Raw genomic sequence first — 1,153,433 nt, 5'->3', positions numbered from 1 at the left:
GCCACCACTTCATGTCCTGGTCTGAGAGGGATGGAGAGAAGTTAAAGTTAAGCTTTCTCCTTTACTGTTGATCGATACTTTGCTTTTTTATCTTTCTGACTTGTTACATTTTTAATGGTGAATAAACTTTCTGAATTCACCATTTAAAGTGTTCTTTCTTGCCATATGGTTGAGTCACTGGAACCTGGGTGAGTTATGATTAGGGAGGTTGTTGTAAACAAGTGAACCCCATAAATCTTAGTTCAAACAAATCAAAATTCTTACATATGGAATGCAATCCTTTATTACGAGAGAAATTAAACAGAGAAGTAAAGATGTTATGCTTCAGTTATATAGGGCTTTGCTGGAACTGCATCTTGAATAGGGGCTGCAGTTTTTGTCTCCTATTAAACAAAGGATTGTAGAATCCCTACAGTACAGACAGAGGCCGTTCTGTCCATCGAGTCTGTACCAAACACCATCCCATCCAGGCCCTATTCCCATAACCACATGCATTTACTCCAGCCAGTCCGCCTGACACTAAGGGTCAATTTAACACGGCCAAATCAACCTAACCCACACATCTTTGGACTGTGGGAGGAAACCGGAGCACCCGGAGGAAACCCACACAGACACGGGGAGAATGTCCAAACTCCACACAGACAGTGACCCGGGCTGGAATTGAACCTGGGTCCCTGGCGTTGTGAGGCAGCAGTGCTAACCACTGTGCTGCCGTGCTGTCCCATTTTATAAATACCATGGAAGCAGTTCAGAGGAGATTTACTAGATTGATTCCCAATCCAGTAGTGTGAAATATTAACACTGTTTCTCTCTCCATAAATGTTGCCAGACCTAATGCATTTTTGCAGTTCTTTCTGTATTTATTTCAGATCTACCTGTAGTGGTAGGAAAAACACTATTTACTATCCAGGATAAATAAATGTCCTTCATCAGCTTTTGTGGATCATTTCAGTGGAAATGTGCTCTCCCAGGCTCAAAGAGCATCAGCCCACTGGAAACAAAATTGTGAGACCGGCCAGTCCAGCAGAAAGAAACCCTCCGACCCTCCCACTTCACCAACTGTCAGAATGAACATGGTTCAGTCCTGGATGTGATTAATAGCAGCATCCAACCCCTGTCATCATTCGTGAACTCGTTGGTGTCTCCGCAGGCTGGATGACTGAGTGAATCCCTTCCCACACACACAGCAGGTGAATGGTCTCTCCCCAGTGTGAACTCGCTGGTGCTCCCGCAGGCTGGATGACGTTCTAAATTTCTTTGTGCAGTGAGAGCAGCTGAACGGTCTCTCCTCAGTGTGAATGCGCTGGTGGATAACCAGATCCCGAGAACTTTTGAAACCACTGCCACAGTCAGAGCATTTAAAGGGTCTCTCCTGGGTGTGAGTGAGATTGTGACTCAGCAGGGTGGATGAATGAGTGAATCCCTTCCCACACACAGAGCAGGTGAACGGTCTCTCCCTGGTGTGAATTCGCTGGTGCTCCCGCAGGTGAGATAACGTTCTAAATGTCTTTGTGCAGTGAGAGCAGCTGAACGGTCTCTCCCCAGTGTGAATCCGCTGGTGGATCGTCAGTTCCCGAGAGCTTTTGAAACCACTTCCACAGTCAGAGCATTTAAAGGGTTTCTCATTGCTGTGAGTGACTTTGTGTTTTGACAGATTGGATAACTGCATAAATCCTTTCCCACACAACAAGCAGATGAATGGTCTCTCTCCAGTGTGAACGCGCTGGTGTCTCTGCAGATCGGGTAAATGAGCGAATCCGTTCCCACACTCAAAGCAGATGAATGCTCTTTCTCCAGTGTGAACTAGTCGATGTCGCTGCAGATGATATAACCGAGTGAATCCCTTCCCACACACACAACAGGTGTACGGCTTCTCTCCAGTGTGAATACGTCGATGAGTTTGCAGCTCAGAGGAGGTTTTGCAACCCTTCCCACAGTCCCCACATTTCCACGGTATCTCCATGTTGCAGGTGTCCTTGTGTTGCTCCAGGTTTGACCATCAGTTGAAGTCTCACACGGAACAATATTATGGTGCCCTGCTGCGATGGTGCAATATTTTTTCAGGCTGTGTAACTGGGAAGCTCTTTCCACAGTCACTGCATGGGAAAATCTCAGTTGATTTTGTGTGTGTGTGTGTGTGTGTGTATGTGTGTGTGTGTGTGTGTCAGTCCTGTTCCAGTCACACTGATGTTTAAAGACTGCTAAAGCCAACAGAACAGAGAAACATTTCTCCTTCTGGATTCAAAGACCGAAGATATTCAGGTCCCGATGAATTGAGTGACTCTGTCAGATGTTGATGTGATGTTTGGTTTGAGATTTCTGTCTGTAAAATCCTCAACTTCTGATGTCCTGTAAAAGGAGTTTACAAAGGTTATCACTGTCAGTACAGGATAGAAATTCAGAACAGACAATTCTAGTTTCCATGGAACATTCTTTCCTCTCTCATTCCCGAAGAGCTGTGAATCTCCATCCCACACACTGTCCCTCCATTCTCACTCTGATGTATCTAATATTCACCCTCCCAATTCTCCTGCAGGTGCTGATTGAGGCTGATTGATAGATCCGGCTCACTGCTTCCTGTCCTGGACAGAGAGAGCTGGAAATCTCCATGCAGGCTGCCAGACAGATATATGTCTATCTGACTGGACTAACAATATGTGGAACATACCAACTGGTTCACTTCCTTTCCCTTCAGTTGCTGCAAGTCCCCAATTTCCCCCAGAATGAGAAAAGAAATGGAAAGGGGGAGAAAAGAAAAAGTGTTTTAATCACAGATGTTGGCCTTTTGTAAGGTCAAACCAAATAAACAAACTCAAGTTAAATCAGGACAAAGTAAAAGGGGCAGCTCCCCAAAAGGAGGGGGAGCAGCCCAAACAAAAATCAAAGTACAAAGGAAACTTTAAAACATCAAATCATAATGTGATTATTAGGATCGATAACACATCCCAACCCCTGCAGTGCCCAACGGGGGCGGAAGGCGTCAACCGCACCCATGGACATCGCATGTTCCCTCTCCAGGGACACCTGGCCGCGAACGTAGCCACAGTAGAGGGGCAGACAGTCAGGATGGACGGCCCCCTCGATCGCCCGCTGCCTGGACCTATAAATGGCGCGCTTTGCCAGGCCCAGGACCAGGTTCACGAGGAGGTCGCCATCCTGACCCACCCCTCTCTGCGAGGGTTTCCTCCGGGTGCTCCGGTTTCCTCCCACAGTCCAAAGATGTGCAGGTTAGGTCGATTGGCCATGCTAAAAAAATTGTCCCTTAGTGTCCTGGGATGCCTAGGTGGGATTGTGGTCGGTGCAGACTCGATGGGCCGAATGGCCTCTTTCTGTGCTGTAGGGTTTCTATGATTCTATTGTCCCTCTGAAGACAGAGGTTCTGAACCAACCCCTGAAACCACGCCCATTGTGACCCGCCACCGACAGCAGCGCATGCGCTCCGTCTCCGCTGAAACAAGATGGCGGCCGATAACCGGGGCCTGTTCCCGGGATAAAAGCCTGGGAGCTGTAAACGCGGGACCTGCAGGGTCTTATTCGGGCCGTGCGGCCCACAGCGGATGTTTGTGAAGCCAGAGCTCCCTCCCTAACCCGACTCCCGGCTCCATTTCTCCCGCAGCCCCACCGACTCACCTGCTGAAAAAAGCATCTCCCGCATTCATAGGGCTCTGGGCAAAGTGACACTGCGCACGCTCCAGATATAGCACCGCGCCTGCGCAATAGGCTCCTGTGGAATGAATAGGACACGTTCACACCCGCAGGGGCACCTGGGAATTAACGGCGTCATTGTCAATCAAAGACAATAATAGAAAATTATCTTGTGCAATTAAGATCAATTAATTTTTAAAAATGCATTCCTCGGAATTTGTGCGCTGCGATTCTCTATTCCTAAAATTGATTTAAACCAGTGCTCTCCTGTGGGAATACCCCGAGTTTTTAAAACTTTTCCCACTGGTTTCCTCTCGTCTCTCTGCTCTCCTGAAGGTGCTCACACTGGCTGGGTAAATCCCACAGAGACAGGTTTCTTTCACTTTCTTTCTCCTGATGCTGAATATTCTGTTTTATGGAACGATACATCACAGATGGAAACCATTTGGATCATCCTGCCCAGTCGGGCTGTCTTTAAGATCTGTCCAGTTAATCCCACAGCCCTGCTGGCAGAGTGAGAACAATGTATATATACTGCAGCAATGCGGGAGGTGAATGGAAAATGTTTTCCAGTTGCATACCTCTCAGACACACTCATCCCTCGAAAGATAAATTGGCCTGTGTACTAAGAACAAAGAAAACTACAGCACAGGAACAGGCCCTTCGGCCCTCCAAGCCTGCACCGACCATACTGCCCGACTTAACTAAAACCCACGACCCTTCCAGAGACCATATCCCTCTATTCCCATCTCATTCATGTACATGTAGGGCGGCACGGTAGCACAGTGGTTAGCACTTCTGCTTCACAGCTCCAGGGTCCCGGGTTTGATTCCCGGCTCGGGTCACTGTCTGTGTGGAGTTTGCACATTCTCCTCGTGTCTGCGTGGGTTTCCTCCGGGTGCTCCGGTTTCCTCCCACAGTCCAAAGATGTGCGGGTTAGGTTGATTGGCCAGGTTAAAAAATTGCCCCTTAGAGTCCTGGGATGTGTAGGTTAGAGGGATTAGCGGGTAAAATATGTGGGGGTAGGGCCTGGGTGGGATTGTGGTCGGTGCAGACTCGATGGGCCGAATGGCCTCCTTCTGCACTGTAGGGTTTCTATGATTTCTATGACTTGTCAAGACGCCGCTTAAAAGTCAATACCGTATCTGCTTCCACTCCCTCCCCCGGCAATGAATTCCAGGCACCCACCACTCTCTGTGTAAAATATCTGCCTCGTACATCTCTTTTAAACTTTACCCCTCGCACCTTAAACCTATTCCCCCTAGTAATTGACTCTTCCACCTTGGGAAAAAGCTTCTGACTATCCACTCTGTCCATGCCTCTCATAATCTTGTAGACTTCTATCAGGTCTCCCCTCAACCTCCATCACTCAAGTGAGAACAAACCAAGTTTCTCCAACCTCTCCTCATAGCTAATGCCCTCCATACCAGGCAACGTCCTGGTAAATCTTTTCTGGACCCTCTCCAAAGCCTCCACATCCTTCTGGTAGTGTGGCGACCAGAATTGAACACTATATTCCAAGTGCAGCCTAACTGAGGTTCTATAAAGCTGCAACATGACTTGCCAATATTTAAACTCAATGCCCCAGCCTATGAAGGCAAGCATGCCGTATGCCTTCTTGACGACCTTCTCCACCTGCATTGCCACTTTCAGTAATCTGTGTACCTGTACACCCAGATCCCTTTGCCGATCAATATTGTTAAAGGTTCTGCCATTTACTGTATATTTCCTATCTGTATTAGACCTTCCAAAATGCATTACCTCACATGTGTCCGGATTGAACTCCATCTGCCATCTCTCCACCCAAGTCTCCAACTGGTCTATATCCTGCTGTATCCTCTGATGGTCCTCATCGCTATCCGCAAATCCACCAACCTTTGTGTCGTCTGCAAACTTACTAATCAATCCAGTTACATTTTCCTCCAAATCATTGAGATATATATATCCTGTGTGAATTCGCTGGTGTGACCAAAGACTGGATGGCCCAGCAAAATCCTTCCCACACAAGGAGCAGGTGAACGATCTCTCCCCAGTGAACTCGCTGATGTGCACTGAGGTTGGATGAACATGAGAACCCCTTTCCACAGGTGGAGCAGCTGAACGGCCTCTCCTCAGTGTGAATTCGCTGGTGTAACAGCAGGTGGGATGAGATGGTGAATCCTTTCCCACACACAGAACAGATGGATGGCCTCTCTCCAGTGTGACTGTGTCTATGGTTTTCCAGCAAGTACGGATAATTGAATCCTTTATCACAATCATCACATTTCCATGGTTTCTCCATTTTCCCAGCCCCAATGTGACCGTGTCGATGGGTTTCCAACCGGGATGGATAATTGAATCCTTTACCACAATCCTCACATTTCCATGGTTTGTCCATGGTGCTGGTGTCCTTCTGTCTCTCCAGGTTGGATGATTAGTTGAAGCCTCATCCACATACAGACCATGGTGTGATGTTTTTCAGGCTATGTAACTGGTTAAAGCTCTATCCACAGTCAGTTCACTGGAGCACTCTCACTTGGGTGTGTGTGTGTGTGTGTCTCAGTTCTTTTTCTATCACATTGAATTTTGAAATTTTCTTCCACTGACAAAACAGGGAACGATTTATCCCTCGACTGTCAAAAGCAATCATATTTAGGTCATGATGAATCGAATGACTCTGTTAGACTTTGATGTGAAGTTTAGTTTGAGTTTCCTGTCTGTGAATCTTCCTCTTCTAGTTCCCTGCACAAAGAGTTTTAAAAAACTGCTTCAGAACTGACAATTTCAGTTTCCACGAAACATTTCTCTGTCTCATTTATCTTGAGCTGTAATCCCCATCCCACACACTCTCTCTTATCCCTGAGCTAAAATCAAACTCATTCCCCATCTCCACTCTGAGCTCAGCTCCCTCTCCCTTCAGCTGGATTCAGTCCTCCAGACCATGTGCAGATTGAGAGGATAATCAAGAAGTCAATTATTTTCCTTCCAAGTCAGGGGACGTGCAGCCCCACTGACTCTGTTGTTACCACAATGGGCACATGTGCTCTGCTCCCCAATGAAACACCACGGTGACCATTAACATGGGCCTGTTCCTTGGAAAAGCTCCATTTTATTTGTGCCACAACAGCAGCGGAATTACCTCCTGCACAGGCACAAAGGTATCATCAGTCACAGAAAATAATTGCAGCTGGTGTCACAAATCTCATTTTACCATTTGCTCCCAGACATTCTCAATTCAATTTTGAAATGCAAACTGAAATCTGGCATTGTGGGGTAAATTAAACACATGTTAATGGTCATTTTCAGAATGACTATTCTCAAGAATTAATTCCCAAGTCAGGAAATTAAAATTCTCATCAGCAATGTAGGCGGCACAGTGGTTAGCACTGCTGTCTCACAGCTCCAGGGACCTGGGTTCGATTCCCAACTTGGGTCACTGTCCATGTGGAGTCTGCCCATTCTCCCCATGTCTGCGTGGGTTTTCTCCTGATGCTCTGGTTACCTCCCATCGTCCAAAGATATGCCAGTTAGGTGCATTGGCTATGCTAAATTGCCCCTTAGTGTCCTGGGATGAGTAAATTAGAGGTATTAGCAGGTTACATATGTGGGGTAATGGGAATAGGGCATCGGTGGATTGTTGTCGGTGCAGACTCGATGGGCTGAATAACCTCCTTCAGCACTGTAGGGATTCTATGAAATACTTTGGGAGAATTGCTATTTTAATGGGTATTTTCACAAATGCTATAAAATGATTTTTCAAAACAAATTAATATTTTAATGATTAATAAATAAAAAGCATTTAATAAAACAACCACCCAGTGTGGGGTTCGAGATTCTAACTCAGGGTTTCTGAGCTCCAGGAACCACGAACTGAACCAGCCGGGAATTGTCTCCACAAAACTTCCCCAACTCCCTCCCGGGAAAAAGCTGCAAACCCGGGAGCTGCAGCTTTTTACTGGGGGTGTTGGGGCCTCCAGCGGGTGTTTGTGAATCCTCCCCGCCCACCTCCCAGGGTTTCCTTCCTTCCCAGAGATCAGAGTCCTCATTGATTTGAAGCCAAAGTGTAACCTCTTATTTATTGCCCCCCTCCCCCATCCTCTGATGTGAACCATCCTCCAGTGTCTGAGCCAGGATGGGGCCGTTAACCTGGGCCTGTTCCCGGGAGGGAGGGAGAAGCCCCGCAGCTGCAAACCAGGGAGCTGACAATGATTCTGAAGGGTTTGCGGATCCACAAAGTGTTTCCAAATCCTCCCAGCCACCGCCTAACGCTGACTCCGCTTCTCCGGGACAAACAAGCGCCAAGGACAGCAATGACACTGCGCATGCTCCACATCACAATGCCCGGGGGCTGATTGACGGCGGCTCCGAACCAATAGGAAGAGGGGGCGGGACTGGAGGACCGAGCGGGAGTGGCTGGTCCTCCAACCAATCGGAGTGAATGAGGGGCGGGACCTGAAGCATGCGCAGTGAGGGTAATGGCGACGGACGGCCGGTTTTATCTTGGAAGCGAGATCAATACCAGGTAGCGGGCGGCGTGCGGGGAATGATAAATGTGGCGGGTGGGTGGAGAGGCTTTGTAAACATGTTGTTCAAACCCAAACCCCGGAAATGAACTTCCCGGTCCCCCGCTTTGTACCAAATGGAGCGGCAGCTTGTAGTGTTAGACCCGGGCTGACTGCCGCCATTGAGGCTGCATGTGGGAGGCCGGCAGGGATTGTGATTGGAGAGTGAAGCCCTGACGTCACAATGGAATGGGTGAGAGTGTGACGTCACAATGGAATGGGTGAGAGTGTGACGTCACAATGGAATGGGTGAGAGTGTGACATCACAATGGAATGGGTGAGAGTGTGACAACACAATGGAATGGGTGTGGCTGTGACGTCACAATTGGAATGGGTGTGGGTGTGACGTCACAATGGAATGGGTGAGAGTGTGACGAGAGTTGTATAGAACGTTGGTTCGGCCGCATTTGGAGTACTGCGCCCAGTTCTGGTCGCCACACTACCAGAAGGACGTGGAGTCTTTGGAGAGAGTACAGAGGAGGTTTACCAGGATGTTGCCTGGTACAGAGGGGCTTAGTTATGAGGAGAGATTGGGTAAACTGGGGTTATTCTCCCTGGAAAGACGGAGAATGAGGGGAGATCTAATAGAGGTGTACAAGATTATGAAGGGGATAGATAGGGTGAACAGTGGGAAGCTTTTTCCCAGGTCGGAGGTGACGATCACGAGGGGTCACGGGCTCAAGGTGAGAGGGGCAAAGTATAACTCAGATATCAGAGGGACGTTTTTTACACAGTGGGCGGTGGGGGCCTGGAATGCGCTGCCAAGTAGGGTGGTGGAGGCAGGCACGCTGACATCATTTAAGACTTACCTGGATAGTCACATGAGCAGCCTGGGAATGGAGGGATACAAACGATTGGTCTAGTTGGACCATGGAGCGACACAGGCTTGGAGGGCCGAAGGGCCTGTTTCCTGTGCTGTATTGTTCTTTGTCACAATGGAATGGGTGAGGATTCCAGATGAGCTGAGACTGGGCTGGAGTCGGGCGATGGCACTGACATGCGGCCCGGTGGCACAGTGGTTAGTGTAGCTGCCCAACAGCGCCAGGGACCCGGGTTCAATTCCAGCCTCGGGTCGCTGTCTGTGCAGAGTTTCTACATTCTCCCCGTGTCTGTGTGGGTTTCCTTCCACAGTCCAAAGATGTGCCGGTTAGATGGATTGGCCATGATAAATTGTCACTTGGTATCAGGGGGATTAACAGGTAAATATGTGGATAGGGCCTGGATGGGATTGTTGTTGGCGCAGGCTCGATGGGCTGAATGGCCTCCTCCTACACTGTATTTTATTATTCATTATTATTAATTAATTACTATTCTGATTTCCAGCTGTTTCTGAGTTTTAACTGTATCCTCTATTGTGAACACCGAGGCAAAATACTTGTTCAATTCATCTCCCAGCTTCTTATTTTTCATTATCAATTCCTGGACTCACTTTCTATTCGACAGTTAAGAAATGAGGTGGAGCAAGTGACTGAAATGTCAGTCAGGGAGCACTATTGGGAACACCAATAATTTCAAATAGTTTTGGAAAAAGATAGGACAGATCCACAGGTCAAGGCCCTAAACTGGAGCAGGGCCACTTTTGTGGGCATTAGGCAGGATCTAGCAGATGTCGATTAGGTGAGTTTGTTTGAAGGGAAAGGAATGACTGGCAAATGGGAGGTTTTAAAAGTGTGATATCAAGAATCCAGGGGCAGTATATTCCTGTTCAGATGCAGGGAAAGAATGGTAAATTTAAGGATCTCTGACAGACAAGGGACATTGAGGCTCTGGTCAGGTAAAAGAAGGAAGCATACATTGGGTTTAGGCAATCGGGGACAAGTGAATCACTCTGACTATAAAAAGTGTAAGAAAATACTGAAGAGGGAAATCAGGAGGACAAAAAGAGGGTCTGATATGGATCTGGCACGTAAGATTAAAGAAAATTCCAAGAGGTTCTATAGCTATATTACGAGTAAAAGGGTGGCTAGAGAGAGAATAGATCCCCTTAAAAATCAGTATGGCCATCTGTGTGTGGAGCCACAGGAGATGGGTGAGATTTTTAATGAATACTTCTCCTCTGTGTTTACTGCGGAGAGCACCATGGGTGCTAAAGAAATAAGGGAAACAAGTGGTGATGTCTTGGGCACACGCATGTTACTTGGGAGGAGGTATCTGCAGCCTTATAAAAGCAAATTACTGCGGATGCTGGAATCTGAAACCAAGAGAGAAAATGCTGGAAAATCTCAGCAGGTCTGGCAGCATCTGTAAGGAGAGAAAAGAGCTGATGTTTCTTGTCTCGATGACCCTTTGTCAAAGCTCTGAAACATCAGTTCTTTTCTCCGTACAGATGCTGCCAGACCTGCTGAGAATGGGGAGAGAGTGTGTGGGATGGAGATTTACAGCTTTTGGGAAATGAGAGAGGAAAGAATGTTCCATAGAAATTGTCTGTTCTGAATTTCTATCCTGTACTGACACTGATGACTTTTGTAAACTCATTTTACAGGATATTGAAAGAGGAATCACAGGCTGAAATCTCAAACATCACGTCTCGACGTGACAGAATCATATTCCTTGGGACTTCAATATCATCGGACTTTGAATCCAGAAGGAGAAATGATTGTCCAGTCTGTTGATTTGAAAAGATTTGAAATGTCAGTGTGAGTGAAAAAGCATCAACACACTGCCACACTTGAGTGAGAGTGTTCCAATGCACTGACTGAAGAGCTTTAACCAGTTACACAGTCTGAATAAATATCACACCATTCACAGCGGGTGGAGACTGTAATCTTGTTCTGTGTGTGGACGAAGTTTCAACTAATTGTCCACCCAAGAGAGAGGTAAGGACACCTGCACCATGGAGAAACCATGGAAATGTGTGGACTGTGGGAAGGGATACAGAGCCCCATCAGAGCTGGAAGCTCATCGGCGCATCCACACTGGAGAGAGACCATTCACCTGCTCTCAATGTGGGAAGGGATTCATTCAGTTATCCGACCTGCAGTCACACCAGCGAGTTCACACTGGGGAGAGACCATTCACCTGCTCTCAATGTGGGAAGGGATTCATTCAGTTATCCGACCTGCAGAGACACCAGCGAGTTCACACTGGGGAGAAACCATTCACCTGCTCTCAGTGTGGGAAGGGATTCACTCAGTTATCCAACCTGCAGAGACACCAGCGAGTTCACACTGGAGAGAGGTCATTCACCTGCTCTCAGTGTGGGGAGGGATTCACTCGGTTATCCCTTCTGCAGACACACCAGCAAGTTCACACTGGGGAGAGTCCATTCACCTGCTCTCAGTGTGGGAAGGGATTCCCTCGGTTATCCCACCTACAGACACACCATCAAGTTCACACTGGGGAGAGACCATTCACCTGCTCTCAGTGTGGGAAGGGATTCACTCAGGTATCCAACCTGCGGGCACACCAGCGAGTTCACACTGGGGAGAGGCCATTCACCTGCTCCCAGTGTGGGAAGGGATTCACTCAGTTATCCAGCCTGCTGACACACCAGCGAGTTCACACTGGGGAGTGGCCATTCACCTGCTCTCAGTGTGGGAAGGGATTCCCTCAGTTATCCAGCCTGCTGACACACCAGCGAGTTCACACTGGGGAGAGGCCGTTCACCTGCTCTCAGTGTGAGAAGGGATTCACTCAGTTATCCAACTTGCAGACACACCAGCGAATTCACACTGTAGAGAAACCATTCACCTGCTCTCAGTGTGGAAAGGGATTCACTCGGTCATCCGACCTGTGGAGACACCAGCAAGTTCACACTGGGGAGAGGCCATTCACCTGCTCTGTGTGTGGGAAGGGTTTCAGCGTTTCATCCCGGCTGCTGAGACATCAACAAGTTCACGAGTGATTCCAGGGGTTGGATTCTGCTGTGATTGTTTCTGCTCTCAGTTACATCCAGGGCTGCATTTTGTTCATTCTCACAGTTGGTCAATGGGGAGGGTCAGAGGGTTTCTTTGTGCTGGACTGGCCGGTCTCAGCCTCCAGTGGGCTGATGCTATTTGTGTCTTTTTGCGAATACCTGATTTCAAATGTCACGAGGATCACAGAGTGACAGGGTGTTAGGAAGTTTAGAGATATTTAGTCAGAAGAAAACAGAGGTTGGCAGTGCAAAGGTACATTTCTGAATGGACGGCTGTGACAAGTGACATTCCTCAGGGATCAGTGCTGGGACTTTTGCTGTTTGTAATATATATATAAATGATTTGGAGGAAAATGTAACTGGTTTTATTGGTAAGTTTGTGGACGACACAAAGGTTGGTGGAATTGCGGATAGCGATGGGGACCGGCAGAGGATACAGCAGGATATAGATCAGTTGGAGACTTGGGCGGAGAGATGGCAGATGAAGTTGAATCCGGACAAATGTGAGATGATGATGGGAAATATACAGTAAATGGCAGAACCCTTAAGAGTATTCATAGGCAGAGGGATCTGGGTGTACAGGTACACAGGTCATTGAAAGTGGCAATGCAGGTGGAGAAGATAATCAAGAAGGCATACGGCATGCTTGCCTTCATCGGCCGGGACATTGAGTTTAAAAATTAGCAAGTCATGTTGCAGCTTTACAGAACCTTAGTTCAACCCCACTTGGAATCTCGTGTTCAATTCTGGTCACCACAGTACCAGAAGGATGTAGAGGCTTCGGAGAGGGTACAGAAAATATTCATCAGGATGTTGCCTGGTATGGAGGGCATTAGCTATGAGGAGAGGTTGGAGAAACTTGGTTGGTTCTCAGTGGAACGAAGGAGGTTGAGGGGGGCGACCTGATAGAAGTCTACAAGATTATGAGGGGCATGGACAGAGTGGATAGTCAGACGCTTTTTCCCAGGGTGGAAGAGTCAATTACTAGGGGGCATAGGTTTAAAGTGCGAGGGGCAAGGTTTAAAGGAGATGTACAAGGCAGGTTTTTTACACAGAGGGTGGTGGGTGCCTGGAACTCGTTGCCGGGGAAGGTAGTGGGTGTCTTGACAAATATATGAATAGCATAGCAATAGAGGGATATGGTCCCCGGAAAGGTAGGGGGTTTTAGTTCAGACGGACAGCATGGTTGCTACAGGCTTGGAGGACCAAAGAGCTTGTTTCTGTGCTGTAATTTTCTTTGTTCTTCATTGTTTGGAACATCCCCAAATGCCCATCCAATTTCCTTTTTAATTATTTCTTGTCTCCACTTCCTCCACCCTCGTAGGCAGCGAGTTTCAGGTCATTACCATTCGCTGCATCAGAATATTCTTCCTCGCATCTTCCCCCCCCGCCCCCACTCCCCCCCCCGCCCCCACTCCTCCCCTTGCATCTCTGACCCAAAACAAGAAATCTGTGTCCCCCTCGTCCTTGTCCCTTCAGCTAATGGGAACAGCTTTTCTTTGTCCACCTTATCTAAGCCTGTCAGAATCTTGTCCACCTCTATCAAATCTCCCCTCAACCTTCTTTGCTCCAAGGAGAAGAACCCCAGCCTGACATTGACAATAAAGAACAAACTAACAGAATATGTTCCTGTCTGAAATCAAATGGGAATGTTTAATTTCTGTTTTAAAGATATTGTGAATATATTGTCCTGGACAATAAAGGAATTGGAATAACTCACCGTGGGTGTGGTTGAATGGAAAATATCAATCTGGTATCCATCTACAGTCCAGTGAAAGTCTGGAATATGTACAAAGAACAATACAGCACAGGAACAGGCCTTTCGGCCCTCCAAGCCTGCACCGATCATGTGTTCCTAACGAGACCATCCGTTTGTATCCCTCTATTCCCAGTCTGTTCATGTGGTTGTCTCGATAAGTCTTAAATGATCCACGCGTGTCTGCCTCAACCACCTTGCTTGGTAGTGCATTCCAGGCCCCCACCACCCTCTGTGTAAAATACGTCCCCGCATATCTGTATTGAACCTTGCCCCCCTTACCTTGAACTTGTGACCCCTTGTGTTTGTCATTTCTGACCTGGGAAAAAGCTTCCAACTGTTCACCCTATCTATGCCCTTCATAATGTTATAAACTTCTATTAGGTCGCCCCTCAAACTCCGTCTTTCCAGGGAGAACAACCCTAGTTTACTCAATCTCTCCTCATAGCTAATACCCTCCATACCAGGCAACATCCTGGTAAACCTTTTCTGCACTCTCTCCAAAGCTTCCACGTCCTTCTGGTAGTGTGGCGACCAGAACTGGACGCAGTATTCCAAATGTGGCCTAACCAACGTTCCATATAACTGCAACATCATATGCCAACTTTTATACTCTATGCCCCAATAAAGACAAGCATGCCATATGCCTTCTTCACCACCTTTTCCACCTGTGCTGCCACCTTTAAGGATCTGTGGACTTGCACACCCAGATCCCTCTGTGTGTCTGTACTCCTGATGGTTCTGCCATTTATTGTATAGCTCCCCCCTGCATTAGATCTACAAAATGCATCACTTCTCATTTATCTGGATTAAATTCCATCTGCCATTTCTCTGCCCAATTTTCCAGCCTATCTACATCCTGCTGTATTCTCTGACAATGTTCATCACTATCCGCAACTCCAGCAATCTTTGTGTCATCCGCAAACTTACGAATCAGACTATCTACATCTTCCAAATTATTTATATATATCACAAACAGCAGAGGTCCCAGTACAGAGCCCTGCGGAACACCACTAGTCACAGACCTCCAATCAGAAAAAGACCCCTCCACTGCTACTCTCTGTCTTCTATGGCCAAGTAAGAAGTCTCACAACACCAGGTTAAAGTCCAACAGGTATATTTGGTAGCAAATGGTATTTGCTACCAAATAAACCTGTTGGACTTTAACCTGGTGTTGTGAGACTTCCTACTGTGCTTACCCCAGTCCAACGCCGGCATCTCCACTTCTATGGCCAAGCCAGTTCTGTATCCATGTAGCTAGTTCACCTTTGATCCCGTGAGATTTAACCTTTTGCACCAGCCTGCCATGAGGGACCTTGTCAAATGCTTGACTAAAATCCATGGAGACGACATCCACGGCCCTTCCCTCGTCAGTCCTTTTTGTCACCACCTCAAAAAACTCAACCAAATTTGTGAGGCATGACCTCCCTCGTACAAAACCATGTTGTCTATCGCTAATGAGATTATTCAGTTCTAAATGTGTCTCGATCATATCTCTAAGAATCTTCTCCACCAATTTCCCTACCACGGACATCAAGCTCACTGGCCTATAATTATCCGGGTTATCCTTGCTACCCTTCTTAAATAACGGGACCACATTTGCTATCGTCCAATCCTCTGGGACCTCACCTGTGTCTAATGAAGAAACAAAGATTTTTGTGAGAGGCCCAGCAATTTCATCTCTTGTCTCTCTCAGTAACTGGAAGTCCCTTCCTAACAGCACTGTGGGTGTACGTACACCTCAGGCATTGCAGCAGTTCAAGAAGGCACCCTTGGGGTTAGGGTTGACCATGGCCAAGGCAGCTACATACAGCCACATATTCTGCTAGAATTGAAGGACTGCAGATTGAATGTGAGGCATTGTGGGACTGGACTATCTTGACCATATTCCTGTGACTGCCCGGAAACTCATGTGTCTATTTTAGTTTATAATTGAGGATTTCTGGGAATAAGTTAAATGCGGAAATATTAAGCATAGCCTGGAGGAATTTGGAATAACTGAGAATTTTATCCCCAGATAAAGAACAAAGATTTTGCTGGTGTTTGGGTGTAATGTGTTGGGAATTTAAATCAACAAAGATGTTGCCTCTAAAATCAGTCCTTGTAAGTTGGCTTAAAAAAGGTTAAGTTATAATGAAGAATCTTGTATCTTATTTTAATCAAGGAGTTGTGAGCTTGTCGTGCTCTGTCGCTTTAAGAAGCTATCGCTGCGAGAGAGAATGCTGACGATTCATTGTTTGAAATTTACGAGCTGTGAGAATCTGTGTGCTTTGTTTGTTTTATGTGGATGTTTGTCGATGTGTTTTATCATTGTTTTGGGCTACATTTGTTAAGATTTATTTTCCTGGGGAATTCACCTTATCTTGAGTCTTTAATTAAAGGCATTTTTGGAAGTTTAAAAACAGGATCACAAGAACACTTAAGGAATTAATTTTGGTTATTGTTGTTGTAAAGCACATGTTAAGTTTCTCAGTTTGTGTGTGGATGATATTTGTGGGTTGAACGCTTCAAACTTTGAGGTTTTCTGTCTGTGATTTAAATCAAACAAATTTTTAAAAAAGGAAGTGTGATCAATAAAAATTTTTTTGTTCAGAAGTTATGAACCTGGAGCCATATTTACTGGCCAGAGACAGGATTCCAGGATATTTTACTAAACATGTGGGAATTTTAATCCGGATACAATTCACCCATGTGAGAATGAGAGTTTTAATTTGTAATGGTTATTTAAAATTTGACACATGTGAAATGATTCTGACCAATCCTGGGTTAAACTTCCTGTCAGGTCCAAAGATTTATTCCTGACGCAAGTAACACATAGAAAAGGAAAATTCTGGAATTGGATACTGAAGAAAAGAGTTTAAAAAGAGAGAGTATTAAATAGAAATGTTCCCAGACTGTGTGGTCATTCGATTAAAACAAAGGAAGGGTGCTGACGTCCATTTGAGAACTTTTAATCCACCCCATTTCTAACTAAGGGAGTCTATGTACAAAGAAAGACCCCCCCCCGCCCCAAGGGGGGTCTGGAAAGCATCATGATGGGGGCATCTGTCCATGAGATGATCACAAAGCCCCATAATGCCCTGATACTAATTTTATTGAACCTATAATGTATGTAATCTATCACCATTCTGATTGGATTGTGTCCAGCCGGGATGGGCTGAGTAACTGGATAAGAATTGATGATATTCTTTGTTGGGTGGAGTTGCACATGGTCAGCCCCTGTGGCTTCTCCCCGCTGGCGTAACTCAATAAACTGTTTGTCGATTGAATCAGGCACAACACACTGGGAAGAGATACAAAGTGCCCTCTCCACTGGAAGCTCATCGGCACAGCCACACTGGGGAGAGGCCGTTCACCTGCTGGGTGTGTGGGAAGGGATTCACTGATTCATCCACTCTGCAGAGACACCAGCAAGTTCACACTGGTGAGAGTGCATTCACCTGCTGTCAGTGTGGGAAGGGATTTACTCGGATATGAAGCCTGCAGACACACCAGCGAGTTCACACAGGGGAGAGACCATACAGCTGCTTTCAATGTGGGAAGGGATTCAGTAAGTCATCCAACCTACAAAAACACCAGCGAGTTCACACAGGAGTGAGGCCATTCAACTGCTCTGCATGTGGGAAAAGATTCACTCAGTTATCTCACCTGCTGAGATACCAGCGAGTTCACGCCGGGGAGAGGCCATTCACCTGTTCTCAGTGTGGGAAGGGACTTTGTAATTCATCCATCCTGCTGAGACACCAGCGAGTTCACAAGTGAATATGGGAATGAGAGTCTGCTGTTATTGTTTCTGCTCTCAATTACATCCGGGACTGCATTTTGTTCATTCTCACAGTTGGTCATTGGGGAGGGTCGGAGGGTTTCTTTCTGTTGGACTGGCCGGTCTCACAACTTTGCCTCCAGTGGGCTGATGCTCTTTGAGTCTTGTTGCAAATACCTGATTTCAAATTTCACAAGGATCACAGAGTGACCGGGTGTGAGGAAGTTCAGAGATATTTAGTCAGCATTTATTTTTGAAATGCCCCAAACGCCCATCCAATTTCCTTTGTAATTGTTTATTGTCTCCACTTCCTCCACCCTCGTAGGCAGCGAGTTCCAGGTCATTACCATTCGCTGCATCAAAATAATCGCATCATAATTACACCTCCCCCAATTATAAACCTTGCCCTGCCGTATGGCCTATCCCTCTCCATTGCAATAACGAAAGACACCGAATTGTGGTCACTATCTCCAAAGTGCTCTCCCACAAACAAACCAAACACTTGGTACTGGGTAATGAAATGGGCCAAGTCCAATGTGGCCCCACCTCTTGTCGGCCTATCCACATATTGTGTCAGGAAACCCTCCTGCACACACTGTACAAAAACTGCCCCATCCGAACTATTTGACCTATAAAGGTTCCAATCAATATTTGGAAAGTTAAAGTCACCCATGACAACTACCTTGTGACCTCCACACCTATCCATAATCTACTTTGCAATTTCTTCCTCCACATCTCTATTACTATTTGGGGGCCTATAGTAAACTCCTCACAACGTGACCGCTCCTTTCCTATTTCTAACTTCAGCCCATATTACCTCAGTGGGCAGATCCCCCTCGAACTACCTTTCTGCAGCCATTAAAGTATCCTTGATTAACAATGCTACTCCTCCACCTCTTTTACCACCTTCCCTACTCTTACTGAAACATCTATACCCCAGAACTTCCAACAACCATTCCTGTCCCTGTTCTAACCATGTCTCCATAATGGCCACAACAGCGTAGTCCCAAGTACCAATCCACACTTCAAGTTCACCTGCCTTATTCCAGATGCTCCTTGCATTGAAGTAGACACACTTCAACCCACCTTCCTGTCTGCCGGTACACTCCTGCGACCTTGATACCCTCCTCAGTACCTCACAACACTCAACACTGGCTTCTGGACTACAGCCCGTTTTCCCATTCCCATTTGAAAGTTTATTTTTAGAATGGTAAAATTATGAATAACACTGATGACTTTCACTAACTCCATTGGGTGACCACCCCAAGTAGAAATGTGAATCTTCCTCAGGGTCCTGAACCAAAGGGGATTTCCCAAAATCCTGCCCCAGGGGCACTCAGTACCTCCACAACTAGAGTCCAACCTGCAAAGCCCAAGATCACTCACAAATCCCACTGAGCATTCTGACACAGCTCTCAGCTACAATACAGGTATAAATGTTATCCTGTTAGTCAGAACACAGAACATTGTTCAAAAATTCCTATCTTGCCTATGTAGGTTTATTATTAAAACTTCACCCAAAGACTTGTCTGTAATCGAGAAACTGTTTGTTCCTCAAACAAGTAAACAACCTTGCTGATATTAGAACCTTGATGTGGAGCATTTGATTAACATGTGATTTTACTCTAATGCAGGGGTGTTACATCTATCACCCCTTTTACTAAATCTATTCATTCACTCTGGCATTTTCCCCCTTTTCCTCATTGGCTTAGCACAAGGTAGTTAACTTCCATCCCCTTTACAATCCCCTTCTCACAACTAGATTTTAGATATAATTGAAGCAGTATAATTGGATATAAAAGCAGTGATAACATGTAATTGCTGTATAAATTGCATAGATTCAAAAAATTCTCAAGCTGCCCCTTAATGGAGAAATCAAAGAGAAATGTAGTAGTAATTGGGGATAGTATAGTTAAGGGCATAGACATTGTTCTCTGTGACCAGGATAAGAAATACCATAGGTTGCGTTGCCTGCCTGGTGCTCGGGTCCAGGATGTATCATCTGGGCTGCAGAGGAATTTGGAGTGGGAGGGTGAAAATCCACTTGTCGTGGTCCATGTAGGTGCCAATGACATAGACAAAACAGGAACTAAGGATCTGCAGAGGGAGTACGAAGAGCTAGGGGACAAATTAAAAAGCAGAACCAACAAGGTAGTCATCTCTGGATTACTACCTGAGCCACGTGCGAATTGGCACAGGGTTAATAGGATTAAGGAGACGAATGCGTGGCTCAAGGATTGGTGTGGGAGGAATGGATTCGAATTCATGGGGCATTGGCACCCGTATTTGGGCAGATGGGACCTGTATAGATGGGATGGTCTCCGTTTGAACCTTGCTGGGACCAGAGTCCTGGAGAATCATATCACTCGGGCTGTAGATCGGGCTTTAAACTAATTTATGGGGGGGGAGGGTGCAGAGGTAAGAGGAATTACGAAATCAATGGTAGAGGAGAGGGAGCGAGTGCAAGTGAATGAGGGCATTCAAGTAGTTAAAGGAGTAGAGGGCGAGGGAGAGGTTGATAGTGTTTCATCAAATCGGGTCCAGATAAAAGCTGGAATAAAGACAGTTTGCCTGAATGCACGAAACAGTCGGAACAAAGTTAATGAGTTGATGGTGCAAATCAGCACAAATGGGTATGATCTAGTGGCCATTACAGAAACGTGGCTGCAGGGAGACCAGGACTGGGAGATGGATATCCAGGGGTATCAGGCATTTAGGAAGAATAGACAGGAAGGAAAAGGTGGTGGGGTGGCTTAATATCAGGGTAGTAGTGAGGGATGACATAGGCTCTAAGGAACAAAATGTGGAATCATTATGGGTAGAGATAAGGAATAGTAGGGGGAGAAAGACACTAGTAGGCGTGGTCTATAGGCCCCCAAATAATAATGTTGAGGTAGGGAGGGCTATAAACAAGCAAATAATGGATGCGTGCAAAAACGGAACGGCAATAATCATGGGGGACTTCAACCTGCATATTGATTGGCTGACTCAAGTTGGAAGGGGTGGGATGGAGGAAGAGTTCTTAGAATGCTGTCGGGATAGTTACCTTGAACAGTATGTTACAGAACCGATGAGGGAACGAGTTATCTTAGATCTGGTAATGTGTAACGAGGTAGGTAGAATTAAGGATGTTCTTGTGAAGGACTCTCTTGGGATCACAATGTGGTTGAATTTCTGATACAAATGGAAGAGGAGAAAGTAGGGTCCCATAACACTGTCCTCTGTTTGAACAGAGAGAAGTACAATAGGATGAGGGCTGAATTGGCTAAGGTGGACTGGGAGAGCAGACTGGTAGGCAGGACAGCTGGGGAACAGTGGAGCATTTTTAAGGAGATCCTTTTCAGTACTCAGCAACAATATATTCCGGTGATAAAGAAGGACTGTAAGAAAAGGGATAACCAGCCGTGGATAACGAAGGAAATTAAGGAGAGTATTAAATTAAAGACCGATGCGTACAGAGTGGCCAAAAATAGTGGAGAATCGGAAGATTGGGAAAACTTTAAGAAACAACAAAGAACGACTAAGAAAGCGATAAAGAAAGGAAAGATAGGTTATGAAGTTAGGCTAGCCCTAAAAATAAAAAATGATAGTAAAAGCTTTTACAAATATAGAAAAAGGAATAGAGTGGCAAGAGTGAATGTTGGACCCTTGGAGGACAAGAGGGGGGGATTTAATAGTGGGAAATGAGGAAATGGCTGAAACTTTAAAAAAGTTTTTTGTGTCGGTCTTCACGGTGGAAGACACAAATAGTTTACCGAATATTAACGATAGAGGGTTGGTAGGAGGAGAGGTACTCAATACAATTAATGTTACCAGGGAGGCAGTGCTTGGTAGACTAACGGGACTGAAGGTGGACAAGTCCCCGGGCCCGGATGGAATGCATCCCAGGGTACTGAAAGAAATGTCAGAGGTAATAGCGGATGCGTTAGTGATTATTTATCAAAATTTGTTAGATTCTGGGGTAGTGCCGGCGGATTGGAAAACGGCTAATGTTATGCCGCTGTTTAAAAAAGGAAATAGACAAAAGGCGGGTAACTACAGGCCGGTTAGCTTAACGTCTGTAGTTGGGAAAATGCTGGAATCCATCATTAAAGAAGAAATAGCAGGCCATCTGGATAAGAATGGTTCAATTAAGCAGACGCAGCATGGATTCATGAGGGGAAAGTCGTGCTTGACAAACTTGTTGGATTTTTATGAAGATGTGACTAGTGCGGTTGACGGAGGGGAACCAGTGGAGGCGGTGTTTTTGGATTTCCAAAAGGCGTTTGATAAGGTGCCTCACAAAAGGTTGCTGAAGAAGATTGGGTCACACGAGTTGGGGGTAGGGTGTTAGCGTGGATTGGGGATTGGCTATCTGACAGGAAGCAGAGAGTCGGAATAAATGGGTGCTTTTCTGGTTGGCGGATGGTAACTTGTGGCGTGCCGCAGGGATCGGTACTGGGGCCTCAACTATTTACCATTTATATAGACGATCTGGAGGAGGGGACTGAGTGTAGGGGAACAAAGTTTGCAGACGACACAAAGATAAGTGGAAAAGTGAATCATGTGGAGGGCGTAGAAGGTCTGCAGAGTGATTTGGACAGGCTGAGTGAGTGGGCGAGGATCTGGCAGATGGAGTATAACGTTAACAAATGCGAGGTTATTCACTTTGGAGGAAATAAGAGCAAATTGGATTCTTATCTAAATGGAAAAAAATTACAACATGCTACTGTGCAAAGGGACCTGGGGGTCCTTGTGCATGAGAAGCAAAAACCCAGTCTGCAGGTGCAACAGGTGATCAAGAAGGCAAATGGGATGTTGGCCTATATCGCAAGGGGGATAGAATATAAAAGCAGAGATGTCTTGCTGCATCTGTACAGGGCATTGGTGAGGCCGCAGCTGGAATACTGTGTTCAGTATTGGTCCCCTTATTTGCGGAAGGATATATTGGCCTTGGAGGGAGTGCAGAGAAGGTTCACCAGGTTGATACCAGAGATGAGGGGTGTTGATTATGAGGAGAGACAGAGCAGATTGGGTTTGTACTTGTTGGAATTTAGAAGGCTGAGGGGGGATCTTATAGAGACCTATAAGATAATGAAGGGGCTGGATAGGGTAGAGATGGAGAGATTCTTTCCATTTAGAAAGGAAACTAGAACTAGAGGGCACAGCCTCAAAATAAAGGGGGGTCAGTTTAGGACAGAGTTGAGGAGGAACTTCTTCTCTCAGAGGGTGGTGAATCTCTGGAATTCTCTGCCCACTGAAGTGGTGGAGGCTACCTCGTTGAATATGTTTAAATCACGGATAGATGGATTCCTGATCGGTAAGGGAATTAGGGGTTATAGGGATCAGGCGGGTAAGTGGAACTGATCCACTTCAGATCAGCCATGATCTTATTGAATGGCGGGGCAGGCTCGAGGGGCTAGATGGCCTACTCCTGCTCCTATTTCTTATGTTCTTATGTTAACCTGCTTCATCTTGTAATAATTCTTATTCAGTATTATTTCTCCCTCGCCTTTATTTGTCCCAATCCAATATTCCATTGACTTTAATTTGTTCTTCCAGTCAGTTTCTCTGGAGTCTGGGTCCGTGCCTTGATCATTTCAAAATGATTTCTTACTCTTCAGGTCATATTAACCATTTCATGTCACGCTGTTAGTCAAGCAGCTGAGAAAGTCCCATTTGAATCATAGAATCATTACAGTGCAGAAGGAGGCCATTTGGCCCATCGTGTCTGCACCGACCACAATCCCACCCAGGCCCTCTCCCCAAAACCCCATTTATTTACCCTGCTAGTCTGCCTGACACTAAGAAGCAATTTACTCTGGCCAATCAACCTAACCTGCATATCTTTGGAGTGTGGGAGGAAATCGGAGCACCTGGAGGAAACCCACACAGATACGGAGAGATTGTGCAAACTCCACACAGACAGTCACCCAAGGCCAGAATTGAACCCGGGTCCTTGGTGCTGTGACGAAGCACTGCTAACCATTGTGCCACCGTCCCACACTTCACTCTTCAGTACAGCTGCACTGTGCACTCTCGGATGTTCGTTCATTCGCAACTTACAAACCAATTCTGCAATCTCACATCAGTGTTCCAATTCCTTCTTTAATTCTCTGTTGGAGTCTCACATTCATAAGCCATCTTCACACATTTCCCTCCATGTTAAATGTTGTCTCTCATGTTGTTGTTATTAACCAGACATGTACTTTGTCTTGCTTGTTGTTATCTCTCTGTCCTCTCCCACAAATCCTTGTTGTGTATTTGTGAAAGGTTTATCAGGTCTATAGCGATGGTGCTGGGTATTTTACCAATCATCATCCTGAATTCCACTCTCTTTCAAAGGATGCACCATCCAATAATTCTGCTGGAAACTTCAAAAGAAAGTCAAAAGCCGGGGTCAAAGGGGTTTTCCATCTCGACGTATTTGCTTATTTCCCCCTGTACAATCCCAACGTCTCAGATGGCGGCCAGATTATAAAATTCAGTTCTCTCAAATAGTTCATGGACAAAGAAACAAACAAGGGGTGGCACGGTGGCTCGCACTGCTGCCTCACAGCACCAGGGATCTGGGTTTGATTCCCGGCTTGGGTCACTGTCTGTGTGGAGTTTGCACATTCTCCCCGTGTCTGCGTGGGTTTCCTCCGGGTACTCCGGTTTCCTCCCACAGACTGAAAGACGTGCTGGTTAGGAGCATTGTCCCAAACAGGTGCCGGAATGTGGTGACTGGGGGAATTTCACAGTAACGTCATTGCAGTAAGTCTTACTTGTGACACTAATAAATAAACTTTAAATATCTCCAAGAGAAAACTGTCACCTCATTTACCTCGTCTATACTTCCCCTTTACCAGAATGTTCCATACCCGAATGTATGCATTCCTTTAAACTGCACTTTCCGGAGTTCTGGAGAATCTTTTAAAACATGAAATATATTCATAATATCTTTAAAAAGAAACCAAACATTTCACAGTAACTTCATTGCAGTGTTAATGTAAGTCTCGTAGTGACACTAACTTTAAAAACTTTAAGAATATTTGAAGTCAAAGTTTATTCATTCGTCACAAGTCGGCTTACATTCACACTGCAATGAAGTTACTGTGAAAATCCCTTAGTCGCCACACTCCAGCGCCTGCTCTGGCACACTGCGGGAGAATTTAGCATGGCCAATGCACCGAACTAGCACGTCTTTTCGACTGGGAGGAAACTGGAGCACCCGGAGGAAATCCACGCAGACACAGGGAGAACGTGCAGACTCCGCCCAGACAGTGACCCAAGTCAGGAATTGAACCGGGTCCCTGGCACTGTGAGGCAACAGTGCGAAACATTGTGCCACCGTGCCACCCCAAATTTGTGTTTGATTCCAGGCATTTTCAACTTTGTTCTTTCCCTTAAACAACAGGTGATTTCCATTTTCAATGCTTGAAATCGCAACTCACGTCAGATGTTTATCAATTCCAATATCCTAAGCAGGCTTGGTGGTTTTCTGAAAAGTAAAGTCTTTTATTCTCTGCTTTAATTCTCAAAACTGTTGACTTCACTCAGAGCTGGAAAACATCATCACCTGTTTAAAAAACACAAACAATCCATCTGGCTCTGGCCAAGATCCCAGTGAGTTAATATGTCCAATCATAGGTTACATTAAAAAACAAAGGCTGTGTGGAGATTTATAAAAATCAACTGTCTGCTGAAAGGGTTAACTTCTCTGTGGAACCGAGAGAGGCGGGGAGTGGGCAGAGGAAACTTGGCAATTGTGTCAATTTATATAATTTAAAAAACTTCTCTCATGTTATTTTCTTCAATTTTGTTCAAATTTCATCTCTTTTATCTCTCCTTTTTTGAACACCAATTTCAATTTTCAATATTTGCTACTTAATCAAAGTTGAAAGAAATACTTTGTGAAATGTGTTGTTAACCGAATCTCAACAATTTTAACTCAGATGTTTTGGAAAGTTGGAACTGGTTTGCTGCCAAACTGCAGCCTTATCTTTGTGTTTTGGGAGCAAATTGTCCTTCACAATTCTAACCTTGAACAACTTAATTTCAAACCCAAATACATTCCTTTCACATTTTAGTACAGTCTGAATTTATTTCAAACAGAAACACACGGCAGTTCAAATTAAATTAATTTTTATTCCCTTTCCAAACTAATTCTTCGAATCTATGATGCTTTCAAACAACGCCCTGCTTCAACAATTATGACTCAAATGTACAGTATTCCTTCAACGGGGCAAACCAACTTGGAGTAAGCGTTGTGGATCATGACGGTGCAGAAGTCATGGCTAACCTCACACACCTGCATTCCCTTATCACACAGGAGAGGCAGAGGAGAGGGAGGAGTGCTTTCAGTGATTCTTTTTTTTGGAGAAAACAACAACATCTGCTCACTGGTGACTGATTTGTGTCTCAGGTTGTTTGATGTTAGCTAAACACAGGGAGTGGTCTGCTTCAGGGGAGGTGTCACTTTGTGGCTGAATTAACTTCCTCAAAGTCCCCATGGCATTTTCTAACCCTTCACGTGATTTGATATTTTCTGACTGTAAATTGATATCTTGTTCCAGAGTTTGGCCGAACAGCAGTAGATTTTTCTGAGCTCCACTCACCCTATCATCTGCCCCCTGTTCCCAATGTAACTGATTGTCCAGGTCAGACTGCTCTCCTGCCAGCAATCAGCTCCATTCTGCAGCTTATCCACCAGTTCCCTCAACTCTTTATATTTTGTACTCAGCTGTGAGGCAACAGGTTTCCAATGTAACTGTAAATTAATTTATTCTGGACTTTTTCCAACTCGCTGTTTCCTTTCTGAATCTCTTTAGAAAACCTATCAAGGACCCGCTCGTAATCTCCGTCACATTCTTCTCCACCTCCCAGGGTATCTTTTGCTCCTGATGCCCTTGACTCCGTTGTCAAACTGTCAGTCACATTGTAGCAGATGCCAAAGCCATTGTTGTATTTGCTTTTTTGAGGATCCCCTAAATGGGGAAATGCTTCGGAAATCAGAAGCACAAAGAGACTTGGGAGTCATTGTTCAAGATTCTCTTAAGGTTAACGTGCAGGTTTAGTTGGCAGTTCGGGAGGCAGATGCAATGTTAGCATTCATGTCAAGAGGGCTAGAATAAAGAGCAGCGATGTACTTCTGAGACTGTATAAGGCTCTGGTCAGACCCCGTTTGGAGTATTGTGAGCAGTTTTGAGCCCCACATCTAAGGAAGGATGTGCTGGTCTTGGAAAGGGTCTGGAGGAGCTTCACAAGAATGATCTCTGGAATGAAGAGCTTGTCGTATGAAGAATGGTTGAGGACTCTGGGTCTGTACTCATTGGAGTTTAGAAGGATGAGGAGGGATCTTATTGAAACTTAGTAGGAAAAAACTAGAACTAGAGGGCACAACCTCAGGCTAAAGGGATGATCCTTTAAAACGGAGATGAGGAGGAATTTCTTCAGCCAGAGAATGGTGAATCTGTGGAACTCTTTGCCGCAGAAGGCTGTGAAGGTCAGTTCATTGAGTGTCTGTAAGACAGAGATAGATAGGTTCTTGATTAATAAGGGGATCAGGGGTTATGGGGAAAAGGCAGGAGAATGGGGATGAGAAAAATATCAGCCATGATTGAATAGCGGAGAAGATTCGATGGGCCGAGTGGCCTAATTTTGCTCCTATGTCTTATGGTCTAAGTTCACAACTCCTTGATTAAAATAAGATACAAGAGCCTTCATTCCCCTTCATTATAACTTAAACTTTTTTTAGCCAACTTCCAAAGCCTGATTTTATCGGAAACATCAAGTCTTTGTTGATTTAAAATCCCAAACATGTTGCCAGCTGCAAAATCTTTGTTCTTTGTCTGGGGTTGAGGTGACAACACGATAAAATCCTCACAGTTCTTCCAAATTCCTCCAGGCTCCGCTTAAAATTTACACATTTAACTGGTTCCCATAAATCCTCAATCAAAAACTAAAATAGACACATGAGTTTCCAGGTGATTTACAAAGAAATGAACTGTCTGCTGAAAGGATTAACTTTTCTACAGAACCTAAAGGGGTCGGGAGTGAGCAGAAAAAACTTGGCCCACAATTACTTCACTTTACATATGGTGGGGGTTTTTCTCAGAGGCTAAGTATTGAGCTGAACCCAGTTAATACAAAGATTTGCAAAAGACAGTATACTGGTTAAAGACATTCTTTATTGACCAACACGCACTGGGAGAAAGGCAGCTGGGAGTCCAACTCCTTTCTAAAGTTACAATACATTGGCCGCGTAGTTATACTATTTTGAAAGTTCATTTCACCCGCCCACTCTGTCATCCTAACTGGATGCTCCAATCATGTTCGTGCACAATATTTACCTTGGCCAATAACATCCGATCTTCTGGAAGAATGGGAATTCATTGGTCTGTAGAATCTGAAAGTTCCTGCCCACTGTTACTTTGCAACTTTCACTTACGTAGGTCCATAGGGTTCAAAGGTTGCTTTCTAACTGACTGTCAGCAACTTCTATTACATAGGTTATAGGGTTCAAAAGTTCCTTTCCACTGTCTGCTGAGCCATCCCTTATAACTCATACTGATAAAAACTGTGCTCTGTGGCTTCACTATTCTGAAAGAATGTGGCCCGTCTCACTCAGCTTTTATCCCATTATGCTTTAGGGCAGTCTGCAGTTTGGCCAAGGTGTACATTTCAGTACAAAAAGTACATATTTAAATCTGAAATACATGTTTAAATTCGATACCAGTGGTTATATGTGTCTCTATGCAGACAGTACCTTTGTATAATATAAATAAGGCACGTTGTGGTCCTTATTCTATGTTAGTCTAAGTCAGTCCACCCTGTTTCAATAACCTTTATTAGTTTTTAATCTCAAGGTATTCTGAACCCCTCTGACAAAATAACTTTAAAAAACTTAAAGTTTATAATTAGTCTCAAGTAAGCTTACATTAACACTGCAATGAAGTTACTGTGAAAAATCCCCTCTCTAACAACAAAAGAAACTTGATTTTAAACTTCATCTATTAATTTTTTTGTTATATTCCTCAACCTATTTTAATTTGATCAGTTTTTGTTAGGGATGGGTAATTTCTATTCTTTATAAACTGGTTCACTCATTTTGTTAATTCGACATGGGCTCGGAGAATCAGAACCCAGACTCTATCATCCATATCCTTATTCTCCTTTTGTCACCACTTTCTCTCTGTCTTGCGGGAGGATCGTGGGGATTCCAATCAGACCAAATCATTTATTATAAAAGTAAAACAAAAACAGAAAATGCTGGAAAATCCCAGCAGATCGGACAGCATCTGTAGGGAGAGAATAAAGCCAATGTTTCAAGTCTGGATGACCCTTCATGAGAGCTCCTATGAAGTGTCATCCAGTCTCAAAATGTTGGCTCTATTCTCAAATCATTTTATCAATAAGTTTCTTGCTCTTAGTTTCCAAAAGACAGGTAAGAAATCTGTCCAGTCCCTACTCGAGCTCTGAATTTTTCACTGGCCATGCTTGGGTTGGATTATAACCATTAGAATCCACTCTTAGAGGTCCACTTTTCAGTCCAGTGCTACTTGGAGTGTACCGTCACTTCACCGACTACCGGTCACAAGTCCCTCACAGTACTTATCACAAATCTATGATAAAATAATTTCAGCAATGCCTGAGAATGCTTCTTAATCGACTACCTACCACCGTTTGTTGATTGATCAGACCCCCTTTTTACAGATTTGGATATCTCAGCCGCTGAATATCAGCTGGTTATTCATAGATTCATAGAATCCTACAGTGCAGAAGGAGGCCATTTGGCCCATCGAGTCTGCACTGACCACAGTCACACCCAGGCCCTATCCCCCATGCATTTACCCTCGCTAGTCCCCCTGACACTAAGGAGCAATTTCGCATGGCCAATCCACCTAACCCACACATCTTTGGACTTTGGGAGGAAATCGGGGCACCCGGAGGAAACAGGGACACGGGGAGAATGTGCAGACTCCACACAGACAGTAACTCAAGCCAGGAATTGAACCCTGGTCCCTGGCGCTGTGAGGCAGCAGTGCTAACCACTGTCCCATCATGGCACCCAAACTTATGGAATAAGTTTAATTCTAACTCATTCTGTGTAAATATTCTCACAAGGTCCTCTGTTGGGGCCCTGCTAAGCAGCTTTAATGGTCCGTGATTGCAGAAACTGAGCAGTCACAGGAATGTGGTCAAGATAGTCCAGTCCCATAATGCCTCACATTCATCTGCGGTCCTTCAATTATAACAGAATATGTGGCTGTATGTAGCTGCCTTGGCCATGGTCAACCCCAACACTGCCTTCTTGAACTGCTACAATGCCTGAGGTGTAAGTACACCCACAGTGCTGTTAGGGAGGGATTTCCAGCTACACATTCCTGACAAGATTCTGATAGGTTTAGATAAGGTGGACAAAGAAAAGCTGTTCCCATTAGCTGATGGGACAAGGATGAGGGGGGTCACAGATTTATGGTTTTGGGTCAGAGATGCAGGGGGGGAACGTGAGGAAGAATATTCTGATACAGCGAATGGTAATGACCTGGAACTCGCTGCCTACGAGGGTGGAGGAAGTGGAGACAATAAACAATTACAAAGGAAATTGGATGGACATTTGGGGGGGGTTTCAAACAGAAATGCTGACTAAATATCACCCTAACACCCTGTCACTCTGTGATCCTTGTGAAATTTGAAACCAGGGATTTGCAACAAGACTCAAAGAGCATCAGCCCACTGGAGGCAAAGTCATGAGACCAGCCAGTGCAGCAGAAAGAAACCCTCCGACCCTCCCCATTGACCAACTGTGAGAATGAACAAAATGCAGTTCTGGATGTAATTGAGAGCAGAAACAATAACAGAAACAACCCTGGAATCACTCGTGAACTTGTTGGTGTCTCAACAGCTGGGCTGAAACTCTGAAACCCTTTCCACACTGATAGCAGGTGAATGGCCTCTCCCCAGTGTGAACTCGCTGGTGTGTGCACAGGTTGGATAGGTCAGTGAATCCCTTCCCACACTGAGGGCAGACGAACGGTTTCTCCCCAGTGTGAATTCGCTCATGTGTCCGCAGACTGGATAACTGAGTGAATCCCTTCCCACACTGAGAGCAGGTGAACGGCCTCTCCCCAGTGTGAACTCGCTGGTGTCTTCGCAGGCTGGATGAATCACTGAATCCCTTCCCACACTGAGAGCAGGTGAATGGTCTCTCCCCAGTGTGAACTCGCAGGTGTGTCCGCAGACTCGATAACTGAGTGACTCCTTTCCCACACTGAGAGCAGGTGAATGGTTTCTCCCCAGTATGAACTCGCTGGTGCTTCCGCAGGTTGGATGATTGAGTGAATCCTTCCCCACACTGAAGGCAGGTGAACGGCCTCTCCCCAGTGTGAACTCTCTGGTGTGTCTGCAGGCTGGTTGAATGAGTGAATCCCTTCCCACACTGAGAGCAGCTGAATGGCCTCTCCCCAGTATGAACTCGCTGGTGTGTCTGCAGGCTGGATAAATGAGTGAATTCCTTCTCACACTGAGAGCAGGTGAATGGCCTTTCCCCAGTGTGAACTCGCTGGTGTGTCTGCAGGTTGGATAACTGACTGAAACCCTTCCCACACTGAGAACAGGTGAACGGCCTCTCCCCAGTGTGAACTCGCTGGTGTGTCTGCAAGTTGGATAATTGACTGAATCCCTTCCCACACTGAGAGCAGGTGAACGGTCTCTCCCCAGTGTGAACTCGCTGGTGTGTCTGTAGGCTGGATAACTGACTGAATCCCTTCGCACATTGAGAGCAGGTGAATGGCCACTCCCCAGTGTGAACCCACTGGTGTGACTGTAGATGGGATGATTGTGTGAATCCCTCCGCACATTGAGAGCAGGTGAACGGCCTCTCCCCAGTGTGAACTCGCTGGTGTGTCCGCAGGTGGGATATTTCACTGAATCCCTTCCCACACTGAGAACAGGTGAATGGCCTCTCTCCAGTGTGACTGCGCCGATGAACTTCCAGTTCTGATGGGGATCTGTATCTCTTCCCACAGTCCCCACATTTCCATGGTTTCTCCATGGTGCAGGTGTCCTTGCCTCTGTCTTTGGTGGACAATCAGTTGAAGCCTCGTTAACACACACACAACACGAGTGCAGTCTCTCCCTGCTGTTAATGGTGTGATCTTTATTCAGGCTGTGTAACTGGTTAAAGCTCTTTCGCCAGTGCACTGGAACACTCTCACCCGAGTGTGGCAGTGTGTTGGTCCTTTTCCAGTCACACTGACATTTGAAATCCTTTCAAATCAACAGACCGGACAATCATTTCTCCTTCTAGATTCAATGGCTGATGATATTCAGGTCCCAAGGAATATGACTCTGTCAGATCTAGACGTGACGATTGAGATTTCTGCATGTGATTCCTCTTTCAATATCCTGTAAAACAGGTTTGCAAATGTCATCAGTGTCAGTACAGGATAGAAATTCAGAACAGACAATTCTAGTTTCTATGGAACATTCTTTCCTCTCTCATTCCCCAAAATCTGTAAATCTCCATCCCACACACTCTCCCTCCATTCTCACTCTGCTGTATCTAATATTCACCCTCCCAATTCTCCTGAAGGTGCTGATTGAGGCTGATTGACAGATCCATGCTCACTGCTTCCTGTCCAGCACAGAAATGATAACAAATAGGAATGGCGGTTGGCCACTTGGCCTATCATGCCTTTTAAACCATTCCGGGAGATCATTGGCTCATCTACCTCAGCATCATTCTCCCCACACTAAACCCATCTCCCTTGATTTCTTCAATATCTACAAACCAATCTCTCTCTCCTGAAAATTCTTGATGACTGAGGCTCCACAGGCCTCCAAGGTAGAGAATTCCAACGCTTCACCACATCCTTGAATCAGGAAATCCCTCGTCATCTTAGCTTTCTCTCCATTTCCCCATATGTTCCCCATAAGCCTTGACAGTCTTCTCAGTCAAGAATCAGTCTAACTCATCCTGGAAGATATTTAAATGATTCTCAACCTGCAATGATCCCTGTGGAAAGGAAATTCAAGAATAACAATTGCCTGAGGAAAGAGATGACTGAAAATACATAATGTAGCTACATTTCTATATTACAAGACTATAAATAATAATAAATATATTTTATTACAGAGTCATAAATAATATATCTAATCTGTATCATATAACAACGCTAGACATGTCTCTGTCCTATATTAATTTACTGTCCCCTTAAATGTCAGTCATCTCCTGGGGAAACCAACCCTTTAATTGTGAACATTAGGAAAGTGACCATCCTTTTAGCCAGACAAATAAATGTGTCAAGCTGAGGGAGCAAAGGATGTCAATGTCTTTAAGAGAGGGGGAGACCTGGGCCAACCTTTCCAGAGTCTGCAGCCTCCCTGGATTCACTTCCTTTCCCTTCACTTGCTGCAAGTCCCCAATTTCCCCCAGAATGAGAAAAGAACTGGAAAGGGGGAGAAAAGAAAGTGTTTTACTCACAGATGTTGGCCTCTTTTAAGGAGGAAGTTTAAGTCGGTCTGAAGCTCAATCTTCATTCACACAAGGACCAAGAGTCCTTCCGGTGTTCCAACACTCCCCATTGGCCAGCTACGGTGAGAGGCAGTGAGTCGGAAGTGCACATTGGCGGAATTTGGGGAATGCGCATGTGTGGATTTCGGAGGATGCGCGTTATGTGGAATGTGCGGGGCGGGGCCCGGGACAGAGCCGGCGCACTGACCATTGTCTGTCCGGGTCTTCCAGCCTGTCCCATTGGACAACAGCTCAGCGCGGCTGGAGGGCAAAGTCCCGCCCACCCCCACGTGGGGCTCCGCCCCTCATTGTCTGTCTGCGGGGCATTGACCAATGGGAACTCTGGGGGACCGGACGTACTCTGCTCCTCCAGCCAATCACAGCTCCTCATTGTCTGAATGCGGAAGTGGACAATGAGCTTGTTCAGCTGCCCATTCCTGCCCAGCAAAGCTGCTGCTGCTTCTCTCTCTCTGAATGAACATTGAGCTTCAGACAGACTCAAACTTCCTCTTGAGGCCAACATCTGTGAGCAAAACACTTTATTTTCTCCCCCTTTCTATTTCTTTTCTCATTCTGGAGTTGAATTTTTAACTTCCAGGTCACCACTCGCTGCCTAAATAAAGATCCTCTCTCTCTGAATGAAGATTGAGCTTCAGACAGACTCAAACTTCCTCTTGAGGCCAACATCTGTGAGTAAAACACTTTATTTTCTCCCCCTTTCTATTTCTTTTCTCATTCTGGGGGAAATTGGGGACTTGCAGCAAGTGAAGGGAAAGGAAGTGAATCCAGGGAGGCTGCAGACTCTGGAAAGGTTGGCCCAGGTCTCCCTCGCTCTCTCTTAAAGACATTGACATCCTTTGCTCCCTCAGCTTGACACATTTATTTGTCTGGCTAAAAAGATTATCTCTTTCCCAATGTTCACAATTAAATGGCTGGTTTCCCCAGGAGATGGCTGACATTTCAGGGGACAGTAAATTAAAATCAGAAAGAGATATGTCCAGTGTTTTTATATGGTCCATATCAGATACATTATCTATTGTCTTGTAATAAAATATATTTAATATCTTTTCTTGCTGTGTAATCTTAGCTAGCTTATATATTTCCAGTCATCTCTTCCCTCAGAGTGTTGTACTATCTGGGTTTCTCTTCCTTAAAGACCAGTGAAGGCTGAAGATCATTGAATATATCATTGAGGGGACAAGGGAGTCAAGAGTTATGGGGAAAACAGAGAGAAATTTAAGATGAGGGATTTTTTCACTTAAGGATGTGGTGAAGTTTTGGCATTCTCTACACCAGAACCTTCGTCATAAAGTATGCTCAAGCAGGTGATTGATATATTTCTAGACATTGAAGATATCAAGAGATATGGGGGATAATCTGGCAGAGGTAAATCGGTCAGTGAGCTCATTGAATGGTTCAGCAGGCTCGATGGGCCGAATAGTCAACAGCAGCAACTATTTCTTCGGATCTGTGTCCAGGGCAGGAAGCAGTGAGCATGGGTCTGTCAATCAGCCTGAATTTACAGCTCTTGGGGAATGAGAAAGGAAAGCACATTCCAGAGAAACTTGAATTGTCTGTTTTGAATTTCTATCCTGTACTGACAGTGAGATATTTTCTAAATTGTTTTTACAGGATATTGGAAGAGGAGAAATCACTGACAGAAATCTCAGACGTGATGTGCATTTTGGACAAAATCACTCGATCCCTTGGGATGTGAATATCAGAGAAATGTTTGACCGGTCTGTCAACTTCAAAAGATTTTAAACATTAGTGTGGATGGAAAAGTACCAAGACACACATACGCCTGAGTGAGAGTGTTCCAGTGCACTGACTGCGGAAAGAGCTTTCAGCAGTTACACAGCCTGTAAAAAAAACATCCATTCATAGTGGGGAGAAACCGCACACGTGTTCTGTGTGTGTTTCCACGGCTTCAAAGGGTTGTCTGAACTGCAGGGATACAAGGAGACCCAAAACATGGAAAAACCGTGGATATGTGTGGACTGCGGGAAGGGATACAGAGCCCCATCAGAGCTGCAAGCTCATCAACGCATTCATACAGGAGATAGGCCATTCACCTGCTCTTGGTGTGGGAAAGGATTCACTCGCTTATCCACCCTCCAGTCACACCAGCGAGTTCACACTGGGGAGAGGCCATTCACCTGCTCTCAGTGTGGGAAGGGATTTACTCAGTTATCCAGCCTGCAAAAGCACCAGCTAATTCACACCGGGGTGAAACCATTCACCTGCTCTCAGTGTGGGAAGGGATTTACTCAGTTATCCACCTTGCTGACACACCAGCGAGTTCACTCTGGGGAGAGACCCTTCATCTGCTCTGAGTGCGGGAAGGGATTCAGTCATTCATCCAGCCTGCAAACACACCAGCGAGGTCACACTGGGGAGAGACCATTCACCTGCTCTCACTGTGGGAAGGGATTCAGTGATTTATCCAACCTGCAGACACACCAGCGAGTTCACACTGGGGAGAGGCCATTCACCTGTTCTCAGTGTGGGAAGGGATTCACTCAGTTATCCACACTGCAGTCACACCAGCGAGTTCACACTGGGGAGAGGCCGTTCACCTGCTCTCAGTGTGGGAAGGGATTCACTCAGTTATCTAACCTGGAGACACACCAGCGAGTTCACAAGTGATCACACGGGTTGGATTCTGCTGTTGTTGTTTCTGCTCTCAATTACATCCAGGACTGCATTTTGTTCATTCTCACAGTTGGTCAATGGGGAGGGTCGGAGGGTTTCTTTCTGCTGAACTGGCCGGTCTCATGACTTTGCCTCCAGTGGGCTGATGCTCTTTGAGTCTTGTTGCGAATACCTGGTTTCAGATTTCACACGGATCACAGAGTGACAGGGTGTGAGGAAGTTCAGAGATATTTAGTCAGCATTTCTGTTTGAAACCCCCCCCAATGCCCATCCAATTTCCCTTGAAATTGTTTATTGTCTCCACTTCCTCCACCCTCATAGGCAGCGAGTTCCAGGTCATTACCATTCACTGCATCAAAATATTCTTCCTCATATCCCCTCACTGCATCTCTGATCCAAAACTTTAAATCTGTGTCCCCCTCGTCCTTGTCCCATCAGCTAATGGGAACAGCTTTTCTTTGTCCACCTTATTTAACCTGTCAGAATCTTGTCCACCTCTATCAAATCTTCCCTCAACCTCCTTTGCTCCAATGGGAACAACCCCAACCTGACATTGACAATAAAGAACAAACAGAATATGTTAATACCTGAAATCAAATGGGAATGTTTAATTTCTGTTTTAAAGATATTATGAATATATTGTCCTGGACAATAAAGGAATTGGAATAACTCACCTTGGGTGCGGTTGAATGGAATATATCAATCTGGTATCCACCTGCATTCTTGAGAAAGTCTGGAATGTGTAGATGGGATGAATAAGTTGATCACTTTCTCTTGGAAATACTTACATCCTTGTCCATGAACTTTGTTTTAAAGAAATCCACATTTGAAAGTCCGGCCACTACATGAAATATCAGCACCAGAACAGCAGGAGATAAGAAAGACAGACACTCACTTTGATCTTTTCATCAGCACATCTGAGAGTCAAGAATGTGTGACATGATTTTGGGATACGGGTGTGAGTGTGCAGATATGAATAGTTACATGTGAAAAATAGCAAGCCTAAATTCATGGTGCATTGGAGCAAAGAGCGGGTCCCAGTGGTCCCCAACATCTCAGATCCCAGTCTCCAGCCAAGTCGATCCATTCCACATAATATCAAGAAACAGTTGGAGGCACTGGATACTGCTAAGGCAATGGGCCCTGATAACATTCCAGACTTGTGCTCCAGAACTTGCCGGTTCCATAGCCAAGCTCTTCCAGTACAATTGCAACACTGGCATCTACCCGGCAATGTGGAAAATTGTCCTGAACACAAAAAGCAGGACAAACCCAACCCGGCCAAATACCGCCCAATCAGCCTACTCTTGATCATCAGTGAAGTGATCATCGCTGTTCCTTCGCTGTCGCTGGGTCAAATCCTGGTATTCCCTCCCTAACGGCATTGTGGGTCAACCCACAGCACATGGACTGCAGTGATTCAAGAGGCAGCTCACCACCACCTTCTCAAGGGCAACTAGGGATGGGCAATAAATGCTGGCCTCACCAGCAATGCCCATGTCTCACAAATGAATTAAAAAAAGATGAGTAGTTAGTCCTGGGAATGGTTCAGCGAAGGGTTCCCTGCTATTCGAAACCCCAGGAAGGTGCCGTCCGTGCTTCTCAGAGGCAGTGACTGTTTCTCTGTCAGCCCCAGGATTTCACATTGTCGTCCACTTCTCTTGGATCGATCACTGACTTGAAAGTGTGGAGTTGGTAGAGTTTCATTGATGAGTAAACTTGACCCGATCAGTTTCTAAAAGTTGCTTATAATCAATAAACTTTGACACAATTGACTGATTTGGTGTCTGAGTCTTTGCTTGATGGTTATATCTCTGCCAAATTCAAACCCTTTAAAAGGACAATTTGGGTTCTATAATTGGGCAGCGTACAGCCAAATTGGAACAATGTAACAGATCAAAAATAAACCTTTTTTAAACTGATAATGTCTTTGTAACAATCAGCAGCCCCAGCCTCTCCTGAGGGTTAAATGCTCTCAGTTCTGGGATTATTCTTGTGACTTTTTTTGCCCCTTCTCCAGTGCCTTTATTTCTACAGTGGTTAGCACTGCTGCCTCACAAATCCAGGGAGACGTGTTTGATTCTGGCCTTGGGTGACTGTTTGTGTGAAGTTTGCACATTTTCCCTGCAGGTGCTCCGGTTTCCACCCACAGTCCAACGATGTGCAGGTTAGGTAGATTAGCTATGGCAAATATGCGGGGTTCGAGGCTCGGGTGGAATAGACCTGGCTGGGATGAACTTTTGGAGAGTCAGTACAGACTCAATTGGGCTGAATGGCCTCCTTCCGCACTGGAGGGATTCTATGATTCTAAATGGAGATCACAACTGTTGACAGTATTCCCAGTGTAGTATAATCGCGCTTCTAATCAAGTCGAACATAACCTCCCTGCTGTTCGATTCTATCCCTCGAGAATGGAACTCTATATGTGGGCCTCAAACTTTAGGGAAGATGTGAAGTTCTTAGAGAGGATGCAGAGGAGATTTGCGAGAATGGCACCTCGCATCCTTAAAAAGTACCTGGATCAGCACTGGGCAAGTCAGAACAGTTAAGACTATGGGCCAGGTGCGGGTAAATGGGATTAGGCGGGAAGTCAGGCGTTTCTTGCGTGTCGGTGCAGTCTCGATGGGCTGAAGGGCCTTTTCTGCATTGTACGATTCTATGATGAGGCAGTTCAGTTGGTTGGAGAGACTGGAGCTGCTGAAATTTCTCTCTTTAGATCAGTCAGACATCAGGGCTTGGAATGGGGCCATTCGGGCCACTGATTCAATGCTGGCTCTCTGCAGAGCAAACCTTTACCCTGTTCTATAGACATATCCATGCTCATGCTTCCTGTCCTGGATGAGCAGAAACTGATAGCCAAGTTCCGCACACATGAGGACGGCCTCAACCGGGATCTTGGGTTCATGTCACACTATCTGTAACCCCCACAGCTTGTCTGGACTTGCAGAATCTCACTGGCTGTCCTGTCTTTAACCTGTGCTTAATGCTCCCTCCATTCACATTGTACTTTTAAGACTTGATTATCTGTAAAGACTGCATTCCAATCATTATTCTGTAAATTGAGTTTGTGTCTCTGTGCCCTGTTTGTGAGCATTTCTCCACTCCACCTGACGAAGTGGCAGCACTCCGAAAGCTAGTGGCATTTGCTACCAAATAAACTTGTTGGACTGAGTGAAAAATTGCCCCTCTGGACCCTTTTGTAACTCTCCCCTCTCACCTTAAACCTAAAACTAAGAACAAGAAATGTATCGATAAAATGATTAGAGAATAGAGCCAACATTTTGAGTCTGAATGACACTTCATAAGAGTTGTTATGAAGGGTCATCCAGTATTGAAACTTTGGCTCCATTCTTCACAGGTGCTGTCAGACCCGCTGAGATTTTCCAGCATTTTGTGTTTTTGTTTCAGATTCCGGTATCTGCAGTATTTTACTCTTCTGATGAAATGATTAGTTCTGATTGGAATCCCCATGACCCTCCTTCAAAACAGAGGGAGTGGTGGCAGAAGGAGAAAAATGATAAGGATGATAAAGTCTGGGTTCTGATTCTCCGAGCCCATGAAGAATTAACAAAATGAGTGAACCAGTTTATAAAGAACAGAAGTTACCCATCCCTAACAAAAACTGATCAAATTAAAACAATTAGGTTGAGGAAGAGAACAAAAGAATTCATAGATAAAGTTTAAAATCAACTTTGTTTTGTTGTTAGAGAAGTTTTTAAAAATTATGTAAAGTGATGTAACTGTGTGCCAAGTTTCTTCTCTCACTCCCCACCCCTTTAGGTTCTGTAGAAAAGTTAACCCTTTCAGCAGACAGTTGATTTAGTCATGGAGTTATAGAGGTTTCCAGCTTGGAAACGGGCCCTTCAGCCCAACTTGTCCATGCCGCCCCTTTTTTAACCCCTGTGCTCATCCCAATTGTCCACGTTTGGTCCATATCCCTCGACACCCATCTTACCCATGTAACTCTAAACGCTTTTTAAAAGACAAAATTGTACCTGCCTCTACTACTACCTCTGGCACCTTTTTCCAGACACTCACCACCCTCTGTGTGAAACAAGTGCCCCTCTGGACCCTTCTGTGTCTCTCCCCTCTCACCTTAAACCTATGCCCTCTAGTTTTAGACTCCCCTACCCTTGGGAAAAGATATTGACTATCTAGCTGATCTATGCCCCTCATTATTTTATAGACCTCTATAAGTTCACCCCTAAGCCTCTTACATTCCAGGGAAAAAAGTCCCAGTCTATCCAGCCTCTCTTTATAACTCAAACCATCAAGTCCCGGTAGCATCCTAATAAATCTTTTCTGCAGTCTTTCTAGTTTAATAATATCCTTTCTATAATAGGGTGACCAGAACTGTACACAGTATTCCAAGTGTGGCCTTACCAATGTCTTGTAAAACTTCAACAAGACATTCCAACTCCTGTATTCAATGTTCTGACCAACATGCAGAATGCCTTCTTCACCACTCTGTCCACCTGCAACTCCATTTTCAAGGAGCTATGTACCTGTACCCCTAGATTTCTGTTCTGTAACTCTCCCCAACACCCTACCATTAACTGAGTAAGTCCTGTCCTGGTTCGATCGCCCAAAATGTATTACCTCGCATTTATCTAAATTAAACTCCATCTGCCATTCGTCAGCCCACTGGCCCAATTGATCAAGATCGCGCTACAATCCTAGATAGCCTTCTCCACTGTCCACGATGCCACCAACTTTGGTGTCATCTGAAAACTTACTACCCATGCCTCCTACATTCTCATCCAAATCATTAATATAAATGACAAATAACAGTGGACCCAGCACCGATCCTTGAGGCACACCGCTGGTCACAGGCTCCAGTTTGAAAAACAACCTTCGACAACCACCCTGTCTTCTGTCATCAAGCCAATTTTGTATCCATTTGGCTAACTCACCCTGGATTTCATTAGATTTAACCTTAAGCAACAACCTACCTTGCGGTACCTTGTCAAAGGCCTTGCTAAAGTCCACGTAGACAGCATCACCTGTACTGCCCTGATCTACCTTCTTGGTTACCCCTTCAAAAAACTCAATCAAATTTGTGAGACATGATTTTCCACTCACAAAGCCATGCTGACCGTCCCTAATCAGTCCTTGTGTCTCCAAATGCCTGTAGATCCTGTCTCTCAAATACCTTCTTACAACTTACAGATGTGAATCACACCGCCCTTTAGTTCCCAGGCTTTTCCCTGCAGCCCTTTTTAAACAAAGGCTCCACATTTGCCACCCTCCAATCTTTAGGTACCTCACCCGTGACTATTGATGATTCAAATATCTCTGCTCGGAGACCCGCAATTTCCTCCCTAGCCTCCCACAGTGTTCTGGGATACACTTCATCAGGTCCCGGGGATTTATCTACCTTGATGCGCTTTATGACTTCCAGCACCTCCTTCTCTGTTATAAGTACACTTCTCAAGACATCACTTTATTTCCCCAAGTTCCCTAACATCCATGCTTTTCTCAACAATAAATAATGATGAAAAATATTCATTTATGATCTCACCCATCTCTTGTGGATCCGCACATAGATGACCTTGTTGATCCTTCAGAGGCCCTACTCTCTACCTAGTTACTCTTTGGCACTTTATGTATTTATAGAACCTCTTTGGATTATCCTTTGCCTTATCTGCCAAAACAATCTCGTGTCCCCTTTTTGCCCTCCTGATTTCTCTCTTAATTCTACTCCTACACCCTCTATACTCTTCAAGGGATCCACTTGATCCCAGCTGCCTATGCATGTCATGTGCCTCCTTCTTCTTGACGAGGGCCTCAATATCTCGAGTCATCCAGGGTTCCCGACTTCTACCAGCCTTGCCCATCACTCTAAGAGCAATGTGCTTACCCTGAACCCTGGTTAAAACACTTTTGAAAGCCTCCCACTTACCAGACGTCCCTTTGCCTTCCCACAGACTCCCCCAGTTAACTGTCGAAAGTTCCTGCCTGATACCATCAACATTGGCCTTTCCCTAATTTAGAATTTTTACTTTTGGACCTGACCAATCATTTTCCATAGGTATCTTAAAACTAATGGAATTATGGTCACTGGTCCCAAAGTGATCCCTCACTCACACTTCTATCACCTGCCCTTCCTTATTTCCCAAGAGGAGGTCAGGTTTTGCCCCTCTCTAGTCGGGCCATCCACATACTGAATGAGAAATTCCTCCTGAATACACTCAACAAATTTCTCTCCATCCAAGCCTCTAATACTGTGGCTGTCCCAGTCAATGTTGGGAAAGTTAAAATCTCCGACTATTCCCACCCTATTTTTCTTGGAACTATCTGTAATCTCCTTACATATTTGCTCCTCAATTTCCCACTGACTATTTGGGGGCCTATAGTACAACCCTATCAAAGTGATTTCCCCCTTCTTATTTCTCAGTTCACCCCTTTTGACTCAGTAGGCGAACCCTCGGATATATCCCCTCTCAGTACTGCCGTGATGTTTTCCTGAATCAAAAGTGCAACTCCCCCTCCTTTCTTTCCTCCTGTTCTATCTTTCCTATGGCATCTTCTTTTTAACTTGTTTTTAAATCACCCAGAAACTCGTGTCTATTTTAGTTTATAATTGTGGATTTATTGGAGCCAGTTAAATGTGGAAATTTTAAGCGTAGCCTGGAGGAATTTGGAACAACTGAGAATTTTATATTGTTGTCACCTCAACCCCAGATAAAGAACAAGGAGATTGCAGGTGGTAACGTGTTTGGGATTTTAAATTAACAAAGATTAGATGTTGCTGATAAAATCAGGCCTTGGAAGTTGGCTTAAAAAGGGTTAAGTTACAATGAAGGATCTTGCATCTTATTTTAATCAAGGAGTTGTGAGCTTGTAGTGCTCTGTCACTTTAAGAAGCTACAGCTGCGAGAGAGAATGCTGAGGATTCATCGTTTGAAATTTACGAGCTGTGAGAATCTGTGTGTTTTGTTTGTTTTATGTGGATGTTTGTAGATATGTTTTATCATTGTTTTGGGCTACATTTGTTAAGGTTTATCTTTCTGGGGAATTAACCTTACCTTGAGTCTTTAATTAAAGGCATTTTTGGGAGTTTAAAAACAGAATCAGAAGAATGCTTAAGTAATTAATTTTGGTTATTATTGTAAAGCACATGCTAAGTTTCTCTGTTTGTGTGTGGATGGTTTTTGTGGGTTGAACGCTTTAAGCTTTGAGGTTTTTTGTCTGTGATTTAAATCAAACAGATTTTTTAAATGGAAGTGTCATGAATAAAGCTTTTTTTTTCAAAAGTTATGAACCTGGAGCCATATTTACTGACCAGAGACAGGATTCCAGGATATTTTACTAAACATGTGGGAATTTTAATCCAGATAAAACTCACTCATGAAAATAAGACTTTTAACTTGTAATGGTTATTGTAAGGGGAAGTTTTCTCACTTCCTACCAGCATGAAAGACAAGCAGACATGAGTACAGTACAAAAAGGCAACACAAATTTTATTCTCTGTTTAAAATAACAAAACTGCAGGCCTGGGGAGAGACAGCTGCTCGTCAACTGCTCTGCCTGGCCATTATGCGCTTTACAGTTTATAGGGTTTTGAACTTCATGCCAAACATATGGTAATAGGCTCATCATTTACTACAAGTTACATGATCAGTATCTGCTCATAACACAAAGCAGTGGCACAATAGCGAGATATTAAAACAGCCATTATAGATAGGTGGAGCTGATCCCATTTCCCCTGGGCTGATCTGTTTCTGGAGGGCTCCCTTTGTGATTTGAGCTTCTTGCATAATCTAATCAGTTGAGCTATTGTCTGTGTTTCCCTGCTTGGAGTCGAAAGTGATTAAGGCTGTCTGAAGTGATTAGGGGATGCAAGGAGCCTCTCCATGAGTCATCGCATTGCTGTGAACTGTTGACAATATTTTAAAATAAATTTGATATACACACGTAAAAATATCCATGATATTAAGCATAAAAGTCGTCTTAAGCATAAAGGTCGCCCCCTTCAGTTATTTAAAATTTGGTACATATGAAACGATTCTGACCAATTCTGTGTTGGATTGATCTTGGGTTAAACTTCCTGTCAGGTCCAAAGATTTATTCCTGACACAATTAACACAATGAAAAGGAAAATTCTGGAGTTGGATACTGAAGAACAGAGTTTAAAAGGAGAGATTATTAAATAGAAATGTTCCCAGACCGTGTGGTCATTAGATTGAAACAAAGGAAGGGTGCTGACATCCATTTGAGAACTTTTAATCCACCCCTTTTCAAACTGAGTCTATGTACAAAGAAAACGCCAAGGATGGTCGATAAGGGGGTCTGGAAAACATCATGATGGTGGCACCTATCTGTTCATGAGATGCTCACAAAGCCCCATGATGCCCAGATACTAATTTAATTGCACCTATATGTAATGTATGTAATCTATCACCATTCTGATTGGATTGTGTCCAGCCGGGATGGACTGAGTAACTGCATAAGAATTGATGATTTTTTTTGTTGGGTGGAGTTACACATGGTCAGCCCCTGTGGCTTCTCCCTGCTGGCCTAGCTCAATAAACTGTTTGTCGATTGAATCAGGTTTGAGTGTTGAATGATTCTTCTGAGTTCATTCCCCCCAACACACTGGGTACATTACCACTTCATCCTTGGGAGTGGCCTGATAGGCCGTGGTCCAGACTACATGTGGCCCTTGGGGGGCCTTTCATGAATCACATGTGTTTGCTTGTTGTAGATGCACATTCAAAATGCTTGGAAGCACAGATCATGAGTAATATTACAGGACAATTAGGACTAGCTTAGTGGTAAAAACTGTGCGGCATGGACAAGTTGGGCCGAAGGGCCTGTTTCCATGCTGTAAACCTCTATGACTCTAACTACCTTTTTTGTAGCCTGAAGTTCCCACAATTGGAAAGCAGCCAGATTAGTTAAATAGACAGCATTAATTGTGAGACAATTAAATAATAAATGATTCATGAATACAGATGTTATAAAGGCTGGAAATGTAAATTTGAACACAAGTTTATAACTTTTAGAATTATAAACACATTAAGAATGGTTAAAATGCTGTGGGAATTATCAGATGTTCCCTTCCCATGGTGACAGAATAAAGAAAGATGAAAGGACTTGTTAACCTTGACTGGAGGGAATGAATCGGCTCCTGTTCAAGATGTCTCAACATTGAATGACTGATGTTAACCAATTATCGGTCGACCCAATTATCAGGCTACCCCAAGCTAAGAGATATTGTTTGAGAGAAAGATATGTCTTAAAATTAAGACAATGTGTGCAATTAGCTAAAAACCAAATCAATTTCATTATTGACAAGTTATAGACCAATTCACTAATTCCTAACAATTAGCTGAGCTGGGCTTTCTACATTTTTAAAGTATAAAAAAGGGGATTCGAGAAACCAATTTGGTAAAAGTTTTTAAAAGTTAACTTTTTTTATAGTTTGTTTATTAGTGTCACACATAGACTTACATTAACATTGCAATGAAGTTACTCTGAAAATCCCCCAGTTGCCACACTCTGGCACCTGTTTGGGTAAACTGAGGGAGAATTTAGCATAGCCAATGTACCCAACCAGCACGTCTTTCGGACTGTGGGAGGAAACCGGAGCACCCGGAGGAAACCTGCACAGACACGGGGAGAATGGGCGAACTCCGCACAGCCAGTGACCCAAGCCGGGACTCGAACCCTCTGCTGTGAGGCAGCAGTGCCTCACAATGTGCCCTGCAGAGAGACGTTGGGAGCTGTTAGTTTTACAAGTTATCCACGTTTTCAGAGCCATCACTTCATGTCCTGGTTTGAGAAGGATGGAGAAGTTAAAGTTCAGCTTTCCTCCTTTTGCTGTAGATCCATACTTTGCTTTTTTATCTTTCTGACTTGTTACATTTTTAATGGTTCATAAACTTTCTGAATTCACCGTTTAAAATATCCTTTCTTGCCATATGGTTAAGTCACTGGAACCTGGTGTGATTTACGATTAGGGATGTTATTGTAAACAAGAGAACCCCCATAAATCTTAGTTCAAACAAATCAAAGTTCTTATAAATGGAATGTTATCCTTTATTCTGAGAGAAATTGAACATAGAAGTAAAGATGTTATGCTTCAGTTGTGCAGGGCGTTGCTGAGATTGCACCTTGAACACAGGGTACAATTTTGTCTCCTATTAAACAAAGGACATAAATGCATTGGAAGCAGTTCAGAGGAGGTTCACAAGATTGATTCCCAATCCAGTAGTGTGAAACATTAACACTGTTTCTCTCTCCACAGGTGCTGCAAGACGTGTTGTGTTTTTCCAGTTCTTTCTGTATTTATTTTAGATCTACCTGTAGTGGGAGGAAAAACACTATTTACTGTCCAGGATAAAATAAATGTCCTTTCAGTGGAAATGTGCTCTCCCAGGCTCAAAGAGCATCAACCCACTGGAAGCAAAGTCGTGTGACCGGCCAGTCCAACAGAAAGAAACCCTCCGACCCTCCCACTTCACCAACTGTCAGAATGAACATGGTTCAGTCCTGGATGTGATTAACAGCAGCAATAACAGCAGAATCCAACTCCTATCATCATTCGTGAACTCGCTGGTGTTCCCGCAGGCTGGATGATTGAGTGAATCCTTTCCCACACACGCAGCAGGTGAACGGTCTCTCCCCAGTGTGAACTCGCTGGTGTCTCCGCAGGCTGGATGACTGAGTGAATCCTTTCCCACACGGAGCAGGTGAACGGTCTCCCCCCAGTGTGAACTCGCTGGTGTTCCCGCAGGTGTTCACGCAGAGAGTGATGGGAGTGTGGAATGAGCTGCCGGATAAAGTGGTAAATGCGGGGTCACTTTTAACATTTAAGAAAAACTTGGACGGGTTCATGGATGAGAGGGGTGTGGAGGGACATGGTCCAAGTGCAGGTCAGTGGGACGAGGCAAAAAATGGTTCGGCACAGACAAGAAGGGCCAAAAGGCCCGTTTCTGAGCTGTGATTTTCTACGGTTCTAAGGTGCGATGACGTTCTAAATCTCTCTGTGCAGTGCTAGCAGCTGAACGGTCTCTCCTCAGTGTGAATGTGCTGGTGGATCATCACATCCCGAGAACTTTTGAAACCACTTCCACAATCCGAGCATTTAAAGGGGATCTCATTGGTGTGAGTGAGATTGTGGCTCAGCAGGCGAGATGAATGAGTGAATTCCTTCCCACACACAGAGCAGGTGAACTGTCTCTCCCTGGTGTGAACTCACGGTGTGATCACACGGGTTGGATTCTGCTGTTATTGTTTCTGCTCTCAATTACATCCAGGACTGCATTTTGTTCATTCTCACAGTTGGTCAATGGGGAGGGTCGGAGGGTTTCTTTCTGCTGGACTGGCTGGTCTCACAAAGTTTGCCTCCAGTGGGCTGATGCTCTTTGAGACTTGTTGCGAATACCTGGTTTCAGATTTCACAAGGATCACAGAGTGACAGGATGTTAGGAAGTTCAGAGATATTTAGTCAGCATTTCTGTCTAAAACCCCTCAAACGCCCATCCAATTTCCTTTGTAATTGTTTATTGTCTCCACTTCCTCCACCCTCGTAGGCAGCGAGTTCCAGGTCATTACCATTCGCTGCATCAAAATATTCTTCCTCACATCCCCCCCCCGCCCCCCCCTGCATCTCTGACCTGAAACTTGAAATCTGTGTCCCCCCTCGTCCTTGTCCAATCAGCTAATGGGAACAGCTTTTCTTTGTCCACCTTATCTAAATCTGTCAGAATCTTGTCCACCTCGATCAAATCTCCCCTCAACCTCCTTTACTCCAAGGAGAACAACCCCAGCCTGACATTGACAATAAAGAACAAACTAACAGAATATGTTAATACCTGAAATCAAATGGGAATGTTTAATTTCTGTTTGAAAGATATTGTAAATATATTGTCCTGGACAATAAAGAAATTGGAATAATTCACCTTGGGTGTGGTTGAATGAAATATATCAATCTGGTATCCATCTACAGTCTAGTGAAAGGCTGGAATGTGTAGCTGGGATGAATAAGTTGATCACTTTCTCTGGGAGATATTTGCATCTTTGTCCATGAACTTTGTTTTTTAAAAATCCACATTTGAAAGCCCGGCCACTACATGAAATATCAGCACCATAACAGGGGGAGATAAGAAAGACAGACACTCACTTAGATCTTTTCATCCGTGCATCTGAGAGTTAAGAATGTGTGACATGATTTTGGGATACCGGAGTGAGTGTGCAGATGTGATTTGTTACATGTGAAAAATAGCAAGCCTAAATTCATGGTGAGATGGAGTGAAGAGCGGGTCCCAAACACACACAGCTACTTGAGACACAGCAGGAGATGAAATGGTTCATGTGGCCAGGGCATTGAGACAACATTGTGACATCATCAAGGCATTGACACTCCAGAGAGAAACTGAGTTCAAAACAATCAGGATCCAATTAAACACACTGCACATGGACACAAAGTGAGGAAAATTACAGTAAAATGGATAATCTATTCATTGAGAAGGAAAGAAGCTGGTGCAGAATGTAGTGTTACAGTCATAGCAAGGGTGCAGAAAAAGATCAACTGAATGTGAGGTCGGTCCATTCAAAAGTCTGATGGCAGCAGGGAGGAAGCTGCTCTTGAGTCAGTTGGTACATGTCCTGACTTTTGTGTCTTTTTCCTGACAGAAGAAGGTGGAAGAGAGAATGTCTGGGGTGGGTGGTGTCCTTAATTATGCTGGCTGCTTTGTGGAGGCAGCAGGAAGTGTAGACATAGTCAATGGATGGGAGGCTGGTTTGCATGATGGATTGGGTTTTGTTCACGACCTTTGTAGTTTATTGCGGTCTTGGACAGAGCAGGAGCCATACCAAGCTGTGATACAATCAGAGAGAATGCTTTCTATGGTGAATCTGTAGAAGTTGGTGAGAGTCATAGCTGATGTGCTAAATTTCCTTAGTCTTCTGAGAAAGTAGAGGCATTGGTGGGCTTAACTATAGTGTTGCCATGGGGGGGAACCAGGACAGGTTGTTGGTGATTGGGACACCGAAAAACATGAAGCTCTCGACCATTTCTGTATCGTCCCTATTGAAGTAGACAGTGGCATGTTCTCCTTTACGCTTCCTGAAACCGATGTCCGTCTCCTTCATTTAGTTGGTATTGAGGGAGAGATTATTGCCGCCGCACCAGTTCACCAGATTCTCTATCTCATTCCTGTCTCCGTCTCATCAGTTCCCAAGAGCTTTTGAAGCCGCACCCACATTCGGAGAATTTAAAGGATCTCTGCAGAGTGTGAGTGATGTTCTGTCTGTGCAGTCTGGATAACCGAGTAAATCCTTTCACACTCACCGAGCAGGTAAATGGTCTCTCCCCGGTGTGAACTCACTGGTGTTCCTGCAGGTTGGATGACCATTTAAATCTCTTTGTGCAGTGACAGTGTGCTGGTGGGACACCAATTAGCCAGAACTTTTGAAGCCACGCCCACACACAGAGCAGCTGAACTGTCTCTCCCCTGTGTAAATGCACTGGTTGATCATCAGTTCCTGAGAGGTTTTGAGTCCGGCCTCTCAGTCAGAGCATTTAAAGGGTCTCTCCTTGGTGTGAGTAACATTATGTCTCAGCAAGCTGGATGACTGAGTGAATCCCTTTCCACACACAGAGCAGGGGAATGGTTTCTCCCCAGTGTGAACTCGCTGGTGTATCCACAGTGTGGATGACCTTTTAAATCTCTTTGTGCAGTGAGAGCAGCTGAACGGTCTCTCCTCAGTGTGAACTCGCTGGTGAATCAACAGTTCATGAGAGCTTTCAAAACCAGTCCCACAGTCAGTGCATTGAAAGGGTCTCTCCTGGGTGTGAGAGCTTTTGTGCTTCAGCAGGCTGGACAACTGAGTGAATCCTTTCCCACACACACAGCAGGGGAATGGTCTCTCCCCAGTGTGAACTCGCTGGTGTTTCCGCAGATTGGATGAACTTTTAAATCTCTTTGTGCAGTGAGAGCAGCTGAACGGTCTCTCCTCAGTGTGAATGCGCTGGTGAATCATCAGATCCGCAGCACTTTTGAAGCCACGCCCACAGTCAGAGCATTTAAAAGGTCTCTCATTGCTGTGAGTGACTTTGTGTGTTGTCAGACCAGATGACTGAGTGAATCCCTTCCCACACACAGAGCAAGTGAATGGCCTCTTCCCAGTGTGAACTCGCTGGTGTACCCGCAGATTGGATGAGGTTTTGAACCTCTTTGTGCAGTGAGAGCAGCTGAACGGTCTCTCCTCGGTGTGAATGCGCTGGTGGATATTCAGATCCGCAGCACTTTTGAAGCCACTCCCACAGTCAGAGCATTTAAAGGGTCTCTCATTGCTGTGAGTGACTTTGTGATTCTGTAAGTGGGATGACTGAGTGAATCCCTTCCCACACACAGAGCAGGTGAATGGCCTCTCCCCAGTATGAACTCGCTGGTGTGTCTGCAGGTGGGATGACCGATTGAATCCCTTCCCACACACAGAGCAGGTGAACAGTCCCTCTGCAGTGTGAAAGCGTTTGTGGGACATCAGTTCACCAGAGCTTTTGAAGCCTCTCCCACAGTCAGAGCATTTAAAGGGTCTCTCCTGGGTGTGGGTGACTTTGTGTTTCAGCAGGCTGGATAATTGAGTGAATCCCTTCCCACACACACAGCAGGTGAACGGTCTCTCCCCGGTGTGAACTCGCTGGTGTTGCCGCAGGTTGGATGATGTTCTAAATGTCTTTGTGCAGTGAGAGCAGCTGAACGGTCTCTCCTCAGTGTGAATGCGCTCGTGCTCTCTCAGATCCGCAGCACGTTTGAAGCCGCTTCCACAGTCAGAGCATTTAAAGGGTCTCTCATTGCTGTGAGTGACTTTGTGTCTGAGCAGGTGGGATAACTGAATGTATCCCTTCCCACACTCAGAGCAGGTGAATGGCCTCTCTCCGGTGTGACTGCGTCGATGGATTTCCAGGTCACAGGGGGCTCTGTATCTCTTCCCACAGTCCCCACATTTCCACGGTTTCTCCATGGTGCAGGTATCCTTGTGACTCTCCAGGTTAAACAATCAGTTAAATCTCACACAGAACTTGGGTACAGTCTCTCCCCGCTGTGAATGCTGCGATGTATTTTCAGGCTGTGTAACTGGTTAAAGCTCTTTCCACACTCAGTGCACTGGAACACTGTCCCTCGGGAGTATCTGTATCTTGCTGCTTTTCCAGTCACATTGATATTAAAGACCTGTTTTCGCAGACAGAACAGAGAAACATTTCTCCTTCCAGATTCAAAGTCTGATAATATTCAGGTCCGATGAATTGAGTGAGGGTGTCAGATGCTGGTGTGATGTTTGTTTCAAGATTTTGGTCTGTTAATCCTCACCTTCTCATATCCTGTAAATGAGTTTGAAAAATTCATCAATGTCAGCACAGGATAGAAATTCAGAACAGACAATTCTAGTTTCTATGGAACATTCTTTCCTCTCTCATTCCCCAAAAGCTGTAAATCTCCATCCCACACACTCTCCCTCCATTCTCACTCTGCTGTATCTAATATTCATCCTCCCAGTTCTCCTGAAGGTGCTGATTGAGGCTGATTGACAGATCCATGCTCACTGCTTCCTGTCCTGGATAGTCATGATAGACAATACACATCTTTTTAGCCTGTCTTGATGCTCTCTCCACTCACATTGTTTCGTTTCTTAAAGACTTGATTAGTTGTAAGTATTCACATTCCTACCATTATTCATGTAAATTGAGTCTGTGTCTTTATAAGCTCTGTTTGTGAACAGAATTCCCACTCACCTGAAGAAGAGGCTTAGAGCTCCGAAAGCTTGTGTGGCTTTTGCTACCAAATAAACCTGTTGGACTTTAACCTGGTGTTGTTAAACTTATCCTGCCCTGGACACAGAGAGCTGGAAATCTCCATGCAGGCTGCCAGACAGATATATGTCTATCTGACTGGACTAACAATGTGTGGAATGTACAGACTGGATTCACTTCCTTTCCCTTCAGTTGCTGCAAGTCCCCAATATCCCCCAGAATGAGAAAAGAAATGGAAAGGGGGATGAAAAGAAAGTGTTTTACTCACAGAGGTTGGCGACAGGAGGAAGTTTCCACTCCCCCAAGGTCAGGGGGTGGGATCTCCGCCGCGCGGACCCGGGAGCCCCGCCCCCACCCATTGTTCCCCTCCCCCTGCACCTCCTCGAGCCAAGGTTTCCAGGCAACCGGCTGGCGGCTCCGGACAGAGCGAGAAGCCGCTCGGTGATCTCCCCTTCCCCCCGGCCCCTGACTGCGCATGTCCAAGGGAGAGGGGAAGCTGCGCATGTGCGGTGGAGTGCCCACCCCCTGACCTGTCTGCTGAGGTGTTGACCAATGGGGGAGTTGGAGGACCTGAAGGAAATGATGAATTTTGTTAACTCCTTTTACAGGATATCAGAAGGTGAGGATTTTATAGACAGAAATCTCGAATCAAACATCACGTCAACATCTGACAAACTCACTCAATTCATCAGGACCTGAATGCTATCGGCCTTTGAACCCAGAAGAAGAAATGTTTCTCTGTTCTGCCTGGTGTAGCAGTCTTTAAACATCAGTGTGACTGGAACAGGACTGACACACACACAATCAACTAAGATTTTCCCGTGCATTGACTGTGGAAAGAGCTTCACAGTTACACAGCTGTAAACAATATTGTACCATCACAGCAGGGCACCATAATATCGTTCCGTGTGAGACTTCAACTGATGGTCAAACCTGGAGCAACACAAGGATACCTGCACCATGGAGAAACCGTGGAAATGTGGGGACTGTGGGAAGGGTTGCAAAACCCCCTCTGAGCTGCAAACCCATCGACGTATTCACACTGGAGAGAAGCCGTACACCTGTTCTGTGTGTGGGAAGGGATTCACTCGGTTATATCATCTGCAGCGACATCGACTGGTTCACACTGGAGAAAGAGCGTTCATCTGCTTTGAGTGTGGGAACGGATTCGCTCATTTACCCGATCTGCAGAGACACCAGCGCGTTCACACTGGAGAGAGACCATTCATCTGCTTGGTATGTGGGAAAGGATTTATGCAGTTATCCAACCTGTCGAAACACAAAGTCACTCACAGCAATGAGAGACCCTTTAAATGCTCTGACTGTGGAAGTGGTTTCAAAAGCTCTCGGGAACTGATGATCCACCAGCGCATTCACACTGGGGAGAGACCGTTCAGCTGCTCTCACTGCACAAAGACATTTAGAACGTTATCTCATCTGCGGGAGCACCAGCGAATTCACACCAGGGAGAGACCGTTCACCTGCTCTGTGTGTGGGAAGGGATTCACTCATTCATCCAGCCTGCTGAGTCACAATCTCACTCATACCCAGGAGAGACCCTTTAAATGCTCTGACTGTGGAAGTAGTTTCAAACGTTCTGGGGACCTGATGATCCACCAGCGCATTCACACTGAGGAGAGACCGTTCAGCTGCTCTCACTGCACAAAGAAATTTAGAACAGCATCCAACCTGCAGGAACACCAGCGAGTTCACACTGAGGAAAGACCATTCACCTGCTGTGTGTGTGGGAAGGGATTCACTCAGTCATCCAGCCTGCGGAGACACCAGCGAGTTCACAAGTGATGACAGGAGTTGGATTCTGCTGGTATTGCTGCTGTTGATCACATCCAGGACTGAACCATGTTCATTCTGACAGTTGGTGAAGTGGGAGGGTCGGAGGGGTTCTTTTTGCTGGATTGGCCGGTCTCACAACTTTTCTTCCAGTGGGCTGATGCTCTTTGAGCCTGGGAGAGCACATTTCCACTGAAATGATCCACTAAAGCTGATGAAGGACATTTATTTTATCCTGGATAGTAAATAGTGTTTTTCCCCCCACTACAGTGAGATCTGAAATAAAGACAGAAAGAACTGGAAAAATGCAGCAGCTCTGGCAGCATCTGTGGAGAGAGAAACAGAGTTAACATTTCACACTACTGGATGGGAGTCAATCTAGTAAACCTCCTCTGAACTGCTTCCATAGTATTTATAAAATGGGGCAGCACGGTGGCACAGTGGTTAGCACTGCTGCCTCACAGCGCCACGGACCCAGGTTCAATTCCTGGGTCCCTGGTCCGATTCACTATCTGTGTGGAGTTTGGACATTCTCCCCGTGTCTGCGTGGGTTTCCTGCGGGTGCTCCGGTTTCCTCCCACGGTCCAAAGATGTGCGGGTTAGGTTGACTGGCTATGCTAAAATTGACCCTTGTGTGAGGGGGATTAGCAGGGTAAATGTGTGTGGTTATGGGAATAGGGCCTGGGTGGGATGCTGTTTGGTACAGACTCAATGGGCAGAACGGCCTCTGTCTGTACTGCAGGGATTCTACGATCCTTTGTTTAATTGGAGACAAAAACTGCACCCAGTGTTCAAGATGCAGTTTCAGCAATGCCCTGTATAACTGAAGCAGAACATCTTTACTTCTCTGTTCAATTTCTCTCAGAATAAAGGACAGCATTCCATTTGTGAGAACTTTGATTTATTTGAACTAAGATTTATGAGGTTCTCTTGTTTACAATAACTCCATAACTGTCAATCACACCAGGTTCCAGTGACTTAACCATGTGGCTGGAAAGAATACTTTAAACGGTGAATTCAGGAAGTTTATTAACCATTAAAAATGTCACAAGTCAGAAAGATAAAAAAGCAAAGTATCGATTAACAGTAAAAGGAGAAAATTTAGCTTTAACAATTGAACATATGAACTTCTGAAAGGTTATGGGGAGAAGCAGGAACATGGGGATGAGAAGCATATCAGCCATGAACGAATGACGGAGCAGACTCGATAGGCCGAATGGCCTCATTCTGCTCCTATATCTTATGAACAGACTTCTCTCCATCCTTGTCAGACCAGGACATGAAGTGATGGCTCTGAAAACATGGATAACTTGTAAAATCAACAGCTCCCAACACCTCTCTGTAGGGCACAGTGGTTTGCGCTGCTGCCTCACAGAGCCAGGGCCTGGGTTTGACTCCCAGCTTGGGTCACAGTCTGTAGAGTTTGCACATTCTCCCCGTGTCTGTGTGGGTTTCCTCCGGGTGCTCTGGTTTCCTCCCACAGCCCGAAAGACCTGCTGGTTAGGTGCACTGGCCGTGCTAAATTCTCCCTCAGTGTACCCGAACAGGCACCTGAGTGTGGCGACTCGGGGATTTTCAGAGTAACTTCATTGCAATGTTAATGTAAGCCGACTTGTGACACTAATAAATGAAGTTCCTGGGAAAATCCCCGAGTCACCGAACTCTGGCATCTGTTCGGGTACACTGAGGGAGAATTTAGCATGGTCAATGCACCTAACCAACACATCTTTCGGACTGTGGGAGGAAACCAGAGCTCCCGGAAGAAAACCCGGCAGACACGGGAACAACGTGCAAAGTCCACAGAGTCACCCAAGCCGGGAATCAAACCCACTGTGAGGCAGCAGTGCTAACCAGTGTGCCACCGGGCCACCCTAACAAGTCTTGTTATGTTTTTTCTATTCTGTTGGCATCAGAAGGCAATATCTTATAATTCCCACACATTTTAACCATTCTTATTATGTTTATAATTCTAAACGTTATAAACTTTTGTATTCAAATTTACATTTCCAGCCGAACATCTGTATTAATGAATCATGTATTCTTTAATTGTCTCTCAATTCAGGCTATCCATTTAACTAATCTCCTGATTTACAATTGTGGAAACTTCAGTCCACAAATAAGGTAGTCAAATGTGTTGTTAAAAGCAGGATGTTCTTTATATAAATAAATAACAAAGGTTAAAAATCATTGGCAAACTAAAGGAAACAGGAGCATTGGAACCAGCCAGGACTTGCAGACTGAAACCCCACCCAAAGCCCGCACGTGCTCAGAAGGGAGAGAGGTTGAGAAGAACACTCTGTAACACTTCTCCTCCCCTTAAATTTCAATCCCCCATCAGGACAGAAATACAACAAAGTAATGTCTTTAACAATACGGAAGTCTGTCAGGAGCTTTGTGGTTGCATTGCGACCTGTACAATACCACTGGTAAATCTTGTAATGGTGTTTCTGGAATGGGAGGTGAAGAGGTAGTTTGAGAATCTGTACATGAACATTCCTCTTCCACTCCCACAGCAGAGTCAACTGGCAAAGCTGGAACCATTTCCTGGTGAACATCCACAGCAGCATGACCCTCTGCCATGTTCTCAGTAATGGTTGCTGACTCTGAAACTGTTCCTGACTCGGGGTCACACCGCAAGCGAATATGGTCTTGGTGTCTGCGAACAACTCTTCCGTTTTACAGTCTCACCACCCAAGATACTGGACCACTTTGGTTTAAAATTATTCCCGGTAACCGCCTTTGGTTACTCCCAAAGTTTCTGATATAAACCTGATCACCCGGTTTGAACTGCCTCTCTTTGGCGCGGTAGTCGTGTCCCTCCTTCTGCTTCTCTTGTCTCCTGCTCACTTTTGCTCTGAGATCTGGGTGAAGCAGATCCAGATGAGACTTCGACCTTCTACCTAAAAATTCCACAGGAGAGAGTCTGGTTGTGGATTGTGGTGTGATGCGAAACTGGAACAAAAATCTTGAGAGCTTGTTCTTAAAGTATCGCTTGCCATTCTCTTCAATCCCTCCTTCAGAGTTTGAACAGCTCTTTCTGAGAGACCATTTGTAGCCAGATGAAACGGTGCAGTACGCACATGGCGTAGACCATTCCTTTACAGGAATTCCTGAAACACCTCACTTGTAAACAGAGTGTCGTTATCTGAAACAAGCCAATCTGGTAACCCAGGGCTTGTGAAAATTTGACAGAGCTTCTCTATTGTCACAGGAGCTGGAATATTACTCATGATCTGTGCTTCCAACCATTTTGAATGCACATTTACAACGAGCAAACACATGTGATTCATGAAAGGCCCCTCAAAGGCCACATTTAGTCTGGACCACGGCCTATCAGGCCACTCCCAAGGATGAAGTGGTAATGTACCCAGTGTGTTGTGCCTGATTCAATCGACAAACAGTTTATTGAGTTACGCCAGCGGGGAGAAGCCACAGGGGCTGACCATGTGCAACTCCACCCAACAAAGAATATCATCAATTCGTATCCAGTTACTCAGTCCATCCCGGCTGGACACAATCCAATCAGAATGGTGATAGATTACATACATTATAGGTTCATTAAAATTAGTATCTGGGCATTATGGGGCTATGTGATCATCTCATGGACAGGTGCCCCCATCATGATGCTTTCCCGACCCCCCTTGGGGGGGTCTTTCTTGGGCTTTCTTTGTACATAGACTCCCTTAGTTAGAAATGGGATGGATTAAAAGTTCTCATGGACGTCAGCACCCTTCCTTTGTTTTAATCTGGGAACATTTCTATTTAATAATCTCTCTTTTTAAACTCTTTTCTTCAGTATCCAATTCCAGAATTTTCCTTTTCTTTGTGTTCCTTGCGTCAGGAATAAATCTTTGGACCTGACAGGAAGTTTAACCCAAGATCAATCCAACACAGGATTGGTCAGAATCATTTCACATGTGTCAAATTTTAAATAACCATTACAAATTAAAACTCTCATTCTCACATGGGTGAATTGTATTCGGATTAAAATTCCCACATGTTTAGTAAAATATCCTGGAATCCTGTCTCTGGCCAGTAAATATGGCTCCAGGTTCATAACTTCTGAACAAAAAAAGTTTTATTGATCACACTTCCTTTTTTAAAAATCTGTTTGATTTAAATCACAGACAGAAAACCTGAAAGCTTGAAGCGTTCAACCCACAAATATCATCCACACACAAACAGAGAAACATAGCATGTGCTTTACAACAACAATAACCAAAATTAATTCCTGAAGCGTTCTTGTGATCCTGTTTTTAAACTTCCAAAAATGCCTTTAATTAAAGACTCATGGTAAGGTTAATTCTCCAGAAAGATAAACCTTAACAAATGTAGCCCAAAACAATGATAAAACACATCTACAAACATCCACATAAAACAAACAAAACGCACAGATTCTTGTGAGAGGCCCAGAAATTTCATCTCTTGGGATGGAGTGGGAGTGGGGGGGGAGATGTGAGGAAGAATATTCTGATGCAGCGAATGGTAATGACCTGAAACTCGCTGGCTATGAGGGTGGAGGAAGTGGAGACAATAAACAATTAAAAAGGAAATTGGATGGGCATTTGGGATGTTCCAAACAATTGGAGAAGATTCTTAGAGATAGGATCTATACACATTTAGAACTGAATAATCTCATTAGCGATAGACAACATGGTTTTGTACAAGGGAGGTCATGCCTCACAAATTTGGTTGCGTTTTTTGAGGAGGTGACAAAAATGATTGTCGAGGGAACTTAATCCAGATAAATGCGAAGTGATGCATTTTGGTAGATCTAATGCAGGGGGGAGCTATACAATAAATGGCAGAACCATCAGGAGTATAGACACACAAGAGGGATTTGGGTGCGCAAGTCCACGATCCTTAAGGGTGGCAGCACAGGTGGAAAGGGGGGTGAAGAAGGCATATGGCATGCTTGCCTTTATTGGGGCATAGAGTATAAAAGTTGGCATATGATGTTGCAGTTATATAGAACGTTGGTTAGGCCACATTTGGAATACTGCGTCCAGTTCTGGTCGTCACACTACCAGAAGGACGACGTGGAGGCTTTGGAGAGAGTACAGAAAAGATTTACCAGGATGTTGCCTGGTATGGAGGGTATTCGCTATGAGGAGAGATTGAGTAAACTAGGGTTGTTCTCCCTGGAAAGACGGAGGTTGAGGGCGACCTAATAGAAGTTTACAAAATTATGAAGGGCATAGATAGGGTGAACAGTTGGAAGCTTATTCCCAGGTCAGAAATGACAAACACAAGGGGTCACAAGTTCAAGGTAAGGGGGGCAAGGTTCAATACAGATATGCAGGGGACGTATTTTACACAGAGGGTGGTGGGGGCCTGGAATGCACTGCCAAGCAAGGTGGTTGAGGCAGACACGCTAGGATCATTTAAGACTTATCTAGATAACCACATGAACAGACTGGGAATAGAGGGATACAAACGGATGGTCTAGTTAGGAAGACATGATCAGCGCAGGCTTGGAGGGCCGAAGTGCCTGTTCCTGTGCTGTATTGTTCTTTGTTCTTTAAAATAGACACATGAGTTTCCGGGCAGTCACAGGAATGTGGTCAAGATAGTCCAGTCCCACAATGCCTCACATTCAATCTGCAGTCCTTCAATTATAACAGAATATGTGGCTGTATGTAGCTGCCTTGGCCATGGTCAACCCCAACCCCAAGGGTGCCCTTCTTGAACTGCTGCAATGCCTGAGGTGTAAGTACACCCACAGTGCTGTTAGGAAGGGACTTCCAGCTACACATTCCAGACTTTCACTAGACTGCAGGTGGATATCAGATTGATATATTCCATTCAACCACTCCCAAGGTGAGTTATTCCAATTCCTTTATTGTCCAGGACAATATATTCACAATATCTTTAAAACAGAAATTAAACATTCCCATTTGATTTCAGGTATGAACATATTCTGTTAGTTTGTTCTTTATTGTCGATATCAGGCTGGGGTTGTTCCTCTTGGAGAAAAGGAGGTTGAGGGGAGATTTGATCGAGGTGGACAAGAATCTGACATGTTTAGATAAGGTGGACAAAGAAAAGCTGTTCCCATTAGCTGAAGGGACAAGGATGAGGGGGGTGCAGATTTATGGTTTTGGGTCAGAGATGCAAGGGGAGGAGTGGGGGAGGAGTGGGGGGGGGGGTAGTGGCGGGGAGGGGGAGGGGGGAGGGGGGGTGGGGGGGAGATGTGAGGAAGAATATTCTGATGCAGCGAATGGTAATGACCTGAAACTCGCTGGCTATGAGGGTGGAGGAAGTGGAGACAATAAACAATTAAAAAGGAAATTGGATGGGCATTTGGGATGTTCCAAACAGAACGAAGAACAAAGAAAATTACAGCACAGAAACAAGCCCTTTGGCCCTCCAAGCCTGTAGCAACCATGCTGCCCGTCTGAACTAAAACCCCCGACCTTTACAGGGACCATATCCCTCTATTCCTATGCGTTTCATATATTTGTCAAGACACATCTTAAAAGTCACTATCATATCTGCTTCCACTACCTTCCCCGGCAACGAGTTCCAGGCACCCACCACCCTCTGTGTAAAAAACCTGCCTTGTACATCTCCTTTAAACCTTGCCCCTCACACCTTAAACCTATGCCCCCAGTAATTGACTCTTCCACCCTGGGAAAAAGTTTCTGACTATCCACTCTGTCCATGCACCTCATAATCTTGTAGACTTCTATCAGGTCGCCCCCCTCAACCTCCGTCGTTCCAGTGAGAACAAACCAAGTTTTTCCAACCTCTCCTCATAGCTAATGCCCTCCACACCAGGCAACATCCTGATAAATATTTTCCGTACCCTCTCCAAAGCCTCCACATCCTTCGGGTAGTGTGGTGACCAGAATTGAACATTAGATTCCAAGTGCTGTCTAACTAAGGTTCTATAAAGCTGCAACATGACTTGCCAATTTTTAAACTCAATGCCCCGGCTGATGAAGGCAAGCATGCCGTATGCCTTCTTGATTATCTTCTCCACCTGCATTGCCACTTTCAATGACCTGTGTACCTGTACACCCAGATCCCTCTGCCTATGAATACTCTAAAGGGTTCTGCCATTTACTGTATATTTCCCACCTGTATTAGACCTTCCAAAATGCATTACCTCACATTTGTCCGGATTAAACTTCATCTGCCATCTCTCCGCCCAAGTCTCCAACTGATCTATATCCTGCTGTATCCTCTGCCGGTTCCCATCGCTGTCTGCAATTCCACCAAACTTTGTGTCGTCCACAAACTTACCAATCAAACCAGTTACATTTTCCTCCAAATCATTTATATATATATTACAAACATCAAAAGTCCCAGCACTGAACCCTGAGGAATGTCAGTTGTCACAGCCCTCCATTCAGAAATGTACCTTTGCACTGCCAACCTCTGTTTTCTTCTGACTAAATATCTCTAAACTTCCTAACACCCTGTCACTCTGTGACATTTGAAACCAGGTATTCGCAAAAAGACTCAAAGAGCATCAACCCACTGGAGGCTGAGACCAGCCAGTCCAGCACAAAGAAACCCTCTGACCCTTCCCATTGACCAACTGTGAGAATGAACAAAATGCAATCCTGGATGCAGCTGAGAGCAGAAATCATAACAGCAGAATCCAACCCCTGTCATCACTCATGAACTTGCTGGTGTCTCAGCAGCTGGGATGAAACTCTGAAACCCTTCTCACACTGAGAGCAAGTGAATGGCCTCTCCCCAGTGTGAACTCGCTGGTGTGTCCACAGGTTGGATAACTGAGTGAATCCCGTCCCACACTGAGAGCAGGTGAATGGCCTCTCCCCAGTGTGAACTCGCTGGTGCATCTGCAGACTCGATAACCGAGTGAATCCCCCCCCACACTGAGAGCAGGTGAATGGTTTCTCCCCAGTGTGAACTCGCTGGTGTGTCCGCAGGATGGATAACCAAGTGAATCCCTTCCCACACTGAGAGCAGGTGAATGGTTTCTCCCCAGTGTGAACTCGCTGGTGTGTCTGCAGATTGGATAAATCAGTGAATCCCTTCCCACACTGAGAGCAGGTGAACGGCCTCTCTCCAGTGTGAACTCGTTTGTGTGTCCGCAGGTTGGATGACTGAGTGAATCCCTTCCCACACTGAGAACAGGTGAATGGCCTCTCCCCAGTGTGAATGCGTTGGTGTCTCTGCAGGTGGGATGACCGAGTGAATCCCTTCCCACACTGAGCGCAGGTGAATGGCCTCTCCCCAGTGTGAACTCGCTGGTGTGTCTGCAGGTGGGATAAATCAGTGAATCCCTTCTCACACTGAGAGCAGGTGAACGGTCTCACCCCAGTGTGAACTCGTTCATGTGTCCGCAGGTGGGATGACTGAGTGAATCCCTTCCCACACTGAGAGCAGGTGAACGGCTTCTCCCCTGTGTGACATAGCTGGTGTGATTGCAGGTGGGATGACTGAGTGAATCCCTTCCCACACTGAGAGCAGATGAACGGCCTCTCCCCAGTGTGGCTGCGCCGATGAGCTTCCAGCTGAGATGGGGTTCTGCATCCCTTCCCACAGTCCGCACATTTCCACGGTTTCTCCATGGTGCAGGTGTCCTTACCTCTCTCTTGGGTGGACAATCTGTTGAAATTTCGTCCACACACACAACAAGATTACAGTCTCTACCCGCTGTGTATGTTGCGATATTTATTCAGACTGTGTAACTGGTTAAAGCTCTTTAGTCAGTGCATTGGAACACTCTCACTCGAGTGTGGCAGTGTGTTGATGCTTTTTCACTCACACTGACATTTCAAATATTTTCAAATCGACAGACTGGACAATCATTTCTCCTTCTGGATTCAAAGTCCGATGATATTGAGATCCCAAGGAATATGACTCTATCAGATCGAGACGTGACGTTTCAGATTTCAGCCTGTGATTCCTCTTTCAATATCCTGTAAAATGAGTTTACAAAAGTCATCAGTGTCAGTACAGGATAGAAATTCAGAACAGACAATTTCTATGGAACATTCTTTCCTCTCTCATTCCCCAAAAGCTGTAAATCTCCATCCCACACACTCTCTCCCCATTCTCAGCAGGTCTTGCAGCATCTGTATGGAGAGAAAAGAACTGATGTTTCAGAGCTTTGACAAAGGGTCATCCAGACAAGAAACATCAGCTCTTTTCTCTCCTTACAGATGCTGCCAGACCTGCTGAGATTTTCCAGCATTTTCTCTCTTGGTTTCCGATTCCAGCATCCGCAGTAATTTGCTTTTATAAGGCTGCAGATACCTCCTCCCAAGTAACATGCGTGTGCCCAACACATCACTACTTGTTTCCCTTATTTCTTTAGCACCCATGGTGCTCTCCGCAGTAAACACAGAGGAGAAGTATTCATTAAAAATCTCACCCATCTCCTGTGGCTCCACACACAGATGGCCATACTGATTTTTAAGGGGATCTCTTCTATCTCTAGCCACCTTTTTACTCTTAATATAGCTATAGAACCTCTTGGAATTTTCTTTAATCTTACCTACCAGATCCATATCATACCCTCTTTTTGTCCTCCTGATTTCCCTCTTCAGTATTTTCTTACACTTTTTATAGTCAGAGTGATTCACTTGTCCCCGATTGCCGAAACCCAATGTCTGCTTCCTTCTTTTACCTGACCAGAGCCTCAATGTCCCTTTTCTGACAGAGATCCCTAAATTTACCATTCTTTCCCTTCATCTTAACAGGAATATACTGCCCCTGGACTCTTGATATCACACTTTCAAAACCTCCCAATTGCCAGTCATTCCTTTCCCTTCAAACAAACTCACCTAATCGACATCTGCTAGATCCTGCCTAATGCCCACAAAAGTGGCCCTGCTCCAGTTTAGGGCCATGACCTGTGGACCTGTCCTATTTTTTTCCAGAACTATTTTGAAACTATTGGTGCTCCCAATAGTGTTCCCTGACTGACACTTTAGTCACTTGCTCCAGCTCATTTCTTAACTGTCTAATAGAAAGTAAGTCCAGAAATTGCTAATGAAAAATAAGGAGCTGGGAGATGAATTGAACAAGTATTTTGCCTTGGTGTTCACAATAGAGGATACAGTTAAAACTCAGAAACAGCTGTAAATCAGAATAGTAATTAATTAATAATAATGAATAATAAAATACAGTGTAGAAGGAGGCCATTCAGCCCATCGAGCCTGCACCGACAACAATCCCATCCAGGCCCTATCCACATATTTACCTGTTAATCCCCCTGATACCAAGTGGCAATTTATCATGGCCAATCCGTCTAACCGGCACATCTTTGGACTGTGGAAGGAAACCGGAACACCCGGAGGAAACCCACACAGACACGGGGAGAATGTAGAAACTCTGCACAGACAGCGACCCGAGGCTGGAATTGAACCCGGGTCCCTGGCGCTGTTAGGCAGCTGCACTAACCACTGTGCCACCGGGCCACATGTCAGTGACATCGCCCAACTCCAGCCCAGTCTCAGCTCATCTGGAACCCTCACCCATTCCATTGTGACATCACACACTCACCCATTCCATTGTGACGTCACACTCCCACCCATTCCATTGTGACGTCACACTGTCACCCATTCCATTGTGACCTCAGGGCTTCACTCTCCGATCACAATCCCTGCCGGCCTCCCACATGCAGCCTCAATGGCGGCAGTCAGCCCGGGTCTAACACTACAAGCTGCCGCTCCATTTGGTACAAAGGGGGGGACCGGGAAATTCATTTCCGGGGTTTGGGTTTGGGTTTGAACAACATGTTTACAAAGTCTCTCCACCCGCCACATTTATCATTTCCCCGCGCGCCGCCCCCTACCTCGTATTGATCTCGCTTCCAAGTTAAAACCATCCGTCTGTCCGTCGCCATTACCCGCACTGCGCATGCTTCAGGTCCCGCCCCTCTTTCACTCTGATTGGTCGGAGGACCAGCCGCTCCCGCTCAGTCCTCCAGCCCCGCCCCCTCTTCCTATTGGTCCGGAGCTGCCGTCAATCAGTGCCCGGGCATTGTGATCTGGAGCATGCGCAGTGTCATTGCTGTCCTTGGCGCTTGTTTGTCCCGGAGAAGCGGAGTCAGCGTTAGGCGGTGGCTGGGAGGATTTGGAAACACTTTGTGGATCCGCAAACCCTTCAGAATCATTGTCAGCTCCCTGGTTTGCAGCTGCGGGGCTTCTCCCTCCCTCCCTCCCGGGAACAGGCCCAGGTTAACGGCCCCATCCTGGCTCAGCCACTGGAGGATGGTTCACATCAGAGGATGGGGGAGGGGGACAATAAATAAGAGGTTACACTTTGGCCTCAAATCAATGAGGACTCTGATCTCTGGGAAGGAAGGAAACCCTGGGAGGTGGGCGGGGAGGATTCACAATCACCCGCTGGAGGCCCCAACACCCCCAGTAAAAAGCTGCAGCTCCCGGGTTTGCAGCTTTTTCCCGGGAGGGAGTTGGGGAAGTTTTGTGGAGACAATTCTCGGCTGGTTCAGTTAGTGGTTCCTGGAGCTCAGAAACCCTGAGTTAGAATCCTGAACCCCACACTGGATGGTTGTTTTATTAAATACTTTTTATTTATTAATCATCTGTTGAAGAAAATATTAATTTGTTTTGAAAAATCATTTTATAGCATTTGTGAAAATACCCATTAAAATAGCAATTCTCCCAATGTATTTCATAGAATCCCTACAGTGCTGAAGGAGGTTATTCGGCCCATCGAGTCTGCACTGGCAACAATACCACCCAGGCCCTATTCCGGTAACCCCACATTTGTAACCTGCTAATCCCTCTAACCTACTCATCCCAGGACACTAAGGGGCAATTTAGCATGGCCAATGCACCTAACTAGTATCTCTTTGGACAATGGGAAGAAACCGGAGCATCTGGAGAAAACCCATGCAGACATGGGGAGAACGGGCAGACTCCACACGGACAGTGACCCAAGTTGGGAATCGAACCCAGGTCCCTGGAGCTGTGAGGCAGCAGTGCTAACCACTGTGCCACCTGCATTGCTGATGAGAATTTTAATTTACTGACTTGGGAATTAATTCTCGGGAATAGTCATTCTGAAAATGACCATTAAAATGTGTTTTAATTTACCCCATGATGCCAGATTTCAGTTTGCATTTCAAAATGGAATTGAGAATGTCTGGGAGCAAATGGTAAAATGAGGTTTGAGACACCAGCTGCAATTATTTTCTGTGACTGATGATACCTTTGTGTCTGTGCAGGAGGTAATTCCCCTGCTGTTGTGGCACAAATAAAATGGAGCCTTTCCTCGGAACAGGCCCATGTTAATGGTCACCGTGGTGTTTCATTGGTGAGCAGAGCACATGTGACTATTGTGTTAACAACAGTCAGTGGGGCTGCACGTCCCCTGACTTGGTAGGAAAATAATTGACTCCTTGATTGTACTCTCAATCTGTACATGGTCTGGAGGACTGAATCCAGCTGGAGGGAGAGGGAGCTGGGCTCAGAGTGGAGATGGGGCAATGAGTTTGATTTCAGCTCAGGGACAAGAGAGAGTGTGTGGGATGGGGATTACAGCTCAAGATAAATGAGATAGAGAAATGTTTCGTGGAAACTGAAATTGTCTGTTCTTAAGTAATTTTTAAAAACTCTTTGTAGGGAACTAGAAGAGGAGGATTCACAGACAGGAAACTCAAACTAAACTTCAGATCAAAGTCTGACAGAGCCATTCGATTCATCATGACCTGAATATGATTGCTTTTGACAGTGGAGGGAGAAATCATTCCCTGTTTTGTCAGTGGGAGAAAATTTCAAAATTCAATGTGACAGAAAAAGAACTGAGACACACACACACACACACACACTCCAGTGAACTGACTGTGAATCGAGCTTTAACCAGTTACACAGCCTGAAAAACATCACACCATTCACAGTGGGGAGAAACCATACACATGGTCTGTATGTGGATGAGGCTTCAACTAATCATCCATCCTGGAGAGACAGAAGGACAACAGCACCGTGGACAAACCGTGGAAATGTGAGGATTGTGGTAAAGGATTCAATTCTCCATCCCGGTTGGAAACCCATCGACACGGTCACATTGGGGCTGAGAAAATGGAGAAACCATGGAAATGTGATGATTGTGGTAAAGGATTCAATTATCCGTACTTGCTGGAAAATCATAGACACAGTCACACTGGAGAGAGGCCATTCACCTGTTCTGTGTGTGGGAAAGGATTCACTACCTCATCCCACCTGCTGTTACACCAGCAAACTCACACTGAGGAGAGGCCGTTCAGCTGCTCCACCTGTGGAAAGGTGTTCTCATGTTCATCCAACCTCAGTGCACATCAGCGAGTTCACACTGGGGAGAGATTGTTCACCTGCTCCTTGTGTGGGAAGGAGTTTGCTGGGCCATCCGGTCTTTGGTCACACCAGCGAATTCACACAGGAGAGAAGCCATTCACCTGTTCTGTGTGTGGTAAGAGATTCACTCTGTCATCTAACCTGCTGTCACACCAGCGAGTTCACACAGAGGAGAGACTGTTCAGCTGCACTTCCTGTGGAAAGAGGTTCAGGTCTTCATCCAACCTCAGTGCACACAAGCGAGTTCACACTGGGGAAAGGCCGTTCACCTGTTCCACGTGTGGGAGGGAATTCACCAATTCATCCGGCCTCCTGTCACATCAGCAAATTCACACTGAGGAGAAGCCATTTATTTGCACATACTGTGGAAAGAGTTTCAGGCAGTTATCAATCCTCACTGCACATCAACGCACTCACACTGGGGAGAGTCCATTCACTTGCTCCATGTGTGGGAAGGGATTCACTCAGTCTGGCAGCCTGCATTTACATGAGCTCACCCACACTGGGGAGAGGCCATTCACCTGCTCTGTGTGTGGGAAGGGATACACTCGGTCATCCCACTTGCTGACACATCTGCAAGTTCACAATTGTCAGCAGGAGTTGGATTTTGCAGTTACTGCAGCTTTAATCACATCCAGGATTGATAGTCTGACAATATTTGGTTTGTTTCTGCTGACATTAACAATCGCTACAACTGGCTGAAGTTTAATATTCTGAAATGTCACTGATTTTCAGGGCTGTTGTGTCCCTTTTTAAAAGCACCATCTGTGATTTTTTTTAAATTCAGGAACTCTCAACAGGAACTTCTTTATAATAAGTTTATGAACTTTTCCTGCAATCTGAAATTGATGTTTGGTGCAAACTGTACAATTCAGTGTCTGAAAGGTTCCACTGCTTAAGATTTCCAATGAGAAAATGCTGACAATTCTTACTGACTTGCACATTATTCACAGTGACACTTCCACGATCATATTTAATTATCAAGGAACATAAAACAATGCACAGATACTTGTTAGAACTGAACTTGAATATTGCTGAAAAGAGAGACCTGTTGCTGAATCTCTTCATCATGCACTCATCAGGACAAACAGAAGAATGCCAAATTTCAAATGATCACAATTGGTGGACTCTCATTGACTTGAAGCATCACCATGGAGAAATCAATAGAAGACTAGGTTTCTCAAGCTTCTGGGAAATTCAAAAAAGGTGCTAGGCTTGAAAATTCCCCTTTTGTTTGCAGGGAAAGGATCGCTGCGTATAAATGTAAGTTGCTTCTTGCAACTATAACTGAGCCGTATTATGAACTCGACTGATTAGCTTCAATTGATTATGAGTGTAGCTATTGGCACACTCAGGATTGTTCAGCAAGTGCTGCCCAATCTGTAATCACAGTAAACATTGTATTTTTGCTTTTGTGAGTGTTTCCTGCTGAAAAAAATCACCACCTATTCTGACAAATCAAGGAACATGCTGTTTTATTCTATCAGCCACTCACTGGGATGTACAGCCTGGTACCCGGCACTGCACTGGCAAAGATATTCATAGTAAGAAGTCTTACAACACCAGGTTAAAGTCCAACAGGTTTATTTGGTAGCAAAAGCCACTTGCTTTCGGAACGCTGTTCCTTCGTCAGGCTCCCACCCACCTGACGAAATCTAGTGGCTTTTGCTTCCAAATAAACCTGTTGGACTTTAACAAAGAACAAAGAACAGTACAGCACAGGAAATAGGCCCTTCGGCCCTCCAAGCCTGTGCCGCTCCTTGGTCCAACTCGACCAATCGTTTGTATCCCTCCATTCCCAGGCTGCTCATGTGGCTATCCAGGTAAGTCTTAAATGATGTCAGCGTGCCTGCCTCCACCACCCTACTTGGCAGCGCATTCCAGGCCCCCACCACCCTCAGTGTAAAAAAACGTCCCTCTGATATCTGAGTTATACTTCGCCCCTCTCAGCTTGAGCCCGTGACCCCTCGTGATCGTCACCTCCGACCTGGGAAAAAGCTTCCCACTGTTCACCCTATCTATACCCTTCATAATCTTGTATACCTCTATTAGATCTCCCCTCATTCTCCGTCTTTCCAGAGAGAACAACCCCAGTCTACCCAATCTCTCCTCATAGCTAAGACCCTCCATACCAGGCAACATCCTGGTAAACCTTCTCTGCACTCTCTCCAATGCCTCCACGTCCTTCTGGTAGTGCGGCGACCAGAACTGGACGCAGTACTCCAAATGTGGCCTAAGCAGCGTTCTATACAGCTGCATCATCAGACTCCAGCTTTTATACTCTATACCCCGTCCTATAAAGGCAAGCATACCATATGCCTTCTTCACCACCTTCTCCACCTGTGTTGCCACCTTCAAGGATTTGTGGACTTGCACACCTAGGTCCCTCTGTGTTTCTATACTCCTGATGACTCTGCCATTTATTGTATAACTCCTCCCGACATTATTTCTTCCAAAATGCATCACTTCGCATTTATCCGGATTAAACTCCATCTGCCACCTCTCCGCCCAATTTTCCAGCCTATCTATATCCTGCTGTATTGCCCGACAATGCTCTTCGCTATCCGCAATTCCAGCCATCTTCGTGTCATCCGCAAACTTGCTGATTACACCAGTTACACCTTCTTCCAAATCATTTATATATATCACAAATAGCAGAGGTCCCAGTACAGAGCCCTGCGGAACACCACTGGTCACAGACCTCCAGCCGGAAAAAGACCCTTCGACCACTACCCTCTGTCTCCTATGGCCAAGCCAGTTCTCCACCCATCTAGCCACTTCTCCTTGTATCCCATGAGCCTTAACCTTCTTAACCAACCTGCCATGTGGGACTTTGTCAAATGCCTTACTGAAATCCATATAGACGACATCCACGGCCCTTCCTTCATCGACCGTGTTTGTCACTTCCTCGAAAAACTCCACCAAATTTGTAAGGCACGACCTCCCTCTTACAAAACCATGCTGTCTGTCACTAATGAGATTGTTTCGTTCTAAATGCACATACATCCTGTCTCTAAGAATCCTCTCCAACAACTTCCCTACCACGGACGTCAAGCTCACTAAACTGGTGTTGTTAGACTTCTTACTGTGTTTACCCCAGTCCAACGCCGGCATCTCCACATCAAAGATATTCATACCCAGCCTTGCTCATTTGTGTGGGAGGCTGAATGCCTTTTTGGTGCTGGCAGCTAATTAGTGGACAGTATCACTCGTGTAACCACGACATAGTTGCAGAATGAAACAGATTAGTGTTCCCTCTGTATTGTGCAGCCTTGTGGTTGTGCTAAAGGCCATCACTTTCAGATCTGAAAAGTGCCTGGGTCAAGGTCAAATTACCCCAGAAAGGGAAAATTTCTCTCAAATCTGAAGCAACAGGTTAAACAAATCATTTCACACTGAAACACATCTTCAACGTTGCGGTAGTTTGTTCAGTTACTTGGTGGTCACGTGACTCTGGTTGTAGCATTCCTGAGCCTCATTGGAGGGATTCCTCACATGAGCCGAGTTTGAGGAGAGGATCTCTGGCCTCCAGTGATGCAGACGCTGAATCTATTCCTGGAAAAAACACATTTGGAATATTGTGATAATGCTGTCTGAATCCATCAGGACAATTTTGTGTTCAAGTGTGGGGGGATAATGTTCACTGTTTTATATTCGGGTCTGGGGGGGATAATGTTCACTGTTTTATATTTGGGTCTGGGAGGGATAATGTTCACTGCTTTATATTCGGGTCTGGGGGATAATGTTCACTGTTTTATATTCGGGTCTGAGGGATAATGTTCACTGCTTTATATTCGGGTCTGGAGGATAATGTTCACTGTTTTATATTCGGGTCTGGGAGATAATGTTCACTGTTTTATATTTGGGTCTGGGGGATAATGTTCACTGTTTTATATTCGGGTCTGGGGGATAATGTTCACTGTTTTATATTCGGGTCTGAGGGATAATGTTCACTGTTTTATATTCGGGTCTGGGGGATAATGTTCACTGTTTTATATTCGGGTCTGGGGGATAATGTTCACTGTTTTATATTCAGGTCTGGGGGGATAATGTTCACTGTTTTATATTCGGGTCTGGGGGGGATAATATTCACTGCTTTATATTCGGGTCTGGGGGGGATAATGTTCACTGTTTTATATTCGGGTCTGGGGGGGATAATGTTCACTGTTTTATATTCGGGTCTGGGGGGGATAATGTTCACTGTTTTATATTCGGGTCTGGGGGGGATAATGTTCCCTGTTTTATATTCGGGTCTGGGGGGATAATGTTCACTGTTTTATATTCAGGTCTGGGGGATAATGTTCACTCTATTATATTTGGGTCTGGGGGATAATGTTCACTTTTTATATTCGGGTCTGGGGGGGATATTGTTCACTGTTTTATATTTGGGTCTGGGGGGGATAATGTTCACTGTTTTATATTCGGGTCTGGGGGGAAAATGTTCACTGTTTTATATTCGGGTCTGGGGGGGATAATGTTCACAGTTTTATATTCAGGTCTGGGGGATAATGTTCACTGTTTTATATTCGGGTCTGGGGGGAGAATGTTCACTGTTCTTTATTCGGGTCTGGACGGTATAATGTTCGCTGCTTCATATTCGGGTTTGAGGGGGGATAATGTTCACTGTTTTATATTCGGGTCTGGGGGATAATGTTCACTGTTTTATATTCGGGTCTGGGAGATAATGTTCACTGTGTTATACTTGGGTCTGGGGAGGGCATGTTCACTGCTTTATATTTGTGTCTGGGAGATAATGTTCACTGTTTTATATTTGGGTCTGGGAGGGATAATGTTCACTGTTTTATATTTGGGTCTGGGGGGGATAATGTTCACTGTTTTATATTTGGGTCTGGGGGGGATAATGTTCACTGTTTTATATTCGGATCTGGAGGGGATAATGTTCACTGTTTTATATTCGGGTCTGGGGGGGATAATGTTCACTGTTTTATATTCGGGTCTGGGGGGGATAATGTTCACTGTTTTATATTCGGCTCTGGTGGATAATGTTCACTGTTTTATATTCGGGTCTGGGGGGGAAAATGTTCACTGTTTTATATTTGGGTCTGGGGGGGATAATGTTCACTGTTTTATATTCGGATCTGGAGGGGATAATGTTCACTGTTTTATATTCGGGTCTGGGGGGGATAATGTTCACTGTTTTATATTTGGGTCTGGGGGGGATAATGTTCCCTGTTTTATATTCGGGTCTGGGGGGATAATGTTCACTGTTTTATACTCAGGTCTGGGGGATAATGTTCACTCTATTATATTTGGGTCTGGGGGATAATGTTCACTGTTTTATATTCGGGTCTGGGGGGGATAATGTTCACTGTTTTATATTTGGGTCTGGGGGGGATAATGTTCACTGTTTTATATTCGGGTCTGGGGGGATAATGTTCACTGTTCTTTATTCGGGTCTGGGCGGTATAATGTTCGCTGCTTTATATTCGGGTTTGGGGGGGGGATAATGTTCACTGTTTTATATTCGCGTCTGGGGGATAATGTTCACTGTTTTATATTCGGGTCTGGGGGGGATAATGTTCACTGTTTTATATTCGGGTCTGGGGAGGGCATGTTCACTGCTTTATATTTGTGTCTGGGAGATAATGTTCACTGTTTTATATTCGGGTCTGAGGGATAATGTTCACTGTTTTAAATTCAGGTCTGGGGGGGATAATGTTCACTGTTTTATATTCGGGTTTTGGGGAGGATAATGTTCACTGTTTTATATTCGGGTCTGGGGGGATAATGTTCACTGTTTTATATTCGGGTCTGGGGGATAATGTTCACTGTTTTATATTCGGGTCTGAGGGATAATGTTCACTGCTTTATATTCAGGTCTGGGGGGATAATGTTCACTGCTTTATATTCGGGTTTTGGGGGGGATAATGTTCGCTGTTTTATATTCGGGTCTGGGGGGGATACTGTTCACTGTTTTATATTCGGGTCTGGGGGGGATAATGTTCACTGTTTTATATTCAGGTCTGGGGGATAATGTTCACTCTATTATATTTGGGTCTGGGGGATAATGTTCACTGTTTTATATTCGGGTCTGGGGGGGATAATGTTCACTGTTTTATATTTGGGTCTGGGGGGGATAATGTTCACTGTTTTATATTCGGGTCTGGGGGGAAAATGTTCACTGTTTTATATTCGTGTCTGGGGGGGATAATGTTCACACTTTTATATTCATGTCTGGGGGATAATGTTCACTGTTTTATATTCGGGTCTGGGGGGATAATGTTCACTGTTCTTTATTCGGGTCTGGGCGGTATAATGTTCGCTGCTTTATATTCGGGTTTGGGGGGGGGATAATGTTCACTGTTTTATATTCGCGTCTGGGGGATAATTTTCACTGTTTTATATTCGGGTCTGGGGGGGATAATGTTCACTGTTTTATATTCGGGTCTGGGGAGGGCATGTTCACTGCTTTATATTTGTGTCTGGGAGATAATGTTCACTGTTTTATATTTGGGTCTGGGAGGGATAATGTTCACTGTTTTATATTTGGGTCTGGGGAGGGCATGTTCACTGCTTTATATTTGTGTCTGGGAGATTCTGTTCACTGTTTAATTTTGGGTCTGGGAGGGATAATGTTCACTGTTTTATATTTGGGTCTGGGGGGGATAATGTTCACTGTTTTATATTTGGGTCTGGGGGGGATAATGTTCACTGTTTTATATTCGGATCTGGAGGGGATAATGTTCACTGTTTTATATTCGGGTCTGGGGGGGATAATGTTCACTGTTTTATATTCGGGTCTGGGGGGGATAATGTTCACTGTTTTATATTCGGGTCTGGGGGGATAATGTTCACTGTTCTTTATTCAGGTCCGGGGGGGATAATGTTCACTGTTTTATATTCGGGTCTGGGGGGGATAATGTTCACTGTTTTATATTTGGGTCTGGGGGATAATGTTCACTGTTTTATATTTGGGTCTGGGGGATAATGTTCACTGTTTTATATTCGGGTCTGGGGGGGATAATGTTCACTGTTTTATATTTGGGTCTGGGGGATAATGTTCACTGTTTTATATTTGGGTCTGGGGGATAATGTTCACTGTTTTATATTTGGGTCTGGGGGATAATGTTCACTGTTTTATATTCGGGTCTGGGGGGGATAATGTTCACTGTTTTATATTCGGGTCTGGGGGGGATAATGTTCACTGTTTTATATTCGGGTCTGGGGGATAATGTTCACTGTTTTATATTCGGGTCTGGGGGGGGGATAAGGTTCACTGTTTTATATTCGGGTCTGGGAGATAATGTTCACTGTTTTATATTCGGGTCTGGGGGATAATGTTCACTGTTTTATATTTGGGTCTGGGGGATAATGTTCACTGTTTTATATTTGGATCTGGGGAGGGATAATGTTCACTGTTTTATATTTGGGTCTGGGGGATAATGTTCACTGTTTTATATTCGGGTCTGGGGCGGATAATGTTCACTGTTTTATATTCGGGTCTGGGGGGGATAATGTTCACTGTTTTATATTCGGGTCTGGGGGATAATGTTCACTGTTTTATGTTCGGGTCTGAGGGGGGGATAAGGTTCACTGTTTTATATTCGGGTCTGGGAGATAATGTTCACTGTTTTATATTCGGGTCTGGGGGATAATGTTCACTGTTTTATATTCGGGTCTGGGGGGGATAATGTTCACTGTTTTATATTCGGGTCTGGGGGGGATAATGTTCACTGTTTTATATTCGGGTCTGGGGGATAATGTTCACTGTTTTATATTTGGATCTGGGGAGGGCATGTGCACCGCTTTATATTTGGGTCTGGGAGATAATGTTCACTGTTTTATATGTGGGTCTGGGGGGGGATAATGTTCACTGTTTTATATTCGGGTCTGGGGGGGATCATGTTCACTGTTTTATATTCGGGTCTGGGGGATAATGTTCACTGTTTTATATTCGAGTCTGGGGGGGATAATGTTCACTGTTTTATATTCGGGTCTGGGGGATAATGTTCACTGTTTTATATTCGGGTCTGGGGGGGATAATGTTCACTGTTTTATATTAGGGTCTGGGGGATAATGTTCACTGTCTTATATTCGGGTCTGGGGGGGATAATGTTCACTGATTTATATTCGGGTCTGGGGGGATAATGTTCACTGTTTTATATTCGGGTCTGGGGGATAATGTTCACTGTTTTATATTTGGGTCTGGGGGATAATGTTCACTGTTTTATATTCGGGTCTGGGGGGGATAATGTTCACAGTTTTATATTCGGGTCTGGGGGATAATGTTCACTGTTTTATATTTGGGTCTGGGGGGAAAATGTTCACTGTTTTATATTCGGGTCTGGGGGGGATAATGTTCACTGTTTTATATTAGGGTCTGGGGGATAATGTTCACTGTCTTATATTCGGGTCTGGGGGGGATAATGTTCACTGATTTATATTCAGGTCTGGGGGATAATGTTCAATGTTTTATATTCGGGTCTGGGGATAATGTTCAGTGTTTTATATTCGGGTCTGGGGGGAGAATGTACACTGTTTTTTATTCAGGTCTGGGGGGGATCATGTTGATTGTTTTATATTCGGGTCTGGGGGATAATGTTCACTGTTTTATATTCGGGTCTGGGGGGGATAATGTTCACTGTTTTATATTTGGGTCTGGGGGGGATAATGTTCACTGTTTTATATTTGGGTCTCGGGCGGGATAATGTTCACTGTTTTATATTCGGCTCTGGGGGGGATAATCTTCACTGTTTTATATTCGGGTCTGGGGGGGATAATGTTCACTGTTTTATATTCGGGTCTGAGGGATAATGTTCACTGCTTTATATTCGGGTCTGAGGGATAATGTTCACTGTTTTATATTCAGGTCTGGGGGGGATAATGTTCACTGTTTTATATTCGGGTTTTGGGGGGGATAATGTTCACTGTTTTATATTCGGGTCTGGGGGGGATAATGTTCACTGTTTTATATTCGGGTCTGGGGGATAATGTTCACTGTTTTATATTCAGGTCTGGGGGGGGATAATGTTCACTGTTTTATATTCGGGTCTGGGGGGGATAATGTTCACTGTTTTATATTCGGGTCTGGGGGATAATGTTCACTGTTTTATATTCAGGGCTGGGGGGGATAATGTTCACTGTTTTATATTCGGGTTTTGGGGGGGATAATGTTCACTGTTTTATATTCGGGTCTGGGGGGGATAATGTTCACTGTTTTATATTCGGGTCTGGGGGGGATAATGTTCACTGTTTTATATTCGGGTCTGAGGGATAATGTTCACTGTTTTATATTTGGGTCTGGGCGGTATAATGTTCACTGTTTTATATTCGAGTCTGGGGGGGATCATGTTGATTGTTTTATATTCGGGTCTGGGGGATAATGTTCACTGTTTTATATTCGGGTCTGGGGGGGATAATGTTCACTGTTTTATATTTGGGTCTGGGGGGGATAATGTTCACTGTTTTATATTTGGGTCTCGGGGGGGATAATGTTCACTGTTTTATATTCGGCTCTGGGGGGGGGATAATGTTCACTGTTTTATATTCGGGTCTGGGGGGGATAATGTTCACTGTTTTATATTCGGGTCTGAGGGATAATGTTCACTGCTTTATATTCGGGTCTGAGGGATAATGTTCACTGTTTTATATTCAGGTCTGGGGGGGATAATGTTCACTGTTTCATATTCGGGTTTTGGGGGGGATAATGTTCACTGTTTTATATTCGGGTCTGGGGGGGATAATGTTCACTGTTTTATATTCGGGTCTCGGGGATAATGTTCACTGTTTTATATTCAGGTCTGGGGGGGGGATAATGTTCACTGTTTTATATTCGGGTCTGGGGGGGATAATGTTCACTGTTTTATATTCGGGTCTGGGGGATAATGTTCACTGTTTTATATTCAGGTCTGGGGGGGATAATGTTCACTGTTTTATATTCGGGTTTTGGGGGGGATAATGTTCACTGTTTTATATTCGGGTCTGGGGGGGATAATGTTCACTGTTTTTTATTCGGGTCTGGGGGGGATAATGTTCACTGTTTTATATTCGGGTCTGGGGGATAATGTTCACTGTTTTATATTTGGGTCTGGGCGGTATAATGTTCACTGTTTTATATTCGAGTCTGGGGGGGATAATGTTCACTGTTTTATATTCGGGTCTGAGGGATAATATTCACTGTTTTATATTCGGGTCTGGGGGATAATGTTCACTGTTTTATATTCGGGTCTGGGGGATAATGTTCACTGTTTTATATTCGGGTCTGGGGGGGATAATGTTCACTGTTTTATATTCAGGTCTGGGGGGGATAATGTTCACCGCTTTATATTTGGGTCTGGGAGATAATGTTCACTGTTTTATATTTGGGTCTGGGGATAATGTTCACTGTTTTATATTCGGGTCTGGGGGATAATGTTCACTGTTTTATATTCGGGTCTGAGGGATAATGTTCACTGTTTTATATTCGGGTCTGGGGGATAATGTTCACTGTTTTATATTCGGGTCTGGGGGATAATGTTCACTGTTTTATATTCGGGTCTGGGGGATAATGTTCACTGTTTTATATTCAGGTCTGGGGGGATAATTTTCACTGTTTTATATTCGGGTCTGGGGGGGATAATATTCACTGCTTTATATTCGGGTCTGGGGGGGATAATGTTCACTGTTTTATATTCGGGTCTGGGGGGGATAATGTTCACTGTTTTATATTCGGGTCTGGGGGATAATGTTCACTGTTTTATATTCAGGTCTGGGGGGATAATGTTCACTGTTTTATATTCGGGTCTGGGGGGGATAATATTCACTGCTTTATATTCGGGTCTGGGGGGGATAATGTTCACTGTTTTATATTCGGGTCTGGGGGGGATAATGTTCACTGTTTTATATTCGGGTCTGGGGGGGATAATGTTCCCTGTTTTATATTCGGGTCTGGGGGGATAATGTTCACTGTTTTATATTCAGGTCTGGGGGATAATGTTCACTCTATTATATTTGGGTCTGGGGGATAATGTTCACTGTTTTATATTCGGGTCTGGGGGGGATATTGTTCACTGTTTTATATTTGGGTCTGGGGGGGATAATGTTCACTGTTTTATATTCGGGTCTGGGGGGAAAATGTTCACTGTTTTATATTCGGGTCGGGGGGGGATAATGTTCACAGTTTTATATTCAGGTCTGGGGGATAATGTTTACTGTTTTATATTCGGGTCTGGGGGGATAATGTTCACTGTTCTTTATTCGGGTCTGGGCGGTATAATGTTCGCTGCTTTATATTCGGGTTTGAGGGGGGGATAATGTTCACTGTTTTATATTCGGGTCTGAGAGGGATAATGTTCACTGTTTTATATTCGGGTCTGGGGGGGGATAACGTTCACTGTTTTATATTCGGGTCTGGGAGATAATGTTCACTGTTTTATATTTGGGTCTGGGGAGGGCATGTTCACTGCTTTATATTTGTGTCTGGGAGATAATGTTCACTGTTTTATATTTGGGTCTGGGAGGGATAATGTTCACTGTTTTATATTTGGGTCTGGGGGGGATAATGTTCACTGTTTTATATTTGGGTCTGGGGGGGATAATGTTCACTGTTTTATATTCGGATCTGGAGGGGATAATGTTCACTGTTTTATATTCGGGTCTGGGGGGGATAATGTTCACTGTTTTATATTCGGGTCTGGGGGGGATAATGTTCACCGCTTTATATTCGGGTCTGGGGGGGATAATGTTCACTGTTTTATTTTCGGGTCTGGGAGATAATGTTCACTGTTTTATATTCGGGTCTGTGGGGGGGATAATGTTCACTGTTTTATATTCGGGTCTGGGGGATAATGTTCACTGTTTTATATTCGGGTCTCGGGGGGATAACGTTCACTGTTTTATTTTCGGGTCTGGGGGGATAACGTTCACTATTTTATATTCGGGTCTGGGGGGGATAATGTTCACTGTTTTATATTCGGGTCTGGGGGATAATGTTCACTGTTTTATATTCGGGTCTGGGGGGAATAATGTTCACTGTTTTATATTCAGGTCTGGGGGATAATGTTCACTGTTTTATATTCGGGTCTGAGGGATAATGTTCACTGTTTTATATTCGGGTCTGGGGGAGAATGTTCACTGTTTTATATTCGGGTCTGGGGGATAATGTTCACTGTTTTATATTCGGGTCTGGGGGATAATGTTCACTGTTTTATATTCAGGTCTAGGGGAATAATGTTCACTGTTTTATATTCGGGTCTGGGGGGGATAATGTTCACTGCTTTATATTCGGGTCTGGGGGGGATAATGTTCACTGTTTTATATTTGGGTCTGGGGGGGATAATGTTCACTGTTTTATATTCGGGTCTGGGGGGAAAATGTTCACTGTTTTATATTCGGGTCTGGGGGGGATAATGTTCACAGTTTTATATTCAGGTCTGGGGGATAATGTTCACTGTTTTATATTCGGGTCTGGGGGGATAATGTTCACTGTTCTTTATTCGGGTCTGGGCGGTATAATGTTCGCTGCTTTATATTCGGGTTTGAGGGGGGATAATGTTCACTGTTTTATATTCGGGTCTGGGGGATAATGTTCACTGTTTTATATTCGGGTCTGGGGGGGGATAATGTTCACTGTTTTATATTCGGGTCTGGGAGATAATGTTCACTGTTTTATATTTGGGTCTGGGGAGGGCATGTTCACTGCTTTATATTTGTGTCTGGGAGATAATGTTCACTGTTTTATATTTGGGTCTGGGAGGGATAATGTTCACTGTTTTATATTTGGGTCTGGGGGGGATAATGTTCACTGTTTTATATTTGGGTCTGGGGGGGATAATGTTCACTGTTTTATATTCGGATCTGGAGGGGATAATGTTCACTGTTTTATATTCGGGTCTGGGGGGGATAATGTTCACTGTTTTATATTCGGGTCTGGGGGGGATAATGTTCACTGTTTTATATTCGGGTCTGGGGGGGATAATGTTCACTGTTTTATTTTCGGGTCTGGGAGATAATGTTCACTGTTTTATATTCGGGTCTGCGGGGGGATAATGTTCACTGTTTTATATTCGGGTCTGGGGGATAATGTTCACTGTTTTATATTCGGGTCTGGGGGGAATAATGTTCACTGTTTTATATTCAGGTCTGGGGGATAATGTTCACTGTTTTATATTTGGGTCAGGGGGGATAATGTTCACTGTTTTATATTCGGGTCTGGGGGGGATAATGTTCACTGTTTGATATTCGGGTCTGGGGGGGATAATGTTCACTGTTTTATATTCGGGTCTGGGGGGGATAACGTTCACTGTTTTATTTTCGGGTCTGAGGGGATAACGTTCACTGTCTTATATTCGGGTCTGGGGGGGATAATGTTCACTGTTTTATATTCGGGTCTGGGGGATAATGTTCACTGTTTTATATTCGGGTCTGGGGGGAATAATGTTCACTGTTTTATATTCGGGTCTGGGGGATAATGTTCACTGTTTTATATTTGGGTCTGGGGGGATAATGTTCACTGTTTTATATTCGGGTCTGGGCGGTATAATGTTCGCTGCTTTATATTCGGGTTTGAGGGGGGGATAATGTTCACTGTTTTATATTAGGGTCTGGGGGATAATGTTCACTGTTTTATATTCGGGTCTGGGGGGGGATAATGTTCACTGTTTTATATTCGGGTCTGGGAGATAATGTTCTCTGTTGTATATTTGGGACTGGGGGGGGCATGTTCACTGCTTTATATTTGTGTCTGGGAGATAATGTTCACTGTTTTATATTTGGGTCTGGGAGGGATAATGTTCACTGTTTTATATTTGGGTCTGGGGGGGATAATGTTCACTGTTTTATATTTGGGTCTGGGGGGGATAATGTTCACTGTTTTATATTCGGATCTGGAGGGGATAATGTTCACTGTTTTATATTCGGGTCTGGGGGGGATAATGTTCACTGTTTTATATTCGGGTCTGGGGGGGATAATGTTCACTGTTTTATATTCGGGTCTGGTGGATAATGTTCACTGTTTTATATTCGGGTCTGGGGGGGATAATGTTCACTGTTTTATATTTGGGTCTGGGGGGGATAATGTTCACTGTTTTATATTCAGGTCTGGGGGATAATGTTTACTGTTTTATATTCGGGTCTGGGGGGATAATGTTCACTGTTCTTTATTCGGGTCTGGGCGGTATAATGTTCGCTGCTTTATATTCGGGTTTGAGGGGGGGATAATGTTCACTGTTTTATATTCGGGTCTGAGAGGGATAATGTTCACTGTTTTATATTCGGGTCTGGGGGGGGATAACGTTCACTGTTTTATATTCGGGTCTGGGAGATAATGTTCACTGTTTTATATTTGGGTCTGGGGAGGGCATGTTCACTGCTTTATATTTGTGTCTGGGAGATAATGTTCACTGTTTTATATTTGGGTCTGGGAGGGATAATGTTCACTGTTTTATATTTGGGTCTGGGGGGGATAATGTTCACTGTTTTATATTTGGGTCTGGGGGGGATAATGTTCACTGTTTTATATTCGGATCTGGAGGGGATAATGTTCACTGTTTTATATTCGGGTCTGGGGGGGGATAATGTTCACTGTTTTATATTCGGGTCTGGGGGGGATAATGTTCACCGCTTTATATTCGGGTCTGGGGGGGATAATGTTCACTGTTTTATTTTCGGGTCTGGGAGATAATGTTCACTGTTTTATATTCGGGTCTGTGGGGGGGATAATGTTCACTGTTTTATATTCGGGTCTGGGGGATAATGTTCACTGTTTTATATTCGGGTCTCGGGGGGATAACGTTCACTGTTTTATTTTCGGGTCTGGGGGGATAACGTTCACTATTTTATATTCGGGTCTGGGGGGGATAATGTTCACTGTTTTATATTCGGGTCTGGGGGATAATGTTCACTGTTTTATATTCGGGTCTGGGGGGAATAATGTTCACTGTTTTATATTCAGGTCTGGGGGATAATGTTCACTGTTTTATATTCGGGTCTGAGGGATAATGTTCACTGTTTTATATTCGGGTCTGGGGGAGAATGTTCACTGTTTTATATTCGGGTCTGGGGGATAATGTTCACTGTTTTATATTCGGGTCTGAGGGATAATGTTCACTGTTTTAAATTCAGGTCTGGGGGGGATAATGTTCACTGTTTTATATTCGGGTTTTGGGGAGGATAATGTTCACTGTTTTATATTCGGGTCTGGGGGGATAATGTTCACTGTTTTATATTCGGGTCTGGGGGATAATGTTCACTGTTTTATATTCGGGTCTGAGGGATAATGTTCACTGCTTTATATTCAGGTCTGGGGGGATAATGTTCACTGCTTTATATTCGGGTTTTGGGGGGGATAATGTTCGCTGTTTTATATTCGGGTCTGGGGGGGATACTGTTCACTGTTTTATATTCGGGTCTGGGGGGGATAATGTTCACTGTTTTATATTCAGGTCTGGGGGATAATGTTCACTCTATTATATTTGGGTCTGGGGGATAATGTTCACTGTTTTATATTCGGGTCTGGGGGGGATAATGTTCACTGTTTTATATTTGGGTCTGGGGGGGATAATGTTCACTGTTTTATATTCGGGTTTGGGGGGAAAATGTTCACTGTTTTATATTCGTGTCTGGGGGGGATAATGTTCACACTTTTATATTCATGTCTGGGGGATAATGTTCACTGTTTTATATTCGGGTCTGGGGGGATAATGTTCACTGTTCTTTATTCGGGTCTGGGCGGTATAATGTTCGCTGCTTTATATTCGGGTTTGGGGGGGGGATAATGTTCACTGTTTTATATTCGCGTCTGGGGGATAATTTTCACTGTTTTATATTCGGGTCTGGGGGGGATAATGTTCACTGTTTTATATTCGGGTCTGGGGAGGGCATGTTCACTGCTTTATATTTGTGTCTGGGAGATAATGTTCACTGTTTTATATTTGGGTCTGGGAGGGATAATGTTCACTGTTTTATATTTGGGTCTGGGGAGGGCATGTTCACTGCTTTATATTTGTGTCTGGGAGATTCTGTTCACTGTTTAATTTTGGGTCTGGGAGGGATAATGTTCACTGTTTTATATTTGGGTCTGGGGGGGATAATGTTCACTGTTTTATATTTGGGTCTGGGGGGGATAATGTTCACTGTTTTATATTCGGATCTGGAGGGGATAATGTTCACTGTTTTATATTCGGGTCTGGGGGGGATAATGTTCACTGTTTTATATTCGGGTCTGGGGGGGATAATGTTCACTGTTTTATATTCGGGTCTGGGGCGATAATGTTCACTGTTCTTTATTCAGGTCCGGGGGGGATAATGTTCACTGTTTTATATTCAGGTCTGGGGGGGATAATGTTCACTGTTTTATATTTGGGTCTGGGGGATAATGTTCACTGTTTTATATTTGGGTCTGGGGGATAATGTTCACTCTTTTATATTCGGGTCTGGGGGGGATAATGTTCACTGTTTTATATTTGGGTCTGGGGGATAATGTTCACTGTTTTATATTTGGGTCTGGGGGATAATGTTCACTGTTTTATATTTGGGTCTGGGGGATAATGTTCACTGTTTTATATTCGGGTCTGGGGGGGATAATGTTCACTGTTTTATATTCGGGTCTGGGGGGGATAATGCTCACTGTTTTATATTCGGGTCTGGGGGATAATGTTCACTGTTTTATATTCGGGTCTGGGGGGGGGATAAGGTTCACTGTTTTATATTCGGGTCTGGCAGATAATGTTCACTGTTTTATATTCGGGTCTGGGGGATAATGTTCACTGTTTTATATTTGGGTCTGGGGGATAATGTTCACTGTTTTATATTTGGATCTGGGGAGGGATAATGTTCACTGTTTTATATTTGGGTCTGGGGGATAATGTTCACTGTTTTATATTCGGGTCTGGGGCGGATAATGTTCACTGTTTTATTTTCGGGTCTGGGGGGGATAATGTTCACTGTTTTATATTCGGGTCTGGGGGATAATGTTCACTGTTTTATGTTCGGGTCTGAGGGGGGGATAAGGTTCACTGTTTTATATTCGGGTCTGGGAGATAATGTTCACTGTTTTATATTCGGGTCTGGGGGGGATAATGTTCACTGTTTTATATTCGGGTCTGGGGGATAATGTTCACTGTTTTATATTCGGGTCTGGGGGGGATAATGTTCACTGTTTTATATTCGGGTCTGGGGGGGATAATGTTCACTGTTTTATATTCGGGTCTGGGGGATAATGTTCACTGTTTTATATTTGGATCTGGGGAGGGCATGTGCACCGCTTTATATTTGGGTCTGGGAGATAATGTTCACTGTTTTATATGTGGGTCTGGGGGGGGATAATGTTCACTGTTTTATATTCGGGTCTGGGGGGGATCATGTTCACTGTTTTATATTCGGGTCTGGGGGATAATGTTCACTGTTTTATATTCGAGTCTGGGGGGGATAATGTTCACTGTTTTATATTCGGGTCTGGGGGATAATGTTCACTGTTTTATATTCGGGTCTGGGGGGGATAATGTTCACTGTTTTATATTAGGGTCTGGGGGATAATGTTCACTGTCTTATATTCGGGTCTGGGGGGGATAATGTTCACTGATTTATATTCGGGTCTGGGGGGATAATGTTCACTGTTTTATATTCGGGTCTGGGGGATAATGTTCACTGTTTTATATTTGGGTCTGGGGGATAATGTTCACTGTTTTATATTCGGGTCTGGGGGGGATAATGTTCACAGTTTTATATTCGGGTCTGGGGGATAATGTTCACTGTTTTATACTTGGGTCTGGGGGGAAAATGTTCACTGTTTTATATTCGGGTCTGGGGGGGATAATGTTCACTGTTTTATATTAGGGTCTGGGGGATAATGTTCACTGTCTTATATTCGGGTCTGGGGGGGATAATGTTCACTGATTTATATTCAGGTCTGGGGGATAATGTTCAATGTTTTATATTCGGGTCTGGGGATAATGTTCAGTGTTTTATATTCGGGTCTGGGGGGAGAATGTACACTGTTTTCTATTCAGGTCTGGGGGGGATCATGTTGATTGTTTTATATTCGGGTCTGGGGGATAATGTTCACTGTTTTATATTCGGGTCTGGGGGGGATAATGTTCACTGTTTTATATTTGGGTCTGGGGGGGATAATGTTCACTGTTTTATATTTGGGTCTCGGGCGGGATAATGTTCACTGTTTTATATTCGGCTCTGGGGGGGATAATCTTCACTGTTTTATATTCGGGTCTGGGGGGGATAATGTTCACTGTTTTATATTCGGGTCTGAGGGATAATGTTCACTGCTTTATATTCAGGTCTGAGGGATAATGTTCACTGTTTTATATTCAGGTCTGGGGGGGATAATGTTCACTGTTTTATATTCGGGTTTTGGGGGGGATAATGTTCACTGTTTTATATTCGGGTCTGGGGGGGATAATGTTCACTGTTTTATATTCGGGTCTGGGGGATAATGTTCACTGTTTTATATTCAGGTCTGGGGGGGGATAATGTTCACTGTTTTATATTCGGGTCTGGGGGGGATAATGTTCACTGTTTTATATTCGGGTCTGGGGGATAATGTTCACTGTTTTATATTCAGGGCTGGGGGGGATAATGTTCACTGTTTTATATTCGGGTTTTGGGGGGGATAATGTTCACTGTTTTATATTCGGGTCTGGGGGGGATAATGTTCACTGTTTTATATTCGGGTCTGGGGGGGATAATGTTCACTGTTTTATATTCGGGTCTGAGGGATAATGTTCACTGTTTTATATTTGGGTCTGGGCGGTATAATGTTCACTGTTTTATATTCGAGTCTGGGGGGGATCATGTTGATTGTTTTATATTCGGGTCTGGGGGATAATGTTCACTGTTTTATATTCGGGTCTGGGGGGGATAATGTTCACTGTTTTATATTTGGGTCTGGGGGGGATAATGTTCACTGTTTTATATTTGGGTCTCGGGGGGGATAATGTTCACTGTTTTATATTCGGCTCTGGGGGGGATAATGTTCACTGTTTTATATTCGGGTCTGGGGGGGATAATGTTCACTGTTTTATATTCGGGTCTGAGGGATAATGTTCACTGCTTTATATTCGGGTCTGAGGGATAATGTTCACTGTTTTATATTCAGGTCTGGGGGGGATAATGTTCACTGTTTCATATTCGGGTTTTGGGGGGGATAATGTTCACTGTTTTATATTCGGGTCTGGGGGGGATAATGTTCACTGTTTTATATTCGGGTCTCGGGGATAATGTTCACTGTTTTATATTCAGGTCTGGGGGGGGGATAATGTTCACTGTTTTATATTCGGGTCTGGGGGGGATAATGTTCACTGTTTTATATTCGGGTCTGGGGGATAATGTTCACTGTTTTATATTCAGGTCTGGGGGGGATAATGTTCACTGTTTTATATTCGGGTTTTGGGGGGGATGATGTTCACTGTTTTATATTCGGGTCTGGGGGGGATAATGTTCACTGTTTTTTATTCGGGTCTGGGGGGGATAATGTTCACTGTTTTATATTCGGGTCTGAGGGATAATATTCACTGTTTTATATTCGGGTCTGGGGGATAATGTTCACTGTTTTATATTCGGGTCTGGGGGATAATGTTCACTGTTTTATATTCGGGTCTGGGGGGGATAATGTTCACTGTTTTATATTCAGGTCTGGGGGGGATAATGTTCACCGCTTTATATTTGGGTCTGGGAGATAATGTTCACTGTTTTATATTTGGGTCTGGGGCTAATGTTCACTGTTTTATATTCGGGTCTGGGGGATAATGTTCACTGTTTTATATTCGGGTCTGAGGGATAATGTTCACTGTTTTATATTCGGGTCTGGGGGATAATGTTCACTGTTTTATATTCGGGTCTGGGGGATAATGTTCACTGTTTTATATTCGGGTCTGGGGGATAATGTTCACTGTTTTATATTCAGGTCTGGGGGGATAATTTTCACTGTTTTATATTCGGGTCTGGGGGGGATAATATTCACTGCTTTATATTCGGGTCTGGGGGGGATAATGTTCACTGTTTTATATTCGGGTCTGGGGGGGATAATGTTCACTGTTTTATATTCGGGTCTGGGGGATAATGTTCACTGTTTTATATTCAGGTCTGGGGGGATAATGTTCACTGTTTTATATTCGGGTCTGGGGGGGATAATATTCACTGCTTTATATTCGGGTCTGGGGGGGATAATGTTCACTGTTTTATATTCGGGTCTGGGGGGGATAATGTTCACTGTTTTATATTCGGGTCTGGGGGGGATAATGTTCCCTGTTTTATATTCGGGTCTGGGGGGATAATGTTCACTGTTTTATATTCTGGTCTGGGGGATAATGTTCACTCTATTATATTTGGGTCTGGGGGATAATGTTCACTGTTTTATATTCGGGTCTGGGGGGGATATTGTTCACTGTTTTATATTTGGGTCTGGGGGGGATAATGTTCACTGTTTTATATTCGGGTCTGGGGGGAAAATGTTCACTGTTTTATATTCGGGTCGGGGGGGGATAATGTTCACAGTTTTATATTCAGGTCTGGGGGATAATGTTTACTGTTTTATATTCGGGTCTGGGGGGATAATGTTCACTGTTCTTTATTCGGGTCTGGGCGGTATAATGTTCGCTGCTTTATATTCGGGTTTGAGGGGGGGATAATGTTCACTGTTTTATATTCGGGTCTGAGAGGGATAATGTTCACTGTTTTATATTCGGGTCTGGGGGGGGATAACGTTCACTGTTTTATATTCGGGTCTGGGAGATAATGTTCACTGTTTTATATTTGGGTCTGGGGAGGGCATGTTCACTGCTTTATATTTGTGTCTGGGAGATAATGTTCACTGTTTTATATTTGGGTCTGGGAGGGATAATGTTCACTGTTTTATATTTGGGTCTGGGGGGGATAATGTTCACTGTTTTATATTTGGGTCTGGGGGGGATAATGTTCACTGTTTTATATTCGGATCTGGAGGGGATAATGTTCACTGTTTTATATTCGGGTCTGGGGGGGGATAATGTTCACTGTTTTATATTCGGGTCTGGGGGGGATAATGTTCACCGCTTTATATTCGGGTCTGGGGGGGATAATGTTCACTGTTTTATTTTCGGGTCTGGGAGATAATGTTCACTGTTTTATATTCGGGTCTGTGGGGGGGATAATGTTCACTGTTTTATATTCGGGTCTGGGGGATAATGTTCACTGTTTTATATTCGGGTCTCGGGGGGATAACGTTCACTGTTTTATTTTCGGGTCTGGGGGGATAACGTTCACTATTTTATATTCGGGTCTGGGGGGGATAATGTTCACTGTTTTATATTCGGGTCTGGGGGATAATGTTCACTGTTTTATATTCGGGTCTGGGGGGAATAATGTTCACTGTTTTATATTCAGGTCTGGGGGATAATGTTCACTGTTTTATATTCGGGTCTGAGGGATAATGTTCACTGTTTTATATTCGGGTCTGGGGGAGAATGTTCACTGTTTTATATTCGGGTCTGGGGGATAATGTTCACTGTTTTATATTCGGGTCTGGGGGATAATGTTCACTGTTTTATATTCAGGTCTAGGGGAATAATGTTCACTGTTTTATATTCGGGTCTGGGGGGGATAATGTTCACTGCTTTATATTCGGGTCTGGGGGGGATAATGTTCACTGTTTTATATTTGGGTCTGGGGGGGATAATGTTCACTGTTTTATATTCGGGTCTGGGGGGAAAATGTTCACTGTTTTATATTCGGGTCTGGGGGGGATAATGTTCACAGTTTTATATTCAGGTCTGGGGGATAATGTTCACTGTTTTATATTCGGGTCTGGGGGGATAATGTTCACTGTTCTTTATTCGGGTCTGGGCGGTATAATGTTCGCTGCTTTATATTCGGGTTTGAGGGGGGATAATGTTCACTGTTTTATATTCGGGTCTGGGGGATAATGTTCACTGTTTTATATTCGGGTCTGGGGGGGGATAATGTTCACTGTTTTATATTCGGGTCTGGGAGATAATGTTCACTGTTTTATATTTGGGTCTGGGGAGGGCATGTTCACTGCTTTATATTTGTGTCTGGGAGATAATGTTCACTGTTTTATATTTGGGTCTGGGAGGGATAATGTTCACTGTTTTATATTTGGGTCTGGGGGGGATAATGTTCACTGTTTTATATTTGGGTCTGGGGGGGATAATGTTCACTGTTTTATATTCGGATCTGGAGGGGATAATGTTCACTGTTTTATATTCGGGTCTGGGGGGGATAATGTTCACTGTTTTATATTCGGGTCTGGGGGGGATAATGTTCACTGTTTTATATTCGGGTCTGGGGGGGATAATGTTCACTGTTTTATTTTCGGGTCTGGGAGATAATGTTCACTGTTTTATATTCGGGTCTGCGGGGGGATAATGTTCACTGTTTTATATTCGGGTCTGGGGGATAATGTTCACTGTTTTATATTCGGGTCTGGGGGGAATAATGTTCACTGTTTTATATTCAGGTCTGGGGGATAATGTTCACTGTTTTATATTTGGGTCAGGGGGGATAATGTTCACTGTTTTATATTCGGGTCTGGGGGGGATAATGTTCACTGTTTGATATTCGGGTCTGGGGGGGATAATGTTCACTGTTTTATATTCGGGTCTGGGGGGGATAACGTTCACTGTTTTATTTTCGGGTCTGAGGGGATAACGTTCACTGTCTTATATTCGGGTCTGGGGGGGATAATGTTCACTGTTTTATATTCGGGTCTGGGGGATAATGTTCACTGTTTTATATTCGGGTCTGGGGGGAATAATGTTCACTGCTTTATATTCGGGTCTGGGGGGGATAATGTTCACTGTTTTATATTCGGGTCTGGGGGGGATAATGTTCACTGTTTTATATTCGGGTCTGGGGGGGATAATGTTCCCTGTTTTATATTCGGGTCTGGGGGGATAATGTTCACTGTTTTATATTCAGGTCTGGGGGATAATGTTCACTCTATTATATTTGGGTCTGGGGGATAATGTTCACTGTTTTATATTCGGGTCTGGGGGGGATATTGTTCACTGTTTTATATTTGGGTCTGGGGGGGATAATGTTCACTGTTTTATATTCGGGTCTGGGGGGAAAATGTTCACTGTTTTATATTCGGGTCGGGGGGGGATAATGTTCACAGTTTTATATTCAGGTCTGGGGGATAATGTTTACTGTTTTATATTCGGGTCTGGGGGGATAATGTTCACTGTTCTTTATTCGGGTCTGGGCGGTATAATGTTCGCTGCTTTATATTCGGGTTTGAGGGGGGGATAATGTTCACTGTTTTATATTCGGGTCTGAGAGGGATAATGTTCACTGTTTTATATTCGGGTCTGGGGGGGGATAACGTTCACTGTTTTATATTCGGGTCTGGGAGATAATGTTCACTGTTTTATATTTGGGTCTGGGGAGGGCATGTTCACTGCTTTATATTTGTGTCTGGGAGATAATGTTCACTGTTTTATATTTGGGTCTGGGAGGGATAATGTTCACTGTTTTATATTTGGGTCTGGGGGGGATAATGTTCACTGTTTTATATTTGGGTCTGGGGGGGATAATGTTCACTGTTTTATATTCGGATCTGGAGGGGATAATGTTCACTGTTTTATATTCGGGTCTGGGGGGGGATAATGTTCACTGTTTTATATTCGGGTCTGGGGGGGATAATGTTCACCGCTTTATATTCGGGTCTGGGGGGGATAATGTTCACTGTTTTATTTTCGGGTCTGGGAGATAATGTTCACTGTTTTATATTCGGGTCTGTGGGGGGGATAATGTTCACTGTTTTATATTCGGGTCTGGGGGATAATGTTCACTGTTTTATATTCGGGTCTCGGGGGGATAACGTTCACTGTTTTATTTTCGGGTCTGGGGGGATAACGTTCACTATTTTATATTCGGGTCTGGGGGGGATAATGTTCACTGTTTTATATTCGGGTCTGGGGGATAATGTTCACTGTTTTATATTCGGGTCTGGGGGGAATAATGTTCACTGTTTTATATTCAGGTCTGGGGGATAATGTTCACTGTTTTATATTCGGGTCTGAGGGATAATGTTCACTGTTCTATATTCGGGTCTGGGGGAGAATGTTCACTGTTTTATATTCGGGTCTGGGGGATAATGTTCACTGTTTTATATTCGGGTCTGGGGGATAATGTTCACTGTTTTATATTCAGGTCTAGGGGAATAATGTTCACTGTTTTATATTCGGGTCTGGGGGGGATAATGTTCACTGCTTTATATTCGGGTCTGGGGGGGATAATGTTCACTGTTTTATATTTGGGTCTGGGGGGGATAATGTTCACTGTTTTATATTCGGGTCTGGGGGGAAAATGTTCACTGTTTTATATTCGGGTCTGGGGGGGATAATGTTCACAGTTTTATATTCAGGTCTGGGGGATAATGTTCACTGTTTTATATTCGGGTCTGGGGGGATAATGTTCACTGTTCTTTATTCGGGTCTGGGCGGTATAATGTTCGCTGCTTTATATTCGGGTTTGAGGGGGGATAATGTTCACTGTTTTATATTCGGGTCTGGGGGATAATGTTCACTGTTTTATATTCGGGTCTGGGGGGGGATAATGTTCACTGTTTTATATTCGGGTCTGGGAGATAATGTTCACTGTTTTATATTTGGGTCTGGGGAGGGCATGTTCACTGCTTTATATTTGTGTCTGGGAGATAATGTTCACTGTTTTATATTTGGGTCTGGGAGGGATAATGTTCACTGTTTTATATTTGGGTCTGGGGGGGATAATGTTCACTGTTTTATATTTGGGTCTGGGGGGGATAATGTTCACTGTTTTATATTCGGATCTGGAGGGGATAATGTTCACTGTTTTATATTCGGGTCTGGGGGGGATAATGTTCACTGTTTTATATTCGGGTCTGGGGGGGATAATGTTCACTGTTTTATTTTCGGGTCTGGGAGATAATGTTCACTGTTTTATATTCGGGTCTGCGGGGGGATAATGTTCACTCTTTTATATTCGGGTCTGGGGGATAATGTTCACTGTTTTATATTCGGGTCTGGGGGGAATAATGTTCACTGTTTTATATTCAGGTCTGGGGGATAATGTTCACTGTTTTATATTTGGGTCAGGGGGGATAATGTTCACTGTTTTATATTCGGGTCTGGGGGGGATAATGTTCACTGTTTGATATTCGGGTCTGGGGGGGATAATGTTCACTGTTTTATATTCGGGTCTGGGGGGGATAACGTTCACTGTTTTATTTTCGGGTCTGAGGGGATAACGTTCACTGTCTTATATTCGGGTCTGGGGGGGATAATGTTCACTGTTTTATATTCGGGTCTGGGGGATAATGTTCACTGTTTTATATTCGGGTCTGGGGGGAATAATGTTCACTGTTTTATATTCGGGTCTGGGGGATAATGTTCACTGTTTTATATTTGGGTCTGGGGGGATAATGTTCACTGTTTTATATTCGGGTCTGGGCGGTATAATGTTCGCTGCTTTATATTCGGGTTTGAGGGGGGGATAATGTTCACTGTTTTATATTAGGGTCTGGGGGATAATGTTCACTGTTTTATATTCGGGTCTGGGGGGGGATAATGTTCACTGTTTTATATTCGGGTCTGGGAGATAATGTTCTCTGTTGTATATTTGGGACTGGGGGGGGGCATGTTCACTGCTTTATATTTGTGTCTGGGAGATAATGTTCACTGTTTTATATTTGGGTCTGGGAGGGATAATGTTCACTGTTTTATATTTGGGTCTGGGGGGGATAATGTTCACTGTTTTATATTTGGGTCTGGGGGGGATAATGTTCACTGTTTTATATTCGGATCTGGAGGGGATAATGTTCACTGTTTTATATTCGGGTCTGGGGGGGATAATGTTCACTGTTTTATATTCGGGTCTGGGGGGGATAATGTTCACTGTTTTATATTCGGGTCTGGTGGATAATGTTCACTGTTTTATATTCGGGTCTGGGGGGGATAATGTTCACTGTTTTATATTTGGGTCTGGGGGGGATAATGTTCACTGTTTTATATTCAGGTCTGGGGGATAATGTTTACTGTTTTATATTCGGGTCTGGGGGGATAATGTTCACTGTTCTTTATTCGGGTCTGGGCGGTATAATGTTCGCTGCTTTATATTCGGGTTTGAGGGGGGGATAATGTTCACTGTTTTATATTCGGGTCTGAGAGGGATAATGTTCACTGTTTTATATTCGGGTCTGGGGGGGGATAACGTTCACTGTTTTATATTTGGGTCTGGGGGGGATAATGTTCACTGTTTTATATTTGGGTCTGGGGGGGATAATGTTCACTGTTTTATATTCGGATCTGGAGGGGATAATGTTCACTGTTTTATATTCGGGTCTGGGGGGGGATAATGTTCACTGTTTTATATTCGGGTCTGGGGGGGATAATGTTCACCGCTTTATATTCGGGTCTGGGGGGGATAATGTTCACTGTTTTATTTTCGGGTCTGGGAGATAATGTTCACTGTTTTATATTCGGGTCTGTGGGGGGGATAATGTTCACTGTTTTATATTCGGGTCTGGGGGATAATGTTCACTGTTTTATATTCGGGTCTCGGGGGGATAACGTTCACTGTTTTATTTTCGGGTCTGGGGGGATAACGTTCACTATTTTATATTCGGGTCTGGGGGGGATAATGTTCACTGTTTTATATTCGGGTCTGGGGGATAATGTTCACTGTTTTATATTCGGGTCTGGGGGGAATAATGTTCACTGTTTTATATTCAGGTCTGGGGGATAATGTTCACTGTTTTATATTCGGGTCTGAGGGATAATGTTCACTGTTTTATATTCGGGTCTGGGGGAGAATGTTCACTGTTTTATATTCGGGTCTGGGGGATAATGTTCACTGTTTTATATTCGGGTCTGGGGGATAATGTTCACTGTTTTATATTCAGGTCTAGGGGAATAATGTTCACTGTTTTATATTCGGGTCTGGGGGGGATAATGTTCACTGCTTTATATTCGGGTCTGGGGGGGATAATGTTCACTGTTTTATATTTGGGTCTGGGTGGGATAATGTTCACTGTTTTATATTCGGGTCTGGGGGGAAAATGTTCACTGTTTTATATTCGGGTCTGGGGGGGATAATGTTCACAGTTTTATATTCAGGTCTGGGGGATAATGTTCACTGTTTTATATTCGGGTCTGGGGGGATAATGTTCACTGTTCTTTATTCGGGTCTGGGCGGTATAATGTTCGCTGCTTTATATTCGGGTTTGAGGGGGGATAATGTTCACTGTTTTATATTCGGGTCTGGGGGATAATGTTCACTGTTTTATATTCGGGTCTGGGGGGGGATAATGTTCACTGTTTTATATTCGGGTCTGGGAGATAATGTTCACTGTTTTATATTTGGGTCTGGGGAGGGCATGTTCACTGCTTTATATTTGTGTCTGGGAGATAATGTTCACTGTTTTATATTTGGGTCTGGGAGGGATAATGTTCACTGTTTTATATTTGGGTCTGGGGGGGATAATGTTCACTGTTTTATATTTGGGTCTGGGGGGGATAATGTTCACTGTTTTATATTCGGATCTGGAGGGGATAATGTTCACTGTTTTATATTCGGGTCTGGGGGGGATAATGTTCACTGTTTTATATTCGGGTCTGGGGGGGATAATGTTCACTGTTTTATATTCGGGTCTGGGGGGGATAATGTTCACTGTTTTATTTTCGGGTCTGGGAGATAATGTTCACTGTTTTATATTCGGGTCTGCGGGGGGATAATGTTCACTGTTTTATATTCGGGTCTGGGGGATAATGTTCACTGTTTTATATTCAGGGTCTGGGGGGAATAATGTTCACTGTTTTATATTCAGGTCTGGGGGATAATGTTCACTGTTTTATATTTGGGTCAGGGGGGATAATGTTCACTGTTTTATATTCGGGTCTGGGGGGGATAATGTTCACTGTTTGATATTCGGGTCTGGGGGGATAATGTTCACTGTTTTATATTCGGGTCTGGGGGGGATAACGTTCACTGTTTTATTTTCGGGTCTGAGGGGATAACGTTCACTGTCTTATATTCGGGTCTGGGGGGGATAATGTTCACTGTTTTATATTCGGGTCTGGGGGATAATGTTCACTGTTTTATATTCGGGTCTGGGGGGAATAATGTTCACTGTTTTATATTCGGGTCTGGGGGATAATGTTCACTGTTTTATATTTGGGTCTGGGGGGATAATGTTCACTGTTTTATATTCGGGTCTGGGCGGTATAATGTTCGCTGCTTTATATTCGGGTTTGAGGGGGGGATAATGTTCACTGTTTTATATTAGGGTCTGGGGGATAATGTTCACTGTTTTATATTCGGGTCTGGGGGGGGATAATGTTCACTGTTTTATATTCGGGTCTGGGAGATAATGTTCTCTGTTGTATATTTGGGACTGGGGGGGGCATGTTCACTGCTTTATATTTGTGTCTGGGAGATAATGTTCACTGTTTTATATTTGGGTCTGGGAGGGATAATGTTCACTGTTTTATATTTGGGTCTGGGGGTGATAATGTTCACTGTTTTATATTTGGGTCTGGGGGGGATAATGTTCACTGTTTTATATTCGGATCTGGAGGGGATAATGTTCACTGTTTTATATTCGGGTCTGGGGGGGATAATGTTCACTGTTTTATATTCGGGTCTGGGGGGGATAATGTTCACTGTTTTATATTCGGGTCTGGTGGATAATGTTCACTGTTTTATATTCGGGTCTGGGGGGGATAATGTTCACTGTTTTATATTTGGGTCTGGGGGGGATAATGTTCACTGTTTTATATTCGGGTCTGGAGGGGATAATGTTCACTGTTTTATATTCGGGTCTGGGGGGGATAATGTTCACTGTTTTATATTCGGGTCTGGGGGGGATAATGTTCACTGTTTTATATTCGGGTCTGGGGGATAATGTTCACTGTTTTATATTCGGGTCTGGGGGGATAATGTTCACTGTTTTATTTTCGGGTCTGGGGGGATAATGTTCACTGTTTTATATTTGGGTCTGGGGGGGATAATGTTCACTGTTTTATATTCGGGTCTGGGGGGGATAACGTTCACTGTTTTATTTTCGGGTCTGGGGGGATAACGTTCACTATTTTATATTCGGGACTTGGGGGGTTAATGTTCACTGTTTTATATTCGGGTCTGGGAGATAATGTTCTCTGTTGTATATTTGGGACTGGGGGGGGCATGTTCACTGCTTTATATTTGTGTCTGGGAGATAATGTTCACTGTTTTATATTTGGGTCTGGGAGGGATAATGTTCACTGTTTTATATTTGGGTCTGGGGGGGATAATGTTCACTGTTTTATATTTGGGTCTGGGGGGGATAATGTTCACTGTTTTATATTCGGATCTGGAGGGGATAATGTTCACTGTTTTACATTCGGGTCTGGGGGGGATAATGTTCACTGTTTTATATTCGGGTCTGGGGGGGATAATGTTCACTGTTTTATATTCGGGTCTGGTGGATAATGTTCACTGTTTTATATTCGGGTCTGGGGGGGATAATGTTCACTGTTTTATATTTGGGTCTGGGGGGGATAATGTTCACTGTTTTATATTCGGGTCTGGAGGGGATAATGTTCACTGTTTTATATTCGGGTCTGGGGGGGATAATGTTCACTGTTTTATATTCGGGTCTGGGGGGGATAATGTTCACTGTTTTATATTCGGGTCTGGGGGATAATGTTCACTGTTTTATATTCGGGTCTGGGGGGATAATGTTCACTGTTTTATTTTCGGGTCTGGGGGGATAATGTTCACTGTTTTATATTCGGGTCTGGGGGGGATAATGTTCACTGTTTTATATTCGGGTCTGGGGAGGATAATGTTCACTGTTTTATATTCGGCTCTGGGGGGGATAATGTTCACTGTTTTATATTCGGGTCTGAGGGATAATGTTCACTGTTTTATATTCGGGTCTGAGGGATAATGTTCACTGTTTTATATTCGGGTCTGGGGGGGATAATGTTCACTGCTTTATCTTCGGGCCTGGGGGATAATGTTCACTGTTTTATATTCGGGTCTGGGGGATAATGTTCACTGTTTTATATTCAGGTCTGGGGGATAATGTTCACTGTTTTATATTCGGGTCTGGGGGATCATGTTCATTGTTTTATATTCGGGTCTGGGGGGATAATGTTCACTGTTTTATATTCGGGTCTGAGGGATAATGTTCACTGCTTTATATTCGGGTCTGGGGGATAATGTTCACTGTTTTATATTCGGGTTTGGGGGATCATGTTCACTGTTTTATATTCTGGTCTGAGGGATAATGTTCACTGCTTTATATTCAGGTCTGGGGGGGATAATGTTCACTGTTTTATATTCGGGTTTTGGGGGGGATAATGTTCACAGTTTTATATTCAGGTCTGGGGGGGATAATGTTCACTGTTTTATATTGAGGTCTGGGGGGGATAATGTTCAATGTTTTATATTCGGGTCTGGGGGGGATAATGTTCACTGTTTTATATTCGGGTCTGGGGGATCATGTTCATTGTTTTATATTCGGGTCTGGGGGGGATAATGTTCACTGTTTTATATTCGGGTCTGAGGGATAATGTTCACTGCTTTATATTCGGGTCTGGAGGATAATGTTCACTGTTTTATATTCGGGTCTGGGGGATAATGTTCACTGTTTTATATTCTGGTCTGAGGGATAATGTTCACTGCTTTATATTCAGGTCTGGGGGGAATAATGTTCACTGTTTTATATTCGGGTTTTGGGGGGGGATAATGTTCACAGTTTTATATTCAGGTCTGGGGGGGATAATGTTCACTGTTTTATATTTGGGTCTGGGAGGGATAATGTTCACTGCTTTATATTCGGGTCTGGGGGATAATGTTCACTGTTTTATATTCGGGTCTGGGGGGGGATAATGTTCACTGATTTATATTCAGGTCTGGGGGGGATAATGTTCACTGTTTTATATTCAGGTCTGGGGGGGATAATGTTCAATGTTTTATATTCGGGTCTGGGGGGGATAATGTTCACTGTTTTATATTCGGGTCTGGGGGATAATGTTCACTGTTTTATATTCGGGTCTGAGGGATAATGTTCACTGCTTTATATTCGGGTTTTGGGGGGGATAATGTTCACTGTTTTATATTCGGGTCTGGGGGGGATAATGTTCACTGTTTTATATTTGGGTCTGGGGGATAATGTTCACTGTTTTATATTCGGGTCTGGCGGGGGGGATAATGTTCACTGTTTTATATTCGGGTCTGGCGGGGGGGATAATGTTCACTGCTTTATGTTCGGGCCTGGGGGATAATGTTCACTGCTTTATATTCGGGTCTGGGGGATCATGTTCACTGTTTTATATTCTGGTCTGAGCGATAATGTTCACTGTTTTATATTCGGGTCTGGGGGATCATGTTCACTGTTTTATATTCTGGTCTGAGGGATAATGTTCACTGCTTTATATTCAGGTCTGGGGGGGATAATGTTCACTGTTTTATATTCGGGTTTTGGGGGGGATAATGTTCACAGTTTTATATTCGGGTCTGGGGGGGATAATGTTCACTGTTTTATATTCAGGTCTGGGGGGATAATGTTCAATGTTTTATATTCAGGTCTGGGGGGGATAATGTTCAATGTTTTATATTCGGGTCTGGGGGGGATAATGTTCACTGTTTTATATTCGGGTCTGGGGGATCATGTTCATTGTTTTATATTCGGGTCTGGGGGGGATAATGTTCACTGTTTTATATTCGGGTCTGAGGGATAATGTTCACTGCTTTATATTCGGGTCTGGGGGATAATGTTCACTGTTTTATATTCGGGTCTGGGGGATAATGTTCACTGTTTTATATTCTGGTCTGAGGGATAATGTTCACTGCTTTATATTCAGGTCTGGGGGGGATAATGTTCACAGTTTTATATTCGGGTCTCGGGGGGATAATGTTCACTGTTTTATATTTGGGTCTGGGAGGGATAATGTTCACTGCTTTATATTCGGGTCTGGGGGATAATGTTCACTGTTTTATATTCGGGTCTGGGGGGGATAATGTTCACTGATTTATATTCAGGTCTGGGGGGGATAATGTTCAATGTTTTATATTCAGGTCTGGGGGGGATAATGTTCAATGTTTTATATTCGGGTCTGCGGGGGATAATGTTCACTGTTTTATATTCGGGTCTGGGGGATAATGTTCACTGTTTTATATTCGGGTCTGAGGGATAATGTTCACTGCTTTATATTCGGGTTTTGGGGGGGATAATGTTCACTGTTTTATATTCGGGTCTGGGGGGATAATGTTCATTGTTTTATATTTGGGTCTGGGGGATAATGCTCACTGTTTTATATTCGGGTCTGGCGGGGGGGATAATGTTCACTGTTTTATATTCGGGTCTGGCGGGGGGGATAATGTTCACTGTTTTATATTCGGGTCTGGGGTGGATAATGTTCACTGTTTTATATTTGGGTCTGGGGGGTATAATGTTCACTGTTTTATATTCGGGTCTGGGGGATAATGTTCACTTTTTTATATTCGGGTCTGGGGGGGGCATAATGTTCACTGTTTTATATTCGGGTCTGGGGGGGGGATAATGTTCACTGTTTTATATTCGGGTCTAGGGGGGATAATGTTCACTGTTTTATATTTGGGTCTGGGGGGTATAATGTTCACTGTTTTATATTCGGGTCTGGGGGATAATGTTCACTGTTTTATATTCGGGTCTGGGGGGGGCATAATGTTCACTGTTTTATATTCGGGTCTGGGGGGGGGATAATGTTCACTGTTTTATATTCGGGTCTGGGGGGGATAATGTTCACTGTTTTATATTTGGGTCTGGGGGGTATAATGTTCACTGTTTTATATTCGGGTCTCGGGGGGATAATGTTCACTGTTTTATATTCGGGACTGGGGGATAATATTCACTGTTTTATATTTAGGTCTGCGGGGGATAATGTTCACTGTTTTATATTCGGGTCTGGGGGGGATAATGTTCACTGTTTTATATTCGGGTCTGGGGGATAACGTTCACTGTTTTATATTCGGGTCTGGGGGGGATAATGTTCACTGTTTTATATTTGGGTCTGGGGGATAATGTTCACTGTTTTATATTCGGGTCTGGGGAGGGGATAATGTTCACTGTTTTCTATTTGGGTTTGGATGATAACGTTCACTGTTTTATATTCGGGTCTCGGGGGATAATGTTCACTGTTTTATATTCGGGTCTGGGGGATAATGTTCACTGTTTTATATTCGGGCCTGGGGGGGATAATGTTCACTGATTTATATTCAGGTCTGGGGGATAATGTTCAATGTTTTATATTCGGGTCTGGGGATAATGTTCACTGTTTTATATTCGGGTCTGGGGGATAATGTTCACTGTTTTATATTCGGGTCTGGGGGATAATGTTCACTGTTTTATATTCGGGTCGAGGGGATAATGTTCACTGTTTTATATTCGGGTCTGCGGGGGGATAATGTTCACTGTTTTATATTCGGGTCTGGGGGGGATAATGTTCACTGTTTTGTATTCGTGTCTGGGGAGGATAATGTTCACTGTTTTATATTTGGGTCTGGGAGGGATAATGTTCACTGTTTTATATTTGGGTCTGGGGGGGATAATGTTCACTGTTTTATATTCGGATCTGGAGGGGATAATGTTCACTATTTTATATTCGGGTCTGGGGGGGATAATGTTCACTGTTTTATATTCGGGTCTGGGGGGGATAATGTTCACTGTTTTATATTCGGGTCTGGGGGGGATAATGTTCACTGTTTTATTTTCGGGTCTGGGAGATAATGTTCACTGTTTTATATTCGGGTCTGCGAGGGGATCATGTTCACTGTTTTATATTCGGGTCTGGGGGATAATGTTCACTGTTTTATATTCGGGTCTGGGGGGAATAATGTTCACTGTTTTATATTCAGGTCTGGGGGATAATGTTCACTGTTTTATATTTGGGTCTGGGGGGATAATGTTCACTGTTTTATATTCGGGTCTGGGGGGGATAATGTTCACTGTTTTATATTCGGGTCTGGGGGGGGATAATGTTCACTGTTTTATATTCGGGTCTGGGGGATAATGTTCACTGTTTTATATTCGGGTCTGGGGGGGATAACGTTCACTGTTTTATTTTCGGGTCTGAGGGGATAACGTTCACTATTTTATATTCGGGTCTGGGGGGGATAATGTTCACTGTTTTATATTCGGGTCTGGGGGATAATGTTCACTGTTTTATATTCGGGTCTGGGGGGAATAATGTTCACTGTTTTATATTCGGGTCTGGGGGATAATGTTCACTGTTTTATATTTGGGTCTGGGGGGATAATGTTCACTGTTTTATATTCGGGTCTGGGCGGTATAATGTTCGCTGCTTTATATTCGGGTTTGAGGGGGGGATAATGTTCACTGTTTTATATTAGGGTCTGGGGGATAATGTTCACTGTTTTATATTCGGGTCTGGGGGGGATAATGTTCACTGTTTTATATTCGGGTCTGGGAGATAATGTTCTCTGTTGTATATTTGGGACTGGGGGGGGCATGTTCACTGCTTTATATTTGTGTCTGGGAGATAATGTTCACTGTTTTATATTTGGGTCTGGGAGGGATAATGTTCACTGTTTTATATTTGGGTCTGGGGGGGATAATGTTCACTGTTTTATATTTGGGTCTGGGGGGGATAATGTTCACTGTTTTATATTCGGATCTGGAGGGGATAATGTTCACTGTTTTATATTCGGGTCTGGGGGGGATAATGTTCACTGTTTTATATTCGGGTCTGGGGGGGATAATGTTCACTGTTTTATATTCGGGTCTGGTGGATAATGTTCACTGTTTTATATTTGGGTCTGGGGGGGATAATGTTCACTGTTTTATATTCGGATCTGGAGGGGATAATGTTCACTGTTTTATATTCGGGTCTGGGGGGGATAATGTTCACTGTTTTATATTCGGGTCTGGGGGGGATAATGTTCACTGTTTTATATTCGGGTCTGGGGGATAATGTTCACTGTTTTATATTCGGGTCTGGGGGGATAATGTTCACTGTTTTATTTTCGGGTCTGGGGGGATAATGTTCACTGTTTTATATTCGGGTCTGGGGGATAATGTTCACTGTTTTATATTCGGGTCTGGGGGGGATAACGTTCACTGTTTTATTTTCGGGTCTGGGGGGATAACGTTCACTATTTTATATTCGGGACTTGGGGGGATAATGTTCACTGTTTTATATTCGGGTCTGGGGGGAATAATGTTCACTGTTTTATATTCAGGTCTGGGGGATAATGTTCACTGTTTTATATTCGGGACTGGGGGGGATAATGTTCACTGTTTTATATTCGGGTCTGGGGGGGATAATGTTCACTGTTTTATATTCGGGTCTTGGGGATAATGTTCACTGTTTTATATTCGGGTCTGGGGGGAATAATGTTCACTGTTTTATATTCGGGTCTGGGGGATAATGTTCACTGTTTTATATTTGGGTCTGGGGGGATAATGTTCACTGTTTTATATTCGGGTCTGGGCGGTATAATGTTCGCTGCTTTATATTCGGGTTTGAGGGGAGGATAATGTTCACTGTTTTATATTAGGGTCTGGGCGGTATAATGTTCGCTGCTTTATATTCGGGTTTGAGGGGGGGATAATGTTCACTGTTTTATATTAGGGTCTGGGGGATAATGTTCACCAAAGAGGTAGGGGAGATCCTAAATGAATACTTTGCGTCGGTATTCACTAAGGAGAGGGATGTGTTGACTGGGAGTGTCTCGGAGGGGAGTGTTGAACCGTTGGAGAAAATCTCCATTACAAAGGAGGAAGTGTTAGGTTTGTTAGAGAATATAAAGACTGACAAATCCCCAGGGCCTGATGGAATCTATCCAAGGCTGCTCAGGGAGACGAGAGGTGAAATCGTTGGGCCTCTGACGCAAATCTTTGTCTCGTCACTGGACACAGGTGAGGTCCCAGAGGATTGGAGGATAGCTAATGTGGTCCCGTTATTTAAGAAGGGTAGGAAGGATAACCCGGGTAATTATAGGCCGGTGAGCTTGACGTCCGTGGTGGGGAAGTTGTTGGAGAAGATTCTTAAAGATAGGATGTATGCGCATTTAGAAAGGAATAAACTCATTAACGATAGTCAACATGGTTTTGTGAGAGGGAGGTCATGCCTCACGAACCTGGTGGTGTTTTTTGAAGAAGTGACCAAAATGGTTGACGAAGGAAGGGCCGTGGATGTTGTCTATATGGACTTTAGTAAAGCGTTTGACAAAGTCCCTCATGGTAGGCTAGTGAAAAAGGTTGGATCCCATGGGATAAAGGGGGAGGTGGCTAGATGGGTGGAGAACTGGCTTGGTCATAGAAGACAGAGGGTGGTAGTGGAAGGGTCTTTTTCCGGCTGGAGGCCTGTGACTAGTGGTGTACCGCAGGGCTCTGTATTGGGACCTCTGCTGTTTGTGATTTATATAAATGATCTGGAAGAAGGAGTAACTGGGGTGATCAGTAAGTTTGCGGACGACACAAAACTGGCAGGACTTGCAGATAGTGAGGAACATTGTCAGAGGCTACAGAAGGATATAGATAGGCTGGAAATTTGGGCAAGGAAATGGCAGATGGAGTTCAATCCTGATAAATGCGAAGTGATGCATTTTGGTGGGAATAATGTAGGGAGGAGCTACACGATAAATGGAAGAACCATAAAGGGTGTAGAGACGCAGAGGGACCTGGGTGTGCAAGTCCACAGATCTTTGAAGGTGACGTCACAGGTGGAGAAGGTGGTGAAGAAGGCATATGGCATGCTTGCCTTTATAGGACGGGGCATAGAGTATAAAAGTTGGGGTCTGATGTTGCAGATGTATAGAACGTTGGTTCGGCCGCATTTGGAATACTGCGTCCAGTTCTGGTCGCCACACTACCAGAAGGACGTGGAGGCTTTGGAGAGAGTACAGAGGAGGTTTACCAGGATGTTGCCTGGTATGGAGGGCCGAAGGGCCTGTTCCTGTGCTGTATTGTTCTTTGTTCTTTGTTCTTTGTTTTATATTCGGGTCTGGGGGGGATAATGTTCACTGTTTTATATTCGGATCTGGGGGGGGGGGAAATGTTCACTGTTTTATATTCGGGTCTGGGGGGGATCATGTTCATTGTTTTCTTTTCGGCTCTGGGGGGATAGTGTTCACTGTTTTATATTCGGGTCTGGGGGGGATAATGTTCACTGTTTTATATTCGGATCTGGGGGGGGGGGATAATGTTCACTGTTTTATATTCGGGTCTGGGGGGGATAATGTTCACTGTTTTATATTCGGGTCTGGGGGGGATAATGTTCACTGTTTTATATTCGGGTCTGGGGGGGATAATGTTCACTGTTTTATATTCGGGTCTGAGGGATAATGTTCACTGTTTTATATTCGGGTCTGAGGGATAATGTTCACTGTTTTATATTCGGGTCTGGGGGGGATAATGTTCACTGCTTTATCTTCGGGCCTGGGGGATAATGTTCACTGTTTTATATTCGGGTCTGGGGGATAATGTTCACTGTTTTATATTCAGGTCTGGGGGATAATGTTCACTGTTTTATATTCGGGTCTGGGGGATCATGTTCATTGTTTTATATTCGGGTCTGGGGGGATAATGTTCACTGTTTTATATTCGGGTCTGAGGGATAATGTTCACTGCTTTATATTCGGGTCTGGGGGATAATGTTCACTGTTTTATATTCGGGTTTGGGGGATCATGTTCACTGTTTTATATTCTGGTCTGAGGGATAATGTTCACTGCTTTATATTCAGGTCTGGGGGGGATAATGTTCACTGTTTTATATTCGGGTTTTGGGGGGGATAATGTTCACAGTTTTATATTCGGGTCTGGGGGGGATAATGTTCACTGTTTTATATTCAGGTCTGGGGGGGATAATGTTCAATGTTTTATATTGAGGTCTGGGGGGGATAATGTTCAATGTTTTATATTCGGGTCTGGGGGGGATAATGTTCACTGTTTTATATTCGGGTCTGGGGGATCATGTTCATTGTTTTATATTCGGGTCTGGGGGGGATAATGTTCACTGTTTTATATTCGGGTCTGAGGGATAATGTTCACTGCTTTATATTCGGGTCTGGAGGATAATGTTCACTGTTTTATATTCGGGTCTGGGGGATAATGTTCACTGCTTTATATTCAGGTCTGGGGGGATAATGTTCACTGTTTTATATTCGGGTTTTGGGGGGGATAATGTTCACAGTTTTTTATTCAGGTCTGGGGGGGATAATGTTCACTGTTTTATATTTGGGTCTGGGAGGGATAATGTTCACTGCTTTATATTCGGGTCTGGGGGATAATGTTCACTGTTTTATATTCGGGTCTGGGGGGGATAATGTTCACTGATTTATATTCAGGTCTGGGGGGGATAATGTTCAATGTTTTATATTCAGGTCTGGGGGGGATAATGTTCAATGTTTTATATTCGGGTCTGGGGGGGATAATGTTCACTGTTTTATATTCGGGTCTGGGGGGGATAATGTTCACTGTTTTATTTTCGGGTCTGGGGGGATAATGTTCACAGTTTTATATTCGGGTCTGGGGGGATAATGTTCACTGTTCTTTATTCAGGTCCGGGGGGGATAATGTTCACTGTTTTATATTCAGGTCTGGGGGGGATAATGTTCACTGTTTTATATTTGGGTCTGGGGGATAATGTTCACTGTTTTATATTCGGGTCTGGGGGATAATGTTCACTGTTTTATATTCAGGTCTGGGGGATAATGTTCACTGCTTTATATTCGGGTCTGGGGGATCATGTTCACTGTTTTATATTCTGGTCTGAGCGATAATGTTCACTGTTTTATATTCGGGTCTGGGGGATCATGTTCTCTGTTTTATATTCTGGTCTGAGGGATAATGTTCACTGCTTTATATTCAGGTCTGGGGGGGATAATGTTCACTGTTTTATATTCGGGTTTTGGGGGGGATAATGTTCACAGTTTTATATTCGGGTCTGGGGGGGATAATGTTCACTGTTTTATATTCAGGTCTGGGGGGGATAATGTTCAATGTTTTATATTCAGGTCTGGGGGGGATAATGTTCAATGTTTTATATTCGGGTCTGGGGGGGATAATGTTCACTGTTTTATATTCGGGTCTGGGGGATCATGTTCATTGTTTTATATTCGGGTCTGGGGGGGATAATGTTCACTGTTTTATATTCGGGTCTGAGGGATAATGTTCACTGCTTTATATTCGGGTCTGGGGGATAATGTTCACTGTTTTATATTCGGGTCTGGGGGATAATGTTCACTGTTTTATATTCTGGTCTGAGGGATAATGTTCACTGCTTTATATTCAGGTCTGGGGGGGATAATGTTCACAGTTTTATATTCGGGTCTCGGGGGGATAATGTTCACTGTTTTATATTTGGGTCTGGGAGGGATAATGTTCACTGCTTTATATTCGGGTCTGGGGGATAATGTTCACTGTTTTATATTCGGGTCTGGGGGGGATAATGTTCACTGATTTATATTCAGGTCTGGGGGGGATAATGTTCAATGTTTTATATTCAGGTCTGGGGGGGATAATGTTCAATGTTTTATATTCGGGTCTGCGGGGGATAATGTTCACTGTTTTATATTCGGGTCTGGGGGATAATGTTCACTGTTTTATATTCGGGTCTGAGGGATAATGTTCACTGCTTTATATTCGGGTTTTGGGGGGGATAATGTTCACTGTTTTATATTCGGGTTGGGGGGGGATAATGTTCATTGTTTTATATTTGGGTCTGGGGGATAATGCTCACTGTTTTATATTCGGGTCTGGCGGGGGGGATAATGTTCACTGTTTTATATTCGGGTCTGGCGGGGGGGATAATGTTCACTGTTTTATATTCGGGTCTGGGGTGGATAATGTTCACTGTTTTATATTTGGGTCTGGGGGGTATAATGTTCACTGTTTTATATTCGGGTCTGGGGGATAATGTTCACTGTTTTATATTCGGGTCTGGGGGGGGCATAATGTTCACTGTTTTATATTCGGGTCTGGGGGGGGGATAATGTTCACTGTTTTATATTCGGGTCTAGGGGGGATAATGTTCACTGTTTTATATTTGGGTCTGGGGGGTATAATGTTCACTGTTTTATATTCGGGTCTGGGGGATAATGTTCACTGTTTTATATTCGGGTCTGGGGGGGGCATAATGTTCACTGTTTTATATTCGGGTCTGGGGGGGGGATAATGTTCACTGTTTTATATTCGGGTCTGGGGGGGATAATGTTCACTGTTTTATATTTGGGTCTGGGGGGTATAATGTTCACTGTTTTATATTCGGTTCTCGGGGGGATAATGTTCACTGTTTTATATTCGGGACTGGGGGATAATATTCACTGTTTTATATTTAGGTCTGCGGGGGACAATGTTCACTGTTTTATATTCGGGTCTGGGGGGGATAATGTTCACTGTTTTATATTCGGGTCTGGGGGATAACGTTCACTGTTTTATATTCGGGTCTGGGGGGGATAATGTTCACTGTTTTATATTTGGGTCTGGGGGATAATGTTCACTGTTTTATATTCGGGTCTGGGGGGGGGATAATGTTCACTGTTTTCTATTTGGGTTTGGATGATAACGTTCACTGTTTTATATTCGGGTCTCGGGGGATAATGTTCACTGTTTTATATTCGGGTCTGGGGGATAATGTTCACTGTTTTATATTCGGGCCTGGGGGGGATAATGTTCACTGATTTATATTCAGGTCTGGGGGATAATGTTCAATGTTTTATATTCGGGTCTGGGGATAATGTTCACTGTTTTATATTCGGGTCTGGGGGATAATGTTCACTGTTTTATATTCGGGTCTGGGGGATAATGTTCACTGTTTTATATTCGGGTCGAGGGGATAATGTTCACTGTTTTATATTCGGGTCTGCGGGGGGATAATGTTCACTGTTTTATATTCGGGTCTGGGGGGGATAATGTTCACTGTTTTGTATTCGTGTCTGGGGAGGATAATGTTCACTGTTTTATATTCGGGTCTGGGGTGGATAATGTTCACTGTTTTATATTCGGGTCTGCGGGGGGATAATGTTCACTGTTTTATTTTCGGGTCTGGGGGATAATGTTCACTGTCTGGGGTTTGTTCGCTCAGGTTGATTCTGCCGACGGTGCATTCTCGGTTGTCAGAGCTCTCATTAAAAGCCCTAATTTCCAGTCAGTGACTGAGTTGTCTCTGATGGGATTGGGAATCAGAGTGGGGGTAATGTGCTTCATGGACAGCGATGGGTTGGAATGAGTATAAAATAAACCTGGACTACACCAGGTAATTGTGAGGACATTAAAACCATCACAAAAAATCATAGCATCATGTTGGAAAACAGAATACTTTGGCTCAATCTTGTTTGATTCAATATTTTGAGTTGCTTGTTGAATTGCTGGTTATTTTCTAACGGCAGCTCAGCACCATCATTTTGACCATAAACTCAGCCCCGGTGACTGCTGCATTTTTCCAGCACCTTCTGTTTTAATTTTAAGTGGAACCTTAATATCTGCTTCGTACACAGGCCAGTTTATCTTTCTAGGGGTGAGTGTGTCTGAGAGGTATGCAACTGGAAAACATTTTCCATTCATCTCCTATATTGCTGCAGTATATACATTGTTCTCACTCTGCCAGCATGGTTGTGGATTAATTGGACAGATCTTAAAGACAGCCCGACTGGGCAGGATGTGCCAAGTGGTTTCCATCTGTGATGTATCATTCCATAAAACAGAATATTCAGCATCAGGAGAAAGAAAGTGAAAGAAACCAGTCTCTGTGGGATTTACCCAACCAGTATGAGCACCTTCAGGAGAGCAGAGAGAGGGGAGGAAACCAGTGGGAAAAGTTTTAAAAATTCAGGGTCTTCCCATAGGAGAGCACTGGTTTAAATCAATTTTAGAAAGAGGGAATGGCAGCGCACAAATTCCGAGGAATGCATTTTTAAAAATTAATTGATCTTAATTGCACAAGATAATTTTCTATTATTGTCTTTGATTGACAATGACGACATTAATTCCCAGGTGCCCCTGCGGGTGTGAAAGTGTCCTATTCATTCCACAGGAGCCTATTGCGCAGGCGCGGTGCTATATCTGGAGCGTGCGCAGTGTCACTTTGCCCAGAGCCCTATGAATGCGGGAGATGCTTTTTTCAACGGGTGAGTCGGTGGGGCTGCGGGAGAAATGTCGCCGGGAGTCGGGGTAGGGAGGTAGCTATGGCTTCACAAACATCCGCTGTCGGCCGGACGGCCCGAATAAGACCCTGCAGGTCCCGGGTTGACAGCTCCCAGGCTTTTATCTCGGGAACAGGCCCGGTTATCGGCCGCCATCTTGTTTCAGCGGGGAAGGAGAGCGCATGCGCTGCTGTCGGTGGCGGGTCACAATGGGCGTGGTTTCAGGGGCTGGTTCAGAACCTCTGTCTTCAGAGGGACAATAGAATCATAGAAACCCTACAGCACAGAAAGAGGCCATTCGGCCCATCGAGTCTGCACCGACTACAATCCCACCCAGGCCCTACCCCCATATCCCTACATATTTTACCCGCTAATCCCTCTAATCTATGCATCCCAAGGACACTATGGGGCAATTTTTTCAGCATAGCCAATCAACCTAACCCACACATCATTGGACTGTGGGAGGAAACCGGAGGAAACCCACGCAGAGAGGGGCGGGTCGGGATGGTGACCTCCTCGTGAACCTGCTCCTGGGCCTGGCAAAGCGTGCCATTTATAGGTCCAGGCAGCGGGCGATCGAGGGGGCCGTCCACCCTGACTGTCTGCCCCTCCACTGTGGCTATGTTCGCAGCCAGGTGTCCCTGGAAAGGGAACATGCAGTGTCTACCGGTGCGGTTGACGCCTTCCGCGCCCGTTGGGCATCGCAGGGGTTGGGGTGCGTTATCGACCCTAATAATCACATTATGATTTGATGTTTTTAAGTTTCCTTTGTACTTTGATTTCTGGTCGGGCTGTTCCCCCTCCTTTTGGGTAGCTGCCCCTTTTACTTTGTCCTGATTTAACTTGAGTTTGTTTATTTGGTTTGACCTTAAAAAAGGCCAACATCTGTGAGTAAAACACTTTCTTTTCTACCCGTTTCCATTTCTTTTCTCATTCTGGGGGAAATTGGGGACTTGCAGCAACTGAAGGGAAAGGAAGTGAATCCAGTCTGTACATTCCACACATTGTTAGTCCAGTCAGATAGACATATATCTGTCTGGCAGCCTGCATGGAGATTTCCAGCTCTCTCTGTCCAGGACAGGAAGCAGTGAGCATGGATCTATCAATCAGCCTCAATCAGCACCTGCAGGAGAATTGGGAGGGTGAATATTAGATACATCAGAGTGAGAATGGAGGGAGAGTGTGTGGGATGGAGATTCACAGCTCTTCGGGAATGAGAGAGGGAAGAATGTTCCATGGAAACTAGAATTGTCTGTTCTGAATTTCTATCCTGTACTGACAGTGATAACCTTTGTAAACTCCTTTTACAGGATATCAGAAGTTGAGGATTTTACAGACAGAAATCTCAAACCAAACATCACATCAACATCTGACAGAGTCACTCAATTCATCGGGACCTGAATATCTTGGGTCTTTGAATGCAGAAGGAGAAATGTTTCTCTGTTCTGTTGGCTTTAGCAGTCTTTAAACATCAGTGTGACTGGAACAGAACTGACACACACACACACACACACACACACACACACACACACAATCAACTGAGATTTTCCCATGCAGTGACTGTGGAAAGAGCCTCCCAGTTACACAGCCTGGAAAAATATTGCACCATCACAGCAGGGCACTATAATCTTGTTCTGTGTGAGACTTCAACTGATGGTCAAACCTGGAGCAACACAAGGACACCTGCAACATGGAGAAACCGTGGAAATGTGGGGACTGTGGGAAGGGTTGCAAAACCCCCTCTGAGCTGCAAATTCATCGACGTATTCACACTGGAGAGAAGCTGTACACCTGTTCTGTGTGTGGGAAGGGATTCACTCGGTTATATCATCTGCAGCGACATCGACTGGTTCACACTGGAGAAAGAGCATTCATCTGCTTTGAGTGTGGGAACGGATTCGCTCATTTACCCGATCTGCAGAGAACCAGCGCGTTCACACTGGGGAGAGACCGTTCAGCTGCTCTCACTGCACAAAGACATTTAGAACATCATCCCACCTGCGGGAGCACCAGCGAATTCACACCAGGGAGAGACCGTTCACCTGCTCTGTGTGTGGGAAGGGATTCACTCATTCATCCAGCCTGCTGAGTCACAATCTCACTCACACCCAGGAGAGACCCTTTAAATGCTCTGACTGTGGCAGTGGTTTCAAAAGTTCTCGGGATCTGGTTATCCACCAGCGCATTCACACTGAGGAGAGACCATTCAGCTGCTCTCACTGCACAAAGAGATTTAGAACATCATCCAGCCTGCGGGAGCACCAGCGAGTTCACACTGGGGAGAGACCGTTCACCTGCTGTTTGTGTGGGAAGGGATTCACTCAGTCATCCAGCCTGCGGAGACACCAGCGAGTTCACAAATGATGACAGGGGTTGGATGCTGCTATTAATCACATCCAGGACTGAACCATGTTCATTCTGACAGTTGGTCAATGGGGAGGGTCGGAGGGTTTCTTTCTGCTGGACTGGCCGGTCTCACGACTTTGCTTCTTTGAGCCTGGGAGAGCACATTTCCACTGAAATGATCCACAAAAGCTGATGAAGGACATTTATTTATCCTGGATAATAAATATTTTTCCTACCGCTACAGGTAGATCTGAAATAAATACAGAAAGAACTGCAAAAATGCATTAGGTCTGGCAACATTTATGGAGAGAGAAACAGTGTTAATATTTCACACTACTGGATTGGGAATCAATCTAGTAAACCTCCTCTGAACTGCTTCCATGGTATTTATAAAATGGGACAGCACGGCAGCACAGTGGTTAGCACTGCTGCATCATAACACCAGGGACCCAGGTTCAATTCCAGCCCGGGTCACTGTCTGTGTGGAGTTTGCACATTCTCTGCGTGGGTTTCCTCCGGGTGCTCCGGTTTCCTCCCACAGTCCAAAGATGTGTGGGTTAGGTTGATTGGCCATGATAAATTGACCTTTAGTGTCAGGCGGACTGGCTGGAGTAAATGCATGTGGTTATGGGAATAGGGCCTGGATGGGATGGTGTTTGGTACAGACTCGATGGACAGAACGGCCTCTGTCTGTACTGTAGGGATTCTACGATCCTTTGATTAATAGGAGACAAAAACTGCAGCCACTAGTCAAGATGCAGTTTCAGCAACGCCCTGTATAACTGAAGCAGAACATCTTTACTTCAATGTTCAATTTCTCTCAGAATAAAGGATTGCATTCCATATGTAAGAATTTTGAATTGTTTGAACTCAGATTTATGGGGTTCACTTGTTTACAACAACCTCCCTAATCATAACTCACCCAGGTTCCAGTGACTTAACCATATGGCAAGAAAGAACACTTTAAATGGTGAATTCAGAAAGTTTATTCACCATTAAAAATGTAACAAGTCAGAAAGATAAAAAAGCAAAGTATCGATCAACAGTAAAGGAGAAAGCTTAACTTTAACTTCCCTCCATCCCTCTCAGACCAGGACATGAAGTGGTGGCTCTGAAAACACGGATAACTTGTAAAATCAACAGCTCCCAACACATTTCTGTAGGACACAGTGGTTCCCACTGCTGCCTCACAGCGCCAGAGACCCGGGTTTGAGTTCCACCTTGGGTCACTGTCTGTACAGAGTCTGCACATTCCCCCTCTGTGGGTTTTCTCCCACAGACCGAAGGACTTGCTGGTTATACATTGAGCATGCTAAATTCTCCCTCAGTTTACCCGAACAGGCGCCAGAGTGTGGCGACTGGGGGATTTTCAGAGTAACTTCATTGCAGTGTGAATGTGTGACACTAATAAATAAACTTTAAAAAACCTTGAACTTTTAAAAACTTTTGCCAAATTGGTTTCTCGAATCCCCTTTTTTATACTTTCAAAATGTAGAAAGCCCAGCTCAGCCAATTGTTGGGAATTAGCCAATTGGTCTATGACTTGTCAATAATGAAACTGGTTTGGTTTTTAGCTAGTTGCACACATTGTCTGAATTTTAAGACAATTCTTTCTCTCAAACGATATCTCTTAGTGGGGTTGCCTGAGTGTTGACCAATAATTGGTTAACATCAGTCATTCAATGTTGAGACATCTTGATCAGGAGCTGATTCATTCCCTCCAGTCAAGGTTAACAAAGTATTAAAGTTTATTTATTACTGTCACAAGTAGGCTGACATTAACACTGCAATGAAGTTACTGTGAAAATCCCTTAGTTGCCACACTCTGGCGTCTGATCGGATACACTGATTGAGAATTTAACATGGCCAATCCACCTAACCCACACGTCTTTTGGAGTGTGGGAACAAACTGGAGCACCCGGAGGAAACCCACGCAGACACGGGGAGAACGTGCAGACTCCGCATAGTCAGCCAAGCCAGGAATCGAACCCAGGTCCCTGGCACTGTGAGGCAGCAGTGCGAACCTGTGGCACAGCGCCACGCTAACAAGTCTTGTTGTCTGTTTTTTTTTAGTCTGTTATCCTCAGAAGGGAACATCGTATAATCCCCACAACATTTTTACCGTTCTTAATGTTTATAATTCTGAAAGTTATAAACTTTTGTGTTCAAATTTACATTTCCAGCCTTTCTAACAGCTGTATTAATTAATCATTTATTCTTTAATTGTCTCTCAATTCAGGCTGTCCATTTAACTAATCTCCTGCTTTACAATTGTGGGAACTTCAGTCACAGATAAGGTAGTCAAACGTGTTGTTAAAAGCACGATGTTCTTCATATAAATAAATAACAAAGTTTAAAAATCATTGGCAAACAAAAGGAAACAGGAGCATTGGAACCAGCCTGGACTTGCAGACTGAAACCCCACCCAAAGCCCACACGTGCTCAGAAGGGAGAGAGGTTGAGAAGAACACTCTGTAACACTTCTCCCCTTAAATTTCAATCCCCCATTAGGACAGAAACACAACAAAGTAATGTCTTTAACAATACGGAAGTCTGTCAGGAGCTTTGTGGTTTCATTGCGACCTGTACAATACCACTGGCAAATCTTGTAATGGTGTTTCTGGAATGGGAGGTGAAGAGGTAGTTTGAGAATCTGTAAATGAACATTCCTCTTCCACTCCCACAGCAGAGTCAACTGGCAAAGCTGGAACCATTTCCTGGTGAACATCCACAGCAGCATGACCCTCTGCCATGTTCTCAGTAATGGTTGCTGACTCTGAAACTGTTCCTGACTCGGGGTCACACCACAAGTGAATATGGTCTTGGTGGCTATGCTTAAAATTTCCACATTTAACTGGTTCCCATTATTCCTCAATTATAAAGCAAAATAGACAAGTTTCTGGGCGATTTAAAAACAAATGAACTGTCTGCCGAAAGGGTTAACTTTTCTACAGAACCTAAAGGGGTGGGGAGTGAGCAGAAAAAACTTGGCACACAATTACATCACTTTACATAATTTTAAAAATCTTCTCTAACAACAAAACAATCTTAATTTTAAACTTCACCTATTATTCTTTTTGTTTTCTTCCTCAACCGAATAATTTTAATTTGATCAGTTTTTGTTAGGGATGGGTAACTTCTGTTCTTTATAAACTGATTCACTCATTTTGTTAGTTCTACATGAGAATCAGAACACAGACTTTATCATCCTTATCCTTTTTCTCCCTTTGCCACCACTCCCTCTGTTTTGCGGGAGGGTCGTGGGGATTCCAGTCAGAACTAATCATTTTATCATAAAAGTGAAATACTGCGGATTCTGGAATCTGAAACAAAAACAGAAAATGCTGGAAAATCTCAGCAGGTTTGACAGCATCTGTGGAGAGAGAATAGAGTCAATGTTTCGAGTCTAGATGACCCTCCATAAGAGCTCTTCTGAAGTGTAATCCAGACTCAAAACATTGGCTCTATTCTCTAATCATTGTATTGATAAGTTTCTTACTGTTAGTTTCCAAATGTCAGGTAAGAGACCTGTCCGGTCCCCACTCGAGCTCTGGTTTTTCACGGGCCATGCTTGGGTAGGATTATAACCATTAGAATCTACTCTCAGACGTCCGCTTTTCAATCCAGTGCTACTTGGAGTATACCGTCACTTCACCAACTATCAGGTCATAAATAAATGATAAAATAATTCAAATAATGCCTGGGAACGCTTTGAACCAACTACCTATCATCGTGTGTTGATTGGTCAGACCCCCTTTTTACAGATTCGGGAATCTCAGCCGCTGAACACCAGCCGGTCCTGGAATAAGTTTAATTCTAACTCATTCTGAGTAACTATTCTCACCAGGTCCTCTGTTGGGGCTCTGCTAAGCAGCTTTAATGGTTCATGATTGCAGAAACTGAGCAGTCACAGGAATGTGGTCAAGATAGTCCAGTCCCATAATGCCTCACATTCAATCTGCAGTCCTTCAATTATAACAGAATATGTGGCTGTATGTAGCTGCTTCGGCCACGATCAGCGCCAACACTGCCTTCCTGAACTGCTACAATGCCTGAGGTGTCGGTACACCCACAGTGCTGTTAGGGAGGGATTTCCAGCTACACATTCCAGACTTTCACTCACTGTTGGTGGATATCAGATTGATATATTCCATTCAACCACACCCAAGGTGAGTTATTGCAATTTCTTTATTGTCCAGGAAAGTATAATCACAATATCTTTAAAACAGAAATTAAACATTCCTATTTAATTTCAGGTATTAACACATTCTGTTAGTTTGTTCTTTATTGTCAATGTCAGGCGGGGGTTGTTCCCCTTGGAGCAAAGGAGGTTGAGGGGAGATTTGATAGAGGTGGACAAGATTCTGACAGGTTTAGATAAGGTGGACAAAGAAAAGCTGTTCCCATTAGCTGATGGGACAAGGACGAAGGGGGTGCAGATTTTGGTTCAGATATGTGGGATGGGGGGTGGAGGGGCGGGGAGGGGGGGGCGATGTGAGGAAGAATATTTTGATGCAGCGAATGGTAATGACCTGGAACTCGCTGCCTACGAGGGTGGAGGAAGTGGAGACAATAAACAATTACAAAGGAAATTGGATGAGCATTTGGGGGGCTTTCAAACAGAAATACTGACTAAATATCTCTTAACTACCGAGCACCAGCCACTGGAGGCAAAATCATGAGACCGACCAGTCCAGCAGAAAGAAACCCTCCGACCCTCCCCATTGACCAACTGTGAGAATGAACAAAATGCAGTCCTGGATGTAATTGAGAGCAGAAACAATAACAGCAGAATCCAACCTCTGGAATCACTCGTGAATTTGCTGGTGTCTCAGCAGCTGGGACGAAACTCTGAATCCCTTCCCACACTGAGAGCAGGTGAATGGTCTCTCCCCAGTGTGAACTCGCTGGTGTGTCCGCAGGCTGGATGAGTTAGTGAATCCCTTCTCACAGTTCGGGCAGGTGAATGGCCTCTCTCCGGTATGAACTCGCTGGTGTGTCCGCAGGCTGGATGAGTTAGTGAATCCCTTCTCACACACAGAGCAGGTGAATGGTCTCTCCCCAGTGTGAACTCGCTGGTGTGTCTGCAGGCTGGAAGAGTTGGTGAATCCTTTCTCACACTGAGAGCAGGTGAACGGCCTCTCTCCGGTATGAACTCGCTGGTGTTACTGCAGGGTGGATAATTGAGTGAATCCCTTCCCACACACAGTGCAGGTGAATGGCCTCTCCCCAGTGTGAACTCGCTGGTGTGTCCGCAGGGTGGATAACTGACGGAATCCCTTCCCACACACAGGGCAGGTGAATGGTCTCTCCCCAGTGTGAACTCGCTGGTGTCTCTGCTGGTTGGATAACTGACTGAATTTCTTCCCACACACGCAGCAGGTGAATGGCTTCTTCCCAGTGTGAACTCGCTGGTGTTTCTGCAGGCTGGATGACTGAGTGAATCCCTTCCCACACACGCAGCAGGTGAATGGCCTCTCCCCAGTGTGAACGAGTTGGTGTGTCCGCAGTTCAGATGACTGAGTGAATCCCTTTCCACACACACAGCAGCTGAAGGGCCTCTCCCCAGTGTGACTGCGTCGATGAATCTCCAGCCGAGATGGGCACATGTATCCCTTCCCACAGTCCCCACATTTCCACGGTTTCCCCATGGTTTGGGTCCTTGTGACTCTGTAGTTTAAACAATCAGTTAAATCTCACACTGACCATGGGTACAATCTCTCCCCGCTGTGAATGCTGCGATGTATTTTCAGGCTGTGTAACTGGTTAAAGCTCTTTCCACACTCAGTGCACTGGAACACTCTCACTCAGGTGTGTGTGTGTGTCTTGGTGCTTTTCCAGTCACACACATGCTTAAAATCTTCAGAAGCTGACAGAACAGAGAAACATTTCCCCTTCTAGATTCAAAGGTCAGTGATATTGAGGTCCCGATGAATTGAGTGATTCTGTCAGATGTTGATGTGACGTTTGGTTTGAGATTTCTGTCTGTAAATTCTCACCTTCTGATATGCTGTAAAAGGAATTTACAAAAGTCATCAGTGTCAGTACAGGATAGAAATTCCGAACAGACAAATCAAGTTTCTAAGGAACATTCTTTTCTCTCTCATTCCCCAAAAGCTGTGAATCTCCATCCCACACACTCTCCCTCCATTCTCACTCTGCTGTATCTAATATTCACCCTCCCAATTCTCCTGAAGGCGCTGATTGGCAGATCCATGCTCACTGCTTCCTGTCCTGGACACATAGAGCTGGAAATCTCCATGCAGGCTGCCAGACAGATATATGTATATATGACTGGACCAAAAATGTATGGATTATATAGACTGGACTCACTCCCTTTCCCTTCAGTGACTAAGGGCGGACAAGTCACCAGGACCCAATGAACTGCACACTAGCTTTTTAATGGAGGTTGCTGAAGAGATAGTGGAGAATTTTGTTGAAATTTTTTGTAACTTGCTAGATTCCGGGAGAGTATCAGAAGATTGGCAATCGGTCAATGTGACTACCTTGGTCAAAAAGGGAGAAAGGCAGAAGGCAGAGAACTATAGGCCAGTTAATTTAACATCTATTATTGGCAAGATGCTGGAGTCAATAATCAAAGAGCAAATAGCTAATCATTGAGGAAAGCTGAATATAATCAAACCTCGTCAACATGGTTCTAAGAAAGATAAATTATGTTTGACAAATTTGCTTGAATTGTTTGAGGATATAAGAAGGAGGGTAGATCGCGAGAAATCTGTAGTTTATTTAGATATGGTGCCATGGCAGCACAGTGGTTAGCACTGCTGCTTCACAGTGCCAGGGACCCAGGTTCAATCCCGGCCTTGGGTGACAGTCTGTGTGGAGTATGTGCATTCTCGCCATGTCTGTGTGGATTTTTGAGTGCTCCAGGTTCTTCCCACAGTCCAAAGATGTGCGGGTTAGATTGATTGGCCGTACTAAATTGCCCCTTTGTGTCCCAATAGATGTAGATTAGGTAGATTAGTGGGGTAAAAATGTAGGGCTACAGGGATAGGGCCGGGAAAGATAAGTCGAGAGTTGGGGAAGATGCAATAAAGTCACCCCTCTGTCTTCTAAACCTGGCAAATGGAGTTTAAAGTGGGGAAGTGTGAGGTCATGTATTTCAGTAGGAGGAATCAACAGGGAGATTATCGAAATGGAGAGAGGCTGCCGGTGAGTGAAGTACAGAGGGATCTTGGTATTCTTGTGCATGAATCACAAAAAGCAAGCAGGCAGGTCCCACACGAGTTAAGGAGGAAAATGGCATTTTGGCTTTTATTGCAAAGGGGTTGGAGTTTAAAAACAGGGAGGTTTTGTTGCAACTGTACAGTGTGTTGGTGATGCCTCACCGGGGATAATGCATACAGTTTTGATCCCCTTACCTAAACAAGGATATAGTAATATTGGACATAGTCCAAGGGAAATTCACCAGGCTAATTCCTGGGATAGGAGGGTTGTCCTATCAAGAGGGAGGAAATTGTCACGGTCTGGTTTCCTTGAGGTTTTCAAGACAAAGGAGTTATTGAAACATATAAGATCCTGAGGGGGCTTGACAGGGTAGCTGGTGACATATTGTCACGAGTGGGAGAGTCTCAAACAAAATAAAGGGTCAGTCATTTAAAACTGAGGTGTGCAGAAATTTCTTCTCACAGAGGATGATGAAGCTCTGGAATTCCCCGCCCCAAAGGGTGGTGGAGGCTGGATCGTTAGAAGTATTTAAAGTGGAGGTGGATACATATTTCATAGATCGGGGAATCGAGGGCTGTGGGGAAATGGCACAGTAAAGGAGTTGAAACCAGCATCAGTCAGCTATGATCGGATTGAATGGCGGGACAGGCTTCAAGGGCCTGGTGGCCGCTCCTGCTTCTATTTCTCATGATCAGTTGCTGCAAGTCAACAATTTCCCCCAGAATGAGAAAATAAATGGAAAGGGGGAGAAAAGAAAGTGTTTTACTCACAGATGTTGAAGACAGAAGGAAGTTTGAGCCTGTCTGAAGCTCAATCTTCATTCAGAGAGAGCAGCAGCTTTGCTGGGTAGGAATGAGCAGCTGAACAAGCTCATTGTGCAACTTCCGCATTCAGACAATAGGGGAGCTCTGATTGGCTGGAGGACCCGAGTACTGCCGGTCCTCCAGAGTTCCCATTGGTCACTCCCACGCAGACAGACAATGAGGGGCGGAGCCCCACGTGGGGGTGGGCGGGACTTTGCCCTCCAGCCGCGCTGAGCTGTTGTCCAATGGGAAAGGCTGGAAGACCCGGACAGACAATGGTCAGAGCGCCAGCTGTGTCCCGGGCCCCGCCCCACACCCGCACATGCGCATTCCCCCAAAATCCGCACATGCGCACGTCTGATTCACTTCGGCTCACCAGCTCTGGCCAATGGGAAGACTTGGAGGACCGGAAAGACCGTGGTCCTCCAGCCAATCAGAGCGCGGGCTTTGTGTGAATGAAGATTGAGCTTCAGACAGACTCAAACTTCCTTCAGTCTCAACCTAAAAGAGGCCAACATCTGTGAGTAAAACACTTTCTTTTCTCATTCTGGGGGTAATTGGAGAATTGCAACAACTGAAGGGAAAGGAAGTGAATCCAGGGAGAGTGCAGACTCAGGAAAGGTTGGCCCAGGTCTCTCTCTCTCTCTTAAAGAAATTTAAGAGAAACATAGAAGATAGGAGCAGGAGGAAGCCATTTGGCCCTTCGAGCCTGCTCTGCCATTCATTAAGATCATGGATGATCAAGCAACTCAATAGTCTAATCCTGCTTTCTCCCCATAACCTTTGATCCCATTCGCCCCAAGTGCTATATCTAGCCGCTTTTGAATACATTCAATGTTTTGGCATCAATTACTTCCTGTGGTCATGAATTCCACAGGCTCACCACTCTTTGGGTGAAGAAATGTCTCCTCACCTCTGTCCTAAATGGTCTACCCTGAATCCTCAGACTGTGACCCTTGGTTCTGGACTCCTCCACCATCAGAAACATCCTCCCTGCATCTATCCTGTCTAGATCTGTAAGAATTTTATAAGTCTCTTTGAGATTCCCCCCTCATTCATCTGAACTCCAACGAAAACCATCCTAACCGAGTCAGTCTCTCCTCATACATCAGACCTGCCATTCCCTGAATCAGCCTGGTAAACATCCTTTGATCCCTCAGCTTGACACATTTATTTGTCTGTCTAAAAGGATGGTCTTTTTTCTAATGTTCACAATTAAAGGGCAGCTTTCCCCAGGAGATGGCTGACATTTACGTTAATATAGGACAGAGATATGTCTAGTGTTGTTATATGGTACCCAGATTAGATATATTATTTATGTTTCTGTAATAAAATACTTTTATTATTATTTCTTGCATTGTAATATAATGCTGTAGCGATGTTATACATTTCCAGTCATCAAGCCATTATTGCACAGAAGGAATCCATTCGGAAACTCGAGTCCATGCTGACTCTCTGTATAACATTCCAGTCCCATTCCCACTCTCTATCCCCATTCTCCTGAAAGTTTATTTCCTTCAAGTGCCCATCCACTTTCATTTTTAAATAGAATCCACAGATATGGATGGAGATTTACAACTTTTTGGAATGAAGTAGGAAAGAATGTTCCATAGAAACTAGAATTGTCTGCTCTGAATTTCTATCCTATACTGACTGTGATGACTTTTGCAAACTCATTTCACAGGACTTTGAACGAGGAATCACAGGCAAAAATCTCAAACGTCACGTCTCGATCTGACAGAGTCATATTCCATGGGAGCTGAATATCATCGGCCTTTGAATCTGGAAGGGGAAATGATTGTCCGGTCTGTTGATTTGAAAAGATTTCAAACATCAGTGTGACTGGAAAAGCACAACACACTGCCACACTCGAGTGAGAGTCTTCCAGTGCACTGACTAAAGAGCTTTAACCAGTTACACAGCCTGAATAAATATCACACCATTCACAGCAGGGAGAGACGGTACCCGTGTTCTGTGTGTGGACAAGGCTTCAACTGATTGTCCACCCAAGAGAGAGGCAAGGACACCTGCACCATGGAGAAAACATGGAAATGTGGGGACTGTGGGAAGGGATACAGAGCCCCATCTCTGCTGGAAGCTCATCGGCGCAACCACACTGGGGAGAGACCATTCACCTGCTCTCAGTGTGGGGAGGGATTCACTCAGTCATTCAGCCTGCAGTCACACCAGCGAGTTCACACTGGGGAGAGACCGTTCACCTGCTCTCAGTGTGGGAAGGGATTCACTCGGTCATCCAGCCTGCAGAGACACCAGCGAGTTCACACTGGAGAGAGGCCGTTCACCTGCTCTCAATGTGGGGAGGGATTCACTCAGTCATCCCACCTTCAGAGACACCAGCGAGTTCACACTGGAGAGAGACCATTCACCTGCTCTCAGTGTGGGAAGGGATTCACTCAGTCATCCCACCTGTGGATACACCAGCGAGTTCACACTGGGGAGAAGCCATTCACCTGCTCTCAGTGTGGGAAGGGTTTCACTCACTCATCCCACCTGCGGAGACACCAGCGAGTTCACACTGGGGAGAAGCCATTCACCTGCTCTCAGTGTGGGAAGGGATTCACTCGGTCATTCAACCTGCTGACACACCAGCGAGTTCACACTGGGGAGAGACCATTCACCTGCTCTCACTGTGGGAAGGGTTTCACTCACTCATCCCACCTGCGGAGACACCAGCGAGTTCACACTGGGGAGAAGCCATTCACCTGCTCTCACTGTGGGAAGGGATTCACTCAGTCATCCCAACTGCAGATACATCAGCGAGTTCACACTGGGGAGAGGCCATTCACCTGCTCTCAATGTGGGGATGGATTCACTCAGTCATCCCAGCTGCAGATGCACCAGCGGGTTCACACTGGGGAGAGGCCATTCACCTGCTCTCAATGTGGGAAGGGATTCACTCAGTCATCCAGCCTGCTGACTCACCAGCGAGTTCACACTGGGGAGAGACCGTTCACTTGCTCTCGATGTGGGAAGGGATTCACTCGATTATCCCAGCTGCGGACACACCAGCGAGTCCATACTGGGGAGAGGCCATTCACCTGCCTTCAGTGTGGGAAGGGATTCACTCAGTCATCCAGCCTGTTGAGACACCAGCGAGTTCACACTGGGGAGAGACCGTTCACCTGCTCTCAATGTTGGAAGGGATTTACTCGATTATCCAGCCTGCAGATACACCAGCGAGTTCACACTGGGGAGAGACCATTCACCTGCTCTCAGTGTGGGAAGGGATTCAGAGTTTCATCCCAGCTGCTGAGACACCAACGAGTTCACGAGTGATTCCAGGGGTTGGATTCTGCTGTTATTGTTTCTGCTCTCAATTACATCCAGGACTGCATTTTGTTCATTCTCACAGTTGGTCAATGGGGAGGGTCGGAGGGTTTCTTTCTGCTGGACTGGCCGGTCTCACGACTTTGCCTCCAGTGGGCTGATGCTCTTTGTGTCTTGTTGCGAATACCTGGTTTCAAATTTCACAAGGATCACAGAGTGACAGGGTGTTAGGAAGTTAAGAGTCACTATATTTGTTTGAAACCCCCTCAAATGCCCATCCAAATTCCTTTGTAATTGTTTATTGTCTCCACTTCCTCCACCCTCGTAGGCAGCGAGTTTCAGGTCATTACCATTCGCTGCACCAAAATATTCTTCCTCACATCCCCCCCTGCATCTCTGACTCAAAACCATAAATCTGTGTCCCCCCTCGTCCTTGTCCCATCAGCTAATGGGAACAGCTTTTCTTTGTCCACCTTATCTAAACCTGTCAGAATCTTGTCACCTCTATCAAATCTCCCCTCAACCTCCTTTGCTCCAAGGGGAACAACCCCAGCCTGACATCCCACAATAAAGAACAAACTAACAGAATATGTTAACACCTGAAATCAAATGGGAATGTTTAATTTCTGTTTTAAAGATATTGTAAATATCTTGTCCTGGACAATAAAGGAATTGGAATAACTCACCTTGGGAGTGGTTGAATGGAATATATCAATCTGATATCCACCAACAGTTAGTGAAAGTCTGGAATGTGTAGCTGGAAATCCCTCCCTAACAGCACTGTGGCTGTACTTACACCTCAGGCATTGCAGCAGTTCAGGAAGGCAGTGTTGGGGTTGACCACGGCCGAGGCAGCTACATACAGCCACATATTCTGTTATAATTGAAGGACTGCTGATTGAATGAGAGGCATTATGGGACTGGACTATCTTGACCACATTCCTGTGACTGCTCAGTTTCTGCAATCATGGACCATTAAAGCTGCTTAGCAGAGCCCCAACAGAGGACCTGGTGAGAATATTTACTCAGAATGAGTTGGAATTAAACTAGGGCGGCACGGTGGCACAGTGGTTCGCACTGCTGCCTCACAGGTCCAGGAACCCGGGTTTGATTCCCAGCTCGGGTCACTGTCTGTGTGGAGTTTGCACATTCTCCCCGTGTCTGTGTAGGTTTCCTCCGGGTGCTCCGGTTTCCTCCCACAGTACAAAGAAGTGCGGGTTAGGTGGATTGGCCATGATAAATTGCCCCTTAGTGTCAGGGGGACTAGCCAGGGTAAATGCTGGGGATAGGGTCGGTGGGATTGTGGTTGGTGCAGACTTGATGGGCCGAATGGCCTCCTTCTGCACTGTCGAGTGGCTCTATTCTGTCCCCACAGATGCTGCCAGACCTGCTGAGATTTTCCAGCATTTTCTGTTGTTGTTTCAGATTCCAGCATCCGCAGTATTTTACTTTTATGATAAAATGATTAGTTCTGATTGGAATCCCCACGACCCTCCCACAAAACAGAGGGAGTGGTGACAAAGGGAGAAAAAGGATAAGGATGATAAAGTCTGGGTTCTGATTCTCCAAGCCTATGTAGAATAAACAAAATGAGTGAACCAGTTTATAAAGAACAGAAGTTACCCATCCCTAACAAAAACTGATCAAATTAAAGTAAATAGATTGAGGAATATAACAAAAAAATTAATAGATGAAGTTTAAAATCATTTGTTTTGTTTTAAACTTGTGTAAAGTGATGTAATTGTGTGCCAAGTTTTTTCTGCTCACTCCCCACCCCTTTAGGTTCTGTAGAAAAGTTAACCCTTTCAGCAGACAGTTCATTTCTTTTTAAATCGCCTGAAAACTCGTGTCTATTTTCGTTCATAATTGAAGATTTATGGGAATTGGCTAAGATGGGCTTTTTAACATTTTTAAAGTATAAAAAAGTGATCTTGAGAAGGTAATTTGGTAGAGAGAGGTGGAGAGAGATATGTTTACAGAGAGGTGTGGAGAGCTGTTGGTTTTACAAGTTATCAATGTTTTTGGAGCGGTCACTTCATGTCCTGGTCTGAGAGGGATGGAGAGAAGTCTGTTCAATTGTTAAAGTTAAACTTTCTCTATTAATTGTTAATCGACACTCTGTTTTTTATCTTTCTGACTTGTTACATTTTTAATGATTAATAAACTTTCTGAATTCACCATTTAAAGTACTCTTTCTTGTGACATGGTCAAGACACTGGAACCTGGTGTGATTTACGATTAGGGAGGTTATTGTAAACAAGAGAACCCCATAAATCTTAGTTCAAATAAATCAAAGTTCTGACAAATGGAATGTTATCCTTTATTATTCCGGACAAATGTGAGGTAATGTATTTTGGAAGGTCTAATACAGAGAGGAAATATACAGTAAATGGCAGAACCCTGCAGAGTATTGATAGGCAAAGGGATCTGGGTGTACAGGTACACAGGTCACTGAAAGTGGCAATGCAGGTGGAGAAGGTAGTCAAGAAGGCATACGGCATGCTTGCCTTCATCGGCCAGGGCATTGAGTGTAAAAATTGGCAAGTCATGTTGCAGCTTTATAGAACCTTAGTTCGGCCGCACTTGGAATATAGTGTTCAATTCTGGTCGCCACACTACCAGAAGGATGTGGAGGCTTTGGAGAGGGTACAGAAAGGATTTACCAGGATGTTGTCTGGTATGGAGCGCATTAGCTCTGAGGGGTTGGAGAAACTTGGTTTGTTCTCACTGGAGTGACGGAGGTTGAGGGGAGACCTGATAGAAGTCTACAAGATTATGAAGGGCATGGACAGAGTGGATAGTCAGAAGCTTTTTCCCAGGGTGGAAGAGTCACTTACTCGGGGGCATAGGTTTATGGTGCGAGGTGCAAGGTTTAAAGGAGATGTACAAGGCAGATTTTTTTACAGAGAGTAGTGGGTGCCTGGAACTTGTTGGCGGGGGAGGTAGTGGAAGTGGATACGGTCGTGACTTTTAAGGAGCGTCTTGACAAGTACATGAATAGGATGGGAATAGAGGGATATGGTCCCTGGAAGGGTCGGGGGTTTTAGTTAAGTCGGGCAGCATGGTCGGTGCAGGCTTGGAGGGCCGAAGGGTCTGTTCCTGTGCTGTAATTTTCTTTGTTCTTTGTTCGATTACGAGAGAAATTGAACAGAGAAGTAAAGATGTTCTGCTTCAGTTATACAGGGCGTTGCTGAGACTGCATCTTGAACACTGGGTGCAGCTTTGTCTCCTATTTAAGAAATGATACAAATGCATTGAGAGTGCTTCAGAGGAGGTTTAATAGATTGCTTCCCAATTCTTGACCCTCACAGGATAAATTTTGTCAGATTTTCCTTGTCTTCACCTCTGACAAAGAGTAATCCTGACTCAAAATGTTGTCTCTATTCTCTCTCTACAGATGCTGTCAGACTTGCTGAGATTGTCCAGCATTTTCTGTTTTTGTTTTGCGATTCCAACAACAGCAGAATTTTGCCTTTATACCAGTTCTTGTTGGATAAGGGAATCTAAAGTATCGGGTATAGCACGAGAACGCAACACAAAAAGATCAGCCATGATGTAAATAAACGGTGGAGCAGACTCAAAGGGCCAAATGGCCGACTTCTGCTCCGATGTCGAATGTTGGTCACAAATTTCTGAGAATTGTGAACCAAGGCTGGAAGATTCGCCTTGCTTGTGTTAGTGGGAAAATGTCCAGGAGAACCATCACTGTGAAGGACAGTTCTGGGATTAAAGGTTGCCCGACTGGAAAAGGAAAACAATGGAAATAAACCCTTGGGGAGTAAAGAATCACTTTGGGCTGGTTTTTGGAGAAAGAGTGTCACATTCCAAGGCAGGGTAAAATATATCCATTGAGTGGATATTTAATGGTGTTAAGAGTAAAAGGGCAAAGTTTAATTTTATAGTTTAAGGGCTATGTTCCCTATAAAAAAGTGTTTAATCATTGTTGTTTCCAGTTTGTTGGAGTAAACATCAGAAAACTTGAAGTTTTGTCATGTGATTCTTTAATTTGTTTCCTGGGTTTAGAATTCATTTTTTAAAAATTGTTGATCATCAGAGATGTTAACAGTTCATTAAAAGCCACACGTTTCGATTTCCCATTTGAGCCTGGGACACCTTTCTGTCTCTCTATTGCTTGTGTTAATGACAGCCAGGTGACGGAGCTGAGGGCTGAATTTAGCTGAGAATAATGGGGCCTGTGCCCCAGTTGGGAAACTGCCATGGGCATCGCACTAATAGAGAGACAGGAAGGTGCCGGAGGACTGAGTGGGAAATGGGCCTCCAACCAATTGTTATATCAGTCACTCAGAGCTAAAGAGAAACCTGTCTCTTTAAATACAGATACAGGGAAGAGGCTGCACTGAATTCTGTCCCTTTTAACCTGCAGAAAAGCAGGAGGCTGAGATTGACAGGATGCAGGAGTCCATTCAGCCCATCGTGCCCCTGCTATCTCTTTGAAAGGACTGTCTGATTCATCCTACCACACTGATCTGTCCCCACAGTCCTGCAAATTCTTCCCTTTCAAGTCTTTGCCCTTTGGAAAGATTCTATTGAATCTGCTTTCAGGCAGTTCAGAACAACTCGCTTTGTCAAAAAAATAAAATCTCATCTCCCCCTCTGGCTCCTTTGCCAATTACCTTAGAGGGACTCACTTTCTGTTAAAGAGCCTGCCAACCCCTCTCACCCACTTTCCCTAAAGTGCATCAATCTCACCAGGAAAAGTCCAGAACAATCAAATATTTTTACTGATAAAAGTTTATCAATGAAACAGAACATGGTTAAAATAAACAGAAAATGACTTGAGGATCAAAGACAACCAGAGTAAAAGGATGTTCACAATGTTCTGTACACAAATGGTTTCTCTTTAATTCACCTGCAGCCTGTTCCCTGCCCTCTTTGTGGAACACCTCCGCTCAGTCCACAAGCATGACCCTGACTTTCCGCTTGCTTGCCATTAGAATTCACCACCTTGTTCTCACGCTCACATTTCTGTCCTCGACCTGCTGCAATGTTCCGGAGAAGCCCAACACAAGCTGGACAAACAGCCCCTCATCTTCCGATGAGGCACTTTACAGCCTTCTGGACTCAACATTGAGTTCAACAACTTCACACCCTGAACTTGTTTTCATGGTTTTTTTGTTTCAGACAGAGATGTTCATTATTCTGTCCTGAACACTCACTTCTTTACAACAACCATTACCTCGCCTTTTGCTTCTGTTCTACAAAATTCTTCTCCACAGATGCTGCCAGACCGGCTGCATTTTTCCAGTTCTTTCTGCGTTTATTGTAGAACTGCATGTAGTCGGGGGAAAACACTATTTACTCTCCTGGAGTAAATAAATGTCCTTCATCAGTTTTTGTGGATCATTCAGTGGAAATGTGCCCTCCCAGGCTCAAAGAAACCCTCCGACCCTCCCACGTCACCAACTGTCAGAATGAACATGGTTCAGTCCTGGATGTGATTAACAGAAGAATCCACCTCATGTAAGCAATTGTGAACTCGCTGGTGTGTCTGCAGGGTGGATAACTGAGTGAATCCCTTCCCACAGTCAGAGCAGGTGAGCGGCCTCTCCCCGTATAAAATTGATGGTGTCTCACCTGGGTGGAGGAATCTTGGAATTGCTTCCCAGAATCAAAGCAAGTGAATGGTCTTTCCCCAGTGTGAACTCTCTGGTGTTTCTGCAGAGTGGATGAATCTCTGAATCCCTTTTCACACTCAGTGCAGGTGAATGGCCTCTCTCCAGTGTGAACTCGCTGGTGTCCGAGCAGGTTAGATGACTGAGTGAATCCCTTCCCACATTCAGTGCAGATAAAAGGCCTCTCCCCAGTGTGAACTCGCTGGTGTCCGAGCAGGTTAGATGACTGAGTGAATCCCTTCCCACATTCAGTGCAGATAAAAGGCCTCTCCCCAGTGTGAACTCGCTGGTGTCCGAGCAGGTTAGATGACTGAGTGAATCCCTTCCCACATTCAGTGCAGATAAAAGGCCTCTCCCCAGTGTGAATTCACTGGTGTGTCCACAGGTGGGATAACTGAGTGACTCCCTTCCCACAATCAGGGCAAGTAAATGGCCTTTCCCCAGTGTGAACGCGTCGGTGACTTTCCAGTCTTGATGGGGTAACGAATCCCTTCCCACATTCCCAAGGTTTCTCCATGGTGCAGGTGTCCTTGTGACTCTCCACGTTCAAGAACCAACTGAGGTGTCCACAAACACAGACCACGGAGAGTGTCTTTCCCGACTCCAAAGGGTAATGTTTTGAAAAACTGTGTAACTAGTTAAAGCTGAAACATTCTCACTCGGATCTCTGTGCGTCCAGGTGCTTTTCCAGTTTAAAATTTTCTGTTGCAGACAAAAAAGACAAACATTTCTCCTACATTCAAAGGCTGATGATATTCAGGTCCCGGTGAATTGAGTGACTCTGTCAGATGTTGATGGGATGTGTGGAGTCTGCACATTCTCCCCGTGACTGCATGGGTTTCCTTCAGGTGCTCCAGTTTCCTCCCACAATCCACGGGTTAGGTGGATTGGCCATGCTAAATTCTCCCTTGGTGTACCCAAACAGTGTGGCGACTTGGGGATTTTCGCAGTAACTTCATTGCAGTGTTAATGTTAGCCGACTTGTGACACTAATACATTTTTAAAAATCCCAAAAGCTGTAAATCTCCGTCCCACACACTGTCCCTCCATTCTCACTCTGATGTGTCTAATATTCACCCTCCCAATTCTCCTGAATCAGTGAGTCATGTTGATCTATCGATACAAGGTTCTGGAGTCAGACACCCAAACATTTTAATTCAGTAAATGTACATATATCTCTTCAGATGCACAATTAACTGTCCAGAAAATGTTTGATCGAGAGTACTGTATCTTTTAATTTGAGATAGAGTAGGGGGTGTGTGAGGAAGAACATTATTTAGACAGCGAGTGGGTATAATCAGAAAATCACACCAGTGGTGGAAGTGGAGAAAAATAATTTAAAATAAATTGGGTTGGGCATCTGAAGGAAATAAACTTGCAGGGGAACAGGGCTATAGAGGGGTAGTGGGACTGACTGTATTGTCCGACAGAAAGTCGGCATGGACTCGAGTTACTGAATGGACACCTGTGCTGTGAATGTATAATGGAAATATATAATGTCGCTGAAGTACTATATTACAAAACTAGAAATAATAAATGTATTTTGTTACAGAACCAATTATGCACCATGTAACAACATTAGACAGATGTCTGTCCTATATTTACTGTCCCCTTAAATGTCAGCCATCTCTCGATGTTCCTGACGGTGGGGGAGTTGAGGATAAGGGGTCAACCTTTCAGGACTGAAGTGAGAAATTTCCTCACCCAGAGAATGGTGAATGTGTGGAATTCACTCCCACAGAAAGTAGCTGAAGCCAAGACATTGTGTGATTTCAAGAAGAAATTAGATAGAGTTCTCGGCGCTGAAGGGATATTGGGAGGGATGATCGGCCATGATCATAATGGATGGTCGAGCAGGTTTCTATCTCCTGGGGAAACCAGTCCGTGAACATTAGAAAAGAGACCATCCTTTTAGCCTGACAAATACATGTGTCAAGCTGAGAGAGGAAATTATGTCAATGTCTTTAAGAGAGAGAGAGAGAGACCTGGGCCAACCTTTCCAGAGTCTGCAGCCTCCCTGGATTCACTTCCTTTCCCTTCAGTTGCTGCAAGTCCCCAATTCCCCCCAGAATGAGAAAAGAAATGGAAAGGGGGAAACATTGATTTCTTCCAGATGTTGCCCGAGGAGGGAGTTTTAGTCTGAAGCTCATTGGGGGGTCGGTGGGAATGTGAAGTTGAGGTTACAATCAGATCAGCTGTGTATGTATTGAATGGTGGAGCAGGCTTGAGGGACGTACCCCTGTTCTGAATGTGCATATTCATCTGTTATCACATCCTGTACAATAGATTGTAGCATTTTCCCTCCGGCTGATGTCAGGCTGATGGGTCTGTGGTTCCCCGTTTTCTCTCTCCCTCCTTAAACAGTGGGGTTACATTTACCACCTTCCAATCTGCAGCAACCATTCCACAATCTATAGAATTTGGAAAGGTGACCACCAATGTATCCACTATCTCCACAGCCACCTCTTCCAACTCTGGGATGTAGATCAGCAGCTTTTGGGGATTTATTCACTTCCAACCCCATTAATTTCTCCAGTGCTACTTTTTCACGAATACTAATCTCTTTCAGTTCCTCATGCTCACTACTCCCTCTGCGTGCTTTGCGAGGCTTCCAAACATAATTGTGAACAAAATATCTTTTAACTTCCTAACGCTCTTTCACTCTGTGATCCTTGAGAAATCCAAAGCCAGATATTCGCAACAAGGTTAAAAGATTATCAGCCCACTGGAGGCAAAGTGGTGAGACCGGCCAGTCCAGCAGAAAGAAACCCTCCGACCCTCCCCATTGACCAACTGTGAGAATGAACAAAATGCAGTCCTGGATGTAATTGAGAGCAGAAACAATAACAGCAGAATCCAACCCCTGGAATCACTCGTGAATTCGCTGGTGTCTCCGCAGATTGGATAACTGAGTGAATCCTTTCCCACACTGAGAGCAGGTGAACGGTCTCTCCTTGGTGTGAACTCGCTGGTGTGTCTGAAGAGTGGATAACTGAGCAAATCCCTTCTCGCACTGAGGGCAGGTGAACGGCCTCTCCCCAGTGTGAAACCGTTGGTGTGTCTTCAGATGGGATAACTGAGTGAACCCATTCCCACACTGTGAGCAGGTAAACGGCCTCTCCCGAGTGTGAACTCGCTGGTGTGTCCGCAGGCTGGATGACTGACTGAATCCCTTCCCACACTGAGAGCAGATGAATGGTCTCTCCTCATTGTGAACTCGCTGGTGTGTCTGCAGGGCGGATGACTGAGTGAATCTCTTCCCACAATGAAAGCAGATGAATGGCTTTTCCTCATTGTGAACTCGCTGGTATGTCTGCAGGGTGGATAATCGACTGAATCCATTCCCACACTGAGAACAGGTGAACGGTCTCTCCCCAGTGTGGCTGCGTCGATGAGTTTCCAGGTGAGAAGGGTATCTAAATCCCTTCCCACAGTCCCCACATTTCCACCGTTTCTCCATGGTGCAGGTGTCCTTGTGACTCTCCAGGTCGGACAATCAGTTGAAACCTCATCCACACACAGAACACGGGTACAGTCTCTCCCCGCTGTGAATGCTGCGATGTTTTTTCAGGCTGTGCAACTGAAGCGTTTTCCACACGCATTGCACTAGAGCACTCTCTCCCTGGTGTGTGTATGTCTCGGTGCTTTCCAGTCACACTGATGTTTAAAATCTCCTGAAGCAGACAGAACAGAAAAACATTTCTCCTTCTAGATTCAAAGGCCGATGATATTCAGGTCCCGTTGAATTGAGTGACTCTGTCAGATGTTGATGTGACGTTTGGTTTAAGAATTCTGTCTGTAAATCTTCACCTTCTAATATCCTGTAAAAGGAGTTTACAAAAGTCATCACAGTCAGTACAGGATCAAAATTCAGAACAGGCAATTCTAGTTTCTGTGGAACATTCTTTCCTCTCTCATTCCCCAAAAGCTGTAAATCTCCATCCCACACACTCTCCCTCCATTCTCACTCTGCTGTATCTAATATTCACCCTCCATATTCTCTTGAAAGTGCTGATTGAGGCTGATTGACAGATCCATGCTCGCTGCTTCCTGTCCTGGACACAGAGAGCTGAAAATCTCCATGCAGGCTGCCAGACAGTCTCGAGAGTCACAGAGGTTTACAGCATGGAAACAGGCCCTTCGCCCCAATTTGTCCATGCCGCCTTTTTTTTTAACCCCTAAGCTAGTCCCAATTGCCTGCATTTGGCCCATATCCCTCTGTACCCATCTTACCCATGTAACTGTCTAAATGCTTTTTAAAAATCAAAATTGTACCCGCCTCTACTACTACCTCTGGCAGCTTGTTCAAGACACTCACCATTCTCTGTATGAAAAAATTGCCCCTCTCACCTTAAACCTATGCCCTCTAGTTTTAGACTCCCCTACTTTGGGAAAAGATATTTACTATCTAGCTGATCTGTGCCCCTCATTATTTTATAGACCTCTATAAGATCACCCCTAAGCCTCCGACACTCCAGACAAAAAAGTTCCAGTCTATCCAGCCTCTCCTTATAACTCAAACCATCAAGTCCCAGTAGCATCCTAATAATTATTTTCTGCACTCTTTCTGGTTTAATAATATCCTTTCTATAATAGGGTGACCAGAACTGTACACAGCATTCCAAGTGTGGCCTTACCAATGTTTTGTACAACTTCAACAAGACATCCCAACTCCTGTATTCAATGTTCTGACCAATGAAACCAAGCACGCTGAATGCCTTCTTCACCACTCACAAAGCCATGCTGACTGTCCCTAATCAGTCATTGCATCTCTAAATGCCTGTAGATCCTGTCTCTCAAAATACCTTCCAACAACTTACCCATGTGAGGCTCACTGGCCTGCAGTTCCCAGGCTTTTCCCTGCAGCCCTTTTCAAACAAAGGCACAACATTTGCCACCCTCCAGTCTTCAGGCACCTCACCTGTGACTATCGATGATACAAATATCTCTGCTCTGACTGAACTAAAAATATATTTAATGGATCGGATGGCTCCAGTTGGTGAAGATACAGGGGGTTGTGATTAATTATGATCTTGAACTTGCTGCCTGTGGGGGTAGTCAAGCAGAGATGATCAATAATTTCTAAATGAGATTGGATGGGTGCTGCAGGGTTACAGAATGGGACCCACTCCAGACGGACAGAATTGCACGACAGAGGATTTATAGTTTACTTTTGATAATTTATTAATTCGCGTCACAAGCATGCTGACATTAACACTGCAATGAAGTCACTGTGAAAATCACAAAAAAACTGTGAAAAACTATGAAGTTACAGTGAGAGTCGGTATGGACTCGAGTTATCCAATGGACTCCTTCTGTGCTGGAATGACTCTATGACTGGAAAATCTGATTTCCACTCTATCTGACGAAGGAGCAGCGCTCCGAAAGCTAATGGTATTTGCTACCAAATAAACCTGTTGGACTTTAACCTGGTGTTGTTAAAACTGTTACTGTGTTTACCCCAGTCCAACGCTGGCATCTCCACATCATGACCACATAATAACACCAGAGACATTCTCTGCTCAAGTTTAGCTTCTGCTCGACTTTAAAAGAGTAAGAGGCAACTTAATTTAAACCTTCGAGATTCTGAAAGGTCTTGGATGTGGAGAGGATGTTTACTCTTATGGGAGAATCTGGGGGTCACTGTTTAAAAAACAGTGCTGCCCATTGAAGACAGAGCTGAGAAGGTTTTATTTCATTCAGAGTCTTGAATCTTCGGAAGTCCCTTCCTCAAAAGTAGTAGAGTCTGATTTCAATAAGGAATTAGATACATTTCTTGGGGATCAAGGGATACGGGGGGGTGGGGTGGGGGGGGGGGGGGAGGCGGGATTACGATATTGAATTTGACGATCAGCCGTGACCAGAATGAACAGCGGAGCAAGCTCGAAGGGCCGAATAGCCTCCTCCCGACTTATATTTTCTAGTATGTTTCTATGTAAACATGAGGAGCCTGGGGCTGAAGTGTAACCAAATTCTTTGCCACCGCTTCAGGCAACTTCTCTCACTGAAACATAGAATCTAGAAGTGGGGGTAGGTCATTCAGCCTTCGAACTTGCTCCGCCATTCATTATGGTCATGGTTGATCATCAAATTCAATATCCTAATCCCCCCCCCACCCCACTCCTGTTCCTCCATATCCCTTGATCTATATTCTGTGGCAGTGAATTCCACACATTCATCACCCTCTGGATGAAGAAATTTCTCCTCACCTCAGTTCTAAAAGGTTTACCCCTTATCCTCAAACTATGACCCCGAGTTCTGGACTCCCCCCACCATTGGGAACATTCTTCCTGTATCTACCCTGTCTAACCCTGTTAGAATTTTTAAGTTTCTATGAGATCCCACTCTTCCAAACTCCAGTGAATATAATCCTAACCGATTTAGTTTCTCCTCATATGACTGACTTGCCATCCCAGGAATCAGCCTGGTAAACCTTCGCTGTACTCCCTCTATAACAAGGACATCCTTCCTCAGATAAGGACACCAAAACTGTACACAATACTCCAGGTGTGGCCTCACCAACGCCCCATAGAACTGCAGCAAAACATCCCTATCCCTATACTCAAATCCTCTTGCTATGAAGGCCTACAGATCATTTGCCTTCTTTACTGCCTGCTGTACCTGCATGCTTACTTTCAGCGACTGATGCACGAGGAATCCAACATCTTGTTGAGTATACCCCTCCCTCAATTTACACCTATTCAAGTAATAATCTGTCTTCCTATTATTGCTACCAAAGTGGATAATCTCACATTTATCCACATTATACTGCATCTGCCATGCAGATGCCCACACACTCAGCCTGTCCAAATCACGCTAAAGCATCTCTGCAGCCTCCTCACAGCTCACCCTCCCACCCAACTTTGTATTATCTGCAAATTTGGAAATAATACATTCCGTTCCCTCTTCCAAATCATTAATATATAATGTGAAGAGTTGGGGTCCAAGCACATATCCCTGCCAAACCCCACTAGTCACTGACTGCCAATCAGAAAAAGACTCATTTATGCCAACTCTTCGCTTCTTATCTGCTAACCAGCTTTCTATCCATCTCAAGACATTACCTGCAATCCCATGTCCTTTAACTTTACATAGCAGTCTGTTATGTGAGACCTTGTCGAAAGCCTTCTGAAAGTCTAAATAAACCACATCCACTGGTTCTCCTCGGTCAACTCTATTACTTACATCCTTACAAAATTCCAATAGATTCGTCAAGCATGATTTCCCTTTTGTAAATCCATGCTGTCTTTGTCTGATTATACCACTGCCTTCCAAATGCCGAGTTGTGAAATCCTTGATAATAGACACCAGCAACTTCCCCAGTACCAATGTTAGGCTCACTTGTCTATAGTTCCCTGTTTTCTCTCTCCCTCCCTTTTTGAATAGTGGGTTTACATTAGCTACCCTCCAATCTGCAGGAACTATTACCGATTCCAAAGAATTTGGGAAAATAACCACCAATGTATCTACTATTTCCAGGACCACTTCCTTAAGTACTCTGGGATGAAGCTTATCTGGACCTGGAGATTTATCCACCTTCAATCCCATCAATTTCCCCAAAAACTTCTCAACTGATGCTGATTTCCTTCAGCCCCTGACTAAAATATGTTTCTCTCAGCCCATCTGGTATATTATTCATGTCTTCCTTTGTGAAGACTGAAGCAAAGTACCAATTTAATTCCTCAGCCATTTCTTTATTCCCCATTATGAATTCTCCCATTTCTAACATTTGTTTTTGTCAATCTTTTACATATCTATAGAAACTTTTACAGTCAGTTTTTCTATTCCCTGCTACCTTACTTTCATACTCCATTTTTCCCTTAATCAATCCCTTGGTCCTCCTTTGCTGAATTTTAAACTGTTCCCAATCCTCGGATCTATTGCTTTTTCTTGCCGATTTGTATGCTTCTTCCTTGAATCTGATACTACCTCTAATTTCCCTTGTAAGCCATGGCTTGGCCACAATTCCCGTACCACTCTTGCGCCAAACAGGAAAAAACAACTTCTGGACTATGTACATTGCCCACAGACTTCTCTCGGCTGCAAACATCAACTGCAGCCTGGGAGTGGGTGAAGCTGTTTAAAACCTGTTGCTCAGTTTGCTGTGCTATCCGGTCACTAGGACCCAGTTGGGAGCAGAAAACGCCGAAGCCCCTCCCACTCACTGTTGCGTCACTAAGATCCCAGCGCATGCGCTCCGCTCCCTGCTGAATCAAGATGGTGGCTCTTAACCTGAGCCTCGTCCCGGGAAAAAGGCCTGAAGCTGCAAACACGGGACCTGCGGATTACTATTAGAGGTTTGAGATCTTCACCAGATATTTAGAAACCCTCTCCGTCCATCTGCCGGTTCCAATCATCCCTCCATGTATCCGCATCCTTACCGGTTGCTGATGAGACAGACGAATGTCTCTCCCCATTGCCATCATCCACGCTGCGCATGCGTCAAACACTGTTTCACTGCGCATGCACAACTCTCCTGTGCTGGGGATAGGGGACATTCCCCACCGCGAGGAATGGTGGGTAAAGCGCACGCCATCGAAACTGCTCATTTGTGAACAGTGAGCTTTTTTTGCTGCGATGTAAAAATTAGGGATAGGGGTGCAGTCAATAACATTAGGAATCAAATTATACTGTAATCTAAGTACTCAAGGCATCCATTATCCACCAGAAAGTAGGGGAATGGAAATTCTCGACCAAAGTATCTGAAATTGATACATAATGAGGAGGAAGTCGATCCGTATCTTTAATGAACATCAACACGCAAAAATGGAACTTAATGACTTTTAAACAGCTTGCCCTCTTGACATAGAAGTGTCATAATGGGAAATGTGTGTGATGGATAGAGCTGTTTCTGGGGCACAGGGGATTGTGGGATCCACGGCCCCGTTAAACAGCAGCTATTGGTATGTGTTTCATTAGAGGAGCATCAGTGACTGCAAACTTTGTTTCTGTCTCCATAGATGCTGTCTAACCTGATGAGTATTTCCAACGTTTTCTCTTTTCATTTCAGATTTCCAGCAGCTGCAGTGTTTTCATTTTGTTTAGTTGAAGGCGTTGCTCATGGAACTGAATCTGGAAACAAACGGACCATTTAAAGCTGTGTTTCAAGTAAGGAAAAAGTAGTTCTGTCGGGGATTTTCATTAAATTTACATTTGGAAAATTTTCAAATTAATAACTGGAACATGGACATTACTAGAATTATCAGCAATTGGCTAAACCTCCTTTGACAGCAGCTTCCAAAACTACACACCTCTTCCCCAACATGGATAAGGGCAGTTTGTGCACAGAAACCCCACTACCTGCATTTACTCTTCAGAATCACACACTATTCTGACTTGGTAGTTTACTGCTCTGCCTTCACTATCACTCGGCCAAAATCCTAAAACGTATTTCCGAGCAACACAGTACAGTGGCACAGGGTGGCACAGTGGTCAACACTGCTGTCTCACAGCACCAGGGATCCAGGTTCGATTCCAGCTTTGGGTGACTGTGTGGAGTTTGCACATTCTCTCTGTGACTGCATGAGTTTCCTTCAGGTGCTCCGGTTTCCTCCCACACCCCCAAGGTGTACAGGTTAGGTGGATTGGCTACGCTAAATTGCCCCTTAAATGCAGGAGGATGCAGGTTACTTCAGGATTACAAGTTGTTTTAAGATTTTAGATTGAAAACGACATTTGGAGGTGATAGTTTTCCTGCATCCTTTGAGTTGGTGAAGGTTGTGGTTTGGCAGGTTCTGTCAGTTCTTGTCCAGTTGTAGATGTATAAAGTCCTTACCATTCATTCCCTCCCTGTTTCATCTCTATCTTTCTCCTCCCATTGAGGCTGAATTCTTGTGTAGATCTGGATGGGTGACAGGTTTCCTGCATTGAAGGACATTAACAAACCATTTGGGTTTTTAATCACAATCCAGCAGCTTCCGGAGTCACGTCTTCCTTGTGCCGGCTCCACAAATTACCAGATTCATTCAGCTCAATTTCACAACCTGCCTTTGTGTTTATCACTGTTTTTTCTCCTCTTTAAATTAATTTGCAGCCTTGAGAAATCCATGAGCCATGTACATATTCAGTGTGAGAGATTGCAACCCCTGAAGGAACTGCTTCTCCACTTTTAGTTACACTTCTGTTCTGCCCCATGCTCCAGTGAAGGAGACTGGGGAGGGCAGAGGATCTTTTCCTGGACCTGTTCTTGGGGCTGGTTAAAACAGTAATTTGTAGTTCAGCAGAGGGTAACTTGGCTGTGGGCTCCTCTTCTGTGGTTTCACAGTAACTTCATTACAGTGTTACTGTCAGCTTTACTTGTGACTAATAAAAATAAACTTTAACTTTCTTGTCCGTGCTCGTGTGGTCCTGGAGAGGGAGCAGACAGTGTCGACTGGAACACTCGATATCTTCCACAACTCAGGGGACAGAGTGTCTCACAAACACTGGAAACAAAGTTCTGGTTCAGTTCAGATGGAAGTTCGATTGGACCACAAGATTTGGGGAAACAAGATTTGAAATAATATTCCATGGAAACTAGATTGTTTGTTGTGAATTTCTGTCCTGTGCTGACAGTGATACCGACTCTGTCAATGTCTTTTACAAGGTCCACAAGGGTGATGAATTGCAGATGGGAAATGGAAACCAAACATCACATCATCTGACAGAGTCACTCAATTCATCAGAACCTGAATACCATCGACCTTTAAATGTGGAAGGAGAAATGTTTGTCTGTTCTGGCGGTGGGGAACAATTTCAAACATCAGTGTGACTGGAAAAGCACCGAGACACAGACCTGAGTGAGAGTGAACTGACTGGAAAGAGCTTTAACCAGTTACACAGCCTGAAAGAAACATCACACCATTCACAGCAGAGAACCATAACACCATAAGAATTAGGATCAGAATTAGGCCATTGGACTCATCGAGTCTGCTCCTCCATTCAATGAGATCACGGCTGATCTGATATGACAATCCAATTTTCTGCCTTGTCCCATAACCCTTAATAGCCTTACTTAGAAGCAATACACATGTTGTGTGTGGACAAGGCTTGAACAGACAAGAACACCTGCACCATGGAGAAACCATGGAAATGTGGGGACTGTGGGAAGGGATTCAGTTACCCATCGCTGCTGGAAACGCATCGGCGCAGTCACACTGGGGAGAGACCATTCACCTGCTCCATGTGCAGGAAAGGATTCATTCAGTCATCCCACCTGCTGACCCACCAGCAAGTTCACATTGAAGAGAGGCTTTTTAACCAGGCTGACGGTGATCACAACTCTGAAAGCCCTGAGGACCTGGTCACGCACCAATCTATTCACACCGAGAAACAGTTCTGCTGCTCTTACTGTGGGAAGTTATTTAAGCGATCACAGAATCTAATTGAACACAAACGCACTCATACTGGGGAAAGGCCGTTCACCTGCTCTGTGTGTGGGAAGGGATTTACACGATCATCCCACCTCACTACACACCGACTGGTTCACACTGATAACAGACCTTTCAAATGTTCCGAATGTGAGAAGAGTTATAAAACCATAAGTGATCTGCTGATACACCAGCGAGTTCACAATGAGGAGAGGCCATTCAGATGTACAGTGTGTGGGAAGGGATTCACTCTGTTATCCAGCCTCCAGAAACACCAGAGAGTTCACACTGGGGAGAGGTCGTTCACCTGCTCCTTGTGTGGAAAAGGATTCATTTATTTAACCAGCCTCAGATCACACCAACTTGTTCACTCGGATAAGAAACCTTTCAAATGTTCTGAATGTGAGAAGAGCTTTAAGACCTCAAGTATTCTGCTGAGGCACCAACAAGTTCACTCTGGGGAGAGACCGTTCACCTGCTCTGACTGTGGACAGGGATTCACTCGCTCATCCAACCTGCAAACACACCAGCACATTCACACCGGGGAGAAACCGTTCACTTGCTCTGAGTGTGGGAAGGGATTTTCTCACTCATCCCACCTGCTGAGACACCAACATACTCACAATGGAGAGAGACCGTTCACCTTCTCTGAGTGCGAGATGGGATTCACTCAGTCAACCCATCTTCTAACACACCAACAAATTGACAAGTGTCTGGAGGAATTGGATTCTGCTGTTAATCACATCCAGGACTGAACAATGTTCATTCTGAGAGTTGGGGTGTGTTTTTGCTGATGTTAGTGATCGCTATAACTGGGCTGGGGTTTATTACCCTGGATAAATGTCAAATTAACTAATATTGTTTAAGACACAAAGCTGGGACCTTCATTTCTCCAGGATAAGAAAAGATTAATCAATGTCTTGTTACCAATTGCTGCATTTTTGTGGCCCTTTTCTCCTTCCTAGTTCTAGATTATTTCAGTTTTCATACCTTGTTACTCTCCTGGACAAGTCCCAGCTCCCCACACCTTCCAGAGTGTCTTTCCTGGCCTTGGAATCCATGGAAGGCATCAGTAACACATCCGTGATCACCAAACACAAATCACAGTTGTTTGCACTGATCCACTTCTTTCCCCAGTCATTCAGGATGGTGATGTTTGTGGAGCTTTCTCTTGTCCACCACCATTCACGACTGGATGTGGGGGGACTGCAGTTCTGATCTGATCCGTTGTTTGTGGGATCGCTTGGCCCTGCCTGGAACATGCTGCTTCTGCTGTTTAGCATGCTTATAGTCTCATGTTCCAGAGTAATCAGGTTGGAATCTCAGTTTTAGGGTGCCCAGTGCTGCTCCTGACTTGTTCTCCAACACTCCATGTTGATCTAGGGGAGGTGATGACTGGTGGTACTCTTGCTGAACTATTAATCCAGAAACTCACCTAATGATTTGGGGACCGGGTTTCAAATCCTGCCACATCAGTTGGTGGAATTTGAATTCAATGAAAAAAATCTGGAATTAAGAATTTATTGATGACCATGAAACCATTGTTGATTATCGTAAAAACCCATCTGGTTCACTAATGTCCTTTAGGGAAGGAAATCTGCTGTCCTTACCCGGTCTGGCCTACATGTAACTCCCTCTGAAATGGCCTCGCAAGTCACTCAGTTCAAGGGCAACAAGGACTGGGCCATAAATGCTGGCCATCCAGCAATGCCCATTTCCCATGAAGCAATGAAAAAGAATTTCAAGTTGAGGATTCCCAGGATGACTCACTTGCACTGTCCACCTCTGTGCTGCTCCCTCTACTCAGGTCTGAACTGCTGGTAGGACAGCACATTCTGGCAGGAAGAATAAAAGGGAAGCAGATTATCTAAATGGTGAGAGATTGTAGAGCTCTGAGATGCAGAGGGATCTGAGTGTTCTAGAGATTGAATAAACTGGGATTGTTCTCCCTGGAAAGACAGAGGCTGAGGCTCGACCTGATAGACGTTAATAAAATTATGAGGGGTTTGGATAGGGTGAACAGTTGGGAGCTTTTTCCCAGGGCAGAAATGACAATTACAAGGGGACAGATTTCAAGACAAGGGAGAAAGGTTCAGTGGAGATGTTGGGGGAAGGTTTTTTACACAGAGGGTGGTGGGGGCCTGGAATGCACTGCCAAGTGAGGTGGTTGAGGCAGATACCTTAGCGACATTTAAGATTTATCTTGATAAACACATGAACAGACGGGGAATAGAGAGATATAAGCGGTTGGTCTGGAGAGGACAATGTGATCAGCGTTGGCCGAAGGGCCTGTTCCTGTGCTGTTCTTTGTTCTTTGCATGAATCACAAAAAGCGAGTAAGCAGGTAAAGCAAGTAATTAGGAAAGCTATCATTTGTGAGGGGAATTGATTACATAAATATGGAGGTTATGCTTCAGTTATCCAGAGCACCAGTGAGACCACATCTGGAGTACGGTGTACAGTATTGGTCATCTTGTTTAAGCAAGGATGTAAATACATTGGAAGCAGTCGATTGACCAGACTAATGTCAAAAATGTGTGGATTATGGGTAAAGCTTGGACAGGCTAGGTTTGTGTCTGCTGGAGTTTAGAAGAGTAAGATAAATTTGATCGAAACATGGAAGATCCTGAAGGGTCTTGACAGGTTGATGTGGAGAGGATGTTTCCTCTTGTGTGAGAATCTAGAGCTCGGGGTCCCTGTTTAAAAATAAGGGTTTGCACATTTAAAACGGAGATGAGGTGAAATATTTTCTTTCAGAGGGTCGTGAACCTCTGGAACACTTCTGAAAAGGCAGTAGAAGCAGAATCTTTGAATATTTTTAAGGCAGATGTAGATAGATTCTTGGCAAGCAAGTGGGTGATAGATTATTGGGGGTTGGCAGGATGCAGATTTAAGGTTACTATCAGATCAGCCCTGATCTGATTAAATAGTGGAGCAGACTCAAGGGGCCAAATAGCCGAATCCTGCTCCTTGTTCCTGTGAGACATTGGCAGTAAGATACGATTCAAAGTATGACTGTGTCAGCCTGTTGCTTGACTGGACTGTTTGACTGTAGGAATGGTCATGTTTAATAGTTTGTAGCTTAGTTATGGGTAATGATCAAGTAATTGAAGCTTATTAATCAATTAACCTGATGTGATATTCTGCTGAATTGTAATACATTTTTCGTATCATGTAACTGGCTTTGTCTGTAACTGCATCCTTATTTGACAAGTGAAATACATCACATGACCCGAGGCCGGTGTAAAGCTTCACTTTTATACTTTAATTACAGAGTCCTGTGGATCCCATCAACTCTGGATGAGCTGAGGTCTGGAATTGTTAATTCCTCTGCCATTGACAATAACAGTTATACTTGAGTTAGCGACCATATTGTGTGAAGAAATCAGCTGTGAAGTTTCAAACCTTCAGCACTGTGTCGTAAATTAATGTATCCTTTTAACTTGTAATATCTTAAAAGAAGCAGTCACTTTCCTTCAGACTTTATAACTATCTTTGATTTGAAAAATTAAAGATTTTAGTTCTCCAATCAGTTTTCATAGCGTAGTGGTTATTCTGACTAATTACTTAACATTTATCAATTGAATGTATCATACTGTATTTGTGTTTCCTGCTATCTCACCAGCTACAGTCTGGAACTGTTAATTCCTCAGCCATTGACAACAACAATTATACTTGAATTAGAGGCCATATTGTGTGAAGAAACCAGCTGTGAAGTTTCAAACCTTCAGCACCGTGTCATAAATTAGTTTAACCTTTTAATATCTTAAAAGAAGCAGTCACTTTCCTTCACACGCTATAACCATCTTTGGTTTGAAAAATTAAAGGTTTCAGTTTAGTTTTCATCACACAGTAGTTATTCTGACTCATTCGTTTTGAACATTTATCAATTGAATGTATCATACTGTATTTGTGTTTCCTGCTATCTCACCTTTTACACACTGATTTGATGCCACTTTGGATTTCAGATCTGAAGTAACTTTGTAATTTCTGTATTAGTTTAAGGCTGTGTGTCACTTTGTGTCCTTTTAATTAACTGTGTTCCAAGCTCTGGCAACCACTACAAAAACCAGCAAGCACTTTCTTTAACCAAAATATACTGATAGTCACCTGCCCCAATGAGAACTCTACAGGATTTCTACACATCAATTAGACATTAGAGACAATGAACCCAAATGTTAACCATTGGGAGTTGACACCATAAACTTGCTTATCTCAAATAAGTGACAAAGAAGATATCTTTAGGCCTCCCATTGGCTCAGTACGAAGCCATAAAATTTAATAAAATGACAGGAAAGGTTATAGAGTGGGGCAGACTCCGAAAGTAACTGATACATTAGAGGGCCAGCCAGGAGGTTGCAGGAAATGATCGGTAGATGACCATCACCATGAAGAAACCAATCAGAAACTGATTACACACCACCGACATCAATCAGGAACATCTTTTTTGTGTCCAACCAAAGAAACAAAATCAGCTTAACTTCGGGACAACTCAAAAGGGGCAGCTCCCTAAAAGGAGGGGAACCGCCCGAAACAAAAAACAAAGCGGAAAGGAAACTTAAAGCATCAAATTAAAATGTGATTAAAGGGGTCAATAATACACCCCAGTCCCTACAGTGCCCAGCGGGCATGGAAGGCTTCAGTGGTGCCCTTGGACACTGCATGCTCCCTTTCCAGGGACACCTGGCCACGAATATAGCTGCACTAGAGGGGGCAGAGAGTCAGGTTGAAGACCCCTTCGATCGCCCTCTGCCTGGACCTGTAGATGGAATTAAATCAATCAGAGACTGATCATGTGAACCAGAGTTCAGGAACACCATTGATCATGTACAAAGGGCTGTGTCCAGAAAAAGTTAATAAGTATCAGCTTTCAGCTGCCTGGTTCACAGCTCAGAGAAGCTGAGAAGGAAGAAGATAGACAACAGTCTATCTGTATTATGTCACCCAGTGGCGGCATGTAGATGAGAAACAGGAGGGGCAAAGGATAAACACTTGGGGGACACCTAGTGCAGGGGCTTTGGAGAGGAAAGAGAGGTTGGAGATGGGGTAGCAGTTGGCAAAGACTGTGGGATTGAGTGTTTTTTTAGGATTGGTGATGACAGTGGATTTGAAAGTGAGAGGGACAGTGTGAGAGAAAAGAGAGAACCGTCAACAATATCACCTAATGTGGGGAAGTTGGATGATCAGCAGTTTAGTGAGAATAGGGTTGATGGAGCACAAGGTGGGTCTCATGGACAAGATGCAGAGGGCATGAAGGGAGATAGGAGAGAAACTGGAGAAAGCTGTAAGTTCTGGGCTTGGGCAAGATGGAACTTTAGACACGGTTTGTCCCGGTGGGCCAGTGGAAGGGAGGGAAGCAGCAGAGGCAGCTGATCAGATTGTCCCAGTCTCACAAAGAAGCTCCATGAGCTCCTCACACTTGGAGGTGAGGATGGAAGAGACAGGGGAGCATGAGAACCCTTCAAAAGGAAATAACATATGTTAAAGGAGTTAAAAGATTAAACACTGTTAACACAAAGCTAATTTATTGAAATTATTTGTGAATTCGCTGGTGTCTCAGCAGGTTGGATGACTGAGTGAATCTCTTCCCACACTTGGGGCAGGTGAACGGCCTTTCCCTGGTGTGAACTCGCTGGTGTGTCAGCAGGGGGGATGACTGAGTGAATCCCTTCCCACACTGGGAGCAGGTGAATGGTTTCTCCCCAGTGTGAACTCGCTGATGTACAGTGAGGTCAGATGATGTCTTGAACCCAGTGTCACAGTGAGAGCACCTGAATGGTTTCTCGTCAGTGTGAACACGTTGATGGCGCATCAGTTCCCCAGAACTTTTAAAACACTTCTCACAGTCTGGGCATTTAAAAGGTCTCTCCTCAGTGTGAACTCGTTGATGGTGGAGCAGTTGCCGGGAACTTTTGTAGCACTTCCTGCAGTCTGGGCATTGAAATGGTCTCTTCTCATTGTGAACACTCTGGTGATTCAGCAGAGTGGATAATTGAGTGAATCCCTTCCCACACTCAGAACAGGTGAAAGGTCTCTCCCCAGTGTGAATTCGCTGGTGTGTCCGCAGGTTAGATGACCGACTGAACCCATTCCCACACACAGAGCAGGTGAATGGCCTCTCCCCGGTGTGAGTACGCTGGTGCTCAGTGAGTTGAGATGATTGTTTGAACCCAGTCCCACATTGAGAGCATCTGAATGGCCTCTCATCACTGTGAGCACGTTGATGGAGTATCAGGTCCCGGGAACTTTTATAGCACTTCCCACAGACTGGACATTTAAATGGTCTCTCGTCAGTGTGAACTCGCTGGTGCGCCATCAAGTCAGAGGACCGAGCGAATCCTTTCCCACACTCTGAGCAAGTGAATGGTCTCTTCCCAGTGTGAACTCGCTGGTGTCTCAGCAGGTTGCCTGACTGAGCGAATCCCTTCCCACAGTCGGAACAATTGAAAGGTCTCTCTCCAGTGTGAACTCGCTGGTGTTGCAGCAGGCTGGATGAGCGAGAGAATCCCTTCCCACACTTGGAGCAAGTGAATGACCTCTCCCCAGTGTGTCTGGGCCGATGAGTTTCCAGTTCCGATGGAGATCTGAATCCCTCCCCACATTCCCACTGTTTCTCCCCACTGTGAACAGTGCTTTTTCCTTCCATGTTCAAAACTCACAAATATTCAGCTGACAATAAATTGGGTGACTCCATCTGATCCTGATGGGATGTTTGGTTTGAGTTTTCTGATTGGAAATCCTCCGCTTCAGATAATCTGAAATTGATTTTAAACAGAAAAAAGGGGATGAGAAAGAACTCACAAAAGGCAGGTTGTGAAATTGAGCTGAATTAATCTGGTCATTTATGGGGCTGGCACAAGGAAAAAGTGACTATGAAACCTATTTGATCCTTTGTCAGAAGTGAAATGGTCACTAATGTCCTTCAGGGAAAAAAGCCTGCCTCTGGTCTGAGTCTACACAAGGTTCTGACCTCTGCAAGAACACAAGAAATAGGAGCAGGAGGAGGCCATTCAGCCTGTCGAAGCTGCTCTGCCTTTCAACCACATGTCATCATCATATTGAATGATGTAGCACCCTGGGCCAGAGAAATCTATGTTACAAGAGAGACAGAGAGAAAAACAGAGGGAAAGTAGCAAGAGACAGGGGCAAATGGAAGGCATTTTCTCGACCTAGAACTGAACCACAATCTCCTAAGCCCTCAACCTCCACCACCTGGATGGACCAGGGCAGCAAGAGTATGTGGACACCATCACCTGCAAGTTCCCCTCCAAGCTACATAGCATCCGAACTTGTCTGAAATCCTAGGTTCGATAAGCAGAAATGTCCCCCATTTAAATACTAAAGTTAAAGCTAAAGTTTATTTATTCGTCACAAGTAGGCTTTCATCAACACTACAATGGAGTTACTGTGAAATTCCCCTAGTCGCCACACTCCGGCACCTGTTCGGATCAATGCAGCTAACCAGCATGTCTTTCAGACTGTGGGAGGAAACCGGAGCACTCGGAGGAAACCCACGCAGGCACGGGGAGAACATGCAAGCTCCACGCAGACAGTGACCCAAGCCGGGAATCGAACCCGGGTGCCTGACGCTGTGAGGTGGCAGTGCTAACCACTGTGCCGCCCATGGCACATATATTGATGAATGCTGATCTACAAACAAATGCTCACTGAAATACAATGCTTCATTTTAAGATGCACCAAGATTGTAAATGTCTTATCCTTGTTTTCCTCCATGGTTGCAATCATCCCAATCTCTGTAATCTCCTCCAGGCCCACACCCTCTGAGATCTCAGCACTCATCTAATTTTGACCACTTGAGCATTCCTGATTTTAATCGTTCCATCATTACTGATTTTGCCTATTTCAGAAGCTCTGGAATTTCCTCCTTAAACCTCTCTGATTCGCCACCTTATTTTTCTCAGTTAAAATTCTCCTTAAAAGCTAATATCTCGTCATGTGGCTCAATGTCAATTGTTATTTCATAACCTTTCTCTGAAATGTCTTTAAAAGTTTAATTCTATTCATGCACAATATAAATCCAAATAATGGTGACTGCCCTGGATATATATCATTGTTCTGCCTCATCAGTAAGAAACTGGAAGTGACAGAGTGAAGCAGGTTGATGGAGATTCTCACTTGGAGATAATCAAAATTGTTGCCCCCAACAAAGGTGGCGGCGATGGACACATTCTGCTGCTACTGCCCCGAACAAAGATGAGGCCGCGCATGCGCGCTGCTGCTAATGCCTGGATAAAGATAGCGGCCGCTGAACCCAGCTCTGTGAGAAAGCTGCGGCCCCTGCTGCAGGGAGGGGGCAACGGTTCACGGGAAACGATGGGATATTTTTCCGCATTTGCGGTTTGTGTAACGTGTTTACGGAACGTATCCAGTCACTCACCTGATCCGTGGTTCCCTTCGTCTCGCCATTCTCTCCGTTACGGATGGCAGGTCCAAAGAAAAAAATCTTGTCTCCGTCGCCATTAACTGGACTGCGCATGCTTCACTCACAGCCAAGCCCCGCCCCCTCATTCACTCTAATTGCTTGGAGGACCAGCCGCTCCCGATCGGTCCTCCAACCCCGCCCTCTCTCCCTATTGGCCCCAAGCTGCTGTCAATCACTCGCCAGGCAGTGTGAGGTATCCAGGAGAGATCAATGTCGGGGGGCGTGGGCGTGTTCAGTGCAATCTGGATTCTCAGCACAGCAGCAGGAAACCTTTCCTCTTGTTTGGCTGCTCTAAGAAAATCTCCACGCAGTCAGTTCTGGATACAAGGTCTGTTCCTCTAGAATCATAAAATCCCGACAGTGCAGAAGGAGGCCATTTGGCCCATCAAGTCTGCACCAGGCCCCATCCCCACAACCCCATGCATTCACCTTGCTAGCCACCACCCCTCCCCCCCCCCCTCTCCAAACACCAAAGGGCAATTTAGCATGGCCAATCCACCTTACCTGCACATAGAACATAACAGCGCAGTACAGGCCCTTCATCCTCGATGTTGTGCCGACCAGTGAAACCAATCTAAAGCCCCTCTAACCTACACTATTCCAATATCATCCATATGTTTATCCAATGACCATTTAAATGTCCTTAATGTTGGCGAGTCCACTACTGCTGCAGGCAGGGCATTCCACGCCCTTACTACTCTCTGAGTGAAGAACCTACCTCTGATATCTGTCCTATATCTATCACCCCTCAATTTAAAGCTATGTCCCCTCGTGCTAGCTATCACCATCTGAGGAAAAAGTCTCTCACTATCCACCCTATCTAATCCTCTGATCATCTTGTAAGCCTCTATTAAGTCACCTCTTAACCTTCTCTCTAACGAAAACAACCTCAAGTCCCTCAGCCTTTCCTCATAAGACCTTCCCACCATACCAGGCAACATCCTAGTAAATCTCCTCTGCACCCTTTCCAATGCTTCCACATCCTTCCTATAATGCGGTGACCAGAACTGTACGCAATACTCCAAGTGCGGCTGGACCAGAGTTTTGTACAGCTGCAACATGACCTCCTGGCTTCGAAACTCAATCCCTCTACCAATAAAAGCTAACACTCCGTACGCCTTCTTAACAACCCTATCAACCTGGGTGCCAACTTTCAGGGATCTATGCACATGGACACCGAGATCTCTCTGTTCATCCACACTACCAAGTATCTTACCATTAGCCCAGTACTCTGTATTCCTGTTACTCCTTCAAAAGCGAATCACCTCACACTTTTCCGCATTGAACTCCATTTGCCTCCTCTCAGCCCAGCTCAGCAGCTTATCTATGTCCCTCTGTAACCTGCAACAACCTTCTGCACTCCACAGCTCCACCAACTTTAGTGTCATCCACAAATTTACTAACCCATCCTTCTGCGCCCTCATCCAGGTCATTTATAAAAATGACAAACAGCAGTGGCCCCAAAACAGATCCTTGTGGTACACCACTAGTAACTGAACTCCAGGATGAACATTTCCCATCAACCACCACCCTCTACCTTCTTACAGCTAGCCAATTCCTGATCCAAACCGCTAAATCACCCTCAATCTCATGCCTCCGTATCTTCTGCAATAGCCTACCGTGGGGAACCTTATCAAACGCATTACTGAAATCCATATACACCACATCAACTGCTTTACCCTCATCCACCTCTTTGGTCACCTTCTCAAAAAACTCAATAAGGTTTGTGAGGCACGACCTACCCTTCATAAAACCGTGTTGACTATCCCTAATCAAATTATTCCATTCCAGATGATTATAAATCCTATCTCTTATAATCCTTTCCAAAACTTCGCCCACAACAGAAGTAAGGCTCACTGGTCTATAATTGCCAGGGTTGTCTCTACTCCCCTTCTTGAACAAGGGGACAACATTTGCTATCCTCCAGTCTTCTGGCACTATTCCTGTAGGCAATGACGACATAAAGGTCAAAGGCAAAGGCTCTGCAATCTCCTCCCTAGCCTCCCAGAGAATCCTGGGATGAATCCCATCCGGCCCAGGGGACTTATCTATTTTCACACTATCCAGAATTGCTAACACCTCCTCCTTATTAACCTCAATCCCATCTAGTCCAATAGCCTGTATCTCAGTATTCTCCTCGACAACATTGTCTTTTTCCTGCGTGAATACTGACGAAAAATATTCATTTAGCGCCTCTCCTATCTCTTCATGCTCCACGCACAACTTCCCACTACCGTCCTTGACTGGCCCTAATCTTACCCTAGTCATTCTTTTATTCCTGACATACCTATAGAAAGCTTTAGGGTTTTCCTTGATCCTACCTGCCAAAGACCTCTCATGTTCCCTCCTGGCTCTTCTTAACTCTCTCTTTAGGTCCTTCCTGGCTAACTTGTAACTCTCAAGCGTCCTAACTGAGCCTTCACGTCTCATCTTTATATAAGTCTCCTTCTTCCTCTTCACAAGAGATTCAACTTCTTTAGTAAACCACGGTTCCCTCACTCGACCACTTCCTCCCTGCCTGACAGGTACATACTTATCAGGGAAACCCAGTAGCTGTTCCTTGAACAAGCTCCACATTTCAATTGTGCCCATCCCCTGCAGTTTCCTTCCCCAACCTACGCATCCTAAATCTCACCTAATCGCATCATAATTTCCTTTCCCCCAACTATAATATTTGCCCTTCAGTATATACCTATTCCTTTCCATCTCTAAAGTAAACATAACCAAATTGTGGTCACTATCACCAAAGTGCTCCCCTACCTCCAAATCTAACACCTGGTCTGGTTCATTACCCAGTACCAAATCCAATGCGGCCTTGCCTCTTGTTGGCCTATCCACATACTGTGTCAGGAAACCCTCCTGCACACATTGGACAAAAACTGACCCATCTAAAGTACTCGAACTATAGCTTTTCCAGTCAATATTTGCAAAGTTAAAGTCCCTTTAGCACTGCCCAGTATGTGTGCCCCTATTACACTGTACAGCACTGCCCAGTATGTGTGCCCCTATTACACTGTACAGCACTGCCCAGTGTGTATGTCCCAATTATATTCCGCAGCCAGCAGCCAACACAATGCAAGGATTGATTTGTTCCTGCCGTTGACAGCTTGTATGTTGTAAATCTTTCCTTGTACTTGTTACTTTCAATTCATCACCTTTCTCAGAAGATATCCCACAATGGCAAAAACATTGTAAAACTCCAATAGTGCAATGAAAGTACAGTACACATTCCATTTGATACACACCAGCAGTTCACATAGGTAAATGGTAAAAAATAATGGAGATACAGGCAACACTCGTGACAATTAATAAGTTGATATATAACACTTGAGAACACAAGATCATGGGAAATAGGAAATAGGAGCCAGAGTAGGCCATTCGGCCATCAAGCTCTATTATTAAATGAGCTTATGCTGATCCATCTCTTTGGACATCATTCTATACCAAATTTGTTAAAAGCATACAGAAATAATTATCCATAACTTTATTTTAATTTCAGCCCAGGGAGGAGGGAGTGTGTGTGGGATGGGTATTTACAGATTTGGGGGAACAACAGACAGAAACATGTTCCAGAGAAGCTAGAATTGTCTGTTCTGCATCTTAATGCTGGACTGACACTGGTTACATTTTAAAATTCCTTTTACGGAATTTATTAAAAGAACATTTGCATACAGGAAATTCAAATCAAACATCACATCAGATCCTGATATTATTCATCAGGATCTGAATATCATCAGCCTTAGGATGGAGAAAAACTTCATTTTCCAGATTCAATCTGTGGAAAAACCTTCCAAACATCAATGTGATTAGAAAAAGCACCGAGATATACACCTGGGTGTTGCACTGAAGTGAGTTTTGATTAGTTTCACAACCTGAAAAAAAACATTGTTCCAGTGACAGCGGGGGACTCGATAGTAAACCTATTCTGTATGTGAACGGCGCTGACTGTCCAACCTGGAGAGACACAAGAGCTCTGGCTGTATGAAGACACCATGGAAATGTGAGGATTTTGGTAAAGGATTCAATTATCCATCCCATCTGGAAAACCACTGACACAGCCACATTGGAGAAATCGTGGAAATGTGAGGACTGTGGTAAAGGATTCTATTACCCATCCCTGAAAATCAGATGAGACCTTCAACCATGGCCCCATCTGCCCTCTTAGTTGGGTGTAAAACTTCCCAGGATGTTATTCCAAAGAGCGGAGAAGTTTATTGCTTAATATTTATCCCTCAACAATCATCACTGAACAGATTCTCTGCTCACAATCACATGTGTGTGGGATCTTGCTGTGCACAATTTGGGGACTGCATTTCCTGCACTAAGGCATTGATTACACTTCAAAGAACTTCATTGGCTGTAAAAGCACTTTGGGACACCCTGAAGTTGTGAAAGGCGCTATTATAAATATAAATCTTCCATTAAAAAAGGAGAAAAGACCCAACAATGGAACAGTCAGTAACAGGACATCAATCAGTCTCCTCTTAGTGAAATCAAGGACTCCAACACTGAGTTTGTCACAAAGCTGATTTAATTATATACAGATTAATAAACTCTAGCCCAGTTCCAGGGATTATTAACGTCAACTGAAAAAAAAACTCCAAATGTCAGAATGAACACAGTTGAGTCCTGGATGTGATTAAAGCAGAATCCAACCCCTGGAATCACCTGTTATCTCACTGGTGTGTCTGCAGGGTGAATGAGAATAAATTGCTTCTCTCACACACTGCAGGTGAAAGGCCTCTCCAGTATCTGTGGGTTGGTGTCTCAGCAGATTACTTTTTTCATATTAATTTACAGGATGTGGGCATCTCTGTCCACATCCCATTCCGAGGAGATTATCACCTCCAGCGATCAGCGGAGATCAGTATTTCCTTCATCCGGGATCTTACCTATTACAGGTTGTATGTCTTTTATGTATCATATCTAAACTATTGCTTCTGAATAACTGAGTGAAAAATCACCGATGACTTCTATCCATTTTTCAAATGCTCAGGCCAGCATTTATTGCCCCTTCCTCATTACTCTGTGAAGGTGGTGGTGAGCTGCCTTCTTCAATCACTGCAATCCCTATGGTACAGGTACACGGTGCTGTTAGGGAGGGAGCTTTTAAACCTCTTCTCACAGTCCAAGCATTTAAACAGTCTCTTCTCAATGTGAACAAGTTGATGTTCACTGAGATACAATGACTGAGTGAATCCCTTCCCACACATGGAGCAGGTAATCAGCCTCTGCTCAGTGTTGTGCTTGTGTTGCAGCAGATCCATTGCACTTTTAAATCTCGTCACAATCAGAACATCAAAACCATGTATTTTTCGGTCTGAACAAGTTGATGTGAAATAAAGCTGCTTAACTGATTGAATCCCTTGTCACACACGGAGCAGGTGAACATGCTCCCTCAGTGGGAGTGCACTGGTGTTTTAGCAGGCTGGATGACACTGAATCCCTTCCCACACTCAAATCAGAGGAATGGCCTCCCACCCAGTGTGAACCCGCAGGTGTTCAGTGATTTGGGATGAAGTAGTGAATCAGTTCCCAGATGAAGAGCAGCTGAACAGCCTCTCTCAGTGGGAGTGGTTTGGTGTCTCTGCAGATTCCCTGCACTTTTAAAGCTCTTTCCACAGTCAGAGCATTTAAACGGTCTCTTATCAGTGTGAACAAGCTGATGGTTGCTGAGCTGTGATGACTGAGTGAATCCCTTCCCACACACAGAGCAAGCAAACGGCCTCTCCCCTGTGTGAAGAGGCTGGTGTTTCATCAGTTCATTTCTGCTTTTAAACCTCTTCCCACAGTCAGAACATTTACAGGGTCTCTCATCGGAGTGAACAATTTTGTGTCTTCTGAGGTAGGATAAACATGTGAATCCCTTGCCACATAAGCAGCAGGTGAAAGGTTTCTCCCCAGTGTGAAGACTCTGGTGTTCACTGAGGTGAGATGTTGTAGTGAATCCCTTCCCACACTCAGCGCAGGTGAATGGTCTCTCTCCAGTGTGGATGTGCTGGTGTCGAAGAAGATGGGATGATTTAACAAATCCTTTCCCACAAAAGGAGCAAACAAACGGTCTCTCCCCAGTGTGAACACGCTTGTGTTCAGTGAGGGTGGAATACTGCCTGAAATGTTTCCCACACTGAGAGCAGCTGAATGGTCTCTCCCCAGTGTGAACACGCTTGTGTTCAGTGAGGTGGGAAGCACAAGTGAATCCCTTCCCACACATGGAGCAGGTGAAGGGTTTCTCCCCAGTGTGAACACGTAGGTGTTCAGTGAGGTGAGATACTTGCCTGAAGTTCTTCCCACATTGAGAGCAATTGAATGGTCTCTCGCCAGTGTGAACCCGTTGATGGTGAATTAAACCCTCAGAACTCTTAAAACTGTTCCCACAGTCAGAGCATTTAAACGGTCTGTCCTCAGTGTGAACTCGCTGGTGTGACACCAGGCTAAATGACTGAGCGAATCCTTTACCACACATACAGCAGATGAATGGTCTCTCCCCAGTGTGATAGCGTCAATGAATTTCCAGCTGAGATGGGGTTGTACATACTTTTCCACAGTCTTCACATTTCCACTGTTTCTCCATGGTGCTGGTGTCTTTGTGTCTCTCCAGGTTGGATGATCTGTTAAATCCTCGTCCACACAGAACACGTGTGTGGTTTCACCTGACAGTGAATGGTGTGATGTTTTTCAGGCTGCGTAACTGGGTAAAGCTCTTTCCACAGTCAGTTCACTGGAACAGTCTCACTCCAGTGTGTGCATGTGTCTCGATGCTTCTCCAGTCACACTGATGTTTGAAATCTTTTCCCACAGGCAGAACAAACATTTTTCCTTCCACATTCAAAGGCTAATTGAGTTTAGGTGCTGATAAATCAAATGATTGTAAAATATTCATATGAAATTTGATTTGAGTTTCCAGTCTGTAAATCTTCCCCTTCAAATATCCTGCAAAAGAAGATAACAAAACTACTGTCAGTCCAGGATAGAAATTCTGAACAGACAATTCTAGTTTCTCTGGAACATTTTTTCCGCTTGTTCCCCCAAATCTGTAAATCCCCGTCCCACACACACTCCCTCCTCCCTGGGCTGAAATCCAAACCCATCTCACCATCTCCAACATTCTTTTCCTCCATTCCCAGTTTTCTCCCTCCCTCCCTCTCCTCTGTCTGGATTCAGTTCTGATCAATGACATGTCATTGATGAAGACGAACATCTCGTCAAGACCATCCCCACACCCCCACTTCTCGCCTTCAAACAACCGCACAACCTCCAACAGACCATTGTCCGCAGCAAACTAACCAGCCTTCAGGAGAACAGTGACCACGACACCACACAACCCTGCCACAGCAACCTCTGCAAGACGTGCCGGATCATCGACACGGATGCCATCATCTCACGTGAGAACACCATCTACCTGGTACACGGTACCTACTCTTGCAACTCGGCCAACGTTGTCTACCTGATACGCTGCAGGAAAGGATGCCACGGTTGAGGAGGAACTTATTGAAACTTACAGGGTACAGCGAGGCCTGGACAGAGTGGACGTGGAGAGGATGTTTCCACTCGTAGGAAAAACTAGAACCAGAGGCACAACCTCAGACTAAAGGGACGATCCTTTAAAACAGAGATGAGGAAGAATTTCTTCAGCCAGAGTCATAGAGGTTTACAGCTTGGAAACAGGCCCTTCGGCCCAACTTGTCCATGCCGCCCTTTTCTTTAAAACCCCTAAAGCTAATCCCAATTGCCTGCATTTGGCCCATATCCCTCTATTCTCATCATACCCATGTAACTATCTAAATGCTTTTTAAAAGATAAAATTGTACTCACCTCGACTACTACCTCTGGCAGCTTGTTCCAGACGCTCACCACCTTCTGTGTGAAAATATTGCCCCTCTGGTCACTTTTGTATCTCTCCCCTCTCACCTTAAACCTATGCCCTCTAGTTTTAGACTCCCCTACCTTTGGGAAAAGATATTGACGATCTACCTTGTCTATGCCCCTCATTATTTTATAGACTTCTATAAGGTCAGCCCTCAGCCTCCTACGCTCCAGAGAAAAAAGTCCCAGTCTATTCAGCCTCTCCTTATAACTCAATCCATCAAGTCCCGGTAGCATCCTAGTAAATATTTTCTGCACTCTTTCTAGTTTAATAATATCCTTTGTATAATAGGGTGACCAGAATTACACACAGTATTCTAAGTCTGGCCTTACCAATGTCTTCTACAACTTCAACAAGACGTCCCAACTCCTGTATTCAATGTTCTGACCGATGAAACCAAGCATGCCAGATGCCTTCTTCACCACTCTGTCCACCTGTGACTCCACTTTCAAGGAGCTATGAACATGTACCCCTAGATCTCTTAGTTCTGTAACTGTCCCCAACGCCCTGCCATTAACTGAGTAAGTCCTGCCCTGGTTCAATCTACCAAAATGCATCACCTCGCATTTGTCTGAATTAAACTCCATCTGCCATTCGTCAGCCCACTGGCCCACCAGAGAGTGGTGAATCTGTGGAACTCTTTGCTGCGGAAGGCTATGGAGGCCAGGTCATTGAGTGACCTCAATAGATAAGTTCTTGATTAATAAGTGGATCAGGGGTTATGGGGAAAAGGGAGGAGAATGGGGATGAGAAAAATATCAGCCCATGACTGAATGGTGAAGCAGACTCGATGGGCCGAGTGGCCTAATTCTGCTCCTATGTCTTATGGCCTTTACACTTGGTTACACTTCAGCCCCAGGCTCCTCATGTTTGCATAGAAAATAGAAGCGGAAGGAGACCATTCAGCCCTTTCAACATTCCCTGCCATTCATTATGGTCATGGTTGATCCTCAAATTCAATACCCTTGTCCCACCCATCCCCCCATAATATCCCTTTGGCCCCAAGAGATATATATCTACTCTACTCCCACTTTTGAGGAATGGAGATCCAAAGATTCACGACCCACTGAGAGAAAAATATCTAATCTCTGTCTCTATGGCAACACTTGTTTAAACAGTGACCCCAAGATTCTCCCATAAGAGTAAACAACAGTTCCAACAAGTTGTTGGAAGGTATTTTGAGAGACAGGATCTACAGGCATGCAGAGAGGCAAGGACTGATTAGAAACAGTCAGCATGGCTTTGCAGTGGAAAATCATGTCTCACAAATTTGATTGAGATTGAGTTTTTTGAATGGGTAACCAAGAAGGTAGATGAGGGCAGTGCAGTTGATGTTCTTTACATGGACTTTAGCAAGGCCTTTGACAAGGTATCAAATGGTAAGTTGTTGCATAAGGGTAATCTCACGGGATCCAGGATGAGGTAGCCAACTAGGTACAAAATTGGCTTGATGACAGAAGACAGAGGGTGGTTGTAGATGGTTGTTTTTCAAACTGGTGGCCTGTGACCAGCAGTGTACCTCAGGGATCGGTGTTGGGTCCACTGTTATTTGTCATTTATATTAATGATGTGGATGAGAATTTAGTAGGCATGGTTAGTAAGTTTGCAGATGACGCCAGGATTGGTGGCATAGTGGACAGTGAAGAAGGTTACCTAGGATTGCATCGGGATCTTGATCAATTGGGCCAGTGGGCTGGTGAATGGCAGATGGAGTTTAATTTTGATAAATGCGAGGTGATGCATTTTGGTAGATCGAACCAGGACAGGACTTACTCAGTTAATTGTAGGGCATTGGGGAGAGTTATAGAACAAAGAGATCGAGGGGTACAGGTTCATAGGTAGAGTGGCGAAGAAGGCATTCGGCAGAACATTGAATACAGGAGTTGGGACGTCTTGTTGAAGTTGTACAAGTCATTGGTAAGGCCACACTTGGAATACTGTGTGCAATTCTGGTCACCCTATTATAGAAAGGATGTTATTAAACGAGAAAGAGTGCAGAAAAGATTTACTGGGATGCTACTGGGATTTGATTGTTATAAGGAGAGACTGGATAGACTGGGACTTTTTTTTCTGGAGCGCAGGAGGCATAGGGGTGATCTTATAGAGGTCTATAAAATAATGAGGGACGTAGATCAGCTAGATAGTCAATATCTTTTCCCAAAGGTATGGGAGTCTAAAACTAGAGGGCATAGATTTCAGGTGAGAGGGGAGAGATACAAAGTGCCCAGAGGGGCAATATTTTCATACAGAGGGTGGCGAGTGTCTTGAACAAACAGCCAGAGGTAGTAGTAGAGGCGGGTACAATTTTGTCTTTTAAAAAGCATTTAGACAGTTACACGGGTATGATGGGTATAGAGGGATATGGGCCAAATGCGGGCAATTGGGACTAGCTTCGGGATTAAAAAAAGGGGCAGCATGGACAAGTTGGGCTGAAGGGCCTGTTTCCGTGCTATAAACCTCGATGACTGTGTGACTCCTCTCCACATCCAAGACCTTTTAGGATCTGAAAGGTTTAAATTAAGTTGCCTCTTACTCTTTTAAACTCGAGCAGAGACTGTCTCACTGCTCCTCATCAGACTATCCACCTATTCCAGGTGTTAGTCGACTAAACCTTCTATGAACTTCTAATGCATTTATATTTTTCCTTAAATAAGGAAACCGATAATGTAGACATTGCTCCAGATACAGACTCACCGTGTGCAACTGAAACATAACTTCACTGCTTTTACTCCATTCCCCTCATAACAAATAATAGCTTTCTGAATTACTTGTACCTGGATTTTCTATCGTGATGAATTTTGGATATTTTTTGTTACAGGGGGTTAGAAAGGGAGGATTTACACACAACAAGCTCAAACCAAGAGAAAATGTTGTCTCTTCTGATATGGGCTTTCTGAATGGGATAAGTCGGGAGATGTGAATGGAATGTTTTCACTTGTTGGTTTTTCCATTACTGGGAACCATGAACAGACAACAAATAAATCAAACAGGAAAATAGGAGATGTTTCTTTCTTCAGACAGTTGTTAGAATTTGGAACTCACTGCGACTGGAAGTGGTTGACACAAATACTTTAGATGCTTTCAAAAGGAAAATATATGAGTCTATGAGCGAAAAGGGATTGGAAAAATCAAGTGAAAAGCTGAGATGTGGTGATCAGAATGAGAGGAGACTCATGTGGAGTATAAACTCCAGTACAGACTCGATAAACCGAATGGCCTGTTTGTGTATTGTCACAGACAGAACAAACAATTCTCCTTCCCTGTTCAAAGACAATAACAATCAGCTCCTAATGATCCGAGTGACTGTCAGATCTCAACGTGATGTTTGGTTTGTGTTTTCTTGCTGTAAATCCTCCTTTCCATTATCCTGTAAAGGGAATTTACAAAAGTCATCACTGTCAGTCCAGGATAGATATATTCATAGAATTCCACAGTTCGGAAGGAGGCTATTTGGCCCATCAAGTCAACTCTCCGACAGAGCATCCCACCAAGGCCCCAACAACATAACCCAACTTATTTACCCCACTAATCTCCCTAACCTACACATCCTGGGGTAAGAATGGATAATTTAGCATGGCCAATCCATCTAACCTTTGGACTGAAAGCTAGTGGCGTTTGCTACCAAATAAACCTGTTGGACGTTAACCTGGTGTTGTTGGACTCCTGACTGTGTAAACTCCACACAGACAGGTAACCAAGGCCGGAATCGAACCCAGGTCCCTGGCGCTGTGAGGCAGGAGGACTAACCACTGTGCCACCGTGCCAGCCACGTAATTCTTTGTAAACTTATTTTGCAGGAAATAGAAGAGGAGGATTTGCAGTCTGGACAAACAAATCTCACGTCAGACAGAGTCAATCAATTCATTGGGATTTGAAGATTTGTACATCTGAAGGGATTTAATTGACCATCTCAGTTGGAAACTGGTGAGAATCTGTTTCCTTGCTCCTCCTGTGGGGAGGGATTGATCAGCCGGAAAACATGCTGACACGACAGCGAACTCGCAATAGTGAGAGTTCATTCACCTGCTCCGTGTGTGGGAAGAAATTCATGTGTTCGTCCAACCTGCTGGCTCACCAACTCGATCATATTATTCAGAAGCCTCTTCAAAGCTCTGACTCTGGGGAAAGCATTGAAACCTCTGAGGGACAGGCCCAACACCAGCTCCTTCACACTGACGAGAGACCGTTCAGCTGCTCCCACTGCGGGAAGAGGTTCAGCCAGTCCTCCCACCTTGGAGAGCACCAGCTCCTTCACACACACGAGAGACCGTTCAGCTGCTCCCACTGTGGGGAGTCGTTCAGCGACTCAGTGCATCTCACTGAGCACCAACAAGTTCACACCAAGGACAGGCCATTCAGCTGCTCCCAGTGTGGGAAGAGATTCATTCAGTCCTCCCACTGCACCGTTCACCAACAGATTCATTTTCAGAAGAGACATTTCAAATGCTTTAAATGTGAGAAGACCTTCAAAAGAAGGATTAGTCTGCTGAGACACCAGGGCACTCACACTGGGGAGAGGCCATACGTTTGCCCTGTGTGTGGGAAAGCATTTACTTGTTTGCAGCATCTCCTAAGCCACCGGCCTATTCACACCGGGGAGAGGGCATTCATCTGCTCCGTGTGTGGGAAGGCTTTCACGGAGTCATCCAGCCTCCGGAGACACCGCCGCATTCACACAGGGGAGAAGCCGTTCTCCTGCTCCATTTGTGGCAAAAGATTTGCTCAGTTTTCCTCCTGCAATCAACACCAACACATTCACTCTGATCAGAGACCTTTTCAATGCTCAGAATGCAATAAGACCTTTAAAAGAAGTGATGATCTGCTGAAACACAATCGCATTCACACCGGGGAGAGGCTGTTCCTGTGCTCTGTGTGTGGAAAGGGATTCGCTCAGTCGTCTGGCCTGCTGAGACACCAACGCATTCACACCGGGGAGAAGCCGTTCACCTGCTCTGTGTGTGGGAAGGGATTCACTGATTCATCCTATATGCTGAAACACCAGCGAGCTCACACTGCGACAGAACCATTCACCTGCTCCCTGTGTGGGAAGGGATTCACTGATTCATCCTATATGCTGAAACACCAGCGAGCTCACACTGCGACAGAACCATTCACCTGCTCCCTGTGTGGGAAGGGATTCACTGATCCATCCCGTCTGCAGAGACACCAGCGAGTTCACACTGGGGCAAAACCTTTCAACTGCTCCATGTGTGGGAAGGGATTTAATCAGTATTACAGCCTGCTGAAACATAGACGACTTCATGTGTGACCGGCAAAGTTGGATTCTGTTGTTTCTGCGCCCTGAGATAAACAATAACAATTGGATGAATAGGGGAGGCAGTGGCACAGTGGAATTATCACTGGACTCAGGGTAAGGCTCTGGGGACCCAGGTTCGAATCCCACCACAGGCAATGGTGAAATTTGTATTCAATTAAAATCTTGAATTAAAAGTCTAATGGCAAACCTTAACCATTGTCAATTGTCGTAAAAACCCATTTGGGTCAGTAACCTCCTTTAGAAAAGGAAACCTGCCGTCCATACTTGGTCTGGCCTACGTGTGACTCCAGACCAGCAATGTGGTTGACTCTCAAATGCCCTCTGAAATGGAGGGCAGTTAGGGATGGGAAAGAAATGCTGGCCCAGCAAGTGACGCCTACATTCCGTAAAAATGAATTTTAAAAAGTTCCTCAGTATCTCAGTAACCTCCTCCAGCCCCACAACACTCTGTGTAAATACAAGTTGTTGATGATTATGCCCTGAGATAGAAAATGTGAACCCGATTCCCCTCGTCCGCCAACTCGGCAACTTCTTCACAAAAAGTAAAGCACATGGGATTGGGGCTGTTGTACTGAGATGGGTAGAAAACTGATTGGCAGACACGAGACAAAGAGTAGGATTAAACGGGTCTTTTTCCAACTGGCAGGCAGTGACTATTTGGGTAACGCAGGATCAGTGCTGGGGCCTCAGTTACTCACCTGCCATGGGTCTTGTTTTTTTTCCGTGTTTATTATGCATCATTTTTAAATTGTTGCTTCCTAATAATCTAATTTAAAACCATGGATTAACTCAAACCACTTTTGGAAAATCTGTGACTCTCTGATCAAGAATCTTACTGACCACTGCATACCATTCTGGTCACCGTATTATTTAAAAAAATATCCAGGCACTGGAGAGGGTGCAGAGAAGATTTTAATGATGAGATTTTAATGTAGAAGGCAGCTCACCACCACCTTCTCAAGGGCAATCAGGGATTAGCCATAAATGCTGGCCAAGCCAGCAATGTCCACATCCCATAAATGATTTTCAAAACGTGTGTGGTTTTTTTATCAGGAAAGGATTGACAGGCTAGTTCTTCTTTCTTGAGAAATGAAGGCTGAGGGGTAACTTGAGCAGAGGTCTTCAAAATTATAAAATTTTTAGATACAGAAATAGTGTTTCCTCTTGTGGGGAAGAGCAAAAAGTAAAGTTTATTTATTAGTCACAAGTAGGCTTAGATTAACACTGCAGTGAAGTTACTGGGAAACTGGAGACAATCAATATTAAACAGTCACTGAGAAATCCAATAGGAAATCCAGGATAAATTTCTCTACACAAAGAGTGGCGAGAACATGGAAATCACAACTACAGGGAGTGAAATGAACAGTATCGATGTCTTTCAGGGGAATCTCAACAAGTACTTATGTATGATTTTATAGTTCATTCAGGATTTATTTCAAAACGACTAAAAACAATAAAGTGACAGGAGATAATTTGCAGGGTGTGAGACTCTGTGTGTGAGGGTGTCTGTGAGTGTGTCTGTTGCTTTTCATTGGTGTCACAGAAACCTTCCTCTTTCTGAGCAGACAATCTGGCCCCTGAATGATGTGAATTGTACAACTCAGAGATTCTCCATTCAGAATGACCATGTGCTGTGTAAAACCTGACATCTCCACAACCAGACGCCACTTCTCCTGGAACAACGTGAAGTGACTACAATTTTCGAGATTGATTTCTTTGCTCTCACATATTTTCTCAGTTCATAAATTCCATCACGACCTTTAAACACACCGATGGTCTCCAGTTTAAATACTTCCCTCAGTCTTACCAACATATCACAATTGGATTGCTGCTATTACAGGAATCCATTCTGAAATTCTGTAAATCTGATTCCCACCAAACACCAACCCATATCCCCATCTGAGTTCCAGATTTTAATGAGATTTCTTAAAACACAGGCAGCCTGGCAGCACAGTGGTCAGCATTGCTGCCTCACAGCGCCAGGAACCCGGGTTCAATTCGTGCCTCAGCTGACTGTGTGGAGTCTGCACATTCTCCCTGTATCTGTGTGGGTTTCCTCCGGGTGCTCTTGTTTCCTCCCACTCTCCAAAAATGTGCAGATTAGATTGATTGGCCATGCTAAATTGGCCCTTAGTGTCGGGGATTAGCAGGATAACTACATGGGTTACAGGGATAGGGCTGGGGGGGAGATCATTGTCGGTATAGGCTCAATGACCTCCTTCTGCACTGTAGGGATTCTATACCGTCTGTACTATCATTACATTGGATCCAATACTGTGTTCACTGACACACTGCAGCCTGACTCTTATTATTGGAATAAACACTGTGTTTGTTACATTCAGAGTAAGTAAATCAAGCCAATCCATGACGAAGGGTCATCCAGACTCGAAATGTTGGCTGGAATCTCTCTCTAAGTCTCACAAACTCCCCAGCCTTCAGGAGAACAGTGACCATGACACCACACAACCCTGCCACAGCAACCTCTGCAAGACGTGCCGGATCATCAACACAGATGCCACCATCTCACGTGAGAACACCATCCACCAGGTACACGGTACATACACTTGCAACTCAGCCAACGTTGTCTACCTGTTACGCTGCAGGAAAGGATGTCCTGAGGCATGGTACATTGGGGAAGCCATGCAGACGCGACGACAACGGATGAATGAACACCGCTTGACAATCACCAGGCAAGAGTGTTCTCTTCCTGTTGGGAACACTTCAACGGTCACAGGCATTCGGCCTCTGATCTTCGGGTAAGCGTTCTCCAAGGCGGCCTTCACGACACACAACGCAGAGTCGCTGAGCAGAGACTGATAGCCAAGTTCCGCACACATGAGGATGGCCTCAACTGGGATCTTGGGTTCATGTCACACTATCTGTAACCCCCACAACTTGCCTGGACTTGCAAAATCTCACTTACTGTCCTGGCTGGAGATAATACACATCTCTTTAACCTGTGCTTAATGCTCCCTCCACTCACGTTGTCTGTACCTTTAAGACTTGATTACCTGTAAAGACTTGCATTCCAACCATTATTCTGTAAATTGAGTTTGTGTCTTTGTGCCCTGTTTGTGAACAGAACTCCCACTCATCTGACGAAGGGGCAGCGCTCCGAAAGCTTGTGGCTTGTGCTACCAAATAAACCTGTTGTGAGACTTCTTACTGGGCTTACCCCAGTTGAACACCGGCATCTCCACATCATGGAATCTCTCTCCACAGTTCCTGTCAGACCTGCTGAGGTTTTGCAGCATTTTCTGTTTTGAAGTCAGTGCTTTGCTGTGTTGTCTCTGCTCCATCCCCACTCTGATTGTATTGGAGCCTGTGTGTGTCATTGTTACACTGAGAGTAAGTCAGTGCTTTGCTGTGTTGTCTCTGTGCTCCATCCCCACTCTGATTGTATTGGAGCCTGTGTGTGTCATTGTGACACTGAGACTCTCTCACTGTTATTATTGGACAAACAGCAAGCCACCGTCACAATGCCCGGCTGATTGACGGGCAGCACGCACCAATGGGAAGACAAGGGGCGGGGTTGGAGGTCCGAGCGGGAGAGGCTGGTCCTCCAACCAATCACAGTGAATGAGGGGCGGGGCCCGCTCTGACTGGGGCATGCGCAGTGTGGGTAATGGCGACGGAGACGGGGCTGTTTTTTCGGCTCGGAGATAGGTTAGCGGTGATTGACGGTACGGAGGGGGCGAGGGATCTCGCGGGTGGACGGAAACGCTGCGTCAGCAGGTTGTGTCAGCCACGAACCTCGGTAAAGAGCTTCACGGACCCAGTTTGGACCGAGCGATACCGCAGCTCCTCATGTTCGGGCCGCGTTCACGGCCGCCATCTTTATTGGGGGCAATATGCAACAAGGCGCATGCGCAGGCCGGCATCGATTTCGGGGGTAATATTGTCAATGACTGGGAGGAGCTTGTTCCCCATTGTTCAGAATGGAGACAACTTGTCCATCAAACTGCATCAACCCTCTGAGTCCCAATGTCTTATTGATGAGGCAGAGCAGTGGCAGAAAAGGAAAGAAAGGGAAAGAGCTTTGACAAAGGGTCATCTGGCCTCAACGTCAGCTCTTTTCTCTCCTCACAGATGCTGCCAGACCTGCTGAGATTTTCCAGCATTTTCTCTTTTGGAAAGGGAAATAAATTCTGCTTTCCAGATCCCACTATATCATGGGATGTCTTTCCCATTCATCTTCTGTTCCACCATCCTTATGGGCAGCGAGTTCCAGATCATGTGCTCTCCCTACCCAAGTATAAATCTTCCTCAAATACCTGCTCTGTCACTATTCAAATAATGTCCTGTATATTACACTTGTATCCAGTACAGTATTATAGACATCTGTCTGGCAGCCTGCATGGAGATTTTCAACTCCCTGTGTCCGGGACAGGAAGCAGTGAGCATGGATCTGTCAATCAGCCTCAATCAGCACCTTCAGGAGAATTGGGAGGGTGAATATTAGGTACAGCAGAGTGAGAATGGAGGGAGAGTGTGTGGAATGGAGATTCACAGCTTTTGGGGAATGAGAGAGGAAAGAATGTTCCATAGAAACTTGAACTGTCTGTTCTGAACTTCTATCTTGTACTGACATTGATGACTTTTGTAAATTCCTTTTACAGGATATTAGAAGGTGAGGATTTACAGACAGAAATCTCAAACCAAACATCACATCAACATCTGACAGAGGCCTCAATTCGTCGGGACCTGAATATTATCGACCTTTGAATCCAGAATGGAAATGTTTCTCTGTTCTGTCTGCTTCAGGAGATTTTAAATTTCAGTGTGGCTGGAAAAGCACCGAGACACACACACACACCCGAGTAAGAGTGCTCCAGTGCACTGAGTGTGGAAAGAGCTTTAACCAGTTACACAGCCTGAAAATACATCGCAGCATTCACAGCGGGAGAGACTGTACCCGTGTTCTGTGTGAGATTTAACTGATTGTTTAACCTGGAGAGTCACAAGGACACCCGCACCATGGAGAAACCGTGGAAATGTGGGGACTGTGGGAAAGGATTCAGTTTTCCATCTCAGCTGGAAATTCATCGACGCGGTCACACTGGGGAGAGGCCGTTCACCTGCTCTGTGTGTGGGAAGGGATACACTCAGATAATTGATTTACAGAGACACCAGCGAGTTCACACTGGGGAGAGGCCATTTACTTGCTCTGAGTGTGGGAAAGGATTCACTCGGTTATCCAGTCTGCAGAGACACCATCGATTTCACACTGGGGAGAGACCTTTCATCTGCTCTGTGTGTGGGAAGGGATTCACTCAGTTAATTGATTTGCAGAGCCATCAGCGAGTTCACACTGGGGAGAGGCCGTTCACTTGCTCTGTGTGTGGGAAAGGATTCAGTGTGGCATCAGGCCTGCGGAGACACCAGTTAGTTCACACTGGGGAGAGGCCGTTCACATGCTCTGTGTGTGGGAAAGGATTCAGTCAGTTGCCCTACTTGTTGAGGCACAATGTCACTCACACCCAAGAGAGACCCTTTAAATGCTCTGACTGTGGGAGGGATTTCAAAAGCTCTCAGCTAATGATGTCCCACCAGCGCATTCACACTGAGGAGAGACCTTTCAGCTGCTCTCACTGCACAAAGAGATTCAGATCGTCATCTGCCCTGCGGACACACCAGCGAGTTCACACTGGGGAGAGGCCATTCCCCTGCACCGTGTGTGGGAAGGGATTCACTCAGTCATCCCGACTGCAGAAACACCAGCGAGTTCACAAGTCATAGAGTCATACAGTACAGAAGAGGCCTTTCAGCCCATCGAGTCTGCACTGACAAAACTATAGGAAATTTACACTAGTCCATTTTCCAGCACTTGGCTGATGGTGTTTGAACTGTCAAAACATTCAAGTGCTCATCCATGTGCTTTTTAAAGGTTGTGAGGTTTCCCGCCTCCACTACCCTCCCAGACAGTGAATTCCAGACTCCCACCACCCTCTGGGTGAAAGCATTTTTCCTCAAATCCCCCAAAACCTCCTGCCCCTCACCTTAAAATGATGCCCCCTCGTTATTGACCCATCAATTAAGGGGAACAGCTGCTTCCTATCCACCCTGTCCATACCCCTCACAATCTTATACACCTCAATCATGTCCCCCCTCAGCCTTTTCTGCTCGAAAGAAGACAATCCAAGCCTATCGAGTCTCTCCTTATAGCTCAGCTGCTCCATCCCAGGGAACATCCTGGTGAACCTCCTCTGCACCCCCTCCAGTGCAATCACATCCTTCCTATGGTGAGGCGATCAGAATGAGTACAAACTGGGGTCAAGCAGGGCTGTGTCATCGCACCAACGTTCATCCCCACCTTCCCCGCAGCAACACTCCACCCCAGCACCATGAAGCTCCCCACTGCAGTCGAGCTAACTGACTGGACCAATGGGAAACTTTCAATCTCCGACCCCTCCAGGCCAGAACCAAGACCAGCCCAGCCTCAGTCATCGGGCTGCAGTACGCTGACTCTAAGGGGGGTGGGGGGGAGGTGATGGCCCAGTGGGTATTATTGCTGGACTATTAATCCAGAAATTCAGCGAATGTTCTGGGGGTCCGGGTTCGAATCCCGCCACGGCAGATGGTGGAATTTGAATTCAATTTTTAAAAAGTTAAGAACCTACTGATTATCATGAAACCATTGTCGATTGTCGGAAAAACCCATCTGGTTCACCAGTGCCCTTTTGGGAAGGAAATCTGCTGCCCTTACCTGACCTGGCCTACATGTGACTCCAGAGCCACAGCAATGTGGTTGTCTCTCGAATGCCCTCCAAGGGCAACTAGGATGGCAATAAATGTCCCATAAATGAATGAAGAAAATGCGTATTTGATTTGATTTATTATTGACACGTATTAGTACACAGTGAACAGTATTATTTTTTGCACGCGATACAGAAAAACCATAACGTACATAATGTAGGGAGGAGTTATACAATAAATGGCAGAGTCATCAGGAGTATAGAAACACAGAGGGACCTAGGTGTGCAAGTCCACAAATCCTTGAAGGTGGCAACACAGGTGGAGAAGGTGGTGAAGAAGGCATATGGTATGCTTGCCTTTATAGGACGGGGTATAGAGTATAAAAGCTGGAGTCTGATGATGCAGCTGTATAGAACGCTGGTTAGGCCACATTTGGAGTACTGCGTCCAGTTCTGGTCGCCGCACTACCAGAAGGACGTGGAGGCATTGGAGAGAGTGCAGAGAAGGTTTACCAGGATGTTGCCTGGTATGGAGGGTCTTAGCTATGAGGAGAGATTGGGTAGACTGGGGTTGTTCTCCTTGGAAAGACGGAGAATGAGGGGAGATCTAATAGAGGTGTACAAGATTATGAAGGGTATAGATAGGGTGAACAGTGGGAAGCTTTTTCCCAGGTCGGAGGTGACGATCACGAGGGGTCACGGGCTTAAGCTGAGAGGGGCGAGGTATAACTCAGATATCAGAGGGACGTTTTTTACACAGAGGGTGGTGGGGGCCTGGAATGCGCTGCCAAGTAGGGTGGTGGAGGCAGGCACGCTGACATCGTTTAAGACTTACCTGGATAGTCACATGAGCAGCCTGGGAATGGAGGGATACAAACGATTGGTCTAGTTGGACCATGGAGCGACACAGGTTTGGAGGGCCGAAGGGCCTGTTTCCTGTGCTGTACTGTTCTTTGTTCTTTGAGAGAGTGCAGAATGTTACAGTCATAGCTGGGGTGCAGAGAAACATCAACTTAATGCGAGGTAGGTCCATTCAAAAGTTTGATGGCAGCAGGGAAGAAGCTGTTCTTGAGTCGGTTGGTTCGTGTCCTCAGACTTTTGTTTCTTTTTCCCAATGGAAGAAAGCGGAAGAGAGTATGTCCGGGGTCCTTAATTATGCTGGCTGCTTTTCCGAAGTAGTGGGAAGTGTAGACATTGTCAATGGATGGGAGGCTGGTTTGAACGATGGACTGGGCTTCATTCACAACCTGAGTGTGTCTGTGCGCACACTCAGAGGTTGAGCTAGGGCTTTTTTACAGTAACTTCATTGCAGTGTTAATGTCAGCCCACTTGTGACACTGAACTAAAAGCTTAAACTTATCTGAATTTTCTGATTTTAAAATGTATGTGAGCTGTATTTTTAAAAGCAATTGTAAACTTTAGCCAAAGGCAGGCTGCTGCAAGGCATGATGGTACAGGGACACTGACAGACAGGCTACATTCTTCAGAACAATGAAGCCGCAGAATGCGCCAACCTTTATTAAGGACGTTTTTAACAAAGTTTCTAAAGGTAGCTTCGAGAATATGATTGATTCACACTGGCCAGTTAAGACAGTGTCTTCTCAGACATGAGACTATGCATTTGTCTGGTTTGGCCAGTGACGGAGTAAGAGCCAATGGGAACATTAACTTTAACTATTGTAGCTAAGCTTCTGGGGTTGCTCAGCAACAAGGGGAAGCAGAGTCAGCAATAGGGGGAGGAAGTGTCCGGATTCTACGGACCAATGAAATCCCATTATGTCAGAGGGTAAAATGCAATTGGCTGAAGTATATGACGTGTTGAAAATGATTGGTTCACACCTGATGAAAGGCAGGAGAATTGATATGAAGAATGTATTATTGATCCATCCTAAGCATTGTATGTCTGTTATTGGAGAGATCAGGATGCTTCTCTTCTAGAGAGGGATTAGCACCGTCCAATAATTTCTCCCTTCAATCGTTGGTCAAATAAAAGATAAGTCTTTAAACTGGGACACTGGCTTTCATGAGTCTTTGTATTGTCTGAAGGTTTTGGCAATACCTGGTCTCCAGTGGTAATGTACCCAGTGTGTTGGGGGGAATGAACTCAGAAGAATCATTCAATACTCAAGCCTGATTCAATCAACAAGCAGTTTATTGAGTTACGCCAGGGGGAAGAAGCCACAGGGGCTGACCATGTGCAACTCCACCCAACAAAGAATATCATCAATTCTTATACAGTTACTCCACCCATCCCGGCTGGACGCAATCCAATCAGAATGGTGATAGATTACATATATGATATATGTGTCCAATGAAATTAGTATCTGGGCATTCGGGGCTTTGTGATCATGCAAAACAGATTATGGCTAGGTGTGGAGGTCACAGGGTAGTTGTCATGGGTGACTTTAACTTTCCAAATATTGATTGGAACCTTTTTAGGTTGAATAGTTCAGATGGGGCAGTTTTTGTACAGTGTGTGCAAGAGGGTTTCCTGACACAATATGTGGATAGGCCGACAAGAGGTGGGGCCACATTGGATTTGGGAATGGGAAATGAACCGGGCCAAGTGTTTAGACTTGGTGTGGGAGAGCACTTTGGAGATAGCGACCACAATTTGGTGTCTTTCGTTATTGCAATGGAGAGGGATAGGGCCATATGGCAGGGCAAGGTTTATAATTGGGGGAGGGGTAATTATGATGCGATTAGGGAGCATAAGATGGGAACAGAAACTGTCAGGGAAAGGCACAAATGAAAAGTGGAACTTGTTCAAGGAACAAATACTGCGTGTCCTTGATAGGTATGTCCCTGTCAGGCAGGGAAGAAATGGCTGAGTGAGGGAACCATGGTTCGCAAAAGAGGTTGAATGCCTTGTCAAGAGGAAGAAGGAAGCATATGTTCGGATGAGAAAACAAGGTTCAGTTCGGTCCATTGAGGGTTACAAGTTAGCAAGGAATGAGCTGAAAAAAGGGCTTAGGAGAGCTAGGAGGGTGCATGAGAAGTCCTTGGCGGGTTGGATCAAGGAAAACTCCAAGGCTTTTTACTCTTATGTGAGGAATAAAAGGGTGAGGTTAGGGCCGGTCAAGGACAGTGGTAGGAACTTGTGCATGGAGTCAGAACAGATAGGAGAGGCGATGAATGAATACTTTTCTTCAGTGTTCACCAAGGAGAGGGGCCTTTTTGAGGATGAGAGTGTGATACAGGCTGATACCCCAGTCTACCCAATCTCTCCTCATAGCTAAGACCCTCCATACCAGGCAACATCCTGGTAAACCTTCTCTGCACTCTCTCCAATGCCTCCACGTCCTTCTGGTAGTGCGGCGACCAGAACTGGACGCAGTACTCCAAATGTGGCCTAACCAGCGTTCTATACAGCTGCATCATCAGACTCCAGCTTTTATACTCTATACCCCGTCCTATAAAGGCAGATGTTCTGAGGGAATATGTATTAGCAATTTTGAAAAAACCTGAAGGTTGATAAGTCCCCTGGGCTAGATGAGATATATCCTAGGATTCTTTGGGAGGCAAGGGATGAGATTGCAGAGCCTTTGGCTTTGATCTTTGGGTCCTCGCTGTCCACGGGGATAGTGCCAGAGGACTAGAGAGTGGCGAATGTTGTTCCTCTGTTCAAGAAAGGAAATAGGAATGATCTTGGTAATTATAGGCCGGTTAGTCTTACTTCGGTGGTTGGTAAATTAATGGAAAAGGTCCTGAGGGATAGGATTTACGACCATTTAGAAAGGTGCAGCTCAATCCGAGATAGTCAACCCGGATTTGTGAAGGGCAAGTCTTGCCTCACAAATTTGATTGAATTTTTTGAGGAGGAACTAAGTGTGTCGATGAAGGTAGGGCAGTTGATGTCATATACATGGATTTTAGTAAGGCATTTGATAAGGTCCCCCATGGTCGGCTCATGAAGAAAGTAAGGAGATGTGGGATAGAGGGAAATTTGGCCGATTGGATAAGTAACTGGCTATCTCATAGAAGACAGAGGGTGGTGGTGGATGGAAAATTTTCAGACTGGAGACCAGTTACCAGCGGTGTACCACAAGGATCAGTGCTGGGTCTTCTACTATTTGTGATTTTTATAAATGACTTGGAGGAGGGGGCTGAAGGGTGGATCAGTAAATTTGCGGATGACACCAAGATTGGTGGAGTAGTGGATGAGTAGGAGGGCTGTTGTGGGCTGCAAAGAGACATTGATAGGATGCAGAGGTGGGCCGAAAAATGGCAGATGGAGTTTAACCCTGATACGTGCGAGGTGATTCATTTTGGTAGGACAAATTTGAATGCGGATTACAGGGTCAAAGGTCGGGTTCTGAGGAATGTCGAGGAACAGAGAGATCTTGAGGTTCATATCCACAGATCTCTGAAGGTTGCCACTCAAGTGGATAGAGCCGTGAAGAAGTCCTATAGTGTGTTAGCGTTTATTAACAGGGGGTTTGAGTTTAAGAGCCGTGGGGTTATGCTGTAACTGTATAGGACCTTGGTGAGACCACATTTGGAATATTGTGTGCCGTTCTGGTCACCTCACTATAAGAAGGATGTGGAAGCACTGGAAAGAGTGCAAAGGAGATTTACCAGGATGCTGCCTGGTTTGGAGGGTAGGTCTTATGAGGAAAGGTTGAGGGAGCTAGGGCTTTTCTCTTTAGAGCGGAGGAGGTTGAGAGGTGACTTAATAGGGGTTTATAAGATGATGAGGGGGATAGATAGAGTGGACGTTCAGAGACTATTTCCTTGGGTGGATGTAGCTGTTACTCGGGGACATAACTATAAGGTTCGTGGTGGAAGATATCAGAGGGATGAACGAGGTAGGTTCTTTACTCAGAGAGTGGTTGGGGTGTGGAATGGACTGCCTGCTGTGATAGTGGAGTCAGACACTTTAGGAACTTTCAAGCGGTTATTGGATAGGCACATGGAGCACACGAGAATGATAGGGAGTGGGATAGCTTGATCTTGGTTTTGGAAAAGGTTCGGCACAACATCGTGGGCTGAAGGGCCTGTTCTGTGCTGTACTGTTCTATGTTCTATCTCATGAACAGATAGTTGCCCCCATCACGGTGCTTTTCAAAACTCCTTACCTACCATCCTTGGGCTTTGTTTGTACTGAGATTCCCTTCGTTTGAAAAGGGGTGGATTAAAAGTTCTCAAAATTAGTTTTTTTAAAAAGTTTATTTATTTGTCACAAGTAAGGCTTGCAATGAAGTTACTGTGAAATTCCCCCAGTCGCCACACTCCGATGCCTGTTCAGGTCAATGCACCCTAACCAGCACGTCTTTCAGACAGAGAGGAAAGCAGAGCACCCGAAGGAAACCCAAGCAGACACGGGGAGAATATGCAAACTCCACACAGACAGAGACCCAAGCCGGGAATCGAACCCGGGTCACTGGCGCTGTGAGGCAGCAGTGCTAAAAACTGTGCCACCGTGCTGTCACTGTCACTGTGCCACCATGGATGTCAGCGCCCTTTCTTTGTTTTAATCAAATGACCACATGGTCTGGGAATCATTTCAATTTCATAATCTCTCCTTTTAAACTCTTTCCTTCAGTATCCAATTCCAGAATTTTCCTTTTCATTGTGTTAATTGCATCAGGGATAAATCTTTGGATCCGACAGGAAGTTTAACTCAAGATCAATCCAACACAGGATTGATCAGAATCATTTCACATGTGTCAAATTTTAAATAACCATTACAAATTAAAACTCTCATTCTCACATGTGAATTGTATCTGGATTGAAATTCCTGCATGTTTAGTAAAATATCCTGGAATCATATCTCTGGCCAGTAAATATGGTTCCAGGTTCATAACTTATGACAAAAAGCTTTATTAATTACACTTACTTATTTAAAATCTGTTTGATTTAAATCACAGACAGAAAACCTGAAAGCTTGAAACATTCAACCCACAAATATCATCCATGCACAAGCAGAGAAACTTAGCATGTGCTTTACAACAACAATAACCAAACTTAATTCCTTAAGCGTTCTTGTGGTTCTGCTTTTAAACTTCCAAAAATGCCTTTAATTAAAGACTCAAGATAAGGTTAATTCCCCAGAAAGATAAACCTTAACAAATGTAGCCCAAAACAATGATAAAACGCATCTACAAACATCCACATAAAACAAATGAAACACACAGGTTCTCCCAGCTCATAAATTTCAAACAATGAATCGTCAGCGTTCTCTCTCTCTCAGCTATAGCTTCTTAAAGTGACAGAGCACTACAAGCTCACAACTCCTTGAATAAGATACAAGATCCTCCATTCTAACTTAACCTTTTCAAGCCAACTTCCAAGATCTGATTTATAGGCAAAATCGCAAACAAGTTACCAGCGGAAAAATCTTTGTTCTTTACCTGAGGTTGAGGTGACAACACGATAAAATTCTCAGTTATTCCAAAGTCCTCCAGGCTATGCGTAAATTTCCACATTTAACTGGATCCTATAAATCCTCAATTATAAACTAAAATAGACAGATGCGTTTCTGGGTGATTTAAAAACAAATCAAATGTCTGCTGAAAGGATTAACTTTTCTACAGAACCTAAAGGGGTGGGGAGTGAGCGGGAAAAACTTGGCACACAATTACGTCACAATATACAAGTTTAAAAAACTTCTCGATCAACCAAACAAACTTGATTTTAAACTTCATCTATTAATTTTTTATTATTTTCCTCAACCTAATTATTTTCATTTGATCAGTTTTTGTTAGGGATGGGTAACTTCTGTTCTTTATAAACTGGTTCACTCATTTTGTTAACTCTACATGGGCTCGGAGAATCAGAACCCAGACTTTATCATCCTTATTTTTTCTCCCTTTGCCACGACTCCCTCTGTTTTGCGGGAGGGTCGTGGGGATTCCAATCAGACCGAATCAAATTATCATAAAAGTAAAATAGTGCGGATGCTGGAATCTGAAATGAAAACAGAAAATGCTGGAAGATCTCAACAGGTCTGACAGCATCTTTGGAGAGAGAATAGAGTCAATGTTTTGAGTCTGGATGAGGTTCTTACAAAGTGTCATCCAGAATCGAAACGTTGTTTCTATTCTCTAATCATTTTATCGATAAGCTTCTTGTTCTTAGTTTCCAAATGGCAGGTAAGAGACCTGTCCAGTCCCCACTCGAGCTCTGGTTTTTCACTGGCCATGCGTGGATAGGATTATAACTGTTAGAATCCACTCTCAGAGATCTGCTTTTCAGACCAGTGCTACTTGGAGAATACCATCACTTCACCAAATATCGGGTCACAAGTCCCTCACAGTTCTTATGACAAATTGACGATAGGTTAAGCAATGCCTCAGAACGCTTTTTAACTTCTTAACCAACTACCGACCACTGTTTGTTGATTGGTCGGACCCCTTTTTTACAGATTCAGGAATCTCAGCCGCTGAACACCAGCCGGTCCTGGAATAAGTTTAATTTGAACTCATTCTGAGTCAATATTCTCACCAGGTCCTCTGTTGGGACCCTGCTAAGCAGCTTTAATGGTTCATGATTGCAGAAACTGAGAAGTTACAGGAATGTGGTCAAGATAGTCCAGTCCCATAATGCCTCACATTCAATCTGCAGTCCTTCGATTATAACAGAATATGTGGCTGTATGTAGCTGCCTCGGCCATGGTCAACCCAACTCTGCCTTCTTGAACTGCTACAATGCCTCAGGTGTCAGTACACCCACAATGCTGTTAGAGAGGGAGAATGTAGGTGGATACCAGATTGATATATTCCATTCAACCACACCCAAGATGCGTTATTCCAATTTCTTTATTGTCCAGGACAATATATTCACAATATCTTTAAAACAGAAATTAAACATTCCCATTTGATTTCAGGTAGTAACATATTCTGTTAGTTTGTTCTTTATTGTCAATGTCAGGCTGGGGTTGTTCCCCTTGGAGCAAAGGAGGTTGAGGGGAGATTTGATAGAGGTGACAAGATTCTGACAGGTTTAGATAAGGTGGACAAAGAAAAGCTGTTCCCATTAGCTGATGGGACAAGGACGAGGGGGAGACAGATTTAAGGTTTTGGATCAGAGATGCAGTTGAGGGGGGGGGGGTGATGTGAGGAAGAATATTTTGATGCAGCGAATGGTAATGACCTGGAACTCGCTGCCTACGAGGGTGGAGGAAGTGGAGACAATAAACAATTACAAAGGAAATTGGATGGGCGTTTGGGGGGTTTCAAACAGAAATGCTGACTAAATATCTCTGAACTTCCTCACACCCGGTCGCTCTGTGATCCGTGTGAAATTTGAAACCAGGTATTCGCAACAAGGCTCAAAGAGCATCAGCCAACTGGAGGCAAAGTCATGAGACCGGCCTCCGACCCTCCCCATTGACCAAGAAACCCTCCGACCCTCCCCATTGACCAAAATGCAGTCCTGGATGTAATTGAGAGCAGAAACAATAACAGCAGAATCCAACCCCTGGAATCACTCGTGAACTTGTTGGTGTCTCAGCAGGTGGGATGAAACTCTGAATCTCTTCCCACACACAGAGCAGGTGAATGGCCTCTCCCCAGTGTGAACTCGCTGGTGTGTGCAGAGGTTTGAGAGGTCAGTGAATCCCTTCCCACACTGAGAGCACATAAATGGTTTCTCCCCAGTGTGAACTCGCTCGTGTGTCCACAGACTGGATAACTGAGTGAATCCATTCCCACACTGAGAGCAGGTAAATGGTCTCTCCCCAGTGTGAACTCGCTGGTGTCTTTGCAGGCCTGATGAATTACTGAATCCCTTCCCACACTGAGAACAAGTGAATGGTCTGTCCCCAGTGTGAACTCGCTGGTGAGTCCGCAGGTTGGATGACTGAGTGAATCCCTGCCCACACTGAGAGCAGGTGAACGGTCTCTCCCCAGTGTGAACTCGCTGGTGTCTTTGCTGGCCGGATGAATCACTGAATCCCTCCCCACACTGAGAGCAGGTGAATGGTCTCTCCCCCGTATGGCTGCGCCAATGCGCTTCGAGCTCAGATGGGTATCCGTATCTCTTCCCACAGTCCGCACATTTCCATGGTTTCTCCATGGCGCAGGTGTCCTTGCCGCTCTCTTGAGTGGACAATTAGTTGAAACTTCGTCCACACACACAACACGGGTACAGTCTCTCCCCGCTGTGAATGGTGTGATATTTATTCAGGCTGTGTAACTGGTTAAAGCTCTTTAGTCAGTGCACTGGAACACTCTCACTCGAGTGTGGCCGTGTGTTGGCGCTTTTCCAGTCACACTGATGTTTGAAATCTTTTCAAATCAACAGACCGGACAATCATTTCTTCTTCTAGATTCAAAAGCCGATGATATTCAGCTCCCAAGGAATATGACTCTGTCAGATCTAGACGTGACGTTTGAGATTTCAGCCTGTGATTCCTCTTTCAATATCCTGTAAAATGAGTTTCCAAAAGTCATCAGTGTCAGTACAGGATAGAAATTCAGAACAGACAATTTCTATGGAACATTCTTTCCTCTCTCATTCCCCAGAAGCTGTAAATCTCCATCCCACACACTCTCTCCCCATTCTCAGCAGGTCTGGCAGCATCTGTATGGAGAGAAAAGAACTGATGTTTCAGAGCTTTGACAAAGGGTCATCTGGACAAGAAACATCAGCTCTTTTCTCTCCTTACAGATGCTGCCACACCTGCTGAGATTTTCCAGCATTTTCTCTCTTGGTTTCAGATTCTAGCATCCGCAGTAATTTGCTTTTATAAGGCTGCAGATACCTCCTCCCAAGTAACATGCGTGTGCCCAAGACATCACCACTTGTTTCCCTTATTTCGTTAGCATCCATGGTGCTCTCCGCAGTAAACACAGAGGAGAAGTGTTCATTAAAAATCTCACCCATCTCCTGTGGCTCCACACACAGATGGCCATACTGATTTTTAAGGGGATCTATTCTCTCTCTCGCCACCCTTTTACTCTTAATATAGCTATAGAACCTCTTGGAATTTTCTTTAATCTTTAAACCCAATGTATGCTTCCTTCTTTTACCCGACCAGAGCCTCAATGTCCCTTGTCTGCCAGAGATCCCTAAATTTACCATTCTTTCCCTGCATCTTAACAGGAATATACTGCCCCTGGATTCTTGATATCACACTTTTAAAACTTTCCATTTGCCAGTCATTCCTTTCCCTTCAAACAAACTCACCTAATCAACATCTGCTCGATCCTGCCTAATGCCCACAAAAGTGGCCCTGCTCATCCATCCTCTGGATTACCTCTTCGGAAAACAATAAAAGATTTGTCCGACATGACTCCCCGTGCACAAAGCGGTGCTGACTATCCCTAATCACACCGTCAGAATCCAAATGTTGGTAGATTCTGTCCTTCACAATCCCCTCCAGTAACTTACCCACCACTGATGTCAGACTACCGGCCTATAATTCCCAGGCTTCTCTTTGCTACGCTTCTTAAACAACAGAACAACATTAGCGTGTTCTATTCTTCCAGAACTTCACCAGGAGAAAGAGATGAAACAAATATCTCTGCAAGGGGCTCTGTAATTCCTTCCTGAGCCTCCCACAAGATCTGAAGATATACTTGATCAGACCCAGGGGATTTATCCACCTTAATGCACTTTAAGGCTGCAGATACCTCCTCCCTAGTAATATGCATGTGGTCCAAGACATCACAGCTTCTTTCTCTTATTTCTTCAGCATCCATCATGTTCTCCTCAGGAAACACCAAGGAGAAATATTCATTAAAAATCGCACCCATTTCCTGTGACTCCATGCTCAGATAGCCATGCTGATTTTTAAGGGGACCTATTCTCTCTCTCTCGCCACCATTTTACTCTTAATATCGCGATAGAACCTCTTGGGATTTTCATAGAATCCCTACAGTGCAGAAAGAGGCCATTTGGCCCATTGAATCTGCACCGACCACAATCCCACCCAGGCCCTACCCCCATATCCCGACATATTTACCCGCTAATCCCTCTAACCTACTCATCTCAGGACACTAAGGGGCAATTTTAGCATGGCCAATCAACCTAACCCGCACATCTTTGGACTGTGTTAAAGTTAAATTTTCTTTAACTTTACCTGCCAGATCCATATCATACCCTCTTAAGTGTTCTCTTACACTTTTAAGAGTCATCGAGTGATTCACTTGTCCCCGATTGTCTAAACCCAATGTCTACTTCCTTCTTTTACCTGACCAGAGCCTTAATGTCCCTTGTCAGCCAGGGATCCCTAAATTTACCATTCTTTCCCTTCATCTTAACAGGAATATACTGCCCCTGGACTCTTGATATCACACTTTTAAAACCTCCCATTTGCCAGTCATTCCTTTCCCTTCAAACAAACTCACCTAATCGACATCTCCTCGATCCTGCCTAATGCCCACAAAAGTGGCCCTGCTCCAGTTTAGGGCCTTGACCTGTGGACCTGTCCTATCTTTTTCCAGAACTATTTTGAAACTATTGGTGCTCCCAATAGTGCTCCCTGACTGACACTTCAGTCACTTGCTCCACCTCATTTCTTAACTGTCTAATAGAAAGTGAGTCCAGGAATTGAGAATGAAAAATAAGGAGTTGGGAGATGAATTGAACAAGTATTTTGCCTCGGTGTTCACAATAGAGGATACAGTTAAAACTCAGAAACAGCTGGAAATCAGAAAACAGAAGTGTGGGATGAACTCTGAAAAAGCACAATTCCCAGGGAAGTGGTCCTCAGCAAACTGTTGGAGCTGTGGGCTGATGAGTCCTCGGGTTCTGCTGGGCTTCATTCTCGGGTCTTAACAGAGTGAGATAGTTGGTGTGTTGTTCAATTTTCTATAATTCCTCATCGGGAACTGGATAAAGGGAAACCGGTGGATGCGCTGTACTTAGATTTCCAGAAGACATTTGATGAGGTGCCGCATCAAAGGTTATTGCAGCAAATAAAAATTCATGCTGCGGGGATGACATATTGGCGTGGATAGAAGATTGGCTAACAGCAAACAGTGGGCAGAAATGGATCATTTTCTGGTTGAAGAGAGAGAGAAACCTGGGCCAACCTTTCCAGAGTCTGCACCCTCCCTGGATTCACTTCCTTTCCCTTCAGTTGCTGCAAGTCCCCAATTTCCCCCAGAATGAGAAAAGAAATGGAAAGGGGGAGAAAAGAAAGTGTTTTACTCACAGATATGAGCGACAGGAGGAAGTTTCAGTCTGTCTGAAGATCAATCTTCATTCACACAAAGCCCGCGCTCTGATTGGCTGGAAGACCAGAGTCCTCCCGGTCCTCCAACTCTTCCCATTGGTCAACACCTCAGCATGAAGATCAGAGGGTGGGTTCTCCCCCACACATGCGCAGCTTCCCCTCTCCCTCGCACATTTGCAGTCCCGGGCCGGGGGGGGGAGGGGGGGGGCGGGGGGTGCGATCACCGAGCGGCTTCTCGCTCTGGCCGGAGCCGTCAGCCGGTTGCCTGGAAACCTTGGCTCGATGTGGTGCAGGGGGAGGGGAACAATGGGTGGGGGCGGGGCTCCCGGGTCCGCGCGCCCGGGCCTGCTCACTGGAACCCGGAGACGTCACCGCGGAGCAGAGAGATTCCTATTGGCTGATTCAGGCAGGGCTCTATCGTGACGTCACAATGCGGAAGTTGTCCAATGAGCTTCAGAGTGAAACTTCCTCCTCTGGACAACATCTGGGAGGAAATCAATGTTTCCCCCTTTCCATTTCTTTTCTCATTCTGGGGGAAATTGGGGACTTGCAGCAACTGAAGGGAATGAAGTGAGTTCGGTCTGTATATTCCACACATTTTTACTCCACTAATGTAGACATTTATCTGTCTGGCAGCCTGCATGGAAATTTTCAGCTCTCTGCGTCCAGGGCAGGAAGCAGTGAGCATGGATCTGTCAATCACACATGAGGACGGCCTCAACCGGGATCTTGGGTTCATGTCACACTATCTGTAACCCCCGCGACTTGCCTGGGCTTGCAAAATCTCACTAACTGTCCTGGCTGGAGACAATACACATCTATTTAACCTGTGCTTAATCCTCTCTCCACTCACATTGTCTGTACCTTGAAGATTTGATTACCTGTAAAGACTCGCATTCCAACCATTATTCTGTAAATTGAGTTTGTGTCTTTGTGCCCTGTTTGTGAACAGAACTCCCACTCACCTGATGAAGGAGCAGCACTCCGAAAGGCTTGTGCTACCAAATAAACCTGTTGGACTTTAACCTGGTGTTGTGAGACTTCTTTCCGTGCTTAACCCAGTTCAACGCCGGCATCTCCACACTCTGAGTGGAAACAGAGGGAAGTAGGAGGCCGGATGTGAAGAGAGAGATTTTATACATCAACAACTCAACAGGAACTTTGACAGAATTTCCAAACCCTGTGAACACCATCAGCTCCAAGTTCCTCTCCAACCCACACACCATCCTGACTTGTCTGACATCCAGTACTGAAAGAACAGAAATTTATTTCATATAAATACTGGGAAGACTGAACCCATTGTGTTCAGTCCCCACTACAAACTCCACTCCCTCGCCAACAACTTTATCTCTCCTCCTGGCAACTGTCTGAGGCTGAACCAGGCTGTTCACAACCAGCGTGAAATAGTTCATCCCAAGATGAGCTTCCAGCCACGTCCACATCACCATCAAGACCACCTTCATTCAAAAAAGTAATTAATTTATAATAATGAATAATAAAGTAGTGTAGAAGGAGGCCATTCAGCCCATCGAGCCTGCACCGACAACAATCCCATTCAGGCCTTATCCACATATTTACCTGTTAATCCCCCTGATACCAAGTGGCAATTTATCATGGCCAATCCGTCTAACCGGCATATCTTTGGACTGTGGAAGGAAACCGGAACACCCGGAGGAAACCCACACAGACACGGGGAGAATGTAGAAACTCTGCAGACAGCGACCCGAGGCTGGAATTGAACCCGGGTCCCTGGCGCTGTTAGGCAGCTGCACTAACCACTGTGCCACCGGGCCGCATGTCAGTGCCATCGCCCGACTCCAGCCCAGTCTCAGCTCATCTGGAACCCTCATCCATTCCATTGTGACGTCACACTCTCACCCATTCCATTGTGACGTCACACCCTCACCCATTCCATTGTGACGTCACACTCTCACCCATTCCATTGTGACGTCACACCCTCACCCATTCCATGATAAATGTCAGGTGATTCATTTCAGTAGGACTAATTTAAATGTGGATTACAGGGTCAAAGGTAGGGTTCTGAAGACTGTGGAGGAACAGAGAGATCTTGGGGTTCATATCCACAGATCTCTAAAGGTTGCCACTCAAGTGGATAGAGCTGTGAAGAAGGCCTATAGTGTGTTAGCTTTTATTAACAGGGGGTTGGAGTTTAAGAGCCGTGGGGTTATGCTGCAACTGTACAGGACCTTGGTGAGACCACATTTGGAATATTGTGTGCAGTTCTGGTCACCTCACTATAAGAAGGATGTGGAAGCGCTGGAAAGAGTGCAGAGGAGATTTACCAGGATGCTGCCTGGTTTGGAGGGTAGGTCTTATGAGGAAAGGTTGAGGGAGGTGGGGCTGTTCTCTCTGGAGTGGAGGAGGCTGAGGGGAGACTTAATAGAGGTTTATAAAATGATGAAGGGGATAGATAGAGTGAACGTTCAAAGACTATTTCCTCGGGTGGATGGAGCTATTACAAGGGGGCATAACTATAGGGTTCATGGTGGGAGATATAGGAAGGATATCAGAGGTAGGTTCTTTACGCAGAGAGTGGTTGGGGTGTGGAATGGACTGCCTGCAGTGATAGTGGAGTCAGACACTTTAGGAACATTTAAGCGGTTATTGGATAGACACATGGAGCACACCAGGATGATAGGGAGTGGGATAGCTTGATCTTGGTTTCAGATAAAGCTCGGCACAACCTCGTGGGCCGAAGGGCCTGTTCTGTGCTGTACTGTTCTATGTCTATGTATTCCATATGTTCTAAAATCAAGTTACAGAATGCAATCCTGCTGATGCCAAGGGTTAGTTTATCATGGCCAATCCGTCTAACCTGCACATCTTTGGACTGTGGGGGGAAACCGGAGCACCTGGAGAAAACCCACACAGACACAGGGAGAATGTGCAAACTCCTCACAGCGACCCGAGGCTGGAATTGAACCCGGGTCCCTGGCGCTGTTAGGCAGCTGCACTAACCACTGTGCCACTGGGCCACATGTCAGTGCCATTTCCTGACTCCAGCCCAGTCTCAGCTCATCTGGAACCCTCACCCATTCCATTGTGACGTCACACCCTCACCCATTCCATTGTGACGTCACACTCCCACCCATTCCATTGTGATGTCACACCCTCACCCATTCCATTGTGACGTCAGGGCTTCACTCTCCGATCACAATCCCTGCCGGCCTCCCACATGCAGCCTCAATGGCGGCAGTCAGCCCGGGTCCAACACTACAAGCTGCCGCTCCATTTGGTACAAAGGGGGGTACCGGGAAGTTCATTTCCGGGGTTTGGGTTTGAACAACATGTTTACAAAGCCTCTCCACCCGCTGGATTCATCGCTCCCCGCGCACCGCCCTCTACCTCGTATTGATCTCGCTTCCGAGTTAAAACCGTCTGTCCGTCGCCATTACCCGCACTGCGCATGCTTCAGGTCCCGCCCCTCATTCACTCCGATTGGTTGGAGGACCAGCCGCTCCAGCTCGGTCCTCCAGCACCGCCCCCTCTTCCTATTGGTCCGGAGCTGCCGTCAATCAGTCCCCGGGCATTGTGATGTGGAGCATGCGCAGAGTCATTGCTGTCCTTGGCGCTTGTTTGTCCCGGAGAAGCGGAGTCAGCGTTAGGCGGTGGCTGGGAGGATTTGGAAACACTTTGTGGATCCGCAAACCCTTCAGAATCATTGTCAGCTCCCTGGTTTGCAGCTGCGGGGCTTCTCCCTCCCTCCCTCCCTCCCGGGAACAGGCCCAGGTTAACGGCCCCATCCTGGCTCAGCCACTGGAGGATGGTTCACATCAGAGGATGGGGGAGGGGGACAATAAATAAGAGGTTACACTTTGGCCTCAAATCAATGAGGACTCTGATCTCTGGGAAGGAAGGAAACCCTGGGAGGTGGGCGGGGAGGATTCACAAACACCCGCTGGAGGCCCCAACACCCCCAATAAGACCCATTGGTTTTATTGTCAGTCTGCAGACAGGAGCTGGAGAACTGAACCCAATAAGAAGACTCACAACACCAGGTTAAAGTCCAACAGGTTTATTTGGTAGCAAAAGCCACTCGCTTTCGGAGCGCTGCTCCTTCGTCAGGTGAGTAGGACTTGTGTTCATAAACGGGGCATATATATTGACACAAACTCAATTTACAAGATAATGGTTGGAATGCGAGTCTTTACAGGTAATCAAGTCTTAAAGGTACAGACAATGTGAGTGGAGAGAGGGTTAAGCACAGGTTAAAGAGGTGTGTATTATCTCCAGCCAGGACAGTTAGTGAGATTTCCACATCAAGAACTGAACCCAGACAGAGGAGAGGGAGGGGGAAAACTGGGAGTGGAGGGAAGAAATGGTGGAGATGTTGAGATGGGTTTGGATTTCAGTCCAGGGGAGGAGGTAGAGTGTGTGGGACGGGGATTTATAGATTTGGGGGAACAAGAGAGGAAAATATGTTCCAGAGAAACTATGAATTGTCTGTTCAGAATTTCTATCCTGCACTGACAGTGATGGTATTTGTAAACTGTTTTTGCAAGGTATTATGAAGCAGGATTTCCAGATGTGAAACTCAAACCAAACTTCACATCAAGATCTGTTTCAGTAATTTGATTCATCAGAAACTGAATATCGTCAGCCTTTGTCTCCAGAAGGAGAAATGTTTATTCTGTCTGCGGGCAAAGATTTCAAACATCAGTGTGACTGAAAAAGCACCTACACACACACACCTGTGAGTTTCCAATGTGCTGAATGTGGAAAATGGTTTAAAAAGTCTGAAAAATAATCACATCATTCTCAGTGAGTAGTGACCCGACACATATTCTGTGTAAACAAGGCATCAACTCATCATCCAACCTGGAGTCACACGAGGACACCCACACCACAGAGAAACCATTGAAATGTGTGGACTGTGGGAGGAGATTCAATTACCCGTCCGAATTGGATATTCATCGTCGCATTCACACTGGAGAGAGGCCGTTCACCTGCTCTGAGTGTGGGAAAGGATTTGCTTACTCATCCAGCCTCTATACACACCGACGTGTTCACACTGGTGAGAGGCCGTTCACCTGCCTCGAATGTGGGAGGGGGTGTCATGCTTTATCAAGCCTCCTGATTCACCGGCAAGTTCACTCCGATCAGAGACTGTTTCAGTGTTCTGATTGTGAGAAAAGCTTTAAAAGCACAAAGGACCTCCTGAGACACCAGCGCACTCACATGGCGGTGAGACCGTTCACCTGCTCAGAGTGTGGGAAGGGATTCATTCAGTCATCCCACCTTCTGACACACCAACTTGTTCACACTGAGCAGAGACCATTTCAATGTTCTGACTGTGAGAAGAGATTTAAAAGTAAAAATGATTTACAAGTCCATCAGCGCACTCACACTGGGGAGAAGCCATTCACCTGCTCCGTGTGTGAGAGGAGATTCGGATGTTTATCCCAGCTGCAAACACACCAGCGAGTTCACTCTGATAAGAGACCATTTCAGTATTCTGACTGTGAGAAGAGCTTTAAAAGTAAACAATCCCACCCAGGCCCTATCCCACATGGGCGGCACGGTAGCACAGTGGTTAGCACTGCTGCTTCACAGCTCCAGGGTCCTGGGTTCGATTCCCAGCTCGGGTCACTGTCTGTGGGGAGTTTGCACATTCTCCTCGTGTCTGCGTGGGTTTTCTCCAGGTGCTCCGGTTTCCTCCCACAGTCCAAAGATGTGCGGGTTAGGTTGATTGGCCAGGTTAAAAATTGCCCCATTGAGTCCTGAGATGTGTAGGTTAGAGGGATTAGTGGGTAAATATGTGGGGGTAGGGCCTGGGTGGGATTGTGATTGGTGCAGACTCGATGGGCCGAATGGCCTCCTTCTGCACTGTAGGGATTCTATGAAACAGAGAGGAGGGAGAAACAAGTCATTTTTGGGATGGCAAAGTGTAGCCTGTGGAGTGCCACAGGGACCAGTGCTGGGCCCTCAACTATTGACAAACTATTTTCATGACATGGATGACAGGATCAAAATTTGTTGATAACACAAAGGGTAGGTAGGAAAGTGAAATGTGAATGACCATAACAAGCCTGCAAAGCGACATAGATAGGGTCAGTGAGTGGGTAAAAAGTTGGCAGCTGGAACAAGATTTTTGGATAATGTGAACTTGTCCACTTTGGCAGGATGGGTGCAAAAGCAGCTGATTATTTAAAGAGAGCGAGAGATTGCAGAACTTTGAGGTACAGAGGGATCTGGGTGTCCTAGTACTGTAATGAGGAAAAGTTAGTGTGTGGACACAGCAAATGATTAGAAAGGTAAATGAATTGTTGTTTATTGCGGGGATGTTTTGCTGCATTTGTTCAGGGTATTGGTGAGACCACATCTCGAGGTGTACAGTTTTGGTCTTCTTACTTAAGAGAGGACTTGTGTGAGAAGTAGTTCAGAGAAGGTTTACTTGACTGATTCGTTGGATGAGGGGGTTATCATACGAGGAAAAGTTGGACATGTTCGGCCTGTATTTATTGGGGTTTAGAAGAATGAGGGAGGATCTGATTGAAACATATAAAATTCAGAGGGGACTTGACAGAGTGGATGTTGATTGTAGAGAGAGGAGAACTAGAGGCACAGTTTAAAAATGAGGTGTCTCCCATTTAAGACTGGGATGAGGAGAAACCTTTTCTCTCAGAGGGTTGTTACAGTGTGGAATTCTCTCCCACAGAGAGTGGTGGAGGCTGGCTCACTGAATATTCTGAAGTCTGAATTTAATAGATTCTTGATTGACAAGAGAGTCAAAGGGTGTGAGGGGTAAGAAGGAAAGTGGAGTTGAAGCTACAATCACATCAGCCGGGATCCTATTGAATAGTGGAGCAGGCTCGAGGGGCCGAGTGGCCTTCTCCTGCTCCTAATTCACATGTTCCCATTGTGATAGTTGGAGTTTGTTTCTGCTGATGTTAATTTCCCATAAAACTGAGCTGCAGCTTAATCTACAGAATAGAATCAAATAAATCTTGATGATAAACTAATTGATCAGCCAGAGTCTAACTGAATGACAGAGCAGACTGGAAGGGCTGAATGACCTGCTCCAGTTCCTGTGTAGTTTCTCCCAGGATTCTCCCACTCTCTAACTCTGCTCCAGTGCAGGTTTCTGATGAAGTCTCTTCTCCCCAGGTCTCCCATCACTTTCCATTCATCAGCTGGTGTCTGAGTCCAAGTTTACCAGGAACAGGAGGAGGTCATTTATCCCCTCAAGCCTGTTCTCTCATTCACTGAGGTCATGGCTGATCTGTGACCTAACTCCATTTACCCAGATATTGTTTTAATCCTGACTTCCTCAGTCTGTTACAATGAGATTTAAAAAATAACTTTTGTTTACATCAGACCTTCAATGTAGGAGAGTGTCCCAAGGTGAATCTCAGAAACATCAATTGATAAATCAGACAACTGGCACTGAGGGGATGTTAGGAGGCTGACTGAAGACTTGGTGCAGTGTAAAGGGTTAATGTTAAATTTGTAAATATTCTACCCAGTGATGTAAGATCAGATGATAAGAGTTTGCTGAGAGATGGTTGTCTGCTGAGCCTTGTGCTGTACATACTTAGAAGAAGGTGCAATAAAAAGTTATATTAACCAATAGCCTTGCCTCCAGCAGTCCCTGTCAATCCTGACCAATTTCTGTATCCACTTGATCTAAACCTGTCATAATAGTGCTCACCTCTATCAGATCTTCCCTTAGCCTCCTTCATTCCAGGGAGAATAACTCCAACTTCTCGAACCTGACCTTGGAGTTAAAATCCTTCATTGCTGGAACCATTCTGGTAACCTCCGCACCTTCTCAAGGACCATCCCATCCTTCCTAAAGCGTGCTGTCTGGATATAAACACAATATTTCCATTGTGGTTTAAACAGTGCTTTATAAAGCTTCAGCATAACTTAACTGGCTTTTAATACAATGGCTCTATTGGAAACCAATGTATTATGGACCTTTTTAATGTGCAGTCAGTTTGTAACTTTATTTATTTTATATTAATCAGTGTAGACGGGTTGTGGTGTAACGCTGTGTGTGGAGTCTCTCGTGGTGGTAACATGGAATATCGAGGGTGATAGAAGAACCCAGACCGAGGATATCTGAAGAACTGCATTGTGGGTTCAATGTGCAAAGCATGCTGGTCAATGTCGTCAAGTCGCAGCCTTGCTGGAATTAGCAATGTCTGCAAAATGAATTAAATTGTGCAGGAAACTGGCCTCACACTGTGAGAAAGATGTGTTTGTTTGAGCTAATGAACTTGTCTGTAGCAGCTTGGGGAATGATAACAGTGTCAGAGATAACACAATGGAGTCAGGCTGGCTCTATTCCTTCAAGTATAACCGTGTAATAGGCCCCGGACATAAGAACAAGGGAGAAGGCAATGCTGTCATTGAAAACCAATTCAATGGGCTAAAAACAGGCATTACCTTATTTTTTATTCGTTTACAGAGGTCAAAACCCACAGTCTGCCCTGAATAATAAAAGGTGGGCCTCACTGGCTAGGTCAGCATTTATTGCCCATTTCTAAATGGCCTTGAGAAGGTGGTGTTGAGCTGCCTTCTAGAACCACAGCAATCCCTGTGGTGTAGGGACACCCACACTTGTTTGGGAGGAAGCTCCAGGATTTTGACCTAGTGACAGCGAAGGAACAGCGATATATTTTGAAGTCAAGATGGTGAGTGTTACGATCCCAGTTGATGTTATAATTGGACAGGATGATTCCAGGATGGAACACTGGCTCAAAAGACCGCAACTTTTACTTTTTGTAGAAAACATAAAGGAACAGAGTCACAGGACTGCCAATTAGCTTTTAACAAAATATTTATTAAACACGAAGAGTTTGACGTTAACAAAATACTCCTTGACTCACACTTACCTTCACAAATGTATACAGATTTCAAGGATAACATAGATTTAAAATTCCTTATGCTATAATGTTCTCAGTAAACACACGGTTCCTTTAAACCCACAGGTTGGCTGTGATCAGACAACCCCCTCTCTGAAACCAAGTGGCAGATGCAACTCAATCGATCCTCTGTGGATTTCTCCTCAAATTTCCCCCCAGATGATTGTCACGAGTGTTTCCAAACTCCACTCTCAGAAAGACACGTGTTAATATCTCCTTCCAAACCAAGTTTCTCTCCATTGCTTTCAACAAAGATCCACTTCCAGGTCTTCCAATTATCCTTTCAAACAAGGCTTTCTCTCCACTCTTTTAGCAAGAAGCTGCCTCCAGGTTTTTAACTCTCAGAATTCCTTTGCCTTGAATTGCAACATCCTTCCAAAATTCTGCATAAACTCAGATCATCAGTCCGTAACAGAATACAATTGCTTCAAAATCTGGATTTAAGGACCTCAAACCTTCCCACTGTTCAGATATGCGGCTTGTCTGTCGCCAACCTCATCAGTTCTTTTCTTCCCAGGTCTGAGTTTAACTTCCATGAATAGTATCCTGTTCCAAAGACACTGCTGTTCTTTTTCTCTTCAATATTCCTGGAGCTTCTTTTCCATTCCCGGGTTTCTCAAACTAACTGTCCTTTGGTTCCTCTGGAGCTTGCTTTCGCACACATTACTCCATTGTATGGCTTTCCTGCTTCTAGTAGAGCTGGGAGCTGCTCACCCTCTCGTTTTCTCACCCAAACTCCTATAGAACAAAGAACAAAGAAAATTACAGCACAGGAACAGGCCCTTCAGCCCTCCAAACCTGCACCGGCCATGCTGCCTGACTGAACTAAAACCCCCTCCCCTTCCGGGGACCATATCCCTCTATTCCCATCCTCTTCATGCATTTGTCAAGACGCCCCTTAAAAGTCACTGCCAAAGACTATAAATTCAACTAATACTACAATCAAAAAACCTTCTCACCCTAAAGGTGTCCCTGGTTGCTGTGCAACAATGCATGATTTCTCCAACTTCATGTTTATTTTTCACGCCATAAACTCTCTCAGCACAACAGGAATACAGTTTCAATTGAAACCCATCCCCTACACATGCAAACACCTTTGTTCAACATGAATCCAACCAAAGTTCTACTCTTCCTACACAGAAACACTAAATCAAACTTACTTAAATCTATACTCTATTTTTAATATTTAACAACACAAACATTGATCACTTAAAACTATCTCTGTTTTCCTGACATGAGTGACTTAGAGAGGAACTTCCAGGTGGTGACACTCTCATGGATCTGCTGCTCTTGTCCTTCTAGATGGTAATGGTCCTGCGTCTGTAAGATGCTGCCTAAGGAGTCTTGGTGAACATAGAACATAGAACAGTACAGCACAGAACAGGCCCTTCGGCCCACGATGTTGTGCCGAGCTTTATCTGAAACCAAGATCAAGCTATCCCACTCCCTATCATCCTGGTGTGCTCCATGTGCCTATCCAATAACCGCTTAAATGTTTCTAAAGTGTCTGACTCCACTATCACTGCAGGCAGTCCATTCCACACCCCAACCACTCTCTGCGTAAAGAACCTACCTCTGATATCCGTCCTGTATCTCCCACCACGAACCCTATAGTTATGCCCCCTTGTAATAGCTCCATCCACCCGAGGAAATAGTCTTTGAACGTTCACTCTATCTATCCCCTTCATCATTTTATACACCTCTATTAAGTCTCCCCTCAGCCTCCTCCGCTCCAGAGAGAACAGCCCTAGCTCCCTCAACCTTTCCTCATATGACCTACCCTCCAAACCAGGCAGCATCCTGGTAAATCTCCTCTGCACTCTTTCCAGCGCTTCCACATCCTTCTTATAGTGAGGTGACCAGAACTGCACACAATATTCCAAATGTGGTCTCACCAAGGTCCTGTACAGTTGCAGCATAACCCCACGGCTCTTAAACTCCAACCCCCTCTTAATAAAAGCTAATACACTATAGGCCTTCTTCACAGCTCTATCCACTTGACTGGCAACCTTTAGAGATCTGTGGATATGGACCCCAAGATCTCTCTGTTCCTCCACAGTCTTCAGAACCCTACCTTTGACCCTGTAATCCACATTTAAATTTGTCCTACCAAAATGAATCACCTCACATTTATCAGGGTTAAACTCCGTTTGCCATTTTTCAGCCCAGCTTTGCATCCTATCTATGTCTCTTTGCAGCCTACAACAGCCCTCCACCTCATCCACTACTCCACCAATCTTGGTGTCATCAGCAAATTTACTGATCCACCCTTCAGCCCCCTCCTCTAAGTCATTAATAAAAATCACAAAGAGCAGAGGACCAAGCACTGATCCCTGCGGCACACCGCTAGCAACCTGCCTCCAATCTGAAAATTTTCCATCGACCACCACCCTCTGTCTTCGGTCAGACAGCCAGTTACCTATCCAATCGGCCAACTTTCCCTCTATCCCACACCTCCTCACTTTCATCATAAGCCGACCATGGGGGACCTTATCAAACGCCTTACTAAAATCCATGTATATGACATCAACTGCCCTACCTTCATCAACACACTTAGTTACCTCCTCAAAAAATTCTATCAAATTTGTGAGGCACGACTTGCCCTTCACGAATCCGTGCTGACTATCTCGGATTAATCCGCATCTTTCTAAATGGTCGTAAATCCCATCCCTAAGGACCCTTTCCATCAATTTACCAACCACCGAAGTAAGACTAACCGGTCTATAATTACCAGGGTCATTTCTATTCCCTTTCTTAAACAGAGGAACAACATTCGCCATTCTCCAGTCCTCTGGCACCATCCCCGTGGACAGCGAGGACCCAAAGATCAACGCCAAAGGCTCTGCAATCTCATCCCTTGCCTCCCACAGAATCCTAGGATACATTTCATCAGGCCCAGGGGACTTATCGACCTTCAGTTTATTCAAAACTGCCAGGACATCCTCCCTCCGAACATCTGTTTCCTCCAGCCTATTAGCCTGTAACACCTTCTCTTCCTCAAAAACATGGCCCCTCTCCTTGGTGAACACTGAAGAAAAGTATTCATTCATCACCTCGCCTATCTCTACTGACTCCATACACAAGTTCCCACTACTGTCCTTGACCGGCCCTAACCTCACCCTGGTCATTCTTTTATTCCTCACATAAGAGTAAAAAGCCTTGGGGTTTTCCTTGATCCGACCCGCCAAGGACTTCTCATGTCCCCTCCTAGCTCTCCTAAGCCCCTTTTTCAGCTCATTCCTTGCTAACTTGTAACCCTCAATCGAGCCATCTGAACCTTGTTTCCTCATCCCTACATAAGCTTCCCTCTTCCTTTTCACAAGACATTCCACCTCTTTTGTGAACCATGATTCCCTCACTCGGCCATTTCCTCCCTGCCTGACAGGAACATACCTATCAAGGACATCCAGTATTTGTTCCTTGAAAAAGTTCCACTTTTCATTAGTTCCTTTCTCTGACAGTTTCTGTTCCCAACTTATGCCCCCTAATTCTTGCCTAATCGCATCATAATTACCCCTCCCCCAATTGTAAACCTTGCCCTGCCGTACGGCCCTATCCCTCTCCATTGCAATAACAAAAGACACCGAATTGTGGTCACTATCTCCAAATTGCTCTCCCACAACCAAATCTAACACTTGGCCCGGTTCATTTCCCAGTACCAAATCCAATGTGGCCTCACCTCTAGTCGGCCCATCCACATATTGTGTCAGGAAACCCTCCCGCACACACTGTACAAAAACTGCCCCATCCAAACTATTTGACCTACAAAGGTTCCAATCAATATTTGGAAAGTTAAAGTCCCCCATGACAACTACCCTGTGACCCCCACACATATCCATAATCTGCTTAGCAATTTCTTCCTCCACATCTCTATTACTATTTGGGGGCCTATAGTAAACTCCTAGCAACGTGACCGCTCCTTTCCTATTTCTAACTTCAGCCCATATTACCTCAGTGTGCAGATCCCCCACGAAGTGCCTTTCCGCAGCCGTTAAACTATCCTTGATTAACAATGCCACTCCTCCACCTCTTTTACCAGCTTCCCTACACTTAGTGAAACATCTATACCCCGGAACGTCCAACAACCATTCCTGTCCTTGTTCTACCCACGTCTCCGTAATGGCCACAACATCGTAGTCCCAAGTACCAATCCACGCCCCAAGTTCATCGACCTTGTTCTGGATGCTCCTTGCATTGAAGTAGACACACTTCAACCCACCTTCCTGTCTACCAGTACCCACCCTTGACCCTGATACCTTCCCCAATACCTCACCACCCTCACTGACTTCTGGACTACAACTCCCTTTCCCACTCCCCTGACAAATTAGTTTAAACCCCCCTGAAGAGCCGTAACAAATTTCCCTCCGAGGATATTGGTGCCCCTCTGGTTCAGGTGCACCCCGTCCTGTTTGTACAGGTCCCACCTTCCCCAGAACGTGTTCCAATTATCCACGTATCTGAAACCCTCCCTCCTACACCATCCCTGCAACCACATATTTAACTGCACTCTCTCCCTGTTCCTCAACTCGCTATCACGTGGTACCGGCAACGTACCAGAGATGACCCCATGTTTCGTCTTGGCTCTCAGCTTCCAGCCCAGCTCCAGAAATTCCTGCTTTAAATCCCCGTCCCTTCTCTTACCTATGTCATTGGTACCAATGTGCACCACGACTTGTGACTGTTTCCCCTCCCCCTTCAGAATCTGGAAAACACGGTCTGAGACATCACGGACCTTGGCATCCGGTAGGCAACATACCATCCGTGAGTCTCTTTTGCTGCCACAGAACCTCCTATCTATCCCTCTAACTAACGAGTCCCCAATAACTATCGCCCTCCCGCTCTCCCCCTTTCCCTCCCGAGCCACAGAGACGGACACAGTGCTGGAGATCCTCTCACTGCGGCTCCCCACTGGTATGTCATCCCCCTCAACCGTATCCAAAGCGGAATACTTGTTGCTAAGGGGAACGACCACCGGGGATCCCTGCACAGACTGCTTCCTCCCAGCCCCTCTCACCGTCACCCATCTGTTTTCAATCCTCGGAGTAACTGTATTCCTAAAGCTTGTGTCTATGGTGAGTTCCTGCAGTGCATTTTGTAGATGGTACACACTGTTGCTATTGTCCGTCGGTGGTAGAGGGAGTGAATGTTTGTGGTTAGTGTGTTGATCAAGTGGGGCTGCTTTGTCCTGGATGGTTTTGAGCTTCTTGAGTGTTGTTGGGAGCTGCACTCATTCAGGCAAGTGGAGAGTATTCCATCTCATTCCTGACTTGTGTCATGTAGATGGTGGACGGGCTTTGGCTGGGGGAGTCAGAAAGTGAGTTACTCTCCTCAGGGCTGCCAGTCTCTGACCTGCTCTGGTAGCCACAGTATCTATGGGTTTCTGGTCAATGGTAACCCCCCAGGATGTTGATAATGGAAGGGGGATTCAGTGATGGTAATGCCCTTGAATGTCAAGGGGTGATGGTTAGATCTTCTCCTGTTGGAGATGGTCATTGCCTCGGACTTATGTGGCATGAATGTTACTTGCCACTTGTCAGCCCAAGCCTGGATATTGTTGTATTTGGACATGGACTGCTTCAGTATCTGAGGAATCACAAATGGTGCTGAACATTGTGTATTCATTGGCGGACATCCCCACTTCTGATATTATGACAGAGGGAAGGTTATTGATGAAGCAGCTGAAGATGGTTGGGCCTCGGACACGACCCTGAGAGATCCCTGCATTGATGTCCTGGAGCTGAGATGACTGACCCTCCACAACCACAACCATCTTCCTCATTGCCAGTATAAGTCCAACCAGCAGAGAGTTTACCCCTTGATATCCATTGATTCCAGTTTTGCTAGGGGTCCATGATATGGGTGGTGCAGTGGTTAGACCAGTTGGCTCACAGCCCCAGGGACCGGGTTCGATTCCGGCCTTGGGTGGCTGTGTCGAGTTGGCACATTCATCAGCTTTTTTTTTTGCGAATCATTTCAGTGGAAGTGTGCTCTCCCAAACTCAAAGAGCATCAGTCCACTGAAAATAAAGTTGTGAGACCGGCCAGTCCAGCAGAAAGAAACCCTCCAACATTCCACTTCACCAACTGTCAGAATGAACATAGTTCAGTCCTGGATGTGATTAACAGCAGCAATAACAGCAGAATCCAACCCCTGTCATCACTTGTGAACTTACTGGTGTCTCAGCAGGTGGGATGACCGAGTGAATCCCTTTGTGAATCCTTGTGAACTCGCTGGTGTGTCTGCAGGTGGGATGACTGAATGAATCCCTTTCCACACTCAGAGCAGATAAACGGCCTCTCTCCAGTGTGAACTTGCTGGTGACTCTGCAGATAAGATGAAAGAGCGAATCCTTTCCCACACTCAGAGCAGGTGAATGGTCTCTCCCTGGTGTGAACACGTCGGTGTGCCTGCAGGTTAGCTGAACGAGTGAATCCCTTCCCACACTCAGAGCAGGTGAACGGCCTCTCCCCGGTGTGAACTTGCTGGTGATTCTGCAGGTCGGATAACTGAATGAATCCCCTGCCACACTCGGAACAGGGAAATGGCCTCTCCCTGGTGTGAACCTCCTGATGTGACACTAGGTGGGATGATTGAATAAAACGCCTCCCACACTCGGAGCAGACGAATGGCCTCTCCCTGCTGTGAACTCCCTGGTGTGACATTAGGTGTGACGATTGGATAAAACGTTTCCCACATTCGGGGCAGCTGAATGGCCTCTCCCTTGTGTGGGTTCCTTTGTGTGTCACTAGGTGTGATAACTGAATAAAACGCTTCCCACACTCGGAGCAGGGGAACGGCCTCTCCCTCCTGTGGACTCCCTGGTGAGTCACTAGGTGTGATAATTGAATAAAACACTTCCCGCACTCAGAGCAGTTGAAAGGCCTCTCCTTAGTGTGGGCTCGCTGGTGTATCTGCAGGTGAGATGACTGAGTGAAACCCTTTCCACAGTCGGAGCAGGTGAATGGTCGCTCTCCGGTGTGGATTTGTTGGTGATTCAAAAGTTCAGATGAATGATTGAATTGCTTCCCACACTCAGAGCAGTTGAACGGTTTTTCCCCAGTGTGAATTTGCTGGTGTGTCAGCAGGTGGGATAACTGAGTGAATCCCTTCCCACACTCAGAGCAGGTGTACAGCCTCTCCCTACTGTGAACTGCTTGGTGATTCCACAGGTCGGCTGCCTGGAGAAAACCCTTCCCACACTCAGAGCAGATGAAGGGCCTCTCCCCAGTGTGGCTGCATTGATGAATCTTCAGGGCAGATGGGGAGCAGTCTCCTTCCCCACGCTTGATGCAGGGGAACAGTCTGTCCCCAGTGTGAATATGTTGATGAGTTTGCAGTGCAGACGGGATATGGAATTCCTTACCACAATCCTCATCTTTCCCCGGTTTCTCCATGGTGTGGATGTCCTTGTGTCTTTCCAGGTTTAACAATCAGTTAAATCCTCATCCACACATAGAGCATGTGCACTGTCTGTCCCCGCTGTAAATGATGTGATATTTTTGCAGTCTGTGTCACTGGTCTTTTGACAGTCAGTGTACTGGACACTCTCACTCAGCTCTGTGTTCCTTGGTGCCTTTCCAGTCACACTGATGTGACAGAAAAAACAGATAAATATTTCTTCTTCTAGATTCAAGGTCTGATGATATTCAGGTTCTGATCATTTGAGTGACTCTATTAAGCATTAACATGTTTTGAGATTGCTGGCAGCAAATCTTCCCCTTATAACTTCCTGTAAAATGAGTTTACAAAAGTCATCACTGTCAGTATCAAACAGAAATTCAGAATAGACAATTCTAGTTTCTGTGGAACATTTCTTCCTTTCTCGTTCCTCTGGATCTGTACATCTCCATCCCACACCCTATCCCTGTATCCTCACTCTGCTGTCTGTATAATACACCCTTCCAATTCTCCTGAAGGTGTTGATTCATGCTGATCAACAAATCCATGCTCACTGCTTCTTCTCCAGCACTGAGATATCTTCATGCAGGCTGCGAGTCTAAATACCTAAATATACTTAGCGAAGTAAAATGTATGTAACATCGGGGACCAGTTTAATAAATAGAAGTACAGCAAGGCTATGAGATAGAACATTATTTCGACAGTGAACATTCTTGAATATCAATTTTTTGGCTATGAGGGCGGTGCATTTTGATACATTCAATATTTCAAAATGAAATTAGATGGGCAGTCAAAATAGACTGGCAGGGGAACAGGGATACAGACGGGATGAGGAACATATCAGCCATGATTGAATGGCGGAGTGGACTCGATGGGCCAAATAGCCTAATTATGCTCCTATATCTTATGAACTTAAGGGGGAATGGGACTGACTGGATTGCTCTACAGAGAGTTAGCATGGACTTGAGTTGCTGAATGGACTCCTTGTGTGATATAATAACCCGATTACTGAAAATAAACTATTTAGTTACAGTATTAACAATACTGATGATCAGTGGCAAATGCTCACGGGGACAATTAATTCCTCCCAACTAAAATACATTCCCATGAGGAATACAGACTGTAAGAGGGGGAGAAATATCCATGGCTAAGCAAGGAAGCTAAAGATAGCATGAAAAGAAAAGCTAATGCATATCATATTGCAAAGGCCTGTGGCAGACGGGAGGATTGGGAAACTTGTAATGATCAACAATGGGTTACTGAAAAGTAACAAAAACATCAAAGGTAAATTATGAAAGAAAACACGCACAACATTTAAAGAAGTACTGCAAAAGCATCTTAAATACCTAAAAGTGAAGAGTGGAGTGAATGTGATAATTGGACCCTTGGAGGATTCGACTAGGGAATTAATCGTGGGGGAAATAGAAATGGTGGAAACTCTCAATCATTAGCTTGCCTCAGTTATCACGCTGGGCAAATCGAGCACCATCACAATAGCAACAGGAAATGCAGAGGTAATAGAAAGGAAGGAACTGAGAAAAATCATGATCAATAGTGAAAAAGTGTTAAGCAAACAGTTGGGATTGAAGACAGTCAAGTCCCCAGGGCCGAATCGCCTCCAGCTTATGGTCTTAAAGAAAGTGATAGTCAGCACATTGGTTATAATCTTCCAAAATTTCCTGGATGTGGGAACGGTTCCAGTGGGTTGGAAAAAAGATAATTTCATGCCCATATTCAAAGCGGGAAGGAGACAGAAGGTATAAAACCAGACACCAGCTAGTTTGACACCTGTCGTTCTAAAGTTATTAGAATCCATTTTTAAGATTGTAGTAACGGGGCAATTAGAATGCCAAAATGCAATCCATTAGGGTCAGCATGGTTTTACGAAGGGCAAATCGTTTTGATTAATTTGCTAGAGTTCTTCGAAGATGTAACAAGCAAAGTGGACACTGGGGATCCTGTAGATATGGTATATCTATATTTTCAGAGGGCATTTGTTAAGGTACCATACCTTGAAATGCAAGATAGTGTGTGTGAGTATATATGTGAAATAAGAAGAGAGTCCAACAGAGGGAGATTGCTGGAAGTGAGAGACTCTGTGTGTTTCTGTGTCTGTGTGCTTGTGTTTGGGTATGACTGCCTTCTTGCGAGTCTTGCCTTTTCGCTGCAATTAATCTTTTACACCGTGCCGCTATTTAATGATCACAGCCGTGTTTCTGCAACGCCCTTCTGAAAAGATTTCAGAAGTAACTACTGTGTTCCAAAGCAAAGCAGGAGATTGCTGATGGAGAAATTCTTATTTCTTCCAGCAGGTGGCAGGAAAGCCAACAAAATGTTCACCCCCCCCCCCCCCCCCCCCCCTCTCTTGGTGTCTCTGTTTCACTGTCCTCTATCACGCTCTTATCTGTCAATGTGCTCGGTCTCACTTCCATTACAGTGGACATAGTGACAACCCAGTCTCACACGCTGTTCCTAATTCAAGCTTCTCAATTGGTTCATTCAGTAACTTTTTCGATGACCGTCGCATTCTCCATTGACTCCACTCTTATTATCAAGATTTTGGTAACACATCATTTACAAACAAGCTGGCTTTATAGTTCCTATTTCAGTGGAAGTCGAAAAACTGCACTTCCTCTTCAGGCCTGTTCCTCACTATGAAGAAGCGAGTCAAGATATATTGCACTATTCTAAGCATTGCAAATACAACTTGCAGATGGATCACCCACGAGGGTTAAGCAGCAATCATCTCAGTTGCGTAACACTTCAGATTCTCCTTGATTACCTCTCAAGAAAGTATTTTATTCTTCCACACTGAATGTTGTTTTTTGGAGAAAAAGTAGAGCAATATACGCAGTGGTTGATTTAATTAATTATTAGGGGCGGCATTTTGGCACATTGTTTAGCACTGCTGCCTCACAGCGCCAGGGACCCGGATTTGATTACCGGCTTGGGTCACTGTGCAGAGTCTGCATGTTTCTCTCATGTCTGCGTGAGTTTGCTCTGGGTGCTCTGGTTTCCTCCTGCAGTCCGAAAGATGTACTGATTAGGTACACTGGCCGTGCTAATCTCTCCCTCAGTGTAACCGAACAGGCGCTGGAGTGTGGCGACTGGCAGATTTTCACAGTAACTTTATTGCAATGTTAATGTAAGCCTACTTGTGACACTGATAAATCAAGTTAATTTAGTGATTCTCATTGATTTCGTTTCAATAAATTATTTTATACTCTTATATTTAATGTTGACCTTTCGAGACAAGTACACAGCAATATTACTAGTGACTGAGTTTACTTAATGATTGGAATTTTACAAATAGTTATTTAAAAACTTCAGTAGTGAGAAAAGGCAAACCTATCATAGATATGAACAGTTCACCAAACACTCCTTCGACACTGCCTTCCGAACCCAAAACATCCAGCACTTGGAAATAAATTTGATGCATATGGACACGAAAAGCATCGCCTGCAGTATTCCCTCCAATCCACACACATCCATGAAGCTAAAATCACCTTTCTGCGACTGTCGCTGGGTCAAAACCATGGGGGACATCACTTTCCCCCTAAAAGTACTGTTGAGTGTACCTTGTGCACCTGGACACACAGCACTCCAGGAAGGCAGCTCCTCACTCTCTTCTCAAGGGGGGCAATTAAGCAGGGGCAGTAAATACTGGCTCAGTCTCGCGACTCATATCCCAGGACAGAACAAATCACAGAGCCATTAGTGTGGGATTTAGGCGAAGCATGTTTTAATTCCTTAAGTGAATGGTGAGAACGTGGAACTGTAGAACATGGACTATGTGACATGAACAGTGTTTATATATCACAGGGAGGCTTTCAGGTGGAGAGAAAGAGTAATAGGCATCAAATCTGATAGTTTGAGAAGAAGTGGAGTTGGGGTGAATAAACGCCAGCAAAAGCCCATGGGCCGAATGGCCTGTTTCTGCGTTAACAAATTTGAAATGCTGCCATCGAATTAAAAACATGGTCGGGTATCAACTCAAATTCCATCCCACACCTCATTTGGTTTTGGATACATGTTGTAGATATTGATCTAGCCAGACCTTAATCCTTCAAGTCTCTGGCCAGGCGGCACACCAAGGAGCACCACCCTCCTGCTCAGCTTCGTGCAATGGTACTGATGCACTCACAGGGCATAACCGCGACTGCTGGCTACCTCCAAGGGCAGCACGATGCCTACAGTGGAAGCTGGGGCCACCCTCCATTGGGCCGACCCTATCCTCCCCCTCCCTCGCACCTCCCCAGCTTCAAATCGATAGAGTGGCTGGAACCTCCACTTAATTCTAATTTTCTCTATCCTTCAGGTAGCCTGGCTGCATCCGCAGTCATCCACCAGCCAGAGGCAGAGGTGAGGGTCCAGCAGGGAGCCACCATGACCATCGCCTGCTCCTCCACAGAGGTGGAGAGGGCTTGTTTGGTCTGGTGCCGGGAACCTCTCCACCCAGCCATGGGGGTGGGAGTCCCGAGTATATTCTCATCCGCTGCACTGACGGTTTCAGCGACAGCGCCACATTTTCCAGGCGTCGCTTTTCCTCCTCCCTGAGCAAAACTTACAGAATCATCAGTCTGACAGTTGCACCGGTGACAGCTGAGGACTCCAGGAAATACTTCTACATAAGAACATAAGAAATAGGAGCAGGAGTAGGCCATCTAGCCCCTCGAGCCTGCCCCGCCATTCAATAAGATCATGGCTGATCTGAAGTGAATCAGTTCCACTTACCCGCCTGCTCCCATAACCCTTAATTCCCCTACTTTTGCGTCTTAAACACACACACTGGCGCATCCCGGGCAACAGTCTCTACTTAAACTGCACGTTCCTCTCCCAGGCAATGGAAACTCTCGGCATGATTGGAAGGGATTATAAGAGATCGGATTTATAATCACCTAGAAAGGAATAATTTGATTAGGGATAATCAGCACGGTTTTGTGAAGGGTAGGTCGTGCCTCACAAACCTTATTGAGTTCTTTGAGAAGGTGATCAAAGAGGTGGATGAGGGTAAAGCGGTTGGTGTGGTGTATATGGATTTCAGCAAAGCGTTTGATAAGGTTCCCTAGGTAAGCTTTTGCAGAAAATACGGACACATGGGATTGAGGGTGATACAGTGGTTTGGATCAGGAATTGGCTAGCTGTAAGAAGACAGAGGGTGGTGGTTGATGGGAAATATTCATCCTGGAGTTCAGTTACTAGTGGTGTACCGCAAGGATGTGTTTTGGGGCCACTGCTGTTTGTCATTTTTATTAATGACCTGGATGAGGGCGTAGAAGGATGGATTAGTAAATTTGTGGATGACATTAAAGTCGGTGGAGTTGTAGACAGTGCGACGGGAAGTGGCAGGTTACCGAGGGACATAGATAAGCTGCAGAGCTGGGCTGAGAGGTGGCAAATGGAGTTTAATGCGGAAAAGTGTGAGGTGATTCACTTTGGAAGGAGTAACAGGAATACAGAGTACTGGGCTAATGGTAAGATACTTGGTAGTGTGGATGAAAAGAGGGATCTGGGTGTCCATGTGCATAGATCCCTGAAAGTTGGCACCCAGGTTGATAGGGTTGTTAAGAAGGCGTACGGTGTGTTAGTTTTTAATGGTAGAGGGATTGAGTTTCAGAGCCAGGAGGTCATGCTGCAACTGTACAAAACTCTGGTGCGGCCGCACTTGGAGTATTGCGTACAGTTCTGGTCGCCACATTATAGGAAAGATGTGGAAGTGTTGGAAAGGGTGCAGAGGAGATTTATCAGGATGTTGCCTGGTATGGTGGGAAAATCGTATGAGGAAAGGCTGAGGTACTTGAGGTTGTTTTCGTTAGAGAGAAGAAGTTTTAGAGGTGACTTAATAGAGGCATACAAGATGATCAGAGGATGAGAGAGGGTGGATAGTGAGAGCCTTTTTCCTCCGATGGTGATCGCTAGCACGAGGGGGCATAGCTTTAAATTGAGGGGTGAGAGATATAGGACAGATGTTAGAGGTAGGTTCTTTACTCAGAGAGTAGTAAGGGCGTGGAATGCCCTGCCTGCAGCAGTAGTGGACTCGTCAACAGTAAGAGCATCCAAATGGTTATTGGATAAACATATGGATGATATTGGAATAGTGTCGATTAGATGGGCTTTAGATTAGTTTCACTGGTCGGCGCAACATCGAGGGCCGAAGGGCCTGTACTGCACTGTAATGTTCTATGTGCTATGTCGTCGCATTGTCCAATGTCGGTGTTGTAGAATTCCAGCATGAACACAGGGATGGACAGGCAGACAGATGTGAAGTAGATTCTTAGACACATTCAGTAACACACAAAACAGATATATGGTCACTAGACAGCTAGATAGATAGATTTCTAGACACAGGAACTGATGAATAAACAGGAAACAAATATATGATCACTCGACAGTTAAATGGGTAGCTTCATAAACAGAGTTTGACTAACACACAAATAAGATATATGGACATTAGAAAGTTAGATAGACTGATAGCCACATCAACTATTGGACTAGCATGCAGAATGGATACATGGTCAATGGACAGAAATTAACTTACAGATGATGAACAGACAGATCAGTAGGAAGGCATAGTGTGATCAGCTCTGACAGACTTTTAGACATTAAGAGAGACTATGAAGAATGTAATTACACTAGATAAAGTGCAGAGGAGGTTCACCAGGATGTTGCCTAGTCTAAAGCGTTCCAGCTATGAAGAGAACCGGGTAAGGCTGGGGTTGCTTTCCTTGAAGCAGATAAGGAGAGGGGTGACCTGATTGAGGTGTACAGAATTATGAGGGATATAGATATTGTGAATAGGAAGGGACATTTCCCCTTAAGTAGAGAAGTTAATAACAAGGTGACATGAATTGAAGATACGGGGCAGCAGATTTAGAGGGGATTTGGGATCAAAACACTTCCACCCAGTGGGTGGTGGCAATCTGGAACGGGCCGCGTGAAAGGGTGGTACAGCCGGCAACCCCTCACATTGCATTCAGATGAGCACTTGAAACGCCGTAGCATGCAAGGCTATGGACCAAGTGCTGGGAAATGGGACTAGAATAGGTACGTGTTTGATTATCCTCAAACACAATTATTGCCTGCAGTCTGGAATGTCCCCTTTCAGTATCCAGTGGATCGCGGCAGGCGGCAGTGTCGGCCAAGGATTTGAGTCGCCTCCACTTTCCTAATGACAATGCCCATGGATTGAAAACAGGAATTTGTGTGTGTGTGTGTGTATGTGCGTGCGTGTGTGTGTGTTTGTGTGCATGTGTGCGTTTGTGTGCGTGTGTGTGCGTGTGTTTGTGTGCATGTGTGTGTGAGTGTTTGTGTGTGATGTGTGTGTGTTTGTGTGCGTGTGTGTGTTTGTGTGCGTGAGTGTTTGTGTGTGCGTGAGTGTTTGTGTGTGTGTGAGTGTTTGTGTGTGTGCATGTGTGTTTGTGTGTGTTTGTGTGTCTGTGTGTGTTTGTGTGTGTCTGTTTGTGTATGTTTCTGTGTGTGTCGCAGTCAGTTCTGTCAATTACTTGTTACTATTATCATGATAATTGATGTCACTACCCGCGACAACCGCACAGTTGAATATGAAGGGGCTTTCAGCCCTTTTTTCAATGTGGACGGTAAACAGGGGATTTAACAGACTTGGATAGGATTGGAATTACTCAATGCTGTGACAGTTTGAAGCAGACAGTCACTGTGTGTTCACCAGAAAGTGGAGCGTGTGCATTTCCAAAAGAACAAAGAACAATACAGCACAGGAACAGGCCCTTCGGCCCTCCAAGCCCGCGCCGCTCCCCGGTCCAGGATTGAATCCTGAATCCAGGATCCCCGCCCAATTTTCCAGCCTATCTACATCCTAATATCCTATCCACCGAGCTGTCCCTCACAGCTACGATGCTTTGTTCATCACAACCTATTAACTCACCCCCACCCCCCCAGTCCAGACCATGTGATCTCCAGGGAGAGGCGAAAACCCAGAGTGAAAACCCCAGGGCCAATATGGGGAAAAGAAAATCTGGGAAATTCCTCTCCGACCCCCTGTGGCGATCGAAACGAGTCCAGGAGATCACACTGGCCCTGATCAGAAAATGCTTCCCAACCCTATTCATTTCCACTTCTGTTTTACGAACACCATCTGAATTCCCTGCCCCCGAGACAGGTTCCCAACTATCCGCAGTCTCGCTCTGTACTGGCACCAGCAAGATGATCATAGAATGAAGCCTTGAAACGAGAAACAAAGAACAATTAGCCCGCGCCGCTCCCTGGTCCAAACTAGACCACTCTTTTGTATCCCTCCATTCCCACTCCGTTCATATAGCTGTCTCGATAAGTCTTAAACGTTCCCAGTGTGTCCGCCTCCACCACCTTGCCCGGCAACACATTCCAGGCCCCCACGACCCTCTGTGTAAAATATGTCCTTCTGATATCTGTGTTAAACCTCCCCCCCTTCACCTTGAACCTATGACCCCTCGTGAACGTCACCACCGACCCGGGGAAAAGCTTCCCACCGTTCACCCTATCTTTGCCATTCATAATTTTATACACCTCTATTAAGTCTCCCCTCATCCTCCGTCTTTCCAAGGAGAACAACCCCAGTTTCCCCAATCTCTCCTCATAACCAAGCTCCTCCATACCAGGCAACATCCTGGTAAACCTCCTCTGTACTCTCTCCAAAGCCTCCACGTCCTTCTGGTAGTGTGGCGACCAGAACTGGACGCAGTATTCCAAATGCGGCCGAACCAACGTTCTATACATCTGCAACATCAGACCCCAACTTTTATAGTCTATGCCCCGTCCTATAAAGGCAAGCATGCCATATGCCTTCTTCACCACCTTCTCCACCTGTGACGTCACCTTCAAAGATCTGTGGACTTGCACACCCAGGTCCCTTTATGGTTCTTCCATTTATCGTGTAGCTCCTCCCTACATTATTCCCACCAAAATGCATCACTTCGCATTTATCAGGACATGGGGACAACATATCTATCTGTGTCACTAAGAGAAAATGCGAAGCTGGAGTGTCGGTATCAGAACAAGCCGTATTCTCTGGGATCACTTCCCATAATTTCTGCATATTTGTTGTTTCAGATTGATCTCGGAATCTGGGAATTTCTGCGTGTTTTCCCCGAGTATATCTCATAGGCCCCAAACGCTGGCAATCGTTTGGAAATGTGTACTCGATTACATGTCTTTGCGGTAAACATCCCAGTCTCTCATGGTTAATACGCCACTGTTCTCCCCGAGTTTTATCATCTAGCCGGTGGCGTCCCTGCCTTTGAAGTAATTAATTGGACAATCGGGAGAGAGTTTTACTCTGCTTCCCAACATTGCAGCGATCTTTGCAGTGTTAGGTGGGACAGTGTAAAGGAAGATTTATTCTTCCATATACTGCGCTGTATCGGCCTCTGATGAAGCAGAGCCTTTGCTGTTGAGAATTGCTTGACACTCGAAGGTGACCGACCAGTTCATGTGTCAAATCACCGAGGTTCTCCTCGCTGTTCAATCGTTCTGTCTCTGGAGTTTATCATCAAAAAGGCAGACGTGAAGTGTCCTTACACAGATGATTCACTGGGTGGCGCAGTGACTCGTTCACTGAACAGCCTTGAGTTCAGCCACGTCCCAGACAGGACTGGGGAAAAATACCTTTCTGGGAAAAGGGGGTAACCGTGTAATCGGAAAATGGAGCTGTGTCGATGGGCTTTGGCGAAAGGAGTTAAGAAAAGTCAGAATTGGTTGATTTTTCATTCAAGATTTATTTTAAATTTTCAGAGAACGTTGAATAGAAGAGTTTATTTTTAAAGTTGACAAAAGTGCACATAAAGATTTAGCTTCATATTTCGAATAGAACACATCTGCTCCGAGCTGTCCAATATATGTACAGCTGTTACAGACACAAGAATGATTAAAGGGAGCTAAACATATCTGGAAATGAACAATTGTGAATAAGAAACGAGAAAAATGTGTACATGAAATTTAAACTACAGGGAAACTATCAACTATAGTTTGCATTACAACAAAAAGAAATCCCTCGTACATTTCATATTGAAAACTGAAATACCGAACACGCTTGTCTTAGTTACAGGTGCAGAATGATAAGCTGAGATAATATACTGTTTGAGTCACCGAGGGAAATCTACAGCGTCCAAAATTCAACCCGTCACTTGATCTGTAAAAGAGAGGTACAACAATGAAGCAGATGTTTATGATGCGGGACATTAATGTTAGAGTTTTTAATCTCTGAAACATTTAGAGATTTTTCCAATCCCTTCTACCAGTTTGAAATGTGGGTGAATTGAATCATCTCACGTTCACCAGAAAATGCTGTAGAAAATGCTCAGGAAGAACAGGACGATGAATGTGGAAGCGGTTGTCCAGATGTTGCTGTTGTCATCCTCATTGCCTTCAATCCAGATGTGGTCTGTGGAATCCATGGGGGTCACAGCCGAGGAAAGATAATTAGATTGTTTTATTTATCCAGCATATCTAAATGTTACTTTGCATATTCTCCTTTCTCCTTCCTAAGCTATTAATTCATTCTCTCATTGAATTTTCATATATATCTACTATTGAGTTCGTGACACTCAGTAACCGATCTCTGCAACTATTTTCATACATGTTCTTTCTTACATTCGTCGTACAGACTGTATGGGAAAATATGGCAATCTTTCTTCAGTATCAGTTCATTTTCGAACAATTTCATGCTACCTATTATTGGAGAATATCATGATGTGTTTCGAGGGAGGTTTCTGTTCTGTTTATTTGTAAACTGTGAATGTTTCTATTTAATAGGGACTTCGGAATCAGAGGAACAAAGATCAAAGAAAATTACAGCACAGGAACAGGCCCTTCGGCCCTCCAAGCCTGCACCAACCATGCTGCCCGACTGAACTTAAACCCCCGACCCTTCCGGGATTCCCATCCTATTCATAAAAAAGTTTTTTAGGCTCGGCCAGGATACGAACCCAAGTTCTATCGCATCTAAATGCAATTGTCCCAAGCGAGAATCATACCCCAGACCAACGAGCCACAAACATGGTAAGCTGTATGTCTGCTGTCTGTGTGACAATTGACGGCGAGGTTTGACTAATATTTGGTGTTAGCAATCTATTTCTCGGCTTGATTTTAAAATCCAGATTTGATTATAGAGGAATACAGAACTGATTAGTAGCAGAAGGGACGATTTAATTGACGCATTGACTATGTGATGGACCTGTCGGCCTAATTGATTCTGCAGTTTGTTTTCTCAGCCTCTCCTGGAAACAGTTGGCTGACAGTTGATCCGAGGTTAACATGGTTTCCTGTCAGCGCATGTTTGAGCGGCTGACAGCGCCGCTGCTCATTGTGGCTGCATCTGCCAGAGGTTCTATACAGTAGAGAGGAGCTCTCACTTGCCTTGCTGAGACAGTTTTTGTACAGGAGTCAGACTGCTTTCCATCACTGTGATGCTGAAAGCGCAGTAATACGCGGCTGCGTCAGACAACTGCAGATCCGAGATAGTCAAACTGATGGATTTCTTCGAGGTCTGGAGATCAGTCGAGAAACGGATTTTAGCAAAATCTGCTTTATCTTCATAACCCCCCGAATACTTCCTCAGAATGTACTCGGGCTGGGAGTCTGGATGCTGTCGGTACCAGTATAAATAATAGTAGGTTTCTGCAGTATCATAGTTGCAGTTTAATGTCACCGCGTCTCCTTCTGTCTTAACATCTGAGGACAGCGACTGAGTGACAGAATCTCCATGGGTCAGACCTGGAAAATATGTTCAAATAGATAAAGAATAGAGTCACGTGCACTCAACAGTAAGATTCAACCCAAGTTTTGGAAATGAGAAAACATACGTGATGTCCAGAAATACCTGTTAGAAATGCCCCCCACACAATCCAGATGCCGAGTACCCGCATTGTCTCTGTCCGCTCTGTAAAGGAGGAATCGGATATTTGAAGACACCCATTCTAATCCCCACCCTTATTAATCTGATGACGTGTCTCAGAATGCTCACGCGTCAATTCCGTGTCTCACCAGTGCCACCGTGAGATTGGTAGTTGATAAGATGACAGTCAGTGAATGGAAGCTCTCCAACTTGTCCTCCATTCGGTGTCCCTGTTGGGCGATTTGTTCCGCTTTGGAAACGGGATATCAAGAAAAATACCTTCATTTTGTTATTGGAACGGAAGGGCAAGGAGTGTTGATGGATTTGGTGGATTTCCAATCAATGTTCTGTGCACATTCTCTTAGCTTTAGCATCCGAGCATTCGTGCCTGTGACTCCAGTGAGAGTCCAGAGAACGGTGGAGGCTGAGGGCCACAGAAAAATTTTAAAGCTGAGTAAAACAAACATTTTAACTAAAATTTATGTCACGGTTCATGAGGATCAATGCAGTAAAGTGGATTTAAAAGGAAGATCAGATGAACTGTAATCTGACTGAAGGGTCGAGCGGATTCGCAGGCAGCCTAAGTTTTATGTTCCAATGTTCAGATATCGGTGGATGGGCTTTGCAATCGTCGTTGTTTTACTAAAGGAACAGGGAAATCGATCAGTGAACTCTAGTTGCCTGTTTATTGTTCCTGAGCTAATGTAAAACGCGTACTGTGGATGCTGTACTGAAACCTGACCATGCCTGAAATCAGTAGGGTTAGGATATCAAATTGTCATGGTGCAGCTAATTATGACACTGCCTTTTCAAAGGTCAACTCAGGGACAACAAGATGCACTTTGTAGTTGTGGCCCCATTTTCATATAATATCGTGGGAAGAGTCAACTTCAAGAACTTCCGCTTTTTCTTCTTAATCATTATCAACATGGGGTCACTGGACAAGCAGTTCAGGGACCCAGAATTATGCTTTGGGAAAAGTAGTTCAATCCCATCATATCAACTGGTTACACTTAAATTCGATTTTGGATAAAAGCAGTCAAAATTCTACCCCAGCAGCTGGTTCAATGTAAATGTGATTAATTGATATTGAAAGCTACTCGCATTGATGGTTGCGAACGCAGTCACTGCAAATCCACTTGGTTCACTAATGCACTTTGTGGAAGGAAATCTGCCTTCCTAGCCTGGCCTGGTCTGTGTGTGACTACAGATCAACAACCATATAACTAACTCTCAAATTGCCCAGGCCGTTTCGAGGACAATTAGTGATCGACAAAGTCTTGGTCTTGTGACTGACGCCCAATTAATAATTTTTAAAAGAAGAGTAGTCATCATTTGACGAATAGCAATACCTAAATTACAACAGTCAGGATAACAGCATGTTCTTTACTTTTCATTGGGAAGGAAACGCGAATTGAAAAAGTGAAAAATATTGACTGCTGTGCCTCTGCTTCCTTCTCCCGAATCAGCAACGCTGCAGTTCAGGAAATATTCTCCTGGAGTGGAATTGCAGACTCACGCCCGCACAACGCCCATAGCTCCGCCCGCATTTCTGATACAACCAGTACCAAACAAGTAAATCGACAGAAGTTCTCTTCATAGAATCACTACCGTGCTGACGGAGGCCATTCGGCCCATTAAGCCTGCACCGACAACAGTCACACCAAGACCCTATCCCCGTATAAGCCCACGTATTTACTCACCTTATCCCCCTAACACTAAGGGATAATTTAGCATGACTAATCCAACTAACTTGCACATTTTTGGACTGTGGGAGGAAACGTACGCAGACACGGGAAGAACGTGAAAACTTCACACAGTTGCCCAAGGACGGAATTGAAACTGGGCCCCCTTTGCAATGAGGCAGGAGTGCTAACCACTGTGCCACCGTGCCGGCCATTTAGTAATGGAGGGCACGTGAGGTGGACCAGAGAGAGAGGGAGCAGAAAAATGGGACTGCGAATGTTACTGCCAATAGCAACGGTATGCGAATGGTACTATAGGTTTTGTCGCCATCATTTAAAGTCGGGAGAAACATGTGACGACAACGCCCTCTGACGGTGACTCAGGGTACGTGACACTGTCCGCAAGTGCAAGGTTGTCGATGGACCGTCGTTGGCGGTCTTTTATTGAGAGACGTGTTTTCAAGTAATTCAACTACATAAATAGACGCTAGGGAAATATGAGTAATTTGAAAGAACAATGCATTCTGGGTCGTTTCTGAATCTCTTCCTTTCTGTCCTTCTCGCATCATTTGGTTGTGTATTTCGCACCCGTAATGTCTCACTTTCTTTCAATTCTCCTTCCATACTTTTTTAATTTGTTGTCCTCTGCCCGTACTCATACACAGAAAATGAATTCCAGAATTTTGACGCAAGGGAGCGGCGATATGGTTCAAAATGAGGATGGTGTGCGGCTTGAAGGGGTGCCCACAAAATATGGTGTTCTAAGAACATAAGAAATAGGAGCAGGAGTAGGCCATCTAGCCCCTCGAGCCTGCCCCGCCATTCAATAAGATCATGGCTGATGTGAAGTGGATCAGTTCCACTTACCCGCCTGAGCCCTATAACCCCTAATTCCCTTACCGATCAGGAATCCATCTATCCGTGATTTAAACATATTCAGCGAGGTAGCCTCCACCACTTCAGTGGGCAGAGAATTCCAGAGATTCACCACCCTCTGAGAGAAGAAGTTCCTCCTCAACTCTGTACTAAACTGACCCCCCCTTTATTTTGAGGCTGTGCCCTCTAGTTCTAGTTTCCTTTCTAAGTTCTCATGCAGTTGTTCCTCTTATCCTTCTAGATGGAAGAGAGTCCGGGTTCGCAAGGTGCTGTTGAAACAGACTTGACGGATTAATATATTCAGTTTCAAGTGCATACATTAACTTCTGATGGAAGATTGTTGTTTTGTTGGTTAACAAATACGGAATTGCGACTGCCATTATTTTTAATAAGATTTTTTTATTGATGAAAACCGTTGTGCAAACATTGTTATCCAGACTGCCCAGTGACATTGGAATACACTAGAACAAAGAACAAAGAAACTTACAGCACAGGAACAGGCCCTTCGCCCTCCAAGCCTGCACCGACCATGCTGCCCGACTTAACTAAAACCCCCTACCCTTCTGGAGACCATATCCCTCTATGCCCGTCTCATTCATGTACTTGTCAAGACGCCCCTTAAAAGTCACTATCGTATCCGCTTCCACTACCACCCCTGGCAACGAGCTCCAGGCACCCACCACTCTCTGTGTAACAAATCTGCCTCGTACATCTCTTTTAAACCTTGCCCCTCACACCATAAACCTATGCCCCCGAGTAATTGACTCTTCCACCCTGGGAAAAAGCTTCTGACTATCCACTCTGTCCATGCCTCTCATAATCTTGTAGACTTCTATCCAGGTCTCTCCTCAACCTCCGTCGCTCCACATCCTTCTGGTAGTGTGGCGACCAGAATTGAACACTATATTCCAAGTGCGGCCTAACTAAGCTTCTATAAAGCTGCAGCATGATTTGCCAATTTTTAGTGTCCACTTTCTGAGCCTCTTGTGACATCCACCTCCTCCTCTTCCAGTTACCATGCCCTAAGAGGGAATTGGTGAACATGGACGTCCATTAGATCATTCTGTGATTGTTCATTTCAAAGTACTCCAGCGGTTTGCCATTGACTTCTGCAGTTTTGTTGACCAGGAATCTGCTCCGTCCCTATCACCAGTCTTCAGCAATACTGAAAGGATTTACAGGCTGATAATCAACATGTTCAACCACGTTAAGAACGTGACCATAAAGTTTGGAAGTTTGTGTTCTGTGGAACAAAGGAACCTTGGCGGCTTTGGCCACAGATCTCTGAAATCGGAAGGGCATGTTAGTAGGATGATGAAAAAGGCATAAGGTCTTTATCAATCGACGTAAGACGCCTCACAACACCAGGTTAAAGTCCAACATATTTATTTGGTAGCACAAGCCACAAGCTTTCGGAGCACTGCCTCTTCATCAGGTGAGTGGGTGTTGTGTTCACAAACAGGGCATATATAGACACAAACTCAATTTACAAAATGCTGAGAGGATGTTTCCCCTCGTGGAAGCGTCTGGGGACAGGGGACATCGTCTCAGAGTAAGCGAGCGCTAATTGAAAACTGAGAAGAGGAGCAATATCTTTTTTCAGAGAGTTGTGAGTGTTTGGAGCTCACGTCTACAGCGAGCTGCGCGGGTAGAGTCATTGTGTATATGTAAGACAGATGTAGATAGATTTTTGATCAGTAAGCGAATCGAAGGTTACGGGGAAAGGGCAGTAAAGTGTACGTGAGGAATGTTGGGACAGCCATGATTCCATTGAATGACAGGGCAGGCTCAAGAGGTCGAGAGGCCTAACCCTGGCCTTTGTCATTTGGTCTTATGGTTAAAGCCTGGTTATTTTAAGCTCAAAACACTGGGCTGCCAATTCTGTCAGAAAACATTCAATCGAAAGGAAAATAAACATTGATTTAACTAAAGAGTGTAATCGGTACATTGTGAAACGCATTAATTTTCTATAAACTGTCTAAACCAACAGCACGGTCTAATCATATAGACACTATGCACCGGCTCTGATAAATGGGATACAGAGAGTAGAGATTGAGAATGTTTTGCTCATTAAATCAGATAGACAGGAAAAGATCATGAAAATACAAAACGTGAGTGAGGGCATAATAAATTGATTTGCAAAATAATTTTGCAGTATAAATGTTAGTTACAACGCACCTAATACAATCCCTCTGTTGCTGCTCATCTGTTCATGTTGAATGTTGTGTTGTGTTATTTTAGTTACGACCTTGAACTCTCACAGGCTAAATAATTGCTTCTGTTTATCAGTGCGGGCGCGCCCTCTGCTGACCACTAACTGGAATTTCCAGTCTGGGGTTCGCTATATCTCTGCACCAGTGTGGGCTCCATGGCACAGAAATACAGTGCGCTGTCAGAGAGAAGCGTTCCGGCGATACTTAAAAGGACCGCTTTGTTTCTTTTGTACAAACAGCAGAAAATCTATTCGGAGAATCTTCAGCGATGTCTCCTGTGTTAAAAATCGTCAATAAATAAATCGGAGCTTCCCCATGAGACTGGATGTACCAGAGCAGTAACTGCAGTGCAGTGTTATGGTCTGTCCTTCCTGAACCGTTAATTTAGGGGGATCTTGGGACACTTCATCTTTGCCTGCAACAAATTACAGAATCTCTTAAATATCTGGTGGAGAACGCTGGAAACAGGCAGGGACTATTTAAACACAGACTCACCGGGCAGGAAAACCAACCAATATTAGGAAAGAAAATTGGGAGAACATGCTTCCTGCTTAAGAATTCCACAAAATCAGCAGAATTGTAAAATTATGTCAACTCTTGTACTCTGATGTAAAAAAGTAATTTTATATCATGGGCAGTCTTCACTCATTGGGAAACTAAGGGGCGTTGCCCAATGAAAGGATTGGCTTGTTGCTCAGTGTTGTCAAGAATTGGCCATCGAACAACATTGATTGTAGCTCAATGACTTTATCTGACTGTTTCTATGTCTACTCCTGCCTGTCTATCTCTGTGCCTCGTTCTCTGTTCACCTCGGTGTCCATGCTGCACTCTCAATATTTTGGCCGCTAGTATCTGTCTCGTCTCTGTGTCTCAAAGCCCCTCTCTCCCTCAACCGTTTTCCAGGAGCGTGCAGAATTTAGAACATACAATTTCTCCCAGTCTCCCATTTCAATAAATTCCCCAAGCCCCATTAGAGGACAGCTGATGTGTTAGCCAAAACATCATAATGACAACTCTGAGGAAAGTTTAAAATTGAAGCAGGTGCCTGAAATCCGACAATCTGTCAGATAAATGTGAGGTTGGAGTCAAATTTATATCCTTTCAATGTGTGGAGAGAACTTTATTAAGAGTTCGAATCTTATCAGTATTGCGTGGTTTCAAATTTTGTAACAGGAATATAGTTTAACAGAAATGCCTGGAACATTCAAAACAGCTAAAGCAATGAATTGATGCGGATTCAGACTGAAGTTTGTGTTAGTTCCGTACATGGTTACACCTGAATGTAAGTATATTATAATAAGAACCATGAGAACAAGAAAAAAATACAGCAGCATAATCCTGTTACAAGATCGTTCAGTAATCTGAGAATTCACTGATCTCCCCAGAAGAGGCCATTTATCTCACATCGCCGCCAGAGGGCGATCCCTCGCCGTGTTTTTGTGTACACTGTTTCAGGAGCGGGTTGCAAAACAAATTGATATGTTAGGGAGCCATAATCCAAGAGAACAGGATGAATTATTCAATTACACAGTGATAGAGAGCAATAATGTAGGAGAACTGCTTTACTTGTTGGAATACACACTGATATGTTACAGAGCAGAAATCTAGGAGAACTGGATTAAACATGATGTGTCACAGAGCAGTTGTCCAGGAGAATTGGATTAATTGTTAGATTACAGACCGATATGTTACAGAGCAGTAATCAAGGAGAACTGGATTAATTGTAAGAATACACTGTAATATTTACTGAGCAGATATGGATGATAAATTTGCAGACCACACAAAGATAGAAACATAGAAAAACTACAGCACAAACAGGCCCTTCGGCCCACAAGTTGTGCCGAACACATCCCTACCTTCTAGACCTACCTATAACCCTCCATCCTATTACGCTCCATGTACTCATCCAGGAGTCTCTTAAAAGACCCTATTGAGTTCGCCTCCACCACCACTGACGGCAGCCGATTCCACTCGCCCACCACCCTCTGTGTGAAAAACTTACCCCTAACATCTCCCCTGTACCTACACCCCAGCACCTTAAACCTGTGTGCCCTCGTAGCAGACATTTCCACCCTGGGAAAAAGCCTCTGAGAGTCCACCCGATCTATGCCTCTCAACATCTTCTACACCTCTATTAGGTCTCCTCTCATCCTTCGTCTCTCCAAGGAGAAAAGACCGAGCTCCCTCAGCCTATCCTCATAAGGCATGCCACTCAATCCAGGCAACATCCTTGTAAATCTCCTCTGCACCCTTTCAATCTTTTCCACATCCTTCCTATAGTGAGGCCACCAGAACTGAGCACAGTACTCCAAGTGGGGTCTGACGAGGGTCTTATATAGCTGCGTCATTATCCCCGGACACCTAAACTCAATCCCTCGATTGATAAAGGCCAGCACACCATACGTCTTCTTAACCACCTCCTCCACCTGCGGGGCCGATTTCAGAGTCCTATGGACCCGGACCCCAAGGTCCTTCTGATCCTCTACCGTACTAAGAGTCTTTTCCTTTATATTGTACTCCTTCATCCCATTTGACCTGCCAAAATGGACCACTACGCATTTATCCGGGTTGAAGTCCATCTGCCACTTGTCCGCCCAGTCTTGCATCCTATCTATGTCCCTCTGTAACTTCTGACATCCCTCCAGACTATCCACAACCCCACCAACCTCCGTGTCGTCGGCAAACTTACCAACCCATCCCTCCGCTTCCTCATCCAGGTCATTTATGAAAATGACAAACAGCAAGGGCCCCAGAACAGATCCCTGGGGCACACCACTGGTGACCGACCTCCATTTAGAAAAAGAAAAAGATAGAAAACGAAAAAGATATGTCTTAAATAAATGGTGAAGTGCGTGTAAGAAGAAGATAAAGGGACATAAATCGAGTAAATTAATTGGCAAAGCCCCGCCAAGTTGAGTATAATGTGGTCAATTGTGAAAACGTCCAATTTGGCAGGATGAATATAAAATACGTTTAATATTTAAACGGTGAAAGATTACAAATTCTGAGGTACAGAGAGAAGGCCAGCTTCTGAAAACTGTATGCATCCGTGTAATACTGCACACAGGTCCGAAACTCTAGACACACTGAGCTAAATGTCAGAATGTCAAAATGCTAACTGTGATCAGCTAAAAGTCTTCTTTTTAGTGGAATCAACATCGCTTCTCATCCAAATGGTAATGTGTTCAACTCCCATAACAGATGCCTGAATTTATGATTCAACCTTTAGTCCTGTGCTCAAGGAGAGTGGTATTTTCAGTTGTTCCATTTTAGATGTGATGATATTCCTCGAGGTAGTATAGCATATAGTATCGTATATAATTACTAATTCGTAATCCACAATCCTGAAACAATGCTCTCGAGACAGGAGTTCAAATTCCACCCGGGTTGCTGGGGAATTTCAATTCAATTCATTGAAGAAGCTGAAACAAAAATCCTTATGCAATTAATATGAATGACAAAGGTGCCAACATTTCGTCAAATCTTTTCACTAATGTCCTTCAGGAGCGGGAACTTTCCATTTTACATAGAAAATATATAAAATTGCAAAATAATTAGCAAGTCTGAGGATTGGAAGCCTTTTAGAATTCAACAAAAGAGGATGGGAAATATGACTGCGAGAAGGACGAGCAAACTGTCAGCAGTACCAGGGTGCAGGGAGCTGCTGCAATGGAGAAATCAAAGAGAAACGTAGTAGTAATTGGGGATAGTGTAGTTAAGGGCATAGACACTGTTCTCTGTGACCAGGATAAGGAATACCGTAGGTTGTGTTGCCTGCCTGGTGCTCGGGTCCAGGATGTATCATCTGGGCTGCAGAGGAATCTGGAGTGGGAGGGTCAAAAACCAGTTGTCGTGGTCCATGTAGGTGCCAATGACATAGACAAAACAGAAACTAAGGATCTGCAGAGGGAGTACGAAGAGCTAGGGAATAAATTAAAAAGCAGAACCAACGAGGTGGTAATCTCTGGATTACTACCTGAGCCACGCGCGAATTGGTGCAGGGTTAATAGGATTAAGAAGACGAATGCGTTGTTCAAGGATTGGAGTGGAAGGAATGGTTTCGAATTCATGTGGCATTGGCACCAGTATTTGGGCAGGTGGGACCTGTATAGATGGGATGGTCTCCGTTTGAACCGTGCTGAGACACCAACAAGTTCACGAGTGATTCCAGAGGTTGGATTCTGCTGTTATTGTTTCTGCTCTCAATTACATCCAGGACTGCATTTTGTTCATTCTCACAGTTGGTCAATGGGGAGGGTCGGAGGGTTTCTTTCTGCTGGACTGGCCGGTCTCACGACTTTGCCTCCAGTGGGCTGATTCTCTTTGAGTCTTGTTGCGAATACCTGGTTTCAGATTTCACAAGGATCACAGAGTGACAGGATGTTAGGAAGTTATAGAGGTTTAGAACATGGAAACAGGCCCTTCGGCCCAACTTGTCCATGCAGCTCAGTTTTTACCACTAAGCTAGCCCCAAAAGGGGCGGCACGGTGGCACAGTTGTTAGCACTGCTGCTTCACAGCTCCAGGGACCTGGGTTCAATTCCCGGCTTGGGTCACTGTCTGTGTGGAGTTTGCACATTCTCCTCGTGTCTGCGTGGGTTTCCTTCGGGTGCTCCGGTTTCCTCCCACAGTCCAAAGATGTGCGGGTTAGGTTGATTGGCCAGGTTAAAAATTGCCCTTAGTGTCCTGAGATGCGTAGGTTAGAGGGATTAGTGGGTAAATATGTAGGGATATAGGGGTAGGGCCTGGGTGGGATTGTGGTCGGTGCAGACTCGATGGGCCGAATGGCCTCTTTCTGTACTGTAGGGCTTCTATGTTTCTAGGTTAATTGCCCGTATTTTGCCCATATCCCTCTATACCCATCTTACCCATGTAACTGTCTAAATGCTTTTGAAAAGACAGTATTGTACCCGCCTCTACTACTGCCTCTGGCAACTCGTTCCAGACACTCACCACGACCTGAGTGAAAAACTGCCCCTCTGGACCCTTTTGTATCTCTCCCCTCTCACTTTAAACCTAAAACTAAGAACAAGAAACATATCGATAAAATGATTAGAGAACAGAGCCAACGTTTCGAGTCTGGATGACACTTCATATGAGCTGTTATGAAGGGTCATCCAGTATCAAAACATTAGCTATATTCTCTCTCCACAGATGCTGTCAGACCCACTGAGATTTTCCAGCATTTTCTGTTTTTGTTTCAGATTCCAGCATTCGCAGTATTTTACTTTTATGATAAAATGATTAGTTCTGATTGGAATCCCCACGACCCTCCCGCAAGACAGGGGGAGTGGTGGCAGAAGGAGAAAAAGGATAAGGATGATAAAGACTGCGTTCTGATTCTCCGAGCCCATGTAGTTTTAACAAAACGAGTGAACCAGTTTATAAACAACAGAAGTTACCCATCGCTAACAAAAACTGATCAAATTAAAATAATTAGGTTGAGGAAGAGAATAAAAGAATTAATAGATGAAGTTTAAAATCAACTTTGTTTTGCTGTTAGAGAAGTTTTTTAAAATTATGTAAAGTGATGTAACTGTGTACCAAGTGTTTTCTGTTCACTCCCCGCTTTAGGTCCTGTAGAAAAGTTAACCCTTTCAGCAGACAGTTGATTTCGTCATAGAGTCATAGAGGTTTACAGCATGGAAACAGGCCCTTTGGTCCAACTTGTCCATGCCGCCCCTTTTTTAACCCCTAAGTTAGTCCCAATTGCCCGCGTTTGGCCCATATCCCTCTATACCCATCTTACCCATGTAATGGTCCAAACACTTTTTAAGATTGAACCCACCTCTACTATTATTGCTAGCACAAGGGGACATAGCTTTAAATTGAGGGGTGAGAGTTCTTTACTCGAGAGTAGTAAGGGCGTAGACTGCCTGCAGCAGTCGTGGACTCGTCAACATTAAAAGCATTCAAATGGTTATTGGATAAACATATGGATGATATTGGAATAGTATAGATTAGAGGGGCTTTAGATTGGTTCCACTGGTCGGCGCAACATCGAGGGCCGAAGGGCCTGTACTGCGCTGTAATGTTTTATGTTCTATTACCTCTGGCAGCTTTTTCCAGACACTCATCACCCTCTGTTAGAAAGAAATGCCCCTCTGGACCCTTTTGTATCTCTCCCCTCTCTTAAACCTATGCTCTCTAGTTTTAGACTCCCCTACCTTTGGGAAAAGATGTTGACTATGTAGCTGATCTATGCTCCTCATTATTTTATAAACCTCTATAAGGTCATCCCTAAGCCTCCGACACTCCAGGGAAAAACGTCTCAGTCTATCCAGCCTCTCCTTATAACTCAAACCATCAAGTCCTGGTAGCATCCTTGTAAATCATTTCTGCACTCTTTCTAGTTTAATAATATCCTTTCTATAATAGGGTGACCAGAACTGTACACAGTATTCCACATGTGGTCTTCCCAATGTCTTGTACAACTTCAACAAGACGTTCCAACTCCTGTATTCAATGTTCTGACCGATGAAACCAAGCATGCCGAATGCCTTCTTCACCACTCTGTCCACCTGTGACACCACTTTCAAGGAGTTATGAACCTGTACCCCTCGATCTCTTTGTTCTTTAACTCTCCCCAACGCCCAACCATTAACCTGCCCAGGTTCGATCGACCAAAATGCATCACCTCGCATTTATCTAAATTAAACTCCATCTGCCATTCGTCAGCCCATTGGCCCAATTGATCAAGATCCTGTTGCAATCCTAGATAACCTTCTTCACTGTCCACTATGCCACCAATCTTGGTGCCATCTGAAAACTTACGATCCATGCCTCCTACATTGTCATCCAAATCATTCTTATAAATGTCAAATAACAGTGGACCCAGCAGCGATCCCTGAGGCTATCCGCTGGTCACAGGCCTCCAGTTTGAAAAAACCTTCGACAACCACCCTCTGTCTTCTGTCATCAAGCCAATTTTGTATGCATTTGGCTACCTCACCTGGATCCCGTGAGATTTAATCTTATGCAACAACCGACCATGTGGTACCTTGTCAAAGGTCTTGCTAAAGTCCATGTAGACAACATCAACTGCACTGCCCTCATCTACCTTCTTGGTTACCCCTTCAAAAAACTCAACCAAATTTGTGAGACATGATTTTCCACTCACAAAGCCATGCTGACTGTCCCTAATCAGTCCTTGTGTCTCTAAATGCCTGTAGATCCTGTCTCTCAAAGTACCTTCTGACAACTTACCCAGTATAGATGTGAGGCTCACCGGCCTGTAGTTCCCAGGCTTTTCCCTGCAGCCCTTTTTAAACAAAGGCACAACATTTGCCACCATCCAATCTTCAGGCACCTCACCTGTGACTATCGATGATTCAAATATCTCTGCTAGGGGACTCGCAATTTCCCCCCTAGCCTCCCACAGTGTCCTGGGATACACTTCATCAGGTCCCAGGGATTTATCTACCTTGATGTGCTTTAAGACTTCCAGCACCTCCTTCTCTGTGACAAGTACATTCCTCAAGACATCACTATTTTTTTCCCCAAGTTCCTTAACATCCATCCCTTTCTGAACAGTGAATACTGATGAGAAATATTCATTTAGGATCTCACCCATCTCTTGTGGATCCGCACATAGATGACCTTGTTGATCCTTAAGAGGTCCTACTCTCTCCCTAGTTACTCTTTTGCCCTTTATGTATTTGTAGAACCTCTTTGGATTCTCCTTTGCCTTATCTGCCAAAACAATCTCGTGTCTTCTTTTTCCTCTCCTGATTTCTCTCTTAACTCTACTCCTACACCCCCTATACTCTTCAAGGGATACACTTGATCCCAGCTGCCTATGCATGTCATGTGCCTCCTTCTTCTTCTTGACCAGGGCCTCAATATCCCAAGTCATTCAAGGTTCCCTACTTCTCTCAGCCTTGCCCTTCACTCTAAGAGGAATGTGCTTACCCTGAACCCTGGTTAAAACACTTTTGAAAGCCTCCCACTTACCAGACGTCCCTTTGCCTTCCCACAGACTCCCCCAGTTAACTGTCGAAAGTTCCTGCCTGATACCATCAACATTGGCCTTGCCCTAATTTAGAATTTTAACTTTTGGACCAGACCAATCATTTTCCGTAGCTATCTTAAAACTAATGGAATTATGGTCACTGGTCCCAAAGTGATCCCTCACTCACACTTCTGTCACCTGCCCTTTCTTATTTCCCAAGAGGAGGTCAAGTTTTGCCCCCTCTCTCGTCGAGCCATCCACATACTGAATGAGAAATTCCTCCTGAATACACTCAACAAATTTCTCCCCATCCAAGCCTCTAATACTATGGCTGTCCCAGTCAATGTTGGAAAGTTAAAATCTCCGACTATTACCGCCCTATTTTTCTTGGAGCTATCTGTAATCTCCTTACATATTTGCTCCTCAATTTCCCACTGACTATTTGGGGGCCTATAGTCCAAGTCTATCAAAGTGATTTCCCCCTTCTTATATCGACTCAGTGGGCGAACCCTCGGATATATCCCCTTTCAGTACTGCCGTGATGTTTTCCTGAATCAAAAGTGCAACTTCCCCTCCTGTCTTTCCTCCTGTTCTATCTTTCCTCTGGCATCTTGTTTTTAAATTGTTTTTAAATCGCCCGGAAACTCGTGTCTATTTTAGTTTATAATTGTGGATTTATTGGAGCCAATTAAATGTGGAAATTTTAAGCATAGCCTGGAGGAATTTGGAATAACTCTGAGAATTTTATTGTGTTGTCACCTCAACCCAAGATAAAGAACAAAGATTTTGCAAATGGTAACGTTTGGGATTTTAAATCAACAAAGACTTTGGAAGTTGGCTTAAAAAAGGTTAAGTTACAATGAAGGAGAATGAAGGATCTTGTATCTTATTTTAATCAAGTAGTTGTGAGCTTGTAGTGCTCTGTCGCTTTAATAAGCTATAGCTGCGAGAGAGAATGCTGAGGATTCATTGTTTGAAATTTATGAGCTGTGAGAACCTGTGTGTTTCATTTGTTTTCTGTGGATGTTTGTAGATGTGTTTTATCATTGTTTTGGGCTACATTTGTTAAGTTTTATCTTTCTGGAGAATTTACCTTACCTTGAGTCTTTGATTAAAGGCATTTTTGGAAGTTTAAAAACAGGATCCCAAGAACACTTAAGTAATTAATTTTGGTTATTGTTGTTGTAAAGCACATGCTAAGTTTCTCTGTTTGTGTATGGATGATATTTGTGGGTTGAATGCTTCAGGCTTTGAGTTTTTCTGTCTGTGATTTAAATCAAACATTTAAAAAAGGAAGTGTAATTAATAAAATGTTTTTTTCAAAAGTTATGAACTTGGAGCCATATTTACTGGACAGAGACATGTTTCCAGGATATTTTACTAAACATGCAGGAATTTTAATCCGGATAAAACTCACATGTGAGAATGAGAGTTTTAATTTGTAATGGTTATTTAAAATTTGGTACATATGAAACGACTCTGACCAATCCTGTGTTGGATTGATCTTGGGTTAAACTTCCTGTCAGGTCCAAAGATTTATTCCTGACACAATTAACACAATGAAAAGGAAAATTCTGGAATTGGATACTGAAGAACAGAGTTTAAAAGGAGAGATTAGACCTCCCCTTCGCAAAACCATGTTGCCTCTCACTAATACGTCCACTTATTTCCAAGTGGGAATAAATCCTGTCTCGAAGAATCTTCTCCAATAATTTCCCTACCACTGATGTAAGGTTCACCGTCCTGTAATTACCTGGATTATTCTTGCTACCCTTCTTAAACAAAGGAACAACATTGGCTATTCTCCAATCCTCTGGGACCTCCCCATCACCAGTGAGGATACAAAGATTTCTCTCAAGACCCCAGCAATTTCCTCCCTTGCCTCTCTCAGTATTCTGGGGTATATCCCATCAGGCCCTGGGGATTTGTCTCCCTTAATGTTTCTCAAGAACCCCAATAACTCTTCCTTTTTGATCTCAACATGACTCAAACTATCTACACATCCTTTCCCAGACTCATTATCCACCAAGTCCTTCTCTTTGGTGAATACTGACGCAAAGTACTCATTTAATACCTCGCCCATTTCCTCTGGCTCCACACATAGATTCCCTCCCCTGCCCTTGAGTGGGCCAACCCTCTCCCTGGCTACCCTCTTGCTCTTTATATATGTATAAAAAGCCTTGGGATTTTCCTTAATCCTGCTGGCCAATGCTTTTTCGTGACCCCTTTTCGCCCTCCTGACTCCTTGCTTAAGTTTCTTTCTACTTTCCTTGTATTCCACACTTGCTTCGTGTGTTCCCAGCCTCCTAGCTTTGACAAATGCTTCCTTTTTCTCTTTGACTAGGCTCACAATATCTCTCGTTATCCAAGGTTCCCAAAACTTGCCATACTTATCCTTCATCCTTACAGGAATATGCCGGTCCTGAATCCCTATCAACTTACACTTGAAAGCCTCCCACATGCCAGATGTTGATTTGCCCTCAAACATCTGCCCCATCTCGTAGCTATTTATTAGCTACCAGTCATTAACAGATGAGAAAGTCATGAGCCTTAATTGAGTTATAGTTAATCAATGAATCAGTCGTCATAGTAAAAGATTGAGTTTTATTTGCTGTAAGAGTTTAATTGCTGTGTATGTAAAGAATGTGCAATGAGGATAAATGTACTGGCGAGAGAGACCTTCAAGCTCTGATTAGCCTCAACATTTGAAACTGTGAGAATAAGGGATTGTACAGAATCAGCTAAAGGGACAGCATGAACCAGTTCTATTGTATTCCTGTCTAAGATAATAAGAGGTGGTGGTGTCAGTAATTGAGGATCCAGTTAAATTAATCTAGTGGTCAAATTGACCAATTGTCATGATACAACAGGCCCAACTCTGACGTGAAGTAATCGTCACTTTGTGGATAAAAGTAGAGCTTCTGAAGGTCTTCCTTGGGAGCCAAATACTGAAAACTCCCGAGGCTGAGTTCCAAGGAAATTACTGTCAGAGAAGGAGCCAGACTCCCAAGGCTGAATTCCACAAGAATTCCTGTGAAAGAAGGAGCCAGAGAGGGTTATGCTTCTACGGACCGATCACCTGCATGAAGTTGTAAAAGTCAATGTCTTAAAGTTGTTCAGTAAAACTTTTTCATTCAGTAAACTTCTTTTTAAATTTCCTATCCAGAGAATTCTGCCTTTACCACAAAGAGGGCAGGGAACAGGCTACAGATGAATTAAAGAGAAACCATTTGTGTCCAGAACGTTGTGAACATCCTTTTACTCTGGTTGTCTTTGATGCTCAAGTCCTTTTCTGATTGTTTTAACCATGTTCTGTTTCATTAATAAACTTTTATCAGTAAAGTATTTGACTTTTCTGGACTTTTCCTGATGAGATTGATGCACTTTAGGGAAAGTGGGTGAGAGGGGTTGGCAGGCTCTTTAACAGAAAGTGAGTCCCTCTAAGGTAATTGGCAAAGGAGCCAGAGGGGGAGATGAGATTTTATTTTATATTTTTGAAACAGCGAGTTGTTCTGATCTGCCTGAAAGCAGAGACAATAGAATCTTTCCAAAGGGCAAAAACTTGAAAGGGAAGAATTTGCAGGACTGTGGGGACAGATCAGTGTGGTAGGATGAATCAGAGAGTCCTTTCAAAGAGATAGCAGGGGCATGGTGGGCCGAATGGACTCCTGCATCCTGTCAATCTCAGCCTCCTGCTTTTGTGCAGGTTAGAAGGGCAGATTTCAGTACAGCCTCTTCCCTGTATCTGTATTTAAAGAGACGGGTTCCTCTTTAGTTCTCAGTGACTGATATAACAATTGGTTGGAGGCCCATTTCCCACTCAGTCCTCCAGCATCTCCCTGTCTCTCTATTAGTGCGACGCCCAGGGCAGTTTCCCAACTGAGGCGTAGGCCCCATTATTCTCAGCTAAATTCAGCCCTCAGCTCTGTCGCCTGGCTGTCATTGACATGAGCAACAGAGAGACAGAAAGGTGCCCCAGGCTCAAATGGGAAGTCGAAACGTGTGGCTGTAAATGAACTGTTAACATCTCTGACGATCAACAATTTTTAAAAAATGAATTCTAAACCCAGTAAACAAATTAAAGATTCACACGACAAAACTTCAAGTTTTCTGATGTTTATTCCAACAAACTGGAAGCAACAATGATTAAACACTTTTTTATAGGGAACATAGCCCTTAAACTGTAAAATTAAACTTTGCCCTTTTACTCTTAACACCATTAAATATCCACTCAATGGTCATATTTTACCCTAACTTGGAATGTTGACACTCTTTCTCCAAAAACCAGCCCAAAGTGATTCTTCACTCCCCAAGGGTTTATTTCCATTGTTTTCCTTTTCCAGTCTGGCAACCTTTAATGCCAGAGCTGTCCTTCACAGTGATGGTTCTCCTGGACATTTTCCCACTAACACAAGCAAGGCGAATCTTCCAGCCTTGTTTCACAATTCTCAGAAATCTGTGACCAACATTCGACATCGGAGCAGAAGTCGGCCATTTGGCCCTTTGAGTCTGCTCCACCATTTATTTAGATCATGGCTGATCTACTTGTGTGAAGTTCCACATTCTCGTTCTCCACCCGATATTTTTGATGTCCTTATCCAACAAGAACTGGTATAAAGGCAAAATTCTGCTGTTGTTGGAATCTGAAACAAAAACAGAAAATGCTGGACAATCTCAGCAAGTCTGACAGCATCTGTAGAGAGAGAATAGAGACAACATTTTGAGTCAGGATTACTCTTTGTCAGAGCTGAAGACAAGGAAAATCTGACAAAATTTATCCTGTGAGGGTCCAGAATTGAGAAGCAATCTATTAAATCTCCTCTGAACGACTTTCAATGCATTTGTATCATTTCTTAAATCGGAGACAAAGCTGTACCCAGTGTTCAAGATGCAGTCTCAGCAACGCCCTGTATCAACTGAAGTACAACATCTTTACTTCTATGTTCAATTTCTCTCGTAATAAAGGATAACATTCCATTTGTCAGAACTTTGATTTATTTGAACTAAGATTTATGGGGGTTCTCTTATTTACAAAAACCTCCCTCATCGTAAATCACACGAGGTTCCAGTGACTTAACCATATGGCAAGAAAGAACACTTTAAATGGTGAATTCAGAAAGTTTATTAATCATTAAAAATGTAACAAGTCAGAAAGATAAAAAACAGAGTGTTGATTAACAGTTAATAGAGAAAGTTTAACTTTAACAATTGAACAGACTTCTCTCCATCCCTCTCAGACCAGGACATGAAGTGACGGCTCCGAAAACATGGATAACTTGTAAAACCAACAGGTCTCAACATTTCTCTGTAAACATATCTCCCTCCACCTTTCTCTACCAAATTGCCTTCTCAAGACCACTTTTTTATACTTTAAAAATGTCAAAAGCCCATCTTAGCCAATTCCCATAAATCTTCAATTATGAACTAAAATAGACACGAGTTTTCAGGCGATTTAAAAACAAATGAACTGTCTGCTGAAAGGGTTAACTTTTCTACAGAACCTAAAGGGGTGGGGAGTGAGCAGCAAAAACTTGGCACACAATTACATCACTTTACACAAGTTTAAAACAAAACAAACGATTTTGAACTTCATCTATTAATTTTTTTGTTATATTCCTCAACCTATTTAATTTGATCAGTTTTTGTTAGGGATGGTATCTTCTGTTCTTTATAAACTGATTCACTCGTTTTGTTAATTCTACATGGGCTCAGAGAATCAGAACCAAGACTTTATCATCCTTATCCTTTTTCTCCCTTTGCCACCACGCCCACTGTTTTGCGGGAGGGTCGTGGGGATTCCAATCAGAACTAATCATTTTATCATAAAAGTAAAATACTGCGGATACTGGAATCTGAAAGAAAAACAGAAAATGCTGCAAGATCTCAGCAGGTCTGACAGTATCTGTGGAGAGAGAATAGAGCCAATGTTTCAAGTCTGGATGACCCTTTATAAGAGCTCTTAAGAAGTGTCATCCAGACTCGAAAGATTGGCTCTATTCTCTAATCATTTTAATCGATATGTTTCTTGTTCTTAGTTTCCAAATGGCAGGTAAGAAACCTGTCCAGTCCCCACTTGAGCTCTGATTTTTCACTGGCCATGCTTGGGTAGGATTATAACCATTAGAATCTACTCTCAGAGATCTACTTTTCAGTCCAGTGCTACTTGGAGTATACCGTCACTTCACCGACTATCAGGTCACAAGTCCCTCACAGTTCTTATCACAAATTTATGATACAATAATTTAAACATGCCTGAGAACGCTTCTTAACTTCTTAGTCAGCGACCTACCCCCGTTTGTTGATTAGTCAGACCCCTTTTTCACAGAATCCAGGTTTCTCAGCTGCTGAACACCAGCCGGTCCTGCAATAATCTCATAGAATCTCGACAGTGCAGAAGGAGGCCATTTAGCCCATCAAGTCTGCACCAATCACAATCCCACCGACCCTATCCCCATAACCCCACGCATTTACCCTGGCTAGTCCCCCTGACATGAAGGGGCAATTTAGCATGGCCAATCCACCTAACCCACGCATCTTTGGACTGTGGGAGGAAACCGGAGCACCCGGAGGAAACCTACACAGACACGGGGAGAATGTGCAAACTCCACACAGACAGTGACCCAAGCTGGGAATCGAACCCGGATCCCTGGATCTGTGAGGCAGCAGTGCTAACCACCGTGCCGCCCCAGTTTACTTCTAACTCATTCTGAGTAAATATTTTCACCAGGTCCTCTGTCAGGGCCCTGCTAAGTAGCTTTAATGGTCCGTGATTGCAGAAACTGAGCAGCCACAGGAATGTGGTCAAGATAGTCCAGTCCCATAATGCCTCACATTCAATCTGCTGTCCTTCAGTTATAACATAATATGTGGCTGTATGTAGCTGCCTCGGCCGTGGTCAACCCCAACACTGCCTTCCTGAACTGCTACAATGCCTGAGGTGTAAGTACACCCACAGTGCTGTTAGGGAGCGATTTCCAGCTACGCATTCCAAACTTTCACAAGACTGTAGGTGGATATCAGATTGATATATTCCATTCAACCACACCCAAGGTGAGTTATTCAAATTCCTTTATTGTCCAGGACAATATATTCACAATATCTTTAAAACAGAAATTAAACATTCCAATTTGATTTCAGGTATTAACATATTCGGTTAGTTTGTTCTTTATTGTCAATGTCAGGCTGGGGTCGTTCCTCTTGGAGCAAAGGAGGTTGAGGGGAGATTTGATAGAGGTGGGCAAGATTCTGACAGGTTTAGATAAGGTGGACAAAAAAAAGCTGTTCCCATTCGCTGATGGGACAAGGATGAGGGGGGTCACAGATTTAAGGTTTCGGATCAGAGATGCAGGGGGGATGTGAGGAAGAATATTTTGATGCAGCGAATGGTAATGACCTGGAACCCGCTGCCTACGAGGGTGGAGGAAGTGGAGACAATAAACAATTACAAAGGAAATTGGATGGGCTTTTGGGGGAGTTTCAAACAGAAATAGTGACTCTTAACTTCCTCACACCCTGTCACTCTGTGATCCTTGTGAAATTTGAAACCATGTATTCGCAACAAGACTCAAAGAGCATCAGCCCACTGGAGGCAAAGTCATGAGACCGGCCAGTCCAGCAGAAAGAAACCCCCCTACCCTCCCCATTGACCAACTGTGAGAATGAACAAAATGCAGTCCTGGATGTAATTGAGAGCAGAAACAATAACAGCAGAATCCAACCCCTGGAATCACTCATGAAGTCGCTGGTGTCTCAGCAGGTGGGATTAAACACTGAATGTCTTCTCACACACAGAGCAGAAGAACGGTCTCTCCCGGTCAGCAGGCTGGATGAATCACAGAATCCCTTCCCACACTGAGAGCAGATGAGCTAGTGTGAACTCGCTGATGTATCTGCAGGTTGGATGACTGAGTGAATCCCTCCCCACATTGAGAGCAGGTGAAGGGCCTCTCCCCAGTGTGAACTCGCTGGTGTGCCCGCAGGTTGGATAACTGAGTGAATCCCTTCCCACACTGAGGGCAGGTGAATGGCCTCTCCCCAGTGTGAATGCGCTTATGTGTCCGCAGGTTGGATAAATGAGTGAATCCCTTCCCACACTGAGAGCAGGTGAACGGTCTCTCCCCAGTGTGAATTCGCTTGTGTGCCAACAGGTCGGATGACTGAGTGAATCCCTTCCCACACTGAGGGCAGGTGAACGGCCTCTCCCCAGTGTGAACTCGCTGGTGTGACTGCAGGCTGGATGACTGAGTGAATCCCTTCCCACACTGAGAGCAGGTGAATGGCCTCTCCCCAGTGTGAACTCGCTGGTGTGTCTGCAGGCTGGATGACAGAGTGAATCCCTTCCCACACTGAAAGCAGATGAACGGCCTCTCCCCAGTGTGGCTGCGCCGATGAGCATCCAGCAGAGATGGGACTCTGTATCTCTTCCCACAGTCCACACATTTCCATGGTTTCTCCATGATGCAGGTGTCCTTGCCTCTGTCTTGGGTGGACAATCAGTTGAAGCCTCGTCCACACACAGAACACGAGTATAGTCTGTCCCTGCTGTGAATGGTGTGATATTTATTCAGGCTGTGTAACTGGTTAAAGCTCTTTAGTCCGAGCACTAGAACACTCTCACTCGAGTGTGGCAGTGTGTTGGTGCTTTTCCAGTCACACTGATGTTTGAAATCTTTTCAAATCGACAGACCGGACAATCATTTCTCCTTCTAGATTCAAAGTCCGATGATATTCAGCTCCCAAGGAATATGATTCTGTCAGATCTAGACGTGACATTTGAGATTTCGGCCTGTGATTCCTCTTTCAATATCCTGTAAAACGAGTTTACAAAAGTCATCAGTGTCAGTACAGGATAGAAATTCAGAACAGACAATTCTAGTTTCTATGGAACATTCTTTCCTATTTCAGTCCCAAGAGGCTGTAAATCTCCATCCCACACACTCTCCCTCCATTCTCACTCTGCTGTATCTAATATTCACCCTCCCAATTCTCCTGAAGGTGCTGATTGAGGCTGATTGACAGATCCATGCTCACTGCTTCCTGTCCTGGACACAGAGACCATAACAAATCGGAGCTGCAGTCGACCATTTGGCTCATCGAGCCTTTTAAACTATTCAATGAGATAATTCGTTCATCTACCTCAGCATCATTCTCCCCACACTAAACCCATATCCCTTGATATCTTCAATATCTAGAAACCAATCAATCAAACTCTTGAAAATAGTTGATGACTGAGGCTTCACTGTCCTCAGGGGTTGAGATTCCAAAACTTTACCATCTTCTTGTCTGTTCCCTATAACCCATGACACCCTTGTCAGTCAAAAATCTGCCGAACTGGAATATATTCAATGATCCTCAGCCTCCACTGGTCCCTGGGGAAGAGAAATCCAAAAGACGAACAACCCTCTGAGGGAAGAGATGTCTGGAAATATATAACGTAGCTACAGTTCCATATTACAAGATATTCAGATCCCAAGGAATATGACTCTGTCTAGACGTGACAGTTGAGATTTTTGCCTGTGATTCCTCGTTCAAAATCCTGTGAAATGAGTTCGCAAAAGTCATCACAGTTAGTATAGGATAGAAATTCAGAGCAGACAATTCTAGTTTCTATGGAACATTCTTTACTATTTCATTCCCAAAAAGTTGTAAATCTCCAACCGTATCTATGGATTCTATTTAAAAATGAAAGTGGATGGGTACTTGAAGGACATAAACTTTCAGGAGAATGGGGATTGATGCACCATCAATCAAGCAAAGACTAGTTTGTATGCAAGAACAAATCGGCTTTTATTCGCAAAAGACTTGGAGCATACCCATGCTGATTAACTGGTCCGGCGACTGAGGCAGGTGGGCCTCCAGAATGGCGGCCCGCATGGCTCACACGCGGCTGAAGACATCCAAGATGGCGGCCCGCACGGCTCACACGCGGCTACCGGCACCCAAGATGGCGGCCCCCACGGCGCTACTGGGCTTGGAGGTCGATTTCACCCTGCATACCTTCGCGTAATGGCCCTTCTTTCCACACCCGGAGCAGATTGCATCCTTCGCCGGGCAACGTTGTCGGGGGTACTTCCCCAGGCCGCAGAAGTAGCACTTCGGGCCTCCAGAGACTGCCGCAGCGGTCGGGTCATTGGTGGGACATGGCGTGGCGTAGGTCTGCGGCCCTCCCGAGTATAGAGGAGGCGGCGACTGCGGCGTCCACGATGCGCCCCCGTGGTCGGGGGTGTAGGCCTTGAGATTACGGAAGGCCACCTCTAACGAGTCGGCAAGCGCGACAATCTTTTGTAGATCCAGCCCAACCTGTTCCAGCAGTCATTGTCGGATATAGTTTGACCTGATACCCGTGACTTAGACATCTCTGATTAAGTCCTCAGTGTTTTGGGTGGCTGTTACAGCCTTGCAGTTGTAGGCCCTGAGGAGTCTCAGGCAGGGCCGGCAGGGGCATGCCCAGGCATGTCACACACACACACACACACGCAATAAGCTTAACAGTGGTTTACCACAGGGATATAGAGTGGGAATGGGACTGGAATGTTATACAGAGAGTCAGCATGGACTCGAGTTACCGAATGGATTCCTTCTGTGCTGTAATGACTTTATGACTGGAAATGTATAACATCGCTACAGCATTATATTACAATGCAAGAAATAATAATAAATGTATTTTATTACAGAAACGTAAATAATATATCTAATCTGGGTACCATATAATAACACTAGACATATCTCTGTCCTATATTAATTTACTGTCCGCTTAAATGTCAGCCATCTCCTGGGGAAAGCTGCCCTTTAATGTGAACATTAGGAAAAAGACCATCCTTTTAGACAGACAAATAAATGTGTCAAGCTGAGGGAGCAAAGGATGTTCACCAGGCTGATTCAGGGAATCGCGGGACTGATGTAGGAGGAGAGACTGACTAGGTTAGAATTGTTTTTGTTGGAGTTCAGATGAATGAGGGGAGATCTCATAGAGACTTATAAAATTCTAACAGGTTGAGACAGGATAGATGCAGGGAGGATGTTCCTGATGGAGTCCAGAACCGGGGGTTACAGTCTGAGGATTCAGGGTAGACCATTTAGGACGGAGGTGAGGAGACATTTCTTCACCCAAAGAGTGGTGAGCCTGTGGAATTTATTACCACAGGAAGTAGTTGGTGCTAAAACATTGAATGTGTTCAAGAGGCGGCTGGATAAAGCACTCGGGGCGAATGGGATCACAGGTTATGGGGAAAAAGCAGGTTTAGGCTATTGAGTTGGATGATCAGCCATGATCGTAATGAATGGCGGAGCAGGCTCGAAGGGCCAAAGGGCCTCCTCCTGCTCCTATCATCTCTGTTTCTATATCAATGTCTTTAAGAGAGAGACAGAGACCTGGGCCAATCTTTCCTGAGACTGTACCCTCCCTAAATTCACTTCCTTTCCCTTCAGTTTCTGCAAGTCCCCAATTTCCCGCAGAATGAGAAAAGAAATGGAAAAGGGGAGAAAAGAAAGTGTTTTACTCACAGATGTTGGCCTCTTTTATGTCAAAACAAATAAACAAACTCAAGTTAAATCAGGACAAAGTAAAAGGGGCAGCTCCCCAAAAGGAGGGGGAACAGCCCGAACAAAAATCAAAGTACAAAGGAAACTTAAAGACATCAAATTAAAATGTGATTATTAGGGTCGATAACGCACCCCAACCCTTGCGGTGCCCAACGGGCGCAGAAGGCATCAACCGCGCCCGTGGACACCGCATGCTCCCTCTCCAGGGACACCTGGCCGCGAACGTAGCCGCGGTAGAGGGGCAGACAGTCAGGATGGACGGCCCCCTCGATCGCCCGCAGCCTGGACCGGTAAATGGCGCGTTTCGCCAGGCCCAGGAGCAGGTTCACGAGGAAGTCGCCATCCCGACCCTGCCCCTCTCCGCACCGGGTGTCCGTAGATCAGGAGCGTGGGACTGAAGTGCAAACAAAACATCAACAAAAGGTTCTTTAGGAAAACATAAAGGGAGTGCAGCCTAAGACACACAACATAGACATGGTCCACGGACTCCACAAGGCCACAGAAAGGGCAGTCTTCGGAGCCCGTGAACTAGTGAATCCTACGGTTGTGCGGAACTGCTGCATGCATCACCCTCCACCCCAGGTCCCCGATGTAATTGGGGGAGATCCCTCCGTGGAGGGACCTCCACCGGGGACCTCCGCCGCCCGGCGGCAACAAGGCCCGCCAAGGTGTATCCGGGCGACAGGCGAGGAGGCGGTAGTGGAGGGTGTGCAGCAGCAGCCCGCACAGGAAACGCCTCAGCGCAGTAGAAAAGGGCATGGAGGACATTTCCGCGAGGCGGCTCAGGCTGTGGGGCACCTCACCCAGGGAGGGGGGTTGAGGTTTTGGGCCAATGTGGAATTCCGCCCGAACAGGGGAACGCTCAGGCGGGATCCCACCGCATGCCTGCGCCGCCTCGAGTTTGCGTGCAGTTTCGGGCCGAGCACGACCGTCCTAAGGTCTAGGTTGGCTTTGGCCGCGTGCCGGACAGTCGTCCCCGCGCGCTCAGCCAGCACGCGGGGACTCATCCAGCCCGCCCCTCCGCCATCGAGCACGTCCCCGATTCTGGTCACCCCGGCGTCCACAGCCCTCCTCTCCGCCAGCCATCTGAAGTTATACAGCTGGAGGAGCGGATTCCTGAGCAGCGGCTCTCGCACGAGAGCCGCTACTCCTGACGGGGGGGAGCTGCGTCGCGAGGCGACCGTGTTCCAGATGGTGAGGAGGTCCTGGTAAAAGACGGGCAACTCCTGCAGGGCGGTCGAAGCACGCCCCAGTTCGATATGCAGGAGCTGCACGTCATAATTGAGGCCGTGCCACTGGCGGAAGAAATACGTCACCATGGCACACCATTGTGGAGGGGGCTCAACGTAAAGCTACCTCTGCAGGGCCTGGAGGCGGAAGGTCGCTATCTGAGTGCGGAGGCACACCAGACCTTGTCCGCCCTCCTCAAGCGGGAGATACAGGACCGCAGCAGGGACCCAGTGCAGTCGATTGTCCCAGAAGAACCGCAGGAGGGTCTTTGCTTGTCATCGTCAACAGTCCCTCAATTTGAGGATGACATCTATCATCACAGAATCCCTACAGTTCAGAAGGAGGCCATTCGACCCATCGGGTCTACACCAACTCACTGACAGAGTACTTTACCCAGGCCCTCTTGCCCAGCCTATCCCCATAGCCTCAAACATTTATCTTAACTAAGCCCCCTTATCTCCACATCTTGGGACATTAAGGAGAAACTTATCATGGTCAATCCACCTAACCTGCACATTTTTGGACTGTGGGGGGGAATTCGGAGCACCCGGAGGAAACCCACGCAGACACGAGTGTAAATGTCACAGATTTTCACAGCAACTTCATTGCAGTGTTAATGTAAGCCTATTGTGGCACTCATAAATAATTTAACTTAAGTCACCCAAGACTGGAATCACAGCACCAGGGACCTGGGTTTGATTCCAGTCTTGGGTGACTTAAGTTAAATTATTTATGAGTGCCACAATAGGCTTACATTAACACTGCAATACTAACCATTCTGCCACCGTGTCACCCGTGTCTTCTTAGGGTTGTGAGTTTCTGCCATGGGTCTTCATGTGACTGCTGATCTATAAACACACAGCCCAAAGATGTGCGGTTCGGTGGATTCGCCATTCTAAATTGCCACTTAGTGTCCAAAGATGTGCAGGTTAGGGGGATTGGTGAGGTATATGTGTGGGGTTACGGGGTTAGAGCTGGAGTAAGATGCTCTGTCGGAGAGTCGTTGCAGACTCGATAGGCCAAATGGCCTCCTTCTGCTCTGTAGGAATTCTATGAGACTCGGATGTCTCATGAGGGAGTAGGAACCGGAGAGCAGGATTTGCTTCCTTTTCTTTCCTTCTCTGCCATCGCTCTGTCTGATCAATAAGACATTGGGACTCAGAGGGTTGATGCAGTTTGATGGACAAGTTGTCTCCATTCTGAACAATGGGGAACAAGCTCTAACCACTGACGCTCAGGAGCAGCAGTGTGTACTAGCTACAAGATGCACTGCAGAAATTCACCTCAGCATCTTCCAAACCCACAACCACTTCCATCTAAAAGCACAAGGGCAGCAGAGGTATGGGAACACCACCAGCTGCAAGCTCCTCTCCAAGCCAATCACTATCCTGAATTGGAAATATATCGCCGTTCCTTCACAGTCGCTGGGACAAAATGCTGGAATTCCCTCCCTACCAGCAGGGTGGATGTACCTGCACCACATGGACTGCAGTGGGTTCAGGTCACAAAGGTCGCCGCTCCTGCGCCCCACTGCCCCCTATAAATATGGCGTCTGCGCCTGCCCGCTGCTCCAGTTCGCCCCTTACAAAGATGCCGGCCGCACATGCGCACTGATAGACATTGCCACCGACAGATTGGCGGCCGTCAGCCCAGGCCCAACACGACAAGTTGCGCCTCCAATGTGGTACCAACAGGGCGCCCGGGAAGTTATTTTCCGAAATTTGGTTTGAACAACATGTTTACGAAGCCTCTCCACCCACCCGCCACATTCATCGCTCTCTGCGCGCCGCCCTTTACCTTGAACTGATCTCGGATCCGAGTGAGAACCGTCCGTCCGCCGCCATTACCCGCACTGCGCATGCTTCAGATCCTTCCCCTGTTCATGCTGGTTGGAGGACCAGCCGCTCCCGCTCGGTCCTCCAGCCCCGCTCCCTTTTCCTATTGGTCCAGAGCTGCCGTCAATCAGCCCTCGGGCATTGTGACGTTGGGCATGCGCAGTGCGGCTCATGTCCAGGGACAGGCGCTTGTTTGTCTGATCTTCAGGCGGGAAGGAGGCGGATAAGCGGAGGCAGCGTTAGGGGCAGTGGGTGGGAGGGGAGGCTCCACACACCCAGTGGAGGCTTCAACACCCCCAATAAGGAACTAGCGGCACCGCCTCAACACCCAACACAACGGCAGCTGCAGCGCTTTCTCCCGGGGTCAGGCCCCAGTGGACAAATGTGGCTTCAGGAAGGAAATGCAGCAATGGGTTTGATTTGATTTATTGTCACATGTATTGGGATACAGTGAAAAGCATTGTTTCTTGCGCGGTATACAGATAAATCATACTGTTCATAGAGTACATAGGGGAGTAGGAAAGGAGAGAGTGCAGAATATAGTGTTGCAATGACAGAAAGGGTGAAGAGAAAGATCAGCTTAATATGAGGTCGGTCCATTCAAAAGGAGGAGGCTTTGGAGAGGGTACAGAAAAGATTTACCAGGATGTTGCCTGGTATGGAGGGCATTAGTTATGAGGAGAGGTTGGAGAAACTTGGTTTGTTCTCACTGGAACGACGGAGGTTGACGGGAGACCTGACAGAAGTTTACAAGATTATTGAGGGGCATGGACAGAGTGGATAGTCAGAAGCTTTTTCCCAGGATGGAAGAGTCAATTACTGGGGGGCACAGGTTTAAGGTGTGAGGAGCAAGGTTTAAAGGAGAGGCAAGTTTTTTACACAGAGGGTGGTGGGTGCCTGGAACTTGCTGCCGGGGGAGATAGTGGAAGCAGATATGACAGTGACTTTTAAGGGGCATCTTGACAAATACATGAATAGGATGGGAATAGAGGGATATGGTCCCCGGAAGGGTAGGGGGTTTTAGTTCAGTCGGGCAGCATGGTCGGTGCAGGCTTGAAAGGTCGAAGGGCCTGTTTCTGTGCTGTAATTTTCTTTGATCTTTGTTTGTAAAAGTCCGATGGCAGCAGCAGGGAAGAAGCTGTTCTTGAGTCGGTTGGTGTGTGACCTCAGACTTTTGTATCTTTTTCCCGACGGAAGAAGAGAGAAAAGAGAATGTCCAGGATAAGTGGGGTCCTTGATTATGCTGGCTGCTTTTCTGAGGCAATAGGAAATGTAGACAGTCTCAATGGATAAGAGGCTGATTTGCGTGATGGACTGGGCCACATTCATACCCCTTGTAGTTTCTTACGCTCTTGGTCAGAGCAGCAGCAATACCAAGCTGTGATACAATTGGATGGGATGCTTTCTGTGGTGTCCCTGTAAAAATTGGTGAGAGTCGTAGCTGACATGTCGACATGTCGAATTTCCTTAGCCTCCTGAGAAAGTCGAGGTGTTGGTGGGCTTTCTTAACTAAAGCAGCGGTATGGAGGGACCAGGACAGGTTGTTGTGATCTGAACACCTAGAAACTTGAAGCTCTCAACCATTTCCACTTTGTCACCGTTGATGTAGACAGGGCATGTTTTCCACTACATTGCCTGAAATTTTGTATATATTCCAGTGGTAGTTGGAAGAAGTCCATGCTGACTCTCTGTACATCAATCCACTCAGTCCCATTTCCTCTCCATAACTCTGTTCCCTTTTTAATTCCTTCACACCTATCTGATTTATTTTTCAAATCATTGATCATTTCTGATTCCACCATGCACAGAAGCAGTGAGGTCAGGTTGTGACCACTCGTGAATAAAATTGTTCCTCACATCTCCTTTCTATTGCTGATCAAATAATATGTTTAGTAATGTGGACATTGGCTAGTAGCCTGTATGAAGATTTTCAGGTCTCTTTGTACTGGACAGGAGCATGGGTCTGTCAATCAGCCTGAATCAGCACCTTCAGGAGAATTGGGAGGGTGTGTATTAGGTACAGCAGTGTGACAATGGGGGGAGAGTGTGTGGGATGGAGATTTACAACCTTAGGGAATGAGAAAGCAAAGAATATTCCATGGAAACTAGAATGGTCTGTTTTGAATTTCAGTCCTATACTTACACTGATAACTTCTATAAACAGGACATTAGAAGGAGAGAATGTACAGACTGAAATCTCACACCAAATGTCACAACAAGATGTTACAAAGTCACTGGAGTCATCAGGACCTGAATATAATTGCCGTTTGAATGTATGAGAAGAAATGTTTCTTTGTTCTCTCTGTGGGAAAAGATTTCAAACATCAGTGTGACTGGACAAGAATGGAGACCCCACACACCTGAGTGAGAGTGTTCCAGTGAACTGACTGTGGAAAGAGCTTCAACCAGTAACACAGCCTGAAAAACATCACACCATTCACAGCGAGGAGAAACTGTACATGTGTTCTGTACTTGGATGTGGAATCAACTCATTATCAAAAGGACACTGGCACCATGGAGAGACCATGGAAGTGTGGGGACTGTGGGAAGGGATTCCAGTGCCCATCTGCACTGGACACACATCGACGAGTTCATGCTGGGGAGAGGCCGTTCACCTGCTCCGTGTGTGAGAAGGGATTCAGTATATCAACCACCCTGCTGAGACACCAGCGAGTTCATTCTGGGGAGAGGCCGTTCACCTGCTCCGTGTGTGGGAAAGGATTCACTCAGTTATCCAGCCTGCTGACCCACCAGCGAGTTCACACCGGGGAGAGGCCTTTCGCCTGCTCAGACTGTGGGAAAGGATTCAGCGATCGTTCCACCCTGTGGAGGCACCAGCAAGTTCACTCTGGGGAGAGGCCGTTCACCTGCTGTGTGTGTGGGAAGGGATTCAGTCATTCATCCACCCTGCAGACACACCGTGTCACTCACACGAATGAGAGACCTTAAATGCTCAGACTGTGGGCGTAGCTTCAAAAGCTCTCAGACTCTGATGGGCCACCAGCGCATTCACACTGAGGACAGACCGTTCAGCTGCTCTTACTGCGTGAAGAGATTTAGAACATCATCCCAACTGCTGATACACCAGCGAGTTCACACTGGGGAGACACCCTTCACCTGCCCTGTGTGCGGGAAGGGTTTCAGTCATTCATCCACCCTGTTGGCACACCAGCGAGTTCATACTGGGGAGAGGCCGTTCACTTGCTCTGACTGTGGGAAGGGATTCACTCAGATCTCCAATCTGCTCACACACCAGCGAGTTCACACTGGGGAGAGGCCGTTCAGCTGCTCTGAGTGTGGGAATAGATTTAAACGGTCGTCTCACCTGCTAAGACACCAGCGAATTCACAAGTGATGACAGGAGTTGGATTCTGCTGTTATTGCTGCTGTTGATCACACCCAGGACTGAACCATGTTCATTCTGACAGTTGCTGAAGTGAGAGGGTCAGAGGGTTTCTTTCTGCTGGACTGACCAATCTCATGGCTTTGCTGCCAGTGGGTCGATGCTGTTTGAATTTGGGAGTGCACATTTTACTGAGATGATCCACAAACACTAAGTAAATCTAAAATAAATACATTTGTCTCTGTTCCATTGAGTCTACAGCACAGGGCCGGGCCAGTCGGCTCAATTGGTCTGTGTCAGTATTTATGCTCCACATGAGCCTCCACCCACCCCTCTTCATCTCCCCCATCAGCATATCCTTCTATTCCTCTCTCCCTCATGTATGTATCCAGCTTCCCCTTCAATGTATTCATGCTGTTCACCTCAACCACTGGCTGTAGTGGTGAGTTCCACATTTGCGTCATCTTCCTCATCTCTGGAACCATTGTGGTAAATCTCCTCTGGACTCTCTCAAGGACCCTCACATCCTTCCTAAAGTATGGTGACCAGAACTGGGCTCGGTATTCTGTTGTGGCCTCACCAGAGCTTTAAAAACTATCAGAATAAATTCCCTGCTTCTGTTCTCAATTCCCCGATTTCTTAAGTCCAAGATCCAAAATGCTCCAAACAAGAATATCAGACCTTTTTGCTTAACATTAAAAGCATTTTAACAACATTCTTAAAGTGGCTAAAGAAGATTTTGACCAATGAAGGAAGGAGTTGTTGGCACAGAAAGAAGCCATTTTGAAGTTGCTCTCTTCAAAAGAGAATCCAGAATGTTTGATTCTGGGAAGTGGAGTTAAAAATGAAGCTGCAGCTACAACAGAGCAAGAAGAAGACATTTCAATGTGGAATTAACTGGAATATTCTCTCTGGATTTAAACAATGGAGGAACTACAAACATGGAAGAAAGTAAAGTTCAAAATGTGAACTCTGAACAGACTGTTTTCAGAATTGGAAATCCACAACTGAACAGCAATGAGGACTGTCCTCTTGCAGAAGAAACTATAATTAGTAAAAATTACGATAATTATTGAAAGAAAACTTTCAGAAAACACTGAAACCAATAATATTTTCCATCTTCAGTGGACTGAGATTCCTGGACATGGAACCCAGCAGTGTGCTGTTACCAAGCTGGACTTGTGAATGTGAAGTGGACAATGGGGGGATTATTATGTCTGTTGCAGGTTATAAGATAGTTAAACATAGGAAAACAGTGGACTTAGGAAAAGGAGTTGGCCATTTGGCCTTTCGAGCCTGCTCCACCATTCGATTAGATCATGGCTGCTGTTAAGATATCCAGTATGTTTTACATTGTAATATTCTAATTGGGATATTATTGTGATACATTTTCATTTCTTCCAGGGAATATGTTGTGAAGATTTAGTTTAATAATTCATGTGTTTCAGAAATATTAATTTTGGATTTTTAAAAAAATGTAACAACTGGAAAACCTGGTTTGAGAATCTGATAAAAACACCCTGAGGGAATCCGCAGTCACAAGGTGTGGCCCATGTTGGTTTGAGAAGTCAAAACTAGAAGGGTAAGAACAAGTGTAACACGGCAGCTGGGCTCTTTTAGCTGGAGACATCGGGTCTGACAATTTTTTTCCTGTCTTTGTTCGAGAGGGGAAATCTTCACGCAGACCTCAAGAAAAAAGGTTTGGTTCTGAAACTAAAAGTTAATTAATTTAAACATCTTTTGGACATCCCTACTGGTCTGTTACCATGAGGAGAAGTGATTCAGGGTGGTCTTGGTTGGAATTCTGGGTGTTTCTCACAGAAAGCAGGCAGTCTGCAGTTAGCTTGGGAGCTGTGGGACCGGGAGCTGTGGACCAGCTGTGGGACCGGGAGCTGTGAACCAGCTGTGGGACCGGGAGCTGTGAACCAGCTGTGGGACCGGGAGCTGTGAACCAGCTATGGGACCGGGAGCTGTGAACCAGCTGTGGGACCGGGAGCTGTGAACCAGCTGTGGGACCGAGAGCTGTGAACCAGCTGTGGGAGCAGGAGCTGTGAACCAGCTGTGGGACCGGGAGCTGTGAACCAGCTGTGGGAGTGGGAGCTGTGAACCAGCTGTGGGACCGGGAGCTGTGAACCAACTGTGGGACCGGGAGCTGTGAACCAGCTGTGAGACCAGAAGCCGAGGAGGTCATTAGGAATCATGGGTGTTCCCAATGTTTAAATCCCTCAGCAAGAAGGCAGTGAAGTCCATGCTTGGATTGAGGAGTCCATGTTTTGAGTCAATTTTGAAATCTCAAAGGAAAGTTGGAGAGTTGTTTAGCCGAAAGCTAATAGAAGGATCCTCATGAAATCTTGGAGTCTGGAGAATAGCTGGGATACTGAGGAGAATTAAAGTGAATTCTGGGAGCTTTGACATACCTTTGGGATTTGTCCCAGGAACAGAAGTGAATGTACATTCAAGATATTAAGTATAAGGGCATTCTTGTCGAGGAGTAAAGTACAAAAAAGGAAAAATGCTGCAAAACCTCAGCAGGTCTGGCAGCATCTGTAGAGAGTGAAAACAGAGTTCATGTTTTGAGTCAGAACTGAGTTTAGAGCATAAATCTTTACAAAATATAATTAATCGAGCTGGTTTTTAATATTCTGTTTATATTCAGTGAAGTTTGATTTTGTTTAAAAACCTGGAATCTTGTGATGGGTGTTTGGATTTCTCACTGAACGTTAATGTTCTCGACCCGAATTATAACAACACACAATATTTCAAAACTATTTGAAAAATAAAACCATGATGGTCTTTATTTTGTACAAAGTATTACACTATAAGACACCCCTCATCGAGGATCTACAATAATTTCTTAGCTCGAGCAGCAGTGAAACAATCAGGTAAATGAATAAAAATTGTACTAATTGTCATCCCTTCTGAATCAGGAGGGTTATCCCCAGCAGAGGGTCATTTGGAATTTTTCCCACTGACCAATTAACAGGGATTATACTCTCCAACCGTCTGAAGTGAATTCTTTCCCTGAATCGTCCAGGCCGGTGCAGCTATCAACTTGCAGTTTGGCTGATCAGCTGAGATTTTCTGCAGCATTTCATCGATCACCGTGTGATTCCTTTCACAGAGTCCATCACTGAAAGGACTTTCAGCTGCCGTGTTCCTGACCAGAATGTTCATGTTTTCACACGTCTCAAAACTCATCATTCAGAAACTGAGCTGGTGCCACAGCTCCAGCCCCAAGGGCCAAGGGAAGGTTTACTATTGGGATGTGATGGCATCCTCCAATAATTTTTATACATTGTACACTTTGCACTGGTCTCTTGTATGAGTCTCAGATACTCTTCATCAACTGCTCCTGCATCTTGAAGCAGGATTTTTAATCTTTGGCAAGTAGTGTGAACAAATTGTCTGTGTAGTTTTAAGATAATTTGCATCTTTCCCTTCTGATTTTTATCAAAGCTTTCATTATTCCTTCTCAAACATTCAGATTGGAAACGTCAGGTACTTTTAAGCATTCTCTGTTACCACGTTATAATCCTGACCGCCTTCTGGTGAAGGAGGAAACTGGTTCCAATCTTTACTTGATATAAATTTATTCACAGAGTGAAACATTACAGGTATATAACTCCTAATACCATTCCATGCTCTGTCAGTAAGTGTCTATATGTGCTCATGTAAACATCTAATCAATGTCCACTGCTTGTATATATTTAACCCCAAATTATACAATTAACACCCACAGTCAGAGTATTTAAAAGGTCTCTAATCGGTGTGACTGCCATAATGTCTCAGCAGGTTGGATGACTCAGTGAATCCTTTCCTACACTCAGAGCAGGTGAACAGCCTCTCTCCTCCGTGTGAACTTGCTTGTGTTTCCGCAGGCTGGAAGGATCAGCAAATCCCTTCCCACATTCAGAGCAGGTGAAAGGCTTCTCCCCGGTGTGAACTCGACGGTGTGCGCGCAGACTGGACGACTCAGAGAATCCCTTCCCACACACACAGCAGATGAATGGCCTCTCCCCGGTGTGAACTCGCCGGTGTTTCCAGAGGCAGGAGGAATCAGTGAATCCCTTCCCACACTCAGTGCAACTGAACGGTCTCTCTCCAGAGTGAATTCGCTGGTGTGTCAGCAGACTAGTGGACCTAGTAAATCCCTTCCCACACACAGAGCAGGGGAATGGCCTCTCTCCAGTGTGAACTGCCTGGTGTCGCAGCAAGGTTGATAACTGAGTGAATCCCTTCCCACACACGGAGCAGGTGAATGACCTCTCCCCAGTGTGAACTGCCTGGTGGTTCTGCAGGGTAGATGATGCACTGAATCCCTTCCCACACACGGTGCAGGTGAACGGCCTCTGCCCGGTGTGAACTCTCTGGTGCTTCTGCAGAGCAGAGGAATCACTGAATCCCTTCCCACACTCTGAGCAGCTGAACAGCTTCTCCCTGGCGTGTATTCGCTGGTGTCTCCGCAGGTTGGATGAAAGAGTGAATCCCTTCCCACACACTGAGCAAGCAAATGACCTCTCCCCAGTGTGAACTCGCTTGTGTCTCCGGAGGCTGGATGAATCTCCGAACCCTTTCCCACACTCAATGCAGGTGAAAGGCCTCTCCCCCGTGTGAATGCGTCCATGTATCAGAAGACGGGATGAATCAGTGAAACCCTTCCCACATTCAGAGCAGGTGAATGGCCTCTCCCCAGTGTGAATTTTCTGATGTGTCAGCAGGTTGGATAACTGAGAGAATCCCTTCCCACAATCAGGGCAGATGAATGGCTTCTCCCCAGTGTGACTGCGTCGATGAATCTCCAGCTCACATGGTGCTTTGAATCTTTTCCCACAGTCCCCACATTTCCACTGTTTCTCCCTGATGCGGGAGGCCGCCTGTCCCTCCAGGTTTGACAATCAGATGAAGCCTCGTCCTCACTGAGAACAGATGTACACTCCCTCTCAATGTAAATGGGGCAATGCTTTTCAGGCTGTGTAACCTGAACACTCTCACTCACGTTTGTACTTCTTGGTGCTTTTCCAGTCACACTGATGTTCAATCATTGCCCACGGACAGAAAAAAAACAAGCAATTCTTCTTCTAGATTCTAATGCCAATGATATTCACGTTATGGTTATTTGAATGACTCTCAGATCTGAATGTGATGTTTTGTTTTGATATTTCTGTCTGCAAATCCGCCCCTTGTAATATCCTGTGAAAAAGTTTGCAAAAGTCAATACCATCCGCAGTGTTGTAGAAAAGAAATTCAGAACAGATAATTCTCAAATCAACAAAACTATTTTTTCTTCTTTAATTCCTGAAAAGTTGTAAATCTGGCCCACATGGTGGCACAGTGGTTAGCACTGCTGCCTCACAGGGCCAGGGTCCCAGGTTCAATTCCGGCCTCAGGTCACTGTCTGTGTAGAGTTTGCCCTTTCTCTCTGTATCTGCATGGGTTTTCCTCTGGGTGCTCCACTTTCCTCCCACAGTCCAACGATGTGCGGATTAGGTTAATTGGCCATTCTAAATTGACCCTGGTGTCGGGGGATTAGTGGGGTGAATGTATGGGGTTACGGGATAAGGCCTGGGTGAGATTGTGGTCGATGCAGACTCGGCGGCGCAAATGGCCTCCTTCTGCACTGTAGGGATTCTAAACATTCTGCTACTATTCTCATTCTGTTGTACCTAACATACATCCTCCCAATTCTGAAGGTGATGATTCAGACTGATCAAAAGATCCATGCTCACTGCTTGCGGTCCAGTGAACAGGCCCGAAAATCTTCAGGCAACCTGTTTGTCTATATCCGAAATAAATAATATATGTTGATCCCAAAGTGTTTTTCCACAGGCAGCCCCAGGAGTCACATTCTCTGGATCTCTCACAATTAGATTCTCCCAATCAGCCTTTTTGTTCTGTTTTTTTTCCAGCTGCTCAGATTTCCTTCCTCTCCATCTCCCACTCACAGCTTCACTATTCAGTTACTGAATTCTTCCCCTTCCATCCTGAAAACCTCTCAGACCCTGCCTGTTCCTCTTCTCTTTCTGTTCAACACAAACAAACTGTTTTACTCACAGATGTGAGACACAGGAAGAAGGTTCAGTCTGTGTGAAGCTCAACCTGTGGAGATGCCGGCGTTGGACTGGGGTAAACACAGTAAGAAGTTTAACAACACCAGGTTAAAGTCCAACAGGTTTATTTGGTAGCAAAAGCCACACCATGTGCTTTTGCTACCAAATAAACCTGTTGGACTTTAACCTGGTGTTGTTAAACTTCTTACTGTGAAGCTCAACCCCCATTGTTACAAAGTCCACCCTCTGATTGGCTGGAGGACAAGAGTCCTTCCGGTCTGCCAGGGCTCCCGATTGGCCGGAGCCGTCAGCCTGGAAACCTTGGCTCCAGGATGGGCATGTGGAGGGGGAGGAAAGGGGGGAGGCGGGGCTTCCGTGTCCGCTCGCCCGGGCCTGCGCACTGGAACCCCAGGATGTCACCTTGGAGCAGACTGATTCCTATTGGCTGATTCAGGGAGGACTCCTTTGTGGATGTCACAAAGCTTTCAGAGGGGCGTTCCCAGGACTCAGTCACCCATTGGAGCACAAACACAACACTGCGGATTGGACAACAGCTCCCACGTTCGGAGGTCAAAGTGTCTCCTACCCCCACGTGGGCTCCTACCCCCGTATTGTCGTCATGGCAGAGATTGACCAATGGGAACGCCTGGAGGACCTTAAATCCTCCAGCCAATCAGGGCGCGCGCTTTGTGCCAATGGCTGCACGGATCATCCCCCCCATTGTGTGAATGAGGAGCTTGTTCAGCTGCTCATCACGGCCCAGCAAAGCTGCTGCTCCTCTCCCTCTGAATGAAGATTGAGCTTCACACATAGTACAACCTCCTCCCCTGTCAAACATCTGTGAGTAAAACACTTTATTTTCTATCCTTTTATATTTCTTTTCTCATTCTGGGGGAAATTGGGGACTTGCAGCAACTGAAGGGAAAGGAAGTGAATCCAGGGAGGCTGCAGACTCTGGAAAGGTTAGCCCAGGTCTCTCTCTCTCTTTTAAAGTTTATTTATTTGTCACAAGTAAGGCTTACATTAACACTGCAATGAAGTTACTGTGAAATTCCTCTAGTCGCCACACTCCAAAGCCTGTTCTTGTCAATGCATCTACCCAGCATGTCTTTTAGACTGTGGGAGGAAACCGGAGCACCCGGAGGAAACCCACGCTGACACGGGGAAAACGTGTAAACTCCACACAGACAGTGACCCAAGCCGGGAATCGAACCCAGGTCCCTGGCGCTGTGAGGCAGTAGTGCTAACCACTGAGTCACCGTGCGGCTCTCTCTCTCTCTCTCTCTCTCTTAAAGAGATTGACATCCTTTGCTCCCTCAGCTTGATACATTCATTTGTCTCACGGAAATGATGGCCTCTTTCCTAATGTTCACAATTAAAAGGGTGGTTTCCCCAGAAGATGCTAAGATTTAAGGACGTAAATTAATATAGGACAGAGAGTAATATGGTATGTTTTAGATACATTATTTATCGATCTGCAATAAACTTCATTTATTATTTAGTCTTGTAATATAATACTCGAGTTACGTTATATGTTTCCAGTTGTAGTTACAGCACAGAAAAAGTCAATTCAGCAACTTGAGTCCATGCTGACAATCGTTGGAGCAATCCAGTCAGTCCCATTCCCCTTCTATATCTCTGCTCCCCTGCAAGGTTATTTCTTCAAGTGCCTATCCAATTTCATTTTGGAATCATCGATTATGTCCAATTCCACCATTCTCATAAGTAGCAGGTTCCTGCTCATGCACATTCACTCAGAAATAAAGCTTGTCCTTGCGTTAGTTCTGTATCCTTAATCAGGTGATGTTGTGTATATTAAATATATACATACACAAAGCCAGCAGCCTATGTGGTGGTTTTCAGGCCGTTGTGCCCTGGACAAGAAGCAGTAAACATGTATCTGTCAATCAGGAGAATTAGGAGGGAGTATATTAGGTACAGCAGAGTGAGAATGGAGGGAGGGTGTGTGGTGTGGACACTTACAGCTTTTGGGGAAGAGGCAAGACTATTCCATTGAAACTACAATTGTCTGTTCTGAATTTCTATCCTGTCCTGACGGTGATAACTTTTGTAAACTCTTTTCACAGGACACTCGAAGAGGATTTGCATTTGAAAAACTCAAACCAAATATCACATCAAGATCTGACAGTCACTCAATTAATCAGGATCTGAATATCATCGTCCTTCGATTGTGGAAGGAGAAATGTTTGCCTGTTCTATCTGTGAGAAATGATTTCAACATCAGTGTAGCTGGAAAAGCACCGAGACACACACACACACCCGAGTGAGAGTGTTCCAGTGAACTGACTGTGGAAAGAGCTTCACACAGCCGGAAAAAACATCACACCATTCACAGCGGGGAGAAACCGTACTCAAGTTCCATGTGTGGATGAGGCTTCAATTGATCATCCAACCTGGAGGGACATAAGGATACCGGCACCATGGAGAAACCGTGGGAATGTGGGGACTGTGGGAAGGGATTCTGCACCCCATCTGCACTGGAAACTCATCATCGTGTTCACACAGGTGAGAGGCCATTCACCTGCTCTCAGTGTGGGAAGGGATTCACTCAGTCATCCACCCTGCTGAAACACCAACAAATTCACACTGGAGAGAAACCGTTCACCTGCTCACAGTGTGGGAAGGGATTCAGTAATTCATCTCACCTGCTCACACACAAGCGTGTTCACACTGGGGAGAGGCCATTCACCTGCTCTGAATGTGGGAAAGGATTCACTCAGTCATCCAACCTTCTGATGCACCAACGGGCTCACACTGGGGAGAGGCCATTTACCTGCTCAGAATGTGGGAAGGGATTCAGTGATTCATCTGCCCTCCTGACACACAAGCGAGTTCACACTGGAGAGAGGCCATTCATCTGCTCCGAGTGTGGGAAGAGATTCCCTCAGTCATCCAACCTGCTGATGCACCAGCGGATTCACACTGGAGAGAGACCATTCATCTGCTCTGAATGTGGGAAGGGATTCATTCAGTTATCTCACTTGCAGACACACCAGCGAGTTCACAATGGGAAAAGGCCATTCACCTGCTCTAAATGTGGGAAAGGATTCATTCAGTCATGCAACCTAGTGATGCACCAGCAAGTCCACACTGGGGAGAGGCCATCCATCTGCTCTGAGTGTGGGAAGGGATTCAGAGATTCATCCACCCTTCTGAGACACCAGCGCATTCACACTGGGGAGAGGCCATTCACCTGCTCTGTGTGTGGGAAAGGATTTGGTCAGTTATGCAGCCTACAGAGGCATCGACAAGTTCACACTGGGGAGAGTTTGTTAGCCTGCTCTGTGTGTGGGAAGGGATTCACTCAGTCATCCTGTCTGGTGACACACCAGCAAGTTCACAAGTGAAAGCAATGATTAGATTCTGTTGTTAATCAGATCCAGGACTGAACCATGTTCATCTTGACAGTCGGTAAAGTGGGAGAGTTGGAGTATTTCTTTCTGCTGGACTGGCCGGTCTCTCAGTTTGGCTTCCAGTGGGCTGGTGTTCTTTCACCGATGTTGGCAGTGCTCCCAGTGCAGTCTAATCCTGGTTCAAAACAAGTTGAATATAAGCTCCCCTGCTTTCCAATCCGAACCTACTCCAATAGGAGCTGTTTATATGGGCCCAACACTGGGGGAAAGATGTGAATTTTTCGAGTGTGTGCAAAGGAGATGTGCTGGAATGTGTCACGCATGAAAGAATTTGGAGGCAGATTGTCATAGTTTTCAATAGAGAATTGGATCATTTTTTTGAAGAGGAAAAATTGACAGGTGTGGGGGAAATGGGCACTGTGTGAATTTTTATTGCAGAGAGCTAGCACAGACAAAATGGGCTGAATGGCCTCCTGTCTTGCCATTCCACAATTCTGGATTACCAGCTAGCTGATTCTGTACAGCACGACATGACAGTTGGTATCTCTCTTGCCTCTGAGTCAGGAGCTGGGGGGAAGGGGTTTGAATTCCCAAACCAGAGCTGGCATTCCCGGTACCAGTACCGAGGGAGAGCCGGACTGGCAGAGCGACCATGTTTCGAGTGAGACACTAACCCGAGAGCCCTGTCTCCCTCTCAGGCGGACATAAAAGATCAAACAGCAACAGCTGGAAGAGGACAGATGTAACTCCGTGCTGTCCTGGGGCCTGATATTTATCCCACAATTAATATCCCACAAGTAAGACCAGGTGATCTGGTCATCATCACATTGCCTTCTGTGGGAGCTTGCTGTGCGCAAATTGGCTGCCACATGCCGATCTTCAGAAAGCGTTGACTGTGAAATGCATTGTGGTTCCCCAAAAGGCGGAAGGCGCTATATAAATGCAAGCTTCCTTATGAATTAACAGGCTCCTATCCTTGTGGACAGATCGTCCAGAGGACCAGGAGTCAGCACAAGCCGGCTGAGTGCGGGAGGACAGGAACTTCCAGTGTGAACCCAGGCTGCTTCCCTTCAGAGGCCACTGAATACATTGTGGGACCTGACCATTTAAAGAGGATACTTTGACTTGCTGAGCTGTGAATCCCACCCCTTTTCCCTCTGTAATGCTGGCTGAGAATGAACATCGGGACTGGTCAATGTGCTGAAAGTCCCTCTGCCCCTGAAGATCGAGATAATGTTTCCCTCTATAATTCTGCTGTAAATAATTTATCTCACAAACTAATGGATAGATTTCACCAAACCTTGGGACACTGACCGAGTATGGCCGTTGGAAGAAATGATTCATTTTTGGTTAAGATCGGGATCTAGGAATTATATAAAGGAGCCGTTCACAACGGGGGATCAGGCAAATTCACTTTCTCTATTAGATTGTTATGGTTTGTTTTATTTTGACTGTTGATTGTTTCAGGATTTTGTGGAGTATCTCGGCTGCTGGGGTGGAATTTGTCACAGCTGTCAAATGTGAGCTGAGTTTTCAGAGCAGGTTGTTGGATCAGGATTTGCCTAAAATCTCCTCTTGAGACAGTGCTCTTAATGAATAAATGTACTATTTTTAGCTTTATTGTCACAAAGCATGTTTTCATCCCTGTCTGTAACAATATACCTCAAAAGCTCATGGACGAGTTTAAACAAAACGTGGTACATGAAATAACGCCTCAGAGACCAGTGTCCCTTCAACAGATTCCCTTTATTTACAAACTCAGTTCCACTCCTAAGATTGCTTCAGTTACAAAGTCAGAATCAGGAGTGTCAGTGCATTGCCATATTATATATATATACACACAGATGGTACTCCCTGATTAGGTAGGTGATCATTACCGACCTAATAGGTTGGAAGAACAATAGGTCAATAAGCATAGAGGCTGGGGATGAGGTTGGGGCCAAGACAAGGCTATCTAAGAGGAAGACCATTCTGGGGGAGGATGACCTCAGTGGGCCTGGAGGTCTGGAGTGCATCTGCTTCAATGCAAGGAGCGTCACGGGCAAGACAGACGAGTTTAGAGCCTTAATGCTTGCGCGGAACTTGGATGCGGTTGCAGTGACAGAGACCTGGTTAAAAGAAGGACAGGACTGGCAGCTGAATATTCCGGGGCATAAGTGTTTTAGGCGAGACAGAGGAGGGGCTAAGAGAGGTGGGGGAGTAGCAACGCTGGTTAGGGAGCATATTACAGCAGTACAGAGGGTGGACAATATGGAAGGGTCAGGTAACGAGTCACTGTGGGTGGAGCTCAGAAACAGGAAGGGCGCAGTCACTATGCTGGGGGTATACTACAGGCCTCCCAACAGCCCACGGGAAGTTGAGGAACGGATATGTAAGGAGATTCTGGACAGGTGCTGAAAAAATAGGGTTGTTGTAGTGGGAGACTTTAATTTCCCTCACATAGACTAGAAATCGCTTAGGGCTGGGGGCCTGGACGAGGAAGAACTTATAAAATGCGTACAGGAAGGTTCTTTGGAACAATATGTTGACAGTCCAATGAGAGAGGGGGCAATACTGGGTCTAGTACTGGGGAATGAGCCCGGTCAGGTCATCAAAGTTGCAGTAGGGGAACATGTGGCAAATAGTGACCACAATTCTGTAAACTTTAGGATAGTAATGGAAAAACTTGAGTGTTGTCCTATGGGTAAGGTGCTGAATTGGGGGAAGGCGAACTACAACCGGATTAGGCAGGATTTGCTGGCTGTTGATTGGGAGAGGCTGTTCGAGGGTAAATCCACATCTGGCATGTAAGGAGCAGTTGATAGGACTGCAGGACAGGCATGTGCCTGTAAAGAGGAAGGATAGGAAAGGTAGGATTCGGGAGCCGTGGATAACCAGTGAAATTGTGGGTCTAATCAAAAAGAAAAAAGAGGCATACATGAGGTCCAGGCAGCTAAAAACAGATGGCGCACTGGAGGAATACAGAGAAAGTAGAAAAGAACTGAACAGGGAGTTAAAAGGGGTCACGAAATGTCTTTGGCAGACAGGATTAAGGAGAATCCTAAGGCATTTTATACATAGGTTAGGAACAAGAGGGTTGTTAGGGAAAGAATCAGACCTCTCAGGGAAAAGGAGGGGAATTATGCTTAGAACCAAAGGAAGTAGGTGAGATCCTAAACGAATACTTTGCATCAGTATTCACAAAGGAGAGGGACATGTTGACTGGTAGTGTCTCAGAGAGATGTGTTGACCCGTTAGAAAAAAATCTCAATTACAAGGGAGGAAGTGTTAGGTTTTTTAGGAAACATTAAGACAGACAAATCCCCAGGGCCAGATGGCATCTATCCTAGACTCCTCAGGGAGGCGAGAGATGCAATTGCTGGGCCTCTAACAGAAATCTTTGTCTCTTCACTGGGCACAGGTGAGGTCCCAGAGGATTGGAGGATCGCAAATGTGGTCCCGTTATTTAAGAAGGGTAGCAAGGATAACCCAGATAATTATAGGCTGGTGAGCATGATGTCCATGGTGGGGAAGTTGTTGGAGAAGATTCTTAGAGATAAGATATATGCGCATTTAGAACTGAATAATCTCATTAGCGATAGACAGAATGGTTTTGTACGAGGGAGGTCATGCCTCAAAAATTTGGTTGAGATTTTTGAGGGGGTGACAAAAACGATTGACAAGGGAAGGGCCGTGGATGTCGTCTATATGGATTTTAGTAAAGCGTTTGACAAGGTCCCTCATGGCAGGCTGGTGCAAAAGGTTAAATCTCACAGGATAAAAGGTGAGCTAGCTAGATGGGTGGAGAACTGGCTTAGCCATAGAAGACAGAGGGTAGCAGTGGAGGGGTCTTTTTCTGGCTGGAGGTCTGTGACTAGTGGTGTTCCACAGGGCTCTGTACTGGGACCTCTGCTGTTTGTGATATATATAAATGATTTGGAGGAAGATGTAGCTGGTGTGATCAGTAAGTTTGCGGACGACACAAAGATTGCTGGAGTTGCGGATAGTGATGAACATTGTCAGAGAATGCAGCAGGATATAGATAGGCTGGAACATTGGGCGGAGAAATGGCAGATGGAATTTAATCCAGATAAATGCAAAGTGATGCATTTCGGTAGATCTAATGTAAGGGGGAGCTGTACAATAAATGACAGAGCCATCAGGAGTATAGACACACAAAGGTGTACAAGTCCACAGATCCTTAAAGGTGGCAGCACAGGGGAAGAGGGTGGTGAAGAAGGCATATGGCATACTTGCCTTTGTTGGACGGGGCATAGAATATAAAAGTTGGCATATGATGTTGCAGCTGTATAGAACGATGGTTCGGCCACATTTGGAATACTGCATCCAGTTCTGGTCGCCACACTACCAGAAGGACGTGGAGGCTTTGGAGAGAGTACAGAGGAGGTTTACCAGGATGTTGCCTGGTATAGAGGGTCTTAGCTATCGGGAGAGATTGGGTAAACTGGGGTTGTTCTCCCTGGAAAGATGGAGGATGAGGGGCAACCTAATAGAGGTGTATAAAATTATGAAGGGCATAGATAGAGTGAACTGTGGGAAGTTTTTTCCCAGGTCAGAGGTGACGAACACAAGGGGTCATGGGTTCAAGGTGAGGGGGGGCAAGGTTCAACACAGATGTCAGGGGGACGTATTTTACACAGAGGGTGGTGGGAGCCTGGAATGCACTGCCAAGCAAGGTGATTAAGGTGGACACGCTGGGATTGTTTAAGACTTATCTGGATAACCACATGAACAGTGTGGGAATAGAGGGATACAAAAGAATGGTCTCGTGGGCACATGAGCAGCACAGGCTTGGAGGGCCGAAGGGTCTGTTCCTGTGCTGTATTGTTCTTTGTTCTTCGTTTGTTCTTTGACTCTGGGAGGAAAGTGGAGCACCCAGAGGAAACCCATGCAGTTACGGGGAGAATGAGTGACTTCCATACAGACTCCACACATTCTCCCTGTGATCTGTTTCCTAATTTCATAGTTGGCCATTCAGTCCCAGCCTGTACCCGATAAAAGCAAAAGAATGATCATAAGCTATTTGTGAATCTGAAACCAAAAGAGAAAATGCTGGAAAATCTTCTCAGCTCTGGCAGCATCTGTAAGGAGAGAAAAGAGCTGATGTTTCATAGAATCATAGAATACCTATAGTGCAGAGAGAGGCTATTAGGCCCATCGAGTCTGCACTGACAACAATCCCACCCAAGCCCTATCCCCACAACCCCACATATTTACCCCCCTTATCCCTCTAACCTGCACATCCCGGAACACAAACGGGAAATTCAGCATGGCCAATGCACCTAACCTGCACATCTTTTGGACTGTGGGAGGAAACCAGAGCACCCGGAGGAAACCCATGCAGACATGGAGAGAACGTGCAAATTCCACACAGACAATGACCCAAGCCAGGAATTGGACCTGGTCCCTGGTGCTGTGAGGCAACAGTGCTAACTGCTATGTCACCATGCCGTTTCGAGTCCAGATAACCCTTTGTCAAAGCTAAAAGGCAGAGAAAGTGGGAGATATTTATACTGCAGGGTGAGGGAATGAAAGATGAATCATAGCCACAGAAAATAGGGGAAAATGTTTATTTGGAATCACGAGGTTTTGGTGCGCTGCTCCTTCATCTGGTGAGTCGCTCACCTGATGAAGGAGCAGCGCTCCAAAAGCTGATGATTCCAAATAAACCTGTTGGACTTTAACCTGGTGTTGTGAGACTTCTTACTGTGCCCACCCCAGTCCAACGCCGGCATCTCCACCTCATCCCTTCACAGGCAACAGAGGAACTCCGCGCAGGCGCAGTACAGACCATGTTCTGAGCTTGCGCAGTGGGAGTGCTGGCGATCGGGAGTTCCTTGTTTCTTGTCCTTGCGGCGGGTAAGGAAGTGACGTGTCCGAGGGAGAGATTGGCGCAAAGGGAGGGCGGAAAGCATTCATAAACACCCAGTGAAGGCTGCAAACCTCGATTAAGAAGGTTCCAGGCCAGTTCCGAGTTTGTCCTAAGCCGCTCCTCTTCCCGCGGAGACAAACCCGGAAGAACGGCCGCCATCTTTACCGAGGCAAGGTGTAGCAATGCGCATGTGCAATGCTCCCTGCCAGCAGGAGAGATTGTGAATGTCTGTCCTGGAATGACAGTGATGGATTTTGAAACTCCTTTTACAGCGTTTAGAGTTTGTTTATTAGTGTCACAAGTATGCTTACAATGACACTGCATTGAAGTTATTGTGAAAATCCCCTAGTCGCCACACTCTAGCGCCTGTTCGGGTGCACTGAGGGAGTTAGAGGGGGAGGATTTGTCAACGGGAATTTCAAGCCAAGCGTCACATCAACATTGATAGAATCTCCGGATTCATTCGGATCTGGATAGTTCACAAAGGAAATTTCTGTTCATCCAGTACTGGATGCCATAAGCATTAAAGAACAAAGAAAATGCAGCACAGGAATAGACCCTTCGGCCTCCAAGCACGTGCTGATCATGGTGCCCTAAATTATCCAAAAAGTATCTTCTGCCCTTACTTGGTCCGTATCCCTATAATCCCTCCTTATTCATGTACCCATCCAGATGCCTCTTAAATGTTGCTAATGTGCCTGCTTCCACCACCTCCTCTGCAGCATGTTCCAGGCACCCCACTCTCTGCGTGAAAAACTTCCCCCCCGCACATCTCACTTAAACTTCCCCCCTCTTACCTTGAACCTGTGCCCCCTTGTAATTGATGCTTCCACCCTAGGAAAAAGTGTCTGACTATCCACCTTGTCTATGCCTTTCAGAATTTTGTAGACCTCTATCAGATCTCCCCTCTGCCTCCGTCTTTGCAGTGAAAACAATCCTAGTTCATTCAACCACTCCTCATAGCTGACCCCCTCGAGACCAGGCAACATCCTGGTCAACCTTCAGTCAGGACAGTGTGCGAGTGCCAGTGATGATGTTCACAGACTCCTGTTACCCTGGTCTCTCTAAGTGATAGAGGTTGAGGGTTTGGGAGATTTTAAAGAAGTCCTGGTTGATTGTAGCTATGACTCTCCCTGTCTCTTCCATCTTCTCCTTCTCACCCCTTTCCCTGAAGGAAATTAGTGAACCAGTTGCGTTTTTACAACAATCCGGCAGCTTTCATGGTCACGTTTTCCTCGTGCCGGCCCCACAAATTACCAGATTCATTCAGCTCAATTTCACAACCTGTTTTTGTGGGTTCTCTCTCACTCCCTTTTTTCTGTTTTAAATCAATTTCACAGGGTTTCGGGAGGGCTTGGAGTCAGGAGATTCAAACCAAACATCACATCTGGATCTGACAGTCGCACAACTTATTATCACAACGTAAATATCATCAGATTTTGAATATGGCAGAAAAAAGCACAGTTCACACTGGGGAGAAACCGTACACGTGTTCTGTGTGTGGAAGAGGCTTCAGCCGATTATCTTACCTGTCGATACACAATCGCAGTCACACCAGGAAGAAACCGTGGAAATGTGAGGACTGTGGGAAGAGATTCCAATCCCCATCTCACCTGGAAATGCATTGCCGCAGTCACACTGGGGAGAAACCATTCACCTGCTCTGACTGTGGGAAGGGATTCACTCAGTTAACCAACTTGCTGAGACACCAGCAAGTTCACAGTGGGAAGAGGCCAATGACCTCCTCTGAGTGTGGGATGAAACGCCAGCGAGTTCAGACCGGGGAGAAGCCATTCATTTGCTCCGAGTGTGGGAAGAGATTCTCAAGGTCACCTAACCTGCTCGCACACCAGCGAGTTCACACTGAGGACAGACCTTTTAAATGCCCAGACTGTGGGAAGTGCTTTAAAAGTGCTGGGGAACTCATGTCCCATCAACGTGTTCACACTGACGAGAGACCGTTCAGATGCTCTCATTGCGGGAGTGGGTTCAAGACATCCTATGCCCTAACTAAACACCAGCGCATTCACACTGATGAGAGACGTTTCAGATGCTCTCAGTGTGGCACTGCATTCAGGCAATCGAGTAACCTGTCTGTACACCAGCGCATTCACACTGGGGAGAGGCCATTCTCCTGCTCTCAATGTGGGAAGAGATTCACTCACTCATCTAGTCTGCAGAGACACCAGCGAGTTCACACTCATGAGAAACCTTACATCTGCTCCAAATGTGGGAAAGGATTCAGTCAGTCCACCAACTTGCTGACACACCAGCAAGTTCACACGACTGAGAGACCATTTAAATGCCCAGAATGTGGGAAGTGCTATAAAAGTTCTGCAAAGCTGCTGTGCCATCAACGTACTCACACTGATGAGACACCGTTCAGGTGCTCTCACTGTGGGACTGGATTCAAGACATCGCCTGCCCTCACATCACATCAGCGCACTCATACTGAGGAGAGACCTTTTAAATGCCCAGAATGTGGGAAATGCTTTAAAAGTTCAGGGGAACTGGTACGCCATCAACGAGTTCACACTGAGGAGAGACCTTTTAAATGTCCAGACTGCGGGAAGGGCTTTAAAATTTCCAGCAATCTGGTGTCCCATCAACGCGTTCACACTGGGGAGAGACCGTTCAGGTGCTCTGATTGTGGGACTGCATTCAGAGAATTATGTCACCTCACTGTGCACCAGCGCACTCACACTGGGGAGAGGCCGTTCACCTGCTCAGAATGTGGAAAGGGATTCTCTCATTCATTCAACTTGCTGATACACCAGCGTGTCCACACTGGGGAGAGGCCGTACACCTGCTCTGTTTGTGGGAAGGGATTCGCTCATTCATCCAATCTGCTGACACACCAGCGAGTTCACAAGTGAGTGGATTTTGCCATCAATTACATTCAGAAATGAACCCTATTCATTGGGCTCTGTTTCTGCTGATGTTAATAAACTCCATCTCAGGGCGGCACGGTAACAGTTGTTGGCACTGCTGCTTCACGGCGCTAGGGACCCGAGTTCAATTCCAGCCCTGGAATGCCGGATGACTGCGTGGATTTCCTCCGGCAGTCCAAAGGTTTGTGGGTCAGGTTGATTGGCCATGCTAAGTGGCTCCTCATTGTCAGGGGGATTAGCAGGGCAAATACATGGAGTTACGAGGATAGGGCCTGGGTGGGATTGTTATCAGTGTATGCTCAATGGGCCAAATGGCCTCCTCCTGCACCTAGGTATTCTAGATTTGTGTTAAACATCAAAGAACAAAGAAAATTACAGCACAGGAACAGGCCCTTCGGCCCTCCAAGCCTGCACTGACCATGCTGCCTGACTTAACTAAAACCCCCTACCCTTCCGGGGACCATATCTGCCTATTCCCATCCTATTCAGGGACTTGTCAAGATGCCCCTTAAAAGTCACTACCGTATCCGCTTCCACTATACCCCTGGCAACGTGTTCCAGGCACCCACTACTCTCTGCGTAACAAATTTGCCTCGAACATCTCCTTTAAACCTTGCCCCTCGCACCTTAAACCTATGCCCCCTAGTAATTGACTCTTCCACCCTGGGAAAAAGCTTCTGACTATCCACTCTGTCCATGCCTCTCATAATCTTGTAGACTTCTATCAGGTCTCCCCTCAACCTCCGTCGCTCCAGTGAGAACAAACCAAGTTTCTCCAACCTCTCCGCATAGCTAATGCCCTCCATACCAGGCAACATCCTGGTAAATCTTTTCTATACCTTCTCCAAAGCCTCCACATCCTTCTGGTAGTGTGGCGACCAGAATTGAACACTATATTCCAAGTGCGGCCTAACTAAGGTTCTATAAAGCTGCAACATGACTTGCCAATTTTTAAACTCAATACCCCGGCCGATGAAGGCAAGCATGCTGTATGCCTTCTTGACTACCTTCTCCACCTGCATTGCCACTTTCAGTGGCCTGTGTAGCTGTACACCCAGATCCCTCTGCCTATCAATACTCTTAAGGGTTCTGCCATTTACTGTATATTTCCTATCTGTATTAGACCTTCCAAAATGCATTACCTCACATTTGTCCGGGTTAAACTTCATCTGCCATTTCTCCGCCCAAGTCTCCAACTGATCTATATCCTGCTGTATCCTCTGATGGTCCTCATCGCTTTCCGCAAATCCACCAACCTTTGTGTCGTCCGCAAACTTACTAATCAATCCAGTTACATTTTCCTCCAAATCATTTATATATATTACAAACAGCAAAGGTCCCAGCACTGATCCCTGAAGAACACCACTTGCCACAGCCCTCCATTCAGAAACACTTCCACTGCTACCCTCTGTCTTCTTTGACCGAGCCAGTTTTGTATCCACCTCGCTAGCTCACCTCTGATCCCATGCGACTTCACTTTCTGCACCAGTCTGCCGTAAGGGACCTTGTCAAAGGCCTTACTGAAGTCCATGTAGACACCATCCACTGCCCTACCCTCATCAATCATCTTCATCACTTCCTCGAAAAACTCGATCAAGTTCGAAAGATATTCACATCGTGAATATTTTTAATAACTCTAATACAAGTCAGTTCCTTTTGAAGGGCTCTCCCTCTCCCGTTTCCTCCATCCTCACATCCAACAACAAGTGTGAGGAGCTCATGGAAATACTTTGTCACTAAGATTGAGATAATCCAATCAGCTGTCTCTGTTGCTTTGCTCCATTCCATTAGCCCAATGGGCCAAACTGTCTCTAAACATCCCTCTTGTCTGAGCCCCGAACTTCCACTTTTCTCCATCCAGTCTCCACACACACCAGTGGGTTCATACTGCAGAGAGAGGATTTAAATGCTGAGACTGTGACAGGAGCTTTAAAAACCCACATTCACTGATGGTTCACCAGTGCATTCAGTCCGTTCCACTCCATTCATCTGCTCTCAGTGCAGGGAGAGGTTCAAGCGATTGTCCATCCTGCAGCAACAGCAGAGAGTTCACACCAGGGAGAGGTCATTCACCTGCTCCATGTGTGGGAAGCAATTCACTGATTCATTCGTTTTGTTAACACACCAGTGAGTTCACACTGATGGAATGTGTTTCAAATGTCTGGAGTGTGGGAAATGTTTTAAAATTTCTATGAATCTGATGTGCTATCAGCAGGTTCACACTGACAGCAGACCATCCAGAGTCTCTCACTATGGGACTGGGTTCAGCTGGTCATGTGAACTCAGTGTCCACCAGTGCACTCACTCTGGGAGAGGCTGTTCACCTGCTCCATGTTTAGCAAGAGATTTACTCAGTCATCCCACTTCACTGCACATCAACTTGTTCACACTGATAAGGAACTTTTTCAAACTTCTGACTGTGAGCAGAGATTTAAATGCAAAATGTATCTGCTGATACACAAACACATTCACAGGCTGTTCACCTATTCCATGTGAGAAGAGATTCATTTGGTTACCTCACCTTCTGACACACCAGCAAGTTCATAAGTTACTACAGGGGCTGGATTCTGCTGTTACTGCTGCTGCTGTGAATCACATTCAGGACTGGACTATGTTCATTCTGATATTTGGAGTTTGTTTCTGATTATGTTAATAATCCCTGTAACTGGACTGGAGTTTAATATTCTAAATAAATGTGAAATAAAACAGTGATATTTGAATACATAGTTGCAGATGTTCGTCTTTCCCAGCTGAATGTTTAACATTGCCTGGCTGGAGCTCAGAAGGGCAATCTGGGGGAGGTTCACACAGCAGGAACAGAACTGCAGTCTGTTCCTGCCATAGGGTCACACTGAGAGGGACAAACAGCACTTTGGACTTTCTCATCTCTCTTCACTGACAGCAAAGTGGGTTAATCCTGAGGTGTGTAAGAAATGTGTCCCAACTGCTCTTTTCTATAGTCCAGAGCTCCTAGACATGGAACAGAAGGCTCTTTTATAACTATGTTTCGAGTTAGGTGAACAATTGTGAAAGAAAATCAAAATATTACAGATGCTGGAAATCGGAAATAAAAACAAAGCTAGAAAAACTCAGCAGGTTTGGTAGCATCTCTGCAGAAACAGAGCTAATGTTTTGGAACTGAAGAGTCATATTGGACTGGAAACATTGACTCTGTTTCTGTCTTTACAAATTCCGTCACAGCTGCCAAGAGTTTGCAAAAATTTTGAACAACGGTGAAGGCTGGAAATGTGCTATCAAATCAAAGATTAGTGTGAAACTGGGACGTGCTCCTGACTGAAAGTGAAACAGCAGGTTTAAATTCCCAGACTGACAAATGATTGTGGTAATTACAGTGTGCACACTATTTCAAGAAAGGTGTTAAGTAATTTAAAATAAGCCTTTTTTAAATATATTTTCATAGAAAATAGGAACAGGAGTAAGCCATTCTCGGCCAGGCCAGTCATTCTGATCATGGACCACAAAAGATATATTTGTATTTGACAATATCAAGTGGCAATGGCGGTGCCATTACCCAGCATGCACCGAGAGGGTGACGATACCCTATCTTCAATACAGGAGATCATTGCGCAGGCTCAGTGCCTCTCTGACTGGAGCATGCGCAGTGCGGTGTAGGCAGTGGTCGGATGGGGTGGTGTCAGAGCAGCAGGGAGACCAGAAACTGATTGGAGATAGCGGGTGAGTGAGATGAAATGGAGCCTGAGAGTCAAAAGGGAGGACTCAAACACCCGGTATAGGAAGCGGAGCTTTCATAAACATCGGATATTAGCTTCAAACCACAAATAAGACGCCCGAGGCCCTGCCTGACCGATTTTGCAGCCTCCATCTTTCGAGAACAATGGCCGCCATATTTATTGGGGGCAATGGACAGCAGGACGGTGGCCATCTTTATAGGGGGCAATGTGCAGCCGCCACCTCGATTGGAGGCAGTGGGCATTGATTCCAGAAGTTAGTTCCTGGCCTCCAGAATTGGTCTCTTTTTCATTAAGCCACAGAAACATTGAATTATTACACTACAGAAAATGACTAACCCATCATGCATTTGCTGGTTCTCTACAAGGGAATCAGCTCATCCCACTACCCTGTCTTTTCACTAACAAGACCAACAGAAAATATTTCCCATCCCCAAAACGGGCGGCACGGTAGCACAGTGGTTAGCACTGCTGCTTCACAGCTCCAGGGACCTGGGTTCGATTCCTGGCTTGGGTTACTGTCTGTGTGGAGTTTGCACATTCTCCTCGTATCTGCGTGGGTTTCCTCTGGGTGCTCCGGTTTCCTCCCACAGTCCAAAGATGTGTGGGTTAGGTTAATTGGCTATGCTAAAAAAAAAAATTGCCCCTTAGTGTCCTGGGATGTGTAGATTAGAGGGATTAGCAGGTAAAATATGTAGGGATATGGGGGTAGGGCCTGGGTGGGATTGTGGTTGGTGCAGACTCGATGGGCCGAATGGCTTCTTTCTGTACTGTAGGGTTTTATCTTCTTGATCAGCTGCAGTCCATGTGGTGAAGGTGCTCCCCTTTAGGTCAAGAGTTACAGGCTATTCACCCAGTGATGATGAAGGGACAGTGATACATCTCCAAATCAACAATTACAATGTGTATTTATACAGCATCTTTCATGTACTGGAGCATTCTGAGGCGTTTCTCAGGTGTGTTATAAAGCAACATTTGACATAGAGTCATGTGAGCAGACATGAGGGTGGATGGGTGAAGGCTTGGTTAAAGAGGTAGTTTTAATGAGTATCTTAAAGGGGGGAAGGAAGATACAGAGGGGGAGCAGTTTAGGGGGAAATTCCAAAGAGTATGGCCTTGGTAACTGGGAGTGCGGACACGTATGATGGAGTGATTAAAACTGTGAATGCTGAGGAAGCCGGAATGAAAGGAATGCTGAGATATTGGAGGGTTGTGAGGTGAGAGGAGATTACAGAGATAGGGAGGGGTGAAACCATGGAGGGACTTGAGAACAAGGATGAGAAATTTAAAATGTTGATTCATAAACAGGAGCCTTTGTAGCACAGGGGTGATGGGTGAACAAGATTTGGAATGAGTAAACACGTGGGCAGCAGAATTGTGATGACCTCAAGTTAATAGACAGGTTGAGCGAGGGAGACCGGCCAGGGGTGTGTTAGAATTATTAAGTCTAATGGTAACAAGCACTCAGATCCTGCACGGACCAGCTGACGGGGGTATTCGCAGACATCATCAACCTCTCTTTACAACAATCTGAGGTCCTATCTGCTTCAAGAAGATGGCCATCATCCCGGTACCAAAGAAAAGCCAAGCAGCATTCCTTAATGACTATCATCCGGTGGGTCTAACATCCATCATTATGAAGTGCTTTGAAAGGTTAGTCATGGCACTAATCAATTCCAGCCTCTCGGACTGCCTGGATCCACTACAGTTCGCCTACCACCCAACACGTCCACAGCAGACGCCATTTCCCTGGCCCTGCACTCAACCCTGGAACATCGAGATTACAAAGACAGCGATGTCAGACTCCTATTTATTGACTACAGTTCAGCCTTCAACATCATTATCCCCACGAAACTCATCTCCAAACTCAGTGGCCTGGGCTCGGCTCCTCCCTCTGCGACTGAATGCTGAACTTCCTAACCCACAGACCACAATCAGTAAGGAAAGGCAAGGAATGCAGATATTGGAGGGTTGTGAAGCGAGAGGAGATTACAGAGATAGGGAGGGGTGAAACCATGGAGGGATTTGAGAACAAGGGTGAGAAATCAACACCGATGCCCAACAAGGCTGTGTTCTCAGCCCTGACTATACTCCTTATACACCTGTGACTGTGCGGCCAAATTCCCCTCCAACTTGATTTTCAGGTTTGCTGGTGACACCTGTAGTGGGTCGGATCTCCAACAATGACGAGACAGAGTTCAGGAATGAGATAGAGAATCTGGGGAACTGGTGCGGCAACAATAATCTCCCCCTCATTGTAATCAGAAATGAAGGAGATTGCCATCGACTTAAGGAAACATAATGGAGAACGTGCCCTGTCTACACCAACAGGGATGAAGTAGAAATGGTCGAAAGCTTCAAGTTTTTAGGTGCCCAGATCATTAACAACCTGTCCTGGTCCCCCCAAGCCAACACTATAGTTAAGAAAGCCCACCAACACCTCTACCTTCTCAGAAAACTAAGGAAAATCTCACGGGATCCAGGGTGAGGGAGCTAAATGGATACAAAATTGGCTTGATGACAGAAGCCAGAGGGTGGTTGTAGAGGGTTGTTTTTCAAACTGGAGACCTGTGACCAGCGGAGTGCCTCAGGGATCAGTGCTGGGCCCACTGTTATTTGTCATTTTATATTAATGATTTGGATGAGAATATAGGAGGCATGGTTAGTAAGTTTGCAGATGACACCAAGATTGGTGGCATAGTCGACAGTGAAGAAGGTTATCTCGGATTGCAACGGGATCTTGATCAATTAGGTCAGTGAGCTGACAAATGGCAGATGGAGTTTAATTTACATAAATGCGAGATATTGCATTTTGGTCGATTGAACCAGGGCAGGACTTACTCAGTTAATGGTAGGCCATTGGGGAGAGTTACAGAACAAAGAGACCTAGGGGTACAGGTTCATAGCTCCTTGAAAGTGGAGTCACCGGTGGACAGAGTGGTGAAGAAGGCATTCAGCATGCTTGGTTTCATTGGTCAGAACATTGAATACAGGAGTTGTTGAAGTTGTACAAGACATTGGTAAGGCCACACTTGGAATACTGTGTCAGTTCTGGTCACCCTATTATAGAAAGGATATTATTAAACTAGAAGAGTGCAGAAGAGATTTACTAGGATGCTACTGGGACTTGATGGTTTGAGTTGTAAGGAGAGGCTGGATAGACTGGGACTTTTTTTCTCTGGAGCATAGAAGGCTGAGGGGTGATCTTATAGAGGTCTATAAAATAATGAGAGGCATAGATCAGCGAGATAGTCAATATCTTTTCCCAAAGGTAGGGGAGTCTAAAACTAGAGGGCATAGGTTTAAGGTGAGAGAGGAGAGATACAAAAGGATCCAGGGGGGCAAAGTGTCTGGAACAAGCTGCCAGAGGTAGTAGTAGAGGTGGGTACAATTTTGTCTTTTAAAAAACATTTAGATAGTTACATGGGTAAGATGGGTATAGAGGGATATGGGCCAAATGCGGGCAATTGGGACGAGCTTAGGGGTTTAAAAAAAAGGGCAGCATGGCAAGTTGGGCTGAAGGGCCCGTTTCCATGCTGTAAACCTGTATGACTCTATGAAATTTGCCACGTTAGCTATGACTCTCACCAACTTTTACAGATGCACCATAGAAAGCATTAGCTTGGTATGGCTCCTGCTCTGCCCAAGACCGCAAGGAACTACAGAATGTCGTGAATGTAGCCCAATCCATCACTCAAACCAGCCTCCCATCCATTGACTCTGTCTACACTTCCTGCTGCCTTGCTAAAGCAGCCAGCATAATTAAGGACTCCACGCACCACGGACATTCTCTCTTCCACCTTCTTCCGTCGGGCAAAAGATACAAATGTTTGAGGTCACGTACCAACCGACTCGAGGACAGCTTCTTCCCTGCTGCCATCAGACTTTTGAATGGACCTACGTTGCATTAAGTTGATCTTTCTCTACACCCTAGCTATAACTGTAGCACTACAGTCTTGTTTCCTTCTCTATGAACGGTATGCTTTGTCTGTATAGCACACAGGAAACAATACTTTTCACTGTATACTAATACATGTGACAATAATAAATCAAAACAAAACAAAGGAATGGGTGACGGTTTCAGCAGCAGATGAACTGAGAGGAGACTGGAGTTGGGTGATGTTACTGAGGTGGAACTGGTCTTGGTAATGATGTGGATTTGTGGTCAGATTCTCAGGTTGGGTGAAATATTTTGCTATGTGAACAGACTGGCTCAGTCTCAGACAGTTTCCGAGGAGAGGGATGGAGTCAGTGGGTGGAATTTGTAGCAGAGAGCGGTGACAATAACTGCAGTTTTCCCAGGATTAAAATGGAGGAAAATTCTAGCCCAGAGCTGGAGAGATCTTTCAGGGAATCAAAGGATTCAGGGAGGGGGTGGGAAATTGGCACTAAAACCAGCTCAATTTCACAACCTGCCTTTCTGTTTTTGAGAGTTCTCTCTCACTCCCTTTTTTCTGTTTTAAATCAGTTTCACAGGGCATTAGAAGGGGAAGATTTGCAGTCAGGGAAACTGAAACCAAACATCACATCAGGATCTGAATATCATCGGGTTTTTAACATGCAAGAAAACAGCAACGTTCACAGTGTAGATAAACCGTGGAAATCTGGGGACTGTGAGCAGGAATTCAGATCCCCGTCTGAGCTGGAAACTCATCAGCCCTGTCACACTGGGGAGAGGCCATTCACCTGCCCTGAGTGTGCGAAGGGATTCACTTGGTCATCCAACCTGTTGAGGCACCAGCGTGTTCATAATGCGCAGAAGCCATTCACCTGTCCTGAGTGTGGGAAGGGATTCACTCGATCATCTGGGCTGCAACAACACCACCGAGTTCACACTGGGGAGAGGCCATTCACCTGCTCCAAGTGTGGGAAGGGATTTACTGATTCATCCACTCTGCTGAAACATCAGCAAGTTCACACTGATGAGAGACCATTTAAATGCCTGGACTGTGGGAAGTGCTATAAAAGTTCTCAGAACCTAATGCGACATCAGCTTGTTCACACTGACGAGAGACCCTTCAGATGCTCTCACTGTGAGACTGGGTTCAGACAATCATCTGAACTCACTGCACATCAGCGAATTCACACTGGGGAGAAGCCGTTCATCTGTTTCAAATGTGGGAAGAGATTCACTCGATCATCAGGGCTTCTACAACACCATCGAGTTCACACAGGGGAGAGAACATTCACCTGCTCCAAATGTGGGAAGGGATTCAGCGATTCGTCCACTCTGCTGAAACACCAGCGAGTTCACACTGACGAGAGACCTTTTAAATGTGCTGACTGTGAGAAATGCTATAAAGGTTCTGTGGACCTGATGCGCCATCAGCTTGTTCACACTGACGAGAGACCGTTCAGGTGCTCTCACTGCGGGACTGGGTTTAGACAATTATGTCAACTGACTGCACACCAGCGGGTTCACACTGGGGAGAAGCCATTCATCTGTTTGCAGTGTGAGAAAAGATTCACTCAATCAGCCACCCTGCAGAGACACCAGCGAATTCACACTGGGGAGAGACCATTCACCTGCTTCGTGTGTGGGAAGAGATTCACTCGCTCATCCACCCTGATGAGTCACCAGCGAGTTCACAAATAATCAGTGACTGGATTTTACTGTAAATCACATCCAGGAATGAATTCTGTTCATTGACGTCCATTTTTTTAAACTGGTGAAGTGAGTGGTAATTACAAAAGGAGACAGAATGGCTGTGTGAATTTAAACTGAGAGGATTTTTTATGCATTTGTGGGACATGGGCGTCACTGCATGGCCGGCATTTATTGCCCATCCCTAGTTACCATCGAACTGAGTGGCTCACTGGGCCATTTCAGAGGGCAGTTGACAGTCAGTCACATTGCTATGGCTCTGGAGTCACATGTAGGCCAGACCAGGTAAGGACAGCAGATTTCCTTCCCCAAACGGACATTCATGGGGTGGCACAGTGGTTCACACTGTTGCCTCACAGCGCCAGGGACCCGGGTTCGATTCCTGGCTTGGGTCACTGTCTCTGTGTGGAGTTTGCATGTTCTCTGCGTGGGTTTCCTCCGGGTGCTCCGGTTTCCTCCCACAGTCTGAAAGACATGCTGGTTCGGTGCATTGACTCGAACAAATGCCGGAGTGTGGCAACCAGGGGAATTTCACAGTAACTTCACTGCACTGTTAATGTAAGCCTACTTGTGACTAATAAATAAACTTTACTTTTTGCTTTACTGAACCAAATGGTTTTTTTCTGACAATTGACAATGGTTTCATGGTCAGCAGTAGATTCTTAATTCTGATTTTTTAAAATTGAATTCAATTATTTTTATTGAATTAAATGTACGAGGCAAGTTTTTTTTTTACAAAGAGTGGCAGGTGCCTGGAACTCGCTGCTGGGGGAGGTAGTGGAAGCAGATATGATAGTGACTTTTAAGGGACACTGGACAAATGCATGAATAAGATGGGAATAGAGGGATATGGTCCCCAGAGGCCTTTTTAGTTCAGACGGGCAGCATAATCAGTGCAGGCTTGGAGGGCCAAAGAGCCTGTTCCTGTGCTATAATTTTCTTTTTTCTTGTTCTTTGTTCAAATTACACCACTTGCTGTGGTGGGATTTGAACCCAGTCCCCAGAACATTAGCTGAGCTTATGGATTAAGTCCAGGGATAATACCATTGGGCCATCACCTCCCACCTGGAACAAAACTGTTTTCACTACTCAGGCTCCGCTGTGATGTAATAGTCTCTATGACATCATCAGAGTCCATTGTTTCTGAATGATCCACATCAATAACAACAGGAAATATTCGTCAAGCTGAGCACATTATCTAGGCTGACACTGCAGTCTGACACGGAGGGACTGCTGCACTCTGACACACACCATCCTTCACATGGAGCTTGTGGCGCTCTGGCCACAACCTTCCAATCCTTATCGAGTCGTAGTGACAAAGGACAGAGAGTGTAAATGTTACATCCCTGTTCAAAAACACAGCAATTACAGAACAATCAGCTTAACATCAGCGGTGGGGAAAAGCCAATAATCTGGGACACAATCAACTGACACTTGGAAAAGTATGGATTATAATTTCCAGTATTTTGTGTTTTTAAATCTTGAAAACTTCCCTGGATCTCAAGGCTGGGAGAGACACTCTGAAAGGTATAGGGAGCTGGGACTTGTCCATGATGAGAAACAATACTTTTCACTTTATGCTAATACTTGTGACAATAATAAATCAAATTTTAAAAAATGAGTGTAACTGAAGGTCTGAGACTGAAATAATCTAGAGTTAGAAAGGAGAAAAGATCCAAAAAACAGAACAGTCAGTAACAGGACATCAATTAATCTCTTATCCTGGAGAAATCAAGGATTTAACACACCGTGTGTTTGAAACAAAGCTGATTTATTTAACAGATTTCAGAATATTAAATTCCAGGTCAGTTAGAGATTAACATCAGAAGAAATAAATGTTAATTGTCTGATTGAAGATGGTCGAGAGGAGATTGATACAGGTATTCAAGATCCTGAGGAATTGGGCAGGTGAAAGTGAGAAAATGTTCCCACCAAGAGAACATCAAGAACTAGAGGGCACAGACCTACGTTAATGGGGAAAACAGAGTCAAACTGATGTGAGGAAAATTATTTTCACCTCGTGAGTGGTTGGAGTCTGAGACTGTGAGAGCAGTGGAGGCAGGTTTGATCAAGGTACTCAAGAGAATTGGATTGTTATCTGAAAAGAAAGAGTGTGCAAGGTTACAGGAGTATGGCAGGGGAATGGGATAAGGCTCTTTCAGTGAGCCAGTGCAGACTTGATGGGCTGAACGGCCTCTTTCTGTACTGTGAAGAATCTGTGACGAGAGTTCCTGACTGATGGGGAAAGATCACAGACAGTGGTTCTTAAAGGGAAATGGCAACCCTGAAAACACAATCAGCTCTAGATCCAGAATATTAAACTCCAGCCCAGTTACAGGGATTATTATCAGCAGAAACAAACCTCAAATGTCAGAATGAATGTGGCTCACTCCTGGATGTGATTACAGCAGCAGGTACAGCAGAATCCACTCCCTGCACTCACTCGTGAAGTTGCTGGTGTGTCACCAGGTGGGAGGAGGTAGTGAATCCCTTCCCACACTCTGAGCAGGTGAATGGTCTCTCCCCAGTGTGAAGTCGCTGATGTGCTTTGAGGCTGGATGAATGTCTGAAGCTCTTTCCACAGTCAGTGCAGCTGAATGGCCTCTCCTCAGTGTGAACTCGTTGGTGTGTCACAAGGTTGGATGAATTAATGAATCGCTTCCCACACACGGAGCAGGTGAACGGCCTCTCTCCAGTGTGAACTCTCCTGTGTAATTGTAGGTTATACATCTGGACGAATCCCTTCCCACACACAGAGCAAGTGTATGGTCTCTCTCCAGTGTGAACTCGCTGGTGTAATGTTAGGCAGGATGATTGAGTAAATTCCTTCCAACACATGGGACAGTTGAAGGGTCTCTCCCCGGTGTGGGTGCGTCGATGAGTTTCCAGTTTGGATGGGCAAGTGAATGCTTTCCCACAGTCCCCACATATCCACGGTTTCTCTATGGTGTCAGTATCATCATGTCTCTCCATATTGAGTGATTAGTTGAAGCCTCGTCCACACAAAGAACACATGCACAGATTCACATTGCTATGAATGGTGTGATGTTTTCTCAGGCTGTGTAACTGGTTAAAGCTCTTTCCACAGTCAGTTCACTGGAAAACTCTCACTCGGGTGTGTGTCTGTCTCAGTGCTTTTCCAGTCACACTGATGTTTGAAATCTTTTCCCGCACTCCACATTCAAAGGCTGATCGTGTTCAGGTGCTGGTGAATTGAGCGACTGTTAAATCTTGATTCAATTTTTCTGACTCTAAATCTTCCCCATCAAATATCCTGCAAAAGAAGAAGTTTACAAAACTACTGTCAGTCCAGGATAGAAATTCTGATCAGACAAGTCTAATTTCTAAGGAACAACTTTTCTGCTCTTGTTCCCCAAAACAGTAAATCTGTCCCATACACTCTCCCTCTTCCCTGAGCAGAGGGCGGCATGGTGGCGCAGTGGTTAGCCCTGTGCCTCACAGCCCCAGTGACCCGATTTGATTCCCAGCTTGGGTGGAGTTTGCATGTTCTCCCGTGTCTGCATGGGTTTCCTGCAGGTGCTCTGGTTTCCTCCCACAGTCCAAACATGTGCGGGTTAGATAGATTGGCTATGCTAAATTACCCCTGAGTATCAGGGGGGCTAGCTAGGATAAATGCATGTGGTAATGGGGATAGGGCCTGGGTGGGATTGTGGTCAGTGCAGACTCAATAGGCCAAATGGCCTCCCTCTGCACTGTAGAATTCTATGAGATCCAAATGAAATGCGTATTTTTCATGCATCCTTACAACTAATTTGTACAAATCACTCCAAGGCCTGTCCCTATCTCTGGAATCACCTCTAACACTGTGCTGATTCTGGTTTCCTGCACATTCCCTATTTTAATCACTCCACCATTAGTGACTAGACCTTCAGTGCACAAGGATGACTTCTCAAAGAATTCCTACAGTGCAGAAGGAAACCATTTAGCCCATCAAGTCTACACTGACTCTGAATATTTTACCCCTGATCTGTACCCCACTAATCCCCCTTACCCGCACATCTTTGGACACGAAGGGGCAATATAGCATGGCCAATTCCCCTAAACGTCACATCTTTGGGCGGTGGGAGGAAACCGGAGCACCCAGAGGAAACCCACAGACACAGGGATAACGTGCAAACTCCGCACAGACAGTGACCCAAGGCTGGGATCGAACCTGGGTCCCTGGAGCTGTGAGGCAGCAGTGCTAACCACCCTGATATTAATGGTGTTATATAAATAGAAGTTGTTGTTGGCTGTAACCCTAACTTCCGGTTTTACAACAACACATCGATTTTGTTATGAAATCAAACTCTGATTTTTTTTGTCCCCTGTGGGTTATTCATTTGGTTTCACCCTCAACAAATACGGTGGCTGCGCATGCGTTGTTCCAATTTACCTCAATAAAGATGGCGGATGCGCATGCGCTTTGCAGTACACGGACCTTTATAAAGATGGCGGATTTGAACTCCGGCCTGAAACCATCAGAAGGTCTGAGGAATTTGCTTTGCAAATTGAGGGACTGTGGCCGACACCGGGTGTTTATAAAGCCTCACCATCCACCCGCAAACTCCATTTATGTTTCCGGTTTTATTTCGGGCTCTGGATCTGCACTCGGTCTTTGTAAAAATCTCCATTTAAAACCCGCTCGCTCGAGCTCCTTACCGTCTGCCGCAGGCACTGCGCATGCTCCAGCTCCAACCAGGATGGGGCCGTTAACCGGGGCCTGTTCCCGGGAGGGAGGGAGGGAGGGAGGGAGGGAGAAGCCCCGCAGCTGCAAACCAGGGAGCTGACAATGATTCTGAAGGGTTTGCGGATCCTCCCCAATCTCCAACCGCCGGCTCCAGCGCTTCACCCGGTGCTGAAATATTTGCTCCAGCCCCGCCCCTCATTCACTCCGATTGGTTGGAGGACCAGCCGCTCCCGCTCGGTCCTCCAGCACCGCCCCCTCTTCCTATTGGTCCGGAGCTGCCGTCAATCAGTGCCCGGGCATTGTGATGTGGAGCATGCGCAGTGTCATTGCTGTCCTTGGCGCTTGTTTGTCCCGGAGAAGCGGAGTCAGCGTTAGGCGGTGGCTGGGAGGATTTGGAAACACTTTGTGGATCCGCAAACCCTTCAGAATCATTGTCAGCTCCCTGGTTTGCAGCTGCGGGGCTTCTCCCTCCCTCCCTCCCGGGAACAGGCCCAGGTTAACGGCCCCATCCTGGCTCAGCCACTGGAGGATGGTTCACATCAGAGGATGGGGGAGGGGGACAATAAATAAGAGGTTACACTTTGGCCTCAAATCAATGAGGACTCTGATCTCTGGGAAGGAAGGAAACCCTGGGAGGTGGGCGGGGAGGATTCACAAACACCCGCTGGAGGCCCCAACACCCCCAATAAGACCCATTGGTTTTATTGTCAGTCTGCAGACAGGAGCTGGAGAACTGAACCCAGACAGAGGAGAGGGAGGGAGAAAACTGGGAGTGGAGAAAAGAAATGGTGAGATGGGTTTGGATTTAAGCCGAGGGAGAATTTGTGGGACAGGAATTTATTGATTTGGGGAACAAGAGAGGAAGAAATGTTCCAGAGAATTAGAATTGTCTGTTCAAAATTTCTATCCTGGACTGACAGTGATTAATTTTGTAAACTCCTTTTACAGGTGAGGTGAAGAAACATCACATCAAAATCAGACAGAGTCTCGATTCACTTGGACTTAAATATCCTCAGACTTTGAACGTGGAAGGAGAAATGTTTGTCTTCTGTCTGGAGGAGAAGATTTCAAACATCAGTGTGACTGAAAAAGCACCAAGATACGCGCACACCCGAGTGAGAGTGTTTCAGTGAGTTGACTGTGGAAAGAGCTTTATCCTGTTACGCAGCCTTAAAAAACATCACACCATTCACAGCAAGGAAAAACTGTACACGTGTTCTGTGTGTGGATGAGGCTTCAACTGATCGTTTAACCTGGAGAAACATAAGGACACCAGCACCATGGAGAAACCGTGGAAATGTGGGGACTGTGGGAAAGGATTCAGTTACCCTTCCCTGCTGGAAAACCATCGGCGCAGTCACACTGGTGAGAGACCGTTCACCTGTTCTGTCTGTGGGGAGGGATTCATTCAGTCATCTGGCCTTTGGTCTCACCAGAGAATTCACACTGAGGAAAAGCCATTCACCTGCACCTCCTGTGGGAAGAGGTTCAGGCATTCTTCAGCACTCACTGTGCACCAACGCACTCACACCGGGGAGAGACCATTCATCTGCTCCGTGTGTGGGAAGGGATTCACTCAGTCATTCCACCTGCTGTCACACCAGCGAGTTCATACTGGGGAGAGGCCGTTCACCTGCTCTGACTGTGGGAAGGGATTCACTGGGTCATCCCACTTACTGTCACACCAGCGAGTTCACATTGAGGAGAAGCCATTCAGCTGCACTGACTGTGGACGGAGTTTCAGACAGGCATCCTCCCTCATTGCACACCAGCGAATTCACACTGGGGAGAGACCGTTTACTTGCTTTTTGTGTGGAAAGGGATTCACAGTTTTACCCACCCTGCTGAGACACCAGAAAATTCACACTGAAGAGAAGCCATTCAGCTGCACTGACTGTGGAAAGAATTTCAGGCAGTCATCCAACCTCACTGCTCACCGACGCACTCACACTGCAGAAAGACCATTCACATGCTCCGTGTGCGGGAAGGGATTCAATCGGCCATCCAACCTCTCTGCTCACCAGCGAGTTCACACAGGGGAGAGGCCATTCACTTGCTCCGTGTGTGGGAAGGGATTCGCAAAGTCTTTCAACCTGCTGGCTCACCAACGCACTCACACTAAGAGGCCATTCAACTGCTCTGTGTGTGGGAAGGGATTCACTCAGTCACAATGGCTCCTGAGACATCAACAAGTTCACAAGTGACTGCAGGGGTTGGATTTTGCTGTTTTTGCTGCTGTTCAGTATTGACAGTCTGACAATATTTTATTTCTGCTGATGTGAACAAACCCTATAACTAGTTGGAATTTAATATTCTGGAAATGTCACTGATTTTCGGGGCTGCAATGTCACTTTTTAAAAGCAACACCTGTGATCTTCCCTCTTAACTGAAGAACTCTCACAGGAACCTGTTGAGAATAAAATTAAAAACTTTTGCTTCAATTCTAATTTGATCTTTGGGGCAAAATCTACAATTCATTCTCTGAAAGATCCATCTGCAGGGCACAAAGTATTTATTTTCAATGCTTGTATTGAGATTTTCTGGAAAGCTGCTCTTTGATTTTTAAGGGCTATTTTTTGGTTTCCAGGGCATCGTTTTCCATTCTCAGTAACTCCTTTATTAGTGATGTAGTCACGTAGTAACATTACCTTTTGTGTTTCTGTTAGTTTACTTCTTTGAATAAGATAGCACAAATACTGAAGACTGTGTATATATTAAATCTTTTAAATTGGAATCTATGAATGATATTTTTTGTTAACTTGTTTTAAAAATACTCCCATACTCTCTTTCCAAAATGAGAATTCTAACTATTTGACACAAGGTAACTGAATCAGATGTTCACTGGTTCAGACGGTGGAGCAGGAAAAATCTCTCCCGATTCTGATCTTCATTGTGTGTGGATTTACATTGATAACCCATCAATAACCTCACTACACCAGCTGAGATCAGCTCTGACCGGGGATTCTGGATGTTGTCTGTGAACGTTAAACTGCAAATAAAAGCAGTTAAGAATATGAACCTGGATGAATGGATCTCAATTTCTAATGTGACGACCCAAGTGATTGTAAGTACGTTCACAATATCTGTTTACTCAAATTCCTGTGCTGTAAACCCCACCTCCTGAGATATATAAAAATAATCAAGACTTGTTCAGCAGAATGGGGAAAGCTCTGCCGATGGTCGGATCATTCCTTTTGAGGCTCACACTGCTATGAAACTAGTTCTGTAGCAGGAAGACACAACTCCTCCACACATCACCGATAGGCTGCTGAGTCAGTGAACTTCTTTTCTCAAAATAGGTGGCAAAGCTGTTCCTCCAGTTTGAGACTGTCTCTGCAGATGTAGCAACATCAGGAGAGACAGAATCTGTGATTGGAGGAGATGGTCCTCACAGTTTCTGTCTCTCCCATGTACAGGATGATTTATTTTTTCCAGTAGTTCCTCCCAAGACAGAATTTCTGCGGGCCTTTTGGCAAGTCATGTTGCAGCTTTATAGAACCTCAGTTAGGCCGCACTTGGAATATAGTGTTCAATTCTGGTCGCCACACTACCAGAAAGATGTGGAGGCTTTGGAGAGGGTACAGAAAAGATCTACCAGGATGTTGCCTGGCATGGAGGGCATTAGCTATGAGGAGAGGTTGGAGAAACCTGGTTTGTTCTCACTGGAACGACGCAGGTTGAGGGCGATCTGACAAAGTCTACAAGATTGTGAGGGGCTTGGGCAGAGTGGATAGTCAGAAGCTTTTTCCCAGGGTAGAAGAGTCAGTTACTCGGGGGCATAGGTTTAAGGTGCGAGGGGCAAGGTTGAAAGGAGATGTACGAGGCAGATTTTTTACCCAGAGGGTGGTGGGTGCCTGGAACTCGCTGCCGGGGGAGGTAGTGGAAGCAGATACAATTGTGACTTTTAAGGAGCGTCTTGACAAATACATGAATAGGATGGGAATGGAGGGATATGGTCCCCAGAAGGGTAGGGGGTTTCAGTTCAGTCGGGCAGCGTGGTTGGTGCAGGCTTGGAGGGTCGAAGGAATGTTCCTGTGCTGTAATTTTCTTTGTTTTCTTTTGAGAGTGAATTCACCATCCACAGCCATTTATTTTGAACCCTGGTTTGAAATATTCTCACTCTGGGTTTAAGGCTTCACGGCGTAATACACAGATTTAGATCTTACCACCAAACACCAATTCATATCCTCATCCGAGTCCCAGATTTAAATGTGGTTGTCCAAACTAGAAAACATATATAATTTGACTCTTTTTAAACCTGATTCACCACACCCTGCCACACTAACTACAAGAGATTGTTTTTGGGACCAGTTGTTCCGTTAAAGTCTGTGTTGTTCTCAATGATGACAGTTTTAACCTCTCCGTAACCTGTCCTAACCCTTCTGCCCTCCAGGGGGCTCTGTTTTTCTGATGGTGACATTCCCTGTTTACCCAGTCAGCCCTTGAATTGTTTGTGAATCCAGTCACATGTCGGTTAGACTGGATCAGGGCGGCAGATTTCCTTCCTTGAAGGGAATTAGAGAACCAGATGTGTTTTTACAACAATTAATTCATGCTCATCAATATTTTTGTTGAAACGTGGTGGGATTCAAACCCAGGTCCCAAAATCATTATAATAAATAGAGAAAATGCTGGATAAACTCAGCAAGTCTGTTTTATTCAGAATTCCAGCATCTGCTGGATTTTCCTTTATCTCCAAATCATTCCCCTGGATTACTCCTGCTCTGGCTCTAATTCCAGTCAGCTCAGACAACAAAAACAGGTTTCACAAAATCGCAAACATTTAAAAAAGGAGGTAGTCAAAAGGCAGGTAACTATAGGCTGGTTAGCTTAACTTCTGTAGGAGGGAAAATGCTTGGATCTATCATCAGGGAAGAAATAGCGAGACATCTGGATATAAATTGTCCCATTGGTAAGACACAGCATAGGTTCATGAAGGGCAGGTCATGTTTGACTAATTTGGTGGAATTATTTGAGAACATTACATGTGCAGTGGACAATGGGGAACCTGTGGATGTGGTGTATCTGGATTTCCAGAAGGCATTTGACAAGGTGCCGCACCAAAGACTGCTACATAAGATAAAGGTGCACAGTGTTACGGGTAATGTATTAGCATGGATAGAGGATTGGTTAACTAACAGAAAGCAAAGAGTGGGGGTAAATGGGTGTTTTTCTGGTTGGAGATCAGTGACTAGTGGTGTGCCTCAGGGATCAGTGTTGGGACCGCAATTGTTTACGATTTACATAGATGATTTGGAGTTGGGGACCAAGTGTAGTGTGTCAAAATTCGCAGATGACACTAAGAGCAAAGTGTGCAGAGGATGCTGAAAGTCTGCAAAGGGATATAGATAATCTAAGTGAGTGGGCGAGGGTCTGGCAGATGGAGTACAATGTTGGTAAATGTGAGGTCATCCATTTTGGTAGGAATAACAGCAAAATTGACTATTATTTAAATGGGAAAAAATTGCAGCGTGCTACTGTGCAGAGGCCAAGCTGATTGGAGGAGGGAAAGCACTTCCTCCTCTATGACTTGATCTCATTTGCATCTTAGCCAAAAGGCCGAGATACTGCTTTTAAAAATTGCTTCATATGAAGCTTCAATGTAACCTAATGACCTCAAACAAACCTCTGCAAGACATGCCGGATCATTGACACGGATGCCATCATCTCACGTGAGAACACCATCTACCAGGTACACGGTACCTACTCTTGCAACTCGGCCAACATTGTGTACCTGATACGCTGCAAGAAAGGATGTCCCGAGGCATGGTACATTGGGGAAACAATGCAGACACTACGACAACGGATGAATGAACACCGCTCGACAATCACCAGGCAAGACTGTTCTCTTCCTGTGGGGGAGCACTTCAGCAGTCACGGGCATTCAGCCTTGGATCTTCAGGTAAGCGTTCTCCAAGGCGGCCTTCACGTCACACGACAGCGCAGAGTCGCTGAGCAGAAACTGATAGCCAAGTTCCGCACACATGAGGATGGCCTAAACCGGGATGTTGGATTTATGTCACATTATCAGTAACACCCACAGCTTGCCTCCTGGGCTTGTAGAATCTTAATAGCTGTTCTGTCTGGAGACAATACACATTTCTTTAACCCGTGTTTACTGTTCCCCCCACCCACATTGTCTGTACCTTTAAGACCTGGCTGGCTGGAGGATTCGCATTCTAATCAGTATTCTGCAATTTGATTTTGTCTGTTTGCACTGTTTGAGAGCACATTTCCACTCCATCTGACGAAGGAGCAGTGCTCCGAAAGCTTATGGTATTTGCTACCAAATAAACCTGTTGGACTTTAACCTGGTGTTGTGAGACTTCTTACGCTGTGCAGAGGGACAGGGGTGTCCTTGTGCAGGAATCTCAAAGAGTTGGTTTGCAGGTGCAACAGGTAATTAAGAAGGCAAATGGAATTTTGTCCTTCATTGCTCGAGGGATGGAGTTTAAAAACAGCGAGATTATGTTGCAGCTGTATAAGGTGCTGGTGAGGCCACACCTGGAATACTGTGTACAGTTTTGGTCTCCTTACTTGAGAAAGGATATACTGGCACTGGAGGGGGTGCAGAGGAGATTCACGAGGTTGATTCCGGAGTTGAGAGGGTTGGCTTATGAGCAGAAACTGAATAGACTGGGGCTATACTCATTGGATTTCAGAAGAATGAGGGGAGATCTTATAGAAACATGTAAGATTATGAAGGGAATAGATAAGATAGAAGCAGGGAAGTTGTTTCCACTGGCGGGTGAAACTAGAACTTGGGGGCATAGCCTCAAAATAAGGGGAAGCAGATTTAGGACTGAGTTGAGGAGGAACTTCTTCACACAAAGGGTTGTGAATCTGTGGAATTCCCTGCCCAGTGAAGCAGTTGGGGCTACCTCATTGAATGTTTTTAAGGCAAGGATAGATAAATTATTGAACAGTAAAGGAATTAAGGGCTATGGTGAGCGGGCGGGTAAGTGGAGCTGAGTCCACAAAAAGATCAGCCATGAGGCTCGAGGGGCCAGATGGCCTACTCCTGCTCCTAGTTCTTATGTTCTTCCCACAATCCCCACATTTCCATGGCATCTCCCTGTGACTGCAATTATGTTCCAAAAGGCCAGATGATTGGTTGAAGCTTTCACCACACCTGACTAAACCTCTGACTAACCTGACTAAAACTGAGGATAAAGTATTGGTGTCTGTAAGGGCTAATACAATACCCTTGGTTTCCTTGTAGATCTGTGGCACCAAGTTCAAGACTCCTTCATGAATCATCCTCTTGGCCTCTCGCCTGTCAACTGTCCATGAGAATCTTATATGTTTCAGAATGTTCACTGCTCATTCTTCCAAACCTAATGGGTATAGGTGCAACCCTTCCCCAAAAGACAACGAGTTGGATTCTGCGGCCTCACTTGCCCCAAAACTGGAAAATCCCCCCCCCCTGAGGTCAAAGGACCTTTGTGTGGTCCAACCCCCAGCCTTCTACGATTCCTGTGGTGGGCGGGATGGGAGAATTCTCCCCTACACCTTCACAACCTTTCCTCAAAAGACAACACCTTCATCTTAGGAATGGACCTGGTGAACTTTCTCTGAACTCATTCCAATGAAAGCATGTCATTCCATCAGTAGGGAGACCAGAACCGTACACAGTATTCCAGCTGCTATCTCAGCAATGTCCTGTGTAGGTGCAGCAAGTTCCCTTTTTCAAACTCCACCCCCTTGCAGTAAAGTCCAACACTCCATTTGCCTTCTTCTTTACTTGCTGTACCTTCATCCTATTTTTTCACGATTCATGTACAAGGTCACCCAGATTCCTCTCTACGGCAGTATTCTTCAGTTTCTCTATATTTAAACAATTTTTTGCTTCTCTATTCTTCCTGCCAAAGTGGAAAAGCTCCCACTTTCCCGCACTATACTCCATCTGCCATTTTTCTGTCCATTCAGGTAACTTATCTGTGCCCCTTACAGATTTTTTGTCACAACCTCACAACTTGCTTTTCTACCTATCTTTGTATCATCAATTCTGGCTTCATCCAAGTCATTGATCAAGGTGGCTGTTTTTCTCTCTCTCAGTTGTGGGTGATATTTGTCTCTATTCTCCTGGAAACTGAATGAATCTTGTTCCAAACTGGGTTCAATATCAGACATTTCAGGGAGTCAGGAATCATTCGCCCCTGAACCTACACTGGTAAAACCCCAGAGAGTTCCTCAGTAAGGATTTTTCTGGTTCCTCACCATATATTAGTCAGGATACTGAAACCCAGCTTTTTTACAGTCCACTCCTGGAGGCCCCACTCCCTGAGCCTACAACATTCAGCAGTGTCAGTGCTGAAGTTTCACAGTGGGAGTGATTCCCAGAGTAACTGTCAATCAGATCACCATTGATGTCCAGGTTTGTGCAGTTTTAGTTATCCTGATGTCTAACACACACACATCAATAAAACAGGGAATTCCTGCAAACAAACTGCAGCTTCTTCTCTATCTGGAAATCCAATGTTTGTTGAATAATTGTCCCAGCGGTTAACAGGCTCCTGTGAACTCATCCAACTCATATTTTAATACTGACTTTAACAAATATATTTTAAATAGGTTTATTTTAAATGAGTTAAAACCAGCCTTAAAATGGTATATATAGTATAACAACCATGGTACTTTTCAGACTGGAAACTTTAACCTGCTGTTTCACTTTCATTTAGGAGCAGATCCCAGTTTTACACCAATCTCTGATTCATGTATCCAGCATTCACCGTCATTCTAAAAGCAGAAGTTGCTGCAAAATCTCAGTAAGTCTGACAGAATCTGTAAAGACAGGAACAGTTAATGTTTCCAGTTGAATGTGACTCTTCTTCAGTGTCAAAACATTAGCTCTGTTTCTCTCTCCAGAGATGCTGTCAGACCTGCTGAGTTTTTACAGCACTTCTTGTTTTTATTTACGAGTTCAGGACTCAGACAAGACAATCCACAATACAAATCTTACAACTGGGCCAGGGTTTATTAACATCAGCAGAAACAGACACCAATGAAAATGGTTGGGACCTCAATGAGATTAACAGCAAAATTCAGTCCTTGCAGTCACTCGTGAACATGATGGTGTTTCAGCAGGTGAGGTGATTGAGTGAATCCCTTCCCACACACGGAGCAGGTGAATGGCCTGTCCCCAGTGTGAATTCGCTGGTGCTTTACCAGGTTGGATGATTGACTGAATCCCTTGCCACAATCAGAGGAGGTGAATGGTCTCTCCCTGGTGTGAACTCGCTGGTGCCTCCGCAGACTGGATGAATCAATAAATCCCTTCCCACAACTGGAGCAAGTGAATGGCCTCTCTCCAGTGTGACTTGGCTGGTGTTTTAGCAGGTTGAATGACTGAGTAAATCCCTTCCCACACTCGGAGCAGATAAATGGCCTCTCCCTATTATGAATTCTCTGGTGTTTCAACAGGTCGGATGAATCAGTGAATCCCTTCCCACAATCAGAGCATCCTCCCCATTGACCAACTGTGAGAATGAACAAAATGCAGTCCTGGATGTAACTGAGAGCAGAAACAATAACAGCAGAATCCAACCCCTGGAATCACTCGTGAACTCGTTGGTGTCTCAGCAGCTGGGATGAAAGACTGAATCCCTTCCCACACTGAGAGCAGGTGAATGGCCTCTCCCCAGTGTGAACTCGCTGGTGTATCCGCAGGCTGGATAATCGAGTGAATCCCTTCTCACACTGAGAGCAGGTGAACGGCCTCTCCCCAGTGTGAATTCGCTGGTGTCTCAGCAGGTGGGATGACTGAGTGAATCCCTCCCCACACTGAGAGCAGGTGAATGGCCTCTCCCCAGTGTGAACTTCATGGTGTCTCTGCAGCTGGGATGACCGAGTGAATTCCTTCCCACACTGAGAGCAGGTGAATGGCCTCTCCCCAGTGTGAACTCGCTGGTGTCTCTGCAGCTGGTTTGACCAAGTGAATCCCTTCCCACACTGAGAGCAGGTGAATGGCCTCTCCCCAGTGTGAACCCGCTGGTGTATCCGCAGGCTGGATGAATCATAGAATCCCTTCCCACACTGAGAGCAGGTGAACGGCCTCTCCCCAGTGTGAACTCGCTGGTGTCTCAGCAGGCTGGATGGATTACAGAATCCCTTCTCACACTGAGAGCAGGTGAATGGCCTCTCCCCAGTGTGAACCCGCTGGTGTATCCGCAGGCTGGATGGATCACAGAATCCCTTCCCACACTGAGAGCAGGTGAACGGCCTCTCCCCAGTGTGAACTCGCTGGTGTGACTGCAGGATGGATAACCGAGTGAATCCCTTCCCACACTGAGAGCAGGTGAATGGCCTCTCCCCAGTGTGAACTCGCTGGTGTTTCTGCAGGGTGGATAACTGAGTGAATCCCTTCCCACACTGAGAGCAGGTGAACGGTCTCTCCCCAGTGTGAACTCGCTGGTGTGACTGCAGGATGGATAACCGAGTGAATCCCTTCCCACACTGAGAGCAGGTGAATGGCCTCTCCCCAATGTGGTTGCGCCAATGAGCTTCCAGCTCATTTGGGTATCTGTATCTCTTCGCACAGTCCGCACATTTCCATGGTTTCTCCATGGTGCAGGTGTCCTTGCCTCTCCCTTGGGTGGACAATCAGTTGAAGCCTTGTTCACACACAGAACACGGGTACAGTCTCTCCCCGCTGTGAATGGTGTGATAGTTATTCAGGCTGTGTAACTGGTTAAAGCTCTTTAGTCAGTGCACTGGAAGACTCTCACTCCAGTGTGGCCGTGTGTTGGTGCTTTTCCAGTCACACTGATGTTTGAAATCTTTTCAAATCAACAGACTGGACAACCATTTCTCCTTCTAGATTCAAAGGCCGATGATATTCAGCTCCCATGGAATATGACTCTGTCAGATCTAGACGTGACGTTTGAGATTTCGGCCTGTGATTCCTCTTTCAATATCCTGTAAAACAAGTTTACAAAAGTCATCAGTATCAGTACAGGATAGAAATTCAGAACAGACAATTCTAGTTTCTATCGAACATTCTTTCCTATTTCAGTCCCAAGAAGCTGTAAATCGCCATCCCACACACTCTCCCTCCATTCTCACTCTGCTGTATCTAATATTCACCCTCCCAATTCTCCTGAAGGTGCTGATTGACAGATCCATGCTCACTGCTTCTTGTCCTGGACACAGAGACCATAACAAATAGGAGCTGCAGTCGGCCATTTGGCCCATCGAGCCTTTTAAACTATTCAATGAGATAATTCGTTCATCTACCTCAGCATCATTCTCCCCACACTAAACCCATATCCCTTGATATCCTCAATATCTAAAAACCAATCAATCGCTCTCTTGCAAGTAGTTGATGACTGAGGTTTCACTGTCCTCAGGGATTGAGAATTCCAAAGCTTTACCACATCCTTGAGTGAAGAAATCCCCCCACATCTTAGCTTTTGCTCCATCTTCTTGTCTGTTCCCCATAACCCTTGACACCCTTGTCAGTCAAAGATCTGTCTAACTGGAATATATTCAATGATCCTCAGCCTCCACTGGTCCCTGTAGAAGAGAAATCCAAAAGACTAACAGCCCTCTGAGGGAAGAGACGTCTGGAAATATATATATATACAGGGGGATCTTCATCAGTTGATCGGTTAAGGAAGTGAGCCGATGATTGGCAAATGGATTTCAGTACAAATAATACAGAGCACAGAGGCACAACCTCAGGCTAAAGGGACGATCCTTTAAAACAGAGATAAGGAGGAATTTCTTCAGCCAGAGAGTGGGGAATTTGTGGAACTCTTTGCCGCAGAAGGCTGTGGAGGCCGGGTCATTGACTGTCTTTAAGACAGAGATAGATAGGTTCTTGATTAATAAGGGGATCAGGGGTGATCGCAAAAAGGCAGGAGAATGGGGATGAGAAAAATATCTGCCATGATTGAATGGCGGAGCAGACTCAATGGGCCAAGTGGCCTAATTCTGCTCCTATGTCTTATGGTCTTAAGTGTGAGTGTTGCATTTTGGAAAGTCAAACCAGGGTAGGACTTATACAGTGAATGGTAAGGCCCTGGGGAGTGTTGAGGAACAGAGGAACCCAGGAGTACAAGTATATCGTTCGTTGAAAGTGATGTCACAGGTAGACAGAGTGGTGAAGAAGGCATTTAGCACACTGGCCTTCATCAGTCAGGGCACTGAGTATAGGAGTTGGGACATTATGTTATAGTTGTATGAGTCGTTGGTGAGGCTGCACTTGGAGTATTGTGGACAGTTTTTGTAACCCTGTTATAGGAAAAACATTGATAAACTGTAAAGAGTGCAAAGAAGATTTATGAGGATGTTGCCGGGACTAATGGGTCTGAATGATCATGAGAGGTTGGACAGGCTCGGGTTTATTCCTTCGAATGTTGGAGAATGTGGGGTGACTATATTGAGGTGTATTAAATAATGAGGGGCATAGATAGGATGAACCCACATTGTCTTTTTGCCAGGGTCGGGGAATTGAAAACTAGAGGACATAGATTTAATATGAGAGGGGAAAGATTAAAAGGGACCTGAGGGGCAACTTCTTCATGCAGAGGGTGATGTGTACATGGATTGAGCTGCCAGAGAAAGTGGTTGAATGTTCAAACAGCAGGTTTAAACATTTAAAAAGCATTTGGATAAGTACATATCTCTCTAATCCTTTCCAATTCATGAGCCAAACACGGGCATTTGGGACTAGCTGGGAGGGCACCATGGTTGGCATGGATCAGTTGGGCCTAAGGGCCTGTTTCCGTGCTGTATTGCTCTATGACTCTATGTGCTGGCTGCATCAGCATCTACTGCCCATAACTCATTGCCCTTGAACTGAGTGGCTTGCATTGCTGGGGGATGTGGTAGATTTCCTTCTTTAAAGGACATTATTAAATCAGATGGATTTTTACAACAATTGTCATCAATGGACTTCCAATTCTAGATTTTTACTGAATTCAAATTTCAACATCTGCCACTGTGGGATTCGAACCCAGGGTTCACAGTGCATTGCCCTGGATCCCTGTATTACTAATCCAATAACACTATCACTGCACCATTGCCTGCCCATCCATGGTAAAGGAGTCACAGTAGCCCGAGATCCATGGAATCAGAGCATGCTCTAAATTTAACTTAATGCTCAGTAGCACTCACCCCAAAACCATTTCACTGTTTTCAACATTTTAAATCCGCTGGAGTCTACATCTGCAAAGATCTCAGAGAGATTGGTGTCCGGGAAAAATGTTGCAATCTTCAAATCTTGTCCCTGTAAATGAGGAAAGTTATAGGTGTAATTCAAGGTTAGAAATTCAAGACAGACAAACATTTCTTTTGGTCTGAGTTTGCTGTGTGTAAATCTTTCCCTTCTAATCCCCTGTAAAAGGAGTTTCCAAAATCCATCAGCATCTGTCCAGAACAGAAATTCCAAACATTCACTCCTCCTTTAACCTGGCACAGAATTACTTCAGCTGGGACAAAATTGCAGTGGAGGCAGTTCAGGGAAGATCCAGTTGGTTGATTCCTGAAATGAGGGGTTTTATCTTTCAGGTTGAGCAGCTTGGGCCTGTACTCTTTGGAGTTTAGAAGACTGAGAAGTAATCCTATTGAAATATCTGGGAATTTAAGGGCGGCATGGTGGCTAGCACTGCTGCCTCACAGCGCCAGGGTCCCAGGTTCAATTCCGGCCTTGGGTCACTGTCTGTGTGGAGTTTGCACATTTTCTGTGCACTGTCTGTGTGGGTTTCCTCCAGGTGCTCTGGTTTCCTTCCACAGTCCAAAGACTGTGGTTCGGTGGATTGGCTATGCTAAATTGACCCTCGTGTCAAATGCATGGGGTTGTGGGGATGGGGCTTGGGTGGGATTGTGGTCGGCACAGACTCGATGGGCCAAATGGCCTGCTTCTGCACTGTAGGGATTCTGTGATTCATATGATATAAGGTGCTTGACAAGGTAGATGCTGAGAGGATGTTTCCTCAGGTGTGGGAATCAAGTAAAAATAAAGGATCTCAAATTTAAGATGAAGATGAAGAGAGATCTTTTCTCTCAGCGGGTTGTTGATCTTTGGAACTCTGTCTTCACCAGTGAGGATTGGAGGCAGGTCATTGAATATATTCAAAGCTGAGGTTTTGATCCACAAGAGAGTTAAGGGTATGGACGGGCTGGGGGTAGCAAAGTAGACATGATCTTATTGAATGATGCAGCAGGCTCGATGGGCCGAATGACGGGCTCCTGTTTCGAATTCTTATTCCGATGTTCTTGGATAGCTGCGCATGCGCCCTGCTACCTATTGTCCCTCTGAAGATAGAGGTTCTGAACCAGCCCCCGAAACCACGCCCATTGTGACCCGTCACAGACAGCAGCGCATGTGCCCTCCTTCCCCGCTGAAACAAGATGGCGGCCGATAACCGGGGCCTGTTCCCGAGATAAAAGCCTGGGAGCTGTAAACCCGGGACCTGCAGGGTCTGATTCGGGCCGTGCAGCCTACAGCGGATGTTTGTGAAGCCTCCGCTCGCTCCCTCCCTACCCCAACTCCCGGCTCCACTTCTCCCGCAGCCCAACCGACTCACCCGCTGAAAAAAGCGTCTCCCGCATTCAGGACTCTGAGCAGTGACACTGCGCATGCCCCAGATACAGCACTGCGCCTGCGCAATAGGCTCCTGTGGAATGACTATAGAACATAGAACATTACAGCGCAGTACAGGCCCTTCGGCCCTCAATGTTGCACCGACCTGTGAAACGAATCTAAACCCATCCAACCTACACTATTCCAATCTCATCCATATGTTTATCCAATGACCCTTTAAATGCCCTTCATGTTGACGAGTCCACTACTGTTGCAGGCAGGGCATTCCACACCCTTACTACTCTCTGAGTAAAGAACCTACCTCTGACATCTGATCTATATCTATCACCCCTCAATTTAAAGCTATGCCCCCTCGTGCTAGCCATCATCATCCGAGGAAAAAGGCTTACACTGTCCAACTTATCTAATCCTCTGATCATCTTGAATGCCTCTATTAAGTCACCTCTTAAACTTCTTCTCTCCAACGAAAAAAGCCTCAAGTCACTCAGCCTTTCCTCATAAGACCTTCCCACCATACCAGGCAACATCCTGGTAAATCTCCTCTGCACCCTTTCCAATGCTTCCACATCCTTCCTATAATGCGGCGACCAGAACTGTACGCAATAGTCCAAGTGCGGCCGCACCAGAGTTTTGTACAGCTGCAACATGACAGCATGGCTCCGAAACTCAATCCCTCTTCTAATAAAAGCTAACACACTGTACGCCTTCTTAGCAACCCTATCAATCTGGGTGCCAACTTTCAGGGATCTATGCACATGGACATCGAGATCTCTCTGCTCATCCACACTACCAAGTATCTTACCATTAGCCCAGTACTCTGTATTCCTGTTACTCCTTCCAAAGTGAATCACCTCACACTTTTCCACATCAAACTCCATTTGCCACCTCTCAGCCCAGCACTGCAGCTTATCTATGTCCCTCTGTAACCTGCAACATCCTTCCACACTGTCCTCAACTCCACCGACTTTAGTGTCATCCGCAAATTTACTAACCCATCCTTCTACGCCCTCATCCAGACCATTTATAAAAATGACAAACAAAAGTGGCCCCAAAACAGATCCTTGCGGTACACTAGTAACTGAACTCCAGGATGAACATTTCCCATCAACCACCACCCTCTGTCTTCTTACAGCTAGCCAATTTCTGATCCAAATCTCAAAATCACCCTCAATCCCATGCCTCTGTATTTTCTGCAATAGCCTACCGTGGGGAACTTTATCAAATGCTTTACTTAAATCCATAAACACCACATCAACTGCTTTACCCTCATCCACCTCTTTGGTCACCTTCTCAAAGAACTCAATAAGGTTTGTGAAGCACGACCTTCCCTTCACAAAACCGTGCTGACTATCCCTAATCAAATTATTAATTTCGAGATGATTATAAATCCTATCTCTTCTAATCCTTTCCAAAACTTTGCCCACAACAGAAGTAAGGCTCACTGGTCTATAATTACCAGGGTTGTCTCTACTCCCCTTCTTGAACAAGGGGACAACATTTGCTATTCTCCAGTCTTCTGGCACTATTCCTGTAGACAATGACATAAAAATCAAAGCCAAAGGCTCTGCAATCTCCTCCCTAGCTTCCCAGCGAATGCTAGGATAAATCCCATCCGGCCCAGGGGACTTATCTATTTTCACACTTTCCAGAATTGCTAACACCTCCTCCTTATGAACCTCAATCCCGTCTAGTCCAATAGCCTGTATCTCAGTATTCTCTTCGACAACATTGTCTTTTTCCTGTGTGAATACTGACGAAAAATATTCATTTAGCGCCTCTCCTATCTCTTCAGACTCCACGCACAACTTCCCACTACTGTCCTTGACTGGCCCTAATCTTACCCTAGTCATTCTTTTATTCCTGACATACCTGTAGAAAGCGTTAGGATTTTCCTTGATCCTACCTGCCAAAGACTTCTCATGTCCCCTCCTGGCTCTTCTTAGCTCTCTCTTCAGCTCCTTCCTGGCGAACTTGTAACTCTCAAGCGCCCTTACTGAGCCTTCACGTCTCATCTTTACATAAGTCTCCTTCTTCCTCTTCACAAGAGATTCAACTTCTTTAGTAAACCACGGTTCCCCCGCTCGACCACTACCTCCTTGCCTGACAGGTACATACTTATCAAGGACACGCAGTAGCTGTTCATTGAACAAGCTCCACATTTCAATTGTGCCCATCCCCTACAGATTTCTTCCCCATCCTGTGCATCCTAAATCTCGCCTAATCGCATCATAATTTCCTTTCCCCCAGCTATAATACTTGCCCTGCGGTGTATACCTATCCCTTTCCATTGCTAAAGTAAACGTAACCGAATTGTGGTCACTATCACCAAAGTGTTCACCTACCTCCAAATCTAACACCTGGCCTGGTTCATTACCCAGTACCAAATCCAATGTGGCCTCGCCTCTTGTTGGTCTATCTACATACTGTGTCAGCAAACCCTCCTGCACACATTGGACAAAAACTGACCCATCTAAAGTACTCGAACTATAGCATTTCCAGTCAATATTTGTAAAGTTAAAGTCCCCCATAACAACTGCCCTGTTACTTTCGCTCCTATCCAGAATCATCTTTGCAATCTTTTCCTCTACATCTCTGGAACTTTTCGGAGACCTATAGAAAACTCCCATCAGGGTGACCTCTCCTTTCCTGTTTCTAACCTCAGCCCATACTACCTCAGTAGACGAGTCCTCATCAAACATCCTTTCGGCCACCGTAATACTGTCCTTGACTAACAATGCCGCACCTCCTCCTCTTTTACCACCTTCCCTGATCTTACTGAAACATCTAAACCCCGGAACCTGCAACAACCATTCCTGTCCCTGCTCTATCCATGTCCCCGAAATGGCCACAACATCGAAGTCCCAGGTACCAGCCCATGCTGCAAGTTCACCCACGTTATTCCGGATGCTCCTGGCATTGAAGTAGACACACTTCAAAGCACCTTCCTGCCTGCCGGTACACTCCTGCGACCTTGAAATCTTATTCATCACCTCACCACTCACATCCTCCTGTACACTGGAGCAGAAATCCAGGTTCCCACCCCCCTGCCGAATTAGTTTAAACCCTCCCGAAGAGCATTAGCAAATTTCCCCCCCAGGATATTAGTACCCCTCTGGTCCAGGTGAAGACCATCCCGTTTGTAGAGGTCCCACCTACCCCAGAATGAGCGCCAATTATCCAGGTATCTAAATCCTTCCCTCCTGCACCATTCCTGTAGCCACGTGTTCAACTGCTCTCTCTCCCTATTCCTCTCCTCACTAGCACGTGGCACGGGTAACAAACCAGAGATAACAACTCTATTTGTTCTCGCTCTAAGCTTCCACCCTAACTCCCTGAATTTCTGCCTTATATCCCCATCTCTTTTCCTACCTATGTCATTGGTGCCTGTGTGGACCACAACTTGGGGCTGGTCCCCTTCCCCCTTAAGGATCTTGAAAACACGATCCGAGACATCAAAGACCCTGGTACCTGGGAGGCAACACACCAGCCGCGAGTCCCTCTCGCTCTCACAGAATCTCCGATCTGTCCCCCTAACTATGCAGTTCCCAATGACTAATGCTCTACTCCTCCCCCCCTTTCCCTTCTGAGCAACAGGGACAGACTCTGTGCCAGAGATCTGTACCCCATGGCTTACCCCTGGTAAGTCGCCCTCCCCAACAGTATCCAAAACGGTATACTTGTTATACAGAGGAACGGCCACAGGGGATCGCTGCACTGTCTGCTTCTTACCCTTTCTAACAGTCACCCAAGTATCCTCATTCCTAGGAGTATGAACCTCCCTGTAGCTTTTATCTATAACTGTCTCTGCCTCCCGAATGATCCTGAGTTCATCCAGTTCCAACTCCAGATCCCTAACATGGTCTTCAAGGAGCTGGAATTGGGTGCACTTCCTGCAGGTGTACTCAGCTGGGACACTAATGGTGTCCCTCACCTCACACATCCCACAGGAGGAACATTGCACTGCCTGCACTGACATCCCTGCTAACTTCCCGAACTAATAAACGAAAGAGAAAAGAAGAAAAAGAAAAAGAAAGCTCACCTGCTCTCACACCGAGTCTTTTTTTTTAGGTTAGAGGAGGAGGGAGGGTGGGAGACTCTATACACGTGTAGAGTCTCGGGTTACCTCCCCGTTCAAATTTAGTGGGCAAAAAAAAAACGTCCCAGGTCTCCCTACGGCTGACTTCCAGTTTCCTGTTTCTCAGGAAAAAAACAACTCCGAAAAAAGTAAGTAAAAATAAATTCAGCTTATCTTATCTTCCAGTTCTGCCCTCCAAAAATCACTCCCCTCTCTGCCCGCTTCACCGGAAGAATAGGGCACGTTCACAACCGCAGGGGCACCTGGGAATTAACAGCGCCATTGTCAATCAAAGACATAATAGAAAATTATCTTGTGCAATTGAGATCAATTAATTTTTTAAAATACATTCCTCTGAATTTGTGCACTGCCATTCTCTATTTCTAAAATTGATTTAAACCAGTGCTCTCCTGTGGGAACACCCTGAGTTTTTAAAACATTTCTCACTGGTTTCCCCCCTCCCCCCGCTCTCCTGAAGGTGCTCATACTGATTGGGTAAATCCCCCAGAAACTGGTTTATTTCACTTTCTTTCTCCTGAGACTGAATATTCTGTTTTATGCAATGATACATCACAGATGGAAACCATTTGGCTCACATTTCCATGCTGTAAACCTCTGTGACTTTATCCTGCCCAGCCGGGCTCTCTTTAAGATCGATCCAATTAATTCCACAGCCCTGCTGGCAGAGTCAGAACAATGTATATTTACTGCAGCAATGCAGGAGGTAAATAGAGAATGTTTTTAGTTGTATATTTCTCAGACACACTCACCCCTGGAAAGATCAATCGGCCGGTGTACCAAGCAAATATTAAGGTTCCACTTAAAATTAAAACAGAAGGTGCAGAAAAAAAGCAGCAGTTACCAGGGCCGAGTTGATGGTCAAAATGATGGTGCTGAGCTGCCTTTAGAAAATAACCAGCAATCCAACAAGTCACTCACAATATTGAATCAAACAAAATTGATCAAAGATTCAGATAAAGTATTCTGTTTTCCAACATGATGCTGTGATATTTTGTGATGGTTTCAATGTTCTCAAAACTACTTGGTGTAGTCCTGGTTTATTTTATACTCACTCCCACCCATCGCTGTCCATGAAGCACATTACCCCCACTCTGATTCTCCATCCCATCAGAGACAACTCAGTCACTGACTGGAAATTAGGGCTTTTAATGACAGCTCTGACAGCCTGGAATGCACCATGAGGCAGAAACAACCCGAGCTAACAAACCCCAGACAGTGAACATTATCCCCCCCAGACCCAAATATAAAACAGTGAACATTATCCCCCCCAGACCCAAATATAAAACAGTGAACATTATCCCCCCCAGACCCAAATATAAAACAGTGAACATTATCCCCCCCAGACCTGAATATAAAACAGTGAACATTATCCCCCCAGACCCGAATATAAAACAGTGAACATTATCCCCCAGACCCGAATATAAAACAGTGAACATTATCCCCCCCAGACCCGAATATAAAACAGTGAACATTATCCCCCAGACCCGAATATAAAACAGTGAACATTATCCCCCCCAGACCCGAATATAAAACAGTGAACATTATCCCCCAGACCCGAATATAAAACAGTGAACATTATCCCCCCCAGACCCGAATATAAAACAGTGAACATTATCCCCCAGACCCGAATATAAAACAGTGAACATTATCCCCCCCCAGACCCGAATATAAAACAGTGAACATTATCCCCCCGAGACCTGAATATAAAACAGTGAACATTATCCCCCCCCAGACCCGAATATAAAACAGTGAACATTATTCCCCCCCCAGACCCGAATATAAAACAGTGAACATTATCCCCCCAGACCCGAATATAAAACAGTGAACATTCTCCCCCCCAGACCCGAATATAAAACAGTGAACATTATCCCCCAGACCCGAATATAAAACAGTGAACATTCTCCCCCCCAGACCCGAATATAAAACAGTGAAGATTATTGACCCAGACCTGAAGAGAAAAGAGTGAATATTATAGCCCAGACTCGAGTATAAAACAGAGAACATTATCCCCCAGACCCGAATATAAAACAGTGAACATTATCCCCCAGACCCGAATATAAAACAGTGAACATTATCTCCCAGACCCGAATATAAAACAGTGAACATTATCCCCCCCCAGACCTGAATATAAAACAGTGAACATTATCTCCCAGACCCGAATATAAAACAGTGAACATTCTCCCCCAGACCTGAATATAAAACAGTGAACATTCTCCCCCAGACCTGAATATAAAACAGTGAACATTATCCCCCCCAGACCCAAATATAAAACAGTGAACATTATCCCCCCCAGACCCGAATATAAAACAGTGAACATTATCCCCCCCAGACCCAAATATAAAAGTGAACATTATCCCCCCCAGACCCGAATATAAAACAGTGAACATTATCCCCCCCAGACCCGAATATAAAACAGTGAACATTATCCCCCCCAGACCCGAATATAAAACAGTGAACATTATCCCCCAGACCCAAATATAAAACAGTGAACATTATCCCCCCCAGACCCGAATATAAAACAGTGAACATTATCCCCCCCCATACCCGAATATAAAACAGTGAACATTATCCCCCCCCAGACCCGAATATAAAACAGTGAACATTATCCCCCAGACCCAAATATAAAACAGTGAACATTATCCCCCCCAGACCCGAATATAAAACAGTGAACATTCTCCCCCCCAGACCCGAATATAAAACAGTGAAGATTATTGACCCAGACCTGAAGAGAAAAGAGTGAATATTATAGCCCAGACTCGAGTATAAAACAGAGAACATTATCCCCCAGACCCGAATATAAAACAGTGAACATTATCCCCCAGACCCGAATATAAAACAGTGAACATTATCTCCCAGACCCGAATATAAAACAGTGAACATTATCCCCCCCCAGACCTGAATATAAAACAGTGAACATTATCTCCCAGACCCGAATATAAAACAGTGAACATTCTCCCCCAGACCTGAATATAAAACAGTGAACATTCTCCCCCAGACCTGAATATAAAACAGTGAACATTATCCCCCCCAGACCCAAATATAAAAGTGAACATTATCCCCCCCAGACCCGAATATAAAACAGTGAACATTATCCCCCCCAGACCCAAATATAAAAGTGAACATTATCCCCCCCAGACCCGAATATAAAACAGTGAACATTATCCCCCCCAGACCCGAATATAAAACAGTGAACATTATCCCCCCCAGACCCGAATATAAAACAGTGAACATTATCCCCCAGACCCAAATATAAAACAGTGAACATTATCCCCCCCAGACCCGAATATAAAACAGTGAACATTATCCCCCCCCATACCCGAATATAAAACAGTGAACATTATCCCCCCCCAGACCCGAATATAAAACAGTGAACATTATCCCCCAGACCCAAATATAAAACAGTGAACATTATCCCCCCCAGACCCGAATATAAAAGTGAACATTATCCCCCAGACCCGAATATAAAACAGTGAACATTATCCCCCCCAGACCTGAATATAAAACAGTGAACATTATCCCCCCCAGACCCGAATATAAAACAGTGAACATTATCCCCCCCAGACCCGAATATAAAACAGTGAACATTATCCCCCCCCAGACCCGAATATAAAACAGTGAACATTATCCCCCCCAGACCCGAATATAAAACAGTGAACATTATCCCCCCAGACCCGAATATAAAACAGTGAACATTATCCCCCAGACCCGAATATAAAACAGTGAACATTATCCACCCCAGACCCGAATATAAAACAGTGAACATTATCCCCCCCCAGACCCGAATATAAAACAGTGAACATTATCCCCCCCAGACCCGAATATAAAACAGTGAACATTATCCCCCCAGACCCGAATATAAAACAGTGAACATTATCCCCCAGACCCGAATATAAAACAGTGAACATTATCCCCCCCCAGACCCGAATATAAAACAGTGAACATGATCCCCCCCCATACCCGAATATAAAACAGTGAACATTATCCCCGCCCAGACCCGAATATAAAACAGTGAACATTATCCCCCAGACCCAAATATAAAACAGTGAACATTATCCCCCCCAGACCTGAATATAAAACAGTGAACATTATCCCCCCCAGACCTGAATATAAAACAGTGAACATTATCCCCCCCCATACCCGAATATAAAACAGTGAACATTATCCCCCCCCAGACCTGAATATAAAACAGTGAACATTATCCCCCCCAGACCTGAATATAAAACAGTGAACATTATCCCCCCCAGACCCGAATATAAAACAGTGAACATTATCCCCCCCCCAGACCCGAATATAAAACAGTGAACATTATCCCCCCCAGACCCGAATATAAAACAGTGAACATTATCCCCCAGACCCGAATATAAAACAGTGAACATTATCCCCCAGAACCGAATATAAAACAGTGAACATTATCCCTCAGACCCGAATATAAAACAGTGAACATTATCCCCCCCAGATTTGAATATAAAACAGTGAACATTATCCCCCCCAGACCCGAATATAAAACAGTGAACATTATCCCCCCCAGACCCGAATATAAAACAGTGAACATTATCCCCCAGACCCGAATATAAAACAGTGAACATTATCCCCCCCAGACCCGAATATAAAACAGTGAACATTATCCCCCAGACCCGAATATAAAACAGTGAACATTATCCCCCCCAGACCCGAATATAAAACAGTGAACATTCTCCCCCCCAGACCCGAATATAAAACAGTGAACATTATCCCCCAGACCCGAATATAAAACTGTGAACATTCTCCCCCCCAGACCCGAATATAAAACAGTGAAGATTATTGACCCAGACCTGAAGAGAAAAGAGTGAATATTATAGCCCAGACTCGAGTATAAAACAGAGAACATTATCACACCCAGACCCGAAAATAAAACAATGAACATTATCCCCCCCAGATTTGAATGTAAAATGGTGAACATTACAGTGCCGGCTCGCCCAGTAAATGGCTGACAGAATAAAACAGCATGTTCCTTGATTTGTTCATAATAGGTAGTGATTTTCTTTTCAGCAGCCCACACTCACAAAACCAAAAATACAATATTTACTGTGATTACAGATTGGGCAGCACTTGCTGAACAATCCTGAGTGTGCCAATAGCTACACTCAATCAATTGAAGATAATCAGTCGAGTTCATAATATGGCTCAGTTATATTTGCGAGAAGTGACATACATATATATATGCAGCGATCCTTTCCCTGCAAACAAAAGCCTTGTACCTTTTTTGAATTTCCCAGAAGCTTGAGAAACCTACAGTCTCCTATTGGTTTCTCCATGGCAAAGCTTCAAGTCAATGAGAGTCCACCAATTAGCACCCTTTTCTCCTGTAGTATAAATTGCAATCATTTAAAATTTGGCATTCTTCCGTTTGTCCTGATGAGTGCATGCTGAAAAGATTCAGCAACATGTCTCTCTTGTCAGCAATATTCAAGTTCAGTACCAACAAGTATCTGTGCATTGTTTTATGTTCCTTAACAATTTAATGTGATCGTGGAAGTGTCACTGTGAAGAATGTGTAAGTCAGTAAGAATTGTCAGCATTTTCTCATTGGAAATCTTAATCAGTGGAATCTTTCAGACACTGAATTGTAGTTTGTACCAAACGTCAATTTCAGATTGAAGGAAAATGTATTATAAACAAGTTCCTGTTGAGAGTTCCTGAATAAAACAAACAAAAAAATCACAGATAGTACGTTTAAAAGGGGACACAACAGCCCTGAAAATCAGTGACATCTCAGAATATTAAAGCAGAATTCCAATTGTAGGGATTGTTAATGTCAGCAGAAACAAACCAATATTGTCAGAATATCAATCCTGAATGTGATTAACAGCAGCAGTAACTGCAAAACCTAACTCCTGCTGACAATTGTGAACTTGCAGATGTGTCAGCAAGTGGGATGACCGAGTGTATCCCTTCCCACACAGAGCAAGTGAATGGCCTCTCCTCAGTGTGGGTGAGATCATGTAAATGCAGGCTGCCAGACTGAGTGAATCACTTCCCACACATGGAGCAAGTGAATGGTCTCTCCCCAGTGTGAGTGCGTTGATGAGCAGTGAGAATTGATAACTGCCTGAAACTCTTTCCACAGTATGTGCAAATAAATGGCTTCTCCTCAGTGTGAATTCGCTGATGTGACAGGAGGCCGGATGAATTGGTGAATTCCCTCCCACACGTGGACAGGTGAACGGCCTTTCCCCAGTGTGTACTCGCTTGTGTGCACTGAGGTTGGATGAAGACCTGAACCTCTTTCCACAGGAAGTGGAACTGAACGGTCGCTCCTCTGTGTGAACTCGCTGGTGTGACAGCAGGTTAGATGACAGAGTGAATCTCTTACCACACACGGAACAGGTGAATAGCTTCTCTCCTGTGTGAATTCGCTGGTGTGACCAAAGACCGGATGGTCAAGCAATTCCTTCCCACACAAGGAGCAGGTGAACAACCTCTCCCCAGTGTGAACTCGCTGATGTGCACCGAGGTTGGATGAATATGAGAACCCCTTTCCACAGGTGGAGCAGCTGAACGGCCTCTCCTCAGTGTGAATTTGCTGGTGTAACAGCAGGTGGGATGAGGTAGTGAATCTTTTCCCACACACGGAGCAGGTGAATGGCCTCTCTCCAGTGTGACTGCGTCTATGGTTTTCCAGCAAGTATGGATAATTGAATCCTTTATCACAATCCTCACATTTCCACGGTGCAGGTGACTTTGTGTCTCTCAAGGTTGGATGATCAATTGAAGCCTTATCCACACACGGACCACGTTTATGGTTTCTTCTCACTGTGAATGGTGTGATTTTTTTCAGGCTGTGTAACCGGTTAAAGCTCTTTTCAGTCAGTTCACTGGAACACTCTCACTCGGGGGGGGTGTGTCTCGGGTCTTTTTCTGCCACATTGAATTTTTAAAATTTTCTTCCACTGACAAAACAGGCAATGATTTCTCCCTCCACTGTAAAAAGCAATCATACTGAGGTCATGATGAATCAAATGGTTCTGCAGACCTTGACCTAAAGTTTAGTTTGAGTTTCCTGTCTGTGAATCCTCCTCTTCTAGTTCCCTGCAAAAAGAGCTTAAAAAACGAATTCATAACAGACAATTCGAGTTTCCATGGAACACTTCTTCATCTCATTTATCTTGAGCTGTAATCTCCATCCCACACACTCTCTCTTGTCCCTGGTCTAAATCAAACTCCTTGCCCCATCTCCACCATTTCATGTCTCCACTCTGAGACCAGCTCCCTCTGCCTTGTCACTCTGGCTGGATTCAGTTCTCCAGATCATGTGCAGATTGACTGTACAACCAAGGAGTCAATTATTTTCTTTTAAGGTCAGGGGACATGAAGTCCCACCGACTCTGTTGTTACCACAATGGCCACACGTCCCCTGCTCACCACTGAAACAACACGGTGACCGTTAACACGGACCTGTTCCGAGGAAAGGCTCCATTTTATTTGTGCCACAGCACCAGGGGAATTACCTCCTGCACAGGCACAAAGGTATCATCAGTCACAGGAAGTAATGGCAGCTGGTGTCTCAAACCTCATTTTAACATTTGCTCCCAGACATTCTAAATTACATTTGAAATACAAACTGACTTCTGGCATTATGGAGTAAATTAAAACATAATCATTTTCAGAATGACCATTCCCGAGAATCAATTCCCAAATCAGTAATATTAAAATTCTTATCAGAAATACATTGGAAAAACGGCTATTTTAATGGACATTTTCACAAACGCTATAAAAATGATTTTTCAAAAAAAATTAATATTTTCTTCAACAGATGAATAATAATTTAATAAAACAACCACCCAATGAGGATCCTGACTCAGGGTTTCTGAGCTTCATTGACCGCTAACTGAACCAGCCGGGAATTGTCTCCACAAAACTTCCCCAACTCTCTCCCGGGAAAAAGCTGCAAACCCGGGAGCTGCAGCTTTTTACTGGGGGTGTTGGGGCCTCCAGCGGGTGTTTGTGAATCCTCCCCGCCCACCTCCCAGGGTTTCCTTCCTTCCCAGAGATCAGAGTCCTCATTGATTTGAGGCCAAAGTGTAACCTCTTATTTATTGTCCCCCTCCCCCATCCTCTGATGTGAACCATCCTCCAGTGGCTGAGCCAGGATGGGGCCGTTAACCTGGGCCTGTTCCCGGGAGGGAGGGAGGGAGGGAGAAGCCCCGCAGCTGCAAACCAGGGAGCTGACAATGATTCTGAAGGGTTTGCGGATCCACAAAGTGTTTCCAAATCCTCCCAGCCACCGCCTAACGCTGACTCCCCTTCTCCGGGACAAACAAGCGCCAAGGACAGCAATGACACTGCGCATGCTCCACGTCACAATGCCCGGGAACTGATTGACAGCAGCTCCGGACCAATAGGAGGAGGGGGCGGGGCTGGAGGACCGAGCAGAAGCGGCTGGTCCTCCAACCAATCAGACTGAATGGGGGGGGAGGGGGCTGAGCCTGGAGCTCCCATCTGTCTGCGCGTGCGCTCGGCCGCACACTGTCAAGATTGCGATCGTTCACCCGGGCCTGAATCGGGGGAAAAGCCCGAACAACCTTTCAACGGTTCAAATATCGAATCCGAGCTTCCTATTGGGGGCTTGCGGCCTCCACGGGACTTTTATGAAGCCTCGAAGTCCGCCCACCCACCGGCTCCATCACTCATTCCTGATTTACCCGGTGTTATCGCCCGGACTGAATATTTCCTCAACCGCCTCAATCCTCAGTGATCGGCACTGCGCATGCTCCAGATCCCCACAGTGCAACTCGCCCTCAGCCCCGCCCCTCATTCACTCCGATTGGTTGGAGGACCAGCCGCTCTCGCTCGGTCCTCCAGCCCCGCCCCCTCATTCATTCTGAATGTTTTGTCTTCTCCCAAAACCCAAGGCCATCTTTCCCAGAACTCCACATTTGAATTCTTCAATCAGGTTTCTGCCTTGCCACATTACTGAAACAGCTCTTATCAAAGTCCGCACTGACATCCTATGTGACTGCAACAAAAATGAACTTTCCCTTTTTATCCTCGACCTATTTGCAGCCTTTGGCAAGGTCGCCCACATCATTCTGCTCCATCCCTCTCCACTGTCGTCCAGCTGGGTGGGGCTACTCTCTTCTGGTTCTACATGGGCGGCACGGTGGCACAGTGGTTAGCACTGCTGTCTCAAGCACCAGGGACTCGGGTTCGATTCTGGGTCACTGTCTGTGTGGGTTTCCTCCGGATGTTCTGGTTTCCTCCACAGTTCAAAAGATGTACTGGTTCGCATTGACCATGCCAAATTCTCCCTCAGTGTACCCAAACAGGCGCAGGAATGTGGCGACTAGGGGATTTTCATAGTAACTTCATCGCAATGTTAATGTAAGCCTACTTGTGAAACTAATAAATAAACATTAAACGTTAAACCTATTCTTCTCTCTTCAATCAGAGTCAGAGAATCACTTATAATATCTTCCCTTCCCATTCCCACACTTACCTCTGGTGTCTCCAGAGGCTTGGCCTCTTATTTCTTATCAACATATTCCCATCAGTGACAACATCTGAAAACAGTGTCAGTTTTCACATTTACTCTGTTAAAGAGACAATATAAATGTAGAGTGTTGTTATTGTCTGACAATGATAGATCAGGAATATCACAAACATTTTAAATGTTCATTCCACATTTCTATTTCTTCTCAAAGTCTCAGTCTGGAACAGATCCCAATTTAACACCAATCTCTGACTTGACATCACATTTCCAATATTCACCGTTGTTCTTCCTGACTCTAAACCCAGTTGTAAAGGAGTTTCTGTTCTCCCTCCAGGACCACTGAATCATGGAAGAGTGTGGCTGGGACACATTCCTTACACACCTCAGCTTACACAGCCACATGTTCAGTCCGGGATGTCACTAAAAGCAGCAATGACAAACTCCAAATTCTACAATCATTTGTGAACTCGCTGGTGTCTCAGAAGGTCGGATAACTGAATGAATCCCTTCTCACACTCAGAGCAGGTGAATGGCCTCTCTCCAGTATGAACTCGTTGGTGTCTCTGAAGAGTAGATGACTGAGCAAAGCTGTTCCGACATACAGAACAGGTGAATGGCCTCTCCCCAGTGTGAACTCGCTGATGTCTCAGAAGTTGGGATGACTGAATGAATCCTTACCACACACAGAGCAGAGGAATGGTCTCTCCCCAGTGTGAACTTGCTGATGTGTCAGAAGGTGGGATGACCGATTGAATCTCTTCCCACACACAGAGCAGAGGAACGGCCTCTCCCCAGTGTGGACAAGCTGATGTGCTACCAGATGCTTCTTGCTTTTAAACCTCTTCTCACAATCAGAGCATTTAAAAGGTCTCTGATCACTGTGTACAAGTTGATGGTCAGTGAGATGGGATGACTGAGTGAATCGCTTCCCACATACAGAGCAGGTGAATGGTGTCTCCCCAGTGTGACAATGATAACGTTTTCTCAGCTTTGGGTAATTGAAGCTCTTCCCACAGTCCCCACATTTCCACAGTTTCTCCATGATGCCAGTGTCCTTGTGACTCTCCAGATTGGACAATCAGTTGAAACCTTGTCCAAACTGTATGGTTTCTCCTTGCTGTGAATGATGTGATGTTTTATCAGGCTGTATAACTGGTTAAGGCTCTTTCCACAGTCAGTTCACTGGAACACTCTCACTCGGTGCTTTTCCAGTCAATTGTTTCAAAACTTTCAGTTTGAAATCCTCAGACAGAAACAGAGAAACATTTCTCATTCCACATTCAAAGGTTCACAATATTCAAGCGCTGATGAATCAAGTGAGTAGATGTTGGATGTCATGTTTGGTTTGATGTTCTTGTTTGGAATTCCTCCCTTTCTCATAGCCTGTAAAAGGAGTTTATAAAATGAATCCTCGTAAGTACAGGACAGAAATTCTAAATAGACAATTCTGATGCTGTGGAACATCTTTTCCTTGCTTGTTCACTTATGGGCTGAAGGACCTCTTTCTGTGCTGTGTGACTCTATGACAGCAAGTCCAGTTAGCCCCAAGACCTCAGTGCCTGCTCACCCACATTGATTCCCAGTCACAACAAAAGCAGAAACTGCTGGAAACTCTCAGCAGGTCTGACAGCATCTGTGGACAGAGAATAGAGCCAACGTTTCGAGTCAGGATGACCCTTCATCAGATTTCAGCATCTGCAGTACTTTGTCATGATTTCCAGTCAAGCAGAGTCCTGGTTTTGAAATTATCAGTCTTATATCCAAATACCAGACACATTGATAGCTGAAATCATTTCCCACAGACAGAACAGCTTCTTTACACATTCAAAGGTCAACGATCTTGATGAATCGACTGAATCTAGATACAATGTTTTGAATTGTGAATTCTCTCCTCCGAGTATCCTGTAAATACATTATTGTCAGTCCAGGTTAGCAATCCACCATTTTCGGTTTTTATTTCAGATTTCTAGAACTCACAGAATTTTGCTTTTAACATAGAAATGCATAAAGCTCTGTCCTGCTGCTGGTATTGCCCCCTATAAAGATGGCAGCGTCCTTGCCGGAACATTGCCCCTTATAAAGATGGCAGCGTCCTTGCCGGAACATTGCCCCTTATAAAGATGGCGGCCGGCGAGCCCGGCCCGACACCGAGAGAACAACCGTCTCGGTCCAAATGGGGGACCGTTAGATTTTTACTCGAACTTTGCGAGCCGAGTCTGGTGGTAATGAAATCTCTCCACCCACCGGCTCTGTTCCCCATCCACACTCGGTGTTTTATTTCACCCGTTGCGAAAGCCACACGACCGCCTCGCTCTTCCGTCAAGCGGCAGCACCCGCACCGCGCATGCTCCAATCACAACCTGACAGTGCGCCTGCGCAGCAGCTCCCGCAGTGAATGCTGGGCAATGGCTCTGCCATTGGATTGTACCTTTGTGGACACAGATTGGAACAACAGGGACAAGACCATTCATCAGCAATTCACACACTGGTCATGTCTGCCATGTCCTTGGTTATTGGTCACATGTGGTCAGCACTGCTGCCTCACAGCGCCAGGGACCTGGGTTCAATTCCAGCCTCAGGTTACTGTGTGGAGTTTGCACATTCTCCCCGTGTCTGCGTGGGTTTCCTCCCACAGTCCAAAGATGTGCAGGTTAGGTGGATTAGCCATGATAAATTGCCCCTTTCATGTTGGGGCATGAGATTACAGGAATAGGGCCTGGATGGGATCGTTGTCGGTGCAGGCTTGATGGGCCGAATGGCCTCCTTCTGCACTATAGGGATTCTATGATTCTGTGTGTCAAATTTAGTGCTCTGAACATTGTATAATTAAAAAGTAAGCATGCAACCTATTTTGCCAACAGAAATCGAGTACAATGTTGGTAAATGTGAGGTCATCCATTTTGGTAGGAATAACAGCAAAATGGACTATTTTTTTTTATTGTCACATGTTTTAGCATACAATGAAAAGTATTGTTTCTTCTGCGCTATAAAGACAAAACATACCGTTCATAGAGAAGGAAATGAGAGAGCGCAGAATGCAGTGCCACAGCCACAGCTCGGGTGCAGAGAAAGACCAACCCAATGCAAGATAGGCCCACCCAAAAGTCCGACAGCAGCACGGGAAGAAGCTGCTCTCGAGTCGGTCGGCACGCGACCCCAAGACCTCTGCATCCCCCTCCCGATGGAAGAAGGTGGAAGAGAGAATGTCGGGGGTGCGCGGGGTCCCCAACCATGCATTTAAATGGTAATAAATTGCAGCATGCTGCTGCGCAAAGGGACCTGGGTGTCCTTGTGCATGAATCACAAAAAGATGGTTTGTCAGAGCCACCGGATGATAGTCATTAAGGCACGCTGCCCTGGCTTTTCTTTGGTATCGGGATGATGGTCCTCTTCTTGAAGCAGGTAGGGACCTTAGATTGTTGTAATGAGAGGTTGAAGATGTCTGTGAATACCCTTGCCAGCTGATCCACGCAGGACCTCAGTGCTCATTGGGGTACCCCGTCTGGGCCAGTTGCTTTCCATGGGTTGACTTTTGAGAAGGCTACTCTGATGTCTGCACTGGTGACCTAACATACAGAATCATTCGAGGCTTCTGGGATGGAGGGTGTGCTCTCGCTGACCTCTTGCTCACAACGGGCATAGAATGTGTTGAGCTCAGTGGGGAGGGGTGCATTGGAGCCGGTGATTTTACCTGCCTTAATCTCGTAGCCTTTTATGTCTTGCAGACCTTGCCATAGTCGACGGGAATCCATGTGGATAGCCTGGGATTCTAGCTTGATCCGGTACTGTCTTTTGGCATCTTTGATGGATCTTCATAGATCATATCTGGCTGTCTTGTATAGGTCAGTGTCGCCTGACATGAACGTCTCAGATCTAAACTTCAGCAGACAGTGGATATCCCTGTTCATCCATGGTTTCTGGTTGGGAAACACATGGATTTGCTTCTTTGGCACGCAGTCTTCTACACGCTTACTAATGAGTCAGTTACTGTAGTGGAGTACTCGTTCAGGCTGGTCGCAGAGTTTTTAAATACTGACTAATCTACTGACTCTAAGCAGTCTAGTAGGAGATCATCCGATTCCTCAGACCAATATTGCACGACTTTCTCTGGCAGATTCTCCCATTTCAGTTTTTGCTTTTAAGCTGGGAGCAGGAGCACAGACATGATTTTCCAAGGTGTGGGCATTTTTGATATTTGTATAGCAGTGGTCTAGGATGTTTGGGCCTCTGATGGAACAGGAGATGTGTTGCAGGTACCTTGGTAGAACACCCTTGAGCTTGGCCTGATTGAAGTTTCGGCTACGATGAGCAAGGCCTCAGGACAAGGCCTCGTCTCAAGGCTATTTGTGGTGGTGTATATTTCATCCAATGCCGTCTTCACGCCTGCGTGGGGTGGGATGTAAACTGCTGTCAGGCTAACAGAGGTGAACTCCCATGGAAGGTAGTCAGGGTGGCATTTTAGCGTCGGGTATTCTAGGCCCGGGGATCCAATGTAATGATAATGCAGTCAATATCTCGTGCACCATAACCAAAGTTTGGGTCTCATTTGATAGCGAGTGAGTCATGGTCTATTGATATAATATATTCCAATTCTGTTATTTGTCACTCTGCCACTTACTATTTGACAATAACATGCCTGATATTAAAATGTTACTGCATTTTACAACTGCAGGTCCTGGGGCTGATTGGAATCTGGTGTAACAATGATAATCACAAAGATCGGTTCCAGTGTCTCTGAGGTCATTTTAACTGCAGGTAACCTGACATTAAGGGAGACAAGAGGCCCAACAAATATTTGCTTGTAAGAGGAGGACAAGATGTAAGGGGGCAATGATAGTTTGAGGTTTGTGTGTTATGCTGAGTGTCACTGGGAGGTGAGTGGTAAAATAGGAATGCAAACATCATGGCAGAGACATGTGTTACTGACTCTACTTGACTGAGAGCTGTTATGCTCAAGGGGAGAATAATGAGGACATGGGGAACTCCAGAGATTTCTGATATTGAGGTGTACCTGTTCGAGGAACTGAAAATAATCAGTTCCTTCTCATGCTTATCTGCAATTCTTGAGTTACAGTCACATGGGAAACAGATCTGACAGCTCATCAAACCCAATGTTTTGATCTTCTGTTTGAGACACATTGTGAAAAGATCAAATGTTAAAACCTCAGGAGAGAAACATTCAGAATGTCACAAAGACGAGTGAACTGTCAATTAATCCCATTTACCATCGTTCTGCCAAATTCCCTCTGCAAGTATTTATCCAATTCTCTTTGAAATTTACTATTAAATTGGGCAGCACGGTGGCTGGGCAGCACGGCGGCAGAGTGGTTAGCACTGCTGCTTCACAGCGCCGGGTTCAATTCCCGGCTTGAGTCACTGTGTGGAGTTTGCACGTTCTCCCCGTGTCTGCGTGTGTTTCTTCCGGGTGCTCCGGTTTCCTCCCACATTCTGAAAGACGTGCTAGTTAGATGCATTGACCCAAACAGGTGCCGGACTGTGGTGACACGGGGAATTTCACAGAACTTCATTGCAGTGTTAATGTAAGCCTTACTTGTGACCAATAAACTTTACTTGAAATCTGCTTCTCGCACCTGTCAGTTTGTACATTCCAGATTGCATCAAATTATTGTGTAAAAAATCATCCTCATCACCCTCTCCAGTTAAGTTGTCAATTATGTTAAATCTCTGTATCCCCTCTGTGAACAGACTCTCCTGCACCTGGGAAACAGTTTCTTCCTATCGACAGACCCTCCAATACCTGGGAAATAGATTCTCTCCATCGAAAGACCCTTCTGCACCTGGGAAAGTTTCTCCCCATCGACAGACCCTTCTGCACCTGGGAAAGTTTCTCCCCATCGACAGACCCTCCTGCTTCTGGGAAACAGTTCCTCTCCATTGACACTATCATAAATCGTTTGTCATTTTAAACATCTCTATTAAACCTCCCCATCACGTACCCTGATCTAAGACAGAAAAGCCCATGTTTTTCCTGCCCTGAAGAATCATATGGACTCAAAATGTTAACTGTTTCTCTCTGACTTGCTGAGTTTTTCTGCTTTTTTCCCTGTTTTTCCTTCTATAATCAATCAGAAACCCTTCATGATGCTGAACATCTCGGTTAAATAGGAACACACAGAGACTGAGAGAGATACAGAGGAGAGACAGAAAGACAGAAACATTGAGAGAGATTTTAAAAAACAGAAAGATGAGGTGGTCAGAGATAAAAGCTGAGAAACAGAGGAAACAAGCAATACAGAGAGAATGATATACAATATAAGGGAGCAGGCTATCAGTTCCCAGCTATGGGGAGCAGAGGGAACTCAGTGACTGATCCACAAATACAGCTCGTTATATCCGGGAATGGAGACTCTGAACAGAAATAACAGACTCATTTGTAAATGTCACTGCAATGTGATCCTGTGTGACTCTGCCCTGTCTCTGTGGATGGATATAGGCCGCACTGATACATGTTCTCACCAGATTGTGGCCCCTGGATTTATTTTTTGCCCAGAAGTGAGATGCGCGGTTTGCAACCGGCAGCAGAGAAACAGGAAGTTGTATTTCCTGAGAGTGAAACAGGCGACATCAGTTTGAGATGTTATCACCGTGAATATTCTTCCTGTCTGTGAGGGTGAACTCACTCTGACAGCATCAAGAACAACCACACAGATTGCTGCCGCTCTCAGCATTACATTCATCTCCATTCCCATGTTAAACAATAAACAAAGATTATTTGGGTTTTTAACAGTCAATGAATTGGGAGATGGACTGAGGGTCATCACTGGGAGAGATGAGGGGAAATTATAGAAAGGAATGAGTTTCCCCCAAAGAGGGTGATCAGAAAATGAGAGTGAGTCAGGGCCTGTCAGAGGAAGTGGGAGAGAGAAGTGGGGAGACAATGGCCTCGTGGTATTATCGCTAGATGTTAATGCAGAAACTCAGCAAATTTTCTGGGGACCCAGATTCGAATACTGCCATGGCAGATGGTGGAATTTGAATTCAATTCAAAACATCTGGAATTAAGAATCGAGTGATGACCATGAAACCATTGTCAGAAAAACCCATCTGGTTCGCTAATGTCCTTTAGGGAAGGAAATCTGCTGTCTTTACCCGGTCTGGTCTACATGTGACTCCAGGGCCACAGCAATGTGGTTGACTCTCAGCTGCCCTCTGAACAAGGGCAACTAGGGATGGGTAATAAATGCTGGCCAGTCAGCGGCACCTGTGTCCCACATATGAATAAAAAAAACAGAGAGAGAAGATTGAGTCTCTGTAAATTCGATGTTGTCTCAGACAGAGAAGAGAGATTGAAGGTGTTTGGTGCTTTTTTAGAGAGAGATAACCAGAGAATAAAAAAATTAAGTGAGTTTCAGCACTATCTGACATAAAAAAGTTAAATGAATGAGTGTCTGAGAGAAAGATAGAGGTTAAGTGACTGAGACAGTATTTGAGAGAGAGGTAAGGGAGTGAAAGGAGCGTGTTTAATTGAGTGTAGAGGTGGAAGGTAAGTGAAATGAGTGTCTGAGAGGAGAGCGATGTTAAGTGAGTCAGTATCTGACAGAGAGGAGAGATATTAACTGAGTACCTGACAGAGAGGAGAGATATTGAGTATCTGACAGAGAGGAGAGATATTAAGTGAGTACCTGACAGAGAGGAGAGATATTAAGTGAGTATCTGACAGAGAGGAGAGATATTGAGTATCTGACAGAGAGGAGAGATATTGAGTATCTGACAGAGAGGAGAGATATTGAGTATCTGACAGAGAGGAGAGATATTGAGTATCTGACAGAGAGGAGAGATATTAAGTGAGTACCTGACAGAGAGGAGAGATATTGAGTATCTGACAGAGAGGAGAGATATTAAGTGAGTACCTGACAGAGGGGAGAGATATTAAGTGAGTATCTGACAGAGAGGAGAGATATTAAGTGAGTGAGAAGAGGTTCACACAACTGAGGATCACTGAGAATAATCCAAAATAAGGAGATCACCCAGAAAACTACCAATAGGAATCTTCAGCTGAACACATCATTCATTCTTAAAGGGACAGTTGGGGCTTGATGCTGTTCAGTTTCCAGTTAAAGGGACAGGCACAGCTTCACTCTTCTCTCTATTCTGTTTATAATGATTAAAGGTTGATAGGAGTGAGGTTTATTTAAAAGGACAGTGTGTGGGAAGCCTCATCAATAAAACTGGGAATTCTTGGACACGCTGTAGCTCCTTTTTATCTGGGAATCAAATTGTTGTCTAATTGTCCCAGCAGATAACAGGTTCCTTTGAACTCTCCAGCTGCTACTTTAATGCAGACTTTAACCAATTTATTTTAAACTGGTTTCTGTTCAATAAACTGGCACTGACACAAACACATTAAAATATTTTAGACTTTTCTGCATTTTCAGTCTGGAAATCTAATCCTGCCGTTTCACTCTCAGTCAGGAACAGATCCGAGTTTTGCACCAATCTCTGATTTAGCAGCATCCTACCAGCATTCACTGTTGTTCTTCCTGACTCTAAACACAGTTGTAAAGGAACTTCTGTTCCTGGTCTAGGAGCGCTGAAACATAGAAGGGAGCGACTGAGGTTCTTGCACATCTCAGGATTAAACCACACGGGTACTTTGCTGTCGTGAAGAGAGATGAGGAAGAGCAAAGTGCTGTTTGTCCCTCTCTGTGACCCTGAAGGACTGCGTCCTGTTTGCCATATGATCCTCCCCCGATTGTCCTTTCTGAGCTCCAGCCTGGTGATGTGGGGTCAGGTGGGAAAGACAAAAATCGACAACAATTTTAAAAAACAAAGCTGGTCTATTTCATATTTATTCAGAATATTAAACCTCAACGGATGAAGACTGTCAGAGTGAACACGATTCAGTCCTGGATATGATTAACAGCATCATTAAGAGTAGAATCCAAACCTTGCAGTCGTTTGTGAACTCGCTGGTGTGTTAGCAGGTGGGATGACTGAATAAATCCCTTTCCACAGACATTACAGGTGAACGGCCTCTCCCCAGTGTGAACTCGCTGGTGTTTCAGAAGATAAGATAAATGAGAAAATCCCTTCCCACAGACAGAGCAGGTAAATGGCCTCTCCGCACTGTGAACTTTCTGGTGTGTCAGCAGGTTGGATGACTGACTGAATCCCTTCCCACACACAGAGCAGGTGAACGGCCTCTCCCCAGTGTGAACTCGCTGGTGATTCAATAAGTTGGATGAACGAGTGAATCCCTTCCCACAGTCTGAGCAGGTGAAGGGCCTCTCCCCAGTGTGAATTCTCTGGTGGTTCAATAGGGCAGATGGACGGCTGAATCCCTTCCCACACACACAGCAGGTGAATGGCCTCTCCCCAGTGTGAGCATATTGGTGCGTTAGCAGATCCTTTTTATTTTTAAAGCTCTTCTCACAGTGGGAACAATTAAAAAGTTTGTTATCAGAGTGAACAAGTTGATGTGTCTGCAAGTGGGATGACTGAATGAATCCTTTCCCACACACAGAGCAGGTGAACGGTCTCTCCCCAGTGTGAATTCGTTGGTGTGTCAGCAGATCCTTTTTGCATTTAAAACTCTTCTCACAGTCAGAACATGTAAACATTCTCTCATCAGTGTGAACAAGTTGGTGTGTCACAATGTGGGATGAGCGAGTGAATCCCTTCCCACACACAGGGCAGGTGAACGGCCTCTCCCCAGTGTGAACCCGTTGGTGAGTCAGAAGGTTGTATGAATGGGTGAATCCCTTCCCACAGACGGAGCAGGTGAACGGTCTCTCCCCAGTGTGACTGCGCCGATGAACTTCCAGTTGTGATGGGAAACCGAATCCCTTCCCACAATCCACACATTTCCACGGTTTCTCCATGGTGCGGGTGTCTTTGTGTTTCTCCAGGTTGGATGATCAGTTCAAGCCTCATCCACACACACAACATACACGTAGTTTCACCCTGCTGTGAACTGTGATGTTTTTTCAGGCTGTGTAACTGGTTAAAGCTCTTTCCACATTCAGTTCACTGGAACACTCTCACTCGGGTGTGTGTTTGTCTCGATGCTTTTCCGGTCACACTGATGTTTAATTTCTTTGCCCACAGGCAGAACAGACAAATATTTCTCTTTCTATATTCAAAGACCAATGATATTCAGCTCCGAAGGAACTGAATGACTTTGTCAGATGTGATGTCCGGTTTGAATTTTCTGTCTGCCAATCTTTCACTTCCAATATCCTGTAAAAACAGTTTAGAAAAGTCATCACTGTCAGAACACGATAGAAACTCTGAACAGACAATTCTAGTTCGTCTGGAACATTTTTTCCTCTCTTGTTCCCCCAAATCTGTAAATCTCCGTCCCACACACTCTCCCTCCTCCCTGGGCTGAAATCCAAACCCATCTCACCATTTCTTTCCTCCACTCCCAGTTTTCTCCCTCCCTCTCCTCTGTCTGGGTTCAGTTCTCCAGCTCCTGTCTGCAGACTGACAATAAAACCAATGGGTCTTATTGGGGATGTTGGGGCCTCCAGCGGGTGTTTGTGAATCCTTCCCGCCCGCCTCCCAGGGTTTCCTTCCTTCCCAGAGATCAGAACCCTCATTGATTTGAGGCCAAAGTGTAACCTCTTATTTATTGTCCCCCTCCCCCATCCTCTGATGTGAACCATCCTCCAGTGGCTGAGCCAGGATGGGGCCGTTAACCTGGGCCTGTTCCCGGGAGGGAGGGAGGGAGGGAGAAGCCCCGCAGCTGCAAACCAGGGAGCTGACAATGATTCTGAAGGGTTTGCGGATCCACAAAGTGTTTCCAAATCCTCCCAGCCACCGCCTAACGCTGACTCCGCTTCTCCGGGACAAACAAGCGCCAAGGACAGCAATGACACTGCGCATGCTCCACATCACAATGCCCGGGAGCTGATTGACGCCAGCTCCGGACCAATAGGAAGAGGAGGCGGGGCTGGAGGACCGAGCGGGAGCGGCTGGTCCTCCAACCAATCGGAGTGAATGAGGGGCGGGACCTGAAGCATGCGCAGTGCGGGTAATGGCGGCGGCGGACGGACGGTTTCAACTTGGAAGCGAGATCAATACAAGGTAGAGGGCGGCGCGCGGGGAATGATAAATGTGGCGGGTGGGTGGCCTTCAAAAAGAATACGGCCCGGCCGTACATCTTAGAGGCCGCGACAATGGCTGAGGGGCCGACAACCCCAGCCATTGCCTTGACACAGGCCTCGATGGACATGTCGGGGTGGGCGTAGCACTTCACCCCGAGCTGCCGCGTGAGCAACGAAAAAGGTGGCAGGGCCTTGGGAGCGGCGGGGGCTCTGGTAGCTGCCACGCCCGCATAGGTGGGCCGAGAAGGCTCTGCCACGGCAGGGCGTATAAGAGGAGGGAAAAATAAGGGAGGGTAGGGTAGGTGGATGGGGATCTAGGTGCTCTCTCCCCGGAGCGAGAGAGGAGGTCGGAGGAGCAGGAGGGAGGACGAGGGACAAGGCACGGAGGGGGGCCGGTGCCCCAGTCAGGGGGAAAGAGGGGAGGGGGTGCCGGTGTTGGGGGCGCCGGTGTTGGGGGCAGCAGCAGTGGGTGGGGGACTTTACTCCTCCAGCCCTTTTGGGCGCAAACAGTTCAAGTCCGGGGTGTCTTCACCGCCCCCCCCCAGATGGAAAAAACAGTCTGAATTTACTTCACCCCCCCATCCCTTTCAGGCACCGACCTTCTGATGATGAGGGCACCAGCCCAACCACTCAGTCCCTCGATGTTGAAACGTGCAGTCCTCCCTCCCATAGATGGAAAGAAAAAAGAAAGAAAGTCACTCCGTGTCCTCTCTCCCTCCAGGGAGAGAGCACCCTCCAGTGGGCGGACGGACGGAAGACAGGCAGGCCAGACGGCAGGCAGGCCAGACGACAGGCAGGCAGGCCAGACGACAGGCAGGCAGGCCGGACAGCAGGCAGGCAGGCAACAGCTCACCTTCCTCCCCCTTCCCACTTTGATGCTGGAATTAACAAATTAACATTCCTGCCCGGTTCTGACCCGGGGACCTTTCGCGTGTCAGGCAAACGTGACAACCACTTCACTACAGAAACAACCTCTCTGATGTTGGAGACAGGAGGAAGTTTCAGTCTGTCTGAAGCTCAATCTTCATTCACGCAAAGCCCACACTCTGATCAGCTGGAGGACCAGAGTCCTTCCGGTCCTTCAACTCTTCCTATTAATCAACACCTCAGAAGGTCAGGGGGCAGGATCTGCCCTGCAATTCGCAGCTTCCCCCTCCCTTGGACATGCGCAGTCCCGGGCCGGGGGGAGGGGGAGATCACCGAGCAGCTTCTCGCTCTGGCCGGAGCCGCCAGCCGGTTGCCTGGAAACCTTGGCTCGATGTGGTGTAGGGGGAGGGGAACAATGGGTGGGGGCGGAGCTCCCGGGTCCGCGCGCCCGGGCCTGAGCACTGGAACCCGGAGACGTCACCGCGGAGCAGAGTGATTCCTATTGGCTGATTCAGGCAGGACTCCATTGTGACATCACAAAGGGGAAGTTGGCCAATGATGATGTAATTTAAACAATGCCTGAGATCACTTCACTTCTTGGTCAGACCCCCTTTTCAGTCCAGTGCTACTTGGAGTTTACCGTCAATTCAACAACTATTGGGTTACAAGTCCCTCACAGTTCTGATCACAACTTCATGATAAAATAATTTAAATAATGCATGAGAACGCTTCTTACCGGACTACCTACCACTGGTCAGACCCCCTTTTTACAGATTCGGGAATCTCAGCCACTGAACACCAGCCGGTCCTGGAATAAGTTTCATTCTCACTCATTCTGAGTAAATATTCTCACCAGGTCCTCTGTCAGGACCCTGCTAAGCAGCTTTAATGGTTCATGATTGCAGAAACTGAGCAGTCACAGGAATGTGGTCAAGATAGTCCAGTCCCATAATGCCGCACATTTAATCTGCAGTCCTTCAGTTATAACAGAATATGTGGCTGTATGTAGCTGCCTCGGCCACGATCAGCGCCAACACTGCCTTCCTGAACTGCTATAATGCCGAAGGTGTAAGTACACCCACAGTGCTGTTAGGGAGGGATTTCCAGCTACACATTCCACACTTCCTCTCGACTGTGGGTGGATACGCGATTGAGACATTTCATTCAACTGCACTCAAGCTGAGTTATTCAAATCCCTTTATTGTACGGGACAATATATTCATGATTTCTTTAAAACAGAAATTAAACATTCCCATTTGATTTCAGGTATTAACATATTCTGTTAGTTTGTTCTTTATTGTCAATGTCAGGCTAGGGTTGTTCCCCTTGGAGCAAGGAGGTTGAGGGTAGATTTGATAGAGGTGGACAAGATTCTGACAGGTTTAGATAAGATGGACAAAGAAAAGCTGTTCCCATTAGCTGACGAGAGAAGGACGAGGGGGACACAGATTTATGGTTTTGGGTCAGAGAGGAAGGGGGGATGTGAGGAAGAATATTCTGATGCAGCGAATGGTAATGACCTGGAACTCGCTGCCTACGAGGGTGGAGGAAGTGGAGACAATAAACAATTACAAAGGAAATTGGATGAGCATTTGGGAAGTTTCAAACAGAAATAGTAACTCTTAACTTCCTCACACCCTGTCACTCTGTGATCCGTGTGAAATCTGAAACCAGGTATTCGCAACAAGACTCAAAGAGCATCAGCCCACTGGAGGCAAAGTCATGAGACCGGCCAGTCCAGCAGAAAGAAACCCTCCGACCCTCCCCATTGACCAACTGTGAGAATGAACAAAATGCAGTCCTGGATGTAATTGAGAGCAGAAACAATAACAGCAGAATCCAACCCCTGGAATCACTCATGAGCATTTTGGTGTCTCAGCAGGGCGGATGAAACTCTGAAACCCTTCCCACACTGAGAGCAGGTGAATGGTCTCTCCCCAGTGTGAACTCGCTGGTGTGTCCGCAGGGTGGATAATTGACTGAACCCCTTCCCACACTGAGAGCAGGTGAACGGTCTCTCCCCAGTATGAAGGCGCTGGTGCGTCTGCAGGTTAGATAATTGACTGAACCCCTTCCCGCACTGAGAGCAGGTGAACGGTCTCTCCCCAGTGTGAACTCGCTGGTGCTTCTGCAGGTTGGATAATTGACTGAACCCCTTCTCACACTGAGAGCAGGTGAACGGCCTCTCCCCAGTGTGAACTCGCTGGTGAGTCCGCAGGGTGAATAAATCAGTGAATCCCTTCCCACACTGAGAGCAGGTGAACGGTCTCTCCCCAGTGTGAATTCGCTGGTGGGTCTCCAGCTTAGCTAATTGACTGAACCCCTTCCCACACATAGAGCAGGTGAAAGGCCACTCCCCAGTGTGAACTCGCTGGTGTCTCCGCAGAGTGGATAAATCTGTGAATCCCTTCCCACAATGAGAGCAGGTGAACGATCTCTCCCCAGTGTGAATTCGCTGGTGCTTCTGCAGGTTAGATAATTGACTGAACCCCTTCTCACACTCAGAGCAGGTGAACGGCCACTCCCCAGTGTGAACTCGCTGGTGTCTCCGCAGGGTGGATAAATCAGTGAATCCCTTCCCACACTGAAAGCAGGTGAAAGGTCTCTCCCCTGTGTGAACTCGCTGGTGTCTCTGCAGGTTAGCTAAATGACTGAACCCTTTCTCACACTGAGAGCAGGTGAACGGCCTCTCCCCAGTGTGAACTCGCTGGTGTCTCTGCAGGTTAGCCAATTGACTGAACCCCTTCTCACACTGAGAGCAGGTGAACGGTCTCTCCCCAGTGTGAACTCGCTGGTGTGCCTGCAGGCTGGATGACCGAGTGAATCCCTTCCCACACTGAGAGCAGGTGAAGGGCCTCTCCCCAGTGTGAGCTCGCTGGTGTCTCTGCAGCTGGGATACCCGAGTGAATCCCTCCCCACACTGAGAGCAAGTAAATGGTCTCTCCCCAGTGTGGCTGTGCCGATGATCTTCCAGCTCTGATGGGGCTCTGTATCTCTTCCCACAGTCCCCACATTTCCATGGTTTCTCCATGGTGCAGGTGTTCTTTCCTTTCTCTTCAGTTGAACACTCGTCCACACACAGAACAGTCCCCCCACCCCCGCTGTGAATGGTGTGATATTTATTGCTGTGTAACTGGTTAAAGCTCTTGAGTCAATGCACTAGAACACACTCACTCCAGTGTTGCAGCGTGTTGGCACTTTTCCAGTCACACTGATGTTTGAAATCTTTTCAAGTCACCAGACCGGACAACCATTTCTCCTTGATTTAAAGGCCGATGATATTCAGGTCCCGAGGAATATGACTCTGTCAGATCTAGACACAACGTCTGAGATTTCGGTCTGTGATTCCTCTTTCAATTTCCTGTAAAACAAGTTTGCAGAGGTCATCAGTGTCAGTGCAGGATAGAAATTCAGAACAGACAATTCTAATTTCTATGGAACATTCTTTCCTCCCTCCAGACTCGAAACATTGGCTCTATTCTCTCTCTATCTGGGGGATAGCGTGGGAAATGATGCTGCGGTAGATCAGCCAATTCTCAATGAATGGTTGAGGCAGTTCGATGGGCTGAATGGCCAACCGCAGCTCCTGTTTCTTATGATTTGTGTGTGGTGGACAGGAAGCAGTGAGCATGGATCTGTCAATCAGCCTCAATCAGTACCTTCAGGAGAATTGGGAGGGTGAATATTAGATACAGCAGAGTGAGAATGGAGGGAGAGTGTGTGGGATGGAGATTCACAGCTTTGGGGATGAGAGAGGAAAGAATGTTCATTGGAAATTAGAATTGTCTGTTCTGAATTTCTATCCTGTGCTGACACTGATGATGTTTGTAAATTCCTTTTGCAGGATATCAGAAGGTGAAGATTTAAAGACGAATATCAAACCAAACCTCACATCAAAATCTAACATCGTCACTCAGTTCATTGGGACCTGAATATCATCAACCTTTGAATCTAGAATGGAAATGTTTCTCTGCTCTGTCTGCTTCAGGAGATTTTAAACATCAGTGTGACTGGAAAAGCACCGAGACACACACACGCTGAAACATGAACACACCTGAGTGACTGTGGAAAGAACTTTAACCAGTTAAACAGCCTGAAAATACATTGCAGCAGAGAGACTGCACCCATGTTTTGTTGTAACTGAACTGATTGTCAAGCCTGGACAGTCACAAGGACACCCGCACCATGGAGAAATTGTGTAAATGTGGGGACTGTGGGAAAGGATTCAGGTTCCCATCTGCACTGGAAACTCATCGGCGCAGTCACACTGGAGAGAGACCATTCACCTGCTGTGCGTGTGGGAAGGGATTCACTCAGTTATCCCATTTACAAACACACCAGGGAGTTCACACTGGGGACAGACCATTCACCTGCTCTGTGTGTGGGAAGGGATTCACTCGGTTAAACAATCTGCTGACCCACCAGCGCATTCACACTGGGGAGAGACCGTTCACCTGCTCTGTGTGTGGGAAGGGATTCACTCAGTTGCCCAACCTGTTGAGCCACAAGGTCACTCACACCCAAGACAGACCCTTTAAATGCTCTGACTGTGGGAGTGGCTTCAAAAGCTCTCGAGAACTGATGGTCCACCAACCCATTCACACTGACGAGAGACTGGTTAGCTGCTCTCACTGCACAAAGAGGTTTAGGAGGTCATCCACGTGGCAGAGACACCAGCGAGTTCACACCGGGGACAGACCGTTCACCTGCTCTGTGTGTGGGAAATGGATTCAATCGGTCATCCAACCTGCAGAGACACCAACAAGTTCACAAGTGATTGCAGGGGTTGGATTCTTTCTCTCTCAATCTTTCTCTCTCTCTCTCTCTCAGCAGATTCGATGAATGATTGAATCCCTTCCCACAAGTGGAGCATATGAACGGTCTCTCCCCGGTGTGACTGCGTCGATGAGATTCCACCCCAGATGGGGCTCTGAATCCCTTCCCACAGTCTCCACATTTCCATGGTTTCTCCATGGTGTCTGAGTCCTTGTGTCTTTCCACAATCAGTGCACTGGAACACTCTGATACGGGTGTGAGAATCTCAGTGCTTTTCCAGTCAAAACCTCTCCTTCCAATATCCACTGAAAGCAGTTTACAAAAATCATCACTGTCAGCACATGGTAGAAATTCAAAACAGACAATTGTAGTTTCTATGGAACATTCTTTAAATCTCCACCCACGCCCCTCACACATACACTCTCTCTCTCATTCCATTTAGCATTCTGCAGCACGGTGGCACAGTGGTTAGCACCATCAGCTCCAAGTTCCCCTCCAACCCACACACCATCCTGACTTGTCTGACATCCAGGACGAAGAGAACAGAAGTTTCACCCATATAAATACTGGGAAGTCTGAACCCATTGTCTTCAGTCCCCACCACAAACTCCACTCCCTGTCGGAGCCGGAACCAGGCTGTTCACAACCATGGTGAAATATTTCACTCCAGGATGAGCTTCCAGCCACATCATCATCAAGACTGCCTATTTCCACCTCAGTGACATCGTCCGACGCCACCCCAGTCTCAACTCATTAGACCATAAGACACAGTAACAGAATTAGGCCACTCGGCCCATCGAGTCTGCTCCGCCATTCAATCTTGGCTGATATTTTTCTCATCCCCATTCTCCTGCCTTTTCCCCATAATCCCTGATCCCCTCATTAATCAGGAACCTATCTATCTCTGTCTTAAAGACACTCAATGACCTGGCCTCCACAGCCTTCTGCAGCAAAGAGTTCCACAGATTCACCACTCTGGCTGAAGAAATTCCTCCTCCTCTCTGTTTTAAAGGATCGGCCCTTTAGTCTGAGGTTGTGCCCTCTATTTCTAGCTGTTCCTACTAGTGGAAACATTCTCTCCACGTCCACTCTATCCAGGCCTCGCAGTATCCTGTAAGTTTCAATAAGATCCCCCCTCATCCTTATAAACTCCAATGAGTACAGACCCAGAGTCCTGAACTGTTCCTCATAGGACAAGCTCTTCATTCCAGGGATCATTCTTGTGAACCTCCTCTGGACCTTTTCCAAAGCCAGCACATCCTTCCTTAGATATGGGGACCAAAACTGCTCACAATAGTCCAAATGGGGACTGACCAGAGCCTTACGCAGCCTCAGAAATATATCCCTGCTCTTGTATACTAGGCCTATCGACATGAATGCTAACATTGCATTTTCCTTCCTAACTGCCAACTGAACCTGCACGTTAACTTGAAGAGAATCTTGAACAATGACTTCCAAGTCCCTTTGTGTTTCTGATTTCCTAAGCATTTCCCCATTTAGAAAATAGTTGATGTCTCCATTCCTCCTTCCAAAGTGCAAAACCTCACACATTTCCACATTGTATTCCATCTGCCACTTCTTTGCCCACTCTCCTAACCTGTCCAAGTCCTTCTGCAGCCCCCCTGCTTCCTCAATACTACCTGTCCCTCGACATATCTTTGTATCATCTGCAAACTTAGCAACAGTACCTTCAGTTCCTTCCTCCAAATCGTTAATGTATATTGTGAAAAGTTGTGGTCCCAACACTGACCCCTGAGGCACACCACTGGTCACCGGCTGCCATCCTGAGAAAGACCCCTTTATCCCCACTCTCTGCCTTCTGCCAGCCAATCCTCTATCCATGCCAGGATCTTACCCTTAACACCATGGGCACTTAACTTATTTAACAGTTTCCTCTGCAGCACCTTGTCAAAGGCCTTCTGGAAATCTAAATAAATCAGGTCCACTAGTTCTCCTTTATCTAACTTCTTTGTTACCAGATATGATCTAAGGAGATCCATCAAAGATGCCAAAAGACAATACCGGACCAAGCTAGAGTCCCAGGCGAGCCACACCAACCCCCGCTGACTGTGGCAAGGTCTGCAAGACATAACAGGCGACAAGATGAAGGCATGTAAAATCGCCGGCTCCAACGCACATCTCCCTGATGAGCTCAATGCATTCGTTTTGAGCAAGAGGAAAGCGAGAGCATGCCCTCCACCCTGGAAGCCCTGGATGAACCTGTATCTGGGGTCTCCATTGCAGATGTCAGAGCAGCTTTCTTCAAGGTCGACCCACAGAAAGCAACTGGCCCGGATGGGATACCCGGATGTGCATTCAGATCCTGTGCGGATTAGCTGGCAGAGGTATTCACAGACATCTTCAACCTCTCTTTACAACAATCTGAGGTCCCTATCTGCTTCAAGAAAGATGACCATCATCCTGGTACCTAAGAAAAACCAAGCAGCGTGTCTTAATGACTATCGGCCGGTGGCTCTGACATCCATCATGATGAAGTCCTTCGAAAGGTTTGTCACGGTACGAATCAATTCCAGCCTCCCGGACTATCTGGATCCACTACAGTTTGCCTGCCGCCGCAACAGGTCCACAGCAGACGCCATTTCCCTGGCCCTGTACTCAACCTTGGAACAGCTAGATAACAAGGACACCTATGTCAGACTCCTATTTGTTGACTACAGCTCAGCCTTCAACACTATTAGTCCCACGAAACTCATCTCCAAACTCCGTGGCCTGGGTCTCGGCACCTTCCTCTGCAACTGGATCCTGAACTTCCTAACTCACAGACCACAATCAGTAAGGATAGGCAACAACACCTCCTCCACGATCATCCTCAACACCAGTGCCCCACGAGGCTGTGTTCTCAGCCCCCTAACATACTCCTTCTACACCTATGACTGTGCGGCTAAATTTCCCTCCAATTCGATTTTCAAGTTTGCTGACGACACCACAGCACTGGGTCGGATTTCAAACAATGATGAGACAGAGTACAGGAATGAGATAGAGAACCTGGTGAACTGGTGCGGCAACAATAATCCCTCCCTCAATGTCAACAAAACAAAGGAGATTGTCATCGACTTGAGGAAGCATAAAGAAGAACATGCCCATGTCGACATCAATGGGGACGAAGTAGAAAGGGTCGAGAGTTTCAGGTTTTTAGGTATCCAGATCACCAAAAACATGTCCTGGTCTCCCCATGTCGACACTCTTGTTAAGAAAGCTCACCAACGCCTCTACTTTCTCAGAAGACTATGGAAATTTGGCATGTCAGCTACGACTCTCACCAACCTTTACAAATGCACCATAGAAAGCATTCTTTCTGGTTGTAGCACAGCTTGGTATGGCTCCTGCTCTGCCCAAGACTGCAAGGATCTACAAAAGGTTGTGAATGTAGCCCAATCCATCATGCGAACCAGCCTCCCATCCATTGACTCTGTCTACACTTCCCGCTGCCTCGGCAAAGCAGCCAGCATAGTTAAGGACCCCAAGCACCCCGACATTCTCTCTTCCACCTTCTTCCCTCGGGATAAAGATACAAAAGTCTGAGGTTACGTACCACCGACTCAAGAATAGCTTCTTCTCTGCTGCTGTCAGTCTTTTGAATGGACTTACCTTGCATTCAGTTGATCTTTCTCTACACTCTCACTCTGACTGTAACACTACATTCTGCACTCTCTCATTTCCTTCTCTATGAATGGTATGTTTTCTCTGTATACCGTGCAAGAAACAACACTTTTCACTGTATGTTAATACATGTGACAATAATAAATCAAATCAAAAGCTCCTCAAAGAACTCTAACAGATTTGTCAGACATGACCTCCCCTTGACAAAGCCGTGCTGACTCAGTCCTACTTTATCCTGCACTTCCAAGTACTCTGTGATCTCAGCTTTAATAATGGACTCGGAAATCTTGGCAATGACCGAAGTCGGGCGAATTTGGAACCCTCACCCATTCCATTGTGACCTCACACTCCGACCCATTCCATTGTGACGTCACACCCTCACCCATTCCATTGTGACGTCACACTCCGACCCATTCCATTGTGACGTCACACTCTCACCCATTCCATTGTGACGTCACACCCTCACACATTCCATTGTGACGTCACACCCTCACCCATTCCATTGTGACATCACTCCCCGATCACAATCCCTGCCGGCCTCCCACATGCAGCCTCAATGGCGGTGATGCACTATCAATCAAGCAAAGACTAGTTTGTATGCAAGAACAAATAGGCTTTTATTCGCAAAAGACTTGGAGCACACACCCATGCTGATGAACTGGTCCAGCAACTGAGGCAGGAGGGTGGGGAGCAGTCACCTTCATACCTGGAGGCGGGGGGGGGGGGGGGGGAGGAGTCTCATGCAGGGCTGGCAGGGGCATGCCCAGACATGCCACACACACACAGGCAATAAGCTTAACAGTGGTTTACCACAGGCGGCAGTCAGCCCGGGTCTAACACTACAAGCTGCCGCTCCATTTGGTACAAAGCGGGGGACCGGGAAGTTCATTTCCGGGGTTTGGGTTTGAACAACATGTTTACAAAGTCTCTCCACCCACCCGCCACATTTATCATTCCCCGCGCGCCGCCCTCTACCTGGTATTGATCTCGCTTCCGAGTTAAAACCGTCCCTCTGTCCGTCGCCATTACCCGCACTGCGCATGCTTCAGGTCCTCCAGCCCCGCCCCTCATTCACTCCGATTGGTTGGAGGACCAGCCGCTCCCGCTCGGTCCTCCAGCACCGCCCCCTCTTCCTATTGGTCCGGAGCTGCCGTCAATCAGTCCCCGGGCATTGTGATGTGGAGCATGCGCAGTGTCATTGCTGTCCTTGGCGCTTGTTTGTCCCGGAGAAGCGGAGTCAGCGTTAGGCGGTGGCTGGGAGGATTTGGAAACACTTTGTGGATCCGCAAACCCTTCAGAATCATTGTCAGCTCCCTGGTTTGCAGCTGCAGGGCTTCTCCCTCCCGGGAACAGGCCCAGGTTAACGGCCCCATCCTGGCTCAGCCACTGGAGGAAGGTTCACATCAGAGGATGGGGGAGGGGGACAATAAATAAGAGGTTACACTTTGGCCTCAAATCAATGAGGACTCTGATCTCTGGGAAGGAAGGAAACCCTGGGAGGTGGGCGGGGAGGATTCACAAACACCCGCTGGAGGCCCCAACACCCCCAGGAAGACCCATTGGTTTTATTGTCAGTCTGCAGACAGCAGCTGGAGAACTGAACACAGACAGAGGAGAGGGAGGGAGAAAACTGGGAGTGGAGGAAAGAAATGATGCAGATGGTGAGATGGGTTTAAGCCCAGGGAGGAGGGAGAGTGTGTGGGACGGGGATTTCCAGATTTTGGGGAACAAGAGAGGAAAAAATGTTCCGGAGAAACTAGAATTGTCTGTTCAGAGTTTCTATTCCGGACTGACAGTGATGACTTTTCCAAATTTTTTTTGCAGGATATTGGAAGTGGAGGATTGGTAGACAGAAAACTCAAACCGAACATCATGACTCGCAAAGTCATTTTGTTCATTTGGAGCTGAAGATCATTGGTCTTTGAATGCGGGAGGAGAAATGTTTGACTCTTCTGTCTGTCAGCAAAAATTTTAAACATCAGTGTGACCGGAAAAGCATTGGAACAAACACACACCCGATTGGGAGTGTTCCAGTGAACTGACTGTGGAAAGAGCTTTAACCAGTCCACAGTCTGAAAGAACATCACACAGTTCACAGCAGAGTGAAACTACATGTATGTTGTGTGTGTGGACGAGGTTTCAACTGATCATCCAACCTGGAGAAACACAAGGGCACAAGCACCATGGAGAAACCGTGGAAATGTGTGGAGTGCGGGAAAGGATTCGGTTTCCCATCACAACTGGAAGTTCATTGGTGCAGTCACACTGGGGAGAGACCGTTCACCTGCTCCGAGTGTCGGAAGGGATTCACCCATTCACAGAACCTTCTGACTCACCAACGGGTTCATACTGGGAAGAGGCCGTTCACCTGCCCTGTGTGTGGGAAGGGATTCACTCGCTCATCCCACATTGTGACACACCAACTTGTTCACACTGATGAGAGACTGTTTCCATCTTCTGACTGTGAGAAGAGTTTTAAATGCAAAAAAGATCTGCTGACACACCAACGCATTCACACTGGGGAGAGACCATTCACCTGCTCTGTGTGTGGGAAAGGATTCATTCAGTCATCCCACCTGCAGACACATCAACTTGTTCACTCTGACAACAAACTTTTAAATTGTTCTGACTGTGAGAAGGGCTTTAAAAACAAAAAGGATCTGCTGACGCACCAATATACTCACACTGGGGAGAGGCCATTCACCTGCTGTGTGTGTGGGAAGGGATTCAGCTGCCCATCTGCCCCATTGAACCACCAGAGAATTCACACTGGGGAGAGGCCCTTCACCTGCTCCGACTGTGGGAAGGGATTCATTAATTCATCCAACCTTCTGATACACCAGCAGCTCCATACCGGGGATCGACCGTTCACCTGCTCTGAATGTGGGAAGGGATTCACCCGTTCATACAACCTTCTGACACACCAGCACGTTCACAGTGAGGAGAGGCCATTCACTTGCTCCATGTGTGGGAAGCGATTCACTCGTTCATCCAACCTATTGAATCACCAGCGAGTTCACACTGGGGAGAGGCCGTTCACCTGCTCCATGTGTGGGAAGGGATTCAGTCAGTCATCCAACCTGCTGACACATCAGAAAATTCACATTTACCTGCTCTGTCTGTGGGAAGGGATTTTCTCATTTCTCTTATCTTCTGAAACACCAGCGAGTTCACACTGGGGAGAGGCCGTTCACCTGTAATGTCTGTGGAAAGGGATTTATTCAGTCATCCCACCTGCTAACACACCAGCGAGTTCACAAACGACTGCAAGGTTTGGATTCTACACTTATTGATGCTGTTAATCATATCCAGGTCTGAATCATCTTCACTCTGACTTTTTTCTTCTGTTGAGGTTTGATATTCTGAATAAATGTGAAATCGACATTTGATTGAATCATTGTTGTAGATTTTTGTCTTTTCCATTTGAGTGTTTAACGTCACCAGGCTGGAGCTCAGAAAGGGCAATCTGAGGGAGGATCATACAGTAGGAACAGAACTTCATTCTTGACACAGTCCTTCAGGGTCACGCTGAGAGGGACAAACAGCACTTTGGTCTTTTTCGTCACTTTTCACTGACAGCAAAGTCCCCGCGTGGGTGAATCCTGAGGTGTGTAAAAAATGTGTCCCAGTCGTTCTTTTCCATGGTTCCGAGCTCCTAGACACGGAAAAGAAGCTCCTTTACAACTGTGTTTAGAGTCAGGAAGAACAATGGTGAATGCTGGAAACGTGCTGTCAAAGATTGGTGTAAAACTGGGATCTATTCCTGACTGAGAGTGAAACGGCAGGTTTAGGTTTCCAGACTAAAAATGCAAAAAAGTCTAAAACATTTTAATGTGTGTGTGTCAGTCCTGGTTTATTGAACAGAAACTGGCTTAAAATAAATTGGTTGAAGTCTGCATCAAAGTAGCAGCTGGAGACGTTCAAAGGAGCCTGTTAACTGCTGGGACAATTAGACAACAATTTGATTCCCAGATAGAGAAGGAGCTGCAGTGTGTGTCCAAGAATTCTCAGTTTTGTTGTGTGCTTCCCATCCACTATCCTTCTAAATAAACCTCACTCCTATCAGCCTTTAACCATTATAAACAGAACAGAGAGAAGCTGAGCAGCATCAGAGCCCTGACTGATCATTTAAGAATGAGTGATGTGTTCAGCTGAAGTTTCCTGTTGGTAGTTTTCTGGGTGATCTCCTTATTTTGATCATTCTCAGTGACCCCTGGGTGTGAACCTGCTCTCCTCTCTTTCCGACATTCAGTCACTTAACATCTCCTCTCTCTCAGAAACTCAATCGCTCAGCATCTCTCATCTCTCTCACACTCACTGAATTGTCTCTCTCCCTCTCCAGGCATTCACTCACACTTACCTCACCTTCCACCTCTCTTACACTCTAACCTCGCTCCTCTCTCATTTTCACTTAACCTCTCTCCTCTCAGAAACTGTCTTCGTCACTTAATGTCTCTCTATCGTTCTTTCAAACACTCACTCATTTAACCTTCCTATTTCAGATCTGCTTAAACTTATTCATTGTTTTCTCTCTCTCGTTATCTCTCTCTGAAAAAGCACAAACACGCTTCATCTCTCTTCGCTGTCTGAGAAAACATCTAATTGATGGAGATTCAATCCTCTCTGTTTCTCTCTCCCACTTCCTCTGACAGGCCCTGACTCACTTTAAATCTCCTCTTTTCTAATAACCCTCTTTGGGAAAACTCATTTGTTCTCTAATTCCTCCTCATTTCTCCCAGTGATGACCCTCAGTCCATCTCCCAATTCAGTGAATGTGTTAAAAGTCCAAATAATCTCCTTTATTGTTTAAAATAGGAATGGAGGTGACTGTAATGCTGAGACTGGCAGCAATCTGTGTGGTTGTTCTTGATGCTGTCAGAGTGAGTTCACCCTCACAGACAGGAAGACTGTTCATGGTGATAACATCAAACTGACGCCGGCTGTTTCACTCTCAGGTAACACAACTTCCTGTTTCCCTGCTGCCGGTTCCAAATCTCACATCTCACTTCTGAGCAGAAAATAAATCCAGGGACCACAACCTGGTGAGAACATCTGTCAATGCGGCCTGTATCTGTCCAGAGAGTCAGGGCAGAGTCACACAGGTCACATTGTGGTGACATTTACAAATGAGTCAGTTATTTCTGTTCAGAGTTTCCATTTGCAGATAAAACCAGCTGTGTCTGTGGATCAGTTTCTAAATCATAGAAACCCTACAGTGCAGGAGGAGGCCATTCGGCCCATCGAGTCTGCACCGACCACAATCCCACCCAGGCCCGACCCCCATATCCCTACATATATTTACCCGCTAATCCCTCTAACCTACACATCTCAGAACACTAAGGGGCAAATTTAGCATGGCCAATCAGCCTAACCCACACATCTTTGGAGGAAGGAAGGAGCACCCGGAGGAAACCTACGCAGACACGAGGAGAGTGTGCAAACTCCACACAGACAGCGACCCGAGCCGGGAATCGAGCTCAGGTTCCTGGAGCTGTGAAGCAGCAGTGCTAACCGCTGTGCTTCCGTGCCGCCCACTGAGTTCCCTCTGCTCTGATGTGGAGATGCCGACTCTGCTCCCCATAGCTGGGAACTGATAGCCTGCTCCCTTAAATTCTATATCATTCTCTCTGTATTGCTTGTTTCCTCTGTTTCTCAGCTTTTATCTTCGATTGCTTCCTTTCTACTTTTTAAAATCTTTCTAAATTTTTCTCTCAGTCTTTCTGTCTCTCCCTCTGTACCTCTCTCAGGCTCTGTGTGTTCCTATTTGATCAAGATGTTCAAAATCATGAAGAGTTTCTGATTGATTATAGAAGGAAAAACAGGGAGAAAAGCAGAAAAACCCGGCAGGTCCGGCGGCATCTGTTCAGAGAGAAACAGTTAACATTTTGAGTCCATATAATTCTTCAGGGCAGGAAAAACATGGGTTATCCATCTTAGATTAGGGAATGTGATGGAGCGATTTAATAGAGATGTTTAAAATGACAAATGATTTATTATAGTGTCAATGGAGAGTAATTATCTCCCAGGAGCAGGAAGTCTGTCGATGGAGAGAATCTATTTCCCAGGTGCAGGAGGGTCTGTAAGCAGATGATACAGAGATTTAACATAACTGACAACAGAACTGGAGGGGGTGATAAGGAGAATTTTTTACACAATAACTTCATATGATCTGGAATGCGCAAACTGACAGGTGCTAGAAGCAGGTTTAATAGTAACTTTCAAAGGGAATTGGATAAATACGTGCAGAACGTAAATTGGCAGAGTTCTGGTGAATGGGATTAATTGGACAGTTCATTCATCTTTGTGACATTCTGAATGTTTCTCTCCTAAGGTTTTAATGTTTGATCTTTTCGGTCATAATGTGTCTCAAACAGAAGATTAAAATATTGGGTTTGATGATCTGTCAGATCTCTTTCCTGTGTGTCTGTGTAACTTGAGAACTGGAGATAACCATGAGGAGGAACTGATTATTTTCAGTTCCTCTAACAGATACACCTCAGATATCAGAAATCCCTGGAGTTCGCCATGTCCTCATTATTCTCGCCTCGACTATAACAGCTCTCAGTCAGGCCGAGTCAGTCACATGTATCTGTCGTGATGTTTCCACTTCTATTTTATCACTCACCTCCCAGTGACACTCACCACAACACAGACACCCTAAAATATCATTGCTCCCTTACACCTTGTCCTCCTATTGTAATCGAATGTTTGTTGGGCCTCTTGTCTCCCTTGTCAGATTACCTGCAGTTAAAATGACCTCAGAGACACTGAAACCAACCTTTGTGATGATTATACCAGACTCCAATCAGCCCCAGGAGCTGCAGTTGTAAAATACAGTAAGAGTTTTAACAATACCAGGTTAAAGTACAGCAGAAATATAGCAGAATGTAAAATACAGCAGAATTGGAATAACAGACAGGTTATTGTCTGATAATGACAGTGGCAGAGTAACACACACCGGAATCTAAATACATTATATCAATAGACCATGACTGACTCACACTATCAAATGAAACCTAAACTTTGGTTATGGTACACTAGATACTGACTGTATTACCATTACATTGGATCTAATGCTGTGTTCACTAACATACTACAACGTGACTCTTATTATTTGAACAAACATTGTATTTGTTACACTCAGAGTAAGTCAGTGCTTTGCTGTGTTGTCTCTGTGCTCCATCCCCACTCTGATTGTATTGGAGCCTGTGTGTGTCACTGTTACACTCAGAGTAAGTCAGTGCTTTGCTGTGTTGTCTCTGTGCTCCATCCCCACTCTGATTGTATTGGAGCCTGTGTGTGTCATTGTTACACTCAGAGTAATGATGTGGAGATGCCGGCGTTGGACTGGGGTAAACACAGTAAGAAGTTTAACAACACCAGGTTAAAGTCCACACAAGCTTTCGAGGCTCTAAGCCCCTTCTTCAGGTGAGTGGGAATTCTGTTCACAAACAGAACTTATAAAGACACAGACTCAATTTACATGAACAATGGTTGGAATGCGAATACTTACAACTAATCAAGTCTGTTGGAATGCGAATACTTACAACTAATCCAGACTGGATTAGTTGTAAGTATTCGCATTCCAACCATTATTCATGTAAATTGAGTCTGTGTCTTTATAAGTTCTGTTTGTGAACAGAATTCCCACTCACCTGAAGAAGGGGCTTAGAGCCTCGAAAGCTTGTGTGGCTTTTGCAACCAAATAAACCTGTTGGACTTTAACCTGGTGTTGTTAAACTTCTTACACTCAGAGTAAGTCAGTGCTTTGCTGTGTTGTCTCTGTGCTCCATCCCCACTCTGATTGTATTGGAGTCTGTGTGTGTCATTGTTACACTGAGACTCTGTCACTGTGATTATTGGACAAACAGCAAGTCACCGTCACAATGCCCGGTTGATTGACGGCAGCGCGGACCAATGGGAAGAGGGGGCAGTGCTGGAGGACCAATCTGGAGCGGCCGGTCCTCCAACCAATTGGAGCGAATGAGGGGCGGGGCCAGCTTTGACTGGAGCATGCGCAGTGTGAGTAATGGCGATGGACAGCGGCTTTTGTTTTGCGCTCGGAAATCTGTTCGAGGTGATTGGCGACACGGAGAGAGCAATGGATCGTCCAGGTGGGTGGAAACGCTGCGTAAGCATGTTGTGTAAGGCGCAAACCGCGGAAGAGAGCTTCCCGGACCCAGTTTGTACCGAGCAGGGCTGCGGCTCCTCATGTTCGTCCCGGGTTAACGTTCGCCATCTTTATTGGGGGCAATATGCAGCAGTGCGCACGTGCGGCCGCCATGTTTGTAGAGGGCAATGTTGTCAATGAGTGGGAGGAGCTTGTTCCCCAGTGTTCAGAATGGAGACAACTTGTCCATCAAATTGCAACAATCCTCTGAGTCCCAATGTCTTATTGATGAGGCAGAGCGGTGACAGAGAAGGAAAAAGAAAGGGAAATAAAAACAGTAGGTTTTAGGAAATAAAAACAGTGAGAGTAGGTTTCTTTCCCAGAAAGTTTATTCTTGTTTACCCCAGATTTAAAAAAATGCCAGGCAAGATGTTGGAATGCTCCTCTTGCAGAATGTGGGAGATCAGCGAGACCTCCAGTATCCCTGACGACAACGCCTGCAAAAGATGCATCCAGCTGCAGCTGCTAGCAAAGCGTGTTAGGGAACTGGAGCAGGAGCTTGATGACCTCCATCTAATTCGGGAGAATGAGGAGTTTATAGACAGTAGCTTTAGGGAGGTAGTTACACCTAAGCAGAGCACAGGAAATTGGGTTACTGTAAGGAATGGAAATGTGAAAGGACAGGCAGAGCAGGGTTCCCCTGTGGCCATACCCCTCCACAACAGGTATACTAAATTGGATACTGTTGTGGGAGATGCTTTACCTGGGACAAGCTGTGACAGCCGGAACTCTGATACTGAGTCTGGTTCTACAGCGCAAAAGGGTGGGAGGAAGAAGAGGGGAGCAGTAGTGTTAGGGGACTCAATGGTCAGAGGTACGGACAGGAGGTTCTGTGGTCGGGACAGAGACTCCCACATGGTTTGTTGCCTCCCTGGTGCCAAGGTCAGGGATGTCTCTGACATTATAGCCATTAGTGAAACTTGGCTACAGGAGGGGCAGGACTGGCAGCTCAATGTTCCAGGGTTCCAATGTTTCAGGTGGGATAGAGGCAGAGGGATAAAAGGTGGGGGGGTGGCATTGTTGGTCAGGGAAAATGTTACAGCGGTACTCAGGCAGGATAGATTAGGGAGCTTGTCTACAGAAGCCCTATGGGTGGAGCTGAGAAACAGGAAAGGTATGACCACATTAATGGGGTTGTATTATAGACCACCCAATAGTCAGCGAGAATTGGAGGAGCAAATCAGCGGAGAGATAGCTGACAACTGCAAGAAACACAAAGTTGTGATAGTAGGGGATTTTAACTTTCCAGATATAGATTGGGACTCGCATACTGTTAACGGTTTAGACGGGGTAGAGTTTGTAAAATGTGTTCGGGAGAATTTTCTACATCAGTATATAGAGGTGCCAACTAGAGAGGATGCGATATTGGATCTCCTATTGGGAAATGTGTTAGGGCAGGTGATGGATGTGAGTGTGAGGGAACACTTTGGATCCAGTGATCATAATGCCATTAGTTTCAACCTGATCATGGATAAGGATAGATCTGGTCCTCGGGTTGAAGTTCTGAACTGGAAAAAGGTCAAATTTGATGAAATGAGAAGGGATCTGGGAAGTGTGGATTGGCACAGGCTGTTCTCTGGTAAGGATGTAAATGGAAAGTGGGAGGCCTTCAAAGGAGAAATTTTGAGAGTGCAGAGTTTGTATGTTCCTGTCAGGATTAAAGGCAAAGTAAATAGGAATAAGGAACCTTGGTTCTCGAGGGAGATTGTAACACTGATTAAGAGGAAGAGAGAGTTGTATGAAATGTACAGGCAGCAAGGAACACATCAGATGCTCGAGGAGTATAAAAAGTGCAAGAAGCTACTTAAGAGGGAAATCAGGAGGGCTAAAAGAAAACATGAGGTTGCTTTGGCAGACAGAGTGAAGGAAAATCCAAAGAGCTTCTATAGGTATGTTAGGAGCAAAAGGATAGTGAGGGATAAAATTGGTCCTCTTGAAGATCAGAGTGGTAGACTGTGTATGGAATCAAAAGATATGGGGGAGATACTAAATGGTTTTTTTGCATCCGTATTTACTGAGGAAAGGGGCATGGAGTCTACGGAAATAGGGCAAACAGGTAGGGAGGTCATGGAACCGTTACAGATTAAAGGGAGGAGGTGCTTGCTGTCTTGAGGCAAATCAGAGTGGATAAATCCCCAGGACCGGACAGGGTATTCCCACGGACCTTGAGGGAAGCGAGTGTTGAACTTGCAGGGGCCCTGGCAGACATATTTAAAATGTCAGCATTCATGGAGAAGGTGCCGGATGATTGGAGGGTGGCTCATGTTGTTCCGTTGTTTAAAAAAGGCTCCAAAAGAAATCTTGGAAAATATAGGCCAGTAAGTTCGACGTTGGTGGTGGACAAGTTATTGGAAGGTGTGATAAGGGATAGGATCTACAAATATTTGGATAGACAGGGACTTATTAGGGAGAGTCAACATGGCTTTGTGCGTGGTAGGTCATGTTTGACCAATCTATTCGAGTTTTTCGAGGAGGTTACCAGGAAAGTGGATGAGGGGAAGGCGGTGGATGTTGTCTACCTGGATTTCAGCAAGCCTTTGACAAGGTCCCTCATGGGAGGTTAGTTAGGAAGGTTCAGTCGCTGGGTATACATGGGGAGGTAGTAAACTGGATTAGACACTGGCTCAATGGAAGAAGCCAGAGAGTGCTTGTGGAGGATTGCTTCTCTGAGTGGAGGCCTGTGACGAGTGGTGTGCCGCAGGGATCGGTGTTGGGTCCATTGTTGTTTGTCATCTATATCAATGATCTGGATGATAATGTGGTAAATTGGATCAGCAAATTTGCTGATGATACAAAGATTGGAGGTGTAGTGGACAGTGAGGAAGGTTTTCAAAGTTTGCAGAGGGATTTGGACCAACGAGAAAAATGGCAAATGGAATTTAACGCAGACAAGTGTGAGATATTGCACTTTGGAAGGGCAAACCAAAGTAGAACGTACAGGGTAAACGATAGGACTCTGAAGAGTGCAGTTGAACAGCGGTATCTGGGAATACAGGTACAGAATTCCCTAAAAGTGACGTCACAGGTGGATAGGGTCATAAAGAGTGCCTTTGGTACATTGGCCTTTATAAATCGGAGTATCGAGTCTAAAAGTTGGAGTGTTATGGTAAGGTTATATAAGGCATTGGTGAGGCCGAATTTAGAGTATTGTGTACAGTTTTGGTCATCTAGTTACAGGAAGGATGTAAATAAGGTTGAAAGAGTGCAGAGAAGGTTCACAAGGATGTTACTGGGACTTGAGAAGCTGAGTTCCAGAGAGAGATTGAATAGGTTGGGACTTTATTCCCTGGAGCGTAGAAGATTGAGGGGAGATTTGATAGAGGTGTATAAGATTTTGATGGGTATAGATAGAGTGAATGCAAGCAGGCTTTTTCCGCTGAGGCTAGGGGAGAAAAAAAACAGAGGGCATGGGTTAAGGGTGAAAGGAGAAGAGTTTAAAGGGAATATTAGGGGGGGGCTTCTTCACGCAGAGAGTGGTGGGAGTGTGGAATGAGCTGCCGGATAAAGTGGTAAATGCGGGGTCACTTTTAACATTTAAGAAAAACTTGGACGGGTTCATGGATGAGAGGGGTGTGGAGGGATATGGTCCAAGTGCAGGCAAGTGGGACTAGGCAAAAAATGGTTTGGCACAGACAAGAAGGGCCAAAAGGCCTGTTTCTGAGCTGTAATTTTCTATGGTTCTAAGATCTGCCCTCATTCTTCTGAATTCCAATGAGTATAGTCCCAGTCTACTCAGTCTCTCCTCATAAGCCAACGCTCTGAACTCTGGAATCAACCGAGTGAATCTCCTCTGCACCCCCTTCAGTGCCAGTATGTCCTTTCTCAAGTAAGGAGATCAAAATTGTACACAGTGCCACAGATGTGGCCTCACCAGCACCTTATACAGCTTCAACATAATCTCCCTGTTGTTAAACTCCATCCCTCTCACAATGAAGGACAACATTCAATTTGCCGCCTTAATTGCCTGCTGCACCTGCAAACCAACTTTTTGTGATTCCTGCACAAGGACACCCAGGTCCCTCTGCACAGCAGCATGCTGCAATTTTTTGGAAGCGCGGGGGGAGCTGGTGTGGCTTTCACACCGAGTGTGGATGGGGAACAGAGCCGGTGGGTGGAGAGATTTCATTAACACCAGACTCGGGTCGCAAAGTTCAATAAAAATCGAACGGTCCCCCATTTGGACCGAGAGGACCGATAGATTCGGTTGTTCTCTCGGTATCGGGCCGGGCTCGCCAGCCGCCATCTTTATAAGGGGCAATGTTACGGCAAGGACGCTGCCATCTTTATAGGGGCAATGTTACGGCAAGGACGCTGCCATCTTTATAAGGGGCAATGTTACGGCAAGGACGCTGCCATCTTTATAGGGGGCAATGTTCCGGCAAGGATGCTGCCATCTTTATAGGGGCAATGTTACGGCAAGGACGCTGCCATCTTTATCGGGGCAATGTTACGGCAAGGGCGCTGCCATCTTTATAGGGGCAATACCAGCAGCAGGAGAGAACTTTATGCATCTCTATGTTAAAAGCAAAATACTGCAGGTGCTAGAAATCTGAAATAAAAACCGAAAATGGTGGATTGTTATCCTGGACTGACAGTAATGTATTTACAGGATACTCGAAGGAGAGAATTCACAATTCAAAACATTGTATCTAGATTCTGTCAATTCATCAAGACCTTTGAATGTGCAAAGAAGCTGTTCTGTCTGTGGGAAATGATTTCAGCTATAAATGTGTCTGGTATTTGGATATAAGACTGATAATTTCAAAACCAAGACTCCGCTTGACTGGAAATCATGGCAAAGTACTGCAGATGCTGAAATCTGATGAAGGGTCATCCTGACTCGAAAAGTTGGTTCTATTCTCTGTCCACAGATGCTGTCAGACCTGCTGAGAGTTTCCAGCATTTTTTGCTTTTGTTGTGACTGGGAATCAATGTGGGTGAGCAGGCACTGAGGTCTTGGGGCTAACTGGACTTGCTGTCATAGAGTCACACAGCACAGAAAGAGGTCCTTCAGCCCATAAGGGAACAAGCGAGGAAAAGATGTTCCACAGCATCAGAATTGTCTATTCAGAATTTCTGTCCTGGACTTACGAGGATTAATTTTATAAACTCCTTTTACAGGCTATGAGAAAGGGAGGAATTCCAAACAACAACATCAAACCAAACATGACATCCAACATCTACTCACTTGATTCATCAGTGCTTGAATATTGTGGACCTTTGAATGTGGAATGAGAAATGTTTCTTTGTTCTGTCTGAGGATTTCAAACTGGAAGTTTTGAAACAATTGACTGGAAAAGCACTGAGTGAGAGTGTTCCAGTGAACTGACTGTGGAAAGAGCTTTAACCAGTTATACAGCCTGATAAAACATCACATCATTCAAAGCGAGGAGAAACCATACAGGTTTCAACTGATTGTCCAACCTGGAGAGTCACAAGGACACTGGCACCATGGAGAAACTGTGGAAATCTGGAGACTGTGGGAAGAGCTTCAATTACCCAATGCTGAAAACACATTACCATTGTCACACTGGGGAGACACCATTCACCTGCTCTGTCTGTGGGAAGCGATTCACTCAGTCATCACATCTCACTGACCATCAACTTGTCCACAGTGATCAGAGACCTTTTAAATGTTCTGATTGTGAGAAGAGGTTTAAAAGCAAGAAGCATCTGGTAGCACATCAGCTTGTTCACACTGGGGAGAGGCCGTTCCTCTGCTCTGTGTGTGGGAAGAGATTCAATCGGTCATCCCACCTTCTGACACATCAGCAAGTTCACACTGGGGAGAGACCATTCCTCTGCTCTGTGTGTGGTAAAGGATTCATTCAGTCATCCCAACTTCTGAGACATCAGCGAGTTCACACTGGGGAGAGGCCATTTACCTGCTCTGAGTGTGGGAAAGGATTCAGTCAGTTGTCTGACCTTCTGGTACACCAACGAGTTCACACTGGGAAGAGGCCTTTCACCTGTTCTGTGTGTCGGAACAGCTTTGCTCAGTCATCTACTCTTCAGAGACACCAACGAGTTCATACTGGAGAGAGGCCATTCACCTGCTCTGAGTGTAGGAAGGGATTCATTCAGTTATCCGATCTTCTGAGACACCAGCGAGTTCACAAATGATTGTAGGATTTGGAGTTTGTCATTGCTGCTTTTAGAGATATCCAGGACTGAACATGTGGCTGTGTAACCTGAGGTGTGTAAGAAATGTGTCCCAGCCACGCTCTTCCATGATTCAGTGGTCCTGGAGGGAGAACAGAAACTCCTTTACAACTGGGTTTAGAGTCAGGAAGAACAACGGTGAATATTGGAAATGTGATGTCAAGTCAGAGATTGGTGTTAAATTGGGATCTGTTCCAGACTGAGACTCTGAGAATAAATAGAAATGTGGAATGAACATTTAAAATGTTTGTGTGATATTCTTGATCAGACAATAACAGCACTCTACATTTTTATTGTCTCTTTAACACAGTAAATGTGAGAACTGACACTGTTTTCAGATGATGTCATTGATGGGAATATGTTGATGAGAAATAAGAGGCCAAGCCTCTGGAGACACCAGAGGTAAGTGTGGGAATGGGAAGGGAAGATATTAGAAGTGATTCTCTGACTCTGATTGAAGAGAGAAGAATAGTTTTAAAGTTTACTTATTTATTAGTGTCACAAGTAGGCTTACATTAACACTGCAATGAAGTTACTGTGAAAATCCCCTGGTCGCCACATTCCTGCACCTGTTCGGGTACACTGAGAGAGAATTTAACATGGTCAATGCACCCTAACCAGCACATCTTTTGGACTGTGGGAGGCAACCAGAACATCTGGAAGAAACTCACACAGACAAGGGGAGAATGTGCAGACTCTGCACAGACAGTGACTCAAGCCGAGAATCATAGCCGGGTCTCTGGTGCTTGTGGCAGCAGTGCTAACCACCATACCACCCATATAGATCCAGGAGAGAGCAGCCCCACCCAGCTGCACAACAGTGGAGAGGGATGGAGCAGGATGATGTGGGCGACCTTGTCAAAGGCTGCAAATCGGTCGAGGATGAGAAGGGAGAGTTTATCTTTGTCGCAGTCACATAGGATGTCAGTGGAGACTTTGACAAGAGCTGTAATGTGGCAAGGCAGAAACTTGATTGAAGAATTCAAATATGGAGTTCTGGGAAAGATGGCCTTGGGTTTTGGGAGATGACAAAACATTCAGTGTGAATGAGGGGCGGGGCTGGAGGACCGAGCGAGAGCAGCGAGTCCTCCAACCAATCGGAGTGAATGAGGGGGCGGGGCTGAGGGTGGGTTGCACTGTGGTGATCTGGAGCATGCGCAGTGCCGATCACTGAGGATTGAGGCGGTTGTGGAAATATTGCCGCTCGGTCCTCCAGCCCGGCCCCTCTTCCTATTGGTCCGGAGCCGCCGTCAATCAGTCCCCGGGCATTGTGAGTGAAACAAACCCTTCAGAATCATTGTCAGCTCCCTGGTTTGCCCTCTTTTTTTTAGGTCAAACCAAACCAAGTAAACAAACTCAGATTAAATCAGGACAAAGTAAAAGGGGCAGCTCCCCAAAAAGGAGGGAGAACAGCCCGAACAGAAATCAAAGTACGGGGCTTCTCCCTCCCTCCCTCCCGGGAACAGGCCCAGGTTAACGGCCCCATCCTGGCTCAGCCACTGGAGGATGGTTCACATCAGAGGATGGGGGAGGGGGACAATAAATTATACAATCCCGACAGTGCAGAAGGAGGCCATTCGGCCCAGTGAGTCTGCACCGACCACAACCCCATCCCTCACTGTTTGTATGTTCCCACAATTCTGGGAGACGCCAGCCTCACACAGCCTGACCTCAGTTCTGGCAAGACCCAGAGTTGCTGAGCAGAAACTGATAGCCAAGTTTCGCACACATGAGGACGGCCTCAACCGGGATCTTGGGTTCATGTCACACTATCTGTAACCCCCACGACTTGCCTGGACTTGCAAAATCTCACAAACTGTCCTGTCTGGAGACAATACACATCTCTCTAACCTGTGCTTAACGCTCCCTCCACTCGCATTGTCTGTACCTTTAAGACTTGATTACCTGTAAAGACTCGCATTCCAACCATTATTCTGTAAATTGAGTTTGTGTCTTTTTATGCCCTGTTTGTAATCAGAACTCCCACTCACCTGACGAAGGGGCAGCGCTCCGAAAGCTAGTGGCGTTTGCTACCAAATAAACCTGTTCGACCTTAACCTGGTGTTGTGAGACTTCTTACTGTTTTTACACCAGTCCAACGCAGTATCTCCACATCATGACATTTAAGGGAACAGTAAATTAATATAGGACAGATGTAGGACACTGCGGGCGTGCGGTGGACTGAAAGGATTGAGTATGTGGACTTTAAGAAAGAGGTTGTGCTGGAATCTTTGAATGGCATCAAGATAGATAAGTCGCCGGGTCCGGATGGGATGTACCCCAGGTTACTGTGGGAGGCGAGCGAAGAGATTGCAGAGCCTCTGGCGATGATCTTTGCGTCGTCGATGGAGACGGGAGAGGTGCCGGAGGATTGGAGGATTGCAGATGTGGTTCCTATTTTCAAGAAGGGGAATAGGGATAGCCCAGGTAATTACCGACCGGTGAGTCTAACCTCAGTCGTTGGTAAACTGATGGAGAAGATCCTGAGGGACAGGATATATGAGCATTTAGAGAGGTTTAGTATGCTCAAGAGTACTCAGCATGGCTTTGTCAAGGGCAGGTCGTGCCTTATGAGCCTGGTGGAGTTCTTCGAAAATGTGACTAAACACATTGACGAAGGGAAGGCGGTAGATGTGGTTTATATGTATTTTAGCAAGGCGTTCGATAAGGTCCCCTATGCAAGGCTTCCAGAAAAAGTAAGAGGGCATGGGATCCAAGTGGCTTCTGCCCGGTGGATCCAGAACTGGCTTGCCCAAAGGAGGCAGAGAGTGGGTATAGATGGGTATTTTTCTCAATGGAGGTCGGTCACCAGTGGTGTGCCCCAGGGAGCTGTTCTGGGATTCTTGCTGTTTGTCATTTTCATAAATGACCTGGATGAGGAAGCGGAGGGATGGGTTGGTAAGTTTGCCGATGACACGAAGGTTGGTGGGGTTGTGGATAGTCTGGAGGGATGTCAGAAGTTACAGAGGGACATTGATAGGATGCAAGACTGGGCGGACAAGTGGCAGATGGACTTCAACCCAGATAAATGCGTCGTGGTCCATTTTGGTAGGTCAAATGGGATGAAGGAGTACAATATAAAGGGAAAGACTCTTAGTACTGTAGAGGATCACAAGGACCTTGGGGTCCGGGTCCATAGGACTCTAAAATCGGCCCCGCAGGTGGAGGAGGTGGTTAAGAAGGCATATGGTGTGCTGGCATTTATCAATCAAGGGTTTGAGTTTAGGAGTCTGGGGATAATGATGCAGCTATATAAGACCCTCGTCAGACCCCACTTGGAGTACTGTGCTCAGTTCTGGTCGCCTCACTATAGGAAGGATGTGGAAAAGATTGAAAGGGTGCAGAGGAGATTTACAAGGATGTTGCCTGGATTGAGTGGCATGCCTTATGAGGATAGGCTGAGGGAGCTCGGTCTTTTCTCCTTGGAGAGACGAAGGATGAGAGGAAACCTAATAGAGGTGTATAAGATGTTGAGAGGCATAGATCGGGTGGACTCTCAGAGGCTTTTTCCCAGGGTGGAAATGTCTGCTACGAGAGGACACAGGTTTAGGGTCTGGGGGGTAGGTACAGGGGAGATGTTAGGGGTAGGTTTTTCACACAGAGGGGGGTGGGCGAGTGAAATCGGCTGCCGTCAGTGGTTGTGGAGGCGAACTCAATAGGGTCTTTTAAGAGACTCCTGGATGAGTACATGGGTCCTAATAGGATGGAGGGTTGTTGGTCGGTCGAGAAGGTAGGAATGTGTTCGGCACAACTTGTGGGCCGAAGGGCCTGTTTGTGCTGTAGTTTTTCTATGTTTCTATATGTCTAGTGTATATGGTACCCAGATTAGATATTTATGTTGCTGTAATAAAATACATTTATTATTATTTCTTGCATTGTAATATAAGGCTGCAGCGATGTTATACATTTCCAGTCATAAAGTCATTACAGCACAGAAGGAATCCATTTGGTAACTCGAGTCCAGTCTGACTCTCTGTATAACATTCCAGTCCCATTCTCACTCTATATCCCATTCTCCTGAAAGTTTATTTCCTTCAAGTGCCCATCCACTTTCATTTTTAAATAGAATCCATAGATATGGATGGAGAGTTACAACTTTTTGGGAATGAAATAGGAAAGAATGTTCCATATAAACTGGAATTGTCTGCTCTGAATTTCTATCCTATACTGACTGTGATGACTTTTACAAACTCATTTCATCGGATTTTGAAGGAGGAATCACAGGCAAAAATCTCAATCGTCACGTCTGGACAGAGTCATATTCCTTGGGATCTGAATATCTTGTAATATGGAACTGTAGCTACGTTATATATTTCCAGACATCTCTTCCCTCAGAGGGTTGTGAGTCTTTTGGATTTCTCTTCCACAGGGACCAGTGGAGGCTGAGGATCATTGAATATATTCCAGTTAGACAGATTTTTGACTGACAAGGGTGTTGAGGGTTATGGGGAACAGACAAGAAGATGGAGCAAAAGCTAAGATGTGGGGGGATTTCTTCACTCAAGGATGTGGTAAAGCTTTGGAATCTCAACCCCTGAGGACAGTGAAGCCTCAGTCATCAACTATTTTCAAGAGAGAGATTGATTGGTTTCCAGATATTGAGGATATCAAGGGATATGGGTTTAGTGTGGGAGAATGATGCTGAGGTAGATGAACGAATTATCTCATTGAATAATTTAAAAGGCTCGATGGGCCAAATGGCCGACTGCAGCTCCTATTTGTTATGGTCTCTGTGTCCAGGACAGGAAGCAGTGAGCATGGATCTGTCAATCAGCCTCAATCAGCACCTTCAGGAGAATTGGGAGGGTGAATATTAGATACAGCAGAGAGAGAATGGAGGGAGAGTGTGTGGGATGGAGATTCACAGCTTTTTGGGACTGAAATAGGAAAGAATGTTCCATAGAAACTAGAATTGTCTGTTCTGAATTTCTATCCTGTACTGACACTGATGACTTTTATAAACTTGTTTTACAGGATATTGAAAGAGGAATCGCAGACCGAAATCTCAAACGTCACGTCTAGATCTGACAGAGTCATATTCCTTGGGAGCTGAATATCATTGGCCTTTGAATCTGGAACGAGAAATGATTGTCCGGTCTGTTGATTTGAAAAGATTTCAAATGTCAGTGTGACTGGAAAAGCACCAACACACTGCCACACTCGAGTGAGAGTGTTCCAGTGCACTGACTAAACCAGTTACACAGCCTGAATAAATATCACACCATTCACAGCGGGGAGAGACTGTAATCTTGTTGTGAGTGAGGACGAGGCTTCAACTGATTGTCCACCCAAGAGAGCGGCAAGGACACCTGCACCATGGAGAAACCATGGAAATGTGGGGACTGTGGGAAGAGATCCAGAGCCCCATCAGAGCTGGAAGCTCATCGGCGCAGCCACACTGGGGAGAGACCGTTCACGTGTTCTCAGTGTGGGGAGGGATTCACTCAGTCATCCAGCCTGCAGACACACCAGCGAGTTCATACTGGGGAGAGACCGTTCACGTGTTCTCAGTGTGGGGAGGGATTCAGTTATTTATCCAGCCTGCGCACACATCAGCGAGTTCACACTGGGGAGAGACCATTCACCTGCCCTCAGTGTGGGAAGGGATTCGCTTGTTCATCCAACCTGCGGGCACACAAGTGGGTTCACACTGGGGAGAGGCCGTTCACCTGCTCTCAGTGTGGGAAGGGATTCACTCGGCTTTCCGACCTGCGGACACATGAGCACATTCATTCTGGGGAGAGGCCATTCACCTGCTCTCAGTGTGGGAAGGGGTTCACTCGGTCACATGACCTGCAGAAACACCAGCGAGTTCACACTGGGGAGAGGCCATTCACCTGCTCTCAGTGTGGGAAGGGATTCACTCAGTCATCCCACCTGCACAAACACCATCGTGTTCACACTGGGGAGAGGCCGTTCACCTGCCCTCAGTGTGGGAAGGGATTCTGTGATTCATCCAGTCTGCGGATACACCAGCGAGTTCACACTGGGGAGAGGCCGTTCACCTGCTCTGTGTGTGAGAAGAGATTCAGTCTTTCATCCCACCTGCGGAGACACCAGCGAGTTCACAAGTGATTCGAGGGGTTGGATTCTGCTGTTATTGTTTCTGCTCTCAATTACACCCAGGACTGCATTTTGTTCATTCTCACAGTTGGTCAATGGGGAGACTCGGAGGGTTTCTTTCTGCTGGACTGGCCGGTCTCACGCCTTTGCCTCCAGTGGGCTGATGCTCTTTGAGTCTTGTTGCGAATACCTGGTTTCAAATTTCACACGGATCACAGAGTGACAGGGTGTTAGGAAGTTAAGAGTCACTATTTCTGTTTGAAACCCCCTCAAATGCCTATCCAATTTCCTTTGTAATTGTTCATTGTCTCCACTTCCTCCACCCTCGTAGGCAGCGAGTTCCAGGTCATTACCATTTGCTGCATCAAAATTTTCTTCCTCACATCTCCCCCGCCTTGCATCTCTGACCCAAAACCATAAATCTGTGTCCCCCTCGTCCTTGTCCCACCAGCGAATGGGAACAGCTTTTCTTTGTCCACCTTATCTAAACCTGTCAGAATCTTGTCCACCTCTATCAAATCTTCCCTCAACCTCCTTTGCTCCAAGGGGAACAACCCCAGTCTGACATTGACAATAAAGAACAAACTAACAGAATGTGTTAATACCTGAAATCAAATGAGAATGTTTAATTTCTGTTTTAAAGATATTATGAATATATTGTCCTGGACAATAAAGGAATTGGAATAACTCACCTTGGGGGGGGTGTGGTTGAATGGAATATATCAATCTTGTATCCACCTACAGTGAGTGAAAATCTGGAATGTGTAGCTGGAAATCCCTCCCTGTGGGCTTCCTTACACCTCAGGCATTGTAGCAGTTTAAGAAGGCAGTGTTGGGGTTGACCATGGCCGAGGCAGCTGCATACAGCCACATATTCTGTTATAATTGAAGGACAGTGAGAGTTTTAACAACACCAGGTTAAAGTCCAACAGGTTTATTTGGTAGCAAATGCCATTAGCTTTCAGAGCGCTGCCCCTTCATCAGTTGGAGTGGAAATCTGCTCCCAAACAGGGCACAGAGACACAAAATCAATTTACAGAATACTGATTAGAATGTGAATCTCTACAGCCAACCAGGTCTTAAAGATACAGACAATGTGAGTGGAGGGAGCATTAAGCACAGGTTAAAGAGATGTGTATTATCTCCAGACAGGACAACCAGTGAGATTCTGCAAGTCCAGGAGGCAAGCTGTGGGGGTTACTGATAGTGTGACATAAAGCCAATTTATCTTTCAAGGGGTGAGTGTCTCAGAGGTATGCAACTGGAAAACATTTTCCATTCACCTCCTGCGTTGCTGCAGTATATAGATATTGTTCTCACTCTGCCAGCAGGGCTGTGGGATTAATTATTCAGATCTTAAAGACAGCCCAACTGGGCAGGATGTGCCAAATGGTTTCCATCTGTGATGTATCGTTCCACAAAACAGAATATTCAGCATAGAACATAGAACAGTACAGCACAGAACAGGCCCTTCGGCCCACGATGTTGTGCCGAGCTTTATCTGAAACCAAGATCAAGCTATCCCACTCCCTATCATCCTGGTGTGCTCCATGTGCCTATCCAATAATCGCTTAAATGTTCCTAAAGTGTCTGACTCCACTATCACTGCAGGCAGTCCATTCCACACCCCAACCACTCTCTGCATAAAGAACCTACCCCTGATATCCTTCCTATATCTCCCACCTCGAACCCTATAGTTATGCCCCCTTGTAATAGCTCCATTCACCCGAGGAAATAGTCTTTGAACATTCACTCCATCTATCCCCTTCATCATTTTATAAACCTCTATTAAGTCTCCCCTCAGCCTCCTCCGCTCCAGAGAGAACAGCCCGAGCTCCCTCAACCTTTCCTCATAAGACCTACCCTCCAAACCAGGCAGCATCCTGGTAAATCTCCTCTGCACTCTTTCCAGCGCTTCCACATTCTTCTTATAGTGAGGTGACCAGAACTGCACACAATATTCCAAATGTGGTCTCACCAAGGTCCTGTACAGTTGCAGCATAACCCCACGGCTCTTAAACTCCAACCCCCTGTTAATAAAAGCTAACACACTATAGGCCTTCTTCACAGCTCTATCCACTTGAGTGGCAACCTTTAGAGATCTGTGGATATGGACCCCAAGATCTCTCTGTTCCTCCACAGTCTTCAGAACCCTACCTTTGACCCTGTAATCCACATTTAAATTAGTCCTACCAAAATGAATCACCTCACATTTATCAGGGTTAAACTCCATTTGCCATTTTTCAGCCCAGCTTTGCATCCTATCTATGTCTCTTTGCAGCCTACAACAGCCCTCCACCTCATCCACTACTCCACCAATCTTGGTGTCATCAGCAAATTTACTGATCCACCCTTCAGCCCCCTCCTCTAAGTCATTAATAAAAATCACAAAGAGCAGAGGACCAAGCACTGATCCCTGTGGCACTCCGCTAGCAACCTGCCTCCAATCCGAAAATTTTCCATCCACCACCACCCTCTGTCTTCGATTAGACAGCCAGTTACCTATCCAATCGGCCAACTTTCCCTCTTTCTCACACCTCCTCACTTTCATCATAAGCCGACCGTGGGGGATCTTATCAAACGCCTTACTAAAATCCATGTATATGACATCAACTGCTCGACCTTCATCAACACACTTAGTTACCTCCTCAAAAAATTCTATCAAATGTGTGAGGCACGACTTGCCCTTCACAAATCCGTGCTGACTATCCCGGATTAATCCGCATCTTTCTAAATGGTCTAAATAAAGGGTCTGAAGGCAGAGCTGGTTAAGCCACACAAAATAAGGGACATTTGATTTTTTGATCTTTGATTTGTTTTGAATTATTGTTATTGCGTATTGTTATGATCCTGATTGGGACTGTTGACAGAGAAATTTGAACCCAGTGAGTAACAAAGAATTACGCCACAAAATTCTATGCATGTAAACAAAAACAAACTTTATTGGATATGAAAAACAAAAGAAAATTAAAAACCAATACGACAAACAGAACACTGTAGTTTAGAAAGACTTACATTATAAACTCAGTTCTACTTTTTAACTTCTACCCCCAAGATTTCCCTTCTAAACGATATCTTGAAGGTTCATTCAGTTCTGTTCCTGTGAACATATGGAAGGTACATCAAAGCTCCCCAGAATTCACTTTAATTCTCCTCAGTATTCCAGCTATTTTCCAAGTTTTCATGGGGGTCTTTTCATTAACTTTTGACTGAACAACCCTCCAACTTTCCTTCAGGGCCTCAAAACTGTGGAACTCCTCAGTCCAAGCCTGAGCTTCACTGCCTTCTTGCTGAGGGATTTAAACATGAGAAACAGCCCTGGTCCCTCATGATCCTCGAGGCTTCTACTCCCACAGCTGGTTCACAGCTCCCGCTCCCACAGCTGGTTCACAGTTCCTGCTCCCACAGCTGATTCATAGCTCCCGCTCCCACAGCTGGTTCACAGTGGGAGTGTCATTGGCCGAGTAATGCAGAAACCCAGCAAAGGATCCGGGGACAGGCAGCTGGTGGGATTTGAATTCAGTGAATCAATCTGGAATTATATAAAGTTAGTCTCAGTAACGGTGACCATGAAACTATCATCGATTGTTGTAAAAACCTGCCCGGTTCACCCTATTAATGCTCCCTATTAGGGAAGGAAATCTGCCATCCTTACCCGGTCTGGCCTACATGTGAATCCAGACCCACACAGCGATGTGGGTGACTCTTAACTGCCCCTCTGAAATGGCCGAGCAAGTCACTCCGTTCAGGGGCAATTAGGAGCTGAGCAACGTGTGCTGGGGCTTTGCCAGCAGTGTCCACATCCCAGGAAAGAATAAAGAATATTCCACGGAAAGTGATGGGTGATTTGAAATGAATTGAAAGTAGGTCAGGAGGTGCTCGTATCGTCCAGAGCTGCTTTTCAATGGATCCTCCTGTTTAAAATAAAAACACATCAGTGTGCCCCTTTCCCAGACACACTGACCTTGGAATATCACAATGCTGTTTTTAAACATTCCTTTGATAAAGAATCAGTCATTTAGAATTGTGAAACAGACAGAAATTAAATGTTCTGTTTTTCCTGGGATCCTCCTGTGCCTGGCACCGGTGTCCTGAACAAGGTTATTAACATTCTCTGGGTTAAAGGTTCCTCCTGTTTCTTGCTGTCTGTTGTGTCCTTTGTCACGGTCGGTACCAGGACATTTCTATTGAAAGGTTGTTAAGAAATTCCAGTGAATTCCAGCCCCTTGTGTAACGTTCCATTTGGTGTGCGTCAGATTCAGAGATGTCCACGTGTGTGTGAAAAGGGTTCTGGGTCAGGGTTTTAACCCTTCTTTCCCCGTTAGTAACAATGAGCCCTGTATTCAATTCTAAAGTATAAAGTCCTCATTAGATATCAATTCTACCTGTTATCTACATTTCACCAACCAGTCTATATTTTCATCACAGGACTGCAGTGGGAGCACCGTCAACATCTTACTGACGTGATCGATTTTATCGAGGGGGTGACGAAGGTGATCAATGAGGGTAGAGCAGTGGATGTTGTGAACATGGATTTTAGTAAGGCTTTCGACAAGGTCCCTCATGGTCGGCTCATCCAGAAGATTAAGATGCATGGGATTCACGATCACTTGGCCGCTTGGATTCAGAACTGACTTGCCCATAGAAGTCAGAGAGTAGTGGTGGAGGGTGTTTTTCTGACTGGAGGTCCATGACTAGTGGTGTTCTGCAGGGATCCGTACTGGGACCTGCGCTATTTGTGATATATATAAATGACTTGGATGAAAATGTGGATGGGTGGGTTAGTGAGCTTGCAGACGTCACAAAGCTAGATGGAGTTGTAGATAATGTAGAAGGTTGTCAAAGGATACAGTAGGATGTAGATCAGCTGCAGATATGAGCGGAGAAACGGCAGATGGATTTTAATCCGGACAAGTGTGAGGTGCTGCACTTTGGGAGCTCAAATATTAAGGATAAGTAGACAGTTAATGTACAGAGGGATCTTGGGGTTCAAGTCCATAGCTCCCTGAAATTAGCCACACAAATATTTATCGGTAAAGAAGGCATATGACATGTTTGCCTTTATTGAGTACAAGAGTCAGCGTGCCATGTTGCAGCTTTATAAAACTTTGTTTGGGCCACACTTAGAATATTGCGTTCAATTCTGGTCACCACATTACAGAAAGGATGCAGAGGCTTTGATGAGGGTGCAGAAGAGGTTTCCCAGGATGCTGCCTGGAATGGAGGGTGTGAGCGACTGACAAACGGGGGTTGTTTTCTCGATAGCGGCGGAGGGTGAGGGGAGACCTGATAGCAGTCTATAAAATGAGAGACATAGAACCTTATCCTCAGAGTTGATATGTCTAATACCACGGAGCATGCACTTAAGGTGAGACGGGGAAAGTTCAAAGGAGATGTGAGAGGTAAGGTTTTTTACACAGAGAGTGGTAGGTGTCTGGAATGCGCTGCTCGGAGTGGTGGTGGAGGCAGATACGATAGGGGCATTTAAGGGGGTTTTAAATAAGCACATGAATATGCAAGGAATAGAGGAATATGGACCAAGGGCAGGCAGAAAGGAATAGTTTAATTTGGCATCATGTTCGACACAACCTGGTGGGCTGAAGGGTCTGTTCCTGTGCTGTACAGTTCTACGTTCTATTTGTGATCTCCATTTAGAAAAAGGAAATAGAGGCACTGGAGAAGGGGCAAGAAAGATTCTCAAGAGTAATCCCAGAACTGTAATCACTTGTGAACTCACTGGTGTTTCACCAAGTTTACTGACTGAGTGAATCCCTTCCCAGTCAGAGCAGGTGACCAGCCTCTGCCTGGTGTGAACTCACTGGTGGGACATTAGTTCCCGACAGCTTTTGAAGCCACGCCCACATTTAAAGGGTCTCTCCTGGGTGTGATGATGTTGTGTCTGGGCAGGCTGGATAACTGAGTAAATCCTTTCGCACACACCGAGCAGGTGAATGGTTTCTCCCCGGTGTGAACTCACTGGTGTTTCAGCAGTGTTGATGATATTCTAAACCTCCTTGAACAGTGAGAGAGCAGCTGAACGGCCTCTCCCCGGTGTGAATGTGCTCGGGGATCATCAGTTCCTGAGAGCTTCTGAAGCCGGCCTCTCAGGCAGAGCAATAAAGGGGCTCTCCTTGGAGTGAGTGGCTTTGTGTTTCAGCAAGCTGGATGAAGTAGTGAATCCCTTCCCACACACACAGCAGGGGAATGGTCTTTCCCCAGTGTGAACTCGCTGATGTTCCCGCAGGTTGGATGACCTTTTAAATCTCTTTGTGCAGTGAGAGCAGGTGAACGGTCTCTCCTCAGTGTGAACTCGCTGGTGCTCCCGCAGGTTGGATGATGTTCTAAACCTCTTTGTGCAGTGAGAGCAGCTGAATGGTCTCTCCTCACTGTGAGTGCGCTGGTGGGACACCAGTTCCCGAGAGCTTTTGAAACCACTCCCACAGTCAGAGCATATAAAGGGTCTCTCATTAGTGTGAGTGAGATCGTGTCTGCGCAGGTGGGATAACTGACTGAATCCTTTCCCACACACAGAGCAGGTGAATGGTCTCTCCCCAGTGTGAATTTGCTGATGTCCCCACAGGCTGGATGGCTTTCTAAACCTCTTTGAGCAGTGAGAGCAGCTGAACGGTCTCTCCTCAGTGTGAATGCGCTGGTGGGACACCAGATCTCCAGAGCTTTTGAAACCACTCCCACAGTCAGAGCATTTAAATGGCCTCTCATTGGTGTGAGTGAGATTGTGTTTCAGCAGGCTGGATAACTGAGTGAATCCCTTCTCACACACAGAGCAGGTGAATGGTCTCTCCCCGGTGTGAACTCGCTGGTGTCTCCGCAGTGTGGATGAAGTTCTAAATTTCTTTGAGCAGTGAGAGCAGCTGAATGGTCTCTCCTCAGTGTGAATGCGCTGGTGGGACATCAGTTCTCCAGAGCTTTTGAATCCGCTCCCGCAGTCAGAGCATTTAAACGGTCTCTCATTGCTGTGAGTGAGATTGTGTCTGCGTAGGTGGAATGAAAGAGTGAATCCCTTCCCACACACCGAGCAGGTGAATGGATTCTCCCCAGTGTGAACTCGCTGGTGTACCCGCAGGGTGGATGACCATTTAAACCTCTTTGAGCAGTGAGAGCAGCTGAACGGTCTCTCCTCAGTGTGAGTGCGCTGGTGGGACACCAGATCCTGAGAGCTTCTGAATCCGCTCCCACAGTCAGTGCATTTAATGGGTTTCTCATTGGTGTGAGTGAGATTGTGTCTGCGCAGGTGGGATGAATGAGTGAATCCCTTCCCACACACAGAGCAGCTGAATGGTCTCTCCCCAGTGTGACTGCGTTGATGAATTTCCAGTGCAGATGGGTATCTGAATCCCTTTCCACAGTCCCCACATTTGCACAGTTTCTCCATGGTGCGGGTGTCCTTGTGACTCTCCAGGTTAAACAATCAGTTAAATCTCACACAGAACACGGGTACAATCTCTCCCCGCTGTGAATGCTGCGATGTATTTTCAGGCTGTGTAACTGGTTAAAGCTCTTTCCACACTCAGTGCACTGGAACACTCTCACTCGGGTGTGTGTATCTCAGTGCATTTCTAGTCACACCGATGTTTACAATCTTTTGAAGCCAAGAGGCCAAACAAACATTTCTCCTGTTAGATTCAAAGGCCGATGATATTCAGGTCCCAAGAAATCGAGTCACTCTGTCAGATCTCGATGTGATGTTGGAGATTTCTGTCTGATTTCTCCTTGTCTAATATCCTGTAAGTCAAATTGGAAAAAAAAAAAATTGCAATTCAGAATATGATCGAAATTCAAATCGACATTTCTAGTTTCTATGGAGCATTCATTAAAGACACAGTCATGGAGCATTAAACTTGCCGGGCAGGGCCTCCCGTATCAGCACACAGGCAGCTGCTTTGTGAGACTGCCGGCAGTACGGACAAGTCAGAGATAAGGGTGTCCTCAGAAGTGGGATTCATTGTGAAAGCTCAGGGACGGTTGATAAGATGTAGGAATTCTATGATTCTAATGAACATTCTTTCCTCTCTCATTCCCCAAAAGCTGTAAATCTCCATCCCACTCACTCCCCCTCCATTCTCACTCTGCTGTATCTAATATTCACCCTCCCAATTCTCCTGAAGGTGCTGATTGAGGCTGATTGACAGATCCATGCTCACTGCTTCCTGTCCAGCACAGAAATCAGAACAAAGAGGAGCTGCAGTCAGCATTCGGCCCATCGAGTCTGCTCAACCATTCATTCAGATTATTGGTTGATCTACCTCTGCATTATTTTCCCCACACTGTCCCCCATATCCATTGATATCTTCAATACCTAGAAACCTATCAATCCCTCTCTTGAAAATTCTTGATGACTGAGGCTCTATAGTCCTCTGGGGTAGAGAATCCAAAACATCACCACATCCTTGAGTGAAGAAATCCTTCCTCATCTGAGCTTTCTCTCCATTTTCCAGCCTGTTCCCAATAATTATTGACTCCCTTGTCATTCAAAAACTGTCTAACTCATCCTTGAATATATTCAATCCCTCCACTGGTCCCTATGGAAGAGAAATCTAACAATTCTCTGAGGGAAGAGATTGTTGGAAATATATAATATAGCTGCAGTCCAAAATTACACAGCCAGGTATAATAAGTGTATTTTATTACAGAGCTATAAATAATATATCTAATCTGTACCATATAACAACAGGGGAGCTGATAGCCTCGTGGTATTATCGCTAGACTATTAATCCAGAAACTCAGCTGATGTTCTGGGGACCCGGGTTCGAATCCTGCCACGGCAGATGGTGGAATTTGAATTTAAAAACAAAATCTAGAATTAAGAATCTACTGATGACCATGAAACCATTGTCGATTGACCAAAAAACCCATCTGGTTCATTAATGTGCTTTAGGGAAGGAAATCTGCCGTCCTTACCCAGTCTGGCCTACATGTGACTCCAGAGCCACAGCAATGTGGTTGACTCTCAGCCAGCTTCTGAAATGGCCTAGCGAGCCACTCAGTTCAAGGGGCAATTAGGGATGGGCAATAAATGCTGGCCCAGCCTGCAATGCCCGTGTCCCAAGGATGAATTAAAAACAACATCAGACACGTCTCTGTCCGATATTAGTTTACTGTCCCCTTTAATATATTTCAGAAATTAGATGGGCACATGAAGGAAATAAAGTTGCAGGGGAAAGGGAATATAGAAAGGGAATGGGACTGACTGGATTGTTCTACAGAGAGTCGGCACGGATTCGAGTTACTGAATGGACTCCTTCTGCGCCGTAATGACTCAATGAGTGGAAATATATAACATAGCTTCAGTGCTACATTACAAAACGAGAAATAATAATAAATGTACTTTGTTACAGAACCATAAATAATATATCAAATCTACAATATAACAACACTAGGCATATCTCTGTCCTATATTAATTTATTGTTCTTTTAAATGTCAGCCATCTCCTGGGGAAACCAGCCCTTTAATTGTGAACATTAGGAAAGGGACTTTTTAGCCAGACAAATCAATGTGTCAAGCTGAGGGAGCAAAGGATGTCAATGTCTTTAAGAGAAATTGCAGTGTTAATATAAGCCTTACTTGTGACTAATAAATAAACTTTAAACTTTAATATAAACTACCCAATTCTCCTGAAGGTGCTAATTAATGCTGATCGACACTCACCATTTCATGTTCCTGACAGATCATAAGAAATAGTTAGAAATTCAGCCCACCAAGCTGTTCAATTGAATTTTTTTTATTCATTCATGGGACATGGATGTTGCTGGCTGGCCAGCATTTATTACCCATCCCTAGTTGCTCTTGAAGGGCAGTTGAGAGTCAACCACATTGTTGTGGCTTTGGAGTCACATGTCGGCCAGACCAGTTAAGGATGGCAGATTTCATTCCCTGAAGGACATTAGTGAACCAGATAGGTTTTTCCGACAATCGAAAGGGTTTCATGGTCATCAGTAATTTCTTAATTCCAGATATTTTTAATTGAATTCAAATTCCGCCAGCTGCTATGGGGTGGGATTGTTGTCGGTGCAGACTCGATGGGCTGAATGGCCTCCTTCTGTACTGTAGGATTTCTATGATTCTATGACAGGATTCAAACCCGGGTCCCCAGAACATTAGCTGAGTTTCTGAATTAATAGTCTAGCAATAATACCACAAGACCATCACCTCCCCATCAAGATCATGGCTGATCTGATTGTGATCTGAACTCCACTTTTCTTCCTGTCACCCTTGACTCCCTTTTCGATCAAAAATCTCTGTGTTTTGAGTATATTTAATGATGCAGCCTCCACTGCTCTCTGGGGAAGAGAATTGCAAAGACTAACGGCCCTCTGAGGGAAGACATTTCTCCTCCTCACCATCAGAATTGGGGGACACTTTATTTTGACAATCTGCCGACTAATTCTGGAATCCCCAACATTGGAAACATCCACTCTTCATCTATACTAATCACTACCTCACAATCTGATGTCAATACTATGATCACCTCTAAACTCCAGTCAATACAGGCCCAAACTTTCCTCACAAAACAATGCCTTCATCCCAGGTATCAGCCTGCAGATCCTTCTCTGAACTGACAATGACAGAGAGGTGATCAGGGAGGGCAGAGGTGAAACAAAGCAATGGATGGACATGGATTCAGATCCACAGTAACGGAGTCACACCAGCCCCAGAGACGTGGAACCAAACAAAGAACAAAGAACAGTACAGCACAGGAAACAGGCGCTTCGCCCTCCAAGCCTGTGCCGCTCCTTGGTCCAACTAGACCAATCGTTTGTATCCCTCCATTCCCAGGCTGCTCATGTGACTATCCAGGTAAGTCTTAAACGATGTCAGCGTGCCTGCCTCCACCACCCTACTTGGCAGCGCATTCCAGGCCCCCACCACCCTCTGTGTAAAAAACGTCCCTCTGATGTCTGAGTTATACTTCGCCCCTCTCAGCTTGAGCCCGTGACCCCTCGTGATCGTCACCTCCGACCTGGGAAAAAGCTTCCCACTGTTCACCCTATCTATCCCCTTCATAATCTTGTACACCTCTATCAGATCTCCCCTCATTCTCCGTCTTTCCAAGGAGAACAACCCCAGTCTACCCAATCTCTCCTCATAGCTAAGACCCTCCATACCAGGCAACATCCTGGTAAACCTTCTCTGCACTCTCTCTAACGCCTCCACGTCCTTCTGGTAGTGCGGCGACCAGAACTGGACGCAGTACTCCAAATGTGGCCTAACCAGCGTTCTATACAGCTGCATCATCAGACTCCAGCTTTTATACTCTATACCCCGTCCTATAAAGGCAAGCATACCATATGCCTTCTTCACCACCTTCTCCACCTGTGTTGCCACCTTCAAGGATTTGTGGACTTGCACACCTAGGTCCCTCTGTGTTTCTATACTCCTGATGACTCTGCCATTTATTGCATAACTCCTCCCTACATTATTTCTTCCAAAATGCATCACTTCGCATTTATCCGGATTAAATTCCATCTGCCACCTCTCCGCCCAATTTTCCAGCCTATCTATATCCTGCTGTATTGCCTGACAATGCTCTTCGCTATCCGCAATTCCAGCCATCTTTGTGTCATCCGCAAACTTGCTGATTACACCAGTTACACCTTCTTCCAAATCATTTATATATATCACAAACAGCAGAGGTCCCAGTACAGAGCCCTGCGGAACACCACTGGTCACAGACCTCCAGCCGGAAAAAGACCCTTCGACCACTACCCTCTGTCTCCTATGGCCACGCCAGTTCTCCACCCATCGAGCCACTTCTCCTTGTATCCCATGAGCCTTAACCTTCTTAACCAACCTGCCATGTGGGACTTTGTCAAATGCCTTACTGAAATCCATATAGACGACATCCACGGCCCTTCCTTCATCAACCGTTTTTGTCACTTCCTCAAAAAACTCCACCAAATTTGTAAGGCACGACCTCCCTCTTACAAAACCATGCTGTCTGTCACTAATGAGATTGTTCTGTTCTAAATGCACATACATCCTGTCTCTAAGAATCCTCTCCAACAACTTCCCTACCACGGACGTCAAGCTCACCGGCCTATAATTTCCTGGGTTATCCCTGCTACCCTTCTTAAACAACGGGACCACATTCGCTATCCTCCAATCCTCAGGGACCTCACCCGTGTCCAAAGAAGCGACAAAGATTTCCGTCAGAGGCCCAGCAATTTCCTCTCTCGTCTCCCTGAGCAGTCGAGGATAGATGCCATCAGGCCCTGGGGCTTTGTCAGTTTTAATGTTCCCTAAAAAACCTAACACTTCCTCTCTCGTAATGGAGATTTTCTCTAACGGGTCAACACCTCCCTCCGAGACACTCCCGGTTAACACGCCCCTCTCCTTCGTGAATACCGATGCAAAGTATTCATTTAGGATCTCCCCTATTCCCTTGGGTTCTAAGCATAATTCCCCTCCTTTGTCCCTGAGAGGTCCGATTTTCTCCCTGACAACTCTTTTGTTCCTAACGTATGAATAGAATGCCTTAGGATTCTCCTTAATCCTGCCTGCCAAGAACATCTCGTGCCCTCTTTTTGCCCTTCTAACTCCCCGTTTGAGATCTTTCCTACTCTCTCTGTATTCCTCCAGAGCTCCATCTGTTTTCAGTTGCCTGGACTTAACGTACGCCTCCCTTTTCATTTTAATCAGATCCTCAATTTCCCTGGTTATCCACGGCTCTCGAATCCTACCTTTCCTATCTTTCCTTTTTACAGGCACATGCCTATCCTGCAGCCTTATCAATAGTTCCTTAAAAGACTCCCACATGCCAGACGCGGACTTACCCTCGAACATCCTCTCCCAATCAACATCCACCAATTCCTGCCTAATCCGGCTATAGTCAGCCTTCCCCCAATTTAGCACCCTGCCCGTAGGACAGCACTCATCCTTGTCCATTACTATCCTAAAGTTAACAGAGTTGTGGTCACTATTTGCCACATGTTCCCCTACCGAAACTTTGACGACCTGACCGGGCTCATTTCCCAGAACTAGGTCCAGTATAGCCCCCTCTCTAGTCGGGCTATCTACATACTGTTCCAAAGAACCTTCCAGTACGCATTTTTCAAATTCCTCCCCGTCCGGTCCCCCAGCTCTAAGCACTTTCCAGTCTGTGCCAGGGAAATTAAAGTCCCCCACTACAACAACCCTATTTTTTCTGCACCTATCCAGAATCTCCTGACATATCCTTTCCTCCACTTCCCGTGGGCTGTTGGGTGGTCTGTAGTACACCCCCAGCATAGTGACTGCACCCTTCCTGTTTCTGAGTTCCACCCACAGCGACTCAGTACATGACCCCTCTAAGTTGTCTACCCTCTGCACCGCGGTAATATGCTCCTTAACTAATATCGCTACTCCCCCACCTTTTTTAGCCCCTCCTCTGTCTCGCCTAAAACACTGATACCCCGGAATATTCAGCTGCCAGTCCTGTCCTTCTTTTAACCAAGTTTCCGTCACCGCAACCACATCCAAATTCCGCACAAGCATTAAGGCCCTAAGTTCGTCTGTTTGACCCGTTACACTCCTCGCATTGAAGCAGATGCACTCCAGACCTCCAGGCCCAGTCAGGTCCTCCTCCTCCAGAGTGCTCCTCTTCTTAGCTAGCCTTGCCCTGGCCCCCAGCTCGACCCCAGCCTCAGTATTTACTGACCTCCTGTTTTGTTCCCCACCCCCCTGCCACACTAGTTTAAATCCTGCCGAAACACTCTAGCAAAACTCCCAGCCAGGATATTTGCTCCCTTCCAGTTAAGGTGTAACCCATCCTTTCTGTACAGTTGCCATCCTGACTTGAAGATTTCCCAGTTATCTATGAATTTAAAACCCGCCCTCTTGCACCAGTCCTTTAGCCACGCGTTCAACTGTAGAATCTCCCTGTTCCGAGCCTCACTTGCACTAGACACCGGGAGCAGTCCAGAGATTGCTACCCTGGAGGCCTTACTTTTTAGCCTAGCACCCAACTCCCTGAATTTCTCTCGTATGACCCCCCTGCTCTTCCTACCTACATCATTTCCCCCAATGTGTACAATCACATCCGTTTGACTACCTTCCTTTTTAAATATGCTTCCTACCCTCTCGGAGACATCCAGTACCCCGGCACCAGGGAGGCAGACTACCATCCTGGATTCTCGTTCAGTCCCACAGAAGCGCCTGTCCGTGCCTCTAACCATTGCGTCCCCCACAACTATCGCTCTCCTAAACCCCTTCTTTCCCTTCCGGACCCCTGAGCCTGTCTCCGTGGAGGCGATCTGGTCCTCGTGGCTTACCCCTGGAGGGTCATCCCCCTCCACAGAATCCAAAACAATATACCTATTGTGGAGGGGGACAACCACAGAGGATCCCTCCACAGACTGCTCACTCCCTTCCCTTCTCCCATCTGTTGCCCATCCCTTTCTCTTATGGGAGACTGCCACTGGGGTGCTTTCTGGCACATCACCCTTCTGACTATTACCCCTCCTAACCGTGACCCACGTGTCTTCCTTCCGAGACCCTGGTGTCACTACCTGACTATAACTTTTATCTATGACTCTCTCATTTTCCCTAACTAAACTGAGTTCATCGAGCCTCAGCTCCAGCTCCCTTACACGATCCTTCAGGAGATGCAGTTCCACACATCTGGCACAGATATGGACTTCCGGGAGGCAAGTTGTCTCCAGGAACTCCCACATCCCACACCGAATGCAGTATACTGGCCTCCCACTCATACCAGCCATGTCCTTTTTAGTTTTGGGGATAAAACAAAAAGGGGCTGTAACCAAAGAAAAACAAACAAACAACCTTCCTCGCCGAAGCCCTGTGAGCCAAAGCCCTTTTAGCTCTCACTCTGTCCCCTGCTCACTCCACTGCCCGCTAACGACGCTGCCCGCTCAAAGGTGCGGCCTACTTTTAAACCCTCCAAAATCTTCCCAGGCTGCTGCTGGGCCTATTTCCTGTTTAGAAAAAAAACCTCTGATTTTTTTCACTAATTTAACTGAAAAATAATTAAATAAATTAGTGCACAAACAAGCTCCCTTACCCTCAGCCTGCTCCTGTGGAACAATGAGGCTGAAACCTCCAAGTTAAGCACTTTTAACCAGAGTACAGATAACAGAGCACAGCACGAAAATTCAAAATTATAGGTAAATGTTCAACAATACTCACCTCTGAAACAATTTCACTGTTTTCTAATTTGAAACCTGCGGCTGGAAAGATGTCAGAAGCACTGGAATCAGAGAAAAATTGCAATCTTCAAATATTCTAACTCCCTGCAAAAGATTACAAGAGTCATGTGTTAATTGTGGCTTGAAATTAAGAGATACACATTTTTTGGGGGTTTGAGATTGCTTGAAAATGCTCTTCTTCTAACCAAGGAGATTCCAAAATCACAGAATTTCTGTAGTGCAGAAGGAGGCCTTTTAGGCCATTGAGTCTGCACCAAGTTTCTAACAGAGCACCTTTACTCAGGCCCTATCCCTGTAACCTGATATACGTACATCACTAATCCTCCCCTTTCCTTCCCCCTCATCTTGGGACACAAAGGGACAATTTAGCACTGTCGATCAACCTAACCTGCACATCTTTGGAGTGTGGGAGGAAACCAGAGCACCCAGAGGAAACCCACATGGACAGAGGGAGAATGTGCAAAGTCCAGACAGACAATCAGCCGAGGCTGGAATTGAACCGGGTCTCTGGCACTATGAGACAGAAGTGCTAACCACTGTGTCACCCCCAACAGTCATTTGTAGTCCTGAATATAAATCCATAACATTCTCCCCTCCTGTTTTCTAGCATAAGATTACTTAAAATGGAATATACTTACATTGGAAGCAATTCAGACAAGGTTCACTCGCTGATTTCGGGCATGAAGGGGTCTGTTTTATAAGGAAAGGATAGGCAGGGTGCATCTATGCTCATTGGATTTTAGATAAATGAGATGTGATCTTTCTGAAACATATGAGATTCTGAGGGTGCTTGACAGAGCGAATGCTGAAAGGGTTTACCCCTCAACAGGGAATCTGGAACTGCGAGAACAATTTAAAAATAATGATCTAAGACAGAGATGAGGAGAAATTGCTTCTCTCAGAAGTTCAGTAAGCTGTGAAATTCTCTCCCTCATTGAACAGTAGAGGCCGGCTCATTGAGTATATTCAAAACTGTGTTATATACCATTTTACCTACCAGGAGGTGATGACTTAGAGAGGTTGGGGCTGGAGGAAAATTGAGTTAAGCCATGTGTTTACTGAATGGCAGAGCAGCCTCGATGGGTCTAGATGCCCCCTCCTGCTCCTAATTTTGATCATGTTTTTATTCTGTTATTCGAATGGCCGCACATTCCCCCTGCAGCACCTTCCCCCGGGAAAGGCAGCATCCATTAACCCGGCCTGTCAGTCAATGACTCAAACATTGTCTCTCCTGGTCACCCAAATCCTGAAGCTCCACCCACTGGTCGCGCATGCGCTCTGCTCCCCGCTAAACAAAAATGGCGGCCGCGGCACTGGGCCTGATCCCGGATAAAATCCCCGGAGCTGCAAACCCGGAACCGGAAGGCTCTTATTCAGGCCTTGCGGCCTACAGCAGATGTTTGTGAAGCCTGTGTTCCCTCCTCACCCCGACTCCCGGCTCCATTCCTCCCGCCGCCCTACCGATTCTCACCCCTTGAAACAAGTGTCTCCCGCACTCGTAGGCCTCCGAGCAAAGTGGCACTGCGCATGCCCCAGATACAGCGCTGCGCCTGCGCACTGGGCTCCTGTGGAGTGAATAGGGCACTTTCACACCCGCAGCGAATGCTGGGTAATAACCGCCATTGAAACCTCATACAGTTAATTCAAAATAACATTGTTAGCATTTGAGGTAAATTAATGAAATATTGAGAATTGGTACATTGCTGTGCTCCATTTCTCAATGTTCTGCTGCAGGACCATGCAATGGGCAGCACGGTGGTTAGCACTGCTGCTTCACAGCTCCAGGGTCCTGGGTTCGATTCCCAGCTTGGGTCACTGTCTGTGTGGAGTTTGCACATTCTCCTCGTGTCTGCGTGGGTTTCCTCCGGGTGCTCCGGTTTCCTCCCACAGTCCAAAGATGTGCGGGTTAGGTTGATTGGCTATGCTAAAATTGCCCTTAGTGTCCTGGGATGCGTAGGTTAGAGGAATTAGTGGGTAAATATGTAGGGATATGGGGGTAGGGCCTGGGTGGGATTGTGGTCGGTACAGACTCGATGGGCTGAATGGCCTCTTTCTGTGCTGTAGGGTTTCTAAGATTTCCTAAGATTTCAATGGTTTCAAAGCTTTTACACCGTTTCCCTCTCACTCCTCCCTTTATGGTGCTGATTCTGGCTGGGTTCAATCGCACAGTCACTGGTTCTTCTGTCTGTCCCTGATACTGAATATTCACTCTTTTAGAGAATGATACAGCATAAATAGAAATCATTTGGCCCATTATGTCTCTGCTGGCTCTCTGGAAGATCTATCCAATTAATTCCACACCCGGCTGGTAGAGTCAGAACAATGCGGGAGGGTCGTGGGGATTCCAATCAGACTGAATCATTTTATCATAAAAGTGAAATACTGTGGATGCTGGAATCTGAAAACCCCCCCAGAAAATGCTGGAAAATCTCAGCGGGTCTGATAGCATCTGTGGAGAGGGAATAGAGCCAATATTTCGAGTCTAGATGTCCCTTCATGAGAGCTCTTATGAAGTGTCATTCAGACTTGAAACGTTGGCTCTATTCTCTAATTATTTTATCAATATGTTTCTTGTTCTTAGTTTCCAAATGGCAGGTAAGAGACCTGTCCGGTCCCCACTTAAGCTCTGATTTTTCACTGACCATGCTTGGGTAGGATTATAACCATTAGAATCGACTCTCAGAGGTCTGCTTTTCAGTCCAGTGCTACTTGGAGGATACCGTCACCTCAGCGACTAACGGGTCACAAGTCCCTCACAGTTCTTATCACAAATTTATGATAAAATAATTTAAACAATGCCTGAGAACGCTTCTTCACTTCTTAACCGACTACCTACCATGGTTTGTTGATTGGTCAGACCCTCTTTTTACAAATTCGGGTATATCAGCTGCTGAACATCAGCCAGTGTTCTGGAATAAGTTTAATTCTAACTCATTCTGAGTAAATATTCTCACCACGTCCTCTATCGGGGCCCTGCTAAGCAGCTTTAATGGTCCATGATTGCAGAAACTGAGCAGTCACAGGAATGTGGTCAAGATAGTCCAGTCCCATAATGCCTCACAGTCCTTCAATTACAACAATATGTGGCTGTATGTAGCTGCCTCGGCCATGGTCAACCCCAACACTGTCTTCCTGAACTGCTACAATGCCTGAGGTGTAAGTACACCCACAGTGCTGTTAGGGAGGGATTTCCAGCTACACATTCCAGACTTTCACTGGACTGTAGATGGATACCAGATTGATATATTCCATTCAACCACACCCAAGGTGAGTTGTTCAAATTCCTTGATTGTCCAGGACAATATATTCACAATATCTTTAAATTAGAAATTAAACATTCCCATTTGATTTCAGGTATGAACATATTCTATTAGTTTGTTCTTTATTGTCAATGTCAGGCTGGGGTTCTCCTTGGAGCAAAGGAGGTTGAGGGAGATTTGATAGAGGTGGACAAAATTCTGGCAGGTTGAGATAAGGTGGACAAAGAAAAGCTGTTCCCATTAGCTGATGGGACAAGGATGAGGGGGACACAGATTTATGGTTTTGGGTCAGAGATGCAGGGGGGGATGTGAGGAAGAATATTTTGATGCAGCGAATGGTAATGTTCTGGAACTCGCTGCCTACGAGCGTGGAGGAAGTGGAGACAATAAACAATTACAAAGGAAATTCGATTGGCATCTGGGGGAGTTTCAAATAGAAATGCTGACTGAACATGTCTTAACTTCCAATCGCCCTGTCACTCTGTGATCCGTGTGAAATTTGAAACCAGGTATTCGCAACAAGACTCAGCCCACTGGAGGCAAAGTCATGAGACCAGCCAGTCCAGCAGAAAGAAACCCTCCGACCCTCCCCAATGACCAACTGTGAGAATGAACAAAATGCAGTCCTGGGTGTAACTGAGAGCAGAAACAATAACAGCAGAATCCAACCCCTGGAATCACTCGTGAATTGGTTGGTGTCTCAGCAGGGTGGATGAAGCTCTGAAACTCTTCCCACACTGAGAGCAGGTGAATGGTTTCTCCCCAGTGTGAACTCGCTGATGTGTCTGCAGGGCGGATGACTGAGTGAATCCCTCCCCACACTGAGAGCAGGTGAATGGTCTCTCCCTGGTGTGAACTCGCTGGTGTCCTCGCAGGCTGGATAAGTCAGTGAATCCCTTCCCACACACAGAGCAGGTGAACGGTCTCTCCCCAGTGTGAATTCGCTGGTGTCCTCGCAGGCTGGATAAGTCAGTGAATCCCTTCCCACACACAGTGCAGGTGAACGGTCTCTCCCCAGTGTGAACTCGCTGGTGTGTTCGCAAGTGGGATGTCTGAGTGAATCTCTTCCCACACTGAGAGCAGGTGAACGGTCTCTCGCCAGAATGAACTTGCTGATGTGTCTGCAGGCTGGATAACCAAGTGAAACCCTCCCCACAGTGAGAGTAGGTGAAAGGCCTCTCCCCAGTGTGAACTCGCTGGTGTGTCCGCAGATTCGATAACTGACTGAATCCCTTGCCACAGACACAGCAAGTGAATGGTCTCTCCCCAGTGTGACTGCGCCGATGAGCTTCCTGCTGAGATGGGGATATGAATCCCTTCCCACAGTCCCCACATTTCCACGGTTTCTCCATGATGCGGGCATCCTTGTGACTCTCCAGGTTAAACAATCAGTTAAATCTCACACAGAACACGGGTACAGTCTCTCCCCGCTGTGAATGCTGCGATGTATTTTCAGGTAGTGTAACTGGTTAAAGCTCTTACCACTCTCAGTGCACTGGAACACTGTCACTCGGGTGTATCTGTGCCTTGGTGCTTTTCCAGTCACACAAATGATTAAAGTTTTTGAAGCAGACAGAACAGGAAAACATTTCTCCTTCGAGAATCAAAGATCGATATATTCAGATCCCGATGAATTGAGTGAGGATGTCAGATGTTGATGTGACATTAGATTTGAGATTTCTGTCTGTAAATCCTACCCTTCCAATATCCTGTAAAAGGAGTTTACAGAAGTGATCAGTGTCAGTACAGGATAGAAATTCAGAACAATTCTAGTTTCTCTGGAACATTCTTTCCTCTCTCATTCTCCAAAAGCTGTGAATCTCCATCCCACACACTCTCCCTCCATTCTCACTCTGCTGTATCTAATATTCACCCTCCCAATTCTCCTGAAGGTGCTGATTGAGGCTGATTGACAGATCCATGCTCACTGCTTCCTGTTCTGGACACACACAGCTGGAAATCTCCATGCAGGCTGCAGCCTAACAGAAATATGGCTACATTCCTCGACTCAAAATGTTTAAAATGGATTGTTTCAGTTAGTGAAGATACAGGGGGTTGTGACTGATGATGATATTGAACTTGCTGCCAATGTGGGTGATCATAGAGTTTTACAGCATGGAAAGAGGCCCTTCGGCCCATCGTGTTTGTGCTGGCCATCAAGGACCGTTCTATTCCAATCCCATTTTCCACTCTGTGTGCGTAACCTTGTATGCCATGGCATTTCAAAAGCTTAACTAAATTCTTCTTAAATGTTGTGAAGGTTCCCACCCCTACTACTCTTTCAGGCACTGAGTTCCAGATTCCCTCCACCCTCTGGGTCAAAAGATTTCTCCTCACTTCTCCTATAAACCTCCTGCTCCTGAAATTAAATCCATGCCCCTGGTTATTGACCCCTCAACTAAAGAGAAAAGTTCCTTCCTGTCCCCCCTATCTGTGCCCCTCAAAATTTTATACACCTCAATCAGGTCCCCCTCACCCTTCCCTGCTCCAAGAAAAACAACGCCAGCCTATCCAGCCTCTCTTCATAGCTGAAACACTCCAGCCCAGCCAACACCCTGGGGAATTTCCTCTGCACCTTCCCCAGTGCAATTACATCCTTCCTATAGTGTGGCGACCAGAACTGCACACAGTACTCCAGCTGTGGCCTATCCAGTGTTTTATACAGCTCCATCATAACCTCCCTGCCCTTATATTCAATGATGTGGAGATGCCGGCGTTGGACTGGGGTAAACACAGTAAAAGTTTTAACAACACCAGGTTAAAGTCCAACAGGTTTATTTGGTAGCAAATGCCATTAGCTTTCAGAGTGCGGCTCCTTCGTCAGATGGAGTGGATATCTGCTCTCAAACAGGGCATACAGAGGCACAAAATCAAGTTACAGAATACTGATTAGAATGTGAATCTCTACAACCATATATCCAATGCCTTGGTTAATAAAGGCAAGTATTCCATGTGACTTCTGAACCACCTTATGTAACTGTCTTAATGTCTTCAGAGATCTATGGACATGCACACCAAGGTCCCTCTGATCCTCTGTACTTCCTAGGATCTGACCATTCATTGTGCATTCTGTTAACTTGCTCGTCCTCCAAAAATTACCTAAACTTTTCAGGGTTGAATTCCACTTGCCACTGTTCTGCCCATCTAACTAAAGTTTTACGGTTTATTTACTAGTGTCACAAGTAGGCTTACATTAACACTGCAGTGAAGTTACTGTGAAAATCCCTGAGTCGCCACACTCCAGCACCTGTTTGGGTACACTGAGGGAGAATTTAGCATGACCAATGCACCTAATCAACACGTCTTTCGGACTGTGGGAGGAAACCGGAGCACCCGGAGGAAACCCACGCAGACATGGGGAGAATGTGCAGACTCCACACAGAGGGTGACCCAAGCCGGGAATCAAACTCGGGTCCCTGGCACTGTGAGGCAGCAGTGCCTCCGTGCCACCCTGTCGATATCGTCCTGTAATCTAAGGCTTTGCTCCTCGGTTTTTAGCACATGACCAATTTTTGTGTCATCTGCAAACTTACTAATCATACCTCCTATATTCACATCCAGATCATTAACGTACACTACAAGCAACAAGCAACCCAGCACCAATCCCTGCGGAACATCACTAAACACAGGCATCCAGTCACAAACACAATTTTGGATCCGGTTTGGCAAATTGCCCCTGGATCCCATGGGCTTTTACCTTCTCCATCAGCCTCCCATGTGGGACCTTGTCAAAAGCCTGAATGAAGTCCATGTTGACTTCATCAACTGAACTACCCTCATCTACACACCAAGTCACCTCCTCAAAAATTCAACCAGATTTGTAAGGCATGATCTCTCTTTGCCAAAACCGTGCTGCCCATCCTTGATTAATCCTCACCTCCCCAAGTGGAAATTAATTCTGTCCCCAGAATTGTTTCCAATAGTTTCCCTATTGCTGAAGTTACACTCACTGGCCAGTAATTTGTTGTTTTTTTCCCTACTTCCCTTCTTGACTAGTGGTACCATATCAGCTGTCCTCCAGTCCTCTGGCACCGCTCCTGTCCCGAGGCAGGTACATTAGGGAGACCATGCAGATGCTACGACAACGAATGAATGAACACCGCTCGACAATCACCAGGCAGGAGTGTTCCCTTCCAGTCGAGGAACATTTCAGCAGGCACGGGTATTCAGCCTCTGATCTTTGGGTAAGCGTTCTCCAAGGCAGCCTTCACAACACACAACGCAGAATCGCTGAGCAGAAACTGATAGCCAAGTTCCACACACATGAGGATGGCCTCAACCGGGATCTTGGGTTCATGTCACACAATCTGTAACTCCCACGACTTGCCTGGGCTTGCAAAATCTCACTAACTCTCCTGGCTGGAGACAATACACACCTCTTTAACCTGTGCTTGGCCCTCTCTCCACTCACATTGTCTGTACCTTCAAGACTTGATTACTTGTAAAGACTCGTATTCCAACCATTATTTTGGAAATTGAGTTTGTGTCTTTATATGCCCTGTTTGTGAACAGAACTCCCACTCACCTGATGAAGGGGCAGCGCTCTGAAATTAAGTGGCTTTTGCTACCAAATAAATCTGTTGGACTTTAACCTGGTGTTGTGAGACTTCTTACTGTGTTTACCCAGTCCAACGTCAGCATCTCCACATCATAACTGAAGCATAACATCCTCTTTCCTATGTTCAATTTCCCTCGTAATAAAGGATAGCATTCCATTTGTAAAAACGTTGATTTATTTAAACAAAGATTTATAGTGTTCACTTGCTAACAATAACCTCACTAATCGTAAATCACACCAGGTTCCAGTGACTTAACCAAATGGCAAGAAAGAACGCTTTAAATGGTGAATTCAGAAAGTTTATTAACGATTAAATATGTAAGAGAGAAGGATAAAAAAAGCAAAGAATCTATTAACAGTAAAAGGAGAAAGCTTAACTTGAACAATTGAACAGACTTCTCTCCATCCTTCTCAGACCAGGACAAAAAGTGACCGCTCCGAAAACATGGATAACTTGTAAAATCAACAGCTTTCAACACCTCTCTGTAGGGCACAGTGGTTAGCACTGCTGCCTCACAGCGCCTGGGACCCAGCTTGGGTCACTGTCTGTGCAGAGTTTGGATATTCTCCCCCTGTCTGTGTGGGTTTTCTCCCACAGACCAAAGGACTTGCTGGTTAGGTACATTGAGCATGCTAAATTCTCCTCAGTTTACCCGAACAGGCGCCAGAGTGTGGTGACTGGGGGATTTTCAGAGTAACTTCATTGCAGTGTGAATGTGTGACACTAATAAATAAATTTTAAAAAACCTTGAACTTTTAAAAACTTCTACCAAATTGGTTTCTTGAATCCCCTTTTTTATACTTCCAAAATGTAGAAAGCCCAGCTCAGCCAGTTGTTGGGAATTAGCCAATTGGTCTTTAACTTGTCAATAATGAAACTGGTTTGGTTTTTAGCTAGTTGCACACATTGTCTGAAATTTAAGACAATTCTTTCTCTCAAACGACATCTCTTAGCTTGGGGTAGCCTGAGTGTTGACCAATAATTGGTTAACATCAGTCATTCACTGTTGAGACATCTTGAACAGGAGCTGATTCATTCCCTCCAGTCAAGGTTAACAAAATATTAAAGTTTATTTATTAGTGTCACCAGTAGGCTTACGTTAACACTGCAATGAAGTTACTGTGAAAATCCCTAAGTTGCCACAGTTTGGCGTCTGATCGGTTACACTGATTGAGAATTTAACATGGCTAATGTACCTAACCAGCACGTCTTTTGGACTGTGGGAGGAAACTGGAGCACCCAGAGGAAACCCACGCAGGGGGGAGAACGTGCAGACTCCGCATAGTCACCCAAGCTGGGAATCGAACCCAGGTCCCTGGCACTGTGAGGCAGCAGTGCTAACCACTGTGGTACCGCGCCACGCGAACAAGTCTTGGTATCTGTTTTTTTTTATTCTGTTGGCCTCAGAAGGGAACATTTTATAATTCCCACAACATTTTAAACATTCTTTATATCTTTATATTTCTAAACGTGAAACTTTTGTGTTCAAATTTACATTTCCAGCCTAACATCTGTATTAATGAATCATTTATTCTTTAATTGTCTCTCAATTCAGGCTGTCCATTTAACTAATCTCCTGCTTTCCAAATGTGGGAACTTCACTCCACAAATAAGGTCGTCAAATGCATTGTTAAAAGCAGGATGTTCTTTATATAAATAAATAACAAAGTTTAAAAATCATTGGCAAACTAAAGGAAACAGGAGCATTGGAACCAGCCTGGACTTGCAGACTGAAACCCCGCCCAAAGCCCACACGTGCTCAGAAGGGAGAGAGGTTGAGAAGAACACTCTGTAACACTTCTCCTCCCCTTAAATTTCAATCCCCCATCAGGACAGAAATACAACAAAGTAATGTCTTTAAAAATACGGAAGTTTGTCAGGAGCTTTGTGGTTGCATTGCGACCTGTACAATACCACTGGTAAATCTTGTAATGGTGTTTCTGGAATGGGAGGTGAAGAGGTAGTTTGAGAATCTGTACATAAACATTCCTCTTCCACTCCCACAGCAGAGTCAACTGGCAAAGCTGGAACCACTTCCTGGTGAACATCCACAGCAGCATGACCCTCTGCCATGTTCTCAGTAATGGTTGCTGACTCTGAAACTGTTCCTGACTCGGGGTCACACCGCAAGCAAATATGGTCTTGGTGTCTGCGAACAACTCTTCCGTTTTACAGTCTCACCACCCAAGATACTGGACCACTTTGGTTTAAAATTATTCCCGGTAACCACCTTTGGTTACTCCCAAAATTTCTGATGTAAACCTGATCACCAAACCTGATCACCCGGTTTGAACTGCCTCTCTTTGGCGCGGTAGTCGTGTCCCTCCTTCTGCTTCTCTTGTCTCCTGCTCACTTTTGCTTGAGATCTGGATGAAGCAGATCCAGATGAGACTTCAGCCTTTTACCTAAAAATTCCACAGGAGAGAGTCCGGTTGTGGATTGTGGTGTGATGCGAAACTGGAACAAAAATCTTGAGAGCTTGTTCTTAAAGTATCGCCTGCCATTCTCTTCAATCCCTCCTTCAGAGTTTGAACCGCTCTTTCTGAGAGACCATTTGTAGCCAGATGAAACGGTGCAGTACGCACATGGCGTAGACCATTCCTTTACAGGAATTCCTGAAACACCTCACTTGTAAACAGAGTGTCGTTATCCGAAACAAGCCAATCTGGTAACCCAGGGCTTGTGAAAATTTGACAGAGCTTCTCTATTGTCACAGGAGCTGGAATATTACTCATGATCTGTGCTTCCAACCATTTTGAATGCACATTTACAATGACCAAACACATGTGATTCATGAAAGGCCCCCCCAAAGGCCACATTTAGTCTGGACCACGGCCTATCAGGCCACTCCCAAGGATGAAGTGGTAATGTACCCAGTGTGTTGTGAATGATTCAATCGACGAACAGTTTATTGAGTTACGCCAGCGGGGAGAAGCCACAGGGACTGACCATGTGCAACTCCACCCAACAAAGAATATAATCAATTCTTATCCAGTTACTCAGACCATCCTGGCGGGACACAATCCAATCAGAATGGTGATAGATTACATACATTATAGGTTCAATCAAAGTAGTAACTGGGCATTATGGGGCTTTGTGATCATCTCATGGACAGGTGCCCCCATCATGATGCTTTCCAGACCCCCCTTGGGGGGGGGGGGTCTTTCTTCGGCTTTCTTTGTCCATAGACTCCCTTAGTTAGAAATGGGGTGGATTAAAAGTTCTCAAATGGCTGTCAGCACCCTTCCTTTGTTTTAATCTAATGACCACATGGTCTGGGAACATTTCTATTTAATACTCTCTCTTTTTAAACTCTTTTCTTCAGTATCCAATTCCAGAATTTTCCTTTTCTTTGTGTTACTTGCGTTAGGAATAAATCTTTGGACCTGACAGGAAGTTTAACCCAAGATCAATCCAACACAGGATTGATCAGAATCATTTCACATGTGTCAAATTTTAAATAACCATTACAAATTAATACTCTCATTCTCACATGGGTGAATTGTATCCGGATTAAAATTCCCACATGTTTAATAAAATATCCTGGAATCCTGTCTCTGGCTCCAGGTTCATAACTTCTGAACAAAAAAGTTTTATTAATCACACTTCCTTTTTTAAAAATCTGTTTGATTTAAATCACAGACAGAAAACCTCAAAACTTGAAGTGTTCAACCCACAAATATCATCACACACAAACAGAGAAACTTCGCATGTGCTTTACAACAATAAGCAGGATGAATTACTTAAGCGTTCTTGTGATCCTGTTTTTAAACTTCCAAAAATGCCTTTAATTAAAGACTCAAGGTAAGGTTAATTCTCCAGAAAGATAAACCTTAACAAATGTAGCCCAAAACAATGATAAAACACATCTACAAACATACACATAAAGCAAACAAAACACACAGATTCTCACAGCTCGTAAATTTCAAACAATGAATCCTCAGCATTCTCTCTCGCAGCGATAGCTTCTTAAAGCGACAGAGCACTACAAGCTCACAACTCCTTGATTAAAATAAGATACAAGATCCTTCATTATAACTTAACCTTTTTTAAGCCAACTTACAAGGATTGATTTGGAGGCAACATCTTTGTTGATTTAAAGTCCCAAACACGCTACCACCGGCAAAATCTTTGTTCTTTATCTGGGGATAAAATTCTCAGTTATTCCAAATTCCTCCAGGCGATGCTTAATATTTCCGCATTTAACTTATTCCCAGAAATCTTCAATTATAAACTAAAATAGACACATGAGTTTCCGGGCAGTCACAGGAATATGGTCAAGATAGTCCAGTCCCACAATGCCTCACATTCAGTCTGCAGTCCTTCAATTATAACAGAATATGTGGCTGTATGTAGCTGCCTCGGCCATGGTCAACCCCAAGGGTGCCTTCTTGAACTGCTGCAATGCCTGAGGTGTACGTACACCCACAGTGCTGTTAGGAAGGGACTTCCAGTTACTGAGAAAGACAAGAGATGAAATTGCTGGGCCTCTAACAGAAATCTTTGTTTCTTCATTGGACACAGGTGAGGTCCCAGAGGATTGGAGGATAGCAAATGTGGTCCCGTTATTTAAGAAGGGTAGCAAGGATAACCTGGACAATTATAGGTCAGTGAGCTTGACGTCCGTGGTAGGGAAATTGTTGGAGAAGATTCTTAGAGATCGGATCTATACACATTTAGAACTGAATAATCTCATTAGCGATAGACAACATGGTTTTGTACGAGGGAAATTTGGTTGAGTTTTTTGAGGAGGTGACAAAAATGATTGACAAGTGAAGGGCCGTGGATGTCGTCTATGTGGATTTTTGTAAAGCATTTGACAAGGTCCCTCATGGCAGGCTGGTGCAAAAGGTTAAACCTCACGCGATCAAAGGTGAACTAGCGAGATGGGTACAGAACTGGCTTAGCCATAGAAGACAGAGGGTAGCAGTGGAGGGGTCTTTTTCTGATTGGAGGGCTGTGACTAGGGTGTTCACAGTAAGAGTTTTAACAACACCAGGTTAAAGTCCAACAGGTTGATTTGGTAGCAAATGCCATTAGCTTTCGGAGCGCAGATAGTGAGGAACATTGTCAGAGGCGACAGAAGGATATCGATAGGCTGGAAATTTGGGCAAAGAAATGGCAGATGGAGTTCAATCCAGATAAATGCGAAGTGATGCATTTTGGTAGAACTAACATAGGGGGGAACTATACGATAAATGGCAGAACCATAAAAGGTGTAGATACGCAGAGGGACCTGGGTGTGCAAGTCCACAGATCCTTGAAGGTGACGTCACAGGTGGAGAAGGTAGTGAATAAGACATATGGCATGCTTGCCTTTATAGGACGGGGCATAGAGTATAAAAGTTGGGGTCTGATGTTGCAGTTGTATAGAACGTTGGTTTGGCCGCATTTGGAATACTGCACCCAGTTCTGGTCGCCACACTACCGGAAGGACGTGGAGGCTTTAGAGAGAGCGCAGAGGAGGTTTACCAGGATGTTGCCTGGTATGGAAGGGCCTAGTTATGAGGAGAGATTGGGTAAACTGGGGTTGTTCTCACTGGAAAGACGGAGGATGAGGGGTGACCTAATAGAGGTGTATAAAATTATGAAAGGCATAGATAGGGTGAACGTGGGAAGCTTTTTCCCAGATCGGTGGTGACCTTCAAGAGGGGTCATAGGTTCAAGGTGAGGGGGGGGGCGGGGAGGTTTAACACGGATATCAGAGGGACGTATTTTACACAGAGGGTGGTGGGGGCCTGGAATGCGCTGCCGGGCAATGTGGTGCGCTGCCGGACACACTGGGAACATTTAAGACTTATCTAGATAGCCACAGGAACGGAGTGGGAATGGAGAGATACAAAAGAATGGTCTAGTTTGGACCAGGGAGCGGCGCGGGCTTGGAGAGCTGAAGGGCCTGTTCCTGTGCTGTATTGTTCTTTGTTCTTTGTTTGTTCGCTGCTCCTTCGTCAGATGGAGCAGGTGGTCGAAAGGAGCAGCGCTCCGAAAGCTAATGGCATTTGCTACCAAATAAACCTGTTGGACTTTAACCTGGTGTTGTTAAAACTCTTACTGTGTTTACCCCAGTCCAACGCCAGCATCTCCACATCATGACTCAGGTGTTCCGCAGGGCTCTGTACTGGGACCTCTGCTGTTTGTGATATATATAAATGATTTGGAAGAAGATGTTGCTGGGCTGATTAGTAAGCTTGCGGATGACACAAAGATTGCTGGAGTTGCGGATAGTGATGAACATTGTCAGAGAATACAGCAGGATATAGATAGGCCGGAACATTGGGCGGAGAAATGGCAGATGGAATTTAAGATGTGGAGATGCCGGCGTTGGACTGGGGGAAACACAGTAAGAAGTCTAACAACACCAGGTTAAAGTCCAACAGGTTTATTTGGTAGCAAAAGCCACTCGCTTTCAGAACAGGCTGTCCCTTCATCAGGTAGGTGGGAGTTCCAGATAAATGCGAAGTGATGCATTTTGGTAGATCTAATGCAGGGGGAGCTATACAATAAATGGCAGAACCATCAGGAGTATAGACACGCAGAGAGAATCCCTACAGCCAGTCAGGTCTTAAAGATACAGACAGATACTAGTGGTGTTCAGCAGGGCTCTGTACTGGGACCTCTGCTGTTTGTGATATATATAAATGATTTGGAAGATGTAGCTAGTCTGATTAGTAAGTTTGTGGACGACACAAAGATTGCTGGAGTTGCGGATAGTGATGAACATTGTCAGAGAATACAGCAGGATATAGATAGGCTGGAAAATTCGGCAGAGAAATGGCAGATGGAATTTAATCCAGATAAATGCGAAGTGATGCATTTTGCAGATCTAATGCAGGGGGGAGCTATACAATAAATGGCAGAACCATCAGGAGCAGAGACACGCAGAGGGATCTGGGTGTGCAAGTCCACAGATCCTTAAAGGTGGCAGCACAGGTGGAAAAGGTGGTGAAGAAGACATATGGCATGCTTGCCTTTATTGGACGGGCTTGGAGGGCCGAAGGGCCTGTTTCTGTGCTGTATTGTTCTTTGTACATATTCCAGACTTTCACTAGACTGTAGGTGGATACCAGATTGATATATTCCATTCAACCACACCCAAGGTGAGTTATTCCAATTCCTTTATTGTCCAGGACAATATATTCACAATATCTTTAAAACAGAAATTAAACATTCCCATTTGATTTCAGACAGTAACTTATTCTGTTAGTTTGTTCTTTATTGTCAATGTCAGGCTGGGGTTGTTCTCCTTGGAGCAAAGGAGGTTGAGGGGAGATTTGATAGAGGTGGACAAGATTCTGACAGGTTTAGATAAGGTGGACAAAGAAAAGCTGTTCCCATTCGCTGAAGGGACAAGGACGAGGAGGACACAGATTTCTTGTTTTCGGTCAGAGATGCAAGGAGGGGGGAGTGGGGGGGGCGGCAGATGTGAGGAAGAATATTTTGATGCAGCGAATGTTAATGACCTGGAACTCGCTGCCTACGAGGGTGGAGGAAGTGGAGACAATAAACAATTAAAAAGGAAATTGGATGGGCATTTGGGATGTTCCAAACAGAATGAAGAACAAAGAAAATTACAACACAGAAACAAGCCCTTTGGCCCTCCAAGCCTGCAGCAACCATGCTGCCCGTCTGAACTAAAACCCCCTACCTTTCCAGGGACCATATCCCTCTATTCCTATGCTATTCATATATTTGTCAAGACACATCTTAAAAGTCACTATCGTATCTGCTTCCACTACCTTCCCCGGCAACGAGTTCCAGGCACCCACCACCTTCTGTGTAAAAAACCTGCCTTGTACATCTCCTTTAAACCTTGCCCCTCGCACCTTAAACCTATGCCCCTAGTAATTGACTTTTCCACCCTGGGAAAAAGCTTCTGATTATCCACTCTGTCCATGCCCCTCATAATCTTGTAGACTTCTATCAGGTCGCCCCCCGCTCAACCTCCGTTGTTCCAGTGAGAACAAACCAAGTTTCTCCAACCTCTCCTCATAGCTAATGCCCTCCACACCAGGCAACATCCTGATAAATATTTTCCGTACCCTCTCCAAAGCCTCCACATCCTTCTGGTAGTGTGGTGACCAGAATTGAACACTAAATTCCAAGTGCGGTCCAACTAAGGTTCTATAAAGCTGCAACATGTTTACCAATTTTTAAACTCAATGCCCTGGCCGATGAAGGCAAGCATGCCGTATGCCTTCTTGATTATCTTCTCCACCTGCATTGCCACTTTCAATGACCTGTGTACCTGTACACCCAGATCCCTCTGCCTATGAATACTCTTAAGGGTTCTGCCATTTACTGTATATTTCCCATCTGTAATAGACCTTCCAAAATGCATTACCTCACATTTGTCCGGATTAAACTTCATCTGCCATCTCTCCGCCCAAGTCTCCAACTGATCTAAATCCTGCTGTATCCTCTGCCGGTCCCCATCGCTATCCGCAATTCCACCAACCTTTGTGTCGTTCACAAACTTACCAATCAAACCAGTTACATTTTCCTCCAAATCATTTATATATATTACAACAGCAAAGGTCCCAGCACTGATCCCTGAGGAATGTCACTTGTCACAGCCCTCCATTCAGAAAGGTACCTTTGCATTGCCAACCTGTTTTCTTCTGACTAAATATCTCTGAACTTCCTGTCACTCTGTGATCCTTGTGACATTTGAAACCAGGTATTCGCAAAAAGACTCAAAGAGCATCAGCCCACTGGAGGCAGAGACCAGCCAGTCCATCACAAAGAAACCCTCTGACCCTTCCCATTGACCAACTGTGAGAATGAACAAAATGCAGTCCTGGATGCAACTGAGAGCAGAAACAATAGCAGCAGAATCCAACCTCTGTCATCACTCGTGAACTTGCTGGTGTCTCAGCAGCCGGGATGAAACGCTGAAACCCTTCCCACACTGAGAGCAAGTGAACGGTCTCTCCCCAGTGTGAACTCGCTGGTGTGCCCACAGCTCGGATGACTGAGCGAATCCCTTCCCACACTGAGAGCAGGTGAACGGCCTCTCCCCAGTGTGAACTCGCTGGTGCTTCTGAAGGTTGGATAACTGAGTGAATCCCTTCCCACACTGAGAGCAGGTGAACGGCCTCTCCCCAGTGTGAATTCGCTGGTGTGCCCGCAGCTCGGATGACCGAGTGAATCCCTTCCCACACTGAGAGCAGGTGAATGGCCTCTCCCCAGTGTGAACTCGCTGGTGTGTCTGCAGGCTGGATAACTGAGTGAATCCCTTCCCACACAGAGAGCAGATGAACGGCCTCTCCCCAGTGTGAACTCGCTGGTGTTTCTGCAGGCTGGATGACCGAGTGAATCCCTTCCCACACTGAGAGCAGGTGAACGGCCTCTCCCCAGTGTGAACTTGCTGGTGTGACTGCAGATTGGATGACTGAGTGAATCGCTTCCCACATTGAGAGCAGCTGAATGGTCTCTCCCCAGTGTGAACTCGCTGGTGTATCCGTAAGCTGGAGAACTGATTAAATCCCTTCTCACACTGAGAGCAGATGAACAGCTTCTCCCCAGTGTGACTGCGCCGATGAGCTTCCAGCTCTGATGGGGCTCTGTATCCCTTCCCACAGTCCACACATTTCCATGGTTTCTCCATGGTGCAGGTGTCCTTATCTCTTTCTAGGGTGGACAATTAGTTGAAACTTCGTCCACACACAGAACAAGATTACAGTCTCTCCCCGCTGTGAATGGTGTGATATTTATTCAGACTGTGTAACTGGTTAAAGCTCTTTAGTCAGTGCATTGGAACACTCTCACTCAAGTGTGACAGTGTGTTGATGCTTTTTCACTCACACTGACATTTCAATTCTTTTCAAATCGACAGACTGGACAATTATTTCTCCTTCTGGATTCAAAGTCCGATGATATTGAGGTCCCAAGGAATATGACTCTGTCTGATCTAGACGTGACGTTTGAGATTTCGGCCTGTGATTCCTCTTTCAATATCCTGTAAAATGAGTTTCCAAAAGTCATCAGTGTCAGCACAGGATAGAAATTCAGAACAGACAATTTCTATGGAACATTCTTTCCTCTCTCATTCCCCAAAAGCTGTAAATCTCCATCCCACACACTCTCTCCCCATTCTCAGCAGGTCTGGCAGCATCTGTATGGAGAGAAAAGAACTGATGTTCCAGAGCTTTGACAAAGGGTCATTTAGACAAGAAACACCATTTTCTCTCTTGGTTTCAGATTCCAGCATCCGCAGTAATTTGCTTTTATAAGGCTGCAGATACCTCCTTCCCAAGGAACATGCGTGTGCCCAAGACATCACCACTTGGTTCCCTTATTTCTTTCGCACCCATGGTGCTCTCCGCAGTAAACACAGAGGAGAAGTATTCATTAAAAATCTCACCCATCTCCTGTGGCTCCACACACAGATGGCCAGACTGATTTTTAAGGGGATCTATTCTCTCTCTAGCCACCCTTTTACTCTTAATACAGCAAAAGAACCTCTTGGAATTTTCTTTAATCTTACCAGCCAGATACATATCATACCCTCTTTTTGTCCTCCTGATTTCCCTCTTCAGTATTTTCTTACACTTTTTATAGTCAGAGTGATTCACTTGTCCCCGATTGCCTAAACCCAATGTATGCTTCCTTCTTTTACCTCACCAGAGCCTCAATGTCCCTCGTCTGCCAGAGATCCCTAAATTTACCATTCTTTCCCTTCATCTTAACAGGAATATACTGCCCCTGGATTCTTGATATCACACTTTTAAAACCTCCCATTTGCCAGTCATTCCTTTCCCTTCAAACAAATTCACCTAATCGACATCTGCTAGATCCTGCCTAATGCCCACAAAAGTGGCCCTGCTCCAGTTCAGGGCCTTGACCTGTGGATCTGTCCTATTTTTTTTCCAGAACTATTTGGAAACTATTGGTGCTCCCAATAGTGCTCCCTGACTGACACTTCAGTCACTTGCTCCACCTCATTTCTTAACTGTCTAATAGAAAGTGAGTCCAGGAATTGATAATGAAAAATAAGGAGCTGGGAGATGAATTGAACAAGTATTTTGCCTCGGTGTTCACAATAGAGGATACAGTTCAAACTCAGAAACAGCTGGAAATCAGAAAACAGAAGTGTGGGATGAACTCTGAAAAAGCACAATTCCCAGGGAATTCCCTGACTTGTCCTCGGGTCCTGCTGGGCTTCATTCTCGGGTCTTAACAGAGTGAGATAGTTGATGTGTTGTTCAATTTTCTAAAATTCCCCATCGGGAATTGGATAAAGGGAAACCGGTGGGTGTGCTGTACTTAGATTTCCAGAAGACATTTGATGAGGTGCCACATGAAAGGTTATTGCAGCAAATAAAAATTCATGCTGCGGGGATAACATATTGGCGTGGATAGAAGATTGGCTCACAGCAAACAGTGGGCAGAAATGGATCATTTTCTGGTTTAAGAGAGAGAGAAACCTGGGCCAACCTTTCCAGAGTCTGCACCCTCCCTGGATTCACTTCCTTTCCCTTCAGTTGCTGCAAGTCCCCAATTTCCCCCAGAATGAGAAAAGAAATGGAAAGGGGGTTGAAAAGAAAGTGTTTTACTCACAGATGTTTGAGACAGGAGGAAGTTTGAGTCTGTCTGAAGATCAATCTTCATTCACACAAAGCCTGCGCTCTGATTGGCTGGAAGACCAGAGTCCTTCCAGTCCTCCAACTCTTCCCATTGGTCAACACCTGATCATGAAGATCAGAGGGTGGGTTCTCCCCTGCACATGCGCAGTCCCGGGGCCAGGGGGAGGGGGAGCTCACTGAGCAGCTTCTCGCTCTGGCCGGAGCCGTCAGCCGGTTGCCTGGAAACCTTGGCTCGATGTGGTGTAGGGGGAGGGGAACAATGGGTGGGGGCGGGGCACCCGGGTCCGCGCGCCCGGGCCTGCGCACTGGAACCCGGAGACGTCACCGCGGAGCGGAGTGATTCCTGTTGGCTGATTCAGGCAGGGCTCTATCGTGACGTCACAATGCGGAAGTTGTCCAATGAGCTTCAGAGTGAAACTTCCTCCTCTGGGCAACATCTGTGAGGAAATCAATGTTTCCCCCTTTCCATTTCTTTTCTCATTCTGGGGGAAATTGGGGACTTGCAGCAACTGAAGGGAATGAAGTGAATTCGGTCTGTATATTCCACACATTTTTACTCCAGTAATGTCGACAAAGCTCGGCACAACATCGTGGGCCGAAGGGCCTGTTCTGTGGTGTACTGTTCTTTGTTCGATGTTCTGTGTTCTATTTATCTGCCTGGCAGCCTGCATGGAAATTTTCAGCTCTCTGCGTCCAGGGCAGGAAGCAGTGAGCATGGATCTGTCAATCACACATGAGGACGGCCTTAACCGGGATCTTGGGTTCATGTCACACTCCCTGTAATCCCCACGACTTGCCTGGGCTTGCAAAATCTCACTAACTGTCCTGGCTGGAGACAATACACATCTCTTTAACCTGTGCTTAACCGTCTCTCCACTCACCTTGTCTGTACCTTTAAGACTTGATTACCTGTAAAGACTCGCATTCCAACCATTATCTTGTAAATTGAGTTTGTGTCTTTATATGCCCTGTTTGTGAACAGAACTCCCACTCACCTGATGAAGGAGCAGCACTCCAAAAACTAGTGGCTTATGCAACTAAATAAACCTGTTGGATTTTAACCTGGTGTTGTGAGACTTCTTACTGTGCTTACCCCAGTCCAACGCCGGCATCTCCACACTCTGAATGGAAACAGAGAGAAGTAGGAGAGGCGGAGGGGAGGAGAGAGATTTTATACATCTACAACTCAACAGGAACTTTGACAGAATTTCCAAACTCTGTGAACACCATCAGCTCCAAGTTCCTCTCCAACTCACACACCATCCTGACTTGTCTGACATCCAGTACTGAAAGAACAGAAATTTATTTCATATAAATACTGGGAAGACTGAACCCATTGTGTTCAGTCCCCACTACAAACTCCACTCCCTCGCCAACAACTTTATCTCTCCTCCTGGCAACTGTCTGAGGCTGAAGCAGGCTGTTCACAACCAGGGTGAAATAGTTCATCCCAACATGAGCTTCCAGCCACATGTCCACATCATCATCAAGACCACCTTCATTCATAGAAGCATTAATAGTAATTAATAATAATGAATAATAAAATACAGTGTAGAAGGAGGCCATTCAGCCCATCGGGCCTGCACCGACAACAATCCCATCCAGGCCCTATCCACATATTTACCTGTTAATCCCCCTGATACCAAGTGGCAATTTATCATGGCCAATCCGTCTAACCAGCACATCTTTGGACTGTGGAAGGAAACCGGAACACCCGGAGGAAAACCACACAGACACGGGGAGAATGAGGGCGGCACGGTAGCTCAGTGGTTAGCACTGCTGCTTCACAGCTCCAGGGTCCCGGGTTCGATTCCCGGCTCGGGTCACTGTCTGTGCGGAGTTTGCACGTTCTCCTCGTGTCTGCGTGGGTTTCCTCCGGGTGCTCCGGTTTCCTCCCACAGTCCAAAGATGTGCGGGTTAGGTTGATTGGCCAGGTTAAAAATTGCCCCGTGGAATCCTAAAATGCATATGTTAGAGGGATTAGCGGGTAAATAGTGGGGGTAGGGCCTGGGTGGGATTGTGGTCGGTGCAGACTCGATGGGCCAAATGGCTTCCTTCTGCACTGGAGGGATTCTATGATTCTATGAATGTAGAAACTCTGCACAGACAGTGACCCGAGGCTGGAATTGAACCCGAGTCCCTGGCGCTGTTAGGCAGCTGCACTAACCACTGTGCCACCGGGCCACATGTCAGTGCCATCGCCCAACTCCAGCCCAGTCTCAGCTCATCTGGAACCCTCATCCATTCCATTGTGACGTCACACTCTCACCCATTCCATTGTGATGTCACACCCTCACCAATTCCGTTGTGACGTCACACTCTCACCCATTCCGTTGTGACGTCACGCCCTCACCCATTCCATTGTGACGTCACACCCTCACCCATTCCGTTGTGACGTCACGCCCTCACCCATTCCATTGTGACGTCACACCCTCACCCATTCCATTGTGACGTCACACTCACCCATTCCATTGTGACCTCACACTCTCACCCATTCCATTGTGACATCAGGGCTTCACTCTCCAATCATAATCCCTGCCGGCCTCCCACATGCAGCCTCAATGGCGGCAGTCAGCCCGGGTCTAACACTACAAGCTGCCGCTCCATTTGGTACAAAGGGGGGGACCGGGAAGTTCATTTCCGGGGTTTGGGTTTGAACAACATGTTTACAAAGTCTCTCCACCCACCCGCCACATTTATCATTCCCCGCGCGCCGCCCTCTACCTGGTATTGATCTCGCTTCCAAACTAAAACCGTCTGTCCGTTGCCATTACCTGCACTGCGCATGCTTCAGTCGCAGCCCGGCCCCGCCTCTCATTCACTCCGATTGGTTGGAGGACCAGCCGCTCTCGCTCGGTCCTCCAGCCCCGCCCCCTCTTCCTATTGGTTCAGAGTTGCTGTCAATCAGCCCCGGGCATTGTGATGTGGAGCATGCGCAGTCTCATTGCTGTCCTTGGCGCTTGTTTGTCCCCGAGAAGCGGAGTCAGCGTTAGGCGGTGGCTGGGAGGATTTGGAAACACTTTGTGGATCCGCAAACCCTTCAGAATCATTGTCAGCTCCCTGGTTTGCAGCTGCGGGGCTTCTCCCTCCCTCCCGGGAACAGGCCCAGGTTAACGGCCCCATCCTGGCTCAGCCACTGGAGGATGGTTCACATCAGAGGATGGGGGAGGGGGCAATAAATAAGAGGTTACACTTTGGCCTCAAATCAATGAGGACTCTGATCTCTGGGAAGGAAGGAAACCCTGGGAGGTGGGCGGGGAGGATTCACAATCACCCGCTGGAGGCCCCAACACCCCCAGTAAAAAGCTGCAGCTCCCTGCAAGGGACCAGGAGAGAAAATAATTGATTTTATTTTCACTCTGTACAAAAGAGAACTGAACCCAGCCAGAATAGAGGGTGGGAGAAAAGATTTGTGTAGATATTTCACACTGGGTTTGCCAGGCTGACCAACTCTCTCAGAGAAAATGAAAGGACATCCTTCATGAGTCTGTCGGAGCAGGTGAGCAGTATTGTGTGCGGTGCTGCTGGAACTGCGAGGGTGGACAGGGGCTGGTTGGCAGCCAGAACAGTTGGAAGAGGGTGCTGCACAGATCCATCTTATGGGTGAAACAGCGCCCATACGCCATGCAGCCTGGCACACTGGACTCAAACACGGGACAATCCATTGAAATATGAGCTGGTTGGTCAGTGTGGGAGTTGGTTGCAGGACAGGGAGGAGGGAAAGTGTTCAGGATGAGGATTTACTGCTGCACAGGAACAAGTGAGGAAACGATGTTCCACAGAACATAGTTCCAAATTCCAGTATCCGCAGTGATTTGCTTTGATTCCAAATAAACTTATTGGACTTTAACCTGGTGTTCTGAGACTTCTTACTGTGCAAACTCCACATAGACAGTCACCCACCGCTGGAATCGAACCCAGACTCAATGAGGCAGCAGTGCTAACCGCTGTGTCACAGTGAAGGGAGTTTGCCGCAAATTTCGGGTGATAACAATGGGCTGGATGTTGCTCAGAATGTGGAGCACTGCAGCAAAGTACAGACAGACAGAGACAGAGCAGCAAACTGGACTGAGAAATGGAGTCTGCAGACTGGAACTGGCAGCATGAGGAGAGGTTATTTAGTCTAACACTCACAGCAATCTACAACCCACCCGCATTATCGAGACAGTGAGACAGAGATTACAAACACTCACCAACACAGCTCCACTGAAACGTCCCAGGAAAAAGGGGGAACCTGTGGCAGTTCCTGTCCTGAAATAGCCCCAGGACTGTCACTCAAACCCCCAACCCGGCCCAGTTCACAGCTCAGCCTCTCAGTTTGCAGCTTCCTGCACCTTGAGCCAACCCTGCCCAGGTGTGGGAGGGATGTGGAACCACAGAGTGGGGGAAGGGGTGACCACCTGCGGTGCCCCAAATAGTTTCTCCTTCCCCTCCCCCTTGGCTCTCTAAGGTCTGAATGTGGATGTGTTGATGGACATTGCAGAGCCTCACTGAGCTTATCCTGGGTCACCCCCTCCCCCTGGGTTCAGTGTGTTCAGTTCGCTGCTTCTTTCCCTGCTGAACCTTCAGTTAATCAAAAACAGAAAGTGCTGGAAAACCTCAGCAGGTCTGATCGCATCTGTGATCATCCAGACTGGAAGCATTAACTCCATTCTCTCTCCACAGATGCTGTCAGACCTGCTGAGATTTTCCAGCATTTTCTGTTTCTGTTTCAGATTCCAGCATCCGCAGTATTTTGCTTTTATCTTCATTTAAACAAGCATTCTTTGATGGCCTTTACCCTCCGTGCTCCTTTCCAGAGCTTCCCACCTTCTGCTATTGTCCCTGACTCCCACATTAACTGTCATTCCTTCCCTTTATCCTGCTCACATCCCGCTCGAAACTCAGGCTCAGAGTTTTACCGCCATCTCCCCCTCCCCCAGCTCCCACATCCCAACACCCGGAATCTCTAACCCAGCGGTTCCAGTTTGTCTGGTTTGAGTTCAGATTTGCCGCAGCACCGACAGGATTTCACTTCAAACCAGCCGGAACTGACTGCTCACAAATCCCAAAATGTTTCTCCAGCAGCCCGGGCTTGTTAATGTTGTTTAAAGTCAGCGCCCAAATGCAGTTACTCTCCTCAGTTTAAAAAACTTCTCCGTTTAATCCAAAGTATTATTCGCAGCAGACATAAACACAAAATTGTGAACGTTACCCACCGCTCCGCGCCCCCCCCCCCCCCCGCCCGCCCCCAACTCCCCCCGCCCCCCCAACCAGACCCGAGCTGGGGTGTCCTGAGTAAGTGACATCTGTTTCGGGTGTGACAATTCTTACACATTCTCTGGTTGACATCAAACGGAAAACGCTGGAAATTGCCCCCATTACCGAGATAGTGAGACAGAGATTACAAACACTCACCAACACAGCTCCAGTGAAACGTCCCAGGGAAAAGGGGGAATCTGTGGCTGTTCCTGTCCTGATATCGCCCCAGGATTGTCACTCAAACCCCCAACCCGGCCCAGTTCACAGCAAATTGCTGCTTTTGTCAAAAAGGTCATTTGGACTCGAAACCTCAGCTCTTTTTGTCTCCTTACAGATGCTGCCAGACCTGCTGAGATTTTCCAGCGTTTTCTCTTTTGGCTGGAAATACTCAACAAGTCAGGCAGCCTCTGTGGAGAGAGAAACAGACTGAATGTGACCTGTCATCGGAACTGGGAAATATAATATTATTTCTCGCAACTGAAAGAGACACTTTACAGCCTTCAGAACAAAACTGAGCTCAACAATTTTACACCACAATCTCTGCCCCCATTGTGATCTGTGTTTCGTTGCTGCTTTTTTCACCTCATTTCCCTCTTGTTTACTTTACATTCAGACTATCGCTCACCAGCTATTCACACCTCATCCAGAACATCTTTTGTGTCTTTACTTGTTCAATTACCACTCGTTTTGGTCTTGGGCCGTGAAACATTTTGTCAGTTTGCAGATCTTTCATTTTGTTCTTCTCCACCTCCCTCTCTCAATTCATCAGAGGTCAGTCTTTGACAAAGGGTCATCTGGACTCGAAACGTCAGCACTTTTCTCTCCTGACAAATGCCCGTGACCGCTGAAGTGCGTCATGGGCATTCAGCCTCTGATCTTTGGGTAAACATTCTCCAAGGCGGCCTTCACGACACACGACAGCGCAGAGTCGCTGAGCAGAAACTGATAGCCAAGTTCCGCACACATGAGGACGGCCTAAACCGGGATGTTGGCTTTATGTCACACTATCAGTAAACCCCACAGCTTGCCTCCTGGACTTGCTGGCTGTCCTGTCTGGAGACAATACACATCTCTTTAACCTGTGCTTAATGCTCCCTCCACTCACATTGTCTGTATCTTTAAGAACTGGTTGGCTGGAGAGATTTGCATTCTAATCAGTATTCTGTAACTTGATTTTGTGTCTCTTTGCCCTGTTTGAGAGCAGATTTCCACTCCATCTGACGAAGGAGCAGCGCTCCAAAAGCTAATGGTATTTGCTATCAAATAAACCTGTTGGACTTTAACCTGGTGTTGTTAAAACTGTTACTCTGAATATATCCCCATCGCTCCGGGTGGGAGTGGAATTGATGATTTCTTGACTGTCTGTCTGCACTGCTGCCTCACAGTGCCAGGGACCCGGGTTCAATTCCCAGCTTGGGTCACTGTCTGTGTGGAGTCTGCACGTTCTCCCCGTGTCTGTGTGGGTTCCCTCCGGGTGCTCCAGTTTCCTCCCACCGTCTGAAAGATGCGCTGTTTAGGTGCATTGACCCAAACAGGTGCTGGAGTGTGGCGACTCGGGGAATTTCACAGCAACTTCATTGCAGTGTTAATGTAAGCCTTACTTGTGACTAATAAATAAATTTAACTTTTAACTTTAATTTTGTGAACTCATAGAATCGTAGAATCTTACAGTGCAGAAGGAGGCCATTCAGCCCATCGAGTCTGCACCAACCACAATCCCACCCAGGCCCTATCCCCGTAACACCACATATTTAACCTGCTAATCCTCCTAACACTGGGGTCAATTTTGCATGGCCAGTCAACCTAAGCAGCACATCTTTGGACTGTGGGAGGAAACCGGAGCACCCAGAGGAAACCCACGCAGACACAGGGAGAATGTGCAGACTCTGCACAGACAGTGACCCAAGCCAGGAATTGAACTCAGGTACGTGGCGCTGTGAGGCAGTAGTGCTAACCGCTGTGCCACCATGCCGCCCTCATCTCCTTGCACAAATAGTAAATTGTAGAGATTATAACGTTTGAATTGTAATATCGAATGGTGTAAAGTATCTGGGAGCAGAGTGGATGTGATAAAGGCTGGAATACAGACTGTGGGAATGAGGCTGAAACTGCTGTGCTCAGTGAATGGTTCTTATTGGAGGGAGGGATGTAGCGGGATCTTCCTTGTTACTCCACTTACAGGCCGATGTTTGAGGGTCTGCCGATAGCTGCGAGTGTCTCTCCCTTACAGGCCTTGAAATTTCAAAGGCTGGGGAATGCTGCACTGGGGCAACTCCGCAGGAGAGAGCGCTGAACCAGGCTCACCGTTTATACCTGACCGGTAACCTCATACTTATATCACACAGCCATCCCAAAACCACCACCAAGGCCTGAGTGATTCTCTCCCTTGTCAGTGGGACAATGGCCACCCTGCACCCACTCCACTCGAGTAGGTCTCCAAGAGAGAGAACAGAGAGACTCTGTTCTTTATCTCCTGACCAGCAGTCTCCCTTGAGTGAGCGGGTTCGAATCACTCAGATCACCCTCGGTTCTAGACTCCGGATTTATGGTAAGGGATATTGAAACTGTGACCTCGTCAGAGTGCACTGATGAGAGAACAAGAGGCAAGACAAACTCCAAATGAGTTTCAAAACTTACAGTGATTTATTTAACAATAAAATCAACCTCTTCAATACCCCACCACACATGAATAAAACTTATACTTTATACTACACTATGGGAGAAATGCTAATGGGTACAACGTATTACTGAACTTTAAAATTACAATACACCACCCCATCCCTTGCCTCAACCTCTATCCTATCCTCGGGAGCTTCGCAAGGTTGGCTGGGATACTCACAATTCTAAAAGGGGTTCTTTTGTGGTCGGCTCAAATGTCTTAGTGCAGGGTCGAAACTGAAGAGAGCTTGGTTCTGCTTGTCTGTGTCACTGCTTGCGATTCTGGAAGAGAGCTTGGTCCTGCTTGTCTGTGTCACTGCTTGTGATTCTGGAAGAGAGCTTGGTCCTGCTTGTCTGTGTCCCTGCTTGCGATTCTGGAAGAGAGCTTGGTCCTGCTTGTCTGTGTCACTGCTTGCGATTCTGGAAGAGAGCTTGGTCCTGCTTGTCTGTGTCCCTGCTTGCGATTCTGGAAGAGAGCTTGGTCCTGCTTGTCTGTGTCCCTGCTTGCGATTCTGGAAGAGAGCTTGGTTCTGCTTGTCTGTGTCCCTGCTTGCGATTCTGGAAGAGAGCTTGGTCCTGCTTGTCTGTGTCCCTGCTTGCGATTCTGGAAGAGAGCTTGGTCCTGCTTGTCTGTGTCACTGCTTGCGATTCTGGAAGGGAGCTTGGTCCTGCTTGTCTGTGTCACTGCTTGCGATTCTGGAAGAGAGCTTGGTTCTGCTTGTTTGACTCTCAGCTCAATTTAACAAAAACACCTTCCCTGCCCCCGTAGGTGATTTTCAAGGACAATGGGGCTTTCGATCACCGGCAGTTTCAGTTTAATTTAGTCAAGTCCACACACAAAAGGCTGGAACTGCCTTGACCCCCCGTGGGTCGTTATTTCAATGTCTTCTGTGGATGGGCCGATTTCTGTGGCCATAGACTCCCTGCTGGTCTGTTTACTGTCCTTTGTCCTTCTGATGATTCGATCACTGGTGTGTCTGCCTTTTTGGCCACTTGCATATTCAGGGGGCTCACACCTTTTTTTCTCTTCGCACAGCCCACCGACAGGTTATGTTTGTCCTGCCGAGCCTTCTGGGAGGTTTTTATCAGCCAGCAGCCAGAGTTGGCCACTTTTAAACTGCTACGACAACGGATGAATGAACACCGCTCGACAATCACTAGGCAAGACTGTTCTCTTCCTGTTGGGGAGCACTTCAGCAGTCACGGGCATTCAGCCTTGGATCTTCAGGTAAGCGTTCTCGGCCTTCACGACACACGACAGCGCAGAGTCGCTGAGCAGAAACTGATAGCCAAGTTCCGCACACATGAGGACGGCCTAAACCGGGATGTTGGATTTATGTCACATTATCAGTAACCCCCACAGCTTGCCCCCTGGACTTGCAGAATCTCATTAGGTGTTCTGTCTGGAGACAATACACATCTCTTTAACCTGTGTTTAATGCTCCCTCCACCCACATTGTCTGTACCTTTAAGACCTGGCTGGTTGTAGGGATTTGCATTCTAATCAGTATTCTGTAACTTGATTTTTGTGTCTCTGTGCACTGTTTGAGAGCACATTTCCATTCCATCTGACGAAGGAGCAGCGCTCCGAAAGCTTATGGTATTTGCTACCAAATAAACCTGTTGGACTTGAACCTGATGTTGTGAGACTTCTTACTGTGTTCACCCCAGTCCAATGCTGGCATCTCCACATCACTTTTAAACTGTCAGGTTTCTCCTGAGTCCTTTTAAAATATGGAGGATTGCCCTGAAACTTACAGGGATGGGAGGAGATAGAAAGGGATGGATGGTGAGAGGGAGGGATGGAGAAGGGAGGGAGAGTGAGATGGATGGAGGGAGAGAGGGATGAATGGGGGTGAATGTGAGAAGCTGAAGTTTACATTTGAAGAGGTTCCCAGTCTCTCTGATCAGCTGAACTGGGGAAGCTTTTGCGCAGACTGCACTGCTGCTGTTTCCCCTCTTGTAAGAAGTCTCACAACACCAGGTTAAAGTCCAACAGGTTTATTTGGTACCAAATAAACCTGTTGGACTTTAACCTGGTGTTGTGAGACTTCTTACTGTGTTCACCCCAGTCCAACGCCGGCATCTCCACATCACTTTTAAACTGTCAGGTTTCTCCTGAGTCGGGTACACCTGTTCGGGTACACTGAGGGAGAATTCAGCATGGCCAATGCACCTAACCATAATGGTATTTGCTACCAAATAAACCTGTTGGACTTTAACCTGGTGTTGTAAGACCTCTTACCGTGTTCACCCCAGTCCAACGCTGGCATCTCCACATCATCCCCTCCTGTCCACCAGAGGTCGCTGTAGGCCTCCCAGCTGCTGCTCCTCCCCCTCCCGGTGTCACCTCTTGCCCACTGCGGCGCCTCCAGTACACCTCACTGGAGCCCCAGGCCATTCTTGCCATCCTGCCAGGTCTCGGGTACTGAGGCCAGTAGTAACGTTTATTTATGAGTCACAATAAGGTTTACATTCACACTGTAATGAAGTTACTGTGAAAATCCCCGAGTCGCCACACTCCGGCACCTGTTCGGGTACACTGAGGGAGAATTCAGCTTGGCCAATGCACCCTAACCAGCACATCTTTTGGACTGTGGGAGGAAACCGGAGCACCCGGAGGAAGTCCACACAGACATGTCCAAAGATGTGTGGGTTAGGTTGATTGGCCAGGTTAAAAATTGCCCCTTAGAATCCTAAAATGTGTAGGTTAGAGGGATTAGTGGGTAAAATATGTGGGGGTAGGGCCTGGGTGGGATTGTGGTCGGTGCAGACTCGATGGGCCGAATGGCCTCCTTCTGCACTGTAGGGTTTCTATGATTTCTATGGGGAAAATGTGCAAACTCCACACAGTGACCCAAGCTGGGAATCAAATCCAAATCCCTGGCACTGTGAGGCAGCAGTGCTAACCACTGTGTCACTGTACCACCCAGTGCTCTAAGGTTAAGTTTCTTCTTCAAACCGAAGAAGATTCAGTGTCACATCAGGACGGGGAAAAAGGAGTCCATTGGCTTCAGATGGATAATGGTAAAAGTTAATATCCCAATTTATTCACTTTATTCCTTCAAGCTGAGGTTTACAAAGTGAAAATTCCGCTGTTTATAGCAGTGACTAAATAAGCAATGACACTCATCCTATATTTAAATTAGGCTGTAATACACATCAATTTCACACAGGTTAACAGTTTTCAAGCATTTGGAACCCCAAATGTCTGCTGATGTGTCATCCAGAGCTGTTTTCCTAGCAGTTTGTGTCAGTAGCAGGCTGCCGTTACCATCCACTCTTGGGCAGGGTGAGGAGACAGCTCCGACACCGACCTCAGCTGGAATGGGAATTGAACCATACATTAGTCCGCAGGCCAGCAATGCTGCAGGAATTGCAGAGGGGCTGCACAGAGGTCCAGAATTAGAAGAGGGGGTTGTGGAGGTGGAGGAAGCGTCTGCAAGACATGGGGACATTTTGGATTATCTCAAAATTACAGAATGTGGGAGACCAGTCAGGAATGTGTTGAAATTGTCAAGTCTGGCGGTAATGTGTGGATGTGGGATTCAGCAGCAGATGAAGGGCTGCATGGTGGAACAGTGGTTAGCACTGCTGCCTGACAGCAGTGGGTTTCTGTGTACGTTCTCCCTGTGTCTGAGTTTCCTCTGGGTGCTTCCGTTTCCTCCTACATTCCAAAGATGTGCAGGTTAGGTGGATTGGCCATGTTAAATTATCCGTTAGCATCCAAAGATGTGTAGGTTAGGGGGGGTTAGCAGGGTAAATGCACAAGGGTACAGGGCCCATCAAATCTGCACCGACTCTCCAACAGAGCATCTTACCCAGGCCCTATCCCCGTAGCCCCACATATTTATCCCGCTATTCCACTGTGTTACTTGTTCATTACAATAGGGACCAGAGTCTGAGGTTATAAATGGGTGAGTTTACTCCAATAGTAATTCTTTCGACATCTGACAAGTTTACAGCTATTAACATCCTGCCTATCAAATAGCTCCAGCCGACATATGAGAGGACCAACATTCAGAGCTTTCACATCCTTATCCTGAAGTTACAAAACAGACTTTAGTCATCGGCCTGCTGATACATCAGCACATTCACACAGGGGTGGATTGGACTGTGATCTGTTTATTGTTCATCTTTAGTTCAATACAGTTTCTGAGTGATTTAAATTTAAAACAAGGTCTGCAGGCGTGAAGATTTATTGACACATGAATGAGAGATGCTGTGGGGCATTCTAAAAGTCCAACAGGGCCGATTTACATCAGAAAAACTCCAACTATCAGTATAAACGTAATTTAGTTGGGATGCAATTAACAGCAGCAATAACAGCAGAATCACACCCCTGTGATCACTGGTGAAGTCGCTGGTGTCTCACCAGGTTGTATGACTGGGTGAATCCCTTTCCACACATTGAACAAGTGAACGGCTTCTCCTCACTGTGAACTTGTTGGTGTCTCACCAGGTTGTGTGACTGGGTGAATCCCTTTCCACACATTGAACAAGTGAACGGCTTCTCCTCACTGTGAACTTGTTGGTGTCTCAGCAGAGTGGATGACCGGGTGAATCCTTTCCCACACTCAGTGCAGGTGAACGGTTTGTCCTCAGAGTGATTTCGCTGGTGTGCGAGCAGAAGTTTTCTGCTTTTAAAGCTCTTCTCACAGTCAGAACATTTGAACGGTCTCTCATTTGTGTGAACAAGTTGGTGTGAAGTGAGAGAGGATAAACAAGTGAATCCCTTCCCACACACAGGGCAGGTGAACGGCCTCTCCCCAGTGTGAATTCGCTGGTGTACAGTGAGGTCGCCTGATCGCCTGAAGCCAGTCCCGCAGTGAGAGCATGTGAATGGTCTCTCGTCAGAGTGAACACGTTGATGGTGACGTAGTTCCTCAGAACTTTTATAGTCCTTCCCGCACTCTGGACATTTAAACGGTCTCTCTTCACTGTGAACTCGTTGGTGTTTCTGCAGGTTGGATGATCGGTTAAATCCCTTCCCACATTCAGAGCAGGTGAATGGCCTCTCTCCAGTGTGAATGCGCTCATGTGCCACAAGGTGGAATGATGTCCTGAACCCCTTCTGGCAGTGGGAGCAGCTGAACGGTGTGGAACCGGTGTGAATGTACTGGTGCTCCTGCAGTGTGCGTGGAGTTTTAAAACTCTTTCCACACTCAGTGCATTAAAACTCTCTCCTGACGGTGTGAACTCGCTGGTGTCTCTGCAGGGCAGAGAAATCTGTGAATCCCTTCCCACACTCAGAGCAGGTGAAAGGCCTCTCCCCTGTGTGAATGTGCCGATGTATCAGCAGGGCCGATGACTGAGTAAATCCTTTTCCACATTCGGAGCAGGTGAACTGCCTCTCCCTGCTGTGAATGCGCTGGTGAATCAACAGGCCAGCTGTCTGAGTGAATCCCTTCCCACACACAGGGCAGCTAAAAGGTCTCTCTCCAGTGTGAGTGCGTTGGTGATTTTGCAGGTCAACTGGATAATTGAATCCTTTCCCACAGTCTCCACATTTATACGGTCTCTCCCTGGTGTGACTGCGCTTGTGTCTCGACAGGCCAGATGATCGATTGAAGCCTTGTCCACATACAGAACACATGTACAGTGTCTCCTCTCTGTGAACGGTGCATTTTTCTTCCATGTTCAAAGGCCGATGATGTTCAGATCCTGATGAATCAAAGCTCCCTGTCTGATCTTGATGTGATCCTTGATTTACAATTTTCTGTAATTCCTCACCTTCTAATCCCCTGAAAAATGAATTGAAAACAGAAAGTGGGAAACATGAGAGACAAGCCATAAATATACAAAGACAAAATGTGAAACTGAGTTGATCTAATCTGGTAAATTGTGGGATTGGGACTAGGAAATAGTGGATATGAAAGCTGCTGGATTGTGACAAAGCCTCAAACTGTTTACCAATGCACTGAGGGAAAGGAACCCTCCACCTCTTCAGAGCCAACAACAAGAATCCAGCCTTTATGCGTGAAGAGGGAGAGGTCGGGAGGAGGGTGACGGAGAGAGATTTTATACATCAGCAACTCAACCAGGATTTTGGCAGAATCTCCTAAACCCACAATCTTCCCCACCTGGAAGCACCAGAGCAGCTGGGACATGGGAAAACCTCACAACTCCCTGACTTGGACAAATATCACTGTCCCTTCAACGTGACTGGGTTAAAATTCTAATACTCTTGCATTGTGGGAGCACCTACGGACTGCAGAGGTTCAAGAAGAAGGCCAACTATCACCATCACAAAGGACAATTGGTGATTGGTAACATATGATAGTCATAGTCTGTGATAGTAATTCATGATGTGGAGATGCCGACGTTGGACTGGGGTAAACACAGTAAGAAGTTTAACAACACCAGGTTAAAGTCCAACAGGTTTATTTGGTAGCAAAAGCCACACAAGCTTTCGGAGCTCTTAGCCCCTTCTTCAGGTGAGTGGGAATTCTGTTCACAAACAGAGCTTATAAAGACACAGACTCAATTTACATGAATAATGGTTGGAATGCAAATACTTACAACTAATCAAGTCTTTAAGAGACGAAACAATGTGAGTGGAGAGAGCATCAAGACAGGCTAAAAAGATGTGTATTGTCTCCAGACAAGACAGCCAGTGAAACTCTGCAGGTCCACGCAACTGTGGGAGTTACAAATAGTGTGACATTTTATAGTAATAAAATTCATTACAGTAATTATAGTAATTCATTACAGATACCTGGGTCTTGTCAGTAATGTCCACTTTCAAAGAATTTTTTGTTTATTTGCAAATCTGTATGAAACCTGCAAGTTCATACGTTCACAAGATATAGGAGCAGAATTAGGCCATTCGGCCCCTTGAGTCCGCTCCGCCATTCAATCATGGCTGATATGCTTCTCATCCCCATTTTCCTGCCTTCTCCCATAACCTTTCAACCCATAACCAATTAAAAATCTGTCCAACTCCTCCTTAAATTACTCACTGCCCAGCATCCACCGCACTTTGGGGTAGCAAATTCCACAGATGAAAGGAAAACAAGGAAACAAAACCAATGACCGCTGCAATCCAGGAGGACAAGGACAGTGGACAGATGGGAAAGCCATCACCTGGAAGTCCCCTTCCAAACCACTCAGCATCTTGATTTGGAAATATGTCACTGTTCCTTCACTGTCATTGGATCAAAATCCTGGAATTCCCTCCCTAATAACACTGTGGATGTACCTACGCCACATAGACTGCAGCGATTCAAGAAGGCAGCTCACCACCACCTTTTCAAGGGCAATTAAGGATGGGCAATAAATGCTAGTCTAGCCAACGACTAGAATCAATTGAACAATTTTGAAAATGACTTGGAATATCCATGAGAAAACAATCCTGACAGTTACTCAAATAAATACTTCACTCAGTCACACCAGCTTCTGAGTTTATATTTGACTGAAGTGGTTGGATTTTGCTGTTGTTTGTGGAAAACTTTGGGGAATTTGCCCAGTCCATTACACAAACTAGCCTCCCATCCATTGTCTCCATCTACACTTCCCGCTGCCTCGGAAAAGCAGCCAACGTAATCGAGAATGTCACACACCCCGGACGTACTCTCTTCAACCTTCTTCTGGCAAGAAAAAGGTACAAAAGTCTGAGATCATGTACCAACCGATTCAAGAACACCTTCTTCCCTGCTGCCATCAGACTTTTGAATAGACCTACTTCTTATTAATTTGATCTTCCTCTACAGCCCAACTGTGACTGTAATACTACATTCTGCACTCTCTCCTTTCCTTCCCTATGTACAGTATGCTTTGTCTGTATAGTGCACAAGGAATAATGTTTTTCACTGTCCACTAATATATGTGACAATAATAAATCAAATCAAATAAGAACCCCACACACTCCAAATGTGCGGGTTAGGTTGATTGGCCAGGTTAAAAATTGTCCCTTCGAGTCCTGGGATGCGTAGGTTAGAGGGATTAGCGGGTAAAATATGTGGGGGTAGGGCCTGGGTGGGATTGTGGTCGGTGCAGACTCGATGGGCCGAATGGCCTCCTTCTGCACTGTAGGGTTTCTATGTTTCCAGACATACTCTCTTCCACCTTCTTCCATTGGGAAAAAGGATACAAAAGTCTGAGATCAGGTACCAACTGACTCAAAAACAGCTTAATCCCTACTGCCATCAGAATTTTGAATGGAGCTGCCTTATATTAAGTTGATCTTTTGCTACACCCTAGATATGACTGTAACACTACATTCTGCACCCTTTTCTTTCCTTCTCTCCTATCTGCTCTATGAATGGAATGCTTTGTCTGTACAGTGCACAAGAAATAATAATTTTCACTGTAAACCATAACATGTGACAATAATAAATCAAAATTATCCACCAGTTCCCACTTCTGTTCTTTCTGATGAATGAAGGATCTGTGCACAGCTTTTCCGACCCTCCTCCCAATCTCCACATCACAGCAAAAAGATCACCAGTCAACAATAACGACTTTCAATGACGGAGGGTTTACCCAGCATTCGCCGCGGTGGTGAATGTCCCCTATTGACACCTGAGGAAGGCACCGCGCAGGCGCAGAATTACCAGATTTGGCGCATGCGCACCGTCAGTTATGGCGATGGGGTGAGTCTCTCTTTTTGTCTCTTTGCCACGGGGAAGGCAGCGGAAACTCTGAGGGAGCGATGGAGCCGGCTCTGGATAGGGAGAGTTTCTAAACACCTGGTGGACGCCTCAAACCCCGATTGAGACTCTGCGCTTCCGTGTTTGCAGCTCCGGATCTTTTTCCGCCCGGAGGCCCAAGTCCAGGTTAACGGCCGCTATCTTGGATCAGCGAGTGGCGCATGCGCCAGGGTCTTCGTTGCGCAATAGTGAGGGCGGGGCTGAGATTTTACAGTTCCCACTGGGTCCTAGTTTCCAGCACATTAGAGTTAACATTGATCTTTCGTGTCAGAAGTAGGTTTACATTGACAGGATAATGAATCTGTAGAGAAAGATCAATTCGTGTCAGAAGTAGGTTTATATTGACACGACAATGAAGTTACTGTGAAAATCCCCTCGTCGCCACACTCCGGCGCCTGTTCGGGTCCACTGAGAGAGAATTTAGCATGGCCAGTGCACCTAACCAGCACATCTTTCGGACTGTGGGAGGAAACCTGAGCACCTGAAGGAAAGCCACACAGACACAGGGATAATCTGCAAACTCTACACAGACAGTGACCCAATCCGGGAACTGAAGCCAGGTCTAACCACTGTGTCACTGTGCCTCCCAGCAAACTGGGCAACAGGTGTCTAAACAGTTTCACCCGCTCCCAGCCTGCAGCTGATGTTTGCAGGAGTCCATGAACCATGTACATATTCAGTGTGAGAGGTTGCAGTCCCTGAAGGAGCTGCTTCTCCACTTTTAGTTACACTTCTATTCTGCCCCATGCTCCTAATCATTGGCTTCCCATGTGGAGGAGGCTTGGGAGGTCAGAGGACCTTTTCCTGGACCTGCTCTCTTGGGGCTGGTTAAAACAGTGATTTGTAGATCAGCATGGGGTAACTAGGCTGTTGGCCTCTCTTCCGTGGTCTTGTCCATGCTCGTGTGGTCCTGGAGAAGAACCGTGCAGTGTCGACTGGAACACTCGATACCTCCCACAACTCAGGGTACAGAGTGTCTCATAGACACTGGAAACAAAGTTCTGGTTTAGTTGAGATGGAAGTTTGATTGGACCACAAGATTGGGGAAACAAAAGAGAAAAGAATATTCCATGGAAACGAGAATTGTCTGTTCTGACTTTCTATCCTGTGCTGACAATGATACTGACTCTGTCAATGTCTTTTACAAGGTCCACAAGGGAGATGAATTGCAGATGGGAAACTGAAACCAAACATCACATCAAGAGCTGATAGAGTCACTCAATTCATCAGAACCTGAATATCATCGACCTTTAAATGTGGAAGGAGAAATGTTTTTCTGTTTTGGCGGTGAGGAAAGATTTCAAACATCAGTGTGACTGGAAAAGCACCGAGGCACACACACACCCGAGTCAGAGTGTTCCAGTGAACTGACTGTGGAAAGAGCTTTAACCGGTTACACAGCCTGATTTTTAAAAAGTGTCATTATTCACAGCAGAGAGCCAAAGGATGAGAAGATCTTGGAGCAGAATTAGGCCATTGGGCCCATTGAGTCTGCTCCACTATTCACTGATCTGATATAATCCTGAACTCCACTTTCCAGCCTTATCCCCATGACCCTTGATTCCCTTACTGAGAAATAATACACAAGTTCTTTATGTGGACAAGGCTTGAACAGATTGTTTAACCTAGAGAGACGCAAGGACACCCACACCATGGAGAAACCATGGAAATGTGGGGACTGTGGGAAGGGATTCAGTTACCCATCGCTGCTGGAAATACATCGCCGCAGTCACACTGGGGAGAGACCATTCACCTGCTCCGTGTGCGGGAAGGGATTCATTCAGTCATCCCACCTGCTGACCCACCAGCAAGCTCACATTGAAGAGAGGCTTTTTAACCACTCTGACAGCGATAACAACTCTAAAAGCTCTGAGGACCTGGTCAAGCACCAGATTGTTCACATTGCAAGACAGTTCAGTTGCTCTCATTGTGGGAAGCTGTTTAAACGATCACAGAACCTCATTGAACACGAACGCACTCACACTGGGGAGAGGCCATTCATCTGCTGTGTGTGTGGGAAGGAATTCACACGATCATCCCACCTCGCTACACACCGACTGGTTCACACTGATAACAGACCTTTCAAATGTACTGAATGTGAGAAGAGTTATAAAACCACAAGTGATCTGCTGATACACCAGCGAGTTCACAATGGGGAGAGGCCATTCAGATGTACAGTGTGTGGGAAGGGATTCACTCTTTTATCCAGCCTCCAGAAACACCAGCGAGTTCACACTGGGGAGAGGTAATTCGCCTGCTCCTTGTGTGGAAAAGGATTCATTTATTTAACCAGCCTCAGATCACACCAACTTGTTCACTCAGATAAGAAACCTTTCAAATGTTCTGAATGTGAGAAGAGCTTTAAGACCTCAAGTGTTCTGCTGAGGCACCAACAAGTTCACTCCGGGGAGAGACCATTCACCTGCTCTGACTGTGGAAAGGGATTCACTCGTTCATCCAACCTGCAAACACACCAGCACATTCACACCGGGGAGAAACCGTTCACTTGCTCTGAGTGTGGGAAGGGATTTTCTCACTCACCCCACCTGCTGAGACACCAACAAACTCACAATGGAGAGAGACCGTTCACCTTCTCTGAGTGTGAGATGGGATTCACTCAGTCAACCCATCTTCTAACACACCAGCAAATTGACAAGTGTCTGGAGGAATTGGATTCTGCTGTTATTCACATCCAGGACTGAACAGTCTTCATTCTGACAGTTGGGGTGTGTTTTTGCTGATGTTAGTGATTACTATAACTGGGCTGGGGTTTATTACTCTGGATAAATGTCAAATTAACTAATATTGTTTAAGACACAAAGCTGAGACCTTCATTTCTCCAGGATAAGAAAATATTAATCAATGTCTTGTTACCAATTGCTGCATTTTTGTGGCCTTTTCTCCTTCCTAGTTCTAGATTATTTCAGTTTTCATACCTTGTTACTCTCCTGGACAAGTCCCAGCTCCCCATACCTTCCAGAGTGTCTTTCCTGGCCTTGGAATCCATGGAAGGCATCAGTAACACATCCACGATCACCAAACACAAATCACAGTTGTTTGCACTGATCCACTTCTTTCCCCAGTCATTCAGGATGGTGATATTTGTGGAGCTTTCTCTCTCTGTGATTTGTTTAATTGTCCCCCACCATTCACGACTGGATGTGGGGGGACTGCAGCTTTGATCTGATCCGTTGTTTGTGGGATCGCTTGGCCCTGCCTGGAACATGCTGCCTCCACTGTTCAGCGTGCTTATAGTCCCATGTTACAGAGTAACCAGGTTGGAATCTCAGTTTTAGGGTGCCTAGTGCTGCTCCTGACTTGTTCTCCTACACTCCATGTTGAACTAGGGGAGGTGATGACTTGGTGGTATTATTGCTGAACTATTAATCCAGAAACTTCTCTCATGATTTGGGGACCGGGTTTCGAATCCTGCCACATCAGTTGGTGGAATTTGAATTCAATGAAAAAAATCTGGAATTAAGAATTTACTGATGACCATGAAACCATTGTTGATTATTGTAAAAAACCCATCTGGTTCACTAATGCCCTCAGGGAAGGAAATCTGCTCTCCTTACCCAGTCTGGCCTACATGTGACTCCCTCTGAAATGGCCCCGCAAGTCACTCAGTTCAAGGGCAACAAGGCTGGGCCATAAATGCTGGCCATCCAGCAATGCCCATTTCCCACAAATGAATAAAAAAGAATTTCAAGTTGAGGACTCCCAGGATGACTCACTTGCACTGTACACCTCTGTACTGCTCCCTCTACTCAGGTCTGAACTGCTGGGAGGACAGGATATTCTGGCAGGAAGGATAAAAGGGAAGCAGATTATCTAAATGGTGAGAGATTGTAGAGCTCTGAGATGCAGAGGGATCTGAGTGTTCTGGAGATTGAATAAACTGGGATTGTTCTCCCTGGAAAGATGGAGGCTGAGACGCGACCTGATAGACGTTTATAAAATTATGAGGGGTGTGGATAGGGTGAAGAGTTGGGAGCTTTTTCCCAGGGCAGAAATGACAATTACAAGGCGGCACAAGTTCAAGATAAGGGGGAAAGGTTCAGTGGAGATGTGCGGGGGAAGGTTTTTTACACAGAGGGTGGTGGGGGCCTGGAATGCACTGCCAAGTGAGGTGGTTGAGGCAGATACATTAGCGACATTTAAGACTTATCTTGATAGACACATGAACAGACGGGAATAGAGGGATATAAGTGGTTGGTCTCGAGAGGACAATGTGATCAGCGTAGACCGAAGGGCCTGTTCCTGTGCTGTTCTTTGCATGAATCACAAAAAGCTCGTAAGCAGGAAAAGCAAGTAATTAGGAAAGCTATCATTTGTGAGGGGAATTGATTACATAAATATGGAGGTTATGCTTCAGTTATCCAGAGCACCAGTGAGACCACATCTGGAGTACAGTGTACAGTATTGGTCATCTTGTTTAAGCAAGGATGTAAATACATTGGAAGCAGTCGATTGACCAGACTAATGCCAGAAATGTGTGGATTATGGGTAAAGCTTGGACAGGCTAGGTTTGTGTCTGCTGGAGTTTAGAAGAGTAAGATAAATTTGATCGAAACATAGAAGATCCTGAAGGGTCTTGACAGGTTGATGTGGAAAGGATGTTTCCTCTTCTGTGAGAATCTCGAGCGAGAGGTCCCTGTTTAAAAATAAGGGTTCGCACATTTAAAACGGAGATGAGGTGAAATATTTTCTTTCAGAGGGTCGTGAACCTCTGGAACACTTCTGAAAAGGCGGTGGAAGCAAAATCTTTGAATATTTTTAAGGCAGATGTAGATAGATTCTTGGCAAGCAAGTGGATGATAGATTGGGGGCAGGCAGGATGCAGATTTAAGGTTACTATCAGATCAACCCTGATCTGATTAAATGGTGGAGCAGACTCAAGGGGCCAAATAGCCGAATCCTGCTCCTTGTTCCTGTGAGACATTGGCAGTAAGATATGATTCAAAGTATGACTGTGTCAGCCTGTTGCTTGACTGGACTGTTCGACTGTAGGAATAGTCATATTTAATAGTTTGTAGCTTAGTTATGTGTAATGATCAAGTAATTGAAGCTTATTAATCAATTAACCTGATGTGCTATTCTGCTGAATTATAATATATTAGTATCATGTAACTGGCTTTGTCTGTAACTGCATTCTCATTTGACAAGTGAAATACATCACATGACCCTAGGCCGGTGTAAAGCTTCACTTTTATACTTTAATTACAGAGTCCTGTGGATCCCATCAACTCTGGATGAGCTGAGGTCTGGAACTGTTAACTCCTCAGCCATTGATAATAACAGTTATACTTGAGTTAGAGGCCATATTGTGTGAAGAAACCAGCTGTGAAGTTTCAAACCTTCAGCACTGTATCGTAAATTAATGTATCCTTTTAACTTGTAATATCTTAAAAGAAGCAGTCACTTTCCTTCAGACTTTATAACTATCTTTGATTTGAAAAATTAAAGATTTTAGTTCTCCAATCAGTTTTCATAGCGTAGTGGTTATTCTGACTAATTAGTTTTGAACATTTATCAATTGAATGTATTATGCTGTATTTATATGTGTTTCCTGCTATCTCACCTTTTACACACTGATTTGATGCCACTTTCTTTGGATTTCAGATCTGAAGTAACTTTGTAATTTCTGTATTAGTTTAAGGCTGTGTGTCATTTTGTGTCCTTTGAATTAACTGTGTTCCAAGATCTGGCAACCACTACAAAAACCAGCAAGCACTTTCTTTAACCAAAATATACTGAGAGTCACTGCCCCAATGAGAACTCTACAGGATTTCTACACATCAATTAGACATTTGAGACAATGAGCCCAAATGTTAACCATTGGGATTTGACACCATAAACTTGTTTTTCTCAATTAAGTGACAAAGAAGATATCTTTAGGCCTCCATTATCTCAGTACGAAGCCATAAAATTTAATAAAATGACAGGAAAGGTTATAGCGTGAGGCAGACTCTGAAAGTAACTGATACATTAGAGGGCCAGTCGGGAGGTTGCAGGAAATGATCGGTAGATGACCATCACCATGAAGAAACCAATCAGAAACTGATTACACACCACCGACATCAATCAGGAACATCTTTCTTGTGTCCAACCAAATAAACAAAATCAGCTTAACTTCGGGACAACTCAAAAGGGGCAGCTCCCTAAAAGGAGGGGAACCGCCCGAAACAAAAACAAAGCGGAAAGGAAACTTAAAACATCAAATTAAAATGTGATTAAAGGGGTCAATAATACACCCCAGTCCCTGCAGTGCCCAGCGGGCATGGAAGGCTTCAGTGGTGCCTTCGGACACTGCATGCTCCCTTTCCAGGGACACCTGGCCACGAATATAGCTGCGGTAGAGGGGGCAGACAGTCAGGTTGAAGACCCCTTCGATCGCCCTCTGCCTGGACCTGTAGATGGAATTAAATCAATCAGAGACTGATCATGTGAACCAGAGTTCAGGAACGCCATTGATCATGTACAAGGGGCTGTGTCCAGAAAAAGTTAATAAGTATCAGCTTTCAGCTGCCCGGTTCACAGCTCAGAGAAGCTGAGAAGGAAGAAGATAGACAACAATCTATCTGTATTATGTCACCCAGTGGCGGCATGTAGATGAGAAACAGGAGGGGCAAAGGATAAACACTTGGGGGACACCTAGTTCAGGGGCTTTGGAGAGGAAAGAGAGGTTGGAGATGGGGTAGCAGTTGGCAAAGACTGTAGGATTGAGTGTTTTTTTAGGATTGGTGATGACAGTGGATTTGAAAGTGAGAGGGACAGTGTGAGAGAAAAGAGAACCGTCAACAATATCACCCAATGTGGGGAAGTTGGAATCATGCAGTTTAGTGAGAGTAGGATTGATGGAGCACAAGGTAGGTCTCATGGACAAGATGCAGAGGGCATGAAGGGAGATAGGAGAGAAACTGGAGAAAGCTGTAGGTTCTGGGCTTGGGCAAGACGGAACTTTAGACATAGTTTGTCCCGGTGAGCTTGTGGAAGGGAGGGAAGCAGAAGAGGCAGCTGATCAGATTGTCCCAATCTTACAAAGAAGCTCCATGAGCTCCTCACACTTGTTGGGAGGTGAGGATGGAAGAGACAGGGGAGCGGGGGAACCCTTCAAAAGGAAATAACATATGTTCAAGATGTTAAAAGATTAAACACTGTTAACACAAAGCTAATTTATTTAAATTACTTGTGAATTTGCTGGTGTCTCAGAAGATTGGATGACTGAGTGAATCTCTTCCCACACTTGGGGCAGGTGAACGGCCTCTCCCTGGTGTGAACTCGCTGGTGTGTCAGCAGGGAGGATGACTGAGTGAATCCCTTCCCACACTGGGAGCAGGTGAATGGTTTCTCCCCAGTGTGAACTCGCTGATGTACAGTGAGATCAGATGATGTCTTGAACCCAGCGTCACAGTGAGAGCACCTGAATGGTTTCTCGTCAGTGTGAACACGTTGATGGCGCATCAGTTCCCCAGAACTTTTAAAGCACTTCTCACAGTCTGGGCATTTAAAAGGTCTCTCCTCAGTGTGAACTCGTTGATGGTGGAGCAGTTGCCGGGAACTTTTGTAGCACTTCCTGCAGTCTGGACATTGAAATGGTCTCTTGTCATTGTGAACACTCTGGTGATTCAGCAGAGTGGATAATTGAGTGAATCCCTTTCCACACTCAGAACAGGTGAAAGGTCTCTCCCCAGTGTGAATTCGCTGGTGGGTCCGCAGGTTAGATGACCGACTGAACCCATTCCCACACACTGAGCAGGTGAATGGCCTCTCCCCGGTGTGAATTCGCTGGTGCTCAGTGAGTTGAGATGATTGTTTGAACCCAGTCCCACAATGAGAGCATCTGAATGGCCTCTCGTCACTGTGAGCACGTTGATGGAGTATCAGGTCCCGGGAACTTTTATAGCACTTCCCACAGTCTGGACATTTGAATGGTCTCTCGTCAGTGTGAACTCGCTGGTGCGCCATCAAGTCAGAGGACCGAGCAAATCCTTTCCCACACTCTGAGCAAGTGAAAGGTCTCTTTCCAGTGTGAACTCGCTGGTGTCTCAACAGGTTGCCTGACTGAGCGAATCCCTTCCCACAGTCGGAGCAATTGAAAGGTCTCTCTCCAGTGTGAACTCGCTGGTGTTGCAGCAGGCTGGATGAGCGAGAGAATCCCTTCCCACACTTGGAGCAAGTGAATGACCTCTCCCCAGTGTGTCTGGGCTGATGAGTTTCCAGTTCACATGGAGATCTGAATCCCTCCCCACATTCCCACTGTTTTTCCCCACTGTGAACAGTGCCTTTTCCTTCCATGTTCAAAATTCACAAATATTCAGCTTACAGTAAATTGGGTGACTCCATCTGATCCTGATGGGATGTTTGGTTTGAGTTTTCTGATTGGAAATCCTCCACTTCAGATAATCTAAAATTGATTTTAAACAGAAAAAAGGGGATGAGAAAGAACTCACAAAGGCAGGTTGTGAAATTGAGCTGAATTAACCTGATAAATTGTGGGGCTGGCACAAGGGAAAAGTGACCATGAAACCTGTTTGATCCTTTGTCAGAAGTGAAATGGTCAGTACTGTCCTTCAGGGAAGAAAGCCAGCCTCTGGTCTGAGTCTACACAAGGTTCTGGCCTCTGCAAGAACACAAGAAATAGGAGCAGGAATAGGCCATTCAGCCTGTCGAGGCTGCTCTGCCTTTCAACCACATGTCATCATCATATTGAATGATGTAGCACCCTGGGCCAGAGAAATCTACGTTACAAGAGAGACAGAGAGAAAAACAGAGAGAAAGTAGCAAGAGACAGGGGCAAATGGGAGGCATTCTATAGACCTAGAACTGAACCACAATCTCCTAAGCCCTCAACCTCCACCACCTGGATGGACCTGGAGTATAAATGTTGGGGTCTGATGTTGCAGATGTATAGAACGTTGGTTCGGCCGCATTTGGAATACTGCACCCAGTTCTGGTCGCCACACTACCAGAAGGATGTGGAGGCTTTAGAGAGAGTGCAGAGGAGGTTTACCAGGATGTTACCTGGTATGGAAGGGCTTAGTTATGAGGAGAGATTGGGTAAACTGGGGTTGTTCTCACTGGAAAGACAGAGGATGAGGGGTGACCTAATAGAGGTGTATAAAATTATGAAAGGCATAGATAGGGTGAACGGTGGGAAGCTTTTTCCCAGGTCGGTGGTGACGTTCACGAGGGGTCATAGATTCAAGGTGAGGGGGGCGAGGTTTAACACGGATATCAGAAGGACGTATTTTACACAGAGAGTGGTGGGGGCCTGGAATGCGCTGCCGGGCAAGGTGGTGGAGGCGGACACACTGGGAACGTTTAAGACTTATCTAGATAGCCACATGAACAGAGTGGGAATGGAGGGATACAAAAGAATGGTTGAGTTTGGACCAGGGAGCGGCGTGGGTTTGGAGGGCCGAAGGGCCTGTTCCTATGCTGTATTGTTCTTTGTTCTTTGACCAGGGCAGCAAGAGTATGTGGACACCATCACCTGCAAGTTCCCCTCCAAGCTACATAGCATCCGAACTTGTCTGACATCCAAGGCTGGATGAGCAGAAATGTCCCCCATTTAAATACTAAAGTTAAAGCTAAAGTTTATTTATTAGTCACAAGTAAGGCTTTCATTAACACTACAATGAAGTTACTGTGAAAGTCCCCTAGTCGCCACACTCCGGCACCTGTTCGGATCAATGCAGCTAACCAGCATGTCTTTCAGACTGTGGGAGGAAACCGGAGCACTCGGAGGAAACCCACACGGCCATGGGGAGAACATGCAAGCTCCACGCAGACAGTGACCCAAGCTGGGAATCGAACCCGGGTCCCTGACGCTGTGAGGTGGCAGTGCTAACCACTGTGGCACCCATGGCACATATATTGACAAATGCTGATCTACAAACAAATGCTCACTGATCTCCAATGCTTCATTTTAAGATGCACCAAGATTGTAAATTTCTTATCCTTGTTTTCCTCCATGGTTGCAATCATCCCAATCTCTGTAATCTCCTCCAGGCCCACACCCTCCGAGATCTCAGCACTCATCTAATTTTGAGCATTCCCGATTTTAATCGTTCCAACATTACTGATTTTGCCTATTTCAGAAGCTCTGGAATTCCCTCCTTAAACCTCTCTGATTCAGCACCTCACTTTTCTCAGTTAAGATTCTCCTTAAAACCTAATATCTCGTCATGTGACTCAAAGTCAATTGTTATTTCATAACATTTCTCTGAAATGTCTTCAAAAGTTTAATTCTATTCATGCACAATATAAATACAAATAATGGTGACTGCCCTGGATATATATCATTGTTCTGCCTCATCAGTAAGAAACTGGAGTGACAGAGTGAAACAGGCTGATAGAGATTCTCACTTGGAGATAATCAAAATTGTTGCCCCCAACAAAGGTGGCGGCGATGCGCACATTCTGCTGCTCCTGCCCCGAACAAAGATGGGGCCGCGCATGCGCTCTGCTGCTAATGCCTGGATAAAGATAGCGGCCGCTGAACCCAGCTCTGTGAGAAAGCTGCGGCCCCTGCTGCAGGGAGGGGGCAACGGTTCACGGGAAACGGTGGGATATTTTTCCGCGTTTGTGTAACGTGTTTACGGAACGTATCCAGTCACTCACCTGATCCGTGGTTCCCTTCGTCTCGCCATTCTCTCCGTTACGGATGGCAGATCCAAGGAACAAAATCTTGTCGCCGTCGCCATTAACTGGACTGCGCATGCTTCACTCACAGCCAAGCCCCGCCCCCTCATTCACTGATTGGTTGGAGGATCAGCTGCTCCCAATCGGTCCTCCAACCCCGCCCTCTCTCCCTATTGGTCCCAAGCTGCTGTCAATCACTCCCCGGGCATTGTGAGGTACCCGGGAGAGGTCAATGTCGGGGGGCGTGGGCGTGTTTAGTGCAATCTGGATTCTCAGCATTGGGTTGGGGGTGGGGACCTGACTGAAGTTTACCAATTCTGAGGGACATTTTTTGCAGGAAACCTTTCCTCTTGTTAGAGGGGTCAATAACCAGGCGGTTTGGCTCCTCTAAGGAAATCTCCACGCAGTCAGTTCTGGACACAAGGTCTGTTACTCCAGAATCTTAAAATCCCTACAGTGCAGAAGGAGGCCATTTGGCCCATCGAGTCTGCACCCAGGCTCCATCCCCACAACCCCATGCATTCACCTTGCTAGCCCCCCGTCCCTCCCGCCCCGCCCAACACCAAAGGGCAATTTAGCATGGCCAATCCATCTCTGTGGACATCATTCTATACCAAATTTGTTAAAAGCATACAGAAATAATTATCCATAACTTTATTTGGATTTCAGCCCAGGGAGGAGGGAGTGTGTGTGGGATGGGCATTTACAGGTTTGGGGGAACAACAGACAGAAACATGTTCCAGAGAAGCTAAAAAGAAAAAAGAGGCATACATGAGGTCCAGGCAGCTAAAAACAGATGGAGCACTGGAGGAATACAGAGAAAGTAGAAAAGAACTCAAACAGGGAGTTAGAAGGGCAAAAAGGGGTCATGAAATGTCCTTGGCAGACAGGATTAAGGAGAATCCTAAGGCATTTTATACATACGTTAGGAACAAGAGGGTTGTTAGGGAAAGAATCAGACCTCTCAGGGACAAAGGAGGGGAATTATGCTTCGAACCAAAGGAAGTAGGTGAGATCCTAAATGAATACTTTGCATCAGTATTCACAAAGGAGAGGGACATGTTGACTGGTATGTCTCAGAGAGATGTGTTGACCCGTTAGAAAAAATCTCAATTACAAGGGAGGAAGTGTTAGGTTTTTTAGGAAACATTAAGACAGACAAATCCCCAGGGCCAGATGGCATCTGTCCTAGACTCGTCAGGGAGGCAAGAGATGAAATTGCTGGGCCTCTAACAGAAATCTTTGTCTCTTCACTGGACACAGGTGAGGTCCCAGAGGATTGGAGGATAGCAAATGTGGTCCTGTTATTTAAGAAGGGTAGCAAGAATAACCCGGGTAATTATAGGCCGGTGAGCTTGACGTCCGTGGTAGGGAAATTGTTGGAGAAGATTCTTAGAGATAGGATATATGCACATTTAGAACTGAATAATCTCATTAGTGATAGACAGCATGGTTTTGTATGAGGGAGGTCATGCCTCACAAATTTGGTTGAGTTTTTTGAGGAGGTGACAAAAATGATTGACAAGGGAAGGGCCTTGGATGTCATCTATATGGATTTTAGTACAGCGTTTGACAAGGTCCCTCATGGCAGGCTGATGCAAAAGGTTAAATCTCACAGGATAAAAGGTGAGCTAGCTAGATGGGTGGAGAACTGGCTTAGCCATAGAAGACAGAGGGTAGCAGTGGAGGGGTCTTTTTCCGGTTGGAGGTCTGTGACTAGTGGTGTTCCACAGGGCTCTGTACTGGGACCTCTGCTGTTTGTGATATATATAAATGATTTGGAGGAAGATGTAGCTGGTGTGATCAGTAAGTTTGCGGACGACACGAAGATTGCTGGAGTTGTGAATAGTGATGAACATTGTCAGAGAATACAGCAGGATATAGATAGGCTGGAACATTGGGCGGAGAAATGGCAGATGGAATTTAATCCAGGTAAATGCGAAGTGATGCATTTCAGTAGATCTAATGTAAGGGGGAGCTATACAATAAATGGCAGAACCATCAGGAGTATAGACACACAGAGGGACCTGGGTGTACAAGTCCACAGATCCATATAGGTGGCAGCACAGGTGGAGAGCGTGGTGAAGAAGGCATATGGCATGCTTGCCTTTATTGGATGGGGCATAGAATATAAAAGTTGGCATATGATGTTGCGGCTGTATAGAACGTTGGTTAGGCCACATTTGGAATACTGCGTCCAGTTCTGGTCGCCACACTACCAGAAGGACGTGGAGGCTTTGGAGAGAGTACAGAGAAGGTTTACCAGGATGTTGCCTGGTATGGAGGGTCTTAGCTATGAGAAGAGATTGGGTAAATTGGGGATGTTCCCCCTGGAAGGACGGAGGATGAGGGGTGACCTAATAGAGGTGTAAAAAATTATGAAGGGCATAGATAGGGTGAACAGTGGGAAGCTTTTTCCCAGGTTGGAGGTGACGAACACAAGGGGTCACGGGTTCAAGGTGAGGGGGGCAAGGTTCAACACAGATGTCGGGGGATGTATTTTACACAGAGGATGGTGGGGGCCTGGAATGCACTGCCAAGCAAGGTGATTGAGGCGGACACGCTGGGATCGTTTAAGACTTATCTAGATAGCCACATGAACAGACTGGGAATAGAGGGATACAAACGAATGGTCTAGTTGGGCACTTGAGCGACACAGGCTTGGAGGGCCGAAGGGCCTGTTCCTGTGCTGTATTGTTCTTTGTCTGTTCTGCATCTTAATACTGGACTGACACTGGTTACATTTTTAAATTCCTTTTACAGGATATTAAAAGGAGAACATTTGCAGACAGGAAATTCAAATCAAACATCACATCAAGATCTGATACCCTCATATTATTCATCAGGATCTGAATATCATCAGCCTTAGGATGGAGAAAAACTTCATTTTCCAGATTCAATCTGTGGAAAAACCTTCCAAACATCAGTGTGATTAGAAAAAGCACTGAGATATACACCTGGGTGTTGCAGTGAAGTGAGTTTTGACTAGTTTCACAACCTGAAAAAAAACATTGTTCCAGTGACAGCGGGGGACTCGATTGTAAACCTATTCTGTATGTGAACAGCGCTTCAACTGACTGTCCAACCTGGAGAGACACAAGAGCTCTGGCTGTATGGAGAAACCATGGAAATGTGAGGATTGTGGTAAAGGATTCAATTATCCATTCCATCTGGAAATCCACTGACACAGCCACATTGGAGAAATCGTGGAAATATGAAGACTGTGGTAAAGGGTTCTATTACCCATCCCTGCTGAGAAATCACCAACACATTCACACTGGGGAGAAGCCGTTCACCTGCTCTGTATGTGGGAAGGGATTCACTCAATTAGTACACCAGCAAGTTCACTCAGGAGAGACCATTCATCTGCTCCAAGTGTGGGAAAGGATTCACCAATTCATCCCACCTGCTGACACACCAACTTATTCACACTGAGGAGAAGACATTTATCTGCATTCACTGTGGAAAGAGGTTCAGGTCCTCAGCCAACCTCACTGTGCACCAGTGAATTCACACTAGGGAGAAGCTGTACACCTGCTCTGTGTGTGGGGAGGAATTTGCCCAGTTATCCAGCCTCCAGTACCACCAGGACGTTCACACTCAGGAGAGGCCATTCAACTGCAGTTCCTGTGGGAAGAATTTCAGATCTTCATCCAACCTCATTGAACACCAGCGAGGTCACACTGGGGAGAGGCCAGTTATCTGCTCTATATGTGGGAAGGGATTTGCAAAGTCTCCAACTTGATGATACACCAGTGAATTCATACCGGGGCTAGGCCATTTAGCTGCTGTGTGTGGGGGGAAGGGATTCACTGAGGCAGCTAAAGAGTGGAGACATCAGCGAGTTCACAAGTGAGTGAAGGGATTGGATTCTGCTGTTGTTATTGCTGCTGTTTATCACATTCAGGATTGATAATCTGACAATATCTGGTTTGATTTTGCTGATGTTAACAAACCCTATGGCTGGAGTTTAATATTCTGGAGATGTCACTGATTTTCGGGGCTGCAATGTCCCATTTTAAACGCACATTCTGTGACCTTTCTCCTAAATTCAGAAGTCAGGAACTGGTTTACAATAAAATTATAAACTTTTACTTCAATCCTAAATTGATACAAAATCCAGAGTCAATGTTTAAAAGGGTCCATTAATTAACATCTCCAATTAGAAAGTGTTGATTAATCCTTGCTGACAATTACTGATTTACACGTTCTTCACAGTGACACTCACATTCTGAAATGAAATTATCAAGGAAAATTGAACAAAATAGTGAAATATTTTACAGACACATCAATTAAAACTTTAACAATCAACATTGATATTGATGCAACTGGAAAGTCGCTGAGTTCAATAATTTCTGACACAGCAGCAGCAACATTTGGTAAAGGTGGAACACACAACAAACCAAAAGAGAAAATGCTGGAAAATGTCAGCAGGTCTGGCAGCATCTGTAAGGAGAGAAAAGAGCTGACATTTCAAGTCCAGATGACCCCACACACAACAAAGACTGGTTTGAGACCCATTCAGCAGAGATGACGTGTCATTGAAGCAAAAAGCAAAGCCTACTTGATGGTCCAACATAAACCCAACAGCTGGAACACTGTGTCACTTGAAAGTAGCCAGGAAAAATGTGTAAAAACAGTGCGATACTGTGCCAATAATCACTGGATCAGCTGATATCAAGAAATTCAAAAATTGACAATGCTGAAAAATCTCGGCAGGTCTGATAGCTTCTGTGGAGAGAGAATAGAGCCAACGTTTCCAGCCTGGATGACCCAGCGAGAAGAGAAATGAACAATTGGTATTGAATCTAAAATGCTGCCAGCTGCTGTGCTGAGAAAAGTGAAATATTCTAATTACTGAGTGAAAAATGTACTTGTACCATATTTTACATTTAGTCTTGCTGGAAGCTCAAGGGTTTGTATTGCTGATTCTGATCATTCGAGTAGCGACGATATGTAATCAAGAAATTAAAACAAGCTCATAGTTTAGGAATTACTGGGTTAATCAGAAATCATTTGTGAGAAGTGAATAAGGATGGGGAAATCAGGAAACAATTGCCACTTAATAAGTGTTAAATGTGTTGAATTTCTCAGACAGTGTAGACCGTTTATCCCAGCCAAAAACGTGTCTCTAGCACAGATCTGAAACAAGACAAACTTGATAGGGTGGGGTGATCATGGCCAAGACAAGCTTGATAGGGTGGGGTGATCATGGCCGATGTGTAAACTCACTACATAAAGGGTAAACAGGATGTTGCAGCAAGCAATGAACCACAAAGTGACTTAAGAGACTTCCAATGGGCTGACGAATGGCAGATGGAGTTTAATTTAGACAAATGTGAAGTGATGCATTTTGATAGGTCGAACCAGGGCAGGACTTACTCAGTTAATGGTAAGGCATTGGGGAGAGTTATAGAACAAAGAGATCTAGGCATACAGGTTCATAGCTCCTTGAATGTGGAGTCACAGGTGGACAGGATGGTGAAGAAGGCATTCGGCATGCTTGGTTTCATTGGTCAGAACATTGAATACAGGAGTTGAGACATCTTATTGAAGTTGTACAAGACATTGATAAAGCCATACTTGGAATACCGTGTACAGTTCTGGTCACCCTATTATAGAAAGGATATTATTAAACTAGGAAGAGTGCAGAAAAGATTTACTAGGATGCTCCTGGGACTTGATGGTTTGAGATATAAGGAGAGGCTGGATAGACTGGGACATTTTTCTCTGGAGCGTAGGAGGCTTTGGAGTGATCTTATAGAGGTCTATAAATAATGAGGGGCATAGATCAGCCAGATAGTCGATATTTTTTCCCAAAGGTAGGGGAGTCTAAAACTAGAATGCATAGGTTTAAGGTGAGAGAGGAGAGATACAAGAGGGTCCAGAGGGGCAATGTTTTCACACAGAGGGTGGTGAGCATCCGAAACAGGCTGCCAGAGTTAGTAGTAGAGGCGGGTTCAATTTTGTCTTTTAAAAAGCGGTTACATGGGTAAGATGGGTATAGAGGGATGTGGGCCAAATGTGGACAACTGGGACTGGCCTTGTGGTTAAAAAAAGGGGCGACATGAACAAGTTGGGCCAAAGGGCCTGTTTCCATGCTTCAACCTCTATGACTCGAATGGAAATAGCAGGGAATTCACTGAACATCTGTCCCTTGCAAATGATAATTAAATAAATGATTGACATAAACACCAACATTAGCCACCGCACCAGCACCCCCCCCCCCCCCCCCCGCCGCCACAGAAATAAGCTACATAAATGGAATTTTGTGTGGGGAAATCACTTCAAACAACAAAGAGCTTCTCAAAGTGGTTAAAGGTGACTGGGACAGGAGATCGGCATCCTTCTAATCCGGGATCAGTAAACCATTCCGAGGAGAATATCACCTCCAGACACGGAGATCAGTACTTTCTTCATTTGGGATCTTACCTATTACAGGTTGTATGTCTTTTATGTATCATATCTAAACTGTTGCTTCTTAATAACTGAGTGAAAAATCACCGGTGACTTCTATCCATTTTTTGGGTATTTCTGGTCATCTATAATCCCCAGACTGAAACCTTACACTTGTCCATGAGAGTAACTGAAATAATCCAGAGTAATGATGAGTTAGTTGTGGCTCAGTGGTTACATTCTTATCTCTGAGTCAGGAGGTTGAGGGTTCAAATCCACATCCAGAAACATCAGCATCAAATCCAGGCTGATATTCTGATGCAGTTCTGAGGGGGCACTGCACTGTCACAGGTCCCATCTTCCAGATGAGACCTTCAACCATGGCCCCATCTGCCCTGTTAGTTGGGTGTAAAACTTCCCAGGATGTTATTCTAAAGAGCAGAGAAGCTTATTGCTTAATATTTATCCCTCAACAATCATCACTGAACAGATTCTCTGCTCACAATCACATTTGTGTGTGGGATCTTGCTGTGCACAATTTGGGGACAGCATTTCCTACACTCAGGCATTGATTACACTTCAAAGAACTGCATTGGCTGTGAAGCACTTTGGGACATCCTGAAGTTGTGAAAGGTGCTATTATAAATATAAATCTTCCATTAAAAAATGAGAAAAGACCCAACAATGGAACAGTCAGTAACAGGACATCAATCAGTCTCCTCTTAGTGAAATCAAGGACTCCAACACTGAGCTTGTCACAAAGCTGATTTAATTATATACAGATTATTAAACTCCAGCCCAGTTCCAGGGATTATTAACGTCAACTGAGAAAAAAAACTCCAAATGTCAGAATGAACACAGTTGAGTCCCGGATGTGATTAAAGCAGAATCCAACCCCTGGAATCACTTGTTATCTCACTAGTGTGTCTGCAGGGTGAATGAGAATAAATTGCTTCTCTCTCACACTGCAGGTGAAAGGCCTCTCCAGTATCTGTGGGTTGGTGTCTCAGCAGATTACTATTTTCATATTAATTTACAGGATGTGGACATCTCTGTCCACATCCCATTCCGAGGAGATTATCACCTCCAGCGATCAGCGGAGATCAGTATTTCCTTCATCCGGGATCTTATCTATTACAGGTTGTATGTCTTTTATGTATCATATCTAAACTGTTGCTTCTTAATAACTGAGTGAAAAATCACCGATGACTTCTATCCATTTTTCAAACGCTCAGGCCAGCATTTATTGCCCCTTCCTCATTACTCTTGTGAAGGTGGTGGTGAGCTGCCTTCTTCAATCACTGCAATCCCTATGGTGCAGGTACACGGTGCTGTTAGGGAGGGAGCTTTTAAACCTCTTCTCACAGTCCAAGCATTTAAACAGTCTTTTCTCATTGTGAACAAGTTGATGTTCACTGAGATACAATGACTGAGTGAATCCCTTCCCACACATGGAGCAGGTAAACTGCCTCTGCTCAGTGTTGTGCTTGTGTTGCAGCAGATCCATTGCACTTTTAAATCTCGTCACAATCAGAACATCAAAACCATTTATTTTTCGGTCTGAACAAGTTGATGTGAAATAAAGCTGCTTAACTGATTGAATCCCTTGTCACACACGGAGCAGGTGAACATGCTCCCTCAGTGGGAGTGCACGGGTGCTTTAGCAGGCTGGATGACACTGAATCCCTTCCCACACTCAAATCAGAGGAATGGCCTCCCACCAGTGTGAACCCGCAGGTGTTCAGTGATTTGGGATGAAGTAGTGAATCAGTTCCCAGATGAAGAGCAGCTGAACAGCCCCTCTCAGTGTGAGTGGTTTGGTGTCTCTGCAGATTCCCTGCACTTTTAAAGCTCTTTCCACAGTCAGAGCATTTAAACGGTCTCTTATCAGTGTGAACAAGCTGATGGTTGCTGAGCTGTGATGACTGAGTGAATCCCTTCCCACACACAGAGCAAGCAAACGGCCTCTCCCCTGTGTGAAGAGGCTGGTGTTTCATCAGTTCATTTCTGCTTTTAAACCTCTTCCCACAGTCAGAACATTTACAGGGTCTCTCATCGGAGTGAACAATTTTGTGTCTTCTGAGGTAGGATAAACATGTGAATCCCTTGCCACAGAGGGAGCAGGTGAAAGGTTTCTCCCCAGTGTGAAGACTCTGGTGTTCACTGAGGTGAGATGTTGTAGTGAATCCCTTCCCACACTCAGCGCAGGTGAATGGTCTCTCTCCAGTGTGGATGCGCTGGTGTCTGAGAAGATGGGATGATTTAACAAATCCTTTCCCACAAAAGGAGCAAACAAACGGTCTCTCCCCAGTGTGAACACGCTTGTGTTCAGTGAGGGTGGAATACTGCCTGAAATGTTTCCCACACTGAGAGCAGCTGAATGGTCTCTCCCCAGTGTGAACACGCTTGTGTTCAGTGAGGTGGGAAGCACAAGTGAATCCCTTCCCACACATGGAGCAGGTGAAGGGTTTCTCCCCAGTGTGAACACGTAGGTGTTCAGTGAGGTGAGATACTTGCCTGAAGTTCTTCCCACATTGAGAGCAATTGAATGGTCTCTCGCCAGTGTGAACCCGTTGATGGTGAATTAAACCCTCAGAACTCTTAAAACTGTTCCCACAGTCAGAGCATTTAAACGGTCTGTCCTCAGTGTGAACTCGCTGGTGTGACACCAGGCTAAATGACTGAGCGAATCCTTTACCACACATACAGCAGATGAATGGTCTCTCCCCAGTGTGACTGCGTCGATGAATTTCCAGCTGAGATGGGGTTTTACAAACTTTTCCACAGTCTTCACATTTCCACTGTTTCTCCATGGTGCTGGTGTCTTTGTGTCTCTCCAGGCAGGATGATCTGTTAAATCCTCGTCCACACAGAACGCGTGTACGGTTTCACCTGACAGTAAATGGTGTGATGCTTTTCAGGCTGCGTAACTGGGTAAAGCTCTTTCCACAGTCAGTTCACTGGAACAGTCTCACTCCAGTGTGTGCATGTGTCTCGATGCTTCTCCAGTCACACTGATGTTTGAAATCTTTTCCCACAGGCAGAACAAACATTTTTCCTTCCACATTCAAAGGCTAATTGAGTTTAGGTGCTGATAAATCAAATGATTGTAAAATATTCGTATGAAATTTGATTTGAGTTTCCAGTCTGTAAATCTTCCCCTTCAAATATCCTGCAAAAGAAGAGAACAAAACTACTGTCAGTCCAGGATAGAAATTCTGAACAGACAATTCTAGTTTCTCTGGAACATTTTTTCCGCTTGTTCCCCCAAACCTGTAAATCCCCGTTCCACACACTCTCCCTCCTCCCTGGGCTGAAATCCAAACCCATCTCATCATCTCCAACATTCTTTTCCTCCATTCCCAGTTTTCTCCCTCCCTCTCTCTCCTCTGTCTGGATTCAGTTCTGATCAATGACATGTCATTGATGAAGACGAACATCTCGTCAAGACCATCCCCACACCCCCACTTCTTGCCTTCAAACAACCGCACAACCTCAAACAGACCATTGTCCGCAGCAAACTAACCAGCCTTCAGGAGAACAGTGACCACGACACCAGACAACCCTGCCACAGCAACCTCTGCAAGACGTGCCGGATCATCGACACGGATGCCATCGTCTCACGTGAGAACACCATCTACCTGATACACGGTACCTACTCTTGCAACTCGGCCAACATTGTCTACCTGATACGCTGCAGGAAAGGATGCCCCGAGGCATGGTACATTGGGGAAACCATGCAGACGCTACAACAACGGCTGAATGAACACCGCTCGACAATCACCAGGCAAGACCATACATTTCCTGTTGGGGAACACTTCAGCGGTCATGGGCATTCAGCCTCTGATCTTCGGGTAACCAAGGCGGCCTTCACGACACACGACAGCGCAGAGTCGCTGAGCAGAACTGAGAGCCAAGTTCCGCACACATGAGGGCGGCCTAAACCGGGATCTTGGGTTCATGTCACACTATCGGTAACCCCCACAGCTTGCCTCCTGGACTTGCAGAATCTCACTGGCTGTCCTGTCTGGAGACAATACTCATTTCATTAACCTGTGCCTAATGCTCCCTCCACTCACACTGTCTGTATCTTTAAGACCTGATTAGCTGTAAAGATTCGCATTCTAATCAGTATTCTGTAACTTGATTTTCTGTCTCTGTATGCCCTGTTTGAACATAGAACATAGAACATAGAACATTACAGCGCAGAACAGGCCCTTCGGCCCACGATGTTGCACCGACCAGTTAAAAAAAAAACTGTGACCCTCCAACCTAAACCAATTTCTTTTCGTCCATGAACCTATCTACGGATCTCTTAAACGCCCCCAAACTAGGCGCATTTACTACTGATGCTGGCAGGGCATTCCAATCCCTCACCACCCTCTGGGTAAAGAACCTACCCCTGACATCGGTTCTATAACTACCCCCCCTCAATTTAAAGCCATGCCCCCTCGTGCTGGATTTCTCCATCAGAGGAAAAAGGCTATCACTATCCACCCTATCTAAACCTCTAATCATCTTATATGTTTCAATAAGATCCCCTCTTAGCCGCCGCCTTTCCAGCGAAAACAATCCCAAATCCCTCAGCCTCTCCTCATAGGATCTCCCCTCCATACCAGGCAACATCCTGGTAAACCTCCTCTGCACCCTCTCCAAAGCCTCCACATCCTTCCTGTAATGTGGGGACCAGAACTGCACACAGTACTCCAAGTGCGGCCGCACCAGAGTTGTGTACAGTTGCAACATAACGCTACGACTCCTAAATTCAATCCCCCTACCAATAAACGCCAAGACACCATATGCCTTCTTAACAACCTTATCTACTTGATTCCCAACTTTCAGGGATCTATGCACACATACACCTAGATCCCTCTGCTCCTCCACACTATTCAAAGTCCTCCCGTTAGCCCTATACTCAACACATCTGTTATTCCTACCAAAGTGAATTACCTCACACTTCTCCGCATTAAACTCCATCCGCCACCTCTCGGCCCAACTTTGCAACCTGTCTAAGTCTTCCTGCAAACTACGACACCCTTCCTCACTGTCTACCACACCACCGACTTTGGTGTCATCAGCAAATTTGCTAATCCACCCAACTATACCCTCATCCAGATCATTAATAAATATTACAAACAGCAGTGGCCCCAAAACAGATCCCTGAGGTACACCACTTGTAACCGCACTCCATGATGAATATTTACTATCAACCACCACCCTCTGTTTCCTATCCGCTAGCCAATTCCTGATCCAATTTCCTAGATCACCCCCAATCCCATACATCTGCATTTTCTGCAGAAGCCTACCATGGTGAACCTTATCAAACGCCTTACTAAAATCCATATATACCACGTCCACTGCCTTGCCCCCATCCACCTCCTTGGTCACTTTCTCAAAAAACTCAATAAGGTTAGTAAGGCACGACCTACCTGCCACAAAACCATGCTGACTATCACCTATCAATTCATTACTCTCCAAATAACTATAAATCCTATCCCTTATAATTTTTTCCAACATCTTGCCGACAACAGAAGTGAGACTCACCGGTCTATAATTCCCGGGGAAGTCTCTGTTCCCCTTCTTAAACAATGGGACAACATTCGCTAACCTCCAATCTTCTGGTACTATACCAGAGGCCAACGACGACCTGAAGATCAGAGCCAGAGGCTCTGCAATCACTTCTCTTGCCTCCCAGAGAATCCTTGGATAAATCCCATCCGGACCAGGGGATTTATCTATTTTCAGACCCTCCAGAATATCCTGCACATCCTCCTTATCAACTGTAATACTGTCTATTCTACTCCCTTGCAACCCAGTGTCCTCCTCAGCTATATTCATGTCCCCTTGCGTGAACACCGAAGAGAAATATTGGTTCAATGCTTCACCAATCTCCTCCGGTTCCACACATAACTTCCCTCTGCCATCTATAACTGGCCCTAAACTTGCCCTAACCAACCTTCTGTTCTTGACATACCTATAGAACGCCTTAGGATTCTCTTTAACCCTATCCGCCAAAGTCTTCTCATGTCCCCTTTTAGCCCTTCTAAGCTCGCTCTTCAACTCCCTCTTAGCCAATCTAAAGCTTTCTAGTGCACTACCCGAGTGCTCACGTCTCATCCGAACATAAGCCTCCTTTTTCTTTTTAACCAACAAAGAAACTTTTTTGGTGCACCACGGTTCCCTAGCCCTACCAATTCCTCCTTGCCTGACAGGGACATACCTATCACAGACTCGCAGTAGCTGCTCCTTGAAAAAACTCCACATGTCGGACGTTCCCAGTCCCTGTAATCTCCTAGTCCAACCTATGTTTCCTAATTCTCTCCTAATAGCCTCATAATTACCCTTCCCCCAGCTAAAACCACTGGCCCGAGGTTCATGCCTATCCCTTTCCATCACTAAGGTGAACGTAACCGAATTGTGGTCACTATCACCAAAATGCACACCAACTTCCAAGTCTAGCACCTGGTCTGGCTCATTTCCCAGCACCAGATCCAATATAGCCTCACCTCTAGTTGGCCTGTCTACATACTGAGTCAAAAAACCTTCCTGCACGCTTTGAACAAAAACTGACCCCTCTAACGAGCTAGAGCTATAACAATTCCAGTCAATATTAGTCAAGTTAAAATCCCCCATAACAATTGCCCTTTTACTTTCACTCCTAAGCAGGATTGACTCCGCAATCCTTTCCTCAACCTCTCTAGAACTTTTAGGAGGTCTATAAAAGACTCCCAACAGGGTGACCTCTCCTCTCCTATTTCTAATCTCCGCCCATACTACCTCAACAGATAAGTCCTCATCAAACCTCCTCTCTGACACTGGAGCAAGCTGAGAGGGGTGATTGAAAAGCAGCAGTGCTGGTAAGAGATTAATTGGATTAATTGAATTGTTTATTTATTTAATTAGTCAGCTAGTGTGTGTATTTTTTTGGCCTTTACTTTAACAGCAGTTTTTCAAGTTTAAAGTGAAAACTAGAAGTGGGCAGCAAAGGAGTCTGGGAAGGGTTTTTATTTTAACTTTAAAAGTCAGTTACCTGGGAGGTTCCCCCTCATTGATCCACTGGAGCAAGCTGAGAGGGGTGATTGAAAAGCAGCAGTGCTGGTAAGAGATTAATTGGATTAATTGAATTGTTTATTTATTTAATTAGTCAGCTAGTGTGTGTATTTTTTTGGCCTTTACTTTAACAGCAGTTTTTCAAGTTTAAAGTGAAAACTAGAAGTGGGCAGCAAAGGAGTCTGGGAAGGGTTTTTATTTTAACTTTAAAAGTCAGTTACCTGGGAGGTTCCCCCTCATTGATCCACTGGAGCAAGCTGAGAGGGGTGATTGAAAAGCAGCAGTGCTGGTAAGAGATTAATTGGATTAATTGAATTGTTTATTTATTTAATTAGTCAGCTAGTGTGTGTATTTTTTTGGCCTTTACTTTAACAGCAGTTTTTCAAGTTTAAAGTGAAAACTAGAAGTGGGCAGCAAAGGAGTCTGGGAAGGGTTTTTATTTTAACTTTAAAAGTCAGTTACCTGGGAGGTTCCCCCTCATTGATCCACTGGAGCAAGCTGAGAGGGGTGATTGAAAAGCAGCAGTGCTGGTAAGAGATTAATTGGATTAATTGAATTGTTTATTTATTTAATTAGTCAGCTAGTGTGTGTATTTTTTTGGCCTTTACTTTAACAGCAGTTTTTCAAGTTTAAAGTGAAAACTAGAAGTGGGCAGCAAAGGAGTCTGGGAAGGGTTTTTATTTTAACTTTAAAAGTCAGTTACCTGGGAGGTTCCCCCTCATTGATCCACTGGAGCAAGCTGAGAGGGGTGATTGAAAAGCAGCAGTGCTGGTAAGAGATTAATTGGATTAATTGAATTGTTTATTTATTTAATTAGTCAGCTAGTGTGTGTATTTTTTTGGCCTTTACTTTAACAGCAGTTTTTCAAGTTTAAAGTGAAAACTAGAAGTGGGCAGCAAAGGAGTCTGGGAAGGGTTTTTATTTTAACTTTAAAAGTCAGTTACCTGGGAGGTTCCCCCTCATTGATCCACTGGAGCAAGCTGAGAGGGGTGATTGAAAAGCAGCAGTGCTGGTAAGAGATTAATTGGATTAATTGAATTGTTTATTTATTTAATTAGTCAGCTAGTGTGTGTATTTTTTTGGCCTTTACTTTAACAGCAGTTTTTCAAGTTTAAAGTGAAAACTAGAAGTGGGCAGCAAAGGAGTCTGGGAAGGGTTTTTATTTTAACTTTAAAAGTCAGTTACCTGGGAGGTTCCCCCTCATTGATCCACTGGAGCAAGCTGAGAGGGGTGATTGAAAAGCAGCAGTGCTGGTAAGAGATTAATTGGATTAATTGAATTGTTTATTTATTTAATTAGTCAGCTAGTGTGTGTATTTTTTTGGCCTTTACTTTAACAGCAGTTTTTCAAGTTTAAAGTGAAAACTAGAAGTGGGCAGCAAAGGAGTCTGGGAAGGGTTTTTATTTTAACTTTAAAAGTCAGTTACCTGGGAGGTTCCCCCTCATTGATCCACTGGAGCAAGCTGAGAGGGGTGATTGAAAAGCAGCAGTGCTGGTAAGAGATTAATTGGATTAATTGAATTGTTTATTTATTTAATTAGTCAGCTAGTGTGTGTATTTTTTTGGCCTTTACTTTAACAGCAGTTTTTCAAGTTTAAAGTGAAAACTAGAAGTGGGCAGCAAAGGAGTCTGGGAAGGGTTTTTATTTTAACTTTAAAAGTCAGTTACCTGGGAGGTTCCCCCTCATTGATCCACTGGAGCAAGCTGAGAGGGGTGATTGAAAAGCAGCAGTGCTGGTAAGAGATTAATTGGATTAATTGAATTGTTTATTTATTTAATTAGTCAGCTAGTGTGTGTATTTTTTTGGCCTTTACTTTAACAGCAGTTTTTCAAGTTTAAAGTGAAAACTAGAAGTGGGCAGCAAAGGAGTCTGGGAAGGGTTTTTATTTTAACTTTAAAAGTCAGTTACCTGGGAGGTTCCCCCTCATTGATCCACTGGAGCAAGCTGAGAGGGGTGATTGAAAAGCAGCAGTGCTGGTAAGAGATTAATTGGATTAATTGAATTGTTTATTTATTTAATTAGTCAGCTAGTGTGTGTATTTTTTTGGCCTTTACTTTAACAGCAGTTTTTCAAGTTTAAAGTGAAAACTAGAAGTGGGCAGCAAAGGAGTCTGGGAAGGGTTTTTATTTTAACTTTAAAAGTCAGTTACCTGGGAGGTTCCCCCTCATTGATCCACTGGAGCAAGCTGAGAGGGGTGATTGAAAAGCAGCAGTGCTGGTAAGAGATTAATTGGATTAATTGAATTGTTTATTTATTTAATTAGTCAGCTAGTGTGTGTATTTTTTTGGCCTTTACTTTAACAGCAGTTTTTCAAGTTTAAAGTGAAAACTAGAAGTGGGCAGCAAAGGAGTCTGGGAAGGGTTTTTATTTTAACTTTAAAAGTCAGTTACCTGGGAGGTTCCCCCTCATTGATCCACTGGAGCAAGCTGAGAGGGGTGATTGAAAAGCAGCAGTGCTGGTAAGAGATTAATTGGATTAATTGAATTGTTTATTTATTTAATTAGTCAGCTAGTGTGTGTATTTTTTTGGCCTTTACTTTAACAGCAGTTTTTCAAGTTTAAAGTGAAAACTAGAAGTGGGCAGCAAAGGAGTCTGGGAAGGGTTTTTATTTTAACTTTAAAAGTCAGTTACCTGGGAGGTTCCCCCTCATTGATCCACTGGAGCAAGCTGAGAGGGGTGATTGAAAAGCAGCAGTGCTGGTAAGAGATTAATTGGATTAATTGAATTGTTTATTTATTTAATTAGTCAGCTAGTGTGTGTATTTTTTTGGCCTTTACTTTAACAGCAGTTTTTCAAGTTTAAAGTGAAAACTAGAAGTGGGCAGCAAAGGAGTCTGGGAAGGGTTTTTATTTTAACTTTAAAAGTCAGTTACCTGGGAGGTTCCCCCTCATTGATCCACTGGAGCAAGCTGAGAGGGGTGATTGAAAAGCAGCAGTGCTGGTAAGAGATTAATTGGATTAATTGAATTGTTTATTTATTTAATTAGTCAGCTAGTGTGTGTATTTTTTTGGCCTTTACTTTAACAGCAGTTTTTCAAGTTTAAAGTGAAAACTAGAAGTGGGCAGCAAAGGAGTCTGGGAAGGGTTTTTATTTTAACTTTAAAAGTCAGTTACCTGGGAGGTTCCCCCTCATTGATCCACTGGAGCAAGCTGAGAGGGGTGATTGAAAAGCAGCAGTGCTGGTAAGAGATTAATTGGATTAATTGAATTGTTTATTTATTTAATTAGTCAGCTAGTGTGTGTATTTTTTTGGCCTTTACTTTAACAGCAGTTTTTCAAGTTTAAAGTGAAAACTAGAAGTGGGCAGCAAAGGAGTCTGGGAAGGGTTTTTATTTTAACTTTAAAAGTCAGTTACCTGGGAGGTTCCCCCTCATTGATCCACTGGAGCAAGCTGAGAGGGGTGATTGAAAAGCAGCAGTGCTGGTAAGAGATTAATTGGATTAATTGAATTGTTTATTTATTTAATTAGTCAGCTAGTGTGTGTATTTTTTTGGCCTTTACTTTAACAGCAGTTTTTCAAGTTTAAAGTGAAAACTAGAAGTGGGCAGCAAAGGAGTCTGGGAAGGGTTTTTATTTTAACTTTAAAAGTCAGTTACCTGGGAGGTTCCCCCTCATTGATCCACTGGAGCAAGCTGAGAGGGGTGATTGAAAAGCAGCAGTGCTGGTAAGAGATTAATTGGATTAATTGAATTGTTTATTTATTTAATTAGTCAGCTAGTGTGTGTATTTTTTTGGCCTTTACTTTAACAGCAGTTTTTCAAGTTTAAAGTGAAAACTAGAAGTGGGCAGCAAAGGAGTCTGGGAAGGGTTTTTATTTTAACTTTAAAAGTCAGTTACCTGGGAGGTTCCCCCTCATTGATCCACTGGAGCAAGCTGAGAGGGGTGATTGAAAAGCAGCAGTGCTGGTAAGAGATTAATTGGATTAATTGAATTGTTTATTTATTTAATTAGTCAGCTAGTGTGTGTATTTTTTTGGCCTTTACTTTAACAGCAGTTTTTCAAGTTTAAAGTGAAAACTAGAAGTGGGCAGCAAAGGAGTCTGGGAAGGGTTTTTATTTTAACTTTAAAAGTCAGTTACCTGGGAGGTTCCCCCTCATTGATCCACTGGAGCAAGCTGAGAGGGGTGATTGAAAAGCAGCAGTGCTGGTAAGAGATTAATTGGATTAATTGAATTGTTTATTTATTTAATTAGTCAGCTAGTGTGTGTATTTTTTTGGCCTTTACTTTAACAGCAGTTTTTCAAGTTTAAAGTGAAAACTAGAAGTGGGCAGCAAAGGAGTCTGGGAAGGGTTTTTATTTTAACTTTAAAAGTCAGTTACCTGGGAGGTTCCCCCTCATTGATCCACTGGAGCAAGCTGAGAGGGGTGATTGAAAAGCAGCAGTGCTGGTAAGAGATTAATTGGATTAATTGAATTGTTTATTTATTTAATTAGTCAGCTAGTGTGTGTATTTTTTTGGCCTTTACTTTAACAGCAGTTTTTCAAGTTTAAAGTGAAAACTAGAAGTGGGCAGCAAAGGAGTCTGGGAAGGGTTTTTATTTTAACTTTAAAAGTCAGTTACCTGGGAGGTTCCCCCTCATTGATCCACTGGAGCAAGCTGAGAGGGGTGATTGAAAAGCAGCAGTGCTGGTAAGAGATTAATTGGATTAATTGAATTGTTTATTTATTTAATTAGTCAGCTAGTGTGTGTATTTTTTTGGCCTTTACTTTAACAGCAGTTTTTCAAGTTTAAAGTGAAAACTAGAAGTGGGCAGCAAAGGAGTCTGGGAAGGGTTTTTATTTTAACTTTAAAAGTCAGTTACCTGGGAGGTTCCCCCTCATTGATCCACTGGAGCAAGCTGAGAGGGGTGATTGAAAAGCAGCAGTGCTGGTAAGAGATTAATTGGATTAATTGAATTGTTTATTTATTTAATTAGTCAGCTAGTGTGTGTATTTTTTTGGCCTTTACTTTAACAGCAGTTTTTCAAGTTTAAAGTGAAAACTAGAAGTGGGCAGCAAAGGAGTCTGGGAAGGGTTTTTATTTTAACTTTAAAAGTCAGTTACCTGGGAGGTTCCCCCTCATTGATCCACTGGAGCAAGCTGAGAGGGGTGATTGAAAAGCAGCAGTGCTGGTAAGAGATTAATTGGATTAATTGAATTGTTTATTTATTTAATTAGTCAGCTAGTGTGTGTATTTTTTTGGCCTTTACTTTAACAGCAGTTTTTCAAGTTTAAAGTGAAAACTAGAAGTGGGCAGCAAAGGAGTCTGGGAAGGGTTTTTATTTTAACTTTAAAAGTCAGTTACCTGGGAGGTTCCCCCTCATTGATCCACTGGAGCAAGCTGAGAGGGGTGATTGAAAAGCAGCAGTGCTGGTAAGAGATTAATTGGATTAATTGAATTGTTTATTTATTTAATTAGTCAGCTAGTGTGTGTATTTTTTTGGCCTTTACTTTAACAGCAGTTTTTCAAGTTTAAAGTGAAAACTAGAAGTGGGCAGCAAAGGAGTCTGGGAAGGGTTTTTATTTTAACTTTAAAAGTCAGTTACCTGGGAGGTTCCCCCTCATTGATCCACTGGAGCAAGCTGAGAGGGGTGATTGAAAAGCAGCAGTGCTGGTAAGAGATTAATTGGATTAATTGAATTGTTTATTTATTTAATTAGTCAGCTAGTGTGTGTATTTTTTTGGCCTTTACTTTAACAGCAGTTTTTCAAGTTTAAAGTGAAAACTAGAAGTGGGCAGCAAAGGAGTCTGGGAAGGGTTTTTATTTTAACTTTAAAAGTCAGTTACCTGGGAGGTTCCCCCTCATTGATCCACTGGAGCAAGCTGAGAGGGGTGATTGAAAAGCAGCAGTGCTGGTAAGAGATTAATTGGATTAATTGAATTGTTTATTTATTTAATTAGTCAGCTAGTGTGTGTATTTTTTTGGCCTTTACTTTAACAGCAGTTTTTCAAGTTTAAAGTGAAAACTAGAAGTGGGCAGCAAAGGAGTCTGGGAAGGGTTTTTATTTTAACTTTAAAAGTCAGTTACCTGGGAGGTTCCCCCTCATTGATCCACTGGAGCAAGCTGAGAGGGGTGATTGAAAAGCAGCAGTGCTGGTAAGAGATTAATTGGATTAATTGAATTGTTTATTTATTTAATTAGTCAGCTAGTGTGTGTATTTTTTTGGCCTTTACTTTAACAGCAGTTTTTCAAGTTTAAAGTGAAAACTAGAAGTGGGCAGCAAAGGAGTCTGGGAAGGGTTTTTATTTTAACTTTAAAAGTCAGTTACCTGGGAGGTTCCCCCTCATTGATCCACTGGAGCAAGCTGAGAGGGGTGATTGAAAAGCAGCAGTGCTGGTAAGAGATTAATTGGATTAATTGAATTGTTTATTTATTTAATTAGTCAGCTAGTGTGTGTATTTTTTTGGCCTTTACTTTAACAGCAGTTTTTCAAGTTTAAAGTGAAAACTAGAAGTGGGCAGCAAAGGAGTCTGGGAAGGGTTTTTATTTTAACTTTAAAAGTCAGTTACCTGGGAGGTTCCCCCTCATTGATCCACTGGAGCAAGCTGAGAGGGGTGATTGAAAAGCAGCAGTGCTGGTAAGAGATTAATTGGATTAATTGAATTGTTTATTTATTTAATTAGTCAGCTAGTGTGTGTATTTTTTTGGCCTTTACTTTAACAGCAGTTTTTCAAGTTTAAAGTGAAAACTAGAAGTGGGCAGCAAAGGAGTCTGGGAAGGGTTTTTATTTTAACTTTAAAAGTCAGTTACCTGGGAGGTTCCCCCTCATTGATCCACTGGAGCAAGCTGAGAGGGGTGATTGAAAAGCAGCAGTGCTGGTAAGAGATTAATTGGATTAATTGAATTGTTTATTTATTTAATTAGTCAGCTAGTGTGTGTATTTTTTTGGCCTTTACTTTAACAGCAGTTTTTCAAGTTTAAAGTGAAAACTAGAAGTGGGCAGCAAAGGAGTCTGGGAAGGGTTTTTATTTTAACTTTAAAAGTCAGTTACCTGGGAGGTTCCCCCTCATTGATCCACTGGAGCAAGCTGAGAGGGGTGATTGAAAAGCAGCAGTGCTGGTAAGAGATTAATTGGATTAATTGAATTGTTTATTTATTTAATTAGTCAGCTAGTGTGTGTATTTTTTTGGCCTTTACTTTAACAGCAGTTTTTCAAGTTTAAAGTGAAAACTAGAAGTGGGCAGCAAAGGAGTCTGGGAAGGGTTTTTATTTTAACTTTAAAAGTCAGTTACCTGGGAGGTTCCCCCTCATTGATCCACTGGAGCAAGCTGAGAGGGGTGATTGAAAAGCAGCAGTGCTGGTAAGAGATTAATTGGATTAATTGAATTGTTTATTTATTTAATTAGTCAGCTAGTGTGTGTATTTTTTTGGCCTTTACTTTAACAGCAGTTTTTCAAGTTTAAAGTGAAAACTAGAAGTGGGCAGCAAAGGAGTCTGGGAAGGGTTTTTATTTTAACTTTAAAAGTCAGTTACCTGGGAGGTTCCCCCTCATTGATCCACTGGAGCAAGCTGAGAGGGGTGATTGAAAAGCAGCAGTGCTGGTAAGAGATTAATTGGATTAATTGAATTGTTTATTTATTTAATTAGTCAGCTAGTGTGTGTATTTTTTTGGCCTTTACTTTAACAGCAGTTTTTCAAGTTTAAAGTGAAAACTAGAAGTGGGCAGCAAAGGAGTCTGGGAAGGGTTTTTATTTTAACTTTAAAAGTCAGTTACCTGGGAGGTTCCCCCTCATTGATCCACTGGAGCAAGCTGAGAGGGGTGATTGAAAAGCAGCAGTGCTGGTAAGAGATTAATTGGATTAATTGAATTGTTTATTTATTTAATTAGTCAGCTAGTGTGTGTATTTTTTTGGCCTTTACTTTAACAGCAGTTTTTCAAGTTTAAAGTGAAAACTAGAAGTGGGCAGCAAAGGAGTCTGGGAAGGGTTTTTATTTTAACTTTAAAAGTCAGTTACCTGGGAGGTTCCCCCTCATTGATCCACTGGAGCAAGCTGAGAGGGGTGATTGAAAAGCAGCAGTGCTGGTAAGAGATTAATTGGATTAATTGAATTGTTTATTTATTTAATTAGTCAGCTAGTGTGTGTATTTTTTTGGCCTTTACTTTAACAGCAGTTTTTCAAGTTTAAAGTGAAAACTAGAAGTGGGCAGCAAAGGAGTCTGGGAAGGGTTTTTATTTTAACTTTAAAAGTCAGTTACCTGGGAGGTTCCCCCTCATTGATCCACTGGAGCAAGCTGAGAGGGGTGATTGAAAAGCAGCAGTGCTGGTAAGAGATTAATTGGATTAATTGAATTGTTTATTTATTTAATTAGTCAGCTAGTGTGTGTATTTTTTTGGCCTTTACTTTAACAGCAGTTTTTCAAGTTTAAAGTGAAAACTAGAAGTGGGCAGCAAAGGAGTCTGGGAAGGGTTTTTATTTTAACTTTAAAAGTCAGTTACCTGGGAGGTTCCCCCTCATTGATCCACTGGAGCAAGCTGAGAGGGGTGATTGAAAAGCAGCAGTGCTGGTAAGAGATTAATTGGATTAATTGAATTGTTTATTTATTTAATTAGTCAGCTAGTGTGTGTATTTTTTTGGCCTTTACTTTAACAGCAGTTTTTCAAGTTTAAAGTGAAAACTAGAAGTGGGCAGCAAAGGAGTCTGGGAAGGGTTTTTATTTTAACTTTAAAAGTCAGTTACCTGGGAGGTTCCCCCTCATTGATCCACTGGAGCAAGCTGAGAGGGGTGATTGAAAAGCAGCAGTGCTGGTAAGAGATTAATTGGATTAATTGAATTGTTTATTTATTTAATTAGTCAGCTAGTGTGTGTATTTTTTTGGCCTTTACTTTAACAGCAGTTTTTCAAGTTTAAAGTGAAAACTAGAAGTGGGCAGCAAAGGAGTCTGGGAAGGGTTTTTATTTTAACTTTAAAAGTCAGTTACCTGGGAGGTTCCCCCTCATTGATCCACTGGAGCAAGCTGAGAGGGGTGATTGAAAAGCAGCAGTGCTGGTAAGAGATTAATTGGATTAATTGAATTGTTTATTTATTTAATTAGTCAGCTAGTGTGTGTATTTTTTTGGCCTTTACTTTAACAGCAGTTTTTCAAGTTTAAAGTGAAAACTAGAAGTGGGCAGCAAAGGAGTCTGGGAAGGGTTTTTATTTTAACTTTAAAAGTCAGTTACCTGGGAGGTTCCCCCTCATTGATCCACTGGAGCAAGCTGAGAGGGGTGATTGAAAAGCAGCAGTGCTGGTAAGAGATTAATTGGATTAATTGAATTGTTTATTTATTTAATTAGTCAGCTAGTGTGTGTATTTTTTTGGCCTTTACTTTAACAGCAGTTTTTCAAGTTTAAAGTGAAAACTAGAAGTGGGCAGCAAAGGAGTCTGGGAAGGGTTTTTATTTTAACTTTAAAAGTCAGTTACCTGGGAGGTTCCCCCTCATTGATCCACTGGAGCAAGCTGAGAGGGGTGATTGAAAAGCAGCAGTGCTGGTAAGAGATTAATTGGATTAATTGAATTGTTTATTTATTTAATTAGTCAGCTAGTGTGTGTATTTTTTTGGCCTTTACTTTAACAGCAGTTTTTCAAGTTTAAAGTGAAAACTAGAAGTGGGCAGCAAAGGAGTCTGGGAAGGGTTTTTATTTTAACTTTAAAAGTCAGTTACCTGGGAGGTTCCCCCTCATTGATCCACTGGAGCAAGCTGAGAGGGGTGATTGAAAAGCAGCAGTGCTGGTAAGAGATTAATTGGATTAATTGAATTGTTTATTTATTTAATTAGTCAGCTAGTGTGTGTATTTTTTTGGCCTTTACTTTAACAGCAGTTTTTCAAGTTTAAAGTGAAAACTAGAAGTGGGCAGCAAAGGAGTCTGGGAAGGGTTTTTATTTTAACTTTAAAAGTCAGTTACCTGGGAGGTTCCCCCTCATTGATCCACTGGAGCAAGCTGAGAGGGGTGATTGAAAAGCAGCAGTGCTGGTAAGAGATTAATTGGATTAATTGAATTGTTTATTTATTTAATTAGTCAGCTAGTGTGTGTATTTTTTTGGCCTTTACTTTAACAGCAGTTTTTCAAGTTTAAAGTGAAAACTAGAAGTGGGCAGCAAAGGAGTCTGGGAAGGGTTTTTATTTTAACTTTAAAAGTCAGTTACCTGGGAGGTTCCCCCTCATTGATCCACTGGAGCAAGCTGAGAGGGGTGATTGAAAAGCAGCAGTGCTGGTAAGAGATTAATTGGATTAATTGAATTGTGTATTTATTTAATTAGTCAGCTAGTGTGTGTATTTTTTTGGCCTTTACTTTAACAGCAGTTTTTCAAGTTTAAAGTGAAAACTAGAAGTGGGCAGCAAAGGAGTCTGGGAAGGGTTTTTATTTTAACTTTAAAAGTCAGTTACCTGGGTGGTTCCCCCTCAGTAGTAGTTTTTTTTTTCTCTCGGGCCCCTAGCCCTATAAATTGGTGCAGAGGAGATACCCGATCCTCTACACTGGTAGAGGATCCCACCCTTCCATCCTCCTCTAACCTAATTATAAGTGTGGGGAAGTTTTTTGTTTTCTTTTTTTCTTGCTGGTAATGGCTTCAGGGATGGCAGTTCAGGCAGTATGCTGCATCTCCTGTGGGATGTATGTGGTGAGGAAATCCAGTAGTGTTTCAGGAGATTTTAGTTGTAAGAAGTGCATTAGATTGCAGCTTCTGGAGGAGCGTGTAAAGGAGCTGGAGGGGGAGGTAGAGGAACTCCGCATAATTCGGGAGGCGGAGGTGGAAGTTGATAGGAGTTATAGAGAAATAGTAACTCCTAGAAATGAGGCTTGGGTCAATGCCAGGAGGAGGGGTAAGAAGCAATCGGGAAGACAATCCCCTGGGGCGGTTCCCCTCCATAATAGGTTTTCGGTGCTGGAGGCTACAGTTGAGGAGGAATCAACTGAGCATAGAGAGCAGATCTCTGGGGGTGAGCCGAGTGAGAAAGCTCAGGTGGTTAGGGGCTGTAAAAGACTGGGCCTTGTGATTGGGGACTCCACAATTAAGGGGACAGATAGGAGGGTCGGAACTAAAGGTAGGGACTCAGGGTTGGTGTGTTGCCTACCAGGGGCTGGGGTCCGGGATGTGTCTGACAGGGTATTCAGGACTCTTAGGGGGGAGGGAGATAAACCACAAGTTATTGTACATGTGGGGACACACGACATAGGGAGGATAGGGGAAGGGGATATTAGGCAGGGATTTATGGAGTTGGGGTGGAAACTAAAGGCCAAGACTGACAGAGTGGTTATCTCTGGACTCTTGCCTGTACCACGGGATAGTTTAGAGAGGAATAGGGAGAGGGAAGGTTTGAATTCATGGCTGAGGGGATGGTGCAGGAGGGAGGGGTTCAGGTACTTAAGCAATTGGGGCTCGTACTGGGGAAGGTGTGACCTCTATGAGAAGGATGGTCTACACCTTAATCAGAAGGGGACCAATATCCTGGGGGGTAAATTTGCTAAGGCCATGCAGGGAGGTTTAAACTGATTCGGGGGGGGGGAGGGATCCTGAGTAGTGGGGCTGAAAGTGAGGGATGCATGGATGGGGACTGCAATGCACGGCATTGCAGAGGTGGGGTGGAGCAGGGTTTGAAATGTGTATACTTCAATGCCAGGAGTATTCGCAATAAAGTGGGTGAACTTGCAGCGTGGATCAGTACCTGGGACTTCGATGTTGTGGCTATTTCAGAGACATGGATAGAGCAGGGGCAGGAATGGATGCTGCAGGTCCCGGGGTTCAAATGTTTTAGTCGAAGTAGGGAAGGAGGTAGAAGAGGGGGAGGGGTAGCATTATTGGTCAGAGATTGTATCACAGTGTCAGAGAGGAGGTTATGGGGAAAAGGTAGGAGAATGGGGATGAGAAAAATATCAGCCCATGACTGAATGGTGAAGCAGCCTCGATGGGCCGAGTGGCCTAATTCTGCTCCTATGTCGTATGGCCTTTTGGTTACACTTCAGCCCCAAGCTCCTCATGTTTACATAGAAACATGCATAGAAAATAGAAGCGGAAGTAGACCATTCAGCCCTTTGAACGTTCCCTGCCATTCATTATGGTCATGGCTGATCCTCAAATTCAATACCCTTGTCCCACCCATCCCCCCATAATATCCCTTTTGCCCCAAGAGATATATATCTACTTTTGAGGAATGGAGATCCAAAGATTCACGACCCACTGTGTGAAAAATATCTAATCTCTGTCTCTATGCGCAACACTTGTTTAAACAGTGACCCCGAGATTCTCCCATAAGAGTAAACAACACTTCCAACAAGTTGTTGGAAGGTATTTTGAGAGACAGGATCTACAGGCATGCAGAGAGGCAAGGACTGATTAGAAACAGTCAGCATGGCTTTGCAGTGGAAAATCATGTCTCACAAATTTGATTGAGTTTTTTGAATGGGTAACCAAGAAGTTAGAAGAGGGCAGTGCAGTTAATGTTCTTTACATGGACTTTAGCAAGGCCTTTGACAAGGTATCAAATGGTAAGTTGTTGCATAAGGGTAATCTCACGGGATCCAGGATGAGGTAGCCAAATAGGTACAAAACTGGCTTGATGACAGAAGACAGAGGGTGGTTGTAGATGGTTGTTTTTCAAACTGGAGGCCTGTGACCAGCCGTGTGCCTCAGGGATCGGTGTTGGGTCCACTGTTATTTGTCATTTATATTCATGATGTGGATGAGAATTTAGTAGGCATGGTTAGTAAGTTTGCAGTATGGTTAGTAAGTTTGCAGATGACACCAGGATTGGTGGCATAGTGGACAGTGAAGAAGGTTACCTAGGATTGCATCGGGATCTTGATCAATTGGGCCAGTGGGCTGGTGAATGGCAGATGGAGTTTAATTTTGATAAACGCGAGGTGATGCATTTTGGTAGATTGAACCAGGACAGGACTTACTCAGTTAATGGTAGGGCATTGGGGAGAGTTACAGAACAAGGAGATCTCGGGGTACAGGTTCATAGGTAGAGTGGTGAAGAAGGCATTCGGCATGCTTGGTTTCATTGGTCAGAACATTAAATACAGGAGTTGGGACGTCTTGTTGAAGTTGTACAAGACTTGTGTAAGGCCACACTTGGAATACTGTGTGCAGTTCTGGTCACCCTATTATAGAAAGGTTGTTATTAAACGAGAAAGAGTGCAGAAAAGATTTACGAGGATGCTACTGAGATTTGATGGTTATAAGGAGAGACTGGATAGAGTGGGAATTTTTTTTCTGGAGCGCAGGAGGCATAGGGGTGATCTTATAGCGGTCTATAAAATAATGAGGGCCATAGATCAGCTAGATAGTCAATATCTTTTTGCAAAGGTAGGGGAGTCTAAAACTAGAGGGCATAGATTTCAGGTGAGAAGGGAGAGATACAAAGGGTCCAGAGGGGCAATATTTTCATACAGAGGGTGGAGAATGTCTTGAGCAAACTGCCAGAGGTAGTAGTAGTGGCAGGTACAATTTTGTCTTTTGAAAAGCATTTAGATAGTTACACGGGTACGATGGGTATAGAGGGATATGGGCCAAATGCGGGCAATTGGGACTAGTTTCGGGGTTAAAAAAAGGGGCAGCATGGACAAGTTGGGCTGAAGGCCTGTTTCCATGCTATAAACCTCTATGACTCCTCTCCACATCCAAGACCTTTCAGGATCTGAAAGGTTTAAATTAAGTTGCCTCTTACTCTTTTAAACTCGAGCAGAGACTGTCTCACTGCTCCTCATCAGACTATCCACCTATTCCAGGTGTTAGTCGACTAAACCTTCTATGAACTTCTAATGCATTTATATTTTTCCTTAAATAAGGAAATCGATAATGTAGACATTGCTCCAGATACAGACTCACCGTGTGCAACTGAAACATAACTTCCCTGCTTTTGCTCCATTCCCCTCATAACAAATAATAGCTTTCTGAATTACTTGTACCTAGATTTTCGATCGTGATGGATTTTGGATATTTTTTGTTACAGGGGGTTAGAAATTGAGGATTTACACACAACAAGCTCAAACCAAGAGAAAAATGTTGTCTCTTCTGATACGGGCTTTCTGAATGGGACAAGTAGGTAGATGTGAATGGAATGTTTCCACTTGTTGGTTTTTCCATTACTGGGAACCATGAACAGACAACAAATAAATCAAACAGGAAAATAGGAGATGTTTCTTTCTTCGGACAGTTGTTAGAATATGGAACTCACTGCGACTGGAAGTGGTTGACACAAATACTTTAGATGCTTTCAAAAGGAAAATATATGAGCTTATGAGAGAAAAGGGATTGGAAAAATCAACTGAAAAGCTGAGATGTGGTGATCAGAATGAGAGGAGACTCATGTGGAGTATAAACTCCAGTACAGACTCGATAAACCGAATGGCCTGTTTGTGTATTGTCACAGACAGAACAAACAATTCTCCTTCCCTGTTCAAAGATAATAACAATCAGCTCCTACTGATCCGAGTGACTGTCAGACCTCAACGTGATGTTTGGTTTGTGTTTTCTTGCTGTAAATCCTCCTTTCCAATATTCTGTAAAGGGAGTTTACAAAAGTCACAACTGTCAGTCCAGGACAGATATATTCATAGAATTCCACAGTTCGGAAGGAGGCTATTTGGCCCATCAAGTCAACTCTCTGACAGAGCATCCCACCAAGGCCCCAACAACATAACCCAACTTATTTACCCCACTAATCTCCCCAACCTACACATCCTGGGGGAAAAATGGATAATTTAGCATGAAATCCACCTAACCTGAATATCTTTGGACTGTGGGAGAAAACGGGAGCACCCGGAGGAAACCCACGTAGACAAGTAGAGAATGTGCAAACTCCACACAGCACCGCTCTGAAAGCTAGTGGCTTTTGCTACCAAATAAACCTGTTGGACTTTAACCTGGTGTTGTTAGACTCCTTACTGTGTAAACTCCACACAGACAGGTAACCAAGGCCGGAATCGAACCCAGGTCCCTGGCGCTGTGAGGCAGGAGTACTAACCACCGTGCCAGCGACGTAATTCTTTGTAAACTTATTTTACAGGAAATAGAAGAGGAGGATTTGCAGTCTGGACAATCAAATCTCACGTCAGACAGAGTCAATCAATTCATTGGGATCTGAAAATTTGTGCATCTGAAGGGATTTAATTGACCATCTCAGTTGGAAACTGGTGAGAATCTGTTTCCTTGCTCCTCCTGTGGGAAGGGATTGATCAGCTGGAAAACATGCTGACACGACAGCGAGCTCGCAATAGTGAGAGTTCATTCACCTGCTCCGTGTGTGGGAAGAAATTCATGTGTTCGTCCAACCTACTGGCTCACCAACTCGATCACATTATTCAGAAGCCTCTTCAAAGCCCTGACTCTGGGCAAAGCATTGAAGCCTCTGAGGAACAGGCCCAACACCAGCTCCTTCACACTGACGAGAGACCGTTCAGCTGCTCCCACTGCGGGAAGAGGTTCAGCCAGTCCTCCCGCCTTGCAGAGCACCAGCTCCTTCACACACACGAGAGACCGTTCAGCTGCTCTCACTGTGGGGAGTCGTTTAGCAACTCAGTGCATCTCACTGAGCACCAACAAGTTCACACCAAGGACAGGCCATTCAGCTGCTCCCAGTGTGGGAAGAGATTCACTCAGTCCTCCCACTGCACCGTTCACCAACAGATTCATTTTCAGAAGAGACATTTTAAATGCTTTAAATGTGAGAAGACCTTCAAAAGAAGGATTAGTCTGCTGAGACACCAGGGCACTCACACTGGGGAGAGGCCATATGTTTGCCCTGTGTGCGGGAAAGCATTTACTTGTTTGCAGCATCTGCTGAGTCACCAGCCTATTCACACGGGGGAGAGGGCATTCATCTGCTCCGTGTGTGGGAAGGCTTTCACGGAGTCATCCAGCCTCCGGAGACACCGCCGCATTCACACAGGGGAGAGGCCGTTCTCCTGCTCCATTTGCGGCAAAAGATTTGCTCAGATTTCCTCCTGCAATCAACACCAACACATTCACTCTGATAAGAGACCTTTTCAATGCTCAGAATGCAATAAGACCTTTAAAAGAAGTGATGAGCTGCTGAAACACAAACGCATTCACACCGGGGAGAGGCCGTTCCTGTGCTCTGTGTGTGGAAAGGGATTCGCTCAGTCGTCTGGCCTGCTGAGACACCAACGCATTCACACCGGGGAGAAGCCGTTCACCTGCTCTGTGTGTGGGAAGGGATTCACTGATTCATCCTATATGCTGAAACACCAGCGAGCTCACACTGCGACAGAACCGTTCACCTGCTCCCTGTGTGGGAAGGGATTCACTGATCCATCCCGCCTGCAGAGACACCAGCGAGTTCACACTGGGGCAAAACCTTTCAACTGCTCCATGTGTGGGAAGGGATTTAATCAGTATTACAGCCTGCTGAAACATAGACGACTTCATGTGTGACCGGCAAAGTTGGATTCTGTTGTTTCTGCGCCCTGAGATAAACAATAACAATTGGATGAATAGGGGAGGCAGCGGCACAGTGGAATTATCACTGGACTCGGGGTAAGGCTCTGGGGACCCAGGTTCGAATCCCACCACAGTCGATGGTGAAATTTGTATTCAATTAAAATCTTGGATTAAAAGTCTAATGACAAACCTTAACATAGAACATAGAACATAGAACATTACAGCGCAGAACAGGCCCTTCGGCCCACGATGTTGCACCGACCAGTTAAAAAAAAACTGTGACCCTCCAACCTAAACCAATTTCTTTTCGTCCATGAACCTATCTACGGATCTCTTAAACGCCCCCAAACTAGGCGCATTTACTACTGATGCTGGCAGGGCATTCCAATCCCTCACCACCCTCTGGGTAAAGAACCTACCCCTGACATCGGTTCTATAACTACCCCCCCTCAATTTAAAGCCATGCCCCCTCGTGCTGGATTTCTCCATCAGAGGAAAAAGGCTATCACTATCCACCCTATCTAAACCTCTAATCATCTTATATGTTTCAATAAGATCCCCTCTTAGCCGCCGCCTTTCCAGCGAAAACAATCCCAAATCCCTCAGCCTCTCCTCATAGGATCTCCCCTCCATACCAGGCAACATCCTGGTAAACCTCCTCTGCACCCTCTCCAAAGCCTCCACATCCTTCCTGTAATGTGGGGACCAGAACTGCACACAGTACTCCAAGTGCGGCCGCACCAGAGTTGTGTACAGTTGCAACATAACGCTACGACTCCTAAATTCAATCCCCCTACCAATAAACGCCAAGACACCATATGCCTTCTTAACAACCTTATCTACTTGATTCCCAACTTTCAGGGATCTATGCACACATACACCTAGATCCCTCTGCTCCTCCACACTATTCAAAGTCCTCCCGTTAGCCCTATACTCAACACATCTGTTATTCCTACCAAAGTGAATTACCTCACACTTCTCCGCATTAAACTCCATCCGCCACCTCTCGGCCCAACTTTGCAACCTGTCTAAGTCTTCCTGCAAACTACGACACCCTTCCTCACTGTCTACCACACCACCGACTTTGGTGTCATCAGCAAATTTGCTAATCCACCCAACTATACCCTCATCCAGATCATTAATAAATATTACAAACAGCAGTGGCCCCAAAACAGATCCCTGAGGTACACCACTTGTAACCGCACTCCATGATGAATATTTACTATCAACCACCACCCTCTGTTTCCTATCCGCTAGCCAATTCCTGATCCAATTTCCTAGATCACCCCCAATCCCATACATCTGCATTTTCTGCAGAAGCCTACCATGGTGAACCTTATCAAACGCCTTACTAAAATCCATATATACCACGTCCACTGCCTTGCCCCCATCCACCTCCTTGGTCACTTTCTCAAAAAACTCAATAAGGTTAGTAAGGCACGACCTACCTGCCACAAAACCATGCTGACTATCACCTATCAATTCATTACTCTCCAAATAACTATAAATCCTATCCCTTATAATTTTTTCCAACATCTTGCCGACAACAGAAGTGAGACTCACCGGTCTATAATTCCCGGGGAAGTCTCTGTTCCCCTTCTTAAACAATGGGACAACATTCGCTAACCTCCAATCTTCTGGTACTATACCAGAGGCCAACGACGACCTGAAGATCAGAGCCAGAGGCTCTGCAATCACTTCTCTTGCCTCCCAGAGAATCCTTGGATAAATCCCATCCGGACCAGGGGATTTATCTATTTTCAGACCCTCCAGAATATCCTGCACATCCTCCTTATCAACTGTAATACTGTCTATTCTACTCCCTTGCAACCCAGTGTCCTCCTCAGCTATATTCATGTCCCCTTGCGTGAACACCGAAGAGAAATATTGGTTCAATGCTTCACCAATCTCCTCCGGTTCCACACATAACTTCCCTCTGCCATCTATAACTGGCCCTAAACTTGCCCTAACCAACCTTCTGTTCTTGACCATGAATCAATTGTCGTAAAAACCCATTTGGTTCAGTAACGTCCTTTAGAAAAGGAAACCTGCCGTCCTTACCTGGTCTGGCCTACATGTGACTCCAGCCCAGCAATGTGGTTGACTCAAATGCCCTCTGAAATGGAGGGCAGTTAGGGATGGGAAAGAAATGCTGGCCCAGCCAGTGACGTCTACATCCCGTAAAAATGAATTTAAAAAAGTTCCTCAGTATCTCAGTAACCTCCTCCAGCCCCACAACACACTGTGTAAATACAAGTTGTTGATGATTATACCCTGAGATAGATAACGTGAGCCCGATTCCCCTCGTCCACCAACACAGCAACTTCTTCACAAAAAGTAAAGCACATGGGATTGGGGCTGTTGTACTGAGATGGGTAGAAAACTGACTGGCAGACAGGAGACAAAGAATAGGATTAAAACGGGTCTTTTTCCAACTGGCAGGCAGTGACTATTTGGGTAACGCAGGATCAGTGCTGGGGCCTCGGTTACTCACCTGCCATGGGTCTTGTTTTTTTCCCCGTTTATTATGCATAATTTTTAAATTGTTGCTTCCTAAGAATCTAATTTAAAACCATGGATAAACTCAAACCACTTTTGGAAAATCTGTGACTCTCTGATCAAGAATCTTACTGACCACTGCATACCATTCTGGTCACCGTATTATTAATAAAAATATCCAAGCACTGGAAAGGAGAGGATTTATATGATGAGATTTTAATGTAGAAGGCAGCTCACCACCACCTTCTCGCGGGCAATCAGGGATTAGCCATAAATGCTGGCCAAGCCAGCAATGCCCACGTCCCATAAATGATTTTCAAAACGTGTGTGGGTTTTTTATCAGGAAAGGATTGACAGGCTAATTCTTCTTTCTTGAGAAATGAAGGCTGAGGGGTAACCTGAGCAGAGGTCCTCAAATTTATAAAAGGTTTAGATACAGAAATAGTGTTTCCTCTTGTGGGGAAAAGCAAAAAGTAAAGTTTATTTATTAGTCACAAGTAGGCTTAGATTAACACTGCAGTGAAGTTACTGGGAAACTGGAGACAATCAATATAAAACAGTCACTAAGAAATCCAATAGGAAATCCAGGATAAATTTCTCTACAAAGAGTGGCGAGAATATGGAAATCACAACTACAGAGAGTGAAATGAACAGTATAGATGTCTTTCAGGGGAATCTCAACAAGTACTTATGAATGATTTTATAGTTCATTCAGGAATTATTTCAAAACGACTAAAAACAATAAAGTGACAGGAGATAATTTGCAGGGTGTGAGACTCTGTGTGTGAGGGTGTCTGTGAGTGTGTGTGTTGCTTTTCATTGGTGTCACAGAAACCTTCCTCTTTCTGAGCAGACAATCTGGCCCCTGAATGATGTGAATTGTACAACTCAGAGATTCTCCATTCAGAATGACCATGTGCTGTGTAAAACCTGACATCTCCACAACCAGACGCCACTTCTCCTGGAACAACGTGAAGTGACTACAATTTTCGAGATTGATTTCTTTGCTCTCACACATTTTCTCAGTTCATAAATTCCATCACGACCTTTAAACACACTGATGGTCTCCACTTTAAATACTTCCCTCAGTCTTACCAACATATAGTAATTGGACTGCTGATATTACAGGAATCCATTCTGAAATTCTGTAAATCTGATTCCCACCCAACACCAACCCATATCCCCATCTGAGTTCCAGATTTTAATGAGATTTCTTAAAACACAGGCAGCCTGGCAGCACAGTGGTCAGCATTGCTGCCTCACAGCGCCAGGAACCCGGGTTCAATTCATGCCTCAGCTGACTGTGTGGAGTCTGCACATTCTCCCTGTGTCTGTGTGGGTTTCCTCCGGGTGCTCTTGCTTCCTCCCACACTCCAAAAATGTGCAGATTAGATTGATTGGCCATGCTAAATTGGCCCTTAGTGTCGGGGATTAGCAGGATAACTACATGGGTTACGGGGACAGGACTGGGTGGGATCATTGTCGGTATAGGCTCAATGACCTCCTTCTGCACTGTAGGGATTCTATACTGTCTGTACTATCATTACATTGGATCCAATACTGTGTTCACTAACACACTGCAGCCTGACTTATTATTGGAATAAACACTGTGTTTGTTACACTCAGAGTAAGTAATCTAAAGTAAATCAAGGCAATCCATGACGAAGGGTCATCCAGACTCGAAACGTTGGCTGGAATCTCTCTCCACAGTTGCTGTCAGACCTGCTGAGGTTTTGCAGCATTTTCTGTTTTGAAGTCAGTGCTTTGCTGTGTTGTCTCTGTGCTCCATCCCCACTCTGATTGTATTGGAGTCTGTGTGTGTCATTGTTACACTCAGAGTAAGTCAGTGCTTTGCTGTGTTGTCTCTGTGCTCCATCTCCACTCTGATTGTATTGGAGATGGAGCGTGTCATTGTTACACTGAGACTCTCTCATTGTGATTATTGGACAAGCAGCAAGTCACCGTCACAATGCCCGGCTGATTGACTGCAGCGCGGACCAATGGGATGAGGAGGGGCGGAGTTGGAGGTCCGAGCGTGGGAGGCTGGTCCTCCAACCAATAGGAGCGAATGAGGGGCGGGGCCTGCTCTGACTGGAGCATGCGCAGTGTGGGTAATGGCGACGGAGAAGGGCTGTTTTTCCGGCTCGGAAATAAGTCAGAGGTGATTGACGGTACGCAGGGGGCGAGGGATCTCGCGGGTGGACGGAAACGCTGCGTAAGCAGGTTGTGTAAGCCGTGAACCTCGGTAAAGAGCTTCACGGACCCAGTTTGCACCGAGCGGTCCTGCAGCTCCTCATGTTCGGGCCGCTTTCACGGCCGCCATCTTTATTGGGGGCACTATGCAACAAGGCGCATGCGCAGCCGCCATCGTTTTAGGGGGTAATGTTGTCAATGAGTGGGAGGGGCTTGTTCCCCATTGTTCAGAATGGAGACAACTTGTCCATCAAACGGCATCAACCCTCTGAGTCCCAATGTCTTATTGATGAGGCAGAGCGGTGGCAGAGAAGGAAAGAAAGGGAAATAGCTTTGACAAAGGGTCATCTGGCCTCAACGTCAGCTCTTTTCTGTCCTCACAGATGCTGCCAGACCTGCTGAGATTTTCCAGCATTTCCTCTTTTGGAAAGGGAAATACATTCTGCTTTCCAGATCCCACTATATCATGGGATGTCTTTCCCATTGGCCCAAAGATCTGTGGGCTCAGTTCAGTCACATGAAAACCCATGGCAGAAACTCATAACCCTGAGGAGAATCGAGGGACTGCTGACAATGACAAAGGGAAAAGTGCAGCAGGGAGCCTGAGTCGTTGTCCTGGACAACTTCTTATTGAATTTCATTTTTCGACTGACAGTGATGCCTTTTGTACATTTCATTTTCAGGTATTAGAAGAGGATTTGCAGACACAAATCTCAAATGAAACCTCACATCAAAAACTGACATTGTTACTTGATTCATCAGGACCTGGATATCATCATCATTTGAACGTAAGCATTGAGTTCCAAGTCATTACCCCCATGGTGTAAAATTTCTTCCTCATATTGCCCTGTAGATTTTGCTCAAAATCTTAAATCTGTGCCCCTTAATTCTTTTGCAATCACAGAAATCCTCCAGTGTAGAAGGAGTACATTCTGCCCATTGAGTCTGCGCTGACAACAATTCCACCCAGGCCCCATCCTTGCAACCCCACCTATTTACCCTGCTAATCCCTCTAACCTACGCATCCGGGGACACCAAGGGGCAATTTAGCACGGCTAATCAACTTAACCCACACATCTTTGGACTGTGGGAGGAAACCGAAGCACCCGGAGGAAACCCATGCAGACACGAGGAGAATGTGCAAACTCCACACAGACAGTGACCCAAACCGGGAATCGATCCCCGGTCCCTGGAGCTGTGAGACATCAGTGCTAACCACTGTTAGTGGCACAGTGGTTCGCACTACTGCCTCACAGCGCCAGAGACCCGGGTGCTCCGGTTTCCTCCCACAGTCTGAAAGACGTGCTGGTTAGGTGCATTGACCTGAACAGGTGTCGGAGTGTGATGACGAGAGGAATTTAACTGTAACTTCACTGCATTGTTAATGTAAGCCTTACTTGTGACTAATAAATAAACTTCACTTTACTTGTACCACCGTGCCACCCAAATCAGCTGATAGGAACAGCTTTTCTTTAGCTACCTTATCTTAGACCAATCATAAACTTGTACAGCTTTATCAATCTCTTTTGCTCCGAGGACAATAACCCCAGTTTCTCCAGCCTAACATTGTAACTATAATCCCTTATCCCTGGAACTATTCTGGTAAATCTCCTCTGCACCCTGTCGAGGAGCCTCACATCCTCCATAATGTGTGGTGATCACTGCTTTACACAGATCCAGATGTTCTGTGTTCCTGTCTGTGCAGTAGGAGGCCATTTGGCCCATCAAGTCTGCACTGACTCTCTGACAGAGCATCTTCCCCAGGCGCAACCCTCCTAACTGCACATATTTACCCTGTTAACCTGCCTAACCTGCAGATCTTGGGACATGGGGACAATTTTACCATGGCCACTCCACCTAACCTACACATCTTTGGAAACTAAGGGGCAGTTTAGCATGGCCAATCTCCCTAACCTGCACATCTTTGGACTGTGGGATGAAACCAGAGCACCTGGAGGAAACCCAGGCAGACTTGGTGACAATGTGCAAATTCCGCACAGACTGCCACCCAAGGCCAGAATCGAACCCGGGTCCCTGGCACTGTAAGATAGCAATGCTAACCACAGTACCACGCTCACATTGTGTGGTGACATCATCCCCGCTCCCTGGGGATTTCCTCAATGAGGAGATTTTTCTCTGTTGGGAGATTCTGTTAAAGTTGTGGTTTAGTTGCGGGACTGAATTTGCAGCCCTTCCACGAGTGGGATCTTCCATTCCAGCTGATGGTGACCGCCCGAGGCAGTTTCCCAGCAGCACGGCCAGCGATCAATGCAAAATGCCAATGGGGGAGGGGTGAAAACCCCAGCTGTGCATGTATTCAATCCCTTTCTATCGCCGCCTATCTATTGTCTGTCTCTCACACACACCCACACTCTCTCTCTCACACTCTCTCTCCCTCACACAAACATTATCTCACACTCTCACACATACCTTCCCTCTCTCACACACCTTCCCTCTCTCACACACCTTCCCTCTCTCACACACCTTCCCTCTCTCACACACCTTCCCTCTCTCACACACCTTCCCTCTCTCACACACCTTCCCTCTCACATACACCTTCCCTCTCTCACACACATTCCCTCTCTCTCACACCTTCCCTCTCACACACACCTTCCCTCACACACACACCTTCCCTCTCGTTCACACACTCTCCCCCTCTCACATACACACTCTCTCTCACACACACACACTCTCTCTCTCACACGCACTCTCCCCCTCTCTCACACGCACTCTCCCCCTCTCTCACACGCACTCTCCCCCTCTCTCACACGCACTCTCCCCCTCTCTCACACGCACTCTCCCCCTCTCTCACACGCACTCTCCCCCTCTCTCACATGCACTCTCCCCCTCTCTCACACGCACTCTCCCCCTCTCTCACACGCACTCTCCCCCTCTCTCACATGCACTCTCCCCCTCTCTCACACGCACTCTCCCCCTCTCTCACACGCACTCTCCCCCTCTCTCACACGCACTCCCCCCTCTCTCACACTCACTTTCCCCCTCTCTCATACGCACTCTCTCCCTTTCTCACACGCACTCTCCCCCTCTCTCACACGCACTCTCCCCCTCTCTCACACGCACTCTCCCCCTCTCTCACACGCACTTTCCCGCTCTCTCACACGCACTTTCCCGCTCTCTCACACGCACTTTCCCGCTCTCTCACACGCACTCTCTCCCTCTCTCACACGCACTCCCCCCTCTCTCACACGCACTCTCCCCCTCTCTCACACGCACTCTCCCCCTCTCTCACACGCACTCTCCCCCTCTCTCACATGCACTTTCCCGCTCTCTCACACGCACTCTCCCGCTCTCTCACATGCATTCTCCCCCTCGCATGCGCACTCTCCCTCTCACACACGCGCTCTCCCTCAAACACAAACTCTCTCCCTCCCTCTTTGCTCCTCCCATAAAGGTGAACCAGTTGGGTTTTTATGACAATCCAGCAGTTTTCCATGGTCACCTTTTCCTCGTTCCGGCCCCACAAATGGCCAATCAACCTCAGATTAATTCATTCCGCTCAATTTCACAATCTGCCTTTGTGTTTTTGTGGGTTCTCTCTCACTCCCATTTTGCTGTTTTAAATCTATTTCACAGGATGTTAGAAGGAGAGGATTTGGAGTTGGGAAATTGTAACCAAACATCGCATCAGGATCTAAGACAGACAGATTTTATCGTAAATGGAATATCATCAGATTTTGAAGATGGAAGGAAAAAACACTGTTCACACTGGGGAGAAACCGTACACAGGTTCTGTGTGTGGACGAGGCTTCAGTCGATCATCTGGCCTGTCAGAACATAAATGCCGTCGCAATGGGGAGAAACCATGGAAATGTGGGGACTGTGGGAAAGGGTTCGATTACCCATCCAAGTTGGAAATTCATCAACGAACTCACACTGGGGAGAGACCGTTCACCTGCTCCCAGTGTGGGAAGGGATTCACACACTCATACCACTTGCAGACACACCAACACATTCACACAGGTGAGAGGCCGTTCACTTGCTCCCAGTGTGGGAAGGGATTTGCTCACTCCTCCAATCTGCTGAGACACCAGCGAGTTCACACTGGGGAGAGACCATTCCAATGTTCAGACTGCAAGAAGTGTTATAAAAGTTCTGGGGAACTGATATCCCATCAACGCATTCACACTGATGAGAGACCCTTTAGGTGTTCTCACTGTGGGACTGGATTCAGACGATCATCTGACCTCACTGTACACCTACGAGTTCACACTGGTGAGAGACCTTTTAACTGCCCAGACTGTGGGAAGTGCTATAAAAGTTCTGGGGAACTACTGTCCCATCAACGTGTTCACACTGACGTGAGACCGTTCAGGTGCTCTCAGTGTGGGACTGGGTTCAGACGATCATTTGACCTTAGTGTACACCTGCGAATTCACACTGGGGAGAAGCCATTCCCCTGCTCCGTGTGTGGAAAGGGATTCACTCAGTTATCCAACCTGCTAATGCACCAGCAAATTCACAAGAAATCTCAGTGATTGGATTTTGCTGTTCGTCACATCCTGGACTGAACCAGCTTCATTGAGGTCTGTTGCTACTGATGTTCATAAACTCCAACCCAGTTATAAGGTGTGAGGAGCTCATGGAGTTTCTTTGTCACTAAGATTGAGACAATCTAATCAGCTGCTGCTTCTCTCCCTTCCTCGAGCTCACCGGATAAAACTGTCTCCAAATTTATTCATTCCTGGGACATGGGCGTCGCTGGCTGGCCGGCATGTATTGCCCATCCCCCGTTGCCCTTGAGAAGGTGGTGGTGAGCTGCCTCTTGAATCGCTGCAGTTCATGTTCTATAGGTTGACCCACAATGCCGTTAGGGAGGGAATTCCAGGATTTTGACCCAGTGACTGTGAAGGAACGGCGATAAATCTCCAAGTCAGGATGGTGAGTGGCTTGGAGGGGAACTTGCATGTGTTTGTGTTCCCATTTATCTGCTGCCCTTCTAGATGGAAGTGGTCGTGTGTTTGGAAGGTGCTGTCTAAGGATCTTTGGTGAATTGCTGCAGTGCATCTTGTAGATAGTACACACTGCTGCTACTGAGCGTCGGTGGTGGACGGAGTGAATGTTTGTGGATGTGATGCCAACCAAGTGGCTGCTTTGCCCTGGATGGTGTCAAGCTTCTTGAGTGTTGTTGGAGCTGCGCCATCCAGGCAAGTGGGGAGTATTCCATCACACTCCTGACTTGTTCCTTGTAGATGGTGGGTAGGTTCTGGGGAGTCAGGAGGTGAGTTACTTGCCGCAGTATTCCAAGCTTCTGACCTGCTCTTGTAGCCACTGTGTTTATGTGGTGAGTCCAGTTGAGGTTTTGGTCAATGGTAACCCCAAGGATGTTGACAGTGGGGGATTCAGTGATGGTAACACCACTGAATGTCAAGGGGCGGTGGTTAGAGTGTCTCTTATTGGTGATGGTCATTACCTGGAATTTGCTCATTTTTAAAAAACTGATGGAGTGTGAGAGTGGTAATTACAGCAGGAAACAGAGTGGCTGTGTGAATTTAAACTGAGAGTTTGATGTGTTAATGAGCCCAGCAAGACCTCAAACAGGTGCTTATCCAAAACAGTTTAGTAGGGGTGGGTACAGAACAGAAATAGATCTGAATGGGCTGTTAGTGATCAAAAAATAATAGATGCATGCTGTGCCACAAAGTTGTCACGAGTAAAGTATGATTAAAGTGAATTTACTTTCCTTTTAAATTATCGATGTTAAAGTAAAGAGATGATGTTTGTCAATTCTGGGAGAGATTAGTTGTGAGGAAATTGGGTGCGAATAGAGAGATGAAAGGAAAGAACAGAGTTAATGGGAAACTGAAACCTATGAAGGGAGTTGTTTCAGGTCTCGGTCAACAGCAGTAATAGTTGGTTAACTCCCAGAAAGCAGTGTGAAGGAGGCCGGATTGGAAAAGACAACTGCTGGTTAACCTCAGAAGCAACACCAACAGGAGTAAAGGCACTGAGAGGTTAAAATAAAAAGTTACTGGATTTTTATAGATCTTAAAATCTAACGGCGTTGCTGGACAGATTGGTGAAGGTAGTTAAATTGAGATTGTTTGGAACTGTTTAAAGTATTGATGCTGTGTGAAGCCATTGTATTATTTTAAGTGTAATTCTATTTCATTTTGTGGTTTTTTTCCCCCCATTTCTTAATTAATATTTAGATTGCTATAAAACCATCATAAGAAGTCAGGACATAATTTCCGGATTTCACAACCTCTCCTCATACAATACACATTGTAAACTCAGATTTGTTGTTGTGTATTTGGGATATTGTTGTGTGTGGCATGGTCACGTGATCACTCTGTGACATCATCGGGTCTCTGCAGGCTGCCAGTAGTTGGGGAATTGAAACCTGTCGAATGCACACCTAAAAATAAACCAGTCTCAATGCTGTTTTTATCCAATCTTGTGTGGACCTCTTGAATTGTCCTGATCTCTACATCCCCTCCAACCATAGACAGCACAATATTGATCATAAACCGTGCCCTTAACATTAAATAAACTCCAGCTCCGTTATAGGAGTTAATATTCTTGATAAAAGTCAAATAAATCAGCTTTTTATTCAACAAAGTGTATCAAGTCTTTTTAAATATCTCTATCACAAATTATTTCCTTTTAAAGGGACCTCCATCCTCACCTCCAACAAGTGTGAGGAACGCATGGCATATAAGGCGGCACAGTATTTAGCACTGCTCCCTCAGTGCCAGGGACCCAGATTTGATTCTGGTCTTGTGTGACCATGTGGAGGTTGCACGTTCTCCCCGTGTCTGTGTGGGTTTCCTCCGGGTTCTCTAGTTTCCTCCCACACCCTGAAGATGTGCAGGTTAGGTGAATTAGCCATGCTAAATTGCACCCAAGTGTCCAAAGATGTGTAGTTTGGGTGGATTAGCCATGGTAAATATGTGGGGTTACAGGGATGGAGTGGAGGGGAAGGCTTGGGTGGGATACCTTTTCAGAGTCAGTGCAGACTCGATGGGCCAAAAGGCCTCTTTCTGCACTGTGCAGATTCTATGGTTCCTTGTGACTAAGATTGAGCCAATCCAATCAGCTGTCTTTGCTGCTTCCTTCCCTTCCACAGACCACCGGACCAAAGTGTCTGTGAAGTTCCTCCTTGTCTGAGCTCTATCTTTCTCCAGTTTCTCTCCTATCTTCTATCTCCCTCTGAGCTCATCTTGTCCGTGAGACCTGCCTTCAACTCCCTGGACTCCATTCTCACAAAACTGCTGTCCATCCGACTTCCCCACGTTAGCTGACACTGTTCACAATTCTCTCCCATTTCTCACTGTTTCTCTCACTTTAAATGTACCGTCATCACCCATCCTAAAAAAAACACTAAACCCCACTATCTTTGCAAATTACTGCCCCATCTCCAACTTCCTTTTCTCTCCAAAACCCCTGAACTCAGTGTCCCCCGAGGATCTGTCCTTTGCCCCTGCTATTTCTCATCCACATGCTGCCACTGGGTGACAACATCCGAAAGCACCGTGTTAGTTTTCACCTGTACACTGACAACACCCAGCTCTACTTCACCCCCATCCCCCTCCATTCCTCCACTGTTACTAAATTATCAAACTGCTCATCCCACATTCAGTTCTGGATGAGCAGAAATTTCCTCCAGTTAAAAATTGGAAAGACCAAAGCCATTGTCTTCAGTCACCACTAAAAATTCCATTCCCTCACTACTCAGAGTAACGGGTCATCCAATTAAGACAGCGATGAGGAGGAATTTCTTCTCAGAACATAGAACAGTACAGCACAGAACAGGCCCATCGGCCCACAATGTTGTGCCGAGCTTTGTCTGAAACCTAGATCAAGCTATTTCCTCCCTATCATCCCGAAGTACTCCATTGCCTATCCAATAGCTTCTTTAATGTTCCTAAAGTTTCTGACTCCACTATCCCTGCAGGCAGTCCATTCCACACCCCAACCACTCTGAGTAAAAAACCTACCTCGGACATCCTTCCTATATCTCCCACCATGAACCCTATAGTTATGCCCCCTAGTTACTGCTCCATTCACCCGAGGAAATAGTCTTTGAACGTTCACTCTATCTATCCCCCTCATCATCTTATAAACCTCTATCAAGTCTCCTCTCAACCTCCTCCGCTCCAAAGAGAAAAGCCCAAGTTCCCTCAACCTTTCCTCATAAGACCGACCCTCCAAACCAGGCAGCATCCTGGTAAATCTCCTTTGCACTCTTTCCAGTGTCTTCACATCCTTCTTGTAGTGAGGTGACCAGAACTGCACACAATATTCCAAATGTGGTCTCACCAAGGTCCTGTACAGTTGCAGCATAACCCCACGGCTCTTAAACTCAAACCCCCTGTTAATGAACGCCAACACACTATAGGCCTTCTTCACGGCTCTATCCACTTGTGTGGCAACCTTCAGAGATCTATGGATATGAACCCCAAGATCTCTCTGTTCCTCCACATTTTTCAGAAGGTAGTGAATCTGTGGAATTCTTTAGCGCAGAGGGCTGTACAGGCTGGGTCATTAAGTATGCTCAAGGCTGAGATCGATTTTTTTTCTTAATCAGTAAGGGAATCAAGGGCTATGGAGATAAGGCAAGAAAGTGGACTTGCGGATAATCACATGCGATCAGTCATGATTTCATTGAATGGCAGAGCAAACTTGATGGGCCAAATGGCCTCCTTCTGCTCCTATGTCTTACAGTCCATCTCTCTGCCTGGGAACTGTCTGAGGCTGAACCACACTCTTCACAGTCTCGGTGTCAGATTTGACCCCAAGATGAGTTTCTGACCACATATCCACCCCATCACCAATACCAGATATTTCAATCTCCATAATGTCACCCTGTCTTCACCCACCCCAGCTCATCTGCTGCTGAAACCCTCATTCATGCCCGTGTTATCTTTACACTTGACAATTCCAATACATTTCTGACCAGCCCGTCACATTCATCCCACCCCCACACGGAAATGTGAGATTCACCCATTCCCCCTGAGCTCACTGACCTACCTCACCTTCAAGTCAAGTAGGGCATCAACTTTAAAATTCACATCCTTGATTTCAAATTCCTCCATGACCTTATACCTCCCTATCTCAGTAATCTCCAGTTTCACTATTCTCTGAGATATCTGCACTCTTCTCATTCTGGCCTCTTGAGCATCCTTGATTTTAATACTCCATCATTAGTGGCAGGGCCTGGGTGTGAAACTGTGAAATTCTCTCACTAAATTGTCCATCTCTCCTGATTCAAGATCTGCCTCTCCAATCAGGCTTTTCCCATCTATCCTAATATTATGCTCTGTCACTCAGAATCCCTACAGTGCAGAAGAGGCCATTTGTCCTAAAGAGTCTGTACCGACATTCTGACAGAGAATCTTACCCAGGCCCTCTCCCCCACTTATACCTGTAACACATTTACCATTTCTAATCCATCTAACTTGCACAACTTGGGACACTAAGGGTCAATTTAGCGTGGCCAATCCACCTAACCTGCACATCGTCAGACTGTGGGAGTAGATCAGAGCACCCAGAGGAAACCTATGCAGACATGGGGATAACGTGCAAACTCCAGACAGATAGTCACCCGAGGCACTAAGGCTCCACTGTGATGTAATAGTCTCTATGACATCATCGCAGCAGGACTGGATGACATCATCAGAGTCCATTGTTTCTGAATGATCCACATCAATAACAACAGGAAATATTCATCAAGCTGAGCACATTATCTAGGCTGACACTGCAGTCTGACATTGAGGGACTGCTGCACTCTGACAGATACTGTCCTTCACATGGATTCACTCAGTTATCTCATTTACTGATAGAACAGCACAGTTAGACTAGGGGGACAACACTCAGACACTTCACATGTGCAAAGGGATTTCCTTAGTTTTCCTCAGTGGCTAACACTCTGATTTTAAGAGCTCAAAGCATTTGATCCAATGCCAGCATTCTTATTGACAAGGGGCAGTTTAACTGTTGTGTCTATGGGGAAAACATGCTGAGACCCCGATGCATTCACTTCTAACTGTAGATGTTTGTCCTGTTGTCAGTCAGACCCAGGACCGAACTGTGGTGGAGACCCGATGTTCATAGATTCAGAGAATTCCTACAGGAGGCCATTCAGCCCATTAAGTCTCTGCTGACATCAATCCTACCCATGCACTATCCCCATAACCCCAACTATTCACCCTGCTAATCCCCCTGACACTAAGGGGCACTTTAGCATAGCCAATTAACCTAACCTGCACATCTTTGGACTGTGGGAGGAAACCCGCACAGACACAGGGAGAACATGCAAAGTCCACAGAGACAATGACCCGAGGCCAGAATTGAATTTGGTTCCCTGGCACTGTGAGATGGTAAGAAGTCTCACAACACCAGGTTAAAGTCCAACAGGTTTATTTGGTAGCAAATACCATTAGCTTTCGGAGCACTGCTCCTGTGAGACAGCAGTGCTTGCAACTGTGCCATCCCAGTGCTTAGTTACTATATCACTCCTTAGTTCCACATCAATCATAGAAATGATGAATCATAGAAACCCTACAGTACAGAAAGAGGCCATTTGGCCCATCGAGTCTGCACCGACCACAATCCCACCCAGGCCCTACCCCCATATCCCTACATATTTACCCACTAATCCCTCTAACCTACACATCTCCGGACACTAAGGGGCAATTTTAGCATGGCCAATCAACCTATCCCGCACATCTTTGGACTGTGGGAGGAAACCGGAGCACCTGGAGGAAACCCACGCAGACACGAGGAGAACGTGCAAACTCCGCACAGACAGTGACCCAAGCCAGGAATCGAACCCAGGTCCCTGGAGCTGTGAAGCAGCAGTGCTAACCACTGTGCTACCGTGCCGCCCAATCGATTTAATACATTTGTTATTGTGGCCCAATGGTACCAATCATATTCAGATCGCAAACCATATTTTCTATTAAACAAAACCAGTGTGAATGGCGGGGTGATTACCCAACATTCTCTGCGGGTGAGAATGTGCCCTATCCACATTACAGCACCGCCTTGCGCAAGCGCGGTACCTGGCTCTGACTGGAGCATGCGCAGTCCGGGCCGTATCTGGAGCTGCGAGGAGCCGGAAAGAAACAATGGAGTGAGGTTCAGTAATGGAGCCGCTGGGTGACCGGGGAGGGATAGAAGCAGCGGAGTGGGCTGGGAGGCTTCATAAATATCCCCTAGAGTCTTCAATCCAGAATAAAATGTTCCCGGTATCGCTTCAATTGGTACAGAATAGAGTCGGAGCTGAGCGGCTCCAGGCCCGGGTCAGCGGCCGCCATCTTTACAGGAACAATGTACAGAAGGGCGCATGCGCTGTGAGCCTGGCCCGGTTACCAACTCTCCCGGATTGGACTGGAGTCTCCAGGAATTTTTTCATTCATTCAGGGAATGTGGGAGTCGCTGGCTAGACCAGCATTTATTGCCCATCCCTATTTGTCCTTCAACTGAGTGGCTTGCTAGACCATGTCACAGGGCATTTGAAGAGTATGTAGTTTGGAGTCATATTTAGGCCAGACCAGATAAGGATGGGAGATTTGTTTCCCAATGCATCCAGGGAATGTGGCTGCCACTGGCTGGGACAGCATCTATTGCCCATCTTTATTTGCCCTTGAACTGAGTGCACTTCAGAGGGCATTTTAAGAGTCAACCAACCACACTGCTGTGGATCTGGAATCACATATAGACCTGACCAGGTCAGGCAGCAGATTTCCTTGGCTCAAGGACATTAGTGAATCAGTTGCTTTTTACAACAATCGACAATGGTTTCATGGTCATTATTCGACTTTCAATTCTGTTTTTTTCTTGAATTCAAATTTCACCACCTGCTGTAGTGGGATTCAAACCTCAGTCTCTAAAACATTCAGGACATTAAAAAATATATCTTTTGTTGTCATTTTCCTTTGAACATTTCTCTTCACCGGATATAAAAATATTGAAAATGGATAAAAAATGTTTGCCTAACTGTCAATCATTATGCTGTAAGGTAAGGAGTCTTTTTTGCTTTCCAATTGGCCCAGGAAGGCAGTGGGGATGGATGTGTTGACTGATTAGTGATTGGAGGATGAGCACAATAGAAAAGACGTGATAAAACTTCCAGGAAACATTTAATCACATTTGGCAACTCGGAGGAGAGAATGTTGTGAATTTCTATCCTGGACTAACTGTGATGGTTTCTGTAAATTTGCAGAGTGCTGGAAGTGGAGAATTGACATATGGGAAACTCAAATCAAACATCACATTGTGATCTGATGGAGTCACTCAATACATCAGAACCTGAATATTAGCAGCCTCTGAATGTTGATTGTGTCTGTGAGAGAAGATTTCGGATTTCAGTGTGACTGGAAAGGCCCCGAGATTCACAAACCCTGGTTAGACCACATCTGGAGAACTGTGCTCAGTTCCGGGCAACAGGGTATAATAGCCCTGGAGAGAGTGTAGAACAGATGGACCTGAGTGATATCTGAACTCCCAGGTTAAATTAGAAGATGAGATTACAAGAAAGTGTCATTCTGGTGCAGGGCCATTCAGCCCATTGGATCCATGCAAGGTGTCTACAGCCATCCAGTCAGTCCCATTCCTCTGCTCTATCCTCATATCTTTGCAGCTTTATTTCCCTGATAATATAGATAACTGATAGATAAGTAACTGGCTATCTCATAGAAGTGGAGATGCCGGCGTTGGACTGGGGTAAACAAGTAAGAAGTTTAACAACACCAGGTTAAAGTCCAACAGGTTTATTTGGTAGCAAAAGCCACACAAGCTTTCAGAGCCTTCAGCCCCTTCTTCTGGTGAGTGGGAATTCTGTTCACAAACAGGGCATATAAAGACACAAACTCAATTTACAGAATAATGGTTGGAATGCGAATACTTACAGCTAATCAAGTCTTTAAGATACAAACAATGTGAGTGGAGAGAACATCAAGACAGGCTAAAGAGATGTGTATTGTCTCCAGACAAGACAGCCACTTCAGCGGTCACGGGCATTCGGCCTCTGATATTCAGGTAGGCATTCTCCAAGGTGGCCTTCACGACACATGACAGCGCAGAGTCGCTGAGCAGAAACTGATAGCCAAGTTCCACACACATGAGGACGGCCTCAACCAGGATATTGAGTTCATGTCACACTATCTGTAATCCCCACAGCTTGTCTGGACCTGCAGAGTGGCTGGCTGGCCTGTCTGGAGACAATACACATCTCTTTAGCCTGTCTTGATGCTCTCTCCACTCACATTGTTTGTATCTTAAAGACTTGATTAGCTGGAAGTATTCGCATTCCAACCATTATTCTGTAAATTGAGTTTGTGTCTTTATATGCCCTGTTTGTGAACAGAATTCTCACTCACTTGAAGAAGGGGCTTAAGGCTCCGAAAGCTTGTGTGGCTTTTGCTACCAAAGAAACCTGTTGGACTTTAACCTGGTGTTGTTAAACTTCTTACTATCTCATAGAAGACAGAGGGTGGTGGTGGATGGAAAATTTTCAGACTGGAGACCAGTTACCAGCGGTGTACCACAGGGATCAGTGCTGGGTCCTCTGCTATTTGTGATTTTTATCAATGACTTGGAGGAGGGGGCTGAAGCGTGGGTCAGTAAATTTGCTGATGACACCAAAATTGGTGGAGTAGTGGATGAGGTGGAGGGCTGTTGTAGGCCGCAAAGAGACATTGATAGGATGCAGAGCTGGGCTGAAAAATGGCAAATGGAGTTTAACCCTGATAAGTGCGAGATGATTCATTTTGGTAGGACAAGTTTGAATGTGGATTACAGTGTCAACGGCAGGGTTCTGAGGAATGTGGAGGAACAGAGAGATCTTGGGGTTCATATCCACAGACCTCTGAAGGTTGCCACTCAAGTGGATAGAGCTGTGAAGAAGGCCTTTAGTGTGTTAGCGTTTCTTAACAGGGGGTTTGAGTTTGAAGAGCTGTGGGCTTATACTGCAACTGTCCAGGACCTTGGTGAGACCACATTTGGAATATTGTGTGCAGTTCTGGTTACCTCACTATAAGAAGGATGTGGAAGCACTGGAAAGAGTGCAAAGGAGATTTACCAGGATGCTGCCTGGTTTGGAGGGTAGGTCTTATGAGGAAAGCTTGAGGGAGCTGGGGCTTTTCTCTTTAGAGCGGAGGGGGATGAGAGGCGACTTAATAGAGGTTTATAAGATGATGAGGGGGATAGATAGAGTGGACATTCAGAGACTATTTCCTCGGGTGGATGTAGCCGTTACTAGGAGGCATAACTATAAGGTTCATGATGGGAGATATAGGAGGGATGTCCGAGGTAGGTTCTTTACTCAGAGAGTGGTTGGGGTGTGGAATGGACTGCCTGCAGTGATAGTGGAGTCGGAGACTTTAGGAACTTTCAAGCGGTTATTGGATAAGCACATGGAGCACACCAGGATGATAGGGAGTGGGAGGGCTTGATCTTGGTTTCGGACAAAGCTTGGCACAACATCGAGGGCCGAAGGGCCTGTACTGTGCTGTACTGTTCTATGTTCTATGTTTATCTTTCAAGCTTCAAGGAATACAGACCTCGACAATTTATTCTCTCTTGATCGGACAACCCTCTCATCCCAGGAATTAACCTGGTGAACCTCCGATCTTACTATATCCTTGTTTAAATGAGGGGATCAAAACTGTGTGCATTATTCCAGGTGAGACCTCACCAACACCCTGTGCAGTTGCCACAAAACCTCCCTGTTTTTAAACTCCAACCCCTTTGCGATAAAGGTCAAAATTCCATTTTCCTTCTTACCTATTGTGGGACCTGCCTGCTAGCTTTTTGTGATTCATGTGCAAAACACCTCGATCCCTCTGTACTTCACTCACCTGCAGTGCCTCTCCATTTAGATAATCTCCCTTTTGATTCTTCCTACTGAAATACATGACCTCACATTTCCCCACAGTAAACTCCATTTGCCAGGTTTTTGTCACCCAATCTATCTATATCCCACTGCAGAATCAAAATATCCTCATCACAACATGTCCTTTCACTTATCTTCATATCATTTGGAAACCTTACATTCTGTTCCTTCTCCAATGAATCATGAATTGCTTGCCAAGAACTGATCCCTGTGGTACTCCACTAGTTACATCTTTCCACTCTGAAAATGACCCATTTATTCCAACTCTCTGTTTTCTATGTGACGGCCAGTTTTCAATCCATGCTAACGCACTTCCATCAATTCCATGGACCTTTACTTTATGCGCCAGCCTCTTATGTGGCACCTTGACAAATGCCTTTTGGAAATCATAGAATCCCTAGAGTGCAGAAGGGGGTCATTTGGCCCATCGAGCAGCTTGAACATCTTTCCCAGGCCCCATCCCCATAAGCCCACATTTTTTCCCCACTAGTCCCCCTAATCTAAATCTATTGGGACACAAAGGGATAATTCAGCATGGCCAATCAACCTAACCTGCACATCTTTGGACTATGGGAAGAAACTGGAGCACTTGGAGGAAACCCACACAGACACGGGGAGAATGTGCAGACTCCACACAGACGGTCACCCAAGGCTGGAATTGAACCCTTGTCCCTGGCGCTGTGCGGCAGCAGTGCTAACCACTGTGCCACCCTATCTAAATACACTACATCTACAGATTACTCTCGATCTACACGACCCCTTGCATCCTCAAAGAATTTGAACAAATTTGTCAAACATGATTTATCTTTCATAAAACCATGTTGACGAGGTGTTAAATTCACTGGGGCAGCACGGGGCGGCTTGGTGGCACAGTGGTTGGCACTGCTGCCCCACAGTGCCAAGGACCTGTGGAGTTTGCACGTTCTCCTCGTGCTTGCGTGGGTTTCCTCTGTGTGCTCCGATTTCCTACCTCATTCCAAAGAAGTGAGGGTTAGGTTGATTGGCCGTGATGAATCGCCCCTTAGTTCGGCAGATTAGGAGGGTAAATACATGGGGTTACGGGGATAGGACCTGGCTGGGATTGTTGTTGGTGCAGGCTCGATGGGCCAAATGGCGGCCTCCTGTAGATTCTATGATTCTATAAACAGGTCTATAGTTCACTGCCTTCTGCCTTTCTCCCTTTTTGAACAAAGGAGTCACATTGGCTGTTTTCCAATCTTCTAATATCCTCCTGGAATTTAGCGAGTTACAAAATATTTTAACCAAAGTGTCCACTATCTCTTCAGCCTCGTGTGCAGTTCATTGGGTCCTGGCGACTTGGCCGCCCTTAGCCGCTGAAGGGAAGGACGTGAGTCCAGTCTGTCTATTCCACACATTGTTAGTCCAGTCAGATAGACATATATCTGTCTGGCCGCCTGCAAGGAGATTTCCAGCTCTCTGTGTCCAGGGCAGGAAGCAGTGAGCATGGATCTGTCAATCAGCCTCAATCAGCACCTTCAGGAGAATTGAGAGGGTGAATATTAGATACAGCAGAGCGAGAATGGAGGGAGAGTGTGTGGGATGGAGATTTACAGCTTTTGGGGAATGAGAGAGAAAGAATGTTTCATAGAAACTAGAACTGTCTGTTCTGAATTTCTATCCTGTACTGACTGATGACTTTTGTAAATTCTTTTTACAGGATATCAGATGGTGAGGATTTACAGACAGAAATCGCAAACCAAACGTCCCATCAACGTCTGACAGAGTCACTCAATTCATTGGGACCTGAATATCATCGGCCTTTAAATCCAGAGGGAGAAATGTTTCTCTCAGCTGTCTGTTTCAAGAGATTTTAAGCATCAGTGCAACTGAAAAAGCACCAAGGCACACACACACCAGAGTGAGAGTGTTCCAGTGCACTGAGTGTGGAAAGAGCTTGAACCAGTTACACAGCCTGAAAATACATCGCAGCATTCCCAGCGGGGAGAGACTATACCCGTGTTCTGTGAGAGATTTAACTGATTGTTTAACCTGGAGAGTCACAAGGACACCTGCACCATGGAGAAACCGTGGAAATGTGGGGACTGTGGGAAGGGATTCACGGTCCCATCTCGGTTGGAAGTTCATCAACGCAGTCACACTGGAGAGAGACCGTTCACCTGCTCTGTGTGTGGGAAGGGATTCACTGACTTACCTAATCTGCAGAGACACCAGCGAGTTCACACGGGGGAGAGACTATTTACCTGTTCTGACTGTGGGAAAGGATTCACTCAGTTATCCCACCTGCTGAGTCACAATTTCACTCACACCAATGAGAGACCCTTTAAATGCTCTGACTGTGGGAGTAGTTTCAAAAGCTCTGGAGAACTGGTGTCCCACCAGCACATTCACACTGAGGAGAGACCGTTCAGCTGCTCTCACTGCACAAAGAGATTTAGAACGTCATCCAACCTGCGGACACACCAGCGGGTTCACACCGGAGAGAAGCCATTTACCTGCTGTGTGTGTGGGATGGTGTTCACTCAGTTATCACACTTGCTAAGTCACAAAGTCACTCACACAAATGAGAGACACTTTAAATGCTCTGAGTGTGGGAGTGCCTTCAAACATGCTTCAGATCTGAGGGTCCACAAGCGCATTCACACCGGGGAGAGACCGTTCAGCTGCTCTCACTGCACAAAAAGGTTTAGAACATCATCACACTTGCAGGTACACCAGCGAGTTCACACTGGGAAGAAACCATTTACCTGCTTTGTGTGCGGGAAGGGATTCACTCAGTCATCTGCCCTGTCGACGCACACAGTCACTCACACCCATGAGAGACCCTTTAAATGCTCTGAGTGTGGGAGCGACTTCAAAAGCTCTCAGGAACTGATGATCCACCAGCGCATTCACACTGAGGAGAGACCGTTCAGCTGCTCTCACTGCACAAAGAGATTTAGAACAGCATCCAACCTGCAAAGACATCAGCGAGTTCACACTGGGGAGAGACCATTCATCTGCTCTGTCTGTGGAAAGAGATTCACTGTTTCATCCTCCCTGCAGAGACACCAGCGAGTTCACAAGTGATTCCAGGAGTTGGATTCTGCTGTTATTGTTTCTGCTCTCAATTATATCTCGGGCTGCAATTTATTCATTCTCAAAGTTGGTCACTGGGGAGGTTTAGAGGGTTTCTTTCTGCTGGACTGGCCGCTCTCATGACTTTGCTTCCAGTGGGCTGATGCTCTTTGAGCCTGTGAGAGCACATTTCCATTGAAATGATCCACAAAAACTGATGAAGGCCATTTATTTTATCCTGGATAGTAAATAGTCTATTCCCTCCACTACAGGTAGATCAAAAATAAATACAGAAAGAACTGGAAAAACACAGCAGCTCTGGCAGCATCTGTGGAGAGAGAAACAGAGATAATGTTTCACATCCAATGTAACTCTACTTCAGAACGAAAGAGAGGGAGAAATGTGATGGGTTTGATGCTGCTGAGAAAGGGGGGAGGGGCAGGTAGAACAAAAGGGAAAGTCAGGAATTGGTTAGAGGGTGGGTGAGATTAAATGACAAAAATGTCCTGGAACAAAAGGCAAAGGGAGAGGTAATGGTTGTTGGAAAGAAACAAAGCATTGGTCCAGAGTAAGTGTCAATGGCAGAATAAAGGACAGCTCTGTCTGGAAGCAAAAAAACATTAAAACAAGACACAGACTGGCACTCAGCAAATAAAAACAAATTAAAATGTAGGAGAGAGTTCAGGGTGTGAAGTTGTTGAACTCAATGTTGAGGTCAGAAGGCTGTAACGTGCCTCATCGGAAGATGAGGGGCTGTTTGTCCAGCTTGTGTTGGGCTTCTCCGGAACATTGCAGCAGGCCGAGGACAGAAATGTGAGCGTGAGAGCAAGGTGCTGAATTCTAATGGCAAGCGGAAGGTCAGGGTCATGCTTGTGGGCTGAGCGGAGGTGTTCCACAAAGAGGGCAGGGAACAGGCTACAGATGAATTAAAGATAAACCATTTGGGTCCAAAACATTGTGAACATCCTTTTACTCTGGTTGTCTTTGATCCTCAAGTCACTTTCTGTTTGTTTTAACCATGTTCTGTTTCATTAATAAACTTTCATCAGTAAAAATATTTGATTGTTGTGGACTTTTCCTGATGAGATTGATGCACTTTAGGGAAAGTGGGTGAGAGGGGTTGGCAGGCTCTTTAACAGAAAGTGAGTCCCTCTAAGGTAATTGGCAAAGGAGCCAGAGGGGGAGATGAGATTTTATTTTTGACACAGCGATGTTAGAAAATGGGGTTCAGGGAATCAATTAACCCTTTCTCCCCTTTTCCCAAACTCTGAAATGATTCACGGTGATAACCCTTATTGGTGACAGTGGTTAGATTTTATTCAGTATCAATAAGAGCTGACACAGTCTAATGTCTGAGCAGTCGTATCAAAGTGCAGCAGCATTACCATTACACTCTGGGTAGAAGCAGCATCTCCACGGAAATGCTCCCTGCTCTGCCCCAGATGCCATGGCACCAGTCAATGCAATATGTAAAACCTCGACAAATCTCTGTTCTCGGGGAATCCCTTCTTATACTTTTTTACATCACAAAGTCTATGGAGACTGATTTAACCCAATCATTGCAAAGCTAACATTTGAACGGACCAATTACAAAACCCGTCATTGAACCATCTGTACTTGCACAAGCCATGTCAAACTCTCAAACTCTCAAACAATTGTCTTCCCACTGGTACAGGGAGTCAGCATTCCCATGCCAAGCAGTGAAAACATGGTGGCCTTCACACCCAGGTGTCATCTAGGACTCAAGGCCCTCCTGTTTTCTCTGTCCTCTGGGAGCTGTTTATCTCCCTGTTCCCACACAGCAAGTTGTCTGTTCTCAGCTCTGCTGGATTTCTGCTGAAGTTTGGCCCCTTTTACACCTTTCGGATCAGTAAACATTTGGTCAATGACCCAAACCACAATTTCCCATCCTGTCACCTGTCAACCATCCTTACCCCGAGCGTAATCACAACAGGAATAAAAACAGGAGAAGTGTAACAATCAAATTCAAACTGAATGCACAGCCAGTCATAGAATTTAATTTAATGTTCACTAATTCGCAAGAAAACCCAAAGTTGGGGGTCCCCCAGGATTCTTACAGTCCATACCTTGAGGGGGGAGGAGAACTCTCTCTCTGATCCTCACTCAATTTCACTGTTATTTTCCAGTTCTCTTCTGGTCCCACCTGGGGTAACATCGACTCGATCTTGTCCTCTCCTGAAGGAGCACCGTGAGTTTTAGGTTACTCGTACATAAGGACAGATGCTTCAAGCAACAGATCAAGCATGGATGTAAAAGATTCTCTAGCTCTCTCTTTACCCGTATCCAAATTGTGGACAGTTCTTATTCAGTATTATTTCTCCCAAGCGGTTAATTGTCCCAATCTATAATATTCATTTTACTTTAATTTCACTCACTTTCTGTCCATGTGTATTGTGTTTAATTGGACCCTGATTGTTTTGAACTCAGTTTCTCTCTGGAGTGTGTGTCAGTGCCTTGATGATGTCCCAATGTTGTCTCAATCCCCTGGCCACATTAACCATTTCATCTCCTGCAGTGTCTCAAGTAGCTGTGTGTGTTTGGGACCCGCTCTTCACTCCATCTCACCATGAATTTAGGCTTGCTATTTTTCACATGTAACAAATCACATCTGTCCACTCACTCCGGTATCCCAAAATCATGTCACACATTCTTAACTCTCAGATGCGCGGATGAAAAGATCAAAGTGAGTGTCTGTCTTTCTTATCTCCCCCTGTTATGGTGCTGATGTTTCATGCAGTGACCAGGCTTTCAAATGTAGATTTCTTTAAAACAAAGTTCATGAACAAAGATGTAAATATCTCCCAGAGAAAGTGATCAATTTATTCATCCCAGCTACACATTCCAGCCTTTCACGAGACTGTAGGTGGATACCAGATTGATATATTTTATTCAACCACACCCAAGGTGAGTTATTCCAATTTCTTTATTGTCCAGGACAATATATTCACAATATTTTTAAAACAGGAATTAAACATTCCCATTTGATTTCAGGTATTAACATATTCTGTTAGTTTGTTCTTTATTGTCGATGTCAGGCTGGGGTTGTTCCCCTTGGAGCAAAGGAGGTTGAGGGGAGATTTGATAGAGGTGGACAAGATTCTGACAGGTTTAGATAAGGTGGACAAAGAAAAGCTGTTCCCATTAGCTGATTGGACAAGGATGAGGGGGGTCACAGATTTAAGGTTTTGGGTCAGGGATGCGGGGCGGGGGGGGGGGAATGTGAGGAAGAATATTTTGATGCAGTGAATGGTAATGACCTGGAACTCGCTGCCTCCGAGGGTGGAGGAAGTGGAGACAAAAAACAATTACAAAGGAAATTGGATGGGCATTTGGGGGGTTTTGGACAAAAATGCTGACTAAAGATCTCTGAACTTCCTCACACCGTCACTCTGTGATCCTTGTGAAATCTGAAACCAGGTATTCGCAACAAGACTCAAAGAGCATCAGCCCACTGGAGGCAAAGTCATGAGACCGGCCAGTCCAGCAGAAAGAAACCCTCCGACCCTCCTCATTGACTAACTGTGAGAATGAACAAAATGTAATCCTGGATGTAATTGAGAGCAGAAACAATAACAGCAGAATCCAACCCGTGTGATCACACCGTGAGTTCACACCAGGGAGAAACCGTTCACCTGCTCTGTGTGTGGGAAGGAATTCACTCATTCATCTCGCCTGCTGAGCCACAATCTCACTCACACCAATGAGAGACCCTTTAAATGCTCGGATTGTGGAAGTGGTTTCAAAAGTTCTCGGGATATGATGATCCACCAGTGCATTCACACTGAGGAGAGACCGTTCAGCTGCTCTCACTGCACAAAGAGATTTAGAACGTCATCCCACCTGCGGCAACACCAGTGAGTTCACACTGGGGAGAGACCGTTCACCTGCTGTGTGTGTGGGAAAGGATTCACTCAGTCATCCAGCCTGCGGAGACACCAGCGAGTTCACGAATGATGACAGGGGATGGATTCTGCTGTTCTTGCTGCTGTTAATCACATCCAGGACTAAACCATGTTCATTCTGACGGTGGATGAAGTGGGAGGGTCAGAGGGTTTCTTTCTGCTGGACTGGCCGGTCTCACAACTTTGCTTCTAGTTCTCTGATGCTCTTTGAGCCTGGGAGAGCACATTTCCACTGAAAGGACATTTATTTTATCCTGGATAGTAAATAGTGTTTTTCCTACCACTACAGGTAGATCTAAAATAAATACAGAAAGAGCTGGAAAAACACAACACGTCTTGCAGCATCTGTGGAGAGAGAAACAGTGTTAATGTTTCACACTACTGGATTGGGAATCAATCTTGTGAACCTCCTCTGAACTGCTTCCAATGCATTTATGTCCTTTGTTTAATAGGAGACAAAATTGTACCCTGTGTTCAAGGTGCAATCTCAGCAACACCCTGCACAACTGGAGCATAACATCTTTACTTCTATGTTCAATTTCTCTCAGAATAAAGGATAACATTCCATTTATAAGAACTTTGATTTGTTTGAACTAAGATTTATGGGGGTTCTCTTGTTTACAATAACTTCCCTCATCGTAAATCACACCAGGTTCCAGTGTCTTAACCATATGGCAAGAAAGGATATTTTAAACGGTGAATTCAGAAAGTTTATGAACCATTAAAAATGTAACAAGTCAGAAAGATAAAAAAGCAAAGTATGGATCAACAGTAAAAGGAGGAAAGCTGAACTTTAACTTCTCCATCCTTCTCAAACCAGGACATGAAGTGATGGCTCTGAAAACGTGGATAACTTGTAAAACTAACAGCTCCCAACGTCTCTCTGTAGGGCACAGTGTGAGGCACTGCTGCCTCACAGCAGAGGGTTCGAGTCCCGGCTTGGGTCACTGGCTGTGCGGAGTTTGCCCATTCTCCCCGTGTCTGTGTAGGTTTCCTCCGGGTGCTCCGGTTTCCTCCCACAGTCCGAAAGACGTGCTGGTTGGGTACATTGGCCATGCTAAATTCTCCCTCAGTTTACCCAAACAGGCGCCAGAGTGTGGCGACTGGGGGATTTTCAGAGTAACTTCATTGCAATGTTAATGTAAGTCTATGTGTGACACTAATAAACAAACTATAAAAAAAGTTAACTTTAAAAAACTTTTACCAAATTGGTTTCTCGAATCCCTTTTTTATACTTTAAAAATGTAGAAAGCCCAGCTCAGCCAATTGTTAGGAATTAGCCATAACTTGTCAATAATGAAATTGATTTGGTTTTTAGCTAATTGCACACATTGTCTTAATTTTAAGACATATCTTTCTCTCAAACGATATCTCTTAGCTTGGGGTAGCCTGATAATTGGGTCGACCGATAATTGGTTCACATCAGTCATTCGATGTTGAGACATCTTGAACAGGAGCCGATTCATTCCCTCCAGTCAAGGTTAACAAGTCCTTTCATCTTTTTTTATTCTGTCAGCATGGGAAGGGAACATCTGATAATTCCCACAGCATTTTAACCATTCTTAATGTGTTTATAATTCTAAAAGTTATAAACTTGTGTTCAAATTTACATTTCCAGCCTTTATAACATATGTATCAATGAATCATTTATTATTTAATTGTCTCACAATTAAGGCTGTCTATTTAACTAATCTGGCTGCTTTCCAATTGTGGGAACTTCAGGCCACAAAAAAGGTAGTTAGAGTCGTAGAGGTTTACAGCATGGAAACAGGCCCTTCGGCCCAACTTGTCCATGTCGCACAGTTTTTACCACTAAGCTAGTCCTAATTGCCCTGTAATATTACTCATGATCTGTGCTTCCAAGCATTTTGAATGTGCATCTACAACAAGCAAACACATGTGATTCATGAAAGGCCCCCCAAGGGCCACATGTAGTCTGGACCACGGCCTATCAGGCCACTCCCGAGGATGAAGTGGTAATGTACCCAGTGTGTTGGGGGGGAATGAACTCAGAAGAATCATTCAACACTCAAACCTGATTCAATCGACAAACAGTTTATTGAGTTAGGCCAGCGGGGAGAAGCCACAGAGGCTGACCATGTGCAACTCCACCCAACAAAAAAAATCATCAATTCTTATCCAGTTACTCAGCCCATCCCGGCTGGACACAATCCAATCAGAATGGTTATAGATTACATACATTACATATAGGTGCAATTAAATTAGTATCTGGGCATCATGGGGCTTTGTGATCATCTCATGGACAGATAGGTGCCCCCATCATGATGTTTTCCAGACCCCCTTATCTACCATCCTTGGCGTTTTCTTTGTACATAGACTCAGTTTGAAAAGGGGTGGATTAAAAGTTCTCAAATGGATGTCAGCAACCTTCCTTTGTTTTAATCTAATGACCACACGGTCTGGGAATCATTTCTATTTAATAATCTCTCCTTTTAAACTCTGTTCTTCGGTATCCAATTCCAGAATTTTCCTTTTCATTGTGTTAATTGTGTCAGGAATAAATCTTTGGACCTGACAGGAAGTTTAACCCAAGATCAATCCAACACAGGATTGGTCAGAGTCGTTTCATATGTACCAAATTTTAAATAACCATTATAAATTAAAACTCTCATTCTCACATGTGAGTTTTATCCGGATTAAAATTCCTGCATGTTTAGAGAAATATCCTGGAAAGATGTCTCTGTCCAGTAAATATGGCTCCAAGTTCATAACTTTTGAAAAAAAACATTTTATGAATTACACTTCCTTTTTTAAATGTTTGATTTAAATCACAGACAGAAAAACTCAAAGCCTGAAGCGTTCAATCCACAAATATCATCCACACACAAACAGAGAAACTTAGCATGTGCTTTACAACAACAATAACCAAAATTAATTACTTAAGCATTCTTGTAATTCTGTTTTTAAACTTCCAAAAATGCCTTTAATTAAAGACTCATGGTAAGGTTAATTCCCCAGAAAGATAAACCTTAACAAATGTAGCCCAAAACAATGATAAAACACATCGACAAACATCCACATAAAACAAACAAAACACAGATTCTCACAGCTCGTAAATTTCAAACAATGAATCCTCAGCATTCTCTCTCGCAGCTATAGCTTCTTAAAGTGACAGAGCACTACAAGCTCACAACTCCTTGATTAAAATAAGATACAAGATCCTTCATTATAACTTAACCTTTTTTAAGCCAACTTCCAAAGCCTGACTTTACAGGCAACATCTAGTCTTTGTTGATTTAAAATCCCAAACGTTACCATTTGCAAACTCTTTGTTCTTTATCTTGGGTTGAGGTGACAACACAATAAAATTCTCAGTTATTCCAAATTCTTCCAGGCTACGCTTAAAATTTCCACATTTAATTGGCTCCAATAAATCCACAATTAGAAACTAAAATAGACACGAGTTTCCGGGCGATTTAAAAACAATTTAAAAACAAGATGCCAGAGGAAAGACAGAACAGGAGAAAAGAAAAGAGGGGGAGTTGCACTTTTGATTCAGGAAAACATCACGGCAGTACTGAGAGGGGATATATCCAAGGGTTCGCCCACTGAGTCGATATAAGAAGGGGGAAATCACTTTGATAGGGTTGTACTATAGGCCCCCAAATAGTCGGCGGGAAATTGAGGAGCAAATATGTAAGGAGAATACAGATAGTTCCAAGAAAAATTGGGTGGTAATAGTCGGAGATTTTAACTTTCCAACATTGACTGGGACAGCCATAGTATGAGAGGGTTGGATGGAGAGAAATTTGTTGAGTGTATTCAGTAGGAATTTCTCATTCAGTATGTGGATGGCCCAACTAGAGAGGGGCAAAACTTGATCTCCTCTTGGGAAATAAGGAAGGGCAGGTGATAGAAGTGTTAGTGAGGGATCACTTTGGGACCAGTGACCATAATTCCATTAGTTTTAAGATAGCTATGGAAAATGATTGGTCTGGCCCAAAAGTAAAAATTCTAAATTAGGGCAAGGCCAATGTTGATGGTATCAGGCAGGAACTTTCGACAGTTAACTGTGGGAAGGCAAAGGGACGTCTGGTAAGTGGGAGGCTTTCAAAAGTGTTTTAACCAGGGTTCAGGGTAAGCACATTCCTCTTAGAGTGAAGGGCAAGGCTGGGAGAAGTAGGGAACCTTGAATGACTTGGGATATTGAGGCTCTGGTCAAGAAGAAGAAGGAGGCACATGACATGCATAGGCAGCTGGGATCAAGTGTATCCCTTGAAGAGTTTAGGGGGTGTAGGAGTAGAGTTAAGAGAGAAATCAGGAGGGCAAAAAGAAGACACGAGATTGTTTTGGCAGATAAGGCAAAGGAGAATCCAAAGAGGTTCTACAAATACATAAAGGGCAAAAGAGTAACTAGGGAGAGAGTAGGACCTCTTAAGGATCAACAAGGTCATCTATGTGCGCATCCACAAGAGATGGGTGAGATCCTAAATGAATATTTCTCATCAGTATTCACTGGTCAGAAAGGGATGGATGTTAAGGAACTTGGGGAAAAAAATAGTGATGTCTTGAGGAATGTACTTATCACAGAGAAGGAGGTGCTGGAAGTCTTAAAGCACATCAAGGTAGATAAATCCCTGGGACCTGATGAAGTGTATCCCAGGACACTGTGGGAGGCTAGGGGGGGAAATTGCGAGTCCCCTAGCAGAGATATTTGAATCATCGATAGTCACAGGTGAGGTGCCTGAAGATTGGATGGTGGCAAATGTTGTGCCTTTGTTTAAAAAGGGCTGCAGGGAAAAGCCTGGGAACTACAGGCCGGTGAGCCTCACATCTGTAGTGGGTAAGTTGTCAGAAGGTACTTTGAGAGACAGGATCTACAGGCATTTAGAGACACAAGGACTGATTAGGGACGGTCAGCATGGCTTTGTGAGTGGAAAATCATGTCTCACAAATTTGGTTGAGTTTTTTGAAGGGGTAACCAAGAAGGTAGATGAGGGCAGTGCAGTTGATGTTGTCTACATGGACTTTAGCAAGACCTTTGACAAGGTACCACATGGTAGGTTGTTGCATAAGGTTAAATCTCATGGGATCCAGGTGAGGTAGCCAAATGGATACAAAATTGTCTTGATGACAGAAGACAGAGGGTGGTTGTCGAAGGTTTTTTTCAAACTGGAGGCCTGTGACCAGCGGGGTGCCTCAGGGATCGCTGCTGGGTCCACTGTTATTTGACATTTATAAGAATGATTTGGATGACAATGTAGGAGGCATGGATCGTAACTTTTCAGATGGCACCAAGATTGGTGGCATAGTGGACAGTGAAGAAGGTTATCTAGGATTGCAACAGGATCTTGATCAATTGGGCCAATGGGCTGACGAATGGCAGATGGAGTTTAATTTAGATAAATGCGAGGTGATGCATTTTGGTCGATCGAACCTGGGCAGGTTAATGGTTGGGCGTTGGGGAGAGTTAAAGAACAAAGAGATCGAGGGGTACAGGTTCATAACTCCTTGAAAGTGGAGTCACAGGTGGACAGAGTGGTGAAGAAGGCATTCGGCATGCTTGGTTTCATCGGTCAGAACATTGAATACAGGAGTTGGAATGTCTTGTTGAAGTTGTACAAGACATTGGGAAGACCACATGTGGAATACTGTGTACAGTTCTGGTCACCCTATTATAGAAAGGATATTATTAAACTAGAAAGAGTGCAGAAATGATTTACAAGGATGCTACCAGGACTTGATGGTTTGAGTTATAAGGAGAGGCTGGATAGACTGAGACATTTTTCCCTGGAGTGTAGGAGGCTTAGGGATGACCTTATAGAGGTTTATAAAATAATGAGAAGCATAGATCAGCTACATAGTCAACATCTTTTCCCAAAGGTAGGGGAGTCTAAAACTAGAGAGCATAGGTTTAAGAGAGGGGAGAGATACAAAAGGGTCCAGAGGGGCATTTCTTTCTAACAGAGGGTGATGAGTGTCTGGAAAAAGCTGCCAGAGGTAATAGAACATAAAACATTACAGCGCAGTACAGGCCCTTTGGCCCTCGATGTTGTGCCGACCAGTGGAACCAATCTAAAGCCCCTCTAATCTACACTATTCCAATATCATCCATATGTTTATCCAATAACCATTTGAATGCTCTTAATGTTGACGAGTCCACGACTGCTGCAGGCAGGGCATTCCACGCCCTTACTACTCTCTAGTAAAGAACTCTCACCCCTCAATTTAAAGCTATGTCCCCTTGTGCTAGCAATAATAGTAGAGGTGGGTTCAATCTTAAAAAGTGTTTGGACCATTACATGGGTAAGATGGGTATAGAGGGATATGGGCCAAACGCGGGCAATTGGGACTAACTTAGGGGTTAAAAAAGGGGCGGCATGGACAAGTTGGGCCAAAGGGCCTGTTTCCATGCTGTAAACCTCTATGACTCTATGACGAAATCAACTGTCTGCTGAAAGGGTTAACTTTTCTACAGGACCTAAAGCGGGGAGTGAACAGAAAACACTTGGTACACAGTTACATCACTTTACATAATTTTAAAAAACTTCTCTAACAGCAAAACAAAGTTGATTTTAAACTTCATCTATTAATTCTTTTGTTCTCTTCCTCAACCTAATTATTTTAATTTGATCAGTTTTTGTTAGCGATGGGTAACTTCTGTTCTTTATAAACTGGTTCACTCGTTTTGTTAAAACTACATGGGCACCGAGAATCAGAACCCAGACTTTATCATCCTTATCCTTTTTCTCCCTTTGCCATCACTCCCCCTGTTTTGCGGGAGGGTCGTGGGGATTCCAATCAGAACTAATCATTTTATCAGAAGAGTAAAATACTGCGGATGCTGGAATCTGAAACAAAAACAGAAAATGCTGGAAAATCTCAGCGGGTCTGGCAGCATCTGTGGAGAGAGAATATAGCTCATGTTTTGATACTGGATGACCCTTCATAACAGCTCATATGAAGTGTCATCCAGACTCGAAACGTTGGCTCTGTTCTCTAATCATTTTATCGATACATTCCTTGTTCTTAGTTTTAGGTTTAAAGTGAGAGGGGAGAGATACAAAAGGGTCCAGAGGGGCAGTTTTTCACTCAGGTCGTGGTGAGTTTCTGGAACGAGTTGCCAGAGGCAGTAGTAGAGGCGGGTACAATACTGTCTTTTCAAAAACATTTAGACAGTTACATGGGTAAGATGGGTACAGAGGGATATGGGCAAAATACGGGCAATTAACCTAGAAACATAGAAACCCGACAGTACAGAAAGAGGCCATTCGGCCCATCGAGTCTGCACCGACCACAATCCCACCCAGGCCCTACCCCCATATCCCTACATATTTACCCACTAATCCTTCTAACCTACGCATCTCAGGACACTAAGGGCAATTTTTAGCATGGCCAATCAACCGAACCCGCACACCTTTGGACTGTGGGAGGAAACCGGAGCACCCGGAGGAAACCCACGCAGACACGAGGAGAATGTGCAAACTCCACACAGACAGTGACCCAAGCCGGGAATTGAACCCAGGTCCCTGGAGCTGTGAAGGAACAGTGCTAACAACTGTGCCACCCCTTTTGGGACTAGCTTAGTGGTAAAACCTGAGCAGCATGGACAAGTTGGGCCGAAGGGCCTGTTTCCATGTTCTAAACCTCTATAACCTCCTAACATCCTGTCACTCTGTGATCCTTGTGAAATCTGAAACCAGGTATTCGCAACAAGACTCAAAGAGAATCAGCCCACTGGAGGCAAAGTCGTGAGACCGGCCAGTCCAGCAGAAAGAAACCCCCCGACCCTCCCCATTGACCAACTGTGAGAATGAACAAAATGCAGTCCTGGATGTAATTGAGAGCAGAAACAATAACAGCAGAATCCAACCTCTGGAATCACTCGTGAAATTGTTGGTGTCTCAGCAGCTGGGATGAAACTCTGAATCCCTTCCCACACTGAGAGCAGGTGAATGGCCTCTCCCCAGTGTGAACTCGCTGGTGTATCCGCAGGCTGGATGAGTCAGTGAATCCCTTCCCACACTGAGAGCAGGTGAATGGTTTCTCCCCAGTGTGAACTCGCTGGTGCCTCCGCAGGCTGGATAAACAAATGAATCCCTTCTCACACTGAGAGCAGGTGAATGGCCTCTCCCCAGTGTGAACTCGCTGGTGCACCTGCAGGTTAGATGAACAAGTGAATCCCTCCCCACACTGAGAGCAGGTGAATGGCTTCTCCCCAGTGTGAACTCGCTGGTGTGTCTGCAGGCTGGATAACTGAGTGAATCCCTTCCCACACTGAGAGCAGGTGAACGGTCTCTCCCCAGTGTGAACTCGCTGGTGTGTCTGCAGGTGGGATGACCGAGTGAATCCCTTTCCACACTGAGAGCAGATGAACAGTCTCTCTCCAGTGTGAATTTGCTGGTGTCTCTGCAGGCTGGATGACTGAATGAATCCCTTCTCACACTGCGAGCAGGTGAATGGCCTCTCCCCAGTGTGGCTGCGCCGATGAGCTTCCAGCTCTGATGGGTAACTGTATCTCTTCCCACAGTCCCCACATTTCCATGGTTTCTCCATGGTGCAGGTGTCCTTGCCTCTTTCTTGGGTGGACAATCAGTTGAAGCCTCGTCCACGCTCACAACACAAGTACAGTCTCTCCCTGCTGTGAATGATGTGATATTTATTCAGGCTGTGGAACTGGTTGAAACTCTTTAGTCCGTGCACTGGTAGACTCTCACTCGAGTGTGGCAGAGTGTTGGTACTTTTCCAGTCATACTGATGTTTGAAATCTTTTCAAATCATTTCTGCTTCTGGATTCAAAGTCCGATGATATTCAGCTCCCAAGGAATATGACTCTGTCAGATCTAGACGTGACGTTTGAGATTTCGGCCTGTGATTCCTCTTTCAATATCCTGTAAAATGGGTTTACAAAAGTCATCAGTGTCAGTACAGGATAGAAATTCAGAACAGACAGTTCTAGGATTGCTTCTCTGAGTGGAGGCCTGTGACTAGTGGTGTGCCGCAGGGATCGGTGTTGGGTCCATTGTTGTTTGTCATCTATATCAATGATCTGGATGATAATGTGGTCAATTGGATCAGCAAGTTTGCTGATGATACAAAGATTGGAGGTGTAGTGGACAGTGAGGAAGGTTTTCAAAGCTTGCAGAGGGATTTGGACCAACTTGAAAAATGGGCTGAAAAATGGCAAATGGAATTTAATGCAGACAAGTGTGAGATATTGCACTTTGGAAGGACAAACCAAAGAAGAACGTACAGGGTAAATGGTAGGACTCTGAAGAGTGCAGTTGAACAGAGGGATCTGGGAATACAGGTACAGAATTCCCTAAAAGTGATGTCACAGGTGGATAGGGTCGTAAAGAGTGTCTTTGGTACATTGGCCTTCATAAATCGGAGTATCGAGTATAAAAGTTGGAGCGTTATGGTAAGGTTATATAAGGCATTGGTGAGGCCGAATCTGGAGTATTGTGTACAGTTTTGCTCACCTAGTTACAGGAAGGATGTTAATAAGGTTGAAAGAGTGCAGAGAAGGTTCACAAGGATGTTGCTGGGACTTGAGAAGCTGAGTTACAGAGAGAGATTGAATAGGTTGCGACTTTATTCCCTGGAGCGTAGAAGATTGAGGGGAGATTTGATAGAGGTGTATAAGATTTTGATGGGTATAGATAGAGTGAATGCAAGCAGGCTTTTTCCGCTGAGGCTCGGGGAGAAAAAAACCAGAGGGCATGGGTTAAGGGTGAAAGGAGAAAAGTTTAAAGGGAATATTAGGGGGGGCTTCTTCACGCAGAGAGTGGTGGGAGTGTGGAATGAGCTGCCAAATAAAATAGTTAAATGCTTTTAACATTTAAGAAAAACTTGGACGGGTTCATGGATGAGAGGGGTGTGGAGGGATATGGTCCAAGTGCAGATCAGTGGGACTAGGCATAAAATGGTTCGGCACAGACAAGAAGGGCTAAAAGGCCTGTTTCTGAGCTGTAATTTTCTATGGTTCTATGGTTCTAGTTTCTATGGAACATTCTTTCCTATTTCAGTCCCCAAAAGCTGTAAATCTCCATCCCACACACTCTCCCTCCATTCTCACTCTGTTGTATCTAATATTCACCCTCCCAATTCTCCTGAAGGTGCTGATTGAGGCTGATTGACAGATCCATGCTCACTGCTTCCTGTCCTGGACACAGGGACCATAACAAATAGGAGCTGCAGTCGGCCATTTGGCCCATCGAGTCTTTTAAACTATTCAATTAGATAATTCGTTCATCTACCTCAGCATCATTCTCCCCACACTAAACCCATATCCCTTGATATCTTCAATATCTAGAAACCAATCAATCTCTCTCTTGAAAATAGTTGATGACTGAGGCTTCACTGTCCTCAGGGATTGAGAATTCCAAAGCTTTACCACATCCTTGAGTGAAGAAATCCCCCCACATCTTAGCTTTTGCTCCATCTTCTTGTCTGTTCCCCATAATCCTTGACACCCTTGTCAGTCAAAGATCTGTTGAACTGGAATATATTCAATGATCCTCAGCTTCCACTGGTCCCTGTGGAAGAGAAATCCTCTGAGAGAAGAGATGTCTGGACCTGCAGGGTCTATTCGGGCCGTGCGGCCGACAGCGGGTGTTTGTGAAGCCAGAGCTCCCTCCCTACCCCGACTCCCGGCTACATTTCTCCCGCAGCCCCACCAACTCACCCGCTGAAAAAAGCGTCTCCCCCATTCACAGGACTCCGAGCAAAGTGACACTGCGGATGCTCCAGATACAGCACTGCGCCTGCGCAATAGGCTCCTGTAGAATGACTAGGGCACGTTCACAACCGGGTATCTGTATCTCTTCCTACAGTCCACACATTTCCATGGTTTCTCCATGGTGCAGGTGTCCTTACCTCTCTCTTGGGTGGACAATTAGTTGAAACTTCGTCCACACACAGAACAAGATTACAGTCTCTACCCGCTGTGAATGGTGTGATATTTATTCAGACTGTGTAACTGGTTAAAGTTCTTTAGTCAGTGCATTGGAACACACTCACTCGAGTGTGGCAGTGTGTCGATGCTTTTTCACTCACACTGACATTTCAAATCTTTTCAAATTGACAGACTGGACAATCACTTCTCCTTCTGGATTCAAAGTCCAATGATATTGAGGTCCCAAGGAATATGACTCTGTCAGATCTAGACGTGAAGTTTGAGATTTCAGCCTGTGATTCCTCTTTCAATATCCTGTAAAATGAGTTTACAAAAGTCATCAGTGTCAGTACAGGATAGAAATTCAGAACAGACAATTTCTATGGAACATTCTTTCCTCTCTCATTCCCCAAAAGCTGGAAATCTCCATCCCACACACTCTCTCCCCATTCTCAGCAGGTCTGGCAGCATCTGTATGGAGAGAAAAGAACTGATGTTTCAGAGCTTTGACAAAGGGTCATCTAGACAAGAAACATCAGCTCTTTTCTCTCCTTACAGATGCTGCCAGACCTGCTGAGATTTTCCAGCATTTTCTCTCTTGGTTTCAGATTCCAGCATCCGCAGTAATTTGCTTTTATAAGGCTGCAGATACCTCCTCCCAAGTAACATGCGTGTGCCCAAGACATCACCACTTGTTTCCCTTATTTCTTTAGCACCCATGGTGCTCTCCGCAGTAAACACAGAGGAGAAGTATTCATTAAAAATCTCACCCATCTCCTGTGGCTCCACACACAGATGGCCAGACTGATTTTTAAGGGGATCTATTCTCTCTCTAGCCACGCTTTTACTCTTAATATAGCTATAGAACCTCTTGGAATTTTCTTTAATCTTACCTGCCAGATCCATATCAGACCCTCTTTTTGTCCTCCTGATTTCCCTCTTCAGTATTTTCTTACACTTTTTATAGTCAGAGTGATTCACTTGTCCCCGATTGCCTAAACCCAATGTATGCTTCCTTCTTTTACCTGACCAGAGCCTCAATGTCCCTTGTCTGCCAGAGATCCCTAAATTTACCATTCTTTCCCTGCATCTTAACAGGAATATACTGCCCCTGGACTCTTGATATCACACTTTTAAAACCTCCCATTTGCCAGTCATTCCTTTCCCTTCAAACAAATTCACCTAATCGACATCTGCTAGATCCTGCCTAATGTCCACAAAAGTGGCCCTGCTCCAGTTTAGGGCCCTGACCTGTGGACCTGTCCTATCTTTTTCCAGAACTATTTTGAAACTATTGGTGCTCCCAATAGTGCTCCCTGACTGACACTTCAGTCACTTGCTCCACCTCATTTCTTAACTGTCTAATAGAAAGTGAGTCCAGGAATTGATAATGAAAAATAAGGAGCTGGGAGATGAATTGAACAAGTATTTTGCCTCGGTGTTCACAATAGAGGATACAGTTAAAACTCAGAAACAGCTGTAAATCAGAATAGTAATTAATTAATAATAATGAATAATAAAATACAGTGTAGAAGGAGGCCATTCAGCCCATCGAGCCTGCACCGACAACAATCCCATCCAGGCCCTATCCACATATTTACCTGTTAATTCCCCCTGATACCAAGTGGCAATTTATAATGGCCAATCCGTCTAACCGGCACATCTTTGGACTGTGGAAGGAAACCGGAACACCCGGAGAAAACCCACACAGACACGGGGAGAATGTGGAAACTCTGCACAGACAGCGACCCGAGGCTGGAATTGAACCCGGGTTCCTGGCGCTGTTAGGCAGCTGCACTAACCACTGTGCCACCGGGCCACATGTCAGTGCCATCGCCCGACTCCAGCCCAGTCTCAGCTCATCTGGAACTCTCACCCATTCCATTGTGACCTCACCCATTCCATTGTGACGTCACACTCTCACCCATTCCATTGTGACGTCACACCCTCACCCATTCCATTGTGACATCACACCCTCACCCATTCCATTGTTATGTCACACTCTCACCCATTCCATTGTGAAGTCACACTCTCACCCATTCCATTGTGATGTCACACTCTCACCCATTCCATTGTGACATCAGGGCTTCACTCTCCGATCACAATCCCTGCCGGCCTCCCACATGCAGCCTCAATGGCGGCAGTCAGCCCGGGTCTAACACTACAAGCTGCCGCTCCATTGGGTACAAAGGGGGGGACCGGGAAGTTCATTTCAACAGTTTGGGTTTGAACAACATGTTTACAAAGTCTCTCCACCCACCCGCCACATTTATCATTCCCCGCACGCCGCCCTCTACCTCGTATTGATCTCGCTTCCAAACTAAAACCGGCCGTCCGTCGCCATTACCCTCACTGCGCATGCTTCAGGTCCCGCCGCTCATTCACTCCGATTGGTTGGAGGACCAGCCGCTCCCGCTCGGTCCTCCAGCCCCGCCCCCTCTTCCTATTGGTCCGGAGCTGCCGTCAATCAGTCCCCGGGCATTGTGATGTGGAGCATGCGCAGTGTCATTGCTGGCCTTGGCGCTTGTTTGTCCCGGAGAAGCGGAGTCAGCGTTAGGCGGTGGCTGGGAGGATTTGGAAACACTTTGTGGATCCGCAAACCCTTCAGAATCATTGTCAGCTCCCTGGTTTGCAGCTGCGGGGCTTCTCCCTCCCTCCCTCCCGGGAACAGGCCCAGGTTAACGGCCCCATCCTGGCTCAGCCACTGGAGGATGGTTCACATCAGAGGATGGGGGAGGGGGACAATAAATAAGAGGTTACACTTTGGCCTCAAATCAATGAGGACTCTGATCCCTGGGAAGGAAGGAAACCCTGGGAGGTGGGCGGGGAGGATTCACAAACACCCGCTGGAGGCCCCAACACCCCCAGTAAAAAGCTGCAGCTCCCGGGTTTGCAGCTTTTTCCCGGGAGGGAGTTGGGGAAGTTTTGTGGAGACAATTCCCGGCTGGTTCAGTTCGTGATTCCTGGAGCTCAGAAACCCTGAGTTAGAATCCTGAACCCCACACTGGGTGGTTGTTTTATTAAATACTTTTTATTTATTAATGATCTGTTGAAGAAAATATTAATTTGTTTTGAAAAATCATTTTATAGCACTTGTGAAAATACCCATTAAAACAGCAATTCTCCCAATGTATTTCATAGGATCCCTACAGTGCTGAAGGAGGTTATACGGCCCGTCGCGTCTGCACTGACAACAATCCCACCTCGGCCGTATTCCCAGAACCCCACATATGTAACCCGCTAATCCCTCTAACCTACTCATCCCAGGACACTAAGGGGCAATTTAGCATAGCCAATGCACCTAACTGGCATATCTTTGGACGATGGGAGGAAACCGGAGCATCTGGAGAAAACCCACGCAGACATGGGGAGAATGGGCAGACTCCACACGGACAGCGACCCAGGTTGGGAATCGAACCCAGGTCCCTGGAGCTGTGAGGCAGCAGTGCTAACCACTGTGCCGCCTACATTGCTGATGAGAATTTTAATTTACTGACTTGGGAATTAATACTCGGGAATAGTCATTCTGAAAATGACCATTAAAATGTGTTTTAATTTACCCCATAATTGCAGATTTCAGTTTGCATTTCAAAATTGAATTGAGAATGTCTGGGAGCAAATGGTAAAATGAGGTTTGAGACACCAGCTGCAATTATTTTCTGTGACTGATGATACCTTTGTGCCTGTGCAGGAGGTAATTCCCCTGCTGTTGTGGCACAAATGAAATGGAGCCTTTCCTCGGAACAGGCCCATGTTAATGGTCACCGTGGTGTTTCATTAGTGAGCAGAGCACATGTGCCCATTGTGGTAACAACAGAGTCAGTGGGGCTGCACGTCCCCTGACTTGGAAGGAAAATAATTGACTCCTTGATTGTACTCTCAATCTGTACATGGTCTGGAGGACTGAATCCAGCTGGAGGGAGAGGGAGCTGGGCTCAGAGTGGAGATGGGGCAATGAGTTTGATTTCAGCTCAGGGACAAGAGAGAGTGTGTGGGATGGGGATTACAGCTCAAGATAAATGAGATAGAGAAATGTTTTGTGGAAACTGAAATTGTCAGCTCTGAAGTAGTTTTTAAAAACTCTTTTTGCAGGGAACTACAAGAGGAGGATTCACAGACAGGAAACTCAAACAAAACTTCAGATCAAAGTCTGACAGAGCCATTCGATTCATCAAGACCTAAATATGATTGCTTTTGACAGTGGAGGGAGAAATCATTCCCTGTTTTGTCAGTGGAAGAAAATTTCAAAATTCAATGTGACAGAAAAAGAACTGAGACACACACACACAGCCAAGTGAGAGTGCTCCAGTGAACTGACTGTGGATAGAGCTTTAACCAGTTACACTGCCTGAAAAACATCACACCATTCACAGTGGGGAGAAACCATACACGTGGTCTGTATGTGGATGAGGCTTCAACTAATCATCCAACCTGGAGAGACAGAAGGATACCAGCACCATGGACAAACCGTGGAAATGTGAGGATTGTGGTAAAGGATTCAATTCTCCATCCCGGTTGGAAACCCATCGACACGGTCACATTGGGGCTGGGAAAATGGAGAAACCATGGAAATGTGATGATTGTGATAAAGGATTCAATTATCCATACTTGCTGGAAAACCATAGACACAGTCACACTGGAGAGAGGCCATTCATCTGTTCTGTGTGTGGGAAAGGATTCACTACCTCATCCCACCTGCTGTTACACCAGCGAACTCACACTGAGGAGAGGCCGTTCAGCTGCTCCACCTGTGGAAAGGGGTTCTCGTGTTCATCCAACCTCAGTGCACATCAGCGAGTTCACACTGGGGAGAGATCGTTCACCTGTTCCACATGTGGGAGGGAATTCACCAATTCATCCGGCCTCCTGTCACATCAGCGAATTCACACCGAGGAGAAGTCATTTATTTGCACATACTGTGGAAAGAGTTTCAGGCAGTTATCAATCCTCACTGCACATCAACGCACTCACACTGGGGAGAGACCATTCACTTCCTCCATGTGTGGGAAGGGATTCACTCAGTCTGGCAGCCTGCATTTACATGAGCTCACCCACTCTGGGGAGAGGCCATTCACCTGCTCTGTGTGTGGGAAGGGATACACTCGGTCATCCCACTTGCTGACACATCTGCAAGTTCACAATTGCCTGCAGGAGTTGGATTTTGCTATTACTGCAGCTGTTAATCACATCCAGGATTGATAGTCTGACAATATTTGGTTGGTTTCTGCTGACATTAACAATCGCTGCAACTGGCTGAAGTTTAATATTCTGAAATGTCACTGATTTTCAGGGCTGCTGTGTCCCTTTTTAAAAGCACCATCTGTGATTTTTTTTTAAATACAGGAACTCTCAACAGGCTTGTTTATAATAAGTTTATGAACTTTTCCTGCAATCTTAAATTGCTGTTTGGTGCAACCTGTACAATTCAATGTCTGAAAGGTTCCACTGCTTAATATTTTCAATTAGAAATACTGACAATTCTTACTGACTTGCTCATTATTCACAGTGACACTTCCACGATCACATTTAATTATGAAGGAACATAAAACAATGCACAGATACTTGTTAGTACTGAACTTGAATATTGCAGAAAAGAGAGACCTGTTGCTGAATCTCTTCATCATGCACTCATCAGGACAAACAGAAGAATGCCAAATGTCAAATGATCACAATTGGTGGACTCTCATTGACTTGAAGCATTACTGTAGGTTTTTCAAGCTTCTGGGAAATTCAAAACAGGTACAAGGCTTGAAAATTCTCCTTTTGTTTGCAGGAAAGGATCGCTGTGTATAAATGTAAGTTGCTTCTCGCAACTACAACTGAGCCATATTATGAACTCGACTGATTATCTTCAATTGATTCTGAATGTAGCTATTGGCACACTCAGGATTGTTCAGCAAGTGCTGCCCAATCTGTAATCACAGTAAACATTGTATTTTTGGTTTTGTGAGTGTGGGCTGCTGAAACAAATCACTACCTATTCTGACAAATCAAAGAACATGTTGTTTTATTCTATCAGCCACTCACTGGGATGTACAGCCCAGTACCCGGCACTGCACTGGCAAAGATATTCATAATGTGGAGATGCCGGCGTTGGACTGGGGTGAACACAGTAAGAGTTTTAACAACACCAGGTTAAAGTCCAACAGGTTTATTTGGTAGCAAATACCATTAGCTTTCGGAGTGCTGCTCCTTCGTCAGATGGAGTGGAAATGTGCTCTCAAACAGGGCACAGACACAAAATCAAGTTACACAATCCTGATTAGAATGCGAATCCCTACAACCAACCCTCTGGTTGACAGCAATGGGTAGGAGTGAGTATAAAATAAACCCGGACTACACCAGGTAATTGTTTTAATGTTCTCACAATCATAAAAAATCATAGCACCATGTTGGAAAACAGAATACTTTGGCTCAATCTTTGATCAATTTTGTTTGATTCAATATTTTGAGTGGCTTGTTGGATTGCTGGTTATTTTCTAACGGCAGCTCAGCATCATCATTTTGACCATAAACTCGGCCCCGGTGACTGCTGCATTTTTCCAGCACCTTCTGTTTTAATTTTAAGTGGAACCTTAATATCTGCTTAGTACACAGGCCAATTTATCTTTCTAGGGGTGAGTGTGTCTGAGAGGTATGCAACTAGAAAACATTTTCCATTCACCTCCTGCATTGCTGCAGTATATATACATTGTTCTCACTCTGCCAGCAGGGCTGTGGGATTAATTGGATAGATCTTAAAGACAGCCCGACTGGGCAGGATGAGCCAAATGGTTTCCATCTGTGATGTATCATTCCATAAAACAGAATATTTAGCATCAGGAGAAAGAAAGTGAAAGAAACCAATCTCTGTGGGATTTACCCAACCAGTATGAGCACCTTCAGGAGAGAAGAGAGAGAGAGGGAAACCAGTGGGAAAAGTTTTAAAAACTCGGGGTATTCCCACAGGAGAGCACTGGTTTAAATCAATTTTAGAAGTAGAGAATGGCAGCGCACAAATTCCGAGGAATGCATTTTTAAAAATTAATTGATCTTCATTGAACAAGATAATTTCCTATTATTGTCTTTGACAATGACGGCATTAGTTCCCAGGTGCCCTTGCGGGTGTGAAAGTGTCCTATTCATTCCACAGGAGCCTATTGCGCAGGTGCAGTCCTATGTCACGCGCGTGCGCAGTGTCACTTTGACCGCATCCGTGCGAGTGCGGGAGATGCTTTTATCCCCAGGTGAGTCTGTGGGGCTGCGGGAGAAATGGAGCCGGGAGTCGGGGGAGGGAGGGAGCTATGGTTTCACAAACATCCGCTGTAGGCCGCACGGCCCTAATAAGACCCTGCCGGTCCCGGGCTTCCAGCTCCCAAGCGTTTATCCCGGGAACAGGTCCCGGTTATCTGCCGCCATCTTGTTTCAGCGAGGAAGGAGAGCGCATGCGCTGCTGTCGGTGGCGGGTCACAATGGGCGTGGTTTCAGGGGCTGGTTCAGAACCTCGATCTTCAGGGGGACAATAGGTAGCAGGGCGCATGCGCAGCTATCCAACAACATCAGAATAAGAATTCGGAACAGGAGCCCGTCATTCGGCCCATCGAGATTGCTGCATCATTCAATAAGATCATGTCTACTTTGCTCCCCCACCCCGTCCATATCCTTGACTTTCTTGTGGATCAGAACCTCAGCTTTGAATATATTCAATGACCTGCCTCCAATCCTCTCTGGTGAAGTCAGAGTTCCAAAGATCAACAACCCGCTGAGAGAAAAGTTCTCTCTTCATCTTAAATTTGAGATCCTTTATTTTTACTTGATTTCCACACCTGAGGAAACATCCTCTCAGCATCTACCTTGTCAAGCACCTTATATCATATGAATCATAGAATCCCTGCAGTGCAGAAGGAGTCCATTTGGCCCATTGAGCATACTGACCACAATCCCACCCAGGCCCCATCCCCACGCATTTGACACTAGGGTCAATTTATCATGGCCAATCCACCTGACCCACACATCTTTGGACTGTGGGAGGAAACGGGAGCACCTGGACGAAACCCACACAGACATGGAGAGAAAATGTGCAAACTCCACACAGACAGTGACCCAAGGCTGGAATTGAACCTGGGACCCTGGTACTGTGAGGCAGCAGTGCTAACCACCGTGCCGCCCTTAAATTCCCAGATGTAGCAATAACTTCTCAGTCCAAAGATGTGCGGGTTAGGTTGATTGGCCAGGTTAAAAATTGCCCCTTAGAATTCTGAGATGCGTAGGTTAGAGGGATTAGCGGGTAAATATGTGGGGGTAGGGGCTGGGTGGGATTGTGGTCGGTGCAGACTCGATGGGCCGAATGGCCTGCTTCTGCACTGTAGGGTTTCTATGTTTCTATGTTTCTTCTAAACTCCAAAGAGTACAGGCCCAAGCTGCTCATCCTCAAAGACAAAACTCCTCATTTCAGGAATCAACCAACTGGATCTTCCTCGAAATGCCTCCACTGCAGTTTTGTCCCAGCTAAAGTAATTCTGTGCCAGATAAGAGGAGAGAATGTTTTGAATTTCTGTCCTGGACAGATGCTGATGGATTTTGGAAACTCCTTTTACAGGGGGTTAGAAGGGAAAGATTTACACACAGCAAACTCAGACCAAAATAAATTCTGTCCTGAATTTCTAACCTTGAATTACACCTATAACTTTTGTCATTTAGAACATAGAACAGTACAGCACAGAACAGGCCCTTCGGCCCACGATGTTGTGCCGAGCTTTATCTGAAACCAAGATCAAGCTATCCCACTCCCTATCATCCTGGTGTGCTCCATGTGCCTTTCCAATAACCGCTTAAATGTTCCTAAAGTGTCTGACTCCACTATCACTGCAGGCAGTCCATTCCACACCCCAACCACTCGCTGCGTAAAGAACCTACCTCTGATATCCTTCCTATATCTCCCACCACGAACCCTATAGTTATGCCCCCTTGTAATAGCTCCATCCACCCGAGGAAATAGTCTTTGAACGTTCACTCTATCTATCCCCTTCATCATTTTATAAACCTCTATTAAGTCTCCGCTCAGCCTCCTCCGCTCCAGAGAGAACAGCCCTAGCTCCCTCAACCTTTCCTCATAAGACCTACCCTCCAAACCAGGCAGCATCCTGGTAAATCTCCTATGCACACTTTCCAGCGCTTCCACATCCTTCTTATAGTGAGGTGACCAGAACTGCACACAATATTCCAAATGTGGTCTCACCAAGGTCCTGTACAGTTGCAGCATAACCCCATGGCTCTTAAACTCCAACCCCCTGTAAATAAAAGCTAACACACTATAGGCCTTCTTCTTTACAGGGAGAAGATTTGAAGACTGCAACATTTTTCCTGGACATCAATCTCTCAGATCTTTGCAGCTGCAGACTCCAGCAGGAGATTTAAAATTAGAAAACAATGAAATTACTTTGGGGTGAGTGTTACTGGGCATTAATTTAAATTTAGTGCATTCTCTGATTCCATGGATCTCAGGCTGACTCCTTTGCCATGGATGGGGAGGCAATGGTGCAGTGATAATGTCATTGGATTAGTAATACAGGGATCCAGGGCAATGCACTGAGAACCCTGGGATCGAATCCCACAACTGCAGATGTTGAAATTTGTATTCAGTAAAAATCTAGAATTAGAAGTCCATTGATGACAATTGTCATGAAAATCCATCTGATTTAATAATGTCCTTTAAAGAAGGAAATTACCACATCCCCCAGCAATGCAAGCCACTCAGTTCAAGGGCAATGAGTTCTGGGCGACAGATGCTGACGCAGCCAGCACATAGAGTCATAGAGCACTACAGCACGGAAACAGGCCCTTGGGCCCAACTGATCCATGCCAACCATGGTGCCCTCCCAGCTAGTCCCAATTGCCCATGTTTGGCTCATATCCCTCTAATCTTTTCCAATCCATGGACTTATCCAAATGCTTTTTAAATGTTGCTATTGAACCTGCCTCAACCACTTTCTCTGGCAGCTCATTCCATGTACACACCAGCCTCTGCATGAAGAAGTTGCCCCTCAGGTCCCTTTTAATCTTTTCCCTCTCACCTTAAACCTATGCCCTCCAGTTTTCAATTCCCCAACCCTGGGAAAAAGACTATGGGCCGGATTTTACCAAACCTTCGTGCCTGTTTTCAAGTGCGAAATCGCGGTAAAGTTGGGCATCGGGCCTATACCACGATCTGCGCCCGATTCCGAGCACATCGCGGCTTTACCAACACCAGGGCCCACGCCTGAATCGGGCAGCCCGCCGATTTAAATGCATTTGCATGCATTTAAATCGACTTAATGAACCGCGCGCCCAACTCTACCGTCAAATCCCACTTTACCTTCTTCTGGCCCGACCCGCGTCCACGCTTTTACCTACCTGCAAAATAAAAGTCTGCATTCGCCGCAGCAGCCTCCAAAGAGCAGGGGTCAGAGACTGCAATGGCTCTCTGACCCAGGTCATCCTCTGGTCGGGGCGGGAGGGGGGTGGGAGGAGGAGTGGGAGTGTGACGTCTCATCCCCTGGGGGGAGGGGAGGAGAGGGGGTGTGACGTCTCATCCCCTGGGGGGAGGGGAGGAGAGGGGGTGTGACGTCTCATCCCCTGGGGGGAGGGGAGGAGAGGGAGTGTGACGTCTCATCCCCTGGGGGGAGGGGAGGAGAGGGGGTGTGACGTCTCATCCCCTGGGGGGGGGGGGGGGGGGGGGCGGGGAGAGGGGGTGTGACGTCTCATCCCCTGGGGAGGGGAGGAGAGGGGGTGTGACCGATCATCTGCTGGGGGGGTCCCCGCTGAACTTTAAAATATACAACTTTCTGAGGCACACAGCCAGCATTCAGACACACCTGTCAGGCTTTGTTTTCCAAGAGGGTGGCATTACAATTGCACAGTAAAAGAAGCAATGAAGTATAAAATGTTGGACTCTGAAACTTATGCTACTCTGTCTAAATGTGCAGCATCCTTATCTCTGTTTTAAAGGATTGTCCCTTTAGCCTGAGGTTGTGCCTCTGTACTCTGTATTATCTGTACTGAAATCCATTTGCCAATCATCGACCCACTTCCCTAACTGATCAAGATCCCCCTGTAATTTTTCATAACCCTCTTTGTTATCAGCGATACCTCCTAATTTAGTATCGTCTGCAAACTTGCTAACCATGTTTTTTATGAATTTTTAAACGGCCATCCATTTCTCTGTTTCACCTCTGCCCTCCCTGATCAGCTCTCTGCCATTGTCTACCTTCCTCTACCTCTAATAATGGGTGTATTTTAACTATTATTTCTGCAAGTTCTGTCTTCATGAGGTTTTTACCACTTCACAACTCTATTCACTGCTGAGTTACCAGTTTAGTCTTACAATGTTCAGGAATTGTTCCTCTTCCACTGGAGATCATTTCCCTTCCACTTCTGAGCTTATATTGACCAACAAAATCTGATACATTTTTATTCCCTGTAATTCATTCTGCCCACCCTGAAACATTAATCTTCTTTCTGTCTAAAAGGATGGTCTCTTTCCTAATGTTCACAATTAAAGGGCAGGCGATGGCTGACATTTAAGGGGACAGTAAATTAATATAGGACAGAGATATGTCTCGTGTTATTATATGGAACCCAGATTAGATATATTATTTATGTTTCTGTAATAAAATATATTTATTATTTCTTGCATTGTAATATAATACTGTAGCAATGTTATACATTTCCAGTCATAAAGTCATTACAGCACAGAAGGAATCCATTTGGTAACTCGAGTCCATGCTGACTCTCTGTATAACATTCTAGTCCCATTCCCACTCTATATCCCCATTCTCCTGAAAGTATTTCCTTCAAGTGCCCATCCACTTTCATTTTTAAATAGAATCCATAGATATGGATGGAGATTTACAACTTTTTGGGAATGAAATAGGAAACAATGTTCCATAGAAACTAGAATTGTCTGCTCTGAATTTCTATCCTATACTGACTGTGATGACTTTTGCAAACTCATTTCACAGGATTTTGAACGAGGAATCACAGGCAAAAATCTCAACCATCACGTCTGGACAGAGTCATATTCCTTGGGATCTGAATATCTTGTAATATGGAACTGTAGCTCCGTTATATATTTCCAGAAATCTCTTCCCTCAGGGGGTTGTTAGTCTTTTGGATTTCTCTTCCACAGGGACCAGTGGAGGCTGAGGATCATTGAATATATTCCAGTTAGACAGATCTTTGATGACAAGGGTGTCAAGGGTTATGGGGAACAGACAAGAAGATGGAGCAAAAGCTAAGATGTGGGGGGATTTCTTCACTCAAGGATGTGGTAAAGCTTTGGAATTCTCAACCCCTGAGGACAGTGAAACCTCAGTCATCAACTATTTTCAAGAGAGAGATTGATTGGTTTCTAGATATTGAAGATATCAAGAGATATGGGTTTAGTGTGGGGAGAATGATGCTGAGGTAGATGAACAAATTATCTAATTGAATAGTTTAAAAGACTCGATGGGCCAAATGGCCGACTGCAGCTCCTATTTGTTATGGTCCCTGTGTCCAGGACAGGAAGCAGTGAGCCTGGATCTGTCAATCAGCCTCAATCAGCACCTTCAGGAGAATTGGGAGGGTGAATATTAGATACAGCAGAGTGAGAATGGAGGGAGAGTGTGTGGGATGGAGATTCACAGCTTTTTGGGACTGAAATAGGAAAGAATGTTCCATAGAAACTAGAATTGTCTGTTCTGAATTTCTATCCTGTACTGATACTGATGACTTTTGTAAACTTGTTTTACAGGATATTGAAAGAGGAATCACAGGCCGAAATCTCAAACGTCACGTCAGATCTGACAGAGTCATATTCCTTGGGACCTGAATATCATCGGCCTTTGAATCTAGAAGGAGAAAAGGTTGTCCAGTCTGTTGATTTGAAAAGATTTCAAACATCAGTGTGACTGGAAAAGCACCAACACACTGCCACACTCGAGTGAGAGTGTTCCAGCGCACTGACTAAAGAGCTTTAACCAGTTACACAGCCTGAATAAATATCACATCATTCACAGCGGGGAGAGACTGTACCCGTGTTCTGTGTGTGGACGAGGCTTCAACTGATTGTCCACCCAAGAGAGAGGCAAGGACACCTGCACCATGGAGAAACCATGGAAATGTGGGGACTGTGGGAAGAGATACAGAGCCCCATCACAGCTGGAAGCTCATCGGCGCAGCCACACTGGGGAGAGGCCGTTCACCTGCTCTCAGTGTGGAGAGGGATTCACTCAGTTATCCCACCTGCGGTCACACCAGGGAGTTCACACTGGAGAGAGACCGTTCACGTGTTCTCAGTGTGGGAAGGGATTCACTCGGTCATCCCATCTGCAGTCACACCACCGAGTTCACACTGGGGAGAGGCTGTTCATGTGCTCTCAGTGTGGGAAGGGATTCTGTGATTCATCCAGCCTGCTGAGCCACCAGCGAGTTCACACTGGGGAGAGGCTGTTCACCTGCTCTCAATGTGAGAAGAGATTCACTCGATTATCCAGCCTGCGGATACACCAGCGAGTTCACACTGGGGAGAGGCCATTCACCTGCTCTCAGTGTGGGAAGAGATTCACTCGGTCATCCCACCTGCTGAGACACCAACGAGTTCACGAGTGATTCCAGGGGTTGGATTCTGCTGTTATTATTTCTGCTCTCAGTTACATCCAGGACTGCATTTTGTTCATTCTCACAGTTGGCCAATGGGGAGGATGCTCTGATTGTGGGAAGGGATTCACTGATTCATCCGACGTGCTGAAACACCAGAGAATTCATAATAGGGAGAGGCCATTTATCTGCTCCGAGTGTGGGAAGGGATTTACTCAGTTATTCAACCTGCTAAAACACCAGCCAAGTCACACTGGAGAGAGGCCATTCACTTGCTCCAGTTGTGGGAAGGGATTTATTGATTCATCCAGCCTGCGGAGGCACCAGCGAGTTCACACTGGGGAGAGACCATTCACCTCCTCTGATTGTGGCAAGGGATTCAGTCAAATCATCCAACCTGATAAAGCACCAGCGAATTCACACTGGGGACAGGCCATTCACCTGCTCCGTGTGTGGGAAGGGATTCACTCAGTCACCTCACCTGCTGAAACACCATCATGTTCACGAGTGACTGCAAGGACTGAATTTTGCTGTTAATCTCATCGAGGTCCCAACCATTTTCATTGGTGTCTGTTTCTGCTGATGTTAATAAACCCTGGCCCAGTTGTAAGATTTGTATTGTGGATTGTCTTGTCTGAGTCCTGAACTCGTAAATAAAAACAAGAAGTGCTGTAAAAACTCAGCAGGTCTGACAGCATCTCTGGAGAGAGAAACAGAGCTAATGTTTTGACACTGAAGAAGAGTCACATTCAACTGGAAACATTAACTGTTCCTGTCTTTACAGATTCTGTCAGACTTACTGAGATTTTGCAGCAACTTCTGCTTTTAGAATGACGGTGAATGCTGGATACATGAATCAGAGATTGGTGTAAAACTGGGATCTGCTCCTAAATCAAAGTGAAACAGCAGGTTAAAGTTTCCAGTCTGAAAAGTACTGTGGTTATTATACTATATCTACCATTTTAAGGCTGGTTTTAACTTATTTAAAATAAACCTATTTAAAATATATTTGTTAAAGTCAGTATTAAAATACGAGTTGGATGAGTTCACAGGAGCCTGTTAACCGCTGGGACAATTATTCAACAAACATTGGATCTCCAGATAGAGAAGAAGCTGCAGTTTGTTTGCAGGAATTCCCTGTTTTATTGATGTGTGTGTGTTAGACATCAGGATAACTAAAAATACACAAACCTGGACATCAATGGTGATATGATTGACAGTTACTCTGGGAATCACTCCCACTGTGAAACTTCAGCACTGACACTGCTGAATGTTGTAGGCTCAGGGAGTGGGACCTCCAGGAGTGGACTGTAAAAAAGCTGGGTTTCAGTATCCTGACTAATATATGGTGAGGAACCAGAAAAATCCTTACTGAGGAACTGTCTGGGGTTTTACCAGTGTAGGTTCAGGGGCGAATGATTCCTGACTCCCTGAAATGTCTGATATTGAACCCAGTTTGGAACAAGATTCATTCAGTTTCCAGGAGAATAGAGACAAATATCACCCACAACTGAGAGAGAGAAAAACAGCCACCTTGATCAATGACTTGGATGAAGCCAGAATTGATGATACAAAGATAGGTAGAAAAGCAAGTTGTGAGGTTATTACAAAAAATCTGTAAGGGACACAGATAAGTTACCTGAATGGACAGAAAAATGGCAGATGGAGTATAGTGCGGGAAAGTGGGAGCTTTTCCACTTTGGCAGGAAGAATAGAGAAACAAACAATTTATAAATATACAGAAACTGAAGAATACTGCCGTAGAGAGGATTCTGGGTGTCCTTGTACATGTATCGTGAAAAAATAGGATGAAGGTACAGCAAGTAAAGAAGGCGGCAAATGGAGTGTTGGACTTTACTGCAAGGGGGTAGAGTTTGAAAAAGGGAACTTGCTGCACCTACACAGGACATTGCTGAGATAGCAGCTGGAATACTGTCTACGGTTCTGGTCTCCCTACTTATGGAATGACATGCTTTCATTGGAATGAGTTCAGAGAAAGTTCACCAGGCCCATTCCTAAGATGAAGGTGTTGTCTTTTGAGGAAAGGTTGTGAAGGTGTAGGGGAGAATTCTCCCATCCCACCCACCACAGGAATCGTAGCAGGCCGGGGGGTGGACCACACAAAGGGCCTTTGACCTCGGGGCAAGTGATGCCGCAGAATCCAACTCATCTTTTGGGGAAGGGTTGCACCTATACTCATTGGGTTTGGAAGAATGAGTAGTGAACATTCTGAAACATATAAGATTCTCATGGGCAGTTGACAAGCTAGAGGCCAAGAGGATGATTCATGAAGAGTTTTGAACTTGGTGCCACAGATCTCCAAGGAAGCCAAGGGTATTGTTTTAGCCCTTACAGACACCAATACTTTATCCTCAGTTTTAGGCAGGTTAGTCAGAGGTTTAGTCAGGTGTGGTGAAAGCTTCAACCAATCATCTGGCCTTTTGGAACATAATTTGCAGTCACAGGTAGATACCATGGAAATGTGGGGATTGTGGGAAGAACATAAGAACTAGGAGCAGGAGTAGGCCATCTGGCCCCTCGAGCCCTCATGGCTGATCTTTTTGTGGACTCAGCTCCACTTACACGCCCGCTCACCATAGCCCTTAATTCCTTTACTGTTTAATAATTTATCTATCCTTGCCTTAAAAACATTCAATGAGGTAGCCCCAACTGCTTCACTGGGCGGGGAATTCCACAGATTCACAACCCTTTGTGTGAAGAAGTTCCTCCTCAACTCAGTCCTAAATCTGCTTTCCCTTATTTTGAGGCTATGCCCCCAAGTTCTAGTTTCACCCGCCAGTGGAAACAACTTCCCTGCCTCTATCTTATCTATTCCCTTCATAATCTTATATGTTTCTATAAGATCTCCCCTCATTCTTCTGAAGTCCAATGAGTATAGCCCCAGTCTATTCAGTTTCTCCTCATAAGCCAACCCTCTCAACTCCGGAATCAACCTCGTGAATCTCCTCTGCACCCCCTCCAGTGCCAGTATATCATTTCTCAAGTAAGGAGACCAAAACTGTACACAGTACTCCAGGTGTGGCCTCACCAGCACCTTATACAGCTGCAACATAATCTTGCTGTTTTTAAACTCCATCCCTCTAGCAATGAAGGACAACATTCCATTTGCCTTCTTAATTACCTGTTGCACCTGCAAACCAACTCTTTGAGATTCCTGCACAAGGACACCCAGGTCCCTCTGCACAGCAGCATGCTGCAATTTTTTACCATTTAAATAACAGTCCATTTTGCTGTTATTCCTACCAAAATGGATGACCTCACATTTACCAACATTGTACTCCATCTGCCAGACCCTCGCCCACTCACATAGATTATCTATATCCCTTTGCAGACTTTCAGCGTCCTCTGCACACTTTGCTCTTCGTGTCATCTGCGAATTTTGAAACACTACACTTGGTCCCCAACTCCAAATCATCGATGTAAATCGTAAACAATTGCGGTCCCAACACTGATCCCTGAGGCACACCACTGGTCACTGATCGCCAACCAGAAAAACACCCATTTACCCCCACTCTTTGCTTTTCGTTAGTTAACCAATCCTCTATCCATGCTAATACATTACCCGTAACACTGTGCACCTTTATCTTATGTAGCAGTCTTTGGTGCGGCACCTTGTCAAATGCCTTCTGGAAATCCAGATACACCACATCCACAAGTTCCCCATTGTCCACTGCACATGTAATGTTCTCAAAGAATTCCACCAAATTAGTCAAACATGACCTTCCCTTCATGAACCCATGCTGCGTCTTACCAATGGGACAATTTATATCCAGATGTCTCGCTATTTTTTCCCTGATGATAGATCCAAGCATTTTCCCTCCGACAGAAGTTAAGCTTACCGGCCTATAGTTACCTGCCTTTTGTCTTCCTCTTTTTTAAAATGTTTGTGATTTTGTGAAACCTGTTTTTGTTGTCTGAGCTGACTGGAATTAGAGCCAGAGCAGGAGTAATCCAGGGGAATGATTTGGAGGTGAAGCAAAATCCAGCAGATGCTGGAGTTCTGAAAAGAACAGACCTGCTGAGTTTATCCAGCATTTTCTCTATTTATTATAATGATTTTGGGACCTGGGTTTGAATCCCACCACGTTTCAATAAAAATATTGATGAGCATGAATTAATTGTTGTAAAAACACATCTGGTTCTCTAATGCCCTTTAAGGAAGGAAATCTGCCGCCCTGATCCAGTCTAACCGACATGTGACTGGATTCACAAACAATTCAAGGGCTGACTGGGTAAACAGGGAATGTCACCATCAGAAAAACAGAGCCCCCTGGAGGGCAGAAGGGTTAGGACAGGTTATGGAGAGGTTAAAACTGTCATCATTGAGAACAACACAGACTTCAATGGAACAATTGGTCCCAAACACAATCTCTTGTAGTTAGTGTGGCAGGGTGTGGTGAATCAGGTTTAAAAAGAGTCAAATTATATATGTTTTCCAGTTTGGACAACCACATTTAATTCTGGGACTGGGATGAGGATATGAATTGGTGTTTGGTGGTAAGATCTAAATCTGTGTATTACGCCAGGAAGCCTTAAACCCAGAGTGAGAATATTTCAAACCAGGGTTCAAAATGAACGGCTGTGGATGGTGAATTCACTCTCAAAAGAAAACAAAGAAAATTACAGCACAGGAACACCCCCTTTAGCCCTCCAAGCCTGCACCAACCACGCTGCCTAACTGAACTGAAACCCCCTACCCTTCTGGGGACCATATCCCTCCATTCACACCCTATTCATGTATTTGTCAAGATGCCCCTTAAAAGTCACGATTGTATCTGCTTCCACTACCTCCCCTGGCAGCGAGTTCCAGGCACCCACCACTCTCTGGGTAAAAAATCTGCCTCGTACATCTCCTTTAAACCTTGCACCTCGCACCTTAAACCTATGCCCCCGAGTAATTGATTCTTCTACACTGGGAAAAAGCTTCTATCCACTTTGCCCAAGCCCCTCACAATCTTGTAGACTTCTGTCAGATCGCCCTCAACCTGCGTCGTTCCAGTGAGAACAAGCCAAGTTTCTCCAACCTCTCCTCATAGCGAATGCCCTCCATGCCAGGCAACATTCTGGTAGATCTTTTCTGTACCCTCTCCACCCTCTCCAAAGCCTCCACATCTTTCTGGTAGTGTGGCGACCAGAATTGAACACTATATTCCAAGTGGGGCCGAACTGAGGTTCTATAAAGCTGCAACATGACTTGCCAAAAGGCCCGCAGAAATTCTGTCTTGGGAGGAACTACTGGAAGAAAATAAATCATTCTGTACATGGGAGAGACAGAAACTGTGAGGACCATCTCCTCCAACCACAGATTCTGTCTCTCCCAATGTTGCTACATCTGCAGAGACAGAGTCTCAAACTGGAGGAACAGCTTTGCCACCTATTTTGAGAAAAGACTCAGCAGCCTATCAGTGACGTGTGGAGGAGTTGTGTCTTCCTGCTACAGAACTAGTTTCATAGCAGTGTGAGCCTCAAAAGGAATGAGCCAACCATCGGCAGAGCTTTCCCCATTCTGCTGAACAAGTCTCGATTATTTTTATATATCTCAGAAGGTGAGGTTTACAGCTCAGGAATTTGAGTAAACAGATATTGTGAACGTACTTACAATCACTTGGGTCGTCACGTTAGAAATTGAGATACATTCATCCAGGTTCATATTCTAAACTGCTTTTATTTGCAGTTTAACGTTCACAGAAAACATACAGAATCCCCGGTCAGAGCTGATCTCAGCTGGTTTAGTGAGGTTATTGATGGGTTATCAATGTAAATCCACACACAATGAAGATCAGAATCGGGAGAGATTTTTCCTGCTCCACCGTCTGAACCAATAAACATCTGATTCAGTTAACTTGTGTCAAATAGTTAGAATTCTCATTTTGGAAAGAGAGTATGGGAGTATTTTTAAAATAAGTTAACAAAAAATATCATTCATAGATTCCAATTTAAAAGATTTAATATATACACAGTCTTCAGTATTTGTGCTATCTTATTCAAAGAAGTAAACTAACAGAAACACAAAAGGTAATGTTACTACGTGACTGCATCACTAATAAAGGAGTTACTGAGAATGGAAAACGATCCCCTGGAAACCAAAAAAATAGCCCTTAAAAATCAAAGAGTAGCTTTCCAGAAAATCTCAATACAAGCATTGAAAATAAATACTTTGTGCCCTGCAGATGGATCTTTCAGAGAATGAATTGTAGATTTTGCCCAAAGATCAAATTAGAATTGAAGCAAAAGTTCTTAATTTTATTCTAAACAGGTTCCTGTTGAGAGTTCTTCAATTAAGGGGGAAGATCATTGGTGGTGCTTTTAAAAAGTGGCATTGCAGCCCTGAAAATCAGTGACACTTCCAGAATATTAAATTCCAGCTAGTTATAGGATTTGTTAACATCAGCAGAAATAAAATATTGTCAGACTGTCAATACTGAACAGCAGCAAAAACAGCAAAATACAACCCCTGCAGTCACTTGTGAACTTGTTGATGTCTCAGGAGCCATTGTGACTGAGTGAATCCCTTCCCACACACAGAGCAGTTGAATGGCCTCTTAGTGTGAGTGCGTTGGTGAGCCAGCAGGTTGAAAGACTTTGCGAATCCTTTCCCACACACGGAGCAAGTGAATGGCCTCTCCCCTGTGTGAACTCGCTGGTGAGCAGAGAGGTTGGATGACCGATTGAATCCCTTCCCACACACGGAGCATGTGAATGGTCTTTCTGCAGTGTGAGTGCGTCGGTGAGCAGTGAGGTTGGATGACTGCCTGAAATTCTTTCCACAGTCAGTGCAGCTGAATGGCTTCTCTTCAGTGTGAATTTTCTGGTGTCTCAGCAGGGTGGGTAAAACTGTGAATCCCTTTCCACACACAAAGCAAGTAAACGGTCTCTCCCCAGTGTGAATTCGCTGGTGTGTAATGAGGGAGGATGCCTGTCTGAAACTCCGTCCACAGTCAGGGCAGCTGAATGGTTTGTCCTCAATGTGAACTCGCTGGTGTGACAGTAAGTGGGATGACCCAGTGAATCCCTTCCCACAGTCGGAGCAGGTGAACAGCCTCTCCCCAGTATGAACTCGCTGGTGTGATAGCAGGTGGAATGACTGAGTGAATCCCTTCCCACACACGGAGCAGATGAATGGTCTCTCCCCGGTGTGAGTGCGTTGGTGCACAGTGAGTGCTGAAGAATGCCTGAACCTCTTCCCACAGGAGGTGCAGGTGAATGGCTTTTCCTCAGTGTGAATTCTCTGGTGAGACCAAAGGCCCGATGACTGAATGAATCCCTCCCCACAGACAGAACAGGTGAACGGTCTCTCCCCAGTGTGACTGCGCCGATGGTTTTCCAGCAGAGAAGGGTAACTGAATCCTTTCCCACAGTCCCCACATTTCCACGGTTTCTCCATGGTGCTGGTGTCCTTATGTTTCTCCAGGTTAAACGATCAGTTGAAGCCTCATCCACACACAGAACACGTGTAGTTTCTCCTTGCTGTGAATGGTGTGATTTTTTTTAAGGCTGCGTAACTGGATAAAGCTCTTTCCACAGTCAACTCACTGAAACACTCTCACTCGGGTGTGCGTGTATCTTGGTGATTTTTCAGTCACACTGGTGTTTGAAATCTTCTCCTCCAGACAGAAGACAAACATTTCTCCTTCCACATTCAAAGTCTGAGGATATTTAAGTCCAAGTGAATCGAGACTCTGTCTGATTTTGATGTGATGTTTCTTCACCTCACCTGTAAAAGGAGTTTACAAAATTAATCACTGTCAGTCCAGGATAGAAATTTTGAACAGACAATTCTAATTCTCTGGAACATTTCTTCCTCTCTTGCTCCCCAAATCAATAAATTCCTGTCCCACAAATTCTCCCTCCTCCCTTGGCTTAAATCCAAACCCATCTCACCATTTATTTCCTCCACTCCCAGTTTTCTCCCTCCCTCTCCTCTGTCTGGGTTCAGTTCTCCAGCTCCTGTCTGCAGACTGACAATAAAACCAATGGGTCTTATTGGGGGTGTTGGGGCCTCCAGCGGGTGTTTGTGAATCCTCCCCGCCCACCTCCCAGGGTTTCCTTCCTTCCCAGAGATCAGAGTCCTCATTGATTTGAGGACAAAGTGTAACCTCTTATTTATTGTCCCCCTCCCCCATCCTCTGATGTGAACCATCCTCCAGTGGCTGAGCCAGGATGGGGCCGTTAACCTGGGCCTGTTCCCGGGAGGGAGGGAGGGAGAAGCCCCGCAGCTGCAAACCAGGGAGCTGACAATGATTCTGAAGGGTTTGCGGATCCACAAAGTGTTTCCAAATCCTCCCAGCCACCGCCTAACGCTGACTCCGCTTCTCCGGGACAAACAAGCGCCAAGGACAGCAATGACACTGCGCATGCTCCACATCACAATGCCCGGGGACTGATTGACGGCAGCTCCGGACCAATAGGAAGAGGGGGCGGTGCTGGAGGACCGAGCGGGAGCGGCTGGTCCTCCAACCAATCGGAGTGAATGAGGGGCGGGGCTGGAGCAAATATTTCAGCACCGGGTGAAGCGCTGGAGCCGGCGGTTGGAGATTGGGGAGGATCCGCAAACCCTTCAGAATCATTGTCAGCTCCCTGGTTTGCAGCTGCGGGGCTTCTCCCTCCCTCCCTCCCTCCCGGGAACAGGCCCAGGTTAACGGCCCCATCCTGGTTGGAGCTGGAGCATGCGCAGTGCCTGCGGCAGACGGTAAGGAGCTCGAGCGAGCGGGTTTTAAATGGAGATTTTTACAAAGACCGAGTGCAGATCCAGAGCCTGAAATAAAACCGGAAACATAAATGGAGTTTGCGGGTGGATGGTGAGGCTTTATAAACACCCGGTGTCGGCCACAGTCCCTCAATTTGCGAAGCAAATTCCTCAGACCTTCTGATGGTTTCAGGCCGGAGTTCAAATCCGCCATCTTTATAAAGGTCCGTGTACTGCAAAGCGCATGCGCATCCGCCATCTTTATTGAGGTAAATTGGAACAACGCATGCGCAGCCACCGTATTTGTTGAGGGTGAAACCAAATGAATAACCCACGGGAACAAAAAAAATCAGAGTTTGATTTCATAACAAAATCGATGTGTTGTTGTAAAACCGGAAGTTAGGGTTACAGCCAACAACAACTTCTATTTGTATAACACCATTAATATCAGGGTGGTTAGCACTGCTGCCTCACAGCTCCAGGGACCCAGGTTCGATCCCAGCCTTGGGTCACTGTCTGTGCGGAGTTTGCACGTTATCCCTGTGACTGTGGGTTTCCTCTGGGTGCTCCGGTTTCCTCCCACCGCCCAAAGATGTGACGTTTAGGGGAATTGGCCATGCTATATTGCCCCTTCGTGTCCAAAGATGTGCGGGTAAGGGGGATTAGTGGGGTACAGATCAGGGGTAAAATATTCAGAGTCAGTGTAGACTTGATGGGCTAAATGGTTTCCTTCTGCACTGTAGGAATTCTTTGAGAAGTCATCCTTGTGCACTGAAGGTCTAGTCACTAATGGTGGAGTGATTAAAATAGGGAATGTGCAGGAAACCAGAATCAGCACAGTGTTAGAGGTGATTCCAGAGATAGGAACAGGCCTTGGAGTGATTTGTACAAATTAGTTGTAAGGATGCATGAAAAATACGCATTTCATTTGGATCTCATAGAATTCTACAGTGCAGAGGGAGGCCATTTGGCCCATTGAGTCTGCACTGACCACAATCCGACCCAGGCCCTATCCCCATTACCACATGCATTTATCCTAGCTAGCCCCCCTGATACTCAGGGGTAATTTAGCATAGCCAATCTATCTAACCCGCACATGTTTGGACTGTGGGAGGAAACCAGAGCACCTGCAGGAAACCCATGCAGACACGGGAGAACATGCAAACTCCACACAGACAGTGACCCAAGCTGGGAATCAAATCGGGTCACTGGGGCTGTGAGGCACAGGGCTAACCACTGCGCCACCATGCCGCCCTCTGCTCAGGGAAGAGGGAGAGTGTATGGGACAGATTTACTGTTTTGGGGAACAAGAGCAGAAAAGTTGTTCCTTAGAAATTAGACTTGTCTGATCAGAATTTCTATCCTGGACTGACAGTAGTTTTGTAAACTTCTTCTTTTGCAGGATATTTGATGGGGAAGATTTACAGTCAGAAAAATTGAATCAAGATTTAACAGTCGCTCAATTCACCAGCACCTGAACACGATCAGCCTTTGAATGTGGAATGCGGGAAAAGATTTCAAACATCAGTGTGACTGGAAAAGCACTGAGACAGACACACACCCGAGTGAGAGTTTTCCAGTGAACTGACTGTGGAAAGAGCTTTAACCAGTTACACAGCCTGAGAAAACATCACACCATTCATAGCAATGTGAATCTGTGCATGTGTTCTGTGTGTGGACGAGGCTTCAACTAATCACTCAATATGGAGAGACATGATGATACTGACATCATAGAGAAACCGTGGATATGTGGAGACTGTGGGAAAGCATTCACTTGCCCATCCAAACTGGAAACTCATCGACGCACCCACACAGGGGAGAGACCCTTCACGTGTCCCGTGTGTTGGAAGGAATTTACTCAATCATCCTGCCTAACATTACACCAGCGAGTTCACACTGGAGAGAGACCATACACTTGCTCAGTGTGTGGGAAGGGATTCGTCCAGATGTATAACCTACAATTACACAGGAGAGTTCACACTGGAGAGAGGCCGTTCACCTGCTCCGTGTGTGGGAAGCGATTCATTAATTCATCCAACCTTGTGACACACCAGCGAGTTCACACTGAGGAGAGGCCATTCAGCTGCACTGACTGTGGAAAGAGCTTCAGACATTCATCCAGCCTCAAAGCACATCAGCGACTTCACACTGGGGAGAGACCATTCACCTGCTCAGAGTGTGGGAAGGGATTCACTACCTCCTCCCACCTGGTGACACACCAGCGACTTCACGAGTGAATGCAGGGAGTGGATTCTGCTGTACCTGCTGCTGTTAATCACATCCAGGAGTGAGCCACATTCATTCTGACATTTGAGGTTTGTTTCTGCTGATAATAATCCCTGTAGCTGGGCTGGAGTTTAATATTCTCGATCGAGAGCTGATTGTGTTTTTGGGGTTGCCATTTCCCTTTAAGAACCACTGTCTGTGATCTTTCCCCATCATTCAGGAACTCTCGTCACCGATTCTTCACAGTACAGAAAGAGGCCATTCAGCCCACCAAGTCTGCACTGGCTCACTGAAAGAGCCTTATCCCATTCCCCTGCCATACTTCTGTAACCTTGCACACTCTTTCTTTTCAGATAACAATCCAATTCTCTTTTGAGTACCTTGATCAAACCTGCCTCCACTGCTCTCACAGGAAGTTTATTCCAGACTCCAACCACTCACGAGGTGAAAATAATTTTCCTTGCATCACTTTGACTCTGTTTTCCCCATTAACGTAGGTCTGTGCCCTCTAGTTCTTGATGTTCTCTTGGTGGGAACATTTTCTCACTATTTCACCTGCCCAATTCCTCAGGATCTTGAATACCTGTATTAATCTCCTCTCGACCATCTTCAATCAGACAATTAACATTTATTTCTTCTGATGTTAATCTCTAACTGACCTGGAATTTAATATTCTGAAATCTGTTAAATAAATCAGCTTTGTTCCAAACACACGGTGTGTTAAATCCTTGATTTCTCCAGGATAAGAGATTAATTGATGTCTTGTTACTGACTTCTGTTTTTTGGTTCTTTTCTCCTTTTAACTCCAGATTATTTCAGTCTCAGACCTTCAGTTACACTCATTTTTTTTAAATTTGACTTATTATTGTATTAGCATAAAATGAAAAGTATTGTTTCTTATCATGGACAAGTCCCAGCTCCCTATACTTTCTAGAATGTCTCTCCCAGCCTTGAGATCTAGGGAAGTTTTCAGTATTTAAAAACAGAAAATACTGGAAATTATAATCCATACTTTTCCAAGTGTCAGTTGATTGTGTCCCAGATTATTGGCTTTTCCCCACCGCTGATGTTAAGCTGATTGTTCTGTAATTGCTGTGTTTTTGAACAGGGATGTAACATTTACATTCTCTGTCCTTTGTCACTACGACTCTATAAGGATTGGAAGGTTGTGGCCAGAGCTCCACAAGCTCCATGTGAAGGACAGTGTGTCAGAGTGCAGCAGTCCCTCAATGTCAGACTGCAGTGTCAGCCTAGATAATGTGCTCAGCTTGATGAGTATTTCCTGTTGTTATTGATGTGGATCATTCAGAAACAATGGTCTCTGATGATGTCATCCAGTCCTGCTGCGATGATGTCATAGAGACTATTACATCACAGCAGAGCCTTAGTAGTGAAAACAGTTTTGTTCCAGATGAGAGGTGATGGCCCAATGGTATTATCCCTAGACTTAATCCATAAACTTAGCTAATGTTCTGGGGACCGGGTTCAAATCCCACCACAGCAAGTGGTGTAATTTGAACAAAGAACAAGAAAAAAGAAAATTATAGCACAGGAACAGGCTCTTTGGCCCTCCAAGCCTGCACTGATTATGCTGCCCGTCTGAACTAAACAGGCCTCCGGGGACCATATCCCTCTATTCCCATCTTATTCATGCATTTGTCCAGTGTCCCTTAAAAGTCACTATCATATCTGCTTCCACTACCTCCCCCGGCAGCGAGTTCCAGGCACCTGCCACTCTTTGTAAAAAAAAAAACTTGCCTCGTACATTTAATTCAATAAAAATAATTGAATTCAATAAAAAAAAATCAGAATTAAGAATCTACTGCTGACCATGAAACCATTGTCAATTGTCAGAAAAAAACCATTTGGTTCAGTAAAGTAAAAAGTAAAGTTTATTTATTAGTCACAAGTAGGCTTACATTAACAGTGCAGTGAGGTTACTGTGAAATTCCCCTGGTTGCCATACTCCGGCATTTGTTCGAGTCAATGCACCGAACCAGCATGTCTTTCAGACTGTGGGAGGAAACCGGAGCACCCGGAGGAAACCCACGCAGAGAACATGCAAACTCCACACAGACAGTGACCCAAGCCGGGAATCGAACCCGGGTCCCTGGCGCTGTGAGGCAACAGTGTTAACCACTGTGCCACCCCATGAATGTCCGTTTGGGGAAGGAAATCTGCTGTCCTTACCTGGTCTGGCCTACATGTGACTCCAGAGCCATAGCAATGTGACTGACTGTCAACTGCCCTCTGAAATGGCCCAGTGAGCCACTCAGTTCGATGGTAACTAGGGATGGGCAATAAATGCTGGCCGTGCAGTGACGCCCATGTCCCACAAATGCATAAAAAATCCTCACAGTTTAAATTCACACAGCCATTCTGTCTCCTTTTGTAATTACCACTCACTTCACCAGTTTAAAAAAATGGACGTCAATGAACATAATTCATTCCTGGATGTGATTTACAGTAAAATCCAGTCACTGATTATTTGTGAACTCGCTGGTGGCTCATCAGGGTGGATGAGCGAGTGAATCTCTTCCCACACACGAAGCAGGTGAATGGTCTCTCCCCAGTGTGAATTCGCTGGTGTCTCTGCAGGGTGGCTGACTGAGTGAATCCTTTCTCACACTGCAAACAGATGAATGGCTTCTCCCCAGTGTGAACCCGCTGGTGTGCAGTCAGTTGACATAATTGTCTCAACCCAGTCCCGCAGTGAGAGCACCTGAACGGTCTCTCGTCAGTGTGAACAAGCTGATGGCGCATCAGGTCCACAGAACCTTTATAGCATTTCTCACAGTCAGCACATTTAAAAGGTCTCTCATCAGTGTGAACTCGCTGGTGTTTCAGCAGAGTGGACGAATCGCTGAATCCCTTCCCACATTTGGAGCAGGTGAATGTTCTCTCCCCTGTGTGAACTCGGTGGTGTTGTAGAAGCCCTGATGATCGAGTGAATCTCTTCCCACATTTGAAACAGATGAACGGCTTCTCCCCAGTGTGAATTCGCTGATGTGCAGCGAGTTCAGATGATTGTCTGAACCCAGTCTCACAGTGAGAGCATCTGAAGGGTCTCTCGTCAGTGTGAACATGCTGATGTCGCATTAGGTTCTGAGAACTTTTATAGCACTTCCCACAGTCCAGGCATTTAAACGGTCTCTCATCAGTGTGAACTTGCTGATGTTTCAGCAGAGTGGATGAATCAGTAAATCCCTTCCCACACTTGGAGCAGGTGAATGGCCTCTCCCCAGTGTGAATTCGGTGGTGTTGTTGCAGCCCAGATGATCGAGTGAATCCCTTCCCACACTCGGGACAGGTGAATGGCTTCTGCGCATTATGAACACGCTGGTGCCTCAACAGGTTGGATGACCAAGTGAATCCCTTCCCACACTCAGGGCAGGTGAATGGCCTCTCCCCAGTGTGACAGGGCTGATGAGTTTCCAGCTCAGACGGGGATCTGAATCCCTTCTCACAGTCCCCAGATTTCCACGGTTTATCTACACTGTGAACATTGCTGTTTTCTTGCATGTTAAAAACCCGATGATATTCAGATCCTGATGTGATGTTTGGTTTCAGTTTCCCTGACTGCAAATCTTCCCCTTCTAACGCCCTGTGAAATTGATTTAAAACAGGAAAAAGGGAGTGAGAGAGAACTCTCAAAAACAGAAAGGCAGGTTGTGAAATTGAGCTGGTTTTACCTCCAATTTCCCACCCCCTCCCCGAATCCTTTGATTCCCTGAAAAATCTCTCCAGCTCTGGGCTAGAATTTTCCTCCATTTTAATCCTGGGAAAAGTGCAGTTATTGTCACCGCTCTCTGCTACAAATTCTACCCATTGACTCCATCCCTCTCCTCGGAAACTGTCTGAGACGGAGCCAGACTGTTCACAACCAGAGCAAAATATTTCACCCAACCTGAGAATCTGACCACAAATCCACATCATTACCAAGACCAGTTCCACCTCAGTAACATCACCCAACTCCAGTCTACTCTCAGTTCATCTGCGGCTGAAACCATCACCCATTCCTTTGTTTTGTTTTGATTTGATTTATTATTGTCACATGTATTAACATACAGTGAAAAGTATTGTTTCCTGTGTGCTATACAGACAAAGCATACCGTTCATAGAGAAGGAAACGAGACTGTAGTGCTACAGTTATAGCTAGGGTGGAAAGAAAGATCAACTTAATGCAACGTAGGTCCATTCAAAAGTCTGATGGCAGCAGGGAAGAAGCTGTCCTCGAGTCGGTTGGTACGTGACCTCAGACTTTTGTATCTCTTTCCCGACGGAAGAAGGTGGAAGAGAGAATGTCCGGGGTGCATGGAGTCCTTAATTAAGCTGGCTGCTTTGCCGAGGCAGCGGGAAGTGTAGACAGAGTCAATGGATGGGAGGCTGGTTTGAGTGATGGATTGGGCTACATTCATGACCTTCTGTAGTTCCTTGCGGTCTTGGGCAGAGCAGGAGCCATACCAAGCTGATGCTAATTCTTTCTATGGTGCATCTGTAAAAGTTGGTGAAAGTCACAGCTAACATGCCAAATTTCATAGTCATACAGGTTTACCTCATGGAAACAGGCCCTTAGGCCCAAATTGCCATGCTGCGCTTTTTAAAAAACTGCTAAGCTAGTCCCAATTGCCCGCAATTGGCCCTTATCCCTCTTTCCCCATCTTACCCATGTAACTGTCTAAACGGTTTTTAAAAGACAATATTGTACCCGCCTCTACTCTGGCAGCTTGTTCCAGACACTCGCCACCCTCTGTGTGAAAAAGTTGCCCCTCTGGATCCTTTTGTATTTCTCCCCTCTCAACTTAAACCTATGCCCTCTAGTTTTAGACTCCCCTACCTTTGGGAAACGATATTGACTATCTAGCTCATCTATGCCTCTCATTATTTTATAGACCTCTATAAGATCACACCTCAGCCTTCTACGCTCCAGAGAAAAAAAGTCCCAGTCTATCCAGCTCTCCTTATAACTCAATCCATCAAGTCCCGGTAGCATCCTAGTAAATCTCTTCTGCACTCTTTCGAGTTTAATGATATCCTTTCTATAATAGGGTGACCAGAACTGAACACAGTATTCCAAGTGTGGCCTAACCAATGTCTTGTACAACTTCAACAACTCCTGTATTCAATGTTCTGACCAATGAAACCAAGCATGCCGAATGCCTTCTTCACCACTCTGTCCACCTGTGACTCCACTGTCAATGAGCTGTGAACCTGTACCCCTAGATCTCTTTGTTCTGTAACTCTCCCCAATGGCCTACCATTAACTGAGTAAGTCCTGCCCTGGTTCAATCTACCAAAATGCAATACGTCGCATTTATCTAAATTAAACTCCATCTGCCATTCGTCGGCTCACTGACCCAATTGATCAAGATCCCGTTGCAATCCGAGATAACCTTCTTCAATGTCCACTATGCCACCAATCTTGGTGTCATCTGCAAACTTACTAACCATGCCTCTTATATTCTCATCCAAATCATTCATATAAATGACAAATAACAATGGACCCAGCACCGATCCCTGAGGCACTCCGCTGGTCACAGGTCTCCAGTTTGAAAAACAACCCTCTACAACTACCCTCTGGCTTCTGTCATCAAGCCAATTTTGTATCCATTTAGCTACCTCACCCTGGATCCTGCGAGATTTTCCTTCGTCTTCTGAGAAAGTAGAGGTGTTGGTGGGCTTTCTTAACTATAGTGTTGGCTTGGAGGGACCAGGACAGGTTGTTAATGATCTGGGCACCTAAAAACATGAAGCTTTCGACCATTTCTACTTCATCCCCGTTGATGTAGACAGGACACGTTCTCCACTATGTTTCCTTATGTCGATGGCAATCTCCTTCATTTCTGTTTACAATGAGGGGGAGATTATTGTTACTGCACCAGTTCAATAGATTCTCTATCTCATTCCTGTATTCTGTCTTGTCATTGTTGGAGATCCGACCCACTACGGTGGTGTCACCAGCAAACCTGAAAATCGACTTGGAGGGAAATTTAGCCGCACAGTCATAGGTGTATAAGGAGTATAGTCGGGGCTGAGAACACAGCCTTGTGGGGCACCGGTGTTGAGGATGATCGTGGAGGAGGTGTTGTTGCCTGTCCTTACTGATTGTGGTCTGTGGGAAGTTCAGCATCCAGTCGCAGAGGGAGATACCGAGACCCAGGCCACGGAGTTTGGAGATGAGTTTCGTGGGAATAATGATGTTGAAGGCTGAACTGTAGTCAATAAATAGGAGTCTGACATCACTGTCTTTGTAATCTCGATGTTCCAGGGTTGAGTGCAGAGCCAGGGAATTGGTGTCTGCTGTGGACTTGTTGGGCGGTAGGTGAACTGTAGTGGATCCAGGCAGTCCGAGAGGCTGGAATTGATTCGTACCATGACTAACCTTTCGAAGCACTTCATAATGATGGATGTTAGACCCACCGGATGATAGTCATTAAGGCACGCTGCCTGGCTTTTCTTTGGTACTGAGATGATGGTCATCTTCTTGAAGCAGATAGGACCTCAGATTGTTGTAAAGAGAGGTTGATGATGTCGGCGAATACCCCCGCCAGCTGATCCATGCACGATCTGAGTGCTTGTTACCATTAGACTTAATAATTCTAACACACCCCTGGCCGGTCTCCCTCACTCAACCTGTCTATTAACTTGAGGTCATCACAATTCTGCTGCCCACATGTTTACTCATTCCAAATCTTGTTCACCCACCACCCCTGTGCTACAAAGGCTCCTGTTTATGAATCAACATTTTAAATTTCTCATCCTTGTCCTCAAGTACCTCCATGGTTTCACCCCTCCCTATCTCTGTAATCTCCTCTCGCCTCACAACCCTCCAATATCTCAGCATTCCTTTCATTCCGGCTTCCTCAGCATTCACAGTTTTAATCACTCCATCATACGTGTCCGCACTCCCAGTTACCAAGGCCATAATCTTTGGAATTTCCCCCTAAACTGCTCCCCCTCTGTGTCATCCTTCCCCCCTTTAAGATACTCATTAAAACTACCTCTTTAACCAAGCCTTCACCCATCCACCCTCATGTCTGCTCACATGACTGTCAAATGTTGCTTTATAACACACCTGAGAAACGCCTCAGAATGCTCCAGTACATGAAAGATGCTGTATAAATACACATTGTAATTATTGATTTGGAGATGTATCACTGTCCCTCCTTCATCACTGGGTGAATAGCCTGTAACTCTTGACCTAAAGGGGAGCACCTTCACCACATGGACTGCAGCTGTTTTTTGTTTATTGGTGTCACAAGTAGGATTACATTAATACTGCAATGAAGTTACTGTGAAAATCCCCTAGTCGCCACATTCCACCACCTGTTCGGGTGCACGAAGGGACAACTTTAGCATGGCAATGCACCTAACCAGCGCGTCTTTTGGACTGTGGGAGAAAATCAGAGCACCCAGAGGAAACCGACGCAGACACAGGAAGAACATACAAATTGCACACAGACTCAAGCCAGGAATCGAACCCGGGTCCCTGGCGCTGTGAGGCAGCTATGTGCCACTGTGCCACCCCGTGTGAGGTCCTTTTTTTTTCTTCAAGAAGATAAAACATAATCTTCTCCACAGGTAATTTCATAGAAACCGTACAGCACAAACAGAGGCCATTCGGCCCATCGAGTCTGCACCAACCACAATCCCACCAAGGCCCTACCCCCATATCCCTACATATTTTACCCGCTAATCCCTCAAATCTACGCATCCCAGGACACTAAGGGGCAATTTTTTTTAGCATTGCCAATCAACCTAACCCGCACATCTTTGGACTGTGGGAGGAAACCGGAGCTCCCGGAGGAAACCCACGCAGACACGAGGAGACAGTGACACAAGCCGGGAATCGAACCCAGGTCCCTGGAGCTGTGAAGCAGCAGTGCTAACCACTGTGCTACCGCGCCGCCCGTTTTGGGGATGGGAAATATTTTCTGTTGGTCTTGTTAGTGAAAAGACAGGGTAGTGGGATGAGCTGATTCCCTTGTAGAGAACCAGCGCATGCATGACTGGTTAGTCATTTTCTGTAGTGCAATAATTCAATGTTCCTGTGGCTTAATGGAAAAGAGACCAATTCTGGAGGCCAGGAACTAACTTCTGGAATCAATGCCCACTGCCTCCTATGGAGGTGGTGGCTGCACATGCGCGCTGTTGCCCATTGCCCCCTATAAAGATGGCCACCGCCCTGCTGTCCATTGCCCCCAATAAATATGGCGGTCACGCTGCCCATTTTTCTCTAAAGATGGAGACTGCAAAATCGGTCAGGCAGGGCCTCGGGCGTCTTATTTGTGGTTTGAAGCTAATATCCGATGTTTATGAAAGCTCCGCTTCCTATACCGGGTGTTTATGAGTCCTCCCTTTTGACTCTCAGGCTCCATTTAACCTCACTCACCCGGTGTCTCCAATCAGTTTCTACTCTCCCTGCTGCTCCGACACCACCCCATCCGACCACTGCCTATACCGCACTGCGCATGCTCCAGTCAGAGAGGCACTGAGCCTGCGCAATAATCTCCTGTATTGAAGATAGGGTATCGTCACCCTCTCGGTGCACGCTGGGTAATGGTACCGCCATTGCCACTTGATGTTGTCAAATACAAATACATCTTTTGTGGTCCATGATCAGAATGACTGGCCTGGCCGAGAATGGCTTACTCCTGTTCCTATTTTCTATGAAAATATATTTAAACAGGCTTATTTTAAATTACTTAACACCTTTCTTGAAATAGTGTGCAGTGTAATTACCACAATCATTTGTCTTCTGGAAATTAAAACCTGCTGTTTCACTTTCAGTCAGGAACACGTCCCAGTTTCACACTAATCTTTGATTTGATAGCACATTTCCAGCCTTCACCGTTGTTCAAAATTTTTGCAAACTCTTGGCAGCTGTGACGGAATTTGTAAAGACAGAAACAGAGTCAATGTTTCTAGTCCAATATGACTCTTCAGTTCCAAAACATTTGCTCTGTTTCTGCAGAGATGCTACCAAACCTGCTGAGTTTTTCTTGCTTTGTTTTTATTTCCGATTTCCAGCATCTGTAATATTTTGATTTTCTTTCAGAATTGTTCACCTGACTCGAAACATAGTTTTAAAAGAGCCTTCTGTTCCATGTCTAGGAGCTCTGGACTATAGAAAAGAGCAGTTGGGACACATTTCTTACACACCTCAGGATTAACCCACTTTGCTGTCAGTGAAGAGAGATGAGAAAGTCCAAAGTGCTGTTTGTCCCTCTCAGTGTGACCCTATGGCAGGAACAGACTGCAGTTCTGTTCCTGCTGTGTGAACCTCCCCCAGATTGCCCCTTCTGAGCTCCAGCCGGCAATGTTAAACATTCAGCTGGGAAAGATGAACATCTGCAACTATGTATTCAAATATCACTGTTTTATTTCACATTTATTTAGAATATTAAACTCCAGTCCAGTTACAGGGATTATTAACATAATTAGAAACAAATTCCAAAATATCAGAATGAACAAAGTCCAGTCCTGAATGTGATTCACAGCAGCAGCAATAACAGCAGAATCCAGCCCCTGTAGTAACTTATGAACTTGCTGGTGTGTCAGAATGTGAGGTAAACAAATGAATCCCTTCTCACATGGAGCAGGTGAACACCCTGTGAATGTGTTTGTGTATCAGCAGATACATTTTGCATTTAAATCTCTGCTCACAGTCAGAAGTTTGAAAAAGTTCCTTATCAGTGTGAACAAGTTGATGTGCAGTGAAGTGGGATGACTGAGTAAATCTCTTGCTAAACATGGAGCAAGTGAACAGCCTCTCCCAGAGTGAGTGCACTGGTGGACACTGAGTTCACATGACCAGCTGAACCCAGTCCCATAGTGAGAGACTCTGGATGGTCTGCTGTCAGTGTGAACCTGCTGATAGCACATCAGATTCATAGAAATTTTAAAACATTTCCCACAATCCAGACATTTGAAACACATACCATCAGTGTGAACTCACTGGTGTGTTAACAAAACGAATGAATCAGTGAATTGTTCCCACACATGGAGCAGGTGAATGACCTCTCCCTGGTGTGAACTCTCTGCTGTTGCTGCAGGATGGACAATCGCTTGAACCTCTCCCTGCACTGAGAGCAGATGAGTGGAGTGGAACGGACTGAATGCACTGGTAAACCATCAGTGAATGTGGGTTTTTAAAGCTCCTGTCACAGTCTCAGCATTTAAATCCTCTCTCTGCAGTATGAACCCACTGGTGTGTGTGGAGACTGGATGAAGAAAAGTGGGAATTCGGGGCTCAGACAAGAGGGATGTTTAGAGACAGTTTGGCCCATTGGGCTAATGGAATGGAGCAAAGCAACAGAGACAGCTGATTGGATTATCTCAATCTTAGTGACAAAGTACTTCCATGAGCTCCTCACACTTGTTGTTGGAGTCGAGGATGGAGGAAACGGGAGAGGGAGAGCCCTTCGAAAGGAACTGACTTGCACTAGAGCTATTAAAAATATTCACGATGTGAATATTTTTCGAACTTGATCGAGTTTTTCGAGGAAGTGATGAAGATGATTGATGAGGGTAGGGCAGTGGATGGTGTCTACATGGACTTCAGTAAGGCCTTTGACAAGGTCCCTCATGGCAGACTGGTGCAGAAAGTGAAGTTGCATGGGATCAGAGGTGAGCTAGCGAGGTGGATACAAAACTGGCTCGGTCAAAGAAGACAGAGGGTAGCAGTGGAAGTGTTTCTGAATAGAGGGCTGTGACAAGTGGTGTTCCTCAGGGATCAGTGCTGGGACCTTTGCTGTTTGTAATATATATAAATGATTTGGAGGAAAATGTAACTGGATTGATTAGTAAGTTTGCGGACGACACAAAGGTTGGTGGATTTGCGGATAGCGATGAGGACCATCAGAGGATACAGCAGGATATAGATCAGTTGGAGACTTGGGCGGAGAAATGGCAGATGAAGTTTAATCCGGACAAATGTGAGATAATGCATTTTGGAAGGTCTAATACAGATAGGAAATATACAGTAAATGGCAGAACCCTTAAGAGTATTGATAGGCAGAGGTATCTGGGTGGACAGGTACACAGGCCACTGAAAGTGGCAATGCAGGTGGAGAAGGTAGTCAAGAAGGCATACGGCATGCTTGCCTTCATCGGCTGGGATATTGAGTTTAAAAATTGGCAAGTCATGTTGCAGCTTTATAGAACCTTAGTTAAGCCGCACTTGGAATCTAGTGTTCAATTCTGGTCGCCACACTACCAGAAGGATGTGGAGGCTTTGGAGAGGGTATAGAAAAGATTTACCAGGATGTTGCCTGGTATGGAGGGCATTATATCCCCCCAGGCGAAACCGAGAAGTATTTGGGTGCTCGGATAGACCCGTGGGTTGGAGAAACTTGGTTTGTTCTCACTGGAGCGACGGAGGTTAAGGGGAGACCTGATAGAAGTCTACAAGATTATGAGAGGCATGGACAGAGTGGATAGTCAGAAGCTTTTTCCCAGGGTGGAAGAGTCAATTACTAGGGGGCATAGGTTTAAGGTGAGAGGGGTAAGGTTTAAAGGAGATGTACGAGGCAAATTTGTTACGCAGAGAGTAGTGGGTGCCTGGAACACGTTGCCAGGGGTATAGTGGAAGCGGATACGGTAGTGACTTTTAAGGGCCATCTTGACAAGTCCCTGAATAGGATGGGAATAGACAGATTATGGTCCCCGGAAGGGTAGGGGGTTTTAGTTAAGTCAGGCAGCATGGTCAGTGCAGGCTTGGAGGGCCGAAGGGCCTGTTCCTGTGCTGTAATTTTCTTTGTTCTTTGATGTTTAACACAAATCTAGAATACCTAAGTGCAGAAGGAGGCCATTTGGCCCATTGAGCATACACTGATAACAATCCCATCCAGGCCCTATCCCCGTAACTCCATGTATTTGCCCTGCTAATCCCCCTGACAATGAGGAGCCACTTAGCATGGCCAATCAACCTGACCCACAAACCTTTAGACTGTGGGAGGAAACCCACGCAGTCATCCGGCATTCCAAGGCTGGAATTGAACTCGGGTCCCTAGCGCCGTGAAGCAGCAGTGCCAACAACTGTTACCATGCCGCCCTGAGAAAGAGTTTATTAACATCAGCAGAAACAGAGCCCAATAAATATGGTTCATTTCTGGATGTAATTGATGGCAAAATCCGCTCACTTGTGAACTCGCTGGTGTGTCAGCAGATTGGATGAATGAGCGAATCCCTTCCCACACACAGAGCAGGTGTACGGCCTCTCCCCAGTGTGAACACGCTGGTGTATCAGCAAGTTGAATGAATGAGAGAATCCCTTTCCACATTCTGAGCAGGTGAACGGCCTCTCCCCAGTGTGAGTGCGCTGGTGTACAGTGAGGTGACATAATTCTCTGAATGCAGTCCCACAATCAGAGCACCTGAAAGGTCTCTCCCCAGTGTGAACGCGTTGATGGGACACCAGATTGCTGGAAATTTTAAAGCCCTTCCCACAGTCTGGACATTTAAAAGGTCTCTCCTCAGTGTGAACACGTTGATGACGTACCAGTTCCCCTGAACTTTTAAAGCATTTCCCACATTCTGCGCATTTAAAAGGTCTCTCCTCAGTATGCGTGCGCTGATGTGATGTGAGGACAGGCGATGTCTTGAATCCAGTCCCACAGTGAGAGCACCTGAACGGTGTCTCATCAGTGTGAATATGTTGATGGCGCAGCAGCTTTGCAGAACTTTTATAGCACTTCCCACATTCTGGGCATTTAAATGGTCTCTCAGTCGTGTGAACTTGCTGGTGTGTCAGCAAGTTGGTGGACTGACTGAATCCCTTCCCACATTTGGAGCAGATGTAAGGTTTCTCGTGAGTGTGAACTCGCTGGTGTCTCTGCAGACTAGATGAGTGAGTGAATCTCTTCCCACATTGAGAGCAGGAGAATGGCCTCTCCCCAGTGTGAGTGCGCTGGTGTACAGACAGGTCACTTGATTGCCTGAATGTAGTTCCACACTGAGAGCATCTGAAAGGTCTCTCATCAGTGTGAACACGTTGATGGGACATGAGTTCCCCAGCACTTTTAAAGCACTTCCCACAGTCTGGGCATTTAAAAGGTCTGTCCTCAGTGTGAACTCGCTGGTGTGCGAGCAGGTTAGGTGACCTTGAGAATCTCTTCCCACACTCGGAGCAAATGAATGGCTTCTCCCCGGTCTGAACTCGCTGGCGTTTCATCCCACACTCAGAGGAGGTCATTGGCCTCTTCCCACTGTGAACTTGCTGGTGTCTCAGCAAGTTAGTGAACTGAGTGAATCCCTTCCCACAGTCGGAGCAGGTGAATGGTTTCTCCCCAGTGTGACTGCAGCAATGCATTTCCAGGTGAGATGGGGATAGGAATCTCAATGCCCCGGCCGATGAAGGCAAGCATGCCGTATGCCTTCTTGACGACCTTCTCCACCTGCATTGCCACTTTCAATAACCTGTGTACCTGTACACCCAGATCCTTCTGCCTATCAATACTCTTAAGGGTTCTGCCATTTACTGTATATTTCCCATCTGTATTAGACCTTCCAAAATGCATTACCTCACATTTGTCCGGATTAAACTTCATCTGCCATCTCTCCGCCCAAGTCTCCAAATGATCCATATCCTGCTGTATCCTCTGCCACTCCCCATCGCTATCCGCAATTCCACCAACCTTTGTGTCGTCCACAAACTTGCCAATCAAACCAGTTCCATTTTCCTCCAAATCATTTATATATATTACAAGCAGCAAAAGTCCCAGCACTGATCCCTGAGGAACGTCACTTGTCACAGCCCTCCATTCAGAAATGTACCTTTGCACTGCCAACCTCTGTTTTCTTCTGACTAAATATCTCTAAACTTCCGAACACCCTGTCACTCTGTGATCCTTGTGACATTTGAAACCAGGTATTCGCAAAAAGACTCAAAGAACATCAGCCCACTGGAGGCTGAGACCGGCCAGTCCAGCACAAAGAAACCCTCTGACCCTTCCCATTGACCAACTGTGAGAATGAACAAAATGCAGTCCTGGATGCCACTGAGAGCAGAAACAATAACAGCAGAATCCAACCCCTGCAATCACTCGTGAACTTGCTGGTGTCTCAGCAGCCGGGATGAAACGCTGAAACCCTTCCCACACAGAGGGCAGGTAAACGGCCTCTCGCCAGTGTGAACTCGCTGGTGTCTCTGCAGGCTGGATAACTGAGTGAATCCCTTCCCACAGTCGGAGCAGGTGAACGGCCTCTCCCCAGTATGAACTCGCTGGTGTGACAGTCGGTGGAATGACTGAGTGAATCCCTTCCCACACACGGAGCAGATGAATGGTCTCTCCCCGGTGTGAGTGCGTTGGTGCACAGTGAGTACTGAAGAATGCCTGAACCTCTTCCCACAGGAGGTGCAGGTGAATGACTTTTCCTCAGTGTGAATTCTCTGGTGAGACCAAAGGCCAGATGACTGAATGAATCCCTCCCCACAGACAGAACAGGTGAACGGTCTCTCACCAGTGTGACTGCGCCGATGGTTTTCCAGCAGGGAAGGGTAACTGAATCCTTTCCCACAGTCCCCACATTTCCACGGTTTCTCCATGGTGCTGGTGTCCTTATGTTTCTCCAGGTTAAACGATCAGTTGAAGCCTCATCCACACACAGAACACGTGTACAGTTTCTCCTTGCTGTGAATGGTGTGATGTTTTTTAAGGCTGCGTAACTGGATAAAGCTCTTTCCACAGTCAATTCACTGAAACACTCTCACTCAGGTGTGCGTGTATCTTGGTGCTTTTTCAGTCACGCTGATGTTTGAAATCTTCTCCTCCAGACAGAAGACAAACATTTCTCCTTCCACGGTCAAAGTCTGAGGATATTTAAGTCCAAGTGAATCGAGACTCTGTCTGATTTTGATGTGATGTTTCTTCACCTCACCTGTAAAAGGAGTTTACAAAATTAATCACTGTCAGTCCAGGATAGAAATTTTGAACAGGCAATTCTAATTCTCTGGAATATTTCTTCCTCTCTTGTTCCCCAAATCAATAAATTCCTGTCCCACAAACTCTTCCTCCTCCCTGGGCTGAAATCCAAACCCATCTCACCATTTCTTTTCTCCACTCCCAGTTTTCTCCCTCCCTCTCCTCTGTCTGGGTTCAGTTCTGATGTGGAGATGCCGGCGTTGGACTGGGGTGAACACAGTAAGAGTTTTAACACCAGGTTAAAGTCCAACAGGTTTATTTGGTAGCAAACACCTAATGGTAGCTAATGGTGTTTGCTACCAAATAAACCTGTTGGACTTTAACCTGGTGTTGTTAAAACTCTTACTGGGTTCAGTTCTCCAGCTGCTGTCTGCAGACTGACAATAAAACCAATGGGTCTTATTGGGGGTGTTGGGGCCTCCAGCGGGTGTTTGTGAATCCTCCCCGCCCACCTCCCAGGGTTTCCTTCCTTCCCAGAGATCAGAGTCCTCATTGATTTGAGGACAAAGTGTAACCTCTTATTTATTGTCCCCCTCCCCCATCCTCTGATGTGAACCATCCTCCAGTGGCTGAGCCAGGATGGGGCCGTTAACCGGGGCCTGTTCCCGGGAGGGAGGGAGGGAGAAGCCCCGCAGCTGCAAACCAGGGAGCTGACAATGATTCTGAAGGGTTTGCGGATCCACAAAGTGTTTCCAAATCCTCCCAGCCACCGCCTAACGCTGACTCCGCTTCTCCGGGACAAACAAGCGCCAAGGACAGCAATGACACTGCGCATGCTCCACATCACAATGCCCGGGGGCTGATTGACGGCAGCTCCGGACCAATAGGAAGAGGGGGCGGGGTTGGAGGACCGAGCGGGCGTGGCTGGTCCTCCAACCAATCGGAGTGAATGAGGGGCGGGATCTGAAGCATGCGCAATGCGGGTAATGGCGACGGAAAGGCGGATGGTTTTAATTTGGAAGCGAGATCAATACGAGGTAGAGGGGGCGCGCGGGGAATGATAAATGTGGCGGGTGGGTGGAGAGGCTTTGTAAACATGTTGTTCAAACCTAAACCCAGGAAATGAACTTACCGGTCCCCCCCTTTGTACCAAATGGAGCGGCAGCTTGTAGTGTTAGACCCGGGCTGACTGCCGCCATTGAGGCTGCATGTGGGAGGCCGGCAGGGATTGTGATCGGAGAGGGAAGCCCTGACGTCACAATGGAATGGGTGAGGGTGTGACGTCACAATGGAATGGGTGAGAGTGTGACGTCACAATGGAATGAGTGAGGGTGTGACGTCACAATGGAATGGGTGAGGGTGTGAGGTCACAATGGAATGGGTGTGAGTGTGTGACATCACAATGAAATGGATGAGGGTTCCAGATGAGCTGAGACTGGGCTGGAGTCGGGCGATGGCACTGACATGTGGCCCGGTGGCACAGTGGTTAGTGCAGCTGCCTAACAGCGCCAGGGACCCGGGTTCAATTCCAGCCTCGGGTCGCTGTCTGTGCAGAGTTTCTACATTCCCCCCGTGTCTGTGTGGGTTTCCTCCGGGTGTTCCGGTTTCCTTCCACAGTCCAAAGATGTGCCGGTTAGACGGATTGGCTATGATAAATTGTCACTTGGTATCAGGGGGATTAACAGGGAAATATGTGGATAGGGCCTGGATGGGATTATTGTTGGTGCAGGCTCGATGGGCTGAATGGCCTCCTCCTACACTGTATTTTATCATAGAAACCCTACAGTGCAGAAGGAGGCCATTCGGCCCATCGAGTCTGCACCGACAACAATCCCATCCAGGCCCTATCCACATATTTCCCTGTTAATCCCCCTGATACCAAGTGACAATTTATTATTCATTATTATTAATAAATTACTATTCTGATTTCCAGGTGTTTCTGAGTTTTAACTGTATCCTCTATTGTGAACACCGAGGCAAAATACTTGTTCAATTCATCTCCCAGCTCCTTATTTTTCATTATCAATTCCTGGACTCACTTTCTATTGGATAGTTAGGAAATGAGGTCGAGCAAGTGACTGAAGTGTCAGTCAGGGAGCACGATTGGGAGCACCAATAGTTTCAAAATAGTTCTTGAAAAAGATCGGACAGGTTCACAGGTCAAGGCCCTAAACTGGAGCAGGGCCACTTTTGTGGGCATTAGGCAGGATCGAGCAGATGTCGATTAGGTGAGTTTGTTTGAAGGGAAAGGAATGACTGGCAAATGGGAGGTTTTAAAAGTGTGATATCAAGAGTCCAGGGGCAGTATATTCCTGTTAAGATGAAGGGAAAGAATGGTAAATTTAGGGATCTCTGGCAGACAAGGGACATTGAGGCTCTGGTCAGGTAAAAGAAGGAAGCATACATTGGGTTTAGGCAATCGGGGACAAGTGAATCACTCTGACTATAAAAAGTGTAAGAAAATACTGAAGAGGGAAATCAGGAGGACAAAAAGAGGGTATGATATGGATCTGGCAGGTAAGATTAAAGAAAATTCCAAGAGGTTCTATAGATATATTAAGAGTAAAAGGGTGGCTAGAGAGAGAATAGATCCCCTTAAAAATCAGTATGGCCATCTGTGTGTGGAGCCACAGGAGATGGGTGAGATTTTTAATGAATACTTCTCCTCTGTGTTTACTGCGGAGAGCACCATGGGTGCTAAAGAAATAAGGGAAACAAGTGGTGATGTCTTGGGCACACGCATGTTACTTGGGAGGAGGTATCTGCAGCCTTATAAAAGCAAATTACTGCGGATGCTGGAATCTGAAACCAAGAGAGAAAATGCTGGAAAATCTCAGCAGTTCTAGCAGCATTTGTAAGGAGAGAAAAGAGTTGATGTTTCTTGTCGAGATGACCCTTTGTCAAAGCTCTGAAACATCAGTTCTTTTCTCTCCATACAGATGCTGCCAGACCTGCTGAGAATGGGGAGAGAGTGTGTGGGATGGAGATTTCCAGGTTTTGGGAAATGAGAGAGGAAAGAATGTTCCATAGAAATTGTCTGTTCTGAATTTCTATCCTGTACTGACACTGATGACTTTTGGAAACTCATTTTACAGGATCTTGAAAGAGGAATCACAGGCTGAAATCTCAAACGTCACGTCTAGACGTGACAGAGTCATATCCCTTGGGACCTCAATATCATCGGATTTTGAATCCAGAAGGAGAAATGATTGTCCAGTCTGTCGATTTGAAAAGATTTGAAATGTCAGTGTGAGTGAAAAAGCACCAACACACTGCCACACTTGAGTGAGAGTGTTCCACTGCACTGACTAAAGAGCTTTAACCAGTTACACAGTCTGAATAAATATCACACCATTCACAGCGGGTGGAGACTGTAATCTTGTTCTGTGTGTGGACGAAGTTTCAACTAATTGTCCACCCAAGAGAGAGGCAAGGACACCTGCATCATGGAGAAACCATGGAAATGTGGGACTGTGGGAAGAGATACAGAGCCCCATCAGAGCTGGAAGTTCATCGGCGCAGCCACACTGGGGAGAGGCCATTCACCTGCTCTCAGTGTGAGAAGGGATTTAATCAGTTATCCAGCTTACGGACACACCAGCGAGTTCACACTGGGGAGAGGCCATTCACCTGCTCTCAGTGTGGGAAGGGATTCACTCGGTTATCCCACCTGCGGACACACCAGCGAGTTCACACTGGGGAGAGGCCGTTCACCTGCTCTCAGTGTGGGAAGGGATTCACTCAGTTATCCAGCCTGCAGACACACCAGCGAGTTCACACTGGGGAGAGGCCATTCACCTGCTCTCAGTGTGGGAAGGGATTCATTGAGTTATCCAGCCTGCAGACACACCAGCGAGTTCACACTGGGGAGAGGCCATTCACCTGCTCTCAGTGTGGGAAGGGATTCACTCAGTTATCCAGCCTGCAGACACACCAGCGAGTTCACACTGGAGAGAGGCCGTTCACCTGCTCTCAGTGTGGGAAGGGATTCACTCAGTTATCCAGCCTGCAGACACACCAGCGAGTTCACACTGGGGAGAGGCCATTCACCTGCTCTCAGTGTGGGAAGGGATTCATTGAGTTATCCAGCCTGCAGACACACCAGCGAGTTCACACTGGGGAGAGGCCATTCACCTGCTCTCAGTGTGGGGAGGGATTCACTTGGTCATCCAACCTGCAGTCACACCAGCGAGTTCACACTGGAGAGAGGCCATTTACCTGCTCTCAATGTGGGGAGGGATTCACTCGATCATCCCACCTGCAGAGACACCAGCGAGTTCACACTGGGGAGAGACCGTTCACCTGCTCTCAGTGTGGGAAGGGATTCATTCGGTCATCCCACCTGAGGATACACCAGCGATTCCACACTGGGGAGAGACCATTCATCTGCTCTCAGTGTGGGAAGGGATTCACAAACTCATCTGACCTACAGACACACCAGCGAGTTCACACTGGGGAGAGGCCGTTCACCTGCTCTCAGTGTGGGAAGGGATTCAGAGTTTCATCCCAGCTGCTGAGACATCAACAAGTTCACGAGTGATTCCAGGGGTAGGATTCTGCTGTTATTGTTTCTGCTCTCAGTTGCATCCAGGACTGCATTTTGTTCATTCTCACAGTTGGTCAATGGGAAGGGTCAGAGAGTTTCTTTGTGCTGGACTGGCTGGTCTCTGCCTCCAGTGGGCTGATGCTCTTTGAGTCTTTTTGTGAATAGCTGGTTTCAAATGTCACAAGGATCACAGAGTGACAGGGTGTTAGGAAGTTTCGAGATATTTAGTCAGAAGAAAACAGAGGTTGGCAGTGCAAAGGTACCTTTCTGAATGGAGGGCTGTGACAAGTGACATTCCTCAGGGATCAGTGCTGGGACTTTTGATGTTTGTAATATATATAAATGATTTGGAGGAAAATGTAACTGGTTTGATTGGTAAGTTTGTGGACGGCACAAAGGTTGGTGGAATTGCGGATAGCGATGGGGACCGGCAGAGGATACAGCAGGATATAGATCAGTTGGAGACTTGGGCGAAGAAATGGCAGATGAAGTTTAATCTGGACAAATGTGAGGTAATGCATTTTGGAAGGTCTAATACAGATGGGAAATATACAGTAAATGGCAGAACCCTTCAGAGTATTGATAGGCAGAGGGATCTGGGTGTACAGGTACACAGGTCATTGAAAGTGGCAATGCAGGTGGAGAAGATAGTCAAGAAGGCATACGGCATGCTTGCCTTCATCGGCCGGGGCATTGAGTTTAAAAATTGGCAAGTCATGTTGCAGCTTTATAGAACCTTAGTTAAACCGCACTTGGAATCTAGTGTTCAATTCTGGTCACCACACTACCAGAAGGATGTGGAGGCTTTGGAGAGGGTATGGAAAATATTCATCAGGATGTTGCCTGGTGTGGAGGGCATTAGCTATGAGGAGAAGTTGGAGAAACGTGGTTTGTTCTCACTGGAACAACGGAGGTTGAGGAGGGCAACCTGATAGAAGTCTACAAGATTATGAGGGGCATGGACAGAGTGGATAATCAGAAGCTTTTTCCCAGGGTGGAAGAGTCAATTACCAGGGGCATAGGTTTAAGGTGTGAGGGGCAAGGTTTAAAGGAGATGTACAAGGCAGGTTTTTTACACTGAGGGTGGTGGGTGCCTGGAACTCGTTGCCGGGGAAGGTAGTGGAAGCAGATACGATAGTGACTTTAAGATGTGTCTTGACATTGCTCCACCAATGACCCTCCCCCCATCATAAAGTCGAAAGCGGAGCTGTTCATTGATAACTGCAGTACTCATGGCTGAGAATGATACCAGGGATGAGGATTTTGTTTTATTCTTTCAGGGGATGTGAATGTGACTGGCAAGGCCAACATTCATTGCGCATCACTGATTGCTCTTGTAAAGAAAATGAGCCACTTTCTTGAATTGCTGCAATCCATCTGGTGTAGGTATACCCACAACGCTGTTAGGGAGTTCCAGGAATTTGATGCAGTGACAGAGAAGGAATGGTGATTGATTTTCAAGTCAGAATGGTATGTGATGTGGAGTACAATTTACAGATGGTGGCATTCCCATACGCTGGCTGCACTTGTTTTTCAAGTGGTAGAAGTTAGGGTTTGGAACATTGAAGAAGGGAAAGGGTTAATGTTTTTTGTACTCAATGTATTTTGTGCCTAAAAGGTTGAACTTTGTACCTGGAATGTATCACAAACATAGCCCTTCCTTGTGGCGAGCCTCCTTTTTGTTTATATTGCTCCTGGTAGTAATATAAGCCATTTGTTCATGTCTTTCATCTTTTACTTTTAGTATAAGCTATTTGTTCATGGTTCCCTCGCTTGTTTATATCATTCTGATAAAACAGACAGTTAAATATAGATGTTGGGGGATAAGTCTTTCTTTCTCGTAGGCTTGTGTATGATTTAAACAAAGGAAGGAAATGGTAGAGTGCGAGAATGGCCGTTTGAAGGAGGACTCCCACTGGGACAGTTGCACTCAGTCACTCAGTCACTTCAAAGGAAACGCTGCGGGAAGAGCAGGGGATCAGAGGTGACACCTTGGCTTCGACTACCAGGAGAATTGTGCTTTATGACCCAAGGATACCAGATGGTCTCTAACCATGATCCAGAGACTATCAGAAGCTGTTAAAGGAACTATAATTTATGATCAAGGACTGTTAACTGGACTTTGCTTCATGACTTGTATTGGGAACCCTGATGTATAAATATCCATGCTTCTTGTGTTCAGAGAGAACTTTGGCTTCCGCAAGTTCTCCCATAAGCTTATGAGAATAAAGCATGACTGTATTTTGACTCATACCAGCCTATAGAGGTATATTTTCCGACTTCAAACATGCTGTGAAAACAGCCTTGGTGATTTCTTGCAGTGCATCTAATATGTGGGATACACTGCCACCATTGTGGGCTAATGGTGGAGAGTGAATGTTTAAGGTGGTATTTGAGATGCTGATCAGGCGGGCTACTTTGTCCTGGATAGGATCTACAAAATTGTTGCAGATACACTCATCCAGGTAGGGAATATTCCACCTTACTCCTGATTTATACCTTGTGAATCATGGCAAGCCTTTGGGGAGTCATTAAGTGAGTAACCTGCCACAAAACTCCCAACCTCTGATCTGCTCTTGTAACCACAGTATTTAAATGACTGGTCAATGGTAACCCCAAAGTTATTGCTGGTGGGACATTCACTGATGGTAATGCCATTGAATATCAAGGGAAGATGGTTAGATTTTCTTGCTGGAAATAGATATTTCCTGATAATTATGTGGTGTCAGTATGAATTGACAATCAGCTCTAACCTGAATGTTGTCCTGGTCCTGCGCTGCATGCGGGCAGCTTCAGTATTCAGAGTTGTGAATGGTAATATGCACTGCAATCATCAGTGAACATCCCCGTTTCCGACCCTACAGTGGGGAGACGGTAATTAATGAAGCAGCTGAAAATGATGAGGCCCAGGAGACATGAGGAACAACAAAATATATTTATATCGCGCCTTGAAATAATAAAACATCCAAGGAGCATTGTAAAATAAAGTATGATATTGAGCCACAAAGAAGATATTAGGTTAGATGACCAAAAGTTTGGTCAAAGTGGTAGATTTTAAGGGGTGTGTTAAATGAGTTAAGCGAGGTGGAGAGTTGGAGACGTGTAGGGATGGTATTCCAGAGGTTGGAGCCTAAGCAACTGAAGGTAGAGCTTGCACTGGTGAAGCAAGGTCAGGGACAAACTAAAGACCAGAATTAGAGCAGTGTAATATATTGAGGGTTGTGGGGCTTATAGGAGATTATAGATATTGGGACAGGCAAGGTCATGGAGTGATTTGAAACCAAGGATGAGAATTTTAATATTAAGTTGTTGCTTTACTGGGTGGATCATCGTGCACAAGGGTGATAGTGGAACAACACTTAATGTGAGTTTAAACATGGCCAGCAGAGTTTTAGATGAACCCTGCAGTGACCCTTGCAGTGATGACTGACCTCCAACAACCACAGCCATCCTCGTCTGTACCTGGTATATCCCCAACCGGTGGAGAGTTCCCCCCCGAATCCCACCGACTCCAACCCTTAAAAGGTGAAGGGGGAAAAGTTTGTGCGGAACCGTTAGAAATGGCGGAGGTGCTTAATGAATACTTTACCTCGGTATTCACGGTGGAAAGGGATCTGGGTGGTTGTACTGCTGGTTTGCGGTGGACAGAAAGGATCGAGCATGTGGACATAAAGAAAGAGGATGTGTTGGAACTATTGAATGGCATCAAGGTTGGTAAGTCGCCGGGACCGGATGGGATGTACCCCAGGTTACTGTGGGAGGCGAGGGAGGAGATTGCGGAGCCTTTGGCGATGATCTTTGCATCGTCGATGGAGACAGGAGAGGTTCCGGAGGATTGGAGGATTGCAGATGTGGTCCCTATATTCAAGAAAGGGAACAGGGACAGCCCGGGAAATTACCGACCGGTGAGTCTAACCTCAGTGGTTGGTAAGTTGATGGAGAGGATCCTGAGAGACAGGATTTATGATCATCTAGAGAAGTTTAGTATGATCAAAAGTAGTCAGCACGGCTTTGTCAAGGGCAGGTCGTGCCTTACGAGCCTGGTTGAGTTCTTTGAAAATGTGACCAAACACATTGACGAAGGAAGAGCGGTGGATGTGGTCTATATGGACTTCAGCAAGGCGTTCGATAAAGTCCCCCATGCAAGACTTCTTGAGAAAGTGAGAGGGCATGGGATCCAAGGGGCTGTTGCCTTGTGGATCCAGAACTGGCTTGCCTGCAGAAGGCAGAGAGTGGCTGTGGAGGGGTCTTTCTCTGCATGGAGGTCAGTGACCAGTGGAGTGCCCCAGGGATCTGTTCTGGGACCCTTGCTGTTTGTCATTTTCATAAATGACCTGGATGAGGAAGTGGAGGGATGGGTTGGTAAGTTTGCTGACGACACCAAGGTAGGTGGTGTTGTGGATAGTTTGGAGGGATGTCAGAAGTTGCAGCGAGACATAGATAGAATGCAAGACTGGGCGGAGAAGTGGCAGATGGACTTCAACCCGGATAAGTGTGTGGTGATCCATTTTGGCAGAACCAATGGGATGAAGCAGCAGTATAAAATGAAGGGTACCATTCTTAGCAGTGTAGAGGATCAGAAGGACCTTGGGGTCCGGGTCCATAGGACTCTTAAATCGGCCTCACAGGTGGAGGATGCGGTCAAGAAGGCGTACGGCGTACTGGCCTTCATTAATCGAGGGATTGAGTTTAGGAGTCGGGAGATAATGCTGCAGCTTTATAGGACCCTGGTTAGACCCCACTTGGAGTACTGCGCGCAGTTCTGGTCACCTCATTACAGGAAAGATGTTGAAGCCATTGAAAGGGTGCAGAGGAGATTTACAAGGATGTTGCCTGGATTGGGGGGCATGCCTTATGAGGATAGGTTGAGGGAGCTTGGTCTCTTCTCCCTGGAGAGACGAAGGATGAGAGGTGACCTGATAGAGGTTTACAAGATGTTGAGAGGTCTGGATAGGGTAGACTCTCAGAGGCTATTTCCAAGGGCTGAAATGGTTGCTACGAGAGGACACAGGTTTAAGGTGCTGGGGGGTAGGTACAGAGGAGATGTCAGGGGTAAGTTTTTCACTCAGAGGGTGGTGGGTGAGTGGAATCGGCTGACGTCGGTGGTGGTGGAGGCAAACTCGTTGGGGTCTTTTAAGAGACTTCTGGATGAGTACATGGGATTTAATGGGATTGAGGGCTATAGATAGGCCTAGAGGTGGGGATGTGATCGGCGCAACTTGTGGGCCGAAGGGCCTGTTTGTGCTGTGGCTTTCTATGTTCTATGTTCTATGTAACCCTGCGTCGGTCCCTTTCTGCCAAACTCAGTCAAATGATGTCTTGATGGATTTTCTTTGTTCTTTTTTTTGTTTTTTTTTTGTTTTCTTTGAGAAAACAAAATTTTCTTTGTTCTTCGTTCTGTTTGGAACATCCCAAATGCTCATCCAATTTCCTTTGTAATTGTTTATTGTCTCCACTTCCTCCACCCTCGTAGGCAGCGAGTTTCAGGTCATTACCATTCGCTGCATCAGAATATTCTTCCTCACATCTCCCCTCCCCGCTTGCATCTCTGACCCGAAACAAGAAATCTGTGTCCCCCTCGTCCTTGTCCCTTCAGCTAATGGGAACAGCTTTTCTTTGTCCACCTTATCTAAACCTGTCAGAATCTTGTCCACCTCTATCAAATCTCCCCTCAACCTCCTTTGCTCCAAGGAGAACAACACCAGCCTGACATTGACAATAAAGAACAAATGAACAGAATATGTTCCTGTCTGAAATCAAATGGGAATGTTTAATTTCTGTTTTAAAGATATTGTGAATATATTGTCCTGGACAATAAAGGAATCAGCTATAACTGAGCAAGAAGAAGACAGTTTCAATGTGGAATTGACTGGAATATTCTCTCTGGATTTAAACAATGGAGGAACTGCAAACATGGAAGAAAATAAATTTCAAAATGTGAACTCTGTACAGACTGTTTTCAAAATAGAACTTGAAAATTCACAAATGAACAGCAATGAAGACTCTCCTTTTGCAGGAGGAACTTTGGACTATAATTATTGTAAGAAGAAAACTTTCAGAAAAGACTGCAAGCAGTAATTTCCATCTTCAGTGGACTGAGATTCCTGGACATGGAACCCAGCAGTGTGCTGTTACCAAGCTGGACTTGTGAATGTGAAGTAGACAATGGAGGGATTATTGTGTCTATTGCAGGTTATAAGATAGATCAACACAGGAAAACAGTGGATTTAGGAACAGGAGGAGGCCATTTGGCCCTTCGAGCCTGCTCCACCATTCAATAAGATCATGGCTGTTGTTAAGATATACAGCATGTTGTATATTGTAATATTCTAAATGGGATATTATGAAGGTGATACATTTCCATTTTTTCCTGTTTTTGGTACAGAAATCTAATTTCATAATTCCTATGTTTTAGAAATATGAATTAGTTGCAAGAATTGCTTTTAAAAAATGGAAAACCTGGATTGAGAATCTGATGAAAACACCCTCAGGGAATTCGCAGTCACAAAGCATGGCCCATGTTGGTTTAAGAAGTCAAAACTCGAGAGGTAAGAACTGTAAAAGGTCAGCTGGATCTTTTAGCTGGAGACATTGGGACTGACAATTATTGTACTGTTTTTGTTCGGTGAATTTTTCATGCAGACCTCAGGGAAAAAGGGTTTAGTTTTGAAGCTAAATATCTGACAGATATTCCACCTGGTCTCTGTTACCATGGGGATATGTGATTCAGGGTGGAGCCTTGGTTAGAATTAGACCATAAGATATAGGAGCAGAATTAGGCTATTCGGCCCATCGAATCTGCTGTGCCATTCGATCATGGCTGATAAATCTCAATCCCATTCTCCTGCCTTTTCCCCGTAACCTTTTGAGTCCTTTCCAATCAATGACCTGGTTCCACAGATAGACAGCGGACAGTCTGCAGTTAGCTTGGAAGCCACCAGTTGTGGGATCAGGAGCTGTGAACCAGCTGTGGGACTAGAAGCTGAGAGGACCATTAGAAACCAGGGGTGTTTCCAACATTTAAATCCCTCAGCAAGAATGCAGTGAAGCTCATGTTTGGACTGAGGAGTCCACAGTTTGAGAGCTTAAAGGAAAATTGGAGGCTTGTTTAATGAAAAGATAATGGATGGACTCCCATAAACTCTTGGAGCTTGGAGAATATCTGGAGTACTGGGGAGAATTAGAGTGAATTGAGAGCTTTGACATACCTTTGGGATGGTCCGAGGAACAGAAGTGAATGAAACTTCAAGATATTAAGTATAAAGAAACTCTTGGGGTGAGGTAAAAAAACAGAACTAGGTTTATATCATAAATCTTTATTGTATTCAATTTGTAGTGTTGTCTTTTTAAATTTTATTTAAACATACAGTAAAGTTTGTTTTTGTTTAACAATGTGGAATCTTGTGATGTAATTCTTTCAGTTAATCACCGGGTGTTCGAATTTCTCTGCAAACGTTAACAGTCCTGACCGGGATCGCAAAAATTCACACAAACAGTGTTTCAAAACAAATCGAAGAAAAAGATGGTTTTTCTTCTTCAGTCCAAACGTTACACATGAAGAAACCCTCTTCTGGTATCTCCAATAATTTGTTGCTTCGAACAATTCTTTTCATGGAACAATCAGATAATTGATGACTGAAAATGGAACTAATTGTATCCCTTTAAAGCAGGAGGGCGATCGCCCGGCACAGAGGGGAATTAGGGATTTCTCCCATAGACCAATTGACAGGGATTCTACCCTCCAACCACCTGAAGTGAATTCTTTACATGAATCATCCGTGCCAGTGCAGTTATCAACTTGCAGTTTGGCTGATCAGAAAATGCTTTGTTGCTGATTATCCTTGTGTTAGGAAGTGACGATGCCAAGGCCAGATTTTGTTTCCTCCTTGATCGGGATGTAACCCATGTCCACATCGTCACTTCATTCTTCCACTGGTTGTATGGTTCAGACTCCGAGAGCATCAGCAGGTAATCAGACCCTGACAATTCCCACTGCCTTTCAGTCATTTCTCACAAAAGCTGCTGGGATTGGAAGCTTCTGTCTGAAATATACTTTCTTTTAGTTTCCAACATTCACCACGAGACAAGCATTTTCTGTTACCATGTTATAATCCTGACAGCCTTGGGGCGGAGTCAATCTTTATTTGGTCTAGATTTATTCACAGAATCAAACATTACAGGTTCAACTCTGACTCCAAGTTATATTCGTGAGTCCCACTTTGTACCTGCTCATTATAACTGTCTAATCAATGCCCTCCATTTGAATAAACTTAACCTCTATTGATATAGTTAACACCCACAGGCAGAGAATCCAAAAGATCACTAATCGGTGTGCCTGCCATGGTGTTTCAGCAGCTTGGTTGAACAAGTGAATCCTTTCCCACACACTGAACAGGTGAATGGTCTCAGTTTGGAAATGAAGGGAAAATAAAATTTCAGGCAGAAGCTTCCAATTTGGTAGGTTTTATGAGAAATCGCTGAAAGTGAGTGGGAATTATCAGGGTCTCTCCCCAGTGTGAATTCCCTGATGTTTCAGTAGGTCAGATGATGTTCTAAAGCTCTTTACACAGTGAGAGCGCCTGAACGGGGTCTCCTCAGTGTGAATGCGCTGGTCGACCCTCAGGTAGGCTCAGGTTTTAAAGCAGCTCCCACAGTCAGAGCATTGAACAGGTTTCTTATTGGGGGAGGTGCCTCAGTGTTCCAGCAGACTGGATGATTGACTGAGTCACTTCCCACACACACATCAGATGAATGGCCTTTTCCCAGTGTGTAATCGTTTGTGTCTCAGCAGACTAGATAATTGAGTGAATCCCTTCCCACACTCGGAGCAGATGAATGGCCTCGGCCCAGTGTGAATGCGTTGGTTTGTCAGCGGGAGGGATGACTGAGTGAATCCCTTTCCACACACACAACAGGTGAATGGTCTCTCCCCATTGTGAACCCGCTGGTGTGTCAGCAGGGCAGACGGATCGCTGAATTTCTTCCCACACTCAGAGCAGGTGAATGGCCTCTCCCTGATGTGAAGTCGCTGGTGATTCCTCAGGGTGGATGAATCACGAAATCCCCTTCCAAACTCAGAGCAGGTGAACAGTGTCTCCACAGTGTGGCTGCATCGAAGGGTTTCCAGTTTCGAGGGACAATTGAATCCCTTCCCACAGTCCCTACATTTCCATGGTCTGCATGTCTTTGTACATTTGCAGGTTCAGATGAAGGTTTGATCCCATAGATAACACATACATGGTCTATCTCCTCACTGTGAATCCTTCAATCTTTTCCAGGCTGTGTAACTGGTTAAAGCTCTTTCCACAGTCAGTTCACTGGAATACTCTCACTCGAGTGAATGTGTCTCAGTGATTTTCCAGTCACACTGATGTTTAAACAGTTTGAAGGAACAGACAAACATTTCCCATTCTAGTTTCAAATGCCGATGGTATTCAGATCCTGAATAATTGGGTGACTCTGTCAGATCCTAACGTCATGTTTGTTGAGATTTGTGTCTGTAAATTCTCCCCTTCTAATAGCCTGTGAAAGAAATTCACAAAAATCATTGCTGTCAGTACAGGATAAAAACTCAGAACAGACAATTCTAGTTTCTGTGGAACATTCTTTCCTCTCATTCTTGAAAATTTGTAAATCTCCATCCCAAACACTCTCCCTCCATTCTCACTTTGCTGGACCTGAAATAGACATTGTCCTGAGGGTGCTGATTCATCCTAATCGACAGATCCGTGCTGACTGTTTCATGTACAGGACACATATTCCTGAAATCTTCACACAGGCTCGTGTCTAAGCATATAAAAAATTAGCATATTTAGTGGACTAAAAATGTATGCAATATTCAGAACTCTATTACATGATTAGAGATACAGATGGGTGCGGAAGAACTTGACTTAGGGAGCAAGCAATCATGTTCTGGAACTCACTGACGATGAGAGTGGTGGAAGTGGAGACGACCAGTGATTTCAAAATAAAGTTGGTCGGGCACTTGAAGGAATTAAACGTACTGGGGAACAGGGATATCGAGGACAAATGGCACTGAGTGGATTCCCCGACAGAGACTTGGCATGGACTCAAGTTGCTGAATTGATTTATCTTGTGCTCTGCTGACTCTTTGACTGGAAAATATACAGTGTAGTTACAATACTATTCTGGAATTAAACAACATCAACTGTAATACAAATCCATAAATAATATACCTAATATGCACCATATAGTAAGAAGTCTCACAACACCAGGTTAAAGTCCAACAGGTTTATTTGGAATCACAAGCTTTCAGAGCGCTGCCCCTTCATCAGGTGAGAAGGAGCAGCGCTCTGAAAGCTCGTGATTCCAAATAAACCCGTTGGATTTTAACCAGGTGTTGTGAGACTTCTTACTGTGCCCACCCCAGTCCAACACTGGCATCTCCACATCATATGCACCATATAACAACACCAGACATATCAATGTTGTTACGATCCTCATGGTCACCTTATAATAAACAAATTCCCACAAATCCCATTGGAATAAACTAAAAGACAATGTTTCATTTTTAAACATTTTTACTTTCAAAATTAATCTAAAATTAACATCACTGAATCATTCATTAAGAAACAGTATTTGAATAGACAAGATAAATTACACTTTAAAAAGCTCAGACAATAAAAACAGGTTCCACAAAATCACAAACATTTCCCCCCTCAGTATATTTGGCTCTAATTCCAGTTCCAGAGAATTTCTCTGTCTCTGTATTTCCCAGGGGGGGAAAGAAAGTGTTTTCCTCACAGATGTTGTCCTCTTTTTAGGTCAAACCAAGTAAACAAACTCAGATTAAATCAGGACAAAGTAAAAGGGGCAGCTCCCCAAAAAGGAGGGGGAACAGCCCGAACAGAAATCAAAGTACAAAGGAAACTTAAAAACATAAAATGAGAAATACGATGTTGTCCAGAGGATGAAGTTTGAGTCTGTGTGTGAAGTTTGAGTCTGTGTGTGAAGTTTGAGTCTGTGGTGAAGTTTGAGTCTGTGTGTGAAGTTTGAGTCTGTGTGTGAAGTTTGAGTCTGTGTGTGAAGTTTGAGTCTGTGGTGAAGTTTGAGTCTGTGTGTGAAGTTTGAGTCTGTGTGTGAAGTTTGAGTCTGTGGTGAAGTTTGAGTCTGTGTGTGAAGTTTGAGTCTGTGGTGAAGTTTGAGTCTGTGGTGAAGTTTGAGTCTGTGGTGAAGTTTGAGTCTGTGTGTGAAGTTTGAGTCTGTGGTGAAGCTACAAACAGAAGCTGTTCTGTTTCAAATCAAACTGCGGGACTTGGAAGAATTTGATGGGAAGTGATTTTGCAAAGTCCCCTCCCCAACTCCCTCAGCTGGCAGCCCAGCACGCAGGCGCAGAGAGTGCTGCTGAGCCGAGCTGTCCGGAGCAGGCGCAGAGAGCGCTGCTGAGCCGAGCTGTCCGGAGCAGGCGCAGAGAGCGCTGCTGAGCCCAGCTGTCCGGAGCAGGCGCAGAGAGCGCTGCTGAGCCGAGCTGTCCGGAGCAGGCGCAGTGCGGCTGCCGCCAGCGGTCCGCTCTCGATCTCTTTTTGGAGCAGCAGCCGCCGGAGAGAGAGGGGGGAGGGGGAGATCACCGAGCGGCTTCTCGCTCTGGCCGGAGCCGCCAGCCGGTTGCCTGGAAACCGTGGCTGGAGGAGGTGCAGGGGGAGGGGAACAATGGGTGGGGGCGGGGCTCCCGGGTCCGCGAGCCGGGCCTGCGCCATGGAACCCCACAACGTCACTGCGGAGCCGAGTAATTCCTATTGGCTGATTCAGGCAGCGCTCCATTGTGACGTCTCAATGCGGAAGTTGGCCATTGAGCTTCAGATTAAAGCTTCCACTTCGATTTGAAAAGACTTCGGCCATCAGTGAATGGAAAAGCAGCAACACACTGCCACACCCGAGTGAGATTGTTCCAGAGCACTGACTAAAGAGCTTTAACTAGTTACACAGCCTGAATAAATATCACACCATTCACAGCGGGTAGAGACTGTACCCGTGTTCTGTGTGTGGACAAGGCTTCAACTGATTGTCCACCCAAGGGAGAGGCAAGGACACCTGCACCATGGAGAAACCATGGAAATGTGCAGACTGTGGAAAGAGATACAGAGCCCCCTCTCTGCTGGATGCTCATCGGCGCAGCCACACTGGGGAGCGGCCATTCATCTGCTCTCAGTGTGGGGAGGGATTCGCTCTGTTGCCCAGCCTGCAGTCACACAAGCGAGTTCACACCGGAGAGAGACCGTTCACCTGCTCTCAGTGTGGAAAGGGATTCACTGTGTTATCCACTTTGCAGAGACACCAGCGAATTCACACTGGGGAGAGGCTGTTTATCTGCTCTCGGTGTGGGAAGGGGTTCAGTCAGTTTTCCAACCTGCAGATACACCAGCGAGTTCACACTGGGGAGAGGCCATTCATCTGCTCTCGTTGTGGGAAGAGATTCACTCGGTCATCCGACCTGCGGACACATCAGCACATTCACACCGGGGAGAGGCCATTCACCTGCTCTCAGTGTGGGAAGGGATTTACTCGTTCATCCGACCTGCGGACACACCAGCGAGTTCACACTGGGGAGAGGCCATTCACCTGCTCTCAGTGTGGGAAGGGATTCACTCGGTCATCCGTCCTGCGGAGACACCAGCGAGTTCACACTGGGGAGAGACCATTTACCTGCTCTCAGTGTGGGAAGGGTTTCAGTCAGTTATCCACCCAGCAGAAACACCAGCAAATTCACACTGGAGAGAGGCCGTTCACCTGCTCTCAGTGTGGGAAGAGATTCACTCAGTCATCCCACCTGCAGAGACACCAGCGAGTTCACACTGAGGAGAGGCCATTCACCTGCTCTCAGTGTGGGAAGGGTTTCAGTCAGTTATCCAACCTGCAGAGACACCAGCGAATTCACATGGGGAGAGACCATTCACCTGCTCTGAGTGTGGGAAGGAATTCACTCAGTTATCCCACCTGTTGAGACATCAGTGAGGTTCCACTGGGGAGAAACTGTCCACCTGCTCAGTGTATAAAAAGTGTTCAGAATTTCATCACAGCTGCTGAGGCACCAATAAGTTCACAGGGGTTGGATTCTGCTGTTATTGTTTCTGCTCTCAGTTACATCCAGGACTGCATTTTGTTCATTCTCACAGTTGGTCAATGGGGAGGGTCGGAGGGTTTCTTTCTGCTGGACTGGCCGGTCTCACAACTTTCCCTCCAGTGGGCTGATGCTCTTTGAGTCTTGTTGTGAATACCTGATTTCAAATTTCACAAGGATCACAGAGTGACAGGATGTTAGGAAGTTCAGAGATATTTAGTCAGCATTTCTGTTTGAAACTCCCCCAGATGCCCATCCAATTTCCTTTGTAATTGTTTATTGTCTCCACTTCCTCCACCCTCGTAGGCAGCGAGTTCCAGGTCATTACCATTCGCTGCATCAACATTTTCTTCCTCACATCCCTCCCTACATCTCTCACCTGAAACTTTAAATCTGTGTCCCCCTTGTCCTTGTCCCTTCAGCTAATGGGAACAGCTTTTCTTTGTCCACCTTATCTAAACCTGTCAGAATCTTGTCCACCTCTATCAAATCTCCCCTCAACCTCCTTTGCTCCAAGGGAAACAACCCCAGCCTGACATTGACAATAAAGAACAAACTAACAGAATGTGTTAGAACCTGAAACCAAATGGGAATGTTTAATTCCTGTTTTAATGATATTGTGAATATATTGTCCTGGACAATAAAGGAATTGGAATAACTCACCTTGGGAGTGGTTGAATGGAATATGTCAATCTGGTATCCATCTACAGTCCAGTGAAAGTCTGGAATATGTAGCTGGTAATCCCTCCCTAACAGCACTGTGGGTGTACTTACACCTCAGGCATTGTAACAGTTCAGGAAGGCAGTGTTGGGGTTGACCATGGTCGAGGCAGCTACATACAGCCACATATTCTGTTATAATTGAAGGACTGCAGATTGAATGTGAGGCATTATGGGACTGGACTATCTTGACCACATTCCTATGACTGCTCAGTTTCTGCAATCACGGACCATTAAAGCTGCTTAGTGCCCAACAGAGGACCTGGTGAGAATATTTACTCAGAATGAGTTAGAATTAAACTTATTCCAGGACCGACTGGTGTTCAGTGGCTGAGATACCCGAATCTGTGAAGAGAAGGTCTGACCAATCAACAAACAGTGGGAGATAGTTGGTTAAGAAGTTAAAAAGCATTCTCAGGCATTGTTTAAATTATTTTATCCCAAATTTGTGATAAGAACTTTGAGGGGTTTGTGACCCGTTAGTCGGTGAAGTGACGGTATACTCCAAATAGCACTGGACTGAAAAGCAGACCTCTGAGTAGATTCTAATGGTTATAAACTGACTCAAGCATGGCCAGTGAAAAAATCAGAGCTCGAGTGAGGACTGGACAGGTCTCTTACCTGCTAATTGGAAACTAAGAACAAGAAACGTATCGATAAAATTATTAGAGAATACAGCCAACGTTTCGAGTCTGGAAGACACTTCATAACCGCTCTTATGAAGGGTCATCCATACTTTAAACATTGACTCCATTCTGTCTCCACAGATACTGTCAGACCTGCTGAGATTTTCCAGCATTTTCTGTTGTTGTTTCAGATTCCAGCATCCGCAGTGTTTAACTTTTATGATAAAATGATTAGTTCTGATTGGAATCCCTACGACCTTCCTGCAAAACAGAGGGAGTGGTGGGAAAAGGGGAAAAAGGATAAGGATGGTAAAGTCTGGGTTCTGATTCTGCGAGCCCATGTAGAATCAACAAAATGAGTGAAGCAGTTTATAAAGAACAGAAGTTATCCATCCCTAAAAAAACTGATCCAATTAAAATAATTAGGTTATGGAATATAACAAAAAAATGAAGAGCTGAAGTTTACAATCGAGTTTGTTTTGATTTTTTTACTTGTGTAAAGTGGTATTATTGTGTGCCAATTTTTTTCTGCTCACTCCCCATCCCTTTAGGTTCTGAAGAAAAGTTAACCCTTTCAGCAGACAATTCATTTCTTTTCAAATCATCTGAAAACTCATGTCTATTTTAGTTTATAATTGAAGATTTATGGGAATTGGCTAAGATGGGCTTTCAACATTTTTCTATTCTTTCTCTATTCACTGTTAATCAACACTCTGTTTTATCTTTCTGACTTGTTACATTTTTAATGATTAATAAACTTTCTGAATTCACCATTCAATGTGTTCTTTCTTGCCAGATGGTTAAGTCACTGGAACCTGGTGTGATTTACGATTAGGGAGGTTATTGTAAACAAGAGAACCCCATAAATCTTAGTTCAAATAAATCAAAGTTCTTACAAATGAAATGCTATCCTTTATTACGAGAGAAATTGAACAAAGGGGTAAAGATGTTCTGCTTCAGTTATGATGTGGAGATGCCGGCGTTGGACTGGGGTAAACACAGTAAGAGGTTTAACAACACTAGGTTAAAGTCCAACAGGTTTATTTGCTACCAGATAAACCTGTTGGACTTTAACCTGGTGTTGTTTAACTTCTTACTATGCTTCAGTTATACAGGGCATTACGGAGACTGCATGTTGAACACTGGGTGCAACTTTGTCTCCTATTTAAGAAATGATACAAATGCATTGAAAGTGGTTCAGAGGAGGTTTAATAGATTGCTTCCCAATTCTTGACCCTTACAGTATAAATTATGTCCGATTTTCCTTGTCTTCAGCTCTGACAAAGGGTCATCCTGACTCAAAATGTTGTCTCTATTCTCTCTCTACAGATGCTGTCAGACTTGGTGAGATTGTCCAGCATTTTCTGTTTTTGTTTCAGATTCCAACAACAGCAGAATTTTGCCTTTATCCCAATTCTTGTTGGGTAAGAGAATCAAAAGTATTGGGTATAGAACGAGAATGTGGAACGCAACACAAACAGATCAGCCATGACCTAAATAAACGGTGGAGCAGACTCAAAGGGCCAAATGACCTACATCTGCTCCGGTGTTGAATGTTGGTCACAAATTCCTGAGAATTGTGAAACAAGGCTGGAAGATTCGCCTTGCTTGTGTGAGTGGGAAAATGCCCAGGAGAACCATCACTGTGAAGGACAGTTCTGGGATTAAAGGTTGCCAGACTGGAAAAGGAAAACAATGGAAATAAACCCTTGGGGAGTAAAGAATCACTTTGGACTGGTTTTTGGAGAAAGAGTGTCAACATTCCAAGGCAGAATAAAATATAACGGTTGAGTGGGATATTTGATGGTGTTAAGAGTAAAAGGGCAAAGTTTAATTTTAAGTTTAAGAGCAATGTTCCCTTCAAAAAAGTGTTTAATCATTGTTGCTTCCAGTTTGTTGGAATAAAGGCCAGAAACTTGAAGTTTTGTCGTGTGATTCTTTCATTTACTCACTGGGCTTAGAATTCTTTTTTTTTTTAATTGTTGATCGTTACAGAGATCCTAACAGTTCATTTAAAGCCCCGAGTTTTGATTTCCCATTTGAGCCTGGGGCACCTTTCTGTCTCTCTGTTGCGCGTGTCAATGACAGCCAGGCGACGGAGCTGGGGGCTGAATTTAGCTGAGAATAACGAGGCCTGCGCCCCAGTTGGGAAACTGCCATGGGCGTCGCACTAATAGAGAGACAGGAAGGGGCTGGAGGACTGACTGGGAAATGGGCCTCCAACCAATTGTTATATCAGTCACTCAGAGCTAAAGAGAAACCTGTCTCTTTAAATACATATACAGGGAAGAGGCTGCACTGAAATCTGTCCCTTTTAACCTGCACAAAAGCAGGAGGCTGAGATTGACAGGCTGCAGGAGGAGTCCATTCAGCCCATCGTGCCCCTGCTATCTCTTTGAAAGGACTGTCTGATTCATCCTACCACTCTGATCTGTCCCCACAGCCCTGCAAATTTTTCCCTTTCAAGTCTTTAACCTTTGGAAAGATTCTATTGAATCTGTTTTCAGGCAGATCAGAACACCTCGCTGTGTCAAAAAATAAAATAAAATCTCATCTCCCCCTCTGGCTCCTTTGCCAATTATCTTAGAGGGACTCACTTTCTGTTAAAGAGCCCTCTCACCCGCTTTCTCTAAAGTGCATCAATCTCAGCAGGAAAAGTCCAGAACAATCAAATATTTTACTGATCAAAGTTTATTAATGAAACAGAACATGGTTAAAACAATCAGAAAATGACTTGAGCATCAAAGACAACCAGAGTAAAAGGATGTTCACAATGTTCTGGACACAAATGGTTTCTCTTTAATTCATCTGTAGCCTGTTCCCTGTCCTCTTTGTGGTAAAGGCAGAATTCTCTGGATAGGAAATTTAAAAAGAAGTTTACTGAATGAAAAAGTTTTGCTGAACAACTTTAAGATATTGACTTTTACAACTTCATGCAGGTGATCAGTCCGTAGAAGCGTAACCCTCTCTGGCTCCTTCTTTCACAGGAATTCTTGTGGAATTCAGCCTCGGGAGTCTGGCTCCTTCTCTGGCAGTAATTTCCTTGGAACTCAGCCTCGGGAGTTTTCAGTATTTGGCTCCCAAGGAAGACCTTCAGAACCTCTACTTTTATCCACAAAGTGACGATTACCTCACGTCAGATTTGGGCCTGTTGTATCATGACAATTGGTCAATTTGACCACTAGATTAATTTAACTGGATCCTCAATTACTGACACCATCACCTCTTACTATCTTAGACAGGAATACAAGAGAACTGGTTCATACTATCCCTTTATCTGATTCTATACAATCCCCTTATTCTCACAGTTTCAAATATTGAGGCTAATCAGAGCTTGAAGGTCTCTCTCGCCAGTACATTTATCCTCATTGCACATTCTTTACATACACAGCAATTAAACTCTTACAGCAAATAAAACTCAATCTTTTACTATGACGACTGATTCATTGATTAACTATAACTCAATTAAGGCTCATTAATTTCTCATCTGTTAATGACTGGTAGCTAATAAATAGCTACCAGATGGGGCAGATGTTTGAGGGCAAATCAACATATGGCGTGTGGGAGGCTTTCAAGTGTAAGTTGATAGGGATTCAGGACCGGCACATTCCTGTAAGGGTGAAGGATAAGTATGGCAAGTTTTGGGAACCTTGGATAATGAGAGATATTGTGAGCCTCGTCAAAGAGAAAAACGAAACATTTGTCAAAGCTAGGAGGCTGGGAACACACGAAGCAAGTGTGGAATACAAGGAAAGTAGAAAGAAACTTAAGCAAGGAGAATGGAGGGCTAAAAGAGGTCACGAAAAAGCATTGGCCAGCAGGATTAAGGAAAATCCCAAGGCTTTTTATACATATATAAAGAACAAGAGGGTAGCCAGGGAGAGGGTTGGCCCACTCCAGGACAAGGGAGGGAATCTATGCGCGGAGCCAGAGGAAATGGAGAGATATTAAATGAGTACTTTGCGTCAGTATTCACCAAAGAGGATTTGGTGGTGGATGAGTCTGGGAAAGGATGTGTAGATAGTTTGAGTCATGTTGAGATCAAAAAGGAGGTGGTATTGGGGTTCTTGAGAAACATTAAGGTAGACAAGTCCCCAGGGCCTGATGGGATATACCCCAGAATACCGAGAGAGGCAAGGGAGGAAATTGCTGGGGTCTTGAGAGAGATCTTTGTATCCTCACTGGCTACAGGGGAGGAACACACGAAGCAAGTGTGGAATACAAGGAAAGTAGAAAGAAACTTAAGCAAGGAGATAGGAGGGCTAAGAGTGGTCACGAAAAATCATTGGCCAGCAGGATTAAGTAAAATCCCAAGGCTTTTTATACATATATAAAGAACAAGAGGGTAGCCAGGGAGAGGGTTGGCCCACTCAAGGATAGGGGAGGGAATCTATGTGTGGAGCCAGAGGAACCTGGTGTTGTTAAACTTCTTACTGTGTTTACCCCAGTCTAATGCCGGCATCTCCACATCATACAGGGGAGGTCCCAGAGGATTGGAGAATAGCCAATGTTGTTCCTTTGTTTAAGAAGGGTAGCAAGAATAATCCAGGTAATTACAGGCCGGTGAGCCTTACATCAGTGATAGGGAAATTATTGGAGAGAATTCTTCGAGACAGGATTTATTCCCACTTGGAAATAAGTGGATGTATTAGTGAGAGGCAACATGGTTTTGTGAAGGGGAGGTCGTGTCTCACGGACTTGGTCGAGTTTTTCGAGGAAGTGACGAAGATGATTGATAAGGGTAGAGCAGTGGATGTTGTCCACATGGACTTAGACAAGGTCCCTCATGGTAGACTGGTGCAGAAGGAGAAGTGGCATGGGATCAGAGGTGAGTTGGCAAGGTGGATACAGAACTGGCTCGGTCAAAGAAGACAGAGGGTAGCAGTGGAAGGGTGCATTTCTGAATGGAGGGCTGTGACAAGTGGCGTTCCTCAGGGATCAGTGCTGGGACCTTGCTGTTTGTTATATATATATATAAATGATTTGGAGGAAAATGTAACTGGTTTGATTAGGAAGTTTGCGGACGACACAAAGGTTGGTGGATTTGCAAATAGTGATGAGGACCATCAGAGGACACAGCAGGATATAGATTGGTTGGAGTCTTGGGCAGAGTGATGGCAGATGGAGTTTAATCTGGACTGGGAACGTCCGACATGTGGAGTTTTTTCAAGGAGCAGCTACTGCGAGTCTGTGATAGGTATGTCCCTGTCAGGCAAGGAGGAATTGGTAGGGCTAGGGAACCGTGGTGCACCAAAAAAGTTTCTTTGTTGGTTAAAAAGAAAAAGGAGGCTTATGTTCGGATGAGACGTGAGCACTCGGGTAGTGCACTAGAAAGCTTTAGATTGGCTAAGAGGGAGTTGAAGAGCGAGCTTAGAAGGGCTAAAAGGGGACATGAGAAGACTTTGGCGGATAGGGTTAAAGAGAATCCTAAGGCGTTCTATAGGTATGTCAAGAACAGAAGGTTGGTTAGGGCAAGTTTAGGGCCAGTTATAGATGGCAGAGGGAAGTTATGTGTGGAACCGGAGGAGATTGGTGAAGCATTGAACCAATATTTCTCTTCGGTGTTCACGCAAGGGGACATGAATATAGCTGAGGAGGACACTGGGTTGCAAGGGAGTAGAATAGACAGTATTACAGTTGATAAGGAGGATGTGCAGGATATTCTGGAGGGTCTGAAAATAGATAAATCCCCTGGTCCGGATGGGATTTATCCAAGGATTCTCTGGGAGGCAAGAGAAGTGATTGCAGAGCCTCTGGCTCTGATCTTCAGGTCGTCGTTGGCCTCTGGTATAGTACCAGAAGATTGGAGGTTAGCGAATGTTGTCCCATTGTTTAAGAAGGGGAACAGAGACTTCCCCGGGAATTATAGACCGGTGAGTCTCACTTCTGTTGTCGGCAAGATGTTGGAAAAAATTATAAGGGATAGGATTTATAGTTATTTGGAGAGTAATGAATTGATAGGTGATAGTCAGCATGGTTTTGTGGCAGGTAGGTCGTGCCTTACTAACCTTATTGAGTTTTTTGAGAAAGTGACCAAGGAGGTGGATGGGGGCAAGGCAGTGGACGTGGTATATATGGATTTTAGTAAGGCGTTTGATAAGGTTCACCATGGTAGGCTTCTGCAGAAAATGCAGATGTATGGGATTGGGGGTGATCTAGGAAATTGGATCAGGAATTAGCTAGCGGATAGGAAACAGAGGGTGGTGGTTGATAGTAAATATTCATCATGGAGTGCGGTTACAAGTGGTGTACCTCAGGGATCTGTTTTGGGGCCACTGCTGTTTGTAATATTTATTAATGATCTGGATGAGGGTATAGTTGGGTGGATTAGCAAATTTGCTGATGACACCAAAGTCGGTGGTGTGGTAGACAGTGAGGAAGGGTGTCGTAGTTTGCAGGAAGACTTAGACAGGTTGCAAAGTTGGGCCGAGAGGTGGCGGATGGAGTTTAATGCGGAGAAGTGTGAGGTAATTCACTTTGGTAGGAATAACAGATGTGTTGAGTATAGGGCTAACGGGAGGACTTTGAATAGTGTGGAGGAGCAGAGGGATCTAGGTGTATGTGTGCATAGATCCCTGAAAGTTGGGAATCAAGTAGATAAGGTTGTTAAGAAGGCATATGGTGTCTTGGCGTTTATTGGTAGGGGGATTGAATTTAGGAGTCGTAGCGTTATGTTGCAACTGTACACAACTCTGGTGCGGCCGCACTTGGAGTACTGTGTGCAGTTCTGGTCCCCACATTACAGGAAGGATGTGGAGGCTTTGGAGAGGGTGCAGAGGAGGTTTACCAGGATGTTGCCTGGTATGGAGGGGAGATCCTATGAGGAGAGGCTGAGGGATTTGGGATTGTTTTCGCTGGAAAGGCGGCGGCTAAGAGGGGATCTTATTGAAACATATAAGATGATTAGAGGTTTAGATAGGGTGGATAGTGATAGCCTTTTTCCTCTGATGGAGAAATCCAGCACGAGGGGGCATGGCTTTAAATTGAGGGGGGGTAGTTATAGAACCGATGTCAGGGGTAGGTTCTTTACCCAGAGGGTGGTGAGGGATTGGAATGCCCTGCCAGCATCAGTAGTAAATGCGCCTAGTTTGGGGGCGTTTAAGAGATCCGTAGATAGGTTCATGGACGAAAAGAAATTGGTTTAGGTTGGAGGGTCACAGTTTTTTTTTTTTAACTGGTCGGTGCAACATCGTGGGCCGAAGGGCCTGTTCTGCGCTGTAGTGTTCTATGTTCTATGTTCTATGTTCTAAATGTGAGGTAATGCATTTTGGAAGGTCTAATACAGATAGGAAATATACAGTAAACGGCAAAACCCTTAGGAGTATTGATCGGCAAAGGGATCTGGGTGTACAGGTACACAGGTCACTGAAAGTGGCAATGCAGGCGGAGAAGGTAGTCAAGAAGGCATACGGCATGCTTGCCTTCATCAGTCGGGGCATTGAGTTTAAAAATTGGCAAGTCATGTTGCAGCTTTCGAGAAGCTTAGTTAGGCTGCACTTGGAATATAGTGTTCAATTCCGGTCGCCACACTATCAGAAGGATGTGGAGGCTTTGGAGAGGGCACAGAAAATATTTACCCGGATGTTGCCTGGTATGGAGGGCATTAGCTATGCGGAGAGGTTGGAGAAACTTGGTTTGTTCTCACTGGAATGAGGGAGGTTGAGGGGGCGACCTGATAGAAGTCTACAAGATTATGAGAGGCATGGACAGAGTGGATAGTCAGAAGCTGTTTCCCAGGGTGGAAGCGTCAATTACTAGGGGGCACAGGTTTAAGGTGTGAGGGGCAAGGTTTAAAGGAGATGTACGAGGCAGATTTTTTACACAGAGAGCAGTGGGTTCCTGGAACTCGTTGCCTGGGGGGTAGTGGAAGCAGATATGACAGTGACTTTTAAGGGACATCTTGACAAATACATGAATAGGATGGGAATAGAGGGAAATGGTCCCCGGAAGGGTAGGGGGTTTTAACTTAGTCCGGCAGCAGGCTTGGAGGGCTAAAGGGCCTGTCCCTGTGCTGTAACTTTCTTTGTTCTTTGTTCTAAATACAGTAATAATTAATGAACACATTTGGTTCATACAATGTGGTTGACTCTCAACTGCCCTCTGAACAAGGGCATCTCGGGATGGGCAATAAATGTTGGCCAGCCAGCGACGCCCATGTCCCACAACTGAATAAGGTTAATACAAGATATCCTGGTTCGAAAAGACACTTGCTGCAAGCCAATAGCTTTCCTTCTTACTTGAACTGAGCAATCAACCTTATTCTTGAGCCAGATTTGACAGAATATAATGTCCTCCAACTGATCAAATTCATAGAAGAAATTCTTAGTTCAGACAATTCCTGCCAGCTATGCAGCTTCCACAAGCATGTAGGTGAATCCAACATTAATTTTTAAAATAAAACTCCAGTCACATGTTAGAATTTAACATGGTTGAAGTTCTCGGGTTGAAGTTCTGAACAGGAAAAAGGCCAAATTTGATGAAATGAGAAGGGATCTGGGAAGTGTGGCTTGGCACAGGCTGTTCTCTGGTAAGGATGTAAATGGAAAGTGGGAGGCCTTCAAAGGAGAAATTTTGAGAGTGCAGAGTTTGTATGTTCCTGTCAGGATTAAAGGCAAAGTAAATAGGAATAAGGAACCTTGGTTCTCGAGGGAGATTGTAACACTGATTAAGAGGAAGTTGTATGAAATGTACAGGCAGCAAGGAACACATCAGATGCTCGAGGAGTATAAAAAGTGCAAGAAGCTACTTAAGAGGGAAATCAGGAGGGCTAAAAGAAGACATGAGGTTGCTTTGGCAGACAGAGTGAAGGAAAATCCAAAGAGCTTCTATAGGTATGTTAGGAGCAAAAGGATAGTGAGGGATAAAATTGGTCCTCTTGAAGACCAGAGTGGTACACTGTGTATGGAACCAAAAGAGATGGGGAGATACTAAATGGTTTTTTTGCATCTGTATTTACTGAGGAAATGGGCATGGAGTCTACGGAAATAGGGCAAACTGGTAGGGAGGCCATGGAACCTTTACAGATTAAAGGGGAGGAGGTGCTCGCTGTCTTGAGGCAAATCAGAGTGGATAAATCCCCAAGACCGGACAGGGTATTCCCACGGACCTTGAGGGAAGCTAGTGTTGAACTTGCAGGGGCCCTGGCAGACATATTTAAAATGTCAGTATTCACGGGGGAGGTGCCGGATGATTGGAGGGTGGCTCATGTTGTTCCATTGTTTAAAAAAGGTTCCAAAAGAAATCCGGGAAATTATCGGTCAGTAAGTTTGACGTCGGTGGTGGGCAAGTTATTGGAAGGTGTGATAAGGGATAGGATCTACAAATATTTGGATAGACAGGGACTTATTAGGGAGAGTCAACATGGCTTTGTGCGTGGTAGGTCATGTTTGACCAATCTATTAGAGTTTTTCGAGGAGGTTACCAGGAAAGTGGATGAAGGGAAGGCAGTGGGTGTTGTCTACCTGGATTTCAGCAAGGCCTTTGACAAGGTCCCTCATGGGAGGTTAGTTAGGAAGGTTCAGTCTCTGGGTATACATGGGGAGGTAGTAAATTGGATAAGACACTGGCTCAATGGAAGAAGCCAGAGAGTGGTTGTGGAGGATTGCTTCTCTGAGTGGAGGCCTGTGACTAGTGGTGTGCCGCAGGGATCGGTGTTGGGTCCATTGTTGTTTGTCATCTATATCAATGATCTGGATGATAATGTGGTCAATTGGATCAGCAAGTTTGCTGATGATACAAAGATTGGAGGTGTAGTGGGCAGTGAGGAAGGTTTTCAAAGCTTGCAGAGGGATTTGGACCAACTAGAAAAATGGGCTGAAAAATGGCAAATGGAATTTAACGCAGACAAGTGTGAGATATTGCACTTTGGAAGGACAAACCAAAGAAGAACGTACAGGGTAAATGGTAGGACTCTGAAGAGTGCAGTTGAACAGAGGGATCTGGGAATACAGGTACAGAGTTCCCTAAAAGTGACGTCACAGGTGGATAGGGTCGTAAAGAGTGCCTTTGGTACATTGGCCTTTATAAATTGGAGTATCGAGTATAAAAGTTGGAGTGTTATGGTAAGGTTATATAAGGCATTGGTGAGGCCGAATTTGGAGTATTGTGTACAGTTTTGGTCACCTAGTTACAGGAAGGATGTAAATAAGATTGAAAGAGTGCAGAGAAGGTTCACAAGGATGTTGCCGGGACTTGAGAAGCTGAGTTACAGAGAGAGATTGAATAGGATGGGACTTTATTCCCTGGAGCGTAGAAGATTGAGGGGAGATTTGATAGAGGTGTATAAGATTTTGATGGGTATAGATAGAGTGAATGCAAGCAGGCTTTTTCCGCTGAAGCTAGGGGAGAAAAAAACCAGAGGGCATGGGTTAAGGGTGAAAGGAGAAAAGTTTAAAGGGAATATTAGGGGGGGCTTCTTCACGCAGAGAGTGGTGGGAGTGTGGAATGAGCTGCCGGATAAAGTGGTAAATGCGGGGTCACTTTTAACATTTAAGAAAAACTTGGACGGGTTCATGGATGAGAGGGGTGTGGAGGGATATGGTCCAAGTGCAGGTCAGTGGGACTAGGCATAAAATGGTTCGGCACAGACAAGAAGGGCCAAAAGGCCTGTTTCTGAGCTGTAATTTTCTATGGTTCTATGGCCTCCCTGACCTTGTTGCTGAGAATGTTTGAAGAGGCAGCAGGGGCACAATGGGTCACACGGCCTCCTTTTGTGCTCTCTGCTCCTCGTTTGCATTTGAAGTGGTAAATATCTGGAACTCACTTCCTACGAGCGGCTGAAGCAGAGATAATGGAATGTTTCCAAAAGGAAATTGGATGGGAACTTCAGGGAAATAAATCCGCAGGGACACGGAGAGAGAACAGGGCAACAGTTTGATCTACAGAGAGCCAGCATGGACTCAATGGGCTGAATGGCCCCATTCCCAATCCTAATGCCTGTCTGATCTAAAGAGAGAAATTTCAGCTGTTCAAGTCTCTCGAACTCACTGAAGTCCCTCATCCCTGGAGTCATTCTTGTAAATCTCCTCTGCACCCTCTCTAAGGACTTCACATCTTTCCTAAAGCGTGGGGCCCATATACAGGGTTCCATTCTCGAGGAATAGAATTGAACAGCAGGGAGGTTCTGTTCAACTTGTTTAGAATCAGGGTTCGGCTACACTGGGAGCACTGTCAACATTTGTGATCTCCATTTAGAAAAAGGAAATAGAGGCACTGGAGAAGCGGCAACAAAGATTCACAAGAATAATCCCAGAACTGAGAGCATTTAACCTTCAGGAAAGGCTGGCACTGCTTTTCTCTAGAAAAGAGAAGACTGAAGGGTGACCTGATGGAAGAATTTAAGGTTAACTCTTTGTTTAACTGGAGTGAGAGTGGGGGAGAGAGTCTTAGCAGGAGTGCTGAGAGTAAGCTAAGAAGTGATTTAATTATTCATTTATTCATTTAAGGGTATTCCTAGTATATTTCGCGGGCTTTTTTCAGGGTTTTGAATTGAGGAAATGAGGTCAGCTGAAGGGGATTCTGGGAGGTTGAGTCTTAGTATAAAAGGCAGTTACTTGGGGGGTTCGTCGGGAGCATAAAAAGCCGTCTGCACTATACAGCGGGCAGCGTCGGGAGCGGGCAGTGGAGTGAGTGGGTAGCAGAGTGTGCATTATAAGGGCTTTGGCTCACAGGGCTTGGGCTAAAAGGGCAAGGCAAGGCTAGTTATTTTTTACCCAACCCTATAAAGGATAAGGGCAGGTATGAGTGATCGGCCAGTTCAGTGCTTCCGATGTGGGATGTGGGAGTTCCTGCAAACACCGGGCTTTCCAGAGGTTCACATATGTGCCAGGTGCGTGGAACTGCAGCTCTTGAGGGACCGTGTTAGGGAACTGGAGCTGCAGATCGCTGACCTTAGCCTAGTCAGGGAAAATGGGAGAAAAATTGACAGCAGTTATAGGCAACTAGTTACACCGGGGCATCGGGAGGAAGACACGTGGGTCACAGTTAGGAGGAGTAAAGGGCAGAAGGGTAAAGTACAAGGGAGGTCTCCAGAGGTGTCTCAAAATAGGAAGGGCTTGGTGACAGGTGTGAGAGGGGAGGGGAGTGGACAGTTAGAAGAAGGGTCACCTGTGGTTGTCCCACTCCAAAACAGGTATATTGTTTTAGATAGTGTGGAGGAGTGTGCCTCTCCAGGGGTAAGACACAGTGACCAGGTCACTGGCACACAGTCAGGCTCTGTGGCCCGGAAAGGGAAGAGAGGGGTTAGGAGAGCGATAGTGGTGGGGGATGCGTCAGTTAGAGGGACAGACAGGCGATTCTGTGGGGGCGAACGGGACTCCAGGATGGTAGTCTGCCTACCTGGTGCTGGGGTCACGGATGTCTCCGAGCGGATAGGAGGCATTTTAAAAGGGGAAGATAAAGAAACGGATGTCATTATACACATTGGTGGAAATGACGTAGATAGGAAGAGTAGGGGGGTCCTAAGAGAGCAATTCAGGGAGTTGGGAAATAGGTTAAAAAGTAGGGTCACTAGGGTGGCCATCTCTGGGCTGCTCCCAATGCCTCGTGCCAGTGAGGATAAGAATAGGGAGTTGGTTCAAATGAATGCCTGGCTAAAGGACTGGTCCAGGAGGGAGGGCTTTATTTTCATAGACCAATGGGAGGTTTTCAGGAGAGGATGGCACCTGTACAAGAGGGAGGGGTCACAACTAAGTTGGAAGGGCACAAATATCCTGGCTGGGAGCTTTGCTAATGCAGTTCGGGGGGGTTTAAACTAGTATGGCAGGGGGGTGGGGATCAAAATATTAGGTCTATAAGTGTGGTGGCTGGGGACGAGCTTGGGGCTGGGACAAGGCTGGCAAAGAAGAAGAGCACTCTGGGGGAGGACGACCTCACTGAGCCTGGGGGTCTGGAGTGCTTATACTTCAATGCAAGGAGCGTAGCAGGTAAAACAGACGAACTTGGGGCCTTAATGCGCACGAGGAATTTGGATGTGGTTGCGGTGACAGAGACTTGGTTGAAAGAGGGACAGGACTGGCAGCTGAATATTCCAGGGTACAAGTGTTTTAGGCGAGACAGAGGAGGGGCCAAAAGAGGTGGGGGAGTAGCGGTATTGGTTGGAGAGCATATTACAGCGGTGCAGAGGGAGGACAATTCGGAGGAGTCGTGTAGCGAGTCACTCTGGGTGGAGCTTAGAAACAGGAAAGGCGCAGTCACTATGTTGGGGGTGTACTACAGGCCCCCCAACAGCCCAAGGGAAGTGGAAGAATGGATATGTCAGGAGATACTGGATAGGTGCAGGAAATATAGGGTTGTTGTAGTGGGAGACTTCAATTTCCCTGGTATAGACTGGAAATCGCTGAGGGCAGGGACTCTGGATGGTGAGGCATTTGTAATATGTGTACAGGAGGGTTCGTTGGAACAATATGTGGACAGCCCAACTAGAGAGGGGGCTATACTGGACCTGGTGCTGGGGAATGAGCCCGGTCAGGTCTTCAAAGTTTTGGTTGGGGAACATGTGGCAAATAGTGACCACAATTCTGTTAGCTTTAGGATAGTGATGGAAAAGGATGAGTGGTGTCCCAAGGGTAAGGTGTTGGATTGGGGGAAGGCTAACTTTAGTGGGATCAGGCAGAAATTGGCAGCTCTTGATTGGGAGAGGCTGTTTGAGGGTAAATCCACATCTGGTATGTGGCAGTCTTTTAAGGAACGGTTGTTAGGGCTACAGGACAAGCATGTGCCTGTAAAAAAGAAGGATAGGAAGGGTAGGATTAGAGAACCGTTGATAACCAGGGAAATTGAGGGACTGGTCAAAAGGAAAAGAGAGGCGTATGTTAGGTCCAAGCAGCTAAAAACGGAGGGAGCTCTGGAGGAGTATAATGAAAGTAGGAAAATACTCAAACGGGGAATTAGAAGAGCAAAAAGGGGTCACGAAATGTTCTTGGCAGACAGGATTAAGGAGAATGCCAAGGCATTTTATTCATACGTTAGGAACAAAAGGGTTGTTAGGGAAAAAATCGGACCTCTCAGGGACAAAAGTGGGGACTTATGCTTGGAGCCCAAAGAGGTAGGGGAGATCCTAAATGAATACTTTGCGTCGGTATTCACTAAGGAGAGGGATGTGTTGACTGGGAGTGTCTCGGAGGGGAGTGTTGAACCGTTGGAGAAAATCTCCATTACAAAGGAGGAAGTGTTAGGTTTGTTAGAGAATATAAAGACTGACAAATCCCCAGGGCCTGATGGAATCTATCCAAGGCTGCTCAGGGAGACGAGAGGTGAAATCGTTGGGCCTCTGACGCAAATCTTTGTCTCGTCACTGGACACAGGTGAGGTCCCAGAGGATTGGAGGATAGCCAATGTGGTCCCGTTATTTAAGAAGGGTAGGAAGGATAACCCGGGTAATTATAGGCCGGTGAGCTTGACGTCCGTGGTGGGGAAGTTGTTGGAGAAGATTCTTAAAGATAGGATGTATGCGCATTTAGAAAGGAATAAACTCATTAACGATAGTCAACATGGTTTTGTGAGAGGGAGGTCATGCCTCACGAACCTGGTGGTGTTTTTTGAAGAAGTGACCAAAATGGTTGACGAAGGAAGGGCCGTGGATGTTGTCTATATGGACTTTAGTAAAGCATTTGACAAAGTCCCTCATGGTAGGCTAGTGAAAAAGGTTGGATCCCATGGGATAAAGGGGGAGGTGGCTAGATGGGTGGAGAACTGGCTTGGTCACAGAAGATAGAGGGTGGTAGTGGAAGGGTCTTTTTCCGGCTGGAGGCCTGTGACTAGTGGTGTACCGCAGGGCTCTGTATTGGGACCTCTGCTGTTTGTGATTTATATAAATGATCTGGAAGAAGGAGTAACTGGGGTGATCAGTAAGTTTGCGGACGACACAAAACTGGCAGGACTTGCAGATAGTGAGGAACATTGTCAGAGGCTACAGAAGGATATAGATAGGCTGGAAATTTGGGCAAGGAAATGGCAGATGGAGTTCAATCCTGATAAATGCGAAGTGATGCATTTTGGTGGGAATAATGTAGGGAGGAGCTACACGATAAATGGAAGAACCATAAAGGGTGTAGAGACGCAGAGGGACCTGGGTGTGCAAGTCCACAGATCTTTGAAGGTGACGTCACAGGTGGAGAAGGTGGTGAAGAAGGCATATGGCATGCTTGCCTTTATAGGACGGGGCATAGAGTATAAAAGTTGGGGTCTGATGTTGCAGATGTATAGAACGTTGGTTCGGCCGCATTTGGAATACTGCGTCCAGTTCTGGTCGCCACACTACCAGAAGGACGTGGAGGCTTTGGAGAGAGTACAGAGGAGGTTTACCAGGATGTTGCCTGGTATGGAGGGGCTTGGTTATGAGGAGAGATTGGGGAAACTGGGGTTGTTCTCCTTGGAAAGACGGAGGATGAGGGGAGACTTAATAGAGGTGTATAAAATTATGAAAGGCATCGATAGGGTGAACGGTGGGAAGCTTTTCCCCGGGTCGGTGGTGACGTTCACGAGGGGTCATAGGTTCAAGGTGAAGGGGGGGAGGTTTAACACAGATATCAGAAGGACATATTTCACACAGAGGGTCGTGGGGGCCTGGAATGTGTTGCCGGGCAAGGTGGTGGAGGCGGACACACTGGGAACGTTTAAGACTTATCTAGACAGCTATATGAACGGAGTGGGAATGGAGGGATACAAAAGAGTGGTCGAGTTTGGACCAGGGAGCGGCGCGGGCTAATTGTTCCTGGTTTCTCGTTTCAAGGCTTCATTCTATGATCATCTTGCTGGTGCCAGTACAGAGTGAGACTGCGGATAGTTGGGAACCTGTCTCGGGGGCAGGGAATTCATATGGTGTTCGTGGAAGTGGAAATGACTAGGGTTGGGAAGCATTTTCCGATCGGGGCCATTGTGATCTCCTGGACTCGTTTCGATCGCCTCAGGGGGTCGGAGAGGAATTTCCCAGATTTTTTTTCCCCATATTGGCCCTGGGGTTTTTCACTCTGGGTTTTCGCCTCTCCCTGGAGATCACATGGTCTGGAATGGGGGGGTGGGGGTAAGTTAATAGGTTGTAATGAACAAAGCATCGTAGCTGTGAGGGACAGCTCGGTGGATAGGATATTGGTATGTAGATAGGCTGGAAAATTGGGCGGGGATCCTGGATTCAGGATTCAATCCTGGACCGGGGAGCGGCGCGGGCTTGGAGGGCCGAAGGGCCTGTTCCTGTGCTGTATTGTTCTTTGTTTGTTATGAAGGGGTTCAATAATCCACCAGGATTTCAGTGAGAAACCTCTTTACCAGCGAGTGGTGAGAATGTGGAACTCACTACCACAGCGAGTGGTTGAGGTGAACATCATGGATACATTGAAGGGGAAGCTGGATACATACATGAGGGAGAGAGGAATAGAAGGATATGCTGATGGGGGGAGATGAAGAGCGGTGGGTGGAGGCTCATGTGGAGCATAAATACTGACACAGACCAATTGGGCCGACTGGCCCGGCCCTGTGCTGTAGACTCAATGGAACAGAGACAAATGTACTTACTTTAGATCTACCTGTAGTGGGAGGAAAAACATTATTTACTGTCCAGGATAAAATAAATGTTCTTCATCAGTTTGTGTGGGTCATTTCAGTGGAAATGTGCTCTCCCAGGCTCAAAGAGCATCAGCCCACTGGAAGCAAAATTGTGAGACCAGCCAGTCCAGCAGAAAGAAACCCCCCGACCCTCCCGCTTCACCAACTGTCAGAATGAACATGGTTCAGTCCTGGATGTGATTAACAGCAGCAATAACAGCAGAATCCAACCCCTATCATCACTTGTGAACTCGCTGGTGTCTCAGCAGGAGGGATGAACTGGTGAATTTCTTCCCACACACAGCAGCTGTGAATGGACTGGTGGATCATCAGTTCCTGAGAGCTTTTGAAACCATTCCCACAGTCAGAGCAGTTAAAGGGCCTCTCCTGGGTGTGAGGGACATTGTGTCTCAGCAGCTGGAGTATCGAGTGAATCCTTTCGCACACACAGAGCAGGTGAATGGTCTCTCCCAGTGTGAACTCGCTGGTGTCTCCTCAGTGTGCATGCCCTTCCAAACCTCTTTGTGCAGTGAGAGCAGCTGAACGGTCTCTCCCCAGTGTGAATGCGCTGGTGATCTATCAGATGCTCAGAAATTTTGAAGCCACTCCCACAGTCGGAGCATTTAAAGGGTCTTTCCTGGGAGTGAGTGACTTTGTGTCTCTGCAGGCTGGATAACCGTGTGAATCTGTTCCCACACTCGGAGCAGGTGAACGGTCTCTCCCCGCTGTGAACTTGCTGGTGAGTCAGCAGGGTGGATGAGTGAGTGAATCCCTTCCCACACTCGGTGCAGGTAAATGGTCTCTCCTCGGTGTGAAGGCGCTGGTGTGTCAGCAGGGTGAATGACTGACTGAATCCCTTCCCACACACAGAGCAGATGTACGGTCTCTCCCTGGTGTGAACTCGCTGGTGTCTCTGCAGTGTGGATGACCTCTTAAACCTCTTTGTGCAGAGAGAGCAGCTGAACGGTCTGTCCTCAGTGTGAATGCGCTGGTGGGACACCAGTTCCCCAGAAATTTTGAATTCACTCCCACAGTCCGAGCATTTAAAGGGCCTCTCACTGGTGTGAGTGACTTTATGACTCAGCAGGTTAGGTAAATTAGTGAATCCCTTCCCACACACCGAGCAGGTGAATGGCCTCTCTCCGGTGTGAACTCGCTGGTGTGTCAGCAGGGCAGATAACTGCGTGAATCCCTTCCCACAGTCAGAGCAAGTGAACGGTCTCTCCCCGGAGTGAACTCGCTGGTGGTTCCGCAGGTTTGATGATGATCTAAATCTCATTGTGCAGAGAGAGCAGCTGAACGGTCTGTCCTCAGTGTGAATGCGCTGGTGGGACATCAGATCCCGAGAACTTTTGAAGCAACTCTCACAGTCAGAGCATTTAAAGGGTCTCTCATTGGTGTGAGTGACTTTGTGCGTCAGCAGGGCGGATGACCGAAAGAATCCCTTCCCACACAGATTGCAGGTGAACGGTCTCTCCCCAGTGTGAATTCGTTGGTGTGCCCGCAGTTCGGAGGACCGAGAGAATCCCTTCCCACACATGGAGCAGCTGAAGGGTCTCTCCCCGGTGTGAACTCGCTGATGTCTCCGCAGGGTGGATGACCATTTAAATTTCATTGTGCAGAGAGAGCAGCTGAACGGTCTCTCCTCACTGTGAATGCGCTGGTGGGACACCAGTTCTCCAGAGCTTTTGAATCCGCTCCCACAGTCAGAGCATTTAAAGGGTCTCTCATTGGTGTGAGTGAGATTGTGACTCAGCAGGTGGGAGAACTTAATGTATCCCTTCCCACAGACTGAGCAAGTGAAGGGTCTCTCCCGAGTGTGACTGCGTTGATGAATTTCCAAATCACAGGGCAACATGAATCCTTGTCCACAATCGTCACATTTCCACAGTTTCTCCATGATGCGGGTGTCCTTGTGACTCTCCAGGTTTGATGGTCAGTTGAATCCTTGTCCACACAGAACACGTGTACGATCTCTCTTCACTGTAAACGGTGCAATGTTGTTTCAGCCTGTGTAACTGGTTAAAGCTCTTTCCACTATCACTGGACTGGAACACTCTCATTCGGGTGTGTTCCAGTCACACTGATGTTTAAAATCTCCTTAAGCAAACAGATCAGACAAACATTGCTTTTCTAGATTCAAAGGTCGATGATATTCAGGTCCTAATAAATCGAATGACTGTCAAATCTTCATGTGATGTTTAGTTTGAAATTTCTGTCTATAAATCCTCATCTCCTGATATCTGTGAAAGGAATTTACAACAGACATCACTGTCAGTACAGGATAGAAATTCAGAACAGACAATTCTAGTTTCTATGGAACATTCTTTCCTCTCTCATTCCCCAAAAGCTGTCAATCTCCATCCCACACACTCTCTCCCCATTCTCACTCTGCTCTCCTGAGTATACAACCTCCAAGTCTATGGCTGATTAACGGATCCATACTGACTACTTCCTGTACTGGACACAGAGATCTGAAAATCTACGTGTAACGACCGGCCTACACGCTAGAAATTAAAATCTGTGCCATATGTGGGACCGGATAACTGGATTGGGAGAAGGAGAAGGAAGTGGGGAAGAATTTTATTTTGGTGCAGAAAGGTCATTACCTGGAAGCCGCTGCCTCAGGGGGTTGTGGAAGTGCAAATGATCCATGATTAATCTTCAAGCTGACAGCCACGTTAAAGTTTTACATTTGGCCATAAATGAGCTGACTGATGCTGTGTGTAATACACTGTATTACCTGGTTACAGATACATGAAGAATGTGAGGAGGATTTTTATTTAGGCAGCGAGTGGTGACCTGGAAGTTAAAAATTCAACAAATCCTCAATTTCCCCCAGAATGCAAAAGAAACGCAAAAGGGGAACAAAGAAAGTGTTTTACTCACAGATGTTGGCCTCTTTTCGGTCAAAAGGAGTTCACAAACTATTTTTCAAATTGACATCGAGCCAGCCAGGAGTCGAACCTGGAATCTTCTGATCCGTAGCCAGACGCGTTATCCATTGCACCACTGGCCCACACTCTCACAGATGGTGCCGACAGGAGGAGTTTGAGTCTGTCTGAGTCTCAATCTTCATTCAGAGAGAGAAGCAGCAGCAGCTTTGCTGGGCAGGAATGAGCAGCTGAACAAGTCCATTATCCACTTCCGCATTCAGACAATGTGGGAGCTCTGATTGGCTGGAGGAGCAGAGAACTTCCGGTCCTCCAGAGTTCCCATTGGTCAGCACCTTAGAATGTTCGCGGGGGGGGGGGGAGAGCTCCCCACTGCACATGCGCAGCTTCCCCTCTCCCTTGGACATGCGCAGCCCCAGGCCTTGTGGGTTAGTAACTGTTGGACTGCTTTTGTTAAACTCGTTCTGTGATTTTAAAGGGTTCAGTAGTGCAATGGACACAGTTAAACAGTCCTTAAAAGAGGCCAGCATCTGTGAGTAAAACACTTTCTTTTCTCCCCCTTTCAGGTGAGGAATTCCCACTCACCTGAAGAAGGAGCTTAAGGCTCCGAAAGCTAGGGGCTTTTGCTACCAAATAAACCTGTTGGACTTTAACCTGGTGTTGTTAAACTACCCAGGACAGGAAGCAGTGAGCATGGATCTGTCAATCAGCCTCAATCAGCACCTTCAGGAGAATTGGGAGGGTGAATATTAGATACAGCAGAGTGAGAATGGAGGGAGAGTGTGTGGGATGGAGATTCACAGCTTTTGGGGAATGAGAGAGGAAAGAATGTTCCATAGAAACTAGAATTGTCTGTTCTGAATTTCTATCCTGTGCTGACATTGTTGAATTTTTCAAACTCGTTTACAGGATATGAGAAGGTGAGGATTAACAGACCAAAATCTTGAAACAAACATCACACCAGCATCTGACACCCTCACTCAATTCATCGGACCTGAATATTATCGGCCTTTGAATCTAGAAGGAGAAATGTTTCTCTGTTCCGTCTGCGAAAACAGGTCTTTAATATCAATGTGACTGGAAAAGCACCAAGGCGCAGACACACCCGAGTGAGAATGTTCTAGTGAACTGAGTGTGGAAAGAGCTTTAACCAGTTACACAGCCTGAAAATACATCGCAGCATCCACAGCGGGGAGAGACTGTACCCGTGTTCTGTGTGAGATTTAACTGACTGTTTAACCTGGAGAGTCACAAGGACACCCGAACCATGGAGAAACGGTGGAAATGTGGGGACTGTGGGAAGAGATACAGAGCCCCCTGTGACCTGGAAATCCATCGACGCAGTCACACCGGGGAGAGGCCATTCACCTGCTCTGTGTGTGGGAAGGGATACATTCAGTTATCCCACCTGCTCAGACATAAAGTCACTCACAGCCAGGAGAGACCCTTTAAATGCTCTGACTGTGGAAGCAATTTCAAACGTGCTGCGGATCTGAGAGAGCACGAGCGCATTCACACTGAGGAGAGACCGTTCAGCTGCTCTCACTGCACAAAGACATTCAGAACATCATCCAACCTGCGGCAACACCAGCGAGTTCACACCGGGGAGAGACCGTTCACCTGCTCTGTGTGTGGGAAGGGATTCACTCAATTATCCAGCCTGCTGAAACACAAAGTCACCCACACCCAGGAGAGACCCTTTAAATGCTCTGACTGTGGGAGAGGCTTCAAAAGCTCTGGTGAACTGATGTCCCACAAACGCTTTCACACTGCAGAGGGACTGTTCACCTGCTCTGTGTGTGGGAAGGGATTCAATCGGTCATCCCACCTGCAGACACACCAGCGAGTTCACACTGGGGAGAGACCATTCACCTGCTCTGTGTGTGGAAAGGGATTCACTCAGCCATCCCACCTACAGAATCACAAAGTCACTCACAGCAATGAGAGACCCTTTAAATGCTCTGACTGTGGGAGCGGCTTCAAAAGTGCTGCGGATCTGAATATCCACCAGCGCATTCACAGTGAGGAGAGACCGTTCAGCTGCTCTCACTGCACAAAGAGGTTCAAAACCTCATCCAATCTGCGGGTACACCAGCGAGTTCACACTGGGAAGAGGCCATTCACTTGCTCTGTGTGTGGGAAGGGATTCACTCAGTCATCTGGTCTGACAACACACAAAGTCACTCACAGCAATGAGAGACCTTTTAAATGCTCTGACTGTGGGCGTGGCTTCAAAAGTGCTGCGGATCTGATGATTCACCAGCGCATTCACACCGAGGAGAGACCGTTCAGCTGCTCTCACTGCACAAAGAGATTTAAAAGTTCATCCAATCTGCGGAAACACCACCGAGTTCACACTAAGGAGAAACCATTCCCCTGCTCTGTGTGTGGGAAAGGATTCACTCAGTTGTCCAGCCTGCTGAAGCACAAAAGCACTCACACCCAGGAGAGAGCCTTTCAATGCACTGACTGTGGGACTGGTTTTGAAAGCTCTCATGAACTGTTGATTCACCAGCGAGTTCACACTGGGGAGAGACCGTTCAGCTGCTCTCACTGCACAAAGAGATTTAAAAGGTTATCCACACTGCGGATACACCAGCGAGTTCACACTGGGGAGAAACCATTCCCCTGCTCTGTGTGTGGAAAGGGATTCACTCAGTCATCCAGCTTGCTGAGACACAATGTTACTCACACCAAGGAGAGACCCTTTAAATGCTCTGACTGAGAGGCCGGACTCAAAACCTCTCAGGAACTGATGATCAACCAGTGCATTTACACAGGGGAGAGGCCGTTCAGCTGCTCTGTGTGTGGGCGTGGCTTCAAAAGCTAATTGGTGTCCCACCAGCACACTCTCACTGCACAAAGAGATTTAAATGGTCATCCAACCTGCAGGAACACCAGTGAGTTCACACCGGGGAGAGACCATTTACCTGCTCGGTGAGTGTGAAAGGATTTACTCGGTTATCCAGACTGCAGAGACAGAACATCACTCACACTCTGCAGAGATCCTTTAAATTCTCCAACTGTGGGAGCGGCTTTAAAAGCTCTCGGGAAATGATGATCCACCAGTGAGTTCACACTGGAGAGAGGCCATTCAGCTGCTCTGTACGTGGGAAGGGATTCACTCAGTCATCCAACCTGCAGGTACACAGCGAGTTCACACTGGGCAGAGGCTGTTCACCTGCTCTGACTGTGGGAAGGGATTCACTCAGTCAGCAAACTTGGTGAAACACCAGCGCTTTCACAAGTGATTACAGTTCTGGGATTATTCTTGTGAATCTTTCTTGCCCTTTCTCCAGTGCCTCTATTTCATAGAATCATAGAAGGCCATTCGGCCCATCGAGTCTACCTCGACCACAATCCCACCCAGGCCCTATTCCCACAACCCCACATATTTACCCTGTTAATCCCCACAAACATTAGTGTTAATTTAGCACGGCCAATCAACCTAACTCACACATTTTTGGAATGTGGGAGAAAACCGGAGCACCCGGAAGAAACGCACGCAGACACAGAGAGAACGTGCAGACTCCGCGCAGACAGAGAACCGAGGGCGGAATTGAACCTGGGTCCCTGGAGCTGTGAGGCAGCAGTGCTGACCACCGTGCCACAGTGCCAGTGGTTAGCACTGCTGCCTCACTCCTTTTTCTAAATGGAGATCACAAATAGAACAATACAGCACAGGAACAGACCCTTCAGCCCACCATGTTGTGTCGAACATGATGCCAAATTAAACTAATCCCTTCTGCCTGCCCTTGGTCCATATTCCTCTATTCCTTACAAATTCATGTGCTTATCTAAAAGCCCATTGAACACCCCAATCGTATCTGCCTCCACCGCCACTCCTAGCAGTGCGTTCCAGACACCTACCACTCTGTGTGTAAAAAACTTACCCCTCACATCTCCTTTGAACTTTCCCCGTCTCTCCTGAAGTGCATGCCCCCTAGTAATAGACATTTCAACTCTGTGAAAAAGATTCTGACTGTCAACCCAATCTATGTCTTTTATCATTTTATAGACTTCTATCAGGTTTCCCCTCAGCCTCCACCGCGTCAGAGTAAACAACCCTAGTTTGTCCAGCCTGTCCTCATAGCTCATACCCTCTAATCCAGGCAGCGTCCTGGTAAACCTCTTCTGCATACTCTCCAAATTCTCCACATCCTTCCTGTAATGTAGCGAACAGAACTGAATGCAATATTCTAAGTGTGGCCTAACCTAACTTTTATAAAGCTGCAATATGACATCCTGACTCTTGTACTCAATAAAGGCAACCTTTGGGAGCTATGGACTTGAACCGCAAGATCCCACTGTACATCAATGCTGTTCAGGGGTCTGCCATTAACTGGATACTTACCCTGAACATTTGATCTCCCAAAGTGCAGCACCTCACACTTGTCTGGATTAAACTCCATCTGCCATTTCTCTGCCCATATCTGCAGCTGATCTACATCCCACTGTATCCTTTGACAACCTTCTACATTATCTACAACTCCATCTAGCTTTGTGTCGTCTGCAAACTTACTAACCCACACACCCACATTTTCAGCCAAGTCATTGATATATATACCACAAATAGCAGAAGTCCCAGAACAGATCCCTGTGGAACACCACTGGTCACGGACCTCCAGCCAGAAAACATCCTTGCATCATTACTCTCTGACTTCTATGGGCAAGTCAATTCTGAATCCAAGTGGCTAAGTCACCGTGAATCCGAGTCTTCCTAACCACAGACCACAGTCAGTAAGGATAGGCAACACCTCCTACCATGATCATCCTCAACACTGGTGCCCCACAAGGCCGTGTCCTCAGCCCCTCCTATATTCCTTATACACCTATGACAGTGTGGCCAAATTCTCCTCCAACTCAATTTTCAAATTTGCTGATGGCACCACTGTAGTGGGTCGGATCTCAGACAATGACAAGATGGAGTGCAGGAAAGAGATAAAGAACCTGCTGAACTGGTGCGACAACAATAATCTCTCCCTCAATGTCAACAAAATGAAGGAGATTGTCATCGATTTCAAGAAGCATAGTGGAGAACATGCCCCTATCTACGTCAACAGGGACGATACAGAAATGGTCGAGAACTTCATGTTTTTAGGTGTCCAGATCACCAACAACCTGTCCTGGTTCCCCCATGCTGACACTATAGTTAAGAAAGCCCACCAATGCCTCTACTTTCTCAGAAGACTAAGGAAATTTGGCACATCAGCTATGACTCTCACCAACGTTTACAGATGCACCAGAGAAAGCATTCTCTCTGGTTGTATCACAGCTTGGTATGGCTTCACAGCTTGGTATGGCTTCACAGCTCCAGCGACCTGGGTTTGATTCCCGGCTTGGGTCACTGTCTGTGTGGAGTTTGCACATTCTCCTCGTGTCTGCGTGGGTTTCCTCCGGGTGCTCCGGTTTCCTCCCACAGTCCAAAAGATGTGCGGGTTAGGTTGATTGGCCATGCTAAAATTGTCCTTAGTGTCCTGAGATGCGTAGGTTAGAGGGATTAGTGGGTAAAATATGTAAGGGTATGGGGGTAGGGCCTGGGTGGGATTGTGGTCGGTGCAGACTCAATGGGCCGAATGGCCTCTTTCTGTGCTGTCGGGTTTCTATGATTCTATGATTTCTATGATTCTGCTCTGCCCAAGACCACAATAAACTACAAAGGGTCAGGACACATATTAATGGACTCAAGAGCAGCTTCTTCACTGCTGCCATCAGACCTTTGAATGGACCTACCTCACATTCAGTTGATCTTTCTTTGCACCCTTGCTATGACTGTAATACTACATTCGGCACTCCCTCCTCCCATCCACTTCCCGCTGCCTCGGCAAAGCAGCCAGCATAATTAAGGACCCTGCCCACCCCGGACATTCTCTCTTCCACCTTCTTCCGTTGGGAAAAAGACACAAAAGTCTGAGGTCACGTACCAACTGACTCAAGAGCAGCTTCCTCCCTGCTGCCATCAGACCTTTGAATGGACCTACCTCGCATTCAGTTGATCTTTTTCTGCACCCTCGCTGACTGTAACACTACATTCTGCACCAGCTTCTTTCCTTCTCGATGAATAGATTATCCATTTTACTGTAATTTTCCTCACTGTGTGTCCATGTGTATTGTGTTTAATTGGATCCTGATTGTTTTGAACTCAGTTTCTCTCTGGAGTGTGTGTCAATGCCTTGATGATGTCACAATGTTGTCTCAATGCCCTGGCCACATTAGCCATTTCATCTCCTGCTGTGTCTCAAGTAGCTGTGTGTGTTTGGGACCCGCTCTTCACTCCATCTCACCATGAATTTAGGCTTGCTATTTTTCACATGTAACAAATCACATCTGCACACTCACTCCGGTATCCCAAAATCATGTCACACATTCTTAACTCTCAGATGTGCTGATGAAAAGATCAAAGTGAGTGTCTGTCTTTCTTATCTCCCCCTGTTATGGTGCTGATATTTCATGTAGTGGCCGGGCTTTCAAATGTGGATTTTTAAAAAACAAAGTTCATGGACAAAGATGCAAATATCTCCCAGAGAAAGTGATCAACTTATTCATCCCAGCTACACATTCCAGCCTTTCACTAGACTGTAGATGGATACCAGATTGATATATTTCATTCAACCACACCCAAGGTGAATTATTCCAATTTCTTTATTGTCCAGGACAATATATTTACAATATCTTTCAAACAGAAATTAAACATTCCCATTTGATTTCAGGTATTAACATATTCTGTTAGTTTGTTCTTTATTGTCAATGTCAGGCTGGGGTTGTTCTCCTTGGAGTAAAGGAGGTTGAGGGGAGATTTGATCGAGGTGGACAAGATTCTGACAGGTTTAGATAAGGTGGACAAAGAAAAGCTGTTCCCATTAGCTGATTGGACAAGGACGAGGGGGGACACAGATTTCAAGTTTCAGGTCAGAGATGCAGGGGGGGGCGGGGGGGGGATGTGAGGAAGAATATTTTGATGCAGCGAATGGTAATGACCTGGAACTCGCTGCCTACGAGGGTGGAGGAAGTGGAGACAATAAACAATTACAAAGGAAATTGGATGGGCGTTTGAGGGGTATTAGACAGAAATGCTGACTAAATATCTCTGAACTTCCTAACACCCTGTCACTCTGTGATCCTTGTGAAATCTGAAACCAGGTATTCGCAACAAGTCTCAAAGAGCATCAGCCCACTGGAGGCAAACTTTGTGAGACCAGCCAGTCCAGCAGAAAGAAACCCTCCGACCCTCCCCATTGACCAACTGTGAGAATGAACAAAATGCAGTCCTGGATGTAATTGAGAGCAGAAACAATAACAGCAGAATCCAACCCGTGTGATCACACCGTGAGTTCACACCAGGGAGAGACAGTTCACCTGCTCTGTGTGTGGGAAGGAATTCACTCATTCATCTCGCCTGCTGAGCCACAATCTCACTCACGCCAATGAGATCCCCTTTAAATGCTCGGATTGTGGAAGTGGTTTCAAAAGTTCTCGGGGTGTGATGATCCACCAGCACATTCACACTGAGGAGAGACCGTTCAGCTGCTAGCACTGCACAGAGAGATTTAGAACGTCATCCCACCTTAGAACCATAGAAAATCACAGCTCAGAAACGGGCCTTTTGGCCCTTCTTGTCTGTGCCGAACCATTTTTTGCCTCGTCCCACTGACCTGCACTTGGACCATGTCCCTCCACACCCCTCTCATCCATAAACCCGTCCAAGTTTTTCTTAAATGTTAAAAGTGACCCCGCATTTACCACTTTATCCGGCAGCTCATTCCACACTCCCATCACTCTCTGCGTGAACACCTGCAGGAACACCAGCGAGTTCACACCAGGGAGAGACCGTTCACCTGCTCCGTGTGTGGGAAGGGATTCACTCAGCCATCCAGCCTGCGGAGACACCAGCGAGTTCACAAGTGATGACAGGGGTTGGATTCTGCTGTTATTGCTGCTGTTGATCACATCCAGGACTGAACCATGTTCATTCTGACAGTAGGTGAAGTGGGAGGGTCGGAGGGTTTCTTTCTGTTGGACTGGCCGGTCACACGACTTTGCTTCCAGTGGGTTGATGCTCTTTGAGCCTGGGAGAGCACATTTCCACTGAAAGGACATTTATTTTATCCTGGATAGTAAATAGTGTTTTTCCTCCCACTACAGGTAGATCTAAAATAAATACAGAAAGAACTGGAAAAACACAACACGTCTTGCAGCATCTGTGGAGAGAGAAACAGTGTTAATGTTTCACACTACTGGATTGGGAATCAATCTTGTGAACCTCCTCTGAACTGCTTCCAATGCATTTATATCCTTTGTTTAATAGGAGACAAAATTGTACCCTGTGTTCAAGGTGCAATCTCAGCAACGCCCTGCACAACTGAAGCAGAACATCTTTACTTCTATGTTCAATATCTCTCAGAATAAAGGATAACATTCCATTTGTAAGAACTTTGATTTGTTTGAACTAAGATTTATGGGGGTTCTCTTGTTTACAATAACTTCCCTAATCGTAAATCACACCAGGTTCCAGTGACTTAACCATATGGCAAGAAAGGGTATTTTAAACGGTGAATTCAGAAAGTTTATTAACCATTAAAAATGTAACAAGACAGAAAGATAAAAAAGCAAAGTATGGATCAACAGCAAAAGGAGGAAAGCTGAACTTTAACTTCTCCATCCTTCTCAAACCAGGACATGAAGTGATGGCTCTGAAAACGTGGATAACTTGTAAAACTAACAGCTCCCAACGTCTCTCTGTAGGGCACAGTGTGAGGCACTGCTGCCTCACAGCAGATGGTTCGAGTCCCGGCTTGGGTCACTGGCTGTGCGGAGTTTGCCCATTCTCCCCGTGTCTGTGCAGGTTTCCTCCGGGTGCTCCAGTTTCCTCCCAAAGTCCGAAAGACGTGCTGGTTGGGTACATTGGCTATGCTAAATTCTCCCTCAGTTTACCCAAACAGGCGCCAGACTGTGGCGACTGGGGGATTTTCAGAGTAACTTCATTGCAATGTTAATGTAAGTCTATGTGTGACACTAATAAACAAACTATAAAAAAAGTTAACTTTTAAACACTTTTACTGAATTGGTTTCTCGAATCCCCTTTTTTATACTTTAAGAATGTAGAAAGCCATCCTCAGCTAATTGTTAGGAATTAGTGAATTGGTCTTTAACTTGTCAATAATGAAATTGATTTGGTTTTTAGCTAATTGCACACATTGTCTTAATTTTAAGACATATCTTTCTCTCAAACGATATCTCTTAGCTTGGGGTAGCCTGATAATTGGGTCGACCGATAATTGGTTCACATCAGTCATTCAATGTTGAGACATCTTGAACAGGAGCCGATTCATTCCCTCCAGTCAAGGTTAACAAGTCCTTTCATCTTTCTTTATTCTGTCAGCATGGGAAGGGAACATCTGATAATTCCCACAGCATTTTAACCATTCTTAATGTGTTTATAATTCTAAGTTATAAACTTGTGTTCAAATTTACATTTCCAGCCTTTATAACATATGTATTAATGAATCATTTATTATTTAATTGTCTCACAATTAAGGCTGTCTATTTAACTAATCTGGCTGCTTTCCAATTGTGGGAACTTCAGGGCACAAAAAAGGTAGTTAGAGTCGTAGAGGTTTACAGCATGGAAACAGGCCCTTCGGCCCAACTTGTCCATGCCGCCCAGTTTTTACCACTAAACTAGTCCTAATTGCCCTGTAATATTACTCATGATCTGTGCTTCCAAGCATTTTGAATGTGCATCTACAACAAGCAAAAACATGTGATTCATGAAAGGCCCCCCAAGGGCCACATGTAGTCTGGACCACGGCCTATCAGGCCACTCCCGAGGATGAAGTGGTAATGTACCCAGTGTGTTGGGGGGGAATGAACTCAGAAGAATCATTCAACACTCAAACCTGATTCAATCGACAAACAGTTCATTGAGTTACGCCAGCGGGGAGAAGCCACAGGGGCTGACCATGCGCAACTCCACCCAACACAGAATATCATCAATTCTTATCCAGTTACTCAGCCCATCCCGGCTGGACACAATCCAATCAGAATGGTGATAGATTACATACATTACATATAGGTGCAATGAAATTAGTATCTGGGCATCATGGGGCTTTGTGAGCATCTCATGAACAGATAGATGCCACCATCATGATGTTTTCCAGACCCCCTTATCTACCATCCTTGGCGTTTTCTTTGTACATAGACTGAGTTTGAAAGGGGTGGATTAAAAGTTTTCAAATGGATGTCAGCACCCTTCCTTTGTTTCAATCTAATGACCACACGGTCTGGGAACATTTCTATTTAATAATCTCTCCTTTTAAACTCTTTTCTTCAGTATCCAATTCCAGAATTTTCCTTTTCATTGTGTTGTGTCAGGAATAAATCTTTGGACCTGACAGGAAGTTTAACCCAAGATCAATCCAACACAGGATTGGTCAGAGTCGTTTCATAAGTACCATATTTTAAATAACCATTACAAATTAAAACTCTCATTCTCACATGTGAGTTTTATCCGGATTAAAATTCCTGCATGTTTAGTAAAATATCCTGGAAAGGTGTCTCTGTCCAGTAAATATGGCTCCAAGTTCATAACTTTTGAAAAAAAACATTTTATTAATTACACTTCCTTTTTTAAATGTTTGATTTAAATCACAGACAGAAAAACTCAAAGCTTGAAGCGTTCAACCCACAAATATCATCCATACACAAACAGAGAAACTTAGCATGTGCTTTACAACAACAATAACCAAAATTAATTACTTAAGCGTTCTTGTGATCCTGTTTTTAAACTTCCAAAAATGCCTTTAATCAAAGACTCAAGGGAAGGTTAACTCCCCAGAAAGATGAACCTTAACAAACTGGCAGGTATGATGTGGTAGGCATCACAGAGACGTGGTTGCAGGGGGTTCAGGACTGGCAGTTAAACATCCAGGGATTCACAACCTATCGAAAAGACAGAGAGGTGGGTAGAGGGGGCGGGGTTGCCTTGTTAATTAGAAATGAAATTAAATCAATAGCACTAAACGACATAGGGTCAGACGATGTGGAGTCTGTGTGGGTAGAGTTGAGGAACCACAAAGGCAAAAAAACCATAATGGGAGTTATGTACAGGCCTCCTGACAGTGGTCAGGACCAGGGGCACAAAATGCACCACGAAATAGAAAGGGCATGTCAGAAAGGCAAGGTCACAGTGATCATGGGGGATTTCAATATGCAGGTGGACTGGGTAAATAATGTTGCCAGTGGACCCAAAGAAAGGGAATTCATTGAATGTTTACAGGATGGCTTTTTGGAACAGCTTGTGATGGAGCCCACGAGGGAACAGGCTATTCTGGACTTAGTGTTATGTAATGAGCCAGACGTGATAAAAGATCTTAAAGTAAGGGAACACTTAGGAAGCAGTGATCATAATTCAGTCTGCAATTTGAAAGAAGGAAGGCAGAATCAGATGTGAAGGTTCTACAGTTAAATAAAGGTAATTACAGGCGCATGAGGGAGGAACTGACAAAAATCGACTGGAAGCAGAGCCTAGTGGGAAAGACAGTAGAACAGCAATGGCAGGAGTTTCTGGGAGTAATTGAGGACACAGTGCAGAGGTTCATCCCAAACAAAAGAAAGGTTATCAGAGGGGGGATTAGGCAGCCATGGCTGACAAAGGAAGTCAGGGAATGCATCAAGGCAAAAGAGAGATCCTATAATGTGGCAAAGAGTAGTGGGAAGTCAGAAGATTGGGAAGGCTATAAAAACAAACAGAGGATAACAAAGAGAGAAATAAGGAAGGAGAGGATCAAATATGAAGGTAGGCTAGCCAGTAACATTAGGAATGATAGTAAAAGTTTCTTTAAATACATTAAAAACAAACGGGAGGCAAAAGTAGACATTGGGCCGCTCCAAAATGACGCTGGTAATCTAGTGATGGGAGACAAGGAAATAGCTGAGGAACTTAATAAGTACTTTGCGTCAGTCTTCACAGTAGAAGACATGAGTAATATCCCAACAATTCAGGAAAGTCGGGGCAGAGTTGAATATGGTTGCCATCACAAAGGAGAAAGTGCTAGAGAAACTAAAAGGTCTGAAAATTGATAAATCTCCGGGCCCAGATGGGCTACATCCTAGAGTTCTAAAGGAGATAGCTGAAGAAATAGTGGAGGCGTTAGTTATGATCTTTCAAAAGTCACTGGAGTCAGGGAAAGTCCCAGAGGATTGGAAAATCGCTGTTCAAGAAGGGAACAAGAAAAAAGATGGAAAATTATAGGCCAATTAGCCTAACCTCAGTTGTTGGCAAAATTCTAGAATCCATCATTAAGGATGAGATTTCTAAATTCTTGGAAGTGCAGGGTCGGATTAGGACAAGTCAGCATGGATTTAGTAAGGGGAGGTCGTGCCTGACAAACCTGTTAGAGTTCTTTGAAGAGATAATAAATAGGTTAGACCAAGGAGAGCCAATGGATGTTATCTATCTTGACTTCCAAAAGGCCTTTGACAAGGTGCCTCACGGGAGACTGCTGAGTAAAATAAGGGCCCATGGTATTCGAGGCAAGGTACTAACATGGATTGATGATTGGCTGTCAGACAGAAGGCAGAGAGTTGGGATAAAAGGTTCTTTCTCAGAATGGCAACCGGTGACAAGTGGTGTCCCGCAGGGTTCAGTGTTGGGGCCACAGCTGTTCTCTTTATATATTAACGATCTAGATGACGGGACTGGGGGCATTCTGGCCAAGTTTGCCGATGATACAAAGATAGGTGGAGGGGCAGGTAGTATTGAGGAGGTGGCGAGGCTGTAGAAAGATTTAGACAGTTTAGGAGAGTGGTCCAAGAAGTGGCTGATGAAATTCAACGTGGGCAAGTGCGAGGTCTTGCACTTTGGAAAAAAGAATAGAGGCATGGACTATTTTCTAAACGGTGACAAAATTCATAATGCTAAAGTGCAAAGGGACTTGGGAGTCCGAGTCCAGGATTCTCTAAAGGTAAACTTGCAGGTTGAGTCTGTAATTAAGAAAGCAAATGTAATGTTGTCATTTATCTCAAGAGGCTTGGAATACAAAAGCAGGGATGTACTTCTGAGGCTTTATAAAGCACTGGTTAGGCCCCATTTGGAGTACTGTGAACAATTTTGGGCCCCACACCTCAGGAAGGACATACTGGCACTGGAGCGGGTCCAGCGGAGATTCACACGGATGATCCCAGGAATGGTAGGCCTGACATACGATGAACGTCTGAGGATCGTGGGATTATATTCATTGGAGTTTAGGAGGTTGAGGGGAGATCTAATAGAAACTTACAAGATAATGAACGGCTTAGATAGGATGGACGTAGGGAAGTTGTTTCCATTAGCAGGGGAGACTAGGACGCGGGGGCACAGCCTTAGAATAAAAGGGAGTCACTTTAGAACAGAGATGAGGAGAAATTTCTTCAGCCAGAGAGTGGTAGGTCTGTGGAATTCATTGCCACAGAGGGCTGTGGAGGCTGAGACGTTGAGCGTCTTCAAGACAGAAATTGATAAATTCTTGATTTCTCGAGGAATTAAGGGCTATGGGGAGAGAGCGGGTAAATGGAGTTGAAATCAACCATGATTGAATGGTGGAGTGGACTCGATGGGCCGAATGGCCTTACTTCCGCTCCTATGTCTTATGGTCTTATGGTCTTAATATTGAATTAGATTGTTAAAATTACAGACCAATACACCATTACAGGCTCGGAGATGCATATAAATTTCATATAAAAGGCAGGCAGTGGCAGAGTGATATTGTCGCTGGACTAGTAATCAAGAGTCCCAGGTAATACTTCAGGGACCAGGGTTCGAATCCCATCACGGCAGGTGGTGAAATCTGAATTCAATAAAAATCTGGAGTTAAAAGTCTGATGACCATGAAACTGTTGTCGATTGTTGTAAAAAAAACCATCTGGTTCACGAATGTGTTTAGGGAAGGAAATCTGCCGTCCTTACCTGGTCTGGCACATCTTTGACTCCAGATCCACAGCAATGTGGTTGACTCTTAAATGCCCTCTGCAATGGCCGAGCAATCCGCTCAGTTCAAGGGTAATTAGGGTGGGTACTAAATGCTGGCCAAGCCAGTGACATCCACATCACATGAATGAATTTTTAAAAAGTACTTCACTGAGTACTGGAACCATGTGAGGAATTACTCTGTCTGTATTATTGCAGCGCTGTTAATAAAGTCAGTAAAAGACAATCTGTTGTTGGGAGCTTGATTATCAGCGGCTGAAACCACAAGGTTCAATATTTAGAGTCAATAAGATGAACAAAGGAACATATCAGGGCCCAATACTCCAGCTGGATATTCACAGGAGAAAGTCTGGTATCTAATATCTTGAGTGGAGAGAACAGAGAAAGATCCCAACTGTAAAAAACCCTCAAATTATTTATAAATAGTTTTCTAATGTTGACAGATTTCAACAGTCAGTTTCTATCACTGAAGTCAATGGAAGGTGAGAGATGGCCAAAGGTTCCAGATAGAAATGTAACTTGATGTTATCATTACCTTACATTGGTAGATGCAGGATTTTCACACAAACATTTTCAATCTTCGTACTATTTTCAGACGGTAAAGTTAAACCTGCCGTTTTACTTTGTCAGGAACAGATCCCAGTTTTACACCAATCTCTGATTTGACATCATGTTTCCAGCATTCTTCCTGACTCTAAACATAGTTGTAAAGGAGGTTCTGTTCCATATCTAGGAGCTCTAAACCATGGAAGAGAGTGGCTTTCTTACATCAGGATTAACCCACACATTCAGTCTTCAATATGATTAAAAGCAGAATCTAATTCTTGCAGTCATTTGTGAACTCGCTGGTGTGTCACAAGGTGTGATGACTGAGTGAATCCCTTCCCACACTCAGAGCAGGTGAATGGCCTCTCCCCAGTGTGAACTCGCTGGTGTTTCAGGAGTTGGGAAGACTGAGAGAATCTTTTCCCACATACAGAGCAGGTGAATAGCCTCTCCTTAGTATGAACTCGTTGGTGCACCAGACTGTCTGATGACTGAATGAATCCCTTAGCACACATGGAGCAGGTGAATGGCCTCTCTCCAATGTGAATTCGCTGGTGCAACAGAAGCTGGTATGACTGAATGAATCCCTTCACACTCTCAGAGGATGAATGGTCTGTTCCCAGTGTGAACCTGCTGGTGTGTCACAAGGTGGGATGTCTGAGTGAATCCCTTCCCACACACACAGCAAATAAATGGCCTCTCCTCAGTGTGAACTCGCTGGTGTGGTTGAGTGAATCCCTTTTCACACACACAGCAAGTGAATGGCCTCACCCCAATGTGATGTCGCTGGTGAATTAGCAAGTCAAATGACTGAACAAATCTCTTCCCACTCACACACAAGATGAACAGTTTCTCCCCAGTGTGAAGTCGCTGGTGTATTTGCAGATACTTCTTGCTTTTAAAGCTCTTCTCACAGTCAGAACATTTAAAAAGTCTCTGATCACTGTGTACATGTTGATGTTCAGTGAGCTGGGATGACTGAGTGAATTCGTTGCCACACACAGGCCTGGTGAATGCGCTCTCCTCAGTGTGAACTTGCTCATGAGCCAGGAGGTCACATGAGTCAGCAAATTCCTTCCCACATGTGGAACATCTGAACAGCCTCTCCTGGGTATGAACTGGCTGGTGTGTCGACAGACTGGATAACTGAGTAAATCCATCTCCACACATGGAGAAGGTGAAAGGTCCCTGCATTGATCATGTCCCAGTTCAAAAGGGAAAATTAATCCCATTCCACAGTCACCATATGTCCACGCTTTCTCCGCGATTCAATTATTCATTTGTCTCTGCAGGTTGGATGATCAGTTGGAGCCTCACACAGAACACCTGTACATTTCTCCACATTGAATGGTATGATGTTTTTTCAGGCTGTTTAATGGTTAAAGTTCTTTCCACAGTCAGTTCACTGGAACACTCTCACTCGGGTGTATGTGTGTCTCGGTGCTTTTTCAGTTACACTGATGTTTAAAATCTTTCCCCACAGACAGAACAGACAAACATTTCTCCTTCCACATTCAGAGGTTGATGATATTCAGGTCCTGATGAATCAAGTGACTGTCAGATTTTGATATGATGTTTGTTCTGACTTTCCCATCTGGAACTTCTCTCCCTCGAACTCCCTGCAAAAGGAGTTTACAGAAGTTATCAGTGTAAGTACAGGACAGAAATTCAGAGCAAACAATTCTGTGCCCCACACACACTTCTCCCTCTCTGCTCATTGCTCGATTCAGTTTCTAGTCTTCTCTCTAGGTTCTCTCCCCTCCTGTCCTCAAACTGGTGACACTGGCTGTGGATCAATCCCACTCCGTCACTCTCATTCTCACAAATAATGCAGCTCACAACAACAATTTAACGAAGGGTCATCTGGACTCGAAACGTTCTAAATGTTAGCGACGCCAAGATCACAGACACCGCCACCTATTTCTGTGCAGTGAAGATCAATATCGGTCGTATAAAAACCGGCAGAAGAACAGTCCTGGCATGTTTGTAGCCTGTGCTTCATCAGAGAACTGGGCATTTATATAAAGCTGTCCCTGGAAAACTTTCTCCAGTCTCCCAGTAAGTGAAATATATTCCTGATCTGCATTCCTTATTTAACTTCAGACGAGAAGGAACAACATACTGTTAGATGTGAGTTATTGCCTGTCCGAATCTACACCAGGCACAGTTGCTGTCCAAGGACCTTTCTGATGTCCTGGTTGTGCTGTTCGGTGATTTGCTTTCTAAAGGACAATTTTTCACTTCATTGGTTAAATTCAATCCCAGACTTTTATACATTTTGTTTTTGATATAGAACCCAGTGACACAGACTCACTGCCTTGGGATCCTTTTCAGTTAACTGGCAGGATGAACAGCCCATAATGAGCGGCATTACTGCACGCCTGTCGGCATTCTCCACCTCGGCCGGCACACTATGTTCCAAGTTATTTACTGAGCTGATATCACTTGGGGTACAGTTATGAATTCTGATTTCCCAGACAGGCTCCCCATTGATTTCAACAAGGGCAGGGACAGCAATCCAAACGTTTGATATAAAAACCTGACTCTGTAAAGCTAGAAAGAAACTAATGTCTCAGGTAAAGGCCCCAAAAACATTTGACTGAATGCGCTGAGGTTTATGTGCTTTTCCTGACGCTGTGCCTCACAGCATAGTAATCGGCCGTTCCATCCTCCGCGCTCATGCCGCCTATACTGAGGAACCAGACTCGTCAACAGCCATCACAAATGTTCCTGAGATTTTCCCTTTCCCAGTGCTAATTTTTTTTAGTGCTAATTACCCATCCTGGGTGCTCTGCCTATTTCTGCTGATGCAATTGCATAGTTGGTCTGATTATTCACAATCGAACTGCGCTAAACCTTCTTCTTGCACAGTTAACGGCACCAGAGACTGAGTTACTGCACATATTCCGCCTGTAAAAGTAGATAAATAAGAGTCCAAGGTTAAAGAGGAACGATATATCTGTATGTGTGCGTAAGTTTCCATTTTACAACCTGTCCATATATATATACATGGGCGGCACGGTCGCACAGTGGTTAGCACTGCTGCTTCACAGCTCCAGGGACCTGGGTTCGATTCCCGGCTTGGGTCACTGTCTGTGTGGAGTTTGCACATTCTCCTCGTGTCTGCGTGGGTTTCCTCCGGGTGCTCCGGTTTCCTCCCACTGTCCAATGATGTGCGGGTTAGGTTGATTGGCCAGGTTAAAAATTGCCCTTAGTGTCCTGAGATGTGTAGATTAGAGGGATTAGTGGGTAAAATATGTAGGGATATGGGGGTAGGGCCTGGGTGGGATTGTGGTCGGTGCAGACTCGATGGGCCGAATGGCCTCTTTCTGTACTGTAGGGTTTCTATGATTTCTATGATATATACATATATACCGTGAACTATATTAAATCAGATTACAATCTATTGTCGTCAATCTGCTAAACTGTGTTAATGAACATAATTCTTCACTTACTGTCACATAGCGCCGCCAGTCTGTCTGACTGAGTATCTCAGTGAATGGGAATGGGATGATTGAGACGCAATGCAGGGACCAGCCCCATTGTGACCTCACTCAGGAACACATCCCTTTTGGCTTCGGCGTTGGACCCACGTGACCTTCTAATGAGCATGCAGGGATTTGGTGCCCTCTGCTGGCAGATTCTGTTCACAGTAAGAAGTCTCACAACACCAGGTTAAAGTCCAATGGGTTTATTTGGTAGCAAACACCATAAGCTTTCGGAGCGCTGCTCCTTCGTCAGATGGAGTGGAAATGTGCTCTCAAACAGTGCACAGAGACACAAAATCAAGTTACAGAATACTGATTAGAATGCGAATCCCTACAGCCAACCAGATCTTAAAGATGGAGACAATGTGGGTGGAGGGACTTGTCTGCTAATTTTTTTTTACTGCTAATTACCCATCCTGGGGGCTCTGCCTATTTCTGCATCTGCATTGTCTGCATCTTTAAGACCTGGCTGGCTGTAGGGATTCGCATTCTAATTCAGTATTCTGTAACTTGATTTTGTGTCTCTGTGCACTGTTTGAGAGCACATTTCCACTCCATCTGACGAAGGAGCAGCGCTCCGAAAGCTTATGGTGTTTGCTACCAAATAAACCTGTTGGACTTTAACCTGGTGTTGTGAGACTTCTTACTGTGTTCACCCCAGTCCAACGCCGGCATCTCCACATCAGATTCTGTTCAATCAGGTTTGGAATGGGGTCATTGAGAACATTTTGGGGCTTGTTGATTTACATACCTCACCAAATATCTTCTTCCGAGAATTCTGAATTGGAATTGGTGAGACTGAATTTTATTATTTGAAGCCAATTGGATGTCATATGATGAGGTTGGCAGCAATGAACCAATCAATAGGGGCCCGGATATGACTCAACTTCTTCCCAACTCTTGACGAAAACAATTTCAGCTTCAACCCTTTCTGGTCACATCCACTGCGAGCTCTCTGCAAACATGTCTCCTGTTACCCTATATTTATTCCTCACAGCAGCAGCTCTTTTAACTGGTAAGTTCACAAGTTGCTCAACACTGTGTTTCACATGTTTCCCTCACACTATATTATATCGGGCAGTTCGTTCAGTGGAAGGGGGTGAGGGTAGGTGATCGGAGGATTGGCTTGATCCCAACTTCGAATAGTCATTCGGATCTCGCTGATTTCAACACTGAACACTGTTTGATGGCAGTCGACACATTTTCGAAGTTAGGCCGAGATTCAAACTTCTCTGATAACAAAAAATGATTTGACAATCACTAGACTTTCAAACACACAGACAGTGAGCAATTTCCCGTTCCAGTCACAGGGAATGAAGGCGAGGAACTAATCTCGTTAGAAAGCACAGAATGTTTATGTTGGAAGTTTTATTTAATCACCGCCAGCACCTTCCCGTTCCAGCCACTGAACTGTGAAAAATATGCTTCTGTTCAGCTGTCTGATTTCTCTCTGAGGTTATGTTCAGGATGACGAGCAAGTCCTGGGGGAAACAGAATGCAGACGCATTGTGTAACTTAATATTCCTTTGTGTTTTTACAGGGCATTGTCGAGGAGATTCTGTTTCACAGACACCTGCAGTCGCCGTCACTGAAGGAGTCAATGTAGGGTTGTTCTGTAATTATTCAGCTACAAGTGCGAACACTCTATACTTGTTCTGGTTACCGTCAGTATCCCAGCGGATTCATGGAGTTCCTGCTGCAGACAAATAAATACAGCGGAAACACAGGGAGATCCTCAGGGGACCGTTTTTTAGCGGAGCTCAATGATACAACCCGCACCGTCCCGCTGAAAGTGTCTAAAACAGAGCTGGCAGACTCCGGGGTTTATTACTGCGCACTGAGACCCACAGAGACACAGAGCTGGGCTGAACCTGTACAAAAACTGTCAGAGGCTCGCTCAACATAACAGAGCGTTAGGAAAACATTATGATCAGAGTGAGTCTGAAATGAAACCTGAAATCCTGGTGATTTCTCAAACTATTAATTACAAGATATGTTTTCTTACTTGAGGTGGAGCTGGTTTATCAAAGAATTCCATTTGATTGCTCCATGATTATGCCTGGCAAAGTCCTGCAGTGGTTTCCATCACCTCCTGCAGTAAGGCTGGCCAGGCAACTCTCCTGTTCTTATCATTTGTCATTCGGCTTATTGGAAGAATTTACAAACAGATCATCAACCTCTGTGACTGGATAATGTCTGTTGCCACAATGCCCTGAATTGGGGATAGATCCCAAAGTTTCTGGTTTAGAACTTCCGTAATTCACACATCGGCTCTTGCGCTGTAGTTTGTGGTGGTGTCAAAATGCTCCAGCTGTCACCTGTGACAGGGGAACTGACGGTTCTGCAAGTTTTAGCGAAAGATGAGGTCTTGGGGCGTCATCTGTGATACAGCGATTCTCAATTTTGTTTATGTTGCTGCATCATATTGCAGGATTTTTATTGTTGCAGTTTATTATGTGTTTTATTACTTTGATGTTATTGCGACATCTGCTGCCTTTGTCATTTTGATTTTGCTACATTTGCTGTTTAGTATTGATACAAATCATTTATCTCAGTTTTCAGGTGCGCCTGCGCCATTAGCACAGTGCATGTTCAGCTGTGTAGATGGATGAATTTTGCTTTAATAAACTCATAAATCCACAACTGATATGCTTGAATTGTTCATTTCGAACGAACGGAAGTTTTGAAAACTCGCTGACAATAAAACAATTATGACAACCAAATTTCAATCAGCCAATGTATCAAAGAATGATTTACATGTTTCTTTTGAGTGTTAATCTGCAAGTTCAATTATTAGAAATAATAACATGCATTTTCAATCCCATCATATTACTCGGACCAAGAACATTTTCTGTCGATTTTACTTGCATCACACTCATTTCTAAAGTCTATGGGCTGTTGTGCCCACTGTCCCCATGTCGAGTGAGTTATTGCTCCCTCCACTCACATTGTCTGTACCTTTAAGACTTGATTAGCTGTAAAGACTCACATTCCAATCATTATTCATGTAAATTGAGTTTGTGTCTTTGTGCCCTGTTTGTGATCAGAACTCCCACTCACCTGACGAAGGAACAGCCTGTTCCGAAAGCTAGTGGCTTTTGCTACCAAATAAACCTGTTGGACTTTAACTTGGTGTTGTAAGACTTCTTACCGTATTTACCCCAGTCCAACGCCGGCATCTCCACATCATGAGTGAGTTATTGTACAGGCTCCTCATCTCTCTGTTTCACCGTGCCTCACTGCACTGTAATACACCGCAGCGTCTGACAACTCAACCGTGTTAACAGTGAGAGCAGTGAAGCCTTTCACACGGTCCACAAATGCTTTAAACCTTCCCTCAACTGTTACATCTCTGAATGTGGATACGAGATACTCGGGAGCTTGATTGGTGAATTGCCGGTACCAGAATACAAAGTCATTTGTAGTGACAGTAACATTGTGGTGAAGGGAGACGGTCTGTCCCAGTTTTACCCGATTCAGCGACACCTGAAATGTTTCCGAGTGAAAAGGAACATCTGTCACAATAAGAATACAATTAACATGAAGATACATACAGGGATAAATAAAGTGCTTGCGTACATAGACAGAATTAACTGATCTATGCGTCTATCTATCCAAAGAACAAAGAACAAATCTACTTATTATAGATCTTTCTATCTTCCTTTTTTTCATGTTTAGCCATCTTTCTGTTGCATTTCTATCCGCTTCGGTGTCTGAGAAGCAGTTATTTTTCCTGTTTGTTTCTTTACTCAGTGTGTGGAACAAGGAAACAAGAGAGTTTACTTAATATGTTTCCATACACTGCACCTGTACTGACAGTTATCGGATATTGCAACTCTATCCAGATGGAAGGTTAAAAATGGAAAATTGATACTTCTAATATCACCGGCATTGCTAAAGGCACCAGTTTTGGGTAAATTTAAACATGCAGCGGAGGCAGGGCAGTGAGCAGGATATTGTTCATCCGGATCCGCTCTTTGTCTCACTGTGTCTGCTTCACGCACAGATACATTCCGGAGTCCTGGACCGAGGTGTCATCAATACAGATGGTTTTTGAATTCTTTACTCGGTCAAAGGACAGTGTGTAACGTCCTTTGGTCGCACTTCCATCGTAAATGGAGGCGATCAATGTCGGAGCCCATGTCAGTGTTTGTCTGTACCAGAGTACGGTAACGTCTGGACCAATGGAGAGCCGACAATTCAGTTCAAACTGTTCCCTTTCCCGAGACACCATCTGCTCAGGGTGGGAGCTCTGATCCTCACACTGAACGGCTGTGAACAGAAGAAAATCACTCACAAACCGCATGGGGCGGCACGGTAGCACAGTGGTTAGCACTGCTGCTTTACAGCGCCAGGGACCTGGGTTCGATTCCCGGCTCGGGTCACTGTCTGTGTGGAGTTTGCATATTCTCCTCGTGTCTGCATGGGTTTCCAACCGGGTGCTCCGGTTTCCTCCCACAGTCCAAAGATGTGCAGATTAGGTAGATTGGCCATGCTAAAATTGCCCCTTAGTGTCCTGGGATGTATAGGTTAGAGAGATTAGTGGGTAAAATATGTAGGGATATGGGGGTAGGGTCTGGGTGGGGTTGTGGTCGGTGCAGACTCGATGGGCCGAATGGCCTCTTTCTGTACTGTAGGGTTTCTATGATAATATGAAGAGAGTGTTGAAATAATGAATAATAGAAAAATAAACTCACACAATATCAATAGCATCAGAGTCCCAACTGGAAAGCGGTTTTTGCGGGTGTTCTTCTCCATGTTGATGAAGATGCCCAGGAGGATCAGTCCGGGTCTCATTTCTAGACTGGTACTTGCAGCCGAGGCCTAGCCTCTGAGTGGTGGAGAGGGGAAGGAGGGGCGAGAGCTTTACACTCTGATGAGCCACCGTGTCACCACTATCTGCTTCCTGTGTGTAACAACAGAGTAAATTGTTTCATAACGGCTGTGCTCTGGTGCCTTTCTAAATGAAAAGAGCCGTTCATAATCTTAGAATCGTAGACAGTTGTAGCACTAACAGAGACCATTCGGCTCATTGCTCAAGTACTGTCTCTGTTGATGGGTTCCCCACTTATTCTTTATCAGCAGATTGCATTCGATGTATCTTATATACTTAAAATTTCAGTTTGCTGGTCAAATATTTATCCACTTGTCTCTGCAAATTACTTATAGATTCTGTCCCCATTACAGTTTAGCATGAACCATCTAGCAGCCGACTGCACAGAACACAAAAGTCTTCTCCCTCCGTTTAATAAAGATCACCAGAAATACCGCTATCCAGTCACGCACTGAGAGACCAGTTCCTTTTCAACCTTTTCCAAACCTGCTCCGATTGGGTACAAGTCTGCCAACCACTTCTGAACAGAATTGCAGCTCCATTGAAAATGTCCCCAGTTGCTCAAGTCTCCGCTGAGCACTGTGCTCTCTCTCTCATCCCCACTTCATCTTTCCCAGTCTGTCTTACACATTGTGTCTGAGATTAACGCTAAAGGAACGAAGAGTCACTGCACAGATCCAAGTGTTTGAACTGTGTCCTCAACAATGATGTGTACAGGGTTACACGTGTCCGCTTGTGTTCTGAAATCTGCGTCGTTGTTAATAAACCTCAGGTGCTGCATCTGTTCAATACCATCGGTAGCTTGTTCTCCGTTTTTGTTGCAAAATTTATTCACCAATGTCACAAGGAAGCTTAGATTAACACTGCAATGAAGTTAATGTGAAATCTCCTAGTCGGGATAATGAGCAAAGCCCAAATTTACCGATAGGGCAATTTCCAGTGGCCGGTCTTTCGGTGACATGTTTCAGACCATTCAACTATTGAAATAGCAAGTAAATGTTGATGTTCTGGAAAAATCACACGCTGCTTTATTAAAGCTTCTCTTTGTTAATGATTTAATCTGATCTTCAATCTGTCCATCAAAATCAGTGCTTTTCAGTCTCTTCCATTTCCCTTTCGATGGTTTCCTCATTTTCTGTCCACTTCTCCTATGAAGATTAAACTTTTCTATTTCTATTTGCTGCTCGCTCATTGCGGTTTACATCTTCCTTCTTTCTTCTTCTCCATCTCTGTTTTCATCTCTCTTCATTTCTGACCGAATTTTAATAATTAGATTCTATATTTTATTTTGTGTTGCGCTCATTTCCTTTGTTAATGGACTTTTTATAATTCCATTCACTCTGCCGATACTCCGGACTCAGCAGACTTGCTCTCGCAGTCTGTGCAGGTTTTTGTATGGGCTCACCCTATGTTTGTCACACTGTGGCTCACGGCGCAGAGATAGGTGGCAGTGTCTGTAACTCCGGCGTCTCTCACAGTCAGGGCGCTGAATTTGCTGCCTCCGCCGATTGAGGCAGTGATCCTCCCGCGTTGATCGGTTTCTCTTGTGGCCATCACCAGGTACTGGGGTGGCTGATTCGGGGACTGTCTGTACCAATATATGTTGTTAAGTGTAGTGGTCGTGGTGCAGTTCATGGATACGGTTCCCCCTTCACTAACAACCTTCCGCCGAGGAAGCTGCATTACCTCATCTGCTCCAGTCACCCCAGTGCAGGTCAGAGCGAAACACAGCAAACAGAGTCTGTGAATTCGGAACATTTTTCAGATCACATGAAATTTCTGCTGAAGCAGTTGTCCAAGGAGTTCAGATTGGAACCAGGACCTGGGTTTAATATTCGGAAGAGTTTACAAGGAGTCAAACGCCTGCTTCGTGTCCAACTGAGGCGTCTCTCTGTCGAACTGATGAAAGAAGCTGAGACTCGGGTTTTATCCGCCCACATTCACTGGCATCGATTCTACTGGAATCGGAGATGAAGAATTGAAGCCGGAATAAATAAACCCCATCAGTGACCCCATGTTTCCGGTTACAAATCTCTTCCCACGTGTCTAACTAGGAAACCATTCGCCCTATCAGAACACTGAGTGAACCCAGCTCGGGGTGAATCCATTCACTGGCAGACAGCTCATCAGCTACCAACTCCACAGCACCACCGCGGATACAGGGAAATGCAGTGAGAGCATTCCGAGACACGACAGCAAAATATACAGGGTGAAGTTTGGAAAGGGTGTCTTCAAATATCCAACTCCACTTTTACAGAGCAGACAACAACGATGCTGCTACTCAGCTTCTGGATTGTGCGGGAACATTCCTGACAGGGAATTATGGACCAAACGCATTTCATATTTACTTTAATTTTACAAATTTGTTTTTGAACTGAATTTTACGGATTCAGTCGGTCTGATCTGTTTCCGTTCGAACATGTTTTTCAGATCTGGGTCATGGAGATTGTTACTCAGTCGCTGTCCTCAGAATAACAGACAGAAGGAAAAACTGTGACTTTAAACTGTACCTATGATACTACAATGAGCAACTACAATTTACACTGGTACCGGCAACACCCTGTGTTACAGTGGGGAAGAACTCGATGTTTGGTGACGATGTAGCAGATTTCGCTCAAAGCCGTTTCTCTGGAGAACTTCAGGCATGGAGTAAATTTACCAGTTTGACCATCTGGGGTCTGCAGCTGACTGACGCTGCCTTGTATTACTGCGCTCTCGCTGAAACTCACAGTGATGGAAAGCAGTGTGACCCCTGAAAAAACTGCCTTTAACTATAGGTTGAAAATCCTGTCTGCTGCGGGTTGCTCAGAATCGCGGGCAGATGCAGCCATAATGTGACTGTCAGTTATGCAAGATTGCTCATTAACCTGTGATCAGTCCAAGTGTGTCCAGTATCCTGCCACTTCAATCATTGTGTCTCTATGAATCTGTGAGATCTCTCAGTTGTGAACTGGCTGATATCGAAAGGAAATCCCTCGAGCCGAGCTGATTTCAGCACCTCGATAGGGGAACGGGTGCACTTTTCCGGATGGGGTTGCGGGGATGAAACCCTGCTCTGTTAATTAGCAGCTGCAAATTCTGGGTTGCTTATAGTAACAAAACAGCATTACGGAAACATTCTGAAGTTCACTGGTCATTGGGGGAATTCTGTGCTCAATGTCTATTTAAATGATCACAGTCACTTCATTGTGAAATTTCTTCATTGTGTCTACACTTTCTCGGAAGCAGCACATCTCTCGGATCAAATAAACCCAGTGACCAGGCCGCGGTAATAGACTTCAGAAACTGTCTGGGGAGATGGGGATCGAGTTGCTCAATATTAGAGACACGGAAACTTCATCCAAGGGCAACAACTGAACTAACAAAATGGAATAGATTTAAGAAGATCGGCGATAGCACAAATGCAAGTTAAAATAAACTAATATAACTCCTCAAATGTTGCTCACCTCTTGTTGAGGTTGTGTTTTTTTTCTGATATCTTGGGAAGGTCCCTGTGACTCACATGGAGAGTGAATTATTGGTTCTGTTTATCAGCGTAAGAGCGCCCTCTGGTGGTACCTAACTGGAACTCCCATGTGTGGGGTTGTTGTCCGGGATCCGCTCTATCTCTGCAGCAGTGTGGGCTCCGTGGCACAGTGATACACGGCGGTGTCAGAGAGAAGCATCCCGGCAACATTAAAAAGAACAGTTTTATTTCCTTTGCGCAAAACAGCAAGAAAATCTTTCCGCTAGATCTGGAAACGTATTTCCAGTGTTATAGATCTTCAATAAATATTTATTTTAAATACTAATGCACACAATAATCCCGAACTGCAACTCCAGACAATATCTCCCATGGGGAATGGGGAACAAAATTCTTATACGGTGCCTGGTGACAAATGGGCGAACGCGCCACCCAAGAACCTGTTGCAAACTTTCATTCCAATGTTAGGAATGAAAGTTTGCAACAGGGAATGAACAATGTTATTCAATTTTGGCACTTCATCAACCGGATGCCAGTTCCAACCGTCCAGTGACTGAACTTCCCCGAGACTCACAGATGCCAGCGCCTGCCGTAAGTGCACGTCGCCAGCAGATGGTGATATTCACTCTGGGTTTTCGCCTCTCCCTGGAGATCACATGGTCTGGAATGGGGGGGTGGGGGTGAGTTAATAGGTTGTAATGAACAAAGCATCGTAGCTGTGAGGGACAGCTCGGTGGATAGGATATTGGTATGTAGATAGGCTGGAAAATTGGGCGGGGATCCTGGATTCAGGATTCAATCCTGGACCGGGGAGCGGCGCGGGCTTGGAGGGCCGAAGGGCCTGTTCCTGTGCTGTATTGTTCTTTGTTCTTTGTTCTTTGTTTATTGTATTACTTTAATCGCAAGATCGTGAAACTGCTGCTGCTGTGTCAGAAATGAGTGAACTCAGAGACCTCCAAGTTTCATCAACTTCAATATTGATTGTTAAGGATTTTATGTAAGATTTAACTGTGCCTGTATAATATTTCACTATTTTGTTTATGTTCCTTCATATTTAATTTCATAATGTACGTGTCACTGTGAAGACATCAGTCAGAATTGTCAGCAAGGATTAATCAGGACTTTCTAATTGGAGATGTTAATCAGTGGAACCTCTCACACACTGATTTGCATCAAAGATTAATTTAGGATTGAAGTAAAGTTCATCATTTTATGTTGAACAGGTTCTTGTTAAGGATTCTTGAATTTAGGGGAAAGATCACAGAAGGCGTTTTTAAAAAGGGACATTGCAGCTCCGAAAATCAGTGACATCTCCAGAATATTAAACTCCAGCTACTTATAGGGATGTTAATATCAGCAAAATCGAACCAATATTGTCAGACTATCAATCCTGGCTGTGATTAAAAGCAGAATCCAATCCTTGCAGTCTATTATGAATTTGCTGGTGTCTCAGCAGGCTGGAGGACCTTGTGAATGTCTTTCCACACAAGGAGCAGGTGAAAGGCCTCTCCCCAGAGTGAGTGCGTCGGTGAGTCAGAAGGTTGGATGACTGCTTGAAACTCTTTCCACAGGTACTGCAGCTGAATGGATTCTCCTGAGTGTGAGTGCGGTGGTGGGACTGGAGGGTGAATAACCGAGCGAATCCCTTCCCACACACCGAGCAGGTGAATGGTCTCTCCCCGGTGTGAAGTCGCTGGTGTCTCACCAGATCGAATGACTGAGAGAATTTCTTCCCACATATGGAGCAGGTGAATGGTCTCTCCCCGGTGTGAGTGCGTTGGTGAGCATTCAGGGTGGATGACTGTCCAAAACTCTTTCCACAGGAAGTGCAGCTGAACGGTTTCTCCTCAGTGTGAATTCGCTGATGTGTCCAAAGGCTGGATGACCGAGTGAATCTCTCACCGCACACGGAGCAGGTGAACGGCTTCTCCCCAGTGTGAATCCGCTGGTGTGTAGCGAGGCTGGATGTGCTGTTGAACCTCTTCCCACAGTGAGTGCAGCTGAAGGGCCTCTCCTCAGTGTGAATTCTCTGGTGTAACATCAGGTAGGTTGTCTTGGTAAATCCCTTCCCACACACAGAACAGACGAATGGCTTCTCCCCGGTGTGACTGCGTTGATGGATTTCCAGCCGGAATAAAGACTTGAATCCTTTACCACACTCCCCACATTTCCAAGGTTTCTCCATGGTGCCAGTGTCCTTGTGTCTCTCCAGGTTAGATGATCAGTTGAAACCTCGTCCATGCAGATAACACATGTACAGTTTCTCCCTGCTGTGAATGGTGTGATGTTTTCTCAGGCTGTGTCACTGGTTAAAGCTCTTTCCACAGTCAGTTCACTGGAACACTCTCACTCGGGTGTGTGTGTGTGTCTCGGTGTTTTTCCAGTTGCACGATGTTTAAAATCTTCAAGAGATAAACATTTCTCCTTCCACATTCACAGATTGATGAATGGTCGAGTGACTCAAACCAAAATGTTTGTTTTGAGTTTTGCATCTACAAATCTTTCTCTTGTTAATACCTGGAAAAAGAGTTTACAAAATTAATCACGGTCAGTCCAGGATAGAAATTCTGAACAGATCATTCTAGTTTTGTTTTTGGAACATTTTTTCCTCTCGTTTCCCCCAAATCTGTAAATCCCCATCTCACACACTCTCCCCCCTCCCTGGGCTGAAATCCAAACCCATCTCACCCTCTCCACCAATTCTTTTCTCCACTCAGTTTTCTCCCTCCCTCCACTCTGTCTGGGTTCAGCTCTCAGGCCCCTCTGTGCAGAATTGTTTTCTCTCCTGGTCACTGAGACTCTGAAGGCCCACGCACCCTCTGCTTCACTGTTACTGATGGCTGAAGGGACCAATCCGTGAGGGGCAGGTTTTGCCACGAGTGAAGCGGTTCTCAGGTCTGGTTGTGGGTTGTTGTTTTCAGTGTTGGCTCTTGTTGCTGAGCTGCTGGAGTGACCTTCCTCCATCCTGTGAATGTACCTGAGCTGGAAAAGTCACCTCCACTTGATGGGAACCCATCACCTTTGGGAGACAATGAGTTGTAGATTTTGCATCAAAGATCAATTTAGGATTGAAGTAAAAAGTTCATAATTTTATTGCAACCAAGTTTCTGTTGACAGTTCTTTAATTCAGCTGAAAGATCACAGATAGTGCCTTTAAAAAGGGACATCTCCAGATTATTAAACTTCAGCCAGTTGTAGGGTTGTTAAGAAGTTTAACGACACCAGGTTAAAGTCCAACAGGTTTATTTGGTAGCAAAAGCCACACAAGCTTTCAGAGCTCCAAGCCCCTTCTTCAGGTGAGTGGGAATTCTGTTCACAAACAGGGCATATAAAGACACAAACTCAATTTACAGAATAATGGTTGGAATGCGAATACTTACAGCTAATCAAGTCTTAAAGGTACAAACAATGTGAGTGGAGAGAGCACCAAGACAGGTCAAAGAGATGTCTATTGTCTCCAGACAGGACAGCCAGTGAAATTCCGCAAGTCCAGGCAGGCTGTGGGGATTACAGATCGTGTGACATGAACGCAATATCCCGGTTGAGGCCGTCCTCATGTGTGCGGAACTTGGCTATCAGTTTCTGCTCAGCGACTCTGCGCCGTCGTGTGTCGTGAAGGCCGCCTCGGAGAACGCTTACCCGAATATCAGAGGCTGAATGCCCGTGACCGCTGAAGTGCTCCCCAACAGGAAGAGAACAGTCTTGCCTGGTGATTGTCGAGCGGTGTTCATTCATCCATTGTCGTAGCGTAGCGTCATGGTTTTCCCAATGTACCATGCCTCGGGACATCCTTTCCTGCAGCGTATCAGGTAGACAACGTTGGCCGAGTTGCAAGAGTATGTACCATGTACCTGGTGGATGGTGTTCTCACGTGAGATGATGGCATCCGTGTCAATGATCCGGCACGTCTTGCAGAGGTTGCTGTACCAGGGTTGTGTGGTGTCATGGTCACTGTTCTCCTGAAGGCTGGGTAGTTTGCTGCGGACAATGATCTGTTTGAGGTTGTGCGGTTGTTTGAAGGCAAGAAGTGGGGGTGTGGACTTGGCAAGATCTTCGTCTTCATCAATGACATGTTGAAGGCTCTGGAGGAGATGCGGAGAAGCTACGACATCTCCTCCAGAGCCTTCAACATGTCATTGATGAAGACGAACATCTCGCCAAGGCCGCCAGCCTGGCCAGGCCCCCCGGCATTCCCCCCCCCCCCCCACACACACACACACACACACAGTCACCTACACCAATCTCCTCCTGTCTGATATAAACCCCACAGTCACTGACACCAATCTCCTCCTGTCTGATATAAACCCCACACTGACACCAATCTCCTCCTGTCTGATATAAATCTCCACACTGACACCAATCTCCTGCTGACTGATGTAAACTCCACAGTCACTGACACCAATCCCCTCTCCTCAGTTAATTCGATTTAGTTTACTTGTTTACTCAATAAGATTGATACCAATCTCTCCTATCTGATGATTTTGTAGCCCCTTTTTCATGAAAGATATACACAAGTTTGTTATTTCAATTGGACCTGTCTTCATTCCCGAGCCGAGGGGATTTCTGTACCAGACGGGAGGGGTAACATTTGGGAACGCTTGATTCTCCACCAATTCCCATTCCCCTTCTTTCTGGGGGATAATGGAGGTGTCGCTGTGTGTAACGCGCAGGTCAGTAAGAATTGTCAGCAAGGATTAATCAGCACTTTCTAATTGGAGATGTTCATCAGTGGAACCTCTCAGACACTGAATTGTCGAGTTTGAATCAAAGATCAATTTAGGATTGAAGTAAAAGTTCAATATTTGTGGCAAACTGATTGCTGGTGGAATTCTCTGAATTCAGGGGAATGATCACAGACACATATTCTTAAAGGGAGGCTGCAGGCCCAGGAACACAATCAGCAAACTAACTAGAATCTTAAACTCCAGCCAGAACTATGGTTGGTAACATCAGAGAGACAAACCTGAATTGTCAGAATGAACACGGTTCAGTCCTGGGTACAGTGAACGCCAGCAACATCAGTGGAATCCAAACCCTTCAGTCACTTGTGAACTTGCTGGTGTGTCAGCAGCTGGGCTAGCTGACTGAATCCCCTCGCACACACTGAACAGGTGAATGGCCTCTCCCGGGTGTGAACTTGCTGGTGTGTCAGCAGGTGGGCTAGCTGACTGAATCCCCTTGCACACACTGGACAGGTGAATGGCCTCTCCCGGGTGTGAATTCGCTGGTGTGTCAAAAGGTTGGATGAAGTTGTGAATCCTTTCTCACACATGGAACAAACGAATGGTCTCTCGCCAGTGTGAACTCGCTGGTGTGTAAGCAGGTTTGATGAATTAGTGAATCGCTTCTCACACACAGGGCAGGTGAATGGCCTCTCCCTAGTGTGAACACGCTGGTGTGTCAGCAGCTGGGATAACTGAGTGAATCCCCTCCCACAAACAGAGCAGGTGAATGGCTTCTCTCCAGTATGAACTCTCCAGTGTATCAGAAGCTCAGATGACTGAGTGAATCCCTTCCCACACACACAACAGGGGAACGGTCTCTCCCCTGTGTGAAATCGCTGGTGTCTCAGCAGAGTGGTTGACTGAGTGAATCCCTTCCCACATACAGAGCAGGTGAATGGTTTCTCTCCAGTGTGACTGCGTCGATGAATTTCCAGCAGGGATGGATACTTGAATCCCTTTCCACAATCCCCACATTTACACGGTTTCTCTGTGGGGCTGGTATCCTTGTTTCTCTCCAGGTTGGTTGATCAGTTCAAGCCTCATACACAGTACATGTGGATTCTATCTGCTTCAAATGTTGAAATGTTTTAAAGGCTATGCAACTTGTTAAAACAATCTTCCCTCCACATTCAAAGGCCAATGATACTCACACTCTGATTCATTGAGTATCAGATGTTGATGCGATGTTTGGTTTGCATTTCCTATCTCCAAATCCTCTGCTTCTAATAACCTGATAAAGGAGTTTAAAAAGTCATCACTGTCAGTACAAGATAGAAATTCAGAACAGACAGTTCTCATTTGGTGGAATATTTTTCACTTTCATCCCCCAAATGACTTTGACCCTGAATTGATCCTTAATTAAATATTTTCTCCACAAATCCTCAGCTTCTAATATTCTGTCAATGGGGTTTACAAATGTAACCAAATGTCAGTCCAGGACAGAAACTCTGAACAGGTAATTCTAGTTTCTCTGGAACATTTTATCCTCTCTTGTTCCCCCAAATCTGTAAATTCCCGTCCCACACACTCTCTGGATATCCAAATTAAGTTTTAGATAATTTTTTCCAGATCCTTTTAAAGTAAAGTCCATTTATTAGTCACAAGTAGGCTTACATTAACACCGCAATGAAGTTACCATGAAAATCCCCGAGTCGCCACACTCCAGCGTCTGTTCGGGTACACTGAGAGAGAATTTAGCACGGCCAATGCACCTAACCAGCACATTTTTCAGATTGTGGGAGGAAACCGGAGCACCCGGAGGAAACCCAACGCAGACACGGGGAGGACATGCAAACTCCACACAGACCCAATCTGGGAAACGAACCCAGGTCCCTGACGCTGAAAAGCAGCAGTGCTAACCACTGTACCATTTGTCAAATTTTTGACAAATTTAACAAAAAAACCCAATTTTAAGGGCGGCACGGTAGCAGAGTGGTTAGCACTGCTGCTTCACAGCTCCAGGGACCTGGGTTCGATTCCCGGCTTGGGTCACTGTCTGTGTGGAGTTTGCACATTCTCCTCGTGTCTGCGTGGGTTTCCTCCGGGTGCTCCGGTTTCCTCCCACAGTCCAAAGGTGTGCGGGTTAGGTTGATTGGCCATGCTAAAAATTGCCCCTTAGTGTCCTGGGATGCATAGATTAGAGGGATTAGCGGGTAAAAATATGTAGGGATATGGGGGTAGGGCCTGGGTGGGATTGTGGTCGGTGTAGACTCGATGGGCCGAATGGCCTCTTTCTGCACTGTAGGGTTTCTATGATTTAACAAAAATAACAAACTGAACATAATTTCATTCATACCTTGTGACAAAACAGGAATCTGAATCTTGTGCCCAGAATGGAATGTGTGGAGATTTTCGCAGAGGAGCCTCAGTCACCCTCACTGAGACTAACTTTAAATTGCAGATTGTATTAATTGAATGGATTTGAAGCCCTGTCCCCAGAACATTGTGCTGTCTCTCTGGATTACTAATGCAGTGACATTGTCACTCGGTCAGTGTGTCCCCTTCTCTCTTTGTTGGAGATGGTTTGTGGGGAGAAGCCGGAAGCGGTGGACAGGGAGAGTGGAGAATGTTCATTGTAAACCCCGCCCCCCCAGCACTGACCTCTCACCCGACACCTCACAATGCCCGGGGACTGATTGACGGCAGTTCCGGGCCAATAGAGGGAGAGGAGGCTGGACGGTCGCGAGGGAGCAGCTGGTCCTCCGACCAATCGGAGTGAATGAGGGGCGGGGCTGAGTGAAGCATGCGCAGTGTGATTCATGGCGGTGGAGACATTCTTTCTCGGATCCACAATCAGTAAAGGTGGGAATGGCGGGGCGGAGGACGCGATAGACCAGGCGGGGGTTTGGAGAGGCGTCGTAAACATGTTACGTAAACTGCTATCTCTTAAAAAGAATCTAGCGATATCAGAGGATGGTCCCAGCTCTCAGCGCAGAGCAGGGCCTCGGCATTCTCCCAGTTACAGACCCGGGTTAATCAGGGCCATCGTCATCGGGGCACGAGCAACACGGCGCGTGCGCAGTCGCCGTCTTCAGTCGGCGCACTAGCAACTCGGCGCATGCGCGGTCGCCATCTTTGTTTGGGGCAATGTTTTGGAATTACCACTGACAGAATGTGAATAACTTGACCATCTAACTGCTTCACCCTTTCACTTCCAATTTCTTACTGATGAGAACAACGATATCAGGGCAGTTGCAATCATTTATATTCATATTGTGTCTTTAACATAATAAAACAGCCCCAGACATTTTCTCACAAATATTATACAGTGACATTTGATACTGAGCTATATTAGGACAGGTGACCAAAGGTTTGGTCAAAGAGGTGGGTTTTAAAGAAAGCAGAGGTGATGGACAGGCAGAGAGATTTAAAGAAGAGATTGCAGAGCTTGTGGCCTGTGCAACTGAAAGGATGATTTGTAATGGTATAATGATTAAAACTGAGAATGCTCAAGAGGAATTAGATTATCGTTGAGATCTCAGAGGAGTGTGTGGCTGGAGAAGATTACAGACACAGGAATGATTGTAACCATGGAGGAAAACAAAGATGAGAATTTTAAAATTCTGATGCTTCTTAAAAGGAAGCATTTGTAGATCAGCAAGCATAGGGGCGATGGGTGAACATGATTTGGTGTGAGTAAGCACATGGGCAGTTTAGGATAGTTTGGAGGGGGTTGCTTAATGTTGGAGGCCGGTTGGAACTGTATTGGAATTGTTCAGTCGAGAGGTAAGAAAGGAATGGATGATGGATTCTGCAGCGACATAATGGCACAGTGGTTAGCACTGCTGCCTCACAGTGCCAGGGACCCAGGTTCGATTCCCAGCTTGGGTCACTGTCTGTGTGGAGTTTTCACATTCTTCCTGTGTCTGCGTGGGTTTCCTCCGGGTGCTCCAGTTTCCTCCCATACTCCAGAGATGTGTGGATTAGGTTGATTGGCCATGCTAAGTTGCCCCTTAGTGTCAGGGTTTAGCAGGGTAAATACATGGGGCGCTGGGGATAGGGCTGAGGTGGGATTGTTGTCGGTGTGGGCTTTATGGGCCGAATGGCCTCCTTCTGCACCGTAGAGATTCTATGATTAACTGAGGCTAAGGCAGAGTTGGGGGATGTTACTGAGGTGGAAATAGATGATTTTGGTGATGATGTGGATATGTGGTCTAAAACTCTTCTCAAGTAAGACACCATGGTTGTGAACAACTTAGTTCAGCTTCAGATATTTAACATGGAGAGGGCGGAGTCAGTTGTGAGGGTGATGAAGTTTGTAGTGGGGACTGAAGACAGTGACTCCAGTCTTCCCGATATTCAAATGCTGGAAACTTCTGCTCATGCAGTAATTGATGTCAGACAAGTCAAGATGTTGTATGAGTTGGAGGGGAACTAGGAGGTGATGATCTTCACATGCACCTACTACCCTGGTCCAGCTAAATGGTGGAGGTTGAGATATTAGGAGATTCTGTCAGAGTTCTGGTCAGGATGTAGATGTAGAGAAACCCTCTCCTTCACCCTCTGCTTCTTCCACCTCTCTCTCACCCCTTCGATAGGTATTGGTTCATGTGTCAGTCCAGACCAGGTGGCAGGTTTCCTTCCCTGAAGCACATTAGTGAATCAGTTGGGTTTTTATGACGATCCAGCAGCTTTCATGGTCACTTTTTCTTAATGCCGGCCCCACAAATTCATTCAGCTCAATTTCACAACCTGTTTTTGCGTGTTCTCTCTCACTCCCTTTTTTTCTGTTTTAAATCAATTTCATCGTGTCTTAGAAGATTAGGATTTGCAGTTGGGAAACTGAAACCAAATTCCACATCAGGATCTCAGAGTCGCCTAATTTTTTGTGACCGGAATATCATCGGATTTTGAACATGGAAGGAAAAAGCACCGTTCACAGTGGGGAGAAACCATACTCGTGTTCCATTTGTGGACAAGACTTCAACCAGTCATCTGGCCTGTTCAAACATAAATGCAGTCATGATGGGGAGAAGCCGTGGAAATGTGGCATCTGTGGGAAGGGATTCAATTACCCATCCCAGCTGGAAACCCATCGGCGTGGTCACACCGGGGAGAGGCCGTTCACCTGCTCGGACTGCGGGAAAGGATTCACTAAGTTATCCACTCTGCAGAATCACCAGCGCACACACACTGGGCAGAGGCCATTCACCTGCTCTTTGTGTGGGAAGGGATTCACTCAGTCATCCACCCTGATTAAACACAAACTAATTCACACTGGGGAGAGACCATTCACCTGCTCTGTGTGTGGGATGGGATTCACTCAGTCATCCACGCTGCTGACACACCAGCGAGTTCACACCGGGGAGAAGCGATTCACCTGCTCTGAGTGTGGAAAGGGATTCACTCACAAATCCACCCTGCTGACACACCAGCAAGTTCACACGAGGCAGAGACCATTCACCTGCTCCCAGTGTGGGAAGGGATTTGTTAATTCATCCATCCTAATTACACACCAAAGAGGCCACACTGATGAGAGACCGTTTAAGTGTCTGAAGTGTGGGAAATGTTTTAAAACCTCGCAGGAACTGGTGTCCCATCAACAAGTTCACACTGACGAGAAACCATTCAGATGCTCTCGCTGTGGGACTGGGTTCAGGCGATCATCTCATCTCACTGTACATCAGCGGGTTCACACCGGGGAGAGACCATTCACCTGCGCCAAGTGTGGGAAGAGATTCACTCAGTCATCCGCATTGCTGAGACACCAGCAAGTTCATAAATAACTGGAGATTGGATGTTGTTGTCAATCACACTGTGGTCTGCACCTGCTGATGTTAATAAACTTCAGGCCAGTTATAGAGGCGAATATTCTGGACAAAATTCAAATACACCGTCTTTGTGTTAATGTATTCTCTGTTGTCTTTTTAAAAATGTGTGAATGGTTCTCCTTTTGAAGGGCCTCTCTCCCGTCTCCTCCATCCTCATCTTCAACAACAAGTGTGAGGAGCTCGTGGAGCTTCTTTGTCTCTAAGATTGAGACAATCTGATCAGCTGCCTCCCTCCCTTCCACTGGACCACCAGACAAAACTCTCTCTGAAATTTCCCTTTTTCCAAGTACTGAACTCACATCTTTCTCCAATTCTTCTGCTATCTCCCATCAAACCCTCTCACTGCTCATCTTGTCCATGAGACCTCCCTTCATCTCCCTTTACCCTCTAAACCACTGATAACCCAACTTCCCCACATTATCTAATATTGTCAATGGTTCTCTCTTTTGACACTGTCCCTCTCATCTGTAACTCACCTTCACTGGTAAATCTCCTCTGCACCCCCTCCAATGCAATCACATCCTTCTTATAATGTGGCGACCAGAACTGCACACAGTATTCCAGCAGTGACCTCACCACAGTTCTATGCAACTCCAACATGACTTCCTTGCTTTTGTAATCTATACCTCAATTGATAAAGGCAAGTGTCCTACATGCCTTTTTCACCAGCCTACTAACATACACTTCTGTCCTCAGAGATCTATAGACAATCACACCCAGGTCCCTTTGTTCCACAGAGCTTACTAGTGTCATGCCGTTCATTGAATTTTTCCTTGTCAAATTACTCCTTCCAAAAAGTGGAGCACTCTGAGCAAACCTATGCAGACACAGGGAGAACGTGCAAACTCCACACAGAGAGCTGTGGCACGGTGGTTAGCACTGCTACCTCAGAGTGCCAGGGATCCGGTTCAATTCCAGTCTTGGGTGACTGTGTGGAGTTTGCACGTTCTCTCCGTATCTGCATGGGTTTCCTCCGGGTGCTCAGGTTTCCTCCCACAGTCTGAAAGACATGCTGGTTCGGTGCATTGGCCGTGCTAAATTCTCCTTCAGTACACCCAAACAGGCGTCGAGTGTGGCGACTAGGGGATTTTCATAGTAACTTCATTGCAGTGTTAATGTAAGCTTACTCGTACTACCTGAGCCCAGGATTGAACTCAGGTCCCTGGCGCTGCTGATCACTGTGCCACCCTGCTGCCTGTGTTTTGAAAAATCATGTTAAAATCTGGAACTCAGATGGAACTATAGATTGGTGTTGAGTGGGAAGGTCTGGATCACTGCATTACTCCAGAGTGCCTTGGAATCAGATTTACAGAATGGATTCCTGTAATAGCAACAATCCCATTGCTATATGTTGGTCAGACTGAGGAAAGTATTTAAACTGGACACCACAGGTGTGTTAAAGGATAACGTACTCATGGAATTTATGAACTATCTGAAAGAATATTGAGAGCAAAGAAATGAATCTGGAAAATTGTAGTCACTTCACGTTGTTCCAGGAGAAGTGGGATTAGGTTGTGTAGATGTCAGGTTTTACACAGCACACAGTCAGCCTGTGGTTTCACCCTGGATGAAGAATCTCTGAATTGTACCATTCAAATCACTCAATGGGTTTATCAGGGGCCAGAATGTCTGCTCAGAAAGAGGAAGGTTGGTGTGAAACCAATGAGAAGTAACACACACACTCACAGACACCCTTACACACACACTCACAGACACCCTCACACACACACAGACTCTCAGATGCCTCAAAATATCTCCTGTTACTTTATTCTTAGTTTTTTTGAAATAAATCCTGAATGAATTATAAAATCACACACAAATACTTGTTGAGCTTCCCCTGAAAGACATCGATACTGTTCATTTCACTCCCTGTGGTCATGATTTCCATATTCTCACCACTCTTTGGGTGGAGAAATTTATCTTGGATTTCCTATTGGGTTTCTTGGCGACTGTCTTGTATTGATGGTCTCCAGTTTTGCCTTTCTCCAAAAGAAGAAACATTATTTCAAAACCTTTTATAATTTTGAAGCCCTCTATTAGGTTCCCCCTCAGCCTTAATTTTTCAAGAAAGCGTGAGCGTGTCAATCCTTTCCTGATAGAGAACCAAACACACAGTTTAAAAATCATTTATGGGATGTGGACATCGCTGGCTTGGCCAGCATTTATTGCTAACCTCAGATTGACCTTGAGAAGGTGGTGGTGAGCTGTTTTCTACATTTCTGGTATCATCATTAAAAATCATCTCTGTACCCTTCTCCAGTGCAGAGATATCTTTTTTATAATACGGTGACCAGAATGGCATGCAGTGGTCGGTAAGATTCTTGATCAGGGAGTCACAGGTTATCCAAAAGTGGTTTGAGCTTATCCATGGTTTTAAATCAGAATATTAAGAAGCAACAATTTAAAAATGATGCATTGTAAACAGGGAAAGAAAAACAGAAGACCCATGGCAGGTGACTAGCTGGGGTCTCAGCACTGATCCTGCATTACCCCAATAATCACTGCCTGCCAGTTGGAAAAAGACCTGTTTAATCTTACTCTATTTCCTGTCTGCCAACAAGTTTTCAATCTCAATACATTCGCCCCAATCCCATGTGCTTCAATTTTTATGAAGAAGTTGCTGTGTTGGTGGACGAGGGGAATCGGGTTCACATTTTCTATCTCAGGGCATAATCAGCAACAACTTGTATTTACACAGAGTGTTGTGGGGCTGGAGGAGGTTACTGAGATACTGAGGAACTTTTTTAAATTAATTTTTACTGGATATAGGCGTCACTGGCTGGGCCAGCATTTCTTGCCCATCTCTAACTGCCCTCCATTTCAGAGGGCATTTGAGAGTCAACCACATTGCTGTGGGTCTGGAGTCACATGTAGGCCAGACCAAGTAAGGATGGCAGGTTTCCTTCCCGAAAGGACATGACTGAACCAGAGTGGTTTTGACAACGATCAACAATGGTTAAGGTTTGTCATTAGACTTTTAATTCGAGATTTTAATTGAATACAAATTTCACCATTGCCTGTGGTGGGATTCGAACCTGGGTCCCCAGAGCCTTACCCTGAGTCCAGTGATAATTCCACTGTGCCACTGCCTCAACTATTGATCCAATTGTTATTGTTTATCTCAGGGCGCAGAAACAACAGAATCCAACTTTGCCGGTCACACATGAAGTCGTCTATGTTTCAGCAGGCTGTAATACTGATTAAATCCCTTCCCACACATGGAGCAGTTGAAAGGTTTTGCCCCAGTGTGAACTCGCTGGTGTCTCTGCAGGCGGGATGGATCAGTGAATCCCTTCCCACACAGGGAGCAGGCGAACGGTTCTGTCCCAGTGTGAACTCGCTGGTGTCTCTGCAGGCTGGATACCTGAGTGTATCCCTTCCCACACACAGAGCAGGTGAACGGTCTCTCCCCAGTGTGAACTCGCTGGTGTCTCTGCAGGCAGGATGAATCAATGAATCCCTTCCCACACACAGAGCAGGTGAACGGCCTGTCCCCTGTGTGAATGTATTGGTGTCTCAGCAGGTCAGACGACTGAGTGAATCTCTTGCCACAAATGGAGCAGGAGAACGGCTTCTCCCCTGTGTGAGTGCGGCGGTGTGTCCGGAGGCTGGATGACTCGGTGAAAGCCTTCCCACACTCGGAGCAGATGAACGCCCTCTCCCCGGTGTGAACAGGCCGATGTCTCAGCAGGTGTTGTGAAGAAGCAAATGCTTTCCCGCACACAGGGCAAGCGTAAGGCCTCTCCCCTGTGTGAACACGCTCGTGCATCACAAGCTGGGATGAACAAGGAAACATCTTCCCACACACGGAGCAGAGGAATGGCCTCTCCCCAGTGTGAACTCGCCGGTGCCTCAGAAGATAGTGAGACCGAGTGAATTCCTTCCCACACACCGAGCAGGTGAACAGCTTCTCCCCAGTGTGAACTTGCTGGTGTGTCAGCTGGTCAGTTGATTGAACTTCTTCCTTTCTACACATTGAGGAGGTGAATGGTTTCCCTCCAGTGTGAATACTCTTGTGTGTCAAAAGGCGTGAAAATCGAGTGAATCTCTTCCCACACAGGGAGCAGAGGAAAGGCCTCTCCCCAGTGTGAACTCGCTTGTGTGTCAGAAGATGAGATGAATGAGCGAATCTCTTCCCACAAACAGAACAGGGGTACGGCCTCTCCCCGGTGTGAGTGTCCTGGTGTCTCAGCAGACTAATCCTTCTTTTGAAGGTCTTCTCACATTTAAAGCATTTAAAATGTCTCTTCTGAGAATGAACCAGTTGGTGAACGGTGCAGTGGGAGGACTGAGTGAATCTCTTCCCACACTGGGAGCAGCTGAATGGCCTGTCCTTGGTGTGAACTTGTTGGTGCTCAGTGAGATGCACTGAGTCGCTGAACGACTCCCCACAGTGAGAGCAGCTGAACGGTCTCTCGTGTGTGTGAAGGAGCTGGTGCTCTGCAAGGCGGGAGGACTGGCTGAACCTCTTCCCGCAGTGGGAGCAGCTGAACGGTCTCTCGTCAGTGTGAAGGAGCTGGTGTTGGGCCTGTTCCTCAGAGGTCTCGACACTGTCCCCAGAATCAGAGCTTTGAAGAGGCTTCTCATCAATGTGATCGAGTTGGTGAGCCAGCAGGTTGGACGAACACATGAATTTCTTCCCACACACGGAGCAGGTGAATGAACTCTCACTATTGCGAGCTCGCTGTCGTGTCAGCATGTTTTCCAGCTGATCAATCCCTTCCGACACGAGGACCAGATGAATGGATTCTCACCAGCTTCCTGCTGAGATGGTCAATTAAATCCCTTCAGATGCACAAATTTTCAGATCCCGATGAACCGATTGACTCTGTCTGACGTGAGATTCGATCATCCAGACTGCAAATCCTTCCCTTCAATTTCCTGCAAAATAAGTTTACAAAGAATTACATGGATGGCACAGTGGCACAGTGGTTAGTACTCCTGCCTCACAGCACCAGGGACCTGGGTTCGATTGTGGCCTTGGTTACCTGTCTGTATGGAGTTTGCACATTCTCCTCGTGTCTGTGTGGGTTTCCTCCGGGTGCTCCGGTTCCCTCCCACTCTCCAAAGATGTTTGGGTTAGGTGGTTGCCCCTTTCTGTCCCAAGATATGTAGGTTAGGGAGATTAGCGGGGTAAATATGTGGGGTTACGGGAATAGCCTGGGTGGGGTGGTCTGAAAGGCCTCGTTCTGCACTGTAGAGATTCTATGAATACATGAGATACACAAAACACAAACAGGCCAGTCTAATTTTTAAATTCATTTTTAACGGGGTGTGGGCGTCGCCGACTGGGACAGCATTTATTGCCCATCCCCAACTGCCCTCCATTTCACAGGGCATTTGAGAGTCAACCACATTGCTGTGGGTCACATGTAGGCCAGACCAGTTAAGGACGGCAGATTTCCATCCTTAAAGGACATCAGTGAACCAGATGGGTTTTTACGACAATCAACAATGGTTTCATGGTCATCATCAGACTTTTAATTGAATTTAAATTTCACCATCTGCTGTGCTGGGATTCGAACCTCGGTCCCCAGAACATTATCCTGGGTCTCTGGGTTGCTAGTCCAGTGATAGTTCCACTGTGCCACTGCCTCCGCCGCCACCCCTCACCCCCCCACCCCTGCCCTGATCTGTACTGGAATTTCTAATCCACACAAATCTCCTCTCATTCTGCTCACCTCAACTCAGCTTTTCAGCTCAACTTTTTAATCCTTTTTCTCTCATGTTCTCATCTGGTTTCCTTTTTAAAGCATCTAAAGTATTTGTCTCAACCACTTCCAGTCACAGTGAGTTCCATATTCTAACGAGAAATAAATATCTCCTCCTGTTTGATTTATTCGTCTCTGTTGTCTGTTCATGGTTCCCAGTATTGGAAACACCAACAAGTGGAAACATTCCATTCACATCCTCCGACTTATCCCATTCAGAAAGCCCATATCAGAAGAGACAACATTTTTCTCTTGGTTTGAGCTTATTGTGTGTAAATCCTCCCTTTCTAACCCCCTGTTTAAGAAAAAGTATCCAAAATCCATCACGATAGAAAATCGCAATATTGTCTCAGGTACAAGTAATTCAGAAAACTATTATTTATTGTGAGGGGAATTGAGTAAAAGCAGGGAAGTTATGTTTCAGTTGCACAGGGCATTGGTTAGACATATCTGGAGCAGTGTGTACATTATTGGTTTCCTTATTTCAGGAAAAATATGAGTGCATATTATTCCTTAACTGCTTTACGAGAAGCAGTTCATAGAAGGTTTAGTAGACTAATACCTGGAAATGGGTGGATTGTCTGATGAGGAGCAGTGAGACAGTCTCTGCTTGAGTTCAGCTTCTGCTCGACTTCAAAAGAGTAAGAGGCAACTTAATTTAAACCTTCAAGATTCTGAAAACTCTTGACAGGGTGGATATGGAGAGAAGGGTTAAAGCAAATTACTGCGGATGCTGGAATCTGAAACCAAAAGAGAAAATGCTGGAAAATCTCAGCAGATCTGGCAGCATCTGTGAGGAGAGAAAAGAGCTGAAGCTTCGAGTCCAGATGACCTTTTGTCAAAGCATAAAAAAGGCATAGAAAGTGGGAGATGTTTACACTGTGAGGGGATGAAAGATGGGTCCAAGCCACAGGAACCAGGGGAAAGGATGCTAATGGCAGTCTATAGAGAGAATAGAAAGTGTGAATGGCCAAACAGCAGAGAAGCTGAAGAAGTTGTGATGGATGAAGATGTGGGGGAGGGGAGGGTGGATTGGAGGGAGAAAAAAGGGGAAAGGTGAAGCAAAGGGGGAGAAAAGGTGCTGCCTGACCTGCTGAGATTTTCCAGCATTTTCTGTTTTGGATCTGGAGAGGATGTTTACTCTCAGGGGAGAATCTCGGGAGTCGCTGTTTTAAAAAACAGCATTGCCCATTGAAAACAGAGATGAGATGTTTTTCTCTCAGAGGGTCATGAATCTTTGGATTCACGTTCTTCAAAAGTGGAAGTAGAGTCTGATTTCAATGAGATAAATCTCTTGGGGCGACAGGGATCAGGGTATTGAATTTGATAATCAGCCATGACAATAATGAATGGCGGCGCACACTCGAAGGGCCGAACGGCCGACTCCCAGCTTCTATTTTCTATGTATGTTTCTATGTAAGAAGTCTCACCAGGTTTACTTGGTAGCAAATACAAAATAAACCTGTTGGACTTTAACCTGGTGTTGTGAGACTTCTTACTGTGTTCACCCCAGTCCAACGCCGGCATCTCCACATCATGTTTCTATGTAAACATGAGGAGCCTGGGGCTGAAGTGTAACCAAAAGCTGTGTAACCGCTTTAGGTAACTATACAGGGTTTTCAACTCTCACACTGAATATGTACATGGCCCATGGACTCATCGAGGCTGCAAACAGCAGCTGCAGCCTGAGGGTGGGTGAAGCTGTTTAGAAACCTGTTGCTCATTGTGCTAATGGACCGGGAGCTCGGACCTGGAGGGGAAGCAGAAACATGAAGCCCCGCCCACTCGCTGTTGCATCACCAAGACACCGCACATGCGCTCTCCTCCCTGCTGAATCAAGATGGCGGCCGTTAACCTGAGCCTCGTCTCGGGAAAAAGACCGGAAGCTGCAAACACAGACCGACGGGCTCATTTTCGAGATTTGAGGCCTTGACCAGGTATTTAGAAACCCTCTACGTCCATCCGCCGGTTCCATTACTCCCTCTATGTTTCCGCATCCTTACCGGCTGCTGATGAGACAGAGGAACTTCTCTCCGATTGCTATCACCCACACTGCGTGCGGCAAACGCCGTTGCTTACTGCGCATGCTCCAGACTGTAACATAACTGCGCATGCGAACCTCTTCCCGTGCGTTTATGGGGACACCTCAGCCCCGCCCCTCATTCACTCCGATTGGTTGGAGGACCAGCTTCTCTTCCTCGGTCCTCCAGCCCCGCCCCCTCTTCCTATTGGTCCGAAGCGGCCGTCAATCAGTCCCCGGGGCATTGTGATGTGGAGCATGCGCAGTGTCATTGCTGTCCTTGGTGCTTGTTTGTCCCGGAGAAGCGGAGTCAGCGTTAGGCGGTGGCTGGGAGGATTTGGAAACACTTTGTGGATCCGCAAACCCTTCAGAATCATTGTCAGCTCCCTGGTTTGCAGCTGCGGGGCTTCTCCCTCCCTCCCTCCCGGGAACAGGCCCAGGTTAACGGCCCCATCCTGTCTCAGCCACCGTCTTTAACCAGGACCTCCTCACTGTCTGGAACAAGGTCGCCTCGCGACGCAGCTCTCCCTCGTCAGGAGTAGCGGCTCTCGTGCGAGAGCCGCTGCTCAGGAATCCACTCCTCCAGCCATATAACTTCAGGTGGCTGGCGGAGAGGGGGGCTGTGGACGCCGGGGTGACCAGAATCAGGGACGTGCTCGATGGCGGAGGGGCGGGCTGGATGAGTCCCCGCGTGCTGGCTGAGCGCGCGGGGACATCCGTCCGGCACGCGACCAAAGCCATCCTCGACCTTAGGACGGTCGTGCTCGGCCCCGAAACTGCACGCAATGTCGAGGCGGCGCAGGCGTGCGGTGGGATCCCGCCCGAGCGTTCCCCTGTTCGGGCGGAATTCCACATTGGCCCAAAACCTCAGCCCCCCTCCCTGGGTGAGGTGCCCCACAGCCTGAGCCGCCTCGCGGAAATGTCCTCCGTGCCTTTTTCTACCGCGTGGAGGCGTTTCCTGTGCGGGCTGCTGCTGCACACCTTCCACGACCACCGCCTCGCCTGTCGCCCGGATACACCTTGGCGGGCCTTGTTGCCGCCGGGCGGCGGAGGTCCCCGCTGGAGGTCTCTCTACGGAGGGATCTCCCCCAAGGACCCGCCAAGGACTTCTCATGTCCCCTCCTAGCTCTCCTCAGCCCCTTTTTCAGCTCATTCCTTGCTAACTTGTAACCCTCAATCAAGCCATCTGAACCTTGTTTCCTCATCCCTACATAAGCTTCCCTCTTCCTTTTCACATTCCACCTCTTTTGTGAACCATGGTTCCCTCACTCGGCCATTTCCTCCCTGCCCGACAGGGACATACCTATCAAGGACACCCAGTATTTGTTCCTTGAAAAAGTCCCACTTTTCATTAGTGCCTTTCCTTGACAGTTTCTGTTCCCATCTTATGTCCTCTAATTCTTGCCTAATCGCATCATAATTACCTCTCCCCCACTTGTAAATCTTGCCCTGCCGTACGGCCCTATCCCTCTCCATTGCAATAACAAAAGACACCAAATTGTGGTCACTATCTCCGAAGTGCTCTCCCACAACCAAATCTAACACTTGGCCCAGTTCATTTCCCAGTACCAAATCCAATGTGGCCCCACCTCTTGTCGGCCTATCCACATATTGTGTCAGGAAACCCTCCTGCACACACTGCACAAAAACTGCCCCATCCGAACTATTTGACCTACAAAGGTTCCAATCCAAAGGTTCCACATCAGTCCCGCGATTCCCTGAATCAGCCTGGTAAACATCCTTTGCTCCCTCAGCTTGACACATTTATTTGTCTGTCGAAAAGGATGGTCTTTTCCTCATGTTCACATTAAAGGGCAGCTTTCCCCAGGAGATGGCTGACATTTAAGGAGACAGTAAAGTAATATAGGACAGAGATATGTCTAGTGTTATTATATGGTACCCAGATTAGATATATTATTTATGTTTCTGTAATAAAATACATTTATTATTATTTCTTGCATTGTAATATAATGCTGTAGCGATGTTGTACACTTCCAGTCATAAAGTCATTACAGCACAGAAGGAATCCATTCGGTAACTCGATTCCATGCTGACTCTCTGTATAACATTCCAGTCATGATGTGGAGATGCCGGCGTTGGACTGGGGTAAACACAGTAAGAAGTTTAACAACACCAGGTTAAAGTCCAACAGGTTTATTTGGTAGCAAAAGCCACACAAGCTTTCGAGGCTCTAAGCCCCTTCTTCAGGTGAGTGGGAATTCTGTTCACAAACAGAACTTATAAAGACACAGACTCAATTTACATGAATAATGGTTGGAATGCGAATACTTACAACTAATCCAGTCTTTAAGAAACAAAACAATGGGAGTGGAGAGAGCATCAAGACAGGCTAAAAAGATGTGTATTGTCTCCAGACATGGGAGGTTTTCAGGAGAGGATGGCACCTGTACAAGAGGGAGGTGTCACAACTAAGTTGGAAGGGCACAAATATCCTGGCTGGGAGCTTTGCTAATGCAGTTCGGGGGGGTTTAAACTAGTATGGCAGGGGGGTGGGGATCAAACTATTAGGTCTATAAGTGTGGTGGCTGGGGACGAGCTTGGGGCTGGGACAAGGCTGGCAAAGAAGAGGAGCACTCTGGGGGAGGACGACCTCACTGAGCCTGGGGGTCTGGAGTGCTTATACTTCAATGCAAGGAGCGTAGCAGGTAAAACAGACGAACTTGGGGCCTTAATGCGCACGAGGAATTTGGATGTGGTTGCATTCCAGTCCCATTCCCACCCTATATCCCCATTCTCCTGAAAGTTTATTTCCTTCAAGTGCCCATCCAGTTTCATTTTTATATAGAATCCTGCCCTGAATTTCTATCCTGTACTGACACTGATGACTTTTGTAACCTCATTTTACAGGATATTGAAAGAGGAATCACAGCCCGAAATCTCAAACGTCACGTCAGATCTGACAGAGTCATATCCCTTGGGAGCTGAATATCATCGGACTTTGAATCTAGAAGGAGAAATGGTTGTCCGGTCTGTCGATTTGAAAAGATTTCAAACATCAGTGTGACTGGAAAAGCACCAACACACTGCCACACTCGAGTGAGAGTGTTCCAGTGCACTGACTAAAGAGCTTTAACCAGTTACACAGCCTGAATAAATATCACACCATTCACAGCAGGGAGAGACGGTACTCGTGTTCTGTGCGTGGACAAGGCTTCAACTGATTGGCCACCCATGAGAGAGGAAAGGACACCTGCACCATGGAGAAACCATGGAAATGTGCGGATTGTGGAAAGAGATACAGAGTCCCATCAGAGCTGGAAGCTCATCGGCGCAGCCACACTGGGGAGAGGCCGTTCACCTGCTCTCAGTGTGGGAAGTGATTCACTCAGTTATCCAACCTGCGGACACACCAGCGAGTTCACACTGGGGAGAGACCGTTCACCTGCTCTCAGTGTGGGAAGGGTTTCAGTCGATTATCCAGCCTGCAGATGCACCTGCGTGTTCACACTGGGGAGAGACCGTTCACCTGCTCTCAGTGTGGGGAGGGATTCACTCGGTTATCCACCCTGCAGACACACCAGCGAGTTCACACTGGGGAGAGACCGTTCACCTGCTCTCAGTGTGAGAAGGGGTTCAGTCAATTATCCAGCCTGCGGACACACCAGCGAGTTCACACTGGGGAGAGGCCGTTCACCTGCTCTCAGTGTGGGAAGGGATTCAGAGTTTCATCCCACCTGCTGAGACACCAACAAGTTCACGAGTGATTCCAGGGGTTGGATTCTGCTGTTATTGTTTCTGCTCTCAATTACATCCAGGACTGCATTTTATTCATTCTCACAGTTGGTCAATGGGGAGGGTCAGAGGGTTTCTTTCTGCTGGACTGGCCGGTCTCATGGCTTTGCCTACAGTGGGCTGATGCTCTGTGCGTCTTGTTGCGAATACTTGGTTTCAGATTTCACACGGATCACAGAGTGACAGGGTGTGAGGAAGTTCAGAGATATTTAGTCAGCATTTCTGTTTGAAACGCCCCAAATGCCCATCCAATTTCCTTTGTAATTGTTTATTGTCTCCACTTCCTCCACCCTCGTAGGCAGCGAGTTCCAGGTCATTACCATTCGCTGCATCAAAATATTCTTCCTCACATCCCCCCTTCCTCTCTGACCCAAAACCATAAATCTGTGACCCCCCTCATCCTTGTCCCATCAGCTAATGGGAACAGCTTTTCTTTGTCCACCTTATCTAAACCTGTCAGAATTTTGTCCACCTCTATCAAATCTCACCTCAACCTCCTTTGCTCCAAGGGGAACAACCCCAGCCTGACATTGACAATAAAGAACAAACCAACAGAATATGTTAATACCTGAAATCAAATGGGAATGTTTAATTTCTGTTTTAAAGATATTGTGAATATATTGTCCTGGACAATAAAGGAATTGGAATAACTCACCTTGGGTGTGGTTGAATGGAATATATCAATCTGGTATCCACTGACAGTCTCCCTCCCTAACAGCACTGTGGGTGTACTTACACCTCAGGCATTGTAGCAGTTCAAGAAGGCAGTGTTGGGGTTGACCATGGCCGAGGCAGCTACATACAGCCACATATTCTGTTATAATTGAAGGACTGCAGATTGAATGTAAGGCATTATGGGACTGGACTATCTTGACCACATTCCTGTGACTGCTCAGTTTCTGCAATCACGGACCAGTAAAGCTGCTTAGCAGGGCCCCAACAGAGGACCTGGTGAGAATATTTACTCAGAATGAGTTAGAATTAAACTTATTCCAGGACCGGCTGGTGTTCAGCAGCTGAGATTCCTGAATCTGTAAAAAGGGGGTCTGACCAATCAACAAACAGTACTAGGTAGTTGGTTAAGAAGTTAAAAAGCGTTCTGAACCATTGCTTAACCTATCGTCAATTTGTGAGAAGAACTGTGAGGGACTTGTGACCCGATATTTGGTGAAGTGACGGTATACTCCAAGTAGCACTGGACTCAAAACCAGATCTCTGAGAGTAGATTCTAACAGTTATAATCCTACCCAAGCATGGCCAGTGAAAAATCAAAGCTTGAGTGGGGACCAGACAGGTCTCTTACCTGTCATTTGGAAACTAAGAACAAGAAGCTTACAGATAAAATGATTAGAGAATAGAGCCAACGTTTCGATTCTGGATGACACTTTGTAAGAAGCTCATCCAGACTCAAAACATTGGCTCTATTCTCTCTCCAAAGATGCTGCCAGACCTGCTGAGATCTTCCAGCCGCTCTATTCTCTCTCCACAGATGCTGTCAGACCTGTTGAGACTTTCCATCATTTTCTGTTTTTGTTTCAGATTCCAGCATCCGCAATATTTCACTTTTATGATAAAATGATTAGTTCTGATTGGAATCCCCACGACCCTCCCGCAAAACAGAGGGAGTGGTGGTAAAGGGAGAAAAAGGATAAGGATGATAAAGTCTGGGTTCTGATTCTCCGAGCCCATGTAGAATTAACAAAATGAGTGAACCAGTTTATAAAGAACAGAAGTTACCCATCCCTAACAAAAACTGATCAAATTAAAATAATTAGGTTGAGGAGTATAACAAAAAAAGATGACGTTTAAAAAAGTTTGTTTTGTTGTTACTGAACTGTATTGTCATTTTGTTGTTACCACACTGTATTCACCTCAATGCTTGTGGAATCTGTGCAGCGAGCAGGAATTGTTTAAACTAAGAGTTTCTTCTTTCATTTTGATCAGCGAGAGGACATTATATTCTGTGAAATCTGCCTCAAGAATAAGGCTGATTGTTCAGTCTGAGTGTGAAAGAAAGATACAGGGGGCGATCTTACCGGCTCGACTCGCCGCTCGATTAGACCGGTGAGCCAGGAAGATAGCGTGCGAGACTAAAGGATTGCTATCTTTCCGGCCTGTGTTTTGCCGGCTTCATTCCCAGAAAGGGAGTGAAGGCTATTTGCATAGAGTTGCCTACATTACAATGTGATTGGTGGGTTCAGCATGGCTGCTTCCCCCCCTCGCTGGCAAGACGTCACATCGCCGAGAATCACTACTGGTCTTCACCAGCAGGGACCAGGTGCTTGGGCCACACTGGGTGTGTTGTGTGGGGGGGCTGTGTGTGTGGGATCGGAGGCCATTGAAGCCACCATGGTGGTCAGGGGCAGTGCCCATTGAGCAACGCCACATTCAGTACCCTCCTGGCAACCTGGCAGTGCCCAGTTGAGCACCATAAGTGTACCATGGGCAGTGCCAAGGGGATGGGTGGGGGTGGGGCTTAGTGGAGGGGTATTTATAATGACTGGGGGCTTATGCAAGAAGGGTGGACGCCAAGGGGGGAGCTTTGCATGGGGGAGGGTGATCGGTTGGGGGGGGGGTGAATCTCTGCCAAGGGGGATGGATGTGCACGGGGGGGGGTGTTCAGGAATTGGCCACGGAGGGGGCATCATGGTGATTGAATAAGCAGTGACACTTAATTGAGTTACAATTAATGAATCAGTCGTTATAGTAAAAGACTGAGTTTTTATTTGCTGTTAAAATGTAAAAGCTTAATTGCTGTGTATGTAACAAATGTGAAATGAAGATAAATTTTTAAAGTTTATTTATTTGTGTCACAAGTAGGCTCACATTAACACTGCAATGAAGTGACTGTGAAAATCCCCTCGTCACCACACTCCGGCGCCTGTTCGGGTTACACTGAGGGAGAATTTAGCACAGCCAATGCACCCTAACCAGCACATCTTTCAGACTGTGGGAGGAAACAGGAGCAGCTGGAGGAACACCACGCAGACACGGGAAGAACATGCAGACACCACATGGACAGTGACCCAAGCTGAGAATCAAAACCAGATCCCTGGCGCTGTGAGGCAGCAATGCTAACCACTGTGCCACTGTGCCGCAGCTGGCGTAGTGTACTGGCGAGACAGATCTTCAAGCTCTGATTAGCCTCAACATTTGAAATGTGCGAATAAGGGGATTGTATAGAATCAGATAAAGGGAGAGCATGAACCAGTTCTCTTGTATTCCTGTCTAAGATAATGAGAGAAAGTGGTGTCAGTAATTGAGGATCCAATTCAATTAATCTGGAGACCAAATTGACCAATTGTCATGTTACAACAGGCCCAACTCTGACGTGTGGTAACGGTCACTTTGGGGATAAAAGTAGAGGTTCTGAAGGTCTTCCTTGTGAACCAAATTCTGAAAACTCCAAAGGCTGAGTTCCAAGGAAATTCCTGTCAAAGAAGGAGCCAGACTCCCAAAGCTGAATTCCACAAGAATTCCTGTCAAAGAAGGAGCCAGAGAGGGTTACTCTTCTACAGACTGATCACCCGCATGAAGCTGTGAAAGTCAATGTCTTAAAGTTTATTTATCAGTCACAAAGAAGCTTACATTCACGCTGCAATGAAGTTACTGTGAAATTCCCCGAGTTGCCACACTCTGGCGCCTGTTCAGGTACACTGAATGAGAATTTAGCATAGCCAATCCACCTAACCTGCACATCATTGGGCTGTGGGAGGAAACCGGAGGACACGGAGGAAACCCATGCAGACATGGGGAGAATGTGCAGACTCCACACAGACAGGGACCCAAGCCAGGACGCTGTAAGGCAGCAGTAACCACTATGCCACTGTGTTCAGTTGTTCAGTGAACCTTTTTCATTCAATAAACTTCTTTTTAAATTTACTATCCAGAGAATTCTGCCTTTACCACAAAGAGGTCAGGGAACAGATAAAGAGAAACCATTTGTGTCCAGAACATTGTGAACATCCTTTTACTCTGGTTGTCTTTGATCCTCAAGTCATTTTCTCTTTGTTTTAACCATGTTCTGTTTCATTGATAAACTTTTATCAGTAAAAATATTTGACTGTTCTGGATTTTTCCTGATGAAATTGATGCACTTTAGGGAAAGTGGGTGAGAGGGGTTGGCAGGCTCTTTAACAGAAAGTGAATCCCTCTAAGGTAATTGCCAAAGGAGCCAGAGGGGGAGATGAGATTTTATTTTATTGTTTGACACAGCGAGTTGTTCTGATCTGCCTGAAAGCAGATTCAAGCGAATCTTTCCAAAGGGTAAAGACTTGAAAGGGAAGAATTTGCAGGGCTGTGGGGAAAGAACAGAGTAAGAAGTTTAACAACACCAGGTTAAAGTCCAACAGGTTTATTTGGTAGCAAAAGCACAGAGCAGGAAAGAACAGAGCAGTTGGATGAATCAGAGTCCTTTCAAAGAGATAGCAGAACATGATGGGCTGAATGGACTCCTCCTGCAGCCTGTCAATCTCAGCCTCCTGCTTTTGTGCAGGTTTGAAGGGCAGATTTCAGTGCAGCCTCTTCCCTGTATATGTATTTAAAGAGACAGGTTTCTCTTTAGTTCTGAGTGACTGATATAACAATTGGTTGGAGGCCCATTTCCCACTCAGTCCTCCAACACTTTCCTGTCTCTCCATTAGTGCGACGCCCAGGGCAGTTTCCCAACTGGGACGCAGGCCCCATTATTCTCAGCTAAATTCAGCCCTCAGCTCCGTCGCCTGGCTGTCATTGACACGAGCAATAGAGAGACAGAAAGGTGCCACAGGCTCAAATGGGAAGTCAAAACGTGTGGCTTTAAATGAACTGTTAGGATCTCTGATGATCAACAATTTTTAAAAATGAATTCTGAACCCAGTAAACAAATTAAAGATTCACATGACAAAACTTCAAGTTTTCTGATGTTTACTCCAACAAACTGGAGGCAACAATGATTAAACACTTTTTTGAAGGGAACATAGTCCTTAAACTGTAAAATTAAACTTTGCCCTTTTACTCTGAACACCATTAAATATCCACTCAATGGATATATTTTACTCTGCCTTGGAATGTTGACACTCTTTCTCCAAAAACCAGCCCAAAGTGATTTTTCACTCCTCAAGGGTTTATTTCCATTGTTTTCCTTTTCCAGTCTGACAACCTTTAATCCCAGAACTGTCCTTCACAGTGATGGTTCTCCTGGACATTTTCCCACTCACACAAGCAAGGCGAATCTTCCAGCCTTGTTTCACAATTCTCAGGAATTTGTGACCAACATTCGACATCGGAGCAGAAATTGGCCATTTGGCCCTTTGAGTCTGCTCCACCGTTTATTTAGATCATGGCTGATCTTTTTGTGTTGCGTTCTCGTGCTATACCTGATACTTTTGATGCCCTTATCGAACAAGAATCAGTATAAAGGCAAAATTCTGCTGTTTTTGGAATCTGAAACAAAAACAGAAAATGCTGGACAATCTCAGCAAGTCTGACAGCATCTGTAGAGAGAATAGAGGCAACATTTTGAGTCAGGATTACTCTTTGTCAGAGATGAAGACAAGAAAAATCGGACAAAATATATCCTGTGAGGGTCAAGAATTGGGAAGCAATCTATTAAACCTCCTCTGAACCACTTTCAATGCATTTGTATCATTTCTTAAATAGGAGACAAAACTGCACGTATTCAAGATGCAGTCTCAGCAACGCCCTGTATAACTGAAGCATAATATCTTTACTTCTGCGGTCAATTTCTCTCGTAATAAAAGATTGCATTCCATTTGTAAGAACTTTGATTTATTTGAACTAAGATTTATGGGGGTTCTCTTGTTTACAAAAACCTCCCTCATCGTAAATCACACCAGGTTCCAGTGTCTTGACCATGTGGCAAGAAAGAACACTTTAAATGGTGAATTCAGAAAGTTTATTAATCATTAAAAATGTATCAAGTCAGAAAGATAAAAAACAGAGTGTCGATTAACAGTTAATAGAGAAAGTTTAACTTTAACAATTGAACAGACTTCTCTCCATCCCTCTCAGACCAGGACATGAAGTGACCGCTCCAAAAACGTGGATAACTTGTAAAACCAACAGCTCTCAACACCTCTCTGTAAACATCTCTCCCTCCACCTCTCTCTACCAAATTGCCTTCTCAAGACCACTTTTTTATACTTAAAAAATGTCAAAAGCCCATCTTAGCCCCCCATAAATCTTCAATTATAAACTAAAATAGACACAAGTTTTTTGGCGATTTAAAAACAAATGAACTGTCTGCTGAAAGGGTTAACTTTTCTACAGAACCTAAAGGGATGGGGAGTGAGCAGCAAAAACTTGGCACACAATTACATCACTTTACACAAGTTTAAAACAAAACAAATCATTTTAAACTTCATCTCTTAAATTTTTTGTTATATTCCTCAACCTAATTATTTTTATTTGATCAGTTTTTGTTAGGGATGGGTAACTTCTGTTCTTTATAAACTGGTTCACTCATTTTGTTTATTTTACATGGGCTCGGAGAATCAGAACCCAGACTTTATCATCCTTATCCTTTTTCTCCTTCTGCCACCACTCCCTCTGTTTTACGGGAGGGTCCTGGGGATTCCAATCAGAACTAATCATTTTATCATAAAAGTAAAATACTGCGGATGCTGGAATCTGAAACAAAAACAGAAAATGCTGGAAAATCTCAGCGGGTCTGACAGCATCTGTGGAGAGAGAATAGAGCCAATGATTCGAGTCTGGATGACCCTTTATAAGAGCTCTTATGAAGTGTCATCCAGACTCGAAAGATTGGCTCTATTCTCTAATCATTTTAATCGATAAGTTTCTTGTTCTTAGTTCCCAAATGGCAGGTAAGAGACCTGTCCGGTCCCCACTCGAGCTCTGATTTTTCACTGGCTATGCTTGGGTAAGATTATAATCATTAGAATCTACTCAGATTTTTACTTTTCAGTCCAGTACTACTTGGAGTATACCGTCACTTCACCAACAATCAGGTCACAAGTCCCTCACAGTCCTTTATGATAAAATAATTTAAACATGGCTGAAAATGGGTCAGATTATAATCATTAGAATCAAGTTTTGATTAGTCAGACCCCATTTTTAGAATCCTGGTATCTCAGCCGCTGAACACCAGCCGGTCCTGCAATAATCTCACAGAATCTCTACAGTGCAGAAGGAGGCCATTCAGCCCATCAAGTCTGCAACAACCACAATCCCACCGACCCTATCCCCATAACCCCACGCATTTACCCTGGCTAGTCCCCCTGACATGAAGGGGCAATTTAGCATGGCCAATCCACCTAACCCACACATCTTTGGACTGTGGGAGGAAACCGGAGCACCCGGAGGAAACCTACACAGACACGGGGAGAATGTGCAAACTCCACACAGACAGTGACCCAAGCTGGGAATCGAGCCCGGATCCCTGGACCTGTGAGGCAGCAGTGCTAACCACTGTGCCACCGTGCCGCCCTAGTTTAATTCGAACTCATTCTGAGTAAATATTTTCACCAGGTCCTCTGTTGGGACCCTGCTAAGCAGCTTTAATGGTCCGTGATTGCAGAAACTGAGCAGTCACAGGAATGTGGTCAAGATAGTCCAGTCCCATAATGCCTCACATTCAATCTGCTGTCCTTCAATTATAACAGAATATGTGGCTGTATGTAGCTGCCTCGGCCATGGTCAACCCCAACACTGCCTTCTTTCACTGCTATTATGCTTGAGGTGTAGGTACATCCACAGTGCTGTGAGGGAGGGATTTCCAGCTACACATTCCAGACTTTCACTGGACTGTAGGTGGATATCAGATTGATATATTCCATTCAACCACACCCAAGGTGAGTTATTCCAATTCCTTTATTGTCCAGGACAATATATTCACAATATCTTTAAAACAAAAATTCAACAATCCCATTTGATTTCAGGTATTAACATATTCTGGTAGTTTGTTCTTTATTGTCAATGTCAGGCTGGGGTTGTTCCCCTTGGAGAAAAGGAGGTTGAGGGGAGATTTGATAGAGGTGGACAAGATTCTGGCAGTTTTAGAAAAGGTGGACAAAGAAAAGCTGTTCCCATTAGCTGATGGGACAAGGACGAGGGGGACACAGATTTATGGTTTTGGGTCAGAGATGCAGGGAGGGATGGGAGGAAGAATATTTTGATGCAGCGAATGGTAATGACCTGGAACTCGCTGCGTACGAGGGTGGAGGAAGTGGAGACAATGAACAATTACAAAGGAAATTGGATGGGCGTTTGGGGGGTTTCAAACAGAAATAGTGACTCTTAACTTCCTAACACCCTGTCACTCTGTGATCCTTGAGAAATTTGAAACCATGTATTCGCAACAGACTCAAAGAGCATCAGCCCACTGGAGGCAAAGTCATGAGACCAGCCAGTCCAGCAGAAAGAAACCCTCCGACCCTCCCCATTGACCAACTGTGAGAATGAACAAAATGCAGTCCTGGATGTAATTGAGAGCAGAAACAATAACAGCAGAATCCAACCCCTGGAATCACTCGTGAACTTGTTGGTGTCTCAGCAGGTGGGATGAAAGACTGAATCTCTTCTCACACTGAGAGCAGGTGAACGGCCTCTCCCCAGTGTGAACTCGCTGGTGTATCTGCAGGTTGGATGAATCACAGAATCCCTTCCCACACTGAGAGCAGGTGAACGGCCTCTCCCCAGTGTGAACTCGCTGGTGTATCCGCAGGTTGGAAGACTGAGTGAATCTCTTCCCACACTGAGAGCAGGTGAACGGTCTCTCCCCGGTGTGAACTCGTTGGTGTATCCGCAGGTTGGAAGACTGAGTGAATCTCTTCCCACACTGAGAGCAGGTGAACGGCCTCTCCCCAGTGTGAATGCGCTCATGGACCGGCAGGTCGGAAGATCGAGTGAATCCCTCCCCACATTGAGAACACGTGAATGGCCTCTCCCCAGTGTGAACTCGCTGGTGTCTCTGCAGGCTGGATGACTCAGTGAATCCCTTCCCACACTGAGAGCAGATGAATGGCCTCTGCCCAGTGTGGCTGCGCCGATGAATTTCCAGCTGAGATGGGGCTCTGTATCTCTTGCCACAGTCCGCACATTTCCATGGTTTCTCCATGGTGCAGGTGTCCTTACCACTCTCGAGTGGACAATTAGTTGAAACTTCGTCCACACACAGAACACGGGTACAGTCTCTCCCCGCTGTGAATGGTGTGATATTTATTCAGATTGTGTAACTGGTTAAAGCTCTTTAGTCAGTGCATTGGAACACTCTCACTCAAGTGTGGCAGTGTGTCGATGCTTTTTCACTCACACTGACATTTCAAATCTTTTCAAATCGACAGACTGGACAATCATTTCTCCTTCTGGATTCAAAGTCCGATGATATTGAGGTCCCAAGGAATATGACTCTGTCACGTCTAGACGTGACATTTGAGATTTCGGCCTGTGATTCCTCTTTCAATATCCTGTAAAATGAGTTTACAAAAGTCATCAGTGTCAGTATAGGATATAAATTCAGTGCAGACAATTCTAGTTTCTATGGAACATTCTTTCCTATTTCAGTCCCAAAAAGTTGTAAATCTCCATCCATATCTATGGATTCTATTTACAAATGAAAGTGGATGGGCACTTGAACGAAATAAACTTTCAGGAAATGGGATATAGAGTGGGAATGGGACTGGAATGTTATACAGAGAGTCAGCATGGACTCGAGTTACCGAATGGATTCCTTCTGTGCTGTAATGACTTTATGATTGGAAATGTATAACATCGCTGCAGCATATTACAATGCAAGAAATAATAAATGTATTTTATTACAGAAACATAAATAATATGTCTAATCTGGGTACCATATAATAACACTAGACATATCTCTGTCCTATATTAATGTACTGTCCCCTTAAATGTCAGCCATCTCCTGGGGAAAGCTGCCCTTTAATTATGAACATTAGGAAAGAGACCATCCTTTTAGACAGACAAATAAATGTGTTAAGCTGAGGGGGCAAAGAATGTTCACCAGGCTGATTCAGGGAATCGCGGGACTGATGTAGGAGGAGAGACTGACGAGGTTAGGATTGTTTTCGTTGGAGTTCAGATGAATGAGGGGGGAGTCTCAAAGAGACTTATAAAATTCTAACAGGTCGAGACAGGATAGATGCAGGGAGGATGTTCCCGATGGAGTCCAGAACCGGGGGGCACAGTCTGAGGATTCAGGGCAGACCATTTAGGACGGAGGTGAGGAGACATTTCTTCACCCAAAGAGTGGTGAAGCTGTCGAATTTATTACCACAGGAAGTAGTTGATGCCAAAACATTGAATGTATTGAAGAGGTGGCTGGATAAAGCACTTGGGGCGAATGGGATCACAGGTTATGGGAAAAAGCAGGATTAGTTGGATGATCAGCCATGATCGTAATGAATGGCGGAGCAGGCTCGAGGGGCCAAATGGCCTCCTCCTGCTCCTATCTTCTATGTTTCTATATCAAAGAACAAAGAACAGTACAGCACAGGAAACAGGCCCTTCGACCCTCCAAGCCTGTGCCGCTCATTGGTCCAACTAGATCAATCGTTTGTATCCCTCCATTCCCAGGCTGCTCATGTGACTATCCAGGTAAGTCTTAAACGATGTCAGCGTGTCTGCCTCCACCACCCTACTTGGCAGCGCATTCCAGGCTCCCACCACCCTCTGTGTAAAAAACATCCCTCTAATATCTGAGTTATACTTTGCCCCTCTCACCTTGAGCCCGTGACCCCTCGTGATCGTCACTTCTGATCTGGGAAAAAGCTTCCCACCGTTCACCCTATCTATCCCCTTCATAACCTTGTACACCTCTATTAGATCTCCACTCATTCTCCGTCTTTCCAGGGAGAACAACCCCAGTTTACCCAATCTCTCCTCATCGCTAAGACCCTCCATACCAGGCAACATCCTAGTAAACCTTCTCTGCACTCTCTCTAACGCCTCCATGTCCTTCTGGTAGTGCGGCGACCAGAACTGGACACAGTACTCCAAATGTGGCCTAACCAGCGTTCTATACAGCTGCATCATCAGACTCCAGCTTTTATACTCTATACCCCATCCTATAAAGGCAAGAATACCATATGCCTTCTTCACCACCTTCTCCAACTGTGTTGCCACCTTCAAGGATTTGTGGACTTGCTCACCTAGGTCCGTGTTTCTATACTCTGGATGGCTCTGCCATTTATTGTATAACTCCTCCCGACATTATTTCTTCCAAAATGCATCACTTCGCATTTATCCAGATTAAATTCCATCTGCCACCTCTCTGCCCAATTTTCCAGCCTATCTATATCCTGCTGTATTGCCCGACAATGCTCATCGCTATCCGCAAGTCCAGCCACCTTCGTGTCATCCGCAAACTTGCTGATAACACCAGTTACACCTCCTTCCAAATCATTTATATATATCACAAATAGCAGAGGTCCCAGTACAGAGCCCTGCGGAACACCACTGGTCACAGACCTCCAGCCAGAAAAAGACCCTTCGACCACTACCCTCTGTCTCCTATGGCCAAGCCAGTTCTCCACCCATCTAGCCACTTCTCCTTGCATCCCATGAGCCTTAACCTTCTTAACCAACCTGCCATGTGGGATTTTGTCAAATGCCTTACTGAAATCCATATCGACGACATCCGCGGCCTTTCCTTCGTCAACCGTTTTTGTCACTTCCTCAAAAAACTCCACCAAATTTGTAAGGCACGACCTCCCTCTTACAAAACCATGATGTCTGTCACTAATGAGATTGTTCCGTGTCTTTATCAATGTCTTTAAGAGAGAGAGAGAGAGAGAGACCTGGGCCAACCTTTCCAGAGTCTGCAGCCTCCCTGGATTCACTTCCTTTCCCTTCAGTTGCTGCAAGTCCCCAATTTCCCCCAGAATGAGAAAAGAAACTCACAGATGTTGGCCTCTTTTAGGACAAACTCACAGATGTGGCCGACAGGAGAAACTTTGACTCTGTCTGAAACTCCATCTTCACTCACACAAGGCCCGCGCTCTCAATGGCTGGAGGACCAGAGTCCTTCCGGTCCTCCAACACTTCCTATTGGCCAGAGCTAGTAAGGGGCCGTGAATCAAAGGTGCGCATGTGCGGATTCTGGGGTGAATGCGCATGTGCGGGTGTGGGGCGGGGCCCGGGTCAAAGCCGGCGCACTGACCATTGTCTGTTCGGCTCTTCCAGCCTTTTCCATTGGACAACAGCTCAGCGCGGCTGGAGGACAAAGTCCCGCCCACCCCCACGTGGGGCTCCGCCACTCATTGTCTGTCAGCGGGGATTAACCAATGGAAACTCTGGAGGACCGGACGTACTCGCGTCCTCCAGCCAATCAGAGCTTCCCCATTGTCTGAATGCGGAAGTGGACAATGAGCTTGTTCAGCTGCTCATTCCTGCCCAGCAAAGCTGCTGCTCTCTCTCTGAATGAAGATTGAGCTTCAGACAGACTCAAGGAAGTAAAAAGAATCAGCCAATACCTCCAACCATACTAGTCTGAAAACGCCTGATCCCGGAAGCTAAGCAGACTCAGGCCTGGTTAGTACTTGAATGGGAGACCACCTGGGAATACCAGGTGTAGTAGACTTTAAGGTGGCATGGTGGCACAGTGGTTAGCACTGCTGCCTCACAACGTCAGGGACTCAGGTTCGATTCCTGGTTTGGGTCACTGTCTGTGTGGAGTTTGCATGTTCTCCCCATGTCTGCGTGGGTTTCCTCCCACAGTCCAAAAGATGTGTGGGTTGATGCACTATCAATCAAGTTAAGATAGTTGTAAGCAAGACAAATAGGCTTTTATTAGCAAGAACTTGGAGCCATCCCTGTCGGAGATCTGGTCTGTACTAAAGGCTAGGGGGAGGAGCCACTGCCTTTATACCTGGACCAGGGGGTGGAGTCTTGGGTGGAACCAACAGGGATGTGCCACATATACAGGTAATAATAAATACTAACTAACAGTGGTTAACCACCACAGATAACAGTGGTTTACCACATGGGTCAGGTGGATTGGCCGTGTTAAATTGACCCTTAGTGCCAGGGGGACAAGTTAGGGTAAATTCAGAGGGGTATGGGGACAGGGCCTGGGTGGGATTGTGGTTGGTGCAGACTCGATGGGCCGAATGGCCTCCTTCTACACTATAGGATTCTATGAAGTGAATCCAGAGAGGGTGCAGACTCAGGAAAGGTTGGCCCAGCTCTCTCTCTCTCTTAAAGACATTGACATTCTTTGCTCCATCAGCTTGACACATTGGTTTGTCTGGTTAAGAGGATGTTCTCTTTCCTAATGTTCAGAATTAAAGGGCTGCTTTCCCCAGGAGTTGGCTGACATTTAAGGGGACAGTGAATTAATATAGGACAGAGATATATCTCGTGATTATTTTTGTCACAGATTAGATAAATTATTTATGGTTCTGCAATGAAGTAATTTATTCTTATTTATACTCTTTTAATATTGTACTGTACCTATGTTCTATACATCCAGTTATAGAGTCATTACAGCAAAGGGGTCCCTTCAGCCACACACGTCCATCCTGACTCTTGGTAAAAGTCTCTTAGTTCTGGAAGCAGTGAACATGGATCTGTCAATCAGCCTCAATCAGCACCTTCAGGAGAATTGGGTGGGTGAATATTAGATACAGCAGAGTGAGAATGGAGGGAGAGTGTGTGGGATGGAGATTCACAGGAATGAGAGAGGAAAGAATGTTCCATAGAAACTAGAATTGTCTGTTCTGAATTTCTATCCTGTACTGACAGTGATGAATTTTGTAAACTCCTTTTACAGGATATCAGAAGGTGAAGATTTGCAGGCAGAAATGTCAAACCAAATGTCACACTAAGATCTCACAAATTCACTCTATTTATCGGAACCTGAATATCATCAGTCTTTCAATTTAGAAGGATAAATTTTTGTCTGTTCTGTCTTTTTCAGGAGATCTTCAATATCAATGTGCCTGGAAAGCACTGAAACACACACACACCTGAGTGAGCGTGTTCCAGTGCACGGACTGTGGAAAGAGCTTTAATACAGTCTGAAAAAACATTGCATCATTCACATCAGGGAGAGAAATTAATTGTGTTGTGTGTGTGGACGAGTCTTCAGCAGATCGTGAAACCAGCAGAGTCACAAGGGCACCTGCACCATGGAGAAACGGTGGAAATGTGGGGACTGTGGGAAGGGATTCAATTACCCATCAAAGCTGGAAACTCATCGACGCAGTCACACCGGGGAGAGACCATTCACCTGCTCTCAGTGTGGGAAGGGATTTAGTCAATTCTCTCTTCTGCTTACACACCAGCGAGTTCACACCGGGGAGAGGCCGTTCACCTGTTCTGAGTGTGGGAAGGGATTCAGTGATTTACCCACACTGCGGAGACACCAGCGAATTCACAGTGGGGAGAGACCATTCACCTGCTCTGACTGTGGGAAGGGATTCATTCAATCATCCCATTTGCTGGCACACCAGCGAGTTCACACTGGGGAGAAGCCATTCACCTGCCCTGTTTGTGGAAAAGTATTCAGTAATTCATCCACACGACTGACACACCAGCGAGTTCACACCGGAGAGAGACCGTTCAATTGCTCTGACTGTGGAAAGGGATTCATTCAGTCATCCCACTTGCTGACACACCAGCGGGTCCACACAGGGGAAAAGCCATTCACCTGCTCTGAGTGTGAGAGAGGATTCAGTGATTCATCAAACCTGCTGACACACCAGCGAGTTCACACTGAGAAGAAGCCATTCAACTGCTCTGTGTGTGGAAGGGGATTCAAACATTCAGCAACCGTGATGAAACACCAGCGAGTTCACACCGGGGAGAGGCCGTTCACCTGCTCCATGTGTGGGAAGGGATTCACATTGTTCTGCAACTTGCAGAGACACCAGCGAGTTCACAAATGATGACAGGGGTTGGATTCTGCTGTTATTGCCGCTGTTAATCACATCCAGGACTGAACCATGTTCATTCTGACTGAAGGTGAAGTGGGAGGTTTGGAGGGTTTCTTTCTCGTGGACTGGCCGGTCCCACAACTTTGCTTCCAGTGGGCTGATGCTCTTTGAGCCTGGGAGAGCACATTTCCACTGAAATGATCCACATTTGATGGCAGGATTAGAGGATACATGTGAAGCTTCTTGTAGTTTAATTGTGAATGTCAGTGCTGGAGAAATGCTATGTCGTAATTGTATTCCCTTTTTAACTTAAAGAGAAATAGTCACTTTCCTTCAACACACACAGATTAGTGTGGGTTTGATTATCAGTTTCTGTTATGGTGTTGTGATGTATTTTCTGTGGCTTTTATTTCTTATGAAAATAAAAATGGTATTTTGTAATGTGTATGTTGCTTCCTGAGCTTTAGCACACCTGTCACCTTTCTGCGTAGATTTTCTATGTTCTGTAGTAATTGCTGTATTAGTTTAAGTTTGTGTAGCTCTTGTACTTTTAGTTATTTGTCTTTCAGTAACTTGCTTCAGGCGTTAGCAGTCACTAAGAAATGAAACATCACACCTCAGATGTAGCAGTGAGGTCGATAAGCCTGAGGAACATCAATCATCAGGAAGTGACACCACACGTCCTTTAATTACAAGGAAACAGACACACAAATGACCTTGTGCTGCCTTGTTATCTCAGTGGAAAAGCTTTAAACTTACTACAGCAGCAGAGAAAAGCAGTAAGGAAAAGGATGTTGCTGCAAGTGACTGAGATCCTGGATTAACTCAGTTAGGAGTTAATGGGAAGTGATATCAGGAAGGTGACCAGGACGGCACGGTGACACAGTGGTTAGCACTGCTGCCTCACAACACCAGGAGCCCGGGTTCAATTCCAACCTCAGGTGACTGTGTGTGTGGAGTTTGTACATTCTCCCCGTATCTGCGTGGGTTTCCTCCGGGTGCTCCAATTTCCTCCCACACTCCGAAGATGTGTGGGTTAGGTTGATTGACTGTGCTAAATTGCCCTTCGTGTTGGGGGGTTAGGAAGGTAAATACATGGGGTTATGGGGATAGGGTCTGGGGTGGTTGATGCAGACTCGGTGGGCCGAATGGCCTCCTTCTGCACTGTAGGGATTTGATGATTTCTATGAGTTAATGGGAAGTGACATCAGCAAGATGACCAATATCCTTCAGGGACCAATCAAACATTGATCATGCACCATTTTATCAATCAGGGATTGATCATGTGCTGCTTGGGCCAATCAGAGCCACAGCAGACGAGCGACAAAGCTGAATGAGCGAATACCGCACAGAGATAGTTGTGAGCGAGGGTTAATGAGCGACAATTTCCCAGAGCTTGGTGCGCAACACAACACAACATGAAGTAAGAAGATAGACTTTGCTCAACAGAACAGCCGACAGCCACAGTCAACCAGAAGCTGAGAGCTGGTGTTCCAGAGTGAGTGGACTGACCCACTGTGTTTAAATATTGTGATGTTGTACAATTAATAAATTCTGTGACAACATTCTTGTACCTGGAATGGTCTGTAACTAGTCAGGAGCTGCAGATTCCTTTCACATCTTATTCCAATGGGTAACTGACTTGACTGTTACAATTGAGATTGGAGCCAAACCCAGATCTTACAATAGGATAGAATTTCACATTCTGTTTGAAGGGGAGAAATGTGGGTCTAAGACCAGTGTTTTGAATCGAAATAAATGGTCTGAAAGCGGAGCTGGCGAAGCCATACAAAATAAGGGAAATTATATATTTTCATCTTTGATTTGTTTTGAAATATTTTCTGTGAATATCGTTATAATCCTGGTTGGGGCCGTTAATGTTTAAAGAAAAATTCAAATAGCCAGTGATTAACTGAAAGAATTACGCCACAAGAATCTTTAAACAAAAACATACTTTATTGGATATATAAAACAAAAGAAAATTAAAAACCAACACTACAAACGGAACACTGTAGGTTAAAAAGATTTACGTTATAAACACAGTTCTACTTTTTAACTTTTTCCCAAAATTTCCCTGATACTTAATATCTTGAAGGTTCATTCACTTCTGTTCCTGTGAACATATGGACGGTACGTCAAAGCTCACCAGAATTCACTTTAATCCTCCTCAGTGTTCCAGCTATTCTCCAAGCTTTTATGAGGTCCTTCCATTAGCTTCCCACTAAACAACTCTTCAACTTTCTTCTATGATCTCAAAACTGTGGACTCCTCAATCAAAGCCTGAGCTTCACTGTCTTCTTGCTGAGGGATTTAAACATGAGGAACAGCACTGGTTCCTCATGGCCCTCGAGGCTTCCAGTCCCACAGCTGGTTCACAGCTCCTGCTCCCACAGCTGGTTCACAGCTCCTGCTCCCACAGCTGGTTCACAGCTCCTGCTCCCACAGCTGGTTCACAGCTCCTGGAACCACAGCTGACAGCTTCCAGGCTAACTGCAGACTGCCTGATTTCTGTGAAAGGTCAAAGCCTTTCTCTTTTCTCCTTCCCGTTTAACTAAGGATCTGTGGAATATTCCATTCGGGGGAGGTGGTGGGAATGTCACTGGCCGAGTAATGCACAGAGCCAGCAAAGGATCTGGGGACAGGCAGCTGGCGGGATTTGAATTCAGTGAATCAATCTGGAATTATATAAAGTTAGTCTTGGTAACGGTGACCATGAAACTGTCATGGATTGTTGTAAAAACCCATCCGGTTCACCCTCTTAATACCCCCTATTAGGGAGGGAAATCTGCCATCCTTACCCGGTCTGGCCTACATGTGAATCCAGACCCACACAGCGATGTGGGTGACTCTTAACTGCCCCTCTGAAATGGCTGAGCAACTCACTCCGTTCAGGGGCAATTAGGAGCTGAGCAACGTGTGCTGGGGCTTTGCCAGCAGTGTCCACATCCCAGGAAAGAATAAAGAATATTCCACGGAAAGTGATGGGTGATTTGAAATGAATTGAAAGGTCAGGAGGTGCTCGTATCGTCCAGAGCTGCTTTTCAATGGATCCTCCTGTTTAAAATAAAAACACATCAGTGTGCCCCTTTCCCAGACACACTGACCTTGGAATATCACAATGCTGTTTTTAAACATTCCTTTGTTAAAGAATCAGTCATTTAGAATTGTGAAACAGACAGAAATTAAATGTTCCGTTTTTCCTGGGATCCTCCTGTGCCTGGCACCGGTGTCCTGAACAAGGTTATTAACATTCTCTGTGTTAAAGGTTCCTCCTGGTTCTTGCTATCTGTTGTGTCCTTTGTCACAGTCGGTACCAGGACATTTCTATTGAAAGGTTGTTGAGAAATTCCAGTGAATTCCAGCCCCTTGTGTAACGTTCCATTTGGTGTGTGTCAGATTCAGAGATGTCCACGTGTGTGTGAAAAGGGTTCTGGGTAAGGGTTTTAACCCTTCTTTCCCCGTTAGTAACAATGAGCCCTGTATTCAATTCTAAAGTATAAAGTCCTCATTAGATATCAATTCTACCTGTTATCTACATTTCACCAACCAGTCTATATTTTCATCACAGGACTGCAGTGGGAGCACCGTCAACATCTTACTGACTTGATCGATTTTATCGAGCAGATGACGAAGGTGATCGATGAGAGTAGAGCAGTGGATGTTGTGTACATGGAATTTAGTAAGGCTTTCGACAAGGTCCCTCATGGTCGGCTCAGCCAGAAGATTAAGATGCATGGGATTCACGGTGACTTGGCCGCTTGGATTCAGAATTGACTTGCCCAGAGAAGTCAGAGAATAGTGGTGGAGGGTGTTTTTCTGACTGGAGGTCTGTGACTTGTGGTGTCCTGCAGGGATCCGTACTGGGACCTGCGCTATTTGTGATATATATCAATGACTTGGATGAAAAAGTGGATGGGTGGGTTAGTAAGCTTGCAGACGACACAAAGCTAGATGGAGTTGTCGATAGTGTAGAAGGTTGTCAAAGGATACAGTGGGATGTAGATCAGCTGTAGATATGAGCGGAGAAATGGCAGATGGATTTTAATCCGGGCAAGTGTGAGGTGCTGCACTTGGGAGATCAAATATTAAGGATAAGTATACAGTTAATGTACAGAGGGATCTTGGGGTTCAAGTCCACAGCTTCCTGAAATTAGCCACACAAATATTTAGTCGGTAAAAAAGGCATATGGCATGCTTGCCTTTATTGAGTACAAGAGTCAGCATGTCATGTTGCAGCTTTATAAAACTTTGTTTGGGCTGCACTTAGAATATTGCGTTCAATTCTGGTCACCACATTACAGAAAGGATGCAGAGGCTTTGATGAGGGTGCAGAAGAGGTTTCCCAGGATGCTGCCTGGATTGGAGGGTGTGAGCGACTGACAAACGAGGGTTGTTTTCTCGATAGCGGTGGAGGGTGAGGGGAAACCTGATAGCAGTCTATAAAATGAGACACAGAATCTTTTCCCCCAGAGTTGTTATGTCTAATACCAGGGAGCATGCACTGAAGGTGAAACGGGGAAAGTTCAAAGGAGATGTGAGAGGTAAGGTTTTTTACAGCGAGAGTGGTAGGTGTCTGGAATGCGCTGCCAGGGATGGTGGTGGAGGCAGATACGATAGGGGCATTTAAGGGGGTTTTAAATAAGCACATGAATATGCAAGGAATAGAGGAATATGGACCAAGGGCAGGCAGAAAGGAATAGTTTAATTTGACATCATGTTCGACACAACATGGTGGGCTGAAGGGTCTGTTCCTGTGCTGTACTGTTCTACGTTCTATTTGTGATCTCCATTTAGAAAAAGGAAACAGAGGCACTGGAGAAGGAGCAAGAAAGATTCACAAGAATAATCCCAGAACTGTCATCACTTGTGAACTCAATGGTGTTTCACCAAGTTTGCTGACTGAGTGAATCCCTTCCCAGTCAGAGCAGGTGACCAGCCTCTGCCTGGTGTGAACTCACTGGTGGGACATTAGTTCCCGAGAGCTTTTGAAGCCACGCCCACATTTAAAGGGTCTCTCCTGGGTGTGATGATGTTGTGTCTCGGCAGGCTGGATAACTGAGTAAATCCTTTCGCACACACCAAGCAGGTGAATGGTTTCTCCCCGGTGTGAACTCACTGGTGTTTCAGCAGTGTTGGTGATATTCTAAACCTCCTTGAACAGTGAGAGCAGCTGAACGGCCTCTCCCCGGTGTGAATGTGCTCGGGGATCATCAGTTCCTGAGAGCTTCTGAAGCCGGCCTCTCAGGCAGAGCATTTAAAGGGGCTCTCCTTGGAGTGAGTGGCTTTGTGTCTCAGCATGCTGGATGACTGAGTGAATCCCTTCCCACACACAGAGCAGGTGAACGGTCTCTCCCCAGTGTGAACTCGCTGGTGTTCCTGCAGGTTGGATGACGTTTTAAACCTCTTTGAGCAGTGAGAGCAGCTGAACGGTCTCTCCTCAGTGTGAATGCGCTGGTGGGACACCAGTCCCTGAGAGCTTTTGAATCCGCTCCCACAGTCAGAGCATTTAAAGGGTCTCTCATTGGTGTGAGTGACTTTGTGTTTCAGCAGGCTGGATAATTGAGTGAATCTCTTCCCACACACAGAGCAGGTGAACGGCCTCTCCCCAGTGTGAACTCGCTGGTGTATCTGCAGGTTGCATGAAGTACTGGGACCTCTGCTCTTTGGGATACATATAAATGACTTGGATTAAAATGTGGATGGGTGGGTTAGCAAGCTTGCAGACAACACAAAGCTAGTTGGAGTTGTAGATAGTGTAGAAGATTGTCAAAGGATACAGTGGGATGTAGTTCAGCTGCAGATATGAGCGGAGAAATGGCAGATGGATTTTAATCCGGGCAAGTGTTTTTACATAGAGAGTGGTAGGTGTCTGGAACACGCTGCTCGGAGTGGTGGTGGAGGCAGATACAATAGGAGCATTTAAGGGGGTTTTAAATAAGCACATGAATATGCAAGGAATAGAGGAATATGGACCAAGGGCAGGCAGAAAGGAAGAGTTTAATTTGGCATCATGTTCGACACAACATGGTGGGCTGAAGGGTCTGTTCCTGTGCTGTGCTGTTCTACGTTCTATTTGTGATCTCCATTGAGAAAAAGGAAACAGAGACACTGGAGATGGGGCAAGAAAGATTCAAAGAATACTCCCAGAACTGTAATCACTTGTGAACTCACTGGTGTTTCACCAAGTTTGCTGACTGAGTGAATCCTTTCCCAGTCAGAGCAGGTGACCAGCCTCTGCCTGGTGTGAACTCACTGGTGGGACATGAGTTCCCGAGAACTTTTGAAGCCACGCCCACATTTAAAGGGTCTCTCCTGGGTGTGAGTGAGATTGTGTTTCAGCAGACTAGATAATTGAGTGAATCCCTTCCCACACTGAGAGCAGGTGAACGGTCTCTCCCCAGTGTGAACTCGCTGGTGTGTCTGCAGGTTGTATGATGTTCTAAACCTCTTTGAGCAGTGAGAGCAGCTGAACGGTCTGTCCTCAGTGTGAATGCGCTGGTGGGACACCAGTTCTCCAGAGCTTTTGAAACCACTCCCACAGTCAGAGCATTTAAAGGGTCTCTCATTGGTGTGAGTGAGATTGTGTCTGCTGAGGTGGGATGAATGAGTGAATCCCTTCCCACACACCGAGCAGGTGAACGGTCTCTCCCCAGTGTGAACTCGCTGGTGTCTCCGCAGGTTGAATGATGTTCTAAACCTCTTTGTGCAATGAGAGCAGGTGAACGGTCTGTCCTCAGTGTGAATTCGCTGGTGGGACACCAGTCCCTGAGAGCTTTTGAAACCACTCCCACAGTCAGAGCATTTAAAGGGTCTCTCCTGGGTGTGAGTGACTTTGTGCTTCAGCAGGTAGGATAACTGACTGAATCCCTTCCCACAGACAGAGCAGATGAATGGTCTCTCCCCAGTGTGACTGCGTTGATGAATTTCCAGCTCAGATGGGATTCTGTATCTCTTCCCACAGTCCCCACATTTCCACGGTTTCCCCCTGATGCGGGTGTCCTTGTGACTCTCCAGGTTAAACAATCAGTTAAATCTCACACAGAACACGGGTACAGTCTCTCCCGCTGTGAATGCTGCGATGTATTTTCAGGCTGTGTAACTGGTTAAAGCTCTTTCCACACTCAGTGCACTGGAACACTCTCACTCGGGTGTGTGTATCTCAGTGCATTTCTAGTAACAGCGATGTTTACAATCTTTTGAAGCCAAGAGGCCAGACGAACAATTCTCCTGCCAGGTTCAAAGGCCAATGATATTCAGGTCCCAAGAAATCGAGTCACTCTGTCAGATCTAGATGTGATGTTGGAGATTTCTGTCTGATTTCTCCTTGTCTAATATCCTGTGAGTCAATTTAGAAAAAAAACATCACAATTCAGAATACGATCAAAATTCAAATTGACATTTCTAGTTTCTATGGAGCATTCATTAAAGACACAGTCATGGAGCATTAAACTTGCCCAGCAGGGCCTCCCGTATCAGCACACAGGCAGCTGCTTTGTGAGACTGCCAGCAGTACAGACAAGTCAGAGATAAGGGTGTCCTCAGAAGTGGGATTCATTGTGAAAGCTCAGGGACGGTTGATAAGATGTAGGAATTCTATGATTCTAATGAACGTTCTTTCCTCTCCCATTCCCCAAAAGCTGTAAATCTCCATCCCACACACTCTCCCTCCATTCTCACTCTGCTGTATCTAATATTCACCCTCCCAATTCTCCTGAAGGTGCTGATTGAGACTGATTGACAGATCCATGCTCACTGCTTCCTGTCCAGCACAGAAATCAGAACAAATAGGAGCTGCAGTCAGCATTCGGCCCATCGAGTCTGCTCAACCATTCATTCAGATTATTGGTTGATCAACCTCTGCATTATTTTCCCCACACTGTCCCCCATATCCATCGATATCTTCAATATCCAGAAACCTATCAATCCCTCTCTTGAAAATTCTTGATGACTGAGGCTCTGTAGTCCTCTGGGGTAGAGAATCCAAAACATCACCACGTCCTTGAGTGAAGAAATCCTTCCTCATCTGAGCTTTCTCTCCATTTTTCAGCCTGCTCCCAATAATTATTGACTCCCTTGTCATTCAAAAACTGTCTAACTCATCCTTGAATATATTCAATCCCTCCACTGGTCCCTATGGAAGAGAAATCTAGACACTAACAATTCTCTGAGGGAAGAGATTGTTGGAAATATATAATATAGCTGCAGTCCAAAATTACACAGCCAGATATAATAAGTGTATTTTATTACAGAGCTATAAATAATATATCTAATCTGTACCATATAACAACAGGGGAGCTGATAGCCTTGTGGTATTAATCACCAGACTATTAATCCAGAAACATAGCTGATGTTCTGGGGACCCGGGTTTGAATCCTGCCACAGCAGATGGTGGAATTTGAATTTAAATACAAAATCTAGAATTAAGAATCTACTGATGACCATGAAACCATTGTCGATTGACCAAAAAACCCATCTGGTTCATTAATGTGCTTTAGGGAAGGAAATCTGCCATCCTTACCCAGTCTGGCCTACATGTGACTCCAGAGCCACAGCAATGTGGTTGACTCTCAAACAGCTTCTGAAATGGCCGAGCGAGCCATTCAGTTCAAGGGCAATTAGGGATGGGCAATAAATGCTGGCCCAGCCGGCAATGCCCGTGTCCCAAGGATGAATAAAAAAAACATCAGACACGTCTCTGTCCGATATTAGTTTACTGTCCCCTTTAATATATTTCAGAAATTAGATGGGCACATGAAGGAAATAAAGTTGCAGGGGAAAGGGAATATAGAAAGGGAATGGGACTGACTGGATTGTTCTACAGAGAGTCGGCATGGATTCGAGTTACTGAATGGACTCCTTCTGCGCCGTAATGACTCAATGAGTGAAAATATATAACATAGCTTCAGTGCTACATTATAAAACGAGAATTAATAATAAACGTACTTTGTTACAGAACCATAAATATTATACCAAATCTACAATATAACAACACAAGGCATATCTCTGTCCTATATTAATTTATTGTCCTTTTAAATGCCAGCCATCACCTGGGGAAACCAGCCCTTTAATTGTGAACATTAGGAAAGGGACCTTTTAGCCAGACAAATCAATGAGTCAAGCTGAGGGAGCAAAGGATGTCAATGTCTTTAAGAGAAAGAGAAACCTGGGCCAACCTTTCCAGAGTCTGCAGCCTCCCTGGATTCACTCCGTTTCCCTTCAGTTGCTGCAAGTCCCCAATTTCCCCCAGAATGAGAAAAGAACTGGAAAGGGAGAGAAAAGAAAGTGTTTTACTCACAGATGTTGAAGACAGGAGGAAGTTTGAGTCTGTCTGAAGCTCAATCTTCATTCAGAGTGAGAGCAGCAGCAGCTTTGCTGGGCAGGAATGAACAGCCGAACAAGCTCATTGTCCACTTCCGCATTCAGACAATGGGGGAGCTCTGAGTGGCTGGAGGACCAGAGAACTTCTGGTCCTCCAACTTTCCATTGGCCAACACCTCAGCATACAGGTCAAATGGTTGGCTCCCCCCGCACATGCGCATCTTCCCCTCTCCCTTGGACATGCGCAGTCCCGGGCCGAGGGAGGGGGCGATCATGACGCGGCTTCTCGCTCTGGCCGGAGCCGTCAGCCGGTTGATTGGAAACCGTGGCTGGAAGAGGTGGAGGGGGAACAATGGGTGGGGGCGGGGCTCCCGGGTCCGCGCGCCCGGGCCTGAGCACTGGAACCCGGAGACGTCATCGCGGAGCAGAATGATTCCTATTGGCTGATTTAGGCAGAGCTCTCTTATGGACGTCACAATGCGGAAGTTGTCCAAACTCCCTCTTCTGGGCAACATCTGGGAGGAAATCAATGTTTCCCCCTTTCCATTTCTTTTCTCATTCTGGGGGAAATTGGGGACTTGCAGCAACTGAAGGGAAAGGAAGTGAATCCAGGGAGGCTGCAGACTCTGGAAAGGTTACAGATGAAGACCGGATTCAGGAACAGGACTCGGCCCAGGTATATTTTTGTTTCTCTCTCAAAGACATTGACATCTTTTAGTTCCCTCAGTTTATCTGGCGAATAGGGGAGCCTCTTACCCAATGTTCACAATTCAGTTTTCCCAGAAGAGGGCTAACATTTAAATGAACTGTAAATTTGTATGGGAGAGAGATATGTTATTTATGATCCCATATTTTTTGACTTGAAATATACAGCAGTGTGGCTGCTTTATCAATTTCCAGTGATGCAGAGATTACAACATAGAAGGAAATGCATTTGGCAACTTAAATCCATGCTGACTCTCCGTGGTAGCCATGATGTGGAGATGCCGGCATTGGACTGGGTTGGGCATAGTAAGAAGTCTCACAACACCAGGTTAAAGTCCATCAGGTGAGTGACCTGAGGAAGGAGCAGTGCTCCAAAAGCTCGTGATTCCAAATAAACCTGTTGGACTTTAACCTAGTGTTGTGAGACTTACTGTACTCTCTGTGGAGCAATTTGGTCAGTTCCATTCCCTTGAGCTCCACGTCACATTGGAATGGATGAGAGTTCCAGATGAAGTGAGACTGGGGTGGAGTCGGGCGATGTCACTGAGATGGGAATAGGCGGTTTTGATGATGATGTGGATATGTGGTTGGAAGCTCATCTTGGGGTGAAATATTTCACCATGGTTGTGAACAGTTTGGTTCAGCCTCAGACAGTTACCAGGAAGATAGAGTTGCTGGTGAGGGAGTGGAGTTTGTAGTGGGGACTGAAGACAATGGGTTCAGTCTTCCCAGTGTTTGTATGAAAGAAGTTTCAGTTCTTTTAGTACTGGATTTCAGACAAGTCAGGATTGTGTGCGAGTTGTGGGGGGAGAAACTCGGAGGTGATGGCGTTCACATCTACCTGCTACCTTGGTCCTTCTAGGTGGTGGAGGTTGAGGATTTGGGAGATTCTGTCAAAGTTCTCATTGAGTTCTAGATGTATAAAATCCCTCTCCTTCACCCCGGCCCCTTCTACTTCTCTCTGTCTCCACTCGAGACCAGGTGCCAGATTTCCTTTCTTGACAGACATCAGCATAACACTTGGGTTTTTATGATAAGGACGGCAGATTTCCTTCCCTAAAGTGAACTTTAGGGGTTTTCTAACAATCGCGGTCATCAGTAAAAAAATTTTTATTCAAGATATTTTGTGTTGAATTCATATTCCAGCATCTGCCATGGCGGGATTCGAAGCCGGGTCCCCAGAACATGAGCTGAGTCTCTGGATTAATAGTCTAGCGACAATATCACTGGGTCATCGACTCGCCAGTGTGATCTCCTGGACTCGTTTCGATCGCCTCAGGGGGTCGGAGAGGAATTTCCCAGATTTGTTTTCCCCATATTGGCCCTGGGGTTTTCACTCTGGGTTTTCGCCTCTCCCTGGAGATCACATGGTCTGGAATGGGGGGGTGGGGGTGAGTTAATAGGTTGTGATGAACAAAGCATCGTAGCTGTGAGGGACAGCTCGGTGGATAGGATATTGGTATGTAGATAGGCTGGAAAATTGGGCGGGGATCCTGGATTCAGGATTCAATCCTGGACCGGGGAGCGGCGCGGGCTTGGAGGGCCGAAGGGCCTATTCCTGTGCTGTATTGTTCTTTGTTCTTTGATAATCCAGCAGCTTTCCTCTGTGTGGGTTTCCTCCAGATGCTCTGGTTTTCTCCCACAGTCCAGAGATGTGCAGATTAAGTGGGTTAGCCATTTCCCTTCGTGTCCCAAGACATGTAGGTTAGATGGATTAGCCATGGTAAATGTGTGAGGGTATGGGGATAGGGTGGGGGAGAGGCTCTGGGTAAGATACTATGTGAGAGAATTGGTGCGACCCATGGGTTGAGTGTCCTCCTTCTGCACTGTAGGGACTCTATGATAATGTTGGAAAATGTGAAACAGTTCATTTTGGAAGGGAGAGCAGGGGAGTATTATTTAAATGGGGAAAAGACTGTAAAGCTGCAACACAACAGGACTTGGGGGACTTCTGCACAAAACACAGAAACCCAGCACACAGGTGCAGTTGGTAATCAGGAAGCCTAATAGAATGTTGGCCCTTATTTCAAGTAAAGTAAAGTTTATTTATTTGTCACAAGTAGGCTTACATTAACAATGCAATGATGTTACTGTGAAAATCCACTAGTCGCCACACTCCGGCGCCTGTTCAGGTACACTGAGGGAGAATTTAGCATGACCAGTTCACCTAACCTGCACATCTTTGGACTGTGGGAGGAAACCGGAGCACCCGGAGGAAACCCACGCAGAACCGGGGAGAATGTGCAAACTCCACACAGACAGTGACCCAAGCCAGGAATTGAACCCGAGTCTCTGGCGCTGTGAAGCAGCAGTGCTAACTGCAGTGCCACTGTGGTTGGAGTATATGAGTAGGGAAGTCTTGCTGCAACTGTACAAGGTACTGGCGAGACCATATCTGGAGGACTGTGAGCAGTTTTGGTCTCCTTATTTCAGGAAAAATATTATTTCATTGGAGGCAGTTTACAGTAGATTCACTTGGATTATCCCCGTTATGGAGGGATTGTTTTATGAGGAAAGTTTAAACAGGTTGGGCCTCTCCTCATTGGAATTTAGAAGAATGAGAGGTGATCTCATTGAAGCATATTGGATTCTTAAGGGACTTGACAAGGTAAATGCTGAGCGGATGTTTCCTCTCATGGGAGAGTCTGGGACCAGAGGGCACAGTCTCAGAATAAAAGGTGCCAATTTAAGACTGAGATCAGGAGCAATTTCTTCTCCCAGAGGGTTGAGAGTCTTTGCAAGTCCTTGCCACAGAGAGCTGTGGGGGCAAAGCCCTTGTGTATATTTTTGATCAATAAGGAAATCAAGGGTTACGGGAAAAGGGCAAGAAAGTGGACATGAGGAATGTCAGATCAGCCATGATCCTATTGAATGGGTGACATTCAATCCCTTCCCTGCAGGACATCAGTGAATCACTTGGGTTTTTAATGACACTCCAGAATTTTCATGGTCACTTTTTCCTAGTGCCGGCCCCAGAAATTACCAGATTCATTCCGCTCAATTTCACAACCTGCCTTTGTGTTTTTGTGGGTTCTCTCTCACATTTTTTTTCTTTTAAATTCAGTGTCACAGAGTTTTAGAAGAGGAGGATTTGCAGTCAGGAATCTTCGAACAAACATCACATCAGGAGTTGACGGAGCTGCCCAGTTAACGGTAACTTGATTATCATTCGGATTTTAAACATTGAAGGAAAAAGCATTGTTCACAGTAGATGAAACTGTTCTCTGTGTGGACGCAGCTTCAGTTGATCATCTGGCCTCAGGAGCTACAAATATAAACATCCTGGGGAGGAACCATGGAAGAGTGAGGACAGTGATGAGGGATTCAGTTACCTGTCTGAGCTGGAAGCTCATCGTGCACCGGGGAGAGGCCGTTCACCGGCTCTGTGTATTGGACTGATTTCACTCCATCAGCCAATCTGTTGTCTCACTGACATATTCACACTGGGGGGAGATTGTTCAAACGCTGCAGAGATGGAAAGGGATTCATTCAGTCATCCCACCATATGACACACAAACGTGTTCACACTTGAGTGATTTTGTTAATTGCCCAGATTACGAGAAGAGCTGTAAAAGTTCCAGGGAAGTGATATCCTATCAACTTGTCCACACTGACGAGAGACCGTTCAGGTGCTCTCACTTTAGGACTGAGTTCAGGCGATTATCTCACCTCGCAGTACACCAGCAGATTCACACTGGGGAGAGGTTATTCCTCTGCTCTGACTCAGTTGAAAAAAATTACAAGTAAATCACTATTTGCTATAGACCAAAGAAAGATACTTTATTAGAAGAGTAAGGGTCACAAGGTAAAACAAGCCAAGTTCCAGAATATTAAACATCCAGTCCAGTTATAGAGATTATAAACATCAACAGAAACAAACCCAAACTATCAGAATGAACAGAGTTCAGGCTTGGATGTCATTAACAGCAGCAACAGCAGCAGAATCCAATCCCAATAATCACTGCTGAACTCGCCGGTGTGTCAGCCAATTAGATGATCGATTGTATCCTTCTCACACGTGGAACAGGAGTCTGGTCTCTCTCCAGTGTGAACTCGCTGGTGTGTCCGCAGGTTGGATGAATTACTGAATCCTTTCCCACACTGAGAGCAGGTGAATAGTCTCTCTCCGGTGTGAACTCGCTGATGTATCTGCAGGTGGGATGACTGAGTGAATGTTTTCCCACAATAGGAGCAGGTGAATGGTCTCTCCCCAGTGTGCAATCGTCGGTGTCTCTGCAGATTTGATGCATAAGGAAAATGCTTCCCACACTCAGAGCAGATGAACGGCCTCTCCCCAGTGTGAACTCGCTGATGTATCAGCAGATAGGATGAATCAGTGAATCCCTTCCCACACTCGGAGCAGCTGAACAGTCTCTCCCTGGTGTGAATTCGCTGGTGTCTCTGCAGGTTGGATGAATTACTGAATCCTTTCCCACACTCAGGGCAGATGAATGGCCTCTCCCCAGTGTGAACTCGCTCGTGTGTCTGCAGGTGGGATAACTGAGTGAATCCCTTCCCACACTCTGAACACGTGAACCATTTCTCCCCGGTGTGACCTCGCTGGTGCATCAGCAAGTTGGATGATTCACTGAATCCCTTCCCACAATCGGAGCAGGTGAATGGCTTCTCCCCGCTGTGAACTCGCTTGTGTGTCTGCAGGTGGGATGAACTTGTGAATCCTTTCCCGCACTCGGGGCAGGTGAATGGCCACTCCCCTGTGTGAACTCGTTTGTGTGTCTGCAGGGAGGATGAATGAGCAAATCCCTTCCCACACTCCAAACAAATGAACGGCCTCTCCCCAGTGTGATTACATCGATGAGTTTCCAGTTGGTGTGAGAAATTGAATCCTTTACCACAGTCTCCACATTTCCACGGCTTCTCCATGGTGCTGGTGTCCATGTGTCTCTCCCAGTTTGACAGTCAGCTGAAGCCTCATCCACAACAAAACACCCGAACGGTCTCACCCCAATGTGACTGGTGCTGTCTTTTCAAGATGTGTTCTTGCTTTTCCAATCACATTTATGGTTGAAATCTCTTGAAGCAGAAGAACAGACAAATATTTCTCTTTGTAGATGCCAAAGGCGGATGTTGTCCAGGTCCCGATGAATGGAGTTAATCTGTCAGATCACCATGAGTGTTTGTTTTGAGATTTCTGTCTGGAAATCCTCTTCTGATATCCTGTAACACGAATTTCCAAAATTCATCACTGTCAGTGCAACTTAGAAATTCAGAAAAGACAATTCCAGTTTTTAGAGAAAATTCTTTACTTTTCCCCACTATTCTTACCCTGCTATATCCCACTATACACCCTCCCAATTCTCCTAAAGGTGCCAATTCATGTTGGTTAATGAATCCATGCTCATCACTTCCTGTTCAAATGTGTGTAATATGCAGCACTCATTACTTGGTTGGAGATATGGTGGGTGCAGCGAGTGATCATGATCTGGAACTGGGTGCCCACGGATCTTGTGGCAGTGAAAACAATTAAAGATTTCAAACTGAAATTGGATGCGCACTTGAAGGAAATATTCTTGCAGGAGAATGGGTAGATGGAGGGGCAATGGGTCTGACTGGATTGCTCTATGAGAAGTTGATATTGTCTCCTTCTCTATCGGAATAACAATGCCTGGAAGTATATTAACATAGTTACAATATTCTATTACAAGACTAGAATCATAGAATCCCTACAGTGCAGAAGGAGGCCATTCAGCCCATCCAGTCTGCACCAACCACAATCCCACCCAGGCCCTATTCCTGTAACCCCATTTACTGGCCCTGCTATTACCACTGACACTAAGGTCAATTTTACCACGGCCAATCATTGGATGAACCTGTGTTGAAGATATTAAAAAGGCCATGTGTTTAACACAAAGTCAATTTATTTGACTATTATCCACAATATTAACACCTATAAATGGACTGTTGTTTATTAACAGCAATGGAAACAGACCCATTCGAACATAATAATTAAGAACAGAAGGAGGCCACTCGGCCCCTCAAGCCTGTTCCGCCATTCAATAGGATCGTGGCTGATCTGATTGTAACCTCAACCCAACATTCCTGCCCACTACCCTCACCAATAATCTTCCATCTCCTTGTTAATCAGGAGACCACCTTGCTCTTCTTCAAAATATTCCAAGATTCTTCTTCCTCGGCCTTTTGAGGAAGAGAGTTCCAAAGATCCATGATCCTCTGAGAGAAAACACTTCTCCCTATCTCTGTCTGAAACACATTTTTAAACAGTGTCTCCTTGTTCAAGATTCTCCCACAAGAAAAAAAAATCCTTTCCACATCAACCCAGTCAATAGCCCTCAGAAACGTAAAAGGTTTCAATCAAGGCCCCTCTTACTCTTCTAAACTCCAGTGGCTACAAGCCCAGATTCTCCAATCTTTCCTCATAAGACAACCTGCCAATTTCTGGTATTAGTCTGGTAGACATTCTCTGAACTGCTTCCAATGCATTTACATTTTCCTTAAATAAGGAGTTCAATACTTTAACAACACTCCAGATGTGGTCTCACCAGTGTCCTGTATGACTGAAACATAAACTCACTCCTTTTGTAACCAATTTCCTCACAATAAACAATGACATTCTATTAACTTTCCTGATTACTTGCTGTACCTGCATTCCAGCCTTTTGTGATTCATGTATTAGGACACCTCTGAATCTCAGAGCTCTGCAATCTCTCACCATTTAACGTTTTTTTTTAAATTTGGCAGGAATTCCTGCCAAAATTGATAATTCCACATTTGCCCACGTTATACTCCATTTGCCAAATCTTTGCCCACTAGCTGAACTTATCTACATCCCTTTGTAGCCTCCTTACATCCTCTTCACAACTTACTTTTCTACCTTTGTGTCCTCAGCAAATTTAGCGACCATGCTTGCATCCAAGTCATTTATATAAATTGTTAAAAGTAGAGGTTCCAGTTCTGATCGCTTTGGCACACCACTCGTCACATCCTGCCAACCAGATAAAGATCCATGTGTTGCCAACTCTGTTTCCCGTTAGCTCGCCAATCTTCTTTCCATGCCATATTACCCCACACTGTGAGATTCTATTTTCCACATTAAGCTTTGATGTGGCAGATTATGAAATGCATTTTGCAAATCAAAGTACAGTACATTCACCTTTGCTGCCCCATTATCCAATATATAAAGTCACCATCTCCCAGATGTCCCCTTGAGAGGGAGAGCTCACTGGTGGTCACTTAACCTGAGGATCATAAATTCATTAGATATAGGAGCAGAATTAGACCATTTGGCCAATCGAGTCTATTCCGCCATTCGATCATGGCTGATAAGCTCCTCATCCCCATTTTCCTGCCTTCTCCCCACAACCCTTCAACCCCATTACCAATTAAAAATCTGTCTAACTCCTCCTTAAATTTACTCACTGTCCCAGCATCCACCACCCTTTGGGACAGCGAATTCCACAGATTCACAACCCTTTGGGAGAAGCAGTTTCTCCTCAACTCTGTTTTAACTTTGCTGCCCCTTATCCTAAGGCTATGACCTCTCATCCTAGAATGCCCCTTGGTTGGCACGAGAATTGAAACTGTGCTGTTGGTGTCGCTGTGCATCACAAACCAGCCACCCGGCCAACTGAGCGAACCGACCCCCTTTATCCAAAGTATATGTGACTCCTTCAAAGAACTCCAATAAATAGGTTGAATATGATTTCCCTTTCTCAAACCGTGCTGACTCCTTATGTCTGAATTTTTCTCATTCTCATGATATCTTTAATAAAGCTTTAATATTTTCCCTACATCAGGTTTTAGATTAAGTGGCCTTTAGTTTCCTTTTTGCCTCCCTCCTTTTTTGAATAAAGGAGTTACATTTGCTACTTTGCAATCTACTGGAATCTTCCTCAAATCTCGCGACTTTTAGATAATTAAAACGGTGCTATTTCCTTCCATGTTCAAAATTCTCTGCTGTTCAGGTTACGATACATTGTGCAATTCCATCCAATCCTGATCTGATGTTTTGTGCAAGTTTCCTGACCCCAAATCCACCCCTTCTAAGACCAATTATATCAACACCTATAACAGAGCTGGAGTCACTTTACAATTCAGCAGAAACAGACCCAAAGGTACATGGTTCAGTCTGAACACGAAAACAACAAAATCCAATCACAACAGTTACTTGTGAACTCGCTGGTGTCTCAGCAGATTGGATGACTGACTGAATCCCTTTCCACACTTGGAACAAGTGAATGGCTTCTCCCCGGTGTGAATTCGCTGGTGTGTCAGCAGAGTGGATGAGTGAGCAAATCCATTCCCACATTGGGAGCAGGTGAACGGTCTCTCCCCAGTGTGAGTGCGCTGGTGTACAGTGAGTTGAGATGATTGCTTGAACCCAGTCCCACAGTGAGAGCACCTGAATGGTTTCTCATCAGTGTGAACACGTTGATGGTAATGCAGATTTACAGAATTTTTAAAGCATTTCCCACAGTCTGGACATTTAAAAGGTCTCATCAGTGTGAATCCACTGGTGTGTGAAGAGGGTGGCTGACTGAGCAAATCTCTTCCCACACTGGGAGCAAGTGAGTGGCCTCTCCCCAGTGTGAATTCGCTGGTGTAATGCGAGGTTGGAAGACTGAGTGAATCCCTTCCCACACTGGGACCAGGTGAACGGCCTTTCCCCAGTGTGGATTCGCTGATGTTTCAGCAGATGGGATGAGGCACTAAATCCTTTCCCACACTGGGAGCAGTTGAATGGTCTCTCTTCAGTGTGAGTTCTCTGGTGTATATGTAAGCTGTTTGACTGAGTGAATCCCCTCCCACACTGGGAGCAGGTGAATGGTCTCTCCCCACTGTGACTGCGCCAATGAATCTCCAGCTGGGAAGGGTAATCGAATCCCTTCCCACAGTCCCCACATTTCCACAGCTTCTCCCTGTTGCGACTGCAATTATGTTCCGAAAGGCTGGATGATTGGTTAAAGTCTTGTCCACACACAGAACACGTGTACAGTTTCTCTTCACTGTGAACAGTGCTATTTCCTTCCATGTTCAAAACACAATGATATTCAGGTTACAATAAATTGGCTAACTCCATCAGGTTTTGATATATTTGGTTTCAGTTTCCCAACTGCAAATCCTCCTCTTCTAAACCCTGTGAAATTGATTTAAAACAGAAAAAAGGAAGTGAGAGAGAACCCACAAAAACACAAAGGCAGTTTGTGAAATTGAGCTGAATGAATCTGGTCATTTGTGGGGCTGGCACTCGGAAAAAGTGATCATGAAAACTGCTGGATTGTCATAAAAACCCAGCGGGTTCACTGATATCCTTCAGGGCAGGAAATCTGCCACACGGTCTGGACACAAGACTCTGGACACAGAGAGAGAAGACAGAGAGAAGTAGGAGAGGTCAGGGTGAAGGAGAGGGATTTTGTACATTGACAACTCAATTAGAACTTTGACAGAAAGTTTCCCAAACCCTCAACCTCCACCCACCTAGAAGGACCAGGGTAGCAACTAGATGGGAACACCATCACCTTCAAGTTCCCCTCCAACTCACACACCACCCTGACTTGTCTGACGTCCAGTACTAAAAGAACAGAAATTTCTTTCATATAAACATTGGGAAGACTGAACCCATTGTCTTCAGTCCCCACTACAAACTCCACTCCCTCGCCAGCAACTCTCTCCCTCTTCCTGGCAACTGTCTGAGGCTGAAGCAAACTGTTCACAACCATGGTAAAATATTTCACCCCAAGTTGAGCTTCCAGCCACATTGCCACATCATCATCAAGACCGCCTATTTCCACCTCAGTGCCATTGGTCAACTCTACTCCAGTCTCAGCTCCTTTGGAACTCTCATCCATTCCATTGTGATGTGAAACACAGGGGAATGGGGATACAGAGAGGGAATGGGACTGACTGAATTGCTCCACAGAGAGTTGGCATGGATCTGAGTTGCCTATTCTATGTTGTAACGTTTCCATCACTGAAAATAGATAATGTTGATATACTGCTATATATTTTAAGACAAGAAATAGGGAATCGTAAATAACATAGTATATACCATGTAACTACATTAAACACATCTCTCTCCCATACAAATTTACTGTTCATTAAAATGTTAGCCCTCTCCTGAGAAAACTCCCCCTTGAATTATGAACATTGGGTAAGAGGCCATCCGATTAGCCAGATATATAAACATGTCAAAGTGAGGGAGCTAAAGGATGTCAATGTCTTGTGAGAGAAAGAAAAAGATACCTGGGCCTAGTCTTGCTCCTAATTCCGATGTTCGTCTATAACGTTTTCAGAGTCTGCAGTCTCCCTGGATTCACTTCCTTTCCCATCAGTTGCTGCAAGTCCCCAGTTTCCCCCAGAATGAGAAAGGAAATGGAAAGGGAGAAACATTGATTTCCTCCCAGATGTTGCCCTCTTTTTAGGTCAAACCAAATAAACAAACTCAGATTAAGTCAGGCCAAAGTAAAGGGGGCAGCTCCCCAAAAGGAGGGGGAACAGTAAGTTTCACTCTGAACCTCATTGGCCAACTTCCGCATTGTGACGTCACAATGGAACCTCGCGTGAATTAGCCAATAAGAATAAGTCTGCTCCGCGGTGACGTCCTGTGGTTTCAGTGCGCAGGCCCGGGCGCGCGGACACGGGAGCCCCGCCCCCACCCATTGTTCCCCTCCTCCTGCACCTCCTCCAGCCAAGGTTTCCAGGCAACCGGCTGGCGGCTCCGGCCAGAGCGAGAAGCCGCTCGGTGATCTCCCCCGCCCCCCTCTCTCTACGGCGGCTGCGGCTCCAAAAAGAGATCGAGAGCGACCACTGGCGGCAGCCGCACTGCGCCTGCTCCGGACAGCTCGGCTCAGCAGCGCTCTCTGCGCCTGCTCCGGACAGCTCGGCTCAGCAGCGCTCTCTGCGCCTGCTCCGGACAGCTCAATTCAGCAGCGCTCTCTGCGCCTGCGCGCTGGTCTGCCAGCTGAGGGAGTGGGGGAGGGGACTTTGCAAAATCTCTTCCCATCATTTTCTTCCAAGTCCCGCAGTTTGATTTGAAACAGAACAGCTTCTGTTTGTAGCTTCACCACAGATTCAAACTTCACCACAGACTCAAACTTCACACACAGACTCAAACTTCACCACAGACTCAAACTTCACCACAGACTCAAACTTCACACACAGACTCAAACTTCACACACAGATTCAAACTTCACCACAGACTCAAACTTCACACACAGACTCAAACTTCACCACAGACTCAAACTTCACACACAGACTCAAACTTCACCACAGACTCAAACTTCACACACAGACTCAAACTTCACACACAGACTCAAACTTCACACACAGACTCAAACTTCACCACAGACTCAAACTTCACCACAGACTCAAACTTCACACACAGACTCAAACCTCCTCCTCTGGACAACATCTGTGAGCAAAACACTTTCTTTCCCCCCCTGGGAAATACAGAGAGTTGTGGACTCTGGAACTGGAATTAGAGCCAAATATACTGAGGGGGGAATGTTTGTGATTTTGTGGAACCTGTTTTTATTGTCTGAGCGTTTTAAAGTTTAATTTATCCTGTCTATTCAAATACTGTTTCTTAATGCATGATTCAGTGATGTTAATTTTAGATTAATTTTTAAAGTAAAAATTTTTTTAAATGAAACATTGTCTTTGTTTATTCCATTGGGATTTGTGGGAATTTGTTTATTATAAGGTGACCATGAGGATCGTAACAACATTGATATGTTTGGTGTTGGTGCATATGATGTGGAGATGCCGGTGTTGGACTGGGATGGGCCCAGTAAGACGTCTCACAACACCTGGTTAAAGTCCAACAGGTTTATTTCGAATCACGAGCTTTCAGCGCGCTGCTCCTTCTCACCTGATGACCAAACAACCTACTGGAACATTAGGGAATTCACACTGGGGAAGAGACCCTGATAATTCCCACTCACTTTCAGCGATTTCTCATAAAAACTACCAGATTGGAAGCTTCTGCCTGAAATGTTATTTTCCCTTCGTTTCCAAACTGAGACCATTCACCTGCTCAGTGTGTGGGAAAGGATTCACTTGTTCACCCAAGCTGCTGACACACCATAGCAGTCACACCCATTAGTGATCTTTTGGATGCTCTGACTGTGGCTCTCCACCGGTTGGGGATATACCAGGCACAGACGAGGATGGCTGTGGTTGTTGGAGGTCAGTCATCACTGCAAGGGTCACTGCAGGGTTCATCTAAAACTCTGCTGGCCATGTTTAAACTCACATTGTGTTATTCCACTATCACCCTTGTGCACGATGATCCACCCAGTAAAGCAACAACTTAATATTAAAATTCTCATCCTTGGTTTCAAATCACTCCATGACCTTGCCTGTCCCAATATCTATAATCTCCTATAAGCCCCACAGCCCTCAATATACTACACTGCTCTAATTCTGGTCTTTAGTTTGTCCCTGACCTTGCTTCACCATTGCAAGCTCTACCTTCAGTTGCTTAGGCTCCAACCTCTGGAATACCATCCCTACACGTCTCCAACTCTCCACCTCGCTTTACTCCTTTAACACACCCCTTAAAATCGACCACTTTGACCAAACTTTTGGTCATCTAACCTAATATCTTCTTTGTGGCTCAATATCATACTTTAGAACATAGAACATAGAACAGTACAGCACAGAACAGGCCCTTCGGGCCACAATGTTGTGCCGAGCTTTATCTGAAACCAAGATCAAGCTATCCCACTCCCTATCATCCTGGTGTGCTCCATGTGCCTTTCCAATAACCGCTTAAATGTTCCTAAAGTGTCTGACTCCATGATCACTGCAGGCAGTCCATTCCACACCCCAACCACTCTCTGCGTAAAGAACCTACCTCTGATATCCTTCCTGTATCTCCCACCACGAACTTTATTTTACAATGCTCCCTGGATGTTTTATTACTTTAAGGTGCTATATAAATATATTTTGTTGTTCCTCATGTCTCCTGGGCCTAATCATTTTCAGCGGCTTCATTAATTACCATCTCCCCACCGTAGGGTGGGAAACGGGAATGTTCACTGATGATTGCAGTGTATATTACCATTCACAACTCTGAATACTGAAGCTGCCCGCATGCAGCGCAGGACCAGGACAATATTCAGGTTGTCAATTCATATTGACACCACATAATTATCAGGAAATATCTATTTCCAACAAGAAAATCTAACCATCTTCCCTTGATATTCAATGGCATTACCATCAGTGAATGCCCCACCAGCAATAACTTTGGGGTTACCATTGACCAGTCATTTAAATACTGAGGTTACAAGAGCAGATCAGAGGTTGGGAGTTTTGTGGCAGGTTCCTCACTTAATGACTCCCCAAAGGCTTGCCATGATTCACAAGGTATAAATCAGGAGTAAGGGGGAATATTCCCTACCTGGATGAGTGTATCTGCAACAATTTTGTAGATCCTATCCAGGACAAAGTAGCCCGCCTGATCAGCATCTCAAATACCACCTTAAACATTCACTCTCCACCATTAGCCCACAATGGTGGCAGTGTATCCCACATATTAGATGCACTGCAAGAAATCACCAAGGCTGTTTTCACAGCATGTTCCAAACCCTAACTTCGACCACTTGAAAAACAAGTGCAGCCAGCGTTTGGGAATGCCACCATCTGCAAATTGTACTCCACATCACACACCATTCCTTCTCTGTCACTGCATCAAATTCCTGGAACTCCCTAACAGCGTTGTGGGTATACCTACACCAGATGGATTGCAGCGATTCAAGAAAGTGGCTCACTTTCTTCACAAGGGCAATTAGTGATGCACAATGAATGGTGGCCTTGCCAGTCACATTCACATCCCCTGAAAGAATTTTTAAAAATCCTCATCCCTGGTATCATTCTCAGTCATGAATACTGCAATTATCAATGAACAGCTCCGCTTTCGACTTTATGATGGGGGGAGGGTCATTGGTGGAGCAACTGAGGATGGATGGATGGGCCTCGGACCCTACCCTGGGGCTGAGATGATTGGCCTCCAACAACCGCGATCATCCTCCTCTGTGTGGGATGTGGCTCTCGCTGGTGGAGAGTTTCCCCCCGATTCCCATTGACTTCAATGTTAATCGGGTTGCTTGATGCCACGCAGGGTCAAATGCTGCCTTGATGTCAATGGCAATCACTCCAACATCACTCTTTTGTCCATGTTTGGACAAAGGCTGTAAATGAGGCAGGAGGTGAGTGGTCCTCGGTGGAACCCAAAATGAGCATCAGTGAGCAGGTTATTGCTGTATAAATGCTGCTTGATCGCACCGTTGGCAACAACATCTTCCATCATTTTGCTGATGATCGAGACGAGAGACATTGGAGGGCAGTTGGCCAGTTTGGAGTTTTCCTTATCCATCGCCTTCAGCTGTTTATTGATATCCCTTGAAGTGAATCGAATTGGCTGAAGATGGGCATCTGTGATACTGGGGACCTCAGGATGGATAATCCATATGGAGAGATTAGAGAAGCTGGAATTGCACTCTATAGAGCAGGAAAGGTTAAGGAAAGATTTAATCGTGATATTCAAACTTTTGAGAGGTTTTGATAAAATGCATGTCTGTTTCCATTGGTTGAGAACCAAAAGACATCGGGTGGAATTTCATGAAAAAAAGTCGAAGTGCTGAATGAGTGAGAAAAGTTTCAAACTCGTTTCTTGGGCAGATTAAAAAACGCAATCTTGTGGCACTTAGTCAAAAACAGTCACAATATAATCCTCACTGCAGGAGGAAGGGGAGGAACCTAAACTTGCTGGGGAAGCCAGCTGCTGATCTGGAGGGGTGTCATTGTGCATGCGCTCCATCCTCCCAGTTTCCATCTTCAGTGGACATCCCCCCCTCCCCACAGAAATTGCCCCGCCAATCTCCTCATCTGTAGCGTTTCCCCCAAATCACCAACCCCTCCCCGCAATCAGCATCCCTGCAGAGTTCCCCCTCTCGCCCCCTCCCCGATCGCCACCCCTGCAGAGTTTCCCTGATCACCAGCTCCCTCCCCCATCAGGACTCCTGCAGAGCTCCCCCCACTAACCCTCTCCTCAATCACCACCCCTGCAGAGTTTCCCCGATCACCAGCTCTCTCCCCCATCAGGACTCCTGCAGAGCTCCCCCACCCCGAGCCCCCTCCTCAATCACCACCCCTGCAGAATTTCCCAATCACCACTCCCTCCCCCAAGTCAGCTTCACCGTCCCACGGAGTGACCCAGGGGTCCATTGGCGCCTCGAGGGAGGAGGGAGGCCTGGGGATGGTGCTGGGGCCTTCCACCCGGGGGATTCCGGCCGATGGGATGCAGCACTTTCCGACTCCCCCTTTCCTGACACCGGTGCATCTCAAGAGCAGCAGGGTGAACAGCAAGGCAAGGATACATCCATATCACCAGGAAGACGGCTGGACCCCTCTAGGTCCCAGCTCTCCAGCAGACGCCTGCCAGGGACATCACAGGCAAATGGGTGTGGAGTGCAGCTGGCTGCCTCCAGTTCTGATGTGCATCCTGGGGGGACGCGTTGATGTGGCGCTGGACCACGGGAGATGGAGATGTTGTGGGGTGGCCAGGAGGGCACGGGTGAAAGTCGATATGAGAAAGGTTTAGGGAATTGGGCTCTGTTGATGATCACATCCACCTGTTTTATAGCACTGTTAACTATCGGCCCTTCGTGTTATTGCATTGTTAGTTTCACCAATAAATGTTCAAAGATGTGCAGGTTAGGTTGATTGGCCATACTAAATTGATCCGAGTGTCAGGGGGATTAGCAAGGTAAATGTGAGTTTACGGGAGTAGGGCCTGGGTGGGATTGTGGTCGGAACAGGCTCGATGGGCTGAATGGCCTCCTTCTGTACTGGAGGGATTCTATTCTATTCTCTATAAAATTACAGCACAGAAACAAGCCCTTTGGCCCTCCAAGCCTGTAGCAACCATGCTGCCCGTCTGAACTAAAACCCCCTACCTTTCCGGGGACCATATCCCTCTATTCCTATGCTATTCATATATTTGTCAAGACACATCTTAAAGTCACTATCGTATCTGCTTCCACTACCTTCCCCGGCAACGAGTTCCAGGCACCCACCACCCTCTGTGTAAAGAACCTGCCTCGTACATCTCCTTTAAACCTTGCCCCTCACACCTTAAACCTATGCCCCTAGTAATTGACTCTTCCACCCTGGGAAAAAGCTTCTGATTATCCACTCTGTCCATGCCCCTCATAATCTTGTAGACTTCTATCAGGTTGCCCTCCTCAACCTCCGTTGTTCCAGTGAGAACAAACCAAGTTTCTCCAACTTCTCCTCATAGCTAATGCCCTCCACACCAGGCAACATCCTGATAAATATTTTCCGTACCCTCTCCAAAGCCTCCACATCCTTCTGGTAGTGTGGTGACCAGAATTGAACACTAGATTCCAAGTGCGGTTTAACTAAGGTTCTATAAAGCTGCAACATGACTTGCCAATTTTTAAACTCAATGCCCCGGCCGATGAAGGCAAGCATGCCGTATGCCTTCTTGATTATCTTCCCCACCTGCATTGCCACTTTCAATGACCTGTGTACCTGTACACCCAGGTCCCTCTGCCTATGAATACTCTGAAGGGTTCTGCCATTTACTGTATATTTCCCATTTGTATTTGACCTTCCAAAATGCATTACCTCACATTTGTCCGGATTAAACTTCATCTGCCATCTCTCTGCCCAAGTCTCCAACTGATCTATATCCTGCTGTATCCTCTGCCGGTCCCCATCGCTATCCGCAATTCCACCAACCTTTGTGCCGTCCAGAAACTTACCAATCAAACCAGTTACATTTTCCTCCAAATCATTTATATATATCACAAACAGCAAAAGTCCCAGCACTGATCCCTGAGGAACGTCACTTGTCACAGCCCTCCATTCAGAAAGGTACCTTTGCACTGCCAACCTCGGTTTTCTTCTGACTAAATATCTCGAAACTTCCTAACACCCTGTCACTCTGTCATCCTTGTGACATTTGAAACCAGGTATTCACAAAAAGACTCAAAGAGCATCAGCCCACTGGAGGCTGAGACCGGCCAGTCCAGCACAAAGAAACCCTCTGACCCTCCCCATTGACCAACTGTGAGAATGAACAAAATACAGTCCTGGATGCAACTGAGAGCAGAAACAATAACAGCAGAATCCAACCTCTGGAATCACTCGTGAACTTGTTGATGTCTCAGCAGCTGGGATGAAACTCTGAATCCCTTCCCACACTGAGAGCAGGTGAACGGCCTCTCCCCAGTGTGAACTCGCTGGTGTGTCTGTAGGTCAGATGAGTTTGTGAATCCCTTCCCACACTGAGAGCAGATGAATGGTCTCTCCCCAGTGTGGACTCGCTGGTGTATCCTCAGGTGGGATGACCGAATGAATCCCTTCCCACACTGAGAGCAGGTGAACGGTCTCTCCCCAGTGTGAACTCGCTGGTGTCTCTGCAGGTGGGATGATCGAGTGAATCCCTCCCCACATTGAGAGCAGGTAAATGGCCTCTCTCCAGTGTGAACTCGCTGGTGTGACTGCAGGTTGGATGACCAAGTGAATCCCTCCCCACACTGAGAGCAGGTGAATGGCCTCTCCCCAGTGTGAACTCGCTGGTGTGTCTGCAGGCTGGATAACTGAGTGAATCCCTTCCTACACTGAGAGCAGGTGAACGGCCTCTCTCCAGTGTGAACTCGCTGGTGTCTCTGCAGGCTGGATAACTCAATGAATCCCTTCCCACACTGAGAGCAGGTGAATGGCCTCTCCCCAGTGTGAACTCGCTGGTGTGTCTGCAGGCTGGATAACTGAGTGAATCCCTTCCCACACTGAGAGCAGGTGAACGGCCTCTCCCCAGTGTGAACTCGCTGGTGTGTCTGCAGGTGGGATAACCGAGTGAATCCCTTCCCACACTGAGAGCAGGTGAATGGCCTCTCTCCAGTGTGAACTCGCTGGTGTGTCCGCAGGTTGGATAACTGATTAAATCCCTTCTCACACTGAGAGCAGGTGAATGGTCTCTCCCCAGTGTGGTTGCGCCGATGAACTTCCAGCTCTGATGGGACTCTGTATCCCTTCCCACAGTCCACACATTTCCATGGTTTCTCCATGGTGCAGGTGTCCTTGCCTCTCTCTTGGGTGGACAATTAGTTGGAACTTCGTCCACACACAGAACAAGATTACAGTCTCTACCCGCTATGAATGGTGTGATATTTATTCAGACTGTGTAACTGGTTAAAGCTCTTCAGTCAGTGCATTGGAACACTCTCACTCAAGTGTGGCAGAGTGTTGATGCTTTTTCACTCACACTGGCATTTCAAATCTTTTCAAATCGACAGACTGGACAATCATTTCTCCTCCTGGATTCAAAGTCCGATGATATTGAGGTCCCAAGGAATATGACTCTGTCAGATCTAGACGTGATGTTTGAGATTTCGGCCTGTGATTCCTCTTTCAAGATCCTGTAAAATGAATTTCCAAAAGTCATCAGTGTCAGTGCAGGATAGAAATTCAGAACAGACAATTTCTATGGAACATTCTTGCCTCTCATTCCCCAAAAGCTGGAAATCTCCATCCCACACACTGTCTCCCCATTCTCAGCAGGTCTGGCAGCATCTGTATGGAGAGAAAAGAACTGATGTTTCAGAGCTTTGACAAAGGGTCATCTAGACAAGAAACATCAGCTCTTTTCTCTCCTTACAGATGCTGCCAGACCTGCTGAGATTTTCCAGCATTTTCTCTCTTGGTTTCAGATTCCAGCATCCGCAGTAATTTGCTTTTATAAGGCTGCAGATACCTCCTCCCGAGTAACATGCGTGTGCCCAAGACATCACCACTTGTTTCCCTTATTTCTTTAGTGCCCATGGTGCTCTCCGCAGTAAACACAGAGGAGAAGTATTCATTAAAAATCTCACCCATCTCCTGTGGCTCCACACACAGATGGCCACACTGATTTTTAAGGGGACCTATTCTCTCTCTAGCCACCCTTTTACTCTTAATATAGCTATAGAACCTCTTGGAATTTTCTTTAATCTTACCTGCCAGATCCATATCATACCCTCTTTTTGTCCTCCTGATTTCCATCTTCAGTATTTTCTTACACTTTTTATAGTCAGAGTGATTCACTTGTCCCCGATTGCCTAAACCCAATGTATGCTTCCTTCTTTTACCTGACCAGAGCCTCAATGTCCCTTGTCTGCCAGAGATCCCTAAATTTACCATTCTTTCCCTTCATCTTAACAGGAAGATACTGCCCCTGGACTCTTGCCATCACACTTTTAAAACCTCCCATTTGCCAGTCATTCCTTTCCCTTCAAACAAACTCACCTAATCGACATCTGCTCGATCCTGCCTAATGCCCACAAAAGTGGCCCTGCTCCAGTTTAGGGCCTTGACCTGTGGACCTGTCCTATCTTTTTCCAGAACTATTTTGAAACTATTGGTGCTCAATTGACGTGTTGTTCAATTTTCTAAAATTCCCCATCGGGAATTGGATAAAGGGAAACCGGTGGATGCGCTGTACTTAGATTTCCAGAAGACATTTGATGAGGTGCCACATCAAAGGTTATTGCAGCAAATAAAAATTCATGCTGCGGGGATAACATATTGGCGAACAGCAAACAGTGGGCAGAAATGGATAATTTTCTGGTTTAAGAGAGAGAGAGACCTGGGGCAACCTTTCCAGGGTCTGCACATTCTCTGGATTCACTTCCTTTCCCTTCAGTTGCTGCAAGTCCCCAATTTCCCCCAGAATGAGAAAAGAAATGGAAAGGGGGTTGAAAAGAAAGTGTTTTACTCACAGATATTGGCCTCTTTGAAGGTCAAACCAAATGAACAAACTCAAGTTAAGTCAGGACAAAGTAAAAGGGGCAGCTCCCCAAAAGGAGGAGGAACAGCCCGAACAAAAATCAAAGTACAAAGGAAACTTAAAAACATCAAATGAGAATGTGATTATTAGGGTCCTTTTTTTTGCGAAGTTTGAGTCTGTCTGAAGATTAATCTTCATTCACACAAAGCCCACGCTCTGATTGGCTGGAAGACCAGAGTCCTTCCGGTCCTCCAACTCTTCCCATTGGTCAACACCTCAGCATGAAGATCAGAGGGTGGGTTCTCCCCTGCACATGCGCAGCTTCCCCTCTCCCCCGCACATGCGCAGTCCCGGGCCGGGGGGAAGGGGAGATCACCAAGCGGCTTCTCGCTCTGGCCGAAGCCATCAGCTGGTTGCCTGGAAACCTTGGCTCGATGTGGTGCAGGGGGAGGGGAACAATGGGTGGGGGCGGGGCTCCCGGGTCCGCGCGCCCGGGCCTGCGCATTGGAACCCGGAGACGTCATCGCGGAGCGCAGTGATTCCTATTGGCTGAATCAGGCAGGACTCCATTGTGATGTCACAATGCGGAAATTATCCAATGAGCTTCAGAGTGAAACATCCTCCTCTGGGCAACATCTGGGAGGAAATCAATGTTTTCCCCTTTCCATTTCTTTTCTCATTCTGGGGGAAATTGGGGACTTGCAGCAACTGAAGGAAATGGAGTGAATTCGGTCTGTATATTCCACACATTGTTACTCCAGTAATGTCGACATATATCTGTCTGGCAGCCTGCATGGAAATTTTCAGCTCTCTGCGTCCAGGGCAGGAAGCAGTGAGCATGGATCTGTCAATCACACATGAGGACAGCCTCAACCAGGATCTTGGGTTCACGTCACACGATCTGTATCCCCCACGACTTGCCTGGGCTTGAAAAATCTCACTAACTGTCCTGGCTGGAGACAATACACATCTCTTTAACCTGTGCTTAACCGTCTCTCCACTCACATTGTCTGTACCTTTAAGACTTGAATACCTGTAAAGGCTCGCATTCCAACCATTATCTTGTAAATTGAGTTTGTGGCTTTATATGCCCTGTTTGTGAACAGAACTTCCACTCACCTGATGAAGGGGCAGTGCTCTGAAAGCCTGTGGCTTATGCTACCAAATAAACCTGTTGGATTTTAACCTGGTGTTGTGAGAGTTCTTACTGTGCTTATCCCAGTCCAACGCTGGCATCTCCACACTCTGAGTGGAAACAGAGAGAAGTAGGAGAGGCCGGAGGTGAGGAGAGAGATTTTATACATCTACAACTCAACAGGAACTTTGACAGAATTTCCAAACCCTGTGAACACCATCAGCTCCAAGTTCCTCTCCAACCCACACACCATCCTGACTTGTCTAACATCCAGTACTGAAACAACAGAAATTTATTTCATATAAATACTGGGAAGACTGAACCCATTGTGTTCAGTCCCCACTACAAACTCCACTCCCTCGCCAACAACTTTATCTCTCCTCCTGGCAACTGTCTGAGGCTGAACCAGGCTGTTCGCAACCAGGGTGAAATAGTTCATCCCAAGATGAGCTTCCAGCCACATGTCCACATCATCATCAAGACCACCTTCATTCATAGATGCATTAATAGTAATTAATAATAATGAATAATAAAATACAGTGAAGGAGGAGGCCATTCAGCCCATCGAGCCTGCACCGACAACAATCCCATCCAGGCCCTATCCACATATTTACCTGTTAATCCCCCTGATACCAAGCGGCAATTTATCATGGCCAATCTGTCTAACCGGCACATCTTTGGACTGTGGAAGGAAACCAGAACACCCGGAGGAAACCCACACAGACACGGGGAGAATGTAGAAACTCTGCACAGACAGCGACCCGAGGCTGGAATTGAACCCGGGTCCCTGGCGCTGTTAGGCAGCTGCACTAACCACTGTGCCACCGGGTCACATGTCAGTGTCATCGCCCGACTCCAGCCCAGTCTCAGCTCATCTGGAACCCTCACCCATTCCATTGTGACGTCACACTCTGACCCATTCCATTGTGACGTCACACTCTCACCCATTCCATTGTGACGTCAGGGCTTCCCTCTCCGATCACAATCCCTGCCGGCCTCCCACATGCAGCCTCAATGGCGGCAGTCAGCCCGGGTCTAACACTACAAGCTGCCGCTCCATTTGGTACAAAGGGGGGGACCGGGAAGTTCATTTCCGGGGTTTGGGTTTGAACAACATGTTTACAAAGTCTCTCCACCCACCCGCCACATTTATCATTCCCCGCGCGCCGCCCTCTACCTCGTATTGATCTCGCTTCCAAGTTAAAACCTTCCGTCCGTCGCCATTACCCGCACTGCGCATGCTTCAGGTCCGCCCCTCATTCACTCCGATTGGTTGGAGGACCAGCCGCTCCCGCTCGGTCCTCCAGCCCCGCCCCTCATTCACTCCGATTGGTTGGAGGACCAGCCGCTCCCGCTTGGTCCTCCAGCCCCGCCCCTCATTCACTCCGATTGGTTGGAGGACCAGCCGCTCCCGCTCGGTCCCCCAGTCCCGCCCCCTCTTCCTATTGGCCCGGAGCTGCCGTCAATCAGCCCCCGGGCATTGTGATGTGGAGCATGCGCAGTGTCATTGCTGTCCTTGGCGCTTGTTTGTCCCGGAGAAGCGGAGTCAGCGTTAGGCGGTGGCTGGGAGGATTTGGAAACACTTTGTGGATCCGCAAACCCTTCACTTGCTCCGTGTGTGGGAAGGGAAGTCTTTCAACCTGCTGGCTCACCAATGCACTCACACGAAGAGGCCATTCAACTGCTCTGTGTGTGGGAAGGGATTCACTCAGTCACCATGACTCCTGAGACTTCAGCAAGTTCATGCAGGGGTTGGATTCTGCTGTCCAGTGTTGATAGTCTGACAATATTTTATTTCTGCTGATGTTAACAAATCCCATAACTGGCTGGAATTTAATATTCTGGAAGTGTCACTGATTTTCAGGGCTGCAATGTCACTTTTTAAAAGCACCACCAGTGATCTTTCCCCTTAATTGAAGAACTCTCAACAGGAACCTGTTTGGAATAAAATTATGAACTTTTGCTTCAATTCTAAATTGATCCTTGGTTCAAAATCTACAATTCAGTATCTGAAAGATCCATCTGTAGGGTTCAAAGTATTTCTTTTCAATGCTTTTGTTGGGATTTTCTCGAGAGCTACTCTTTGATTTTAAGGGCTATTTTTTGGTTTCCAGGGGATCCTTTTCCATTCTCAGTAACTCCGTTATTTAGTGATGTAGTCACATAGTAACATATCCTTTTGTGTGCGTGTTGAATATCTTTTGAGTTTGTTTCTTTAGATAAGATAGCACAAATACCGAAGACTGTGTGTATATTAAATCTTTTAAGTTGTAATCTATAAATAAGATTTTTTTGTTAATTTATTTTTAAAATACTCCAATAGTCCATTTCCAAAATGAGATTTTGGAAATCAACTACAGGACTATTTGACACAAGGTAACTGAATCGGGGCAGACTGTTTATTGGATCAGACCCTGGAGCAGGAAAAAAACTCACCCGATTCTCATCTTCATTGTGTGTGGATTTACATTAATAACCCATCAATAACCTCACTACACCAGCTGAGATCAGCTCTGACCGGGGATTCTGTATGTTGTCTGTGAGCGGTAAACTGCAAATAAAAGCAGTTTACAATATGAATGTATCTCAATTTCTTTGTGATGACCCAAGTGATTGGTAGGTCAGTTCAGAATACCTGGTTACTCAAATTACTGAGCTGTACACCCCACCTCCTGAGATATATAAAAATAATGTTCAGCAGAATGGGGAAAGCTCTGCGTTGTCAGTGGTTGGTTCATTCCTTTTGAGGTTCACTCCTTTTGAGGTTCACATTGCTGTGAAACTAGTTTTATAGCGAAGACACAACTCCTCCACACATCACAGACAGGCTGCTGAGTCAGTGACCTTCCTTTCTCTAAATAGGTGGCAAAGCTGTTCCTCCAATTTGAGACTCTGACTCTGCTGATGTAGCAACACCAGGAGAGACAGAATCTGTGATTGGAGGAGATGGTCCTCATTGTTTCTGTCTCTCCCATGTACAGGGTGATTTTTCTTCCAGTAGTTCCTCCCATGACAGAATTTCCACGGCCCTTTTGAGAGTGAATTCACCCTCCACAGCCATGTATTTTGAATCCCGGTTCTGAAATATTCTCACTCTGGGCTTAAGGCTTCGTGGCATAATACACAGATTTAGATCTTACCACCGAACACCAATTCATATCCTCATCCGAGTCCCAGATTTAAATGTGGTTGTCCAGACCAGAAACCACATATAATTTGACTCTTTTTAAACCTGATTCACCACACCCTGCCACACTAACTACAAGAGATTGTTTTTGGGACCAGTTGTTCTGTTAAAGTCTGGGTTGTTCTCAATGATGACAGTTTTAACCTTCTCCATAACCTGTCCTAACCCTTCTGCCCTCCAGGGGGCTCTGTTTCTCTGATGGTGACATTCCCTGTTTACCCAGTCAGCCCTTGAATTGTTTGTGAATCCAGTCACATGTCGGTTAGACTGGATCAGGGCGGCAGATTTCCTTCCTTAAAGGGCATTAGAGAACCAGATGTGTTTTTACAATAATTGATTCATGCTCATCAATATTGTTATTGAAACGTGGTGGGATTCAAACCCAGGTCCCAAATCATTATAATAAAAACAGAAAATGCTGGATAAACTCAGCATGTCTGTTTTATTCAGAATTCCAGCATCTGCAGGATTTTGCTTTATCTCCAAATCATTCCCCTGGATTACTCCTGCTCTGGTTCTAATTCCAGTCAGCTCAGACAACAAAAACAGGTTTCACAAAATCACAAACATTTCCCCCTCAGTATATTTGGTTCTAATTCCAGTTCCAGAGTCCCACAACTCTCTGTATTTCCCAGGGGCAGAAAGGAAGTGTTTTCCTCTCAGATGCTGGCCAGAGGATGAAGTTTGAGTCTGTGTGAAGTTTGAGTCTGTGTGTGAAGTTTGAGTCTGTGTGTGAAGTTTGAGTCTGTGTGTGAAGTTTGAGTCTGTGGTGAAGTTTGAGTCTGTGTGTGAAGTTTGAGTCTGTGTGTGAAGTTTGAGTCTGTGTGTGAAGTTTGAGTCTGTGTGTGAGGTTGGAGTCTGTGTGTGAAGTTTGAGTCTGTGTGTGAAGTTTGAGTCTGTGTGTGAAGTTTGAGTCTGTGTGTGAAGTTTGAGTCTGTGTGTGAAGTTTGAGTCTGTGGTGAAGCTACAAACAGAAGCTGTTCTGTTTCAAATCAAACTGCGGGACTTGGAGGACAATATTGGAATCTATCATTAAAGAAGTGATAACAATGCAATTAGAAAATTAGAACATGATTGGACAAAGTGAACATTGGTTTATGAAAGAATTTGACAAATTGAGTAGAATTTGTTGAGGATGGAACTAACAGGTTAGATAAAGGGGAACCAGAGAATATTTGTATGATTGAATTTCTAAAAGCTATTTGATAAGGTGCCATACACAAGGTTGTTGCACAGGATAAGGGCTCATGTCACTGGGGGTGAAATATTAGCATTGGTAAAGGAGTTGTTAAAGGACAAAGAGAAGGGATTGATGTGTCATTTTCAGGTCGGCAGGTTCTTATTATGGGGACAGCACAAGAAGCAGGACAGGAGTTTATTAACAATCCATATTCATGACTTATTTCAAGAGACCAAGTCCAATGTGTTGAAGTTTCCCGATGGGAGACTGTCTCAGGGCAAACAACATCAAGGTGGTCAATACAAATATATCCTCACAAACTTCTGCACTGCGGACCACCTCTCTGGGGAATACACTGTGGCGACCGGCATGTGTGGGGGCAGCACTGAAATTTGGTTCAGTTTCAAGGACCATCATCACCAAACTCTCAACATCCGAGGTATCCAGAGGAAGATCAGAAGTGGAGCGGAGCCGCAGAGCAAGACCAGAGGTGGAGCGGAGCCACAGAGCTCCCCCCATCCCTCTTGAGCATTAACAACAACATCATGAACTGCCAGTTCTGTGGATGTCCATGTCGATCCCACATCGGACTCTTCCATCAGGAGATGATCTACAGAAAACAACATTCTCCCTGTTCTCTGGATGGGGTAACTATACTCTGTATTATTGCAGTGCTATTAATACAATTAGTAAAAGACAATCTTTTGTTGGGAGTTTGATTAGCTGGTGTCTGAAACCACAAGATTCAATATTTAGAGTCAACAAGATGAACAAGGAAACACATCAGGGCCCAAACTCCAGCTGAATATTCACAGGAGAAAGTCTTATCTCACTCATCGAGTGGACAGAACAGAGAAAGATCCCAACTGTAAGAAACCCTCCAATCGTTTATGAATATCCTTCAAATGCTGACAGGTTGCAACTCCCAGTTTCCATTATACTGAATCAATGGAAGGTGAGAGAGCGGTTATCCTGGAACTACTAAAAACACTAGCTAGATCAGAGCTAGAGTACTCAGCACCATTCTAGTTAGGGGGGTGGTTAGCCAGAGAGTGTGGCTCAGAAGGTCCTAGTTCCTTAACGGAGATGTCAAGATCTAAGGGGCAGAGAGGTAAAGCAATTGGCAGAAGGATTAGAAAAACGTGGAGATGTTTTCACCCAGAGGGTGGTGGGGAATCAAACTCACTCTCTGAAAGGGTGGTGGAGACAGAAATGTTCACATGCAAGAGGTATTCAGGTATGGACTTGACATGCTGTGTCCTATAGGGCCGTCAACCTATACCTGGAAAGTGGGACTAAACTGGACAGCTCATTTTCACCTGCTACAGACATGATGGGCTGAATGGCATCCTGTGCAGTAAATTTCTCAGATTCTGTGATGATAAGTGATCCTCATGATTTTATTCAAGCCAGTTCTCAGCCCAGTCATTTACTCCAAGTATTGATGTGATGGTTCAGTCACATTGTGCAAACGAGCTGCTGTGATACAGTAATAACTAGGGGATTTTCACAGTAACGTCACTGCATTGTTAATGTTAGCCTACTTGTGAACAATAAACTCTAACTTAACTTGTATTTATAGGAACAGAAATAGGTAAATTTCAGCCCTCAGAGCCTGCTCCACGATTCAATCAGATCATGGCTGATCTCTCCCTGGTCTCAAATCGATCCCCCCACTTGTTCCCCATATCTTCCATCCCTTTTTGTGTCAGAAATATATCTATCTCCTCCTTGAAACCATTCAACGATTCAGACTCCACCATGCTGTGGGGCAGCGAGTTCCACAAATTTACCATTCTTGGAAAACTTCCCCCTTACATCTCTTTTAAACTTTCCCCCTCTCACTTTCAACTGTGGATCTTTCATAGTGTGAGGTGAATGATAATCAGTACACTACAGAAACACTTCACGGTCAGCATCTCAAAGGGACTGCAGAGTATTTCAAACTGTGTCGTCATGCTGTAGTTCGTGACCTTGATTTGCAGAGATAGAATTCGGACTGGATATTTTGGAATGTTGTAGAGACATTGATCTAACAATAGAATCGTGAAATAACAGCTCATGAGGAGACACATCATGTCTGTGCTAGCTTATTTTCAAACAGTTATACAATTAGTCCTAATATCATTCCCCTTCATAAAAAACATGCATTATTTCTCCTTTCAAATGATTGTTCAATTCTCTTTATGAAAAATCTGAGTTAACAAAAAACAACATCGGAAGAGTTGCAGAAGCCTCTGCAGTATTCATGGACATTTTTAAAATTAACAAAGTTTTTTTGACTCAATAACATGAAGAGTCAGGTGGGAATTCTCATACAGTTTTGGAAATAAAACTATTTGCAGTTATGCAGTTGATTTTGTACCTTTTCAAGGAACATAAAATCCTACAATGCAGAAGAAGGCCATCGAGTCTGGACCGACCACAATCCCACCCATGCCCTATCCCCATAACCCCATGCATTAACCCTAGCTAGTCCCCTTGACAATTTTTAGCATAGCCAATTCACCCAACCTGCATATCTTTGGACTGTGGGAGGAAACCAGAGCACCCAGAGGAAACCCACGCAGACACAGGGAGAACGTGCAAACTCCACACAGATTGTGACCCAAGCTGGGAATAGAACCCGGGTCCCAGGCGCTGTGAGACAGCAGTGCCAACCACTATGCTGCCCCTCAATGTTGGTCTTGGAAATAGGGCAGTGCTGACCCAGTCAGTTCTGGAATGTAAGTGGTCAGCTATCCTATTTACAGCAGCACAGCCACACCAGAAAGAGACCATTCAGAAATGTTATGTGTGCAAATGGATTTATTCAATTTCCCCTTCTGTTAACATACAAGCTTTAAAAGTTCAAAGGATTTGATCAAACATTCATTCTTATTGTCAAGTCCGTGTGTGTGTGTGTGTGGAGAGGGGGTGGATGGTAAATCAATCAGTTCGTTACACCAGCTGATACTCCAAGGAGTTCATCTTCGGATGTAGACGTTTAGAAACATAGAAGAAACATAGAAAAACTACAGCATAAAACAGGCCCTTCGGCCCCACAAGTTGTGCCGAACATATCCCTACCTTTTAGGCCTACCTATAACCCTCCATCCTATCAAGTCCCATGTACTCATCCAGGAGTCTCTTAAAAGACCCTATCGAGTTTGCCTCCACCACCACTGATGGCAGCCGATTCCAGTCGCCCACCACCCTCTGTGTGAAAAACTTCCCCCTAACATTTCCCCTGTACCTACCCCCCAGCACCTTAAACCTGTGTCCTCTCGTAGCAGACATTTCCACCCTGGGAAAAAGCCTCTGAGAGTCCACCCGATCTATGCCTCTCAACATCTTTATATACCTCTATTAGGTCTCCTCTCATGCTACGTCTCTCCAAGGAGAAAAGACCGAGCTCCCTCAGCCTATCCTCATAAGGCATGCCACTCAATCCTGGCAACATCCTTGTAAATCGCCTCTGCACCCTTTCAATCTTTTCCACATCCTTCCTGGAATGAGGCGACCAGAACTGAGCACAGTACTCCAAGTGGGGTCTGACGAGGGTCTTATATAGCTGCATCATTATCCCCAGACTCCTAAACTCAGTCCCTCAATTGATAAAGGCCAGCACACCATACGCCTTCTTAACCACCTCCTCCACCTGCGGGGCCGATTTTAGAGTCCTATGGACCCGGACCCCAAGGTCCTTCTGATCCTCTACGGTACTAAGAGTCTTTCCCTTTATATTGTACTCCTTCATCCCATTTGACCTGCCAAAATGGACCACTACGCATTTATCTGGGTTGAAGTCCATCTGCCACTTCTCCGCCCAGTCTTGCATCCTATCTATGTCCCTCTGTAACTTCTGACATCACTCCAGACTATCCACAACCCCATCAAACTTCGTGTCATTGGCAAACTTACCAACCCATCCCTCCACTTCCTCATCCAGGTCATTTATGAAAATGACAAACAGCAAGGGTCCCAGAACAGATCCCTGGGGCACACCACTGGTGACCGACCTCCATTTAGAAAAAGACCCATCTATACCCACTCTCTGCCTCCTTTGGGGAAGCCAGTTCTGGATCCACAGGGCAGCAGCCCCTTGGATCCCATACCCCCTCACTTTTTCTAGAAGCCTTGCTTTGTTCGGCTATTAATTAAACTCAGATGTGGAGATGCTGGCGTTGGACTGGGGTAAGCTCCGTAAGAAGTCTCACAGCACCAGGTTAAAGTCCAACAGGTTTATTTGGTAGCAAATAAACCTGTTGGACTTCAACCTGGTGTTGTGAGACTTCTTACATTGATTAAACTCAGGACAGAGCTAGCTACTGTATTAGTTATTTTCATTTTATACCATGGCGCTTTGGCTTCAGTCGTAATTGAATCACAAAACATGATTGTTTTTTATGCAATAACATACTTCAATGGTGGCTATCTTACCCAGAATTCACAGTGAATCAGAATATGATCCAGCCGCGCAACAGATTTTGCGCATGCGTACTGTAGATCTAAAGTGCATGCGCAGTGGATGTTGCTGCGATAGTAGCAGCCAGGCGGTTATATCGGCTCTGGGTTTCCAGGGAAACGGCTTATTCTGGAGGGTAATGGAGGTGACGGGGTGGGTGGGGAGGCTTCATAAGCACCCAGTGGATACAGAAAAACCCGAATAACAACTGCTCAGTGCCGCGTTCCAACCATTCGAGGTTGCGACCGCAGATGCCTGATTTGGAAGGCCCCGAGTTGACGGAGGCCATCTTTCTCGGGGCGATGGGCAATAGTGCGCATGCGCGCTGCTCCCTGTCAGCAGGAGGAGAGAAGTTGTGAATTTCTCTCCTGGACTGACAGGGATGGACTTTGGAAACTCCTTTTACAGGGAGTTAGAAGGGGAGGATTTACACACAGAAAACTCAACCCAAGAGAAATGTTTCTCGCTTAATTTCTATTCTTGACTGACATTGATGATCTTTTTTACAGGAAATTTGACGACAAAATTTGAAGGGAAACTCAAACCAGACATCAGATCAAAACCTGCCAGAGTCACTCCATTCATCAGAACCTGATTGTAAGTGTGTCTGTGGAAAAAGATTCAAACATCTGTGTGGCTGGAAATACGGAACAATAATGTCATGGAAGGATTTGCAAAAAAAGGATGCAATTTTTTCAATTGAATTGTTTTAAAGTTTATTTATTAGTGTCACATTAGCTGAGCTCACATTAACACTGCAATGAAGTTGCTGTGAAATTCCCCCAGTTGCCACACTCCGGCGCTTCAATGCACCGAAGCAGTAAGTCTTTCTGACTGGGAGGAAACCCATGCAGACCTGGGGAGAACGTGCAGACTCCACACAGACAGTCACCCAAGCCATGAATTGAACCCAGGTCTCTGGCACTGTGAGGCAGCAGTGCTAACCACTGCAGCCCCATGGTGAGGACATGGTGATGGGTGTGTGTGTGGGACTTGATGCAGAGGACAGGGGTTTATATACACCAAAGTTTTTCATGGGTTAAATGAGGGACACTGACAGTCAAGTCTAAAGAAAATAAAGGAATGAATGAAAGTTCTAGAAACCTCAGCTGAGACAGGGATTTAGCGAAACTCAAGTTGGTAATGAATAGATGAGGCTGTCCAGTCAAGTCAGGAGGGAATGCATGAAATTTTCAGAAACAACACTAAGACAGGACCAGGGTGAGCCATGTTAGGGGGATATGTTATCCACAGGAGGGGCGGAAGGTAACTTATTCCATATTGATTTCTCATCTCACCTCTGTCTGTGACCAGAAAGATGTTTTTGATTTGATTCGTCCTTTATAAGCAGTGGCATACTACCCAATACTTCAAGGCTTACTCCTGCTCGTAATTCATACATCGGTATGTATGTTCACTAATGTCCTTTAGGGAAGGAAATGGGTAAGATGGCTATAGAGGGATATGGACCAAATGCGGGCAATTGGTACTAGCTTAGGGGTTTTAAAAAAGGGGTGGCATGGACAAGTTGGGCCGAAGGGCCTGTTTCCATGCTGTAAACCTCTATGACTCTAAGTGAGAATTAACTTTAGTTTACTCACAGACACTCCAAATGTGGTAACTCAATGTTGCACCATTTGATTTGATTTATTATTGTCTCACAAAGTTTATTTATTAGTCACAAGTAGGCTTACATTCAGACTGCGATGAAGGTACTGTGAAAATCCCCTCATCGCCATACTCTGGCACCTGTTCAGAGGGAGAATTTTAGCACGGCCAATTAACCTCACCTGCACATCTTTGGAGTGTGGGAGGAAACCAGAGCATCCGGAAGAAACCCACGCAGACACAGGGAGAACATGCAAACTCCACACAGACAGTGAGCCAAGCCGGGAATCGAATCTGGGTCCCTGGTGCTGTGAGGCAGCAGTGCTAACCACTGTGCCACCATGCATTAGTATGAAGTGAAAAGTATTGTTTCTTGCATACCATAGATAGAGGAAGATAGGAGAGAGTGCAGAATGTTGTGTTACAGTCAGAGCTAGGGTGTAGACAAAGATAAACTTAATGAAAGGAGGTCCATTCAAAAGTTTGATGGCAGCAGGGGAGAAGCTGTTCTTGAGTCGATTGGTATGGGACCTCAGACTTTTGTATCTTTTTCCCGACGGAAGAAGTTGGAAGAGAGTATGCATGGGGTGTGTGGGTTCATTGGTTGTACTGACTGCTTTTCCGAGGGCGCGGTAAGTGTAGACAGAGTCAAGGGGTGGGAGGCTGGTTTGCGTGATGGACTAGGCTTCGGTCATGACCCATTGTAGTTTCTTGCGTTCTTGGATAGAGCAGGAGCCATGCCAAGCTGTGATACAACCAGAAAGAATGCTTTCTATGGTGTATCTATAAAAGTTGGTGAAAATCGTAACGGACATGCCAAATTTCCTTAGCCTCCTGAGAAAGCAGAGGCATTGGTGGGCTTTCTTAGTTGTAGCATTGGCATGGAGGGACCAGGACAGGTTGTTGGTATCTGGTCGCCTAGAAACTCGAAGCTCTCGACCATTTCCACTTCATCCCTGTTGATGTAGACAGGGGCATGTCCCCCACTACGCTTCCTGAAGTTGATGACTATCTCCTTCATTTTGTTGACATTGAGGGAGAGATTATTGTCACCAGTTCACCAGATTCTCTGTCTCATTCCTGTTCTCTGTCTCATCATTGTTTGAGAAATGACAGACTGTGGTGGTGTCATCAGCAAACATGAAAATCAAGTTGGGGGAGAATTTGGCCGCACAGTCATAGGTGTATAAGGAATATAGTAACGGGCTGAGGACACAGCGTTGTTGGGCACCGGTGTTGAGGATGATCGTGGAGGAGGTGTTGTTGCCTATTCTTACTGATTGCAGTCTGTGTGTTAGGAAGTCTTGGATCCAGTCGTAGAGAGAGGAGCTAAGCCCCAGGCCACGGAATTTGGAGATGCATTTCATAGGAATAATGGTGTTGAAGGCTGAGCTGTAGTCAATAAATAGGAGTCTGAAATAGGTGCTTTGTTATCCAGAGCCAGGGAGATGGTGTCTGCTGTGGACCTGTTGCAGCGGTAGTGAACTGTAGTGGATCCAGGCAGTCTGGGAGGCCGGACTGATTTGTGCCATGACTAACCTTTCAAAGCACTTCATAATGATGGATGCATTAATACATAGAAGATGGACAGAGAAAGGAAAGATTTACAGTGCAGAGATCACAGAGAACAATTGTGTTTCACATGATCCAGAATCAAAATGTCGCTCTGGGAGAATGAGGTGTGAGTTTCTTTGTGTCTCCCAGATTGCTCCATTTGTTCAGGGGTCAGAGACACTCACAGATTCAGCTATTTCTCCCATTTTAAAATTTTTAGAAATAGCTATGAGGATATCAATACATGTTTTCAAAGAAGTTTGCAGTGTGAGGTCCCAGCCCCCTCACCGATGGAAACCCATTCTTGGAGATGGCACAGGTGTGTGGTTGGAAGGGCATCGAGGGGGTGAGACCCAGAGTAATGTTCTGGGAACCGAGGTTCAAATCCTGCCACGGCAGGTGGTGGAATTTACATTGAATAAAAGTTTGAATTTGAAAGGCTAATGATGAGCAAAAAACCATTATTGATTCTCATAAAAACCCATTGGGTTCACCAGTGCTGTTTAGGGAAAAACAAATCTGCCATCTTCACCTGGTCCGGCCTACATGTATCTCCAGATCTGCAACGTGGTTGAATCTTAAATTCCCTCTGATATGGCACAGCAAGCCTCTCAGTTGTACCCAACTAGTACAAAGTTACTCAAAAGGTATGGAAATGGGCAGACCAGGCATAGGCCTTGGCACGGGAAACGGCCTTGTCGACCCTGCAAAGTCAGACTTAGAAAATAAATATTTGAACCTGGTTGTAAACAGCCTGCTTCAGCACCAGAGTGGGATGGTGTCAGTGTCCACGGGGTGGAGTTTGTAGCACGGACTGAAGACAATCCTTTCATGTTTCTCACTCTTTAAATGGAGGAAACTTCTCCGAATCCAGGACAGGATCTCAGTCCAGTCGCGATGCTGTGTGACTTTGAGGTGATGATGTTCACATTCACCTGTGAACCTGGTCTTTCTAAATGGTGGAGGTTGAGGGTTTGGGAGTTTCTGTCTGGTTGTAGATGTATCCACTCCTTCACCTCTTCTCCTCCCACATCTCTTAATCCTGCCCATCCGCTGCCTCTTCACCTTGAAGCTCTGGTCTTGTATAGGTTCAGACTGGCTCAAAGGTTCCCTTCCCTGAAGGACATTAGTAAACCAGTTGGGTTTTTATGACAATCCATCAGTTTTCTTGGTCTCTTTTTCCCAGTGCCGGCCCCACAAATTCCCAGATTCATTCAGCTCCATTTCACAACCTGCCTTTGTGTTTTTGTGGGTTCTCTCTCACTCCCTTTTTTTCTTTTTTAAATCAATTTCACAGCATATTCAAAGGTGAGGATTTGCAGTCGGAAAACTGAAACCAAACATCACATCAGGATCAGACAGAGTCGCCCAATTTATTGTAATATGCGTATCATTGGATTTTGAACATGGAAGGAAAAAGCACCGCTCACAGTGGGGAGAAACTGTACACGTGTTCCGTGTGTGGACGAGGATTCAGCCGTTTATCTGGCCTGTCAAAACATAAATGCAGTCACGGTGGGGAGAAATTGTGGAAATGTGAGTATTGTGGCAAGGGATTCAGTTCCCCATCGGAGCTGGAAATTCATCGACGGAGTCACACTGGGGAGAGACCGTTCACCTGCTCCGAGTGTGGGAAAGGATTCACTCAGTTGTCCCACCTGGTGAGACACCAGCGAGTTCACACTGGGGAGAGACCATTCACCTGCTCTGTGTGCAAGGTGGGATTCACTCAGTCAGCCCACCTGGTGTCACACCAGCGAGTTCACACTGGGGAGAGACCATTCACCTGCTCCGAGTGTGGGAAGAAATTCAGCCGGTCGTTTCACCTTCTGATTCACCAGCGAATTCACTCTGGAGAGAGACCATTCACCTGCTCTGAGTGTGAGAAGGCATTCATTACATCAACAGAACTGTTGACACACCAGCGGATTCACACTGAGGATAACCCGTTCACCTGCTCCAAATGTGGGAAGGAATTCGCTAACTCTTCGAACCTGATCTGCCATCAACGGATTCACACTGACGAGAGACCTTTTAAATGCCCAGACTGTGGAAAGTGCTTTAAAAGTTTTGGGAACTTGATGACCCATCAACGGGTTCACACTCGAGTCCGTTCAGATGCTTTCACCGTGGGACTGAGTTCAGATAATCATCTCCTCTCACTGTAAACCAGCGAGTTCACACTGGGGAGAAACCATTCATCTGCTTCAAGTGTGGGAAAGGATTCAATCAGTCATTCAACGTGCTGACAAACCAGCCAGATTGGAGTTTGCTGTTAATCACATCCAGAACTGAACTATATTTATTGGGGTCTGATGTTAACAATATCCAGTGCAGATTTAGATATTAGTATTCTGGATTAAAAATAAAAAAACATCAACTTTGTTTTAATTTTTGAATGACTGCATCTTCATTTGGGAGGCTGGGATTATCCCCGTTTCGAGGGAATTAAGGAATAGACCATAAGCCGTAGGAGCAGCATTCGGCCATTCAGCCTTCATTATAACAATGATTCCATTGTGATTCCTGCTGGTTGGGAAATGTGCGATATTAATACCAGTCTGTCTTTCTTTAATTATCTTCAATCCCAGTCCTCTGGTTACTGACCCGCATCAGTGGAACAGTTTCTCCCGATCTGCTCTCTCAAACCACCCGTCCCCACCCCCATAATCTTGAACAGATCCATGAAATCTCCATTTCAGCTTCTTTGTTCTAAAGGGAACACATTTGGGGGAGGCGATGTCTAATGGTATTATCGATAGACTATTAATCCAGAAACCCAGCTACTGTTCTGGGGACCCGGATTCGAATCCACATTTTGAAAAAGATGAACAGTGTCTGTGGTACCTGCTGGATGTGGTGCAGCACATTTCCCAGGACATTGGAGCAGTAATGAATGAGGCCAGGATGACAGAGTCGAAACAACATTATATTCTTTATGCTTGAAACCTGTCTTAGAATTCTCTTCATTAACTGGACCATCAATGTGAGGGGAATTAGCATCTTCTGTAATTCCAGAACCAAGAGACACTGATTACCCAGGGATGTTGTTCTGTAATTTACACTATCTCCCCAGCAGGGCTCTTCACCCAGGCTGACAAGAGGCAGCTCAGTGTTCGTGATTTGTCACTGCTGCTGTTCAATGTAGACTCAAGTTTAGAGAAAGGAGTGGAAATGGGTAATCAGAACTGCTCACTGTCCCTGACGGGTAATGGTTACTTGAATTTCTCAAACATTGTGGTTTGTAAAGACACTGTTATTTCATCTCCAGTATTAGTCAGAATGGGCTGTATTCTCCACATGATCCGGCTGGAATTATCTGTGTGGGTGTGTGTCTATGAATGAAGATGTCTGTCTGGGTGTGGGTGTGTGTCTATGAATGAAGATGTCTGTCTGGGTGTGGGTGTGTGTCTATGAATGAAGATGTCTGTCTGGGTGTGGGTGTGTCTCTATGAATGAAGAAGTCTGTCTGGGTGTGGGTGTGTGTCTATGAATGAAGATGTCTGTCTGGGTGTGGGTGTGTGTCTATGAATGAAGATGTCTGTCTGGGTGTGGGTGTGTGTCTATGTTTGCCCATGTCTGTGTAAGAGACAGGGAGAGAGAGTGTGTTTGGATCTCTTGTTTGGATATCTTTATGTGCTGCTCCTTCTTAGGTGGTTTGTCTCAAAGGTTCCTCTCCGGGTGATTTGAATAGAATCATTCAGAGATTCTTCATCCTGGGTGAATCCACAGGCTGACCATGTGCTGTGTAAAACCTGACATCCACACCACCAGACCCCACTTTTCCTGGAACAACATCAAGTGTTTGCTGCTTTCCTGATCCTTCCTTTTCCCTCCCTTTTCAATGATATCACTTCTCATGATTCTGAATTTCAGAGAGGACAGACTCATCCCACTGAATGTCCTCCAAGGACAACCGCCTCATCTCAGGAATCAATCCAGTGAAATTTAGTTGCACAAAGACAGTGAGCAGATAGAACAAAGACCAAAAGAGGGAAATAGAGACACAGACAGAGACTGTTAGAGTGAAAGAGACTGAGCGAGATTTACAGTCATAGTCATACAGTGCAGAAAACACCCTTCGACCCATCGAGTCTGCACCAACAATAGCTACCACTAAGCCCCATGCTAATCCCATTTTCCAGCACTTGTCCCATATCCTTATCTGAATGCTATAATATTTCAAGTGCTCATCCAAATACTTTTTAACGGTTGTTAAGTTTCCAGCCTCCACTACCTTCCCAGGCAGTTTATTCCAGATTCCCACCACCCTCTGTGATTTTGTTTTCTCAACTCTCCTCTGAATCTCTTGTCAGGCACCCTAAAACTATGTCCCCTCATGATTGACCCCCTCAACCAAGGGTTCTACTCACCCGATCCATATCCTTCATAATCTTATTCACCACAGTCATGTCCCTCTCAGCCTTCTCTGCTCTAAACACTCTAAACCTATCCAGTCTCCTTATAGCTCAAATGTTCCATCCCAGGCAACATCCTGGCGAATCTCCTCTGTACCCCCTCCAGTGTAATCACATCCTTCCTATAATGAGGTGACCAGAACTGCACACGGTACTCCAGCTGTGGCCTAACCAACATTCTGTACAGCTCCAACATTATCTCCTTGTTCTTATACTGTATGCCACGACTGATAAAAGCAAGTGTCTCATATGCCTTCTTATCTATTCTATTCGCCTGCTCTGCTACCTTAAGTGAATAAGCACCCCAAGCTCCTCTGATTTTACCTCGTGTCCTTCCATTCATTAATTATTTCCTGTCTTGTTGCTTCTTCCAAAGTGCATCACTTCGCACTTATCAAGTTTAAATACCATATATTTTTTATTCATTTGTGGGACATGTGCATCGCTCGCTGGCCATCCCTAGTTGCCCTTGAGAAGGTGGTGGTGAGCTAACTTCTTGAATCGCTGCAGCTCGTGTGCTGTGGGTTTACCTACAATGCAGTAAGGGAGGGAATGCCAGGATTTTGACCCAGCGACTGTGAAGGAATGGTGATATATTTCGAAGTCTACCACTGTTCTGCCCATCTGACCAACCCAACTATATCTTGCTGCAACCTACGACAGAGTGGGGTAGACTCTAAAAGGACCCTGGGTCTCTGGAATACTCGTCCAGTAACAATCCCACCATGCACATTGGTAGATGTATCAATTGGTTTAATAATTTTATATATTAACCCTGTAGTTCTGACCGTAATTGGATGACAAAATACAATTTTCTGTTGAACTTTATCTCCTTCCCATGGCGGTGCTCTTACCCAGCATTCGCAGCGAGAGAGAATGTGCCGTATTGTCACAATAGCAGCCGCTTGCGCAGGCGCAGTACCTGATTCCGAGTAGAGCATGCGCTGTGTGGATTCGGACTGGCCCATGCGCAGTGTGGTGCTGGAGCTGCAGGGAGGCGGGGAAGTGGGTGCAGGGGCTTCAGAAACAGCCAGTGGAGGAGGCCTCAAACCCAGAATAAGAAACCCCCCGGGCCCGAGTTTGCACCGACCCGGGGGGTAATTGCAGCACCTCTACAATCGGGGAGGTGGTGGTGATATCAGTGACACAGCCTAATGTTCTGGGGACAGGTTCAAATCCCATCATGGAGCTGGGGGGGATTTAATTAGAATTCATAAAACGCTGGAAAATCTGGAATATAATTCTCCTCGTGTCTGTGTGGGTTTCCTCCGGGTGCTCCGGTTTCTTCCCACAGTCCAAAGATGTGCGGGTTAGGTTGATTGGCCAGGTTAAAAATTGCCCCTTAGAGTCCTGGGATGCGTAGGTTAGAGGGATTAGTGGGTAAATATGTGGGGATAGGGCCTGGGTGGGATTGTGGTCGGTGCAGACTCGATGGGCCGAATGGCCTCCTTCTGCACTGTAGGGTTTCTATGGCTTCTATGATAATTTCACTTGAGTAACCATTACAGCTGTGAACAATTTTAAAAACCCACCCTGTTTATTCATGAGAATCTGCTGTGTTTCCATAGACTTGTCAACATGCAATTCAGCCTCGAACTGCCCTCCTCAGGGGCAGGAAATAAATGCTGGTCTTGGCAATAAAACCCACATCACATGAAATAGTGAAGGAGAAACACTGATCGACTTGGGTTAATGGCTGTCATCTTTCTCGGGGGCAGGACACAGGCACGGTTATCACTGTCCCTGTGAGAAAATGTGAATTTCTATCCTGGACTGACATTGATGGATTTTGGAGTCTCCTTTTCCAAAGGGTGAGAAGGGGAGGATTTACACACAGTAAACTCAAACCAAGAGAAATATTTGCTTCAATTTTTAACTTTGGACTTTTTCTTACAGGAGATTAGAAGTGCAGGAGTGGAAGGGAGAAAACTCAAACCAAACATTGCATCAGGATCTGACACTATCACCTAAATTATTGTAATCTCAATATCATTGGGTTTTGAACATGGAAGGGGAAAGCACGGTTAACAGTGGAGAGAAACCGTACACCTGTTCTGTGTGTGGACGAACATTTAGCCGATCATCTGGCCTGTTGAAACATAAATGCAGTCACAACAAGGAGAAACAATGGAAATGTGGAGACTGTGGGAAGAGATTCAGATTCCCATCTGAACTGAAAACTCATCGACACAATCACACTGGAGAGAGACCATTCACCTGCTCTGAGTGTGGGAAGGGATTCACTACCTCATCCATCTTGCTGACACACCAGCGAGTTCACACTGGGGAGAGACCGTTCACCTGCTCCAAGTGTGGGATGGGATTCGTTTGTTCATCCCACCTGCTGAAACACCGGTGGGTTCACACTGGGGAGAGGCCATTCAACTGTCATGAGTGTGGGAAGGGATTCGCTACCTCATCAATCCTGCTGACACACCAGAGAGTTCACACTAGAGAGAGACCATTCAGATGCTCTGATTGTGGGAAGGGATTCCCTACCTCTTCTATCCTGCTGAAACACCAGCGAGTTCACACTGGAGAGAGGCCGTTCACCTGCTCTGATTGTGGGAGGGGCTTCAGTCAGTCATTCATCTTGTTGAAACACCAGCGAGTTCACACTGGGGAGAGGCCATTCACTTGCTCCAGTTGTGGGAAGGGATTTATTGATTCATCCACCCTGCAGAGACACCAGCGAGTTCACACCGGGGAGAGACCATTCACCTGCTCTGATTGTGGTAAGAGATTCAGTCAATCATCCAACCTGGTAAAGCACCAGCGAATTCACACTGGGGACAGGCCATTCACCTGCTCCGTGTGTGGGAAGGGATTCACTCAGTCACCTCACCTGCTGAAACACCAGCGTGTTCACGAATGACTGCAAGGACTGGAGTTTGCTCTTAATCACATCAAGGTCCTGACTATTTTCATTGGTGTCTCTTTCTGCTGATAAATCCTAGCCCAGTTGGAAGGTTTATATTTTGGGTGGACAAGCTTTATGTTCAACACAGTGTGATGAATGCTTTTAATACCTCAAACATGTTAGTTCCATTTGAAGGGCTTCCCCCTCTCCCGTCTCCTCCATCCTCACCTCCAACAAGTGTGAGGAGCTCATGGAGCTTCTTTGTCACCAAGATTGAGACAATCTGATCAGCTGCCTCTGCTCCTTCCCTCTCTTCCATTCGCCCACCGGGCCAAACTGTCTTTAAATTTCCTTCTGGCCTGACTCCTGAACTCATAAATACAAACAGGGAGTGCTGTAAAAACACAGCGGGTCTGACAGCACCTCTGGTGAGAGAAACAGATTTAATGTTTTGGGAGGCACGGTAGCACAGTGGTTAGCACTGCTGCTTCACAGCGCCAGGGACCCAGATTTGATTCCCGGCTTGGGTCACTGTCTGTGTGGAGTTTGCACGTTCTCCCCGTGTCTGCGTGGGTTTCCTCTGGGTGCTCTGGTTTCCTCCCACATTCTGAAAGACGTGCTGGTTAGGCGCATTGACCCGAACAGCTTGTCTGGACTTGCAGAATCTCACTGGCTGTCCTGTCTAGAGACAATACACATCTCTTTAACGTGTGCTTAATGCTCCCTCCATTCACACTGTTTGTACCTTTAAGACTTGATTATCTGTAAAGACTGCATTCCAATCATTATTCTGTAAATTGAGTTTGTGTCTCTGTATGCCCTGTTTGTGAGCATTTCTCCACTCCACCTGACGAAGGGGCAGCGCTCCAAAAGCTAGTGGCATTTGCGACCAAATAAACCTGTTGGACTTTAACCTGGTGTTGTTAAACTTCTTACTGTCTTTACCCCAGTCAACGCCGGCATCTCCACATCATGGATTCAGTTCTCCAGCTCCTGTCTGCAGACTGACAATAAAACCAATGGCTCTTATTGGGGGTGTTGGGGCCTCCAGCGGGTGTTTGTGAATCCTCCCCGCCCACCTCCCAAGGTTTCCTTCCTTCCCAGAGATCAGAGTCCTCATTGAGTTGAGGACAAAGTGTAACCTCTTATTTATTTTGCACATTCTCCTCGTGTCTGTGTGGGTTTCCTCCGGGTCCTCCGGTTTCCTCCCACAGTCCAAAGATGTGCGGGTTAGGTTGATTGGCCATGCTAAAAATTGCCCCTTAGTGTCCTGGGATGCGTAGGTTAGAGGGATTAGTGGGTAAATATGTAGGGATATGGGGGTTGGGCCTGGGTGGGATTGTCGTCGGTGCAGACTCGATGGGCTGAATGGCCTCTTTCTGTGCTGTAGGGTTTCTAAGATTTCTAAGATTTCTTATTGTCCCCCTCCCCCATCCTCTGATGTGAACCATCCTCCAGTGGCTGAGCCAGGATGGGGCCGTTAACCTGGGCCTGTTCCCGGGAGGGAGGGAGGGAGGGAGAAGCCCCGCAGCTGCAAACCAGGGAGCTGACAATGATTCTGAAGGGTTTGCGGATCCACAAAGTGTTTCCAAATCCTCCCAGCCACCGCCTAACGCTGACTCCGCTTCTCCGGGACAAACAAGCGCCAAGGCCAGCAATGACCTGCGCATGCTCCACATCACAATGCCCGGGGATTGATTGACGGCAGCTCCGGACCAATAGGAAGAGGGGGCGGGGCTGGTCCCCCAACCAATCGGAGTGAATGAGGGGCGGGACTGGAGGACCGAGCGGGAGCGGCTGGTCCTCCAACCAATCGCACTGAATGAGGGCCCGGACCAATAGGAAGAGTTCCCTATTCTTTGCATGGGAGAGATGCACATGCGCAGTAAGCAACGGCGTTCGCAGTGTGGGTGACAGCAACTGGAGAGAAGTTCCTCTTTCTCATCAGCAGCCGGTAAGGATGCAGAAATATAGAGGGAGCAATGGAAGCGGCGGATGGACGTAGAAGGTTTCTAAATAGCTGGTGAAGGCCTCAAACCTCGAATATGAGCCCGTAGGTCCCGTGTTTGCAGCTTCAGGTCTTTGTCCCGAGACGAAGCTCAGGTTAACGGCCGCCATCTTGATTCAGCGGGGAGCAGAGCGCACGCGTTGGTGTCTTGGTGACGCAACTGTGAGTGGGCGGGTCTTTGTGTTTCTGCTCCCACCGGGTCCTAATGCACCCACCGGGTCCTAATGCATACCAACAATGAGCAATAGATTTTCAAACAGCTTCACCCACTCCCAGGCTGCACCTGACGTTTGCAGCCGAGAGAAGTTTATGGGTCATGTACACATTCAGTGTGAGAGGTTGAATCCCTGTGTACTTACATGAAGCGGTTACACGGCTTTTGTACTCGTTGGAGTTTAGAAGGCTGAGGAAGAATTTATTGAATCTTACAGGGTACGGCGAGGCCTGGACAGAGTGGATGTGGAGAGGATGTTTCCACGAGTAGGAAAACCTGGAACCAGAGGCACAACCTCAGACTAAAGGGACGATCCTTTAAAACAGAGATGAGGAGGAATTTCTTCAGCCAGAGAGTGGTCAATCTGTGGAACTCTGTTGCAGAAGGCTGTGGAGGCCGGGTCATTGAGTGTCTTTAAGATAGAGATAGATAGGTTGTTGATTAATAAGCAGATCAGGGGTTATGGGGAAAAGGTAGGAGAATGGGGATGAGAAAAATATCAGCCATGATTGAATGGTGGAGCAGACTCAGTGGGCCGAGTGGCCCAATTCTGCTCCTATGTCTTATAGCCTTTTCGTTACACTTCAGCCCCAGGCTCCTCATGTTTACATAGAAGCGGAAGTAGACCATTCAGCTCTTTGAGCATTCCCTGCCATTCATTATAGTCATGGCTGATCCTCAAATTCAATACCCTAATCCCACCCCCCACCCCATAATATCCCTTTAGCCCCAAGAGATATATCTAATTGAAATCAGGCTCTACTTCCACTTTTGAGGAACGGAGATCCAAAGATTCATGACCCACTGAGAGAAAAACATCTAATCTCTGTCTCTATGGGCAGCACTGTTTTTTAAATAGTGACCGCAAGATTCTCCCATAAGAGTAAACAACAGTTCTAACAAGTTTTTAGAAGGTATTTTGAGAGACAGGATCTACAGGCATTTAGAGACACAAGGACTGATTAGAGATAGTCATGTGAGTGACATTTAGAGACAGTATGGCTTTGGAGTGGAAAATCATATCTCTCAAATTTGATTGAGTTTTTTGAAGGAGTAACCAAGAAGGTAGATGAGGGCAGTGCAGTTGATGTTCTCTACATGACCTTTAGCAAGGCCTTTGACAAGATACCACATGGTAAGTTGTTGCATAAGGTTAAATCTCCCGGGATCCAGGGTGAGGTAGCCAAATAGGTACAAAATTGGCTTGATAACAGAACAAGTTTCACAACACCAGGTTAAAGTCCAATAGGTTTATTTGGTAGCACAAGCCACAAGCTTTCAGAACACTGCCCCTTCATGACAGAAGACAGAGGATGGTTGTAGAAGATTGTTTTTCAAACTGGAGGCCTGTGACCAGCGGTGTGCCTCAGGGATTGGTGCTGCGTCCACTGTTATTTATCATTTATATTAATGATGTGGATGAGAATTTAGGAGGCATGGTTAGTAAGTTTGCAGACACCAGGATTGTGGTATAGTGGACAGTGAAGAAGATTATCTCTGATTGCAACGGAATCTTGATCAATTGGGCTGACGAATGCCAGATGGAGTTTAATTTAGATAAATGCGAAGTGATGCATTTTGGTAGATCAAACCAGGGCAGGACTTACTCAGTTAATAGTAGGGCATTGGGGGGAGTTATAGAACAAAGAGATCTAGGGTAACAGATTCATAGCTCCTTGAAAGTGGAGTCACAGGTGGACAGAGTGGTGAAGAAGGCATTCGGCATGCTTGGTTTCATTGGTCAGAACATTGAATCCAGGAGTTGGGACGTCTTGTTGAAGTTGTACAAGACATTGGTCAGGCCACACTTGGAATACTGTGTGCAGTTCTGGTCACCCTATTATAGAAAGGATGTTATTAAATGAGAAAGAGTGCAGAAAAGATTTACTAGGATGCGAACAGGACTTGATGGTTATAAGGCGAGACTGGATAGACTGGGACTTTTTTTTCTGGAGCGCAGGAGGCTGAGGGGTGATCTTATAGCGGTCTATAAAATAATGAGGGACATAGATCAGCTAGATAGTCAATATCTTTTACCAAAGGTAGGGGAGTCTAAAACTAGAGGTCATAGGTTTAAGGGGAGAGATAAAAAGAGTCGAGAGGGGCAATATTTTCATACAGAGGGTGGTGAGTGTCTTGAACAAACTGCCAGAGGCAGTAGTAGAGGCAGGTACAATTTTGTCTTTTGAAAAGCGTTTAGACAGTTACATGGGTATAGAGGGATATGGGCCAAATGCGGGCAATTGGGACTAGCTTCGGGGTTAAAAAAAGGGGCGGCATGGACAAGTTGGGCTGAAGGGCCTGTTTCCATGCTATAAACCTCTATAACTCCTCTCCACATCCAAGACCTTTCAGGATGTGAAAGGTTTAAATTAAGTTGCCTCTTACTCTTTTAAATTCGAGCAGAAGCTAAACTCGAGCAGAGACTGTCTCACTGCTCCTCATCAGACAATCCACCTATTCCAGGTGTTAGTCGACTAAACCTTCTATGAACTTCTTCTAATGCACTTATATTTTTCCTTAAATAAGGAAATCGATAATGTAGACATTGCTCCAGTTACAGACTCACCATGTGCAACTGAAACATAACTTCCCTGCTTTTACTCCACTCCCCTCATAACAAATGATAGCTTTCTGAATTACTTGTACCTGGATTTTCTATCGTGATGAATTTTGGATATTTTTTTGTTACAGAGGGTTAGAAAGGGAGGATTTACACACAACAAGCTCAAACCAAGAGAAAATGTTGTCTCTTCTGATACGGGCTTTCTGAATGGGATAAGTAGGTAGATGTGAATGGAATGTTTCCACTTGTTGGTTCTTCCATTACTGGGAACCATGAACAGACAACAAATAAATCAAACAGGAAAATAGGAAATGTTTCTTTCTTCAGACAGTTGTTAGAATTTGGAACTCACTGCGACTGGAAGTGGTTGACTCAAATACTTTAGATGCTTTCAAAAGGAAAATATATGAGCCTATGAGAGAAAAGGGATTGGAAAAATCAAGTGAAAAGCTGAGATGTGGTGATCAGAATGAGAGGAGACTCATGTGGAGGATAAACTCCAGTACAGACTCGATAAACCGAATGGCCTGTTTGTGTATTGTCACAGACAGAACAAACAATTCTCCTTCCCTGTTCAAAGATAATAACAATCAGCTCCTAATGATCCGAGTGACTGTCAGATCTCAACGTGATGTTTGGTTTGTGTTTTCTTGCTGTAAATCCTCCTTTCCAATATCCTGTAAAGGGAGTTTACAAAAGTCATCACTGTCAGTCCAGGACAGATATATTCTTAGAATTCCACAGTTCGGAAGGAGGCTATTTGGCCCATCAAGTCAACTCTCTGACAGAGCATCCCACCAAGGCCCCAACAACATAACCCAACTTATTTACCCCACTAATCTCCCTAACCTACACATCCTGGGGGAAAAATGGATAATTTAGCATGAAATCCACCTAACCTGAATATCTTTGGACTGTGGGAGAAAACTGGAGCACCCGGAGGAAACCCACGCAGACAAGTAGAGAATGTGCAAACTCCACACAGCAGCGCTCCGAAAGCTAGTGGCTTTTGCTACCAAATAAACCTGTTGGACTTTAACCTGGTGTTGTTAGACTCCTTACTGTGTAAACTCCACACAGACAGGTAACCATGGCCGGAATCGAACCCAGGTCCCTGGCGCTGTGAGGCTGGAGTACTAACCACTGTGCCACCGTGCCAGCCACGTAATTCTTTGTAAACTTATTTTGCAGGAAATAGAAGAGGAGGATTTGCAGTCTGGACAAACAAATCTCACGTCAGACAGAGTCAATCAATTCATTGGGATGTGAAGATTTGTGCATCTGAAGGGATTTAATTGACCATCTCAGTTGGAAACTGGTGAGAATCTGTTTCCTTGCTCCTCCTGTGGGGAGGGATTGATACAGCTGGAAAACATGCTGACACGACAGCGATCTCGCAATAGTGAGAGTTCATTCACCTGCTCCGTGTGTGGGAAGAAATTCATGTGTTCGTCCAACCTGCTGGCTCACCAACTCGATCACATTATTCAGAAGCCTCTTCAAAGCTCTGACTCTGGGCAAAGCATTGAAACCTCTGAGGAACAGGCCCAACACCAGCTCCTTCACACTGACGAGAGACCGTTCAGCTGCTCCCACTGCGGGAAGAGGTTCAGCCAGTCCTCCCGCCTTGCAGAGCACCAGCTCCTTCACACACACGAGAGACCGTTCAGCTGCTCTCACTGTGGAGAGTCGTTCAGCGACTCAGTGCATCTCACTGAGCACCAACAAGTTCACACCAAGGACAGGCCATTCAGCTGCTCCCAGTGTGGGAAGAGATTCACTCAGTCCTCCCACTGCACCGTTCACCAACAGATTCATTTTCAGAAGAAACATTTTAAATGCTTTAAATGTGAGAAGACCTTCAAAAGAAGGATTAGTCTGCTGAGACACCAGGGCACTCACACTGGGGAGAGGCCATACGTTTGCCCTGTGTGTGGGAAAACATTTACTTGTTTGCAGCATCTGCTGAGTCACCGGCCTATTCACACCGAGGAGAGGGGATTCATCTGCTCCGTGTGTGGGAAGACTTTCACGGAGTCATCCAGCCTCCGGAGACACCGCCGCATTCACACAGGGGAGAAGCCGTTCTCCTGCTCCATTTGCGGCAAAAGATTTGCTCAGTTTTCCTACTGCAATCAACACCAACACATTCACTCTGATAAGAGACCTTTTCAATGCTCAGAATGCAATAAGACCTTTAAAAGAAGTGATGATCTGCTGAAACACAAACGCATTCACACCGGGGAGAGGCCGTTCCTGTGCTCTGTGTGTGGAAAGGGATTCGCTCAGTCGTCTGGCCTGCTGAGACACCAACGCATTCACACCGGGGAGAAGCCGTTCACCTGCTCTGTGTGTGGGAAGGGATTCACTGATTCATCCTATATGCTGAAACACCAGCGAGCTCACACTGCGACAGAACCATTCACCTGCTCCCTGTGTGGGAAGGGATTCACTGATCCATCCCGCCTGCAGAGACACCAGCGAGTTCACACTGGGGCAAAACCTTTCAACTGCTCCATGTGTGGGAAGGGATTTAATCAGTATTACAGCCTGCTGAAACATAGACGACTTCATGTGTGACCGGCAAAGTTGGATCCTGTTGTTTCTGCGCCCTGAGATAAACAATAACAATTGGATGAATAGGGGAGGCAGCGGCACAGTGGAATTATCACTGGACTCAGGGTAAGGCTCTGGGGACCCAGGTTCGAATCCCACCACAGGCAATGGTGAAATTTGTATTCAATTAAAATCTTCAATTAAAAGTCTAATGACAAACCTCAACCTTTAATCAATTGTCGTAAAAACCCATTTGATTCAGTAACGCCCTTTAGAAAAGGAAACCTGCCGTCCTTACTTGGTCAGGCCTACATGTGACTCCAGACCAGCAATGTGGTTGACTCTCAAATGCCCTCTGAAATGGAGGGCAGTTAGGGATGGGAAAGAAATGCTGGCCCAGCAAGTGACGCCTACATTCCGTAAAAATGAACTTTAAAAAGTTCCTCAGTATCTCAGTAACCTCCTCCAGCCCCACAACACTCTGTGTAAATACAAGTTGTTGATGATTATGCCCTGAGATCGATAACGTGAACCTGATTCCCCTCGTCCACCAACACAGCAACTTCTTCACAAAAAGTAAAGCACATGGGATTGGGGCTGTTGTACTGAGATGGGTAGAAAACTGATTGGCAGACAGGAAACAAAGAGTAGGATTAAACGGGTCTTTTTCCAACTGGCAGGCAGTGACTATTTGGGTAACGCAGGATCAGTGCTGGGGCCTCGGTTACTCACCTGCCATGGGTCTTGTTTTTTTCCCCCTGTTTATTATGCATCATTTTTAAATTGTTGCTTCCTAAGAATCTAATTTAAAACCATGGATAAGCTCAAACCACTTTGGGAAAATCTGTGACTCTCTGATCAAGAATCTTACTGACCACTGCATACCATTCTGGTCACCGTATTATTAAAAAATATCCCTATCCAGGCACTGGAAAGGGTGCAGAGAAGATTTTAATGATGAGATTTTAATGTAGAAGGCAGCTCACCACCACCTTCTCAAGGGCAATCAGGGATTAGCCATAAATGCTGGCCAAGCCAGCAATGCCCACATCCCATAAATGATTTTCAAAACGTGTGTGGTTTTTTTATCAGGAAAGGATTGACAGGCTAGTTCTTCTTTCTTGAGAAATGAAGGCTGAGGGGTAACCTGAGCAGAGGTCCTCAAATTTATAAAATGCTTAGATACAGAAATAGTGTTTCCTCTTGTGGGGAAGAGCAAAAAGTAAAGTTTATTTATTAGTCACAAGTAGGCTTAGATTAACACTGCAGTGAAGTTACTGGGAAACTGGAGACAATCAACATAAAACAGTCACTGAGAAATCCAATCGGAAATCCAGGATAAATTTCTCTTCACAAAGAGTGGCGAGAATATGGAAATCACAACTACAGGGAGTGAAATGAACAGTGTAGATGCCTTTCAGGGGAATCTCAACAAGTACTTATGTATGATTTTATAGTTCATTCAGGATTTATTTCAAAAAGACTAAAAACAATAAAGTGACAGGAGATAATTTGCAGGGTGTGAGACTCTGTGTGTGTGAGGGTGTCTGTGAGTCCGTGTGTTGCTTTTCATTGGTGTCACAGAAACCTTCCTCTTTCTGAGCAGACAATCTGGCCCCTGAATGATGTGAATTGTACAACTCAGAGATTCTCCATTCAGAATGACCATGTGCTGTGTAAAACCTGACATCTCCACAACCAGACGCCACTTCTCCTGGAACACCGTGAAGTGACTACAATTTTCGAGATTGATTTCTTTGCTCTCACATATTTTCTCAGTTCATAAATTCCATCACGACCTTTAAACACACCGATGGTCTCCACTTTAAATACTTCCCTCAGTCTTACCAACATATAGCAATTGGATTGCTGCTATTACAGGAATCCATTCTGAAATTCTGTAAATCTGATTCCCACCAAACACCAACCCATATCCCCATCTGAGTTCCAGATTTTAATGAGATTTCTCAAAACACAGGCAGCCTGGCAGCACAGTGGTCAGCATTGCTGCCTCACAGTGCCAGGAACCTAGGTTCAATTCGTGCCTCAGCTGACTGTGTGGAGTCTGCACATTTTCCCTGTGCCTCTTTTAGGGCAAACCAAATAAACAAACTCAAATTAACTCAGGGACAAAGTAAAAGGGGCAGCTCCCCAAAAGGAGGGGGAACAGCCCGAACAGAAACAAAGTGCAAAGGAAACTTAAAACATCAAATCAAAATGTGATTATCGGGGTCTATAATGCACCCCAGCTCCTGCGGTGCCCAATGGCCACGGAAGGCGTCAACTGCGCCCGTGGACACCGCATGCTCCCTCTCCAGGGACATCCGGCCACGAACGTACCCGCGGTAGAGGGGCAGACAGTCAGGATGGACGGCCCCCTCGATCGCCTGCTGCCTGGACCTGTTAATGGCGCCTTTCACCAGGCCCAGGAGCAGGTTCACGAAGAGGTCGCCATCCCGACCCTCCCCTCTCCGCACCGGGTGTCCGTAGATCAGGAACATGGGACTGAAGTGCAAACAAAACATAAATAAAAGATTCTTCAGGAAAACAAAAAGGGAGTGCAGCCTAAGACACAAAACGTAGACGTGGTCCACGGACTCCACAAGGCCACAGAAAGGGCAAACTTGAGAGCCCGTGAAACGTACGGTTGTGTGGAACTGCTGCATGCATCACCCTCCATCCCAGGTCCCCAAGATAATTGAGGGAGATCCCTCCGTAGAGGTACCTCCACTGGGGATCTTGGCCGCCCGGCGGCAAGGCCCGCCAAGGTGTATCCGGGCGACAGGCGAGGAGGCGGTAGTGGAAGGTGTGCAGCAGCAGCCCGCACAGGAAACGCCTCCGCGCAGTGGAAAAAGGCACGGAGGACATTTCCGTGATGCAGCACATCCTGTTCCGGGAGGGGGGGCATAGGCTTTGGGCCAATGTGGAATTCTGTCTGAACAGGGGAATGCTCAGGCGGGATCCCACCGCACGCCTGCGCCGCCTCGAGACCATGTGCACATTCGGGGCCGAGCACAACCGTCCTAAGATCTTGGATGGCTTTGGCCGTGTGCCAAACGGGCACCCCCGCACACTCAGCCAGCATGTGGGGGTTCATCCAGCCTGCTCCTCTGCCATCCAGCACATCCCCGATCCTGGTCCCTCCGGCGTCCACAGCCCTCCTCTCCGCCAGCCACCTGAAGTTATACAGCTGGAGGAGCGGATTCCTGAGCAGCGGCTCTCGCACGACAGCCGCTACTCCTGATGGGGGAGAGCTGCGTCACGAGGCAAGCGTGTTCCAGACAGTGAGGAGGTCCTAGTAAAAGACAGGCAACTCCTGCAGGGCGGTCGAAACGTCCCAGATTTATATGCAGGAGCTGCACGTCATAATTCAGGCCGTGCAACTGATGGAAGAAATACGTCGCCATGGCACACCATCGTGAAGAAGACTCAACGTAAAGGTACCTCTGCAGGGTCTGAAGGCGGAAGGTCGCCACCTGTGTGACTGCCCTCCGCAAGCGGGAGATGCAGAACTGCGGCAGAGATCCAGTGCAGTCGGTTGTCCCAGAAGAACCGCAGGAGGGTTTTCTGGAGATTGGTGACAAAGCCAGGGGGAGGGGTCAAAGGGACCAGCCGGTATCACAGCATGGAGGCGAGCAACTGGTTTATGACGAGAACTCGCGCCCCGGAGGACAGCACTCGGAGCAGTCCTGTCCAGCGATTCAGGTGGGCGGAGACCTTGGCCTCCAGCTCCCGCCAGTTCATCGGCCAGGATTCTTTGGCGGGGCAGAGATGGGCCCCCAAGCAGAGGCGGTTGGTCCTGCTACAGGTGAAAGGCCTGAGCTCCTCCGGAAGGGGGTCCATCTCCCATGGACCGACCTACATTCTCCCTGTATCTGTGTGGGTTACCTCCAGGTACTCTTGTTTCCTCCCACACTCCAAAAATGTGCAGATTAGATTGATTGGCCATGCTAAATTGGCCCTTAGTGTCGGGGATTAGCAGGATATCTACATGGGTGGACTGGGTGGGATCACTGTTGGTATAAACTCAATGGCCTCCTGCACTGTAGGGATTCTAAACCGTCTGTACTATCATTACATTAGATCCAATACTGTATTCACTAACACACTGCAGCTTGACTCTTATTATTGGAACAAACACTGTGTTTGTCACACTCAGAGTCAGTCAATCCAAAGTAAATCAAGCCAATCCATGACGAAGGGTCATCCAGACTTGAAGAGTTGTCTGGAATCCCTCTCCACAGTTGCTGTCAGACCTGCTGAGGTTTTGCAGCATTTTCTGATTTGAAGTCAGTGCTTTGCTGTGTTGTCTCTGTGCTCCATCCCCACTCTGATTGTATTGGAGCCTGTGTGTGTCATTGTTACACTCAGAGTAAGTCAGTGCTTTGCCGTGTTGTCTCTGTGCTCCATCCCCACTCTGATTGTATTGGAGCCTGTGTGTGTCATTGTTACACTCAGAGTAAGTCAGTGCTTTGCCGTGTTGTCTCTGTGCTCCATCCCCACTCTGATTGTATTGGAGCCTGTGTGTGTCATTGTTACACTCAGAGTAAGTCAGTGCTTTGCTGTGTTGTCTCTGTGCTCCATCCCCACTCTGACTGTATTGGAGTCTGTGTGTGTCATTGTTACACTGAGACTCTGTCACTGTGATTATTGGACAAACAGCAAGTCACCGTCACAATGCCCGGCTGATTGACGGCAGCGCGGGCCAATGGGAAGAGGGGGCAGTGCTGGAGGACCGATCTGGAGAGGTCGGTCCTCCAACCAATAGGAGCGAACGAGGGGCGGGGCCAACTTTAAGTCGAGCATGCGCAGTGTGAGTAATGGCGATGGAAAACGGCGTTTGTTTTGGGCTCGGAAATCTGTTCGAGGTGATTGGCGGTACGGAGAGAGCAATGGATCGCCCGGGTGGGTGGAAACGCTGCGTAAGCATGTTGTGTAAGCCGCAAACCGCGGAAGAGAGCTTCCCGGACCCAGTTTGTACCGAGCGGGGCTGCAGCTCCTCATGTTCGTCCGGGGTTAACGTTTGCCATCTTTATTGGGGGCAATATGCAGCAGTGCGCATGTGCAAGTTTGTAGAGGGCAATGTTGTCAATGAGTGGGAGGAGCTTGTTCCCCAGTGTTCAGAATAGAGACAACTTGTCCATCAAACTGCATCAACCCTTTGAGTCCCAATGTCTTATTGATGAGACAGAGCGGTGACAGAGAAGGAAAAAGAAAGGGAAATAAAAACAGAAAATGCTGGAAAATCTCTGCAGATCTGATAGCATAGAACATAGAACATTACAGCGCAGTACAGGCCCTTCAGCCCTCAATGTTGCGCTGACCTGTGAAACCAATCCAAAGCCCATCTAACCTACACTATTCCAATATCATCCATATGTTTATCCAATGACCATTTAAATGCCCTTAATGTTGGTGAGTCCACTACTGCTGTAGGCAGGGCATTCCACGCCCTTACTACTCTCTGAGTGAAGAACCTACCTCTGACATCTGTCCTATATCTATCACCCCTCAATTTAAAGCTATGACCCCTCGTGCTAGATATCACCATCCGAGGAAAAAGGCTCTCACTGTCCACCCTATCTAATCCTCTGATCATCTTGTACGCTTCTATTAAGTCACCTCTTAACCTTCTTCTCTCTAACGAAAAATTACACTGTAGATAAGTAAGCCCCACCAACTTTCCCAGAAGACTAAGGAAATTTGGCATGTCCGCTATGACTCTCACCAACCTTTACGGCTCCCGGGTCAAGGTCAGGGTAGGAGGATAAACATTCTCTCCACCTCCGTGTCTTTTTCTACCACGCGGAGGCGTCTCCTGTGCGGGCTGCTGCTGCACACCTTCCACTACCGCCTCCTCGCCTGTCGCCCAGATACACCTTGGCGGGCCTTGTTTCCGTAGAGGTCCTCTACGGAGGGATTGCCCCAATTACATCGGGGACCTGGGGTGAAGGGTGATGCATGCAGCAGTTCCGCACAACCGTAGGATTCACTGGTTCACGGGCTATGAAGCTTGCCCCTTCTGTGGCCTTGTGGAGTCCGTGGACCATGTCTATGTTTTGTGTCTTAGGTTGCACTCTCTTTTTGTTGGGGTCGGGATGGCGACCTCCTCGTGAACCTGCTCCTGGGATTGGCGAAACGCGCCATTTACATGTCCAGGCACCGGGCGATCGAGGGGGCCGTCCATCCTGACTGTTTTCCCCTCTACTGCAGCTACGTTCGCGGCCGGGTGCCCCTGGAGAGGGAGCATGCGGTGTCCACGGGCGCGATTGACGCCTTCCGTGCCCGTTGGGCACTGCAGGGGTTGGGGTGCGTTATTGACCCTAATAATCACATTTTAATTTGATGTTTTTAAGTTTCCTTTGTACTTTGACCCTAATAATCACATTTTAATTTGATGTTTTTAAGTTTCCTTTGTACTTTGATTTTTGTTCGGGCTGTTCCTCCTCCTTTTGGGGAGCTGCCCCTTTTACTTTGTCCTGATTTAACTTGAGTTTGTTTATTTGTTTTGACCTAAAAGAGGGCAACATCTGTGAGTAAAACACTTTCTTTTCTCCCCCTTTCCATTTCTTTTCTCATTCTGGGGGAAATTGGGGACTTGCAGCAACTGAAGGGAAAGGAAGTGAATCCAGGGAGGCTGCAGACTCTGGAAAGGTTGGCCCAGGTCTCTCTCTCTCTCTTGAAGACATTGATATAGAAACATAGAAGGTAGAAGCAGGAGGAGGCCATTTGGCCCTTCGAGCCTGCTCCGCCATTCATTACAACCATGGCTGATCATCCAACTCAATAGCCTAATCCTGCTTTTTCCCCATAACCTGTGATCCCATTTGCCCCAAGTGCTATATCCAGCCGCCTCTTGAATACATTCAATGTTTTGGCATCAACTACTTCCTGTGGTAATAAATTCCACAGGGTGACCACTCTTTGGGTGAAGAAATGTCTACTCACCTCCGTCCTAAATGGTCTCCCCTGAATCCTCAGACTGTGACCCCCGGTTCTGGACTCCATCGGGAACATCCTCCCTGCATCTACCCTGTCTCGACCTGTTAGAATTTTATAAGTCTCTATGAGATTCCCCCTCATTCATATGAACTCCAACAAAAACAATCCGAACCTAGTCAATCACTCCTCCTACATCAGTCCTGTGATTCCCTGAATCAGCCTGGTGAACATCCTTTGCTCCCTCAGCTTGACACATTTATTTGTCTGGCGAAAAGGATGGTCTTTTTCATCATGTTCATAATTAAAGGGCAGCTTTCCCCAGGAGATGGCTGACATTTAAGTGGTACAGTAAATTAATATAGGACAGAGATATGTCTACCCAGATTAGATATATTATTTATGTTTCTGTAAAAAAATACATTCATTATTATTTCTTGCATTGTAATATAAGGCTGTAGCGATGTTATACATTTCCAGTCATAAAATGATTACAGCACAGAAGGAATCCATTTGGCAACTCGAGTCCATGCTGACTCTCTGTATAACATTCCAGTCCCATTCCCACTCGATATCCCCGTTCTCCTGAAAGTTTATTTCCTTCAAGTGCCCATCCACTTTCATTTGTAAATAGAATCCATAGATATGGATGGAGATTTACAACTTTTTGGGAATGAAATATGAAAGAATGTTCCAGAGAAACTAGAAATGTCTGCTCTGAATTTCTATCCTATACTGACTGTGATGACTTTTGCAAACTCATTTCACAGGATATTGAACGAGGAATCGCAGGCAAAAATCTCAACCGTCACATCTAGACAGAGTCATATTTGTTGGGATCTGAATATCTTGTAATATGGAACTGTAGCTACGTTATATATTTCCAGACATCCCGTCCCTCAGAGGGTTGTGAGGTTTTGGATTTCTCTTCCACAGGGACCAGTGGAGGCTGAGGATCATTGAATATATTCCAGTTAGACAGATCTTTGACTGACAAGGGTGTCAAGAGTTATGGGGAACAGACAAGAAGATGGAGCAAAAGCTAAGATGTGAGGGGATTTCTTCACTCAAGGATGTGGTGAAGATTTGGAATTCTCAACCCCTGAGGACAGTGAAGCCTCAGTCATCAACTATTTTCAAGAGAGAGATTGATTGGTTTCTGGATATTGAGGAGATCAAGGGATATGGGTTTAGTGTGGGGAGAATGATGCTGAGGTAGATGAACGAATTATCTCATTGAATAGTTTAAAAGGCTCGATGAGCCAAATGGCCGACTGCAGCTCCTATTTGTTATGGTCTCAGTGTCCAGGACAGGAAGCAGTGAGCACGGATCTGTCAATCAGCCTCAATCAGCACCTTCAGGAGAATTGGGAGGGTGAATATTAGATACAGCAGAGTGAGAATGGAGGGAGAGTGTGTGGGATGGAGATTTACAGCTTTTTGGGACTGAAATAGGAAAGAATGTTCCATAGAAACTAGAATTGTCTGTTCTGAATTTCTATCCTGTACTGACAGTGATGACTTTTATAAACTTGTTTTACAGGATATTGAAAGAGGAATCACAGGCCGAAATCTCAAACGTCACGTCTAGACGTGACAGAGTCATATTCCATGGGAGCTGAATATCATCGGACTTTGAATCTCGAAGGAGAAATGATTGTCCGGTCTGTTGAATTGAAAAGATTTCAAACATCAGTGTGACTGGAAAAGCACCAACACACTGCCACACTCGAGTGAGAGTGTTCCAGTGCACTGACTAAAGAGCTTTAACCAGTCACACAGCCTGAATAAATATCACACCATTCACAGCAGGGAGAGTCTGTACACGTGTTCTGTGTGTGGACGAGGCGTCAACTGATTGTCCACCCAAGGGAGAGGCAAGGACACCTGCACCATGGAGAAACCATGGAAATGTGGGGACTGTGGGAAGAGATACAGAGCCCCCTCTCTGCTGGAAGCTCATCGGCGCAGCCACACTGGGGAGAGGCCATTCACCTGCTCTCAGTGTGGGGAGGGATTCACTCACTCATCCAACATGAAGAGACACCAGCGAGTTCACACTGGGGAGAGACCATTCACCTGCTCTCAGTGTGGGAAGGGATTCGCTTGTTCATCCACCCTGCGGAAACACCAACGAGTTCACACTGGGGAGAGGCCCTTTACCTGCTCTCGATGTGGGGAGGGATTCACTCAGTCATCCCACCTGCAGAGACACCAGCGATTTCATACTGGGGAGAGGCCATTCACCTGCTCTCAGTGTGGGAAGGGATTCTGTGATTCATCCAGCCTGCTGACACACCAGCGAATTCACATTGGGGAGAGGCCGTTCACGTGCTCTGTGTGAGAGAAGAGATTCAGTCTTTTATCCCAGCTGCTGAGACACCAACGGGTTCACGAGTGATTCCAGGGGTTGGATTCTGCTGTTATTGTTTCTGCTCTCAGTTACATCCAGGACTGCATTTTGTTCATTCTCACAGTTGGTCAATGGGGAGGGTCAGAGGGTTTCTTTCTGCTGGACTGGCCGGTCTCACAACATTGCCTCCTGTGGGCTGATGCTCTTTGAGTCTTGTTGCGAATACATGGTTTCAAATTTCACAAGGATCACAGAGTGACAGGGTGTTAGGAAGTTAAGAGTCACTATTTCTGTTTGAAACCCCCCAGATGCCCATCCAATTCCCTTTGTAATTGTTTATTGACTCCACTTCCTCCACCCTCATAGGCAGCGAGTTCCAGGTCATTACCATTCGCTGCATCAAAATATTCTTCCTCACTTCCCCCCCTGCATCTCTGACCCAAAACCATAAATCTGTGTCCCCCTCATCCTTGTCCCGTCGGCTAATGGGAACAGCTTTTCTTTGTCCACCTTGTCTAAACCTGTCAGAATCTTGTCCACCTCTATCAAATCTCCCTTCAACCTCCTTTGCTCCAAGAGGAACAACCCCAGCCTGACATCGACAATGAAGGACAAACTAACATAATATGTTAATACCTGAAATCAAATGGGAATGTTTAATTTCTGTTTTAAGTTATTGTGAATATATTGTCCTGGACAATAAAGGAATTGGAATAACTCAACTTGGGTGTGGGTGAATGGAATATATCAATCTGATATCTACCTACAGTCTCGTGAAAGACTGGAATGTGTAGCTGGAAATCCCTCCCTAACAGCACTGTGGGTGTACCTACACCTCAGGCATTGTAGCAGTTCAGGAAGGCAGTGTTGGGGTTGACCACGGCCGAGGCAGCTACATACAGCCACATATTCTGTTATAATTGAAGGACTGTAGATTGAATGTAAGGCATTATGGGACTGGATTATCTTGACCACATTCCTGTGACTGCTCAGTTTCTGCAATCACGGACCATTAAAGCTGCTTAGCAGGGCCCCAACAGAGGACCTGGTGAGAATATTTACTCAGAATGAGTTAAAATTAACTGGGGCAGCACGGTGGCACAGTGGTTACCAGTGCTGCATCACAGCGCCAGGGGCCCGGGTTCGATTTCCAGCTTAGATCACTGTGTGGAGTTTGCACGTTCTCCCCATGTCTGTGTAGGTTTCCTCCGGGTGCTCCGGTTTCCTCCCACAGTCCAAAGAAGTGCAGGTTAAGTGCATTGGGCATGCTAAGTTGCCTCTTAGTGTCAGGGGGACTAGCTGGGGTAAATGCATGGGGTTATGGAGATAGGGTCGGTGGGATTGTGGTTGGTGCAGACTTGATGGGCCGAATGGCCTACTTCTGCACTATAGAGATTCAATCAGATTATTGCAGGACCGGCTGGTGTTCAGTGGCTGAGAAACCTGGAATCTGTGAAAAAGGGGTCTGACGAATCAACAAACGGGGGGAGGTTAAGACGTTAAGAAGCGTTTTCAGGTGTGTTTAAATTATTTTATCATAAATGTGTGATAAGAACTGTGAGGGACTTGTGACCTGATAGTCGGTGAAGTGATGGTACACTCCAAGTAGCACTGGACTGAAAAGCAGATCTCAGAGAGTAGATTCCAATGATTATAATCTTACCCAAGCATGGCCAGTGACAAATCAGAGCTCAAGTGGGGACCGGGCAGGTCTCTTACCTGCCATTTGGAAACTAAGAACAAGAAACTTATCGATTAAAATGATTAGAGAATAGAGCCAATCTTTCGAGTCTGGATGACACTTCATAAGAGCTCTTATAAAGGGTCATCCAGACTCGAAACATTGGCTCTATTCTCTCTCCGCAGATACTGTCAGACCTGCTGAGATTTTCCAGCATTTTCTGTTATTTTTAAGATTCCAGTATCTGCAGTATTTTATGATAAAATGATTAGTTCTGATTGGAATCCCCACGACCCTCCCGCAAAACAGAGGGAGTGGTGGCAGAAGGAGAAAAAGGATAAGGATGATAAAGTCAGGGTTCTGATTCCCGAGCCCATGTCGAATAAACAAAATAGGTGGATCAGTTTATAAAGAACAGAAGTTACCATCCCTGACAAAAACTGATCAAATTAAAGTAAATAGGTTGAGGAATATAACAAAAAAAATTAATAGATGAAGTTTAAAATCATTTGTTTTGTTTTAAACTTGTGTAAAGTGATGTAATTGTGTGCCAAGTTTTTGCTGCTCACTTCCCACCCCTTTAGGTTCTGTAGAAAAGTTAACCCTTTCAGCAGACAGTTCATTTGTTTTTAAATCGGAATCATAGAATCTGAATAATATAATCATAATAATATAATATATCATATAATCAAGACTGGAATATTATCGACCTTTGACTCTAGAAGGAGAAATGTTTCCATGTTCTTTCTGCTTCAAAAGATTTTAAACATCAGTGTGGCTGGAAAAACCCCGAGACACAAACACACCCTCGAGTGAGAGTGTTCCAGTGCACTGAGTGTGGAAAGAGCTTTCACCAGTTACACAGCCTGAAAAAATATAACAGCATTCACAGCGGGAGAGACTGTTCTGTGTGAGATTTAACTGATTGTTTAACTTGTAGAGTCACAAGGACACCCGCACCATGGAGAAACTGTGGGGACTATGGGAAGGGATTCAAAGTCCCATCTGATCTGGAAACTCATCGACGCAGTCACACTGGGGAGAGACTGTTCACCTGCTATGTGTGTGCGAAGGGATTCAGTCACTCATCCATCCTGCAGAGACACCAGCGAGTTCACACCGGGGAGAAACCAGGTTAGGTGGATTGGCCACGCTAAATTGCACCTTAGTGTCAGGGGGACCAGCTAAGGTAAATGCATGGGGTTATGGGGATAGGGCCTGGGTGGGATTGTGGTCTGTGCAGAGTCAATAGGCCGAATGGCCTCCTTCTGCACCGTCGGGATTCTATGATTCCTAACACCCGGTCACTCTGTGATCCTTGTGAAATTTAAAACCAGGTATTCGCAACCTGCTCGCAGTGTGGGAAGGGATTCACTCAGTTATCCAACCTGCGGACACACCAGCGAGTTCACACTGGGGAGAGGCCCTTTACCTGCTCTCAGTGTGGGAAGGGATTCAGAGCTTCATTTGCCCTGCTGAGACACCAACGCGTTCATGAGTGATATTCGGGGTTGGATTCTGCTGTTATTGTTTCTGCTCTCAATTACATCCAGGACTGCGCTTTGTTCATTCTCACAGTTGGTCAATGGGGAGGGTCGGAGGGTTTCTTTTTGCTGGACTGGCCGGTCTCATGACTTTGCCTCCAGTGGACTGATACCCTCTGAGTCTTGTTGCGAATACCTGGTTTTAAATTTCACACGGGTCACAGAGTGACAGGGTGTTAGGAATCATAGAATCCCGACGGTGCAGAAGGAGGCCATTTGGCCCATTGACTGCACAGACCACAATCCCACCCAGGCCCTATCCCCATAACCCCATGCATTTACCTTAGCTGGTCCCCCTAACACTAAGGGGCAATTTATCATGGCCAATCCACCTAACCTGCACATCTTTGGACTGTGGGAGGAAACCAGAGCACCCGGAGGAAACACATGCAGACACGATGAGAATGTGCAAACTCCACACACAAGTGACCCAAGCCGGGAATCGAGCCCAGGCTGGAAGTTAAGAGATATTTAGTCAGCATTTCTGTTTGAAAGCCCCCCAAATGCTCATCCAATTTCCTTTGTAATTGTTTATTGTCTCCACTTCCTCCACCCTCGTAGGCAGCGAGTTCCAGGTCATTACCATTCGCTGCATCAAAATATTCTTCCTCACATCCCCCCCTGCATCTCTGAACCAAAATCCTTGTCCCATCAGCTAATGGGAACAGCTTTTCTTTGTCCACCTTATCTAAACCTGTCAGAAACTTGTCCACCTCTATCAAATCTCCCCTCAACCTCCTTTGCTCCAAGGGGAACAACCCCAGCCTGACATTGACAATAAAGAACAAACTAACAGAATATGTTAGTACCTGAAACCAAATGAGAATGTTTAATTTCTGTTTTAAAGATATTGTGAATATATTGTCTTGGACAATAAAGAAATTTGAATAACTCACCTTGGGTGTGGTTGAATGGAATATATCAATCTGGTATCCACCTACAGTCCAGTGAATGTCTGGAATGTGTAGCGAGAAATCCCTCCCTAACAGCACTGTGGGTGTACTTACACCTCAGGCATTGTAGCAGTTCAAGAAGGCAGTGTTGGGGTTGACCATGTCCGAGGCAGCTACATACAGCCACATATTCTGTTAGAATTGAAGGACAGCAGATTGAATGTGAGGCATTATGGGACTGGACTATCTTGACCACATTCCTGTGACTGCTCAGTTTCTGCAATCACGGACCATTAAAGCTGCTTAGCAGGGCCCCGCCAGAGGACCTGGTGAGAATATTTACTCAGAATGAGTTAGAATTAAACTTATTCCAGGATCGGCTGGTGTTCAGCGGCTGAGATTCCCGAATCTGTAAAAAGTGGGTCTGACCAATCAACACACGGTGATAGGTAGTTGGTGAAGAAGCATTCTCAGGCATTATTTAAATTATTTTATCATAAATTTGTGACCCGATAATCGGTGAAGTGACGGTATACTCCAAGTAGCACTGGATTGAAAAGTGGACCTCTGAGCATAGCTTCTAATAGTTATAATCCTACCCGAGCATGGCCAGTGAAAAACCAGAGCTTACCTGCCATTTGGAAACTAAGAACAAGAAACATATCGATACAATGAGAAGAGAATAGAGCCAACATTGAGTCTGGATTACACTTCAGAAGATCTCTTATGAAGGGTCATCCAGTCTTGAAACATTGGCTCTATTCTCTCTCCACAGATGCTGTCAGACCTGTTGAGACTTTCCATCATTTTCTGTTTTTATTCAGATTCCAGTATCCGCAGTATTTTACTTTTATGATAAAATGATTCAGTCTGATTGGAATCCCCACGACCCTCTCGCAAAACAGAGGGAGTGGTGGCAGAAGGAGAAAAAGGATAAGGATGATAAAGTCTGGGTTCTGATTCTCCGAGCCCATGCAGAATTAACAAAATGAGTGAATCAGTTTATAAAGAACAGAAGTTACCCATCCCTAACAAAAACTGATCAAATTAAAATAATTAGGTTGAGGAATATAATTAAAAAAAGATGAAGTTTAAAAAAGTTTGTTGTTACTGAACTGTATTGTTGTCATTTTGTTGTGACCACACTGTATTCACCTCAATGCTTGTGGAATCTGTGTAGCGAGCAGGAATTGTTTAAACTAAGAATTTCTTCTTTCATTTTGATCAGCGAGAGGACATTATATTCTGTGAAATCTGCCTCAAGAATAAGGCTGATTGTTCAGTCTGAGTGTGAAAGAAAGATACAGGGGGCGATCTTACCGGCTTGACTCGCCGCTCGATTAGACCGGTGAGCCAGGAGGATAGCGTGCGAGACTAAAGGATTGCTATCTTCCCGGCCCGTGTTTTGCCGGCTTCATTCCCAGAAAGGGACTGAAGGCTATTTGCACAGAGTTGCCTACATTACAATGTGATTGGTGGGTTCAGCATGGCTGCTTCCCCCCCTCGCTGGCGAGACGTCACATCGGCGAGAATCACTACTGGTCTTCACCAGCGGGGACCAGGTGCTTGGGCCACACTGGGGGTGTGGGGGGGGGTGGGATCGGAGGCCATTGAAGCCACCATGGTGGTCAGGGGCAGTGCCCATGGGGCAGTGCCACATTCAGTACCCTCCTGGCACCCTGGCAGTGCCCAGTTGAGTACCATAAATGTACCATGGGCAGTGCCAAGGGGATGGGTGGGGGTGGGGCTTAGTGGAGGGGTATTTATAATGACTGGGGGCTTATGCAAGGAGGGTGGACGCCAAGGGGGGAGCTTTGTATGGGGGGGGAGGGTGATCGGGGGGGACGGCGGGGGGTGAATCTCTGCCAAGGAGGGTGGATGTGCACGGGGGGGCGTTCAGGAATTGGCCACGGAGGGGGCATCATGGTGATTGAATAAGCAGTGACCCTGAATTGAGTTACAATTAATGAATCAGTCGTTATAGTAAAAGACTGAGTTTTTATTTGCTTTTAAAATGTAAAATCTTAATTGTGTATGTAACGAATGTGCAATGAAGATACATTTTTAAAGTTTATTTATTTGTGTCACAAGTAGGCTCACATTAACACTGCAATGAAGTGACTGTGAAAATCCCCTAGTCACCACACTCTGGTGCCTGTTCGGGTTACTCTGAGGGAGAATGTAGCATGGCCAATGCACTGAACCAGCCCGTCTTTCAGACTGGGGAAGGAAACAGGAGCAGCTGGAGGAAACCCAGGCAGACACGGGGAGAACATGCAGACACCACATGGACAGTGACCCAAGCCGAGAATCGATCCCTGGCGCTGTGAGGCAGCAATGCTAACCACTGTGCCGCAGCTGGCATAGTGTACTGGCGAGAGAGATCTTCAAGCTCTGATTAGCCTCAACATTTGAAACTGTGTGAATAAGGGTATTGTATAGAATCAGATAAAGGGATAGTATGAACCAGTTCTCTTGTATTCCTGTCTAAGATAATAAGAGAAAGTGGTGTCAGTAATTGCGGATCCAATTCAATTAATCTGGAGACCAAATTGACCAATTGTCATGTTACAACAGGCCCAACTCTGACGTGTGGTAATCATAGAAACCCGACAGTGCAGAAGGAGGCCATTCGGCCCATCGAGTCTGCACCGACCACAATCCCACCCCACATATTTTACCCACTAATCCCTCTAACCTACGCATCCCAGGACTCTAAGGGGCAATTTTTAACCTGGCCAATCAACCTAACCCGCACATCTTTGGACTGTGGGAGGAAACCGGAGCACCCGGAGGAAACCCACGCAGACATGAGGAGAATGTGCAAACTCCACACAGACAGTGACCCGAGCCGGGAATCGAACCCGGGACCCTGGAGCTGTGAAGCAGCAGTGCTAACCACTGTGCTACCGTGCCACCAGTAATGGTCACTTTGGTGATAAAAGTAGAGGTTCTGAAGGTCTTCCTTGTGAACCAAATTCTGAAGACTCCCAAGGCTGAGTTCCAAGGAAATTACTGTCAAAGAAGGAGCCAGAGAGGGTTACTCTTCTACAGACTGATCACCCGCATGAAGCTGTAAAAGTCAATGTCTTAAAGTTTATTTATTAGTCACAAGTCGGCTTACATTCACGCTGCAATGAAGCTACTGTGAAATTCCCCTAGTTGCCACACTCTGTTCAGGTACACTGAATGAGAATTTAGCATGGCCAATCCACCTAACCTTCACATCATTGGGCTGTGGGAGGAAACCGGAGGACCTGGAGGAAACCCATGCAGACATGGGGAGAATGTGCAGACTCCGCACAGACAGTGACCCAAGCCGGGAATTGAACCCGGGTCCCTGGCGCTGTGAGGCAGCAGTAACCACTGTACCACCGTATTCAGTAAACCTTTTTCATTCAATAAACTTCTTTTTAAATTTACTATCCAGAGAATTCTGCCTTTACCACAAAGAGGGCAGGGAACAGGCTACATATGAATTAAAGATAAACCATTTGGGTCCAGAACGTTGTGAACATCCTTTTACTCTGGTTGTCTTTGATCCTCAAGTCATTTTCTGTTTGTTTTAACCATGTTCTGTTTCATTAATAAACTTTTATCAGTAAAAATATTTGATTTTGCTGGACTTTTCCTGATGAGATTGATGCACTTTAGGGAAAGTGGGTGAGAGGGGTTGGCAGGCTCTTTAACAGAAAGTGAGTCCCTCTAAGGTAATTGGCAAAGGAGCCAGAGGGGGAGATGGGATTTTATTTTTTGACACAGCGAGTTGTTCAGATCTGCTTGAAAGATTCAATAGTATATTCCCAAAGGGTAAAGACTTGAAAGGGAAGAATTTGCAGGGCTGTGGGGAAAGAACAGAGCAGTTGGATGAATCAGAGAGTTCTTGCAAAGAGATAGCAGGGACATGACGGGCTGAATGGACTCCTGCAGCCCGTCAATCTCAGCCTCCTGCTTTTGTGCAGGTTAAAAGGAACAGATTTCAGTGCAGCCTCTTCCCTGTATATGTATTTAAAGAGACGGGTCTCTCTTTAGTTCTGAATGACTGATATAACAATTGGTTGGAGGCCCATTTCCCACTCAGTCCTCCAGCAGCTTCCTGTCTCTCTATTAGTGCGATCCCCATGGCAGTGTCCTGACTGGGGCGCAGGCCCCATTATTCTCAGCTAAATTCAGCCCTCAGCTCCGTCGCCTGGCTGTCATTAACACGAGCAATAGAGAGACAGAAAGGTGCCCCAGGCTCAAATGGGAAGTCGAAACGTGTGGCTTTAAATGAACTGTTCGGTAAACAAATTAAAGAATCACATGACAAAACTTCAAGTTTTCTGATGTTTACTCCAACAAACTGGAGGCAACAATGACTAAACACTTTTTTATAGGGAACATCGCCCTTAAACTGTACAATTAAACTTTGCCCTTTTACTCTTAACACCATTAAATATCCAACTCAATGGATATATTTTACTCTGCCTTGGAATGTTGACATACTTTCTCCAAAAACCAGCCCAAAGTGATTCTTTACTCCTCCTTTTCCAGTCTGGCAACCTTTAATCCCAGAACTGTCCTTCACAGAGACGGTTCTCCTGGACATTTTCCCACTAACACAAGCAAGGCGAATCTTCCAGTCTTGTTTCACAATTCTCAGGAATTTGTGACCAACATTCGACATCGGAGCAGAAGTCGGCCATTTGGCCCTTTGAGTCGGCTCCACCGTTTATTTAGATCATGGCTGATCTGTTTGTGTTGCGTTCTCGTGTTATACCCGATACTTTTGATGTCCTTATCCAACAAGAATTAGTATAAAGGCAAAATTCTGCCCTTCAGCCCTCCAAGTCTGCACCGACCATGCTGCCCAACTTAACTAAAACCTCCTACCCTTCCGGGGACCATATATATTCCCATCCTATTCATGTATTTGTCAAGACGCTCCTTAAAAGTCACTACTGTATCCGCTTCCATTACCTCCCCTGCCAACGAGTTCCAAACACCCGCTATTCTGTAAAAAATCTGCCTCGAACATCTCCTTTAAACCTTCCACCCTGGGAAAAAGCTTCTGACTATCCACTCCGTCCATGCCTCTCAATCTTGTAGACTTCTATCAGGTCCCCCCTCAACCTCTGTCACTCCAGTGAGAACAAACTAAGTTTCTCCAACCTCTCCTCATAGCTAATGCGCTCCATACCAGACAACATCCTGGTAAATCTTTTCTGCACCCTCTCCAAGGCCTCCACATCCTTCTGGTAGTGTGGCAACCAGAATTGAACACTCTATTCCAAGTGCGGCCTAACTAAGCTTCTATAAAGCTGCAACCTGACTTGCCAATTTTTAAACTCAATACCCCGGCCGATGAAGGCAAGCATGCCGTATGCCTTCTTGACTACCTTCTCCATCTGCATTGCCACTTTCAGTGACCTGTGTACCTGTACACCCAGATCCCTTTGCCTATCAATACCCTTAAGGGTTCTGTCATTTACTGTATATTTCCTATCTGTATTAGACCTTCCAAAATGCATTACCTCACATTTGTCCGGAATAATAAAGGATAACATTCCATTTGTCAGAACTTTGATTTATTTGAACTAAGATTTATGAGGTTCTCTTGTTTACAATAACCTCCCTAATCGTAAATCACACCAGGTTCCAGTGACTTAACCATATGGCAAGAAAGAATACTTTAAATGGTGAATTCAGAAAGTTTATTAATCATTAAAAATGTAACAAGTCAGAAAGATAAAAAACAGAGTGTTGATTAACAGTTAATAGAGAAAGTTTAACTTTAACAATTGAACGGACTTCTCTCCATCCCTCTCAGACCAGGACATGAAGTGACTGCTCCAAAAACATGGATAACTTGTAAAACCAACAGCTCTCCACACCTCTCTGTAAACATCTCTCCCTCCACCTCTCTCTACCAAATTGCCTTCTCAAGACCACTTTTTTATACTTAAAACATGTAAAAAGCCCATCTTAGCCAATTCCCATAAATCTTCAATTATGAACTAAAATAGACACGAGTTTTCAAGTGATTTAAAAACAAATGAACTGTCTGCTGAAAGGGTTAACTTTTCTACAGAACCTAAAGGGGTGGGGAGTGAGCAGCAAAAACTTGGCACACAATTACATCACTTTACACAAGTTTAAAACAAAACAAATGATTTTAAACTTCATCTATTAATTTTTTTGTTATATTCCTCAACCTATTTAATTTGATCAGTTTTTGTTAGGGATGGGTAACTTCTGTTCTTTATAAACTGATTCACTCATTTTGTTTATTCTACATGGGCTCGGAGAATCAGAACCCAGACTTTATCATCCTGATCCTTTTTCTCCCATTGCCACCACTCCCTCTGTTTTGAGGGAGGGTCGTGGGGATTCCAATCAGACCGAATCATTTAATCAAAAAAGTAAAATACTGCGGATGCTGGAATCTGAAACAAAAACAGAATGCTGGAAAATCTCAGCAGGTCTGACAGTATCTGTGGAGAGAGAATAGAGCCAATGTTTCGAATCTGGATGACCCTTTATAAGAGCTCTTATGAAGTGTCATCCAGACTCGAAAGATTGGCTCTATTCTCTCATAATTTTAATCGATAAGTTTCTTGTTCTTAGTTTCCAAATGGCAGGTAAGACCTGTCCGGTCCCCACTCTGATTTTTCACTGGCCATGCTTGGGTAAGATTATAACCATTAGAATCTACTCTCAGAGACCCCCTTTTCAGTCCAGTGCTACTTGGAGTATACCGTCAATTCAACCACTATTGGGTTACAAGTCCCTCACAGTTCTTATCACAAATTTATGATAAAATAATTTAAACATGCCTGAGAACCCTTCTTAACTTCTTAGTCAGCTACCTACCCCCGTTTGTTGATTAGTCAGACCCCTTTTTCACAGATTCCAGGTTTCTCAGCCGCTGAACACCAGCCAGTCCTGCAATAATCTCATAGAATCTCTATAGTGCAGAAGGAGGCCATTCGGCCCATCAAGTCTGCACCAACCACAATCCCACCAACCCTATCCCCATAACCCCATTCATTTACGCTAGCTAGTCCCCCTGACACAAAGGGGCAATTTAGCACGGCCAATCCACCTAACCCACACATCTTTGGACTGTGGGAGGAAACCGGAGCACCCGGAGGAAACCCACGCAGACACGGGGAGAATGTGCAAACTCCACACAGACAGTGACCCAAGCTGGGAATCAAACCCGGGTCCCTGGCGCTGTGAGGCAGCAGTGCTAACCACTGTACCACCGTGACGCCCCAGTTTAATTCTAACTCATTGTGAGTAAATATTCTCACCAGGTCCTCTGTTGGGGCTCTGCTAAGCAGCTTTAATGGTCCGTGATTGCAGAAACTGAGCACTCACAGGAATGTGGTCAAGATAGTCCAGTCCCATAATGCCTCACATTCAATCTACAGTCCTTCAATTATAACAGAATATGTGGCTGTATGTAGCTGCCTCGGCCGTGGTCAACCCCAACACTGCCTTCCTGAACTGTTACAATGCCTGAGGTGTAAGTACACCCACAGTGCTGTTAGGGAGGGATTTCCAGCTACACATTCCAGACTTTCACTAACTGTTGGTGGACATCAGATTGATATATTCCATTCACCCACACCCAAGGTGAGTTATTCCAATTCCTTTATTGTCCAGGACAATATATTCACAATATCTTTAAAACAGAAATTAAACATTCCCATTTGATTTCAGGTATTAACATATTCTGTTAGTTTGTTCTTTATTGCAAATGTCAGGCTGGGGTTGTTCCCCTTGGAGCAAAGGAGGTTGAGGGGAGATTTGATAGAGGTGGACAAGATTCTGACAGGTTTAGATAAGGTGGACAAAGAAAAGCTGTTCCCATTAGCTGATGGGACAAGGATGAGGGGGACACAGATTTATGGTTTTGGGTCAGAGATGCAGGAGGGGATGTGAGGAAGAATATTTTGATGCAGCGAATGGTAATGATCTGGAACTCGCTGCCTACGAGGGTGGAGGAAGTGGAGACAATAAACAATTACAAAGGAAATTGGATGGGCATTTGAGGGGGTTTCAAACAAAAATAGTGACTCTAAATCTCCCAACACCTGTCACTCTGTGATCCTTGTGAAATCTGAAACCGGGGATATTCGCAACAAGACTCAAAGAGCATCAGTCCACTGGAGGCAAAGTCATGAGACCGGGCAGTCCAGCAGAAAGAAACCCTCCGTCCCTCCCCATTGACCAACTGTGAGAATGAACAAAATGCAGTCCTGGATGTAATTGAGAGCAGAAACAATAACAGCAGAATCCAACCCCTGGAATCACTCGTGAACTTGTTGGTGTCTCAGCAGCCGGGATGAAAGACTGAATCTTTTCTCACACACAGAGCAGCTGAATGGTCTCTCCCCAGTGTGAACTCGCTGGTGTATCCGCAGGTGGGAGGACCGAGTGAATCCCTTCCCACATTGAGAGCAGGTGAACGGCCTCTCCCCAGTGTGAACTCGCTGGTGTCTCAGCAGCCTGGATGTATCACAGAATCCCTTCCCACACTGACAGCAGGTGAATGGCCTCTCCCCAGTGTGAACTCGTTGGTGTATCTGCAGGCTGGATAATCGAGTAAATCCCTTCCCACACTGAGGGCAGGTGAACGGTCTCTCCCCAGTGTGAACTCGCTGGTGTGTCAGCAAGCTGGATGACTGAGTGAATCCCTTCCCACACTGAGAGCAGGTGAATGGCCTCTCCCCAGTGTGAACTCGCTGATGTATCTGCAGCTGGGATGACTGAGTGAATCCCTCCCCACATTGAGAGCAGGTGAATGGTCTCTCCCCAGTGTGAACTCGCTGGTGTATCTGCAGGTGGGATGACTGAGTGAATCCCTTCCCACACACAGAGCAGGTGAATGGCCTCTCCCCAGTGTGAACTCGCTGGTGTCTCCGCAGGTGGGATGACAGAGTGAATCCCTTCCCACACTGAGAGCAGGTGAATGGCCTCTCTCCAGTGTGAACTCGCTGGTGTGCCCGCAGGTTGAATGACTGAGTGAATCCCTTCCCACACTGAGGGCAGGTGAATGGCCTCTCCCCAGTGTGAACTCGCTGGTGTGTCCGCAGGTTGGATAATCGGGTAAATCCCTTGCCACACTGAGAGCAGGTGAACGGTCTCTCCCCAGTGTGAACTCGCTGGTGTGCCTGCAGGCTGGATGACTGAGTGAATCCCTTCCCACACTGAGAGCAGGTGAATGGCCTCTCCCCAGTGTGAACTCGCTGATGTATCTGCAGCTGGGATGACTGAGTGAATCCCTCCCCACATTGAGAGCAGGTGAATGGCCTCTCCCCAGTGTGAACTCGCTGATGTATCTGCAGCTGGGATGACTGAGTGAATCCCTTCCCACACTGAGAGCAGGTGAATGGCCTCTCCCCAGTGTGAACTCGCTGGTGTCTCCGCAGGTGGGATGAGTGAGTGAATCCCTTCCCACACTGAGAGCAGGTGAACGGTCTCTCCCCAGTGTGAACTCGCTGGTGTGACTGCAGGTTGAATGACCGAGTGAATCCCTTCCCACACTGAGAGCAGGTGAATGGCCTCTCCCCAATGTGGCTGCGCTGATGAGCTTCCAGCAGAGATGGGGCTCTGTACCTCTTCCCACAGTCCCCACATTTCGACGGTTTCTCCATGGTGTAGGTGTCCTTGCTGCTCTCTTTGGTGGACAATCAGTTGAAGCCTCGTCCACACACACAACACGTGTACAGTCTCTCCCTGCTGTGAATGGTGTGATATTTATTCAGGCTGTGTAACTGGTTAAAGCTCTTTAGTCCGTGCACTGGAACACTCTCACTCAAGTGTGGCAGTGTGTTGGTGCTTTTCCAGTCACACTGATGTTTGAAATCTTTTCAAATCAACAGACTGTACAATCATTTCTCCTTCTAGATTCAAAGTCCGATGATATTCAGCTCCCAAGGAATATGACTATGTCAGATCTCGACGTGATGTTTGAGATTTCGGCCTGTGATTCCTCTTTCAATATCCTGTAAAACGAGTTTACAAAAGTCATCAGTGTCAGTACAGGATAGAAATTCAGAACAGACAATTCTAGTTTCTATGGAACATTCTTTCCTCTCTCATTCCCCAAAAAGCTGTGAATCTCCATCCCACACACTCTCCCTCCATTCTCACTCTGCTGTATCTAATATTCACCCACCCAATTCTCCTGAAGGTGCTGATTGAGGCTGATTGACAGATCCATGCTCACTGCTTCCTGTCCTGGACACAGAGACCATAACAAATCGGAGCTGCAGTCGGCCATTTGGCTCATCGAGTCTTTTAAACTATTCAATGAGATAATTCGTTCATCTACCTCAGCATCATTCTCCCCACACTAAACCCATATCCCTTGATATCCTCAATATCTAGAAACCAATCAATCTCTCTCTTGAAAATAGTTGATGACTGAGGCTTCACTGTCCTCAGGGGTTGAGAATTCCAAAGCTTTCCCACATCCTTGAGTGAAGAAATCCCCCCACATCTTAGCTTTTGCTCCATCTTCTTGTCTGTTCCCCATAACCCTTGACACCCTTGTCAGTCAAAGATCTGTCTAACTGGAATATATTCAATGATCCTCAGCCTCCACTGGTCCCTGTGGAAGAGAAATCCAAAAGACTAACAACCCTCTGAGGGAAGAGATGTCTGGAAGTATATAACGTAGCTACAGTTCCATATTACAAGATATTCAGATCCCAAGGAATATGACTCTTTCTCGATGTGACGGTTGAGATTTTTGCCTGTGATTCCTTGTTCAAAATCCTGTGAAATGAGTTTACAAAAGTCATCACAGTCAGTATAGGATAGAAATTCAGAGCAGACAATTCTAGTTTCTATGGAATGTTGTTTCCTATTTCATTCCCAAAATGTTGTAACTCTCCATCCATATCTATGGATTCTATTTAAAAATGAAAGTGGATGGGCACTTGAAGGAAATAAACTTTCAGGAGAATGGGGATATCGAGTGGGAATGGGACTGGAATGTTATCCAGAGAGTCAGCATGGACTTGAGTTACCGAATGGATTCCTTCTGTGCTGTAATGACTTTATGACTGGAAATGTATAACATCGCTGCAGCATTATATTATAATGCAAGAAATAATAAATGTATTTTACTACAGAAACATAAATAATATATCTAATCTGGGTACCTTATAATAACACTCGACATATCTCTGTCCTATATTAATTTACTGTCCCCTTAAATGTCAGCCATCTCCTGGGGAAAGCTGCCCTTTAATGTGAACATTAGGAAAAAGACCATCCTTTTAGACAGACAAATAAATGTGTCAAGCTGAGGGAGCAAAGGATGTTCACCAGGCTGATTCAGGGAATCGCGGGACTGATGTATGAGGAGAGACTGACTGGGTTAGAATTGTTTTCATTGGAGTTCAGATGAATGAGGGGGGAGTCCCAAAGAGACTTATAAAATTCTAAGGGTCGAGACAGGATAGATGCAGGGAGGATGTTCCCGATGGAGTCCAGAACCGGGGGGCACAGTCTGAGGATTCAGGGCAGACCATTTAGGACGGATTTGAGGAGACATTTCTTCACCCAAAGAATAGTGACCCTGTGGAATTTATTACCACAGGAAGTGTTTGATGCCAAAACATTGAATGTATTCAAGAGGCGGCTGGATAAAGCACTTGGAGCGAATGGGATCAAAGGTTATGGGGAAAAAGCAGGATTAGGCTATTGAGTTGGATGATTAGCCATGATTGTAATGAATGGCGGAGCAGGCTCGAAGGGCAAATGGCCTCCTCCTGCTCCTATCTTCTATGTTTCTATATCAATGTCTTTAAGAGAGAGAGAGACCTGGGCCAACCTTTCCAGAGTCTGCACCCTCCCTGGATTCACTTCCTTTCCCTTCAGTTGCTGCAAGTCCCCAATTTCCCCCAGAATGAGAAAAGAAATGGAAAGGGGGAGAAAAGAAAGTGTTTTACTCACAGATGTTGGCCTCTTTAAAGGAATGCAGTGCCAATTTGCAGATAGCACAGAAAGCCAGCAAAGGGGCCCTGCTGAAACCCGGGATTGAACCAGGGATCTTTCGATCTTCAGTCTAACGCTCTTAATTGCTTGCACTTAATTGAAACAGGAGGAAGTTTGAATCTGCCTGAAGCTCAATCGTCAATCACACAAGGCCCGCGCTCTGATTGGCTGGAGGACCAGAATCCTTCCGGTCCTCCAACTCTTCCCATTGGCCAGAGCTGGTGAGGAGCAGTGAATCAAAAGTGCGCATGTGTGGGTTTTTAGGTGGAATGCGCATGTGCGAGTGTGGGGCGGGGCCCGGAACAAAGCCGGCGCACTGACCACTGTCTGTCCGGAGCCTTTTCCAATGGACAACATCTCAGCGCGGCTGGAGGGCAAAGTCCCGCCCACCCCCACGAGGGGCTCCGCCCCTCATTGTCTGTCTGCAGGGGATTGACCAATGGGAACTCTGGAGGACCGGAAGGACTCTGGTTCAGCTGCTCATTCCTGCACAGCAAAGCTGCTGCTGCTCTCTGTCTGAATGAAGATTGAGCTTTCGACAGACTCAAGGAAGTGAAAAGGATCAGCCAATGCCTACGGCAATACCAGTCTGAAAACGCCTGACCTCGGAAGCTAAGCAGACTCAGGCCTGGTTAGTACTTGAATAGGAGACCTCCTGGGAATACCAGGTGTAGTAGACTTTAGGATGGCATGGTGGCACAGTGGTTAGCACTGCTGCCTCACAGCGTCAGGGACTTGGGTTAAATTCCTGTTTTGAGTCACTGTCTGTGTGGACTTTGCATGTTCTCTCCCCATGTGGTTTTCTCCCGGGTGCTCCGGTTTCCTCCCACGGTCCAAAAGATGTGCGGGTCAGGTGGATTGGCCATGTTAAATTGCCCCTTAGTGCCAGGGGGACAAGTTAGGGTAAATGCACAGAGGTACGGGGATAGGGCCCGAGTGGGATTGTGGTTGGTGCAGACTCGATGGGACGAATGGCCTCCTTCTACACTATAGGATTGTATGATTCCATGAAGTGAATCCAGAGAGGGTGCAGACTCTGGAAAGGTTGGCCCAGGTCTCCCTCCCTCTCTTAAAGACATTGACGTTCTTTGCTCCCTCAGCTTGACACATTGATTTGCTTGGTTATGAGGATGTTCTCTTTCCTAATGTTCAGAATTAAAGGGCTGCTTTCCCCAGGAGATGGCTGACATTTAAGGGGACAGTAAATTAGTATAGGACAGAGATATATCTCGTGATTTTTTTGTCACAGATTAGATAAATTATTTATGGTTCTGCAATGAAGTAATTTATTCTTATTTATATTCTTGTAATATTGTTCTGTACCTATGTTATATACTTCCAGTTATAGAGTCATTACAGCAAAGGGGTCCTTTCAGCCACACACGTCCATCCTGACTCTTGGTAAAAGTCTCTTAGTTCTGGAAGCAGTGAACATGGATCTGTCAATCAGCCTCAATCAGCACCTTCAGGAGAATTGGGAGGGTGAATATTAGATACAGCAGAGTGAGAATGGAGGGAGAGTGTGTGGGATGGAGATTCACAGGAATGAGAGAGGGAAGAATGTTCCATAGAAACTAGAATTGTCTGTTCTGAATTTCTATCCTGTACTGACAGTGATGCATTTTGTAAACTCCTTTTACAGGATATCTGAAGGTGAAGATTTGCAGGCAGAAATATCAAACCAAATGTCACACTAAGATCTCACAAATTCACTCTATTTATCGGAACCTGAATATCATCAGTCTTTCAATTTAGAAGGATAAATTTTTGTCTGTTCTGTCTTTTTCAGGAGATCTTAAATATCAGTGTGCCTGGAAAAGCACTGAAACACACACACACCTGAGTGAGCGTGTTCCAGTGCACGGACTGTGGAAAGAGCTTTAACACAGTCTGAAAAAACATTGCACCATTCACATCAGGGAGAGAAATTAATTGTGTTCTGTGTGTGGACGAGGCTTCAGCAGATCGTGAAACCAGCAGAGTCACAAGGACACCCGCACCATGGAGAAACGGTGGAAATGTGGGGACTGTGGGAAGGGATTCAATTACCCATCAAAGCTGGAAACTCATCGACGCAGTCACACTGGGGAGAGACCATTCACCTGCTCTCTTTGTGGGAAGGGATTTAGTCAATTCTCCCTTCTGCTTACACACCAGAGAGTTCACACCGGGGAGAGGCCATTCGCCTGTTCTGAGTGTGGGAAGGGATTTAGTGATTTAGCCACACTGCGGAGACACCAGCGAATTCACAGTGGGGAGAGACCATTCACCTGCTCTGACTGTGGGAAGGGATTCATTCAATCATCCCATTTGCTGGCACACCAGTGAGTTCACACTGGGGAGAAGCCATTCACCTGCCCTGTTTGCGGAAAAGTATTCAGTAATTCATCCACACTACTGACACACCAGCGAGTTCACACTGGAGACAGACCGTTCAATTGCCCTGACTGTGGAAAGGGATTCATTCAGTCATCCCACTTGCTGACACACCAGCGGGTCCACACAGGGGAAAAGCCATTCACCTGCTCTGAGTGTGGGAGAGGATTCAGTGATTCATCAAACCTGCTGACACACCAGCAAGTTCACACTGAGAAGAAGCCATTCAACTGCTGTGTGTGTGGAAGGGGATTCAAACATTCAGCAACCGTGATGAAACACCAGCGAGTTCACACCGGGGAGAGACCTTTCACCTGCTCCATGTGTGGGAAGGGATTCACATTGTTATGCAACCTGCAGAGACACCAGCGAGTTCACAAATGATAACAGTGGTTGGATTCTGCTGTTATTGCCGCTGTTAATCACATCCAGGACTGAACCATGTTCATTCTGACAGTAGGTGAAGTGGGAGTGTCGGAGAGTTTCTTTCTGCTGGACTGGCCGGTCCCACAACTTTGCTTCCAGTGGCTGATGATCTTTGAGCCTGGGAGAGCACATTTCCACTGAAATGATCCACATTTGATGGCAGGATTAGAGGGTACACGTGAAGCTTCTTGTAATTTAATTGTGGAAGTCAATTCTGGAGAAATGCTGTCTTAAATTGTATTCGCTTTTTAACTTAAAGAGAAATAGTCACTTTCCTTCAACATACACACAGATTAGTGTGGGTTTGATTATTGGCTTCAGTCATGGTGGTGTTGTGATGTATTTTCTGCAACTTTTATTTCTTATGAACATGTTAATGTATGAATAGAAAATGGTATTTTATAATGTGTATATGGCTTCCTGAGCTTTAGCACACCTGTCACCTTTCTGTGTAGATTTTCTATGTTCTGTAGTAATTGCTGTATTAGTTTAAGTTTGTGTATCTCTTGTACTTTTAGTTATTTGTCTTTAAGTAACTTGCTTCAGGCGTCGGCAGTCACTAAGAAATGAAACATCACACCTCAGATGTAGCAGTGAGGTCGATGAGCCTGACGAACATCAATCATCAGGAAGTGACACCACACGTCCTTTTATTACAGGGAAGCAGACACACAAATTACCTTGTGCTGCCTTGTTATCTCAGTGGAAAAGCTTTGAACTTACTACAGCAGCAGGGAAAAGCAATAAAGAAAAGGATGTTGCTGCAAGTGTCTGAGATCCTGGATTAACTCAGTTAGGAGTTAATGGGAAGTGATGTCAGCAAGGTGACCGGGGCAGCACGGTGGCACAGTGGATAGCACTGCTGCCACACAGTGCCAGGAACCTGGGTTCAATTCCGGCCTTGAGCAACTGTGTGGAGTTTGCACATTCTCCCCGTGTCTGCGTGGGTTTTCTTCAGGTGCTCCGGTTTCCTCCCACACTCCAAAGATGTGCAGGCTAGATTGAATGGCTGTGTTAAATTGCCTCTTAGTGTCAGGGGAATTAGTTGGGTAAATAAGTGGGGTTACGGGGATAGGTCCTGGGTGGGATTGTGGTCAGAGCAGACTCGATGGGCCAAATGGCCTCCTTCTGCACTGTAGGGATTCTATGAGTTAATAGGAAGTGACATCAGCAAGATGACCAATATCCTTCAGGGACCAATCAAACATTGATCATGCACCATTTTATCAATCAGGGATTGATCATGTGCTGCTGAGGCCAATCAGAACCACAGCAGACGAGCGACAAAGCTGAATGAGCGAATACCGCACAGAGATAGTTGTGAGCGAGGGTTAATGAGTGACAATTTTCTGGAGCTCGGTGCGCAACACAAAACAACATGAAGTAAGAAGATAGACTTTGGTCAACAGAACAGCCGACAGCTACAGTCAATCAGAAGCCGAGAGCTGGTGTTCCAGAGTGAGTGGACTGATCCACTGTGTTTAAATGTTGTGATTTAATACTTATTACAATTAATAAATTCTGTGACAACATTCTTGTACCTGGAATGGTCTGTAACTAGTCAGGAGCTGCAGATTCCTTTCACAACTTATTCCAATGGGTTACTGACTTCAGGATTACAATTGAGATTGGAGCCAAACCCATATCTGACAACAGGATAGAATTGAAGGGGAGAAGTGTGGGTCTAAGACCAGTGTTTTAAACCAAAATAAAGGGACTGAAGGCAGAGCTGGCAAAGCCATACAAAGTAAGGGAAATTATATTGTTTGATCTTTGATTTGTTTGACACATTTTCTGTGTATTTTTATGATCCTGGTTGGGACCGTTAATGTTTAAAGAGAAATTCAAAAAGCTGGTAATTTACTGTAAGAATTATACCACAAGATTGTATGCATTTAACCGAAAACAAACTTTATTGGATATATGAAACAAAAGAAAATTAAAAATCAACACTACAAACTTAACACTGTAGTTTAGAAAGACTTGTGTTATAAACTCAGTTCTACATTTTAACTTCTTCCCCTAGGTTTCCCTAATACTTCATGATATCTTGAAGGTTCATTCACTTCTGTTCCTGTGAACATATGGAAGGTGCGTCAAAGCTCCCCAGAATTCACTTTTAATTCTCCATGTTCCAGCTATTCTCCAAGATTTTATGAGGTCCTTCCATTAGTTTCCCACTAAACAACCTTCTAACTTTCCTCTAAGATCTCAAAACTGTGGACTCCTCAGACCAAGCCTGAGCTTCACTGCCTTCTTGTGGAGGGATTTAAACATTAGGAACAGCCCTGGTTCCTCATGGCCCTCTGGGCTTCTAGTCCCACAGCTGGTTCACAGCTCCTCATCCCACAGCTGGTTCACAGCTCCTGGTCCCACAGCTGACGGCTTCCAGGCTAACTGCAGACTGCCTGATTTCTGTGAAAGGTCAAAACCTCTCTCGTTTCTCCTTCCCATTTAACTAAGGGTTGTGTGAAATATTCCATTCAGGGGAAGGTGGTGGGATAGTGGGAATGTCTCTCGCCGAGTAATGCAGAGACCCAGCAAAGGATCTGGGGACAGTCGGCTGGTAGGATTTGAATTCAGTGAATCAATCTGGAATTATATAAAGTTAGTTTCATGGTCACCGTTACGAGACTATCATTGATTGTTGTAAAAACCTGTCCAGTTCACCCTATTAATGCTCCCTATTAGGGAAGGAAATCTGCCATCCTTACCCAGTCTGGCCTACATGTGAATCCAGACCCACACAGCGATGTGGGTGACTCTTAACTGCCTCTCTGAAATGGCCGAGCAAGTCAATCCATTCAAGGGCAATTAGGAGATGAGCAACGTGTGCTGGGGCTTTGCCAGCAGTGTCCACATCCCAGGAAAGAATAAAGAATATTCCACGGAACGTGATGGGTGATTTGAAATGAATTGAAAGGTCAGGAGGTGCTCGTATCGTCCAGAGCTGCTTTTCAATGGATCCTCCTGTTTAAAATAAAAACACATCAGTGTGTCCCTTTCCCAGACACAGTTGACCTCGGAATATCACAATGCTGTTTTTAAACATTCCTTTGTTAAAGAATCAGACATTTAGAATTGTGAAACAGACAGAAATTAAATGTTCCGTTTTTCCTGGGATCCTCCTGTGCCTGGCACCGGTGTCCTGAACAAGGTTATTAACATTCTCTGTGTTAAAGGTTCCTCCTGGTTCTTGCTGTCTGTTGTGTCCTTTGTCACGGTCGGTACCAGGACATTTCTATTGAAAGGTTGTTAAGAAATTCCAGTGAATTCCAGCCCCTTGTGTAACGTTCCATTTGGTGTGCGTCAGATTCAGAGATGTCCACGTGTGTGTGAAAAGGGTTCTGGGTAAGGGTTTTAACCCTTCTTTCCCCGTTAGTAACAATGAGCCCTGTATTCAATTCTAAAGTATAAAGTCCTCATTAGATATCAATTCTACCTGTTATCTACATTTCACCAACCAGTCTATATTTTCATCACAGGACTGCAGTGGGAGCACCGTCAACATCTTACTGACTTGATCGATTTTATCGAGGAGGTGACGAAGGTGATCGATGAGGGTAGAGCAGTGGATGTTGTGTACATGGATTTTAGTAAGGCTTTCGACAAGGTCCCTCATGGTCGGCTCATCCAGAAGATTAAGATGCATGGGATTCACGGTGACTTGGCCGCTTGGATTCAGAATTGACTTGCCCATAGAAGTCAGAGAGTAGTGGTGAGGGTGTTTTTCAGACTGGAGGTCCATGACTAAAGAATATTCTTTATTCTTTCCTGGGATGTGGACACTGCTGGCAAAGCCCCAGCACACGTTGCTCAGCTCCTAATTGCCCTTGAACGGAGTGACTTGCTCGGCCATTTCAGAGGGACAGTTAAGTCAGACTAGCAGGGATCCGTACTGGGACCTGCGCTATTTGTGATATATATAAATGACTTGGATGAAAACGTGGATGGGTGGGTTGGTAAGCTTGCAGACGACACAAAACTAGATGGAGTTGTAGATAATGTCGAAGGTTGTCAAAGGATACAGTGGGATGTAGATCAGCTGCAGATATGAGCGGAGAAATGGCAGATGGATTTTAATCCGGGCAAGTGTGAGGTGCTGCACTTTGGGAGATCAAATATTAAGGATAAGTATACAGTTAATGTACAGAGGGATCTTGGGGTTCAAGTCCATAGCTTCCTGAAATTGGCCACACAAATATTTAGTCGGTAAAGAAGGCATATGGCATACTTGCCTTTATTGAGTACAAGAGTCAGCATGCCATGTTGCAGCTCTATAAAACTTTGTTTGGGCTGCACTTAGAATATTGCGTTCAATTCTGGTCGCCACATTACAGAAAGGATGCAGAGGCTTTGATGAGGGTGCAGAAGAGGTTTTTCAGGATGCTGCCTGGATTGGAGGGTGTGAGCGACTGACAAACGAGGGTTGTTTTCTCGATAGCGGCGGAGGGTGAGGGGAGACCTGATAGCAGTCTATAAAATAAGAGACATAGAATCTTTTCCTCAGAGTCGATATGTCTAATACTAGGGGACATGCACTTAAGGTGAGATGGGCAAAGTTCAAAGGAGATGTGAGAGGTAAGTGTTTTTACAGCGAGAGTGGTAGGTGTCTGGAATGCGCTGCCAGGGATGGTGGTGGAGGCAGATACGATAGGGGTGTTTAAGGGGGTTTTAAATAAGCACATGAATATGTGAGGAATAGAGGAATATGGACCAAGGGCAGGCAGAAAGGAATAGTTTAATTTGACATCATGTTCGACACAACATGGTGGGCTGAAGGGTCTGTTCCTGTGCTGTACTGTTCTACGTTCTATTTGTGATCTCCATTTAGAAAAAGGAAATAGAGGCACTGGAGAAGGGGCAAGAAAGATTCACAAGAATAATCCCAGAACTGTCATCACTTGTGAACTCACTGGTGTTTCACCAAGTTTGCTGACTGAGTGAATCCCTTCCCAGTCAGAGCAGGTGACCAGCCTCTGCCTGGTGTGAACTCACTGGTGGGACATTAGTTCCTGAGAGCTTTTGAAGCCACGTCCACATTTAAAGGGTCTCTCCTGGGTGTGATGATGTTGTGTCTGGGCAGGCTGGATAACTGAGTAAATCCTTTCGCACACACCAAGCAGGTGAATGGTTTCTCCCCGGTGTGAACTCACTGGTGTTTCAGCAGTGTTGATTATATTCTAAACCTCCTTGGACAGTGAGAGCAGCTGAACGGCCTCTCCCCGGTGTGAATGTGCTCGGGGATCATCAGTTCCTGAAAGCTTCTGAAGCCGGCCTCTCAGGCAGAGCATTTAAAGGGGCTCTCCTTGGAGTGAGTGGCTTTGTGTCTCAGCAAGCTGGATGAATGAGTGAATTGCTTCCCACACACAGAGCAGGTGAACGGCCTTTCCCCGGTGTGAACTCGCTGGTGTGTCTGCAGGTTGTATAATGTTCTAAATCTCTTTGTGCAGTGAGAGCAGCTGAACGGTCTCTCCTCAGTGTGAATGCGCTGGTGGGACACCAGATCCTGAGAGCGTTTGAATCCACTCCCACAGTCAGAGCATTTAAACGGTCTCTCATTGGTGTGAGTGGCTTTGTGTTTCTGCAGGCTGGATGACTGAGTGAATCCCTTCCCACACACAGAGCAGGTGAATGGTCTCTCCCCAGTGTGAACTCGCTGATGTTCCCACAGGCTGGATGACCTTTTAAATCTCTTTGAGCAGTGAGAGCAGCTGAACGGTCTCTCCTCAGTGTGAATGCGCTGGTGGGACACCAGATCCTGAGAGCTTTTGAATCCGCTCCCACAGTCAGAGCATTTAAATGGTCTCTCATTGGTGTGAGTGACTTTGTGTGTGTGCAGGTTTGATGAATGAGTGAATCCCTTCCCACACACTGAGCAGGTGAATGGTCTCTCCCCGGTGTGAACTCGCTGGTGTCTCCGCAGGTCAGATGAAGTTCTAAATTTCTTTGAGCAGTGAGAGCAGCTAAACGGTCTTTCCTCAGTGTGAATGCGCTGGTGGATCATCAGTTCCCCAGAGCTTTTGAAACCACTCCCACAGTCAGAGCATTTAAATGGTCTCTCATTGGTGTGAGTGAGATTGTGTTTCAGCAGGTGGGATAACTGAGTGAATCCCTTCCCACACACAGAGCAGGTGAATGGTCTCTCCCCAGTGTGAACTCCCTGGTGTGTTTGTAAATGGGATGACTGAGTGAATCCCTTCCCGCACACAGAGCAGGTGAATGGTCTCTCCCCAGTGTGAACTCGCTGGTGTATCTTCAGGTTGGATGAAGTTCTAAATTTCTTTGTGCAGTGAGAGCAGCTGAAGGGTCTCTCCTCAGTGTGAATGCGCTGGTGGGACACCAGTTCCCCAGAGCTTTTGAAGCCACTCCCACAGTCAGAGCATTTAAATGGTCTCTCAATGGTGTGAGTGAGATTGTGTTTCTGCAGGCTGGGTAACTGACTGAATCCCTTCCCACACACAGAGCAGGTGAATGGCCTCTCCCCAGTGTGATCTCGTTGGTGTCTCTGCAGATTAGGTAAGTCAGTGAATCCCTCCCCACACACAGAGCAGGTGAATGGCCTCTCCCCAGTGTGACTGCGTTGATGAATTTCCAGAAGAGATGGGAACATGAATCTCTTCCCACAGTCCCCACAGTTCCACGGTTTCTCCATGGTGCGGGTGTCCTTGTAACTCTCCAGGTTAAACAATCAGTTAAATCTCACACAGAACACGGGTACAGTCTCTCCCCGCTGTGAATGCTGCGATGTATTTTCAGGCTGTGTAACTGGTTAAAGCTCTTTCCACACTCAGTGCACTGGAACACTCTCACTCGGGTGTGTGTATCTCAGTGCATTTCTAGTAAAAGTGATGTTTACAATCTTTTGAAGCCAAGAGGCCAAACAAATATTTCTCCTGCTAGATTCAAAGGCCGATGATATTCAGGTCTCAAGAAGTCGAGTCACTCTGTCAGATCTCGATGTGATGTTGGAGATTTCTGTCTGATTTCTCCTTGTCTAATATCCTGTAAGTCAATTTAGAAAAAAAATCACAATTCAGAATACGATCAATATTCAAATCTACATTTCTAGTTTATGGAGCGTTCATTAAAGACACAGTCATGGAGCATTAAACTTGCCCAGCAGGGCCTCCCGTATCAGCACACAGGCAGCTGCTTTGTGAGACTGCCGGCAGTACAGACAAGTCAGAGATAAGGGTGTCCTCAGAAGTGGGATTCATTGTGAAAGCTCAGGGACGGTTGATAAGATGCAGCAATTCTATGATTCTAATGAACGTTCTTTCCTCTCCCATTTCCCAAAAGACGTGAGCCTCCATCCCGCACACTCTCCCTCCATTCTCACTCTGCTGTATCTAATATTCACCCTCCCAATTCTCCTGAAGGTGCTGATTGAGGCTGATTGACAGATCCATGCTCACTGCTTCCTGTCCAGCACAGAAATCAGAACAAATAGGCGCTGCAGTCAGCATTCGGCCCATCGAGTCTGCTCAACCATTCATTCAGATTATTGGTTGATCTACCTCTGCATTATTTTCCCCACACTGTCCCCCATATCCATCGATATCGTCAATATCTAGAAACCTATCAATCCCTCTCTTGAAAATTCTTGATGACTGAGGCTCTATAGTCCTCTGCGGTAGAGAATCCAAAACATCACCACATCCTTGAGTGAAGAAATCCTTCCTCATCTGAGCTTTCTCTCCATTTTCCAGCCTGTTCCCAATAATTATTGACTCCCTTGTCATTCAAAAACTGTCTAACTCATCCTTGAATATATTCAATCCCTCCACTGGGAGAGAAATCTAGATACTAACAATTCTCTGAGGGAAGAGATTGTTGGAAATATATAATATAGCTGCAGTCCAAAATTACACAGCCAGATATAATAAGTGTATTTTATTACAGAGCTATAAATAATATATCTAATCTGTACCATATAACAACAGGGGAGCTGATCGACTCGTGGTATTATTGCTGGACTATTAATCCAGAAACTCAGCTAATGTTCTGGGGACCCAGGTTCGAATCCTGCCACAGCAGATGGTGGAATTTGAATTTAAAAACAAAATCTAGAATTAAGAATCTACTGATGACCATGAAACCATTGTCGATTGACCAAAAAAACCCATCTGGTTCATTAATGTGCTTTAGGGAAGGAAATCTGCCATCTCCTGGGGAAACCAGCCCTTTAATTGTGAACATTAGGATAGGGACATTTTTGCCAGACAAATCAATGTGTCAAGCTGAGGGAGAAAATGACTTTATGAGAGAGAGAGAGACCTGGGCCAACCTTTCCAGAGTCTGCAGCCTCCCTGGATTCACTTCCTTTCCCTTCAGTTGCTGCAAATCCCCAATTTTCCCCAGAATGAGAAAAGAAATTGAATGGTGCAAAAAAAAACTGTTTTACTCACAGATGTTGGAGAGACAGAAGGAAGTTTAAGTCTGTCTGAAGCTCAATCTTAATTCAGAGAGAGAGCAGCAGCTTTGCTGGGCACGAGTGAGCAGCTGAACAAGCTCATTGCCCACTTCCGCATTCAGACAATAGGGGAGCTCTGATTGGCTGGAGGACCCGAGCCCTTCCGGTCCTTCCACTCTTCCCATTGGCCAATACCTCAGCATGAAGGTCAAAGGTGGGCACTCCCTCGCACATGCGCAGAGTCCCTTCTCCCTTGGACATGCGCAGTCCTAGGCCAGGGGTGGAGGGGGGAGATCACCGAGCGGCTTCTCGCTCTGGCCGGAGCCGTCAGCCGGTTGCCTGGAAACCTTGGCTCGAGGAGGTGCAGGGGGAGGGGAACAATGGTGGGGGCGGGGCTCCCGGGTCCGCGCGCCCGGGCCTGCACACTGGAACCCGGAGACGTCACCGCGTAGAATTCTGATTCCTATTGGCTGATTCAGGCAGCGCTCCGTTGTGACGTCACAATGTGGACGGTAGCCAATGAGCTTCAGAGCGAAACTCCCTCCTCTGTCCATCCTCTACCGCGGCTCCGTTCGCGGCCGGGTGTCCCTGGAGAGGGAGCATGCGGTGTCCACGGGCGAGGTTGACGCCTTCCGCGCCCGCTGGGCACCGCAGGGGTCGGGGTGCGTTATCGACCCGAATAATCACATTTTAATTTGATGTTTTTAAGTTTCCTTTGCACTTTGTACCATGCCTCGGGACATCCTTTCTTGCAGCGTATCAGGTAGACAACGTTGGCCGAATTGCAAGAGTATGTACCGTGTACCTGGAGGATGGTGTTCTCACGTGAGATGATGGCATCTGTGTCGATGATCCGGCACGTCTTGCAGAGGTTGCTGTGGCAGGGTTGTGTGGTGTCGTGGTCACTGTTCTCCTGAAGGCTGGGTAGTTTGCTGCGGACAATGGTCTGTTTGAGGTTGTGCGGTTGTTTGAAGGCAAGAAGTGGGGGTGTGGGGATGGCCTTGGCGAGATGTTCGTCTTCATCAATGACATGTTGAAGGCTCCGGAGGAGATGCCGTAGCTTCTCCGCTCCGGGGAAGTACTGGACAACGAAGGGTACTCTGTCCACTGTGTCCTGTGTTTGTCTTCTGAGGAGGTCGGTGTGGTTTTTCGCTGTGGCGCGTTGGAACTGTTGATCAATGAGTCGAGCGCCATATCCTGTTCTTATGAGGGCATCTTTCAGCGTCTGGAGGTGTCTGTTGCGATCCTCCTCATCCGAGCAGATCCTGTGTATACGGAGGGCTTGTCCCGAGGCATGGTACATTGGGGAAACTATGCAGACGCTGCGACAACGGATGAATGAACACCGCTCGACAATCACCAGGCAAGACTGTTCTCTTCCTGTTGGGGAGCACTTCAGCGGTCACGGGCATTCGGCCTCTGATATTCGGGTAAGCGTTCTCCAAGGCGGCCTTTGCGACACACGACAGCGCAGAGTCGCTGAGCAGAAACTGATAGCCAAGTTCCGCACACACGAGGACGGCCTCAACCGGGATATTGGGTTCATGTCACACTATTTGTAACTCCCACAGTTGTGTGGACCTGCAGAGTTTCACTGGCTGTCTTGTCTGGAGACAATACACATCTTTTTAGCCTGTCTTGATGCTCTCTCCACTCACATTGTTTTGTTTCTTAAAGACTTGATTAGTGTCTTTATAAGCTCTGTTTGTGAACAGAATTCCCACTCACCTGAAGAAGGGGCTTAGAGCTCCGAAAGTTTGTGTGGCTTTTGCTACCAAATAAACCTGTTGGACTTTAACCTGGTGTTGTTAAACTTCTTACTGTGTTTACCCCAGTCCAACGCCGGCATCTCCACATTATGATTGCCCAAAGGAGGCAGAGAGTGGGTATGCATGGGTCTTTTTCTAAATGGAGGTCAGTCACCAGTGGTGTGCCACAGGGATCTGTTCTGGGACCCTTGCTGTTTGTCATTTTCATAAATGACCTGGATGAGGAAGCGGAGGGATGGGTTGGTAAGTTTGCCGACGACACGAAGGTTGGTGGGGTTGTGGATAGTCTGGAGGGATGTCAGAAGTTACAGAGGGACATAGATAGGATGCAAGACTGGGTGGAGAAGTGGCAGATGGACTTCAACACAGATAAATGCGTAGTGGTCCATTTTGGCAGGTCAAATGGGATGAAGGAGTACAATATAAAGGGAAAGACTCTTCGTACTGTAGAGGATCAGAAGGACCTTGGGGTCCAGGTCCATAGGACACTAAAATCGGCCCCGCAGGTGGAGGAGGCCAAGGTTAAGAAGGCGTATGGTGTGCTGGCCTTTATCAATCGAGAGATTGAGTTTAGGAGTCCGGGGATAATGATGCAGCTATATAAGACCCTCGTCAGACCCCACTTGGAGTACTGTGCTCAGTTCTGGTCGCCTCATTACAGGAAGGATGTGGAAAAGATTGAAAGGGTGCAGAGGAGATTTACAAGGATGTTGCCTGAATTGAGTGGCATGCCTTATGAGGATAGGCTGAGGGAGCTCGGTCTTTTCTCCTTGGAGAGACGTAGGATGAGAGGAGACCTAATAGAGGTATATAAGATATTGAGAGGCATAGATCGGGTGGACTTTCACAGGCTTTTTCCCAGGGTGGAAATGTCTGCTACGATAGGACACAGGTTTAGGTGCTGGGGGTAGGTACAGGGGAGATGTTAGGGGGAAGTTTTTCACACAGAGGGTGGTGGGCGAGTGGAATCGGCTGCCGTCAATGGTGGTGGAGGCAAACTCAATGGGGTCTTTTAAGAGACTCCTGGATGAGTACATGGGACTTAATAGGATGGAGGGTTATAGGTCGGCCTAAAAGGTAGGGATATGTTCGGCACAATTTGTGGGGCCGAAGGGCCTGTTTTGTGCTGTAGTTTTTCTATGTTTCTATGAGATAGCAGGGGCATGCTGGGCTGAATGGTCTCCACCTGCAGCCTGTGAATCTCAGCCTCCTGCTTTTGTGCAGGTTAAAAGGGACAGATTTCATTGCAGCCTCTTCCCTGTATATGTATTTAAAGAGATGGGTTTCTCTTTAGCTCTGAGTGACCGATATAACAATTGGTTGGAGGCCCATTTCCCACTCAGTCCTCCAGCACCTTCCCAGTCTCTCTATTAGTGCGACGCCCAAGGCAGTTTCCCAACTGGGGCGCAGGCCCCATTATTCTCAGCTAAATTCAGCCCTCAGCTCCGTCACCTGGCTGTCATTGACACGAGCAATAGAGAGACAGAAAGGAGCAGCAGGCGCAAATGGGAAGTCGAAACTTGTGGCTTTAAATGAACTGCTTGGATTTCTGTGACAATCAATAATTTTGAAAAACTGAATTCTAAATCCAGTGAACAAATTAAAGAATCACATGACAAAACTTAAATTTTTCTGACTTTTAGTCGAACAAACTGGAAGCAACAATGGCTAAACACTTTTTGTGGGGAACATAGTCCTTAAACTGTCAAATTGAATTTATCCTTTTACTCTGAACACAATCAAATATCCCACTCAACGGTTATATTTTACTCTGTCTTGGACACCCAATTATTCAAAACCAGTCCAAAGTAATTCTTCACTCCCCGAGGGTTTATTTCTACTGTTTTCCTTTTCCAGACTGGCAACCTTTAATCCCAGAACTGTCTTTCACAGTGATGGTTCCCCAGGGCATTTTCCCAATAACAAAAGCAAGGCGAATCTTCCAGCCTTGTTTCACAATTGTCAGGAATTTGTGACCAACATTGAATATAGGAGCAGAACTAGGCCATTCGGCCCTTTGAGTCTGCTCCACCACTTATTTGCATTATGGCTGATCTATTTGTCTTGCATTCCACATTCTCATTCTGCAGCCGATACTTTTGAATCTCTTATCCAACAAGAATTGGTACAAAGGCAAAATTCTGCTGTTGCTGGAATCTGAAACAAAAGCAGAAAATGCTGGACAATCTCAGCAAGTCTGACAGCATCTGTAAAGAGAGAATAGAGACAACATTTTGAGTCAGGATGAATCTTTGTCAGAGCTGAAGACAAGGAAAATCGGACAAAATTTATCCTGTGAGGGTCAAGAATTGGGAAGCAATCTATTAAACCTCCTCTGAACCACTTTCAATGCATTTGTATCATTTCTTGAATAGGAGACAAAGCTGCACCCAGTTTTCAAGATGCAGTTTCAGCAACGCCCTGCATAACTGAAGCAGAACATCTTTACTTCTATGTGCAATTTCTCTCGTAACAATGGATAGCATTCCATTTGTAAGAAGTTTAATTTATTTGAACTAAGATTTATGGGGGTTCTCTTGTTTACAATAACCTCCCCAATCGTAAATCACACCAGGTTCCAGTGTCTTAACCATATGGCAAGAAAGAACACTTTAAATGGTGAATTCAGAAAGTTAATTAACCATTAAAAATGTAACAAGTCAGAACGATAAAAGGTAAAGTATCGATTAACAGTTAATATAGAAAGCTTAACTTTAACAATTGAACGGACTTCTCTCCATCCCTCTCAGACCAGGACATGAAGTGACCGCTCCAAAAACATGGATAACTTGTAAAACCAACGGCTCTCAACACCTCTCTGTAAACATCTCTCCCTCCACCTCTCTCTACCAAATTGGCTTCTCAAGACCACTTTTTTACACTTTAAAAATGTCAAAAGCCCATCTTAGCCAATTCCCATAAATCTTCAATTATAAACTAAAATAGACATGAGTTTTCAGATGATTTGAAAAGAAATGAACTGTCTGCTGAAAGGATTAACTTTTCTACAGAACCTAAAGGGATGGGGAGTGAGCAGCAAAAAATTGGCACACAATTACATCATTTTACACAAGTATAAAAATCAAAACAAACTCGATTGTAAACTTCAGCTCTTCATTTTTTTGTTATATTCCAGAACCTATTTACTTTAATTTGATCAGTTTTTGTTAGGGATGGACAACTTCTGTTCTTTACAAACTGCTTCACTCATTTTGTTGATTCTACATGGGCTCGAGAGTCAGAAGCCAGACTTTATCATCCTTATCCTTTTTCCCCTTTTGCCACCACTCCCTCTGTTTTGCGGGAGGGTCGTGGGGTTTCCAATCAGAACTAATCATTTTATCATAAAAGTTAAATACTGTGGATGCTGGAATCTGAAACAACAACAGAAAATGCTGGAAAATGTCAGCAGGTCTGACAGATCTGTGGGGACAGAATAGAGCCAATGTTTCAAGTATGGATGACCCTTCATAAGAGCTGTTATGAAGTGTCTTCCAGACTCGAAACGTTGGCTCTATTCTCTAATAATTTTATCAATAAGTTTCTTGTTCTTAGTTCCAAATGGCAGGTAAGAGACCTGTCCGGTCCCCACTCGAGCTCTGATTTTTCACTGGCCATGCTTGGGTCGGATTGCAACCATTAGAATCCACTCTCAGACGTCTGCGTTTCAGTCCAGTGCTACTTGGAGTATGCTGGCACTTCACTGAATATCGGATCACAAGTCCCTCACAGTTCTTATCACAAATTTGGGATATAATAATTTAAACAATGCCTGAGAACGCTTTTTAACTTCTTAACCAACTACCTACCACTGTTTGTTGATTGGTCAGATCTCCTCTTCACAGATTCGGGAATCTCAGCCGCTGAACACCAGCCGGTCCTGGAATAAGTTTAATTCTAACTCATTCTGAGTAAATATTCTCACCAGGTCCTCTGTCTGGGCCCTGCTAAGCAGCTTTAATGGTTCATGATTGCAGAAACTGAGCAGTCACAGGAATGTGGTCAAGATAGTCCAGTCCCATAATGCCTCGCATTCAATCTGCAGTCCTTCAATTATAACAGAATATGTGGCTGTATGTAGCTGCCTCGGCCGTGGTCAACCCCAACACTGCCTTCTTGAACTGCTACAATGCCTGAGGCGTAAGTACACTGTAAGAAGTCTCACAACACCAAGTTAAAGTCCAACAGGTTTATTTGGTAGCAAACACCACTAGCTTTCGGAGCGCTGCTCCTTCGTCAGGTGAGTGGGAGTTCTGATCATAAAAAATCCTGTTTTGTGAACAGAACTTCCACTCACCTGACGAAGGAGCAGCACTCCGAAAGCTAGTGGCGTTTGCTACCAAATAAACCTGTTGGACTTTAACTTGATGTTGTGAGACTTCTTATGATGCTTATCCCAGTCCAACGCCGGCACCTCCACATTGTGTAAGTACATCCACAGTGATATTAGGGAAAGATTTCCAGCTGCACATTCCAGACTTTCCCTAGACTGTAGATGGATACCAGATTGATATATTCCATTCAACCACACCCAAGATGAGTTATTCCAATTCCTTTATTGTCCAGGACAATATATTCACAATATCTTTGAAACAGAATTTAAACATTCCCATTTGATTTCAGGTATTAACATATTCTGTTAGTTTGTTCTTTATTGTCAATGTCAGGCTGGGGTTGTTCTCCTTGGAGCAAAGGACAAGATTCTGACAGGTTTAGATAAGGTGGACAAAGAAAAACTGTTCCCATTAGCTGATGGGAGAAGGAGAGGGGGTCACAGATATAAAGTTTCGGGTCAGAGATGTAGGAGGGGATGTGAGGAAGAATATTTTGATGCAGCGAATGGTAATGACCTGGAACGCGCTGCCTACGAGGGTGGAGGAAGTGGAGACAATAAACAATTACAAAGGAAATTGGATGGGCATTTGGGGGGTTTCAAACAGAAATGCTGACTAAATATCTCTGAACTTCCTCACACTCTGTCACTCGGTGATCCGTGTGAAATTTGAAACCATGTATTCGCAACAAGACACAAAGAGCATCAGCCCACTGGAGGCCAAGTTGTGAGACTGGTCAGTCCAGCAGAAAGAAACCCTCCGACCCTCCCCATTGACCAACTGTGAGAATGAACAAAATGCAGTCCTGGATGTAACTGAGAGCAGAAACAATCACAGCAGAATCCAACCCCTGGAATCACTCGTGAACTTGTTGGTGTCTCAGCAGCTGGGATGAATCTCTGAATCCCTTCCCACACTGAGAGCAGGTGAACGGCCTCTCCCCAGTGTGAACTCGCTGGTGTCTCTGCAGGCTGGACAACTGAGTGAATCCATTCCCACACTAAGAGCAGGTGAATGACCTCTCCCCAGTGTGAATGCGCTGGTGTCTCCGCAGGCTGGATAACTGACTGAACCCCTTCCCACACTGAGAGCAGGTGAATGGTCTCTCCCCAGTGTGAATGTGCTGGTGTCGCTGCAGGTCAGATAATTGACTGAACCCCTTCCCACACTGAGAGCAGTTGAATGGCCTCTCCCCAGTGTGAACTCGCTGGTGTCTCCGCAGGGCGGATAAATCAATGAATCCTTTCCCACACTGAGAGCAGGTGAATGGCCTCTCCCCAGTGTGAACTCGCTGGTGTGTCCGCAGGGTGGATAACCGAGTGAATCCCTCCCCACACTGAGAGCAGGTGAACGGCCTCTCCCCAGTGTGAACTCGCTGGTGTCTCCGCAGGGTGGATAAATCAGTGAATCCCTTCCCACACTGAGAGCAGGTGAATGGTGTCTCCCCAGTATGAACTCGCTGGTGTATCCGCAGGCTGGATGACCGAGTGAATCCCTTCCCACACTGACAGCAGGTGAACGGCCTCTCCCCAGTGTGAACTCGCTGGTGTGTCTGCAGGGTGGATAAATCAGTGAATCCCTTCCCACACTGAGGGCAGGTGAATGGCCTCTCCCCAGTGTGAACTCGCTGGTGTCTTTGCAGGTTGGATAACCGAGTGAATCCCGTCCCACACTGAGAGCAGGTGAACGGTCTCTCCCCAGTATGAACTCGCTGGTGTCTCTGCAGGCTGGATAACTGAGTGAATCCCTTCCCACACTGAGAGCAGGTGAAGGGCCCCTCCCCAGTGTGAATTCGCTGGTGTGTCTGCAGGTGGGATGGTTGACTGAATCCCTTCCCACACTGAGAGCAAGTAAATGGCCTCTCCCCCGTGTGGCTGCGCCAATGAGCTTCCAGCTCAGATGGGTATTTGTATCTCTTCCCACAGTCCCCACATTTCCATGGTTTCTCCATGGTGCAGGTGTCCTTACCTCTCTCTTCAGTTGACAACTCGTCCACACACAGAACAGTCCCCCCACCCCCGCTGTGAATGGTGTGATATTTATTCAGGCTGTGTAACTGGTTCAAGCTCAGTGCACTGGAACACACTCACTCCAGTGTGGCAGTGTGTTGGCACTTTTCCAGTCACACTGATGTTTGAAATCTTTTCAAGTCATCAGACCGGACAACCATTTCTCCTCGATTCAAAGGCCGATGATATTCAGGTCCTAAGGAATGTGACTCTGTCAGATCGAGATGTGGCGTTTGAGATTTCGGCCTGTGATTCCTCTTTCAATATCCTGTAAAACAAGTTTACAGAGGTCATCAGTGTCAGTGCAGGATAGAAATTCAGAACACACAATTCTAGTTTCTATGGAACATTCTTTCCTCTCTCCAGACTCGAAACATTGGCTCTATTCTCTCTCTATCTGGGGGATAGCGTGGGAAATGATGCTGCGGTAGATCAGCCAATTCTCAATGAATGGTTGCAGCAGTTCGATGGGCTGAATGGCCAACTGCAGCTCCTGTTTCTTATGATTTGTGTGTGGTGGACAGGAAGCAGTGAGCATGGATCTGTCAATCAGCCTCAATCAGCACCTTCAGGAGAATTGGGAGGGTGAATATTAGATACAGCAGAGTGAGAATGGAGGGAGAGTGAGTGGGATGGAGATTTACAGCTTTTGGGGAATGAGAGGAAAGAATGTTCATTAGAATCATAGAATTCCTACATCTTATCAACCGTCCCTGAGCCTTCACAATGAATCTCTCTTCTCAAGACACTTATCTCTGACTTGTCTGTTCTGCTCGCAGTCTCACAAAGCAGCTGCCTGTGTGTTGATACGAGGGGCCCTGCTCAGCAAGTTTAATGTTTCATGACTGTGTCTTTAATGACTGAATAACTATAGGAATATGGTCAAGTCAGCTAAATCACATGATGCTTTATATTTCGGTTAGTAACTGTCCATTTTGTTAACATACCACATTTGGATATATAAATACAGATAAAAGCAAAATATTGCAGGTGCTGGAATCTGAAACAAAAACAGAAAATGCTGGAAAATGTCAGCAGGTCTGACAGCATCTGTGGAGAGAGAATAGAGTCATCATTTAAATCTGGATGACCCTTCATCAGAGCTCTGACAAAGGGTCATCCAGACTCGAAACGTTGGTCTATTCTCTCTCTATAAATATATATAGGACAGCTGCCTCAGGCTTGGCCCACTCTAACACATGCACGAAGCAGGGCTGACTATGTGGAAATGCTCAGATTAAAGTTTCCTGCCTTCTCTTTAACAGCGAGTGAAAATGTTTATCGGCTTGCAGACCTTCAAAGGAGTCAGTGTCTGCTATTTCAGCATGAACAGGCTAATCTTCACCTGCGTAGGCCCCATAACATTCTGCTTTTCAGCCTTCACCAGAGGGTGAGCAAGGCCAGATTTCTCCATAGCAAATACCAAAGGCGAGATATGGGGATATGCTATGCAAATAAAGGATTAGCAGAAGTCAATTTTTCATCGAATGCGAAAGGGTGAAAAGCTAGGATTTAATTGGCGAATATGTCCGTCAACGAAGGATTAGAAACATTCCTGGTTTCTGATTTGCTGTAATTGACTATTATTGCCAAGTTATTTTTCTGTAACATCAGAACCACTTGCGGGTGGAGTTTAATTTAGACAAATGCGAGGTGATGCATTTTGGTAGATTGAACCAGGGCAGGACTTACTCAGTTAATGGTAGGGCGTTGGGGAGAGTTACAGAACAAAGAGATCTTGGGGTACATGTTCATAGCTCCTTGAAAATGGAGTCACAGATGGACAGAGTGGTGAAGAAGGCATTCGGCATGCTTGGTTTCATCGGTCAGAACACTGAATACAGGAGTTGGAATGTCTCGTTGAAGTTGGACAAGACATTGGTAAGGCCACACTTGGAATACTGTGTGCAATTCTGGTCACCCTATTATAGAAAGGATATTATTAAACTAGAAAGAGTGCAGAAAAGATTTACGAGGATGCGACCAGGACTTGATGGATTGAGTTATAAGGAGAGACTGGATGGACTGGGACTTTTTTCTCTGGAGCGTCGGAGGCTGAGGGTTGATCTTGTAGAGGTCTATAAAATAATGAGGGGCACAGATCAGCTAGATAGTCAATATCTTTTCCCAAAGGTAGGGGAGTCTAAAACTAGAGGGCATAGGTTTAAGGTGAGAGGGGAGAGATACAAAAGTGTCCAGAGAGGCAATTTTTTCACACAGAGGGTGGTGAGTGTCTGGAACAAGCTGCCAGACGTAGGAGTGGAGGCGGGTACAATTTTGTCTTTTAAAAAGCATTTAGATAGTTACATGGGTACAATGGGCATAGAGGGATATGGGCCAAATGCGGGCAATTGGGATTAGCTTAGAAGTTTTTTTAAAAAGGGTGGCATGGACAAGTTGGCCAAAGGACCTGTTTCCATGCTGTAAACCTCTATGACTATGACTTTGTGGAAAAAACTTGCCTCAAACATCTCCTTTAAACCTTGCCCCTCACACCTTAAACCTATGCCCCCTAGTAATTGACTCTTCCATCCTGGGAAAAAGCTTCTGACTCTCCACTCTGTCCATACCCCTCATAATTTTGTAGACTTCTATCAGGTCGCCCCTCAACCTCTGTCGTTCCAGTGAAAATAAACCAAGTTTCTCCAACCTCTCCTCATAACTAATGCCCTCCATACCAGGCAACATCCTGGTAAATCTTTTCTGTACCCTCTCCAAAGCCTCCTCCTTTTGAATGGACCGACCTCATATTAAGCTGATCTTTCTCTTCACTCTTTCTGTAACTGTAACACTATATTCTGCACTCTCTCCTACTCCGCTGTGTACTCTATGAACAGTATGCTTTGTCTGTATACCGCGCAAGAAACAATACTTTTCACTGTATCCCAGTACATGTGACAATAAATCAAATCAAACCCATTGCTGCATTTCCTTCCTGAAGCCACATTTGTCCACTGGGGCCTGGCCCCGGGAGAAAGCGCTGCAGCTGCCGTTGTGTTGGGTGTTGAGGCGGTGCCGCTAGTTCCTTATTGGGGGTGTTGAAGCCTCCACTGGGGTGTGGAGCCTCCCCTCCCACCCACTGCCCCTAACGCTGCCTCCGCTTATCCGCCTCCTTCCCACCTGAAGATCAGACAAACAAGCGCCTGTCCCTGGACATGAGCCGCACTGCGCATGCCCAACGTCACAATGCCCGGGGTCTGATTGACGGCAGCTCCGGACCAATAGGAAAAGGGGGCGGGGCTGGAGGACCGAGCGGGAGCGTCTGGTCCTCCAACCAGCGTGAATAGGGGAGGGGTCTGAAGCATGCGCAGTGCGGGTAATGGCGGCGGACGGACGGTTTTAACTCGAATCCGAGATCAGTTCAAGGTAAAGGGCGGCGCGCGGAGAGCGATGAATGTGGCGGGTGGGTGGAGAGGCTTCGTAAACATGTTGTTCAAACTCAAACCCCGATAAATAACTTTCCAGGCGCCCTGTTGGTACCAAATTGGAGGCGTAACTTGTCGTGTTGAACCTGGGCTGACGGCCGTTAATCTGTCGGTGGCAATGTCTATCAGTGCGCATGTGCGGCCGGCATCTTTGTGAGGGGCAATGTGCAGCAGGGTGCAGGTGCGACCGCCATGTTTGTCGGGGGCGCAGGAGTGTCGACCTTTGAGATGAATGGGACCTGAACCGCCTGCAGTCCATGTGGTGCGGGTACATCCACCCTGCTGGTAGGGAGGAAATTCCAGCATTTTGACCCAGCGACTGCGAAGGAACGGCGATATATTTCCAAGATGTGGAGATGCCGGTGTTGGACTGGGGTAAACACAGTAAGAAGTCTCACAACACCAGGTTAAAGTCCAACAGGTTTATTTGGTAGCACAAGCCACTAGGTTTCGGAGCACTCGCTGCTCCTTCATCAGGTGAGTGGGAGTTCTGTTCACAAACAGGGCATATAAAGACACAAACTCAATTTACAAAATAATGGTTGGAATACGAGTCTTTACAGGTAATCAAGTATTTAAAGGTACAGACAATGTGAGTGGAGAAAGGGTTAAGCACAGGTTAAAGAAATGTGTATTGTCTCCAGCCAGGACAGTCAGTGAGATTTTGCAAGCCCAGGCAAGTCGTGGGGGTTACAGATAGTGTGACATGAACCCAAGATCCCGGTTGAGGCCGTCCTCATGTGCGGAACTTGGCTATCAGTCTCTGCTCAGCGACTCTGCGTTGTCGTGTGTCGTGAAGGCCGCCTTGGAGAACGCAGAGACTGATAGCCAAGTTCCGCACACATGAGGACAGCCTCACTCACTGTCCTGGCTGGAGACAATACACATCTCTTTAACCTGCGCTTAACGCTCTCTCCATTCACATTGTCTGTACCTTTAAGACTTGATTACCTGTAAAGACTCGCACTCCAACCATTATTTTGTAAATTGAGTTTGTGTCTTTATATGCCCTGTTTGTGAACTGAAATCCCATTCACCTGACGAAGGAGCAGCTCTCCGAAAGCTTGTGGCTTTTGCTACCAAATAAACCTGTTAGACTTTAACCTGGTGTTGTGAGGCTTCTTATTGTGTTTACCCCAGTCCAACACCGTCATCTCCACATCATTCTCGGTGTAAACAGGAGGGGATGTGTTTGGAGACAGAATGTTCCAGTTTTCACCCTGACATTCCCAGTATGAATAAGATGCTAGATCAAATGGGCATGTTTTAAGACATCATTTCATTGCCTGGTCACTAACCTCCTTGAGCTCAGCTCATTCTGGGCTAGGAGTGTTTGATGGGGCGGTGTAGAGGGAGTTTATGAAAACTGTGCCTACTCTCTGGCGCTGTTTGGGGACAGGATGTCCCAATTCGCCATCTTTAAAAGGTCAAAGAGAGGACCAGCTGGATTAAATGGTGTTGCTTTATGACATTTAATCGCCTGGTAACTAACCTCCTGGAACCCAGCTCATTATGGGCTGGGAGTGTTTGGTGGGGCAATGCAGATGGAGTTTTTCTTATCTAAAGTGTTCCTCCTCTCTGACACTGTTTGATGTGGCATGTAATGGGAGTTTTCCTTTGTACCGAGCTTGGGCAGTGCTTCCCCTGGGAGTTTTTCACAGGATGATTTGGAGAGAACTTTCCTCTGTACCTTAGATGGGTTGTACATACCTCAGGAGTTTTTGATGGGAAAGTGTAGAGGGAGCCTTGCACTGTCCCACAAGTGTTGCAATTGCCCTGCATGATTTCTATTTCACAACATGTGCATTCAATTTTGATTTGATTTATTGTCAAATGTATTGGGATCCACTGAAAAGTATTGTTTCTTGCACGCTATACAGACAAAGCATATCTTTCATGGAGTACATGGGGAGAAGGAAAGGATAGGGTGCAGGTACAGGTAGGGTGAAGAGAAAGATCAGCTTAATATATGATAGGACCATTCAAACATGACAGTCGGAAGAAGTTGTTCTTGAGTCGTTTGGTACATGTTTTCAGACCATAGAACCATAGAAAATTACAGCTCAGAAACAGGCCTTTTGGCCCTTCTTGTCTGTGCTGAACCTTTTTTTGCCTCGTCCCACTGACCTGCACTTGGACCATATCCCTCCACACCCCTCTCATCCATGAACCCGTCCAAGTTTTTCTTAAATGTTAAAAGCATTTACCACTTTATCCGGCAGCTCATTCCAGACTCCCATCACTCTCTGCGTGAAGAAGCCCCCTCCTAATATTCCCTTTAAACTTTTCTCCTTTCACCCTTAACCCATGCCCTCTGGTTTTTTTCTCCCCTGGCCTCAGTGGAAAAAGCCTGCTTGCATTCACTCTATCTATACCCATCAAAATCTTATACACCTCTATCAAATCTCCCCTCATTCTTCTATGCTCCAGGGAATAAAGTCCTAACCTATTCAACTTTTTTCTGTAACTCAGTTTCTCAAGTCCCGGCAACATCCTTGTAAACCTTCTCTGTACTCTTTCAACCTTATTAATATCCTTCCTGTAATTAGGTGACCAAAACTGCACACAATACTCTAAATTCGGCCTCACCAATGTCTTATACAACCTCACCATAACACTCCAACTCTTATACTCGATACTTTGATTTATAAAGGCCAATGTACCAAAAGCACTCTTTACGACCCGCTCAACCTGTGACGCCACTTTTAGGAAATTATGTATCTGTATTCCCAGATCCCTCTGTTCTACTGCACTCTTCAGTGCCGACCATTTACCTTGTATGTTCTACCTTGGTTTGTCCTTCCAAAGTGCAATACCTCACACTTGGTCTGGCCAACATGTGACTCCAAAGCCACAACAATGTGGTTGACTCTCAACTGCCCTCCAATGGCAACTAGGGATGGGTAATAAATGCTGGCCAGCCAGCAACATCCATGTCCCATAAATGAATAAAAAGAATTCAATTGAACAGCTTGGTGGGCTGAATTTCTAACTATTTCTTACGATCTGTCAGGAACATGAAATGGTGAGTGTCAATCAGCATTAATTAGCACCTTCAGGAGAATTGGGTAGTGTATATTAAAGTTTAAAGTTTATTTAATAGTCATAAGTAAGGCTTATATTAACACTGCAATGAAGTTAGTGTGAAATTCCCCTAGTTGTCACACTCCGGCACCTGTTCGGGTCAATGCACCGAACCAGCACGTCTTTCAGAATGTGGGAGGAAACTCATGCAGACATGGGGAGAACGTGCAAACTCCACACAGACAGTGACCCAAGCCGGAAGTCGAACACGGGTCCCTGGCACTGTGAGGCAGCAGTGCTAACCACTGTGCCACCGTGCCGCAGAATGCTAAATGGAATGAGAGAGAGAGTGTATGTGTGAGGGGCGTGGGTGGAGATTTAAAGAATGTTCCATAGAAACTACAATTGTCTGTTTTGAATTTCTATCATGTGCTGACAGTGATGATTTTTGTAAACTCCTTTCAGTGGATATTGGAAGGGGAGGTTTGGAAAATGGAAATCTCAAAAGAGTCACTTGATTCATAAGGACGTGAAAATCATCAACCTTTTTAACATCAGTGTGACTGGAAAAGCACTGAGATTCTCACACCCGTATCAGAGTGTTCCAGTGCACTGATTGTGGAGAGACACAAGGACTCAGACACCATGGAGAAACCATGGAAATGTGGAGACTGTGGGAAGGGATTCAGAGCCCCATCTGAGGTGGAATCTCATCGACGCAGTCACACCGGGGAGAGACCGTTCATATGCTGCACTTGTGGGAAGGGATTCAATCATTCATCGAATCTGCTGAGACACCAGCGAATTCACACTGAGGAGAGGCTAGTCACCTGCTCACAGTGTGGGAAGGGATTCATAGATTCATTCACCATCCGGAGGTGCGGGGGGGGGGGCTGAAAGAGTGGGGGGGGGGGGGTGGAAGGAGCAGGGGGGGAAACAGAAGCGGGGGGGGAAAGAGAAAGATTGAGAGAGCAAGAATCCAACCCCTGTAATCACTTGTGAACTCGTTGGTATCTCTGCAGGTTGGATGACCGATTGAATCCCTTCCCACGCACAGAGTGAACGGTCTCTCCCTGGTGTGAACCCGCTGCTGTCTCCGCCGTGTGGATGACCTCCTAAACCTCTTTGAGCAGTGAGAGCAGCTAAACGGTCTCTCGTCAGTGTGAATGGGTTGGTGGATCATCAGTTCCCGAGAGCTTTTGAAGCCATTCCCACAGTCAGAGCATTTAAAGGGTCTGTCTTGGGTGTCAGTGACCTTGTGGCTCAACAGGTTGGGCAACTGAGTGAATCCCTTCCCACACACAGAGCAGGTGTACGGTCTCTCTCTGGCGTGAACCCGTTGGTGTGTCAACAGATTGTTCAACCGAGTGAATCCCTTCCCACACACAGAGCAGGTGAATGGCCTCTCCCCTGTGTGAACTCCCTGGTGTGTTTGCAAATGGGATAACTGAATGAATCCCTTCCCACACACAGAGCAGGTGAATGTCTCTCTCCAGTGTGACTGCGCCGATGAGTTTCCAGTGCAGCTGGGAACCTGAATCCTTTCCCACAGTCCCCACATTTACACAATTTCTCCATGGTGCGGGTGTCCTTGTGACTCTCCAGGCTTGACAATCAGTTCAGTTACAACATAACATGGGTGCGGTCTCTCTGCTGCAATGTATTTTCAGGCTGTCTAACTGGTTAAAGTTCTTTCCACAGTCACTCAGGTGTGTGCATGTTTCAGTGTGTGTGTGTCTCGGTGCTTTTCCAGTCACACTGATGTTTAAAATCTCCTGAAGCAGACAGAGCAGAGAAACATTTCCATTCTAGGTTCAAAGGTCGATGATATTCAGGTCCCAATGAACTGAGTGACTATGTTAGATTTTGATGTGAAGTTTGGTTTGATATTCGTCTTTAAATCTTCACCTTCTGATATCCTGCAAAAGGAATTTACAAAAGTCATCACTGTCAGCACAGGATAGAAATTCAGAACAGACAATTCTAATTTCTATGGAACATTCTTTTCTCTCTCATTCCCCAAGGTCTTCCCCTGGAGTGCAGCCTAAGACACAAAACATCAATGGTGGAGAACACCCGATATTGCGCAATCTGATTAACCATGTCAGATGTGCGGGGAAGCGTCTAGCTGCATGTATCGGTTAATGGTCTGACTAGTCAATGACCATATGATGTTTCTCCCCAGTTTTAACAACTACTACTCGGGCTCTCCAGGGGCTGGTACTGGCCTCAATCATCCCCTCCCCTAGGAGCCATTGCACTTCGGACCTGATAAAAGCTCTGTCTCCAGCACTGTACCGTCTGCTCTTGGTGGCGATGGGCTTGCAATCGGGGGTGAGATTTTCAAACGGTGAAGTTTGGGCGACTTTAAGAGTCGAGAGGCTGCAGGTGGTGTGCGGTGGGTGATCTGAGAACTGCTGATTGCAAATGGAGAGCGGGGGAAAAGGCCCATTGTACTCCATGGTGACGCTCTTAAGGTGACTCAGGAAATCTAGCCCCAGGAGTACGGCAGCGCAGAGTTGTGGCAGCATGAGGAGCCTGAAATTTTTGTACAATGACATAGGTAAGAGAAGGGACGGGGATTTAAAGCAGGAATTTCTGGAGCTGGGCTGGAAGCTGAGAGCCAAGACTAAAAATGTGGTCATCTCTGGTACGTTGCCGGTGCCACGTGATAGCGAGTTGAGGAACAGGGAGAGAGTGCAGTTAAACATGTGGTTGCAGGGATGGTGTAGGAGGGAGGGTTTCAGATACGTGGATAATTGGAACACATTCTGGGGAAGGTGGGACCTGTACAAACAGGACGGGGTGCACCTGAACCAGAGGGGCACCAATATCCTAGGAGGGAAATTTGTTACGGCTCTTCAGGGGGGTTTAAACTAATTTGTCAGGGGAGTGGGAAAAGGAGTTGTAGTCCAGAAGTCAGTGAGGGTGGTGAGGTATTGGGGAAGGTATCAGGGTCAAGGGTGGGTACCGGTAGACAGGAAGGTGGGTTGAAGTGCGTCTACTTCAATGCAAGGAGCATCCGGAACAAGGTAGATGAACTTGGGGCGTGGATTGGTACTTGGGACTACGATGTTGTGGCCATTACGGAGACGTGGGTAGAACAAGAACAGGAATGGTTGTTGGACGTTCCGGGTATAGATGTTTCACTAAGTGTAGGGAAGCTGGTAAAAGAGGTGGAGGAGTGGCATTGTTAATCAAGGATAGTTTAACGGCTGCGGAAAGGCACTTCGAGGGGGATCTGCACACTGAGGTAATATGGGCTGAGGTTAGAAATAGGAAAGGAGCGGTCACATTGTTAGGAGTTTACTATAGGCCCCCAAATAGTAATAGAGATGTGGAGGAAGAAATTGCTAAGCAGATTATGGATATGTGTGGGGGTCACAGGGTAGTTGTCATGGGGGACTTTAACTTTCCAAATATTGATTGGAACCTTTGTTGGTCAAATAGTTCGGATGGGGCAGTTTTTGTGCAGTGTGTGCAGGAGGGTTTCCTGACACAATATGTGGATAGGCCGACAAGAGGTGAGGCCACATTGGATTTGGTACTGGGAAATGAACCGGGCCAAGTGTTAGATTTGGTTGTGGGAGAGCACTTTGGAGATAGTGACCACCATTCGGTGTCTTTTGTGATTGCAATGGAGAGGGATAGGGCCGTACGGCAGGGCAAGGTTTACAATTGGGGGAGGGGTAATTATGATGCGATTAGGCAAGAATTAGGGGGCATAAGTTGGGAACAGAAACTGTCAGGGAAAGGAACTAATGAAAAGTGGAACTTTTTCAAGGAACAAATACTAGATGTCCTTGATAGGTATGTCCCTGTCAGGCAGGGAGGAAATGGCCGAGTGAGGGAACCATGGTTCACGAAAGAGGTGGAATGTCTTGTGAAAAGGAAGAGGGAAGCTTATGTAGGAATGAGGAAACAAGGTTCAGATGGCTCGATTGAGGGTTACAAGTTAGCAAGGAATGAGCTGAAAAAGGGGCTTAGGAGAGCTAGGAGGGGACATGAGAAGTCCTTGGTGGGTCGGATCAAGGAAAACCCCAAGGCCTTTTACTCTTATGTGAGGAATAAAAGAATGACCAGGGTGAGGTTAGGGCCAGTCAAGGACAGTAGTGGGAACTTGAGTCAGTAGAGATAGGAGAGGTGATGAATGAATACTTTTCTTCAGTGTTCACCAAGGAGAGGGGCCATGTTTTTGAGGAAGAGAAGGTGTTACAGGCTAATAGGCTGGAGGAAATAGATGTTTGGAGGGAGGATGTCCTGGCAGTTTTGAATAAACTGAAGGTCGATAAGTCCCCTGGGCCTGATGAAATGTATCCTAGGATTCTTTGGGAGGCAAGGGATGAGATTGCAGAGCCTTTGGCTTTGATCTTTGGGTCCTCGCTATCCACGGGGATGGTACCAGAGGACTGGAGAATGGCGAATGTTGTTCCTCTGTTTAAGAAAGGGAATAGAAATGACCCTGGTAATTATAGACTGGTTAGTCTTACTTCGGTGGTTGGTAAATTGATGGAAAAGGTCCTTAGAGATGGGATTTACGAACATTTAGAAAGATGCGGATTAATCCGGGATAGTCAGCATGGATTCATGAAGGGCAAGTCGTGCCTCACAAATTTGATAGAATTTTTTGAGGAGGTAACTAAGTGTGTTGATGAAGGTAGGGCAGTTGATGTCATATACATGGATTTTAGTAAGGCGTTTGATAAGGTCCCCCATGGTCGGCTTATGATGAAAGTGAGGAGGTGTGGGATAGAGGGAAAGTTGGCCGATTGGATAGGTAACTGGCTGTCTGATCGAAGACAGAGGGTGGTGGTCAATGGAAAATTTTCAGATTGGAGGCAGGTGGCTAGCGGAGTGCCGCAGGGATCGGTGCTTGGTCCTCTGCTCTTTGTGATTTTTATTAATGACTTAGAGGAGGGGACTGAAGGGTGGATCAGTAAATTTGCTGATGACACCAAGATTGGTGGAGTAGTGGATGAGGTGGAGGGCTGTTGTAGGCTGCAAAGAGACAGATAGGATGCAAAGCTGGGCTGAAAAATGGCAAATGGAGTTTAACCCTGATAAATGTGAGGTGATTCATTTTGGTAGGACTAATTTAAATGTGGATTGCAGGGTCAAAGGTAGGGTTCTGATGACTGTGGAGGAACAGAGAGATCTTGGGGTTCATATCCACAGATCTCTAAAGGTTGCCACTCAAGTGGATAGAGCTGTGAAGAAGGCCTATAGTGTGCTGGCTTTTATTAACAGGGGATTGGAGTTTAAGAGCCGTGGGGTTATGCTGCAACTGTACAGGACCTTGGTGAGACCACATTTGGAGTATTGTGTGCAGTTCTGGTCACCTCACTATAGGAAGGATGTGGAAGCGCTGGAAAGAGTGCAGAGGGGATTTACCAGGATGCTGCCTGGTTTGGAGGGTAGGTCTTATGAGGAAAGGTTGAGGGAGCTAGGGCTGTTCTCTGGAGCGGAGGAGGCTGAGGGGAGACTTAATAGAGGTTTATAAAATGATGCAGGGGATAGATAGAGTGAACATTCAAAGACTATTTCCTCGGGTGGATGGAGCTATTACAAGGGGGCATAACTATAGGGTTCGTGGTGGGAGATACAGGAAGGATATCAGAGGTAGGTTCTTTACGCAGAGAGTGGTTGGGGTGTGGAATGGACTGCCTGCAGTGATGGTGGAGTCAGACACTTTAGAAACATTTAAGCGGTTATTGGAAAAGCACATGGAGCACACCAGGATGCTAGGGAGTGGGATAGCTTGATCTTGGTTTCAGATAAAGCTCGGCACAACATCGTGGGCCGAAGGGCCTGTTCTGTGCTGTACTGTTCTATGTTCACTGTGCCCCGTACAGTCAGGGTCGCCACGCAATACCCGAGGACATCCACCGAGTGGGACTTTGAAGCCATGGAGATCGTTTTGCTTCACTGGCAGTACTGAAAGGGCGTAGTGACTCACTGTGTTAGGGTGAACAAAGCTCTCCGTACTCCCACAGTCAAACAAACAGTTTGTAATGCGACCGTTTACCTCGATGTCCATCATGGGCCTGGCGAGTTGGTGAGGCCTGGATTGGTCCAGCGTAATCGAAGCCATGGCGTCCAAGATGGCGGCCCGCACGGTCCACATGCGGCTGATGGCGGCCCGCATGGCCCACACGTGGCTGATGGTGTCCAAGATGGCGGCCCCCACGGGTCACACGTGGCGCTACTGGGCTTGGAGGTCGATTTCGCTCTGCATACCTTCACGTAATGGCCCTTCTTTCCACACCCGGAGTAGATCGCATCCTTCGCCGGGCAGCGTTGTCGGGGGTGCTTCCCCAGGCCGCAGAAGTAGCACTTCGGGCCTCTGGAGACTGCCGCAGCGGTCGGGTCATTGGTGGGACATGGCGTGGCGTAGGCCTGCAGCCCTCCCGAGTGCAGAGGTGGCGGCGGCCACGGTGTCCACGATGCGCCCTCGTGGTCGGGGGTGTAGGCCTCGAGATTACGGAAGGCCACCTCTAACAAGTCGGCAAGCGCTACAATCTTTTGTAGCTCCAGCCCATCCTGTTCCAGCAGTCGTCAGATATAGTTTGACCTGATACCCGTGACATAGGCATCTCTGATTAAGTCCTCAGTGTTTTGGGCAGCTGTTACGGTCATGCAGTTGCAGGCCCTGCCAAGTGCTCGCAACGCACGCAGGAATTGATTACCCGATTCTCCTGGCTGTTGTCTGCAAGTAGCCAGAAGATGTCTGGCGTAGATTTCATTAGACTGTTTGTTGTCCTGGCCTTTTAAAAGTTTGATCGCATCCTTGTAAGTTTCAGTGTCTCTAATCATCGAGGATACTTGATCGCTTACCCGAGTGTGGAGCACGTGTAGCTTGTCGGTTTCAGTCCGGACGACGGAGGAGGAGGTAAGGAAAGTTTTGAAACAGTGTAGCCAGTGATCGAAGCTGTTAGAGGCTCCTACAGCTTGAGGGTCCAGTTCGAGTTTGTCGGGTTTTAGTATCTGCTCCATCCCAAAACTTTTGCTCATAAAATTGATGCACCATCAATCAAGCAAAGACTAGTTTGTATGCAAGAACAAATAGGCTTTCATTCGCAAAAGACTTGGAGCACACCCGTGCCGATGAACTGGTCCGGCGACTGAGGCAGGGGGGTGGGGAGCAGTCGCCTTTATACCTGGATCAGGGGGGGAGGAGTCTCAGGTAGGGCCGGCAGGGGCATGTCCAGGCATGTCACATATACAGGTAATAAGCTAACAGTGGTTTACCACAGCAAGTCAGAACAGTTAAGGCTATGGGCCAGGTGGTGGTAAATGGGATTAGGTGGGAAGTCTCTTGGTGGGAAGTTTCTTGCGTGTCGGTGCAGACTCGATGGACTGAAGGGCCTTTTCTGCATTGTACGGTTCTATGATGAGGCAATTCAGTTAGTTGGAGAGACTGGAGCAGCTGAAATTTCTCTCTTTAGATCAGTCAGACAACAGGGCTTGGAATGGGGCCATTCGGACTACTGATTCAATGCTGGCTCTCTGCAGAGCAAACCCTTACCCCGTTCTATAGACAGATCCATGCTCACTGCTTCCTGTCCTGGATGAGCAGAAACTGATAGCCAAGTTCCGCACACATGAGGACAGCCTCAACCGGGATCTTGGGTTCATGTCACACTATCTGTAACCCCCACAGCTTGTCTGGACTTGCAGAATCTCGCTGGCTGTCCTGTCTTTAACCTGTGCTTAATGCTCCCTCCATTCACATTGTTTGTACCTTTAAGACTTGATTATCTGGAAAGACTGCATTCCAATCATTGTTCTGTAAATTGAGTTTGTGTCTCTGTATGCCCTGTTTGTGAGTATTTCTCCACTCCACCTGATGATGGGGCAGCGCTCCGAAAGCGAGTGGTATTTGCTACCAAATAAACCTGTTGGACTTTAACCTGGTGTTGTGAGACTTCTTACTCCTGTCCTGGACACAGAGAGCTGGAAATCTCCATGCAGGCGGCCAGATGTCTATCTGACTGGACTAACAATGTGTGGAATGTCCAGACTGGGGGAACAATGGGTGGGGGCGGGGCTCCCGGGTCCGCGCGCCTGAACCTGGAGATGTCACCGCGGAGCAGGGTGATTGCTATTGGCTGATTCAGGCAGGGCTCCATTGTGCCATCACAATGACTCAGAGGGGCGTTCCCAGCACACACTGTCCCATTGGCAGCAATATCACTGGTTACAGAAGCAAAACACTGCGGATTGGGCACCAGCTCAGCGCTGCTGGCGGTCAAAGCCCCGCCCACCCCCACGTGGGCTCGGGTTCCGCCCCCTCATTGTCCACATGCGGCAGATTGACCAATGGCAACGCGTGGAGGACCAGATGGGCGCTGGTCCTCCAGCCAATCAGAGTCTGGGACTTGTGTGCATGGCTGCATGGAGCTTTATCAATTGTTGGCCAGCAAAGCTGCTGCTCCTCTCTCTCTGAATGAAGATTGAGCTTCAGACAGATTAATATTGTACTGTCGCTACCTTAGATATTTCCAGTCATTCATCTCTTGCCTATTAGAGTCATTCGTGTTTGGATTTCTTCTCCACAGGGATCAGTGGAGGTTGAGGGCCATTGAATATATTCCAGGGTGAGTTACACTGATTTTTGATTGATAAAGGTGTCAAGCGTTATGGGAAACAGGTAGGGAAATGGAGAGAAAGTTAAGATGAGGAGGGATTTCCTCACTCAAGTATGTGGTGTAGTTTTGGAATTATGCACCCCAGAGGACTGTGGAGCCTCAGTCATCGAGAAATTTCAAGCCGGAGATTGATAAGTTTTGAGATATTGAAGACATTGAGTGATCTGGGGGAGAGCATGGGGAATGGTGCTGAGGTCGATCGGCCAATTCTCACTGAATGGTTGTGGCAATTCGATGGGCTGAATGGCCAACTGTTGCTTCTATTTCTTATGATTTCTATGTGCTGGAGTGGAAGCAGTGAGCATGGATCTGTCAATCAGCCTGAATCAGCATCTTCAGGAGAATTGGGAGGGTGAATATTAGATACAGCAGAGTGAGAATGGAGGGAGAGTGAGTGGGATGGAGATTCACGGCTTTTGGGGAATGAGAGAGGAAAGAATGCTCCATAGAAACTAGAATTGTCTGTTCTGAATTTCTGTTCTGACACTGATGACTTTTGTAAACTCGTTTTACAGGATGTTGAAAGAGGAATCACAGGCAGAAATCTCAAAAGTCACATCGAGACCTAACAGAATCATATTCCTTGGGAGCTGAATATCATTGGCCTTTGAATCTAGAAGGAGAAATGGTTGTCCGGTCTGTTGATTTGAAAAGATTTCAAACATCAGTGTGACTGGAAAAGCACCAACAGCGTTCCAGTGCACTGACTAAAGAGCTTTAACCAGTTACACAGCCTGAATAAATATCACACCATTCGCAGCTGGGAGAGACTGTACTTGTGTTCTGTGTGTGGACGAGGCTTCAACTGAGGCAAGATCACCTGCACCATGGAGAAACCATGGAAATGTGGGGACTGTGGGAAGGGATACGGAGCCCCATCTAAGCTGGAAATTCATCGGCGCAGCCATACTGGGGAGAAGCCATTCATCTGCTCTCAGTGTAAGAAGGGATTTAATTATTTATCCAGCCTACGGATGCACCAGCGAGTTCACACTGGGGAGAGGCCATTCACCTGCTCTCAGTGTGGGGAGGGATTCACTCAGTTATCCAACCTGTGGACACACCAGCGAGTTCACACTGGAGAGAAACCATTCACCTGCTCTCAGTGTGGGAAGGGATTCACTCGGTCATCCCACCTGCAGACACACCAGCGAGTTCACACCGGGGAGAGGCCATTCACCTGCTCTCAGTGTGGGCAGGAATTCACTCAGTCATCCAACCTGCAGTCACACCAGCGAGTTCACACTGGAGAGAGGCCGTTCACCTGTTCTCAGTGTGGGAAGGGATTCACTCAGTCGTCGCATCTGCGGACACACCAGCGAATTCACACCAGGGAGAGGCCATTCACCTGCTCTCAGTGTGGGAAGGGATTCACTCGGTCAGCCGACCTGCAGAGACACCAGCGAGTTCACATCAGGGAGAGGCCGTTCACCTGCCCTCAGTGTGGGAAGGGATTCACTCAGTCAGCCGACCTGCAGAGACACCAGCGAGTTCACACTGGGGAGAAACCATTCACCTGCTCTCAGTGTGGGAAGGGATTCACTCAGTCATCCGACCTACGGACACACCAGCGAGTTCACACTGGAGAGAGGCCGTTCACCTGCTCTCAGTGTGGGAAGGGATTCACAGTTTCATCCCGGCTGCTGAGACACCAACAAGTTCACGAGTGATTCCAGGGGTTGGATTCTGCTCTCAGTTGCATCCAGGATTGCATTTTGTTCATTCTCACAGTTGGTCAACGGGGAGGGTCGGAGGGTTTCTTTCTGCTGGACTGGCTGGTCTCAGCCTCCAGTAGGCTGATGCTCTTTGAGTCAAATGTCACAAGGATCTCAGAGTGACAGGGTGATAGAGTGATAGAGTGACGGGGTGACAGGGTGACGGGGTGACGGGGTGACAGGGTGACGGGGTGACGGGGTGTTAAGTTCAGAAATATTTAGTCAGCAGAAGACAGAGGGTAGCAGTGAAACGATGTGTTTCTGAATGGAGGGCTGTGACTCGTGGCGTCCCTCAGGGATCAGTGCTGGGACCTTTGCTGTTTGTAATATATATAAATGATTTGGAGGAAAATGTTTGTGGACGACACAAAGGTTGTTGGATTTGCGGATAGCGATGAGGACCATCAGAGGATACAGCAGGATATACATCAGTTGGGTGGAGAGATGGCAGATGGAGTTTAATCCGGATAAATGTGAGGTAATGCATGTTGGAAGGTCTAATACAGATAGGAAATATACAGTAAATGGCAGAACCCTGCAGGGTATTGATAGGCAGAGGGACCTGGGTTTACAGGTACACAGGTTACTGAAAGTGGCAACACAGTTGGAGAAGGTAGTGAAGAAGGCATACGGCATGCTTGCCTTCATCGGCTGGGGCATTGAATGTAAAAATTGGCAAATCATGTTGCAGCTTTATAAAACCTTAATTAGGCCACACTTGGAATATAGTGCGGCATAATTATATAGTGCAGCATGAACTCTGTCCATGCCTCTCATAATCTTGTAAACTTCTATCAGGTCACCCCTCAACTCCGCTGTTCCAGTGAGAACAAACCACGTTTCTCCAACCTCTCCTCATAGCTAATGCCCTCCATACCAGGTAACATCCTGGTAAATCTTTTCTGTACCCTCTCCAAAGCCTCCACATCTTTCTGGTAGTGTGGCGACCAGAATTGAACACTATATTCCAAGTGCAGCCTAACTAAGCTTCTATAAAGCTGCAACATGACTTGCCAATTTTTAAACTCAATGCCCCGGCCGATGAAGGCAAGCATGCCGTATGCCTTCTTGACTACCTTCTCCACCTGCATTGCCACTTTCAGTGACCTGTGTACCTGTATACCCAGGTCCCTTGACCTATTTTAAGGGTTCTGCCATTTACTGTATATTTCCTTTTTGGATTAGGCCTTCCAAAATGCATTATCTCACATTTGTCCGGATTAAACTCCATCTGCCACCTCTCCGCCCAAGTCTCCAACTGATCTATATCCTGCTGTATCCTCTGATGGTCCTCATCGCTATCTGGAAATCCACGAACCTTTGTGTCATCTGCAAACTTACGAATCAATCCAGTTACATTTTCCTCCAAATCTTTTATATATATATATTACAAACAGCAAAGGTCCCAGCACTGATCCCTGAGGGACGCCACTTGTCACAGTCCTCCATTCAGAAATGCACCCTTCCACTGCTACCCTCTGTCTTTGACTGAGCAGTTTTGTATCCACGGAGCCAGCTCACCTCTGATCCCATGCAACTTTACCTTCTGCACCAGTCTGCCATGAGGGACCTTGTCAAAGGCTTTACTGAAGTCCATGTAGACAACATCCACTGCCCTATCCTCATCAATCATCTTCGTCACTTCCTCGAAAAACTCGATCAAGTTAGTGAGACATGACCTCCGCTTCACAAAACCATGTTGCCTCTCACTAATACGTCCACTTATTTCCAAGTGGGAATAAATGCTGTCTTGAAGAATCCTCTCCAGTAATTTCCTGACCACTGATGTATGGCTCACCAGCCTGTAATTACCTGGATTATTCTTGCTACCCTTCTTAAACAAAGGAACAAAATTGGCTATTCTCCAATCCTCTGGGACCTCCCCTGAGACTGATCGCCAAGTTCCGCACACATGAGGACGGCCTCAACCGGGATCTTGGGTTCATGTCACACTATCTGTAACCCCTACGACTTGCCTGGGCTTGCAAAATCTCACTAACTATCCTGGCTGGAGACAATACACATCTCTTTAACCTGTGCTTAGCCCTCTCTCCACTCACAATGTCTGTACCTTTAAGACTTGATTACCTGTAAAGACTCGCAGTCCAACCATTATTTTGTAAATTGAGTTTGTGTCTTTATATGCCCTGTTTGTGAACAGAACTCCCACTCATCTGACGAAGGAGCAGCACTCCGAAAGCTCGTGGCTTTTGCTACCAAATAAACCTGTTGGACTTTCACCTGGTATTGTGAGACTTCTTACTGTGTGTACCTCCCCTGTAGCCAGTGAGGATACAAAGATTTCTCTCAAGGCCCCAGCAATTTCCTCCCTTGCCTCTCTCAGTATTCTGGGGTATATCCCTTTAGGCCCTGGGGACTTGTCTACCTTAATGTTTCTCAAGAACCCCAATACCTCCTCCTTTTTGATCTCAAGATGACTCGAACTATCTACACACTCTTTCCCATACTCATCATCCACCAAGTCCTTCTCTTTGGTGAATACTGATGCAAAGTACTCATTTAATACCTCGCCCATTTCCTCTGGCTCCAAACACACATTCCCTCCCTTGTCCTTGAATGGGTCAACCCTCTGCCTGGCTACCCTCTTGTTCTTTATATATGTTTAAAAAGTCTTGGGATTTTCCTTAATCCTGCTGGCCAATGCTTTTTTGTGACCCCTTTTATCCCTCCTTACTCCTTGCTTAAGTTTCTCATCCAAATCGTTAATATAAATGACAAGTAACAAGGGACCCATTACTGATCCCTGAGGCACACCACTGGTCACAGGCCTCCAGTTTGAAAAACAACCCTCTACAACCACCGTCTGGCTTCTGTCATCAAGAAGCCAATTTTGTATCCATTTAGCTACCTCACCCTTGATCCCGTGAGATTTAACCTTATGCAACAACCTACCATGCGGTACCTTGTCAAAGGCTTTGCTAAAGTCCATGTAGACAACATCAACTGCACTGCCCTCATCTACCTTCTTGGCTACCCCTTCAAAAAACTCAATCAAATTTGTGAGACATAATTTTCCACTCACAAAACCATGCTGACTGTCCCTAATCAGTCCTTGCATCTCTAAATGCCGTTAGATCCTCTCTCTCAAAATACCTTCAAACAACTTACCCAGATGTGAGGCTCACTGGCCTGCAGTTCCCAGGCTTTTCTCTGCAGCCCTTTTTAAACAAAGGCACAACATTTTCCACCCTCCAATCTTCAGGCACCTCACCTGTGATTATCGATGATTCAAATATCTCTGCGAGGGGACCCACAATTTTCTCCCTAGCCTCCCAAAGTGTCCTGGGATACACTTCATCAGATGCGAGGGATTTATCTACCTTGATGCACATTAAAATTTCCAGCACCTCCTTCTCTGTGATGTGTACACTCCTCAGGACATCACTATTTATTTCCCCGAGTTCCCTAACATCCATGCTTTTCTCAACAGTAAATACTGATGAGAAATATTCATTTAGGATCTCACCCATCTCTTTTTTGTGGATGTTTGTAAATGTGTTTTATCATTGTTTTGGGCTACATTTGTTAAGGTTTATCTTTCTGGAGAATTAACCTTACCTTGAGTATTTAATTAAAGGCATTCCTGGAAGTTTAAAAACAGAACCACAAGAACGCTTAAGGAATTTATTTTGGTGATTGTTGTTGTAAAGCACATGCTAAGATCCTCTGCTTGTGTATGGATGATATTTGTGTGTTGAATGCTTCAAGCTTTGAGGTTTTGTGTCTGTGATTTAAATCAAATGGACTTTAAAAAGGAAGTGTCATTAATAAAGCTTTTTTTTCAGAAGTTATGAACCTGGACCCATATTTACTGGCCAGGGATATGTTTCCAGGACATTTTACTGAACATGTGGGAATGTTAATCCGGATAAATTCACACATGTGAGAATGAGAGTTTTAATTTGTAATAGTTATTTAAAATTTGGGACATGTGAAATGATTCTGACCAATCCTGTGTTGGATTGATCTTGGGTTAAACTTCCTGTCAGGTCCAAAGATTTATTCCTGATGCAATTAACACAATGAAAAGGAAATTGGATACTGAAGGAAAGATTTTAAAAGGAGAGATTATAAATAGGAATAGATATATCGCAAGGGGGATAGAATATAAAAGCAGAGATGTCTTGCTGCATCTGTACAGGGCATTGGTGAGGCTGCAGCTGGAATAGTGTGTGCAGTATTGGTCCCCTTATTTGCGGAAGGATATATTGGCCTCGGAGGGAGTGCAGAGAAGGTTCACCAGGTTGATACCAGAGATGAAGGGTGTTGATTATGAGGAGAGACTGAGCAGATTGGGTTTGTATTCGTTGGAATTTGGAAGGCTGAGGGGAGATGTTATAGAGACCTATAAGATAATGAAGGGGCTGGATAGGGTAGAGGTGGAGAGATTCTTTCCACTTAGAAAGGAAACTAGAACCAGAGGGCACAGCCTCAAAATAAAGGGGGGTCAGTTTAGGACAGAGTTGAGGAGGAACTTCTTCTTTCAGAGGGTGGTGAATCTCTGGAATTCTCTGCCCACTGAAGTGGTGGAGGCTACCTCGTTGAATATGTTTAAATCACGGATAGATGGATTCCTGATCGGTAAGGGAATCAGGGGTTATAGGGATCAGGCGGGTAAGTGGAACTGATCCACTTCAGATCAGCCATGATCTTATTGAATGGCGGGGCAGGCTCGAGGGGCTAGATGGCCTACTCCTGCTCCTATTTCTTATGTTCTTATGAAATGATTCCCAGACTGTGTGGTTGTTCGATTAAAACAAAGGAAGGGCACCAATATCCATTTGAGAACTTTTAATCCACCCTTTTCAAACTAAGAGAGTCGATGTACAAAGAAAGCCCAGGGATGGTAGATAAGGGGGTCTGGAAAACATCATGATGGGGGCACCTATCTGTTCATGAGATCATCACAAAGCCCCATGATGCCCAGATACTAATTGATTGGACCTATATATAATGTATGTAATCTATAACCATTCTGATTGGATTGTGTCCAGCTGGGATGAGCTGAGTAACTGTATAAGAATTGATGATTTTCCTTGTGGGGTGGAGTTGTACATGGTCAGCCCCTGTGGCTTCTCCCCATAGTAAGAGTTTTAACAACACCAGGTTAAAGTCCAACAGGTTTATTTGGTCGCCAATGCCATTAGCTTTCAGAGCGCTGCTCCTTCGTCAGATGGAGTGGATATCTGCTCTCAAACAGGGCACAGACACAAAATCAAGTTACAGAATACTGATTAGAATGCGAATCTCTACAGCCAACCAGGTCTTAAAGATACAGACAATGTGAGTGGAGAGAGCATTAAGCACAGGTTAAAGAGATGTGTATTGTCTCCAGACAGGCATACTTCTCCCCACTGGCGTAACTCAATAAACTGTTTGTCAATTGAATCAGGCTTGAGTGTTGAATGATTCTTCTGAGTTCATTCCCCAAAACACACTGGGTACGTTACCGCTGGAGACCAGGTATTGCCAAAACCTTCAGACAATACAAAGACTCATGAAAGCCAGTGTCCCAGTTTAAAGACATATCTTTTATTTGACCAACGATTGAAGGGAGAAATTATTGGACAGTGTTAATCCTGCTCTAGAAGACAAGCATAGAACATAGATAGAACATAGAACAGTACAGCACAGAACAGGCCCTTCGGCCCATGATGTTGTGCCGAGCTTTATCTGAAACCAAGATCAAGCTATCCCACTCCCTATCATCCTGGTGCGCTCCATGTGCCTATCCAATAACCGCTTAAATGTTCCTAAAGTGTCTGACTCCACTATCACTGCAGGCAGTCCATTCCACACCCCAACCACTCTCTGCGTAAAGAACCTACCTCTGATATCCTTCCTATATCTCCCACCACGAACCCTATAGTTATGCCCCCTTGTAATAGCTCCATCCACCCGAGGAAAGCATCCTGATCTAATAACTCTGACATACAATCATTCGGATGGATCAATAATACATTCTTCATATCAATTCTCCTGCCTTTCATCAGGTGTAAACCAATCATTTTCAATACAACTCAATCCTTAATTACACGTCATATACTTTAACCAATTGCATTTTACCCTCTGACACAATGGATTTCATTGGTCCGTAGAATCCGGACACTTCCTCCCCCTATTGCTGACTCTGCTTCCCCTTGTTGCTTAGCAACCCCAGAAGCTTAGCTGCAAAGGTCAAAGTTAATGTTCCAATCGGCTCTTATTCCGTCACTGGCCAAACCAGACAAATGCATGTTCTCACGTCTGAGAAGACACTGTCTTATCTGGCCAGTGTGAATCAATCATATTCATGAAGCTGCCTTTAGAAACTTTGTTAAAAACTTCTTTGAAAAGGTTGGCGCATTCTGTGGCTTCATTGTTCCGAAGAATGTAGCCTGTCTGTAAATATTCCTGTACCATCATGCCTTGCAGCAGCCTGCCTTTGGCTAAAGTTTCCAATTGCTTTTAAAAATACAGCTAACATACATTTTAAAATCAGAAAATTCATGTTTAAATCAGAATTACTTGTTTAAATCTCTTACTGTGTTCACATGTGTGTAGACTGTTACCTTGTTAGCTTCTCAGTCTGATTTAGTCATTTAACTCAATGCTGGTAGTTCTGTTAGTGTCTGAAATGCCTCATGGTTTAAAATTTCTCAAATCTATTAGGAATTTTCTCCAACAGTTTGTCATTGCGGAGCTCGGAGTACAGCACTTGTTTCAGGAGTCTTGTGTGGGGCTTGTGTACAATGTGGCCCGCCCATCGCAGCTGGTCGAGTGTGACCAGTGCCTCGATACTGGGGATATTGGCCTGGGAGAGGACACTCACGGTGGTAAGCCTATCCTGCCAGTGGATTTGCAGGATTTTGTGGAGGCAACGTTGGTGACATCTCTCCAGGGATTTGAGGTGTCTGCTGTGCATTGTCCATGTTTCTGATGGACACAGGAGGGCGGGGACCACGGCTGCTCTGTAGACCATGAGCTTGGTGCTGGATTTGAGGTCTCGGGCTTTGAACTCTGTTCCTGAACTAGCCCATTGGAGTTGATGCTGGATTTCATCGTCAATGCCTGCCCGTGCCGACAGGGGGCTCCCGAGGTGTGGGGAATGATCCACGTTATCCAGGGGCTCACTGTGGATCTTGATGGTCGGGAGGGGGAGCAGGAGTGGGATGGTAGAGAACCTTTGTTTCCCGGATGTTTAATCTGAGTCCCATTCTCTCATATGTCTCAGTGAATGTGTCAACAATAGTTTGTAGATAAGCTTAAGCTTATTTATTGGTGTCACAAGTGGGCTTACATTCACGCTGCAATGAAGTTACTGTGAAAGTGCCCTGGATCAACCTCTGAGTGTGCGCACAGACACACACAGGTTGTGAATGAAGCCCAATCCATCACGCAAACCAGTCTCCTATCCATTGACACTGTCTACACTTCCCACTGCCTTGGAAAAGCAGCCAGCATTATTAAGGACTCCACACATCCTGGACATAATCTCTTCCATCTTCTTCCTTTGGGAAAAAGATACAAAAGTCTGAGGACACGTACCAACCGACTCAAGAACAGCTTCATCCCTGCTGCCATCAGATTTTTGAACAGACCTACCTCGCATTAAGTTGACCTTTCTCTACACCCCAGCTATGACTGTAACATTCTGCACCCTCTCCTTTCCTTCCCTATGTATGGTATGCTCTGTCTGTATAGCGGGCATGAAACAATACTTTTCACTGTATACCAATACATGTGACAATAATAAATTAAATCAAATCGGCATTTTTTTTATTCATTTGTGGGACATGGGTGTCGCTGACTGGCCAGCATTCATTGTCCATCCCTAGTTGCCTGAGTGTATTTGAGAGTTAACCACATTGCAGTGGCTCTGGAATCACATGTAGGCCAGACCAGGTAAGGATGGCACATTTCCTTCCCGAAAGGACATTAGTGAACCAGGTGGGATTTTCCAGCAATTCATAGAAATCATAGAAACCCTACAGTGCAGAAGGAGGCCATTCAGCCCATCGAGTCTGCACCGACCACAATCCCACCCAGGCCCTACCCCCACATATTTACCCGCTAATCCCTCTAACCTACGCATCTCAGGACTCTAAGGGGCAATTTTTAACCTGGCCAATCAACCTAACCCGCACATCTTTGGACTGTGGGAGGAAACCGGAGCACCCGGAGGAAACCCACGCAGACACGAGGAGAATGCGCAAACTCCACACAGACAGTGACCCAAGCCAGGAATCGAACCCAGGTCCCTGGAGCTGTGAAGCAGCAGTGCTAACCACTGTGCTACCGTGCCGCCCATAAACAATGACAATGGTTTCATGGTCACCAGTAGATTCTTAATTCCAGATTCCTTTTATTGAATTCAAATTCCACCATCTGCCGTGGCCAGATTCGAATCGAGGTCCCCAGCACATTAGCTGATTTCTGGATTAATAGTCCAGCGATAATACCACCAGGCCATCACCTCCCCCCACCCCTAGGGTCGGCATACTGCAGCCCCATGACTGAGGCTGGGCTGGTCTTGGTTCTGGCCTGGAGGGATCGGACATTGAAAGTTTCCCACTGGTCCAGTAGGCCAGCTGGACTCCAGCGGGGAGCTTCATGGTGCTGGGGTGGAGTGTTGCTGCAGGAAAGGTGGGGATGAATGTTGGTGCGATGACGCAGCCCTGCTTGACCCCAGTTTGCACTCGTACTGGTCGTCTCACTGTAGAAAGGATGTGATTGCACTGGAGGGGGTGCAGAGGAGATTCACCAGGATGTTGCCTGGGATGGAGCAGCCGAGCTATAAAGAGAGATTAGATAGACTTGGATTGTTTTCTTGAGAGCAGAGAAGGCTGAGGGGGGACATGATTGAGGTGTATAAGATTGTGAGGGGTATGGACAGGGTGGATAGGAAGCAGCTGTTCCCCTTAGTTGAAGGGTCAATAACGAGGGGGCATCATTTTAAGGTGAGGGGCAGGAGGTTTTGGGGGATTTGAGGAAAAATGTTATTATCCAGAGGGTGGTGGGAGTCTGGAATTCACTGTCTGGGAGGGCAGTGGAGGCGGGAAACCTCACAACCTTTAAAAAGCACATGGATGAGCACTTGAATGTTTTGACAGTTCAAACTCCATCGGCCAAGTGCTGGAAAATGGATGAGTGTAAATTTAGTATAGTTTTGTCAGTGCAGACTCGATGGGCTGAAAGGCCTCTTCTGTACTGTATGACTCTGACTTGTGGACTTGCTGGTGTTTCTGCAGTCGGGATGAATGAGTGAATCCCTTCCCACACACGGTGCAGGTGAACGGTCTCTCCCCAGTGTGAACCCGCTGGTGTGTCCGCAGGCCTGATGGCACACTGAATCCTTTCCCACACACAGAGCAGGAGAACGGCCTCTCCCCAGTGTGAACTTGCTGGTGTCGCCACAGGCTTGATGATACACTGAATCCTTTCCCACACACAGAGCAAGTGAATGGTCTCTCCCCAGTGTGAACTCGCTGGTGGTTCTGCAAATGAAATAATTGAGTGAATCCCTTCCCACACACAGAGCAGATGAATGGTCTCTCCCCAGTGTGAACTCGCTGGTGTCTCCGCAGGGTGGATAACTGAATGAACCCTTTCCCACACTCAGAGCAAGTGAACGATTTCTCCCCAGTGTGAACTTGCTGGTGTCTCTGCAAATCAATTATCTGAGTGAATCCCTTCCCACACACAGAGCAGGTGAACGGCCTCTCCCCAGTGTGACTGCGCCGATGAATCTCCAGCTGAGATGGAAAACTGAATCCTTTCCCACAGTCTCCACATTTCCACGGTTTCTCCATGGTGCGGGTGTCCTTGTGACTCTCCCGGTTAAACAATCAGTTAAATCTCACACAGAACACGGGTACAGTCTCTCCCCGCTGTGAATGCTGCGATGTATTTTCAGGCGGTGGAACTGGTAAAAGCTCTTTCCACACTCAGTGCACTGGAACACTCTCACTCTGGTGTGTCTGTGTCTTGGTGCTTTTTCAGTCACATTTATGTCAAAAAAATTCTGAAGCAGACAGAACAGAAAAAGATTTCTCCTTCTAGATTCAAAGGCCAATGATATTCAGATCCCGATCAATCAAATGACTGTCAGATTTTGATGTGACGTTTGGTTTGAGATTTCTGTCTGTAAATCCTCACCTTCTGTTATCCTGCAAAAGCAGATTACAAAAGTCATCACTGTCAGTACAGGATAGAAATTCAGAACAGACATTTCCTTTTTTTAAGTTTATTCACTAGTCACATGTAAGGCTTACATTAACACTGCAATGAAGTCACTGTGAAATTCCGCTAGTTGCAGCAGTCGGGCGCCTGTTGGGATCAATGCATCGAACCAGCAGGTCTTTCAGAATTCTTTCAGAATTCGAGTTTCTATGGAAACCTCTTTCCTCTCTCATTCCCCAAAAGCTGTAAATCTCCATCCCACACACTCTCCCTCCATTCTCACTCTGCTGTATCTAATATTCACCCTCCCAATTCTCCTGAAGGTGCTGATTGAGGCTGATTGACAGATTCATGCTCACTGCTTCCTGTCCTGGACACAGAGAGCTGGAAATCTCCATGCAGGCTGCCAGACAGATATATGTCTATCTGACTGGACTAACAATGTGTGGAATGTACAGACTGGATTCACTCGTTTTCCCTTCAGTGGCTAAGGGCGGACACAGCACCAGAAACCAATAAACTGCACACAAGGCTTTCTCTGGAAGTTGCTGAAGAGATAGTGGACACTTTAGTTGTAATTTTTCATAACTCGCTAAATTCCAGGAGGATATCAGAAGATTGGAAAACAGCCTGGTTCAAAAAGGGAGAAAGGCAGAAGGCAGGGAACTATAGGCCAGTTAGTTTAACATCGATTATTGGCAAGACGCTGGAGTCAAAGAGGAAATAGCTAATCATTCAGGAAAGCTGAATATAATCAAACTCGTCAACATGGTTTTATCAAAGATAAATCATGATTGACAAATTTGCTTGAATTGTTTGAGGATGCAAGAGGAAGAGTAGGTCGAGCACAATCTGTAGATGTAGTGTATTTAGATAGAGCAGCACAGCGCCAGGGACCCGGGTTCAATTCCGGCCTTGTGTAACAGTCTGTGTGGAGTCTGCACGTTCTCCCCATGTCTGCATAGGTTTCCTCTGCGTGCTCCAGTTTCTTCCCATAGTCCAAAGATGTGCGGGTTAGGTTGATTGGCCATGCTAAGTTGTCCCCTTGTGTCCCAATAGATATAGATTAGGGGGATTAGTGTGGTTAAAAATGTGGGGTTATGGGGATAGGACCTGGGAAAGATGCTCTGTTCGAGGGTCAGTGCAGACTCGATGAGCCAAATGCCATCCTTCTGCACTCAAGGGATCCTATGATTTCCAAAAGGCATTTGACAAGGTCCCGCATAAGAGGCTGGTGCATAAAGTAAAAGCCCATGGAATTGTAGGAAGTGTGTAAGCATGGATTGAAAACTGGCCGTCACATAGAAAACAGAAAATTGGAATAAATGGGTCATTTTCAGAGTGGAAAGATGTAATTAGTGGAGTACCACAGGGATCAGTTCTTCGTCTGCAATTGTTCATTATTCAATTAATGACCTGAAGGAAGGAACAGAATGGAAGGTTTCCAAATGATTCGAAGATAGGTGGTCAGACATGTTGTGATGAGGATCTTTTGATTCTGCAACGGGATATAGATAGATTGAGTGACTGGGTGAAAACCTGGCAAATGGTGTTTAACGTGGGGAAGTGTAGGGCCATGTATTTCAGTAGGAGGAATCAAAAGGGAGATTATCTACATGGAGAGAGGCTGCAGTTGAATGAAGTACAGGGGGATCTAGATGTTCTTGCACATGAATCACAAAAGGCTCGCAAACAGGTCCCACAATAGGTAAGAAGGGATTGGAGTTTAAAAACAGGGGGGTTTTGTTGCAATTGTACGGAGTGTTGGTGAGGCCTCACCTGGAATACTGTGTACATTTTTGACCCCCTGACCTAAACAAGGATATAGTAACATTGAAGATAGTCCAAAGGAGATTCACCAGGCTAATTCCTGCGATTAGAGGGTGGTCTATCAAGAGAGAATAAATTGTCTCGGTCTGTATTCATTGAAGTTTTGAAGTCAAAGGGGTGACTTTATTGAAGCATATAAGATCCTGAGGGGGCTTGACAGGGGAGATAGTGCGATATTTTCACGAGTGGAAGATTACAAACAAGCTACAAGACAAAGGATCGGTCATTTAAACCCGAGTTGCGCAGAAATTTTTTCTCGCAAAGGATGGTGAATCTCTGGAATTCTCTGCCCCAAAGGGTGGTGGAGGCTGGATCATGAGAAGTATTTAAAGTGAGGTGGATAAATATTTGATAAATCGACGATTGGAGGGCTATGGGGAAATGGCACAGAAAAGAAGCTGAGGCCAGAATAGATCAGCCATGATCGGATTGAATGGCGGGGCAGGCTTGATGGGCCTGGTGGCCACTCCTGCTTCTATTTCTTGTCATCAGTTCCTGCAAGACAACAATTTCCCCAGAAAGTGTTACATTTGGACATAAATGAGTAGACTAATGTGTGAACACACTGTATTACCTGGTTAGAGAGACATGAAGAATGTGAGGACGATTTTTATTTCGGCAGCGAGTGGTGACCTGGAAGTTAAAAATTCAACTCCAGAATAAGAAAAGAAATGGAAAGGGAGAGAAAAGAAAGTGTTTTACTCACAGATGGTGCCGACAGGAGGAAGTTTGAGTCTGTCTGAAGCTCAATCTTCATTCAGAGAGAAGCAGCAGCAGCTTTGCTGGACAGGAATGAGCAGCTGAACAAGCTCATTGTCCAACTTCCGCATTCAGACAATGAGGAGCTGTGATTGGCTGGAGGACCAGAGTCCTTCCGGTCCTCCAGAGGTCCCATTGGTCAAGCCCTGCAGAAGAACAATGAGGGGCGGGGCTCCACGTGAGGGTGGGCGGGACTTTGTCCTCCAGCCGCGCTGAGCTGTTGTCCAATGGGAAAGGCTGGAAGACCGGGACAGACAATGGTCAGTGCGCCGGCCTTGTCCCGGGCCCCGCCCCACACCCGCACATGCGCATTCCCCCAAAATCCGCACATGCGCGCTTTTGATTCACTGCCCCTCACCAGCTCTGGCCAATGAAAAATGTTGGAGGACCGGAAGGCCTGAGGTCTTCCAGCCAATCAGAGCGGGGGATTTGTGTGACTGAAGATGGAGCTTCAGACAGACTAAAATTTGTTCCTGTCGCCAACATCTGTGAGTAAAACACTTTCTTTTCTCCCCCTTTCCATTTCTTTTCTCATTCTGGGGGAAATTGGGGACTTGCAGCAACTGAAGGGAAAGGAAGTGAATCCAGGGAGGCTGCAGACTCTGGAAAGGTTGGCCCAGGTCTCTCTCTCTTAAAGACATTGACATCCTTTGCTCCCTCAGCTTGACTCATTTATTTGTCTGGCTAAAAGGATGGTCTCTTTCCTGATGTTCACATTTAAAGGCTGGTTTCCACCGGAGATGGCTGACATTTAAGGGAACAAATTAATATCGGACAGAGATATGTCTAGTTTTGTTCTATTGTACAGATTAGATTTTATTTATGGTCCTGTAATAAAGTACATTTATTTGGAGAGAAAGCGAAGATGAGATGGGATTTTTTCACTCAAGGATCTGGTGAAGCTTTGGAATTCTTTACCCCAGAGGACTGTAAAGCCATCATCAAGAATTTTCAAGTAAGGGTTTGATAGGTTTCTAGATATTCAAGATCATAGAAATCATAGAAACCCTACAGTACAGAAAGAGGCTATTCGGCCCATCGAATCTGCACCGACCACAATCCCACCCAGGCCCTACCCCCATATCCCTACATATTTACCCACTAATCCCTCTAACCTACGCATCTCAGGACACTAAGGGCAATTTTTAGCATAGCCAATCAACCTAACCTGCACGTCTTTGGACTGTGGGAGGAAACCGGAGCACCCGGAGGAAACCCACGCAGACACGAGGAGAATGTGCAAACTCCACACAGACAGTGACCCAAGCCGGGAATCGAACCCAAGTCCCTGGAGCTGTGAAGCAGCAGTGCTAACCACTGTGCTACCGTGCCGCCCATGATATCAAGGGATATCAAGGGATCCAGGGGATACTGTGGAGAAAATGGTGCTAAGGTACATCTGGGCTGCACGGTGGCTCAGTGGTTATCACGGCTGTCTCACAGCGTCACGGACCTGGCTTCCATTCCTGGCTTGGGTCACTGTCTGTGTGGAGTTTGCATGATCTCTGCGTGGGTTTCCTCCAGTGCTCCGGTTTCCTCCCACAATCCAAAGATGTGTGGATTGGGTTGATTGGCCATGATAAATTGACCCTTAGTGTTGGGGGATTCGAAGGGTAAATATGGGGGGTTACGGGGATTGGAACTGGTTGGGATTGTTGTTGGTGCAGGCTCGATGGGCCTAATGCCTTCCTCCTGCACTGTAGATTCTATGATTCTATGAATGGTTGAGCGGACTCAATGTGGCGAATAACTGATTGCAGCTCCTTTGAGTTATGATTTCTGTGCTGGACAGGAAGCAGTGAGCATGGATCTGTCAATCAACCTGAATCAACACCTTCTGGAATATTGGGCGTGTGAATATTAGATACAGCAGAGTGAGAATGGAGGGCGAGTGTGTGGGATGGAGATTTACAGCTTTTGGGGAATGAGAGGAAAGAATGCTCCATAGAAACTAGAATTGTCTGTTCTGAACTTCTATCCTGTAGCGACAGTGATGGTTTTTATAAACTCCTTTTACAGGATATCAGAAGGTGAAGATTTACAGACAGAAATCTCAAACCAAATATCTGACAGACTCACTCAATTCATCTGGACCCGAATATCATCGGCCTTTGAATCTAGAAGGAGAAATGTTTCTCTGTTCTGTCTGCTACAGAAGATTTTAAACATCAGCATCACTGGAAAAGCACCGAGACACAGACACACTCAATTGAGAGTGTTCCAGTGCACTGAGGAAAAAGCTTTAACCAGATACACAGCCTGAAAATACATCGCAGCATTCACAGTGGGGAGAGACTGTACTTGTGTTCTGTGTGAGTTTTAACTGATTGTTTAACCTGGAGAGTCACAAGGACACCCACACCATGGAGAAACCGTGGAAATGTGGGGACTGTGGGAAGGGATTCAAAGCTCCATCTGATCTGGAAATTCATCGACGCAGTCACAATGGGGAGAGGCCGTTCACCTGTTCGGTGTGTGGGAAGGGATTCACTTTGTCATCCAGCCTGCGGAGACACCAGCGAGTTCACACTGGGGAGAGACCGTTCGCCTGCCCTCAGTGTGCGAAGAGATTCAGTCAGTTATCCAGCCTGCGGACACACCAGCGGGTTCACACTGGGGAGAGGCCATTCACCTGCTCTCAGTGTGGGAAGGGATTCACTCGGTCATCCAACCTGCGGACACACCAGCTTGTTCATACTGGGGAGAGACCGTTCACCTGCTCTCAGTGTGGAGAGGGATTCACTCAGTCATCCAACTTGCGGACACACCAGCGAGTTCACACTGGGGAGAAACCGTTCACCTGCTCTCAGTGTGGGGAGCGATTCACTCGATTATCCATCCTACGGACACACCAGTGAGTTCACACTGGGGAAAAACCATTCGCCTGCTCTCAGTGTGGGAAGGGATTCAATGACTTATCCAACTTGCAGAAACACCTGCGAGTTCACACTGGGGAGAGGCCATTCACCTGCCCTCAGTGTGGGAAGAGATTCACTGACTCATCCAGCCTGCAGATACACCAGCGAGTTCACACAGGGGAGAGGCCATTCATTTGCTCTCAATGTGGGAAGGGATTCAGTGTTTCATCCTCCCTGCTGAGACACCAACAAGTTCACGAGTGATTCCAGGGGTTGGATTCTGCTGTTGTTGTTTCTGCTCTCAGTTACATCCAGGACTGCATTTTGTTCATTCTCACAGTTGGTCAATGGGGAGGGTCGGAGGGTTTCTTTCTGCTGGACTGGCCGGTCTCACAACTGCCTCCAGTGGGCTGATGCTCTTTGAGTCTTGTTGCGAATACCTGGTTTCAAATTTCACAAGGATCACAGAGTGACCGGGTGTGAGGAAGTTCAGAGATATTTAGTCAGCATTTCTGTTTGAAACCCCCCCAATGCCCATCCAATTTCCTTTGTAATTGTTTATTGTCTCCACTTCCTCCACCCTCGTAGGCAGCGAGTTCCAGGTCATTACCATTCGCTGCATCAAAATATTCTTCCTCACATCCCCCCTGCATCTCTGACCCAAAACAAGAAATCTGTGCCCCCCTCGTCCTTGTCCCATCAGCGAATGGGAACAGCTTTTCTTTGTCCACCTTTTCTAAAACTGTCAGAATCTTGTCCACCTCTATCAAATTTCCCCTCAACCTCCTTTGCTCCAAGGGGAACAACCCCAGCCTGACATCGACAATAACGAACAAACTAACAGAATATGTTACTGCCTGAAATCAAATGGGAATGTTTAATTTCTGTTTTAAAGATATTGTGAATATATTGTCCTGGACAATAAAGGAATTGGAATAACTCATCTTGGGACTGGTTGAATGAAATGTATCAATCTGATATCCACCTACAGTCCAGTGAAAGTCTGGAATGTGTAGCTGGAAATCCCTCCCTAACAGCACTGTGGGTGTACCTACACCCCAGGCATTGTAGCAGTTCAGGAAGGCAGTGTTGGGGTTGACCCCGGCAGTGTTGGGGTTGACCGGGGCAGCTACATACAGTCACATATTCTGTTATAATTGAAGGACTGCAGATTATAGGACTGGACTATTTTGACCACATTCCTGTGACTGCTCAGTTTCTGCAATCACGGACCATTAAAGCTGCTTAGCAGGGCCCCAACAGAGGACCTGGTGAGAATATTTACTCAGAATGAGTTCGAGTTAAATTTATTGAAGGACCATCTGGTGTTCAGCAGCTGAGAGACCCGAATCTGTGAACAGGGGGTCTGACCAATCGGCAAACAATGGTAGGTAGTTGGTCAAGAAATTAAGAAGTGTTCTCAGGCATGTTGAAATTAATTTATCCTAAATTTGTGATAAGAACTGTGAGGGATTTGTGACCCAATAGTCGGTGAAGTGACGGTATACTCCAAGTAGCACTGGACTGAAAAGCGGACCTCTGAGAGTAGATTCTAATGGTTATAATCTTACCCAAGCATGGCCAGTGAAAAATCAGAGCTCGAGTGGGGACCGGACAGGTTCTTACCTGCCATTTGGAAACTAAGAAAAAGAAACTTGTTGATAAAATGATTTGAGAATAGAGCCAACGTTTTGTGTCTGGACGACACTTCATAACTTCGAAACATTGGCTCTGTTCTCTCTCCGCAGATGCTGTCAGACCTGTTGAGATGTTCCAGCATTTTCGATTTTTGTTTCAAATTCCAGCATCCACAGTATTTAACTTTTAGGATAAAATGTTTACGCAAAACAGAGGGAGTGGTGGCAAAAAGAGAAACAGGGTAAGGATGATAAAGTCTGGGTTCTGATTCTCTGAGCCCATGTAGAATTTTTTTAAAAGAGTGAACCAGTTTATAAAGAACGGAAGTTACCCATCCCTAACAAAAACTGATCAAATTAAAATAATTACGTTGAGGAATATAACAAAAAAACTTAATAGATGAAGTTTAAAATCAAGTTTGTTTTATTGTTAGAGAAGTTTTTTAAACTTGTGTAAAGTGATAGAACATAGAACATAGAACATAGAACATTACAGCGCAGAACAGGCCCTTCGGCCCACGATGTTGCACCGACCAGTTAAAAAAAAAAACTGTGACCCTCCAACCTAAACCAATTTCTTTTCGTCCATGAACCTATCTACGGATCTCTTAAACGCCCCCAAACTAGGCGCATTTACTACTGATGCTGGCAGGGCATTCCAATCCCTCACCACCCTCTGGGTAAAGAACCTACCCCTGACATCGGTTCTATAACTACCCCCCCTCAATTTAAAGCCATGCCCCCTCGTGCTGGATTTCTCCATCAGAGGAAAAAGGCTATCACTATCCACCCTATCTAAACCTCTAATCATCTTATATGTTTCAATAAGATCCCCTCTTAGCCGCCGCCTTTCCAGCGAAAACAATCCCAAATCCCTCAGCCTCTCCTCATAGGATCTCCCCTCCATACCAGGCAACATCCTGGTAAACCTCCTCTGCACCCTCTCCAAAGCCTCCACATCCTTCCTGTAATGTGGGGACCAGAACTGCACACAGTACTCCAAGTGCGGCCGCACCAGAGTTGTGTACAGTTGCAACATAACGCTACGACTCCTAAATTCAATCCCCCTACCAATAAACGCCAAGACACCATATGCCTTCTTAACAACCTTATCTACTTGATTCCCAACTTTCAGGGATCTATGCACACATACACCTAGATCCCTCTGCTCCTCCACACTATTCAAAGTCCTCCCGTTAGCCCTATACTCAACACATCTGTTATTCCTACCAAAGTGAATTACCTCACACTTCTCCGCATTAAACTCCATCCGCCACCTCTCGGCCCAACTTTGCAACCTGTCTAAGTCTTCCTGCAAACTACGACACCCTTCCTCACTGTCTACCACACCACCGACTTTGGTGTCATCAGCAAATTTGCTAATCCACCCAACTATACCCTCATCCAGATCATTAATAAATATTACAAACAGCAGTGGCCCCAAAACAGATCCCTGAGGTACACCACTTGTAACCGCACTCCATGATGAATATTTACTATCAACCACCACCCTCTGTTTCCTATCCGCTAGCCAATTCCTGATCCAATTTCCTAGATCACCCCCAATCCCATACATCTGCATTTTCTGCAGAAGCCTACCATGGTGAACCTTATCAAACGCCTTACTAAAATCCATATATACCACGTCCACTGCCTTTCCCCCATCCACCTCCTTGGTCACTTTCTCAAAAAACTCAATAAGGTTAGTAAGGCACGACCTACCTGCCACAAAACCATGCTGACTATCACCTATCAATTCATTACTCTCCAAATAACTATAAATCCTATCCCTTATAATTTTTTCCAACATCTTGCCGACAACAGAAGTGAGACTCACCGGTCTATAATTCCCGGGGAAGTCTCTGTTCCCCTTCTTAAACAATGGGACAACATTCGCTAACCTCCAATCTTCTGGTACTATACCAGAGGCCAACGACGACCTGAAGATCAGAGCCAGAGGCTCTGCAATCACTTCTCTTGCCTCCCAGAGAATCCTTGGATAAATCCCATCCGGACCAGGGGATTTATCTATTTTCAGACCCTCCAGAATATCCTGCACATCCTCCTTATCAACTGTAATACTGTCTATTCTACTCCCTTGCAACCCAGTGTCCTCCTCAGCTATATTCATGTCCCCTTGCGTGAACACCGAAGAGAAATATTGGTTCAATGCCTCACCAATCTCCTCCGGTTCCACACATAACTTCCCTCTGCCATCTATAACTGGCCCTAAACTTGCCCTAACCAACCTTCTGTTCTTGACATACCTATAGAACGCCTTAGGATTCTCTTTAACCCTATCCGCCAAAGTCTTCTCATGTCCCCTTTTAGCCCTTCTAAGCTCGCTCTTCAACTCCCTCTTAGCCAATCTAAAGCTTTCTAGTGCACTACCCGAGTGCTCACGTCTCATCCGAACATAAGCCTCCTTTTTCTTTTTAACCAACAAAGAAACTTTTTTGGTGCACCACGGTTCCCTAGCCCTACCAATTCCTCCTTGCCTGACAGGGACATACCTATCACAGACTCGCAGTAGCTGCTCCTTGAAAAAACTCCACATGTCGGACGTTCCCAGTCCCTGTAATCTCCTAGTCCAACCTATGTTTCCTAATTCTCTCCTAATAGCCTCATAATTACCCTTCCCCCAGCTAAAACCACTGGCCCGAGGTTCATGCCTATCCCTTTCCATCACTAAGGTGAACGTAACCGAATTGTGGTCACTATCACCAAAATGCACACCAACTTCCAAGTCTAGCACCTGGTCTGGCTCATTTCCCAGCACCAGATCCAATATAGCCTCACCTCTAGTTGGCCTGTCTACATACTGAGTCAAAAAACCTTCCTGCACGCTTTGAACAAAAACTGACCCCTCTAACGAGCTAGAGCTATAACAATTCCAGTCAATATTAGTCAAGTTAAAATCCCCCATAACAATTGCCCTATTACTTTCACTCCTAAGCAGGATTGACTCCGCAATCCTTTCCTCAACCTCTCTAGAACTTTTAGGAGGTCTATAAAAGACTCCCAACAGGGTGACCTCTCCTCTCCTATTTCTAATCTCCGATGTAATTGTGTGCCAAGTTTTTGCTGCTCACTCCCCCCCCCTTTAGGTTCTGTAGGAAAGTTAACCTTTTCAGCAGACAGTTCATTTGTTTTTAAATCGCCTGAAAATTCATATTTATTTTAGTTTATAATTGAAGATTTATGGGAATTTGCTAAGGTGGGCGTTTGACATTTTTAAAGAATAAAGAAGGGGTCTTGAGAAGCCAATTTGGTAGAGAGAGATGGAGGGAGAGATGTTTACAGAGAGGTGTTGAGAGCTGTTGGTTTTACAAGTTACCCCCGTTTGCAGAGCCGTCGCTTCATGCCCTGGTCTGAGAGGGAGAGAAGTCTGTTCAATTGTTAAAGTGAAGCTTTCTCCATTAAGTGTTAATCGATACTTTGCTTTTTATCTTTCTGACTTGTCACATTTTTAATGGTTAATAAACTTTCCGAATTCACCATTTAAAGTGTTCTTTCTTGCCAGATGGTTAAGTCACTAGAACCTGGTGTGAATTACAATTAGGGAGATTATTGTAAACAAGAGAACCTCCATAAATTGATGACAGGAAGGCTGTGGCAGGTGAGAACCCAGAAACTATCATTATCATGAAAGAGGTAGTGTTGGGCAAGTTAATGGGGCTAAAGGTAGACAAGTCTCCTGGTCCTGATGGAATGCATCCCAGGGTACTAAAAGAAATGGCGGGGGAAATAACAAATGCACCAGTGGTAATTTACCAAAATTCGCTGGACTCTGGGGTGGTTCCCGCAGATTGGAAAACAGCAAATGTGACATCACTGTTTAAAAAAGGAGGTAGACAAAAGGCAGGTAACAATAGGCCGGTTAGCTTAACTTCTGTAGTAGGGAAAATGCTTGAATCTATCATCAAGGAAGAAATAGCGAGACATCTGGATATAAATTGTCCCATTGGTAAGACGCAGCATGGGTTCATGAAGGGAAGGTCATGTTTGACTAATTTGGTGGAATTCTTTGAGAACATTACATGTGCAGTTGACAATGGGGAACCTGTGGATGTGGTGTATCTGGATTTCCAGAAGGCATTTGACAAGGTGCCACACCAAAGACTGCTACATAAGATAAAGGTGCACGGTGTTACGGGTAATATATTAGCATGGATAGAGGATTGGTTAACTAACAGAAAGCAAAGAGTGGGGGTAAATGGGTGTTTTTCTGGTTGGCGATCAGTGACCAGTGGTGTGCCTCAGGGATCAGTGTTGGGACCGCAATTGTTTATGTTTTACATGGATGATTTGGAGTTGGGGACCAAGTGTAGTGCGTCAAAGTTCGCAGATGACACTAAGATGGGTGGCAGAGCAAAGTGTGCAGAGGACGTTGAAAGTCTGCAAAGGGATATAGATAGTCTCAGTGAGTGGGCGAGGGTCTGGCAGATGGAGTACAATGTTGGTAAATGTGAGGTCATCCATTTTGATGGAAATAACAGCAAAATTGACTATTATTTAAATGGTAAAAAATTGCAGCATGCTGCTGTGCAGAGGGACCTGGGTGTCCTAGTGCAGGAATCTCAAGGAGTTGGTTTGCAGGTGCAGCAGGTAATTAAGAAGGCAAATGGAATTTTGTCCTTCATTGCGAGAGGGATGGAGTTTAAAAACAGTGAGGTTATGTTGCAGCTGTATAAGGTGCTGGTGAGGCCACACCTGGAGTACTGTGTACAGTTTTGGTCTCCTTACTTGAGAAAGGATATACTGGCTCAAGAGGGGGTGCAGAGGAGATTCACTAGGTTGATTCCAGAGTTGAGAGGGTTGGCTTATGAGGAGAGACTGAGTAAATTGGGGCTATACTCATTGGAATTCAGAAGAATGAGGGGAGATCTTATAGAAACATATAAGATTAAGGGAATAGATACGATACAAGCAGGGAAGTTGTTTCCACTGGCGGGTGAAACTAGAACTCGGGGGCATAGCCTCAAAATAAGGGGAAGCAGATTTAGGACTGAGTTGAGGAGGAACTTCTTCACACAAAGGGTTGTGAATCTGTGGAATTCCCTGCCCAGTGAAGCAGTTGGGGCTACCTCATTGAATGTTTTTAAGGCAAGGATAAATTATTGAACAGGAAAGGAATTAAGGGCTATGGTGAGAGGGCGTGTAAGTGGAGCTGAGTCCACAAAAAGATCAGCCATGAGGCTCGAGGGGCCAGATGGCCTACTCCTGCTCCTAGTTCTTATGTTCTTCCCACAATCCCCACATTTCCATGGCATCTCCCTGTGACTGCAATTATGTTCCAAAAGGCCAGATGATTGGTTGAAGCTTTCACCACACCTGACTAAACCTCTGACTAACCTGACTAAAACTGAGGATGAAGTATTGGTGTCTGTAAGGGCTAAAATAATACCCTTGGCTTCCTTGTAGATCTGTGGCACCAAGTTCAAGACTCCTTCATGAATCATCCTCTTGGCCTCTCGCCTGTCAACTGTCCATGAGAATCTTACATGTTTCAGAATGTTCACTGCTCATTCTTCCAAACCTAATGAGTATAGGTGCAACCCTTCCCCAAAAGACGAGTTGGATTCTGCGGCCTCACTTGCCCCGAGGTCAAAGGACCTTTGTGTGGTCCACCCCCTGGCCTGCTACGATTCCTGTGGTGGGTGGGATGGGAGAATTCTCCCCTACACCTTCACAACCTTTCCTCAAAAGTCAACACCTTCATCTTAGGAATGGGCCTGGTGAACTTTCTCTGAACTCATTCCAATGAAAACATGTCATTCCATAAGGAGGGAGACCAGAACCGTACACAGTATTCCAGCTGCTATCTCAGCAATGTCCTGTGTCGGTGCAGCAAGTTCCCTTTTTCAAACTCCACCCCCTTGCAGTAAAGTCCAACACTCCATTTGCCTTCTTCTTTACTTGCTGTACCTTCATCCTATTTTTTCACGATTCATGTACAAGGTCACCCAGATTCCTCTCTACGGCAGTATTCTTCAGTTTCTGTATATTTAAACAATTTTTTGCTTCTCTATTCTTCCTGCCAAAGTGGAAAAGCTCCCACTTTCCCGCACTATACTCCATCTGCCATTTTTCTGTCCATTCAGGTAACTTATCTGTGTCCCTTACAGATTTTTTGTAACACCCTCACAACTTGCTTTTCTACCTATCTTTGTATCATCAATTCTGGCTTCATCCAAGTCATTGATCAAGGTGGCTGTTTTTCTCTCTCTCAGTTGTGGGTGATATTTGTCTCTATTCTCCTGGAAACTGAATGAATCTTGTTCCAAACTGGGTTCAATATCAGACATTTCAGGGAGTCAGGAATCATTCGCCCCTGAACCTACACTGGTAAAACCCCAGACAGTTCCTCAGTAAGGAGTTTTCTGGTTCCTCACCATATATTAGTCAGGATACTGAAACCCAGCTTTTTTACAGTCCACTCCTGGAGGTCCCACTCCCTGAGCCGACAACATTCAGCAGTGTCAGTGCTGAAGTTTCACAGTGGGAGTGATTCCCAGAGTAACTGTCAATCAGATCACCATTGATGTCCAGGTTTGTGTATTTTTAGTTATCCTGATGTCTAACACACACACATCAATAAAACAGGGAATTCCTGCAAACAAACTGCAGCTTCTTCTCTATCTGGAGATCCAATGTTTGTTGAATAATTGTCCCAGCGGTTAACAGGCTCCTGTGAACTCATCCAACTCGTATTTTAATACTGACTTTAACAAATATATTTTAAATAGGTTTATTTTAAATGAGTTAAAACCAGCCTTAAAATGGTAGATATAGTATAACAACCATAGTACTTTTCAGACTGGAAACTTTAACCTGCTGTTTCACTTTGATTTAGGAGCAGATCCCAGTTTTACACCAATCTCTGATTCATGTGTCCAGCATTCACTGTCATTCTAAAAGCAGAAGTTGCTGCAAAATCTCAGTACGTCTGACAGAATCTGTAAAGACAGGAACAGTTAATGTTTCCAGTTGAATGTGACTCTTCTTCAGTGTCAAAACATTAGCTCTGTTTCTCTCTCCAGAGATGCTGTCAGACCTGCTGAGTTTTTACAGCACTTCTTGTTTTTATTTACGAGTTCAGGACTCAGACAAGACAATCCACAATACAAATCTTACAACTGGGCCAGGGTTTATTAACATCAGCAGAAACAGACACCAATGAAAATGGTTGGGACCTCGATGAGATTAACAGCAAAATTCAGTCCTTGCAGTCACTCGTGAACATGATGGTGTTTCAGCAGGTGAGGTGACTGAGTGAATCCCTTCCCACACACGGAGCAGGTGAATGGCCTGTCCCCAGTGTGAATTCGCTGGTGCTTTACCAGGTTGGATGATTGACTGAATCCCTTGCCACAATCAGAGGAGGTGAATGGTCTCTCCCTGGTGTGAACTCGCTGGTGCCTCCGCAGGCTGGATGAATCAATAAATCCCTTCCCACAACTGGAGCAAGTGAATGGCCTCTCTCCAGTGTGACTTGGCTGGTGTTTTAGCAGGTTGAATGACTGAGTAAATCCCTTCCCACACTCGGAGCAGATAAATGGCCTCTCCCTATTATGAATTCTCTGGTGTTTCAGCAGGTCGGATGAATCAGTGAATCCCTTCCCACAATCAGAGCATCCTCCCCATTGACCAACTGTGAGAATGAACAAAATGCAGTCCTGGATGTAATTGAGAGCAGAAACAATAACAGCAGAATCCAACCCCTGGAATCATTCGTGAACTCGTTGGTGTCTCAGCAGGCTGGATAATCGAGTGAATCTCTTCTCACATTGAGAGCAGGTGAACGGCCTCTCCCCAGTGTGAACTTGCTGGTGTCTCAGCAGGCGGGATGAATCACAGAATCCCTTCCCACACTGAGAGCAGGTGAATGGCCTCTCCCCAGTATGAACTCGCTCGTGTGCCCGCAGGCTGGATGACCGAGTGAATCCCTCCCCACACTGAGAACACGTGAACGGCCTCTCCCCAGTATGAACTTGCTCGTGTGTCTGCAGGCTGGATGACCGAGTGAATCCCTCCCCACACTGAGAGCAGGTGAACGGCCTCTCCCCAGTGTGAACTCGCTGGTGCCTCCGCAGGTAGGATGAAGAAGTGAATCCCTCCCCACACTGAGAGCAGGTGAACGGCCTCTCTCCAGTGTGAATTCGCTGGTGCCTCTGCAGGTGGGATGAAGAAGTGAATCCCTCCCCACACTGAGAACACGTGAACGGCCTCTCCCCAGTGTGAACTCGCTGGTGCCTCCGCAGGTGGGATGAAGAAGTGAATCCCTCCCCACACTGAGAACACGTGAACGGCCTCTCCCCAGTGTGAGCTCGCTGGTGTCTCTGCAGGTTGAATGACTGAGTGAATCCCTTCCCACACTGAGAGCACGTGAATGGTCTCTCCCCAGTGTGAACTCGCTGGTGTGTCTGCAGGCTGGATGACTGAGTGAATCCCTTCCCACACTGAGAGCACGTGAATGGTCTCTCCCCAGTGTGGCTGCGCCGATGAGCTTCCAGCTCAGTTGGGTATCTGTATCTCTTCCCACAGTCCGCACATTTCCACGGTTTCTCCATAGTGCAGGTGTCCTTGCCTCTCTCTTGGGTGGACAATCAGTTGAAGCCTCGTCCACACACAGAACACGGGTACAGTCTCTCCCTGCTGTGAATGGTGTGATATTTATTCAGGCTGTGTAACTGGTTAAAGCTCTTTAGTCAGTGCACTGGAAGACTCTCACTCGAGTGTGGCAGTGTGTTGGTGCTTTTCCAGTCACACTGATGTTTGAAATCTTTTCAAATCAACAGACTGGACAACAATTTCTCCTTCTACATTCAAAGGCCGATGATATTCAGCTCCCAAGGAATATGACTCTGTCAGGTCTGTCGTGACGTTTGAGATTTCAGCCTGTGATTCCTCTTTCAATATCCTGTAAAATGAGTTTACAAAAGTCATCAGTGTCAGTACAGGATAGAAATTCAGAACAGACAATTCTAGTTTCTATGGAACATTCTTTCCTATTTCAGTCCCAAAAAGCTGTGAATCTCCATCCCACACACTCTCCCTCCATTCTCACTCTGCTGTATCTAATATTCACCCTCCCAATTCTCCTGAAGGTGCTGATTGAGGCTGATTGACAGATCCATGCTCACTGCTTCCTGTCCTGGACACAGAGACCATAACAACTAGGAGTTGCAGTCGGCCATTTGGCTCATCGAGCCTTTTAAACTATTCAATGAGATAATTTGTTCATCTACCTCAGCATCATTCTCCCCACACTAAACCCATATCCCTTGATATCTTCAATATCTAGAAACCAATCAATCTCTCTCTTGAAACTAGTTGATGGATGAGGCTTCACTGTCCTCAGGGGTTGAAATTCCAAAGCTTTACCACATCCTTGAGTGAAGAAATCCCCCCACATCTTAGCTTTTGCTCCATCTTCTTGTCTGTTCCCCATAACCCTTGACACCCTTGTCAGTCAAAGATCTGTCGAACTGGAATATATTCAATGATCCTCAGCCTCCACTGGTCCCTGTGGAAGAGAAATCCAAAAGACTAACAACCCTCTGAGGGAAGAGATGTCTGGAAATATATAACGTAGCTACAGTTCCATATTACAAGATATTCAGATCCCAAGGAATATGACTCTGTCGAGACGTGACAGTTGAGATATTTGCCTGTGATTCCTCGTTCAGAATCCTGTGAAATGAGTTTGCAAAGGTCATCACAGTCAGAATAGGATAGAAATTCAGTGCAGACAATTCTAGTTTCTATGGAACATTCTTTCCTATTTCATTCCCAAAAAGTTGTAAATCTCCACCCATATCTATGGATTCTACTTAAAAATGAAAGTGGATGGGCACTTGAAGGAAATAAACTTTCAGGAGAATGGGATATAGAGTGGGAATGGGACTGGAATGTTATACAGAGAGTCAGCATGGACTCGAGTTACCGAATGGATTCCTTCTGTGCTGTAATGACTTTATGACTGGAAATGTATAACATTGCTACAGTATTATATTACAATGCAAGAAATAATAATAAATATATTTTATTACAGAAACATAAAGAATATATCTAATCTGGGTACCATATAATAACACTAGACATATCTCTGTCCTATATTAATTTACTGTCCCCTTAAATGTCAGCCATCTCCTGCCCTTTAATTGTGAACATTTGGAAAGAGACCATCCTTTTAGACAGAAAGAAGATTAACGTTTCAGGGTGGGCAGAATGAATTACAGGGAATAAAAATGTATCAGATTTTGTTGGTCAACATAAGCTCAGAAGTGGAAGGGAAATGATCTCCAGTGGAAGAGAAACAATTCCTGAACATTGTAAGACTAAGCTGGTAAATCAGCAGTGAATAGAGTTGTGAAGTGGGAAAAACCTCATCAAGACATAGCTTGCGGAAATAATAGTTAAAATACACCCATTATTAGAGGTAGAGGAAGGTAGACGATGTCAGAGAGCTGATCAGGGAGGGCAGAGGTGAAATAGAGAAATGGATGGCCGTTTAAAAATTCATAAAAAGCATGGTTAGCAAGTTTGCAGATGATACAAAATTAGGAGGTATCGCTGATAGTGAAGAAGGTTATCAAATATTACAGGGGGATCTTGATCAGTTGATCGGTTAGGGAAGTGGGCCGATGATTGGCAAATGGATTTCAGTACAGATAATAGAGTACAGAGGCACAACCTCAGGCTAAAGGGACAATCCTTTAAAACAGAGGTAAGGAGGAATTTCTTCAGCCAGAGAGTGGTGAATTTGTGGAACTCTTTGCCGCAGAAGGCTGTGGAGGCCGGGTCATTGACTGTCTTTAAGACAGAGGTAGATAGGTTCTTGATTAATAAGGGGATCTGGGGTTATGGGAAAAAGGCAGGAGAATGGGGATGAGAAAAATATCAGCCATGATTGAATGGCGGAGCAGACTTGATGGGACAAGTGGCCTAATTCTGCTCCTATGTCTTATGGTCTTGAGTGTGAGTGTTGCATTTTGGAAAGTCAAACCAGGGTAGGACTTATACAATGAATGGTAAGGCCCTGGGGAGTGTTGAGGAACAGAGGAACCTAGGAGAAGTACATAGTTTGTTGAAAGTGGTGGCACAGTAGACAGAATGGTGAAGAAGGCATTTAGCACACTGGCCTTCATCAGTCAGGGCACTGAGTATTGGAGTTGGGACATTATGTTATAGTTGTATAAGTCATTGGTGAGGCTGCACTTGGAGTATTGTGTACAGTTTTTGTCACCCTTGGAGTATTGTGTACAGTTTTTGTCACCCTGTTATAGGAAAAACATTGATAAACTGGAAAGCGTGTAAAGAAGATTTATGAGGATGTTGCCGGGACTAATGGGCCTGAGTGATCGCGAGAGGTTGGACAGGCTAGGGCTTTATTCCTTCAAACGTAGGAGAATGTGGGGTGACTATATTGAGGTGTATTAAATAATGAGGGGCATAGATAGGATGAACCTACATTGCCTTTTTGCCAGGGTAGGGGAATTGAAAACTAGAGGGCATAGGTTTAAGGTGAGAGGGGAAAGATTAAAAGGGACCTGAGGGGCAACTTCTTCATGCAAAGAGTGGTGGGTACATGGAATGAGCTGCCAGAGAAAGTGGTTAAGGCAGGTTCAAACAGCAGGTTTAAACATTTAAAAAGCATTTGGATAAGTACATGAATTGGAAAGGATTAGAGGGATATGAGCCAAACATGGGCAATTGGGACTCGCTGGGAGGGCACCATGGTTGGCATGGATCAGTTGGGCCCAAGGGCCTGTTTCCGTGCTGTATTGCTCTATGACTCTATGTGCTGGCAGTGTCAGCATCTATTCCCATAACTCATTGTCCTTGAACTGAGTGGCTTGCATTGCTGGGGGATGTGGTAATTTCCTTCTTTAAAGGACATTATTAAATCGGATGGATTTTTACGACAATTATCATCAATGGACTTCTAATTCTAGATTTTTACTGAATTCAAATTTCAACATTTGCCGTTGTGGGATTCGAACCCAGGGTCCACAGTGCATTGCCCTGGATCCCTGTATTACTAATTCAATAACACTATCACTGCACCATTGCCTCCCCATCCATGGTAAAGGAGACATAATAGCCCGAGATCCATGGAATCAGAGCGTGCTCTAAATTTAAATTAATGCTCACTCACACTCACCCCAAAACCATTTCACTGTTTTCACATTTTAAAATCTGCTGCAGCTGAAAAGATCTCAGAGAGATTAGTGTCCGGGAAAAATGTTGCAATCTTCAAATCTTGTCCCTGTAAATAAGGAAAGTTATAGGTGTAATTCAAGGTTAGAAATTCAAGACAGACAAACATTTCGTTTGGTCTGAGTTTGCTGTGAGTAAATCCTCCCCTTCCAACCTCCTATAAAAGGAGTTTCCAAAATCCATCAGCATCTGTCCAGAACAGAAATTCAAAACATTCTCTCCTCCTACCTGGCACAGAATTACTTTAGCTGGGAAAAAATTGCAGTGGAGGCAGTTCAGGGAAGATCCAGTTGGTTGATTCCTGAAATGAGGAGTTTTGTCTTTGAGGATGAGCAGCTTGGGCCTGTACTCTTTGGAGTTTAAAAGACTGAGAAGTTATTGAAACATCTGGGAATTTAAGGGCGGCACAGTGGTTGGCACTGCTGCCTCACAGTGCCAGGGTCCCAGGTTCAATTCCAGCCTTGGGTCACTGCCTGTGTGGAGTTTGCACATTTTCTCTCCATGTCTGTGTGGGTTTCGTCCAGGTGCTCCGGTTTCCTCCCACAGTCCAAAGATGTGCGGGTTAGGTGGATTGGCTATGCTAAATTGACCCTAGTGTCAAATGCATGGGGTTGTGGGGATGGGGCCTGGGTGGGATTGTGGTCAGTTCAGACTCAATGGGCTGAATGGCCTCCTTCTGCACTGTAGGGATTCTATGATTCATATGATATAAGGTGCTTGACAAGGTAGATGCTGAGAGGATGTTTCCTCTGGTGTGGAAATCAAGTAAAAATAAAGGATCCCAAATTTAAGATGAAGATGAAGAGAGATCTTTTCTCTCAGAGGGTTGTTGATCTTTGGAACTCTGTCTTCACCAGTGAGGATTGGAGGCAGGTCATTGAATATATTCAAAGCTGAGGTTTTGATCCACAAGAAAGTCAAGGGTATGGACGGGGTGGGGGAGCAAAGTAGACATGATCTTATTGAATGATGCAGCAGGCTCGATGGGCCGAATGACGGGCTCCTGTTCCGAATTCTTATTCCGATGTGCTTGGATAGCTGCGCATGCGCCCTGCTCCCTATTGACCCTCTGAAGATCGAGGTTCTGAACCAGCCCCTGAAACCACGCCCATTGTGACCCGCCACTGACAGCAGCGCATGCGCTCTCCGGCTCCACTGAAACAAGGTGGCGGCCGATAACCGGGGCCTATTTCCGGGATAAAAGCCTGGGAGCTGTAAACCCGGGACCTCCACGGTCTTATTCGGGCCGTGCGACCTACAGCGGATGTTTGTGAAGCCATAGCTCCCTCCCTACCCCGACTCCATTTCTCCCGCAGCTCGACCGACTCACCCGTTGAAAAAAGCGGCTCCCGCACTCGCAGGACTCCGAGCAAAGTGACACTGCTCACGCTCCAGATATAACACTGCGCCTGCGCAATAGGCTCCTGTGGAATGAATAGGACACTTTCCCACCCGCAGGGGCACCTGGGAATTAATGGCGTCATTATCAAAGACAATAATAGAAAATTATCTTGTGCAATTAAGATCAATTAATTTTTAAAAATGCATTTCTCGGAATTTGCGCGCTGCCATTCTCTATTTCTAAAATTGATTTCAACCAGTGGTCTCCTGTGGGAATACCCCTACTTTTCATAACTTTTCTCTCTGCTCTCCTGAAGATGCTCATACTGGTTGGGTAAATCCCACAGAGACTGGTTTCTTTCACTTTCTTTCTCCTGATGCTGAATATTCTGTTTTATGGAATGATCCATCACAGATGGGAACAATTTGGCCCATCCTGCCCAACCTCTTTAAGATCTATCCAATTAATTCCACAGCCCTGCTGGCAGAGTGAGAACAATATATATTTTCTGCAGCACTGCAGCAGGTGAATGGAAAAGGTTTTCCAGTTGTATATTTCTCAGACACACTCACCTCTGGAAAGATCAATTGGCCTGTGTACTAGGCATATATTAACGTTCCACTTAAAATTAAAACAGAAAATTTAAAAAGCAGTTACCAGGGCCGGATTTATTGTCAAACTGATGATGCCGTTAGAAAAGAGCCAGCTATCCAAGAAGTCACTCAAAGTATTGAATCAAACAAAATTGATCAAAGATTCAGATAAAACATTCTGTTTTCTAACATGGTGCTGTGATTTTATGTGATGGTTTCAATGTTCTCACAATTACCTGGTGTGGTCTGGGTTTATTTTATACTCATTCCCATCACTGTCCATGAAACACATTACATGCACTCTGATTCTCCATCCCATCAGAGACAATTCAATCACTGACCGGAAATTAGGGTTTTTAACAACAGCTCTGACAACTGAGAATGCACCGTGAGGCAAAATTAACCCAAGCTGACAAATTCCAGACAGTGAACATGATCTCCCAGACCCAAGTATAAAACAGTAAACATTATCCCCCCAAGATCCGAATATAAAACAGTGAACATTATTCCCCCAGACCCGAATATAAAAGAGTGAACATTATCCCCCCCAGACCCGAATATAAAACAGTGAATATTATCCCCCCCAGACTCGAATATAAAACAGTGAATATTATCCCCCAGACCTGAATATAAAAGTGAACATTATCCCCCAGACCTAAATATAAAACAGTGAACATTATCCCCAGACCCGAATATAAAATAGTGAACATTATCCCCCAGATCCGAATATAAAATAGTGAGCATTATCCCCCCCACACTTGAACACAAAATTGTCCTGATGGATTCAGACAGCATTATCACAATATTCCAAATGTGTTTTTTCCAGGAAAAGATTCAGTGGTTGCATCACTGAAGACCAGAGATACTCTCCTCAAACTCGGCTCATGTGAGGAATCCCTCCAATGAGGCTCAGGAATGCTACAACCAGAGTCACGTGACCACCAAGTGTGTAACTGAACAAACTACCGCAACGTTGAAGATGTGTTTCAGTGTGAAATGATTTGCTTCACCTGTTGCTTCAGATTTGAGAGGAAATGTCCCTTTCTGGGGTAATTTGACCTTGACCCAGGCACTTTTCAGATCTGAAAGTGATGGCCTTTAGCACAATCACAAGGCTGCACAATACAGAGGGAACACTAATCTGTTTCATTCTGCGACTATGCAGTGGTTACATGAGTGATACCTTCCACTAATTAGCTGCTAGCATCAGTCCAAAAAGGCATTCAGCCTCCCACACTAGTAAGCAAGGCTGGGTATGAATATCTTTCACAACACCAGGTTAAAGTCCAACAGGTTTATTTGATAGCAAAAGCCACTAGCTTTTGACGAAAGCTCGGACCAATCGGAAGAGGGGGCGGGGCTGGAGGACCGAGCATAAGCAGCTGGTCCTCCGACCAATCAGACTAAATGACGGGCACCCCTCAGCCTGGAGCTCCCTCTGTCTGCGCGTGCGCTCGGCCGCACACTGTCAAGATGGCGATCGTTCACCCCGGCCTGAATCGGGGAAAAAGCCCGAGCAGCTGTCAACGGTTCAAATACCGAATCCGAGCTTCCCATTGGGGACTTGCGGCCAAACGGGACTTTTATGAAGCCTCCAAGTCCGCCCACCCACCGGCTCCATCACTCATTCCTGATTTACCCGGTGTTATCGCCCGGACTGAATATTTCCACAACCGCCTCAACCGCGCATGCTCCAGGTCACCACAGTGCAACACGCCCTCAGCCCCGCCCCTCATTCACTCCGATTGGTTGGAGGACCAGCTGCTCTCGCTCGGTCCTCCAGCCCCGCCCCTCATTCACTCTGATTGGTTGGAGGACCAGCCACTCTCGCTCGGTCCTCCAGCCCTGCCCCTCATTCACTCTCGTTGGAGGACGAGCCACTCTCCCTGGTCCTCCAGCCCCGCCCCCTCATTCACTCCGGTTGGAGGACGAGCTGCTCTCGCTTGGTCCTCCAGCCCCGCCCCTTATTCACTACGATTGGTTGGAGGACTCGCCGCTCTCCCTGGTCCTCCGGCCCCTCCCCCTCATTCACTCTGAATGTTTTGTCATCTCCCAAAACCCCAAACCATCTTTCCCAGAACTCCATCTTTGAATTCTCCAATCAGGTTTCTGCCTTGCCACATGACTGAAACAGCCCTTGTCAAATCTCCACTGACATCCTATGAGACTGCGACCTATCTCATCCTCGACCTATTGGCAGCCTTTGACATGGTCGCCCACATCATCCTGCTCCATCCCTCTCCACTGTCGTCCAGCTGGATGGGGCTGCTCTCTCCTGGTTCTATATGGGTGGCAAGGTGGCGAGCACTGCTGCCACAAGCGCCAGGGTACGATTCTCAGTTTGGGCCACTGTCTGTGCAGAGTCTGCACATTCTCCCCTTGTCTGCCTGGGTTTCCTCCGGATGTTCCGGTTTCCTCCACAGTCCAAAAGATGTGCTGGTTAGCATTGAGAATGCGAAATTCCTCCTCTGTACCCGAACAGGCGCAGGAATGTGTCGACGAGGGGATTTTCATAGTAACTTCATTGCAGGGCCGCAAGTCACTAATAAATAAACATTAAACTTTAAAACTATTCTTCTGTTTTTAATTAGAGTCAGAGAATCACTTGTAATATCTTCCCTTCAGATTCCCACACTTACATCTGGTGTCTCCAGAGGCTCCAGCCTTGGCCTCTTATTTCTCATCAACATATTCCCATCAATGACATCATCTGAAAACAGTGTCAGTTCTCACATTTACTGTGTTAAAGAGACAATATAAATGTAGGGTGTTATTATTGTCTGATAATGATAGATCAGGAATATCACAAACATTTTAAATGTTCATTCCACATTTCTATTTATTCTCAAAGTCTCAGTCAGGAACAGATCCCAATTTAACACCAATCTCTGACTTCACATCACATTTCCAATATTCACCATTGTTCTTCCTGACTCTAAACCCAGTTGTAAAGGAGTTTCTGTTCTCCCTCCAGGACCACTGAATCATGGAAGAGCATGGCTGGGACACATTTCTTACACACCTCAGGTTACACAGCCACATGTTCAGTCCTGGATGTCTCTAAAAGCAGCAATGACAAACTCCAAATTCTACAATCATTTGTGAACTCGCTGGTGTCTCAGAAGGTCGGATAACTGAATGAATCCCTTCTCACACTCAGAGCAGGTGAATGGCCTCTCTCCAGTATGAACTCGTTGGTGTCTCTGAAGAGTAGATGACTGAGCAAAGCTGTTCCGACACACAGAACAGGTGAATGGCCTCTCCCCAGTGTGAACTCGCTGGTGTACCAGAAGGTCGGACAACTGACTGAATCCCTTCCCACACTCAGAGCAGGTAAATGGCCTCTCCCCAGTGTGAACTCGCTGATGTCTCAGAAGTTGGGATGACTGAATGAATCCTTTACCACACACAGAGCAGAGGAATGGTTTCTCCCCAGTGTGAACTTGCTGATGTGTCAGAAGGTGGGATGACCGATTGAATCTCTTCCCACACACAGAGCAGAGGAACGGCCTCTTCCCAGTGTGAACAAGCTGATGTGCTACCAGATGCTTCTTGCTTTTAAACGTCTTCTCACAATCAGAGCATTTAAAAGGTCTCTGATCACTGTGTACAAGTTGATGGTCAGTGAGGTGGGATGACTGAGTGAATCGCTTCCCACAGACAGAGCAGGTGAATGGTGGCTCATCAGTGTGACAATGATAACGTTTTCTCAGCTTTGGGTAATTGAAGCCCTTCCCACAGTCCCCACATTTCCACAGTTTCTCCATGATGCCAGTGTCCTTGTGACTCTCCAGATTGGACAATCAGTTGAAACCTTGTCCAAACTGTATGGTTTCTCCTTGCTTTGAATGATGTGATGTTTTATCAGGCTGTATAACTGGTTAAAGCTCTTTCCACAGTCAGTTCACTGGAACACTCTCACTCGGTGCTTTTCCAGTCAATTGTTTCAAAACTTCCAGTTTGAAATCCTCAGACAGAACAAAGAAACATTTCTCATTCCACATTCAAAGGTCCACAATATTCAAGCGCTGATGAATCAAGTGAGTAGATGTTGGATGTCATGTTTGGTTTGATGTTCTTGTTTGGAATTCCTCCCTTTCTCATAGCCTGTAAAAGGAGTTTATAAAATTAATCCTCGGAAGTACAGGACAGAAATTCTGAATAGACAATTCTGATTCTGTGGAACATCTTTTCCTCACTTGTTCACTTATGGGCTGAAGGATCTCTTTCTGTGCTGTGTGACTCTATGACAGCAAGTCCAGTTAGCCCCAAGACCTCAGTGCCTGCTCACCCACATTGATTCCCAGTCACAACAAAAGCAGAAAATGCTGGAAACTCTCAGCAGGTCTAACAGCATCTGTGGACAGAGCATATATTATATATTAACGAGAATATATTTATATATTAACGATCTAGATGACGGGACTGGGGGCATTCTGGCCAAGTTTGCCGATGATACCAAGATAGGTGGAGGGGCAGGTAGTATTGAGGAGGTGGGGAGGCTGCAGAAAGATTTAGACAGTTTAGGAGAGTGGTCCAAGAAGTGGCTGATGAAATTCAACGTGGGCAAGTGCGAGGTCTTGCACTTTGGAAAAAAGAATAGAGGCATGGACTATTTTCTAAACGGTGACAAAATTCATAATGCTAAAGTGCAAAGGGACTTGGGAGTCCTAGTCCAGGATTCTCTAAAGGTAAACTTGCAGGTTGAGTCCGTAATTAAGAAAGCAAATGTAATGTTGTCATTTATCTCAAGAGGCTTGGAATACAAAAGCAGGGATGTACTTCTGAGGCTTTATAAAGCACTGGTTAGGCCCCATTTGGAGTACTGTGAGCAATTTTGGGCCCCACACCTCAGGAAGGACATACTGGCACTGGAGCGGGTCCAGCGGAGATTCACACGGATGATCCCAGGAATGGTAGGCCTGACATACGATGAACGTCTGAGGATCGTGGGATTATATTCATTGGAGTTTAGGAGGTTGAGGGGAGATCTGATAGAAACTTACAAGATAATGAACGGCTTAGATAGGATGGACGTAGGGAAGTTGTTTCCATTAACAGGGGAGACTAGGACGCGGGGGCACAGCCTTAGAATAAAAGGGAGTCACTTTAGAACAGAGATGAGGAGAAATTTCTTCAGCCAGAGAGTGGTGGGTCTGTGGAATTCATTGCCACAGAGGGCTGTGGAGGCCGAGACGTTGAGCGTCTTCAAGACAGAAATTGATAAATTCTTGATTTCTCGAGGAATTAAGGGCTATGGGGAGAGAGCGGGTAAATGGAGTTGAAATCAACCATGATTGAATGGTGGAGTGGACTCGATGGGCCGAATGGCCTTACTTCCGCTCCTATGTCTTATGGTCTTAATAGAGCCAACTTTTCGAGTCAGGATGACCCTTCGTCATATTTCAGCATCTGCAGTACTTTGCCATGATTTCCAGTCAAGCGGAATCTTGATTTTGAAATTATCATTCTTATTTTCAAATACCAGACGCATTGATAGCTGAAATCATTTCCCACAGACAGAACAGCTTCTTTACACATTCAAAGGTCAATGATCTTGATGAATCGACTGAATCTAGATGCAATGTTTTGAATTGTGAATTCTCTCTTTTGCGTATCCTGTAAATACATTACTGTCAGCCCAGGGTAGCAATCCACCATTTTCGGTTTTTATTTCAGATTTCTAGCACCCTCAGTATTTTGCTTTTAACATAGAAATGCATAACGTTCTCTCCTGCTACTGGTATTGCCCCCTATAAAGATGGCAGCGTCCTTACCGGAACATTGCCCCTTATAAAGATGGCGATCGGCGAGCCAGGCCCCACACCGAGAGAACTACCGAACAATCCTCTCGGTCCAAATGGGGGACCGTTAGATTTTTACTCGAACTTTGCGAGCTGAGTCCGGTGTTAATGAAATCTCTCCACCCACCGGCTCCGTTCCCCATCCACACTCGGTGTTTTATTTCACCCGTTGCAAAAGCCACACGAGCTCCTCACGCTTCCGTCAAGCTGCAGCACCTGCATTGCGCATGCTCCAATCACAGCCTGACAGTGCGCATGCGCAGCAGCTCCCGCAGTGAATGCTGGGCAATGGCTCTGCCATTGGATTGTCCCTTTGTGGACACAGATTGGAACAACAGGGACAAGACCATTCATCAGCAATTCACACACTGGTCATGTCTGCCATGTCCTTGGTTATTGGTCGCATGTGGTCAGCACTGCTGCCTCACAGCGCCAGGGACCTGGGTTCAATTCCAGCCTCAGTTTACTGTGTGGAGTTTGCACAATCTCCCTGTGTCTGCGTGGGTTTCTTCCCACAGTTGAGAGATGTGCAGGTTAGGTGGATTGGCCATGGTAAATTGCCCCTTTTGTGTCAGGGCATGAGGTTATTGGGATAGGGCCTGGGTGGGATTGTTGTCGGTGCAGGCTTGATGGGCTGAATGGCCTCCTTCTGCACTGTAGGGATTTTATGATTCTGTGTGTCAAATTTAGTGCTCTGAACATTGTATAATTAAAAAGTAAGCATGCAACCTATTTTGCCAACAGAAATCGAATACAATGTTGGTAAATGTGAGGTCATCCATTTTGGTAGGAATAACAGCAAAATGGACTATTATTGAAATGGTAAAGAATTGCAGCATTCTGCTGTGCAGAGGAACCTGGATGTCCTTGTGCATGAATCACAAAAAGTTGCATTGTCAGAGCCACAGGATGATAGTCATTAAGGCACGCTGCCTAGCTTTTCTTTGGCTACATTCACAACCTTTTGTAGTTCCTTGCGGTCTTGGGCAGAGCAGGAGTCATACCAAGCCGTGATACAACCAGAAAGAATGCTTTCTATGGTGCATCTGTAAAAGTTGGTGAGAGTCGTAGCTGACATGCCAAATTTCTTTAGTCTTCTGAGAAAGTAGAGGCATTGGTGGGCTTTCTTAACTATAATGTCAGCATGGGGGGACCAGGACAGGTTGTTGGTGATCTGGACACCTAAAAGCTTGAAGCTCTTGACCCTTTCTATTTCGTCCCCATTGATGTAGACAGGGGCATGTTCTCCTTTACGCTTCCTGAAGTCAATGACAACCTCCTTTGTTTTGTTGACATTGAGGTAGAGATTATTGTTGCCACACCAGTTCACCAGATGGAGCGGCAGCTTGTAGTGTTAGACCCGGGCTGACTGCCGCCATTGAGGCTGCATGTGGGAGGCCGGCAGGGATTGTGATCGGAGAGTGAAGCCCTGACGTCACAATGGAATGGGTGAGGGTGTGACGTCACAATGGAATGGTTGAGGGTGTGACGTCACAATGGAATGGGTGAGCGTGTGACGTCACAATGGAATGGGTGAGAGTGTGACATCACAATGGAATGGGTGAGGGTTCCAGATGAGCTGAGACTGGGCTGGAGTCGGGCGATGGCACTGACATGTGGCCCGGTGGCACAGTGGTTAGTGCAGCTGCCTAACAGCACCAGGGACCCGGGTTCAATTCCAGCCTCGGGTCACTGTCTGTGCAGAGTTTCTACATTCTCCCCGTGTCTGTGTGGGTTTCCTCCGGGTGTTCCGATTCCCTTCCACAGTCCAAAGATGTGCTGGTTCGACGGATTGGCCATGATAAATTGCCACTTGGTATCAGGGGGATTAACGGGTAAATATGTGGATAGGGCCTGGATGGGATTGTTGTCGGTGCAGGCTCGATGGGCTGAATGGCCTCCTCCTACACTGTATTTTATTATTCATTATTATTAATTAATGACTATTCTGATTTCCAGCTGTTTCTGAGTTTTAACTGTATCCTCTATTGTGAACACCGAGGCAAAATACTTGTTCAATTCATCTCCCAGCTCCTTATTTTTCATTATCAATTCCTGGACTCACTTTCTATTAGACAGTTAAGAAATGAGGTGGAGCAAGTGACTGAAGTGTCAGTCAGGGAGCACTGTTGGGAGCACCAATAGTTTCAAAATAGTTCTGGAAAAAGATAGGACAGGTCCACAGGTCAAGGCCCTAAACTGGAGCCGGGCCACTTTTGTGGGCATTAGGCAGGATCGAGCAGATGTCGATTAGGTGAATTTCTTTGAAGGGAAAGGAATGACTGGCAAATGGGAGGTTTTAAAAGTGTGATATCAAGAGTCCAGGGGCAGTATATTCCTGTTAAGATGAATGGAACGAATGGTAAATTTAGGGATCTCTGGCAGACAAGGGATATTGAGGCTCTGGTCAGGTAAAAGAAGGAAGCAGACATTGGGTTTAGGCAATCGGGGACAAGTGAATCACTCTGATTATAAGAAGTGTAAGAAAATACTGAAGAGGGAAATCAGGAGGACAAAAAGAGGGTATGATATGGATCTGGCAGGTAAGATTAAAGAAAATTCCAAGAGGTTCTATAGCTATATTACGAGTAAAAGGGTGGCTAGAGAGAGAATAGATCCCCTTAAAAATCAGTATGGCCATCTGTGTGTGGAGCCACAGGAGATGGGTGAGATTTTTAATGAATACTTCTCCTCTGTGTTTACTGCGGAGAGCACCATGGGTGCTAAAGAAATAAGGGAAACAAGTGGTGATGTCTTGGGCACATGCATGTTACTTGGGAGGAGCCTTAGGAAAGCAAATTACTGCGGATGCTGGAATCTGAAACCAAGAGAGAAAATGCTGGAAAATGTCAGCAGGTCTGGCAGCATCTGTAAGGAGAGAAAAGAGCTGATGTTTCTTGTCTCGATGACCCTTTGTCAAAAGCTCTGAAACATCAGTTCTTTTCTCTCCATACAGATGCTGCCAGACCTGCTGAGAATGGGGAGAGAGCTTTTGGGGAATGAGAGAGGAAAGAATGTTCCATAGAAATTGTCTGTTCTGAATTTCTATCCTGTACTGACACTGATGACTTTTGTAAACTCATTTTCCAGGATTTTGAAAGAGGAATCACAGGCCGAAATCTCAAACATCACGTCTAGATCTGACAGAGTCGTATTCCTTGGGACCTCAATATCACCGGACTTTGAATCCAGAAGGAGAAATGATTGTCCAGTCTGTCGATTTGAAGAGATTTGAAATGTCAGTGTGAGTGAAAAAGCATCAACACACTGCCACACTTGAGTGAGAGTGTTCCAATGCACTGACTAAAGAGCTTTAACCAGTTACACAGTCTGAATAAGTATCACAACATTCACAGCGGGTAGAGACTGTAATCTTGTTCTGTGTGTGGACGAAGTTTCAACTAGTTGTCCACCCAAGAGAGAGGCAAGGACGCCTGCACCATGGAGAAACCATGGAAATGTGTGGACTGTGGGAAGGGATGCAGAACCCCATCTCAGCTGGAAGCTCATCGGCGCAACCACACTGGGGAGAGGCCGTTCATCTGCTCTCAGTGTGGGAAGGGATTCACTCAGTCATCCCACCTGCAATCACACCAGCTACGTCACACAGGAGAGAAGCCGTTCACCTGCTCTCAGTGTGGGGAGGGATTCACTCGGTCAACCAACCTGCAGTCACACCAGCGAGTTCACACTGGGGAGAGACCATTCACCTGCTCTCACTGTGGGCAGGGATTCATTCAGTTCTGCAGCCTGCAGACACACCAACGCATTCACACTGGGGAGAAGCCGTTCACCTGCTCTCAGTGTGGGAAGGGATTCACTCAGTCATCCAACCTGCGGACACACGAACGAGTTCACACTGGGGAGAAACCATTCACCTGCTCTCAGTGTGGGCAAGAATTCACTCAGTTATGCACCCTGCGGACACACCAGCTAGTTCACACTGGGGAGAGGCCATTCACCTGCTCTCAGTGTGGGAAGGGATTCACTCGGTTATCCACCCTGCGGACGCACCAGCAAGTTCACACTGGGGAGAGGCCGTTCACCTGCTCTCAGTGTGGGAAGGGTTTCAGCGTTTCATCCCAGCTGCTGAGACATCAACAGGTTCACGAGTGATGACAGTGGTTGGATTCTGCTGTTATTGTTTCTGCTCTCAATTACATCCAGGATTGCATTTTGTTCATTCTCACAGTTGGTCAATAGGAAGGGTCAGAGGGTTTCTTTGTGCTGGACTGGCCAGTCTCAGCCTCCAGTGGGCTGATGCTCTTTGAGTCTTTTTGTGAATACCTGGTTTCAAATGTCACAAGGATCACAGAGTGACAGTGTGTTAGGAAGTTGAGAGATATTTAGTCAGAAGAAAACAGAGGTTGGCAGTGCAAAGGTACATTTCTGAATGGAGGGCTGTGACAAGTGACGTTCCTCAGGGATCAGTGCTGGGACTTTTGCTGTTTGTAATATATATAAATGATTTGGAGGAAAATGTAACTGGTTTGATTGGTAAGTTTGTGGACGACACAAAGGTTGGTGGATTTGCGGATAGCGATGAGGACCGGCAGAGGATACAGCAGGATATGGATCAGTTGGAGACTTGGGCGGAGAGATGGCAGATGAAGTTTAATCCGGACAAATGTGAGGTAATGCATTTTGGAAGGTCTAATACAGATGGGAAATATACAGTAAATGGCAGAACCCTGAAGAGTATTCATAGGCAGAGGCATCTGGGTGTACAGGTACTCAGGTCATTGAAAGTGGCAATGCAGGTGGAGAAGATAATCAAGAAGGCATACGGCATGCTTGCCTTCATCGGCCGGGGCATTGAGTTTAAAAATTGGCAAGTCTTGTTGCAGCTTTATAGAACCTTAGTTAGACCGCACTTGGAATCTAGTGTTCAATTCTGGTCACCACACTACCAGAAGGACGTGGAGGCTTTGGAGAGGGTACGGAAAAATATTTATCAGGATGTTGCCTGGTGTGGAGGGCATTAGTTATCAGGACTGAACATGTGGCTGTGTAACCTGAGGTGTGTAAGAAATATGTCCCAGCCACGCTCTTCCATGATTCAGTGGTCCTGGAGGCAGAACAGAAACTCCTTTACAACTGGGTTTAGAGTCAGGAAGAACAACGGTGAATATTGGAAATGTGATGTCAAGTCAGAGATTGGTGTTAAATTGGGATCTGTTCCAGACTGAGACTCTGAGAATAAATAGAAATGTGGAATGAACATTTGAAATGTTTGTGTGATATTCTTGATCAGACAATAACAACACTCTACATTTTTATTGTCTCTTTAACAGAGTAAATGTGAGAACTGACACTGTTTTCAGATGATGTCATTGATGGGAATATGTTCATGAGAAATAAGAGGCCAAGCCTCTGGAGACACCAGAGGTAAGTGTGGGAATGGGAAGGGAAGATATTAGAAGTGATTCTCTGACTCTGATTGAAGAGAGAAGAACAGTTTTAAAGTTTACTTATTTATTAGTGTCACAAGTAGGCTTACATTAACACTGCAATGAAGTTCCTGTGAAAATCCCCTGGTCGCCACATTCCTGCACCTGTTCGGGTACACTGAGGGAGAATTTAACATGGTCAATGCACCCTAACCAGCACATCTTTTGGACTGTGGGAGGCAACCAGAACATCCGGAGGAAACTCACGCAGACAAGGGGAGAATGTGCAGACTCTGCACAGACAGTGACTCAAGCCAAGAATCATACCCGGGTTTCTGGTGCTTGTGGCAGCAGTGCTAATGTAAGGGAAATTGTATTAGATATTGTATGAGTTTAGTATGGAATTCAGATTCATAGGTCTTAGTGAAGTGATAAAGCAGATTTAGGTCTTAGTGAAGTGATAAAGCAGATTTAGGTGAGTAGTGAGATGGGTATATAACCTAAAATAACTTCGTGTGACCTAATATAATCAAGTGTAGTCGATATGATCAAAGTGGAGAAACTAGAGAAGTAATATAGCAATCACTAATTAAGGAAAGCAGACAATAGTCACTTAAGAAAACAAGGAAGACTGCTCGGTGGTTCAACTTAATAGTGGACCATAAATCAGCAGGGGGGATGTCTTTTCTTCTAAACACATTCGCCTTAGCCTACAAAACCACGATTATTGTACAAACAGAAAAGTTCAGATAAGAGCAAGAGTTATAACCACCATGGTTTAAGAAACGAAGAGATATAACAGGGAACGACCAAATGTAAAGAAAACAGATAAAGGGTCAACTAAAAATAATGGTGGCCATAGAAAGATAGGGCTGTAGGGTAAGATAACAACCAAGGACAGGCTGTAAAAGGGAGAGGAGGATCTTGAAATATGAGGCTGAAATGTACATAAAAGACTGTAAGCCCAAGGGCTCTTTGGAGTGTTCCGGACGTTCCCGACTTTATCTCTTGTGCTGAGAAATAAAGTCTATTGCTTGGAAGATCGCTGCTCAGACTCTCTGTTTTAATTGATGTGAATAAATTGTCGTCCTGGGGAACCACGACAAAATTGGCGCTGCGAGCAGGGTTGGTGAGAGATCGCCCAGAAAAGCATCTGGAAGGAGTGGCGGAGACGGTGGTCCAACCGGAACCGAGAGGTCCCCAGCCGGCCTTCTGTCAACAAGGTAAGCAGACTTGCATGCATGTAAATCCTTGTTGTCAGAAAGGGGTTTTCTCGAGGCCCGGTGCGCCCGGCTCTCTGCTGGTCCTGGATCTCCCCAACCCAAAAAGATATCCTGCACAGGTAAAACCAAATTGTGTAAAAATTTTTGAGAGACTGAGTCTGATCTGAAGAGCAGAATTTTTGCATGCAAAAGCGCGCTGCGAATACTGTATTGTCTGTGAATGGGTAAAAAGTGAGACGGGAAAAAGGTCGAAAGCTAAAGTAATGCAATTAGGTTAAGTCAAGCGGTTTGGAGCGGGTTTTTCAGGTCACGACTTGCCGAGAAGAGAGTAAGTGTGGGAAAATCTGCCAGTCCAAACCTACCCAGGACCTCGGGTAAGGGACGTCAACCGAGAGGGAGAGAGATCAGTGAGAGATCACTCTCTGACCTAATACAGTAGCCAAAAGCACAGGAGTGGATTTTAACCACAGGAAAGGGGAGTAGCAGCTAGAATAGAGGAAGTAAAAGACCAATTTGAACAAACTGGTCTGAGAAAACAGCGTGAAGGACAGAAATAAGAGAGAGAGTCGGAATATAGGTAGGGTAATAACTAACAACTTGAAAAGATTAGACTGACAAAACTGCCTGGTGACAAGATTGAAAATAACTAATCTTTGAATAATAACAAAAACGGAAGCAACACTGGATTGGAAAAAGATTACACACATAATTAACTTAGAGGAGATAAAGAATGAGTGGCCGTATGTAAAATGGGAAAGAGTAGTCGATAGGAATTGGATAGACGAAATAAAATTGGAAACCCTAGAGAAATTAATAAAGGGATCTGACCGATACAGGATTCTTATACACATAGACGAGCAAGTGAAAACCTACTGCCCTCTGGCCCGGGAGAGGAAGATAGTGCCGGGACAGGGGACTACGGGGAAGTGGATATCAGGACCCCGGTTAGAATTACAGATAGTGGCAAAAGAAATCCAAAGGAAAGGTAAACAGGGGACTGAGCACGGAAAAACAATACAGCAAGTAATAATCACTGTGATACCTAACTCTGACAGATTAAGTGACAAAAATTGCGACAGTGATCCAAAAAGACGAGTAATGGCGCACCAAGTTAAGACACCAGTGGAGATATTAGGGGATAAGTTCCCAGCCCTTAGGGGAGATATAGAACACGTCTCTAAAAAATGGGCCAAAAGAACAATTAAGACCAATACACAGTGGCCGGAGGAAGGCACATGGTCCATAGAGAGGTGTGAGGACCAGAAGGGAATGATAAAGAACTATAAAATTAAGGATAAATCGAGCAAAAGAAGGGAGAAGCGAGAAAAGGAGTTAGAGATATTAGCCCTATTCCAACAAGAAGGGAAAGAGAGAAGAGGGGTATGGAGGGGAGGTAGAATGCAGATGCCAGTACAACTTGAGGAAAAAGCAAAATTGGAAGATCCAAACGTAGCCCCACCCCCATACTTAGAGAAACAGAGCTCCACGGGACTGTACCCAGTTATATCAGGCACAATGAATTTTGAGGGAGAATATGACATAGAACAGATGACGAAGGAGGAATGGGCACGAAAGGAGGGAGAAAAGAAACAAGGTATAGAGAAAGCAGCTAGGAAAACAGAAGAGGATTTGGATGGGCTGAACCAAAGGAGAAAGGAGTTGGAGGACGAAGTAAAGGTGGTAGAACTTTTGGAATGGGTAAAGAAGGTAATGAAAAAGGAAAAAGAACGAGAAGAGGGAGGAGAAAATGTTAGAAATAAATATGAGGGGAAAACAGGAAATGATTTTTGCGAGTATGCAAGTGAGACATCACAAGGATGGAGGTGGAAGCACCCAGAGGAAGGTAGAATGGCGAGAGAGACGGAAGGAGAAACAGAAGAGAGTAGTGAAGACGAAGGGAGGCAATCAATGTTAGGGGTGCAAAGAAAATCAATGCGGGAAAGGCACCCACCTGTAAAATTTCCAGTTATAAATAGGAAGGGGAAAAGGATATTCCCGGTGATTCTGAAGGGTGGCAGACCGCAGTATATCCCTTGGTCAGGTCAGGATTTGCCTAATTTAATTAATGAATTACCCAATATTTTGGATGGAGCTGGAAGGTGGATTGGACAGTTGGAGGCGGGAATGGTGGGAAAAAGGATGGCACTGGGCGACATCAAAGCTCTCCTGACAAAGGTGCTAGGAATGGACCAAATGGCGGAAGTAATGAGACGTGCTGGCATCCCGACCGCAGCTTATGACCCAGCGGTGGATGGGACACTAATGGACCAGTACCGCCAAGACATCTGGCAGGCACTGCGGGACATGTACCCCAATCGAATGGATGTAAAAACCCTAAAGGGCGAGCCACTGGGTGAGGAGGAGAATGCAGCAGTGTATGTGGAGAATCAATTAAAAAGGTGGAGAAGGGACACGGAGAGGGACATTCTAATAGACCCACTGACCAACTCCATGTTCCGGGCTGCAATCCTAGAGGGCTTGCCAGCCCCAGCTAAGACAAGGCTGGAGGAAGTGGTGGGCTTGGACTCAAAAAATTACCGAGAGTTTGTGGATTATGTTGCCCATGCAGTAGAGAGACATCGCAAAGATGAAAAGAATGCAGACAAACAGCTGAAGGAGGTACAACGTAAACTCCTTCAGGCACAGTTGGAGGAGATCAAAAGCAAGGATAAACTGAAGGCAAAAGAGGATCTCGCACCCAGAAAAATAGCACCAATGATGGTGGAGCAAAAGCCAGAGGAAACACCTGCACTAATCAAAGGGGGGAGCGGAGATGGAGGCCAGCCCGTCATAACCTATAACATTTCTGCCTTCCCACTGTCCATGAACCCAGGAGCCTATGGCCTAAATTATCAAAACCCATACGCCCTGCAAAGTCAGACTGACTGGAATAGAAATGGGAAAGGACAGGGAGGTGGTAGGCCACCCTATCAGAATCAGAGAGGACAGGGACAGGTTAATTATCAGACTCCGAGACAGGGACCATTGCCTGGCCCTTCAGGTGTGTGTTGGGGGTGCGGGGAGGCAGGGCACATAAAAAGGAATTGCCCGCGGAATTTCCCCAGACAGGGAGAAAACCAGCAGCAGACAGGCCAACAACTGATCCAAGGATCGCCAAACAGCATCCCGATGTTTCAAGGGCCGGTAAACCATCAGAATTCCCCATAGGGAGGCCCAGAGAACCCCGAAATGGTAGGACAGTACGTACAGATAACAGAAACTGCAGAGCAGGAACCTATAGTTAACGTTAGAGTAGGAGGGATCGAGGTCCCCATGATGATAGACACCGGCGCCACATGTACGTGCATGCAAACGAAGTATGCGGATCACTTACCATTGTCAAACCAGTTTGTAAAAACTGTGGGGTTCTCGGGGAAAGTAACATTAGCTCGAATGATGACGCCGGTGCCTGTTACCATTGGAAATAAGACAACCCATGTACCTATTTTAGTATGTGATAAAACTCCTTTAAATCTATTGGGAAGGGATGCAATCCTAGGTTTAGGACTGAAATTAGAATGCACTGAACAAGGAATTGATTTGATGGGAATGTATCCACTTGAAATACCAGGAAAGGAAGGGGTTAATGTATATTGGTTGGGAGATATAGAGGAACAAGTTAAAAAACAGATATGGGAAGTTTGGGGAAAGCTTATAAACACTTGGGTTCCACAAGCCAAATGGCCAAGAACAGAATTACACAGTACAATGATATTTGATGAAGGGCAGGAACCTGAGATACAGGAGAAATGGGAAAGGGAGGCAGGACGAGAACAGGAAATAAAGTCAGGAAGTATTTTAATCGGACTAGAGGGAGTAGCCCTCACAATTGTTAGGAATGAATGGGTTAACAAATGGTTCTCTGTATCTGGGGCGGAGCCACATGTCACATTGAAAGTGAATCCGGGATACAGATCAAAAGACCTAGGACCAATGGTGTTGAGAGCACAAGATTTAGAATTTGTCCAGACAGACAATGTAGATATTTGGACGTCCAGCAATGGACAAATGACGAAAATAATTTTGGATGTTAAAATGCTTGGGAAACCGAAGCAGATAACAATAGGAGTGCAAATCTAGAAACAGGAACTGGAGTGGAGAGAGAGGTTAGAGCAGGATTTGAACTCCCTCCCGCAGGAGTTGTGGTCCAGACAGGACACGGATGTAGGGAGGGTCAAAAACGCTAATCCAGTTGAAGTCAGATTAAAGACAGGATGCCAGGGGCCGTATGGGCCGCAGTACCCAATCAAGACAGAAGCAATTGAAGGAATTAGAGGGACGATTAAGGGATTGATAGAAGCAGGGGTATTAAAAGAAACCCGGAGCAGGTGTAATACACCGCTACTACCAGTGAAAAAGGCGGACGGAGAAAAATGGAGATTGGTGCATGATCTAAGGGCAATTAATGAGGTAGTGGAAGATATGCCAGCAGAGGTTCCAAACCCTTATACCTTGATGACAAATATACCACCTGAAAGTAGATGGTTTACTGTAATAGACCTATGTTCGGCATTTTTTAGTGTGCCACTAGCTCAAGAAAGTCAGTATCTCTTTGCATTTACGTACGAGGGGAAACAATACACATACAATAGGATGCCCCAAGGATTTAAACATTCCCCACATGTATTCAATCAGGTGTTGAGAGCAGATTTAGAAGGAATACAGTTGGAAGGAACACTGATACAATATGTGGATGATTTATTATTATGCACAGGAACACAAGAGCAATGCAGGAAGGATAGTTTAAAACTATTGAAAAGACTAGCAGAAGGGGGCCATAAAGTTTCCAGGAAAAAGCTGCAGCTGTGCCAGAAAAAGGTAGAATACTTGGGAAGAGAAATATCAGCAGGACAGAAGGAGATAGCTTCACAGCAAATAGAAGCAGTACTAAAGGTTCCGAAACCACGGACGGTGGGACAAATGATGACATTTTTGGGAATGACAGGATTCAGTTCAGAATGGGTGGAAAGCTATGCCGAAAAAACGCAGGCATTACGAAAGATAATGAAGGAGGCAGGGTGTGACGAATTAAAAGCCAAACTAAAATGGGATAAAGATGCTTCAGACGCATTTGAAAACGTGAAAAGAGAAATGGCACAGGCACCAGCATTGGCCTTACCGACCTATGACAAACCCTTTGACTTATTTGTGAGTAACAGAGAAGCCGGATTTGCTACAGCAATGTTAATGCAGGAAAATTGCAAGGGTAGACGAAGGCAGGCTGTAGCATATTACAGTACCAAGCTAGACGACGTAGCGATGGGATACCCTCCGTGCTATCAAGGCCTGGCAGCAGCTTGGTGGGCGTACGAAAAGGCAGCCACGGTCACAATGGGATATCCGATAAACATACATGTATACCATAAGGTAGCTGAATTGATTGAGCAAGGAAAATTTGTGCTGACACCTGCTAGGATCCATCATTATCGAATGCTAATTACATTTCCAGATATCACGATAATAAAGTGCAACAGAGTAAATCCAGCTGATTACATGCCATTACCTCATGAAGGAGAAGAACATGAATGCTTAAGAGAAGCAAAAACATTTATGAAACTGAGGAAAGATTTAAGAGCAGAGGGACTAGTGACAGAAGGGAAAAGGATACTGTATGTAGATGGCTCATGTTACAGGGATCACTTAGGAAACCACGCAGGCTATGCCATAGTTGAACAGAAAGGGGAAACACTTGAAGTCATAAAAGCAGAGAAATGTGAACAGCCCTGTTCGGCCCAATTAGCAGAGCTTAAAGCATTGACCAGAGCATGTGAGCTAGCAAACGGGGAAGCGGTGGAAATTTATACTGATTCGGCCTATGCCCACGGGGTCTGCCATCTGTTCGGGGCAATATGGAAGCAAAGGGGATTTATGAAAAGCGGAGGAGGACCAATACAACACGAAGGTCAAATCAGGGCTTTAATAAGGGCCATGATGGGTCCAAGGGAATTAGCCATAATTAAGTGTCAGGCGCATAAAAAGGGAGCAGACAGCATCACACAGGGAAACACCAAAGCCGACAAGGCAGCTAAAGAAGCGTCAGGATGCATTGAGGCTACGATAGCCCCAGTAGAAATAGCAAGGCCGCACCCAGGGCCAGGTACGGGGGATATCGAACCTCAGATCACATTAGAGGATGTAGCACAGTTACAGGAGGAAACCTCTGTAGCTGAAAAGGCAATGTGGAAAGATAGAGGAGCACTACAGGGACAACAGGACAGGATATGGAGAAATGGGGAGGGATTAGTCATAGCACCCACATCATTACTAACCGTACTAATTAGCGAAGCGCATGGAGTGGACCACTGTGCAAGAGGAGAAGTGGCTAGAAAGATCAAGAAGGAAGGATTCTGGTCACCATACCTGCAAAACTCGATTGACTACATACTAAGTCAGTGTGAGGTGTGTGCTCAGAATAATATCAGGAAGGGCATTACTGCCCCAATAGGGCATATACCCATTCCTGAAGGACCATTTAAACATCTATGCATGGACTATGTGGATATGGGAAAGATGGTAAGAGGGAAAAGATACATGCTAGTGATTATTGATAGATTCAGCAGATGGATAGAAGCAACGCCATCCAAAGATCAAGGATCTGGAACGGTGATTAACTTCCTGTCAAAAGAAATTATCCCAAGATTTGGCATACCCACGCAATTAAGTTCAGACAATGGATCTGCTTTTATAGGAAGGGCACTGAGAGAGACACTCTCGGCACTCCGAATAAAGCAGAAGTTTGGATGCGTATATCACCCTCAATCCCAAGGAATGGTGGAGAGAGCAAACGGGACCCTTAAGGCTAAAATAAGCAAAATTTGCAATGAAACAGGGAAAAACTGGATAGATGCTCTGCCATTGGCTCTAATGCAATACAGGAGTCAGGAAAACAGAATCACACATTTGAGCCCACATGAAATGATGACAGGAAGAGTAATGCCGGTACCTAAGATCAGGGGATCAGGAGGTCCTACGCTAGAATGTTTAGATCAAAGCACAAAAGAATATATACAACAATTAACTGTTATACATAGAACTATATTTGAACAGGAGAAAGCCAAGGAGGAGGAGAATCCGGTAACAGAACATCAGATCAAGCCTGGAGATCGAGTATACATCAGAAAGTTCCGGAGACGTTGGAACGAACCGAGACGAGAAGGACCGTTTGAAGTCACCAAAGTGTCTCCCACGGCTTTGCAAGTAGAAGGCAGTACACTGTGGTATCACTTGAACCATTGTACCAGAATGGTACCAGGGGTAGGGGAGAGAAGGGAAATTGAAGAAGTACACAGAGTGGATAGAGGTGATAGCGAGGAAGAAATAGAAATACACGGGGAGAATCGTGGGGAGGAGGAACAGAGCCAAGGAAGAACAAAAAGAATAGAGGATGATGAAAGTAGTTCTGTACATGAGCTGGCTGATGATACAAATGCCCAGCCTGAGCCTATTAGTCAAGGTGCCGAGGGAGGTGAGGACAGGGAAGGGGCCCCATTCCCCACCTGGGACTTGGAAACTATTTCCCTTAGGGACTTCCGTGACCCATAGAAAAGGAGAATGGGATACAGAGGACATAAGGGTGCAGAATCAGGAAGATAGAGTATTAAGACAAACAAGACGTAAACGATTTGTGAGCACAAATACTATTTGGGAGAAAGCGCAGAAAAACAAATGGTGGAAATGGGCTGAGTATACAGGTCAGAAAAACAGTGATGGGAAAGAGTGTGTAGTATGTGCATCAGAGAAACATAACACCCAAGTAACTGATATACCATGGGGATCAGGAGACTGTAGAACCAGGAAACAAAGCTGGAGAAAGGAAAATTGCCGTCCATATACCACATATATAAGGTATCATATGATAGGGAATCGGAACTACTCGTATGAGAAGATAGACTGTTCCGGATCCGCATGTGCTAACCTTTGTAAAGGTAAGCCGCCGTTGTGTCAATACCACTGCATCCTGTTTGCTGGGGTAAAAAAGGGCATCTACAACTTGGCCCACAGATGTCCAAAGTGGCCAAAAACGGCAGTGAACGCAGTCCCAAAGGAATGGAGTGTAGAGCCCAACTTACAAATCCGAGATTGCTATTGGAGGGAAAGTAGCACAGGAAGTAGTGTGGGAAATTACACAGGAGAGTGTGAAAGGATTTGGAATATAACCGATGCTCTTTATCTGATCCTCTCAGGAGGGGGATGGGCACCCCCTCCTTATGTGTTAGACTATCAAGAAAATCAACTGGCCGATCTCTGGTGGCTTTGTGGCCCGGAGAAAGGACTATTGGCAAAATTACCACAGAATTGGAAGGGACTATGTGCTCGAGTTATGCTTGCCCAGAGCACTGTGATACTACCGGTGGAAAGAAAAATTAAATCACAAAGAATTAAGAGGGCATATACCCCTGACCCTACGGTAAAATTGGACGCAATCGGACAGCCCCGCGGCATCCCGAATGAGTTCAAAGCTAGGAACGAAATAGCTGCAGGGTTTGAATCCCTCTTTGTTTGGATCACACCCAGCAAGAATACTGAGTGGATCAATTACATCTATTATAATCAGCAGAGGTTTATTAATTATACGAATGATGCCCTGGAGGCCTTAGGAGAGCAGTTGGATGTGACCAGCAAAATGGCGTGGCAAAATCGACAGGCGTTAGATTGGCTCCTGGCAGAGAAAGGAGGAGTGTGTGTTATGTTTGGGGATCAGTGCTGCACATTTATCCCTAATAACACTAATCCAGAGGGGTCATTTACACAAGCCATGAATAAGTTAAAAAATCTTAAGAAAGAAGTGAAAGAAAATGCTGGGTTTGGGCATGAGGTATGGAGTTGGCTGGACAGAATATTAGGAAGATGGGGGGCGTGGTTTGCCAAAGCTGGAGCTGTAGCAATCGCAACAATAATCATTCTGGAATTGATATTTTGTTGTTTTTTACCCGCCCTGAGATCCTTCCTTACCAGAGTGGCAGCGCGGCAGATGGTGACGCGGGTGCTAAGCAGCTCACGCTCGAGAGAAAAAACAGAGGAATGGGAAAATCTTGAGCCGCCCCCGCTGAGTGGATTCACAATGACCTTGGTCGAAGTTGAAACTCGTCACTCTGTAAAATAACTACAATAGTGGAAGATCACCTTGTGGAAACAACAGCACCTTGCTGAAGTCCGCGCGAAACCAGGAGAACTTAGTCTGTACACAGGAATCAGTCTTTTTCCCTTCCCTAGACAAGAGTGGGAAGGTTTTTGGCTGATGACTGTCAGGGGCAGGCAATCTGGAGGAGCAACCCAAAAATCAGAACCAGGATAGACAAATTATGATAAAGTTAGAATAGGGACACTGATCCCTGACCAAAATAGTCGGCTCCTCCACATCGCCTGGGAAAAATGATTAAAATAAAATACAAATGGGATTGAGCAAGGGGATTATTTGAACTTGATAATTGGGATGAGGCTAGGAAAGCCTCAAAGGGGGGATTGTAAGGGAAATTGTATTAGATATTGTATGAGTTTAGTATGGAATTCAGATTCATAGGTCTTAGTGAAGTGATAAAGCAGATTTAGGTCTTAGTGAAGTGATAAAGCAGATTTAGGTGAGTAGTGAGATGGGTATATAACCTAAAATAACTTCGTGTGACCTAATATAATCAAGTGTAGTCGATATGATCAAAGTGGAGAAACTAGAGAAGTAATATAGCAATCACTAATTAAGGAAAGCAGACAATAGTCACTTAAGAAAACAAGGAAGACTGCTCGGTGGTTCAACTTAATAGTGGACCATAAATCAGCAGGGGGGATGTCTTTTCTTCTAAACACATTCGCCTTAGCCTACAAAACCACGATTATTGTACAAACAGAAAAGTTCAGATAAGAGCAAGAGTTATAACCACCATGGTTTAAGAAACGAAGAGATATAACAGGGAACGACCAAATGTAAAGAAAACAGATAAAGGGTCAACTAAAAATAATGGTGGCCAAAGAAAGATAGGGCTGTAGGGTAAGATAACAACCAAGGACAGGCTGTAAAAGGGAGAGGAGGATCTTGAAATATGAGGCTGAAATGTACATAAAAGACTGTAAGCCCAAGGGCTCTTTGGAGTGTTCCGGACGTTCCCGACTTTATCTCTTGTGCTGAGAAATAAAGTCTATTGCTTGGAAGATCGCTGCTCAGACTCTCTGTTTTAATTGATGTGAATAAATTGTCGTCCTGGGGAACCACGACAAAATTGGCGCTGCGAGCAGGGTTGGTGAGAGATCGCCCAGAAAAGCATCTGGAAGGAGTGGCGGAGACGGTGGTCCAACCGGAACCGAGAGGTCCCCAGCCGGCCTTCTGTCAACAAGGTAAGCAGACTTGCATGCATGTAAATCCTTGTTGTCAGAAAGGGGTTTTCTCGAGGCCCGGTGCGCCCGGCTCTCTGCTGGTCCTGGATCTCCCCAACCCAAAAAGATATCCTGCACAGGTAAAACCAAATTGTGTAAAAATTTTTGAGAGACTGAGTCTGATCTGAAGAGCAGAATTTTTGCATGCAAAAGCGCGCTGCGAATACTGTATTGTCTGTGAATGGGTAAAAAGTGAGACGGGAAAAAGGCCGAAAGCTAAAGTAATGCAATTAGGTTAAGTCAAGCGGTTTGGAGCGGGTTTTTCAGGTCACGACTTGCCCAGAAGAGAGTAAGTGTGGGAAAATCTGCCAGTCCAAACCTACCCAGGACCTCGGGTAAGGGACGTCAACCGAGAGGGAGAGAGATCAGTGAGAGATCACTCTCTGACCTAATACAGTAGCCAAAAGCACAGGAGTGGATTTTAACCACAGGAAAGGGGAGTAGCAGCTAGAATAGAGGAAGTAAAAGACCAATTTGAACAAACTGGTCTGAGAAAACAGCGTGAAGGACAGAAATAAGAGAGAGAGTCGGAATATAGGTAGGGTAATAACTAACAACTTGAAAAGATTAGACTGACAAAACTGCCTGGTGACAAGATTGAAAATAACTAATCTTTGAATAATAACAAAAACGGAAGCAACACTGGATTGGAAAAAGATTACACACATAATTAACTTAGAGGAGATAAAGAATGAGTGGCCGTATGTAAAATGGGAAAGAGTAGTCGATAGGAATTGGATAGACGAAATAAAATTGGAAACCCTAGAGAAATTAATAAAGGGATCTGACCGATACAGGATTCTTATACACATAGACGAGCAAGTGAAAACCTACTACCCTCTGGCCCGGGAGAGGAAGATAGTGCCGGGACAGGGGACTACGGGGAAGTGGATATCAGGACCCCGGTTAGAATTACAGATAGTGGCAAAAGAAATCCAAAGGAAAGGTAAACAGGGGACTGAGCACGGAAAAACAATACAGCAAGTAATAATCACTGTGATACCTAACTCTGACAGATTAAGTGACAAAAATTGCGACAGTGATCCAAAAAGACGAGTAATGGCGCACCAAGTTAAGACACCAGTGGAGATATTAGGGGATAAGTTCCCAGCCCTTAGGGGAGATATAGAACACGTCTCTAAAAAATGGGCCAAAAGAACAATTAAGACCAATACACAGTGGCCGGAGGAAGGCACATGGTCCATAGAGAGGTGTGAGGACCAGAAGGGAATGATAAAGAACTATAAAATTAAGGATAAATCGAGCAAAAGAAGGGAGAAGCGAGAAAAGGAGTTAGAGATATTAGCCCTATTCCAACAAGAAGGGAAAGAGAGAAGAGGGGTATGGAGGGGAGGTAGAATGCAGATGCCAGTACAACTTGAGGAAAAAGCAAAATTGGAAGATCCAAACGTAGCCCCACCCCCATACTTAGAGAAACAGAGCTCCACGGGACTGTACCCAGTTATATCAGGCACAATGAATTTTGAGGGAGAATATGACATAGAACAGATGACGAAGGAGGAATGGGCACGAAAGGAGGGAGAAAAGAAACAAGGTATAGAGAAAGCAGCTAGGAAAACAGAAGAGGATTTGGATGGGCTGAACCAAAGGAGAAAGGAGTTGGAGGACGAAGTAAAGGTGGTAGAACTTTTGGAATGGGTAAAGAAGGTAATGAAAAAGGAAAAAGAACGAGAAGAGGGAGGAGAAAATGTTAGAAATAAATATGAGGGGAAAACAGGAAATGATTTTTGCGAGTATGCAAGTGAGACATCACAAGGATGGAGGTGGAAGCACCCAGAGGAAGGTAGAATGGCGAGAGAGACGGAAGGAGAAACAGAAGAGAGTAGTGAAGACGAAGGGAGGCAATCAATGTTAGGGGTGCAAAGAAAATCAATGCGGGAAAGGCACCCACCTGTAAAATTTCCAGTTATAAATAGGAAGGGGAAAAGGATATTCCCGGTGATTCTGAAGGGTGGCAGACCGCAGTATATCCCTTGGTCAGGTCAGGATTTGCCTAATTTAATTAATGAATTACCCAATATTTTGGATGGAGCTGGAAGGTGGATTGGACAGTTGGAGGCGGGAATGGTGGGAAAAAGGATGGCACTGGGCGACATCAAAGCTCTCCTGACAAAGGTGCTAGGAATGGACCAAATGGCGGAAGTAATGAGACGTGCTGGCATCCCGACCGCAGCTTATGACCCAGCGGTGGATGGGACACTAATGGACCAGTACCGCCAAGACATCTGGCAGGCACTGCGGGACATGTACCCCAATCGAATGGATGTAAAAACCCTAAAGGGCGAGCCACTGGGTGAGGAGGAGAATGCAGCAGTGTATGTGGAGAATCAATTAAAAAGGTGGAGAAGGGACACGGAGAGGGACATTCTAATAGACCCACTGACCAACTCCATGTTCCGGGCTGCAATCCTAGAGGGCTTGCCAGCCCCAGCTAAGACAAGGCTGGAGGAAGTGGTGGGCTTGGACTCAAAAAATTACCGAGAGTTTGTGGATTATGTTGCCCATGCAGTAGAGAGACATCGCAAAGATGAAAAGAATGCAGACAAACAGCTGAAGGAGGTACAACGTAAACTCCTTCAGGCACAGTTGGAGGAGATCAAAAGCAAGGATAAACTGAAGGCAAAAGAGGATCTCGCACCCAGAAAAATAGCACCAATGATGGTGGAGCAAAAGCCAAAGGAAACACCTGCACTAATCAAAGGGGGGAGCGGAGATGGAGGCCAGCCCGTCATAACCTATAACATTTCTGCCTTCCCACTGTCCATGAACCCAGGAGCCTATGGCCTAAATTATCAAAACCCATACGCCCTGCAAAGTCAGACTGACTGGAATAGAAATGGGAAAGGACAGGGAGGTGGTAGGCCACCCTATCAGAATCAGAGAGGACAGGGACAGGTTAATTATCAGACTCCGAGACAGGGACCATTGCCTGGCCCTTCAGGTGTGTGTTGGGGGTGCGGGGAGGCAGGGCACATAAAAAGGAATTGCCCGCGGAATTTCCCCAGACAGGGAGAAAACCAGCAGCAGACAGGCCAACAACTGATCCAAGGATCGCCAAACAGCATCCCGATGTTTCAAGGGCCGGTAAACCATCAGAATTCCCCATAGGGAGGCCCAGAGAACCCCGAAATGGTAGGACAGTACGTACAGATAACAGAAACTGCAGAGCAGGAACCTATAGTTAACGTTAGAGTAGGAGGGATCGAGGTCCCCATGATGATAGACACCGGCGCCACATGTACGTGCATGCAAACGAAGTATGCGGATCACTTACCATTGTCAAACCAGTTTGTAAAAACTGTGGGGTTCTCGGGGAAAGTAACATTAGCTCGAATGATGACGCCGGTGCCTGTTACCATTGGAAATAAGACAACCCATGTACCTATTTTAGTATGTGATAAAACTCCTTTAAATCTATTGGGAAGGGATGCAATCCTAGGTTTAGGACTGAAATTAGAATGCACTGAACAAGGAATTGATTTGATGGGAATGTATCCACTTGAAATACCAGGAAAGGAAGGGGTTAATGTATATTGGTTGGGAGATATAGAGGAACAAGTTAAAAAACAGATATGGGAAGTTTGGGGAAAGCTTATAAACACTTGGGTTCCACAAGCCAAATGGCCAAGAACAGAATTACACAGTACAATGATATTTGATGAAGGGCAGGAACCTGAGATACAGGAGAAATGGGAAAGGGAGGCAGGACGAGAACAGGAAATAAAGTCAGGAAGTATTTTAATCGGACTAGAGGGAGTAGCCCTCACAATTGTTAGGAATGAATGGGTTAACAAATGGTTCTCTGTATCTGGGGCGGAGCCACATGTCACATTGAAAGTGAATCCGGGATACAGATCAAAAGACCTAGGACCAATGGTGTTGAGAGCACAAGATTTAGAATTTGTCCAGACAGACAATGTAGATATTTGGACGTCCAGCAATGGACAAATGACGAAAATAATTTTGGATGTTAAAATGCTTGGGAAACCGAAGCAGATAACAATAGGAGTGCAAATCTAGAAACAGGAACTGGAGTGGAGAGAGAGGTTAGAGCAGGATTTGAACTCCCTCCCGCAGGAGTTGTGGTCCAGACAGGACACGGATGTAGGGAGGGTCAAAAACGCTAATCCAGTTGAAGTCAGATTAAAGACAGGATGCCAGGGGCCGTATAGGCCGCAGTACCCAATCAAGACAGAAGCAATTGAAGGAATTAGAGGGACGATTAAGGGATTGATAGAAGCAGGGGTATTAAAAGAAACCCGGAGCAGGTGTAATACACCGCTACTACCAGTGAAAAAGGCGGACGGAGAAAAATGGAGATTGGTGCATGATCTAAGGGCAATTAATGAGGTAGTGGAAGATATGCCAGCAGAGGTTCCAAACCCTTATACCTTGATGACAAATATACCACCTGAAAGTAGATGGTTTACTGTAATAGACCTATGTTCGGCATTTTTTAGTGTGCCACTAGCTCAAGAAAGTCAGTATCTCTTTGCATTTACGTACGAGGGGAAACAATACACATACAATAGGATGCCCCAAGGATTTAAACATTCCCCACATGTATTCAATCAGGTGTTGAGAGCAGATTTAGAAGGAATACAGTTGGAAGGAACACTGATACAATATGTGGATGATTTATTATTATGCACAGGAACACAAGAGCAATGCAGGAAGGATAGTTTAAAACTATTGAAAAGACTAGCAGAAGGGGGCCATAAAGTTTCCAGGAAAAAGCTGCAGCTGTGCCAGAAAAAGGTAGAATACTTGGGAAGAGAAATATCAGCAGGACAGAAGGAGATAGCTTCACAGCAAATAGAAGCAGTACTAAAGGTTCCGAAACCACGGACGGTGGGACAAATGATGACATTTTTGGGAATGACAGGATTCAGTTCAGAATGGGTGGAAAGCTATGCCGAAAAAACGCAGGCATTACGAAAGATAATGAAGGAGGCAGGGTGTGACGAATTAAAAGCCAAACTAAAATGGGATAAAGATGCTTCAGACGCATTTGAAAACGTGAAAAGAGAAATGGCACAGGCACCAGCATTGGCCTTACCGACCTATGACAAACCCTTTGACTTATTTGTGAGTAACAGAGAAGCCGGATTTGCTACAGCAATGTTAATGCAGGAAAATTGCAAGGGTAGACGAAGGCAGGCTGTAGCATATTACAGTACCAAGCTAGACGACGTAGCGATGGGATACCCTCCGTGCTATCAAGGCCTGGCAGCAGCTTGGTGGGCGTACGAAAAGGCAGCCACGGTCACAATGGGATATCCGATAAACATACATGTATACCATAAGGTAGCTGAATTGATTGAGCAAGGAAAATTTGTGCTGACACCTGCTAGGATCCATCATTATCGAATGCTAATTACATTTCCAGATATCACGATAATAAAGTGCAACAGAGTAAATCCAGCTGATTACATGCCATTACCTCATGAAGGAGAAGAACATGAATGCTTAAGAGAAGCAAAAACATTTATGAAACTGAGGAAAGATTTAAGAGCAGAGGGACTAGTGACAGAAGGGAAAAGGATACTGTATGTAGATGGCTCATGTTACAGGGATCACTTAGGAAACCACGCAGGCTATGCCATAGTTGAACAGAAAGGGGAAACACTTGAAGTCATAAAAGCAGAGAAATGTGAACAGCCCTGTTCGGCCCAATTAGCAGAGCTTAAAGCATTGACCAGAGCATGTGAGCTAGCAAACGGGGAAGCGGTGGAAATTTATACTGATTCGGCCTATGCCCACGGGGTCTGCCATCTGTTCGGGGCAATATGGAAGCAAAGGGGATTTATGAAAAGCGGAGGAGGACCAATACAACACGAAGGTCAAATCAGGGCTTTAATAAGGGCCATGATGGGTCCAAGGGAATTAGCCATAATTAAGTGTCAGGCGCATAAAAAGGGAGCAGACAGCATCACACAGGGAAACACCAAAGCCGACAAGGCAGCTAAAGAAGCGTCAGGATGCATTGAGGCTACGATAGCCCCAGTAGAAATAGCAAGGCCGCACCCAGGGCCAGGTACGGGGGATATCGAACCTCAGATCACATTAGAGGATGTAGCACAGTTACAGGAGGAAACCTCTGTAGCTGAAAAGGCAATGTGGAAAGATAGAGGAGCACTACAGGGACAACAGGACAGGATATGGAGAAATGGGGAGGGATTAGTCATAGCACCCACATCATTACTAACCGTACTAATTAGCGAAGCGCATGGAGTGGACCACTGTGCAAGAGGAGAAGTGGCTAGAAAGATCAAGAAGGAAGGATTCTGGTCACCATACCTGCAAAACTCGATTGACTACATACTAAGTCAGTGTGAGGTGTGTGCTCAGAATAATATCAGGAAGGGCATTACTGCCCCAATAGGGCATATACCCATTCCTGAAGGACCATTTAAACATCTATGCATGGACTATGTGGATATGGGAAAGATGGTAAGAGGGAAAAGATACATGCTAGTGATTATTGATAGATTCAGCAGATGGATAGAAGCAACGCCATCCAAAGATCAAGGATCTGGAACGGTGATTAACTTCCTGTCAAAAGAAATTATCCCAAGATTTGGCATACCCACGCAATTAAGTTCAGACAATGGATCTGCTTTTATAGGAAGGGCACTGAGAGAGACACTCTCGGCACTCCGAATAAAGCAGAAGTTTGGATGCGTATATCACCCTCAATCCCAAGGAATGGTGGAGAGAGCAAACGGGACCCTTAAGGCTAAAATAAGCAAAATTTGCAATGAAACAGGGAAAAACTGGATAGATGCTCTGCCATTGGCTCTAATGCAATACAGGAGTCAGGAAAACAGAATCACACATTTGAGCCCACATGAAATGATGACAGGAAGAGTAATGCCGGTACCTAAGATCAGGGGATCAGGAGGTCCTACGCTAGAATGTTTAGATCAAAGCACAAAAGAATATATACAACAATTAACTGTTATACATAGAACTATATTTGAACAGGAGAAAGCCAAGGAGGAGGAGAATCCGGTAACAGAACATCAGATCAAGCCTGGAGATCGAGTATACATCAGAAAGTTCCGGAGACGTTGGAACGAACCGAGACGAGAAGGACCGTTTGAAGTCACCAAAGTGTCTCCCACGGCTTTGCAAGTAGAAGGCAGTACACTGTGGTATCACTTGAACCATTGTACCAGAATGGTACCAGGGGTAGGGGAGAGAAGGGAAATTGAAGAAGTACACAGAGTGGATAGAGGTGATAGCGAGGAAGAAATAGAAATACACGGGGAGAATCGTGGGGAGGAGGAACAGAGCCAAGGAAGAACAAAAAGAATAGAGGATGATGAAAGTAGTTCTGTACATGAGCTGGCTGATGATACAAATGCCCAGCCTGAGCCTATTAGTCAAGGTGCCGAGGGAGGTGAGGACAGGGAAGGGGCCCCATTCCCCACCTGGGACTTGGAAACTATTTCCCTTAGGGACTTCCGTGACCCATAGAAAAGGAGAATGGGATACAGAGGACATAAGGGTGCAGAATCAGGAAGATAGAGTATTAAGACAAACAAGACGTAAACGATTTGTGAGCACAAATACTATTTGGGAGAAAGCGCAGAAAAACAAATGGTGGAAATGGGCTGAGTATACAGGTCAGAAAAACAGTGATGGGAAAGAGTGTGTAGTATGTGCATCAGAGAAACCTAACACCCAAGTAACTGATATACCATGGGGATCAGGAGACTGTAGAACCAGGAAACAAAGCTGGAGAAAGGAAAATTGCCGTCCATATACCACATATATAAGGTATCATATGATAGGGAATCGGAACTACTCGTATGAGAAGATAGACTGTTCCGGATCCGCATGTGCTAACCTTTGTAAAGGTAAGCCGCCGTTGTGTCAATACCACTGCATCCTGTTTGCTGGGGTAAAAAAGGGCATCTACAACTTGGCCCACAGATGTCCAAAGTGGCCAAAAACGGCAGTGAACGCAGTCCCAAAGGAATGGAGTGTAGAGCCCAACTTACAAATCCGAGATTGCTATTGGAGGGAAAGTAGCACAGGAAGTAGTGTGGGAAATTACACAGGAGAGTGTGAAAGGATTTGGAATATAACCGATGCTCTTTATCTGATCCTCTCAGGAGGGGGATGGGCACCCCCTCCTTATGTGTTAGACTATCAAGAAAATCAACTGGCCGATCTCTGGTGGCTTTGTGGCCCGGAGAAAGGACTATTGGCAAAATTACCACAGAATTGGAAGGGACTATGTGCTCGAGTTATGCTTGCCCAGAGCACTGTGATACTACCGGTGGAAAGAAAAATTAAATCACAAAGAATTAAGAGGGCATATACCCCTGACCCTACGGTAAAATTGGACGCAATCGGACAGCCCCGCGGCATCCCGAATGAGTTCAAAGCTAGGAACGAAATAGCTGCAGGGTTTGAATCCCTCTTTGTTTGGATCACACCCAGCAAGAATACTGAGTGGATCAATTACATCTATTATAATCAGCAGAGGTTTATTAATTATACGAATGATGCCCTGGAGGCCTTAGGAGAGCAGTTGGATGTGACCAGCAAAATGGCGTGGCAAAATCGACAGGCGTTAGATTGGCTCCTGGCAGAGAAAGGAGGAGTGTGTGTTATGTTTGGGGATCAGTGCTGCACATTTATCCCTAATAACACTAATCCAGAGGGGTCATTTACACAAGCCATGAATAAGTTAAAAAATCTTAAGAAAGAAGTGAAAGAAAATGCTGGGTTTGGGCATGAGGTATGGAGTTGGCTGGACAGAATATTAGGAAGATGGGGGGCGTGGTTTGCCAAAGCTGGAGCTGTAGCAATCGCAACAATAATCATTCTGGAATTGATATTTTGTTGTTTTTTACCCGCCCTGAGATCCTTCCTTACCAGAGTGGCAGCGCGGCAGATGGTGACGCGGGTGCTAAGCAGCTCACGCTCGAGAGAAAAAACAGAGGAATGGGAAAATCTTGAGCCGCCCCCGCTGAGTGGATTCACAATGACCTTGGTCGAAGTTGAAACTCGTCACTCTGTAAAATAACTACAATAGTGGAAGATCACCTTGTGGAAACAACAGCACCTTGCTGAAGTCCGCGCGAAACCAGGAGAACTTAGTCTGTACACAGGAATCAGTCTTTTTCCCTTCCCTAGACAAGAGTGGGAAGGTTTTTGGCTGATGACTGTCAGGGGCAGGCAATCTGGAGGAGCAACCCAAAAATTAGAACCAGGATAGACAAATTATGATAAAGTTAGAATAGGGACACTGATCCCTGACCAAAATAGTCGGCTCCTCCACATCGCCTGGGAAAAATGATTAAAATAAAATACAAATGGGATTGAGCAAGGGGATTATTTGAACTTGATAATTGGGATGAGGCTAGGAAAGCCTCAAAGGGGGGATTGTAAGGGAAATTGTATTAGATATTGTATGAGTTTAGTATGGAATTCAGATTCATAGGTCTTAGTGAAGTGATAAAGCAGATTTAGGTCTTAGTGAAGTGATAAAGCAGATTTAGGTGAGTAGTGAGATGGGTATATAACCTAAAATAACTTCGTGTGACCTAATATAATCAAGTGTAGTCGATATGATCAAAGTGGAGAAACTAGAGAAGTAATATAGCAATCACTAATTAAGGAAAGCAGACAATAGTCACTTAAGAAAACAAGGAAGACTGCTCGGTGGTTCAACTTAATAGTGGACCATAAATCAGCAGGGGGGATGTCTTTTCTTCTAAACACATTCGCCTTAGCCTACAAAACCACGATTATTGTACAAACAGAAAAGTTCAGATAAGAGCAAGAGTTATAACCACCATGGTTTAAGAAACGAAGAGATATAACAGGGAACGACCAAATGTAAAGAAAACAGATAAAGGGTCAACTAAAAATAATGGTGGCCAAAGAAAGATAGGGCTGTAGGGTAAGATAACAACCAAGGACAGGCTGTAAAAGGGAGAGGAGGATCTTGAAATATGAGGCTGAAATGTACATAAAAGACTGTAAGCCCAAGGGCTCTTTGGAGTGTTCCGGACGTTCCCGACTTTATCTCTTGTGCTGAGAAATAAAGTCTATTGCTTGGAAGATCGCTGCTCAGACTCTCTGTTTTAATTGATGTGAATAAATTGTCGTCCTGGGGAACCACGACACTAACCACCATACCACCCATATAGATCCAGGAGAGAGTAGCCCGACCCAGCTGCACAACAGTGGAGAGGGATGGAGCAGGATAATGTGGGCGACCTTATCAAAGGCTGCAAATCGGTCGAGGATGAGAAGGGAGAGTTTATCTTTGTCGCAGTCACATAGGATGACTGTGCGGACTTTGACAAGAGATGTTTCAGTAATGTGGCAAGGCAGAAACCTGATTGAAGAATTCAAATATGGAGTTCTGGGGAAGATGGCCTTGCCTTTTGGGACATGACAAAACATTGTGTGAATGAGGGGGCGGGGCTGGAGGACCAGTGAGAGCGGCTGGTCCTCCAACTAATAGGAGTGAATGAGGGGGCGGGGCTGAGGGTGGGTTGCATTGTGGGGATCTGGAGCATGCGCAGTGCCGATCACTGAGGATTGAGACGGTTGTGGAAATATTCAGTCCACGCGATAAAACGGGTAAATCAGGAATGAGCGATGGGGCCGGTGGGTGGGCGGGCTTGGAGGCTTCATAAAAATCCCGTGTAGGCCGCAAGTTCCCAATAGGAAGCTCGGATTCGATATTTGAACCGTTGACAACTGCTCGGGCTTTTCCCCCGATTCAGGCCCGGGTGAACGACCGCCATCTTCACAGTGTGCGGCTGAGCGCACGCGCAAACAGAGGGCGCTCCAGGTCCAGCCCCGCCCCTCATTCAGTCTGATTGGTCGGAGGACCAGCCACTCCTGCTCGGTCCTCCAGCCCAGCCCCTCTTCCTATTGGACCGGAGCCGCCGTCAATCAGTCCCCGGGCATTGTGAGCTGGAACAAACCCTTCAGAATCATTGTCAGCTCCCTGGTTTGCAGCTGCGGGGCTTCTCCCTCCCTCCCGGGAACAGGCCCAGGTTAACGGCCCCATCCTGGCTCAGCCACTGGAGGATGGTTCACATCAGAGGATGGGGGAGGGGGACAATAAGTTATACAATCCTGACAGTGCAGAAGGAGGCCATTCGGCCCAGTGAGTCTGCACCGACCACAACCCCATCCCTCACTGTTTGTATGTTCCCACAATTCTGGGAGACGCCAGCCTCACACAGCCTGACCTCAGTTCTGGCAAGACCCAGAGTTGCTGAGCAGAAACTGATAGCCAAGTTTCGCACACATGAGGACGGCCTCAACCGGGATCTTGGGTTCATGTCACACTATCTGTAACCCCCACGACTTGCCTGGGCTTGCAAAATCTCACAAATTGTCCTGTCTGGAGACAATACACATCTCTTTAACCTGTGCTTAACCCTCTCTCCACTCGCATTGTCTGTACCTTTAAGACTTGATTACCTGTAAAGACTCGCATTCCAATCATTATTCTGTAAATTGAGTTTGTGTCTTTTTATGCCCTGTTTGTAATCAGAACTCCCACTCACCTGACGAAGGGGCAGCGCTCCGAAAGCTAGTGGCGTTTGCTACCAAATAAACCTGTTCGACCTTAACCTGGTGTTGTGAGACTTCTTACTGTTTTTACACCAGTCCAACGCCAGTATCTCCACATCATGACATTTAAGGGGACAGTAAATTAATATAGGACAGATATAGGACACTGCGGGCGTGCGGTGGACTGAAAGGATTGAGTATGTGGACTTTAAGAAAGAGGTTGTGCTGGAATCTTTGAATGGCATCAAGATAGATAAGTCGCCGGGTCCGGATGGGATGTACCCCAGGTTACTGTGGGAGGCGAGCGAAGAGATTGCAGAGCCTCTGGCGATGATCTTTGCGTCGTCGATGGAGACGGGAGAGGTGCCGGAGGATTGCAGATGTGGTTCCTATTTTCAAGAAGGGGAATAGGGATAGCCCAGGAAATTACCGACCGGTGAGTCTAACCTCAGTCGTTGGTAAACTGATGGAGAAGATCCTGAGGGACAGGATATATGAGCATTTAGAGAGGTTTAGTATGCTCAAGAGTACTCAGCATGGCTTTGTCAAGGGCAGGTCGTGCCTTATGAGCCTGGTGGAGTTCTTCGAAAATGTGACTAAACACATTGACGAAGGGAAGGCGGTAGATGTGGTTTATATGTATTTTAGCAAGGCGTTCGATAAGGTCCCCTATGCAAGGCTTCCAGAAAAAGTAAGAGGGCATGGGCTCCAAGGGGCTTCTGCCCGGTGGATCCAGAACTGGCTTGCCCAAAGGAGGCAGAGAGTGGGTATAGATGGGTATTTTTCTCAAAGGAGGTCGGTCACCAGTGGTGTGTCCCAGGGAGCTGTTCTGGGATTCTTGCTGTTTGTCATTTTCATAAATGACCTGGATGAGGAAGCGGAGGGATGGGTTGGTAAGTTTGCCGATGACACGAAGGTTGGTGGGGTTGTGGATAGTCTGGAGGGATGTCAGAAGTTACAGAGGGACATTGATAGGATGCAAGACTGGGCGGACAAGTGGCAGATGGACTTCAATCCAGATAAATGCGTCGTGGTCCATTTTGGTAGGTCAAATGGGATGAAGGAGTACAATATAAAGGGAAAGACTCTTAGTACTGTAGAGGATCAGAAGGACCTTGGGGTCCGGGTCCATAGGACTCTAAAATCGGCCCCGCAGGTGGAGGAGGTGGTTAAGAAGGCATATGGTGTGCTGGCATTTATCAATCAAGGGTTTGAGTTTAGGAGTCTGGGGATAATGATGCAGCTATATAAGACCCTCGTCAGACCCCACTTGGAGTACTGTGCTCAGTTCTGGTTGCCTCACTATAGGAAGGATGTGGAAAAGATTGAAAGGGTGCAGAGGAGATTTACAAGGATGTTGCCTGGATTGAGTGGCATGCCTTATGAGGATAGGCTGAGGGAGCTCGGTCTTTTCTCCTTGGAGAGACGAAGGATGAGAGGAGACCTAATAGAGGTGTATAAGATGTTGAGAGGCATAGATCGGGTGGACTCTCAGAGGCTTTTTCCCAGGGTGGAAATGTCTGCTACGAGAGGACACAGGTTTAGGGTCTGGGGGGTAGGTACAGGGGAGATGTTAGGGGTAGGTTTTTCACACAGAGGGTGGTGGGCGAGTGAAATCGGCTGCCGTCAGTGGTTGTGGAGGCGAACTCAATAGAGTCTTTTAAGAGACTCCTGGATGAGTACATGGGTCCTAATAGGATGGAGGGTTGTTGGTCGGTCTAGAAGGTAGGAATGTGTTCGGCACAACTTGTGGGCCGAAGGGCCTGTTTGTGCTGTAGTTTTTCTATGTTTCTATATGTCTAGTGTATATGGTACCCAGATTAGATATTTATGTTGCTGTAATAAAATACATTTATTATTATTTCTTGCATTGTAATATAAGGCTGCAGCGATGTTATACATTTCCAGTCATAAAGTCATTACAGCACAGAAGGAATCCATTTGGTAACTCGAGTCCAGTCTGACTCTCTGTATAACATTCCAGTCCCATTCTCACTCTATATCCCATTCTCTTGAAAGTTTATTTCCTTCAAGTGCCCATCCACTTTCATTTTTAAATAGAATCCATAGATATGGATGGAGAGTTACAACTTTTTGGGAATGAAATAGGAAAGAATGTTCCATATAAACTGGAATTGTCTGCTCTGAATTTCTATCCTATACTGACTGTGATGACTTTTACAAACTCATTTCATCGGATTTTGAAGGAGGAATCACAGGCAAAAATCTCAATCGTCACGTCTGGACAGAGTCATATTCCTTGGGATCTGAATATCTTGTAATATGGAACTGTAGCTACGTTATATATTTCCAGACATCTCTTCCCTCAGAGGGTTGTGAGTCTTTTGGATTTCTCTTCCACAGGGACCAGTGGAGGCTGAGGATCATTGAATATATTCCAGTTAGACAGATTTTTGACTGACAAGGGTGTTGAGGGTTATGGGGAACAGACAAGAAGATGGAGCAAAAGCTAAGATGTGGGGGGATTTCTTCACTCAAGGATGTGGTAAAGCTTTGGAATCTCAACCCCTGAGGACAGTGAAGCCTCAGTCATCAACTATTTTCAAGAGAGAGATTGATTGGTTTCCAGATATTGAGGATATCAAGGGATATGGGTTTAGTGTGGGGAGAATGATGCTGAGGTAGATAAACGAATTATCTCATTGAATAATTTAAAAGGCTCGATGGGCCAAATGGCCGACTGCAGCTCCTATTTGTTATGGTCTCTGTGTCCAGGACAGGAAGCAGTGAGCATGGATCTGTCAATCAGCCTCAATCAGCACCTTCAGGAGAATTGGGAGGGTGAATATTAGATACAGCAGAGAGAGAATGGAGGGAGAGTGTGTGGGATGGAGATTCACAGCTTTTTGGGACTGAAATAGGAAAGAATGTTCCATAGAAACTAGAATTGTCTGTTCTGAATTTCTATCCTGTACTGACACTGATGACTTTTATAAACTTGTTTTACAGGATATTGAAAGAGGAATCGCAGACCGAAATCTCAAACGTCACGTCTAGATCTGACAGAGTCATATTCCTTGGGAGCTGAATATCATTGGCCTTTGAATCTGGAACGAGAAATGATTGTCCGGTCTGTTGATTTGAAAAGATTTCAAATGTCAGTGTGACTGGAAAAGCACCAACACACTGCCACAGTCGAGTGAGAGTGTTCCAATGCACTGACTAAAGAGCTTTAACCAGTTACACAGCCTGAATAAATATCACACCATTCACAGCGGGGAGAGACTGTAATCTTGTTGTGAGTGAGGACGAGGCTTCAACTGATTGTCCACCCAAGAGAGTGGCAAGGACACCTGCACCATGGAGAAACCGTGGAAATGTGGGGACTGTGGGAAGAGATCCAGAGCCCCATCAGAGCTGGAAGCTCATCGGCGCAGCCACACTGGGGAGAGACCGTTCACGTGTTCTCAGTGTGGGGAGGGATTCACTCAGTCATCCAGCCTGCAGACACACCAGCGAGTTCACACTGGGGAGAGACCGTTCACGTGTTCTCAGTGTGGGGAGGGATTCAGTTATTTATCCAGCCTGCAGACACATCAGCGAGTTCACACTGGGGAGAGACCATTCACCTGCCCTCAATGTGGGAAGGGATTCGCTTGTTCATCCAACCTGCGGGCACACAAGTGGGTTCACACTGGGGAGAGGCCGTTCACCTGCTCTCAGTGTGGGAAGGGATTCACTCGGCTTTCCGACCTGCGGACACATGAGCACATTCATTCTGGGGAGAGGCCATTCACCTGCTCTCAGTGTGGGAAGGGATTCACTCAGTCATCCCACCTGCACAAACACCATCGTGTTCACACTGGGGAGAGGCCGTTCACCTGCCCTCAGTGTGGGAAGGGATTCTGTGATTCATCCAGTCTGCGGATACACCAGCGAGTTCACACTGGGGAGAGGCCGTTCACCTGCTCTGTGTGTGAGAAGAGATTCAGTCTTTCATCCCACCTGCGGAGACACCAGCGAGTTCACAAGTGATTCGAGGGGTTGGATTCTGCTGTTATTGTTTCTGCTCTCAATTACACCCAGGACTGCATTTTGTTCATTCTCACAGTTGGTCAATGGGGAGACTCGGAGGGTTTCTTTCTGCTGGACTGGCCGGTCTCACGCCTTTGCCTCCAGTGGGCTGATGCTCTTTGAGTCTTGTTGCGAATACCTGGTTTCAAATTTCACACGGATCACAGAGTGACAGGGTGTTAGGAAGTTAAGAGTCACTATTTCTGTTTGAAACCCCCTCAAATGCCTATCCAATTTCCTTTGTAATTGTTCATTGTCTCCACTTCCTCCACCCTCGTAGGCAGCGAGTTCCAGGTCATTACCATTTGCTGCATCAAAATTTTCTTCCTCACATCTCCCCCGCCTTGCATCTCTGACCCAAAACCATAAATCTGTGTCCCCCTCGTCCTTGTCCCACCAGCGAATGGGAACAGCTTTTCTTTGTCCACCTTATCTAAACCTGTCAGAATCTTGTCCACCTCTATCAAATCTTCCCTCAACCTCCTTTGCTCCAAGGGGAACAACCCCAGTCTGACATTGACAATAAAGAACAAACTAACAGAATGTGTTAATACCTGAAATCAAATGAGAATATTTAATTTCTGTTTTAAAGATATTATGAATATATTGTCCTGGACAATAAAGGAATTGGAATAACTCACCTTGGGGGGTGTGTGGTTGAATGGAATATATCAATCTTGTATCCACCTACAGTGAGTGAAAATCTGGAATGTGTAGCTGGAAATCCCTCCCTGTGGGCTTCCTTACACCTCAGGCATTGTAGCAGTTTAAGAAGGCAGTGTTGGGGTTGACCATGGCCGAGGCAGCTGCATACAGCCACATATTCTGTTATAATTGAAGGACAGTGAGAGTTTTAACAACACCAGGTTAAAGTCCAACAGGTTTATTTGGTAGCAAATGCCATTAGCTTTCAGAGCGCTGCTCCTTCATCAGTTGGAGTGGAAATCTGCTCCCAAACAGGGCACAGAGACACAAAATCAATTTACAGAATACTGATTAGAATGTGAATCTCTACAGCCAACCAGGTCTTAAAGATACAGACAATGTGAGTGGAGGGAGCATTAAGCACAGGTTAAAGAGATGTGTATTATCTCCAGACAGGACAACCAGTGAGATTCTGCAAGTCCAGGAGGCAAGCTGTGGGGGTTACTGATAGTGTGACATAAAGCCAATTTATCTTTCAAGGGGTGAGTGTCTCAGAGGTATGCAACTGGAAAACATTTTCCATTCACCTCCTGCGTTGCTGCAGTATATAGATATTGTTCTCACTCTGCCAGCAGGGCTGTGGGATTAATTATTCAGATCTTAAAGACAGCCCAACTGGGCAGGATGTGCCAAATGGTTTCCATCTGTGATGTATCGTTCCACAAAACAGAATATTCAGCATAGAACATAGAACAGTACAGCACAGAACAGGCCCTTCGGCCCACGATGTTGTGCCGAGCTTTATCTGAAACCAAGATCAAGCTATCCCACTCCCTATCATCCTGGTGTGCTCCATGTGCCTATCCAATAATCGCTTAAATGTTCCTAAAGTGTCTGACTCCACTATCACTGCAGGCAGTCCATTCCACACCCCAACCACTCTCTGCATAAAGAACCTACCTCTGATATCCTTCCTATATCTCCCACCTCGAACCCTATAGTTATGCCCCCTTGTAATAGCTCCATTCACCCGAGGAAATAGTCTTTGAACATTCACTCCATCTATCCCCTTCATCATTTTATAAACCTCTATTAAGTCTCCCCTCAGCCTCCTCCGCTCCGGAGAGAACAGCCCGAGCTCCCTCAACCTTTCCTCATAAGACCTACCCTCCAAACCAGGCAGCATCCTGGTAAATCTCCTCTGCACTCTTTCCAGCGCTTCCACATTCTTCTTATAGTGAGGTGACCAGAACTGCACACAATATTCCAAATGTGGTCTCACCAAGGTCCTGTACAGTTGCAGCATAACCCCACGGCTCTTAAACTCCAACCCCCTGTTAATAAAAGCTAACACACTATAGGCCTTCTTCACAGCTCTATCCACTTGAGTGGCAACCTTTAGAGATCTGTGGATATGGACCCCAAGATCTCTCTGTTCCTCCACAGTCTTCAGAACCCTACCTTTGACCCTGTAATCCACATTTAAATTAGTCCTACCAAAATGAATCACCTCACATTTATCAGGGTTAAACTCCATTTGCCATTTTTCAGCCCAGCTTTGCATCCTATCTATGTCTCTTTGCAGCCGACAACAGCCCTCCACCTCATCCACTACTCCACCAATCTTGGTGTCATCAGCAAATTTACTGATCCACCCTTCAGCCTCCTCCTCTAAGTCATGAATAAAAATCACAAAGAGCAGAGGACCAAGCACTGATCCCTGTGGCACTCCGCTAGCAACCTGCCTCCAATCCGAAAATTTTCCATCCACCACCACCCTCTGTCTTCGATTAGACAGCCAGTTACCTATCCAATCGGCCAACTTTCCCTCTTTCTCACACCTCCTCACTTTCATCATAAGCCGACTGTGGGGGATCTTATCAAACGCCTTACTAAAATCCATGTATATGACATCAACTGCTCGACCTTCATCAACACACTTAGTTACCTCCTCAAAAAATTCTATCAAATGTGTGAGGCACGACTTGCCCTTCACAAATCCGTGCTGACTATCCCGGATTAATCCGCATCTTTCTAAATGGTCTAAATAAAGGGTCTGAAGGCAGAGCTGGTTAAGCCACACAAAATAAGGGACATTTGATTGTTTGATCTTTGATTTGTTTTGAATTATTGTTATTGCGTATTGTTATGATCCTGGTTGGGACTGTTGACAGAGAAATTTGAACCCAGTGAGTAACAAAGAATTACGCCACAAAATTCTATGCATGTAAACAAAAACAAACTTTATTGGATATGAAAAACAAAAGAAAATTAAAAACCAATACGACAAACAGAACACTGTAGTTTAGAAAGACTTACATTATAAACTCAGTTCTACTTTTTAACTTCTACCCCCAAGATTTCCCTTCTAAACGATATCTTGAAGGTTCATTCAGTTCTGTTCCTGTGAACATATGGAAGGTACATCAAAGCTCCCCAGAATTCACTTTAATTCTCCTCAGTATTCCAGCTATTTTCCAAGATTTCATGGGGGTCTTTTCATTAACTTTTGACTGAACAACCCTCCAACTTTCCTTCAGGGCCTCAAAACTGTGGAACTCCTCAGTCCAAGCCTGAGCTTCACTGCCTTCTTGCTGAGGGATTTAAACATGAGAAACAGCCCTGGTCCCTCATGATCCTCGAGGCTTCTACTCCCACAGCTGGTTCACAGCTCCCGCTCCCACAGCTGGTTCACAGTTCCTGCTCCCACAGCTGGTTCACAGCTCCCGCTCCCACAGCTGGTTCACAGTGGGAGTGTCATTGGCCGAGTAATGCAGAAACCCAGCAAAGGATCCGGGGACAGGCAGCTGGTGGGATTTGAATTCAGTGAATCAATCTGGAATTATATTAAGTTAGTCTCAGTAACGGTGACCATGAAACTATCATCGATTGTTGTAAAAACCTGTCCGGTTCACCCTATTAATGCTCCCTATTAGGGAAGGAAATCTGCCATCCTTACCCGGTCTGGCCTACATGTGAATCCAGACCCACACAGCGATGTGGGTGAATCTTAACTGCCCCTCTGAAATGGCCGAGCAAGTCACTCCATTCAGGGGCAATTAGGAGATGAGCAACGTGTGCTGGGGCTTTGCCAGCAGTGTCCACATCCCAGGAAAGACTAAAGAATATTCCACGGAAAGTGATGGGTGATTTGAAATGAATTGAAAGTAGGTCAGGAGGTGCTCGTATCGTCCAGAGCTGCTTTTCAATGGATCCTCCTGTTTAAAATAAAAACACATCAGTGTGCCCCTTTCCCAGACACAGTTGACCTTGGAATATCACAATGCTGTTTTTAAACATTCCTGTGTTAAAGAATCAGTCATTTAGAATTGTGAAACAGACAGAAATTAAACGGTCCGTTTTTCCTGGGATCCTCCTGTGCCTGGCACCGGTGTCCTGAACAAGGTTATTAACATTCTCTGGGTTAAAGGTTCCTCCTGGTTCTTGCTGTCTGTTGTGTCCTTTGTCACAGTCTGTACCAGGGCATTTCTATTGAAAGGTTGTTAAGAAATTCCAGTGAATTCCAGCCCCTTGTGTAACGTTCCATTTGGTGTGTGTCAGATTCAGAGATGTCCACGTGTGTGTGAAAAGGGTTCTGGGTAAGGGTTTTAACCCTTCTTTCCCCGTTAGTAACAATGAGCCCTGTATTCAATTCTAAAGTATAAAGTCCTCATTCGATATCAATTCTACCTGTTATCTACATTTCACCAACCAGTCTATATTTTCATCACAGGACTGCAGTGGGAGCACCGTCAACATCTTACTGACTGGATTGATTTTATCGAGGAGGTGACGAAGGTGATCGATGAAGGTAGAGCAGTGGATGTTGTGAACATGGATTTTAGTAAGGCTTTCGACAAGGTCCCTCATGGTCGGCTCATCCAGAAGATTAAGATGCATGGGATTCACGGTGACTTGGCCGCTCGGATTCAGAATTGACTTGCCCATAGAAGTCAGAGAGTAGTGGTGGAGGGTGTTTTTCTGGCTGGAAGTCCATGACTAGTGGTGTTCTGCAGGGATCCGTACTGGGACCTGCGCTATTTGTGACATATATAAATGACTTGGATGAAAACGTGGATGGGTGGGTTAGTAAGCTGGCAGATGTCACAAAACTAGATGGAGTTGTAGATAATGTAGAAGGTTGTGAAAGGTTACAGTGGGATGTAGATCAGCTGCAGATATGAGCGGAGAAATGGCAGATGGATTTTAATCCAGACAAGTGAGAGGTGCTGCACTTTGGAAGATCAAATATTAAGGATAAGTATACAGTTAATGTACAGAGGGATCTTGTGGTTCAAGTCCATAGCTTCCTGAAATTAGCCACACAAATGTTTAGTCGGTAAAGGCATATGGCATGCTTGCCTTTATTGAGTACAAGAGTCAGCATGCCATGTTGCAGCTTTATAAAACTTTGTTTGGGCCGCACTTAGAATATTGCGTTCAATTCTGGTCGCCACATTACAGAAAGGATGCAGAGGTTTTGATGAGGGTGCAGAAGAGGTTTCCCAGGATGCTGCCTGGATTGGAGGGTGTGAGCGACTGACAAACGAGGGTTGTTTTCTCGATAGTGGCGGAGGGTGAGGGGAGACCTGATAGCAGTCTATAAAATAAGAGACATGGAATCTTTTCCCCCAGAGTCGATATGTCTAATACCAGGGAGCATGCACTGAAGGTGAAACGGGGAAAGTTCAAAGGAGATGTGAGAGGTAAGTGTTTTTACACAGAGAGTGGTAGGTGTCTGGAACACGCTGCCAGGGATGGTGGTGGAGGCAGATACGATAGGGGCGTTTAAGGGGGTTTTAAATAAGCACATGAATATGCAAGGAATAGAGGAGTATGGACCAAGGGCAGGCAGAAAGGAATAGTTTAATTTGGCATCATGTTCGACACAACATGGTGGGCTGAAGGGTCTGTTCCTGTGCTGTACTGTTCTACGTTCTATTTGTGATCTCCATTTAGAAAAAGGAAATAGAGGCACTGGAGAAGGGGCAAGAAAGATTCACAAGAATAATCCCAGAACTGTCATCACTTGTGAACTCACTGGTGATTCACCAAGTTTGCTGACTGAGTGAATCCCTTCCCAGTCAGAGCAGGTGACCAGCCTCTGCCTGGTGTGAACTCACTGGTGGGACATTAGTTCCCGAGAGCTTTTGAAGCCACGCCCACATTTAAAGGGTCTCTCCTGGGTGTGATGATGTTGTGTCTGGGCAGGCTGGATAACCGAGTAAATCCTTTCGCACACACTAAGCAGGTGAATTGTTTCTCCCCGGTGTGAACTCACTGGTGTTTCAGCAGTGTTGATGATATTCTAAACCTCCTTGAACAGTGAGAGCAGCTGAACGGCCTCTCCCCGGTGTGAATGTGCTCGGGGATCGTCAGTTCCTGAGAGCTTCTGAAGCCGGCCTCTCAGGCAGAGCATTTAAAGGGTCTCTCCTTGGAGTGAGTGGTTTTGTGTTTCTGCAGGCTGGATGACTGAGTGAATCCTTTCCCACACACAGAGCAGGTGAACGGTCTCTCCCCAGTGTGAACTCGCTGGTGGGACACCAGTTCTCCAGAGCTTTTGAATCCACTCCCACAGTTAGAACATTTAAAACGGTCTCTCTTTGGTGTGAGTGAGATTGTGCCTGCGCAGGTTCGATGAATGAGTGAATCCCTTCCCACACATAGAGCAGGTGAATGGTCTCTCCCCGGTGTGAACTCGCTGGTGTTTCCGCAGGTTGTATGATGTTCTAAACCTCTTTGAGCAGCGAGAGCAGCTGAACGGTCTCTCCTCAGTGTGAATGCGCTGGTGGATCATCAGTACCTGAGAGCTTTTGAATCCACTCCCACAGTCAGAGCATTTAAACGGTCTCTCATTGGTGTGAGTGACTCGGTGTCTCAGCAGGTGGGATGAATGAATGAACCCCTTCCCACACACAGAGCAGGTGAACGGTCTCTCCCCAGTGTAAACTCGCTGGTGTATCTGCAGGATGGCTAAAGTTCTAAATCTCTTTGAGCAGTGAGAGCAGCTGAATGGTCTGTCCTCGGTGTGAATGCGCTGGTGGGACATCAGATCTCCAGAGCTTTTAAAACCACTCCCACAGTCAGAGCATGTAAATGGTCTCTCATTGGTGTGAGTGAGATTGTGTGTCTGCAGGCTGGATAACTGACTGAGTCCCTTCCCACACACAGAGCAGGTGAACGGCCTCTCCCCAGTGTGACTGCGTTGATGAATTTCCAGCCGAGATGAGGATATGAATCTCTTCCCACAGTCCCCACATTTCCACGCTTTCTCCATGGTGCGAGTGTCCTTGTGACTCTCCAGGTTAAACAATCAGTTAAATCTGACACAGAACACAGGTACAGTCTCTCCCCTGTGAATGCTGCGATGTATTTTCAGGCTGTGTAACTGGTTAAAGCTCTTTCCACACTCAGTGCACTGGAACACTCTCACTCGGGTGTGTGTATCTCAGTGCATTTCTAGTCACAGCGATGTTTACAATCTTTTGAAGCCAAGAGGCCAAACAAACATTTCTCCTGCTAGGTTCAAAGGCCAATGATATTCAGGTCCCAAGAAATTGAGTCACTCTGTCAGATCTCGATGTGATGTTGGAGATTTCTGTCTGATTTCTCCTTGTCTAATATCCTGTAAGTCAATTTAGAAAAAAACATCGCAATTCAGAATATGATCGAAATTCAAATCGACATTTCTAGTTAATGGAGCGTTCATTAAAGACACAGTCATGGAGCATTAAACTTGCCGAGCAGGGCCTCCCGTATCAGCACACAGGCAGCTGCTTTGTGAGACTGCCAGCAGTACGGACAAGTCAGAGATCAGGGCGTCCTCAGAAGTGGGATTCATTGTGAAAGCTCAGGGACGGTTGATAAGATGCAGCAATTCTATGATTCTAATGAACGTTCTTTCCTCTCTCATTCCGCAAAAGCTGCGAATCTCCATCTCACACACTCTCCCTCCATTCTCACTCTGCTGTATCTAATATTCACCCTCCCAATTCTCCTGAAGGTGCTGATTGAGGCTGATTGACAGATCCATGCTCACTGCTTCCTGTCCAGCACAGAAATCATAACAAATAGGAGCTGCAGTCAGCATTCGGCCCATCGAGTCTGCTCAACCATTCATTGAGATTATTGGTTGATCTACCTCAGCATTATTTTCCCCACACTATCCCCCATATCCATCGATATCTTCAATATCTAGAAACCTATCTATCCCTCTCTTGAAAATTCTTGATGACTGAGGCTCTGTAGTCTTCTGGGGTAGAGAATCCAAAACATCACCACGTCCTTGAGTGAAGAAATCCTTCCTCATCTGAGCTTTCTCTCCATTTTGCAGCCTGTTCCCAATAATTATTGACTCCCTTGTCATTCAAAAACTGTCTAACTCATCCTTGAATATATTCAATCCCTCCACTGGTCCCTATGGAAGAGAAATCTAGATACTAACAATTCTCTGAGGGAAGAGATTGTTGGAAATATATAATATAGCTGCAGTCCAAAATTACACAGCCAGATATAATAAGTGTATTTTATTACAGAGCTATAAATAATATATTGAATCTGTACCATATAACAACAGGGGAGCTGATAACCTCGTGGTATTATCACCAGACTATTAATCCAGAAACTTAGCTAATGCTCTGGGGACCCAGGTTCGAATCCTGCCACGGCAGATGGTGGAATTTGAATTTAAAAACAAAATCTGGAATTAAGAATCTACTGATGACCATGAAACCATTGTCGATTGACCAGAAAAACCCATCTGGTTCATTAATGTGCTTTAGGGAAGGAAATCTGCTGTCCTTACCCAGTCTGGCCTACATGTGACTCCAGAGCCACAGCAATGTGGTTGACTCTCAAACAGCTTCTGAAATGGCCCAGCGAGCCACTCAGTTCAAGGGCAGTTAGGGATGGGCAATAAATGCTGGCCCAGCAACACCCATATCCCAAGGATGAATAAAAAAAACATCAGACACATCTCTGTCCTATATTAGTTTACTGTCCCCTTTAATATATTTCAGAAATTAGATGGGCACACGAAGGAAATAAAGTTGCAGGGGAAAGGGAATATAGAAAGGGAATGGGACTGATTGGATTGTTCGACAGAGAGTCGGCAGGGAATCGAGTTATTGAATGGACTCCTTCTGCGCTGTAATGACTCAATGAGTGGAAATATATAACATAGCTTCATTGCTACATTACAAGACAAGAAATAATAATAAATGTACTTTGTTACAGAACCATAAATAATATACCAAATCTATAATATAACAACACGAGGCATATCTCTGCCCTCTATTAATTTGTTGTTCTTTTAAATGTCAGCCATCTCCGAGGGAAACCAGCCCTTTAATTGTGAACATTAGGAAAGGGACCTTTGAGCCAGACAAATCAATGTGTCAAGCTGAGGGAGCAAAGGATGTCAATGTCTTTCAGAGAAAGAGACCCGGGCCAACCTTTCCAGAGTCTGCAGCCTCCCTGGATTCACTTCCTTTCCTTTCAGTTGCTGCAAGTCCCCAGTTTCCCCCAGAATGAGAAAAGAAATGGAAAGGGGGAAAAAAGAAAGTATTTTACTCACAGATGTTGGAGACAGAAGACGTTTGAGTCTGTCTGTACTCAATCTTCATTCAGAGACAGAGCAGCAGCAGCTTTGCTGGGCAGGAATGAGCAGCTGAACAAGCTCATTGTCCAACTTCCGCATTCAGACAATGGGGGAGCTCTGATTGGCTTGAGGACCAGAGAACGTCCGGTCCTCCAGCTTTCCATTGGCCAACACCTCAAGCAGCAGGTCAACAGGTTGGCTCCCCCCGCACATGCGCATCTTCCCCTCTCCATTGGACATGCGCAGTGCCGGGCCCAGGGTGCAGACATATGGGCATATATCTGTCTGGCAGCCTGCTTGGAGATTTTCAGCTGTGTCCAGGACAGGAAGCAGTGAGCATGGATCTGTCAATCAGCCTCAATCAGCACCTTCAGGAGAATTGGGAGGGTGAATATTAGATACAGCAGAGTGAGAATGGAGGGAGAGTGTGTGGGATGGAGATTCACAGCTTTTGGGGAATGAGAGAGGAAAGAATGTTCCATATAAACTAGAATTGTCTGTTCTGAATTTCTATCCTGTACTGACACTGATGACTTGTGTCAACTTGTTTTACAGGATATTGAAAGAGAAATCACAGGCTGAAATCTCAAACGTCACGTCGAGACGTGACAGAGTCATATTCCTTGGGAGCTGAATATCATCGGCCATTGAATCGAGAAGGAGAAATTGTTGTCCAGTCTGTTGATTTGAAAACATTTCAAACATCAGTGTAACTGGAAAAGCATCAACACACTGCCACACTTGAGTAAGAGTGTTCCAGTGCACTGGCTAAAGAGCTTTAACCAATTACACAGCCTGAATAAATATCACATCATTCACAGCGGGGAGAGACTGCACTCGTGTTGTGTGTGTGGACGAGGCTTCAATTGATTGGCCACCCAAGAGAGAGGCAAGGACACCTGCACCATGGAGAAACCATGGAAATGTGTAGACTGTGGAAAGAGATACAGTGCCCCATCTCTGCTGGATGCTCATCGAAGCAGCCACACTGGGGAGAGGCCATTCATCTGCTCTCAGTGTGGGGAGGGATTCATTTGTTTTTCCCACCTGCAGTCACACCAGCGAGTTCACACTGGGGAGAGACCGTTCACCTGCTCTCAGTGTGGGAAGGGATTCACTGTGTCATCCACCTTGCAGAGACACCAGCGAACTCACACTGGAGAGAGGCCATTCACCTGCTCTCAGTGTGGGAAGAGATTCACTCGGTCATCTGACCTGCAGACACACCAGCGAGTTCACATTGGGGAGAGGCCGTTCACCTGCTCTCAGTGTGGGAAGGGATTCATTCAGGCATCCAGCCTGCAGATACACCAGCGAGTTCATTCTGGGGAGATGACATTCATGTGCTCTCAATGCGGGTATTCTGGGGTATATCCCTTTAGGCCCTGGGGACTTGTCTACTTTAATGTTTCTCAAGAATCCCAATACCTCCTCCTTTTTGATCTCAACATGACTCAAACTATCCACACACCCTTTCCCAGACTCATCATCCACCAAGTCCTTCTCTTTGATGAATACGGACGCAAAGTACTCATTTAATACATCGCCATTTCCTCTGGCTCCAGACATAGATTCCCTCCCCTGTCCTTGAGTGGACCAACCCTCTCCCTGTTGCTCTTTATATATGTATAAAAAGCCTTGGGATTTTCCTTAATCCTGCTGCCCAATGCTTTCTCGTGACCCCTTTTCGCCCTCAGACTTGGGTGAAAGGACTGAGGGGATGGTTGCTAAATTTGCTAATGGCATAAAGATAGGTAGGAAAGTTGTGAAGATGACATAAGGAGACGACAAAAATATATATTTTTATTCCTTTAATTTCTTTATTGTTTCTTCATTTTTCTTCCTCCCTCCCACTCTTTCCCCCTTCTTTATTCCCCTTCTCTGACCTTTTCTCCCCCTTTGCTAAATCTTACCTCGTCCCATTCATTACTCTCTCCCCTCCCCCGCCCCTCCCTCTCTCTTTTGGCCATTCACACCCTTTATTCTCTCTGTGGACAGCTATGAGCAGTCTTTTCCCCTGGTTTCTGTGGCTATGACTCATCTTTAATTCCCTCACCCGGCAGTATAAATATCTCCCACTTTCTCTGCCTTTTAGCTTTGACAAAGGGTCATCTGGACTCGAAACATCAGCTCTTTTCTCTCCTTACAGATGCTGCCAGACCTGCTGAGATTTTCCAGCATCTTCTGTTTTTGGTTACAAAAATATATAGATCGGTTAAAACAGGGGCAAAGATCCGCCAAATGTAATATAATGTGGCAAAAAGTCAAATCATCCATTTTGGCAGGAAGAATAAAAGAGAAGCTTATCATTTAAATGGTGTGAGATTGCAGAGCTGAGATTACAGAGGGATCTGGGTGTCCCAGTGCTTGAATCACAAAAGGCCGGTATACAGGTACAGCAGGGAATTGGGAAAGCTAATAGAATGTTGTTGTTTATTGCGAAGGGAATTGAATAAAAAAGTAGGGAGATTATACAGGATATTGGTGAAACCATCTGGAGTACTGTGTACAATATGGCTCTCATTTAGGAAAGATGTAAACACATTGGAAACAGCTCAGAGAAGGTTTACTGGACTAATACCTGAAATGGCTGGTTTGTCTAATGAGGATTGATTGGACAGGCTGGGCTTGTATCTACTGGAGTTTAGAAGAGTAAGAGGCGGCTCGATTAAAACAAATAACAGGAGAACTTCTTCCTCTCAGAGGGTCTGAATATCTGGAACTCTCTTCCTCAAAGGGCAGTGGACGCAGAGTCTCTGAATCTTTTGAAGGCAGAGCTGGACAGATTCTTAATAAGCAAGGGGCTGAAAGGTTATCGGGGGGTCGGCGGGAATGTGGAGTTGAGGTTACAATCAGATCAGCTGTGCACATATTGAATGGTGAAGCAGGCACGAGGGACGTACCCCTGTTCTGAATGTGCATATTCATCTGTTATCACATCCTGTACAATAGATTGGAGCATTTTCCCTCCGGCTGATGTCAGGCTGATGGGTCTGTGGTTCCCCGTTTTCTCTCTCCCTCCTTAAACAGTGGGGTTTCATTTACCACCTTCCAATCTGCAGCAACCATTCCACAATCTATAGAATTTGGAAAGATGACCACCAATGTATCCACTATCTCCACAGCCACCTCTTCCAACACTCTGGGATGTAGATCATCAGCTTTTTGGGGATTTATTCACTTCCAACCCCATTAATTTCTCCAGTGCTACTTTTTCACTAATACTAATCTCTTTCAGTTCCTCACACTCACTACTCCCTCTGCATGCTTTGCGAGCCTTCCAAACATAATTGCGAACAAAATATCTTTAAACTTCCCAACACCCTTTCACTCTGTGATCCTTGAGAAATCCAAAGCCAGATATTCGCAACAAGGTTAAAAGATTATCAGCCCACTGGAGGCAAAGTGGTGAGACCGGCCAGTCCAGCAGACAGAGAGCCTCCAATTCTCCCCATGACCAACTATGAGAATGAACAAAATGCAGTCCTGGATGTAATTGAGAGCAGAAACAATAACAGCAGAATCCAACCCCTGGAATCACATGTGAACTCGCTGGTGTCTCCGCAGGTTGGATAACTGAGTGAATCCTTTCCCACACTGAGAGCAGGTGAACGGTCTCTCCTTGGTGTGAACTCGCTGGTGTGTCTGAAGAGTGGATAACTGAGCAAATCCCTTCTCGCACTGAGGGCAGGTGAACGGCCTCTCCCCAGTGTGAAACCGTTGGTGTGTCTTCAGATGGGATAACTGAGTGAACCCATTCCCACACTGAGAGCAGATAAACGGCCTCTCCCTAGTGTGAACTCGCTGGTGTGTCCGCAGGCTGGATGACTGACTGAATCCCTTCCCACACTGAGAGCAGATGAATGGTCGCTCCTCATTGTGAACTCGCTGGTGTGTCTGCAGGGCGGATGACTGAGTGAATCTCTTCCCACAATGAAAGCAGATGAATGGCCTTTCCTCATTGTGAACTCGCTGGTGTGTCTGCAGAGTGGATAATCGACTGAATCCATTCCCACACTGAGAACAGGTGAACGGTCTCTCCCCAGTGTGGCTGCGTCGATGGGTTTCCAGGTGAGAAGGGTATCTAAATCCCTTCCCACAGTCCCCACATTTCCACCGTTTCTCCATGGTGCAGGTGTCCTTGTGACTCTCCAGGTCGGACAATCAGTTGAAACCTCATCCACACACAGAACACGGGTACAGTCTCTCCCCGCTGTGAATGCTGCGATGTTTTTTCAGGCTGTGCAACTGAAGTGTTTTCCACACAGTGCACTGGAACACTCTCACCCGGGTGTGTATGTCTCAGTGCTTTCCAGTCACACTGATGTTTAAAATCTCCTGAAGCAGACAGAGCAGAGAAACATTTCTCCTTCTAGATTCAAAGGCCGATGATATTCAGGTCCCGATGAATTGAGTGACTCTGTCAGATGTTGACGTGATGTTTGGTTTGAGATTTCTGTCTGTAAACCCTCACCTTCTGATAGCCTGTAAAAGGTGTTTACAAAAGTCATCAGTGTCAGTACAGGATAGAAATTCAGAGCAGACAATTCTAGTTTCTATGGAACATTCTTTCCTCTCTCTTTCCCCAAAAGCTGTAAATCTCCATCCCACACACTCTCCCTCCATTCTCACTCTGCTGTATCTAATATTCACCCTTTCAATTCTCCTGAAGGTGCTGATTGAGGCTGATTGACAGATCCATGCTCACTGCTTCCTGTCCTGGCCACAGCTGAAAATCTCCATGCAGGCTGCCAGACAGTCTATACAGAGTCATAGAGGTTTACAGCATGGAAACAGGCCCTTCGGCCCAATTTGTCCATGCCGCCTTTTTTTTAAACCCTTAAGCTCGTCCCAATTGCCCGCATTTGGCCCATATCCCTCGAAACCCATCTTACCCATGTAACTGTCTAAATGCTTTTTAAAAGTCAAAATCATACCCGCCTCTACTACTATCTCTGGCAGCTTGTTCCAGACACTCACCATTCTCTGTATGAAAAAATTGCCCTTCTCACCTTAAACCTATGCCCTCTAGTTTTAGACTCCCCTACTTTGGGAAAAGATATTGACTATCTACCTTGTCTGTGCCCCTCATTATTTTATAGACCTCTATAAGGTCACCCCTCAGCCTCCTACGCTCCAGACAAAAAAGTCCCAGTCTATCCAGCCTCTCCTTATAACTCAATCCATCAAGTCCCGGTAGCATCCTAATAAGTCTTTTCTGCACTCTTTCTAGTTTAATAATATCCTTTCTATAATAGGGTGACCAGAACTGCACACAGCATTCCAAGTGTTGCCTTACCAATGTCTTGTACAACTTCAACAAGACATCCCAACTCCTGTATTCAATGTTCTGACCAATGAAATCAAGCACGCTGAATGCCTTCTTCACCACTCACAAAGCCATGCTGACTGTCCCTAATCAGTCATTGCATCTTGAAATGCCTGTAGATCCTGTCTCTCAAAATACCTTCCAACAACTTACCCACCACAGATGTGAGGCTCACTGGCCTGTAGTTCCCAGGCTTTTCCCTGCAGCCCTTTTTAAACAAAGGCACAACATTTGCCACCCTCCAATCTTCAGGCACCTCACCTGTGACTATCGATGATACAAATATCTCTGCTATGACTGAACTAAAAATATATTTAATGGATCGGATGGCTCTAGTTGGGTTAACATAGAACATAGAAAGCCACAGCACAAACAGGCCCTTCGGCCCACAAGTTGCGCCGATCACATCTCCACCTCTAGGCCTATCTATAGCCCTCAATCCCATTAAATCCCATGTACTCATCCAGAAGTCTCTTAAAAGACCCCAACGAGTTTGCCTCCACCACCACCGACGTCAGCCGATTCCACTCACCCACCACCCTCTGAGTGAAAAACTTACCCCTGACATCTCCTCTGTACCTACCCCCCAGCACCTTAAACCTGTGTCCTCTCGTAGCAACCATTTCAGCCCTTGGAAATAGCCTCTGAGAGTCTACCCTATCCAGACCTCTCAACATCTTGTAAACCTCTATCAGGTCACCTCTCATCCTTCGTCTCTCCAGGGAGAAGAGACCAAGCTCCCTCAACCTATCCTCATAAGGCATGCCCCCCAATCCAGGCAACATCCTTGTAAATCTCCTCTGCACCCTTTCAATGGCTTCAACATCTTTCCTGTAATGAGGTGACCAGAACTGCGCGCAGTACTCCAAGTGGGGTCTAACCAGGGTCCTATAAAGCTGCAGCATTATCTCCCGACTCCTAAACTCAATCCCTCGATTAATGAAGGCCAGTACGCCGTACGCCTTCTTGACCGCATCCTCCACCTGCGAGGCCGATTTAAGAGTCCTATGGACCCGGACCCCAAGGTCCTTCTGATCCTCTACACTGCTAAGAATGGTACCCTTCATATTATACTGCTGCTTCATCCCATTGGATCTGCCAAAATGGACCACCACACACTTATCCGGGTTGAAGTCCATCTGCCACTTCTCCGCCCAGTCTTGCATTCTATCTATGTCTCGCTGCAATTTCTGACATCCCTCCAAACTATCCACAACACCACCTACCTTGGTGTCGTCAGCAAACTTACCAACCCATCCCTCCACTTCCTCATCCAGGTCATTTATGAAAATGACAAACAGCAAGGGTCCCAGAACAGATCCCTGGGGCACTCCACTGGTCACTGACCTCCATGCAGAGAAAGACCCCTCCACAGTTAAGATACAGGGGGTTGTGATTAATGATGATCTTGAACTTGCTGACTGTGGAGGTAGTCAAGCCGAGGGGATCAATAATTTCTAAATGAGATTGGATGGGTGCTGCAGGGTTACAGAATGGGACCCACTCCAGACGGACAGAACTGCTCGACAGACAGTTTATAGTTTAGTTTTGATAATTTATTAATTAGTGTCACAAGGATGCTGACATTAACACTGCAATGAAGTCACTGTGAAAATCATGAAAAAGTATGAAGTTACTGTGAGAGTCGGTATGGACTCGAGTTATCCAATGGACTCCTTCTGTGCTGGAATGACTCTGTGACTGGAAATATATAACGTAGCTACAGGACTATATTACAAGACTGGAAATAATAAATGCATTTATTACAGGACCAGAAGTAAATCAGTCCCATATAATAACACCAGAGACTGTCTCTGCTCAAGTTTAGCTTCTGCTCGACTTTAAAAGAGTAAGAGGCAACTTAATTTAAACCTTCAAGATCCTGAAAGACCTTGGATGTGGAGAGGATGTTTACTCTTATGGGAGAATCTTGGGGTCACTGTTTTAAAAGTGTTGTAACAACACCAGGTTAAAGTCCAACAGGTTTATTTGGTAGCAAATACCATAAGCTTTCGGAGCGCTGCTCCTTCGTCAGATGGAGCGGAAATGTGCTCTCAAACAGTGCACAGCAGTCACGGGCATTCAGCCTCGGATCTTCAGGTAAGCGTTCTCCAAGGCAGCCTTCACGACACACGACAGCGCAGAGTCGCTGAGCAGAAACTGATAGCCAAGTTCCGCACGCATGAGGACGGCCTAAACCGGGATGTTGGATTTATGTCACATTATCAGTAACCCCCACAGCTTGCCTCCTGATCTTACTAGCTGTTCTGTCTGGAGACAATACACATCTCTTGAACCTGTGCTTAATGCTCCCTCCACCCAAATTGTCTGTATCTTTACGACCTGGCTAGCTGTAGGGATTCGCATTCTAATCAGTATTCTGTAACTTGATTTTGTGTCTCTGTGCACTGTTTGAGAGCAGATATCCACTCCATCTGACGAAGGAGCAGCGCTCCGAAAGCTTATGGTATTTGCTACCAAATAAACCTGTTGGACTTTAACCTGGTGTTGTGAGACTTCTTACTGTGCTTACCCCAGTCCAACGCCGGCAGCTCCACATCATAAAAAAGTGTTGCCCATTGAAGACAGAGATGAGAAGATTTTTTTTCACTCAGAGAGTCTTGAATCTTTGGAACTCCCTTCCTCAAAAGTAGAAGTAGAGTCTGATTTCAATAAGGAATTAGATACATTTCTTGGGGATCAAGGGATACGGGGGGTGGGGGGGGAAGCGGGATTATGATATTGAATTTGATGATCAGCCATGACCATAATGAACGGCGGAGCAGGCTCGAAGGGCCGAATAGCGTCCTCCCCACTTCTACTTTCCAGTATGTTTCTATGTAAACATGAGGAGCCTGGGGCTGAAATGTAACCAAATATTTTGCCACCGCTTCAGGCAACTTTTCACACTGAAACATAGAATCTAGAAGTGGGGGTAGGTCATTCAGCCCTTCGAGCTTGTTCCACCATTCATTATGGTCATGGTTGATCATCAAATTCAATATCCTAATCCCCCCCCCACCCCACTCCCGTTCCCCCATATCCCTTGATCTATATTCTGTGGCAGTGAATTCCACACATTCATCACCCTCTGGGTGAAGAAATTTCTCCTCACCTCAGTTCTAAAAGGTTTACCCCTTATCCTCAAACTATGACCCCGAGTTCCGGACTCCCCCCACCATTGGGAACATTCTTCCTGTATCTACCCTGTCGAACCCTGTTAGAATTTTTAAGTTTCTATGAGATCCAACTCTTCCAAACTCCAGTGAATATAATCTTAACCGATTTAGTTTCTCCTCATATGACTGACTTGCCATCCCAGGAATCAGCCTGGTAAACCTTCGCTGCACTCCCTCTATAACAAGGACATCCTTCCTCAGATAAGGACACCAAAACTGTACACAATACTCCAGGTGTGGCCTCACCAACGCCCTATAGAACTGCAGCAAAACATCCCGATCCCTATACTCAAATCCTCTTGCTATGAAGGCCTACATATCATTTGCCTTCTTTACTGCCTACTGTACCTGCACGCTTACTTTCAGCGACTGATGCACGAGGAATCAAACATCTTGTTGAGTATATACCTCCCTCAATTTACACCTATTCAAGTAATAATCTGTCTTCCTATTATTGCTACCAAAGTGGATAATCTCACATTTATCCACATTATACTGCATCTGCAATGCTGACGCCCACACACTCAGCCTGTCCAAATCACGCTAAAGCATCTCTGCAGCCTCCTCACAGCTCACCCTCCCACCCAACTTTGTATTATCTGCAAACTTGGAGATAATACATTCCGTTCCCTCTTCCAAATCATTAATATATAATGTGAAGAGTTGGGGTCCTAGCACAGATCCCTGCCAAACCCCACTAGTCACTGACTGCCAATCAGAAAAAGACTCATTTATGCCAATGCTTCACTTCTTATCTGCGAACCAGCTTTCTATCCATCTCAAGACATTCCCTGCAATCCCATGTCCTTTAACTTTACATAGCAGTCTCATATGTGAGACCTTGTCGAAAGCCTTCTGAAAGTCTAAATAAACCACATCCACTGGTTCTCCTCGGTCAACTCTACTACTTACATCCTTACAAAATTCCAATAGATTCGTCAAGCATGATTTCCCTTTTATAAATCCATGCTGTCTTTGTCTGATTATACCACTGCCTTCCAAATGCCGAGTTGTGAAATCCTTGATAATAGACACCAGCAACTTCCCCAATACCAATGTTAGGCTCACTGGTCTATAGTTCCCTGTTTTCTCTCTCCCTCCCTTTTTGAATAGTGGGTTTACATTAGCTACCCTCCAATCTGTCGGAACTATTACCGATTCCAAAGAATTTGGGAAAATAACCACCAATGTATCTACTATTTCCAGGACCACTTCCTGAGATACTCTGGGATGAAGCTTATCTGGACCTGGAGATTTATCCACCTTCAATCCCATCAATTTCCCCAAAAACTTCTCAACTGATGCTGATTTCCTTCAGCCCCTGACTAAAACATGTTTCTTTCAGCACTTCTGGTACATTATTCACGTCTTCCTTTGTGAAGACTGAAGCAAAGTACCAATTTAATTCCTCAGCCATTTCTTTATTCCCCGTTATGAATTCTCCTGTTTCTAACATTCGTTTTTGTCAAACTTTTTCTCTTTACATATCTATAGAAACTTTTACAGTCAGTTTTTATGTTCCCTGCTTGCTTCCTTTCATACTCCATTTTTCCCTTCTTAATCAATCCCTTGGTCCTCCTTTGCTGAATTTTAAACTGCTCCCAATCCTCGGATCTATTGCTTTTTCTTGCCAATTTGAATGCTTCTTCCTTGAATCTGATTCTATCTCTAATTTCCCTTGTAAGACATGGCTTGGCCACAATTCCCTTACCACTCTTGCGCCAAACAGGAATAAACAACTTCTGGAGTATATACATAACCCATGGATTCCTCGAGGCTGCAAACATTAGCTGCCGCCTGGGAGTGGGTGAAGCTGTTTAGAACCTGTTACTCAGTCTGCTGTGCTATCCGGTCACTAGGACCCAGTCGGGAGCAGAAAACGCTGAAGCCCCACCCACTCACTGTTGCGTCACCACGACACCAGCGCATTCGCTCCGCTCCCTGCTGAATCAAGATGGCGGCTGTTAACCTCGCCTCGTCTCGGGAAAAAGACCTGAAGCTGCAAACACGGAACCTGCGGATTACTTTTAGAGGTTTGAGACCTTCACCAGATATTTAGAAACCCTCTCCGTCCATCTGCTGGTTCCAATCCTCCCTCCATGTATCCGCATCCTTACCGGTTGCTGATGAGACAGAGGAACGTCCCTCTCCATTGCCATCGTCCACGCTACGCATGCGTCAAACACTGCTTCACTGCGCATGCACAACTCTCCCGTGCTGTGGATAGGGGACATTCCCCACCGCGAGGAATGGTGGGTAAAACGCACGCCATCGAAACTCCTCATTTGTGAACAGTAGCTTTTTCTGCTGCGATGTGAAAATTAGGGATAGGGGTGCAGTTAATAAAATTAGGAATCAAATTGTACTGTAATCGAAGTGCTCAAGACATCCATTATCCACCAGGAAGTAGGGGAATGGAAATTCTCGACCAAAGTATCTGAAATTGATACATAATGAGGGGGAAGTCGATCCGTATCTTTAATGAACATCAACACGCAAAAATGGAACTTGACGACTTTTAAACAGCTCGCCCTCTTGACATAGAAGTGTCATAATGGGAAATGTGTGTGATGGATAGAGCTGTTTCTGGGGCACAGGAGATTGTGGGATCCACGGCCCCATTAAACAGCAGCTATTGGTATGTGTTTCATTAGAGGAGCATCAGTGACTGCAAACATTAACTCTATTTCTGTCTCTATAGATGCTGTCTAACCTGATGAGTATTTCCAACGTTTTCTCTTTTCATTTCAGATTTCCAGCAGCTGCAGTGTTTTGATTTTGTTTAGTAAGGAAGTTAAAACTAGAGGACCCAGCCTCAAAATAAAGGGGGGTCGGTTTAAGACAGAGTTGAGGAGGAACTTCTTCTCCCAGAGGGTGGTGAATCTCTGGAATTCTCTGCCCACTGAGGTGGTGGAGGCTACCTCGCTGAATATGTTTAAAGCGCAGATGGATGGATTCCTGATCGGTAAGGGAATTAAGGGTTATGGGGATCAGGCGGGTAAGTGGTACTGATCCACGTCAGATCAGCCATGATCTTATTGAATGGCGGGGCAGGCTCGAGGGGCTAGATGGCCTACTCCTGCTCCTATTTCTTATGTTCTTAGTTGAAGGCGTTGCTCATGGAACTGAATCTAGAAACAAACGGACCATTTAAAGCTGTGTTTCAAGTAAGGAAAAAGTAGTTATGTCGGGTATTTTCGTAAAATTTACATTTAGAAAAATTTCATATTAATAACTGGAACATGGACATTACTGGAATTACCAGCAATTGGCTAAACCTCCTTTGACAGCAGCTTCCAAAACTACAAACCTCTTCTCCAATATGGATTAGGGCAGTTTGTGCATGGAAACCCCACTACCTGCATTTACTCTTCAGAATCACACACTATTCTGACTTGGTAGTATATACTGCTCTGCCTTCACAATCACTCGGCCAAAATCCTAAAACTTATTTCTGAGCAACATAGTACAGTGGCACAGGGTAGCACAGTGGTCAACACTGCTGTTTCACAGCACCAGGGACCCGGGTTCGATTCCAGCTTTGGGTGACTGTGTGGAGTTTGCACGTTCTCTCTGTGACTGCATGAGTTTCCTTTAGGTGCTCCGGTTTCCTCCCACACCCCAAAGGTGTGCAGGTTAGGTGGATTGACCAGGCTAAATTGCCCCTTAAATGCAGGAGGTTATAGGTTACCTCACGATTACAAGTTGTTTTGAGATTGAAAGCGACATTTGGAGGTGATAGTTTTCCTGCATCCTTTGAGTTGGTGAAGGTTGTGGTTTGGCAGGTTCTGTCAAAGTTCTTGTCCAGTTGTAGATGTATAAAGTCCTTACCGTTCATTCCCTCCCTGTTTCATCTCTATCTTTCTCCTCCCATTAAGGTTGAATTCTTGTGTAGATCTGGACTGGGTGGCAGGTTTCCTGCATTGAAGGACATTAGCAAACCATTTGAGTTTTTAATCACAATCCAGCAGCTTTCGTGGTCACTTTTTCCTTGTGCCGGCTCCACAAATTACCGGATTCATTCAGCTCAATTTCACAACCTACCTTTGTGTTTATCACTGTTTTTTTCTCCTTTTTGAATTAATTTTACAGCATATTGGAAGAGGAGGATTTGTAGGTGGGAAACTCAGATCAAACATCACATCAGGATCTGACAGACACCCAACTCATCAGGGCCTGAACATCATCGACTTCTGAACATGGAATCAAAAAGCACCGTTCACAATGGGGAGAAGGTGTTTACATGTTCTGTGTGTGGACGAGGTTTCAGTCGCTCATCAAACCTGTCAAAACACAAGTGCTGTCCCACTGGGGAGAAACCGTGGAAATGTGGAGACTGTGGGAAGGGATTTGATTACCCATCTGAATTACATATTCATCACCGCAGTCACACTGGGGAGAGGCCATTCACTTGCTCTGTGTGTCAGAAAGGATTCACTAAATCATCCCACCTTCTAAGACACCGGCGTGTTCACACTGGGGAGAGACCATTCACCTGCTCCGTCTGTGGGAAAGACTTCACAAACTCATCCCACCTCCTGTCACACCTTCGTATCCACAGTGAGGAGAGACCTTTCCAATGTTCTGACTGTGAGAAAAACTATAAAAGGAAAAATGATCTGTTGAACCACAAACACACTCACACTGGGGAGAGACTGTTCCCCTGCTCCGTGTGTGGGAAGGGATTTACCCGTTCATTCGACCTACTGACACACCAACTTGTTCATACTGATAAGAGACTGTTTAAATGTCCTGACTGTGAGAAGTGCTTTAAAAGCCAGACGGATCTGCTGATGCACCAACTCACTCACACCAGGGAGAGACCCTTCACCTGCTTTTTCTGTGGGAAAGGCTTCACTTGGATGTCCAACCTACTTAATCACCAGCGAGTTCACACTGGGGAGAGGCCGTTCATCTGCTCAGTGTGTGGGAAGGGATTCACTCAGTCATCCACCCTGCTGACACACCAGCGAGTTCACACCAGGGAGAGGCCATTTCCGTGCTCAGTGTGTGGAAAGAGATTCAGTCGTTCATCCACACAGCTTAGGCACCAGCGAGTTCACAAGTAACTAGAACATAGAACATAGAACAGTACAGCACAGAACAGGCCCTTCGGCCCACGATGTTGTGCCGACCTTCATCTGAAACCAAGATCAAGCTATCCCACTCCCTACCATCCTGGTGTGCTCCATGTGCCTATCCAATAACCGCTTAAATGTTCCTAAAGTGTCTGACTCCACTATCACTGCAGGCAGTCCATTCCACACCCCAACCACTCTCTGCGTGAAGAACCTACCTCTGATATCCTTCCTATATCTCCCACCATGAACCCTATAGTTATGCCCCCTTGTAATAGCTCCATCCACCCGAGGAAATAGTCTTTGAACGTTCACTCGATCTATCCCCTTCATCATTTTATAAACCTCTATTAAGTCTCCCCTCAATCTCCTCCGCTCCAGAGAGAACAGCCCCAGCTCCCTCAACCTTTCCTCATAAGACCGACACTCCAAACCAGGCAGCATCCTGGTAAATCTCCTCTGCACTCTTTCCAGCGCTTCCACATCCTTCTTATAGTGAGGTGACCAGAACTGCACGCAATATTCCAAATGCGGTCTCACCAAGGTCCTGTACAGTTGCAGCATAACCCCACGGCTCTTAAACTCCAACCCCCTGTTAATAAAAGCTAACACACTATATGCCTTCTTCACAGCTCTATCCACTTGAGTGGCAACCTTTAGAGATCTGTGGATATGAACCCCAAGATCTCTCTGTTCCTCCACAGTCTTCAGAACCCTACCTTTGACCCTGTAATCCACATTTAAATTTGTCCTACCAAAATGAATCACCTCACATTTATCAGGGTTAAACTCCATTTGCCATTTTTCAGCCCAGCTTTGCATCCTATCTATGTCTCTTTGCAGCCTACAACACCCCTCCACCTCATCCACTACTCCACCAATCTTGGTGTCATCAGCAAATTTACTGATCCACCCTTCAGCCCCCTCCTCTAAGTCATTAATAAAAATCACAAAGAGCAGAGGACCAAGCACCGATCCCTGCGGCACTCCGCTAGCAACCTGCCTCCAGTCCGAAAATTTTCCATCCACCACCACCCTCTGTCTTCGATCAGATAGCCAGTTACCTATCCAATCGGCCAACTTTCCCTCTATCCCACACCTCCTTACTTTCATCATAAGCCGACCATGGGGGACCTTATCAAACACCTTACTAAAATCCATGTATATGACATCAACCGCCCTACCTTCATCAACACACCTAGTTACCTCCTCAAAAAATTCTATCAAATTTGTGAGGCACGATTTTCCCTTCACAAATCCGTGCTGACTATCCCGGATTAATCCGCATCTTTCTAAATGGTCGTAAATCCCATCCCTAAGGACCTTTTCCATCAATTTACCAACCACCGAAGTCAGACTAACCGGTCTATAATTACCAGGGTCATTTCTATTCCCTTTCTTAAACAGAGGAACAACATTTGCCACTCTCCAGTCCTCTGGCACCATCCCCGTGGACAGTGAGGACCCAAAGATCAAAGCCAAAGGCTCTGCAATCTCATCCCTCGCCTCCCAAAGAATCCTAGGATACATTTCATCAGGCCCAGGGGACTTATCGACCTTCAGTTTATTCAAAACTGCCAATACATCCTCCCTCCGAACATCTATTTCCTCCAGCCTATTAGCCTGTAACACCTTCTCTTCCTGAAAAACATGGCCCCTCTCCTTGGTGAACACTGAAGAAAAGTATTCATTCATCACCTCGCCTATCTCTACTGATTCCATACACGTTCCCACCACTGTCCTTGACCGGCCCTATCCTCACCCTGGTCATTCTTTTATTCCTCACATAAGAGTAAAAAGCCTTGGGGTTTTCCTTGATCTGACCCGCCAAGGACTTCTCATGTCCCCTCCTTGCTCTCCTCAGCCCCTTTTTCAGCTCATTCCTTGCTAACTTGTAACCCTCAATCGAGCCATCTGAACCTTGTTTCCTCATCCCTACATAAGCTTCCCTCTTCCTTTTCACAAGACATTCCACCTCTTTTGTGAACCACGGTTCCCTCACTCGGCCATTTCCTCCCTGCCTGACAGGGACATACCTATCAGGGACACCTAGTATTTGTTCCTTGAAAAAGTTCCACTTTTCATCAGTGCCTTTCCCTGACAGTTTCTGTTCCCATCTTATGCCCCCTAATTCTTGCCTAATCGCATCATGAGTAACTGAAGGGATTGGATTTAGAATCTGCTGTTAATGACATCCAGGACTGAACCATGTTCATTCTGACAGTTGGAGTTTGTTGCTGCTGATATTAATAAGCATGAAAGCTGGTGTGTGCAGTGATGTTGTTTGTAAATGTTGATTAAATCAGCTTTGATTCAAACACAGTGTTTTGGATTTCTCCAATAATAAGAGGAGAATGATTGATCTCCTGTTTTTGACAGTGACATTATTTGGGCCTTTTCTTGCTCAAGATTATTTCGGTTCTCTGATTCATCTTCTCCCGGATTAAACTCTGAACTTTCATCAATCCTATCAATCTATTGAAGACATTGGGTGCTTGGTGAAACCCACCTGATGTTGGTGTCATTGCCTTTTGGAAGATTTCCCAGTTTTCTGAAATTCCATCGTGGTTCTGGTGTTGATGTAATGATGGGAGTTTCAGTTCCAATGCTGATGATGTAGGGTCTGTGCTGACAGAAACACAGAATTCTCACAGTGCAGAAAGACACCATTCAGCCCATTGAGTCTGTCCTGGGTCTCTGAAAGGGCATTATACCCAGTCCTACTTCCCTGCCTTATTCCTGTAACATTGCACATTCTTTCTTTTCAGATAGCAACCTAATTTTCTTTTCAATACCTCAATAGAACCTGCCTCCACGACCTCCTCAGTGAATTTGTTCCAGACTCCAACCAACCTCTGAGTGAAACATTTTTACTCACATCACTCTTACTCCTTGGCTAAATACTTTGAATCTGTGCCCTAGTTCTTGGTGCTCTCTTGAGTGGGAACAGTTTCTGACTATTTACTCTGTCCATACTCATTGCTCAACCCTAATTGCCCTTGAACTGAATGGCTTGCTGGACCATTTAAAGACCCACATTGCTATAGATCTGGAGTCACATGTGGAACATACCGGGAAAGGGTGGCAGATTTCCTTCCCGAAAGGACATGAGTTTTTTATAACAATCGGCAATGGTTTCATTAAAAGTTTATTTCCGGATTTTTTTGTTATTGAATTCAAATTCCACCGTCTGCCATGGTGGGAATTGAACCCAGGTCCCCAGAACATGACTTTGGGTTTCTGGATTACTTGGATTTGGTGTCTGGGTGTAAGTGGTCTCTGGATTTGGTGTCTGGGTTTAAGTGTTTGGATTTACTACTATTTACTGTGTATTCATGTCTCAGTGGAAACATTCTGTCCATATCTACCTGTCCATCCCATTTGAAGACCTGTATCCGAAGAATCATAGAATCCCTACAGTGTAGAAGGAGGCCATTCAGCCCATCGAGTCTGTGCTGACTCTGCAATAGGGCATCTTACCCAGGCCCACCGCCAGCAACTCCACACGTTTACCCCACTAATCCTCTAACCTGCACATCTTTTGACTGTGGGACGAAAGCAGAGCACCTGGAGAAAACCCCTGAAGTCACAGGTGGAATGTGCAAACTCCACACAGACAGTGAGGCAGCAGTGCTAACCACTGTACCACCCTGTAGAGATTAACCTTTCTTTAGTTTGAGATTGCCGTGTGTAAATCCTCCTCTTCTAACCCCCTGCAAAAGGAGTTTCCGAAATCCATCCAGGATAGAAATTCACAACATTCTCTCCTCCTGCTCCAGGTTTGTCACCGGGATAATTCCCCTTGTGTCCATTCAGTAACTTCTCATTTGGGATTTGCAGTTTACACAACAGGTTTCCAGAGAATCTCTATCCACCCACCAAATCCATTCCTCCCGCCATCCCACCTTTTACCCATCGTGGATCCGAGAGAGAAATGTCTGTTCATAGTCATGGCTGACACTGCGGATGCTCCAAACACAGGGCAGAACCAGGCCTGCCCACTGCTCTCCTGTGCTGTGGAAAGGGGATACTCTCAACCATGGGGAATGCTGGGTTAAAAACACCTCCACTGATGGTCCCAATTAAATGGTGACAGAACCCAGAGGAAGATGCAGGTTCAGAGCTCAGACAATGAGGAACTTTAGAAGCAGTATTTTTCTGGTGGGCTGTTGGAAGTAGTAGAGGTAATTCATTGGATGTTCTCAATCTTAAAGAAGCTCTATGAGCTGCTTACACTTGTTATTGGAAGTGAGGATGGAGGAAAGAGGGAATGGGCAGAGCATCTCAAAAACTCCTAACATATTGCCGATATCAAAAAGATTGACGCTCAGCTTAACATAAAGCTGATTTATTTAACTTTTAACCAGAAGATTAAAAACATACAACTGGCCTGGAATTTATCATCAGCAGTAGAAACAGACCCCAAAGAATGCGATTCAGTACTGGTTGTGATTAAAAGTAAAATACAATTAATGTAGTTATTTCTGAAATCACTGGATCTCAGCGGATGGGGCGAATGAGTGACTCTCTTCCCACATTCAGAGGGAGTGAACATTCTCTCCTCAGTGTCAATGCACTGGTGTACAGTGGGATGAGGTTACCTGAACTCAGACCAAAATGACAACACTTGAATTGTCTCTCGTCAGTGTGGACTCATTGATGGGACAGCAGTTCCCCAGAACTTTTGTTGCACTTTCCGCAGTTCAGTCTCATCAGTGTGGATCTGCTGGTGCGTTAGCAGGTGGGATGAATTAATGAATCTCTTTCCACACTCAGGGCAGGTGAATGGTCCCTTTCCAGTGTGAATCCACTGGTGTGTCAGCAGAGTGGACATCTGAGCAAATCCCTTCCCACACTCTTTGCAGGTGAACGGCCTCTCCCCAGTGTGAATCCGCTGGTGTACAGTGAGGTCAGATGATTGTGTGAACCCAGTCCCACAGTGAGAGCACCTGAACGGCCTCTCCCCAGTGTGAAACATGCTGATGGTGCTTCAGTTCCCAGAGGTTTTGCAGCACTTCACACAGTCCATGCATTTAAAAGGTCTCTCTGCAGTGTGAACTGGTTGGTGTCTCAACAGATATGATGAATGAGTGAATCCCTTCCCTCATTCAGTGCAAGTGAACGGCCTCTCCCCAGTGTGAACGAGCTGGTGTCTCAGCAGGTTGGTTGAATTTGCGATGCTCTTCCCACACTCGGTGCAGGTAAATGGCCTCTCCCCAGTGTGAACGCACTGATGAGTTTCCAGTATAACTGAGTAACTGAATCCCTTCCCACAGGCCTCACATTTCCACAGTTTCTTCATGCTGTGGGTGTCCTTGTGTCTCTCCAGGTTCCACAATCAGATGAAGCCTCGTCCACACACACAACACACGGACGGTTTCTCCCCACTGTGAATGGTACTTTCTCCTTCCATGTTTACAACACAATGATTTCAGATTTGGATAAATTGAGTGACTCCATCAGATTCTGATGTGATGTTTAGTTTGAGTTTTCCAACTGCAAATCCTTCCTTCCAAAGATGGTGATTAGCACTTCCTAAATTACCTCACCTGAAGGTTTGCTGAAACAGGTCTTTTATTTTCCATATTCATACTATGAATAACAATGCTGTCATGACTTTGCAAATTCAATTTTAGACATCTTCCATGTTGCAATTACATGACAATTTGCATTGGAAATGCCAGCTGGCCCAATTCTGTTCATGGCTGTATACATAATTAGCACCACAATGTTGTAAGTCAATTGGAACAACTTGTCCAGATATGTATTATCATGTTTTTATTGGCTGGATGATGCCATTATTTTTATAAACTAAATAATGCAAACATAAAAAACAGATGGTGATTACCCATGCGCACCGCCACGTATTGCCCCCAATAAAGATGGAGGTCGTTAACGCGTGGGCCGATCTCAGGGATCTTTGACCCGCTCGATGCAAATGGGGGAACTGGTGAATTTTAGGGGGAGTTTACAGATCCGCACAACCGGTTTCTGAAGCCTTTCCGTCTACTCGCCGGTTCAATCGTACCCACCGATCGGCGATTTTCCGCTGACAAATTACGGATCCGAGGTCATAAACATTCGCCGTCGCCATTACCCGCAATGCGCATGCTTCCGTCGGAGCCCCTCTTTCACGCTGATTGGTTGGAGGACCAGCTGCTCCCCCACGGCAGTCCAGGCCCGCCTCCCTCCTCCTATTGGTCCGGAGTTGCCGTCAATCACCCTCCCCGGGGCATTGTGAACTGGCACATGCGCAGTCCGGTCCGGCTGATGAGGCCGGACACTCGATCTGAATGTGGAGCATGCGCAATTCCTTTGTTCGCCTCGGGAGCGAGAGTCCTTTGTCCCGGAGAAGCGGAGTCAGCGTTAGGCGGTGGCTGGGAGGATTTGGAAACACTTTGTGGATCCGCAAACCCTTCAGAATCATTGTCAGCTCCCTGGTTTGCAGCTGCGGGGCTTCTCCCTCCCTCCCTCCCGGGAACAGGCCCAGGTTAACGGCCCCATCCTGGCTCAGCCACTGGAGGATGGTTCACATCAGAGGATGGGGGAGGGGGACAATAAATAAGAGGTTACACTTTGGCCTCAAATCAATGAGGACTCTGATCTCTGGGAAGGAAGGAAACCCTGGGAGGTGGGCGGGGAGGATTCACAAACACCCGCTGGAGGCCCCAACACCCCCAGTAAAAAGCTGCAGCTCCCTGCAGTGATCAGCAGAGAAAATAATTGATTTTATTTTCACTCTATTCAAAAGAGAACTGAACCCATCCAGAATAGAGGGTGGGAGAAAAGATTTGTGAAGATATTTCACACTGGGTTTGCCAGGCTGACCAACTCTCTCAGAGAAAACGAAAGGACATCCTTCATGAGTCTGTTAGAGCAGGTGAGCAGTATTGTGCGCGGTGCTGCTGGAACTGCGAGGGTGGACATGGGCTGGTTGGCAGCCAGAACAGCTGGAAGAGGGTGCTGCACACATCTATCTTATGGGTGAAACAGCACCCATATACCATGCAGCCTGGCACACTGGACTCAAACACGGGACAATCCATTGAAATATGAGCTGGTTGGTCAGTGTGGGAGTTGGCTGCAGGACAGGGAGGAGGGAAAGTGTTCAGGATGAGGATTTACTGCTGCACAGGAACAAGTGAGGAAACGATGTTCCACAGAAAGTAGAAATGTCTGTTCTGAATTTCGATCTTGTATTGATAGTGATGTTTCTAAACTCCTTTGACAGGATATTTGAAATATACACACATTAAATCATCCAACCTGGAGAAACACAAGGACATCTACACCATAGAGAACCCATGGGAATGTGGGGACTGTGGGAAGGAATTCAGTTCTCCATCCCAGCTGGAAGCACATCAGCGCAATCACACTGGGAAGAGTCTGTTCATCTGCACCGCGTGTGGGAAGAGTTTTAGTCGAATGTTCAACCTTCGCACTCACCAGCGACTTCACACTGGGGAGCGGCCATTCACCTGCTCTGTGTGTATGAAGGGATTCAGCAGTTCATCTCACCTGCTGAAACACAAGCGTGCTCACACTGGGGAAAGGCCTTTCACCTGCTCCGTGTGTGGGAAGGGATTCACTAACTCATCTGATCTCCTGACACACCAGCGAGTTCACACCGGGGAGAGGCCATTCACCTGCTCCGTGTGTGGGAAGGGATTCAAACAGTCACAAAACCTAATGAGACACCAGCGAGTTCACAAGATTCCCCAGTTATTGAACAGGTAATCACATCCTGCACTGACCCATGTGCATTCTGATAGCTATGGTGTGTTTCTGCTGCTGTTAATAACTGCTGTAACCAGCTTGAGTTAACAATTCAGGTATTTGTTCAAGTTCAGATAGACTAATGGATCAACCAGGGTCTAATTGAATAACAGAGCAGACTTGAAGGGCTGAACAACCTATTCCATTTCCTGAGTAGTCTGTCCACAGGACTGTCCTACTCTTTAACTCTGCCCCAGTGCTGGTTTCTGGTGAAGTGTCTTCCCCCCCAGTTCTCCCATCACTTTCCATTCATCAGCTGGTGTTTGAGCCCAAGTTTATTGGGAACAGGAGGAAATCATTTATCCCCCTCGAGCCTGTTCTCTTATTGACTGGGGTCACGGCTGATCTCATAGAATCATAGAAACCCTACAGTGCAGAAGGAGGCCATTCGGCCCATCGAGTCTGCACCGACCACAATCCCACCCAGGCCCTACCCCCACATATTTACCCGCTAATCCCTCTAACCTACACATCCCAGGACTCGAAGGGGCAATTTTTAACCTGGCCAATCAACCTAACCCGCACATCTTTGGACTGTGGGAGGAAACCGGAGCACCCGGAGGAAACCCACGCAGACACGAGGAGAATGTGCAAACTCCACACAGACAGTGACCCGAGCCGGGAATCGAACCCGGAACCCTGGAGCTGTGAAGCAGCAGTGCTAACCACTGTGCTACCGTGCCGCCCTGTGACCAAACTCCATTTACCCAGATATTGTTTTAATCCTGACTTCCCCAGTCTGTTACAATGTGATTTAAAAATAACTTTGATTTATATCAGACCTTTAATGTAGGAGAGTGTCCCAAGGTGAATCTCAGAAACATCAACTGACAGAATCAGACAGACAGAGGAACACTGAGGAACACGATAGGAAGGATGTGATTGCACGAGAAAGGGTACAGAGGAGAGTCACCAGCATGTTGCCTGGGCTGGAGTGTTGGGAAGGCGATTTATTATCTAAATGGGGAGCGACTTCGGGGTGCTCCAGTGCAAAAGGATCTGGGTGTCCTCGTTCACCCGTCACAGGAAGCCAGCATGCAGGTACAGCAGATTGTAAAGAAAGTGAATGGAATGTTGGCATTTATAGCTAAAGGATTAGAATATAAATGTAAGGAACTATACAAGGCATTGGTGAGGCCACACCTGGAGTATTGTGCATAGTTTTGGTCCCTTTATTTGAGGAAAGGTGTAGTGGCATTGGAGGCAGTTCAGAGGAGGTTCACTAGATTGATTCCAGAGATGAAGGGTTTGTCGTATGAAGAGAGATAGGCCTATACTCTCTGGAATTTAGAAGAATGAGGGGAGATCAAATCGAGGTACACAAGATGATGAAAGTAGACGTGGAGTGGATGCTTCCTCTTGTGGGGCATTCGAGGACGAGAGGTCATAGTCTTAGGATAAGGGGCAGCAAACGTAAAACAGAGTTGAGGAGAAACTACTTCTCCCAAAGGGTTGTGAATCTGGAATTCGCTGCCCCGAAGTGTGGTGGATGCTGGGACAGTGAGTAAATTTAAGGAGGAGTTAGACAGATTTTTAACTGGTTATAGGGAGTAGGCAGGAAAATGGGAATGAGGAGCATATCAGCGGAGCAGACTCGATGGGCCAAATGCCCTCATTCTGCTCCAATATCTTATCAACTTAACACAGCCTGAAATGTATTCAATGACCAAGCCTCCTACTTACTGGCGAAGGGATTTCCAAAGACTAATGATCTTCATAGAGAATATGTTTCTCCTCATGGTGTAAACTGAGAGACCTCTTATTTTTTAACTGTTTCATAATTCGATATTACCCCATGAGGGGAAACATCCTCTCAGAATCTACCCGGTCAAGCTCCCCCAGGATCTAATATGCTTCACCAAGATCACCTCTCATTCTTCTGAATTCCAATGGGTAAAGACCCAACCTGTTCCACCTTTCCTCAGAAGCCAAACCCCCTCATCACAGGAGTCAGCCTAGTGAACATTTTCTCATCTGCTTCCAATGAAAATGTGTCCCAGCTTAAGTAATCCTGAGCCGGAAAGCAGGCAGACACAATGTTGTGAATTTCTATCCTGGACTGAGAGTGATGGGTTTTGGAAACTTATTTTACATGGGTTAGAAGGGGAGGATTTACCCACAGCAAACTGCAATCAAGTGAATGTTTAACAAAAAACAGAAAGTGCTGGAAAATCTCAGCATGTCTGACAGCATCTTTGGAGAGAGAACAGAGCCAACGTTCCGAGTCTGAATGACTGTTTGGAGAAGGGTCATCCAGACTTGAAACAGTGACTGAAGTGAAAGACCTGACGGACCGAATGGCCGACTCCTAATTCCTGAGGTGAAACATGTCACCATGGCTGTGAACAATCATGTTCAGCCTCGGACAATTATCAGGGAGAGAGATGGAGTCGGTGGCTGGGGAGTGAAGTTTGTAGCAAAGACTGAAACCAGTGGCTTCAGTCTTCCCAATATATAAAATATCTGTTCATCCAGCACTGGATGGCAGACAAGTCAGGACAGTGTGTTTAACGCTTTTTTAAAAAGTTTATTTATTCATGTCACGAGTAGGTTTATATTAACACTGCGATGAAGTTACTGTGAAAATCCCCCAGTGTGTGAGACTTGAAGGTGAATTTAGAGGTGTTCATTCACACTTGTGATCCTGGTTCTTTCAGGTGGTGGAAGTTGAGGGTTTGGGAGATTCTGTCAAAGCTCCAGCTGAGTTATAGATGTGTAAAATCCCTCTCCTCCTGCCATCACCAGCACCTCCCCCACCCCCCCACAACCTCACCTCTTGCATTACTCCCCATTCTCTCCCACTGTCTTGTACTCTCCTTAAGTAGAGGCCTGAGTCTGTACAGACCCAGACTGGGTGGTAGGTTCCTTTCCCTGATGGACATTAGTGAATCAGTTGGGTTTTTATGATAATCCAGCACTGTTCATTAGTATCAGACAAATTACCAGATTCATTCAGCTCAATTTCACAAGCTGCCTTTGTGTTTTTGTGGGTTCTCTCTCACTCCTGTTTTTTTGTTTTAAATCAATTTCACAGGGTTTTAGAAGAGGAGGATTTACAGTCAGGAAACTGAAACCAAACATCACACCAGGAGCTGACAGAGGTGTATCATTTATCGTAACTTGAATATCATTGAATATTAAACATGGAAGGAAAAAGCACTGTTCACAGTGAGGAGAAACCATACACGTGTTGTGTGTGTGGACAAGGCTTCAGTCGATCATCTGGCCTGTCGAGACACAAGCACAGTCACACTGGGGAGAAGCTGTGGAAATGTGGGGATTGTGGGAAAGCGTTTAGTTATCCATCTGACCTGGAAACTCATCGACGCAGTCACACTGGGGAGAGACCGTTCACCTGCCCTCAGTGTGGGAAGGGATTCACTCAGTCATCCAGTCTGCTAAAACACTAGCGAGATCACAATGGGGAGAGACCATTCACATGTTCTGAGTGTGGGAAGGGATTCACTCAGTTATCCAATCTGTTAGGACACCAACGTGGTCACACTGGGGAAAGGCCATTCACCTGCTCTGTGTGTTGGAAGGGATTCACTCAGTCAGCCCACCTGATGACACATCAGCGAATTCACACTGGAGAGAGATCATTTACCTGCTCCGATTGTGGGAATGGATTCATTCAGTTATCTGATCTGCTGAAACACCAGCGAATCCACACTGGGGAGAAACCATTTACCTGCTCTGTGTGTGGGAAGGGATTCACTCAGCCATCTCACCTACTGAAACATCAGCGAGTTCACACTGATGAGAGACCTTTTAAATGCCTGAACTGTGAGAAGTGCTTTAAAAGTTCTGTGGAACTAACATCCCATCAACGGGTTCACTCTGACGAGAGACCATTTAAATGCCTGGATTGTGGGAAGTGCTTTAAAAGTTCTGGGGAACTGGTGACCCATCAACGTATTCACACTGACGAGAGACCGTTCAGATGCTCTCGTTGGGGGACTGGATTCAGGAAATCATCTCAGCTCACTGTATACCAGAGTATTCACACTGGGGAGAGGCCGCTCGGCTGCTCGGAGTGTGGGAAGGGATTCAGTGATTCATCCAGTCTGCTGAAACACCGGCGCATTCACACCGGGGAGAAACCGTTCTCCTGCTCTGTGTGTGGGAGGGGATTCACTCAGTCATCCCATCTGCTGAGACACCAGCGAGTTCACAAGTAATGACAATGATTGGGTTTTGCTGTTAATCACCTGCAGGTCTGAATATCATTCACTGGAGTCTGGTCCTGCTGATATTAATAAACACCAGGCCGGTTATAGGTGTAAATATTCTGGATAAGAGTCAAATAAATCAGCTTTGTGTTAAACACAGTGTCTTGCGTCTTTTAAATACTGCTAACAGAAGTTAATTCCTTTTGAAGGGTTCTCTCCCTCTCCCCATCTCCTCCATCCTCACCCCCACTGTGAGGAGCTCCATCGCAGTTTATTTTTTACAGGGCTGTAGCTGAGAGACAGGCTCCGCAGCAGCTGTCCCCCTGAGGGAGCGTATTGGAAATGCCAAGAGCACCCTCGTTTTCCTCAGTGCCCGTCCCCTTCCCTCCCTCCCCGTCCCCTTCCCTCCCTCCCCGGCAGCACTGAGCCTTTCCCAGTGCACGTTTCACACTGACTGCCCGTTAATCAGCCAGCCAGCATGAGATCACTTTCCGGGGCCGATTTCCAGGGCTGATTACACCCGTTTCCAGGCACTCCCGTGTGAGTGTGCCCAACGGATGAAAAATTCGGGCCTTGGTGTCAGATTTAACAACAGGATGAGTTTCTGACCACATATCCATCCCATCACTAATACCAAATATTTCAATCTACAAAATGTCCACAGTCTCCACACCACTCCATCTGTTACCTTTAGTCTTGATGATTCCAATATATTTCTGAGCAGCCTCTCACATTCACCCCACTCCCCACATAGAAATGTGAGATATTCCAAAACTCTGCCGCCTGTCTGCTTTCTCACACCAAATCCTATTCATCCAAATCCTATTCATCCAAATCCTATTCATCCATAAAGCCTACATCGGCTTTAAGTCAAGTCATGTTTCAATTTTAAAATTCACATCCTTATTTTCAAATTCCTCCATGACCTTATCCCTCTCTAACTCAGTAATCTCCAATTTCACAATTCTCTGAAATCATAGAATCCTTTCAGTGCAGAAGGGGGCCATTTGGCCCATCAAGTCTGCACTGATAACAATCCCACACAGGCCTTATCCTTGTAACCTCATATATTCCCCCTGACACACAGGGCAATCCTATCCAGACCTGTCCCATAACCCCAAGTATTTACCCTGCTCATCCCCCTAACCTACAACTAGGAGACACAGCCTCAAAATAAGGGAAGCAGATTTAGGACTGAGTTGAGGAGGAACTTCTTCACAGAAAGGGTTGTGAATCTGTGGAATTCCCTGCCCAGTGAAGCAGTTGAGGCTACCTCATTGAATGTTTTTAAGGCAAGGATAGATAGATTTTTGAACAGTAAAGTGCAGGTTTCCTCCGGGTGCTCCAGTTTCCTCCCACAGTCGAAAAGACGTGCTGGTTGGGTACATTGGCCATGCTAAATTCTCCCTCAGTTTACCTGAACAGGCGCCAGGGGAATTTTCAGAGTAACTTCATTGCAATGTTAATGTAAGTCTATGTGTGACACTAATAAACAAACTATATAAACAAAGTTAACTTTTAAAAACTTCTACCAAATTGGTTTCTCGAATCCCCCTTTTTATACTTTCAAAATGTAGAAAGCCATCCTCAGCTAATTGTTGGGAATGAGCCAATTGGTCTATAACTTGTCAATAATGACATTGGTTTGGTTTTTAGCTAATTGCGCACATTGTCTTAATTTTAAGACAATTCTTTCTCTCAAACGATATCTCTTAGCTTGGGGTAGCCTGAGTGTCAACCAATAATTGGTTCACATCAGTCATTCAATGTTGAGACATCTTGAACAGGAGCCGATTCATTCCCTCCAGTCAAGGTTAACAAGTCCTTTCATCTTTCTTTATTCTGTCAGCATGAGAAGGGAACATCTGATAATTCCCACAGCATTTTAACCATTCTTAATGTGTTTGTAATTCTAAAAGTTATAAACTTGTGTTCAAATTTACATTTCCAGCCTTTATAACATATATATTAATGAATCATTTATTATTTAACTGTCTCACAATTAATGCTGTCTATTTAACTAATCTGGCTGCTTTCCAATTGTGGGAACTTCAGGCCACAAAAAAGGTAGTTAGAGTCATAGAGGTTTACAGCATGGAAACAGGCCCTTCGGCCCAACTTGTCCATGCCGCCCAGTTTTTACCACTAAACTAGTCCTAATTGCCCTGTAATATTACTCATGATCTGTGCTTCCAAGCATTTTGAATGCGCATCTACAACAAGCAAACACATGTGATTCATGAAAGGCCCCCCAAGGGCCACATGTAGTCTGGACCACGGCCTATTAGGCCACTCCCGAGGATGAAGTGGTAATGTACCCAGTGTGTTGGGGGGAATGAACTCAGAAGAATCATTCAACACTTAAACCTGATTCAATCAACAAACAGTTTATTGAGTTATGCCAGCGGGGAGAAGCCACAGGGACTGACCATGTGTAACTCCACCCAACAAAGAATATCATCAATTCTTATCCAGTTACTCAACCCATCCCAGCTGGACACAATCCAATCAGAATGGTGATAGATTACACACATTACAGAAAGGTCCAATGAAATTAGTATTTGGACATCATGGGGCTTTGTGATCATCTCGTGAACAGATAGGTGCCCCCATCATGATGTTTTCCAGACCCCCTTATCAACCATCCTTGGGGTTTTCTTTGTACGTAGACTGAGTTTGAAAAGGGGTGGATTAAAAGTTCTCAAATGGATGTCAGCACTCTTCCTTTGTTCCAACCTAACGACCACACGGTCTGGGAATCATTTCTATTTAATAATCTCTCCTTTTAAACTCTTTTCTTCAGTATCCAATTCCAGAATTTTCCTTTTCATTGTGTTAATTGTGTCTTTGGACCTGACAGGAAGTTTAACCCAAGATCAATCCAACACAGGATTGGTCAGAGTCGTTTCACATGTCCCAAATTTTAAATAACCATTACAAATTAAAACTCTCATTCTCATGAGTGAATTGTATCCGGATTAAAATTCCCGCATGTTTAGTGAAATATCCTGGAATCCTGTCTCTGTCCAGTAAATATGGCTCCAAGTTCATAACTTTTGAAAAAAAAGCTTTATTAATTACACTTCCTTTTTAAAAATCTGTTTGATTTAAATCACAGACAGAAAACCTCAAAGCTTAAAGCGTTCAACCCACAAATATCGTCTTACAACAACAATAACCAAAATTAATTACTTAAGCGTTCTTGTGATCCTGTTTTAAACTCCCAAAAATGCCTTTAATTAAAGACTCAAGATAAGGTTAATTCTCCAGAAAGATAAACCTGAACAAATGTAGCCCAAAACAATAATAAAACACATCTACAAACATCCACATAAAACAAACAAAACACAGATTCTCACAGCTCGTAAATTTCAAACAATGAATCCTCAGCATTCTCTCTCGCAGCGATAGCTTCTTAAAGCGACAGAGCACTACAAGCTCACAACTCCTTGATTAAAATAAGATACAAGATCCTTCATTATAACTTAACCCTTTTTCAGCCAACTTCCAAGGCCTGATTTTATCGGCAACATCTTTGTTGATTTAAAATCCCAAACACGTTACCAGCTGCAAACTCTTTGTTCTTTATCTGGGGTTGAGGTGACAACAATATAAAATTCTCAGTTATTCCAAATTCCTCCAGGGTATGCTTAAAATTTCCACATTTAACTGGCTCCAATAAATCCACAATTATAAACTAAAATAGACACGAGTTTCTGGGTGATTTAAAAACAAGTTAAAAACAAGATGCCATAGGAAAGATAGAACAGGAGGAAAGAAAGGAGGGGGAGTTGCACTTTTGATTCAGGAAAACATCACGGCAGTACTGAGAGGGGATATATCCGAGGGTTCGCCTACTGAGTCAAAAGGGGTGAACTGAGAAATAAGAAGGGGGAAATCACTTTGATAGGGTTGTACTATAGGCCCCCAAATAGTCGGTGGAAAATTGAGGAGCAAATATGTAAGGAGATTACAGATAGTTCCAAGAAAAATAGGGTGGTAATAGTCGGGGATTTTAACTTTCCCAACATTGACTGGGACAGCCATAGTATTAGAGGCTTGGATGGGGAGAAATTTGTTGAGTGTATTCAGGAGGAATTTCTCATTCAGTATGTGGATGGCCCGACTAGATAGGGGCAAAACTTCACCTCCTCTTGGGAAATAAGGAAGGGCAGGTGATAGAAGTGTGAGTGAGGGATCACTTTGGGACCAGTGACCATAATTCCATTAGTTTTAAGATACCTATGGAAAATGATTGGTCAGGTCCAAAAGTTAAAATTCTAAATTAGGGCAAGGCCAATGTTGATGGTATCAGGCAGGAACTTTCGACAGTTAACTGGGAGAGTCTGTGGGAAGGCAAAGGGACGTCTGGTAAGTGGGAGGCTTTCAAAAGTGTTTTAACCAGGGTTCAGGGTAAGCACATTGCTCTTAGAGTGATGGGCAAGGCTGGTAGAAGTCGGGAACCCTGGATGACTCGAGATATTGAGGTCCTGGTCAAGAAGAAGGAGGCACATGACATGCATAGGCAGCTGGGATCAAGTGGATCCCTTGAAGAGTATAGAGGGTGTAGGAGTAGAATTAAGAGAGAAATCAGGAGGACAAAAAGGGGACACGAGATTGTTTTGGCAGATAAGGCAAAGGATAATCCAAAGAGGTTCTATAAATACATAAAGTGCCAAAGAGTAACTAGGTAGAGAGTAGGGCCTCTTAAGGATCAACAAGGTCATCTATGTGCGGATCCACAAGAGATGATGAGATCATAAATGAATATTTTTCATCATTATTTATTGTTGAGAAAAGCATGGATGTTAGGGAACTTGGGGAAATAAAGTGATGTCTTGAGGAGTGTACTTATAACAGGGAAGGAGGTGCTGGAAGTCATAAAGCGCATCAAGGTAGATAAATCCCCGGGACCTGATGAAGTGTATCCCAGTACACTGTGGGAGGCTAGGGAGGAAATTGCAGGTCTCCTAGCAGAGATATTTGAATCATCGATAGTCACGGGTGAGGTGCCTAAAGATTGGAGGGTGGCAAATGTTGAGCCTTTGTTTAAAAAGGGCTGCAGGGAAAAGCCTGGGAACTACAGGCCGGTGTGATTCACATCTGTAAGTTGTCAGAAGGTATTTGAGAGACAGGATCTACAGGCATTTGGAGACACAAGGACTGATTAGGGACAGTCAGCATGGCTTTGTGAGTGGAAAATCATGTCTCACAAATTTGATTGAGTTTTTTGAAGGGGTAACCAAGAAGGTAGATGAGGGCAGTACAGGTGATGCTGTCTACATGGACTTTAGCAAGGCCTTTGACAAGGTACCACATGGTAGATTGTTGCTTAAGGTTAAATCTAATGGAATCCAGGGTGAGTTCGCCAAATGGATACAAAACTGGCTTGATGACAGAAGACAGAGGGTGGTTGTAGAAGGTTGTTTTTCAAACTGGAGCCTGTGACCAGCGGTGTGCCTCAAGGATCGGTGCTGGGTCCACTGTTATTTGTCATTTATATTAATGATTTGGATGAGAATGTAGGAGGCATGGTTAGTAAGTTTTCAGATGACACCAAGGTTGGTGGTATCGTGGACAGTGAAGAAGGTTATCTAGGATTAGAACATAAGAACATAAGAAATAGGAGCAGGAGTCGGCCATCTAGCCCCTCGAGCCTGCCCCGCCATTCAATAAGATCATGGCTGATCTGACGTGGATCAGTACCACTTACCCGCCTGATCCCCATAACCCTTAATTCCCTTACCGATCAGGAATCCATCCATCCGCGCTTTAAACATATTCAGCGAGGTAGCCTCCACCACCTCAGTGGGCAGAGAATTCCAGAGATTTACCACCCTCTGGGAGAAGAAGTTCCTCCTCAACTCTGTCTTGTAGCAAGATCTGTGTAGCATGATCTTGTTGGGACGTCTTGTTGAAGTTGTACAAGACATAGGTAAGGCCACACTTGGAATACTGTGTACAGTTCTGGTCACCCTATTATAGAAAGCATATTATTAAACTGGAAAGAGTGCAGAAAAGATTTACTAGGATGCTACCGGGACTTGATGGTTTGAGTTATAAAGAGAGGCTGGATAGACTGGGACTTTTTTCCCTGGAATGTAGGAGGCTGAGGGGTGAACTTATAGAGGTCTATAAAATAATGAGGGGCCAGTGGACTGACAAATGGCAGATGGAGTTTAATTCAGATAAATGCGAGGTGATACATTTTGGGCGATCGAACCAGGGCAGGACTTACTCAGTTAATGGTAGGGTGTTGGGGAGAGTTACAGAACAGAGATCTAGGGGTACAGGTTCATAGCTCCTTGAAAATGGAGTTGCAGGTGGACAGAGTGGTGAAGAAGGCATTCTGCATGTTGGTCAGAACATTGAATACAGGAGTTGGGACGTCTTGTTGAAGTTGTACAAGACATTGGTAAGGCCACACTTGGAATACTGTGTACAGTTCTGGTCACCCTATTATAGAAAGCATATTATTAAACCAGAAAGAGTGCAGAAAAGATTTACTGGGATGCTACCGGGACTTGGTGGTTTGAGTTATAAAGAGAGGCTGGATAGACTGGGACTTTTTTCCCTGGAATGTAGGAGGCTGAGGGGTGATCTTATAGAGGTCTATAAAATAATGAGGGGCATAGATCAGCTAGATAGTCAACATCTTTTCCCAAAGGTAGGGGAGTCTAAAACTAGAGGGCATAGGTTTAAGGTGAGAGGGGAGAGACACAGAAGGATCCAGAGGGGCATTTGTTTCACACAGAGGGTGGTGAGTGTCTGGAACAAGCTGCCAGAGGTAGTAGGAGAGCTGGGTACAATTTTGTCTTTTAAAAAGCGTTTAGACAGTTACATGGGTAAGATGGGTGTCGAGGGATATGGGCCAAACGTGGGCAATTGGGACTAGCACAGGGGTTAAAAAAGGGGCGGCATGGACAAGTTGGGGCAGAAGGGCCCGTTTCCAAGCTGGAAACCTCTATGACTAAATGAACTGTCTGCTGAAAGGGTTAACTTTTCTACAGAATCTAAAGGGGTGGGGAGTGAACAGAAAACACTTGGCACACAATTACATCACTTTACATAATTTTTAAAAACTTCTCCAACAACAAAATAAAGTTGATTTTAAACTTAATCTATTCTTTTGTTCTCTTCCTCAACCTAATTATTTTTATTTGATCAGTTTTTGTTAGGGATGGGTAACTTCTGTTCTTTATAAACTGGTTCACTGGTTTTGTTTATTCTACATGGGCTCGGAGAATCAGAACCCAGACTTTATCATCCTTATCCTTTTTCTCCCTTTGCCACCACTCCCTCTGTTTTGTGGGAGGGTCGTGGGGATTCCAATCAGACCGAATCAAATTATCAGATAAGTAAAATACTGCGGATGCTGGAATCTGAAACAAAAACAGAAAATGCTGGAAAATCTCAGCGGGTCTGACAGCATCTGTGAAGAATGGAGCCAATGTTTTGATACTGGATGACCCTTCATAACAGCTCTTATGAAGTGTCATCCAGACTCAAAACGTTGGCTCTATTCTCTAATCATTTTATCGATACATTTCTTGCTCTTAGTTTTAGGTTTAAAGTGAGAGGAGAGAGATACAAAAGGGTCCAGAGGGGCAGTTTTTCACTCAGGTCGTGGTGAGTGTCTGGAATGAGTTGCCAGAGGCAGTAGTAGAGGCGGGTACAATACTGTCTTTTCAAAAGCATTTAGACAGTTACATGGTAAGACGGGTACAGAGGGATATGGGCCAAATACTGGCAATTGGGACTTGCTCAGTGGTAAAAACTGAGCGGCATAGACAAGTTGGGCCGAAGGGCCTGTTTCCATGTTGTAAACCTCTATAACTTCCTAACACCATGTCATTCTGTGATCAGTGTGAAATCTGAAACTAGGTATTCGCAACAAGACTCAAAGAGCATCAGCCCACTGGAGGCAAAGTCATGAGACCGGCCAGTCCAGCAGAAAGAAACCCTCCGACCCTCCCCATTGACCAACTGTGAGAATGAACAAAATGCAGTCCTGGATGTAATTGTGGAGTGGACTCGATGGGCCGAATGGCCTTACTTCCGCTCCTATGTCCTATGTCTTATGGTCTAATTGAGAGCAGAAACAACAACAGCAGAATCCAACCCCTGGAATCACTCGTGAACTTGTTGGTGTCTCAGCAGCTGGGATGAAACTCTGAATCCCTTCCCACACTGAGAGCAGGTGAACGGCCTCTCCCCAGTGTGAACTCGCTGGTGTATCCGCAGGTGGGTTGACTGAGTGAATCCCTTCCCACACTGAGAGCAGGTGAACGGCCTCTCCCCAGTGTGAACTCGCTGGTGTGTCCGCAGGTTGGTTGACTGAGTGAATCCCTTCCCACACTGAGAGCAGGTGAACGGCCTCTCCCCAGTGTGAACTCGCTGGTGTCTCCGCAGGTGAGATGACCGAGTGAATCCCTTCCCACACTGAGAGCAGGTGAATGGTTTTTCCCCAGTGTGAACTCGCTTGTGTCTCAGCAGGTTGGATGAATCACAGAATCCCTTCCCACACTGAGAGCAGCTGAATGGCCTCTCCCCAGTGTGAACGCGTTCGTGTGCCCACCGGTCAGATGACCGAGTGAATCCCTTCCCACACTGAGAACACGTGAACAGTCTCTCCTCAGTGTGGACTCGCTGGTGTAACTGCAGGCTGGATAACCGAGTGAATCCCTCCCCACACTGAGAGCACATGAATGGTCTCTCGCCAGTGTGGTTGCGCCGATGAACTTCCAGCTCAGACGGGTATCTGTATCTCTTCCCACAGTCCCCACATTTCCATGGTTTCTCCATGATGCAGGTGTCCTTGCCTCTCTCTTGGGTGGACAATCAGTTGAAGCCTCGTCCACACACAGAACACGGGTACAGTCTCTCCCTGCTGTGAATGATGTGATATTTATTCAGGCTGTGGAACTGGTTGAAGCTCTTTAGTCAGTGCGCTGGAACACTCTCACTCGAGTGTGGCAGTGTGTTGCTGCTTTTCCAGTCACACTGATGTTTGAAATCTTTTCAAATCAACAGACCGGACAATCATTTCTCCTTGATTCAAAATCCGATGATATTCAGCTCCCAAGGAATATGACTCTGTCAGATCTAGACCTGACGTTTGAGATTTCAGTCTGTGATTCCTCTTTCAATATCCTGTAAAACGAGTTTACAAAAGTCATCAGTGTCAGTGCAGGATAGAAATTCAGAACAGACAATTCTAGTTTCTATGGAACATTCTTTCCTCTCCCATTCCTCAAAAGCTGTGAATCTCCATCCCACACACTCTCCCTCCATTCTCACTCTGCTGTATCTAATATTCATCCTCCCAATTCTCCTGAAGGTGCTGATTGAGGCTGATTGACAGATCCATGCTCACTGCTTCCTGTCCTGGACACAGAGACCATAACAAATAGGAGCTGCAGTCGGCCATTTGGCCCATCGAGCCTTTTAAACTATTCAATTAGATAATTTGTTCATCTCCCTCAGCATCATTCTCCCCACACTAAACCCATATCCCTTGATATCTTCAATATCTAGAAACCAATCAATCTCTCTCTTGAAAATAGTTGATGACTGAGCTTTCACTGTCCTCAGGGGTTGAGAATTCCAAAGCTTTCCCACATCCTTGAGTGAAGAAATCCCCCCACATCTTAGCTTTTGCTCCATCTTCTTGTCTGTTCCCCATAACCCTTGACACCCTTGTCAGTCAAAGATCTGTCTACCTGGAATATATTCAATGATCCTCAGCCTCCACTGATCCCTGTGGAAGAGAAATCCAAAAGACTAACAACCCTCTGAGGGAAGAGATGTTTGGAAATATATAACGTAGCTACAGTTCCATATTACAAGATATTCAGATCCCAAGGAATATGACTCTGTCTAGATGTGACAGTTGAAATTTTTGCCTGTGATTCCTCGTTCAAAATCCTGTGAAATGAGTTTGCAAAAGTCATCACAGTCAGTATCGGATAGAAATTCAGAGCAGACAATTCTAGTTTCCATGGAACATTCTTTCCTATTTCATTCCCAAAAAGTTGTAAATCTCCACCCATATCTATGGATTCTATTTACAAATGAAAGTGGATGGGCACTTGAAGGAAATAAACTTTCAGGAGAATGGGATATAGAGTGGGAATGGGAGTGGAATGTTATACAGAGTCAGCATGGAATCGAGTTACCAAATGGATTCCTTCTGTGCTGTAATGACTTTATGACTGGAAATGTATAACATCGCTGCAGCATTATATTACAATGCAAGAAATAATAATAAATATATATTACAGAAACATAAATAATTTATCTAATCTGGGTACCATATAATAACACGAGACATATCTCTGTCCTGTATTAATTTACCGTCCCCTTAAATGTCAGCCATCTCCTGCCCTTTAACTGTGAACATTTGGAAAGAGACCATCCTTTTAGACAGAAAGAAGATTAACGTTTCAGGGTGGGCAGAATGAATTACAGGGAATAAAAATGTATCTGATTTTATTGGTCAATATAAGCTCAGAAGTGGAAGGGAAATGATTTCCAGTGGAAGAGAAACAATTCCTGAACATTGTAAGACTAAGCTGGCAAATCAGCAGTGAACAGAGTTGTGAAGTGGTAAAAACCTCATCAAGACATAGCTTGCGGAAATAATAGTTAAAATACACCCATTATTAGAGGCAGAGGAAGGTAGACAATGGCAGAGAGCTGATCAGGGAGGGCAGAGGTGAAACAGAGAAATGGATGGCCGTTTAAAAATTCATAAAAAGCGTGGTTAGCAAGTTTGCAGACGATACTAAATTAGGAGGTATCGCTGATAGTGAAGAAGGTTATCAAAAATTACAGGGAGATCTTGATCAGTTGATCGGTTAGGGAAGTGGGCCGATGATTGGCAAATGGATTTCAGTACAGATAATACAGAGTACAGAGGCACAACCTCAGGCTAAAGGGACAATCCTTTAAAACAGAGATAAGGAGGAATTTCTTCAGCCAGAGAGTGGTGAATTTGTGGAACTCTTTGCCGCAGAAGGCTGTGGAGGCCGGGTCATTGACTGTCTTTAAGACAGAGATAGATAGGTTCTTGATTAATAAGGGGATCAGGGGTGATGGGAAAAAGGCAGGAGAATGGGGTGAGAAAAATATCAGCCATGATTGAATGGCGGAGCAGACTCGATGGGCCGAGTGGCCTAATTCTGCTCCTATGTCTTATGGTCTTAAGTGTGAGTGTTGCATTTTGGAAAGTCAAACCAGGGTAGGACTTGTACAGTGAATGGTAAGGCCCTGGGGAGTGTTGAGGAACAGAGGAACCCAGGAGTACAAGTATATCGTTCGTTGAAAGTGATGTCACAGGTAGACAGAATGGTGAAGAAGACATTTAGCACACTGGCCTTCATCAGTCAGAGCACTGAGTATAGGAGTTGGGACATTATGTTATAGTTGTATGAGTCGTTGGTGAGGCTGCACTTGGAGTATTGTGTACAGTTTTTGTAACCCTGTTATAGGAAAGACATTGATAAACTGGAAAGAGTGCAAAGAAGATTTATGAGGATGTTGCCGGGACTAATGGGTCTGAGTGATCATGAGAGGTTGGACAGGCTAGGGTTTATTCCTTCGAACGTAGGAGAATGTGGGGTAACTATATTGAGATATATTAAATCATGGGGGGCATAGATAGGATGAACCCACATTGTCTTTTTGCCAGGGTGGGGGAATTGAAAACTAGAGGGCATAGATTTAAGATGAGAGGGGAAAGATTAAAAGGGACCCGAGGGGCAACTTCTTCATGCAGAGGGTGATGTGTACATGGAATGAGCTGCCAGAGAAAGTGGTTGAGGCAGGTTCAAACAGCAGGTTTAAACATTTAAAAAGCATAAGTACATGAATTGGAAAGGATTAGAGGGATATGAGCCAAACATGGGCAATTGGGACTAGCTGGGAGGGCACCATGGTTGGCATGGATCAGTTGGGGTTCAGGGCCTGTTTCCGTGCTGTATTGCTCTGTGACTCTCTGTGCTGGCTGCATCAGCATCTATTGCCCACAACTCATTGCCCTTGAACTGAGTGGCTTGCATTGCTGGGGGATGTGGTAGATTTCCTTCTTTAAAGGACATTATTAAATTGGTTGGATTTTTACAACAATTGTATTCAATGGACTTCTAATTCTAGATTTTTACTGAATTCAAATTTCAACATCTGCCATTGTGAGATTCGAACCCAGGGTTCACAGTGCATTGCCCTGGATCCCTGTATTACTAATCCAATAACACTATCACTGCACCATTGCCTGCCCATCCATGGTAAAGGAGTCACAGTAGCCCAAGATCCATGGAATCAGAGCATGCTCTAAATTTAACTTAATGCTCAGTAACACTCACCCCAAAACCATTTCACTGTTTTCAACATTTTAAATCTGCTGAAGTCTACATCTGCAAAGATCTCAGCGAGATTGGTGTCCGGGAAAAATGTTGCAATCTTCAAATCTTCCCCCTGTAAATGAGGAAAGTGATAGATATAATTCAAGGTTAGAAATTCAAGACAGACAAACATTTCTTTTGTTCAGAGTTTGCTGTGAGTAAATCTTTCCCTTCTAACCCCCTGTAAAAGGAGTTTCCAAAATCCATCAGCATCTGTCCAGACAGAAATTCAAAACATTCACTCCTCCTTTAACCTGGCACAGAATTACTTCAGCTGGGACAAAATTGCAGTGGAGGCAGTTCAGAGAAGATCCAGTTGGTTGATTCCTGAAATGAGGGGTTTTATCTTTCAGGTTGAGCAGCTTGGGCCTGTACTCTTTGGAGTTTAGAAGACTGAGAAGTAATCTTCATGAAACATCTGGGAATTTAAGGGCGGCACGGTGGCTAGCACTGCTGCCTCACAGCGCCAGGGTCCCAGGTTGAATTCCGGTCTTTGGTCTGTATGGAGTTTGCACATTCTCCCCATGTCTGCGTGGGTTTCCTCCGGGTGCTCTGGTTTCCTCCCACAGTCCAAAGAGGTGCGGGTTCGGTGGATTGGTCATGCTAAATTGACCCTAGTGTCAGGGGGATTAGCAGGGTAAATGCATGGGGTTGTGGGGATGGGGCCTGGGTGGGATTGTGGTCTGTACAGACTCGATGGGCCAAATGGCCTCCTTCTGCACTGTAGGGATTCTATGATTCATATGATATAAGGCGCTTGACAAGGTAGATGCTGAGAGGATGTTTCCTCTGGTGTGGAAATCAAGTAAAAAAACGGATCTCAAATTTAAGATGAAGATAGATCTTTTCTCTCAGCGGGTTGTTGATCTTTGGAACTCTGTCTTCACCAGTGAGGATTGGAGGCAGGTCATTGAATATATTCAAAGCTGAGGTTTTGATCCACAAGAAAGTCACGGGTATGGACGGGGTGGGGGGAGCAAAGTAGACATGATCTTATTGAATGATGCAGCAGGCTCGATGGGCCGAATGACTGGCTCCTGTTCCTAATTCTTATTCCGATGTTCTTGGATAGCTGCGCATGCGCCCTGCTCCCTATTGTCCCTCTGAAGACAGAGGTTCTGAACCAGCCCCTGAAACCACGCCCATTGTGACCCGCCACAGACAGCAGCGCATGCGCTCTCCTTCCCCGCTGAAACAAGATGGCAGCCGATACCCGGGGCCTGTTCCCGGGATAAAAGTCTGGGAGCTGTAAACCCGGGACCTGCAGGGTCTTATTCGGGCCGTGCGGCCTACAGCGGATGTTTGGAAGCCATAGCTCCCTCCCTCCCCCGACTCCCGGCTCCATTTCTCCCGCAGCCCGACCGACTCACCCGCTAAAAAATGTGCCGACTCCGAGCTGAACTCCGCGCACGCTCCAGATATAACACTGCGCCTGCGCAATAGGCTCCTGTGGAATGAATAGGACACTTTCACACCCGCAGGGGCACCTGGGAATTAACGGCGTCATTGTCAAAGACGATAATAGAAAATTATCTTGTGCAATTAAGATCAATTAATTTTTAAAAATGCATTCCTCGGAATTTGTGCGCTGACATTCTCTACTTCTAAAATTGATTTAAACCAGTGCTCTCCTGTGGGAATACCCCGAGTTTTAAAAAGTTTTCCCACTGGTTTCCCTCTCTGCTCCCCTGAAGGGACTTACACTGGTTGGGTAAATCCGAATCTGACGAAGGGGCAGCGCTCCGAAAGCTTATGGTATTTGCTACCAAATAAACCTGTTGGACTTTAACCTGGTGTTATAGAATCATAGAAACCCTACAGTGCAGAAGGAGGCCATTCGGCCCATCGAGTCTACACCGACCACAATCCCACCCAGGCCCTACCCCCACATATTTACCCACTAATCCCTCTAACCTACGCATCTCAGGACTCTAAGGGGCAATTTTTAACCTGGCCAATCAACCTAACCCACACATCTTTAGACTGTGGGAGGAAACTGGAGCACCCGGAGGGAACCCACGCAGACACGAGGAGAATGTGCAAACTCCACACAGACAGTGACCCAAGCCGGGAATCGAACCCGGGACCCTAGAGCTGTGAAGCAGCAGTGCTAACCACTGTGCTACCGTGCCGCCCCACTGTGCTACCGTGTTGTGAGACTTCTTACTGGGTAAATCCCACAGAGACTGTTTCTTTCACTTTCTTTCTCCTGATGCTGAATGTTCTGTTTTATACAATGATACATCGCAGATGGAAACCATTTGGCTCATCCTGCCCAGTCGGGCTGTCTTTAAGATCTATCCAAATAATCCCACAGCCCTGCTGGAAGAGTGAGAACAATATCTATATACTGCAGCAATGCAGCAGGTGAATGGAAAATGTTTTCCAGTTGCATACCTCTCAGACACACGCCCCTAGAAAGATAAATTGGCCTGTGTGCTAAGAACAAAGAAAATTACAGCACAGCAACAGGCCCTTCGGCCCTCCAAGCCTGCACTGACCATGCTGCCGGATTTAACTAAAACCCTCTACCCTTCCGGGGACCATACCCCTCTATTCCCATCTCATTCATGTACTTGTCAAGACACCCCTTAAAAGTCACGACCGTATCCGCTTCCACTACCTCCCCCGACAATGAGTTCCAGGCACCCACCACTCTCTGTGTAAAAAATCTGCCTCGTGCATCTCTTTTAAACTTTACCCCTCGCACCTTAAACCTATTCCTCCTAGTAATTGACTCTTCCACTCTGGGAAACTTTTTCTGACTATCCACTCTGTCCATGCCTCTCATAATCTTGTAGACTTCTATCAGGTCTCATTTGACAAAGTCCCACATGGCAGGTTGGTTAAGAAGGTGAAGGCTCATGGGATACAAGGAGAAGTGGCTAGATGGGTGGAGAACTGGCTTGGCCATAGGACAGTAAGAAGTCTCACAACACCAGGTTAAAGTCCAACAGGTTTATTTGGTAGCAAATACCATAAGCTTTCGGAGCGCTGCCCCTTCGTCAGATGGAGTGAAAATCTGTTCTCCAACAGTGCACAGAGACACAACATCAAGTTACAGAATACTAATTAGAATGCAAATCTCTACAGCCAGCCAGGTCTTAAAGGTACAGATAATATGGGTGGAGGGAACATTAAACACAGGTTAAAGAGATGTGTATTGTCTCCAGACAGAACAGCTAGTAAGATCAGGAGGCAAGCTGTGGGGGTTACTGATAATGTAACATAAATCCAACATCCCGGTTTAGGCCGTCCTCATGTGCGGAACTTGGCTATCAGTTTCTGCTCAGCGACTCTGCGCTGTCGTGTGTCGTGAAGGCCGCCTTGGAGAACGCTTACCTGAAGATCCAAGGCTGAATGCCCGTGACTGCTGAAGTGCTCCCCCACAGGAAGAGAACAGTCTTGCCTGGTGATTGTCGGGCGGTGTTCATTCATCCATTGTCGTGGTGTCTGCACGGTTTCCCCAATGTACCATGCCTCGGGACATCCTTTCCTGCAGCGTATCAGGTAGACAACGTTGGCCGAGTTGCAAGAGTATGTACCGTGTACCTGGTAGATGGTGTTCTCACGTGAGATGATGGCATCTGTGTCGATGATCCGGCACGTCTTGCAGAGGTTGCTGTGGCAGGGTTGTGTGGTGTCATGGTCACTGTTCTCCTGAAGGCTGGGTAGTTTGCTGCGGACATCTCCCGGCATCTCCACATCATGATTGGCCATAGGAGACAGAGGGTAGTGGTGGAAGGGTCTTTTGCCAGCTGGAGGTCTGTGACCAGTGGTGTTCTGCAGGGCTCTGTATTGGGGCCTCTGCTATTTGTGATATATATAAATGATTTGGAAGAAGGTGTAACTGGTGTCATCAGCAAGTTTGCGGATGACATGAAGATGGCTGGACTTGCGGATAGCGAAGAGCATTGTTGGGCAATACAGCAGGATATAGATAGGCTAGAAAATTGGGCGGAGAGGTGGCAGATGGAGTTTAATCCGGATAAATGCGAAGTGATGCATTTTGGAAGAAATAATGTAGGGAGGAGTTATACAATAAATGGCAGAGTCATCAGGAGTATAGAAACACAGAGGGACCGAGGTGTGCAAGTCCACAAATCCTTGAAGGTGGCAACACAGGTGGAGAAGGTGGTGAAGAAGGCATATGGTATGCTTGCCTTTATAGGATGGGGTATAGAGTATAAAAGCTGGAGTCTGATGATGCAGCTGTATAGAACGCTGGTTAGGCCACATTTGGAGTACTGCATCCAGTTCTGGTCGCCGCACTACCAGAAGGACGTGGAGGCGTGAGAGAGAGTGCAGAGAAGGTTTACCAGGATGTTGCCTGGTATGGAGGGTCTTAGCTATGAGGAGAGATTGGGTAAACTGGGGTTGTTCTCCCTGGAAAGACGGAGAATGAGGGGAGATCTAATAGAGGTATACAATATTATGAAGGGGATAGATAGGGTGAACAGTGGGAAGCTTTTTCCCAGGTCGGAGGTGACGATCACGAGAGGTCACGGGCTCAAGGTGAGAGGGGCGAAGTATAACTCAGATATCAGAGGGAAGTTTTTTACACAGAGGGTGGTGGGGGCCTGGAATGCGCTGCCAAGTAGGTTGGTGGAGGCAGGCACGCTGACATCGTTTAAGACTTACCTGGATCGTCACATGAGCAGCCTGGGAATGGAGGGATACAAACGATTGGTCTAGTTGGACCAAGGAGCAGCACAGGCTTGGAGGGCCGAAGGGCCTGTTTCCTGTGCTGTACTGTTCTTTGTTCTTTGTTTGTCTCCCCTCAACCTCCGTCGCTCCAGTGAGAACAAACTAAGTTTTTCCAACCTCTCCTCATAGCTAATGCCCTCCATACCAGGCAACATCCTGGTCAATCTTTTCTGTACCCTCTGCAAAGCCTCCACATCCTTTTGGAAGTGTGGTGACCAGAATTGAACACGATATTCCAAGTGCAGCCCAACTAAGGTTCTATAAAGCTGCAACATGACTTGCCAATTTTTAAAATCAATACCCCGGCTGATGAAGGCAAGCATGCTGTATGCCTTCTTGACGACCTTTTCCACCTGCCTTGCCACTTTCAGTGACCCCTGTGTACCTGTACACCCAGATCCCTTTGCCTGTCAATACTCCGATGGGTTCTGCCATTTACTGTATATTTCCTATCTGTATTAGACCTTCCAAAATATATTACCTCATATTTGTCCGGATTAAACTCCATCTGCCATCTCTCCGCCCAAGTCTCCAACTGATCTATATCGTGCTGTATCCTCTGATGGTCCTCATTGCTATCCGCAAATCCACCTACCTTTGTGTCGTCCGCAAACTAAGCAGATATTAAGGTTCCACATAAAATTAAAACAGAAGGTGCTGGAAAAATGCAGCAGTCACCAGGGCCGAGTTTATGGTCAAAATGATGGTGCTGAGCTGCTGTTAGAAAATAACCAGCAATTCAACAAGCCACTCAAAATATTGAATCAAACAAAATTGATCAAAGATTGAGCCAAAGTATTCTGTTTTCCAACATGGTGCTATGATTTTTTGTGATGGTTTTAATGTTCTCACAATTAACTGGTGTAGTCTGGGTTTATTTTATACTCACTCCAACCCATCACTGTCCATGAAGCACATTACCCCAACTCTGATTCTCCTTCCCATCAGAGACAACTCAGTCACTGACTGGAAATTAGGGCTTTCAATGAGAGCTCTGACAACTGAGAATGCACCGTCGGCAGAATCAACCCGAGCTCACAAACCCCAGACAGTGAACATTATCCCCCCCAGACCCGAATATAAAACAGTGAACATTATCTCCCAGACCCGAATATAAAGCAGTGAACATTATTCCCCCCCAGACCCGAATATAAAGCAGTGAACATTATCCCCCAGACCTGAACATAAAACAGTGAACATTATCCCCCAGACCTGAATATAAAACAATGAACATTATCCCCCCCAGACCCGAATATAAAACAATGAACATTATCCCCCCCAGACCTGAACATAAAACAGTGAACATTATCCCCCAGACCCGAATACAAAACAGTGAACATTATCTCCCAGACCCGAATATAAAACAGTGAACATTATCCCCCCCAGACCCGAATATAAAACAATGAACATTATCCCCCCCAGACCTGAACATAAAACAGTGAACATTACCCCCCCAGACCCGAATATAAAACAGTGAACATTATCCCCCCCAGTCCCGAATATAAAACAGTGAACATTATCCCCCAGACCCGAATATAAATCAGTGAACATTATCCCCCCCAGACCCGAATATAAAACAATGAACATTATCCCCCCCAGGCCTGAACATAAAACAGTGAACATTATCCCCCAGACCCGAATATAAAGCAGTGAACATTATCCCCCCCAGACCTGAACATAAAACAGTGAACATTAACCCCCCCAGACCCGAATATAAAACAGTGAACATTATCCCCCCCAGACCCGAATATAAAACAGTGAACATTATCCCCCAGACCCGAATATAAAACAGTGAACATTATCCCCCCCAGACCCGAATATAAAACAATGAACATTATCCCCCCCCAGACCTGAACATAAAACAATGAACATTATCCCCCAGACCCGAATATAAAACAGTGAACATTATCCCCCACAGACCCGAATATAAAACAGTGAACATTATCCCCCGCAGACCCGAATATAAAACAATGAACATTATCCCCCCCAGACCCGAATATAAAACAGTGAACATTCTCCCCCCCAGACCCGAATATAAAACAGTGAACATTCTCCCCCCCAGACCCGAATATAAAACAGTGAACATTATCCCCCCCAGACCCGAATATAAAGCAGTGAACATTATCCCCCCCAGACCCGAATATAAAACAGTGAACATTATCCCCCCCCAGACCCAAATATAAAACTGAACATTATCTCCCCCCCAGACCTATATAAAACAGTGAACATTATCTCCCCCCCAGACCTATATAAAACAGTGAACATTATCCCCCCCAGACCCGAATATAAAACAGGGAACATTATCTCCCCCCCAGACCTATATAAAACAGTGAACATTATCCCCCCCCGACCCGAATATAAAACAGTGAACATTATCCCCCCCAGACCCAAATATAAAACAGTGAACATTATCTCCCCCCCAGACCTATATAAAACAGTGAACATTATCTCCCCCCCAGACCTATATAAAACAGTGAACATTATGTCCCCCCCAGACCTATATAAAACAGTGAACATTATCCCCCCCAGACCCGAATATAAAACAGTGAACATTATCCCCCCCAGTCCCGAATATAAAACAGTGAACATTATCCCCCAGACCCGAATATAAAACAGTGAACATTATCCCCCCCAGACCCGAATATAAAACAATGAACATTATCCCCCCCAGACCTGAACATAAAACAGTGAACATTATCCCCCAGACCCGAATATAAAGCAGTGAACATTATCTCCCCGCCAGACCTATATAAAACAGTGAACATTATCCCCCCCAGACCCGAATATAAAACAGTGAACATTATCCCCCCCAGACCCAAATATAAAACAGTGAACATTATCTCCCCCCCAGACCTATATAAAACAGTGAACATTATCTCCCCCGCAGACCTATATAAAACAGTGAACATTATCCCCCCAGACCTGTATAAAACAGTGAACATTATCTCCCCCCCAGACCTATATAAAACAGTGAACATTATCCCCCCCCAGACCCGAATATAAAACAGTGAACATTATCCCCCCCAGACCCAAATATAAAACAGTGAACATTATCTCCCCCCCAGACCTATATAAAAGAGTGAACATTATCTCCCCCACTAAACCAATATAAAACAGTGAACATTATTCCCCCCAGACCCGAATATAAAACAGTGAACATTATCCCCCCCAGACCGAAATATAAAACAGTGAACATTATCCCCCAGACCCGAATATAAAACAGTGAACATTATCCCCCCCAGACCCGAATATAAAACAGTGAACATTATCTCCCCCCCTAAACCTATATAAAACAGTGAACATTATCCCCCCCAGACCTGAATATAAAACAGTGAACGATATCCCCCAGACCCTAATATAAAACAGTGAACATTATCCCCCAGACCCGAATATAAAACAGTGAACATTATCCCCCCCAGACCCGAATATAAAACAGTGAACATTATCTCCCCCCCAGACCCGAATATAAAACAGTGAACATTATCCCCCCCAGACCCGAATATAAAACAGTGAACATTATCTCCCCCCCAGACCCGAATATAAAACAGTGAACATTATCCCCCCCAGACCCGAATATAAAACAGTGAACATTATCTCCCCCCCAGACCCGAATATAAAACAGTGAACATTATCCCCCCCAGACCCGAATATAAAACAGTGAACATTATCCCCCAGACCCAAATATAAAACAGCGAACATTATCCCCCCCAGACCCGAATATAAAACAGTGAACATTATCCCCCCCAGACCCGAATATAAAACCGTGAACATTATCCCCCAGACCGGAATATAAAACAGCGAACATTATCCCCCCCAGACCCGAATATAAAACAGTGAACATTATCACCCCCCAGACCCGAATATAAAACAGTGAACATTATCCCCCCCAGACCCGAATATAAAACAGTGAACATTTTCCCCCAGACCCGAATATAAAACAGTGAACATTATCCCCCCCCAGACCCGAATATAAAACAGTGAACATTATCCCTCCCAGACCCGAATATAAAACAGTGAACATTATCCCCCAGACCCGAATATAAAACAGTGAACATTATCCCCCCCAGACCCGAATATAAAACAGTGAACATTATCCCCCAGACCCGAATATAAAACAGTGTACATTATCCCCCCCCCAGACCGGAATATAAAACAGTGATTATCCCCCCCAGACCCGAATATAAAACAATGAACATTATCCCCCCCAGACCTGAACATAAAACAGTGAACATTATCCCCCAGACCCGAATATAAAACAGTGAACATTATCCCCCCCAGACCCGAATATAAAGTGGTGAACATTATCCCCCAGACCCGAATATAAAACAGTGAACATTATCCCCCCCCAGACCTGAATATAAAACAATGAACATTATCCCCCCCAGACCTGAACATAAAACAGTGAACATTATTCCCCCCCAGACCCGAATATAAAACAGTGAACATTATCCCCCAGACCCGAATATAAAACAGTGAACATTATCCCCCCCAGACCCGAATATAAAACAATGAACATTATCCCCCCCAGACCTGAACATAAAACAGTGAACATTATCCCCCAGACCCGAATATAAAACAGTGAACATTATCCCCCAGACCCGAATATAAAACAGTGAACATTATCCCCCCAAACCCGAATATAAAACAATGAACATTAGCCCCCCCAGACCCGAATATAAAACAGTGAACATTCTCCCCCCCAGACCCGAATATAAAACAATGAACATTAGCCCCCCCAGACCCGAATATAAAACAGTGAACATTCTCCCCCCCAGACCCGAATATAAAACAGTGAACATTATCCCCCCAGACCCGAATATAAAACAGTGAACATTATCCCCCCCAGACCCGAATATAAAACAGTGAACATTATCCCCCCCAGACCCGAATATAAAACAGTGAACATTATCCCCCCCAGACCCGAATATAAAACAGTGAACATTATCTCCCCCCCAGACCTATATAAAACAGTGAACATTATCCCCCCAGACCCGAATATAAAACAGTGAACATTATACCCCCCAGACCCGAATATAAAACAGTGAACATTATCTCCCCCCCAGACCCGAATATAAAACAGTGAACATTATCCCCCCCAGACCCGAATATAAAACAGTGAACATTATCCCCCAGACCCGAATATAAAACAGCGAACATTATCCCCCCCAGACCCGAATATAAAACAGTGAACATTACCCCCCCCAGACCCGAATATAAAACCGTGAACATTATCCCCCAGACCGGAATATAAAACAGCGAACATTATCCCCCCCAGACCCGAATATAAAACAGTGAACATTATCACCCCCCAGACCCGAATATAAAACAGTGAACATTATCCCCCCCAGACCCGAATATAAAACAGTGAACATTATCCCCCAGACCCGAATATAAAACAGTGAACATTATCCCCCCCCAGACCCGAATATAAAACAGTGAACATTATCCCCCAGACCCGAATATAAAACAGTGAACATTATCCCCCCCAGACCCGAATATAAAACAGTGAACATTATCCCCCAGACCCGAATATAAAACAGTGAACATTATCCCCCCCCCAGACCCGAATATAAAACAGTGATTATCCCCCCCAGACCCGAATATAAAACAATGAACATTATCCCCCCCAGACCTGAACATAAAACAGTGAACATTATCCCCCAGACCCGAATATAAAACAGTGAACATTATCCCCCCCCAGACCCGAATATAAAACAGTGAACATTATCCCCCAGACCCGAATATAAAACAGTGAACATTATCCCCCAGACCCGAATATAAAACAGTGAACATTCTCCCCCCCAGACCCGAATATAAAACAGTGAACATTATCCCCCCCAGACCCGAATATAAAGCAGTGAACATTATCCCCCCCAGACCCGAATATAAAACAGTGAACATTATCCCCCCCCAGACCCAAATATAAAACAGTGAACATTATCTCCCCCCCAGACCTATATAAAACAGTGAACATTATCTCCCCCCCAGACCGATATAAAACAGTGAACATTATCCCCCCCAGACCCGAATATAAAACAGTGAACATTATCTCCCCCCCAGACCTATATAAAACAGTGAACATTATCCCCCCCAGACCCGAATATAAAACAGTGAACATTATCCCCCCCAGACCCAAATATAAAACAGTGAACATTATCTCCCCCCCAGACCTATATAAAACAGTGAACATTATCTCCCCCCCAGACCTATATAAAACAGTGAACATTATCTCCCCCCCAGACCTATATAAAACAGTGAACATTATCCCCCCCAGACCCGAATATAAAACAGTGAACATTATCCCCCCCAGTCCCGAATATAAAACAGTGAACATTATCCCCCAGACCCGAATATAAAACAGTGAACATTATCCCCCCCAGACCCGAATATAAAACAATGAACATTATCCCCCCCAGACCTGAACATAAAACAGTGAACATTATCCCCCAGACCCGAATATAAAGCAGTGAACATTATCTCCCCGCCAGACCTATATAAAACAGTGAACATTATCCCCCCCAGACCCGAATATAAAACAGTGAACATTATCCCCCCCAGACCCAAATATAAAACAGTGAACATTATCTCCCCCCCAGACCTATATAAAAGAGTGAACATTATCTCCCCCACTAAACCTATATAAAACAGTGAACATTATTCCCCCCAGACCCGAATATAAAACAGTGAACATTATCCCCCCCAGACCCAAATATAAAACAGTGAACATTATCCCCCAGACCCGAATATAAAACAGTGAACATTATCTCCCCCCCTAAACCTATATAAAACAGTGAACATTATCCCCCCCAGACCTGAATATAAAACAGTGAACATTATCCCCCAGACCCGAATATAAAACAGTGAACATTATCCCCCAGACCCGAATATAAAACAGTGAACATTATCCCCCCCAGACCCGAATATAAAACAGTGAACATTATCTCCCCCCCAGACCCGAATATAAAACAGTGAACATTATCCCCCCCAGACCCGAATATAAAACAGTGAACATTATCCCCCCCAGACCCGAATATAAAACAGTGAACATTATCCCCCCCCCAGACCCAAATATAAAACAGTGAACATTATCCCCCAGACCCGAATATAAGACAGTGAACATTATCCCCCCCAGACCCGAATATAAAACAGTGAACATTATCTCCCCCCCAGACCTATATAAAACAGTGAACATTATCCCCCCCAGACCCGAATATAAAACAGTGAACATTATCCCCCCCAGACCCGAATATAAAACAGTGAACATTATCCCCCCCAGACCCAAATATAAAACAGTGAACATTATCTCCCCCCCAGACCTATATAAAACAGTGAACATTATCTCCCCCCCAGACCTATATAAAACAGTGAACATTATCTCCCCCCCAGACCTATATAAAACAGTGAACATTATCCCCCCCAGACCCGAATATAAAACAGTGAACATTATCCCCCCCAGTCCCGAATATAAAACAGTGAACATTATCCCCCAGACCCGAATATAAAACAGTGAACATTATCCCCCCCAGACCCGAATATAAAACAATGAACATTATCCCCCCCAGACCTGAACATAAAACAGTGAACATTATCCCCCAGACCCGAATATAAAGTAGTGAACATTATCTCCCCGCCAGACCTATATAAAACAGTGAACATTATCCCCCCCAGACCCGAATATAAAACAGTGAACATTATCCCCCCCAGACCCAAATATAAAACAGTGAACATTATCTCCCCCCCAGACCTATATAAAACAGTGAACATTATCTCCCCCCCAGACCTATATAAAACAGTGAACATTATCTCCCCCGCAGACCTATATAAAACAGTGAACATTATCCCCCCAGACCTGTATAAAACAGTGAACATTATCTCCCCCCCAGACCTATATAAAACAGTGAACATTATCCCCCCCCAGACCCGAATATAAAACAGTGAACATTATCCCCCCCAGACCCAAATATAAAACAGTGAACATTATCTCCCCCCCCAGACCTATATAAAAGAGTGAACATTATCTCCCCCACTAAACCTATATAAAACAGTGAACATTATTCCCCCCAGACCCGAATATAAAACAGTGAACATTATCCCCCCCAGACCCAAATATAAAACAGTGAACATTATCCCCCAGACCCGAATATAAAACAGTGAACATTATCCCCCCCAGACCCGAATATAAAACAGTGAACATTATCTCCCCCCCTAAACCTATATAAAACAGTGAACATTATCCCCCCCAGACCTGAATATAAAACAGTGAACATTATCCCCCAGACCCGAATATAAAACAGTGAACATTATCCCCCAGACCCGAATATAAAACAGTGAACATTATCCCCCCAGACCCGAATATAAAACAGTGAACATTATCTCCCCCCCAGACCCGAATATAAAACAGTGAACATTATCCCCCCCAGACCCGAATATAAAACAGTGAACATTATCCCCCCCAGACCCGAATATAAAACAGTGAACATTATCCCCCCCCCAGACCCAAATATAAAACAGTGAACATTATCCCCCAGACCCGAATATAAGACAGTGAACATTATCCCCCCCAGACCCGAATATAAAACAGTGAACATTATCGCCCCCCCAGACCTATATAAAACAGTGAACATTATCCCCCCAGACCCGAATATAAAACAGTGAACATTATCCCCCCCAGACCCGAATATAAAACAGTGAACATTATCTCCCCCCCAGACCCGAATATAAAACAGTGAACATTATCCCCCCCAGACCCGAATATAAAACAGTGAACATTATCCCCCAGACCCGAATATAAAACAGCGAACATTATCCCCCCCAGACCCGAATATAAAACAGTGAACATTATCCCCCCCAGACCCGAATATAAAACCGTGAACATTATCCCCCAGACCGGAATATAAAACAGCGAACATTATCCCCCCCAGACCCGAATATAAAACAGTGAACATTATCCCCCCGCACACTTGAATACAAAATTGTCCTGATGGATTCAGACAGCGTTATCACAATATTCCAAATGTGTTTTTTCCAGGAATAGATGCAGCGGCTGCATCACTGGAGACCAGAGATACTCTCCTCAAACTCGGCTCATGTGAGGAATCCCTCCAATGAGGCTCAGGAATGCTGCAACCAGAGTCACGTGACCACCAAGTGTGTAACTGAACAAACTACCGCAACGTTGAAGTTGTGTTTCAGTGTGAAATGATTTGTTTAACCTGTTGCTTCAGATTTGAGAGGAAATGTCACTTTCTGGGGTAATTTGACCTTGACCCAGGCACTTTTCAGATCTGAAAGTGATGGCCTTTAGCACAATCACAAGGCTGCACAATACAGAGGGAACACTAATCAGTTTCATTCTGCGACTATGTTGTGGTTACACGAGTGATACTTTCCACTAATTAGCTGCCAGCACCAAAAAGGCATTCAGCCTCCCACACAACTGAGCAAGACTGGGTATGAATATCTTTATTTGGTAGCAAATACCATTAGCTTTCGGAGCGCTGCTCCTTCGTCAGATGGAGTGGAAATCTGCTCTCAAACAGGGCACAGAGACACAAAATCAAGTTACAGAATACTGATGAGAATGCGAATCTCTACTGCTAACCAGGTCTTAAAGATACAGACAATGTGAGTGGAGGGAGCATTAAGCACAGGTTAAAGAGATGTGTATTGTCTCCAGACAGTAACCCCCACAGCTTGCCTCCTGGACTTGCAGAATCTCACTGGCTGTCCTGTCTGGAGACAATACACATCTCTTTAACCTGTGCTTAATGCGCCCTCCACTCACATTGTCTGTATCTTTAAGACCTGGTTGGCTGTAGAGATTCGCATTCTAATCAGTATTCTGTAACTTGATTTTGTGTCTCTGTGCCCTGTTTCAGAGCAGATTTCCACTCCATCTGATAAAGGAGCAGCGCTCCGAAAGCTAACGGTATTTGCTACCAAATAAACCTTTTGGACTTTAACCTGGTGTTGTTAAAACTCTTACTGTGTTTACCCCAGTCCAACGCCGGCATCTCCACATTATGAATATCTTTGCCAGTGCAGTGCCGGGTACGAGGCTGTACATCCCAGTGAGTGGCTGATAGAACAAAACAGCATGTTCCTTGATTTGTCATAATAAGTAGTGATTTTTTTTCAGCAGCCCACACTCACAAAACCAAAAATACAATGTTTACTGTGATTACAGATTGGGCAGCACTTGCTGAACAATCCTGAGTGTGCCAATAGCGACACTCATAATCAATTGAAGACAATCAGTCGAGTTCATAGTTATAGTTGTGAGAAGCAACTTACATTTATACGCAGCGATCCGTTCCCTGCAAACAAAAGGAGAATTTTCAAGTCTTGCACCTTTTTTGAATTTCCCAGAAGCTTGAGAAACCTACAGTCTTCTATTGATTTCTCCATGCTAATGCTTCAAGTCAATGAGACTCCACCAATTGCGATCATTTGAAATTTGGCATTCTTCTGTTTGTCCTGATGAGTGCATGATGAAGAGATTCAGCAACAGGTCTCTCTTTTCAGCAATATTCAAGTTGAGTTCTAACAAGTATCTGTGCATTGTTTTATGTTCCTTGATAATTAAATGTGATCGTGGAAGTGTCACTGTGAATAATGTGCAAGTCAGTAAGAATTGTCAGTATTTTCTAATTGGAAATCTTAAGCAGTGGAACCTTTCAGACACTGAATTGTACAGTTTGCACCAAACATCAATTTAAGATTTCAGGAAAATTTCATAAACTTATTATAAACAAGTTCCTGTTGAGAGTTCCTGAATTTAAAAATATCACAGATGGTGCTTTTAAAAAGGGACACAGCAGCCCTGAAAATCAGTGACATTTCAGAATATTAAACTTCAGCCAGTTGTAGCGATTGTTAATGTCAGCAGAAACAAACCAAATATTGTCAGACTATCAATCCTGGATGTGATTAACAGCTGCAGTAACTGCAAAATCCAACTCCTGCAGGCAATTGTGAACTTGCAGATGTGTCAGCAAGTGGGATGACCGAGTGTATCCCTTCCCACACACAGAGCAGGTGAATGGCCTCTCCCCAGTGTGGATGAGCTCATGTAAATGCAGGCTGCCAGACTGAGTGAATCCCTTCCCACACATGGAGCAAGTGAATGGTCTCTCCCCAGTGTGAGTGCGTTGATGTGCAGTGAGGATTGATAACTGCCTGAAACTCTTTCCACAGTATGTGCAAATAAATGGCTTCTCCTCAGTGTGAATTCGCTGATGTGACAGGAGGCCGGATGAATTGGTGAATTCCCTCCCACACGTGGAACAGGTGAACGGCCTTTCCCCAGTGTGAACTCGCTTGTGTGCACTGAGGTTGGATGAAGACCTGAACCTCTTTCCACAGGAAGTGCAGCTGAACGGTCTCTCCTCTGTGTGAACTCGCTGGTGTAACAGCAGGTTAGATGACAGAGTGAATCTCTTACCACACACAGAACAGGTGAATGGCTTCTCTCCTGTGTGAATTCGCTGGTGTGACCAAAGACCGGATGGCCCAGCAAAATCCTTCCCACACAAGGAGCAGGTGAACGATCTCTCCCCAGTGTGAACTCGCTGATGTGCACTGAGGTTGGATGAACATGAGAACCCCTTTCCACAGGTGGAGCAGCTGAACAGCCTCTCCTCAGTGTGAGTTCGCTGGTGTAACAGCAGGTGGGATGAGGTAGTGAATCCTTTCCCACACACAGAACAGATGAATGGCCTCTCTCCAGTGTGGCTGTGTCTATGGTTTTCCAGCAAGTACGGATAATTGAATCCTTTACCACAATCATCACATTTCCATGGTTTCTCCATTTTCCCAGCCCCAATGTGACCGTGTCGATGGGTTTCCAACCGGGATGGATGATTGAATCCTTTACCACAATCCTCACATTTCCACGGTTTGTCCACGGTGCTGTTGTCCTTCTGTCTCTCCAGGTTGGATGATTAGTTGAAGCCTCATCCACATACAGACCATGTGTATGGTTTCTCCCCACTGTGAATGGTGTGATGTTTTTCAGGCTGTGTAACTGGTTAAAGCTCTATCCACAGTCAGTTCACTGGAGTGTGTGTGTGTGTGTGTCTCAGTTCTTTTTCTGTCACATTGAATTTTGAAATTTTCTCCCACTGACAAAACAGGGAATGATTTCTCCCTCCACTGTCAAAAGCAATCATATTCAGGTCATGATGAATCGAATGGTTCTGTCAGACTTTGATCTGAAGTTTAGTTTGAGTTTCCTGTCTGTGAATCCTCCTCTTGTAGTTCCCTGCAAAAAGAGTTTTAAAAAATTACTTGAGAACAGACAATTTCAGTTTCCACAAAACATTTCTCTATCTCATTTATCTTGAGCTGTAATCCCCATCCCACACACTCTCTCTTGTCCCTGAGCTGAAATCAAACTCATTGCCCCATCTCCACTCTGAGCCCAGCTCCCTCTCCCTCCAGCTGGATTCAGTCCTCCAGACCATGTACAGATTGAGAGTACAATCAAGGAGTCAACTATTTTCCTTCCAAGTCAGGGGACGTGCAGCCCCACGGACTCTGTTGTTACCACAATAGTCACATGTGCTCTGCCCACCAATGAAAGACCACGGTGACCATTAACATGGGCCTGTTCCGAGGAAAGGCTCCATTTTATTTGTGCCACAACAGCAGGGGAATTACCTCCTGCACAGGCACAAAGGTATCATCAGTCACAGAAAATAATTGCAGCTGGTGTCTCAAACCTCATTTTACCATTTGCTCCCAGACATTCTCAATTCAATTTTGAAATGCAAACTGAAATCTGGCATTGTGGGGTAAATTAAAACACATTTTAATGGTCATTTTCAGAATGACTATTCCTGAGAATTAATTCCCAAGTCAGTAAATTAAAATTCTCATCAGCAATGACGGCAGCACAGTGGTTAGCACTGCTGCCTCACAGCTCCAGGGACCTGGGTTCGATTCCCAACTGGGGTTACTGTCCTTGTGTAGTCTGCCCGTTCTCCCCATGTCTGCGTGGGTTTTCTCCAGATGCTCCGGTTTCCTCCCATCGTCCAAAGAGATGCCAGTTAGGTGCATTGGCTATGCTAAATTGCCCCTTAGCGTCCTGGGATGAGTAGGTTAGAGGGATTAGCAGGTCACATATGTGGGGTTATGGGAATAGGGCCGAGGTGGGATTGTTGCCAGTGCAGACTCGACGGGCCGAATAACCTCCTTCAGCACTGTAGGGATCCTATGAAATACATTGGGAGAATTGCTGTTTTAATGGGTATTTTCACAAGTGCTATAAAATGATTTTTCAAAACAAATTAATATTTTCTTCAACAGATCATTAATAAATAAAAAGTATTTAATAAAACAACCACCCAGTGTGGGGTTCAGGATTCTAACTCAGGGTTTCTGAGCTCCAGGAACCACTAACTGAACCAACCGGGAATTGTCTCCACAAAACTTCCCCAACTCCCTCCCGGGAAAAAGCTGCAAACCCGGGAGCTGCAGCTTTTTACTGGGGGTGTTGGGGCCTCCAGCGGGTGTTTGTGAATCCTCCCCGCCCACCTCCCAGGGTTTCCTTCCTTCCCAGAGATCAGAGTCCTCATTGATTTGAGGCCAAAGTGTAACCTCTTATTTATTCTCCCCATCCTCTGATGTGAACCATCCTCCAGTGGCTGAGCCAGGATGGGGCCGTTAACCTGGGCCTGTTCCCGGGAGGGAGGGAGAAGCCCTGCAGCTGCAAACCAGGGAGCTGACAATGATTCTGAAGGGTTTGCGGATCCACAAAGTGTTTCCAAATCCTCCCAGCCACCGCCTAACGCTGACTCCGCTTCTCCGGGACAAACAAGCGCCAAGGACAGCAATGACACTGCGCATGCTCCACATCACAATGCCCGGGCACTGATTGACGGCAGCTCCGGACCAATAGAAAGAGGGGGCGGGGCTGGAGGACCGAGCGGGAGCGGCTGGTCCTCCAGCCAATCGGAGTGAATGAGGGGCGGGATCTGAAGCATGCGCAATGCGGGTAATGGCGACGGAAAGGCGGATGGTTTTAACTTGGAAGCGAGATCAATACGAGGTAGAGGGCGGCGCGCGGGGAATGATAAATGTGGCGGGTGGGTGGAGAGGCTTTGTAAACATGTTGTTCAAACCTAAACCCCGGAAATGAACTTCCCGGTCCCCCCCTTTGTACCAAATGGAGCGGCAGCTTGTAGTGTTAGACCCGGGCTGACTGCCGCCATTGAGGCTGCATGTGGGAGGCCGGCAGGGATTGTGATCGGAGAGTGAAGCCCTGACGTCACAATGGAATGTGAGGGTGTGACGTCACAATGGAATGGGTGAGGGTGTGAGGTCACAATGGAATGGGTGTGAGTGTGTGACATCACAATGAAATGGATGAGGGTTCCAGATGAGCTGAGACTGGGCTGGAGTCGGGCGATGACACTGACATGTGGCCCGGTGGCACAGTGGTTAGTGCAGCTGCCTAACAGTGCCAGGGACCCGGGTTCAATTCCAGCCTCGGGCCGCTGTCTGTGCAGAGTTTCTACATTCTCCCCGTGTCTGTGTGGGTTTCCTCCGGGTGCTCCAGTTTCCTTCCACAGTCCAAAGATGTGCCGGTTAGACGGATTGGCCATGATAAATTGCCACTTGGTATCAGGGGGATTAACAGGGAAATATGCGGATAGGGCCTGGATGGGATTGTTGTCGGTGCAGGCTCGATGGGCTGAATGGCCTCCTCCTACACTGTATTTTATTATTCATTATTATTAATAAATTACTATTCTGATTTCCAGCTGTTTCTGAGTTTTAACTGTATCCTCTATTGTGAACACCGAGGCAAAATACTTGTTCAATTCATCTCCCAGCTCCTTATTTTTCATTATCAATTCCTGGACTCACTTTCTATTGGATAGTTAGGAAATGAGGTCGAGCAAGTGACTGAAGTGTCAGTCAGGGAGCACTATTGGGAGCACCAATAGTTTCAAAATAGTTCTTGAAAAAGATCGGACAGGTTCACAGGTCAAGGCCCTAAACTGGAGCAGGGCCACTTTTGTGGGCATTAGGCAGGATCTAGCAGATGTCGATTAGGTGAATTTGTTTGAAGGGAAAGGAATGACTGGCAAATGGGAGGTTTTAAAAGTGTGATATCAAGAGTCCAGGGCAGTATATTCCTGTTAAGATGCAGGGAAAGAATGGTAAATTTAGGGATCTCTGGCAGACAAGGGACATTGAGGCTCTGGTCAGGTAAAAGAAGGAAGCATACATTGGGTTTCGGCAATCGGGGACAAGTGAATCACTCTGACTATAAAAAGTGTAAGAAAATACTGAAGAGGGAAATCAGGAGGACAAAAAGAGGGTATAATATGGATCTGGCAGGTAAGATTAAAGAAAATTCCAAGAGGTTCTATAGCTATATTAAGAGTAAAAGGGTGGCTAGAGAGATAATAGATCCCCTTAAAAATCAGTATGGCCATCTGTGTGTGGAGCCACAGGAGATGGGTGAGATTTTTAATGAATACTTCTCCTCTGTGTTTACTGCGGAGAGCACCATGGGTGCTAAAGAAATAAGGGAAACAAGTGATGATGTCTTGGGCACACGCATGTTACTTGGGAGGAGGTATCTGCAGCCTTATAAAAGCAAATTACTGCGGATGCTGGAATCTGAAACCAAGAGAGAAAATGCTGGAAAATCTCAGCAGGTCTGGCAGCATCTGTAAGGAGAGAAAAGAGCTGATGTTTCTTGTCTAGATGACCCTTTGTCAAAGCTCTGAAACATCAGTTCTTTTCTCTCCATACAGATGCTGCCAGACCTGCTGAGAATGGGGGGAGAGTGTGTGGGATGGAGATTTACAGCTTTTGGGGAATGAGAGAGGAAAGAATGTTCCATAGAAATTGTCTGTTCTGAATTTCTATCCTGTACTGACACTGATGACTTTTGGAAACTCATTTTACAGGATATTGAAAGAGGAATCACAGGCAGAAATCTCAAACGTCACGTCTAGACGTGACAGAGTCATATTCCTTGGGACCTCAATATCATCGGACTTTGAATCCAGAAGGAGAAATGATTGTCCAGTCTGTCGATTTGAAAAGATTTGAAATGTCAGTGTGAGTGAACAAGCATCAACACTCTGCCACACATGAATGAGAGTGTTCCAATGCACTGACTAAAGAGCTTTAACCAGTTACACAGTCTGAATAAATATCACACCATTCACAGTGGGGAGAGACTGTAATCTTGTTCTGTGTGTGGACGAAGTTTCAACTAATTGTCCACTCGAGAGTGAGGCAAGGACACCTGCATCATGGAGAAACCGTGGAAATGTGTGGACTGTGGGAAGGGATACAGAACCCCATCTCAGCTGGAAGCTCATTGGCGCAGCCACACTGGGGAGAGGCCATTCACCTGCTCTCAGTGTGAGAAGGGATTCACTCAGTTATCCCACCTGCAGAGACACCAGCGAGGTCACAATGGAGAGAGGCCGTTCACCTGCTCTCAATGTGGGGAGGGATTCACTCGGTCATCCAGCCTGCAGAGACACCAGCGAGTTCACACTGGTGAGAGGCCATTCACCTGCTCTCAGTGTGGGGAGGGGTTCACACAGTCATCCCACCTGCAGACGCACCAGCGAGTTCACACTGGAGAGAGGCCATTCACCTGCTCTCAGTGTGCGAAGGGATTCACTCGGTCATCCAGCCTGCAGAGACACCAGCGAGTTCACACTGGAGAGAGGCCGTTCACCTGCTCTCAGTGTGGGAAGGGATTCACTCAGTTATCCAGCCTGCAGACACACCAGCGAGTTCACACTGGGAAGAGACCGTTCACCTGCTCTCAATGTGGGAAGGGTTTCAGAGTTTCATCCCAGCTGCTGAGACACCAGCAAGTTCACGAGTGATGACAGTGGTTGGATTCTGCTGTTATTGTTTCTGCTCTCAGTTGCATCCAGGACTGCATTTTGTTCATTCTCACAGTTGGTCAATGGGAAGGGTCAGAGGGTTTCTTTCTGCTGGACTGGCCGGTCTCAGCCTCCAGTGGGCTGATGCTCTTTGAGTCTTTTTGCGAATACCTGGTTTCAAATGTCACAAGGATCACAGAGTGACAGGGTGTTAGGAAGTTGAGAGATATTTAGTCAGAAGAAAACAGAGGTTGGCAGTGCAAAGGTACATTTCTGAATGGAGGGCTGTGACAAGTGACATTCCTCAGGGATCAGTGCTGGGACTTTTGCTGTTTGTAATATATATAAATTATTTGGAGGAAAATGTAACTGGTTTGATTGGTAAGTTTGTGGACGGCACAAAGGTTGGTGGAATTGCGGATAGCGATGGGGACCGGCAGAGGATACAGCAGGATATAGATCAGTTGGAGACTTGGGCGGGGAGATGGCAGATGAAGTTTAATCCGGACAAATGTGAGGTAATGCATTTTGGAAGGTCTAATACAGATGGGAAATATACAGTAAATGGCAGAACCCTTAAGAGTATTCATAGGCAGAGGGATCTGGGTGTACAGGTACACAGGTCATTGAAAGTGGCAATGCAGGTGGGGAAGATAGTCAAGAAGGCATACGGCATGCTTGCCTTCATCGGCCGGGGCATTGAGTTTAAAAATTGGTAAGTCATGTTGCAGCTTTATAGAACCTTAGTTAGACCGCACTTGGAATCTAGTGTTCAATTCTGGTCACCACACTACCAGAAGGATGTGGAGGCGTTGGCGAGGGTACGGAAAATATTTATCAGGATGTTGCCTGGTGTGGAGGGCATTAGCTATGAGGAGAGGTTGGAACAACGGAGGTTGAGGGGGGGCGACCTGAATGAAATCTCCAAGATTATGAGGGACACGGACAGAGTGGATAGAAGCTTTTTCCCAGGGTGGAAGAGTCAATTACTGGGGGCACAGGTTTAAGGTGCGAGGGGCAAGGTTTAAAGGAGATGTACCAGGCAGGTTTTTTACACAGAGGGTGGTGGGTGCCTGGAACTCGTTGCCGGGGAAGGTAGTGGAAGCAGATACAATAGTGACTTTTAAGATGTGTCTTGACAAATATATGAATAGCATAGGAATAGAGGGATGTGGTCCCCGAAAGGGTAGGGGGTTTTAGTTCAGACGGGCAGCATGGTTGCTGCAGGCTTGGAGGGCCAAAGGACTTGTTTCTGTGCTGTAATTCTCTTTGTTCTTCGTTCTGTTTGGAACATCCCAAATGCCCATCCAATTTCCTTTTTAATTGTTTATTGTCTCCACTTCCTCCACCCTCGTAGGCAGCGAGTTTCAGGTCATTACGATTCGCTGCATCAGAATATTCTTCTTCACATCTCCCAACCCCTCCCTCCACTGCCCCCTTGCATCTCTAACCCAAAACAGCAAATCTGCACCCCCCTCATCCTTGTCCCTTCAGCTAATGGGAACAGCTTTTCTTTGTCCACCTTATCTAAACCTGTCAGAATCTTGTCCACCTCTATCAAATCTCCCCTCAACCTCCTTTGCTCCAAGGAGAACAACCCAGCCTGATATTGACAGTAAAGAACAAACTAATAAAATATGTTACTGTCTGAAATCAAATGGGAATTTTAATTTCTGTTTTAAAGATATTGTGAATATACTTTCCTGGACAATAAAGGAATTGGAATAACTCACCTTGGGTGTGGTTGAATGGAATATATAAATCTGATATCCACCTACAGTGGATATTTTAGACTGTATATTCTAGAATATACAGTCTAGTGAACGCCTGGAATATGTAGCTGGAAGTCCCTTCCTAACAGCAATGTGGGTGTACGTACACCTCAGGCATTGCAGCAGTTCAAGAAGGCACCATTGGGGTTGGGGTTGACCATGGCCAAGGCAGCTACATACAGCCACATATTCTGTTATAATTGAAGGACTGCAGATTGAATGTGAGGCATTCTGGGACTGGACTATCTTGACCATATTCCTGCGACTGCCTGGAAACTCGCGTCTATTTTAAAGAACAAAGAACAATACAGCACAGGAACAGGCCCTTCGGCCCTCCAAGCCTGCACCGATCATGTGTTCCTAACTAGACCATCCGTTTGTATCCCTCTATTCCCAGTCTGTTCATGTGGTTATCTTGATAAGTTTTAAATGATCCTCGCGTGTCTGCCTCAACCACCTTGCTTGGTAGTGCATTCCAGGCCCCCACCACCCTCTGTGTAAAATACGTCCCCCGCATATCTGTATTGAACCTTGCCCCCCTTACCTTGAACTTGTGACCCCTTGTGTTTGTCATTTCTGACCTGGGAAAAAGCTTCCAACTGTTCACCCTATCTATGCCCTTCATAATTTTATAAACTTCTATTAGGTCGCCCCTCAACCTCTGTCTTTCCAGGGAGAACAACCCTCGTTTACTCAATCTCTCCTCATAGCGAATACCCTCCATACCAGGCAACATCCTGGTAAACCTTTTCTGCACACTCTCCAAAGCCTCCACGTCCTTCTGGTAGTGTGGCGACCAGAACTGGACGCAGTATTCCAAATGTGGCCTAACCAACGTTCTAGATAACTGCAACATCATGTGCCAACTTTTATACTCTATGCCCCATCCAATAAAAGCAAGCATGCCATATGCCTTCTTCACCCCCCTTTCCACCTGTGTTGCCACCTTTAAGGATCGTGGACTTGCACATCCAGATCCCTCTGCGTGTCTATACTCCTGATGGTTCTGCAATTTATTGTATAGCTCCCCCCTGCATTAGATCTACCAAAATGCTTCACTTCACATTTATCTGGATTAAATTCCGTCTGCCATTTCTCCGCCCAATTTTCCAGCCTATCTATATCCTGCTGTATTCTCTGACAATGTTCATCACTATCCGCAACTCCAGCAATCTTCGTGTCATCCGCAAACTTACTAATCAGACCAACTACATCTTCTTCCAAATCATTTATATATATCACAAACAGCAGAGGTCCCAGTACAGAGTCCTACGGAACACCACTAGTCACAGACCTCCAATCAGAAAAAGACCCCTCCACTGCTACCCTCTGACTTCTATGGCCAAGCCAGTTCTGTACCCATCTAGCTAGTTCACCTTTGATTCCGTGAGATTTAACCTTTTGCACCAGACTGCCATGAGGGACCTTGTCAAATGCTTTACTAAAATCCATGTAGACGACATCCACGGCCCTTCCCTCGTCAGTCATTTTTGTCACCTCCTCAAAAAATGGGAGTGGTTTCAAAAGCTCTCGGGAACTGATTATCCACCAGCGCATTCACACTGAGGAGAGACCGTTCACCTGCTGTGTGTGTGGGAAGGGATTCACTCAGTCATCCAGCCTGCGGACACACCAGCAAGTTCACAAGTGCTGACGGGTTGGATTCTGCTGTTATTCCTGCCATTAATCACATCCAGGACTGAACCATGTTTATTCTTATAGTTGGTGAAGTGGAAGGGTAGGAGAGATTCTTTCTGCTGGACTGGCCGATCGCACGACTTTGCTTCCAGTGGGCTAATGCTCTTTGAGCCTGGGAGAGCACATTGCCACTGAAATGATCCACAAAAGCTGATGAAGGACATTTATTTTATCCTGGATAGTAAATAATGTTTTTCCCCCCACTACAGGTAGATCTGAAATAAATACAGAAAGGACTGGAAAAACGCAGCAGGTCTGGCAGCATCTGTGGAGAGAGAAACAGAGTTAACATTTCACACGACTGGATTGGGAATCAATCTAGTAAAGCTCCTCTGAACTGCTTCCATGGTATTTATAAAATGGGACAGCACGGCAGCACAGTGGTTAGCACTGCTGCATCATAACACCAGGGACCCAGGTTCAATCCAGCCTGGGTCACTGTCTGTGTGGAGTTTGCATGTTCTCCCCATGTCTGTGTGGGTTTCATCCGGGTGCTCCGGTTTCCTCCCACAGTCCAATAATGTGCAGGTTAGGTGGATTGGCCATGCTAAATTGACCCTTGTGTCAGGGGGATTAGCAGGGTAAATGTGTGGGGTTTACATGCGGAAGTTGCACAATGAGCTTGTTCAGCTGCTCATTCCGGCCCAGCAAAGCTGCTGCTGCTCACTCTCTGAATGAAGATTGAGCTTCAGACAGACTCAAACTTCCTCCTGTCTCTAACATCTGTGAGACTGTGGGCCAGTGGCGCAATGGATAACGCGTCTGACTACGGATTAGAAGATTCCAGGTTCGACTCCTGGCTGGCTCGATGTCAATTTGAAAAATAGTTCGTGAACTCCTTTTGACCTAAAAGAGGCCAACATCTGTGAGTAAAACACTTGCTTTGCTCCCCTTTTGCGTTTCTTTTGCATTCTGGGGGAAATTGGGGACTTGTTGAATTTTTAACTTCCAGGTCACCACTCGCTGCCTAAATAAAAATCCTCCTCACATTCTTCATGTATCTGTAACCAGGTAATACAGTGTATTACACACATCATCAGTCTGCTCATTTATGGCCAAATGTAAAACTTTAACGTGGCTGTCAGCTTGAAGATTAATCATGGATCATTTGCACTTCCACAACCCCCTGAGGCAGCGGGTTCCAGGTAATGACCTTTCTGCACCAAAGTAAAATTCTTCCCCACATCCTTCTCTTTCTCCCAATCCAGTTATCCGGTCCCGCATATTGCACAGATTTTAATTTCTAGCCTGTAGGCCAGTCGTTACACGTAGATTTTCAGATCTCTGTGTCCAATGCAGAAAGTGGTCAGCATGGATCTGTTAATCAGCCTGAATCAGCACCTTCAATAGACTTGGGAGGTTGTATACTCAGGAGAGCAGAGTGAGAATTGAGGGAGAGTGTGTGGGATGGAGATTGACAGCTTTTGGGGAATGAGAGAGGAAAGAATGTTCCATAGAAACTAGAATTGTCTGTTCTGAATTTCTATCCTGTACTGACAGTAATGTCTGTTGTAAATTCCTTTCACAGATATCAGGAGATGAGGATTTATAGACAGAAATTTCAAACTAAACATCACATGAAGATTTGACAGAGTCATTCGATTTATTGGGACCTGAATATCATCGACCTTTGAATCTAGAAAAGCAATGTTTGTCTGATCTGTTTGCTTCAGGAGATTTTAAACATCAGTGTGACTGGAACACACCCGAGTGAGAGTGTTCCAGTCCACTGATAGTGGAAACAGCTTTAACCAGTTACACAGGCTGAAACAACATTGCACCATTTACAGTGAAGAGAGATCGTACACGTGTTCTGTGTGGACAAGGATTCAACTGATCATCAAACCTGGAGAGTCACAAGGACACCCGCATCATGGAGAAACTGTGGAAATGTGACGATTGTGGACAAGGATTCATGTTGCCCTGTGATTTGGAAATCCATCAACGCAGTCACACTCGGGAGAGACCCTTCACTTGCTCAGTGTGTGGGAAGGGATACATTAAGTTCTCCCACCTGCAGAGTCACAATCTCACTCACACCAATGAGAGACCCTTTAAATGCTCTGACTGTGGGAGCGGATTCAAAAGCTCTGGAGAACTGGTGTCCCACCAGCGCATTCACAGTGAGGAGAGACCGTTCAGCTGCTCTCACTGCTCAATGAAATTTAAATGGTCGTCCACACTGCGGAGACATCAGCGAGTTCACACCGGGGAGAGACCGTTCAGCTGCTCCATGTGTGGGAAGGGATTCTCTCGGTCCTCCGAACTGCGGGCACACCAGCGAATTCACACTGGGGAGAGACCGTTCACCTGCAATGTGTGTGGGAAGGGATTCTTTCGGTCATCCGCCCTGCTGACGCACAAAGTCACTCACACCAATGAGAGACCCTTTAAATGCTCTGACTGTGAGAGTTGCTTCAAAAGTTCTCGGGATCTGATGTCCCACCAGCGCATTCACACTGAGGACAGACCGTTCAGCTGCTCTCACTGCACAAAGAGATTTAGATCATCATCAAACCTGCGGAACCACCAGCGAGTTCACTCCGGGGAGAGACCATTCACTTGCTCTGACTGTGGGAAGGGATTCACGCAGTTATCCGCCCTGCTGACACACCAGCGAGTTCACACCGGAGAGAGGCCATTCACCTGCTCTGTGTGTGGGAAGGGATTCACTAATTTACCCAACCTGCTGAGTCACAAAGTCACTCACACCAGTGAGAGGCCCTTTAAATGCTCGGACTGTGGGAGTGAATTCAAAATTTCTGGGGAACTGGTGTCCCACCAGCGCATTCACACTGAGGACAGACCGTTCAGCTGCTCTCTCTGCACAAAGAGGTTTAAGAGGTCATCCACACTGCAGAGACACCAGCGAGTTCACACCAGGGAGAGACCGTTCATCTGCTCTGTGTGTGGGAAGGGATTCAGTCAGTCATTCACCCTGCTGACACACCAGCGTCTTCACACCGAGGAGAGACCATTTACCTGCACCGAGTGTGGGAAGGGATTCACTCAGTCATCCACCCTGCTGACTCACCAGCAAGTTCACAGCGGGGAGAGACCATTCACCTGCACCGAGTGTGGGGACAGATTCACTCGGTTATCCACCCTGCAGAGACACAAAGTCACTCACTCCCAGGAAAGACCCTTTAAATGCTCTGACTGTGGGAGTGGCTTCAAAATTGCTGAGCATCTGATGGATCACCAGCGCATTCACACTGGGGAGAGACCGTTCAGCTGCTCTCACTGCACAAAGAGGTTTGGAAGGACATGCACACTGAGGAGACACCAGCGAGTTCACACTGGGAGAGACCATTCACCTGCTCTGTGTGTGCGGAAGGATTTACTCGATACCCCAGCTGCTGACGCACAATGTCCCTCACACCCAGGAGAGACCCTTTAAATGCTCTGACTGTGGGAATGGTTTCAAAAGCTCTCAGGAACTGATGATCCACCAGTCCATTCACAGCTGCTGTGCGTGGGAAGAAATTCACCAGTTCATCCCTCCTGCGGAGACACCAGCGAGTTCACAAGTGATGACAGGGGTTGGATTCTGCTGTTATTGCTGCTGTTAATCACATCCAGGACTGAACCATGTTCATTCTGACAGTTGGTGAAGTGGGAGGGTTGGTGGGTTGCTTTCTGCTGGACTGGCCGGTCTCACAATTTTGCTTCCAGTGGGTTGATGCTCTTTGAGCCTGGGAGAGCACATTTCCACGGAAATGACCCACACACAAACTGATGAAGAACATTTATTTTATCCTGGACAGTAAATAATGTTTTTCCTATCACTACAGGTAGATCTACAGTAAGTACATTTGTCTCTGTTCCATTGAGTCTACAGCACAGGGCCGGGCCAGTCGGCTCAATTGGTCTGTGTCAGTATTTATGCTCCACATGAGCCTCCACCCACCCCTCTTCATCTCCCCCCATCAGTATATCCTTCTATTCCTCTCTCCCTCATGTATGTATCTAGCTTCCTCTTCAATGGTTCGTACTCCTGCCTCACAGCACCAGGGACCTGGGTTCGATTGTAGCCTTGGTTACCTGTCTGTATGGAGTTTGCGCATTCTCCTCGTGTCTGTGTGGGTTTCCTCCGGGTGCTCCAGTTTCCTCCCACTCTCCAAAGATGTTCGGGTTAGGTCGTTGCCCCTTTCTGTCCCAAGATGTGTAGGTTAGGGAGATTAGCGGGGTAAATATGTGGGGTTACGGGAATAGCCTGGGTGGGGTGGTCTGAAAGGCCTCCTTCTGCACTGTAGAAATTCTATGAATACATGAGATACACAAAACACAAACAGGCCAGTCTAATTTTTAAATTCATTTTTAACGGGGTGTGAGCGTTGCCGACTGGGACAGCATTTACTGCCCATCCCCAACTGCCCTCCATTTCACAGGGCATTTGAGAGTCAACCACATTGCTGTGGGTTACATGTAGGCCAGACCAGTTAAGGATGGCAGATTTCCATCCTTAAAGGACCTCAGTGAACCAGATGGGTTTTTACGACAATCAACAATGGTTTCATGGTCATCATCAGACTTTTAATTGAATTTAAATTTCACCATCTGCTGTGGTGGGATTCGAACCTCGGTCCCCAGAACATTATCCTGGGTCTCTGGGTTGCTAGTCCAGTGATAGTTCCACTGTATCACTGCCTCTGCCGCCACCCCACCCCTGATCTGTACTGGAATTTCTAATCCACACAAATCTCCTCTCATTCTGCTCACCTTAACTCAGCTTTTCAGCTCAACTTTTTAATCCTTTTTCTCTCATGTTCTCATCTGGTTTCCTTTTTAAAGCATCTAAAGTATTTGTCTCAACCACTTCCAGTCGCAGTGAGTTCCATATTCTAACAAGAAATAAATATCTCCTCCTGTTTGATTTATTCGTCTCTGTTGTCTGTTCATGGTTCCCAGTATTGGAAACACCAACAAGTGGAAACATTCCATTCACATCCTCCGACTTATCCCATTCAGAAAGCCCATATCAGAAGAGACAACATTTTTCTCTTGGTTTGAGCTTATTGTGTGTAAATCCTCCCTTTCTAACCCCCTGTTTAAGAAAAAGTGTCCAAAATCCATCACGATAGAAAATCGCAATATTATCTCAGGTACAAGTAATTCAGAAAACTATTATTTATTGTGAGGGGAATTGAGTAAAAGCAGGGAAGTTATGTTTCAGTTGCACAGGGCATTGGTTAGACATATCTGGAGCAGTGTGTACATTATTGGTTTCCTTATTTCAGGAAAAATATGAGTGCATATTATTCCTTAACTGCTTTACGAGAAGCAGTTCATAGAAGGTTTAGTAGACTAATACCTGGAAATGGGTGGATTGTCTGATGAGGAGCAGTGAGACAGTCTCTGCTTGAGTTTAGCTTCTGCTCGACTTCAAAAGAGTAAGAGGCAACTTAATTTAAACCTTCAAGATTCTGAAAACTCTTGACAGGGTGGATATGGAGAGAAAGGTTAAAGCAAATTACTGCGGATGCTGGAATCTGAAACCAAAAGAGAAAATGCTGGAAAATCTCAGCAGATCTGGCAGCATCTGTGAGGAGAGAAAAGAGTTGAAGCTTCGAGTCCAGATGACCTTTTGTCAAAGCATAAAAAAGGCATAGAAAGTGGGAGATGTTTACACTGTGAGGGGATGAAAGATGGGTCCAAGCCACAGGAACCAGGGGAAAGGATGCTAATGGCAGTCTATAGAGAGAATAGAAAGTGTGAATGGCCAAACAGCAGAGAAGTTGAAGAAGTTGTGATGGATGAAGATGTGGGGGAGGGGAGGGTGGATTGGAGGGAGAAAAAGGGGGAAAGGCGAAGCAAAGGGGGAGAAAAGGTGCTGCCTGACCTGCTGAGATTTTCCAGCATTTTCTCCCTTGGATCTGGAGAGGATGTTTACTCTCAGGGGAGAATCTAGGGAGTCGCTGTTTTAAAAAACAGCATTGCCCATTGAAAACAGAGATGAGATGTTTTTCTCTCAGAGGGTCATGAATCTTTGGATTCACGTTCTTCAAAAGTGGAAGTAGAGTCTGATTTCAATGAGATAAATCTCTTGGGGCGACAGGGATCAGGGTATTGAATTTGATAATCAGCCATGACAATAATGAATGGCGGCGCACGCTCGAAGGGCCGAATGGTCGACACCCAACTTCTATTTTCTGTGTATGTTTCTATGTAAGAAGTCTCACCAGGTTTACTTGGTAGCAAATACAAAATAAACCTGTTGGACTTTAACCTGGTGTTGTGAGACTTCTTACTGTGTTCACCCCAGTCCAACGCCGGCATCTCCACATCATGTTTCTATGTAAACATGAGGAGCCTGGGGCTGAAGTGTAACCAAAAGCTGTGTAACCGCTTTCGGTAACTATACAGGGTTTTCAACTCTCACACTGAATATGTACATGGCCCATGGACTCATCGAGGCTGCAAACAGCAGCTGCAGCCTGAGGGTGGGTGAAGCTGTTTAAAAACCTATTGCTCATTGTGCTATAGGACCGGGAGCTAGGATCTGGAGGGGAAGCAGAAACATGAAGGCCCGCCCACTCGCTGTTGCGTCACCAAGACACCGCGCATGCGCTCTCCTCCCTGCTGAATCAAGATGGCGGCCGTTAACCTGAGCCTCGTCTCGGGAAAAAGACCGGAAGCTGCAAACACAGACCGACGGGCTCATTTTCGAGATTTGGGGCCTTGACCAGGTATTTAGAAACCCTCTACGTCCATCCGCCGGTTCCATTACTCCCTCTATGTTTCCGCATCCTTACCGGCTGCTGATGAGACAGAGGAACTTCTCTCCGATTGCTATCACCCGCACTGTGCGTGCTGCAAACGCCGTTGCTTACTGCGCATGCTCCAGACTGTAACATTACTGCGCATGCGAACTACTTCCCGTGCGTTGTATGGGGACGCCTCAACCCCGCCCCTCATTCACTCCGATTGGTTGGAGGACCAGCCGCTCCTGTTGGGTCCTCCAGACCCGCCCCTCATTCACTCCGATTGGATGGAGGACCAGCCTCTCTTGCTTGATCCTCCAGCCCCGCCCCCTCTTCCTATTGGTCCGAAGCAGCCGTCAAATCTGTCCCCGGGGCATTGTGATGTGGAGCATGCGCAGTGTCATTGCTGTCCTTGGCGCTTGTTTGTCCCGGAGAAGCGGAGTCAGCGTTAGGCGGTGGCTGGGAGGATTTGGAAACACTTTGTGGATCCGCAAACCCTTCAGAATCATTGTCAGCTCCCTGGTTTGCAGCTGCGGGGCTTCTCCCTCCCTCCCTCCCGGGAACAGGCCCAGGTTAACGGCCCCATCCTGGCTCAGCCACCGTCTTTTACCAGGACCTCCTCACTGTCTGGAACAAGGTCGCCTCGCGACGCAGCTCTCCCCCGTCAGGAGTAGCAGCTCTCGTGCGAGAGCCGCTGCTCAGGAATCCGCTCCTCCAGCCGTATGACTTCAGGTGGCTGGCGGAGAGGAGGGCTGTGGACGCCGGGGTGACCTGAATTGGGGACGTGCTCGATGGCGGAGGGGCGGGCTGGATGAGTCCCCGTGTGCTGGCTGAGCCCCGCCCACCCCCACGTGGGCTCGGGTTCCGCCCCCTCATTGTCCACATGCGGCAGATTGACCAATGGCAACGCCTGGAGGACCGGATGAACGCTGGTCCTCCAGCCAATCAGAGTCCGGGCCCTGTGTCAATGGCCGCGCGGAGTTTCCTGTGGATATGAATGTGGGGGTTCGATCAGTGAGTTTGCTGATGGTCCAAAAATTGGTGATGTGGTAAATAGCGAGGAGGAAAACCTTAGATTACAGGATGATGTGGACGAGCTGGTTAGGTGGGCAGAACAGTGGCAAATGTGATTTAACCCTGAAATGTCTGAGGTGATGCATTTTGGAAGGACTAACAAGGCAAAGGAACTCGGCCTTTTGGCTGAGATCGGGTGTAGTGTGGTCGGCAGCCCATGGTCGGCCGCACTTGGTCGGGGTCATTGGGTTGCGCTGGGGCTTCATGTGTTTCATATGAAGCAATTTTTAAAAGCGTCATCTCGGCCTTTTGGCTGAGGTGCAGATGGGTTCAAGTCTTGGAGGAGGAGCCTCCCCCTTCTCCAATCAGCTTGGCTCATGTGGATCGGGCCCGGGACAGGGTGGTTTGGTCGCTCGCCCTGTCTTGTCGGCCTGGATCTGGGGTGTCTCAACTTGTTGGGACTCTGAATTGGATTTGATTTGATTGAATTGGAAAAGTATTAAAAAAAAGGAACAGATAATGAACAATAGGACGCCAGGAAGTACAGAAGACCAGAGGGACCTTGGGGTGCATGTCCATTGGACCCCGAAGACAGCAGGACAGATTGATGAACTGGTTAAGAAGGGATATGGGATACTTGTCTTTTTTAGCCAAGGCATCAAATATTTCAGCAGGCAGGTTATGATTGAGTGTATAAAATGCTGGAGTACTGTTTGCAGTTCGGGTCGCCACACTTTAGGAAGGATGTGATTGCACTGGAGAAGGTGCAGAGGAGATTCACCAGGATGTTGCCTGGGCTGGAACGTGTCAGTCATGAAGAGAGGCTGGTTAGGCTCGAATTGGTCTCCCTAAAGCAGAGAAGGCTGAGGGGGGGGCCTGATTGAGATGTACAAAAATATGATCCCTCAGTCCACTGACCTTTAGTAGCTGGGTCAATATCCAGGGACATAGATTTAAGTGAGGGGCAGGAAATTTAGAGGGGATTTGAGGGAAAAGATTTTCACCCAGAGGGTGGTGGGAATCTGGAACTCACTGCCTGAAAGGGTGAGAGAGGTGGGAACGCTCAACATTAAGAAGCATTTAGATAAGTACTTGAAGTGCCATAACATATAAGGCTGCTACTGACCAAGTGGTGAAAGGTGGGATTAGAACAGATTGGTGCTTGAGAGCTAGCACAAATACGATGGGTCAAAGGGCCTCTTGCTGTGCTTTAAAACTCTGAGGACAGAATTATGACAGTGTGGTTATGTGATAAATATTGGATGGATCTATAATAAAGTACATTTATTATTATTTCTTGTCTTGTAATGTAGTACTGTAGCTACGTTATATATTTCTAGTCAGAGTCATTACAGCAGAGGAGGAGTCCATTGGACAATTCGAGGCCCTGCTGACTCTCTGTCGAGCAATTCTGTCAGTCTGGAGAGGGTCCCATTCTGTAACCCTGAAGCACCCATCCAATCTCATTGAGAAATTACTGATCATCTCTGCTTGACTACCCTCACAGGCAGCAAGTTCAGGAGCATGACTAATCACTACCCCCATATCTTGACCAACTTACAGATTTAGGGGAATGAGTGGGGAAAGAATGTTCTATCGAAACTAGAATTATCTGTTCTGAATTTTGATCCCGTAGTGACTCTGATGTCTGCTGCAAACTCCTTTTATAGGATATCAGAAGGTTAGGATCCATTGACAGAATCCCAAACCATATGCCACGTCAAGATTTGACAGTCGCTCAATTCATCTGGACCTGAATACCATCGGCCTTTGCATCTAGAAGGAGAAATGTTTCTCTGTTCTGTCTGCTTCAGAAGGCGTTAAACGTCAGTGTGACTGGAAATGCACCAACGCACACACACCCGAGTGAGAGTGTTCCAGTGCACTGACTGTGGAAAGAGCTTTAACCAGTTATATAGCCTGAAAATACATCACAGCATTCACAGTGGGCAGAGACTGTACCTGTGTTCTGTGTGAGGTTTAACTGATTGTTTAACCTGGAGAGTCACAAGGACACCCGCACCATGGAGAAACCGTGGAAATGTGGGGACTGTGGGAAGGGATTCAGATTCCCATCTCGGCTGGAAATTCATCGACGTATTCACACTGAGGAGTGGCCATTCACCTGCTCTGTGTGTGGCATGGGATTCACTTATTTCTCCAAGTTGTTGAACCACAAAGTCACTCTCACCAATGAGAGACCCTTTAAATGCTCCGACTGTGGGAGCAGCTTCAAAAGGTCGCAGGAACTGCTGAGACACGAGCGAATTCACACTGAGGAGAAACCGTTCAGCTGCTCTCAATGCTCAAAGAGATTTAGATCAACATCCAACCTGCAGGAACACCAGCGAGTTCACACCAGTGAGAGACCCTTTAAATGCTCCGACTGTGGGACTGAATTCAAAAGGTCTCAGGATCTGAGGGACCACCAGCACATTCACACCGAGGAGAGGCCGTTCAGCTGCTCTCACTGCACAAAGAGGTTTAGAACATCATCCCACCTGCAGAGACACCAGCGAATTCACACTGGGGAGAAACCATTCACCTGCTCTGTGTGTGGGAAGGGATTCACTGATTCATTCAACCTGCGGGAACACCAGCGAACTCACATTGGGGAGAGGCCATTTATCTGCTGTGTGTGTGGAAAGGGATTCACCCGGGCATCCAGCCTGCTGACACACCAGCGGGTTCACACCGGGGAGGGGCTGTTTACCTGCTCTCACTGTGGGAAGGGATTCACTCAGTTATCCAGACTGCAGGTACACGTTCGAGTTCACACTGGGGAGAGACCATTCACCTGCTCTGTATGTGGAAAGGGATTCACTCAGTCAACATCCCTGCAGAGACACCAGCGAATTCACAAGTGATGACAGGGGTTGGATTCTGCTGTTATTGCTGCTGTTAATCACATCCAGGACTGAACCATGTTCATTCTGACAGTGGGGGAAGTGGGAGGGTCGGAGGGTTTCTTTCTGCTGGACTGGCCGGTCTCACGACTTTGCTTCCAATGGGCTGATGCTCTTTGAGCCTGGGAGAGCACATTTCCACTGAAATGATCCACAAAAGCTGATGAAGGACATTTATTTTATCCTGGATAGTAAATAGTGTTTTTCCTACCACTACAGGTAGATCAAAAATAAATACAGAAAGAACTGGAAAAACACAGCCGGTCTGGCAGCATCTGTGGAGAGAGAAACAGAGATAATGTTTCACGTCCAATGTAACTCTATCTCCGAACGAAAGAGAGGGAGAAATGTGATGGGTTTGATGCTGGTGAGAAAGGGGGGAGGGTCAGGTAGAACAAAAGGGAAAGTCAGGGATTGGTTAGAGGGCGGGTGAGATTAAATGACAAAAATATCCCGGAACCCAAGGCAAAGGGAGAGGTAATGGTTGTGGTAAAGAAACAAAGCATTGGTCCAGAGTAAGTGTTAATGGCAGAATAAAGGACAGCTCTGTCTGGAAGCAAAAAACATGAAAACAAGATACAGACTGGCACTCGGCAAAATACAACAAATCAAATTGGAGGAGAGAGTTCAGGGTGTGAAGTTGTTGAACTCAATGTTGAGTCCAGAAGGCTGTAAAGTGCCTCATCGGAAGATGAGGGGCTGTTTGTCCAGCTTGTGTTGGGCTTCTCCAGAACATTGCAGCAGACCGAGGACAGAAATGTGAGTGTGAGAGCAAGGTGGTGAATTCTAATGGCAAGCAAGCGGAAGGTCAGGGTCATGCTTGTGGACTGAGCGGAGGTGTTCCACAAAGAGGGCAGGGAACAGGCTACAGATGAATTCAAGAGAAACCATTTGTGTCCAGAACATTGTGAAGATCCTTTTACTCTGGTTGTCTTTGATCCTCAAGTCATTTTCTGTTTGTTTTAACCATGTTCTGTTTCATTAATAGACTTTTATCAGTAAAAATATTTGATTTTTCTGGACTTTTCCTGATGAGATTGATGCACTTTAGGGAAAGTGGGTGAGAGGTGTGGGCAGGTTCTTTAACAGAAAGTGAGTCCCTCTAAGGTAATTGGCAAAGGAGCCAGAGGGGGAGATGAGATTTTATTTTTTGACACAGTGAGTTGTTCTGATCTGCCTGAAAGCAGATTCAATAGTTTACCTCCAAAGGGTAAAGACTTGAGTGGGAAGAATTTGGGGAAAGAACAGTGCAGTTGGATGAATCAGAGAGTTCTTTCAAAGAGATAGCAGGAGGACGATGGGCTGAATGGACTCCTCCTGCAGCCTGTCAATCTCATCCAGCTTTTGTGCGTGTTAAAAGGGGCAGATTTCATTGCAGCCTCTTCCTTGTATATGTATTCAAAGAGACGAGTTTCTCTTTAGCTCTGAGTGACCGATATAACAATTGGTTGGAGGCCCATTTCTCACTCAGTCCTCCAGCACCTTCCTGTCTCTCGATTACTGCAACATACATTGCAGTTTTCCAACTGGGGCGCAGGCCTCATTATTCTCAGCTAAATTCAGCCCTCAGCTCCGTCGCCTGGCTGTCATTGACACAAGCAATAGAGAGACAGAAAGGTGCCCCAGGCTCAAATGGGAAGTCAAAACACAGGGCTTTGAATGAATTATTAGGATCTCTGTAATGATCAATAATTTAAAGAAATGAATTCTAAACTCAATGAGTAAATCAAAGAATCACATGACAAAACTTCAAGTTTTATGACTTCTACTCCAACAAACTGGAAGCAACAATGACGAAACACTTTTTTGTCGGGAACATAACCCTTAAACTGTAAAATTGAACTTTGTCCTTTTACTCTTAACACCATCAAATGTCGCACTCAATGGTTGTATTTTATTCCATCTTGGAATGTTGACACTCAATTCTCCAAGAATGAGTCCAAGGTGATTTTTCACTCCCCAAGAGTTTATTTCCATTGTTTTCCTTTTCCAGTCGGGCAACCTTTTAATCCCAGAACTGTCCTTCACAGTGATGGTTCTCCTGGACATTTTCCCAGTAACACAAGCAAGGCGAATCTTCCAGCCTTGTTTCACAATTCTCAGAAATCTGTGACCAACATTCGACATCGGAGCAGAAGTTGGCCATTTGGCCCTTTGAGTCTGCTCCAACATTTATTTACATCATGGCTGATCTGTTTGTGTTGTGTTGTGGGAAATTTACCACTTCGGAGTCAGACTTGGAGGTTCAACAAAACAGTTTTATTTCGGACAAAGCTTTGGGAGAAAGCACTGGTACTCCACAGTACTTGGCAGCGACCTTCTCAACTACACAATGGTAGTTGAGCATCTTTGTACCTTTTAGACAATAGACAGTATGGACATTAGCCGTTAACACATCGTTACAAGTTGGGTTGGCAGATACGGACATCGACAATTAACACATCGTTCCAAGCAGACAGGTACAGACATGGACAGTTAACACATCATTATACATAGAATGGATACATTTATGCAGTTATGTCCTCTATCAATGACTGGTTTTGATATATACATTTATGTATTTATGTCTCCATCAGTGGATGATCTCGTTACATTTATGTCCCCATCAGTGGCGGATCTTATTATCAAACTCATTGTTCTGGGTCTGCTCTTATCTCAAGTCTTAAAGTGCCCCAGGTCTGACCAGCTTCCTGCAGCAATTCAGATACTGCAGGTTTTAACTCTTTGTGTAACTGTCTGTGCCCAAAGCCAGTGCCTTTTAATGTCCCTTCCCAGAGTCCATTTTGTGTGCCAGGTAACCATTTTGTGTCCATCATTTTAATTTCACCATAACAGTTGCGTTCCACATTCTCGTTCCACACCCGATATTTTTGATTCCCTTATCCAACAACAGTTGGTATGAAGGCAAAATTCTGCTGTTGTTGGAATCTGAAACAAAAACAGAAAATGCTGGACAATCTCAGCAAGTCTGACAGCATCTGTAAAGAGAGGATAGAGACAACATTTTGAGTCAGGATGACTCTTTGTCAGAGGTGAAGACAAGGAAAATTGGACAAACTTTATCCTGTGAGGGTCAAGAATTGGGAAGCAATCTATTAAACCTCCTCTGAACCACTCTCAATGCATTTGTATCATTTCTTAAATAGGAGACAAAGCTGCACCCAGTATTCAAGATGCAGTTTCAGCAACGCCCTGTATAACTGAAGCAGAACATCTTTACTGCTGTGGTCAATTTCTCTCGTAATAAAGGATAACATTCCATTTGTAAGAACTTTGATTTATTTGAACTAAGATTTATGAGGGTTCTCTTGTTTACAATAACCTCTCTAATCGTAAATCACACCAGGTTCCAGTGTCTCAACCATGTGGCAAGAAAGAACAATTTAAATGGTGAATTCAGAAAGTTAATTAACCATTAAAAATGTAACAAGTCAGAACGATAAAAGGCAAAGTATCGATTAACAGTTAATAGAGAAAGCTTAACATTAACAATTGAACAGACTTCTCTCCATCCCTCTCTGACCAGGACATGAAGTGATGGCTCTGAAAATGTGGATAACTTGTAAAACCAATAGCTCTCCACACCTCTCTGTAAACATCTCTCCCTCCACCTCTCTCTACCAAATTGCCTTCTCAAGACCACTTTCTTATACTTTAAAAATGTCAAAAGCCCATCTTAGCCAATTCCCATAAATCTTCAATTATAAACTAAAATAGACACGAGTTTTCAGATGATTTGAAAAGAAATGAACTGTCTGCTGAAAGGGTTAACTTTTCTACAGAACCTGAAGGGATGGGGAGTGAGCAGAAAAAAATTGGCCCACAATAATCCCACTTTACGCAAGTATAAAAATCAAAACAAACTCGATTGTAAACTTCAGCTCTTAATTTTTTTGTTATATTCCACAACCTATTTTTATTTGATCAGTTTTGTTAGGGATGGGTAACTTCTGTTCTTTATTAACTGCTTCACTCATTTTGTTGATTCTCCATGAACTCGGAGAATCAGAACCCAGACTTTATCATCCTTATCCTTTTTCTCCCTTTGCCACCAATCACTCTGTTTTGCGGGAGGGTCGTGGGGATTCCAATCAGAATGAATCAATTTATCATAAAAGTGAAAAACTGCGGATGCTGGAATCTGAAACAAAAACAGAAAATGCTGGAAGATCTCAGCAGATCTGACAGTATCTGTGGAGAGAGAATAGAGCCAATGTTTCAAGTATGGATGACCCTTTATAAGAGCTGTTATGAAGTGTCTTCCAGACTCGAAACGTTGGCTCTATTCTCTAATCATTTTATCGATAAGTTCCTTGTTCTTAGTTTCCAAACAGCAGGTAAGAGACCTGTCCGGTCCCCACTCAAGTTCTGATTTTTCACTGGCCATGCTTGGGTCAGTTTATAACCATTAGAATCTACTCAGAGGTCTGCTTTTCAGTCCAGTGCTATTTGGAGTATACCGTTACTTCACCGACTAATGGGTCACATGTCCCTCACAGTTCTTATCACAAATTTGGGATAAAATAATTTAAACAATGCCTGAGAACGCTTTTTAACTTCTTAACCAACTATCTGCCACTGTTTGTTGATTGGTCAGACCTCCTGTTCACAGATTCAGGAATCTCAGCCACTGAACACCAGCCAGTGCTGGAATAAGTTTAATTCTAACTCATTCTGAGTAAATATTCTCACCAGGTCCTCTGTCGGGGCCCTGCTAAGCAGCTTTAATGGTCCGTGATTGCAGAAACTGAGCAGTCACAGGAATGTGGTCAAGATAGTCCAGTCCCATAATGCCTCACATTCAAGAACAAAGAACAATACAGCACAGGAACAGGCCCTTCGGCCCTCCAAGCCCGCGCCGCTCCCTGGTCCAAACTAGACCATTCTTTTGTATCCCTCCATTCCCACTCCGTTCATATGGCTGTCTAGATAAGTCTTAAACGTTCCCAGTGTGTCCGCCTCCACCACCTTGCCTGGCAGCGCATTCCAGGCCCCCACCACCATCTGTGTAAAATATGTCCGTCTGATATCTGTGTTAAACCTCCCCCCTTCACCTTGAACCTATGACCCCTCATGAACGTCACCACCGACCTGGGGAAAAGCTTCCCACCGTTCACCCTATCTATGCCTTTCATAATTTTATACACCTCTATTAAGTCTCCCCTCATCCTCCGTCTTTCCAGGGAGAACAACCCCAGTTTACCCAATCTCTCCTCATAACTAAGCCCCTCCATACCAGGCAACATCCTGGTAAACCTCCTCTGTACTCTCTCCAAAGCCTCCACGTCCTTCTGCAGTCCTTCAATTATAACAGAATACGTGGCTGTATGTAGCTGCCTCGGCCGTGGTCAACCCCAACACTGCCTTCTTGAACTGTTACAATGTCTCAGGTGTCAGTACACCCACAGTGCTGTTAGGGAGGGAGAATGTAGGTGGATACCAGATTGATATATTCCATTCAACCACACCCAAGGTGAGTTATTCCAATCCCTTTATTGTCCAGGACAATATATTCACAATATCTTTAAAACAGATATGAAACATTCCCTTTTGGTTTCAGGTATTAACATATTTCTGTTAGTTTGTTCTTTATTGTCAATGTCAGGCTGGGGTTGTTTCCCTTGGAGCAAAGGAGGTTGAGGTGAGATTTGATAGAGGTGGACAAGATTCTGACAGGTTTAGATAAGGTGGACAAAGAAAAGCTGATCCCATTAGCTGATGGGACAAATACGAGGGGGACACAGATTAAAAGTTTCAGGTCAGAGATGTAGGGAGGGATGTGAGGAAGAATATTTTGATGCAGTGAATGGTAATGACCTGGAACTCGCTGCCTATGAGGGTGGAGGAAGTGGAGACAATAAACAATTACAAAGGAAATTGGATGGGCATCTGGGGGAGTTTCAAACAGAAATGCTGACTAAATATCTCTGAATTTCCTCACACCCTGTCACTCTGTGATCCTTGTGAAATTTAAAACAAGGTATTCGCAACAAGACTCAAAGAGCATCAGCTCACTGGAGGCAAAGTTGTGAGACCGGCCAGAAAGAAACCCTCCGACCCTCCCCATTGACTAACTGTGAGAATGAACAAAATGCAGTCCTGGATGTAATTGAGAGCAGAAACAATAACAGCAGAATCCAACCCCTGTGAACTTGTTGGTGCCTCAGCAGCTGTGATGAAATTCTGAACCCTTTTTATACACTGAGCAGGTGAACAGTTTCTCCCCAGTGTAACCTCACTGATGTCTCAGCAGGTGGGATAACTGAGTGAATTCCTTCCCACACTGAGAGCAGGTGAATGGTCTCTCCCCATGTGAATTTGCTGGTGTCTCTGCAGGTTGGACAACTGACTGAAACCCTTCCCACACTGAGAGCAGGTAAATGGCCTCTCCCCAGTGTGAACTTGCTGGTGTCTCCGCAGGTGGGATGACTGAGTGAATCTCTTCCCACACTGAGAGCAGGTGAACGGCCTCTCTCCAGTGTGAACTCGCTGGTGTTTCTGCTGGGTGGATAACTGACTGAAACCCTTCCCACACTGAGAGCAGGTAAATGGTCTCTCCCCAGTGTGAACTCGATGGTGTCTCCGCAGGTCGGATGACCGAATGAATCTCTTCCCACACTGAGAGCAGGTGAACAGCCTTTCCCCAGTGTGAACTCGCTGGTGTGTCCGCAGCTCGGATGACCGAGCGAATCTCTTCCCACACTGAGAGCAGGTGAACGGTCTCTCCCCAGTGTGAACTCGCTGGTGTCTCTGTAGGTCGGGTGACCGAGTGAATCCCTTCCCACACTGAGAGCAGGTGAATGGCCTCTCCCCGGTGTGAACGTGCTGATGTGTCCGCAGGTCGGATGACCGAGTGAATCTCTTCCCACAACGAGAGCAGATGAATGGCCTCTCCCCAGTATGAATTCGCATGTGTGTCCATAGATTGGATAACTGGTTGAATCCCTTCCTACACCGAGAGCAGATAAACAGCCTCTCCCCAGTGTGAATTCGCTGGTGTCTCTGCAAAGTGGATAACACAGTGAATCCCTTTCCACACTGAGAGCAGGTGAACGGTCTCTCTCCAGTGTGAACTCGCTTGTGTGACTGCAGGCTGGGCAACAGAGCGAATCCCTCCCCACACTGAGAGCAGATGAATGGCCTCTCTCCAGTGTGGCTGCGCCGATGAGCATCCAGCAGAGAGGGGGCTCTGTATCTCTTCCCACAGTCCGCACATTTCCATGGTTTCTCCATGGTGCAGGTGTCCTTGCCTCTCCCTTGGGTGGCCAATCAGTTGAAGCCTTGTCCACACACGGAACACGGGTACAGTCTCTCCCTGATGTGAATGGTGTGATATTTATTCAGGCTGTGTAACTGGTGAAAGCTCTTTAGTCAGTGCTCTGGAACAATCTCACTCGGGTGTGGCAGTGTGTTGCTGCTTTTCCACTCACTGATGGCCGAAGTCTTTTCAAATCCAAGTGGAAGCTTTAATCTGAAGCTCAGTGGCCAACTTCCGCATTGAGACGTCACAATGGAGCGCTGCCTGAATCAGCCAATAGGAATTACTCGGCTCCGCAGTGACGTGTCGGGGTTCCATGGCGCAGGCCCGGCTCGCGGACCCGGGAGCCCCGCCCCCACCCATTGTTCTCCCTCCCCCTGCACCTCCTCCAGCCACGGTTTCCAGGCAACCGGCTGGCGGCTCCGGCCAGAGCGAGAAGCCGCTCGGTGAGCTCCCCCTCCCCCCTCTCTCTACGGCGGCTGCTGCTCCAAAAAGAGATCGAGAGCGACCGCTGGCGGCAGCCGCACTGCGCCTGCTCCGGACAGCTCAGCTCAGCAGCGCTCTCTGCGCCTGCTCCGGACAGCTGGGCTCAGCGCTCTCTGCGCCTGCGTGCTGGGCTGCCAGCTGAGGGAGTGGGGGAGGGGACTTTGCAAAATCTCTTCCCATAATTTTCTTCCAAGTCCCGCAGTTTGATTTGAAACAGAACAGCTTCTGTTTGTAGCTTCACACAGACTCAAACTTCACCACAGACTCAAACTTCACACACAGACTCAAACTTCACACACAGACTCAAACTTCACCACAGACTCAAACTTCACACACAGACTCAAACTTCACACAGACTCAAACTTCACCACAGACTCAAACTTCACACACAGACTCAAACTTCACCACAGACTCAAACTTCACCCACAGACTCAAACTTTACACACAGACTCAAACTTCACCACAGACTCAAACTTCACACACAGACTCAAACTTCACACACAGACTCAAACTTCACACACAGACTCAAACTTCACCACAGACTCAAACTTCACCCACAGACTCAAACTTCACACACAGACTCAAACTTCACCACAGACTCAAACTTCACACACAGACTCAAACTTCACACACAGACTCAAACTTCACACACAGACTCAAACTTCACCACAGACTCAAACTTCACACACAGACTCAAACTTCACACACAGACTCAAACTTCACACAGACTCAAACTTCACCACAGACTCAAACTTCACACACAGACTCAAACTTCACCACAGACTCAAACTTCACCCACAGACTCAAACTTCACACACAGACTCAAACTTCACCACAGACTCAAACTTCACACAAAGACTCAAACTTCACACACAGACTCAAACTTCACACACAGGCTCAAACTTCACCACAGACTCAAACTTCACCACAGACTCAAACTGCATCCTCTGGACAACATCTGTGAGGAAAACACTTTCTTTCTCCCCCTGGGAAATACAGAGACAGAGAAATTCTCTGGAACTGGAATTAGAGCCAAATATACTGAGGGGGAAACTGTGATTTTGTGGAACCTGTTTTATTGTCTGAGCTTTTTAAAGTGTAATTTATCCTGTCTATTCAAACACTGTTTGTCTGTTAATGCATGATTCATTGATGTTGATTTTAATTTGATTATTGCAAGATTTATTAGAAGGTGAAATCTTTCCCTTTGTTTATTCCATTGGGTTTGTCTGGGAATGTTAATTTTAAGGTTATTGTACTCATAAGGATCATAACAACATTGATACATCTAGAGTTATTATAAGAACATAAGAACAAGGAGCAGGAGTACCACATTTGGTGAGACCACATTTGGAATATTGTGTGCAGTTCTGGTCACCTCACTATAAGAAGGATGTGGAAGCGCTGGAAAGAGTGCAGAGGAGATTTACCAGGATGCTGCCTGGTTTGGAGGGTAGGTCTTATGAGGAAAGGTTGAGGGAGCTAGGGCTGTTCTCTCTGGAGCGGAGGAGGCTGAGGGGAGACTTAATAGAGGTTTATAAAATGATGAAGGGGATAGATAGAGTGGACGTTCAAAGACTATTTCCTCGGGTGGATGGAGCTATTACAAGGGGACATAACTATAGGGTTCGTGGTGGGAGATATAGGAAGGATATCAGAGGTAGGTTCTTTACGCAGAGAGTGGTTGGGGTGTGGAATGGACTGCCTGCAGTGATAGTGGAGTCAGACACTTTAGGAACATTTAAGCGGTTATTGGATAGGCACATGGAGCACACCAGGATGATAGGGAGTGGGATAGCTTGATCTTGGTTTCAGATAAAGCTCGGCACAACATCGTGGGCTGAAGGGCCTGTTCTGTGCTGTACTGTTCTATGTTCTATGAGTAGGCCATCTGGCCCCCCGAGCCTGCTCCGCCATTCAATAAGATCATGGCTGATTTTTTTGTGGACTCAGCTGCACTTACCTGCCCACTCCCCATGACCCTTAATTCCATTACTGTTGAAAAATATATCTATCCTTGCCTTAAACACATTCAATGAGGTTGCCTCAACTGCTTCACTGGGCAGGGAATTACACAGATTCACAACCTTTGTGTGAAGAAGTTCCTCCTCAACTCAGTTGAGTTATAGAAGATCAGCCCTCATTCTTCGAAGCTTTGAGAGAATAGAGGCCCAGACTCCTCCGAGGAAACTTCCACCCTTCCAGGGATTTGTCGAATGAACCCTTGCTCCACTCCCTCCATTGCAAGTTATCCTTCCTTTAGTAAGGAGACAAAAGCTCCACACAATACTCCAGGTAATGCAGGGAGAGTGTGGGACAGTTATTTACAGCTTTCGGGGAACAAGATAGAAAATAATGCTTCATAGAAATTAACAACTGCCAATTGTAGATTCTATCCTTAACTGACGGTGATGAAATTTATAACCTCTTTTACAGGATCTTCAAAGTGGGAGGATTTGCAGACACAAAATTCAAATCAAGCATCAAATGAAGAATTGCCAGAGTCACTCGATTATCAGGATCTGAATATCATTCGCCTTTGAATCTGGAAGGAGGAATGTCTTTCTGTTCTGTTTGCTTCAGAAAGTTTTAAACATCTGTGACTGGAAAAGCAGCAAGACACAAACATCTGGGTGAGAGTGTTCCAGTGACAGTTACATAGCTTGAAAGACCATCACCATTTACACCAGGAAGAGATTGTACAGACGCTTTGTGTGGCCACCTCAGCTGAACAACAAACCTGGAGACAGGGACACCCGAACCATGGAGAAACCGTGGAAATGTGGAGATTGTGGGAAGGGATTCAAATCCCCGTCTCAGCTGGAAATTCATCGACGCAGTCACACTGGGGAGAGGCCGTTCACCTGCTGTGATTGTGGTAAGGGATTCACTCATTCATCCCACCTGCTGAGACACCAGCGGGTTCACACCAAGGAGAGGCCGTTCACCTGCTCCGAGTGTGGGAAGACCTTCACTACTTCATCTGATCTGCTGACACACCAGCGGATTCACACTGGGGAAAGGCCATTCACTTGCTCTGAGTGTGAGATGGGATTCAGTTGGTTATCTCACTTGCAGGCACACCAGCGAGTTCACACCGGGGAGAAGCCATTCACATGCTCTGATTGTGGAAAGGGATTCTCTCACTCCTCCAACCTGCGGATACACCAACGCGTTCACACTGGGGAGAGGCCGTTCACCTGTACTGAGTGTGGGAAGGCATTCTTTGATTCATCAAGCCTGCGGATACACCAACGAGTTCACACCAAAGAGAGACCGTTTACCTGCTCCGAGTGTGGAAAGGGATTCAGTCGGTCATCCTTCCTGAAGGCACACTAGCGAATTCACACTGGGGAGTGGCCACCCACCTGCTCTGAGTGTGGGAAGAGATTCAGTCGGTCAATCTACCTGCGCAACCACCAGCGAGTTCACAAGTGAACACAGGGATTGGATTCTGCTGTTATTGCTGCTGTTAATCACACCCAGGACTGAACCATGTTCATTCTGACAGTTGGTGAATTGGGAGGATCAGAAGATCCTGGATCAGAAGGTCCAGCTCTGCTGGATTGGTCTTTCTCACAACTTTGCTTCCAGTGGGCTGGGAGAGCACATTTCCACAAATGAACCACACAAGCTGATGAAGGACATTTATTTGATCCTGGATAGTAAATCCTATTTCTCCTTCAAGTAGATCTAAAATAAATACGTTTGTCTCTGTTCCATTGAGTCTACAGCACAGGGCCAGGCCAGTCGGCTCAATTGGTCTGTGTCAGTATTTATGCTCCACATGAGCCTCCACCCACCCCTCTTCATCTCCCCCCATCAGCATATCCTTCTATTCCTCTCTCCCTCATGTATGTATCGAGCTTCCCCTTCAATGTATTCATGCTGTTCACCTCAACCACTCGCTGTGATAGTGAGTTCCACATTCTCACCACTCGCTGGTAAAGGTGTTTCTCATTAAATCCGTACTGGATTATTGAACCCCTTCATAATCTTGAAGACTTCCGTCAGTCTTCAGTTTTCCAGAGAAAAGTAACACCGGCGTTTTCAGAGGGTTAAATGCTCTCAGTTCCAGGATTATTCTCATGGGGTAAACCGGTCAGTCCCATTGCCCCGTTCTATCCCTTTATCCTTTCAGTTCTATTTCCTGCAAGTGTCGGTCCATTTTCCTTGTTAAATCATTCATTGTCTCTGCTTCCACCACCCTCACAGGCAGTGAGTTCCAGCTCATTCCCACTCATTGCATAAAACAGCCCTTTCTCACATCCCCCTGCATCTCTCGCATCCTTATCCTTGCACCATCAGCTAATGGGAACAGCTTTATCATAGAATCATAGAAACCCTACAGTGCAGAAAGAGGCCATTCGGCCCATCGAGTCTGCACCGACCACAATCCCACCCAGGCCGTACCCCCATATCCCTACATATTTACCTGCTAATCTTCTAACCTACACATCTCAGGACACTAAGGGACAATTTTAGCATCTTTGGACTGTGGGAGGAAACTGGAGCACCCGGAGGAAACCCATGCAGACACGAGGAGAATGTGCAAACTCCACACAGACAGTCACCCAAGCCGGGAATCGAACCCAGGTCCCTGGAGCTGTGAAGCAGCAGTGCTAACCACTGTGCCATTGTGCCGCCCCACCTTCTCACATTACCTTACTCACATCACTTTACCTTCTCACATTATTTAATCCTATTTTAATTTTTTACACCTCGAGCAAATCTCCCCTCCATCTTCTTTTCTCGAAAGAGAACAACCCCAGCTTCTTCAGCCTAGCCTTGTGGATAAAATTCCTCATTCCTGGAACCATCCCGGTAAATCTCCTCTGCACTCTCTCAAGGACCCTCACGTCCTTCCAAATGTGTGGTGACCAGAACTGGGCTGTGTTCTGTTGTGGCCTCACCCAGAGCTTTAGAAACTATCAGCATAACCTACCTGCTTTTGTTCTCAATTCCTCAGTTTCTGAAGCCCGAGATCACATAGTCTCCAGATGGGAATGGTCAACATTTTTGCTTGAACATAAAATGCATTTTAACAACAGTTTGGCTGAAGAAGATTTTGTCCAATGAAGGAAAGAGTTGTTGACACAAAAAGAAGCCATTTTGACCTTGCTCTCTCCAAAAGAGAATCCAGAATGTGAGATTCTGGGAAATGAAATTAAAAATGAAGCTGCAGCTACAACTGAGCAAGAAGAAGACAGTTTCAATGTGGAATTGAGTGGAATATTGTCTCTGGATTTAAACAATGATGGAACTGCAAACATGGAAGAAAATCAAGTTCAAAACATGCATTCTGAACAGACTGTTTTCAAAACGGAAGTTGAAAATTCACAGATGAACAGCAATGAGGACTCTCCTCTTGCAGGAGGAACTTTGGACTATAATTATTATAAGAAGAAAACTTTCAGAAAACACTGCAAGCAGTAATATTTTCCATCTTCAGTGGACTGAGATTCCTGGACATGGAACCCAGCAGTGTGCTGTTACCAAGCTGGACTTGTGAATGTGAAGTGGACAATGGAGGGATTATTATGTCTATTGCAGGTTATAGGGTAATTAAACATTAGAATTTGGAACAGGAGTTGGCCATTTGGCTCGTTGAGCCTGCTTCACCATTTGATAAGATCACAACTATTTAAATATACAGCATGTTGTCGAAAGCAAAATACTGCGGATGCTGGAATCTGAAACAAAAACACAAAATGCTGGAAAATCTCAGCAGGTCTGACAGCATCTATCGGGAGAGAGAAGAGCCAATCTTTCGAGTCTACATTGTAATCTTTCAAATGGGATAATACGAGGATGATACATTTTCATTTCTTCATGGGGAAGGTGTTGCAAAGATCTAATTTCATAATTCCTAGGTTTTAGAAGTATGAATTAGTTCAACAATTGCTCTTTTAAAAATTTAAGGTAAATGGAAAACCCGCACTGAGAATCTGACAGAAACACCCGAAGGGGATTCACATTCACAAGACGTGGCCAATGTTGGTTTAAGATGTCAAAACTCGAAGGGTAAGAAGTGTAAAAGGGCAGCTGGGCTCTTTTAGCCGGAGACCTGGAGACTTTGGGTCTGACAATTATTGCCCTGTCTTTGTTACAGATTGGAATTCTTCATGCAGACCTCAGGAAAAAAAGGTTTAGCTTTGAAGCTAAATATCTAACAGACGTCCCAACAGATGTGTTAGCACGGGGATAAGTGAGCCCTGCTTGGAATTCTGGGTGTTTCTCACAGAAAGCAAGCAGTCTGCAATTAGCTTGGAGGCCGTCAGCTATGGGACCAGGAGCTGTGAACCAGCTGTGGGACCAGAAGCCACTGGGTCATTAGGAACCAGGGGTGCTGCCAATGTTTAAATCACTCAGTAAAGAAGGCAGTGAAGCCCACGGTTGGACTGAGGAGTCCACAGTTTTGAGGTCTCAAAGGAAAGTTGGAGAATTGTTTAGCCAAAAGCTAATGGAAAGACCCTCCATAAAATCTTGGAGCCTGGAGAATAGCTGGAAAAGTGAGGAAAATTAAAGTGAATTCTGCAGAGCTTTGACATCCCTTTGAGAGTCCCAGGAACAGAATTGAACTTTCAAGATATCATTAAGTATAAAGAAACTTTTGGGGTGAGGTTAAAAAACAGGTTTATACCATAAGTCTTTATTGACTACAGTATTCAGTTTGTAGTGCTGTATTCTTACATTTTATTTTGTTTTATACATACAGTAAAGTTTGTTTTTGTTTAAAAATGTTAAATCTTTTCATGTAATTCTTTTAGTTAATCACTGGGTGTTCACAATTTTCTTTAAACGTTAATTGTCCTGACCGGGATCGCAAAACATTCACACAAACAATGTTTCAGAGCAAATCAAAGAAGAAAAAATGTGACTTTCCTCCTTTTGTACAAAGCATTACATATAAAGACACCCCTCTCCTCAGAACCACAATAAGTTGTTAATATTCTCTTCATGAAATAATCTGATAATTGAAAGACTTATGCTATGTTCATAGTGCTGGCTTTTAATATTTTGTTTTATAAATTTTGTTCTTGTGAACCCACTATCAGATCAGCTATGATCTTATTGAATGGCGGAGCAGGCTTGAGGGGCCAGATGGCCGACTCCTGCTCCTAGTTCTTATGTTTAAAAATGTGGAAACTTGTGGTGCAATTCTTTGTGAATCACTGGGTATTTGAGTTTCTCTTTAAACATTAACAATCCTGATTAGGATCATAACAATACACAGCAACATATTTCACAATGAATCAAAGAAACAAAATGTACAAAGTATTACATTATAAGACACCGCTGTTCTAGGATCCACAATAATTTCTGAGCTCGGGCACTTACTTTAGTGAAACAATCTGATAATATGAATAAAATTTATACTAATTGTCGTCCCTTCTAAAGCAGGAGGGCGATCGCCCGGCACAGAGGATAATTTGGGATTTCTCCCATAGACCAATTGGCATGACCATCCAACCATCTGAAGTGAATTATTTACATGAATCGTACATGCAGTTATCAACTTGCAGTTTGGCTGATCAGCTAAGATTTTCTGCAGCATTTCATCGGTTACCGTGTGATTCCTTTCACAGAGTCCATCACTGAAAGGACTTTCAGCTGCCGTGTTCATGACCAGAATGTTCATGTTTTCACACACGTCTCCAAACTCATCATTAACAAATTCCCCTCCATTATCAGTCAGAAACTTAGCTGGTGCCCCAGGTCCAGTCCCTGTCCACTTCTCCATGACTTGGTCTAGAATCATCCTTTTGTCCTTGTCATGTATTATTGAGAAAGGCTAAATTGGGTCACCATGTCTATCATGTGTAGAATGAAAATATTTCTGTCTTTGTCTCATATCTTTAGATCCACGGAAATACCTTGTTAAAGTCATGTGCCAAGGGCAGCTTTACAATCGGATGTGACAGCATCCTTCAATACTTGTCACACATTCCACACTTTGCATTAGTCTGTTCTCTGAGCCTCAGATACTCTTCATCAACTCCCCTGCATCTTTTTGCGGGATTTTTAATCTTTAACAAGGATAAGAAAATTGTTTGCGTAGCTTTAAGACTGGTTGCGGTCTTTATCTCTGGGACGGAAGGGGAGCACACTGGTTAGCACTTTTGCCTCAGTGCCAGGGACCCGGGTTCGATTCCCGGCTTGGGTCACTGTCTCTGTGGAGTTTGCATGTTCTCCCCATGTCTGCGTGGGTTTCCTCCGGGTGCTCCAGTTTCCTCCCACGTTCTGATAGATGTGCTGGTTAGGTGCATTGACTCGAACAGGCGCCGGACTGTGACGACCAGAGGAATTTCACGGTAACTGTTTCCCCGTCATTCCTGCGATTCATTCACCTATTAGTGCTTTTCCAATCCTGTCTTTTTTGTGATATCCAGATCTGCTAAATATACTTACACCCTCATTCAAAACTTGACAAAGTCTGACTATGCTTCATAGGCACCCATCAGATCATCTTTCTTGTAAATCTCATCAATGAAACCGAGTAAAAGATCCAAACCTTGATCAGTGGATTTCCAGCTCAGAAAATGTTTTGCTGCCAATTTTCCTTTCGTTAGGAAGTGACAGTGCCAAGACCAGACCTTGTTTTCTCATTGTTAGGGATGTAACCATGTCCACATCGCCACTTCATTCTTCCACTGATCGTATGGTTCAGGCTCCGAGAACATCGGCGGGTAATCAGACCCTGACAATTCCCACTGGCTTTCATCTCTCACAAAAGCTGCTGGGATTGTAAACTTCTGTCTGAAATATACTTTCCTCCAGTTTCCAAACTTCACCATTGGACAAACACTCTCTGTGACCATGTTATAATTCTGACAGCCTTATGGTGAAGGAAGAAACTGGAACCAATCTTTACTTGGAATAGATTTAACTCCCAACTCTTTATACATACTTTCTTCATACACACTGATATAATTATTTGATCAAAGCCCTCCGTCTGTACATTCTTAAACTCAATTGATTCAATTAACACCCATAGTCAGGGCAGGAATCCGGGTTCAATTCCAGCCTCGGGTGACTGTGTGGAGTTTGCATGTTCTCCTCGTGTCTGTGTGGGTTTCCTCCAGGTGCTCCGATTTCCTCCCATCTTCTAAAGATGTGCGGGTTAGGTTGATTGGCCGTGGTAAATTGCCCCTTAGTGTCAGGGGGATTAGCAGGGTAAATGTGTAGGTTTACTGGAGTGGGGCCTGGTTGGGATTGTGGTCGGTGCAGACTCAATGGGCCGAGTGACCTCCTTCTGCACTGTAGGAATTCTGTGATTAAAAAGAAAAGGTCTCTAATCGGTGTGAACTTGTTGGTGTGTCAGCAAGTTGGATGACTGATGACCTTCCCTAAACTCAGAGCAGGGGAATGGCCTCTCCTCAATGTGGACTTGCTGGTGTCTCAGCAGGTTGGATGAATCAGTGAATCTTTTCTCACACACAAAACACATCAAAGGTCTTTCCCCAGTGCGACCACATTGGTGTTTTAGCAGACTGGATGACTCAATGAATCCTTCTCTTGGAGCAGGTGAATGGGTTCTTCCTGCTGTGAACTCGCTGGTGTGTCAGCAGGTTGGATGACTGAGTGAATCCCTTCCCACATACGGAGCAAGTGAATGGCCTCTCCCCAGTCTGAACTCGCTGGTGTGTTAGTAGATGAGGTGACCGTGTGAATCCCTTCCCACACTCAGCGCAGGTGAACAGCCTCTTCCTGGTGTGACTGCGTTGATGTGTCAGCAGACAGGATGACTCAGTGAATGCTTTCCCACACTCAGAGCAGATGAATGGTCTCTCTCCAGTGTGGATTCGCTGGTGTGTCAGCAAGTTGGATAACTGAGTGAATCCTTTCCCACACTCAGCACAGGTGAACGGTCTCTCCCTGGTGTGAACTCGCTGATGTGTCCGCAGGGTTGATGAATCCTTGAATCCCTTCCCACACTCAGTGCAGGTGAATGGCCTCTCCCCACTATGAACTCGCTTGTGTGTCTGCAGGTGTGATGACTGAGTGAATCTATTCCCACACTCAAAGCAGGTAAAAGGTCTTTTCCCAGTGTGGGTGTGTCGGTGAATTTCCAGTTGAGATGGGGCTCTGAATCCCTTCCCACAATCTCCACATTTCCACGTTTCTCCATGGTGCAGGTGTCCTTGTGTCTCTCCAGGTTTGATGATCAATTGAAGCCTTGTCCACACACACAAAGCGAGTATGGTTTCTCCTCCCTGTGAATGGTGTGATATTTATTTCAGGGTGTGTAATTGGTTAATGGTCTTTCCACAGTCAGTTCGCTGGTACACTCTCACTCAGATCTGTGTCTCTCGATGCTTTTCCAGTCACATATTTAAACCTTTTGACGCAGACAGAACACCATTTCTTTATACACGCTTTTTTCATACACACTCATATAATGATCCAATCAACGCCCTCCATCTGTACATACTTCAACTCAATTCGAAACTGAAAGAGCGATGATATTCAGGTCCTTTTGAATCGAGTGAATGTGTCAGGTCTCGGTGTGACGTTTGGTTTCAGATTTCTATCGCAAATCTTCTCCTTCTCAAAACCTGTAAAAGGAATTTAGAAAAGTCAGCACTGTCAGTACAGCAGAGAAATTCAGAACACACGATTCTAGTTTCAGTTGAACATTCATTCCTATTTTGTTCACCAAAAGTTGTAAACCTCAATCTCACATATTCCCTCTGCTCTCACTCGGCTGTATCTAATATACACCCTCACAATTCTTCTGAAGGTGCTGATTGATGCTGAGTGGCCGACCCCTACTCACTGCTTCCTGACCTGGAGACCTGAAAACTTTGATGCAGACTGCTAGACTAAATACAAACCCAACCCATAGGTACAGATTCTGGAGGAAAACATGTGTTGAATAAACACTGCTGTATTACTTGCTCAGAGCTTCATGACCATGTCAGTGAGAACTTCATTAAGGTACTGAGTGTTCACAAACACAAACTCGCTGCTTATGAGAATGCTGGAATTAGAGATGATCCAAGATTTCAAACTCAACTGGATGGACAACTGAAGGAAATAATCTTGCAGAGATACAAGGGTACAGCGGGAGAATGAGACTGGCTGGATTGCTCTACAAAGAGTCAGCACGGAGTCAAATGAACATCTTCTGTGCTGTAGTTAATCAATGTCTGGAAAGGTATGTCACAGTAAGAAGTTTAACAACACCAGGTTAAAGGCCATTAAAACAGCAACCAAGCCTCCCCCGGTACCACAGTAGAAAACAGTACCACTGCAGGGAAGTCCATTACAGCAACCAAGGTATGTCACCACAGTGCTATATTACAAACTTGAAATAACAATAAATGAAATTTATCACAGAACCATAAATAACATATCTAATATGTACCTAACAACAAAACTAGACATAACACTGACCTATATAAAATTACTGTCCCACAAAGAATCATAAATTTACATCAGATTACACCAAACATGCCAAACCTTACTATATTCCTCTTAAATGTCAACCATCTCCTGAAGAAACCAGCCCTTTAATTGTGAACATTAGGAACGAGACCATCCTTTTAGCCAGACAAATAAATGTGTCAAGTTGAGGGAGCAAAAGGATGTCAATGTCTTTCAGAGAGAGAGAGACCTGGGCCAACCTTTCCAGAGTCTGCAGCCTCCCTGGATTCACTTCGTTTCCCTTCAGTTGCTGCAAGTCCTCAATTTCCCCCAGAGTGAGAAAAGAAATGGAAAAGGGAGAAAGGAAAGTGTTTTACTCACAGATGTTGCCTCTTTGGAGGAAGTTTGAGTCCGTCTGAAGCTCAACCTGCATTGTCACAAAGACCGCGCTCTGATTGGCTGGAGGACCAAAGTCCTTCCGGTCTTCCAAGAATTTCCATTGGTCAACACCTCAGCAGGGTTCAGAAACATTTCCGCACATGCGCAGATTCCCCTTTTCCTTGGACCTGCGCAGATTCGAGCTTGGGCTATTGAGCGATTTCCCCAACGCGAGGCATTGTGGGGGATGCGGCCGCCATTACTCCTCCAGAGCCCTGTCTTCAAACTCCTGGGACTGGGATGAAAGGTAGAGGTGGGAGTGACTGCACCCAGAAACAAAGCACATGTGGGTAGTCACTAGATTATATATTGATGCCCCATTAGCAAAACAGTTCGCCTTCAGGCATTAAGATTGAAATTTTGGGGTGAGACACTAGGGAGGGCAAGAGGTAGTCTGAAATTGGGGTGAGATACTAAGGAGGGCAAGAGGTAGTCTGAAATTGAAACCGAGAGTTAGCACATAAAGTGGAGAAGTATTGATTTGATTTATTATTGTCACATGTATTGGGATACAATGAAAAGTATTGCTTCTTGCACATTATAAAGACAAAACATATCATTCATAGAGTACATGGGGAGAAGGAAAGGAGAAGGTGCAGAATGTAGTGCTACAGTCATAGCTAGGGTGTTGAGAAAGATTAATTTAATATTTGTTAGGTCCATTCAAAAGTCTAATTGCAGCAGGGAATTGAAAAAGAAAGCAGGAGGAGAAAAGGATGAATTAGTGGAACAATTAATGGGCAGGAAGGTGGATGTGAGAGGACAGAGATTTATAGTTTGAATGGGACAACATGCCTAATGATAACCAGAATTTTCAGTTCTGATTTTGTATCCTGTACTTGATAACTTCAATCCTGCCATATCCATTCATAATCTCTATCAGGTCAGCACTCAGCCTTGGCTTTTCCAGAGAATAGGGTGGCATGGTGGGACAGTGGCTAGCATTGCTGCCTCACAGCACCAGGAACCCCAGGCCTTGGGTGACTGTGGGATATGCACGTTTGCCCCTTCTCTGTGTGGGTTTCCTCTAGGTCTCTAATTTCCTCCCACAGTCCAAAGATGTGTAGGTTAGTTGAATTGACCATGGGTGAATTGCCCCTTAGTGTCCAAAAATGTGTAGATTAGGGGGATTAGCAGGGTGAATACATGAAGCTATGGGGATAGGGCATGAGGTAGATGCATTGTCAGAGAGTCGGCGCAGACTCAATGGGCCTCCTTCTGCACTGTAGGGATTCTATGATTCTACGAAAACATTCCCAACCTGTTTCGTCTCTCCATTAACTTAAAAGCACTCTCAGTTCTGGTATCATTCTTGTGAATCTTTCTTGCATCATCTCGAGATTCTCTGTCAAGTTTAAAGGGCAGACAATTAAAATGTAGATTCAGTTTAACTTGGTTGCATGAGCCTAATTACTCAGTTCCAGACTGACTCTAAAACACTTCAGTTCAAAAGAGAGTTTACCATCAGGCAAGACAGGACCCTGAAATGGCAAATAATAACAATGTTTATTTAAAAGAAAAAGATTTACCTGTGAAATACATGAGGAAGTTTCACCACCTCAATTGGGGGATCACCCCAGGTAAAAGTGTGAATGTTCCTGAGGTGCCTGAACTAACAGTAACTTCCCAAAATCCTGCCCCAGGGGCACTCAGTATCTCCACGAATAGAGCTCAACTTGTAAACACAAGATGGTTCTTGAAACAGACCTTTAACTCTTTAAGCAGCATTACCTCATCTCCAATACATACATAGAATCATAGAGTGCAGAAGAGGCCCTTCGGCCCATCGAGTCTGCACCAATACACGAGAAACACCTGAACACCCATCTAATCACATCTACCAGCACTTGGCCCATAGCCAGCAATGTATATTAAGATCGCTGATACTTAGAGATGCTTTCACTGTGAAGTCATCAATTAATCCTGTCTTGTTGTATAATACCAGTGCGAGTGAAGCCTGCTTTCAAACGTACTCTTCCCAGAAACTATCCCCAAAACATTCTATGAACTCCTCATCTACATGACCTTTTTTCATCTGCCTTTCCCAGTTTATCAGTAGATTAAAATCCCTCTTGATTATTGCTGTATCTTTACCACAAGCTCCCATTACCTTTTCCTTTGTACTCTGTCCTACCGTGTCGTTACAATTAGAAAGCCTGTGCATCACTCCCACAAGTGAATTTTGCCTTTACCATTTCCCCATCAAACCAAACCACTCCATCATTCTGGTTCCTGACCTTAGGTATCCCTCTCTAATGTGCTAATACTGCCAATAATCAACAGAGACACCCTTCCACCGTTTCCCAGACTCCTGTCCCTCCTAAATGTCAAAGACACATATTTAGCTCACCACTGACTTCTCAGGGGCAATTAGTGGTGGTCAATAAATGCTGGGTGAGCCAATGACACCTACATCCCATGAATGAATAGGAACAAATTCAGGCCCCACTCTATGTCTCTCTAATGGCTATCAACTCATAATTCTTTTCTTATATTTGTGCTGCTGTCAGTTCATCAGTTGTGTTTCAAAAGCTACGTGTGTTTAGATGCAGAGCCTTTAGTTTTGTCCCTTTAATATTTTTGTAGCGTCTAACCACATCTACTGATGTAATCTATAATTTGCTCTTTCATTATCTTCCTGTCACAGTCTGTTTATCATTTCCCAAATTCTTACCTTTCTCTCATTCCTTACTCTTTTGTTTGCCACATCTTCCAAAACATCAGAAAAGACCCAACAATGGAACAGTCGGTAACAGGACATCAATCAGTCTCCTCTTACCTTAGAGAAATCAAGGACGCAAACGTGTGATTGACACAAAGTTGATATAATCTATATCCAGAATCTTAAACTCCAGTGCAGTTACAAGGATTATTAACTTCAACCGAAACAACCTCTAACTGTCAGAATGAGCATGGTTCAGTCTTGTGATTAACAGCAGCAATAACAGCAGAAACCAACTCCTGTAATCATTTGTGAACTCGCTGGTGTTTCTGCAGGGTGTTCGCACAGGTGAATCCTTTCCCACACACTGAGCAGATGAATAATGTCTCCCTGGTGTGACTGTGCTGGTGTTTCAGCCGGAGGGAATGCTGAGTGAATCGCTTCCCACACACAGAGCAGGTAAACGGTCTCTCTCCAGTGTGAACTCGCTGGTGAATCAGCAGATCCATTTTGCCTTTGAAGCTCTTCTCACAGTCAGAACATTTAAAAGGTCTCGTGTCAGAGTGAACACGTTGGTGTGAAGTGAGTTGGGCAGACTGGGTGAATCCCTTCCCACACTCGGAGCAGGTGAATGGTCTCACACCAGTGTGAATGCGCTTGTGCCTCAGCAAGGTGGATGACTGAGTGAATCCCTTCCCACACACAGCAGGTGAATGGCCGCTCCCCAGTGTGAACTCGCTGGTGATCCAACATTTTGCATAACTGAGCGAATGCCGTCCCGCACCCAGGGCAGGTGAATGGTTTCTCTCCAGTGTGAACTCGCCGGTGTGTCAGAAGGTGGGATAACTGAGTGAATCTCTTCCCACACTCAGTGCACATGAATGGTTTCTCTCCAGTGTGAACTCGCCGGTGTGTCAGAAGGTGGGATAACTGAGTGAATCTCTTCCCACACTCAGTGCACATGAATGGTTTCTCTCCAGTGTGAATTCGCCGGTGTGCCTGCAGGCTGGATAACTGAGTGAATCCCTTCCCGCACTCAGCACAGGCGAACCATCTCTCCCCAGTGTGAAGTCGATGGTGTGTCAAAAGATTGTATTTGGTTTTAAAACTCTTCTCACAGTCAGAACATTTAAAAAGTCTCATGTTAGTGTGAACAAGTTGGTGTGCAGTGAGGTGGGTTAGTCGAGTGAATCCTTTCCCACATTCAGAACAAGTGAACGGCCTCTCCCCAGTGTGACTGCGTTGATGAGTTTCCAGTTCAGAAGGGTAACTGAATCCCTTTCCACAGTCCCCACATTTCAACTATTTCTCCATGGTGCAGGTGTCCTTGTGTCTCTCCAGGTTGGATAATCAGTTGAAGCCTCATCCACACACAGAACACGTGTATGGTTTCTCCTCGCTGCGAATGATGTGATGTTTTTTCAGGCTGTGTAAGTGGTTAAAACTCTTTCCACAGTCAGTTCACTGGAACACTCTCACTCGGGTGTGTGTGTGTCTCGGTACTTTTCCAGTCACACTGATGTTTGAAATCTTTTCCAACAGACAGAACAAACATCTCTCCTTCCACATTCAAATTCAAGTCCTGATGAATTAAGTGACTGTAAAATCAGCAGATAATTTCCTGTCTGCAAATCCTTTCCTTCTAATCCCCAGTAAAATATCTACAGTCACCCGTGATCTAACTGGTGTCTCAGATTTCACAGTAACTCCATTGCAATGTTAATGTAAGCCTTACTTGTGACTAATAGATAAACTTTAAACTTTAAACATGAGATGAGTGAGTACACCCTTTCCCATGTACAGGGCACGTGAATGGTCTCTCACCATTAAGAACTCACTGGTTAATGAATGAATCTCTTCCCACACATAGGGCACGTGAATGGCTTCACTCCAGCATGAGTGCGCTGGTGTTCCTGCAGAATATTGTTGCTTTCAAAGCTATTCTCAGAGTTATAAAATTTAAAGATCTCACATCAGTGTGATGACGCTGGTGTCTACAGATTGGATAAATGAGAAAATCCCATCCCACACATGGTGCAGGTGAACAGTCTTTCCCCAGTGTGAATGCGTCGATGAATTTCCACACAATGGGTAATTGAATTCTTTCCCACAGTCCCTGCACTGGAACACTCTGTGTGTGTGAGTGTGTGTGTGTGTGTGGTGGTGGTGGTGGTGGTGGGGGGGAGGGGGGGGGAGGGGGGAGGGGGGGGGAGGAGAGCTTGGTGCTTTTCCAGTTACGCTGATGTTTGATTTTTTCCCCACAGACAGAACACATAAACATTTCTCCTTCCACATTCAGAAGCCGATGGTATTCAGATCCTGATGAATTGAGTCATTGTCAGATCTTGAAGTGAAGCTTGATTTGAGTTTCCTGTCTGTTAGTCCTCTACTTGTAACTCTGTAAATCCAGTTCATACAGGTCAGTCCAGGACACAAATTCAGAACAGATAATTCTAGTTCATGGGGAATATTTATTTCTCTCTTGTTTCCCAAAGCTGCAAATTCCAATTCCACGCACTTTCCCTCAACTCATCACAATGGCTTCACAGTAACCAATACTGAGACTCGCATTGAATTCTAGATTATTAACTGAATTTAAATTCCACCAGCTATCCTGGTATGTTTTTAACCATTATCCCCAGAACATTATTCTTGTCCTCTGGATTACTGGTGTAGTGCACCCCAATGGAGAAGAGGAATGACCCAGAGCTGAATGGTTCCACTCAAGGGTCCGTAATATCCAGGTTCTGATTGATCAAGTGACTCTCTCAGATCTTGATGTCTTGTTAGATTTCAGTTTTCTGTGTGTAAATCCTCCCCTTTGAACTCTCTGTAAAAGGAGGTTCCAAAATCCATCAGTGTGAGTGCAGGATAGAAATTCCCCCCATTCTCTCCTCCTGCTCCAGGGTCAGTAAAGTGAGTTAAAGATGATTCTCATTCACAAACCCATTGCTGCATTTCCTTCCTGAAGCCACATTTGTCCACTGGGTCCTGGCCCCGGGAGAAAGCGCTGCAGCTGCCGTTGTGTTGGGTGTTGAGGCGGTGCCGCTAGTTCCTTATTGGGGGTGTTGAAGCCTCCACTGGGTGTGTGGAGCCTCCCCTCCCACCCACTGCCCCGAACGCTGCCTCCGCTTATCCGCCTCCTTCCCGCCTGAAGATCAGACAAACAAGCGCCTGTCTTTGGGACATGAACCGCACTGCGCATGCTCAGCGTCACAATGCCCGGGGACTGATTGACGGCAGCTCTGGACCAATAGGAAAAGGGGGCGGGGCTGGAGGACCGATGGAGCTGCTGGTCCTCCAACCAATCGGAGTGAATGAGGGGCGGGATCTTAAGCATGCGCAGTAGCGCAGTAATGGCGACGGACGGACGGTTTTTCATCGAATCCACAAACGGTAAAAGGAAAATTGCGGAACGTGGGAACAGTGGATCTGGCGGGTGGGTGAAGAGTTTTTGTAAACATGTTGTTCAGGCCCAACCCCAAAAAAGGATTTTATGTTTCGCGCCGAGAGGGGCTGCAAAGTCCAGTATTCGGCTCGGGTTAACGACCGCCATCTTTATTGGGGGCAATGAGCAGCAGGGCTCATGCCTTCCGCCATCTTTGTAAGGGGCAAAGGTGTCAATGAGTGGGAGGAGCTTGTTCCCCATTGTTCAGAATGGAGCCAACTTGTCCATCAAACCTCTGACCCGGGTAATCTGACCCTGGTTTACACAGAGCCAGATGTTTAATTGATCAGGCAAAGTGGCAACATAACAAGGAAAGGATGCAAATTCTGCTCTCCGGATCCCATAACCTATAACACCCTGACACTGAAGGGCAATTTATCACGGCCAATCAACCTAACCCGCATCTTTGGAGTGTGGAAGGAAACCGGAGCACTTGGACGAAACCCACGCAGGCACGGGGAGAATGTGCAAACTCCACACAAACAGTGACACAAGCCAGGAGTCAAATCCAGGTCCCTGGTGCTGTGAGGCAGCAGTGCTAACCACTGTGTCACGGTGATACCCCTCCTTTTTGTGGCTATGATTCAAATTATGTAAGGCCTGTGCCACTCTTTGAGTGTGTGGTCACTGGTCAGAAGCTTGATTTGTTGTTTCAATAGCCCATTCATGTGTTCAATCAGGCCAGGCTAGGGGATATGCAATACCCAATGTATTCCATTCATTGACTCCTATGTGATACAAATGTCATCCCAAATTGATTTTTACACGGGGAGATCTTATTCCTTCGCACCTTATCACATTATTATTCTTGATCACTCGAGCTCTGATTTTTCACTGGCCATGCTTGGGTAGGATTATAACCATTCATTAAAATCTATTCTCAGAGGTCTGGTTTTCAGTCCAGTGCTATTTGGAGTATACCGTCACTTCAGTGACTATCAGGTCACAAGTCCCTCACAGTTCTCATCACAAATTTGTGATAAAACAATTTAAACAATGCCTGAAAATGCTTCTTAACTTCTTAACCAACGACCTATCACTGTTTGTTGATTGGTCAGACCCCTCTTTGTGGATTCAGGTATCTCGGACACTGAACACCAGCCGGTCCTGGAATAAGTTTAATTCTCACTCATTCTGAGTAAATATTCTCCCCAGATCCTCTGTCAGGACCCTGCTAAGCAGCTTTAATGGTCCGTGATTGCAGAAACTGAGCAGTCACAGGAATGTGGTCAAGATAGTCCAGTCCCATAATGCCTCACATTCAATCTGCTGTCCTTCAATTATAACAGAATATGTGGCTGTATGTAGCTGCCTCGGCCGTGGTCAACCCCAACACTGCCTTCCTGAACTGCTACAATGCCTGAGATGTGAGTACACCCACAGTGCTGTTAGGGAGGGATTTCCAGCTACACATTCCACACTTTCACTAGAATGTAAGTGGGTTCCCAGGTGATATATTTCATCAACTGCACCCAAGGTGAGTTATTCCAATTCCTTTATTGTCCAGGACAATATATTCACAATATCTTTAAAACAGAAATTAAACATTCCCATTTGATTTCAGGTATTAACATATTCTGTTAGTTTGTTCTTTATTGTCGATGTCAGGCTGGGGTTGTTCCCCATGGAGGAAAGGAGGTTGAGGGGAGATTTGATAGAGGTGGACAAGATTCTGACAGGTTTAGATAAGGTGGACAAAGAAAAGCTGTTCCCATTAGCTGATGGGACAAGGACGAGGGGGACACAGATTTATGGTTTTGGGTCAGAGATGCGGGGGGGGGGGGATGTGAGGAAGAATATTTTGATGCAGCGAATGGTAATGACCTGGAACTCGCTGCCTACGAGGGTGGAGGAAATGGAGACAATAAACAATTACAAAGGAAATTGGATGGGCATTTGGGAGGTTTCAAACAGAAATGCTGACTAAATATCTCTGAACTTCCTAACACCCGGTCACTCTGTGATCCTTGTGAAATCTGAAACCAGGTATTTGCAACAAGGCTCAAAGAGCATCAGCCCACTGGGGGCAAAGTCATGAGACCGGCCAGTCCAGCAGAAAGAAACCCTCCGACCCTCCCCATTGACCAACTGTGAGAATGAACAAAATACAGTCCTGGATGTAATTGAGAGCAGAAACAATAACAGCAGAATCCAACACCTGGAATCACTCGTGAATTCGCTGGTGTCTCAACAGCTGGGATGAAAGACTGAATCTCTTCTCACACACAGAGCAGCTGAACGGCCTCTCCCCAGTGTGAATTCCCTGATGTGTCTGCAGGCTGGATAACCGAGAGAATCCCTTTCCACACACAGAGCAAGTGAACGGTTTCTCCCCAGTGTGAACTCGTTGGTGTCTCTGCTGGCTGGATGAATCACTGAACCGCTTCCCACACTGAGAGCAGGTGAACGGCCTCTCCCCAGTGTGAACTCGCTGGTGTGTCTGCAGGTGGGATAATCGACTGAATCCCTTCCCACACTGAGAGCAAGTGAACGGCCTCTCCCCAGTGTGAACTCGCTGGTGTGTCCGCAGGCAGAATAACCGAGAGAATCCCTTCCCACACTGAGAGCAAGTGAACAGCCTCTCCCCAGTGTGAACTCGCTCGTGTGTCCGCAGGCTGGATAGCTGAGTGAATCCCTCCCCACACTGAGAGCAGGTGAATGGCCTCTCTCCAGTGTGAACTCGCTGGTGTTTCTGCAGGATGGATAATAGAGTGAATCCCTTCCCACACTGAGAGCAGGTGAATGGCCTCTCCCCAGTGTGGCTGCGCCGATGAGCTTCCAGCAGAGATGGGACTTTGTATCTCTTCCCACAGTCCACACATTTCCATGGTTTCTCCATGGTGCAGGTGTCCTTGCCTCTCTCTTGGGTGGACAATCAGTTGAAGCCTTGTCCACACACAGAACACGGGTACCGTCTCTACCCGCTGTGAATGGTGTGATATTTATTCAGGCTGTGTAACTGGTTAAAGCTCTTTAGTCAGTGCATTGGAACACTCTCACTCGAGTGTGGCAGTGTGTTGATGTTTTTCACACTGATGTTTGAAATTTTTTCAAATTGACAGACTGGACAAACATTTCTCCTTCTAGATTCAAAGGCCGATGATATTCAGCTCCCAAGGAATATGAGTCTGTCAGATCCAGACGTGACGTTTGAGATTTCGGCCTGTGATTCCTCTTTCAATATCCTGTAAAACAAGTTTATAAAAGTCATCAGTGTCAGTACAGGATAGAAATTCAGAACACACAATTCTAGTTTCGATGGAACATTCTTTCCTCTCTCATTCCTCAAAAGCTGTAAATCTCCATCCCACACACTCTCCCTCCATTCTCACTCTGCTGTATCTAATATTCACCCTCCCAATTCTCCTGAAGGTGCTGATTGAGACTGATTGACAGATCCATGCTCACTGCTTCCTGTCCACCACACACAAATCATAAGAAACAGGAGCTGCAGTTGGCCATTCAGCCCATCGATTGAGAATTAGCTGATCTACCTCAGCACTATTTCTCGCACTATCCCCCAGGTTGCTCAATGCCTCAAAAGTTATCAATCTCTCTCTTGAAAATACTTGATGGCTGAGGCTCCACAGTCCTCTGGAGTGCAGAATTCAAACATTTCACCACATCCTTGAGTGAGGAAATCCCTTCTCATCTTAACTTTCACTCCATTTTCCCACCTGTTCTCCATAATGCTTGACTCCTTTATCAATGTAAAATCTGTCTAACTCATCCTCGAATATATTCAATAACCCTCAGCTTCCACTGATCCCTGTGGAAGACAAATCCAAAGACCAATGACTCTAATAAGCACGAGATGAATGACTGAAAATATATAATTGACATGATTGACAGATCCATGCTCACTGCTTCTTTTCCTGGACAGTAAGAAGTCTCATAACACCAGGTTAAAATCCAACAGGTTTATTTGGTAGCAAACGCCACGAGCTTTCGGAGCGCTGCTCCTTCATCAGGTGAGTGAGGCACAAAGGTGAGTGGGAGTTGTGTTCACAAACAGGGTACAGAGACACAAACTCAATTTACAAGATAATGGTTGGAATGCGAGTCTTTACAGGTAATCAAGTCTTAAAGGAACAGACAATGTGAGTGGAGAGAGGGTGAAGCATAGGTTAAAGAGATGTGTATTGTCTCCAGCCAGGACAGTTAGTGAGATTTTGCAAGCCCAGGCAAGTCGTGGGGGTTCATGTAAATATTTATTTTGTAAATTGAGTTTGTGTCTATATATGCCCTGTTTGTGAACACAACTTCCACTCACCTGACGAAGGAGCAGCGCTTCGAAAGCTAGTGGTGTTTGCTACCAAATAAACTTGTAGGACTTTAACCTGGTGTTGTGAGACTTCTTACTGTGTTTACCCCAGTCCAACGCTGGCATCTCCACATCATCCTTTCCTGGACACAGAGAGCTGAAAATCTTCCATCTCACAGCCACGTGAAAGTTTTACATTTGGACATAAATGAGCAGCCTGATGATGTGTGTAATACACTGCATGACCTGGTTACAGATTCATGAAGAATGTGAGGAGAACTTTTATTTAGGCAGCGAGTGGTGAACTGGAAGTTATAAATTGAATCCCAGAATGAGAAAAGAAATGGAAAGGGGGATAAAAGAAAGTGTTTTACTCACAGATGTTGGCCTCTTTTAAGGGCAAACCAAACAAACAAACTCAAGTTAAATCAGGACAAAGTAAAAGGGGCAGCTCCCCAAAAGGAGGGGGGGAACAGCCCGAACAAAAATCAAAGTACAAAGGAAACTTAAAAACATCAAATCATAATGTGATTATCAGGGTCAATAACGCACCCCAACCCTTGCGGTGCCCAATGGGCACGGAAGACGTCAACCGCGCCCGTGGACACCGCATGCTTCCTCTCCAGGGACACCCGGCCGCGAAAGTAGCCGCGGTAGAGGGGAAGACAGTCAGGATGGACAGCCCCCTCGATCGCCCGCTGCCTGGACCGGTAAATGGCGCGTTTTGCCAGGCCCAGGAGCAGGTTCACGAGGAGGTCGCCATCCCGACCATCCCCTCTCCGCACCGGGTGTCCGTATATCAGGAGCGTGGGACTGAAGTGCAAACAAAACATCAATAAAAGGTTCTTTAAGAAAACAAAAAGGGAGTGCAGCCTAAGACACAAAATATAGACATGATCCAAGGACTCCACAAGGCCACAGAAAGGGCAGTCTTCGGAGCCCGTGAACTAGTGAATCCTACGGTTGTGCGGAACTATGGGCAGCACGGTAGCACAGTGGTTAGCACTGCTGCTTCACAGCTCCAGGGTCCCGGGTTCGATTCCCGGCTCGGGTCACTGTCTGTGTGGAGTTTGCACATTCTCCTCGTGTCTGCGTGGGTTTCCTCCGGGTGCTCCGGTTTCTTCCCACAGTCCAAAGATGTGCGGGTTAGGTTGATTGGCCAGGTTAAAAAAATTGCCCCTTAGAGTCCTGGGATTAGCGGGTAAAATATGTGGGGGTCGGGCCTGGGTGGGATTGTGGTCAGTGCAGACTCGATGGGCCGAATGGCCTCCTTCTGCACTGTAGGATTTCTATGATTTCTATGAACTGCTGCATGCATCACCCTCCACCCCAGGTCCCCATCGTAACTGGGGGAGATCCCTCCGTAGAGGGACCTCCAGCGGGGACCTCCGCCGCCCGGCGGCAACAAGGCCCGCCAAGGTGTATCCGGGCGACAGGCGAGGAGGCGGTAGTGGAAGGTGTGCAGCAGCAGCCTGCACAGGAAACGCCTCCGCGCGGTAGAAAAAGGCACGGAGGACATTTCCGCGAGGCGGCTCAGGCTGTGGGGCACCTCACCCAGGGGAGGGGGCTGAGGTTTTGGGCCAATGTGGAATTCCGTCTGAACAGGGGAACGCTCGGGCGGGATCCCACCGCACGCCTGCGTCGCCTCGAGTTTGCGTGCAGTTTCGGGGCCGAGCACGACCGTCCTAAGGTCTAGGATGGCTTTGGCCGCGCGCCGGACGGTCGTCCCCGCGCGCTCAGCCAGCACGCGGGGACTCATCCAGCCCGCTCCTCCGCCATCGAGCACATCCCCGATTCTGGTCACCCTGGCATCCACAGCCCTCCTCTCCGCCAGCCACCTGAAGTTATACGGCTGGAGGAGCGGATTCCTGAGCAGCGACTCTCGCACGAGAGCCGCTACTCCTGACGGGGGGGAGCTGCGTCACGAGGCGACCGTGTTCCAGACAGTGAGGAGGTCCTGGTAAAAGACGGGCAACTCCTGCAGGGCGGTCGAAGCACGCCCCAATTCGATATGCAGGAGCTGCACGTCATAATTGAGGCCGTGCCACTGGCGGAAGAAATACGTCGCCATGGCACACCATTGTGGAGGGGGCTCAACGTAAAGGTACCTCAGCAGAGCCTGGAGGCGGAAGGTCGCTATCTGAGTGCGGAGGCACACCAGACCTTGTCCGCCCTCCTCAAGCGGGAGATGCAGAACCGCAGCAGGGACCCAGTGCAGTCGATTGTCCCAGAAGAACCGCAGGAGGGTACTCTGGATATCGGCGACAAAGCCAGGGGGAGGGGTCAAAGGGACCAGCCGGTACCACAGCATGGAGGCGAGCAGCTGGTTTATGACGCAAACCCGCCCCTGTGAATGGTCACAAACACTCACCTCTGAAACAATTTAACTGATTTTAATATTAAAATCTCCTGCTGGAGCCTGCAGCTGGAAAGATATCAGAAGCATTGGCATCAGAGAAAAATCTCCCAGTTGAGGAAATCCCCGGGGAGTGGGGGTGATGTCACTGTGCAATTGTAAGTAATTGTAAGAATACCTGGGTCTGTGCAAACCAGTGATCACCACACATTATGGAGGATGTGAGGCTCCTTGACAGGGTGCAGAGGAGATTTATCAAAATGGTTCCAGAGATGAGGAATTATAGTTACAATGTTAGGCTGGATAACTTGGGGTTGTTCTCCTTGGAGCAAAGTAGATTGATAGAGGTGTACAAGAGTACATGGAGGTGTCAAAGTTTACATGCTCTGTTTACACGTGTACAAGCTCTGACTATGGGTCATCCAGACTCGAAACGTTGGTTCTATTCTCTCTCCACAGATGCTGTCAGATCTGCTGAGATTTTCCAGCATTTACTGTTTTTATTTCCCTTTCTTTTTCCTTCTCTGTCACCGCTCTGCTTCATCAATAAGACATTGGGACTCAGAGGGTTGATGCAGTTTGATGGACAAGTTGTCTCCATTCTGAACACTGGGGAACAAGCGCCTCCCACTGATTGACAATATTGCCCTCGACAAACATGGCGGCCGCACGTGCGCATTGCTGCATATTGCCCCTAATAAAGATGGCGAACGTTAACCCGGGACGAACATGAGGAGCTGCAGCCCCGCTCGGTACAAACTGGGTCCGGGAAGCACTCTTCCGCGGTTTGCGGCTTACACAACATGGTTACGCAGCGTTTTCACCCACCTGGGCGATCCATTGCTCTCTCCGTACCGCCAATCACCTCGAACAGATTTCCGAGCCGAAAACATCCGCTTTCCATCGCCATTACTCACACTGCGCGTGCTCGAGTCAAAGCTGGCCCCGCCCCTCTTTGGCTCCTATTGGTTGGAGGACCGACTACTCCAGATGGGTCCTCCAGCCCCGCCCCCTCTTCCCATTGGTCCGCGCTGCCGTCAATCAGCCAGACATTGTGACGGTAACTTGCTGCTTGTCCAATAATCACAGTGACAGAGTCTGAGTGTAACAGTGACACACACAGACTCCAATACAATCAGAGTAGGGATGGAGCACAGAGACAACACAGCAAAGCACTGACTTACTCTGAGTGTAACAATGACACACACAGGCTCCAATACAATCAGAGTGGGGATGGAGCACAGAGACCACACAGCAAAGCACTGACTTACTCTGAGTGTAACAATGACACACACAGGCTCCAATACAATCAGAGTGGAGATGAAGCACAGAGACAACACAGCAAAGCACTGACTTACTCTGAATGTAACAATGACACACACAGGCTCCAATACAATCAGAGTGGGGATGGAGCACAGAGACCACACAGCAAAGCACTGACTTACTCTGAGTGTAACAATGACACACACAGGCTCCAATACAATCAGAGTGGGGATGGAGCACAGAGACAACACAGCAAAGCACTGACTTACTCTGAATGTAACAATGACACACACAGGCTCCAATACAATCAGAGTGGGGATGGAGCACAGAGACAACACAGCAAAGCACTGACTTACTCTGAATGTAACAATGACACACACAGGCTCCAATACAATCAGAGTGGGGATGGAGCACAGAGACAACACAGCAAAGCACTGACTTACTCTGAATGTAACAATGACACACACAGGCTCCAATACAATCAGAGTGGGGATGGAGCACAGAGACAACACAGCAAAGCACTGACTTACTCTGAGTGTAACAATGACACACACAGGCTCCAATACAATCAGAGTGGGGATGGAGCACAGAGACAACACAGCAAAGCACTGACTTACTCTGAGTGTAACAATGACACACACAGGCTCCAATACAATCAGAGTGGGGATGGAGCACAGAGACAACACAGCAAAGCACTGACTTACTCTGAGTGTAACAAATACAATGTTTGTTCAAATAATAAGAGTCACGTTGCAGTATGTTAGTGAACACAGCATTTGATCCAATGTAATGGTAATACAGTCAGTATCTAGTGCACCATAACCAAAGTTTAGGCTTTATTTGATGGTGTGAGTGAGTCGTGGTCTATTGATATAATGTATTTAGATTCCAGTGTGTGTTACTCTGCCACTGTCAGTATCAGACAATAACCTGTCTGTTATTCCAATTCTGCTGTATTTTACATTCTGCTGTATTTTACAACTGCAGCTCCTGGGGCTGATTGGAATCTAGTATAATAACAATCACAAAGGTCGGTTCCAGTGTCTCTGAGGTCATTTTAACTGCAGGTAATCTGGCATTAAGGGAGACGACACCCAACAAACATTCGATTATGATAGGAGGACAAGCTGTAAAGGAGCAATGATATTTTAAGGTGTCTATGTCAGTGTGTCATTGGGAGGTGAGTGATAAAATAGAAGTGGAAACATCACGACAGAGACATGTGACTGACGCGGCCTGACTGAGAGCTGTTATACTCGAGGCGAGAATAATGAGGACATGGGGAACTCCAGGGATTTCTTATATCTGAGGTGTATCTGTTCGAGGAACTGAAAATAATCAGTTCCTTCTGATGGTTATCTGCAGTTCTCAAGTTACACACAGGAAACAGATCGGACAGCTCATCAAACCCAATGTTTAAATCTTCTGTTTGAGATACATTGTGACTGAAAAGATCAAATATTAAAACCTCAGGAGAGAAACATTCAGAATGTCACCAAGATGAGTGAACTGTCCAATTAATCCCATTCACCATAACTCTGCCAATTTACCTTCTGCAAGTATTTATCCAATTCCCTTTGAAAGTTACTATTAAACCTGCTTCTGGCACCTGTCAGTTTGTGCATTCCAGATCATATCAAGTTATTGTGTAAAAAATTCTCCTTATCACCCCCTCCAGTTCCGTTGTCAATTATATTAAATCTCTGTATCCTCTGCTTACAGACCCTCCTGCACCGAGGAAATCGATTCTCTCCATCGACAGACCCTCGTGCTCCTGGGAGATAATTCCTCTCCATTGACACTATCATAAATCATTTGTCATTTTAAACATCTCTATTAAATCGCCCCATCACATTCCCTGATCTAAGATGGATAACCCATGTTTTTCCTGCCCTGAAGAATTATATGGACTCAAAATGTTAACTGTTTCTCTCTGAACAGATGCCGCCGGACCTGCCGGGTTTTTCTGCTTCTCTCCCTGTTTTTCCTTCGAAAATCAATCAGAAACTCTTCATGATTTTGAACAGCTTGATTAAATAGGAACACACAAAGCCTGAGAGAGATACAGAGGAAGGGAGAGACAGAAAGACAGAGAAAAATTGAGAAAGATTTAAAAAGCAGAAAGATGAGGAAGGTCAAAGATAAAAGCTGAGAATCAGAGGAAACAAGCAATACAGAGAGAATGCTCTGTATGTAAGGGAGCAGGCTATCAGTTCCCAGCTATGGGGAGCACAGGGAACTCAGTAACTGATCCACAGACACAGCTGGTTATATCTGAGAATGGAAACTCTGAACAGAAATAACTGGCTCATTTGTAAATGTCACCACAATGTGACCTGTGAGACTCTGCCCTGACTCTGTGGACAGATATCGGTCGCATTGACAGATGTTCTCACCAGATTGTGGTCCCTGGATTTATTTTCTGCTCAGAAGTGAGATGTGAGGTTTGGAACCGGCAGCAGAGAAACAGGAAGTTGTGATACCTGAGAATGAAACAGCCGATGTCAGTTTGATGTTATCACCGTGAACAGTCTTCCTGCCTGTGAGGGTGAACTCACTCTGACAGCATCAAGAACAACCACACAGATTGCTGCCGGTCTCAGCATTACGTTCACCTCCATTCCCATTTTAAACAATAAAGGAGATTATTTGGACTTTTAACACATTCACTGAATTGGGAGATGGACTGAGGGTCATCACTGGGAGAAATGAGGAGGAATTAGAGAACAAATGAGTTTTCCCAAAGAGGGTTATTAGAAAAGAGGAGATTTAAAGTGAGTCAGGGCCTGTCAGAGGAAGTGGGAGAGAGAAACAGAGAGGATTGAATCTCCATCAATGAGATGTTTTCTCAGACAGCGAAGAGAGATGAAGTGTGTTTGTGCTTTTTGAGAGAGAGGTAATGAGAGAGAGAAAACAATGAATAAGTTTAAGCAGATCTGAAATAGGAAGGTTAAATGAGTGAGTGTTTGAAAGAAAGATAGAGAGACATTAAGTGATGAAGACAGTTTCTGAGAGGAGAGAGGTGAAGTGAATGTGAGAGAGGAGCGAGGTTAGAGTGTAAGAGAGGTGGAAGGTAAGGTAAGTGTGAGTGAATGCCTGGAGAGAAAGAGAGATGTTCAGTGAGTGTGAGAGAGATGAGAGATGTTAAGTGATTGAGTTTCTGAGAGAGAGGAGATGTTGAGTGAGTGAATGTCTGAAAGAGAGGAGAGCAGGTTCACACCCAGGGGTCACTGAGAATGATCAAAATAAGATCACCCAAAAAACTACCAACAGGAAACTTCAGCTGAACACATCACTCATTCTTAAATGGTCAGTGAGGGCTCTGTTGCTGCTCAGCTTCTCTCTGTTCTGTTTCTAATGGTTAAAGGCTGATAGGAGTGAGGTTTATTTAAAAGGATAGTGTATGGGAAGCACACAACAAAACTGAGAATTTTTGGATCCACACTGCAGCTCCTTCTCTATCTGGGAATCAAATTGTTGTCTAATTGTCCCAGCAGTTAACAGGCTCCTTTGAACGTCTCCAGCTGCTACTTTGATGCAGACTTCAACCAATTTATTTTAAGCCAGTTTCTGTTCAATAAACCAGGACTGACACACACACACATTAAAATGTTTTAGACTTTTTTGCATTTTTAGTCTGGAAACCTAAACCTGCCGTTTCACTCTCAGTCAGGAATAGATCCCAGTTTTACACCAATCTTTGACAGCACGTTTCCAGCATTCACCATTGTTCTTCCTAACTCTAAACACAGTTGTAAAAGAGCTTCTGTTCCGTGTCTCGGAGCTCGGAACCATGGAAAAGAACGACTGGGACACATTTCTTACACACCTCAGGATTCACCCACACGGGGACTTTGCTGTCAGTGAAAAGTGACGAAAAAGACCAAAGTGCTGTTTGTCCCTCTCAGCGTGACCCTGAAGGACTGGGTCAAGAATGAAGTTCTGTTCCTACTGTGTGATCCTCCCTCAGATTGCCCTTTCTGAGCTCCAGCCTGGTGACGTTAAACACTCAAATGAAAAAGACAAAAATCTACAACAATGATTCAATCAAATGTCTATTTCACATTTATTCAGAATATCAAACCTCAACAGAAGAAAAAAGTCAGAGTGAAGATGATTCAGACCTGGATATGATTAACAGCATCGATAAGTGTAGAATCCAAACCTTGCAGTCGTTTGTGAACTCGCCGGTGTGTTAGCAGGTGGGATGACTGAACAAATCCCTTTCCACAGACATTACAGGTGAACGGCCTCTCCCCAGTGTGAACTCGCTGGTGTTTCAGAAGATAAGAGAAATGAGAAAATCCCTTCCCACAGACAGAGCAGGTAAATGGCCTCTCCCCACTGTGAACTCTCTGATGTGTCAGCAGGTTGGATGACTGACTGAATCCCTTCCCACACATGGAGCAAGTGAACGGCCTCTCCCCAGTGTGAACTCGCTGGTGATTCAATAGGTTGGATGAACGAGTGAATCCCTTCCCACATACGGAGCAAGTGAATGGCCTCTCCTCACTGTGAACCTGCTGCTGTGTCAGAAGGTTGTATGAACGGGTGAATCCCTTCCCACATTCAGAGCAGGTGAACGGTCGATCCCCTGTGTGGAGTTGCTGGTGTATCAGAAGGTTGGATGAATTAATGAATCCCTTCCCACAGTCTGAGCAGGTGAAGGGCCTCTCCCTAGTGTGAATTCTCTGGTGGTTCAATAGGGCAGATGGATGGCTGAATCCCTTCCCACACACACAGCAGGTGAATGGCCTCTCCCCAGTGTGAGTATATTGGTGCGTCAGCAGATCTTTTTTATTTTTAAAGCTCTTCTCACAGTGGGAACAATTAAAAAGTTTGTTATCAGAGTGAACAAGTTGATGTGTCTGCAAGTGGGATGACTGAATGAATCCTTTCCCACACACACAGCAGGTGAACGGTCTCTCCCCAGTGTGAATACGTTGGTGCGTCAGCAGATCTTTTTTGCATTTAAAACTCTTCCCACAGTCAGAACATGGAGACAGTCTCTCATCAGTGTGAACAAGTTGGTGTGTCACAATGTGGGATGAGCGAGTGAATCCCTTCCCACACACAGGGCAGGTGAACGGCCTCTCCCCAGTGTGAACCCGTTGGTGAGTCAGAAGGTTGTATGAATGGGTGAATCCCTTCCCACAAACAGAGCAGGTGAACGGTCTCTCCCCAGTGTGACTGCGCTGATGAACTTCCAGTTGTGATGGGAAACTGATTCCTTTCCCACAATCCACACATTTCCACTGTTTCTCCATGGTGCTGGTGCCCTTGTGTTTCTCCAGGTTGGATGATCAGTTCAAGCCTCATCCACACACACAACATACACGTAGTTTCACCCTGCTGTGAACTGTGATTTTTTTTCAGGCTGTGTAACTGGTTAAAGCTCTTTCCACAGTCGGTTCACTGGAACACTCTCACTCGGGTGTGTGTTTGTCCTGCTGCTTTTCTGGTCACACTGATGTTTAATTTCTTTGCCCACAGGCAGAACAGACAAATATTGCTCCTTCCATATTCAAAGACCGATCATATTCAGCTCCGAAGGAACTGAATGACTTTGTCAGATGTGATGTTCGGTTTGAGTTTTCTGTCTGCCATTCCTTCACTTTGAATATCCTGTAAAAACAGTTTAGAAAAGTCATCACTGTCAGAACAGGATAGAAACTCTGAACAATTCTAGTCTTTCTGGAACATTTTTTCCTTTCTTGTTCCCCCAAATCTGTAAATCTCCGTCCCACACACTCTCCCTCCTCCCTGCGCTGAAATCCAAACCCATCTCACCATTTCTTTCCTCCACTCCCAGTTTTCTCCCTCCCTCTCCTCTGTCTGGGTTCAGTTCTCCAGCTCCTGTCTGCAGACTGACAATAAAACCAATGGGTCTTATTGGGGGTGTTGGGGCCTCCAGCGGGTGTTTGTGAATCCTCCCCGCCCACCTCCCAGGGTTTCCTTCCTTCCCAGAGATCAGAGTCCTCATTGATTTGAGGCCAAAGTGTAACCTCTTATTTATTGTCCCCCTCCCCCATCCTCTGATGTGAACCATCCTCCAGTGGCTGAGCCAGGATGGGGCCGTTAACCTGGGCCTGTTCCCGGGAGGGAGGGAGGGAGAAGCCCCGCAGCTGCAAACCAGGGAGCTGACAATGACTCTGAAGGGTTTGCGGATCCACAAAGTGTTTCCAAATCCTCCCAGCCACCGCCTAACGCTGACTCCGCTTCTCCGGGACAAACAAGCGCCAAGGCCAGCAATGACACTGCGCATGCTCCACATCACAATGCCCGGGGACTGATTGACGGCAGCTCCGGACCAATAGGAAGAGGGGGCCGGACTGGAGGACCGAGCGGGAGCGGCTGGTCCTCCAACCAATCGGAGTGAATGAGAGGCGGGGCCTGTAGCATGCGCAGTGCGGGTAATGACGACGGATGGACGGTTTTAACTCGGTAGCGAGATCAATACGAGGTAGAGGGCGGCGCGCGGGGAATGATAAATGTGGCGGGTGGGTGGAGAGGCTTTGTAAACATGTTGTTCAACCCCAAACCCCGGAAATGAACTTCCCGGTTCCCCCCCTTTGTACCAAATGGAGCGGCAGCTTGTAGTGTTAGACCCGGGCTGACTGCCGCCATTGAGGCTGCATGTGGGAGGCCGGCAGGGATTGTGATCGGAGAGTGAAGCCCTGACGTCACAATGGAATGGGTGAGAGTGTGAGGTCACAATGGAATGGGTGGGAGTGTGAGGTCACAATGGAATGGGTGAGAGTGTGATGTCACAATGGAATGGGTGAGAGTGTGACGTCACAATGGAATGGGTGAGAGTGTGATGTCACAATGGAATGGGTGAGGGTTCCAGATGAGCTGACACTGGGCTGGAGTCGGGCGATGGCACTGACATGTGACCCGGTGGCACAGTGGTTAGCGCAGCTGCCTAACAGCGCCAGGGACCCGGGTTCAATTCCAGCCTCGGGTCGCTGTCTGTGCAGAGTTTCTACATTCTCCCCGTGTCTGGGTGGGTTTCCTCCGGGTGTTCCGGTTTCCTTCCACAGTCCAAAGATGTGCAGGTTAGACAGATTGGCCATGATAAATTAACCCTTGGCATCAGGGGGATTAACAGGTAAATATGTGGATAGGGCCTGGATGGGATTGTTGTCGGTGCAGGCTCGATGGGCTGAATGGCCTCCTCCTACAATGTATTTTATGATTCATTACTGTTAATTAATTAATTACTTTGAATGAAGGTGGTCTTGATGATGATGTGGACGTGGTTGGAAGCTCATATTGGGATGAACTATTTCACCCTGGTTGTGAACAGCCTGTTTCAGCCTCAGACAGTAAGTAATCTCACAACACCAGGTTAAAATCCAACAGGTTAATTTGCTGGCATAAGCCACAAGATTTTGGAGCGCTGCTCTTCATCAGGTGAGTGGGAGTTCTATTCACAAACAGGGCACAGAGACACAAACTCAATTTACAAAATAATGGTTGGAATGTGAGTCTTTACAGGTAATCAAGTCTTAAAGGTACAGACAATGTGAGTGGAGAGAGGGTGAAGCACAGGTTAAAGAGATGTGTATTGTCTCCAGCCAGGACAGTTAGTGAGATTTTGCAAGCCCAGGCAATTTGTGGGGGTTACAGACAGTGTGAGTTACAGATAGTGTGACATGAACCCAAGATCCCGGTTGAGGCCGTCCTCATGTGTGATTGACAGATCCATGCTCACTGCTTCTTGCCCTGGATGCAGAGAGCTGAAAATTTCCATGCAGGCTGCCAGACAAATAAATGTCTACATTACTGGAGTAAAAATGTGTGGAATATACAGACCGAATTCACTTCACTCCCTTCAGTTGCTGCAAGTCCCCAATTTCCCCAGAATGAGAAAAGAAATGGAAAGGGGGAAACTTTGATTTCCTCCCAGATGTTGTCCAGAAGAGGAAGTTTCAATCTGAAGCTCATTGGACAACTTCCGCATTGTGACGTCACAATGGAGCCTGCCTGAATCAGCGAATAGGAATCTCTCTTCCTACATCAAGAGCTGATGTTTCTTGTCTCGATGACCCTTTGTCAAAGCTCTGAAACATCAGTTCTTTTCTCTCCATACAGATGCTGCCAGACCTGCTGAGAATGGGGAGACAGTGTGTGGGATGGAGATTTACAGCTTTTGGGGAATGAGAGAGGCAAGAATGTTCCATAGAAATTGTCTGTTCTGAATTTCTATGCTGTACTGACACTGATGACTTTTGTAAACTCGTTTTACAGGATATTGAAAGAGGAATCACAGGCCGAAATCTCAAACGTCATGTCTAGACGTGACAGAGTCATATTCCTTGGGACCTCAATATCATCGGACTTTGAATCCAGAAGGAGAAATGATTGTCCAGTCTGTCGATTTGAAAAGATTTGAAATGTCAGTGTGAGTGAAAAAGCATCAACACACTGCCACACTTGAGTGAGAGTGTTCCAATGCACTGACTAAAGAGCTTTAACCAGTTACACAGTCTGAATAAATATCACACCATTCACAGCGGGGAGAGACTGTAATCTTGTTCTGAGTGTGGGCGAAGTTTCAACTAATTGTCCAGTCAAGAGAGAGGTAAGGACACCTGCACCATGGAGAAACCATGGAAATGTGGGGACTGTGGGAAGGGATACAGAGCCCCATCTAAGCTGGAAGCTCATCGACGCAGCCACACTGGGGAGAGACCATTCACCTGCTCTCAATGTGGGAAGGGATTCACTCGATTATCCCTCCTGCAGAGACACCAGCGAGTTCACACTGGAGAGAGGCCATTTTCCTGCTCTCAATGTGAGAAGGGATTCAGTCAGTTATCCGACCTGCAGAGACACCAGCGAGTTCACACTGGGGAGAGGCCGTTCACCTGCTCTCAGTGTGGGAAGGGATTCACTCAATTATCCACCCTGCGGACACATGAACGAGTTCACACTGGGGAGAGGCCATTCACCTGCTCTCAGTGTGGGAAAGGATTCATTCTGTTATCCAGCCTGCGGATACACCAGCGAGTTCACACTGGGGAGAAACCATTCACCTGCTCTCAGTGTGGGAAGGGATTCATTCAGTTATCCAGCTTGCAGAAACACCAGCAAGTTCACACAGGAGAGAGGCCGTTCACCTGCTCTCAGTGTGGGAAGGGATTCATTCTGTTATCCCTCCTGCAGAGACACCAACGAGTTCACACTGGGGAGAGGCCATTCAACTGTTCTCAGTGTGGGAAGGGATTCACGAACTCATCCATCCTGCGGACACACGAACGAGTTCACACTGGGGAGAGACCGTTCACCTGCTCTCAGTGTGGGAAGAGATTCACTCAGTCAGCCGACCTGCAGAGACACCAGCTACGTCACACAAGGGAGAGGCCGTTCACCTGCTCTCAGTGTGGGAAGGGATTCATTCTGTTATCCAGCCTGCGAATACACCAGCGAGTTCACACTGGGGAGAAACCATTCATCTGCTCTCAGTGTGGGAAGGGATTCACTAACTCATCTGATCTGCGGACACACCAGCGAGTTCACACAGGGGAGAGGCCGTTCACCTGCTCTCAGTGTGGGAAGGGATTCACTCAGTCATCCCACCTGCAGAGACACCAGCGAGTTCACACTGGGGAGAGACCATTCAACTGTTCTCAGTGTGGGAAGGGATTCACTCAGTCATCCAACTTGCAGACACACCAGCGAGTTCACACTGGGGAGAGGCCATTCACCTGCTCTCAGTGTGGGAAGGGATTCAGAGTTTCATCCCACCTGCTGAGACACCAGCGAGTTCACGAGTGATTCCAGAGGTTGGATTCTGCTGTTATTGTTTCTGCTCTCAATTACATCCAGGACTGCATTTTGTTCATTCTCACAGTTGGTCAATGGGGAGGGTCGGAGGGTTTCTTTCTGCTGGACTGGCCGGTCTCATGACTTTGCCTCCAGTGGGCTGATGCTCTTTGAGTCTTGTTGCGAATACCTGGTTTTTAGATTTCACACGGATCACAGAGTGACAGGGTGTTAGGAAGTTATAGAGGTTTACAACATGGAAACAGGCCCTTCAGCCCAACTTGTCCATTCCGCTCAGTTTTTACCACTAAGCTAGTCCCAATTGCCCGTATTTTGCCCATATCCCTCTATACCCATCTTACCCGTGTAACTGTCTAAATGCTTTTGAAAAGACAGTATTGTACCCACCTCTACCACTGCCTCTGGCAACTCGTTCCAGACACTCACCACGACCTGAGTGAAAAACTGCCCCTCTGGACCCTTTTGTATCTCTCCCCTCTCACTTTAAACCTCAAACTAAGAACAAGAAATGTATCGATAAAATGATTAGAGAACAGAGCCAACATTTTGAGTCTGAATGATACTTCATGAGAGCTGTTATGAAGGGTCATCCATTATCGAAACCTTGGCTCCATTCTTCACAGGTGCTGTCAGACCTACTGAGATTTTCCAGCATTTTGTGTTTTTGTTTCAGATTCCGGTATCTGCAGTATTTTACTCTTCTGATGAAATGATTAGTTCTGATTGGAATCCCCATGACCCTCCTTCAAAACAGAGGGAGTGGTGGCAGAAGGAGAAAAAGGATCAGGATGATAAAGTCTGGGTTCTGATTCTCCGAGCCCATGTAGAATTAACAAAATGAGTGAACCAGTTTATAAAGAACAGAAGTTACCCATCCCTAACAAAAACTGAACAAATTAAAATAATTAGTTTGAGGAAGAGAACAAAAGAATTCATAGATAAAGTTTAAAATCAACTTTGTTTTGTTGTTAGAGAAGTTTTTAAAAATTATGTAAAGTGATGTAACTGTGTGCCAAGTTTCTTCTCACTCCCCACCCCTTTCGGTTCTGTAGAAAAGTTAACCCTTTCAGCAGACAGTTGATTTAGTCATGGAGTCATAGAGGTTTCCAGCTTGGAAACGGGCCCTTCAGCCCAACTTGTCCATGCCGCCCCTTTTTTAACCCCTGTGCTCATCCCAATTGTCCACGTTTGGCCCATATCCCTCGACACCCATCTTACCCATGTAACTGTCTAAACGCTTTTTAAAAGACAAAATTGTACCTGCCTCTACTACTACCTCTGGCACCTTTTTCCAGACACTCACCACCCTCTGTGTGAAACAAGTGCCCCTCTGGACCCTTCTGTATCTCTCCCCTCTCACCTTAAACCTATGCCCTCTAGTTTTAGACTCCCCTACCTTTGGGAAAAGATATTGACTATCTAGCTGATCTATGCCCCTCATTATTTTATAGACCTCTATAAGTTCACCCCTAAGCCTCCTACATTCCAGGGAAAAAAGTCCCAGTCTATCCAGCCTCTCTTTATAACTCAAATCATCAAGTCCCGGTAGCATCCCAGTAAATCTTTTCTGCAGTCTTTCTAGTTTAATAATATCCTTTCTATCATAGGGTGACCAGAACTGTACACAGTATTCCAAGTGTGGCCTTACCAATGTCTTGTAAAACTTCAACAAGACATTCCAACTCCTGTATTCAATGTTCTGACCAACATGCAGAATGCCTTCTTCACCACTCTGTCCACCTGCAACTCCATTTTCAAGGAGCTATGTACCTGTACCCCTAGATTTCTGTTCTGTAACTCTCCCCAACACCCTACCATTAACTGAGTAAGTCCTGTCCTGGTTCGATCGCCCAAAATGGATTACCTTGCATTTATCTAAATTAAACTCCATCTGCCATTCGTCAGCCCACTGGCCCAATTGATCAAGATCGCGCTACAATCCTAGATAGCCTTCTCCACTGTCCACAATGCCACCAACTTTGGTGTCATCTGAAAACTTACTACCCATGCCTCCTACATTCTCATCCAAATCATTAATATAAATGACAAATAACAGTGGACCCAGCACCGATCCTTGAGGCACACCGCTGGTCTCAGGCTCCAGTTTGAAAAACAACCTTCTACAACCACCCTCTGTCTTCTGTCATCAAGCCAATTTTGTATCCATTTGGCTAACTCACCCTGGATTTCATTAGATTTAACCTTAAGCAACAACCTACCTTGCGGTACCTTGTCAAAGGCCTTGCTAAAGTCCACGTAGACAGCATCACCTGTACTGCCCTGATCTACCTTCTTGGTTACCCCTTCAAAAAACTCAATCAAATTTGTGAGACATGATTTTCCACTCACAAAGCCATGCTGACCGTCCCTAATCAGTCCTTGTGTCTCCAAATGCCTGTAGATCCTGTCTCTCAAATACCTTCTGACAACTTACAGATGTGAATCACACCGCCCTTTAGTTCCCAGGCTTTTCCCTGCAGCCCTTTTTAAACAAAGGCTCCACATTTGCCACCCTCCAATCTTTAGGCACCTCACCCGTGACTATCGATGATTCAAATATCTCTGCTAGGAGACCCGCAATTTCCTCCCTAGCCTCCCACAGTGTTCTGGGATACACTTCATCAGGTCCCGGGGATTTATCTACCTTGATGCGCTTTGTGACTTCCAGCACCTCCTTCTCTGTTATAAGTACACTTCTCAAGACATCACTTTATTTCCCCAAGTTCCCTAACATCCATGCTTTTCTCAACAATAAATAATGATGAAAAATATTCATTTATGATCTCACCCATCTCTTGTGGATCCGCACATAGATGACCTTGTTGATCCTTAAGAGGCCCTACTCTCTACCTAGTTACTCTTTGGCACTTTATGTATTTATAGAACCTCTTTGGATTCTCCTTTGCCTTATCTGCCAAAACAATCTCGTGTCCCCTTTTTGCCCTCCTGACTTCTCTCTTAATTCTACTCCTACACCCTCGAAACTCTTCAAGGGATCCACTTGATCCCAGCTGCCGATGCATGTCATGTGCCTCCTTCTTCTTGACGAGGGCTTCAATATCTCGAGTCATCCAGGGTTCCCGACTTCTACCAGCCTTGCCCATCACTCTAAGAGCAATGTGCTTACCCTGAACCCTGGTTAAAACACTTTTGAAAGCCTCCCACTTACCAGACGTCCCTTTGCCTTCCCACAGACTCCCCCAGTTAACTGTCGAAAGTTCCTGCCTGATACCATCAACATTGGCCTTTCCCTAATTTAGAATTTTAACTTTTGGACCTGACCAATCATTTTCCATAGGTATCTTAAAACTAATGGAATTATGGTCACTGGTCCCAAAGTGATCCCTCACTCACACTTCTATCACCTGCCCTTCCTTATTTCCCAAGAGGAGGTGAACTTTTGCCCCTCTCTAGTCGGGCCATCCACATACTGAATGAGAAATTCCTCCTGAATACACTCAACAAATTTCTCTCCATCCAAGCCTCTAATACTATGGCTGTCCCAGTCAATGTTGGGAAAGTTAAAATCCCCGACTATTACCACCCAATTTTTCTTGGAACTATCTGTAATCTCCTTACATATTTGCTCCTCAATTTCCCACCGACTATTTGGGGGCCTATAGTACAACCATATCAAAGTGATTTCCCCCTTCTTTCTCAGTTCAACCCTTTTGACTCAGTAGGCGAACCCTCGGATATATCCCCTCTCAGTACTGCCGTGATGTTTTCCTGAATCAAAAGTGCAACTCCCCCTCCTTTCTTTCCTCCTGTTCTATCTTTCCTCTGGCATCTTGTTTTTAACTTGTTTTTAAATCACCCAGAAACTCGTGTCTATTTTAGTTTATAATTGTGGATTTATTGGAGCCAGTTAAATGTGGAAATTTTAAGCATACCCTGGAGGAATTTGGAATAACTGAGAATTTTATTTTGTTGTCACCTCAACACCAGATAAAGAACAAAGAGTTTGCAGGTGGTAACGTGTTTGGGATTTTAAATTAACAAAGATTAGATGTTGCTGATAAAATCAGGCCTTGGAAGTTGGCTTAAAAAGGGTTAAGTTACAATGAAGGATCTTGCATCTTATTTTAATCAAGGAGTTGTGAGCTTGTAGTGCTCTGTCGCTTTAAGAAGTTATAGCTGCGAGAGAGAATGCTGAGGATTCATTGTTTGAAATTTACAAGCTGTGAGAATCTGTGTGTTTTGTTTGTTTTTGTGTGGATGTTTGTAGATGTGTTTTATCATTGTTTTGGGCTACATTTGTTAAGGTTTATCTTTCTGGGGAATTAACCTTACCTTGAGTCTTTAATTAAAGGCATTTTTGGGAGTTTAAAAACAGAATCAGAAGAATGCTTAAGTAATTAATTTTGGTTATTATTGTAAAGCACATGCTAAGTTTCTCTGTTGGTGTGTGGATGATATTTGTGGGTTGAACGCTTTAAGCTTTGAGGTTTTTTGTCTGTGATTTAAATCAAACAGATTTTTAAAATGGAAGTGTAATGAATAAAGCTTTTTTTTTCAAAAGTTATGAACCTGGAGCCATATTTACTGTCCAGAGACAGGATTCCAGGATATTTTACTAAACATGTGGGAATTTTAATCCAGATAAAACTCACTCATGAAATTGAGAGTTTTAATTTGTCATGGTTATTGTAAGGGGAAGTTTTCTCACTTCCTACCAGCATGAAAGACAAGCAGACATGAGTACAGTACAAAAAGGCAACACAAATTTTATTCTCTGTTTAAAATAACAAAACCGCAGGCCTGGGGAGAGACAGCTGCTCGTCAACTGCTCTGCCTGGCCATTATGCGCTTTACAGTTTATAGGGTTTTGAACTTCATGCCAAACATATGGTAATAGGTTCAACATTTACGACAAGTTACATGATCAGTACCAGCTCATAACACAAAGCAGTGGCACAATAGCGAGATATTAAAACAGCCATTATAGATAGGTGGAGCTGATCCCATTTCCCCTGGGCTGATCTGTTTCTGGAGAGCTCCCTTTGTGATTTGAGCTTCTTGCATAATCTAATCAGTTGAGCTATTGTCTGTGTTTCCCTGCTTGGAGTCTAAAGTGATTAAGGCTGTCTGAAGTGATTAGGGGGTGCAAGGAGCCTCTCCATGAGTCATCGCATTGCTGTGAACTGTTGACAATATTTTAAAATAAATTTGATATACACACGTAAAAATATCCATGATATTAAGCATAAAGGTCGCCCCCTTCAGTTATTTAAAATTTGGTACATATGAAACGATTCTGACCAATCCTGTGTTGGATTGATCTTGGGTTAAACTTCCTGTCAGGTCCAAAGATTTAATCCTGACACAATTAACACAATGAAAAGGAAAATTCTGGAATTGGATACTGAAGAACAGAGTTTAAAAGGAGAGATTATTAAATAGAAATGTTCCCAGACCGTGTGGTCATTAGATTGAAACAAAGGAAGGGTGCTGACATCCATTTGAGAATTTTTAATCCACCCCTTTTCAAACTGAGTCTATGTACAAAGAAAACCCCAAGGATGGTAGACGAGGGGGTCTGGAAAACATCATGATGGGGGCACCTATCTGTCCATGAGATGATCACAAAGCCCCATAATGCCCAGATACTAATTTTATTGAACCTATAATGTATGTAATCGATCACCATTCTGATTGGATTGTGTCCAGCCGGGATGGGCTGAGTAACTGGATAAGAATTGATGATATTCTTTATTGGGTGGAGTTGCACATGGTCAGCCCCTGTGGCTTCTCCCCGCTGGCGTAACTCAATAAACTGTTTGTCGATTGAATCAGGTTTGAGTGTTGAATGATTCTTCTGAGTTCATTCCCCACAACACACTGGGTACATTACCACTTCATCCTCGGGAGTGGCCTGATAGGCCGTGGTCCAGACTACATGTGGACTTTGGGGGGCCTTTCATGAATCACATGTTTTTGCTTGTTGTAGATGCACATTCAAAATGCTTGGAAGCACAGATCATGAGTAATATTCCAGGGCAATTAGGACTAGCTTAGTGGTAAAAACTGGGCAGCATGGACAAGTTGGGCCGAAAGGCCTGTTTCCATGCTGTAAACCTCTACGACTCTAACTACCTTTTTTGTGGCCTGAAGTTCCCACAATTGGAAAGCAGCCAGATTAGTTAAATAGACAGCATTAATTGTGAGACAATTAAATAATAAATGATTCATTAATACATATGTTATAAAGGCTGGAAATATAAATTTGAACACAGGTTTATAACTTTTAGAATTATAAACACTTTAAGAATGGTTAAAATGCTGTGGGAATTATAAGATGTTCCCTTCCCATGCTGACAGAATAAAGAAAGATGAAAGGACTTGTTAACCTTGACTGGAGGGAATGAATCGGCTCCTGTTCAAGATGTCTCAACATTGAATGACTGATGTGAACCAATTATCGGTCAACACTTGGGCTACCCCAAGCTAAGAGATATCGTTTGAGAGAAAGGTATGTCTTAAAATTAAGACAATATGTGCAATTAGCTAAAAACCAAATCAATTTCATTATTGACAAGTTATAGACCAATTGGCTAATTCCTAACAATTAGCTGAGGATGGCTTTCTACATTTTGAAAGTATAAAAAAGGGGATTCGAGAAACCAATCTGGTAGAAGTTTTTAAAAGTTAACTTTTTTTATAGTTTGTTTATTAGTGTCACACATAGACTTACATTAACATTGCAATGAAGTTACTCTGATAATCCCCCAGTCGCCACACTCTGGTGCCTGTTTGGGTAAACTGAGGAAGAATTTAGCATGGCCAATGTACCCAACCAGCACGTCTTTCGGACTGTGGGAGGAAACCGGAGCACCCAGAGGAAACCTGCACACACACGGGGAGAATGGGCGAACTCCGCACAGCCAGTGACCCAAGCCGGGACTCGAACCCTCTGCTGTGAGGCAGCAGTGCCTCACACTGTGCCCCGCAGAGAGACGTTGAGAGCTGTTAGTTTTACAAGTTATCCATGTTTTCAGAGCCATCACTTCATGTCCTGGTTTGAGAAGGATGGAGAAGTTGAAGTTAAGCTCTCCTCCTTTTGCTGTTGATCGATACTTTGCTTTTTTATCTTTCTGACTCGTTACATTTTTAATGGTTAATAAACTTTCTGAATTCACCATTTAAAGTGTTCTTTCTTGCCATATGATTAAGTCACTGGAACCTGGTGTGATTTACGATTGGGGAGGTTATTGTAAACAAGAGAACCCCCATAAATCTTAGTTCAAACAAATCAAAGTTCTTATAAATGGAATGTTATCCTTTATTCTGAGAGAAATTGAACATAGAAGTAAAGATGTTATGCTTCAGTTGTGCAGGGCGTTGCTGAGATTGCACCTTGAACACAGGGTACAATTTTGTCTCCTATTAAACAAAGGATATAAATGCATTGGAAGCAGTTCAGAGGAGGTTTACAAGATTGATTCCCAATCCAGTAGTGTGAAACATTAACACTGTTTCTCTCTCCACAGATGCTGCAAGACGTGTTGTGTTTTTCCAGTCCTTTCTGTATTTATTTTAAATCTACCTGTAGTGGTAGGAAAAACACTATTTACTATCCAGGATAAAATAAATGTCCTTCATCAGCTTTTGTGGATCATTTCAGTGGCAATGTGCTCTCCCAGGCTCAAAGAGCATCAGCGAACTAGAAGCAAAGTCGTGAGACCGGCCAGTCCAGCAGAAAGAAACCCTCCGACCCTCCCACTTCACCAACTGTCAGAATGAACATGGTTCAGTCCTGGATGTGATTAACAGCAGCAATAAAACAGAATCCAACCCCTGTCATCACTTGTGAACTCGCTGGTGTCTCAGCAGGCTGGATGACTGAGTGAATCCTTTCCCACACGCCCAACAGGTGCATGGTTTCTCCCCAGTGTGAACTCGCTAGTGTTCCTGCAGGTTTGATAACCGACTGAATCCCTTCCCGCACTTGGAGCAGGTGACAGGCTTCTCCCCGGTGTGAACCCGCTGGTGATCCTGCAGGGTGGACGAATGTGTGAATCCCTTCCCACACACACAGCAAGTGTACGGTTTCTCCCCAGTGTGAACTCGCTTGTGTCTCAGCAGGTTGCTTGACTGAGTGAAACACTTCCTACACTCAAGGCAGGTGAATGGTCTCTCCCCGGTGTGGCTGCGTCGATGGGTTTCCAGCTCAGATGGGCACTGACATGCCTTCCCACAGTCCCCACATTTCCACGGTTTCTCCATGGTGCAGGTGTCTTTGTCACCCTCCTGGTTAAACAGTCAATTAAATCTCACACAGAACACGGGTACAGTCTCTCCCCGCTGTGAATACTGCGATGTATTTTCAGGCTGTGTAACTGGTTAAAGCTCTTTCCACACTCAGCGCACTGGAACACTCTCACTCAGGTGTGTCTGTGTCTTGGTGTATTTCCAGTCACATTTATGTTATAAAAAATTCTGACGCAGACAGAACATTAAAAGATTTCTCCTTCAAGATTGAAAGGCCAATGATATTCGGGTCCCAATCAATCAAATGTCTGTCAGATGTTGATGTGACGTTTGATTCGAGATTTCTGTCTGTAAATCCCCACCTTCTGATATCCTGCAAAAGGAGATTACAAAATTCATCAGTGTCAGTACAGGACAGAAATTCAGAACAGACAATTCTAGTTTCTATGGAACATTCTTTCCTCTCTCATTCCCCAAACGCAGTAAATCTCCATCCCACACACTCTCCCTCAATTCTCACTCTGCTGTATCTAATATTCACCCTCCCAATTCTCCTGAAGGTGCTGATTGAGGCTGATTGACAGATCCATGCTCACGGCTTCCTGTCCTGGACACAGGGAGCTGAAAATCTCCATGCAGGCTGCCAGACAGATGTCTATAATACTGGATAAAAGTGTAACATACAGGACATTACTTGAGTAGTGGTAGAGCAGGGATTTGAGGAAGATTTATATTTAGGTAGGGAGAGCACATGATCTAGAACTCGCTGCCTATGAGGATGGTGGAACAGAAGATTCAATCATTTCAAAATGAAATTGGATGGGTACTTGAAGGAAATAAAACTTGCAGAGGAATGTTGATAGAGAGAAAGAACAGGATTCTACAGAGAATCAATCTGCAGTCCATAAGATGACGTGGAGATGTCGGCGTTGGACTGGGGTGGGCACACAACACCAGGTTCATCAGGTGAGTGGCCATTCACCTGATGAAGGAGCAGTGCTCCGAAAGCTCGTGCGATCAAATAAACCTGTTGGACTTTAACCTGGTATTGTGAGACTTCTTACTGTTTATAAGATGTACAGGTTAGGTTGATTGGCCATGCTCAATTGCCACTTAGTGTCCCAGGATGTGTGGGTTGGGGGGGCAATGCTCGGGGGGGGGCAATGCTCGGGGGGGGGGCAATGCCCGGGGGGGGCAAAGCCCGGGGGGGGCAAAGCCCGGGGGGGGGGGGGCAAAGCCCGGGGGGGGGCAAAGCCCGGGGGGGGGGGCAAAGCCGGGGGGGGGGGGGGCAAAGCCCAGGGGGGGGGGGGGGGGCAAAGCCCAGGGGGGGGGGAGGGACAGAGAGATAGTAAAAGTTTTTACAAATATATAAAAAGGAAAAGAGTAGCTAAAGTAAATGTTGGACCCTTAGTAGATGAGAAGGGGGATTTAATAATGGGAAACGAGGAAATGGCTGAGGCCTTAAACAAGTTTTTTGTATCAGTCTTCACGGTAGAGGACACAAATAGCTTACCGAAAATTGACGGTCATGGGACTGTAGGGGATGAGGTCCTTAAAATGATTACTATTACTAAAGAGGTAGTGCTTGGGAGGCTAATGGGACTAAAGGTAGACAAGTCCCTGGGCCCGGATGGAATGCATCCCAGGGGACTGAAAGAAATGGCAGAAGTAATAGAGGATGCGTTGGTTGTAATTTATCAAAATACGCTGGACTCTGGGGAAGTGCCGGCTGATTGGAAAACAGCTAATGTGACGCCACTGTTTAAAAAAGGAGGTAGACAAAAGGCGGGTAACTACAGGCCGGTTAGCTTAACGTCCGTAGTTGGGAAATTGCTGGAATTCATCATTAAGGAAGAAATAGCAGGACACCTGGAAAAAAATGGTTTGATCAAGCAGACGCAGCATGGATTCATGAAGGGAAAGTCGTGTTTGACAAATTTACTGGATTTTTATGTTGATGTAACGAGTGCGGTTGACAGAGGGGAACCAGTGGATGTGGTGTTTTTGGATTTCCAGAAGGCGTTCGATAAGGTGCCTCACAAAAGGTTGCTGCAGAAAATCAGGGTGCACGGAGTTAGGGGTAAAGTGTTAGCGTGGATTGGGGATTGGCTATCTAACAGGAAGCAGAGAGTTGGAATAAATGGGTGCTTTTCTGGTTGGCAGTTGGTGACTAGTGGCGTGCCACAGGGATTGGTGCTGGGGCCTCAAGTATTTACCATATGCATAGACGATCTGGAGGAGGGGACCGAGTGTTGGGTAACAAAGTTTGCGGATGACACAAAGATGAGTGGGAAAGTGAATTGCGTGGAGGATGCGGTAAGTCTGCAGAGAGATTTGGATAGGCTAAGTGAGTGGGCGAGGATCTGGCAGATGGAGTATAGCGTTGGTAAGTGTGAGCTTATCCACTTTGGAAGGAATAATAGTAAAATGGAAGCTGCAATGCTGCCCCCTGTTGTTCACTTCTCCCAGTCTCAGCATTGCAGAGTGTTTAAACAAGAATGGCACATTCAGCACCATGGAATGAGAACATTCGGACTAACTCTTCGTTATACAATTGTTCTGTTTGTATTAACAGTTCACAATCCAGGTCACAGATCTGATTCAGTGAGAGGAGGTGAGAGTGCCTTTGCGGGTTTTTGTACGGGCTCACTGCGCCTCTGTAGCAGTGTGGGGCTCAGCGCACAGTGATACACGGCAGAGTCAGAGACATGGACCCCAGTGATATTTAAAGGAACTGTTTTCTTGTCCTTGTCCAAATCAGCAGAAAACCGGTCAGGGAAATCTGGAGACTTTTCTCCGCCCCCCGTGCTATATTTCTGCAGTAAATATCTCGGAGCTTCCCCGGGATACTGGATGTACCAGAAGAGATTTGGAAAAGCATCCGTTGTTGTGTAATTACAATTCACTATTACGTTCAATCCTTCCTGAACCGTTAATTCAGCCGGGTCCTGGGAAACTGAATCTTGGCCATTGATTCCTGCAACAAAATGTAGAATGTGTGAGAAATCTGTGAACAAATATAACCCATGAAACACACACTCAGGATCTGAGCTCAGACTCACCGGGCAGCGTGGTCATTGTTATCAGTAAAGCACACAGGAGATACATGGTTCCTGATTGGACAGTAAGCAGCGACAATGTTTACAATAAGTTGCTGCCTCTAGTCTTATATCACAGAGTGAACTCAGATCAGAGGCAGCTTCAAGTATTCAGAAACAGGGAGGCGTTTCTCAGTGCTGCGATTGGCTCATCTCCCTGAGCTGACGTCAGCTGCGAATCATAAAATCCCTGCAGTGCAGAAGGAGGCCATTCGCCCCATCGAGTCTATACCGGTCACAATACCACCCAGGCTCCACTCCCGCAACTCCATGTATTTACCCTGCGTATCCCCTGACGCTCGGGTCAATTTAGCATGGCCAATCAACCTAACCTGCACATCTTTGGACTGTGGGAGGAAACAGGAGAACCCGAAGGGGACCCACGTAGACACTGGGAGAACATGCAAACTCAGACAGAAAGTGATCCGAAGCCGGAATTGAACCCGGGTCCCTGACACTGTGAGACAGCAGCGCTGACCATTGTGGCATCATGCCGCCCCGTAACCAGTGAACCAATCACTGTTAGTTAATGATTTAATATAGCTGGCACTTTCCAATCACATTCCTTCCCTGGCCGTAAACTTATTTCTAAAGTCTTTGCTCTCTCTCTGCTCTCTCCCACATCATCACTTATTCTGTCTCATTAACTGGTTAACTCGCTTTCCTCAGAACTCAGTCCATCAATCTTTCTTAAGGCAGATCCTTTTTTCTAATTTAATCATTTATGGGTGACACAGTGGCGCAGTGGTTCGCATTGTTGCCTCACAGCCCCAGGGACACGGGTTCGATTCCAGCCTCGGGTCACTGTCTCTGTGGAGTTTGCACTTTCTCACCGTGTCTGCGTGGGTTTCCTCAGGTGCTCCAGTTTCCCTCCACATTCCTAAACTGTGCAGGTTTGCTGGATTGGCCACGCAAAATTACCCTAAGTGTCAGGGGATAGCAGGGTAAATATGTGGGTTACGGGGATAGGGCCTGGGTGGGATTGTTGTCGGGACAGGCTCCATCCTGCATTGTCGGGATTCAATGATTCAGCAGCCTAACGTACAGGGATTAATGAGTAGCATCCAGGACTCAACATAATTAATAGTTAGTGCTGTAAGTATACCGGGGATAAGTAGTCACTCAACTCTGCACCAGGAAATATTTCACGGACTCATAACATAGAAACTAGAAGCAGGAGCCTTCTCCGCCATTCATCGTAATCATAGCTGATCATGGAATTCAATATCCTGATCCTCCTTCCCCCTCGACCCCTTTAGCCCCAAGAGCTATATCAAATTTCTTCTTGAAATCAGACAACGTTTTGGCCTCAACTACATTCGGTGGTATTGAATTCCATACATTCAACACTCTCTGGATGAAGGAATTTCCCTTCACCTCAGTTTTTCCCTTATCTTCAAAAGATGACCCATGGTTCTGGATTCCACCATTGGGAACAGTCTTCTGGATCTACCCTGTCGAACCCTGTTAGAATTTTATAAGTTTCTATGAGACCCCCTCTCACTATTCGAAACCGCAGTGAATATAATCCTAACGGATTTAATCTCTCCTCATATGACAGAGCTGCCATCCCAGGAATCAGCATAGTAAATCTTCACTGTACCCCTCTATTCCCCAAATAGAAAAGCTCTGATTTCAATCAGTTATTATTTCTGCTCCACGGACTTGAAAATGGAACAATTCTGAGGCTGCATTTGATAATAGATCACTTTTAAAATGTGTCGCCGGGCAGATAGGCACCGAATCCAGAATTTTTCTAAGTACAGATTAAGGAAGTTATTCACCCGGGGTAATCTGCAGATTTTGTGCGGATGGGATCGGAGAATGGTTGGATTTGATCCGGGAATAATAGGATGGCAAATGTGACATTTCACAACACTGACAATGGCTGAGCTCAGTGGGGGAATATTATTCAGCTGGGGCTGTATTGTGGCCTTCATTTCCTGCGCATTTTCGTTGAGATCCGACTCTTTTTCTCTGACCCTGAAACGTCTGCGTCACTTTTTGTATGAGGCCCGCGGGAGCCTCATTCACTGTGGGTCTCAGTGGGAATCAAATTGTTGTCTAATTGTCCCAGCAGATAACAGGTTCCTTTGAACTCTCCAGCTGCTACTTTAATGCAGACTTTAACCAATTTATTTTGAGCTGGTTTCTGTTCAATAAACTGGCACTGACACACAAACACATTAAAATATTTTAGACTTTTCTGCATTTTCAGTCTGGAAATCTAATCCTGCCATTTCACTCTCAGTCAGGAACAGATCCCAGTTTTGCACCAATCTCTGATTTAGCAGCATGCTTCCAGCATTCACTGTTGTTCTTCCTGACTCTAAACACAGTTGTAAAGGAACTTCTGTTCCTGGTCTAGGAGCGCTGAAACATAGAAGGGAGTGACTGAGATTCTTGCACATCTCAGGATTAAACCACACGGGTACTTTGCTGTCGTGAAGAGAGACGAGGAAGAGCAAAGTGCTGTTTGTCCCTCTGTGACCCTGAAGGACTGCGTCCTGTTTGCCATATGATCCACCCCCGATTGTCTTTTCTGAGCTCCAGCCTGGTGATGTTAAACAGTCAGGTGGGAAAGACAAAAATCTACAACAATTTTAAAAAACAAAGCTGGTCTATTTCATATTTATTCAGAATATTAAACCTCAACGGATGAAGACTGTCAGAGTGAACACGATTCAGTCCTGGATATGATTAACAGCATCATTAAGAGTAGAATCCAAACCTTGCAGTCGTTTGTGAACTCGCTGGTGTGTTAGCAGGTGGGATGACTGAATAAATCCCTTTCCACAGACATTACAGGTGAACGGCCTCTCCCCAGTGTGAACTCGCTGGTGTTTCAGAAGATAAGATAAATGAGAAAATCCCTTCCCACAGACAGAGCAGGTAAGTGGCCTCTCCGCACTGTGAACTTTCTGGTGTGTCAGCAGGTTGGATGACTGACTGAATCCCTTCCCACACACAGAGCAGGTGAACGGCCTCTCCCCAGTGTGAACTCGCTGGTGATTCAATAAGTTGGATGAACGAGTGAATCCCTTCCCACAGTCTGAGCAGGTGAAGGGCCTCTCCCCAGTGTGAATTCTCTGGTGGTTCAATAGGGCAGATGGACGGCTGAATCCCTTCCCACACACACAGCAGGTGAATGGCCTCTCCCCAGTGTGAGCATATTGGTGCGTTAGCAGATCCTTTTTATTTTTAAAGCTCTTCGCACAGTGGGAACAATTAAAAAGTTTGTTATCAGAGTGAACAAGTTGATGTGTCTGCAAGTGGGATGACTGAATGAATCCTTTCCCACACACAGAGCAGGTGAACGGTCTCTCCCCAGTGTGAATTCGTTGGTGTGTCAGCAGATCCTTTTTGCATTTAAAACTCTTCTCACAGTCAGAACATGTAAACATTCTCTCATCAGTGTGAACAAGTTGGTGTGTCACAATGTGGGATGAGCGAGTGAATCCCTTCCCACACACAGGGCAGGTGAACGGCCTCTCCCCAGTGTGAACCCGTTGGTGAGTCAGAAGGTTGTATGAATGGGTGAATCCCTTCCCACAGACGGAGCAGGTGAACGGTCTCTCCCCAGTGTGACTGCGCCGATGAACTTCCAGTTGTGATGGGAAACCGAATCCCTTCCCACAATCCACACATTTCCACGGTTTCTCCATGGTGCGGGTGTCCTTGTGTTTCTCCAGGTTGGATGATCAGTTCAAGCCTCATCCACACACACAACATACACGTAGTTTCACCCTGCTGTGAACTGTGATGTTTTTTCAGGCTGTGTAACTGGTTAAAGCTCTTTCCACAGTCGGTTCACTGGAACACTCTCACTCGGGTGTGTGTTTGTCTCGATGCTTTTCCAGTCACAGTGATGTTTAATTTCTTTGCCCACAGGCAGAACAGACAAATATTTCTCTTTCTATATTCAAAGACCAATGATATTCAGCTCCGAAGGAACTGAATGACTTTGTCAGATGTGATGTCCGGTTTGAATTTTCTGTCTGCCAATCTTTCACTTCCAATATCCTGTAAAAACAGTTTAGAAAAGTCATCACTGTCAGAACACGATACAAACTCTGAACAGACAATTCTAGTTCGCCTGGAACATTTTTTCCTCTCTTGTTCCCCCAAATCTGTAAATCTCCGTCCCACACACTCTCCCTCTTCCCTGGGCTGAAATCCAAACCCATCTCTACCATTTCTTTCCTCCACTCCCAGTTTTCTCCCTCCCTCTCCTCTGTCTGGGTTCAGTTCTCCAGCTCCTGTCTGCAGACTGACAATAAAACCAATGGGTCTTATTGGGGGTGTTGGGGCCTCCAGCGGGTGTTTGTGAATCCTCCCCGCCCACCTCCCAGGGTTTCCTTCCTTCCCAGAGATCAGAGTCCTCATTGATTTGAGGTCAAAGTGTAACCTCTTATTTATTGTCCCCCTCCCCCATCCTCTGATGTGAACCATCCTCCAGTGGCTGAGCCAGGATGGGGCCGTTAACCTGGGCCTGTTCCCGGGAGGGAGGGAGGGAGGGAGAAGCCCCGCAGCTGCAAACCAGGGAGCTGACAATGATTCTGAAGGGTTTGCGGATCCACAAAGTGTTTCCAAATCCTCCCAGCCACCGCCTAACGCTGACTCCGCTTCTCCGGGACAAACAAGCGCCAAGGCCAGCAATGACACTGCGCATGCTCCACATCACAATGCCCGGGAGCTGATTGACGCCAGCTCCGGACCAATAGGAAGAGGGGGCGGGACTGGAGGACCGAGCGGGAGCGGCTGGTCCTCCAACCAATCGGAGTGAATGAGGGGCGGGACCTGAAGCATGCGCAGTGCGGGTAATGGCGGCGGCGGACGGACGGTTTCAACTTGGAAGCGAGAACAATACAAGGTAGAGGGCGGCGCGCGGGGAATGATAAATGTGGCGGGTGGGTGGCCTTCAAAAAGAATACGGCCCGGCCGTACATCTTAGAGGCCGCGACAATGGCTGAGGGGCCGACAACCCCAGCCATTGCCTTGACACAGGCCTCGATGGACATGTCGGGGTGGGCGTAGCACTTAACCCCGAGCTGCCGCGTGAGCAACGAAAAAGGTGGCAGGGCCTTGGGAGCGGCGGGGGCTCTGGTAGCCGCCACGCCCGCATAGGTGGGCCGAGAAGGCTCTGCCACGGCAGGACGTATAAGAGGAGGAAAAAATAAGGGAGGGTAGGGTAGGTGGATGGGGATCTAGGTGCTCTCTCCCCGGAGCGAGAGAGGAGGTCGGAGGAGCAGGAGGGAGGACGAGGGACAAGGCACGGAGGGGGGCCGGTGCCCCAGTCAGGGGGAAAGAGGGGAGGGGGTGCCGGTGTTGGGGGCGCCGGTGTTGGGGGCAGCAGCAGTGGGTGGGGGTCTTTACTCCTCCAGCCCTTTTGGGCGCAAACAGTTCAAGTCCGGGGTGTCTTCACCGCCCCCCCCCCCCAGATGGAAAAAACAGTCTGAATTTACTTCACCCCCCCATCCCTTTCAGGCACCGACCTTCTGATGATGAGGGCACCAGCCCAACCACTCAGTCCCTCGATGTTGAAACGTGCAGTCCTCCCTCCCATAGATAGAAAGAAAAAAGAAAGAAAGTCACTCCGTGTCCTCTCTCCCTCCAGGGAGAGAGCACCCTCCAGTGGGCGGACGGACGGAAGACAGGCAGGCCAGACGGCAGGCAGGCCAGACGGCAGGCAGGCCAGACGACAGGCAGGCAGGCCAGACGACAGCAGGCAGGCAGGCAACAGCTCACCTTCCTCCCCCTTCCCACTTTGATGCTGGAATTAACAAATTAACATTCCTGCCCGGTTCTGACCCGGGGACCTTTCGCGTGTCAGGCAAACGTGACAACCACTTCACTACAGAAACAACCTCTCTGATGTTGGAGACAGGAGGAAGTTTCAGTCTGTCTGAAGCTCAATCTTCATTCACGCAAAGCCCGCGCTCTGATCAGCTGGAGGACCAGAGTCCTTCCGGTCCTCCAACTCTTCCTATTAATCAACACCTCAGAAGGTCAGGGGGCAGGATCTGCCCTGCAATTCGCAGCTTCCCCCTCCCTTGGACATGCGCAGTCCCGGGCCGGGGGGAGGGGGAGATCACCGAGCAGCTTCTCGCTCTGGCCGGAGCCGCCAGCCAGTTGCCTGGAAACCTTGGCTCGATGTGGTGTAGGGGGAGGGGAACAATGGGTGGGGGCGGGGCTCCCAGGTCTGTGCGCCCGGGCCTGAGCACTGGAACCCAGAGACGTCACCGCGGAGCAGAGTGATTCCTATTGGCTGATTCAGGCAGGACTCCATTGTGACATCACAAAGGGGAAGTTGGCCAATGATGATGTAATTTAAACAATGCCTGAGATCACTTCACTTCTTGGTCAGACCCCCTTTTCAGTCCAGTGCTACTTGGAGTTTACCGTCAATTCAACAACTATTGGGTTACAAGTCCCTCACAGTTCTGATCACAACTTCATGATAAAATAATTTAAATAATGCATGAGAACGCTTCTTACCGGACTACCTACCACTGGTCAGACCCCCTTTTTACAGATTCGGGAATCTCAGCCACTGAACACCAGCCGGTCCTGGAATAAGTTTCATTCTCACTCATTCTGAGTAAATATTCTCACCAGGTCCTCTGTCAGGACCCTGCTAAGCAGCTTTAATGGTTCATGATTGCAGAAACTGAGCAGTCACAGGAATGTGGTCAAGATAGTCCAGTCCCATAATGCCGCACATTTAATCTGCAGTCCTTCAGTTATAACAGAATATGTGGCTGTATGTAGCTGCCTCGGCCACGATCAGCGCCAACACTGCCTTCCTGAACTGCTATAATGCCGAAGGTGTAAGTACACCCACAGTGCTGTTAGGGAGGGATTTCCAGCTACACATTCCACACTTCCTCTCGACTGTGGGTGGATACGCGATTGAGACATTTCATTCAACTGCACTCAAGCTGAGTTGTTCAAATCCCTTTATTGTACGGGACAATATATTCATGATTTCTTTAAAACAGAAATTAAACATTCCCATTTGATTTCAGGTATTAACATATTCTGTTAGTTTGTTCTTTATTGTCAATGTCAGGCTAGGGTTGTTCCCCTTGGAGCAAGGAGGTTGAGGGTAGATTTGATAGAGGTGGACAAGATTCTGACAGGTTTAGATAAGATGGACAAAGAAAAGCTGTTCCCATTAGCTGACGAGAGAAGGACGAGGGGGACACAGATTTATGGTTTTGGGTCAGAGAGGAAGGGGGGATGTGAGGAAGAATATTTTGATGCAGTGAATGGTAATGACCTGGAACTCGCTGCCTACGAGGGTGGAGGAAGTGGAGACAGTAAACAATTACAAAGGAAATTGGATGAGCATTTGGGAAGTTTCAAACAGAAATAGTAACTCTTAACTTCCTCACACCCTGTCACTCTGTGATCCGTGTGAAATCTGAAACCAGGTATTCGCAACAAGACTCAAAGAGCATCAGCCCACTGGAGGCAAAGTCATGAGACCGGCCAGTCCAGCAGAAAGAAACCCTCCGACCCTCCCCATTGACCAACTGTGAGAATGAACAAAATGCAGTCCTGGATGTAATTGAGAGCAGAAACAATAACAGCAGAATCCAACCCCTGGAATCACTCATGAGCATTTTGGTGTCTCAGCAGGGCGGATGAAACTCTGAAACCCTTCCCACACTGAGAGCAGGTGAATGGTCTCTCCCCAGTGTGAACTCGCTAGTGTGTCCGCAGGGTGGATAATTGACTGAACCCCTTCCCACACTGAGAGCAGGTGAACGGTCTCTCCCCAGTATGAAGGCGCTGGTGCGTCTGCAGGTTAGATAATTGACTGAACCCCTTCCCGCACTGAGAGCAGGTGAACGGTCTCTCCCCAGTGTGAACTCGCTGGTGCTTCTGCAGGTTGGATAATTGACTGAACCCCTTCTCACACTGAGAGCAGGTGAACGGCCTCTCCCCAGTGTGAACTCGCTGGTGAGTCCGCAGGGTGAATAAATCAGTGAATCCCTTCCCACACTGAGAGCAGGTGAACGGTCTCTCCCCAGTGTGAATTCGCTGGTGGGTCTCCAGCTTAGCTAATTGACTGAACCCCTTCCCACACATAGAGCAGGTGAAAGGCCACTCCCCAGTGTGAACTCGCTGGTGTCTCCGCAGAGTGGATAAATCAGTGAATCCCTTCCCACAATGAGAACAGGTGAACGATCTCTCCCCAGTGTGAACTCGCTGGTGCTTCTGCAGGTTAGATAATTGACTGAACCCCTTCTCACACTCAGAGCAGGTGAACGGCCACTCCCCAGTGTGAACTCGCTGGTGAGTCCGCAGGGTGAATAAATCAGTGAACCCCTTCTCACACTGAGAGCAGGTGAATGGTCTCTCCCCAGTGTGAACTCGCTGGTGCGTCTGCAGCTCAGCTAATTGACTGAACCCCTTCCCACACATAGAGCAGGTGAACGGCCACTCCCCAGTGTGAACTCGCTGGTGTCTCCGCAGGGTGGATAAATCAGTGAATCCCTTCCCACACTGAAAGCAGGTGAAAGGTCTCTCCCCTGTGTGAACTCGCTGGTGTCTCTGCAGGTTAGCTAAATGACTGAACCCTTTCTCACACTGAGAGCAGGTGAACGGCCTCTCCCCAGTGTGAACTCGCTGGTGTCTCTGCAGGTTAGCCAATTGACTGAACCCCTTCTCACACTGAGAGCAGGTGAACGGTCTCTCCCCAGTGTGAACTCGCTGGTGTGCCTGCAGGCTGGATGACCGAGTGAATCCCTTCCCACACTGAGAGCAGGTGAAGGGCCTCTCCCCAGTGTGAGCTCGCTGGTGTCTCTGCAGCTGGGATACCCGAGTGAATCCCTCCCCACACTGAGAGCAAGTAAATGGTCTCTCCCCAGTGTGGCTGTGCCGATGATCTTCCAGCTCTGATGGGGCTCTGTATCTCTTCCCACAGTCCCCACATTTCCATGGTTTCTCCATGGTGCAGGTGTTCTTTCCTTTCTCTTCAGTTGAACACTCGTCCACACACAGAACAGTCCCCCCACCCCCGCTGTGAATGGTGTGATATTTATTGCTGTATAACTGGTTAAAGCTCTTGAGTCAATGCACTAGAACACACTCACTCCAGTGTTGCAGCGTGTTGGCACTTTTCCAGTCACACTGATGTTTGAAATCTTTTCAAGTCACCAGACCGGACAACCATTTCTCCTTGATTTAAAGGCCGATGATATTCAGGTCCCGAGGAATATGACTCTGTCAGATCTAGACACAACGTCTGAGATTTCGGTCTGTGATTCCTCTTTCAATTTCCTGTAAAACAAGTTTGCAGAGGTCATCAGTGTCAGTGCAGGATAGAAATTCAGAACAGACAATTCTAATTTCTATGGAACATTCTTTCCTCCCTCCAGACTCGAAACATTGGCTCTATTCTCTCTCTATCTGGGGGATAGCGTGCGAAATGATGCTGCGGTAGATCAGCCAATTCTCAATGAATGGTTGAGGCAGTTCGATGGGCTGAATGGCCAACCGCAGCTCCTGTTTCTTATGATTTGTGTGTGGTGGACAGGAAGCAGTGAGCATGGATCTGTCAATCAGCCTCAATCAGTACCTTCAGGAGAATTGGGAGGGTGAATATTAGATACAGCAGAGTGAGAATGGAGGGAGAGTGTGTGGGATGGAGATTCACAGCTTTGGGGATGAGAGAGGAAAGAATGTTCATTGGAAATTAGAATTGTCTGTTCTGAATTTCTATCCTGTGCTGACACTGATGATGTTTGTAAATTCCTTTTGCAGGATATCAGAAGGTGAAGATTTAAAGACGAATATCAAACCAAACCTCACATCAAAATCTAACATAGTCACTCAGTTCATTGGGACCTGAATATCATCGAGCTTTGAATCTAGAATGGAAATGTTTCTCTGCTCTGTCTGCTTCAGGAGATTTTAAACATCAGTGTAACTGGAAAAGCACCGAGACACACACACACTGAAACATGCTCACACCTGAGTGACTGTGGAAAGAACTTTAACCAGTTAAACAGCCTGAAAATACATTGCAGCAGAGAGACCGCACCCATGTTATGTTGTAACTGAACTAATTGTCAAGCCTGGAGAGTCACAAGGACACCCGCACCATGGAGAAATTGTGTAAATGTGGGGACTGTGGGAAAGGATTCAGGTTCCCATCTGCACTGGAAACTCATCGGCACAGTCACACTGGAGAGAGACCATTCACCTGCTGTGTGTGTGGGAAGAGATTCACTCAGTTATCCCATTTACAAACACACCAGGGAGTTCACACTGGGGAGAGACCATTCACCTGCTCTGTGTGTGGGAAAGGATTCACTCGGTTAAACAATCTGCTGACCGACCAGCGCATTCACACCGGGGAGAGACCGTTCACCTGCTGTGTGTGTGGGAAGGGATTCACTCAGTTGCCCAACCTGTTGAGCCACAAGGTCACTCACACCCAAGACAGACCCTTTAAATGCTCTGACTGTGGGAGTGGCTTCAAAAGCTCTCGAGAACTGATGGTCCACCAACCCATTCACACTGACGAGAGACTGGTTAGCTGCTCTCACTGCACAAAGAGGTTTAGGAGGTCATCCACACGGCAGAGACACCAGCGAGTTCACACCGGGGACAGACCGTTCACCTGCTGTGTGTGTGGGAAAGGGATTCAATCGGTCATCCAACCTGCAGCGACACCAACAAGTTCACAAGTGATTGCAGGGGTTGGATTCTTTCTCTCTCAATCTTTCTCTCTCTCTCTCTCTCAGCAGATTCGATGAATGATTGAATCCCTTCCCACAAGTGGAGCATATGAACGGTCTCTCCCCGGTGTGACTGCGTCGATGAGATTCCACCCCAGATGGGGCTCTGAATCCCTTCCCACAGTCTCCACATTTCCATGGTTTCTCCATGGTGTCTGAGTCCTTGTGTCTCTCCACAATCAGTGCACTGGAACACTCTGATACGGGTGTGAGAATCTCAGTGCTTTTCCAGTCAAAACCTCTCCTTCCAATATACACTGAAAGCAGTTTACAAAAATCATCACTGTCAGCACATGATAGAAATTCAAAACAGACAATTGTAGTTTCTATGGAACATTCTTTAAATCTCCACCCACGCCCCTCACACATACACTCTCTCTCTCTCATTCCATTTAGCATTCTGCGGCACGGTGGCACAGTGGTTAGCACCATCAGCTCCAAGTTCCCCTCCAACCCACACACCATCCTGACTTGTCTGACATCCAGGACTAAGAGAACAGAAGTTTCACCCATATAAATACTGGGAAGTCTGAACCCATTGTCTTCAGTCCCCACGACAAACTCCACTCCCTGTCGGAGCCGGAACCAGGCTGTTCACAACCATGGTGAAATATTTCACTCCAGGATGAGCTTCCAGCCACATCATCATCAAGACTGCCTATTTCCACCTCAGTGACATCGTCCGACGCCACCCCAGTCTCAACTCATTAGACCATAAGACACAGTAACAGAATTAGGCCACTCGGCCCATCGAGTCTGCTCCGCCATTCAATCATGGCTGATATTTTTCTCATCCCCATTCTCCTGCCTTTTCCCCATAACCCCTGATCCCCTCATTAATCAAGAATCTATCTATCTCTGTCTTAAAGACACTCAATGTCCTGACCTCCACAACCTTCTGCAGCAAAGAGTTCCACAGATTCACCACTCTCTGGCTGAAGAAATTCCTCCTCCTCTCTGTTTTAAAGGATCGGCCCTTTAGTCTGAGGTTGTGCCCTCTATTTCTAGCTGTTCCTACTAGTGGAAACATTCTCTCCACATCCACTCTATCCAGGCCTCGCAGTATCCTGTAAGTTTCAATAAGATCCCCCCTCATCCTTATAAACTCCAATGAGTACAGACCCAGAGTCTGAACTGTTCCTCATAGGACAAGCTCTTCATTCCAGGGATCATTCTTGTGAACCTCCTCTGGACCTTTTCCAAAGCCAGCACATCCTTCTTTAGATATGGGGACCATAACTGCTCACAATAGTCCAAATGGGGACTGACCAGAGCCTTCCGCAGCCTCAGAAATATATCCCTGCCCTTGTATTCTAGGCCTATCGACATGAATGCTAACATTGCATTTGCCTTCCTAACTGCCGACTGAACCTGCACGTTAACTTTAAGAGAATCTTGAACAATGACTTCCAAGTCCCTTTTTGTTTCTGATTTCCTAAGCATTTCCCCATTTAGAAAATACTTGTTGTCTCCATTCCTCCTTCCAAAGTGCAGAACCTCACACTTTTCCACATTGTATTCCATCTGCCGCTTCTTTGCCCACTCTCCGAACCTGTCCAAGTCCTTCTGCAGCCTCCCTGCTTCCTCGTTACTACCTCTCCCTCTACATATCTTTGTATCATCTGCAAACTTAGCAACAGTGCCTTCAGTTCCTTCCTCCAAATCGTTAATGGATATTGTGAAAAGTTGTGGTCCCAGCACTGACCCCTGAGGCACACCACTGGTCACCGGCTGCCATCCTGAGAAAGATCCCTTTATCCCCACTTCTGCCTTCTGCCAGTCAGCCAATCCTCTATCCATGCCAGGATTTCACCCTTAACACTATGGGCACTTAACGGATTTAACAGTTTCCTCTGCAGCACCTTGTCAAAGGCCTTCTGGAAATCTAAATAAATCAGGTCCACTAGTTCTCCTTTATCTAACTTCTTTGTTACCAGATACGATCTAAGGAGATCCATCAAAGATGCCAAAAGACAATACCGGACCAAGCTAGAGTCCCAGGCGAGCCACACCAACCCCCGCTGACTATGGCAAGGTCTGCAAGACATAACAGGCTACAAGATGAAGGCATGTAAAATCGCCAGCTCCAACGCACCCCTCCCTGATGAGCTCAATGCATTCGCTTTGAGCAAGAGGTCAGTGAGAGCATGCTCTCCCCCTGGAAGCCCTGGAAGAACCTGTATCTGGGGTCTCCATTGCAGATGTCAGAGCAGCTTTCTTGAAGGTCAACCCACAGAAAGCAACTGGCCCGGATGGGATACCCGGACGGGCATTCAGATCCTGTGCGGATCAGCTGGCAGAGGTATTCACAGACATCTTCAACCTCTCTTTACAACAATCTGAGGTCCCTATCTGCTTCAAGAAGACTACCTTCATCCCGGTACCGAAGAAAAACCAAGCAGCGTGCCTTAATGACTATCGGCCGGTGGCTCTGATATTCATCATTATGAAGTGCTTCGAAAGGTCAGTCTTGGCACAAATCAATTCCAGCCTCCCGGACTATCTGGATCCACTACAGTTTGCCTACCGCCGCAACAGGTCCACAGCAGATACCATCTCCCTGGCCCTGTACTCAACCCTGCAACACGTAGATAACAAGGACACCTATGTCAGACTCCTATTTGTTGACTACAGCTCAGCCTTCAACACTCTTCTTCCCATGAAACTCATCTCCAAACTCTGTGGCCTGGGTCTCGGCACCTCCCTCTGCAACTGGATCCTGAACTTCCTCACTCACAGACCACAATCAGTAAGGATAGTCAACAACACCTCCTCCACGATCATCCTCAACACCGGTGCCCCACAAGGCTGTGTTCTCAGCCCCCTATTATACTCTTATACACCTATGACTGTGCGGCTAAATTCCCCTCCAATTCGATTTTCAAGTTTGCTGACGACACCCCAGTACTGGGTCGGATTTCAAACAATGATGAGACAGAGTACAGGAATGAGATAGAGAATCTCGTGAACTGGTGTGGCAACAATAATCTCTCCCTCAATGTCAACAAAACAAAGGAGATTGTCATCGACTTCAGGAAGCGTAAAGAAGAACATGCCCATGTTTACATCAATGGGGACGAAGTAGAAAGCGTCAAGAGCTTCAGGTTTTTAGGTGTCCGGATCACCAACAACCTGTCCTGGTCCCCTCGTGTTGACACTATAGCTAAGAAAGCTCACCAACACCTCTACTTTCTCAGAAGACTAAGGAAATTTGGCATGTCAGCTACGACTCTCACCAACTTTTACAGATGCACCATAGAAAGCATTCTTTCTGGTTGTATCACAGCTTGGTATGGCTCCTGCTCTGCCCAAGACCGCAAGGATCTACAAAAGGTCGTGAATGTGCCCAATCTATCACACAAACCAGCCTCCCATCCATTGACTCTGTCTACACTTCCCGCTGCGTCGGCAAAGCAGCCGGCATAATTAAGGACCCCACGCACCCCGGACATTCTCTCTTCCACCTTCTTCCTTTAGGAAAAAGATACAAAAGTCTGAGGTCACGTACCAACCGACTTGAGAACAGCTTCTTCTCTGCTGCTGTCAGACTTTTGAATGGACTTAACTTGCATTAAGTTGATCTTTCTCTACATCCTAGCTGTGACTGTAACACTACATTCTGCACTCTCTCGTTTCCTTCTCTATGAACGGTATGTTTTGTCTGTATAGCGAGCAAGAAACAATACTTTTCACTGTATGATAATATATGTGACAATAATAAATTATTATTGGAGGACGCGGAAAGTCTGCAGAGAGATTTGGATAGGCTGAGCGAGTGGGCGAGGATCTGGCAGATGGAATAGACATTGGCAAATGTGAGGTTATCCACTTTGGAAGAAATAATAGTAAATTGGAATATTATTTAAATGGAGAAAAATTACATTGTGCGACTGTGCAGAGGGACCTGGGGGTCCTTGTGCACAAATCGCAAAAACTCAGTCTGCAGCTACAGCAGGTGATCAAGGTGGTGAGTGGAATGTTGGCCTTTATCGCGAGGGGGATAGGATATAAAAGCAGGGAGGTCTTGATACAACTGTACAGGGCACTGGTGAGGCCGCAACTGGAGTACTGTGGGCAGTTTTGGTCCCCTTGTTTGCGAAAGGATATATTGGCCTTGGAGGGAGTGCAGAGAAGATGCACCAGGTTGATACCAGAGATTAGGGGTGTAGCTTATGAGGAGAGATTGATCAGATTGGGTCTGTACTCGTTGGAGTTTAGAAGGCTGAGGGGTGATCTTCTCGAGACGTATAAGATAATGAAGGGGCTGGATAGGGTAGAGGTAGAGGTAGAGACATTCTTTCCACTTAGAAGGGAAACCAGAACTAGAGGGCACAGCCTCAAAATAAGTGGGGGCCGGTTTAGAACAGAGTTGAGGGGGAACTTCTTCTCTCAGAGGGTAGTGAATCTCTGGAATTCTCTGCCCATTGAAGTGGTGGAGGCTACCTCGTTGAATATGTTTAAATCATGGAGTAGATAGATTTCTGATCGCTCAGGGAATTAAGGGATATGGGGAGCAGGCGGGTAAGTGGAACTGATTCGCTTCAGATCAGGCATGGTCTTAAGACCATAAGACATAGGAGCGGAAGTAAGGCCATTCGGCCCATCAAGTCCACTCCACCATTCAATCATGGTTGATTTCAACTCCATTTACCCGCTCTCTCCCCATAGCCCTTAATTCCTCGAGAAATCAAGAATTTATCAATTTCTGTCTTGAAGACGCTCAACGTCTCGGCCTCCACAGCCCTCTGTGGCAATGAATTCCACAGACCCACCACTCTCTGGCTGAAGAAATTTCTCCTCATCTCTGTTCTAAAGTGACTCCCTTTTATTCTAAGGCTGTGCCCCCGCGTCCTAGTCTCCCCTGTTAATGGAAACAACTTCCCTACGTCCATCCTATCTAAGCCGTTCATTATCTTGTAAGTTTCTATCAGATCTCCCCTCAACCTCCTAAACTCCAATGAATATAATCCCACGATCCTCAGACGTTCATCGTATGTCAGGCCTACCATTCCTGGGATCATCCGTGTGAATCTCCGCTGGACCCGCTCCAGTGCCAGTATGTCCTTCCTGAGGTGTGGGGCCTAAAATTGCTCACAGTACTCCAAATGGGGCCTAACCAGTGCTTTATAAAGCCTCAGAAGTACATCCCTGCTTTTGTATTCCAAGCCTCTTGAGATAAATGACAACATTACATTTGCTTTCTTAATTACGGACTCAACCTGCAAGTTTACCTTTAGAGAATCCTGGACTAGGACTCCCAAGTCCCTTTGCACTTTAGCATTATGAATTTTGTCACCGTTTAGAAAATAGTCCATGCCTCTATTCTTTTTTCCAAAGTGTACGACCTCGCACTTGCCCACGTTGAATTTCATCAGCCACTTCTTGGACCACTCTCCTAAACTGTCTAAATCTTTCTGCAGCCTCCCCACCTCCTCAATACTACCTGCCCCTCCACCTATCTTTGTATCATCGGCAAACTTGGCCAGAATGCTCCCACTCCCGTCATCTAGATCGTTAATATATAAAGAGAACAGCTGTGGCCCCAACACTGAACCCTGCGGGACACCACTTGTCACCGGTTGCCATTCTGAGAAAGAACCTTTTATCCCAACTCTCTGCCTTCTGTCTGACAGCCAATCGTCAATCCATGTTAGTACCTTGCCTCGAATACCATGGGCCCTTATTTTACTCAGCAGTCTCCCGTGAGGCACCTTGTCAAAGGCCTTTTGGAAGTCAAGATAGATAACATCCATTGGCTCTCCTTGGTCTAACCTATTTGTTATCTCTTCAAAGAACTCTAACAGGTTTGTCAGGCACGACCTCCCCTTACTAAATCCATGCTGACTTGTCTTAATCCGACCCTGCACTTCCAAGAATTTAGAAATCTCATCCTTAATGATGGATTCTAGAATTTTGCCAACAACTGAGGTTAGGCTAATTGGCCTATAATTTTCCATCTTTTTTCTTGTTCCCTTCTTGAACAGTGGGGTTACAACAGCGATTTTCCAGTCCTCTGGGACTTTCCCTGACTCCAGTGACTTTTGAAAGATCATAACTAACGCCTCCACTATTTCTTCAGCTATCTCCTTTAGAACTCTAGGATGTAGCCCATCTGGGTCTTGTTGAATGGCGGGGCAGGCTCGAGGGGCTAGATGGCCTACTCCTGCTCCTATTTCTTATGTTCTTAAATCAAATCAGATGGAGAAATTTCATTGGTCTGTGGAATTCTCTACCACAGAAAGCACTGGAGGCTGGGTCATTTAATAAAGATGTGGAGATGCCGGCATTGGACTTGGGCAAACACAGTAAGAAGTTTAACAACACCAGGTTTAAGTCCAACAGGTTTATTTGGTAGCAAAAGCCACTTCCCGGTGTGGCTCTTTCTACCAAATAAACCTGTTGGACTTTAACCTGGTGTCATTTAATAAATTCAAGGCTGAGTTAGACTATTTTTTATCTGAGGGAGGCAGTCAGCATAATAGAATTAATCAGATGAGCCACGAGTTTATTGAATGACAGAGCAAGGTCAATGGGCTGAATGGCCTACTCCTGACGCTAACACACTGATGGTCTCAGGATGTCCACACAGTCTCTGCAGCAGCTCCGTTTACCAGGGCCTGTCAATCAATCACACAATCATTTTCTCTCCTGGGGACCGGGACCCCGAAGCCCCGCCCCCTCTCTGTTGCGTCACCAAGAGGGCCACGCATGCGCTCCGCTCCTTGCTGGACCAAGATGGCGGCCATTAACCTGGGCCTGCTCCAAGAAAAAAATCCCCAAAGCAGCAAACCCGGGACCCGCGGGGTCTTATTCGGGCCTTCGGCTTTCAGCAAGTGTTTGTGAAGCCTCCGATCCCTCCCCACCCCGACTCCCGGCTAATTCCTCCCTCCGCCCCACTGATTCTCACCAGCTGAAGAAAAGCGTCTGCCGCACACAAGCATCCGAACAAGTGACACTGCGCATGCTCTAGATGCAGCATGGAGCCTGCGCCCTGGTCTCTTGTGAAGTAAATCAGGCACTTTCAAACCCACGGGGAATGCTGGGTAACAACAGGACCATTGAAAAACCAAATAGCAACAGAAAATGGATTTGTTACTAATTGAGATCAATTAATAAAAATATTAAAATAAATTATTGGTTTTAGTATTGTCACGTGTTAGTATATGGTGAAAAATATTGTTTCTCACGTGCTATACAGATAAATTGTGAATTCTGTGAATTGTGAATGTGTCTATTGTGAATGGGCACTCTGCTGTGCTCCATTTCTCGAAACCATGCATGCAGCACAGGAGCACAGTGGGTAGCATTGCTGCCTCACAGCACCAGGCACCCGGGTTCAATTCCGGCCTCGTGTCACTGTCCGTATGGAATTTGCACGCTTTCCCTGTGTCTGCGTGGGTTTCGTCCGGTTTCCTCCCACACTCCAAAGATGTGTGAGTTAGGCTGATTGGCCCTGCTGAATTGCCCTATCGTGTCAGGGGACCAGAAGTTGTAACGTGCACAGGGTAGGACAAAGAACAACAAAGAACAGTACAGTACAGGAAACAGGCCCTTCGGCCCTCCAAGCCCATGCCGCTCCTTGGTCCAACTAGACCAATCGTTTGTATCCCTCCATTCCCAGGCTCATGTGACTATCCAGGTAAGTCTTAAACGATGTCAGCGTGTCTGCCTCCACCACCCTACAGGACCTGGCTGGGATTGGTGTCAGTGCAGGTTCAATGAGTTAAATGGCCTCCTTCTGCAGTGTAGGTATGAAAATACTGCTATCTTCTGGAACAATGGAGAGTTTTTCAAGTTTTTTCCTTCTAGTTCCCCTGACTCTCATTCTCAGAAGATGCAGACACTGGCTGGGTTCAAAAATCAGAATTAGTAGTTCCTCTGTCATTACTACTTTATTTGTGATTATTACTTTGTTGTGTCTATTACTTGATTCCCTATGATGTGGAGATGCTGGCATTGGACTGGGGTGGGCACAGTAAAAAGTCTCACACTACCGGGTTAAAGTCCAACAGGTTTATTTGGAATCATGAGCTTCCAGAGCGCTGCTCCTTCATCAGGTGAGTGATGAAGGAGCAGCACTCCAAAAGCTCATGATTCCAAATAAACCTGTTAGACTTTAACTTGGTGTTGTGAGACTTGATTCCCTATGACAGTAGTATCATTACTAAAAATCCGCCGCAACAGTTAACACAGAAATCTGAGGGCATTGTCATCACAGCCTTTCAAACCATTAATAATAGAATCATCAGATATTCGGTTGTAATTCTCTCTATGAAAATCTCTCTGGCAAAATAAATATGGCTTCTCCACAGTAGAAAGGAAATCATTCACTCATCAATCCAAGCTCAGAATGCATGGGGATATTGCTGGTAAGTGTCCAGGACAAATTGCTATTTGTAAGATGAAGGTACATCAGCAGCAGGAGTTAGTGAAGAGGGTGATGGTAATAACTAGGCAAACTGACTCAGCAGGAAAGCTGCTCTAAAGGAGATTCCATAGGATCCACCCAAAACACAATCGTTGGCACCAGTACGACAGATTCCAGTTAAACCTGACTGGTTTCGGTGCAGGTTCAATGAGTTAAATGGCCTCCTTCTGCAGTGTAGGTATGAAAATACTGCTATCTTCTGGAACAATGGAGAGTTTTTCAAGTTTTTTCCTTCTGACCCTGACGTGAGTATGGCCAAAGATACCACACACCATAGGAAAGCCTTTCCTTCATCCCTCACAGCAAGTAAGAACTCATCCATCCTACATGATGAGGTTTTCTATCACAAGGATGTGATGTGTATCACAAAGATGGTTAAAACCTTTTTTAGTTACATGGATTACATACATTGTTGTTGGATCATAGCATGGTATATTTCTGTTTTGAGTCCTCGATATTATATCCAGGTTGTGTATCTCACCAGGCTTCCACACCCCATCATTACTCTACAGACTCATGGCCAGTTTCTTCAGAATCTCCAACAAATCTTCACATCCTCCCTGCTACAGACAGTGGAAAAGATGGATCCTGCCCATCTCAACACCTCCAGGGAGAAACTCCCACACAGTACACTAACTGTTCAATGTGAAATGAAGTAATGTTAAAAACATTGTTATAAAATGAGGCCAGGTGGCAAATTGGGAAGGTACATTTGATGTTCCAGATAGATTGGGGAAAAGCAAAACTTATCTTAGCAAATTGGAAATGAGGGAAGGAAACACACCATGAAGGCCAGTGAAAAGGTCAGGTAAACTGGATGGAGAATAAACGCAATGAAGTTACTGTGAAAATCCCCTAATCACCACACTCCACCGCCTGTTCGGGTACACTAAGGGAGAATTTAGCATGGCCAATGCACCTAACCAGCACATCTTTTTGGACTGTGGGAGGAAACCGGAGCACCCGGAGGAAACCCAAGCAGGAAAGGGGAGAACATGCAGACTCCACAAACAGTGACCCTGATTTTATCAACAGGGACAAGATATGGATGGTAGTCATGATCCTGGACTGTGTCCAGGCTGAAGTTCTGTTCTTGCCATATGATCCCCACGCAGATTGTCTTTCTGAGCTCCAGACAGGTGATAAACACTCAGGATGGCAAGACAAAATCTACACCAATGTCTCAAAACAAAGCTGGATTATTTCACATTTATTCAAAATATTAAACTGTAGCAAAGTTAAAGTGGTGATTCGCATCAGAAAGAAAATTTGACTCTCTGAACAAACATGGTTCAATCCTGGATATGATTAAAAGCAGCAGTGACAGCTGAAGCCAATCTCTGCAGTCACTTGGGAACTTGCTGCTGTCAACACAGGTGAGAAGAATGGATGAATACTTTCCCACACATGGAGCCAGTGAATGACCTCTGCAGTGTCAATTAATTGGTGTTTCAGCACTTCACATCTGCTTTTAACTTTCTTCTCACATTCAGATCATTTAAAATAACTCTTTTCAGTGTGAACAAGTTGATGTTCAGTGAGACAGTATGACTGAGCGAATCCCAGATTAGGGTTTGGAATACACGGCCTGAGAGTGTGATGGAGGCAGGTTCAGTTGATGCATTCAAAAGGGAATTAAGAATGTTCCCAATTGTGGGGGAGTCCAAACGTAGGGGTCGTAGTTTGAGGACGGTAGCACAGTGGTTAGCACTGCTGCTTCACAGCTCCAGGGTCCCGGGTTCGATTCCCGGCTCGGGTCACTGTCTGTGTGGAGATTGCACATTCTCCTCGTGTCTGCGTGGGCTTCCTCCGGGTGCTCCGGTTTCCTCCCACAGTCCAAAGATGTGCGGGATAGGTTGATTGGCCAGGTTAAAAATTGTCCCTTAGGAGTCCTGAGATGCGTAGGTTAGAGGGATTAGCGGGTAAATATGTGGGGGTAGGGCTTGGGTGGGATTGTGGTCGGTGCAGACTCGATGGGCCGAATGGCCTCTTTCTGCACTGTAGGGTTTCTATGATTCTATGACAAGGGGTAAACCTTTTCGGACTGAGGTGAGGAGAAATTTCTTCACCCAGAGGGTGGTGAATGTGTGGAATTCCTGATCACAGAATGTAGTTGAGGCCAAAATGTTGTCTGATTTCAAGAAGAAATTAGATATAGCTCTCGGGGCCAAAGGCATCAAGGGATGTGGCGGGGGGGCGGGGGCGGGGGGGGGGGTGGGGAGGTTAGATCAGGATATTGAATTCGATGATCAGCCATGATCAAATTGAATGGCACAGTAGGTTCGAAGGGCTGAATGGTCTACTCCTGCTTCTAGTTTCTATGTTATCTGAAAAGGAAGAATGTGCAGGATTACAGGGAGAAGGCGGGAGAATGGAATTAGGCGAGTTGTTCATTCGGAGAGCTGGTGCACACATGATGGGCCAAATGGCCTCCTTCTGCATCAAAACTATTTGGTGATTCTGGTGAAATCCTTAAAAACTGAAAATGCTGGAACAAAACTCAGCAGGTTCAGCAGCATCTGTGCAGAGAGAGAGAAACAGAGTTAACATTTCAGGTCTGTGACCTTTCCTGTGAACTGGGGAAAGCCAGAAATGTAACAAGTTTGAAGAAAGGGGCGGGTGGGACAGGGACTAAAGGAAGGTCTGTGAGAGGGTGGAAGACAGGAGAGATTGAATGAGAGAAAAGTGAATCACCCCCAGAGCCAAAGGGAATGGAGATGGAGCAAGAGAAGAAAGAGGGAAACAGAAGCTGTGCCTGGAGCAGGGGGGGCTGCCGACTGAAAGAAAGAAAAATGAAACAATCAAAGAAAAAGAAACAGAACGGGCTGAGAGTTTACTCTCTGAAACTGTTGGACTGAATGTTGGGTCCAGAAGGCCGTAAAGTGTGGAGGGGATGGGTCAGTGGGAGGATCTTCTCCTGGACCTGCTCTAGACCCTGGTTAGAACAGTAATCCAGGGTGGGTGGGGCTGAAGGGGGTGGCGGGAGTCACTCTGACAGATCTTCTGTGGTCTTGTCTGTGCCCAGGTGACCCTGGAGAGGGAGATTCTATCGGGGGTTTGTTGCTGATTAGTTTGATTTAATCACAAGTTTGGGGAAACGAGAGGAAAGAATGTTCCAGAGAAACTGGAATTGTCTATTCTGAATTTCTATCCTGCACTGATAGTGACACTGACACTGTCAACTCTTTTTACAGGGGATTAGAAGGGGAGGATTTACTGATAGAAAACTCAGATCAAACATCTGACAGTCACTCATTTCATCAGGACCTGAATTTCACAGACGTTTGGCACAGAAGGCCATTTGGCCCATCGTGTCTGTGTCTGCTCCCCAAGTGAGCATTAAGGCATAGTGCCATTCTCCTGCCTTTTCCCCATGCTAGTGAATTTCATAAGCTATCCAGCTCTTTGCTCCCCCAAGAGACCAGATGAAGATTTTCGGAGTCTAAAATTGCCCTTTATTCAAGTTAAAGCAGGGCAAACTGGTTTCCACACACATGGCGACAGACTGCCAGAACAAAGGAATACTATTGCAATTATACCTTTAGGATCAACTACAGGTAATTAACATACACAGATTGAAATTGTACACTGATTTAAAGGTACTCACTATCCAATCACAACTAATAGTTCTGATTACTTCATTTGTTTCCCACAGTGATGTTTAACCAATTACAGCAACTCTCCCCTTGCCTAATTGAAATATCCAATTATCAACAGGGCACGTACACATAGCTACATCATCAATAAACACATGTCTATGGTCCTTGACGATCTGGCACCCTGAGTGCTGACATATGACTTCTATCAAAACACTGCAGTCTTGGGCTGTTATCTGAAAGCAGTGATGTTGTAGTTACAGCCTCTTGTGGCCTATCAAAGCCCCCTTGTCTATTGTTTGTGCAGCTGTGCCTTGCAGCTCCAGCAGTTTCCCAGGAACTTTGCTGCATTGAATGATTTTTAACCCTTTCACCATCTATTAGTCCAGTGGACCTTCTCCGAACCATTTCTTACGCATTTACATCCTCTCTTAAATAAGGAGACTAATAATACTCCAGATGTGACCTCACCAGTGTTCTGTATAAACGAAGAATAACATCCCTTCTTTTGTAATTAATTCTCCTCACAATAAACAATAACATTCTATTAACTTTCCTGATTACTTGCTGTACCTGCCTTTTCTGATTCATGCACAAGGACACCCAGATCCCTCTAAATCTCTCACTGTTTAGACAATATTCTTTGTATTTATACTTCCTGCCAAAATGGACAATTTCGCATTTACTCACATTATACTACATTTGCCAGTTCTTTGCCCACTCACTTAACCTATGTCCCTTTGTAGCCTCCTCACATCCTCTTCACAACTTATTTTACTAATTATTTTATATCATCAGCAAATTTAGCAACCATACATTCAGTACCTTCATCCAAGTCATTGAAATAAATGGTAAAAAGATTCCAGCATTGAACCCAGTGGCACACCGCTCATCACATCCAGCCAACTAGAAAAATACCTATTTATGCCAACTCTCTTCTTCCTGTTAGTCATAGAGTTATACAACACAGAAAAAGGCCATTCGACCCATCATTTCTATGCTGGTCAAAGACAAATCATCAAACTATTCTAATCCCATTTCCCAGAACTTGGACCGTTGCCTTGCATGTCTTGGTATCGCAAATGCACTTCTAAATAAGCAACAAAGAAAATTACAGCACAGGAATAGGCCCTTCAGCCCTCCAAGCCTGCACCGACCATGTTGCCTCACTGAACTAAAACCCCCTACCCTTCTGGGGGTCATATCCCTCTCTTCCCATCCTATTCATGTATTTGTCCAGATGCCCCTTAAAAGTCACTATCGTATCTGCTTCCACTATCTCCCCTGGCAGCGAGTTCCAGGCACCCACCACCCTCTGAGTAAAAGAACTTGCCTCGTACATCTCCTTTAAACCTTGCCCCTCGCACCTTAAACCTATGCTCCCGAGTAATTTGACTCTTCCACCCTGGGAAACTAACTATCCACTCTGTCAATGCCCCTACTAATCTTGTAGACTTCTATCAGATCGCCCCTCAACCTCTGTCTTTCCAGTGAGAACAAACCATGTTTCTCCAACCTCTCCTCATAGCTAATGCCCTCCATACCAGGCAACATCCTGGTAAATCTTTTCTGTACCCTCTCCAAAGCCGCCACATCTTTCTGGTAGCGTGGCGACCAGAATTGAACACTAGATTTCAAGTGCGGTGTAACTAAGGTTCCATAAAGCTGCAACATGACTTGCCAATTTTTAAACTCAACACCCCAGCCGATGAAGGCAAGCATGCCCTGTGCCTTCTTGACTACTTTCTCCACCTGCATTGCCACTTTCAGTGACCTGTGTACCTGTACACCCAGATCCCTCTGCCTAGCAATACTCTTATGGTTTCTGCCATTTATTGTATATTTCCTGTCTTTATTAGACCTTCCAAAATGCATTACCTCACATTTGTCCAGATTAAACTCCACCTGCCATCTCTCTGCCCAAGTCTCCAACCGATGTATATCCTGCTGTATCCCCTGATGGTCCTCATCACTATCCGCAATTCCACCAACCTTTGTGTCGACCGCAAACTTATCAAACCAGTTACATTTTCCTCCAAATCATTTATATATATTACAAACAGCAAAGGTCCCAGCACTGATCCCTGAGGAACGCCACTGGTCACAGCCCTCCATTCAGAAACGCACTCTTCCACTGCTACCCTCTGTCTTCTTTGACCAAGCCAGTTTTGTATCCATCTTGCCAGCTCACCTCTGATCCCATGCGACTTCACCTTCTGCACAAGTCTGCCATGAGGGACCTTGTCAAAGGCCTTACTGAAGTCCATGTGGACAACATCCACTGCCCTACCCTCATCAACCATCTTCGTCACTTCCTCCAAAAACTCGATCAAGTTAGTGAGACATGACCTCCCCTTCACAAAACCATGTTGCCTCTCACTAATACATCCACTTATTTCCAAGTGGGAGTAGATCCTGTCTCGAAGAATACTGCCCAATAATTTCCCTATCACTGAAGTAAGGCTCACTGGCCTGTAATTACCTGGATTATTCTTGCTACCCTTCTTAGACAAAGGAACAACATTGGCTATTCTCCAATCCTCTGGGACCTCCCTGTAAAAAGTCTCACAACACCAGGTTAAAGTCCAACAGGTTTATTTGGTAGCAAAAGCCACTAGCTTTCGGAGCGCTCGCTGCTCCTTCGTCAGGTGAGTGGGAGATGTGTTCACAAACAGGGCATATAAAGACACAAACTCAATTTACAAAATAACGGTTGGAATGCAAGTCTTTACAGGTAATCAAGTCTCAAAGGTACAGACAATGTGAGTGGAGAGAGCGTTAAGCACAGGTTAAAGAGATGTGTATTGTCTCCAGACAGGACAGTTAGTGTGATTTTGCAAGCCCAGGTAAGTCGTGGGGGTTACAGATAGTGTGACATGAACCCAAGATCCCGGTTGAGGCCGTCCTCATGTGTGTGGAACTTACCAAGCATTCTCCAACGCTTGGTAAGCGTTCCCCAAGGCGGCCTTCACGACACATGACAACACAGAGTCGCTGAGCAGAGACTGATAGCCAAGTTCGCACACAAGAGGACTAACTGTCCTGGCTGGAGACAATACATATCTCTTTAACCTGTGCTTAGCCCTCTCTCCACTCACATTGTCTGCACCTTTAAGACTTGACTACCTGTAAAGACTCGCATTCCAACCATTATTTTGTAAATTGTGTCTTTATATGCCCTGTTTGTGAACAGAACTCCCACTTACCTGATGAAGGAGCAGCACTGCGAAAGCTAGTGGCTTTTGTTACCAAATAAACCTGTTGGACTTTAACTTGGTGTTGTGAGACTTATTGTGTTTACCCCAATCCAACACTGGCATCTCCACATTTTGGAAATATATCGCCGTTCCTTCACAGTCGCTGGGTCAAAATCCTGGAATTCCCTCCCTATCAGCAGGGTGGATGTACCTGCACAACATGGACGGCAATGGGTTCAGGTCCCATACATCACAAAGGTAGACACTCCTGCGCCCCCTACAAACATGGCGATCGCACCTGCGCCCTGCTGCACATTGCCCCTTCCAAAGATGCCGGCCGCACATGCGCACTGATAGACATTGCCACCAACAGATTGGCGGCCGTCAGCCCAGGCCCAACACGACAAGTTGCGCCTCCAATTTGGTACCAACAGGGCGCCCGAGAAGTTATTTTCCGAAGTTTGGGTTGAACAACATGTTTACGAAGCCTCTCCACCCACCCGCCACATTCATCGCTCTCCGCGCGCCGCTCTCTACCTTGAACTGATCTCAGCTCCGAGTTAAAACCGTCCGTCCGCCGCCATTACCCGCACTGCGCATGCTTCAGACCCCTCCCCTATTCACTCTGGTTGGAGGACCAGCCGCTCCTGCTCGGTCCTCCAGCCCCGCCCCCTTTTCCTATTGGTCCAGAGCTGCCGTCAATCAGTCCCCGGGCATTGTGACGTTGGGCACGCGCAGTGCGGCTCATGTCCAGGGACAGGCGCTTGTTTGTCTGATCTTCAGGCGGGAAGGAAGCGGATAAGCGGAGGCAGCGTTAGGGGCAGTGGGTGGGAGGGGAGGCTCCACACACCCAGTGGAGGCTTCAACACCCCCAATAAGGAACTAGCGGCACCGCCTCAACACCCAACACAACGGCAGCTGCAGCGCTTTCTCCCGGGGACAGGCCCCACTGGACAAATGTGGCTTCAGGAAGGAAATGCAGCAATGGGTTTGATTTGATTTATTGTCACATGTACTGGGATACAGTGAAAAGTATTGTTTCTTGCGCGGTATACAGATAAGTCATACTGTTCATAGAGTACATAGGGGAGTAGGAAAGGAGAGAGTGCAGAATATAGTGTTTCAGTTACAGAAAGGGTGAAGAGAAAGATCAGCTTAATATGAGGTAGGTCCATTCAAAAGGAGCAGGCTTTGGAGAGGGTACAGAAAAGATTTACCAGGATGTTGCCTGGTGTGGAGGACATTAGCTATGAGGAGAGGTTGGAGAAACTTGGTTTGTTCTCACTGGAACAACGGAGGTTGAGGGGTGAACTGATAGAATTCTACAAGATTATGAGGGGCGTGGACAGAGTGGATAGTCAGAAGCTTTTTCCCAGGATGGAAGAGTCAATTACTAGGGGGCATAGGTTTAAGGTGTGAGGGGCGAGGTTTAATGGAGATGTTTGAGGCAAGTTTTTTACACAGTCATAGTCATAGAGGTTTACAGCATGGAAACAGGTCCTTTGGCCAACTTGTCCATTAAGAAGTCTCACAACACCAGGTTAAAGTCCAACAGGTTTATTTGGTAGCAAATACCTGGTATTTGCTACCAAATAAACCTGTTGGACTTTAACCTGGTGTTGTGAGACTTCTTACTGTGCTTACCCCAGTCCAACGCTGGCATCTCCACATCACAACTTGTCCATGCCACCCTTTTTAAAAAAACTTCTAAGCTAATCCCAATTGCCCGCATTTGGCCCATATCCCTCTTTGCCCATTGTGCCCATGTAACTATCTAAATGCTTTTTAAAAGACAAAATTGTACCGGCCTCTACTCCTAAGTCTGGCAGCTTGTTCCAGACACTCACCACCCTCTGTGTGAAAAAATTGCCCCTCTGGACACTTTTGTATCTCTCCCCTCTCACCTTAAACCTATGCCCTCTAGTTTTAGACTCCCCTACCTTTGGGGAAAGATATTGACTATCTAGCTGATCTGTGCCCCTCATTATTTTATAGACCTCTACAAGATCAACCCTCAGCCTCCGACGCTCCAGAGAAAAAAGTCCCAGTCTATCCAGTCTCTCCTTATAACTCAATCCATCAAGTCCTGGTCGCATCCTAGTAAATCTTTTCTGCACTCTTTCTAGTTTAATAATATCCTTTCTATAATAGGGTGACCAGAATTACACACAGTATTCCAAGTGTGGCCTTACCAATGTCTTGTACAACTTCAACAAAACATCCCAACTCCTGTATTCAGTGTTCTGACCGCTGAAACCAAGCATGCCGAATCCCTTCTTCACCACTCTGTCCATCTGTGACTCAACTTTCAAGGAGCTATGAACATGTACCCCAAGATCTCTTTGTTCTGTAACTCTCCCCAACGCCCTACCATTAACTGAGTAAGTCCTGCCCTGGTTCAATCTATCAAAATGCATCACCTCGCATTTGTCTAAATTAAACTCCACCCGCAAGTGGTTCTGATGTTACAGAAAAATAACTTGGCAATAATAGTCAATTACAGCAAATCAGAAACCAGGAATGTTTCTAATCCTTCATTGACGGACATATTTGCCAATTAAATCTGAGCTTTTTGCCCTTTCGCATTCGATGAAAAATTGACTGCTGCTAATCCTTTATTTGCATAGCATATCCCCATATCTCGCCTTTGGTATTTGCTATGGAGAAATCTGGTCTTGCTCACCCTCTGGTGAAGGCCGAAAAGCAGAATGTTCTGGGGCCTACGTCGGTGAAGATTAGCCTGTTCATGCTGAAATAGCAGACACTGACTCCTTTGAAGGTCTGCAAGCCGATAAACATTTTCACTCGCTGTTGAAGAGAAGGCAGGAAACTTTAATCTGAGCATTTCCACATAGTCAGTCCTGCTTCGTGCATGTGTTAGAGTGGGCCAAGCCTGAGGCAGCTGTCGTATATATATTTATAGAGAGAGAATAGACTAACATTTCGAGTCTGGATGACCCTTTGTCAGAACTCTGATGAAGGGCCATCCAGACTTTAAATGTGGCTCTATTCTCTCTCCACAGATGCTGTCAGACCTGCTGACATTTTCCAGCATTCTCTGTTTTTGTTTCAGATTCCAGCATCCGCAATATTTTGCTTTTATATGTATTTATATATCCAAATGTGCTATGTTAACAAAATAGACAGTTACTAACCGAAACATAAAGCATCATGTGATTTAGCTGACTTGACCATATTCCTATAGTTATTCAGTCATTAAAGACACAGCCATGGAGCATTAAACTTGCCTCGCAGGGCCCCTTGTATCAGCACACAGGCAGCTGCTTTGTGAGACTGCGAGCAGAACAGACAAGTCAGAGATAAGAGTGTCTTGAGAAGAGAGATTCATTGTGAAGGATCAGGGACAGTTGATAAGATGTAGGAATTCTATGATTCTAATGAACATTCTTTCCTCTCTCATTCCCCAACAGCTGTAAATCTCCATCCCACACACTCTCCCTCCATTCTCACTCTGCTGTATCTAATATTCACCCTCCCAATTCTCCTGAAGGTGCTGATTGAGGCTGATTGACAGATCCATGCTCACTGCTTCCTGTCCACCACACACAAATCATAAGAAACAGGAGCTGCGGTTGGCCATTCAGCCCATCGAACTGCCTCAACCATTCATTGAGAATTGGCTGATCTACCGCAGCATCATTTCCCACGCTATCCCCCAGATAGAGAGAGAATAGAGCCAATGTTTCGAGTCTGGAGAGAGGAAAGAATGTTCCATAGAAATTAGAATTGTCTGTTCTGAATTTCTATCCTGCACTGACACTGATGACCTCTGCAAACTTGTTTTACAGGATACTGAAAGAGGAATCACAGGCCGAAATCTCAGACGTTGTGTCTAGATCTGACAGAGTCATATTCCTCGGGACCTGAATATCATCGGCCTTTAAATCAAGGAGAAATGGTTGTCCGGTCTGGTGACTTGAAAAGATTTCAAACATCAGTGTGACTGGAAAAGTGCCAACACGCTGCAACACTGGAGTGAGTGTGTTCTAGTGTATTGACTCAAGAGCTTTAACCAGTTACACAGCAATAAATATCACACCATTCACAGCGGGGGTGGGGGGACTGTTCTGTGTGTGGACGAGTGTTCAACTGAAGAGAAAGGAAAGAACACCTGCACCATGGAGAAACCATGGAAATGTGGGGACTGTGGGAAGAGATACAGAGCCCCATCAGAGCTGGAAGATCATCGGCACAGCCACACTGGGGAGAGACCATTTACTTGCTCTCAGTGTGGGGAGGGATTCACTCGGGTATCCCAGCTGCAGAGACACCAGCGAGCTCACACTGGGGAGAGGCCCTTCACCTGCTCTCAGTGTGGGAAGGGATTCACTCGGTCATCCAGCCTGCAGGCACACCAGCGAGTTCACACTGGGGAGAGACCGTTCACCTGCCCTCAGTGTGGGAAAGGGTTCAGTCGATTATCTAACCTGCAGATGCACCTGCGTGTTCACACTGGGGAGAGGCCGTTCACCTGCTCTCAGTGTGAGAAGGGATTCAGTCAGTTATCCAGCCTGCTGACACACCAGCGAGTTCACACTGGGGAGAGGCCATTCACCTGCTCTCAGTGTGGGAAGGGATTCACTGATTTATCCACCCTGCGTAGACACCAGCGAGTTCACACTGGGGAGAGGCCGTTCACCTGCTCTCAGTGTGGGAAGGGGTTCAGTCAATTATCTGACCTGCAGATACACCAGCGAGTTCACACTGGGGAGAGGCCGTTCACCTGCTCTCAGTGTGGGAAGGGGTTCAAAGTTTCATCCCGGCTGCTGAGACACCAAAAAGTTCATGAATGATTCCAGGGGTTGGATTCTGCTGTTATTGTTTCTGCTCTCAGTTACACCCAGGACTGCATTTTGTTCATTCTCATAGTTGGTCAATGGGGAGGGGCGGAGGGTTTCTTTCTGCTGGATTGGCCGGTCTCATGACTTTGCCCCCAGTGGGCTGATGCTCTTTGAGTCTTGTTGCGAATACCTGGTTTCAGATTTCACAAGGATCACAGAGTGACAGGGAGTGAGGAAGTTCAGAGAGGGCAATGGACAGCAGGGCGGTGGCCATCTTTATAGGGGGCAATGGGCAACAGGACACATGTGCAGCCGCCACCTCTATAGGAGGCAGTGGGCATTGATTCCAGAAGTTAGTTCCTGGCCTCCAGAATTGGTCCCTTTCCATTAAGCCACAGAAACATTAGAATTATTGCACTACAGAAAATGACTAACCAGTCACGCATGTGCTGGTTCTCTGCAAGGAAATCAGCTCATCCCACTACCCTGTCTTTTCACTAACAAGACCAACAGAAAATATTTCCCATCCCCAATTACCTGTGGAGAAGATTATGTTTTATCTTCTTGATCAGCTGCAGTCCATGTGGTGAAGGTGCTCCCCTTTAGGTCAGGAGTTACAGGCTATTCATGTACTGGAGCATTCTGAGGCGTTTCTCAGGTGTGTTATAAAGCAACATTTGACATAGAGTCATGTGAGCAGACATAAGGGTGGATGGGTAAAGGCTTGGTTAAAGAGGTAGTTTTAATGAGTATCTTAAAGGGGGGAAGGATGATAGAGAGGGGGAGCAGTTTAGGGGGAAATTCCAAAGATTATGGCCTTGGTAACTGGGAGTGCGGACACGTATGATGGAGTGATTAAAACTGAATGCTGAGGAAGCCGGAATGAAAGGAATGCAGAGATATTGGAGGGTTGTGAGGCGAGAGGAGATTACAGAGATAGGGAGGGGTGAAACCACGGAGGTACTTGAGAACAAGGATGAGAAATTTAAAATGTTGATTCGTAAACAGGAGCCTTTGTAGCACAGGGGTGGTGGGTGAACAAGGTTTGGAATGAATAAACACGTGGGCAGCAGAATTGTGATGACCTCAAGTTAATAGACAGGTTGAGTGAGGGAGACCGGCCAGGGGTGTGTTAGAATTATTAAGTCTAATGGTAACAAGCACTCAGATCCTGCACGGACCAGCTGACGGGGCTATTCGCCGACATCATCAACCTCTCTTTACAACAATCTGAGGTCCCTATCTGCTTCAAGAAGATGACCATCATCCCGGTACCAAAGAAAAGCCAAGCAGCGTGCCTTAATGACTATCGTCCGGTGGGTTTAACATCCATCATTATGAAGTGCTTCGAAAGGTTAGTCATGGCACTAATCAATTCCAGCCTCTCGGACTGCCTGGATCCACTACAGTTCGCCTACCACCCAACACGTCCACAGCAGATGCCAATTCCCTGGCCCTGTACTCAACCCTGGAACATCGAGATTACAAAGACAGCGATGTCAGACTCCTATTTATTGACTACAGTTCAGCCTTCAACATCATTATTCCCACGAAACTCATCTCCAAACTCCGTGGCCTGGGCTCGGCTCCTCCCTCTGCGACTGGATGCTGAACTTCCTAACCCACAGACCACAATCAGTAAGGATAGATAACAACACCTCCACGATCATCCTCAACACCGATGCCCCACAAGGCTGTGTTCTCAGCCCTTACTATACTCCTTATACACCTATGATTGTGTGGCCAAATTTCCCTCCAACTCGATTTTCAGGTTTGCTGGTGACACCACCGTAGTGGGTCGCATCTCCAACAACGACGAGACAGAGTACAGGAATGAGATAGAGAATCTAGTGAACTGGTGTGACAACAATAATCTTTCCCTCAATGTAAACAAAATGAAGGAGATTGTCATCGACTTAAGGAAACATAATGGAGAACGTGCCCTGTCTACATCAACGGGGATGAAGTAAAAATGGTCGAAAGCTTCAGGTTTTTAGGTGCCCAGATCATTAACAACCTGTCCTGGTCCCCTCAAGCCAACACTATAGTTAAGAAAGCCCACCAACGCCTCTAATTTCTCAGAAGACTAAGGAAAATCTCACGGGATCCAGGGTGAGGTAGCTAAATGGATACAAAATTGGCTTGATGACAGAAGCCAGAGGGTAGTTGTAGAGGGTTGTTTTTCAAACTGGAGACCTGTGACCAGCGGTGTGCCTCAGGGATCGGTGCTGGGTCCACTGATATTTGTCATTTATATTAATGATTTGGATGAGAATTTTGGAGGCATGGTTTGTAAGTTTGCAGATGACACCAAGATTGGTGGCATAGTGGACATTGAAGAAGGTTATCTCGGATTGCAACAGGATCTTGATCAATTAGGTCAGTGAGCTGACGAATGGCAGATGGAGTTTAATTTAGATAAATGCGAGGTATTGCATTTTGGTAGATTGAACCAGGGCAGGACTTACACAGTTAATGGTAGGCCATTGGGGAGAGATACAGAACAAAGACATCTCGGGGTACAGGTTCACAGCTCATTGACAGTGGAGTCACAGGTGGACAGAGTGGTGAAGAAGGCATTCAGCATGCTTGGTTTCATTGGTCAGAACATTGAATACAGGAGTTGTTGAAGTTGTACAAGACATTGGTAAGGCCACACTTGGAATATTGTGTTCAGTCCTGGTCACCCGATTATAGAAAGGATGTTATTAAACTAGAAAGAGTGCAGAAGACATTTACTAGGATGCTACCGGGACTTGATGGTTTGAGTTATAAGGAGAGGATGGATAGACTGGGACTTTTTTTCTCTGGCGCGTAGAAGGCTGAGGGGTGATCTTATAGAGGTCTATAAAATAATGAGAGGCATAGATGAGCTAGATAGTCAATATCTTTTCCCAAAGTAGGGGAGTCTAAAACTAGAGGGCATAGGTTTAAGGTGAGAGGAGAGAGATACAAAAAGGATCCAGAGGGGCAATGTTTTTCACGCAGAGGGTGGTGAGTGTGTGGAACAAGCTGCCAGAGGTAGTAGTAGAGGCGTGTACAATTTTGTCTTTTAAAAAACGTTTAGACAGTTACATGGGTAAGATGGGTACAGAGGGATGAGGGCCAAATGCAGACAATTGGGACGAGCTTAGGGGTTTCAAAAAAGGGCAGCATGGACAAGTTGGGCCGAAGGGCCTGTTTCCATGCTGTAAACCTGTATGACTATGACATTTGGCATGTTCGCTACGATTCTCACCAACCTTTACAGATGCACCATAGAAAGCATTAGCATCAGCTTGGTATAGCTCCTGCTCTGCCCAAGACCGCAAAGGAACTACAGAAGGTCGTGAATGGAGCCCAATCCATCACGCAAACCAGCGTCCCATCCATTGACTCTGTCTACACTTCCTGCTGCCTCGCTAAAGCAGCCAGCATAATTAAGGACCGCATGCACCGCGGACATTCTCTCTCCCGTCGGGAAAAAGATACAAAAGTCTGAGGTCACGTACCAACCAACTCAAGGACAGCTTCTTCCCTGCTGCCATCAGACTTTTGAATGGACCTACCTTGCATTAAGTTGATCTTTCTCTACACCCTAGCTATGACTGTAGCATTACAGTCTTGTTTCCTTCTCTATGAACGGTATGCTTTGTCTGTATAGCACGCAGGAAACAATACTTTTCACTGTATACTAATACATGTGACAATAATAAATCAAAACAAAGGAATGGGTGACGGTTTCAGCAGCAGATGAACTGAGAGGAGACTGGAGTTGGGTGATGTTACTGAGGTGGAGCTGGTCTTGGTAATGATGTGGATTTGTGGTCAGATTCTCAGGTTGGGTGAAATATTTTGCTCTGGTTGTGAACAGTCTGGCTCAGTCTCGGACAGTTTCTGAGGAGAGGGATGGAGTCAATGGGTAGAATTTGTAGCAGAGAGCGGTGACAATAACTGCAGTTTTCCCAGGATTAAAATGGAGGAAAATTCTAGCCCAGAGCTGGAGAGATCTTTCAGGGAATCAAAGGATTCGGGGAGGGGGTGGGAAATTGGCACTAAAACCAGCTCAATTTCACAACCTGCCTTTCTGTTTTTGAGAGTTCTCTCTCACTCCCTTTTTTCTGTTTTAAATCAATTTCACAGGGCGTTAGAAGGGAAAGATTTGCAGTCAGGGAAACTGAAACCAAACATCACATCAGGATCTGAATATCATCGGGTTTTTAACATGCAAGAAAACAGCAATGTTCACAGTGTAGATAAACCGTGGAAATCTGGGGACTGTGAGCAGGGATTCAGATCCCTGTCTGAGCTGGAAACTCATCAGCCCTGTCACACTGGGGAGAGGCCATTCACCTGCCCCGAGTGTGGGAAGGGATTCACTTGGTCATCCAACCTGTTGAGGCACCAGCGTGTTCATAATGGGCAGAAGCCATTCACCTGTCCCGAGTGTGGGAAGGGATTCACTCGATCATCTGGGCTGCAACAACACCACCGAGTTCACACTGGGGAGAGGCCATTCACCTGCTCCAAGTGTGGGAAGGGATTTACTGATTCATCCACTCTGCTGAAACATCAGCAAGTTCACACTGATGAGAGACCATTTAAATGCCTGGACTGTGGGAAGTGCTATAAAAGTTCTCAGAATCTAATGCAACATCAGCTTGTTCACACTGACGAGAGACCCTTCAGATGCTCTCACTGTGAGACTGGGTTCAGACAATCATCTGAACTCACTGCACATCAGCGAATTCACACTGGGGAGAAGCCGTTCATCTGTTTCAAATGTGGGAAGAGATTCACTCGATCATCAGGGCTTCTACAACACCATCGAGTTCACACAGGGGAGAGAACATTCACCTGCTCCAAATGTGGGAAGGGATTCAGCGATTCGTCCACTCTGCTGAAACACCAGCAAGTTCACACTGACGAGAGACCTTTTAAATGTGCTGACTGTGAGAAATGCTATAAAGGTTCTGTGGACCTGATGCGCCATCAGCTTGTTCACACTGACGAGAGACCGTTCAGGTGCTCTCACTGCGGGACTGGGTTCAGACAATTATGTCAACTGACTGCACACCAGCGGGTTCACACTGGGGAGAAGCCGTTCATCTGTTTGCAGTGTGAGAAAGGATTCATTCAATCAGCCACCCTGCAGAGACACCAGCGAATTCACACTGGGGAGAGACCATTCACCTGCTTCGTGTGTGGGAAGAGATTCGCTCGCTCATCCACCCTGATGAGTCACCAGCGAGTTCACAAATAATCAGTGACTGGATTTTACTGTAAATCACATCCAGGAATGAATTATGTTCATTGACGTCCATTTTTTTAAACGGGTGAAGTGAGTGGTAATTACAAAAGGAGACAGAATGGCTGTGTGAATTTAAACTCTGAGGATTTTTTTATGCATTTGAGGGACATGGGCGTCACTGCATGGCCGGCATTTATTGCCCATCCCCAGTTACCATCGAACTGAGTGGCTCACTGGGCCATTTCAGAGGGCAGTTGACAGTCAACCACATTGCTATGGCTCTGGAGTCACATGTAGGCCAGACAGGTAAGGACAGCAGATTTCCTTCCCCAAACGGACATTCAGGTCGTGCCTTACAAATTTGGTGGAGTTTTTTGAGGAAGTGACAAAAACGGTTGATGAAGGAAGGGCCGTGGATGTCGTCTATATGGATTTCAGTAAGGCATTTGACAAAGTCCCACATGGCAGGTTGGTTAAGAAGGTTAAGGCTCATGGGATACAAGGAGAAGTGGCTAGATGGGTGGAGAACTGGCTTGGCCATAGGAGACAGAGGGTAGTGGTCGAAGGGTCTTTTTCCGGCTGGAGGTCTGTGACCAGTGGTGTTCCGCAGGGCTCTGTACTGGGACCTCTGCTATTTGTGATATATATAAATGATTTGGAAGAAGGTGTAACTGGTGTAATCAGCAAGTTTGCGGATGACACGAAGATGGCTGGAATTGCGGATAGCGAAGAGCATTGTCGGGCAATACAGCAGGATATAGATAGGCTGGAAAATTGGGCGGAGAGGTGGCAGATGGAGTTTAATCCGGATAAATGCGAAGTGATGCATTTTGGAAGAAATAATGTAGGGAGGAGTTATACAATAAATGGCAGAGTCATCAGGAGTATAGAAACACAGGGACCTAGGTGTGCAAGTCCACAAATCCTTGAAGGTGGCAACACAGGTGGAGAAGGTGATGAAGAAGGCATATGGTATAGAACATAGAACATAGAAAGTCACAGCACAAACAGGCCCTTCGGCCCACAAGTTGCGCCGATCACATCCCCACCTCTAGGCCTATCTATAGCCCTCAATCCCATTAAATCCCATGTACTCATCCAGAAGTCTCTTAAAAGACCCCAACGAGTTTGCCTCCACCACCACCGACGTCAGCCGATTCCACTCACCCACCACCCTCTGAGTGAAAAACTTACCCCTGACATCCCCCCTGTACCTACCCCCCAGCACCTTAAACCTGTGTCCTCTCGTAGCAACCATTTCAGCCCTTGGAAATAGCCTCTGAGAGTCCACCCTATCCAGACCCCTCAACATCTTGTAAACCTCTATCAGGTCACCTCTCATCCTTCGTCTCTCCAGGGAGAAGAGACCAAGCTCCCTCAACCTATCCTCATAAGGCATGCCCCCCAATCCAGGCAACATCCTTGTAAATCTCCTCTGCACCCTTTCAATGGCTTCAACATCTTTCCTGTAATGAGGTGACCAGAACTGCGCGCAGTACTCCAAGTGGGGTCTAACCAGGGTCCTATAAAGCTGCAGCATTATCTCCCGACTCCTAAACTCAATCCCTCGATTAATGAAGGCTAGTACGCCATACGCCTTCTTGACCGCATCCTCCACCTGCGAGGCCGATTTAAGAGTCCTATGGACCCGGACCCCAAGGTCCTTCTGATCCTCTACACTGCTAAGAATGGTACCCTTCATTTTATACTGCTGCTCCATCCCATTGGATCTGCCAAAATGGATCACTACACACTTATCCGGGTTGAAGTCCATCTGCCACTTCTCCGCCCAGTCTTGCATTCTATCTATGTCTCGCTGCAACTTCTGACATCCCTCCAAACTATCCACAACACCACCTACCTTGGTGTCGTCAGCAAACTTACCAACCCATCCCTCCACTTCCTCATCCAGGTCATTTATGAAAATGACAAACAGCAAGGGTCCCAGAACAGATCCCTGGGGCACTCCACTGGTCACTGACCTCCATGCAGAGAAAGACCCCTCCACAGCCACTCTCTGCCTTCTGCAGGCAAGCCAGTTCTGGATCCACAAGGCAACAGCCCCTTGGATCCCATGCCCTCTCACTTTCTCAAGAAGTCTTGCATGGGGGACCTTATCGAACGCTTTGCTGAAGTCCATATAGACCACATCCACCGCTCTTCCTTCGTCAATGTGCTTGGTCACATTTTCAAAGAACTCAACCAGGCTCGTAAGGCACGACCTGCCCCTGACAAAGCCGTGCTGACTACTTTTGATCATACTAAACTTCTCTAGATGATCATAAATCCTGTCTCTCAGGATCCTCTCCATCAACTTACCAACCACTGAGGTTAGACTCACCGGTCGGTAATTTCCCGGGCTGTCCCTGTTCCCTTTCTTGAATATAGGGACCACATCCGCAATCCTCCAATCCTCCGGAACCTCTCCCGTCTCCATCGACGATGCAAAGATCATCGCCAAAGGCTCCGCAATCTCCTCCCTCGCCTCCCACAGTAACCTGGGGTACATCCCATCCGGTCCCGGCGACTTACCAACCTTGATGCCATTCAATAGTTCCAACACATCCTCTTTCTTTATGTCCACATGCTCGATGCCTTTATAGGACGGGGTATAGAGTATAAAAGCTGGAGTCTGATGATGCAGCTGTATAGAACGCTGGTTAGGCCACATTTGGAGTACTGCATCCAGTTCTGGTCGCCGCACTACCAGAAGGACGTGGAGGCATTGGAGAGAGTGCAGAGAAGGTTTACCAGGATGTTGCCTGGTATGGAGGGTCTTAGCTATGAGGAGAGATTGGGTAGACTGGGGTTGTTCTCCTTGGAAAGACGGAGAATGAGGGGAGATCTAATAGAGGTATACAAGATTATGAAGGGTATAGATAGGGTGAACAGTGGGAAGCTTTTTCCCAGATCAGAAGCTTTTTCCCAGGTCGGAGGTGACGATCACGAGGGGTCACGGGCTCAAGCTGAGAGGGGCGAAGTATAACTCAGACATCAGAGGACATTTTTTACACAGAGGGTGGTGGGGGCCTGGAATGCGCTGCCAAGTAGGGTGGTGGAGGCAGGCACGCTGACATCGTTTAAGACTTACTTGGATAGTCACATGAGCAGCCTGGGAATGGAGGGATACAAACGATTAGTCTAGTTGGACCAAGGAGCGGCACAGGCTTGGAGGGCCGAAGGGCCTGTTTCCTGTGCTGTACTGTTCTTTGTTCATGGGGTGGCACAGTGGTTAACACTGTTGCCTCACAGCGCCAGGGACCCAGGTTCAATTCCCAGCTTGGGTCACTGTCTGTGTTGAGTTTGCATGTTCTCTGCATGTCTGCGTGGGTTTCCTCCGGGTGCTCCGGTTTCCTCCCACAGTCTGAAAGACATGCTGGTCCGGTACATTGACTCGAACAAATGCCGGAGTGTGGCAACCAGGGGAATTTCACAGTAACTTCACTGCACTGTTAACGTGAGCCTACTTGTGACTAATAAATAAACTTTACTTTTTGCTTTACTGAACCAAATGGTTTTTTTCTGACAATTGACAATGGTTTCATGGTCAGCAGTAGATTCTTAATTCTGATTTTTTTTATTGAATTCAATTATTTTTATTGAATTAAATGTACGAGGCAAGTTTTTTTTTACAAAGAGTGGCAGGTGCCTGGAACTCGCTGCCGGGGGAGGTAGTGGAAGCAGATATGATAGTGAGTTTTAAGGGACACCTGGACAAATGCATGAATAAAATGGGAATAGAGGGATATGGTCCCCGGAGGCCTTTTTAGTTCAGACGGACAGCATAATCAGTGCAGGCTTGGAGGGCCAAGAGCCTGTTCCTGTGCTATAATTTTCTTTTTTCTTGTTCTTTGTTCAAATTACACCACTTGCTGTGGTGGGATTTGAACCCGGTCCCCAGAACATTAGCTGAGTTTATGGATTAAGTCTAGGGATAATACCATTGGGCCATCACCTCCCATCTGGAACAAAACTGTTTTCACTACTAAGGCTCCGCTGTGATGTAATAGTCTCTATGACATCATCGCAGCAGGACTGGATGACATCATCAGAGTCCATTGTTTCTGAATGATCCACATCAATAACAACAGGAAATACTCATCAAGCTGAGCACATTATCTAGGCTGACACTGCAGTCTGACATTGAGGGACTGCTGCACTCTGACTCATAGTGTCCTTCACATGGAGCTTGTGGAGGCTCTGGCCACAATCTTCCAATCCTTCTCATAGAGTTGTGGTGACAAAGGACAGAGAATGTAAATGTTACATCCCTGTTCAAAAACACAGCAATTACAGAACAATCAGCTTAACATCAGCGTTGGGGAAAAGCCAATAATCTGGGACACAATCAACTGACACTTGGAAAAGTATGGATTATAATTTTCAGTATTTTCTGTTTTTAAATACTGAAAACTTCCCTGGATCTCAAGGCTGAGAGAGACATTCTGGAAGGTATAGGGAGCTGGGACTTGTCCATGATGAGAAACAATACTTTTCACTTTATGCTAATACATGTGACAATAATAAATCAAATTTTAAAAAATCAGTGTAACTCGAGGTCTGAGACTGAAATAATCTGGAGTTAAAAGGAGAAAAGAACCAAAGAACAGAAGTCAGTAACAGGACATCAATTAATCTCTTATCCTCGAGAAATCAAGGATTTAACACACCGTGTGTTTGAAACAAAGCTGATTTATTTAACAGATGTCAGAATATTAAATTCCAGGTCAGTTAGAGGTTAACATCTGAATAAATAAATGTTAATTGTCTGATTGAAGATGGTCGAGAGGAGATTGATACAGGTACTCAAGATCCTGAGGAGTTGGGCAGGTGAAATAGTGAGAAAATGTTCCCACCAAGAGAACATCAAGAACTAGAGGGCACAGACCTACCTTAATGGGGAAAACAGAGTCAAAGTGATGTGAGGAAAATTATTTTCACCTAGTGGGTGGTTGGAGTCTGGAATAAACTTCCTGTGAAGGCAGTGGAGGCAGGTTTGATCAAGGTACTCAAAAGAGAATTGGATTGTTATCTGAAAAGAAAGAGTGTGCAAGGTTACAGGGGAATGGCAGAGGAATGGGATTCGGCTCTTTCAGTGCGCCAGTGCAGATTTGATGGGCTGAATGGCCTCTTTCTGTACTGTAAAGAATCTGTGATGAGAGTTCCTGAATGATGCAGAAAGATCACAGACAGTGGTTCTTAACAGGAAACTGCAACCCCAAAAACACACACAGCTCTAGATCGAGAATATTAACCTGCAGCCCACCTACAGGGATTATTAACATCAGCAGAAACAAACCTCAAATGTCAATGAATGTGGCTCACTCCTGGATGTGATTAACAGCAGCAGCTACAGCAGAATCCACTCCCTGCACTCACTCGTGAAGTCGCTGGTGTGTCACCAGGTGGGAGGAGGTAGTGAATCCCTTCCCACACTCTGAGCAGGTGAATGGTCTCTCCCCAGTGTGAAGTCGCTGATGAGCTTTGAGGCTGGATGAATGTCTGAAGCTCTTTCCACAGTCAGTGCAGCTGAACGGCCTCTCCTCAGTGTGAACTCGCTGGTGTGTCACAAGGTTGGATGAATTAATGAATCGCTTCCCACACACGGAGCAGGTGAACGGCCTCTCCCCAGTGTGAACTCTCCTGTGTAATTGTAGGTTATCCATCTGGACGAATCCCTTCCCACACACAGAGCAAGTGTATGGTCTCTCTCCAGTGTGAACTCGCTGGTGTAATGTTAGGCAGGATGATTGAGTAAATTCCTTCCAACACACGGGACACGTGAAGGGTCTCTCCCCTGTGTGGGTGCGTCGATGAGTTTCCAGTTTGGATGGGCAAGTGAATGCTTTCCCACAGTCCCCACATATCCACGGTTTCTCTATGATGTCAGTATCATCATGTCTCTCCATATTGGGTGATTAGTTGAAGCCTCGTCCACACAAAGAACACATGCACAGATTCACATTGCTATGAATGGTGTGATGTTTTCTCAGGCTGTGTAACTGGTTAAAGCTCTTTCCACAGTCAGTTCACTGGAAAACTCTCACTCGGGTGTGTGTCTGTCTCAGTGCTTTTCCAGTCACACTGATGTTTGAAATCTTTTCCCGCACTCCACATTCAAAGGCTGATCGTGTTCAGGTGCTGGTGAATTGAGCGACTGTTAAATCTTGATTCAATTTTTCTGACTGTAAATCTTCCCCATCAAATATCCTGCAAAAGAAGAAGTTTACAAAACTACTGTCAGTCCAGGATAGAAATTCTGATCAGACAAGTCTAATTTCTAAGGAACAACTTTTCTGCTCTTGTTCCCCAAAACAGTAAATCTGTCCCATACACTCTCCCTCTTCCCTGAGCAGAGGGCGGCATGGTGGCGCAGTGGTTAGCCCTGTGCCTCACAGCCCCAGTGACCCGATTTGATTCCCAGCTTGGGTCACTGTCTGTGTGGAGTTTGCATGTTCTCCCGTGTCTGCATGGGTTTCCTGCAGGTGCTCTGGTTTCCTCCCACAGTCCAAACATGTGCGGGTTAGATAGATTGGCTATGCTAAATTACCCCAGAGTGTCAAGGGGGCTAGCTAGGATAAATGCATGTGGTAATGGGGATAGGGCCTGGGTGGGATTGTGGTCAGTGCAGACTCAATGGGCCAAATGGCCTCCCTCTGCATTGTAGAATTCTATGAGATCCAAATGAAATGCGTATTTTTCATGCATTCTTACAACTAATTTGTACAAATCACTCCAAGGCCTGTTCCTCTCTATCTCTGGAATCACCTCTAACACTGTGCTGATTCTGGTTTCCTGCACATTCCCTATTTTAATCACTCCACCATTAGTGACTCGACTTTCAGTGCACAAGGATGACTTCTCAAAGAATTCCTACAGTGCAGAAGGAAACCATTTAGCCCATCAAGTCTACACTGACTCTGAATATTTTACCCCTGATCTGTACCCCACTAATCCCCCTTACCCGCACATCTTTGGACACGAAGGGGCAATATAGCATGGCCAATTCCCCTAAACGTCACATCTTTGGGCGGTGGGAGGAAACCGGAGCACCCAGAGGAAACCCACACAGTCACAGGGATAACATGCAAACTCCGCACAGACAGTGACCCAAGGCTGGGATCGAACCTGGGTCCCTGGAGCTGTGAGGCAGCAGTGCTAACCACGCTGATATTAATGGTGTTATATAAATAGAAGTTGTTGTTGGCTGTAACCCTAACTTCCGGTTTTACAACAACACATCGATTTTGTTATGAAATCAAACTCTGATTTTTTTTTGTCCCCTGTGGGTTATTCATTTGGTTTCACCCTCAACAAATACGGTGCCTGCGCATGCGTTGTTCCAATTTACCTCAATAAAGATGGCGGATGCGCATGCGCTTTGCAGTACACGGACCTTTATAAAGATGGCGGATTTGAACTCCGGCCTGAAACCATCAGAAGGTCTGAGGAATTTGCTTCGCAAATTGAGGGACTGTGGCCGACACCGGGTGTTTATAAAGCCTCACCATCCACCCGCAAACTCCATTTATGTTTCCGGTTTTATTTCGGGCTCTGGATCTGCACTCGGTCTTTGTAAAAATCTCCATTTAAAACCCACTCGCTCGAGCTCCTTACCGTCTGCCGCAGGCACTGCGCATGCTCCAGCTCCCAAACCAGGATGGGGCCGTTAACCTGGGCCTGTTCCCGGGAGGGAGGGAGGGAGAAGCCCCGCAGCTGCAAACCAGGGAGCTGACAATGATTCTGAAGGGTTTGTGGATCCTCCCCAAACTCCAACCGCCGGCTCCAGCGCTTCACCCGGTGCTGAAATATTTGCTCCAGCCCCGCCCTTCCTTCACTCCGATTGGTTGGAGGACCAGCCGCTCCCGTTCGGTCCTCCAGCCCCGCCCCCTCATCCTATTGGTCCGGAGCTGCCGTCAATCAGCCCCCGGGCATTGTGATGTGGAGCATGCGCAGTGTCATTGCTGTCCTTGGCGCTTGTTTGTCCCGGAGAAGCGGAGTCAGCGTTAGGCGGTGGCTGGGAGGATTTGGAAACACTTTGTGGATCCGCAAACCCTTCAGAATCATTGTCAGCTCCCTGGTTTGCAGCTGCGGGGCTTCTCCCTCCCTCCCGGGAACAGGCCCAGGTTAACGGCCCCATCCTGGCTCAGCCACTGGAGGATGGTTCACATCAGAGGATGGGGGAGGGGGACAATAAATAAGAGGTTACACTTTGGCCTCAAATCAATGAGGACTCAACCAGGGTTGTTAATACCATTAACTTAGCCACTCTGAAGATCGGATCTTAACCATACATTTACAACATATGGTCAGGCCCTAAAGTCTCACGTACAAATGATCAATCAAATTATTAAAGAAAGTAAAATTGTATTAAGTGAATCTACTGAATGTATAATGCATGGATCTTGGTTGGTGGAACAAGCCAGAGAGATGATATAGTATATTGCTAAAGGAAGATGCACTGCAGCAATTCACCAAGGCTCCTGAGGCAGCACCTTCCAAAGCCACGACCACTTCCATCTAAAAGGACAAGGACAGAAGATAAAAGCCAAATACTGTCGATGCAGGAATGTGAAACAAAAACAGAATATGGTGGAAAATCTCAGCAGGTCTGACAGCATCTGTGGGGAGAGAATAGACCCAATGCTTTGAGTCCAGATGACCCTTCATCGGAAGGGCAGAAAATACATGGGAATACCACCACCTGCAAGTTCCCGTCCAAGTCATTCACTATGCTGAATTGGAAATGTATCACCATTCCTTCACAGTCACCGGGTCATAATCCTGGAATCCCCTCCCTAACGGCATTGTGGGTGAACCCACAGCACATGGACTGCAGGGTTTCAAGAAGGCAGCTCACCGCCACCTTCTCAAGGGCAACTGGGGATGGGCGATAAATGCTGGCCAGCCAGCGCTGCCCATGTCCATGAATCCATTAAGAAAATGGTTCCCTTGTAGTTAACAGACCAACACCTAAAGGCTATGCCCACTTATCCATATAATATGACTATGTGTCAGGTTAGAGAGCTGGTACAGGTGCAGGCAGTGAGACATCAGTGTGAATGGTTCAATAGGAGGAATACTACTCCATTCAATCCAGAGACAGTTTCTGATTTTGCTCACTTCTTTGTCATTCTTGTTGAGCCAGTGTGACGGCCTGAGCAATTCAAACCCGATGAGCTGAGTGGGTGTTCACTGCATCACAGATCTGATTTTGTCCCAAAGCCTTTCCACACTGTCTTCACTGGAGTCTGTGAGAGTGAGGTGGGAAGAAAGCTGCACCTGCAATTTGTCTGAATCATAGAATCCTACAGTGCAGAAGGAGGCCATTTGACCCATCGAGTGTTTACCGACCACAATCCCACCCAGGCCCTATTCCCGTAACCCCACATATTTACCCAGCTAATCCCCCTGACACTAAAGGGCAATTTAGCAAAGCCAATCAACCTAGCCCACACATCTTTGGACCGTGGGAGGAAACCAGGGCACCTGGAGGAAACCCACGCAGACACGGGGAGAACGTGCAAACTCCACACAGACAGTGACCCGAGGCCAGAATTGAACCTGGGACCCCTGTGTGTGGAGTTTGCACATTCTCCTCGTGTCTGCGTGGGTTTCCTCCAGGTGCTCCAGTTTCCTCCCACAGTCCAAAAATGTGTGGGTTAGGTTGATTGGTCATGCTAAAATGGCCCCTTAGTGTCCTGAGATGCGTAGGTTAGAGGGATTAGCGGGTAAATATGTAGGGAAAAGGGGGTAGGGGTGGGGTGGGATTGTGGTTGGTGCAGACTCGATGGGCCAAATGGCCTCTTTCTGTACTGTAGGGCTTCTATGATTTCCCTGGTGCTGTGAGGCAGTGGTGCTGAACACTGTGCCACTGTGCTGCCCGTTCTCTTGCCCCTCTATCCTGGAGAATGTGAATGTGAAATCTTCTCCTGAGTAGCACAGGAGTGAAGGGGACTTTTAAAGAAAACACTTCAAAACACTCGCAAGCTCTGTTTGAAATGCAGCGACCTTACCAGCGACACATATATCCAATATTGAAATAAGAAACAGGGTTTTGAACTTTGTGTGTGTAAATCCTTCCCTTCTAACCCAGATAAAATTAATTTACACAATCCATCCCTGTCAATCCAGGATAGAAATTCACAACATTCTCTCCTGTTGACAGGGAGCACCGTGCACACGCACTGCTCTGCATCAAACAATGAAAGATGTGTTGGGTTTGCATGAACAGAATATCCTGCAGATGCTTCAAATCTGAAATAAAAATAGTCAAAGCCCCAAATAGTCACCAGGCCCGGCAGCTTCTGTGGAGGCAGAAACAGAGTGAAACATACAGTCAAACACCCACATGAATCCGGAGCAGCAGTGGCCCCTCTACTCCAGCATTTGATAAGATCCCGGCTGAGCTGATTGTGACCACAACTCCACTTTCCTGTCTACCCCCAACACCCGCCCCCCCAAAAAAAACCCTTAGACTCTCTTGTCAATCAAGAATCCATCCATCCTTTCCTTACCTTTTCTCCCCCTTTTATTTCCCTTCCCCTCTTTTCCCATTTTACCTCTCTCCTACCCATTCCCTCTCCCCCTCCCTCCACATCTTCATCTGTCACAGCTGATTTTAGTTTCTCTGCCGTTGGCCATTCACACCCTTTATTCTCTCGATGGATGCCATTAGCAGCTCTTTACCCGAGTTTCTGTAGCTGTGACTCATTTTTCATTCCCTCACCCTGCAGTATAAATATCTCTCACTTTCTATGCCTTTTAGCTTTGACAAAGGGTCGTCTGGACTCGAAACGTCCGCTCTTTTCTCTCTTTACAGATGCTGCCAGATCTGCTGAGATTTTCCAGCATTTTCTCTTTTGGTTTCAGATTCCAGCATCCACAGTAATTTGCTTTTATCCATTTAATCAGTCTTAAAAACATTCAATGACTCTGTCTTCACTGCTCTCTGGGGAAGAGAAACCAAAGACCCTCTGAGAGAAAAAAACATTTCAATCTCTCTGTCTCAAACGTCTCAAGTCTAGTTCATTCTCTAGTGCCACACAGAGAAAGCCAGGCCTGTGAAGGAGGGAGAGAGGGAGATGGGGAAGAACAAAATAAAAGATTTGCAAACTGACAAAATGATTCACGGCCCAAGACCAAAGCGAGTGGTAATGGGACAAGTAAAGCCACAAAAAATATTCTGGATGAGGTGTGAATAGCAGTAGTCTGAATACAAAGTAAAAGAAAACAAGAGGTGAAAAAAGCAACAACGAAACACAGAACACAATGGGGGCAGAGATTGTGGTGTAAAATTGTTGAGCTCAGTTTTGTTCTGAAGGCTGTAAAGTGTCTCTTTCAGTTGCGGGAAATATATTTCCCAGTTCCGATGACAGGTCACATTCAGTCTGTTTCTCGCTCCACAGAGGCTGCCTGACTTGTTGAGTATTTCCAGCCAAAAGAGAAAATGCTGGAAAATCTCAGCAGGTCTGGCAGCATCTGTAAGTAGAGAAAAGAGCTGCCGTTTCGAGTCCAGATGACCCTCTTGACAAAAGCAGTAATTTGCTTTCATTCATGAATATTTCCAGCGTTTTCTGTTTTATGTCACAGAGAATGTGTAAGAATTGTCAGACCCGGAACAGAAGTCTCTTCCTCGGGACACTCCAGCTCGGGTCAGGGTGGGGGGATAAAGTTCACTGTTTTAGATTTGTGTCTGGCGCGAATAATACCTTAGATTAAACGGAGAAGTTTTTAAACTGAGAGTAACTGCATTTGGGCGCTGACTTTAAACAACATTAACAAGCCAGGGCTGCTGGAGAAACATTTTGGGATTTGTGAGCAGTCAGTTCCGGCTGGTTTGAAGTGAAATCCTGTCGGTGCTGCGGCAAATCTGAACTCAAACCAGACAAACTGGAACCGCTGGGTTAGAGATTCCGGGTGTTGGGATGTGGGAGCTGGGGGAGGGGGAGATGGCGGTAAAACTCTGAGCCTGACTTTAGACAGGGTGAGCGGGGTAAAGGGGAGGAATGACAGAATTAATGTGGGAGTCAGGGACAATAGCAGAAGGTGGGAAGCTCTGGAAAGGAGCAATGGGGTAAAGGCCATCAAAGAATGCTTGTTTAAATGAAGATAAAAGCAAAATACTGCGGATGCTGGAATCTGAAACAGAAACAGAAAATGCTGGAAATCTCAACAGGTCTCACAGCATCTGTGGAGAGAGAATAGAGTTAATGTTTCGAGTCTGGATGATCACAGATGCTGTCAGACCCGCTGAGGTTTTCCAGCACTTTCTGTTTGTGTTTAACTGAAGGTTCATCAGGGAAAGAAACAGCGAGTTCACACACACTGAACCCAGGAGGAGGGGGTGACCCAGGATAAGGTACAGCCACAGCTCAGTGAGGCTCTGCAATGTACCTCAACACATCCACATTGAGAGCGCCAAGGGAGAGGGGAAGGAGAAACTATTTGGGACACAGCAGGAGGTCACCCCCTCCCCCCACTCTGTGGTTCCACAGACCTCCCACACCTGGACAGGGTTGGCTCAAGGTGCAGGAAGCTGCAAGCTGAGAGGCTGAGCTGTGAACTGGGCCGGGTTGGGGGTTTGAGTGACAGTCCCGGGGCTATTTCAGGACAGAAACTGCCACAGATTCCCTCTTTTTTCCTGGGACGTTTCAGTGGAGCTGTGTTGGTGAGTGTTTGTAATCTCTGTCTCACGGTCTCGGTAATGGGGGTGGGTTGTAGATTGCTGTGAGTGTTAGACTAAATAACCTCTCCTCATGCTGCCAGTTCCAGTCTGCAGACTCCATTTCTCAGTCCAGTTTGCTGCTCTGTCTCTGTCTCTCTGTACTTTGCTGCAGTGCTCCGCACCCTGAGCAACATCCAGCCCATTGTTATCGCTTGAAAGTGGCAGCAGACTACCCTCACTGTGACACAGTGATTAGCACTGCTGCCTCATAGCGCCAGGGTTCGATTCCAGCCCTGGATAGTTGACTGTGTGGAGTTTGCACAGTAAGAAGTCTCACAACACCAGGTTGAAGTCCAATAAGTTTATTTGGAATCAAAGCAAATTACTGCGGACACTGGAATCTGAAATCAAAAGAGAAAATGCTGGAAAATTTTCAGCAGGTCTGGTACATCTGTAAGGAGAGAAAAGGGCTGACGTTTCGAGTCCAGATGACCCTTTTTCAAAGCTACTCCTTCAGCGCTCAGAAAGCTCGTGGTTCCAAATAAACCTGTTGGACTTTAACCTGCTGTTGTGAGACTTCTTCCTGCGCCAACCCGAGTCCAACATCGGCATCTCCACCTCATGTATGGAGTTTGCACAATCTCCCTCTGGATGCTCTGGTTTACTCGCACAGCCCAAGGATGTTAGCTGGATTGACCATGTTAAACCTGTCCCTGAGTGTCCCAAGGTGTGGAGGGTCTGATTTGATTTATTATTGTCGCACATTCTGGGATACAGTGAAATTTAATATTTCTTCCGTGCTATACAGAAAGAAAACATAACTTGATAAAGTGCATAGAGGGAAAGGAAAAGAGTCGGGTGCAGAACATAATGTTGCAGTTGCAGAGTGTGTGAAGAGAAAGGTCAGTCGGGGGATTAACAGGGCAAATGCGTGGGGTTACCGAGATAGAGTGTGTGCCTGGGAAAGATACTCTGTCAGAGAGTCAGTAGAGACTCGATGGGTCGAATGGCCTCTTTCTGCACTGTAAGGATTCTATGATTAGTGAATTACGGTGAACAACTTTTGAATAGAGGGGTTTCTGAGCGCAAAGCATTGTGGGAATTGTGACCGCCATTAGTCAGTGACTGATTCTAAATGTTTCATTGCAGACTGAGGGCAGGTCAGCAACCTGAACCCTCAATTCTGTTTGTGACTCTCACAGGCTGCCTGGCCTGATGAATATCTCCAAGATTTATTTTCTTTATCCCAGATACAGTCTCTACAGAGTTTTGTTTCTGTTTTATTGTTTTAGAGGTTCGAGTTTAGAAGTAGTTAGGAGTCGGTTTGAATCAGGCTGCATGTTGGATGCAGAACTCGGTTCCTGCCTCCTGTGTGGGGTTTTTTTATTGTTGCTTTTTTCTGAGTTCTATTCTCTCTGGGTTCTCTCTCAATCCCCTTTTTTCTGTTTTAAATCAGTTTCACAGGGACTAGAAGCGGACGATTTGCAGTCTGGAAACTGAAAATAAATAGATCAGGATCTGCCAGTGTCGCTCAATGTATTGTAACTGATTATCAGTGGATTTCGAACATGGAAAGAAAAAGCACCGTTCACAGTGGATAGACACTGTCCATGTGTTCTGTGTGTGGACGAGGCTTCAGCCGATCATCTGGTCTGGCAAAACATAAATGCAGCCACTCCATGGAAAAACTGCAGAAATGTGAGGACTGTGGGAGGGAATTCAATTCCCCATCCCAGCTGGAAACTCATCAGCGCAGTCACACTGGGGAGAGACCGTTCACCTGCTCTGAGTGTGGAAAGGGATTCGCTCTGTCATCCCACCTACTTACTCATCAGCGGGTTCACACTTTTAAATGCTCAGACTGTGGGAAGTGCTTCAAAAGTTCTTGGGAACTGATGTCCCATCAACGTGTTCACACTGATGAGAGACCATTCAGGTGCCCTTACTGTGGGACTGGGTTCAGGCATTCACATCACCTCACTGTACACCAGCGCATCCACACTGGGGAGAGGCCATTCACCTGCTCCGAGTGTGGAAAAGGATTCACTCGGTCATCCTATCTACTGACACACCAGTGCACTCACACTGGGGAGAGGCCATTCACCTGCTCCGAGTGTGGAAAAGGATTCACTCGGTCATCCGATCTACTGACACACCAGCGCACTCACACTGGGGAGAGGCCATTCACCTGCTCCGAGTGTGGAAAAGGATTCACTCGGTCATCCCATCTACTGAGACACCAGCGCACTCACACTGGGGAGAGGCCATTCACCTGCTCCTACTGTGGGAAGGGATTCACTCGGTCATCCCATCTACTGAGACACCAGCGTATTCACACTGGAGAGAGACCTTTTCAATGCTCTGACTGTAGGAAGTGCTATAAAAGTTCTAGTGAACTGATGTCCCATCAACGTGTTCACACTGATGAGAGACCATTCAGGTGTTCTCACTGTGAGGCTGGGTTCAGGCGATCATATGACCTCATTCTACACCAGCGCACCCACACTGGGGAAAGGCCATTCACCTGCTCTGAATGTGGGAAGGGATTAATTCAGTCCTCCAGCCTACTGAGACACAAGCGAGCTCACACTGGGGAAAGGCCATTCACCTGCTCCGAGTGTGGAAAGGGATTCACTCGGTCATCCCACCTGCTGCAACACCAGCGAGTTCACACTGGGGCGAGGCCATTCACCTGCTCTGAGTGTGGGAAGGGATTCACTCAGTCATCCTACCTGCTTAAACACCAAAGAATTCATGAGTAACCACAGTGATTGGAATCTACTGTTGATACTATCCAGGACTCTAATATGTTAATTGGATTTGTTTTTGTTGATGTTAATGAACTCCTGTCAGTTATGTGGTTTAATATTCTGAATAAAAGTCAAATAAATTAGCTATGTGGTCAGTACTGTGAATCTTTTTAACATCATCAGCACAACTGAATTCCTTCTGAGTTGCTCTCCCTTTGTCCCTCTTCCAGCTTACTTCCCCGCAAGTGCTCATTGGGAATAAAACTCATGATCTTCTTTGTCACTAAGTTTGAGACAATCCAATCAGCCATCTCTACTGCTTCCCTCCTTCCCCTAACCCACTGGACCAAACCTCCTCTAACGCTTCCCTTTGTCTGAGCTCTGAACTCTCATCTTTCTGCAGTTTCTCTCCTGCCTCCCCTCATGTCCTCTTATAACTCATCTTATCCATGAGACCCATCTCCTGATCCCTCAATCCTATTCCCACTGAGCTACTGACAACATGACTTCTTCATATTAGCTGATATTGTCAATAGCTCCCTCTCCTCCAAATCCAATATCGTCACCCACTTCTCTATAAAATATCCTTGACACATGCCGTGTAAACTACCATCCCATCTCCCCATCCTCTCTAAAGTCCTTGAATGTTTTACCTTCGGCATATTGTGAGTTGTTTTCCCTTTCTCACAGCATATGGAAAAGTTTATTATATTTGTTCAAAATCTGGAATCTTGTGCCTTTATTCACTTAAGTGTCTTGAATATCCACCTTTATCTATTTTGTACAAACTCACCCAAATCTGAAAGCAGTTTAGTGGGAATTGGGTGAAGAGAACAGAAGGTGGGTTTCCTGGACAAGATGAGCTGCTGAGAGGAGATGGAATGTTACAATCCCAGCTGGTGTTACTATTGGACAGGAGGGTCCAAGAATAAAACCCTGGCTCAAGTGACCATAACTTTTATCATTTTGTTTTAGAAATGTGGATGAACAGAGTCACTGAATGGCCAATTTACTTTTAACAAAGATATTTATTAAACATGAAAAGGTTGACAATAACACAAGACTCCTTCATTCCACCCTCCTCCTGCTGCAGTGAACACACAGACACAGTGAGCGAGCTCCCTCTTGTGCTGTGAGGTCTCTATCTGGGAGACCATTGATTTCTCAGACGATGAAAGGATCTTATTGAAGAATTGTGCTGCTGTATTTTTCTTGTTGCTATTATTTTTTATTGGAATATACTTTAATGCAGATGAACCAATTCACAGACTCAATAACAATCTCAGAAACAGCAACAAGAAAACTTGCAGGCACACACATTTACAGACACAGGGAAACTCACAAATACATATGCAGATATACACTATCTCAGACAAACAGCTACAGGCAAACTGTCAGACACACACAAACACATTCACAGACGCATGCAGACAAACAGAGACACACAGACATACACACTATCACACACTCACAAACACAGAGACAGACTGAGACCATGAAGAGTTGGTGTCAATCTCACCCTAATCCACCTGCTTAAATAATAACACCTGCACTAAAATAGTAACAGAAGCAAATCTGAAGCTTGGTGTGTGGGTTTTATTGTGAAATGAGCTAAATTATAAATATATCCCCATAGCTTTGAGTTGGAGTGGAATTAATGATTAATCTGCTGCCTGCGATCGCCTTCAACAAATATTAAATCATAGAGATTATAAATTTTGAACAGCAATATCTAATAAAAGAACAAAGAATAATACAGCACAGGAACAGGCCCTTCGGCCCTCCAAGCCCACGCCGCTCCCTGGTCTAAACTAGACCATTCTTTTGTATCCCTCCATTCCCACTCCATTCATGTGGCTGTCTAGATAAGTCTGAAATGTTCCCAGTGTGTCCGCCTCCACCACCTTGCCCGGCATTCCAGGCCCCCATCACCCTCTGTGTAAAATACGTCCTTCTGATATCCGTGTTAAACCTCCCCCCCATCACCTTGAACCTATGACCCCTTGTGAATGTCACCACTGACCTGGGAAAAAGCTTCCCACCGTTCACCCTATCTATGCCTTTCATAATTTTATACACCTCTATTAGGTCACCCCTCATCCTCGGTCTTTCCAGTGAGAACAACCCCAGTTTACCCAATCTCTCCTCATAACTAAGCCGTTCCATACCAGGCAACATCCTGGTAAACCTCCTCTGCACTCTCTCTAAAGCCTCCACGTCCTTCTGGTAGTGTGGCAACCAGAACTGGGCGCAGTATTGCAAATGCGGCCGAACCAACGTTCTATACAACTGCAACATCAGACCCCAACTTTTATACTCTATGCCCCGTCCTATAAAGGCAAGCATGCCATATGCCTTATTCACCACCTTCTCCACTTGTGACGGCACCTTCAAGGATCTGTGGACTTGCACACCTAGGTCCCTCTGCATATCTACACCCTTTATGGTTCTGCCATTTATCTTACAGCTCCCCCCGACGTTAGTTCCTCCAAAATGCATCACTTCGCATTTATCTGGATTGAACTCCATCTGCCATTTCTTTGCCCAAATTTCCAGCCTAACTATATCCTTCTGTAGCCTCTGACAATGCTCCTCACTATCTGCAAGTCCAACCATTTTCATGTCATCCGCAAACTTACTGATCACCCCAGTTACACCTTCTTCCAGATCGTTTATATAAATCACAAACAGCAGAGGTCCCAATACAGAGCCCTGCGGAACACCACTAGTCACAGGCATCAAGCCAGAAAAAGACCCTTCCACTACCACCCTCTGTCTTCTGTGACCAAGCCAGTTCTCCACCCATCTAGCCACCTCCCCCTTTATCCCATGAGATCCAACCTTTTGCACCAACCTACCATGAGGGACTTTGTCAAATGCTTTACTAAAGCCCATACAGACGACATCCACGGCCCTTCCCTCATCAACCATTCTAGTCACTTCTTCAAAAAAACTCCACCAGGTTAGTGATGCATGACTCCCTCTCACAAAACCATGCTGACTATCATTAATGAGTTTATTCCTTTCTAAATGCGCATACATCCTATCTCTAAGAATCCTCTCCAACAACTTCCCCACCACGGATGTCAAGCTCACCGGCCTATAATTTCCCGGGTTATCCTTCCTACCCTTCTTAAATAATGGGACCACATTAGCTATCCTCCAATCCTCTGGGACCTCACCTGTGTCCACTGACGAGACAAAGATTTGCGTCAGAGGCCCAGCGATTTCATCTCTCGTCTCCCTGAGCAGCCTGGGATAGATTCCATCAGGCCCTGGGGATTTGTCAGTCATTATATTCCCTAAAAAACCTAACACTTCCTCCCTTGTAATGGAGATTTTCTCTAACGGGTCAACACTCCCCTCCGAGACACTCCCAGTCAACACATCCCTCTCCTTTGTGAATACCGATGCAATGTATTCATTTAGGATCTCCCCTACTTCTTTGGGCTCTAAGCATAATTCCCCACTTTTGTCCCTGAGAGGTCCGATTTTTTCCCTGACAACCCTTTTGTTCCTAACGTATGAATAAAATGCCTTGGGATTCTCCTTAATCCTGTCTGCCAAGGACGTTTCGTGACCCCTTTTTGCCCTTCTAATTCCTCGTTTGAGTTCTTTCCTACTTTCTTTGTACTCCTCCAGAGCTCCCTCCGTTTTTAGCTGCCTGGACCTAACGTACACCACTCTTTTCTTCATGACCAATCGCTCAATTTCCCTGGTTATCCACGGTTCTCGAATCCTACCCTTCCTATCCTTCTTTTTTACAGGCACATGCCTATCCTGCAGCCCTAACAACTGTTCCTTAAAAGACTCCCACATGCCAGATGTGGATTTACCCTCAAACAGCCTCTCCCAATCAACATCTGCCAAATTCTGCCTAATCCCACTAAAGTTAGCCTTCCCCCAATCCAACACCTTACCCTTGGGACACCACTCATCCTTTTCCATCTCTATCCTGAAGCTAACAGAATTGTGGTCACTATTTGCCACATGTTCCCCTACCGAAACTTTGAAGACCTGACCAGGCTCATTCCCCAGTACCAGGTCCAGTATACCCCCCTCTCTCGTCGGGCTATCTACATATTGTTCCAAAGAACCTTCCTGTACGCATTTTACAAATGCCTCCCCATTCTGACTCCCAGCCCTACGCGATTTCCAGTCTATACCAGGGAAATTGAAGTCTCCCACTACAGCAACCCTATTTTTCCTGCACCTATCCATTATCTCCTGACATATCCGTTCTTCCACTTCCCTTGGGCTGTTGGGGGGCCTGTAGTATACCCCCAACATAGTGACTGCGCCCTTCCTGTTTCTGAGCTCCACCCACAGTGACTCATTACACGACCCCTCTGAATTGTCCTCCCTCTGCACCGCTGTAATATGCTCTCTAACTAATACTGCTACTCCCCCACCTCTTTTGGCCCCTCCACTGTCTCACCTAAAACACTTGTACCCTGGAATATTCAGCTGCCAGTCCTGCCCCTCTTTCAACCAAGTCTCTGTCACCGCAAAAACATCCAAATTCCTCGTAAGCATTAAGGCCCTAAGTTCGTCTGTCTTACATGCGACGCTCCTTGCATTGAAGTAGATGCACTCCAGACCTCCAGGCCCAGTGAGGTCATCCTCCCCCAGAGTGCTCTTCTTCTTTGCCAGCCTTGTCCTGGCCCCAAGCTCGTCCCCAGCCTCTACACTTGTAGACCTAATTTTTTGATCCCCACCCCCCCTGCCATATTAGTTTAAACCCACCCGAACTGCACTAGCAAAACTCCCAGCCAGTCTCGCACGCTATCTTCCTGGCTCACCGGTCTAATGGAGCGGCGAGTCGAGCCGGTAAGATCGCCCCCTGTATCTTTCTTTCACACTCAGACTGAACTAATCAGCCTTATTCTTGAGGCAGATTTCACAGAATATAATGTCCTCTCGCTGATCAAAATGAAAGAAGAAATTCTTAGTTTAAACAATTCCTGCTCGCTACACAGGTTCCACAAGCATTGAGGTGAATACAGTGTGGTAACAACAAAATGACAACAATACATTCAGTAACAACACAAACTTAATTTAAACTTCATCTTTTTTTTGTTATATTCCTCAACCTAATTGTTTTAATTTGATCAGTTTTTGTTAGGGATGGGTAACTTCTGTTCTTTATAAAATCTCCATCCCACACACTCTCCCTCCATTCTCACTCCGCTGTATCGAATGTTCACCCTCCCAATTCTCCTGAAGGTGCTGATTGAGGCTGATTGACAGATCCATGCTCACTGCTTCCTGTCCTGGACACAGAGAGCTGAAAATCTCCATGCAGGCTGCCAGATAGATAAATGTCTCCATTACTGGAGTAAAAATGTGTGGAATGTACAGACTGGATTCACTTCATTCCCTTCAGTTGCTGCAAGTCCCCAATTTTCCCCAGAATGAGAAAATAAATTGAAAGGGGGAGAAAAGAAAGTATTTTACTCACAGATATTAGAGAGAGCAGGAAGATTTTGTCTGACTGCATCTCCATGTTCATTCACAAAACGCCCGCACTCTGATTGACTGGAGAACCAGAGTCCTTCCGGTCCTCCAACTCTTTCAATTGGTCAACACTTCAGCATGAGTGTCGTGGGGGGGGGGGGGGGGGGGGGGGGGGGGGGGAGGAGGAGGAGGTGAGATCTCTTTGCACATGCGCAGCTTCCCCTCTCCTCTGGACATGCGCAGCCCAATGTGGCCCGCCCGCGTGGTGGATAGAGCGGTTTCTCCATCGTGGGCGATTGTGGGAGCTGCGGCCGCCATTACTCATCCGGAGCCCAGTCTCGAAACTCCTGGGACTGTGATGGAAAGTGGGAGTGGGGGGCGCAGTGACCCCACCCTGACACAAAGTACACGTGGGGAGTCACTGGATTGGATTGGGATGTCCCCTTTACAAAACAGTTTGTTAACTTCAGGTGGAAAGATTTAGACACTTGGGTGACATTGGGGAAGGCAGCAGGTGAGTGTGAAACTGATCCCGAGAGTCAGCACCTTCAGGGGAGGAGAACTGGGGAAAAAGGTGGAGGATAGTGTTACAATCAATCGTATCAATAGGCCTGCATGAGTTTCCTCCACGTGCTCCAGTTTCCTCCCACAGTCTGAAAGACATGCTGATTAGGTGCATTGACCCGAACAGGCGCCGGATGGTGGCAATTAGGGGAATTTCACAGTAACTTCATTGCAGTGTTAATGTAAGCCTTACTTGTGACTTATAAATAAACTTTACTTTAGGAAAGAGGAAGTCTGTGGGGACAGAGATTTATAGTTTGAGATGAAGAAGGATTTTGTGTGACATGTATTTACCCCATTAATTCCCCCAACCCATACACTAAGGGGCAATTTGCCATGGCCAATCCACCTAACCTGCACATCTTTGGAGTGTGGGATGAAATTGGAGCACTCTGAGCAAACTCATGCAGACACAGGGAGAACGTGCAAACTCCACACAGAGAGCTCTGGCACAGTGGTTAGCACTGCTACCTCAGAGTGCCAGGGATCCGGTTCAATTCCAGTCTTGGGTGACTGTGTGGAGTTTGCACGTTCTCTCTGTAGCTGCATGGGTTTCCTCTGGGTGCTCAGGTTTCCTCCCACAGTCCGAAAGACATGCTGCTTAGCTGCATTGGCCGTGCTAAATTCTCCTTCAGTGCACCTGAACAGGCGCCAAGCGTGACGACTAGGGGATTTTCACAGTAACTTCATTGCAGTGTTAATGTAAGCTTCCTTGTAACACCTGAGGCCAGAATTGAACTCAGGTCCCTGGCGCTGCTGATCACTGTGCCACTTTGCTGCCTGTGTTTTGAGAAATCATATTAAAATCTGGAACTCAGATGGGGATATGGATTGGTGTTAAGTGGGAAAGTCTGGATCAATGCATTACTCCAGAGAGCCAGGAATCAGATTTACAGAATGGATTCCTGTAATAGCAGCAATCCCATTGCTATATGTTGGTCAGACTGAGGAAAGTATTTAAACTGGACACCACAGGTGTGTTAAAGGATAACGTACTCATGGAATTTATGAACTATCTGAAAGAATATTGAGAGCAAAGAAATCAATCTGGAAAATTGTAGTCACTTCACGTTGTTCCAGGAGAAGTGGGATTAGGTTGTGTAGATGTCAGGTTTTACACAGCACACAGTCAGCCTGTGGTTTCACCCTGGATGAAGAATCTCTGAATTGTACCATTCAAATCACTCAATGGGTTTATCAGGGGCCAGAATGTCTGCTCAGAAAGAGGAATGTTGGTGTGAAACCAATGAGAAGTAACACACACACTCACAGACACCCTTACACACACACTCACAGACACCCTCACACACACACTCACAGACACCCTCACACACACACTCACAGACACCCTCACACACAGAGAGACTCTCAGATACCTCAAAATATCTCCTGTTACCTTACTGTTCTTAGTTTTTATGAAATAAATCCTGAATGAATTATAAAATCACACACAAATACTTGTTGAGCTTCCCCTGAAAGACATCGATACTGTTCATTTCACTCCCTGTGGTCATGATTTCCATATTCTCACCACTCTTTGGGTGGAGAAATTTATCTTGGATTTCCTATTGGGTTTCTTGGCGACTGTCTTGTATTGATGGTCTCCAGTTTTGCCTTTCTCCAAAAGAAGAAACATTATTTCAAAACCTTTTATAATTTTGAAGCCCTCTGTTAGGTTCCCCCTCAGCCTTAATTTTTCAAGAAAGTGTGAGCGTGACAATCCTTTCCTGATAGATAACCAAACACACAGTTTAAAAATCATTTATGGGATGTGGACATCGCGAGCTTGGCCAGCATTTATTGCTAACCTCAGATTGACCTTGAGAAGGTGGTGGTGAGCTGTTTTCTACATTTCTGGTATCATCATTAAAAATCATCTCTGTACCCTTCTCCAGTGCAGAGATATCTTTTTTATAATACGGTGACCAGAATGGCATGCAGTGGTCGGTAAGATTCTTGATCAGGGAGTCACAGGTTATCCAAAAGTGGTTTGAGCTTATCCATGGTTTTAAATCAGAATATTAAGAAGCAACAATTTAAAAATGATGCATTGTAAACAGGGAAAGAAAAACAGAAGACCCATGGCAGGTGACTAGCTGGGGTCTCAGCACTGATCCTGCATTACCCCAATAATCACTGCCTGCCAGTTGGAAAAAGACCTGTTTAATCTTACTCTATTTCCTGTCTGCCAACAAGTTTTCAATCTCAATACATTCACCCCAATCCCATGTGCTTCAATTTTTATGAAGAAGTTGCTGTGTTGGTGGACGAGGGGAATCGGGTTCACATTTTCTATCTCAGGGCATAATCAGCAACAACTTGTATTTACACAGAGTGTTGTGGGGCTGGAGGAGGTTACTGAGATACTGAGGAACTTTTTTAAATTAATTTTTACTGGATATAGGCGTCACTGGCTGGGCCAGCATTCCTTGCCCATCTCTAACTGCCCTCCATTTCAGAGGGCATTTGAGAGTCAACCACATTGCTGTGGGTCTGGAGTCACATGTAGGCCAGACCAAGTAAGGATGGCAGGTTTCCTTCCCGAAAGGACATGACTGAACCAGAGTGGTTTTGACAACGATCAACAATGGTTAAGGTTTGTCATTAGACTTTTAATTCGAGATTTTAATTGAATACAAATTTCACCATTGCCTGTGGTGGAATTCGAACCTGGGTCCCCAGAGCCTTACCCTGAGTCCAATGATAATTCCACTGTGCCACTGCCTCAACTATTGATCCAATTGTTATTGTTTATCTCAGGGCGCAGAAACAACAGAATCCAACTTTGCCGGTCACACATGAAGTCGTCTATGTTTCAGCAGGCTGTAATACTGATTAAATCCCTTCCCACACATGGAGCAGTTGAAAGGTTTTGCCCCAGTGTGAACTCGCTGGTGTCTCTGCAGGCGGGATGGATCAGTGAATCCCTTCCCACACAGGGAGCAGGCGAACGGTTCTGTCCCAGTGTGAACTCGCTGGTGTCTCTGCAGGCTGGATACCTGAGTGTATCCCTTCCCACACACAGAGCAGGTGAACGGTCTCTCCCCGGTGTGAACTCGCTGGTGTCTCTGCAGGCAGGATGAATCAATGAATCCCTTCCCACACACAGAGCAGGTGAACGGCCTGTCCCCTGTGTGAATGTATTGGTGTCTCAGCAGGTCAGACGACTGAGTGAATCTCTTGCCACAAATGGAGCAGGAGAACGGCTTCTCCCCTGTGTGAGTGCGGCGGTGTGTCCGGAGGCTGGATGACTCGGTGAAAGCCTTCCCACACTCGGAGCAGATGAACGCCCTCTCCCCGGTGTGAACAGGCCGATGTCTCAGCAGGTGTTGTGAAGAAGCAAATGCTTTCCCGCACACAGGGCAAGCGTAAGGCCTCTCCCCTGTGTGAACACGCTCGTGCATCACAAGCTGGGATGAACAAGGAAACATCTTCCCACACACGGAGCAGAGGAATGGCCTCTCCCCAGTGTGAACTCGCCGGTGCCTCAGAAGATAGTAAGACCGAGTGAATTCCTTCCCACACACCGAGCAGGTGAACAGCTTCTCCCCAGTGTGAACTTGTTGGTGTGTCAGCTGGTCAGTTGATTGAACTTCTTCCTTTCTACACATTGAGGAGGTGAATGGTTTCCCTCCAGTGTGAATACTCTTGTGTGTCAAAAGGCGTGAAAATCGAGTGAATTTCTTCCCACACAGGGAGCAGAGGAAAGGCCTCTCCCCAGTGTGAACTCGCTTGTGTGTCAGAAGATGAGATGAATGAGCAAATCTCTTCCCACAAACAGAACAGGGGTACGGCTTCTCCCCGGTGTGAGTGCCCTGGTGTCTCAGCAGACTAATCCTTCTTTTGAAGGTCTTCTCACATTTAAAGCATTTAAAATGTCTCTTCTGAGAATGAACCAGTTGGTGAACGGTGCAGTGGGAGGACTGAGTGAATCTCTTCCCACACTGGGAGCAGCTGAATGGCCTGTCCTTGGTGTGAACTTGTTGGTGCTCAGTGAGATGCACTGAGTCACTGAATGACTCTCCACAATGAGTGCAGCTGAACGGTCTCTCGTGTGTGTGAAGGAGCTGGTGCTCTGCAAGGCGGGAGGACTGGCTGAACCTCTTCCCGCAGTGGGAGCAGCTGAACGGTCTCTCGTCAATGTGAAGGAGCTGGTGTTGGGCCTGTTCCTCAGACGTCTCAACGCTGTCCCCAGAGTCAGAGCTTTGAAGAGGCTTCTGAATAATGTGATCGAGTTGGTGAGCCAGCAGGTTGGACGAACACATGAATTTCTTCCCACACACGGAGCAGGTGAATGAACTCTCACTGTTGCGAGCTCGCTGTCGTGTCAGCATGTTTACCAGCTGATCAATCCCTTCCCATACGAGGAGCAGATGAACGGATTCTCACCAGTTTCCAACTGAGATGGTCAATTAAATCCCTTCAGATGCACAAATTTTCAGATCCCGATGAACCGATTGACTCTGTCTGACGTGAGATTCGATCATCCAGACTGCAGATCCTTCTCTTCAATTTCCTGCAAAATAAGTTTACAAAGAATTACATGGATGGCAGAGTGGTTAGTACTCCTGCCTCACAGCACCAGGGACCTGGGTTCGATTGTAGCCTTGGTTACCTGTCTGTATGGAGTTTGCACATTCTCCTCGTGTCTGTGTGGGTTTCCTCCGGGTGCTCCGGTTCCCTCCCACTCTCCAAAGATGTTCAGGTTAGGTGGTTGCCCCTTTCTGTCCCAAGATGTGTAGGTTAGGGAGATTAGCGGGGTAAATATGTGGGGTTACGGGAATATGCCTGGGTGGGGTGGTCTGAAAGGCCTCCTTCTGCACTGTAGGGATTCTATGAATACATGAGATACACAAAACACAAACAGGCCAGTCTATTTTTTAAAATTCATTTTTAACGGGGTGTGGGTGTCGCCGACTGGGACAGCATTTATTGCCCATCCCCAACTGCCCTCCATTTCACAGGGCATTTGAGAGTCAACCACATTGCTGTGGGTCACATGTAGGCCAGACCAGTTAAGGCCAGCAGATTTCCATCCTTAAAGGACATCAGTGAACCAGATGGGCTTTTACGACAATCAACAATGGTTTCATGGTCAATATCAGACTTTTAATTGAATTTAAATTTCACCATCTGCTGTGGTGGGATTCGAACCTCGGTCCCCAGAACATTATCCTGGGTCTCTGGGTTGCTAGTCCAGCGATAGCTCCACTGTGCCACTGCCTCCGCCGCCACCCCACCCCTGCCCTGATCTGTACTGGAATTTCTAATCCACACAAATCTCCTCTCATTCTGCTCACCTCAACTCAGCTTTTCAGCTCAACTTTTTAATCCTTTTTCTCTCATGTTCTCATCTGGTTTCCTTTTTAAAGCATCTAAAGTATTTGTCTCAACCACTTCCAGTCGCAGTGAGTTCCATATTCTAACAACTGTCTGAAGAAATAAATATCTCCTCCTGTTTGATTTATTCGTCTCTGTTGTCTGTTCATGGTTCCCAGTATTGGAAACACCAACAAGTGGAAACATTCCATTCACATCTACCTACTTATCCCATTCAGAAAGCCTATATCAGAAGAGACAACATTTTTCTCTTGGTTTGAGCTTGTTGTGTGTAAATCCTCCCTTTCTAACCCCCTGTTTAAGAAAAAGTGTCTAAAATCCATCACGATAGAAAATCGCAATATTGTCTCAGGTACAAGTAATTCAGAAAGCTATTATTTATTATGAGGGGAATTGAGTAAAAGCAGTGAAGTTATGTTTCAGTTGCACAGGGCATTGGTTAGACATATCTAGAGCAGTGTGTACATTATTGGTTTCCTTATTTAAGAAAAAATATGAGTGCATATTATTCCTTAACTGCTTTATGAGAAGCAGTTCATAGAAGGTTTAGTAGACTAATACCTGGAATAGGTGGATTGTCTGATGAGGAGCAGTGAGACAGGCTCTGCTTGAGTTTAGCTTCTGCTTGACTTCAAAAGAGTAAGAGGCAACTTAATTTAAACCTTCAAGATTCTGAAAACTCTTGACAGGGTGGATATGGAGAGAAGGGTAAAAGCAAATTACTGCGGATGCTGGAATCTGAAACCAAAAGAGAAAATGCTGGAAAATCTCAGGAGGTCTGGCAGCATCTGTGAGGAGAGAAAAGAGTTGAAGCTTCGAGTCCAGATGACCTTTTGTCAAAGCATAAAAAAGGCATAGAAAGTGGGAGATATTTACACTGTGAGGGAATGAAAGATGGGTCCAAGCCACAGGAACCAGGGGAAAGGATGCTAATGGCAGTCTATAGAGAGAATAGAAAGTGTGAATGGCCAAACAGCAGAGAAGCTGAAGAAGTTGTGATGGATGAAGATGTGGGGGGCGGGGGGTGGATTGGAGGGAGGTAAAATTGAGAAAAAGGGGGAAAGGCGAAGCAAAGGGGGAGAAAAGGTGCTGCCTGACCTGCTGAGACTTTCCAGCATTTTCTCCCTTGGATCTGGAGAGGATGTTTACTCTCAGGGGAGAATCGAGGGAGTCGCTGTTTTAAAAAACAGCATTGCCCATTGAAAACAGAGATGAGATGTTTTTCTCTCAGAGGGTCATGAATCTTTGGATTCACGTTCTTCAAAAGTGGAAGTAGAGTCTGATTTCAATGAGATAAATCTCTTGGGGCGACAGGGATCAGGGTATTGAATTTGATAATCAGCCATGACAATAATGAATGGCGGCGCACGCTCGAAGGGCCGAATGGCCGACTCCCAACTTCTATTTTCTATGTATGTTTCTATGTAAACATGAGGAGCCTGGGGCTGAAGTGTAACCAAAAGCTGTGTAACCGCTTCAGGCAACTATACAGAGTTTGCAACTCTCAGACTGAATATGTACATGGCCCATGGACTCATCGAGGCTGCAAACAGCAGCTGCAGCCTGAGGGTGGGTGAAGCTGTTTAAAAACCTATTGCACGTTGTGCTATCGAACCAGGAGCTAGGACCTGGAGGGGAAGCAGAAACATGAAGCCCCGCCCACTTGATGTTGCGTCACCGAGAGCATGCGCTCTCCTCCCTGCTGAATCAAGATGGCGGCCGTTAACCTGAGCCTCGTCTCGGGAAAAAGACCGGAAGCTGCAAACACAGACCGACGGGCTCATTTTCGAGATTTGAGGCCTTGACCAGGTATTTAGAAACCCTCTACGTCCATCCGGCGGTTCCATTGCTCCCTCTATGTTTCCGCATCCTTACCGGCTGCTGATGAGACAGAGGAACTTCGCTCCGATTGCTATCACCCACACTGTGCGTACTGCAAACGCCGTTGCTTCCTGCGCATGCTCCAGACTGTAACATTACTGCGCATGCGAACCCCTTATTGTGCGTTCCATGGGGACACCTCAGCCCCGCCCCCCATTCCCTCCGATTGCATGGAGGACCAGCCGCTCATGCTAGCTCCACCAGCCCCGCCCCCTCTTCCTATTGGTCCGGAGTTGCTGTCAATCAATCCCCGGGCATTGTGATGTGGAGCATGCGCAGTGTCATTGCTGTCCTTGGCGCTTGTTTGTCCCGGAGAAGCGGAGTCAGCGTTAGGCGGTGGCTGGGAGGATTTGGAAACACTTTGTGGATCCGCAAACCCTTCAGAATCATTGTCAGCTCCCTGGTTTGCAGCTGCGGTGCTTCTCCCTCCCTCCCTCCCTCCCGGGAACAGGCCCAGGTTAACGGCCCCATCCTGGCTCAGCCACTGGAGGATGGTTCACATCAGAGGATGGGGGAGGGGGACAATAAATAAGAGGTTACACTTTGGCCTCAAATCAATGAGGACTGATCTCTGGGAAGGAAGGAAACCCTGGGAGGTGGGCGGGGAGGATTCACAAACACCCGCTGGAGGCCCCAACACCCCCAATAAGACCCATTGGTTTTATTGTCATTCGGCAGACAGCAGCTGGAGAACTGAACCCAGACAGAGGAGAGGGAGGGAGAAAACTGGGAGTGGAGGAAAGAAATGGTGAGATGGGTTTGGATTTCAGCCCAGGGAGGAGGGAGAGTGTGTGGTACAGGGATTTACTGATTTGGGGGAACAAGAGAGGAAAATATGTTCCAGACAAACTCGAATTGTCTGTTCAGAATTTCATAGAATCATAGAAACCCTACAGTACAGAAAGAGCCCATTCGGCCCATCGAGTCTGCACCGACCACAATCCCACCCAGGCCCTACACCCAAATCCCTACATATTTACCCAATAATCCCTCTAACCTTCGCATCTCAGGACACTAAGGGCAATTTTTTTTTAGCATGGCCAATCAACCTAACTCGCACATCTTTGGACTGAATTTCTATCTCGATTGACCGTGACGATTTTTGTTAACTCCTTTTACAGGTGAGGTGAGAAAACATCACATAAAAATCAGATTGAGTATCGGCTTATTTGGACCTGAATATCCTGAGACATTGAACGTGGAAGGAGAAATGTTTGTCTGTTCTGCCTGGAGGAGAAGATTTCAAACATCAATGTGACTGGAAAAGCACTGAGACACACACCCAAGTGAGAGTGTTCCAGTGAACTGACTGTGGAAAAAGCTTAAACCAGTTACACAGCCTGAAGAAACATCACACCATTCACAGCTGGGAGAAAGTGTACATATGTTGTGTGTGTGGACAAGACTTCAACTGATCATCCAACCTGGAGAGATACAAGGACACTGGCACTATGGAGAAACCATGGAAATGTGAGGACTGTGGGAAGGGATTCAATTATCCATCCCATCTCGAAACTCATCGTCGCAGTCACACAGGAGAGACCATTCATCTGCTGTGTGTGTGGAAAAGGTTTTGTTCAGTCACAACACCTGCAGTCACACCAACGCTCTCATTCCAATAAGAGACATTTAAAATGTTCCAACTGTGAGAAGAGCTTTAAGAGCAAAAAGCACTTGAAACAGCACCAACACACACACACTGGAGAGAGGCCGTTCATCTGCTCTGTGTGTGGGAAGGGATTCACTCAGTCAGCCACACTGATGAGATACCAGCAGACTCACACGGGAAAAAGGCCGTTCACCTGCTCAGTGTGTGGGAAAGGATTCATTCAGTCATCCACCCTGCTGAGGCATCAGCGAGTTCACACTGGGGAGAGGCCGTTCCCTTGCTCCAAGTGTGGGAAGGAATTCACTCGGTTAGACACGCTCAGTTTGCATCAACATGTTCACACTGAAAAATTACTTTTTAAACATTACGAATGAGAAGAGTGAGTTGCAGACACACCAATGCATTTGTGTTGAAGAGTGGATGCTCACTTGCTCTGTCTGTGGGAAGGGACTTATTCAGTCACAACACCTATTGAGACATCAGTAAGTTTTTGTGCAAGGGTGGGATTCTGTCAATCACTTCCATTGTGTGTTTCTGCTCATGTTAAACTCCAACCCTGTTATAGGAGTTATTGATATTCTAGATAAATGTCACTAAGTCAGTTTTTATGGAAATGCGCAGTGCTGTGTTAATATTTCTCCAATGGAAGAGGAGACTAATTGATGTCCTGCTACCAGCTTCATTTTGGGGCCTTTTCTCATTTCGAACTCTCGATTATTTCAGTTCTCACGCCTTCGGTTATTCTCGTGGACAATTCTCAGCTCCCCATATTTTCCAGAGTCTCTCTCCTGGTGCTGGGATCCAGGGAAGTTATCGGTCACAGTCCTGTGATCAATAAAGCTAAAACCAAGTTTGCTTGTTGTTTTTGACTCTTGGACTTCACCCCTGTCCCAAAACATCTCTCTCTTCTTTGACATGTGAATGGAACATGATGCCTGCAAACCTGGTTTAAATTGAAATCGTCTCAGCAAATTTAACAGGAACCTGCAGACTGATGAGACAATGTAACACTGTCAGTGTGTTCCTGTGCTGCTCTGTATGTAACAGGAGCCTGCAGGCTGATGAGACTGTGTTACACTCAGTGTGTTCCTGTACAGCTCTGTATTTAACAGGAGCCTGCAGACTAATGAGACTGTGTTACACTCAGTGTGTTCCTGTACAGCTCTGTATTTAACAGGAGCCTGCAGGCTGATGAGACTCTTACACTGTCAGTGTGCTGCTGTACTGCTCTGTATTTAACAGGAGCCTGCAGACTAATGAGACTGTGTTACACTCAGTGTGTTCCTGTACAGCTCTGTATTTAACAGGAGCCTGCAGACTCATGAGACACTGTTACACAGTCAGTGTGTTAATAGAAACATAGAAGATAGGAGCAGGAGGAGCCCACTTGCCCCTTCGAGCCTGCTCCGCCATTCTTTACAATCATCCAACTCAATAGCCTAATCCTGCTTTTTCCACATAACCTTTGATCCCATTCGCCCCAAGGGCCATATCCAGCCACCTCTTGAATATCTGTTCCTGTACTGCTCTGTGTTTAACAGGAACATGCAGGCTCATGAGACACTGTCTGTCAGTGTGTTCCTGTGCTGCTCTGTATTTAACAGGAGCCACAGTAAGAGGTCTTACAACACCAGGTTAAAGTCCAACAGGTTTATTTGGTAGCACAAGTCACTAGCTTTCGGAGCGCTGCCCCTTCATCAGGTGAGCACTCATGAACCATGGTCTAATGACCATGCTGTCAATTGTTGTAAAAAAAAGACATCTGGTTCACTAATATCGTTAAGGGAAGGAAATCTGCCGTCCTTACCTGGTCTGGCACATCTTTGACTCTAGATCCACAGCAATGTGGTTTACTCTTAAATGCCCTCTGCAATAGCCTAGCAATCCGCTCAGTTCAAGGGTAATTAGGGTGGGTACTAAATGCTGGCCAAGCCAGTGACATCCACATCCCATGAATGAATTAAAAAAACGTACGTCACTGAGTACTGGAACCATGTGAGGAATTACTCTCTCTGTATTATTGCAGTGCTGTTAATAAAGTCAGTAAAAGACAATCTGTTGTTGGGAGCTTGATTATCAGCGGCTGAAACCACAAGGTTCAATATTTAGAGTCAATACGATGAACAAAGAAACACATCAGAGCCCAATACTCCAGCTGGATACTCACAGGAGAAAGTCTGGTACCTAATACCTTGAGTGGAGAGAACAGAGAAAGATCCCAACTGTAAAAAACCCTCAAATTATTTATAAATAGGTTTCTAATGTTAACAGATTTCAACAGTCAGTTTCTATCACAGTGAAGTCAATGGAAGGTGAGAGATGGTTAAAGGTTCCAGATAGAAATGTAACTTGATGTTATCATTACCTTACATTGGTAGATTCAGGAATGTCACACAAACATTTTCAATCTTCGTACTATTTTCAGACTGTAAAGTTAAACCTGCCGTTTTACTTTCAGTCAGGAACAGATTCCAGTTTTACACCAATCTCTGATTTGACAGCACGTTTCCAGCATTCACCGTTGTTCTTCCTGACTCTAAACACAGTTGTAAAGAGCTTCTGTTCCATACCTCGGAGCTCTGAACCATGGAAGAGAGTGGCTTTCTTACACATCTCAAGATTAACCCACACATTTAGTCTTCAATATGATTAACAGCAGCAATAAAATCAGAATCTAATTCTTGCAGTCATTTGTGAACTCGCTGGTGTCTCAGCAGATGGGATGACTGAGTGAATCCCTTCCCACAGTCAGAGCAGGTGAACGGCCTCTCCCCAGTGTGAACTTTCTGGTGTTTCAGGAGTTGCGATGACTGAGAGAATCTTTTCCCACATACGGAGCAGGTGAATGGTCTCTCTCCAGTATGAACTCGCTGGTGCACCAGTAGATCTGATGACTGAATGAATCCCTTAGCACACACAGAGCAGGTGAACGGGCTCTCCCCAGTATGAATTCGCTGGTGCAACAGAAGCTGATATGAGTGAGTGAATCCCTTCCCACACTCACAGCAGATGAATGTCTGTTCCCAGTGTGAACCTGCTGGTGTGTCACAAGGTGGGATGACTGAATGAATCTCTTGCCACACTCAGAGCAGATGAACGGCCTCTCCCCAGTGTGAACTCGCTGGTGTGTCCGAAGGTGGTGTGGTTGAGTGAATCCCTTTCCACACACAGAGCAGGTGAATGGCCTCACCCCACTGTGACTTCGCTGGTATATTAGCAACTGAGATGACTGAACGAATCTCTTCCCACACTCAGACCAGCTGAGCAGTCTCTCCCCACTGTGAAGTCGTTGGTGTATTTGCAGATATTTTTTGCTTTTAAAGCTCTTCTCACAGTCAGAACATTTAAAAAGTCTCTGATCACTGTGTACATGTTGATGTTCAGTGAGCTGGTTTGACTGAGTGAATCGGTTGCCACACACAGGCCTGGTGAATGCGCTCTCTTCAGTGTGAACTTGCTCATGCGCCAGCAGGTCACATGAGTCAGCAAATTCCTTCCCACACATGGAGCATCTGAACGGCCTCTCCCCGGAACGAACTGGCTGGTGTGTCGACAGACTGGATAACTGAGTAAATCCATCTCCACACATGGAGAAGGTGAACGGTCCCTCCGCAGTGTGACTGCATTGATCATTTCCCAGTTCAAATGGGAACATTAATCCCATCCCACAATCATCATATGTCCATGCTTTCTCCATGATTCAGTTATTCATTTGTCTCTCCAGATTGGACAATCAGTTGGAGCCTCACACAAAACACATGTACATTTCTCCGCACTGTGAATGCTATGATGTTTTTTCAGGCTGTGTAACTGGTTAAAGCTCTTTCCACAGTCGGGTCACTGGAACACTCAGGGAATCGCAGGACTGATGTATGAGGAGAGACTGACTGGGTTTGGATTGTTTTCGCTGGAGTTCAGATGAATGAGGGGGGAATCTCAAAGAGACTTATGAAATTCTAACAGGTCGAGACAGGATAGATGCAGGGAGGATGTTTGCGATGGAGTCCAGAACCGGGGGTCACAGTCTGAGGATTCAGGGTAGACCATTTAGGACGGATTTGAGAAGACATTTCTTCACCCAAAGAGTAGTGACCCTGTGGAATTTATTACCACAGGAAGTAATTGATGCCAAAACATTGAATGTATTCAAGAGGTGGCTGGATAAAGCACTTGGAGCGAATAGGATCAAAGGTTATGGGGAAAAAGCAGGATTAGGCTACTGAGTTGGATGATCAGCCATGATCATAATGAATGGCGGAGCAGGCTCGAAGGGCCAAATGGCCTCCTCCTACTCTACCTTCTATGTTTCTATGTCAATGTCTTTAAGAGAGAGAGAGAGACCTGGGCCAACCTTTCCAGAGTCTGCAGCTTCCCTGGATTCACTTCCTTTCCCTTCAGTTGCTGCAAGTCCCCAATTTCCCCCAGAATGAGAAAAGAAACTCACAGATGTTGGCCTCTTTTAGGTCAAAACAAATGAACAAACTCAACATAAATCAGGACAAAGTAAAAGGGGCAGCTCCCCAAAAGGAGGGGGAACAACCTGAACAAAAATCAAAGTACAAAATAAGAGCTAGATGTTGGCCTCTTTTAAGGAAATAAGTGATAAATTAGTTATCCGCCAGAGTTCGATGTCATCTGATCGCTTGTTTGGAGAATAAAACATACTTAGGTACCTCGCTTCATCTGGGATATGAAGCTGTAATCCATATCATCTCAAATAACTCCCTTCCGACAGGAGGAAGTTTCAGTCTGTGTGCAGCTCAATCTGACTGTCACAAAGACCTGATTGGCTGGAGGACCAGAGTCCTTCCGGTCCTCCAACTCTTCCCATTGGTCAACACCCTAGGTCAGGAGGCGGGCTACCTCGCACATGCGCAGTTTCCCCTCGCCCTTGGACATGCGCGATCCCCGGGCAGGGGGGAGGGGGAGATCACCGAGCGGCTTCTCGCTCTGGCCGGAGCCGCCAGCCGGTTGCCTGGAAGAGGTGCAGGGGGAGAGGGAACAATGGGTGGGGGCGGGGCTCCCGGGTCCGCGCGCCCGGGCCTGCGCACTGGAACACCATGACGTCATTGCGGAAGAGACTGATTCTTATTGGCTCATTCAGGCAGGCTCCATTGTGGACGTCACAATGCGGAAGCTCGATTGATTCAGATTCAGACTCAGTGAAACTCCCTCTTCTGGGCAACATCTGGGAGGAAATCAATGTTTCCCCCTTTTCATTTCTTTTCTCATTCTGGGGGAAATTGGGGACTTGCAGCAACTGAAGGGAAAGGAAGTGAATCGAGGGAGGTTGCAGACTCTGGAAAGGTTGGCCCAGGTTTCTCTCTCTCTTAAAGATATTGACATCCTTTGCAGAGTTCCACATGAATCAGAATTGTCTGATCTGAATTTCTATCTTGTTCTGACAGTGATGACTTTTGTAAATTCTTTTTACAGGATATTAGGAGAGGATTTACTGATAGAAATGTCAAGATCTAACAGTCACTCAATTCATGGCAGCTGAATGTCATCGGTTTGAATCTGGAAGAAGAAACGTATAGCTGTTTGAATTGGGTGAACCATTGGTGTGAACAGAAAAGCATCGAGGCCCGTGCGACCCGAGTGACGGTGTTCCAGTGCATGTATTGTGAAAACTGCAGGAGAGACAGAAAGACACACGGATCATGGAAAAACCATGGAAATGTGAGGACTGTGAAAAGTCATTCCGTTCCCCATCAGTGCTGGAAATTCATCGACGCAGTCACACCGGGGAGAGGCCATTCACCTGCTCCAATTGTGGGAAAGGATTCACTCGGTTATCGATCTTGCGGACACACCAGCGAGTTCACAATGGAGAGAGGCCATTCACTTGCCCCATGTGTGAGAAGGGATTCAGCGATTCATCCACACTGCAGACACACCAGAGAGTTCACACTGGGGAGAGGCCGTTTATCTGCTCCATGTGTGGTAAAGGATTTGCTCAGTCATCCAACCTGTATTCACACCAGCGAGTTCACACCGGAGAGAGGCCGTTTCCCTGCTCTGTGTGTGGGAAGGGATTCACTAACTCCGCCAACCTGCTGAGACACCAGCAACTTCACACTGGGGAGGCTTCCTTCACCTGTTTTGAGTGTGGTAAAGGATACAGTGATTCGTCCAACCTGTTTTCACACCAGCGAACTCACACTGGGGAGAGGCCGTTCACCTGCTTACTGTGTGGAAAGGGATTTAGTCAGGCATCCAGCCTGTAGACACACCAGCGAGTTCACACCGGGGAGAGGCCATTCACCTGCTCAATGTGCAGCAAGGGATTCAGTGATTCGTCCAACCTGATTTCACACCAGCGAGTTCACACAGGGGAGAGGCCATTTAACTGCTTTGTGTGTCAGAAGGGATTCAGTCGATTGTCTAACCTGCTGACACACCAGCGACTTCACACTGGGGAGAGGCCGTTTGCCTGCAATGAATGTGGAAAGGGATTCACACGATCATCCCACCTGCTGAGGCACCAGCGAATTCACAAGCGATTCCAAGCATTGGATTCTGCTGTTAATCACACCCAGGACTGAACCATGTTCATTCTGACAGGTGATGAAATGGGAGGGTCGGAGGGTTTCTTTCTGCTGGACTGGCCGGTCTCATGACTTTGTTTCCAGTGGGCTGATGCTCTTTGAGCCTGGGAGAGCACATTTCCACTGAAATGATCCACTAAAGCTGATGAAGGATGTTTATTTAATCCTTCACAGTAAATAGTGTTTTTCCTAACGCTACAGGTAGATCTGAAATAAATACATTTGTCTCTGTTCCATTGAGTCTACAGCACAGGGCCAGGCCAGTCGGCTCAATTGGTCTGTGTCAGTATTTATGCTCCACATGAGCCTCCACCCATCCCTCTTCATCTCCCCCATCAGCATATCCTTCTATTTCTTTCTCCATCCCTCATCCAGCTTCCCCTTCAATGTATTCATGCTGTTCACCTCAACCACTCACTGTGGTAGTGAGTTCCACATTCTCACCACTCGCTGTGACAGTGAGTTCCACAGTTTCACCACTCGCTGTGGTAGTGAGTTCCACATTCTCACCACTCGCTGGTAAAGAGGTTTCACGTTAAATCCCTATTAGATTATTGAATCTCTAAAAATGCACACAGCATTTATAACAAAAAGGATGAATTGTCAACACGAATAGAGATAAATGTGTGTGTCCTGATAGACATTACAGAGACTTCGTTGAAATGTCACGGAGGCTGGGATCTAAATATTGAAGGGTATTTGACATAATGGAATGCTCGGAAAAGGTGACAGGATCTCCCATTAATTAACAATGACATTAGTTCAGTACAGAGCTACCACCTTAGCCTGAAAGATCAGGATGAAGGATCGGTTTGGGTTGAGATAAGAAATGGTAAAGGTACGAGGTCTCTTGTGGAGTAGTTAATGGGCCCCTTACCTAAGTTACACTGAACTGATTTCTTTATTTTGAACATGACACTATAATAGTCTATTTATTTATTAGTGTCACAAACAGGCTTACATTAACACTGCAATGAAGTTACTGTGAAAATCCTTCAGTTGCCACAACCCAGCGCCTGTTTGGGGACACTGAGGGAGAATTTAGCATGGCCAATGCACCTGACCAGCACGTCTTTCGGACTATGGGAGGAAACTGCAGCACCCGGAGGAAACCCACGCAGACACGGGGAGAACGTGCAGGCTCCGCACAGACAGTGACCCAAGCCGGGAATTCACCATGGGTCCCTGGTGCCGTGAGGCAGCAGTGCTAACCACTGTGTCACCGTGCTGCACTAAGATACTATATTGCACTGCCCAGAAATAAAATAAACACCTGATCAAAAAGGACTCGGAAAAAGTACAAACTTATAAATCTCAACTTCTTTTCACAAATACAGATCAAATACTTCATCATTTCCAGTTCCCAGTCACATCATTTTCTCATTATCATGTTCTGATTATTCAAATAGTATCTCTATTAAACTCATAGATAATACCATTATTTTATTCCATGACTTCATATAAACGAACATTTGAAGCTTTACATTGTTTTAAAACTGTATTTACACATATTTTCAAATCTTCACCCAAAGCATTCCAAAGATTCATCCACAAACTGAAATATACACAGACTTCAAAGTTGTACAAACATAACATGTTTTAAACTTGTTTTTTTCTATTTAATTCATGATCATCATCCCTTAAAGTCAACAGTTTCTTTGCAAATTTTCAGGCAATGATTCATTTTTTGCTTCATCCAAAATCATTGCAGTTTTCAGTTCAACTGACTCCCTAAACTTCAAAACCTGGACATTTTATAAATAATTTGTTGCTCAGTTCTTGAAAATTCACTTTAGTACCATTCATTTGGCTTTTTTCCGTAACATATAGATCAGATTAATAAAGTTAAAGTTTGAATTTATTTATTAGTGTCACAAGTAGACTTACATTAACACTGCAATGAAGGTAATGAAAATCCCCCAGTCACCACACTCCGGCACCTGTTCGGCTACACTGAGGGAGAATTTAGCATAGCCAATGCACCTAACCAGCATGTCTTTTGGACAGTGGGAGGAAACTGGAGCACCCGGAGGAAATCCATGCAGACGCAGGGAGAATGTGCAGACTCCACACAGTGACCCACACCAGGAATTGAACCTGGGTCCCTGGCACTGTGAGGCAGCACTGCTAATTACAGTGCCGCCATGTCGCCCAAATATTCATGCTTTACAACGTTTCCCCAAACCTCTGAAGAATCATCTCAAATGAACAATACAAAATATACAATGACTGCGGATCCAATATAAATTTAGTTTTACTCAGAATTTCAATACTCTTTGATTATTTTGTTTTAATATATTGTATATGTGGTTTCCAACAAAAGGTATGGTCCAGGAGAACACCCAGAACTATATTTCCATATTGGGGCGGCGATGGTGTAGTGGCAGTGTCACAGCACGAGTGACCCAGAGACTCAGGGTAATGCTCCGGGGACCCAGGTTCGAATCCTATTGTGGCAAATGGTGAAATATAAATTAGATGAAAATCTGGGATTAAATGTCTAATGATGATTAGAAACTATTGTCGATTGTCATAAAAGCCCATCTGGTTTACTGATGTCCTTTAGGGAAGCAAATCTGCCAACCGTATCTGGTCTGACCAACATGTAACTCCAGATCCACAGCAACATGGTTACCTTTAATTGCTCTCTCAGATCAAGGACAATTAGGAATGGGCAATAAATGCTGTCCCAGCAACACCCACATCCCATGAATAAATAAATGTTGACATTGTCTGTGGGGAGAGAATAGAGCCAACGTTTCGAGTCTAGATGACCCTTCATCAGAGGGGTCTGACCCCTCTTCTATTTTTGTAAATGTTGACATTGTTTATTATATTAACCAAGGGATTTACTTCACCAAATAACATCAACTTCGTTCCACTCAGAGTCGGTCACAATTCATTTTTGACAAACAATATTTTTGTTTTCTCCAATTCAGCACTAACAATTTCAATAAGCTCTTGAAGATCCCACACAGAATAAAAAGTATTGGCATCATCTGCAAACAAAACAAATTGTAATAACTTTGATACATTCCAAATGTCATTAATATATAAAATAAACAATTGAAGGCCCAAAACAGATCCCTGTGAGACTCCACACAGAATATTCACAAAATCTGATTCACATCATCGACTGTTACAAATTGTTGAGATTTCCAAATAACTTCTGAGCCACTTATTCACTACTCCCCTAATCCCTTATGTTTCCAGTGTTTTAAGTAATATTCCATGGTCAATTGTATCAAAACCTGTGTAAGATCAGTAAAAACCTCGATTGTAAATTGTCTTTTTGTCCACGGCATTCGTCATTTTCTCCACAAATTCCATCAGTGATAGTGAGATAGACCAACTTGGTCTGACTATTACACAGTGAGTTACATCGAGGAATGGAATGATCAGACCATTTAGCAAATGACTTCTCTTTTCTCTGAAAAATGAGAAAAGTGAAGACACTCTCCTGTAATTAGTATAATCATGCAGTATAATATGCCCGGCGAGCTCAGTCGGTAGAGCATGAGACTTTTAATCTCAGGGTTGTGGGTTCGAGCCCCACGTTGGGCATTGTTGTTTGGGGCGGCACGGTAGCACAGTGGTTAGCACTGCTGCTTCACAGCTCCAGGGATCTGGTTTCGATTTCCGGCTTGGGTCACTGTCTGTGTAGAGTTTGCACATTCTCCTCGTGTCTGCGTGGGTTTCCTCCGGGTGCTCCGGTTTCCTCCCACAGTCCAAAGATGTGCGGGTTAGGTTGATTGGCCACACTAAAATTGCCCCTTAGTGTCCTGAGATGCATAGGTGAGAGGTATTAGCGGGTAAACGTGTAGGGATATGGGGGTAGGGCCTGGGTGGGATTGTGGTCAGTGCAGACTCGATGGGCCAGATGGCCTCTTTCTGCACTGTAGGGTTTCTTCTATGTTTACCACCAGCTTTAAACCATGGAGTAACTTAGTCTATTTTCATTTTACAGGGAAATAGCCCAGTTTGAAAAGACCGGATGCAAATGTGTCAATGGTTTTACTCCACAATCAATAACCTGCTTAATGATTGACATCTCAGTATTGTCTGAATTGGTAGATTTTTTATTCTTATGATATTTCACAATATCAATGACCTCCTTTCCATCAACACCTCTAAAACGTGGGATGGGATGAAGAGGTGGATCACTTTCTCTTGGAACTTTTATCATTGTCCATGAACTCTGTTAAAAAGAAATCCACATTTGAAAGCCCAGCCATTATATGAAATATCAGCACTATAACAGGAGAAGATAAGAAAGACAGACATATTGATCTTTTCATCAACACATCTGAGAGTTAAGAATGTGTGACATGATTTTGGGACACCGGAGTGAGTGTGCAGATGTGATTTGTTACATGTGAAAAATAGCAAGCCTAAATTCATGGTGAGATGGAGTGAAGAGCGGGTCCCAAACACACACAGCTACTTGAGACACAGCAGGAGATGAAATGGTTAATGTGGCCAGGGGATTGAGACAACATTGTGACATCATCAAGGCATTGACACTCCAGAGAGAAACTGAGTTCAAAACAATCAGGGTCCAATTAAACACACTGCACATGCTCACAAAAATAATATAGATTGGGACAATTCAGGTCTTGGGAGAAATAATACTGATTACAAAGTGTCAACAAGTTGGATAGGGGTAAAGAGAGAGCTGGGGAAACTTTTACATCCATGCTTGATCTGTTGCTTGAAGCATCTGTCCTTATGGACTAGTAACTGAGAACTCACAGCGCTCCTTCAGGAGTAGAAAAGATTGAGTAGATGTTTCCCCAGGCGGGACCAGAACAGAACTGGAAAATAACAGTGAAATTGAGTGAGGGGTCAGAGAGAGAGTTCTCCTCCCCCCTCAAGGTGTGGACTGTAAGAATCCTGGGGAACTCCCTACTTCGGGTTTTGACTAGTGAACATTAAATTAAATTCTATAACTGGCTGTGCCTTGATTTTGAATTTGCTTGTTACATTTCTCCTGTTTTTATCCCTGTTATGATTACGCTCTGGGTAAGGATGGTTGACAGGTGACAGGATGGGAAATTGTGGTTTGGGTCATTGACCAAATGGTTTGTTGATCCGAAAGGTGTAAAAGGAGCCAAACTTTATCAGAAATCCAGCAGAGCTGAGAACAGACGACTTGCTGTGTGGGAACAGGGAGATAAACAGCTCCCAGAGGACAGAGAAAACAGGAGTGCCTTGAATCCTGGATGATACCTGGGTGTCACGGCCACCATGTTTTCACTGCTTGGCATGGGAATGCTGACTCCCTGTACCAGGGACGCAGCGTGGGAAGACAATTGTTTGAGAGTTTGTCGTGGCTTGGACAGGTATAGATGGTTCAATGACACGTTTTCTAATTGGTCCGTTCAAATGTTAGCTGGGCAATGATTAGGATAAATCAGTCTCCATAGACTTTGTGATGTAACAAAGTATAAGAAGGGATTCCCCGAGCACAGAGATTAGTCGAGGTTTTACATATTGCATTGACTGGTGCCATGGCATCTGGGGCAGAGCAGGGAGCATTTCCGTGGAGATGCTGCTTCTACCCAGAGTGTAATGGTAATGCTGCTGCACTTTGATACGACTGCTCAGACATTAGACAGTGTCAGCTCTTATTGATACTGAATAAAATCTAACCACCGCCACCAATAAGGGTTATCACTGGCAATCATTTCAGAGTTTGGGAAAAGGGGAGAAAGGGTTAATTGACTCCCTGATCCCCATTTTCTAACATCGCTGAGTCAAAAATAAAATCTCATCTCCCCCTCTGGCTCCTTTGCCAATTACCTCAGAGGGACTCACTTTCTGTTAAAGAGCCTGCCAACCCCTCTCACCCACTTTCCCTAAAGTGCATCAATCTCATCAGGAAAAGTCCAGAAAATTCAAATAATTTTACTGAAAGAAGTTTATTGATGAAACAGAACATGGTTAAAACAAACAGAAAATGACTTGAGGATCAAAGACAACCAGAGTAAAGGATGTTCACAATGTTCTGGACACAACTGGATTCTCTTCAGCTCCTCTGTCCCCTGTTCCTGTGACTCCCCGCTTTGGACACAGGGACACTGAACCCGGGGGTCACATCACCATCAGCCCTGGTCACCTCCTCCGGTGCCCTGATTGGATGGAGGTCCATTTCCCAGTCAGTTCTCCAGCAGCTTCCTGTCTCTCTATTAGTGCAACGCCCAGGGCAGTTTCCCAACTGACATGCAGGCCTGTTATTCTCAGCTAAATTCAGCCCTCAGCTCCATCGCCTGGCTGTCATTGACACGAGCAACAGAGAGACAGAAAGGTGCCCCAGGCTCAAATGGGAAGTCAAAACTTGTGGGTCTAAATCAACACTTCAACATTTGTCAGTCAAATCCATGTTATTTACACTGGGGGTTTTTATGATGAGATTAATTGAAGTGTTCGGCTGGTCAGCAAGCTCGAGAAGCACTGATTCCAGATTGTTTAATACTTCTGTCTTGAATCACAAAAGCTTCTCATTTTATCCCCTTCCTGAACTGAATTCCAACATCCTGAGCAGCTGTGGGTGTCACCTCTCTGTGTAAACTCCTGCCCCTTTTTATAAGGCTCTCTCATTCCTTATTGTGGGTCAATTCTTTAATGGTTGAGGATCGCTCTGTGATGTAGTGAGTGTTTATCCGGTCAATCAATGTTTCTGATGTCAGTCACAACGTCCATCGTTACTTTTCACCTTTTTCTTACTCTGTGTTTTATAAAAATAAAGTTTATAAACTTTTACAGAATGGTCAGCTTTAAGTTTCTGTAGTTGGTGATGAGGTCATCCAAAGGTCAAAGCCTTTCTCTTTTCTCCTTCCTGTTTAACTAAGGGTTGTGTGGAATATTCCATTCAGGGGGAGGTGGTGGGAATGTCACTGGCCGAGTAATGCAGAGACCCAGCAAAGGATCCGGGGACAGGCAGCCGGTGGGATTTGAATTCAGTGAATCAATCTGGAATTATATAAAGTTAGTCTCAGAAACGGTGACCATGAAACTATCATCGATTGTTGTAAAAACCCATCCAGTTCACCCTATTAATGCTCCCTATTAGGGAGGGAAATCTGCCATCCTTACTCGGTCTGGCCTATGTGTGAATCCAGACCCACACAGCGATGTGGGTGACTCTTAACTGCCCCTCTGAAATGACTGAGCAAGTCACTCCGTTCAGGGGCAATTAGGAGATGAGCAACGTGTGCTGGGGCTTTGCCAGCAGTGTCCACATCCCAGGGAAGAATAAAGAATATTCCACGGAAAGTGATGGGTGATTTGAAATGAATTGAAAGTAGGTCAGGAGGTGCTCGTATCGTCCAGAGCTGCTTTTCAATGGATCCTCCTGTTTAAAATAAAAACACATCAGTGTGTCCCTTTCCCAGACACACTGACCTTGGAATATCACAATGCTGTTTTTAAACATTCCTATGTTAAAGAATCAGTCATTTAGAATTGTGAAACACAGAAATTAAATGTTCCGTTTTTCCTGGGATCCTCCTGTGCCTGGCACCGGTGTCCTGAACAAGGTTATTAACATTCTCTGTGTTAAAGGTTCCTCCTGGTTCTTGCTGTCTGTTGTGTCCTTTGTCACAGTCGGTACCAGGACATTTCTATTGAAAGGTTGTTAAGAAATTCCAGTGAATTCCAGCCCCTTGTGTAACGTTCCATTTGGTGTGTGTCAGATTCAGAGATGTCCACGTGTGTGTGAAAAGGGTTCTGGGTAAGGGTTTTAACCCTTCTTTCCCCGTTAGTAACAATGAGCCCTGTATTCAATTCTAAAGTATAAAGTCCTCATTAGATATCAATTCTACCTGTTATCTACATTTCACCAACCAGTCTATATTTTCATCACAGGACTGCAGTGGGAGCACCGTCAACATCTTACTGACTGGATCGATTTTATCGAGGAGGTGACGAAGGTGATCGATGAGGGTAGAGCAGTGGATGTTGTGTACATGGATTTTAGTGAGGCTTTCAACAAGGTCACTCATGGTCGGCTCATCCAGAAGATTAAGATGCATGGGATTCACGGTGACTTGGCCACTTGGATTCAGAATTGACTTGCCCATAGAAGTCAGAGAGTAGTGGTGGAGGGTGTTTTTCTGGCTGGAAGTCCATGACTAGTGGTGTTCTGCAGGGATCCGTACTGGGACCTGCGCTATTTGTGATATATATAAATGACTTGGATGAAAATGTGGATGGGTGGGTTAGCAAGCTGGCAGATGTCACAAAACTAGATGGAGTTGTAGATAATGTAGAAGGTTGTGAAAGGTTACAGTGGGATGTAGATCAGCTGCAGATATGAGCGGAGAAATGGCAGATGGATTTTAATCCGGGCAAGTGTGAGGTGCTGCACTTTGGGAGATCAAATATTAAGGATAAGTAAACAGTTAATGTACAGAGGGATCTTGGGGTTCAAGTCCATAGCTTCCTGAAATTAGCCACACAAATATTTAGTCGGTAAAGAAGGCAGATGGCATGCTTGCCTTTATTGAGTACAAGAGTCAGCATGCCATGTTGCAGCTTTATAAAACTTTGTTTGGGCTGCACTTAGAATATTGCGCTCAATTCTGGTCGCCACATTACAGAAAGGACGCAGAGGTTTTGATGAGGGTGCAGAAGAGGTTTCCCAGGATGCTGCCTGGATTGGAGAGTGTGAGCGACTGACAAACGAGGGTTGTTTTCTCGATAGCGGTGGAGGGTGAGGGGAGACCTGATAGCAGTCTATAAAATGAGAGACATAGAATCTTTTCCCCAGAGTTGATATGTCTAATACCAGGGAGCATGCACTTAAGGTGAGACGGGGAAAGTTCAAAGGAGATGTGAGAGGTAAGTGTTTTTACACAGAGAGTGGTAGGTGTCTGGAATGCGCTGCTAGGAGTGGTGGTGGAGGCAGATACGATAGGGGCGTTTAAGGGGGTTTTAAATAAGCACATGAATATGCAAGGAATAGAGGAATATGGACCAAGGGCAGGCAGAAAGGAATAGTTTAATTTGGCATCATGTTCGACACAACATGGTGGGCTGAAGGGTCTGTTCCTGTGCTGTACTGTTCTACGTTCTATTTGTGATCTCCATTTAGAAAAAGGAAATAGAGGCACTGGCGAAGGAGCAAGAAAGATTCACAAGAATAATCCCAGAACTGTAATCACTTGTGAACTCACTGGTGTTTCACCAAGTTTGCTGACTGAGTGAATTCCTTCCCAGTCAGAGCAGGTAACCAGCCTCTGCCTGGTGTGAACTCACTGGTTGGACATTAGTTCCCGAGAGCTTTTGAAGCCACGCCCACATTTAAAGGGTCTCTCCTGGGTGTGATGATGTTGTGTCTGGGCAGGCTGGATAACCGAGTAAATCCTTTCGCACACACCGAGCAGGTGAATGGTTTCTCCCCGGTGTGAACTCACTGCTGTTTCAGCAGTGTTGATGATATTCTCAACCTCCTTCAACAGTGAGAGCAGCTGAACGGCCTCTCCCCGGTGTGAATGTGCTCAGGGATCATCAGTTCCTGAGAGCTTCTGAAGCCGGCCTCTCAGGCAGAGCATTTAAAGGGGCTCTCCTTGGAGTGAGTGGCTTTGTGTTTCTGCAGGCTGGATGACTGAGTGAATCCCTTCCCACACACAGAGCAGGTGAACAGCCTCTCCCCAGTGTGAACTCGCTGGTGTGTCCGCAGGTTGGATGACGTTCTAAACCTCTTTGCGCAGTGAGAGCAGCTGAACGGTCTCTCCTCAGTGTGAATGCGCTGGTGGATCATCAGTTCCTGAGAGCTTTTGAATCCACTCCCACAGTCAGAGCATTTAAATGGTCTTTCATTGGTGTGAGTGAGATTGTGAGCGCGCAAGTTCGATGAATGATTGAATCCCTTCCCACACACAGAGCAGGTGAACGGTCTCTCCCCAGTGTGAACTCGCTGGTGTCTCCGCAAGTTGTATGATGTTCTAAACCTCTTTGTGCAGTGAGAGCAGCTGAACGGTCTCTCCTCAGTGTGAATGCGCTGGTGGGACACCAGTTCCTGAGAGCTTTTGAATCCGCTCCCACAGTCAGAGCATTTAAACGGTCTCTCATTGCTGTGAGTGACTTTGTGTTTCAGCAAGCTGGATGAATGAGTGAATCCCTTCCCACACACAGAGCAGATGAATGGTCTCTCCCCGGTGTGAACTTGCTGGTGTACGCGCAGGTGGGATGATGTTCTAAACCTCTTTGTGCAGTGAGAGCAGCTGAACGGTCTGTCCTCACTGTGAGTGCGCTGGTGGGACACCAGTTCTCCAGAGCTTTTGAATCCTTTTCCACAGTCAGAGCATTTGAACGGTCTCTCACTGGTGTGAGTGAGATTGTGTCTGTGCAGGTGGAATGAATGAGTGAATCCCTTCCCACACACAGAGCAGGTGAATGGTCTCTCCCCAGTGTGAACCCGCTGATGTTCCCACAGACTGGATGACGTTTTAAACCTCTTTGAGCAGTGAGAGCAGCTGAATGGTCTCTCCTCAGTATGAATGCGCTGGTGGGACATCAGTTCTCCAGAGCTTTTGAAACCACTCCCGCAGTCAGAGCATTTAAACGGTCTCTCATTGGTGTGAGTGAGATTGTGTGTGCGCAGGTTCGATGAATCAGTGAATCCCTTCCCACACACAGGGCAGCTGAATGGTCTCTCCCCAGTGTGACTGCGTTGATGAGTTTCCAGTGCAGATGGGTATCTGAATCCCTTTCCACAGTCCCCACATTTGCACGGTTTCTCCATGGTGCGGGTGTCCTTGTGACTCTCCAGGTTAAACAATCAGTTAAATCTCACACAGAACACGGGTACAGTCTCTGCCTGCTGTGAATGCTGCAATGTATTTTCAGGCTGTGTAACTGGTTAAAGCTCTTTCCACACTCAGTGCACTGGAACACTCTCACTCATTTCTCGTCACAGCGATGTTTACAATCTTTTGAAGCCAAGAGGCCAAACAAACATTTCGCCTGCTAGATTCAAATATTCAGGTCCCAAGAAGTCGAGTCACTCTGTCAGATCTCGATGTGATGTTGGAGATTTCTGTCTGATTTCTTCTTGTCTAATATCCTGTAAGTCAATTTAGAAAAAACATCGTAATTCAGAATACGATCGAAATTCAAATCTACATTTCTAGTTTATGGAGCATTCATTAAAGACACAGTCATGGAGCATTAAACTTGCCGAGCAGGGCCTCCCGTATTAGCACACAGGCAGCTGCTTTGTGAGACTGCCAGCAGTACGGACAAGTCAGAGATAAGGGTGTCCTCAGAAGTGGGATTCATTGTGAAAGCTCAGGGACGGTTGATAAGATGCAGCAATTCTATGATTCTAATGAACATTCTTTCCTCTCCCATTCCCCAACAGCCGTGAACCTCCATCCCACACACTCTCCCTCCATTCTCACTCTGCTGTATCTAATATTCACCCTCCCAATTCTCCTGAAGGTGCTGATTGAGGCTGATTGACAGATCCATGCTCACTGCTTCCTGTCCAGCACAGAAATCATAACAAATAGGAGCTGCAGTCAGCATTCGACCCATCGAGTCTGCTCAACCATTCATTGAGATTATTGGTTGATCTACCTCTGCATTATTTTCCCCACACTGTCCCCCATGTCCATCGATATCTTCAATATCTAGAAACCTATCAATCCCTCTCTTGAAAAATCTTGATGACTGAGGCTCTATAGTCCTCTGGGGTAGAGAATCCAAAACATCACCACATCCTTGAATGAAGAAATCCTTCCTCATCTGAGCATTCTCTCCATTTTCCAGCCTGTTCCCAATAATTATTGACTCCCTTGTCATTCAAAAACTGTCCAACTCATCCTTGAATATCTTCAATCCCTCCACTGGTCCCTATGGAAGAGAAATCTAGATACTAACAATTCTCTGAGGGAAGAGATTGTTGGAAATATATAATATAGCTGCAGTCCAAAATTACACAGCCAGATATAATAAGTGTATTTTATTACAGAGCTATAAATAATATATCTAATCTGTACCATATAACAACAGGGGAGTTGATAGCCTCGTGGTATTATCGCTAGACTATTAATCCAGAAACTGAGCTGATGTTCTGGGGACCCAGGTTTGAATCCTGCCACGGCAGATGGTGGAATTTGAATTTAAAAACAAAATCTGGAATTCAGAATCTACTGATGACCATGAAACCATTGTCGATTGACCAAAAAACCCATCTGGTTCATGAATGTGCTTTAGGGAAGGAAATCTGCCGTCCTTACCCAGTCTGGCCTACATGTGACTCCAGAGCCACAGCAATGTGGTTGACTCTCAACCAGCTTCTGAAATGGCCCAGCAAGCCACTCAGTTCAAGGGGAATTAGGGATGGGCAATAAATGCTGGCCCAGCCTGCAATGCCCGTGTCCCAAGGATGAATAAAAAAACAACATCAGAACGTCTCTGTCCTATATTAGTTTACTGTCCCCTTTAATATATTTCAGAAATTAGATGGGCACATGAAGGAAATAAACTTGCTGGGGAAAGGGAATATAGAAAGGGAATGGGACTGACTGGATTGTTCGACAAAGAGTCGGCATGGATTCGAGTTACTGAATGGATTCCTTCTGCGCTGTAATGACTCGATGAGTGAAAATATATAACATTGCTTCAGTGTTACATTACAAGATGAGAAATAATAATAAATGTACTTTGTTACAGAACCATAAATAATATACCAAATCGACAATATAACAACACTAGGCATATCTCTGTCCGATATTAATTTATTGTTCTCTTAAATGTCAGCCATCTCCTGGGGAAACCAGCCCTTTAATTGTGAACATTAGGAAAGGGACCTTTTAGCCAGACAAATCAATGTGTCAAGCTGAGGGAGCAAAGATGTCAATGTCTTTCAGTCAGAGAGAGAGAGACCTGGGCCAACCTTTCCAGAGTCTGCACCCTCCCTGGATTCACTTCCTTTCCATTCAGTTGCTGCAAGTCCCCAATTTCCCCCAGAATGAGAAAAGAAATGGAAAGGGACATAAAAGAAAGTGTTTTACTCACAGATGTTGGAGAGACAGAAGGAAGGTTGAGTCTGTCTGTACTCAATATTCATTGAGAGACCTCTTTTTAGGTCAAACCAAGTAAACAAACTCAAATTAAATCAGGACAAAGTAAAAGGGGCAGCTCCCCAAAAAGGAGGGGGAACAGCCCGAACAGAAATCAAAATGCAAAGGAAACTTAAAAACATCAAATTAAAATGTGGTTATTAGGGTCAATAATGCACCCCAACCCCTGCGGTGCCCAGCGGGCGCGGAAAGCGTCAACCTCGCCCGTGGAATATTCATTGAGAGACCTCTTTTTAGGTCAAACCAAGTAAACAAACTCAAATTAAATCAGGACAAAGTAAAAGGGGCAGCTCCCCAAAAAGGAGGGGGAACAGCCCGAACAGAAATCAAAATGCAAAGGAAACTTAAAAACATCAAATTAAAATGTGGTTATTAGGGTCAATAATGCACCCCAACCCCTGCGGTGCCCAGCGGGCGCGGAAAGCGTCAACCTCGCCCGTGGACACCGCATGCTCCCTCTCCAGGGACACCTGGCCGCGAACGTAGCCGCGGTAGAGGGGAAGACAGTCAGGATGGACGGCCCCCTCGATCGCCCGCTGCCTGGACCGGTAAATGGCGCGTTTCGCCAGGCCCAGGAGCAGGTTCACGAGGAGGTCGCCATCCCGACCCTCCCCTCTCCGCACCGGGTGTCCGTAGATCAGGAGTGTGGGACTGAAGTGCAAACAAAACATCAATAAAAGATTCTTCAGGAAAACATAAAGGGAGTGCAGCCTAAGACACTCAACATAGACATGGTCCACGGACTCCACAAGGCCACAGAAAGGGCAGTCTTCGGAGCCCGTGAACCAGTGAATCCTACGGTTGTGCGGAACTGCTGCATGCATCACCCTCCACCCCAGGTCCCCGACGTAATTGGGGGAGATCCCTCCGTAGAGGGACCTCCAGCGGGGACCTCCGCCGCCCGGCGGCAACAAGGCCCGCCAAGGTGTATCCGGGCGACAGGCGAGGAGGCGGTAGTGGAAGGTGTGCAGCAGCAGCCCGCACAGGAAACGCCTCCGCGCGGTAGAAAAAGGCACGGAGGGCATTTCCGCGAGGCGGCTCAGGCTGTGGGGCACCTCACCCAGGGGAGGGGGCTGAGGCTTTGGGCCAATGTGGAATTCCGCCCGAACAGGGGAACGCTCGGGCGGGATCCCACCGCACGCCTGTGCCGTCTCAAGTTTGCGTGCAGTTTCGGGGCCGAGCACGACCGTCCTAAGGTCTAGGATGGCTTTGGCCGCGCGCCGGACGGACGTCCCCGCGCGCTCAGCCAGCACGCGGGGACTCATCCAGCCCGCTCCTCCGCCATCGAGCACGTCCCCGATTCTGGTCACCCCGGCGTCCACAGCCCCCCTCTCCGCCAGCCACCTGAAGTTATACGGCTGGAGGAGCGGATTCCTGAGCAGCGGCTCTCGCACGAGAGCCGCTACTCCTGACGGGGGAGAGCTGCGTCGCGAGGCGACCTTGTTCCAGACAGTGAGGAGGTCCTGGTAAAAGACGGGCAACTCCTGCAGGGCGGTCGAAGCACGCCCCAGTTCGATATGCAGGAGCTGCACGTCATAATTGAGGCCGTGCCACTGGCGGAAGAAATACGTCGCCATGGCACACCACTGTGGAGGGGGCTCAACGTAAAGGTACCTCTGCAGGGCCTGGAGGCGGAAGGTCGCTATCTGAGTGCGGAGGCACACCAGACCTTGTCCGCCCTCCTCAAGCGGGAGATACAGGACCGCAGCAGGGACCCAGTGCAGTCGATTGCCCCAGAAGAACCGCACGAGGGTTCTCTGGATATCGGTGACAAAGCCAGGGGGAGGGGTCAAAGGGACCAGCCGGTACCACAGCATGGAGGCGACCAGCTGGTTTATGACGCGAGCTCGCGCCCCGTAGGACAGCACTCGGAGCAGTCCTGTCCAGCGACCCAGGCGGGCGGAGACTTTGGCCTCCAGCTCCCGCCAGTTCGCCGGCCAGGATTCCTCGGCTGGGCAGAGATGGGCCCCCAAGTAGAGGAGGTTGGTCCTGCTCCAGGTGAAAGGCCTGAGCTCCTCCGGAAGGGGGTCCGTCTCCCAAGGACCGACAAGGAGTCCGGAGCACTTGGCCCAGTTGATCCTGGCGGAGGACGCGGCGGAGTACACCGCCTGGCATTCTCGCATCCTCCCCAGGTCAACCGGGTCCGTGAACATGAGGAGCACGTCGTCGGCGTAAGCTGACAGGACCACCCCTACGTCCGGTCCGCGCAGGACCAAACCTGACAACCTCCTCCGCAAGAGGCGCAGGAATGGCTCTACGCATACGGAATACAGTTGGCCGGACAAGGGGCAGCCCTGCCGTACTCCTCTCCCAAAGCGAAGGGGCGCCGTCAGGGACCCGTTAACCTTAATCAGACACTCTGCGGCAGAGTACAGTAATCGGATCCGGGCGACAAAATGCGTTCCGAACCCGAATGCCCGCAGAGTCCCGAGTAAATACTCGTGCTCCACCCTGTCAAACGCCTTCTCCTGATCTAATGACAAGAAGGCGCCCGACAGACCAGTCCTCTGGGTATGATGTATTAGGTCCCGGACCAGGTGGAGATTGTCATGTATACAGCGGCCCGGGACCGTGTAGGACTGGTCAGGGTGGATCAAGTGGTCCAGCACGGATCCAAGGCGTGAAGCCGTAGCCCTGGCAAAGATTTTATAATCCGTGCTGAGGAGGGAGACCGGGCGCCAGTTCTTGAGCAGGTGGAGATCCCCCTTCTTGGGCAGCAGGGCAATGACGGCCCTGCGCCACGAAAGGGGCATCTCCCCGGTAGCGACGCTCTCCCCCAGGACCCCCGCGTAGTCGCTCCCCAGGACGTCCCAGAACGCCCTGAAGAACTCTACTGTCAGCCCGTCCAGCCCAGGGGCCTTGCCCCGGCTGAGGCCATTGAGGGCGCCGGTCAGCTCGGCCATGGTGGTAGGGGCCTCGAGCCTGCCGACGCCCTCCGGGCTGACCTGCGGCAGGTCCTCCCACAGAAGTCTGCGGGCATCCTCGCTGGACGGATCCGGAGAGAAGAGCGAGGTGTAATACTCCCGGGCAATGGCCCGGATGCCCTCCGGATCCGAGACGGGGGAACCGTCGTCGGCCAGCAGCGTAAGGAGCTGCTGACGGTTAGCCCGCCCTCTTTCCAGCGAGTAGAAGGGGGAGCGGCGGTCCAGGTCCACCTGGAACTGGAGCCGCGACCTCACGTACGCGCCGCGAGACCTGGCAAGCTGCAGGTCCCGCAGCGCGTCATTCTTCTCCCTGTACTCTGAACGCAGGGCCAGGTCCGTGTCAGGCTGACTGAGACGTGCCTCCAGGTTGAGCACCTCCTTCTCCAACGCCTCGAGCCTGGATTTCCGCCTCTTTGTCGACCCCCTCGCGTACCCCTGACAGAAGGTACGGAAATGAGTCTTGCCCACATCCCACCAGAGCCTCAAGGAGGGGAAGCCAAAAGAGCTGAAACAAGGACAATTTTTTAGCATGGCCAATCAACCTAACCCGCACATCTTTGGACTGTGGGGGAAAACCGGAGCACCTGGAGGAAACCCACGCAGACACGAGGAGAATGTGCAAACTCCACACAGGCAGTGACCCAAGCTAGGAATCGAACCCGGGTCCCGAGCGCTGTGAAGCAGCAGTGCTAACCACTGTGCTACCGTGCCGCCCATTGCGGAATTAAACAGAATGGGTTCAATCTGCAATTGTTTGGGTGAAGATATTTACATGTATATCCGGTCTCTCCAGCGATTGGTTAATTCCCAAAAGAGTCAACTGGTAACGTCCAATCATGTCCCTGATTCTCCAATTCATCCAATCAGCTCACAGACCCTTTGTTCTCCAGTTTATTACGTCAGAACAGGGCCAGTGAAGCAATGAAGTTGTTTTCCCCACAGCGGGACCGAAACGAGAATTCACCGCAATGTTGGACCTTTCGCCAAGACAGCTTCTGAGATGGTGGCAATGAGGGGAAATAGTTAATGTTGTCCTTGTAACAATGTCGAGAGTTCCCATTCAACAGTCTGAATATTTTGCCTATCCTTTTTCACATTATATGAAATTGAAAATTTTGCATATCCTTTTTCACATTCTTTGAAATTGAAAATATATACAACTAAGAACCAATGTTCCAGAATTCCCTTTTTGATTTTGATGCCTGCGTATTTAATATCAGCGGAGTTCTTATCAAACATCTCAACAGTGGGTGGGGGCGGGGCCGGGGAGGGGTGTCCTGCTACAGGTTGATCTTCAGGTTCAATGTTACCGAGGAGATCCATCTACCTGACTTACAATGTTCCTTGAGACGCATCTTACTTCTCAGGAGGTTCAGGAGGTCCATGTCCACCTCAGAATTTCTATTACCTAAATTGACCGCATCCAACACTCTCGGAGGCAATGAGTTCCAGGTCCTGAGCACTCGCTGTGGAAAAAATGTTGCTTCCAAATCTTCTTCGCCCGCGCCTTGCCCAATATCTCAAAACTTGCCCCTCCCCCTCTAAACTTGCCTGATCTAGTCCACCTCGATTAAATCGCTCCTCAATCTCCTTCGCTCCAATGGACAACAATCCCAGCATCACAAACCAGAAACTTCTGGCTAATTTGAAGTTTTCAAAACTAAACTTACTCCAAAGGAACTCCTCCATCTGATTTTCAACTTTTAAAAAACATTTCTGTGTATTTTGCTTCTTAAAATTAAACATGTTTAAAAGAAATTCTTCCGCAGAGTTCATCAACCTTTTAGAAAATGTTTTCACCATTTTGAAAAATGTAATGTTTCCACGTATTTTTCGAGAAATTTCCAACTTTTTAAAAGATAGCTTAAACTTGCTAACATATTTTTCCCAAATACTTTAACGAGAATTCGTCATTTAAAGAAGCTATTTTTAAAAAAAACTTAATTGAAGTTTATCGGTAATTTTTTTCTTAAAATAGTCAACATTTTTTTGAAAAATAATTAGCTAAGATAAATTTCTTCAGAGAAGCTGACTGCATTTGTTCAACATTTCTCTGAATTGGTCCAAAATTTGTGAAAGCACATTTTTCATCCACACGAATATGGAGTTTTCGAACTACTGTTAAACTATCACAGCGAGCTAGCCAGGAGTCAAACCTGGAATCTTCTGATCCGTCGTCAGACGCGTTATCCATTGCGCCACTGGCCCACAACCAAACCCCGTGCAGCAATGTTTTACATATCGGTTCGAGGCTTCGAAATCGGCAGAGCCATGGTCAAAACATATTCGTTTTAGTGAGGAAATGTTGCATCATTAAATTTTTCTCTACTCGCTTACAGTAATTGTACTTTGCCTTGAATTGAGTTAACCTGCTGTGCTGGATTTCGAACCCTGGTTCCCAAAGCTTCAGCCTGCTTCTCTGCGTTATCAATCCAGGGTCAACAACATGACTCGAAACGGCACCCCTCCCGCCAGTGAATCCACTATTGAATATTACCTGAATATAGTATCTCACAATCATATGACATTGGCTCTTACTTGAGCCTCAAAATACATTCAGGAAAAGACAAAAGTGCTGAAAATTCACGACAAACTGAGCAGGAAAGATGACACACCTATTTTGACTCAGCACACATGTTATCAGTTTATTCAGTGGCTAAAAGAGCAGGGCAGAGGATGGGAATCCTGCGGGAGTAACTCACCTCCTGACTCCTAAAAAACAGTCCACGATCGGCATAACTATAGGGTTCATGGTGGGAGATATAGGAAGGATATCAGAGGTAGGTTCTTTACGCAGAGAGTGGTTGGGGTGTGGAATGGACTGCCTGCAGTGATAGTGGAGTTAGACACTTTAGGAACATTTACGCGGTTATTGGATAGGCTCATGGAGCACACCAGGATGATAGGGAGTGGGATAGCTTGATCTTGGTTTCAGTTAAAGCTCGGCACAACATCGTGGGCCGAAGGGCCTGTTCTGTGCTGTACTGTTCTATGTTCTATGTTCTATGATCGACGTGGCACAAGTCAGGAATGCGATAGAATATTCACCACTTGTCTGCATGATGCAGGAATCCACCAAAGGCACTTTAGACAGCATCTTCCAAACCCATGACCGCTTCCACCTGGCAGCTCCCCCGCCCCCCCCCCCTCGCCCCCCTCCAACGCCACACAGCCAACACCACCCTCAAGTCCCTCAGCATTCTGATTTGGAAATTCCTTCACTGTCATTGGGACAAATTCGTGGAATTCACTCCCTAACAGCACTGTAAGTGTACCTGTACAAATGGATGCAACGTTTCAAGAAGGCAGCTCAGCACTACTTTCTCAAGGCTAAATACTGATGGGCAGTGCATGCTGATCTAGCCAGCGACACCCACATGAACAAAAAGAAACATCCAGGCAGCTCTCTGAACCCATAATCATGCGGCCAACTGAAGAGGTGAATGGAGATAAAATGAATGTCAAGTTACATAGCCAACCCTGTTGATCATATCTGTATTTTCGAGCGAGTGTGTTGTGCTGATAGACTCCTCACAGTTTATGCTCAGGTTCTCAAACGAAACCCCATGTGAACCAATCCCAAAGTCTGCAATGCAAAGAAAAAACCAAAATCTGCAGCTCATAAAATCTGATAAAATCTTCGTGGGAGAGGGCGGCACAGTGGTTAGTTCTGCTGGCTCACAATGCCAGGGACCTGGTTCCGATTCTGGGGTTAGTCACTGTCTATGTGAATGGAGATATACAGCTTTTTAAAGCTGCAGCAGTAGCTCACCTATAGTTCCAGTGACCTAATGCGTAAGGCACCGGCTTCCTAAACCAGGAAGCGTGTGTTCGAGTCACCTGTAAACCTTGGTGACAGTCGTAGCTGACATGCCAAATTTCCTAAGTCTTCTGAGAAAGTAGAGGCGTTGATGGGCTTTTCTTCACTATAGTGTCGGCATGGGAGGCCAGGACAGGTTGTTGGTGATCTGGAGACCTAAAAACATGAAGCTCTCGACACTTTCGACTTCGTCCCCTTTGATGGAGACAGGGGCATGTTCTACTCTACGCTTTCTGAAGTCAATGACAATCTCCGTTTTGTTGACATTGAGGGAGAGATGACAGAAATGAGAAATGAGAAAATACTTTGCGGTTCACGGCCTCAGGGTGAGGTACGCACTAAATCAGAAAATGAGTACACCACAGAATAAGGCCATGCTAAGGAATGGCAATATAATTCCAAGTCAGGATGGTGAGTGACTTGGAGGAGAACTTACAGATGGTGGCGTTCCCATGTGTCTACTACCCTTGTCCTTCTGGATGGAAGTGGTCGTGGGTTTCGAAGGTGCTGTCTAAGGATCGTTGGTACATTGCTGCTCTGTATCTTTTAGATAATACACATCGCTGCTCCTGAGCGTCGGTTGTGGCGGGATTGAATGCTTGTGGATGTGGTGCCAATCAAGCGGGCTGCTTTGTCCCGGATGATGTCAATCTTCTTGAGTGTGTTGGAGCTGCACCCATCCAGGCGAGGTGGGAATATTCCATCACGCTCCTGACTTGTGCCTTGGAGATGGTGGACAGACTCTGAGGAGTCAGGAGGTGAGTTATTCGCCGCAGTATTCCTGGCCTCTGACCTGCTCTTGTAGCCATTGTGTTTATGTGGCGAGTCCAATTGAGTATCTGGTCAATGGTAACCGTAAGGATGTTAACAGTGGGGGATTCAGTGATGGAAAATCTATTGACTGTCAAGAGGCGGTGGTTAGATTTTCTCTTATTGGTGATGGACATTGTCTGGCATTTGTGTGGCGCGAATGTTACATGCCACTTGTCAGCCCAAAGTCTAATATAATGCAGCACACTGCGAACTTTCAAAATCTGAAATAAAAACAGAAAATACTGGGTTATGTCAGCATTTCTGGAAGTACCTGTGGAGCGAGAATCAGAACTAACGCTTCCCGTCCAGCTGTCACGTGGCAGGCGCAGACATGATGGATGTCCGCGCCTGCCATGTGGGTGTCCCAGTGGGCTCTATCCGTGCTGTAAAATTCTGTGCCTTTATGACTCTTTTTCGGAGCCAGTCAGCAGAAAGCCATCCCGCCGTTTGCACCTTAAACAAATCAAAATATCTCCTTTTGAACACAATATTTTGGTCAAAACGAAACAAATGAGGGGCTCGTCCGGGATTTGAACCCGGGACCTCTCGCATGCTAATGGGGCGAGATACCCTAAGCGAGAATCATACCCCTAGACCAACGAGCCTGCACGTTAGCAGTCAGCAAAATAAAACTTGTTTAACTTTCTAAAAGGCAGTTCTGACACCTCGAGTGAAAGCCGAAATTGATTCAATAACGCACCGCATCAGCATTTGTGGACTTTAAGCACCAGCAAAATATCCGTCCAATATTGTTACCTCGACTGTTTGCAACTGGGGGCTTTTGTTTATAAAGTACACATGTTACAGTCAATAATTCTAACCCAGCGACTTCAACATGTGACAACTCTGAGTCCGCATTTGATATTTGATCACTTTTGAAAGGTGTTGTCTGTCAGACAGTTAAAATATCTGGAACATTTAAAGTACAGATTGATGACATGGTTCACCTGGGAGATCTGCTGGTTTGTGTGAAAGGATCGGGGAGCGATTGGACTTGATGTGATAGTAATATAAATAAAAACATGTCAAATTTCCCAACAGTGACAATCAGTAACCTCAGTGAGAGAAAACACTCAGACGGGGCTGATTGTCACGTTCACTATGAGTAAATTTTCTCTGAAGTTTAACCCCATGTGTTGTCCTGACAATGAATCATTGATTATCGACCTGTGCCAGATTTTGTCTGAGGCCCGCGGGAGCCTCATTCACTGTGGCTCTCAGTGCACAGTAATACACGGCGCTGTCTGTCACCTTCTAATCATTCATGGGCAAGTGAAAATAATTTTGTTTCAGGTTGAGATTCCCGCTGCAGTATAAAAAACCTGGAGCCGTATCGGTAAATTAGCGGCTCTGAGCAGTCAATGAGGAGCTCGGTGTGTATACTGGCGATACCAGAACAGTTAATGTTGTATACTTAAACTCGATCCCGAGTAACTGCAGGGTATTGCTGAATCTTCACCCTCTGCTGCTTGAACTCCTTGTTTTGACTGGGACACTGAGTCACCGTTACTCATGTCTGAAAATAGGCAACAGACACGCAGTGGGTTAGAAGGAGTAACAACAATGGAATAATCCCCTCGAGATGGAAATGGGGAATGAATCTGGTGACTGGCAGATGTCACGCAGAAGTTCAAAATGACAAACCTGCAATCAGGACAATAACCAGAGTGAGACAGAGTTTCACCCCCATGGTTCGAGTCTGAACACCAGAAACAGAGAGACTGATCACTGTCTGAATCAGATCTGCAATTGGAGATGTTGAAACAGTCAGGGGGATGCTATGAGGTCCAAGGGGACTCCATCTCTCCGCCCATCTTTACATCTTCAAACAGACAACTCCTTTAGAAAGGGGTTGTGATCTTTCATAAGTGATCAGAGAGTGCTCTCCCGTGGACAGCACAGCCGCATATTGGAAACAGGTACACACACGGCAACCTGAAAAGACTGACACATATAAAGATCGTAGAATCGTAGAACCCCGACAGTAGAGAAGGAGGCCATTTGGCCCAGAGAGTCTGTACCGACCACAATTCCACCGAGGCCCTATTCCCGTAACCGCACTCATAATCTCCCTGACACTAGGGATCAATTTATCATGGCCAATCCACCTAATCCGCACATCTTTGTACTGTTGGAGGAAACCACAGCATCCGAGGAAACCCAGCAGACATGCGGAGAACAGATACACACACGGTCACGCGGAAACACCAACACGAATAAGGATATATAACCATATAGATATATGCCCAGACAGTGACATCAATTCTAACGTCCCTCGTTAAAAATCCAGAATTATTCTGCAGATTTCTGACACCTATTAGTTTGCGTTGCTAACCATGATAATGCATGAATACCTCCACCTCCGTGTTCACTGGAAGCCTCGGATACTGCACAGAATCAACACAGAGGCAAGTAAACTAAGTGATAGATTCCCAAACCGATCGACTCAAACATAGATTCATAGAGGTTTACAGAATGGAAACAGGCCCTTCGGCCCAACTTGTCCATGCCGGCCTTTTTTTAAACCCCTAAAATAATCCCAATTGCCCGCATTTGACCCATATCCCTCTATATCCATCGTACCCATGTAACTCTCGAAATGCTTTTTAAAAGATAAAATTGTACCCGCCTCTACTACTCCCTCTGGCAGCTTGTTCCACTCGACACACGGACAATCACTAAGAAAGATAACCAAGCAGATTAACACAGCCATTGACACACAAAAGGGAAATGAACTCATTGGCAACGTAAAAAGCGTGCGAGCTCCAGAGTAAACTTCCTGAACTGGAATTCCCTGGTGTGGTGTAAGTGCGGCAATATCGTGTTAGATATTCATTGCGATGGAACACGACATTTTAACAACAGGAGCAGCCAGAAATCTATTTCGCATCAATGGTGATCATTGATTGACGACTCGACGTGACTCTTTTGCAGACTAAGCAATAATGGATGTATTTATTTTTACCGCCAAACATGTTCTGGATGCGTCCGTGTCCAGAATTTATTTACTGGTGTCACAACCAGGCTTACATTAATACTGCAAGTTACTGTAAAAATCCTCTCGTCGCCACATTCCGCGTATCATAGAATCATAGAAACCCTACAGTGCAGAAAGAGGCCATTTGGCCCATCGAGTCTGCACCGAACACAATCTCACCCAAGCCCTACCCCCATATCTATCCACTAATCCCGCTAACCTCCGCATCTCAGGACACTAAGGGCAATTTTAGTATGGCCAATCAACCTAACACGCATATCTTTGGACTGTGGGAGGAAACCCACGCAGACACGAAGAGAATGTGCAAACTCCACACAAACAGTGACCCAAGCCGGGAATTGAACCCAGGTCCCTGGAGCTATGAAGCAGCAGTGCTAACCACTGTGCTACTGTGTTGCCCTGTGTGAAGTCCGTGTGAACACGACAGATTCCGCATCCATTCTCGAGGTTCTCTGTTCGGATGTTCGGGACACAGGAGGACAACACAAGAAGACTGTTTCAGGTGTAGGTGATTCATTCGCGTCTGTTATATTCCACACTCTGTGTGATGTTGTGGAGTAAATGTCTTTATATTAGATATAATTCAGAAATAATGAGGAGATGCTTCATCAGACTTAAATTCGTTTTCTAAAATCGATATGAAATCAATTGCATAAATAAATATATGTTTATATTGAAAACTATATCGGGAAGCTAAATCCAATACTTCCTGCCATTGGGTAAGGGAAAGGTTGTTAAAGCAAATTGTACATGGATTCCGCAGAAACTCCTTCTTCAAATGGGGATTTTTCAATGAATTAAAAGGGAGAAAAATCAGCTTCATGGAATGAGAGGAGGAAATTGAAAGTGGAACAAAGAACAGTTCAGCACAGGAACAGGCCTTTCGACCCACCAATCCCTCAACGACATGTTAATTGTTTAGCTCCTCATAAAATAATTCGCATAGATCTGATGGATTGATGAGCCTCTCGTCGTTCTGTGCCATTGTCAACCATTTTCGATCATTCTTAGATTAATGCGTCTACAGCATTCCCAATGAATGTTGCAACATTTCAAGACAGTCCCCTTGGGCTACGGAGCAGCCAACAGTTTCTGTGGTGTAGTGCTGATTGCATTTGCCTCACGCACGCAACGGCCCACGTTCGAAATCGAGCAGAAGCATTAATGAAATTTGTTCATTAAGGTTGAGGGAAGTCTGTATAATTTCAGATTGTAGCTGAACATTATCCGAAACTCGATGTTACAGCCATGTTATATTTGCGCTCACCTCGGCCTCAAAAGCTTTCAGCAAAATCAGAAACCTTGTATTTTCATGACGCAATGAGAGGAAATAGATGTTCCTTTTTTAAAACCGTGCACATATTAGCAATATTTTAAGTCCACACCAGAATTTAATAGGTTTATAAATGCAGACTAACATAATTCATCACCAACTGAAACATGTCTAATCGTATTGTGTGCTTAAAAATACAGATACAAGTGATACTGTCACTGAACGAGAGGAAATGGAGCACATTTTCCCGAAGCATCTTTTGAAAATTGTTCTTCATAATAACGAAATAGGGAAAACCTCTCAGACAGAAGAGGAAATCGAGAATCAAAGCAGACCGTCTGGATCTCCTATAGATGAACGAGATTTAGGCGCCAGAATGTTTGTCACACAGAATAAAGAGGGATCAAGTATAACTAACAGATCATTCTTGAATCTCTTCCCTTTAAAGATATTTGATTTGGTTTAAAAGCTGATCATGGTCAAACTCAAGAAAGCACCATGGGATGTGTATTACCCGTGACTCGATTTATTTTGTTGGTCAATAATATTTGCAATTCAATGTTGTATATTTCAGACATATTCAATCCGCAATGAAGATATCTGTGTTAAATAAATGGATTGATGTTAAATGTTGATTACCGAACAAATACTGGATATAACTGTTTGAAGTTAATCGATCGTATATGAGAATGATGCATCAATGATGGAGCAGAAATCATTGCTCCCTTAGACATTTGTCCGATGAACGCTTTTAAATTTTGAAATTCGAGACAAGTTGAGACATCACGTTGAGAGTAACGGTTGTCTTCTTGCACTGAGGTAAATGGACTCTCAGTCCTAACCATTCGAATCTGCAGCAATAGAGCGGAGTTGTACAATGCAGTCAGACCGATTGTATATTCCAGAGATATTAAATTCAGAATTTGGACATACATATTGAATAACTGTATTGATATTAAAAATTGAATGAAGATCCAAGGTGGATTGGGCATGCTAAATTACCCTTTGGTTAGATTGAATAGCCATGCGAAAGGAGTAGCGTTGCGGGGGAAACGAGGGAAATGGCCTGGTTATGATGTCCTGGCGTCGCTGCTGATTCGTTCGATCGAATACCTTTTCTGCACTGATTCTATGATTGTATGAAAAAAATACTGAGTATAATTGGTTGAAATTATTCGCAGGAAGATAAGAATGAAGCATTGATGATTGAGCACAAATCAGTGCTTTCTTAGACATTTGCCGGACGAACTCTTTTTAATTTTGAAGAACAAGATAAGTTGAGATATCAGGTTGAAAGTCAGGGATGTGCTCTTGTATTAAGTGATATGGGCCCGCAATCATACCACTCAAACCTGCAGCAACATAGTGGAGTTAAACATTGTAGTCAGGCCCATTGAGGCCCCAATCCTATCACTTGTTTCTGCAGTGGAGTGGTTATCCCGTTCGCCTAAAACACAAAAAGTTCCTGGTCCGAAACAGGGAAGCAGCATTCGTTAAGCTTTCTCATGGAAGATGAGGGAAATCCTGTATGATTTCAGTTCGTTGCTGAACATTATCCGAATCTCGACATTACAACAATATTATCTTTGCTCTGACCTCAAACTCAAATGGTTTCTGCGAATAAGAAATGCTGATTTTTTCGACGCACTGACAGGAAAGAAACGTCTCTATTTTGAGAACGTGCACATAGTATCATCTTGTTCAGTGGACAACAGAATTTAATGGGTTCATAGGTGCAAACTAAAATAGCGAATCACCATCTGAAACATGTCTAATAGGAGTGTGTGCTCAACAAGACAGACACAAGTGATACTCGAAGTGAACTAGAGGAAATGGCACACATTTCCCAGAAGAATCTTTATTTAAAAATTGTTCTTCATAACATGGAAATCGGAAAAAACACACTGACAGATGAAGAAATGGAGACTCAGTGCGGATCAACTAGACTTTCCTATAGGTGGCCGGAATTTATACGCCTGAATGTTTCACACTTATAATAAAAAAGGCTCAAGTATACCTCACCGATAATTCTTCAATCTCTTCCATTTAATTATAGTTGACTTTGTTTAAAAGCTGATGATGGCCAATCTCAAACAAACAACCATGGGATCTGTATTACCCGGTGACTCGACTCTTTTCGTTGGCCAGTTATGTTTGCAATTCAGTGATATTCAATTTCCGAGATATTCAATTCATAATGAAGTCATATGTGTTAAACAATGTATCGATATTAAATATTGAAACAAATACTGAGTACAATTGTAAAATGAGCTTTGACAAAATGTCATCTGGATTCGAAACGTCAGCTCTTTTCTCTCCTTACAGATGCTGCCAGACCTTGTGAGATTTTCCAGCATTTTCTCCTTTGGTTTCAGATTCCATCATCTGCAGTAATTTGCTTTCATTAATGAGCACAATTGGTTGAGATTATTCGAAGGAAGATGAAAATAATGCATTAATGAATGAGTGGAATTCATTGTTGCCTTAGATATTTGACAGGCGATCGCTTTAAAATTTTGAAGTTCAAGATAAGTTGAACAATCATATTGACAGTAACGGTTATCTTCCTGAAACAAGGGACATGGGCTCTCAGTCGAACCATTTGAAACTGCAGCAACACAGCACAGTTGAACATTGCAGAGAGGCGGATTTGCTATCATTGCTGTCACCTGTTTCTGTAGTGTAGTGGTTATCACATTCACCTCACACGCGAAAGGTTCCCAGTTCAAAACCGGGCAGAAACGTTCATTAAGCTTTCTAATTTAGGGTGAGGAAATCTGTATGATTTCAATATAAAGAACAAAGAAAATTACAGCACAGCAACCAGCCCTCCACGCATGCACCGACCATGCTAGGTTGACGCTTTCCGCGCCCGCTGGGCACCGCAGTGGTTGGGGTGCATTATTGACCCCAATAATCACATTTTAATTTGATGTTTTTAAGTTTCCTTTGTACTTTGATTTCTGTTCGGGCTGTTCCCCTCCTTTTTGGGGAGCTGCCCCTTTTACTTTGTCCTGATTTAATCTGAGTTTGTTGACTTGGTTTGGTTTGACCTAAAAAGAGGGCAACATCCTGGTAAATCTTTTCTTTACCCTCTCCAAAGCCTCCACATCCTTCTGGTAGTGTGGCGACCAAATTTAAATATTATATTCCAAGTGCGGCCTAACTAAGGTTCTATAAAGTTGCAACATGACTTGCCAATTTTTAAACTCAATGCCCCGGCCGATGAAGGCAAGCATGGGTATGCCTTCTTGACTACCTTCTCCAACTGCATTGCCACTTTCAGTGACCTGTATACCTGGACACCCAGATCCCTTTGCCTATCAATATTCTTAAGGGTTCTGCCATTTACTGTATATTTCCTATTTGTATTAGATCTTCGTTGCTGAACATTATCCGCATCTTGATGTTGCAGCCATATGATCTTTGCTCTGACCTCGGCCTCAAATGATTTCTGTAAAATAAGAATGTTGATAGCTTTTTGACGAACTGACAGGAAAGAAACCTTTCGATTTTGACACTGTGCGCATATTCGCATCACGTTCAGTCTACAACAGAATTTAAAGAGTTTATAGGTGCAGATTAACGTAGCTAATCACCATCTGGAACTTTTCGAATAGTAGTATGTGCTCCAGGGGACTGACACAAGTGATACGGTAAGTGAAGTGTAGGAAATGGCGCACATTTCCCAGAAGAATCTTTTTTTAAATCGTTCTTCAAAACAAAGAAATGGGAAAAAAAAACACTCAGACAAATGAGGAAATCGAGACTCAGTGCGGATCTACTGAACTTTCATTTAAATGGCCGGAATTTATGCGCCTGAATGTTTCACACTCAAAAAAGAAAAGACTCAAGTGTCAATAATTCTTCAATCTCGTCTATTTCAATGTAGTTCACTTTGTTTAAATGTAGTTCGCTATGGTCAATCTCATAATTGTGATCTGTATTCCCCGGTGACTCGATTCCTGTTGGTCAGTTATATTTACAATTCTATGATATTCAATTTCAGAGATATTCAATTCATAATGAAGACATATGTGTTAAATAATGCATTGAGACTAAATATTGAAACAAATACTGAGTACAATTGTACAATGAACGTTGTCGAAGTGTCATCTGGACTCGAAACGTCAGCTCCTTTCTCTTCTTACAGGTGCTGTCAGACGTTGTGAGATTTTCCAGCATTTTTTCGTTTGGTTTCCGATTCCAGTATCCGCAGTAATTTGCTTTTATTGCTGAGAACAATTGGTTGAGATTATTCGAAGGAAGATGAGAATAAAGAACAAAGAACAAAGAACAATACAGCACAGGAACTAGCCCAAGCCCGTGCTGCTCCCTGGTCCAAACTAGACCATTCTTTTGTATCCCTCCATTCCCACTCCGTTCATGTGGCTATCTAGATAAGTCTTAAACGTTCCCAGTGTGTCCGCCTCCACCACCTTGCCTGGTAGCGCATTCCAGGCCCCCACCACCCTCTGTGTAAAATATGTCCTTCTGATATCTGTGTTAAACCTCCCCCCGTTCACCTTGAACCCATGACCCCTCGTGAACGTCACCACCGACCTGGGGAAAAGCTTCCCACCGTTCATCCTATCTATGCCTTTCATAACTTTATACATCTCTATTAAGTCTCCCCTCATCCTCCGTTTTTCCAGGGAGAACAACCCCAGTTTACCCAATCTCTCCTCATAACTAAGCCCCTCCATACCAGACAACATCCAGGTCAACCTCCTCTGCACTCTCTCCAAAGCCTCCACGTCCTTCTGGTAGTGTGGCGACCAGAACTGGACGCAGTATTCCAAATGCGGCCGAACCAACGTTCTGTACATCTGCAACATCAGACTCCAACCTTATACTCTATGCCCCGCCCTATAAAGGCAAGCATGCCATATGCCTTATTCACTACCTTCTCCACCTGTGACGTCACCTTCAAGGATCTGTGGACTTGCACACCCAGGTCCCTCTGCGTATCTACACCCTTTATGGTTCTGCCATTTATCGTATAGCTATAGAATGATGCATTAATGAAAGACTAGAAATCATTGTTCCCTTAGATATTTGCCAGAAGAACGCTTTTAAATTTTGATGTTCAAAATAAGTTGAGCAATCAGATTGAAAGCAACGGTTATCTTCCTGAATTAAGAAGCATGGGCTCTCAGTCTGACCATTGGAACCTGCAGCTGTTGAACATTGCGGACAGTCCGATTTGCTGCAGTTTGCGTCCAGCTGTTTCTCCAGTGTAGTGGTTATTATGTTCGTCTGACACGCGGAAAGGTCCTGGTTCGAAACGGAGCAGAAACATTCATTAAGCTTTCTCATGTCGCGTGAAGGAAAATTGCATGATTTCAGTTCGTTTCTCAACATTATCTGAACCTCAATATTACAGGCATATTATTGTTGCTCTGACATCGGCCTCCAATGTTTTCTGTAAAATAAGAAATGCTGACTTTTTTTTGATGCACTGACAAGAATGAAACGTTTCTAATAGTAGCGTCTGCTCCAGAAGACTGACACAAGTGATATTGTAAGTGATCTATCAGAAATGGCGTTCATTTCCCAGACGATTCTTTTAAAAAATCGTTCTTCACAACAAAGAAATAGAAAAAAAAAACACTCAAACAGATGAGAGAATCGGGACTCAGTGCAGATCTTCTGGACCTTCCTATAAATGGCCGGAATTTATGCGCCTGAATATTTCACGCCCATAATAAAAAAAGGCTCAATTGTCACGAACAGTTAATTCTTGAATCACTTCCATTTAAAACGTAGTTGACTTTGTTTAAAAGCTGGTTATGATCAATCTCAAAATTGCGATCTGTATTACCCGGTGATTCGATTCGTTCTGTTGGTCAGTTATGTTTGCAATTCAGTGATATTCAATTCCAGAGATATTCAATTCATAATGAAGACATATGTGTTAAATAATGTATTGATACTAAATATTGAATAATAAAACAAATACTGAGTACAATTGCTCAATGAGCTTTCACAAAATGTCATCTGGACTCGAAAGGTCAGCCCTTTTCTCTCCTTACAGGAGCTGTCAGACATTGCGAGATTTTCGAGCATTTTCTCTTTTGGTTTCCGATTCCAGCATCCGCAGTAATTTACTTTTATTACTGATTACAATTTGTTGAGATCATTCGAAGGAAGATGAAAATGATGCATTAATGAATGGGCAGAAATCAATGCTCACTTAGATATTTGCCAAACGAAAGCTTTTAAATTTTGATGTTCAAGATAAATTCTGAAATCAGGTTAAAAGTACCGGTTTTCTTCTTGAATTCAGTGACATGGGCTCTCAGTCTATCCATTGGAACCTGGAGCAACGCAGCGCAGTTGGACATTGCAGACAGGCCGATTAGCTAAAATATGCTGTCAGCTGTTCATGTAATGTCATGGTTATCACGTTCGCCTCACACGTGAAAGATCCCCGGATCAAAACCCGGCAGAAGCACTTTCGGACCTTCCTTATTAAGGGAGTGCGAAGCCTGCATGGTTTACCTTCATAGAATCATGCAGTGAAGAGGGAGGCCATTCGGCCCATCGAGACTGCATCGAACACAATCCCACCCAGGCCCTATCCCCATGACCCCATGTATTTACCTACCTCGCCCCCTGGCACTAAGGGGAAATTTAGCATGGCCTATCCACCTCGCCTGCACATCTTTGGACTGTGGGAGGAAACCAGGACCCGGGGAACACGGGTAGAACGTGCAAACTCAACACAGACAGTGACCCAAGCCTTGAGTCGAACCCAGGTGTCTGTGAGGCCGCAGTGCTTACCAATGTGTCACTGTGCCGTCCCACTGTGCCACCATCATTGCTCACCATTATGTGAATCTCGATGTTACATCAACTCAAATGCTTTTCGGAAAATCGGATCTTACATTAATTCAATTGCCTTTCGGAAAATCAGAAATGCTGTTATTTAGGATGCAATGGCAGGAAATAAATGTTTGTATTGTTTGTACATATATTCGCAACTCGTTCAGTCCGCAACAAAATTTAATGCTTTTACCGGTGCAGACAAACAGATTTAATCACCATCTGAAACATGTCTACCAGTAGTGCGGGCTCATAAAGACAGACACTAGTGAAACTGTAACTGAGCTAGAGGAAATGGCACACATTGCTTCGAAGCTTGTTTTTAAAATTGTTCTTCCGAATAAAGAAAGAGGAAAAACCACTCAGACAGATGAGGAAATCGAGGATCAGTGCGGAACTGCTGGGCCTCCTGTCGATGAAAGAGATTTAAGTGCCAGAATGTTTCACACACCGAATAAAGAAGGATCACGTATAACTAACAGATCATTCTTAAATCTCTTCCCTTGAAAGATATTTGCTTTTGTTTGAAAGCTGACTGTGGTCAATTTCAAAAAGTACCATGGGATGTGTATTTCCCAGTGACTCGCGCTCTTTTGTTGATTAGCCATGCTTGCAATTCAATGTTGTCTATTTCAGAGATATTCAATTCAGAATGAGGACATTTGTGTTAAATAAATGTATTGAAGTTAAAGGTTGAATCAAAAGAACCGGGAAGATACAATGTGATGGGATGGGATTTATTTTCTCCGCCCATTTGCATATCGGCAAATATTCACTTTCTGCAAAAAGATGCCATGATTTTCGGTAAGCGATCAGAGAGCGCCCTCCGTGGACAGTACAACAGCATTGGAAACAGACGGAATACCAAGAGCCCACAAATGTACACTCAGAGACATATCCAGTGCAGCTACAACATTGGACAAGAGGAATCATCCGCTCAACATCCACACTGTTGGCACCCCTTCGCGTTTTAAAGCTTTCAGTCAATTTGCCTCTTACTCTTCTGAACTCCCGTGGATACAAACCTGGCGTCAACATCCTTTCCTCATCAGATCACCCGCTCAGAGCTGGTGATGGTTTCGTAAAACTCCTCTGAACTTTTTCTCATGCATTAACATATTTCTTAAGATAAGGAGACAAGTAGTGTGCACAATATTTGATATATATCCAATGCCCTCGCCAATGCCCAATTTTACGATCTATCCTTGTGTCGCCAGCAGATATAACATCCATATCTTCACTGCCTTCATCACTGCAGAAATCATCCCACTTTAATGCTTTTTGACAAATTCAGCCAGAATGTATTTGTTCAGATCAAATCGTTTTTCGTCAACTTGCTTGAGTTTAATGCTGAACAACAGAGATGGTTTGTGAGGGTATTTCTCTTAATGGGCGTCCAAAGGTCATGTGATATGGTGCTACATCACAGCTTGTGAGTAAATGTGGAGATCAGAGAATAAAATGGATAGGAGCAACACGGATAGGAAATTGGCTGAGTGCCAGGAAACAACTCATAGCTGTTTTTCGGACTGGAACAAAGTTTGCAGTGAAGGTGCCAGGAACAGGTTATATGACTCTTGATCTTCCCGGCATAGTAATGGCCGAGAGCTTGGTATGGAGGTCAGACTTTCAAAATCTGTGTATAATGCAAAACATGGAAACATTGCCAACCATCAGAAGACCGAGCAGAACTTCAGAACGAAAAAAAAACTAATTTGTGGAATTGTCCTGCAATTGGGAGATTTAATTGATTGCATGTAAAGTTACATGATTAGTTTTGTTAAGCAGAATGTGAAGAGACAAAGGGAAATTATGAAAACGCTATGAATGTGGCGGTAAGACGCCGAGGGACCTGAGTGAATATGTGCATAGATCATTCATGGTGGAAGATAGTTTGAAAGAGCGGAAAAGAAAATAGTTAACAGTCTTTGTTGGGGAAAAGAATACAGAAGCAAGGAAGTTATGCTAAATTTGTAAAAAGCACTGGAAAATAGTCAACTGAAAAATTGCGTCAAATTCTGGGCACCAAACGTAAGGAGAAATGTAAAGCCAATAGGCTGGATGCAGGGGGAAAATACGAGATTAGTTCCAGAGATCAGAAACTTCAGTTCCGAAAATATATTGGTGAGGTTCGGACTGATTTCCTTGACAGGAAGTTGCTGATGTGATCCCATTGAGGCCTTCAAAATCCTGAGGGGTCTTGACAGAGTAGATAGAGAGTAATTGTTCAATAGCAGATGGATTTTGTAACAGAGGGCGCGGGTTGAAGTTAATTGGTGAAAGAAGCATGGAGTCATAACGAAAAACATTTTCGGACAGTGACTGATTCAGACCTGCAATCTGCTGTTTCAGAGTACGGTTCAGGGAGCGCCAATTGATGGTTTCAAAATGGGATTGGATTATTGTCTGGAATTGAAAAAAATGCTGGACTGTGGGCTATAGAGTGTTATTGGATGAATTGCTCCTTTAGAGGACCAGCACATACATGATGCTTCAAAATGGCCTGCTTCTCTCCTGTAAATAGTCTATCAGTGTGGAAAATGAAGTCAGTGGCAAAGTGGTAATATCACTGGGAGAGGATTTCTGAGGGGAGGCAGTTTGCTCAAGGTATATGTTCAAATCTAACTGCAAAAGAACGTGGGTTTTAAAATGCAATTGCAATTTTGAATTTAAACCTCGTTCCGTAATTGCGGCCAATACAAGTAATATAGCAGATCCTCTAATGCCCAGCAGAAAAGGAAACCATCCATCATTTCCCAGTTTGGCCCATAGCTGACTCAAGGCCCACACGTGTTTGGCGTTTACATGACTTCTGTGATGATCTAGGAAACCAATGAATTCAGAGTACTCGCGATTGCCAAATTATGCTGGCCTTGCCAGCTGTGTATACACCCCATGAAAGAATAAGAAACAGCAACGAAAATCAGCATTTCATAACATCTGCAATATCAAAGGACGTCCAGGAGATGGCAGTGAAACCGTGCTCTTTGGCACGACGCGAAACAGAACGTCTCAGTTATTGCTGCAATCGATGTAGTCTTTATTCATCCTAAACTAGACCCAGTTTATGTGACACAAAATCATATTTCTGATTACGTGACAATAATTCTCAATTGATTCTCTACTCAGCAAAATCCCAGTTGTCACTATACCGCACCAAGCCTAATTTGATATTACATTGCTGGAATCTGCAACGTGTAAAGAAACCTCGACGATACCTCAATCACTGCTGCACCAGTCCACCTCCCTGCTTATACCGAATAATATCCTGTCTCTAATTATTGTTCTATTTCATGACTCGTTTATTGCTCTAATGTCCCTGTCAAATCTTTTATCAATCTGAAGCCTTAGTTTGAAATTATTGCATCAGCTTTGTCTCAGTTTATATCATACAATGCCCAGAATCAGATTCAACAGTACTTGAACCGATTGAACAGGTGGAGTTTAATTGCGCTAGCTGCTGTGTCCTTTATTAATGCGTCAAACCATACCACTGTTCATTTTACACATTATCCTCTCTCAGTTTTTGCTTTACTCTGCATTGCCACACTTTATATCACACTAGATTATATCCCTATATTCTAATAGCGTCCATGTGAGACTACATTACACTAGAACCTGTCTCAGTTTAAATTATAGTGCACATTGTCTCTGCTTACATTGGAATGAACCTTGACTTTGTTACAGTTGCGTAATTCATGTTTCTGTCTATTTGAGAAAACATCACGCTGGTTAGTACTACGCTATAGAAATTCCGGACAAATGTGAGGTAATGCATTTTGGAAGGTCTCGTACAGATAGGAAACTTACAGTAAATGGCAGAACCCTTAGGACTATTGATAGGCAAAGGGATCTGGGTGTACAGGTACACAGGTCACTGAAAGTGTCAATGCAGGTGGAGAATGTCGTCAAGAAGGCATACGGCATGCTTGCCTTCATCGGCCGGTGTATTGAGTTTAAAAATTGGCAAGTCATGTTGACGCTTTATAGAATCTTAGTGAGGCCGCACTTGGAATGTACGGTCAATTCTGGTCGCCACACTACCAGAAGGATGTGGAGGCTCTGGAGAGGGTACAGAAAAGATTTACCAGGATGTTGCCTGGTATGGAGGGCATTAGCTATGAGGAGAGGTTGGAGAAACTTGGTTTGTTCTCACTGGAGCGACGGAGGTTGAGGGGAGACCTGATAGAAGTCTACAAGATTATAAGAGGCATGGACAGAGTGGATAGTCAGAAGCTTTTTCCCAGGGTGGAAGAGTCAATTACTGGGGGGCATAGGTTCATGGTGCGAGGGGCAAATTTTAAAAGAGATGTACGAGGCAGATTTTTTACACAGAGAGTGGTGGGTGCCTGGAACTCTTGCCGGGGGAGGTAATGGAAGCCGACACGGTAGTGACTTTTAAGGGGCGTCTAGGAAAGTACATGAATGAGATGGGAATAGAGGGATATGGTCTTCGGAAGCGTAGGGGGTTTTAGTTAAGTCGGGCAGCATGGTCGGTGCAGGCTTGGATGGCCTGTGCTGTAATTTCTCTTTGTTCCATACCCGCTCTCAGTAATCATTGAACTGGACCCAGTCTGCATTCATATTAGTACAAGTGCTGTATCAATAATTGGTGCACTCGACACTGTCTCTGTATTACTGCACAAAACCCGTCCTTCGTTCATAATAGAACAGATTGTATTAGATGGATTGGCTATGCAAAATTACCCGTTATTGTCCATAGGGTATGTGGATTCGCCATGGTAAATGTGTGGGGCTAACGGGGATAGGGCAGAGGGGAGGGCCTGGGTGGGATGCAAACTCGGAGAGCCAGATGGTCTTTTTCTGAACTCCAGGGATTCTATAGTTCGATGTCTAAGAATTATCATATCATACCTTGCTTAGACATACGAGTGCTTATTTCTTTTAAATATTCTTTTTTCCGATTACCCCCTTTGGAGAAATGATTTCTTTCAGCAATTTCCCTTCAGCTTTCCAAGTGATAACCTTCAGTCCATCTCTGCCTTCCATGAGTGTATGAAAACACCAGACAGTCCTGTATTTCAACTGAAGAACATTTAATATGCAACTATTTATTGACAACCATTCTGCTGTGTGCTCTTGCACACAAAACGATTTCCATAGAACCATAGAACCATAGAAAATTACAGCTCAGAAACAGGCCTTTTGGCCCTTCTTGTCTGTGCCGAACCATTTTTTGCCTCGTCCCACTGACCTGCACTTGGACCATATCCCTCCACACCCCTCTCATCCATGAACACGTCCAAGTTTTTCTTAAATGTTAAAATCATTTACCCCTTTATCCGGCAGCTCATTCCACACTCCCACCACTCTCTGCGTGAAGAAGCCCCACCTAATATTCCCTTTAAACTTTTCTCCTTTCACCCTTAACCCATGCCCTCTGGTTTTTTTCTCCCCGAGCCTCAGCGGAAAAAGCCTACTTGCATTCACTCTATCTATACCCATCAAAATCTTATACACCTCTATCAAATCTCCCCTCAATCTTCTACGCTCCAGGGAATAAAGTCCAAACCTATTCAATCTCTCTCTGTAACTCAGCTTCTCAAGTCCCGGAAACATCCTTGTGAACCTTCTTTGCACTCTTTCAACCTTATTTACATCCTTCCTGTAACTAGGTGACCAAAACTGTACACAATACTCCAAATTCGGCCTCACCATGCCTTATATAACCTTACCATAACACTCCAACTTTTATACTCGATACTCCGATTTATAAAGGCCAATGTACCAAAGGCACTCTTTACGACCCTATCCACCTGTGACGTCACTTTTAGGGAATTCTGTACCTGTATTCCCAGATCCCTCTGTTCAAATGCACTCTTCAGAGTCCTACCATTTACCCTGTACGTTATTCTTTGGTTTGTCCTTCCAAAGTGCAATATCTCACACTTGTCTGCGTTAAATTCCATTTGCCATTTTTCAGCCCATTTTTCTAGTTGGTCCAAATCCCTCTGCAGGCTTTGAAAACCTTCCTCACTGTCCACTACACCTCCAATCTTTGTATCATCAGCAAACTGCTGATCCAATTTACCACATTATCATCCAGATCATTGATATAGATGACAAACAACAATGGACCCAACACCGATCCCTGCGGCACACCACTAGTCACAGGCCTCCACTCAGAGAAGCAATCCTCCACAACCACTCTCTGGCTTCTTCCATTGAGCCAGTGTCTAATCCAATTTACTACCTCCCCATGTATACCTAGCGACTGAACCTTCCTAACTAACCTCCCATGAGGGACCTTGTCAAAAGCCTTGCTGAAATCCAGGGAGACAACATCCACCGCCTTCCCTTCATCCACTTTCCTGGTAACCTCCTCGAAAAACTCTAATAGATTGGTCAAACATGACCTACCACGCACAAAGCCATGTTGACTCTCCCTAATAAGTCCCTGTCTATCCAGATATTTGTAGATCCTATCCCTTATCACACCTTCCAATACCTTGCCCACCACCGACGTCAAACTTACTGGCCTATAATTTCCCGGATTTCTTTTGGAACCTTTTTTAAACAACAGAACAACATGAGCCACCCTCCAATCATCCGGCACCTCCCCCGTAAATACTGACATTTTAAATATGTCTGCCAGGGCCCCTGCAAGTTCAACACTAGCTTCCCTCAAGGTCCGTGGGAATACCCTGTCCGGTCCTGGGGATTTATCCACTCCGATTTGCCTCAAGACAGCGAGAACCTCCTCCCCTTTAATCTGTAAAGGTTCCATGACCTCCCTACCAGTTTGCCCTATTTCCGTAGACTCCATGCCCGTTTCCTCAGTAAATACGGATGCAAAAAAACCATTTAGTATCTCCCCCATCTCTTTTGGTTCCATACACAGTCTACCACTCTGGTCTTCAAGAGGACCAATTTCATCCCTCACTATCCTTTTGCTCCTAACATACCTATAGAAGCTCTATGGATTTGCCTTCACTCTGTCTGCCAAAGCAACCCTCATGTCTTTTTTTAGCCCTCCTGATTTCCCTCTTAAGTCGCTTCTTGCACTTTTTATACTCCTCGAGCATCTGATCTGTTCCTTGCTGCCTGTACATTTCGTACAACTCTCTCTTCCTCTTAATCAGTGTTACAATCTCCCTCGAGACCCAAGGTTCCTTATTCCTATTTACTTTGCCTTTAATCCTGGCAGGAACATACAAACTCTGCACTCTCAAAATTTCTCCTTTGAAGGCCTCCCACTTTCCATTTACATCCTTACCAGAGAACAGCCTGTGCCAATCCACACTTCCCAGATCCCTTCTCATTTCATCAAAATTGGCCTTTTTCCAGTTCAGAACTTCAACCCGAGGACCAGATCTATCCTTATCCACGATCAGGTTGAAACTAATGGCATTATGATCACTGGATCCAAAGTGTTCCTTCGCACTCACATCCATCACCTGCCCTAACTCATTTCCCAATAGGAGATCCAGTATCGCATCCTCTCTAGTTGGCACCTCTATATACTGATGTAGAAAATTCTCCTGAACACATTTTACAAACTTTACCCCGTCTAAACCTTTAACAGTATGCGAGTCCCAATCTATATGTGGAAAATTAAAATCCCCTACTATCACAGCTTTGTGTTTCTTGCTGTTTCAATCTGACTATTTTGCTGCCAACATTGACTTATCTGTCTTTAAAAATCTGTTGGAAAATGGATAAATCGCATCTCGAATGACGAGGAGATTACTGGAAATTGATCTCACTAAAGTTCCTGATTTTCGACTCAATTATGTGCTGATTTGTGAAAATGATGGCGGAAGTGACCGTGGATATATAGCCGACAGGAGATAATTACATCTGTAATTCTCAGACTTCTTATTCCTATTAATGCAAAGGATTGAAACATCTGCTGTTCTCCAGAGATCTGTTTAACCGTTACATTCGCCAATTCCATGGTAACCATCCTAAGTATTTTCTACTGTGGAAAGGTTGTACAATCTCGGTAACACGACGAATCAGGATCAGGTATATTATGAGGGTGGCCAGACCTTGTGTGATACAAACAGTGATATTGCCTGGTGAACATGGACAGTAGCTGTTCAAGATGGCAGCTCATCATCACTTTGTCAGGGCAATTAGGGAAGGGCAACAGATGCCAGTGATGCCCACATCCCATAAATGATTAAAAATTATGCAGTAACAACAGAGACAGAATCTAATCTAATATAGACAGATATGCTGGCGCAATGATAACATAAACTGGCCGGGAGAGTCATGTAAGCTAATGCATTAGATATATAGAATAAGAGAGACAGAACATGATATAACATTTAAATAAACAGTTTGTTCCGTGTGATCATTCTAGAAAAAAGTAAATTGTCCAATAATAATTGGCAGGCGTCAAACGTAGCAAAACCAGATATAGGTTCCAATTCACAACTGATTGGGTAACGGTTTCGAAAAATAATCATAGAGAATTAGAATATTATAATTTGAATGGCCGGCCCCGGTGTTTCACTAACAGAGACAGCTGGGCCCGGAGTCAGACTGGGACCTGATATAAGGAAGCATATCTTTTCGAGGGCCTTGTGCAGGTTTCCTTGTCATGACGAGTGATGCAGTGATTTGTGTGGCAAACACGGATTGGAAACCGATGACAGCCGCAAGAATGACTGACTCCACCTGACAAAGAGCTGTTATTCCCATGGGGGGGGGGGGGGGGGGGTGGATCAATCATGGTGGACTCCAAAAAATTCTGTCATCTGAGGTAACAATGGTGAATCTGTTAGAGGAACAGAAAATAACATGCTCCTTCTCATTCTTACAAACAGTTCCACATTTCCAGTCAGAATTGGAACATGTGAAGACTGAAAAGACGAAGTATGAAAATATCATCGGAGGCAAAACGAATAGTGCAATAACTGTTAAGGATTATTGCACTTTTCCGAAACAAGTTCGATCCAATGCTAATTTGTTCAAAGTGATGGCTTGTAAATAGAATTGAATAATTAAATTTCGGCATCGTTCCTGGCAAATGTCCACCACCAACCCTCCCATCCCCCCCTCCCCCACCGCGCACACACACGCACGCACACACACACACACACACACACACACGTGTTGCCAAAAGATAAGATTAGCACAAGACGACAGCTGTATAAATATTGCATCTTATTCAGTCTCAATGAAGGACAGGGGGAGACTCAAAAACGATGCTAGGACAATGGTGCATAAGAACCATTAAAATGGACCTGTTCTCGAAAATCCTTCACATTTAACTCCATGAAGGATATATCTCATTTATTTTCAAAGTTACTGTGAAATCTGATTCGATCACCCTCTGAAGCTGTTCATTCCAGTCCACAACAACTTTTGTGTAAAAGTAAACAATCACATTTCTGTCTCTCTGCTCAATAAAATAAATCTGTGCCCACTGGTTGCTGACCGTCCTCCCAGTTGAAATATCCTCTCTTTAATTACCCCACTCAAAACGTCATGATTTTGAACACGAATAAAAGTGTTCAAAACACTGGCAAGGAGATAGAGAGAGAGAGACACCGGGAGAGTTAGGAGAAAGAAAAACGGGGTGCTGACAGATAAAAGCTGAAGAACAAAAAATAAATAGCAGATGGAGAGAAAATGATCGAACAATGCAAGATAACAGCTATCATTTCCTTTCTTCACGAAACCTGGGAGAGCTCAGTGACTGATCCACTGACCATCCAGTTATGTCCTGGAATGGAAACTCTGAACAGATCACAACAGACTCATTTGTAAATGTCACCACAATGTGATCTGTGTGTCTCTGCCCTGGCTCTGTGGACAGATATAGGCCGCACTGACAGATGTTCTCGTCAGATTGTGGCCCCTGGATTTATTTTCTGCTCAGAAGTGAGATGTGTGGTTTGGAACTGGCAACAAGAATCAGGAAGTTATATTACCTGAGAATGAAACAAACGGGGCCAGTTTAATGTTATCACCGTGAACAGTCTTCCTGCCTGCGAGGGTGAACTCACTCTGAAAGCTTCAAGAACAGTCACAGAATTGCTGCCGGTCGCAGCATTACATTCACTTCGATTGCCATGTTAATGAATCAAGAAAATGATCATATTTGGGGTTTAGGTAGGTTAATTGAAAGGAAGATGGATTGAAAATTATCGCTGAGAGAAAAGATGGAAAATTAAAGCAACATTTTTCCCCGCACAGGTGTTCTAAAATAGAAAGTTTAAGTGTGTTAGGTGTTGTGTGAGTGAAATCGAGGAGAGCGTATAAAAGAATGAACTGGTCTGTTTCCGGCACTGAATTTTCCTCTGTTGAGATTGTTCTGTTTCATCTTTTCAGTCACAAGTTGCCTTAAGCATGAAAGTTAAACATTTTTGAACGAGTAGCCAGATCCGGCTCATGGGTACCTGTGTAAGTGAGCTAAAGGAGATTGAGAGAGAGAAGAGAGGTTTTCCGATTTAGGTCTTGTCTGAGACAGAGAAAGATAGGAGAGAAGTTCAGTGAGTCATTTGAAAGATGCAATGCCTTGGCAGTGGAATGGCCAGCTGTATATCACATTCAAGAGCGTCCAGAGCAGTTCATTAACTTTAGGCATTGACTGAGGCAAAGAATGTGCAAGTAAATACTGAACAAATTACCATAAAATTCTTAAAACTAATTGCAATTATTTACATAGGATTTATGACTGGTACATCACATTGTTATGGGCATAGGGTCCACTTCGGGCTTGTGTAACTGTCTGTCTGGTTTTTGCAAATTGTGTGCGTGGGTTTCCGCCAGGTTTACCGCTTTCCTCCTGCAGTCCAAAGATGTGCAGGTTAGGAGGAGTGGTCATGCTGAATTGTCCCTGAGAATCCATTTGCAGTCCAACGTGGCATACGTTTACTGTATTCCTCAATTTCTTTTGAACAAGAGGATGTTACAAGATTCATCCCATGCTTTCAACAAATTATTGCACACAATACGTGAGCAACTAGATATGATGTGCAACACCGAATATTTATTAACAAGATGAAATGCATACTTCCAACCGCTTTCATCCACACGAATACGTTTCATTTCTTAAGTTAGTATCTATTTATTTAAAGTTAATTTATTAGTCACATGTCGGCTTGCATTAGCACTGCAATGAAGCGGCTCTGAGAATCCCCCAGTCGCCACACTCTGGCAGCTGTTCGGGTACACTGAGGGAGAATTTGACATTCCCAATGCACCTAACTAGCACAGCTTTGGAATGTGGAAGGAAACCGACACAGACAGAGGGAGAACGTACAAACTCCACACAGAAAGTGACCAAGCCAGGAATCGAACTCGAGTCCCCAGCACTGTGAGGCAGCAGTGCTAACCGCTGCTAACCACTGCGCCATCCAGCTAGCTTGGTCTTCCTCTTTTTCCATCCATCAGACGCATTTCATAGAAAATTAGTAACTGAGGCAGTGCCTGCTTTTTTATTCGGACCCAATGTAATGCAACGTGAGGTACGGGTGTGCTCAGTAGTGCATGACATACAACCTACCAAAAATAATATCTGAGATGGAACCTAATGTAACATATGTGGACTATTGACTGAGCAACAACAGCTCAGAAATGATTAATTGTAGCATATATCACGGCATGTCTTCATGTAATATAAAGGAAGCGGTACGTAATGTAATGTAAACAGATACAAGGTCTATTGCAATAATGATTCAAATGAATCAAATGCAGTATATAAAGAGGCATGGCCTAGTGCATTACTGTATACGACTGCACCAAATGGGTTATTGCAGCGAACATCGTCAAGTACAGTACTAACTGAGACAGGGTTAATTGTAGCCCTAATAGATCAAGGCCCAGTCCGTTAATAAATTAAACTTCAGGTTGCGTTATATAGTGCAGAAAGAAAGATAAAACGAGATATGGTGGCGTACAGACATGACTGAGACAACTCCTGTGCAATAAAAAAAATTACATGGTTAAATGCAGTAATAACAGAAGGAGGGGCAGTGTAATAAAACTAAACTCAATATATAGTGAAATTTAAGCAGATACATCGTCGTACCATAGTAAGCAATAGAACAAAAATGGCCATTAATATGTTCCTCGGAATCATAACCTAATTCAGTAATAAAATGCTATGAATCCTGGAGGATGAACTGCAGTGTTGACTGAGGGAGGAGAGAGAGAGAGAGAGACAGATGGACAAGTGCACTAATATCACTCCATTTATGATGAATGATCTGCTGAGTGTTTCTGGCAGTTCATTTTTCAGATCCCATGCATCCGCAGTATCTTGTTTTTGAGCAAGGAGATATTTGAACAGATTACTAAAAGGACGATCAATACAGGGACAGTTTTATGCCTTGATTTAGACGAGGAAAGTGAGATAAGGAGATTTAGGGAGGGAATAACAGAGCTTCGGGCCTGGGCAGATTAACACATCCCAAACTGAAAAATAATTTTGAAGATAAGAATGGAAATTGCAGAAAATATATATATTTAAATTCTATTCAAACATAACTTGTTCTGTGGCCATTTCGTTTTATTTCTTTCTGAAACAGATGAACAATGAACCATTGGTTAGAAAATTGGCCTGTGGGAGCCCATCTGGCGCGAGTACAAAATTCTGTCTCATACCGCCAGTGTATCAGTTGAATGCTATTAATAAAATACGACAGGCGAAACAATCTTTATCGCTAAAATCTGCAGCAAATTGACATAGTGCAGCACAATCTACAACGAATAAAAGGCATCATAACAGAGATTCCTAAATATATTGCAAAGAGCACTGCACTATTGTTCATATTGACCTGTCCCTCAATGCCAGTTTATCACTGAGAAAATGTTATAACGTTCACGCTAAATATTACCCACACAATAGCAGAGTGATTAGACGTTTCTCACAGCTACTTATAAATATTAGCAAAAAATAAACCGACTGTTTCAAACAAGAATGATTGGTATCGGACAGGCACACCCACATATATCATGATTGATAATATCTCGACAGGCAACATATTCATGGTCGCATGTTGGATTAACAGAGACAGGCTCTGATGTAATGTAAAGAGACAAATCCTGTGTAATATAAAAAGAGGTGGGATCCGACGTAATATAATCAGATCTGTGGTCCACTGTAGGACTAATTGAGAGGACCTAATGTCGCATAAATAGAGAAATGGCTGAGTGTAGCATAACGAGAAAAACGACCGAATGTAGTATAAAGAGAGACAGGGTCCACTACCATATCATTAAAGACTGGGTCTGGTACAACATAAATAGAAGTATGGACCAGTGTAATGTAATCAGAGGATTGATTCAGTTAATTAATAACTAATAAAGCAGGGTCTTCTACATACTGGCCCTATTGCCAATGGATAGCGTTTTCTTCCTAATGAGCAAAACATGCTCATTCATAACTTTGAACTTCTGTACTAAATCTCCCATAAACTGCACTGTTCTAAAGGAAAGAAACTCCGCGTTCAGCTGTTCTGATAGTGCAGCTCATGCATGATGAACGTCAAGCTCCACACCACCTTCTGCCTCGCATGTTTCCCGATGTCATGTTAGGAATTGATGGAACTTTCACATGGATTCTCATTAATCAATGGCATCGTGTCAGAATAAGATTCAAGGCTAAGAAAAGACTTGCTTCTGACAATTAAATGCATCAGTGAAATATTGGACACAGATCTCAGAGTTTAGACACACTGAGCTCAATGTTATGTCAAAACACAGAACTGTGATCGGTTAACAGTCTTATCCCAGTGGAATCAACATCATTTTTGAGTCAAATGCTAATGTGCTCAATTCCCACAACAGATACCTGAGCTCATGATACAACCTGTGACAAAGTGCTGAATGTTCAGTTGTTCCATTATTGGATGTGATGATATTTCAGTCCAAGGTGTAGCATACAATATTATTATTAAGCTTGTATTCCAGAAGCTTGAAGTAATGCTCTGCGGGCAAGAACATAAGAAATAGGAGCAGGAGTAGGCCATCTAGCCCCTCGAGCCTGCCCCGCCATTCAATAAGATCATGGCTGATCTGACGTGGATCAGTACCACTTACCCGCCTGATCCCCATAACCCTTAATTCCCTTACCGATCAGGAATCCATCCATCCGCGCTTTAAACATATTCAGCGAGGTAGCCTCCACCACCTCAGTGGGCAGAGAATTCCAGAGATTCACCACCCTCTGGGAGAAGAAGTTCCTCCTCAACTCTGTCTTAAACCGACCCCCCCCCCCTTTATTTTGAGGCTGTGTCCTCTAGTTTTAACTTCCTTGCTAAGTGGAAAGAATCTCTCCGCCTCCACCCTGTCCAGCCCCCGCATTATCTTATAAGTCTCCATAAGATCCCCCCTCATCCTTCTAAACTCCAACGGGTACAAACCCAATCTCCTCAGCCTCTCCTCATAATCCAAACCCCTCATCTCCGGTATCAACCTGGTGAACCTTCTCTGCACTCCCTCCAATGCCAATATATCCTTCCTCATATAAGGGGACCAATACTGCACACAGTATTCCAGCTGCGGCCTCACCAATGCCCTGTACAGGTGCATCAAGACATCCCTGCTTTTATATTCTATCCCCCTCGCAATATAGGCCAACATCCCATTTGCCTTCTTGATCACCTGTTGTACCTGCAGACTGGGCTTTTGCGTCTCATGCACAAGGACCCCCACGTCCCTTTGCACGGTAGCATGTTTTAATTTGTTTCCATTGAGATAGTAATCCCATTTGTTATTATTTCCTCCAAAGTGTATAACCTCGCATTTATCAACGTTATACTCCATTTGCCATATCCTCGCCCACTCACTCAGCCTGTCCAAATCTCTCTGCAGATCTTCTCCGTCCTCCACACGATTCACTTTTCCACTTATCTTTGTGTCGTCTGCAAACTTCGTTACCCTACACTCCGTCCCCTCCTCCAGATCATCTATATAAATGGTAAACAGTTGCGGCCCAAGTACCGATCCCTGCGGCTCGCCACTAGTTACCTTCCTCCAACCGGAAAAACACCCATTTATTCCGACTCTTTGCTTCCTGTCGGATAGCCAGTCCCCGATCCACTTTAACACACTACCCCCAACTCCGTGTGCCCTAATCTTCTTCAGCAGCCTTTTATGGGGCACCTTATCAAACGCCTTTTGGAAATCCAAAAACACCGCATCCACCGGTTCTCCTCCATCAACCGCAAGGGTTCAAATTCCACCCCAGCAACTGGGGAATTTCAATTCAATTAATTGATTAAGCTGAATCAAACATCGTTGTCTAATTAATAACAATCATATTTCGGCAAAGTTCATCTTCTTCTCTGATGTATTTTAGGAGAGGAAATTTTACTTCTTACTTGTAAGACATATAAAATTGCCAGAAGAAGCAACAAGCCTGAGGGTTTGGAATGTTTTAAAATTCAACAAAAGAAGACACAATGTGCGAGGGGGGAAAGAGAGAATGAAAGTATAATGGCAGGAAGCAGAGAAACTAATTGTACAAGCTTCTCTGAATATCTGAAGAGACAAAGATTATTTAAGACAAATTAGGTAGCTTCCAGTCACAATCCAGGGAAATTATAATGGGGAACAAAGAAATGTTGGATGAATAGAACACAAAGTTTGACTCCATCTTCACAAAAGGGGACACAAATATCCTCCCAGAAATGTTAGGGAACCAAGAGCTAGTTGGCATTGAAGAACACCAGTGTTAGTAGCAAAATTATGCTGGGGAAATTAATGGGGTGAAATGCTGATAAATCACTAAGGCCTGAGAATCTACATCCCAGAGTATGAATGAAAATGGCCCTGAAAATATTGGGTGCATTGGTGTCATCCTCTAAAATTCTATACACTCTGGATCAGTTCCTATAGATTGGAGGGTGACAAATGAAATCCCAATATGTACAAAGGAAGGGAGAGTAAAAATGTTGAATTACAGCCTGACTTTAGCATAAGCGAAGATGTTAGAGACTGTTATCAAAGACATGATAGCAAAATATTTGGAAAGCATTAACGGAATTTGATGAAGCCAGCATGGGCTTAAGGAAGATATGTCATTCTTAACAAACCTACTTGCGTTTTCTGAGGCTGTAAGTCATAGAATAGTGAGGGGGGGGGGGCGGGGGGGGGGGGGGATGGAGGGAGGGGGGAGGGAACCAGGGTACATAGAACATAGAAACATAGAAATAAATACAGTACAAACAGGCCCTTCGGCCCACAAGTTGCGCCGGTCATGCCGCTACCTACCTAGGCTTATATATAGGCTTATCTATAACCCTCAATCCTGTTAAGTCCCATGTACTCATCCAGAAGTCTCTTAAAAGACCCTATCGAGTTTGCCTCCACCACCACTGATGGCAGCCGATTCCATTCGCCCACCACCCTCTGAGTGAAAAACCTACCCCTGACATCTCCTCTGTACCTACTCCCCAGCACCTTAAACACGTGTCCTCTCGTAGCAGCCATTTCAGCCCTGGAAAAAAGCCTCCGAGAATCCACCCGATCTATACCTCTCAACATCTTGTACACCTCTTTCAGGTCACCTCTCAGCCTTCATCTCTCCAAGGAGAAAAGACCGAGCTCCCTCAGCCTATCCTCATAAGGCATGCCAACCAATCCAGGCAACAGCCTTGTAAATCTTCTCTGCACCTTTTCAATCATTTCCACATCCCTCCTGTAATGAGGCGACTAGAACTGAGCACAGTACTCCAAGTGGGGTCTGACGAGGGTCTTATAAAGCTGCATTATTATCTCCTGACTTCTAAACTCAATCCCTCGATTGATGAAGGTCAGCACACCATACACCTTCTTAACCACCCCCTCTACCTGCGAGGCCGATTTAAGAGTCCTATGGACCTGGGCCCCAAGGTCCTTCTGATCCTCTACACTGCTAAGAGTCGTACACTTGATATTATACTCCTTCATCCCATTCGACATGCCAAAATGGACCACTACACATTTATCCTGTTTGAAGTCCATCTGCCACTTCTCTCCCCAGTCTTGCATCCTATCAATGTCACACTACAGCTTCTGACATGCGTCCAACCTATCCACAACACCACCAACCTTCGTGTCGTCGGCAAACTTACCAACCCTTCCCTCCACTTCCTCATCCAGGTCATTTATGAAAATGACAGACAGCAAGGGTCCCAGAACAGATCCCTGGGGCACTCCACTGGTGACCGACCTCCGTTCAGAAAATTACCCGTCTACAACCACTCTCTGCCTTCTGCAGGCAAGCCACTTCTGAATCCACAAGGCAACAGCCCCTTGCATCCCATGCCCTCTCACTTTCTTGAGAAGTCTTGCATGGGGTACCTTATCGAACGCCTTGCTGAAGTCCATATAAACCACATCTACCGCTTTTCCTTCATCAATGTGTTTAGTCACATTTTCAAAGAACTCCACCAGTCTCGTAAGGCACGATTTGCTTTTGACAAGGCCGTGCTGACTACGTTTGAGCATACGAAACTCCTCTAAATGTTCATAAATCCTGTCCCCCAGGATCTTCTCCATCAACTTACCAACCACTGAGGTTAGACTCACCGGTCGGTAATTTCCTGGGCGATCCCTATTCCCTTCCTTGAATATAGGAAACACATCCGCAATCCTCCAATCCTCCAGAACCTCTCCCGTCTCCATCGACGACGCAAAGATCATCACCAGAGGCTCTGTAATCTCTTCCCTCACCTCCCACAGTAACCTGGGGTACATCCCATCCGGTCCCGGCGACTTATCTATCTTGATGCTATTCAAAATTTCCAACACATCCTCTTTCTTAATGTCCACATACTCAATCTTTTCAGCCCACCTCAGTCCTGTAGTACAACCACCCAGGTCTTTTTCCACCGTGAATACCGAGGTAAAATATTCATTAAGCACCTCTGCTATTTCTTCCGGTTCTGTACAGACTATCTCACCTACACCTTTTATAATTCCTATTCCATCACATCTCATCCTTTTACTCTTCACATATTTATAGAACGCCTTCGGGTTCTCCTTAATCTTACCTGCCAAGGCCTTCTCGTGACCCCTTCTGGCTCTCCTAATTTCTTTCGTTCCGACAAGCCGTCTACTCATCTAGATCCCTATCATCGCCTAGCGCTCTGAAGCTTTTGTACGCTTTCCTTTTCTTTCTCACTAGGTTCAGCGCACCTTTCGTGCACCATGGTTCCCGTAACCTACCAACACCTCCCTCTCTCATCGGAACGTTGTCATGCAGAACTCGAGGCAAACATTCCTTGAAAATCTGCCACCTTACTTCAGTACTTTTCCTCGAGAATGCCTCCTTCCAATTTACACATCTAATCTCCTGCCTGATGGCTTCATATTTCCCCTTACTCCAGATAAACACTTTCCTAGCTTGCCTGATCCTATCTCTTTCCAATGCTTGCGTAAAGGAGATAGAGTAATGATCACTATCCCCAAGATGCTCTCCCACTGAGAGATCCGACATCTGGTACTGGCTCATTAGCCAGTACCAGGTCGAGTACAGCCTCTCCTCTTGTAGGCTTATCCACATGCTGTGTCAGGCAACCCTCCTGAACACACCTAACAACCCCCTCCCCATCCAAACCCCTTACTCTATGGATATTCCAATCGATGTTTGGGAAATTAAAGTCTCCCATCACGACAACCCTGTTATTCCTACATCTCTCCAGGATCTGTTTCCTATCTGCTCCTCAACATCCCTGTTACTATTGGGCGGCCTGTACAAAACACCCAGCAAAGTTATCGACCCCTTCCCGCTCCGAACTTCCACCCACAGAGACTCCGTAGACAATCCCTCCATGGCTTCCACATTCTCTGCAGCTCTGACACTATTCCTGATCAGCAGTGCCACTCCCCACCCCCCTCTTTTGCCTCCCTGTCTGTCCTTTCTGAAACGTCTGAAACCCGGCACCTGAAGTATCCAGTCCTGTCCCTGTCCCCAAGTCTCCGTAATGGCCACCACATCACACTTCCAAGCATCGATCCACACTCTAAGCTCATCCACTTTATTCACTACACTCCTGGCATTAAAATAGACATATCTCAAACCTTTGGTTTGAGCTCTCCCCTTCCCCATCACCCGTCTATTCTCCCTCTTACACTGTGTACAATCCTTCTCTATTTGCGAGCTAGCCTCCTCGCTCTCAGTCACCTCATCACGATTCCCTCCCCCCAACCTTTCTAGTTTAAAGCCTCCCCAGTAGCCTTAGCCAACCTTCCTGCCAGGATATTTGTCCCCCTGGGATTCAAGTGCCACCCGTCTTTTTTGTACAGGTCACACCTTCCCCTAAAGAGGTCCCAATAATCCAGGAAACTGAATCCCTGCCCTCCGCTCCAGTCCCTCAGCCACGCATTCATCCTCCACCTCACTCCATTCCTGCTCTCACTTTCCCGTGGCACAGGCAACAATCCTGAGATTACTACCTTTGCGTTCCTCCTTCCCAACTGTCTACCTAACTCCCTATATTCTCTTTTCATTACACCTTCCGTCTTCCTACCTATGTCAGCGTGCATGTACGTGGTGCATTTGCACTTTCAGAAGACATTTGAGACGGTTCCTCGTAAAATATTAGTAGGTCAAATTAAAGCACGTGGGATAGGGAATAATGTATTGACATTTGTGTAGAATTCGTTGACAGACAAGAAACAGAGAATGGAAATACATGGGTCTTTTTCCGAGTGGCAGTCAGCGACTGGTGGGGTACTTCATGATCCCAACTTATATTATTTATTTATTAGTCACATGTCGGCTTACGGTAACACTGCAATGAAGTTACTGTGAAAAACCTCGAGTCACCACACTCCAGCGCCTGTTCGGGTACACTGAGGGAAAGTTCAGCATGGCCAATGTCCCTGAGCTGCACGTCCTTCGGATTGTTGGAGGAAACCGGGGCACCCAGAAGAAGTCCATGTAAGCACGGGGAGAACGTGCAGACTCCGTACAGAAAATGACCCAAGCCGGGAAGCGAACCCGGTCCCCGACCCCGTGCCACCGTGGGATCTGGATAAGGAAATCAAATGTAACATGTCCTAAGCGGCTGGCGATATATAACTGTGAGCAATGAGGAGGATGCAGTGACTTGTGAGCTGTGAGGAGGATGCAAGGGTGTTCAATGTGATCTGGACAAGTTGTGTGAATGGGTGAACATGTGGCAGATGCAATACAACGTGGCTAAATGTACAGTTATATGCGTGTGCAAAGAACAAAACAATATATATTTGGAAGTGTGATGTACAAATGGATCTGGGTATCCTTGTACACCAACCAATGAAATCGGAGAGGTATGTACAGCAAGCAATTTGGAAGGCCTTCGTTGCAAGAAGATTTGAGTTCGGAATTAGTGAAGTCTTACTGAAGTAATGCCGGGTCTTCAGAAGACCACATCTGGAGTAATGCGTGTAGATTTGATCTCCCGACCTAAGAAAGGGTCTCTGGCGAGTGCAGCTGATACACGCATTGGTGGGACTGTCCTATAAGGCGAACTTGCATCGACCGGACCTGCATTCACTTGACTGACGTGATGAACGAGCAGCGCTTGGAAAGCTCGTGATTCCAAATGAACCTGTTGGACTTTAACCTGGCGTTGCGAGACTTCTTACTGTGCACACCCAAGTGCAACGCGAGCATCTCCACCTCATGTATTCACTCGAGTTTAGAAGGATGAGAGGAGATCTGATTGAAATACATAAAATTGTGATTGCAACATTCAAAGCATAAAAAATGAGGGCGATGCAGTGGCACAGTGGCTAGCATGGCTGCTTTACAATGCCAGGGACCTGGGTTCGATTCCCACCTTGGGTCACTGTCTGTGCAGAGACTGCACATTATCTGCGTGGGTTTCCTTCGGGTGCTCCGTTTTCCTCCCACAGTCCGAAAGACGTGCTGATTCGGTGCATTGGCCATGCTAAATTTTCCCTCAGCGTACCTGAACAGGCGCTGGAGTGTGGCCATAGGGCCTTTTCAAAGTAACTTCATTGCAGTGTATGTCTACTTGTGCATTAATAATAAATGAAGTTATGAATAATTAAACGAATTCTAACAGGGCTGGGCAGGCAAGATGAAGGAAGGACGTTTTCGCTGGTTAGGTAGTCTCAAACCAGGGATGCAGTCTCAAGACATAGGGTAGCCAATTTAGGACAGAAATGGGGAAATATTTATTCACTTCAGAGGCTAGTGAACATACGGAGTCCTGTAGCACTGAAGGCTTTGGATGTCATGCCACTGAATAGATTCAAGAAATAAATCGATCTGTGATTAGATCTTAATGGTATCAGGGGGTGTGGGCAGAATCCAATAATGTGGCCTTGAGATAGGAAATAACCCATAATCATGAAGACTGGTGGATCAGGCTCGACTGGCCTCCTCCGGCTCCTAATTTCTATGTACCTAATGTTCAGTCAATGTTCTGAGGACCTGAGTTCAAATCCCGCCACGGCAGATGGTGGAACTTGAAATCAATTAAAACTATCTGGAATTAAGAATCTATTGATGACTATGAGACCATTGTTGATAGTTGTAAAAACCCATCTAGTTTATTCATGCCTCTTTAGGGAACGACATCTGCCGTTCTTACCTTGTTTGACCTCCATGTGACTCCAGAGTCACAGCAATGTGGTTGACTCTCAACTGCCCTCCACGGGCAACTAGAGATGGGCAACAAATGGTGGCCAGCCAGTAATGTGCAAGGCCCACGAATCAATAAAAAAAGCTATGTTTAGCCTGTCTGTCCTACATGTGACTCCAGTTCCACAGTGATGAAGCTGACCCTTACGTGCCTCTGAAATTGTCAAAACAGCCATTCAGGTGTTTCAAAGCTGCTGCAGAAAGTCAAACACAAATAAAACCGACCAGAGGGCAATAATTTCAAAACGGTAGTTCGCAACCGCCTTCTCAGGATGGGCAATAAATGCTGGCTTTGTCAGTGATGCCCATATCCAGAGAATGAATAGAACAGTGCAAACTGCTGCGAATTCCGGAAATCTAAAAGTAAAACAACAAAAAAGGCAGGTCAGCGGGCATTAGCAGTGGGTGAAACAGATTCTTATTTCAGGCCGATGACAGAACGTAAAATCTCATTGATAAAATTCAATATAACAGGACTGTCCTGCCCAGTATCCTGGCCACTCATTCCTCAACTAAAATCACAAAATGACTGTTCGTTTACCACATCTCGCTTTGTGGGAGCTTGCTGTGCACCAAATACTTGCTGTCTGTCCAATATTACAGCAGTGAATAACTTCAGCAAAATATATCAGTGAGTTTTAAATGGTTTGGGACGACCTAAGGTCAGGTAAAGCGTTATAAAAATGCAAGGCCTTTCCAAATGTTATTATAAAATGCAAGAATTGATATGTTAAAAGCTCTGCGATTAATGCGATTATCGTCACTCCTCTGCCTGATGTTTTAACATGTCTAGTTTTAGTAGATTAAATCATCAATGAAATTGACATTCAGTGGAATACCAGCCTTTTCAAACATGTTTTATTTATTCTGACATCAGAACTTTCAGAACAAATTCTTGATTAGAGGGTATTTTTTTATTTGAATTAAATAGCGTCTGGTCAAATGGGTATTCACGAAGCTTCTATTGATTTTGAACCTGCTGTCAATATACTTTAAAGAAACCGCTATTTTGAATTGAAACTAATGAATAAATGACGGTTTATCTGGTTTTGCTGCCATGAACATCTCATTGTAACCAGTGAGGTGTTTATGTTAATAAACACAGAAATAGAAATCCCAGATTAGATTTATTGATTGACAAAAACACAACAAATATTTCCCCATCAACACAGCACAGAAATAGAGACAAACATGCAAATCAATCATTGGATTTCAGTCGTGATTGTTTTTGGACATATTTTTTCATCAGTTATATACGCAAAACAAGCTATGATTATCTATGTTCAAAATTAAGAAAGATTCCCTCTAATCACAAAATATAAGGACACGGCAAATATATTTGCGGCGATTTAATGTGCTTTATCTCTCTTTGTCTTTCTCCTCTCTGATTCTGTGTCTTGTTTTGTCTCTCCATGATGGGTCATTGTTTTTACTCAACAACTTCAAGTCAAACTCCAGCTAATGTATTCTCTCAGGCCTATTTTCAGGTCTCTAACTAAATGGATTTAATTCAATCTACAGAGGGAGCTTTTCTCCTGATCATTCCCTGTATCTAACCCTTTCTGTCCCAGCGTCCAATTGTTTCAATGGACAGTGTAGAGAGGTTTTTACTGTTTCTAAACAGTCTTCATTTGCTGGAAATGCTTGATTGAGATAGTGTGGATGGAGTTTCACTTTTTATCTATCCCGCGCTACACCTGCTTGGGAGTGTTTAATGTTGCACTGTGGAGGGAGCTTTACATTCGGAGCCTAACCACATGCTACACCTGACCTTGGAATGTTTGATGGGACACTAGGCCCTGTCTCTATATTGCACTCATCTGTGACCTGTCTCTGCTGATGTTAAATTAACTAATCCCTGTTTCGGTTTATATTAAAGAAGATTTTGTCTCTGTTCACATTACACTAGACGTACTTTCTGTTTATAATAAACTAGATGCTGTCTCTGTTAATATTACACGTCACCATGTCTCTGTTCATATTGAGATCGACAATGACTCTGCTTTTATTAATGTAGACCTGTCTCTGTACTAAACTGGATGCGGTCTTAGTTCTGCACTTGACCATGTTCATGTTCATGTTGACCATATTGGCCCTGGGGTTTTTCACTCTGGGTTTTCGCCTCTCCCTGGAGATCACATGGTCTGGAATGGGGGGGTGGGGGTGAGTTAATAGGTTGTAATGAACAAAGCATCGTAGCTGTGAGGGACAGCTCGGTGGATAGGATATTGGTATGTAGATAGGCTGGAAAATTGGGCGGGGATCCTGGATTCAGGATTCAATCCTGGACCGGGGAGCGGCGCGGGCTTGGAGGGCTGAAGGGCCTGTTCCTGTGCTGTATTGTTCTTTGTTCTTTGTTGTTCTTTGTTCATTTTATATTGGGCACGGACTCAGTTATTACTGTACTGGATAATGCGCAATAATGTGAAAAGTGGCTATGGGAACATGATACTCTGCATCCTCCTATAGGTACAACTCTGACGGATGGAGACTAGTCTTGGGAACTGGAAAAGAAGAAGTGATATTTGAAAGCTCATTCTACTGACTGCATTGAAAATCGATATCAAATCCTGCGCAGCATACACTCTCGATCCAATACTTTCCGTTTCAATTCAGATTTTTTAGCCCAGCATATTTATGCATTATATTATCTCTCTACCTCACAGAACCGTGGAGTAATGTTAATGGAGCCATAGTTCAGACAGAGGCATACTATACTGCAGTATCAACAGTGACCTGGTCTCGCGAAATATAGACAGAGTCAGGGTCAAATGTCATATAAACAGGGATTGGGTCTAGTGCATCATAAACTAAGCTCCGGTCAAGCGGAGTATTAACAGAGACAGGATCTATTTTAATATAAACAGAGGCCTTATGCAGTGAAATAGAAATGAGGTCGTGCCGAGTGCTTTGTGGGAAGTTAAAGGCAAAACACTGGCCTTTCCAGAGACACCCACATCCCATGAAAGAAATATTTAAAAAATATGGATGACATCAACGAGTACAAGAAAAACTGAGATGGTGTCTAGTGCAATTTAACCGAATGCAGGAACTTGCGCGATATAAACTGAGACACATCGTGTCAATTACTGATACAGGCCTGAACCGATATTAACTGAGGCAGAGCTTAGCGCATTAGCAGTAATTACTGATACAGATTCTGGACTGACATAAACTGAGACAGAGGCCAGCGTGTTAATGGTCATTACTGAAGCAGTACCTAGACTGATAAAAACTGAGACAGAATTTACTGTGTTGTTAATGATTAGAGATACGATATTTAGACTGATATGAACTCAGAAAAAGGATAGTGCATTGGTAATAATTATTAATATGTGATCTAGACTGGCATACACTGAGATATGGACAATGCAGCAAATTAGAAGGATCACATGATGCAATAATAACAGAGGCAGGGCACAGTGTTGAATAAACAAATACATGCACTCGTGCAGCATTAACTAAAACAGTGTCGAGTTTATTAGATCTAATGAACCATTAGAGTAATGACAGTGACCGAAACTTGTGTAACGCAAGAAGGATGTTGCTCCAGTATAGGAGTGACAGATACAGGTTCTGATGCAGTCGGAATTGAGACACAGTCTCTTCCCAGATTGAAGATTTAAAGCTTATTTATTGGTGTCATAAGTAGGCTTACATTCACACTGCAATGAAGTTACTGTGAAGAACCCCGAGTGGTCACACTCCGGCGCCTGTTTGAGTACACTGAGGGAGAATTTATCATGGCCCAAATGCACCAAACCAGCACCTCCTTCGGACGGTGAGTGGGAACCGGAGCACACGGAGGAAACCCACGCAGACACAAGGATAACGTGCCGACTCCACACAGACAGTCACCCAAGTTGGGAATTGAACCCGGGTCCCTGGCACTGTGCCATCGTGCCGCCCTGATTAACTGAAACATATTTCAGCACAGTCATAATTCAGAAACCATCGTTAAAACAGGCCTTGGCTTCACTTATGAACAACTGATAATGAGCCGAGTAGAGAAACAACAGAGACAGGACATGCTGTAATGTGATTGGGACATGGCCTGTTGCAATACAAACAGACGTGGGGGCCAGTTGAACGTAATCAGAGATATGACATGTTCAAAATCATTTCATGAGGTTTTGGTGTCACTGGTAAAGTAGGATTTGTTGCCACTTATAATTTTTCCTTTGAGAATGTGCTGGTGAGCCCTCTTCTTAAATCATTGCATTCCATATGAGTAAGTACACATACAGTGCTGATAGGAAAGGAGTTGCAAGATTTTCATCCATTGACACTGAAAAAATAGTGATATAGATCCCAGTCAAGACGGTGTGGAGGTTTTATGGGCATTTGCAGATGATTGTGTTCTCATGCATCTGCTGCCCTTGCCATTTTAGTGTCAGAGTTAATGTGTTTGGAAGTTGCTACCAAAGGATTATGTTGCTGCTACACAAGTTGTATATGGGTCACACGACTAGAGTTGTACATCTGTGATGCAGAGAGTGAATGTTTAAAGTGGTTGGTGGGGTGTCCATCCAGCCGCCTGCTTTTTACTGGGTGGTTTCGAGCTTTTTGGGGGTTGGTTCAGGACCATACGCCAGGCAAGTGGAGAATATTCAATCACAATCCTGACTTTTGCCTTTATATGATGGATAGGTTTGGGAAATCTGGAGGTGAGTTACTTAGCGCACAATTCCCAGCATCTGACCTGCTTTTGTAGCAATATTATTTACATGGCTGTCCCAGTTCAATTTTCCATCAATGGCAATTCCCAGAATGATGATAGTGGGGTTTCGGCTGTAGTCATTCCATTAATGGCAAGCGGAGATGATTGCAATCTCCCTTACCTGAAAGGGTCATTGCCTGTCACTTGGGTGGCGCGAATTTCACATGCCACTTCACAGCCAAAACCTGAATGTTTTCTAAGTCTTTCTGCTTACGGACACGGATAGCTTCAGTATCTGAGAAGTTGTTAATGTGCTGAACATCGTGCAATCATCAGTGAACATCCGACTTCTGATCTTGTATTGAAGCGTGAATATTAGGCCGAGGGCACTATCCTGAGGAGTTCCTTCAGCAAATGCACTGTGACTGAGATGATTGGCTTTCAACAGCCACAACCATCTTACTCTGTGCTCGGTATGACTGAAGCCAGTGGAATGTTTTTTTCCCCGGATGCCCATTGACTGCAGCTTTGCTCGGGCTTATTGATGCCACAATCGGTCAAGTGCTGCGTTGATGTCGAGGGCCGGCACTCTCACCTCACCTCATTAAAGCAGCTATTTCCACTAGATTTGGACTAAGCTTAAGTGATTTCTGGAACTGAGTGCTCCGAGTGGGACCCAAACAGAGCATCATTCAGCAGAATTCTAGTATTTGTAGTTGTAGCAGCATTGCTATTATTATATTATTATTAGTTTTTTAGATGATCCTTCATAGTTCCCATTACGTTGATCGAGTGAGGACGCATTGGGGGATATTTGGTCGGGTTGGGTTTGTCCTACCTTCTGAAACAGGTCATGTCTGCCAATTCTCACACTGTTGTGTATGTGACCGTGATGTAGCTGTACTTGAAGAGATTGGCTGAGGCTCAGCTAGCTCCAGAGCACAAATCGTTATTATTATTGCTGAAATATTGTCAGGATCCATAATCTTTGCAGTATCCAATGCTTTCAGCACAGGGTTAGGCCACAGATCAATCATGATCATATTGCATGGCGGAGCGGGCTCCAGGGGCTGAATTTTCTACTCCTATTCCTATCCTCCATGTTATCATGTTGAATGAGTTGACCTCCTTGGAGACTGGCATCTGTGATGTTCGGGGCATCAGGGAGAGGCCGAGATGGAACATCTTCTGGCTGAAGATGGCAGCAATTGTTTCAGTCTTGTTTCTTTTACCTTTTGCAGAGCTCCCCCATCATTAAAAATGGGGCTTTCGTTTGAGGCTCCTGCTGCAGTTACTTGTTTAAATGTCCATCACCATCCAGGACTGTATGTGGCAGAACTGCAAAGTTAGGGTCCAGTGTAGTATTTATTGAGGCAGTGCCTTCTTCATGTAATGTAAACCATCAAGATGCCAATTCCATCTGCTGGCAAAATTCTGCAATTACAGTTAGTGTAAATATATCGCTGTCAGGTATGATTTATGATAGTAATATACAAATAATTCACATTCATAAATGTAATACCATATCCCCTTCTGCGGAAACTCCCCAAATTTAAGGTGCAACGAATTATAGATTAGATGTACGTTGCTGAATAATACAGGTTAAGTTGTGTCCCGCAGGAGTCTGTCTTGAGGTCTCAATTATTTACAATATTCATAACGGCTTAGATAATGACACAAAAAGTCAAATAATCCAAATAATAGATCAAGGTAGTTTTTAGAAGGCACAAAGTAAAATTTAGTGGATGCCCAGCGAGATTTGGGTGTTCAAGTGAATAGCTTCTTAAAATGCCACGAACTGATGCAGAAAATAGTCAAGCAGGTCAACGGAATTCTGGCCTTTGTATCTAAAGGACTGGAGTATAGGGATGCAGATGTTATGCTGCAATTATGCAAAATCCTGGTTAGAGCCCACCTGGAGTACTGTGCACAGGTTTGGGCACCACACCTTTGCAAAGATTTTGGTCCTGGAGGGAGTTGAACGCAGGTTCACAAGAATTAGACCTGGCCTTCAGGGGTTAAGTTGCGAGGAGAAATTAGACAAATTGGGAATTTTTCTCTCGAATTCAGAAGGTTGAGGGGTGCTCCTACAGAAATCTACAACATTTTTACGGGTAGGATCGGGCGGATCAATAATTTTTTCCAACAGTTGCAGACTCTAGAATAAAGGGCCATAATTTTAAAAAAAAACAGGGCCAAGCCGTTCAGGAGAGTTGATGGAAAGTATTTCTACACACAGAGAGTGGTGGACTTTTGGAACTCTCTTCCGCAAAGGCCAGTGGGTGCTGGTTCAATTGTTAGATTTATGTATGAGATCGATTTTTTTATTGAACAGGGGTATCAAGGGATATGGGCCAAGGGCAGGTACATAGGGTTTGGCCACAGATCAGCGATGATCTTATGAATGGGGGGGGGGGGGGCGAGTTCGAGAAGCTGAATGGCCTGCGTCTGCTTTTTTTATTCATGCTTGGGACATGGGCTTCGCTGGCTGGTCAACATTTATTCCCCATACCTAGTTGCCCTTGAGAAGGTTATGGTGAGTTGCCTTCTTGAATCGCTGCAGCACATGTTCTGTGGGCAGACCCACAATGCCGTTAGGGAGGAAATTTAAGGATTTTGACTCAGCGATTGTGAAGGAACGGCGACATATTTCCAAGTCAGGATGGTGAGTGACTTGGAGGGGAAATTCTGCTCCTCTGTTCCTATGATGCCAGGTCAGCATCAGAGCATAATGCCTCAATCCATGGTAATGTATATTTGTTCATTTTGGTTAGAAGGAGGAATGCTGACCAGAGCGCTGTTGGAGACAATGGGGCCTTTAATGTTCAGCTCAGCAAACATGGTGCTGGGGAAAATGTAATTGTTCTTCATTCCATCTGAAAGATAGCTGGGGTAATTGTCTCTTAAGCCCCCCAGGAAGCAAAGATGGAGTCTTAAGTTGAAGGAAAATGTGTGTGTGTGTGTGTGTATGTGTGAGTGTGTGCGTTTTCTGAAAAACGTCATATTGTTTACAAATCAATTTCACAATGATAACCGGCGTCCTTCCATTTAAAATAAAAAAATAGACGCAGAGTAAACACATCAATTTCAGAATGGTTTCTTTTCCAAATGTCACCTTTGTTGATGACTGAGAAGGACAATTTTTGAGAGGTTGGCTCTGTTACAAATGCTGCCCATGAAGCTACAATTGTGGTTTTATGTTGTCGTTTTCTGTGTCATGAATGAGACCGAGGAGTTTTGATGGAGTGCGACTTTTTCCCAAGTATGGTAGTCCCTGCTCTGCTACCGGTGTTGAATGTCTTGATGAGATTGACGAAGGTAAAGATAAGTACATAGGGCATATAAAGCAGATATTTTCCAGAGTCAATCTTCCATTAAAAACACAACATTGTGCTTCAGGATAATCCGGATCTTCAAACAGATGAATGTTTTCAGATGTGTCACTGGCAATGATGTATATATATCTGTAGTTGTTGCAGTGTCCTCCGGCGGCTTTTTTCCCCGGTCGTGTTGTGCTTTTGAATCATGCATCTCCTGTGGAGCGCATCCTATCTTCCATTAAGAAAGAGAAGATCATAAATGCTCACAGAATTGGTATTTATTTTCACCAATTGCCATCCATTCACGAAGTTGCATAATTTTGTTCACCAGTTATCAACCATTCATAGACATTAATATATTTACGTTTTAATTTAAGTGATGTGATCGTTGCTGGCTCGGTCAACATTTGCTGCCTATCTCTAATTGCCCTTAGTAAGCTGGTGGTGAGCTACCCTCGTGAATTGCTGCGAAGCCTGTGGCGTATGTACTCACACAGTGCTGTTACAGAGGGTGTTCCAGGATTTCAATCGAGCGACAGTGAAGGAAGGGCGATATTTTTCCAAGTCAGTTGTATGACTGATTTGGAGTGGAATTTACAGGTGATATTCCCAGGTAACTTTTACCCCTGTCCTTCCAAATGGTAACAGTCCTGTGGTTGGAAGGTGCTGCCTAATGAGTCTTGGTGAGTTCCTGAAGTGAAACTTGTAGATACTTAGAAACTTAGAAACTTAGAAACCCTACAGCACAGAAAGAGGCCATTCGGCCCATCGAGTCTGCACCGACCACAATCCCACCCAGGCCCTACCCCCATATCCCTACATATTTCCCCACTAATCCCTCTAACCTACGCATCCCGGGACACTAAGGGCAATTTTTAGCATGGCCAATCAACTTAACCCGCACATCTTTGGACTGTGGGAGGAAACGGGAGCACCCGGAGGAAACCGTAGATGGTGTATAATGCTGCTGTTGTTTGTCGGTGGTGGAGGGAGTGAGCATTTGCAAATGCTATGTTGGTCAAGCCGCCTGCGTTTTCCTGAATGCTATAAAGCTTCTTGAATGTTGTTTGAGCTGCACTCATTCAAGCAAGTGGAAAGAACTCTATTACACTCCTGAGTTGTTTTTTTGTAGGTGGTGGACAGGGTTGGGAAGTCAGAAGGTGAGTTACTCACAGCAAGCGACCTGATATTCCAGCCGGAGCATTTATATATCTAGTCAATTCAGCGATTAGCCAATGGTAACCCCGACGATGTTTATAGTGGGTGATTCAGTATCGTAATATCATTGAATGACAAGGAGCAATGGGTAGATTCTCTCTTTTTGGAGATGGTCATTTCCTGGCGCTAATATTACTAATAATATGCAAATCACAAAAATAAATAAATATTCAACAAATTATTTTCAGCATTTTATTTGGTACAAATATAATTGCAGTTTATTTATTGTAGTTTATTGAGATTCAAATTTATTGAGGTCACTTTGGCCTTTCCGTCACCAAAGAATCAAATCTGTCCCAGAATTCACTGGGAAGTTGAATTAAATCAGACCGAGGATAATGAGCAGCTACCCAGCAGCCTCTGCGCTTTATTGACACGTAATCACCTCATCATCACACATAAACCCCTGATATATAACTGGAGTGTGTAACCATTTTTAAAGTGACTGTATAACTGAAAGGACCTGTATCTAATGTTATATATAATTTATAATATCTAATCTGACGGTATAGAATCTTAAGATGCAGATTAATTATTCATAGAACAAAGAATCCACAGTGCAGAGTGAGACCATTGGGCCCATCGAGTCTGGAACGACCTCAATCCTATCCAGGCCCTATTCCCGTGACCCCTCATATTAACCCCACTAATGCCCCTGACACAAGGGTTAATTCAGCATGGCCAATCAACCTGAGCTGCACATGTTCGGGCTGCAGGAGGGTACTAGAGTACCCGGAGGAAATCCACACAGACAAGGAGAGAAACTGCAAACTCCACAAAGACAGTGACCTGAGGACGGAATTGAACCCGGGTCCCTGGCGTTGTGAGGCAGCAGGGCTAGCCAATATGACACCGTGCCGCCCTTGCACACTTACACAGTACTGGAAAGTCATTTACCACTTGGATCTGTCCAGTGAGTTTCACAACATTTCAATTGCCTCATTAGTTTTTTAGCCTGTTACCTTCGCTAATTTAGGTGATGATATGTTGAGTGATTTATTGCGCTAGAAAGGGCCATATGTTACAAACATTACAATCCTCCCCCTCAACCTAATCCCTCTTTCCATCTTGGATTTGAAGATTTTGAAGACATCAGTGAGGCTACACTTGGAATGCTGTGTACAGTTCTGGTTACCCTATTATAGAACGGATATTATTAAACTAGAAAGAATGCAGAAAAGTTTTACTAGAATGCTACGAGGCCTTGATGGTTTGAGTTGTAGGGAGAGGCTGGATAGACTGGGACTTTTTCTCCGGAGCGTAGGAGGCTTGGGGGGAATCTTATAGAAGTCTATAAAATAATGAGGTGCATAGATCAGCTCGATAGTCAATATGTTTTCCCAATGGTAGAGGAGTCTAAAACGAGAGGGCATAGGTTTAAGATGAGAGTGGAGAGATACAAAATGGTTCAGAGGGGATATTGTTTCACACAGAGTGTGGCAAGTGTCTGGAACAGGCTGCCAGGGGTAGTGGTAGAGGCGGGTACAATTTTGTCTTTTAAAAAGGGTTTAGACAGTTACATGGGTAGGATGGGTACAGAGGGTTATGGGCCAAACGCGGGAAATTGGGACAAGCTTAACGGTTAATAAAAAGGGCGGTATGGACAAGTAGGGCCGAAATGCTTGTGTCCATGCTCTCAACCTCTATGACTCTATGACTCGAGTCACCATCAGCAGATGGAAAAAAAATCAGACTGCTCTTAGTTCATTTGTTCCCGATATCTCGGGGATTGAATTCACCGAGAAAATCTGGAAGGACTAAAGGTTGTCGCACAGCATAAAGGTCAAGCACAGCATTAAAGCAAAAGTTAAAGCATACAAAGCGGCAAAGATTAGTGGGAAGCCAGAGGATTGGGACGTATTTATAAGCGAGCAGAGGACAACTAAAAAAGCAATAAGGGGGGAGAAGATGCAATATGAGTGTAAGCGAGCTAGTAATATCAAATAAGACAGGGAGAGTTCTTTTCAATCTAAAAAAAGGTAAGAAAGACGCAAACATTGACATTGGACCACTGGAAAATTAGACTGGAGAAGTAATAATAGGAAACAAAGCAATGGCAGAGGAACTGAATAGTTACTTTGCATCAGTCTTCACGGTGGAAGACACCAGTGGAATTCCAGAGCTCCAGGAGAGTCCGGGGGCACAGGTAACTGCAGTGGCCATCACTAAGGAGAAGGTTCTGGGGAAAATGAAAGGTCTGAAGGTGGATAATTCACCTGGACCGGAAGGACTACACCACAGGTTTCTAAAAGAGATAACTGAGGAAATTGTGGAAGCATTGGTGGTGGTCTTTCAGAAATCACTGGAGGCAGGGACTGTACCAGAGGACTGGAAAGTAGCGAATGCAACACCACTGTTTAAGATGGGAGGCAGGCAGCAGACGAGAATTTATAGGCCGGTTAGCCTGGCTTCGGTCATTGGCAAGACTTTAAATTCCATTATTAAAGATGAGATCGCAGAGTCCATGGAAGTGCATGATAAAGAAGGACTGAGTCAGCACAGTTTTCTGAAGGGGAGGTAATATCTGACAAATCTGTTAGAGTTATTTGAGGAGGTAACAAGGAAGTTAGATAAATGAGAGCCAGTGGACATGATTTATTTAGATTTCCAGAAGGCCTTTGACATGGTGCCGAAAAAGAGACTGTTAAATAAGTTAAGTGCACATGGTGTTAAGGGTAAGATCCTGTCATGGATAGAGGATTGGTTGATTAGCAGAAGGCAGAGAGTGGGAATAAAGGGGTCTTTCTCAGGATGGCAGCCGGTGACTAGTGGTGTGCCTCAGGGGTCAGTGCTGGGACCACAACTTTTCACAGTATGCATTAACGATTTGGAGGAAGGAACTGAAGGCACTGTTGCTAAGGTTGCAGATGATACAAAGATATGTAGAGGGACAGGTAGTATTGAGGAAGCAGGGGGGCTGCAGAAGGGCTTGGACAGGTTAGCAGAGTCGGCAAAGATGTGGCAGCTCGAATACAATTAAAATGTGAGGTTATGCTCTTGGAAGGAGGAATGGAGGCATAGACTATTTTCTAAATGGGAAAATGCTGAGGAAATCAAAAATACGAAGGGACGTGGGAGTCATTGTTCAAGATTCTCTTAAGGTTAAAGTGCAGGTTCAGGAAGGCAAATGCAATGTTAGCATTCATGTCGAGAGGGCTAGAATGCAAGAGCAGGGATATACTTCTGAGGCTGTACAAGGCTCTGGTCAGACCCAATTGGAGTATTGTGAGCAGTTTTGGGCCCCATATCTTCGGAAGGATGTGCTGGCCATGGAAAGGGTCCAGTGGAGTTTCACAAGAATGATGCCTGGAATGAAGGGCTTGCTGTATGAGGAACGGTTGAGTCCTCTGGATCTGTACTCGTTGGAGTTTTGAAAGATGAGGGGAGATCTTATTGAATCTTTCAGGATACTGCAAGGCCTGGATAGAGTGGGCGTGGGGAGGATGTTTCCACTCGTAGGAACAACTAGAACCAGAGGGCACAACCTCAGACTAAAGGGACGATCGTTTAAAACAGAGCTGAGGAGGAATTTCTTCGGCCAGAGTGTGGTGGATCTGTGGATCTCTTGCCGTATAAGGTTGGAGGCCAGGTCATTGGGTGTTTTTAAGACAGAGATAGATGGGTTCGTGATTAATAAGAGGATCAGTGGTTATGGGGAAAAGGCAAGAGAATATAGATGAGAAAAATATCAGCCATCATTGAATGGCGGGAGCAGACTCGATGGACCGAGTGGCCTCATTCTGCTCCTATTTCTTATGTCTTATGGACTTATGGTCTTATATACTGACACACTTGGAATAAAGGACCTGCTTCGATTTTTGAAGTAGTAAATCACAAATATGCGAATGTAGAACAGCAAATATTTGGACCAGCTATCGTCCCATCCATCCCTCCACTCTCTGATTTCTCAAGCAAAACATTCAGGCATCCAACTATCGTTCATCCCTGCATCAACGCAAGTATTCCTTTATTGCTGAGTAGATGGTGGCGTAATATTAATGCCAGTGTACCAGTAATCCAGAAGCCCAGGCCAATGATGTGGAGACACGAGATTAAATCCGACCCTGGCAGCTGTTGGAATTTGAATTCAATCAATAAATCTGGAATACGTCCTGACAGCGACCAGATAAACCTCTCTGATTCCCCAATGAAGGAAATCTGCCATCCCTACCTGGTCTGATCAGGATGTGACTGCAGACGGACAGCAATATAACTAACTGGGCAATGCCTTCTGAGATGCACTAGCATACCACTCAGTTCAAAAGAAATTAGGCAAAGGGAATAAATGTTGGCCTTTCCAGAGATTCTCACGTCCCATGGAAGAATGAAGTGAAAGAAAACACAAGCATAGATGTTTATCTAGTATAAAATATATCACCTCTCTGAATCACCTCTCATAATCTGCCGGTATTTTTTTAATATCCATCCATCAATGTTTTGTTGTGTTGGAGAGATCATTATTGTTGCTAACAAGGTGCCAGAGAAGCTGAATACTTTCTTTTCCGAAGAAATGGGAAACATTCATAGATGTTTGCAACTTAAAAATAATTAAATTGCCTCCAGTACTGTTGCTGGGTAGATTTGTTTATAAATAGGCCCCATTGACAATGCTGAGAGTTTGAAGTTGGCTTGCAGCCAAGTGTTCAGTACTGAGGAAACAGGTTTTTGATTTACTGAACAAACACCCTCAGATGCTTCCTGTAAATATTTTTGGGTATTTGGCAGCAGCCTGGACAGTTGCCAAATACTGCGTAGGACAGATTAACGTGAATCTGTAAGGATAACATGGGACTTCGTCAGTTATACAATAAATGTTTTATTCCCAAAAGGAAGGCACATTTTAAATGTTTTTCCTTCGAAACAAATATTTTAAATGAATGCACTTTTCATTATGTGATTAAAATGTATCGGAAACTAGTCAATTGACTTGATGCTATTTCATTTGTATAGCTTCCAAAGAAATGTCCTTCCAACAATTAAAGCCTCTTTATGAACAACTTCATGAAGTGCAAGAAAAATATGCTGATGTCCCCAATCCCTCAGTCCCATGAGATCAGTGTAAAGGCACAAAAATGAAAATAATTAAAAGTAAAAGAAAATCATATATCTGCCTTGAACTGCGGGAATTTCTGGAATATTCTCAATGTTCTGAACCTAATTAAAAACTTATACCTGATGTATAACGTGTTCTTTTGTCCAGCATAATCTGATTTCGATTATTTAACAGTCCCTCTCATAACTGCCAATGAGCGAAGAAATGACCAGTTCATAACCTGGTTCAGTGAAAGATAAAATATTTATTCTTGTGATATTGTGCATTATGCCGCAAAGTCCTGATATCTTGTGTTCCCAATACCAGCTGCTCGCCAATAAAATGAACTGTCATGATTTGGATGCTGAAGGAGAACTTTCCTGATTGCCGTGTCCGTTCTAATTCATTAGCTTCTTTGTCAAAAGTCAATGTCAAATTTGTGTTTCTCTGTCAACTCAATGCTTAATTGTAAGTCAAGAAGTTTTCTTTCACCGTTAATTTTCACAGGGTTAAGGAGCTGTTGGGAAAATATATGGTGTAACATTGTATCAGATAAGGAGTTTATTTTGTTAATTTATTAGTGGGCGGCACGGTGGCATAGTGGTTACCATTGCTGCTTCACAGCATCAGGGACCGTGCTTCAATTCCCGGAATGGATCACTGTCTGTGTGTAGTCTGCACATTCTCCAATTGTCTGCCTGTTTATTCCCATTGTCCAAAGATATGCCAATTAGGTTGATTGGCGATGATGAATTGTCCCATAGAATCAAGTTAATTAGCAGGGATGGGAACAGGGCCTGGGTGGGAGCGTTGTCGGTGTGGGCCCGAGATGCTCCTAATGCACTGCAGGGATTCTATGGATATGGGTGCCTCTGGCTGATAAATATTTATTGCCCACTCATTGTCGAGGGCAGTTGAGAGCTAAACACATTGCTGTGGCTCTGTAATCACATGTCGGCTAGATGAGGTAAGGACGGAATATTTCCTGCTTGAAAGGACATTAATGAACCAGATAGGTTTTTACACAATCGACAATGATATCATGGTCATAAGTAGATTCTTAATTCCAGACGTTTTTACTGAATTTAAATTCCACCATCTGCCGTGGCGGGACTCGAAGCCGGGTCCTGAGAACATTAGTTGAGTTTGTGGATTAATTGTCTAGCGATAATAACGCGAGGCCACTGCTTCCCTTCTTCTTATATCCAGTCCCAAATTACAATGATAGCTATCCACACCTGAAACACAATCATCCCAGCATTAAGTTACATAAATCGATAATAATTCTTCTAATGAATTATATTTCGCTGTAATGTGTTAGAGACACAGAATTATTGCAAATCAGACTGACATCTTTACCCTGATAATGTAATGTCATCTGTTTATGTCCATTCCCTTGTGAAGGGGTGACGAAATAAAGGCACTTAATTTACAATGAAATTGTTTCTTTTCTCTAACAGATGCTCAAATGCAATTTCACCTCTTGGACTAGCAGAGACATGACAATGGATTTCACTGTTACTCCCTCGGTGTTAGTCTGTCTCTGGAATGTTCCATTGCCAGCAATCAATTCACCGGGAATAATCCTTGGTGTTTTTGATATATTTCATTTGATTTCATTTGACTTATTATTATCGCACATATTAGTGCACAGTGCAAAATATTGTTTCTTGCTCACGATACAGTCAGAGCATAACGTATATAGGGAAGGAAGGGAGAGAGTGAATAATGTAATTTTGCAGTCATAGGTGGGGTGTAGAGAAAGATGAACTTAATGCGACGTAGGTCCATTCAAACGTCCGATTGCAGCAGGAGAGAAATTGTTTTTGAGTCGGTTTATACGTATCCTCAGACTTTTGTATCTTGTTCCCGATGGAAAAAGGTGAGCGAGTATGTCCGGAGTGCGTGGCGTTTTATTTTCATAGGATTTTAGATATTTTTACAAGTGTCGAATCGGAGGTTGTGTTGACTCAGCGAGAGGCAGAAACTGGGTGTCCCTGAAACTCTTTGAGACTGACCTGCAAAGCCAACGCGTTCAATGTTGGCAGTAACTGGATGGTCTGGGTCCGACAGGTCCCTGAACAGTGTTTAAAGTCTCTTCTTCAGGACGATAGTCTTGAGTCAGCCTACAATTCCTCCGCCCCAGGATACAGAATCAATTTACTCCACCCGAAGACACTTCAAACAAAGTAAAGAGAAAATGCTGGAAAATCTCAGCAAGTCTGGCAGCACCTGGAAGGAGAGAGAAGAGCTTACTTTTCGATTAAAGATGACCCTTTGTCAAAACTTTGTCAAAAGGTCATCTGGATTCGAAATGTCAGCTATTTTCTCTCCTCACAGATATTGCCAGGCCTGCTGAGATTTTCCAACATTTTCTCTTTTTGTTTCAATTCCAGAATCCGTAGTAATTTGCTTTTATACTTCAAACGAAATCGTCTCTTTGGAAATAACTGAAAACCGAAGATTCCTATCTTTACCCTGTCTGTTCTGCCTAGACACCAATTCCACTATGATGAAAATGACTCTTAGCCACTACTGAAATTGCCGGGCAGGCCATCCTGTTGTATCAAAGCTGCTATGGAAAAACAAATAATAAAATCATCCAGAGGGCAGGTTTCAACAAGCTGGTTCACAACAGCCTTCTCAGCAGGGACAACTAACTGTTGGCTTTGTCAGTGATGCTCACATCCAGAGGATCAATAACAACAGTGTAAAGTGCTGCCGATTCTGGAAATCTAAAACTAAAGTAACACAAATGCTACTCAGCAGGTCAGTGTACATCAGCAGATAGAGAACCAGATTCACATTTAAAATCGATGCCAGGATGCAAAATCTCATTGATATAGTTCTAAAGAGCAAGGCTGCTCTCCCCAATATCCTACCTTAATACTGATTCTTCAAACAAAATCACAAATTTACTGGCAATTTATCACATCTCGGTTTGTGGGAGTTTGTTGTACGTACATTACCTGTTGTATTTGCAACATGATAGCAGTGACTAAATTCAGCAAAGGTACATCAGTGAGTTTTAAGAACTTTGGGACTACATGAAGTCGGGTAAAGGGTTCTATAAATGTAAGCTCTACCAAAATGAAAGTTGTAATACGTTGGAAGTGCTGAGAGATTAATGCGAATATATTCATTCCTCTGCTGATCATAGCAGCATAGAATCATAGAATCCAGTGCAGTGCAGTAGGAGGCCATTCGGTCCATCAAGTCTGCAGCTGCTCTCCAGCAGAGCATCCTATCCAGGCCCAGCCTTCACCCTATCCCGACAACCTCACATATTCAGAGGCTAATGTCTCTAACCTACACATCGTTGCACACTAAGGGGCAATTTAGAATCGCCAATCCACCTTGGGCCTGGGAATGATGCTCTGCTGGACAGCTGGTTCAGACTTGATAAATCGATGGTCTCCTTCTGCACTGTAGGGATTTTGTGATTCTACGTTGCTCATCCTTGGACTCAAAGGAGCAATTTATCGTACCAATCCACCTAACCCGTACATCCTTGGACTGTGGAAGGAAACCGGAGCACCGGAGGAAACTCACATGGACATGGTCGAATGTGAAAAACCACACACAGTCACCCAAGGTTGGAATCGAACCCGCTTCCCTGTCACTGTGACGCAGCAATGCTACTTGTATCACTTAGTGATAACCACACTGGATTTTTTATTCTTCCCTCGTGTGAGTCTGATCACTAATTATGACAGGAATATTTCACACATCAGTTCTCTTTGTTTTAACTTGTCTAGTTGAAGCAATTTAGATCATCACTCAAATTAACATTCAGTGGAATACCAGCCTGCTCACAGATACTTTATTTATTGTGACATCAGAACTTTCAGAACAAATTCTTAAATAGAATGTATTTATTCATTTAATTAAATAGCATCTGGTGTAATGTATGTTAAAAAGGTTTCTATTCATTTTGAACCAACTGTTAATATTCTTAAAATAACCGCTATTTTGAGTTGAAACGAATGAATAAGTGACGGTTTATCTGTTTTTGCTGCCATGAACATTTCATTGTAAACAGTGAGGTGCTTATGTAAATAAACACAGAAATAGAAATCCCAGATTAGATTGTTGACTGACAAAGAGACAACAAATATTTCCCCACCAACACAGCACAGAAAAATAGACAAACATGCAAATTGATCAACGGATTCCAGAAATGATTGTTTTTATACATTAGTTATTCATCAATTATATGAAGAAAAAATATCATGACAATATCTATGTTAAGAATTAGCAAATAATCCCTCTGATCCCGAAATGTCGTAACACGGCAAATGTGTTCGTGGAAATTCCCTGTGTTTCATCTCTCTCTCTCTGTCTTTCTCCTTCTGGTTCTGTGTCTTGTCTCTTCACGATAGTTCATCGTCTTCCCTCCACAATCTGAATTCAATGTTGCCCAATGTATTCTCTCTGCCAGAGTAGTAAGGAATGCAACGCAATGAATTGGAATCCATGAGAGAGATTTACTCTAAAAGATCTCTTGAGCATTCTATGATCTTGGGATATTTTATACATTTCCCTCTGTATCGAACCTGTGTTGTACCTCGTAACAAGGATTCGATGTGGCAGTACCAAAGAAATTTTCCCTGTATTTATCCCTGCCCTTGGACTGTTTGACTGGACAGTGGAGAGGAATATTTAGTCTGCATCTAAACTCACATACCTGCCCTTTGAATGTTTGATATTACTTGTAGAGGGATATTTAATCCGTATCTAATCTCTGCTGTACCTGACCTGGGTGTATTTTATGGGACTGTGTCGAGGGATCTTCCCCCTCTACCGAACACCAATTCAAACTTGCCTCCCGATTCTCTGAAGGAAAAATGCAGAAGTGGTTTTACCTCGAAGAGAGCCTCTGGTCTGTATGCCTTCATTGTGTTTGAGCAGACTTTGTAGAGGGAGTTTCACTCTGTTTCTAGACAGTCTCCCTTTTCCAGGAATGTTTTATTTTGATAGTGTGATGAAGGTTCACTTTGTATCGAAATCATGCTATTCCTGACTTGGGAGTGTTAAATTTGGCAATGCATGGGGGAACTTTACAGCTAACCCCATGTTACTCCTGTCCTGTGAATTTTTGATGGGGCAGTAGGCCGTCTCTCCAGATTTCATGGGGATTGAACCAGTCTCTTTATTAGACAGTAAATTTACCCTGTGTCAGCTTCTATTATATAAGGTCGTGCCTCGGTTCATGTTGCACTCAACCCTATCTCTACACATAATAAACGAGATGCTTTCTCTGATTATACTAAATTAGACCGTCTCCCTGTTTATATTATGCATCAACATGTTTCAGTTCATACCACTAGACGCTGCATCGGTTTGTATTAATTTAGACCTGTCTGTTTGTATTAAACTAGATGGAGTCTTATTTCTGCATTTGACCCTATCCACGTTTATATTGCATTGAACATGGTCTCAGTTTTTACTGCACTGGACAATGCCAGTAATGAGGAAAGTGTTTAGGGGGACACAATTCTCTGAACCATAGAACCATAGAAAATTACAGCTCAGAAACAGGCCTCTTGGCCCTTCTTGTCTGTGCCGAACCATTTTATGCCTAGTCCCACTGACCTGCACTTGGACCATATCCCTCCACACCCCTCTCATCCATGAACCCGTCCAAGTTTTTCTTAAATGTTAAAAGTGTCCCCGCATTTACCACTTTATCCGGCAGCTCATTCCACACTCCCACCACTCTCTGCGTGAAGAAGCCCCCCCTAATACCCTTTAAACTTTCCTCCTTTCACCCTTAACCCATGCCCTCTGGTTTTTTTTCTCCCCTAGCCTCAGCGGAAAAAGCCTGCTTGCATTCACTCGATCTATACCCATCAAAATCTTATACACCTCGATCAAATCTCCCCTCAATCTTCTACGCTCCAGGGAATAAAGTCCCAACCTATTCAAGCTCTCTCTGTAACTCAGCTTCTCAAGTCCCGGCAACATCCTTGTGAACCTTCTCTGCACTCTTTCAATCTTATTTACATCCTTCCTGTAACTAGGTGACCAAAACTGTACACAATACTCCAAATTCGGCCTCACCAATGCCTTATGTAACCTTACCATAACACTCCAACTTTTATACTCGATACTCCGATTTATAAAGGCCAATGTACCAAAGGCACTCTTTACGACCCTATCCACCTGTGACGTCACTTTTAGGGAATTCTGTACCTGTATTCCCAGATCCCTCTGTTCAACTGCACTCTTCAGAGTCCTACCATTTACCCTGTACGTTCTACTTTGATTTGTCCTTCCAAAGTGCAATATCTCACACTTGTCTGCGTTAAATTCCATTTGCCATTTTTCAGCCCATTTTTCTAGTTGGTCCAAATCCCTCTGCAAGCTTTGAAAACCTTCCTCACTGTCCACTACACCTCCAATCTTTGTATCATCAGCAAACTTGCTGATCCAATTGACCACATTATCATCCAGATCATTGATATAGATGACAAACAACAATGGACCCAACACCGATCCCTGCGGCACACCACTAGTCACAGGCCTCCACTCAGAGAAGCAATCCTCCACAACCACTCTCTGGCTTCTTCCATTGAGCCAGTGTCTAATCCAATTTACTACCTCCCCATGTATACCTAGCGACTGAACCTTCCTAACTAACCTCCCATGAGGGACCTTGTCAAAGGCCTTGCTGAAATCCAGGTAGACAACTTCCACCGCCTTCCCTTCATCCACTTTCCTGGTAACCTCCTCGAAAGACTCTAATAGATTGGTCAAACATGACCTACCACGCACAAAGCCATGTTGACTCTACCTAATAAGTCCCTGTCTATCCAAATATTTGTAGATCCTATCCCGTATCACACCTTCCAATAACTTGCCCACCACCGACGTCAAACTTACTGGCTGATAATTTCCTGGATTTCTTTTGGAACCTTTTTTAAACAACGAAACAACATGAGCCACCCTCCAATCATCCGGCACCTCCCCCGTGAATACTGACATTTTAAATATGTCTGCCAGGGCCCCTGCAAGTTCAACACTTCCCTCAAGGTCCGTGGGAATACCCTGTCCGGTCCTGGGGTTTTATCCACTCTGATTTGCCTCAAGACAGCAAGCACCTCCTCCCCTTTAATCTGTAACGGTTCCATGGCCTCCCTACCAGTTTGCCCTATTTCCGTAGACTCCATGCCCGTTTCCTCAGTAAATACGGATGCAAAAAAACCAATTAGTATCTCCCCCATCTCTTTTGGTTCCATACACAGTCTACCACTCTGGTCTTCAAGGGGACCAATTTTATCTCTCACTATCCTTTTGCTCCTAACATACCTATAGAAGCTCTTTGGATTTTCCTTCACTCTGTCTGCCAAAGCAACCTCATGTCTTCTTTTAGCCCTCCTGATTTCCCTCTTAAGGAGCTTCTTGCACTTTTTATACTCCTCGTGCATCTGATGTGTTCCTTGCTGCCTGTACATTTCATACAACTCTCTCTTCCTCTTAATCAGTGTTACAATCTCCCTCGAGAACCAAGGTTCCTTGTTCCTATTTACTTTGCCTTTAATCCTGACAGGAACATACAAACTCTGCACTCTCAAAATTTCTCCTTTGAAGGCCTCCCACTTTCCATTTACATCCTTACCAGAGAACAGCCTGTGCCAATCCACACTTCCCAGATCCCTTCTCATTTCATCAAATTTGGCCTTTTTCCAGTTCAGAACTTCAACCCGAGGACCATCTTCTTAAACAAGGAACATCCTCTTAAACAAGGAAAAGAAGCTGTGTTATCTGAAATCTACTTCTGCTGACTGCATTGAAAATGGATACTAAGACCTCTATAGCATGCACTGTCAACACAGAACAAAGAACAAGGAAATTTACTGTAGAGGAACAGGCCCTTCGGCACTGGAAGCCCGCACCGACCAAATACTGTCGATCCAATACTGCCTGTTTCAGAATCCTGCCAGAGACCACTGTTTTTCATCCAACATAATATCTCTTCTTCTCGTAGAACCGCGGGGAAATGCAGACATCATTCAAATAGAGGCAAAGTTAAGTGCAGGCATAACATTAACACAGTCGAGTGAAATATGCACAGGGTCAGGATCAAATATTACTTAACCAGAGAGTATGGCTAGTGCAATATAAACTGATTTCTAGTCTAGCAGTGTATTAACAGAGACAGACTCTAATTTAACATAAACCCTGATCCAGCAAAATAGAAATGGGTTTCTTTCCGAGTGCCATGTGGGGATGGTCAAAGGCCAAATGCTGATCTTTTCAGTGACACCCACATCCCATGAAACAAACATTACAAATATATATGACAATGTCGAGGAAAATAAAACTGAGACAGTGTCTAGTGCAGTTTTACTGGACATAGGAGCTTATGCATATAAACTGAGACAGAGCCCAGTAATTAATGATACAGGACCTAAATGTCTTTAGAGCGAGACGGAGTCAAGTGCATTAGTAATAATTACTAATAGATACAGGACAGTGACAGATGTAAACTGAGACAGAGTCCAGTGTATTAGTAATGATTACTGATACAGCACCTAGACTGATGTAAACTGAGACAGAGCCCAGTTTATTTGTAACAATTACTGGTACAGGGCCTAGACTGATACACACTGAGATACGGACAATGCAGCAATTAGGAGGTATTGCAAAATGCAATTATAGCTCAGACGTGATATAGTCTGAAATAAATAAATACATGGACTGGTGCAGCATTAACGCAAACAGGATCGAGTTTATCAAAATCTCATGAACTATTAGCAAAATAACTGTGACAGAACCATGTGTCATGCATGAAACAGTTGCTCCAGTTTAGTATGCAGTGGCAAATGTTCTGAGGCAGTAAGAATTGAGACACGGCCTCTTGTCGGATCAGCAGAAGCATGGCTCAGTACAGCCATAACTTAGAAATTATAATATAAACAGGGCCTGTGTCTCATATACGAACACCTGATATTGAGCCAAGTGCAGGAAAAAGCTTAGACATGACCTCCTGGAATGTGATCCAGGCGCAGCCTACTGTAATATAGACAGACGCAGAAGCTAGCTGAATATAGGCAGAGATATGGTATGTTTAAAATTGTTTCATGTGATTTTGATGTCACTGGGAAAGTCAGCTTTTGTTGTCAAACCATGATTTCCTTTGAGAATGTGGTGGCAGGCTTTGGGAAGCTGGTGGGTGGGGTATTCTTCGAGCCAGCTACTTTCTCCAGAATGACATTGAGCTTTTGAGTGGCACAAGTCAGGCAAGTAGGGAATATTCAATCATTTGTGTCGGCACATATTTGGTGGGCTGAAGAGCCTGTTCCTGTGCTTTACTGTTCTGTGATATCTGTTCATACTCCAGCCTTTTGCCTTGTAGATGATGGATAGGAGTTGGGAATTCAGGAGGTGCGTTGTTCACAGCAGAACTCCGAGCGTCTGACCTGCTCCTGTGGCCACATGATTTAAACGACTGTCTCCGTTCAGATTTTCAAGAATTATAATTCATAGGATGTTGATAGTGGGCGAATTCAGCGATGGGTAATGCCATTTAATGTCATTGGGAGTGGTTTGGAATCTCCCTCATTGGAGACTGTCATTGCTTGCCACTTGTGGTGCATTAATGTTCCTTGCCATTCATTCGCCAAAGACTGAATGTTTTCTAAGTCTTACTGCATATGGGCACAGACTGTGTCAGTAACTGAGGAGTCGCAACTGGTGCGGAACTTTGTGCAATCACCTGTGAAAATCCCACTTCTGAACTTTGATGAAAGATGAAGCTTGGGGCGAGGTCACTACCTGAAGAAATCCTGCATGATTGGCATGATGGCACGATTGACCATCAACAACCATCTTCCTTTGTGCTCAGCATGACTCAGGCAGTGGACTCTGTTCCCCCTGATTCCCATTGACTGCAGTTTCGCTCGGGCTCCTTGATGCCACAAACGGTCAGACGCTGCGTCGATGTCAAGGGCAGGCACTCTCTATTCACCTTTTTAATTTATTTTTAAAAATCTATGTTTGGACTCTTTCCAAATCATTTCTGGAATCGAGTGCTCCGTGCGGGACCCAAATTGAGCATCTTGGTGTGTGTGTGTGTTGTGTGAAATACATCGTGCTTGATACAAATTAATTCCACAATGATCACGTGCATCGTTCCATTTACACCACATGACGGACACACAATAAACACATCCAATTCAGATTGGCTTCCTTTACATATGTCACCTTTTCTGATGATTGAGGAGGCCAATGTTTGAAAAGTTAGTTCGGCCACAAGTGCTGCCCATTAAGCTACCATTCGTCATTGTGTGTTATTGTTTCTGTGTCATGAATGGACATTAGGAGCTTTGGTGTAAAACCAGTTATCACCAAAATCCTGTATTCCTTGCCCTGCTGACGGTGTTGCATGTCTTAGCGAGATTGACCGAAGTACGTTAAAGATATGGACATATATGGAGCATGGAGAAGTTGTTGGCTGGAGTAAATCTTCCAATACAATCACTAAACTGTACATCAGATATACCCGGTCTGCAAGCAGATGATGTATTTCAAGTGTGACCCCAGCAAAGATCTTTCCCGTGATGTTATGACTGAGATATGCCTGTAGTTGTAACAGCCTCTTCCATCGGTTTAGTTTGCAAAAAGTGTGATAAATTTGAATCATGCATGTCTTATGGAATTGTGGGTGCCATGGTGGCACAGTGGTTAGCTCTGTTGCCTCACAGTGCCAGGGCCACTGGTTTGGTTCCCGGCGTGGGTCAGTGTCTGTGCGGAGTCTGTACATTCTACCCGTTTATGCGTGGATTTCTTCTGGGTGGTCCAGTTTCCTGCACAGTCCGAAAAGGCATGCTGGTAATGTGCACTGGTCAGGCTAAATTCTCCCTCAGTGTACCCGAACAGACGCTACAGTGTGGCGACTCAGGGATTTTATAGTGACTTCATTGCCGTGTTAATGTAAGCCTACTTGTGACATTAATAAATGAACTACAAACCTTAAATCTTCCAGCAAATAAGGAGAATGTCATAAATGTTCAGAAAGATAGTAATTATTTTCACCAATGACCATCCATTCGCAATTTAATAAATGCATTCAGCAGTTCTCATTCATTCACAAAGGTTAGTCTATTTAAAATTACTTTATGGAAGGTGGGCGACTGCCTAAGCTATAATTTGTTTCACATTGCTAGTTGCTGGTGGTTAGCCGCCTTCTTGAACCGCTGCACAATCTGCAGTGTAGGTACACCCACAGTGCTGTTAGGAAGGGTTCTCATGGATTCCGACCCAGCGACAGTAAAGGAGCGGTAATATATGTCCAAGTCAGGTTTATAAGCGTCTTGGAGGGGAATATCCAAGCGGGGTTGTTCCAATTCACCAATGAACATCAATTCATACAGATAAACAATTATTTCACCAATTGTATTCAGCATTTTGATAATTGGAAAATACTGTGGATTCTAGAAACTGAAACAAAAGCAATAAATTCCGAAAATCTCAACAGGTCAGATAGCATCTGTGGAAAGAGAATAGAGTCAAAGTTTCGAGTCGGGATGACCCTTTCTTTTTATTTGGGGGAAATTGAAGAGGGTGATGACATTGGGAAGTGGAAAAGTGAATCGTGTGGAGGACGGAGAAGATCTGCAGAGAGATTTGGACAGGCTGAGTGAGTGGGCGAGGATATGGCAAATGGAGTATAACGTTGAGAAATGCGAGGTTATACACTTTGGAGGAAATAATAACAAATGGGATTACTATCTCAATGGAAACAAATTAAAACATGCTACCGTGCAAAGGGACCTGGGGGTCCTTGTGCATGAGACGCAAAAGCCCAGTCTGCAGGTACAACAGGTGATCAAGAAGGCAAATGGGATGTTGGCCTATATCGCGAGGGGGATAGAATATAAAAGCAGGGATGTCTTGATGCACCTGTACAGGGCATTGGTGAGGCCGCAGCTGGAATACTGTGTGCAGTATTGGTCCCCTTATATGAGGAAGGATATATTGGCATTGGAGGGAGTGCAGAGAAGGTTCACCAGGTTGATACCGGAGATGAGGGGTTTGGATTATGAGGAGAGGCTGAGGAGATTGGGTTTGTACTCGTTGGAGTTTAGAAGGATGAGGGGGGATCTTATGGAGACTTATAAGATAATGCGAGGGCTGGATAGGGTGGAGGCGGAGAGATTCTTTCCACTTAGTAAGGAAGTTAAAACTAGAGGACACAGCCTCAAAATAAAGGGGGGTCGGTTTAAGACAGAGTTGAGGAGGAGCTTCTTCTCCCAGAGGGTGGTGAATCTCTGGAATTCTCTGCCCACTGAGGTGGTGGAGGCTACCTCGCTGAATATGTTTAAAGCGCGGATGGATGGATTCCTGATCGGTAAGGGAATTAAGGGTTATGGGGATCAGGCGGGTAAGTGGTACTGATCCACGTCAGATCAGCCATGATCTTATTGAATGGCGGGGCAGGCTCGAGGGGCTAGATGGCCTACTCCTGCTCCTATTTCTTATGTTCTTATGTTCTTATGTAAATGATGAGGTGGAAAGGGATTAGGATATAGTTAGCGATTGAGATGTTGATTAGGTTAGTTAGCATGGAGAAGTTGATGATTTTTGGGATCGGTATGTAAATTGATGCAACTTGTGTGTGGCGCGAAATAGTGCATATAATTAAACAGTATCTATTTGAACTATTCCCATTTCACAGGAAAGTTATGCAGCTTCTCTGACAGCTTGTTAGAAACAATGATGATCTCTCCAACGCATCAGGAATACTCTGCCGAAGCGTCACCCAGACTCGAAACGTTGGCTCTATTCTGTCTCCACAGATGCTGTCAGACCTGCTGAGATTTTCCAGCATTTTCTGTTTGTTACCAGTATTTCCTTCGATACAACTTTGCTTTGAATAATTTATTGATATTAACATTTATTGACAACTTTTTGTCACCAAGGATAAAATCTGTCCCAGAATTCAGTTGGAAATTGAATGAATACAGACCGAGGATCATGAGTAGCTACCCAGCAGTCTCTGCGCTTTAAACTCCTGAATCATAACTGGTGTGATGATTTCCAAAGTAATCATACAAATTAAACTACCTGCACCAAATATGATTTTGCTGATTCTTTAAATCCCGATTCATTATTACACAGTTTTGGGAAATAATGTAACACTTGTAGTTTTCCAGTGAGTTTCACAATATATCTGTTGCCACATTATTTATTTTACAGCTTGTTACCTTCACTAATTTGGGTGAGGGCATGTTGAGTGATTTGCTGCACATGTTTCAAATATTACAATCCTCCCTCCTCAGCCAAATCATGTTCCCTCTTTCGATCTTGGATATGAATATTCAGCATCAGCAGAGAAAGGAACCATCCGTGCCGCAGGAAAATCCCCTCTTATTTTCGTGAGGATCAGCTTGCACGCTCCCTAGAAACTAGGACAAAGAACAAAGAACAAAGAACAGTACAGCACAGGAAACAGGCCCTTCGGCCCTCCAAGCCTGTGCCGCTCCTTGGTCCAACTAGGGTTGGATTTCTCCCAGAACCTCTGGCAGTATTGACGTTATTAGACTGACAGAAATGGGATAAAGGAGCTGTTTCAATTTATGGACCAGTCAAGTACAAATATGGGAATGTAGAACAACATCTTTCAGTACCATTTAACAATGCATCTATCAATTTATTCACTGATTCCTCAATCAAAATATTCAGGCATCCAACTGTCATTCATCCAACTATCATTCATTCAACTGTCATTCATTCAACTGTCATTCATTCCTGCATCAAGACAGTCATTCATTTATTGTTTGCGCAGATGGTGACGTAATATTAATTTAATTGGCCCAGTGATCCAGAGACCCAGGACAATGATGGGACAGGGACAGGGATTTAAATCGGAGGAAGCTGGTGGAATTTGAATTCAATTAATAAATATGGAATACATTCTAATGGCGACCATAGAACCCTCTCTGATCCCCCAATGAGGGAAATCTGCCATCGCTACCTGGTCTCACAAGAATGTGACTACAGACGGACACAAAATGGCTGACTCTTCAGAAGTGGCCTAGAAAACCATTCAGTTCAAGTGAATTTGGGACAGGCATAATGTACTCGTCGTTCCAACAACTCAAACATCTCATGGAACGAGATAGGGAAAGAATACACAAGCATATATGTTCATGTATTACAACATGTATCGTCTCCCTGAGTCATCTCTCAGTCTGCCTGTAATTCTTTCGATCCATCCATGACAATATCCTGATGTGTTGGAAAAATCATCATTGTTGCTAACAGGGTGTCAGAGAAGCTGCATAAATTGTCTTTCTTGAGAGATGGGTCAAATCCATATAGACTTACAACTTAAAATATTAAATTGCCTCCAGTACTGTTGCTGGGTAGATTTCTTTACAAATAGGGCTCATTGACAATGTGAAGGGTTTGAAGTTGGCTTGCAGCCAAGCGGTCAGTACTGAGAAAACAGATCTACTGCACAAACACCCCCAGATGCTTCCTGTCAATAACTTTGAGCATTTGACAGCGGGCTGGATTGCTGCCAAATACTGTGTGGGGCAGATTAGCGTGAACCTGAATGGACAAATTGGGATTCAGCCATTTAAAGAATAAATGTTTCATTCCCACAAGAATGACACATGTTAATTCGGAATCATTCTAATCAAATATTTTCATTCAATGTCCTGTTCATTATGTGAGTAAATAGCATCGCAAAACAGTAAAGTGACCGGATGATTTTTCATTTGTATAACTTCCAAGTAAATGTCATTCCAATAATTAAAGGCTGTTTATTAACCACTTCATGAAATGCGAGAGAGAGATGTTGATGGTCCCATTTCCCCAGTCAATTGAGATCACTGTAATGGCAAAAATGCATCGAAATAATATTAAAAGAACATCATAAAACTGACACGAACAACAGGGATTCCTGGAATATACTGAAAGTTTTGCACCCTATTTAAACAGCAGCGTCTCTTGTACCTGATTTACACCGTGTTCTATTGTACAGTATAATCTGATTTCCATTATTGAAGAGTTCCTCTCATAGCTGCTAATGAGTGGAGAAATGATCAGTTCATAACCTGATTCAATGGAAGGTAAAACATTTATTCTTGTGATGTTGTGCAATGTGCAGCAAAGGCCTGATACACTGTGTTCCCAATACCAATGAATATTAGACAGCCGGTGGCCAATAGAGCGAGCTGCCACGATTTGGATGCTGAAGGAGAACTTTAATGATCTCCGTGTCCGTTCCGATTCATTAACTTCTCTGTCAAAAGTCGATGTTAAATTTATGTTTCTCTGTCAACTCACTACTTAATTATCAGGAAGGCGGGATTCTTATTATTTTCAAAGGGCTGTCTTCGAGATTGGGCAGTTTGACAAATATAAGGAGAAACATTGTATTGTGTGAGAGTTTCTTCTCATCACCAAACCCAAATTGTACAGTGATAGCCATCCGCACTGTAAATGCAATCACTTTGTTCATACTCCGCATTTAGTTACAGAAATCGATAACAATTCTTCTGATAAATGATGCTTTATTATTGTAATGTGACAGAGACCCGGAATTGTTGCAACACAGACTGACGGTCTCTTTATTTTCCAAAAATGTTATTTAATCATTTTTAGATTTGTGTTCTTCTTGGGGGCGTGGTAATAAAATCACCATATTTACAATGGAATCAGTTATTTCAAATAAAGAAATGATGAATTGCAATATCACCATCAGAAATAATGGAGACAATACATTGAACATTTTCAGCCAAACAAATATCCCGATACAGATAAAATGTCCATTTTAATATTAACCCATTGTAAATCTGGAAGTCCATTCTGTTGGGGGTGTGGAAGGTGGGACCTGGACCCTGTCGCCGCCTCCAGCAGGGAATCAACAGGCGGCGCCTGGAAAGCCGCCCCCTTCTGCCGGGTATTTAAATGCCGCTCACTGGGACCGGAATCCAACAGTCCGGGAGCTGGTTTGTTCACTGAGTTTCTGACACAACCATTTCCCCCAATTTACCAGAAGGATGAGGTCGGCGATTTCTCTCAGTTTCTTGCTGACTTTCTTATCCGGTGAGTAGATTTTTTTTTATTGTGCAAGTCTGACTGCTACTGTCTCAGTGTTAGTCTATCTCTGGATTGTTGCAGAATCAGCAATCATTTCACCCGGATTAATCCTCGGGGTTTTTGATATATTTTTACAGGTGTTCAGTCGGAGGTTGTGTTGACTCAGCCAGAGGCAGAGACCGGGCGTCCAGGAGGCTCCCTCAAACTGACCTGTAAAACCAGCGGCTTCAATCTTGGCAGCTACTGGATGGGCTGGATCCGGCAGGTTCCCGGACAGGGGCTGGAGTGGCTGACTCTCTACTACGATTCATCTAACACCATCTACTACGCCCCAGGGATTCAGAATCGATTTACTCCGTCCAAAGACATTTCAAAGAGCATCTTCGTTTTGGACATGATGAGCCTGAAGATTGAAGACACCGCCATCTATTACTGTGCAAGAGACCACAGCGAGAGGAACCAGGTCTGCACCCGAACAAGAACAGCTCGAGAGGGAATTCAGCAACTTCCATCATAACCTGAAGGTAAATATCTGTTTTAAATGTAATATTAACGACAGTGGTCAGAACCAAACCATAATCGTGTTCAAAAGAAGTAACAAAGAAAGCATTTAACAGTAAAATATAACAAACTCACCACTGTAACGGGGTGAGCTTTTCACTGACTTTATATTTGTTGTAGTTTCAGCAAGTACATCACTGGACATATTACTCATTTTAATATTTCTGATAGATTGTGTTATATAAACAGTTGCATACATTTTAAATGAGAGCAGAACTAATGGTCCATTTGAAGTGAATATTGAGCGGCAGTACTGAATAGAATGAGTGCAGTTTTTGTGTGGGTGTGTGTCACAGTGATACAGCAGTGGGTCACAGTGCTGAGCACAGCGACATCCTCATACAAAAACCTCAGAGAAAGACTTTGCTTAAATATGTGATCAGTGCCACTGCCGAATGCTAAACAAAATGAGGAATAGACAAAATAATAGGTAGAAGCAGCATTGTTTTTTAAAAGATATAAAATACTTCAACTTTATTGTTATTGATTTACATGCTGAATGTGCACGGAGAGTGTAAAAGTTTCTAATTCCCCTTTATCAATATCATGACCAGTAAAAATTGAAATATCTCACTGACTCATTCTTAAACGACATGGAAACAGACTTTTGAAATAGCAGTGAAATGACCTATCTGCATTTTACAGTTAATAATCTGCCGCAGTATTTGTCATGCTGTGTCTCACTGTGATAACTGGAATGGCACAGCAGTTACTGTCAATACAAAAACACCTCAGCACTAATTGATTGAGGCTGGATCAGTGTCACTTTTAAATTCCAACTTTAATCACAGGACAGTATTATTTATGTCCAGCACTGACCACATGATGAGAATGAACATGGAAAATACGTGATAATTACTCAATTATCGGTTGGTGTTTATCAATAACATGTTCATGTGTTCCGCTGTGAAATATAAAACATTCGGGTCATTTATAAATGGAGAATGGTATCCAGAAATACAATTATAATTTAATGAACATTAATTGACTTTGCTTTTCCTCTGGTTTGTGAATATTTAAATTAATGGTGGTTTTGTGTCTATTTTGTGCAGGGACGGTTATTGTATGACACAGCCCAGGGAATGTGACACTGTGACTACTTCGACTACTGGGGACAAGGTACCATGGTGACGGTGACTGCAGGTAAGAACGATGCACTTATTGAATAATTGGTTTACATGTGTCTTTGTTTCATATTTTTGTCTATGCTAATAATCAATTCGTTTACTTAAATGTGGGTTTGGTGGATTGAGAATTTTTACAATGTTTCCTGTGATTCTGATGCAAAGGGGTTCTAGAATTCCGCTGTTTCTTGACAATAGAGGCAGCTGAGCAATTCAATCCCTAATTATTGTGATTTTGTGTTTATCTTTTGAGGCTACTGTGTGGCTGGGTTACTTTAAAAACCTGACGTCTGTTAAACAATTCAGCGTGTCGGTCATGTTTAATCTCGGTGACATCTAGTGGCTGCGGGTTGTACCATCAACTGCACAAGTGTTTGAAATCTAACCCAATATTTTAAAAAGGTTCTATAATTTCTAGATTAATCCAGTGAACATGTTCCACTCACTAGCAGTGCTGGTGCTGCTATGCAATATTTCTGCTTATTATAAACATTAATTACTTTGGTGATGGGTGGATTGGCTGGAATTTATATTAAAAATTTCTGTCAATGTTACATTTGATTCTGTTGCAAGTGTTTGTAGAATTGAGCTGCTTCTGCAGGAAGCGGGGTTCAGACTCTCAGTGGTGCGTTTTTTCTGGTGAGGAGATTATGTATCTGGGTGACTTTAAGTAAGTAAAATTTGTGAAATAGTTTGGTGTTTCTGCATTGTTTAAACTCGGTGACACAGCTGTTACACGCTTTGTGATTGAATATGAACAGTCTGCGGGTTTACAATTGCTTGACGCATGACTGCAGGCAGAAATCAGACAGGCTTTAGTGTGTTTGTATTTTTTAAATTTTAAGCAGGTTAAACTAAACCACGGTTTACGCCGCTCGCTCAGAACATAGTTTGTCACGGCATTCACAATCTGAGGTACCTGCAATGTTTAATCTCGGTGGCATTTGATGGCTGGAGCTTTTACCATCCAAATGTTTAAATATGTTTGAAATATATTCCAATCTGAATAAAATGTGATAGCGTTTCAATACTAATTTGTTGGGCATATTCCATCTCCTCGCAATGCTATTGTTATTATTCCAGATTTATGTTTCCTTTAACAATTGGTTCAGAGCTGGTTTGCTAGATTCGATATTGAGATTTTCTTGCAATGTTACATTTGATTCTGTTCAATGGATAATTGAGCTGTTTCTCCATGAAACGGATTCATTCCCTCATTGATGTGTTTTGGGGTGTTTCCGTTGAGGAGATTCTGTGGTTTGGTCACTATGAATGTTTAAAATTTGTGAAATAGTTTGGCTTTGCTGCATTATTTCTGCATTGTTCAAACTCGGTGCCACTGAGCGGTTAGACGTTTTCTGGTTGAATGCAAACAATCTTTGAGTTTGAAAATCCTTGTAGGGAGAAAACGAGCAGGTTTTGGAAAAAAAACTAAAATAAAGATATTACAGCATTTTTATAAATTTTAACTAACGCTTACAAATTAAAATACATCATGACGTACAACGCTCATTCGGACACTACGTCGTTGCTGCAATCACAAACTTCTCATTAACAAGTTTAATAGTAAAATTAATATAAATCAAACAATTATTAATCGGTAATATAACTCCATATTCACCAAAGATTACTTTGTATTGATATAATTTAGCAGTCATCCCCTTTAATAGTTCTGTTGTGCTTTTCACACAATTAACATGACCAGAAAAATTTCCAGACTGCAAATATTTTGTGACAATTCCAGAAATTATTTCAATGATAACATGCTGTTTCCACAGCAGCTCTCAGCTGAACACGATACTTGGCATTAGTCGTTATATCCCAGATTAAGTTCGCATTCACTGGAATACGAGTTTTGCAGAATAAGACGTTGCTTTTTGGCTATGTTTGTATCCGAATACTACATTTTTTTCCTGTGCAGTCGCAACCAGATTATTCCTTCCAAGTAATTTGTAATTGGATACCGAGATAATTAATTACTAATCTCATCTCAAAATTTGTGAAATGGTTTGGTGTTTCTCAATTGTTTCTGTATTGGTTCAACTCAGTGATACTGAACGGTTACACGTTTTCTGGCTAAATGAAAATAAAACTGCGTTTGAAAATTCTTGGAGGGGTAAAGTAAACAGGTTTCGGAAAAATAAAATAAATATATGTTAGGACTTTTATTCATGTTAACTGATGCTTACAGAGTAAAATAAATCATGAATTACAATTCTTACTGTGTCACCGTATCTCTTCAGGGACATTACACTACCCTGAATCTTTTATATTTGATGTGCTCATTTTCAGAAAAAATACATTTTTGCCCAGTTTTCGGGATTTGAGACAGACAGGGAGAGATAGTTAAAAGGCGAAGGGAGTTTTGAAATGAACATCAGGTTAATTTAAAATATGTATTGATTTTTTTGTTGTTGTAATTTGACCTTTGATCAATTAGAATCAAAGAGTTTGTATAAATTTGACAGAGTGAACAGAGTTTTCTGACAGGTGGAATTCGCTGACACTCAAGCAATTGTTCATATGATTGTGTTTGAATTGTAGTAAAGTGTCAACACAAACTGGCTAGAGATGGACAAGTTAATGCTTGAAATTCAAAAAAATTAATTTATGTAAAAATATTCTGATACTATAAAAATAATATTAGCTCTGCACTTAATAATAACATCATGTCTCCCATTACTGCTGAACTCAGGATAGAATTATGGGAAGAATAAATGACAGAATAGAAGAATTGATTATATCTGAACCTTATGTTTAATACTTGTTAAATATTATAATGAAGAAAAAGTCTGGACTTATATTCTGCATCGTGCTTTAGAGGATTTGAATCAATTGTCCTCTTTGTGTTTGCACTGTTTAATTCAGATTTTCTTTAATTAAACAATGTGTTCAGTAATTAAGTTATATGGATGGGCTAACTTTTTACATCTAGAATGCATTATTATTGATTTCAAACTGCCAGGCCGTTACAGCCTATACAAATTCAGAAGTATGCATTTTTAACACGTTTCTAGGTTATAATACGACATTTGTAGTAAAAGTGGAAAAGTAAAATATTACAATGTGATTGGATTTAAGTAAATGAATGACAGATTCTGAATGTTTCCATTCAGTAATTTAAAATTATTGTTTAACATTGTATAAGGTTTAATTGTAACCTAATTATTTAACAATGCTGGAGGTAGAAGCACGTTTTGAATGATTGAAAACTCATTTTATTACAGAGTTCAAATCAGCTGATAAGAGAACTAACTGGCAATTAACAATAACTTAAAATATAATATTGCTGCTGATTAATTTAAAACAAAAGAACTTGAATATTGTACAGGCGTGCAAAATACAATTAGTTTTAGAGAATATTTAATTGTATCGAAAATGAATTCAGAAACAAAACATTTTTTTACTCAGCTATGCTCAGCTCGATAAAGTATTTTGCCTTGATTATTTTGTTCATTAATTTAATTAAGAAATTAACTCGAATCAGATAATGATTTTCAATGTAAATGTTTCCTGATTTGTTTAATTCTGACTGTGTCACTGCATCTCTGTTAGGGACATTGAACTGTCCTGAACCTGTTATTTTTGATTGCTCATTTTCAGCAAAATTACATTTTTACATAGTTTTCGAGAAGTGAGACAGAGAAATAATTAAAAGTCGAAAGGAGTTCTGAAATGAATATCAGTTTAATTTAAAGTAGGTTATTGATTTTCTGTTGTTGTAAGTTGACCATTGATCAATTAGAATCCAACAATTTGAATGAAATTGACAGATTGAACAGATCTATCTGCTGGGCACTCGATTGTTGCACCGTTTGTGTCTGTTCTGTTTCTGTGCGCGTGGTCACTGTGTTGGCACCAAGAATCTGCCTGACTGGTTATAAACCTTTTGGTTCCTTCCCCTGTATTTCCGGGAGTGAAAATTGATTTATTTCTTCAATAAACTTGTATCTGTGAGAAACGTGACAGGTTGATCTGATGTTTGACTCGGAGTCTCAGAAATGAGATCCCTAAAGCACACTGTGACCGTTAGAGAGAGCAGAAACGTCAGGCTGTAGAGAGAGATTTGGTTGATTTTTAACCAGTGATATACCGGCTTTGGGAACTTTGGATGAGCAAATGCAAAGGGAGATTTACTATATTGTACTGTATACTATAGCGGTCCCTGACCTGTTTAGTAGAACAGTTACAGGGTCAAATTCGTTTGCATCTTATTCTTAATTTCTAAAGGCAATTTAGAGTCGCTTGCAAAGCAAGAATTTTAAATATGTCCCTACATAATTGTTCCTTGGGAAAGAATTGATATTAAGTATCCTTGAATAACTGCAGTGCATATGCTGCAGGCGTCCGCCGTGCGGTTAGGCAGGATGTTCCAGGATTTTGACCCAGCGACTGTGAAGGAACTGAGATATTGTTTCAAGTCAAGATGGTGTGTGTCTTGTTGGGGAGCTTGCAGGTGATAGTGTTCATATGTGGCTTCTGCCCTTGTCCTGTTAGGCTGTAAAGGCAGCGGGTTTGGACAGTGCTTTCTATGGAGTCTTGGTGAGTTGCTGCAGTGCATCTTGTATATTATACACTGCTGTAACTGCTTGTTAGTGATAGAGAGAGTGAATAGGGTGACTGAGGGGGTTGGGTAATCTTGTGGGTGGCTTTGTCCTGGATTGTGTCAAATTCCTTGAGTTTTTACAAGTTTCGCTCATTGAGGAAAGAGGAAATTATTCAATTGTGAACTGACTTGTGAAAGATTTAAATGTTTTTCCAACCCTTGGCCCGCGCTCCGTATTGTGCTCACTTGTCAGTCCCATTTACTGTGTGAGTGGGTGAGTGTGTATGTGGAGTGAGGGTGTTTTTCCAGACTGAATCAGCCAGAGAGAGACTTACACACATCACACACTCTCACACACATAAATACACACATACACATTCTCATAGTCTCTCACACATGCACACATATATATTCACACTTACTTTGTCTCTCATCCGATCTCTCTCACACACCCATACACATTCTCTCTCTCACGTTCTACATACATTCTCTCAAATACAAATACACACATACTCTCGCTCTCTCATACCACCATACACAAAAGCACTCACACGCACACCCCCGACACACATTCTCTCTTACACACAGACACACACTCTCACATAAGCACAGTCTCACACTCTCACATGCACTCTCTCTCCCACACTCTGTCACACACGCTCAAGCTGTCTCACATTTATTCACACACGCTCTCTCACAATTCCTCTTGCGCACGCATCTCTCTCTCTCACTCACGCATACACACACGCATATATTTCTAAAGCTCTTGCACACACTATCTCACACCTGTACATTCTTGCTCTCACACACTGGCTCTCTCATAAACACACTCTCTCACAAACATAGACCCACGCACACACTCTAACACACACTCTTACACACAGACACAGTCTCTCACATAAGCACAGTCTCGCGCACACATTCTCCCTCACACACACACACACACACACACACACACACACACACACACACACACACACACACACATGCACTATCCCTCTCACATTCCCTCTTCCGTGCTCTCACTCCGTCTCACACTCATTTGCATGCTCGCTCTCTCTCATACGAACACTTGCACACGCAATCTCTCACACAGGTACGTTTTTATCTCTCTTTCACACGCTCACTCCCTTACACATTATCTCACACACGCACAATCTTGCTCTCAAACACTGTATCTCACAAACACCCTCTCTCTCTCACACGCACACAGTCTCTCCGTCTCTCACACACGAACACACATGTATACACAATGTATCTCTCTTAAACACTCCACCTATCACAGACACATGTCCTCTCAACCGTTATTTCACTCACACACACTCACGCATCCATTCTGCATCATTTTCACAGTTTTTCTCACTCACACACACTCTCCCCGCCCCTCCACACACACACACGCACACACATATACTTTGAAGAACAGAAAAATACTCTCACACACATAAAAAATAACTCTTCAAACATACACACACTCTCTCGCACACACGCATTCTCTATCTCACATATCCTTTCTCTCACGCACACTCTCTCCTCTTGCACACACAGACCACTTTCTCAAACACGTGCAAAACACTCATGTGTCTGACACACTCTCACACACATAAACCAACACAACGTCTCTCTCTCTCACAAAAATTCTCTCTCTCTGTCTCACACACGCACACACACACACACACACTCAAACACATCGCTTCTATCACCCACACACATTGCACATATCGTTCTCACTCACACGCCATCCCATGCACACTTTCACACACTCATGAACATATTATTTTGCTTTCCAATAGGCACTCCCTCTCACACATACTGTCTTTCACATGAACACAACACTCTCTCCCACACACACACACCCTCCCTCAAGCACACACACTCACTTTCATAGACACCCTGTATCTCATATAGACACACTTCTTTTCACATAAACACACACTCAATCACACACCGAAGTACTCTCTCACACAGACTGCCCACACACACACTTTCAAGAAGAGACACACTCTCACACACAAAGAATAACTTTTCAAACACACATTCTCTCTCTCACACACACACGTTATCTCACACACCCTTTCTCTCACACACACTCTCCCCTCTTGCACACACAGCCCACTGTCTCACACACGTGCAAACGCAGTCTATCACACACAGGCACCCTCACACATACATTCACCCTCTATCTCTCTCACACAGCCAAACACCCTCTCCACTTTCCATCTCACATACGTCAGAGTAATTGTCCTTGACATCATAAATTGAAGCATAGGATCCTCCAGTGCAGAAGGGGCCAATCAGCCCATTGAGTCTGCACCAACAGCAGTCCCACCAAAGCCCTATCCCCATAACCACATGTATTTACCCTAACTAGTCCCTCTGACACTACGGGGCAATTTAGCACGGCCAATCCAACGAACCCGCACATGTTTGGACTGTGGGGGGGAAACAGGAGCACCCGTAGGAAACCCAAGCAGACACGGGGTGAACTTGCAAACTCCACACAGACAGTGAGCCAAGTCGGGAATCGAACTGTGAGGCAGCAGTGCTAATCACCGTGCCACCGCCCACCCCCCCAACCCCCGCTAGCATTTGAATGAGGGTGGGATCGAGGAGCCCGAGTAAAACTCAAGTCAATAAGAATCGGCGGGAAATTCTTCTCTGTTCGGAGTCATACTTAGCACAAAGCAAGATGGTGTTGGTTGTTGGAGGTCAAACATCTAAGTTCAGATTTCACTGCAAAAGTTCGGCAGGGGATTGTTCTGGGACCAACAATCTTCTACTGCTTCATCAAAGACATTCCATCCAACATGAGGTCAGAAGTAGAGATTTCCATGTGTTACACCGGACACAAAGACGCAATAAGTAAGAAGGGACTTGGCTGAGACCAAGGCCGCCTGGCTCCCCAATACTGGTGTAAACCTGCTGTTTGATTCCTGTGCGACCCATTCTGGTTTCGCTGTAAGCTTCCCTTCCAGCTCCCTCAGTCTGTCTATTTATTAACTGATACGCGTTTCTTAAAGAAAGGCACCGACATTAAAGCAGCTGCCCGGTGATCTACACTGCTGTCTGACTTTACACAGCCCTGTTACAGAAAGCTGATCAATGTAGACAATCGGGAAAAGATCGATGGAGAGGAAGAGGAGGAGGTGGCCCACTGACTCTCTCACCCCCGCCCACACTTCCTCACTCACCCTCAATCTCTCATCCTCACTCAAAGAACTTCACTCACTCACCTTCACTTACCCAACTTCCCTCGCTGACACACTCTCACTCACTCATCCCCACTCACTCATCCCCACTCACTCATCCCCGCTCACTCATCCCCGCTCACTCATCCCCGCTCACTCATCCCCGCTCACTCATCCCCGCTCACTCTCCCTTGCTCACTCATCCAACCTCACACACTCACCCTCACACACTCACCCTCACACACTCACCCTCACACACTCACCCTCACACACTCACCCTCACACACTCAGCCTCACACACTCACCCTCACACACTCACCCTCACACACTCACCTTCACACACTCACCTTCACACACTCAACCTCAAACACTGAGCATCACACACTCAACCTCACACACTCAACCTCACACACTCTACCTCACACACTCTACCTCACATAGTCACCCTCACACACTCACCCTCAGAAACTCACTGATCCTCATTCACCCTGAGTCACTCACCCTCACACCCTCACTCACTCACAATCACTCACAAACATTCGCTCACTCACTCTCACCCATCCTCACTCACTCACCCACACTCACTCACACACCCTCACTCAACCTCACTCATTCAACCTCAATCACACATCCTGAATCACTCATCCTCACACCCTCACTTACTCACTCACATTCAGTCACCCTCATTCACTCACTCTCACACCCTCACTCACGCACCCGCATTCATTCACTCACACTCACTCACCCTCAGATACCCTCATTTACTCACCCTCATTCACGCACTGTCACTCAGCCACCCACACTCACACACCATCACACACTCAACCTCACTCACTAACCCTCAGTCACTCACCAACACTCATACTCACCCTCATTCACTCACCCTACTTACCCACCCTCACTCACCCAGTCTCACTCACTCTCACTCACTCACCGCACTTACCCACCCTCACTCATCCAGTCTCACTCACTCCACTCACCCTCACTCACTCTCCCCACTTACCCACCCTCACTCACCTAGACTCACCCCCACACACTCAAGCTCAATCACCCTCTCTCTTTCACTTACGCCACCTGACCCATTCAAACTCACTCAGACTCACGCACCTACATTCACTCACACACCCTCACGTACTCACCATCACTCAACTTCACCCACCCTAACTCACAGATCCTCAATCACTCAACCTCACTCAAACACCTTCACTCACTCATCCTCACTCATCCACCCATCCGCATTCAATCTCCCTCACAGTCTCACACACCACCCCCAATAACACACCCTGACTTACTCACTCTCTCACCCTCATTTACTAAGTCATATTCATTCCCTCACCCTCATTCACTCGCTCTCACTCACCCACCTTCGCTAACCTTCATGCATCCTCACTCACTCACCCTCATTCATTCATTCTCGCTCACCAACATTCACTCACACACTTTCACTCACCCATTCAGCCACCGTCACTCACACACCCCCTCTCGCACACACCCTCATTTACTAACGCCCTCTCACCCTCACCCACACTTACTCACTCACCCTCAATCACTCATCCTCACTCAAAGAACTTCATTCACTCACCCTCACTTATCCACTCTCTGTCACTCACACACCATCACTCATCCACTCTCACTCCTTCACTCACTCATCCTCACGCACTCACATTCTCTCACTCACCCTCACTAAACCTGTGTGTGGAGGTCTGCAACGAGAGAGAAGAACGATCTCAAGCGGCAGTTTGGTGTTCAAATGTGGGAGCTGCCCTGCGAATGTGGAGAGCTGGGGGAAATCCCTGGGGGCTCAGGGCCAAGGACAATGGCAAAGAGCGGGGGAGAACAGGAGGCGTGGTAAAGGGCAGAGAGCAGGGGGGGGAGGGGGGAGGGCAGAGAGCAGAGGCGGGGGGGGGGGGGGGAAGGAGGGGTGCGGAGGAGGGCAGAGAGCCAGGAGAAAGGGCAGGGAGCCAGGTGAAAGGCAAAGAACCAGGGGAAAGGGCAGAGGGACCAGGGAAAGGGGAGAGAGCCAGGAATAAGGGCAGGGAAGCCGGGGAAACGACAGGGAGCCGAGGAATTGTGAAAGAGAGCCCAGGGGAAAGGGCAGAGATTCAGGGAGAAAGGCAGAGAGTCAGGGGGAAAGGGCAGAGAGCCGGGGTAACGGTCAGAGAGCCAAGGGAAAGGGGAAAGTGGATAGGGAGCAGGGACACCGGGCAGAGAGCCGGGGGAAAGTGTAGGGAGCCGAGGGAAAGGGCAGATAGCCGGGGGAGAGGGCACAGAGCTGGAGGGAAGTGTAGAGAGCCAGGTGGAAGTGCGGAGAGCCGGGTGAAAGGGGTAAAGAGCCACAGGGAATAGCAGAGAGCCAGGGGAAAGGGCAGAGAATCGGGGGAAATGGGCAGAGAGTGGGTGATCGACGTGGGGAGTGAGGATGTGCAAAATAGAGCTAGCACCACAACCAGATCATCTGTAATCTCAGTGAATAATGGAGGAGACTTCAGGGCCCGAATGGCCAACTCTTGCTATTAATGTCTGACCCTTCAATTAGTCAATGTTGCAATTATTTGAATTTGTAATCACATTGAGAGTTTCCTGGTCATTCAGTAAGTATTCATTCCGAAGGTAGTTTTGAAGCAAAGTCACTCATCTTCGTTTTGTGGAGTGAGGGGCAGTGAGTTGGAGAGAGGAAGGGACATCAGTTAGTTTGTACATGGGCAATATCCAAAACTACAATGTGGATATGCCGACGCCAGGTTGGGGTGGGCACAGTAAGGAGTCTCACAACACCAGGTTAAAGTACAACAGACTTATTTGGAATCGTGAGCTTTTGGAGCTCTTTCATCAGGTGAGTGGCTGATATGAATGAAGAGACAACTTCTTCATCACAAAGTGCTGTTGTTTGAGAAATAGCGAGTGCCTGAAGTAATGGAGAAACTCTTTACACTTCTCTGTTAATCTAATGAATGGTATGTCATTACAATGACATCAAAATGTTTTTGTCTTTCCAATCTGATAGAGGTCGAGACAGTGATGTGAGTTTCTACAAAGATGGCGATTCTCAAATGATAGGAGTAACAAAAGCTGAAAGGTGTATGTAGGTCTTAATCGGGAAATATTAAGTTAAGTTCATAATTCTAGACAAATCGTGATGTAGAAACATAGAAAATAGAAGCAGCAGTAGGCCATTCGGCCCTCTGACCCTGCTCTACCATTCACTTTGATCACAGCTCATCAATATCCTGACCCCGTCTACTACCCATATCCATTGATCCCTTTAGCCCCAAGAGCTATACCTAATATAGAAACTTACTTGTATAAATATGTTTGACTAATTAATAAACGCAGGTAAGAGTCTAACTTGTTGAATCGACTATTCTTTCCCAGCGACACCGTCTCTGCCCAATCTGTACAGCCTGATCTCCTCCTGTCAGCAACCCAACACCGGCGGCTCCGTCACCTATGGCTGTTTGGCGATGGACTACTCCCCAGAAATCACCAGTCTCACCTGGAAGAAAAATGGACAGCTGATCACCACTGGATTTAAGACTTACCCATCAGTGAGAAACACGAAGGGAACCTACACCCTGAGCAGCCAGTTAACCATCACCCAGTCGAAGGGAGAGTGCAGCAAAATCGACTGTGAGGTTCGACACAGCGGCTCAGTCAAGAGCATTGAAATGCAATGTAAGTGTTGTGGAACCTGGGCAAGACAGGGGCGCTCTGATTGAACTCTATAAGGCCTTTGTTATAACTGATCTGTAGCATTCTGAAAAATTGAATTATGCAAAATCCAGGTAAGTGTCTACTGACTGAAAAGTTGCTCAGAATCAAAGAACAACAGAAATGATACTGTGCAGAATGAGGCCATTTAGCCCATCATGTCTGTGCTGGTCAAAGGGGAGAACAAATAAACTAGCCAGACAAGTTAAGTCTATTTTCCAGCCCTTGCTCCGTAGCATTGCAGCTTAAAGCAATTGAGATGCAGACCCAGATACCTTTTAAATGACCATGCTCCCTGGTAATTGAGCCCTCCACTTGGGGAATGAATTATTTCTGCCTACGTCCCTTATTTTTTTGTGAACCACAATTATGTCACGCCTCAGCCTCCTCTTTTCCTAAAGAAAACAACCCCTGCCTATCCAATCTCGCCTCATGGCTGCAATTTTCAGGCCCTGGCAACATTCTTGTAAACCTCATCTCTCTCCAGAGTCATTACGTTATTCCTGCAATGTGGTGACCAGAACTGTACAGCAAACTCGAAACGTGGCCTAACTAGGTTTTATGCATCTCCATCATTGCATCACTGTTTTTGCATTCAATATCTCACATAATAGAGAAACTAATCCGATATGCTTTCTTGATCAACTTTTCCAGCTGCCCTACCATCTACAAGGACCTGTGGACGTGCACTCTAAGGTCTTGCATTTCCTCAATCCCACTTAACATTCCAGTTTATTGCCTTGCTTTGTTTTCCCTCCCCAAATGCATTGTATGGCACTTTTGACCGTTGAATTCCATTCGCCATTTCCCTGCCAATTCAACCAAACCATGGATATAATTCTCAAATCGGCAGCTATTTTGCTCAAATAAAAGAACTAATTTATAATTAATGTCAATTGAATCTTCAAGTAACGTCTGAACATTTGTTTGTTGAAGGCCCAATCGTTATCACCCCAACCGTTATCCTCACCGTGAGTTCCAGTGAAGAAATCACCACCAGAAAATTTGCAATCATCGTCTGTTCAATCATCGATTTCCAGCCAAAGTCAATGACGGTGAAGTGGCTGAAGAATGGACAACCCATGGATTCAGGAATTGTCACCTCTCCCGCCTATGAGGTGAACAGGAACTTCTCGGCCAGCAGTCGGCTGACAGTCTCCGCTCAGGAATGGATCAGCAAAGCGGTCTATACCTGCCAGGTCACTCATCAAGAATTCACTCAGAGTCAGAACATCAGCGGATCTCTGGGTAAGAGACTCAAACCGAGGATAAAATAAAATATACCATTCCGATGTTAATCGGAATTAGGGGTCTATTAAAGTTAGTACAAAGCACAGAACAACTTCTAATTTGCTGTCATGTGGTTTGCTGCATTAGGACAGCGCCCCATTCAGAATTTCATCACAACAGCAATTTTTGTTATTCCTTCATGAGATGTGCATTTATTTCCCATCCCTGAGGGCACTTAAGTGTCAACCACGTTGCTGTGGACCTGGAGTCACATGCATGCCAGGCCAGATAAAGACAGCAGATTTACTTTTTTAAAGGGCATTCGTGAACCAGGTGGGCTTTTACAACAACGGCTTCATGATGATCATTTGACTTTTAATTATAGATTTTTATTGAATTCAAATTTCACCATTTGCAGTGGTGAGATTCGAATCCGTGTCTCTTCAATTAGAGTCTTGTCCTCGGTCTCTTGGATTACAAGTCCATTGACAATACCACTGCCTCCCCTTGAAAGAGTGTTTCTTTCTATTTTGAAGTAACATAGTGAGCGAGGCGGCCTTGATGTCAGCTTTTTTCCTGAGACGGCTGGTAAGATTTGGAGAAACAGTTGGTGTTGGACTGTTTCACAGGTCAAAGCGGAGGGGTTAAATGTTGGAAAGTGCATTCACCCTAATAATAAATCAATGACAAGTGCTGTGTTCCTGAGTAGGGGCATGGTTTGGAATGCTGCAATGCTGATTCATGAGAATGATACCGCTGCTAAAATATTTTAATAAAGAGAATAATTTCACAGAACAAGCTGGTTTTCCATCGTCTATAGAAGTTTAAAGGCGATACTTAGAGGTTGATATCTCGAAGGCGACTTTTTCTCCTTCAGGCTGAATATTACTGTCCTGCTTCTGAAGAGGGAACTTGGGTTGATTTTCATTTGTCATTCACAGGTCCTTGCCAGTGCCATGATTCCACAGTGACGATACAGCCACCACCAATAGAACAGGTCTTACTGGAGGCAACAGTGACCTTAACCTGCATCATTTCTAATGCTCCTTATGGAGTCAATGTGTCCTGGATCCGAGACAGGAAGTATTTGAAATCAGAGATTGCCGAAAAGCCAGGAGCGGATCCTGACAGCGTGGTCAGCAAATTAAACATCTCGACACAAGCCTGGCTGAGTGCGGCTGTGTTTCACTGCGTGGTGAGCCATCAGGATCTACCGACTCCTTTAAGAAAATCCATCCACAAGGAAACAGGTGAGCTGAGAGATTGAAGCAATAAATGCGTCACTGTGTCTATTTCCAGTGTAAGTGTACTGGTCAATATTTAGTATTCAGTGCATTAATGGTCTCCCGAGTGGAAACTCCACTAACTAAAGACTCTGGTCCTGCAGATAGTTTTACGGGGATATTTGATGTGTTGATGAATGAAAAGTGAACTGAAGGCGATCTTATTGGATATAGATCGAATAAGGAGGGAGGAGCCTGATGTGGAGCATGAAACCCAATAAAAAAGCAGATCAGTTGGGCCGAAGAGCCTGATTCAGTGCTGTAAACTTTCTGAAGCTTTCCAGTCCAACCCGCTGAGTTATTTGAGAAAACAATTGCGTTCACCTCTCCTCCAAGCTGGAAGTCAAAGATGGAAACATTTAAAATCGAAAGCGAAGCACATTTTTCTGATACCTAGCCAGCAGTTTCATTGTCTCCAGAATCCTCCAGTTTATTGACATCTATTGTACTTTTTCTGCAGATCCAAATCCGCGGGAACCGTTCGTTTCTGTCCTCCTGCCCTCGGCAGAAGAAGTCTCCGCTCAGAGATTCGTCTCCCTCAGCTGCTTAGTAAGACGTTTCTCCCCGCGAGAGATCTTCGTCAAATGGACTGTCAACGACAAGCCAGTGAATCCTGGGAACTACAGGAACACCGAGGTGGTCGCGGAGAACGGCAATAGCTCCTTCTTCATGTACAGCCTGTTATCCATTGCAGCAGAGGAGTGGTCCAGCGGTGCGTCTTACTCCTGTGTGGTGGGACATGAAGCCATCCCCTTGAAGATCATCAACAGAACAGTTGACAAATCCAGCGGTAAACCCAGTTTTGTGAACATTTCCCTTGCACTGATGGACACCGTTAATTCATGTCAATGAGAATCACTCGGTTACATTAAAAACTTCAATAAAAAGAATAAAATCTTTTTCCTCTAACGATAAATGAAATATCCAAACGCCTAATTGATTGTTTTTCAGTTTTACGTCCATTAGATATCTTTGGTTTGAGTCAGATATTTTCAGGTCTCAGGCCCAAGTCTTGTTGAACCAGTGCGCCCAGCTCAGATACACCCTGTGTTCGAGACAGAGTAGAGCACATTCATTACAGGATTCTGCAAAATATCTTCACCGACGTTCCTCCCTGAGGAAAAATCCGACAATTTGAACATTTCTAACAAACGAACACAACATTTAGATCTCGGTGTTCCTGCTTCTCTCGTTGTCCATGCCTTTACGCATTGATGTCATATTTAAGCTGCTGCACCACACCCACTGGGAACTGGAGTGAGGGTCACACAGAAACATGGAGCAATAATCCCCCCATCAGAGAGAGGGAGAATGAAATTGTGAACATACCGGATTCCTACTCACCCAACAAAGAGAGGGGAGGAGCAGTAGCTAACCCATGTACCACCACTTCCTCAATGAAAAGAGGAGGAATGGCCTTATTTAATCCACTGTACCTCCACCTCCTCAGTGGTTAGAACCATCAGGGACATTGCTTCACCAGGTTGAGAGAGGGAAACTATGAGCTCACTCACCTCACTCTCCCCAAGTAGCGTGTTTGGAAGGGAACGGCTCTCTACTATAAGGACTCAGTTGTCAACAGTGCAAATTAGCTTCCGTTTACTTGCTGCAGATTTTGAAGTATCATTATCATTATCAAAGTGTCATTGAAGTATATAATACACATGTACTTATATATATATATATAATATATGTATATATGTGTGTACTTATATACATATATACTTATGCAACATAATTTAAAAATGTTGCAACACTCTTGTTCCTGTTAATCATGTGCTGGCATTGATTTCCCAGAATACAAATTTAAACAAATAATAGAATCCTCCCCGGTTTTCACTGTTCTGTCACTGAGGTTTCTGAGATGCATCAATGAATTATTTCATTCGCTCTCCTGATATCACCGTGCCACTCACATAAAAGAAATTTATACAGCAAACACTGAAAATGTGCTCCATTATTCATATTGTTTGGATCATGTTCAGTTAATGATTACCGGTGAAACTTGAAGCAACAGTTAAAAAATACACACACTGACAATACCGCACAAAACTGTCACAATTATAAATACACACATAGGCGCACACACACACAGACACACACACACACATCGACACAAATGCACAAATACACGCACAAATACACATACTCACAAATATGCACACAAATGCAGAAAGACACATGTAAATACACTCACACAAATGCATGCACATATACAGAAATACGGACAGGCGCATTCAAATACAGACATAGAAGCACTCACACACAGCACATACACATGCACAGAACACACAGATACATGCATACACACAGATACACTTTCACACACCATAGGTACATGCAATACTTGCACAAACGAACACACATGCAGAGAAACAAGAATGCGCACACAAATGCACTCATGGACAACGCAGGCACAAACAAAAATACACACACAAATACACACAGACACAAATACACCCACACAAAAATACACCCATACATAAATACATCCGTACACAAATATACATAGGTACACACACACATTCTCTCTCTCTCTCTCTCTCACACACACACACACACACACACACACACGGATACATAGACTCGCGCTTGTACAAACAGGCACTAAAACAACAACATACGTAGATAATCAAATATGTACAAACGCACACATATACACATAAAACACACAAGTACATACACATTCACATACGTGAGTAGGTACACAGACCCAAACACAAACACATACATTCAGAGACACAATACAGACAGTTACACACGCATGCAGACCCAGATAAATAGACAAGCACATACATCATCTCAAATAAATACATATATTAGCACACATTCACGCTGACAGGAGTATCGATATAAAGACGCACAATGTTATACACATTAACAAACATACATGGAAATATATATAAACAAATTAGCAGACTGCATATAGATGAACAGACTGCAAAACATTTACACGCAAACATGTAGACGCAAACATTAACATGCTCATACAGAACAGAACACCATCGCACACATTACTACACATCGAAACACAAACATACATCAACACACCGTTATAAAGAACTATCAACACGTACATACATGTACTGACCTGTTAACAGACATACACACAGACACACGGAGAGACAGACGCACACAGAAAGGGAAACAAACATTACTAGAGTGACAGAAATTAACACATAGCAAGAGGCATAAACACACGTGCGCCCATTAAGAATGGCGTTAAGAAATATTCATAGACTTCACACAATAATAGAATCATACATACACAATGACACAAGAATAAAATATACACACAGATGCAGACACACAACTTCACAAATCAACAACCATAGGCAAATGAACACGTACATTAACACTCTTGCACACATATTAACTCAAAGCTAAAGAATAATGCAGACCAGGAGATGCTCATGCACACGCACACAAACGTATGATCTTAAATACAAACGGTAGGCAAATGATGAATGTAAAATTTAAGGGTGATTTTTTAATGCACATATCCACAGATTAACTCTCCAAATGTACAATGAACAGACAAACACATTGAGAAGCTGAATTAAGCTCATGATCTATTTCCACCATAAAGAAGCACAGATCGGAAATTACATCCCAAGTCTTAAACAACAACATTTACAGTTTATAGATCAGTAACCATCTGTGAAAACAATCATTGATCAGTGAACGTTCCTCGATATCAGTCATAACATTCTTCAATAAGGGATAGTGGCAAATAGTTCAAAAATGAACTGATACTCAATTAAACATCTTCAGTGTTTTCTGACATGGACTGTCCAAGGAATATCAATAAAGATCAGGTGTGAAAATAGTTACGGAGATCGGTTACTGAGTGTCCTGAATTTAACAGTAGATACACATTGAAAATTAAATTCGAGATTAAATGAACAGCTTAAAAAGGAGAACGGGGCACATAAAAATAACAATAAGATCACCTGGATAAATAAAGTAATCTAATTTCACTTCCTGGTCTCCGTCCCCTAGACTCCACCGACCGCGTCTGGATTGACGACAATGGGGATGATAACAGCAACATCTGGACAACCGCTTCTACATTCATCGTGCTGTTCTTCCTGAGCATTTTCTACAGCACTGCAGTCACTCTGGTGAAGGTGAGATGATTCAATTCACTCACATTTCAAACTGGCAGAATGGATTTGAAAAAAATTCTCAATGTTTCGCTGATTAAAAACTCTAACATTAACGTCCCGCATCATCAACATCTGCTTCATTATTGTATCTTTCTTTTACAGATCAAATGATGGGTTGAATTTTGGAAGCTGCAGATTTCCTGCAGCTGATTATCAAGATCTCTGTGTGGATCAAATACAATATCTGCTCTCGGTGACTCTATCAGTAAAATTCTCTCAGTTTATCATTCTGAATCTGTAACTGAGGCAATCATAGACGTTAATTCAGTTTTCAGTGTGAAATGTACGAGGCATTTTTTGTTATAATGTAATTGTGGTTAATAGTTTCCCCGTAGTTTAAAGATCATGTAGAAATAAGAAATTTTTCTCATTCCTTATTCACATTTGATAATTCCTCTTTCTATTAAGGTCCTGTTTTCTCTTTCTGGTGTATGTAACAGATGTACAGATACTGACGGATTCCCTGTGCATCTGTTCTGTTCTCAATGTGAAGCTCGATCGTTATGTTCACTTTTCTAACTTTAAAAAAATAATGTTGCTGTAAAATATTCTCTGAATTTTTAAAATAAATATTGAATGAAATTTTAACCAACTCTGGCTTGGCTTAATTCCGTTCTCCAAAACACATCAACTCCGCCCCATTTTCCCTATTACACGGTTTCCCCTCTTTCCCAGATAGGGATTTTCCCCAGTCATATGTGGGATGTGGTTGAACTCAATGCCCTTTCGTGAAAGAGTCACTGCGCCACCCAGTGACCCATCCGTGTAAATACACCTTCATCTCTGCCTTTTTATGATAAAATCCAGATACAGAATGAATGAATAATGAGGAGAACCGCGGTGATTTCACGCATAAACTGGTCTGTCACTGACGAGTTTCAGGTAATTCTAGACAGCAAAAGGCTCATTCATTAGAGGCCGATGCAGGACAGTGTGTGGCAGAAGATAGTTTCCTATACACTGTCCCTTAAAAACACTGTCAGTGTCGCTGCAGCGTGGGTTAAGAGTGTATCTCTCTATATATCGTCCGATGAAATACTTCCCAGGCAGGCAAACCACAAGCTAGATAGAGAACACATACAGAACAGATGTGCAAACCATGGGGTGAAACCAAGAGAATGAGGTGTATTTCACATAAGCACATCATCGATTGCAAATTTCCAAATTATGACTAATGTTGTGGGATAATTTGAGATGACCAATACTGTCGTTAACTACAGACAATATAAAACTCACGAGGCAGGTATCTCTGTGTGAGGAGGTCAAAATGAACATTCCCACCGGCTCATTTCCAAAACTGGATAGACACGTGATCCTGAGTCCCAGTACGATCTGTTCTATGTCTAAACATTGAATGTCCCCATTCATAAAGTTGCAAAATGTGTTCCCTCGCCAGAAACTTTCAGATATTAATTCTGCAACTACTAAGGTTCCCAGGCCATTGACTCTCAACTCTTCGATTTGTCATCATACCTTACAGTGACTTGCTTTTGGTTGAAATGAACAATAATTCATTCAATACATGAATTACATTTAAAATATGAGCATATATGTTTTATAATGGTCGGCTTATGATGAAAGTGAGGAGGTGTGGGATAGAGGGAAAGTTGGCCGATTGGATAGGTAACTGGCTGTCTGATCGAAGACAGAGGGTGGTGGTGGATGGAAAATTTTCGGATTGGAGGCAAGTTGCTAGCGGAGTGCCACAGGGATCAGTGCTTGGTCCTCTGCTCTTTGTGATTTTTATTAATGACTGAGAGGAGGGGGCTGAAGGGTGGATCAGTAAATTTGCTGATGACACCAAGATTGGTGGAGTAGTGGATGAGGTGGAGGGCTGCAAAGAGACATAGATAGGATGCAAAGCTGGGCTGAAAAATGGCAAATGGAGTTTAACCTTGATAAATGTGAGGTGATTCTGGAGATGATTCGGGAGGTGATTCGGGAGATAATGCTGCAGCTTTATAGGACCCTGGTTAGACCCCACTTGGAGTACTGCGCGCAGTTCTGGTCACCTCATTACAGGAAAGATGTTGAAGCCATTGAAAGGGTGCAGAGGAGATTTACAAGGATGTTGCCTGGATTGGGGGGCATGCCTTATGAGGATAGGTTGAGGGAGCTTGGTCTCTTCTCCCTGGAGAGACGAAGGATGAGAGGTGACCTGATAGAGGTTTACAAGATGTTGAGAGGTCTGGATAGGGTAGACTCTCAGAGGCTATTTCCAAGGGCTGAAATGGTTGCTCCGAAAGGACACAGGTTTAAGGTGCTGGGGGGTAGGTACAGAGGAGATGTCAGGGGTAAGTTTTTCACTCAGAGGGTGGTAGGTGAGTGGAATCGGCTGACGTCGGTGGTGGTGGAGGCAAACTCGTTGGGGTCTTTTAAGAGACTTCTGGATGAGTACATGGGATTTAATGGGATTGAGGGCTATAGATAGGCCTAGAGGTGGGGATGTGATCGGCGCAACTTGTGGGCCGAAGGGCCTGTTTGTGCTGTGGCTTTCTATGTTCTATGTTCTATGTTCTATGATTCATTTTGGTAGGTCTAATTTAAATGTGGATTATAGGGTTAAAGGCCTTTCCATCCACCTCCATCTCACCATGTTCTTCCACAGGTTGTGGATGATATGAGCATCTCCTGGGGATTCTGGTCTGGTCCTTTGTATTTTCCGACATTCCTGAATCTGAGATCTTTTCATTCTAATGTCCTGGAGTTCAGCCCTGAGATTTGAGTTGCTGACCTGTCATATCAACTTCAGAGAGAGAAGGATGAACGGCCAGCATGCGAGTTCAGAAGACCTTCTCTGAATGGTTCCAGTTGAAAATTAAAGTTTCTTTCTGCTCGAATCTCTATTACTCATCATGTCTGCCGCCCCACGCAGCCAAGGGCCGACCCTCCCTCTCTCTTTTACTTTTACCTTCAGTGGTCTGACTCCCCATCTCAACGTACTTTCCCCAAGATCGGGAGGTCTCACGTTGGTCAGGGCGACCGTTTCTTTTCTAACGCATGCTCTACTGACTTTGGGATTGAGTGATTGGATAATGTAGAGGGAGATTTGTATTGCATCACACCTATACCATACCTGTCCTATAATGTGACACCAGATTGTAGAGAGAGGTTTTAATTCTATCTGTGCTTAACCTTTGGACTTAATAACACGCTTTGCTGATAACCAGTAAGCACACACACACACACTACACACACATACATTTTAGTTGTTATGAGTCTTTGCTGGTTGGGTCGATGAAAAGATTCTATTCACAACAAATTATTAATACAACTTTATGAAAGATGGAAGTATTCATATAAGAACAAACAACAAAGAACAATACAGCACAGGAACAGGCCCTTCGGCCCTCCAAGCCCGCGCCGCTCCCTGGTCCAAACTAGACCATTCTTTTGTATCCCTCCATTCCCCCTCCGTTCATGTGGCTATCCGGATAAGTCTTAAACGCTCCCAGTGTGTCCGCCTCCACCACCTTGCCCGGCAGCGCATTCCAGGCCCCCACCACCCTCTGTGTAAAATACGGCCTTCTGATATCCGTGTTAAACCTCCCCCCCCCCCCCCCCCCCCGCCCTCACCTTGAACCTATGACCCCTCGTGAACGTCACCACCGACCTGGGAAAAAGCTTCCCACTGTTCACCCTATCTATGCCTTTCATAATTTTATACACCTCTATTAGGTCACCCCTCATCCTCCGTCTTTCCAGTGAGAACAACCCCAGTTTACCCAATCTCTCCTCATAACTAAGCCTTTCCATACCAGGCAACATCCTGGTAAACCTCCTCTGTACTCTCTCTCAAGCCTCCACGTCCTTCTGGTAGTGTGGCGACCAGAACTGGACACAGTATTCCAAATGCGGCCGAACCAACGTTCTATACATCTGCAACATCAGACCCCAACTTTTATACTCTATGCCCCGTCCTTTAAAGGCAAGCATGCCATATGCCTTATTCACTACCTTCTCCACCTGTGACGTCACCTTCAAGGATCTGTGGACTTGCACAACCAGGTCCCTCTGCGTATCTACACCCTTTATGGTTCTGCCATTTATCGTATAGCTCCCCCCTACTTTAGTTCTACCAAAATGCGTCACTTCGCATTCATCTGGATTGAACTCCATCTGCCATTTCTTTGCCCAAATTCCCAGCCTATCTATATCCTTCTGTAGCCTCTGACAATGTTTCTCACTATCTGCAAGTCCTGCCAGTTTCGTGTCGTCCGCAAACTTACTGATCACCCCAGTTACTCCTTCTTCTAGATCGTTTATATAAATCACAAACAGCAGAGGTCCCAATACAGAGCCCTATATGAATAAAAGAAACACGCATTATGACACTGAATGCAACCTGAAACCATTAATCGCAGACGTTATGCAAATAAGCAACAGTTCCAAATGGGAGAAGAAAGGATAAGAAGAGAGCAGTAATAATAAACCAGCATTAATAATCATTCTATAAAATATCATGTCGCAATATTTGCATAGAAAGGAAGAGGCTTTCGACTGGATTCCACTGGATGGCGCTCCAGGACTTTAGATGTGGCCAAAAATATCCGATAGCATCAGTTTATTGGTACCACAGGTGACAGTTGGGATTGCAGGAAATATTGTTGCCTGGAGGCAACACTTCATACGACAGAGCATTTAAAGGAGGAGCTTGCATCCAAATTGCAGGCTTTATGATAAAGGAGATTTAGACAGTGAACCTTCTTGTATTCATTCGTGTATTCAAAGTTCAAAGGATTTGATCAAACATGAGTTCATTCTTATTGTCAAGTCCGTGTGTGTGTGTGTGTGTGTGTGGAGAGAGGGTGGATGGTAAATCATCAGCTCGTTACACCAGCTGACACTCCAAGGAGTTCATCTTCAGATGCAGACGTTTGTTCAGCTATTAATTAAACTCAGATGTGGAGATGCCGGCGTTGGACTGGGGTAAGCACCGTAAGAAGTCTCACAACACCAGGTTAAAGTCCAACAGGTTTATTTGCTACCAAATAAACCTGTTGGACTTCAACCTGGTTTTGTGAGACTTCTTACATTGATTAAACTCAGGACAGAGCTCGCGACTGTGTTAGTTATTTTTATTTTATACCTTGGTGCTTTGGCTTCAGTCATAATTGAATCAGAATACATAATTATTTTTTATGCAAGAACATACTTCAATGGTGGCTATCTTACCCAGCATTCACAGTGAATCAGAATATGATCTATACTTACAACAGACTTTGCGCATGCGTACTGTAGATCTAAAGTGCATGCGCAGTGGATGTTGCTGCCGCAGCAGCAGCAAGGGAGTTATATCGGCTCCGGGTTTCCAGGGAAACGGCTTATTCTGGAGGGTAATGGAGGCGGCGGGGTGGGTGGAGAGGGTTCATAAGCACCCAGTGGAGACAGGAGAACCCGAATAATAACTGCTCAGTGCCGCGTTCCAACCATTCGAGTCCGCGACCGCAGATGCCGAGTTGGAGGCCCCGAGTTGACGGAGACCATCTGTCTCGGGGCGATGGGCAATAGTGCGCATGCGCGGTTCTCCCTGCCAGCAGGAGGAGAGTTTGTTGTGAATTTCTCTCCTGGACTGACAGGGATGGACTTTGGAAACTCCTTTTACAGGGAGTTAGAAGGGGAGGATTTACACACAGAAAACTCAACCCAAGAGAAATGTTTCTCACTTAATTTCTATTCTTGACTGACAGTGATGATCTTTTTTTACAGGAAATTTGATGACAAAATTTGAAGGGAAACTCAAACCAGACATCAGATCAAAACCTGCCAGAGTCACTCCACTCATCAGAACCTGATTGTAAGTGTGTCTGTAGAAAAAGATTCAAGCATCTGTGTGACTGGAAATAGGGAACGATAATGTCATGGAAGGATTTTCAAAAAAAGATGCAATGTTTTAAATTGAGTTGTTTAACCAGGAGCCTGTGTGGGTCAGTGTTTTAAAGTTTATTTATTAGTGTCACAAGTAGGCTTAGCCTACATTAACACAGCAAGTTGCTGTAAAATTCCCCTAGTTGCCACACTCCGGCACTTGTTCGGGTCAATGCACCTAACCAGCAAGCCTTTCTGACTGTGGGAGGAAACCCATGCAGACATGGGGAGAACGTGCAGACTCCACACACACAGTCACCCAAGCCATGAATTGAACCCACTGTGACGCAGCAGTGCTAACCACTGCAGCCCCATGGTGAGGACATGGTGATGGGTGAGTGTGTGGGACTTGATGCAGAGGACAGAGGTTTATATACACCAAAGTTTTTCATGGGTTAAATGAGGGACACTGACAGTCAAGTCTAAAGAAAATAAAGGAATGAATGAAAGTTCTAGAAACCTCAGCTGAGACAGGGATTTAGCGAAACTCAAGTTGGTAATGAATAGATGTCCGGTCAAGTCAAGAGGGAATGCATGAAATTTTCAGAAACAATACTAATATTCTGATGCAGCGAATGGTAATGACCTGAAACTCTACGTTCTAAAAAACTCAATCAAATTTGTGAGACATGATTTTCCACTCACAAAGCTATGCTGTCCCTAATCAGTCCTTGCGTCTTTAAATGCCTGTAGATCCTGTCTCTCAAAATACCTTCGAGCAACTTACCCACTACAGATGTGAGGCTCACCCACCGGCTTGTAGTTCCCAGGCTTTTCCCTGCAGCCCTTCTTAAACAAAGGCACAACATTTGCCACCCTCCAATCTTCAGGCACCTCACCTGTGACTATCGATGATTCAAATATCTCTGCTAGGGGACCCACAATTTCCTCCCTAGCCTTCCAAAATGTCCTGGGATACACTTCATCAGGTCCCAGGGAATTATCTCCCATGATGCACTTTAAGACTTCCAGCACCACCTTCTCTGTTATATGTACACTCCTCAAGACATCACTATTCATTTCCCCAAGTTCCCTAACATCCATGCTTTTCTCACCAATGGATTTCTCAAAGGATTGTGAATGAAGTCCAGTCCATTGCGCAAACCTGCCTCCCATCCATTGACTCTGTACACATCCGGCTGCCTCGGAAAAGCAGCCAGCATAATCAACCCTCACACCCCGGACATTCACTCTTCCACCTATTTCCGTTGGGGAAATGAAACAAAAGTCTGAGCTCACGTGCCAACCAACTCAAGAACAGCTTCTTCCCTGTTGCCGTCAGACTTTTGAATGGACCTACCCCGCACTAAGTTGATCTTTCTGTCCACCTGAGCTATGACTGTAACACTACATCCTTCACTCTCTCCTTTCCTTCTCTATGAACTGTATGCTTTGTCTTGATAGTGTGCAAGAAACAATTCTTTTCACTGTATACTAATACATGTGACAATAATAAATCAAATCAAGTGCATCCTTGGATCTTGTGGGAGTTTGGGGAACTTGGGGAAGAAATTGCAGAGGGCCTTGCAGAAGTATTTGCTTCATCCCTTTCCACTGGCAAAGTTCTGGAAGACTAGAGTGTGACTAATGTTGTTCCATTGTTTAAGAAGGGTTGCAAAGAGAAGCCTGGTAATTACAGGCCGGTGAACCTGACAACAGTGGCGGGTAAGTTACTGGAGAGGATTCTGGCCAACCTTTGGATAGTCAAGGTCCGGTTAGGGATAGTTATCAGAGATCCTGGGTACCAGCAACTTTAGGCATTCTTAGTCGACTTGAGTACAAACAGCACTGGACACCACGCACAATCCAATGTGGGGCCTTTAATGACTTGTGCACAAGGAGAAACCCTGTGCAGCTGTCCCGCAAGTGGTTCTGATGTTACAGAAAAATAACTTGGCAATAATAGTCAATTACAGCAAATCAGAAACCAGGAATTTTTCTAATCCTTCATTGACGGACATATTCGCCAATTAAATCCTAGCTTTTCGCCCTTTCGCGTTCAAAATTGACTTCTGCTAATCTTTTATTTACATAGCATATCCCCATATCTCACCTTTGGTATTTGTTCTGGAGAAATCTGGTCTTGCTCACCCTCTGGTGAAGGCCGAAAAGCAGAATGTTCTGGGGCCTACGTCGGTGAAGATTAGCCTGTTCATGCTGAAATAGCAGACACTGACTCCTTTGAAGGTCTGCAAGTCGATAAACATTTTCACTCGCTGTTAAAGAGAAGGCAGGAAACTTCAATCTGAGCATTTCCACACAGTCAGCCCTGCTTCGTGCATGTGTTAGAGTGGGCCAAGGCTGAGGCAGCTGTCCTATATATATTTATAGAGAGAGAATAGACTAACATTTCGAGTCTGGATGACCCTTTGTCAGAACTCTGATGAAGGGTCATCCAGACTTTAAATGTTGGCTCTATTCTCTCTCCACAGATGCTGTCAGACCTGCTGACATTTTCCAGCATTTTCTGTTTTTGTTTCAGATTCCAGCATCCGCAATATTTTGCTTTTATATATATTTATATATCCAAATGTGCTATGTTAACAAAATGGGCAGTTACTAACCGAAATATAAAGCATCATGTGGTTTAGCTGACTTGACCATATTCCGATAGTTATTCAGTCATTAAAGACACAGTCATGGAGCATGAAACTTGCCTCGCAGGGCCCCTTGTGTCAACACACAGGCAGCTGCTTTGTGAGACTGCGAGCAGCACAGACAAGTCAGAGATAAGAGTGTCCTGAGAAGAGAGATTCATTGTGAAGGCTCGGACGGTTGATAAGATGTATTAATTCTATGATTCTCATGAACATTTTTTCCCCTCTCATTCCCAAAAGCTGTGAATCTCCATCCCACACACTCTCCCTCCATTCTCACTCTGCTGTATCTAATATTCACCCTCCCAATTCTCCTGAAGGTGCTGATTGAGGCTGATTGACAGATCCATGCTCACTGCTTCATGTCCACGACTCAGAAATCATAACAGGAGCTGCAGTTGGCCATTCAGCCCATCGAACTGCCTCAACCATTCATTGAGAATTGGCTGATCTACCACAGCATCATTTCCCACGCTATCCCCCAGATAGAGAGAGAATACAGCCAATGTTTCGAGTCTGGAGAGAGGAAAGAATGTTCCGTAGAAACTAGAATTGTCTGTTCTGAATTTCTATCCTGCACTGACACTGATGACCTCTGTAAACTTGTTTTACAGGATATTGAAAGAGGAATCACAGGCCGAAATCTCAAACGTCACATCTGGATCTGACAGAGTCATGTTCCTTGGGACCTGAATATCATCGGCCTTTGTATCTTGAAGGAGAAATTGTTGTCTGGTCTGTCAGTTTGAAAAGATTTCCAACATCAGTGTGACTGGAAAAGCACCAACACACTGTCACACTCGAGTGAGAGTCTTCCAGTTCACAGACTCAAGAGCTTTAACCAGTTACACAGACTGAATAAATATCACACCATTCACAGCGGGGAGAGACTGGACACGTGTTCTGTGTGTGGACGAGGCTTCAACTGATTGTCCACCCAAGAGAGAGGCAAGGACACCTGCACCATGGAGAAACCATGGAAATGTGCGGACTGTGGGAAGGGACACGGAGCCCCTTCAGAGCTGGAAGTTCATCGGCGCAGCCACACTGGGGAGAAGCCATTCACCTGCTCTCAGTGTGAGAAGGGATTCAGTCAGTTATCCAACCTGCAGAGACACCAGCGAGTTCACACTGGGGAGAGACTGTTCACCTGCTCTCAGTGTGAGAAGGGATTCAGTCAGTTATCTGGCCTGCAGGCACACCAGCGAGTTCACACTGGGGAGAGGCCTTTCACCTGCTCTCAGTGTGGGAAGGGATTCACTCATTTATCCACCCTGCGTAGACACCAGCGAGTTCACACTGGGGAGAGGCCGTTCACCTGCTCTCAGTGTGGGAAGGGGTTCAGTCAATTATCTGACCTGCAGATACACCAGCGAGTTCACACTGGGGAGAGGCCGTTCACCTGCTCTCAGTGTGGGAAGGGATTCAAAGTTTCATCCCGGCTGCTGAGACACCAGCGAGTTCACACTGGGGAGAGACCGTTCTCCTGCTCTGCGTGTGAGAAGATATTCAGTCTTTCATCCCATCTGTTGAGACACCAAAAAGTTCACGAGTGATTCCAGGGGTTGGATTCTGCTGTTATTGTTTCTGCTCTCAATTACATCCAGGACTGCATTTTGTTCATTCTCACAGTTGGTCAATGGGGAGGGTCAGAGGGTTTCTTTCTGCTGGACTGGCCGGTCTCACGACTTTGTCTCCAGTGGCTGATGCTCTTTGAGTCTTGTTGCGAATACCTGGTTTCAGATTTCACACGGATCACAGAGTGACAGGGTGTGAGGAAGTTCAGAGTCACTATTTCTGTTTGAAACCTCCCAATGCCCATCCAATTTCCTTTGTAATTGTTTATTGTCTCCACTTCCTCCACCCTCGTAGGCAGCGAGTTCCAGGTCATTACCATTCGCTGCATCAAAATATTCTTCCTCACATCCCTCCTGCATCTCTGACCCAAAACCATAAATCTGTGTCCCCCTCGTCCTTGTCCCATCAGCTAATGGGAACAGCTTTTCTTTGTCCACCTTATCTAAACCTGTCAGAATCTTGTCCACCTCTATCAAATCTCCCCTTAACCTCCTTTGCTCCAAGGGGAACAACCCCAGCCTGACATTGACAATAAAGAACAAACCAGCAGAATATGTTAATACCTGAAATCAAATGGGAATGTTTAATTTCTGTTTTAAAGAAATCATGAATATATTGTCACGTAGAATAAAGGGATTTGAATAACTCAGCTTGAGTGCAGTTGAATGAAATGTACCAATCTCGTATCCACCCACAGTCGAGAGGAAGTGTGGAATGTGTCGCTGGAAATCCCTCCCTAACAGCACTGTGGGTGTACTTACACCTGAGGCATGATAGCAGTTCAGGAAGGCAGTGTTGGGGTTGACCATGTCCGAGGCAGCTACATACAGCCACATATTCTGTTAGAATTGACGGACAGCAGATTGAATGTGAGGCATTGTGGGACATGACTATCTTGACCACATTCCTGTGACTGCTCAGTTTCTGCAATCATGAACCATTAAAGCTGCTTAGCAGGGCCCCAACAGAGGACCTGGTGAAAATATTTACTCAGAATGAGTTAGAATTAAACTTATTCCAGGACCGGCTGGTGTTCAGTGGCTGAGATTCCTGAATCTGTAAAAAGGGGGTCTGACCAATCAACAAACAGTGGTCAGCAGTTAGTTAAGAAGCGTTCTCATCCATTGTTTAAATTATTTTATCATAAATTTGTGATCAGAACTGTGAGGGACTTGTAACCCAATAGTTGTTGAATTGACGGTAAACTCCAAGTAGCACTGGACTGAAAAGGGGGTCTGACCAAGAAGTGAAGTGATCTCAGGCATTGTTTAAATTACATCATCATTGGCCAACTTCCCCTTTGTGATGTCACAATGGAGTCCTGCCTGAATCAGCCAATAGGAATCACTGTGCTCCGCAGTGCGCAGGCCCGGGCGCGCGGACCCGGGAGCCCCGCCCCCACCCATTGTTCCCCTCCCCCTACACCACATCGAGCCAAGGTTTCCAGGCAACCGGCTGGCGGCTCCGGACAGAGCGAGAAGCTGCTCGGTGATCTCCCCCTCCCCCCGGCCCGGGACTGCGCATGTCCAAGGGAGGGGGAAGCTGCGCATTGCAGGGCAGATCCCACCCCCTGACCTTCTGAGGTGTTGATTAATAGGAAGAGTTGGAGGACCGGAAGGACTCTGGTCCTCCAGCTGATCAGAGCGCGGGCTTTGTGTGAATGAAGATTGAGCTTCAGACAGACTGAAACTTCCTCCTGTCTCCAACATCAGAGAGGTTGTTTCTGTAGTGAAGTGGTTGTCACATTTGCCTGACACAAGAAAGGTCCCCGGCTCGAAACCGGGCAGAAATGTTAATTTGGTCATTCCAGCATCTGAAAGTGGGAAGGGGGAGGAAGGTGAGCTGTTGCCTGCCTGCCTGCTGTCGTCTGGCCTGCCTGCCTGTCGTCTGGCCTGCCTGCCTGTCGTCTGGCCTGCCTGCCTGTCGTCTGGCCTGCCTGCCTGCCTGTTTTCTGGCCGGCCTGCCTGCCGTCTGGCCTGCCTGCCTGCCTGTTGTCTGGCCTGCCTGCCGTCTGGCCTACCTGCCTGCCGTCCGTCCATCCACTGGAGGGTGCTCTCTCCCTGGAGGGAGAGAGGACACGGAGTAACTTTCTTTCTTTTTTCTTTCCATCTATGGGAGGGAGGACTGCACGTTTCAACATCTAGGGACTGAGTGGTTGGGCTGGTGCCCTCATCATCAGAAGGTCGGTGCCTGAAAGGGATGGCGGGGGGGGGGGGGTGAAGTAAATTCAGACTGTTTTTTCCATCTGCAGTGGGGGGGCGGGGGGGGGGGGGTGATGAAGACACCCCGGATTTGAACTGTTTGCACCCGAAAGGGCTGGAGGAGTAAAGTCCCCCACCCACTGCTGCTGCCCCCAACAACGGCACCCCCTCCCCTCTTTCCCCCTGACTGGGGCACCGGCCCCCCTCCGTGCCTTGTCCCTCGTGCTCCCTCCTGCTCCTCCAACCTCTTCTCTCCTCTCTCGCTCCGGGGAGAGAGCACCTAGACCCCCATCCACCTACCCTACCCTCCCTTATTTTTCCCTCTTATACGCCCTGCCGTGCATCTGGGCAGTCTCGGGGTGGGCATAGCACTCCCTTGATTACTATGGAGGCGTCGCCGGTGGCAGAGCCTTCTCGGCCCACCTATGTGGGCGTGGCAGCTGCCAGAGCCCCCGCCGCTCCCAAGACCCTGCCACCTTTTTCGTTGCTCACACGGCAGCTCGGTGTAAAGTGCTATGCCCACCCCGACATGTCCATCGAGGCCTGTGTTAAGGCAATGGCTGGGGTTGTCGGCCCCTGAGCCATTGTCGCGGCCTCTAAGATGTACGGCCGGGCCGTACATCTTAGAGGCCATTACATTTCATTTCTTAAAACTATATACATGTGTCAGAGTTTACTGTGTGCCGTTATTTTTCAGGTTGGCACACAGTTACGCAGGCCGAGAGTATTCTGCAGTTACCCGGCCCACGGTCTGCCTCGGTTGAGACGCTTTACACCGGTGGCCTTTCCCCATTGTGCCTTGGCGGCGGCTGCCCCAAGCTTGAGCGCGTCCCTGAGCACGTAGTCCTGGACCTTGGAATGTGCCAGTCTGCAACACTCGGTCGAGGACAATTCTTTCAGCTGGAAGATCAGCAAGTTTCGGGCGGACCAAAGCGTGTCCTTCACCGAGTTGATGACCCTCCAGCAGCAGTTGATATTTGTCTCGGTGTGCGTTCCTGGAAACAGCCCGTAGAGCACAGAGTCCTGTGTCACCGAGATACTCGGGATGAACCGCGACAAATACCACTGCATCTCGTTCCAGACCTTCTTTGCAAAGGCACATTCCACAAGGAGGTGTGCTACCGTCTCATCAGCCCCGCAGCCGCTTCGAGGGCAGCGTGCGGTGAGGTTGAGACCCCGGGCGTGCATAAAGGATCTGACGGGGAGTGCCCTTCTCACCACCAGCCAAGCCAGGTCTTGGTGCTTGTTTGTGAGTTCTGGTGATGAGGCATTCTGCCAAATGACACTGACAGTCCGCTCAGGGAACCATCCGACAGGATCTGCCGTCTCCTTTTCTCTCAGGGCCTCAAGGACATTACGTGCTGACCACTGCTTGATAGCCATGTGGTCAAAGGTGTGTTTCCGGAAGAATTTCTCCACGAAGGACAGGTGCTGCGGTACGGTCCAACTACTTGGAGCGTTCCGCGGCAATGTGGCCAGACCCATCCTCCGCAACACTTGGGACAGGTAGAACCTCAAAAAATAGTGGCACTTGCTGTTACTGTACCGAGGATCTACACACAGCTTGATGCAGCCGCACACAAAGGTGGCCATCAGGATGAGGGCGGCGTTGGGAACGTTTTTCCCTCCATTCTCTGGAGATTTGTGCATCGCCTCCCTCCGGACACGATCCATCTTTGATCTCCAGATGAACTTGAAGATGGCCCGGGTCACTGCTGTTGCGCAGGACTTGGGGAGAGGCCACACCTGCGCCACGTACAACAACACGGACAGAACCTCGCATTGGATCACAAGGTTCTTCCCAGTAATGGAGAGGGAGCGTTGCTCCCACAATCCCAATTTTTGTCTGGCTTTGGCGATGCGCTCCTCCCAGTTTTTGGCGCATGCCCCTGGCGCTCCGAACCGTATCCCCAGCACCTTGAGGTAGTCTACCCTAATGGTGAAGGGGATAAAGGATGTGTCAGGCCAGTTCCCAAAGAACATGGCCTCACTCTTACCCTGGTTGACTTTGGCTCCCGAGGCCAGCTCGAACTGCTCACAGACTCGAAGAAGCCTGCGAACAGACGAGGGGTCCGAGCAGAAAACAGCCACGTCATCCATGTAGAGGGAGGCTTTGACTTGCGTCCCTCCGCTGCCTGGGATTGTAACCCCTTTGATGCCTGGGTCGCTTCTGAGGGCCTCGGCAAGGGGTTCAATGCAACACACAAAAAGGACGGAGGAGAGAGGGCAGCCCTGCCTGACTCCAGACCTGATTTGAAACATATCTGATTCCCACCCATTGATTGAAACTGCGCTACTGATGTCTGTGTAGAGCAGTTGGATCCAATTACAGATTCCCTCCCCAAAGCCCATTTTGGAGAGCACATCCATCATGTAGCTGTGCGATATTCTGTCAAACGCCTTCTCCTGGTCTAGACTGATGAGGCAGGTGTCCACCTGCCTGTCCTGCACGTAGGCGATCGTATCCCTGAGTAGCGCGAGGCTATCAGAGATCTTCCTGCCGGGTACAGCACAGGTTTGATCAGGATGGATCACTGACCCCAGAGCAGACTTGACCCGGTTGGCGATGACCTTGGCCAGAATCTTGTAATCCACATTCAATAGTGAAATAGGTCTCCAATTTCTAATTTCTCCCCTTTCCCCCTTCTGCTTGTAGATGAGGGTAATGATGCCTTTCCTCATGGATTCTGACATGCTGCCTTCCAGAAGCATACTCTCGTATACTTCCAGGAGGTCCGGGCCCGTCAAGTCCCACAATGCCGAGTAAAGCGCAGCCGGTAAGCCGTCGCTACCGGGAGTTTTACCCTTCTGAAGGGACTCGACTGCCTTTGTCAGCTCATCCAGAGCTACCGGTCTGTCCAGGCTCTCCCGCTCGCCGTCGTCCAAGACTTGTGTGATAGACGACAGGAAAGACTGGGAGGCCGTGCTGTCTGTTGGCTTCAGGTCATTCAGTCCGGCATAGAAGGATTTGCAAATCCTCAGGATGTCAGACTGCGATGACCTTACAGAGCCATCTTCTTCCTTCAGGCTTGTGATCACAGAGGTTTCTCTGTGCACCTTCTGGAAGAAGAAGCGCGAGCACGTTTCGTCCTGCTCCACGGAGCGGACCCTGGACCGGAAGATAACCTTGGAGGCCTCTGAGGCAAAGAGCGAGGCTTGCTGGCTCTTCACCTCCCGGAGGTCCTCCTTGACATCAACCCCCATCGACTGCAGTTGGAGTAGCTCCTGCATGCTTTTCTGGAGTCGGGACATTTCCCCCCGTCTCTCCCTGGCCTTCTAAACCCCTTTTCGGATAAAGAACCTCTTGATGTTGCCCTTGATGGTTTCCCACCAGAGCGATGGAGACTCAAAGAAGGGTTTCACGGTTCTCCAACCGTGGTAAACCCTCTTGAGTTCCTCGAGGTTCTCTGGGGTCAACAGTTCTACATTAAGCTTCCAGGACCCCCTGCCCACTTTCTGGTTTTGCTCCAGCTGACAGTCTGCCAGCAGGAGGCAGTGATCAGAGAAGAACACCGGCTTGACGTCGGTGGACCTGACCGTGAGCGCGGGATGCAAACATGAAGTCGATCCTGGAGCGGACAGACCCGTCTGGCCGCGACCACGTGTATCTACGCTGCCCTCCGTCTGCTGGATCGCTGAAGACGTCGAGCAGCTTGGCATCTTTGACTGTTTCCAGCAGGGCTCTGGACGTAGCGTCCAGTTTACTTTCGGCCCTGTTGGATCGGCCGGCCTTGTCAATGATATAGTTAAAGTCCCCACCCAGTATGATTGGCCTGGAGGTGGTGAGTAGCAGTGGCAGCTGTTCAAAAAGTGCCAGCCGCTCGGTCTTGACGGCAGGGGCATACACATTAATCAGCCTGAGAGGGCAGTTTTTGTACGTGACGTCTGCTACGAGGAGGCGTCCTCCCACCACCTCCTTAACTTAGGAGACGGTGAAGTTGCCCCCCCGTAGCAGAATGCCGAGGCCGGATGAAATCTGCGAATGACTTAGTAAATCCCTTCCCTAACAGCACTGCGAGTGTCCCTCAAACCACAGGGACTGCAGCGGTTCAGGAAGGCAGCTCACCACCACCTCAAGGGCAATTAGGAACAGGTAATAAAAATACTGGTCTGGCCAGTGACACCCACACCCCATGAAAAGAAAATGTCTGTTCAAACAAGACTTAATTAAGGCAGGACAGGATTCTTTGAATAATACATTTTACAACATTAAATTAACATTAAAATTATTATTAAAGGAAAGAGATTTGCATATCAATTCAGGAAAATTTCCAAGATGGTGCTGGAGTGAGGCGACTTCTTGCAAGCTGTGCCCAGCATACCCTCTAATTCTATCTTCTACTTGTTCTATGCTTCTAAAACTTTATTCTAACTCTTATGACTGTAACACTACATTCAGCATCCTCTCCTTCTCTACGTACGGTACTCTTTGTCTGTATAGCGTACAAGAAACAATACTTTTCACTGTATGCTAATACATGTGACAATAATAAATCAAATCAAATCAGACAATGATTTTTGCAACTTTATCGAGGTGTTGATCCATCACAGCGCTCCCCTCTCAAGACTCTGTCTCAGACACAATCCCACTTGCTGAGATGTACATGTGATTCTTGCCTCGGGTAAGTGTCTTCAGTAATCAGCCAGCAACAAATCATTACGGAGCCCTGACTTTTCACCCCTGAGTGGCCAGCTCCCTGTGTCAGAGTCAACCTTTTCCTCAGTTAATAATTACCTCAAGCTGCTGCTCGGGTAAATCCAATTAGTTCTTAGGCACAGTGGCCACCCAGCCTCAGTACATCAGACAAGAATACAAAAGAGTAAAATCTCTTGATTTTGAACTATCTCGCTATCCACTGGATCAAACTAAAGATTATAATGTACCATTATAATAAGGGCTTAGTTATGAGGAGAGACTGGGTAAACTGGGGTTGTTCTCACTGGAAAGATGGAGGATGAGTGTTGACCTAATAGAGGTGTATAAAATTATGAAAGGCATAGATAGGGTGAACGGTGGGAAGCTTTTTCCCAGGTCGGTGGTGACGTTCACGAGGGTTCATAGGTTCTAGGTGAAGGTGGGGGGAGGTTTAACACGGATATCAGAAGGACGTATTTTACACAGAGGGTGGTGGGGGCCTGGAATGTGCTGCCGGGCAAGGTGGTGGCGGCGGACACACTGGGAACGTTTAAGACTTATCTAGATAGCCACATGAACAGAGTGGGAATGGAGGGATACAAAAGAATGGTCGAGTTTGGACCCGGGAGCGGCGCGGGCTTGGAGGGCCAAAGGGCCTGTTCCTGTGCTGTATTGTTCTTTGTTCTTTGTATTCCTTGGGACCTTTATCAGGGATCCTTCATTATTAGAATAGTTTGTCTGAAATTGCCGTTTCTCACACAGAGAGACATGCAATAATTCAACTTAACAATTTTTGGATGAAAATCCAGTCTTTCCAATATGATTATTGATTCATTATTTATAACTTAATCAAGGTTCATCAATTGTACAATCATCTGTTTCATGACTGGTTCCTCCCATCATACAGTAATTTGATTAATATATGTGGTTAATACAGTAAACAAAATGGCCTCTTTCATCACATGTTAGTCTGACTTCCTTGACCTTGTCAGTTATTACAGCAGATACAATATAAAAATGGTCAAGTTAAATTCAGGTCTGACCAATCGGACCTACTTACAGTGAGAAACATGATTGAAAGCAGCAGTAGTGAGAAAGGGTCAATTGTAAAGTTAAAACTGAGATGTGTCTGGTGCAGTTTTAACAGAGAATATCTAGTCTAATATAAGCTGAATCAGAATCTAATGTAACGGTAACTAAGAAAGATGTGAAGTATAAACAGAGACTTAGTCTTTAGTGGGATTAAAACCAGGGCCTCCTATGGTCTAAACAGAGAGATGTTTTGCCCAATTATTAATAAGGAGAGTTAAATGTAGAATAGAGCAATTGTCTAGTGTAACATAAACTGAGACACAACCTGGTTTAACATAAATATAGTGGTTAGCACTGCTGCCTCACAATGTCAGGGACCCAGGTTTGATTCCCGGCTTGGGTCACTGTCTGTGCGGAGTCTACACATTCTCCCCGTGTCTGCTTGGGTTTCCTCTGGGTGCTTCTGTTTCCTCGCTCACTCCAAACATGTGTGGGTTCGGTTGATTGGCCATGCCCCTTAGTGTCAGGGGGATAAGCAGGGTAAATATGTGTAGTTATGGGGCTAGGACCTAGGTGGGATTGTCGGTGCAGGCTCGATGAGCTGAATGGCTTCTTTCTGCATGAGAGGGATTCTATGCTTTGAAATATGAACATGGTCTAGAAGCAGTCTTAACAAAGGCAGGGCCTGAAATAATTTAAATAGGAGCACGGCTGGCACAGTAACTGATGTGGAGATGCCGGCGTTGGACTGGGGTAAACACAGTAAGAAGTTTAACAACACCAGGTTAAAGTCCAACAGGTTTATTTGGTAGCAAAAGCCACACAAGCTTTCGAGGCTCTGAGCCCCTTCTTCAGGTGAGTGGGAATTCTGTTCACAAACAGAACTTATAAGACACAGACTCAATTTACATGAATAATGGTTGGAATGCGAATACTTACAACTAATCCAGTCTTTAAGAAACAAAACAATGGGAGTGGAGAGAGCATCAAGACAGGCTAAAAAGATGTGTATTGTCTCCAGACAAGACAGCCAGTGAAACTCTGCAGGTCCACGCAACTGTGGGAGTTACAAATAGTGTGACATAAATTCTGATTCTAGGATCGCATGATAAAGACTCAGGAGGAAAAAAGCAGAAATATTTATGTGAAATAGTGTGAAATAGTGTGACAGTGCTCAGCGCCAACAACTGCCAGTTTCCAGATGCAATTTTACATCTCATCCGCTTCATCCTGGACCACAATATCTTCACCTTCAACAACCAGTTCTTCATCCAGACACACGGAACAGCCATGGGGACCAAATTTGCACCTCAATATGCCAACATCTTCATGCACAGGTTCGAACAAGACTTCTTCACCGCACGGGACCTTCAACCGGTGCTATACACTAGATACATCGATGACATTTTCTTCCTTTGGACTCATGGTGAACAATCACTGAAACAACTCTATGATGACATCAACAAGTTCCATCCCACCATCAGGCTCACCATAGACTACTCTCCGGAATCGGTTGCATTCTTGGACACGCGCATCTCCATTAAGGACGGTCACCTCAGCACCTCACTGTACCGCAAGCCCACGGATAACCTCACGATGCTCCACTTCTCCAGCTTCCACCCTAAACACGTTAAAGAAGCCATCCCCTACGGACAAGCCCTCCGTATACACAGGATCTGCTCGGATGAGGAGGATCGCAACAGACACCTCCAGACGCTGAAAGATGCCCTCATAAGAACAGGATATGGCGCTAGACTCATTGATCAACAGTTCCAACGCGCCACAGCGAAAAACCGCACCGACCTCCTCAGAAGACAAACACGGGACACAGTGGACAGAGTACCCTTCGTTGTCCAGTACTTCCCCGGAGCGGAGAAGCTACGGCATCTCCTCCGGAGCCTTCAACATGTCATTGATGAAGACGAACATCTCGCCAAGGCCATCCCCACACCCCCACTTCTTGCCTTCAAACAACCGCACAACCTCAAACAGACCATTGTCCGCAGCAAACTACCCAGCCTTCAGGAGAACAGTGACCAAGACACCACACAACCCTGCCACAGCAACCTCTGCAAGACGTGCCGGATCATCGACACAGATGCCATCATCTCACGTGAGAACACCATCCACCAGGTACACGGTACATACTCTTGCAACTCGGCCAACGTTGTCTACCTGATACGCTGCAAGAAAGGATGTCCCGAGGCATGGTACATTGGGGAAACTATGCAGACGCTGCGACAACGGATGAATGAACACCGCTCGACAATCACCAGGCAAGACTGTTCTCTTCCTGTTGGGGAGCACTTCAGCGGTCACGGGCATTCGGCCTCTGATATTCGGGTAAGCGTTCTCCAAGGCGGCCTTCGCGACACACGACAGCGCAGAGTCGCGGAGCAGAAACTGATAGCCAGGTTCCGCACACACAAGGACGGCCTCAACCGGGATATTGGGTTTATGTCACACTATTTCACATAAATATTTCTGCTTTTTTCCTCCTGAGTCTTTATCATGCGATCCTAGAATCAGAATTTATGTCACACTATTTGTAACTCCCACAGTTGCGTGGACCTGCAGAGTTTCACTGGCTGTCTTGTCTGGAGACAATACACATCTTTTTAGCCTGTCTTGATGCTCTCTCCACTCCCATTGTTTTGTTTCTTAAAGACTTGATTAGTTGTAAGTATTCGCATTCCAACCATTATTCATGTAAATTGAGTCTGTGTCTTATAAGTTCTGTTTGTGAACAGAATTCCCACTCACCTGAAGAAGGGGCTCAGAGCCTCGAAAGCTTGTGTGGCTTTTGCTACCAAATAAACCTGTTGGACTTTAACCTGGTGTTGTTAAACTTCTTACAGTAACTGAGACAGAGCTGTGAACAATGTGAACTCAGACAGGGTCTGGAGTTGTACAAAAAGGCTCAGGTGTAACAATAACAGATAATAATAACTGAGACAGGGCCCAGATTAAAATAACCAGAGATGGGAACCAGGATTTTACGGCCCTTCTCCCCAGCGGTACATTATTGTCCTGTTGAACTAAATGGAGATTTAAATAGCTATCCAATTAAGCCCAAATCTTTCCCAATAGCCCTGCAATTTTGCCACTTTAAGAATGTATCAAATTGTTTTTTTCAAAATTAATTAATGAATCTGATTCCACAACCCATTCAGGCAGTGCGCACCAACCAGATCACATCTTACCGTGTCAAATAGACATCTCCTCAATCTGGACTCTTGTTTCTTTGCACATTTTAAATCCATTCATCCTCTGGTTACCAACCCTCTTGCTGGTTGGAACAGTTCCTCCCCATTTACTCCTATCAAACCCCTCATGGCTTGAACACCTCAATTCAATGTCGCCCTAATCCCCTGACATTTCTCCTCGATGGTCTGTCCAATGAGGTGCAGCTTCATTGTGTCGTCACTGATGTATTTATCTCGCTCTGACAAGGGGATCAGATCTTTAATCTCAGCTTCCCCCGAGTGTGGGACCTAGAGGGTCTTCACATCATTCACAAACCACACCCCATTGACACATTGGTAAAGCAGAATGCTCAGCTTGTGAGAATATGTCTTGCCAGCTGGATCATAATCATTTACTGAGACAGAGAGAGTTGACAACTCATCCTCTTGCTGAATCTCATCATATCGCATGCGATTGCGATGATTGTTTTTCAGCCGCTGGATCCTTTGACCTTTTGGGAAAAAGGTAACATACCACTGAATCTTCAGTTTGAAATGGCTGGTCAAGAATGATGTCTGAATAGATGTTTGATTCATCATCTGATATCCTGTGATGTCCCAGAGGTGGCTGAATGTTTGAATCGGCAACACTCTATATTAGAGCCGGCGGGAATCCTGGCTCCTCACTTTCACTTTCAGTTCCCGGTTCTGATGAGGTATTCAGTGGGCGGGAACAATAAAATCCACCCTCCCACACCGGAACCATCCACATAAAACCCTCAACAATAGAGTTAAAGAAACAAAATCTCCCGAGGGATATCACGTGTGTGTGCAACGTCAGATAGATGATCGCTTCTCGGCCTTTTGGCTAAGATCAAGTGTAGTATGGTCGGCAGCCCATGGTCGGCCGCGCTTGGTTGAGGTCATTAGGTTACACTGAAGCTTCATATGTTTCATATGAAGCAATTTTTTAAAGCGGCATCTCGGCCTTTTGGCTGGGATGCAAATGAGCTCAAGTCTTGGAGGAGGAACCTCCCCCTTCTCCAATCAGCTTGGCTCATGTAGATCAGGCCCAGGACAGGGTGGTTTGGTCGCCTGCCCTGTCTTGTCAGAGATTTGAACAGGCTGAGTGAGTGGGCGAGGATATGGCAAATGGAGTATAACGTTGATAAATGCGAGGTTATACACTTTGGAGGAAATAATAACAAATGGGATTACTATCTCAATGGAAACAAATCAAAACATGCTACCGTGCAAAGGGACCTGGGGGTCCTTGTGCATGAGACGCAAAAGCCCAGTCTGCATGTACAACAGGTGATCAAGAAGGTAAATGGGATGTTGGCCTATATCGCGAGGGGGATAGAATATAAAAGCAGGGATGTCTTGATGCACCTGTACAGGGCATTGGTGAGGCCGCAGCTGTATTGGTCCCCTTATATGAGGAAGGATATATTGGCATTGGAGGGAGTGCAGAGAAGGTTCACCAGGTTGATACCGGAGATGAGGGGTTTGGATTATGAGGAGAGGCTGAGGAGATTGGGTTTGTACTCGTTGGAGTTTAGAAGGATGAGGGGGTATCTTATGGAGACTTATAAGATAATGCGGGGGCTGGATAGGGTGGAGGCGGAGAGATTCTTTCCACTTAGTAAGGAAGTTAAAACGAGAGGACACAGCCTCAAAATAAAGGGGGGTCGGTTTAAGACAGAGTTGAGGAGGAACTTCTTCTCCCAGAGGGTGGTGAATCTCTGGAATTCTCTGCCCACTGAGGTGGTGGAGGCTACCTCGCTGAATATGTTTAAAGCGCGGATGGATGGATTCCTGATCGGTAAGGGAATTAAGGGTTATGGGGATCAGGCGGGTAAGTGGTACTGATCCACGTCAGATCAGCCATGATCTTATTGAATGGCGGGGCAGGCTCGAGGGGCTAGATGGCCTACTCCTGCTCCTATTTCTTATGTTCTTATGTTCTTATGTCAGCCTGGATCTGAAATGTCTCAACTTGTTGAGACTCTGAATTGGATTTGATTTGATTGAATTGGAAAAGTATTTTTTTAAAATCAGATAGAACTGAGTTTACCGAGCCAAAGAAGGAGGTGTTCAGAGCAGTGATCAGAATCTCCATCGGTGAAGTGGGTTTGGCAGGCAGCTCTCCCTCAACATCACTTCTCATGACCCTCTCCACTGACTCTGAATTCTCACATTGAGCGTCTGACATATTTCCTGAGTAACAGAAATCTCAGATCAAACACTGGGAAGAGTGAAGCGTTTATATTCTGTGTCAGACACAGACGCTGTCCCCTAGCCAATGACTCCATCCTTCTCCTCGTCAGTGCCTGGGGCTGAACCAGAGAACTCACAACCTTTTTTCCCATTTGACCCACAGATCAGCTTGCAATCCCCAAATGTCTGTCTCCTCTCTTCCACACTCATACAGTGCAGAAGAGGCCACTGAGCCTGCACTGACTCTCTGACAGAGCACCTTACCCAGGCCATCTCCCCCACCCGGGCATGGGGGGACCAGGACAGGTTGTTGATGATCTGAACACCTCGAAACTTGAAGCTCTCGAACCATCTCCACTTCATCACCTTTGATGTCGACAAGGGCATGTCCTCCATTATTCGCAATAAAGTGGGTGAACTTGCAGCGTGGATCAGTACCTGGGACTTCGATGTTGTGGCTATTTCAGAGACATGGATAGAGCAGGGGCAGGAATGGATGCTGCAGGTCCCGGGGTTCAAATGTTTTAGTCGAAGTAGGGAAGGAGGTAGAAGAGGGGGAGGGGTAGCATTATTGGTCAGAGATTGTATCACAGTGTCAGAGAGGAGGTTTGATGAGGACTTATCTGTTGAGGTAGTATGGGCGGAGATTAGAAATAGGAGAGGAGAGGTCACCCTGTTGGGAGTCTTTTATAGACCTCCTAAAAGTTCTAGAGAGGTTGAGGAAAGGATTGCGGAGTCAATCCTGCTTAGGAGTGAAAGTAATAGGGCAATTGTTATGGGGGATTTTAACTTGACTAATATTGACTGGAATTGTTATAGCTCTAGCTCGTTAGAGGGGTCAGTTTTTGTTCAAAGCGTGCAGGAAGGTTTTTTGACTCAGTATGTAGACAGGCCAACTAGAGGGGAGGCTATATTGGATCTGGTGCTGGGAAATGAGCCAGACCAGGTGCTAGACTTGGAAGTTGGTGTGCATTTTGGTGATAGTGACCACAATTCGGTTACGTTCACCTTAGTGATGGAAAGGGATAGGCATGAACCTCGGGCCAGTGGTTTTAGCTGGGGGAAGGGTAATTATGAGGCTATTAGGAGAGAATTAGGAAACATAGGTTGGACTAGGAGATTACAGGGACTGGGAACGTCCGACATGTGGAGTTTTTTCAAGGAGCAGCTACTGCGAGTCTGTGATAGGTATGTCCCTGTCAGGCAAGGAGGAATTGGTAGGGCTAGGGAACCGTGGTGCACCAAAAAAGTTTCTTTGTTGGTTAAAAAGAAAAAGGAGGCTTATGTTCGGATGAGACGTGAGCACTCGGGTAGTGCACTAGAAAGTTTTAGATTGGCTAAGAGGGAGTTGAAGAGCGAGCTTAGAAGGGCTAAAAGGGGACATGAGAAGACTTTGGCGGATAGGGTTAAAGAGAATCCTAAGGCGTTCTATAGGTATGTCAAGAACAGAAGGTTGGTTAGGGCAAGTTTAGGGCCAGTTATAGATGGCAGAGGGAAGTTATGTGTGGAACCGGAGGAGATTGGTGAAGCATTGAACCAATATTTCTCTTCGGTGTTCACGCAAGGGGACATGAATATAGCTGAGGAGGACACTGGGTTGCAAGGGAGTAGAATAGACAGTATTACAGTTGATAAGGAGGATGTGCAGGATATTCTGGAGGGTCTGAAAATAGATAAATCCCCTGGTCCGGATGGGATTTATCCAAGGATTCTCTGGGAGGCAAGAGAAGTGATTGCAGAGCCTCTGGCTCTGATCTTCAGGTCGTCGTTGGCCTCTGGTATAGTACCAGAAGATTGGAGGTTAGCGAATGTTGTCCCATTGTTTAAGAAGGGGAACAGAGACTTCCCCGGGAATTATAGACCGGTGAGTCTCACTTCTGTTGTCGGCAAGATGTTGGAAAAAATTATAAGGGATAGGATTTATAGTTATTTGGAGAGTAATGAATTGATAGGTGATAGTCAGCATGGTTTTGTGGCAGGTAGGTCGTGCCTTACTAACCTTATTGAGTTTTTTGAGAAAGTGACCAAGGAGGTGGATGGGGGCAAGGCAGTGGACGTGGTATATATGGATTTTAGTAAGGCGTTTGATAAGGTTCACCATGGTAGGCTTCTGCAGAAAATGCAGATGTATGGGATTGGGGGTGATCTAGGAAATTGGATCAGGAATTGGCTAGCGGATAGGAAACAGAGGGTGGTGGTTGATAGTAAATATTCATCATGGAGTGCGGTTACAAGTGGTGTACCTCAGGGATCTGTTTTGGGGCCACTGCTGTTTGTAATATTTATTAATGATCTGGATGAGGGTATAGTTGGGTGGATTAGCAAATTTGCTGATGACACCAAAGTCGGTGGTGTGGTAGACAGTGAGGAAGGGTGTCGTAGTTTGCAGGAAGACTTAGACAGGTTGCAAAGTTGGGCCGAGAGGTGGCGGATGGAGTTTAATGCGGAGAAGTGTGAGGTAATTCACTTTGGTAGGAATAACAGATGTGTTGAGTATAGGGCTAACGGGAGGACTTTGAATAGTGTGGAGGAGCAGAGGGATCTAGGTGTATGTGTGCATAGATCCCTGAAAGTTGGGAATCAAGTAGATAAGGTTGTTAAGAAGGCATATGGTGTCTTGGCGTTTATTGGTAGGGGGATTGAATTTAGGAGTCGTAGCGTTATGTTGCAACTGTACACAACTCTGGTGCGGCCGCACTTGGAGTACTGTGTGCAGTTCTGGTCCCCACATTACAGGAAGGATGTGGAGGCTTTGGAGAGGGTGCAGAGGAGGTTTACCAGGATGTTGCCTGGTATGGAGGGGAGATCCTATGAGGAGAGGCTGAGGGATTTGGGATTGTTTTCGCTGGAAAGGCGGCGGCTAAGAGGGGATCTTATTGAAACATATAAGATGATTAGAGGTTTAGATAGGGTGGATAGTGATAGCCTTTTTCCTCTGATGGAGAAATCCAGCACGAGGGGGCATGGCTTTAAATTGAGGGGGGGTAGTTATAGAACCGATGTCAGGGGTAGGTTCTTTACCCAGAGGGTGGTGAGGGATTGGAATGCCCTGCCAGCATCAGTAGTAAATGCGCCTAGTTTGGGGGCGTTTAAGAGATCCGTAGATAGGTTCATGGACGAAAAGAAATTGGTTTAGGTTGGAGGGTCACAGTTTTTTTTTTTTTTAACTGGTCGGTGCAACATCGTGGGCCGAAGGGCCTGTTCTGCGCTGTAATGTTCTATGTTCTATGTTCTATTACATTTCAGTCACCCATCAGACTTCTCTTTTCGAGGGAAAAGCAGCCTCAGACTTTCCTGAGGGTTAAAAGCTCTCAGCTCTGGGATTATTCTTGTCAATCTACGTTGCTCCATCTCCAGTGCCTCTCTTTCCTTCTTCTAAATGCAGATCACTAATTTTGACAGGGCTCCCAGTTTACTCTAACCCTGGTTCTAAACAAGTTGGCCATAACCTCCCTGCTTTTCAATTCTATGCCTCTGAAATGGAACCCTATATATGGGCCCCACACTTTAGGAAAGATGTGAACTCGCTGGGGTGTCAGCAGAGTGGATAACTGAGTGAATCCTTTCCCACACAAAGCAGGTGAATGGTCTCTCCCCAGTGTGGACTCACTGGTGAATCCACAGGTTTGATGAGCTTTAAAACCTCTGTGCAGTGAGAACAGCTGAACAGTCTCTCCTCTGTGAGACTGCACTGGTGGGACATCAGTTCTGCAGACCTTGTGAAGTCATAGAGCTTTCCAGCATGGAAACAGGTCCTTTGGCCCAACTTGTCCATGCAGCCCCTTTTTTTAAAAAGCCCTCAGCTAGTCCCAATTGCCCGCATTTATACCCATCGTACCCATGTAACTGTCTAAATGCTTTTTAAAAGACAAAATTGTACCCGCCTCTACTACTACCTCTGGCATCTTGTTCCAGACACTCACCACCCTCTGTGTGAAAACGTTGCCCCACTGGACCCTTTTGTATCTCTCCCCTCTCACCTTAAACCTATGCCCTCTAGTTTTAGACTCCCCTACCTTGATATTGACGATCTACCTTATCAATGTCCCTTATTATTTTATAGACCGCTATAAGTTCATCCCTCAGCCTTCTACGCTCCAGAGAAAAAAGTCCCAGTCTATCCAGCCTCTCCTTATAACTCAATCCATCCAGTCCCAGTAGCATCCTAGTAAATCTTTTCTGCACTCTTTCTAGTTTAATAATATATTTTCTATAATCGGGTGACCAGAACTGTGCACAGTCACTCCCCCATTCAAAGCATTGAAAGGGTCTCTACTTGGTGTGAGTGACTTTGGGTTTCAGCAAGCTGGATAACCGAGTTAATACCTTCCCACACAGAGCAGCTTAACGGTCTGTCCCCAGTGTGAATTCGCTGGTGTGTGCGCAGGGCGGACGACCGAGTGAATCCCTTCCCACACTGAGAGCAGGTGAACGGTTTCTCCCCAGTGTGAACTCGCTGGTGTCGCTGCAGCGTGGATAAATCAGTGAATCCCTTCCCACACTGAGAGCAGGTGAACGGTTTCTCCCCAGTGTGAACTCGCTGGTGTCTCTGCAGCGTGGATGACCTTTTAAACCTCACTGAACATTGTGAGCAGCTGAACGGTCTCTCCTCAGTGTGAATGCGCTCATGGTCTCGAAGAACTGCAGTACTTTTGAAGCCGCTCCCACAATCAGCACATTTAAAAGGTCTCTCATTGCTGTGAGTACCTTTGTGTTTCATGAGGCTGGATGAAGCAGTGAATCCCTTGCCACACATGGCGCAGGTGAATGGTTTCTCTCCAGTGTGAACTCGCTGATGTACCCGCAGGTTGGATGACCTTTTAAATCTCTTTGTGCAGTGAGAACAGCTGAACGGCCTCTCCTCAGTGTGAACACGTTGATGGGACACCAGTTCCCAAGAACTTTTGAAGTCACTCCCACAGTCAGAGCAGTTGAAGGGTTTCTCACTGGTGTGAGAGAGATTGTGACTCAGCAGGTGGGATGACCGAATGAATCCCTTCCCACACATGCTTCAGGTGAACGGCATCTCCCCGGTATGAACTTGCTGGTGTGTCAGCAAGTCAGATGACTGAATGAATCCCTTCCCACACACGCAACAGGTGAATGGTCTCTCCCCAGTATGAATGTGTCGATGAACTTCAAGCCGAGATGGGAACCTGAATCCCTTCCCACAGTCCCCACATTTCCACGGTGTCTCCATGGTGCGGGTGTCCTTGTGACTCTCCAGGTTTGGCTATCAGTTGAGGCCTCATCCACACACAGAACATGGGTACAGTCTCTCCCCACTGTGAATGCTGAGATGTTTTTTTCAGGCTGTGTAACTGGTTAAAGCTCTTTCCACACTCAGCGCACTGGAACACTGTCTGTAAATCCTCACCCTCTGATATCCTGTAAAAGGAGTTTACAAAAGTCATCAGTGTCAGTACAGGATAGAAATTCAGAACAGACAATTCCAGTTTCTATGGAACATTCTTTCCTCTCTCATTCCCCAAAAATCATAAATCTCCATTCCACACACTCTCCCTCCATTCTCACTCTGCTGTATCTAATATTCACCCTCCCAATTCTCCTGAAGGTGCTGATTGAGGCTGATTGACAGATCCATGCTCACTGCTTCCTGTCCTGGACACAAAAAGCTGAAAATCTTCAAGCTGCCAGCCATGTTAAAGCTTTACATTTGGACATAAATAAGCAGATTGATGATGTGTGTAATAGAACAGTACAGCACAGAACAGGCCCTTCGGCCCACAATGTTGTGCCGAGCTTTATCTGAAACCAAGATCAAGCTATCCCACTCCCTATCATCCTGGTGTGCTCCATGTGCCTATCCAATAACCGCTTAAATGTTCCTAAAGTGTCTGACTCCACTATCACTGCAGGCAGTCCATTCCACACCCCAACCACTCTCTGCGTAAAGAACCTACCTCTGATATCCTTCCTGTATCTCTCACCACGAACCCTATAGTTATGCCCCCTTGTAATAACTCCATCCACCCGAGGAAATAGTCTTTGCACGTTCACTCTATCTATCCCCTTCATCATTTTATAAACCTCTATTGAGTTTCCCCTCAGCCTCCTCCACTATAGAGAGAACATCCCTCGCTCCCTCAACCTTTCCTCATAAGACCTACCCTCCAAACCAGGCAGCATCCTGGTAAATCTCCTCTGCACTCTTTCCAGCGCTTCCACATCCTTCTTATAGTGAGGTGACCAGAACTGTACACAATATTCCAAATGTGGTCTCACCAAGGTCCTGTACAGTTGCAGCATAACCCCGTGGCTCTTAAACTCCAACCCCCTGTTCATAAAAGCTAACACACTATAGGCCGTCTTCACAGCTCTATCCACTTGAGTGGCAACATTTAGAGATCTGTGGATATGGACCCCAAGATCTCTCTGTTCCTCCACAGTCTTCAGAACCCTACTTTTGACCCTGTAATCCACATTTAAATTAGTCCTACCAAAATGAATCACCTCACATTTATCAGGGTTAAACTCTATTTGCCATTTTTCAGCCCAGCTTTGCATCCTATCTATGTCTCTTTGCAGCCTACAACAGCCCTCCACCTCATCCACTACTCCACCAATCTTGGTGTCATCAGCAAATTTGCTGATCCACCCTTCAGCCCCCTCCTCTAAGTCATTAATAAAAATCACAAAGAGCAGAGGACCAAGCACTGATCCCTGTGGCACTCCGCTAGCAACCTGCCTCCAATCCGAAAATTTTCCATCCACCACCACCCTCTGTCTTCGGTTAGACAACCAGTTACCTATCCAATCGGCCAACTTTCCCTCTATCCCACACCTCCTCACTTTCATCATAAGCCGACCATGGGGGACCTTATCAAACCCCTTACTAAAATCCATGTATATGACATCAACTGCCCTACCTTCATCAACACACTTAGTTACCTCCTCAAAAAATTCTATCAAATTTGTGAGGCACGACTTGCCCTTCACGAATCCGTGCTGACTATCCCGGATTAATGCGCATCTTTCTAAATGGTCATAAATCCCATCCCTAAGGACCTTTTCCATCAATTTACCAACCACCGAAGTAAGACTAACCGGTCTATAATTACCAGGGTCATTTCTATTCCCTTTCTTAAACAGAGGAACAACATTCGCCATTCTCCAGTCCTCTGGCACCATCCCCGTGGACAGCGAGGACCCAAAGATCAAAGCCAGCGGCTCTGCAATCTCATCCCTTGCCTCCCAAAGAATCCTAGGATATATTTCATCAGGCCCAGGGGACTTATCGACCTTTATTCAAAACTGCCAGTACATCCTCCCTCAGAACATCTATTTCCTCCAGCCTATTAGCCTGTAACACCTTCTGTTCCTCAAAAACATGGCCCCTCTCCTTGGTGAACACTGAAGAAAAGTATTCATTCATCACCTCGCCTATCTCTACTGACTCCATACACAAGTTCCCACTACTGTCCTTGACCGGCCCTAACCTCACCCTGGTCATTCTTTTATTCCTCACATAAGAGTAAAAAGCCTTGGGGTTTTCCTTGATCTGACCCGCCAAGGACTTCTCATGTCCCCTCCTAGCTCTCCTAAGCCCCTTTTTCAGCTCATTCCTTGCTAACTTGTAACCCTCAATCGAGCCATCTGAACCTTGTTTCCTCATCCCTACATAAGCTTCCCTCTTCCTTTTCACAAGACATTCCACCTCTTTCGTGAACCATGGTTCCCTCACTCGGCCATTTCCTCCCTGCCTGACAGGGACATACCTATCAAGGACACACAGTATTTGTTCCTTGAAAAAGTTCCACTTTTCATTAGTTCCTTTCCCTGACAGTTTCTGTTCCCAACTTATGCCCCCTAATTCTTGCCTAATCGCATCATAATTCTCTCTCCCCCAATTGTAAACCTTGCCCTGCCGTACAGTAATGCACTGTATTACCTGGTTAGAGAGACATGAAGAATGTGAGGAGGATTTTTATTGAGGCAGCGAGTGGTGACCTGGAAGTTAAAAATTGAACTCCAGAATGAGAAAAGAAATGGAAAGGGGGAGAAAAGAAAGTGTCGACCGATAATTGGTTCACATCAGTCATTCAATGTTGAGACATCTTGAACAGGAGCCGATTCATTCCCTCCAGTAAAGGTTAACAAGTCCTTTCAGCTTTTTTTATTCTGTCAGCATGGGAAGGGAACATCTGATAATTCCCACAGCATTTTAACCATTCTTAATGTGTTTACAATTCTAAAAGTTATAAACTTGTGTTCAAATTTACATTTCCAGCCTTTATAACATTTGTATTAATGAATCATTTATTATTTAATTGTCTCACAATTAATGCTGTCTATTTAACTAATCTGGCTGCTTTCCAATTGTGGGAACTTCAGGCCACAAAAAAGGTAGTTAGAGTCATAGAGGTTCACAGCATGGAAACAGGCCCTTCGGCCCAACTTGTCCATGCCGCCCAGTTTTAGTCCTAATTGCCCTGGAATATTACTCATGATCTGTGCTTCCAACCATTTTGAATGTGCATCTACAACAAGCAAACACATGTGATTCATGAAAGGCCCCCCAAGGGCCACATGTAGTCTGGACCACGGCCTATCAGGCCACTCCCGAGGATGAATTTGCAATGTACCCAGTGTGTTGGGGGGGAATGAACTCAGAAGAATCATTCAACACTCAAACCTGATTCAATCGACAAACAGTTTATTGAGTTACGCCAGCGGGGAGAAGCCACAGGGGCTGACCATGTGTAACTCCACCCAACAAAGAATATCATCAATTCTTATCCAGTTACTCAGCCCATCCCGGCTGGACATAATCCAATCAGAATGGTGATAGATTACATACATTACATATAGGTGCAATCAAATTAGTATCTGGGCATCATGGGGCTTTGTGAGCATCTCGTGAACAGATAGGTGCCCCCATCATGATGTTTTCCAGACCCCCTCATCTACCATCCTTGGGGTTTTCTTTGGACATAGACTCCCTTAGTTTGAAAAGGGGTGGATTAAAAGTTCTCAAATGGATGTCAGCACCCTTCCTTTGTTTTAATCTAATGACCACACGGTCTGGGAATCATTTCTATTTAATAATCTCTCCTTTTCAACTTATAATTCCCACAGCATTTTAACCATTCTTATGTCAGCAATAAATCTTTGGACCTGACAGGAAGTTTAATCCAACACAGGATTGGTCAGAATCATTTCACATGTCCCAAATTTTAAATAACCATTACAAATTAAAACTCTCATTCTCACATGTGTGAATTGTATCCGGATTAACATTCCTGCATGTTTAGTAAAATATCCTGGCATCATGTAAATATTGTTCCAGGTTCATAACTTTTGAAAAAAAAACTTTATCAATTACACTTACTTTAAAAAAAATCTGTTTGATTTAAATCACAGACAGAAAACCTCAAAGCTTGAAGCAACCCATAAATATCATCCACACACAAGCAGAGAAACTTAGCATGTGCTTTACAACAACAACCAGAATGAATTCCTTAAGCGTTCTTGTGGTTCTGTTTTTAAACTTTCAGAAATGCCTTTAATTAAAGATAAAGTTAATTCTCGAGGAAGATAAACCTTAACAAATGTCGCCCAAAACAATGATAAACACATCTACAAACATCCACATAAAACAAACGAAACACAGGTTCTCACAGCTTGTAAATTTCAAACAATGAATCAATTATAACAGAATATGTGGCTGTATGTAGCTGCCTCGGCCATGGTCAACCCCAACACTGCCTTCCTGAACTGCTACAATGCCTGAGGTGTAAGTACACCCACAGTACTGTGAGGGAGGGATTTCCAACTACACATTCCAGACTTTCACAAGACTGTAGGTAGTTCCAGATTGATATATTTCATTCAACCACTCCCAAGATGAGTTATTCCAATTCCTTTATTGTCCAGGACAATATATTCACAATATCTTTCAAACAGAAATTAAACATTCCCATTTGATTTCAGGTATTAACATATTCTGTTAGTTTGTTCTTTATTGTCGATGTCAGGCTGGGGTTGTTCCTCTTGGAGCAAAGGAGGTTGAGGGGAGATTTGATGGAGGTGGACAAGATTCTGACAGGTTTAGATAAGGTGGACAAAGAAAAGCTGTTCCCATGAGTTGATGGGACAAGGATGAGGGGGTCATAGGTTTAAGGTTTGGGTCAGAGATGCAGGGGGTGATGTGAGGAAGAATATTTTGATGCAGTGAATGGTAATGACCTGGAACTCGCTGCCTACGAGGATGGAGGAAGTGGAGACAATAAACAATTACAAAGGAAATTGGATGAGCATTTGGGAAGTTTCAAACAGAAATAGTGACTCTTAACTTCCTCACACCCTGTCACTCTGTGATCCGTGTGAAATTTGAAACCAGGTATTCGCAACAAGACTCAAAGAGCATCAGCCCACTGGAGGCAAAGTGGTGAGACCGGCCAGTCCAGCAGAAAGAAACCCTCCGACCCTCCCCATTGACCAACTGTGAGAATGAACAAAATGCAGTCCTGGATGTAATTGAGAGCAGAAACAATGACAGCAGAATCCAAACTCCTGGAATCACTCATGAACTTTTTGGTGTCTCAGCAGGTGGGATGAAACTTTGAATCCCTTCCCACACTGAGAGCAGGTGAACGGCCTCTCCCCAGTGTGAACTCGCTGGTGTGTCCCCAGGTTGGATAACCGAGTGAATCCCTTCCCACACTGAGAGCAGGTGAATGGTTTCTCCCCAGTGTGAACTCGCTGGTGTGTCTGCAGGTTGGATGACCGAGTGAATCCTTCCCCACACTGAGGGCAGATGAATGGCCTCTCTCCAGTGTGAACTCGCTGGTGTGCCTGCAGGTTGGATAACTGGCTGAACCCCTTCCCACACTGAGAGCAGATAAATGGTCTCTCCCCAGTGTGAACTCGCTGGTGTCTCCGCAGGGTGGATAAATCAGTGAATCCCTTCCCACACTGAGAGCAGGTGAATGGTCTCTCTCCAGTGTGAACTCGCTGGTGCGTCTGGAGGCTGGATAAATGAGTGAATCCCTTCTCACACTGAGAGCAGATGAACGGTTTCTCCCCAGTGTGAACTCGCTGGTGTGTCTGCAGGTTAGATAGCTGACTGAACCCCTTCTCACACTGAGAGCAAATGAACGGTCTCTCCCCAGTGTGAACACGCTGGTGCGTCTGCAGGTTAGATAACTGACTGAACCCCTTCTCACACTGAGAGCAGGTGAACGGTCTCTCCCCAGTGTGAACTCGCTGGTGTGCCTGCAGGCTGGATAACTGACTGAATCCCTCCCCACACTGAGAGCAGGTGAAGGGCCTCTCCCCAGTGTGAACTCGCTGGTGGGTCTGCAGGCTGGATAACTGACTGAATCCCTCCCCACACTGAGAGCAGGTGAACGGTCTCTCCCCAGTGTGAACTCGCTGGTGTGTCTGCAGCTGGGACAACCGAGTGAATCCCGCCCCACAGTGAGAGCAGGTAAATGGCCTCTCCCCAGTGTGGCTGCGTCGATGAGCTTCCAGCAGGGATGGGTATCTGTATCTCTTCCCACAGTCCCCACATTTCCATGGTTTCTCCATGGTGCAGGTGTCCTTGCCTCTCTCTTCAGTTGAAGACTCGTCCACACACAGAACAGTCCCCCCACCCCCGCTGTGAACAGTGTGATATTTATTCAGGCTGTGTAACTGGTTCAAGCTCAGTGCACTGGAACACTCTGACTCCAGTCTGGCAATGTGTTGGCGCTTTTCCAGTCACACTGATGTTTGAAATCTTTTCAAGTCATCAGACCAGACAACCATTTTTCCTAGATTCAAAGGCTGATGATATTCAGGTCCCAAGGAATATGACTCTGTCAGATCGAGATGTGACGTTTGAGATTTCAGCTTGTGATTCCTCTTTCGATACCCTGTAAAATGAGTTTACAGAAGTCATCAGTGACAGTGCAGGATAGAAATTCAGAACAGACAATTCAAGTTTCTATTGAACATTCCTTCCTCTCTGCAGACTCGAAACGTTGGCTCTATTCTCTCTCTATCTAGGGGATAGTGTGGGAAATGGTGCTGAGGTAGATCAGCCAATTCTCCATGAATGTTTGAGGCAGTTCGATGGGCTGAATGGCCAACTGCAGCTCCGAAATCTTATGATTTTTTGACTGCTGGACAGGAAGCAGTGAGCATGGATCTGTCAATCAGCCGCAATCAGCACCTTCAGGAGAATTGGGAGGGTGAATATTAGATACAGCAGAGTGAGAATGGAGGGAGAGTGTGTGGGATGGAGATTTGCAGCTTTTGGGGAACTAGAGAGGAAAGAATGTTCATTAAAATAATAGAATTCTTACATCTTATCAACCGTCCCTGAGCCTTCACAATGAATCCCTCTTCTCAAGACACTCTTATCTCTGACTTGTCTGTGCTGCTCGCAGTCTCACAAAGCAGCTGTCTTTGCGCTGATATGAGAGGCCCTGCGAGGCAAGTTTAATGCTCCATGGCTGTGTGTTTACCATTCCCTCCCTTCATCTGAGCAGGAATATACTTCTCCTGGACTCTTGATATCACACTTCGCATTGGCCAGTCATTCCTTTCTCTTCAAACAGACTCACATAATCAACATCTGCTAGATCCTGCCTAATGCCCACAACATTGGCCCTGCTCCAGTTTAGGGCCTTAACCTGTGGATCACTCCTATCTTTTTCCAGAACTATTTAAAAACTAATAGTGTTCTGGTCACTGGACACAAAGTGCTCTCCGACTGACACTTCATTCACTTGCCCTACTTCATTTCTTAAGAGTCTTATAGAAAGTGAGTCCAGCAATTAAAAATGAAAAATAAGGAGCTGGGAAATTAATTGAACAAGTATTTTGCCTCGGTCTTCACAATAGAGGATACAGTTAAAACTCAGAAACAGCTGGAAATCAGAAAACAGAAGTGTGGGATGAACTCTGAAAAAGCACAATTACCAGGGAAGTGGTCCTCAGCAAACTGTTGGAGCTGTGGGCTGATGAGTCCTCGGGTCCTGCTGGGCTCCATTCTCGGGTCTTAACAGAGTGAGATCGTTGATGTGTTGTTTAATTTTCTAAAATTCCCCATTGGGAATTGGATAAATGGAATCAGTGGATGTGCTGTACTTAGATTTCCAGAAGACATTTGATGAGGTGAAACATTAAAGATTATTGCAGCAAATAAAAATTCATGCTGTGGGGATAACATATTGGCGTGGATAGAAAATTGGCTAACAGCAAACAGTGGGCAGAAATGGATCATTTTCTGGTTTGAGAGAGAGAAACCTGGGCCAACCTTTCCAGAGTCTGCAGCCTCCCTGGATTCATTTCCTTTCCCTTCAGTTGCTGCAAGTCCCCAATTTCCCCCAGAATGAGAAAAGAAATGGAAAGGGGGAGAAAAGAAAGTGTTTTACTCACAGATGTTGCACAGAGGAAGTTTCAGTCTGTCTGAAGCTCAATCTTCATTCACACAAAACCCGCGTTCTGATTGGCTGGAGGACCAGAGTCCTTCCGGTCCTCCAATTCTTCCCATTGGTCAACCCCTCAGCATGAAGGTCAGGGGGTGGGATCTCCGCCACGCGGACACGGGAGACCCGCCCCCACCCATTGTTCCCCTCCCCCTGCACCTCCTCGAGCCAAGGTTTCCAGGCAACCGGCTGACGGCTCCGGCCAGAGCGAGAAGCCGCTCGGTGATCTCCCCCTCCCCCCGGCCCGGGACTGCGCATGTCCAAGGGAGAGGGGAAGCTGCGCATGTGCGGGGGTGCTCCCGCTGACCTGCATGCTGAAGGGTTCACCAATGAACTATTCCTTTCTTAACTTATCTTCGAACATTCAAAAACCATTGAAACTGCCTTTTTACTCAACACTTGCTAAAATACTGATTAAAAAACACAAAACTCACAGCTTGGACTCAAATACTACCCAGTGCAAGGAACTCGTCTACTTTCTCAGAAGGCTAAGGAAATTTGGCATGTCAGCTGCGACTCTCGCCAACTTTTACAGATGCACCATATCACAGCTTGGTACGGCTCCTGCTCTGCCCAAGACCGCAAGGAACTACCAAAGGTAGTGAATGTAGCCCAATACATCACGCAAACCAGCCTCCCATCCATTGACTCTGTCTACACTTCCCGCTGCCTCGGCAAAGCAGCCAGCATAATTAAGCACCCCACGCACCCTGGACATTCTCTCTTCCCCTTTCTTCCATTGGGAAAAAGATACAAAAGTCTGAGGTCACGTACCGACCGACTCAAGAACAGATTTTTCCCTGCTGCTGTCAGACTTTTGAATGGACTTCCCTTGCCTTAAGTTGATCTTTCTCTACACCCAAGCTATCACTGTAACACTACATTCTGCACTCTCTCATTTCCTTCTCTATGAATGTTTTGTTTTGTCTGTTTAGCGCACAAGAAACAAAACTTTTCACTGTATGTTAATACATGTGACGATAGTAAATCAAATCAAACCAAAAAGGCAAATTGATCAGGCTCCCTGCCGATAGGCTTTTGTTCCAATATTTCTGAGTCCCAGACTTGGGGACCTTTCTTTGTGCTTTGGTTATTCCTGCAGGTCAACACTGGCAAATCTCCTTTATCTTCTTCTGCTCGGGGTCTCGCTGGCTGAGATGTGCTTTCAGTCACATATTCACAGAACATGCACTGTTACACATTAATGATCTGGAAGATGGAATGAGGGCATAATTGCTAAATTTATTTTGATTTGATTTTGTTTTGATTTGATTTATTATTGTCACATGTATTAGCATACAGTGAAAAGTACTGTTTCTTGTGCGCTATACGCACAAAGCATACCGTACACAGAGAAAGAAATGAGAGAGTGCAGAATGTAGTGTTACAGTCATAGCTAGGGTATAGAGAAAGAGCAACTTAATGCAAGGTTAGTCCATTCAAAAGTCTGATGGCAGCAGGGAAGAAGCTGTTCTTGAGTCGGTTGGTACGTGACCTCAGGCTTTTGCATCATTTTCCCAATGGAAGAAGGTGGAAGAGAGAATGTCCGGGGTGCGTGGGGTCCTTAATTATGCTGGCTGCTTTGCCGAGGCAGCGGGAAGTGTAGACAGAGTCAATGGATGGGAGGTTGGTTTGCATGATGGATTGGGCTACACTACGACCTTTTGTAGTTCCTTGTGACCTTGGGCAGAGCAGGAGCCATATCAAGCTGTGATACAACCAGAAAGAATGCTTTCTGTGGTGCATCTGTAAAAATTGGTGAGAGTCATAGCTGACATGCCAAATTTCCTCAGTCTTCTGAGAAAGTAGAGGCATTTGTGGGCTTTCTTAACTATAGTGTCAGCATGGGGGGGACCAGGGCAGATTGTTGGTGATCTGGACACCTGAAAGGTCTTGACCCTTTCTAAATTTGCGGATGATACAAAGATATGTAGAGGGACTGGTAGTGTTGAGGAAGTTGGGAGGCTGCAGAATGACTTGGACAGGCTAGGCAAATGGGCAAAGAAGTGCTAGATGGAATATAATGTGGGGAAGTGTGAGGTTATGCACTTTGGTCAGAAGAATAGAGGCGTAGACTATTTTCCAAATGGTGAAAGGTTTCGGAAATCTCAAGCACAAAGGGACTTGGGAGTCCTGGTTCTGGACTCTCTTAAGGTTAACATGCAGGTTCAGTTGGCAGTTACGAAGGCAAATTCAATGCTAGCATTCACTTCTAGAGGGCTAGAATACAAGAGCAATGATGTACTGCTGAGGCGGTATCAGGCTCTGGTCAGACCCCATTTGGAATATTGTGAGCAGTTTTGGGCCCCATCCTAAGGAAGGATGTGCTGGCCTTAGAGGGGGTCCAGAGGAGGTTCACAGGAATGATCCCAGGAATGAAGGGTTTGTCATATGAGGAGCAGTTGAGGAGTCTGGGTCTATCGTCGATGGAGTTCAGAAGGATGAGAGGGGATCTAATTGAAACTTACAGAATACTGAGAGACCGAGATAGAATGGACGTGGAGAGGATGTTTCCACTAGTGGGACACCTCAGAGTGAAGGGACGCTCCTTTAAAACTGAGATGAGGTGGAATTTCTCGAGAGGAGGGTGGCAAATGTGAAACTCATTGCCACAAAGGGCTGTGGAGGCCAGGTCATTAAGTGTCTTTAAGACAGAGATGGATAGGTTCTTGATCAATAAGGGGATCAAAGGTTATGGGGGGAAGGCAGGAGAATGGGGATGAGAATCATATCAGCCATGATTGAATGGCAGAGCAGACTCGATGGGCCAAATGGCCTAATTCTGCCCTGATATCTTATGGTCATATGGATCACTGTCTTTTAGTCACAAAGGCTGAGGGAGTCATGCCTCTCTCAGGGGGTGGCATTTCTCTCAGGAGCACAACACACAAGGGTCTATGTTCACTCAATGTCTGTTCGAGGCAGAGCGACTGCCCCCAATCAATGAGCTCCTGTGTCCATTCCTCAGTGCAGAGTTCCTTCAGCCTGATCCTCCCACAGTACTCAGCCTGATACAGAGTTAGCTCTTCTAACCATCAGCCTTTGCTGTTGTCTTCATTCGCTTTATGGTTATGCATCAGGTTATACTCTCTTTAGATCAGTCAAGAATTAGGGTCACGAATGCGGCCATCCGCCCCATTAAGTCCATGCTGGTTCCCTGTGAATCAAACCATTGCCCCGTTCTATCCCTGTACCCCTGTCGGTTTATTTCCCTCAATTGCCCATCCAATTTCCTTTTGGAAAGATTCCATCATCTCTGTTTCTCTGCCCATCGTAGGAAGTGGGTTCCAGATATTTATCACTTTCATCAAATGAAAATGAATCTGAGAGCAGAGAAGGAGGCCATTCCAGCCATTGTACCCATGATATCCCTTTGAACAAGATCCTCCATTAATCCCATATTTCATTTAGAATCTGTCCAGTTCCCTTTTGAAAGATCCAGTTTAATTTGCTTCCTGCACCATTTTCAGACAGTGAATTCCAAATCACAACAACTCATTCTGTTTTAAACCAAATAATTTCACGATATATTGTGTTTGGATTTTCACAGGGGATTTGGAAACGGAGTGAAAGACATGGTTGTTACTCAAAATTGAGACTCAGTCTTTATTAATGATCTCCATGAGTGGACTGAGTGTGATGTATCCAAGTTGGGGACTATTCCTAAAAAGGAAATTACATTTCTGCAGCTTCTTGCATGACCACAAGATCTTGGAAAGTGTTTTACGGTCAAGTTATTTTGAAGTGTGGTCACTGTTGTGATGTGGGTAAATGTAGGGGTGCCTCAGAAATGAAAATGATCACTTCCATCTGTATTAACAGTTAAATATAACTAGGTCAAGGAAGCCATGTTAAACTCTAACATGTGATGAGAACTTTATATCATAAAGCTAAAAGCTTCCAGACACTGCTGAGCAAGCAATTAAGGAATTCTTCAATCATTTTGATAAGTTAGAGGACACTATATTCTGCTAAAGTCTGGCTCAAGAATGAGGCTGATTGTTCAACCTGATCAAGATTAGTAAGAAAGCTTTGTGTCTTTCACAAAGTATATTTTTGAACCATTGTATCTTGTATTAACCAAATATATTAATTAAAGATTACTGTAATAATTAGCTACCAGTCAGTAACAGATGGTTGAATAAGTTGTGAGCCATAATTGAGTTAAAGTTAATGAATCAATAATGAATCAGTAGTTATAATGAAAGATTGAGTTTTATTTGCAGTCAAATGTAAAAGCTTAATTGCTGTGTATGTAAAGAATGTGCAGTGAAGATAAATGTACTGGCGAGAGAGACCTTCCAGCTCTGATTAGCCTCAACATTTGTACAGGGATTGTATAGAATCAGATAAAGGGATGGTGTGAAATTATTCTATTGTATTCCTGATAATGACAGAAAATGGGGCAAGTAATTGAGGATACAATTAATCTAGTGACAAAACTGCTTTCTTTCTTCACTACAACCATTACCTCTCCCTTTGCCTTTTGTTCCAGGACATTTTTGACATTTAATCTCGTCGCCCTCTAACCAATCCCTGACTTTCCCTTTTGTTCGACCTGACCCTCCCCCTTTCTCACCGGTATCAAACCCATCACATTTCTCCCTCTAGTTCTGAAGTAGAGTTACATTGGACGTGAAACATTAACTCAGTTTCCCTCCCCACAGATGCCTGCCAGACCTGTGTTTTTCCAGTTCTTTCTGTATTTATTTTAGATCTACCTGCAGTGGAGGAAAAACACTATTTAT

The 1,153,433-nt window shown here is 45.5% G+C and overlaps 44 protein-coding genes, 5 non-coding genes, 10 pseudogenes and 1 gene segment (V, D, J or C); 29 read left to right on the top strand and 31 right to left on the bottom strand.

Annotated features, from left to right (window-relative positions):
- The first annotated feature begins 11,019 nt into the window (after nucleotides 1-11,019).
- Nucleotides 11,020-13,150, top strand: LOC144483808 (uncharacterized). The gene has a single exon (XM_078202347.1). It carries the CDS (start codon nucleotides 11,020-11,022, stop codon nucleotides 12,028-12,030), a length of 1,011 nt encoding a protein of 336 aa, XP_078058473.1. The 3' UTR covers nucleotides 12,031-13,150.
- A 17,249-nt stretch (nucleotides 13,151-30,399) lies between these two features.
- On the bottom strand, nucleotides 30,400-31,578 carry LOC144483807 (uncharacterized). Its single transcript, XM_078202346.1, has one exon. It carries the CDS (start codon nucleotides 31,576-31,578, stop codon nucleotides 30,400-30,402), a length of 1,179 nt encoding a protein of 392 aa, XP_078058472.1.
- A 2,015-nt stretch (nucleotides 31,579-33,593) lies between these two features.
- Nucleotides 33,594-36,904, top strand: LOC144483834 (uncharacterized). The gene is made up of 2 exons (XM_078202389.1): nucleotides 33,594-33,728; nucleotides 34,672-36,904. Exon 2 carries the CDS (start codon nucleotides 35,014-35,016, stop codon nucleotides 35,686-35,688), a length of 675 nt encoding a protein of 224 aa, XP_078058515.1. The 5' UTR covers nucleotides 33,594-33,728; nucleotides 34,672-35,013; the 3' UTR covers nucleotides 35,689-36,904.
- Nucleotides 36,905-49,212: 12,308 nt separating this feature from the next.
- On the bottom strand, nucleotides 49,213-211,957 carry LOC144483806 (uncharacterized). Its single transcript, XM_078202344.1, is given in 18 exon segments — nucleotides 49,213-49,338; nucleotides 50,515-50,578; nucleotides 60,950-61,740; nucleotides 64,964-64,975; nucleotides 115,788-116,465; nucleotides 127,932-128,219; nucleotides 130,815-131,123; nucleotides 139,056-139,177; nucleotides 140,968-141,032; nucleotides 144,747-145,733; nucleotides 153,700-153,954; nucleotides 175,987-176,342; nucleotides 194,723-195,058; nucleotides 195,143-195,673; nucleotides 200,462-200,517; nucleotides 207,261-207,617; nucleotides 210,583-210,760; nucleotides 211,928-211,957. Coding segments are annotated over 18 exon segments (5,541 nt in total).
- LOC144483831 (uncharacterized) lies at nucleotides 164,395-167,598 on the top strand. 2 transcript variants are annotated; one of them, XM_078202382.1, is made up of 2 exons: nucleotides 164,395-164,468; nucleotides 165,405-167,598. In XM_078202382.1, the coding sequence occupies exon 2, from the start codon at nucleotides 165,763-165,765 to the stop codon at nucleotides 166,522-166,524; it is 762 nt and encodes a 253-aa protein (XP_078058508.1). In that variant the 5' UTR covers nucleotides 164,395-164,468; nucleotides 165,405-165,762; the 3' UTR covers nucleotides 166,525-167,598. The 2 variants fall into 2 exon arrangements, with proteins under 2 accessions (XP_078058508.1, XP_078058509.1); XM_078202383.1 differs by having other exon boundaries at nucleotides 164,395-164,542.
- Nucleotides 211,958-227,514: 15,557 nt separating the features above from the next.
- Nucleotides 227,515-235,093, bottom strand: LOC144483838 (uncharacterized). Its single transcript, XM_078202395.1, has 2 exons — nucleotides 235,031-235,093; nucleotides 227,515-229,269 (listed from the first exon to the last, which is right to left on the bottom strand). Exon 2 carries the CDS (start codon nucleotides 228,916-228,918, stop codon nucleotides 228,277-228,279), a length of 642 nt encoding a protein of 213 aa, XP_078058521.1. The 5' UTR covers nucleotides 228,919-229,269; nucleotides 235,031-235,093; the 3' UTR covers nucleotides 227,515-228,276.
- A 6,939-nt stretch (nucleotides 235,094-242,032) lies between these two features.
- LOC144483805 (uncharacterized) lies at nucleotides 242,033-244,686 on the bottom strand. The gene is made up of 3 exons (XM_078202343.1): nucleotides 244,668-244,686; nucleotides 244,373-244,431; nucleotides 242,033-243,291 (listed from the first exon to the last, which is right to left on the bottom strand). Exons 1-3 carry the CDS (start codon nucleotides 244,684-244,686, stop codon nucleotides 242,197-242,199), a joined length of 1,173 nt encoding a protein of 390 aa, XP_078058469.1. The 3' UTR covers nucleotides 242,033-242,196.
- A 391-nt stretch (nucleotides 244,687-245,077) lies between these two features.
- Nucleotides 245,078-266,503, top strand: LOC144483804 (uncharacterized). Its single transcript, XM_078202342.1, is given in 4 exon segments — nucleotides 245,078-245,136; nucleotides 246,788-247,769; nucleotides 255,045-256,576; nucleotides 264,782-266,503. Coding segments are annotated over 4 exon segments (3,693 nt in total). The 3' UTR covers nucleotides 265,902-266,503.
- A 1,157-nt stretch (nucleotides 266,504-267,660) lies between these two features.
- LOC144483843 (uncharacterized) lies at nucleotides 267,661-270,770 on the bottom strand. 5 transcript variants are annotated; one of them, XM_078202414.1, is made up of 2 exons: nucleotides 270,573-270,770; nucleotides 267,661-269,184 (listed from the first exon to the last, which is right to left on the bottom strand). In XM_078202414.1, exon 2 carries the CDS (start codon nucleotides 268,881-268,883, stop codon nucleotides 268,350-268,352), a length of 534 nt encoding a protein of 177 aa, XP_078058540.1. In that variant the 5' UTR covers nucleotides 268,884-269,184; nucleotides 270,573-270,770; the 3' UTR covers nucleotides 267,661-268,349. The 5 variants fall into 5 exon arrangements, with proteins under 5 accessions (XP_078058540.1, XP_078058541.1, XP_078058539.1 ...); XM_078202415.1 differs by having other exon boundaries at nucleotides 270,307-270,752; XM_078202413.1 differs by having other exon boundaries at nucleotides 270,352-270,752.
- LOC144483827 (uncharacterized) lies at nucleotides 270,341-273,332 on the top strand. Its single transcript, XM_078202374.1, has 2 exons — nucleotides 270,341-270,398; nucleotides 271,549-273,332. The coding sequence occupies exon 2, from the start codon at nucleotides 271,881-271,883 to the stop codon at nucleotides 272,802-272,804; it is 924 nt and encodes a 307-aa protein (XP_078058500.1). The 5' UTR covers nucleotides 270,341-270,398; nucleotides 271,549-271,880; the 3' UTR covers nucleotides 272,805-273,332.
- A 6,226-nt stretch (nucleotides 273,333-279,558) lies between these two features.
- Nucleotides 279,559-466,035, bottom strand: LOC144483802 (uncharacterized). Its single transcript, XM_078202341.1, has 12 exons — nucleotides 465,409-466,035; nucleotides 446,727-446,769; nucleotides 429,035-429,110; nucleotides 409,717-410,450; nucleotides 398,177-398,728; nucleotides 392,532-392,534; nucleotides 371,287-371,869; nucleotides 360,214-360,219; nucleotides 358,592-359,138; nucleotides 312,526-313,794; nucleotides 280,823-281,190; nucleotides 279,559-280,654 (listed from the first exon to the last, which is right to left on the bottom strand). The coding sequence occupies exons 1-12, from the start codon at nucleotides 466,033-466,035 to the stop codon at nucleotides 280,156-280,158; spliced, it is 5,307 nt and encodes a 1,768-aa protein (XP_078058467.1). The 3' UTR covers nucleotides 279,559-280,155.
- On the bottom strand, nucleotides 281,174-298,008 carry LOC144483825 (uncharacterized). The gene is made up of 3 exons (XM_078202372.1): nucleotides 297,926-298,008; nucleotides 283,720-289,486; nucleotides 281,174-281,517 (listed from the first exon to the last, which is right to left on the bottom strand). Exon 2 carries the CDS (start codon nucleotides 289,122-289,124, stop codon nucleotides 288,201-288,203), a length of 924 nt encoding a protein of 307 aa, XP_078058498.1. The 5' UTR covers nucleotides 289,125-289,486; nucleotides 297,926-298,008; the 3' UTR covers nucleotides 281,174-281,517; nucleotides 283,720-288,200.
- LOC144483823 (uncharacterized) lies at nucleotides 306,954-314,174 on the bottom strand. 3 transcript variants are annotated; one of them, XM_078202368.1, is made up of 2 exons: nucleotides 313,824-314,174; nucleotides 306,954-308,913 (listed from the first exon to the last, which is right to left on the bottom strand). In XM_078202368.1, exon 2 carries the CDS (start codon nucleotides 308,553-308,555, stop codon nucleotides 307,575-307,577), a length of 981 nt encoding a protein of 326 aa, XP_078058494.1. In that variant the 5' UTR covers nucleotides 308,556-308,913; nucleotides 313,824-314,174; the 3' UTR covers nucleotides 306,954-307,574. The 3 variants fall into 3 exon arrangements, with proteins under 3 accessions (XP_078058494.1, XP_078058492.1, XP_078058495.1); XM_078202366.1 differs by lacking the exon at nucleotides 313,824-314,174 and adding an exon at nucleotides 310,382-310,520; XM_078202369.1 differs by lacking the exon at nucleotides 313,824-314,174 and adding an exon at nucleotides 310,352-310,370.
- LOC144483820 (uncharacterized) lies at nucleotides 309,727-322,440 on the top strand (annotated as a pseudogene).
- On the top strand, nucleotides 327,058-344,197 carry LOC144483832 (uncharacterized). Of its 3 annotated transcripts, XM_078202384.1 has the most exons (3): nucleotides 327,060-327,160; nucleotides 333,689-333,780; nucleotides 338,353-344,197. In XM_078202384.1, the coding sequence occupies exon 3, from the start codon at nucleotides 338,695-338,697 to the stop codon at nucleotides 339,451-339,453; it is 759 nt and encodes a 252-aa protein (XP_078058510.1). In that variant the 5' UTR covers nucleotides 327,060-327,160; nucleotides 333,689-333,780; nucleotides 338,353-338,694; the 3' UTR covers nucleotides 339,454-344,197. The 3 variants fall into 3 exon arrangements, with proteins under 3 accessions (XP_078058512.1, XP_078058510.1, XP_078058513.1); XM_078202386.1 differs by lacking the exon at nucleotides 333,689-333,780 and having other exon boundaries at nucleotides 327,058-327,160; XM_078202387.1 differs by lacking the exon at nucleotides 338,353-344,197 and having other exon boundaries at nucleotides 332,338-333,703.
- Nucleotides 346,575-606,475, bottom strand: LOC144483839 (uncharacterized). Of its 5 annotated transcripts, XM_078202397.1 has the most exons (3): nucleotides 606,323-606,475; nucleotides 602,926-603,873; nucleotides 346,575-347,184 (listed from the first exon to the last, which is right to left on the bottom strand). In XM_078202397.1, the coding sequence occupies exon 2, from the start codon at nucleotides 603,522-603,524 to the stop codon at nucleotides 602,934-602,936; it is 591 nt and encodes a 196-aa protein (XP_078058523.1). In that variant the 5' UTR covers nucleotides 603,525-603,873; nucleotides 606,323-606,475; the 3' UTR covers nucleotides 346,575-347,184; nucleotides 602,926-602,933. The 5 variants fall into 5 exon arrangements, with proteins under 5 accessions (XP_078058523.1, XP_078058522.1, XP_078058525.1 ...); XM_078202396.1 differs by lacking the exon at nucleotides 346,575-347,184 and having other exon boundaries at nucleotides 598,792-603,873; XM_078202399.1 differs by lacking the exon at nucleotides 346,575-347,184 and having other exon boundaries at nucleotides 602,042-603,873; nucleotides 606,008-606,475.
- LOC144483817 (uncharacterized) lies at nucleotides 386,018-390,687 on the bottom strand (annotated as a pseudogene).
- On the top strand, nucleotides 435,608-442,113 carry LOC144483830 (uncharacterized). Of its 2 annotated transcripts, none has more exons than XM_078202381.1 (3): nucleotides 435,608-435,670; nucleotides 436,386-436,490; nucleotides 439,297-442,113. In XM_078202381.1, exon 3 carries the CDS (start codon nucleotides 439,380-439,382, stop codon nucleotides 440,196-440,198), a length of 819 nt encoding a protein of 272 aa, XP_078058507.1. In that variant the 5' UTR covers nucleotides 435,608-435,670; nucleotides 436,386-436,490; nucleotides 439,297-439,379; the 3' UTR covers nucleotides 440,199-442,113. The 2 variants fall into 2 exon arrangements, with proteins under 2 accessions (XP_078058507.1, XP_078058506.1); XM_078202380.1 differs by having other exon boundaries at nucleotides 435,608-435,680.
- Nucleotides 488,450-489,788, bottom strand: LOC144483826 (uncharacterized). Its single transcript, XM_078202373.1, has one exon. The coding sequence runs from the start codon at nucleotides 489,375-489,377 to the stop codon at nucleotides 488,454-488,456; it is 924 nt and encodes a 307-aa protein (XP_078058499.1). The 5' UTR covers nucleotides 489,378-489,788; the 3' UTR covers nucleotides 488,450-488,453.
- Nucleotides 491,201-525,287, top strand: LOC144483793 (uncharacterized). The gene is given in 4 exon segments (XM_078202333.1): nucleotides 491,201-492,912; nucleotides 511,292-512,297; nucleotides 524,446-525,208; nucleotides 525,211-525,287. Coding segments are annotated over 4 exon segments (2,376 nt in total). The 5' UTR covers nucleotides 491,201-492,382.
- Nucleotides 493,457-507,661, bottom strand: LOC144483795 (uncharacterized). Its single transcript, XM_078202334.1, has 5 exons — nucleotides 506,951-507,661; nucleotides 506,115-506,203; nucleotides 505,124-506,063; nucleotides 495,953-496,308; nucleotides 493,457-493,512 (listed from the first exon to the last, which is right to left on the bottom strand). Exons 1-5 carry the CDS (start codon nucleotides 507,451-507,453, stop codon nucleotides 493,457-493,459), a joined length of 1,944 nt encoding a protein of 647 aa, XP_078058460.1. The 5' UTR covers nucleotides 507,454-507,661.
- On the top strand, nucleotides 508,759-676,839 carry LOC144483844 (uncharacterized). 4 transcript variants are annotated; one of them, XM_078202421.1, is made up of 2 exons: nucleotides 508,759-508,842; nucleotides 675,310-676,833. In XM_078202421.1, the coding sequence occupies exon 2, from the start codon at nucleotides 675,661-675,663 to the stop codon at nucleotides 676,108-676,110; it is 450 nt and encodes a 149-aa protein (XP_078058547.1). In that variant the 5' UTR covers nucleotides 508,759-508,842; nucleotides 675,310-675,660; the 3' UTR covers nucleotides 676,111-676,833. The 4 variants fall into 4 exon arrangements, with proteins under 4 accessions (XP_078058547.1, XP_078058546.1, XP_078058545.1 ...); XM_078202420.1 differs by lacking the exon at nucleotides 508,759-508,842 and adding an exon at nucleotides 671,632-671,762 and having other exon boundaries at nucleotides 675,310-676,839; XM_078202419.1 differs by lacking the exon at nucleotides 508,759-508,842 and adding an exon at nucleotides 671,636-671,732 and having other exon boundaries at nucleotides 675,310-676,839.
- Nucleotides 529,419-546,433, bottom strand: LOC144483811 (uncharacterized). 2 transcript variants are annotated; one of them, XR_013496044.1, is made up of 3 exons: nucleotides 546,168-546,433; nucleotides 543,249-545,521; nucleotides 529,419-529,591 (listed from the first exon to the last, which is right to left on the bottom strand). XR_013496044.1 is itself a non-coding variant. In XM_078202349.1 (2 exons), the coding sequence occupies exon 2, from the start codon at nucleotides 545,176-545,178 to the stop codon at nucleotides 543,652-543,654; it is 1,527 nt and encodes a 508-aa protein (XP_078058475.1). In that variant the 5' UTR covers nucleotides 545,179-545,521; nucleotides 546,168-546,424; the 3' UTR covers nucleotides 543,246-543,651. The 2 variants fall into 2 exon arrangements, 1 of the variants encoding a protein (XP_078058475.1); XM_078202349.1 differs by lacking the exon at nucleotides 529,419-529,591 and having other exon boundaries at nucleotides 543,246-545,521; nucleotides 546,168-546,424.
- trnar-acg (transfer RNA arginine (anticodon ACG)) lies at nucleotides 546,225-546,297 on the bottom strand. The gene has a single exon. It is a non-coding gene; the product is annotated as a tRNA-Arg (tRNA).
- On the top strand, nucleotides 546,665-548,897 carry LOC144483792 (uncharacterized). The gene is made up of 3 exons (XM_078202332.1): nucleotides 546,665-546,704; nucleotides 547,597-548,024; nucleotides 548,484-548,897. The coding sequence occupies exons 1-3, from the start codon at nucleotides 546,665-546,667 to the stop codon at nucleotides 548,895-548,897; spliced, it is 882 nt and encodes a 293-aa protein (XP_078058458.1).
- On the bottom strand, nucleotides 577,508-578,215 carry LOC144483791 (uncharacterized; the record flags this gene model as incomplete). The annotated part of the gene is made up of 1 exon (XM_078202331.1): nucleotides 577,508-578,215. A coding segment is annotated over one exon (708 nt), but the record flags the coding sequence as incomplete, so codon positions are not given.
- LOC144483829 (uncharacterized) lies at nucleotides 579,934-583,788 on the top strand. The gene is made up of 2 exons (XM_078202379.1): nucleotides 579,934-579,992; nucleotides 581,948-583,788. The coding sequence occupies exon 2, from the start codon at nucleotides 582,047-582,049 to the stop codon at nucleotides 582,914-582,916; it is 870 nt and encodes a 289-aa protein (XP_078058505.1). The 5' UTR covers nucleotides 579,934-579,992; nucleotides 581,948-582,046; the 3' UTR covers nucleotides 582,917-583,788.
- LOC144483810 (uncharacterized) lies at nucleotides 585,920-590,735 on the bottom strand. The gene is made up of 2 exons (XM_078202348.1): nucleotides 590,676-590,735; nucleotides 585,920-587,842 (listed from the first exon to the last, which is right to left on the bottom strand). Exon 2 carries the CDS (start codon nucleotides 587,658-587,660, stop codon nucleotides 586,119-586,121), a length of 1,542 nt encoding a protein of 513 aa, XP_078058474.1. The 5' UTR covers nucleotides 587,661-587,842; nucleotides 590,676-590,735; the 3' UTR covers nucleotides 585,920-586,118.
- LOC144483846 (uncharacterized) lies at nucleotides 593,638-609,572 on the top strand (annotated as a pseudogene).
- Nucleotides 606,893-607,001, top strand: LOC144483849 (5S ribosomal RNA; annotated as a pseudogene).
- Nucleotides 623,088-690,098, bottom strand: LOC144483845 (uncharacterized). Its single transcript, XM_078202423.1, is given in 6 exon segments — nucleotides 623,088-624,208; nucleotides 627,467-627,796; nucleotides 627,798-628,136; nucleotides 636,475-637,340; nucleotides 680,989-681,002; nucleotides 688,579-690,098. Coding segments are annotated over 6 exon segments (3,759 nt in total). The 5' UTR covers nucleotides 689,882-690,098; the 3' UTR covers nucleotides 623,088-623,301.
- On the top strand, nucleotides 649,096-660,394 carry LOC144483828 (uncharacterized). Of its 3 annotated transcripts, XM_078202375.1 has the most exons (5): nucleotides 649,096-649,179; nucleotides 649,553-649,640; nucleotides 653,503-655,413; nucleotides 658,192-658,434; nucleotides 658,520-660,388. In XM_078202375.1, exon 5 carries the CDS (start codon nucleotides 658,629-658,631, stop codon nucleotides 659,496-659,498), a length of 870 nt encoding a protein of 289 aa, XP_078058501.1. In that variant the 5' UTR covers nucleotides 649,096-649,179; nucleotides 649,553-649,640; nucleotides 653,503-655,413; nucleotides 658,192-658,434; nucleotides 658,520-658,628; the 3' UTR covers nucleotides 659,499-660,388. The 3 variants fall into 3 exon arrangements, with proteins under 3 accessions (XP_078058501.1, XP_078058503.1, XP_078058504.1); XM_078202377.1 differs by lacking the exon at nucleotides 658,192-658,434 and having other exon boundaries at nucleotides 649,099-649,179; nucleotides 658,520-660,394; XM_078202378.1 differs by lacking the exons at nucleotides 658,192-658,434; nucleotides 658,520-660,388 and having other exon boundaries at nucleotides 649,102-649,188; nucleotides 653,503-655,143.
- LOC144483819 (uncharacterized) lies at nucleotides 661,250-668,335 on the top strand. Of its 4 annotated transcripts, none has more exons than XM_078202359.1 (3): nucleotides 661,250-661,437; nucleotides 661,923-662,063; nucleotides 665,463-667,111. In XM_078202359.1, the coding sequence occupies exon 3, from the start codon at nucleotides 665,646-665,648 to the stop codon at nucleotides 666,849-666,851; it is 1,206 nt and encodes a 401-aa protein (XP_078058485.1). In that variant the 5' UTR covers nucleotides 661,250-661,437; nucleotides 661,923-662,063; nucleotides 665,463-665,645; the 3' UTR covers nucleotides 666,852-667,111. The 4 variants fall into 4 exon arrangements, with proteins under 4 accessions (XP_078058485.1, XP_078058483.1, XP_078058484.1 ...); XM_078202358.1 differs by having other exon boundaries at nucleotides 661,371-661,437; nucleotides 661,923-662,840; XM_078202357.1 differs by lacking the exon at nucleotides 661,923-662,063 and having other exon boundaries at nucleotides 665,463-668,335.
- A 2,707-nt stretch (nucleotides 690,099-692,805) lies between the features above and the next one.
- On the top strand, nucleotides 692,806-692,914 carry LOC144483848 (5S ribosomal RNA; annotated as a pseudogene).
- Nucleotides 692,915-694,235: 1,321 nt separating this feature from the next.
- Nucleotides 694,236-744,269, top strand: LOC144483790 (uncharacterized; annotated as a pseudogene).
- On the bottom strand, nucleotides 698,941-703,566 carry LOC144483816 (uncharacterized). Its single transcript, XM_078202354.1, has 2 exons — nucleotides 703,448-703,566; nucleotides 698,941-702,041 (listed from the first exon to the last, which is right to left on the bottom strand). The coding sequence occupies exon 2, from the start codon at nucleotides 701,689-701,691 to the stop codon at nucleotides 700,318-700,320; it is 1,374 nt and encodes a 457-aa protein (XP_078058480.1). The 5' UTR covers nucleotides 701,692-702,041; nucleotides 703,448-703,566; the 3' UTR covers nucleotides 698,941-700,317.
- LOC144483824 (uncharacterized) lies at nucleotides 709,763-714,739 on the bottom strand. 2 transcript variants are annotated; one of them, XM_078202371.1, is made up of 2 exons: nucleotides 714,685-714,739; nucleotides 709,763-711,832 (listed from the first exon to the last, which is right to left on the bottom strand). In XM_078202371.1, the coding sequence occupies exon 2, from the start codon at nucleotides 711,504-711,506 to the stop codon at nucleotides 710,556-710,558; it is 951 nt and encodes a 316-aa protein (XP_078058497.1). In that variant the 5' UTR covers nucleotides 711,507-711,832; nucleotides 714,685-714,739; the 3' UTR covers nucleotides 709,763-710,555. The 2 variants fall into 2 exon arrangements, with proteins under 2 accessions (XP_078058497.1, XP_078058496.1); XM_078202370.1 differs by having other exon boundaries at nucleotides 714,481-714,693.
- On the bottom strand, nucleotides 736,968-1,021,586 carry LOC144483836 (uncharacterized). 4 transcript variants are annotated; one of them, XM_078202391.1, is made up of 3 exons: nucleotides 1,021,549-1,021,586; nucleotides 740,963-741,021; nucleotides 736,968-738,545 (listed from the first exon to the last, which is right to left on the bottom strand). In XM_078202391.1, exon 3 carries the CDS (start codon nucleotides 738,186-738,188, stop codon nucleotides 737,535-737,537), a length of 654 nt encoding a protein of 217 aa, XP_078058517.1. In that variant the 5' UTR covers nucleotides 738,189-738,545; nucleotides 740,963-741,021; nucleotides 1,021,549-1,021,586; the 3' UTR covers nucleotides 736,968-737,534. The 4 variants fall into 4 exon arrangements, with proteins under 4 accessions (XP_078058517.1, XP_078058520.1, XP_078058519.1 ...); XM_078202394.1 differs by lacking the exons at nucleotides 740,963-741,021; nucleotides 1,021,549-1,021,586 and adding an exon at nucleotides 741,095-741,164 and having other exon boundaries at nucleotides 736,968-738,537; XM_078202393.1 differs by lacking the exons at nucleotides 740,963-741,021; nucleotides 1,021,549-1,021,586 and adding an exon at nucleotides 740,622-740,677.
- On the bottom strand, nucleotides 752,552-754,215 carry LOC144483809 (uncharacterized; annotated as a pseudogene).
- LOC144483835 (uncharacterized) lies at nucleotides 793,160-798,839 on the top strand. Its single transcript, XM_078202390.1, has 2 exons — nucleotides 793,160-793,216; nucleotides 797,135-798,839. The coding sequence occupies exon 2, from the start codon at nucleotides 797,486-797,488 to the stop codon at nucleotides 798,158-798,160; it is 675 nt and encodes a 224-aa protein (XP_078058516.1). The 5' UTR covers nucleotides 793,160-793,216; nucleotides 797,135-797,485; the 3' UTR covers nucleotides 798,161-798,839.
- LOC144483841 (uncharacterized) lies at nucleotides 809,286-818,107 on the bottom strand. 2 transcript variants are annotated; one of them, XM_078202404.1, is made up of 2 exons: nucleotides 818,069-818,107; nucleotides 809,286-811,928 (listed from the first exon to the last, which is right to left on the bottom strand). In XM_078202404.1, the coding sequence occupies exon 2, from the start codon at nucleotides 811,569-811,571 to the stop codon at nucleotides 810,981-810,983; it is 591 nt and encodes a 196-aa protein (XP_078058530.1). In that variant the 5' UTR covers nucleotides 811,572-811,928; nucleotides 818,069-818,107; the 3' UTR covers nucleotides 809,286-810,980. The 2 variants fall into 2 exon arrangements, with proteins under 2 accessions (XP_078058530.1, XP_078058531.1); XM_078202405.1 differs by lacking the exon at nucleotides 818,069-818,107 and adding an exon at nucleotides 817,994-818,061 and having other exon boundaries at nucleotides 810,861-811,928.
- Nucleotides 817,906-866,956, top strand: LOC144483801 (uncharacterized; annotated as a pseudogene).
- Nucleotides 864,049-875,305, top strand: LOC144483813 (uncharacterized). Of its 2 annotated transcripts, XM_078202350.1 has the most exons (4): nucleotides 864,049-864,138; nucleotides 866,015-866,168; nucleotides 870,636-870,774; nucleotides 871,955-875,305. In XM_078202350.1, the coding sequence occupies exon 4, from the start codon at nucleotides 872,300-872,302 to the stop codon at nucleotides 873,824-873,826; it is 1,527 nt and encodes a 508-aa protein (XP_078058476.1). In that variant the 5' UTR covers nucleotides 864,049-864,138; nucleotides 866,015-866,168; nucleotides 870,636-870,774; nucleotides 871,955-872,299; the 3' UTR covers nucleotides 873,827-875,305. The 2 variants fall into 2 exon arrangements, with proteins under 2 accessions (XP_078058476.1, XP_078058477.1); XM_078202351.1 differs by lacking the exons at nucleotides 864,049-864,138; nucleotides 866,015-866,168 and having other exon boundaries at nucleotides 870,533-870,774.
- On the top strand, nucleotides 871,162-871,234 carry trnar-acg (transfer RNA arginine (anticodon ACG)). The gene has a single exon. It is a non-coding gene; the product is annotated as a tRNA-Arg (tRNA).
- On the top strand, nucleotides 880,286-892,133 carry LOC144483800 (uncharacterized). The gene is made up of 2 exons (XM_078202340.1): nucleotides 880,286-881,007; nucleotides 891,545-892,133. Exons 1-2 carry the CDS (start codon nucleotides 880,286-880,288, stop codon nucleotides 892,131-892,133), a joined length of 1,311 nt encoding a protein of 436 aa, XP_078058466.1.
- LOC144483822 (uncharacterized) lies at nucleotides 886,836-888,346 on the bottom strand (annotated as a pseudogene).
- Nucleotides 892,194-920,375, bottom strand: LOC144483799 (uncharacterized). The gene is made up of 5 exons (XM_078202339.1): nucleotides 918,723-920,375; nucleotides 903,983-904,557; nucleotides 898,433-898,835; nucleotides 896,365-896,589; nucleotides 892,194-892,202 (listed from the first exon to the last, which is right to left on the bottom strand). The coding sequence occupies exons 1-5, from the start codon at nucleotides 919,860-919,862 to the stop codon at nucleotides 892,194-892,196; spliced, it is 2,352 nt and encodes a 783-aa protein (XP_078058465.1). The 5' UTR covers nucleotides 919,863-920,375.
- LOC144483833 (uncharacterized) lies at nucleotides 908,153-914,279 on the bottom strand. Its single transcript, XM_078202388.1, has 2 exons — nucleotides 914,161-914,279; nucleotides 908,153-909,897 (listed from the first exon to the last, which is right to left on the bottom strand). The coding sequence occupies exon 2, from the start codon at nucleotides 909,549-909,551 to the stop codon at nucleotides 908,877-908,879; it is 675 nt and encodes a 224-aa protein (XP_078058514.1). The 5' UTR covers nucleotides 909,552-909,897; nucleotides 914,161-914,279; the 3' UTR covers nucleotides 908,153-908,876.
- Nucleotides 921,845-988,107, top strand: LOC144483798 (uncharacterized). Its single transcript, XM_078202338.1, has 8 exons — nucleotides 921,845-921,923; nucleotides 922,849-924,366; nucleotides 945,803-946,181; nucleotides 957,021-957,063; nucleotides 965,888-966,473; nucleotides 970,360-971,011; nucleotides 986,345-987,048; nucleotides 988,096-988,107. The coding sequence occupies exons 2-8, from the start codon at nucleotides 923,200-923,202 to the stop codon at nucleotides 988,105-988,107; spliced, it is 3,543 nt and encodes a 1,180-aa protein (XP_078058464.1). The 5' UTR covers nucleotides 921,845-921,923; nucleotides 922,849-923,199.
- LOC144483821 (uncharacterized) lies at nucleotides 929,090-942,243 on the bottom strand. Of its 5 annotated transcripts, none has more exons than XM_078202364.1 (4): nucleotides 941,192-941,774; nucleotides 938,428-939,719; nucleotides 935,498-935,575; nucleotides 929,090-932,971 (listed from the first exon to the last, which is right to left on the bottom strand). In XM_078202364.1, coding segments are annotated over exons 2-4 (1,014 nt in total). In that variant the 5' UTR covers nucleotides 939,362-939,719; nucleotides 941,192-941,774; the 3' UTR covers nucleotides 929,090-932,969. The 5 variants fall into 5 exon arrangements, 4 of the variants coding, with proteins under 4 accessions (XP_078058490.1, XP_078058488.1, XP_078058489.1 ...); XM_078202362.1 differs by having other exon boundaries at nucleotides 935,458-935,575; nucleotides 941,192-941,668; XM_078202363.1 differs by lacking the exon at nucleotides 941,192-941,774 and adding an exon at nucleotides 941,162-941,187 and having other exon boundaries at nucleotides 935,458-935,575.
- Nucleotides 942,640-962,262, bottom strand: LOC144483818 (uncharacterized). Of its 2 annotated transcripts, none has more exons than XM_078202356.1 (2): nucleotides 962,209-962,262; nucleotides 942,640-944,987 (listed from the first exon to the last, which is right to left on the bottom strand). In XM_078202356.1, the coding sequence occupies exon 2, from the start codon at nucleotides 944,655-944,657 to the stop codon at nucleotides 943,410-943,412; it is 1,248 nt and encodes a 415-aa protein (XP_078058482.1). In that variant the 5' UTR covers nucleotides 944,658-944,987; nucleotides 962,209-962,262; the 3' UTR covers nucleotides 942,640-943,409. The 2 variants fall into 2 exon arrangements, with proteins under 2 accessions (XP_078058482.1, XP_078058481.1); XM_078202355.1 differs by lacking the exon at nucleotides 962,209-962,262 and adding an exon at nucleotides 953,358-954,799.
- On the bottom strand, nucleotides 976,378-1,133,139 carry LOC144483842 (uncharacterized). 6 transcript variants are annotated; one of them, XM_078202412.1, is made up of 2 exons: nucleotides 1,133,045-1,133,139; nucleotides 976,378-977,913 (listed from the first exon to the last, which is right to left on the bottom strand). In XM_078202412.1, the coding sequence occupies exon 2, from the start codon at nucleotides 977,610-977,612 to the stop codon at nucleotides 977,079-977,081; it is 534 nt and encodes a 177-aa protein (XP_078058538.1). In that variant the 5' UTR covers nucleotides 977,613-977,913; nucleotides 1,133,045-1,133,139; the 3' UTR covers nucleotides 976,378-977,078. The 6 variants fall into 6 exon arrangements, with proteins under 6 accessions (XP_078058538.1, XP_078058532.1, XP_078058535.1 ...); XM_078202406.1 differs by lacking the exon at nucleotides 1,133,045-1,133,139 and adding an exon at nucleotides 979,321-979,528; XM_078202409.1 differs by lacking the exon at nucleotides 1,133,045-1,133,139 and adding an exon at nucleotides 979,100-979,505.
- On the bottom strand, nucleotides 995,890-997,475 carry LOC144483814 (uncharacterized). Its single transcript, XM_078202352.1, has 2 exons — nucleotides 996,788-997,475; nucleotides 995,890-996,700 (listed from the first exon to the last, which is right to left on the bottom strand). Exons 1-2 carry the CDS (start codon nucleotides 997,473-997,475, stop codon nucleotides 995,934-995,936), a joined length of 1,455 nt encoding a protein of 484 aa, XP_078058478.1. The 3' UTR covers nucleotides 995,890-995,933.
- Nucleotides 1,012,014-1,012,086, top strand: trnak-uuu (transfer RNA lysine (anticodon UUU)). The gene has a single exon. It is a non-coding gene; the product is annotated as a tRNA-Lys (tRNA).
- Nucleotides 1,029,686-1,029,775, bottom strand: trnap-agg (transfer RNA proline (anticodon AGG)). The gene is given in 2 exon segments: nucleotides 1,029,686-1,029,721; nucleotides 1,029,740-1,029,775. It is a non-coding gene; the product is annotated as a tRNA-Pro (tRNA).
- On the top strand, nucleotides 1,036,113-1,036,185 carry trnav-cac (transfer RNA valine (anticodon CAC)). Its single transcript has one exon. It is a non-coding gene; the product is annotated as a tRNA-Val (tRNA).
- LOC144483815 (Ig heavy chain C region-like) lies at nucleotides 1,092,021-1,108,678 on the top strand. The segment is given in 8 exon segments: nucleotides 1,092,021-1,092,126; nucleotides 1,092,258-1,092,583; nucleotides 1,092,812-1,092,826; nucleotides 1,093,782-1,093,824; nucleotides 1,104,912-1,105,211; nucleotides 1,106,184-1,106,495; nucleotides 1,107,419-1,107,727; nucleotides 1,108,221-1,108,678. Coding segments are annotated over 8 exon segments (1,743 nt in total).
- Nucleotides 1,117,182-1,122,620, top strand: LOC144483840 (uncharacterized). Its single transcript, XM_078202402.1, has 3 exons — nucleotides 1,117,182-1,117,265; nucleotides 1,117,639-1,117,726; nucleotides 1,121,009-1,122,620. Exon 3 carries the CDS (start codon nucleotides 1,121,360-1,121,362, stop codon nucleotides 1,121,948-1,121,950), a length of 591 nt encoding a protein of 196 aa, XP_078058528.1. The 5' UTR covers nucleotides 1,117,182-1,117,265; nucleotides 1,117,639-1,117,726; nucleotides 1,121,009-1,121,359; the 3' UTR covers nucleotides 1,121,951-1,122,620.
- Nucleotides 1,133,140-1,133,335: 196 nt separating the features above from the next.
- On the bottom strand, nucleotides 1,133,336-1,149,873 carry LOC144483797 (uncharacterized). Its single transcript, XM_078202336.1, has 4 exons — nucleotides 1,149,685-1,149,873; nucleotides 1,145,930-1,146,643; nucleotides 1,139,573-1,139,990; nucleotides 1,133,336-1,133,538 (listed from the first exon to the last, which is right to left on the bottom strand). The coding sequence occupies exons 1-4, from the start codon at nucleotides 1,149,871-1,149,873 to the stop codon at nucleotides 1,133,336-1,133,338; spliced, it is 1,524 nt and encodes a 507-aa protein (XP_078058462.1).
- On the top strand, nucleotides 1,133,875-1,134,080 carry LOC144483850 (U2 spliceosomal RNA; annotated as a pseudogene).
- Nucleotides 1,149,874-1,153,433: the final 3,560 nt, after the last annotated feature.

The sequence above is a fragment of the Mustelus asterias genome, unplaced genomic scaffold (genome assembly GCF_964213995.1).
Source record: "Mustelus asterias unplaced genomic scaffold, sMusAst1.hap1.1 HAP1_SCAFFOLD_79, whole genome shotgun sequence".
Classification (NCBI taxonomy): domain Eukaryota; kingdom Metazoa; phylum Chordata; class Chondrichthyes; order Carcharhiniformes; family Triakidae; genus Mustelus; species Mustelus asterias.
This window is presented reverse-complemented; position numbering and strand designations above follow the sequence as displayed.

Coding starts and splice junctions, on each gene's coding strand:
- LOC144483808 (XM_078202347.1), top strand. CDS start 11,020: ATGGAGAAACCATGGAAATGTGTGGACTGTGGGAAGGGATACAGAGCC.
- LOC144483807 (XM_078202346.1), bottom strand. CDS start 31,578: ATGGAGAAACCATGGAAATGTGGGGACTGTGGGAAGAGATACAGATCC.
- LOC144483834 (XM_078202389.1), top strand. CDS start 35,014: ATGGAAAAACCGTGGATATGTGTGGACTGCGGGAAGGGATACAGAGCC.
- LOC144483831 (XM_078202382.1), top strand. CDS start 165,763: ATGGAGAAACCGTGGAAATGTGGGGACTGTGGGAAAGGATTCAGTTTT.
- LOC144483838 (XM_078202395.1), bottom strand. CDS start 228,918: ATGGAGAAACCATGGAAATGTGTGGACTGTGGGAAGAGATACAGAGTC.
- LOC144483805 (XM_078202343.1), bottom strand. Junction 243,292..244,372: donor GATGGAAGGGGAAGAATTCA/GTAACTGAATAG, acceptor TCAAACCTGGAG/GGACAGGCGGCCTCCCGCAT.
- LOC144483843 (XM_078202414.1), bottom strand. CDS start 268,883: ATGGAGAGACATGATGATACTGACACCATAGAGAAACCGTGGATATGT.
- LOC144483827 (XM_078202374.1), top strand. CDS start 271,881: ATGGAGAAACCGTGGAAATGTGGGGACTGTGGGAAAGGATTCAGTTAC.
- LOC144483825 (XM_078202372.1), bottom strand. CDS start 289,124: ATGTCAGTGCAGGCAGTGCAATGTTCCTCCTGTGGGATGTGTGAGGTG.
- LOC144483823 (XM_078202368.1), bottom strand. CDS start 308,555: ATGGAGAAACCGTGGAAATGTGTGGATTGTGGGAAGGGATTCGGTTTC.
- LOC144483832 (XM_078202386.1), top strand. CDS start 338,695: ATGGAGAAACCATGGAAATGTGGGGACTGTGGGAAGAGATCCAGAGCC.
- LOC144483830 (XM_078202381.1), top strand. CDS start 439,380: ATGGAATATCATCAGATTTTGAAGATGGAAGGAAAAAACACTGTTCAC.
- LOC144483802 (XM_078202341.1), bottom strand. CDS start 466,035: ATGGAGAAACCATGGAAATGTGGGGACTGTGGGAAGAGATACAGTTAC. Junction 429,111..446,726: donor CATGCTCCAGTCAGAGCCAG/GTACCGCGCTTG, acceptor CTCCCTTTACAG/AATATTGGAAAGGAGGATTT. Junction 281,191..312,525: donor GAGTTTCATCCGCCCTGCTG/AGACACCAAAAT, acceptor TTGTCCACCCAA/GGGAGAGGCAAGGACACCTG.
- LOC144483826 (XM_078202373.1), bottom strand. CDS start 489,377: ATGGAGAAACCGTGGAAATGTGGGGACTGTGGGAAAGGATTCAGTTAC.
- LOC144483795 (XM_078202334.1), bottom strand. CDS start 507,453: ATGGAGAAACCGTGGAAATGTGGGGACTGTGGGAAAGGATTCAGTTAC. Junction 496,309..505,123: donor CGTGTTCACACTGGGGAGAG/GCCGTACACCTG, acceptor CACTGGGGAGAG/GCCATTCACCTGCCCTGAGT. Junction 493,513..495,952: donor ACCCTTCAGATGCTCTCACT/GTGAGACTGGGT, acceptor GTCTGATTGAAG/ATGGTCGAGAGGAGATTAAT.
- LOC144483811 (XM_078202349.1), bottom strand. CDS start 545,178: ATGGAGAAACTGTGGAAATGTGACGATTGTGGACAAGGATTCATGTTG.
- LOC144483792 (XM_078202332.1), top strand. CDS start 546,665: ATGGACACAGTTAAACAGTCCTTAAAAGAGGCCAGCATCT. Junction 546,705..547,596: donor CTTAAAAGAGGCCAGCATCT/GTGAGTAAAACA, acceptor TCAGACATAAAG/TCACTCACAGCCAGGAGAGA. Junction 548,025..548,483: donor AGACACACCAGCGAGTTCAC/ACTGGGGAGAGA, acceptor CACTGCACAAAG/AGATTTAAAAGTTCATCCAA.
- LOC144483829 (XM_078202379.1), top strand. CDS start 582,047: ATGGAAGGAAAAAGCACCGTTCACAGTGGGGAGAAACCATACTCGTGT.
- LOC144483810 (XM_078202348.1), bottom strand. CDS start 587,660: ATGCTGACACGACAGCGAGCTCGCAATAGTGAGAGTTCATTCACCTGC.
- LOC144483839 (XM_078202397.1), bottom strand. CDS start 603,524: ATGGAGAAACCATGGAAATGTGCGGACTGTGGCAAGAGATACAGAGCC.
- LOC144483828 (XM_078202377.1), top strand. CDS start 658,629: ATGGAAGGGGAAAGCACGGTTAACAGTGGAGAGAAACCGTACACCTGT.
- LOC144483819 (XM_078202357.1), top strand. CDS start 665,646: ATGCTGACACGACAGCGATCTCGCAATAGTGAGAGTTCATTCACCTGC.
- LOC144483844 (XM_078202420.1), top strand. CDS start 675,661: ATGGAGAAACCATGGAAATGTGGGGACTGTGGGAAGAGATACAGAGCC.
- LOC144483816 (XM_078202354.1), bottom strand. CDS start 701,691: ATGGAGAAACCGTGGAACTGTGGGGACTGTGGGAAGAGATTCATGTTC.
- LOC144483824 (XM_078202371.1), bottom strand. CDS start 711,506: ATGGAGAAACCATGGAAATGTGGGGACTGTGGGAAGAGATACAAATAC.
- LOC144483836 (XM_078202391.1), bottom strand. CDS start 738,188: ATGGAGAAACCGTGGAAATGTGGAGACTGTGGGAAAGGATTCAGTTTT.
- LOC144483835 (XM_078202390.1), top strand. CDS start 797,486: ATGGAGAAACCGTGGAAATGTGGGGACTGTGGGAAGAGATCCAGAGCC.
- LOC144483841 (XM_078202404.1), bottom strand. CDS start 811,571: ATGGAGAAACGGTGGAAATGTGGGGACTGTGGGAAGGGATTTAGATAC.
- LOC144483813 (XM_078202350.1), top strand. CDS start 872,300: ATGGAGAAACTGTGGAAATGTGACGATTGTGGACAAGGATTCATGTTG.
- LOC144483800 (XM_078202340.1), top strand. CDS start 880,286: ATGGGATTCACTTATTTCTCCAAGTTGTTGAACCACAAAGTCACTCTC. Junction 881,008..891,544: donor AGACACCAGCGAATTCACAA/GTGATGACAGGG, acceptor ACCTGGAGACAG/GGACACCCGAACCATGGAGA.
- LOC144483833 (XM_078202388.1), bottom strand. CDS start 909,551: ATGGAGAAACCATGGAAATGTGTGGACTGTGGGAAGAGATACAAAGTC.
- LOC144483799 (XM_078202339.1), bottom strand. CDS start 919,862: ATGGAGAAACAGTGGAAATGTGTGGATTGTGGGAAAGGAATCAGTTTC. Junction 898,836..903,982: donor CGAGTTCACACTGGGGAGCG/GCCATTCACCTG, acceptor CACTGGGAAAAG/ACCTTTTACCTGCTTTGAGT. Junction 896,590..898,432: donor ATCTACTAACACACCAGCGA/GTTCAGACTGGG, acceptor GACCCAATTTAG/CCTTTCTCAATAATACATGA.
- LOC144483798 (XM_078202338.1), top strand. CDS start 923,200: ATGGAGAAACCATGGAAATGTGGGGACTGTGGGAAGGGATACAGAGCC. Junction 957,064..965,887: donor GGCCAAAGGCATCAAGGGAT/GTGGCGGGGGGG, acceptor TCATCGGCACAG/CCACACTGGGGAGAGACCAT. Junction 966,474..970,359: donor GGCTGCTGAGACACCAAAAA/GTTCATGAATGA, acceptor TTCTGAGGAGAG/GGATGGAGTCAATGGGTAGA.
- LOC144483821 (XM_078202362.1), bottom strand. CDS start 939,361: ATGGAGAAACCGTGGAAATGTGTGGATTGTGGGAAGGGATTCGGTTTC. Junction 935,576..938,427: donor AGTTCACAAACGACTGCAAG/GTTTGGATTCTA, acceptor ATTTTGTTGCAG/GAATCAATGGCCAAGATTCA. Junction 932,972..935,457: donor GCTTTTCCAAATCTCTTCTG/GTACATCCAGTA, acceptor CTCCTTTTGCAG/GATATCAGAAGGTGGGGATT.
- LOC144483818 (XM_078202356.1), bottom strand. CDS start 944,657: ATGGAGAAACCATGGAAATGTGGGGACTGTGGGAAGAGATACAGAGCC.
- LOC144483842 (XM_078202412.1), bottom strand. CDS start 977,612: ATGGAGAGACATGATGATACTGACATCATAGAGAAACCGTGGATATGT.
- LOC144483814 (XM_078202352.1), bottom strand. CDS start 997,475: ATGCTGACACGACAGCGAGCTCGCAACAGTGAGAGTTCATTCACCTGC. Junction 996,701..996,787: donor ACGCCTTTTGACACACAAGA/GTATTCACACTG, acceptor CACACCAACAAG/TTCACACTGGGGAGAAGCTG.
- LOC144483840 (XM_078202402.1), top strand. CDS start 1,121,360: ATGGAGAAACCATGGAAATGTGCGGACTGTGGGAAGGGACACGGAGCC.
- LOC144483797 (XM_078202336.1), bottom strand. CDS start 1,149,873: ATGTTCTGTGAATATGTGACTGAAAGCACATCTCAGCCAGCGAGACCC. Junction 1,146,644..1,149,684: donor CTGATCAATTTGCCTTTTTG/GTTTGATTTGAT, acceptor CAGACACACCAG/CGAGTTCACACTGGGGAGAG. Junction 1,139,991..1,145,929: donor CATTCACCTGCTCTCAGTGT/GGGAAGGGATTC, acceptor ATGTGTGGCAAG/GGATTCACTGCTTCATCCAG.